General features: G+C 39.4%; 18 protein-coding genes, 3 long non-coding RNA genes and 1 other non-coding gene across 46 annotated transcripts in view; 13 read left to right on the top strand and 9 right to left on the bottom strand.

Annotated features, from left to right (window-relative positions):
- The window catches only part of LOC109430901 (cell adhesion molecule Dscam2), a 124,307-nt gene extending 91,075 nt beyond the window's left edge, over positions 1-33,232 (top strand). Inside the window, exons 7-14 of one of the 6 annotated variants that reach the window (XM_062852671.1) lie at positions 12,224-12,343; positions 12,737-12,910; positions 20,350-22,710; positions 23,151-23,474; positions 23,534-23,694; positions 24,000-24,132; positions 24,214-24,304; positions 24,817-33,232. In XM_062852671.1, coding sequence (XP_062708655.1) covers positions 12,224-12,343; positions 12,737-12,910; positions 20,350-22,710; positions 23,151-23,474; positions 23,534-23,694; positions 24,000-24,132; positions 24,214-24,304; positions 24,817-25,156 — 3,704 coding nt within the window. In that variant the 3' untranslated portion in view covers positions 25,157-33,232. Of the gene's footprint in view, positions 1-12,223; positions 12,344-12,736; positions 12,911-20,349; positions 22,711-23,150; positions 23,475-23,533; positions 23,737-23,999; positions 24,305-24,816 lie in introns of all 6 variants that reach the window. The other 5 variants (XM_062852670.1, XM_062852669.1, XM_062852668.1 and 2 more) reach the window with 5 other exon arrangements.
- Positions 33,233-44,852: 11,620 nt separating this feature from the next.
- On the bottom strand, positions 44,853-45,988 carry LOC109430956 (transmembrane protein 70 homolog, mitochondrial). Its single transcript, XM_019707072.3, has 2 exons — positions 45,383-45,988; positions 44,853-45,101 (listed from the first exon to the last, which is right to left on the bottom strand). Exons 1-2 carry the CDS (start codon positions 45,839-45,841, stop codon positions 44,898-44,900), a joined length of 663 nt encoding a protein of 220 aa, XP_019562617.2. The 5' UTR covers positions 45,842-45,988; the 3' UTR covers positions 44,853-44,897.
- A 1,286-nt stretch (positions 45,989-47,274) lies between these two features.
- On the top strand, positions 47,275-84,685 carry LOC109430890 (catalase). Of its 2 annotated transcripts, none has more exons than XM_019706975.3 (2): positions 47,275-47,718; positions 82,949-84,685. In XM_019706975.3, the coding sequence occupies exons 1-2, from the start codon at positions 47,665-47,667 to the stop codon at positions 84,410-84,412; spliced, it is 1,518 nt and encodes a 505-aa protein (XP_019562520.2). In that variant the 5' UTR covers positions 47,275-47,664; the 3' UTR covers positions 84,413-84,685. The 2 variants fall into 2 exon arrangements, with proteins under 2 accessions (XP_019562520.2, XP_019562521.3); XM_019706976.3 differs by lacking the exon at positions 82,949-84,685 and adding an exon at positions 73,737-75,346 and having other exon boundaries at positions 47,278-47,718.
- LOC134288293 (uncharacterized) lies at positions 54,548-124,235 on the bottom strand. Its single transcript, XR_009997884.1, has 2 exons — positions 123,550-124,235; positions 54,548-54,723 (listed from the first exon to the last, which is right to left on the bottom strand). It is a non-coding gene; the product is annotated as an uncharacterized LOC134288293 (long non-coding RNA).
- LOC109430922 (deformed epidermal autoregulatory factor 1) lies at positions 93,204-128,939 on the top strand. Of its 3 annotated transcripts, none has more exons than XM_062852662.1 (5): positions 93,204-93,581; positions 116,807-117,443; positions 117,641-118,195; positions 118,315-118,547; positions 128,221-128,939. In XM_062852662.1, exons 1-5 carry the CDS (start codon positions 93,513-93,515, stop codon positions 128,389-128,391), a joined length of 1,665 nt encoding a protein of 554 aa, XP_062708646.1. In that variant the 5' UTR covers positions 93,204-93,512; the 3' UTR covers positions 128,392-128,939. The 3 variants fall into 3 exon arrangements, with proteins under 3 accessions (XP_062708646.1, XP_062708648.1, XP_062708647.1); XM_062852664.1 differs by lacking the exon at positions 93,204-93,581 and adding an exon at positions 93,604-94,022; XM_062852663.1 differs by lacking the exon at positions 93,204-93,581 and adding an exon at positions 116,496-116,731.
- Positions 128,940-137,145: 8,206 nt separating this feature from the next.
- LOC134286732 (uncharacterized) lies at positions 137,146-138,237 on the top strand. Its single transcript, XM_062848397.1, has one exon. It carries the CDS (start codon positions 137,146-137,148, stop codon positions 138,235-138,237), a length of 1,092 nt encoding a protein of 363 aa, XP_062704381.1.
- Positions 138,238-140,758: 2,521 nt separating this feature from the next.
- On the top strand, positions 140,759-249,417 carry LOC109430889 (roquin-1). 6 transcript variants are annotated; one of them, XM_062852652.1, is made up of 6 exons: positions 140,760-141,069; positions 141,146-141,304; positions 143,202-143,514; positions 176,806-176,968; positions 237,255-240,875; positions 245,663-249,417. In XM_062852652.1, exons 4-6 carry the CDS (start codon positions 176,807-176,809, stop codon positions 246,035-246,037), a joined length of 4,158 nt encoding a protein of 1,385 aa, XP_062708636.1. In that variant the 5' UTR covers positions 140,760-141,069; positions 141,146-141,304; positions 143,202-143,514; position 176,806; the 3' UTR covers positions 246,038-249,417. The 6 variants fall into 6 exon arrangements, with proteins under 6 accessions (XP_019562519.3, XP_062708636.1, XP_029721986.2 ...); XM_029866126.2 differs by lacking the exon at positions 141,146-141,304 and having other exon boundaries at positions 143,354-143,514; XM_029866125.2 differs by lacking the exon at positions 141,146-141,304 and having other exon boundaries at positions 143,216-143,514.
- LOC115262583 (uncharacterized) lies at positions 194,076-197,548 on the bottom strand. Its single transcript, XR_009997128.1, has 3 exons — positions 197,512-197,548; positions 195,319-195,444; positions 194,076-195,246 (listed from the first exon to the last, which is right to left on the bottom strand). It is a non-coding gene; the product is annotated as an uncharacterized LOC115262583 (long non-coding RNA).
- A 25,197-nt stretch (positions 249,418-274,614) lies between the features above and the next one.
- Positions 274,615-332,127, bottom strand: LOC109430908 (1-acyl-sn-glycerol-3-phosphate acyltransferase delta). Of its 3 annotated transcripts, none has more exons than XM_019707008.3 (5): positions 331,577-332,127; positions 297,342-297,950; positions 276,767-277,296; positions 276,348-276,705; positions 274,615-276,285 (listed from the first exon to the last, which is right to left on the bottom strand). In XM_019707008.3, exons 2-5 carry the CDS (start codon positions 297,523-297,525, stop codon positions 276,155-276,157), a joined length of 1,203 nt encoding a protein of 400 aa, XP_019562553.3. In that variant the 5' UTR covers positions 297,526-297,950; positions 331,577-332,127; the 3' UTR covers positions 274,615-276,154. The 3 variants fall into 3 exon arrangements, with proteins under 3 accessions (XP_019562553.3, XP_019562554.3, XP_029721982.2); XM_019707009.3 differs by lacking the exon at positions 331,577-332,127 and adding an exon at positions 304,792-304,948; XM_029866122.2 differs by lacking the exon at positions 331,577-332,127 and adding an exon at positions 304,521-304,681.
- On the top strand, positions 317,026-322,295 carry LOC134286731 (uncharacterized). The gene is made up of 3 exons (XM_062848396.1): positions 317,026-317,938; positions 318,251-321,913; positions 322,248-322,295. Exons 2-3 carry the CDS (start codon positions 319,745-319,747, stop codon positions 322,293-322,295), a joined length of 2,217 nt encoding a protein of 738 aa, XP_062704380.1. The 5' UTR covers positions 317,026-317,938; positions 318,251-319,744.
- A 1,809-nt stretch (positions 332,128-333,936) lies between the features above and the next one.
- LOC109430955 (transmembrane emp24 domain-containing protein 1) lies at positions 333,937-335,309 on the top strand. The gene is made up of 3 exons (XM_062848894.1): positions 333,937-333,990; positions 334,056-334,508; positions 334,839-335,309. The coding sequence occupies exons 1-3, from the start codon at positions 333,988-333,990 to the stop codon at positions 335,058-335,060; spliced, it is 678 nt and encodes a 225-aa protein (XP_062704878.1). The 5' UTR covers positions 333,937-333,987; the 3' UTR covers positions 335,061-335,309.
- Positions 335,310-337,136: 1,827 nt separating this feature from the next.
- Positions 337,137-346,081, bottom strand: LOC109430946 (uncharacterized). Its single transcript, XM_019707061.3, has 3 exons — positions 345,925-346,081; positions 344,994-345,827; positions 337,137-338,424 (listed from the first exon to the last, which is right to left on the bottom strand). Exons 2-3 carry the CDS (start codon positions 345,807-345,809, stop codon positions 337,567-337,569), a joined length of 1,674 nt encoding a protein of 557 aa, XP_019562606.3. The 5' UTR covers positions 345,810-345,827; positions 345,925-346,081; the 3' UTR covers positions 337,137-337,566.
- A 964-nt stretch (positions 346,082-347,045) lies between these two features.
- LOC109398110 (uncharacterized) lies at positions 347,046-348,559 on the top strand. Its single transcript, XR_009997127.1, has 2 exons — positions 347,046-347,791; positions 347,851-348,559. It is a non-coding gene; the product is annotated as an uncharacterized LOC109398110 (transcript).
- A 5,604-nt stretch (positions 348,560-354,163) lies between these two features.
- LOC109430919 (small integral membrane protein 12-A) lies at positions 354,164-354,692 on the bottom strand. The gene is made up of 2 exons (XM_019707027.3): positions 354,437-354,692; positions 354,164-354,377 (listed from the first exon to the last, which is right to left on the bottom strand). Exons 1-2 carry the CDS (start codon positions 354,564-354,566, stop codon positions 354,244-354,246), a joined length of 264 nt encoding a protein of 87 aa, XP_019562572.1. The 5' UTR covers positions 354,567-354,692; the 3' UTR covers positions 354,164-354,243.
- Positions 354,693-354,750: 58 nt separating this feature from the next.
- LOC109430918 (transcription initiation factor TFIID subunit 2) lies at positions 354,751-373,774 on the top strand. The gene is made up of 6 exons (XM_062852650.1): positions 354,751-356,003; positions 356,124-356,992; positions 371,578-372,201; positions 372,268-372,660; positions 372,751-373,402; positions 373,462-373,774. The coding sequence occupies exons 1-6, from the start codon at positions 355,014-355,016 to the stop codon at positions 373,684-373,686; spliced, it is 3,753 nt and encodes a 1,250-aa protein (XP_062708634.1). The 5' UTR covers positions 354,751-355,013; the 3' UTR covers positions 373,687-373,774.
- A 21,287-nt stretch (positions 373,775-395,061) lies between these two features.
- Positions 395,062-1,027,978, top strand: LOC115263181 (cyclin-dependent kinase 14-like). Of its 2 annotated transcripts, XM_062852660.1 has the most exons (11): positions 395,062-395,553; positions 400,472-401,061; positions 607,696-607,773; positions 829,728-829,919; positions 941,394-941,590; positions 983,316-983,407; positions 1,004,305-1,004,479; positions 1,020,683-1,020,944; positions 1,021,008-1,021,220; positions 1,021,278-1,021,457; positions 1,026,735-1,027,978. In XM_062852660.1, exons 2-11 carry the CDS (start codon positions 400,830-400,832, stop codon positions 1,026,806-1,026,808), a joined length of 1,695 nt encoding a protein of 564 aa, XP_062708644.1. In that variant the 5' UTR covers positions 395,062-395,553; positions 400,472-400,829; the 3' UTR covers positions 1,026,809-1,027,978. The 2 variants fall into 2 exon arrangements, with proteins under 2 accessions (XP_062708644.1, XP_062708645.1); XM_062852661.1 differs by lacking the exons at positions 395,062-395,553; positions 400,472-401,061 and adding an exon at positions 558,789-560,664.
- On the bottom strand, positions 436,525-439,692 carry LOC134287218 (uncharacterized). The gene is made up of 2 exons (XM_062848893.1): positions 437,706-439,692; positions 436,525-437,070 (listed from the first exon to the last, which is right to left on the bottom strand). Exons 1-2 carry the CDS (start codon positions 438,936-438,938, stop codon positions 436,717-436,719), a joined length of 1,587 nt encoding a protein of 528 aa, XP_062704877.1. The 5' UTR covers positions 438,939-439,692; the 3' UTR covers positions 436,525-436,716.
- Positions 493,756-500,474, bottom strand: LOC134288289 (uncharacterized). 3 transcript variants are annotated; one of them, XM_062852649.1, is made up of 3 exons: positions 494,351-500,474; positions 494,081-494,144; positions 493,756-494,009 (listed from the first exon to the last, which is right to left on the bottom strand). In XM_062852649.1, the coding sequence occupies exon 1, from the start codon at positions 500,409-500,411 to the stop codon at positions 494,499-494,501; it is 5,913 nt and encodes a 1,970-aa protein (XP_062708633.1). In that variant the 5' UTR covers positions 500,412-500,474; the 3' UTR covers positions 493,756-494,009; positions 494,081-494,144; positions 494,351-494,498. The 3 variants fall into 3 exon arrangements, with proteins under 3 accessions (XP_062708633.1, XP_062708631.1, XP_062708632.1); XM_062852647.1 differs by having other exon boundaries at positions 494,081-500,474; XM_062852648.1 differs by having other exon boundaries at positions 493,756-494,144.
- On the top strand, positions 518,973-519,465 carry LOC134287217 (uncharacterized). Its single transcript, XR_009997126.1, has 2 exons — positions 518,973-519,335; positions 519,379-519,465. It is a non-coding gene; the product is annotated as an uncharacterized LOC134287217 (long non-coding RNA).
- Positions 709,319-713,346, bottom strand: LOC134287216 (uncharacterized). The gene is made up of 2 exons (XM_062848892.1): positions 713,156-713,346; positions 709,319-709,999 (listed from the first exon to the last, which is right to left on the bottom strand). Exons 1-2 carry the CDS (start codon positions 713,271-713,273, stop codon positions 709,338-709,340), a joined length of 780 nt encoding a protein of 259 aa, XP_062704876.1. The 5' UTR covers positions 713,274-713,346; the 3' UTR covers positions 709,319-709,337.
- Positions 1,027,979-1,050,693: 22,715 nt separating the features above from the next.
- Positions 1,050,694-1,121,516, top strand: LOC109430897 (puromycin-sensitive aminopeptidase). Of its 3 annotated transcripts, none has more exons than XM_062852653.1 (6): positions 1,050,694-1,050,778; positions 1,076,158-1,076,441; positions 1,086,343-1,086,840; positions 1,117,045-1,118,682; positions 1,120,121-1,120,398; positions 1,120,464-1,121,516. In XM_062852653.1, the coding sequence occupies exons 1-6, from the start codon at positions 1,050,715-1,050,717 to the stop codon at positions 1,121,011-1,121,013; spliced, it is 3,312 nt and encodes a 1,103-aa protein (XP_062708637.1). In that variant the 5' UTR covers positions 1,050,694-1,050,714; the 3' UTR covers positions 1,121,014-1,121,516. The 3 variants fall into 3 exon arrangements, with proteins under 3 accessions (XP_062708637.1, XP_062708638.1, XP_062708639.1); XM_062852654.1 differs by having other exon boundaries at positions 1,050,695-1,050,778; positions 1,086,373-1,086,840; XM_062852655.1 differs by lacking the exon at positions 1,050,694-1,050,778 and adding an exon at positions 1,075,866-1,076,014 and having other exon boundaries at positions 1,086,373-1,086,840.
- Positions 1,121,517-1,125,090: 3,574 nt separating this feature from the next.
- The window catches only part of LOC115263171 (GATOR complex protein Iml1), a 35,872-nt gene continuing 7,529 nt past the window's right edge, over positions 1,125,091-1,153,433 (top strand). The window contains exons 1-11 of one of the 5 annotated variants that reach the window (XM_029866103.2): positions 1,125,091-1,125,661; positions 1,135,659-1,137,412; positions 1,137,475-1,137,688; positions 1,137,756-1,137,881; positions 1,138,568-1,138,585; positions 1,147,377-1,147,594; positions 1,147,653-1,147,867; positions 1,148,183-1,148,357; positions 1,148,423-1,148,629; positions 1,148,974-1,149,042; positions 1,149,439-1,149,506. In XM_029866103.2, the coding sequence (XP_029721963.2) occupies positions 1,125,532-1,125,661; positions 1,135,659-1,137,412; positions 1,137,475-1,137,688; positions 1,137,756-1,137,881; positions 1,138,568-1,138,585; positions 1,147,377-1,147,594; positions 1,147,653-1,147,867; positions 1,148,183-1,148,357; positions 1,148,423-1,148,629; positions 1,148,974-1,149,042; positions 1,149,439-1,149,506 (3,194 nt within the window). In that variant the 5' untranslated portion in view covers positions 1,125,091-1,125,531. The remainder of the gene's footprint in view (positions 1,125,662-1,135,658; positions 1,137,413-1,137,474; positions 1,137,689-1,137,755; positions 1,137,882-1,138,567; positions 1,138,586-1,147,376; positions 1,147,595-1,147,652; positions 1,147,868-1,148,182; positions 1,148,358-1,148,422; positions 1,148,630-1,148,973; positions 1,149,043-1,149,438; positions 1,149,507-1,153,433) is intronic. The other 4 variants (XM_029866105.2, XM_029866101.2, XM_029866102.2 and 1 more) reach the window with 4 other exon arrangements.

The following is a 1,153,433-nucleotide window of genomic DNA, read 5'->3' as shown; positions in this document are numbered from 1 at the left end:
GTAATAAATAGAAAAATAAAAGTATCGCCAGGTCAATGGTCCAATGGTCGGTTGCATCGGTTGAGCCTTTAACAATAAGGACAATTTGGTTGGGTGTCAGAAAAAGGATTCGGGCCTGAAAATCACAGCATGAAAATTAATAACATTAAAATGATTGATCTTCTACTTGTAGTCTAGCTACCAGTATGGGTTTGAAATGTTTAAGATAATTTGAACTTTTGACGAACATTTTTACAGATAAACTGTGAAACAGTAAAAAAAAGTGTTTTTAAGCTGCATTCATTGATAGCATTCCTTCGAGAAAATACTGCTATAGTTTGCAACTCTGTCATATATAAGTTTTCAGATAAAAAATATTTACTGGTAGTTTTCTGAAGCGAGAACTCAAACGATAATAGTATTTGAGTTGAAAAAAAGTTTAAAAATACCCGAGCAAAAAAGAATAGCAAGTGAATAACATATTTAGGTATTAATCTTAAATATTTTCATACCTCGATATGCCCTTCATTTGGTGGACATAAGAGGCAAAATAACAAAAACGAATTCCACGATTTTGTATCAATAACACCTAGAAAATAATAAATATTGTTATGTATTTCAATAATAAATGAATACCTAAAATTTCAAGTGCTGTATTTGTTATCCAAATGGTCTTGAATAACAAAGTACAGGTCGGACTCGATTATCCGGAGTCGGCTTTGGATGCTTCTCAAACATATATCTGGGGAACGGAATGGTCTATAAAGCAGAAATTTTGACATTTTGTCAAATCAACTTTGATTAGTAATCAGTCAAAATTTCAGCTTCTTACAGCATTCCGTTCGCGAGATATTACTTAGAGAAGCGCCAGAACCCGACTCCGGATAATCGAGTCCGACCTGTAATAACATTTTTTGTTATTAAATCATGCATTTGTTCGATAACGCCATGGTACAATACCAAAATATGTACCAATTAACTGAAGAATTTCACTGCTAAATCTACAAATACCACACCAATACCAAACTCTGCTCACATACTTCCAAATGTTATTGCGTTGTTCTCATAACATTTTGTAGAATAATATAATAATAACAATTTTAGATATTAGAGCACTGGCTATTGTCAGTATGGTATTTGAAAGGTATTCGCTTCTGCTAAGGTAACACCAGTCAAATTGTATCATATATTGAAGTAACCGCATAACAGTCAAACCGTGGATTTTTTCACTCGATCAAACAACCAAACAACGCCTTTCAGTTCTTTCAGTGAAAGATCACTGAAACAAAACGAATCTCCAGTACGTTTTTAGAATTTACTTGGTTCCTTTAAGGTTGAAGTATTCGTCATTGACATAACCGTTAATACCGTCATTATCGAAAATTCGAAAGCAGTTTTCTCGTTCAAATCTGAAATTTCCGTGGTGAAAATGTATTCACTGTGTTGCGAGTGAAGAATGGAGTACAGTAAATATATTTTCAGGGCAAATATTTAAGTTTTGAGCAAAAAAAACTGCTTTTGAATTTTCAATGATGACGATTTGTTGAATGACGGATTTTTCTACCTTAATCGAAGATCACTTCACCCAGATGGTTATCGAACACGTTTTCGTGTTTCATTAACAACAGTCAGACAGACGTGCAACACACTTCTTGGTTCCTTCATCCATCCAACTCGGTTAAACAGATCTTCATCGATGGAATAACACATTAAAAAAACGTTCTTCACATCTCTTGGTTTCTCCAGCCGAATATCAATTCACCCACATTGTTGTGCGACATGTGTGACCTAAAGTCAAATTTATTCCGACGGTCGTCCAACGCAACTCTTGGACTCTAATCGCAAATCATATCATCTAGATATTGTGGAGCTTGGAATTATTGTGAACAAGCGGATGCCACCAGGAAGTAGCTTGTGTTTACACTTTTTGACGTTCGTGAAGTGGTGACGCGACGACCATTTGGGCACCTACTATTTAGATTGCTTGATGTGCATTTGGCAGACTATGTGCTACCACCGTTCAATGGAAGGCTAGTCGAAGAACAATGCAAATTCACTAACTCACATCCTTCCTCTTCTCCGGAATGAATATAGTAAGAGAAGCTTTTAAGCTCCGATACTACATAGTTTTCAATATATTTTCGTTCATTTTTAACATAAGCCTTTGCCACAGATATTTATGTTTTGATGTTGTTGCTGTTTTATTTCATTTGTCTTATCAGAATCGATGATCAATTAGCACTGAGCGATAATATGTATATGCTGTTTAAATCAGAAAGCTTTTACTAAACACCTACGCCTACTAGTAGTGTAGTACTGCCATTAAACCAGACGTCAAACATCTTCAAGTTCTTCCCTTATGAGTATCTTCTGCTTGTATGATTCTAAGACTGCAAAATCTTCTACGAATATTGTATCATCTATTTCCTAGATCGTCAACAATGTCTCATCATCTCTTCGGTCAGAATCTGGTGGAACAACAATTATTAAACGAACAATAATGTAGAGTTTTGAACTTTAGACCATATGATGGAAATTTCTCACAAAAGTAAGTGTTGTTACTGTGGCCATGAGACAGGATTTATTACAAAAGTAAGAAGGTGGTCATCCGGACGCACTGTGGACTGTTTTTATTGTGGCCATGAGACAGAATATCTATTGCCATGAGACAGAATATCTATTGCCATGGGACAGATTATCTTACAGAAGTAAGAATGCGGTCATCCAGATGCGCTGTGGACTGTTTTACTATCGCCATGATACAGAATGTCTTACAATAGAAAGGATATTGTCATTCAGACACGCTCTGGACTGTTCTTACTGTCGACATGAGACAGAATGTTTTACAAAAGTAGGAGTTCGGTCATCCAGACACGCTGTGGATTGTTTTACTGTCCCTATTAGACCGAATTTCTTACAAAAGTAAGAGTGCCGGATCCGGACCCGCTGTGGACTGTTTTTACTGTCGCCAGGGGGCAGAATTTGTAACAAATGTAAGGATGCGGTCCTCCGGACGCGCTGTCGACTGTTTTACTGTCATCATGAGACAGAATATCTCAAAAAAGTAAGAGTGCGGTCATCTAGATGCGCTGTAAACTATTTTTACTATCGCTATGAGTCAGAATTTCTTACAAATTCGGGTGCGGTCATCTAGACGTGCTGTGGACTGTTTTTACTGCCGCCAGAGACAGAATTTCTAATAAAAGTAAGGATGTGGCCATTCAGACACGCTGTGAATTGTTTTATTGTCTCTATAAGATAGAATTTCTTACAAAAGTAGGAGTGCGATCATCCAGATGCGCTGTGGACTTTTTTTACTGTCGCCATGAGACAGAATGTCTTACAAAAGAAAGAGTGTGGTCATTCAGACACGCTGTGCCCTGATGCTATTGTTGAACGAATCCTTGGAGCATTTCCTAGAAAAACTTCTGGGAAATTTCTAGAGGAATTCGTAGAGAAATTCCACGGAAAAAAAATCATAGAGGAATTCTTGGAGGAGTCCACAGAAAAAAAAACTGAAATTTTAAAAAGGATGGTTTACCTTATAATCTTGCAACCTGTTCGACAAACTCCGAGTAAGTTGTTATTGTTGTTGAACTGAATAGTAGACGCGTTGGTTAACCATTTGGGTGAAGTGATCTTCCGTGATAGGTGCCAAGAGAAGTGCTGGACGACCGTCTGAATGAGTTAAATGTTACATCAATAAAACCCGAATACATGCTGCCCAACCACCTGAATGAAATGATCATGGGTTGGATAAACCGAAAGATGTATCTAACGACGTGTTGGTTTATCCCGTCGATGAAAAACTGTTTAAACGTGTTGACTTTTCTGTTGATAAGTTCGGAATTGAATTCATTTTGCTCAATTATCTTGATAATTGGCTTCTTAAACTGTTTTGAGATAATTGCTTATTCTGAGTCTGCATTCCAAACTGAGCCGAAATCCAAATTTTCATGATTTTCGGTGCCCGGGAATCTATTTAAAAATCAATTTGAAGTTTGTATGGGAGCGATTTGTCGAATCACCCCTTGTCGCATTTTGTACTGGGCGCAGTTGCAAGTTGTCAAGCAGTTGCCCAGCTGTCAAAAGGTGATTTCAAAAAATCTCTTTGAAATTGATATTAAGTATCAAAATAAAGTTCTAAAAATCTGAAAAAAAAATCATAGTGGCTCAGAAAAAAGTGCTCTTTTGTATAAAATCAAAAGAACAATACATTTTTTTTTTATTTAAAAACCCAATTAGTGGAGCAAAAAGTTGTGTTGCACGGCAGTTTGAATGAGCTGGTTGTTTCGTCGATGAAACTCAAAGATGTGTTGGATAACCATCTGGGTGAAGGATCCTAGATTGCAGGAACCATGAGGCGTGTTGACCGACCGTATGGGTTGTTTGTTTATTTCTAATAAAAACTTGAGAGATGCATTGGACAACCGTCTTGCTGAAAGAACTGAGAGACATACTGGACGACCAACTGAATAAGTAACATCATCACCCATCTTTTCAAATATGTTACATCTGGTTTGAATAATGTTGGAAAACAGTTTGATGCAAGGTAACGGCCATCTCATGTCAGGCACCCATACGTTTCTCTTTAATTCTTGAGAGTCGCTCGGAGAAATCTTCATTGGAAAATTTCTCCAATTCTTGTATTTTCTCTAATATTTTTTTCAGGGTCAGAAATCTTACCACAAATGTCAGCAAAAAACATGTGCATATATTATTAGAAACCTTACATAGATAAATCATAAATTCCATGAACACTATTTCGTAAATCATACATTTTCCCTGAAGTGCTGAAAAAATATCAACATATAGAAGGAATGTTATTTTCATTCGAAACAACTTTATGCTTTTATCTTTCATTTCCAAATTTTTGTACGATTTTTCGAATCATTTGAATCAGTGTAGTTCAACCGATGCGATCATCATTGGACATTAGGAAACACTTCACCTATATATTTCTCGATGTTTTTTCTGCTTTCCTGTGATAAATGCGAAATAAATGTGTGTTTCCACCACCACTTTACTATCGCTAAAACCACTTCACAAATCAAATCCTTTCAATGCCTATCAATCATATCAGTACCAGTCAAACTCTGGAACTGATGCTGATTTATTTTTTTATTAATCTCCCCATATTCCTAACTATATAAATATATAAATATTCTCGACGGCACCGAATGTTATGAGCAGCTTTCGCAGAACCCCACCCACTACACACTCACACCCACCATATATGCACCAGTATGAATATTATATATGGCATTTTTCAGTTGATTTTTAGTTCTGATTTCATTTTGAAATCATAATCCACAGCCCAACCTGCATTAGAGTTCGATATCGGAAAAAAACCTTCAATCCTCCACCCTCACAAAAAAAGTTTAATTTCCCAAAATCCCACCCCCGTGGCTTCCCTGTGTTAGTTTCACTTTGTTAGTTATTTCAACTTTGGCTTTCTTTATTTTGAAACTCAATTCGGCACGAAATTCAGAAAGATGGCAAAATTCCGGGTGATTGCCTGTCGCAACCAAAAAATGAAACATAAAACGAAACTGAGTCGTAGACCCACAGCGTGGTGTGCATAATGCCTAATCAATCTGTTTTGTTCATTTATATCTATAGACAGCTATATAGCTAGCGAATGAATGATACGCGTTTGTACCCTTTCCCTGCAGCAGCACCACCACCGCCTTTGTGAACACCTCTGTAATAAACACGCCTTTAAGCCTATAGCCCCACCACACCCCCGTGGATGAACAGCTGTAATAATACAACAAACCAAGTTTAATTTGTCCGTTCCGTTCTTTGCCAGCTTGCCGCTTACTATATACATTGTGATACGATTATCTGTTTTGGTTTTGCACTCGATAACATATAAGGGCGATAGGTAGTTTGTATTCTATGTTCGCACCAAGTACACAACATCACGATAACTTATTTGAATTCAAAATAAATTAAGAATACAAAAAAAAAACAATGGATTACACAGAAAAAAAATGGAAAACATAAAAATGTTGAAATTCAAAAACAATGTAACATTTTTTTTAATACACTAGAAGATCTAAACGTTCCATTTGAATATGACAATAGTCTGATTTTGTTTGGGCAAAACGATGATCGAGGGCACCTTCAGTTTATTAAGATCCCAGTACACAGGGTCAAATATTTATCCAAAAAGAAACCAATGCTCAAACATCTTGTTTGGCTCGATCAAACTTTCATTAATGTTAAACAGATGTGCTTGAGTTTTTTGACCCTACAATTATTTCACGCCCTAAAAACTCGCCAATTGTTGCACACTCCATAATTTTCTTATGAGGTGTGCAACAATTGGAGAGTTTTTAAGATGCACATTGTGCAATAATTGGCAATTTACCCTATATGAAAAGGTTTCACATTGAGCATTTACACAGTGTACTCTGTATGTTCTAGTTTTCAGCAATACTCACGATGGCATGGCAATCTCGCATGTCATGCCTCGAGCATGTGCGTTTGTCAACTACACAATTTCGCTGCACTCGATTTTGAACTAACTGCCAGAGATATACACACTCAATCCTGAATAGAAAATAGAACAGTAGTACTATTTCGGTAGCTTCGATAATCGATTTAAAGTATAGCTGTATTTAGCTGTTCTATTTTAGCTGTAAATTTACCGAACACGGTATTTCGAATTAAGTGTGTATGTATTGTTGCATTGATGGATATATTGGAAAACTTATTATGAAATTCATCTATTGGCGATCGAACGCAAAGCTAAAAAGCGCAGGTGGTGATTTTCTAATAGAGTAAATTACCCACACTAGACTGAACTACTAATGATACAAATGGAACCAACGTGCAATTAAGATGTCATGATGCATCACTAAGCTTTCAAATGAATCATTGACTTTTTGCCTTTCGATGATTATTTGCCTCGTGTTTTGAAGTGATAAAAAAACTGTCAATTCTGTAGCAACGCATCAGAAAAAGTATCATCACAATCACTGTGTGTGAACATATACGATGATACTTTGCCACGAATATTCGCTTTGGAGGCAGAGAATTGGGTTTTTAAATTAAGAAAAATGTAATGATTTTTTGATTTTATACGAAAGAGCACATTTTTCTGAACTACCATGATTTTTTTCAGATTTGTAGAACTTCATTTTGGTACCTAAAATCGCTTTCGAAGAGATTTTTCGAAATCACCTTTTGACAGCTGGCCAACTGCTTGACAGCTCCGCCCAGTACAAAATGCGACGAGGGGTGATTCAACAAATCGCTCCCATACAAACTTCAAACTGATTTTTAAATAGGTTTCCGGGCACCAAAATTCATGAAAATTTGGATTTCGGCTCAGTTTTGCATGCAGATTTTGAATATGGAATTATCTCAACACCACTAAAGAAGCCAATTGGCTTTTTTAACGGTGTTGAGATAATTACATATTCTGAATCTGCATGTTAAACTGAGCCGAAATCCAAATTTTCATGAATTTTGAAGTCCGGGAACCTATTTAAAAATCAATTTGAAGTTTGTATGGGAGCGATTGTCGAATCACCCCTTATCGTAGTTTGTACTGGACGGAGCTGTCAAACAGTTGTCCAGCTGTCAAAAAGTGAATTCAAAAAATCTCTTTGAAATTAACTTTAGGTACCAAAACAAAGTTCTAAATATCTGAAAAAAATCACGGTGACTCAGAAAAAGGTGCACTTTCGTATAAAATCAAAAAATCAATACAATTTTCAAAATTTAAAAACCCAATTATCACTTTGAAATTTCGAGCCACATAATCAACATGGCTGCCGATGATGATGATGCCGTAAAAAGCTTTAAAACAGATTCTGGTAGCATTCGTACAATAATGTATTGACATTTGATCGCCAATAGTTAGCTGCATGACAAACCATTCCCTACGGAAGATTTCACACATTTCATTGCACACTGATTTCTACTCTAAAAGAAGAAGTGTTAGCCATACCGGTTTTATTAAGGGACAGACTTGTTAGAATCCCAAAATGGCAGCCACAATGGCCTACTTTGGCACCTACTGATGATTTCGAGTGCACAAATCTCTGCGTAAACAAAACCAGCGCAACTGATCATATTTTAAGCTTATTACAAGTGAGCAAGAATAGAATAATGAAATTCACTAATGTTTGAAGCTTGCTTCTAGAGATTTGTGCGTCTGAAGTTCAGGTGCACTGTTGAAGCGTGATTTCAAGACGTTTGTCCTTAAGAGCACAATATATCAATTGGTATTTTGAACATTTGAATGTTACTTCGCAAACTTTGCATGTGTTGTACTTTGTACACCAGCGCGCGTCCTGAAGGGTTAAGTGCTTCAAGATTTTTTTTATCTTTATTAACGTGGCTTTTCGCCCTAGGCGAGTTCGCCACGAGGCTGCTTCAAGATGTTTCAGAAGATTCAAGGGTATTTTAGGGGTTTTCAATGGATTTCCAAAGAATTTCCAGAAATATTTCAAGGCGTTTCAAAACGTTTCAGGTGATTTCAGGAGGTTTCAGAAGGATTTGAAAGTGATTTCCGGAGGCAGCAGGATGCTCTGCAGGAAGTTCCAGAGATGTTTCAGAGGGGTTTTAAAGCGTATTAGAGGGATTTCAGAAGAGTTTCATTGCATTTCAAGGCGTTTTAGTGGATTTCATGTTGTTTCAGAACGTTTTAAGGCGATTTAGAAGTGGTTTCTGGAAGCTTTCAAGAAAGTTTCAGGAATGTTTCAGTGGAGTTCCAAGGCGTTAATAGTCATAAATGGACAAAATTTCATTGCATTCGGTTCATTGAATCCGGAGATATAACAGCTCAAAGTTGACTTTCGGATAATTCTACCTTTTTCTAAAATGCCTATAACTTCGTGCAGTATGGCCCGATCTTTTTTAAATTTTGTCCACTGATACATAAATAGTTGATCAACTTACAGTAAAAATTTGAGAATATTCGATGCACTTTTCGAAAAGTTACAGCCATTTGAAATTTTTTTGAGAAGGGAAAATTTTGCCTGTCCCGATCATTTTGTCTATCCCCTGTACTTGGGTATTAGACCCCAACTTTTACCAAAAGTTCGCAGGCATTTCCCGAAGGCCTTACAAGCTTTCTTGATTTTGAACTCAATGTGAGGTGTCCAAAAAAGATTGCAAACAATAATAACTCCAACGTACTTTACCTGTTCAGACACATAGATTTCAGAATCAAAGAGACGCAGAGGTTAAACGCCATTACGGTTTCACCTTTCCAACAATAGATGCTTTACTCGGTTTAACCGAAAGCTCATATTGGCGACACCAACCCTCAACTGCCTAAAGGGCGCTTTTCATCCGGTCAAAAAGGGTTCTGATGCACATTCATATCAACTACCAATGCACAGTGGTCCACGAACCAGATTTATGAGGAAAGATGCATTCAACGCCAACAAATGACGCGTCGTTTCGTTCGCTGAGATGGTCGTTATCTCTTTTGGTTCAATAGTTACAAGCGTTTTTCTTTAAAAAAAACATAGTTTTTTAAAAAGGTGTTATGACGAGTTGGGGCAAACATAAAAAATATCGTTTGCCCGCATTCAAAAGAGGAAATGTTGTTATAAAACATATCAAAAAATTAAAGGGGTGTTATTTTTGTAACTCATATGAAAAATACTTGAAAAGTGCCCATTTTTTCTAGCAAATCATCAATATCTTTTGAACGGAATGACGTAGCAACATTCTCAGCGCACGAAAATGCGCGTTTTCGGAAGCTCTAAAAGTGGTTCTTAGGCGACTTTGACGAGAAATTTGAAACAAAACGATTTGTTCTAGCGTCACCCTATGAAAACTATGGAAAATGCTCCAAATTTGGTCAAAACAGTTTAAACGCTTTATCTTTTTTGTATCAAATTTCTCATCAAAGTTGTCTAAGAACCATTTTCAGAGCTTTAAAAAACGCACATTTTCGTGCGCTGTTGCTTCGTCATTCCGTTCAAAAGATATTGATAATTTTCTAGAAAAAATAGGCACTTTTCAAGTATTTTTCCCTTGAGTTACAAAAATAACACCCCTCTAATTTTCTGATATGTTTTATAACAACATTTCTTCTTTTGAATGCGGGCAAAAGATATTTTTTATGTTGCCCCAACCCGTCATAACACCTCTTTAAAAAACTATGATTTTTTTAAGAAAAACGCCTGTAACTTTTGAACCAAAAGAGATAACGACCATCTCAGCACACGAAACGACGCGTCTTCAAATGCTCTACAAGTGTTTCTTGGGCGACTTTGATGGAAAACCGAAACTGAAAAGGTTAACGCCAGAAAACCGGTTTTTCTTGAACCACCCTAAGCTTATTCAGGAAAATACCTCTAGATCGGTCAATTTTAAAGCTACATAAAAATTGTCTTCAGCAAACTTGCTCAAAATTGATAGATCTACAACTTTCCCGAAGAATGTATAGTTATTCTTGCAAATAAAAAAGTTGGGTTACCAATTTCTTTGAATATATGGACCAACCTATTTTTATGCACATTGGAAAGAGGGCCTTATTATTAGGGACAACTTTGTAGAAGACCATATTTGCCTAAAAACTCATTTGAAGGCGTTGAATGCATCTTTCCTCGTAAATATGGTTCGTGGACCACCGTGTAATGTTAGGTAGTTATCGGCAAAATCATAAGTAGGAAAACCGGGAGATCCCAGTTCCTGAAACGCAAAGTTTGCGAAGTAACATTCAAACGTTCAAAAAGGATGTAGCGATGGTCTGCTAAAAAATCTTCATTTGACACATGTCAATTGGTCAGCTCGTGACCAATTGTACTTTAGCAATGCGTTATATCTAATACCTCCTCTCTTGCAAGTTTTTCTCTCCGGAGGCTAATTCAAATACGATTATAGCAACTATTGCTTTGTTGACAAGCGCACATGCTCGAGGCAAGACACGCGAGTTTGCTATTTCATTTGTACTAAAAATCAAGGTTTCCTAGATAAAAATTCCGCTTTCCAAAGTATGATTCTAGGACAAAGGCCACTTGGGCTGTATTTTGTTTGCATAAGTCTGCAAGGATTGATCGTTGCTGTTCTTTTATGCAGAAGATTGATATGAGTTATCTTAACCGTAGCCATTCGGTGCGGTATCTATTGAAGAACGCCAAAGACTGAAATACATGGAGTACACCGTGTAAAACGCATAACGCGAAATCCCATAGGTGTTAATTGAAGCTAAAAACAAAAACAACACATTCATAATCCCACCTTTGAGTTAGAGACTTAAGAAGGGTATACTTAAGAAGGGAGCTCGGAGACACACAAGGTCAATCATGGAACTTCGTATCACTTGATATGTAACTATCCAGTTTTTGCGTAACAGCATCCCCGAGTAGCTAGCTGATGAACACTTATACACTTCACCGATTGCTTCCTATAAATTCAGTAGATTTTGGGATGATAATTAGCTTAATATAGATATGCCCCAACTACTCACAAAAAATAGCTCAACTGATTGTAAGGCAGCCGAGAAATCGCGATGGGCAAAGTATCGTCTTAAATCAATCAATAGTGCCCTAATAAAGCAAACAACCTATGTACAATACGTTCCACAGCCTAACTGCAAACATTATCCGACATTATAATCTACCAGCTAGCTATTTTTGTGAACCTTCTACGTTACCTACATGCCGCCACTGCTCCTGCCCTGGCCTTTACCTACTTTAGTTATCGAATTATAATAACATATTGTACACGCTTTTCTGGCCTGAACTGAATTTCAAAGTAAATAAAGCACCCCTTTTCCCTATATGCCCACAAATATGAGCCTTACCTCCCGTGCACCGCTTTTAGTTTCGAATCCTGAACTAACACATAACCTGTTGCGGCAATCATGACATATCCTTCCAGCACGAGTTTCTCCACTTGATAAAGACCAATGAACAAGAAAACTTTCATGAACTGAAGATGTTCACAACCGTGTCAAAAACGAATAAAACAAACTTGTGTTCCTCTGGAAAAACAGCTTCACTGTAGATAATCATTGGGATATGTCATAATTCGCCGAAACATAAGCAGCGAAAGTTTTACCTTTCCCTGTTGCACATCCCCCTTGCCGCCGATCGAACCTCAATCCCCATGCAAAAAAATAATACATCCAAACTTTCAACAACTTTCCCATCTAATAGAAACCATTTTTCTTTTTTTTTTTTCTTCTGCCGTTCTCGTCTATCTTTTTCCCATTGTACGACGACTGCCTGTTTGCCCAAACTGTCCCCGCCGGAAAACGCTAAAACAGTTCCGCCTCGTTGGATTGTTGAACCGATCGACGTGAGTGTGGAGCGAAACCGCCACATTACGCTGCACTGCCAGGCCCAGGGAGTCCCCACGCCGACCATCCAGTGGAAGAAAGCAACAGGTGGGTCGGTCTCCAAACTCGGTCCTCTGCAGAGACTGTGCCAGAAGGATGCCCTCCAAAATCGAAGATTGTACATTGAGAAGAGTTACTTCCGGGATTCGATCGAAATCATAATCTCTCTTTCGAGAGAAGGTGCCAGCTCCTAGGGAAGTTCAAAGGTTATGGTCACATCTGACTATGATCTCACAAAACTACCAATCTTCTCACTGTACAATCTTCGCCAGCATGCCAACGGAAGCGAATCAACATAAATCACGTACGCGAAGAGCGGTGGTGTCACTTGCGTATCTAGACCTATACCTACCTGGCGTACCTACAACTTAGAGATAAACGATAAGAAAATTTCATTGCTTTTCTTTGTCTTGCACTTGATACCATCTCTCACGTCAACAGGGAGCAAATCGGGCGACTATGAAGAGGTTAGGGAAAGAGCGTACACCAAGCTACTGACGAACGGTTCCCTGCTGCTGCAGCACGTGAAGGAAGATCGAGAGGGGTTCTACCTCTGCCAGGCTCACAACGGAATTGGAACTGGAATTGGGAAGGTTATCCAGCTGAAAGTGAACTGTGAGTAGTTTTGTGGGTGGGTCGAAGTTGTATGGGAATATGGAAATTTCAATCTATCCATCTATCCAGCTATGCTGAACAAAATTTGCCTACCATTTTTAGCTTCCAGAAAAGCTGTGCAAAAGTTCGGGCCGATTGATTGCGATTTTTCCCATGAGAGACCTGAGAGACGTACACGAATTATTTTTAAAACACTAGTTTCGTAAGACTTTTTACCGAAAAGTACCTAGACAGTGCGCGACTACCCAACTAACATGTTTTAGTCAAATAGACAAGAAGAGGTTTTTAAAACCATCATTTAAAAAAAATGCATAAGGCTTTATGACGGTTCTCAAAACCGTTATCAGACTAATTGGTCATTAAAATGTTACTTTGGTTGTCACGGAAAATTATTTGCTATGAGTGCCTTAACCAGCGCGGAAAGAAAACTGGAGAAAGCTCGGCTAGTTTCAGAAGAATGTTTAGCGGGAGTGCGTTGTTTGGAACACATAGTGAACAATCGATAACTAATTAATGAGACGTGCGATTTGAATGTGGTCTTCAGCAAAGTTGTAGCTGACAGAGTAATCTAGTAGTACCAAGGGTCAACTAACCCCCTAGGGCAGTTGGAAAAATTCTACGTTCGATTGAATGAAAAACATCGTTTTCCCATAGTAATTCCCATACTGTAGCATCTAAGCAACCATGTAATAGTAAATGTACTGACAACACGAGATAAATAGATCATTCTTAGTCCAACCACCAACCGATGCAGTTCCATTACTACATTTGGCGACTACGGATGCGGATTTCAAACTGATCTGATAAAGCGGACACGGACAGGGATGCGGTTTTCATTTGTTGGAAGAACGAAGGCCTTGGATCAAGAAAAAAAAAACTATGCAATTGATAATGTCTGTGCGTTTGGAAGTAACCCAGTTTGGAGAAAAGGAAGATGGAACACTATGGAAGTAACGTATTCAAGAATTACGGCGTGAATTCAAATCCGTTCAATATCGTGTTTTTTCTAACTCTGAAGATAACGTGGTAAGGTATGTGATCTTTGGTTGAAAGGTAGAGATTATTTCTCATGACCAGTTATACCCAGGTGCAGGTGTAGCCAATATATGTTGCAACTAGAAATTCAGGATGCAGTACGATGTCTGAATGATTCAGAGCTTCGGAACCTGGAAGTTGTATCAAAGGAATGCTTCTGAAACGGGGAATGTTTCAAAGCAGGAAAGTTTGAGTTGCCCATAGAAATTCAGCGTTATGAAATGGGTGCAACAGAAATCAAGCAGATAAGTTTGGGTTGCTCATAGAAATCCATTAGTAATGGAATGGATGCATCAGAGACCAAGCAGGATAAGATATTCGGAATGCTACGGAAGTCATTCCAGAAGAAGTTAGATGTCTAACCTCTTTATTTGTTTATACACGAAAAAAAGCGTTGCTATGCAAGCATATAAGCAGATTGAAGCATAGCTACATTGATGCATGGTAGATAACAGACAATTTCTAGAACACTCTTTGACCCAGATTCATTCAGAATAACCAATCAACTTGTGATGTAATTTACAAACTACTACAATCCGGATAATGAAATTTTGAATGAGAGTGATTAATCTCCCAAGGAGTCGAATTTCCAAAGCTCCGATGACCATCTCCAGTCGAGTAGGTAAATTAAGGTCTAAAGAACAACTTTTTAGCAAATGATCAATCAGTAAGCCAATTTAGATTTGTCGTTTGAACTCACTATTTGCTGCAAACTAAATCCAACCAATTTTATAACTTGGTGAATTCGAATTCTCATCAGCAGGGAAGACACAAGGAGTTTCCATGTTAATGGACGTCATACTATTAAGTGCTGTGCAGCTGAACACTATACATCACGAAACTATACAATAAGTTATTATTTGACCATTTTAGTATATCGAGATTACAGAATTTGTATAGAGCATTGAATTAATTTATTTTTGTATTTGATGGTTGTTTAAATTAGGTGAAATCCAAACCTTTTGAAAACTATATAGATTAGCGTTATTTAAGAAAAGAAATGGAAAATGATCTCCATGTGTTTATAACACATTCACAGAACACACAAGATTCCTGAGGAAAAACAAATATTTTCAGAAATATTAGAAATTCAACATTGAGACAAACTTTACATAAAAGAAAAGGAAAATACTAGACAGTCTATTGTAAACTTATTTTATCATGTAGTTAATAACATAAGACAGGAAACAACCATCCCTTTACAAATTGCAACTTCTCAACCATTTACTATACTTCAGAACATTAAAACAATACTTCAAGAAATAGAAATTGATTTTAAAATAACGATTTATGTAATGGTTTATAAAAAAATCAATTGTCTTGAATTATCTATTCTATTTTACCAAAATGATAAATAGAAAAGTTGAACATCAAACAACTTAGTCTTAATGTTTAAAATCGTTTATAACTGTCTAAATAATATGCTAAAAACTATTGACAAAGGGAGACAATGTAGCATCTAAGCAACCATGTAATAGTAAATGTACTGACAACACGAGATAAATAGATCATTCTTAGTCCAACCACCAACCGATGCAGTTCCATTACTACACATACAAACTTTGAAGAGCTTGTGCAGTCTCAATTTTTAACCAAATGAGCTCAAATTTTGTGAGAAGACATAGAATCTGGTTACGAATCGAATAAGCGGTGTGGAGCAAAAACGTTTTTTTGAACCACGCTAGTGAGCATGCTAGATTCTATGCCGGGCGTGCATTGTTCGGCGCAGAAAGTAAACAGTGGAAAGTAAGGCTGGCTGCGGAAGATTCAATAGCGGAAGAGCATTGTTCAGAGCGAAAGGTTAACGTTGCGCGAAAAGTGAAGAATATGTGACGCGCAGTTAGTGAACGATATAGTATATACCAGTGCTTCCCAAACTGTGCGCCGTGAACATTTCGCTGATGCGTCGCAGGCTCTTGAGCCAAAACAAAAAGAAAAACAAAATAATTTAATATGGGTACCTCGTTTTTGATTGATGGAACTTGGAAGTGTTGCTTCACGATATTTTGCCAAAATTTACCTTAACCTTCGAATATTCTTTGGAATTTCTGGTATCCTCTTGAAACTTTTTGATGTTTACATTTTTTTTTAATTTTTAGGAGTGTTGAGGAATTTTCGTTTAGATTCAAAAACAGATTATTGGATTTCCAATACGTTAGTCGAGTTTTCAATTTCACCAACAGCTTGTGATTAACACTTATGCGGCCGACAAGGTATCCGGGTACCCAGCGCCCATTTAAAAAGCACGGTGTAGAAAAAAAAAAATTGTCGGACACATAACGGTTAAATATTTCAAAAATCTTTTGAAAGTTCTTTCCATAATAATTTCCTTCAGTCTTCCGGTTTTTATGTTGTCGCCTGCTTTTCGAGACGACATTTTTTACTAACGTCACTATTATAGATACTTCTGCAAATTGGCGGTTTCGTGCGAATTGGTCACATCTCAAAATTGTTTGACTTTTAGATCTCAATAGAAATGATAAAAAACTATAAAACTTTTGATCTCATCAAGACCCGTTTCGAAATTCTCAGATTCAGCCATTTTTATTTTTATTTTGTGCACTAAAGACACTCTTTAAAATTTATCAACTTTTTCAATGATCGTTCAAAAATAGCCATCCAAAATTCATGTGAAAGATTTCTTCAAGATTTTCTTAAGACATAATGGTCAAACGCATGGTAATGAATGATCCTCATAAGATTGGTCCTGACTCCTGATCATTATAATTTTGTATCTAAGCTTGCTGAAAATGTTTACACTACTTTCTTAACTACCCATCTGAAAGTTCTAGCAAGAATTATCAAACCATTGCAACAGTTTTACTGTTTTTGGTTGAATTATTAGAAATCAGCAGGTTTCTTCAGTTGTAGAAGTTTTGTCATATTTGTTTACCTTGTGCGACAAATATGACATTTGAAATCTGAAAATCCTCTTTCACAAGATGTTGGTGCGCCGCGACATTTTCGAAACTTGCAAAAAGCAAAAATAGCAAAAAGTTTGGGAACCTCTGGTATATACATATTAGACCTGTTCACTTTGAAACTTGTTTTTTTCCGATTCTCCGTGACACATCAAATTATCAACCCACATGCAAAAACAAGTCTTCAGTCCAAAATTGAACCAAATTGATAAAGATTTAATGGTGTATCAAATCGATTTTGTGTTTTATTAACCGCACATTGGTCGGGCTCCATACAAAGGGGCGGCCAAAACTCCCAAAAAACGAAATTGATAATTTTAAACTTTATTTCACCTTATAACAAAGTTAATGTACTGTACTTTTATGATTCTTAATTAAAAAAATACTAGCTTTTGTATTTCAATGACATTTTTACTGCCAAAGTGGCCTAAGTCATAAAATTGAAAAATGAATTATTCGAAACAAGTAAAATAATAATATTTTGAGAATGGAATATATGTTTTAAGTTATCCAGCATATGAAAGCTTGTTATTGGACTGTTTGAATGCACGTACGGTGCAAAATTAATATGTCACAAAACTTTTCAAATTTTCATATATTGTACCTTAGAAATTTTGGGAATTTTTAAGTTAAAAAACGGTTCGTGTCGTCACGTGTCGCCGCAATTTCGAATAGTGCATCTTAAACATCATGCTTAGGGCTGCCTAAAAACGTTTAAATATTTTGCAGAAATTTGCAGTTTTTCAAATTAGAGCTTTTTAAAAAAGTCATGTTTTTTCATATATTTTACGTTATTTTTCCATTTTTTACTGAAATAAAATTTATCTTTCCACATTTTTCACACGTTTTGAACAAACTTGATTGGATTTGATCGAAAGATGATCATTTATTTAAATCCGAATTGATTTTCTAACAAAAAACGCAAAAAAATATGGAGTTTACTGATTTTCACTGTTTTTGAAATTATTGAAATTACGTAATTTTTGAATACCCCTTTTTAAACACTAAAAACACTATATACCATATCTAGGCAACCTATAACTTCGATTAAACACATAAAAAGAGTTTTGGCCGAACTTTACCTTTTTCCGACCATTGTGAACCGTTTTCACAGAAATTTACTCATAAATCCAGAAAACTGCTCCGAAAGGGTGCCGAAAATACCGTTAGGATATAGTTAGTACAATACTCTACAACTTTGCCGAAGATGCTACGGTGTTTAAATTGCTTATTTCGAAGCTATTCAATAATTTTAGTTGAAAAATCACGAAAAAAACACGATATTTTTACGATTTTACATATAAAAGTCATGTAATTTTACATTATTTTACGTGACCAAATTAATTAGCTATTTCTCCTTTGTGTAACGAACATTTCGTCCACACATCGTTTTTGTGTTGGAATTCGTTTTCAATGACTAATTATCAAAAGTATGTCACGTTGATACTGTAAATCGCGTAGAGTTGCCAGCACGAATTAAAACAAAGTTACCCATGATTAAGACGTCATGCCATCGTATATTCTAATGTCTTTTGATTTAAGTATCAGAAATGGTGCAGATGGTAAGTCTCGAGCCTGCGGATCAGAAGGTCCCAGGTTCAAGCTCAAATACATAATAAACTTTTTTTTTCTTTCTTGTAGCAGTTAGGATGATGAATCTGCCATGAGCCATGGCCCATGACTTACACACAATCTCCCAAATAATGATGATCGGGACCTGCCAATTAAGCCCATTCCAGGACTAGCTAGATATTTAGTTTACTTGTTGACAAGAAATCGTGTCGACGAGATCAGCTGGACGAAATATTGGACATCTGTTTGATACCGATTAATTTAGCTAAAACAATTCAATACGATGAAGCTTCTGGATGCAAAATTTATCATACAACTGTTTAGATTACTTGCATCTATCTAGCCACAAGCTACACAACTACACGATAAAGGGAAACTTCATTCTTACTATGCACTCTACGGTTTCAAAACAAGGCTATGATGCCAAATTGCAATGAGATGCAGAGCGTAGTCCCATTAACTTTTAGTTGGATCGAGACGCAAAAAAATCCTATTCCAGGACTCGAACCTTGAATCTTCGAATCGGCAGTCTCATGCTCAATCATCTACACCAAATTGAAACTGATGCAGATGCGACAAAGAAATGTAATGACGTTTCAATCATGGGTAACTTTGTTTAATTTTGTGCTGGCAACTCTATGCGATGTTTAGTATCAACGTGACATACTTTTGGTAATTAGTCAATGAAAACGAATTCCGACACTAAAATGATGCATGAACGAAATGTCCGTAACACATAAAAGCAATAGCTAATTAAATTAGTCACTAAAAACAATGTAAATTTACATAACATTTACATGAAAAACCGTAAAAATATTGTATTTTTTCGCGATTTTTAACGAAAATTGTTGAATAACTTTGAAATAAGCAATTTAAACACCGTAGTGTCTTCGGCAAAGTTGTAGAGTATTGTTCCAACTATATTTTAACGGTGTTTTCTGTACCTTTTCGGTGCAATTTTCTGGATATTGGAGTACAGTTTCGTGAAAATGCTCGAAAAAACACAAAATCGATTTGATACACCACTAAACTTTTATCAATTGGGCTCAATTTTGGACTGAAGACTTGTTTTTGCATGTGGATTGATAATTTGATGTCACACAGGTAGGTCAAAAAAAAGTGAACAGGTCTAATACATATATATGGTTTGGCGCAGTTCCCGGCCATTTGGCCGCATGCCGTTTGGTAGAATGTCATTTGGCTGAACGCCATTTGACTGAATGCCATCTGGCCGAATGGATCGTTTGGCCGAATTTTGATCAAAAGTATTCAGAGACAGTTATTGACGTTCTAACGGCCATGATGCTTCGGCCCTTACGGCCAAATGGCGTTTGGCTTAATGACCCGGAACCGGGGACCGGAATCCATTTTCAGTAATGTGCTCCTATTTTCATCGTATCGAAAACAAAGCTAATAAGCTCTATTTGTTTTGTTTTTTTTTTTTGTTATGTGTCAACATGAATGATAACAAAATGATCGGAAACAATCTGTGCTTGAATCGTCTGTTTTTCGAGTAGGATGAACATAGAGGAATAGGATGGATATGGGTGGGTACTCATACCGTTGTTAATAAAAAAAACTATATGTTGCAGCGATTACATTGCTCAACGTAGAAATGGAAAAAAAAAAATGAGGTGTGAGTTCAATCAGCGAACGATAGATTGCTCAACGTAGAAATGGAAAAAAAATGAGGTGTGAGTTCAATCAGCGAACGATAGATTAGTGAGATAATTTCGATTTTTTTTTTTATTGTATTCTATATTGGTATATGACGCAATCACTTACGGCCAAATTTTTCTCAGTTTTTATGGACGCTAGAAGTAGTCGAAAACATTTTGTTCCATGAAAATTGACCATGTTAACAAATTCTATTATTGGTTTTGCTAACGTCGATTTATTCTTCTTTCTCAGCATCGCCCTATTTCTCGGGACAATCCAAAATGGTAACGGTCAAGAAGGGAGACACGGCAATCATGCAGTGTGAAGTCAAAGGCGATAAGCCCATTAACGTGGTTTGGTTACGAAATGGTAAGGTCGAACTGAATCCCTCCAACAACTATCGAGTATCGATCAAGCAAGATGCGACGCCGGAGGGGATACACGCCGAAGTCCAAATATCCAGCGTGGAAAGTAGCGACAGCGGAGCCTACTTCTGTCAGGCCAGCAATCTGTACGGTCGAGATCAACAGTTGGTACAACTGCAGGTTCAAGAGCCGCCACAACCTCCTTCTTCGCTGGAAACTACCATGATCTCGAGCCGCTCGGTGAACCTGAAGTGGCATCCACGGGGCGGCGACGCTGCCGAAGTGACCAAATACATTGTAGAATATCGAGAAATCGACCGACAATGGATGTACATGGAACTAGACCCACCGAAATACGCAGCAAGTATCGAAAACTTGAAACCTGCCACCAACTACGTATTCAGAGTCATAGCTGAGGGCCCTGCTGGACGTAGTGCCCCAAGTCAAGAGCTATTCATCAAAACCGAACCTCAAAGACCAGCCGGGGCACCACTGAATCTCTCAGCTAGACCAATCTCCTCTACGGAAATTCTTATCAACTGGATGCCACCTACCTACGAGCTTAGACACGGCGAAATTCAAGGATACAGTATTGGTTTCCGATCGATGCACACCAATTCAAACAACTATAATTACACCTCTGTATCAGGGGACGGCGAAGATGGCACTGGAGAGCTACTACTTGGAAATCTCGCCAAATACACTCGTTACACGATAGTAGCATCAGCGTTCAACCAAGTAGGATCTGGCCCTCAATCGGAACCAGTAACTGCGCAAACAATGGAAGACGTACCAAGCAAACCACCTGAAGACATACGGTGTTCATCAACTAGTTCAACCTCCATAAAAGTATCATGGCAACCACCACCTCAACAGCACATGAATGGTCTTCTGCAAGGATACACAGTGTTCTATGAATCCGTTTCCGAAGAATCCATTAGCAATGGAGACATGGAAACACGCAAAACTAGTTCCCTCATAGCATCTCTGACTAGTCTCCGAAAATTCTCGAATTACAGCGTTCAAGTACTCGCCTATACTCGAATGGGCGATGGAGTGATATCACCTCCAGTTTTCTGTCAAACAGAAGAAGATGCTCCGGAAGCTCCATCCGATATCAAGATAGCTATAAGCTCACCATCTTCACTATACGTATCATGGCTACCACCTAACGAGCCAAACGGAATCATCACACGGTACAATCTTTACATGCGCGCAGTCAACGGGCGCGAAGAAATTAGTAACGATAAACGTAATCTACTGCCCCATCAGCACTACTTCGAAGCAAAGCAGCTTCAAGGCCATACCGAGTACCAGTTCTGGGTGTCGGCTTCAACTAGCATCGGCGAAGGTAAAAGCACCAGAGTAGTATCGCAAATGACTTCCGGTCGAATACCGGCCAAGATCGTCTCCTTCGGAGGTTTGACAATCAGACCGTGGAAAACGTCGGCTTCGCTCAATTGCATGGCAGTGGGACAACCGCGGCGAGAGTGGTTCAAAGGGGACGTCCTGCTACGTTCAGGCTCTCATCACAACATCCAGATTCTAGACTCGGGAGAAATCATCATAACCATGCTACAATCGGCTGATACCGGAAACTACACCTGTCAAGTAGACAACGGAATCGGAACCGATCGACTGACGCACAATCTGCTAGTTCAAGTTCCTCCTGGACCACCGGTCCTGTACGTAACCAGTGCTACCTCCAGCAGCATTCTACTACATTGGAAAATCGGATCAACGGGGAATGCGCCAATCACGGCGTTCTCCCTACACTACCGAAGGGTGCACGGAAACCTAGAAGAACTGCAAATTTCCCGGCATGCACAAAGTCACGAACTCAAGGGACTCTTTTGCGGAACTACTTATCAGATTTACCTAGTAGCTCACAACAAAATTGGATCTTCACCCGCCAGTACCACCTTAAATCTACGAACCCAGGGACAGGCACCGGGTATCCCGACGGCGGCTGCCCTGGTAGCTCCGAACTCCACGTCGGTTGTACTTCGGCTCAACGCGTGGCCCGACAACGGATGTCCCATCCTGTACTTCGTGGTGCAGTACCGTTCGATGGCGAACAGCCTGGATGACGAGTGGCACCTGGCGTCCAACGCGCTGAAAATGCAACGAAGGTACACCGTAGCAGGGCTGCTGCCATCGACGCTCTACCAGCTGAAGGTCGAAGCACACAACGTGGCTGGGTCGACGACTGCCGAGTACAACTTCGTGACGCTCACCAAGGATGGAGGTTAGTAGTTCGATGATATAATTTCAAGGTCTTTGAAAATCTACTGTATTTCCTGAGTGCTCCTATTTTTCCTCATGTTCATGTTTGGACACTTTTTGCTATAACTCAGTCAATTTTAGACTACCCAATGTTTTATACACGTGCAGTGCTTAATTGACAAAAAAATAATTGATCATTTATGCAAAAGTGGACGTTGGTACCGTACATTGCTGACAACTCGCAGATCACCACAATATATTTTGATAGCTTATGTTATAGAAGTTCCGCATATCGACAAAAAATGTCCAATTTACGAATTGGATTTGAAAATTCAAATCTTCTTTGATAATCTTGATGCCATTAAGTTTGAAGAGTTATTTTCATGTTCTTTCGTTGATCCTTTACTACGTGCTGCAGCATCGTTCAACAACACCTTATTTAATGCACAACACTTTCCACAGATCCGCCACCACCGGACCTCCTGCACCGGGGCCACCGTTCGCAGGTGTTCTACAGCAACATCCAGCTGCTGATACCGATCATCATCACCATCACGGCGACCATCATCTGCATTGCGTTCACGGTAGTTTGCTACAAATATCGTGAGTATATTGTGTTGTTCTGTTTGGGTTACGGCTCTGAGCCGCCTCGTTACTTCCCAGGCCAGCGTGGTCGGGAGCGGAAGGACACGATGGAAGGTAACCAACAGAGTGCGGACGCCCAGCGGGACCGGTACTATGCCACGATCCACAAAGTGGCACTGCAAGCCGGCGACAAGATTCCAGGTAATTTCGGGATGTTCTGCCGAATTGGTGATTTTGATACATGTCTTTGCCCTTCGCAGAAACGTCCGAGGACATTTCCCCGTACGCCACTTTCCAGCTGTCGGAAGCTAGTACCCTGGCTCAGCCCCACCATAGCGGACCGGCCAACACACTGCTGCACTCCTTCATGTACCACGAGCGTGCCATGACCGAGGGATGCGCGTCGCCACCCCCAGCAGCGGTACTGAGACAGCTTCATAATCAATCGCCTTACTATAATATTGTGCGTTTAACTTATTTCTTTCTTGACCAAATCTGCACTCACACTCACACGCTAATTGGCTTCTAGTTGTTGCTTTCTTATTGTTTGATCGAGAGATCGTCTCTTTGAAATTTGACACTGATGAGTTTGGAACAACACTTTTTAATCTTTGAAGTTTGCTTTAAGCGCGCGATAGAGGCTTTATGCGTGAGCACGTGAGTTCTGGACCCAGGACAAACCTCTTATTAACGAATGCCACGTTTTCTTTTTGTATCGATCATCAGAATTCATCGAAAGGTCGTCGAAGACATTCGCGTAAAACGGAGCCTGAAAGCGAAGAATCCGACTCCGACCAGGACCAGCTAACGTCGAGTCGGACCGAGTCTTCGAATCAGCTGGATGCCAAGATCAAGCATAGTAAGGAAGATCTTCTACAGCCAGCCGCCTGTGGGGATGATGAGCTCGTCTATAACCAGCATTTCATGCGTTCCATTCCAGGTCTCATCTATCATGGCACGCAATCGAGCACCTCATCCGACCTGTCACCGATGTCTGAACAAAAATCACTACCTCGTCGTGGCAGATCAAGGTACCATCACCTTCATCTCCATAACACCAACACCACACCACGACACAAATCCTCTCTCAGTAGTAAAACCACCACCGTTCAATCGCCAATCGCATCCCCTCGTAGTAGTTGCCAAAACGATACTCAAACGATTCAACTTCCTCGCATGCCGTCCCAGTTTCGTCCCATCCACAGTAGTAGAACAATCAACACTCCATCACGTCTATCCTCCGATTGTTGATGAAATTGTGCCAATCCGAACTAGAATTAGAAGCCGTTGTTGCAAAATTTTGAAAATCGTAAATCGAATCATTGTAACCCGTTAACTTGTACGTTGAATTATGGAGCAATTGAAGACACAAAACTGACAAGGTTTCTTCAACAACCCTTTAGTCTATAACTGATTTTTAAAATACGATCCGTTCTCTCATTGTTGAACCATTGATCAATCAAAAAAAAAATCGTGTTGTTTCGAGAAAAACAACCATAAAAAAGACAACCAACTACAATCAAACACACATCTATATGTATAGGGGAACAATGAGATCCTTACTTACACCACTACATTTACCCGACAATACACCGGGAGGCGGCGGTCCGCTGTTCCACCAGGTGCCGATCGAGAGCGGCACGCCGGACCGGCTGGAGCTGTCGGAGGCGGAGTGCGACATCGACACGATCAAGAAGCTGAAGCTGGGTATGCGTTCGTCTCTGTGGTCCCGACCCCAGCAAAGCCATAGTGTGGCGGCGGTGGCGGCGGCCCAGGCAGCAGCGGCCAACGGTGCCAGCGGGGGACCTGGCGGGGGTCCTGGCAGCCTCAGCACGGCCCAAGCTCCGGGCGGATACCCGTCCGATTACTCCATTGCGGTTTAAAGGCAGTTTAAAGTTGGACATCTGCGCCAAATTCCTAAAGAAAAAAACTCAACTTTCTTCGCGCAAAAGTACTGGACGGCCATGTTTGCAGGATTTTTACGGACACTTTTTTAAGATGACGAGTTGCTCGGTATCAACTGAGCGACCCATGCGATCTCTCGGTGGGTCAAGCTGCCGATACCTATGAGGCTGACTAGCGCAAAACAGTTTTTAAACACACAAGGGTAATGTTCCAAATTTTACAATCTACTTTACTGGGATAGTGGATCGATGACTAGCACAGTTGAGAGTTTATGAGTAGAAAGCTTTGGCTTAAGAAACAGTAACCAATACAACTATGTAACATTTATGAAACATGTTAAAATCCCATTTCAAAGTTGTATACAAATTCCGTTGCGTTTGTATATTATGGCTTAAACAGATTTGCTCACTTGCAGAAAGAAAGGTTTGTCTACGATTCTACGTGGTTAATTCTCTTGAAAACGTGAGTTTTCGAACTTTAAATTCTGCCAAGTGGCCACACATACTTATATGATTGGTTTCATTGGAGTTTTTCATACTTTATGAAATCACGGAGTCTTTTCCAATTTCCTGAAAAAGTGTGGCAAATCAATACCAGCTCAATTAAAAATTATAATCATGTTTACTTAACCCTTATGTGGCCGGCAGGGTACCCGGGTACCCAGCACCCATTTAAAATACACGGTGTAGAAAAAAGCAAAAAATTTGCCGGCCACATAACGGTTAATGCTCTTATTTACCTTTTACTAGTAGAACATGCATTGTTAAGCACTTTTGATTATATGGATAATTCTCGCTGAAACCGCTTTACTGGGTTTTAAAAATTTTCTTGCTTATTAGCTAGAATATGATAAGTAAACAGGAAATCGTGTTAAGTACTGTTCCTTTCAATTCCACTGAGAATAGGTATCATTTGACAGATGCGTATTTCGACCTCAACTGTAAGGTCGTCTTCAGTGTCTTATACTTGACTCGACTAGAATATGATAAAAAAAAAATGATAACTACTTTGGTTGGGTTAAATCAATTGACCACTCGCTTGCCAAGAGACTGATAAGGTGACAAAACATGACGAGTTTCCATCGAATTGCACAATTTCTCGCGTGATGTCTCGAAAATTCATATTGTAACATGTACAAAACTTTACATTTATATGAAGGGAAAGTATAGGGTAGTGGATGTATTTTGACCCGGGGTAGGTATTTTGGCCCACCTTGGGAATATTATCACATTTATCATATATAAATCTCTTCAAAATATTGGCAAAGGATTATTGAAAGTTCTAAAAATAATCTGCCAAGATTTTGTATAGATTATATGATAAATGTAATGAAATTCCCAAGGTGGGTCGAAGTACCTGCCCCGGGCCAAAATACGTTCACTATCAAACCTTTCATTTGAAGTTAATTTTTTTTGGCAGCCATCTTAGATTTAGACGCTATTTTGAATGTTATCATTGAATCTCGATTTTACCTGTGTTTCCAATCACTGATTTCAAATCTGAACTCTCCTTTAGAAAGCTAAAAGTCTAAGCTTTTCAAAATATTAAAATATTTAGGTGAGCATTGACCGCAACAATAAGATCCATTTTCCTCCATTCCTTCCATTTTCCTTCTCACGCGCGCAACTGAACGTGCAATAACGGGATCGATGGAATCGCGTGCATGCGCGGCGATTGCAAAAAAATATATGGGAGAAAAGCTTTAGACTTTCAGATTTCTAATGGTGAGTTCAGATTTGAAATCGATGGATGCAAACACAGCTAAAATAGCGATTTATATTTTATAAACACATTACTTAAGAATTTCAAATAACTCAACGTACATATGTACAGATGGGTAAATTATTGGTTAAATTGGGAAAAAATCCACAGCTCAGGTGAGATTTGAACTCACGACCCTTATTCGCTAGACAAGTGCTTTACCAACTAAACTACCGAGCCAATTAATGACCCGGCAACTTAGTTGTCATAAGGTTCAATTCTACACGGAGAAACTGAAAAACTCAAATTTGAGTTATTTTTCATCTTCCTTTTCATGCGCTCTTTCTATTGTTGTCAGAGAGTGAAGAGAGAAACAACCCAACTTTTGCAGTTCAGTGCGTCAAGCCAACACTGAGTTTGTAGCACAGTACTCAAATTTGAGTGAATACAACCTAGTCAAAATTTCGGTTGGGTGAAAAAAACTTAAAATTAGGTATTCTTTTCACATGGAAGCAAGCGGGAACAACTCAACAAACATTGATTCCATCAACTCAAAATTGGCTTGACGCACGCAACCCCGAAGTTGAGTGGAAAGAACTCACTTTTGGGTAGTTTCGTCTCTCCGTGTAATCTCATCGATCTATATCATCTTCCCCTAAACCGCAAATATAACCATCTCTGTTGTACATATGTACGAAGAGCGAAAGCGATTTGTTTATTGTTTGAAACTGTTTGCCTATCGTACAGGCAACGCTTCCCCAACCACTTGTAGCGGAAGAACAATGCTACCTGGAAGGCGATCAAACGCGTCGTTCGCATTCTGTTTGATACGACGGATAACTACGTAGAGGTAGATGCTCGAAACGACTCACTCAAAGTGCAAATTTTCGGTAATACCAATCCGTGTGGTCAATTATGAATTTAAAATAACTCAACGTACATATGTACAGATGGGTAAATTATTGGTTAAATTGGGGAAAAATCCACAGCTCAGGTGATACCAAGTTGCCGGATCATTACCCAAGTAACCATGACGCTTTACATAGAGCATTATTTTCGCTTTATAGTGTATTATATGACATGCGATATAAAGTTGTTTTGTCATATAGGCACCATTAAAGTAGGTTTAAAGTCGAAAGTGGCGCTACTATTGTTGATTTACAGCAAGCTTTACTGTGGTGATTGCTAAAGCATATAAAATGCTTGTACCTTATAGCTAATGCAATCAAATCGCATGGAATGCACACTTAATGCATCATGTCAAAAAAGAAAAAAAGTATGTTTATCATTTTTCTATCTATTTTTATCTTCCGATACTCTCACTTTGATGTTTTTTATTGTATTTCGGGAATTGAACCTAGACTGCTGAAACTGACCACGATGAAACTCGGACGCGCTAATGCTGTGTGCTACGATACCATGTATTTTGCACCTGGAAAAATGTGCAACATAAAGTAAAGTATACTTAGCTAGTGCCTTATTGAGTTGTGTTTTCAGCAACTCTAAAAAATGTGCCGGGGTCTGAATGCCATCAGTTATGTTACTCTCGAATATAAATTCGTCTGTGTTGATTCTGTTTTTTTTTTGTTTTCATATGTGCTCACTTCTACCTAAAATACAATAAATAAGAAACAATACAAACAGTGCTTCAATTCTTCCTTTTATGAAATCGGGTTAAACAAGGAAATCGATACCCCACATAATTTTTGTTCCCTCAGCATCTGATTATTTTCATGTCCCAACCAGAAACCCAAAAAACCATACATAATATAAATTTTTACACAGCAACATCAGAGCATGATAATCTAAGTGCTCCGCAGCAATCCATGAAAATTTTGGTTTGTTTTGAATGGTTCTGTTTCTAAAAGTATTTTACAGTTTTTTTTTCGAACTGAGCGATATTTTTCTGTTTACAACGATGGAAGCTTTAGTAAAGGCACATATAAAGTAATAAATGCTTGCATTATTGATTGCTATAAAGCTTTTAACATGGTAATGCAATGAAGCATTTAACAACGGCTCTATAGAACTATACAGAACTGTCAAAATCTCGTAATGCTTCAATGCTTTCATAATGTAGATTAAACGCTTCATTACTTGACAGATGTAAAATAAAAGTTATGTTGCATTAGCTAAACTATAATACGATGGAATTAATGTTATGATATAATGCTTGTGGTTACTTGGGATGTTAGTCAGATGCAGTGCTGAAAATGTCATTTTGCCATATCTAAATTCAATCACCTACAGCTCATTTTAGAAGCTGAACCTGAGAATATGGCATATGAAAAACATGTGCGGCTATACAAGTTCTGCAAGAAAGTCACGGAAAACCCGCTATTTTTTGAAAATTTAAGATGAATGTCATGGACTACCTTCGAAAAATGACAATGAAATTTACGGACGTTGAGATTATTGTAAAGATGATGCGACATACCTCACGAACTGTCCCAACTGCCTAATTTTAGACGTAATGAAAGAATTATAGTTCTGAACTGCGAAATTTAAAGAAAGATAAACAGCTTTTTTGAACTTTTTGAATCTTGATACTCCAATGGAAGCATTTACAAAACTAATTTTCGATTATTGTATGTTGCTTTCATAACAAAACACGCTGCCAACTTCCAGTCGGCATTTCTGAATCATCGCAACGAATCAAGCACCATCTCTGCTGCTGTTTGTGTTAGTGAAATCAGAGAAACGTCAGACTCCCGTCTGCTGATTGGCTGCGGCGACTCTGGCGACGGTTTCATCCGCGACGGATTGAAATCGTCGCGATCGATAAGGGGGAAAACCGTCAATATTGTTCCCATTCGTAAAATGCAATCCCTCATGGGGTAAGATATCTCTCAATATGTACGGAGCTATAAAAAAAGACTTAGGAAACCTAATGTAAAAAATATATAAGAACGGGAAGTTCTCAAAAATTCTTTACAAAAGAAATTTGTAAACAAATCACTATCTCGCAGACATTTGGATTGGCATAATACTTAAACGACCATGCGCCTCCATGTGCTTCTCTATCTTCTTGATAACAGTTGATCTGAGATGGTCAAGAAAACGGAGAGACGGTTTGAAAAAAGGGCACCCGCTTACGCGCACAGCCTACTTTGAATCACGTGGTTCATGGAAGGCCATAAATTTGACCATACCTAGAAATATTTTTAAGGAAGGATTGCTCCACAACACAAACCTACCAATGTCTCTGAGTTTATGCAGTTATGTTGATACTAATAACTACGATACATGTTATTTATATTATTATTTATATTTATATGTAGGGGAATCACTAAACAGTGTAAACTGATTAAACGTCGCAATCACCAAGGCAATCTTTGATTATTTCATTCGCAATTTCATGAAACATTTCCATAATCAGATAATCATGGCTCAGCCAGTGATTTAATCTGTTTAGTGAATACCACTATTATTTTTGTTGGTTTGTTGTTGAAATACACTACTGCAAATTTTAGCTTGAGCATCATCACTAAACTCATACCTGTGCTAGTCACCAATATCACTATCCAAAAAGTTAAGTTCTAGTCTAATCAAATACAAAAGCCAACGGATACAGACCAATCAACTGAAGGTGAAAATACCGGTGCCAAAAAAGTAACACTGCGAGTACCAAAATCAAAACACTCATACAAAAGTATAACGGTACGCAATCTCACTGGTCGAATATTGTTTATGGAAAATTCGACCATAAGAAGATAAAGATCGTTATGTGGCCCAATCGGCACCCCAACCATGAGTGGTTATTAGTAATCAAAATTATTTAAGTGAAAATTGTAGATAAACTTTTATACTCTATAAAACGAATATATACAAATGTTTTGGCGTCGCGTGGTGCAACGAAGCTAGGCGACTTTCTCTGTTTTCACCTTGTTAACAACGTCACGTTTTCTTTTATACCAACAATGATGTTCGATTGTGGTTTATTACTTTTCTACAAAGTAATTGCAATTGTACTTCCCAAACGCCATGTGCTAATGTGTGTAATATTATACTTTTTCACTTTTGTTTTTTACTGAGGATCTACTACTGTCAACCTGAAACGATTCCTAGTGGAACCCAATTCAATAGATATAATGTAAGTTAGAACTATCGAGCGTTTGTTTTTCTATGGATTCCCATTCTTTTTATATTGTACTAGTTTATTGCCGATTGTGTCGATTAGACAAAAAAAAAGAACAAAGTGACACAAACTTTAACGATACCTATATTTGCTAGGATTTTGTATCTATGTACAAAGACTGAATTTTCATTAAAACATCTTAAGCTATTAAAGATAACAACAGGAAAGAAAGCAAAAAAACGTATTATAGAATTATACTAGGCAAAGGAAAGTGCATCTGTCAAAGAATGCAAACGTCAAATGTAGTCAATCGTAGCAATCGCCGAAAGAACAGAAATAAAAAAACGAAAGATAAATGGAGAAATCCGGGTAAAGCAGCATGCGTGTGTGTATACCAATCAAATTTACAAAATGGCCGACAACTATATGGCCTCACCTAGTCAGCAAATCAGCAAACAACGGTTTAGTAACAATTTTTAAAATATTTGATAGTTTGTAAAGTTAAGTAGTTAAATATTAAGCATCCTGTTTTACCCGCAGCTTTTGCGAACTGTAAACAAATTTTGTTACATTTGACGATTATTCTAAGCAGTTACGGCGATCAGTTAGGCACGATATAAACGCATTCCACAAAACAACCGTTTGGTTACAGTGCATAAAGAAACAGGAATTTGATTACTGACGAATAACCAAACGCAGCAGAAAATTAACTACTACATACAAGCTAGCCGAACAAACTACAAATGAAATAGAAACAATTTATGAATTATTCCATCAACGAACTGTACGAATTTAATGCAATGATACACAAAACCATACACATTAGATGCAAGAAGTATTGTTTTCACACGATGATTTTTTGAAAGAATCATATTGCAAGACGAAGAAATTTCATCAAACTGAAAACCAACTGTGTAAACAAGATTCCCAAAATCATAGTAATGACAAGTTATCCAATAACGATACAGTGTTTATGAGGCAAAATAATACTTTGTGATATGTGTAATCAAATTACTACTAAATACAAGCAAACCATCAGTTACATGACTCACATAAGATAACCAACGTGGAAGATGAAACAAAAAAAATCATTAGCGCAGCAAATCCAAAAATTAGCAAGCAAACCAGTTTTATTGAAAACATTCAAATTTGTTTCGATTCAATCCTAACCCAGTCAAAAACTGCTCATATTTCAAAAAGAAAAAGTCAAAATCAAGTGTAAACGTAGCAAATTTCTCACTAGCAACGCACCTTGAAATAGAAAAATACCGACGCACACAAAAACAACTTTTCAACACTAACACACAAGAACACTTTCTTACACAAACATACAAACATTCAGAATCACTACGCAGAGACTACTGACAACCATACACACAAAACGTTTCGGCATATACGTTTCGGCCAGTTTGTAAATAAAAGAGGAAACCCAAAAAAGAAACACAAAACGGAAACAGAAAAGAGTTCAAAATTTGACGCAAAATTCACCGATAAAAGCATACCGAAAAACACAAACAAAATCAGCAAATAAGACATAACTGCCCTTTTTGAAGCAAAACTAATAAAAAATGTTTACCATCACAGAGAGGAATTTCACTATTAGAAGCACCGAGGTGAAAAGATAGTAACAAAAGAAAAAAGAATCCACCAACACCCGTCACGTTAGGAGCAAATAAACAATTACAAAGCCAAACTTTATTTGAAAAGAAATGTAACGTCTGGAAACTAATAGAAGATCCTTCACATCTTCATGTATCGAAAAGAATGATGGACATGGAACGCAAACGAGTAGGTACGATGCAATAAAACTAAAACACAAAAGAGATACAAAGAATTATGAATCTGTACAGGAAGAGCGGAACAAAGACATGCAACTGAGGAGTGTGACAAAAATTAAAAAAAAAACATACGGAAGTTAGTTAGACTTGTATAGTTGTGAACTGTAGAAGATGAAATCGGAACTTGTACACACATACACTGTACCGACAAGAGCGCAAAAGCCAAGGCGAAAATGTTAATGAATGAAAAACAAATGTACTATTTATATTTAATATGAGTATTCTGGAAAAAGGCAGAAACCCGAAGAGAAACAAAGTAATGTTGCATTTGAGTAAACGAATTGTTTTAGTTGATACTGACACCCACAGATGATGAACAAACAAAAAATCAGATGAAATGGTAAAAGAATAATGGCATTTTCCAGTGTTGACATAACAATCGTTACTCAGAGTATAGAGATGAAATAAAAAAGTGCTACACTAAATTGATGAACTTGGCCGGTGTGATTTCTTTCATATCTTTACTTTTTCAATTCTTTAGTTTTTAATGTCCCTAATACAATCATAAAACTGAAACCAGTAAAATGGTATTTACTTCCCATAGATCTTAAAAGATAGCTAAATTAACCTCTCATGAACAAACACTCCATTCTCCTTTCGCAAGGGTCGCTTCTATGACATAACTCAGTCAAATTTGAAATAATTGACTTATAAGTCAATTGTACAAGGGTACACACTGTTCGGAAAAATGACCCGTGCAAAAGGAGAATCAGGTGTAACTCTTATGGTTGTCATGGATGAATCCGAAATAGATACAAATGAAAATCCCTGAATATCAACCACCAATAATACATTGGTACAGACACAAGGCTTGAACGACTTTCCGACAATCACAAGTTTGGACGAGGAGCACTTTTATGTTATTGTCTCACTTATTTAGTTCGAAGGCGTTCTGTAATTCTGTTCAAAATTATTTTTAATCTTCAATCACTTAACCTAATTGACAGCTCTATTGTCCACTAGGGCACTGCGTGAGCGATTCCAATTAAAAGCTACACTTTGTACAGCGCCTAAATGTATTCGATTTTAATTATACTACATCGAACTGGTTGCCATTGCGCTGCTTTCACTTTCTACCCTATCATGGTAGAATGTTGAGCACAAGGATGTTGATGTGTGGTTGTTGGTTTTTCTCTGTATCCAGTCCGATTGGGGGTCCATTATGAGTTGCCGTTCGCCGATATCCAAGTATCCGGGATCATTTGAGCCATGGGCTCAGAAGAGGGTCAGTGTCAGCTGCTCTCAGGGGGAAAGAGCAACTGACGGGGCTGGGATCGAACCCATAACCATCTGCTTATGAAGCAAACGTGTAGCCACTACGTCACGGGCCCCGGCTATGTTATATCTGGTTTTATTTTATTTTTTTTTTATTCATGATTTTTCATGATACATTTATTGAAGGATGTCTGGCTTTCTAAAGGCCACGACTATTTCCATGAATGTAACGAAAACCTGGTTTTCATAGGGAAATAGGTATTACATATTGCTCATTTTTCAGTACTTCCTGGGTGTTGGCGAGTTTTTAACCCTTTCCTTCCCACGACTTTTAACGACTATTTCTATGCCAAGAAAGCGTTTCCGAAAAAAGTGCTTGAACAAAAGTTATTGCAAATTAGTCAAATTTTTCGAAATCAACGAAAAAAATTTTAGTTGTAAATCAATAGTATTTTGATTGTTTATCAATAGTTCCACTATTGAAACAAGTAGTTCGGAGTTGGGTTTACCTCATGGGATTACAATCGTATTCTAAAAACTATTGCATCATATTCATCTGATTTCGTTTGTCTCGAGTTCGTCGAAAATCGATGGTGCTCTAGAGCAACCATGGGAAGTAGAGGGTTAAAGTGTGCAATAACTGGCGATTTAATTGAGAGTATAAATATATTATCTAAGCCGCTTGTATCGACATTAACCAGAACTCTTTTTTCAATATTTTTAATACTTAATTACTGAGATTATAAATGTATTTCAACATGCTGGAAAAAATCTGATTTTTTTTTTAGAAATTCTCTTGAATCTAATGTTTGATTACTTCTTGAAATTGCGTGTATTTTCTCTGGATTGTTATTGCTTATCCAGAGAAATCTTCCAACCTGGCGGAGTGAAGAAGACAAAGAGGACCTGTTCCGCAAACGTCAAACTGCTGCACACTTCAAAAAGTATGCACACAACCTTGAAACAAAAATAAATAGTTGAAAATCTAAATTATGTTCAATGGCGTACAGTTGCATACTAAAGTGCTAAAACTACACCTAATATAGTTTAGAAATAAGTTACATGTTGTGGCAGCAATTGCCATTACATAAACCATAAATGAAACAATTTTCATTATTTTTGAATTTTATGGCAACCAAGTGAGTGAGAGCTTTTTAGCGTGAACCGAGCACTTTTGACGTTTGCGGAACGACTGCGGCGGTCGAAACCACCGCAACCCCGTTGGATTTTTTCTATTTTACCGCAATAACTATACTTGATAATATCTTAATTCACGGGATTATTAACATCCTGAGAACTAGTCATTAGCGTGCGACACAAAAAGACATTTTACTCCTGTACACTTTTTGAGCTCCATTTGGGCCCCATATCAACTGTGAAAATTTTTAGCTCGATCAGAGAAACTATATTTTAGCGCCCGCAGTTTTAAATTATCATAAGATTTACTATGGGGGAAATCACATTTTCAAAGAAAAATCGTCACAGATTATGGGGGCAACCCCTCCTAAAAATAAATCGATGAATGATTTCTGTTGGAAATATTACGAGGAACTTACCCTTCGAAGACCACAAAGCGATCCAAGGCATGTGGAAAAAGTTATTCACTGAAATTCGAATAGCATCATGCTATTAGCATGCGTTTCCATGTTTAACATGTAAGGAATAACAATAAATAATAAAATCTCCTCATTTTATCGATCGAGTAAGGCTTAATAACTTTTTCCACGAACGTCGAATCGCTTTGCGGTCTTCGGGAGTCTGATTCCTCGTGAACTTGTCTGCAGAAATCATTCATCGACTTATTTTTAAGGATCAAGGGGTGACCCCAAGCGATTTTTCTTTGAAGAAGTAAAGATTCCTCATAGTTAATCGTATGGAAAACTAAGAATGGCGGGAGCTAAAATATAGTTTTCCCGATCGATATGAAATTTTGCACAATTGATATGGGACCAAAATGGAACTTAAAAAGTATACAGGAGCTAGAGTTTTTGCATTTTTTCTATTTTACCATATAAACCGTGTCCCAGGCTACTAGTTATGTTACCAAGGTCTCAAAAAATCATCGAAATGTACTCTCATGACCTTGTTTTGGGGAATCATGGATTATAGAACAGTTATAGGCAGTGCACTTTTACAGGGGAACCAGTATTGCGCGCAAACCCCAAAATTTTATTCCCACCTTTGGGTTTCCGCGCCGAAGACCCAGCGCCAGATTCGGCGACAAAGAGCTGACAGCAGTCGCCGGGCAGTTGCCAATCCTGATATTTGACGGAGGTCACCCGTTGGGAGTGGATTGTTGTCACGCAAATAGAGCAAACAGATTTTCTGCTGTGTTAGTGTGAAATTCAGTGATTTCCTGTATCGCGTAAGCCTTCGCTGGAAGGAAACGTCATGTTGCCCAGCGAAGCAAGGAATTTCAGTGAAAAAGCAATATCCCGGAACATTCAGAGAAATTACCAAAGCTACACTCAGCGAAGTAAACTACCGAATATCATCAAAATACCTTATGAAATTTAACCATAACTGTTAAGTATGGATGCTATGAGAATACCTTATGAAAATTGATGATGCTTGTTATGACATAATTACATACGATAATCTTATGAAAAGAGCAGAAAAATTGTAAAATGATGCAGACTGGAATAGATCCATGAATGTCGAGATCACTCAGCTCGTGTCCAACCCACACGGCTATCGACGCTTGAGAATATCGTGTTGCTGAATGCGTATAAATTCAAGCTTTCAATCGATTTTGCGTCATAAAGCGACCTTATGAAATTCATTCTAATTGTTATGAATTGTTTGAAGGCCATTTCATAAGTTAGAGCATATGATAATCTTAGGTTTATTTGGCTGAGTGTACCAGGAAATGTTGAAATGTTTTCCAAAGAGCTGGTTTGGTTGGGGAAACTACAGACAAGCAGATGTCTCAATCTACTCACTTCCCATCGCTTCCCTTTTTAACGGACTATTCAAATATTCTGTAGTACGCGAATCTCTCGTTCATGGCACTCGTATCGTTTTTGCTTCTGTCTGGCCACAGAGAACAGACATCCAAGTCCAGTTCCGAAACTGTGTAAGGAATTTAACGGCCATTTGAAATCGGCAACATAAGTGGCAATAGCGTGGCGCTGCAATCGGTTAATTTCCCATACTAATTTTATTCACCACTTGAAATGTTTCAATTCACCACTGACTGTGGCAATACGGTGTTTGGTGGCGTTAGTGTTGTCATCGTGTATTGGTTTGCAACTTTACTCAAGTAAAGATTCAAATCCTTACACAACCATCCGAATGAAATTTGTATTAGCCTGGATGTCTGTTCTCTGTGGTCTGGCGTTTGCTCCCTACCGTTATCTAATAAGTGGGTTTGCGAAACACAACGTAATTAACATTTGGCGATTATACTTTTGTCACAGAGAACAGACATCCAAGCTAGATCAAACTTTCTTTCGAACACTATGTAAGAAGTCAAACATTTTTAGCGTTGAGACCACTAGCGACACCTAAGCAGCCAATGGTGAATAAGCATATCTAGACAAGTTTCATATTCACCACTGAAGGGAAATACCAGCTCCCCATCAATTTAATCGTCATTTTTTGGTAAATTTATCGATAAATGAATTTTTCTACCCCGATCCCAAATTAAATTTTATCTGGAACGACTCAATCACTAAAATACGAAATGGGATTTCACAGAAATTTCACAGAAATTTTACGCGCCATACAAAAATATTCAGGTTGTCATACAAAAAATCTTACAAGGGGGGACGGGGTGTCGAAAAATCGTAAAAATTCCCTTACGTAATAAATGGACAGCCCCTTACTTTGCTCATTACGTGTTGGTGAAGTGCTGATTGCACTCCACACATAAGGGCAAAGATTTCGACCCGAAAAACAGTGCAGTGTCTACCAAGTGAGTAAGACTGATGTAGCTTTAGCCTTTAGCTCATGAGAAAACACCAGCACCTGCTCGACTTTCGAGAAGGAAGCCATCAGTGTAACATAGAATGCCTTCTGAAATACTTCTCCAGATAACCAGATATCCACTCATCCCAGGAATGGAATTTCATGGAAAATGTCCTATATGGAAAACTCCAAGCTACTTGGAGCACTTTGGGAACCACTTTGAGCAAGGACAACTTTGTCCCAATTGACCAAAAGTGGAAACAACGAGGTATGTGTTGATCTGCGGTTCACAGGAGCTTCCACTAATGAACCGAGTATCCATAGACGGTAAATGCAAGAAAGTGCTTCGTGTTTAAGATGAATGTGTGTAGTGGGGCCACATCAAAGAGAACTTGAGCGCTGCCGTGGGAGTTGAAGAAAATGCTCCAGACATCGCCATTAAGCACATCCTTTGAAGATGACCTAATTTTGATAGGATCGTTCTCACTTCGCCATTTTGCCACCACACAAGACATCCATAGACCAATGTTGGTCGAACAACAGTTGTGTAAATCCCTTTGATATACTTGGGATTTAGACCCCAAGTTGTACCAAAGGTTTGCCGGCATTGCCCAAAGGCCATACAAGCTTTCTTGGTTCTGAACTCAATATGAGTTGTCCAGAAAAGCTTGGAATCAATAATGACCCCAACGTACTTTATCTGTTCAGTCCCATTGATTTCAGAATCAAAGAGACGCAAAGGTCGAACACCATTACGTTTTCACTTTTCCGTAAAAAGAACAATTGATGTTTTACTCAGATTTACTGAAAGGCCATTTAAGTAATATTTATTTCAATTTGTAAACCAACACTGTTTGACAGGGGGGCCTCTCACTGCGAAGCCCTCTTCCTTTGAACCCTCGGAGATGAACCAGCCCCTGGCTGAAAATCTCGATAATAAAGATAATAATAATAATAATCAACGCATCCCCTGGCTTTCTCCCATCTGCGTTGTAAAAAAAATAATAATAATAATGATGAGCAGAGGTGTTACTACAGCAATGGTTTATTGGCAAAAGAGGACGATACATGGAATGGGAAGGTATTTATAGTCTAGTAACAAATATCAAAGCCTACTAACTAATTAACCTAAGGTTTGCTTCTCAACACCCCCTCTCAAACCTAGCGCCTGGCGATGCTTCTTGAAAACATCCGTCGGTAGGCCTTTGGTGAGTAGATCCGCAACTTGTTTTCCGGTTGGAATATATTGCACTTCGATTTCGTGTTCTTCAATGCGTTCTCGTACAAAGTTATAGCGAATATCGATGTGCTTGAGCCGTTTCTGATCCCTTGGTTCCTTGGCTATTTGGATACAGGACTGGTTGTCCTCGAAGATGACTACTGGTGAATCCGGGTCCACTCCGAATTCCGTAGCCAGATTACGAAGCCAAATTGCTTCACATGCCGCTTGGCTCAGCGATACGTATTCCGCCTCGGTTGAGGATAATGATACCGTTGACTGCTTGCGCGTAACCCAGGTTACAGTGTTGTCGAATATCTTGAAACAGAAACCCGATGTGGATCTCCTATCGTTTACATCGCTGCCCCAATCTGCATCCGCGTAGCCGATTAGTGGATCGTTCTTGCTGCGACTGTAGACGAGTGAGAAGTCCTTCGTCCCTTGTAGATACCGCACGACTCGTTTCAGGGCCTTCCAGTGTTCTTCGGTTGGTGCATTCTGGAAGCGGCTGAGGAGATTTACTGCCGCACATATATCCGGACGAGATGACAGCATGAGGTACGTGAGACAACCCGTTAGCTCACGGTAGGGACACTTCCATGGTTCCTGGTCATCTTGTAGTTGGACCAGCTTGGTGCTTGGCTCCAGTGGGGTCGAAACCGGTTTGCACGATTCCATTCCGAAACGCTTCAAGAGATCAAGCACATATTTAGTTTGATTGATGCTTAACGTACCTTCCTTTCTATTGTGTTCAATCCGCAGGCCCAGAAAATGGTTTAGCTCTTGAAGGTCAACCATATCGAATTCTGCAGCCAACATCCTCTTGATTCGTTCCAGTTCTTCCAACGAGTCCGACGCCAGAATAATATCGTCCACATAGAGGACGACGTAGAGTTGAACCTTTTTCCTCGTGAACGTGTAGAGACAGCTATCATATTTTGATCGTTGGAAACCAAGCTTCACCATAAACTTGTGGAACCTCTCATTCCAGCTCCGAGGGGCCTGCTTCAATCCGTACAGCGATTTGATGAGTTTGCAGACTTTCTTCCCCCTCTCAAATCCTGGCGGTTGCTTCATAAAAACCGTTTCCTGCAGGTCCCCGTTCAAAAACGCCGTTCGTACATCCATTTGGTGTAGATGCAGTTTCCGCTGGACAGCAACAGACAGTAACGTTCGAACTGTGCTCATCCGAACCACCGGAGCGTAGGTTTCTTGGTAGTCCAGTCCGTACCGTTGAGAGCACCCCTTCGCAACTAGCCGCGTCTTGTATCTGCTTACCGTATCATCGTCGTTGTACTTGATCTTGAAGACCCACTTACATGGCATCGCACGACAGCCATCCGGCAGGTCCACCAAGTCCCAGGTGCGGTTCTCCTCCAGGGATTTGAGTTCGTCGTTGATCGCCAGCTGCCATTCTGGCCAGTCGTCTCGTTTCTTCGCTTCGTCGATGGTCTCCGGGAGATTCTGGATGTAGCTTTCGGCATTCAACGCAAACGCTCCATACAGGTGATAGTCGGAAAACTTTTCCGGCTGCTTCCGCTTCCTGTCGGTTCGTCGTACTGCTTTGGCTTCTTCCACTTCCTCATTTTCATCCTCTGACAGCGATTCGAAAACTTCATTCTCTTCTTCGGACGCCCTTGCTTCTTCTTCAATTTCATTTCCGGCTGGTTCCGGTTCCTGTTCCACATCCGAAACAAGATGGTCCTCCGTGTAGACGGGAGCTAACTTGGGCTTCGATTCTTCAATCAAGACGTCTCGAGAAACGACAACTTTCCGCTTTTCTGGATCCCACAGTCTGTAGCCGTTCACAGCATAACCGACGAAATAACACACCTTGCTTTTGTCGTCCAGCTTGCTTCTCTTCTCCTTCGGGATGTGGGTGTACGCCTTGCTGCCAAACACACGCATTTTGGACACATTTGGCTTATGTCCATACCATTTCTCGAAGGGGGTTACCGATTCCTGCAACGCTGACGTGGGACTTCGGTTAATCACGTATACCGCAGCCTGCACCGCTTCGTTCCACATGTTCCGTTTGAATCCAGAGTCGTCCAACATCGCACGGGATCGTTCCATGATGGTGCGATTCATGCGCTCCGCAACACCATTTTGCTGTGGTGTATAGGGCGCGGTAGTCTCCATCACAATCCCCTTGGTTTCGCAGAATTTGGTGAAATCTTCATTGACGTACTCACCACCGTTGTCGCAGCGTATCCGTGCTATCCTGCGCTCGAAATGTGCTTCTGCCATCGCCGAGTATTTCTTGAACATCTCCAGAACGTCACTCTTCGCCTTTATCACGTACACCGCCGTGAAGTGGGTGAAATCGTCGATGAAGCTCACGAACATTTTTCCTCCATCCCAAGCGGCTGGCTTGAATGGCCCGCAAACGTCGGTGTGTACCAACTCCATCGGACGACTAGATCTAGCTCTTGGTGTGTCAGAAAATGGCAATCTCACCTGTTTCGCTTTCATGCAGGATTCACAAATTTCGTTTGCTTCCAGATTCTTCCCGACGTCCAAGCCTTCCACCATGTTGCAACGAACCAGTTTTGCCAGGCCGGAATTGCCGATATGGCCGTATCGCCGATGCCACAGAACCCGCCGTGCTCCGGAATCAGCAGCTAGAGCCGACTCGCTTGATGGAATCAACTCAACATTCAGTTCGTACAGCTTGGTCCTCCTCGTAGCTGTGCAGACTCGTGAACCATCTGCTCTCGTGATGCTTGCTTCGTCGCGTGTGAATGTGGTGCGCATACCTCGTTCGCCAATTTTCTTGACAGAGAACAGGTTCAGGGTCAAATCCGGAACGTACAGAACATCGTAGACGACGCACCGCAGTTGTTTGTCATCCACCGTTGCTAGCATCCTCACCTCTCCAGCATATTCACTCACCAGCTGTTGTCCTGACTTCGCTACTGTGATGACCACGGGGCGCTCCAAACGATGGACGTTGAACAGGTACTCACTATTTCCAACCATGTGTTCTGATGCACCACTATCGAGAATCCAGCGAAATTTTCCGTTGCTCGTGCTCTTCGAGTCGTCGGTGCCCACAAATGCAACATCGTGCTGCGTGTCCGCAGCATTGGCCTTCTCCTTTGGCTTCTTCTTCTGCTTTGCCGGCGATTTTCCTGTGCCACAATCCTGCTTGCGACCGCTTCCCGGGCAGTCCACTCGTTTGTGTCCTGGTTTGCCGCATGCATAACAGTTGAAGCCGAATTTTCCAGGTTTTCCAGCAAACGCCGTGCCGGACTCCGAACGCACTTCAACCAGCTGCCGCTTGATACCTTCATTCAGCAACCTTGTCTTCACAAATTCCAGCGAGCACTGTTCCACTGGCAAGGTTTCCAGCACTGTTATCAGCTGGTCGTAGGACTTCGGCATCGATTGCAGCAAGTTGAATACGATCACCTTCTCGTCGAACTTGACTCCAGCTGACTCCAAATCTCGAACGTTCTTCTCGAAGGCAACAACGTGTTCCTGCAGGGGGCGAGATTCGTCATACCGCAATACCGACATTTGCTTCAGCAGGTAGAAAATGCCGGCGACACCTTTCTTCTCGAAGAGTCGCTCCAACGTGGACCAGATTTCCTTGGGCGACGTTTTCCCCTTGATGAAATCCAAATGCGAATCCGCGATCTTGTGGATGATTATGGATTTGCACTTTGCGTCTTGCTGCCTTCGTTTTTCACGTTTTTGCTCCTTCTGGGTCTTGACCACGGCGATGTCCGTCTCTTCGTCCGCGTAGAAATCTTCCTCTTCCAAGCTCTTCCGGATGCAGTGCACCAGTCCCAATTCTTCCAGGTAGGCTTCCATCCTAAAACTCCAGTTTGAGAAGTTGGCTCCATCGAAGAGGTACACCCGTTGGATTCTTTCTTCGTCCATTCCGCTTCCGATTGTCCGAATCGCACTTCCGAAACCGAACTTACTTCGAAACGACACCCGTACCGAATTTTCACCTTGCTCGTGAAAATTTTCTTCTTGGCCTTGACTACTCCAAACAAACCAAAGTTGCTATGGATATCACGTGCTTTGGGCCGATAACCTGATGAGCAGAGGTGTTACTACAGCAATGGTTTATTGGCAAAAGAGGACGATACATGGAATGGGAAGGTATTTATAGTCTAGTAACAAATATCAAAGCCTACTAACTAATTAACCTAAGGTTTGCTTCTCAACAAATAATAATAATAATAATAATAATAATAATAATAATAATAATAATAATAATAATAATAATAAAGGCCATATTGGCGACACCAACCCTGAACTACCTCAAGAGCGTTTTTCATCAGGTCGAAAAGGGTGCTGATGCACATACCGACTAACAATGTTAGCTAGACGTCGGCAAAACCAAAGTAGGAAAACCACTATTATTGAGTTGCCTCAATAGCGTATCTGCTACGAGATTCCACAAAAGTGATGATAAGACTTCTTCTTGGGGGCATCCACCGACACTCAATTTTCTAATCGCCGCTTGACACAATGTCGAGAAGAGATGTCGATTTTTGAGCAATTATTGGTGAATCCAATTGGAAATCATAGGAGATATACGATGACCCCGTGCGGCTTCCAATATGGCATCGAAAAGCACGTTGTCAAAGGCACCCTCGATATCTAAGAAAACACCCAAGCAGGATTGCTTTTGAGCGAATGCCTTCTCGTTATCTTAAAAACACGTGAGTAAAAGTGTCACAGTGGACTTACCAGATTGGTAGGCATGTTGGTTCACATGGAGAGACACATTGGCCAGATGAACATCACGATCGACAGTGCGTTAAAAGCATTTCAGAAGAAAAGAGATCAAACTGATAGGTCTGAAACTCTTTGCTTCGTTATACGACGAACGACCTACTTTCGGAATAAACTTTACAGTAATATCCCGCCAGGATTTGGGAATATACCCTATAGCAAAACTGCAAAGAAGTAGTTTTTCCAAAACATGTTTGAAATAATCAAATGCCTTCTGAAGCAAAATAGGATAAATCCTATATATTTTTTTTTATTCTTTATTATTGTGTTTTTTAACTTAATGTTAGTTTAACACACTAAATTAATGAACGAATGAGAGAGCTGTTAAATTAATTCATACAGGTTACAATCGTGGAGAAACTTGAACAATGTTTTGATGATAAATCCTATCTGCCCCAGGAGATTTGAAAGAAGCAAATCCTCTTAGTGCCCACTCAATCGATTCTAAAGTTATAATACTCCTTTTCTTCCCACAACTTGAAACGACTATTTCTATGCCACAAAACCGTTTCCTAAAAAAATACTAAAATAAAACTTATTGCGAATTGGCTATATCTTTCGAAATCAATGAATAAATTGTTTGGTGCAAATCAATAGTTTTCTGACTGTTTATCGATAGATCCTCTATTTATTGAAACAAGTAAATAGTAGTTATTTTAACCTTATGAGATTACAGTCATATTCTAAAACAAAATCGCATCATATTCATCTATAATCCTGTTTGTCCCGAGTTCACCGAAAATTGATGGTGCTCTAGAGAGCAACCAGGGGAAGTAGAGAGTTAAGTGTGCAATTGACGATAATTAGCAAAGCTACAGAACATTAAAAACGGCAATTTACGGAAACCAAGTTATGCAAGGTATAAGTTATCAGTCAGAGCTAAGAAATACCCCAAGACATTGCATATGATTTGAAAACCTTATAGTATACAGTTCTCATTTAAAGAATAACACGCTATGGAGAAATTCGTATCCCAAGCAAGTTTATTCCCCTCAGGCATAACTTTACTTTTTACTTGCCTCTTCGGCACTTTGCCGTGCTTCTTCAAACTTGAAATCAATCGGTTTGTCGTAGCCCATGATTTTGATGTAATGCGTTGGATCGGGGAAAAGCGACGGATCGACAAACAAGGATTTGTCTCCGACCATGAAAGTGGTAAACATACCGGGCACTTCGGGTACTACCACATCCTCCAGTTTGAATTTCGTCTAGAATAGATTGGGATTTATGATAAAACTGAGCTAACAATCTTTATCTTACAATATTACAGGGAATCGCGCCACTTGGGCGGTGGTTCTATATTCGTCTGTTTTCCACTATAACTCAGTCAAATTTGAACCAATTGGCACAACTTTTGGAATGTGGTGAGATAGGGATAGTATCTACCCGAGTACAACATTTCAAGTCAATTGGTTCAAAATTGACTGAGTTACAGTGGCAAACAGACGAATATAGAACCACCGCCCAAGTGGCGCGATACCCCACTTACCATTTGTTTCTGAAGCAAAAACGTTATTGTAGAAGCGGTGTACTCTTTCTTTGCGTCGTCATAGTGAAGTTCCGTGACGTACCGCTTGGTAATCAGATGAAGCAGGAGTGGCGTAACGAATGTAAAGAAACCGGCGAATCCACATATGGCAACAATCATAGGGGTTCCACCGATTTTGCTGGCCTGCTCCAGCAGTATTGGCTGCGCGACAATGCCTCCCAAACTGGTAGCCAGGGAAAACACTTTTACCATCCGGATCTGAGGCGTCAATATGCCGTTATACACTTTGAAACCGTGACCGTCCGAAGCGGTGTCCGACACTTTGGAGCACAAGCATCTGAACGGAGCAATGGATGTTCGAAGACTACTACTGCTGCCGGAAATCATTTGCGCCAAACCTTTTCCAGAAGGCAGTGATTGACGCTGAGCACATCGCACTAAAACCCGCATGGACAGCATTCTGGCATTGAAAACAATTAATACTGCAACTGTAACAAGTTAACTTTTAAGAATGAACTTAAATGTATTTCAATTTTTCACGATTTATGTTGTATAACCACGGATTTGAGGCTCGCAGTCCGGCAGCCGATCAAAACAAACTCGCGGACAAAATAACACGAGATGACTGACTGACGTTTTTGGTCGACTGTGGGCACAGAGCTGTGCGTTATTTTCTATCGGTTCACTATGGCCGGTTTCAAACAATCCGGCGGCCAAAATAGTTGTTAATGCATCAAATTGCAAAACGATGATTTCCCGCATTAGCCTCAAAGTGAGGTTATTTTTTTGTGGAATCCCAAACGAATTAGTGATTGAGCCGTTCCAGATAAAGTTTAATGTGGGATCGGAGTAGAAAAATTCATTTTATCGATAAATTTACCAAAAAAAATATGAGGAACTGGTATTTCCCTTTCAAACTTCTAAATTCTCACGACATAACCTCTACTTTTAATCGCCAATCAGTACCCTGATCAGTACAAATCTTTTCTTGCTACACTAACACAGCAAAAAAAAAATATTGCTTTTATTTATTGAAAAGTTTCCTTGCCTCGCTGAGTTATTTAAAATTTAATGAAAATTTCAAACCACGCCCTATGTACATAAAATTGGCCACAATAGGCCTTTTCAGTTGACAGGTTCACGTATGCCACTGTTTACAACTGCCGAACAAAGGCGCAAACGCTAAACTGTTAGTTTCATAGAAGAACTGTCAAAGGCCCCTAAAATCAGCTGATTTTAGACGTCAAATAAAAAGGCCCATATGAGCCATTTTACGAAGTGACAACAATGATATTGATTCCCTGATAAAAATTTCCAATAGAATCACCATAAACTACCATTAAATAATGATAAATTTGACTGTTCAACAACAAATTATATTGTGTACTTATTTTCCTGCTGAAAATGCTCTACTGAAACTACAATACGTGAACAATAAAATCTATGGTACTAGAGATTTCAATAATAAAAACACTATAAATTGTATGGTAGTTGACTCAATTTGCTCCAGAAAATTTGGATTTTTTTATGGTAAAGATACAAAACAACCACCATTTTCTATTGTGAAAGTGACTTTTACAATACATGCTATGGTGGAAAAAAATAGAGTCTGTTGTTACTCTATCGTTTTAAACAATTGAATTAATGGAAACTACCATTCATTTCAGCGTATTTTAACAATACATTCTGTTGTATCTCTATGATCTTTTTTTATCAGGGTTTTCACGAGTTATTGGACACTATTTAGCTCTTGTCAAAATATTCATTCATAAAATCGGCTCGTAAAATGGACTATTGGATATCGCACAGCTCTAACCATGCCACGGTTGCCAGTTCACTTATCTAAAATCATCACACAACCGGTTCGCAGCCGATAAAAACAACCTGCACGTCATCGTTCGCTGTCAGTCAGGTTAAGTTTTTCTTACCGACAACAACACCGTCTCGCTAGCTTCTGCTGCTCCCATCCTGTGTTTGTTGGATTCCTTCTCTGTGAAAATAATAGGATTGTTTTCTCCATTATCACCTCTCGGTTGGCTCTTGTGATAAGATTACGATTGGCGGTGGTGTGTGCAATCTGCGTGGTACATTTGTGTGCAATTCTGTTTAACTTATTCGGTGCTTACATAACGCTATCGGGTCATTCCCGTTCCGCTGCAAGTACAAAAGCCGGTGTTCGAAGGCCCGGACGATTCAGTGTAGTGTAGGACTGTTGTGCGTGATTTGTGTGCGGTAGTTGATTTAACGTTTGAGGAGGAAAGAAACCCATTAGGAACGGCAAGATGTCTCGCAACCCGGCTGAGAACCAACTGAACCTGTTCAAGGAGGCCCAGAAGGTAGGTTCTTCGGGGGGAAGGATTCTCGTGGGTCATCAATATGTGCATCAACTGGGATATGCGTCTTGTGCGTGCATGATCTGTGTATACGCGGTTGTCTTCCGCTCGTGTGAATGTGTTGCTTCTTATGGTGCCGGTTATTATCATTCGCAGTGATCTTTGAACCCTTACAGCGAGCTTTGATTTCCATTCTATTCAAGTACCTTCTCTGTAAAACAATGGTTAATAGACTACATCTACTGAAGTACTTCTGAGAAAAAAAAAGCTAAATGACTAGGCAATCTATTAATTATTAGCAATTCTGATGCAATTAGAATGTTAAACTTATTTGGGTTGTTTGAAACATTATTGTGCCACAAATACAACAATTGGCAGAGCAAGAAAATAGCTAGCTTCCTAAATATGTTTATGTACTACAATTATTCTTTTGGATTCTGGATTTTGTAAATTTTTTTCGGAACTGGATGATTACTGTTGGCTGCTTCTTGGAAATCGGCTAAAACGATTTGAAATATTTCTCTGAAAAGTGCCTCGAAGATTTTTGTTACTGTTTAGATATCTCAAGATCTTATCGTTTATTGTATTCATCAAAAGCTAAAAAATCAACTTTTTTTACAAATAATTCTTACGTAGCTCTGGAGAAATCCACTAGAAGCAACTAGAAAAAAATCTGGTTTTTCTCAGAAAAGCACCTGAAAAAAAATTCCACAGGAACTCATGTCGGAATTCAATTATTTCCGAAGAATCTCTTCATTATGTTGAGAGTTTCTTCAATAAATTTCTAGGAGCAGTTTTTGAAAGAAATGTCCAAACAATTTTTTGGAGCAGTTTTGAAAGATAACTACATAGGAACTCTTGTAGAAGTTTCCGTGGGAATATTTCTGGTGGGATACTAAAAATCTTAGAAGAGACTCCTGGAGAAATTTTTTAGAGGAGTTCAGAAAGTCGAGAAGAAAATCATTGAATATATCTCCTGGAATTACTCAAAAAAACCAAATGAACTGTCCGAATGTAACTTCTCCTCCAAAAGAATTCCAAGAGAATTTTCCGGAAGTATTCCTGGCAGAGCTTAGAAAAATCTCTGGAATTAATTCCTTATGAATTTCTAATGAACTTACGGAAGAATCGCCGGAATAACTGCTGGAATTATTCCTGGGGGAACTAATGCAATAACTTGCGATGGATCCCGGATGAACCTCTGAAAATTCTTTGATAAACAAACTAACAAACATCTGGAAGAATTTCCGAAGGGACGTGTAGAAGACGTACCGCCAAACAATTAGGAGAATTCCCGAAGAAAACCCAAAGGAAATTCCGGACGGATCTTCTAAAGGAATTTCCGTTGGAACACATAGAAGAATTTCCGCTGAAATATCTAGAAAAATTCTTAGTGGAATTCTTACTGGAATTATTGTTAAAATTGGCAGGGCATTCCCGATAGAACTGCTAGAAGATGTCTTGGTAAAACTCATACGAAAACTCCTTGACGATGCCCCTACCCCTATAAAACTTCCAGAGAAGTTTCTGGCCAAAGTGTTGAAAGAATTTCCGGTGGAACTCCTAGAGGAATTCTTGGTAGAAATCTTAGTGATGTTTCGAATGGAACTCTCAGAAGAATTCCCCGTGGAACTTTTAGCAGAATTTCCGTGAATGCGTGGAGAAATCCCAGGTGGAACCTCTAGACAAATCCTTGGTAGATCTCTTCGAGTTTCCAGTTCGAATTCTGGAGGCATTCCTAGTTAAGCTTTTGGAGAACTTCTTGTTTTAGTTCCTAAATAAGTTTCGATAAAAATCCCTTGAAATTTCTGGTATATTTCCGGGCGAAAATCCTGAAAAAAAATCCTATGATAACTCCTGGAAAAATTGGCAGCGCTGATCCTAGAGAAATTTACGATGAAACTTATGGTAAAACTGCCTGCGAAACTCCTTATAAATAATTCCCGGTACTAGTCATACAGGAACTCCTATAAATCGCCAGTGAAACTCCTGGGGAAATTTCCAGCGAAACTACTGGAAGCACTCCTGGAGCAACTACTACTCGAACTTCTGGAGAAATTTCCGGTGAATCCCCTAGAGGAATTCCCGCGTGGAATTCTTAGGTGCAAGTTTTCTGGGAGAACTATTCGAAGTTCCCGGCAATTCAATTCTGGATGTATTCAAAAAATGCTGGAATTCTGGACAAATTTCTGGTGGAAATCCCTGTGTTTCGTATGGTGCAGGAGTTCCCGCAGGATCTCATGGATTTTCCGGTAGAAATTCTGAGGAATTCCCGCGGAATCACTAGAGGAATTCTTTGCTAAACTCCTGGAGTATTTTATAAAAGAAGTCCAATTGGAATCCCCAGTGGTTAATCTGTACGGATTGATTTTGCATTTTTCTGTGGATCATTAATCTTTTCTGGAATCTCCAGAACACTAATATACACCCGGAACTGTTTGTTTTCTCCAATATCTGGAATTTGAAATAAACTCACACAAACTGTATTTTCTTCAGGTATTCTCCCTGAAGGCTTTGTATCTATGCAGACTATTCCAAGAATGTGTCACTGAGTTTCTTCTGCAGGGTGCCTACTACCTAACAAAACTAGGATTATTAGAGAATTTCATATAACCAGGAAAAAACTTGAATTAATCACTAAATTTTGGAATCGAAGAAAGAAAAAAATCTAGAAGTGTTACTTAAAGCCAAATATGTGCAGGATTATATCAAATTAAACCTTTATGCCATTTTTTCATATATTCTACAAAATATATTTTGTATCATACAAAATTCTGTTCCAACTTCCTTATAAGCGATTAAAACTACTTATACACCAAATTGAAAAGCAGGCTTTTCTTAGCAGATAAAAAAGCCACGAAGATGAGCAACACTAGCCTGATAGCAAACACAATCTAACAATGATCGAAAAAAAAAACAGTAATTAATAATAGCTTTACGAGTCTTATAGATCGAATCTATTAAAGCTGATTCGAAAAGCTAACTTTGAATCACCGGCTGCAGCGCAATTAGAAACTCTACGATGATAATAAGTAGGTATGCTCTCATCCACCATTATCATATTCCTCCCAAATGTATGATGTCAATCATCAATGTATTAGAGTATTGGTTCAAAGTTACGGCATCAGGGGTATGAGTTAGCACAATTCTACAAAAGGTACGAAATCTAAATTCGGGGCACTGGGACCGCGACCGGGGAGGTGTTAGACCATAACCCCCCTCGGTTGCCAACGGTTGGAGTGCATCAAAAGCTGCGGCCGGTAAACAGCTTGCGCTATCTTGAGCCGTATATTTTCGGACCGTTTTTGGGTGGTGCGATAAGAACCACCACCGGCTCGCGATGATAATGGCCTGATGAACGACACGAACACTCGAAGCAAGCACACGAGACAGTTTGTTTTGCCTCCGGGATTCCATTATCATGCTTGCGAATGTTAACGCGTTCTTTTTTATTAGAATGCCATAATCTGCTAAATGTGTGTATTGTCTATCTGATACCCAACGGCTCATTGGGTATGTATTGACTCTGATGAAGATATGCGTTTTTCGAGAACACTGCATATTCTGTATTTTTTTTATTTGCACTTACCTATGTATTGTGAAACCAACGTCCGTCTAAAAGCTTGTGCATTGGCCTTCCGCTGATGCCTTGGAGGCATTGCATTTGCACGGTACCGCAAAATTAACACATCACTTACAATATGTAGCAGCACTTGTTAATTTGATTTGTCGAACATCGGCGAAAATGATTATTTGCTGATGATGAACCTGGGCTTGTTATTAGGGGAATATCTGTAAGTATAAAGAAAAACGTCTTGTACCGACGTTTCGAACCCTCTGAGCAGAATACCCTCTTCGAATGAGTGTAATAAGTTTCGTACCTTTTAAATCCACCCTATTTAGCTTACCCTTTGACAGATACGCGTATTTTGACTACCACTTGTAATCTTCCTCAGTGGATAACTGACACTGAGGAAGATTACAAGTGGTAGTCGAAATACGCGTATCTGTCAAAGAATAAGCAAAATAGGACGGAATTTAAAGGTACGAAACTGATTACACTCATTCGAAGAAAAACGTGTTTAGTACTCGACTTGAGTCGAGTCAAGTACAAGACACTGAAGACGACCTTACAGTTGAGGTCGAAATACGTATCTGTCAAAGGATGCAAATTCTTAGTGGAATTCAAAGGATTCGGTTACATTTATGCAGACCTCTAGTTTTAACTGGTTGAAATTTAATTTGTACTGAAACTTGGAACTTGGAACTTGGTTAATTAAGATTTTTTTATAACTTTCAATCAATTGTTTCGCCTGTTGGCCGAAACAAAGGTGGCATGTATGTATATTCTGAAGACATTATTTCGGCATACGATGACTTGTAGTATAGTCAGCCTTGGATGAACGAATGTCCAAATCCGGTTACTTTCGAGTTGCAGTTGGAGCTGAACATTCTCACCGTTCCAAAATCAAGTACCGTTGCTTCAGGAAGTAAATCAGCAAATTGCGTAAATCCTTAGAAAACATTTTTGAAATCCAGGGATGGGCGACTCGATGATCAACCGCTTAAAGCAAACAACTTTCTTTCTTAGCAAGTCAAGTTTTACCTCCTGAATCAGTTGTTTTGGACTCTCAGAAGCTACGCTCAAAATTTAAGCTAAATCAATCAAGCCTAAGGGGGCGCTCAACAAGCTAGAAGTTTGTATGGGAAAGCGTGGCCAAATGTATGCAGAAATCTTAAGTTTTCGATTGTTGCCGCTAGGTGGTGCTGTAAGTGTTCAACAATTAAACCCTTTGGTATTATTGTAGGTGATTGTATGCCAAACAACTTTGTCAAAGACTACAAAGTGATCCGACGTCTGTGAAAAAGTTATACCCTAGGCAATGTGAAAACAAGTATTGAGATTTAATTATTGATATTATTCCTTTACATGTATTGGAAAAAAAACAACCATAAATTTTCGGCTCTCGTGTGAGCTTGTTCGAGCCCGTATGACGTTAATCATCAATATTAACTTCTTTTCTCGATCAGCCTAGGCCCTAGATAGCTGTGTAGTGTCGGTAGTGGTTGTCTCCAGTGCCGGATTTACAAATGTGGGGGCCCGGGGCCACAGTGTTGTGGGGGCCCCCAACATATTTTTTTTTTCATTGTAGAAAATTCCAGAAAATTGGAAAAATTCTTCCAAAAATTAGGGTTGTTATCGGAGAAATTTAAATCTAAGCATAACAGGGAAACAGATATGAAAATTTAGTCTGAAGACGTTAGTAAAACAAATTTTATCAATTAAATAACGCTTTATCCGAGAGTGTTCATAGCATTAGATTCCATTGATCAAATCGATTCATGAGAAAGTCCTTTAAGAAATTTATAAATAGATTTTATAGGAGACATTTTCGATAAATTTCAAATAAAATTTATAGCACTATCTTTAGGACCGTAATTGCAAAAGCTCTAAATAGAATTTCTTGCGGAATCATTGATGAAATCTATAGAGTTGCTAATCAATTATCAGGTTTCTTTTTTTTTTTTGTGGAACTTAAGCATAAGCATTTTTAACGCGACTTCGAGAGGAGTTTCTGGAGAACGCGCAAAATAATTGTTAAGAACTCTTTGTGAAACTTCAAGGGGCAAAAAATCCATAGTGGCATTTTAAGCGGAAATTCTACTAAAAGCTGCTGAAGAAATTTCATCCGAAATCCAAAATGAGTTCCTGGTGGAATTTCTGTTTTATTTTGAATAAAATCTATATATATAAAAATGCAGTGGCATACGTGGGACCGCACATAACTTGCGAACGGATGGTCCGATTTGGGTCGTCTAAGTTTTGTTCTGTTAGTTTTCACCCAAGGAAGGTTTATGAGACAAAAAACATGAAAAAATTGAGAGTTTTTTGAAAATCGGGTTTTCGAGTATTTTGAACGGGGACTTGGTCATGACTAGGGACTTGAAACGTCAAAAAACGCAGTAGGCAAGACAAAGTTTGCTGGGTACAGCTAGTTATAAGTAAAATTTCATAATAATCTTTGGCGGACGAAAACTTTATTTTTTTTCAGGATCTTTCAAGAATTTCTCCCCAAATATCTACTGCAATTTTCATAAGGAACCTATGGATTTGTTAAGAGTTCGCCTTAAATTACACATTCAAGCCAAGAAGAAAAATTCGTCATGAATTTAATCATATTAAGGTTGAAGGATTCGTCATTGACAAAATCGTCATCATTGCACATTCAAAAGCAGTTTTCTCGCTCAAAATTCAAATGTTTGCATTAAAAATATATTCACTGTACTCCATTCTCCACCCGCAACACAGTGAATACAATTTAACAGCGACAATTTCAGATTTGAACGAGAAAACTGCTTTCCAATTTTCGATGATGACGGTTATGTCAATGACGAATCCTTCAACCGCAGACAGACGTTCAAGTTTGACTCAGCAGCTTGTGTAAAAAACATGGCCGCCACAAATTGCCAAGTGGCAATCAGCGAACAGATGGCGTTAGCGACGTTCATATTCAATCGCTGCCTCACATGTACGTTGCGACCAACAACTGCCACCTCGGTCGTCTTCCAGCCGGATGGCGGGAAGACCGCACGAGTTGCACGCTAATAATGTTTCCACATAATTTGTGCAGAGTAAATGACTTTTGTTTAATGTCTAAAATCTTTTGCACAAATTAGCGCAGGACTCTTGTAAAATATTGTACACATTATTACATTTGTTTTACATAGATTTGCTTGAATAAAACTGCATTTGGATGAACTTCACTCGCATTGGGAAATCTTTGTGAATGTGACGCAGATGTAGGAATGATTTTGACAGTGTTTGTTATGATTTTATTTTTCGGTGGGTGGTGAATTGGGTGGTAAGTAAGCGGCTGGAAGCACGTCGTTTCTCAAACTGTCAACTGCACGCGACTGCACTGTGGCAATCGGTTGCCTAGGTGTCGCTAGTGAAAATTTACATAGAAAATTTGAATAAATTTGTTCGAGCTAGAACGTCTGTCTGCGCTTCAACCTTAAAGAAACCAGAGGACCAGATCTTTGCAAAAAAAATCCGCCAAAAATTCTTGCTAGTACCTTCAAAGAAATGTATCAACAATTCTAGGAATCGATTTGAATAATTTATAAGTTTGGTAAGCGGAATCAAACTCTAAAACTCTGAAAATGTATCTTTATTCTGATAGAAATACTTGCAAATATTCAAAGAACTATGTAGGAAATGTTTAAAAGCAATACCAATAATTTTCAACAGAAGATTACACGAATTTTCAGCAGAAACTTTTTGACTCTCTATTCCACAGAGTTCAAGATTTCATCTAGAACTCAGATGATCATTCCGAATCATAAACATCTTAAAAACTTTCAGAAGAAGTTTGAAATTTTATAAAAAGGCAGATATCTGTTTTTTTCTTATTTGAAGCACAATATTTCATAAACATATCTTGATCTCGTGAGTAGAAGTGCTTGTGATAAAAATAAAATCATGATGTTTCTAGCACTTTTTTTTCGCTTCCCATTTGAAGTTGGATTTTGTGGGGGCCCCTAAAATGTGGGGGCCCGGGGCCATGGCCCCCCTGGCCCCCCTTAAATCCGGCCCTGGTTGTCTCAATTGGCTAGGAATAACACTACGGACCGCCTGTTCCGGTGGTAAGAGTCCACTAACAGCTGACCCCTAATGCATGGTGCGATGCGGCTATATGCTTCCCGTGCCAAGGAATGAATGGTTAGCGGGGTCTAATAAACCGCTAACCGCTAACGGAGCCTGTGGAGTACCAGGACGCCCTCCACAGTATTTTGCCCTTACTGCGCTAACCGGAGCAATGACGCAGTGGACCTTATTTGTCTCCTGGATAAATCGGCTACTTTTCTTAAGTCTCAATTCCAAAGCTTAATAAAAGTGGGTATAAATGCATATTTTCATGAATGGAATCAAGTTTCTAGAGGTAAACCTTCATCACGTAAAAGGAGCTTCTGCAGTGTTGAGTCGAAAGTTTAAAAAAGAAGGACTGGGAATGGCGCTTATTCAAGAGCCATGGTACAATAAACGAAAGATTCTTGGGGTTCTGACACAAAATAGTAAACTATTTTATGATGAGCAACAAGATTCTCCCAGAACTGCTGCCTTAGTACGTAAAACGTACCGAAAATGCTATCCTATTACAGAGTTGACCAGAAGGGACATTGTTGCTACTTAGAGGTACGAACCTCTAGGGGTAAAACTGAGATCGCTGTTGCTTCAGTTTACTTTCCTGGTGATGTTCCTGAGGTACCTCCTCCTGAGATCGCATCATTTGTTCAATTCTGTAAAGAAAACAACAAATCGTTTATCATTGGCTGTGACGCCAATGCGCATCACACGGTTTGGGGTAGTACGGATATTAACAGTCGAGGTGAGTCACTATTAGAGTATCTGTCTTCGAACAATATAGACATTTGCAATAATGGTGTTAAACCTACTTTTTCTAATGCAATCAGACAAGAGGTCTTGGATCTAAGACTGTGCAATGCTGTAATCTTTGACAAGAGCACAAACTGGCACGTGTTAGATAAGATTTCTCTATCTGATCATAAACACATAATCTTCAATTGGAGTGGTGGAGATTATTCTAGAACCACATTTAGAAATCCCAGGAAGACAAACTGGGATTAATATGTAGAATTGTTGAATATGCATTCATTTACAATGGGAGGAACTATTGATTCAACCCAAAAGTTGGAATCATTTTCTCAAAAGGTAAATGAAAGTATTATCAATTCCTTTAACAGCAGTTGTCTCACCGCACAATCGTCTGCTACTAGAGACGTGCCATGGTGGAACTTTAAACTGGATCGCGTTAGAAAATTTTCTCGAAAAATGTTTTATAGAGCGAAACTAACGGGAAATTGGACTTAGTATACGGAAGCCCTGACTGAGTACAACAACGAAATACGAAAATCTAAAAGAAAATCTTGGGTGCTGATTTGTGAAAACATAAACAGTAATCCTGTAGTTGTAAGACTGCAAAAAACACTTGCAAAAGATCACGCAAATGAATTGGGAAACCTGAAACGTGACGATGGAGCTTTTACCAAAACTCCTCGTGAAACTTTGGATTTAATGTTGGAAACCCATTTTCCAGGTTCTGTTCTTAGTGTGGATTCCAATGATGCTATGTCTCTGGAAGGTGAAGGATGTCCTATTATAAACTCTACGGAGTCAAATAGTACAATAAACACCGCCTCAGATTTAGCTGATGAAATTCTTACGAAGGACAGAGTGGAAAATGCAATTAGATCTTTTCAGCCTTTTAAATCTGCAAGAGTTGATGGGATATTTCCAGCGCTGATTCAAAACGGAGAAGCGGAGTTGGTTCCGTCACTAATTAAGATGTTCAAGGCTAGTTTAAGATTGAATCACGTAATTGTAAAAGTTATTTTTATACCAAAAAAGCGGCAGCGACACAAGACGCATCCGAAAACAAATAGACCAATTCGTCTTTCTTCAGTTTTGTTGAAGACTAAGGAAAAGGTTTTGAAGGATTTTATCAATTCTTCTCACATAAAATAGTAGGGTCTTGTACCATTTGGGCAGGTGTACCTATTTTGGGCACTTGCCTCTATAATTAAGACCCTATCCCCTAACTGACTTCCAGTTTGATTATCAAGGAGCATTCGATAATGCCTCCTATTCATCTATGAAGCACGCCATGGAGAATAAAAACTTCGATCAATGAATAAGTTGGACGAAACTACTCGCGCAGATTGGGAAATCGGAGGTCCCACTGTTCGTCAAGGATCAATCAAATTCTATACAGATGGCTCAAAAGTTGGAATAAAAACGGAAGCAAGAATCTACGGCCTTGGAATACAAATTTCAGTGGCGATGGGACACTATCCTACGGTGTTTCAAGCGAAGATTCTTGCTATTTTGAAATGCGTAAATAATATAATCTGCCTTGAGAGAAAATACACACACTTGGAAAAAAATCACCGACTTCGGTAATTTTTTTTTACCGAAATCTCAACCGTTAAGTTTTTTACCGGAAAAATCGGTGACGTTTACCGAACTTCGTTGAATTTTGACAGATAAACGATAACATTTTACCGAAATTTGGTAATTTTTACAGGATTTCGGTAAAAAACCATTACCGATCGCTCAGCTGTTGAGATTTCGGTAAAAATTACCGAACGCGACTAGCTGTGCAGATATGCAAATATTTGCATTTTCTCAAATAGTTAAGCTGCACTAAAAGCATTGTGCGCTTACAAATGCACTTCAAAGCTTGTCTGGGAATGCATTCTTTCACTGCGCAGGTTGTGCCAAGGGAACTCAGTAAACTTATACTGGGTTCCAGGTCACTGTAGCATTGAAGGGCATTTCACGAGCTTGCTAAAAGTGGTTCAAATTTACAGTTTGCTGGCCCTGAACCATTCTGTGTATATCAAACTGTACAATTGAAATGGACCTGAAATGCTGGGTGATATCGAATTGGATGAATGTCAAAAATTGCAGTCAGTCATAACACAAAATTCTTATAAAACCAAAAAGCTCTTAGAGCTCAACAAGAGAGCTCTATGTACATACACTGGCCTAGTAACTGGACACTGCTCGAGCAGATATCACTTGAAAAATATTGGCCATATTCAGAATGATATCTGTCGTTTCTGTAATACGGAACGTGAAACCTCGAAACATCTGCTTTGCAGTTGTGGTGTTTTATACACGCGCAGGCAAAGATTTCTAAATAGTGGTTGTTTGCAACCCAGTGAGATCTGCTCTGCAGAACTTGGTAAGGTCTTGGAGTTTATTAACTCCATTGCACCTGACTGGGAGACGACGCGTCGTGGCAGAAGCTGATTACTTGACATATGGTAATTAGCTAGCCAGATGCTAATATCAAAACGGGACATGCCACAAAAGTTCAACTTATTGGACGCAGTGGCTTAATTTCCCAAATAGGGGAGGAAAAAACAGAAAAAAAGAGTTGAAACTAATATTCAATAGCTAATAAAATGTTGGAGCGACGTTGAACTACGACAGAAAAACCTTTTCCTTTTGGAATTTGCAAAGTGACAATACAAAACAGGCCGTCATCGTTATCAATGAAATATTATGTTAGATAACAAACAAATGTTAGATATCCGCATGATTTGTGAGATAAGCAAGTCAAATATTTCTTTGCTATGATTCGCAAATAGAAATGCTTCTTATCAAGTTGAAGTGATTCAGTTATCATGGAAGAAAATGTAATACATATTTTTATCACAATACATTTTCATTGTTTTAATGAAAAAAGTGATGGTACACTAGTTGTCAGAAACGGGTTGATCTATTTGTATATTAACTGTAAACAAAAGCTTGTCTTTGAAACTACAATATCCAATACACGTACAGTAATGAGTATTGTAATGACCTTTTTGCAATAACATTTCCCCATAATTGAACTAAATTTGCTAAAGTTATCATGACTTTTGAGAGGTCGAAAAACCATAAGTGTTTTTATTATTATTGTCATGGCTTATTTCTTTCAAAATAAATTTCATTATCATAATTCTGCTAATTCTGTTATTAATTATTATAATCCTAATAATGCATTCTAACGGATGTCACAAACATGTCCACCACCGTGTCCAACGGATACGATGATGTGCAACTATTCTTATCAGCAGCAACTGCAACCACCGATATCATCTGCCAGCCAGAGGTTGCAATCAATATTTATCATGTAAACAACCATACACTTTCCCTATAGGACCCATGCATAATGTGCAAATATTCACGCCAGTACGATTATTAGTTAGGTGCGCTCAATTAACACCCTATTCATTATACTCGGAAACAACTACCGAAGAAGAATGACATCGGCCTCTCCCCGGTTTCCGTTGAAAGCTTAAGAGATCAAATTTCTGGAGTGATAGGCATATACTTTCTCCTTGCACGAAACCAGCATCCAATGCATTCCAACTCTCCCAGTAGGGGAACGATCGAATTCAGCGCAAACGACTTCATTACGAAAAACGCACATTTCGTTGTCGTCGTCGTTATTTCTAAATAACATCTAGACTTAAGTCTGTAACCCCGTCTGCGCGTAGGTAGCTTGAACTTGTATACGTACAGCACCAGTCGGTACAAACCCGCTCTTGGGTTCCAGCATTTTAATGTGATGGCCCACCCCTCCACCTTTGCACTCACTCACGATCGACTACAAAAACGTGCTCGCCTGTCTACTGCTCTTGATGCAAAAAAGCAACGAAAATGAAAGGAAAGTGCTGCGCAATCATGGCTTCAGCCGCGGTCAGCCCAACGCCGACGTTATTAGCCGGTTGGGCACTCTATTCTGGGGGGAACAGAGCAACGAAAGGCATTATGGACAGCCTAAGGATCACGTCAGGGTAGATTTTTCATATTGAGCTGAATAAATGTTTTTTTATGATTCAATATCTGCACCTTATGCTGAAAATCTAAATTTATTATTATTATCATCTTTATTAACGAGATTTATAGCGCAAGATCCCCAATAAAGTTGAAAATAACAACAATTTATTAAGTAAAAGAAAATCATGTTAAGTACTGTTCCTTTGAATTCTACTAAGAATTTGCATCCTTTGACAGATACGTATTTCGACCTCAACTGTAAGGTCGTCTTCAGTGTCTTGTACTTGACTCTTGTACAAGACACTGAAGACGACCTTACAGTTGAGGCCGAAATACGTATCTGTCAAAGGATGCAAATTCTTAGTAGAATTCAAAGTAACAGTACTTAACACGATTTTCTTTTCTTACAGATATTCCCCTAACAATCCCAGGTTAATCATCAAAAATTTATTATCTGTTTGTCCATGAAAGTAATGACTAGACATAGTAACAATATATTGCTTTAAAGCAATCCGTAACAATTAGTGTTTTCAAGTTTTAACTAGCTCACTATGAAGGTCCTAAACATCGTTACAAACATTTTACTCAAGGAAAAATGTGCGAAAACGACTTACATGAAGTTGTAAAAACAAACTTGTGTGTCCATAGTACCCCTCTCTGTCACAAATTGTGTAATAATAGGGAACATGGCCAGTCAGCGCAAACAAGTGGTCACGCTACGGCACCACCATTCAAGGCTTTTATGGACGACTAGGTCACAAAAGACACAAGGCTCGTTCGTCACTTCTATGATATATTGAGGCATTCTCGGGGGATCGATTTGCCCACACAAAAAAAAACTGAGTAATAATGGCAGTGTTATCTTTTAACCTCATCCCAAGTAACAATCCTAATTCTATTTGGTTTTAATTGTTTTTATGATAGTTTTATCGGAACATTGCTTATTCTAGTTGATCTTATCGGAGGTTCAGCTGAGCACAACTATTCTTCATCAATATGTGGTTTTAAAAACACCTCCAAGAATACTTGAGGTTTAGTTCATAAAACCATAAACACAACAAAAACTGTTGAACTTATTTTCAGTTTTATAAGATTCTTGTAGTTATCTTCAATCATCCGTTCTTGATCAAGAGCAACTGTTCTCGCATGAGAACAGTTTGGTACATGAAAAATACAAGAAAAAACTCAAGCATCAGATTTTGATTCTCATCGTTCCATTATTGCTGCCAATCAAGAACACCTACCCGGATACCCAACCGCGATGCGGTGCAGTGCCAAGTTGCTCCGGTTGCAGCATCCGAAATGAGGTTGGTTTGGTCTTCCAGGACGTCGATTCCCTTGTAATCGGGAGTCAAATAATCGACCTGCAAAATCACTTACCTGTTGGAAATGCTGACCGGAGGAATAAGGCGCTGCACCACATCAAGGCCGGTTCCCGGAAAAGGTCTGTCTGGTTGGCAACGGTACCGGGCTGATGATTAAATTTATCGCACGAAGTTCACAAAATCCACCGCGGTGCGATAATTTGTTGTTTGTTTACTATTTGGCGTACATGGTTTATGACGTTCTTGGCGGAGTTTGCATAAACCTATATCAAGAACGTTATAAACCTGAGTACTCTTGAGTTATTCTTCTTACCCTTGCATAAGATTAAATAAATTTAAGACGTTCTTGATGGAGGCCAACCAGGCTGCATTGAGAACGTTATAAATCCTAGTATTCTTGAGTTATGCTTTTAGCTCTGGCATGAGTTGAAAGAAATTTAAGATGATCTTATGGTGATGTTGATTAAAACCATCGATGATGGACCGACCACCGGCCTAGATTTCAATGGAAGCCATGTTGATAAAACTCATGAGCAATGTTCGCATGACCAGGAATAATATTTTAAAATATTTTATTAGTGCGTTATAATGGAAGCGCGTTGCAATTTTTGAAAGTATCTTGCAACATATATACGATGAATTTTGCTTGGCATTTGGCATCCTTGCTACATCCCGAAAATATTTCCAATTTGTGTAATAAATTAATCCCGATAACAATAATGTGTCATTTTCATTGTGTTTTTAATTTCAATTTAATTTACCAAACTTTTCTGTCCACATAGAAGCTGCATCAGCAACAACACTGACAAATTTATTATCGTTTTATCGTGCACTTGAAGAATTCTACAAGGAGAGAGCAATTCGCCTTGAGGACAACTTGGGAAGTACAACAAGTTTTAAGAGAAATTTAAAAACAATTCTCCAAGAGCATCTTAGGATGGGCCTCTTTGATCTTATGGCGGGTTTATGGTTGAGTTGATGTCGTGTTGTAGAGCAATTTAGTTTATGCATGGTTTTAAAGAACAGGCGTTGAAGAATACTTCAAAAGCATTATAAAATTAATTTTGTTACTTGGGATCTCACATTCGAACCGGCCGGGTTCGACCGAAGTGATAAAAAGAAGGAGTGTTGCTCTGTTGCAGGTTTATTGCAGGGCACAATCGATGGAAATGGTTTGCGGTTGAACTTTATTGTGGATAATGACAGCGCATTTCGATGAGATAACAATGTCTCTGGGTGCACATGTATTACTGCCATTTGCTCAAATCGATAACAATAAGGTCAAAGTCAAAATGCACTTGCAAGTGTTCTAGTAAAATCTTAGATAACTAACGCATTTACGTGTTATTGGGTATATTCACAGCTTTTGTTGTTTTACTATAAGGGAGTATTGACAGACAAAATTGCTGTTTATGTTTTTGAATAAAACATATTGATGCTCATTTAAACAAGCGACATGTTCAAAGCCAAATTTAGTTTTCACTAGCTCAATTACATATCAATTTCTACAATAAACACCGAGTAGCCTCTGGTTCCTACGTTAAGCATGAGCATAGATGATCGTACAATTCGTAGTTGCAACTCCGTGATTGACCAAAACAATCGAAATTGCACAGAGAACCTACAAACGGAGCTTGAGAGTAGCATACAGTTCTCAATGTAAACCTTCAAGAATTCCAAACTTTATTAAGTCAACACTGGACATGTCCTACGGTCACTGAGGAAGGCAAGGAATATTAGTATGACGTGCGTTGCTACTCCACGACTGCCACGGGAAGGGTGGGAAACAATTTTTCTCCTTTGTCGCTCTCTTTCAATTACAGCGGTATCATATTTAAACGTATCTTGTAGTTCTGAAAACAGTAATCTTATCTAGCATATAATGCAAAGAGAATAACGGTATGTGCTTTTATGACCAATTTAGTTTATTGTCAAAATATTAAAAGAAAATTCGAGGACAGTCACGCGTACTTTGTAAGAAAACGCTTACAACTAAAATGAAATATATTAATTTCGTACGAAACTCCATATAAGTTCAAAACTAGGATGAACCGGGCATCATAACACATAACGAAGCCATTTCAACTACTTCAATCGATTCCTTATATCATAATTCTCCAGAAAAACTCCAGGAATTTTGGTAAAACGAGCAAAGTAACATTCATGCGGCTACTCCAATCACTTCTAATCGATTCCTTGCATCTTAATCCTCTGAATGACTAGTTCTAAGCTTCCCCGATGTGAGTTACAGAACCAATTTCATACGAAACTCAATATATGTGGGGAATGACGATAAAATTATCATTATAACATTCACACAGTCACTGCAATCACTTCTAATCGATTCCTTATATGTGAATTCTCTCAATGAACACTTCTTAACATACCACCCATAAGTTTCTTGTGAGTTTTAGAACTAATTTCATCAAAACTCAACATATGTGGAAAATTAGAGTAAAATGAGCATAATTACGTTCACTTGGTCACTGCAATCACTTCTGATCGATTCCTTATATTATAATCCACTAAAGAAATCCTTCGTAGCATAGCACCACAGCTTCTATTCTATCGTATGAGAGGAATTAGTGTAAAATGAACATAATAGGACGCAATCAGTGGAAGTACTAGGTTAAAAGTAGTGAGCCGGATTTTTGTATGATGAGATGTTGAATTCTCCATTTCTGCAATGAAATAGTGGAAACAGCATGGATATTATGATTTCTTGACTAATTTGATGCTGTTTGAGCAAACGTTTTGGTGACTGTGTTATTGAAGTTGCGAGAAATGAATAATAAATTCATTTCTCGCAACTTCAGTAACACAGTTACCCAAACTTTTGCTCAAACAGCATCAAATTAGTTAAGGAATCATAATACCCACGCTGTTTGCACCATTTCATTGCAGAAATGGAGAATTGATCATCTCACCATACAAAAATCCAACTCACTACTTTCTATCTAGTACTTCACTGATTGCGTCCTATTACATTCACGAGGTCACTGCAATCATTTTTAATCGATTCCTAGTATGTATCATACTCCATTGAAGATACCCTTCTTAGGATACCACCCATAAGTTTCTTGTGAGTTTTAAAAGTAATCCCGGGTAGAGATGAATAACAAACCAATAACTAAAGAATAACATATTTTGTCATTAAGGTACACCGGGGCAAGTTGAAACGGGTGGGGCAAGATGAAACACGAAGTTTTGAAATAGATTTCAATAAAATTTGGAAATTTATCCTTCGCTAAATGATTGTTTGAATCAAAAACTATGTGTTAGGGCAATCAAATTATTTATCATCAATTGAAAACATCGTAATAACCCGCTGTTTCATCTTGCCCCACCCGTTTCAACTTGCCCCGGTGTACCTTATATCTAAATTTGCAATTCTTTAGTTTTTTTAGGAATAGCTCAGGATGACACATAAATCACAAAATATGTCAGCACTATAAAACTTGTAATAGGCGAGTTATTATTAAATAGTAAAATAACCTAATAATAATAATAAATATTACTATCATACTATCTGCCATCAAGGATGGGAATAGGGCACTGCATGAAATTCTCTCCTTCTCTTCCACTCTTACAGATATTTTGTAAACAACAAGGCCAATAAATGTCAAAATCCCATACAAATTCAAAGCAATGCAGTGCCTTATACTCACTTGCAAATAGTTACACTCACTTGCTGTCTCTGCTCAGAAGAATGATATCAACGAACCGTTTATGGCCGACTTTTGCCTTTTGGTTTTGTCTGCCATAATATCAAAATAATAACATAATTTACCATCATATTAAAATACCGTAAAATGGGGTGTTAAGGGATTCATCTTCACACACTACTTTGAAAAATCGCTAAACCGTATAAAAATATATTTACTTATTCCAAATTCGCTTCAAATGTGTGTTGGAAATAAAGGCATACTATAAGGATTACCACTCATGAAAATACGTTTTTAACTGGACACTAGACATCAAAAATAGAACGACATTGCTTTTTCTCAATTTCGCTACCATTGAAACATTCATTTGTGAGGTCAGAAATATTATTGGGAAAAAATATGTGAGTAATCGTAAGGTGTTCTACAACTCATTTTTAACGAAACTAGGGTAAAATATTTGTTGTAACTAATGTGATTTTCGAACACCAACAATTTTTGTGAAAAAAGATTAATTTCATAAACTTGTGGGGTGTTAGGGAATTGAATTTCTCATACAACTTTTTTATCTGTATCATGATGTTTTGAGGCGATTTATTCATTGTATAACAGTTACTATTCTGAATGACGTATTACGGATTTCATTTTGGGTCATAGACATCCCAACAGTTGCTATGGATGATAAATTCAACTAATACAATATAGATCTTGAGAAACAAGTATTAGATTGATGTCAATTGACGGTCAAATGTTTATTACTCAATGCCGTAGTAGTCCCCTCTTTACAGAAGTTTGTGGTCTTTAGGTGTATATTTACGTTTTAACGAAGATTTTCCGTCTGTTTTATAAGTTAAATAGTATTAATGGTTGGCGCGAACGTGACAGTTTTTTGAAAATGTGGAATATGCTCACTTGATCCATATATTATGTAAAACATACTGCCACTAACTCTTGCAAAAGAAAGTATTTTTTTCTATTCTGTATTAACGAGATTTTCAGCCCAAGACTAGTTCATCTCGGGACCCACGCTTTACTTCCCTTCTGAAGGAAGAACTCACATTTTGCGAGTTTGTCGGGAGTGAAATTCGATCCCAGGTCCTCGGCGTGATAGTCAAGTGTTCTAACCATCACACCAGGTCCGCTCCATAGAAAATATTGATGAAGATGACTCATTGCCGCTAAAATATCTATAATACGACCTATCAGCGATGCTCCAAGTAGAAATATCAGCATTGAATACACCGTTAACATCCAGGGTCATCTAATGATGCTTAGATGACCCATTTTAATATAAATGAGTTTTAAAGTGATCAAAAAACTGTAAATACTCATCCTTAGTTTACAACCTGTTGGTCAGTCTGAACTATTCAATTTGATTACTCTAAATTGTAACTATGTATGAATAATGTGTTCGTTAAAAACTGAAGCCACTCAGGTATAATTGACGGTATTTTTTCGTATTTCGAGACTTTAATAAAAAAAGTCATATACAAATGTAGATGACAATGTAACTGTCCCTGCACCTTCAGGACTATTATAATCTTTTTCGGTGATGTTCAAGAAATATTACAGTCACTGTTTACAATTAATCAATTTTTATCTTTCTTTGAAATATAAGAACTTTTACATTCATTCCCTTAAATTCCTTAATACCCCATTTTCATATTTTCCAAAAATTTGCACATTTTGTTAAATATCTCCAATTTCTCCAAAAAATCGTCGAATTTTGTAATCTATACGCGTAGCGGGCAGCAAGACAATGATCGGACTGCTTTTTCTGAAAGTTTTAAGAAGTAGAACCCATGAATTAATGGGGACGAAAAAATTTTCCATCCCTTAACACCCCATTTTACGGTATGTTATTATTTTGACATCCTTTTTGCTATTACTTTGTTATTACAATGGCAAAATCAGTTATTCTTTAGTTGTTATGCCATAGAAATAAAGTTTTTTTTTGTTATTTCAATTTTTATTTCATATAAACTAATAGCAAATTTTGCCATTCAAACATTCTATTTTAATGGTAAAATTTGCCCTTCATTTGCCGTTTCACTTTACCCGGGATTCCATACAAAACTCAATTTGGGTAAAAGGGCATGATAAAACATCACGCGGCCACTGCAATCACTTCCACTTGATTTTCTAGATCTTAATCCTTCAGAAAAGTTCTTCAATGCAAATTGCATTTATGTTTCATGAAAGTTATAGAGCAAGATTCATATAAAAGTCAATAAAAACTGGGGAACTAAGGCAACATGAGTGGCTGAACGGGCTCGTTGAGAAGTTAACCATCAATGTTAACTTCTTCTCCGGATCAGCCTAGATAGCTGTGTAGTGTCGGTAGCGGTTGTCTCAACTGGCTAGGAATAACACTACGGACCACCTGTTCCGGGGGTAAAAGTTCACAAAAAAGGAACCCGACCCGTGCTGATGGATGAATGGTTGAGGGTTTAAAATATGCTCGATCTTTAACGGATCCTGTAACGTAGGTAGATCACCTTTATGTGTTGCGTTATGGATTAAGATCTACCAAACCGAACCCTAGTGACATCCGGTTTGTCAAGTTGGGGTAATGTGTTTTAGTAACAAGGATTCATGGTACAAAGTTCCTGTTGCTGGTGACAGTTTCTAAAATTGCATTTATTCTGCCTTGCTGATAGTTAAAGAATCGGACTTTGCCCACCCGAGACTACACTTGATGCTAGGAAAACAAACATGCTTTACGTATCTAACTGCGTACTAACCTATCAAGGACTGTTAAGTTCTGGTAATTCAAGGACTCACGTGCATTCTTATTGTAGAACACATTCTTTAATTTGACAGAGTTTTGCAACTAGCCTAAAGTCCCGGGTTTTTCTTTGTTGTCCTGGGACTAAACTAGAAGCAAGACAAGCATGGGGCTAGAGTTCCGATGCATGGATAAATATCAGTACCACCGTTTTGTTTTTCTCGAGATTCAAATAGATTGTGTTTGATTAGGGGCACTCTTTCACTGGGATTTAAATCTCTATGATAACGGGACCTTTTCATCGCAATCGATTTCTTACACCTCTGGGATAACAAAACAGGAACTGTACAGAAATCGATGCTTCATTGCCTCTCACTGACAATGGAGTAGTACGACATGCACTAAATACTAAGGATACGGGTAATGCCACAAAAGATCTAAATACTGGTCGCAGTGGCTCACCCGAACAAAAAAAAGGCAACATGAACAGAACAATGATCTGTGTGTTCTGTTTAACTTAACTCCTTCAATTCTCGAGGCAATTTTACGCCTAAAACAGTTTTGTTTATAAGAAAAACTGGATGCGGTACAGAATTTAGTGTAGGTTTGTACTGTTTTTTTTTTTTCACTGTGAGTGCTACATATCTGGGCAACCGTTAAGGACAAAAATGAAACATCTTTATAGCTTTCCTCTTTTTCCTCAATGCACCAATGTCACATTATATACGCCAATTGGAAGCTACTCCAACTCTGCAATCATTAAATTACTCCAAGACAGGCTTATGATAAAACCATGAACCTATTATATTCACAGTTTTTTTTTTCAAGATTTTTTAACAAACCAGCCTTAGTTGAATATTAAAGCATGTGCAATGAATGACTTATAGTAAACTTACGAGTTCCAATAGATTTTTTCACTCAGATGCGAATCACATTTAGCGTGAATATGTCGAATTTTGATAATTCTTCGACAATTTAAGTAGGGATGTAGTACCGGTAGTACCGGTACCGAAAATCCCGGTATTACCGATCAATTTTTGGTACCGAAATACCGGTACTGACTGAGCCTTGGTACCGGTACTTTCAGTACTGGGAAATCTCTCCCAAAGTATTGAAATCCGGTCATTAGTAGCTAATATGCAATAGCAATAAACGAAAACATTTGAATCCAAGTACTATGACAAACAAACGTTTGATATATGAAACCTAGCAACGAGTTACCAATCGCTAGAGCCGAAGCGAGAGCTAAAACATATGTAAGTAAGTCAAATTTGCCATTCAGTCATGAAATGTTTACGTACTTTGATGGTTTACGTCACGTGTAAATTCCTATTTTTTTAAGAGTGCAGGATAAACATAGCAATAATTGGTTTATTGATTCTCGAATGTTGGAAATGGATACTAGCTCTGAATTTAACTTGTTAGATTAGAATTTCTTGTTTGTCTAGAATTTTTAAGAAGAAATTAGGGAAAAATCAGTTCAATTTTCTTCTATCTATACATAGTTCTATCTGACTATATGTAAAGTTGTTCCTGTTTTATTTTAGACTGGCTGAGGTACTGCCTGTGAAACTGGTCAGAAGCTTAACAATAGCTCTAAAAACAGTTTCATAAAAATTCTTTTATATTTTTATCTATTTATAATTTTGTTCTATTTCTAATTTCATTGTTTGATTTTATGACATCCCTGAAAACCGGAATTCACTAATGTCTGGTAAATGACAGATTTCATTGTTCAAAATAGTTAACTCTTCATTTCAGTGAAAAAAATTCCAGTACCGGTATTTTACCGGTACTACCGGTACTGTTAGCCTCAGTACCGAAATACCGGTTCTCACCAAAAGGGGTCGGTACTGCGACCCCTAAATTTAAGATGTTTGGTTTGGATGATCCTCCTGAAACCATTGAATTCTATTTGGTCATGATGTTTTGGAAAACATGAAGATGTTTTTTTTTTCATCTCAGGAGTAATAATGCAAGGATCTCGGCAAGGATTGGCAATCTCTAGAGTAATCTGCCAGAAGTGTATCCAATGTATCTTGCAAGTTTAGGTAGACATTCTTTTAGCATGCATCGACAACCTTTGCAGGAGCTCAACAAAATCTTCGCCAGGAATCCATCAAGGATTCACCCAGGATTTTATCGTAAATTCTACAGAAGTACTGATGGTTCCTCTGAGAATGTCGTTGCTAAACTAGCAATGATTTTATATTATTTGATTATTTACCGATAAATCAATAAATTAACGATGGACACGAATGCCAACTTTTTTGGTAAAGTGTCTTTAATAAAATACAATAATAATAATAATAATAAATTAACGCAATAATTGTAATGAGTGTCTGTTCATTTGCTAAAGGCCCATATAGCCACAGCTGTAGAGGCATGGATATTCATTATTCAGCATGACCACGCTGAGAGTGACAAGTTCGATTCTCGGTCGGTGTTTTCGTAAAGGAAATATCACTTCCTTGGGTATAGAGTATCTTCATGACTTCCACACGATATACACATGCAAAATGCTCATTGGTAGAGGAAGCTCTCGGTGCATAACTGTGGAAGTGATCATAGAACACTAAGCTGAGAAGTAGACTTTAAATCAGTGGGGACGTTACACTAAGAAGATAACTTGTCAGAGAATCGTCAAAGTCTAGGACCCATCTTTAGCTATCATTATTTAAGATAATTTACATTAACAATCTTCAGATCCAGCTCCTGCGATTAGGTTTGAGCTGACGGCGCAACAAATCAATGGAACAACATCGATTAGATCACCGCCATTCAGGTACCTAGGTAAACGTAAATCTATCGATTTTCATAATATTAGGAGCGGAACGATCCTTCCGTTAAGTTTCACGCTTCGGATGCACACCTCGCGAGTGCCTAATTAGTCAGTCAGAACCAACACGCGAATGAGATTGCATTTTTTAGAACAAGTTCAATGTCAATGTGGCAGCAGTGTGTGGTCAAATCCACATACAGATAACATTCCTCTACTGACTGCAGGTTACGTCTGTATTATCACAGGCACACCACGGTAACGTTTAACACATTTCCACTGACTGTTGCTGATGGACAAACAGTTTCTTGCAGAAAAAAAATGCGATGTGTCTTGATAAATTATTCATGAGCGGTAGAAACCGGACCCAGAAGAAGGAACATTAGGTTTCGATGCATACGACGAACTGTCCCAGCAAATTGTCTGAAAATTTCACTGTGAGTGAAATCATTTGCTATTTGAGTGTTGGTTGAGTTCTTAACTGTATGCAACCGTAATTGTTCTAGAATGGCAGTCGATTTCTTGCTTGAGCAGTTTGTTCATCAGGTGTTGTTTTTTCCTGCCGCCTAAGATGACTAACCATAGTCAGTCGATCATTAGCTCGCCAGTCGCCATATCTAATTGTGGTTATGCAACCAAAGGCGGCAGGCAGACAAACACTTCTCCCGATCGCCGGAACTTCGATCAAGTAGCAGACACAGCAGACACTTGAGGTTTAGACCGGCGCGGCGCGACCATATCGAGCCGTCACGGCACTTTGGGTATGCCCAGTGCCGGTACCTACCTATACTAGCCGCCTTTACCGTGAGTTATTTATTCGCAGTTTAAGTACATGGCACGACATGGTTGCAAGTCTGCTGAGGCTGCCTTCGTATGTGCATAAATGATTAAGCAGGGTTCAACGATTTCCTTTTCCTCGAACGTTGTGCTGCTGTGAAAAACGACTTCAATTTTCCCTTCATTGAAATAGGTATCAACGTACTTATTATGATACCATGTTTTGCATTCACTGTTGTTCACGCCTCGATGATGAGACGACTCGAATGGTTCTGTGTTACTAGAACCTCAAGGTTGTCTCCGCTGGTGAACCGTGAAAAATGCATGTTGCAACTGTGAAACTAATCGATATAATTCTTATTACTTCAAGTGGGTTAGTGTTAAACCCCCTTGCCAATCAATAATCGTTAAAAATTCATTTGTAAACCATGCGAATTACTGGAATGACAGTGAAGGTTTACCTAGCTTTTTCCGATCAACACGCTGAACATTTTTACAGAATTTGACGGAATTCCAGCAAACGTTAATGATTGGTACAGTAGCAGTAACAATTTTCGGAAACTTTCATTAAAAAATTACTGATTATCGGCGAAAACAAACTACAGTAGTGTAAATGCCATCTTATTTCCGTGAACAGTTTGTACGACCGGCAAAAAACGATACTGAATCAGAGACGATTAGAAGGGAACTTCAATAAACAACAAGCATCGTCTTTTTAAAACCGGCTACTTATACAGGAGACATCGAATCAAACTTCAACTGACTTCGATCCATTAGTCATTCCATTCCTTCGCCTGCCTGCAAGTGAACTGGTTTCAAAACAACTGCTATACTGGTTCGTTCGATGTGGAGTTTCACGCTGTGGCCCAATTTGTCGTCAACATACAGGCTACTACTCTCTTCGCGGTGTGTGTTGGACTGGACTGGGGTAGCGTTACCACCATCCGTGGCGTGCTAAGTTGTTGATAATGTTGACCAACTGCGCCGTGGCCGGCCACGTACCGCCGGCCAGCAGTCAACGAACTCCGGTCGATCGCGCGACCAGATCACTTGGGTTATTTTCTTTTGTCTTTTTTCGTCGACCAACCGACGAAAGAAATTTTGATTATGATCTTTCGGCTAATGGTAGGAACAATATTTTAAGCCGGTTTTTGGTGCAAGCAGAAATCATCAGCATCCAACAAGATTTTGAGTATATCATGTTATCGATAATAAACAAATCAAAAGAGCAGTACAAATTATGAACTTTTTTCTTAAAAGCAGTTCTATGAAAATGTAGAGTTAAAGTCATCTTGAAATCTAGATCTACCGATTATTCATCGAGAATCTTACTTTGTTTTTCTTCATTATACAGTCGATTTATTATGGAATCGAATTTCGAATCCTCAGTATCTGATGTTGTGCAGTAGGCCTAGCCACCATACTTGGAAAGTCTCTTAAATAAAGACAAATCAATCAATCCATACTTGTAATGCATCTCCGATGTCCTGCAAGCATTAAGACAAGAAAAGTTATAGAAGTACTCGATTTTTTTTTTTAATTTTCCATGGTTCTCCCCAGAGATGGGTGTGTATGTGTAGACTACATTAGTTGTAAATCCATTGAAAATTGTGTTACTAATTTTATAAAAGAGAGTTGAATCAATCCAAGAAAATCTAAGGATATTTATTTACTGAAATCCATTCGTTTCAATAAAGTTTCCACGTAGTCTCTCTAATACCAATTCGGCGGACACAAACAACTTCAGCTATACACCTTCTTGTGTCAATTCAAAACACACTCCATCCATAATAGCGGCCATGTAGTAATACCCAAAGAAGAAGCAAAAAAAATGATATAAAATCAACTTACCGGTCAAACCTCTGCGTCTGTGGTAAACACATTGCAGAAACCGGTTGCCCGCCTCGCTGAACCGCGGATCGCGCTTATTTTTAGGCAAACTGCGACTTGCTGGATGCCGGTTTAGCGCTTGGAGAAAGGAAGATGACAGGTTTTGCATCGCAAACGATTGGTCGGTGCATTGGATGGTATATAACTCTATCCGGTCTGACCAAGTTTCAATGGTTCAAGAAAACGGAATAAATGAGTGATACTATTCGAAAATCAATTAATAAGCAAACCCTCTTTGCTTTCATCAAATCTTAGTATGATTTTCTATTAAAGACAAATATCTATGGGGGTTCTATATATAATCAACATTTTAACATTCATTAACGCATGTCAATGTCCTAAAACTGTGCTGTCTTATCATCTGCGTATGCTATCTTGTTCATCAAATGCTATAAATGTGCAGTTCCACTTGTGGTCGTAAGTGCATGGAATCTCAACAAGGGTAAACCTAAGAATGTGAAACCGCTCATATCTATAGCGAAACAAATTCAATCTCCATTTTAAGGACAAAACGGTATCCACCACCAGCACCGGAACTCCGGTTGGAACCAAAACTGCCTCTGTTACCGTAGGAGAACGTGGCCCGCTACTGCTGCAGGATGTGCACTTCCTGGACGAAATGGCCCACTTCGATCGGGAGCGTATTCCGGAACGTGTGGTCCACGCTAAGGGTGCTGGAGCCTTCGGTTACTTCGAGGTGACCCACGACATTACCAAATACTGCGCAGCCAAGATCTTCGAAACTGTTGGTAAGAAAACTCCACTTGCCGTGCGTTTCTCCACCGTTGGTGGTGAAAGTGGATCAGCCGATACAGCTCGCGATCCACGTGGATTCGCCGTCAAGTTCTACACCGACGATGGTGTGTGGGATTTGGTAGGAAACAACACTCCAATCTTCTTCATCCGTGACCCAATTCTTTTCCCGAGCTTCATCCACACCCAGAAGCGTAACCCAGCTACTCACCTGAAGGATGCCGATATGTTCTGGGACTTCATCTCCCTGCGTCCGGAAACCACCCATCAAGTGATGTTCCTGTTCGCTGATCGCGGTCTTCCCGATGGCTATCGGTTCATGAACGGCTACGGATCCCACACGTTCAAGCTTGTCAATGCTGATGGAAAGCCGGTGTACTGTAAGTTCCACTTTAAGTGTGACCAGGGCATCAAAAACATGGATGTGAAGCGCGCCGACGAACTCGCTGGTGCCGATCCGGATTACAGCATTCGCGATCTGTACAACTCTATTGCTAAGGGAGAATACCCAAGCTGGACTCTGAAGATCCAGGTCATGACCTTCGAACAAGCTGAAAAGCTTAGCTTCAATCCATTCGACCTGACCAAGGTCTGGCCGCAGGCTGACTTCCCTCTGATTCCAGTTGGCCGAATGGTGCTGGATCGTAACCCTAAGAACTACTTCGCCGAGGTAGAACAAATCGCTTTCGATCCTTCCAGCATGGTTCCTGGAGTTGAGGCTTCTCCGGACAAAATGCTTCAGGGACGTCTGTTTGCGTACACCGATACCCACCGTCATCGTCTGGGAGCCAACTACACGCAATTGCCGGTTAACTGTCCATACCGTGTATCGCTCCGTAACTACCAACGTGATGGACCGATGAACTGTACCGACAACCAGGGCGGTGCTCCGAACTACTATCCCAACTCGTTCGGTGGTCCGGAACCGTGCCCATTTGCCCGCAAGGTCCAGAACTCAAAGCACAGCGTGTCGGGCGATGTGGACCGTTACGAATCCGGAGACGAGGAGAACTTTGCCCAGGCCGCCGTATTCTACCGTCGCGTGTTGGATGATGCTGCTCGCAAACGTCTGATTTCCAATCTGGTTAACCATATGAGCAACGCATCGCCATTCATTCAGGAACGTGCCGTTAAGAACTTCGCTGAAGTTGATGCCGACTTTGGACGCCAGCTGACCGAGGGATTGAAACTGCGCAGCACCGCCAAAATGTAAAGCTACTTGAACGGAAAGCTTATCACACACTTTAACTTTAGGAAACACGAAGGAGATATACAATTTTTGGAGTTGGTTACTATATGCATGTCTAACCAATACAATGTGGGGGTAATGTTAAGATCAAATAAAAGTTTAACGATTTCCTACAGGATTGTTTCATTCGATAGGGTATGTGTACCATTCCTTGGCCTAATTTGCAAGCCGCCTTGACAATTTTGACCATAACTCATGAATTAATAGCAATAGAAATAATATGTTGACCCTATTACACACTCTAGGCAATGCACGTTTCTCCAATTGGAAGTAAACTTACGTAAATATTCAAGAATTTACTTAATTAAGCTGAAAAGATTCGATGCGATGGTATGCAACGTTGGTCTATGGTACAAAAATTGGCCTATTAGTGGATACAACGTTAGCCTATTGCTTTCCATGCACTAGAACCACTTATTATCTCATTTTTTCAATATTTCTGCTGAAGTATTGTCTCTGTTTGTTCACCAATCTTACTTTTAAATTACATTTTCGGAGCCAAATTTTCAAAAAACTATAAATAAATCACTTTAACTAAAGTTCTTTCTTAATCTAGTAACGAAAACATCGCAACCCTATTATTGTGTTATATTTTTACAGTCACCGTACAGAAAATTTTTCTTCCTGTTCGTTCTTTCTGGTTCTCACGCAAGAAATGTTGTTGACGCCTTTTTATCGTTGTTTTTGACGTCACTTTACTGATGGGCCAAGATTTGGGTACATAGTGAAAAAAATGTCCTCAATATTCGGCCCACTTTCAATTTGTAAAATAGTTATTATTCGTTGAAAACAAATATATAAGTTCAAAAAAGCGTCTTTAACCGTCGCATCAAATGTTCAGTTATTGAAAAGTCAATTCGAAATGTTCCAGAATCATGCCATTTACGATCATGTGTATAGACTACCCACTAAGCCGAAGAATCATGGCGTCTACAAAAGTTAAACAAAGTGACATTTTCATTCAATTTTAATGCTCCAAAGTGCTAAAATTGAAACGAAATGTTACAGTTGTTTGGCGCATAGCTTTTCCGATATCCAGTTATGCGTGTTTGTTTGAGTTTTTGGTTTACATTGAGATAGGCCGAACGAGGGGGCTATGCCAACGAAGCATCCCGATACCCTATATCACTGACTCCTTGAGCGCACTGAATCTCTAAAGAATAGAACTGCGCTGTTATTTTCGGTTCTGGGCAACTGTTTTAACCGCAACAAAATCTTGTGTCTGAGTGTCATCTATGCAAGTCCGTTCTCTTAATCGCTCCTTCGAGAACTATTTTAGAAAAATAAGTTTGTACCGTGACTGTACCTAATTCCGTTCACTTAAGGCGATGAACTAAGTCTAATAGCTGTGGAAAATACATGTTCTGCATTTAGTGAATGTAATTGTGCAACGCTGTTTCATTATGTCTCTATACTGTTAGAAAAATATAATCAAGGTTGCAAGCACTCCACTTATTTTGAAAATGGCCGCTATTTAAAACAAGTTGTTGTTCCTTATTCCAATCAGTACGATCCTAATTCCGTTCACTTGTGTTCCTAATTCCGGTCACTCCAAGTAATTATCAAATTGACAAAATAATCATATTATCATAGGTTGTTATAGTTATATTTATATTTTATATGTCGAAATACATTTATTTACTTATCAAAACATGTTAGTTCTATAATAATTTGAAGTAATAACATTGGATTGTTTTAATGTTGTTGCGTTTTTGAGAGCTTTCTGTGAAAACTACAAAATTCCACCAGACTGAAATAGTGTCGAATGTCGCGTCAAAGTTGGGTCAAATTTTATCGAATGTTGGCCCAATGTTGGGCCCACATCGCATAACTGTTGGGTCTATGTTGGGTTTGGAGACCAAAATAAAAACAGGTCAATGATAGGTTTATGTCGGGTTTGACGTCATCTATAAATTTTAAACCTATGACACCACAATTTATGCTTGCTAGCTGGGGTTACCAATAAATGATATGAACCAAACATCAATCGTCAGGGAGCCTTGACTGATGCTGGAGTTGGTTGTTTCGATTGTACTGCAGATTTTTTCATAGTTTCCTTTGGATTTATATGGTGATTGGAATTAGGAGCAAGTACAACCTGTAGTATCCTAATTCCGGTCATGTGCCTTTTTCATTTCTAGCATCAGAAGTCTTCCTCGAAAACTTGATTTGATGGTAAATTTATAAAAATATGTCCTTTATTGTTCTGCTTTGGTGCTATTTTGATTGATTTTGTTAATATTTCAATGAAAATACATTAAATGTATAAATTGATGCAATTCACAGGTCCGCAAAGAAAAAAAAGTAGAATGGCAGCCGATTGGATAATTAATGGCATTTAATGTATTTTCACATTAATACACAAGAAACCCTTCAACTTTTTAATTATATTCTGGCGTGGACATACTTATTGAAAATTACAAAAATCAATTTGCTAAAGATTTGCGACAATTTCGGCTAATACTCGGTGTTTTGATTCGTGTGAACGGAATTAGGAGCTGATTGGAATTAGGCGCGGTCACGGTATCGTAAATAGCAGATTAGAAAAAGTGTTAGATACTCCCTGAATACAGTCCTGTAGCTTGCATAATAGATTCAATATCCATCATACCGATGCTACGGTGGGACGCGTAACTTTAATTGTTCTGTTTTCGTTGTAGTATAGAAATTGGAAACAATCGTGCTTGGGAGATTCAAACGTTTTGCGAGAAGTCTGTGTAAAATTATATCAAATTTTGAGGAAAAAGTGAATTTATTTCTTGGAATCCTTCTGGAGTTCCTAACCTAGGAAAATACCGAGATCGAATTTCTGGAGAGTTTACCAAAGATTCCAATGAAATAGCAAGTTGTTCAAGGTTTAATACGATAAGAGCAAAAGGGTATTCAGTATGACCATATGCTGTGGGTGACTGGTTCGGTCGGTTCAGAAAGTTTTCGTAAAGGAGATTTCCTTGATATAGACATGCAAAATGGTCATTGGCAGAGAATAATCTCAGTTAATAACTGCGGAAGTTCTCATAGAACACTTAGCTGAGAAGCAGGCTTTGTCCCAGAAGACAAAAGACGTTTTCTCTACGATTTCCAACAATATTAAAAGTCAATTTGCTTCGTTAATTGAGAGAAAATGAAAGTCTCTAGTATCTCCGATTTTTAGTACTCCAAAAAGGCTTTCTCAGCTTTTGAAAATATCTCAATAAAGCTTTGATTTGCATGACTTGGAATGTTGAGTAAAACAGACTTGAAAGTCAGGGAATTTTATTTCCAAACATAAGTCGACAGGAGTGCTCCAGAATGTTTAAGAAAGTTTCAGGGGTTTTCAAGAGGTTCCTGGGGCGTTTAAGGGGGTTTTAGGGAAGTTAGCGTTCCATCCCTTTTCAGGGGGATTAAGATGCATTCCAGGAAGTTTCAGAGGCGTTTCTAAGGGTTCCAGCAAGTTTCAAGAGGTTCCAGGGGGTTTTAAGAAGTTTTAGGGGCATCCTAAAGGAAATCAAGAAGTTTCAAGAAAGTTTCAGAGGTCTTCAAAGGGTATCAGGCATTCCACGGGGTTTTATGCGGTTGTAGAAGCGTTCTACACGTAGAGAAATAAATTGTTAACACAATTAAAGTCTAGTTCAAATCAACCGACTTTTCTATTTACTATAGCGACAAACTGATTTTGACAGTTTATTAGAACAAACATAGATTTGGTAGTTTCAATATGAATTAATAAATTGTTTTAAACGACTGCAGTTTTGCCGCTAACAAAGTCGAAATGTTGTTGTGTTGGTGGCGGCAGCTAGGAATTCTATTTTAAGACACTCGGCAAGCGGATGGAAAGGAACACAAACAGACAAAAAGGCGAAACCCACCAACTTTTTGTGGATGCTGTCTCGAGTACCTGCGCGTTATCCATCACGGCTAAAACTGCACTTGGAAGTTGGGGTGATGGATTTGCTACCCCTTCCCCGTTGTGGCGATGTTGGGGTAAGAATTTTGAAGATGTGTAAGTAAGTGCTTCGGGCCATGTTTGTGGTTCTTATTTCGATAAACTCTAAGTAAGAAGAAAGGAATTCTCAGTTTAAAAATCAACCATGCGTTTTATTGTTTTAAACAAGCGTCATGTTTCTGCGTTTATGGGGTTCCATGCGTTCCAGGAGTGTTTCAGTGGGTTTGATGGGGCTTCAGGTGATCTAGGGGCTTTCCAGGTACGTTCCAGGAAGTTTCATGAGTGTCCCAATGTTTCAAAAGCGCTCCAGGGAATTTCAGGAGGTCCCAGGAGCGTTCCATAGGTGTTTTGGACATTCCATTGGGTTTCAGGAGGTTTTAGAGGCGTTCCAGGGGTGTTTCAGTGGTTTCAGGCGGTTTCTGAGGCGTTGCAGGGATGTTCTATGGGGTTTTATGGGCATTCCATGGGGTTTCAGCGTATTTCAGATGTGTTCCAGAGGATTTTAGAGATTTTTATGAGCGTTCCAGAGGTGTTCCAGGATGTATCAGGGGGTCCCTGGGCGTTTTCAAGGGGTTCCAGGTTCTATGGGATTTCAGAAGTGGTTCATGAGGTTTCAAGTGTGTTCCAGGGAGTTTCAAGGGATTTCTGGGACGTTCTTGGGGACTTCGAGACATTTTCATGAGGTTCCATGAAGTTCTAGGGGTCGAATGGGTTTTTAGGATCGTTCTAGGGATGTTGCATACGATCCCAGAGGGTTTCAGTGATTTTCCAAGGTTTATACCCATGTTTATACCCCTGATATCATCTGAAACCCTGCACTGCCCTGAAATCGCTATGCAAGCCCCCTGAAACCTCCTTTTTTTCTGTTCGAGTGAGCCACTGCAATCAGTATTTAGATCTTTGTGGCAATATCCATATCCTTAGTATTTAGTACACATCGTACTAATCCATTGTCATTGAGAGTCAATGCAGCATCGATTTCTGTACAGTTCTTGTTTTGTTTCCTCAGAGCTCAGAGGTTCATGGGATGAAAAGGTTCCATTTTTTCCAGTGAAAGAACATCCCTATTAAAAAAAAATAAACAATGGATTTCCGAGAAAGATAAAACGGTAATACTGATATTTATCCATGTAACCGAACTATACCCATCCATGTACTTCTAGTTTAGTCAAACCCGGGGTTTTAGGCCAGTTGCAAAACTCTGTATAATTTTGAGAATGTGTTCTGTAATAATAATTCACGTGAGTCCTTGAATCGCCAATACTTATCAATCCTCAATAGGTTAGTGCGTAATTGGGATTTTAAATTTTAGAAATTGTATTGATTTTTTGATTTTATACGAAAGAGCACCTTTTCCTGAGCCACTATTATTTTTTTCAGATTTTTTAAACTTTATTCAAAATCAATTTCAAAGAGATTTTTTTAAATCACTTTTTGACAGCTGAGCAACTACTTGACAGCTCCGCCCAGTACAAACTGCGACGAGGGATTATTCGACAAATCGCTCCCATACAAGCTTCAAACTAATTTTCAAATAGGTTCCCGGGCACCAAAATTCATGGAAATTTGTATTTCGGCTCAGTTTGGCATGTAGATTCAGAATATGGAATTATCTCAACACCGCTAAGTCAATTAGATACGATACGCAAACTGTCACCAATAACAAGGCTTTATACTATGAATGTTTATTTTTGGTAGATCTTTCACAGTAACGCAACACTTGAACATGATCTACCTACGCAACGGCATCCGTTAAAGATCGAGCATATGTTAAGCCCCCTCAACCATTCATCCATCAGTCCGGGTCGCCTGACTTCCAGACTTCCGATACAAAGGAGTTTTTTTTGTCTTAGAAATGGGAATTTAAGAGAAATCAAATTCAATGGCAAGTAGGGTATTGGTTCCCTTATTAAGCATGTGGCTCCCATTTTCATCCTACGAAAAACAAAGGAATGAAGCACTGTTTGTTTTGTTTCTTATTTTTGTATTTTTTGTTAGGAGTGAGCACGCATGAAAACAAAAAGAACGGAATCAATCGGTGCCGTAATCGCTTGTTTTCGAATAGTATGAAATTGGGAGCGTGAGATTACTGATGGAACACAAACCCTATTAGAAGTGACTGGATCTAAACGATAGTGTGTCATTGTGCTTGCCTCACAATATACCGTGAGGTCGCCATTCACCGCTCATTTAACGGCATTTTCGTAAAGTATATGACATTAAAAATCGACGTTTGCGAATATTGCACTTTAATTAACGTTAACAACTCAACAATTATGTTGTTATTATAGAAAAAATATAAAACGATTGTAAAATATGTTTACAACCGAAAAAAATAAAAATTCAAATGTGTTATCTCTTGGCTCCTATTACCGCTCATGCATTCATTCACCGCTCATAATGGATCCATTCACCGCTCACTGGATTATTTTTTCATTGAATCACAGAAACCATTCTTTTATAAAAACAAAATAACTTTTATTTACCAAAGTATTGATGATTCATGACATTCAATTCATCCTGTTTTGTCAAAATGGAATTTTTAACGGGTTTTTACCTGTTGGATATTTCTTCTGTTGTTTGTCCTGAACAGTACCCATGTTGTCCTGCAGCGCAGGACGAGATATATTTTTTGAGAACGTGATTTCAGGTAGGGTGCGGGCACCGGTTTTGGCCAGTCTAAGGGAAATCATTTTTATAAAAATAACCAATAATCCAATGAAAACTACCAATGTGTCAAATGAAAGGTTTCGATCTACACTTTATTAGAAAAATGCAGAAATCAGGCTAATACTTGATTTTTGTATTAAAAGTGGCACTGGCCAAAATAGAAGCCTTGCCGCAGTTTTGGCCATATTCTCAGCTTTGGTTTCTATTTTGGCCAATCACGTGTATTTCTTATGGGAGTGGCCAAATTAGAAGCACCCTGGCCAAAATAGATATATGGGAGCTGATTTTTTAAGGAAAATTATTTTTTCTTCCAGTTTTCAATCAAAATGTATGGTTTCAACAGCTGCAATCATATTATTATATTAGAATCTACTAGTAAAAACTAAATTTATGCCAATTTAGATCGTTACAGGCTGAATACCGCACTATGGCCAAAACTCCGGGCTGGCCAAAACTGAAGCTTCTACCCTACACCCATATAAAAACTTGGTGAAATGAAAGTTCTTTGATGTGGCAGCATGGTGCATTCACTTTTGTTGTTGTTTGTTTTAGTTTACTAACATTTGATCATTTTTGTATGATTGATCCAACATGAGCGGTGAATGGCGACCTTACGGTATTTACAAATTCATGCAATGGCAGGCAAAGAAAGCTCTTCAATTAATAACTGTGGAAGTGCTCAAAGAACACTAAGTTGAAGAGAGGCAGACCAAGTAGCAGTGAGAACGTAGAGCCATAAAAAAGAAGAAAAAGGAGAAGAATCGAGTTGTACATACTGCTCAGCACGTGTTGATCTAATGCTGCACTGAGAAAAAAATCTACTCAGTGGCTGAGTTGGTCTTACTCAGAAATCGAAAAATCTTTTGTTTTGCAATGGGTTTTCCCACTTTTAACCGAAACTGAGTAGGAAAACAAAGGATTTTTCGATTTCTCAGTAAGACCAACTCAGCCACTGAGAAGAATATTTTTTCGGTGTGACAAATGAACAACCCTTTGACTTTTTAGGTTCTGGGAGTTCAAGTCATCAAATTTACTAGGGATTAAGATTTAGAACTTTGTAATCCAAATGAAGTTAACAACTCAAAACCTCCTATATTCATGCTTTTTTTTCTATTTTTAGGACAAATCCGTGGCAACTACCGGCAATGGTGCTCCATTGGGTACCAAAACGGCCACTGCTACCGTTGGCGAACGGGGCCCTGTGGTGCTGCAGGATGTCCACTTCCTCGACGAGATGTCCCACTTCGACCGTGAGCGTATTCCGGAACGTGTTGTGCACGCCAAGGGTGCAGGTGCTTTCGGATACTTCGAGGTAACTCACGATATCACCCAGTACTGTGCGGCCAAAGTGTTCGAAAAGGTCGGCAAGAAAACTCCACTTGCCGTGCGTTTCTCCACTGTTGGTGGTGAAAGCGGATCGGCCGATACCGCTCGTGATCCACGTGGTTTCGCCGTAAAATTCTACACCGATGATGGTGTGTGGGATTTGGTCGGAAACAACACTCCGATCTTCTTCATCCGCGATCCAATTCTGTTCCCCAGCTTCATCCACACCCAGAAACGTAACCCAGCTACTCACCTGAAGGATGCCGATATGTTCTGGGACTTCATCTCCCTGCGTCCGGAAACCACCCATCAAGTGATGTTCTTGTTCGCTGATCGTGGTATTCCTGATGGCTACCGGTTCATGAACGGCTATGGATCCCACACCTTCAAGCTTATCAATGCTGATGGAAAGCCGGTGTACTGTAAGTTCCACTTCAAATGTAATCAAGGTATCAAAAACTTGGAAGCCAGACGAGCTGATGAACTTGCTGGATCTGATCCTGACTATAGCATTCGGGATCTGTACAACGCAATCGCCAAGGGTGAGTACCCAAGCTGGAATTTGAAAATCCAGGTTATGACATTCGAACAAGCTGAGCAACATAGCTTCAACCCGTTCGATGTAACTAAGGTCTGGCCACAGAATGAGTTCCCATTGATTCCGGTCGGTCGTATGGTGCTTGATCGCAATCCAAGCAACTACTTTGCTGAGGTTGAGCAAATCGCTTTTGCTCCATCGCACCTGGTTCCAGGTATCGAGGCATCCCCGGACAAGATGTTGCAAGGTCGTCTCTTCTCTTACGCTGATACGCACCGCCATCGCCTCGGAGCAAACTATCTTCAACTGCCGGTCAACTGCCCGTACCGCGTTGCCATGAAGAACTATCAGCGTGATGGCCCGATGAATGTCACCGACAATCAAGGAGGAGCCCCGAACTATTATCCCAACTCCTTCGCAGGACCGGAACCGTGCGGATTTGCAAATAAGCTCCAAAACTCCAAATTCCACGTGTCCGGAGATGTCAACCGGTTCGAGTCCGGCGATACCGAGGACAATTTCGCCCAGCCCGCCATTTTCTACCGCCGCGTGCTGGATGAAGCCGCCCGAGAGCGTATGATCACCAACATGGTCAACCACATGTCGGCCGCCTCGTCCTTTATTCAGGAACGCGCCGTCAAGAATTTCTCGCAAGTCGATGCCGATTTTGGACGTCGCTTGACCGAGGGTCTGAAGCTACGCCGTTCGGCCAAAATGTAAAAGCACGATTGACGAAGGTAAGCGACTATTACATTTCCTCTGAGATAAGATTTATCTTTATACAATCACACACATACAAGCATAAGATTTTTGCTCTTGGTTTCTTTGTAATTCTTTATAAGTGTACACGAAGGAGAAATTTTGGATGATGTATGGAGTAAGATGGGCTAATTATTAAGTTTTTACATGCTATCGAAAGAAATTTTATATATATATATTGTGGCGTCTAGTATGCTTTCAGATATTATTCTAATAAAGTTTAACGATTTCCTATGGGCGACTTTTATTTAGCTATATCACATTCCGCATTATACAGAATAAATTTATTGATCGGTCGATGTGGCAAATGCACGGATATTCAACAAGACCGTGAGGATGACTGCCTTTGGATCCACTGCGGTAGATCCCCGAAAAGATACTCGACTCACCGGGTCTGTTTAAGAAAAACTAAACTAAAGGAAGCAGTATGCTAAAAAGTCTATATTTTAAATGTAAATTAATTATCTATAAAATAGGGTAGCGAACCACTTGGGCAGAGGCCGGTATTTTGGGCACTCTTTGATATAACTCCGTCAATTCCAAACAAATTGACTTGAAATTTTGTACACGGTCAGATACTATACGTATCTCATCGCGTTCCAAAAATTGTATCAATTGGTTCAGAATTGGCTGAGTTATAGCAGAAAAGTGCCCAAAATAGAACCCCTGCCGAGATGGTTCCCCTTCCATACCTACATTCGTAGATGCCATGATAAAGCATTGCATTAGTTCGTATTGTAGAGCTTTAAGCTAAGTTTCCAGATCCCAAGGAGAGCGCTAAAGTAAAATTCCACCTTTTTCCGCAAGTAATTTTGACAACTGATCCAGTATGGGGAGAAACGTTACTTTTCCTTACGGAATAATAGCGCGGACTATTTTTCCGCAAGGAAAAGTGACAGCTCCATTTGATTCGCACGGGAAGCGTTACAAGTGTTACACTTTTTTCCTTACTTGCCGTCTGCGAACTGCACAAGTAATTTTGAAGCGGAATCATTACTTGACCATTACTTGTCCTATCTTTTTGCACAGTACGTACGAAGTGGAAACTAGCCATTCCTAATGTGTTGAGAGGATGTTCTAAATGGTTTCTGGCATCGTCGATGCAATTCAGTGATCGGAATACAGATGTTAAATCACTATAGGCCTGAAATGCAGACATGGGTTGATGAAAACCTGCACTGCCCCTCTTCGCATGTCAGTCCCATGTTGTTTTTCAAAGCCCCTACCTTTTGAACTATAACTCCCATTATTTTCAATAAAAAATGTATTTACTTCATCCCTGGGCTTGGTTTATATCTTCCAGGAAGCATTGATTTTCGGCATATGACCATTGTACTTTGCAGTGTTGATTGGTTGAACTCGTTGAACTGAATGTAGATTCAATGGTAAATTTTAAAATCAGATAATTCAATCCTCTGATATAGTGATTCCAATTATACTACGGCATAGTGTAACGATATGTTGTCGAAATCACTTAGGTATGTATCGGGAAAATATAATTCCAAGCTGGTGAGAATATTACCACTGAGGGGGGTTTTGAGCCCAGTCAGACCCTTGATGGGACAATAATGTGGGATAGTATATGGGAATACCATTGAAGGTGGTAATAATATCCGAGGCTTATGAAATCCGACAGGGCGCGTGCATTAGGCTGCGGATCTATGCTAAGGGAGATCAGTAGCATCTGTTTGTTATTAGTAGGGTAAACAGGTATAATATGCCCCCCCTAAGCAGAAATGGCAATATATCTGTAACTGGTGGCTTATTCCATCTATTGTTCACTGCAAATTGTTGTTACTAAAGTTAGTGAAGTGTTGCATGCGAACTTTGCCTTTGGAGAGGTGGCTATGGAGGTTTTGAAACGTTTTTCGAAAACGTTCCAAAATTTGCCTTTTCAAAACAAACGGGGCAATACGCCCCATCAAAAGAAAAACGTCCAGCCCCGTGATAAAACTGTCCCAGGGGATAATTCCACCACATGCATATCCTAGGAGGGTCTTTCCACAAGTGATTAACTGCATAAAAGTTGCAAAGTAACACAAGCAAACAGAACTAGCTTCATTTACAATGAAGTCAGCTTACAAAAGGTAAAATATTACGCCAAAAGCCTCGATTTCAGACTTTTTGATATTTTTATTGCTTTTCTGTATAAATCCACTAACGGACCAGCTCGATGGCAATAATTCTTCAATATTTGAGATTTCTAATCGATCACGCATGCGAAAAGCACTTGAATCGCTAGAAAATGAAGTGGGGCGTTTTGCCCCGGTGGGGCGCATTATACCCTTTTACCCTAGAACAAAATGCCGTTCTATGAAAACGCAGTGTGAGTGATCTCCTATGGGCTGTAGTACTATAAATTATCTCATTCTCTGTGAATTCTAGCTTTGATTATCTTGTCAGTAAATAGTAAAATTATTAAGATAGCTTAAGAGCTAAACCTTAAAAGCATACATTTTCTAAATATGACAAGGTTTTGAAGACAAACATGAGATGAGTATCAGATTTTAATCTTTTAATGAGTCATTAGCATAATCGTATGTGAGACATAGGGTCATGTCGAGCAATTGATTCAGTACTACAAATCCACGCGGACAATTTCATTTCAAACTATCGGTTTTCGTCAGTCTTATGACGGAAAGGCTCAGCTATGTTGCAAATCCATATATTAGAGCCCGTTCATAAACATATAGACCGAACCCTCATAAATTTTGTCCATGCAAAACCAAAATTGCATGAAGCTACAACTTTGCCTCTCCTCATGAAGTATATGTGATTTATGAACGAACTCATAGTTGAATCAAATTAATGGATTTTTATTTCTGGGGCACCCATTGGGTATATCACTTCAATAATACAAATACCGCTAACTCTTCTGTAGTTTTCTGTAGTTACACTATCCATTTGAAGATGTATAGTAAATAGTAGTAGTTCATATAACCAATATCTGTATAACTTCCTTAATCCTCCTTGTAAGATTTGGTAGATAGTATGACAGCATTGATTGAAACACGAGAGCTCTTATATCATGTTATTATTCGCATTGTTAATTATTTTATGAACAATAATTTTATGGACGAATCCGATTTAAAATAATTGAATAGTAATTGTTGTTAAGCCATATTAAAATAATCACTATCATTATCAATGAATGCTATCCACTCAAGATCTTCGCTACATTGAATTTTGAATTACTGGAGGCTTCACTTATTAACAAATTTACAACAAACACGCTATAACGGTATCTAGAGAATCGTGGAGGGTGAGAAACCTGAACTAGTAGCAGTATTCATATAGATTAACAATTATACTCAATCGTTGCAACATTATACTAATATGTGCGGGCCGCCCATTTGCGGAGTTGTGCGGCCAATTATTCTCTTTCCATTCCAGAAACGACCGTTTTGAAGCAAGAAGTGTCCCAATGGCCAACACAAACGGGACTTGTCCGAAACACACAAGATAAGTACAACAATTTTATAATCAGGCACCCAACTCTTTTTACTACTTTGCTAATAGATAATGCAATATGTATATTTCAATATCAATTATTTGTTTGTTTGCGCCTTTATTTATGACACTATTGAAGCATTCGTGTCGCCGCGGAATAGTTTACAATTTATCGTATTCACATTTTTCAATTCACTTTAAAGTATCTAACACTGCTTTTACAATTGTGTATGTAAACTTGTATCTTAATTATGTTCATTATTAATAGTAGTCTGGTAATCCAAGTCTAGTGATTTTTTTTCCCAAGGAATAGAAAGAGTTGGTGTCATAACCAATACAATACTTGAAACTGGAAACTCCTTATTTCCCCCTATGGGTTATAGGGAGGGGCGGGACATTCGAGCCTACTCATCAGTGGAAAGGACTTGCTATGCTAATCGGTTTAGCATTGGGCAGATACAAGTCTACTGGTAGACGTATCGCCCAGCGATTCAACGCAGATTGGCCACGGCCCGGGGGTGCGTTGATTATAACAGAATAACAGAATAAAAAATGTATTTACTTCATGCGTATCCTTTCCATGGCGGAAAAAATATCAAATTTGTTTTAAATGACCTCGTGAGTGACAAAAATATGATTCACATTAGAAACGACATGGGACTGACATGCCAAGAGGAGCAGTAGCTTCTGTGTGATATCTGCTGATATGCACTATGTCTCACTGGTATGCTACAGCACAGAATGTACTTTGAAAAATTCCTTTGTAATTATATGAACTCTTAAGAATACATTAAATGTTGAGTTTTTATCCCAAGTATTGTGCCAAATGGATATAATAAGGTTAAAACAAAACAATTTTAGTGATGATATAGTAAGAAATTTGCAAGTAAGCTCAATTTGGGTTGATATCCTTGAAAACTACCGTTATAGTAAAGATAAACATCATAAAACTTAAATTTTGAACAATGTTTACCACAATATGAATACAACCATGTTTTAGAAGTGAAAATGGTGTGAATCAACAGAATAAGATGCAGTCATGCTTCTTTAACGCAACAAATCTCATTAATACAGTTAATTGAACATTTTTGTTTGATTCACGTTTCATTTTGTCCAAAATGAACCGGCTTCATACTTCACCAATACAGATTCTCATATATTTTTTCTCTTCTGGTCATAGTTGCTTCTAGCAATGGTGAGCACAGCAACCTAATTTGTTTCAGCTTAAAACCATTACTCGTTAAAATGAGACGAAATACCAATGGAATTGAGTTGTCCAAAAAATGTCTCACGAAACCTAATGCAAGCCTATCCATATACGTGAGAACAAAAGATGTTTACAAAGTTCTTACAGATAGATTAACACGGAAAATCTGAACACAAACCACTACCACATAGGAATTTGGATTGGTCAATGGCGTGCGTGCCAGCTGAAATGGACTTACGAAAGCGATCTTTCGCGAGCAGATTGGACCTTTAGATATGTTTGTCGCCAATTGACAAAAACAAATTAAAACACACTATTTTGAGCTATTTTGCTCTAGAACACTTAGTTATTTACCTAAACTAATCGATTTAAAGATGCCGTTTGATAGAAAATTCAATAATCTTTCGGATAAGGGTCAAAAAATTACGATAAGTTCGACCATTTTCAAGTTATAGCGACTTAAGGCAATCAGAGTCAAAAACATGGGAAGTTCAATAACTACGTAACGGTTGAGATTTGACCAAATTCGTAGAACAATTTTTTCACCATTTATGGTCCTCTATCACCCTTTAAAAAATTTGCACTCGCGAACCTAACACCCTGTATTCTACTTTATCGATCTTGTTGCCGTCCTTTTCATGCTCATATTACATCTGTCAAAATGACCAGAGAATTGTCAGTCATTCTAAGGTTAGGTTTGTTGGTGTAATAAAGAATTGTGGCGTACTATTGGGGGTTATACACAAATTATGTCACGCAAAAATCGACCTTTTTCAAACCCCCCCCCCCTCCCTATGTCACACTTTTTTTATGGGACCTCAATATTTTTTGTATGGGTTGTCACGTTCTGCAACCCGACCCCTCCCCCCTCCCCCTCCCCCCTTAAGGCGTGACGTATTTTGTGCATGACCCCTTGTTGATTATGTCTTGTCCGAGGTCTTGTCTTAAATGGGATGTTGAACGTTGAACTAATAAATGTACCCGCATAAACGATAACCATAAGATGAGCTTAAACACCCATTCGGGATACAATTTGAACATTATGTGGTATTGTTGGGTATGTATCGCTGGTTGGGTCACGATTGCGCCCCGATTAGCGAATCGTGTTCGTTCGTTGGGGCAACTGACAACTGATCAAAATGCGCTAGACACAAGCAAGGGACGAAAAAATACGTCACGAAACACTCATGTCGAATTCGTTTATTCCCGACGGTGCACTGCACCGGTGTAGCAATTGACACCGGAAAAACGAACGGTTTCGGTGCAATTTGTTGACAACTTATGATGGTATTAGTAAGAGCGCGTGAGAGCGTCAATGAAAACAATAAAGGATATCAAAAATAAACATAATCAATGTTTTCATGATTTCCGTGATGAACAAAATTATTTTTATTTATTTTTATTTTTTACTTTCTATATCCAATTTAACAATTTTAAAAGTTTTCATCCACTTGTGTAATCCACTTGTACATGATAAACTTGTAATAATAAATGTTACTTGAAAATTTTTACCCAATGTTTTAACACTCCTACAATATTTCGCTTCTTCAAATTCTCGTAATATCATAATTTTTCAATTAAAAGCAACTTTTTAGAATTTAACCTGCCCAATAAAAAGGATGCTAACATAAAAAATGTTAAAGGCAGTTCAATAGAAAACGTTTAGCTACAACGTAAAAAAAATAAATAAATGCTTTTTAGGACATAACGTTATTGGAACGCAACTCATATTAAAAAGGCTTTAACCATCCTTTAGTGACATTTGATTGACTATCAATGTTGAATTACATTACAGTTGAAAGAAAAAAAAATAGAATTTGCGGTTTTTGAAACTGTTTACAAAATGTTACTTCAGTAGTATTTCAGTCCAATTTGAATGAATAGATTTTTATTCTATTCTGGGCTTATCAAAACTTTTTTACGACAATTTTTTTCATAATTAATAGATCACCATGCGACAGAAAATTCTAATGATTAAAAATTTAATCATTAAAAGTAATCCACGTATTTGCAATAATTAAAAAAAATAGTAATGGGAAAAATATTCGTTGAATCAACTCTTCGAAATTTCATGTTACCGATAAATTTTGAAGATTCCTCAGAAGTTGATTGAAAGACGTGATAATCATCGATCGAGTTTAAATAATTTTTAAACGCACAGATTTGCCGTTAAATGAATATCCAAGAAAACTGTTTACCTAATGCCGAAGAGAAAATCATCATTCCTACCAAAACAAAACCACGATACAAGTTCAGCGATATGTATGTATTGGTAAAACTAGCTTTGTACCTGCTACATCGCGCTCAAACTGGGTGTAGCTTTTTCTTGCACCGGTGCCAATCGGGTGTCAAAACAGAACAGTACCTGCGAATAAACGAACGGTTTCGGTGCAAGTTTGTTACACCCGGTGGCAAAGCGGTGTAGGCGGTGCAAATAAACGAATTCGACATCACATACTTGCACAAACGTTCTGTACAGTAGACGTTCGATAACTGCAACATGTTTACGTTTCAGTTACCGAAAGTAATTCGCTAACTACAAAGACTGACAGCCGTCAAACAGTTGTCAGTTGCTGTTGGACGCAGCCAGAATGCACTCAAAAACATCGCAATGCAGCTGTAGTGCATACGAAAAACATCGCAACTCTGTTGACGTTTTGTTTTTTTTACAGATAGCGTTGGAATAACTGCACTTAGCGGACTTGCAGTTAAAAAGCATACATAAAACATAATGTCGTTTTTCGTTTTTGCGGCGGTGCTATACCGCTTCGTGCTACACTTTTCGCTGAATAAACGAACATTTTCGGTGCAGTTGCATTGGTGTGCGTGTATAAACACCAAAATATTGACAACTTTGCAAACGCTGATTGGTGGAAACGGTGCACCAGCTACACTCCCGATTTTTTGAGTGCTACACTATCATGCGCGGTGCAGAAAAAGTGCTGCACCGGTATAGCACGAAAATCAAAAACGAACGTTTTCGGTGCAAAAGTGCTACACCGGTGTAGCACCACCGCAAAAACGAAAACGACATAAAAATGTGCAGGCCGAACACATTTTTGAGCGTAGCCGTTTTTGCGTGAAAGAGAAGGAGAGAATTTCATGCAGTGCCCTATGGACTTATCCACCGATGAACCAAATTCATCGCGGTCCGAGAATTTTGACACTAGAGCGGGGTCTGTTCCAATCAGAATCGTCCAATTCTGATTGGAACGGCCCCGCTCTAGTGTCAAAATTCTCGGACCGCGATGAATTCGGTTCATCGGTGGATAAAGCACCGACGAATTGCGATCACTGCAATTTGAATTTGCCGTGTAATGTTTTCGGTCAAGTCTCGGAATCGAGTGGCACGTCGGTTTAGTCGGTGGATAAAGTCCATAAGCGCTTGCACGCTGACGTCATCATTATCTCCTTCTCTTTCTTTCCTTCGGCGTCGGTCCATAAAGCCGTCCTTGCCCTCAAAAAAAATTTGAGGGCAATGTTTACAAATCGTATGGGAATTCGATGAGGTTATGTTTTTGATGCAAGCCTCTATACCGTCTTCGGCTTTTGCATCGTTTTTACCGTTTTTACGAATCATTCAAGCAAAATTTTCTAACGTCGAAAAACTTTTGATCATCCCTAGTTACAACCGTTACCGTTTGGCTGCACTTTGACTGATGCCCGCAAAGTAACGGTACATTTGGCAACGCTCTCCATCGTCGCAGAAAACCGTTTCGTTCCTCCTTTTTTCTCCTTCTGCGTCTTTTCCGTCTGCGTGGAAAGCACAAAAGAAAAAGCACGATGTAAGTGCAGCAGTGCTGCCAAATGTAAGAATTTAACGTAACTAATAAAAAGCTGCAATATTTTGTAGCGTAATTTTGTTTGTTTTATTGAACTTGTGAGCTAAAGTAACCTTTAAATAATATATTTAATGTGTTTTTGTAGTCTTCAATCTTTGTGTTCTCAAAGAAAGCAGTAAACATGCCAGAGAATCTGACGTTCAACTTGTTTTTTTTTCCTTCATACAACAAGTAACATTGTGGCAACACTGGCTCTGCCCTCACCAGCAAAGCAAAAATTCGGGTCGCCGAGGCGAACGTCGTGCACACATTCTCATTTCAGTCTTCGTCGTCGTGTCAAGAAAGTGAGCTTTTTCCCGTAAAACAAGCGAAGATTTTTTTCTGCCTTCATTCCCATTCCAATTTCTCGTCGTCCGTCGGTCGGTCGGTCGTTTCTCGTTCAATAGCCGTCGTCGTCATCATCAATCGTCGAGTCGTCGCCTTTCGTCGGTGGTGTGTAGTGAACAAATTTTACGGAGGTATTTTGTCCGCGCGCTCCGCGATCGGGAGGCTAATAAGTTTCCGCTATACTAGAGCAATAGCAACAAAACTCTACTCGCGCGTTCCCGAAACCCGAAAAAAGATGGACTCGGAAATTCCGGAACTTTCCGACGAAGCCGAAGAACATGTCAAACTCGAAAATGGCGATGAGGTAATCAATGCACGAGCGCAAGCCTCGCTCAGTAAAAGCAAAAATCGGCGCTGCCATTGTTCGGGGCTGCTGCAACTTTTCGGGTGGCCTGCCGCGAAAAGTCTGCTTTTGTGATTGGGAAGAATATCATTGTGACTAGTGTTATGGGAAAATGGGTTTTCCGAAGGATCTGCGAAGATCGGAGATCGATGTTTTGTGCAATTTGCGTGTGTGTATTGTGGGGCCACAAAATAATGCCCTAGCTGGGAAAGAAGAAAAAGTTGAACGTGGAAAAATGGTGCCTCGTCGAATCAATCGGGTCGAGGGGCCATGGGTGTGTGCGTGTGAGAGCAGCGAACACAGCTACCAAGCAGCAGAGGATCGTTTCGGAATCGCCAACGACACGACGAACATTCCGTCGTAGCGAGGGCCCCATTCGGGAACTACGACTAGGGCTGCCAGGTTGGATTTAGTAATAAAATGTAGTCAGCAAAATAAGCCAACGTCCAACGACCAACGTGCCGAAAAAGTTGAATGGATTGTGTAAAAGATGTAATTGTATTTATTGATCGAACGTAAACCAGTTTATAATTATCGGGTCAAGATACCATACCTTACATGGGATAATCTGTGGATAGAGTAAGGTACCTCGGGGCAAATGGGACCTAAAAAAGTGCTAATTCGGTTTTGTCATGCCAACAATTTCTGAACTCGAATTATTTAATGATTCGAAAAGACGGTGTTGGTATATTTCTACTTATTAACGTGCATTGAAATTGTTTGAAAATATCTACATTCCATGCATATATACATGCATATAATGAAAAGTGCCACATAATTTTCATTTACTCCGTTTCACGGGGCAAGTGGGACCTATTCAGAATGTTTGTTCCAATGGCTTAGTATAGTTGTTGCAAATAAGGTAGCATAAATTAAAAATATCTTATTTGAATAGCGATGTTTCGAAATTTATATAAAAACAGTTTCATGGTATCGTTCATAAATTACGTAACATGTAAAATAACAAATCGCTGGGAAAACTGGATTTACCTCTACAGGTCGTAAAAAAACAAATTTATTTTAACACCAAAAGCGCCATAAAGTTAAGTGACATAGATTTTGTTGTTTTTGACAGTTGCTTTTCACATTACATAGTTGATGAATCTCGCCAATAGGAAATCTAGGGTTTCATGATTTACAGTAACTTCTTCTTCCTTACATAATCTTACGATTATTTAATAATGCAAAGGCAGTTTTCATTTTTTTTTTCCATGGGTGGTTCCCCAATACTCAGAAAAACTTATGATGCAGCGAAAAACGCGAAAATAATGGAATATATTTAGAGGAGAATATGAAAAATACATGCTTTTGAAACAAAGATGTTTTATCAAAGGTGTAAACCTTTGAAAACAAGAACTTCGTCATCGAAATAGAAGTAATCAAGTATATTTCGATGGTAGGATAATTAAGGTGTTGATGTTGATTGACTTTCATGTAAATTTCGTCTTAGGCTGGACAAAGCGGGATTAACCTGTGAAGTTGTGTTTGTTACGCTCATAGGTCTCACTTGCCCCAGATATTGAAATACACTGGGGTAAGTGAGAGCAGTAAACAAAAGGTAATAAATGAAAATATACAGCTTTTTCGCTTGAAATCATTTGCAAGAGCTCCAAATATTATCCTGAAACTGAAAAAGTGTGACTTTATTTGTTATTCTATTTTTGTACGACGGATGTAGTAGAGCTCGTCAAATTCACCTAGTGAATTGTAAATTACATATGAACAACAATATAATATATGGTCACTTTATGGTGGAAACAACATTAATTTTTGTATTCAAAGTATCCATTGGTGTGACAGCTATGTTTTTCATGAAGAATGTTAGGCTTAAAAATTAATAATGAAAAAAAATTATAGCTGTCGGTCTCACTTGCCCCGGGCTACCTTAATTGTTCCCTTCGTTATGGTAGTACCTAATGTTGCGGTAATGGCAATTGAGCACTTTTTCGACTGAAATGTTACCAAAATGTATTTTTAATAGATGCATTGTGCTTAAGTTATGAGATTGCATCATTTGTTTGCTTAAGATTTGCCTAAAAACCAATAAAAAAAATATATTTTCCTTAATATGTTTGCTGCTGTGTTCCTTGTCGCGCAGCGAAGAGTTCGTCCACCACTCATTATTAATTGTTGTGTTTCTCACGTCCAAACACGCTCTTCAACACTCGCGAGTATCACTTTCATACAAATAAAAGCTTCTTACTGATGTTTCTTCAGTAGTACAAGTTCTCTAGTATAAGATTCTCGGGGGAGACTTCCGGAAGAATAAAGAAGAAATATGAAAGGAATTCCTCACAAAACTTGTGGGATCGTTCCAGGGTGTCTTAAAAACCCTAGGAGAACTTCCGGAAGAATTCCTGAAGGAACTGCCAAATAAAGCCTTCGAGGATTTAATGAAAAACCTTCCAGAGCAATCCATGAAGGAATTACCGGAGTCATTGCTGATGAGAAATTCCTTGAGGAATTGTTAATTAGCTTCTTTAGCGAAGTTGGGTTAATGTCACATTCTGAATCTGCTTGCCAAACTGAGCCAAAATCCAAATATTTATTAATTGTTGTGCCCGGAAACCTATCTTAAAATCAGTTTGAAATTTGTATGGAAGTGATTTGTCCAATCGCCTCTCGTCGCATTTAGTACCGGGCAGAGCTGTCAAAAGGTGATTTCAAAAAAATCTCTTCGAAATTGATTTTAGGTATTTAGGTAAAGTTCTAAAAATCCGAAAAAAGTCATAGTGGCTCAGAAAAAAGTGCTCCTTTGTATAAAATCGTAAAATAAATTTTCAAAATTTAAATAACCCAATTGACTTCTAATCCCTGGGTGAACTTTTAGGGGGGATTCCTGGACGAAATATTGGAGGGAAAATATTTGTGAGAAGGAGGAACACCTTAGAAAGAACAATTAAAGGAACTCCTAAAGGATTTTTAGGAGTAGCTTCTGACAGATATAGCAGAAAAGTGCCCAATATAGAAGCCCGACCGAGATTGTTCCATTTCCCTTCTTATTTTCAGTAAAACTGAGTGGTTGGTACTAGGCCAAACTATGAAATCAATAACGCTGCATGGCTTAAAATGAACAATTATCTCCTCTCACATTTTCTTTCGGACGTTACAGGGTTATAAAGATTTCTCTCCAGCTTGACATTCAAGGAATAGGAAACATTAGGAACTCATTAAGTCTTCCATGCCTGGGGTCTCCAGTTAACCTAGTGGTTAAGGCTATTGATCGCCAATCTGGAGACGGCGGGTTCGATTCCCGTTCAGGTCGGGATAATTTTCTCGACTCCCTGGGCATAGTGTATCATTGTACTTGCCACACAATTTATGTACAAATTCATGCAATGGCAGGCAAAGAAAGCCCTTATAACTGTGGAAGTGCTCAAAGAACACTAAGTTGCAGTGAGCCAGGTCAAGTCCAGGTGCAGACGTCGAGCCATAAAGAAGAAAAAGAAGAAGTCTTCCATGCCACAAAAGCAATTGTATGTCACTTTTGTTTTTGAACCCGGGTTGGAACTGAATCAGATCATATTCAGGGTTCGCTTGTATTTTTCAAATTGTTTTGGTGTAAAAGCTACACCGCATACCCCAAATCCTGGCAACACTGCCTTGTCCACCCGAACGCCATGTTTGATTTTTGCATCGCTCTGTTGCTTTTCGTAGCCGTCGCTTGCTTGTCAACGAAGTCGATACCGTAGACGACGACTACGACTGCCACGCCACGAACGAATGCCTTGCCTACTGCTGCTAGGCAGGCCAGCGCCAGCAGAACAAGCTCGTCGTTCGTCCGTCAGTCAGTCACTGCACTGAATATTCCCGTTCCGCTGCTGGTGGCTGACTGACTGACCCCAGTCAGTGCGTGCGTGTGTGCGCAAAAGCACAACACGGACGGGGCGGCGAGGCGAAGTTCGCACGACCAAACTGTTATGATGATAACGTTTCGATATTGTGGGTATGTTGCGCGAACGCGAAACTCGGCGGTTGATATGTGTTGGATAACACGACCGAACAAGGCCGCGATCTGTCGTTCCGTTTCGGACGGATTGGCTTTTGCGGACGGACGGGCGAGTCGATTGCCGCACGAATATTTTTCAAAGTATTTTTGTTTACATTTTTTATGGTCACTGTTCGGGTTCTCGTCTCGTGACTTGGGATTGCTTCTGTTTTGTTAACACCACACTGTTTGCGTCGGCAGACAGCGACACCAAAACATGAATGACTATGAGCCGCGATTCTGTACCTGCGGTCTTCCTCCCTAGAGCGTGGTGGTCGTCTCGTTGGTACAGACTATAAACAAACCGAAGTGTTGGGATTCGGCTCAAAGAAGATTCCGAAGATCTCTCCGTTCTATAGCATCCTATTGGATTTTCTGTTTACGTTTTTTAAAGTCCAGCTCTCTTGGTTGTTGTGATTGTGAACGGTAGTTTGTCGTTACCCAGCGATGAAGGTGGCACGTGGATATGTTCAAACATTACTGTTAGTTCATTTTACGAGACGTTTCAACTGCTCGTCCGTTGTACCTTCAGAACGCGTCATAAGTAGAGACAAATAAAATTGCAAGAATAATGAATTACATGAAACTAGGACTAACTGCAGCTTTGCCAGAGTTTTCTAGCTTAGCTTAGACTGACTGCAGATACATGGTTGCTTAACCGTGACCTGTGCCACTTCGAACTAATTTTGCAGATCCCAAGTTGAGTGGTCAAGTAAATTTTCTCATTCTTCTTCAAGTAATTTTCACAACTGATTCAGTATGGGTGGAAGTGTTACTTTCCCTTTCAGAATTCTGAGATAGAATATGTTTTTCCACACAGGAAAGAGATTGTTGGATGTATTTGAATAGACAGCGGCGTAGTTTCGCGTTTTTCCTATTCTGCCATCTGCAAACTCCCAAAGTAAGTTTCTTAGAGGAATCATTACATGGTCGTTACTTGTCCTATCCTTTTGCACAGTACTTACAAAGCAGAAACCGACGATTATCCAAAACAAAGTGGATATCATTACAATGCATCATTATTGAGTGATTTTGAGTTGTATGAATATAAAGTAGCAACCTTTACTCTTTTTAGTAGCTACTCAGAAGTTAAGTTCTCAGAGTTCATGGTCAATTGGATATTGGAAATTCATCCCGAACATTTTTCTTTCGAAACTTCGACAAGAATCCCTTCTGGTATTTCTCCAGAGAAGCTCTTGAAGTTCCTGGATTCCTCGTCCTAGAAATTCCAGGGATTTCTCCCTGAATTTTGAGCAAGATTCTACCTGGTATTTAAAGAGATATTTATTTCGAATTTCATTGCAGGACTTTTCTTGCAGTTGTTTGAGATTTCAGTGAAGTTTCTCCCAAAGTATCTCTCGGAATTTCGATTTCTAGCAATACTTCCGGGGTTTTTCTTAGGATTCGTTCTGAGATTTCTGCTAACATTCTGCCTGTGATATCTCCCGGAGTTCCTTCTGGGATTTCTCTGCGAGTTTTTCCGGAGTACTTTTCAGTGTCCCTCTCAAGATTTCTACCAGAATTCCTGTCAAAATTTCCCAAAGAGTTTTTTTTTTCTTTTTCCAGTCCGGATTCGCTGGTTGGGTCACGACTGCGCCCCGATTAGCGAATCGTGTTCGTTCGTTTGGGCAACTGACAACTGCTCAAAATGCTCTAGACACACGCAAATGACGAGAAATACGTCACGAAACACTCACATGCTTGCGCAAACGTTCTGTATACAGGAGCTGTGATGCGACGACGGTCAGACGTCAGACTCGTTTTGACATCTATTTTGACATTGACAGTGCTTTTAAGGGCCCATATAGCCGAGGCGGTAAACGCACGGGTATTCAGCATGACCATGCTGAGGGTGACGGGTTCGATTCCCGGTCGGTCCAGGATCTTTTCGTAAAGGAAATTTCCTTGACTTCCTTGGGCATAGAGTATCTTCGTGCCTGCCACACGATATACACATGCAAAATGGTCATTGGCAAAGGAAGCTCTCAGTTAAAAACTGTGGAAGTGCTCATTGAACACTAAGCTGAGAAGCAGGCTTTGTCCCAGTGAGGACGTTACGCCAAGAAGAGGAGGAGAGGAGGAGTGCTTTTAAGTTGGGCTTTGCCCCAACCAGTGAACATTCAATCATCGAGACAGCCCATCTAACGAACTCTTAACGAACGAATCGTCACTTTAGTTGTCCCGTAATTTTCTGCAAAAAAATCTGTTATATCTCCCGGAGTTCTTCCCGGGATTTCTCTTAGACCTTTTTTCGGAGTTCCTTCCTGTGTTCCACGTTTGATTTCCAACAGAGTCCAGGCAAAAGTTCCTTGAGAGTTATTTTATTTTTCAAAAGTTCTCCTGTAATTTTATCAGAAGTTACAGCGATTATTTCTAGTGTTCCTTTCAGGATTTCAACTAGGGTAAATCACCAATTGTTGCGCACTCCATGTTTTTTCTTATGAGGTGTGCAATAATTGGCGATTTACCTTAGTATCTGTCGGGAATCCTCTATGAATTTCTCCCAAAGGTTCTCCGTGGCAATGTCTGGTGAAATCTTTGCCGTGAGGAGCACCGATGCTCATGGGCTCCGGCGTCGTTAATTTGTTTTTGTTTTGAGAGTCGCTTCAGCAACAGTCGCTTCCTCCTGATATTTCACACGGAATGAAATGTTGACATATTATTAAATACATATAACTTTCATATGCTGACGACCTAAAGCTGTATTTCACGATCAAGCAACGTCCCGATGCAGCGTTTCTACAGCACAAGCTTGAAACCTTTGCTGTTTGGTGCTCATCAAATCGTATGTCACTAAATGTATTTAAATGCTCTGTCATATCATTCGGCCGTAAGAAGTCCATTCTCCACTTTGACTACCCTTTGGAAGGTGTTCGGTTGAAATGTGAATCGACAGACAGTCAAGGACCTCGGAGTTCTGCTTGACTCTAAACTGACATTTAAAGACCATGTCGCTTACGTCGTCGCCAACAAATCGTCACAGCTTGGTTTCTTCTTTCGCTTTGTCAAGAAATTTAAGGACATCTACTGCTTGAAGTCGCTTTACTGTTCAATTGTACGCCCCATCCTAGAATATGTACTCGGCAGTTGTCTACTTGTCTGGGCTCCTTACTACAACAACTGCATCGAAAGAGTACAGCGTAAATACATTCGTTTTGCGCTACGCCATCTCAGGAGGAGGAATCCGCTAACTTTGCCAAGCTATGAAAGCCGCTGTCAGCTTATTAATTTGGAACCTCTCAGTACGAGACGCAATGTGGCCAAAGTCTGCTTTGTAGAAGATCTTCTGCAAGGCAACATAGATTGCCCTGCTCCTCTAGGAATGCTGCATATGAACACACGCCGCCGTAGTCTAAGATCTCATCCGTTCCTCAATCTCGCACTTGCAAACACCAATTACAGCCTAAATGAGCCGGTTCGTGATATGTCCCGTTTGTTCAATACTGATTATTTCGTATTTGATTTTAATGTGGCACGTTTAGTTAATAAGCGTAGCTTTAAGCGTATTTTCAGTTGATTTTAGTTGTAATAGGGTAAATCGCCAATTGTTGCACGGCTAAAAATTTGCCAATTGTTGCACACCTCATAAGAAAAACATGGAATGTGCAACAATAGGCGAGTTTTAGCCGTGCAACAATTGGAAAATTACCCTAATGTACCTTCCGTATTTTGTGTCATTGGAGTAAACATTTTATCTGTTGACTTTATGTGTGAATGAATAAATCCTCCAGACTCTTCTTGGGATTCTACTTCTTATTTTCTTCTGGAGCTCCTCACGGGATTTTTCGTTGAGTTCTCCAGGGATTCCTTCTGCGATTTATCGTAAATTTGACATTTTTTATATTTAATTCTCTAAGCCTGAAATTTTTTTTGCAAAAATTCAGAAGAATCCGGTAGAAATCCCGGAAACCCTTTGAAAAAATCCTGGAAGAACTATGGGAGAAATCGATCGAGAAACTCCGGCATAAATCTTAACAGAAACTTTAGAACAAATTTTGGTAAATTCCCTAGAATAAGTAGTAAAAATATCCCAGATGGAACTCTGAAGCAATTCCAAAAAAGCGTCGAAAATAAATTTCAGGGAAAACTTTTAGATAAATCCCGCAATAATTCGAAAAAAAAAACATCGGTAGAAATTCCGGAAATTTGGGAGTGAAATGTTAGAGGAAACTATGGTAGAAATGCCTAAAAGAATCTGAAAAACTCTCCAAAATAAATTTCGAAAGATACAACGGGAGAAATCCTACAAGGAACTCTGGGAGCCATTTCGGGACAATCTGTTGTGAACAATCTGGCAGAAATGTCGGAGGACGCTTTGATTGAACTTCCGGGAGCAACTTCCAGTAAAATATTGGAAAGAAATTTCAGGCAATTCTGCAATGAGAATAAATTCCGGAAATAACTCGGAAAGAAGCTTCGTAAGGAAAGAGAATTCCAACTAAAAATTTTAGAGGGATTTTCGAAAAGTGTTAAAAGATGAATCCTGGATAGATTTTCAAGCAAATCTCTTAACCCTTTAATACCTAACCCCGCCAACCAAGCGGGATATAGTTTGAGAATTTTTGTATAGTTTCGAGGGTGGCCACTCAACCGGGAATTAACCGGAAAACGCAAACAACCGGGAAAATACCGGGAATTTGTTAGAACATCAACCTCTATTGGTAATGAAGGTCCTTGATAACCATTATTATTGCACCTATATGAGAATTATTGTGATTTTTCTAAAACAGTGTTACGGGTATAAATATTTGTTACAATTATAAGACAGAATAATTGTTAAATGTGTTATAAATATTATATTCGTACGTTCTTTGTGTTATATGTTTTATTTTACCTTGTAAATATTCCCCGAGTTTTAATACACATTTATAGGGGTCTGACTGAATAGAGGTACATGAAATGCAATCCACTGTTGATTGCCAACTTTCAGGCTATTTCGGGCAGAGGTCAAGTACTAGACATGTAAACCTTTTCCTGCCACGGACTTCAAGTTCTTGAGCTCAAGTATCGAACCCTGAAACGGGATACCCGATTAGGATTAGTTTTCCTAGACAAAACCAAGCTATGAACACAGCAACAAATGCTGTGAACTAAAAGGCATACTGCCAGTTAAAATACAAGTCCAGGATGACTGATGGACCTAAACCAATTAATGAAACCTTGTCATCCTGTGATCGGAAGGAGTTATCCATCTGGATAACAGGGCACATTTATGTTATGTGTTGTGCTGCGTCAATCTGTGATGTCTCCTATTTATGCATTTGTAAGGTTCTATGTGTATCGTGATATGGTGATCCTTTGTAGTAATTAATTTCTTTTATTTTTGTAACATGGCGCCCAACGTGGGGCTGAATTTTTCGTGAATCGGTGAACGATTCACGAAAAATTCTTGCTCAAACGTTGGGCGCCATGTTACAAAAATAAAAGAAATTAATTACTACCTAGAACCTTACAAATGCATAAATAGGAGACATCACAGATTGACGCAGCACAACACATAACATAAATGTGCCCTGTTATCCAGATGGATAACTCCTTCCGATCACAGGATGACAAGGTTTCATTAATTGGTTTAGGTCCATCAGTCATCCTGGACTTGTATTTTAACTGGCAGTATGCCTTTTAGTTCACAGCATTTGTTGCTGTGTTCATAGCTTGGTTTTGTCTAGGAAAACTAATCCTAATCGGGTATCCCGTTTCAGGGTTCGATACTTGAGCTCAAGAACTTGAAGTCCGTGGCAGGGAAAGGTTTACATGTCTAGTACTTGACCTCTGCCCGAAATAGCCTGAAAGTTGGCAATCAACAGTGGATTGCATTTCATGTACCTCTATTCAGTCAGAACCCTATAAATGTGTATTAAAACTCGGGGAATATTTACAAGGTAAAATAAAACATATAACACAAAGAACGTACGAATATAATATTTATAACACATTTAACAATTATTCTGTCTTATAATTGTAACAAATATTTATACCCGTAACAAGAGGATCTATCTATACTAGATCCTTGATACTTGATACGGAGATCGAATCTTTCGAAAGTGATCGTGCTGTAGTATTTTGTACAACACGTTGAAAAATTCTCACTTTTTGTACTCATGAGTGACGAAAGGTTAATAAAAAATATATTTTTAATATTTATTTGAAAATTTTCTAAAGACTGCTTTGAAAACTTTGAATTTTATTTTAGAGGTGTTTTAGAGAGTTACAATTATTATTGCTATAACATACAGTGTAGACGGGATTCATAAAATAATGAAAATGGCATTTACTAAACCTTTCATGTTGCATGTTACTAACATTTGTTTTCCTTCTGTAAAAGTTTTCACTTTTAGAACAATAATATTTTTTGCAGAATCCATTTTTTTCGAAATTTTGTTTAAAATTGGTTTTACCTAAACGAAAAACATTTTCCACCAGGAAAAAAATCAGTAGATAGGGGTAGGCGGGGCATTATGGACACCCGGGGCAGAATGGACACCCTCAATATTTTTAAATATGCGAACTTTTTTAAACTTTTAATGAATGGAGAATATAGTCCATTTGTCTAAAACGTAGTTTCAGGAAAGAAACATTCGAAATTAAAATTATACTTGATTTTACACGAAAAAGTTGCGTCCTCCGTTTTTTGTGCATGGAAATTATAATTTTCACACCATCTAAAATAAGGTTTAGTGATTAATTTATTGCAGGTCGATTAAAACCTGATATTTCTAGAACACATGCAAGTAGTTTTGCTGTATGTACATGCTTAACATGTTTATATTTTCTTCTTTATTATATCAAAAATCAAGTTTGGAAATATCTTCTGCTGCCGGGGCAAAATGGACACTCACCTTTTTGAAAGAAGCGGCAAGGGAAAAATATAACCTAAATCACAATCCAACCAAATTCTTCGATTTCAGTATATTTTCGGTTAAATGTTCACTAGGCGCTGTCCATAAACTACGTAGACTTTTTTCGGCCATCTCAGACCCCCCCCCCCCTCCCCCTTCGTAGACTTTTGTTCATACAAAATTTTCAAAATTTGTAAGGAGCGTAGACTTTGGCCAGACCCCCCCGTCCCCCCTAAGAGTCTACGTAGTTTATGGACAGGCCCCTATAATAGACATAGGGTGAAACAAATTGGTCAAAAAACGACAGCAGTGGAAAATAGTTGTTCTAGCCGAATAATAAAGAAAATAGCTGTACATGCCGACAAAAACGAAGCTTTATCCAAAACAGCCTGAATTTAAATTAACTGAACAAAAATGAACTACTTCGGCGTATTATTCATCCATAATAGTTGTTTTGTAATGAAATGACTTTATAGGTGTAAATAATGTACGAAATTCGTAAAAGTCTGATGGTGTCCATATTGCTCCATGGGGGTGTCCATTCTGCCCCGTATGCTTGAAGACGGTCATGAAAAACTAACATTTTTTATAACATTGTTTGAAGTGGATAAATCATTTTTCTTCGTGAGCATTTTTATGCAATAGATGCTAAATAGACTTTAAAAGGATACATGTATCAAAAAACTAAACTTTTTTGACATCTTGCCAGGTAAAATTGGCAAAAACCTTAGGGTGTCCATATTGCCCCGCCTACCCCTACCTTGAAACATGCTCTACATGTGCACATGATTATGAAAATATTACTTCGATATTTCGAAAAAAAAATCAACCCAAAAAATGAGGAAATGCTTCCAGTTTCGCCTTAAATCAATGTTTCTTTTATCAATATGCAAACCTTTGACGAATTTTACAATTAACAAGCCCAAACAGCATGAATAAATTGAAGTCATCGTAAAATCACAAGTAAGCCACCCAAGGCAGTTGACTTAATTTTAAAAGCAATTTGAATATGCACCAAAATAGACATTTGAATCGAAGCGAAAAAAAAAGAAGTTTGCCTAGCTAGAGGCATAAAATGCACATTCGATCGAATCTCGTCGACACGACTGCCTTCGCCTTGGAGATAATTGTCAACCGTTGTTGTTGCGTTGCGCGTTGTGCCGTAGCAGTGCAGTCAATGGTTGGTCGCTACCACCACAGCAGAGGCTAGGTACATGCAAATCCTTGAAAATGAAAGCCGAGTGGCAAAAGTAGTTGGGTACATACAAACAAACCCAAGTGTTGGCAAGTACCCCAGAAACAGAGCATGAGAGAGAATAGAAAATGCTACCTAGCTTGTTACGAACTTAGGTTGATGCAGTTAAATAACCCAAAAAGCTGACCGTGTACCCGACGTCGGTTATTCAACTCTGTCGTCAGTCAGGGGCTGGCAGAGTGAATGGAAGTTGGGACCGCAGAGTGTGGTCTCAATGTGGCACTCGACCGACAGCTGGACGACAGTGTAGCTCGCTGAATCGTATCAAATCTTCCAACAATGTATTTTGCTATCTACAGACAATCTAAACGCTCGAAACAACCTGTTGAACAGATTGGTAACGAAGAGTGCACCATGTTTAATCACCAGCAGCATTCCATGGGTGATAGTTTGGCACAATTGCCACCTGGTCGAATGAACCGTAAACTTGACCAACATTTCTGACGGAAAATATTTCATTCTTTTAATCAAAACGCTTAAATAAATGGCCAGCATTGATTAAAGGCTGTTTTTTTCTAGTTTGTGAATCAAGATGGTGGAAGATATTTTTTCGGGTGTGCTAGGTAATCCAAAGTTTGTTCTTAACCCTCCAGCGATCGCGCTGTTGTATTGTTGTATTGTATTGTATTGTACACGTTGAAAAAATCTCGCTTTTTATACTCAGCACGAGCGTGGTGCTGACGGTGGTGGCCAACCGTGCGAGTTACAAAAGGTTAAGTTTGCATTAAGGGCCAGCAAACTTAGGCAATATTACTTTGTATACGGATATGACTACTGTTACTAGTACAGATCCGAAATTCTGCTCTACTAAGTAGCTTGGTTGGTCTGGAACAACCCAAAAGATTTTACATTTACAATTCTAACGGAATCAAAGGTTATAGTTGCATAACAGTTCATAGCAAAAATAGCTGCTGCTTCAGGACAGTTTGAACGACCCTGAATATCCTGGAATCAAGTACATAATAATATAAATCAGTTTTCCTATAGGTTCAGTATCAATAGTTGGTTAAGCAACGTTACTCTGTGAAGTGGATATATCTACTGTTACGAGTGTAGATCTGAAGTTCTGTTTTTCTGAGTGGTTTGATTGGTCTGAAATATTCCAAAAGTCAGATGGTCATAGATAATAGTTGAATATGTGATGTTACAAATGGACTAAATCAGATTCTTATAGATTCTGGCGAGGACCACTCGAGAAACTGGCTAAGCGCCAGCATGTTACCGTGGACTCTAGAGCGAGTCATCGATGTTCGTTGCAGGCTACGCAGCTAACCTTGAGGGTGCGATGTACACTAGCCCCTCTCTGAAGCAATACCTTCTTGGTGGTTCCGGAGAGATGTAGGGTTTGGCGACCATAGGAATGGTTTAGTGGGTACGAGGAGAGAGTAGTCCTGGCTTTTACTTTTGTTTTAGAAGACGGCCTCGGACCTACACTACCCTAACCTTCTGTTAGGGTGTCTGTTGAGCAGATTATCCCCCTATGGTTTAGACGGAAAAAAAATCTTACCTAGCACAAAGTCAAGTTTCATTTGTAAACCACTCAATGAAAGGTGCAAGACAAATATTCCTACCGCTTTTGTTGCGAACAAACTCGGGTCCGATCTTTGTCATAATCTGCTAACGAAAAAACAGCGTTGTTGCCGCCTCTTCCTTGTTACTTGGTTTTCGCTTGCGTTGTCGTATTTTTCACACTGGTATTTGTTGAAATATTATTTACTCTCATTGAACATAAGAAATAAAATAATTGGCAATATTTCCCGTGCAATACATTCCATATAAACCAGAGCTGCCCATGTTTTTTTTTAATATGCATGCATATGAATACATGGAAAATCGTATATGTATGTTGTAACGGAAAATGCATTGGAACCTTATAATGCACAATGCCCCACGTTGGGCGCCAATGTAACAAAAAAAAAGTTTTGCGAAACACTACAAATGCATTGTGCTCCCGATGGGTACCACAATGTAGACAACTGCTAAAGGAACCCTACAAATGCGCATTTTATGTTCCGTATCGAGCCCCACATTTTGAAGCTAGTGGGATACGAAAAGTAAAATATAACGAATACATTGGAACCTTACAAATGCACATTTTATTTTCCGTATCGGGCCCCACGTCTGGGAACTTAGATACGCAAAATAAAATGGAACATTACAAATGCACAAAACACAAACATGCAACACATAACATAAATTGTGCCCAGTTATCCAAATAGATAACTAAGTCCGAACCCAGGATGACGAGGTTTCATTCTTGGTTCATCAGTCAATCCTGTAATCGTATTTTTTCTGGCAGTTCGCCTTTTAGTTCGCAGCATCTGTTGCGGCATTCATAGCTTGTTTTGGTCTAGGAATTTCTAATCCTAAAGGGGCATCTCGATTCGGGAAACAACACAAGACCGTCTACAATTTGATGTCCGTGTTAGGGGACGGCTTGTGTGTTTTGTACTGTATCACTCCTAAAATATTTGGAGCACTACAAATGTACATTAAAATTCAGGGACAGATGTACAAACCTTTGTATAACATACAAAATAAACTGACTAAATGTTCACAACAATTTACAAACGTAACACACTCCATGCAACAATCGAAGAATTTTCCATGAATTGCATTCTCCAATTCATGGAAAATTCCTAAAACTAAGTTACATACGTCACAACTACTTTACAAACGTAACAATGTTGCTGTTTAGAAAATACTGAAATACTAAACCCTTAACGCTCATGGTGTCTGTAGAGCACCATCACTTTTTTGCGAATCTGACCTAAACCAGTTGACTTTAAAGAGTAAAAAACCTGTTGGAAGGAGGTTATAAGCTTATTCCAGTACTTATACGTATACTCTACATATTGATTCAATAACTACTATGTATTGGTACATTGGTATTGGTATTATGTATTGGAGTAGCTCTCGCTGAGACCGGTCCACTATTTACACCTTATCTTCAAAAATATGTATAGCGGCGATTTTCTGGAAATCCTCCCTAAAAGTTAAGATTCAATATGGCCGACGGTCGACCGACCCAAATTTAAATAAAACTGCAAAAAGTACCTCTACCTGGGCAGAAAAGAACTACAAAGCAATGGCTAGTTTTACCATTAAAAACAAATTACAGAATGGTAAAATTTGCCACAGGTTTGTATGAAATAAGTGACAAAAGGGCAAAAATAATAACTGAAATTGTTAACTAAAGAAAGTTCAATTTTGACATTATAGTTTGACATTACATTTTGAAGCATTGTCACGTCGGTTCGTCGATGGTTATTCTTCAATTTTTTAAATCATTTGATAAATGACAAGCAAATGGCATATTTTGATATGATATCATATTATGCTATTGACATGTTGTTTACATGACGAACTCATGAATGGCAAAATTAGTTATGACAATAGAATGTGTTGTTCTTTTGTTTTTTTTTGCCATTCACCTCTACCCGGGTATCTTCCCTCTTTTCAACAACATTTTGCTTTGAAGTGGTTTCTGGAGAAACTGAATTAACGATTGTGCCAACAATTGATCAAAACTGAGGGGTCGGCTAAAATGATTGTGGCTCTAACTAACGGGGTGTTCATCAATTTGAATATGAAAAGACAATCACACCGTCTTCGACCTTGCGGCCTCTACAGACTGAACATTACAAACATTTGACGACGGACAACACATACCTACAACACCCAGTGGCAAAGTGGAGAATTTTCCGTTAGACGAAAAGTTTTCCCCGACTGGGGCGAGATTCGAACCCACACTCCGAGGCTTACGAGACACCTAAACGACTGACGCCGCTAACCGCTCGGCCACGAAGCCCACCAAATGCATTTTCCTTACTTTTAATTTATTATTTAACTAGCTGTCCCGGCAGACGTTGTACTGCCCAGTACTGCCATTTTGGTGTGATAGTTTGACAACTGATGTGGGGTCATTGCAGCACCGCACTCTTAGATTAGTTTTAGTGCGTTCATTTCGAATGTCTCCCCCGCTCATAACAATTACAGTAATTTTACAATTGTTCTTGTTTTAAGTTCATTTTAGTAACTTTTAATACATATAAACACAGCCACCATGAATACTAGGGTGCCAATGGAATGTATGGGAAAAATTTGACCATCAAATTTCAAAAACGGGTAGTGCTCAAAAGTTTCGTCTCCTCAAAAAAAGTCCCCACGCAAAATTTCAGCTCAATCGGACTTCGCTAAGGGGTGGCCCAAAGCGGTCAAAGTTTGGCTGTTTTGAAACACGAAAAATATCCCAAGGTAGGGATACATGAAAATTTCGAAATCGAAAATTTTTTTTTGATGCCAAATGCCTTAAAAGTGCATGAAACGTCGAGATCTGGTGTTATCTCAAAAATTTTTTTTTGGAAAAAAATTGACTTTTTGGACTTAGAAAATTTTTGAGTTGGGGGAGTGAAATGAATTTGAAATGGAGGATTTGAATTTAGTTGCTGAAATATTCATAGCAATAGTACTGGAAAATGTCTTATATCATCGTTGGCAACTGCTAGCATATTTATATATCATATATCGTTAGGGTGGTTCACTTATTTTGCATTAGGGTGGTCCTTTTTGTAGAAAAATTTAAAAAATAAGATAATAGTATTAAAAATCTCTTATATAACTGTAAGTCATTTTCAATATTGAATATATATAATATTTCATTAGGGTGGCTCATTTTTTTTAATTAGGGCGGTTCTTTGAGATGTGAATCAAGAACAAAAAAATATTTCCAGAAAATTTACCTGTCATATTTTTGTATAGTTTAAAACTATGATCCTTTATTGGCATGTTAAGATATTCCTAGACCAACATGTAGAAAAGGCGTAACAACCATTGCGAATTTCTGCTTCTTATGTCCCTGGATTCTTTTACCAGTAACAGATAGAGCTGACTCTCCTCTATCTGTTAATGGAAAAAGTTTGCATAAAATATAAGGATACGCCCAGGATGGACGAGAAAAGTAAGCGTTTGCAATGGTTGTTCCGCAACACAAATGTTGGTCCAGATCTTTATTATGGTTTAAAATAAGGAATAATAAACTGATTTTAAACGTAAGGTATACCGAGGCAAGTTGGAACGGGTGGGGAAAGATGAAACACGAAGTTTTAAAATAGATTTCAATAAAATTTGGAAATTTATACTTCGCTGAAAGATTGCTGAGGGAGGATGCTACAATTTTAGTTCAATGGAAGAACTTTTGCCGTAAATCAATGATGTGATTATTATTGAAGATTTTATGATAATTTGCATGCCAATGATGTCAAATTTGATATAAAAATATCGATTTTTCCGGATATGTAATATAGCTTGATGAAAGATTGCCTTTCAAAATATTGCCTCCCATCAACATCTTGTACATGGGATGGCTTGCAAAACTCTTTTAATCAATCATTTTAGCTATCTTGAACTTAGATATGCGTAAAAATTGGGGTTAGCAATTCATATTTTTTCGCGAAAATCTAACGATTTTCAAAAAAAAATGCCTACCTTTAGGTGTTTGACGCGGGTCATTTTGTAATTAATTGAACTTCATTTTATTATTTACATACGAAATACATTCATATACATACATGTAAGAATTTCAATACTTTTTTTCAGATTCAGCATCATCAAATTTAGATTGTTTAATAATTTCACAATCTTAGAATTCAATATCATTGGTTGATCAACTTCACCCCGGATTCAAAGTTCTGAAATTTGGCCTTTCGATTATTTTTTACAAAATGTTGTAAAATTTCTTGTAAGAATTTTGTTAACGGAGCTTGATGGAGGTCTCTTCAGTACATGTTTTAAAAATATTTGCTTGGTAACATGCGCTACGTAACTGATTTCATAGAAAATAATAGACAAAAATTCATCAACTTCCTCCCAGATTACGATACCAAAAACCTTTCAGCATGAATTTAGTAAATATCACAAAACCGTTCCCACACTTACTATGACCAGGCTTGTTCGCACTGAGCGTATGAAAATTATGCTCTATTGATTTACACCACCGAAATCATCGTATTTATGAAATCTTCCAAACTTAACTGATAGAAGGATGTTGAAATAATTTAAATGTCTTTTTGAACTGTCAGAAAACCGCACCGCAGTACCACACTGAGCACACGGAGAGAATTTCACTCGGGTGAATTTTAACGCTCCGTGCGGAACTGCGTTGCGGTTTTTTGACAGTTCGAAAAGACATTTAAATATTCAACATCCTTCTATCAGTTAAGACAGGAAGATTGCATGAATACGATAATTTTGTTGGTGTAAATCAAAAGAGCACACATTTCATCCGCTCAGTACGAACATGCTTGGCCATGACCATTGCGAAAGTTAATTATATCTGCAAATACCGCATTAATGAAAAACTTCCCCATCTTAGGGGTTCAACAAACAGTTTTACTCTTCAAACTAAACTCTTCTTCCTCATAGAAACAGATGAATAAATATTTACTTGAATTTTTAAATTTAGTCTCACAAAACTTTTCAAAATCTTACAATGAGATGAACCTCTCTAGTAAATAAATCGCTTTGGTAGTCCGTACCACACTATTTAACTCTGAAGATAGAAATCGGTTTTAATCACTATATTGATGCCGTGATTAATGAAATAGAACGAGAGGAGAGATAATAATTAGAGAATATCTCATTATAGATAAGTCACTGAAAGATTTGTAGGAAATCTTTCTGGCTTGAAGCTATACGAAAAATATTACCTGGTTGAATTTTCTGAAAGAATTTTTTGAACTTAATTTCCAAAAAAAAATCAACCCTAACGGAAAATACAATACAAATACAAATACTATTATCGTTTTTTTAAATTTATTTTTCTACAAAAAGGACCACTTTTATGCAAAATAAGTAAAGCACCCAAAAAAAAAAAAAGATTCAAAATTTAAAAATGAAAATAAAAGATTTCATAAATAATTGGTGATACGCCCGGGAGGGACAGGAGAAGTATAAATTCGCAATGGTTGTTACGCCCTTTCCACATGTTGGTCTAAGAATATTTTAACAAAGTGTTACATGCCAATAAAGGATCATGGTTTTAAACTATACAAAAATATGACTGGCAAATTTTCTGGAAATATTTTTTTGTTCTTAATTTACATCTCAAAGAACCACCCTAATTAAAAAAATGAGCCACCCTAATGAAATATTATATATATTCAATATTGAAAATGACTTACAGTTATATAAGAGATTTTTAATACTATTATCTTATTTTTTAAATTTTTCTACAAAAAGGACCACCCTAATGCAAAATAAGTGAACCACCCTAACGATATATGATATATAAATATGCTAGCAGTTGCCAACGATGATATAAGACATTTTCCAGTACTATTGCTATGAATATTTCAGCAACTAAATTCAAATCCTCCATTTCAAATTCATTTCACTCCCCCAACTCAAAAATTTTCTAAGTCCAAAAAGTCAATTTTTTTCCAAAAAAAAATTTTTGAGATAACACCAGATCTCGACGTTTCATGCACTTTTAAGGCATTTGGCATCAAAAAAAAATTTTCGATTTCGAAATTTTCATGTATCCCTACCTTGGGATATTTTTCGTGTTTCAAAACAGCCAAACTTTGGCCGCTTTGGGCCACCCCTTAGCGAAGTCCGATTGAGCTGAAATTTTGCATGGGGACTTTTTTTGAGGAGACGAAACTTTTGAGCACTACCCGTTTTTGAAATTCGAAAATTCGATTTTCATTGGCACCCTAATGAATACGAATCGAACTGTGCAAGGGTCATGCTAATCGGTTTGGCCGTTCGTGAGTTTTGTTGCCTCAAAGGGACTTCAAACTCATTTTTATATATATAGATAGATAGATAGATTACTTAACTGACTTACCGAGTTACTCATCGATAAGCAATCAACAACTATTGAATTACAATTAAAAACATTTTTTTGCAATTTTGAATAATTTAAGTGTGTTCTATCAGGTATCAGGTATCAGAAGGCCGGCTCCAGAGGCACGTTATCCTCCATTTGGGACATTTGTGCCATCGCCATACATATGAGCCTATTTCATCATTTACCTGAGGGAGAATGGGACAAGGGATGGGAATTGGGAAAGGGAAAGGTGATGAAATAGGAAGGAGTGCCCTAGAAGAGGGAATGAACGCCTAAGCGCAACGAGAGCTCATAGCCCATACCACAACGGGGTTAATCAGTGCCCTGAAAAGGACACTGTAAAACGCATAAGCGTAGAGCCTATAGCTCATTAGAGGTAGCTTGCGACGTCATGCGACTTTCAATATGACATAGAAAGGCACGTCATCAAAAGTATCCTCAATATTCAAGAAATCACCCAAGCAAAAACTACGTTTGAGCGAGTGCTTTCTTGAAAACGTATACAACTTTGTGTAAAAGAGTCACTATGGACATCCCAAATTGGGAGACATGTGAGTTCACATGAACAGGCATGTTAGCCAGACGAACATTTCAGATGTGATAATCGACAATGCGTTTCAAGCATTTCAGAAAGAACGAGGTAACCAGATAAATCTGGAACTTATTCCTTCTTTTTACAACGCACGCACCCTTTCGGGGTAAAACTACAGAGTAATTTCACGCCATGAAAATACCCAGTAGAAAACTACAAGAGTTCAAAACATGTTTGAAAAACTCAAATCCCTCTGAAGAAAAATAGGACAAAGCCCCATTTGCTCCAGGAGATTTGAAGTAAGCAGAGCTTTTAAGTGCCCACTTAATCGATTCTATAGCTACAATCCTCGGGGTAGAAGCAAAGATTCGTAGCTATACAAAAGACTGGTTTATCCGAAGACATTAGAACTTGAACAGGTCCGAGTTCCATTCACGAATACCTCTTGCGGTCAGCACTGATGGCAGAGGACAAGCTTCTTTCAAAGCAGTAGCTATGGTATACCACAATGAAGGGCGTTGTAATAACAAAACCATAATGAAACTCTCTTGGAGTAGCAATGGAAGTGAGTTATCCATAAAATGTGATAGCAACCAATTAGTTTCCCTAGTTTGTTGAGAAGGCAAAAGTGCAAAGAAGGTCAAATGGAGATTCCTCATATGACACATGCCAATCAGTCAACTCATGACAAATTCTGCTCATGCAGAGTTGGGTTAGGTGCACTTCTATGTTAAGTTAACCATGAACTGTACTACCTAAGTATTCCATCAAACTGAAGCATCTCAAACCAATGTTTGAGCTACTTCAGATGCCAAATATCAGCGAAGAGATGCTGAAAACAAGAGCTTGCTTGAAGGCATCCATAAGGAAAGGTTGAAACATACTGTTAACGTTATTCTAAAATATAGCATGCTCGAGGCACGACACTTCATCTATAATGAAAAAAGCAAAGCTGGGTTCACAAGGTAACCTATACAGAAGTTACCCTACGAAAATGAACTTTTTGAAGTAGATCCACTTGGGCTACATACGCTTTTTACGCTGAAAATTGATCTGACGTTTCCTTGCCGTAGCCACTACCCAAACTAGACAGGATTACACTCTTCACAATCACAGCACAAAAAGGAAACATCAACGACGAACCAAACGACGCCAATGGCGAAAACGCACTAAGGGAACCCATATAGGTAGTAATGTAAGCTAATTAACAACATTTGAATAACCCCGCCCTTATTTAGCCTCAAATATGAGACTTAAGAAGGACAACTGATTATCTCGGAGAAACGCAAGGTCCGCTGCACCATTGCTCCGGTTAGCGCAGTAAGGGCGTAATACTGTGGAGGACGCCCCAACCCTCCACAGGCTCCGTTTGTGGTTAGGTTTTTATTAGACCCCCCTAACCATTCATTCTTTGGCACGGTAAGCATAAAGCCGCATAACACCATGAATTAGGGGTCACCTGTTTAGTGGACTCTTACCACTGGATCTGGCGATCCGTAGTGTTATTCTTAGCTAATTGAGACAACCGCTACCGACACTACACAGCTATCTAGGCTGATCGGGAAAAGAAGTTAACATTGATGGTCAACTTCCAAACGAACCCGAACAACTATTGAATTACAATTAAAAACATTTTTTTGCAATTTTGAATAATTTAAGTGTGTTCTAACAACTTTTGTTCGAACACTTTTTATTCAAACAATTTATTGTCATTCAAAGCATTGAAGAAGGTCGTTGGCGGGAAGGAGTTAAAAGGTGATCCGTCTTGCTCATACTTTTTTCACGAAGCAAAAGCGATCACTTTTTTTTTTGTCTAAAAGCATGTTTTGTATTTTATGAACTTTTTATCGTCTTCTAGCGTAGATAACGAACTAATTGAAGTGTAGAGGATAAAAGCAAACCAATACTATACGTACTTACAAACTTATGATAATTCATCCTTAGGTGAGCTTTCTTGCCCCGCCCACTCTACTTGTGCATTGAAAATAGATCACCTCTGGATCAACATTTGAAAAAGGGCACGTCACAAGGGTTCTATCCCAGAGTTACATTTCCCAGCATTAAACATTCCACAAATTTCCATTACACAGGTATCCATTTCCAAGAATTTCATTCCCCAAGATGGACCGATTTCCAGGATTCTTTTGTGTTGTAGGAAATATATCCATTACACCCTTCTATTTACTGCTCTGAATCGCATATCAATCCCATGTTTGCTGGATTTCCTATGCAATTGGAAAAAATATGCGATTCACGGCAGTTTATATCACTGAAAATTTCGAAGAAATTATACATTCTGGGAAATATATTTCTGGATGATTTCCTGAGGAATGTATTAGAATCGTCTCAAGTTTTTGTCTGATGCTAAATGTTAACAAATGTTTGCGATTTTGTTCCCTTATTGCTGCTACTATAACCTCCTACGATAGTTCAAAAATTAATGAATAACCGAAATCAAGCTGATTTATAGTGTTCGTCGGAAAATTACGTGTGGGAAAGATAAGGGTAAACACATGGTTTCTTTCTGAAGGCGAACAGATACTTTGCTCGCGAAAATCACACACGCAAATTCAAACTTAAATTGTGCAAGCAGACATCGTGATCCGTAAATTCAAAGTTTAAGATGCAGGATTATTTCAACACATGTATGCATCTACCGCGGCAGGCCACCAATGATAATTATATGTTCATCAAATATTAACAGTTCTTCAACATCGTAGGTAGCACTACCGCCACGAACGCGTCTCGTTACCACAGCCGATGTTCAGTCTGGAAATACGGTTGTCCAGGTGCCGGTATCGTTACCGGTCGGAACGCTCATCGGTGGCACTACCTTCAATGTGCTTACGCCAGATCAAATTCAGCAATTCAAACCGATGATCTGCGTGGACAACAACGGTTTCGTATCGGGTAGTACGGTTGTAGGAGACTTGACCGGTGATCTTAAACCAACGCATATCGTAATCCAGCACCAAGGCACGGACCAACAGCAGCAGGTTACCGGGACCCATGATGATCAGAGCCTTGTGGACCAAGTGCAGCAGGAATATCGTCTGGACAACAGTGTGATAGATCGGCTGAACAGTCTCGATGTCCTGCCGGTGCGGTGTAAAACGACCACGGGAGATTTATACAAGAGTCGGCTCGGTTCCGGTGGTCGTGGAAAATGTATTAAACATAAGGATGCGTGGTATACCCCAAGCGAGTTCGAGAACATCTGCGGCCGGGGTTCGAGTAAAGACTGGAAACGATCTATTCGGTACGGTGGTCGAAGTTTGCAAGCACTGATCGATGAGGGCATCCTGACACCTCACGCTACCAGCTGCACCTGCTCAGCCTGTTGTGATGATGAATCAGGTAAATGACTGTAGAAAAATTCATACAGTAAAGCCTCCTAAAAACGGTGCCACACCCATTTTACAGCTACTGAAATTTCTTTGCAATAAAGTAAGGACTTCGCGGTGCGAGGAGAATGGGTGTCTAGCAGAAGTTGATTTCGCTAAAAAAAGGAATGAAAATGTCTCTAATACAATATACTTTGTTTGTCTTTTCAGCTGCATCAGGCCCAGTACGATTATTTACGCCCTACAAGCGAAGGCGGCGTAATCAAATAGAGCCGGAACAGCCCGAGAAGAAGAAAAGAGTAATTGTAAATAATAACACAAACACTAGTAATAACAACATCCACATCAACAATATTAGCAACAGCGCCATCAGCAACACGAGTACTACTACAACCGCTGTAACCCAGCAGAATACCACCGTAAGCCATCACCATGCGGCTCAGCAGCAGCAGCAGCAACAACAGCAGCAGCAGCAGCAACAACAAGTACAGCAGCAAGTCCAACAGCAGCAGCAGCAACAGCAAGTTCAGCAACAGCAGCATCAAGTCCAGCAGCAAATTCATCAGGCCGCAGCCACCATCAACGCTACTCCTATTATCACAAACAATACCAGCACTACGACCACGACAACAACGGTTAAGGTAGTTCAGCAAGAGCAACAAGAGATTGATAACGAGCTCGCAATCGCCACCAAAGATGAACCATGGCAAACCCTTACCGAAGGAATCGACAGTGCCACCGAATATGTCGACCAATCGACACAGTGTAAGTGTACGCCCTGTAGCAGGTAAAGGCCGCAGAGCAGAGCATAACTTCCCTTCATGTTTCACCAATAGTTTCGTGTCCTGAGAACTAACATTTCCCCCTTTCTTTCATCTTTTCAGTAATAACGGAAACGAATCTTCCGTTTGAAAAGCTGAAAGCACTGTGCTCCCAAGTGTCCAAGGCCATGCAGGAGATGAAGAAATGCATCGGCGAAGCTCGAGATGTGCACAACCGGCAGTTGGAACGGTTGCAACGTGAGCGGGACGCTGCCATCCTGACGGTGACGCAGCTTGAGGAGCAGAACAATATCAGTAGTCAATTACCGCCCGGTTCAGTTCATGCCAACAAAAAGGTAATTATTCAGTATGTTAATCGTTGAGGGTTTTTTAGGATACGGAACAGTATCTTCATAAGTTAGTTTTCTCTCAAACACTTGAATTGAAACCGACCCTTGTTAAGGTTATAAAATGAAATAAAAGAATTTTAGTTAAATAGTCTATGCTTTCGATTGTAAACCGGAAAGGATGTCTTATAAAAAACGGGAATTCAGGAAAATAGTATTTCATGGTTTTTATGACTACAGTTACTCTTCGATATAACGTACATTTTTTTGTACATTATATCGAAGCAGAAGTAAATTTTATATTTTTTATGCGAATATTGATGAAGTCGACGTAAAATTAATCACAAATAACAATAATGTGGGAAACACGAGTTTCTACAAATTTTTTTTTTTCGTTTTTTTGTGATTCGATATAACGTACATTTTTTGCAGCAAAGCTAATATTGCAATAAAACATTGATTTAAGTGAAATTTTCGTAGTTTATCTGAAGGTTTTTGCTGGAAAAATTAATCTTTTCAATGGTGTACGTTCTATCGAATTCTCTGTATCGAGAGTACGTTATATCGAAGAATACCTGTGATGGTTTTTGAAATGAAAATCGTCATTCTCTCATTTCATGGTCATACTAAAACAAACTTTTGGATAACATAAAGTATCAGCATGTAACTGTGCACCGTTATGCCAAAAATATCCCTATTACGAAAATAGGTGACTGAACCCGTAATTTTCGTCTAATCGTTTTCTTATCAGTATTTACAATTTTTTAGAGTATTTGAAAGAAAAAAACTGTGGTGAATGCTGAATGTTCTGTGAATCAGGTTAATCTCAAGTTAAAATGCTGCTAAAAAACCTGTAACAATTTCATGCGACATATGTAAAAAACAACTTGTGAACTCCTTAAAATAATCTCAGTTGGCTTCTTTAGCGGTGTTGAGATAATTCTATATTCTAAATCTGCATGCCAAACTGAGCCGAAATCCAAATTTTCATGAATTTTGGTGTCCGGGAACCTATTTAAAAATCAATCTGAAGTTTGTATGGGAGCGTATGGGAGTTTGTGTCGAATCACCCCTCGTCGCATTTTGTACTGGGCAGAGCTGTCAAACGGTTGTCCAGCTGTCAAAAGGTGATTCCAAAAAAATCTCTTTGAAACTGATTTTAGGTACCAAAACAAAGTTCTAAAATTCTGAAAAAAAATCACAGCGGCTCAGAAAAAGGTGCTCTTTCGTATAAAATCAAAAAATCAATACATTTTTCAAAATTTAAAAACCCAATTGAATCGCTCAAAAACTTGTTCGTTGAATCTATTACGAAAAAATAATGAAGCACTACAAATGCAAATGTATTCGTATTTTATCTGGCTGGTTGCCTTTTTGTTCGCAGCGTTTGTTTCTTTCATAGCTTGAATTTTATCTAGGAATTTTTAATCCTAAGGGGACATTCTAATTCAGGTTTTAATACGAAAAGTTAACACTTTGATGTCCCTGATAGGGAAAGATTCACTTATTTGATAGTTAATTTTTGCCTGAAATTACCTGAAAGTAGGCCATCAAAAATGAGATTGTTGAGATCTCGTCATGCTCTTTTACTATAAACTAGCTGTCCCGGCAAACTTCGTCCTGCCTACTGCGTTTTTTGACGTTTCAAGTCCCTAGCCAAGTCCAAACCCCCGTTCAAAATGTATGAAACCCCGATTTTCAAAAACTATCAATTTTCTCATGTTTTTTGCCTCATAAACCTTGGGTGAAAACTAACAGAATAAAACTCAGACGACCCAAATCGGACCATCCGCTTGCAAGCTACGCGCGGTCCCACGTATGCCACTGCATTTTTATATACCTATATATATATATGTATGTAATGTATGTACATTAAACTTAGGAACATGTTTACAATTTAAAATAGTCCAATTAATACAAAAATAAAACTTGTAATACAACCACACCAAACAGAAAATATTTTTAGTGGATGAAACCATCCATAAAAATTTTGTACGTTCTTACATTACATAAAATAAAACCAAATTTAACAAAGAAACTCTTCCATCGAAGACCTTAAACTTGGTTCGGCTAGTAGACCTTCGATAACAAAACTGCAACTAAACTGTACGTAGGGTCCAATCCAAATCGAACAGATAATCTTTCAATTTAATTGGACCTTCAATCCTGGCGGCACTAACACGAACTCAAAAACCTCCAAATCGATCAGAGAAATTGCAATGTTCGACCATTGATCTTGAAATAACTAAATAACTACAAACGACATGATGTGCAGATCACTGCAGGTTTTCATGGCCGTAATATTTTACACATTTTATACAGCCTTAGGCTAGTAGTACACAGGGTCAAATATTTGAAAAGGAAAGGAAAGAACTCAAGAAACAACTTCAGTTTGACACTAATGAAAATTCGATCCAGTCAAACAAGATGTTTGAGTACATATTGGTTTCTTCTTGGACAAACATTAAATGTCAAATGTCAAATTTTGACCCTGTGTACTAACAGCTTTACAATGCCTGCGTGGGATTTGCGGTTGGGTGCCATATTAGTAAAATGGGCTGTACCACTACCCGTGCCGACGTTGGGCGCCATTACTACGAAAAAATAATTAAGCACTATAAAATATAACATTTTATAGTGGAACATTACAAATGCGTAAAAATTAGGACATTAAATATGAAATTATACAACACGGAACATACATTTTTGGATAACAATTTCCGATGACAGGATGACGAAGTTTCATAAATGTTGGTGGTCCATCAGCCTATCCTGCTTTCGTGTTTTCTCTGGCAGGTTACTTTTTGTTCGCAGTATTGATTGCTTTCATTGATTTTTGCCTGAAATGACTTGAAGGTAGGCCATCAAAAATGAGATTGCTGAGCTCTCATCATGGTGCTCTTTTACTCCAGAGCACTATAAATGTACATTAAACTTAGGAACATGTTTATAATTTAGAATAGCACATGCATTTAACACATCAATAAAACATGTAATAAATTCCTGTAGTAGTATTTTGTGGAAGTTTTGGGCACTCCCTGGAGAAATTTCCAGTTAAATATCTCGATAAATTTCTAGAAAACCACTGAAGAAATCTGTGAAAAAAACCTGACATTATTTTGAGTGTTAAGTTTTTTTTTTAATTCTCCATTGTGTAACACTTGGTCGAGCTGCTTACAAACATTTTATAGAAATTCACGAATAAACTTTTAATACCGTGTGTATTCAGAAATTTTAAGAAGACATATATTATTATAAAAATAAGGTGCAGCTAAGGACTACTTAGTTATCGAGTGAATAGGGGGTTGTGGGGCAAGATGGCCACCGTAAGACTAGGCGCCTTGGGATCATATACTTTCATTAGTATATGTCTTTTCTATCTTCGTAACACAAAAAAGCATATTATTTTGCACTAAAGCCTGTATCCGCAATAATCGGGACATAGAAGTACGGTAGTAACTCTGTACTGAATCAATAAAAATTAGCCAAAAACTAACTGAGAACTCTTTGATGTATGTTTATTATTTGTGCAAAATTTCATGAAAATCGATACATTACTTTTAACTGTGGATGAGAAACAAACAGACGTGGTTTTTACGATTTTGTACAATCATCACCCATTTTCATTCGCATACTAGATGGTTCTTATCCGCTACAATTCAAAGTTCTGCGAGGATAATTATGAAATTTCGTGAGCAGTTATGGACTATTGGTGTAGTACTTTCAACAATAGAATCGATACAATAAGGGGTCCTCACTAAATGTTGTCTGAGGGGCTAAAATCACGGTCAGCTACAATATATGTTTCGACTATAAAATTGTTGATAGTGTATCGATTTTCGTGAAATTTTGCCTGTGCAAGTAAAGTAGATTGAGAGGTTTGTGTTCAAAATTTCAGCCATTTCCTTTATCAGATTCAAAAGTTATAGCACTGATAAGCTAAACCAGGGGCTGTACAAAATTCAATTGCTCGCGTTCTACTGTTTCATTGCTACAACAAAAGATACTTCACCGATTCACATGAAATTTTGCAGGTGAAATAAACACATCTTAAGATAGTATCAGGCAAAATTTGAGCAATTCTTATGTAGCTATTGCAGAGTTACAGCCATATTTCTGTGTCCCGATTATTGCGGATACAGGCTTTACGAATGCAAAATAAATTCATTTGAAAAGGTGCAAGGCGGCCACAGAGCTAAATTTTTACAATTAGTGTGCTTCAATCCCTAGTCAGCGTTCAATAAACCAAGGTCGAATCATCCGCAACGCTTTGCCTACAGATGGTGTGGTATTTGCCAACATTTTCTTTATGATAACGTTTGAAATAAAATTGATAAAAAAATCTTTGAAAATGTTCTAGGTATGATTTGGTCTATTTTTTAGGCAAACTTGTTTCTCTCGAAACGATTTATCTGCAGATATATTACTACTCTTTTCATGCATTATACTGTAATTTCAGAACAAATTTTGAAAACGACGTATAATCAATGGTGTAGCATTGATTATACGTCGTTTCAAAATTTGCTACTGATTTAATGTCTTGTAACGAACCCTTTTACGGCAGTTTTAGCTATGATTTTCCATCCCTGCGACAAAATATTCAATGGAACCAATCACCGTTCAACAGCAAATAACTTCCAAGTTGTTCTGAGGTATCATCTCCGTCGCAGCTTATTTTAACTGTTCCGACTAACATGAAAAAGCAATTTTCTGTGGTTTTGCAGTATCTCTAAACATCAATTACAGTATGTATTGAGTCTACGTTAGATTGGTTTTTGGATAGCGACATAGGTCTTACCACAGGTGGTCATCTTGCCCCGAATGTTTACGATACGTTTATCATTTTTTATATGACATAATTATTTTAAAACATTGAAACATTGTCAAAGTTTAACGACAGTCACATATAGACACCATTTAAAATTAAAAATAATTTTTAAAACGTATTTCATTACTTATCCTTAAAATCAGATGAGCTAATACTGGGGCCCATATAGCAGAGGCGGTAAACGCACGGGTATTCAGCATGACCATACTGAGGGTGACGGGTTCGATTCCCGGTCGGTCCAGGATATAGAGATTTGCTGGTATGTCTGAAACATACTGGAAAAACTAATTAGAAGGCACGAAATGTTGCTAATTAACAAATCGAGGGATTAAATTTGTGAAAAAAAATCGCGTTCTGGTGGGATTCGAACCCACGACTCCGTATTCGCTAGACCGGCGCTTTAACCAACTAATCCACAGAACAGGTAATGGTTCTGTGGAATAGAAAGCCAAACTGACTCCGAAGCCGCACCGTGAACATTCCTATTTCACAAACTCATCTCTCTTTCGGCTTAGATGTCAATCCACAACACACTCCTGTTTGTGGCCACTAACTACAAGTGCGAGCGAATTATTTATATGAAGCCGAGACTTACTCTCGCACTCCGCATACCTAGCCACCAGGCAGTTTGTTTTGCTGGTGTCTAATTAGTATGCGTCGAGAGCTCGACGTTAGTTGGTTAAAGCACCGGTCTAGCGAATACGGAGTCGTGGGTTCAAATCCCACCAGAACGCGATTTTTTTTCACAAATTTCATCTCTCAATTTGTCAATTAGCAACATTTCGTGTCTTCTAATTACAAGTTTTTCCAGTATGTTTCAGACATACCAGCAAATCTAGTAAAATGCGAGTAAAATGGGCAATATGTATCATTGTTATCGTTTTTATTCAATATAATTTTATGCGTTGATTTTTTCGCTATACTTTGTTCTAAGCACTTTCAGAGCATCCAAAAACTCACAATATTGTCGAAGACGCCAACCTTGTATCTCATCGATTTTAATAGTTACAACTGATTTTCTATGTAAAAAACCGTATTTTTAAAATTCAATAAAAAGCTTAAAACAAAAAAGGTACTCACAATTTTTTCACCATCAATAGAACAGAGTACGATCTTTTTAATGCAATTCACCGATTGAAAATCCATTTGCTCCTTTTCGAGATATGACTTTTTGAAAAAAAGCGATTTTTTGAAGAAAAAAGCCAATATATTTTTAACTATGAGAGATAGAACATTGAGCTCTTTGAAAAAAAAATGCGTCATCGATAGTTCTAAAAGTGCTCGGAACAAAGTTTTTACGAGAAACGAATGGATCAAAAGTTATTGCAAGAAAACTGAATTTCATGGATCACCCTAACATGATTCTTTTAAAAAAATATAAGTTAGGAATCATAAGAGATAGAATAATGGTTTCTTCGGCAAGAATAGGAGTAAGAATAAGTTTTTTTACAACTTTGTAGAACATTTTGTAAGCGTACATAAAACTATTGAAAAGCAGATGTTTGGATCAGCTAAACTTGAGGGACCACCCTAATTTCACAATGATGAGAAAAAAGGTCGAAAAATATAAAGAAACTTTCCTAAAGACATCATGTATCTAAATCGTAAGGTTTAGGCACAAACATTTTTGTCTTCGTAAATGCGGCTCTGGACCCATTGTGCATTGTACTCTTGCTTGGGTCACGGTCACATGGCGCAGTTCGGTCGTCTGAGCGTCTGACCGTATGCAACCAGCGTACAATGCCACATCATCTTCAGTGAAATCATCACACAATCTATCACCTTACGCCTGACATCCACGCACTAAAGGTTAACCCTCTGCCAAACAATTAATTCCATACAAAACCCCGGCGTCAACATGAACTAGCGCAGACGTTGAAGAATATTTTGTACCCCCGTTGTTGGTTTGACCACTTCTTATCTGAATCAATACTTAGGGAACGTTCAAAAATTACGTCCAACATTTGGGGGAGGGGGGGGGTCTACAAAAGTGTGACAGTACGTGTATTGGGTATAGGAAAATAGCGTGACAGAGGGGGGAGGGGGGGTCTAGAAATCCCAAAATATGATGGACGTAATATTTGAATCTTCCCTTATTAGTTTGTCCCTGTTCTGCTCACGAAACGGGGTGAAATGAAACGAAATCTCCGCTGCTGGGGCAAAGTAAGCCACTACGTCCAATACGCTGAACTTTTGTGTCATATGGGCTTATGTGCCTAGTAGGATTAGTAGAAGTTCAAATTAAAAATGAATTCCGTTGGTCTGTATGAGGTGTCGTTCAATCCAACGGAGGTAGACGGCAAACGGTCTGGCAAGCAATCATCACCTCCCTGTCTGTGCCGTCTATGATCGCATAATTGTCCCCATATAAATAGAAAATGCAGCAAATATGGGACTGATATGCGATCATGGGCAGTGTACTTCCCCACATTGATCTGCAACCTGACGTAGCAGGCGCCATTTTCGCCTGAAAATAGAAGATCACGCACATTGAAAACGCCTGTTAGTTCAAAGCAGTTATCTCATTGATTCCTTGGGTGAGTGTAGGTAGCTGAGTTTGCGAACAACAACGGATCCAAAATTACAGTTTCTAACAATTTGGCGCAAACTTCCAGAAATATGCTGATGATTCACATTCGTCGAAGTCACCCGGATAAAAACTAACCATAGGGTGTTTGGTGAAAACCATTCATGCACCATACAGTGTACCAGCTACAATAATGTATATTGTAATGAAATGGTTCACTAAAAGCTTCGCACATTGTAGCTACTATACATTTACATTCGATTTTTATGTAACAATATATTATACTGTTTTTCTTACGTTTGAACCATTCACTTTTCCGAAACATTATTTTTCCGTGCATTATTAATTATTTATTCAGTTTTAGATTTTGTCCGTGCTTTGTTTTGTTGATGTTTGTGACTTTTTTGATGCAAAGGAACGGAAAGAAAAAAAAGTGAATAAGTTGGAACATCAATTTAAAAGTAAAAAGAAAATCGCGTTAAGTACTGTTCCTTTGAATTCCACTAAGAATCAAAGGAACAGTACTTAACGCGATTTTTTTTTTACTTACGGATATTCCCCTAACAAGCCCAGGTTAATCATCATCATTAATTTAAAGTCAATAAAATGTTTAAATAAGTAGTAAACCCAGATCTCTTAAGAACTGCAGATCGAAGAGATATGGTGGACTAGGTATGTAGAGTGCGATGAGAGGAATACGATTGACGTACTTTATCGTAGAGCCATCTTTAACATATGGACTGGATTGAATACTGAAAGAAATTCTAATATAGGTTCGTCTGTGGGTTCGCTTTTTAACCTAACTTATACTTGAATCGAACTTGACAGTTTTTTCATGAGTTGTTATGTATTTCCCCGTGTATTTCAATCTTTGGTCAAACTGGAGCCTCAATATTGCAAAAACGGTTAAGCACGCTGTAATGATACTTATGTACCTCGTCACCCACTTCATGCAACTACATTAGTGGTCTAATAATACTTAGCGCGCTCGGCATAGTTCCATCATGCCGCTCAAAGTGTTGCCACAAATAATGCTTAGTTTGCGAAACCCAGTTATCTGGCTGGTGGGGCATGGGAGCCTAAGCTTCAACTGTTAATGCAATCAGAGACTACTCAGACCTCGACTCAGACTTAGACGTGGGCGATCCAATATGCAGGGTTATCCAAAACGCTCTGGAGAATTCCCAAAGCGCATTCTCATAATGCTAGTAAGCCTAAGATGCCATTAACAGGAGGAAAATGACAAGATAATATAACATTATATGGTTTATGTAATGTAAACCAATACAACATAACAAAAGAGAACCATTCCAAAACCATTTAATTAAATGTATAACCAGTAGTGAAACTACAATTGAAAACAATATATTTACGGTACATTTTATTGTTTGAAACCATATGTGTACCATACAATGTACGGTTTATTAAAACCCACGTATCAGTATTTATAACAATTCATTTACAATATAATGTATGGTTTTGCAAAAAAATATATATGGAGAAAAATATCTTTTTATATTGTTACGATACTTAACCACCCGTATAGTATATTGTAAAAATCTTATTTACAATATACTGTATTGGGTTCTACATTACATTTTATTGTTTTTGTATTTTTATTTTTACAGTGGTGTCTATTGTAAAAATATGGTTTTAAATAGTACTGTTACAATACAACGTTTGGTTTTTCTACTGTATTTTTTATTCGGGAAGGCTACTCAAACTTAACCAAAATATGAAATTGTGGCGTGATCTCCGTAACCTTGGTGCATGCTTAGTTAGGAATCTGTTTAAAATCGAAAATACCAGAAAAAAAGCAAAATTTGGCTCATTATTAACATGACACGCAATGGAGTGCAACTAAATTTAACATGAAGCGGACCTGATGTGATGGATAGAGCACATGTTTTCCTTTTTATTGTTAATTTAAATTAACCCTAGTAGGATGCTGGGGTCAATATGATCCAAAAAGGCTCGCTGAGCGTACACTACGCTATCGTGGTGACCCTAGTCTAACATCTAATAACGAATTGAGTTCCATAGCTACAAAATGTATAACATTAATATACAGTCAAATCTTTTTAGCCATTTTTGTTTCAAATAAGTTTTTTTTTTAATTTTTCATGAGGATTATGTAAGTTTAAAAAAAAAAATTAGGTTAAACAGAGAAAGGTGTTTGGACGAAAGTCTTCGAATTGGTGAGGCGTGGGTCTGAGATGGCCAAAAATGAGTTTACGTAGTTTATGGACAGCGCCTTATGGAAATACAACAAAATGAAGATGCATGTCTATCGTTTATTTTTATCATGCGTCTTATTCCTCTTTCAGTGTGCCAACTGCAATCGGGAAGCGCTGGCCGAGTGCTCACTCTGCCGGAGAACGCCGTACTGTTCGACCTTCTGTCAACGAAAAGACTGGATTACGCATCAGAACGAGTGCGTGCGAAGTACGCAGGAAGCGACGCATCAGATCATGCTGATAGTGGATGAAACTCAATAACCTTTAATTTTCTAATTGCGACCTGCGCGGCTCGGCGTGGTAAACGGGAAGCGAGATCCGGATCGATTCTCAATGCTGCTGAGGTACCACCTACGGTACCTCGGGAGCGAAAGGTATTTATAGTTGGGATCCTACAGCAGCAGCACCTGTACCACCACTACTGTTGTTCGCGTGGCTCCCCGAAGATCAATGCCATCTTCGTGTCGTGGTCGCAATCCATCAATGGGCAATGTATGCCAAACGGGCGGCACACTACTATTGAAATGAGGAAATTTTTATATTTAAATAGCAAAGTTTAAATTTTGTTTTTATATCTAAACGTGGAAAACGAACAGAACTGGATTCACTCAAGAGAGGGACTTATCGGTAAAGGCCGAAGTGATCTACTCCTGTTCAAAGTAGATTTTTTTTGTTTTCTTTTTTATTAGGAAATTGCGCGGAAGTACATATATATTTAATAATTAAAGAGTGTATGTAAGAATACGAAGAGAAAAGAAACTTTATTTAAAGAATAATTATCATTTAAATAATAAGAGACGTTAACTCTTGATTTTTGTTATGTTTGTTTTACTTCTGTTGTTATATCACATCATTTTGTTTGAGCTCTTCTGTTATGGTTTTTAACAAGCGATTTTTCTTACGCTCCCGTTATTCAAATACAACATTTCAAACTTTAGATAAATACATATATTTTTATTCGACATTGTTTAACACCTATTGTTGGTATGCATGTCATTTTGAGAGTACCCCGTATGTAGTAGCAATTATTCTCCCCAACAGTTCAAAAATTCCAACTGTACATAAGTACCGACCTAATTACCAACTGACCACGTTCCATAATGGAACTCAATTCACACTTAATATTTCCCAAAACCTTCCTTTCCCTTCTAAAGTGAAAGTAGTTGTCTAGCATTAATTAGCCATCATTGATCGTAAGAAAATGGAATTTAGGTAAATATATCTCGTGTCCTATGAAAATAAGTGGCAGTTGTAGAAGGTTGTGGTTTGCGAAATAAATTGAAATTCCTTGCTCTTCGAGTGGCAAAAAATGATTATAATGGAATGACTATGTGAGAATATTTACCTTTAATATGTCAAGTATTTATGCGTATCGGAATCGAGTTAAGAATTATGATTCAATGTTTTGAAGGGCTCACATCGGCACAGTTGTAAAGGCATGGGTATTCAGCATGACCATTCAGAGGACCAGGCCCGGATTTAAGGGGTGGGGGGGGGGGCAAAGGGGGCAAGTGCCCCGGGCCCCCCAAGAATCCATAAGCACTATATATTTTGTTTATCGAATTCATAAAAATGCACATCAAAGACGATTGTATTTATTGTATGTCCTAGAGTTGTTATAATTGGGTTACCCTTAAATATCCAGATTATTTCATAATCTGAAATCGAAATACAAAATTTCATAATTTAGAAGCCTTGGAACTATTTGCAGATTGGATTCAAAGTTTTTTTGTGGGATTTCTTTATTGTTCGATATGAGCTGCAATTCTGTTTGTCTGTTTTGTCAATTTATGTTTTGAAACAATAATTTTTATCTTTCGATTAAGCTGAAAAAAAAAATATTTTAATTACTTAACAGTTCAAATGTTTAGAGTTTCAGTGTGTTTCCCAGAATTATTATTTTGAGGGATTGGTTTATATGCTTGATTGAAGCAAATTCAGCTCTAGAGAGATATGACAGTATTTATTCAACAATTTAGAAATACGAAGTTTTTGTTTTATTTTGCTATACGCGAGTTTTTGTAAAACTTCTAGAAAGTTTTTATTGAGTTTAGAAGAAAAACTTATTTATGTGAAACTTACTGCACAAAAGCGTCTCTAAAAGAGTGCGTTGAAAGATTAAGTTTTTCGGCGTAATGTAAACAAAACTTGTTGAGCAGTCTGTTGATTACGATCATATTCTGAAAACAAATAATAAATTTGGGTTAGTTTTGAATATCTAGTTTCCTGAAACATCTCAGAACAGTGGTTTCACACATCTGTTTCACTGTCATTTTTTATTAATTTATTGCCGAAGTTGCTCCCTGGGGTACTAACTTTGTTCAACCTCAATCTTCAAATACACGAAGAATATTGCAATTGTAATGAAAATTTCTCCACATTCCTATGTGTTAAAATGAACGCTTAGTCCTAAAATGTGCAAAAATTAAATGAATTTGAATAAATGTTTAAAATATATGTAATGCCTATCTCAATAAGATGACATTTATGCTGCAAATTTGAATGCAGTATCTTGATGTTTTTTTTGGAAAAATATTAAAATAAGTGTTTGTAACTTTTTTCTTTATTTGAATAATATGTCGACATATTTGAGAACTGCATTTTTAGAAGTCCACTTTTTATAGGACAACAACAAAACTATATCGTTGAAAACAATGCAAAATACATAATACAATAATAATTTGAATGAACAGAATAGTTGTGTGGCTTAGTTTTTTCCTGAATCTCAAAAAAAAAAAACATTTAAAATATAAAAATACGAATAATACACAACATTGAAAAAAAAACGTTTTAAATCTTCAAAATCTTGCTCTTGGGGGCCCACTTTATAGGGTTTGCCCCAGGCCCCCCGAAGCCTAAATCCGGCACTGCAGAGGACGACAGGTTCGATACCCGGTCGGTCCAGGAATTCTTCGTAATGTGCATTTCATTGACCTCCTTTGGCAGAGTTTGTTCGTGCATGTAAAGCTAATGTAAAGCAAATACCAAATAATTGACCACTTTTGACAGTTAAATTTTAACCAATACTGGGTAAACACAAATATTTGTCCCTCTTATTTTTTGGGGAATACGAGTGCGTCAGATACTTAAACCTATACAAAGCATTGGGTATTGGTTTTCTTCTTAAGCATGTGGCTCCCATTTTCATCCTACGAAAAACAAAGGATTGAAGCGATGTTTGTTTTGTTTCTTATTTTTGTATTTTTTGTTAGAAGTGAGCACCCATGAAAACAAAAAGAACGGAATCAATCGGTGCCGTAATCGCTTGTTTTCGAATAGGATGAATATGGGAGCGTGAGATTAATGATGGAACACATACCCTATATTGCAGGAATTCTCTTCAATTGTTTCTCATGAAGTTTACTTTGGAGTTTGGACAGCAATTGGGCAAGATGAAAAATTCTGAGGATTTTTTTTATAGTTTCTCCTTTTGTAACTCGCGCGGTTGGCCACCACCTCCAACACCACGCTATTGCTGAAGCGAAATTTTCACAACTTGTTGGACAAAATACAACAGCGCGATTACTCGAGGGTCAATAAAATCTTCGTTGAGCATATAAAAGGGGGAATGATAATTTGTAAAGAAAGCTCTCTCTTGATGGTTTAACATGAACAAACACAGGTCCACAAAAAGTTTTATGATCATCGAATGGAGAAAACTCTTCATTTCATCAATTTATTTAAAAAAATAACCAACTTATTAAGATTTTTTTCAGAAATGTACCCGTGAATGTTCCCCAGTATGTAATATTAGTGTGTTATTTGACATACTTGCTGACTATGATTCCAAATATAATTCAGACATATCTTCAGGGGCCGTCAATAAAGGGCAACAGAGACTTGTTGCAGGAATTATTCCTATAATTTTACTCAGCAGTCTTCCAAGATGTTGACTTAGAATATCTTAAAACACATCTGGCGGTGAATCTAGTTTTCGGCCGTCAATTTTTTTTACGAAATTCTTGTGTTTTTCAAAGTGTTATGTTTTGCAACATTTAAATCTAAATCTTACAACGTGTTTTAACATCGTGAGTCTGTTCTGACGATATGAAGTTAATCATCTGACATTGAGCTTACTTATCCAAAAATAAACTCGTGCTTTGAATCAGTTTATTTCAACAGCGAACCACAATTCTTCGAGACAGTGTGAAATATTTGAATGGATCAAATATATACTTTTTTAAGCAAAATGGTTATAATGAGAAGAAAAGAATGGTCTTACACTAAAAAAAACTTTAATAAACTTCTCAATCGATCAGAAAAATCCTAACATAAGCTTACGGAGTTTTCATGTGAATAAAACCTTCAAACGAACCACTGACATTAAGATACCGAAATCGATAATCAGACATGACATTGGACGTGAATTAAATGTATCAATGTATTTCACAGCGTGAACTTATATTTCAGAATATCCGAAATCCATGAACACGCTCCTCCAAAAACTCATCGAATCGAACGCTCCAATTCAATCAGAATTATTCTGAATTATTAGAAGCAGGATTAGAAGTTTTGCTTAACCATCACTCAATGTATGGTACCTCGGAGCAAGTGACACCATAACAGTTCTAGTTTGGTTTAGTCATCACGGATGGGATCATTCATTTGCAAAGAATTACATTCACTTGCTACTATCTCAGTTCAGAAGCATGCTATCAAAAAACAATGTATGGATGAATTTAACCTTGTAGTTTTATCTGAAAGTTTGCCGAATGACATTAGGGTCGCACACGCATACCAAAGTCGTGAGCGAGCAGTGAAGGCAACTCTCCACGCCGTGAATGTAAATTACATTCACGCCGTGGAGAGTTGCGTTTGCTGGTTTCTGTTGACCTAATTATTGATGCTACGCTAGTAGGTACATTGTTCTACAAAGTTTTATATAAAACAAAAATGAAAATGTGTTCCATGCATTGATTTTTGCTACAATGTTTCTGAAGCGAGTTAACAGCAAGTGAATGTAACTGTTTGCAAATGAATGATCCCATCCTTGTTTGTCATGCCAAAACATTATGAAGACAAATAATTTTGCATCAATCATAATGTACAGAGGATGGCCAAAATGTTTGGGATAGGCACCTTTTTTTTTCTCTCAAAAAAAGTTCAACATGCTATAACTTTTCATAGAGTGCATTAAAAAATCTCAAATTTTGACTGTTTGTCAACCTATTATATGTGCATTATTGGTACTAATTTGGGCTGGATTGATCAATGTTTCGCAAAGTTAGAATCGTTCGGGTAAAACACTATTTTTTGGACAACTCATTTTTGCGCTGTCATATCTCGGAAACCAATGAACCGAATTGAATGAAATTTTGAACGTACACTAACAATATGTAAATGCTTCACCAAACTATTAAAACAAAGGTACTTTTTAAACGTTGAAAAAACCATCATGGATTGACACTTTTTTTATTTTTCTCGAAAAAATGTATTTTTTTTAAATCAATGTCAATAAATTTTAGTGTTGATATCCAAAGATTTTCCACTTCTGTTCTCAAGTTATCTCTAATCAGATATATTAGAGCCTATTTAGATTGAAGTAATTTTTGTGTGGCATTGTAAATTTGACTTATTTTCCTCTATATGGGTAAAAATTTCAACCCGGTATAACTTAATTCGCCGTGAGAAAATATTTCATTTTATAACGTCGTATTAAGTATCAATACATCGTTTAATTAACGTTAACCCTTTCCTTCCCACGACTTTGAATGCCAAGAAAGCGTTTCCGAAAAAAGTGCTTGAACAAAAGTTATTGCAAATTGGTCAAAATATTCGAAATCAACGAAAAAAAATTTTAGTTGTAAATCAATAGTATTTTGATTGTTTATCAATAGTTCCACTATTGAAACAAGTAATTGGGAGTTGGGTTTACCTAATGGGATTACAATCATATTCTAAAAACTATTGCATAATATTCATCTGATTCCGTTTATCTCGAGTTCGTCGAAAATCGATGGTGCTCTAGAGCAACCATGGGAAGTAGAGGGTTAAAAAAATCATTCAATTCGGTTCACTGGTTTCCGAGATATGACAGTTCAAAAATTAGTTGTCTAAATAATAGTGTTTTACCCAAACGGTTCTTACTTCGTGAAAAATTGATCAATCGAGCCGAAATTTGTACCAATGATGCACATATAACAGGTTGACAAACAGTCAAAGAAATTTTTTGATGCACTCTATGAAAAGTTACAACATGTTGAATTTTTTTGTGGGAGAAAAAAAGTTGCCTATCCCAAACATTTTGGCCATCCCCTGTAGGTATATAAATTTAAACATTTATTAATCAATATTAATTTGAGCATGAGCATGAGCATGATTGACCGCCCGCGGTTGCTCCTCTGTTATTGCAAGGAAAACTGCATTTACACAAAGAACCAACAGATAATGCTTGGGACTAGCCTTCTCCTCATTGTGTAAATGATGGCATCCCAATACTTTTTTTAAAAAGCAATACCAGCGCCGGCCGCGTCCGAATGCAGGTCAATTGAGGATAGGGAAGGAAGTGATGACGTGATTCTCGCTTAGGCCAATAACCGAGGAATTCTCTGCGTTACTACGAGTAATCACTAGGAGTTTGGATACGGGAAGGGATGATTTGTTAGGGGCATTGTTTCGGTAAACAAATTGCTACAATGCAACTCGCGAAAAATTGAAAACGTCCTCACATACGCGATATGTCAGGAAATAATGTAAAATCGCATCTACTGCTAGCTGGCGTCGTACGGCTGATCCCGGATACCATACTCTCGCCCCGATCACTGTATTTTAACTACCGGATGGCTTCCAGCCATTTCATTTTTTTTTATATCAAAAATAGTTCGCGTAAAACGAGGTTCGCGAAAATAAGAAACAAAAAAACACACATCAACACCCGTGAAATTACGAAATTGTACTCGATGAAACAGAACACGTGAAATTATGAAACTCGGCTCGAAGAAATCAACGCGGGCACCGTGGTCTACCTGCCACTGAATCGTACGGTAATCTTAATCTTTCTAAAAAGGAGATGCTTCACCGTTTTGATTGCTGCTTGTAAATCTGAAATAGAAAATAGTATTAAATGGTGATATGTTCACAACAGTTATATTTTTTGTATATTGTTATTTACACATAGGACAAATTTACCTGCATCCCTCTGAAACAAACGATATATTAGCAGTGAAAAACAAATTACAAAAATAGAATAAAAAACAATTTATAAACAAAAAAAAAACAGTAAAAAAGTACACCAAATCTTGATCTTGCATTTAACTTAACCAGACTGGAAAATAGCAAGATTAAAATTTGGTATAATATGGTAGATCTTACGCCGTAACGCACCATTCCAAGGTGATCTACCCACGTTACGGGTAATTTATTAATCAATATTAATTTATTAAATAACTCCAATGGTGATAAATAATAGTTTACGTAACAAGGTGCGTCGTAATTATCCAACTCGGCAAGCCTCTTTGGATAAGTGTACGACTCGTGCTGTAAAAATCAAGTTCTGCACCGAGTTGCGTACAACGTTTTTTGCAATTTCGTAAATTACCATTTGAAGATAGTTTTTAACTAAACTTCTTCATCAAACTGCACACTGATGTTTAAGCCATGTTTAAGAAAATCTGATCATAGCAGGTTATACCAACAGTTATACTGTGCAGTTGTCACAATTTTTCAAACCTGCGTCCAGAAAGCATCGAGAGTTAATCAAAACTGAAAACAGTGCTATAATGGTTCATTACGCAACGCAAATCAGTGCTGTAATAAACCATTATAGCACTGTTAATTTGGTGTGGGAAAGTAGGCTTTTTCCGGACAGATTTGCGTGAGGTAAAACAGCCTATTTCGATGAGAAATTGCAAAATAGTTATTTATGTAACATTTTTTCAGCACGAGTTGTACGTTTATCCAACGAGGCTTGCCGATTTGGATAAATACGACGAGTAGTGCTGAAAAAAATAGAGTTTTGTAACGCGTTGCATACAAAGTTTTATGTAATTGCAAAAATACCCGTACAGTATAATCTCTCTAGCCAAACGTGTATCAGCAGCAACCACGTGCGAGCCTCCATGCGCGACAGGACGTAGTGCATAGTATTTTCTTTGATCAGGAAGGCTATGGTAGGCCAACTGTCGCAAGTTTTCAAGCTCCCGTCGTCGTCATGCAGCATCATAAGCAAAAACAAAAGTAGGTTCAGTTTCTGTTTCTACGCCTGATTGGCAGTTCAAATCAGATTCTATATAGCTGTTCTATAGCAGTTATGATGCCTATTGAGCAAAACATACCGTGCATTTGAAATGCTACGAAACTGCTGTCAGATTTCAAGTAGCTTTTGTATTGTTAATATAGGGCAGTTTAGTGACAACAATGTTGATGACGATATGTATTGGTTTTCACGGGTTATTGGACGCTACCTCCTGTCAAAATTCATTCATAAAATCGGCTCGTAAACTGAACTATTAATGTTTTTCGCGATTTTTTGACGTAAACTACGTTTCCATACGATTTGACACCGATGATGTCATTCTGGTCGTGAAGGGAAGCAATCGTTCATCAGTCCGCCAGAATATGAGAAAAGCCGTCAAAGCTGCCACGGAATGGGCTGCTAGCGTCGGATTCTCTATCGCTCCTTCTAAATCTAAGCTTCTTCATTGCTGCCGTCAACGCCACCGAAAACGAGGTCGACCCATTAGAATAAACAATTCTCCTATCCCACAAGTACGTAAAATGAAAATATTAGGAATTTGGGTAGACTCGAACATCAATTTTAAACAACACCTAGCTTCAATCAAGAGTAGTTGCCGCGCAAGGATCAACATTCTTCGAATCCTAGGATGTCGGCTAAAGAGAAGCACTAGAGCCACCCTATTAAAAGCGGGATCAGCGCTAGTAGTATCAAAATTATTTTTCGGGTTGGGACTGATCAGCACCAACATCGAAGACATGGAACGGATATTAGGGCCAATATACAATGCAGTAGTACGCTTGTCTTTCGGGGTTTTTGTTACCAGCCCTATCCCCTCTGTCATGGCTGAAGCTGGATGCCTACCTTTCCGCCTGGCACTAATACAACGACTGGCGCAACTCGCAGTACGGCTACTGGAGAAAACTTCGACTGCGTCCAACTACCCTCTGGTGTCAAGAGCAAAAACCCTGCTTCAGCAATCTACAGGTTATACTTTGCCTAATGTATGCCCCACCCTCCGAAACACCGATCGAGAATGGAACACACGCGCTTCACGCATAGATAACCATATTAGAAACAACATCAAAGCAGGCGCAAACAAGAGTATTGTAGTCCCAGTGTTCCAATCCTTCATCACAAATCGGTACCAACATCACACCAAGTGCTTCACGGACGGCTCAAAAGACGGTCCCTTCACTGGCGTTGGGGTAGTGATAGGGAACGAAGAGGATAGCCACTCTTTACCAGATGCTTGTAGCATATTTTCAGCAGAAGCGTACGGCCTCCTGACTGCCGCGTCTAACTGCAACGATAATCAAGACACAATCATACTTACTGATTCCGCTAGTTGTTTAGACGCCATCCAAGGAGGTAGGTCTAAACATCCATGGATTCAAGCAGTAGAGAACATCTCAACAGAACAGAACATCACCTTTTGCTGGATCCCAGGTCACTGTGGTATTACCGGAAATGAACGAGCAGACGCACTGGCCAAACAAGCGCGCAACCAGCCAAAGCTTGACATCCCTATACCTGCCCAGGACGTCATAAAGGCCATAAAGCGGAATATCTGGTCAACATGGGAGAACGAATGGCGTCAGCACCAATTGCAGTTACGGCAAATCAAAGCTTTGCCCATTAAATATCCGGATCGTAAATGTGCATCCGAACAACGAGTTCTGACGAGGCTACGAATAGGACACACTCGTCTAACCCACTCGTTTATAATCAACAAGAAGCCCCCACCTGTGTGCAACTATTGTGGGACTCAGCTTACGGTCCAACACATCTTCATAGACTGTAGAGGCTACACCGGACAACGAACAAGCTGTGGTATCAACGGATCACTCGGTGAAATCTTAGCATTCGATGCACAAAGAGAAGCTAAAGCTTTGAAATTCATTAAAGACTGTGACATTTATAATGAAATTTAATCCCTTACAATTCAATGTAAATCAATAGGTGTAAGTTAGGAGTTATTACGTTTGCCAGACACGAATGCCACATAAGTGGTAAAGTGTCTTTAATAAATATTAATAATAATAATAATACGATTTGACAGTTCTTGACTACCATGCTTCCGTGAGCTTGAGGTGAAAGTTTTATGTCGTTTTCGTTTTTGCGGTGGAGCTACACCGGTGTAACACTTATGCACCGAAAGTGTTCGTTTTTGATTTTCGTGCTGCACCGGTGTAGCACTTTTTCTGCACCGTTCAAGATAGTGCAGGACTCAAAAATTCGAGAGTGTAGCAGGTGTACACCATGTCCACCAATCAACGTTTGCAAAGTTGTAAATATTTTGGTTTTTATTCACGCACACCAATGCAACTGCACCGAAAGTGTTCGTTTTTGTAGTGAAAAGTGTATTGCGAATATTGCTTTTTTTGCACCGTATTCGACCCCCTGCAGAAATTTTTTGTCACACCACAATATGTTCCCACCAGTTTCAGCATACATTGGTTCGTTTCGCTGCTAGAAATTTTAAGCGTCGGTTACACTTTTTGGGTGGTGCATGGAATAATCGGTTTGTTTACTTGCTACTTTCCTTGGTGTTTGACGTGTGAACAAATATTTTAGACGATTGAACTTTTGCACGAAAATCTATAAAGCAAAGCAAGATGCAATACTTGCTACTTTCCTTGGTGTTTGACGTGTGAACAAATATTTTAGACGATTGAACTTTTGCACGAAAATCTATAAAGCAAAGCAAGATGCAATATTTTGTATAGTTTTTCTTTCGTTGCGCAATTTGCGCGCCGGTCAGTTACGCGCAGCTCCACTCTAGTTGCGCGCAGCCAATCAGGAGCAAGGAAGCAGACGACGTCGTTGCGCGCCAAAGCTACTCGCAGCACGTTTCTATTGTCTGCGACCAAAACAAACATCGACGCTCGCCCACCGGCTGATTGTTGTTGTTGATAACTTGTGTGGAAAGGTAAGTTAACTTATTATGGTCCCTTTCGAGATTGTTTTAATGAAATGGAAATAAAACAATATTTTCTGGAATTGTTACTGATTCGATTGGTTGTGCCATTATTTGTTGCATTCAGTCTTGTACTGATCGAACGCGGTTGATACCGGTTGGGTATGTTTTAAGTAATACAAATATGGATACTGCCCATGATAAGAGATTCACCCTTGCGCACAACTGACTGACAGATCAGTAAAAGTGTGAAACTAAAATTTTTCTTGCTAAGCGCAATAGCACGAAGCGGTGTAGCACTGCCACAAAAACGAAAACGACATTAGAAAGTTGAAAACTGAGAGTAGCACCACAGACAAACAGACGTGACACATCGATTATTTTTTTTATTCACATCATACTAGTCACGGCAACATGTTCGCCTAATGCTAAAAGGACTGAATTTAGCCGACAATCAACTAGGTGGTGGTAGTGGGAAATCGTCAAACTCTAACAAGAACGATGTGAGCGCCACGGATGGCCAGTTGGCCAACTATTATTTTTTTAAATAGACCGTTAAATCGATGTACGATGGGAATCATCAGAGTGTTACGTCTGTTTGTATGTGGTAGCACAGACGATGCATTGAATAAGCGATGGTTTCGCCGCCGGGCTGTCAGCGCTGGAAACTAGATGCTATAAAAGTTCTTGCATGCAATTTTTACTGCTGGCGCCAACTGGGAGCAATCAATAAAAAATGTGAACAGCAGTCATCCCATTTAATGCGAATTGAACATGTAAACACCACCGTTTATCTCACTTGAGCAACAAACTGACTTGAATGAGCCATTTGACGAAGTGACAACAATGTTGATGGTGATATGTATTGATTTTCACGGGTTATTGGACGCTACCTCCTGTCAAAATTCATTCATAAAATCGGCTCGTATAATGGACAATTGAACGAATGATGAACATGTTCAACTTTTCCGTTCAAGTCAAACGAAATCATCTCACTTGCCCCGTCTGAACCCGCGATTCATGTGAGTTGAATTCAAGTTATCTATCAAATGAGCTGAATTCAATTCAGTTTGCTTACGCACCGCGCGAATTGATCAGTAAACACTCGCTTCAACTGAAATGCATTCAAGAGCATGCAAGTGGCCGTTCGAGTCGTTTGCTGAGTCTAAACACATCAGTCGTTTCGAATGAATATTTTTGAGAAGTTGGCAAATGAAATGCTCATTTCAGTTGAACAATGTAAACTAGGCATAACGTCGGACGTAGTGCGCTGGATAGCGGACCTGGTTCTCTATCCAGCGCACTTTGCCCGACGTATGTGCGACACACGGTTTAGGAGAAAAATGAATTATCGCGTGTCGAAAATTCCAGGTTTTCAACTGTACGAACAATATTTAGCAAGGACGCTGAGTAACCCAAATTGCATAAACGTGACATAAACAGTTTTAGGTGCATTTGATATTTTACGCTAGTTTTCCACAAGTTTCGTTTTCCCGCAGGCCACCACCTCCGAGTGTGTTGTCATATTTTTTGACGTTCCTCTTCGCGTTCGTGTTTCTTGTGCGTAGAAAAGTGGCGCGCACGGTGGTGTGCGTGTGAATCACGCACGACGACGGAACGGCGATGACAACTCGACAAATGACAGCTGACGCACACACCTAAAACCGTTAGATTTCTTTCATTCATCCATCCGCCTTCGACGACTGTGATTCGTGTCCGTCGTGTGTGCAGCAGTGTTGAACAAAAAGAGGAAAAGTTATATTTTCCTCCTCGCCAGTAAAATCCTTATCAGCGCGATTTATCGTCCGGATATTTGTCGTTCACCCCCTGCCAGAGCTGCATATTGGTAATTATCGTCCGGATTGACCGGAGGTGACGGGAAATAATGTAGAATAAGTTCACGTTTCATCCTGTAAAAATAGTCTCGGAAGAAAAATTAGTGCACAGTATTCTGCGAGCAGTCCGTGTCAGTGTGTGTGTGCGTGCGCGAAAATATGTGAACGGGAGTCGCTGCTGAAGTGGTGAAGTGTGCCAACGCGAGAAAGGACAAGGCACATCGTAAGAGCAGTGCTGCCAGACTAGTAGGAGTTTGTTCATTGCAATATTATTGATCTTGTTATTTCTGGCGTAACGTCACAATAATTGGGACAATGCCTGCTTCTCAGCTTTAGTGTTTTATGCTTGAGCACTTCCACAGTTATTAACTAATCGCTTCCTCTGCCATTGACCAATTAGCATCTGTACATTGTTTGGCAGATACGAAGATACTTATACCCAAGGAAATCCAGGAAATTTCTATTACGAAAAGTTCCTGGTCTGAATTTGTAACTCTCAGCATGGGCTTGCTCAATATCCGTGCGCTTATCGCATCGGTTATATGGGCCCTTAAATATATTACTATTATTGAGTAGAAATATACATTGCGATACATTAGATAAAAATGTAATAATTGATTCAATACTCAATTAAGTGTAACACTAGAATATGACAATCGTTTTAAACATCGTCATCTTTTAATGGTTTGTACCGTCTATGTCAGCCGTTGCATTGCCATGATGTCGAGCGAATCGAATCAATCTTTACCTGATTTTTAGCGCAATTTCTGATGTTACCAGAACCCAAATTTTATAATTTTTTACCTATTTCAGAATTCAAGGCGAATATCCGTGGAAGAATTTTTGTAGACATTTCCATCAAAGAATATGCTCAGCTTCTCAGGGCGTCTACTACCTTAACATTAAACTGAAGTACCAAGAAATTCAATTTTAAATAGAATAATCCTGAAAATCTCAGAGAATTCGGATATCAGAATTTCATTTTTAATCAGATTAAGTTGGACTAATATGGACTTCCTTGAATATATTTATAGGATGTTTGGAAACATTTCTTACAAAATTGAAGAAACCGAGAAACGACCAACAGTGCTTTGAAAATATGTTGGAACTGTTCGAACAGTTTTTGTTATTTTCTGATCTTGAGATCAGATCTAAAACATATTTTGCAATAGAATGATTAAAAGTTTTTGAAGATTACCGAAGCACTTTTATGAGATGTTAATAATAAATCCTTAAGAAATATTTCTAGGCATACTTCTACCGGAATGTTTATAAAATTCCATAGACACGCTTCCTAGAATAGCTACAGAAATCTTTGGTATTTCTTCCTTTTGAAGTTCGCCTATGATTTCCAGAGAAACACCTATAAACAGAATTAAGAAAGTACAAAATATTTTTTACGAAGCTGGTACACAATACTCCTATAAAAAAATTCTCGTGGATCACTGGTAGACATTTGTGGCAAAATACATATAGAGGAATCCTGACGGCATTCTTAGTGGAAATCTTGAAGTGCTTTTATCTGATCCGTTTGTAGATTATACATTCTACAGTAGGTTTAAGAGAAAGGTCTAAGATAAGTTCCTATGTGCATAGAGACAGAGAGTTCCTAGAGAAGTTTCCTGTTGACAAAATATTTGAAAAGATTCAAACGAATTTTAGAAAAAAAAAACTCCGGAGTAAATTAAGAAGGATTATTCTAAAGAATTGATGGTGGCATTCTTGGCAAAAAATTTGATATTATTTCTGACGAAATTTCTTAACAATTTGCTCTTTAATGTTCAAATAGCTCAAGATTACAAATACTCAGCAACAATCATTTCAAATTAATAGGTGCTAGTCAAATTCAAAAATTGATGGTAGCGTATTATAATGTATTAGTTGCTATTAGGAAGCCGATTATTTAAACCTTTTCAGCATCAAGAAGTGTAGAATTAGCTTTATTTAAAATACACAGAAACAAAAACCACAAAAAAAAATCAGCGTCAAAGCCAATAGGTTATAGGCTGATTATCATGAAATACCAGCAATCTTGATATGAAACGCCTTGCTTGTTGTGTCCAGATGAGTAATTAAGTCCTGTACCAAAGTTAAATCAAATCTTACATAATTTGAACCAATCTTTTGAACATCTCCCTACTAGTCTGGCAACCGAAGGTGGAAAATAGCGCATACGTCAAAAGAGCAAAACGACAGACAGACGAAAAGTCAGTCAGAGCCCATCGAAGAAAGACAGCGAAAAGTAAGGCGATCACTCCGCGAATCAGCAGCGCCACACAGTCACAGTCAGTTCAGTTCAGTGTCAGGAGAGCCTAGCAACGAATCACAAGTCGAGCGATATACGTCGTCGTGGGAGTGCGAGTGTGTGAAGAAAAAAATGTCTTGAAGAAAAAAAAGTCACTTTTAACTTGCGCCGATTAGGAAATGTGTAATGTTTTTTAAAATTGCTGTTCAAGGTGAAGATTTTTTTCGTGAAACTTACAGAAATGATCCCAGTTGGTTTCGGGATCCTTGCTGAGCGAGAAATTGGTGCTGGTTTGGTTTGGTTGGAAAATAATCGTGAAAATCTCGCCCTTTTTGGGAAAAGGCCACAGGTGAAGGAAAAGAAAGAGCACTCGAACGAGAAACAGGAAGAAGAAAAATCCAAGTGTCTAGAGGAAAGGAATAAAAAAGTGAATCATGATTTCCGAAATCCGGTTGGAAAAGCGACAGTAGGCCACCCGTAAAGGGCATATCCGTCCGTGGTCACAAGTGGAAATTTTCTGCAGTCAGTCGTATTATGACGAAACTGCGTCTGTGGCACATTACTGCTGGTACGGAGCAGTGGATTGCAGGTTTCATCGGAGGATCGACGTCGTCGTCGTCATCATCGCAGCATATTCGAGGTTTGGTGGTTGGTGGCATGTACAAATATAGGAAAATTCCTGTCTCCTTAGTCTGCTGCTCTGGGCAGCAGCTACCAGAGGGCAGTGCACGAAAGTTACACGAATATTGTATAGTCAGAGTGGCAAAATAGCAACCAGGCAGGCAGGCAGACAGACGGACGGTAGCAGCGAGCTCTGATGATCGTGGTCGGTCAAGTCAAGTTGTCTGGGCAGTGGTGGAAGATCGACAAGTTTTTGCGTTACACGTATACAGTTCTCGCCTGCTTGAAGCAAAATGTTGGATAACGATCGCAGAGAAGGTTTGCGAAAACGTCCGGACGCTATTTATAAGCCTGAGTTGGGAATAAAATGGTTGGGCTTACAGAGCACTGCGTATGCCAACAATGCAACAACATTTATAAAACTGTAGGCAAATCCAAGTAGGTATTAACATAATTGGTATTTATTTGCGTGGCTTTTCGACCCTAGGTGAGTTCACCACGACATAGGGTAAATCAGGTATTTTGGACAGGCTGAGGACAACGCTAGATAAGTGATCTATTTAAATCCTTAGACACTAATTGATACTTAGCGTTTCTTAAAAAAAATTAACGAATGCAAAGTACCTAAGCTGTGAAAATTACCACTTTCAACCACTTGTAAAAAAAAGCATTGTGGACGTCGAATGTAGATTTTGGATAGGTTCCTTATCTCAAGGTATAGCCTAGAATATTGATAAATGAAAAAAGCAGATTGAAGTAATCAACTTTTACGGTAAATTTTAATATTTCTTAGTTTACTAGATAACTATTTTAGTAGAAAACTATTGCAGTTTTTTGTCTGAAATCGAGCAAATTCGTTTGACTCTCAGAATACTTAAAGTATATGCAATCACATGGCATCTCCGTTCCACGTAGTTGATCAGATATGTTAAGAATTATGTTTGGGCAGCTCTCAATGCTTAGAATTATAAATTCAATGAGTGTACTCAAGTTTCATCCATCCATCCATCCAGCGTTTCATGTATCAATTTAAATTAACCCTAGTCGTGCATTGGGGTCTTTATGACCCCCCCACACTATGAAAGCGATGTGAGCATCAGCTAATGCACGAAGACATTTAAACCATCATGCAACAATAATGACAATGTCGCAACCTGAATTTGTTGCGATAATCCACCCAATCCGGCATACCTAGGTTTGTCCCAACTTGATCGGAATAAAATAATGATCGTTCATCACGAGTTTTGAGATTTTCAAGCCTTGCATTGAGATTTTCGAGAGCTAACTTCAAGTTGGTAAACACTGCAACACTTCTTTAGCTTCTATTTTGCCACCAACAAAAAAAATCGCGATCATGTCATTGTCTGTTACCAGTTGGGATAAAGAGTAACCTCCGCGCTTTCTTTGTTGCTTGTTTTGTGCCTATTTGGCCAGAAAATTATCTTTTCTGCAAAACACCATATTTTTATGGGTTTTCTGTTGAAGCTGCGTGACAGTTTGTTTAGCAAGGCTGAACCCATTATTCTCCGACATGACTCTATGTCTCACATACGATTATGCAAATGTCTCGTTGAAAGATTAAAATCTGATTTCATCACATATTTGTCTTTGAAACCTTGTCATATTTAGAAAAATGTGTTCTTTTAAGGTTTAATTGTAAAGTTATCTTACCCTTTATTATACTTTTCACTAGTTACTGATATTCACAGAGAATTAGATCATTAATAGTGCTACAGTACCATAGGAGATCACTCACACTGTGTTTTCATAGAACGGAATTTTGTCCTATTATAACAAACAGATGCTACTGATCTCCCTTATCATAGATCAGCAGTCTAATGCACGCGCCCTGTCGGATTTCATAATCCTCGGAGAATACTACCACTTTTAATAGTATTCCCACAAACTAACCCCACATTATTGTCCCATCGAGGATCTGACTGGGCTCATAACCCCCCTCAGGGCACTGCAATAACGCATAAAGCGAAAGAGAGCCTATAGCTCTTTACCACAGCGGGTTAAGAACAACAGAACATGCTGATTATTCAGGTCTCTGAAGTCAGTTTCACAGTGTTTATCGAATACTCGGAAACGCAGTTGCGCAAAAACTGGACAGTTACATATCAGAACAACAGAATATGCTGATTATTCAGGTCTCTGAAGTCAGTTTCACAGTGTTTATCGAATACTCGGAAACGCAATTGCGCAAAAACTGGACAGTTACATATCTCGCGTTTAGTATCATACGGGCGTAACTGCATTGATCGATTTCTCTTCATCGATTTTCTCTTCGGGTTATTCCGGGAAATACGATCAATGTTCGGGTGATCTCTCCGTGTGTTTCGGTGAAGGACGACTAGAGCTAGCATCCTAAACAATAAAAACAATCAAAAATGATTTCCCGGCTAAATTATTAAACAAAGAGAAAATCGATGAAGAGAAATCGATCATTGTAGATACGCCTGTATGATACTAAGCGCGAGATATCATATGATATGAAGTTCCATAATCGGATTCACAGCTATCACATGCAAATGAATCAGCTTGCTGAATATTCGCCATGTGATAGCTGAGTCGGCAGTGGCCAGACAATGCTTTGACCAGAATGCTGCAATTCTGCTTTGACAGATTTGTAAGATACTTCGCCACCCTTGGAGATGGCTCAGTACAATACAATTTGGTTTGACGACATGACTCCAAACTATTCCAGTATTGTCTGTGTTGAGTAGCAGCCCAGGTGTGAATCTGAAGCTTTACCCAACACATCGATATCGGAAGAGCTGGCTCAGTGCCAATGAAATCATGTGATGCTCCAGTGCGAGCTCATCAGACAATTCATTTCCAGCGATGGAAGAATGGCCAGGTTCCCATACAAGGTGAACAGCGTTTGCTGAATTCAGCTCCTCGATTTGAGTTCGACAAGCGATAAGACCAAGAGTTTGCCGAAGCAAGTGATTTAAAAGCAGCCTGGCTATCTGAACAGAAGTATATTACTTTGCCCATTACGTGCTGCTGAAGTGCTGATTGCACTCCGCACATAAGAGCAAAGATTTCGGTCTGAGAAACGGTGCAGTGTCTACCAAGTGAGTAAGACTGATACAGCCTTAGCTCACGAGAATAAACACCAGCACCTGCTCGACCTTCGAGAAGGGAGCCATCAGTGTAACATACGATGCCGTCTGAAATACTTCTCTCCAGATAACCAGATGTCCACTCTTCCCGGGAAGGAAATTTCGTGGAAAATGTCCTATATGGAAAATTACAAGCAATTGTAAGATCACTTTGGCCCAATTCACCAATTCACCAAAAGTAGACCGAGTACCCGTAGACGGTAAGTGTAAGAAGCGCTTCTTGTTTAAAATTAATGTGTAGTGAAGCAACGTCAAAGAGAGCTTCGAGCGCTGCCGTGGGAGATGAAGAGAACGCTCCAGATATCGCCATTAGGCACATCCTTTGGAGATGGCCTAACTTTGATTGGACCGTTCTCATTTCACCCTTTTGCCACCACACAAGACATCCATAGGCCAATATTGGCCGAACCACAGTTCCAGTAAATCCATTTGATATACTTGGGTTTAAGACCCCAAGTTGTACCAAATGTTCGCCGACATTGCCCGAAGGCCATACAAGCTTTCTTGATTCTGAACTCAATCTGAGGTGTCCAGGAAAGCTTGGAATCAAGAATAACTCCAACGTACTTTACCTGTTCAGTCACATCGATTTCAGAATCAAAGAGACGCAAAGGTCGAACGCCATCACGGTTCAACTACAAGAAAAGAAAATACATCAGGTTCATCCGGGGAAGTGTGCGCTGAATAAGCATTCCAGAACTTCCTCATCAGAGGAAGTCATATATCGCCATTTGGCAAACGAAGTTCGTTCACTCGGACATCCTTAGATTTCGCAAGGATTTTGTGTAACCGACTGACTTCACTCAAACTGGAAACATTTGTACAAAGGTTTCTCCAGCCGAATCGTTCTGCAGACCGGAGAGCTTTCCTGTAGGCCTTGCGAGCCGACCTGAAAGCCTTCGAACCAGCCGAACGTTTTCTGTTCCAACTCTTTCTACATTGTTTCCTGGGTTTCGCCAGATCAGAGTTTCACCAAGGGGTTTCTCTTGTAATCTTCGCAGACCGTAGAGGCCACGCTTCTTCAAAAGCTTCCATGATGAAGGTCGTTGTAGTATCAACGGCATCATCTAAAATCACTTGGAGTGTCAATGGATGGTGAGTATCCATGAAATTTGACCGCAACCAAATCAGTAAAAAGATCCCAGTTTGTTGGTCGGGGATTCCTGGAACGCAATGTTTTCGAAGTAACATTTAAATGTTCAAACAAGATGTAGCGATGGTCAGATAAAGATTCTTCATCTGACACACATGCCAATTAGTCAGCTCGTGACTAATTCTACTAGAGCAAAGCGTTATGTCTAACACTTCCTCTCTAGCAGTTAATGTTAATGTCTGAGCAGCCCCAGAGAGGCAGGGAATTGTGAGGGCCAGAGCTACAATGTTTAACGCTCTTCTTATCGACTCGCCGTTTTGCAGCTCATGGTATGGTGGTCACGAAGCTCTACTAATAACATTTATTTGTTAAAACTTAACTAAAGTTATGTTAATTTACTACTTTCTAAGGATCTTGTGAAGGTATAGAGTTGAACAGGATGTCTAATAAGTAGTGGTTTCCTTTTCAATATCGACTATAAGGATGTAGCCGGCGCTCTTAAATAAAATCAAGAATCATCATAAAATTAAGTTTGGTTTACACCTCCAGCCGCATAATCCTGAAAAGTAAAGTTTTCAATGAGGTCATGCGCTCGAGCAATGCTGAACAGAGTTCTTCTTTCACAAGGCCATTTCCATAATAAAAAAATAGGAAAACTCTGAAAAACTCATACCTTGAATAGATATGCAAATTATCCTTCTGCATCCTTTGGAAATGAGTGCATTATGGCAGTGCTTGGTTGAAACCATTTGCTCTAATTTCTCAAAGCCCATTCATTCTCGCTCATACACAGCCATGCTGCTGCAAACTCGCTTGGAAATTATGCCGTGGCGTCGTCGTCGTCGTTGCATGCACGTGCAGCTACACCGAGAGGTGTTAGATAATTCGCCGCTTAATAGATTGTATCTAACTGCACCAGTTTTACCTTATCACTATAATCGTGATAGTTTCGGCGCAACAAAAAATAACTGCATAGCATGCACAGAGAAACTTCTTACCGTTGAGAAAGTGAAAATGGTAATGGCACTAAAGGAAGTAAAAGGCAACGGAGTCGTAATTATTATCTTTCCTTCCTGCTCTTGCTCGCTTTCGACCCTACGCTGGCTGACTGGCTGGCTGCCACAGACGGACACTGTGTCAGTTTCAATTATTGGAGCTACCTTCTGCTGGTGCCGTTGTTGTGCGATTACATCAGCGAGGGAGGAGATGGCTCGTTTTTTTGGTATACATTTGAGATTGAGTTGGATTATTACATCGGTTAATGAATGCTGTTCATTTGGATTATGTTCGTGATTTTTCACCGTGTACCGAATATATCCTTCTGTTTCTTAAGAATTTTCTTATCAATCCTACACACTTAATTTAGAATGCCGAGTCTCAGTTCATGAAAGCCGAGATTTGCACAGCCGAGTAGTCAGCTAAATGCTTTCATGAGATCTCAGCTTACAAATGCCGAGAATCAGTATATCACACCCTGTTGCCAAGCAACCAACCATCTTGTTGGCTGAGTCTCGGTTAAATTTTAGAAACCGAGATTTGCACAGCCGAGCTCGGGAAATAAAACTGAGTGTGTATATACATAGGTACATGTTCGAAGTTTTTCAATGTTTTTATTAATACTCAAACTTTCGTTTCCTTTTTCGCTCAAGTGGGACAAAGCCTGTTTTTCAGTTCAGTGTTCTATATTGGAATGTCTTGAGTAAGACAATCAAAGTATTGTACTACCTATGACATTACAGAACAAATCTTGTCACATTGAATATGTATACCGTATTTTACCCTAATGTTCCTTCATATATTCAAATATGTTTGATACTGTGATTCCAGGTAGCCTTGCATTTCTCTTGGAGAATAATCATGGCTTCCTTACCAGAGATTTTTCAAGAAATACATCGAGAGATTTAACTAGGCATTTTCTCTTTAGATTTCTCTCAAGTAACTTTTCCAAAGGCAATTCAAAATTCAAGACAATCGAGCAATTTAAGCAAGCTTTTCTATAGACATTCTTTAGTGTTTTTATATTAATTTTTTTTCAAGGATTTCCGAAGTAATTTATTTGAGAATCCAACAATATTTCACCACTTAGAATCATCCCTCTAGGTATTTCAATTGTATTCTGTCAAGCATTCAAGGATTCCTTCAATAATTATTGTAGGGTAAAAGCTCCCTTAGTGGAGGTAGTACCAATAGTGGTGGTAGTGGCAATTTAGCATTATTTCGACCAAAAAGCTAGCAAATGACATTTTTAATAGATGCATCATACCTAACTAATATCATTAATTCAGTTTTGTATTCAGGATTTGCCGAGAAACCTATTTTAAACAATTATTTTCCTTATTTTTTTGCTCCTATGCACCCATAGTGGTGCTAGTGTTCCTATAGTGGTGGGTCCCATAAGATTTCAATGGGATGCGCCACTATAGGAACCAATGTTAAATTTTACCTCCAAAATAGGAACCGTGTACCCATAGGCGCCAACTTATGTTTTTGCCCCCCCCCCCCCAATATTTGACGATTTTACGATTTTCCCTTACAAAAAATCAGAAAAACCTGACTTTGCCCCCCAATAATTAGACCAAGTTGGCGCGTCTGCGTGTACCTATAGTTAATGCAAGTGGTTTGTTAAAACTGAAATAAACAATGGTTTTTACATTTTTTCTAGCAAATTTAAGTGAAACACTACCGCTTAAAGTTTTCAGACTTTTTATTTTGTGGTATTATCAATTTTATTCAATTGTTACAAGGAGCTACTAATAGCACCACTTTTGGTACATTTACCAAATTACCTTTACAAATTTCTTCACGCGATTTTTTTTTCCAAACATCCCCCGGAGATTTTCCAGGGATTGCACTAGTGCTAGTAGCGGATTCTCGAGAAATTTATTCAATAATGCCCTATGATTTTTCTCCGGCAATTTTATTTGACATTTCGCTTTGTATGCAGATGATCTTAGGTTCAACGTAGTGCCCTAGCTGACAAAAGAGTTGTTATGAATAGAATATATATAAATAAATATTCCTTTAGAATCCGTTGGGAATCTCTACCATAATTTAAGTAGGATTTCATATACATATTTCTGCCAGAGTTTTCCTCTGACAAGAACTCTGATATAACCTGGCACCCGTGAGATTTTTTTCCATCCACTTATTAGGCACATTGAACCGAAAGATAGAGATTCCTTTATCAATATTATTCCACCTCGTTTTGCCTAGAGTAGAACATTTTTACAAGCATCGTATTACTTTACGGTCTTCGACTAAGTTGTTGTAACCTACCTTCCAATAAAAAGTGACAATGATTGAACACTTACAGCGCTAACTAGTGACAAAAAATTTGAACTTGTCTTTTCCGCTTACATTTAGTCGATTTTTTCCAATTTTTTATCTAATTAACTTCTATCTAAGCAACGACCAATAATAACACAGCGTAACAAGAATTAACTTTTGGTCTGTCTCAAGAGCAAACTTATGTGTCTCTGACAGATTTTGGGCAGCCGAATCCGAATCCGGGCTCAGATTTGCTCTAGCACGTCACAATTTTGTGCTATACCTCAATGTATAGGGCAAAATATGCGATTTTGGCTTTTTTGACTGCAAGCCATTAAGCACGGATTTTTTTTAACCAATCAAAGGATAAATTGGTCAATTAACATCTAAATTAACGACTCATGCAAAATATTTTGTTTTACCAAATCGAATTTCATAGTTTCAAGTGATTTCCCATTCATAGGCTTTCGTCCATATAAACAAATCAAAATTTGAATAGAGTGTCGACTTTGCCCAGCACCCCCTCCCCTCCACTCCCCCAAAAAGTCTACGAATTATCCCCAAGTCAGTATTCCGTAATGATTGGATATTTCCTGCCTGATATGACGGGAATTAGCGCATATGATGAAGTAAATTTTTACCCTATTTCGTAACGTTCGTGGATCGATGCAGTTCGCTCTGTGTTCAACATCATCAGGAATAACAAATAAATTTTGAGTAGTATCTTATAATCAATATCCCTAATAGATAAAATAGACCCACAAAATATGTAGTTTTGGGTTTTTGTGTGATGCTAGTGTTTGTTCAGTCTGTCCAATCTCGAATTAAAGACGTTAAGTAAAAGTAGATCATTGCAATACCCTGATCCACCGGATACAAAGTACCCAACTAACATTTATTGTGAATGTAAACGTCAACAAAGCGTCCCCAATACGGCTTGATGCTGAGTTACTGTGTTGTACATATGGACCGAAGCTTCTATGCAAACCCCCCAAGTAACCACGGTGCTGGAGCCTTATTGCATGCAGATATACGGTGTATTTCGAGCAATCATTACTTTACATGTAAACTTAAGGTTGATTTAAAGTGGAAATGGGCAATACAAAATCAAATTATGATTATACTGGTATAATCTTAATTCAGTCGCATTGTGTGTTCATGTAAAGTAATGATTGCTTTAAATACACCTTAAATCTGCATGCAATAAGGCCTCAGCACCGTGGTTACTTAGGCCTATACTAATTAATCTGGCGAACTTAATCCACATGTATATGCTGTGCGAGCAGCTTCTATGCCACCAAGCTATAGCTCTTTTCTCGGCTCCTATGTAACCACTAACTGAATAACATCTTGAAAAGGCGCTTTTTCAGCCTTTTCACAGTTGTTAAATAATAGTTATACAGCATCCCAAAATTAATCGATCAAATATATTTAGGTTATGGATATCGGTGACGCAATACATGTGGAACTGCAATTATCGCTTTTAAAATTGAATAATTAAAGTACTTGCCGCTACTTGGAATCGAACTCCCGATTTCGTATCCACTGGTCCCGATGATGTTCTCACTGCCACACTGCTATATATAAATAACATAGAAAATAGTCCGTTTTGTTTTACTCCAGACAATGCTTTATAGTTGTGCCACAAGAAACCTTACCCAACTTCATCTGGCTGCATAAGCTTGTGTAACGTCAAACGCAACAATGTTTACATTGAACAAGCTGCGTGGTTGCGCCAACAGGTTCTTAATCGCAGCTTCTAGCTGAAAGAATGTTCTTTAAACAGCTACGAAGCGCTGCTGTTTTGTGTATTTGGCAACATTTCAAAACGTACAGTATAAGGCAACTGGTTTATTGATTAGGTAGTCAATTTGCACATCTTCCGGTAAATCTTCCGAAGTTGAATTAAAGTGCAATAGAAGCAACCCAAAAAATTTCACTGCACAGAGATGGATAGCTGTAAAGTATTTGTGTAGTAGCTATATATCCGGCTTAAAGTTGGTTTTGATAATAATGTTTACATCCGACAAGCCGTGTTGGAACATCAACAGTTTCTTTATTACAGCTTTTCGCAAAACAACCTTCAAAGCGCTGCTGGTTTGTGGATTTGCCAGTGTTACGAATTGTACTGTATAGTAGCAGCTGTTTTGTGACTGAGGACTTCTATTTGATTTGTTCAAGTTTTCACATCTCCAGGAAATCTTTCGGAACTTGAATAGAGTGCAGTAAAGGCAATCCCAGTGACAAGTGATTGATTTCCTCAAACAGAGTTTGATAGCTGTATGGTGCTTGTTTTGCAGCCGTGTATTAGCTTATGGTTTATATTTGACAAGCTTCTCTTTTATTCAGCGTTGACTGCTTCAACTCGATTGTTACACAACAGAAAGCATATAACTGAAGCTTATAGCGCTGAAAATGTTAGTCAGGTAGTTTTTTTTCTGAAATTTGTAACATAGCCTATTATACGTTCAATAGGCTGCTCTAGTTTCAAAAAATGCTTCTCATGATTCGACCTCTTTTGTTAGAAATTCCATTAAACGTCATTCAATTTGCCTTATCGTTGAAACATGAGCAATTCAGCGCTTGACATGGTACTCTTACATTGTATTGCGAGCTTTATTACACAAAAGAAGCGCTTCGGTTGCCGAAAGCTAGTACTTCTTGTATATATAACCAGAAGTTTTTTTAATCTTCTACCAACTCATTTAATATTTTATCGTAGTCGTCGTTTTTTGGTAAACGTAAGAATGAAAAGCATTCAACGAAACGTACACTTTCCTATATAATATCCACCTTTCGGCGATGTCGGAATAAGCTGAACCTCTCGTCAAATGTTGGAGAAGGGAAAAATTCCAATAGAAGATACCACCGGGTACACGGTGGTGGTACACTCATACCAAAACCAAGACCACACTCCTTCTGATGCTCGATTCGGTAGACTCAATGGTTGGTGCTGTGGTGATGCTCCTGCTGCTCTACGTGTACAACATACACTTCAACAACCGAAGCCAGCTATAGTGCAGAGTGCCAGAGCGGCAGAGACTTGCTCTAGCTGCGGTTTTGAGAAGATTGCTATTAGATGAACCGTTTTGTATGTACTACTCCGTTTTTTCCATCCATATCTGTCTCCTGTGATGGTTGCTCCCGGTGTGCATTCCCACGACCAAATCAAGCAAAAGCGAAACCTTGTCGTCGGTCGACAATGGGGAAAGGGTCATCTGCTACCTCCTCGAGGGCTGAGAGCACAGTGGCAAAGCGGAAATTTCTTTCGTTTGGTTATAACTACAAGCGGAAATTGTAGAAACCGTATAACCCACTACCGTATTACCCCGCTAATACGACACCGACTGTTGTCGTATAACCGGGGTATACTTTTAATTCGACAAACTAGTCACCCTACACCACCATGCTCATTGAATTTTGGCAACTCTATTTTTGTTTTTGTTTTGATTTCCGGATTTGTTATGAAACAAAATTTCATCAAATATTGCTGTGGTGCGAATGAAAAGCTCGTTCTTTCTACGATTGTTGCCATCCTCAGTTCATTCCGGTTGGTCTCCAGGCGGTTTGGGTGTTGAATAGCACCAACTAAGAACTTCCGAAATTTACGGCTGCAAGAGGAGTTGCTGCGGGTGCGAGTATAAGCGCAATATCAAACTGGTTTGCATTTACAGTGTACATCGCTGTGACATTTGAACACTTTTTAATTCGACATGTGTCGTATAAGCGGGGTACGAATTAAAAAGTGTCGTATTAAAACGTGTCGAACCAGAGGGGTAAGACGGTATACGATATTGTTTTTTTTGGCAACACGTAGACGTAGCTGTAGACACGAACGCCTACCCTTTTGAATTTCCACTTTTGCTGTTTTCGCTTTCTGTTGCTAGTCACTGGCACTGTCTGGGCGGTTGATTGGATGCTTGCTTGCGCTAGCTTGATTTGCCACCTCTTGGAGGATTTGCCATAATAGGAAGCAATCATTCCAAGACACAACTTTGCTGTTGCATGTGTGTATATAGATGAGAAAAGTTGTGGAGCTATTTTTTTCGCTTTCGGTGACTTAAATGCCACGAATCCGTCCTTCAGCTTACCAAGACAGTAGTGGGTCAAGATTGATTAATTTCTCCTGGGGATTGTCATTCGTTCGTTCATTCGTTTGGCGCATTAGATAGTAGTATACGTGCGTCGTATGGCGCGGCTAGTAAGCGCCAACGTATTGCTAATGCTTCTTAGAGATTGACAAAGAAATGATCGAGTGGGGGGACGGACGTGCCCGATGGTGTGAGCATTTAGAAACTTACACTCATGTAAGCCGCTGGGGAATGTAACGAAAGAAAACAAGATTATCACGCTCTGTATTCCGCTGATATGGTTCGTGAGTTATGACTTTGTTGCAGTTGTTCGTCCTTGGAATCGATAGTCTATTGCACTTAGCGAATAGCGCAGTGCTGTTCAAACTATTGATTAATTCATTAAATTGTTCTCAAAACTGGGGGATCATCATCTCAATCTTGTTTGTGCAATCGAAACGAAATTCTAGTTGAACAAAATTGTTAGTAGTCTGTGACTGTCGTAAATCTGCAAAGTAGCGTAAGCGTCATTGACGATTTTTAGCAAATGTTTAGTTACTATCTGTTATTATGTATAAAACTTTCGGTCATTCTTTTGTTTCATGGATGCCAGATAACCTTCTAGATCTTGCATTGCATCCTTATATCTGCTATGCCACAGTGTTATTATTTTACCAGATATACAGTCCGGTCTCCTATAAGACGCTGCCACCCACTTTGCGCCCACCGTAGTGCCCACGTTGTCTTTCAACGAATTTAGTTCATTTTCGGTATGTGACTAGCCTATAATATAAGGTACACCGGGGCAAGTTGAAACGGGTGGGGCAAGATGAAACACGAAGATTTGAAATAGATTTCAATACAATTTGGTAATTTATCCTTCGCTAAAAGATTGTTTGAATCAAAAACTATGTGTTATGGTGATCAAACTGTTTATCATCATTAGAAAACATAATGTTAACCCGCTGTTTCATCTTGCCCCACCCGTTTCAACTTGCCCCGGTGTACCTTAGCCTTACTGCAGGCAAAAAAACAACTCGATCGGATGCAAGGCAGATGAGAAATTGCAGTGGGCAGCGTTGAGTGGCAGCGTCTTATAGCAGACCCGACTTATACCAAAGGACATCGAAATTTTAAATGGTGCTGTGTTGACATCACTTTGCAGAATTACAACAGCTGAGTACCGTAATCTGGGGGGAAATTGATCACTTTTCGTCTATTCTTTCCTATTAAATCAGGTACAATGCATATGATTCAAAACAAATATTTTTTAAAATATGTACCGAATAGACCTCCATCGAACTCCATTGACGAAATTTTAACAAGGAATTACAGGATTTTGGAGAAAAATGTTCGAAAGATATACCGTCAAGGCGCCATTCACCGTGGGGGCTCCATTCACCGTGTGCCTTCGAATATTTTTTCATTATTTCCATATTATGATTGAATGATATGACAATTTCCCTTCAATTGCACCAATACAACACTAATGTATTGTTACCATGTCAAAACGCTCATTAAAAACTTTTAAAAGTATCATTTTGACACTAAACTGTGTTTACATGAAGCGGGTTTCTGCTCGTTCACTGCATTCATAGTGAAAAATCGAAAACTGCGCTAAGGTGATTTAAGCGATAAACTAAATGTAGTAACGTTTTTATTGCACCAAGAAGCAATTAAATTCACATATCAGGTATGTATTTTGCATTACCGAAGTAAGTTTAACAAGAAAGTACGATTACTCGTACTTTTTAATTGAAACAAAAAGGCACGGTAAAAAGGTACCCTAAAAATCAATGGTCTCCATTCACCGTGCCCCATATTGTCCCATATATCTAGAAAAAAATCGAAAATTTAAACATTCGTTTTTCTAATAAAATCTTGCAAGTTATTACTTGAAATGAATTTAAACGAAGAAAATTCCCTTGGCTGGGTTGTTTTGATCATGTTTAAACAAAGTAGAATAAAATTTCTCATACACGATGAATGGGTCCCTACTACCACGGTGAATGGTGACCTACCACGGAATTAGGCGACCCTACTACCCTTTACTAATTGTACTATATCACCAAATTTTGTGAAAAATTTTCTACTTCTGTGGATATTGCTTTAATTTTAACCTATAATGAAGGCAATTAAAAGCGGCACCAACAATGTTTATAAGACTGGTGTCAAATGACAGCCCTTATTTGCCCCGAATCCTCTTAGATCCACGGTGAATGGTGCCTTGACGGTAATTTCAAAACTTTGAATTCGGGCTATATAGAAATATGGACTTTATTAATGGGAGAACACTTGGTCGGCGTTAAGTCAGACCGGACCATCTGTTTTTCAATGATTTTGGGGATATGCCCTGTAAGCACTTGGGATATCAAATCGGGCGCATTATTTTCTGAAAAACTGTAGTTCATTTATGTATTGACCCATCTCCATCAAAGAAACGTTGAAAAGTTCAGAGTTATCGAATCCCTTCGCTTATCTTTACCTGTCCAAAATATCGCGTAGTCCACTCTGACTGAACGCCGACCACTTAGAACAGTGATCAACAAACTGCGGCACACGAGCCGCATGTTGCTCTCCAGAAAGTGTTGTGCGGTCCGTGGACTGGTTTTGAGATGGCTTAAATGTGGCTCGCTGACATGATGACAATCGGAAATTTTAACATTTGTATTATAATAAACATAAACTACTGAACTACCATACATTTCTTGAATAAGTTTTCAACAGAGGTGTGAACAAGCTTTTTTTTAATCAGTATATTAACCCGTAGGCTACGGGGCTTACTAAAAAATCAAACCGCTTTCAAAAACGCAAAAATCAATGTTTTTAATGAAATTTTGAGGTTCACTTCATATTGAGTTGTAGTTACAATAATGTTAGGAATCTAAAAAATTGGAGACACTTGGACAGTTTTATTCCGGTGGACGTCTAGGTAAGAAGGAGTTAAAATTTCATATCCTTCCTTTTTCCAAGGCCTCATTAGTAGGAATTAAAATGATTTGACCTGAAAAATGGTTAGTTCCATGTACCGTAAACCGAGGTCAAATTGATCAGCGGGGTGAAATTGATCATTCGGGTACTACATTGTAATTCCATACTAGGAACTCTTATGCGTCGTAATGATCTTAAACTTTTTACGTCATCTGGTTCGTAGCTGTCTAGAGATGAGTGTAGACTTTTATTTTTTAGAAAAAAGTTAGTTTTCCTTATTTTTTCAAGGAATTTGCAATGTATCTCTCATTTAGCTAAAATCATTGTTACTAAACAATCGATTGCTAATAGGACTTCCCGTAAATTCTCTGTTTTAACATTTTTGTGGACCTTGGTTAGGAAGTTTTGTAGCTAATCAGCACATGAAATAGTTATAAAAAAGTTCATTTTATGATGAAATAGTCATTTTTTGTGATAGAAATCACTTATTTCAAATTAAATTGCCTACCTTTAGGCGTTTAAGGGGAAATTTCAAAATTTATTTCTGCATTTAAAGTATTAAATTCACTAGTTGTAAGATTTTAAACGCGTTATTCGGTTTTAGAAAAGCAAAATTAAGAGGAGAAGGAAATTTTCCTTCCCAACCGATGCTTATTGTATACTGATCAATTTCGCCCCAAAGTGGCATTTCCAATTTTTTGATATTTGGTGTTATTTAACTTAAAGTTTAAATTTGTTGAACAAAATTCTGTCACATGGTTCCATGGAGATCTACATAGTAGGGGAGACCGAGGAGACTTGATCCCTGGGGAGACTTGTTCCCCCCATATTTGCTCGGAATCAAAAACATTTTCTTCTAGCATATTTTTTCCAAAACTACTCCTGGACAAACGACTATGTTTTGGCTACAAGTGATTTTGATTGTACATTGCATTATTTTTTAATGGCTGATGGTTTGTTTTCAGTCCTTCAGAAATCTTTTAGGCGATTCCGAAAAATCTCAATAACTTTGTGAAAATTGAACCAAATCGTGTCAAAATTTCACAGCACATAGTTTAAATAAAATACTTTCAAACTTATTTATTCAAATAAGGCTGTTGTTAACATATTTTAATTAATTCAGCTTAGTATACACAACAGTGACATGGGGAGACTTGATCCCTCGAGGATTACACACACATTATACATGTGAAAACTAAAATTCTAATCGGAAGCCCCTATTTACTTGGAATTCTAGTTTATTCAACGATATAATATGTTAGATAATTATAACTTTAGTACAAACCAAGAAAAGGGGGATCAAGGCTCCCCCTCATTTTGAAAATACCGTAAACTGTGGTGTAGTTGATCAGTGGGGTAAACCTGATCACTCAATTACCCATGGATATACACACCAAATTTTTTTCGCTGAAAATCAGCAAAGTTTTGCTGAATTTTGCCGAGCTGAAATTTCAGCAATCCGTTCAGCAATAAAAATTGCTGAAATTTTCAGCAATCTCGGATGTCATCGTAAATGTCAAAAATTTACTGAAAAATTCAGCAAATTTTTGAGGATTGCTGAAAGTTCAGCTATTTCGTCCGGCGTGAGATTTGCCAGCATATTACTGATGGATTTCAGCAAATTGGATCGAAATAAAAGTAATTCGCTGTTTTACTTGAAATCAACTGGGAAAAAAGCATACACTTGATTGATTTCCAGAGTTTTATTCAAAATTAATAATAAGTGTTCTGTTTATAATAGCTGGATCGATTGTTGCTTTAATTCAGAAGCATCTCGGGAACAACGTTGGATCGGCAAATAACTTGGTTGCTTGGAAATTGTGGACATTGTTTACCATCTGAAACAATCATTTTCCGGAATTAATAACAATATTTTGTAATGTAGTTAAACTTTGATACATACCTATGAAAAGGTGTAACACTTTATTATGATTTATTTATACAGATTTTTACGCAATTTAATGTTGTAAATATTCCTAAAATAAGAAAAAAACTCGGATTTTAGTTCCCGCGAAAACACACGATGTGCCGATTTTTTTTATTTTGACAGATGGTCGGCCGAGGTGGCGAGCGGTCGGAATAATTTGCTGAAATTTCGGAAATTCAGTCGACTTTACTGAATTTCGGCAAACACAATCGGTTTACTGATTTTTTCAGTAAAGTATGTGTTTGCTGGTTGTGCTTCAGCAAAGCATTTTGCTGAAACCTCCAAACGGTTTTTGGTGTGTAGACTTTCAAGGAAGTTACCATTTCATTATAATGTTACGTCATTGGATTGCGAATGATTAAAATAGAATTGTTGCTTCCTTGAAAATCGATATCCGCGAGTAATTGAGTGATCAGGTTCACCCCACTGATCAACTACACCCCAGTTTACGGTACGGCATACCCTTAAGATTTAAGAAAATCTTACAATTTCAAACACTCCATATTCATCGAAAATACAAGAAAACTCGAAAAGAAAATGAATAGGAAGACTCTGGAATTTTTCCCTTTAAATAAACCATGTGCTCAAAGGGGGATCAAGTGTCACCCATTTTTGAAAAATACATCATAAGACATGCCTCCATAAAAACACAGTTTTGAAAAAATTAACAACAATTTAAAGGCATTCTGTTGTGTGTTAACTTGCGATAGATGTTTACCTGTCTTTTTGTATGGAAATCGGATCTAGTTTTGTGTTTTTTTCTGAAAGTTTCGGGTGAATTAAGAAAAAGGGATCAAGTCTCCCCAGTCTTCCCTACTAGTTTTACAGAAATTCTTTTGGCAATATTTGAATTGGCACTGATGTTATCGGCAAAAGTTGTTTTAAAGTGATCAATTTGACCCTGGATTACGGTACTATTGTATATTATGTCGGGCCAGGGTGTTAAGAAGTTTAGAACTAGCATAGAACTTTTTCAAGGCTTTCAAAACATTTTCATGTTTGTGTCCAATTTCTGTGCGCTTGTAAAATGTTTTAATGCACGCTAGGTGTAGGTTTTTGTGTCCTAAGCTAGGTCTAGCATATTCAATTTAACCTTAACTAAAACTTGAGAGTAACATATAATTTTTGTATGAAAAATGAGAAGGTTAGAAGCAAAGGCGTGTAAGTGACATAAACTCACTTTCGAGTAAATGAGGTTTAAAGGTAAATCGACGCAATTTTCTCAGATTTATTGTAATTTTTCTAATTGTTGTAAAAATAATCTTCAAAAGCTTGAAATCTGAAAAAAAAATTGATATGCTCAGCTCAAAATCGACAAAATGGTCATTTACACACCTGGGTCCTTCAAATCATATTTTCCACGAAAGTTACACGATTTTGAAATAAATTGCCTACTTTTAGGCATTAGATGCGGGCCATTCCCGCAGTCTTTTTTTTTCAATTTTGGTCCGCAAAGACAGTTAGGCTGAGGATCACCCTGGGTGAAGGCACAACCTTGTGATCAGATTGAATGCTGTCAGGTTTCGGGGCTTAAATGTATCTTTACTCTACAGAGAAAGATGCACATTCGTGGTGCCAACAAGAACCGATGCTTTTCGTGATCAAACAAAGAAGCGTCACGGTCCTTTTTGTTGTTTTTGATATACATATTTGATTTCTATTTGGAGAAAGGAAGTTGATACACAATTTGTCTTTTTATTTTTTGAAATTTGTATTGACCAAGCTTCCAATATTGAAGACACAAGAACAAGAATCACAAGAGAGCTGTTCATGCTAGCTCACTGAAAATCAAGCACCATATCGTCGAACTTGTTTATTTTGTGTGAAAATGCGCAACAACAACAACAACAACACATTCTTTCACAGCTCAATAGGGCCTGTCCATAAACTACGTAGACTCTTAGGGGGGGACGGGGGGGTCTGGCCAAAGTCTACGCTCCATACAAATTTCGAAATTTTTGTATGAACAAAAGTCTACGAGGGGGGAGGGGGGGGTCTGAGATTGCCCAAAAAAAGTCTACGTAGTTTATGGACAGCGCCAACGCAAAATCAATCTCCCACCTTTCCTCACTCTTAAGGCCACGCAAAACTTATGAGCCGCATGGCTAAAGAGGTTGCAATGCCTACTCCCAAATTCCTCGGTGTATTATGGACACTGTGAGTTCTTGGACTTGCATTGGAGAATTGGCCCCATGACCCCCTTGCGCATCAATAAAATAAAATAAAATAAAGGACAGTTAGGCTGAGGATAACTGACTTAGTTTATGAAGAATCCTGAAAATTCCAAAAGTATTCTATATGATCATGCATGCTGAAGGTGACGGGTTCGATTTCAGGTAAACCCAGAAACTTTTAGTGAAGAAAATTTCCTTGAATTGAAAAATGGTCATTGTCAGAGGAGCATCTCAGTTAATAACTACTGTAGAAGTGCTCAAAGAACAGAGAGCACTGAGAAGCAGGCTTCGTCCCAGTGGAAACGTTACGCCAGAAAGAAGAAGAAAAAGTCGACAATTTATTTAATGATACGGCTTTCGTTTATGTCTAGCAATTCAGCATACTAAACCAAGATTTACTAAATCTAGATTCGCAATAGTTGACTTCGCCATAGAAACTTGTTCCTGGTTCTGAATCATCACTCCTAAATTTCACTTCCACCAACATAATCAGTACCGTAATTTGGGGGGTAGTTGATTAGCGGGGTGAAGTTGATCACTATGGGATCCTCGTCCATCAACCGCTTAGGATGCTACAATTATGTTTCAATGGAAAAACTTTTGACGTAAATCAATTGTATGAATATAGGGTGACGATGGGTATTATCGGTAGGTTTGTTCTCTTCGTCATGGTGTTTTTTGTGTCGGCTAAATTTTCTGAAACTTGGTCGAATAACTCAGCTTGGTTGGAAAGGATTTGAGGCCAACTCTAAGTTCAACAGCTTTCCAAAGAAAACCCATGACGAAGAGAACAAAACTGCGGAAAATACACAATTTCTCCTATTTGAAGAATTTTCGAAGGTTTTTATACCAATTGTGTCAGAATTCACATACAAGTATCGACTTAAAAATCGCTTCCCATCGACGCCTTGTATGTCAGATGACTCACAAAACACTTTTATTAATTCAAGATTTTTCGTCGCAGTGGCTTAATTTCCCCAACAGGGGAGGAAAATAAATGATAGGCTTATTGAATATGCTTATGAGTTTAAATTGATGTTAAAATATAAGTTTTATTGGAATATAGCATATTTTTATGAAAATACGATTATTTTTTTTAAGCAATTGCCTACCTTTAGGCGTTTAATGTGGGTCATTCTGTAACTAACAAGGATGGGATCATTCATTTGCAATCAGTTACATTCACTTGCTGTTAACTCGCTTCAGAAACATCGTAGCAAAAATCAATGTATGGAACACATTTTCATTTTTGTTTTACCTAAAACTTTGTAGAACAATGTACTAGCGTAGCATCAATAATTAAGTCAACAGAAACCAGCAAACACAACGACTTTGGTATGCGTGTGCGATAGGGCTGTGCATCGTGGCGGTTTATCGGTATCGGCGATACGCAATTCATCTCATATCGGTATCGGCGATATATCGGATTCCGAATTATCGATATCGTATCGATATCCGATAACTTTATTAAAAGGCAACACACACAAAAATGACGAATATGTGCGCCTTTTTATAAAACATATGTTACAAGTGAACATATGGGGTCAATGCTGTTGCTAAAATAATTAAATTTATTAACATTAAAATTAAACTATTACAAAGTCTGACCTTAACATTTAAATTAATTGGAAATATCGGAAATAGTCAGCCTTTATCGATATCGTTTTATATCGGTATGAGCAATATCGGATATCGTATCGATAAATTTGATCCGATAATATCGATATTATCGATAATATCGATAAATGCACAGCCCTAGTGTGCGACCCTCATGACATTCGGAAAACTTTCAGATAAAACTACAAGGTTAAATTCATTCATACATTGTTTTTTGATAGCATGCTTCTGAACCGAGATAGTAGCAAGTGAATGTAATTCTTTGCAAATGAATGATCCCATCCCTGGTAACTAATCAAACTTTATTTTATGTTTAGCATATAAAATACACCAGTTGTAAGAATTTTATAAACTTATTCAGATTCAGCATCATTAAGTTTAGTTTATTCAATAATTTTCCAATCTTAGAATGTTATGTCATTAGTTGATCTACTTCACGCCGGATTGAAAGTAACAAAATTTAACCATTTGAACATTTTTACAAAATGTAGCAGTTTTTTGTAAGAATTTCGTTTGCGGAACTTGATACAGTGCCACTCTGTACATGTTTTGAAAATATTTGATTGGTAGCATATGAATTGTTCTTGATTTTATAAAAAAAAAATAGACGAAAAGTGATCAACTTCACCCCAGATTACGGTTTTTGCAATGCTGACCTGTCACTAATTTAGATAATTAGGAGGTACAATATCGACAAATATACTAAGTACACCCAAATTAAACTATGTACTCATTTGCCTATACCCACACCCGTAGATCAGACAGGTTATATCATAAAGCCCCGGAACTGGTTGATAAATGTGGTAAAAGTTGAAAAACAAATTCAACTCACCTGTAATGAATACCTCTATCTGCTACCACATAACAGCAGCAACATTGTTCATTGCATAGTCGTACACTAAACACCGCACAATATGCATATGCTGTTATGGAAAAACAAAACTTCAAGCAGCCCGAGCCTTTTGATGAAATGTTTCCATTCGGCCTAGAGAAGGTCTCTTCAGGTATGTAGCCTATAGCATAGCCAAACCAGCGTCAATAGCTAGGCCAGTACTACTGCCTGGTGACGCGACGGGTTACGTCTATGTACGAGCAAAATCTCTCGACCGTAGAGCAATAGTGAAACTTTCACCTTATAGTTTGCCCCTATAAAGTCGCTTTTTGTGTGTGCCTTTTCGGTCGCGCCGATAGGTAGGTATGTGCAAAGTGAGCGACAACGTTGAGCGACTTGTTGATGGGACACGCGTTCAAAAGCAATGTTCAGCTTGTTACGAGTACCTGCCTGCCTACCAAACATTACCACTGTTTAGTGTTTTTTTTTTTGCTTTTTTCGTATACGGGTTCATGAGAATTGTGAAATCAAGTCGTGGAAATGAAAAAAAAAAATGTTAGTAGTGCCAACCCTCATCGTCTGACTTTGATGTCGATTCTTTGGTCATATAATGTGTTGCTACTTCGAGGGCGAATGCTTCTTCAAAGTACAATCTACTACTGCGATACATTTTACATGAATGAAAATATATTGTGAGGGCGGGTGTTAACCTGTTGATTGGTTTCTGTACTGAAAATATGTGACCTGTAACAGGGTTGGTTTGTGTTCTCGTACGGATCAGCCGGTAATTTCATAGATTAATTTCCAATCGTTATAGCCATTCTGTTTAAACTTGTCAGCAATTTGATCTATATTGATAATATTGATCAGAATCTACAAACCCAGATAAATCCATGCAGTAGCAAAATTTAACCCTATTTATCTCATAGAAGTACAGGTGATCTGTAGATTTTTGGTAAACGCTATGTAACCCTTTTAACCCCGAAGGGTCAATATGACCCCGGCGATGGAACATGTTCGAGGCGGGCTTGGGTACGGCAGTTGTGGTGAAACAATCGGACTCCAAAGGGTTGAATAAGTGTGGTTTATCATTATGCATGCGGGGATAAACCTGCATAAGGTTGAAAATCCCACAATAAAGAGTCAATACTAATAACCAATTGATTGATGCACCAAGCGGTAAGAAGAAGAATTTTGACATCCAAGCGGTGTGCCGTTTACATCCATCGACCAATCAGCGACGAGGATCTAATCGACGGCACACCGCTTGGATGTCAAAACTTCTTCTTCTTTTCGCTTGGTGCATCAATCAATATGCAATAGTTACTATCAGTGCTGCTAAATATCATGAACGTCACGTGACTTTCACATTAGAATATTGTGAATATTACGCCCCTAGCAAGACTAGTCAAACTCCGATATGTTTTTTGGTAATTATGTTTGGTTCACTATACTGCCGTGAATAGCATATTAGTCCCATGTTTGCTGGATTTCCTATGCAAATGGGACTGATATGCGATTCACATACTGTCGTTTGATGCAACTGATTCGTTATGAATTACGAATTCATAAAATGCACAAAAACATTGTTTTCATTTTTTTTACCTAAGAGACCTTCAGTTTAACTTTTAATCCAAGAAGCTCTTTATCCAAGAATCCACTTGGTGAATTGCAAAAGATTTTTTCCTAAATAGTTTTACTTGACCTTTGTTCTATTTTTTTTCGAGAGTTGCTCCGTTTCTTCAGGTGAAACCTGATTCTTATATCCTGATTTTAATATGCTGTCATAAAAGTAATTCAAGCAGTATTACTTATATATGAACCAGCAATCAATCTTCTATCGATACTTTAGTTTTCCTCTAGAAACTGGAGATTTGCGTCGTCAAAGTTTTGATGGAAATGATGATGAAAGAGACAGAAATTAGCAAAATTCACACAGTGTCCCGTACCACCTTAATGTCCTGAACTAACACGCAAACTTTTGTTAAGTCTAATGCATTAATGGGGCACGTTCGGTGTAGTGCTAGTTTTGTAGTATAATGAGCCGAATTTTAGAATATGGTGAGAAGGTCAGTTCTCTGTTTTTGCAATGAAATGGTGCAAAAAGCGTGGGTATTATGATTCCTTACTTAAGGCTTTTTACGGCATCATCACCATCGGCAGCCATGTTGGATATGTGATTCTAAATTTCAAAGTGATAATTCTCAGCCACGAAAGCGAATATGTGCATGAAAAAGTATAATGCGATATGCTCACTAGCAGTGATTGTGATGATACTTTTTCAGCTGCGTTACTGCAGAATTATCAGTTTTTTATCACTTCAAAAACGCGAGGCAAACAATCATTGAAAAGCAAAAAGTCAATGATTCGTATGAAAGCTCAGTGATGCATCATGACACCATAATTTGATGCTGTTTGAGCAAAACTTTGGATAACTATGTTGTTTATGTTGCAAGAAATGGAGAAAACAACAACATTGTTGCCCAAAGTTTTGCTCAAACGGCATCAAATTAGGCAAGGAATCATAATACCCACGCTTTTTTCACAATTTAATTGCAGAAACGGAGAATTGACCTTCTCACCATTTAGTATGGTGTAAACTATCAAATTTGATTTGGTTAAACGAAATATTTTGCATGAGTCGTTAATTTAGATGTTAATTGACCAATTTACCTTTTGGTTGTTTAAAAAAAAATATTTCCATGCTTAATGGCTGGCAGTCAAAAAAACCCAAAATCGCATATTTTGCCCTATAAATTGGGGTATAGCTCAAAATTCTGACGTGCTGGAGCAAATCTGAGCCCGGATTCGGATTTAGCAGCCCAAAATCTGTCAGAGACACATAAGTTTGCTCTTGAGATAAAAAAAATGTTGCGCTGTGTTATGGACACATTTGTTAATTTGGGTTCCACTTCGCACTATTTACATGCATTCCTTATGGGATTTGTCATAACTGGTACACTATGCCGAAATAGGGTGCAAGGAAGCCGAAAAGTTAAGGAAAATGATTTATTTCTATCATAATTTGAGAAAATTGTGAAGTTTGAATGATTGCAATCATCTTTTGTGAACGCGATCTGTTGTTCACGAAATTTTTCTTGTTGATTTGCATCTTTAAAGGATGAAAATCAACTATGGCGCACTTGAGGTACTATAGCCATAACTGGTACACTTAGCCTAGATCAAATCCAAAAAATCTTCTAAATTTTGTTAGAAACTCTTCCCTAAATTTCGAGTTATTAAAACTATTTTTTTAGAGTTTCCGGGGGAAATTAACAAGAATATACAGCCGGCACTTTTTGACTTTTTATATTACAGGATGTTCGGCAAAATATCTTGAGCAATTGCACAGAACTAACTAGTGCAAATGAAAAAAAAATGTTTTGCAGGAAGCTTAAGATTCATAGTAGTTGGATGAATAGCTACAGTGTTTATTGGAACTATAGCTTATCACATACACCGTGTCCAAAAAGTTCTCATACAAAATCAAATTGAGTTTATTTCACATCTGTAATTGGGATTTTCAAAGTGAATTTATTTATTGAAAGGCCATCTAACACTGATCAAATACAGCATATGTTTTGGAATTAATTGTCCTTTATCCTTCTCTGCTGATCACTTATGTGTCGTAAGTCCATTTCTGCTGGCACGCACGCCATTTCATATGGTATTTCGTCTCATTGTAACGAGTAATGGTTTTAAGCTGAAATAAACTCGGTTCCTACTCTCATTATTGCTAGTAGCAACTATGACCAGAAGAGAAAAAATATGAGATTCTGTGTTGGTGAAGTACGAAGCCGTTTTATTTTGCACAAATTAAACGTAAATTAAACAAAAATGTCCATTTACCTATTTTTATGAGATTTGTAGTGTTAAAGAAGCATGACTGTATTTTATCTTGTTGATTCACACTATTCTCACTTCTAAAACATGCTTGTATCCCTATTGTGATAAACTTTGTCCAAAATTTGCGTTTTATGATGTTTATCTTTAAGGCGAATCTGGAAGCATTTTCTATTTTTTTTTGGTTTTTGATTTTTCATTAAATAACGAAACAATATTTTCAAAATCGGTTTTCGTGCACATGTAAAGTATGGATCAAGGAATCTTCTGATTTTTTTGAGGTGGAAAATGTTTTCCATTTTTGCAGAAACCATTTTTTTGTGAAATATTGTGTAAAAAAATGGTTTCTGCAAAAACGAAAAACATTTTCCACCACAACAAAATTCAGAAGATACCTTGATCCATACTCTACATGTGCACGAAAACCGATTTTGAAAATATTGCTTCGTTATTTAATAAAAAATCAAAAACCAAAAAGTGAGGAAATGCTTCCAGTTTCGCCTTAATGTAACGGTCGATTTGAAGGAAAACAGCCCAGAAGTTGAGCTTTCTTGCAAATTTCTTACCATATCAGCACTAAGATTGTATTTTTAAGCCTTAGTATATCCATTTGGGATGAAAACTAAAAATTTGACCTTAGTTACCGTAGAATGAAAAACTTTTCGAACATTTTTCTTGCGTGCCGAAGGAAACGGGTTTCAGAAAACGGAAATGTTCTGCTAGGCTCATAAAAACAAACAGAAAATAACGTTATTCTAAACCGAATGGTTTATTTAATCAGTATTATGTGGCCCTTCAATACATGCATTCTTTTTGAAAATATGAATCACAGATGTGAAATAAAATTATATTTTACAAATTTGTATTTTGTATGAGTACTTATTGGACACGGTGTTGTACATCATGGCACTAGCTGTTCATTGGCTGATCCTATGATGCAAGTCAAAACCCAACAGATGTTTCCTTGCACTTTTTTTTCTTGCCTCATATTTTTATTCGTGAAGTTAAATTTTGTGGGCCCTTGAAATTTGGGGGTCCTGGCAATTATCAAACAAGCTCACCAATTTATCTAAAGTGTGCTTTTTCAACCACCACCAATGGTACAAATGTCCCAAATGGAGGTTTGCGTGCCTCTGGAGTCGGCTTTTTTATCCCGGGTAAGTGCAAATTCAAGTCTATTCCGACCCTCATATGCATCAAAACTATGAATTCCGCTTGATCTTTTGGTAAGTCAGCATAATGTGGTAGAATGTTTGGGAAAAATCCTAAAATATTTTATATAAAATACAAAATAAAAACAAATAAAAACAAATAAATAATACAGAATACTGAACGGATGGTTTTTTGAAGGTATTTCTTGAGGAATTTTTGAATAAACCCAAGAAATACTGGACAATGCTTTTTGAGAGCTTCAGAACTAAAGTTATCAGAAATGTTCAGTAATCGCTAAATTAAACCAGTAGCGATTCGAGTCCATCTAGGTATCTTCAGCGTGATACTGCATGCATTACTGTTGTTCTATGGAAAGCGATGAAAATACTTACCTATCGTTTGAAATTACTCGAATGCCATCGCTTCAAAAAAAAACATTCTCAAACTTCCTTTTCCTTCAGAAACATAGACAACTTTGAAATTCCAAGCGCATCCTGGAAAATTTAATTTAAAATTAATTCTAACGCTGCTGTCGGTGCTGGTGGCAATAATGTTAGGTAGGAGGATCCCAACGCCAACAGCACTGAATGGAGGTTATGCCGCCGCCGCCACACGGCAAAACCATTTCACTTTCTTGTGGCTGCTGCTCCCATCTGCCATCGCATTCCGCCGGTGGTGGTAGTGGCCGCTCACTCGGCATTTGTGCCCTATTTACCGTTTTATACAACTTTGGTATCGTCGTCGTAACAGATTTTTCTTTCGTTCGTGCTCGTCGTCTCACGCAATACCTTGTGGCGGCAAGGTCTTTTTCGCTGCCACCACACCGTATTCCGCCGATTGGGTACGAACTGAAACACAAAACAATTTGCTATATTGTTTCGTTTTCGTCTGGTGGCTGGGTTTAATTTTCTTTTGCCTTCAAAGTGTTGATGATTTTTCTTTATTTTGTTGCTTCATATAGCACTTTTCGGATATGTCTTGCCAAGTTTAATCTTTGTTTCATAGTTTTAAACAGTAATGTCAGCGAACCATTTATTAAAGGTTTTGTAGGACCATGCCTTTAATTTATTTTAATGTTTTTTTTTTTGCATTAAACTACCACTATTATTAGCTTACTAAGTAGGTACATAACATAAAAAAACTGACTTTAAGCTGAGCTAGTTGAATGTCATTGAATTTATACTTTTGAACTGTTGACGTCTTACTGATTGTAAATAGTTTAACACCGCCTTGTTCTGCTCATTAGACCATTAAGCATGATATAACTTTGAACGTTTCTAACCGGCTCAGCCATAAATATGCCTTTGCACAGGATGTATTTGAAAATGGTCAATGAATTGTTTAAGAAGCACGTTGCTTGGCGCTGGTTGGCATGACTCAAAAACCCCCATTCACCAACATGATTGTCGGGCAGTGAAGCAGTATCACGGTCAAAGAAGAAAAATATAACACCGTACGTACCACCAGCAATGGCCTCGTATTGTGCAGGAAAAGCAACACCTTTTAGCTACCAACATACGTAATCCGTCTGGAAATGTAATTGGTTCCTCTTTCAATTGGTTTTCGCATGGCAACATTTTTCGAAGCTGCCACGCAGTTGCCGGTTTGATATTATGGATGCAATCGAATCTCCTATTTCTCAGTTTGTAATTGAAGTTTTTTTTGCCACTCAGCGGTGATACTCTATACGATTAGAACATAGCTACAATGTTCTATTACTGTATGAATAACTTCAGCGATTCTGTAAAGAATTCCACAGCCACTAGAATCTTGAGTCAAGAATCTATTGATTCATATTCTCGTTATGTCTCAAATCGAACGAAGGATTCTTTGAGCACATCCACAGATATCATCTGAGAGTTTTTCGCTTTCAAATGTCTGTGCATTTGTATGTCGTGTGACAGGCACAAAGACATTCTATGCTCAAGGAAGTCAGGGAAATTTCCAATACAGAAAGTTGCTGTATTTTATGAAAGTTTCACTAGATTGTTATCACCTGTTTTTTTTGTGTAATAAATTTCTTCATTAGTAAGTAATGTTTTATACTTGATAACGTTGAATATCTGTATTTAGAGGCTTGTGATAGTTTAACAGAAATGTTCCCTGAAATTGTACCTCAAAATAAGTTTACCTTCCTCCATCCTCAGAGTCATTTTTATTTTTTTTAGGCGATCTTAAATTTTCTTCTTCTTCTTCTTCATCATCATGCTCTGATTCGGACTCATCCTGATTCGCTGCTTGTCGAGCCGCGGATTCATTTATCAAAGTCTACGCTCCAAACAAATTTCGAAAATTTTGTATGAACAAAAGTCTGGGGGGGGGTGGAGGGGGGGTCTGAAATGGTCCAAAATTAGCCTACGTGGACAACGCCTATAAGGTTTATATATGGCTACTAAGAAGTAGTGTTCTTATTAGAAAGTTGCATACACAATAAGCTTTAGAAAGTAGCATATAGCTCACAGAGTATCTACGGGATGTATTCCTGAGATTTTTACTAAAGTTCCTCTAAGATTTCTTCAGCAGTTGTTCGCGAATTTTCTGCAGGATTTCCTCCCGGAATCTTGGGAGGTCACCCCTGTATTGCTCAGAGATTTATCTTCCATCATGGGATTTTTTTCCGAAGCACCTACTTCCGCCCCTTCAAGCATTTCCCGTGAGGTTTCTTATAGAATTTCTTCCGGTTTTTACAGCAGCTTCTTCTGTATAGACCTTAGATTCCTCTCGAAGTTTCTCGCGGGACTTTTTTAAAAACATTTCTTCTAATGTTGCTCTCAGAATGTCTCTCAGAGTTTTTAAGGATCTATCCTGAATTTTCTCCCAAGATTTTTCCGGTGCTATATCCAGAGATGCTTTTGTAACTTCAGCAGGTGTTATTGTTGATATTTCTCATGAAGTTTTTCTCACGATTTCATTCAGAGGTTTTTCGGGCTTTTTCTCGTCTTTGTTTCCAAACATTTTCTAAGATTTTTTTAGAGTTTGTCCCGGGACTACTCCCGGAATCCATAATTTAAATTGTCCCGTTATTACGCGTAAGGAATCCAGGTGAATAATGCTAGAAACTTAGAGAAATTTATTGGGGACGTCTCGAAAAACTCTCTGGAAGAAATCCCTAAAAGAACTTATACAGATATAGTAAAGTGAGGTAAAAGTTCGAGTGGGGCAAAAGTTTCTTTTGAAGTTTTTGAGCTCAATTCAAATTATTTCTTTCGGGTGTCAAGGTTGTTCGAATCCATTTTGAAAAACAGTCTTTCATTCCAAAAATTATAAAAATTGATCAATATTTTGAAAAGTTATGACAAAATGTTGGTTTTTGGTAGAAAAATTGTAATGCGATGGTCCTTCCAACGTATGGAATGGAATTGTAATGAAATACAATTCGATATTTTATTTTGGGGCGTAACTATGTATATTTTGAAGATACTTTAGCATGTATAACTTTTTGCAAAAAAGATTCGGAAATCATATTCTACACATAATTTTTGACAACTTCTTCTTCGTTATTCAATGCATCTTGTAAACTTGTTTAACTTATGCTATTTTCTCGTCTTCTCATATTTTCGGCAATCAAGGATCAGATGTTGCACATCCAAAGTCGTTCCGCACGTTTCGCAAGTGGGTGGGGGTTCCTTCTTTAATAGAAAGGAATGCGTTATCCTCGTATGGCCGATCCTTAATCGTGTTAGTATACGCTGATCAGCTGGGTTTTCGTGGTCCTTCCATTTATGCGTGTGGTGTTTTACTACCCGTAGTTTCGCGTCTCTATTGTTGTACCACTTGTTATACCACGTAAGGCGAATACTTTGTTTGACAGCTCGTAAAGCTAGGCTATACAAAAATTTGTGAACTAAGGTAATATGTAATATGTGAAATAGGATAAAATCTATTGTAAAAGAAATTTGGCCCGACACGAATGCACCCTTCAGGTGTAAAGTGTCGTAAATACATAAACAAACTATAAACTAATATCCTACACATAGTGTGGCAAAAGTTCGAATTGTGGGGCAAAATTCGAGTCATATAGCCGAGTGTAGAATTAGGATTTGAGTTAAAATACACATAAATAAAAATAAAAAAAAAAGAGTCATATAGCAACTTTAGGTAAAAACCCAAAATTCTGCAAAATGTACATATTATCTCTAGAAATGACGGAATCAGTGAGAAAATAAGATCAAAGTTGAAAAAAAAAGTTATTTTATCTGAATTTGGCGGAAAACTACTAATTTTTGGTGTAGTAAATTTAATCCTGATTTGGGTAAAATCCAGATCAAACTTTAAAGTGTATTCCAGTTCCAACATCAAATATTAATTGGTTTAAGGTATTCCTATTACCAAAGTGTCAAAATAGTGTGTTACGGTTAGCGAAATTCCACAAACACTAGATTCGAACTTTTGTCCCAGTGGTGGAGCAAGAGTTCGAATAAGACACACACACATACAAAAAGTGTTGTAACTCAAAATTGTAAAGACATTTGGCGTAACTTTGTTCAGCTAAATTTTAGCTCATGGATGGTAGAAACACCACACGTTTTTCATTTCTTTTTATCTGCTTCGAGTTTAAAAAAATGAATTTTCAACTAGGGTCGAACTTTTGCCCCACCTTACTCTATCCCGCGAGAAACTTTCGTAAAGCTATCCTGGAAAACAAAGACCACCAGTAGCAGGCTTTGGGGCTAACTAATTAAAACGTATTCTTATTTGCTATATGTATAACTAGCAAATACTATTGTTGTTATGCTCGAAACTTGTAATGTTTGCTTGTTTTTATTCATACGACCATGTTGCACAAGTAGTGTTTTCCACTCAAATATAGTAACTTCGTACAAGTTTAATAGCTTTGTATTCATACGACTCAATGTTGACTATTATTTTCTCCTTTTCCAATTACATATTTCTTATTTTGGGTTTCTACAAGATGGTTTTGTAACTGCGTATTCAATACTTTCTCTCTTCGATGTTGCAAACATAATGCAGATAGCTAGTATGTATGTATCCAAATTCCGAAAAAATGTTGCTCTTTACACCATAAGATTACTTATCCGATTGATTTTAACAATTGATTGACATTTTACAAAGACGAACCTTTTTTCTCTCACCCCCCAAAATCTTATGTAACTCACTTTCCCGATCGACCTGGAATGCTCTTCCTCTGACCTGATGTCTACCGACCTTTACCTCTCTCCGTTACGTACATACCTCCAGACGTCACCACATACAATCTCAACATCACTGCCAGACGTGTCGAACTTACTCCACACCACATGATCGGGCCCCGGATATACCCGACACAATTCATAGAAATAAAGAGGAAAAACAACAATCCAAATGGCGCTGCGGCGAGCACCTCGACGACGTGTGTTTTTCCTTTCATTTATCGAACGTGGCAGGCAGCGACTCGCGTACCTGCCCAATAAAGAGCCGTGCGAATCAGACTAGAGGTAGAGGTAGGCACGCCAGCAGATCGACGAAAAAGACAGTATCCACGCGCAAATAAGTCCAGACCTCAGACCAGACACCCTATGACCGAGGGGCCGTGTCGGTTGTGCTTTCGTCAGAGTTGTGACTACGAAGCCTTTTTTTCCACTACTAGGTGTATTAACCGATCAGTGGGCAATTCCAGATGAAATCGACACGTTTGAAACAAATGCAACAAAGTACTATTACAGTTGTGAGCTTTAGAAGATTGTTCATAGATTGATCGTCAATCCAATATTCTAAACAGAACTATAAATTTTGCTTCATTTAAATTATGAGAAATTATACAAAGGACCATCCTCAAAGTGCGTTTGACTAGCTTTATAAAGTCAATAGCAGTACCGGACACGTCCTTATCGTCATCTATGAAAAGGATGGAAAGTTGATGTCATTTTTTTGTTACTAGATATTTACTGAGTATACCTCTACATTTACACGGTTGTCACAGGAAGGATATGCACATAACGGCTTCAAAAAGCTGCTCCTTAGGATATAACATGAAAGACGACACATTTAATAAGTTCAAAACTCAAATTAATAACTCTTTTTTTGTAAACTAGCTGTTAGTTTATATGTATAAACATAGAATCATCAACATTTTGGCAATTTTAAAAGTGTGCAAAACCTTCAAAATTATGTGTGCTGATGAGATTAAATGTAAACAGGATAGGTCTTATACATTGATTTACCTTTCTGCCAAGGAACGACTTCAATGCAAGTTGTTGTCTACTAAACTATCCGTCAGCACTAAATTTAATGCAGACGGGGGGCGTCTAATGTTTGTGATGAAAGAAGCAGTGAATGACGCTAGAGGAGACAAGTCTCCTACCGCACGCAAACCAACGAATGAATCGAATGGCACACTATTACGGACAGCGGGCCATCAACTAGCACATTACCATTTCGAGACATAACTAGCAATACTGAGCAACAAGCGATTTTTGCCACCACTTGTATTAGACGGGCGTCAAAGCATTGAACATAATTCCACCACCATGGGAATTCCCTGACTGCGCGCCGCCACCAGAAACAACGCTTCAACGTGGCAATTGATGCAAAGAAACCACGGACGGACGGACGGACCGGTTGAGTCATACGTATTTGCCACGGAAAATGAAATTCCTCTACCTGTTGCCTCTCGCGCGAAGAAACCGATTATTCGACCTTGAATGGCCTTGCTGAAGCCAGTTCTCTCAACTGCAACGTAGCCGTATATGCTTTCCACCACCAAACCAAACCGAATCAGCACCACCAAGCTCAGCACATGCAAACGAAACCAATGATCTCATACTTTCGATTTGAATACTACCTAGTATTTAACTGCTCAATTATATTGTAATTCTAATGTAATATGCATTTGCTACACTTGCAGAATGCCGATACAGGCGCCCCAATGGACAGAATTCCTCAGCTGTCCGGTTTGCTGCAACGAATTTGCAGCAAATCTACGTCCACCAATCAGTCTAGGATGTGGCCACACCATATGCCGTACTTGCTTGGCGACGCTGCACAGGAAGCAGTGTCCCTTCGATCAGGTGAGTTTCTTGTTATTGTCTTAAGATAAAGGTTCCTTTCATCCACTTTCTAAATGATGCGTTTTGCCTCACATTTTTGCGAACACAAATATACAGATCCTTAAAACGAATCGGGCTGAAATGTAACTCAACTATGGTAGTAAATTTCGGTATATGCGCTAATTCCCGTCATATAAAATGGAAAATAGACAACAGTTAAATATATTGCTACCTGCAAACAAGTCCCTATATCGCTGAAAATCGAAAAATTATGCAAAATTTCACGTTTCAATTTCACTCCACTACACAGTTTTTCTTGTTTTGCGTATGACGAAAGCAACCGCACCAAAGCAACAGCTGGCCGAATCGTTATTCATCAGTCACCGTTCAATTTTCATTTCGCCAGATTTATTTGTTGAACGAACTGACCTTCAATTCACGCCCCGAAAAAGCTCAGTGGCACTTATTCAAAGTTGTATTTCACTGCTGCAGAATGCAACAAAAGCTCCCGTCGGTAGTTTGTAAACAACAAGTTGTCTTCGTCGCAAGGAAGATGCAGTCAAATGTGTGCGTGGATTTTCTGCATATCGCCCCCTTAATGCTAGAACTAGGTAACTCGTTTTGGGAAATACGGGTAAAAATGGCTGGTAAAACATATCCTGCTATAAAACAAACACTATATTGGTCATGTGGTTTGTAGTTTCAATTGACAAACTTTTGTTTATTGTGGTGAACGTTCAGATGTAAACACATTGCACGCGATTTCGCAAAACCAGCCACTTGTCATCCGAATACTACCCCACAGTAAAAAAGCGAGCCAACATCTCTGACCCCCATTGTGCGTTGAACCCCATTTTGACAGCAAAAGTTTGTAAACAGTACACTTTTCTGTACCAACACTTGAAAAGCGCGTAATATTTTCCACAACAAAAAAGAAAATACTCGAAAATACTAGGAGAATCATGAAAAAATCTAATTCTCTTAGCTGAAATATGTTACAATAAATAAAAACGTGTTCAAATTAGGCCGCAATTGGGGATGCAAAGAACTTTTTTGTTAAAGAAAAAATATCATTCGTAAACTACGCCTAAATCAAATGTTTGACCTGAAACAGATGATGACTTCAAAAACATGGCCGCATCGCAGCCGGTTGCGCAAAACCAGTTACCTAGTTCTAGCAGGACGATATGAAACATCATATTTTGCAACCACAGAAAAAGATTTCTTCGTTGCACTACTGTGATGGTGTTTTATGATCTGGTGGGCAAAATTATTATAAACTCAACAAAAATATTAACCGAAACATTTTGGTCGTTCTTTTAAAGCTACATCAATTGGGGTTGTTTAGTGAATAAAATATTGGTATTTTCTATAGCCTTCTTTTTTTTATTAGCATTGGGCGGTAACGTTTTCGTGACGATGTTTTTACAGTAGTTTGTTCTAAGTGATACGTCTATTTGTCTGTGATTATTAGACCGGGTCAACAAAATCAATTTTTCGGAACAAGGCTTTTTTGATTCCTTTTAGCGTCCACAACAACTGTGCAAAATTTGGGAGCGATTGGTTGCTTCCCAGTATTCCGCATCGCGATTCAAATTTGTATGGGATTTAAATAGTATGGGAAAACGTGCTTTTTTGCATTTTTTCATAAATTGACATTTTTTGTCTAAAATGATCTAACTAATGACGTTAAAGTATAGCCTAGGACAGGGGTTTTCAGATCGTGCACCGCGGTGCACTTGATGCACCGCGAAGCCTTTCCAAGTGCACCACAACATTTTAAATAATGTGTTAGCATTTTGAAACTTACAACCACATTAAATCCGAGATTACAACATCTTACGGAATTTAAACGATCAGTGATGGAAAAAATCTACCAAGAAGCCCATCACAATTATAAAAAAAGCTGTTTGTTCAGCATTCTTTGAATGCATAATTTAAAAATATATATCATCTCTGGCAAATATCAGGGTTCCAGTTTAAATTATGAAAGACATTTGCAATTTATGCATAAAAATTAAAAAAAAAAGCATTGGCCGTGGAATTGGCGAAAGTTATTGCTAGAAATCCAGTATAATGATTTTGGGAATATATTTACCGAAATTAATACCAGAAATCAACTACCGATAAACGGTGAACTTTGCAGCCTTGAGGGTCTCTTTAAGTTTCCTGCTCAAAATTGCTATTAATTTGACAAGAACTTCTCCTGAAATCTGTTTAAAAACCCGCAAAGATTTTTTTATGAAAAATCAAAGGAAATATCGTAAAGAAATTTGTGCTGGTTGAATAACAATTCCACTCGAGTTGAATAATGAATAAAAAAATAAATCAAGTTAGGTGTCAAACTGGTGTTTTTGACAAACTTTAAAAAACGCTGAATTTTTGACTAGGTGCACCACACCGCATTTAATTATCAAAAAGTGCACCGCGAGGTAAAAGGCCTGAAAACCCCTGGCCTAGGATATGTCGAAAAATTTTGCCGAAGACTTCAAAGTGATCCGACACTTGTGAAAAAAGTTATAACGTACAGATTGCCCGGTGGTGCTTAACATTTAACATGTAAAGGAATAACATCAATAATAAAATCTCAGGTGAATAAGTTTTTTCACAAGCGTCGGATCACTTTGCGGTCTTCGGCAAAGTTTTTCGGCATATCCGAGGCTATACTTTAACGCCATTAGTTACATGGTATTAGACAAAAGAATTCAACTTATGAGAAAAATGCAAAAAAGTACGTTTTTCCATACTAACTTCCATACAAATTTCAATCGCAATGCGGAATACGGGGACGCAACCAATCGCTCCCAAATATTGCACAGTTGTTTTGGGCGCTAATAAAGATTGAAAAAGCTTTGTTCCGGGTTGATACGATCAAATTTAAAGTTTCTTCATACAACGTTGACCCACTCTTCTCTAGTGATTATGCTTTGTTATTGCCCGCTATTCTATTACAAAACAATGTAGGGTAAGAGTACTCTAATTAATCCTGCGCTCTCATATTCATCTTACTTGAAAACAAGCACTGATTTTGTTATCACCAGCGCTGACTTCTACAGTCATGACCAAGGTAAATTTACTTGCGCAAATTTGTTAGGGATTTTAACCCGAAACCCACCCCGGCTTCTGCTCACAGGCCTGTATATAGTACTTATTTAGTTGTTCTAACTTCGGTAAAAGTTCAGTTTATCGAGTGTTCAGCAAAACATTTTAAAAGTTCGGCCAAAAAAACCGAATGTTCGGAAAGCCTAACCAATTCACCGATGAACGGTAATTTTTATCGAACGTGCGGCAAAAATAACTATTATAAAAACGGTTAAATTGTACCAAGCTTCGGTAATTCAAACCGAAAATAGAACAGCCGAACAAGGAACAAATAAGGGTGTCTCAAAAATACAAAAACAAGAATTGTTCCGCTGAAATTTTCGGGAAAGTCGCAGCAGGAGTCGATGTATACATTAATCTTGCACTTAGCGTAATGAAAAACTCTTTTTTACGTTATAACATATCCCGAAGAGTTCTGAACAACTTTTCTGGAGTATTTAGTGTGTCGAAAACATCACTCAAGTAACTTGTTGGACTACTGCACGGTGTCAAAATCTCGATTATTATCGAACTTTCATGTACCTCGGATTTTTCTTCGGAAATGATTAGTATTTGGGATATATATTCATACTTGGAAGACTAGAAAATATTTCATCAGCGAAAAATTTTCCATACATTTTGTATGAGACGTATTTTGGGCTAAAACAGTATTTATTGAATTTTGGTATGGAAAACAGTCAAAACCTTAGCTAACTCAAATTTCCCCGAGAGAATATTTTCGAACTTCTCATTTATATAATACAGCCGAAACTCTGACATTCTATGAAGAAAAATCCGAGGTACATGAAAGTTCGATAATAATCGAGATTTTGACACCGTGTACTGTATAATGTGTGTACACATAAAGCAGTACAAGCAAGAGCACAATTGATTATCATGTTTGAATAATGATTGCTTCTTCGCAGCACCTGTCTACTGGTTGTGTTGAAATAATCAAACTCATGTTGAACAGTATAGGTCTACATCCGTGGTCACCCAAGTGCGGCCCGCGGGAATAATTAAGAATAACGTGTTCAATGTTTCACAAATCGATCCAGGTGTTACAATACGAGCAGTTGAAAAAATGGGCCTGAGGACCCGCATAGCAAAATACAATTAGCCATGCATTCCAAACAATAAATTCTTTCCAACTGTTAGGGTTACATTGTCCCAACGAGTTTTTTCTATGTTGAACAATAAAAACCTTGAAGCTGACGAAAGCATACAACAAATTAAGCAACACATATAAAATTGTGACAATATGATATGGAATCCATTCTGTGTTCAATAATATGGGGACATAAAAACGTGTGAATGGTGGCAATATGAAATTACATTATGTGACATGGTTAATTTTTATATTTTCTCAACACACATATACCTACACGTTTCACAATGCGTAACATTAGCTCAACATTTTGGCAAATAGTTCCACATTTTAGTATTTGTAAGCGACGCTGTTGTGAAAAAATAACCTTCCGCTGGCGGTCAGCGCCATGTCATATGTTACATTTCATCTGGGTTTATCTTGAAACTGTTAACATTCAGAAAAGGTAATGTAAATACCCTTAATGCTGAAAGCTACATGTGGCGTTACCCGCAGAAAAAATACACCGTAGTTTCCACTCTCTACTCACTAATTATTATAATATTTAACAAATAAAATTTAAAAATATAATAAAATTTGATAAAATGAAAAAAAAACATGCGAATGCATTAAGTACATGGGACATTATGAATTGTTTCGCGAGTTTTTCTAACCGCTAAAAAACGTAAAAAACATCACTTCTGTGAATCTAACAACCAGTTTTCATCAACCAGGTTTATTTTTCCGTGTTTTTACTGGTTGGTGGGAATCTAACAACCAGTTTTTGTACCGTACTTGAACAAAGGGGTGACTTTGTACCGATAAAGATTAATCCTGTAAAACATGTGTCCGATCCATCGCAACAACTGAAAATGTTGCGCAACGTGAAAAAAATGCATTGTTATGAAAAATGTTGCATGGTATGGTTACATAGCAAAAAAAATGTTGCATGCTGCAAAACGTTACCTCCATAAGAATACCTATGTAGGCGTCATGCGATGTAGTGTCATGCGATATTAGAAATGTTGCACGATATAAAACACGTTGCATGACATTGAGAATGTTGCATCTCATGAAAAATGTTGCATGCCTCCAAAATGTCACCTTCATGAGAGTACTAGTATTGGTTGTATGTCACTTATAACAATAATGTTGCATGATACAAAAGGTGTATGTTATTAAAGTTGTTGCATGACATGAAAAATGTAGCATCACAAGAAAAATGTAGCATGTCCGCAAATGATTACCTCTGATAGAATACTAATGTGGGTAGGATGTCAAACAATAGAAAGAATGTAGCTGACATGTTGCAGATATGAAAATTGTTGCATCGCATGGAAAATGTTGCATGCCTGTAAATTGTCACCTTCATGAGAGTACTAGTATTGGTTCTATGTCACTTATAACAATAATGTTGCATGATACAGAAAGTGCATGCCAGTTCACTGATTTCATGTAGGAAAAATGTTTGACTTTTAACAACCACTTTCCTTGTATATGGGTAACCCACCCTAAATCGTCATTTGGCAAAAACTGCCCGATAGAAAGTGAATGACTCCCTCCTAAACCTTAAGTTTAGACCCCAAGTCATCTACTAAGGGCAAAGACTTGAGGCCAGTTCACTGATTTCATGTAGGAAAAATGTTTGACTTTTAACAACCACTTTTCCTTGTATATGGGTAACCCACCCTAAATCGTCATTTGGCAAAAACTGCCCGATAGAAAGTGAACGTCTCCCTCCTAAACCTTAAGTTTAGACCCCAAGGCATCTACTTAGGGCAAAGACTTGAGGCCAGTTCACTGATTCTGTGGTAGAACTGTTTGACATTTAACAACCACTTTTCCTAGTATATTGTATGTTGCTTTCATAACAAAACGCGCTGCCAACTTCCAGTCAGCATTCCTGAATCATCACAACGAATCAAGCATCACTTCTGCTGCTGTTTGTGTTAGTGAGATCGGAGAAACGTCAGACTCCCGCCTGCTGATTGGCTGCGACGACTCTGGCGACGGTTTCATCCGCGACGGATTCAAATCGTCGCGTTCGATAAGGGGGGAAACCGTCAATACAGGAAACTCACCCTAAATCGTCATTTGGCAAAAACTGCCCGATAGAAAGTGAACGTCTCCCTCCTAAACCTTAAGTTTAGACCCCAAGTCATCATTAAATGGCAGACTTGAGGCCAGTTCACTGATTTCATGTAGGAAAAATGTTTGACTTTTAACAACCACTTTCCTTGTATATGGGTAACCCACCCTAAATCGTCATTTGGCAAAAACTGCCCGATAGAAAGTGAACGTCTCCCTCCTAAACCTTAAGTTTAGACCCCAAGTCATCTTCTAAGGGCAAAGACTTGAGGCCAGTTCACTGAATTTGTGTGGTAGAACTGTTTGACTTTTAACAACCACTTTTCCTTGTATATGGGTAACCCACCCTAAATCGTCATTTGGCAAAAACTGCCCGATAGAAAGTGAACGTCTCCCTCCTAAACCTTAAGTTTAGACCCCAAGGCATCTACTAAGGGCAAAGACTTGAGGCCAGTTCGCTGATTTCATGTAGGAAAAATGTTTGACTTTTAACAACCACTTTCCTTGTATATGGGTAACCCACCCTAAATCGTCATTTGGCAAAAACTGCCCGATAGAAAAAGAACGTCTCCCTCCTAAACCTTAAGTTTAGACCCCAAGTCATCTACTAAGGGCAAAGACTTGAGACCAGTTCATTGAATTTGTGTGGTAGAACTGTTTGACTTTTAACAACCACTTTTCCTTGTATATGGGTATAACCCACCCTAAATCGTCATTTGGCAAAAACTGCCCGATAGAAAGTGAACGTCTCCCTCCTAAACCTTAAGTTTAGACCCCAAGGCATCTACTAAGGGCAAAGACTTGAGGCCAGTTCGCTGATTTCATGTAGGAAAAATGTTTGACTTTTAACAACCACTTTCCTTGTATATGGGTAACCCACCCTAAATCGTCATTTGGCAAAAACTGCCCGATAGAAAGTGAACGTCTCCCTCCTAAACCTTAAGTTTAGACCCCAAGGCATCTACTAAGGGCAAAGACTTGAGGCCAGTTCGCTGATTTCATGTAGGAAAAATGATTGACTTTTAACAACCACTTTCCTTGTATATGGGTAACCCACCCTAAATCGTCATTTGGCAAAAACTGCCCGATAGAAAGTGAACGTCTCCCTCCTAAACCTTAAGTTTAGACCCCAAGTCATCATTAATTGGCAAAGACTTGAGGCCAGTTCACTGATTTCATGTAGGAAAAATGTTTGACTTTTAACAACCACTTTCCTTGTATATGGGTAACCCACCCTAAATCGTCATTTGGCAAAAACTGCCCGATAGAAAGTGAACGTCTCCCTCCTAAACCTTAAGTTTAGACCCCAAGGCATCTACTAAGGGCAAAGACTTGAGGCCAGTTCGCTGATTTCATGTAGGAAAAATGTTTGACTTTTAACAACCACTTTTCCTTGTATATGGGTAACCCACCCTAAATCGTCATTTGGCAAAAACTGCCCGATAGAAAGTGAACGTCTCCCTCCTAAACCTTAAGTTTAGACCCCAAGGCATCTACTAAGGGCAAAGACTTGAGGCCAGTTCGCTGATTTCATGTAGGAAAAATGTTTGATTTTTAACAACCACTTTCCTTGTATATGGGTAACCCACCCTAAATCGTCATTTGGCAAAAACTGCCCGATAGAAAGTGAACGTCTCCCTCCTAAACCTTAAGTTTAGACCCCAAGGCATCTACTAAGGGCAAATACTTGAGGCCAGTTCGCTGATTTCATGTAGGAAAAATGATTGACTTTTAACAACCACTTTCCTTGTATATGGGTAACCCACCCTAAATCGTCATTTGGCAAAAACTGCCCGATAGAAAGTGAACGTCTCCCTCCTAAACCTTAAGTTTAGACCCCAAGTCATCATTAAATGGCAAAGACTTGAGGCCAGTTCACTGATTTCATGTAGGAAAAATGTTTGACTTTTAACAACCACTTTCCTTGTATATGGGTAACCCACCCTAAATCGTCATTTGGCAAAAACTGCCCGATAGAAAGTGAACGTCTCCCTCCTAAACCTTAAGTTTAGACCCCAAGTCATCATTAAATGGCAAAGACTTGAGGCCAGTTCACTGATTTCATGTAGGAAAAATGTTTGACTTTTAACAACCACTTTCCTTGTATATGGGTAACCCACCCTAAATCGTCATTTGGCAAAAACTGCCCGATAGAAAGTGAACGTCTCCCTCCTAAACCTTAAGTTTAGACCCCAAGGCATCTACTAAGGGCAAAGACTTGAGGCCAGTTCGCTGATTTCTTGTAGGAAAAATGTTTGACTTTTAACAACCACTTTCCTTGTATATGGGTAACCCACCCTAAACCGTCATTTGGCAAAAACTGCCCGATAGAAAGTGAACGTCTCCCTCCTAAACCTTAAGTTTAGACCCCAAGTCATCATTAAATGGCAAAGACTTGAGGCCAGTTCACTGATTTCATGTAGGAAAAATGTTTGACTTTTAACAACCACTTTCCTTGTATATGGGTAACCCACCCTAAATCGTCATTTGGCAAAAACTGCCCGATAGAAAGTGAACGTCTCCCTCCTAAACCTTAAGTTTAGACCCCAAGGCATCTACTAAGGGCAAAGACTTGAGGCCAGTTCGCTGATTTCATGTAGGAAAAATGATTGACTTTTAACAACCACTTTCCTTGTATATGGGTTACCCACCCTAAATCGTCATTTGGCAAAAACTTCCCGATAGAAAGTGAACGTCTCCCTCCTAAACCTTAAGTTTAGACCCCAAGTCATCATTAATTGGCAAAGACTTGAGGCCAGTTCACTGATTTCATGTAGGAAAAATGTTTGACTTTTAACAACCACTTTCCTTGTATATGGGTAACCCACCCTAAATCGTCATTTGGCAAAAACTGCCCGATAGAAAGTGAACGTCTCCCTCCTAAACCTTAAGTTTAGACCCCAAGGCATCTACTAAGGGCAAAGACTTGAGGCCAGTTCGCTGATTTCATGTAGGAAAAATGTTTGACTTTTAACAACCACTTTTCCTTGTATATGGGTAACCCACCCTAAATCGTCATTTGGCAAAAACTGCCCGATAGAAAGTGAACGTCTCCCTCCTAAACCTTAAGTTTAGACCCCAAGGCATCTACTAAGGGCAAAGACTTGAGGCCAGTTCGCTGATTTCATGTAGGAAAAATGTTTGATTTTTAACAACCACTTTCCTTGTATATGGGTAACCCACCCTAAATCGTCATTTGGCAAAAACTGCCCGATAGAAAGTGAACGTCTCCCTCCTAAACCTTAAGTTTAGACCCCAAGGCATCTTCTAAGGGCAAAGACTTGAGGCCAGTTCGCTGATTTCATGTAGGAAAAATGATTGACTTTTAACAACCACTTTCCTTGTATATGGGTAACCCACCCTAAATCGTCATTTGGCAAAAACTGCCCGATAGAAAGTGAACGTCTCCCTCCTAAACCTTAAGTTTAGACCCCAAGTCATCATTAAATGGCAAAGACTTGAGGCCAGTTCACTGATTTCATGTAGGAAAAATGTTTGACTTTTAACAACCACTTTCCTTGTATATGGGTAACCCACCCTAAATCGTCATTTGGCAAAAACTGCCCGATAGAAAGTGAACGTCTCCCTCCTAAACCTTAAGTTTAGACCCCAAGTCATCATTAAATGGCAAAGACTTGAGGCCAGTTCACTGATTTCATGTAGGAAAAATGTTTGACTTTTAACAACCACTTTCCTTGTATATGGGTAACCCACCCTAAATCGTCATTTGGCAAAAACTGCCCGATAGAAAGTGAACGTCTCCCTCCTAAACCTTAAGTTTAGACCCCAAGGCATCTACTAAGGGCAAAGACTTGAGGCCAGTTCGCTGATTTCTTGTAGGAAAAATGTTTGACTTTTAACAACCACTTTCCTTGTATATGGGTAACCCACCCTAAATCGTCATTTGGCAAAAACTGCCCGATAGAAAGTGAACGTCTCCCTCCTAAACCTTAAGTTTAGACCCCAAGTCATCATTAAATGGCAAAGACTTGAGGCCAGTTCACTGATTTCATGTAGGAAAAATGTTTGACTTTTAACAACCACTTTCCTTGTATATGGGTAACCCACCCTAAATCGTCATTTGGCAAAAACTGCCCGATAGAAAGTGAACGTCTCCCTCCTAAACCTTAAGTTTAGACCCCAAGTCATCATTAAATGGCAAAGACTTGAGGCCAGTTCACTGATTTCATGTAGGAAAAATGTTTGACTTTTAACAACCACTTTCCTTGTATATGGGTAACCCACCCTAAATCATCATTTGGCAAAAACTGCCCGATAGAAAGTGAACGTCTCCCTCCTAAACCTTAAGTTTAGACCCCAAGTCATCATTAAATGGCAAAGACTTGAGGCCAGTTCACTGATTTCATGTAGGAAAAATGTTTGACTTTTAACAACCACTTTCCTTGTATATGGGTAACCCACCCTAAATCGTCATTTGGCAAAAACTGCCCGATAGAAAGTGAACGTCTCCCTCCTAAACCTTAAGTTTAGACCCCAAGGCATCTACTAAGGGCAAAGACTTGAGGCCAGTTCGCTGATTTCATGTAGGAAAAATGTTTGACTTTTAACAACCACTTTCCTTGTATATGGGTAACCCACCCTAAATCGTCATTTGGCAAAAACTGCCCGATAGAAAGTGAACGTCTCCCTCCTAAACCTTAAGTTTAGACCCCAAGTCATCATTAAATGGCAAAGACTTGAGGCCAGTTCACTGATTTCATGTAGAAAAAATGTTTGACTTTTAACAACCACTTTCCTTGTATATGGGTAACCCACCCTAAATCGTCATTTGGCAAAAACTGCCCGATAGAAAGTGAACGTCTCCCTCCTAAACCTTAAGTTTAGACCCCAAGTCATCATTAAATGCAAAGACTTGAGGCCAGTTCACTGATTTCATGTAGGAAAAATGTTTGACTTTTAACAACCACTTTCCTTGTATATGGGTAACCCACCCTAAATCGTCATTTGGCAAAAACTGCCCGATAGAAAGTGAACGTCTCCCTCCTAAACCTTAAGTTTAGACCCCAAGTCATCTTCTAAGGGCAAAGACTTGAGGCCAGTTCACTGAATTTGTGTGGTTGAACTGTTTGACTTTTAACAACCACTTTTCCTTGTATATGGGTAACCCACCCTAAATCGTCATTTGGCAAAAACTGCCCGATAGAAAGTGAACGTCTCCCTCCTAAACCTTAAGTTTAGACCCCAAGGCATCTACTAAGGGCAAAGACTTGAGGCCAGTTCGCTGATTTCATGTAGGAAAAATGTTTGACTTTTAACAACCACGAAGACTTGAGGCCAGTTCACTGATTTCATGTAGAAAAAATATTTGACTTTTAACAACCACTTTCCTTGTATATGGGTAACCCACCCTAAATCGTCATTTGGCAAAAACTGCCCGATAGAAAGTGAACGTCTCCCTCCTAAACCTTAAGTTTAGACCCCAAGTCATCATTAAATGGCAAAGACTTGAGGCCAGTTCACTGATTTCATGTAGGAAAAATGTTTGACTTTTAACAACCACTTTCCTTGTATATGGGTAACCCACCCTAAATCGTCATTTGGCAAAAACTGCCCGATAGAAAGTGAACGTCTCCCTCCTAAACCTTAAGTTTAGACCCCAAGTCATCTTCTAAGGGCAAAGACTTGAGGCCAGTTCACTGAATTTGTGTGGTAGAACTGTTTGACTTTTAACAACCACTTTTCCTTGTATATGGGTAACCGACCCTAAATCGTCATTTGGCAAAAACTGCCCGATAGAAAGTGCACGTCTCCCTCCTAAACCTTAAGTTTAGACCCCAAGTCATCATTAAATGGCAAAGACTTGAGGCCAGTTCGCTGATTTCATGTAGGAAAAATGTTTGACTTTTAACAACCACTTTCCTTGTATATGGGTAACCCACCCTAAATCGTCATTTGGCAAAAACTGCCCGATAGAAAGTGAACGTCTCCCTCCTAAACCTTAAGTTTAGACCCCAAGGCATCTACTAAGGGCAAAGACTTGAGGCCAGTTCGCTGATTTCATGTAGGAAAAATGTTTGACTTTTAACAACCACGAAGACTTGAGGCCAGTTCACTGATTTCATGTAGAAAAAATATTTGACTTTTAACAACCACTTTCCTTGTATATGGGTAACCCACCCTAAATCGTCATTTGGCAAAAACTGCCCGATAGAAAGTGAACGTCTCCCTCCTAAACCTTAAGTTTAGACCCCAAGTCATCATTAAATGGCAAAGACTTGAGGCCAGTTCACTGATTTCATGTAGGAAAAATGTTTGACTTTTAACAACCACTTTCCTTGTATATGGGTAACCCACCCTAAATCGTCATTTGGCAAAAACTGCCCGATAGAAAGTGAACGTCTCCCTCCTAAACCTTAAGTTTAGACCCCAAGTCATCTTCTAAGGGCAAAGACTTGAGGCCAGTTCACTGAATTTGTGTGGTTGAACTGTTTGACTTTTAACAACCACTTTTCCTTGCATATGGGTAACCCACCCTAAATCGTCATTTGGCAAAAACTGCCCGATAGAAAGTGAACGTCTCCCTCCTAAACCTTAAGTTTAGACCCCAAGGCATATACTAAGGGCAGAGACTTGAGGCCAGTTTACTGAATTAGTGTGGTAGAACTGTTTGACTTTTAATAACCACTTTTCCTTGTATATGGGTAACCCACCCTAAATCGTCATTTGGCAAAAACTGCCCGATAGAAAGTGAACGTCTCCCTCCTAAACCTTAAGTTTAGACCCCAAGTCATCATTAAATGGCAAAGACTTGAGGCCAGTTCACTGATTTCATGTAGGAAAAATGTTTGACTTTTAACAACCACTTTCCTTGTATATGGGTAACCCACCCTAAATCGTCATTTGGCAAAAACTGCCCGATAGAAAGTGAAAGTCTCCCTCCTAAACCTTAAGTTTAGACCCCAAGGCATCTACTAAGGGCAAAGACTTGAGGCCAGTTCGCTGATTTCATGTAGGAAAAATGTTTGACTTTTAACAACCACTTTCCTTGTATATGGGTAACCCACCCTAAATCGTCATTTGGCAAAAACTGCCCGATAGAAAGTGAACGTCTCCCTCCTAAACCTTAAGTTTAGACCCCAAGTCATCATTAAATGGCAAAGACTTGAGGCCAGTTCACTGATTTCATGTAGGAAAAATGTTTGACTTTTAACAACCACTTTCCTTGTATATGGGTAACCCACCCTAAATCGTCATTTGGCAAAAACTGCCCGATAGAAAGTGAACGTCTCCCTCCTAAACCTTAAGTTTAGACCCCAAGTCATCTTCTAAGGGCAAAGACTTGAGGCCAGTTCACTGAATTTGTGTGGTTGAACTGTTTCACTTTTAACAACCACTTTTCCTTGTATATGGGTAACCCACCCTAAATCGTCATTTGGCAAAAACTGCCCGATAGAAAGTGAACGTCTCTCTCCTAAACCTTAAGTTTAGACCCCAAGGCATCTACCAAGGGCAAAGACTTGAGGCCAGTTCGCTGATTTCATGTAGGAAAAATGTTTGGACTTTTAACAACCACTTTCCTTGTATATGGGTAAGCCACCCTAAATCGTCATTTGGCAAAAACTGCCCGATAGAAAGTGAACGTCTCCCTCCTAAACCTTAAGTTTAGACCCCAAGTCATCATTAAATGGCAAAGACTTGAGGCCAGTTCACTGATTTCATGTAGGAAAAATGTTTGACTTTTAACAACCACTTTCCTTGTATATGGGTAACCCACCCTAAATCGTCATTTGGCAAAAACTGCCCGATAGAAAGTGAACGTCTCCCTCCTAAACCTTAAGTTTAGACCCCAAGTCATCTACTAAGGGCAAAGACTTGAGGCCAGTTCACTGAATTTGTGTGGTTGAACTGTTTGACTTTTAACAACCACTTTTCCTTGTATATGGGTAACCCACCCTAAATCGTCATTTGGCAAAAACTGCCCGATAGAAAGTGAACGTCTCCCTCCTAAACCTTAAGTTTAGACCCCAAGGCATCTACTAAGGGCAAAGACTTGAGGCCAGTTCACTGATTTCATGTAGGAAACATGTTTGACTTTTAACAACCACTTTCCTTGTATATGGGTAACCCACCCTAAATCGTCATTTGGCAAAAACTGCCCGATAGAAAGTGAACGTCTCCCTCCTAAACCTTAAGTTTAGACCCCAAGGCATCTACTAAGGGCAAAGACTTGAGGCCAGTTCACTGATTTCATGTAGGAAAAATGTTTGACTTTTAACAACCACTTTTCCTTGTATATGGGTAACCCACCCTAAATCGTCATTTGGCAAAAACTGCCCGATAGAAAGTGAACGTCTTCCTCCTAAACCTTAAGTTTAGACCCCAAGGCATCTACTAAGGGCAAAGACTTGAGGCCAGTTCACTGATTTCATGTAGGAAAAATGTTTGACTTTTAACAACCACTTTTCCTTGTATATGGGTAACCCACCCTAAATCGTCATTTGGCAAAAACTGCCCGATAAAAAATGAACGTCTCCCTCCTAAACCTTAAGTTTAGACCCCAAGTCATCTACTAAGGGCAAAGACTTGAGGCCAGTTTACTGAATTTGTGTGGTAGAACTGTTTAACTTTTAACAACCACTTTTCCTTGTATATGGGTAACCCACCCTAAATCGTCATTTGGCAAAAACTGCCCGATAGAAAGTGAACGTCTCCCTCCTAAACCTTAAGTTTAGACCCCAAGTCATCTTCTAAGGGCAAAGACTTGAGGCCAGTTCACTGAATTAGTGTGGTAGAACTGTTTGACTTTTAACAACCACTTTTCCTTGTATATGGGTAACCCACCCTAAATCGTCATATGGCAAAAACTGCCCGATAGAAAGTGAACGTCTCCCTCCTAAACCTTAAGTTTAGACCCCAAGGCATCTACTAAGGGCAAAGACTTGAGGCCAGTTCACTGATTCTGTAAGTGTTCGCAGTTCAGTGTGGTGTGTTTTTGAGATTTTGTGTTGATTGTATATTATGCCTCTCAAGAAAAATCAGAATATGGCGATTATCTGCCTCTGGCTTCTGATATCAGCGCGACAGTCACTAATCATAACAGCGTCACCAGATTTAAAAGTTTATAATTCCACTATATGGGGTTTGACAGCAAGAACACTCATTCCACTGAGCTACTCTTGCCGTTCGTCACAAATACATTCAAAAACATCTGTCACTTCGCGAAACCCACGTGCTTTTGTTTTTGGCGGGAACACTTTTTCTTTTGTTTGCCTTGCGACTGTCATGCGGCGGTATGCCTTGCGAGCGTACGACCGCCGCAGAACTCTAAGAAAAGATAAGCGCGACAATATCGTGTTTAATATAAAATAGTGCAGGTAGTTTTCGTATGTGTTGTGCAAAGAGGAAAGTGTAAAAAGAAAAGGGTATTCAGCATGACCATGCTGAGGGTTAACCATCTACAAAACGCTGATTAGACCGGTCGTCCTCTATGGGCACGAAACATGGACCCTACGTGCAGAGGACCAACGCGCCCTTGGAGTTTTCGAACGGAAGGTGTTGCGTACCATCTACGGCGGAGTGCAGATGGAAGACGGGACTTGGAGAAGGCGAATGAACCACATCAGGATGTCGGATAGCAACCCGACTAAAATGGTTCTCGAGAGTCATCCGACCGGTACAAGAAGACGTGGAGCGCAGCGAGCTAGGTGGGTCGACCAAGTGGAGGACGATCTGCGGACCCTACGCAGAGTGCGGAGCTGGAGACAAACAGCCATGGACCGAGTGGAATGGAGGCGGCTACTATGTACAGCAGAGGCCACCCCGGCCTTAGCCTGACCGGTAAGGTAAGTATGCTGAGGGTGACGGGTTCGATTCCCGGTCGGTCCAGGATCTTTTCGTATAAGGAAATTTCCTTGACTTCCTTGGGCATAGAGCATCTTCGTGCCTGCCACACGATATACACATGCAAAATGGTCATTGGCAGAGGAAGCTCTCAGTTAAAAACTGTGGAAGTGCTCATTGAACACTAAGCTGAGAAGCAGGCTTTGTCCCAGTGAGGAAGTTACGCCAAGAAGAGAAGAGAAAGAGAGATAATAAAAGATATCAACAATTGTGTATTTCCTAAACCCAATGGCGTCATACAGCGGTTAATTTTCGCACTAAACATTACCAAAAAATATTGATTAGTTACACATTGCATTTTAAAAATAATTACTGAGTTTGTTATAATGTTGATGTAATGATGATCAAACCACATATTTATTTATTGTAACTGACTTTGTTAGAACCTTGAAATAATACAAACTAGTTTTCGTACCGATTTCAACAAATATATCTAAATATAACAAACCTTGATATAGATATCTACCGTTGATATAATTATGTTATGTTTTTGTTATGCCTTTCTGATCGGGAGGGCCTACGAAATGCCGCCATCGCTACCCCGAAGGCTACTGGGGAACCGAGTACGTAAGGCCGCCATCGTTTAGGATCTGGTGTGGTGCGTGGTGGAAGGTAGAAGAAGGGGCCCCGAAATACAAGAAAGAACAGGTTAGAGTAGATGTAAGAATGTGGGAAAGAGGAAAGTGTAAGAAGAAGAAGAGACCGGAAAAGTCCGGGAATAAATGTGTAAAATGTGAAGTGATGTGAGTTTTTCTGTACAACAGTGCGAATATTCCCTGCCCGCGAATAACTGGTCGAGAAGCATGCCGACCCTGAGGTGTTGTTTCAGGGAGTCTCAGGAAGGCTCCCCTACTGAGCTAGTCGGCAGTTACACTTTGGCGCCCAACTTAAAATCGTCTTTTTGACAGTTTTTTGGAAGGGTCAGTTCGGAAGATCGCACTGGATCGAACTAGTTTCGACGGAGGTCTCTGGTCTCTGGTCAGGCCTTCACGAATTTAACTTACCACATTTGGACTTACTCTTTCTTCTAACACAGTTCGCAAAATCATTTCATTTGCGACGGAGGGGTTTTGTTGTCCAGAAACACAATGAACATAAACAAACGATTGTTCAAAAAGAACATTAGAACTCAATACTAGTCATTTTTAACTTTTTACTTTTGTTTGAAACAATTTTAGTGTGTTGTGATGTGATTTCGGATGTGTGTGATATGAAAAGGCCAAAAAGAACGATAATTTTTATTTACAACAAATTTTGTGTGCTTCTTTTGAAGCGTGTGCAAATAGGATTTTTAAATTTACTAGGTTTTCAAAGTTTATAGCATTTTTCAATTTACTAGGTTATCAAATTCTAACCTGTGATACTTTTAGCTCTTAAATAGTTCTTTTTCAATTCTAATTTCATTGCGAATTGGCGTGCAGAAAACGTCCTGAGTCGGTAATTACTCTTGTCGTCATCGTTCAGTTGAATGAGCTATAATGAGAGAAAAGTTTAGATTAGTTAAATGAAACAATTCATGAATGGAAATAAATGAGAGTTTGCAAGAGTAGAATGAAATTAGAACAAGAAAAATGAAGCGAAAAGAGATGCAAAACAGGAGATGTAGAAAAACATGCCTAGTGAAGTTTTTCACACGAGAGAGGAGTCTAGTTTCCACATACAAGCTAACGTTTGAATGTCGGAGACAGTTTTTATTACTGAACCATTTAGAAAATCTAATTCTTTTAGGTAAGAATTCCTAGATTTTTCTACAATGTTGTTCTCCCAGCCAAAACCCAGCTTTTGACTGGTTGTTTATTTGTTTTTGTGTGGTAATAGTCCTAGTGTTGCGAATTTGAATTCGAGCACTACGGCCAAATGTTTTTCAGACTCTGTTTAGAGTAAAAGAATAGAAAGGTGCTCAGGGAAGCATAGATAGGTGGTACTAGATCACGAAACTCATCGCTTACACCAACAGCGGACTACACTACGATGAACTGAGAAGTCAACACTTCTTCTTTCTCAGGGATTTCAGTAGAAAGGTGTTGGTGAATGTGGTTGAATTGCGTGTATCTAGTGGCCTAGGTAGATGGTAGAAGCAATACAAATTGCTGGATATACTCACCAAAAGTGAGACAGTGAGACCACACGAGTGCTGGGTCACTCTATATAGGAAGGTTCGTCTGTAGCACGGACATAGTTCCTAAAAGTGAGACAGATGTGTATGTATAGGCAAGTGATAGCGAAGGGTAGTACAACTGACAAGGATAGTTACCTCTGTTAATACATCGTCTAGAGATGCTATTCCTTCCAGTCTTCGTACGCGATGCTCTTCGGATGCTTGATCTTCATGACGTCATCTGATCTCGATGCTGCGGAGGCAGTAGTTGTAGAGAGATTCCTAGGAAAATTTTATTGTGTGATTAATGGGCCCATGTTTGAAACAACTTTTGACCCCGGGAGTAGTTGCACCGTCCCAGACGGGGACTGGCCTAAGCCCCAAGCGGCTGGTCTGAGCCTCGGCCGCTTCCGGGGTGGGCACACAAGGCCTTCTTCTGCCTCCCGGGTCCCAGGGCGTGTTAGTAGGGGGAGAGTTTCGGATGTGGGAGTCCTAGGTAAAAATTTGAATTCGACTTACTTTTGTTTATTGAAAGATTCTGCGACGGGCGGTGAAGGATGGTGGTGCGCAGTTTAGCTGAATGCAACGGCGATGTAACGGACGGTCTGGCGGTGGTCGGTGGCAATCGTTGGGGCGGTACTGTAGAAGGCGGAAGAGCGGCTTTCGATGTCTAGTAGCTCCTAAACGCCGCGGACGGGCAACTTCGGAAAGACTCCGACGTGACGAGGTCCCACGGGATTCCTTGGAGCGCGGCGAACCGGAGAACGGGAGCGTTCAGCTTGACCGACAGGAGCGGTTAGGCGACGGCGATCGGTTGCAGACGGGGCGTGCTTGGGGCTCCAAAGCGGTGGATCACACACACCCAAAATCGGTTCGTCGGCAGAAAAAATGCGTTCGCACGATCGGGGAATCAATCCGAGGATCACCAGGGAGGCCACTACTTCTAACCCACCGATTCCACGTGGCCTGGTTGATGCTTGCACTGGGGCCCGCTCAGAGGGTTCTCATTGCAGAGTAGGCGACACTGTTCTATCCGCCCGATTATTAATGCTGCCGGACTTTACCGAGGATGATCCCGTCTGTCGGTCTGGGTATCGGAGACCAAAGTCGAACTTAAAAACCGTCCTCTCCGTCGGGCTACGTCGGGCTGGAAATACCAGAACGGCCTTCGTATTCACTACCGGGATTCACTACGCAAAAACCCGTCTAATTGACGTCCACGGGATTCCCTCGCGGTTTTGGGCTAGGCTGCCCACACAAAATCAAAACGTGCTCGATAGTCCCTTACACGGGCTCTCCAACTGTCCGGGTTGTTCGCCGAGTGATAGTCGCTTCGTAACTGCCCAATTCCATCCGCCTCGTATCTCGGCAGCCCCCACCAGCACTCAATTTCGACGACGTGGGTGCTGCGTTTTGCTGCATCCGCCTTTTCATTCTTGAGATCGCTCGGCCACCCATTCCTCAGACCGCGCATTCGAAGCGTTAGATTTTCAGCCGCCCGCCCCATTTAATTTGGACGTTAACTTTTACAATATAATTATCCCTACATTTCCACATCATTTTATACAACACAAAATGTTACCGTACGGTAACATGTTTTATGTGAATGTCTGCTCACTCAAGACCCATTGTGGGAGTGAGACAACTTTGCGCTGGATATCTCTTTTTCAGTAAATAGCTAGTCTGATTGTCAACAATCATCTAATCAGACTGAGCGAAAATCTGAATGGAGAAGCGTTAAGTGAATGGTAGAAGTAGCTGAAAGCAAAAAGCATTAAGTGCTTGTATAATTGTGTTGAAAGAGATTTGGTTACGGAGTATCTCCTGTTAATAGCTTTGTCTAGAAGAACTTTTTTACACCAAATTCTCGCCAAATCATCCTAAATTGGAAATGATTTCCTTGTAAATTTTGTACATATTAAGCATGATGGCCATTTCATTATTTTAAGCTGTTTTTGCATGTTTTATAAAGTTTGTAGAATTTTGTTAATTTTTATCATTTCATTTTGTAATTGTTAGTTATAGGAATTTACTTAGTTCAAAAAAAAATAGAAAATGAGGTGAAGACTGATAGTGCTCACAGATCAAAGAATAGTAATAACCGCAGTAAATTGAATCAAATAGAAAAATAGACAAAAAGTAATCATTCAATCAATTTTAGATTTCTGAATTGCATAACCTCACTTTTCATTAAAGTTCCGAAATTTTTGTATGCGATGGAATCTGATTTGGGAATTTAATCTTTTGCAGTGCAAATCCATTTCCGGATTGATTTTGGCCATCAATCTACGGGGATTTTTCACTCGCCGGCTAGGAAATAATTCGCTAATTACAATCCATCGTACTTACCTCATGTTGATCATATTTCATCACCATAACATTTTACAGCAAGTAGTAGTTTGACAGTTCGAAACCATCACAATACAAACACACACCAATAGACTATTGTTCGGATGGGATTCGAAATAGGTAGTACTAGAACGATCGCAACTCCGACAAACCGGTGAAACATTTCAAAGCACTATTTTACCGTACTATGCCGTAGCTTTGCTCAATAAAATTTTAATCTGTAAATCCTTGTAAATATTGTTATATGTTGTGTAAATAGAGCATTGTCATTTGTTTTGTTGTGAAGAAAGCTTTTTAAACAATCGTATGGACAAAATGTAAGTATTGGAAGAGGTTGCCAAGCTCAATGTTTGCGCATTTGATCGCTGGAGACTAGAGCAATCGCGATGACGGTCAGTACAGAGTTAATCTCTAAATTGTGAGGAGTTGGTAACAACGATGAAAACCTATGACCCCGATACTCTGTAAACGTACTTACTGGTCCTTTACAATGTGTTTCATTGATGTGTTTCTGTATGACTTAATCTAGTACGTTTCGAGTCAAGTGTTTTGTGAACTACCGTCGGTTGAAGTGAATTTGTTCTGGTGTTGAGTGGTTTGTGTTGGTAGGTTCAGAGGTACGTGTAACCGGGGAAGTCTAGTGTAATCTGTGGAAAAAAATATTTACTTTGTAAATATTTTTTACCCGAGCTGGGGGAGAGTGTAAGTGTTCGCAGTTCAGTTTGGAGATTTTGTGTTGATTGTATATCGTGTTTAATATATTGTCGGGCCGCCACCAAACCGGACTTCGCACAATCAAGTCGCGACGCGACCCAACTCGCGACGTTTTTGAAGCATGTCAAAAGTAGTGCGCATCCTTCCCGTCGTTGTCAGCAACACAACGCACTAGATGCGAAACAGTTGCGACACTTGTGGACCAAGAAAATGGCAGTTTTTGATTAAATGTCGGTCTTGATTCCAACCGTATAGACAATAAAATAGTGCAGGTAGTGTTCGTATGTGTTGTGCAGTTTTCTCCGTCAATGAGTTGTTAGGCAAGAGTAGGTTAGTCTACCGTACTGCGTCGCCATATCTGCAGTTTCCACAACCCACCACCAGAGGGATAGAAGGATCCTGTTGGTAGCCCAAAAGGGGTGGCGATAAGGGAAAGCAAGATGGAAGGATTCTTTGAGAGATTGCTTAACGGACACGAATACTATGTCTTGTGATCTCGGGTCACTACCCGAACAGTAAAGGTCAGGCACTCAACTGCACTCCATTATGATCAGGATTGTGACTGACAAAAGAATCGCCAACCTGAAAGGTTGAAGTAGTGCGGAAGTTCCACATGTTTCATACCCGCCAAGAAAGAGTTGAAGGATAAGTGAAAAGTGGCAAAGCGAAGAAGGACAACAGGTAATTTGGTCCGCTCAACACGCAGTTCAACTATAATGCCATACTTCGGTTTCACAGAACCCCGCTGTTTTTAGACAGAACTACGGTTCTGTAGGAGTTCAAGGTCCCCCCCCTACGTTGGGACGATCCGAAGAGTTCCGTCGTCCATCGAGTCCGTCAACACACTCGGTGGCAGCCCAAAGTCAAGAAGCCCGATCAGAAAGGCATAACAAAATTATAACCGATTAAGTTATTTATTTCAAAGATTTTTCATAACAGAATGAGTTATAAAATTCGCCGGTTAGGTGTTAAAATAACAAAAAATATAACTAAAATTGCTCTAGTCATAACATAATTATAACAGTTCTTGATACAATTATAACAAGCTTATAACAAAATGAGATATAAAAAATCAATCAAATTATATCACATGTTGTTATAAAGCAGTTATAAATATATTGGGTAAAAATTAAGTAGGGTAAAAATTAACTCATTTTTGGGGTATCAATTTTTAGAGTGAAATTTTATTTTTTGTAAAAAGTTACTGGCATCAAAAAACTTCTCCACATAGTATACACACACTTCGAAAAAATAATGTAAATTTGTGTCATTTATCTCCGACATATAGCAGCGAGCAAAATGACACAAATTTACGTTTGACCTTACTTTTACACGACGTCGGTCATGAGAATTGTATACTTGTAATTTTACAATGTGGTGCTCATTTATTGTCAACATAACCTCAAATTACTCAATTCGCTGCAACTTCCCCCGTTTCTTTCATGTTAAATCAGGTAAACATCATACGAATCTCGTTTCAATGAACTTTATTCAAATAATTCTGAGCTGTATACGCATAATTCACAAAAACGTCGATAAATCCATAATTGATTCACTTGGTATGACCACAAGCCCAGGAAACTCCTTCCTCCCAGGAAACTTTCACTCGCCACCGAAAATTGGGTCTTAAATAGACGACATTGCGTTGCTCTAAAATGTTTTCCTTGTTGCTTAAACTGCAATAACTATGACAGCTATATACTATGAATTTTTCTACTGGTAGTTCGTCAAAACGTATTTGCATATTGTATGTAGTTGCTCACCAAATCAGATTTGTTTTGATATGAATAACTTTTGACACTTCATCATCGGCAGGAGCGTGGCTCAGTTGTGCCATTCTTCGTGTAAATTTCAAGCACTTGAAACTCAAAAACTTGTTATTCCTTATAATACTACAAGTACACTTTTAAAATGTAGTTATGATGACAGAAAAGATATCTGAAAATGTTCGTTTTTGTGTTTACATTACCAGAGACATAAAATTAAAGCATATTTGTGTTTTAAGCATACTGAGTTACGTCAGTTTCTGCAATTGCGTCACCATCAATATTAAGAATTTCTTAGTGTGCATAAAACCCAGGGATTCGAACCTACGACGGCTAGAACCTAGAACTGGAGCTCGTCGTTTTTACCAGTGAGGCCATCACAGCACTTGAAGTGAGGGGCGATATATGCTGAAATGGTTCTTCATATTGGTGGCTCCACTATAAATAGACTCGCTGATCCAACATACCGGAGAGGGAAAGTATGACGTCACCATACCCAGTTATGACGTCACCATGCACGTTACTACAGCCCATTAAGTCCCTCAGCTTCAATGGCGTGTGCGCTCGTTGTGCACTAGAGCCAGCTTTCACTACTTCGGAGCTGGAGCCCACATCGCTGTACCTACGAGAATGGACGTCACACGAAACTGTTTTTAATACAGTTGATAGCAATTATATCTTCGTGTTAACTAAGTTGAACAGATAGCTAATGACTTTCAAATAGTGAAAAGTGTGTAACTAAGCACTAGTTGCGCCAGCGTTTATTTAAATGTTTAAAGCATTTTTTGGCATGTTTTATTTCATTATTATTAATTAATGATATTCCTTCTGCAAAGTTGTTCAGTAGTATTATGGCGCTTAAGTGGTGAATGTTTCGGTAGGAATATCCACCGCAAATTCTTGCAGGAATATTCCCTTGGAGGAATTTATGAATGAATTTTTAAAAGGATAGAAAAAAGCATTTCCATAATGAGACATTGGTGTAATTGTCGACATTTGTAAAGAAACCTTTTGATAAATACTTAAAGTAATTTGTTTTCGAACACAGAGCATTCAGGAAATCCAAAGGGATATCAAGACACTTTGTTTCGCTGTTTAACTGAATATTTTATTAACTTTAACAAAACAATTACAGTTCATTTGCTAGTACATTACTATTTCGATCGGCAGATATACATACACATATTATCTATGCGGAAAAAAGCTGTAGTTAATTGTAGTGATATTTACAACAGAGACTGAGTGACCACATACTATGAAATTTCTAAGAAAATGGAATTGGATTGAAAAGTTTAACTTTAAAACTAGAACTTATTTAATTACTGAGATCCTTCAGAATTTCTGATGGATTTTCCCTGATGGAGAATCCTTTAAGGAATTTTTAGAAGTTGAATCCATTCTATACCATTACCCGGAATGCCATTAACCATTTACCGCAATGTACCATTTACCAGAATGTACTATTTACCGGAAACATATTTACCCTCAACCCTCAAGTAACACACTTGTCACAGAAGAGTCACGGTGGCGCAGAGTTTTGCTGCACAGAATTCATTGTGACTTACTTCTAGCAAGTAAGTATTCATATGATAAAAATAAGTCACAATGACAGCTGCGCAACAAACCCTGCGCCACCGTGACTATTCTGTGACAAGTGTGTTACTTAAGAAATAATATGTTTCCGGTAAAATAAACATTCCGGTAAACGGGTTTCCGGTAAATAGTACATTACGGTAAATGGTACATTACCGTAAATGGTAAATGGCATTCCGGGTAATGGTTTTCCGGGTAATGGTATAGAATCGACCCAACTTCCCTCAGAATGCCCCTTAATGTCACCCAAAATTACCGAACACTTATTGGGAGGAACCGACTTCCCTCAGAATGCCCCCCAATATCACCTAACATTACCGAACACTTATTGGGAGGACCCAACTTCCCTCAGAATGCCCCTCAATATCACATAAAATTACCGAACATTTATTGGGAGGACCCAACTTCCCTAAGAATTCCCCCCAATATCACCTAAAATTACCGAACACTTATAGGAAGGAACCGACTTCCTTCAGAATGCCCCCCAATATCACCTTAAATTACCGAACACCTATTGGAAGGAACCAACTTCCCTCAGAATGCCTCCCAATATCACCTAAAATTACCGAACACTCATTGGGAGGGCCCAACTTCCCTCAGAATGCCCCCCAATATCACCTTAAATTACCGAACACTTATTGGGAGGAACCAACTTCCCTCAGAATGCCTCCCAATATAACCTTAAATTACCGAACACTTATTGGGAGGACCCAACTTCCCTCAGAATGCCCCCCACTATCACCTAAAATTACCGAACACTTATTAGTAGGAACCGACTTCCCTCAGAATGCCCCCCAATATCACCTAAAATTATCGAACACTTATTGGGAGGAACCAACTTCCCTTAGAATGCCTCCCAATATCACCTAAAATTACCGAACACTTATTGGGAGGAACCAACTTCCATCAGAATGCTCTCCAATATCACCGAAAATTACCGAACACTTATTGGGAGGAACCAACTTCCCTCAGAATGCCCTCCAATATCACCTAAAATTACCGAACACTTATTGGGAGGAACCAACTTCCCTCAGAATGCCCCCCAATATCTCCTTAAATTACCGAACACTTATTGGGATTTAGGGTGGGTTACCCATATACAAGGAAAGTGGTTGTTAAAAGTCAAACATTTTTTCTACATGAAATTAGTGAACTGGCCTCAAGTCTTTGCCCTTAGAAGATAACTTTAGGTCTAAACTTAAGGTTCAGGAGGGAGACGTTCACTTTCTATCGGGCAGTTTTTGCCAAATGACGATTTAGGGTGGGTTACCCATATACAAGGAAAAGTGGTTGTTAAAAGTCAAACATTTTTCCTACATGAAATCAGCGAACTGGCCTCAAGTCTTTGCCATTTAGTGATGACTTGGGGTCTAAACTTAGGGTTTAGGAGGGAGACGTTCACTTTCTATCGGGCCGTTTTTGCCAAATGACGATTTAGGGTGGGTTACCCATATACAAGGAAAAGTGGTTGTTAAAAGTCAAACAGTTCTACCGCACAAATTCAGTGAACTGGCCTCAAGTCTTTGCCCTAAGTAGATGCCTTGGGGTCTAAACTTAAGGTTTAGGAGGGAGACATTCACTTTCTATCGGGCAGTTTTTGCCAAATGACGATTTAGGGTGAGTTTCCTGTATACAAGGAAAGTGGTTGTTAAAAGTCAAACAGTTCTATCACACAAATTCAGTGAACTGGCCTCAAGTCTTTGCCCTTAGTAGATGACTTGGGGTCTAAACTTAAGGTTTAGGAGGGAGACGTTCACTTTCTATCGGGCAGTTTTTGCCAAATGACGATTTAGGGTGGGTTACCCATATACAAGGAAAAGTGGTTGTTAAAAGTCAAACATTTTTCCTACATGAAATTAGTGAACTGGCCTCAAGTCTTTGCCCTTAGAAGATGACTTTAGGTCTAAACTTAAGGTTTAGGAGGGAGACGTTCACTTTCTATCGGGCAGTTTTTGCCAAATGACGATTTAGGGTGGGTTACCCATATACAAGGAAAAGTGGTTGTTAAATGTCAAACAGTTCTACCACACAGAATCAGTGAACTGGCCTCAAGTCTTTGCCCTAAGTAGATGCCTTGGGGTCTGTGTAGGTTCGATCTGCACGTGCTGGGTGCATTGCGGAGTTCCGCAGAAGACGTCCACCGCGTTCAACAGTCGGCCGAAGGAAGAGGCAGAGTCATGGCCAACCTTGATCGGGTCGGCAACGGGCTGACAGTTGGGCGTTAAGCGTTACTAGGGGTGTGATGGGAGCTAGTCGTTCGCAGGTTGCTACCCACACGCTAAAGCCACACTACCGAGGAAACATTGTATACCACACATCCTCCTCCTCCTCTCAAAAAAAAAAAAAGAAATAAAATACAGAACAACGCAGTCATAATGTTCAACAATTGAAGCTGTAGTGCCTGATGAATTACTAAACTGTTATCTCAACTTACTGCGCATATTTATTTTACACATTCCGTGAGGTAAAGGTTTGTTCTCATGCTAGGTCAGCTGTCAACATTACTTGCGAAAAAAAAAGGAAATATATTACTTGAGCGCTCTACTGGGAACAGGAAACTTAGCTTGAATAGTTTCTTCCGCGTGTTCTCTTATAATTGTTTAGGGTTAAGTATCTTCCAGTCTGTACTGCCACTGTCTGAAAGACTGCATCGCGTCTATATTTCTGATCCAAAACTTTGGATTCTAAAAACCTAGTATGGCAATCGGCAGCAAAATCCTCTTATCTCACAACAAAATCGCATTTTGAATTGTTTCTCCTTTCGATATCATTCACTGCTAGGTTAACACGTGTTACGCAAACTTTGACTTAAGGTATCGAACGATTGTAAGTTGTCGTACATATCCCAGATCTACCAATTTTCTCAAAAGTGTAATGTTTCCAATCATGTAGACTAACGTGTATCTATTCGTGATATACATATATAGATATACTGCAAAAGCTGCTATTGCTGTAAGGGCAGTCGTAAAGATCGGTTCAGGAACTTTTCATAGAGGAAATTTCTATAGCTTCCTTTGGCATAGAATATCTCTGTGTCTGCCACACGATATACACATGCAAAATGTTCATTGGCAGAGGAAGCTCTTCTCAGTTAATAACCGTGGAGGTGCCCATAAAACATCAAGGTGAGAAGCAGGCTTTTTCCCAGGGGGACGTAAAGTACACGAATAGAATATGCTGCCATTAATCGTTTCTCTAAAAGATTTCCGTGTCAACAAAATGCCGTCCAAACTGTGTAGCATATTCACCATCAAATGCAAACAATTAAGTTGTTCAAAAAAAAGTCTCATGAAATCTATCTACGGGAGAAAAAAAAATGTTTATAAAGTTCTTTGAAGTTCTTAACAAGGGGAATTTAAACACAAATCACTAGCACCCAGGCATTTGGATTGGTCAATGCGGTGCATATACGGATCGTATTTTTTTTTTCCAAATCTCAAAATCTATTCATTCTTTTAGAGCGCTTTCAGCAAAACTAACAAGAAATCAAAACATTCCACTCTTCTTATTTTTTTAGTCCAAATTACTCAGGCGCTCTTCTAAAGCACATTTGACGTCATTAAGTTATTCTAATGGCTCCTTCAGACCACATTTTAAGTAACGTTATTATCGAATTACCTGTGGTCTTCTGGAGCGCCTTCGGCACTAACAGCTAAAATCAAAACATTCTTTTGGTTCTCCACGCCATTTGCAAGCATTGTTGTCTACATCTCATTTATTCGCATCTGCGTCATGTGATCGAAGAAAATGAAAACGGTTTCTTGGGTGATCTAGGCAAGAAATTTCCCATACATCAAGGTAGACCGAGAAATTCCTTTTGAACTGGAAATAGCCCTCAAAATCGATACCAAAAGGAGCCTTTGGATCATAGGTGGGCGGTTGCTAAGTTGCCTTCGGTAACACTGTGTTATCGCTTTGAATCGCTTGCCATATTATGCGAGGTATGCACTTCAAACGTAATCGTACAAGTAATTTTCGTTCAGTGCATTATTTCAAGGAATTCAAGGAATTTAACACAGCAAGCACCATTGGATTTGACGTTTCGTTTCAGCTCCGTACTATGATCCGGAATAAAGCGACGCTTTATTATTTCTTGAGCGATTCCTTGCCTGAATTTTCCACTCATCGAGATAGGCCAAGAAATTTCTTGCAATCTGCGTACTACCCACTCAAAAAGCTTGTTTAACAGCATTTATATATTTAAATGATTAGAACGAATTTCAAAACACCGTTTTATGACACAGTATTAGTCATAACTAGCACGGCCAATTTTTAAAAGGCATCCTAATATATATTTTGTGTTTTCGGACTCAAATAGACAACAATTCATCCCATTAAAAAAAATGCAAAGAGAAAAAAAAACTCCAACTGGTGCAAGATCGATCAACTGTGTGACTTGCACTAGCCAAGACCATCAAATTTGAGTGCCCCGAAATGAGCCCTTGTCAAACTGAAGTCTTCAATTTCCCAGAACCAACTGCTTGCTGTGGCACCCTATGCGCAGAGATGCGAATCGAACACCACGACCCAACCGCGACAGCGACATTCGCGCATCATACATCGCGACTTCACGCGTCGGTGGTCGTCAGCGACACGATGACTCGAGTCAGTTGGACAGGAGAGACCACGCCACCGACGATCGACGCCCTTTCGCATCGCAGCAATCGAGTGGCAAGCACGTGTGATTCAAACAGGCTCCATGCAATTTGCGGCCATCGGCCGAAACTGAAGTGCTGAATTTCACACTTACTTGTATTTGTTACATAGTTGGCCTTTCCGGCGGAGTCATCAGTCACATCAGTTACATTCCAAGTTTCTTTTTTTTTTCAAGCATCACATGCCACTACGATTGTAGAGCATCTGCAAATACATTTGGCAAGACTATTTCTTTCCGATGCTCTTCCAGAGCACCTTCCGCCACGCCAGCTGAAACCATATTCATCCGATACTCTTCTAGAGCATCTTCGGCACATCAACCGAATCCAATTTGATCTCATGCTCTTCTGAAGAATTGGTGACCATTACATTACAGATTTTCCAGATAAAAATCGAGCATAAATCCAGCAACTCCGGCGCTCTTCTAGAGCGCCTTCGGCGTCATCAACCGAAACCAATTCATTCCATAATCCATCCGGCGCTCTTCCAGAGCGCCTTAGACTGTACAAGCCGAAACCAATCAAACTGCGGAACATGCCGATGTTCTTTTTTTCATTCCCCAATGCATTCCGGCACTCTTCGAGAGCGCCTTCAGCTACATCTGCTGAAACCTTTTTCTTCCGATGCCCTTCCAGAGCATCTTCCGCTGCACAAGCGCAAAATTTTTCACTTCAAAACAGGCAACTTTGAATAATGGACAGTTCAAATTGACGCCCACACACACCATTTTCTGTTTGTTTTCCACTGCATCAAATAAACCTAGTATCACTTTTAATGATTTAATTTTACACTTACTCTTGTTATTGCACTTTTCGCTCGCAATCTTTTTCCTTTATTGCTAAAAACAGCAATAAATCCTGGCAGGTACGCCATTGTGTAGGTTCGATCTGCACGTGCTGGGTGCATTGCGGAGTTCCGCAGAAGACGTCCACCGCGTTCAACAGTCGGCCGAAGGAAGAGGCAGAGTCATGGCCAACCTTGATCGGGTCGGCAACGGGCTGACAGTTGGGCGTTAAGCGTTACTAGGGGTGTGATGGGAGCTAGTCGTTCGCAGGTTGCTACCCACACGCTAAAGCCACACTACCGAGGAAACATTGTATACCACACAGGGTCTAAACTTAAGGTTTAGGAGGGAGACGTTCACTTTCTATCGGGCAGTTTTTGCCAAATGACGATTTAGGGTGGGTTACCCATATACAAGGAAAAGTGGTTGTTAAAAGTCAAACATTTTTCCTACATGAAATCAGCGAACTGGCCTCAAGTCTTTGCCATTTAGTGATGCCTTGGGGTCTAAACTTAAGGTTTAGGAGGGAGACGTTCACTTTCTATCGGGCCGTTTTTGCCAAATGACGATTTAGGGTGAGTTTCCTGTATACTAGGAAAAGTGGTTGTTAAAAGTCGAACAGTTCTACCGCACAGAATCAGTGAACTGGCCTCAAGTCTTTGCCCTTAGTAGATGCCTTGGGGTCTAAACTTAAGGTTTAGGAGGGAGACATTCACTTTCTATCGGGCAGTTTTTGCCAAATGACTATTTAGGGTGAGTTTCCTGTATACTAGGAAAAGTGGTTGTTAAATGTCAAACAGTTCTACCACACAGAATCAGTGAACTGGCCTCAAGTCTTTGCCCTTAGTAGATGGCTTGGGGTCTAAACTAAAGGTTTAGGAGGGAGACGTTCACTTTCTATCGGGCAGTTTTTGCCAAATGACGATTTAGGGTGGGTTACCCATATACAAGGAAAGTGGTTGTTAAAAGTCAAACATTTTTCCTACATGAAATCAGTGAACTGGCCTCAAGTCTTTGCCATTTAATGATGACTTGGGGTCTAAACTTAAGGTTTAGGAGGGAGACGTTCACTTTCTATCGGGCAGTTTTTGCCAAATGACGATTTAGGGTGGGTTACCCATATACAAGGAAAGTGGTTGTTAAAAGTCAAACATTTTTCCTACATGAAATCAGTGAACTGGCCTCAAGTCTTTGCCCTTAGTAGATGACTTGGGGTCTAAACTTAAGGATTGGGAGGGAGACGTTCACTTTCTATCGGGCAGTTTTTGCCAAATGACGATTTAGGGTGGGTTACCCATATACAAGGAAAGTGGTTGTTAAAAGTCAAACATTTTTCCTACATGAAATCAACGAACTGGCCTCAAGTCTTTGCCCTTAGTAGATGCCTTGGGGTCTAAACTTAAGGTTTAGGAGGGAGACGTTCACTTTCTATCGGGCAGTTTTTGCCAAATGACGATTTAGGGTGGGTTACCCATATACAAGGAAAAGTGGTTGTTAAAAGTCAAACAGTTCTACCACACAAATTCAGTGAACTGGCCTCAAGTCTTTGCCCTTAGAAGATGCCTTGGGGTCTAAACTTAAGGTTTAGGAGGGAGACGTTCACTTTCTATCGGGCAGTTTTTGCCAAATGACGATTTAGGGTGGGTAACCCATATACAAGGAAAAGTGGTTGTTAAAAGTCAAACAGTTCTACCACACAAATTCAGTGAACTGGCCTCAAGTCTTTGCCCTTAGTAGATGCCTTGGGGTCTAAACTTAAGGTTTAGGAGGGAGACGTTCACTTTCTATCGGGCAGTTTTTGCCAAATGACGATTTAGGGTGGGTTACCCATATACAAGGAAAAGTGGTTGTTAAAAGTCAAACAGTTCTACCACACAAATTCAGTGAACTGGCCTCAAGTCTTTGCCCTTGGAAGATGACTTGGGGTCTAAACTTAAGGTTTAGGAGGGAGACGTTCACTTTCTATCGGGCAGTTTTTGCCAAATGACGATTTAGGTTGGGTAACCCATATACAAGGAAAAGTGGTTGTTAAAAGTCAAACAGTTCTACCACACAGAATCAGTGAACTGGCCTCAAGTCTTTGCCCTTAGTAGATGCCTTGGGGTCTAAACTTCAGGTTTGGGAGGGAGACGTTCACTTTCTATCGGGCAGTTTTTGCCAAATGACGATTTAGGGTGAGTTTCCAGTATACTAGGAAAAGTCGGTTGTTAAAAGTCGAACAGTTCTACCACACAGAATCAGTGAACTGGCCTCAAGTCTTTGCCCTTAGTAGATACCTTGGGGTCTAAACTTAAGGTTTAGGAGGGAGACGTTCACTTTCTATCGGGCAGTTTTTGCCAAATGACGATTTAGGGTGGGTTACCCATATACAAGGAAAGTGGTTGTTAAAAGTCAAACATTTTTCCTACATGAAATCAGCGAACTGGCCTCAAGTCTTTGCCCTTAGTAGATGACTTGGGGTCTAAACTTAAGGTTTAGGAGGGAGACATTCACTTTCTATAGGGCAGTTTTTGCCAAATGACGATTTAGGGTGGGTTACCCATATACAAGGAAAGTGGTTGTTAAAAGTCAAACATTTTTCCTACATGAAATTACTGAACTGGCCTCAAGTCTTTGCTCTTAGAAGATGACTTGGGGTCTAAACTTAAGGTTTAGGAGGGAGACATTCACTTTCTATAGGGCAGTTTTTGCCAAATGACGATTTAGGGTGGGTTACCCATATACAAGGAAAAGTGGTTGTTAAAAGTCAAACAGTTCTACCACACAAATTCAGTGAACTGGCCTCAAGTCTTTGCCCTTAGTAGATGACTTGGGGTCTAAACTTAAGGTTTAGGAGGGAGACATTCACTTTCTATCGGGCAGTTTTTGCCAAATGACGATTTAGGGTGGGTTACCCATATACAAGGAAAAGTGGTTGTTAAAAGTCAAACATTTTTCCTACATGAAATCAGTGAACTGGCCTCAAGTCTTTGCCCTTAGAAGCTGACTTGGGGTCTAAACTTAAGGTTTAGGAGAGAGACGTTCATATTCTATCGGGCAGTTTTTGCCAAATGACGATTTAGGGTGTGTTACCCATATACAAGGAAAGTGGTTGTTAAAAGTCAAACATTTTTCCTACATGAAATCAGTGAACTGGCCTCAAGTCTTTGCCCTTAGTAGATGACTTGGGGTCTAAACTTAAGGTTTAGGAGGGAGACGTTCACTTTCTATCGGGCAGTTTTTGCCAAATGACGATTTAGGGTGGGTTACCCATATACAAGGAAAGTGATTGTTAAAAGTCAAACATTTTTCCTACATGAAATCAGCGAACTGGCCTCAAGTCTTTGCCCTTAGTAGATGACTTGGGGTCTAAACTTAAGGTTTAGGAGGGAGACATTCACTTTCTATCGGGCAGTTTTTGCCAAATGACGATTTAGGGTGGGTTACCCATATACAAGGAAAAGTGGTTGTTAAAAGTCAAACAGTTCTACCACACAAATTCAGTGAACTGGCCTCAAGTCTTTGCCCTTAGTAGATGCCTTGGGGTCTAAACTTAAGGTTTAAGAGGGAGACATTCACTTTCTATCGGGCAGTTTTTGCCAATATGACGATTTAGGGTGAGTTTCCTGTATACTAGGAAAAGTGGTTGTTAAAAGTCGAACAGTTCTACCGCACAGAATCAGTGAACTGGCCTCAAGTCTTTGCCCTTAGTAGATGCCTTGGGGTCTAAACTTAAGGTTTAGGAGGGAGACGTTCACTTTCTATCGGGCAGTTTTTGCCAAATGACGATTTAGGGTGGGTTACCCATATACAAGGAAAAGTGGTTGTTAAATGTCAAACAGTTCTACCACACAGAATCAGTGAACTGGCCTCAAGTCTTTGCCCTAAGTAGATGCCTTGGGGTCTAAACTTAAGGTTTAGGAGGGAGACGTTCACTTTCTATCGGGCAGTTTTTGCCAAATGACGATTTAGGGTGGGTTACCCATATACAAGGAAAAGTGGTTGTTAAAAGTCAAACATTTTTCCTACATGAAATCAGCGAACTGGCCTCAAGTCTTTGCCATTTAGTGATGACTTGGGGTCTAAACTTAGGGTTTAGGAGGGAGACGTTCACTTTCTATCGGGCCGTTTTTGCCAAATGACGATTTAGGGTGGGTTACCCATATACAAGGAAAAGTGGTTGTTAAAAGTCAAACAGTTCTACCGCACAAATTCAGTGAACTGGCCTCAAGTCTTTGCCCTTAGTAGATGACTTGGGGTCTAAACTTAAGGTTTAGGAGGGAGACGTTCACTTTCTATCGGGCAGTTTTTGCCAAATGACGATTTAGGGTGGGTTACCCATATACAAGGAAAAGTGGTTGTTAAAAGTCAAACAGTTCTACCACACAAATTCAGTGAACTGGCCTCAAGTCTTTGCCCTTAGTAGATGACTTGGGGTCTAAACTTAAGGTTTAGGAGGGAGACGTTCACTTTCTATCGAGCAGTTTTTGCCAAATGACGATTTAGGGTGTGTTACCCATATACAAGGAAAGTGGTTGTTAAAAGTCAAACATTTTTCCTACATGATATCAGTGAACTGGCCTCAAGTCTTTGCCCTTAGTAGATGACTTGGGGTCTAAACTTAAGGTTTAGGAGGGAGACGTTCACTTTCTATCGGGCAGTTTTTGCCAAATGACGATTTAGGGTGGGTTACCCATATACAAGGAAAGTGGTTGTTAAAAGTCAAACATTTTTCCTACATGAAATCAGTGAACTGGCCTCAAGTCTTTGCCCTTAGTAGATGACTTGGGGTCTAAACTTAAGGTTTAGGAGGGAGACGTTCACTTTCTATCGGGCAGTTTTTGCCAAATGACGATTTAGGGTGGGTTACCCATATACAAGGAAAGTGGTTGTTAAAAGTCAAACATTTTTCCTACATGAAATCAGCGAACTGGCCTCAAGTCTTTGCCAATTAGTGATGACTTGGGGTCTAAACTTAGGGTTTAGGAGGGAGACGTTCACTTTCTATCGGGCCGTTTTTGCCAAATGACGATTTAGGGTGGGTTACCCATATACAAGGAAAAGTGGTTGTTAAAAGTCAAACAGTTCTACCGCACAAATTCAGTGAACTGGCCTCAAGTCTTTGCCCTAAGTAGATGCCTTGGGGTCTAAACTTAAGGTTTAGGAGGGAGACATTCACTTTCTATCGGGCAGTTTTTGCCAAATGACGATTTAGGGTGAGTTTCCTGTATACAAGGAAAGTGGTTGTTAAAAGTCAAACAGTTCTATCACACAAATTCAGTGAACTGGCCTCAAGTCTTTGCCCTTAGTAGATGACTTGGGGTCTAAACTTAAGGTTTAAGAGGGAGACATTCACTTTCTATCGGGCAGTTTTTGCCAAATGACGATTTAGGGTGGGTTACCCATATACAAGGAAAAGTGGTTGTTAAAAGTCAAACAGTTCTACCGCACAGAATCAGTGAACTGGCCTCAAGTCTTCGCCCTTAGTAGATGCCTTGGGGTCTAAACTTAAGGTTTAGGAGGGAGACGTTCACTTTCTATCGGGCAGTTTTTGCCAAATGACGATTTAGGGTGGGTTACCCATATACAAGGAAAAGTGGTCGTTAAATGTCAAACAGTTCTACCACACAGAATCAGTGAACTGGCCTCAAGTCTTTGCCCTAAGTAGATGCCTTGGGGTCTAAACTTAAGGTTTAGGAGGGAGACGTTCACTTTCTATCGGGCAGTTTTTGCCAAATGACGATTTAGGGTGGGTTACCCATATACAAGGAAAAGTGGTTGTTAAAAGTCAAACATTTTTCCTACATGAAATCAGCGAACTGGCCTCAAGTCTTTGCCATTTAGTGATGACTTGGGGTCTAAACTTAGGGTTTAGGAGGGAGACGTTCACTTTCTATCGGGCCGTTTTTGCCAAATGACGATTTAGGGTGGGTTACCCATATACAAGGAAAGTGGTTGTTAAAAGTCAAACATTTTTCCTACATGAAATTAGTGAACTGGCCTCAAGTCTTTGCCCTTAGAAGATGACTTTAGGTCTAAACTTGAGGTTTAGGAGGGAGACGTTCACTTTCTATCGGGCAGTTTTTGCCAAATGACGATTTAGGGTGGGTTACCCATATACAAGGAAAAGTGGTTGTTAAAAGTCAAACAGTTCTACCACACAGAATCAGTGAACTGGCCTCAAGTCTTTGCCCTTAGTAGATGCCTTGGGGTCTAAACTTAAGGTTTAGGAGGGAGACATTCACTTTCTATCGGGCAGTTTTTGCCAAATGACGATTTAGGGTGAGTTTCCTGTATACAAGGAAAGTGGTTGTTAAATGTCAAACAGTTCTACCACACAGAATCAGTGAACTGGCCTCAAGTCTTTGCCCTTAGTAGATGGCTTGGGGTCTAAACTTAAGGTTTAGGAGGGAGACGTTCACTTTCTATCGGGCAGTTTTTGCCAAATGACGATTTAGGGTGGGTTACCCATATACAAGGAAAAGTGGTTGTTAAAAGTCAAACAGTTCTACCACACAGAATCAGTGAACTGGCCTCAAGTCTTTGCCCTTAGTAGATGCCTTGGGGTCTAAACTTAAGGTTTAGGAGGGAGACATTCACTTTCTATCGGGCAGTTTTTGCCAAATGACGATTTAGGGTGAGTTTCCTGTATACAAGGAAAGTGGTTGTTAAATGTCAAACAGTTCTACCACACAGAATCAGTGAACTGGCCTCAAGTCTTTGCCCTTAGTAGATGGCTTGGGGTCTAAACTTAAGGTTTAGGAGGGAGACGTTCACTTTCTATCGGGCAGTTTTTGCCAAATGACGATTTAGGGTGGGTTACCCATATACAAGGAAAGTGGTTGTTAAAAGTCAAACATTTTTCCTACATGAAATTAGTGAACTGGCCTCAAGTCTTTGCCCTTAGAAGATGACTTTAGGTCTAAACTTGAGGTTTAGGAGGGAGACGTTCACTTTCTATCGGGCAGTTTTTGCCAAATGACGATTTAGGGTGGGTTACCCATATACAAGGAAAGTGGTTGTTAAAAGTCAAACATTTTTCCTACATGAAATCAACGAGCTGGCCTCAAGTCTTTGCCCTTAGTAGATGACTTGGGGTCTAAACTTAAGGTTTAGGAGGGAGACGTTCACTTTCTATCGGGCAGTTTTTGCCAAATGACGATTTAGGGTGGGTTACCCATATACAAGGAAAGTGGTTGTTAAAAATCAAACATTTTTCCTACATGAAATCAGCGAACTGGCCTCAAGTCTTTGCCCTTAGTAGATGCCTTGGGGTCTAAACTTAAGGTTTAGGAGGGAGACGTTCACTTTCTATCGGGCAGTTTTTGCCAAATGACGATTTAGGGTGGGTTACCCATATACAAGGAAAAGTGGTTGTTAAAAGTCAAACAGTTCTACCACACAAATTCAGTGAACTGGCCTCAAGTCTTTGCCCTTAGAAGATGACTTGGGGTCTAAACTTAAGGTTTAGGAGGGAGACGTTCATTTTCTATCGGGCAGTTTTTGCCAAATGACGATTTAGGGTGGGTTACCCATATACAAGGAAAGTGGTTGTTAAAAGTCAAACATTTTTCCTACATGAAATCAGTGAACTGGCCTCAAGTCTTTGCCATTTAATGATGACTTGGGGTCTTAACTTAAGGTTTAGGAGGGAGACGTTCACTTTCTATCGGGCAGTTTTTGCCAAATGACGATTTAGGGTGGGTTACCCATATACAAGGAAAAGTGGTTGTTAAAAGTCAAACATTTTTCCTACATGAAATCAGTGAACTGGCCTCAAGTCTTTGCCCTTAGTAGACGACTTGGGGTCTAAACTTAAGGTTTAGGAGGGAGACGTTCACTTTCTATCGGGCAGTTTTTGCCAAATGACGATTTAGGGTGGGTTACCCATATACAAAGAAAGTGGTTGTTAAAAGTCAAACATTTTTCCTACATGAAATCAACGAGCTGGCCTCAAGTCTTTGCCCTTAGTAGATGACTTGGGGTCTAAACTTAAGGTTTAGGAGGGAGACGTTCACTTTCTATCGGGCAGTTTTTGCCAAATGACGATTTAGGGTGGGTTACCCATATACAAGGAAAAGTGGTTGTTAAAAGTCAAACAGTTCTACCACACAGAATCAGTGAACTGGCCTCAAGTCTTTGCCCTTAGTAGATGCCTTGGGGTCTAAACTTAAGGTTTGGGAGGAAGACGTTCACTTTCTATCGGGCAGTTTTTGCCAAATGACGATTTAGGGTGGGTTACCCATATACAAGGAAAAGTGGTTGTTAAAAGTCAAACAGTTCTACCACACAAATTCAGTGAACTGGCCTCAAGTCTTTGCCCTTAGTAGATGACTTGGGGTCTAAACTTAAGGTTTAGGAGGGAGACGTTCACTTTCTATCGGGCAGTTTTTGCCAAATGACGATTTAGGGTGGGTTACCCATATACAAGGAAAAGTGGTTGTTAAAAGTCAAACAGTTCTACCACACAAATTCAGTGAACTGGCCTCAAGTCTTTGCCCTTAGTAGATGACTTGGGGTCTTAACTTAAGGTTTAGGAGGGAGACGTTCACTTTCTATCGGGCAGTTTTTGCCAAATGACGATTTAGGGTGGGTTATCCATTTACAAGGAAAAGTGGTTGTTAAAAGTCAAACAGTTCTACCACACAAATTCAGTGAACTGGCCTCAAGTCTTTGCCCTTCGAAGATGACTTGGGGTCTTAACTTAAGATTTAGGAGGGAGACGTTCATTTTCTATCGGGCAGTTTTTGCCAAATGACGATTTAGGGTGGGTTACCCATATACAAGGAAAAGTGGTTGTTAAAAGTCAAACAGTTCTACCACACAAATTCAGTGAACTGGTCTCAAGTCTTTGCCCTTAGTAGATGCCTTGGGGTCTAAACTTAAGGTTTAGGAGGGAGACGTTCACTTTCTATCGGGCAGTTTTTGCCAAATGACGATTTAGGGTGGGTTATCCATTTACAAGGAAAAGTGGTTGTTAAAAGTCAAACATTTTTCCTACATGAAATCAGTGAACTGGCCTCAAGTCTTTGCCCTTAGAAGATGACTTGGGGTCTTAACTTAAGGTTTAGGAGGGAGACGTTCATTTTCTATCGGGCAGTTTTTGCCAAATGACGATTTAGGGTGGGTTACCCATATACAAGGAAAAGTGGTTGTTAAAAGTCAAACATTTTTCCTACATGAAATCAGCGAACTGGCCTCAAGTCTTTGCCCTTAGTAGATGCCTTGGGGTCTAAACTTAAGGTTTAGGAGGGAGACATTCACTTTCTATCGGGCAGTTTTTGCCAAATGACGATTTAGGGTGGGTTACCCATATACAAGGAAAAGTGGTTGTTAAAAGTCAAACAGTTCTACCACACAAATTCAGTGAACTGGCCTCAAGTCTTTGCCCTTAGTAGATGACTTGGGGTCTAAACTTAAGGTTTAGGAGGGAGACGTTCACTTTCTATCGGGCAGTTTTTGCCAAATGACGATTTAGGGTGGGTTACCCATATACAAGGAAAAGTGGTTGTTAAAAGTCAAACAGTTCTACCACACAAATTCAGTGAACTGGCCTCAAGTCTTTGCCCTTAGAAGATGACTTGGGGTCTAAACTTAAGGTTTAGGAGGGAGACGTTCACTTTCTATCGGGCAGTTTTTGCCAAATGACGATTTAGGGTGGGTTACCCATATACAAGGAAAAGTGGTTGTTAAAAGTCAAACAGTTCTACCACACAAATTCAGTGAACTGGCCTCAAGTCTTTGCCCTTAGTAGATGACTTGGGGTCTTAACTTAAGGTTTAGGAGGGAGACGTTCACTTTCTATCGGGCAGTTTTTGCCAAATGACGATTTAGGGTGGGTTATCCATTTACAAGGAAAAGTGGTTGTTAAAAGTCAAACATTTTTCCTACATGAAATCAGTGAACTGGCCTCAAGTCTTTGCCATTTAATGATGACTTGGGGTCTAAACTTAAGGTTTAGGAGGGAGACGTTCACTTTCTATCGGGCAGTTTTTGCCAAATGACGATTTAGGGTGGGTTACCCATATACAAGGAAAGTGGTTGTTAAAAGTCAAACATTTTTCCTACATGAAATCAGTGAACTGGCCTCAAGTCTTTGCCATTTAATGATGACTTGGGGTCTAAACTTAAGGTTTAGGAGGGAGACGTTCACTTTCTATCGGGCAGTTTTTGCCAAATGACGATTTAGGGTGGGTTACCCATATACAAGGAAAGTGGTTGTTAAAAGTCAAACATTTTTCCTACATGAAATCAGTGAACTGGCCTCAAGTCTTTGCCCTTAGTAGATGACTTGGGGTCTAAACTTAAGGTTTAGGAGGGAGACGTTCACTTTCTATCGGGCAGTTTTTGCCAAATGACGATTTAGGGTGGGTTACCCATATACAAGGAAAAGTGGTTGTTAAAAGTCAAACAGTTCTACCACACAGAATCAGTGAACTGGCCTCAAGTCTTTGCCCTTAGTAGATGCCTTGGGGTCTAAACTTAAGGTTTGGGAGGAAGACGTTCACTTTCTATCGGGCAGTTTTTGCCAAATGACGATTTAGGGTGGGTTACCCATATACAAGGAAAAGTGGTTGTTAAAAGTCAAACAGTTCTACCACACAAATTCAGTGAACTGGCCTCAAGTCTTTGCCCTTAGTAGATGACTTGGGGTCTAAACTTGAGGTTTAGGAGGGAGACGTTCACTTTCTATCGGGCAGTTTTTGCCAAATGACGATTTAGGGTGGGTTACCCATATACAAGGAAAGTGGTTGTTAAAAGTCAAACATTTTTCCTACATGAAATCAACGAGCTGGCCTCAAGTGTTTGCCCTTAGTAGATGACTTGGGGTCTAAACTTAAGGTTTAGGAGGGAGACGTTCACTTTCTATCGGGCAGTTTTTGCCAAATGACGATTTAGGGTGGGTTACCCATATACAAGGAAAAGTGGTTGTTAAAAGTCAAACAGTTCTACCACACAAATTCAGTGAACTGGCCTCAAGTCTTTGCCCTTAGAAGATGACTTGGGGTCTAAACTTAAGGTTTAGGAGGGAGACGTTCACTTTCTATCGGGCAGTTTTTGCCAAATGACGATTTAGGGTGGGTTACCCATATACAAGGAAAGTGGTTGTTAAAAGTCAAACATTTTTCCTACATGAAATCAGTGAACTGGCCTCAAGTCTTTGCCATTTAATGATGACTTGGGGTCTTAACTTAAGGTTTAGGAGGGAGACGTTCACTTTCTATCGGGCAGTTTTTGCCAAATGACGATTTAGGGTGGGTTACCCATATACAAGGAAAAGTGGTTGTTAAAAGCCAAACATTTTTCCTACATGAAATCAGTGAACTGGCCTCAAGTCTTTGCCCTTAGTAGATGACTTGGGGTCTAAACTTAAGGTTTAGGAGGGAGACGTTCACTTTCTATCGGGCAGTTTTTGCCAAATGACGATTTAGGGTGGGTTACCCATATACAAGGAAAGTGGTTGTTAAAAGTCAAACATTTTTCCTACATGAAATCAACGAGCTGGCCTCAAGTCTTTGCCCTTAGTAGATGACTTGGGGTCTAAACTTAAGGTTTAGGAGGGAGACGTTCACTTTCTATCGGGCAGTTTTTGCCAAATGACGATTTAGGGTGGGTTACCCATATACAAGGAAAAGTGGTTGTTAAAAGTCAAACAGTTCTACCACACAGAATCAGTGAACTGGCCTCAAGTCTTTGCCCTTAGTAGATGCCTTGGGGTCTAAACTTAAGGTTTGGGAGGAAGACGTTCACTTTCTATCGGGCAGTTTTTGCCAAATGACGATTTAGGGTGGGTTACCCATATACAAGGAAAAGTGGTTGTTAAAAGTCAAACAGTTCTACCACACAAATTCAGTGAACTGGCCTCAAGTCTTTGCCCTTAGTAGATGACTTGGGGTCTAAACTTAAGGTTTAGGAGGGAGACGTTCACTTTCTATCGGGCAGTTTTTGCCAAATGACGATTTAGGGTGGGTTACCCATATACAAGGAAAAGTGGTTGTTAAAAGTCAAACAGTTCTACCACACAAATTCAGTGAACTGGCCTCAAGTCTTTGCCCTTAGTAGATGACTTGGGGTCTAAACTTAAGGTTTAGGAGGGAGACGTTCACTTTCTATCGGGCAGTTTTTGCCAAATGACGATTTAGGGTGGGTTACCCATATACAAGGAAAAGTGGTTGTTAAAAGTCAAACAGTTCTACCACACAAATTCAGTGAACTGGCCTCAAGTCTTTGCCCTTAGTAGATGACTTGGGGTCTAAACTTAAGGTTTAGGAGGGAGACGTTCACTTTCTATCGGGCAGTTTTTGCCAAATGACGATTTAGGGTGGGTTACCCATATACAAGGAAAAGTGGTTGTTAAAAGTCAAACAGTTCTACCACACAAATTCAGTGAACTGGCCTCAAGTCTTTGCCCTTAGAAGATGACTTGGGGTCTAAACTTAAGGTTTAGGAGGGAGACGTTCACTTTCTATCGGGCAGTTTTTGCCAAATGACGATTTAGGGTGGGTTACCCATATACAAGGAAAAGTGGTTGTTAAAAGTCAAACAGTTCTACCACACAAATTCAGTGAACTGGCCTCAAGTCTTTGCCCTTAGTAGATGACTTGGGGTCTAAACTTAAGGTTTAGGAGGGAGACGTTCACTTTCTATCGGGCAGTTTTTGCCAAATGACGATTTAGGGTGGGTTACCCATATACAAGGAAAAGTGGTTGTTAAAAGTCAAACAGTTCTACCACACAAATTCAGTGAACTGGCCTCAAGTCTTTGCCCTTAGAAGATGACTTGGGGTCTAAACTTAAGGTTTAGGAGGGAGACGTTCACTTTCTATCGGGCAGTTTTTGCCAAATGACGATTTAGGGTGGGTTACCCATATACAAGGAAAAGTGGTTGTTAAAAGTCAAACAGTTCTACCACACAAATTCAGTGAACTGGCCTCAAGTCTTTGCCCTTCGAAGATGACTTGGGGTCTTAACTTAAGATTTAGGAGGGAGACGTTCATTTTCTATCGGGCAGTTTTTGCCAAATGACGATTTAGGGTGGGTTACCCATATACAAGGAAAAGTGGTTGTTAAAAGTCAAACAGTTCTACCACACAAATTCAGTGAACTGGCCTCAAGTCTTTGCCCTTAGTAGATGCCTTGGGGTCTAAACTTAAGGTTTAGGAGGGAGACGTTCACTTTCTATCGGGCAGTTTTTGCCAAATGACGATTTAGGGTGGGTTATCCATTTACAAGGAAAAGTGGTTGTTAAAAGTCAAACATTTTTCCTACATGAAATCAGTGAACTGGCCTCAAGTCTTTGCCCTTAGAAGATGACTTGGGGTCTTAACTTAAGGTTTAGGAGGGAGACGTTCATTTTCTATCGGGCAGTTTTTGCCAAATGACGATTTAGGGTGGGTTACCCATATACAAGGAAAAGTGGTTGTTAAAAGTCAAACAGTTCTACCACACAAATTCAGTGAACTGGCCTCAAGTCTTTGCCCTTAGAAGATGACTTGGGGTCTAAACTTAAGGTTTAGGAGGGAGACGTTCACTTTCTATCGGGCAGTTTTTGCCAAATGACGATTTAGGGTGGGTTACCCATATACAAGGAAAAGTGGTTGTTAAAAGTCAAACAGTTCTACCACACAAATTCAGTGAACTGGCCTCAAGTCTTTGCCCTTCGAAGATGACTTGGGGTCTTAACTTAAGATTTAGGAGGGAGACGTTCATTTTCTATCGGGCAGTTTTTGCCAAATGACGATTTAGGGTGGGTTACCCATATACAAGGAAAAGTGGTTGTTAAAAGTCAAACAGTTCTACCACACAAATTCAGTGAACTGGCCTCAAGTCTTTGCCCTTAGTAGATGCCTTGGGGTCTAAACTTAAGGTTTAGGAGGGAGACGTTCACTTTCTATCGGGCAGTTTTTGCCAAATGACGATTTAGGGTGGGTTATCCATTTACAAGGAAAAGTGGTTGTTAAAAGTCAAACATTTTTCCTACATGAAATCAGTGAACTGGCCTCAAGTCTTTGCCCTTAGAAGATGACTTGGGGTCTTAACTTAAGGTTTAGGAGGGAGACGTTCATTTTCTATCGGGCAGTTTTTGCCAAATGACGATTTAGGGTGGGTTACCCATATACAAGGAAAAGTGGTTGTTAAAAGTCAAACATTTTTCCTACATGAAATCAGCGAACTGGCCTCAAGTCTTTGCCCTTAGTAGATGCCTTGGGGTCTAAACTTAAGGTTTAGGAGGGAGACATTCACTTTCTATCGGGCAGTTTTTGCCAAATGACGATTTAGGGTGGGTTACCCATATACAAGGAAAAGTGGTTGTTAAAAGTCAAACAGTTCTACCACACAAATTCAGTGAACTGGCCTCAAGTCTTTGCCCTTCGAAGATGACTTGGGGTCTTAACTTAAGATTTAGGAGGGAGACGTTCATTTTCTATCGGGCAGTTTTTGCCAAATGACGATTTAGGGTGGGTTACCCATATACAAGGAAAAGTGGTTGTTAAAAGTCAAACAGTTCTACCACACAAATTCAGTGAACTGGCCTCAAGTCTTTGCCCTTAGAAGATGACTTGGGGTCTAAACTTAAGGTTTAGGAGGGAGACGTTCACTTTCTATCGGGCAGTTTTTGCCAAATGACGATTTAGGGTGGGTTACCCATATACAAGGAAAAGTGGTTGTTAAAAGTCAAACAGTTCTACCACACAAATTCAGTGAACTGGCCTCAAGTCTTTGCCCTTCGAAGATGACTTGGGGTCTTAACTTAAGATTTCGGAGGGAGACGTTCACTTTCTATCGGGCAGTTTTTGCCAAATGACGATTTAGGGTGGGTTATCCATTTACAAGGAAAAGTGGTTGTTAAAAGTCAAACATTTTTCCTACATGAAATCAGCGAACTGGCCTCAAGTCTTTGCCCTTAGTAGATGCCTTGGGGTCTAAACTTAAGGTTTAGGAGGGAAACGTTCACTTTCTATCGGGCAGTTTTTGCCAAATGACGATTTAGGGTGGGTTACCCATATACAAGGAAAAGTGGTTGTTAAAAGTCAAACATTTTTCCTACATGAAATCAGTGAACTGGCCTCATGTCTTTGCCCTTAGAAGATGACTTGGGGTCTAAACTTAAGGTTTAGGAGGGAGACGTTCACTTTCTATCGGGCAGTTTTTGCCAAATGACGATTTAGGGTGGGTTACCCATATACAAGGAAAGTGGTTGTTAAAAGTCATACATTTTTCCTACATGAAATCAGTGAACTGGCCTCAAGTCTTTGCCCTTAGTAGATGACTTGGGGTCTTAACTTAAGGTTTAGGAGGGAGACGTTCACTTTCTATCGGGCAGTTTTTGCCAAATGACGATTTAGGGTGGGTTACCCATATACAAGGAAAGTGGTTGTTAAAAGTCAATCATTTTTCCTACATGAAATCAGCGAACTGGCCTCAAGTCTTTGCCCTTAGTAGATGCCTTGGGGTCTAAACTTAAGGTTTAGGAGGGAGACGTTCACTTTCTATCGGGCCGTTTTTGCCAAATGACGATTTAGGGTGAGTTTCCTGTATACTAGGAAAAGTGTTTGTTTAATGTCAAACAGTTCTACCGCACAGAATCAGTGAACTGGCCTCAAGTCTTTGCCCTTAGTAGATGCCTTGGAGTCTAAACTTAAGGTTTAGGAGGGAGACGTTCACTTTCTATCGGGCAGTTTTTGCCAAATGACGATTTAGGGTGGGTTACCCATATACAAGGAAAAGTGATTGATAAAAGTCAAACAGTTCTACCACACAAATTCAGTGAACTGGCCTCAAGTCTTTGCCCTTAGAAGATGACTTGGGGTCTAAACTTAAGGTTTAGGAGGGAGACGTTCACTTTCTATCGGGCAGTTTTTGCCAAATGACGATTTAGGGTGGGTTACCCATATACAAGGAAAAGTGGTTGTTAAAAGTCAAACAGTTCTACCACACAAATTCAGTGAACTGGCCTCAAGTCTTTGCCCTTCGAAGATGACTTGGGGTCTTAACTTAAGATTTCGGAGGGAGACGTTCACTTTCTATCGGGCAGTTTTTGCCAAATGACGATTTAGGGTGGGTTATCCATTTACAAGGAAAAGTGGTTGTTAAAAGTCAAACATTTTTCCTACATGAAATCAGCGAACTGGCCTCAAGTCTTTGCCCTTAGTAGATGCCTTGGGGTCTAAACTTAAGGTTTAGGAGGGAAACGTTCACTTTCTATCGGGCAGTTTTTGCCAAATGACGATTTAGGGTGGGTTACCCATATACAAGGAAAGTGGTTGTTAAAAGTCAAACATTTTTCCTACATGAAATCAGTGAACTGGCCCCAAATCACATTAGTATTCTATCAGAGGTGATCTTTTGCGGATATGCTACATTTTTCTTGTGATGCTACATTTTTCATGTCATGCAACAACTTTCATGGCATGCACTTGTTGTATCATGCAACATTATTGTTATAAGTGACATACAACCAATACTAGCACTCTCATGAAGGTGACATCCCAAGTAACCACGATGCTGGAAGCCTTATTGTATGCTGATATATGGTGTATTTAGAGCAAACATTACTTTACATGCAAACTTAAAGTAGATTTAAAGTGGAAATGGGCAATTATGCGACTGCTCCAAGATTATACCAGTTTTATCTTAATTTGATTCTATAATTGCCCACTTCCACTTTAAATCAACCTTAAGTTTGCATGTAAAGTAATGATTGCACTAAATACACCGTATATCTGCATGCAATAAGGCTTCAGCACCGTGGTTACTTGGGATTTTACAGGCATGCAACATTTTCAATGCGATGCTACAATTTTCATATCTGCAACATGTCAGCTACATTCTTTCTATTGTTTGACATCCTACCCACATTAGTATTCTATCAGAGGTGATCTTTTGCGGACATGCTACATTTTTCTTGTGATGCTACATTTTTCATGTCATGCAACAACTTTCATGGCATGCACTTTTTGTATCATACAACATTATTGTTATAAGTGACATAGAACCAATACTAGTACTCTCATGAAGGTGACAATTTACAGGCATGCAACATTTTCCATGCGATGCAACAATTTTCATATCTGCAACATGTCAGCTACATTCTTTCTCTTGTTTGACATCCTAGCCACATTAGTATTCTATCAGAGGTGATCTTTTGCGGACATGCTACATTTTTCTTGTGATGCTACATTTTTCATGTCATGCAACAACTTTCATGGCATGCACTTTCTGTATAATGCAACATTATTGCTATAAGTGACATAGAACCAATACTAGTACTCTCATGAAGGTGACATTTTACAGGCATGCAACATTTTCCATGCGATGCAACAATTTTCATATCTGCAACATGTCAGCTACATTCTTTCTTTTGTTTGACATCCTACCCACATTAGTATTCTATCAGAGGTGATCTTTTGCGGACATGCTATATTTTTCTTGTGATGCTACATTTTTCATGGCATGCAACAACTTTCATGGCATGCACTTTCTGTATAATGCAACATTATTGTTATAAGTGACATAGAACCAATACTAGTACTCTCATGAAGGTGACAATTTACAGGCATGCAACATTTTCCATGCGATGCAACAATTTTCATATCTGCAACATGTCAGCTACATTCTTTCTATTGTTTGACATCCTACCCACATTAGTATTCTATCAGAGGTGATCTTTTGCGGACATGCTATATTTTTCTTGTGATGCTACATTTTTCATGGCATGCAACAACTTTAATAACATACACCTTTTGTATCATGCAACATTATTGTTATAAGTGACATACAACCAATACTAGTACTCTCATGAAGGTGACATTTTGGAGGCATGCAACATTTTTCATGAGATGCAACATTCTCAATGTCATGCAACGTGTTTTATATCGTGCAACATTTTTAATATCGCATGACGCCTACATAGGTATTCTTATGGAGTTAACGTTTTGCAGCATGCAACATTTTTTTTGCTATGTAACCATACCATGCAACATTTTTCATAACAATGCAACTTTTTCACGTTGCGCAACATTTTCAGTTGTTGCGATGGATCGGACACATGTTTTACAGGATTAATCTTTTATCGGTACAAAGTCACCCCTTTGTTCAAGTACGGTACAAAAACTGGTTGTTAGATTCCCACCAACCAGTAAAAACACGGAAAAATAAAACTGGTTGATGAAAACTGGTTGTTAGATTCACAGAAGTAAAAACATCCTCGACGCAGCACCGCACAAGTTGGGTGAACGGAGTAAATCCCTCAACGTTGATTAATTCTGGGCATATACGGAACGTACGGAACAACCCAGCTCCACGACGGAAACAAGGGATCTTGGAGGTGACTGGTGAGTAGTTTTTGTTATTCCTGGATTGGATGAAATGGAGAAATTTTGTCTAAACTGTTACCCGCCCATTTTTTCCGCTTTGCAGGTTCAAGCAAACCCTGTGCGAAATATGCTTTTGGACTGGGATGTTCCGCATAAAAGATTGTGAAGAAGAACCAGGAGCAGAATGTTGGACGGGATCCGGCACATAAACAATTCAGTGCTCCGCTATACAATATTATGCCCAACAAGATCAGGGAAGAAGGATACGGTGCTTGAGATGCAGCTCTAGGGAACCAACACTGTACAAGCCCACCGCCGCCGTATGGAGAACATGAATCTGCTGATTGATGGGAAACGGTGATGATATTTACATTTATCGTGATTTTCTTAATCGTAAATTAAAATATAGGGTTTTGCACCATTTGGGCAGGTGCACCTATTTTGGGCAATTGCCGCTATAACTAAGTCAATTCCATACGGATTGATTTGGAATTTTGTATAGAGTTAGGCATGTACAGTATCTAACTCTATACAAAAACTCAAATCAATCGGTTTGAAAATGACTTAGGCGCTGTCCATAAACTACGTAGACTCAATTTTGGCGAATTTAAGATCCCCCCTTCCCCCTCTCGTAGACTTTCGCCCATACAAAATTTTCGAAATTTGTAAGGACCGTAGACTTTGACCAGACCCCCCCCCCCCCCCCGTCCCCCCTTCAGAGTCTACGTAGTTTATGGACAGCCCCTTAGTTATAGCGGCAAGTGCCCAAAATAGGTACACCTGCCCAAATGTTACAAGACCCTACTTAAAAATTACATCTAATACATTGAGTCTGCATTTTCGACGCAATTTGCTGTTTTTTAGTAACTGCTTTCACATGCAAACGATTTTTATTTATAAAGATTCAAGATAAAGAAAGATTTTTATCGGAAACCTTGAATTATTTGAATATAATCTTAAAAGTGAATGCCTATTTTCTTTGTGAATCGGTAGAAAATTCGTTTGGTTGTGGATGCTGTTACTAGAAAATATCAAATTTATTGAAATATTATAAAATAAATATAAATAAAAACATAATTAAACAATAAAGCATGCTGTTCATTTTAGAATATTGAACAATAAATGAACAATTTGATTTAAACTAGTAGTTCAGCTATATTGCAACAATTTGATTTGCAGTTATCTTCGCAAAAAATAGACAATATGAGGACAACTTGACTTATTGTTTTGCGAAATTTTTGTTCGAGAAAAAAGCCGATTTTTTATTGTAACCTAACTTAACAGCCTATTCGTCATATTGTGAAATTGCCCATTACAATTTGCCAAGTGGTATACTACAATATACTTACACTACCATTTGAAGTCATGGTGGGTATCATGTCATGTTGTTCAGAAATAGTCGCAAGTGGTTGTGAACCACATGCGAGATAGTACGCTTTTTGTTCACAACTATGCGGGGATCACTGGTCTACATATTCATTCTCTCTAGGACCGTGATTTCGGGTGAAATTGATCAGTGTGGTGAAATTGATCATTGTGAGGATCATTTTTTTTTTTTGTTAGAAATAACGCTCCAATAACAACAATTTGTGGAAAATTACCATCATCTGGCTCAAGCGTTATAAAATGATGAGTTTACATGTTTTACAGCCAATTAAGGTATGCGCACAGCAAAATCTGGCCAAAGAAAATCAAGCAGTAATAATTCATTCCAACTTATTCCCAAACCAAAAGCAATTCATCGTAAAAAAGCATTAATTTACTTTAAATCAACATCAAGACATTGCTGATTTGACTTGTTATATCCGTCATCTCGAGTTTTGAGCTTGAGTCCTTGCGTAAAGTTTTGTCAAAATCAATCTTATTTTTCGATGAAAGCTGTCGTTCTTGACATTTTTTGAAGGTTCCAATTCACGGTTACTAAATATTTTTCAATTGGGTTGAGTTTTGAAGTGTATGAGATTTTACGTTTTTTTTGGAAAAATGCAGTACAATTTCTACAAAGTTTTCTGCATACAAACGCAAGCATTCTCCGCCATAAACAGGGGACAAAAATCGATTCAAATCAATACACAATATCTAAGCTTTTGAATAAGGGGTGCCAGCCATTTTTCCCGACATTTCCCGTAGTGAAAAAGATGATTTGCTGTACATGTATTTCTAAAAGTTCGGTTTTTCATGAGCATGAGCATGAGCATGAGCATAGATGACCGCACAATTCGTAGTTGCTACTCCGTGATTGACCAGAGCAATCGAAATTGCACAAGGAACCAATGAATAGGGCTTGGGACTAGCTTACTATTCTCAATGTACACAGGTCGAGAGCTCTCAACTTTAATAAGGTCAATAACGGCGCCGGCCACGTCCTTACGGTCATCGAGGATGGAAGGGAATGTTAGTAAGACAAACGTTTTTAAAAAGACCGCGAATCGCTGCATCTCCACGTTTGTCTCAGGAAGGAATTTTTTGTTAGTAGGGTAAGGTACATTGTCAGTCCGGGAGTCACCTATGGTTGGTGATATGATTTGACAATGGATCAATATACACAAACCGCCGTTAACAACCGACCACTTTTCGACGCAAGAACTAGCTAAAAAGAAAATTCTATCGCGCGTCTCCACTCCACTAGGGAGCAGAAACCTTTAGTCTATTCCACACAGAAATACACTGAACGCGACTCACTTGTCGGCGCCCGGATTTTTTCTCGACCGGCGAACCCGAACTAACATTTTTCACTCTTTTGTGTAAATGCAAAAAATGAAAGAAAATATTTATTATCAACTAAAAGTGTATTGGAAACTATCGCCGAAGGGAAGCGAAAAATTCGGAACCGACTCAACCACGGCGCGCGCACACTCGTCCCGTCGTCGGTGCCCCGCAGAGAGAAGAGAAACACAAATCGCAAAAATCTAGCAAAGCGAGCGCGCGAAACTTTGCTGCTGCCGAACTACCGCACACTACTGACTGCTTGGCGTCCCGTCGTCGGTGCCCCGCAGAGAAGAAAAACAAATCGCAAAAATCTAGCAAAGCGAGCGCGCGAAGCTTTGCTGCTGCCGAACTACCGCACACTACTGACTGCTTGGCGTCCCGTCGTCGGTGCCCCGCAGAGAAGAAAAACAAATCGCAAAAATCTAGCAAAGCGAGCGCGCGAAGCTTTGCTGCTGCCGAACTACCGCACACTACTGACTGCTTGGCGTCCCGTCGTCGGTGCCCCGCAGAGAAGAAAAACAAATCGCAAAAATCTAACAAAGCGAGCGCGCGAAGCTTTGCTGCTGCCGAACTACCGCACACTACTGACTGCCAGTGATGTCAGATTTTTTCACAAGTGCTTCCGTAGATGAAAATTGATGAGCGGGGGGGAGAATTTCAGAATTTTTATTCCGTAGATTCAGGTTGAAAATCCGTAGATTTCCCGTAGCTTTCCGTAGGTTTCCGTATAAAAATCGGGTTTTCTGTAGATTTTTTCTACAGATCCGTAGTTCCGTAAAATGAGCGCAATTCCGTAGATCTACGTAAATTTCCGTAGATCTGGTAACGCTGCTGACTGCTTGGCGTCCCGTCGTCGGTGCCCCACAGAGAAGAAAAACAAATCGCAAAAATCTAGCAAAGCGAGCGCGCGAAGCTTTGCTGCTGCCGAACTACCGCACACTACTGACTGCTTGGCGTCCCGTCGTCGGTGCCCCGCAGAGAAGAAAAACAAATCGCAAAAATCTAGCAAAGCGAGCGCGCGAAGCTTTGCTGCTGCCGAACTACCGCACACTACTGACTGCTTGGCGTCCCGTCGTCGGTGCCCCACAGAGAAGAAAAACAAATCGCAAAAATCTAGCAAAGCGAGCGCGCGAAGCTTTGCTGCTGCCGAACTACCGCACACTACTGACTGCTTGGCGTCCCGTCGTCGGTGCCCCGCAGAGAAGAAAAACAAATCGCAAAAATCTAGCAAAGCGAGCGCGCGAAGCTTTGCTGCTGCCGAACTACCGCACACTCTATTTCTAAAAGTTCGGTTTTTCAAACCACAAATTCATATTATTGACCAAACTATGTATTTCTTGCCAAACTTCGATTTTTTCTTGCTCTTAAGTTGATCTGCAACCTTTTCAGGGTCTAATGATGTATAGAACCGAATACTTGAAAGCTAACTTAGGTCTGCGGGACGGTCGCTTTAATGTACATTGTCAGATTTTCAGCACGTTTGTGCAAAAACTTTTCGAGGACTTCTTGTTCCCTTGACTCTATTTTAAACACAATGTCAAAATATATCCCGAAGTAAATATTTTTCGATTCCTTACACAATAAGCTTTCATTTGCGCCAGAGATCGCCACGATTCGTTGAAAATAGAGAAATTTCTATCCAAAATGCGGTGGCTAGATTTTGCTGTGTGCATACCTTAAGTTAGTCACATATTTCTGTATTAAATCAATATTTTCTCAAACTTTGTTCGCCTGACACATCAAAGGCACTTTCAAACTTTTGTTACCCTAAAGTTGTGATACATAAATTTTAAGAGAAAAAATGGCTAAGTTATATATAAATAAAGTTACTTTGACTTATTTCATCTTCTGAATGCAATCAAGAATTTTAAAATCGAAGGCAAATTGGCATAGATTTGTGTTCAAAAAATACCATACTTTTGTAGTTTATGATGGTTTTCAAAAAAACTTTTACAACATATTTAATAGACTAGTTTTCAATTTGTCAAAATGCTAGAATTTTACCATTGGGAATAGAGTTGAATTATTTATCAAATTACATAAAAAAGATCCTTTTATTAACTGTATTGTCCAAACCTGGAGAAGAACGTAACTATTTAATTGTTACTTCCAGTATCCTCACCACACGCCGGGGAGAGCAGTATGTAATGTAGTGATGAATTCACTTATGCTACAACGTACGCAGTTTATCACATCATGTTACGTACATCTCTGGAACGGTCTCTGGAATTGACGTCATCCAGAGGCGTCTTTTGCTTGCTGCCCCGTAACAGTATTCTTACATAAAGACCATTCATGACACACAGAGGAGTGCAAGTTTTGCGAGAGAACTCAGAATTACCCTTGTGCAATGCATTCTCGACGTGCGACCCTTTATGCTGGTGATTCTTGATGATGTTATTAATATAGGGTAAATGTACCAATAGTGGTGCTATTAGTAGCTCAGTGTAGAAAAATAATTGAATAAAATTGATAATACCACAAAATAAAAGGCCTGAAAACGTTAATCGGTAGTTTTTCACTTAAATTTGCTAGGAAAAATGTAAAAACCAATGTTTATCACAGTTTTTACTAATAAATCACTTGCACCAACTATAGGTACACGGTTCCTATTATGGAGGTAAAATTTAACATTGGTTCCTATAGTGGCGCATCCCATTGAATTCTTATGGGACCCACCACTATAGGAACACTACCACCACTACAGGTGCAAAGGAGCCAAAAAATTAAGGAAAATAATTGTTTAAAATAGGTTTTTCGGCAAATCCTGAACACAAAACTGAATTAATGTTATTAATTAGTTATGATGCATCTATTAAAAATGTCATTTGCAAGCTTTTTGTTTGAAATAGTGCTAAATTGGCACTACCACCACTATTGGTACTACCTCCACTAAGGGAGCTTTTACCCTACAGGTTGTGCATCACACGATAGCGATGACTAATAGAATTATTCCCACACTATCTGACGTAAACATTTGCCGACCACGCTGCATCTCGTGAGATTCTAAATTGCCGTAGGTGTAAATTTTCTCTGCAAATTGAAGCAAACCTTCTTCCCCCTCGGGGACTATCAACCATAGAAAATGCCCTCAAAATATGCGAGGACTGCTGAAATTAAAATTTCAAATGCTCCGAATATGTAATCACTCGCCATCGGATCTGCTCCAGAAATAAAATCAGCAGAGGCTCCTACCTACGTTCAAAATCGGAACAAGGAAAGCACCGGTACCCCCGGTTCATCAAATAATAACGGTTTTACGTGCGACAATCGCGACTACCAAGCCAAACTGTAAACATTCGAGGCTAAGGTTATGCATAATAAGAAAAGGAGTACGGAACGTGAATATTAAATGACGTCACCACTCTGGCGACGAGCTGAATCGCAATCTCGATTATGTGCTTCACACAAACGGCTAGTGGGAAAGATTTCATATACTCTGGGGTATTAGGATTCACGTCCGTCATCGATTATATAGATTCGCTATCGGACTCTTTCGTCTCTAATTCCATTAGCCTATCTTCGAACCGGATACGCTGCGGTTATAACCAGCATGACGGACGAGACGTGTTGTATGGGGATCATCGCAACGCAGAGAAACGGAAGTATGTAGGTATGTTCGCGAGTTAAGCTACCTGAACTTTCGACGAGCACGAGTAAACTTTATGGCTGTCAGTATTACGCAGCGAAACTCGATGAACGAAGCATAAATGCTGTGAATTTTTCATGATTTTGGCGCCCTTGGTGAGAGGAAGCTTTTGAATATTTAAACAGTCGTGAAGTGAATATTGGGTGTAATTGAATCAGATGGAAGTGTAGCTGCAAATAATAAATTACGGTTGTTGATGGAAGGGCGCTGCAGAAACATAGGGCATTCTGAAAGTCCTCGGTAGCTAAAGCCATAGCTATTTTTGGTGACTCAGCAGGAGACTCAGATTTCAGTATCATCCTAATTTGGTAAAATAAATTTAAGCTGTTATCAATATTTATCAATATCATATTACATTTCGTTTGCTATAGCAATTATGATTTCTTACAGGTTTTTTTTCACCTGCTTGTCAGAAGTACATTTTTTAACTTACCCTAACTCTAGCCTAACATAAACTAATCAAATAAAGAGCTAATCGTGGCAACGACTTTCGACGAAAATTTGCATTTTTTTTTTCGTTGACATCTGTTCCTAAGTTCCAATATTGGAAACTTGATAGATTATTTTTTTTCTGAATGCTATGAGGTTGCTTTTATTTGGTAATACTACAGCTTGACCATATGGGAACAGCGTAGAATATGGCCCATCTAAAAATTTTTTTGTATATCAAACATTTGCTTTTGCGACCAAGTTTTACTTTTCTATTGATTAAATTGCACTTAGTGACGGGCTTGGTGGTCTAGTGGCTACCGCTTCTGATTCGTATGCAGAAGGTCATGGGTTCAATCCCTGGCCCGTCCTTTTCATCCTACTTTGTATCTTTCTATCCACTTTCTCTCACTCTCTCTTCTCTACATATACAACTCATATATATTCATATGTTCATAGCCATCGCTAGAACCAGAAACGAATTGAAAAAAAAAAGTCGTTTCCCTCCCTTCCAACTTCCACTCACAGCACAGTGTATATATAACGCCTATAAGTTATGCAACCAAAGCGTGCTGTGCCGCTTGACCTTATTCACCTTATTCACCACACAATCTATCACGAACACTATAAATAACCCTATCCATGGATCGCATCACCGACCCAACGGTGACTCCCAGATCTCCCATCCTTTCCATCTAACAAATACCCCAGTCCGTGCGGGTTGTGGGACGCAGAGTGCTCTCGGTCTCTAGTAGCAACAACCAGTCCACTCTAACATTCCTTTCCCTTCCCAGCTGACTATAAGGACTTGGCCGGCGCCGTTATTGATCAAATATGCATGAGCTGCTAAAATTGTACTTTGAGAATAAGTGGAATGTCCCAGCCCCTTATTCAGTTGGATCACAGTGCAACTGGTACCAGTTCAGATCAATCACGGAGGAGCAACCATTGACATGTATAGTCAGAATTGATCTATTGATTAAATTGCACTTAGTTTGATTATTTTCTATGTGGTTTTTATTCAATAAGAGTCTCAGATACTTAACTTCGTCCAAACAATTTATTGGAGTTCCCCTCATAGTGACAAAATGTCTACTTGAGGGTTCCAATAAGAAATCTTGGCTTATGTGGGAATATAAGTTGAGTTTTGGAAGTTTTGGACAATAACTAGAAGAAGCTTCGGCAGGATTTTTACTACTTACTTACTTTCAGTCCTGGGCACCCACGGTGGGGCAGAGGGCCGAATTGAAAGATTACCATCCTGGACGATTGCTAGCCATCGCATCGCCTTGACCCGTGACCAGATCAAATTTCTGTCAACTTGCTTGATTTCATTGTTGAGGCTGCACCGCCATGAGCCTATGGGTCTGCCTTTGCTGCGATGTCCTGCTGGGTTCCAATCCAACGCTTGCTTGCAGATTTCGTTTCCGCCCTTACGTAGCGGAAACATGCCCTTGCGTAGCGGAAATATGCAACCAAAGGGTAGATTGGTCAATTAACATCTATATTAACGACTTATTCAAAATATTTCGTTTCATCTAATCAGATTTGTCAGATTTAAGCATTTTGTGTTAGTAAGTAAACTTGCATGCAACTGTTGGAGGGTAACGTGTATGGGAAATACCTATCGTACCTAACATTAATCGCTTAAAATTATCAAATTAAACGAAATATTTGCCATGAGTCATTAATATAGATGTCAATTGACCAATTTACCTTTTGATTGCTTAAAAAATATTTACATGCCTCATGGCTGGCAGTCAAAAAAGCCCAAAATCCCATATTTTGCCCTAAAAATTGAAGTATAGCTCAAAATTGTGACGTGCTGGAGCAAATCTGAGCCCAGATTCGGATTCAGCGGCCCAAAATCTGTCAGAGACACATAAGTTTGCTCTTGAGAGAAAAAAAAAAATGTTGCGCTGTGTTACATATCGCAGGCATATATTGATGAAGACCTGCAGCCGTTGAGTGTTCTCCACTGATACACACCAGGTTTCACTGGTGTATAGCAGCACAGATTTCACGTTTGAGTTGAAAATGCGGATTTTGGTGCGTCGACTAATCCGGTTGTTTTTTCATACATTTCTTAACCCTCGAGCGATCGCGCTGTTGTATTTTGTACAACACGTTGAAAAAATCTCGCTTTTTGTACTCAGCATTAGCGTGGTGCTGACGCAGGTAGTCAACCGCGCGAGTTACGGAAGGTTAAACTCGCAAAAGCAGCCTTCGCCTTCTTGATCCGTGCACCTATGTCGATCTTGATGCCGCCATCGGTCGCCATTTGGCTACCAAGATATTGAAAGCTTTCATCATTCCTCATTGATTGCCCAGCTACCGTAAAGCTGGAAGGGTTGACCGTGTTTACATCCAACGATTTGGTCTTGTTGACGGTTATGGGAAGACCTGCCGCTGAGGAGCGATTGGCAAGATACTCGATCTTGCTCTGCATATCAGAGCGCCGTTGAGCTAGGAGAGCAACATCATCAGCCGGTTCGAAGTCATTTAGGTGCCCCATGGTTATTTGGCTGCCATAGCAATCCACGATTTGGTTCACGGTCAATCGCACCTACTAAGTTCTCGTCGATCATGATGAGGAACAGTAGCGGTAATAGTATACATCCTTGCCTCACTCCAGCAACGACCCGGATGGGATCGGACAAGACACCGTTGTGCAGTACTATGCACGAAAATGCCCTGTACTATGCTTCAATGAGGCCGATGATTTTCTCAGGGAGACCCTTGCGCCTGAGGGCTTCCCACATGTTTCCGTGATTGAGACGGTCGAAAGTTTTTTCGTAATCAATGAACACCAGGTAGAGAGACTCTTGGAATTCATTGATTTGCTCCAGGATGATACGGAGCGTGACAATATGGTCCACACAGGATCGTCCGGCACGGAATCCTGCTTGCTGCGGCGGAGAGTTGCGTCAATCTTCACCTGTATCCGGCCAAAGATCACTTTGCAGAGGACTTCGAGAACGATACACAGTAAAATTATGCCACGCCAATTTATCGCATACAGTCAGGTCACCCTTTTTGGGTACCTTTACTAAGACGCCTTGCATCCAGTCGGCCGGAAATGTCGCGGTTTTCCATGTTGCAGAATAATTGATGCAGTAGTTGTGCAGATACTACGGGGTCAGCTTTGAGCATCTCAGCTGATATGCAATCGACCCCTGGGGCCCTGTTCGATTTCATGCTACGGATGGCTGTTTCTATCTCCTGCACTGATGGAGCTTCGGCGTGACCGACACTTGAAAAAGGTTTCCAAAGTGCTCGAACCAGCGTTTCAACTGGTCAGCCGGGTCGGTCAGTAACTGTCCAGACGTGTCTTTCACGGGCATTGTAGCAGTCCCAATAAGGCGACGTGAAACATCGTAGAGGAGACTGATGTCGCCAGTGTTTGCGGCTTTCTCGCCTTCGTCGGCTAGGGAGTCCGCCCACGCTCTTTTATCCCGTCTACATGAGCGTTTCACTTCCTTCTCGAGAGCCGAATAGCGCTGACGTACTACGGCTTTGGCTGCTCGTGTTTTCGCTCGCTCTATCGCGGCTTTGGCGTTCCTTCGCTCCTCTATCTTCCTCCAGGTATCATCTGTGATCTACTGCTTTCTCCGGGTGCGTATCTTAACCAAATTATTCTCTCCGGTGGCGATGAAGGCGTTCTTGATGGCACTCCATTGATCTTCTACGCTTCCACCTGCTGGAATATCCGCAGCACGGTTCTCTGGCTTCTAGACGAAGGACCTTTTCACCAGTTCTTCCAGTTGGCGTGTGTTGAACCGGCGCCCGATTTTCTCCTCCTGTCGATGGATTGTAGCAATGCGCAGTCGGATCTCGCCGATTAGGAGATGATGGTCGGACGCAATGTCGACGCTACGTTTGTTCCGCAAATCAAGAAGGATTCGTCTCCATTTCCGGTTGATGCAGATGTGGTCGATTAGATTTTCCGTGAGGCCATCACGGGAAACCCATGTCACTTTGTGAACTGGTCGATGAGGAATGCTCATAGTCCGAGTTGTCGGAACCAACATAGCGTTGAAGTCGCCCACGAGGAATTTGATATCACCTTTCAAAATCTTGTCCACGACAGCATTCAGTTGGCTGTAAAAGTTTTCTTTGTGTTGCAATTCGGCAGCATCGGTTGGCGCGTAACATTGAATCATGGTTTCGAACCCGTGTTCTGAATCTGGCTACAATTATCCGCTCATTAATAGGTTCCCACTTTATGAGCGCTGAGCAGGAAACCAACTCCACGGTGGCGAGGAGCGTGTTCACCTCGTAGACCTGAGTATAGCAGAATTTGACCCGACGTCAATCTGTTCGGCCAACGGACTTCGCTCAGGATCTCAAGCTTCATACGGCATTCCTCATTGGCTAGTTGTGCCAGTTTACCCTGCTGGGCTAGCGTTAATACATTCCAAGTTCCAAGCGCTAAACGTCGTTGCCGCTGAATCAGTTCGTAATCTTTCATTTTTGGTTTCTGTAACGGTTTTTTGGTGTCGGAAACAGTAGGTTGTTTGCCTAACGTCCCCTATCCACCGTGGTGGGATTTTTATCATGCTTCAAAATTGGAACAATTTTAGCATTTTTCCATTTTTTCAGGAAAGTATGCCAACTGAAAACATTTGTAAAATACATAACCAAAAACGATAAGCAACATTCTGGAAGTTTTTTTTATGAGAATATAGAAAATTTCGTCATTATCCGGAGATTATTCTTAAACTTCTTTATACTAGATTTGGAGAATCTTAATTCGTCAAATTAGTGTCCAATGAATTGTCGAAACTCGAAAATGGGAAAATAGGAAAACTTACGTATTTATTTTTTCAGTTTTGTTCTCTTCGTCATGTTTTTTTTTAAACCTGTTGATCCCACAGTTGGCCAGGCAGTTGGCCTCAAATCCTTCCCAACTAAGCTTAATTATAAAATCCCCCATGACGAAGAGAACAAACCTGCCGATAATACCCTTTGTCACCATAGTTTTGTTTAACATTCTTGACATTTTTTGAGTTATTCCGTCTCTACGTTGCCAATGCTTTACCAGGAAAACCGATTTGTTTTCAATTTCCTGAGATGGTACTTTTTCAATTCATTTCCATTTCTCACTAGCAGTGTAATAAATAATGTTTTACTTTTTTCTCTTTTCAGACTTTAATATCGACAGACTTAGATAATCTACCGGTAAATAATGCTCTGCTACAACTGGTCAGCACTAGCAACACAGCTGGCAGCAGTCCTGGGAGTGGCAATGGCACTAGCAATACCTCGTCCGGATCATCCACCGGGGGTACAGCCACTCCCGGTGGCAGCGCAATCGATCCAGACCTAAGCTCACCAAGTGTTCAAAACTTGAGCCCAGAGGATTTGCAGTGCTACAAGACTGCCCGGGGATGCATTGAAGAGCTAGCCCTGTACCTAAAACCGTACCCCAATGGGAACGCCGGTGGGCTTCTGTCGCGTCCGATGCAGCGCAAATTGGTCACCCTGGTCAACTGTCAGTTGATTGAAGATGAAGGACGTGCGCGATCGTTACGTGCCGCTCGCTCGCTAGGCGAACGAACGGTCACCGAGCTGATACTGCAACACCAGAATCCACAACAGCTGAGTACGAACCTTTGGGCGGCGGTGAGGGCCCGCGGATGTCAGTTTCTCGGACCAGCCATGCAGGAGGAAGTGCTGAAATTGGTGTTGTTGGCACTGGAAGACGGGTCGGCACTTTCGCGGAAGGTGTTGGTTATGTTTGTAGTGCAACGGTTGGAACCACATTTTCCACAAGCTTCGAAAACCAGCATCGGGCACGTAGTTCAGCTGTTGTACCGGGCGAGTTGCTTTAAAGTGTCAAAACGTGAGGGAGACTCATCTCTGATGCAGTTGAAGGAAGAATTCCGTACTTATGAAGCACTGAGACGGGAGCATGATGCACAAATAGTACAAATTGCAACCGAAGCAGGTCTTCGGATAGCCCCGGATCAGTGGTCCTCCTTGCTGTATGGCGATACGGCACACAAGTCACACATGCAAAGCATTATAGATAAACTGCAAACGCCGCAATCTTTTGTGCAATCAGTACAGGAGTTGATAATCGCACTCCAGCGAACGGGTGATCCAGCCAATCTGTCCGGATTGCGGGTGCATCTCAAGCACCTAGCCAGCATTGACTCGAATGCTGAGAATCATGTGCCAACGTGGCGCGAATGCTCCACAGCGTTGGAAGCAGTCAAGCGGGTCGTTATAGGCCTGGTCGATTTTGTACAGCATCATGGCAACCGAAAGTTGCAAGAGCCAGGACACTTAGCTCACAATAGTAAATATAAAATTAGCCTGTGTCGCGACCTGAATCTCCGAGGAACCTGCCCACGTGGACCGAACTGTACTTTCGCACATTCGGAAGAAGAACTCGAGAAGTACCGTACAAAGCTTCGGAAGAACAACATTCGTACTCCGAATGGAAAGGATCATGGCGAATACATAGGAGATCTAGGGATGCCATCTACATCGCATGGATACCATTCATCCGGGGAGGAAGCTTCCCCAATGCGATATCCAAAGTCAACTCCACAAATGAGATATCTAGACAAATCTCCCATGAGTAGTCACAGTCACGCCAGCGGAAGTAGTAATAGTAATAGTAGTCATAATAGTCACTTAGCGCCAATTCCACCTCTTCAGCATCCTCCGTACTCGATCGGGCCGCCCCCACCAACACCACTTCAACACGGTGCCAATGGAAGAAATTTCAATTTCAATCCAAATTTTCCGAACGGAGGAACTGGGAACCTTCCATACGGTACCCGACCTCCTCCTCCAGCGATGCCACCTCCTCCTGTTCATAATTCAGGTCCGATACGTGGCAACTTTATCCGGCCGCAAAATGGAAACTTTATAGGTCATCCTCCTCCACCACCCCCACCCATGCAACACAATCCCCCGAATGGCCCCCCAATGAACATGCTGCACGGCGGAAATCATCCTACATATCCCCCTGCTCAACCGCCACCAATGGAGCAAATGCATCAACAGATGATGAATGGACCACCTCCGCCATCGTTTGTTGGCAACCAAGCCTATCCCGACTATCCGGACAAAATTGATCAAAGGCGCCAGTTCAATCCGTGGGAAAACCAACCACCGCCAGCACTTCCCAACCCAAACAGTGCATCTTCCGGTGCACCTGGCCCACCACAACACTCTGTAGTTCCTCCAGTTAACATACTTGGGCAACAGCATGCGCCCAAATCAGGTATTAATCCGTCTTACCCGTCTGCTATGATGGGCAATAAAAACCATCTACAGTCACCGCCTACTGTGCAACCACCACACTCACAGCATCCTGCTATGCCTCTGCTAGCTTCTCAAATGCGTCAGCATCAACAACAGCAACAAACACCACCACCGCCACCACCACAACAGCAACATCATAATCCTCCCGGAAGCGGAGGCAAGTACTACCAAGGCAACAATCCGCTGCATCATAAGCCTCGTGACTACCGTGATAAGCACCTCGTAAATCCAAATAACACTAGACTGCATATGCCTCACTCACATTCACAACCACCTCATCCGGTTCCATCGATGCAACAACAGCAACAGCAGCAGCAGCAGCAGCAACAACAACAGCAAACACAAGCATCGAACTTCGGCAATGGCAATAGGAACAATCTGCATGCTGCCATTGCTCAAGCCACGCAAAACATGGTCAACAACGGCAATGTGCCACCTACCGGAAACAATGGTGCAATGAACAACAACGGATATACTGGCAATACCATGCCACTCAGCCGCAGTGATACAATAGAGCTACTGAAGATGCTCAACCTAGGTGCTACCAATGCTGACCTAGTGACGAATGCAACCGGAACGACCAAGGACATGTTTGTGCGGTCTGATTCACTGCTCAATGACGACGACTTTCCCATATCGGAAAGTGACTTCTCCAATGCCATCATCAACAAATTTGGACCAATCTCGCGGACAAGCAACCAGTTGGCCAAATCTAGAGGTGATTTCCCATTCGCAGGGAATCTACTCGATAGCGAATGGCTGATAAATATGCAACAGCATTTGTACCCGGATGGCGCAGGACTCGGCGATCTATCGTCTTCAAATTGTTCGTCAGCTTCGTCGTCATTCTACCAGCAATCGCATCAACATCCTGCAACGTCTCAAACATCCAGCATCAAGAGCGAACCGAACAACAACACACTGGAGTTGGATCTGTTCCAGGTGGATAGTAAAATATCAGACTATGCAAGTTCTCTTAGTGGCGCCAACCAGTCGAACAGTACATCACAACTACTACATCATCATCAAGTTGAAGCACAGTTGCTACAACAACAACAACAGCAGCAGCAGCAGCAACAACAACATTTAGCTCACCCAACTGCCCCTCAGCATATGACCGGTGCAACTGTTACAGTGGAACTGTCCGCAAACAGTCCCCTTGTGACTTCACTTCTTTCGTCACATCACCAGCAGCACACTCCTCATCCCCATCATTCATCAGCCCAGGCACATCACCACCACCACCAACAGCAGCAACAATATCCACAACAGCATCAGCATTTATTTGCGCAACAGCAGCAGCAGCAACAGCAACATCAACAACAACAGCAGCAGCGTCATATGCTCCAACAGCATAGTATGCAGTCACACGGCGGCAAGCTGCCCAATCATCTGGTGGAGGCCATGCGGTTGAACGACTTGATGGGAAATGGAGGCGGAAGCGGCGATTTGAAAATTCCAAGCTTCAAGGAGCTGAAAGACTTGAAGGTATGTGCTCTTTTTTAACTCCCCGTACCAGTTATACTGTCTGTAACTGCAAAATCCGTACAAGATTCTTGGATTGCTGTCAAAATCGTTTGAAGTGAGCTTTAGATGGAGGACTTTAAGATCCTTAGTCTAGAAGATTACATGAAACATAGATTCGGAGATGTAGTGATGAACGTGTTCAACTCAAAATTCCGAGGTTATCTTCTTTCGGATGCATGTTTGCAATCATCGAACACCGCTGGAGCTGCGTCGTTCCAAATGGTTCTTCTAGCCAGCCAACAGGAAGTCGTATATGATGAAAAATAGGATACTAAAGTGGCGATATATGCGTGCATTTTACATTCGGTTAAATGGAAGCTTGTACGCATATGGCCTCCACTTTAGCGTCCTATTCTACAAATCTGCTGATACCTGATGCTTTCATGGATGGACATTAGCGTGGGTCATAGAGGTCGTTTTTTTCTGATCAAGGTTCTTTTTTCATTGCTTTTCGGGTCCTAAGTAACTGAACAAAATTTGAGCGCGATGCCTACACTTTGCGCATCGCGATTGACATTTGCATTTGTATTTTATTTAAGAAAACTAACTTTTTTGCATTTTCCTCATAAAAGAATAAAATTATTTTGAGAGTATGTAACCGTTTGTGTAAAAGTATAGCCTTAGATGTCCTAAAAACATTGCCGAAGACCGCAAAGCGATCCGAGTCTTATGACAAAAGTTATAACCTACTGATCATCTGAGTGTGCTTCACGTTTAACATGTAAAGGAATAACATCAATAATAAAATCTCAATTTTTGGCCGGAATTGCCAAGGGTACCTATAATATCCTCGGGGATGAACCAGCCTCGGGCTGAATTTCCCCATAATAAAAAGTCAATAATAATAACCTATAATATCCTATATCTTTTCCCACATGCTTCGGATGGATACATCCTGGGTTATACTTTTACATTAGCGGTGATAAAGTATAGGACAATTTTGAGCAACTTTCCAGAAAAATACATTTTCTGGAATACCGTGCGGTACCCATATTCTGAACGGTTAAGGGAATCTCACAACAAACTCTAAAATAAATGGAAGTTCTTGTTGCTAGAGATAATGCTCCACATTACCATCAAGTGTGTTTGTTGTCTATTTTTTTTTTTATCTAGTTCTTTTATTTGGGGCGCAATCGCGTATAACGCTTTACGGAGTCGAGGATCTTTCTTTGTACTTAATAGTATACATTATACAGAGTAATAACTTTTTAATGATATCTGTTAGTAATGGGTGGAAGCCCTCGTGGCAGCTCGAGGTTAGAAGATCACATTTTGAGGGATGGACAGGGTAAGGATTGGGCCAAAGGTTTCACTGCTGCTCATCCGGGGGTGAATCGCATCTTGCTAGCGTATTCGGTGCCTTGTGGTGTTGGTACCAACTTGTTGTGGGACTTGGTCTTCCGGATGGCCAGGAGCAGCTTGGTAACACAAAGAGGACAAAACAGAGAAAAAAAAACTGGAGAAGAAAACACAAGCAAATTAAACTTTTATACCAGCAGAGCAAAGAAAGTCGAAAATACATCCCATGTATGTGACATCGCGGGTCCCCAACACATCTCTCACAAGAACAAAGGGTTGTCTACCTCGGGCCTCAAGGGTATCCAAAAGTAGCGCTCTGGAGGCGTCATTATCCGGGCATTGCCAAACTACGTGGTCGATGTCATCATAACCGGAACCGCACTTAGTGCAAACATTGCTCAACGCGAGGTTAATCCTGTGTAAATGCGCGTCTAGCGAGTAATGGTTGGACATAAGTCTTGACATCACGCGAATAAAATTGCGACTTACATCCAGACCATACCACCACACTCGCAAAGAAACATTAGGAATAATGGAATGTAACCACCGTCCCAGCTGGCCATCTCGCCAATCATTTTGCCAACTTTGAAGAGAACTCTGGCGAACAAAATGGAAAAATTCATCATGTGAAATTCTTCTATCATAGATCTCACCTTCCTGTGCGCCCACCTTTGCGAGAGAGTCCGCCTTCTCATTGCCATAAATTGAGCAATGAGCAATGTAAGGGGACCCATACAAAGGTAATCTTGTATGATCTTTCGACCAGTGCACCCATCTGCTCCCTTATTTTTGTAAGAAAGTAAGATGAATGTTTTACAGGTTTCATCGACGGAGTGCCTCAATCGAACTAAGGCTATCCGAGAAGATGAAGAAATGGTCTACGGGCATGTTTGAAATCATCTCCAAAGCGAAATTGATTGCTGCCAGCTCAGCAACATAAACCGAACAAGGTTCCTGAAGTTTGCGGAAGGCGGTGAAATTTTCATTGAAGACACCGAAACCAGTGGATCCATTTATGCGAGACCCATCAGTGAAGAATCTTTTACAGGAATTGACATTTTGGTACTTTTCGTTAAAAATGCGAGGAATAGATATACATCGAAGCTGATCTGGTATTCCATGAATAGCTTGTTTCATGGACAGATCGTATTTAACAGAGGTACTGTCATTAGTGAAGTGTACACGGGGAGGATTATAACTTGGTAGGCTTATGTCAGATGACATGTAGAACAGATAAATTCTCATGAATTTTGATTGAGTGTTCAGACTGAGCATTTCTTCGAAGTTTTTAATGACAAGTGTGTTGCTCACTCCACACTTGATAAGTAACCTTAGCGAGAGCTCCCAGAATCGGTTCTGGAGAGGTTTCACCCCTGCCAGGACCTCAAGGCTCGCATTATGCGTTGAGTGCATACAGCCGAGAGCAATACGCAAACAACGGTATTGAATTCGTTCCAACTTTATTAGGTGGCAGTTTGCTGCTGAGTGGAAGCAGAAAGAGCCAAACTGTGTTTGTTGTCTAGCTAAATGTATAAAATAAATTAAATCACATAATAACTTCCAGTCTCTGATTTAGACATATTTTTGTTTGTGGACGATGTGTTCCTAATTACGGACACCATAAGAAGCCGTGGTCCTAATTCTGAACACATAGTGTTACTTATTATGTACAAACACATTCTCTACGTTCGCAGTTCAGTCAAAAACGATCTGTTTTGTAACGAGTGGATAATAGATGGGCTTAATAAAATTAACACCTCAATTCTCGATTCAATATATGCTTCATAAAAGGAAAATCTATTTTGCGTTAGCCGACTGTTCAGAATATGGAGCTGTCTATAATATGGTGCTCGCACGGTATGTTTTCCCATGTAAAATCCCATACAAACTTAAATTGCAACGCGCAAAATGTAGGCTAGATAGGGCTGTGCATTTATCGATATTATCGATTATATCGATATTATCGGATCAAATATATCGATACGATATCCAATATAGCTCAAACCGATATAAAACGATAACGATAATGGCCTACTATTCCCGATATTTCCGATTAATTGAAGTGTTAAGGTCAGACTTTGTAATAGTTTAATTTTGATTATAATAAGTTTTATTATTTTAGCAACAGCATTGACCCCTTGATTGACCCTATATTTTCACTTGTAACATATGTTTTATAAAAAAGACAATTTTGTGTGTGTTGCCTCTTAATAAAGTTATCGGATATCGATACGATATCGATAATTTGGAATCCGATATATCGCCGATACCGATATGAGATGAATTGTGTATCGCCGATACCGATAAACCGCCAAGATGCACAGCCCTAAGGCTAGACCACTCATATTCAAATTTTGCACAGTTGTTTGGGACGTCAAAGAGCATCTGAAAAAGTTTGATCTAATTGAATCTGATTAATTTTAAATTTTCCCATGCAACGTTGACCCACCCTAATGGACATGGTAAGGACTAGGGTTCTCTGAAGCTTATCCAGGAGGTCGGATAGGTCACAGGAATTTGTTGTTAGTGGAAGGGTAATTTCCAAAGGATACGTTTGGTAAACGTTCACTGCCGTGAATCGCAAGTCAGTCCCATCTGTAAAAAGTAGGCATTAAGAAAATGGACTCTGAAGTTTTCAAATTCGATTTCTATGTGAAACTTCAAAAAATCGCCATTAAATAAAAACTTACGCGGTCATCTTGAAACTTTCACACATTGCTTCAAACATGAAAACATAACAGTGAAAAATATAAAACTGGCTAGAACAATGTTAGGTTTTGTACTGGAGGGTACACTAGTTCGTAATGGGACTGACTTGTGATTACTTTTCATTATGGGACAATCTGACTTTGTGTTGTTTTTCAGTTTTACTGAACAAACTATATATTTCTATTTATGCAGTTGAAAGATCATCCGAAGGAAGACCGAAAACAGCCATCAACTCATTTTTGCCCAAAATGCAGATGGGACTTACTTGCGATTCACGGCAGATTCAGGCGCACACAATATTTTTAAGTTGTGTTGAGACAGCTTCCTGCATTCTTTATGCACAGGGAAAAATTTCTACTCAGTGGCTGAGTTGGTCTTACTCATAAATCTAAAAATCCTTTGTTTTCTTACGCAGTTTCCGTTAAAAGTGGGACAACCCATTGCCAATGGGTTGTCCCACTTTAAGCCGAAACTGAGTAAGAAAACAAAGGATTTTAAGATTTCTGAGTAAGGCCAGCTCAGTCATTGAGTAGATTTTTTTCTCGGTGTGTGGATATCTGTAAACTCGACTTCCTCTTGAATAAATAGGCATTGATACACGATCATAAACATTCGTTACATGTTTCACAAAGGAAGAAAGTAATAATACCCTAAAATTTTCTTTCCTACCCTGTATGTTACCTAAATTTAACATTTAACAAATCACCATTATATTTACCGATTATCATCCTTTTTTCCAGACCCAGCAATCGATGAGTGGTTTGTCGCCCGTGTCGAGTGTGTTGACGGCAGTAACGTCCTCATCGTCGTCGGTACCGATGCCGCCACTGTGGAACAACTTACTGGACCTATCCGGTCTAAAACCGAGTTCCGATGCCAACGATCTAGTAGTCGGCGTAGGAGTGCATGGCGGCAACACCGGCACCGGTGGAAGTGCTGGTGGTGCCAACAGTAGCAGCAACAATACCATCCTGAGTAACAGCACAGCCAGCACTAGCATTAGCAACAATAGTAACTCTAACGAGGATTCCTATGAGGCGGGAATCGCTGACGATATGCGCGAGCTCGCACTCCGCCTCGAGTCCGAACTAGAATTGGACGAAAACGGAGTGTAGATGTGTGGGAGTAACATAAAGATGCGCACACACATGCGCATTGACTGATTGTGATCAATATCTCCTATAAATAACGCTGTAGGCGTAGATAAAGTAAGAGCTGATACTGAAGCTCGGAAGAGGGCTCCACAATAGTAGACAAAAATCAGACTAAGGATTAGCGCGGGGAGCAACATTTCATTAAATGAAATCAAGATCGATTCAAATTTTAAAAATTACTAACGGCAAACAAAGCGATCCAGATTGAGGGCGGGATTGAAGAAGCACGCTAGAGAAGTCATGAGACACCCAATTGCATGCGCGAATTGGACAAGCGCGTAGGAACGACAAATAATGAACGGCAAAACGGTTGGATACAGAAGTGCGCGCGCGGATTAGGAAGCACCGCCAATCACACTAAGCTAATAACTCTATTCAATGTTTGTTTTAGAAACTTTTCTTTTCTGTTTTGCAGAAAACGTGTGTTTTAGAGATATTTTTCGGATCGAAACAAAAATGCTCTATTTAGAATGGGCCAAACCAGCGGAGCAACAAAATGCATCATGTGAAAACAAATTCAAGATGACTAGCTAATATATAGATAACATAATATAAATTTCCTAACAAAAATGGGTCGTGCACCGACATTTGGGAGTGGGAAACACGAGGAAATGGACAAATTGTGTGTGTACGAAACATTTCTCGAGTTCTAGTAGGAAAAAAAACATAAAATTTGAAAGGAGCCAAGCAACCGATAGCGTGATACAGACCAGGAAAAGGTGATTCATTATTATTATTGATGGTTATATTACAAATTGAATATTATAATTATTCTATTTATTACACGTTTACATTGCTATTATCCCCTAAATCGCTATTTGTTATTTGTAACTATTATTCTTATTCATAATATATGCATATTCTTTATGGAATTAACGGCTAGGAACTTCAAAAAATTAAATTAAAACATTTCGAGAAATGAATTAACGCGTGTTTTAGCTTTTTGCAGAAAAAAATAAAGCTCATTTCTTCTTTATTAAAAAATCAACAAAAAAATATAATTGTAAATTATATTTTGTTCAGCATAAAGAAAAAAACAAACAATCAAATGATTATATTAGCCAATTATATTAACCCACTTTATTGTGAAACGTTCGTCAGTTTAATTCATTGCGTAGTCTAGTTTCCAATCTTTTATACGACATTTTATGTGTAGACTTTTATATTATTGTATATTTCAATTTTTTTACATAACTTCCCAGCAGGTTGTGTAAAAGCAAGAGTAAAACTATGTTTTTATTTTTAACCGAATAACACGTATAGTTTTAGCATAGTATCCAGCAACTAAATTACTTATGAGCCGTTTCCTTTTTAGAGCAACTCATTTTGTTTTCTTCTTATTTTAAACATATAAATGTAGATCAGTTCAACTGATTATGTCGATTGCGGTGCGCAGTCGCATTGTACCGATCTACAACTTCGAATGGGAGACAGAAACAATTGGACACGTTGAACAGATTGATTATTTCATTTTAGATTGTAGTTGCTTAATATATTGTTGCTTTTTGTTCAACGGTGGGTTAGTGGAAGGCGTCGCGGAATTTCTAACGTCCAAAAACAAATTATTAAAACAATTACAAAAACACAATGATACACAAGCGCGGTAAATGGCTTTACTGCTAGAGTAAGGTAAGGGTTATTTTTTTTTTGTTTCTTATTGTATTAGGGAATTCTAACGCGAAATCCTGTTTCGTAATTTTAGGAGATTTATCGGCAGTTATCGGGCAAGTTTGGGTCGAATGTATGAAGTGTTTCCATATTGTACAGCGCATTGATCAATACAGAGCAGCAGTTGAATCAACAGAACTTTGGAAATCAGTATCTTTCTACATGTTGGTTTGACTATTGACGTGCGATGAGAAAGGTCCACTCGTTTATCGCAGTGAAAAATCCCGACTCAAATTCAATTGCATTACATTACACGAACTGCAGCTAACCTTATTTAAATATGGCAATTAAAAACTATAGAAAGGCGAACCAACGTCCGCTGGTAAGGCTCATAAGTCTGCAGCGATAACAGAGCATTGCACCAGGCGCCCATCTCTCGCAATGTGCCCTTTTCCCCTTCATGCGATCCTCCTATTGGATTTTTTAGAATACCACAGGCTAGTGTTCTCCATCCCGAGAACTAGAGTCTTTGTGAGTCCTTGCCTCATCCTAAAATAAGCAGGTAACATTTATCTCATGTTCAACTTCAATGCTTAGAGAGCCAACCTCTATGTCTTGGTATAGCCTTACACAGTACTTTGCCGTAGTTACGCTATCGCACGATCAAATGATGAATGAGATTGAGATCAATTCGAGAATGCGGTTAAGATTGTTCCTTGAATGAGATTGAACAGCGAGTGAGATAAACATTGATCTGGGGGAGAGAGTGTGCAATTCAGATGGAACAGTGCCGAAGGTTCTGAGAGGCTTCTTTTCAATTCTTCAGAAAATCTCCCCTTAGTTTTGAATCCATGAAAGAAAAAAAATGAAAATGGTTAATGCCAGTCAACTCCACCAAAGTTTCAACATTAAAATCTACAACCTGTAAATGTATTGAGCAATGCTGTATCTGTACATTCAAAGAAAGCTCGGGATTTTAATTGAATTTCCATAAACACGAAATGCGATGAACATCATAGCGCCTTATCTTCCCCGTTAACAAAGTAAATCCCCACCAAGTAAACTAAAAGAAAAACGAGAATTAGAAGGAAATTCGAAGGTTAACATTGAACTACTATGGAGAGATCATTGACCACACATACACACATACAGACACAAACATAAATTTCGGAAAGAGATTGAGACGGAATGTTTCTTGTTTTAGAAGAGATTGCTTTTTAACGAAACGATAGAATATCGCTTGTGTTTGTATCACCGATTTGATCTAGTGGTTCCGTATTCGGACAGAACTGTTTAACCACATTACACAATTACAAATAAACAACAGAAGATTATTTTAATCGCTAGTAGAGGAAAACAGAAGCGCTGATGATCATTGTTATATTATACTGAGCGTAGAAAAACGTACTATTGTAGGTTTGTTTTCTGAGTTGATGAGTACTGTTATTTGAAAGCATTCGACAGTTGAATGCGTTTTTTGACTAACTAGGATGGAAAGCGTTTTCGAAAATAGGAACAGCAATTGAACGTACCAAGAGCCAGCATCCTTTCAGTATATATGTAACGGAAGGAAGACGATGAACAGTAAATCAATTGAATTGCAATGTAGAAAGTAACTTCACAACACAAAACAACACGAATAAAAAGGAAAATTGAAAGGATACACTATGCAAACTATCGCGAAATGACATACAATTTGGGCTGTTGGATCACTATGTTGTTCTCCGAGGGCTGTTTGGGGTGGCAAAATGGGAACAGGTGTCGTATACGGTAGTGTTGGTGTGATAAACTGCATGTGATTGATGGTGAACGTCTGTGAAACACCAAAATCAACTCCTTTTTTCAATCTATTCAACGTCTCAAACAAATTGTAAAAGCTGTACACGTATTAGCGCAATCAATTTCACCGGAAAACCATTATCAGGCATTATTTGTATCAACGAGCTCATTATTTCAGTTCGCTCCAGCAGGGCATTCCCAACATTATGCAGTGTTAGAGGTTTTAAAGCTTAACATATAAAGAAGCTTGCATAGATATCATGAAAAATGGAATTCCATAGAATGGGGCATCATGGGAAATGTAAATCTAGGAAATGGTAATGGAAACAGAAATAACTAGAAGAGAATGTTATAGAAACAATCAATGATAATCTTTAAAAAGCTCATGCTACCTAGCGAACAATTGATAGTTCTTCAAAATCGCGGCATAATGTTGTAATCTTTACTTTCCCAATTCTTTTAAACTTTCGCATATATCATCATATACCCCTTTCCAATAAAAACGAATTCTAACCACTAGTATTCAACTCATGGGAATTGCCTTGATGCAAATTCAAATGTTTCCCGATCCATCTTATGGGACACAGTTAGATTTTCCATTGTGGAACGGTGGTGTACACATTTTTTTAAATGCCAATACTTGTTTCGATGTCATATATATGTTAACTTGGCAGATCCAGAGTAGGGCTGTGCATTTATCGATATTATCGATTATATCGATATTATCGGATCAAATATATCGATACGATATCCGATATAGCTCAAACCGATATAAAACGATAACGATAATGGCCTACTATTCCCGATATTTCCGATTAATTGAAGTGTTAAGGTCAGACTTTGTAATAGTTTAATTTTGATTATAATAAGTTTTATTATTTTAGCAACAGCATTGACCCCTTGATTGACCCTATATTTTCACTTGTAACATATGTTTTATAAAAAAGACAATTTTGTGTGTGTTGCCTCTTAATAAAGTTATCGGATATCGATACGATATCGATAATTTGGAATCCGATATATCGCCGATACCGATATGAGATGAATTGTGTATCGCCGATACCGATAAACCGCCAAGATGCACAGCCCTAATCCAGAGTATAACACTCTAAGCCAGTTTCAGTCATTTTTTCCCACTCAATAAAAAGGTACAAGCTAAGTTATGTGTCTAATTGCTCGAAGACAGGCTTTATTCTTGTGCCTATTTGCAAGTTGAGTTTGATTTACCTATATCAGTACTCGATTAGTTCATTTCTGATTTCCACCAAGGCTACTGATATGCGAATACTAAAATGCGTACCTTCCTTCAAGTTTCACAGAACCTCCAGCTAACTTTGAACGTTCTTACATTAAGAATGATTCCAAAGGAAGATCAAGTATGTTGCAAAATCACGCCAACTTTCAGCAAATGTTTGTTCCAATGTTCCCAACAAATACAACAAACTAACATCCTGCCACGGAGAAGAACATTAAAGTGGTGCAGTTTTTCTTAAACCCAATGGGTTCATTGTGGATGAATTACATTCATTATTATTTATGTTTATTATAAAGCAAGGAAACGCGAAAAAAATGCAAAAACTACGGCACTAGGTGAATACAACACTAAAAGAGCTGAAAGCAACAACAACAATCGATGGATGCAACAACACAAAGAACAGAAACAGTGGAATGAAGATATCGAATCCAATGCAACAATGTTCGTGAAAAACAGCAAGATGGGAAATACCACAATACACGGAATCAGTGTGAAACACTTTCGGATAAACACAAATCCTTACTAATATAAATCTACGAGAATAACATTTAAAAAAAATGTATCTACTAAACATAACTAAATCGATTTTGACTCTTAAATCGTTTAGCTAATGGAATACTAAAAGAAAACATTATTAATGCTAAATTCAACAGTTAAAACAAATGTTAAAAAAAAATCATAGCAGTAAAATAATACCGAAATGCGAAAAAAATGGATAAGATATATCATAACATTTGAGGAAAGCCTGTGTGTATGCATTTTTTTGATTATTTGAACCATCGCAAAACAAAGGTAAAAGAAAAATGCAAGAGAGATATGAGAACTATATACATTTGATTATATATTAGGATTACTGAGATGAAAAAAAGAAACAGTTAACATTTGATATATATTATTGTGAGATCAAACAAAAAAAGAACCCATAACAGATCGCAATATCGTCAGAAAAAGAATATATGAACAAGAAAATCTTGAAAAAAAAACGAAGACAAAATCAATACAAACCATATTTACATCTTTTCAAGACGAAACCGCAACTCACTTTACGAAGTTTAGGGCCGGTCAGACTGTTCGAGTTTGTCCCATTTTTCATCCAGTTTCCGGAGCCAATTTCTTTTCATTTTTTCATCTTCCTGCTCAACGTTAACAAATAGGACCTCCTTAATACGAGGTGACCATGGGGCTCAGTTTAGTAGCGAATCACCGGTACGTAGTCGTAATATTGTTTATCCGTAGGATGTTATTTTAAACCAACTGTACAGACGTTTCAAAGTGCTTATAATTTTCGCTCTGATTTTTTTCCCCTGTAACCGCGCCGCGTTCGCCGCAATTACTGACAGTTGTGAATTCGGAATGGTGAGCGGAAATGGCACACGATTGATTCACGATGAGATTTATAAGCTCTGTTGTTTAAATGATGTTTTCTCTTTTTAACAGATTATAATTACCTAATATATCTTATACATTTTAGACAAGCCACACAATGAACTGCAACAGTAGGTGGAAAGCATGAAATGTTCTCATTTTTTCTTATCGACTATTTTTCATTATCAGATATTATAATTATTATTTTTTTAACTTATTACTACTACTGTCTATTATTGCCCTATGTTAATACCGCTGGAGAGCAAAATATACCACAATCAAAAAAAAATCAAGCATTGCTAGCAAAAATATAAGGTTATTAAAATAAACTCGGTTTTTTTGTTTTTATTTCCCTATCGTTTATCATTATTTGATGATTATGGTTACTGGTTTGTAAAGCTTTCAATACACTGTCTATATGTTGGAATGTTTTCGTTGTTGTTTTTCTTATTTTATTTCGCCATACTTCGTGCCCCTCTGTTTCTTGGTCCGTTCGAATCTTTCGATGTAGACAAGATTCGATGAAAGAAAATGTTCCCTGGATTGATTACGGATGGAGAAAATGATGAAATGATCACCAATCACGCGAAACAAAACAGTAAGTATTAGAAGGACAAATTCAAGTGAATTAAATGATCAACAATTTGAAGTGGCACTGACAAAAGATGCCGGTTTGGTAGAAAGGACTGTTTATGCTAAATTACTGTTTTTTTTTCAACCAGTGTTGGGGATACTCACTTGCAAAGAGGTATACTAAATGCTGTTGCTAATATCTCAGTTCAGAAGCATACGATCAAAAAACGGTGTATGAAAGACATTCACATTGTAGCTTTATCTAAAATTGGCATATCTACCGTAAAATCACCTAATTACAATCACTTTTCAGCTGAATTCAGCTCTTTTATTGGAGTTCGACAATCGATAACTAACTTCGACCTAGATTAAGACGAAGCCAGATCTTCAACAGTAGCCTGGCTATCAAAACAGAAGTATATTACCTTGCCTATTATGTGCTGTTGAAGTGTTGATCGCATTTCGCACATGCATGAGAGCAAAGATTTCAACCTGAAAACGGTGCAGTGTCTACCAAGTGCATAAGACTGATGTATAGCCTTAGCTTACGAGAATGAACACCAGCACCAGATCAACCTTCGAGAAGGGAGTCATCAATAACACAAGGCAATATTGGTCGAACAACAGTTGTTTAAGGCGAAACTGGATCCATTTCTTCACTTTTTGGTTTTTGATTTTTAATAAAATAACGAAGCAATATTTTTAAAATCGGTTTTCATGCACATGTAGAGTATGGATCAGGGTATCTTCTGAAAAGGGCACTGTAATAACGCATAAAGCGAAAGAGAGCCTATAGCTCTTTACCACAGCGGGTTAAGAACAACATAATATCCTGAAGATTCAGGTTTCTGAAGTCAGTTTCACTTAATAAATGTTTACCGAATACTCGGAAACGCAGTTGCGCGAAAACTGGACAGTTACATATCAAATGGTACGAAGTTCCATAATCGGACTCACAGCTATCACAGGCAAATGAATCAGCTTGCTGAATATTCGCCATGTGATAGCTAGGTCGGCAGTGGCCAGTCAATGCTTTGACCAGCATGCTGCAATTCTGCTTAGACAGATTAATTAGATACTTCGCCACCCGTAGAGATGGCTCAGCACTATACAATTTGGTTTGACGACATGACTCCAAACTATTCCAATATTGTCTGTGTTGAGTGACAGCCCAGGTGTGAATCTGAAGCTTAATCCAACACTTCGAAATCGGAATGGCTGGCTCAGGGCCAATGAAGTCATGTGATGCTCCAGAGCGAGCTAACTCATCAGCCAATTCATTTCCAGCGATCGAAGAATGACCAGGTACCCATAGAAGGTGAACAGCGTTTGCTGAATTCAGCCCCTCGATTTGAGTTCGACAAGCGATAACTATCTTCGACCTGGAGTTGGCCGAAGCAAGTGCTTTAATAGCAGCCTGGCTATCTGAACAGAAGTATATTACTTTGCCCATTACGTGCTGCTGAAGTGCTGATTGCACTCCGCACATAAGAGCAAAGATTTCGGCCTGAAAAACGGTGCAGTGTCTACCAAGTGAGTAAGACTGATACAGCCTTAGCTCACGAGAATAAACACCAGCACCTGCTCGACCTTCGAGAAGGGAGCCATCAGTGTAACATACGATGCCGTCTGAAATACTTCTTTCCAGATAACCAGATGTCCACTCTTCCGGGGAAGGGAATTTTGTGGAAAATGCCTTATATGGAAAGTTACAAGCAATTGTAAGATCACTTGGAGCAAGGACAATTTTGTCCCAATTCACCAAAAGTGAAAACAACGAGGTGTGTGTTGATGTGTGGTTCACAGGAGTTTCCTCTAGTAGACCGAGTACCCGTAACCGGTAAGTGCAAGAAAGTGCTTCTTGTTTGAGATGAATGTGTAGTGGGGCAACGTCAAAGAAAACTTCGAGCGCTGCCGTGGGAGTTGAAGAGAACGCTCCAGACATCGCCATTAACATATCCTTTGGAGATGGCCTAATTTTGATTGGACCGTTCTCACTTCACCCTTTTGCCACCACACAAGACATCCATGAGCCAATATTGGCCGAACCACAGTTGTGTACATCCATTTGATATACTTGGGTTTTAGACCCCAAGTTGTACCAAAAGTACGCCGGCATTGCCCGAAGGCCATACAAGCTTTTTTGATTCTGAACTCAATGTGACGTGTCCAGGAAAGCTTGGAATCAAGAATGACTCCAACGTACTTTACCTGTTCAGTCACATCGATTTCAGAATCAAAGAGACGCAAAGGTCGAACGCCATTACGGTTTCGCCTTTCCGTGAAAAGAACAATAGATGTTTTACTCAGATTAATCGAAAGGCAATATTGGCGACACCAACCCTCAACTACCTGAAGGGCGTTTTGCATCAGGTCGAAAAGGGTGCTGATGCACATACCAACTAACAATGTTAGGTAGTCGTCGGCAAAACCATAAGTAGGAAAACCGCTATTATTGAGTTGCCTCAATAGCGTATCTGCTACGAGATTCCACAAAAGCGGTGATAAGACTCCCCCTTGGGGCATCCACAAACACTCAATTTCCTAATCCCTGCTAGACGCAATGTCGAGAAGAGATATCGGTTTTTGAGCATTTGGTGAATCCAATTGGAAATCATTGGAGATATACCATGACTCCGTGCGGCTTCCAATATGGCATCGAAAGGCACGTTGTCAAAGGCACCCTCGATATCTAAGAAAACACCCAAACAAGATTGCTTTTGAGCGAATGCTTTCTCGATATCGTAAACAACCTTGTGTAAAAGAGTCACAGTGGACTTACCAGATTGGTAGGCTTGTTGGTTCACATGAAGAGGCACGTTGGCCAGATGAACATCACGGATGTGATGGTCCACGATGCGTTCTAAGCATTTTAGAAGAAAAGAGGTCAAATTGATAGGTCTGAAACTCTTTGCTTCTTCATACGACGCACGACCCACTTTCGGAATAAACTTTACAGTAATATCCCTCCAGGATTTGGGAATATACCCTGTAGCAAAACTGCAAACAAGTAGTTTTTTCAAAACATGTTTGAAATAATCAAATCCCTTCTGAAGCAAAATAGGATAAATCCCATCTGCCCCAGGAGATTTGAAAGGAGCAAAGCTATTAAGAACCCACTCAATCGAATCTATAGTTACAATACTCCGAGCCGAAGCTAAAGAATCATAACTACAAGAAAAGACATCAGGATCATCCGAAGATGTAATATCCACACATCCAGGGAAGTGTGTGCTGAATAAGCATTCCAGAACTTCCTCATCAGAGGAAGTCAGATCGCCATTTGGCAAACGAAGTTCGTTCACCCGGAAATCCTTAGATTTCGCAAGGATTTTGTTTAACCGACTGACTTCACTCAAGCTGGAAACATTTGTACAAAGGTTTTTCCAGCCGGGATCGTTCAGCAGACCAGAGAGCTTTCCTGTAGGCCTTGCGAGCCGACCTGAAAGCCTCCGAACCAGCTGAACGTCGTCTGTTCCAACTCTTTCTACATTGTTTCCTGAGTTTCGCCAGATCAGAGTTCCACCAAGGGGTTCCTCTTGTGATCTTCACAGACCGTAGAGGGCATGCTTTTTCAAAAGCTTCCATGATGAAGGTCGTTGTAGTATCAACGGCATCATCTAAATCACTTGGAGTGTCAATGGATGGTGAATATCCATGAAATTTGGCTGCAACCAAATCAGTAAAAAGATCCCAGTTTGTTGACCGAGGATTCCTGAAACGCAATGTTTGCGAAGTAACATTTAAATGTTCAAAAAAGATATAGCGATGGCCAGATAAAGATTCTTCATCTGACACATGCCAATTGGTCAGCTCGTGACTAATTCTGCTAGAGCAAAGCGTTATATCTAACACTTCCTCTCTAGCAGATACCATGAAGGTTGGGCGGTTGCCTATGTTAAGTAATGCAAGATCTGTACTACTTAAGTACTCCATCAAACTGGAGCCTCTCAAGTTAATGTCTGAGCTGCCCCAGATGATATGGTGAGCATTAGCATCGAATCAGTAAAGATATCCCCATTTGTTGGCCGCAGATTCCTAAAACCCAAACTTGCCTAATGAGATTCACCTGTTACAAAAGTAATGATAATCAGATAAAGATTCTTTATCTGACATAGCATAACTACCAACAATTATCGGAAGGCATTTTGAAGTGCAGCATGCCGTTACTTGTTTCGAAGCACCTGTAAGGGATGATGATGAACCATGCGGTTAATGAATCGAACAATATACTATTTTCTGTTGAGGTTTCCATGATCAGCCCGCGCAAACACTTGTCAACCAAGGACTTCTCAAGAGTCTCAGTCTGTAGAACAAGACGCGTAATAGTATCTAATGCGCCGAATTTGGAAGGGCAAACTTTTGCAACCCTGGAGTGATCGCGCTGTTGTATTTTGTACAACACGTTGAAAAAAATCTCGCATTTTGTTCTCAGCATTAGTGTGATGGTGGCCAACCGTGCGACTGACGGAAGGTTATTTAGCACTTAATATGTAGTAGTTATAGAATGGGTTCATTTGGTTATCCAACCAGCTGTTCAGCAATTCAGCATTCTCCTATATCTTTAAAAAAATAGTGGATTGATTGATGTTGGTGCTCGCTTCCCCGTTTCAATTGGTACCTCATACCCAGCATCCTTGTTGTTTGTCAGCTCGTTAAGTACCTTCTTAATTACATTCAGTGTTGCCGGTCCACTGCTTTTAATCTTCGTCAACTATGTTGATCATGTTCTTATGTACACCTTATTTTTTACAATTTATCAAATCTCCAGAATGCTGCTTCCATCTGGCTTCCATCATTGTCCTGTCTGGCAGCAATTTTCCTTCCCGTTCATCGCACATAGCGGATACTGGCTCAGTCTTTTGCCATGTACATTTCAATCATATAAAACTCAGCATACCGCTCCGGTCCATGCTGTTTGTGTTGCAACAATCACGTTCTCTTCGTGGTGCTGTTTCTTACTGCGGTGATTTTTTTTAATTCTTACCATCCTGTGTTCCGCTCTGTGTAAAGCCGAGTACTAACTAAAAGCATTCGCCTTCTGTGCTCTTCTTGACATTTGATCATCATTGGAACTGCTTGTCGAACCAACCATTACGCTGGAAGTATCTTTCACCTCCACGATCCGAGGCAGCGCAGTTTTATCACACATTTTGGGCGTATCAAAAATAGTGGGGGATGTAATCTGCAATATTGTTTTAAGTACTCTTCATATGCCTTATCAAGGCCTTTAAAAAAACTCATCCGTCAAGTTATCGGACTTATCGTTCGTTGGCGAATAAATTTTGATTAGGCTGTAATTTACGGCCCTCATCAAAAACAGCCTGGTACTCGTCTACAAAACACTCTTAAAGACCCCCAAGTCTGTTGAAAAGGACAAGCGACAGAATCGCGTGCGCCGAATTAAGAAGAGTAATCTCTCTGTAATTGGCACACTCTAGTAACGTGCCTTTCTTGTAGATTGGGTACATGACGTCATCCAACCAGCTGCTTTCTACCATAATTCCCAAAATATGTTGGCTTACCTTCTAACTATGGATCTAGGCGGGTGTTTACTCGTTTGATTTTTGAGTAGATCCGTGTTATCTAGGTGATGATGGAAATAAGTTCATTTTCTGTAAATGTCACACCACTCAAACGTCTGAATAATGAACTCGTGCATAGGTTCATTCTACCTCGTGCATCAATGGACCTTTGCACGAGCTCACTAATTTGACTTTCGAGCGATGCTCTGTTTACAAAAAATGAACTTGTTTCCATGGCCACCTGTAGATAACACGGCACGGCTTAAAAGTCAAACTGATGAACAGGTGCGTTGGTCCATATCGTGAATATTCACGATTTGACTATGATAACCGGTCACTGTTACATTTTATTAACAAGAATGAATTATATTTTTTTCTTTAGGAACTGTGGATTTCTGACACAAAGAAATCAATAATTGCTTTACAATATGTTTCAATATTAAATATTAACATTATTAACAATTAACATTATTAACAATATTAACAAATTTTGTTTATGATCATGTGTTTTTAAGTTTTTTTTTTATCCAAATCGTTTATTTAAAGGCCAATTCGCCGTATGCAGCTTTACGTGGCCGAAAATCATTTCTTACTACTAACAGTAAAACTACCACTTTTTCCATTTTTATTTTTCACACAAGATTTTTCTTTCGAAGCAGCTCCAACTGTTTCCCCATGGCCCGCGTTTGGGGAACACTGGTTTACACAAACTTTTTTGGGCTCGTTTGTCTTTCGAGTCGACCGCCGCCGTTTGTTTGTAACCTCGTTGTAGTCACTTGATGAGCTCCCATTGTCGTCGACGTCAGTCCATTCGTCGTCGTTTTGAGGCTTTTGTTCTTGCACATCAGGTTTGGATGCACGAGGTGAAGCTAATTGTTGGCTACTCAATGGTGGGAAATCGTCCCCAGTAAACAGCGTGTCCGGCGAAGGAGAATTCGGTGCCACTGTTGTTGCAGCAGCGTCGGTGGTGGTCCCGGAAGAATCGGCGCATCTCCTATTCGGATGCGCTGGGTAATTGCACCGGCGGCAAGTAATTGGCTGGTTCATGTAAGAAACCGTCGTGCTTTCATTTGCAATGATTAGGTGTGAGGGTATGTTGCGAATGAGGTTCATTCGCAGCACTAAGGAGTACCATTAGGAATCCCGGGAAAATAGTGCTTCCATGTTTCGTTTCTAATGGAAATCACTTCTCCGAACTTCAACATGTATTCGGCAACAGCAACGTTGCTAACCGTGTTGATGGGAGATCGTTAACGCGAACGGTCACTGCGTCACCATCTAGACAGGAATTTTAAATTCCTGATTGGCAGCCACAATTTTTCGCTTACAATTGTGCTCCAACTGGTAGCGCGAAGCGACCTTTTTGTCCACCATTTCAATAAGAATACAATTGCGCGTATGATGCAATTGTATGCCTTTGACATCAGCATAATTAATTTTTAACTGAGTCTCCAAGAACTCTTTCACTGTCCCCACGTCGGGGCGAACCGGGAGAACACTCACGTCCACAACTAGGACGTTTTCGCGAGCAGCGCACATGATAATTCACCGATTCCCAACGAAACAGAGCGAAGTAAATTCGCCTTGACGGAGGCTCTCTGAGAGAATTGCGCTGTGCGTGAAAACAATTTTTTTTAACATGGGAAAGGATAGGAGCTGCATTTTCAAATGCTTCTAATTCTTTATAGAAATTTTTTTAAGCAAAACGTTCTTAATGTTATCGAATGAGATTTTGATACGCTATATTATAGACATAACATTGTGATTTAAAAACATTTTGTCTAAAACCAGTTATAGTGTAGCTAATTGAAAGTATATTGCAAAACATTAACTCTTTTTTCAATCTGAAGTCCCTAAAATATTTTAGAAGCATTTGAAAATGCAGCTTCTATCCTTTCCCATGTTAAAAAAAAATGTTTTCACGCACAGAGCAATTCTCTCAAAGAGTTCCGTCAAGGCGAATAGCGTCCGACGTATGCAAGTGTTGGCAGTCAACTGTGTGTTTTTAAGTTAACAGTTAGGAAAATGAAACACTATACAAACAATGTTTCGGCCCAATAACCAATAACTTCATTCTGCGAATCTGAGTTTTACAATTTTTGATTTATTATCATCCCAAACTTGAGTGCATGCGCGGCAAAAACAAACATTCGTTTGAGAAGATGTAAAAGATAACAAAGATGAGTGCTACTATCGTAGCTTGATTTATTTTTAAATGACAGTAATAAATGCATTTTCGCATATTCAGTAACCTACACATTAAATAATAATGACACGATTCAAATGATGTAAAATCATCTAGCTAATAAGGAAGAAAAATAAATGGACAAGTACATAAAATATGGATAAACTTAAATGTCTCTAGGACGCAGTGTGGTAGTAGATCCTTCTGTAGGGGTATAAACTGTAACTAAACAAAAATAATAACAAAAATGTGTATAAATAGCTTAATTGTAATCGTTGTTCGTTAACATTTTGCTAACCAGACGTATTAAAAAAAGAATATGCATCTCATTAAACAAAAACGAGAAGAATAAGACACGGGGTTTTTGCAATGGAACATTGCTAATGTCTACGTTCTAATACAAAATTTAAAAACTTACATTATATCACAATCAAGGACTGCTTTCAACTGAAATGAGGAACAACATTTACTAGCGAAAGCGAACACAAAGAAAAAGAAGAAAAAATACGATATTTCATATTAACTTTTTCTACATCATTGTTAAATTGCCCTTGGGAGCATGATTGTTATATTGCTACTTAATTGGCAAGTCTAGTATAAAACTATGCAACCAATTTTGAACACTTTTCCCTATAATCTATACGCTTAGCTCGTGTGTCGAGCGAAATTTCGCTAACCAAAAAAAAAACGGTAAGATTCCCTTCCTCACGTTCCTACCTACTTTGCGTTCTTGAAAATTATCAATCATTATCGATCAATAAGCGTGTTTCCACACTTCATCCTTCCGGTTAATCCTAATAATTTTGAGAACTATACTGAAAAACTGTTGTTCTAAGGTAAATGTTTTCTTACTCACTCCCGTTTCACATGTCTATAGTTAATGAGCATAAGAAGAATAATATTTTGCTATCTGCCTGTTAGACAATAATCCTCTCAGCATTACAAGTGAACCGTTTTGATTTAAGTTTTGATAGTTCATTCATTCATTTAGTATTAGATCATTATAATGACCCAAGCAACACACATGTCATATGATAGTTACGACAGCGCAAGTTTTGTTGTATATAAGTTTATTTGACGTAATTCCAACACAATGCTAGAATTACGTCAAATTTACTTCTATAGAGCCAAAACTTGCGCTGCCGTTATTTTTTATATGACATGTGTTTTGCTTGGGGATAGAACTGAATCACCAATTCCTCGCCAAAACACTCGGTACGTGACTTAAGTCCTCTATACTTAACCGCGTCCCACATTTGCCTTTTGCGAACACGAACTTTGCAGGGTTTTTTCTCGGCATTCCCACAACATGCCCCCCATATCCTTCCAGCTGTTGCTACCTCCCCGATGATAGGTTTGTCATAGAGTGCAGCGAGCTCGTGGTTCATTCTTCGCCGCCATACGCCGTTCTTTTGCTCACTGCCAAAAATGGTTCTAAGCACCCGACGCTCGTACGCTTTTAGTGCTTGCATGTCATCCTCGAGCATAGTGCAGGTCTCGTGCTCGTAGAGAACCGGTCTTATCACAGATTCATGCATGGTACATTTTGGCGTGAAGGTGAATCTTTTTCGACCATAGGACTTCCACGGATGTTAGGCCTTCGTATTTCACGGCTAACATTGCTGTCTGCCGATAATAAGGATCTGAGGTAAAAGAAGTTCTCCACCACCTTGAAAGTATCCCCGTCTGTCATAACACTGCTGCCTAGGCTTGCATTGCCTTTCGCGGTTCCGCCAACATGTACTTCACCGTCAGTCCGACCTTTGCTGCATCATGTTTTAGGCGGGGATACAGTTTGGCCAGCGTTGCAAATATTCTGGCAATAATATAAATGTCATCCACAAAACAGACAAATTGGTCGGATATAATGAAAATCGTGCCCGGATGTTGAGCCCGCCTAGTCGCATTACACGCGATGTTGAACATCACATTGTCGTAGATCCCGGTGAGATTCAAATGAACTAGACAGATCGCTCGAAACCATTACGCAGTTTTTTACACCATCCATCGGAGATTTGATCAGACTAGTGAGCTTCCCGGAGAAGCCGTGCTCATCCATGCTCTGTGCGGTCGATACTGTAGTATGCCGCCTTGAAGTCATTGAACAGATGGTGCACTGGGATCATACTATTCGCGTCAATTTTGGCCGATTTGCTGCATCGGGAAAATCTGGTCTATTATCGAGTAGCCATCGACGAAGCCGGCTAGAAAACTTTCCACAAAACCCTTTAACTTTGGGTGGAAGACGACAGAAGATGATCTGGGATATGACTTTGTCGGTGACATTCAGAAATATTTTGTCAAAATGAACAACTTTGCCGAAGACGTCATGTCTCTAGGACGTAAAACAAAGAAGTTAGATAGTGGCGCCTCCTATGCGGACGAGTTACGAACTACTACGTTCTTGGCAATAGATGCCCCTGCTGATGTCAAACAACTTTGTCTAAGACACCATATGTCGAAAATGCTTCGTTTTGGAGTAATTAATTTTGTTCCACTAGATTGCGATTCTGGCTCTTAGTGCAGTGGACATAAGATATGGAAATCTTGCACGGAGACAAATTTCGTTCGTTTGAAACAAAAATATTCATGCTTATTCGGTAAACTGATAAAAAGTTTAAAACTAAAATTTTAATTTTGTTTTCTGTATTAACGAGATTTTTAGCCCTTGGCTAGTTCATCTCGGGACCCACGCTTTACTTCCCTTCCGAAGGAAGAACTCACATTTTGCGAGTTTGTCGGGAGTGGGATTCGATCCCAGATCCTCGGCGTGATAGTCAAGTGTTCTAACCATCACACCAGGTCCGCTCCACATTTTTAATTTTTAAAACTAACTCAATTATATACATTTATTTCGACAATACTCATTGAGGAGTACTCACAAGTTCAAGCTGCAACATCAAACAAGATTTCCTCCTGCAAAAAAGGCAAGGTTCACCGAAAGTCTCCACGAAATCCCGATGTTTTCGGGAGCGTATGTTATCTAATAGATGTAAACATGATGTTGGCATTGAAAGTACAACCCGGGAAATGACTTTATAAGTTTAATAGGAAAACAAATATTTCCGTTGGACCGACCTGCCCCAAAAAAACAAAAAATATTTACATTTATTTCTAACATAATCTGTCAGAAGATGCATTTTTGTTTCAAACATGGATTGCATTTGCTTCAAATGTGACGTTTAATTTGCTCTAAACAGTTTTATTTCTGTGGCCTGAACAAATTGACAATTTATTTGAATTTACCTCAAATATTTTTGATTTTAACATAGTTTTTTCTGCGTGTGGCACCATCACTATAAACGGCCGTTACAATCCTCTGCACCGTTACAAGTGCCATATCACAGCAGGAAGAATTCTTACTATGGAATGTACGCACTATTCTGAATTTCCAGCTTAGTAATTATTTCACTGAGTTCAGCATTTGTTTCCATCTTTTTAACTGAGTTCTCAACAGCAGATTTAACTCGGTACACTCAGTAATCAACATTTACCGTTCACCAGTAGAGGATTTTTTTTATTATCATACAAATTGGGCCGAAGGGTCCTAGATTTTCATGAAACTATTTCCACAGGCAGGGCTCATGGATAGGGTATCGGGATGCTTCGTTGGCATAGTCCCCACGTTCGGCCTATCTCAACGTTAACCAAAAACTCAAACAAACACGCATAACTGGATATCGGAAAATCTATGCGCCAAACAACTGTAACATTTCGTTTCAATTTCAGCATTTTGGAGCATTGAAATTGAATGAAAATGTCATTTTGTTTATGTTTGGTAGATGCCATGATTCTTCGGCTTAGTGGGTAGTCTATACACATGATCATAAATGGCATGATTCTGGAACATTTCGAATTGACTTTTCAATAACTGAACATTTGATGCGACGGTCAAAGACGCTATTTTGAACTTGTATATTTGTTTTCAACGAATAGTAACTTTTTTACAAATTGAACGTGGGCCGAATATTGAAGACATTTTTTTCACTATGTACCCAAATCTTGGCCCATCAGTAAAGTGACGTCAACAACACCCATAAAGTGACGTCAACAACATTGCTTGCGTAAGAACCAGAAAGAACGAACAGGAAAAAGGATTTTGTGTGCGGTGACTGTAAAAATATAACACAATAATAGGGTTGCGTTGATTTCCTTACTAAATTAAGAAAGAACTTTAATTTAAGTGATTTATTTATAGTTTTTTGAAAATTTGGCTCCGAAAATGTAATTTAAAAGTAAGATTGGTGAACAAACAGAGATGATAGTTCAGCAGAAATATTGAATAGATAATTAGTGGTTCTAGTGCATGGAAAGCAATAGGCCAACGTTGTATCCACTAATAGGCCAATTTTTGTACCATAGACCAACGTTGCATACCATCGCATCGAATCTTTTCAACTTAATTAAGTAAATTCTTGAATATTTACGTTAGTTTACTTCCAATTGGTGAAACAGAGTGTGTAATAGGGTCAACATATTATTTCTAGTGCTATTTATTCATGAGTTATGGTCAAAATTGTCAAGGCGGCTTGCAAATTAGGCCAAGGAATGGTACATATACCCTATATGCACAAAAAAAATTGAGAAAAATTCAGATCCGCCTATTTTCCCAGAAAAGTCAGGTGGATTTTTTTTTGTTTTCCCCTGACACTACTTACTTTGAAAAATCAAACCTCTAGAACGAAGCATCATAGAAAATAAAAGCAAATTTTCTCAGAAATCCAAAAAAAAATATGAACTGGAAAAGTTTTGCACAAAATTCTCCACAGTTGAGAAAATTCGTAAAGAAGATCCGGAAAAACAATGCCCGAACTCGTGGAAAATTAAAAAAAAAATACATATGTTTGAGAAGGTTATTTCAGAAGCTTTGATCGCTGAAATTTTTGGAATGCACTTTTTCTCGACTTTGAGTTATGGACAATTTTGTTGAAAAATTTACTGTTATAATGGAAAAATTTCGACCTGAATTTTCCGGAGAAATATGTTACCCTGAATTTTCCTCAATTTTTTTTGTTCATATATCCAAGAGCCCTGCCTGTGGAAAAAGTTTCATGAACATCTGAGACCCTTCGGCCCAAACCCGTACGGTAATAAAAAATGCCCAGTAACGAAATCTACTGTTCATCTGTAATGTTTGACAGTTCATTTGCAGAACTCGTTAACTTATTCACAGAGTATTCAGCAAAAAGGATAAAGAGAGAATCTGGTAGCTTCTACTGTGGAATTATTTGTTTTCAATTGCATAATTCTTGCACTGGTGTCACTTATCAGTGAAGGGTTACACCACAGACAAACATACGTAACACTTAGCGGAAATTCATCAAAAACTTTTGCCCAGTGTCTTTTTTATGAGCACACTGCCACCTGTTGGTAGAACCGCGCGAGACACTGTCGACCATAATGGATTTCGATTTGACGTTTGTCTAATACTCACACTACTACACAAATCGCCTGTAATTTTTGTTTGCATCATTTAGCAACGTGTACACTGGCAAACGTCAAAGCGATCGAACACTAGCGCCTCTGGTGGAAGGATCGCGGAAATCAAATGAAATTTGAATCGATCGTTAAATGCATGTGCCAAGCCGTTTTTAAGAGTGTTACGTCTGTTTGTTTGTGGTTACACACTAAGATCAGCTCGGTATTTAGTCCATCTTTTAACCGAGTTCTCAACAGCAGATTTAACTCGGTACGCTCGGCTATCTTCTTTTTCTACTTCTTTATGGCTCTACACACTAAGATCAGCTCGGTATTTTCCCCATCTTTTTACTGAGTTCTCAACAGCAGATTTAACTCGGTACGCTCGGTTATTTATTTTGCGGATATTCTGTAAATGAATTACCGAGCTCAGCTCACAAACTGTCAAAAGTTACTGAAGCACGGTGAATATCGTTACTGGTGAACGGTAAATACGATTACCGAGTGTACCGAAATAAATCTGCTGTTGAAAACTCAGTAAAAAGATGGAAAAAATACTGAACTCAGTGAAAAAATTACTGAGCTGGAACATCTGAATCTTAGTGTGTACGTTCTCACTGGAACTTGGCCACCCTCTCTTCAATTTACTATTCTTTGAGCACTTCCACTGTTATTAATTGAAGGGCTTTCTTTGCCTGCCATTGCATTAATTTGTATATTGTGAGGCAAGCACAATGATACACTCCAGGGAGTCGAGGAAATTTTCTCGACCGGAACAGGAATCGAACCCACCGTCTCCGGGTTGGCGATCCATAGATATATATATACTAAACTACTGTAAAATGTTTATTTCATTTCGATAACCGTAGACAATTTACGAATCAATTGAAGGTGGGGTGGCACAATAAATAACGACTCACCCTTTACATTGAACACTCAGCCAAATAACCTTAAGATTTCCATAAGGCCCAACTTATGAAACGGCCTTTAAATAATTCATAATGATTCGGATGAATTTCATAAGGTCACTCTATGACGTAAAATCGTCTCACAGCTTGGCTTTTATTCATGTTTAGCAACATGATATTCACAAGCGTCGGTAGCCGCGTGGATAAAACACGGGCTCGGTGATCCCGACGTTCATGGATCGATTCCAGTCTGCATCATTTTAAGATTTTTTTGTTCTTTTCATAAGTCTATCTTATGAGATTTGTCATAGCAAGCCCGCTCAATTTTCATAAGGTATTCTTATGGCATCCATAAGAAATAATTATAGCAAATTTTCATAAGGTATTTTGATGAATTTCGCTAGTTTTTTTCGCTGAGTGAATGCTTCCATCGAAACTTGAATCAGAACGGCTCTTTTGTTGCGTTCTATTGAAGGAGGAATATGAGGTGAAAATTACGGTAAACTGGTCAAAAAACTACGCAAAAAGCTTCTGCAGTTTCTTATCTAGAAAAATATGGTCTACATGATTTTTTTTAATTTTATGAGCAAGACCCTATGTTCAACTTGTAATTACATTCTAAATTTTGAAATTCTATTTTATGAAAAATAAAAATAACAAAATTTACTTCTCCAATAATTTAAAAGTTATAACCATTCGATCAAAGGGATTTTTTTAAGAAAGTACGCATTTCTTATAGTTCAGAAAACTGAATATATTTGAATTTCAGGAAACTGAATAAAACAATTGCTCATGTCACATGAAAATTGATTCTGTTGTGCTAAATCAAGCTACCAGGTGCCATGTACTGCAGTTTTCACTGAATGTTCCCCAATTCCTTCACCTATCAATTTAATGCTATAGACAATTTCCTAAATCAACAATATCGTCCGGGTCAAAACATCGCTTAGGAAAATTTTATCAAGTAGAATATATGAAAAAGTAAATGAAGCAGAAGCAAATAGAGGGAGCAGATGAAGCGGTAACAGATATTATTCTAAATGCATCAGAAACTGGAAATTTAGCTAAAAGAGTGGATGGATTTTTACTTGATACAGCGTATTGTCACTATAAATGTAATAGCAAAAGAAAAAAAAAATAGGTCTAAAGTACACATACTGACACATACACTACGATGTGCAACATATTACGGTATTAGCATTCGGCTTACCAATAGGGGAAAACGGAAATTTCATGCGAACGGTTACAATCAGATATTCAAACATAGGAAACAGTAAAAACCGAAAAACTCACACAAAACTTATCAGTAGCCACTAACATGTAATAGACATTTTTCTGACTCTTTTACTCCAATATCAGACTCATAACACAGAAAACAATAGATTCGAAACAATAGAGATTATACAATCAAACCTTTTGACACATAACTGAATAAATTTCAATCCACCTTGGCTAATATGTACAGTGTGTAACATCGAACCCAAACTTATACAGTTCCGAATAGAGTGGCCGTGCAAGTGTAACAAAAAGTTGAAACTCATAAGCAAGACATTTAGAAATACCATCAAGAACAAAGATCGCAACAATTTATACAAACAATAGATCCATTTACAGCGTCAAGCAAAACCCGTTACTTTATTCTCCCCGTATTTTTCCTTCAAACTTGTGATGTGGAATTTAGAGTTAACACAAATTTCTCCAGTTTCATGGAGGAAACTTATTTAATGAAACATTGAAATTGTAGCTATATACCAGAAAGCAGAGTGTAATACCGTTAGTTCTATGAGTCTAAACAGTGGAAAAATAAAGATAAATTAAATATATATATAGTCATATTACCACAAGCTGTAACAGCACCCGTAAGACATATGTGGAAGTGTTTTATCGCAGAAAAAATAAATAAATATATAAGCATATTTGTCACTGAAATCCGTTGCGATAAGAGTACACTCAACAGTTGAAAAGTTTTTTGCTTAGGAAAATGAAATTGTATGAAGGAAAACCATATGAAATGATCAGTTAACATTTTTAGAGTTTCTCTGGCTGTTTTGTATACACATGGAAACATTACAAAAATAAACCGAATACTGAAAAAAAACGGAGAAAATGTTTAAGCTAACAGAAAGGTATATATTTATCATATTTACATTTTAGCTTAAAAGTATATTTAGATAATGTACGGAAACTTTGTCGAGAAACTTTATTCAACCAGCAAAAAAAATGATTCTACAGAAACCTTCTATTGTATCAGCCAAAATACCAACGAGGAGAATCATGAACAAACTATATAACATTATAATGCAAGTTTCCTCAAGCAGTTCCCAACTGTGAAGAATATTCGTTTCTGAATAGTAAAATGTTATCAACAGTGGTGTTGTGTTGCTTCAAAACTCAAGTCAACTTATGTTTATGCATACCGGATTATCAATTGAAGTTTAGTTCTGCTGCTATCCTTAGAAAAAGGGGTTTTGAAAACCCAAAAACTTCAAAACCACTTTTGTTTAAATGTTCCGTTATTAAAACCGAGCATATCACCGTTTATACAATAAGCTCGTAATTGTTCAATCCATTACGTTAACTAGTGATTTGTACTTCACTTTACTGTCTCCAAATATAGAAACTCAAACCAAAACTAAACCCTATCATCGTCGTCTCGTTTCAGCATGGCTGAAGCAAAATGCAAAAGCGAAGTCTATACTAGAACATTCGACGTAACTAAATAACACATGAACTAACATAAATAAATCTTTAAGATATGCTTGTGACTTCCTGAAACAGGAATAAAATTGCATTCTGTAAAATTGCGCTAGACCTAATAAAACAAAAAGATTATTGGCACTCGCAACCGATTTTTCGTATTGATGTTGTGTGCCGAGCAATCGTTAATCATAAAATTCTAATAAAGAAGAAACAAAACAAGCAGATAGATTAAATAAATGAACGTTTAGAAAAACAAACGATAACGTGTAATCAATATAACCAAGAGATATGGTATGGTCCTGATCAATAAATGTAAAATAATCATATTTCATCATTTTTATAGCCTTTATTTAGGACAGAACAATAGAGAATACATAATTTGATTAGCAGTCATGGGCCAGTAGAAACAGATAGAAGCAAGGAAACCCCGAATGAGACGGAAACGATACATCAGCGGTAATATAACGGAAGCAGCTAACAGAACCAAACTTAGCGAAATTTAGCTGGAACTCGCATTTAGATACGAACAACAAAGTACGTTTGCTTTAAGTAGTTCCAATCGTGTGTTAAATTTGAAATATTTAAATTGGTTTTATCAGTCCACCACACAAAGGAAGCATTCAAATTGAAGTTATATCAATTCCCTATACAAAAAAAACACTTCTAAACAGTAGAACTTGTTAGGATATGAATCCACCGTAGCACAAGATCCTCAGAACAGAATGAAAGGCAATATTAGGAGTAGGATTATAGGAGTTACTATCAAAGCCACTTTTTGTGGCTTACTAGTGCCAGTTCAGCAACTTGGATCTCAAAGTGTTTTAGAACCATAAACATCAACGACCAATTTCGATTGTTTGATTGGATTCATTTTTTGATGCAGGCAAGATTCTATACTTGTTTTGAAAACTGCGAGGAGGAAGCCGTTACGGAATGCAGATGCACACATCTGGAGGAAACTTGTTTTGGTTTGCAAATGATGTAAACCGAAGTGATGTAGGAAATCCATTAAGGAAAACAAGCAAGCAGTTATCATCTAATCCAAGGTTAGAGCAAGAAGAGAACACGATTGTAAGAATCATTAATTATACTGATTACATTAATCACGAATATGTATTTGGTGGACAGTATATTAATTATACGTTACTGAAAAGAAATATTTCGTGTTATATTTCCTGATATCCGAAATTTACTTGGTATTCTTTACAGAAAGTTTCAATAAAAAATAGAATGATAATGTTATGTTTTTTTTTCTACTCTTGTAGCCTGAAAACAAAATAGTTTAAATAAAACTGTTAAAACTGTAAAGGCTGGGTAACGCACAAAACATACCCCATTGAGGTCATTAGCCTCTTAACCCCAAAAGGGATACCTTCATGGCCTCAGTTTCGTCACCTCGCTGAGTGTGTTCCATCAAAGACGAGCTCTGAAAGGCGCCTGGGGTCCAATGGACCTCAGGTATCCCTTTTAGGGTTAAGGAATTCCCCGCAACTCCTACCTTTACCTCTCCGTGGCACCAGCCGTGATGCGACAAACCTTAGGGACCATAGGGTAACCAACCACGGTAGGAACTTTTTTCGAAGGCTTCTCTGACAACCTGGTACCCTGGTGGCTTGTAAAAGCCTGAGCCGCTGTTCTTCAGGAGGATCGGTTTACACCAGACTCTGTTTTCCATGTTAGGAGCCGCTGATCAACATCTGAGAGCCAGTGAAGGACTCAAAGCTGAAATTTTCACCATAGTCCCCCGGAAAGTTAAGGGGTTGGTAACCGGCCCAAAAAGAGTTAGCCGTTAGAAAGAAACGCAATGGAATGTCAGAAACAGAATAATACGAACCAAGGCAACGACCCCTGCGGACAAAGAGGACTTGCAATTAGCAGTTCGGTACGTGGAACTGTTGATTTATCAACTTCATCGGGGGCACCCGATGCAATGAAGAACTGCTGATTCCGTGGTATGAAAGTAGAGGTAATCATACTATCTACCTGAGCAGCGACAACAAATTCGAGCTTCTTCTTCTTTTTCTTTATGGCTCTACGTCTCCCCCACTGAGACTTGGCCTGCCTCTCTCCAACTTAATGTTCTTTGAGCACTTCCACAGTTATTAATTGGAGGGCTTTCTTTGCCAGCCATTGCATGAATTAGTATATTGTGTGGCAAGCACAATGATATACTATGCCCAGGGAGTCGAGAAATTTTTCCCGACCGGAACCGGAATCGAACCCGCCGTCTCCGGATTGGCGATCCATAGCCTTAACCACTAGGCTAACTGGAGACCCCAAATTCAAGCTGCGAACTGTTTTTTATCGTGAGAGGCGATATGCAGAGGCGCGTCATCGGTTGATGGCCGATCGACGAAAGAATGTACACGTTGAGGATGAATTCTTTAACTTTTGCATAATAAAATTGCATAACCTAAGGTATGCGCACAGCAAAATCTAGCCAAAGAAAATCAAGCTGTAATAATGCATTCTAACTTATTCCCAACCCAAAAGCAATTCATATTAAAAAAGCATCAATTTACATGAAGACATTGTTGATTTGACTTATTATATCCGTCATCTTGAGCTTTGCGCTTGAGTCCTTCCGTAAAGTTTTGCACAGTATCTTCGATCATTTGCCAAGAAATTTTTACCACCTTTGTGTCAAAATAAATCTTATTTTTTGATAAAAGCTGCCTTTCTTTACATTTTTTGAAGTGCCTAGAAAAAATAGGCACTTTTCAAGTATTTTTCACTTGAGTAACAAAAATAACACCCCTCTAATTTTTTGATATGTTTTATAACAACATTTCTTCTTTTGAATGCGGGCAAGAGATATTTTTTTATGTTTGCCCCAACCCATCATAAACCCTTTTTAAAAAACTATGACTTTTTAAGAAAAACGCCTTTAACTTTTGAACCAAAAGAGATAACGGTCATCTCAGCGCACGAAACGACGCGTCTTTAAATGCTTCAAATGTGTTTCTTGGGCGACTTTGATGAAAAATCGAAACTGAAAAAGTTAACGCCAGAAAACCGGTTTTTCTTGAACCACCCTAAGCTTATTAAGAAAAATACCTCTAGATCGGTCAATTTCAAAGCTACATAAAAAGTGTCTTCAGCAAACTTGCTCAAAATTGATAGATCTACAATTTTCCCGAAGAATGTATACAGTTGTTCTTGCAAATAAAAAAGTTTGATTACCAATTTCTTTGAAAATATGAACCACCCTAATTTTCATGTATATTGAAAAGAGGGCCTTATTATTAGGAACAACTTTGAAGAAGACCATATTTATCTAAAAAATCATTTGAGGGCGCTGAATGCATCTTTCCTCGTAAATCTGGTTCGTGGACCATTGTGCAATGCTTTGGTTAATAAATCAGCTGGCTGCTCATTCATTGAAAAATACTGGATTTCTATATTGTGTAACAAAATAGAAATCCAGTATCTTTCAATGAATGAGCAGCCAGCAGATTTATTAACGAAAGCATTGCCACCAGCCCAGGCTAAAATATAAACGACTCATAAAAAAGTGATCATTTTCCGTAACAAAATCAGAAATTGCCAATAAAGAAGTAGGGGTGGGAGCAATAATAAACTATAAAGTTTCCATAAACAAATCAAAAAGTGCATAAATAAATCAAAATTTCTTATAAATAATTGATTTTTGAGCAATAAAAAACGTCGGAATTTCCACGAATAATTCAATAATTGCAATAAATAATCACATTTTTTCCACCAAAACAGTTAAAATTTTCCATAAATAAATCTGATTTTTCCATAAATAATTTAAAAATTCCCAATTGAAAAACATCAAAAAAGCAATTGAAAATTTAGCAATAAATAGAAACTGATGAGCAAGGATTGAGGAACTGAGGCGGCAGAAGGCCGCCGATGTTTCCGAAATCCGATGCGCCGTAACTGCGTCGGTTCTAGGCAATCCACAGATCCAAGAATTTGCTCGGTATAATGCTAACAGAGATGTTATCCCTTTTTTAAGTCCGACGAGCGTTAGCGAGTTCGGACAGCAAGCGATTGTCTGTTAAATTGCACAATAATGTAGTATGTTCGAAAATTTTTGTTGGGAAAAATATAGTTTTTTATTGCAATTGTTGATTTATTTGTGGAAATTCTTACATTTTTTATTGCTAGAAAAATCAATTATTTTTGGGAAGTTTCGATTTATTTATGCACTTTTTGAATTGTTTATGGAACTTTTCTAGTTTATTATTGCTTCCACCCCTAATTATTTATTGGTAATTTTCGAATTATTTATGGAAACTTTTTAATTTATTATGGGACGATTAATTGGCTGCCCACCAGCCCATGGCATACAAGAAGACAAGACAGATTTTTGGAAACATCCATTATAAACGTGAACATGTTACGTCGATCATATCCTATCATATCTATCGTTTGCGTTGATCAAAAGTATAGAGGTTGCTAATGATGGAAATCTGTCTCTTTCTGGCTCACATATGTTTTCATCAGGAAACTGTTTCCTGATGAAAACATATGTAAGCCAAAAACAGACAGATTTCAATCATTATCAACCTCTATGGAATACTAGATCGTTTTGTTGAAGCCTTTTAACGATTTGCGTCATAAAAAAACTGTCAGTTTAAAGGATTGTATCATCTTATAAACATTGTACACAGTGCCAACAGCCGTATTCAAGAAACATTGTAGGAGCATTGGCAACGTCCTAAACAACGTTTCGCTTGAGGATAAGTATTAGGATACAAGCAACCGTAAAATATAAGCACAGTAGTCTGTTAAATGTTAGAGATTGATTAATTAATCAGTTTGTGTTATACCGTGCTAGCTAGTAGTCCCCTTTCCATATGCTTATCACGACGCTGGATGGATTAAATTGATCGGATCACAGACAAAGTGTCTACTTTGTTTGTGACCTTAGGTGGATTGAAGCTAGGTGATGCCCTTTCAAATTTACTGTTCATCATTGCACTCGAAAGAGCGATTATTTAGGAGGTGTGATGTGCAGAGGTATGCCACTGGATCTTCCATACGATGGAAATATATGCGTACGTGCATCCGATTCGACTGAGATACTTACATGTGGTAAGTATCTGCTCTTTCAGATTTTCTAAAAAAGATCGTCTTATTAAAAAAAAACCTGATAGGTATATGTTCTAATCAATATTCTCATGCTGAAGAAACGTTGGAATTTTTCAAACAAAGGCTTTCTTTTTTGTTCCACGAACTCATATCGCGTCATGTTCGACTCCTATTAACAGATGAAAACAATGCTTTATTTCGCCAACCATAGACATTCACTTTTATGGTTCACACTCTGTTGCAATAATTGGCCGATTCCAGGTGATTGCTGTTATAAGAGAGTAGTAACTTAACAGTACGGTACACTAAGGTAAACTAGATAATTGAAAGCCCTTTCTTATTAATTGTTGCGAATAAAGTTGGTTAACAAGGAAGCTCGGCTTCAGACTTTGCGCACGAATAACCTTTATAGTGCGTCTGTAGAGGAGATTGATTAACAATGAACATGCTTTGATTTTCATCAGATCAACTGTTCCGAGTACATCTCAGCGCCTTGATCTTTCTTTTTTGTAAAGAATTTATAGTACATACCAGAGTGAGGTACTCTGAGACGATTACTGACAAACTTTATAAAGTCAATCAACAACCGCTTTTCTGTTTCTGAATTGACTCAAATATAATAAAAAAACGACAGTGAAACTTGAACCAGCGTAAGAAATTTATTTATTTTTTCAGGAATTCGATTATTTATTGTCCGTATTAGTGATTCATTGTCAATGATTCTCCTCTATAAACAGGTAGGTATTTCACTGAACTTGTGCAAAACAGTTGTGTGGGATTATGAAGTTCAACCTTTGTGCCTGTTTTGGTTTCCAATTCTAGTCTTTTTTTTTCATTTCGCAAGAAATGTTACTTAGTAATTAATTTCGTAACTAATAATATTGTTGTTAGATTGCATTATTATTGAAAACATTTGCTGCACAATTCATTTCAAACGTAGTATGTTAGCGATACAGATCCAAGCAAAAACTAATATCGTGTGTCTGCTCTTTATGGTGATAATGTGACAACTAAAATCGCATGGTAGGTGGTAAAATTTGTACTGAGTTTTTTTCTTTCTCGCTGGCTTGATAGACGATATATCCAGTGACTGCAATGTTTCTGCTTGTCTGTATCATTCCTCCAATACCTTACAGTGCACAAGTACACTGCACAATACAAACTATATCTCACCGAAAAATTGGTAATAAATAGATTATTCTCTCATAGTTGCTCGGGTTTCCTGTTTCTCGAGTTTTAACCGCACAATTGTTACCTACGTTTCTTTTGTATAAGGAAATATGCTTAGGTATATATCAAGGACAATAAATGAGTAACACCTTTAAATCCGTCACTATTTTTCCGTATGCCGTTTTTGAAAAAATGATTTCTTCTGATAACACCGCTTCAAGCAGTTGGGCGCTAATTATCGTGTTTGTTCAAAAACAGATACATAATAATAAAACCTCCTAGCAAAAATTTGGCATGACGGTGTTGGTGGCTAAACGCGTGATCGTGCGTTCTTTATTTCGGAAGGCTTTATTCCGCATAATTCATGGAGCAAAATAGTCAACTCCAAAAGTTGGACAAAATATAAAGTTTTTTTTGGGAAAAGGTTAGCTAAGCTACGGGTCGGGTTCGAGTGGCCAAATTGGCCAATAAGGGTATACAACGACGTACATACTAGATCTACAAGTACATAAGTATAAAGAGCTATCGGTTCTACTTAGTTTTGGTGGTCTCATTGGTGGAGGATCCGTTATGGAGGCTGTGTCCGTTCTTCTTTTCCGATCCGTAAGATGATGCTTTGCTGATTTTGGACATCCCGATTGCTTTCACCATAAGGCCGTAAACTAAATCAGAAATAAAATTAATAGATTTAATATACATCGTTCGTTTGATGTTTTGAACTTACAAGCAGTAAGGATCGATGCTCCGATAGAGAAGTACATAAATTCGCCGCTGATCAACAGCTGAAGCAGATAGTAAGTCATTGGAACTACCGTCAACACATTCCAGGCTACCATATTGATCAAAGTTTGCAATCTAGGCTGCAGCTTCACGGGGACTTTTCGGGTAACATTGGAACCGGTAAAGAAATCTCCATGTTTATGGAAGCTCTCTTGCATTATATCCTTTTGACGGAACAGTTCCTGTAACCATTCAGCTGCTTGCGTCTCGTCTTCCGGCACCTGATCGTACGTGATACGACGAACATGCATGTGTGCCTCAATTGGTTTTCCATTAAGGATATTGAAAATTGTGGGTTTAATCTAAAACAACGTTCATTGATTAGAGGAAGCTAAACTACCCTGGAAAACCCTATATACTCACGGGAGAATCTTTGTTGATCGCTAGTTGAATATCTAGAATAACGCCCCTGTTGCGCAATTCCGGCAAGCTGGCAGTGAAACCCTTGGTCCTAGGGATCAAGTGATGCTTCAGTTCAACCATTCCGCGATCACGAGCAAACTTGATCGACGCTTCATGTTTCTTCTCAGTGAATCGAGTGCCCTCTGCATTCAACAGCAACCAGACGGGGTCGGGGTAATCCATGATTTCCTTAATTTGACGACCGATGATTTCCTTATCCTTGTCAAACGAACGTTCCAAGAAAACAAACTCAGCAAACTTCCATGCCCAACCGACGGTCGGAATGTACTGAATGACCTTTTTGGCGTATGCTTTACAGTTACCCAGTACTCCCACTTTTTCGCAGAACATCCATCCTACAAGCCAATCCACCTCATAGGTGTGGTTCATCAACAGTAACACATGCTCTTTGCCACAATGTTTGAGATCTTCATCGCTTATGTATACGTACAGTGTTGAGCCGGACCACCAGTCAGCCAAAAATACCAGTTCTAAAATAATTTGGAATACAATAAAAAGAACGTTAAACTGTGCTGACTGTCTATTAGGAATTGTTATATAAGTGATTAAAATTAGCTTAGTGATTATGAATTAATCATTGAGTTGCATTCTACGATTACAAACAACTAAAAATGTATAATTTAAAGGAAATGAATGATGACTGCGATATATTCGTTACAAAAGATAACAACGGTATGGATATGAATTATGATTGGTGATTATCATTAAAATATTTACTGTAAAAGTCTACAATCCATATACATTTTCAAAGATTTGTGCACACGATGTTCTACGAGGAGAGAACGGATGACCAAATTAAGGTCTACGTGGTTTATGAACGACCCCTAACGTTTGCATTGAAAAAGTGAACTTTTTTTTTACCAATTTTTCATGAAGTTCTTTTACACTGACACTGCAGTGTTTGAAAAGTTTCCTCGATTTCACAACTTGTTTACTACATTCACACCAACTTTCATAATGATATATGTATTCGTTGTGGAGCTGTTCTTATTTTTAATAAATGTGAAACAGTAATGAAAAATACAGTCAGGTTTTTTTACACGGTTTTCATTTACGGGTTTTTTAACGCGGATTTTTGAAATAACGCGATTTTCATTTTCGTGGATTTTTAATTTTAGGTCGGAATTTTTCCAAGCATTGTTATAGAGTTTTCTTCATATTCTTGTAGTTTTGGTGCTTAACAGCAAGAAAAAGGTAAAATATGATGCAGAGTAATTTTCTGGATATCCTAGGACATCCAAACTGTTCTTGATTTAGATCCTAAAGTCTACGTCTGTAACGGTAACTTATTGCATTATACAAAGCAACGATTTTGTAATCTATTATGCCCAGTAAATCTTTTGAAAGTTCAATAGACAGTTTAAGATCAGTCGGGATATCCTAGGTCATCCAAATTATTCTGGAGTTTAGATCCCAAAGTCTACGGGTGTAGCGGTAGCTTCTTGCATTATACAAACAAACGATTTGTAATCTATTATGCCCAGTAAGTGTTTTGAAAGTCAGGATATCCTAGGTCATCCAAACTGTTCTGGAGTTAAGATCCTAAAGTCTACGGGTGTACCGGTAACTTCATTCATAATACAAAGCTACGACTTGTAATCTTTCATGACTTACTGGACATCTCAAAATTCAATAGACAGCATCAGATCTGTTGAGATGTCTAAGGACATCCAAACCGTTCTTGAGATTATATGAACTTTTTTTATTGTACAAATCTACGATTTGTAATCTATTATGTTCAGAGATTATTATTATATCTATTATTGTATCTATCAATCAGAATATTATATCTATTATTGTATCTATTTTGTCTATTATGTCCATTTCTGGCTGTTCAATTGGCTGATGTGAAATATTTTAAAACTATTTTGGAATAATTATTGATTTAAACCGTGTCTAATTATGTATAGTTTTAGCTTGAGAAACTACTGTCATTGCCATAGACTTTAAAAACTGAGTTCCAGAACACTTAGGATTACCTGGAATATCCCAAAATTATCTAAGAATGCTTTGTGACCTTTAACTGTTAACTCTCGAGCCATCGCGCTGTTGTATTTTATACAACACGTTGAAATAATCTCGCTTTTCGTTTTCAGCATTAGCGTGGTGCTGACGGTGTGGGCAACCGCGCGAGTTACGGAAGGTTAAGTGAACATGATTTACTGCCTGTACTTCGACACTTATGCGACACCTGTGAGTTGGAGCCTTAAAAACGAATCGATTCAAACCAGTGTTGCAATACTTCATCTCATTAATTTGAACACTAACCAACAAATCTTTTCAGTCATTTTTCCTTTTATTCATGTTCAAAACGATTTCATTCAATCAGAGTACCTATCAAATGAGAAGCGAATCCTTTTCAATTGAATACATTGTCACTCGAATGAGTAGCTGGACACGAAACACGAGAAATCCTTGCAAAATTCCGCCAGATTGAAAAATAACGAATGTCGGGTCAAAGTCGGGTCAATTTTTATCGAATGTTGGACCAACATCGAACAAATATTAGGTCCATGTTGGGTTTGGTGGCCAAAATAAAAATAGGTGAATGATAGGTTGATATCGGGTTTGACGTCAATGACAGTAAAAGCTTTAAACCTTTAAACAATAGCTTGGCAGTTTGTGTAACTTGTAGAAATTTTGAGTGACAGGCAAAAATCTTAACCTTTCAGGACGCGCGCCATCAAGTAGCTCAAACAGCATCGCGCTCGCGCTGTATACGACGAGCGAGGTTTCTTGGTAGTGTTGTACTTTTTACAACGGTGCGCGTCCTGAAGGGTTAAAGTGTTGTCTTAAAATAATTTGTTGACTTCATATTTTAATATAAAATAAAGAAGGATATTATTGAGTTAAAAGTTATAAAACATGGTTTTCATTTACGCGGATTTTTGAATTAACACGGTTTTCATTTACGCGGATTTTTTAATTACGCGGTTTATTTTTACACAGATTTTTGAATAAACGCGGTTTATTTTTACGCGGTATGTATCCCCCTGACTGTACTACGTTTTTTAAATGTTTTTTCAACTGAAGGCATACAGTGCATTGCAGTGTACATCTGTGCTTTATTGAGATAAAATATATGGAAAACTATGATAATTATGACCATCCCAAAATAAAAGAATGTTTTAAAGTAGGGCAGTGCTTTAAAGAAAAGACCGTTCAATTATATTCCTGTCTGGGTAACACAATTTCCTTAATTTGTATCAATTGCACTCAAATTTACAGAAGAAATCCAATTTTATTCGGAAATACCATGGGAATGATGATATTCTGTTTTGACATGAATCATGTAGATTCTACAACGACGATTAGCATGATTTAATAATAAGTCGCAATTTTCTGTTTTTTTGGTACTTCGGGTAACAGGGGATCCATATTTCTCACAAGTTTCTCAATGATTTCAAAGTGTAAATTATTAAGAAGAAAAAAAATTAAGATTATACCCAACAAAATAAGAAATAGTTTTCTTTTCTTAGAAAAATGGCTTAAAACGGTAAAAGTATATTCGTTTTAGTCGGTAAAACATATTTGTTTTCGATTATTGTAACCAACATCCTAACTAACTTTAATAAAACTGCCTTTAAAGGCCTGTACCAATTTTTCTAGCATAACGAATAGATGCAGTTTGTAAATAAAATTACAACTTGTTTTTATTTTGTTCATATATTTTTCTACCTCACTTTGGAAAATGTTCAGTTTTTTAATGCAAACGTTAATGTATTTTAGATGCCTATAGGTGGCATCAGCTTCAAGAACTATTTACGATTGGAAATTGAACCAGCTATTGAATATAAATCTTTGAAATACGTATACACCCGAGAAGAAGTCTATTTCCTTACGCGTGGCATCCACGCATCAACGTGAATCCTCTGCCACACCACATTTCTTAAAAACACTTCGACATCCCAGCATGAACTTGTGCAACATGGTTTATGAATGTACCCATGTAGGCACGATTAGTACTGTCCGTGTATGAAAAAGCAAGTCAATTGGTTCAAAATTGAATGAGTTGAGTTAAACAATAAGTAAATAATCACATTAGATTTTGAAAAAGTTTTATCTGTCGTATTTTTAATAGTTAATTATGTAACGAGTTGTAAAAAGTTGTTTTTTTCAGCACGAGCCGGGATAAATACGAAGAGTGCTGAAAAATCAAATTTTGCAACGAGTTCCATACCGTCAAGGCACCATTCACCGTGGATCTAAGAGGTTTCGGGGTAAATAAGGGCTGTCATATGACACCAGTCTTATAAACATTGTTGGTACCGCTTTTAATTGACTTCATTATAGGTTAAAATTAAAGCATTATCCACAGAAGTAGAAAATTTTTCACAAAATTTGGTGTAGTACAATTAGTAAATGGTAGTAAGGTCGCCTAATTCCGTGGTAGGTCACCATTCACCGTGGTAGTAGGGACCCATTCACCGTGTATGAGAAATTTTATTCTACTTTGTTTAAAAATGATCAAAACAGCCCAGCCATGGGAATTTTCTTCGTTTAAATTCATTTCAAGTAATAACGAATGTTCAAATTTTCGATTTTTTCTAGATATATGGGAAAATATGGGGCACGGTGAATGGAGACCATTGATTTTTAGGGTACCCATTTACCGTGCCTTTTTGTTTCAATTAAAAAGTACGAGTAATCGTACTTTCTTGTTTAACTTACTTCGGTAATGCAAAATACATACCTGATATGTGAATTTAATTGCTTCTTGTTGGAATAAAAATGTTACTCCATTTAGTTTATCGCTTAAATCACCTTAGCGCAGTTTTCGTTTTTTCACTATGAATGCAGTGAACGAGCAGAAACCCGCTTCATGTAAACACACTTTAGTGTCAAAATGATACTTTTAAGTGTTTCTTTGTTTTTTTTTTAATGAGCGTTTTGACATGGTAACAATACATTAGTGTTGTATTGGTGAAATTGAAGGGAAATTGTCATATCATTCAATCATAATATGGAAATAATGAAAAAATATTCGAAGGCACACGGTGAATGGAGCCCCCACGGTGAATGGCGCCTTGACGGTACAACATGTTATGCAATTATTTTCCATTATGCAACCCATTTGGGTTGTATGTATGGAAAAATTTTCGCCGATGAAATATTTTCGAGTTTTCCGATTATGAATGTATAGCCCAAATACTAATCATTTTCGAAGAAAAATCGGAGGTACATGAATGTTCGATAATAATCGAAATTTTGATACCGTGCATCCGGCCTTAACATGCTGTTATATAAACCTTTTTATTCTTTGGAGAATTTCTTGGCTTCCGATTGTGAGATCAAAAATACCTTATGTTCTCTTACTCCGACGTTTCGATCCGTATCGGATCTTTATCAAGGAATCGTTTTTTCGTCATGTAGATTTTTCAATCTTTCAACCGTCATTCGATATTCTAGTTTCCCGTCCGTTTTTATCCGGAAAACCGTAACTTAAATCACCAGTGATCGGGATTCGGACCTCTTTCTCTATGGTAACTGAACGTCGTCGTCCAATACATGTTCGCTACACAACAAGTTCTCGGGCAACGTACTTTATGATTTCATGAGCCTATTGCGATTGCACGATACTGAAGACGCCAAACTATCATTCGTTATTTGAATATGACCACTAACGGTGATCAATCCCAAGCCTGATAGCTATTCCATTTAATACTATAATAATAATTATGTTTTCAAATCATAACTTTTCATCCAGTCACGGGCAACGGCTAACATTTTAATAATGGTGCAAATTCAATTAAAAAAATATACATACACTCCCGTTCAAAAGTTTGGGGTCACCCTCTCAAAAACATGTCATTTTTTTAGGCCCATATCTCCGCCAATTTGCGTCCGATTTCAAAACCCTAGGTTCAGGCACCAAAATTATCTCTATCAATTATCATTATCACTCCTATCTTTTGATAGTATCAACTGATACTATCAGTAGGGGCACTGATAGAGATACTATCAATTTTTTTAAACTGATGGATAGAAGATAAAATAATTATCTCTATCAGCTGATAGAAGGTTACTGATACTATCAGCATTTTTACTATCAAGGATAGACGTGGTCTATCTCTATCATCTATCTTTAGAAAAAAGATACTATCAAAAAAATTCTATCATTATCTCTATCTATCCTATCATTGATAGCAAAACCGGAACATAAATCTTCCGCATAGTGGTAGGTATCAGAAGGCCGGCTCCAGAGGCACGTTATCCTCCATTTGGGACATTTGTGCCATCGCCAAAATAACAGCCTATTTCATCATCTACCTGAGGGAAAAGGAAGGAAAAAGGATTTGGATGGGGATAGGGACAGGTAGGGAAATAGGAAAAATACCCTGGAAGAGGGTACTAACGCACAAGCGTACCACAATGGGTTCAAACAGCGCCCTGAAAAGGGCACTGTAATAACGCATAAAGCGAAAGAGAGCCTATAGCTCTTTACCACAGCGGGTTAAGAACAACAGAATATCCTGAAGATTCAGGTTTCTGAAGTCAGTTTCACTTAATAAGTGTTTACCGAATACTCGGAAACGCAGTTGCGCGAAAACTGGACAGTTACATATCAAATGATACGAAGTTCCATAATCGGATTCACAGCTATCACAGGCAAATGAATCAGCTTGCTGAATATTCGCCATGTGATAGCTGAGTCGGCAGTGGCCAGTCAATGCTTTGACCAACATGCTGCAATTCTGCTTAGACAGATTAGTTAGATACTTCGCCACCCGTAGAGATGGCTCAGCACTATACAATTTGGTTTGACGACATGACTCCAAACTATTCCAATATTGTCTGTGTTGAATGACAGCCCAGGAGTGAATCTGAAGCTTAATCCAACATTTCGATATCGGAATAGCTGGCTCAGAGCCAATGAAGTCATGTGATGCTCCAGAGCGAGCTAACTCATCAGCCAATTCATTTCCAGCGATGGAAGAATGACCAGGTACCCATAGAAGGTGAACAGCGTTTGCTGAATTCAGCTCCTCGATTTGAGTTCGACAAGCGATAACTATCTTCGACCTGGAGTTGGCCGAAGCAAGTGCTTTAATAGCAGCCTGGCTATCTGAACAGAAGTATATTACTTTGCCCATTACGTGCTGCTGAAGTGCTGATTGCACTCCGCACATAAGAGCAAAGATTTCGGCCTGAAAAACGGTGCAGTGTCTACCAAGTGAGTAAGACTGATACAGCCTTAGCTCACGAGAATAAACACCAGCACCTGCTCGACCTTCGAGAAGGGAGCCATCAGTGTAACATACGATGCCGTCTGAAATACTTCTTTCCAGATAACCAGATGTCCACTCTTCCCGGGAAGGGAATTTCGTGGAAAATGTCCTATATGGAAAATTACAAGCAATTGTAAGATCACTTGGAGCAAGGACAATTTTGTCCCAATTCACTAAAAGTGGAAACAACGAGGTGTGTGTTGATGTGCGGTTCACAGGAGTTTCCTCTAGTAGACCGAGTACCCGTAACCGGTAAGTGCAAGAAAGGGCTTCTTGTTTGAGATGAATGTGTAATGGGGCAACGTCAAAGAGAACTTCTAGCGCTGCCGTAGGAGTTGAAGAGAACGCTCCAGACATCGCCATTAAGCACATCCTTTGGAGATGACCTAATTTTGATTGGACCGTTCTCACTTCACCCTTTTGCCACCACACAAGACACCCATAAGCCAATATTGGCCGAACCACAGTTGTGTAAATCCATTTGATATACTTGTGTTTTAGACCCCAAGTTGTACCAAAAGTACGCCGGCATTGCCCGAAGGCCATACAAGCTTTCTTGATTCTGAACTCAATGTGAAGTGTCCAGGAAAGCTTGGAATCAAGAATGACTCCAACGTACTTTACCTGTTCAGTCACATCGATTTCAGAATCAAAGAGACGCAAAGGTCGAACGCCATTACGGTTTCGCCTTTCCGTGAAAAGAACAATAGATGTTTTACTCGGATTAACCGAAAGGCCATATTGGCGACACCAACCCTCAACTACCTGAAGGGCGTTTTGCATCAGGTCGAAAAGGGTGCTGATGCACATACCAACTAACAATGTTAGGTAGTCGTCGGCAAAACCATAAGTAGGAAAACCGCTATTATTGAGTTGCCTCAATAGCGTATCTGCTACGAGATTCCACAAAAGCGGTGATAAGACTCCCCCTTGGGGGCATCCACAAACACTCAATTTCCTAATCCCTGCTAGACGCAATGTCGAGAAGAGATATCGGTTTTTGAGCATTTGGTGAATCCAATTGGAAATCATTGGAAGATATACCATGACTCCGTGCGGCTTCCAATATGGCATCGAAAGGCACGTTGTCAAAGGCACCCTCGATATCTAAGAAAACACCCAAACAAGTTTGTTTTTGAGCGAATGCTTTCTCGATATCGTAAACAACCTTGTGTAAAAGAGTCACAGTGGACTTACCAGATTGGTAGGCATGTTGGTTCACATGAAGAGGCACGTTGGCCAGATGAACATCACGGATGTGATGATCCACAATGCGTTCTAAGCATTTCAGAAGAAAAGAGGTAAAACTGATAGGTCTGAAACTCTTTGCTTCTTCATACGACGCACGACCCACTTTCGGAATAAACTTTACAGTAATATCCCTCCAGGATTTGGGAATATACCCTGTAGCAAAACTGCAAACAAGTAGTTTTTTCAAAACATGTTTGAAATAATCAAATCCCTTCTGAAGCAAAATAGGATAAATCCCATCTGCCCCAGGAGATTTGAAAGGAGCAAAGCTATTAAGAGCCCACTCAATCGATTCTATAGTTACAATACTCCGAGCCGAAGCTAAAGAATCATAACTACAAGAAAAGACATCAGGATCATCCGAAGATGTAATATCCACACATCCAGGGAAGTGTGTGCTGAATAAGCATTCCAGAACTTCCTCATCAGAAGAAGTCAGATCGCCATTTGGCAAACGAAGTTCGTTCACCCGGAAATCCTTAGATTTCGCAAGGACTTTGTTTAACCGACTGACTTCACTCAAGCTGGAAACATTTGTACAAAGGTTTTTCCAGCCGGATCGTTCAGCAGACCGGAGAGCTTTCCTGTAGGCATTGCGAGCCGACCTGAAAGCCTCCGAACCAGCCGAACGTCGTCTGTTCCAACTCTTTCTACATTGTTTCCTGAGTTTCGCCAGATCAGAGTTCCACCAAGGGGTTCCTCTTGTGATCTTCACAGACCGTAGAGGGCATGCTTCTTCAAAAGCTTCCATGATGAAGGTCGTTGTAGTATCAACGACATCATCTAAATCACTTGGAGTGTCAATGGATGGCGAATATCCATGAAATTTGGCTGCAACCAAATCAGTATAGAGATCCCAGTTTGTTGACCGAGGATTCCTGAAACGCAATGTTTGCGAAGTAACATTTAAATGTTCAAAAAAGATGTAGCGATGGTCAGATAAAGATTCTTTATCTGACACATGCCAATTGGTCAGCTCGTGACTAATTCTGCTAGAGCAAAGCGTTATATCTAACACTTCCTCTCTAGCAGATACCATGAAGGTTGGGCGGTTGCCTATGTTAAGTAATGCAAGATCTGTACTACTTAAGTACTCCATCAAACTGGAGCCTCTCAAGTTAATGTCTGAGCTGAGCGATTCCAAGCAACAGCATCAAAATTAAGGAAAATTTTTAATTCATGATTTTCTATTGAACTGAAACTTTGCACAGTTTTTCAGTTCCATCTAAATCGCCATTTTTCGATATCAAATTTTTATTTAGAGCCACGACTAACTTTTCAAAAGGGTGTATGTGAAAATGGTTCAAAAACATTCAAAAATATGCACAGCAAAAACGGATTGTTCGATTGTTATGAATTTTTCAGCAAAGTTAGATAGCTAAATGGTGATTTCTAAGAAAATATACACTGTGAAAAAAAATCTATTTTATCATTGAAAAACATCATTTTTGTCACAAAAACTCAAATATCTCAAAACTCTATCTTTTTACCAACTTGATTTTTTTAGGGAAAACGGTCCATTGTATTAGCAATCTACCATAAAAATTTGGTGATGGTAAACTAATAAACAAAAAAGTTATAACATTTCAAAAATTTCACAATTTTTACATTTAGTAAAAAAAAATTTTCTGTGTAAATTATTTCGGCCGGGAATCGCGATTTGATGCTGATTTTATTGTTCAGCAAAGTTAGATAACTAAATGGCGATTCCTAAGAAAATATACACTGTGAAAAAAATCTTTTTTAACATTAAAAAATATCATTTTTGTCACGAAAACTCAAATATCTCAAAACCCTATCTTTTTACCAACGTAATTTTTTAGAGAAAACGGTCCATTGTATTAGCAATCTACCATGAAAATAAACAAAAAAGTTATGACAATTCAAACATTTCACAATTTTCACATTTAGTAATAATTTTTTTTAGTTTAAATTATTTCGGCCGGAAATTGAAGTTTGATGCTGATTTTATTGTTAATGGCCTTGCGTGAGTAAAACAAGTTGTTTTTATTATATATTATATATACATATAATATACTATGTACAGTAATGTTCCGATTTTATCACGCCCTCCGCGCATTAGTCGTTTATTCATTAATTTGCTGTTACATTTGAGGACAAGTGTTTTCCCTCTTCTTCAAGATGAATGTTGAAAGCGTGTTTTGCAACGTTAAAAATATTGAAATGGGTATAGATGTTGAAGAATATTACAGGGCATGTTTGAAAAGGGGCGTAATTAAATTGTTTAAACAGATGTCGCTGATGGCAATTTCTCAGTTGTTGTCGTTTTCGAACTTCCTGCGCCCTGCTTTACCGATGATATACAGATGGCTCGTTTGTCAAATTCTAGACGGCAGGACGTGCAAATGCGTAATTTTGTACACAATGTGGACATTTGGGCATAACCAGTCTCTTTCAGTTTATCTATGGTGCTTTCGGTGAGATTTCGTAACTCTTTTGAACATTTTTTTTCATCAAACGGTCTACAAGAGAGCGTTGAGTTGAAGACCTTTGAGAAAGCGACTGTTCATCTTGTTCGTTAGATTATAATAAACAAAATCACTTATTAATTTTAACTTACTTGTTTGGTGTTGGTGGCTGAAGAAAAAAAATACTATACAATTTTTAATATTCATAGCGGTAGTATTTTTTTGTTTTTTTCGTGAGCATTGTCAGGTATGTATACAGACAAACAAACGTAACACTGGCGAAATTTTCATTGACCACGCCTTCAACAATCATTTTGAATCTTGGTTGTGGCTTTCATAACAAGAAGAGCGCCCATCGTTTTTCTTTGCGTTTGACGTTTCACACTAGCGCCTTCTGATGACGATATTGCACAACGCAGTGTTTCGTGAAACATTTCCACCAGGTGGTGATAGTGTGAACTGTGCGATGAATTTTCACTAAAATTGTTCTAGGCGTTTCGTCTGTTTGTCTGTGGTATGTACCTCTTATGCATTTGTTGTTGTTGAAGTTACTCGCATTCTTCCGATCATAAAGTCTGTTCTCTACACACTTAATTTTGATTACCGAGTTCGGTAATTTTTTGACGAGATTAAAACTGCTGAGCACCGAACTCGTTCAGCAAAAATGCATTGTTTACCTTTTCCATACGATTTTGACAGTTGTTTTACTGAGCCTCAGTAAAATCGATTATCGAAACTACCGAGACCGTACTGCTGTTATAATCTCGTCAAAAAAGTACCGAACAGGCAATTCAGAAATAAGTGTGTAAGAGGGATTTATTTTGCGGATAAACTAGACGTATACGCGTATATAAAACTTTTATTATACAGCTTTTGTCTTAAAAATAAATTCAGTTCCATTTTTCTTATAATCAACAGCTTTTCAACACTATCAAGGGATTTTTTCACCAGTCACGTACAATAAAAAGTATGACAATCTTAATATTTTTGATCACAACACTGGATCGCGTCCAAGTTTCAAATAGATACTATAGTAATTACGAATAATCAAACTAAAGTATCATGAAAACAACTTGTTTAATTCAGGCGGTAGCCTTTACAATAAAATCAGCATCAAAATATAATTCTCGAAATAATTTACACAGAAAAAAATTTTTTTTTGTTACTAAATGTAAAAATTGTGAAATGTTTGAAATGTCATAACTTTTTTGTTTATCAGTTTACCATCACCAAAATTTTATGGTAGATAGCTGATATAATGGGCCATTTCCCCTAAAAAATTGAAGTTGGTAAAAAGATAGGGTTTTGAGATATTTGAGTTTTTGTGACAAAGATCATATTTTTTCAAAGTAGAAAAAGAAATTTTTTACAGTGTATATTTTCTAAGGAATCATCATTTAGTTATCTAACTTTGCTGAAAAATTTATAACAATCGAACAATCCGTTTTTGCTGTACAGCTTTTAGAATATTTTAGAACTATTTTCGCATACACCCTTTTGAAAAGTTAGTCGTGAGTGAATATGAAGGTTTAATATCAAAAAATGGCGATTTATATGAAATTAAAAAACTGTGCAAAGTTTCAGATATTTTTGAAATGGTCGCTCAGGATCGACTGACATGACTCCGTGGAATTCCTCAGCTGCCATAGATGATATGGTGAGCATTAGCATCACTGCCAACAATTAGCGGAAGGCCTTTTGAAGTGCAGTATGCGATGACTTGTTTGAAAGCATCCGTAGGGGATGGTTCATCATGCGGTAAATACACAGAACAATAGACGTATTTCCTGTTGAGGTTTCCAACAGATACATCAATTGTGATAGCACATACATCTCTGGTGGTTAGTTCAGAGATGAGTGTAGCAACTATTGCGTTGTTGACAAGCACACAGGCTCGAGGCATGACACGCGAGTTTGCCATTTCATGTTTACTGAAAGTGGCAAACACCGGGTTCACAAGGTTTCCTAGATAGAAATTTCCCTTACGAAAGTAAGGTTCTTGTACCAAGGCCACTTGGGCTGTACCATTTTGCATAAGTCTGCAAAGATTGATCGTTGCTGTTCTTTTATGCTGAAGATTGATCTGAGCTATCTTAACCGTAGCCACTACCCAAACTAGGTAAGATTAAACTCTTCGCAACAACAGCACAACAAAGAACCAAATCGGTATCGATTGGAAAACGCCAAAGGCGAGGATACACAGAATACACTGTGTAAATCGCATAATGCGAAACCATATAGGTGAAAATTTAAACTAATTAACAACATCTTCATAATCCCGCCCTTATTTAGCCTCAAGTGAAACTAAAGAAGGGCAGCTGATTGTCTCGGAGAAACACAAGGTCCACTGCATCATTGCTCCGGTTAGCGCAGTAAGGGCTACATACTGTGGAGGGCGCCCTGGTACTCCACAGGCTCCGTTAGCGGTTAGGTTTTTATTAGACCCCCCTAGCCATTCATTCCTAGGCACGGTAAGCATAAAGCCGCATCACACCATGAATTAGGGGTCACCTGTTGGTGGATTCTTACCACCGGAACAGGCGGTCCGTAGTGTTATTCTTAGCCAATTGAGACAATCGCTACCGACACTACACAGCTATCTAGGCTGATCGAGAAAAGAAGTTAATATTGATGATCAACTTCATACGGACTCGAACAGCCGCTCTTTCTCTATGGTAACTGAACGTCGTCGTCCAATACATGTTCGCTACACAACAAGTTCTCGGGCAACGTACTTTATGATTTCATGAGCCTATTGCGATTGCACGATACTGAAGACGCCAAACTATCATTCGTTATTTGAATATGACCACTAACGGTGATCAATCCCAAGCCTGATAGCTATTCCATTTAATACTATAATAATAATTATGTTTTCAAATCATAACTTTTCATCCAGTCACGGGCAACGGCTAACATTTTAATAATGGTGCAAATTCAATTAAAAAAATATACATACACTCCCGTTCAAAAGTTTGGGGTCACCCTCTCAAAAACATGTCATTTTTTTAGGCCCATATCTCCGCCAATTTGCGTCCGATTTCAAAACCCTAGGTTCAGGCACCAAAATTATCTCTATCAATTATCATTATCACTCCTATCTTTTGATAGTATCAACTGATACTATCAGTAGGGGCACTGATAGAGATACTATCAATTTTTTTAAACTGATGGATAGAAGATAAAATAATTATCTCTATCAGCTGATAGAAGGTTACTGATACTATCAGCATTTTTACTATCAAGGATAGACGTGGTCTATCTCTATCATCTATCTTTAGAAAAAAGATACTATCAAAAAAATTCTATCATTATCTCTATCTATCCTATCATTGATAGCAAAACCGGAACATAAATCTTCCGCATAGTGGGAAAAATTGAATAAAAAAATATTAACCTAAAATGAAATATTGGTTTTAATCAACAATTTTTATCTTCCGGATACCAAAAAACGAGTTCCGCCGCCATTTTGAAATCCAAGATGGCTGCCATCGGATTTTGAAAATCGATAGAAACCCATGCAATATGGGTATTTTCGAAACGGGCTCGAAGAGTAGATGTCGAAAATCGATGTCCGCCGCCATTTTGAAATCCAAGATGGCGGCCATCGGATTTCCAAAATTCTTGTAAACCCATGCAATATGGGTATTTTTGAAACGGGCTCGAAGAGTAGAAGCCAAAAATCGATGTCCGCCGCCATTTTGAAATCCAAGATGGCGGCAATCGGATTTCCAAAATTGTTGTGAACCCATGCAATATGGGTATTTTCGGAACGGGCTCGAAGAGTAGATGTCGACAATCGATGTCCGCCGCCATTTTGAAATCCAAGATGGCTGCCATCGGATTTTGAAAATCGATAGAAACCAATGCAATATGGGTATTTTCGGAACGGGCTCGAAGAGTAGATGTCGAAAATCGATGTCCGCCGCCATTTTGAAATCCAAGATGGCGGCCATCGGATTTCCAAAATTGTTGTGAACCCATGCAATATGGGTATTTTTGGAACGGGCTCGGAGAGTAGATGTCGAAAATCGATGTCCGCCGCCATTTTTAAATCCAAGATGGCGGCCATCGGATTTTGAAAATCGATAGAAAACCATGCAATATGGGTATTTTCGGAACGGGCTCGAAGAGTAGATGTCGAAAATCGATGTCCGCCGCCATTTTGAAATCCTAGATGGCGGCCATCAGTTTTCAAAAATTGTTGTTAACCCATGCAATATGAGTATTTTCGGAACGGGCTCGAAGAGTAGAAGCCAAAAATCGATGTCCGCCGCCATTTTGAAATCCAAGATGGCGGCCATCGGATTTCAAAAAATGTTGTAAACCTACCCATGCAATATGGGTATTTTCGGAATGGGTTCGAAGAGTAGAAGCCAAAAATCGATGTTCGCCGCCATTTTGAAATCCAAGATGGCGGCCATCGGATTTCAATAGTTGTAGTAAACCCATGCAATATGGGTATTTTTGGAACGGGCTCGTCGAGAAGAAGTCGAAAACCGATTTCCGCCGCAGTTTTTTAATCCAAGATGGCGGCCGCCTGATTTTGAAAATTGATGAAAACTCATGCAATATGGGTATTTTCGAAACGGGCTCGAAGAGTAGATGTCGAAAATCGATGTCCGCCGCCGTTTCGAAATCCAAGATGGCGGCCATCGGCTTTCGGAAATTGTTGTAAACGCATGCACTATAGGTATTTTCGGAATGGGCTCGAAGAGTAGAAGTCGAAAATCGATGTCCGCAGCCATTTTGAAATCCAAGATGGCAGCCGTCTGATTTTAAAAATCGATGAAAAGTCATGCAATACATATGGGTATTTTCGGAATGGGCTTGACAAGTAGAAGTCGAAAATCGATGTCTGCCGCCATTTTAAAATCCAAGATGGCGACCGTCTGACACAAAAAATCTATGAAAACTTATGCAATTCATCCATATGGGTATTTTCGGAATGGATGGTGGAAATTTTAATGCATCGTCGTTGCAAAATTAAATACAATGGTATCATAACCATTTTTATAATTTTCCTTGCTTTCCACGTGACCCAGTGCACCTTTTCATGTCTTGTTTGACTTGTTCTGAACTTTTTCTGTCATGTGGAACTACATAAGAACAGTAGCTGTAGGAGCTATGACAGATCGATGAAGATACAGGTACTCTTCGATATAACGTACAAAAAACTTTTCTCTTTGTACGTTATATCGAAGTGTACGTTATATCGAAGCAGACAAAATTTTTATATTTTTTACGCTAGTTTTGATGTATTCGACGTGAAATCAACCCCAAATAATGATTTCGGTGAAATTCACAAAAACAATAATGAAAAACATGGGATTTCACGAAAAACTCATTTCGTTTTCTGTGCTTCGATATAACGTACACAATTTTTTTCCTCAAATTGCGCTAATTTTGGGTAACAAAGCTAATGCTGCAACACAGCATTGATTTGAGTGATTTCGTAGATTATCTGGTGGTTATTACTGGAAAAAATGAAATTTTTCAATGGCGTACGTTATATCGAAGCAAAATGTACGTTATATCGAATTCGCTATATCGAGGGTACGCTATATCGAGGGTACGCTATATCGAGGGTACGTTATATCGAAGAATACCTGTACTTCAACAGCGATGAACGGAAATATCTTGACAACCATTTTGAGTCTATTCTCAGCCCCCACGGCCAAACTATGGGGTTGCGTCAAAAGAACTCAAATTTGGGTTGTTTAGCGGATCCGTGTGTGTTTCAACTTTTTACACGGAGAAACAAAAGTACTCGAATATAAGTTTATTTCACCCAACTTCGGCGGGGTTGCTTGCGGGTACCCAAATTTAAGTTTCTGGTAATGATGCTGGGATGGGTTATTCATATTAGATCCCATTCTTCGAGCCCATTCCGAAAATACCCATATTGCATGGGTTTACAGCATTTTTTGAAATCCGTTGGCCGCCATCTTGGATTTCAAAATGGCGGCGGACATCGATTTTCGACTTCTACTCTTCGAGCCTGTTCCGAAAATACCCATATTGCATGGGTTTACAATATTTTTTTTAAATCCGATGGCCGCCATCTTGAATTTCAAAATGGCGGCGGACATCGATTTTCGACTTCTACTCTTCGAGCCCATTCCGAAAATACCCATATTGCATGGGTTAACAACATTTTTGAAATCCGATAGCCGCCATCTTGGATTTCAAAATGGCGGCGGACATCGATTTTCGACATCTACTCTTCGAGCCCGTTCCAAAAATACCCATATTGCATGGGTTTACAACATTTTTTGAAATCCGATGGCCGCCATCTTGGATTTCAAAATGGCGGCGGACATCGATTTTCGACTTCTACTCTTCGAGCCCATTCCGAAAATACCCATATTGCTTGGGTTTACAGCATTTTTTGAAATCCGATGGCCGCCATCTTGAATTTCAAAATGGCGGCGGACATCGATTTTCGACATCTACTCTTCGAGCCCGTTCCAAAAATACCCATATTGCATGGGTTTACAACATTTTTTAAAATCCGATGGCCGCCATCTTGGATTTCAAAATGGCGGCGGACATCGATTTTCGACTTCTACTCTTCGAGCCCATTCCGAAAATACCCATATTGCTTGGGTTTACAGCATTTTTTGAAATCCGATGGCCGCCATCTTGAATTTCAAAATGGCGGCGGACATCGATTTTCGACATCTACTCTTCGAGCCCGTTCCAAAAATACCCATATTGCATGGGTTCACAACAATTTTAGAAATCCGATGGCCACCATCTTGGATTTCAAAATGGCGGCGGACATCGATTTTCGACGTCTACTCTTCGAGCCCATTCCGAAAATACCCATATTGCATGGGTTAACAACAATTTTTGAAATCTGATGGACGCCATCTTGGATTTCAAAATGGCGGCGGACATCGATTTTCGACTTCTACTCTTCGAGCCCATTCCGAAAATACCCATATTGCTTGGGTTTACAGCATTTTTTGAAATCCGATGGCCGCCATCTTGAATTTCAAAATGGCGGCGGACATCGATTTTCGACATCTACTCTTCGAGCCCGTTCCAAAAATACCCATATTGCATGGGTTTACAACATTTTTTGAAATCCGATGGCCGCCATCTTGGATTTCAAAATGGCGGCGGACATCGATTTTCGACTTCTACTCTTCGAGCCCATTCCGAAAATACCCATATTGCTTGGGTTTACAGCATTTTTTGAAATCCGATGGCCGCCATCTTGAATTTCAAAATGGCGGCGGACATCGATTTTCGACATCTACTCTTCGAGCCCGTTCCAAAAATACCCATATTGCATGGGTTCACAACAATTTTGGAAATCCGATGGCCGCCATCTTGGATTTCAAAATGGCGGCGGACATCGATTTTCGACGTCTACTCTTCGAGCCCATTCCGAAAATACCCATATTGCATGGGTTAACAACAATTTTTGAAATCTGATGGACGCCATCTTGGATTTCAAAATGGCGGCGGACATCGATTTTTGACTTCCATTCTTCGAGCCCGTCCCGAAAATGCCCATATTGCATGGGTTTCATAATGTCTATTCAGAACATAACTTAATATTTTATGACGGCTTATGATGCGTCTTGCTCATTGTCCAACAATTTTCTTTCTATCAGTCTATCAATTGATAGAGATAGAACTTCTATCTCTATCAATTGATAGAAGTTTTACTGATAGTATCTCTATCACCTTTTTTACTGATAGAGATACTATCTTTCTTTTTTCTATCCCTGATAGAAACCATTCTATCAGTGATACTATCACTGATAGAAAAGAACAGATAGTATCAGTAGCTCAAATTGATAGTATCAGTGGTCTATCAGATAATTGATAGTATCACCTTCTATCAGATAATTTCGGTGCCTGCCTAGGTTTCATTCAAAAGATAATAAGTCAAAGAAACTTTGAACATGATTTAAAAGAAACTTTTTTCAAAAAAATTTGTATGTAAACTTAACCCAAAGTTGCCAAATTTTCTAAAAAATGAATATAAACTTACGGCAGTGTCGCTGGAAGTTGGGTCGACCAAATTTTAAGATGAGAGCGGTAATATGACCCATTTTCTATTAGCTTTCAACTGCTTTTTACAGAACTTAGCTAAAAAATCTAGAAAAAAAGTTATTAAGTAAATTAATCCTTGATGTCATCGACCAAAAGTTTGGGGTCACCCCTCAATATGATGTATCGGCCAAAAGTTTGGGGTCACTTTCGTAAAACATGGAATAGTGATTTGGTGATATCTTCGTCATCTATAGTTCAATTTTAATTCTTCTTGGCTTATTTGAAACAAAATGAATGATACTTACTGCATAGACATTGAATATAAAAAAAAATGGATTTTAACATAAAAAGAAATAGCATAAAAAAATAACAAGTAGGGTAGGTAATCAAACTTTGAACCAAATTGCGGCTTTCTGAAGCAGTGCAAATTTTAAGTGATTTTTTCTCCTACATGGAAATAATTTACTACGGCAAAATCTTATGTTTGTATTTGCACCGAATTTCATTGAAATATTCGATTTTTCATCAACAATGATTTTAATCTTAATTTGAACCATCATAATCATAATTTGAACCAATTTTAATCTTAATTTGAACTACTGGCGGCAGCAGCTCGAGCAACTCACAAAACAGACAATTCCATGCTAAACAATTAAAAATCACATGAATCTGCTAATTCGCATACCTATTTTTCATTAGGCAGTGGAATCTCACCTCAGAATGTTCGAAATTCTTTAGGAATTTGGAAACTAAATTTGGAATTTTTCATCCCCCAAGAGTAAACAAAGCAACCACTAGCGCAATCTACAGGCCAACACTAGAAGCTCACCCCCGTTTACTAGTTCAAATTTAGATTACAAATGGTTCAACTTAAGATAACATTCTCCAAGTAAGAATCACTTAAATTTGATAATTTTATGACAAATAATGCGGAATATTATTCGGTTGGTCGATTCTACGATAAATAAGCTTTCATTAAACGTATTCACTTATTGCGTGTGATGCAATGCATGAGCTGTACGGGTGCACCGAAAATGGGCTTTCTCTGGGGGGAAATAGGTGAAATCACAGTGATTTTTCAATTGCCTGTTTTCCATGACAAAAACGCTTTTTTCAATGCTTTTAAAGTCCATGTTATCAGGTGATATTACGGAAAGCTGTTTAACATCTTTTTCGGGACAACATTTGCCTGAAAAGTACGTCATTTTAATGAATTTCGAAATGGTTCAAATTAAGATTACAATTTGACTAGTTCAAAGCTTGATTTCTTACCCTATATTAAAAAAGCATTGATCAAAATCTATTAATGCTGGTACATGGAAAGCCTCAGAGGTATACAAAAATGACGTTTTAAAATGATTTAATATCTTCCAACTAGCGTTAGTATACAACTTGATGCCATATAATGATTTTTAGAAGTTAGTTTATGATTTCTTTTGAATATATGTTTTCTATACTATCGATAATGTGTGTTTTGGGTGGAAATTCTAAAGCAAAAGTAACATTAACATCGCAATTGGTGCGATAAAGTAGTTGTATGAAAGTAAATAGAACATAATTGAGCATTGCCTTAACAAAAGTGTTAATACTTACGTGAATAAAAGGAGTAACACAGATAATATCCAATCTTCCTGTAGAGTCGCTTGTTGAACGGTTTAAGTCCAAAATAGAGCACACACTGTACCGTGTTGATGATTAATCCGGATGTGAAATATGATATCGCAAAGCACAGATGCATCAGTGTCGATTGCTTGACCATGGACCACGGACCTGCCATGTTTTTTGCGCGTTTATGTATTGATTTGTTGAAATATTCTTCTTCTTATTCTAACAAACTGTGAGCAACACTGAGCTTCTTGTGCGACACTGGGTACACTAAATGAGCTTATTATCACTCGATATCACTGAAAACAACTTTCCCGCAATTACATGCAGCCTTATAAATAATTGTTGCAAATCTTAGGGTTAACCAACCACACGCGGTTACTGCGAGAACACTAAAACCGGACTGGAACAACGAACTGTGCGTGTTGATTGAACGGTTTTGCCGAGCTCACATAGGAAAACAACTCAAAGGTAAGCCACGGGCGAAGTCATTATCCTCGGCCTGCACACCACACTTACATTATCACCATGTACTGATATAAGTATGTAGCTCGTTTGTAAACACAAAATAATGTTGTCCACTCAGCCAAGATTCATCTGTAATAAGAAAAAAAGTGCAAAATTCAGTAAACGTAATTGTAGTATGAACAATCCTAAATAAAGCTTATCGAATACACAAGGTCAGTATCAAATATTTGTATGTACCCCTGCAAAGCGGTATTGATTTGTGGATAACAATGAAAATTACTTATTTGATTAAACTCCTTTCTTTAAAGTTATTTTTAAGTGACCTTTCAATTTCAATCGCAAAATAAATCTTATCTAAATATTACTGCATCGAATGAAAACTTTCCAAGCCACAACCGATATCAACAATTGAAATTGGCATTGATATTCGATATGCAATTTGAATTTTAAGTAGTATTAGTAATGTTAAGGGTTGTTACGAGAAGGGTGGAAAAAAATCCGCGCCAAATCCGCGCGAGCAAAATTTGAATCCGCGCCAAATTCTGGAAATAAATTCGCGCCAAATCCGCGAAAGTGTGAAGGTAAATTCGTAACGGAGCTTCAAGAGAAAACGCTAGAGGATTTTCCTGAGAAACACCTAGAGACATTCCCGTTTTTACTTCGGAAACAGTTCTTATTTCAAATAAATTACTTTGCGGTGGCACTTTTAGAGGGATTTCTGGTGGAACTCCTAAAAAAAACCGTTGGAACTTCTAGAAGAATTCTCGGTGGAACTACTAGAGGATAGGACTCTTGCAGGAATTTGCATTGGTACTAATACAAAAATTCGAGGTGGAATGCCTATAAGAATTTCTGTTGTAAATCCTACAGGAGTTAGGATCAGAACTCCCGGAATTACTGATGGTAATCCTTGAGAATTTCTCGTTGAATTTTTTGGTAGAATTCCTGGTGGAACTAGTGGAAGAATTCCTTGTGGAACTCCTTGAGGGGTTACCAAGGAAAACTTTCGACGGAACTCCTAGAGAAATTTCTGCCGGAGCTCCTGTGAGCAGTTCAAGACGAATTACAGGTGAGCTCTTTGAGAGATTCTTGTTTGAACTCCGCGAGAAAATTCTGGTGGAACTTCTGCCGGAGTTGTCGGTGAAAATCCTATGTATTTTTTTTTTTCACTGGAGCAGGAAAAAGCCTGCTGGAGTAGAGCAATATTCAACAAGCCTTCCTCCAACAGACATGGAATTTCCTCATTTCTTCATCTTTGTATTTTCTATATTACAATAACAATGTTCGAGTTTTCAGTGGATGTGCACTCATTGGTAGTGAGATTGCTGCATCTACAATAATTGTTGTTGTGGGAAAATCTTGAAAACGTAAGCAGTTGTGATGCCGATAATTTCCCGAAAAGTGCAATTCGAAAGAACAGCCTTTGCAGAAAAGAAGGGAAAACCTAGGTTGAAAAAGTAAGCAGTTGCGATGCAAAAAATATACTAAAAGCCTAAATTGTAAAGGCTTATTTCCAAAGTTTCTTGGAGAATTTTTGGCAGGATTTTTTCTTCCGGTGATTTTTAATGATTAAATATTTAATTTTAATGTTATAGAATCACTCTTTTGGCTTCTAATAAATGGAATTCCCTGGAAACAAATTTGATTTTTTTTAGTAATTTGTATCTTTCGAAAGTGAATTAAGATACACATCATACCAGCAATGAAAAAATAAAATAGGACAAAATAGGAATTGTTGCACATTTTCTTCATAGAAATATTTTTAAGAGCTGATGAAAATTGTATAAAATGGTCGTAAACCAAAACGAAAACATCCTCCAAATTATTCACTAGCACACAGCGCCTTCTCAAGCCCATTCGTTCGCTCCAAAATCCGTCTACGTATGCAGTGGCATACGTTGGATCACGTAACTCGTGAACGAAACGTTCGATTTGGACTTGGAATTGGAATGTTAAAAAACGCAGTAGGCATACGACAAAGTTTTCCGGGGATAACTAGTTAAACATATTTTCTAGTTATATCGACTGACTACCAGTGATGCCAAACGCATTTGAACATCCCAACCTGACATTTTTTAAATTTAAACAAATACATTTCATAATTTTAAAATCAAGTGTCGATAATCATTCAATTATTTCGCTATATACACTACAAAAATCAATTCCGCGCCAAATCCGCGCGAGGGCCAAATTTCATAGGTAAATACGCGCCAAATCCGCGAAAATCGCGAAATCCGCGGAATTCGCGAAATCCGCGCTGTTGTAACAACCCTGAATGTTGGGCCCATATAGCCGAAACGACAAGCGTGCGGATATTCAGAAAGACCACACTGAGTGTGACGGGTTCGATTCCTGGTCGGTCCAGGAACTTTGCGTAATGATTTCCTTGAATTCCTTGGGAATAAAGTATTTGGTAAGTGTTGACATGCAAAATGGCCGGAAGAGAGAGCTCTTGTATAAACAGTGGAAGTGCTCGAATTGCTCGAAGAATATTTAGCTGGGAAGCAGGTTTTATTTCAGTTGGGACGTTACGCTATGAAGAAAAAGAAGTAATTTTAAAAACATCGAAAATCGAGATCAACGTACGGTACTCGATAAGCTGGCCCGTTTGCTTGCTTCCTATATTTTGAGCCAACAGTGATAAGAGAAACGTAAAATATCACGAAATGTTATCAACCTTGGCAACATGGCTAAAAATCTTAATCAGGTACACAACTAATCTACAGTTTATCGTGATACCATGGACATTCGTCAATGTGATACATTGATTTCAGGTCAGACAGAGCTTTATTTCCATTCAAGTCACCCTTACTTCCTACCTACGCCAAATGATTTGCCTGCAAAAGCAACCATTTTGGAACAACGTATGACGTATAGTCTGGATACAAAAAAAGCATGATTGGGAATGGAAGCTCAAAGATTAGCACTCCAAGTAGCTTTCAACACTGTACATATTTGAAGGAAATGTCCCTGTAGACAAGCCTGAGTAATAGTAGGTAATAGTAGCCACCTCCGGAAAATAGTAGGTTGGTGTTGGGACTTGCAATTAAAAGTTCGGTTCGTTGAACTGCGGATCTCTCGATTTCATACTTGCCGATGTACCGAAGGACGGGTCGCACTTTAGGAGGTGTTTTGGGCAGATTACGCTGTGCAAACCTCAGAGATAAAGGGCCTTTAAAAGTCGTTTAGACGTATGCACTTATAGTTTAAAATCCATACATCTTTTTTTTCCGTTGGCAAAAGTGTACGAGGAGAAGTGAAAATATGTGAATCCCACAAACTTGGTCAAGAAATGCCGTTATATCTGCCATCGAATGAAGCTGTTGAATAGAATTCATGCGAACTGAAAACAGCTTCAAGCAGGGGATCAAAAGTTGATGGCTCAATTGGTTGACCTTCGGCGGTGTACCGTATGCGTGATAATGTTTGCACCATCGTCAAATAAAATTCCAGTTTGACTTGTGAAGACAATGTATTGGTTTTATTTGCAGGCATTTAAGCTATTACTCATATCCTAGTAGGCTGTGAATAAAAAGTGTTGATTTTCTTAGTTTTACACTTGCATAATGACTAAGTGGCAACCTAGCTCGTGATTTGTCCACGCGCAAATGTCGAAAAGTATCCGTGGTAGTGTCAAAGTCAAGATTAACAATTTTTTAATTTATTTTTTTATTTTGACATTGCATAATGGTGTAGACATTGGCACACAAACAAAAGTTATAATAACTATTGATTCTGGAATTTGGTACGGATCGATAGTTTTTCGGAAATCGAAAAAAACGGAGGTTGCGTTCGGGCAAATTCAAGACTTTCTTATATGGCGCTACTCGTAGCTCCTGGATGCCATTGGTAATAATGTAAGTTTTTTTTCTATGATCGAAGGATCATAAAGGCCACCGTAATTTTCCTTTTCGATATGCCATGCCGTTAAGTCACTGATTTCGCGTTTCTTTGCCATTTTTCTCATTGAGCGCATATAATTCACCCAAATCTTATTTTTGGTGGCAGCGATAGCTTTCTTAATCCATGTTAACCTTGGACGACCAGTGGACACCTTCGGGAATAGTTGCCCTTGCTTTTTTTGGTCTAAGACTGTTTTACGGTTCTCCTGAACACTCCTGAAATGTCTTTTTTAACATTTGCGCGTGGACAAGTCCCGACTACCGCTGCTACCCCTTCATGGTGCAAATTTTAAACTTAAGAAATCGGATTTTTTTTTTACCCGCAACCTACTGTGATATGAGTTTTTTTTTTATTCTTATTCATTTAACCTAATTTACAGCTCTTTTTGTCCACTAGGGCACTACGTGAGCGATTCCAATTGGACGCTGCACTTTGTACAACGCCTACATGTATTCTATTCTAATTTAACTATATCGAACTGGTGCCTTGTGCTGCTTCAACTTTTCTACCCTGTCCACGGTAGAATGATGAGCACGATGATGCTGATGTTTGGCTGATGTTCCTTTTCCAGTCCGATTGGGGGGGGGGGGGGTCCATTATGAGTTGCGGTTTGCCGATATCCAAATTCCGGGTCCGTTGGAGCTATATGCTCCGAAGAGGGTCAGGTGCCAGCTGCTCTCGGGGGGAAGAGCAACTGACGAAAAACTGCAAGTGCCGGGGCTGGGTTCGAACCCATGACCATCCGCTTATGAAGCGAACGTGTGGACCACTGCGCCACGGGCCCCGACAGTGATATGAGTTAGAGCTTACGTCGGTACATGCAATAAAAACCAAGACATTGTGTGTACAGGTGATATGGGTACCTTATTTGTACGATGGTGCAAACATTATCACGCATACGGTACAGGAGAACGGTGTGTGGCGGAGAAGGATGAACCACGAGTTCGCTGCATTTCACGGCGAACCCAGCATCCAGAAGGTGGCCATAGCCGGAAGGATACGGCGGGCAGGGCGTGTTGCAAGAATGCCGGACAACAACCCTGCAAAGCTGGTGTTTGCGACTGAACCGGTTGGCACAAGTAGGCGTGGAGCGCAGAGAGCATGATGGGCGGACCAGGTGGAGCGGGACCTGGCGAGCATTGGGCGCGACCGAGGATGGAGAACGGCAGCCACAAACCGAGTATTGTGGCGTACTATTTTTGATTATGTCTTGTCTTAAATGTGATGTTGAAAAAATAAATGTATGGATGTATGGGTGCTTTTGACAACGTGCTTTTCGATGCCATACTGGCAGGGATATGGTGCGACTCAAAACTCTTTGCGCGCCCAACACGCTGTTGCAAGACAGCGCCACCAACTAGAGGGAGACGAGTACGTACAATCGGTTAGCTTCTTTGACGTGCGCTGAAGGTCTCCTGCCTCTCACACTCTGTCGTATACACTCTCTCTGTGTTTGTTTCTGTGCTTGACACAGTGCTTGAATCTTCGCAAGATTGCTAAAATTTCGAATCAAACGATCCATTACTTGTAAGTCCATGACAAGCTGAACAACTTTGCCGTAAACACAAACTCTCTAAATAATTTTTAAGTGTTTTTCTGTGAACAAATGCACTATGACAAGCACAGTGCTAAGCATTCTCTCTGTAGAGCTAGTGCTACGATTTGTCTCTCGCACTGTAACGAAAGTTCTCACTCATACGCCTCTGTCTCTCGGCAAAAACCGAAGACCAGCACTTAAGATTGTGTGAAGCCCAGTTTTTTTCGCACCGCACTGTGCATGCCGACAATCCCTACATACTGGAAGCCGCACGCATTCATGGCAATTCTCCAATCATTTCAAATTGGTTTCACCAAATGATCAAAACCCGGCATATCTTCTCGAAATTGTACCAGACAGCGATTAGGAAATTAAGTGTTTGTGGATGCTCCCTAAGTAGTTTTCTTACTTATGGTTTTATTTACAGACCACTACTTTCGACCTGATGCCAAGCGCACTTCAGGTAGTTGAGGGTTGGTGTCGTCAATATGGCCTCTCGGTAAATCCAAGTTATAATATCTAAAGTTCTGTTCAAGGAACAGTGAACTCGTAATGGCGTTCGACCTTTGTGTCTCTTTGATTCCGAAATTGATCCGATAAATCCGTTGGCGATTGATTCCAAGGTAGGGTGGCCCAAAGTTGTTTGAAAAAAAAAATAACACATGCCTAAAAATTCGATGGGCTAATTTCATTCTATCTGACGTCACAACCTTCTGGTCAAATTTTCAGCCAAATCCTTTAACATTTGGGCGGTGCTAAACTCGTCTGAATTGTGTAATGTGTATGGGAGTTTATATGGGGAAACACCTTTTTAGCATTTTTACTGTGAAGAGTTCATTTTTTTTTTAATCACGTAATTGAAGTGAGTATGGAATCAATGGTAAGAGTTTTGTTATGGAATGGGATGAATTTGGGAACGTATGATTAATGATGACACCGTGACCCTATTTTTTGCGCAGAATAAGCAACCTCTTTATGAAGGGTACGCAGAATGGGGAACATGAACGAATACTACTCTGTGGTTAAAAAATCAGTGCAATAATGGTTCATATTTTTCTCCTCCATAAACCTCTTTTTAATCATCCTAGAATCCTAGATAATTTGGTTGGGTGTGGAATTATATACATCTGGTTGATATCCGAAAAGTCGCACAGAATATGGACCTTAGTGGTATATTATCAACAAAAATCAAAACGAAAATTTTTAGAAAACTTCAAAATCTAGTAGGTATTATACAACACTTCAAACAAAATCAGTACCAGAGCAAACACTAATCCACCATCGTGGCTCATCAAAACCGATCACCCTCAACGACACACAAGTCGAACCGAAGAATTACATTCAATCAACAGGTAAAGCACCCACTGGCACTGATTGACTAGACCGGACAGCCACAGCCAGCGCTACAATTTGCATTCTGCTCTACTCTACGAGTGCAGACGCCACTACTTAATGAGTGAAAATTTCCACCGGTTCATAGTTCAACTTGGTATAGTGCTCCTCGTTCACATTGCTGATAATGAAACTCACTCGTTCGTAGGCACCGTAGCAGGCCGGTACGAAAAAAAATACACTAGCGACGTAACAGTTTAAACAAACACGCGCGAAACGAGCCGGCAAATATATAGATACGATCCGTCCACTTGCCCGATTTGTCCGCGACTGTTCGTGGACTCGTCCGCGACTTTGACTTGACGCTTTGGCGATCAAGTCATTTCACTGAAGTATGAGTGGACATACCAACGAGAACGATTCATTTGCAATGTCTGTTTGCTGGGGTGCATGGCAATGGGCTTCAACCATTATCAATGTTCGCAATCTTACATCGCCGGTTCAAAGGGCTTTTTGATATATGATTAGTAGAGCGTATATCAGTTCACGGAGATATGACAGATATACTAAATGACTGTATGTATTACGATAAACTTGATATCCAAACAAGTCTATAGGAATTTTCAAACATAAGACGTTTACGTGAGCATTTTCTGTGTTCTTCATTTTTTTTGCATTACATAGAACAGTAGGGTGGCACAGATCTCCCAAAAGGAGGAGAACGTGCCTCTGGAGCCGACCTACTGATATACAGTACGGTGGAGCTTATTTTGCTAAATCTCTCCGGGATATGATTACCCGAATGGAAAGTGATCTGCTGGCTTGTCTGCTGGTCGAAATGAGTGAGTTGTACCAAAATGAGCGATAAAGCGTTTAAACTGTTTTGACCAAATTTGGAGCATTTTCCCATAGTTTTCATAGGGTGACGCTAGAACAAATCGTTTTAATGCTTTATCTTTTTTGTTTCAAATTTCTCATCAAAGTTGTCTAAGAACCATTTTTAGAGCTTTAAAGAACATTTTCGTGCGCTGAGAATGTTGCTACGTCATTCCGTTCAAAAGATATTGATGATTTTCTAGAAAAAATAGGCACTTTTCATGTATTTTTCACTTGAGATACAAAAATAACACCCCTCTAATTTTTTGATATGTTTTATAACAGCATTTCTTCTTTTGAATGCGGGCTAAAGATATTTTTTTGGAGATGAACCAGCCTCGGGCTGAAAATCTCCCTAATAAAGCTAATAATAATGAAGATATTTTTTATGTTTGCCCCAACCCGTCATAACACCTTTTTGAAAAACTATGATTTTTTTAAGAAAAATGCTCGTAACTTTTGAATTAAAAGAGATAACGACCATCTCAGCGCACGAAACGACGAGTCTTCAAATGCTCTACAAGTGTTTCTTGGGCGACTTTGATGAAAAATCGAAACTGAAAAAGTTAACGTCAGAAAACCGGGTTTTCTTGAACCACCCTAAGCTTATTCAGAAAAATACCTCTAGATCGGTCAATTTTAAAGCTACATAAAAAGTGTTTTCAGCAAACTTGCTCAATATTGATAAATCTACAACTATTCCGAAGAATGTATATAGTTATTCTTGCAAATAAAAAAGTTTGGTTCCCAATTTCTTTGAAAATATGGACCACCCTAATTTTGACGTATATTGAAAAGAGGGCCTTATTTTTAGGAACAACTTTGTAGAAGACCATATTAATCTAGAAAATTATTTGAAGGCGCTGAATGCATCTTTCCTCGTAAATCTGGTTCGTGGACCATTGTGCATTGTGGCAGCTGGCAGGAAATCGTGCTTGCTTTGGACTCCGCAGAACTCTACGATCGAATAAAGTTCGCCGTAACACGAAGTTAACTATCTACAAAACGCTGATTAGACCGGTAGTCCTCTATAGGCACGAAACATTGACCCTACGTGCAGAGGACCAACCCGCCCTTGGAGTTTTCGAACGGAAGGTATTGCGAATCGTCTGCGGCGGAGTGCAGATGGAGGACGGGACTTGGAGAAGGCGAATGAATCACGAGCTGCATTAGCTGCTGAGAGAGCCAACCATCGTCCACACCGCGAAAATCGGGAGGCTACAGTGGGCGGGTCACGTCATCAGGATGTCGGATAGCAACCCGACTAAAATGGTTCTAGAGAGTCATCCGACCGGTACAAGAAGACGTGGTGCGCAGCGAGCTAGATGGGTCGTTCAAGTGGAGGCGGACCCCTTGCAGAGTGCGGAACTGGAGACTCACAGCCATGGACCGAGTAGAATGGAGACGGCTTATACAGTATCGGACAATAAAAATGCACCAAAGCCGTATTCCCATACAAACTAGTCAAGTTTAGATTACCATATCTTAGATATTTCTCAACCGGTTGTTTTCATTTTTCTGTGACGAACTACAAAACATTCCAATTTTCAAAAACTATTGAAAAAGTTCAGTGATAACTATTGTTACAAAAGTTACAAAAGTTGAATTTTGACAATAAAAATGCACCAAGACAAATAATGTATAGCAAAAAGTGCCCTGCCCCTAGGTCAACTTATTATAGTGTGTACTGTCTTGTGTACTTTCGAATACAAATGGTGAATGATGAATGTAACGCAGAGACCCCCCCACCCACTCTTGCGTTATGTTAAATTAAACAAATATGTATTGTTAAATTTGATAAAATTAAAAAAGCAAAGATTGGGTCTAAGCAAGCTGAATTATAACTTGGCTTTGACTTGTAAATGCACTATTGATACTCCTTTGGTTCCCATTAGCACTTAAGCCTGGTTTACATTGATCAACTGAAACGAGCATTTCACTTGCAAACTTCTCAAATGTGCTCAATCCTATTGAATGATGTGTTTAGACTGAGCAAACGACTTGAACGTCCACCTGAATGCTCTTGAAAGCATTTAAGTTGAACGAAGTGTTTACATTGTTCAATTCGTGCGGTGCGTAAGCATACTGGATTGAATTCATCTCATTTGACAGATGACTTGAATTCAACTCACATGAATCGCGGGTTTAGACGAGGCAAGTGAGATGATTTCGTTTGACTTGAATGAAAAAGTTCAACATGTTCAACTTTCGTTCAAGTCAAGTCAGTTGATCAAGTGAGTTGAGCGGTGGTGTTTACACGTTCTATTCGCGTTCAATTGGACAGTTTCCATTGACTTGAATCAAGTCACTTGCACCATCTAAACCAGGCATTAGAGCCGATTTCTTCACTTGCGCTCAACTCGTTAAACCAGATACACTCAGCGAAAAAAAAAAAACTAACGAAATTCATCAAAATACCTTATGAATATTTTCCATAACTCATTCTTATGGATGCCATAAGAATACCTTATGAAAACTAGTTTTCATAAGTTATCCTTATGGCATGACATAAGAAAATCTTATAAAAATGAATTTTCATAAAATTTTCCTCATGGCATTCATAAAGTTCAATTATGGCAAAAATCTTATTAAATTTTGAAGGTTTTTAGTTGCGTGTAGGGTAATTGATCCTATCATGGAGGAGTTAAGCAATGGGTTCATGTTCAAACCACAATTGTATCGCCCCAAGCAAACTTTTTACATGGATTGAATTGAAAATAATAAAATCTATCCTTTATCTACGGGAAAATAACGAAATATTGCCACTTTGAGGTTGTTATAAGCATTTTATTCGTTTTTATCTGAAAGAACATTGTGTTCCTAATATTGCGGTATTTGTTCCTATTGTTGCGGTATCCCACACTGCAAAAACTGCAAACATTTTTTTCATGTGGAATTTCATACTGATTCAATTGTCCGTCCCACACATATTTTTCATTACCTAAATTATAAACAACAAGTTTGTTGTTTATTCTTTTAATTAGTTTCGCAAATATTAGGTATGTGTTATCACCCATAGTAAAAAAATATGTGTGAACACACATAATACCAATATATAGCGAAACCAAATTTGCATTAGTGTTTGTGCCAGCCGCCGGCGATACGCAAAGTGGAGAAAATGGCGACTGAAACGCGTTTGCGGTAAATTGTGCTCCAGAAGTCGCAGCTTCCTCTGGAGTTATTGGAGATTTTCGAGGGTAAATATATCAAAATATTTTAAGTAAGACTGCTTTACGTATGAATTATTCTTTTCAGAAAAGCAATTTGACATTACGACGCTGATCAAAATAACAAGGGATGAATTAGTGCTCTTGCTAACTGAACCAGAAGCCGAATCAATCGCTTCGCCTTGTGGAGGAAATCAAATATAATTTTCTTTGTTTTTTTTTTGTATTTCAATTAATATACTTTTGTTTTATGGATCATACTTATAACACTAATTCCCGGTAAAACTTTTATTTCCTCACATAAAAACAATTTGAGATTAATTATAAAATACATAAGTTATACTATTGATTTTATTTGTCATTCTGTGTTGTTTTATGTGTAATCACACATCAAAACGATAATCACCAAAAAAAAACATGTTATGTTTGTCACACATAAACATCATTTGTCCAGACAAATTGCAAAAATATATGTGTGCGAAATATAAAACAAATATTTGCAGTTTTTGCAGTGCATTGAAATCATATGGGATACCGCAACATTAGGAACACTACCGCAACAATAGGAACACAGCAGCAAACATATTAAGGGCGGACGGGACGGTCGGGGAAATATCCGCCATTGCTCTGTTGCTACTAAGATGGTAATCTCAGATTCTACTTCATATTTTGCAACAAAAAGCTATCACTGTGTATGCTCACTTGCAGTGCATATGCTGATTGTTTTTCAGCATCTTCAGTGCGATAGAACTCGAGATTACCATCTTCAAAAACGCGAGGCAAATTGTTAGAAAGAGAGGCAAGATAGGAAAAATAACACGGCGTCCCGTTTCACCTTAAGGAAAACATTTTTTTTAAATAGGTTTTTGGGCAAATCTTAAGCAAACAAATGGTACAATCTCATAATTTAAGCACAATACATCTATTCAAAATACCTTTTGGTAAAATTGCAGTCGAAAAAGTGCTCAATTGCCGTTACTGCAACATTAGGTACTACCACAACGATGGGAACTGTTGTGATGTTCTGATAATCTGCCAACACTGTTCTTGTGGAAGATGTATTAATAAATGTTCTTATCACTGTACACGGTTTTATAATTCAATGTCCCAACAATTTGGCGACGAAAATCGGGATTCGAGGCTGGAAAAAAGTTTAAAACGCGTACGTGTGGAATTGAACAGTGTTTACGGATCCGTGTAACAAGACAATACCGTGTAGAAGGTGATATTCCTTCGGAAAAAGTGCTGAAAAAGTGGTCGAAGCCGGTCCAAAGGTTGGAGGCAGCATACACTCCGGCGATGAAAACGTTGGAGCTGTGTAGTGGGGCGTCGTAAAGTGCACGAAAAGCCCACGAAAATTTCGCGAAAAAGTTTATTGATCACCTGTCAAAACAAAACGAGGTGTCGTAAAAAGAAGGGGAACAGTGTAAACGCCAAAGTTGCGAAAAAGTAAATAATGGAACCCCCAAAGCCAACGTTGCAGCCGTTTAATACTCGGGACACTTCCTCGATTGCGACCAGGTGGAGGAAATGGAAACGATCCCTGGAGCTCTTCATGGATGTTAGTTGCATCGCGCTACCTTCAAGAAAGAAGTCGTATTTGCTTCATTTCGCTGGTCAGGAAGTGCAGGATATCTTTTATGACATTCCTGGTAATGATGCAGCCCCACCCGCTGGCTCCGATGTGTATCGTGAAGCTGTAAAGCTTCTTGATGATCACTTTGCTCCGATGGCAAGTGTTCCGTATGATCGTTACGTTTTTCGGAACCTGAAACAAGAAGAAAATGAAACAGTGGACAAATTCGTGTGTCGTCTAAAGGAACAAGGCCGCTTGTGTGATTACGGTGCTGCGCTAGATATGAGAATCACCGAGCAAGTTTTCGACCACTGCCGAATGAACGACCTACGAGAAGTGATACTCAAAAAGAAACTAATGACTGTAGCGGATATTGTTGAAGAGGCAAGAATTTTGGAAACAGTGAAGCGTAACCGTGAACAAATGGTGAGATCTACTACTTCGGCGGAGAATGTCAGCGTTAACCAGGCGAGAATGGACAAGAAAAAGGAAGTGTGCTTCCGTTGTGGCCAAAAAGGACACTTCGCAAACGATAGGAGCTGTCCAGCTCGCGGAAAGGAGTGTGACAAATGCAAACTTATTGGTCACTTCAAGAAGATGTGCAAAACACAGTTGAAGAAGAAGAGTTTCTCCTCGAAACGGAAGCAAGTACTGCAGGTTGCATCCAGTGAAAGTAGTTGTGACACGGAGCCGGATGAATGCGAATCGGATGAAGACGGATGCGGAAGAGAGGTCCAACAAGTTTACTCGACCGGAGCTGACCACGATATGGTGACCTGTTATACTGGAGGCGTTAAGCTGAACTGGGTCGTTGATTCCGGGGCCCACGTCAACGTTATCAGCCGCGAAACGTGGAAAGAGCTGCGGAACAAAGGGTGCAAAGTCAGCAGTGTGCATCGGTCGAAGAAAGTGTTGCGTGTTTATGGAGACGGATCGCTGCAGGTGCACAAAGTGATTAAGGCGGATATTTCTACGAAGACAAAAACAGTGCATCACAAGATTTTTGTGGTCGATACGGAAAAAGGAAGCAGCTTGTTGAGCAAACAAACTTCCATGGAACTGGGCATTTTGGAGATCCATGGTGAAGTGTTCAGCATATCAACGAAGACGCCGAAAGAAGAACCGCCGATCGGAAAGCTCAAGGGCGTCCAGGTAGAGCTAAAAATTGACGCAACAGTTGCCCCTGTCCAGCAACCCTGTAGGAGACTACCAATTCCGCTCCAGAAGCTGGTAGAAGAGAAGATAGAGGATCTATTGCGCCAAGACATCATTGAACCGGCACCTTTAGATATAACTTGGGCATCTCCATTGGTGGTGACTCCAAAAGACGGAGGCAGAAGCGTACGCCTCTGTGTGGATATGCGCCGGGCGAACAGGGTCATCATTCCGGAGCGCCATCCTCTTCCAACCTTCGACGAGATTATGCCGTATCTTGAAGGATGCCGTTATTTCACCAAAATCGATTTGGTAAAAGCGTTTCATCAAATCGAGTTGGCGCCATCATCTAGAGCCATCACCACATTTGTTACTCCGAACGCTTACTACAGGTATAAGAGGCTGATGTTTGGTATGAATTGTTCAGCTGAAGTGTTCCAAAGAGAGATTGAACGTGTGCTTCGAGGAATAAAAAACACAAAGGTGTTTATCGACGACGTGCTGATATTCGCCGCAACCACAGAGGAACATGATGCAATTGTCAAGGCTGTATTGGAGAGGCTGGAGCAACATGGTTTGACGGTGAACTCGAAAAAGTGCCAGATTGGGAAAACTTCCGTAGATTTTATGGGACACACCCTGTCAGAGAAAGGAATTTTACCCATGAATGACAAGGTCGACGCAATCGAACGATTCAGGCATCCGAAGAACACGAAAGAACTTCGCAGCTTTATGGGTCTGGTGAACTACGTGGGAAAATTCATTCCGAACCTTTCTACGATGTCCGCTCCATTGAGACATATCTATATATATAAAAATGAGTTTGAAGCACCTTTGAGGCAACAAAACTCACGAACGGCTGAACCGATCAGGATGACTCTTGAACGGTTCGGTTCGCATTCGTGGTGGCTGTGTTTATATCTACAAAAAGTTACGAAAATCCTCTGGAAAAGTAAGAAAATTAATAAAGTACTGATTTTGCATGAGCTGGGAAGAAAATCAACACGGTCGAAATGAAACCAATCTAGAGTGCGGTGCTTTTTTGAGCTCAATAGTTGTCAAACCACCACAAGACGGCAAGACAAAGTTTGCCGGGACAGCTAGTGCTGCATAAAGATGCTAAGTTTCGGTGGACTAATGTTGAGAAGTGTTCTTTCGAAAAGATCAAGGCAGCCATGTCGAAGACTAAACACCTAGCCTACTACAGTGTTCATAACCCAACGTCGCTTGTAACTGACGCCAGTGATACCGGAGTTGGAGCAGTTCTGATGCAGCGCATTGGTGGAAAGTTGAGACCGATCAGTTTTGCCAGCAAAAGCTTAACGAAAACCGAACAAAAGTACTCTACATTGGACAAGAAGGCGCTTGCTGTGGTCTGGGCCACGGAGCGGTTCCAGATGTACTTGAAGGGACTAGAGTTTACTATCCTTACTGACCATAAACCGTTGGTCGGTATTTTCAACGAGACGTCTACGCCCAACAAACGTCAAGAAGGCTGGGTACTTCGAATGCAGGAGTACCGTTACCGTATCTGCCATGTCCCTGGAGAAGTAAACATAGCGGACTCACTGTCTCGACTGTCGGTTGAGCTCGGACAGAAAACTTTCGATAAGGCTTCGGAAGACATCTTGTGCTCTATCGTCGAAGTAAACCGACCTTCAGCTGTAAGCATGACCGAGATCATCAAAGCTTCTGAAGACGATTCCGAGATACAGGATATACGAAACGCGCTTCAAAATGATATATGGCAAGACTCTGTGAAGAAATACGCACCATTCAAGTCAGAATTGGTTTTCGCGAAGGAAATTCTCCTCAGGGGTGATCGCATTGTTGTCCCGACAAAATTGAGAGCGTCAGTGATGGCGCTATCGCATATTGGACATCCGGGTCGTGAAAAAATGAAGCGGCGTCTACGGGCAGCAGTTTGGTGGCCAGCTATGGATGCAGAGACGGAGAAATGTTGTAAGGAGTGCATTGAATGTCAACTAGTGGCGCGTTTTGACAAGCCGGAACCTTTGCGCCTTAGGGAACTCCCTACGGCTCCATGGGTTCACCTTTCTGGAGATTTTCTTGGACCACTGCCCAACGGTTATTATCTGTTTGTTCTTGTTGATCTATACAGCCGTTACGTTGTTGTTGAACCAATGACTCGAACGAACTCTAGCGACGTGATCCGAGTTTTGAAGGGCATTTTCACCAGACTCGGTTTACCGTATGTGCTGACCTTCGATAACGCCAAGAATTTCTCCAGCCAGGAGTTGAAGAATTACTGCATAGATTATGGCATCAAGTTAACCCACACAACTCCTTATTGGCCAAGCGCAAACGGTGAAGTCGAAAGACAGAACCAATCGATTCTCAAGGTGCTCAAAATCAGTAAGCAACGCGACGCAGATTGGAAGGAAGCTATACAAGACTACGTTTATATGTATTTGCTCACTCCGCATTCTGTAACGAATGTGGCGCCGGCACAGTTGATGTTCGGCCGTCGATTTCGTGACTTGATTCCCCATTTCCAAGCAGACATTGTCGACGATGGAGAAGTTCGCGATCGAGATCGTGTTATCAAGTTCAATGCGAAAGAAAGTCGTGATAAAAGAGTTGGTGCTAAGGAGTCCCCACTGCGCATTGGAGATGAAGTTTGGATGAAGAACCTTGTACCGCAGAACAAACTGGACACCGCTTTTCTTCCGACGCCTGCTCGCGTGGTCGAACGCCACGAAAATAGTCTTGTGTTGGAAACACCGGATGGTCAAATCTTCAGGCGTAACACTTCACATGTGAAGCAGGCTAACCAATCATCACACCAGAGCGATCAAGAGGTCGCAATCGAAAGTGAAACCCCAAGAGCGATCAGAAAAGCAGAATCTAGGCCGCAGCGTAATAAAGCTCTACCGAAGAGATTTGGTGATTACATGATGGAAGTTTGATCTGTATAATGACTTTGACAGTTTTAATTTTATTAGAGAGAATGAGATATGTTCTGATAATCTGCCAACACTGTTCTTGTGGAAGATGTATTAATAAATGTTCTTATCACTGTACACGGTTTTATAATTCAATGTCCCAACAGGAACAATTACCCTAGCTCGAAGCTTGCTCAAAGCCCAAGAGGGCAGTGTACGCAGAATATGGAACTGCAAGCAAAAATTGGGAAACAAAGAAGGCGCGGCAACAACGCTTCGTTTTTTCGTTGAGAAAATTATGACAAAGATCGCTTTCGAGTTTGTTCGCAACGAAAACGGTAGGAATATTTCAAGCATAGTTTTTCAAATCGATGTAGGTATCTAACTTTTTCACTGATCTGAGTAAATTCATGGTCAATGTTGACGACTATTTCACTAAAATAGTTTTTATATAAAAAGACTTTTCACAAGTTTTTTCGTGCTTTACATCACCAGGGATATTTTTGACAAAAATATACATTAGAGTGGGTCAGCGTTGTTTGGGAAAAATTTAACCCGTTAACGCCCAAGGTGTCTCACAATTCAAATCTTTGAATAAATTTGTTATCAAAGGTCAAGTTCCAATTAAATAAGCATGATTCGACGAAAAAAATGGAAGTCTATGGTGTAGTTCCAAAAAAATTCTTCATTGTAGGTCCTCAATATCTGATAATTTCCTCGAGTTCTATTTTAGCACAACTTCTACGCTATCGTTATATTCTGATCCGTATAGATACGATACAGCTCTAAACAAATGAGAAAATGATAACCACTCAAAAAGAATAGAAAAAGGACTTTTAAATTGGGGCAGAAATATAACCCGATAAACGCCTAAAAGTATGCAATGCATGGTCCTTGTATTTTCATGTAGTTTCGACTGCAGTGTTCTACCACAGTTCTACATTTTTCAAATTTATTTTTTTGTAACAAATCAAATAAAGAGTGCTCACTATGTGTAGCATAACCAAACGTTAAAATACTGTAGAAGTCAGATTTTACACAGATAATGATTTCTAATAAAGTAATTGAGTTTTTCCTTTAGTACCCCACAAACTCTCTTTACGTACTCACCATACATAAACTTTTCGGAAATGTAGCATGTTTTAAAAAGAAAATGGTGTTATATACTGTTCCTTTTAATTTGTATCTTTTGACAGATATTTATTTCGACCTCAAATAAAAGGTCGTCTTCAGTGTCTCGTACTTACATGTATTTCACTAACACGCCCAGGTTCATCATCATTCCATGTTATGATATAAAATTTCAACCAGATATACTCTAGACTGCCTCTCCACTTATGTTTGTACTACTCCATGATTTTTTATTCGTGAACAATATGTAGGTTTTATGGTGCTAGTCTGGGCACTATCAATGTTACATCGAAAAGATGTCTTTCGGCTACATGAAAAATGATAAACCACCCAAAAATTCAGTTTTATTCGGTCTACCAACTGCAATTTAGAATTACGTACAAAAGTCTGAAAAACATAACGCTGGGGGAAGAACATTCCCGGTAGAAATCCCTGAAGGAATCTCGAGAGGATTTACTGAAGGAATTCTGAGAGGCTCCTCCTCCTCTTCTTGGCGTAATGTCTTCATTGGGACAAAGCCTGCTTCTCAGCTCAGTGTTCTATGAGCACTTCCACAGTTATTAACTGAGAGCTTTCTCTGCCAATAACCATTTTGCATGCGTATATCGTGTGGCAGGCACGTAGATACTCTATGCTCAAGGAAGTCAAGGAAATTTTCTTTACGAAAAGATCCTGGACCGACTGGGAATCGAACCCGTCACCCTCAGCATGGTTATGCTGAATACCCGTGCGTTTACCGCCTCGGCTATATAGGCCCCCATATTGCATGGTATCATTGCTCAAACTCTCATTCCGTGGTCGCCATCTTGGATATTGTCCGCCATCTTGGATTTAAAATGATGTTAAATACCGATTTTTGAGTTCTACTAATGAAGCCCGATCGATAGATACCCATATTGCATGGTATCATAGCTCAAACTACCATTCCATGGCCGCCATCTTGGATTAAAAAATAGGGTCAAATATCGATTTTTGACTTCTACCCATGAAGCCCGACCGATAGATACCCATATTGCATGGTATCATAACTCAATCTACTCTTCCGTGGCCAGCATCTTGGATATGGTCCACCATCTTGTGTTTCAAAATGGCGTCGGATATTCATTTTTGAGTTCTACCAATGAAGCCCGATCGATAGATACCCATATTGCATGGTATCATAGCTCAAACTCTCATTCCGTGGCCGCCATCTTGGACATGGTCCGCCATCTTTGATTGAAAAAATGGCGTAAAATATCGATTTTTGACTTCTACTCATCAAGCCCGATCGATAGATACCCATATTGCATGGTATTATAGATCAAACTACCATTCCATGGTCGCCATCTTGGATATGGTCCGCCATATTGGATTTCAAAATGGCGTCGGATATTCATTTTTAAGTTCTACTTATGAAGCCCGATCGATAGATACCCATATTTCATAGTATCCGAAGCAGCATTGCCGTTAAAAAGCATATATTCTGGAGTTTTGACCGCCATCTTGGAACCTAAGCCGCCATCTTGAATTCCAATTACTCTACTACCACATTCACATCCTAAGGAATGTGTATGCAAAATTTGATTGAAATTTCTTGACGCATTCCAGAGTTATGCCGGTACATTGATACATAATATACATACGTACTGTTACGAACGCGAAGCGTGAAGTACATTTGAATCCACACAATTCGGAACGAATTCCTTTCCAACCATTTCCTACAATTAACCAAGCGAGCCGCATCATAAAACCCCAATCAAATTCGAACAATCATGACCTACCACAATATAATAGGGCCCGCGATTATAAACGTAGAGCAGAGCGGCAATGTTTATCAGCATAACGAAGCAAAAGCTATGCGGCTGAGGGACTCGATTGACTTTGAGCAGCATGATAAAATAAACAAATCTGAAGCGACACCCGATGGAAACCATACCAATAGCCTAGCAGATCGGTAGCATTCTAAATGTAATCAAAATTAATCATTGAACTTGATCTTGAAAATTAGGCCAGCTGAGCATCGGAATCGTGCAAAATATGAATGGTAGATCTAATTCTGTACAAATACAATCAAATCATGTAGCTAGAGAGATTGCTCAAATTCAGGAAAATTCTCTCTTCGGAGAAGAAAATATTTCTCCTGTGAAAACACGAAAAACCATGTATCCGCGAAAGATCATTCTAGAAATCTGGCCGCTCATATATTCATGTTAAAACACGTACTGAAAGTGTAAATGAGTAGATCGTAACGAGAGCCGCTATTTCATCATCCTTTCAGGAAAGATCATGTGTAATTTTTGGTAGGCCCTGCGGCTATAAAAGAGGAAGATCAATAAAGACGACAGTCAGTTTTGTTTTTGGACTCCACACTGGATACCTCCCGGATAAGTATTTTGCTACTCAAATTCCTTTGATCCTGAACTTGCACTTGCGAAGCTTAAATTATTCTGATCACTTGATTGGATAATTCAATCCTTCTAAAGTGTTGATATTTAGAATCGTGGAAGTCTAAGTCATTGGATCGGTCAAACTTTTTCTCACTCTGGTAAGCCAAGGTTCCGAATGCGAGAAACGTTGGCATGAGTCTAGAAAAGGCCAGTTTGATTTTGATCCAAGTGTAGAGGCACTTATTTCTCACTCTGGTACGCCAAGGTTCCGAATGCGAGTAACGTTGGCATGAGTCTAGAAAGGCCTAAGTGCTCTACACACGATTTTAGACGAGTCCCAAATCATTGAATCTATCGAACTTTTTCTCACTCTGGTAAGCTAGGGTTCCGAATGCGAGAACGTTGGCATGAGTCTAGAAAAGGCCAGTTCGATTTAGATTCAAGTGTGAAGGCATTTATTTCTCACTCTGGTACGCCAAGGTTCCGAATGCGAGTAACGTTGGCATGAGTCTAGAAAGGCCTAAATCCTAACACACACGATTTGGACGTTCGATTTTAACTATTCTCCTTCTTGAACCTCCTACCCTGAGTGAGTAGTATCGGTGTTCGAAAGTAACGCGTTCCGTCTAGTCTGTTGGTTGGCACGCACGGAATGTAATACCGTATCCCTTCGCAACGGTACCGTGAAACGATTGTGGGTTTCGTCATCCTGATCATCGTCGATTCATCATCGCGATAGCTGTGGACAAGAGTGCTGCTGGATTCAGTAAGTATTTGGTCTAGTCCCACCACAAGAGGAACACCACACCCTGATCGTGCTGCCAATTGGAAGATTGCGCCCCGGTGCCAACGCCAACAATTTTGGTGGCTCCAGAGAGGAGGAGCTACTGCCACCAACATTTTGGTGGCCTGCCAGAGAGGAAGGAAAATCGAACTCCAGGAGCGCGCTGAAAAGTGGAAATCGACACCGAGTCTAGTGTGAAACAGTGAAGAATATTGAACACTGAATATCATCAAACCGTCGTGAACCTTGTCGTGAACAGTGACAAGTACTGAAGAAAAAGAGTACTTATGGATTATGTTTGCTGAAAAATAGTGCCGGAAAGTGAATTTGAATCCACAATAAAAATTGTGGAAGACTGTCAACGTTAAGCATAGTGAATTAACTGGTTGCAAAGTGGGTAGAAGTCAATGCCAACGAATAGTGTTTTTTCGAGTTGTAACGTGGTTTACTGTCACCAAGAGTGCAGTCTGAGTGTTGTGCATAGTCACAGGTTATACGGTTACAATTCTATAGGATCCGAACTGTGAACTGACATTCACAAACTGGTCTAGTCGTGCCATAGTGACTAGCGCCCTTTTCGGGAAGGCAAATTAAAGTGAACTGAATAATCACTGAAAACGAATAATCAAGAATAGTGTTTTTTCGAGTTGTAACGTGGTTTACTGTCGCCAAGAATGCAGTCTGAGTGTTATGCATAGTCACAAATTATACGGTTACAATTCTATCGGATCCAAACTGTGAACTGACATTCACGGATAGTGGCAAATAAGCCTATACAGGCAAGGAAACTCGAGGTACAAGTGACACAAGTGTGCAAGGAACAAGAAGAACCCAATTCACGATAACCAAGTGAAAAGGAATACGAATACCCAGCAATCCAGAACAAAGAAGAAAAAATAAATCACGATTGTTTTAATGTGACTGACCTGAACAGGTCTAGTTGGTCTAGTCGTGCCATAGTGACTAGCGCCCTTTTTTGGGAAGGCATCATTGAACTCGATATCTTGAAGAATATAAGTGAACTAACATTCACAAATTGGTCTAGTCGTGCCATAGTGACTAGCGCCCTTTTAGGGAAGGCAATATTAAACTGAACAGTCGTGAAAAATTATTGAAAGTGAACTGACATTCACAAGGTTTTGGTGGTACGAGATACAGCACTGTGCAGACAGTCTTGAACGGCGACTTTTATGCAACGAGGCTTGAGTGAACTCAAGGAAATCCCGAAGCTAACCTGGGAATCAGCAAACATGTCTACAAGGTTCGTATTGAACAAGAACGGCCATTGCCGTCTTTGTAATGAGGATGATACAGTGTGTGATATGGTATGTTGCGATGAGTGTGACCGCTGGTTTCACTTAACGTGTGCAAAGCTGGATCATAAACCGTCTAAACAAAAAAAGTTTTTATGCGTAAAATGCACACAATTGGAAATTGAACGCAATGACTTGCTCGACAAGCTACAAAAACAAAGTCTGTCAGAGCATATAAATCAATCGATAAGTAATGCGTTAGCAAGAAACAATGATGCAACACCATATTTCAAAAGACAAGGCCTAATTAAACTTCCAGCCTTCAATGGAGCTCCACGTGATTGGCCAAAATTTAAAAATATTTATGATGATACTACAATTGAAGGAGCATTCACTAATTTGGAAAATTTAAACCGGTTGGAACAAGCGTTGAGTGGATCTGCAGCAAAATGCGTTGCAAATTTGATGATAAGCGCAGCGAATGTCCCGCAAATCATTAAACGACTTGAAGAAACTTTCGGAAGACCTGAAACTGTTTATAAGCAGCTGTTAAGCGACTTGATGAAAGTACTTCACCAAATACGAGTAAACCCTGTTGAGTTATCGGACGCTCTGGACAATCTTGTAACAAACATGGAATCGTTGAAGAAAATAGACTTTTTACGTGACCATCGCCTAATTGAAGATATCACGAAAAAGTTACCATTCAATTTGCAAATTAGTTGGACAGAAGTGGTGCAGCGTAATCAATCTCAACCCACACTGATTGATCTGAGCAAGTGGTTGAAACCACATGCATCGACACTTCGATTATTGTTACCCACATCTGGAACATCTAGAAATGTTATGCCAGCGACACATCCTGCAAAATCTAGAATACATGTTCACACTAAATCCAACGATTTGTGCAACATTTGCAATTTAAATCATAAAACTCAGCAATGCAACAAATTAAAAATTGCTAACTTTAATCTACGTAAGGAGATATTATCGCAAAACCAACTCTGTTTCTCTTGTCTTGGAAAAGGGCATTTCTTAAGGTTTTGCCCCAAAAAGACGGAATGTAAATTGAATGGATGTAAAAGCAAGCATCATCGATTATTACATCAACCTAAGCAACAACAATACAAATCGGAGAGGAATAATCATCATGGATATAAAAAGGATGTGTACTTTCAAATAATACCTGTAAAACTGAGCAACAAGGACAAAGTCATCAATACATTTGCATTTCTGGATCCGGGATCATCACTCAGCTTGATCGACGAAGCCATCGCAGATCAGTTGGGGCTTGATGGAAAATCTGATCCATTATGCCTCACTTGGACACAAAATTTATCAAAAGAAACTCCGAGTAAACGAGTTAACATTCAAATACAAGGGAAAGGCAAGCAGTACGTCATGAAAGGTGTTAGAACAATTCCGGACTTACAACTGCCAAAGCAATCACTGAAGATCAAGCACATCAAAAAACGTTTCGAGTATTTGGCAGACTTGGATATCGACGGATATCATGATGCAAAACCAACTATATTAATTGGGCTGGAGCATCCCCACCTCCTGATGACAACTGACAGAAGACACGCTGATGAAAACTCTCCTATGGCAGTAAGAACCAAACTCGGTTGGCTGATTTTTGGTAAGATCTGTAGGGAAGATGATTATTTTTCAACGTCAATTAAAGAAGAAAAGGAAGCAGAAAATCTCTCCAAAATGTTAGAAGACTTTTGTTCGTTAGAAAATTTTGGAGTTAAAATCATTGAAGAGCTCCCTAAATCAAAAGATGACGAAAGGGCAGAGAAAATTCTTAATCAAACTCTCAATTATAAGGATGGACATTATGAACTAGGTCTTTTGTGGAAGAATGATAAATCTAGTTTTCCTCCAAGCTATAACAATGCCCTGAATAGACTAAAATCACTAGAAAGGTCTCTAATGAAGAACCCAGAATTAAAAGATTGGGCAAATGAAAAATTTAGTGATTTCTTGGAGAAAGGTTACGCTAGACAGCTTTCACCTGCAGAGCTGATGAGTGAGAATCCTAGAATATTTTATTTGCCTCATTTCATTGTCATTAACAAGAATAAGGTTCCGCCAAAGCCACGAGTTGTATTCGATGCAGCGGCAGAAGTCCAAGGAATATCATTTAATTCCGAACTAATGACTGGTCCTGATAATTTAATGGGACTTTTTGGAGTTCTCTTGAGATTTAGAGAACACAGTATTGCAGTATCTGGAGATATTATGGAAATGTTTCAGCAAATTAAAATTATAAAGGAAGATCAGTATGCTCAACGATATCTCTGGCGTAATTGTAACCCAGATGCACAACCGAATATTTATGTCATGGAATCCATGATATTTGGCTCAACTTGTTCACCCGCTTGTGCCCAAGCAGTAAAAAATTATAATGCTAAATTATTTGAAAATCAATTTCCAGTTGCATCTACTGCAATTGTCAACCAACATTATGTGGATGATTATCTAGACAGTTTTTCAAGCATGGAAGAAGCAATTAAAACGGTTAATGAAATAATTAAAATTCATCAATATGGTGGATTCTTTATAAGAAATTTTATTTCAAATAAAAATAAATTGATTGATCACATTCCAAAAGAAAGAGTTCAGATAGTAGAAACGAAACAATTTGAACATAAAGATTCAATCACCGAAAAGGTACTCGGAGTGTTTTGGAATATTAAAAGAGACTCTTTGCAATATCGAGTCAAATTTGATAAACTGGGTGAAAACATATTACGAAAAGATCAAATGCCAACAAAACGCGAAGTGCTTTCGTTTGTAATGAGCATCTATGATCCACTAGGGCTCATATCAAATTTTATTATTCATGGAAAAATGTTGCTTCAGAGATTACATAAAGAAACTTCTGACTGGGATACTCCTATCTCTGAGAGAGCGTTTAATCAGTGGAAATTGTGGCTACAAATGATGAATCAAGTTTCGAAAATTGAAATTCCCAGGTGTGTTACACACCCATCAGCAGAATATTACGAATTACACACATTCGTTGATGCTTCAGAAGATGCATTTGCAGCCGTAGTTTATTTGAGAAATAAAACTAATAATGGAGCAATGGTTACGTTGATAGCAGCAAAATCTCGAGTTGCTCCATTAAAGAAAATTTCAATACCTCGTCTAGAACTACAAGGTGCCGTACTTGGTACTCGTTTAATGAACACAGTTAAAAAAGAGTTGCGCTTGCTTATATCAAGAATCATAATGTGGACAGATAGTCAAACTGTACTAGCGTGGATCAATAGTGAGCATAGAAAATATAAACAGTTTGTAGCTTATCGCGTTGCTGAAATTTTAGAAACAACATACATGGATCAATGGCGATATGTTCCCTCAAATCAAAATCCTGCTGATGAAGGAACCAAGATTGTTAAGAAAAACCCAAAGTGGTTTTCTGGTCCATCATTTCTGAGTGATAATGAAAGAAATTGGCCATCCAGAAATAAAATTGGACAAACAGTTGAAGAAATCAGAAATTATGTTTCTTTGCACAATAAGTTAGAGAAATATTCTTTCATCAAAGACGATCATTTTTCTGACTTTTGGAAATTGAAAAGACATGTTAACATATTCAAACAATTCGTTAAATGGATTGTCAATAAAGGAAAACCATTGCATAAACTCTGCTATGAGAATATGGTTGAAGCAGAAAATATTTTATTTAAAAAGGCTCAGTGGGAATGTTTTAACGATGAAGTCGTGTCTCTTACAAATGGTAATGGAATAGATAAATCAAGTAGACTTCGTGAGCTCAATCCATTTTTGGATCAAAATGGAGTTCTTAGAGCTAAGGGCCGTTTAGAAAAGGCAGTATGTCTGTCTAGAAACGCTAGAACTCCAATCATACTCCCATATGAACATTATATATCTTTTCTGGTAGTCAAAACGTATCACGAAAAATATTTCCACTATAACGACAATGCAGTTATTGCTGCCATCCAACAAAAATATTGGATCCTCAAGTGTAGATCATTATTGAAAAAAGTTAAGAAGTATTGTCAGAAATGCATACTAAATAAAGCAATACCATCTCCTCCCATGATGTCCACCTTACCGGACTTCAGGACTCAACCATTCATTTATCCTTTTACAAACACAGGAGTGGATTATTTTGGTCCACTGGAAGTAATGATTCGAAGATCAGTTGAAAAAAGATGGGGTGTAATATTTACATGCATGTCTAGCAGAGCAGTCCATATTGAACTTGCAGAGAAGCTTGATACTGATTCATTTTTTGTTTGTCTTCGTAATTTTCAAAATCGCAGAGGCAAGATTAAACACCTTTTTAGTGACAACGGAACAAACTTTGTTGGAGCAGCTAGAATTATTAAAACGTTAATTGACGAAATTAATGACAAAATGGATAATGGGGAGGCTGCAAAATTAGATTTAAAATGGACATTCAATCCTCCAGCTGCCCCACATTTTGGAGGTGCATGGGAAAGGTTAATCAGAATTATCAAGCAATCTCTCAATGTTATGCTGCAAGCTAACAATGGTAAGATACCAAAAGTGGAGGAATTAAGAGCTGCATTGATTCAAGCTGAATTTATTTTAAATTCGCGTCCCCTAACCCACATACCAGTTGATAATATTGAAGATGAAGTTTTGACACCATTTCATATTTTAATAGGAAGAGCAGGAGAGTATGTCCCTCCTTACGATACGCTTGATTGGAGTTTGAATCAGAAGCAATGCTCAAGTGTAATGGAATATGGGAAATATTTTTGGAACCGTTTCAAAAAGGAATATATTTCTACATTAATTAAAAGAAACAAGTGGAATAATAAAGTCGATCCTATAAAAATCGACGACCTTGTGTTGATTGTCGATGAAAAAATGCCACCTGGATCTTGGTTAAAAGGTAGAGTTATTCAAGTTAATACTGCTGACGATGGTCAGGTTAGATCAGCATTGATACAAACGAAAAAGGGAGTTTATTCTCGTCCAACCACAAAAATCGCTGTAGTGGACGTGAATGGGATGAACATAGAACCGATTAATGAAAAATCAACCAACTCCAATTTAAGAACAAAAGAAACAGAGAAAAACAATAGTGTTTTATTAATTTCATGTGAAGAAAACAAAGAAGAAAATCAAAGCACTATGAAAAAGAACAACGCAATTCTGGGAAAACGTAAAGGAAATCAGAATATGAAGCACTTGGCAAAAAGAGCTAAAAGCGATATGGACAACAAACATGAAACAAGAGAAAAGTTGCATACCAAATCAGAAATCAAGCAAAGAGCTTGGTTATCATTGGTTGTAATATTGTCTTTTATTGCATTAATAGCTGGATTTGAATCTAAAGGCTTAATTGCTTATGATTGTGCCAATCCCGAGGTGAATATGACAAGCTATTCTCTTCTTGATGTGGAATCATGCGTTCCACATATGAATAATTTATCTTCATCTCAAGTATCAATTCAAGTATTACAACGAAATGTCAGAACAACGACAAGGGTATTTCAATGTAAAGTTATAATTAAAAGATCTATTAAACATTGTGGAGCATTCTCACATGTATCGGAATATCAATATGGATACTCTTATATAGTGAAAGAATTTAACTCAGAAGAATGCAGAAAGGTGCACGCATTGGGGACCGTTGCACTTACACATGACAGATTGATACATGAACTGAAATTAAATACCACAACTCATGGAGAGACACTTATTATAGGAAGTTTATCAGGAAGTAAATGTTACGGTGGGACTTACAGTACACCCTTTTATACATGGACAAATGCATTGGTATTTTATGAATACGAAATTTCTTTGTTTGACTACATAGCTCATGTAGACATAGAAAATGATCAAATTTCATTGAGGAATGGTCTGTATTGTCCCTATTCACTCGGACGTTGTTTGGACTCTGAAGAAGGATATTTAACATGGGACTTGAATTTGAATAAGTCATGCGAGGATACTGAATTCGAAGTTATCTATGAAGGGTTGGTTAACAAAACAATGAATTCAGAACCAGCAGTTCATCTTTCTACAGCAGTAATATATAGCACAATTTCCGAGTCACAAATATTTTCAATAAAAACCCGGAAGTTAACGAGGATTTGTGGGTACTCAGGATTTACAACTGATCATCCTCGTATTCTCATTATTGAAAACAGTGATTTTAAGTCACCGTTCTCTAAAAAGGTAGAGTCAGGAAAAAATTTAGACCTATTCACATATTTCAACTCGAAAATAACTATAGTGGAACACTACATTGGACAAAATTTGAATGATATTTACAACATGGTAATGACTGAAATGTGTAAGTTGGACCGAACTATAATGGAAACCAAACTAACCCTCGCACGATTGAATCCGAACGAATTCGTTTCAAGTATTATGAAAGGAAACGGCTATACGGCAGTCGTGGCAGGAGAAGTTCTTCATGTTTTGGAATGTAAGCCAGTGTATGTTACTCCCAAAGCGTCAGAAAGATGTTATCAAGAGTTACCAGTGAACTATAACAACATAACCATGTATTTAGCCCCAGTAACACGTATATTACAAACAAGAGGCACATAAATAGATTGTACTCCCCTGTTGCCTGCTAAGTTTAAATTTGGGTCTCGGTGGTACACAACTGATGGGAGATTGAGAGAAAGCACAAGCCCAAACAAATTATCAACTAACATTGTCACAAGCTGGAACTATACACCGCTACCAAACTTGATGGAAAGTGGAGTATATGATTCTGATAATTTGGTTAAAATGAGAAACATGATATATGAGCAAGGGGAAAAACGTGCGGCCTCCGCAGTTGTGTACAAAATAATGGCTGGACAGCATCCAAACAGACAAGGATTTCAATTTGAAGCTATGATTTCCGAAAAGGTATTGGATAATGTATTCAGCAAATATTGGAAGAAGTTAATATCTTGGACTACTTGGCTGGGCAATCTAACATCTACTGCAATTGGTTTATACCTAATAGTGCGTATTATTAAATTCTTCGTCGATACACTTATTCATGGAAGAATTTTATATGACATATATGGATTTAGTTGGAAGTTAATTGCATCATGCTGGGATTCACTCACTAGTCTTCTATCTCACAAGAAATTTATGGAAGAAACCAAAAAATTCACCAAGGAAAACGATAGAACAAAAGACCTGGAATCAGTCAAAGAGAAAAGCGACACTAAACTAAATGAAAATGTAGAAGAGCCATACAGAGCCAGTATGTATCCAACAATTAATAAGATATAGTTGTTCAAGATAATAAGATCAATAATAGTAATAAGAAAAATAATTACTATACTTTATCATAATCAACATTGTAAAGGAAATGTTTGGAAGATCACTTCGCTTATCGAAAGATACTAGGTAAATCTCCCCGGTAGATTTACGAGGGCCGGAATGTTACGAACGCGAAGCGTGAAGTACATTTGAATCCACACAATTCGGAACGAATTCCTTTCCAACCATTTCCTACAATTAACCAAGCGAGCCGCATCATAAAACCCCAATCAAATTCGAACAATCATGACCTACCACAATATAATAGGGCCCGCGATTATAAACGTAGAGCAGAGCGGCAATGTTTATCAGCATAACGAAGCAAAAGCTATGCGGCTGAGGGACTCGATTGACTTTGAGCAGCATGATAAAATAAACAAATCTGAAGCGACACCCGATGGAAACCATACCAATAGCCTAGCAGATCGGTAGCATTCTAAATGTAATCAAAATTAATCATTGAACTTGATCTTGAAAATTAGGCCAGCTGAGCATCGGAATCGTGCAAAATATGAATGGTAGATCTAATTCTGTACAAATACAATCAAATCATGTAGCTAGAGAGATTGCTCAAATTCAGGAAAATTCTCTCTTCGGAGAAGAAAATATTTCTCCTGTGAAAACACGAAAAACCATGTATCCGCGAAAGATCATTCTAGAAATCTGGCCGCTCATATATTCATGTTAAAACACGTACTGAAAGTGTAAATGAGTAGATCGTAACGAGAGCCGCTATTTCATCATCCTTTCAGGAAAGATCATGTGTAATTTTTGGTAGGCCCTGCGGCTATAAAAGAGGAAGATCAATAAAGACGACAGTCAGTTTTGTTTTTGGACTCCACACTGGATACCTCCCGGATAAGTATTTTGCTACTCAAATTCCTTTGATCCTGAACTTGCACTTGCGAAGCTTAAATTATTCTGATCACTTGATTGGATAATTCAATCCTTCTAAAGTGTTGATATTTAGAATCGTGGAAGTCTAAGTCATTGGATCGGTCAAACTTTTTCTCACTCTGGTAAGCCAAGGTTCCGAATGCGAGAAACGTTGGCATGAGTCTAGAAAAGGCCAGTTTGATTTTGATCCAAGTGTAGAGGCACTTATTTCTCACTCTGGTACGCCAAGGTTCCGAATGCGAGTAACGTTGGCATGAGTCTAGAAAGGCCTAAGTGCTCTACACACGATTTTAGACGAGTCCCAAATCATTGAATCTATCGAACTTTTTCTCACTCTGGTAAGCTAGGGTTCCGAATGCGAGAACGTTGGCATGAGTCTAGAAAAGGCCAGTTCGATTTAGATTCAAGTGTGAAGGCATTTATTTCTCACTCTGGTACGCCAAGGTTCCGAATGCGAGTAACGTTGGCATGAGTCTAGAAAGGCCTAAATCCTAACACACACGATTTGGACGTTCGATTTTAACTATTCTCCTTCTTGAACCTCCTACCCTGAGTGAGTAGTATCGGTGTTCGAAAGTAACGCGTTCCGTCTAGTCTGTTGGTTGGCACGCACGGAATGTAATACCGTATCCCTTCGCAACGGTACCGTGAAACGATTGTGGGTTTCGTCATCCTGATCATCGTCGATTCATCATCGCGATAGCTGTGGACAAGAGTGCTGCTGGATTCAGTAAGTATTTGGTCTAGTCCCACCACAAGAGGAACACCACACCCTGATCGTGCTGCCAATTGGAAGATTGCGCCCCGGTGCCAACGCCAACACGTACATACATATCAACATACAAATAGACAAACATATAAACATACAAGCATATAAACATACAATCATACATACATTAACTTTTGTATGTATTGATAAACAACTCTGCCGAAGAAATGAACTATAAATCATTAATTATTGTCAAGATTCCAGGGAAATAAATTATTTTCGCATTGGAAATGAAGCTCATAGATCGTGACAATATGTAATCTTTGCAGCATCGTTTACGCCACCTAGTGAACCAGTCACAAATTATATTGTCCACTATGAGCAAGGTATGGGTGTGGAGACCAACTTCTCCGAAGAAAGTATTCTAAAATTTTGCATAATTCTGGAGATATTCACATCAAAAGGACTGTCCTATTTATAGGACGCTGGGCGTTCGGGCCATCTGTCCTATAAATAGGACGCTGGGCGGATATGGGTTAAATTTGATTGCATCAACCCAGAACAAAGCTTTTTCAATCTATATTAGCGTCCATAACAACTGTGCAAAATTTGGAAGCGATTGGTTGCGTCCCCGTATTCCGCATTGCGATTGAAATTTGTATGGAAGTTAGTAGGGTACTGGTTCCCTTATTAAGCATGTGGCTCCCATTTTCATCCTACGAAAAACAAAGGATTGAAGCGTTCATTGTTTTGTTTCTTATTTTTGTATTTTTTGTTAGGAGTGAGCACGCATGAAAACAAAAAGAACGGAATCAATCGGTGTCGTAATCGCTTGTTTTCGAATAGGACGAATATGGGAGCGTGAGATTACTGATGGAACACATACCCTATGTGAAACCATACTTTTTGACGTTCTACTCATAAGTTGAATTCTTTTGTCTAATGTAGCCTAGGATATGCCGAAGAACTTTGCCGGAGACCGCAAAGTGATCCGACGCTTGTGCAAAAAGTTATTCGCTTGATAACATAAAAAAAAAACTTGATAACTTAGGCCAAAAATTGAGATTTTATTAGGTATTGATGTTATTCCTTTACATGTTAAGGTGTCATGATGCAACACTGAGCTTTCATAAGAATCATTGACTTTTTGCTTTTCAATGATTGTTTGCCTCGCGTTTTTGAAGTGATAATTCTGCAGTAACGCAGCTGAAAAAGTATCATTACAATCACTGCGAGTAAGCATATAGGATGATATTTTTTCATACGAATATTCGCTTTCGTGGCTAAGGATTATCACTTCGAAATTTTGAACCACATATCCAACATGGCTGTCGATGCTGATGATGCCGTAAAAAGCATTAAATGTAAAGCACCACCGGGCAATCTGCACGTTATAAGTTTTTCACAAGTGTCGGATCAATTTGCGGTCTTCGGTAAAGTTTTTCGGCATATCCTAGGCTATACTTTAACGGCATTAGTTAGATCGTTTTAGACGAAAAATTTCAATGTATGAAAAAATGCAAAAAAAGCACGTTTTCCCATACCTAAATTCCATACAAATTTCAATCGCAATGCGGAATACGGGGACGCAACCAATCGCTCCCAAATTTTGCACAGTTGCTTTGGACGCTAAAATGAATCGAAAAAGCTTTGTTCCGAAAATCGACTTTGTTGATCCAGTCTACTACCTACATAAGGTGACGTTGGGTATTATCGGCAGGTTTAGTTTGTTCTCTTCGTCAGGGGTTTTGTCGGCCAAATTGCCTGAAACTTGATCATATAATTCAGCTTGATTGGGAAAGATTTGAAGCCAGTTCGGAAAATAACTTAAACCATTACTTACGAAGAAAATACGTAAGTACCTCTCCATTACTACCGAAGAAAAAGCTCGGGAGTTCTACACTTTTGAGTGGCCACCAGTCTCTTACTGGATTCTCTAGAACTTGAATCAGATTCCCTTCTATAACAGTATGCTCATAAATTGTAGAATATTTTCGAAGAATTGTGTAAGTAGTTCAAAACAACATTTTTAAAAACAGTTGTGTATTCGCAAGTACATTTCTACGCCGTGCCTCTACTTTTACCTCTCACTGTACATATTTATATCCTTCTGAGGTTTGCCTCTATGAAGTGGTGCGAGATGCAAACTGGAGAAATTTACAGTTAGCAATGAATAATCAAGTATGGAAATATACTGCCTAGATTTTGGATTTCGCGACAAATAAGCTATGAAATTAACATTCAAAGATGTATGCAAGTTTTTTTTTGTGCGAATATACTGCCGTGAATCGCAAGTCAGTCCCATCTGCATTTTGGGCAAAAATGAGTTAATGACCGTTTTCGAGCTTTCTTCGGAAGATCTTACAGCTGCGTGTATAAAAATATATAGTTTGTTCAGTAAAATTGAAAAACAACACCAAGTCAGATTGTCCCATAATGAAATGTAATCGCAAGTCAGTCCCATTACGAACTTGTGTGCCCTCCAGTACAGGACCTAACACTATTTTAGCTAGTTTTACATTTTTCACTGTTATGTTTTAACGTTTGAAACAATATGTGAAAGTTTCATGATGATCGCAGAAGTTTTCAATTCATAGCGATTTTTTAGAGTTTCGTATAGAAATCGAATTTGAAAACTTCAGAGGCCATTTTCTCAATGCCTACTTTTTACATATGGGACTGACTTGCGATTCACGGCAGTATAGTATTGGACTAATAATTACAATTGTCTTGATGTCATAGCCGTAGGTATTTACCTATTACGATAAAAAAGGCATCGCTTTGTTCGTGATGTCAAATTATAAAATATCTCTTTTGGAAATTCAATACATTGGAATTTCAATAGAATCTGATCAAATAATATGGAGTTATGCACTTACCATTTGATATCGCCAGGCCTGATGATACTGGTTAGCTTTGGAAACGGAGTAATTCAAGGTTATTCCTCCGGAAGAGAAAAGGAAGCACTTCCCAATAGTTACACTTTTTTACATACGATCACTTTTTCTGAGCAATGATTCGGAAACTTTCCTGGGGCTCTGTTCTGCAAATCCCCAATTTCACCTCACCAATAATCCAAAGCAAGAGCTACGAACGAACAGACCCCACCGGATCTTGCGGAAGCTTCGATGCGGAAATTAGTGCACAACCTACGGCGAAACTGAAAGAATTGCGTTTTCTTCACTTCTTTACGTGAGCACTTTCAGCTGCCAGACTATAGCGACGTGTAGATATATATCGAAACGCGAATCAGATGCTGGTGGAAACTATAACTATGGGTAACTGTATAGAATCTGAATCACATCTGATGATGGATGCATCTGATAATAATCGTTCGTTGAAAGATTCGCGACGCGAAGCGCAAGAGTTGCACAAGAAGGAAGTCGATTCTGTCTGATGAACAATCCGCTGCTGGCTGGCTGGAAGAAAGATGGGTGGTGGTGTGATTTTTTGTTGTTTCTTTTCGTTTGACACTTCGTCATTCGTTTCGACGAGGGGTCCCTAAATAGTGTAAATTACATTTAACCTAAGAGCAGTCACACCGGTCGAGCAAACTCGGGTGATTAAGCAAAAATTTAAGCAAAACTCCAAGCAAAACCCATGGGTGAATAAGCAAAAAATTAATATTCATATTTTTATTGTAGAGATTCCACACAGAAAAAAACTGTTGTGTAATATCACATCTGAACTTCTGCAACCCGATCAATACGTTGGTTGCATGAATATTGCACAGGACGATTTACACATATAAGAACAAAAGATTTTACATAAAACGATGTAATCGTACATAGAAATCGTGATTACATTGATTATTTAGTACATCGAAATGAGTTACATCGGGCGGGTAGCATTTATTTTTTTGCTGTGCACCTGTTTTTCATGCACAGAAATTAGTTGCGTGGTTTTTTTTTCTTGCGTGGGCCCACAGATATAAAAACAGACTCCGTCCTGGTATAGTAGTTTACGCAACAAGGTGCAGAATGACGATTTTTACAGCACGAGTCGTACATTTATCCAACGAGGCTTGCCGAGTTGGATAATTACGACGAGTGCTGGAAAAATCGAGTTCTGCACCGAGTTGCGTACAACGTTTTTTGCGATTTCATAAATTACCCTTATGGATAGTTTTGAACAAAACTTTTTCATCAAACTGCACACTGACGTTCATAGCTATGTTCGTGAAAATCTGATCATAACAGATTATACTGTGCAGTTGTCACAATTTTTCAAAACTGCGTCCAGAAAGCATCAAAAAGTTTACCAAAACTGAAACCAGTGCTGTAATGATTCATTACACAACGCAAATCAGTGCTGTAATGAACCATTACCGCACTGTTAATTTGATGTGGGAAAGTAGGCCTTTTCCTGTCAGATTTGGATGAGGTAAAACGGCCTATTACGATGAGAAATTGCAAAAAATATTTTACGCTACGTTTGTTGAGTACACCTTTGGCGACACTTTTGTATAACAAAAATATTTATAATGAACCTACGCTGAAAATGAGCCTAATCATTTTTTTTTGGCTGGAATCTATAAATCTTTGCCATGGGCAATAAATAAGTATTCTTATTATTTAAATTGCAATCTCGATTGCAATTTAAACGCACTTGGTCAATATGCTGTGTCAAGTGTCAATGTCGCTAGAATTTGTAATAATTGCATTTTCTATTGCTCTTTAGCTTTGCGTTAAATTTCCCAAAACCACCATAGAGGGCAGACAAGAAATAGTCAATTGAAAGCTACAATTATTTCAATTATTGCAGGCTACATCCCAAATTGGACTATCACACTTTTTTTGGTACGCCTAAAAAGTGTGATAAAAGTGTACATTTGCCTCGGATCGTCTCGACGTCTTCGGTGCACTTATTCCTCCATTTACAAGGAATAAGTGCACCGAAGACCTCAACTCGATCCGACGTGTCCCTGCGCTGCAATCACACTTTGAAGGTGTGTGCACACTATTGTGTCAGTCCAATTTGGGGTGCAGTCAGCAATACAATTTCATCAAATTTTAGGTTTCGACAAAGGAAGATTAATGGTTCCCTTGCTTTATAAATAAATATAATTCGACGTGTCTGCCAAACGGGTTCAGAGTTTCGCACCCTTAAACTATTACAGGTTTTTACTTTGGCCGTTATTTCGCCCCTCGGCACAAATCGAAAACGTCAACGATAGGGCTCCCAGCTTTGCCTAATCGGGGTTTTTGTTGTTAACATCATCTTCCAGCCAGAATCCGAAAGAGCCTTCCATCACAAACAAGTTTTGGTGCCATATTATTCGCATAAAATAATGGTTTTTACAATAAATATAGCAAATTTCTGCGTTCTGAAAGCTTAATTTTAACTTGTCCTTTCCAGGTGCGTATACTAGCGTTGGTACTTACCGTTTTTCTGCAGGGAATCACCGCACTGCAGAAAGAGTTTACGATTATCATCACACCGGGCGGCCGGGATTGCTTCTACGAAAACGCACAAGCCGGCCAAACGGTGGATCTCGAGTACCAGGTAATCGACGGCTCGCACGGAGATTTGGACATAAGCTTCGAGCTGGCGGATTCGTCCGGACGGCTCATCTTTGCAGATTACAAAAAATCCGACAACATCCACCGGTACAAACTGCCCCACGATACGGAGCTCACGATGTGCTTCAGTAACGAATTCAGCCGGGTCAACAGCAAGACGGTGTTCTTCGAGTTGATCATCGAGGGCGAGGACGAAGACGGAGGTTGGAGCAACTTTGACATCTTGGAGGGCCTTAGCCCGGAGGAGTTTTACGACATGAAGGTCCAGGACGCACAGGATATTATCAAGGTAGGTGTTGTAGCATCTTTTGCTATTCTTTGAAACGTAAATCGCTACTTAAGTTTACTGATAAATTGAATTCAAAGAGCATCGTACTGGATATTGCGGTGCGGTTTATTTTTCCAAAGTTGATTCCAAAGGAATTCTTGAAAGTTTATTGTGGGACATCGGATCAAATCCAATTTCCTGATAACTATAAATCGCAATATTTTTGCCTCAAAGTCTAAGTTTTTTTTCTGTGTTTTGAATCTAGTAGAGCATGCGAATTCTATAGCTAACAACTTTCGAAAAATAAACCGCACTTTACTGGGCTGATGCTGATGATGTTTATCCCTACAGCGCGTGAGGAACAATCTGACCAAAGCTCGGCAGTTACAAGATGTCCTTCGGTCGCACGAAGCACGTGACCGTAACGTGGCCGAAGAGAACTACTTCAAGGTGAACGCCTGGTCGTTTTTCCAAATCATCACCATGATGTGCGTCGGTTTCTGCCAAGTCGTTATGGTCAAGAGTTTATTCGATACCGAATCCAAGGCGCACAAATTCTTGACCAAGATGTAGGAAATCTTTCGCTTGCAGTTGCAGTTCTTCCCCTCTCCATCTCTCTTCTCGGATCAGAATGATCCCTACGTGAGGTTAGTCATTTTATTCTCTGTTCCTTTTTACTATATTTCATCACTACGTAATTTACCGATTGGGTAGAGTTAGATCTTGATACGCGCTCTAGATTGAAAGAGCAGTCTTATGAATACCAAAGCAACGTCTAGAATGATTGAATCGCCCTAAATATATCTTATTCGTTTTTAGAAACTTTTTTTTTTATTAAATGTATAGAGAAAGCCGTGATAAAGGTTTTACGGTACATAATCTACACAGCAACTTCTATCCCTAGCTCCTCGTGATACCGATTAAAAACTGCGAGCAACCTTAGATAAGATCGGGAAATCAACCCCGGTAAGAACCTCGGTCTTAGGCTTCTGCTAACCTAATCGTCTGTTCTCCAGGAGGATCGGCTCAAAAAACAGCTCTGTTTGCCCTGTCCGAATGGCAGTGAAGGGCTCTAAGCTCAACTATGCACCATGGTCCTTCGGAAAGTAGAGAGATATCTGGCCATGCGAGTCAGTCGCAAAAAGTAATGGCAACGGAAAATTAGCAACAGAATAATGCGAACCGAGATTAACGACAACGATCCCAACAAACAGAAAGGACATGCTTGTTTAACCGACTGACTCCACTCAAACTCGAAGCATTTGTGTTCAGCAGACCGAAGAGCTTTCTGCTAGGCTTTGCGAGCCGATCTGAAAGCCTTCGATCTAGCCGAACGTTGTCTGTTCCAACTCTTTCAGTGCTTCCTGAACTTTGCCATATCACCTAGGAGTTTCTCGTTTTGTCTTCACAGACCACAGGCAATCTTCTTCAATAGCTTACATCATGAAGGCCGTCATATCATCAACGACATCATTCAAATCACTTGAAGTATCAACTAAGTGAGTATCGCAAAGTTTGTGGAGTAACACTCACTGGTCAGATAAAGATTCTTCACCAGCCACATGCCAATTGGTAATCTCGTGACTCTGCTAGCTTTATGTTCAACACTTCCTCTCTAGCAGATACCATGAAGATTGGACGATTGCTTATGTTAAGTAGTTTAAAAGCTGTACTACTTAAGTATTCCAACAAACTGGAGCCTCTCAAGTTAATGTCTCAGCTGCCCCAGATGGTATGGATCGGTGCTCAGCATTCGCATCTCTGTTAACAACTAGCGGAAATATTTGAATGATGATGTGATGACTTATTTGAATGCATCCGTTAAGGATGGTTCATCATGCGGTAAATAAACTGCACAATAGACGTATTTTGTATTGTTGTTTTCAACAGATGATACATCAATTGTGATAGCACATACATCTCTGGTGGTTAGTTCAGAGATGTTGTAGCAACGATTGCGTTGTTGACAAGCACATATGCTCGAGGCATGACACGCCAGTTTGCCACTTCAATTTTGCTGAAAACAGCAAACACCGGATTCACAAGGTTTCCTAGACAGAAATTCGCCTTATGGTTCTTGGACTAAAGCCCCTTGGGCGGTACCGTTTAATTGATCGTTGCTGTTCTTTTATGCTGAAGATTGATTTGAGCTATCCCAACCGTAGCCACCCAGGTAGCCACTACCCAAACTAGGCAAGATTAAACTCTTTACAAACACATCACAAAAAAAAAAGAACAGCAGCAATAAACCCTGATCGATATCGATTGAAAAACGCTTAATGCGAGGATACAAAGAATATACTACTATGTAAATTACATAATGCGAAACCATATTGGATAGACCTAGAACACTATCGCCAAAATATTTGGAACGGTGACAGATCAGTACAACCGCCTTAAACGCGGAGCAGTAAAGGTGAAAGTGGTGGCAAATGCGCCGAAAACAAAATACGAACATACTTGTAGGTGGAACCAAGCGTGACAGGATTCGTCTAGAAAGTAATGTCGCGATAGACAGGGATAACTTCGAGTTAGCGCAGGAATTCTTCTACCTTGGATTTTTACTAAAGGCTAACAACAATGTAAGTTATACATCCCGCACCAAATGTACAATGTACAAACAGCTTATCCCAAATAATAAACATGTAATAATGTTGAAAATATATATATTTAGATATGTAATATAATTAGTCTACTACATTGGTTCGCCACATTACAACATTCAGCGAAATCTCTAAATTTAGACTTTTAAACACTTCCTACTAATGGCCAGAATCCTATTGTAATAATAGCAGCATGTATGTAGTAATGAATCTAAAAACGATAGTTTAACTGTCCGCCACATTTAAGTGTAAATACACACCACTCTTCTCAAAGTTTATGTAAATATCTTTTTGTTTTCTCTAAATCACATGAATGACCATAATTCAAATCTGAATGAAACGATTATTGTGCCTTATGTTGCGCCTTGTTTGAAAGCGGCTAAGTCTCCGGGTTTGTCTTAAAATTGATACGTCACTTCAATAAATAGTGCCCACGCCGTCACCGTTCCGTCGCGCCGCCCTTATCACAGTATACACTAGACGTACAGGGATCGTATGCTACGCATACTTTCCAACCGTTGCTTGGCGGCATCCGACAGCAGTGGGCAGTTCATCATGTTGAGCCACACCAACGTTCGGCAGTGATTGATAACGTGGTCAACCGAAGCATCCGTAATCGACCGGCACCCATCCAGGTTCAGCAGCTTCAGTCGCTTCAAATCCCTACACAACATCAACACCGCACTGTCACAGACTCGCTTGCAAGCATCCACGTGGACATACTCCAGACGGGGACACTGCCGTACCAACGCCCGTATGCCAAAGTCCGTGATGTTCAATCCCCGAAGATCGATCTTCTTCAGCCGTGGAAAACTGAGCGCCACCAAAGTTTCGTCCGATAGATCCCGACATCGACTCAGGTTAAGATAGCACAATTTCGTGAGGTTGGTAACGGCGAAGAATCGAATGCGCTCAAACGGCATATTGACACTGTCGAACACCGTCCTGCTGAAGAAGCTGTCATCGATGTCGAACGTACGCTGAAGGTTTAGGTACTCCAGCGACTTTAGGTGCGCAAACGAAAGCTGCAAATCGTGGATGTTCTCGTACGAACACTGGTACAGCGTCAGGCTGCGAATGTTGGGCGATTTTTCGAAAAATCGTGGCAATGTGTTCCGCGAAAATGTGGCGGCCGAAACGTACAGCTTCTCCAAGTTGGAGTTCTCGTAGCAGCTGAGATCGAGGTTACCGGCCACATGGGTGGCGTCGGTGATCTTGAGATACTCTAACCGCTGCATGTTACGTAGAAATGATTGGTACAAATTGTGCACTCGGCAGATGTGTAGTTTGATCCGCTTCATATTGGGGAGGTTGCGGCTTATTTCGCCGAGTATCTGCAATAGTGGAAGACATAAGTAAATCGTAAGCTTAACTTTATTGGGAACGACCATAAACTAAGTAACGATTTGTAGAGGGCTTAGCAAAGTGTGACGACACATACATTTTTTATAGATGTCTGGTTCTGAGATCCGTAGTTCGACTATGCATCAGGGACACTCTTGAGCCCCTTCGAATCTCGCAGAGACGATATAAAATATGCCACTTTATGATATCATGACGATAACGACGATTGTCTTTTTTACCCTTCTTACACCCATAAGAAGGGTATAAATACCGCTTGGAAAACCGACTTTCGATCCGAGGCCCGCAGGGCCGAGTCACATATACCAATCAACTCAGCTCGACGAATTGAGCAAATGTCTGTATGTGCGTGTGTGTGTATGTGTGTGTGTATGTGTGTGTGTGTGTATGTATGTTACAAAAAAATGTCACTCACGGTTCTCAGCCATCTGTTGACCGATTTGAGTTCTCTTGGAAGCAAATGAAAGCTACTACATCCTAGTAGAACGCTATTGAATTTTATTTTGATTGGACGTTCGGTTACCGAGATATCTTTCAAAGAGTGCTAGGGAGTAGTACAACTTAATTATTTTAGATATTTTTGACAAAGTGTATCACCATAAATTTCTCAGCCGTCTATCAACCGATTTGGGTTCTTAAGGCCCCAAACGAAAGCTACTACATCCTAGTAGAACGCTATTGATTTTTTTTTTTTGATTGGACGTTCGGTTACCGAGATATCTTTCAAAGAGTTCTAGGGAGTAGTACAACTTAATTATTTTAGATATTTTTGACAAAGTGTATCACCATAAATTTCTCAGCCGTCTATCAACCGATTCGGGTTCTTAAGGCCCGAAACGAAAGCTACTGCACCCTAGAAGAACGCTTTTGAATTTCATTCCGATTGGACATTTTGTAACCGAGATATCTATCGGGGAGTACTTTGGAGTAATACAACTAAACTTTTTAAGAGGTCTTTGACAAAATGCTTCATAATAAATGAATCAGCCGTGTGTCAATCGATTTGAGTTCTCTCAGCATCAAATGAAAGCTACAGCATCCAAGTAGTATGCAATTAAATTTCATGCCGTTTGGACATTTTGTTTCCGAGATATCTTTCCACGAGTACTAAGGAGTAATGAAATTTACGATTTTGAGAGATTTTTGATAAAATGTATCATAATACATTTCTCAGCCGTTTGTCAACAGATTTTTTTATGATCATATTTGGTTACACAAGTTAGTTATACATGAAAATGCAATTGCATCAAATACATAAAAGCTACTATCTCTTTTTAATATTTGAGCTTAATAAACAGTAGCAAAAATATCACGGAATGTATGTAGGAAAAGCCTTTTTACCCTTCTTACACCCATAAGAAGGGTATAAATACCGCTTGGAAAACCGACTTTCGATCCGAGGCCCGCAGGGCCGAGTCACATATACCAATCAACTCAGCTCGACGAATTGAGCAAATGTCTGTATGTGCGTGTGTGTGTGTATGTGTGTGTGTATGTGTGTGTGTGTATGTATGTTACAAAAAAATGTCACTCACGGTTCTCAGCCGTCTGTTGACCGATTTGAGTTCTCTTGGAAGCAAATGAAAGCTACTACATCCTAGTAGAACGCTATTGAATTTTATTTTGATTGGACGTTCGGTTACCGAGATATCTTTCAAAGAGTGCTAGGGAGTAGTACAACTTAATAATTTTAGATATTTTTGACAAAGTGTATCACCATAAATTTCTCAGCCGTCTATCAACCGATTTGGGTTCTTAAGGCCCCAAACGAAAGCTACTACATCCTAGTAGAACGCTATTGAATTTTTTTTTTGATTGGACGTTCGATTACCGCGATATCTTTCAAAGAGTGCTAGGGAGTAGTACAACTTAATTATTTTAGATATTTTTGACAAAGTGTATCACCATAAATTTCTCAGCTGTCTATCAACCGATTCGAGTTCTTAAGGCCCGAAACGAAAGCTACTGCACCCTAGAAGAACGCTTTTGAATTTCATTCCGATTGGACATTTTGTAACCGAGATATCTTTCGGGGAGTACTTTGGAGTAATACAACTAAACTTTTTAAGAGGTCTTTGACAAAATGCTTCATAATAAATGAATCAGCCGTGTGTCAATCGATTTGAGTTCTCTCAGCATCAAATGAAAGCTACAGCATCCAAGTAGTATGCTATTAAATTTCATGCCGTTTGGACATTTTGTTTCCGAGATATCTTTCCACGAGTACTAAGGAGTAATGAAATTTACGCTTTTGAGAGATTTTTGATAAAATGTATCATAATACATTTCTCAGCCGTTTGTCAACAGATTTTTTATGATCATATTTGGTTACACAAGTTAGTTATACATGAAAATGCAATTGCATCAAATACATAAAAGCTACTATCTCTTTGTAATATTTGAGCTTAATAAACAGTAGCAAAAATATCACGGAATGTATGTAGGAAAAGCCTTTTTTTATGATCAAATTTGGTTTCTCAAGGAGCTCTGCATGAAAATGCAATTGCATCAAATATATAAAAGCTACTATCTCTTTGTAATATTTGAGCTTAATAAACAGTAGCAAAAATATCACGGAATGTATGTAGGAAAAGCCTTTTTACCCTTCTTACACCCATAAAAAGGATATAAATATCGCTCGAAAAACCGACTTTCGATCCGAGGCCCGGAGGGCCGAGTTTCATATACCAATGAACTATTGTAAGCTATTTTTTTATATTCCGATACAAGTTTCTATGAGGTGTCTGGCATTTCTGGTAGTTTAGTCCATGGTCTAATGCTATTTTGGAAACCAATCCACTAGATGCCAAATCCACAATATTTTCTAGAACTTTTGATCAATCACACAAAATAAATTTGTTAAAAACGAATAATACAACAATATTTTTAATAAGTGTAAGAAGGGTTCTGTTCACCATAGGTGGATTAAATCGGGTTTTTAATGTTACTAGCCGGTCGCTGAATAGCGCTGAAATCTCTAAACTAGGCCATGGATAGGACAGGACATAATACTTCTAAAGCAGTTTACCAGACGTACACGGATGGTGTGGCATCCAAGAAGACACTGTTGCAAACTATCCCGGAAAATTACGGTTCTTTTTCTTCTTCTTTATGGCTCTACGTCCCCACTGGGACTTGGCCTGCCTCGCTTCAACTTAGTGTTCTTTGAGCATTTCCACAGTTATTAATTGAAAGGCTTTCTTTGCCTGCCATTGCATGAATGTGTATATTGTGAGGCAAGTGCAATGATACCCTATGCCCAGGGAGTCGAAAACAGGAGCAAAAACGAAGCGAGCGCCGTGATTGAGCAATTTGCGAACTACAAATTATTGAACTCACCGTTAAATATGGTAACGATGAGAAGTAAGTAGAGTGAGACGTCAGTTTGTGTTCAAACCGTTTTATCCCTACCACAAAGTGAACATGATTGTGGCGGCCTTTAGCGCTCGTGAATAGGCTCCTAAAGTCCTATCGGGATTCTTGTTTTAAACCACAATATATGGTTCAAGAGTACATATTTACTCAATTTTTGACGTTTTTATTAACCGTAGTTGAAAATATAAATTTTTTATTTTGTTGGCCTTTTGTCTCGTCCCTAGCTTATAACACATACTTTGAGTGATTTTTTTTCACCGTGTATGTCAGATAGGAACATTTTTGAAATCCCAGTACGAAAAATGTCGAGCTCAGTCACACAAGGTTGACCTCAAATGTCAAAGTAGAACTATTTGCCATTTTACTTATTTCGAATTTTCTCATTATTCCTTTGTTTTTCAAGTTCGAGTAAAGTACAATTCCGATTAGAATGCCATGCTTGATCGTATTATTCAATATAAGCGAGATTTCGTCTTTAATTTTAGGACCCTATTGCTAGATAGTAGGAAGGAGATTTGTAGCACTTAATTGTGCTGATAGATTCGAAGCTAACGTGCGAACACTTAAACGTATTGTTAACGTCAATGCTTTCGACGTGACATTTTGGACAAAAACTGACTGCTTTTTATTAGCAGAACAACGTTACTTGTGTATGACTAGGCTGACATTTCTAGGCAACGCTCGAGAAAATGGCATGGTTTATCTATAGGTAGGACCGATAGGACAATTGAACTAATTTGAATATTTTTCAAAGTTTTTCTAGGGATGAATATATAATAGTTGACCCGTGCATTGCTAGGATGCGACGCCGTGTATTGCTAGGGTCTAGGAGCAAAACGTGTTTGGTGTAAAGGTTCATCAGTTTTGAAGCTAGTGTGGTGGTCAATGAGTTTGAACAATTAGCTTTTTTTCAACAACAAAATGACGCGCATATTCACCAACAATCATTAACATAATGAAAATAACTTTTTAACATAACACTTTAATAGAATAGAAACTACATTTTTCGTTTGACAAGACAAATCGCAAAGCAGTAACACTACCTAAGTTTGGAACCTACGGCAAATAAAACTGATAACACATACTGATAAATTGATGAGAACCTAACTGACTACATAGACCTTACTACAAAAACAAATTTTTACACTTTCTACCGTAACCTTCCGGGTCAGTTTGCAACAGTATCTTCTTGGATGCCACCCCATCCGTGCACGTCTGGTAAACTGCTTCAGAAGGATTATGTTCTTTTCTTATCCAAGGCCTAGTTTAGAGGTTTCAGCGCTATACAGCGACCGGCTAGTAATCTTTCAAAAAGAAAAAGAAAGGTCCACGTCGTCTGTTAGGTCATTGTCAATTTGTCAGTTACTTGCCATAGATTTACAAACTTAGGCAATGTTACAGTTTATCCAGTGTCATGTCATATCAAATATGCACTCTCATCTCTATTGCAGTGTTTTGTCAATTAGTTATGTTCATTATGTTAGTAATTGCTGGTCACTATGTTTTGCATCATTTATTGTAGATCATTGTGAAAAGTAGTAATTTTCGTCCAAAATGTCCAGATTCGTTGGTCTCAACAATGCGTCTTTTTATTGAGCAGGTTTTCTCCTAGATCCTGGAAATATATCACCAAATCGTCTAAATGTTCTATCAGCTCTACTTGTAGAAAACATGTCATACTCTCTCGCTAAATATTCGTATAATACCAAAATATCTACCTTATCCCTGGCCAAGTTCGCAGGGGTTGACGGTATTAAAGTGAAGGAGTTTCATTTTGATTATTGTAATGTAGTGTTCTTTAGTGAAACATATCACCTTTTTAACACTTTAATGCGCCTCCAACGGTTCATCACAAACCGGCTGCTGCAGATGGAGTATGGCTGATCATATGCATCAGACATGCTCGATAACCATGGAGGATCCGCTAGGGCTCATTAGAGTGTATTCCCAAGCAATAGTTCCAAGTCGGTTGGATTTAAGAAGGTTTTGATGATTGTTACAAATCCTAATAAAAGTATTGTAGGATTTGTGACAGGTTTTGGAACCTTTTACAGCCAGCAGACTTATTCAGCTTGAATGTTGTTTGGGCTCTATTTCCCACGTTTCTCGGTTGATTTTGATTAGTAATTTATTAATGTCATATAGTCGCTTTTTCGAATTTTTAGAATGTTAGTTGGTCATATTTTCTTTAAATAAAGCAATTAAAATCGACCGAAGAATTAATGGGAAGGAGATTTGCGGCACCTAATTGTGCTGATAGATTCGAAGCTAACGTGCGAACACTCAAACGCATTGTTGACGTCAATGCGTTCGACGTGACATTTTGGACAAAAACTGACTACTTTTTATTAACTGAACAACGTTACTTGTGTATGACTAGGTTGACATTTCTAGGCTACGCTTGAGAAAATGACATGGTTTATCTAGGTAGGACCGATAGGACAATTGAACGAATTTGAATATTTTTCATAGTATTTGTAGGGAGATGAATACATAATAGTTGGCAAGTAATCTTTATTATTATTATTTTTTTTTTTATTTTATTGCAAGCAACTGACTGGCGTATTTTTGTTTATCTCTTAGCTGGTATTATGACACCAACAGAAATTCAGTTACATGTTTTTGTGGGTTTTGGACCGATGACAATTTAAGGACACAAGAGATGAACACAGAGAAGTAGAAAACGATTAGCGAAATCAAGAAATCAATTTGACACAGGGTCGACTATATTTTAGCATACGGGGTTCGATTGATTCAATGAAAAAAAAAAACATACTACAACTGACTTAACGAGGAGAAATACATATTGAACGGAACCATACCACAAAATCAAACAAGAAGACAAACACAAACCGTGTGACCATAACACTACATAGGCAAATTCTGACTGACTAACCAATTCAAAACTTTCCAATCTTGTACGGTAACTTTTTGAGTCAGTTTGCAACAGTGTCTTAATGGATATCATTTTCCGCGTACGGCTGGCAAACTGCTTCTGAAAGATTACGTACTCTTTTCTATCTTTGGGTCTAGTGTAGAGGTTTCAACTCTATTCAGAGTGCAGCTAGAAACCTAGCAAAAAAAAAGCTTCCCAAGGTGTGCTTTAAAAATCGGTTTTATATTAAATCCCTAGTTAAAGACAGTTACTGCTCATCACGCAACCTACCTGATCATCCGCCGGGAACAGGTTGTCAATGTTCAGATGCACTATTGTCGGTTGCACCCGGCTCAGATGTATAATATCGCGCTGTTTCAAATCATAGCTTGATTTGAGAGATATCTTCTTTAGCCTCAGCCTCTCGATAGTGGAAATTTTCTGCAGTAGTGTTGCACCCACTTTGGTATAGCTCAGATTAATTCCCTCCAGTGTGGTCCGAACCGCTTGGACAAACTGAACCAACTTCTCGCCCCACCCTTCGAAGGACGAATAGTTTAGCTTGAGGACTTTCAACCGTGGACAGATTTTCTTGAACATGTCGAAGCACTCGTCGTATACGAAAATCGACCGCAACGTCAGAGTTTCCAGTTTCTCCAGCTTGAAATCGACGACGACGTCCTGAATGTGGAAGTCCTCGAACTTAGTGGTTTTGAGGGCCAAATATCGCAAATTCGGGGTGAACTTGAGCATACGGACCAGCGTATCTCCCGAAAGCGAACAGTCGTTCAGTGTGAGATCCTGCAAGTTGTCGCCCAGCGAGCGCCACAGGATGTTGCATTCTTCGATGGCGACTGCCTTCAGGGTGGCCTTGGTGTAGCAGCTCTTGGACTTGGCCAAAATCCGACTCTGCTCGCAGCCCTCGTATAGGCGACAGTTTTTGAACGACAGCATAAACCGATCCATCAGGAAGGACGTGTAGCAAACCGTGTCGTACCAGTGGTGGCAAGTGAGTCGCACCTGGGCCAAGTCGGACATCGGCAGGTGCTGAAATATTGCTACCAAGATTTCCGTGGGCAGCCGAGGCAGTGGACTGAGCGGTTCCATGGCAGAAGTATGCACGATCTGTAAAACGGCAATCGAGAATATTATCTACTAAAACCGTGTCACCCGATTTTATTTCGTGCGCAAACTGATTACACTGTTATCGAATCGAAATTACCTTCTAATTAGCGAAAAAAATGACACGACGCAACTAAACAAAGCCAAAAAATCACGGGATAAACTTTCACGCAGAAACGACGACGGGATTGTTTACGATGGAAAAATTCTGTCATCCTCGCACCATCAAGTGCAAAATAGGGTTGCCAAGAGATTCGATTTCAATTGACAGCACTAAATAAAGACGCAAAACTACAGTGATGTACCAAATTTTTGAGTTTTTTTTTTAATTTTGCATAAATTTCACTTTCATATTTATCAATATGTATATGGAGCATGACCATGCTCAAAGTGCCAGGTTCGATTCCCAGTCGGTCCAGAAACTTTTCTTTATGGACATTTACTTGACTTCCTTGGACATAGAGTATCTTTGTGCATGCCTGCACTATTAGGCATGGTACACAAATTACGTAACGCTAAAATCAACGATTTCAGACTCCCCCCTCCCCCATGTGACGCTTTTTGTATGAAAACCAAAAATCGGCACCAACATTTCAAAAGGGCGTAACTGCTTTTGCAACCAATGCCTTCTCACAGAGCTGTGGGTCGTATTTCATTCATCTCACGCAATTCACATCCATTAATCGAAATAGGAGGATTTTATCTTTCTATTTGTGCTAGTGGATTGCTCGAGAGGGATGGGATACGCTCCACAGCTTTGTGAGAAGGCATTGGTTGTAAATGCAGTTACGCCCTTTTGAAATGTTGGTGCCGAAATATTTTGTATGGCTCGTAACGCTAAGCTAGATTCCCCCCCCCCTCCCCCTATAGCGTTACGTAATTTGTGTACGATGCCATACCTGTGCCTATATAAATAAATACATGCAAAACAATCGTTGACAGAGGAAGCCCCCAGTTAATAATATAAATAACTGTGGAAGTGTTAAGCACACTAGGCCCTTCCCGATGGAGACGTTGCACCAAGAAGAAGCTTTATAGCTCTGGAATGCACCACGTTGCGTCAGCACAATAAAAATATGATAAATTTTACTCTGTAGGGACGTGGCAAACTAGATGTTGGTCACAAGAACGCTCGCGACATTGACATTATGTGGCTAGTTATTCTACTGTCAGCACAATATATTAATAAACTATAGAGGACAAATGTCGCTGCTGTACCACAAACTTATTTACAGACCACTTACTGGGAAGAAATCCGATGAAAAATCATGGTTCTCGGGAATAGAATTTTTCATGAAGTACTAGCACATTTTCCTCTATTTTGATCACGATTTTTTCAGCGTGTTCATCAGAACCCCCCCTCGTCATGTAAATATTATTTCCGTCCCTTTCTTTCACACGTGGAAATAAAACGTCAATGCAAGAAACACTTGAATAAATAACGTGCTCCGTTTCAATTAATTTGTCAGTAATTATATTAATATTCACCTTAATTGTCATAAAATGGTAAATATTTATGTGACTTCAATCAAATTTGATGATATATAGTTAATTTATTTCAAAACTGTGGATTTATTATACAAAATTCTCTTGAAAATATTATGTATTCCTTGGCTTGAAAATGCATTTGGAAGAAGGCCGTCTTTTCTGCATGGTGCACGTTCTCGTCTGAGTTCGCTCCTTGTTTACTCCTGCATCGATTTGTTTATAAATAATAATGAATGTGCGTCTTGACATGAAAGCAAAACGGAGCGAGCAGAGTGCCGAGATTGGCTACCGCAACACAAACATCCCGCAAGGCACCTCAAGCCCAGTCCCAGTAGAAACGAGTTCTTCTGCCTAAACTACAGTCAAAGGCCCCTCCACGACGCAAGTTACAGTTGTTCATCCTCAGCCGAAACCTGCCCCAGCCCCAGCCAAAGAAAACAAGCGAGCTAGTCAAAACATACTTCGTGTTTTTGATCAATGTAATTATAATTTATTAAGATTTTCTATATAAAATCAAATCGATTATCTTTTCTTTCAGTCAAGTGACCTGTCCAGCAACTCCAATTCGCCTACGCTAGATTACAAATTCGGTCAAACATGGAAAAAGCCGGGAGCTGTGTAAGGGGCTGCTGAGCCAGCACCTCCCGCCCTGGAACCGACAAAGCCCACAACCACCAGTGAACAACACTCGCATCCAGTCCAGCAGGCACCAAACCAGCACCAGTCAGCACAGCATCCCCGGCTCCCATACCCATACCCTCCGGCAGCAACTACATGGCATACGGCACCGTATGTAGAACCATCCGCCACACCACAAACTCGGCAAAAAAGTTCCTGACAAACAGCTCTCCGTCGAGGAAGATGACAGTCGATCGAAGAGCGCGGACTCGGGTGATCAGCTCAACGCTGCCAACAGCCGCAAGGGAATACAAAGAGAGCAGTTGGCACCAGGAACGTCCGCCACCACCACGGACCAGCCGATTCCGAGAACTAGTCGGATGGGGGCATGTTGGTGATCGGGGAGCGCCTCCACATATCGGCGGAGACTGCGCAAGAGTTCAGCAACGTTGGACAAGCGATCTGAAAGGAACGGAACAGACTGCGTTTATAATGCTTTACCTTAGTACGTTCTACTACAATGGAGCTCCGCTCATCGGAATGGACCAGTTGAGCATCAAGTGTATCAAAATGAAATGTAGGTTGAAAACTCGATAAAAGGTAAATATAAGTTATGAATGCGGCACAAACCTTTGTACCTACCTACATTTGCCAAAATAAAACAGCTTCCGGGAACTCCTCTGAAAGAATCAGTTGTGCTTATTCTGCGAATGGAGTGACGTGAGAAAAGTCGGAGTCGTATATCGAGATGAGGAATCCACTCTCGAATGAAGTGACTCGCTGTGTATTGTGCTCATTCTGCGAATGGAGTGACGTGAGAAAAGTCGGGGTCGTATATCGAGATGAAGAATCCCCTCTCGAATGAAGTGACTCGCCGTGTAAATCAAATGGAGAGTCACCTCATTCGAGTCGAGATTTCTCACCTCGATATACGACTCCGACTTTTCTCACGTCACTCCATTCGCAGAATGAGCATAAGTCATACACCCTCTGTTTTCGATCGAATCCACTTTCGAACGTAAATCGTCCGTATTCCCGTTTACGCCAGCAAGATCAAATGGGCTACGGATTCGAAAGAACCAAATACGCTCGAAAGCGGATACGCCCGTAAACAAGAATGAGGGTGATGCCACCTTGAGTGACAGATTGAACCTTCTTATCTTATGGACCACTACTGGAGTGGTTCCACAAATTCAAAGAGCTTTGCGTCACCACACAACCTGGGAGGACATGGTGAACCTTCTAAGCGTAAGATTTTGAAAGAACGGAAGAATATCTTATGGACCACTAAATACGGGAGGACATGGTGAACCTTTTAAACTACAAAGTTGATGAAGACTTGTTTAGCATCACCTTGCAGTTCTGGGAGGACATGGTGAAACTTTTAAACTACAAAGTTGATGGAGAAAACTTGATTAGCATCACCATGCAGTTCTGGGAGGACATGGTGAACATTTTAAACTGTAAAGTTGATGAAGAAGACTTGTTTAGCATCACCTTGCAGTTCTGGGAGGACATGCACATGGTGAACCTTTTGAACTACAAAGTTAATGGAGAAAACTTGCTTAGCATCACCATGCAGTTCTGGGAGGACATGGTGAACCTTTTAAAATACAAAGTTGATGAAGAAGACTTGTTTAGCATCACCTTGCAGTTCTGGGAGGACATGCACATGGTGAACCTTTTGAACTACAAAGTTAATGGAGAAAACTTGCTTAGCATCACCTGCTTGAAAAGTGCTCAATTTGAAATATCAGCAAATATTCGCCGTGACAAAGTTAGGCAAATATTTGCACAACAATGTTATTGCAAATTTATTTGGTCAGTACACGCATGACAAATAAATTTGTCAAATTTTGCCAAATATTTGCACATTTGGCAAAGCGTGTACTGAAGGCTTAAGTGTACTGGAAAGGCTATATGTTCACTCCATAAATGACTTTTTGATAGAAGGCCCGGAGGGTCGAGTCACATATACCAATCGACTCAGCTCGACGAATCAAGGTGATGTCTGTGTGTGTGTGTGTGTATGTGTGTGTGTGTATGTGTGTGCGTATGTGTGTGTGTATGTGTGAATATGTACAAAAAAACTCACATCACTTTTTGGCAGTAAACCTCAACCGATTTTAATGACCGACGGTTCATTCGACGCGGAATCTGGTCCCATTGTTTTCTATTGAAAATGGATCGGATCGGTCCAGCCGTTCCGGAGTTATGGCCATTTAGGTGTTCCGGAGCGGTTCGATTCCCAGTCGGTCCAGAAACTTTATGGACATTTACTTGACTTCCTTGGACATAGAGTATCTTTGTGCATGCCTGCACGATACAGACATGAAAATGCAACAAACCCATGCATGCGACCCATCAAACCACGGCATTTACGATTATCTGATGAACGGTAAGCAGGAAAATAGTCTCAGACCACATCTGAACCGGTAGTGTTCCGGAACCGGTTCTGGGTGTCCCGCCGGAAGTGGCCAAATATCAAATTGAACATATCCCATGCATGCGACACATCAAACAGCGGCGTTTTCGACAATTTGATGAACGGTTAGCAGGAAAATAGTATCAGACAATATCTGAACCGGTAGTGTTCCAGAACCGGTTCCGGATGTCCCGCCGGAAGTGGCCAAATGTAAAAGTACCAAACCCATGCATGCGACATATCAAACAGCGGCATTTTCGATAACCTGATGAACGGTTAGCAGGAAAACCGCATCAGACCATATCTGAAACGGCTCCGCGGGTAACGACGGAAGTGGCCAAATATAATAGTGAACCAAACCCATGCATGCGACACATCAAACCATGACTTTTCCAATAACCTGATGGCCGGTTATTAAGGAAGTAAGCTCAGACCACATACGGAACGGCCGGTTGTATTTCGGAACCAGTTCCGGGTGTTTCGCCGAAGTGAACCAAACCCATGCATTCGACACATCAAACAGCGGCTTTTTCGATAACCTGATGAACGGTTAGCAGAAAAATAGTATCAGACCATATCTTAACCGGTAGTTGTCCGGAACCGGTTCCGGGGGTCCCGACGGGAGTGGCTTTATATAAAAGAGAACCAATCACATGCATGCGATACAACAAATACCGGCTTTTCTGATAGCCTGATGACTGGTTATCAAGGAAATAGGCTAGGACCACATTAGAGACTGCCTGTAGTGCCGTAACCAGTTCCGGTTGTCCCTCCGAAAGCGGCCAAATATAAAATTGAACTTAACCTATGCATGCGACATAGCAAAGCGCGGCTTTTTTGATAACCTTATGAACGTTAGCAAGCAAACAGGTTCAGACTGGTGAAAATAAATTTCTACGCATATGGTCAAATCTCAACTGCTACGTAGTAATTGAACTTAACATGTTTTTGACTTTGCTTGCCTCAAACTGGTTATAACATGAAAATGGTCAAACTTATCGCACTCCTCGTTTGAAAGAATTTGAAATTTTCTACCAAAAAAGATCTTGGAATCTATTGTTTTAGTTAGATAGTCTTCTAAAGCATACACTAAGTGTACTGAAAAAGCTATAGTTTCACTCAAAAAACGATTTCTCGAAAAAAGCTCGGAGGATCAAGTCACATATACCAATCGACGAATTGAGATGATGTCTGTATGTGTGTATGCATGTGTGTACGTATGTATGTCTGTGCGCAAAATAAGTTCACTCACTTTTAAGGCGCTTCCCATTGGTCGATGTTTCGGATTATAGCTTGAGTCGAACCGGAATTGGGTTTTTAAATTTTGAAAAATATATTGACTTTTCGATTTTATAAGAAAGAGCACCTTTTTCTGAGCCACTATGATTTTTTTCAGATTTTTAGAACCTTATTTTGGTGCCTAAAATCAATTTCAAAGAAATTTTCTGAAATCACCTTTTGACAGCTGGGCAACCGTTTGACAGCTCCGCCCAGTACAAACTGCGACGAGGGGTGATTCGACAAATCGCTCCCATACAAATTTCAAATTGATTTTTAAATAGGTTCCCGGGCTCCAAAATTCATGAAAATTTGGATTTCGGCTCAGTTTGACGTGCAGATTCAGAATATCGAATTATCACAACACCGTTAAAGAAGCCAATTGTTTGCTATTTAAAATGGTCCGGATCTGCCTAGGCGTTCCGGAGTTAAGACCATTTCAGTGATCCGGACCAGCACCGGTAAAACTGGCCATATATAAAGCTAAAACTAGCCCCATCATGCGATACATCAAACTGCGGCGATTTTTGTAACCTTTAGCATGGTTGACGAATTTTGTGAGGAAATCAACACTGGAGACCAGAAGCTCCACGATGTCGGCCTAAAATTCAAGATGGCAGCCAAATGTTCAAGGTGGCGGCTCCAAATTCAAGATGGCGGCTGTTTAATAGAGTTTAAGGCTCTTAAAGCATGCTATATGGGGCTATTTGATATGGGGAAGATGACTGGACTCCTAAAATGGCGACTAGAATACCCAAAATGGCGGATGCAAATTCAAGATGGCGGCAGTTAAATGGAGATTTAGGTTTTAAAACCATGCAATATGGATATGAGTCCAACATTAATGTCCAGAATATCCAAGATGGCGGTCTAAAATCCAAGGTGGCGGCTTTTTAATGTAGTTTGAATACAATATGGGCACAGACAAACAGACGTAACACTTCGAACAATTTTCGATTCAAATCATAGTCACGGAAACATATTCGCCCCAGGGGGAGCGACACTAGTTTTGCCAAGCCAAAAAACCTCAAAAAAAGCTGAAAAAAGCCCAAAAAAGTCGCCAAAACCCGCAAAAGTTGTGTGGGTTTTACCAGGTTTTTTCGACTTTTTTCGGCTTTTTTTGGGGTTTTTCGGCTTGGCAAAACTAGTGTCGCTCCCCCCGATTCGCCCAATGCTAAGAGGACTAAGTTTGGCCGACCATCAACTAGGTGGCGGTAGTGAGCAAACGTCAAACTCGAACAAACACGATGCGAGCGCCACGGGTGAGCAGTTGGCCACCTATCGAATTTTGAAAAAGACCGTTAAATCGATGTACGATGGGAATTATCAGAGTGTTACGTCTGTTTGTCTGTGATATGGGTATATTTGGTATGAGGAAGATGTCTAGAGTCCAAAAATGGCGACCAGAATATCCAAGATGGGGGCTCCAAATTCAATGTGGCGGCTGTTTAAAGGAGTTTTAGGCTCTAAAACCATGCAATATGAGTATATTTGGTATGAGGAAGATGTCCGGAGCCCAAAAATGTGACCAGAATATCCAACATGGCGATCTAAAATTTATGATGGCGGCTCCAAATTCTAGATGGCAACTTTTTAATTGAATTTCAGGCTCTAAAACCATGCAATATTGATATATTTGATCGCGGCTCTGTAATGGAGTTTTAGGGCCTTTAACAATGTATTATTGATATATTTGAAAATCAAAAATCAAAATTGGAATCAAAAATGGCGACTAGAATATCCAAGATGGCGGTCCAAAATCCAAGACGGCGGCTCTAAATTCAAAATGGCGGCTGTTTAATGAAGTCCGAGGCTCTAAAACCATTCACCACAGACAAACAGACGTAACACTCTGATAATTCCCATCGTACATCGATTTAACGGTCTTTTTCAAAATTCGATAGGTGGCCAACTGCCCACCCGTGGCGCTCGCATCGTGTTTGTTCGAGTTTGACGTTTGCTCACTACCGCCACCTAGTTGATGGTCGGCCAAACTTAGTCCTCTTAGCATTGGGCGAATATGTTTCCGTGACTATGATTTGAATCGAAAATTGTTCGAAGTGTTACGTCTGTTTGTCTGTGCATTTACTATGAGTATATTTTTCGTAGGGAAAATGCCAAAAATGGCGACCAGAACATCCGAGATGGCAATCTTAAATCCAAAATGGCGGCTTCAAATTCAAGATAGCGGCTTTTTCTTAAGAGTTTGAGGCTCAAACGTTAAAAGCCAGATAAACGATATGATTTCTGGTATTATGAAATGGATTTGTGTTGATTGTATGTAAGTGCGATGTTCATGAACATTTCACATAAGTTTTATTGCAATTGGGTTTCGAAGGCACGAGAAAGGCGCCATCACCGCTAGGTGGATTAATTAGGGTTTTTTTTTCAATTTTGAAGAATCGTAACATTTCTAACACGTTCGTTCAAGTTGACTTGGATATCATTTATCAGTGGGACAGTGGCTTTACTAGGTAGACTAACTCAACACTACACGCTGGAACTGACTTGAATTAATCATTACTCTTCGTTCAAAATTATATGACCCGTTTATTTACAGATGAACTTTTCTAATACAAGAACCAGGCCTAAAGTCCAGGTCGGTGCCAGCTACTTCTTCTCCAGGGAAGGCGAAAGGTTCCGTCCCAGAACATTCTCTTTGTAGACAAGCTTATCGACCTTCGTGGCGTCTTTCAGGTGCTCATCGTCGGTAATTCGTTCCACCCGTTTCTCCTCGATGGATTCTGTGGAGGAAGCAAATCAATTTTATATGCAAAGAGTACCGGAAAGTGACTGTACTTACCGCTGTAGGGAGTGTATTTATCGGACAGCAGATTCTCCAGGTTGTATCCGACGACACCGACCAGGGCTGCTACCGGCAGCGTGATGTAAACGGCGTTCGTTCGCAGGAAGTGCAAAAGGATGGGCCACATTCCGGAAACTTGTGATGTGAAGGTGATGTTTTGAAGCAATTCAGGTATAGAATTTCAGAAAATTTAACGAAAACCGGTAGAAATTTGCTAAACGTGATGCAATCTGCGTTGTTTTTTGTTTTCTTTTATCTGGGCAACAGCTGATTTTGACATGTTTTGGAAAGTGACAGCATCTGATGCTGGCAGTTTACCGTTAACCGGCGACGGTTGGCTACAACCCTGGTACAGTTATTTCTCGGCGTCATTTTCTGGCGCTGCGATGATGACAGTCAGATGTAAACATTTTCGTGGGAGTGATTAAAATCTTCAAAGTGCTTCAAATATTTCAATGTTTCGGTGGAAATGTGCGTTCCATTCAAGTGAATTTATTCGAAAATGAAGCGGGAAAAGACAGCGGACAATGTGCGGCCGTACAAATTATAAGTATCCACTGTTCGTACTGGTTTGATGATTGTTTTGATTTCGGTCTGTTTTCGGCTCATTACAGCGCATCAGATTCTCAGCTTGACCGGCATCAGCTTCGAGCGGAAGAGTATCATTGGATTCGTGGAACTGACGATCGTTCCGGTTAAGGAAACGCTCAAAGTTATCCGTTTGAATTGTCGCCAATGCCGGATCTATCGGGTTATTCTAAACGACAGCTATGAGGCGACATTCCACTATTTCGATCCGTTCCTGGACATTTGCCAGGGGGAAATCAAGAACAAGTCGCTGGAGTTTTTCTCCAAGTGTCATCTGGAGGCGGCAAAGAAAACAGACGCCGATCACAATGCCGGGGAGTTGGCAATCGTTGTTCCGGATCAGGCGGCCCATCTGATCGGGGAGGGACGAGGCTTGAGAATCGGAATCGAGTTTTCGTTGGAAGATCCCTCCGGAGGAGTTCATTTCGTCATTCCGGAGGGGGAAGGAACCATGGAGGAACGAGCTGCCCACATGTTCACTTACGGACATGAAAACTCCTCTAGGCTTTGGTTTCCGTGTGTGGACAGCTATGCGGAACCGTGTACCTGGAAGCTGGAGTTCACGGTGGATAAGAATATGACGGCGGTGTCCTGTGGGGAGCTGGTGGAAGTTGTAATGACTCCGGATCTCAGACGGAAAACATACCACTACACTGTGTCGGTTCCGGTGTCGGCTCCAAATATCGCCCTAGCGGTGGGCCCATTCGAAATCTACGTGGATCCGCACATGCATGAGGTGACCCACTTCTGTTTGCCGCAGATGATGCCACTGTTGAAGAACACCGTTCGCTATATGCACGAGGCGTTCGAGTTCTACGAGGAAGCCCTAACCCAGCGGTATCCGTTCAGCTGCTACAAGCAGGTGTTTGTGGATGAGATCGATAACGATGGGAATGCTTACGCTACGATGACAATTCTGTCCACGCACTTGCTGCATTCGATTGCCATAATCGATCAGACGTTTGTGTCTCGGAAGGTAAGAAACACTATTCATACCTCGATGTTTTGAGATTTTCTCCTGTCACATCATTTGTGGAGCATAATACATCATCCATAGCACACCGCACGAATCACTAACAAATTCCCAATTTTACAGGTGATGTCCAAGGCAATTGCGGAGCAATTTTTCGGTTGTTTCATCACCATGCAGAACTGGTCCGATGCGTGGCTGGCTCGAGGAATAGCCGAGTACATGTGCGGGCTGTACTCGAAGAAATGCTTCGGAAACAATGCCTACCGAAGCTGGATTCGCGACGAGTTGGCCGAGGTGGTAAAGTACGAGGAAAAGTTCGGAGGAATCATTTTGGATTGCAGTCAACCGCCAGCACCCCCGGCGGTGTCCAGTATCAATCAGTCGCCGGCAGCTCCAGCCAAAGCCTACAACGACAATCCGTTTTATTTCCCTATCAAAAATCTTCACACAATCTCGCCGAAATATATCGAAATCATGAGGAAGAAGGCCCACCTGGTTATAAGAATGTTGGAGCATAGAATCGGCCAGGAACTACTCCTACAAGTATTCAACAAACAACTGGCACTGGCTTCGAATGCAGCCTCAACGAAGATCAGCAGCGGACTGTGGCATCAACTTCACATTTCCACCAACATATTCACGAAAGCAATTTTCACCGTCACCGGCAAAGATATGGCAGTGTTCATCGATCAATGGGTTCGCACAGGAGGTCATGCAAAGTTTACGATGACTTCGCATTTCAACCGGAAGAGAAACACCATTGAGTTGGAGGTGCGTCAGGATGCCGTCAATCAGAAGGGCGTCAAGAAGTACGTGGGACCTCTGTTGATTCAGCTTCAGGAGTTGGATGGAACTTTTAAGCACACGTTGCAGATTGAGAACATTGTTGTGAAGGCGGACATCACCTGTCACTCCAAGAGTAGGAGAAACAAAAAGAAGAAAATTCCACTGTGCACCGGAGAGGAGGTCGACATGGATCTTTCGCCTATGGAGTAAGTATAAAAAAAACATCACGGTTTCATAAGGCTAAAATACGTGGGAGTATCAAATTTTGGGGACCCTTGGCTAACTTTCCTATAGAAAACCAAATCAAACATTACATTAAAGTAAAGCGGTGAAAAACATTTCATGAAGTTGTTTCAAATTCCAACATTTTTGCATAATTTTGATGTTTAAACTGTATGTTACTTCTACATAAAAATGAGTAATCACCAAGGCTTTGGCACGATTCATACTGGAACCGTTGCCGAAGATTTAGAGTTTTAGGCGTAGTTTCACCATCACCAAACAGTAAATCAGGGTCGACTGCTAGTGGCCGGTACCCTGCTCAACAGGGTGGTAAGAGCAGCAAAAAAAAACGAATCCACGGCAGTAAAAAACGATGATTGCTGATGCGCACGAAAGTAAGGACAGGAACGATATGCGGAGGTTTTATGCAACTTGTTACGTCCTGGAGTTTGGGGTGGCCGTGACACATTGTCGTGTATTAGAAACTCCCAGGAGTAAACAAGAACACATTAAAACGTAGACTTTATTTACACTTAAAATACTACATTATAAAGACGCGGCACGTTTACAGCACGGCGGTTACAAAACTTCTAATTCTAATTGACTGCTTTGTGCATCAACCGAAAGGCAGACTCGTTGCCTTCGGTGAGCGAGCAGTATAGGGAGAGACTGCTGATCAGCTCAGTGGTTCCCAACATCTCCCCCTTTTATTTGGTTGATGGAGTTAACCATAGCGACGGTCTTCTGGTGGACGAAGAGCGATGATGGTTTTTTTCTTTTTTTTTTTTTTTTCCCTGTAGGGGTACACAACCACTGCGACCATTAATTGATCTATTGTGGTAAGACCCAGTTGCTTTATGCAGTACATTAGTACACTCACTAGTATTAAGAACTAGCGATTGTTTTTTTTTAGGCCTGCATTATACCCCAGTCTGGAATAGCTTCCAAAATGAAAGCCACTACCTTCTTGGGATTTATATTCCACCAGATATCTCGGGGATGCATGATACATCCACCGAAATAACGTTCTCTCTTCTTAAAGAGAAAACTACACTCACAAAGTAGATGTTCCGAGGTTTCAGAGTTGAAACCACAGAACCGACATTCTTCTGATTCAATCTTCTTGAGCTTCAATAGAAAGTGTCGAGATGGGCAGTGCCCAGTTAACAATCCTGTGTACACACTTAATTCGCGTTTACTAAGTTTCAGTAGTGTGTTCGTGTTTTTCACGCTTGGCACGATGAATCTCTTTGACTGGGATATTCCAGGTGCAATATGCCAGTTTGCTCCTACGCTCCGTTTCTCCCATTTTTTTAGCTCCATCGATAGAGCACTTGATGATACTCCACAGAAGGGTTCCGGTCCATACAAGGCACCCAGAGATCCCTCCCTAGCTAGCTGGTCCGCAATTTCGTTGCCTGCAATTCCACAATGACCTGGTACCCAGAATAATTTTACAGTATTCCTTCCAGCCAGTTCCTTCAGTAGTGTAATGCACTCCCATACTAGCTTAGAATAACATTCAAATGTGCAGACTGCCTTTAAAGCTGCCTGACTGTCTGAAAAGATATAGATATTCGCATGTCTATATTTTCTTTTAAGACAGATGGCAGCGCATTCCAAAATAGCTTGAATTTCAGCTTGGAACACCGTTGGCCATTTACCCATTGGTATGGCGAGTTTAGTCCTGGGTCCATATACTCCAGCCCCAGTTCTATCACTCATTTTCGATCCATCCGTATAGAATACAATAGATCCTGGTCGAACCGTTGGTCCTCCTGATTCCCATACGCTCCGATCATCAATCGAAACTTTGTATGGTATATCTAAGATGAATTTTGGTTCCATCCAGTCTTCATTTTGTATTACTAGTGGATTTACAGTAACATTGGTTAAGATTTTCAAATGTCCTGTTAGATCGCCTTCTAAGATGTTCTTATATCTTTTTAACTTCAAGGCACTTTTCTTTGCCTCTAGTTGCACAAATTGGTGCAAGGGTAGCAGATGCATTAAGGCATCTAGTGTTGAACCAGGAGTACTTCGAATAGCTCCTGTTATTGACACTGTTGCTAAACGTTGAAGTTTAGCCAGCACTCGTTGGGCTGTTTTGGTTTTGGTTTTAGGCCACCAGACTAGAGAGGCATAAGAGACTTTGGGTCTAACAACTGCCAGGTAGATCCAATGAACTATCCTGGGTTTTAGCCCCCACTTTCCCCCGATCACTCTCCGACAGGCCCAAAGAGCAGTTGTTGCCTTATTTACTACATGCTCTAGATGTTCACTCCAGTTCAGTTTTTTATCTAGTATGACTCCTAAATATTTCACCCTGGAGGAGAATGTCAACTGTACCCCATCCAAGGACGGTGCCTTTATACTGACATTTCTTTTTCTTGTAAAAATTACAAGAGTAGTTTTTGAGGGATTTACGTTTAATCCCTCTCCTTTACACCAGGCAAGAGTGTAGTTTAACGCTATTTGCATTCTGTTTGATAGCGTTTCATCATGCTTCCCTCTTACCACTATCACGATATCATCTGCATAACCAATGACTTCGAATCCCATTGCCACTAAACTATTAAGCAAGTCATCAACAACTAAAGACCACAGCAATGGTGAAAGTACACCTCCTTGGGGACAGCCCTTAGACGTACTTACTTTAATGGTTGATTCGCCCAGTCTAGAGACAATACATCGATTTCTCAGCGCTGCAGTGATCCAGTCAACGATTGAGCCATGAAAGCCCCGTTTATACATAGCTGATCTGATTGAAGCATGTGAAGCGTTATCAAACGCACCTTCAATATCAAGAAATGCACAGTACGCTACTTCCTTGTATTTGATGCTTTTTTCTATTTTTTGTGTTAACGTGTGAAGGGCTGTTACCGTCGACTTGCCTTTGCAATAGGCAAACTGTAATTTATTTAGCTTGTGAGCTTTTAAAAACGAGCCTTTGATATGCTCATCCAGAATCTTCTCCATTATTTTGAGTATAATTGAGGTTAGGCTTATTGGCCTGTATGCTTTAGGCTGTGTTTTGTCCCGTTTGCCGTTTTTTGGTATGAATATCACTCTTACCTTATTCCACCAACTGGGAATGTAGCACAGTGTCATGCTACTAATAAACATCTCAACTAAAGCAGGGATGATTATGTCCCTACCGTGCTGTATTAGCGCCGGAAAAATGCCGTCTTCTCCAGCAGATTTGAAAGGGTCGAAGGAATTTATTGCCCAGTCCACCATTGCCACTGTGAAAATTTTTCGGGATTCCATGAGTGCATCTTTTCTGTTCATATTGCGTCCAGAATTTGTCCTCAATTGTCCCGATGAATTTTCATCAACAGCAAATGAGCCTGGGAAATGTTTTTCCATCAGTACTTCCAATGTTTCTGAAGGACTTCTGGTGAATGTGCCATTATCCTTCTTAACGTTGCCTAGGCCATTTGAGTGTTCCTTAGAAAGGACTTTTTGAAGCCTGGCCGCTTCTGAAGTGTATTGGATGTTTTCACACATGAATCTCCAATGTCTTCGTTTGCTTTTCCTTATTTCAGTGCTATATTCGGTTAGAGCCTTTCTATATTGGCCCCAATCCGAAGTTGCTTTTGCTCTGTTGAAGAGTTTTCTTACTTTCCTCCTCATTTTTTGTAGAGCGTTGTTCCACCAAGGGACTTTCCTGTTTGAACTCCTTTCCCTTTGTGGACAACTTTCGTAGTATGCTTGTATAATTTTGTTAGTGACCATCCTAGAAGCTTCTTCTAGTTGCTCTGCTGTTCTTATTTTTTCGTCCAGCAGAGGTTGCTTGTTCGCAAGAATTTGCTTGTAGAGATCCCAGTTGGTGTTCCTGGGGTCTCGATAGAATTCCCTCACGGTCTCTCCCCTCTCTATTGAGAAGGTGATATGCTTATGATCTGAGAGAGATACCTCGTCAGATACTTCCCAAGAGGTAATTCTATCTGTTAGAATTTGGCTACAAAGTGTTAAATCAAGTACTTCATGTCGCCTTGAGTTAACATATGTGGGTTTGTCCCCTCTGTTACATATATCAATGTTATTAGCAGAAATATATTCTAAAAGGGACTCACCTCGTTTGTTGATGTCACTGCTTCCCCATACAGTGTGGTGAGCGTTGGCATCGCAGCAGATAATAAATTGCTGGTTTTGTTGTCTGCAGCTGGTGACAAATTCGCAGATTGAGGACGTCGGAGCTTCTTCTTCATCACCAGGAAAGTAAGCTGATGCTATATTAACGATAGACTTACCCCTGGTTGTTGGAACCTCCACCCTGATGGCTGCGATGTCTCGTTTGATAAATTCTGTAATAGGAGTAAAATTAATCCTTCCATTTACTAAGATAGCTGTCCTTGGAGAAGGATGGCTATCATCATAGAGTAACTTACATTTTGGTGTAGTAAGGCCCATCACCCTATGATTGTTGACCCACGGTTCCTGTACTAACGCCAGGTCGAGGTCTTCTTTGGCAAACCTTTGCAAAAGTACGCCTGATGCCCCTCTTGCATGCTGTAGGTTTGCCTGAACCAATTTTATGTTGGTCATTGCGTTGACGATCCGCTTTTTTGTGACTGGCGGATCGTCGGCTTAGTTTTTGTGCCTTTTGTGGTGGACTCTTTGGAGATTTCTGGGACCTTCTTTTGCATTCCCAGTGAACTACTGTTGTTCTCACCACGGTTATTATCCTTTTTCGGATTCGTTTTAGCAGTTCCTTCTTGGGATTCAGTTTTAGACGAACTTTCACATTCATCACCAGTAGTATTTACCGGACTTGGCCCAGGAATTTGTTGCTGCTGGTCCACTTGAGGGCCCGGCAGCGTGTTCCCTAGGTCTTTGCCCTGTATCATACTGGCGACTTCCGTTTCCATTGCCATATCCTGAACCTCTCTACAGTCAGTGTTACTGTCCTGCTTGTCGATCCTGCTTTTCTTGACCCGACGTAGTTTTGCAGTGTGATACAAGTAGTTGATTTGAAATCCCCATCTTGTCAATTTCTGCATTGAGTCCTCGTTCACTGTGAGAACCAGCTCAACATCATTCCCGTTAGGGGAAGATCTTTGCAGAATTCTCCAGGAATCCGTGTCCATGTCATTCTGTGACTCGATGAATGCCATTATTTGCTCGTTGCTTTTAGTGGCGCTTTTTGGCAGGTAGGCTACCAAGATTTCCGATCTAGGAATGTTCTTTTCGTCGACCGCTATCAACTCAACTCCCTCGCATACAAGTAGGCTCGGAGTTATCCTTTTTAACCAGTCCGCTGTAGCCTGGTCGTGGCAGTTGATAACAAGGAAGCCTGTTTTTATGGTGCAGCCTCTGAAAATCGGTTTTACATCTGTTCCCCGATTTTCCACTACTTTGTTAATAATGGTGTCTTGTACCAATATTAGCTGTTGTGTTGTTAGAGCTGTAGTCGGATAGTCCTTTGGTATTATTCCTATGCGTACTTGGCTCACAACCTCCGTGTATAGCGGATTTTGAGTAGCAGTGGGCTTAGTTTTCCTATCTGGGACTTTTAGATTCCTTGATAGACGACTCTCAGCTACTGCCAATGCCTCCTTACCAGGGACTTTAATATTCCCGGGTAGAGTATGAGCAGTTTTTGCTTTTTGCTTCGTGCCTGGGACTTTCGGTTTCCCGGGTTGACTTCGCCCTGCTGCTGCCTCTGTTTTCCTATCTGGGACCTTCGTATTCCCGAGTTGACTGCAACTTCCAGCTTTAGCCTGTTTACCTGGGACTTTCAGTTTCCCGGGTTTGGAGCGTTCAGCGTCTTCGTTTGTCTTATTCGCAACTTTAGAGGTACCGGGTTGCATGTGGACAGCATCTGCCTCTGCCCTTCCATCTTGGAAGTTTGGATCTCTTTGCCGTTGCAGCCGGATGTTCACCGATGATGTGGCTAGGGATTTCCGAGAATGGTCTTTGTGCGGCCTTCCCGTTGGTGTTGATGTCCCTTTTGTCTTTTTGGGTTGTGGCTTCTCACCACTCGATAGGTCATCTCTAGGCCTTTTCGATGGTTCTGACTGCACGCTTGGCCTGTAGGCAAGGCGATAGGCCTCGTCTTTGTCAAAGCCCTGATCTAGCAGTTTTTTCAGTCGCTTTTTACCGGCACCACTTAGCTTGATTCGGTCCATTTGCTGAGATTGTTCCGGATTTGCAACGGTTGATCCCCTTGATGTCTTGATAGTGACGCTTACTCGATCGTCCTCGTCGCTGTCTTCCATCTCGGAGTTCTTTGGAGTGTCCAAGTTGATCGATGGACAACTGGACAGATTTTCCAGTGATTTACTATCTAGCTGTGCTTCGAGCTGCTCCAGCGAGTCTCCCTGGTCAGTGTCCATTTTTTCCAGCTGAGAGAGGCAGTTGGCACCTGTTGTTTTATTTTGTTTGTTGTTGTTGCTCATTGTTGTTCCCACGAGTCGCACGGGAAGTAAAGGTCGACTGCGCCAGAGCCCTGCATTAACGCAGCAAGGGATGAATACTGTGGGGTTCTCCCTGGTACCCCACAGGCTCCGTTCGCGACTGAGTATTTGTTTCACCCCCCCAGCCATGCATCCATAGGCACGGGTCGCATTACACCGTAGATTCGGGGTTAGACCGTATTAGGCATTCGTGTGGCTACGGTCATCACCACATATATCCTCCTCCTTTACCCGGGCTTGGAACCGGCAACAATGATTCTTGTTAATTCTGAACATACACAAGTGTATCTCCAGAATAAAAGAATCATCCTTGGCGGAGTTGCGATGATGGTTGGATGGTAACATTCATTGCGCGGTCGATGATCAGGATGACGAAAAACGATGGCACGGGTAACGTTGAACGTCCATCGATCAGACCCTGGTTGACCATCCATTTGAAAGCGTCGCTGATTGCAAATGACCGCCTCGGATCATCCATGCGGTGTCCATTTCGGTCCAGTAGGTGCTGTATATACTTCAGTCGTTGCATTTTATCAGCACCGATCCTTCCAGTGTGAGCCGGTTGAAAATAATTAATTTTAATCACCGACTCGTTTGAACCGACACTGGATGTCTTGGGAACCTCTGCCGAATGCTCATGCTGCTGTTTGCTTTCGGCGCTATTTTCACTGATGCCACCGGGTGATGCAGGAACGGCGATCGAATGAACAATAGCATGTTGTGTTTCGCTTTGCTGCTGCTGCTGCTGCTGCTGTAAGTCCGAGTGCACGGGAACGGACGGCCGACTCATTAAGTGCTGCGGTTGATTGATGAATACCGCCGTGAAATCATCTGGATTTTGCACTTGTGTTGGATTCGGGAGTACGGCAGTTAGAATCTCTTGTTGTTGGAGCTCGATTGGCGATGACGACGGTGCGAATGTTGGTTGATGTGATGGTGGTTGAACGAGATTCAATACGAATTGCTCCAATAATTTCATTTGCTCCATGTAATGAAAATGTTGAAGCTCCAGCAGCTGCTGCATTTCACAGTAGAACCGTTTGCTTGATTCACTTTCAAGCTGCATGTACTGCTCCATGTAATGCAGCAAAGTGATTTGGTTCTGCGAGGTCGTCGTCGTTGGCACAGTGGGCACTTGCTGTACCACTGGCTGCGGATAGGCTGTCGGAGAATTATTTAGCCCGTTGAATCCGCGCGAAATCACTGTTGGCGCATTGTTCTGCGAGTGATTGTGTGGTTCCATCACCATGGCGGGGTTGAATTGGTGTTGATGGAACTGTTGGTGCTGGTGAGGCTGTGCGCTCGCGGACGGATAAAGTAGAGAAGATGATGGATTCTGGTTCCAGTGGCCTGATCCTGGAACCGAAGAGTGTAGCCGATGATCTGCATGCTGCGGTTGCAGATAGTATCCCGCGGCTGACGCTGGATGTACGGGGGCTGTTCCACTCTTTGGCGCGTAATCCATTGTGCCGTCCATCTTCTCCTCCGCGAAAAAAAAACAGAAACGCGTCGCGGTTTCTCACTGCACGCCCGGGTAACTCGTCGCCACTGTTACGTCCTGGAGTTTGGGGTGGCCGTGACACATTGTCGTGTATTAGAAACTCCCAGGAGTAAACAAGAACACATTAAAACGTAGACTTTATTTACACTTAAAATACTACATTATAAAGACGCGACACGTTTACAGCACGGCGGTTACAAAACTTCTAATTCTAATTGACTGCTTTGTGCATCAACCGAAAGGCAGACTCGTTGCCTTCGGTGAGCGAGCAGTATAGGGAGAGACTGCTGATCAGCTCAGTGGTTCCCAACACAACTGTTAGTGGTGCGCGGCACAAGGCTGCGTCAGTGCCCGCCATGTGCAATGACTCGGGAAGGAAATTTGTGGACAGACAAAACAATGGAGGCAACCAGGTGGAAGGAGCACATCGAAGATTTGTTTAATGGTAGCAATGAAGGAGCCCCCAGGAACAGGATGACCATATGGATGACGGTCAAGCAGTGGAACCACCAACGCTGGATGAGGTCATAACCCTCAAGTGATCGCACTGTTGTACAACAAACTGAAAAAATCTCGCTTTTTGTACTCAGCATTAGTCTCAAGCATCCGTCATCATGTTTCTGAAAATGAAAAGCAGTTTTTTGTTGTTAATCAAAACAATGGGCATATTCACTGCATTTCATTCCTCGTGTGGATTATAGTGAATACATTTTTACGGCAAAATCATTTGTTTCGAACAAGAAAACTGCTTTCGGATGTTTGATGATGACGATGATTTCAATGACGAATTGTTCAACGTTAAAGAGCTGAAAACAGCAAGGTTGCTGGGAAGGACAAGATCCCGGTCGAACTTCTCAAGTATTTACGGAAGCGAACAGCTAGATCAATCTATCCACCAGATTATTGTTAAGATTTGGGAGGTTGAAGAATTGGTTTCTTTAGCGGTGTTGAGATAATTCCATATTCTGAATCTGCATGCGAAACTGAGCCGAAATCCAAATTTTCATGAATTTTGGTGCCCGGGAAGCAATTTAAAAATCAATTTGAAGTTTGTATGGGAGCGGTTTGTCGAATCACCCCTCGTCGCATTTTGTACTGGGTGGAGCTGTCAAACAGTTACCCAGCTGTCAAAAGGTGATTTCAAAAAATATCTTTGAAATTGATTTTATGTACCAAAAAAAAGTTCCAAAAATCTGAAAAAAAATCATAGTGGCTCAGAAAAAGGTGCTCTTTCGTATAAAATCAAAAAATCGATACATTTTTCTTAATTTAAAACCCCAACTGTGTACCAGCTTGTTGGATGGCCTCGTATCTCCAATCTACAAGAAACGACACAGACTAGAGTGTGCCAATTACATAGGGATTACCCTTTTAAATTCAGCATATAAGATACTGTCACGTGTCCTGTTCAACAGACTGAGACCTCTTCAGGAGTCCTTCGTCGGCCGATCAACGACGGATCAAATGTTTAACCTGCGGATGATCCTAAATAAACTTTGGGAATATAACTTGCAGACTCACCATCTGTTAATTGGCTTTAAAGCAACGTACCATTCAGCGAAAACGGAAAGGAATGAGTTTTGGCAGATAATGTCAGAACATACATGGTTTTCCGGCGTAACTATTTAGGCCGATACGCAGATGTAGTGTCTACCTCTAGAATGACACTATCATCACACGGTCACACATGCTCCTCGGCTTTGTGGACGTAATGATCTCAAGCCAGCTGAAATCTTAGGTGTAGCTAGGATTTTTTCTGCAGGGGGGTCTAACTTGAGATGACTTTTAAGTGGCATGGTCGCCCAATTTGTGAATATGCAAATCGGCATTGAAGTTTCAAGGATTCCAGTGATTCCATCCTGGATTCCTCCAGAGATTCCTTCAACAATGCATCTAAAGATTCCACCAGACATTTCTTTGGGAATTTCTCCATATGTTCCTTCCGGAATTCCACTAGAGATTGCTCCAATAATTTTATCTGAAGTTATTCGAAGTATTTCTGCTGGAATGTCTATCTGAATTGTTTTCAAAAAAATTACCAGAGATTAAAAAAATTAAAAAAAAACAGGTATTGCTAAAAAATGTACAAAAATCCTTTAGGAGTCCATCTAATTGTTCCTTCAATAGTTCGCCTAGAAATTACTGCAGACATGTATTTCTTCAGATTTTTTATCCAGGAATTCCTATAGAATTCGCTAAGGAATTCCTCATGGAGTTGTTCCCGGGATTCCTCATGGGGTTGCTTCAGATATTCCTCTAAGAATTCCTCCAGGGATTCCTTCTGTGATTCTTTCAGGAACAACTTCCGGGATTATTTAAAAATGCTTCCAAGCACTCTTCTTGGAATTCGTTCAGGAATTTCTCCTGGAATTCTTTCAGAAACTCCTCCTTGTTTAGAGATTATTTCCTCTTACCATTGCTTCCGAGATAACTGCTGGGGTTTCTTCAGGAACTCTTACAGGGATTCCTCCAACAGTTCCTCTACGTACTCTTTTAAGGATTTCTTCAGAATTTCCTCAAGAATTTCAGCGATTTTTTAGTACTTCCTAGTAGAACTCCATCTGGAATTCTCTCAGAAATTGATACTTGCATTTCTTCCTCCAGAAATTCCTTCAGGAATTGCTCCAGGTTTCCTCTGTGAATTCCTACATCTAAAAACTCCTACAGGGATTCGTCCAGGAATTCCTCTAAAAATACAGCTAGCGAGTTCTCTAGGAATTCTTCCAGGTGTTTCTCTAGAGACACCTCAAGGAATTTCTCTAGAGATTGCAACGAGGATTCCTCCAAGAATTCGTTCAAAGATTCTTCCAGTGATTATTACTGAATGTTCTCCAGTGATTCCAGCAATTCAATAAATTGCTCCAAGAATTACTCATGAAATTTATACAGGGATTCCTCCAGGAGTTCCTCTGGAGATTTTTTAAGGATTCATTTAGGAATTCCTCCAGGTATTCCCCTAGAGATACCTCGAAGATTTCCTCTAGAGATTCCATCAGGGATTTGTCCACTGCCGGGAGTTCCACTGGAGATTTCTCAAGGATTTTTTCCAGAGATTTCTCCAGGAATTCTTACAGGCATATCTCCAGGATATTCTCCAGGAGTTCCTTCAGGAGTTCCTCCAACTAATCCTCCAGGGATTGTTTTAGGAATTCCTGCAGGCATTCCTCCAGGGATTCATCCAGGCATTCCTCCAGGATTTCATGCAGTGACTTCTCCAGGAATACCTTTAAGAACCGCATCAGGAATCACCCCAGAAATTCCTGCAGAATTCCTTCAGGAATTAATCCAATAATTCCTCCAGAGATTCCATCAAAAATTACTACGTCAATTTCTTCAGGAAATCCTCTTCCCGGAGTATTCCAAGAATTCCTCCAGGGATTCCTGCATGAATTCCTCCTGAGATTCTTCTAGGAATTGCTTCGAGGATTTCTTCAGGAACGAAATTTCTCCGGGGGATTCTTCAGAAATTATTTCAAAAATCTCTTCAGTAATTCCTCCAGCCTTTTTTCCTTCGGGAATTCTTCCAGAGGTTCCTCCAGGATTTTTTTCCTTCAGGGATTTCTCCAAGGAATTCTCCACATGTTTCTCCAAGAATTCCTCCAGAAATTCCTCTGGGAATTTCTTCAGATATTTCTCCAGAGATTTCTCCCACAATTCCTTCAGAATTTCATTCATTGCTCCTGAGGTTCCTCCAGAAATTCCTCCAGGTGTTTTCCCAAGAATTCACCAGAAATTTCTCTAAGGATTCTCCCGGAATTTCTCAAGAGTTCTCTTCAGAAATTTCTCGTGGGATTCTTCCCAGAAATCCTCTAGGGAATCCTCCAGGAATTCATCTAGAAATTTCTGCAGTAAGTCCTCCAGGAATTCCTCCAGGTATTGCTTTAGGAATTCCTCTACGGATTCATCCAGAGATTTCTCTCGAAATTTATCAAGAGAATACTCCAGGCATTCGTCCAGGAATGCCTCTAGGAATCCAATTATTCAATTCCTCCAATTCCTTCGGGGATTTCTTCAAGAATTCCTCCGGTTTTTTTCCAAGAATTCTTCCATACGTACTTTCAGAAATTTCTAAAGGGATTTCGCCAGGAATTTGTTCAGAAGTTCCTCCAGGATTTCATTCAGAGATTTCTCCTAGGGATTGCTTCAGGGAATTTGCCAAGAATTCCTCTAGAAATCCCTCCAGGAATTCGTCCAAAAAAACCTCCAAAAATTTGTCTAGGAATTCCTCCCGGGATTCTACAAACGATTTCTCCAAGGATGCCTCCCATATTTGCTCTAAGGATTCCTCCAGGAATTCATCCAGGGATTCCTTCAGGTATACTTGCAGAAATTTCTTCAGGGATTCCTACAGGGTTTACTCCAGGCATACCTGCAGGAATTCCTCTAGAGATTTCTCCAGGTATTCTATCAGGGATTGCTCCAGGAGTTCTTCCAGGAATTCCTGTAGCGATTCCTTTACAAATTCTAATCTGAATCTTTTCAAAACTTTATTCGTCTACAAATTCTTTCAGGTGAATTCCATAATTTTTTCATGATTTTTTTTTTTCATTTGAGAGTTCTATGAAAAACCTTTGAAAATAATTCTTCAAGAATATCTCCAGGGATTCCCTTCAGAAATTCTTACAAGGACACCTCCAGGGTTTCCTCCAGTTAAAATTTCAAGGCTTTTCAAGGTGTTCAAAAATTCTTCCAAAGATCCTTCCGGGATTACATTAATTGACATTTACAGGGTGGCCACCCAGTCCGGAAGTTCGGGAAAACCGGGAAAAGTTCGGGAATTTGAAACCACCGGGAAAAAAAGTCGGGGAAACCTCGCGAATTGTTGCTAGCCGCCGGGAATTTCCAACACAGACACTCGAGCGACCTCTAAAATGTATGCAGTCTCCAGAAGCATAAGTACGAGAATACTGCCCAACAACACAATTCGAACAATTTGAAAGATATTCTAGAGAATATCCTGGTTGAGACGAATAAAAATATTTATAGATTCATATTCCAACCAACATTTTCAGCGCTACAAGCTTCAGTCATTTGCTTTCTGTTGTGTAACCATCGAACTAAAGCAGTCAACGCTGAATATAGACTGTTTCAAAAATTATAAATACACTAACGATTAACTGCCATTTCAATTTGAGCACAATATCCAAAAAAGTTTGTTCTAGCTCTTATAGTAAACATGCTAACGAAGCAAATAATACCAATTATTTTGATGTTTCTGGTAAAAGTTAAAAAATAGGGCTCTGTAAACTAGATGATTAAAATTTGAAGTTGCACAAAGTGGTCGAAAAATGTAGCATAGTATAAAAGGAAAAAATCTCACAGATAAAATATTAAATTTCCAAACACAATAAAAATTGCTGTATTGATAAAAAAGATATTTCTCGATTAGTACTGGAATATTTTTCAAAAACCACCATTACGGGCCTTCTCAATACAAAATTTTTTGTTTCACAACAACACCAGTAGCAACAAACGTTAAGCAAACGAATGTCTTAATTACTGCTTAACGCATTCGTTTTTATGGTATGACAAGCTGTACCATCTGCAGGATCGAATGAGCCGAAAAAAATAAGTTCGTTTAGATTAAATGCGTTCAGGAAAGCTAAGAAACTGTGTAGTAGTTCTTATGTTCCGCAGAAAAACTTAAAAATAAGAAACTTGATCTCAGAAAAAATGTTGTGGAAATGCCTTTATCGATTTTTTCCAAATTTTGATCAAGGCATTCCTTAGACAACTTGTTGAGAAAGCGAATGCGATAAAAATTTAGATAATTTTTGGTATTTAGTGATAAGAAATGTTGAAATCATTAAAAAACACCTTTGTGCAAATGCAAATTTGAAAAATTAAGTTATTTGTTAGAGAACTCGACTGTTCTTTAGAATATCAAGACAATTGAAATTAAATATAAAAATATAGAGTACACTATGCTATACTCTGAAAGAAGTTGGTAGAAATCATTAGAAAAGTTCATTTAATTTAATAAACAAAGGGTATTTATAATTTCTGAAACAGTCTATAAAAGGGAAGCTAGTCAAATATAAATCATAAGCTAATACAGGGCTGTAAAACAAGCACCATTCAGCCACCAAACTCGGTTTTCAGAAATCAATCACTTGTCACTGGGGTTGTCTTTACTGCACTCTATTCCAACTGCGGGATATTTCCCGAAAGATGTGAAAACTTGAACAAATCGAATAAGAGTCCCCACTAACAAAACAGCTGCTACTATACAGTACAATTCGTAATACCGACAAATACACAAACCAGCAGCGCTTTGAAGGTCGTTAGGCGATATCATTACAGCTAGAGGATGTAATAAAGAAACTGTTGGTTGGTACACTAACACGGCTTGTCGGATGTAAACATTATTGTCAAAACAGACTTTAAGCGGTTATATAGCTACTACACAAATACTTCACAGCTATCCATCTCTGTGCTGTGAAATTATTTGGGTTGCTCTTATTGCACTTTAATCCAACTCCGTAAGATTTTCTGGAAGATGTGCTAATCGAATAAGAATCCCAACCTATAATACAGCTACTTTTATACAGTACACTCCGTTTCATCTTTAATTGTGTTTACCTATTTACAATTATTACCATCATTTCAATATTCTTGACATTATTTTAATTTCCTCTAATTCCAGCGAATCACCCGTGCTCTGGATCCGTCTCGACCCGGAGATGACCAATCTCCGATCGGTCCACATCGAACAGCCGGATTTCCAGTGGCAATTTCAGCTACGCCACGAACGGGATGTCACCGCTCAGCTGGAAGCAATAGATGCCCTGGAACGATATGCATCGCCTGCCACACGTCTAGCCCTGACGGACACCATCGAGAACGAGCAAGTGTTCTATGAAGTGCGCTGCAAGGCGGCCCTCTGTCTGACAAAAGTAGCCACCTCTATGGTCACGTCATGGCAGGGTCCCCCGGCCATGTTGACCATATTTAAGAAATTTTTTGGATCGTTTAGTGCGCCGCACATCATTCGGCAGAACAACTTCACCAACTTTCAGCACTACTTTCTGCAGAAGACCATTCCTGTGGCCATGGCTGGGCTGAGGACCGCTCATGGTATTTGTCCTCCGGAGGTAATTCGCTTCCTGTTGGATTTGTTCAAGTACAACGATAACACGAAGAACCATTATTCGGACAATTACTATCGAGCGGCGTTGGTCGAGGCTCTTGGTAACTCAATAACTCCGGTTATTTCCGTGGTCCATCAAGGAATGGCACTAACGTCGGAGAATTTGTCGGCGGATTCGAAGTGAGTATACAGAAGGCATCATTATTTTATGTTTTACATTTAAGTCTCTGTATAACTTTTCAACAGATTGGTCCTGGAAGAAGTCACACGGATATTGAACCTCGAGAAACACCTCCCATCGTACAAGTACACGGTTTCGATAGCGTGTCTCAAGGTGATTCGGAAGCTGCAGAAATGTGGCCACCTACCGACGAATCCGAAGATCTATCGCAGCTACGCTGCCTATGGTCAGTACATCGATGTCCGAGTGGCCGCCATGGAGTGTCTGGTAGATTACGTTAAAATTGACGGTCGCTGGGAGGATCTGGAACATTTGATCGATCTGTTGGAAACGGATCCGGATCCGATGGCCCGCCACAAGCTGGGCCGACTGTTGATAGAGAATTTGCCGTTCGACAAGGGTAACAAACACAGGCTGGACCGGGAGGAGCTGGCTCTGAGAATTTGGAACAACATGAAGTAAGTTGGCGATGATTCCCTTTTTGTGACTTACGTTTCAAATTGAATTCTACACTGATTTCAATTATCTTGCGTCTTTTCTCATTGCAGTTCTCTTCTTTCGCACGACACCCGGTTACGTTGCGACATGGTGGACCTGTACTACACCTTGTACAACACACGCATTCCAACTTGTTTGCCAAATCCGGAACTGGCTTCGATTCTGAAACCGCAAAAGCTGGCCTCTTCATTCGCAGCAGTGGCTGACAAAGAGCCCATCCAACCGGAACCGACTGAAATCGATCTGGAAACGTTCTCTAGCAAGCGACCTCGTTCGGCCAGCCCGTTGGATATAAAACCTCTGGATTTGATCGACATCGGACCAACGGAACTGCTGATGTCCAAAAGTCGCGAACCTTCGCCTCTGCTGTCGGAGGAAATCCGCGAGGACATTATTGTGGAAACCGTCGATTCTAGCATCAAGACCGAGATCGTCGAAATGGAAAAATCCATTCTCAAGGAGGAAATCGTCGATTTGGATGACAACAACTCGGTCACGGTGGTGGATACCGAACCACCGGCTAAAAAACCCAAAACGGAATTCTATTCGGACAATTCAATCTCGCTGCCGGGTATAACGCCTAGTAACAGTTCCGTAACGGGGCCCACCGGTTTCGAGCCGGGCATGTTTAGCAAATCGGCGGAATCGTTGCCCGCGGTTCCTTCCGAACCGAGTGTTAGCGGTAAATCCGATGGAAGCAAGGTAAGAAATTATAAAATCACGTCTCGAAACATATCTTTCAAACTTACGCCCCTTTCCAGAAAAAGAAAAAGAAGGACAAGAAGAAGCACAAACATAAGCATAAGCACAAGCACAACAAAGATAAGGATAAGGAAAGGGATCGTGACAAGGATCGCGAGAAGAGCAAAGAAAAGAAAGATCCCAACATTGTGCGCTTGATCAAGGAGGACACCCAGGAGACGCTCAGCTCGGCGGACAGTTCGAGTAGGGATAGTAATCCAACGACACTGGATTTAACGTCATAAAGTTTAGCATTTGTAGGTTTTTACCAAGTACGGACAAAAATATTGAATGTCTTAATAGAGTTTTAGAGTATACTATATGTAAGTATAATCATGTTTTTATTTATCTGTAGAAAGCCCTCACATAGCTATAACTATCTCTTTATGAGGAAAAATCAATTATTGCTTTTCAAATGAACAGTGCTGTGGGTTTCTGGCCTTTTTTCCTCACGTTACTCTTTTATAAAGCAAATTGATGCACAGTTGTACAGTTTCCTCATTTTCTGGCGGTGAAAATTGAACTTTGTCAATGCTAGAGTGCATCACGCCCAGAGAGGATATTTATGAAAGATATCCTTCTTGGCATTTTTTAATTTATTTTTATTCGTTATTTAATTTAACTTGTTAATAATCACAAAAAGCAGATAGCTCATGTAGGCAGGGTAGCCCCTGCAGGGTAGCCTGATGAAGCCCCTTGTTACACTACACACGTGGCCACTACTGGCCACACACAGTTATGTCCACTAAATCATCTATTTTTCAAATTTTCAGTAATTTCAATGGTTACTCAACCTTTCTTATCGTGGTTACATCAGTGGACACAGGAGTATTATAAAATTACTTAAGCTATAGTAAACGTCGTTAAACGAACTACGATTCTTCGAATGAGTGTAATCAGTTTCGTAACTTTTAATTCAGCCCTATTTTGCTTATCCTTTGACAGATACGCGTATTTCGACTACCACTTGTAATCTTCCTCAGTGTCAGTTATCCCGTTCTAAGCAGAATTAGAGGAGCCGAAAAGTCGGTACAAGAACTACGATTACCAAGAACAAAAGCACTTAAAAATGCATGCATGAGAACGTAGCATAGGTGGGAAAATAACATTCTACAAGTTCCTTCAATCAACTTAATACTCCATTAATTTAACTGAACAACTATGTTTCAATAATTAACCAGAGTAGCAAGCCACCTCTTCTCCGACTAACTCCCAAAACTAAAGACGGGGATTCTTTAAAATTACATGGCGACCTTGACTGGAAATGTAGTGCAAAATGTAAGAACCTACATTTTTTCATTTTTTTTTATTAAATTCTATACTTAACTCTCATTATTCCTAATTCTTAGTTTTAATCTCAAACTTAATACTTTATGAACCTTTCACTCGTGTTTCCACCACCAACCAGTGTAAAAACTCACCTATTCTTTGACAAACTCCCAAAACTATAGACAGGAACCCTTTAACATCACATGGCGACCATGACTAGAAAAGAAAATGTAGAGCAAAAGGCTCAAATTTTTTATGTCTATTTAAACTTAAAGCTAGTTCTACACTCTTCTACACTCAAGATTCAATAGCAACAGAAGAGATAACGGATCAAAAACATATATTGGATATTGTCACGTGAGAACTTTGAGAATGTATTTGCACGTGTTACGGACTAATGAACTGCGGAATGTCGGTATGAACGTGGTAGCTATGAGTCAACAACTGTACACCACACATTTCTGTTCGCTTTTGCTTCCCCAAACTTCGGTAACGCCCTACTCTCGCCAAATCTGTTTCCACTTGATCCGTCCACATTGCAAACTCTCCTACAGGTCTTCCTGTAGCGTCCGGATTTCTTGCGAACACTGATTTTGTAGGTTGTTGTCCGCCATTCTCACAAAATGCCGTAACCATCAATCCTTCTAGCTTTTGCAACTTCCGGATGCTAGGTTTACCATAGAGTGCAGCGAGCTCGTGGTTCATCCTTCGTCGAGGTTTTTGGCTTTTCGAATTCGTATGAACTTGAGCACCAATATTAGCTTCTTTTCCCGATCAGCCTAGATAGCTGTGTAGTGTCGGTAGCGGTTGGTACAACTGGCTAAGAATAGCACTACGGACCACCTGTTCCAGTGGTATGAGTCCACTAATCAGGTGACCCCTAATTCAAGGTGTTATGCGGGTTTATGCTTGCCGTGCCTAGGAATTAATGGTTACTTACCTTACCGGTCAGGCTAAGGCCGGGGTGGCCTCTGCTGTACATAGTAGCCGCCTCCATTCCACTCGGTCCATGGCTGTTTGCCTCCAGTTCCGCACTCTGCGTAGGGTCCGCAGATCGTCCTCCACTTGGTCGACACACCTAGCTCGCTGCGCTCCACGTCTTCTTGTACCGGTCGGATGACTCTCGAGAACCATTTTAGTCGGGTTGCTATCCGACATCCTGATGACGTGACCCGCCCACCGTAGCCTCCCGATTTTCGCGGTATGGACGATGGTTGGTTCTCCCAGCAGCTGATGCAGCTCGTGGTTCATTCGCCTTTTCCAAGTCCCGTCTTCCATCTGCACTCCGCCGTAGATGGTACGCAACACCTTCCGTTCGAAAACTCCAAGGGCGCGTTGGTCCTCTGCACGTAGGGTCCATGTTTCGTGCCCATAGAGGACGACCGGTCTAATCAACGTTTTGTAGATGGTTAACTTCGTGTTACGGCGAACTTTATTCGATCTTAGAGTTCTGCGGAGTCCAAAGTAGGCACGATTTCCTGCCACAATGCGCCTCTGAATTTCTCTGCTGGTGTCGTTGTCGTCGGTCACCAGTGAGCCCAAGTACACGAATTCTTCAACCGCCTCGATTTCATCACCGTCGATATGAATTCGGGGTTGCGGGCGCGGTGATTCCTCCCTGGGGCCCTTTGCCATCATGTACTTTGTCTTCGACACATTAATGACTAATCCGATTCGCCTGGCTTCACTCTTTAGTCGGATGTACGTTTCCGCCATCGTCTCAAATTTACGAGCAATAATATCAATATCATCGGCGAAACCAAGCAGCTGAACGGACCTCGTGAAAATCCTCCCACTCGTGTTTATCCCCACTCTTCTTATTACACCCTCCAAAGCAATGTTGAACAGCAAGCACGAAAGACCATCACCTTGCCGTAACCCTCTGCGAGATTCGAAGGGACTCGAGAGTGTCCCTGATACTCGAACTACGCACATCACTCGATCCATCGTCGCCTTGATCAACCGTATCAGTTTATCCGGGAATCCGTATTCGTGCATAATCTGCCATAACTGTTCTCGATCGATTGTATCATACGCCGATTTGAAATCGATGAACAAGTGATGTGTGGGCACGTTGTATTCGCGGCATTTCTGCAACACCTGGCAGATGGCGAACCTCTGGTCCGTTGTAGCGCGTTCACCCATAAATCCAGCCTGATATTGCTCCACGAACTCTCTTGCAATCGGTGATAGACGGCGGCATAAAATTTGAGAGAGTATCTTGTAGGCAGCGCTCAGTAGTGTGATCGCGCGGTAGTTCCCGCAATCCAACTTGTCGCCCTTTTTGTAGATGGGACACACGATACCTTCCATCCATTCCTCCGGTAATACTTCCTCCTCCCAAATCTTGGTAATGACCCAGTGTAGTGCTCTCACCAGTGCTTCTCCACCGTATTTTAGAAGCTCGCTTGGTAGTTGATCTGCTCCAGCGGCTTTGTTGTTTTTCAACCGGCCAACCTCCTCCTCAATCTCTTGGAGGTCAGGGGCCGGAAGTCTTTCGTCCTGTGCACATACTCCTAGATCTGTTACCACGCCACCTTCGGTATTTGCAACGTCGCCATTGAGGTGCTCATCGTAATGCTGCCGCCACCTCTCGACCACCTCACGCTCGCTCGTGAGAATATTCCCGTGATTATCTCGGCACATGTCGGCTTGTGGCACAAAGCCTCTGCGCGAGCGGTTCAGCTTCTCGTAGAACTTTCGTGTGTCCTTAGCGCGGTACAGCTCTTCCATCGCTTCGCGATCTCGTTCTTCCTGCTGGCGCTTCTTCATCCGGAAAACTGAGTTCTGCCTGTTCCGCGCCTGTTTGTAACGTGCCTCATTCGCTCTCGTACGGTGTTGCAGCATTCTCGCCCATGCTGCACTCTTCTCGTTTTTCAACTGTTCACATTCGCCGTCGTACCAGTCGTTTCTGTGATTCGGAGTCGCGAAGCCTAGTGCTGTAGCCGAGGTACTACCTATGGCGGATCGGATGTCCCTCCAGCCATCTTCAAGTGTAGCTGCGCCAAGCTGCTCTTCCGTTGGTAGGGCCACTGCTAACTGCTGCGCGAAGTCTTGAGCCACTTCTACGTTACGAAGTTGCTCGATGTTGAGCCGCGGCGTTCGACTTCGACGCGTGGTGATAACTGTCGACAGTTTTGAGCGCATGCATACAGCGACTAAGTAGTGATCCGAATCTATATTCGCACTGCGGTATGTGCGGACGTTGGTTATATCTGAGAAGAATTTACCGTCGATTAGAACGTGGTCGATTTGGTTTTCTGTTTGATGGTCCGGTGATCTCCAGGTGGCTTTGTGGATATCTTTGCGGGGGAAGAAGGTGCTTCGGACTACCATACCACGGGAGGCTGCAAAGTTTACGCATCGCTGGCCGTTATCATTCGATACGGTGTGCAGGATGTTTCGCCCGATTATCGGTCTGTACTTTTCCTCCCTTCCTACCTGCGCGTTAATGTCGCCGACAACGATTTTCACGTCACGCGGCGAGCAACCATCGTATGTTTGCTCTAACTGCGCGTAGAACGCTTCTTTCTCGTCATCAGGTCTCCCTTCGTGTGGGCAGTGCACATTGATGAAGCTATAGTTGAAGAAACGGCTCTTAGCTCTCAACATGCACAACCTTGCGTTGATCAGCTGCCACCCGATCACATGTTGTCGCATCTTGCCCAACACTATAAATCCTGTTCCCAGTTCATTGGTGGTGCCACAGCTTTGGTAGAAGGTAGCCGATCGATGCCCGCTTTTCCACACTTTCTGTCCAGTCCAACAAAGTTCCTGCAACGCCACGATGTCGAAGTTGCGGGGATGTAGTTCGTCGTAGATTATCCTGTCACATCCTGCGAAACCTAGTGACTTGCAATTCCATGTTCCAAGTTTCCAGTCGTAGTCCTTATTTCGTCGCGTGGGTCTTTGCCGATTGTATCGAGTCGTATTTTCTCCTATGTTATTTTTTTTTTGTAAAATCGTTTATTTGTCATTGGTAACATTACATTTATATATACAATTTATATTTACATATTTTCTAGGTGAAATTTAACAGCACTCGTATCTACAGTATTATTAACATTATTAATAAACTTGACATAGTTAATGAACAATTTCATAGTATTTGTCTTTTTCTCTCGAGGAATATTCATATTTATGAACAATAATTCAGAGAAACTACATATTCTTCCTATCGTGGCCCTAATCATCTGTGTTAGAACTAACCAAGCATTTTTTACTCTTTGACACTTACAAAAACGATGCTCTAGGTCTTCATCTGCAGCGCCACAGTGTAAGCATGTTGCTGTATCTGCAAGCTGCATCGAGACCATCAGAGTACGGTGCGTGATTTTCTGATTTACTAAATTGTAATACAAACTTCTTTCCTCAAAACTGAGCGACTTTGCGGCAATATTGTGCCAAACTCTTTTCCACGATATTTCTGGGTACTTTTGCATGATTTTTGGTATTGCTACTTTTTCCAGTAGGAAACTTGTTATCATTTTGGATCTTGGATTTTCCTTAACTTGTTCTGGTAAATAACTATATTCCAGCACTAATGATTGCAAACAAGGGCAATTAGAAGGAATGTTTCTCATATTTGGAGGGTTCCCTACATTTTCTAAATATGACGTGTAGAAAGGCATTGAATCTGCCTCTTTCAAGTGTCTACTTAAATGTTATTCGCAATGGGGATTTTTACGGGTGGCTTATTGGGCCTACGCCAACACTCCTGTCTCGCCGGAGGGCCATCGTGCCAGTTCTGTTTAACGTCCCAACCAACACTGGGACGACCACGCTGATGGGGCTACCACCTTGGATCTAGCTGGGCGTGGTGCAGCGTTTCTTACTCAGCCGCTGGATGCCAGAACAGACGCTGTTTGAGCCGCACCTCCTTGGTGAACAGACACTCGGATCGTACCTCCTCAATCTAGCTGAAGTCAGAAGGACAACAGTGCCCAGGCTGCACTACCAGCTAAGCACACAACTCTTAGCTGGCGGTCTTTGTCATCGCTTGACCCGTGGAAGCATGAGGTAGGAACTTGTGAGGACCAGAGCTATATTGGACGCTCTCCTTATCGACTCACCGTTTTGCAGCTATGTTGTTTATGTTCCAAGAAATGGAGAAAACAACAACACTGTTATCCAAAGTTTTGCTCAAACAGCATAAAATTAGGTAAGGAATCATAATACCCACGCTTTTTGCACCATTTCATTGCAGAAACGGAGAATTGACCTTCTCACCATACAAAAATTCAGCTCATTACTACAAATCTAGTACTTCACCGATCTGTCCTATTGAGACTTAATTGACCACCTATTGAATATTTGAATCAGCCTTTACAAAGGTGATCGATGAGAAGCGATCAGAGTGTGACCTCTGTTGCTCTGTATCTAAACGTTCGCACCATGGACCCTGTCCAACACACTTCCTGCAGCGCTACGATGCCGAATCCGCGGTCCTTCAGTAGACCGACAAGTATGCGGGCGCACCCAATGAAGTTAACGAGATCGGCAGTTCCACGTACCGAGTTTCCAGTCACAAATCTTTTTTTTTGTTTTCTTATTCTTCCGGTCGCTTTATACGGCCATGAATCGAAGAAGTTGAGAGACATTGATCGGAAAGCCTTTGAAGTCTGCGAAGAATACTTTGGTAAACTGGAGAACGACATCTGGCGGTATTGCAAGAACTACGAATTGTACCAAGTGTATAAAGAGATGGATAGTGAAGCAAATAAAACACGCTAGACTGCAGTAGTGGTGTTTCAAAAGTGTCCCCCCTAAATTTAACGGTCGGCGTCGGCAGGGATGCCAGGTGAAATTTTCAAGTATCTTCACAAGGCACGCTACAATGTCTTCACATGTCTTCACATCCCATTTTGTGGTTTTGGTATAAAATTAATGTTAAAAGTCAACATTTATGCTATGTTCTCACTTAGCTTTATATGAAGGAATATACCGTGAGGTCATCCAGCAATAATGCACGGTTCTCTTCAGAATTTCCTTGGCAATTTCAAGGGGTTTTCCCGAAAATTCATAAACAAGTTCCTCGGATTTGTTTCAACGAGTTTCACGAAAAAAAACTTTTAAAAAATCCGGGAATTTCTCCAGGAATTCTTTCGTGAATTCCTCGAAAATTCCCCTGGAAGTCATTGCGAATGCCATCAGAAAAAACTCCTACAAGAGTTCCTCTGAAATTCTTTCATAAGAGTCCCGAGAATTTCTTCAGGAGTTGAGTTTCCCAAGAATTCTTCCAGGAATTTCTCTACAAGTTGCTCCAGGAGTTCCTCGGAGTACAGGAGTTCCACGGCAATTCCTCCAGGACTTCCTCGTTAATTCCTCCACGTGATCTTCGGGAATTCCACAAGGAGCTCTTAGGAAATTCCTCCACAAGTTCTTCGGGAACTTATCTAGGGGTTCATCAGGGGTTCCCCGGCATTTTTTCCAGAAGTTCCCCGGAAATTCCTCCAGTAATGCCTCGGGAATTCTTTCAGGAATTCCCCGGAAATTCTTACAGGAGTTTCTCGGGAATTCCTCTAGGACTTCATCGGGAATTCCTCTAGGAGATCGTCAGCAGTTTCTCGGAAATTCTTCTAGGAGTTTCGGGAATTCCTGCAGAAGAACCTCGGGAGTTACTCCAGAAGATTCTCGTAAATTCTTCCAGGAGTTCCACGAGAATTCCTTCAGATGATCATCGAAAAATCCCCCAGGTGTTTCTCAGAAAAATCCCTCAGGAGATCCATGGAAATCCTTAAGGGAATCTACGAGAATTTGTCCAAAAGATCCTCAACAATTCCTCTAAGCTCTCTCTCTCTCTCTTCTTGGCGTAACGTCCTCATTGGGACAAAGCCTGCTTCTCAGCTTAGTGTTCTATGAGCACTTCCACAGTTATTAACTGAGAGCTTCCTCTGCCAATGACCATTTCGCATGCGTATATCGTGTGGCAGGCACGAAGATACTCTATGCCCAAGCTAGGAGTTTCTTTAAAATTCATTCACAGATCCTCAGGAATTCCTTCAAGAGATTCTCCGGTATTTCTACAGGAGATCCTCGGTACATTCCTTCCAGGAGTTCTTCGGGAATTCTTGCATGAGTTCCTCGGGAGTTCCTCCAGAAGTTCATCGAAAATTCCTTCAGGAATTCCTTAAAAAGTTTCTCGGGAAAACCCAGGAGTTCCTTGGGAAATCCTCTTGGGATTCTTCGGTAATTTCCCGAGGAGTTACATGTTTCTCGGGAATCCCTCCACGAATTCAACGAGCAGTTTTTTCATAGTTTCTCGAGGTTCTTTTGCGACAGTTCCTCGGGAATTCTTCCCAGAAAACCTACTGTAAGAGTTTTCTGGGAATTCCCGACGATTAGGTAAGATCCAGATGAATTTCTGATAAACTACTGAAATATTTCCCGAGAATCTTCTGGAAGAATTCCCGAGAAAATGATAGAGGGATTCTCGATGAACTTCTGGAGGAATTCCTAGTTCCTAGTTTTTTGGGGATTCTTCTAGAAGTTACACCATAATTCTTTCAGAGTTCCTCGGGAATTTCTCCTCGAGTTCCTCGGAAATTCTTCAACAGATTCTCGGGTATGTCTCTAGGTGTTTCGGGAATTCCTCCAGGAGTTTCTTGATAATTCTCAAAGGAGATTTTTTTGGGAGATCCCGTGTAACTTCTAGAGAAATCCCAAAAAAAAAAATCCGATGAACTCCAGGAGCAATCTCCGAGGAACTCCTAGAAGAATTCCGAGGAGTATATGAAGCAATTTTCCAATAAATTTTCTAGCAACTCCTATGGGAATTTAAGAGGATTTCATAGAAGAATTCTCAAGGAATTTCTGAAGAACTCCTGAAAAAGTTGTTGGCAAACTCCTGGAGGAATTTGCAAGGAACTTCTGAAGAAAATTCGGAGGAACTCATGTAGAATTTCCCGAGGAGCTTCTAGAAGAATTTTCAAGGAACTCCTAGTGGAATTCCCAAGGAACTCCTAAAAGGATTCTCAAGGAACCCCTAAAGGAATTCTCGAAAACCTGCTGGATTAATTTCCGAGGAACTCCTGAAGAAATTCTCTTGGAACTCTAGAATGAATACCCGAGGAGTTCTTAGATGAATTCTCGAGAAACTCCTACTAGAGTTTCTGAGTTATTCCGGTGAAATTTCTGAGGAACTTCTGGAAGAATTTCCAAGGAACTCTTGAAGGAAAGGAATTCCCGAGGAATTCCCGAGGAATTCTCAAAGAACTCCTTGAAGGAGTTTCTGAAGGAATTCCCGAGTAACTCCTGGAGGAATAAAAAAAAACTCCAGGAGAAATTCTCGAGGAATACATGAAGAAATTTTCTGGGAACTCCTGAAAGGATTCCCGACGAGCTGCTGGAGACATTTTCGAGGAATTCAGGTAGGATTTCTTGAGGAACTCCCAGAAGAATTTTTGAGGAACTTCTGGAGAAAATACCGAGGAACTCCCGGAGTAATTCGCTTGGAACTCCTGGAGGAATTTCCGAGGAACTCCTAGATGAATTCTCAAGAAACTCTTGGTGGAATTCCTGAGAAACTTCTGGGAGAATTTCTGAGAAACTCTTAAAGGATTTACTGAGGAATTCCCGAGGAACTACTAAAGGAATTCTCAAGGAACACCAATTCCCGAAGAACTCCAGGATGAATTCCCGAGAAACTTCTGGGAGAATTTCCGAAGCCCTCCAGAAAAAAAAATCGGCAAACTCCTGGAGGAATTTCCAGGAAACTGAAAGAATTCCTGAGGTACCCCAGGTGGAATATCCGAAGAACACCTCCAAGAATTCCTGAGGTATTCCTGATGAAATCCTGTAGAAATTCCCGTGGAACTTTAAGAGAGATTCTCGAGGGACTACTGGAGAAATCTTAACAGGCTTGAACAAATCTTCGGATAAGTCTGCGGAAAATTCTGGATGAAGCACTGTTTAAAATTCAAACGAAGTTCTGGGGAGAATTTCCGATAATATCCGATACCTTGGTAATATTCTAGAAGCAACCTCTGTTTTTGGAGATTTTTGAAATATTGAAGAATACCCAGTTCAATTCCCAGAGGAATTTTGTTGATGCAAATTTTATATTGTGTAAACAATTGCGGATGAAAAAATAAATCAAAAGATAAGCATACTTCCTAAAATTTCCATGACATAGTGGTCGTCTAATTTGATTCGTATTTTAACTAAAAACTGCTTCAAAAGTTCTGCCAATTACCGAAAAGTTAGGAAAAGTTTTAAACGTTTAAAATTTTATCTACAAAAAATGGAACGCATTTCATCTGAAATTGTTTCAAGCATTATTGGTTCAGATTAACAACATAAATAGTTTTTTTCTGCTTTCAAAAGTCTTCACAAAATTTGAAATGTCTTCTATATGTCTTCACAAAAATAAATGTCTTCACCCTGGTCTTCACAGAACTTCAAATGTCTTCAAATTGAAGACATGTCTTCACATCTGGCATCCCTGCAGAAAAGCGAGCGAACGCTTCTGTCAAATCAGCATAGGCGCGAACCTTTTCCTATATGAATACAAGGGGGTTTGGAGTCAAGCTATTTAAACAACGCGAACCGTTATAGAGGAGGCGGTAGTGTTCGGCTATTTTTCATCATGGCGTTGGGGACAACAAATTTGAATTTGTTTGTTCTAGCTGTCACGTCGGTTCGTCGGTGGTAACACCATGAACGATTTTCATGGAAATCCATCGCCCAGTTCACACTACCATCACCTGGTGTAAAAGTTGCACGAATCACTGTGTTGTGCAATATCGTCAACAAGAGGTGCTAGTGTGAAACGTCAAAGGCATACACTGAACGAAACCCCCCGCCCAAGATCGACTGAGAGGCGATACGATCACGCCCCTTAACGACATTTGGTCGGAAACCGTATGGTCCACCGACCGAATGATGTCATCCTAAATCCGGATGACAGTGATTTAAAAATTGAATGTCGACCATATGGTCAAGCAACCTTGTTTTTTAGCGATTGATACATTATTGTTATCAATCGCTAAAAAACAAGGTTGCTGCTATCTTTTACAAAATTATGATGTGCTTTAGTGATCAGGATACCCTCGCGGGCATCCTTTTCAAAAAAAAGTTGGCATGTCCAAGACATGCGACACAAAATTGTCAACGACCCGGGTGTCACGATCAAGGAACTTGTTACGCTATCAATGAATAAATTTGGTGCATCTGAGCGGCCTATTGAGGTGGACAATCCCGTAGTCTTTCGACCAATGCGCCGAACCCCCTTCACGCGCACCTGTCATTAGCAACACCAACAACAACAGTGAGTAGTAAAACGTTGACAAATAAACACGCGGTTAATAAAGTTAATTTTTCCTTTCGCTAAGTAATCGGTTGTACGCTTTTATTCCGATGTTCGAACCATTCCCTCAATAGGTTATGGGTGTGGGCAAAGGAAGCGCAGCGGACGAACCGACCACAGACACCGAAGCGGATACGAGAACCGGAACGTGGAACAATCGGACGAAGAAAATGAATCAAAACGAGAGCTACTCTTTAGCACGTTTAATAACTAGAAAAGTCGCGTTACAATGAAAAGCGGAAACGGAATTTATTTTGCAGCAGTTGCCGCTCTGGTTTTCTACTGTCAAAGTTCGTCGGCCCACTGTTAGTATGATGGATGGGCCATGGTGTGGTTAAGGTGCATCGGTGCAGCATCCCACACTCCTCCTCAATGATGACCTTAGCCATCAACTAGTCCAAACTGTCCCAGCAGTTGCCGGAACTTGGTCCCTCCAAGAGGCTTGGTTAGTGCGTCCGCCGTCATCTCTTCCGAAGGACGGTACTCGAGATTCACTTCTCCTCGTTCACATTGATCCTTAATGAAGTGCCGCCTGGTGTCAATGTGCTTTGAACGTTTGGATGTTCGCTCTGCCTGCACGAAACTGAGGCAGCTTTGATTGTCGTCATATACAGTCGTCGGACCGGCAGGCTTCTCCCCCAGATCGGTCATTAATCGCCGCAGCCAAATCAGCTCTTGACAAGCATCGCTGAGGGCGACATATTCAGCCTCCATTGAGGAGAGACTGACGCAGGACTGCTTGCGGCTCGCCCAGACAATGGAGCCGCTTCCGAAGAGAAACACGAAGCCTGTTGTTGATCGCCTACTTTCCTGGTCGCCGGCCCAGTCCGCGTCGGAGTAGCCGGTGAGCTTCCAGCCATCTCCGGGACCGAACACTAGCCGCATCTCCTTTGTTCCCTTGAGGTACTTGACTATACGCCTGGCTGCCTTCCAGTCCATGTCCGTTGGTGCACTCACTCTGCGGCCCAGTATTGAGACACTGACTGCCACATCCGGACGAGCTGTAACGGCCACATAGAGGAGCGCACCCAGTAAACTCCTGTACTGCGTCGTGTCGTCGAAAGGTTGACCAAGAACATCCGCTTTCATATAGCCGGCCTCCATCGGCGTCTTCGCAGTTTTGCAATCGTCGAGTCCGAAACGCTTGACGAGTGCCTCGATATAGCTGGTTAGCTGCATACTGTAGATTCCTTTTTCACAACGAATGTTGAAACCCAGGAAGAACTTCACCGCTCCGAGATTTGTCACGTCCAACACTTTCGCCAGAGCTTCGTACACCTCCGCTATAATCGCCGGGCTACGGCATCCCACCAGCATATCGTCGACATACACCAATAACAGCACTTTGTCCTGACCATGTCCGCGCGTGTACAAGCAGTAGTCCGACTGGCATTGCCGGAAACCCATCTTCACTAGAACCGCATGAAGCGCCCGGTTCCAGCAACGCGCCGATTGCTTGAGGCCATAAATACTCTTTTGTAGTTTGCAAACATACTCCTCCTTTCCCGCGGCGACGTATCCTGGGGCTTGGCGCATATAGATATCCTCCTCAACTATTCCGTGAAGATATGCGGTTCGCACATCAAAGTGACTCAGGTGCATATTGTTCTTCGATGCTACCGCTAGCATTGCTCGCAGCGTCTCGTGCCGCGTCACCGGAGCGAAGACTTCGCAATAATCCACTCCCCAGCGCTGGCTAAAGCCTTGAGCCACAAGCCTGGCTTTGTGCTTGACAATCCGGCCTGCTTCGTCCCGCTTCAGTTGAAATACCCAACGTGACCCGACGGCTTTCCTCCCATCTGGCAATTTTGCAAGCGTCCACGTTGCATTCTGCGCATGCGACTGCATCTCTGCATCCATCGCTTGTTTCCAATCCTCGTTGCGCAGTGCTTCACGGTAATCGGTGGGTTCCATTCCAGTTTCGACCGCAACTCCAACGACGAAATCTTCCAATCGGCTCGGCAGTACTCCTCGTGTACGCCGCTGCTCTCGCCGCAGTTCAGGCTCGTGAGGTGGTTCAGACTCGTTATCCGCAGTGTCCCATCCGTCCGATGACTCGCCGTCTTCCGGAGCTCCGCTTGCTACGGAATTTCCGTGGGATGTGTTTCCCCCTTCCGTTGCCTCGCCGTCCTCAAGTACATCGCTGGCTTCGGGATCCCTCCGAATTGGAAGCTCGATATCGTTGAGTGAACCCTCGGGAATCACCTCCTTGTCATGTGGGCTGACTTGCTCGGATCCATCACCAAGTTCCATGAACCTGGCATCTCTGCTGATGGTCACGCGGTTCGTCTCGGGATCCAGGAACCGGTATCCCTTATGTTCGTCCGAGTAACCCACAAAGATTAGCTTAACCGCTTTCTGATCGAGCTTTGAGCGCTTTGAGGCTGGAATTTGTACGTATGCGGAGGATCCGAAGACCTTAATATGGGATAAATCGGGCTTCGAACCGCTCCACAGCTCAAAGGGGGTTTTGCCTATCACTCTAGAAGGCAGTCGGTTTTGCAAATAAACTGCGGTAAGCACAGCTTCCCCCCAGTACAATTTGTCCATACCGGCATCCGCCAGCATGCAGATCGCCATTTCTTGGATCGATCTATTTTTACGCTCAGCCACGCCATTTTGCTGAGGCGTATATGGCGTGGTGAACTGCGCTTTTATGCCCTCGGCCTCGAAAAATTCCCGCAATTCACGGTTCTGATATTCACCGCCGCCGTCGGAGCGAATAACGAGCGGCTTACGTCCGAACAAGTTCTGAACCCACCTCACGTACTGTTTGATTCTCCCTGCCGCCTCGCTTTTGTGTTTCAGGAGGAAAACAACAGTAAAGCGACTGTAATCGTCGATTAGAGTCATTAGGTATCGATTGCCAGATGGGGTAGTGGTCTCCATGGGCCCACAGAGGTCAGTGTGGACCAAGTCGAGAGGGCGTTTAGATTTGCGTTCGACCACTGGGGGAAAGGGCTTTCGAGAAAGTTTCCCCTTCAGACAACATTCACATGTCATTCGGACACCACAATCAGAAAGCTTAAATCCACTTACCAAGTCGTCGGCGTCCATCTTCTTGAGCACGTAGGGGTCACGATGGCCTACCCGGCGGTGCCAGGTGTGTTGACAGCGCTCGTGATGCCTTCCGGTTACCTTCAGCGAAGACTGCTGAACGCGCAGCCGATAGAGACTGCCTACCTTGTCCCCGATCACTACTGTTTCACAGATCGAGTTCTTGATGTCGCACTTCTTCGCACCGAAACACACAGTGAATCCCTTAGCAGCCAATCGGCTCACGGAGAGTAGTCCGCCGTCAAGGCCAGGCACAAAGAGTACGTCTTTTAGTGTTACCTCGACACGATTACCACTGCTGTCTTCACCGTACACTATACCGTCACCAATACCACTTGCTTTGGTTTTATTACCGTCCGCGAGAGTAACGGTCGACTCGAAATCGGTGCGCAACGACGAAAAGAAAGCGGAATCACTTGTCATATGGCTCGTGGCTCCGCTGTCGATCACCCAGCCTTCAGAGCCCTCAGCACTTGCCAAAAAACAGACTGCACCGCCCATTCCCTTGGCTTGTTTTGCCTTCTGGCCTTCACCATCTGATTTTCCACTTTTCTTCTTCACGGAATCACTCGCATTTTTCTTCGCCAACCACTTCTTACACTCGGCCTTGAAATGACCCGCCTGCTTGCAGTAAAAGCAGATCTTCTTCTTTTCACTCACTGCATCCAACTTCAGGGCACGCATCTCGTGCGAGAGCGAGTCACTTCTCTGCTGCCGCTGGCGATACTCGTTGAGCAAACGCGTTTTGACCAACGCCACCGTCCAATCCTCATCGGCCCGGCTTTGCAGCAGACTTTGCACCAGCGTGTGGTACGATGGTGGCACGCTGCGAAAAATCATCGCTATCTGCAGAGGCTCCTCGATGGTTTGACCGGCTGCCACTAACTTGTCAAAAAGATCTTCCATCTTCGAGAGATGCACTTCCATATCTTCCCCTTCTGACATATTAGCACTACACAACTGCCCGAGAAAGTACACTATGGTCGACATCGTCGCCTTTTCGTGGTGGTCGCGAAGAGCACGCCACATTTCCCTCGCACTGTCAGCATTCTTCACCAGCTTAAACTGGCTTTCCTCCAGAAAAAGCCCAATGTTCGCACGAGCTTTTCTGTCGGCCACTTTCCACTCATCGTCGATTTCATCGTCTTCCGGCTTAGCCTCGCTAATAACCTCCCACAAGCCTTCCCGCTCCAGCAGCCATTCCATTCGCTGCTTCCAGGAGCACCAATTATTGGCGTTCAGCTTGGGGAAAGAAATTTTCGCACTTTCGGCCATCTTGCTCTTCTTTGCAGGCCACGCGCACACCAGCGAACCGATCAGAAATCACACACGACGAGTCCCGCGATCTTTCTCACTATTTTCCCGACCGAAATCGTCACAATTTCCGCGTTCTCCGGACACTGGCGCCCATAACCTGTGGGCAAAGGAAGCGCAGCGGACGAACCGACCACAGACACCGAAGCGGATACGAGAACCGGAACGTGGAACAATCGGACGAAGAAAATGAATCAAAACGAGAGCTACTCTTTAGCACGTTTAATAACTAGAAAAGTCGCGTTACAATGAAAAGCGGAAACGGAATTTATTTTGCAGCAGTTGCCGCTCTGGTTTTCTACTGTCAAAGTTCGTCGGCCCACTGTTAGTATGATGGATGGGCCATGGTGTGGTTAAGGTGCATCGGTGCAGCATCCCACAATGGGTTCCAGTAGTCGCGAGTAACGGAAGTTCGGTCGGAAGTAAAAGTTTTGCGCGGTACGATACGGTACGGTCATGGAGAGGGAAGGCGATCTTGCGCGTGTGCCACTTTTTGACGGCTCGAACTACCCGGCATGGAAGTTCCGAATGCTAGCCTTGCTCGATGAGCACGAGCTGATGGACTGCATTGAACAGGAGGTGGCGGAGGTAGAGGAGCTTGAGATCAAGGTGGAGGACACGGCTGAGGAGCGCCAGCAGAAGACAAAAGCGGTGGAGAAAAGGAAGAAGAAGGACAAACGATGCCGATCGTTGTTGATTTCCCGCATCCACGACAGTCAACTCGAATACATCCATGACAAACCAACCCCCAAAGCGATTTGGATTGCGCTGCAGCGGATTTTCGAGCGCCGAATCATCGCGAGCCGTCTTCATCTAAAGAAGCAACTGATTACCCTTCGGCAGGACGGCGCTAGCCTGCGGGAGCATTTCCTCCGGTTCGACCGAATCGTTCGAGAGTACAAATCCACTGGAGCTGGCATTGATGACCTCGATATCGTCTGTCATCTGCTGTTGACGCTTGACTCAAGCTATGCGACGGTCGTGACAGCCATCGAGACGATGCCGGAAGATGCATTAACTCTGGAATTCGTGAAGTGTCGACTACTCGACGAAGAAACGAAGAAGAAGAGTGCAGATGTCGAATCCATTTCGATGAAACCGGATGCAGCAGCTTTCTCAGGATCACGAGCTCGAAAACATCAGCAGAAACAGCAGAAGAAAGTGTGGAAGTGTTTTGGTTGCGGCCAAGAGGGGCACAGAGTTGCCGAGTGTCAGCAGAAGAAAAAGAAGAACGATGGGAAGAAGACGAGTGCGCACTACGGTGCTGACGACAAAGGTGTGTGTTTTGTCGCAGCAGACACGATCCCGAAGAAGCAAGAAGTGACGTGGATTATCGATTCCGGTTCGTCGGAGCATATTGCGAACGATAGTGAGCTTTTTGATGAGTTGATTCCAATGAAAAAGCCGATGGAGATTGCTGTTGCCAAGCAGGGACAGTCAATCGTCGCGAAGCACCGCGGCGTGATTCGTTTGCGTTCCGTCGTCAATGGGGAGTCGATTCCGATTACTTTGCACGACGTGCTTTACATTCCAGAAGCAAGTGTAAATCTATTGTCGGTCAGGATCGAAATCAACGGACTGAAAATAGTGTTCGCCAGTGGTGCAGTGAGCATCGCACAAGAATCAGGTGTTGTCGCGATTGGAAAACGACGTGGCAAACTGTACGAACTTGACCTTCACCGAGAAGGGGAGTGTGTGGGTAAATCGTCGTTCTATTCGTGCGGTCGGGTTCCAAAACAGTTCGAACTGTGGCATCGCCGGTACGGCCACCTGAGCGCGAAGAATTTGGAGACTCTAGTGCGTGATAAGATGGTCGTTGGACTTGATGTGAAGCCCGGAGCGAAGGGTGGCGACGAAATTGTTTGTGACTCGTGCATCGCCGGGAAGCAAACTCGAATGCCTTTCTCCGCGCGCGAGGGTAGACGGTCGTCACGAGTCTTAGAACTGGTTCACTCGGACGTGTGTGGTCCGGTGTCGCCCGTAAATATTGACGGTGAGAACTATTTCGTCACGTTTATTGACGATTGGAGTCGGTTCACCGTTGTCTACTTGATGAATTCCAAGGACCAAGTCACCAGCAAGTTCAAGGAATACGAAGCCTACGTGTCAGCGAAGTTCGGAAGCAAGATCTCGCGGTTCCGCTGTGACAATGGCGGCGAATATAGAGCTAGAGCGTTCCGGAAATTCTGTAAGAAGAAGGGAATTCAAATCGAATGGACCGTCCCTTACACGCCGAAACAGAACGGCGTCAGCGAACGCATGAATAGGACGCTGGTGGAGAAGGCGCGCTCCATGCTGGAGGATTCCGGAATCGATAAGAAGTTCTGGGGTCCGGCGATCCAGACTGCGGCATTCTTGTCAAACCGCAATCCAGCGAGCGCTCTCAACAGTAAGCAGACTCCGTTCGAAGTATGGGAAGGACGCAAGCCGGATGTGCACAAGCTGCGGGCATTCGGAGTGGATGTCTACGTGCACATTCCTAAGGAGCACCGGAAGAAGCTGGATTCGAAATCTTGGCGAGGAGTGTTCATCGGTTATTCCCACAATGGCTACCGTGTATGGGATCCGCAGCGAAAGACCGTTGCGGTCGTGCGTGACGTAATTTTCGTCGAAAACGGTAGAAGCGGGGGTTCTCTGCTTCCGGAGAGAAAGACAAATCAAGACTACGTGCGTGTACCGGAAATCGAGGACGAAGCTGATGCCGCAAGTGATGTAGAGAACGAGGTAGCTGTGCAAGAAATCGTGGACGAAGAAAACTTCGATAGTTGCGTCGAGGAAACGATTCGGGAAGATGGTGAAGAAGCAACAGCGGAAAACGACCAGGAAGATGGTGAATGGCGGGAAAAGCGTCGTCAAAACCGGCAGTCACAGCGTGCGGAAAGCACTCCGAAAAGCACGCCTCGTCCACTGCGAGAACGTCAGCCTCCAGCGTGGCAACGGGACTTCGAGATGGATTACAGTGGATTCGCTCTCAGTGCAGCTAGCTTCGTGGAGAATCTTCCAAGTTCGCTGACGGAGATGAAGAAGCGACCCGACTGGCCAAAGTGGGAAGTAGCCGTTCAGGAGGAGATGACAGCGTTGGAGAAGAACAACACTTGGTCGCTAACGAAGATTCCCGAAGGTCGTGTCCCGATTACCTGCAAGTGGGTGTTCCGACTGAAGCGGGACGAAGACGGCGGCGAGAATTGCTACAAAGCAAGACTCGTTGCACGCGGATTTACCCAAAGGTATGGCTTTGATTACGCAGAAACTTACTCTCCAGTTGCGAAGTTAGACACACTCCGGGCCGTCCTGGCGGTTGCCAACCACGAGAAGATGGCGGTCCATCAAATGGACGTAAAAACCGCTTTCTTAAACGGGACGATCGCAGAGGAAATATATATGGTCCAACCTGAAGGATTCGAAAAAGGTAAGGGTCTAGTGTGTCGCTTGAACCGTTCACTGTACGGCCTGAAACAGGCGTCGAGGGCCTGGAACGAGCGGTTCCACGTTTTCGTCGAGAAGCTGGGATTCAAGAGAGGAGCGAGTGATCAGTGCCTGTACGTGAAGCGAACCAAGACCGGTTTGCTGTTTCTGGTGATTTATGTGGACGATATTTTGATCATCGGTTCGGATCTGAAGGAGATCGAGGCGGTAGGTCCTTGGCCAGCGAATTCGAGATGAAGGACCTGGGGGAAGTAAAGAACTTCCTCGGCATGAAAATTGAACGCGTCGTTGAGGACAGATACCTGCGGATCAGTCAGCGTGCTTTTCTGGAAGGTCTGCTGCAGCGGTTCAATATGCAGGAGTGCAAACCGATTTCCACGCCGATTGAGTGTCGTCTGCGGTTGCCGAAAGGAGAAGAGTCCAAACGTTCAGAGAAGCCGTATCGCGAGTTGGTTGGATGTCTCATGTACGTTGCCATGACGTCACGGCCCGATCTGTGTGCGGCCGTCATCTACTTCAGCCAATTTCAGCACTGGGTACACCTGAAGCGAGTGCTGCGGTACATCCGTGGCACGTTGGACTTTGGACTGGAATTTCGAGGAAACAACGAGGCACCAATTATGGAAGCGTTTTGTGATGCTGACTGGGCCAATGATCCCGTGGATCGGCGATCGCTCACCGGATACGTGTTCCGGGTTCATGGCTGTACGGTTGGATGGCTGACAAGGAAACAACCGACCGTGTCCTTGTTATCGACCGAGGCCGAACTGGTTGCACTCAGCGTGACCATATGCCACGGTATATGGATGAAGCGACTGTTGCAGGATTTGGGCAGGGAGCTCAAAGGACCAGTGACCTACTATGAGGATAATCAGTCGACCATAAGAGTAACAGAAGACGAAAGGTACGCCGGTCGCATGAAGCATGTGGACGTGAAGCATCGATTCGTACGAGAGCTGATCCAGCGAGGACAAGTTGCTTTGCGCTACAAGGCGACCGAAGAGCAGCTCGCTGATGTCCTGACCAAGGGATTACCGGCGGGAGTGTTCCAGAGACATCGGGCCAGCCTTGGATTGAAGGCCTCCGGAAATTGAGCGGGGGTATTGAGGTGGACAATCCCGTAGTCTTTCGACCAATGCGCCGAACCCCCTTCACGCGCACCTGTCATTAGCAACACCAACAACAACAGTGAGTAGTAAAACGTTGACAAATAAACACGCGGTTAATAAAGTTAATTTTTCCTTTCGCTAAGTAATCGGTTGTACGCTTTTATTCCGATGTTCGAACCATTCCCTCAATACGGCCTACGCTCTGCAACTAATATTCATTCACATAGCCTGCGTCGACTCATACGGGAACAAGATGATCGTCATCCGCTTTTTAGGATGATTGCCGTATGACTGATTCGTCATTCGAAAACACGATTTTGGTAATTTGGAATGGATGGTCGGACAAATCAGTCGATTTCGGGATGGGGTTTTCGTTCAGTGTAGAAAAACGATGTGCGCGCTTCTGGTTGTGAAACTATTATTTTTTGAATAATCCGCAACGAATCGTTTATTTCAGTGATTGAAAAAAATAATATAAATTTGCTACTGGTTTGAGAGAACCACCCTAAAATTTCAGACAAGAAACCATGCGTCGCGTTAAAATCTGTCGTATTTTCAAAGCATCGCGAAGAAAACACCGGTGCTGGCGAAGCAATCAGAAAGTTGTGTGTGTGCGTATGCTGTCAGTTCTACACAAAGTACCGTGAAAGGTGTACGGTACAGAAGCATTCGCGACAGCAAATCCTACTATCATTGAATTATTTTTGTTGCTTGCGGGATTTCGTGGCTGAGAGAGCAGAACAGCTAATCATTTACCGCGGTAGCTGATACCTTGCTTCTCTGGTCGTGGCCGTACGAGCGAAGAGTGTCTCCTATTTGCATCTTTGTGACAAACAGAACGAACACACACATGAAGCCATCATCGTTTGCTCACGCGGGGTGTCTGCAGATTGCGCGGAGAGACGAAAAGATCTTTCTCGCGGTGTGGTGATGCTGTAAAAATATCGTCGTGGTGTCGTCGTCGTCGTCCTCCGTGTCAGGTTGAACTGTCGGTCGCCCGTTGTTCAGTGTAGTCGCCCTCAAGTCGGTTGCGGTCGTCGTCGTCTTGTGGTTCGTCGTCGCGGCGTAATCTGCATCCTCCTAGTGCTCCTACAAATTTTGAGGGTAAAAACGGAATCCGGTGTGCAGCAAAGGCAGCAAAGCTATTTCGGAAAGTGGGGAAATTCCTGTTGCTGGTTCCTGCGTGGGACGACACCCCATGGAAGAAGAAGGGCTGCCGCAGTTGAATCTGCTGTTGTTTTTATCCGATCAAAAGTGAGACAGTGCTCTAGCCTGGAGATTATCTTTCCAAGTAGGTGGTGGATTGGGAAAATTTGTGCCCCGTACAGTGCTGAATCCGAGTGCGTGAAGGGGAATCCTGCCTAGTGGAATAGTGTCGCATTTTTGGGTGTTCAACCTGGAACCCGTGTCAGTGTGGGATTTTTTTGTGTCTCCGGTTGCCAAAAGAAAAATTCAGAGTGCTCTGCTGCTTCCGCTGACGTCATATCCCGGAGGATTGCGGCAAGGAGGCATTGGTTTGATACACATCTATTGGTCCGTGCTGTGCTGCTGGGAGATCAAGTATCATCGTCAGCTTTTTCCTTGCGTGGAAAGACATTTTTTTGGAATTCGAAGAAGGCGAAAAGAGAGTGGTAAGCATAAAAATATACACACAATCGAAGAAGATCTAAGGTAGTGTTAGTGGATCAGTGTTGCCAAATGCATGCTTCTACGATATTCTTAAATCTTGATTAAACATTTTGATTTATGTTCGCCTAGTTTTTTTTTTAATTTTTATTTAAATGTACATCACATTGATAGAAAATTTCTAATTTCATAGGGTTCAAGCGAATTTGTCCCGGAAAGGTTTTTTTTGCTGATTTGAATCAGCGTGTGTATCGTACTGTAGAAACACTTCAAAATATGAATGTTCGTATCTTCGGATAATTTTTACGGAAAGCTATATAGCTATATTTCCATCACTAGGTACGTGTTGCTACCATCTCATAATCCAGAGCATGTGTTCAGCAAAGTTGTTCAGAATTCTTTAAGTTGTAAAACTTTAAACGCAATTCCACTGCTATGTGGTGCTAGTATGCATATTATTAAAATGCAATTACACCGTCTTCGGCCAGAGGCAACTACAGACTTACTACATTACTAACACTACTGTGGTAGTTTAGCACATCAATAAGTAGGCCGAGCTCCATGAGAAATATTAGCGGTAATTTCTGCAGAAATCTCAGAAGATTTCCTTCTTGATGGTCAGCTTCACTTGCAGCACTTGCTCGTCCTTCCACGGACAACGGATCTTGATTTTTTTTTGTTGCCTGGATCCCCAAAACCGCTGTGACGTCTTGCCAATCGCCAAAAGCAAACGGGGTTCGTTCGTCGCCAATGTGGTACTTATCCAGTTGACGTCTTGGCTAATAATGATAATTCCAAGAGCTCGGCCTACTTATTGATGTGCTAAACTACCACAACTACTAACATTCGACAACGGACAACACATAATATTATAACATCCAGTGACTCAGTGGAGAATTTTCCTTATGACGAAAAGTTTTCCCGACTTCAGCGGGAATCGAACCCACATTTCGAAGCTCACGAGACACCTAAACTACTGACGCCGCTAACCGCTTCGCCACAATTCTCATTAATTCATTCATTTATTTAGTTAACATCAAATTCATCATAATACTGAATCAACAATTTGTCGCCATAATACTCGATTTGCAGCTGCAGCTCTCCATCCTCGGTCACGCCCAACACTCGCCAGATCTCGCTCCATCTGGTCCGCCCATCGTGCTCTCTGCGCTCCACGCCTTCTTGTACCAACCGGATGGTTGGCAAACATCAACTTTGCAGGATTGTTGTTCGGCATTCTTGCAACATGCCCTGCCCACCGTATCCTTCCGGCTTTGGCCACTTTCTGGATGCTGAGTTCGCCGTAAAGTGCAGCGAGCTCGTGGTTCATCCTTCTCCGCCACACACCGTTCTCTTGCACGCCGTCGAAGATCGTCCTTAGCACCCGTCGCTCGAAAATTCCGAGTGCTTGCAGGTCCTCCTCGAGCGTCGTCCATGTCTCGTGTCCGTAGAGAACCACTGGTCTTATTAACGTCTTGTACATGGTACATTTGGTGCGGGGGTGAATCTTTTTTGACCGCAGTTTCTTCCGGAGCCCATAGTAGGCACGACTTCCACTAATGATGCGCCTTCGTATTTCACGCCTCACGTTATTGTCAGCCGTTAGTAAGGAACCGAGGTAGACGAATTCTTCTACCACCTCGAAAGTATCCCCGTCTATCGTAACATTGCTGCCAAGGCTTGTCCTGTCTCGCTCAGTCCCACCTACCAGCATGTACTTTGTCTTAGCCGCATTCACCACCAGTCCGATCTTTACTGCTTCACGTTTCAAGCGGGTGTACAGTTCTGCCACCGTTCCAAATGTTCTAGCAATATTATCCATGTCATCCGCAAAACAGCCAAATTGGCCGGATTTCGTGAAGATCGTACCCCGACTGTTGAGCCCGGCTCGTCCCATAACACCTTCCAGGGCGAAGTTGAATAATAGGCAGGAAAGTCCATCCTTGTCGTAGTCCCCGTCTAGATTCGAATGAACTGGATAGTTCACCCGAAATCCTTACGCTATTCTGCACACCGTCCATCGTTGCTCTTATCAGTCTAGTCAGCTTCCCGGGAAAGCTGTTCTCGTCCATAATTTTCCATAGCTCTATGCGGTCGATACTGTCGTATGCCGCTTTGAAGTCGATGAACAGGTGATGCGTTAGGACCTGGTACTCACGGCATTTCTGGAGAATTTGCCGTACGGTGAAGATCTGGTCCGTTGTCGACCGGCCGTCGATGAAACCGACTTGGTAACTTCCCACGAACTGATTTACTTTAGGTGAAAGACGACGGAAGATGATCTGGGATAGCACTTTGTAGGCGGCATTTAAAATGGTGATCGCTCGAAAGTTCTCACACATTGACTTGTCGCCTTTATTGTGGATGGGACAGATTATCCCTTCCTTCCACTCCTCCGGTAGCTGGTCGGTTTCCCAGATCTTGACTACTAACTGGTGCAGACAGGTGGCCAACTTTTCTGGGCCCATCTTGATGAGTTCTGCTGCGATACTGTCCTTCCCAGCCGCTTTGTTGTTTTTGATCTGGTGGCATCCTTAACTTCCCTCAGCGTGGGAGTTGGTTCGTTCCCGTCCTCTGCTGCACCAACATAGTCATTTCCTCCGCTGCCTTGGTCCTCCGTGCCTACATTCTCTTCGCCGTTCAGGTGCTCGTCGAAGTGCTGCTTTCACCTTTCGATCACCTCACGTTTGTCCGTCAGGAGGCTCACGTCCTTATCCCTGCAGATTTCGGCTTGCGGCACGTAGCCTTTGCGGGATGCGTTGAGCTTCTGGTAGAACTTACGTGTTTCTTGTGAACGGCACAGCAGTTCCATTTCCTCGCACTTCGCTTCTTCCAGGCGGCGCTTTTTATCCCGGAAGAGACAGGTCGACTGCTTCCGCTTCTGTCTGTATCGCTCCACATTCTGTCGGGTTCCATGCTGCAGCATTACCGCCCGCGCTGCATCCTTCTCCTCCAGAACCGCTCTGCACTCCTCGTCGAACCAATCGTTTCATCGACTCTGTTCTACGTACCCGATAGTGCTCTCGGCTGCGTTGTTGATGGCTGCTTTGACTGTACTCCAGCAGTCCTCTAGAGGGGCCACATCGAACACACCCTCGTCCGGCAACGCTGTCTCGAGATTCTGCGAGTATGCGGTGGTGACATCCGGTTGCTTCAGTCGCTCTAGATTGTACCGGGGCGGCCGCCGGTACTGTACATTGTTAATAACGGAGAGTTTTGGGCGCAGTTTAACCATCACCAGGTAGTGATCAGAGTCGATATTAGCGCCACGATAGGTCCTGACGTCGATAATGTCGGATAAGTGCCGTCCATCAATAAGAACGTGGTCGATTTGCGATTCCGTTTGTTGTGGTGATCTCCAGGTGTAAATATACGGGAGGCTGTTCTGGAAGAAGGTGCTACGAATGGTCATGTTCTTGGAGACGGCGAAATCGATGAGGCGTAGGCCATTTTCGTTCGTCAGCTGGTGGGCGCTGAACTTTCCAATCGTCGGTCTGAAATCCTCCTCCTGGCCTACCTGAGCGTTTTAGATCTCCAATGATGATCTTGACGTCGTGGTTTGGGCAGCGGTCGTACTCGCGTTCGAGTTGCGCGTAAAATGCGTCTTTGTCATCATCAGTGCTTCCGGAGTGAGGGCTGTGCACGTTTATTATGCTAATGTTGAAGAATCGGCCCTTGATCCTCAACCTGCACATTCTTTCGTCGATCGGCCACCAACCGATCACGCGCCTCTGCATGTCGCCCATCACTATAAAAGCTGTTCCCAGCTCACGTGTGTTGTCGCAACTCTGGTAGATAGTTTGATTACCTGTAAACGTTTGCACCATAGATCCTGTCTAACACACCTTCTGCAGCGCTACGATTCCGAACCCGCGGTCCTTCAGCATATCGGCGAGTATGCGGGTGCTCCCGATGAAGTTGAGACCTGTAGTTCCACGTACCGAGCTTCCAATCGCAAGTCCCTTTTCGTCGCTGTGGTCGTCGCCATTGGTATCGGTTCGCATTCTTCTCTTGTTGATTTTCCGGTGCTAGTCTTTTTTACGGCTGGCTCGCAGGGCTTGACACCAACCCACTAACCCAGTGAGCTGGGCTTACCTTCCCGGAAGCTACGAGTTCTGCATTGGCATTTCCTCCAACTACATTGCTAAATAGCTAGGCTTAAGCGCCAGTCTTCGCCGGAGGTGGTGTTTTTAATGGGCGCCCAAGAGATAATATTTTGCCTGAGCTTCCACCCCCCATGGTTGCCATCTTAAGGACAAAAATAGAATTAGACATGGTCTCCGAAATTCGGACTGATAGTCGAATGACAATAGATTAAAAAAAACTGATGGTTTCAGCAAGATCATCCTGGTGGGTCAATTCAGGAACTACCTAATTCGTAATGGAAATTTCCTTGACTGCTTTTGGGCAGAGTATATTCATGCCTACAAATATCTCAGTTATTAACTTTGGAAGTGCTGAAAATCAGGCTTCATTCATCGTTTATTTATTTTGCATTACATTACAATCATAATAAAACTGAATCAACAATTCTTCGCCACAACACTCGGTTTGTGGCTGTAGTCCTCCATCCTCGGCCGCGTCCAACACTTGCGGTCCGCCTACCTTGCACGCTGCCCTCTTGGTATTTTTTATACCATCCGGATCTCTTGCGAACACCAGCTTTGCAGGGTTGTTTTCCGGCATTCTCACAACATGACCCGTCCATCGTATCCTTCGATAAGAGAGGCTGTGATGGAAGTAGTTCAGTTATCGTTCATCAGCTGGTGGGTGCCGAACTTTCCAATTGTCGGTTTGAATTCCTCCTCCTGGTCTACCGGGAATAGAATCCTTCACCTCCAGCATGATCTTACTATATACCCACTGCCTCGGCTATGAGTCTTTCTGCCCATAAACTAATTGTCATTTTATTCTCCTTTCCAGATTCTGATATTCATCTTCAAAACATCTTACGAATTGTCTGACAACACTGCTTGAGAGTATAAAAACGAATCAAATGCGTATGTGAAGTGCGGAAAAAGAGAGCAAAGTGTGCAATTTGAATATCAAGTAAAAGTGGTTTGTGTTGGTGCAAAAATAAGTACCATAGAGAAGTGAAGTAGAATAATAATACAACACATTTTGCTACTAAAGATAAAAGTTCATACAGAATTGAATATAAAAAATCACTCGAAACAAGAAAGTTGAAGAGCAGAGAAAAAAATAATAGCTATCGGTGCGATATTTTGAGAGTGTACATATTTGCTGGTGTGTGGGGATTTGCAACGTACAAGTGTGAAACATGTATTGTTCGGTGGATAAAAATCAATCATCTGGTGTCGTCAGTAGTGGTAGTGGCGGCGGCACTGCTGGTGGTGGTGGCGGCGGCAGTGGTAGTGGAAATGCTGGCGGCGCTGGCAGTATCAGTGCTGGCAGTGGTGGTGGCAGCAGTGGCGGTGGAGGCGGCAGTGTTGGTAGTGGTAATGGCAACACAACCACACCGCTGCAAAACAACACAAAAAGTGTCAAAGAAGGTAATGAAAATGCTATTCATGTTTTTGTTGTTTTGTTTTTCTCTTTTTGCTTTGGCTACAGCTTATGACAGCTCGCTCGCGGAGCGATGTTGTCGCGAAATTTATAGACCTAGGCAGGATCTATCAATTAATTAGGTTACTGATTTTTGTGCAATTTTGAATTTACGGAGGGATAAGCTTTTACCCATGCACCTGACTAATCACTCCCGGTGATGACAGGCTTACACGGTTTTCTGTTTTAATTAGGCACATTTCTATGTTTGCTGTTTTATTTGCGTTTCACAAAAATAACGCTGCAAGTATAATAAAGTTCAAACTGAACCGCTTAGATGGAATGACTTTTACAGCTTTCCATGTAGTTTCGGTAACGCGCTTGGTGGTCTAGTGCTTACCGTCTCTGATTTGTATGCAGAAGGTCCTGGGTTCAATACCTGGCCCGCCCTTTCGTCCTACTTTGTATCGTTCTATATCTACTTTCTTCCTCTTAGCGAGAACCAGAAACGGGTTGTAAAATCTGTTTCCCTTTCTTCGATTCCCATTTTCCACAACACATAGTGTCAGCCAAACTACTTTGGAGTTCAGAACTACATTCGTAACAGCAGCCATATCTGCTATACTGAATAACGTTGCATATTTAACCGTAGGCCTTGGACCAATCTGAAGTCTACTTGATATTATTATAAACCTTTGGGACATTCAGGGTCATCCAAATCTTCCTATAATGAAGTCCTTCAAGTATACAAGAATAACTTTATGTGTTTTATCCATACATAATAGCATTACATAATCTGCTGGGATCCGTAAAGCTCTTGAAATCTCAAATGTCATTAAGAGACTCCATAGGAATATTCCAGGTCAGCCAAACTATCTTGGAGTTCAGAACTTCAGGTCTACATTCGTAACATTGTAACATGAGATGATTTCGTTTTAGATAGTAACGTTACACAACCAAATAGGATCCATGAACCTCTAACTCTCAAGGGTCTCTTAAAGGACAGATTTGTGATAATTAGGATCATCCAATCTATCCGGGAGTACAAAAAAATTGTGGATGTTAACCAATAAAAATAATTGGATTTTAACCATTTTTCTTATGCGATACATTCCGACAATGGGGCAAAACCGGTAACCTTCAATTTTAAGCGCATTTTTTTGAGTATTTAAAAGTGTTTTATTTTTTATTGCAAGACTATCTCATAACCCACTTTAACCAAGCGGAATGAGCGTCTAAAATGATCGCATTAATTTATGATAATTGTTCTGTGAAAACGCTCGGAGGAACTCGTGGAGCAATCCTCGGAGAAACTCCTGGAGTGTTTTCCGGAGGAACTCCGGGAGCAATTTCCGGAGGAGCAATTCCCGGAGAAACTTCTGAAGCATTTTTTGTTTTCAAAGGAACTGTTTAAGCAATAATCAGAAGAATTCCTGGAGCAACTTCCGGGTAAACTTCCGGGGCAATTCCCGGAAGAACCCAGGAGCAATTCCCGGAGAAACTCGTGGAATAATAATCTGTGGAACTCCTAGAGCGATTTTCGGGAGAACTCCTGGAAGAACCATGGAAGAAGTCCTAGAGCGATTCCCGGGGGAACTCCTAGAGGAATTCTCGGAGAAACTCCAGAAACAGCTTTACTGGAATCCTGGAGGAATTTCGAAAAATGTTTAAAATGTTATTGTTTATTCTATTTTATTTTCTTCTTCTGTATGGCTCTACATTCCCAGCAGCGGGACTTGGCCTGCCCCTCTCCAACTTAGTGTTCTTTGAGCATTTCCACAGTTATTAATTGGAGGGCTTTCTTTGCCAGCCATTGCATGAATTTGTATATTGTGAGGCAAGCACAATGATACACTATGCCGAGAGAGTCAAGAAAAATTTCCCGACCGGAACGGGAATCGAACCCGCTGTCTCCGGATTGGCGATCCATAGCCTTAACCACTAGACTAACTGGAGACCCTTTATTTTATTCAATTTGTACATATATAGAACATAGATGAATACTGTGGTAGTTTAACAGATCGATAAGTAGGCCGAGCCCTTGGAATTATCATTGTTAGTCGAGAATCAAGAATAATCATAAGATCAAGAAGGAACCCTCTCCTGCTCTGATAAGACTTACGAGAAAAATCAAGCACAGTGATTACCTTGGCAATGAACTTCGGTTCCCTGAACCGAAAAAAACATGTTCCTTTGCACGGAACTGCCCCAGGAACGGATTCTATCCGTTGAGTTGGGCGAAACCGTTATCATGTTCACCTTAATGGTGAACTGCCTTAGGAGCGGATTCAATCCGTTGAGTTAGGCGAAATATAACGAAGTTCACCCCAAAGGTGAACAGCCTCAGGAACGGATGCAATCCGTTGAGTTAGGCGATAAAATTATGAAGTTCAGTCCCAAAGATGAACTACCTCAGAAGCGGATTCAATCCGTTGAGTTAATTATGAAGCTCACCCAACGGTGGACTGCCTCAGGAACGGCTTCAGTTCGTTGAGTTAGGCGACAAGATTTCACAGTTCACCTCAAAGGTGGACTGCTTCAGAAACGAAGTTTTCCTTTTAGACGAGATAGTGGTTCTGCAACGTTTCGCTTTCTAGGCCTATATACAATCCTAAATTTGAGCGGTTGTAGCCTAAACACCCATCTCTCGATGTGACCGGGAGGAAGTGATTGCGGTTAACGGACAATGGTCAATTTAGAAAGAAAGGGAGATGTAGTAGTTCAGATCGATAAGTAGGCCGAGCCCTTGAAATTATCATTATTAGTCGAGACGTCAACTGGGAAAGCACCACAAATACAATACAATTTTCCATTGGGTACATTTTCCGTGCAAAATCGTTCACTGCATGTTCGAAAGTATGTTTTGTATTGTAATAACCTTTTTATCGAGTTTAGGCAGTACAGGGTTTCTTCCAGGAATTCTTACTGGAATTCAATTCTTCCTAGAGTTCCCATAGGAATAATTCCGAGGAATCTTACTCCGAAGAATCTCCCGAGCTTCTTCCTTGGATTTCTTCGAGGATTTTGCGTGGAGTTCTGCCAAAAAGTAAAACATCGCAACTAGTGTTTCCCAAGAAATTGCTGGAGGGATTTCTTTTAGGATATTCCAGGGCTATCATTGAGGAATCTTCCAGATTGTTTTCTTCTCTATTCCACCAATACCACGTCTTACGATTTCTTTAAGAATGTCTGCTGGTATTCCTTTAGAAATTCTTCCAGGATTCGCTCATGATTCCTTCAGAAATTTATGCTTGGATTTTTTCAGGAATTCAGGATTTTGTCCTGGTTTTTCAAGAGATTTTGTCTAGGGACATCTCTATGCAACTTCGGGAGCGTGTATGTTAGTGATAAGATAAGGCGGCTTAGTTTCACTTGGTTGCATAGCTTGTAGGCGCTATATGATAGATTAATACTAAGGGGATTCACTAAACAGAATTAATAACTGTGTCAGCCATGATTGACAACGTTTAATCAGTATAATATAGGGTGTCCCAGAAAGTATGGGCACAACTTTGCAGCTCTGCCATTTGGGAATGGATGCATAAACAAACTTTATTTTATAGCCAGTTAAGGCAATAAGAGTCAAAAACATGGAGAGTTCAATAACTACGTAACGGTTGAGATTTGATCATATGCGTAGAACAATTTTTTTCACCATTTATGGTCCTCTATCGCCCTTTAAAAAGTTTGCACTCAGGAACCTAACACCCTGTATAAATGACATTGCACATTGGTCCAGGAGAGTGTCATTTTGGTAAAAAATCAATAACTTTTTTTCGAGACGAGATATCAATGAGGTGTCTTCGGCAACTTTTTTATGCATTTTAAGCTGCATATTATGTAGGGGTCGTCCATATTTTAAATTCATTTTTGCAAAATTTACGGCATAAAACTTTTTCTGGTGCATTTTTTGAGGTCAAAATAATCTACAAAAATATAGCCCAAAGTATACCAAAAAACTTTGCTGAACAAACTTATATTTATTTTTTTCATTTTCATTGAGTTTGGAAGCGGTTTTCATGGCCGACCCCTAAAAACCAGTTTTTGGCCGATAACTTCTTTGTGTGCGATTTTCAAAGCCTACTATGTTCTAGACAAATGTTCATGGGAAGATTTTGCAACTTTTTCTCGAAGACGACCATAAGCTATTTCGTCACTACTAAGAGTTATGCACTTTTTTAGCTTGAAAATGTGCTATTTTGTGATGCGTGTATCTCAAAATGGCGCAAACATTTTTCAAATCTGTAAAGGTGACACAATTCTACTAGTATTCAACTACATTTTAACGGGTTAAAACATTGGGGATAATCTAATTTACCCAAAATAAGATGCACTTGAAAACTATGATTTATTGATATTTGCAAGTGAAATTTCCTTGTCACCATGTAAGGCAACATTGCATGGCATGCTTTGATGACATTTAGGGGGCCGATACTATTAAGCACATTGCAACAACATGAAAATGCTTCATTATGGAGTTCAAAAATGAATTTTGCTTCAATAATCACAAATAACAGAAGTGAGGAACCTTAAAATCATCATGGTGAAGGTCCATTGCGTCCCCCATTTTAGTTGTTGGATTTTGCCTCACGTTTTCTCATTAATGAATCTGGAGTTTGGAGTTTCGTCAAACTTACATACTTGGACTTTTCTACTGAATATTACCATCACTTGTCGTTCTTCCGACGCCCATGTGACGTGACCAGCCCAACACAGTCTGCCTTAATTAAATGCCTTAATAAAATGGGGGACGCAATGGACCTTTAACATGATGATTTTAAGGTTCCTCACTTCTGTTATTTGTGAATATTGAAGTAAAATTGATTTTTGAACTCCATAATGAAGCATTTTCATGTTGTTGCTATGTGCTTAATAGTATCGGCCCCCTAAATGTCATCAAAGCATGCCATGCAATGTTGCCTTACATGGTGACAAGGAAATTTCACTTGCAAATATCAATAAATCATAGTTTTCAAGTGCATCTTATTTTGGGTAAATTAGATTATCCCCAATGTTTTAACCCGTTAAAATGTAGTTGAATACTAGTAGAATTGTGTCACCTTTACAGATTTGAAAAATGTTTGCGCCATTTTGAGATACACGCATCACAAAATAGCACATTTTCAAGCTAAAAAAGTGCATAACTCTTAGTAGTGACGAAATAGCTTATGGTCGTCTTCGAGAAAAAGTTGCAAAATCTTCCCATGAACATTTGTCTAGAACATAGTAGGCTTTGAAAATCGCACACAAAAAAGTTATCGGCCAAAAACTGGTTTTCAGGGGTCGGCCATGAAAACCGCTTCCAAACTCAATGAAAATGAAAAAAATAAATATAAGTTTGTTCAGCAAAGTTTTTTGGTATACTTTGGGCTATATTTTTGTAGATTATTTTGACCTCAAAAAATGCACCAGAAAAAAGTTTTATGTCGTAAATTTCGCAAAAATGAATTTAAAATATGGACGACCCCTACATAAGATGCAGCTTAAAACGCATAAAAAAGTTGCCGAAGGCACCCCATTGATATCTCGTCTCTAAAAAAAGTTATTGATTTTTTACCAAAATTACACTCTCCTGGCCCAATGTGCATTGTAGATTTCAAGAGCTTCACGGACTCAGTGGATTATGTAGTATTGTAATGATATTATTTATGGCGAAAACACATAAAATTATTCTTGCAGATTTGAAGGACTTCACTACAGGACAGTTTGGAACACCTAGAACATCTCAAAATATAAAACATTTTTTGTTATTCTTGACGAAGGTTTAATGAATACATATGAATGTAACCCATATCCAAATGCAGCTTTTGGAATAACTAGTTGATTATTGATAAACTACTGCGAAAATTAAGGATGCCATTTAAACTTGGGGACATTTAAAGAAGTCAATAGATCTCAACCAATTTAATACAAATAAAAACTCTAACTCACGTCGGCTGCCAAAATTCGGTCATTTTGTATGAAATTGGACCAGTTATTTTATTGTTTTGTCAGACAAAATTGCAACGTTGTTTATAGACGCTCCCCTATCAGACTTTCTTGCCAGTATTTGGTCTATAACAGTTTTCAACATAACATAGAATGTTGAACTATCAATTAGCTCAATTACAATAGTTTTCCGACACTTTCCCCATCTGATATAATCTGTTTTTCTTGTCTGCATGGGTATTTTTACATCAATAGCCACCCGTTCTACTTCAGTGATAGACTGATAATAAATACTAGGAAACATCGACTCTTGTGGTCGAAGGGAATTCAAAGCCAAGCTCAACAACAATAGTGCCGTCTATGACAATTTCGAACACAATGCACCTCAGTTGCAACGTATCTTATCTCTGTCCGATAGGTTCTCAGACTACCCGCCCGCTCTTTCTTCCACTATCGCACGTTCGAAAGTCTAGTAGTCGCTATGCATGCAGGTAACCACCGCACCGCACCGGCTTTAAGCCAGTTTCTGTGGAAGCATGACAGTCAAAGGAAACGACCATCATCGTCGTCGTCTTGGTCTTGGTTTTCATCGTCGTCGTCGCTACTCTGATGTGGAATCGTTAATCCTCCCAAGAGTCTTAATCCTAGCTTCTTATTTGGCTTCAGCCTGGTGGGTGACGAAGCGTAGCCAGTCAGCAGCAGCAGCGCCTAGGTCGCAAAGTACCAACCTTGCGGTGATGGACTTTGCTGCACGACCGAGATTTTATACTTCAACGCAGAAAGTGAACCTTGTTAGGGTGATTCTATTTGATCATAGAAAGTCAAGGTCTCAAACAACCTAGTATGAAAAGATCGTATAAATTAGGGAGGTGGCAAACAACTCAACAGATTTAGGATATGTTAAACTACTCTCCAGAATAAGCTGCCGATTGGCGATGATGTATCTACCATTCATTTTTCGAATCAGAGTAATCAGTTTTGTACCTTTTAATTCCCACCCTCTAATGCTTATCCTTGGACATATTCGCATATTTCGACTACCACTTGTAATCTTCCTCAGTGTCAGTGGATAACTGACACTGAGGAAGATTACAAGAGGCGGTCGAAATACGCGTATCTGTCAAAGGATAAGCATCAGAGGACAGAATTAAAAGGAACAAAACTGATTACATTCATTCGAAGAGGGTATTCTGATTAGAGGGTTCGAAATTGGGTACAAGATTCCATTCATTGCCAAACACGATATTTGTCAAAGAAATTAAATAAAGTTTTTTTAGGATAGCAGAGTAATCGCACTACCTTGTAGTTAATGTCAAAGTAAATTATCGCACATAATGACAGCTCACCCTAGTTTACCTAATACCTACTGAAAGAAGCTGCGTTGAGTATGCATAGCTGAACGGTCGTCGGTCACTTGAGTTCAGTGAGCAAAGTCTCCGATGACTGATATTCGATCAGCTATGCTTATCAACTTACGTTGCCGGATTGGTTTCTTTCATAGGCGAAGAAATGCGACTGTGTATGATGCAAAACCGTCCCAGTCTGATGTGTGCAGAGAATCGATAAATGTGGTTTTGTGTCCGCTGCAGAAGAGTGTTGACCAAGTTTGCACATTCGTCATGGCATCTCAGCATGGCACTCCGTGCCTATTTGCTACGTAACTATAAATTAACCGGAAAATAGTAGATCGTTTTGGTGCCAAATTTGCTGACGTCATAAAAAAATTAAATACGACGGTGTATTTATGTGATCTGGAAGATAAAAATAGATTTTTTATACTTTCGATTTGTGGAAGGAGAAAGTTTTATTGCCGAGAAACGGACTAGGGGTAGACACGTCACATCATATGGTTGGCACTGGATCGTTTTACTTCCATAGAATATTTTATTGCGTTTTGAAAAAGGAAACAAAAGAGACTACCACCATGAAATATCGGCATGATATCATGATGAGTTTTGCCGTAGCATAGCTTCGATGTTACGTTTTTTATGTATAGTGCTCCCTGGGCTGAAAATCTCGTTAATAAAGATAATAATAAATGTATAGTGCTAATAATAATCATTTGCGGCATGAAATCATACCGCATGTACTCCAGAATCATGATGAATGTTTATGAAATCGTAAGCCTGATTTATGATATTTGTACTTATCATTTATAATTTCGGTTCCATCGTCAAAAATACGGAAACCGGTTTCAATCAAATGGAAACTAGCTACAAAACTAAATTAACTTTGTATCGCTTCTAGTTGCAATTATTTTTGTTTTTGTAGTTCTTAACTCCGGTAGCATAAATAATTTTACCCTGGATTTTTTGTTTTATAGTCAAGGGTAATAGTTGTGCTAAGAAATACATGGTACCTCCCCCTTTTGCTGGTATCCGAAAATACGTGGTTTTTTGTATTTTTTATAAATTCTACATGTTTTTACTCAAATTTCATCTTTTTTGCTAATCATCAATAGTTTTCACTGATCCTCTATACTGCTGATGGAGCCTCAGTGCACAACTATAAGGCTTTTGGTACATTCATGGGGTATTCCAGGCTTTCGAAACTATTTTGGAATTAGGACCTTCAAGTTCTACAGGCTCTACTCTTGTTTCTGTTCACTCTATCGGCATAATTCATTCACAATTGCGTCTGTTGCACCTCATAATATTGCGAGTATCTCTATGTGTTGCTATTTGGGTGTCCACTGGTATTCAAATAGATCCAATGTATTTTGAAGTATGGGTCGCAATATCTGTAAATCTCATGATATTTTTATTGTAGCGAATGTTCGCCGAATATAATCTAAATCTGATAAATTAGCAACATTCACTTGGTGTTCTAGGTCATCCAAATTATTCTGGAATAAAGACCTCCAAGCTCACTAAATCTCTTTACTTTATCGGTGTAGCTTCTCCAAAAAATCCTTCAGGAATTCTTCCAAGACTTTCGCCAAGAATTCCTCAAATAATCCTTCCAGGTATTCCTCCAAGTATTCCTGGAAGAATTCTTCCAGGAATTTTTCAAGAAATTCCTCGAAAATTTTTCCAGGAGTTGTTCCTACAAGTATTCTACCAGAAATTCCTACAAGGTTCCCTCAAGTAATCAATAATTCCACCAGGAATTTCTTCAAGAATTTCTCCGAATTTCTCTCTAAAAATTCTGCTAAGAATTCCTTAAAAAATCCCTCTAGGTATTCTTCCAACAATTTCTCCGGGAATTCCTCATAGACTTCGGCCAAGAAATTCTCCAAACATTCCTACAGGAATTCTTCCTAGAGTTTCTCCAGGAATTCCTCAAAGAATTTCTCCAGTAATCCGCAGGTAATCGTCCAGAAATTCTTTCAAAAATTACTCCAGAGATTCATGCGAGATTACTTTCAGGCGCGACCGAGGATGAAGAGCGACAGCCACGAACCGGGAATTGTGGCGTACTATTGTTGATTATGTCTTGTCTTAATGATGTTGAACAAATAAATGTAAGTATATGTACTTTCAGGCATTGCTCCAGAAATTCCACCAGGAATTCTTGAAGAAATTTTTCAAGGAATTCCAACAGAAATTACTTCAGGAAATCCTCCAGAAATTCCTCCATGGATTTTTTAGGAAATTTCAAGGGTTCCTCCAGAAATTCCTTCATGAATACCTTCAAGATCCTTCAGGAAACCTTTTGTAATTCTACAAGAAAATACTTCTGAGATTACTCTAAGAAGTCGTACGAGAATTCATTCAGAGATATCCTCAGAAATTCCTCCAGAAGTTCTTATGGAATTACGACAAAATTCCTCCCGAAATTACTCAAGGAACTCCTTCAGGAATTACTCCGAGAACTCTGTCAGGAATTCCTTGATAAATTCTTCCTGGAATTCCACCAGGAAGTTCTTCAGGAATTCCTCTTATAATTTCTTCAGAAATTTCCCCCAAGAATTCCTCCAGGTATTCCACCAATAATTCCTCAAGAAATTTCTCCAAAAAATGATCCAGGAATTCCGCCAAGACATCTTCCTAGAATTCTTCCAAAAAAACCCTACAGGACCTTTCCCAAGAATTTAGCAATTGTCCCTCTATGACTTCTGCCAAGAATCCCTTCAAGAATTTCTATACAAAGGATTTTTTCAAGAAATTCCTTCAAGAATTCATCCAAAAAATCTAACACCAATTTCTTTATGAATACCTCCAAGATTCTTCAGGAAACCTTCAGAAATCCCTCAAGAAAACACTCCTGGAACAACTCCAGGCATTCCTCCGAGGAACTGCTCCGAGATTTCTCCAGAAATTTCTCCAAAAATTCCTCCATGAATTTTTCCAAGAATTTCTTCAGTTATTCCTAAAAAAAAACTTCTGCTAAGAATTTCTCCAAGAATCCGTCCAGGAATTCCTTCAGAAATTCTTTCAGGAATTCCGACAGTATCTCTGTTAAGAATTTCTCCAAAACCTGCTCCAATGCTTCTGTCAAAAAATCCTCCAAGAATTCCTCGAGGAATTTGGGCAGATATTCTTTTATAAATTACTGTAGGAATACCTCTGGGGATTTTTCAATAAATAGCTTCAAGAATTCTTCCAGGAAATTCTTGTAAAATTCTTCCAGAAATGCCTACAAGAAATTTCCCAGGGATTCCATCAGAAAATCATCCAAGAGCTCCTCCAGGAATTCCTCCAACAATCCAGAATTCCTGGCAGAATTCCCTTCCATGAATTACTTCAGGAATACCTTCAAGACTTATTTTAAGAATTCCAGCAAGATTTTCTTAAGGAATTTCTTCAGGAGTTCTTTGAAAAATTCTTTCTGGAATTCCTTCAAGAATTCTACCAGGAATTTGACCAAGAATTTCTTGAAGAAATTTCTGTATAAATCCTGCAGGAATTCCTGGAGTACTTTCTGGGAGAATTCATGTAGTGTGAAGGAATTTTAAAAGAGTATCCTGGGGGAATTCTTAGAGGAATTCCTGAAGGATTTACTTGCAAAAGTCCTGGAGGAATTTTCGAAGTTATTTTTTTTGTAATTTTTATTTCCTGGAGTAATTCTAGGAGATATTCCTGGAATATTCCTTGTAGGAATTCCTGGAGTACTTCCTAGAATAAATCTTGGAGGAAATCCTGGAGAAAACATTGGAGTGTTTTCTGGAGGAATTCCCGGAATATTTCTTGTAGGAATTCCTGGAGTATTTCCCGGATTACTTCATAGAGATGACTCATGACTCAGCGTCGTAATGTTGCATAAAGGTAAACATGAAAAGATTTATCGTAACGTCTTTGGTAATCATGACTTTTTTATGAAAATTAAAAAAAAAAATTATGATATTCGTCGTTTTTGTCTTGATATTATGACTTGTAGTCCCTCCCCATGGATATTCGATCTTGCCGCGATGGGAGGGCTTAACCCAATAGCAGTTAAGCCAGTTTCTTCACCTCCGCTTGGATCCTGATCTTAGCGATAAAACTGGAGTTCAGCGTAGGTGAAGAAATCGGTCGTAAGTGCTATTGGGAACCAAAGGAGTATCCGCTGTGAGCATATCACCATTTTTCTAAGTCATGTCATAGTTCTGCTCGCATAGATCCAGAAATGTAACGCAAGAGTGGGTATGGGAGGTCTCTGTGTTACACTCGCACTTACTCGTCATTAACGTTAGGAATCTCGGAGACAATGTACGATAGGTTAAAAATTGTTTTGCAGTAGAACGTTGACGAGTTGACTGCCAGTAGAAAATTGTGGACTTAGTATTAAAATAAAGTTTTTCATTATTTGGACAGAGGCTCCAGTTTTGTTAATCTCCAATATTGAAACATGACAGATAAAATAGCAGGAATTTTAGTAGACATCTATTTTTCATAACGACATGATCAGGTTTACAGCATATTCAATTAAATCGCGTTTTGAAAACTTATTATTTTTCTTTGATCTTTAACACAAACTTCTGCTTATTATTAATTTAAAATACATATCTTTTCTCACCAAATTTTTGAATTCAGAAGAATAGTTGGTATCATTTCATAATTTTATGGCTTTAACACATTTCAAATCAGAATCAATATTGTATATTTTATCTTTTACTAGTATTTTATGTTTGGATTCGGTGATAATGAATTAAATTGTTAAAGTTTTGCTTCATTAAATTTCGCGGTATTATTTGTATTGTGCCACAAGTCTAATCCAATTCATTTCCCCAACCTATACCTTTACCCTTCCGATGGTGTTCATGTGGTCCGCACGGACTATTACGGCCATTACCCCTCCCTGATCTGCGGCTTTGGATTGACTTGCGCTCTTATTGCCCCACCAAATGCTGCAAAATGAAAATGAAAATGATATTATGACTTGTAGTCATGATATCATAAAGCGGCATATTTCATGATTTTATGACTTTTCGACATGTTTTTGGAAACGGAGTTTTTCCCGTGTACAAAAATCAAGTATTAGCTTGATTTCTATTAAAATTATTTAGATTGAAACTTTTTATTTGACATATTCGTAGTTTTCATAGATTTATTGTTTTTTTTTCATAATATCCCTTAGACTGGCTAAAACTGGTACTCGTGCCCTATGTTTACACACGGGATAATCCGGGAATGCGAAAAATGAAGTCGAATGGACACCAGCGGGACTACACAACCGAGCAGCATTCTTCGCTGCTGACGACCGAACCGACCAAATGGGACTCTAGGAACGTAATGTCAGAATGAAGAAGATGAACAAAAAATTCGGGACAAGGTATTTGGAGTACATAGCACAAATTTTCTCGAGTGAAAATCTAGAGAACCGTCAAACGTATCTGACTGAAAATGTAACTTGATGCTTGCTTCCGCACAGCAAACATTGAGCGACATTTTCAGCCAGATAACAGGTTCTCTAGATTTCAGGCCAAACATGTCTTAAGGTCCTATCTGCAGAAGAGAGGTTCTCTTTGATTTCCCTCTCTTTCGTTAATATCTCAGCTGTTTATTTATATTATGAGTGCATTGAACGATGGTTAAAACAATCGTCTTTTGATTTGTACTGCAAAAATAGTTGAAAAGTATACCATTATTTTGCAATAATTGAAAGAGAAAGTGAACAAAGAGAGCCTCTCAAATGCAGATAGGACCTATTGAAATGTTTGGCCTGATTTGTGCTCGAGAAAGGTTGAGTTCTGTACTCCAAATACCTAGTCCTTAAAGTATTAGCAATCGAATTTTTCCAGTATGAACAGTTGATCAACACTATTATTTACGAACTTAAGAGGGTGATGAAACCGGGTCAAGAATATATTGGATTTGAGTTCGGATAACACAAAGATCCCTTTATCGATCATCATCATGGCCTATAAGTACTGAACATTATGGGATAAAGTCAATAACGGCTCTGGCCAGTTAACCACGTCCTCTTGGTCATCGGAAACAGGAACCGAGGTATCACCTATACCTGCACAGTTGTCTGTCACAGTTGGAACAGTCACCCGACAACTTGGTCACGACAAAAGATCGTTCTCAATATCGACTACTTTCGTGTATCAGTCTTTGACTAAACTAAACCGTGTAATAACCAACTGTACACCATTATGAAACTCAGCCCATACAGCACAGATAAAAAAATGAGATTTACACGTCATGTAAATTCTGAAGTTCGAGCAGAAGAAAATAACAAGTGAATAACATATCAAGGTATTTATCTTAAATACTACCATACCTTGATTTGCCCTTTATTAGGTGATAATAAGAGGCAAAATATTAAAAACGAATATCAAAGTTTAGTATAAAATAACGCCTAGAAAATAACAAGTCTTGTTATTTTAATAATGAATGCATACCTAAAATTTCAAGTGCTGTATCTGTTATTTCAAAGTTATTGAATAACAAACTAATAACATTTCTTGTTATTAAATGTTTCATTTGTTCGATGACTTCATCTTGTAATAGCAAATCTTGTTCTTTGGTTATTTTCACTGCTAAACCAACAAATACTACATCAATACCAAACTCTGCTCAAATACTTCAGACTGTTATTGTGATGTTCTTATAACATTTCGTAGAATAACGCAGCAATAACAATTTTAGGTATTAGAGCACATGTTGGTCTTCGTACGGTATTTGTAAGGTATGTTCTTCTGCTCGGGTAGTCATATAAACTTACTTTTATGATGGTTTACATGATATATCATGTAAATTTGTGTTATATGTCATGTAAATGCACAGAGTCATGCTGAGTTACATGACATATAATGGAAGTTTACATGATATTTTATGACTTTTACATGATATGTCATGTAAACTTCTGTGATATCCCACGCTCCAATCATGTGCATCATATGTCACAAAATTTTACGCTTTTTTCGATCTGTGAGGGACAATACAGGCGCGACAACGGATCTTACGAAATAACCACTTCCACACTTTGAATTTTTGTTTCTGTTCGGATTTTTTGCAGAATCAGCACTTATTTCTTGTAGCAGTCTATAAAGAGCGGCTCAAAAAATTTAGTTTCGCTGCTAGCCTCGTGAAACAATTTTGCTAGACGTATTCGATTCAGTGCCCAAAACGGTTTAGCACTAGCTAAGTTAACGTTTAAACTAGTTTACAAACGCTTTTGGAGTACCCGAAACTACAGATGATCGCGTGTAGTTCACCTAAATATATTACTGCATGTAAATGACCACTAAATTTTACTTATTTTATTAGTTTAAACAATAGAAATTCAATGATTTTAATAACTTTTAATAGCAACTTCATCCACTCTCAATTTAGGTTTTGTTTTTGTTCCTCATCCGTTTTGTTCACTTTGTTCTCTAGGTCGATGTATAGACTGGCGCACTCTAGTCAGCCCAGTGGTGATGACACATCCCCAGCCCGTAACTCCGGTACTTCCGGTTCGGAATTTCCGGATTTACCGTCGCTAATTTCCATACGCGCCAAGTTAGCAACCGCACGCCTAAAGACACCTTTCGCTGTTCTGACATCTGCTCGCCGAATTCTTCCATCTGTCCCAGCATGAACGTCCTCCACGATTCCTCGAATCCACGTCTTCCGATTATTTCCATCTACGATGAAAACCAAGTCACCTATCCTTATTGGTTTCTGTTCGGTGTACCATTTGGTTCGCTGATTGATAGTGGGAAGATATTCCTTACACCAACGCTTCCAAATTTCCTCTGCCAAAAACTGTGAACGCCGATACGTATCCCTTAATGCTCCTGCCATATCTGTTTGGTCCTGGAACATCGTGTCTGATCCTTTAACCGTTCCTCGTAAGAAGTGGTTGGGTGTAAGCGCACTGTCTTCCGACGAATCCGGCATGTATGTTAACGGTCGCGAATTGATCATCTCTTCCGCTTCCGCTACCACTGTTTTCAAAATCTCATCGGTAAGTTTTCTTCCATCATCCAGTGCTCGGAATGCTTCCTTAACCGAACGCACTAGCCTCTCCCAAATACCGCCCATATGGGGCGTAGCCGGTGGATTAAAATTCCATTTGATTCTAGCAGTCGTGGTTCTTTCAGCGCATTCGTTGTTAATTCGCTCAACCGTTCTCTTCAAGTCATTATAAGCCCCTCTGAAATTCGTTCCGTTGTCGGAAAAGAATTCGTCTGGAGCCCCACGTTTGCAGATAAACCTGCGAATTGCCATCAGACAAGACTGTGTTGTCAGACTATCGACTACTTCCAGATGGATTGCACGTATAGCCAGACAAGTAAACAAACAGATCCATCTTTTCTCTGATCGTCTACCAACTGATACGTCGATGGGGCCCAGATAATCGAGACCAACTGCGCTAAACGGCCTCAAACCTGGTGTTATCCTTTGTTTAGGTAGAGGAGCCATCAATGGCACAGCCGGTTTACACCGGTGTACATTACACCAAACACAATTTTTCACAACTCGTGAGATTCTTGATCTCAACTTCGGGATCTTGAACCTCAGGCGAACTTCGTGGAATATTGTTTCTCTGTTAGCATGCCCAAACTTTTCATGATAGTCCTGCAGCAACATATCCGTTATCTCGTGTTCTTTCGGCAATATTATCGGATACTTTTCGTTGAACGTGGCTGTTGTCGAATTCTGCATTCTACCACCCATGCGCATCACTCCTTCTTCGTCCAAAAATGGTGTGAGTTTATATAGCGTGCTCGATCGCTGCAAACGCACAACTGATTTTTCTGGTCCACTTTCTTCGCTCCTACTCAGTGTTCGAACTTCCTCGGCATAACCTTCTCGTTGTGCTAGCTTCCACAAGATACATTCGGCGCTTCTCAATTCTTCTTGCAGCAACGGACGCTTCAGTACATCGAGCTTTGCTGTTATGAGTCGACGCTGCTTTTCTGATGCCTCCGCACATAGTATGGGCTGTTTAGCGATCTTTCTCCGACAGTTGTTTATGAATCGAACGACTGTTGCTGTTACTCGGAGCAGTTTAATCCACCTGGAGAACGATTCTACTCGTATTACCGGTTCGACAGAACACGTTCCATGAACCAGCACTACCGCTTTCCTCTCGTCCGCGATATTTGCTTCAGGCAGCATCTCGGCTGGCCAGTATTCTTCTGTTTGTTGAAGAAAATTTGGCCCGTTGAACCACGCTCCATCGTCCTTGAGATCTGGTCCACTACCCCACTTGGTTAGAACGTCCGCAATGTTGAATTTCGAAGGTATTTTCCGCCAGTCAGTCAAGTTGGTCAGCTCATGAATTTCCCCTACACGAAATGCCACGAACTGCTTATAGTTGTGCTGATCCGAGCGAAGCCAGCTAAGAACCGTTTGTGAGTCCGTCCATAGGTAACATTTTTGAATGGGAAGGGTGTGATTCGTCATAACCGATTGTAGTAGTCTCGCTCCGAGTAACGCCCCCATCAGCTCCAAGCGGGGAACTGATTGCCGCTTCAATGGAGCTACTTTCGCCCTTGCCATTACGAGGGCACAACGAACTTCGTCTCCAACTGTAGCACGAAAGTACGCTGCACTTCCATACGCTTGCAGACTCGCATCAGTAAACACGTGCAGTTGCAGTGTCTCAATTTCAGTAGATTTCCACCTTCCAAAGTACTCACGAGGAATCCTGACTGCTTCTACATCGGGTAAACGTCCGATCCACCTTCTCCATTCCAACTCGCTGGCTTGATCAATCTGTTCGTCCCAATCACATCCTGTTCGCCATAAGTTCTGGATCAAAACACGACCATGTATAATGAACGTTGACAGTAGGCCTAGTGGATCAAACAATCCCATAACACTGCTCAACACAATCCTTTTAGTGGGTATTTCTTTGCCACTCAAGTATCGTTTCAAATCCTCACGATGTTCTGTTGAAAACGAAAACTTGTCCTCCTTGGGGTTCCATATTATTCCAAGAACTCGTTCCGTACCAGTTTCTTTATCTCGGTTGAAGTGAACTGCTTGGTCTGCACTTTTCTCACCCAAACTGCGGAGGACTTCCCTTGAGTTAGAAACCCAATTTCTGATTTCAAAGCCGCCCTTCGAGTGTACCAGTTCAACTTCTTTTGCTATCCGTGTTGCTTCTTCGACGGTATCGGTGCTGTCGAAGTAATCGTCCACATAATGCTTGTCAATAATCGCTGCTGCAGCCTCCGGATACTGTATCGCGAACTCCTTTGCGTTTCGGTTTTTTATGTATTGCGCCTGACAGGGCGAACACTTGGAACCAAAAATGGCAACGTCCATCATGTATACCGTTGGTTTCTCATGGGTTGAATTTCTGAAGAGGAACATCTGTGCCCTCCTATCAGCTTTACGAATCACTAACTGGTGGTACATTTCACGGATGTCTCCTCCGAAAGCCACTGGACGTTCGCGAAAACGATTAATCACCGACGGTAAGGCAGCTAACATATCCGGACCTGTCAATAACTGGGAATTCAACGACACTCCTTGAACCGACGCCGCTGCGTCCCACACCAAACGAACTTTTCCAGGTTTCTTTGGGTTGAGGACTACGTTGATGGGCAGGTACCAGGCTCCAGACGATTCTGCTTCAGCTATTTCTTCCGGCGTGGCACGATGCGCGTAGCCCTTTTGCTCATATTCCACTATTTGCTTCCGTACGCTTTCGTATAGCTGCGGCATATTCTCCAAACGGTGCTCTAGTTGTTTCAGCCGTCGCAACGCCATTGGTAGGCTATTGGGAAACTTAGGACTGTCAGTATTCCACAGCAGCCCGGTTTCGAATCTGTCGCCGATTCGCACTGTCGTCTCTTCGAGAATCTTCCGGGCTCTCTGGTTCTCCTTTGATTCCTGAAATACCGCTACAACGGATTCTTCTAGGGCATAATGCGATTTGAGGACGTTGTGTAGCTCTTGATTGCTAATGTCATGATGGCAACCAACAAAATCTCTTTGTGCACCTGTGGTTCTCTGACTTGGACCGTAAATCGTCCATCCCAACTTAGAGCGTACAGCAATCGGTTCTCCAATTGTTCCAAGTCTGGATTCTAGAGGTGCAATCGCATGCACATTGTTAATTCCAATGAGAATTCCTGGACGTTTATTGTAGTACGAGTCAACTGGCAAATTCTGTAGAAATTTGTAGTTTTCCATCAGCGCAGGTGCGTTTAACGTTTGCTGTGGTAACATCAACTCTGGAACTGTTTGCACCGTTCGCAGTAGAATCTTCCCCTCCATACCTCGTGTGGAAATCCATAAATTCATTTGCCGGGAATCCTTCTCAGTACGTTGAATGTCGGCCGTCCAAGTAATGGTCAACGGGTTTCTCGTCCCTTGAACGCCGAGTCTGTCAACCAGTGTTTTCTCGACGAGAGTGACAGAGGCTCCTTCGTCTAAAAACGCCAGGGTTTCCACTATGTGCTCCCCACAGTGCAAACTGACCGGGATCATTCGGAACAAAACTGCCTCACCATTTAACATGTGCGTGTTGATCGCTAACGGTCCCCCAATTGGATGTAGCAGTGTGTTGTCACGAGCAAGACATCCGTCTACTCTGCAACGAATCTGAAACTTGCATTGAGCTTTACCATGGTCGTTCAAACAAATTTTGCAAAGCTTCCACTGCTCGACCAGCTTTATGCGTTCTGCTGCAGGCAAGCACTTGAAATCCTCGCAATAACGAAGACGATGGTCTGTGCGATGGCAAACTTTGCAGGGCTTCAGCTTCGAAGGATCTTTAGACTTTGTGGACGTCTCGGCGGAGGAACAGTGGTTGAACACAGCACCCTTTTCACGTTTCACGCGATAGGGGGGTCCAGATGATGCCTGCGGGGTTTTGAAGTCCATGTTGACATTCGCCTCGCACGCCTCTGCTACTATTCTGGATACGAAGTCAGTGAATGTTCGCAAAGTCACTCGCTTCTTCTTCTGCTTGTAGCGGACCCAGTCCCGCTTGTCTTGCGCTGGAAGTTTATCCACCAAATCCTGAATCAGAAGAGGATTGACCAGATGTTGCGTCAACTCAGCGGCTTCTAAATGGTCGCAAAGCTGTTCTATGGAATTACCGAATGGTATGTAGCTGGACAGTTTATCCGCTTTGGGACATTCGAGCTTCCTGATCTTGTCGAGATGGTGATGAAGAAGTTGTTCAGGTCGCCCATATAGCTGACGAAGCTTGTTGATGACTCTGGGAACCGATTGTGGTAGTAGCAGCTGACTTCTGACACTTTCTAATGCTGGTCCTCTCAAGCATTCCTGTAGACGAACTAAGTTCTCTACATCGCTGAAACCACACGCTGTATTGGAAGCATTATAGCTCCCAATGAACAAGGGCCATTCCTCGGGTTTTCCCGTGAATACGGGTAGCTTCCTAGTGATTCCATTGCGTGCAGATAATTGTGCTTTAGTCGGCCCCAGCCCGTGGGGAACTACCGCCGTCGCTGCCTTCTTTGCTTGACGGTTTTTAAAGGCATATCTTCCTTTCTCATCTTCGGTATGTTCGTCATCCGTTTCCTCTTCCTCCTCATCCGGGTCTTCGTCCGACTCATCTGGGTAATCTTCGTCGCTTTCACTGCTTTGGGCTTCTTCTTATTCCAAATCGTCAAGATCGTTTTTATCATTTCCGTAGACTGCTTTGCCGTTGGAGCCGGCAGCGACGGCTGCTGCCGCTTTGTTGATTTTGCCTTTTATGCCAGAGCTGCGGACTGGTGTATGTGTATAGAATACACTCGATTCGGATTGGGAAATTTCGGGTTTCGTGGAGCCGGAAGCCTTTTGCTCCTGCACTGATTCGTTGGCACGTTCGGTGGACTGGATGCGCTTCGGACATAACTCGCTCGGTTTGTTGAGATGATTTCCTCCTTCGGCAAGCTCCTGCTGGATATTCTCCATTTGAACTTGATAGGACTCTCGCATAGCCTTCACCCTTGCTAGGAAGCTCCGCTTCTTTTGTAAAGCGGCCTCCAGTAGTTCCTTTTCCTGCTGCATTTCCTTTTCCCGTAGCTCATCTTGAATCGCTAATTCCTTTTCCCTAAGGAAACGATCCATTTCCATCCTCTTTTCCTTCAGGACTCGTTCTTCTTCCATTTCTCTCTCCTTCGCTCTTCGTTCCTTCTCTAGAGCTTTCAACTTTTGATCCATCGTTTGTACTACGCTTTCAGAAGTCACACTGGATTTATCCGATTCATTTCCCGACGTAGCCTTCTTCCGGTTCTTCGCAGGTTTTCCTTCTTGCTTTTTGGCCAACTTCTGGCAGCTGATGTCCGGACAGAACCAGTTTTTTGCATCTTTAACTCCTTCTGTTACTCCTACGCACCGATAATGGAACCATCGGTTACAAGAATCACATGCCACCATTCCTTCGTCTACTTCTGAAACCGTTTCGCATACTCCACAGGCAGTCATGGTGAAATCTTCGCCTGCCGGCATCGTTTTGAGGTTATCCGAATAAATTTTTTGAGTTTGTTCGGATTTTTTGCAGAATCAGCACTTATTTCTTGTAGCAGTCTATAAAGAGCGGCTCAAAAAATTTAGTTTCGCTGCTAGCCTCGTGAAACAATTTTGCTAGACGTATTCGATTCAGTGCCCAAAACGGTTTAGCACTAGCTAAGTTAACGTTTAAACTAGTTTACAAACGCTTTTGGAGTACCCGAAACTACAGATGATCGCGTGTAGTTCACCTAAATATATTACTGCATGTAAATGACCACTAAATTTTACTTATTTTATTAGTTTAAACAATAGAAATTCAATGATTTTAATAACTTTTAATAGCAACTTCATCCACTCTCAATTTAGGTTTTGTTTTTGTTCCTCATCCGTTTTGTTCACTTTGTTCTCTAGGTCGATGTATAGACTGGCGCACTCTAGTCAGCCCAGTGGTGATGACAGTTTCCTTTACGGTTAATATAACAAATGTAATAACTATTTTAATAACAATCGCATATACCAGCAGTTACTTTACAATAAAAATTGCAGTGTTTAAAAGACGAATAGAAGGAAAACGATTGCGAAATAACAAAAAAAAAAAACATTTCACGAGTTATGGTATATTGAGATTCATCTCTATCATCTCTATTATCATACACGTTCAATTTGTTCGACGTGTAGTTTTCCTATTATGCTGCGAGTGGAAACAAACATAATTATGCATAAATTAAGTTGAGTTAATATTCCACGTACCAACATTTATTCATATCAACGTATTTTCCCACAATAATGATCACAGAGAGAGAGAGCGAGAGGGGGAGTGATGCGATTTTGTCAACTTCATTTCCCGCGTTGGAAAATGTTCAAACCATTCATTGTTTGATGTGTTTACTACAATTAAATTCATTATCGAAATGACTGCTCTCTCGCTGAAGGGTGTCGGGGACGATTATAAACGATATAATGGGAAACATAAATATATTATGTTTCGAATGTGTAAACATGTATCGTTTCGAACTCTGGATTGCGCACCATGAGCACTGTTGTGTGATGATCCTATGGTGACAATGATGGCCATCAGGCGAACAGTTCGTTTGACGCGTGGTGGTCTGGGATGTTTTTAGGTGGGATATGGTGAAACTGGAAATGGAGTTGGAAGCTTGGATTTCTGAGAAGAGTGGTTTAATTTAATGCTGTAAATAAGGAACATAATTTGTGGAGACGACTACCCTGATAATAATGGGTTCATAACTTGTCTGATGTTTGAGTTCCGTTTGAATATAATTTGCTTGCAATCAGCTAGTATCAATGAAGGAATGCTAAACATGCACAACAACACAAATTAGAAAGGAAGATTTTTGACTTCTGGGAAAAAATCTTTTAAGAATTCGTCACAGATAAGTATTTTAAGAAATTAACAGGTTTCATCATAAATGACTGTAGCTGTGCTACAAAGTAATTGCGGTGGATCAATTTGTTGCATACCATCCGGCACTTGTGACAAAGTGGATTGTAAACGATGCGCTGATAAAGCAGAAAAAAACGAAACCAGGCTCTTCAAAACTCACTCAAGTAGTGGTCCATATATCGACGGAAATGGTCGTCTATCCATGCGTGATGTTATCAAGTGCTCGAGGAACGAAGCATAACAAGCAGTTATTGCAACGGCGAAAGCAAAAAAAAAAAACGATTTTACGCAATACCATTCGACGGGAATAAGTACATCCCCTAGCAGTCAGCCAACCGCCGCCGCCACAGCGCAGCGTGCTCATTCGTTTCTACTTTCAAGCACTTCTTCCCACAACGACGGGATGCAGTCTGGGTTGGGGTCGACCGGAATTGCGTCTATCTCCAATGATGACTCCGGCAATCCGATGCATCTGCAGGCTGACTGGTGGTTTGAGGTGGTTGCAGGGCGATGCAGCAACAGCAATACTGTGAATGGGGGAATCGTTCTGCGATGTAAGAGGGTCCATATCGATGCAATAGTACTCCAAACGGAAAACCACTCCCTGCCGGAGATGCTGGAATGAATGGGTAAAAATGCGAACAAATTTAACGCTACGTTTGGCAATGGAGTTCTCGGCAGGAATCTCCGACCGTAGTGTGTTATATGGTGCGAGATGTGAAGAGGAAGATAAACGACGAAGTTCAAACGGCTATGCTTCGAGAGGAAGAAACGTTTTGTAGGAGCTGAAGTGTTATCAATATTGCAAGATATGGTTTTAAATATTTAGGTTATAGGCGCATTGAGTTACTAAATCCTAACTGATTCCATTAATTAGGCTGAATCAAACACATTGCCTACAAACACCATCATAACAATAAAATACAAGGTCTACCTCTATATCCGTAATTTTATCAGAGTTTCGCCAGCATTGCACATTGGACAAAATCAAGCCCGAAGGTGGAAAAAATTAATAACTTTCTTTATACAAGACCAGTGAATCAAAATTGAACCATCGCGCAACAATAACGACAATGTCGCAACCTGAATTTGTTGCAACATTCTACCCAATGCGACATAGGTTTTTCCCAACATGAAAAAAATGGGATAAAGATCATGCAGCACGAGTTTAGAGATTTTTAGGCCTTGTATTATGATTTTCGAGCGGTAACTTCGAGTCGGTAAACACTGCAACGCTGCTGGAGATGCATCATCAAAAAGTTTCGATTTTGGGTTGGTAACAATTGAATATTCATGAGTTGAAAAGTACGCAACAAATTCAGCTTCCATTTTGTCTGCAACAAAAATTTTCGGGATCATGTCATTATCTGTTACCAGTTGGGATAAAGAGTAATCGCTGCGCCTTCTTTGTTGCTTGTTTTGTGCCTCTTTTGTCTGATAATTCTCTTCACTGTACAAGACCCTATGTGACCATCGATGGCTTATTCGAAAGCCAATTTTCTCAAGAATTGGTTGGTGAATGATTCATGTAAGATTGTTCGGGCAACTACTCTGAAGCGAGTTATTGAGCCCGTTTTACCCCAGTTCCCCCTGAAATTGGAGAATTTCTGCTATTTTACGGCATTTGTTAAGATTTTAATGATTTTTTCGCTGGGGTACTATCGCCCCAACTCCATTGAGTAACGTTACATACATAAAGTCATTAAAATGTTGGAATTTTAGGGTATTGTGGGGTCAATTAGGCAATGATATATTTTCAAGGTAAAAAATCATTTTTTATTTTTATTAATGATTTTTTACGTGACAATAACTAAATAAATGATCGAATACACATGGTTTATTTCTGAAGAAATGGCGAGTTTGATCTCAAAGTATTGGAAATATTTGAGTTTTCACGCATACAAATATGAGTAGTTCTCATCCTAATACCACCGATTCCAAACATTTCCAAACGATGAGCCATTGCTTATATACTCCAAAAATATCCAAAATGTTGTTTGCGCATAGCCTCATAGACGGGAGGTGACGGCAGCATATAGTTTTAGAGCTTAGTTTAACCAAACTTCCATATAAACTTATTTTCTTAAATTGCAACATGTTGAAATCGACCAAAAAATGCTTCGTCATTCGTGGATGCCTCCTAACGCAGGGGTTTTTAGATCGTGCATCGCGAAGTTTAGACAAATACACCAAGGGGTCAAGTAAAAAAAAATACATGATTCACACCAAGAAGTCGACCTTGTCTTAAACAGGAATACAGCAAGAACTCTTCCATTTTTTGCGAAGAACTTCTACCAAAACTCTCGATAGAAATATCCTACGGTTTTTCTCAATTATTTTTCACCAAACATTTTTAAAGCAATCTTTATTACATATACCTTTGAGAGCTTCTATTAAAATCTCAGAAATAATCCAACTTGTATTTCGCAGGTTTAGCATAGCATAGCATAGCATAGCATAGCCGACCGTACACATCCTGGGTTGGCTGTCGATAGAGAAGTTTAATGCGCCAGAAAAGTTGCCTGGGACTTGACAAACCTTTCATTTAACGAACTCTCGACACCTGGCCAGGTCCTTACGATCAGCGGGGATGGGGAGGAAATGTTGATTAGATATCTACTCAGAATATGTCCAAGAACTTGGCCCACTTCATAGATATCTGGAGTTGGATGTGGATGGGGTGTTATGGGAAGCTTTCCTTGGCGAAAAAGCACATGACAAATTATTATAAATTTAGTTTAATCATTTACCTGGTTACCGCTGAAAGAGTAAATATTAGTAAAATATAATTTTTTAAAAAAATATTGAATACGATACGATTGGATGTATCAGGGTAAAGAGTGTGTTGTGCAAATATTGCAGCACCGTAACAGTCCTCATCCTTTCCGTCGACGACTGACGCTCAATACCGCGGAAGTATTGAACCGTGGTAATAAATAGACATGTATTGTATCAAATGTTACATATCCTAGCAGGCCGATATTTATCTGGTGTTGTGCTTGGCGCTTCAGGTAGATTGTCTGTCTAAAGCATAATTTCACCCCAAACCCGGTGTACGGTGCACACAAATTGGCCATATGACTCGTCAAATTCGAAAAATCCCCAACGTATGCCCAAATGTATTATAATATATTATGGGTTGATCTCACCAAGTCAATGCTTTCTCCCGGAATCCATAGTTTGATTCATCTTGATCCTCTGCCTTATAAACGTCCAATTGACGGAATCTTGGATGGAATCCATAGCACTTTGAATCACCATTCACTTCTCATTTCTACGCAGACCACGGCGGAAAAATTGGTCTGTCGTATCGTATGTGAATTCACTTGCCCGTCCAATGTTTATTTTTTTTTTCAAACGCCGCACAAACTCCTCTCTATTTGCTATATTTTTTGTTCACTTCGTGTTCACGACCTTTTCAATAACTCTATTGTTTTAGCTATTCCAAATAAGTCTTCATTAAAACTCGCGTTGTTTAACACAGATACGGCACGGGAACACTCCACCGGCAGAATCCTCAGCAGAATTTTCATTTTTTCAGCCGAAGCGTTACGCGTGAGAAAAATGCTACCGCACACCACCACCGCTCACTCTCCTCACTTCTTTCGTGCTGATTTTGCATAAAACTAATTCACATCTTATCATCCAATTTGCTGAACGGATAATTATATGCAACTGACAACGTGTTTTTGATGATGAATATGATCGGGACCCACTCGCGAAATCACATTTTTCGTGGCGTAGCTCCAGATATACCACAAACGGAAGAGCAAAAATTCGCGGAAGGAAAAGTGACGTGACGAGCAATTTGAAACACGTCATCCAACTTGTATTTCGCAGGTTTAACGCATAAAAACGCGTTTTTGATTTTCAAAGCAATCTTTTTTGGAACTCAATGAGGTTGTGAAAAAACCTACCTTGATATCTTATTGGCTACAAAGTAACTTTACTCCAACGCCGAGCGTATAGTAGAGCACCATCTTCGTCGGTCTTGGGTGATGTTCTTCCAGTTTCCCCGAGCGTGTAGGGATCGTAGAACTTCTTCAACCGCTTGCAGCCAGCGAGTTCGCGGCCGCCCACGAAGTCGCCTACCTCTACCGGGCTCTCTGCTGAATATTGTTTTCGCTATTCTTTCTTCCGACATTCGCACTACGTGACCAGCCCACTGAAGTCTGCCGTATTTTATACGTTTCACAATATTCGCATCTTCGTACACTGGGTACAACTTGTGATTCATGCGTCTGCGCCTCACTCCATTTTCTTGTTTCACACCGAGAATTGTCCGCAGCACTTTGCGTTCAAAAACTCCAAAAGCTTTTCGGTCTACCTCCTTTAACGTCCACGCTTTGTGACCGTAGAGGGCAACCGGAAGAATCAGCGTCTTATACTGAGCGAATTTTGTTTGCGTTTGCAAGTTACGGGACCTAAGCTGGCAGGTTTTACGCAATCCGTAAAAGGCCCTATTCGCAGCTGCAATACGCCTTTTCACTTCACGGGAAACGCCATTGTCACATGTCACAAGTGTTCCAGGTTAAACAAATTCTTCAACAACTTCAAACACTTCCCCATCAATCACTACCTCAGCACTAACACATTTAGGCCTGCTTCTGTCTCTACCCGCTATCATGTACTTCGTCTTGGAAGAGTTAATCGTCAAGCCTATCCTCGCTGTCTCTCTCTTCAGAGGAGCATAAGCTTCCTTCACTACCCTACGATCGATGCCGATGAGATCAATATCGTCCGCAAAACCGAGGAGCATGTGCGACCGTGTGATGATAGAGCCATTCCTCTGCACGCCTGACCTCCTAATCGATCCTTCGAGTGCAATGTTGAACAATAAATCACAAACGACGTAGACACTTCGTTCGCGATCCGAATACTTGATTTTGATCCATCCAGCGTTGCGCGTATCAGTCTGATTAGTTTCGCCGGAAAACCATGTTTTGACATTATCTGCCAAAGCTCATTTCTTTTCACTGAAACGTACGCTGCTTTAAAATCAATGAACAGGAGGTGAGTCATCCGCAGGATAAACATTTGATCCGTCGTTGATTGGCCCTCACGAAAACCAGCCAGGCTGGTATTCGCCGACGAAGGACTCCTCAAGAGGTCGCAGTCTGTTGAACAGAACACGCGACAGTATCTTATACGATGAATTTAAAGGGGTAATCCCTCTGTAATTGGCACACTCCACACAGTTCGAAAAAAACCTGTAAAATTATGACAGATCGAATGTAACAAAAGGACCTCGTCATATGTGATGGAAATTGGTGTGCGAGCTTAAAATTACATTGCAGATATATATCTGTTAGAAAATATAAAGAAAAATTGAGCTCCGAGCGAGAATTGAACTCCGACCCTTGGGGTGTGAGTAGAACGCCCGAGCTCTCTCGGCTATTCCAGCTTGTTGAAGTGCAGACAGTCAAAGTTAAACTGCTTCTACCCTAATGCACGCATTACCGACATACTCCGGCGGCTGCAGAGAGTACTGAGAGAGACAACGGGGAAACCGCCTCAGCTGCGAGCAGCCGTTTAGCTGATGACGGAGAGTGGCTGGCATGATTTATAGCAGATGCATGTAAATTTAAAGCGAATATGCTTTAAAATCTGTAAACAAGCCGTCTGACCAGCAGCGGGCTGCTCGGCTGACGTTAAATGTTGGTGATTTACATTTTTCTGCAGCAAATTTCAGTTGATCTTCAATTTACGTGCTGTTTAACTTTCATATTTTTTGCTGTGCAGTCTGTGCCCTTTCCTGTAGATTGGGTATATGAGGCCATCCAACCAAGCTGGTGGGCAATTCTTCATCCTCCCAAATCTTTATAATAATCTGGTGGATTGATTGATGTAGCAGCCCGCGCTTAAGAAGTTCGACCGGGATCTCGTCCTTCCCAGCAGCCTTGCTGTTTTTCAGCTCCTTAAGGGCTTTTTTAACCTCATCCAGTGTTGGTGGTTCCACTGCTTGACCGTCATCCATTATGTTAATCCTGTTCCTGGGTGCTCCTTCGCTGCTACCATTCAACAAATCTTCGAAGTGCTCCTTCCACCTGGCTGCCACCATTGTTTTGTCTGTCAGAAAATTTCCTTCCCGGTCATTGCACATGGCGGGCACTGGCGCAGTCTTGTACCGCGCGCCATTGACAGTTGCATAAAACCTCCGCATATCGTTCTTGTCCATACTTTCCTGCGCTTCAGCAATAACACTCTCTTCGTGTTGCCGTTTTTTTTTTCTGCGGTGGATTCGTTTCTCTTCTGCTCTTGCCACCCTTTACCGTTCTCTGTTCTGCCGGGTACCGGCCACTAGCATTCGACTTCTGGCGGCATTCTTTTCGTTCGTCACTCGTTGGCAGTCCTCGTCAAACCAACCATTACGTTGGCGTCGCTGAGCGGTACCTACCCAGACAACCAGTAATCGTATTAGATGTTGCATAAGATGATAAAGTGGAGGCCATATACGTGCATGCTTCCATTTAGGCGCATGTAAAATGTACGTATATCGCCTCCACTTTAGCATCTTATACAACATCTTATACGATGACTGGTTGACTGGGTATCACCTCTTGCGCTGTTGTTGTCACTGCTTCGTGGATAACTCCCCATAAGCTGTTGACATCCCCAGATCCGTTGGTCTCTCCTATCCTTTCGTCTAGCTTCTGATGGTACTGTGCAGCAACCCCTTCGGCTGACAAGCGCTGGATATTGAAACGCATCTTCCTGCTGTTTCTTGAACTCGTGACGCTGGATAATCGCGCCCGAGTTTCAGCGGCTTCAAGATAATGATCCGGTTACTAACGTGTTTTCCGTGAATTTAGAAATATTCCATTTGAATGATAATCAGTAACAACAATTTTAAGCTTTGATTTCAATCTCATTGGAGATATGCAAACTATCGCTTTTATATAAACACGTTAAAAACAACTACTGAGTTTTGTAACAGTATCGCAAACAATGTGATATATAATCAAAGTTTTAGATGAGTTACAAAATATATATTCATTGCGAGGAATGATTAACACGAGAAATTGGAAGAATATTCTATGAAGTTACTACATTTTTATTATACTTTATCATATCTTATATTTTCAAACCACTGTAATTTGAAATGTTGTCAAATTTTCAGAGAAGTTGTTTGAATGTTGTATCTTTGGAATGGTGTTTGTGAAACTGTTGTATCTTTGGAATGGTGTTTGTGTAATATTTGTTTATGATTTGAAGAGCCAATGAAACATTCTAGACAATATTGCCGTAATAAGCTAATCCTATGGAAATAGAGGAAAATCTTCAAACAGTGAAAACTTTCGTTTCCCTCGATGAAACATTTTCAAATTTTCGGAGGATATACTAGAATAATATATCTTTCGAATGCCGGGTGTAAGTTTGGAGTACATTTTTATTTGTTAATCCTTATGTGGCCGATAGTGTACCCGGGTACCCAGCGCCCATTTAAAAAGCACGGTGTAGAAGAAAGCAAAAAGTTTGTCGGACACATAACGGTTAATAACGGTATCAGGCACACCGTGCGTGCATATTTACTCATACAAGAAAATCCTATAGATATGGCTCAAAATCTTCAAATAACGAAAACTTTAGTTTCCCTCGATGAAAGGAGATGAGAGGAGATACTAGAATAGTACATCTTTCGAATGCCGGGTGCCATTTGGGTGGACATTTGTATTTGGTAATAACGGTGTTTGGGACACCGTGAGACGTATTTCCTGTTGAGATACATCATCTGTGACAGCACATACATCTCTACTAGTTAGTTCAGAGTCGAGCTTTGCAACAATTGCATTGTTGACAAGCACACATACTCGAGGCATGGCACACGAGTTTGTCTTTTCTTTTGCACAAAAAGTAGCAAACATCAGGTTCACAAGATTACCTACATAGAAATTCCCCTACGAAAGTTGTGGGGTATGCAACACAGCTGCTACATGTTTTCTCTCATCACAGCGCTATCAGTTATAGTTTGTTTTTTTTTCTGTTTTTGTTTTGTGTTTGTTTTTGCAACAAATCGTAATAAATTGTTTTAGCCAAATTTTGTTCAAAGCAACCGGCAGTCGAACTTAGGCATCCTCAGCATGCTCTTGCTGAATCCCCGCTCGTTTATCGCTTGTCTTATATGTGCTATCCAAATACTCAGCCGATTATGTAAATGCCAAAAAGCTAATCATCACAAGCAAAGTGATATCGATTGTTCTCTTCCATCGGAACGGTGACGGTGACGAAAGTGGAAAGGAAAGCCACTCAACGGGAATCATCTGTGGGTGCATGGATAATCTTTGAGAGTTTCACTTGTTCCGACAGACCAGACCAATATGAAGGGATAGGGTTGGGTGGGCGGAGATAGGTTTTCGTACCACCAAAACATCCGCCCTCACAACTGGCTTCATCATCCCAGGTTGATGAGATGAGGGTGCAGTTCATGCATACTAACATCGGTCTCATGTGACGGCAAACAGTATTGGACAACATATTTGCAAAAAAAAGTATTATTTTTTTTACAGAGAATTTTGGTGTGAAGAATTAGCATAAGTTAAAATTCACGAAAATAAAAATATTAAAAAAAGAGAATTTTGACATAATTTTACGATGTATATATAAGTAATCCTGTCATGTTTTGTACCTCTTTCCGAGCAAAAATAGTATATTTCAGTATGGCGTAACGCCCTCACTGGAACAATGCCTGCTCCTCAGCTTACTGTTCTATAAGCACTTTCAGTCACCAACAGAGAGCTTCCTTTAAGTTCTAGATGTTCTTTTTGTAGATAAAGTCAAATTAGATGATGTATACAACAGATATTAATTCAAAAACTTTATATAGCATGGGCTTTTTTTTAATATCAACCAAATCGGTAAAAGTATTGACCACCACTGTAAACCTACTGCAAGTACTTCAAGAGAAAGTAGGAATGCCTCCGATTTCAGAGCCAATCAATTTATTCGATAGTTTGCGAACATATAAAATCAGTACGTAGATGAGTGGGCTTGTGTTGGCTTTTCCACAATTTGTAACCTGAAAGCAGTTCATCAGTCATTCACAGTTCGCCAACCGTGACAATAATGACGATGTTGTGGAAGAGTTATAATCCACCACAATCAAATTTCCCAGTCTTCTCCATTTATCGAACCATCCGTATCACCGGCAACAACAACAGCAACAGTGATTCGATGACCTTCTTCTTCTTCTTTATGGCTCTGCGTCCCCACTGGGACTTGGCCTGCCTCGCTTCAACTTAGTGTTCTTTGAGCATTTCCACAGTTATTAATTGAAGGGCTTTCTTTGCCTGCCATTGCATGAATATGTATATTGTGAGGCAAGTGCAATGATACACTATGCCCAGGGAGCCGAGAAAATTTTCTCGGCCGGAATGGGAATCGAACCCGCCGTCTCCGGATTGGCGATCCATAGCCTCAACAACTAGGCTAACTGGAGAGCCAGATTCGATGACCCATGTAAGCCAAAATCCGTCGCAAATATGTACCGGGAACGTCGGACCGTCGCGATGCCAAGCTCATTAAAAACCGAGACCCGACAGACATTGCTGCTGCTGCTGAAATTTGTTTATTCAGCCCGCGCGTGGGCGACCGACCGCGTACTTTGCATCTAAGAACATATTCATTAAAATCCTTTCCAGCATGGAGAGAGAGAGGAGGCGGTTTTAGATGCGGTCGGTTGTCGTCGCATCCGTTTCCGAATGTGTTCGGTTTCACATGTTTACAATTTTGTATTCATTGGCTGTTGCTGGGGACAAACGAGGTACATATCCGTGTAGGTACTGACTGGCGCATTATTGGTAGGAAGGTACAGCAGCGCAGCGGTTGCCGGAGTGGCAGCCTTGCTACAACTGAAGGGAAATGATGTGTGAGTTGTCACTGCTTTTGATTTGAGGCTGAGTTGGATTGCGCTCACAGAATTAGAATTACTCAATTCATTGGGGATGTGTTCACATCGGGTGTAAGTACGATGCCGAACGGCCCTGGCGACACGTGTATGAATAAATCAGTTCTTCTTTGAGCAAAATCATCGGTGTATGGGGCTTCGAAGGCATCAGAAAAACATAAAACTTCCAAAGATATAGAATTGAGCTACGTACAGTGACCCCACACCGATGAATCACCTTTTGTACACTATTTATGAATCACCATGTTGATCAAATCCATAAACTGTGGTCATTTTTGCCGATTCATAAATTGTGGGGTCACTGTACATATTACCTGACATTTCTGGTCGAGTTGGTAATTAATCTTTCTAAACTATACCTTTGTAAGTAAGCAAGAACAATACAAAAACACCTGATTGTGTTGTTACAATTTCAACTAATATTTAGAAGTAATACAGAGTAGTTCCACCAGATTAAGCTTAACTGACAGAGGTCTAACATAATTTCTAAATTTCTATGAATATTGCACGAATTTGATAAAATTGCACTAGAAATTGCAGTTTTTTGTTAAGTCGTTACCCAATAATGCAAATGATAACCTTTTCTTTCCGCCTTGAATAGCCTTTTGATCATTTGCTTTCACCGTGTTAACGGTTTTGTTGCGTTTTAATAAAATGAAGTTAAGTCTTTCACTAACTCAGATTTTTGTTTTTTTTTTATATTGTTCATCGTGCCATTGTTTTTTTGTTTGTAAACGCAAATAAGTGTTTTCGAGATTGCATCCCCAAGAATGAAATTCCACAACAAATCAACACCGCCTGAAAGCGGGGGAATCCAATTTGCCGGTATATATGGGATACATGGTCCTAAAATAGCGCACGTAAATTCTCAAAATTAGAGAAACATGTCGGACACGTCCGCCGCTATTAATAGGTGTGGTGTCTAGAAAACCAGCCAGCGAAGATGCGATGCAACCGACGACGAAAAGAGATGGGCATGCTGCACCCGCGCGTAACGATTCCGCGCTGGCTTCGATACTTTCCCACAGTAATATTCCCGTCTTCCGTGTTGCTCCTACCACGGAACAAAGTCGAAGAAAATGCCGGCGTAAATTTGTGTGTGATTCGACAAGGAATGCACCGGCGACCGACGACGACCACGATGAGGGAGCATCACAGCACATAACTAGACACCGCGACGTGTTTGGCATAGCTAGAGGTGCCAATTGGGTTGCAATTATTTCAAACAAGAAACGGAAAGAATGTTCAAATTGGGAAAAATGTTAGTAACCATTCGTGATTTTGCAATTCCGTCAGAGTTTTTTCTGTAACTTCGCTAGAAATACCTCATGAATACTTTCCAGGATTTCTCACAAGGATTCTTTCTTGTGAATCTTCTAAAATTTCTGATTTCTAACCAATCTCTGCTGAAGTTCACGAGGATTCAACCGAATTTCTTTCAGATACACGTGCTTCCAGAGTCCCTCGTGAGATTCCTTCTCCGTTTTATCCGAAGACATTTTCGTGGGATTTCTACCGGTATTTATTTCGATATCGCAGATGTTGTCGCGGAGTCTCTCCTGTTGAAGATTTCCCGCGATTCTTTCCGGTGTTCTTCTTGGGAGTTTACCAAGAGATAATTCCGAGATTCCTATGAAAGTTACTACAAGTAACTTACCTCGCGCGATAATTCAGAGGTGGTCAAGAGATCAGTGTCATACTACAGTAGAAAATGTTTTAATAATTCGTTACCAGTTGCCCTGCGACATGAGCAAAACATAAGTAAATTCAAGCTGCGGGACAACCGTCCGTGGTCCGTTCATCCGTTGGTTGGCAGTGAGGATGCACCATCTCTTCCAGGTAAGAAGCTGGCGTATATCTGGCCAAAGTTAGCGCCTGATAAGATGGAAAAACTGTTCCAGAACTTGCAAAAAACAACACTGCTACTGACTTCCACAACGTGCGGGAAGTACCACCTAAATTGGCTTCCGTATTGCCATAACTCCATTGTGATGCGCTGTTGGGCAACTGTCAATGATCCGCTCATTCGTCTGCCGAAAGGATCCAGCACTTCAAGAACTTGCAGAAACTTGCCGTGAGCTTTTTTCTAGAGATTCCCTTCATTTTCTACCGAATTTTCAGCTGGTTTTTTCCTAAAGGTTCTTGCGGAATTTTTTTTCTCCGAAAATTCCGGGAAACAATTAAAATACGGTGTTGATTAGCAGAGATTTCTTTTGGCGTTTTCAGAAAATTCTGGTTTTTAATTACCCAGGTAACCACTAAGCATTTGAATAAGCCGTTATCATTTCGTCGGAAAATGTGTGCCGCATAGGTGGATGCTTTGGTGGACCATAGGATTGTTTGAAAGAGGGAAGAAAGAATCATATTCCACAGATATTTAAAAGATGGGATCGTAATCTTCTACCACAATGAAACATCTAAATGAAAACAAGTTTTTGATGTTGAATCTGAAGCTGTTATCGAATTATTTTTTATATTGGCGATTAAATCAACGCACGCCACCGGAACAGCTTTAGCATTGTGGATCAGGAGCAACAGAATCAGAAGCAGATATAATTCATCAATCTCCGGATCGTAAGTTCAAATCTACATCACTACAAAAATCAGCAAAAAAGTACCACCTAGCACCGGCTGGAATATGGAAGGACGATGAAGCGGAAAGCAGGCTGAGAGAACGAGAAGCAGACGTCAATCTATTTTTGTTTTTTTTTTTGCTCGACGAGGCGTTACGCTTCTTTGACATTTCGTCGCGACGTTCCTGAAGGGATAGCACTAAGACAGCCCGTTATTTTGCCAAAACCTGCTCTAAGGTAGCACTATAGGCGCATATACGGCTAATTAGCATTAAACGCCTTGTCGTAAAGGCTACTATAATGCTGAAGGAATGCTATTTTAAATGCTTACTGGTTACTTGGGTAATTTACGGTGTTGGCACTGGGATGTCGCTTTGAATTTTCCGGAATTTACCCAGGACTTTTAACTAAGATTGTTTTCGAAGAAATTCCCGGAGAAATATCGAAAGGATTCCAGGTGAAATCTGGCGAAAAGCTTCGGAAAAATCTCGAGAGAAGCTTCAGAAAAATTCCGAGAAAATCAGGACATCTCGGAAAAAAAGTTCTTGGAGTAATTTCGTGGAAAAAATGGGGAAACTCAAGGATGAACTCTTAAAACCTCTAAGAGGAATCTCATGAGGAACTACGGGTAAAATCTCGAGAGGAAATCCAAGAGAATTGTCGCGAACCTCTTTGGAAAAAATCCCTGGATCAACTTCTGCTAAAAACACGCAAAATCCCAAGAGAAAAGCTATCCCGGAAAACCACTAAGAGGAATGAAGATACTTTAGATTTGGATTAATTTTGGAGAAATATCCGGGAAGAAATCCTAGGCGGTATTCCAGCGGAGACCCAGTAATCCCGGAAGAAACTATGGTAAAAGTCCCATGAACAACATTCATTTCATTTCATTCATTCATTTATTTAGTTCACATCAAATTCATGATAATACTGAATCAACAATTTGCCGCCATAATACTCGATTTGCAGCTGCAGCTCTCCATCCTCGGCCACGCCCAACACTCGCCAGATCACGCTCCACCTGGTCCGCCCATCGTGCTCTCTGCGCTCCACGCCTTCTTGTGCCAACCGGATCAGTTGCAAACACCAGCTTTGCAGGGTTGTTGTCCGGCATTCTTGCAACATGCCCTGCCCACCGTATCCTTCCGGCTTTGGCCACCTTCTGGATGCTGGGTTCGCCGTAAAGTGCAGCGAGCTCGTGGTTCATTCTTCTCCGCCACACACCGTTCTCCTGCACACCGCCGAAGATCGTCCTTAGCACCCGTCGCTCGAAAACTCCGAGTGCTTGTAGGTCCTCCTCGAGCATCGTCCATGTCTCGTGTCCGTAGAGAACCACCGGTCTTATTAACGTCTTGTACATGGTACATTTGGTGCGGGGGTGAATCTTTTTTGACCGCAGTTTCTTCTGGAGCCCATAGTAGGCACGACTTCCACTGATGATGCGCCTTCGTATTTCACGGCTCACGTTATTGTCAGTCGTTAGCTAGGAACCGAGGTAGACGAATTCTTCTACCACCTCGAAAGTATCCCCGTCTATCGTAACATTGCTGCCAAGGCTTGTCCTGTCTCGCTCAGTCCCACCTACCAGCATGTACTTTGTCTTAGCCGCATTCACCACCAGTCCGACCTTTGCTGCTTCACGTTTCAGGCGGGTGTACAGTTCTGCCACAGTTCCAAATGTTCTGGCAATAATATCCATGTCATCCGCAAAACAGACAAATTGGCTGGATTTCGTGAAGATCGTACCCCGGCTGTTGAGCCCGGCTCGTCGCATAACACCTTCCAGGGCGATGTTGAATAGTAGGCAGGAAAGTCCATCACCTTGTCGTAGTCTCCGTCGAGATTCAAATGAACTGGATAGCTCACCCGAAATCCTTACGCTGTTCTGCACACCGTCCATCGTTGCTCTTATCAGTCTAGTCAGCTTCCCCGGAAAGCTGTTCTCGTCCATAATTTTCCATAGCTCTGTGCGGTCGATACTGTCGTATGCCGCTTTGAAGTCGATGAACAGGTGGTGCGTTGGGACCTGGTATTCACGGCATTTCTGGAGGATTTGCCGTACGGTGAAGATCTGGTCCGTTGTCGACCGGCCGTCGATGAAACCGGCTTGGTAACTTCCCACGAACTCATTTACTTTAGGTGAAAGACGACGGAAGATGATCTGGGATAGCACTTTGTAGGCGGCATTCAAAACGGTGATCGCTCGAAAGTTCTCACACATTAACTTGTCGCCTTTCTTGTGGATGGGACAGATTATCCCTTCCTTCCACTCCTCCGGTAGCTGTTCGGTTTCCCAGATCTTGACTACTAACTGGTGCAGACAGGTGGCCAACTTTTCCGGGCCCATCTTGATGAGTTCTGCTGCGATACCGTCCTTACCAGCCGCTTTGTTGTTTTTGAGCTGGTGGATGGCATCCTTAACTTCCCTCAGCGTGGGAGTTGGTTCGTTCCCGTCCTCTGCTGCACCAACATAGTCATTTCCTCCGCTGCCTTGGTCCTCCGTGCCTACATTCTCTTCGCCATTCAGGTGCTCGTCGAAGTGCTGCTTCCACCTTTCGATCACCTCACGTTTGTCCGTCAGGAGGCTCCCTTCCTTATCCCTGCATATTTCGGCTTGCGGCACGTAGCCTTTGCGGGATGCGTTGAGCTTCTGGTAAAACTTGCGTGTTTCCTGTGAACGGCATAGCGGTTCCTTTTCCTCGCACTCCGCTTCTTCCAGGCGGCGCTTTTTCTCCCGGAAGAGACGGGTCTGCTGCTTCCGCTTCTGTCTGTATCGCTCCACATTCTGTCGGGTTCCATGCTGCAGCATTACCGCCCGCGCTGCATCCTTCTCCTCCAGAACCGCTCTGCACTCCTCGTCGAACCAATCGTTTCGTCGACTCCGTTCTACGTACCCGATTGTGCTCTCGGCTGCGTTGTTGATGGCTGCTTTCACTGTACTCCAGCAGTCCTCTAGAGGGGCCACATCGAGCACACCCTCGTCCGGCAACGCTGCCTCGAGATTCTGCGCGTATGCGGTGGTGACATCCGGTTGCTTCAGTCGCTCTAGATCGTACCGGGGCGGCCGCCGGTAATGTACGTTGTTAATAACGGAGAGTTTTGGGCGCAGTTTAACCATCACCAGATAGTGATCGGAGTCGATATTAGCGCCACGATAGGTCCTGACGTCGATAATGTCGGAGAAGTGCCGTCCATCAATCAGAACGTGGTCGATTTGCGATTCCGTTTGTTGTGGTGATCTCCAGGTGTAACGATACGGGAGGCTGAGCTGGAAGAAGGTGCTACGAATGGCCATGTTCTTGGAGGCGGCGAAATCGATGAGGCGTAGGCCATTTTCGTTCGTCAGCTGGTGGGCGCTGAACTTTCCAATCGTCGGTCTGAATTCCTCCTCCTGGCCTACCTGAGCGTTTAGATCTTGACGTCGTGGTTTGGGCAGCGGTCGTACTCGCGTTCGAGCTGCGCGTAAAATGCGTCTTTGTCATCATCAGTGCTTCCGGAGTGAGGGCTGTGCACGTTTATTATGCTAATGTTGAAGAATCGGCCCTTGATTCTCAACCTGCACATTCTTTCGTCGATCGGCCACCAACCGATCACGCGCCTCTGCATGTCGCCCATCACTATAAAAGCTGTTCCCAGCTCACGTGTGTTGCCGCAACTCTGGTAGATGGTATGATTACCTCTAAACGTTCGCACCATAGATCCTGTCCAACACACCTCCTGCAGCGCTACGATTCCGAACCCGCGGTCCTTCAGTGTATCGGCGAGTATGCGGGTGCTCCCGATGAAGTTGAGAGATCTGCAGTTCCACGTACCGAGCTTCCAATCGCAAGTCCCTTTTCGTCGCTGTGGTCGTCGCCATTGGTATCGGTTCGCATTCTTCTCTTGTTGATTTTCCGGTGCTAGTCTTTTTTACGGCTGGCTCGCAGGGCCTGACACCAACCCACTAACCCAGGGAGCTGGGCTTACCTTCCCGGAAGCTACGGGTTCTGCATTGGCATTTCCTCCAACTACAGTGCTAAATAGCTAGGCTCGAGCGCCAGTCTTCGCCGTGTGAACAACATTCATAAATCCCGAAAAAAACCTCGGTAGTAACTATTTTTGGGAGCAAATAAATAAGAAAACCTCTAGATGAAAAACTATACAACTAGAATTAAAAAGAGAAATTACGATAGAAATTCAGGGGGAATCTCAGAGAAATACAAGGAAGAATCATTGATAAATTTTGAAATTTCAGCATTACTACACCACCGGCACAGAAAACAAACATCCAGGAGCAGTTTCAAAACTTGCAAGGCAGTTAAAGATCATATGGTCTGGTGGGTTACTTTTTTGAGCTTAGAAGAGGGTCAAGTGCTAACAGCTCTCGGGGGGAAGAGCAATTGACAAAGTGTCGGGACTGGGATCTGGGATCGAACCCATGACCATTCGTTTATGAAGCAAACGTGTGATCTCTGTGCCAAGGGCCCCGGTAAAGTTGACTTATTGATTTCCTGAACGTTTTTTTTTTACTTTTAAAGTGTTTGGATGTGCTTTCGTTTTAAAAGAAATTTTCGGTGGAAATGTTCAAGTGATTTTTGTAATTGGTCCAAAAGAACTCTTGAAACAATATAAAATTATCTTAAATCGATTTTTGTTTTATATTCGAATTTGTTCTAATGAAGTTCTTGGAAGAATTCAGCCATTCTGTGGAATATATAATCTGAAGCATTTTGCCTTAACATGTTTTCTTATTTTTTCTGGATATTTCTGTAGTTTTTGTGAAGCACCGTGATTTTGGGTGAAATTGGTCAATTTTCCTAGCTTTTGGCGAATCATTTTTGAATACTTATCGATATGATGCTTTAAAACAAGTACGACCATGGTTTTCATCAATCATCGAGGTCAAAAATTCTACTGCAAATCAGTTTATTGCAAAAAATATCATTTGAAATAAAAAATCAAAAATTTCAATTTCGGGGTGTAATTGATCAGTCAGCGAAATGTTTTTGTAATGGTTAACATATTTTTTCCTCCTGAATTAACCACCCCGGAATGCGAAAAGCAATGCAAATTTTTTATAAGCTTAGTAAATTTTTAATTTTTTAAGTTTGAAGTTTCATAAATCTTAAGGAAACGCCTGAAAGTATGCAATTTACATTATATGTTATAACTTCCGGAAAAGTGCAATTTTATGCATAAATTTCAATATTTATGGAACTTTTGATGACGAAATCGGGTTTAGGGAATACTTGGCAGCTAGAAACATTCATTCGAATATTTATTACATTTGCGATACAGCTACGGTAACAAAAGTTTGAAAGTGTCTTTGAACTTCGCCTGACAGGCTGTTTCGGAAAATATTGAATTTTATACAGAAATATGTGATTAATTGACTGTAAAACATGTAAACTCATCATCCAATAACTCTTGAGCCAGGTAATGAACATTTTTTACAAATTTTTCTAAGTTCAAAGCGTAATTTTTAGCAAATAAAAATGGTCCTCTCGTCGATCAATTTCACCCAACTAATCAATTTCACCCGAAATCACGGTATATAAATGTTATACAATTTTAGGCTAATGTTTCAATTAAAGCTTTCAGAATTCCGCCTGGAAAACTCAGGGAATTTTATAATTTTATTTTATATTATGTCAATTTGAGCGACGCAGGATCTCTGTTATATTCTGTTCAAGTTGGGACAGTAATGCTGTGATTAATGTTGCACTATACTTGGGAAAACGATACTACTGCTGGATTTATCACAGTGTCAGCCTGTCTGATCTTATTATTCGAAATCGAGCTATTCTAAGGAACCCTAATCGTGGTTATGGTTTAGTTTGATTAGTTTGTCGTATTTTATTCAGTAAATACAACATCTTTGACCGACTTCCGCAGATAATTAGAGATGAATTTCGAGTTTGATGGCGATCCATTCTGATTCGCTCTTTCTACTGTCCCTAACACCAGAAAATACTGACTCCCTCACACGTCACCCGCCATCCTCGTTTTGTGATCATCACCACTGATATGAATATGACTGTCATGCTCATGACTCTCTTCTTCATCTTTTGCTGTAGGTAGCAGAAATACGCACAACTGAGTGCGATAGATGCACATGAATTAGTTAGTACAAGTATTGAACGACGTCACAAATCCCATCATCAGGAATCGAATCGAACGATCTTCACGTGATGATCGTGATAATTTTCAGCACTGGATTTTGGTGACTCCAAACCAGGGATAGGAACAATCACTTGCAAAGAGTTACACTCACTTGCTATTATTTCAGCTCAGAAGCAAGCTATCAAAACACGATGCATGATGGACTGTTACCTTGTACTAGAAATTTGCACGCATATCAAAGTAGTAACAGAGCTATGAAAGTGACTCTCCATCTCCACGGAGTGAGTGAAATTTTCATTCCCCGCGTGAAAAGACGTAGCTTCATAGCTCTTTTACGAATTTGTTTGAGACCCGTACTCATTTCGGCGAACTTTTCGATAAAGCTACTAGGTAAAATTCATCCATACACTGTTTTTGATAGAACGCTTCTGAACTGACATAGTACATGGCTAGTGAATGTAACTCTTTGCAAGTGCAAGTGGAAGTTCCCATCACTGCACGAAACATCACGGTACAAGAGCCCATGTGTACCATTCACTCCTCTTGTTGTGAATGGCAACCATTTACAAGCAAATCCCAAGCAATTAAACAACCGGTGATGATGAAATCACGTTGATTTTCGACAATTTCATCCATACCAATCCTGGCAAGGATTAAACTTTCAAACGATGAAAGTTCAACTGATAATTTCGGCTCGTCTGACAGAGCAACACGTGACCCCGCCCCAACCGACCGACTGATAGCGGGACGGATACGTGCATCGATTTCCGCGGGATATTCACTTTTCTCACATCACCCAAACGGTGGCGCGAAAACGTTATGAAGGCTTACCCGTGTCGGAATCCATCGATCGTCGTCGTAGCTGTCGGCAAGAGATAATTAAAGCTTAAATCAATTATAATCAGCGCTCATTATGGCCGCGCCGTTACTCTCGGTACGGATGTAGCACGTAATTGATCCGCGGAAGGTATAGGTAGTCCGACCCTGGGCTTTGGATCAATATTGTCTAGGGAAGAGTGTCTTCTGAGGCCCTCTTGTTTCAATTGTTGCTAGTGTTGTTAAAACATATTTATTTATTACTTTATTGTTTTTTTTTCCTGATATAACAACATTAGATTAATGGGTGCGACAGGAGTGACCATCAAAGCAACTTATGTCCCTGGATAATTCGATCTAATAGCCAACGGCTTCCTCAATGGCCGACTGGGTGCGTGCTTTGGGTGGCGGATTTAAGCAAAGGAAGGGGAATCATACTTCGATTGACTTCATCGGATAAAGTGCCATCCGATAAGCGTTCTTGTGTGAATCACCTTCCATCGTCTCGCAGTCAAAATTGAATTTAATAAAGCGAATGAATGTTTAAAAAAACTCAATTATTAAATCAATTGTATTACAGATTTGTCCTCATTTCAACTCTAAACATTATTTTCATTACTGTATTAGTTGCAATATTTAGTTTTAAAGTTTAAGAAAAAGTATAGCTACACATGACTGCGAGACGACGTGGACCACATTGAGGAAATAATTAGTCGATATAGGGTAGTTGGACCATTAGGGAGAGGCCTCTATTTTGGATATTTTTCTGCTGTTTCTCGGCCGGTTGGACTGGTTGACCGTATTTCTTTTTCGCGGTGAGATATTTGCATTATCTACCCAAGCACGGGAATTTGGGTCAGTTGGTTCGATGTTGATTGGGTTGTGACAGGGGATGTCCGAGATGGTTGCCACTGCCCAGATGGTTCGGCATCCTAATCAAATTTTGAAATTTTTAAAGGCCCAGCTATGCTGCAAATACAAAATATTTTATTTTCTTGGAAATTAATTAATATTATTCATCGAATACATTAAATTATGATTGATATTCGTGACGATTTTTTTTCCTGTTTGGTCACATACACACTAAAACTAAAACAGTTACTGATATTATTCATAACATAAACACTATACACATAATAATTACTAATCAATTTTTCCTTCTTTGTTTTTCTCTATTAAATGTTGCATGGTTCGGATCCTTGCGGAACATGAACGGTGCATGAGCACACGCTTTTTCAGATTAACATATGGAAGATCTTCGAAAGACAACCAGAAGCTAACAAACACAATCTATGGGGAAAGTATCATCGACATATGTAAGTAAACAAATGTAAAAGACTCTTCATGGAACCTGAATTCTAAGCGTGCAAAGGTCAATAACTAACATACGGCGGGAAACAAGAATTTCTCAGGAAACTAAGTGGATGGGAAATTTTACTTCGGTTTTTCGCATTGTAAATGAAAATTTAACTAACGTAACGCGTACGAACGAATAACTAGTTTTCAAGTAGTTTTCTTTTCAAAAGCTCTAATTCTCTTTTTTTTTGCAAATTTGTGGAACTTTTTTATCTCGTCGAATTTTGCAGCCGAATAGCATTGATATTTTCAAGTCCATACTAACTCCCGGCGCCAGTTGCAACACTTAATTTTGCCTATAGTTCCAAAGCTAACGCGTGATCAATAACTTAAAATGCTTTGTTGACGTCAATGCTTCTCGACTCGACGAAAACTGATTACCTACTTCTTTGACTAAGCTGGACAACATTACCTATGTATGACAAGGAAGATAATTTAACGTTTTTAAATGTTGGTATTATATGAAAAGTGAGGGAGTGACATGTTTTCCACAAGAAAAACTAATAGGACTGAGCGAATCCTGTTAGGTACAATGAAGCTAATGCGTTATCAATGAGACCAATTATTCTGGACATTTTGGACGAAAATTACTACTTATCTTAAATAATATTCTGCAATAAATGACGCAAAAACATTATGACTAGCAATTATTGACATAATGAACATAACAACTTAATATAACACCTCAATAGAGTAGAGTAGAGACTACATATTTGATATGGGGCAAAACAGTAACGCTACTTAAGTTTGGGAATCTAAGGCAACTAACTGACAAATTGACAAGGACCTAACATACAACATGAACCTTACTACAGAAACCAATTTCACACTTTCTACTGTATTTGCATTATTGTGTCTCAAGTCTAGTCTAATACCTTTCCCCAACCTATACCATTACCCTTCCGATGGTGTTCATGTGGTCCGCACGGACTATTACGGCCATTACCCCTCCTTGATCTTCGGCATTGGATTGACTTGCGCTCTTATTGCCCCACCAACTGCTGCAAAATGAAAAATGAAAATGAAAATGGAAGGTATAGGTAGTCCGAAAAAGTAGCACCCCAATTGAGACGCCGGAAAATGGCATACGCGCTGATTACGACGGACAAAGCCAGAGGGAATGGGCTTATTTGAAAGATCGTTGGAAATCCACTGGAAATCGTAAAACTTTTAAAGTCTTTACAAGTAACCGAAAGTTCATCTTTCCGTAACAAAATACACATTTAAGCTCCACAAAGTTCAGATACAATTTTAAATAGAAATTTACTTTGTCATATGCGCTGATTCCCGTGATGTCAGACGTAAAATAGTCAATAATTTTAGGTGATTTTCGGCCGGAATACTACTAGTGTTCAGATGTTGGCTTTCTCGGTCTAGGGTCAATCCAAACGGCTAGTTTTGGATTACCGGTTGACTGAGTAGGTACCAGTAATCAATGTTTAATGTTAAAGTATACTAAATGTGCAATGTTTTTAGTTTTTCCCTTGATAAAGGCCAAATAAAGCCGGCCGAAACGTAAGGATAATCCAAAACTAGCCGTTTAAATTGACCATAGACCGAGAAAGCCAACATCTGTACAATAGTCAATAATAATTACAGATATTCCAACTTACTTGCCAAAGGCTTATCAGATGAAAACAAAAAGATGTAGACTATCAATAACCAGCCCGTGTAGAACTAAAATCGAAAAATTACGCAAAATTTGACGTTTGAAACTTCACTTACGAGTTAATTTATTTCTCGTTTTATGTACGATGAAGTACACCGCACCAAAGCAGCAGTCAATTACAAGCGGATTGATTTGAGTTTTTGTTTAGAGTTAGGCACGTACAGTATCTAACTCTACAAAACCTCAACAAAAACCCAAATCAATCGGTTTGAAATTGATTTAGTTATAGCTGCAAGTGCTCAAAATAAGTACACCTGCCCAAATGGTACAAGACCCTAGTACTTCACACTACGGAAAAATATTTCTTCGTCTTTATTAGCAAAGTTAGCAAAGCTTCTTAGAAGGGTATACTACTTTCAAGTTCTGAAATTACTTGAGAATTAAGTTGCTCAGGAGACTAAAAACTACCCTCTGACATGCTGCTTAGATGAAAAAGTATTCAAATATCTGACTTTTTGGTTACTTAGGTTATTATACTCATGTTAATCGACAGCTAATCAACCTCGTTTGAAAATGGCCATCCTGTGTTGTATAGGATTACTAACTAATCACATGATGTGGATTCTTCCCGTTTTGGCACAACGGCCCCACAGATGCAAATATTCAAACCACCCACATATGTGCCCGGCCGCGCGGCATAGTGACTTGTTGGAACGCATAGAGGTGGCACATTCCGCACCTACCAGTTGATTCGATTAGCGCCATAACAGTTGTGCACGAGTGGTCGACCAACTAACAACGACCATGTGGGAAGAGCACTGCCGAAATTCCGATACAGCCGAAATGGCGCGCATTGTTTTGCGCCGAGATCGAAAAACTCATAAACTAGCCGAACCGTGTATAAATCGACCGTAAACTTGATGGAATGGGATTCCTCATTATTGCTCGATTCATATGTGTTGTGTTGTGTAGGTATGAAGCTTTTGCTGTGAGAGCTGTCAAAGTGGCTGGAGATGTAGTTTATGTAGGTTATTTATTGGTTTTTGATGATCATACAAATTTTGATGAAATGAGATTCAATCAACTCACAGATTAGTTTGGTTTCAACTAGCTGGGTGGTTGTTATTCGGAGCAAGGTCATCCAGCTGTACATATTAGGCTACTAATTCGGTGATGACTGATACAACGTTATCGTTATGGTGATTGTGAGAATTTCTCGTGGTTGGATTGTGAGAAGAGGAAGGAGATCATTTGTATATTATGCTTCAACATAAACTTTGTGAAATGTGTTGGAGATTTTCATCATAGCTGAAAAATAAATAGAGTTGCAAAAAACTGAGTGTTTATTGTGTGAACTTGGATTTGCCGAAGTCATGGGTTCGCATACCATTTTTTTTTCGAAAATTTGTTGCTTAATTTGTGAGAGCATCTACAAAAAAAAAACTGGGCATCAACAGAGTTGGGCTACCTATGAAAGGCCAAAATACCAGAAGGCTAAATTCACACAAGGCTGGACCTCTAAAGACTAAAATGGACAATTCTACTATTTTCCAGACGTCGTCAACTCAAAGGAAGTCGTGCTCAATATCATCCAAACACTGCCAAGTTCATCTTATGTTTTATGGATTTAGTCGCATCATTGTTACACTGTTACAGTATATCTTATAAGAATTGCTTATGTTTGAATGCTAACACTATAAAAGCATTACTCGAGAGAAAAGCCTCTGTTTAAATAAGAATAATTTTCGATTGAAATAATACCAGTCACATGTTGTTACATATTATTCAACTCAATCTTATAACTCATTTCATTTGCTATTTTCAATTTTCAACTTAATGTTATGATTCCTGGATTTAGCCTATTGAACTTCAGTCTTATGCTAGCATCCCACGAAATTATTGTTTGGGGTTATCACAGTATAATTGATATTTATTCAAACAGACCTTAGGATATTTGGTTGAAAGGCATTTGGTCGAACGTACGTTTGGTATGGTTGTGTGAGCTGCCAACTTTTCAGGTATGTTTCTTTCTATAAAACATATAGGGTAAATCGACAATTATTGCACATCTTAAAAACTCGTCAATTGTTGCACACTCCATGCTTTTCGTGCAACAGTTGGCGAGTTTTAAGGTGTGCAACTATTGATAATTTACTCTACCGTCCTTTCTAGTTTTATATACTGACTTGTGAAACGATTTGTCCTTCTTTTGAACACAGGCTATTCTTCCGAGTTTCCTATTTATACTATATTTTATTCAGAGATTTGAGATCTTTGGAGCATCTAGATTTGGAGCATGTCTTTTTGTTGAATACTTTTCCTTCATGTTCAACAAGTTCATTGCGTTTTTATGTACCAAATGAAGATAATTTTATCTGTGATTTCTCTTTCTTTTAGGGTGTTTTTTTTTAAGTTCAATCATTTTACTTTGTTTATACCTATGTCGAAGCTACTGACTTTTCGTCAAATAGCACAGCGCAACATTTTTTTGTCTCAAGAGCAAACTTATGTGTCTCCGAAGGATTTTGGGCCGCTGAATCCGAATCCGGGCTCAGATTTGCTCTAACACGTCACAATTTTGAGATATACCTCAATTTATAGGGCAAAATATGTGATTTGGGCTTTTTTGACTGCAAGCCATTAAGCTTGGAAATATTTTTTTTAAGCAATCAAAAGGTTAATTGGTGAATTAACATCTAAATTAACGACTCATGCAAAATATTTCGTTTTACCTAATCAAATTTGATAGATTTAAGCATTTTATGTTGGTATGAAAACTTGCATGCAACTTTTGGAGATTGACTTGTATGGGAAATATCGTACCTAGCATAAATCGCTTAAAACTATCAAATTCGTTTTGGTAAAACGAAATATTTTACATGAGTCGTTAATTTAGATGTTAACTGACCAATTAACCTTTTGATTGCTTAAAAAAATATTGCCTTACTTAATGGCTTGCAGTCAAAAAAGCTCAAATCGCATATTTTGCCCTATCGCGTGTTAGAGCAAATTTGAGCCCGGATTCGGATTCAGCGGCCCAAAATCCTTCGGAGACACATAAGTTTGCTCTTGAGACAGACAAAAAGTTAATTTTTGTTACGCTGTGTAGTTTTCCTTCTTTTAAGCATTGGCTTTTCTTTAATTGTTTGCATCTAAGGAAGACCACCCCAATAGAATCTCTGATGAGCAAATCAGCAGTAATAACATTCAACCACAGTATGATAGAAATGCCTAAGCTAAAAAGAAGGAGAAAGTTCGTTGAATATCAAGAAACTTGAATGAAGTATCTATGTACAAAAGAACGAAAAATCTACGATTAAAAGTCAGTAACTCTAAAAAACGCCAACGGCTAACGAAACCGACACCTAGTAAACAAATTACAAAATGAACAACGTTGTTGTTTGCATAAAATCATATTGATTTTTGACTAAATGTCCATTCGATCAAATGTCCCTTTCGACTAAATGTACTTTCGACCAAATGCCATTCGACGAAATGTCCTAAAGCTGCTGTACAAATACGGGGATGAATTTCTCCATAATAAATAGTTAATAATAATATTGTACATTGTGAAGTTGGGGAAAAAGAGAGTGTTTATTGCCAGTCAAAGCTCTTTGAGAAATCTTTGTTTGTGGAATGACCAATTGGTGTAATGGTTAAGAGTCTTTTACTTCAAAAATTATGAAAACTGATCAATGTTTCGAAAAGTTATGACAAAATGTTGGTTTTTAATCAAAGCATTGTAATTTGCGATGGTCCTTCCAATGCATGTATTGGAATTGCAATGAAATCGAATTTATTTTTTTGTTTTGTTTTGGGGCGTAACTAGGCTCTATCATGTATAATTTTTTACTAAACAGATTTGAAAATCGTATTTTACACATAGTTGGGCCAAAGTTCAAATTGTGGGACAAGAGTTCGAGCCATGTGGCAGCTTATGGTAAAAACCTAAAATTCTACAAAATGTACATATGTATTATCCCTAAATATGATGGAATTAGTAATAAAATTCGATAAAAGTTGAAAAAAATGTTGTTTATCTGAATTTGGCGAAAACTATTAATTGTTGGTGTAGTAAATTTAACCCTGTTTTGAGTAAAATCCAGATCGTACTTTAAAGTGTATTCCAGTTCCAACATCAAATATTAATTGGTTTCAGATATTCCTATTACCAAAGTGTCAAAATAGTGTGTTACGGTTAGAGTAGAGTGGGGCAAGAGTTTCTTTTGAAGTTTTTGAGCTCAACTCAAATAATTTCCTTCGGGTGTCAAGGTTGTTCGAAGCCATTTTGAAAAAGAGTGTCTTTTACCCAAAAAATTATGAAAATTGATCAATATTTCGAAAAGTTATGACGAAATGTTGGTTTTTGATCAAAGAATTGTAATATGCGATGGTCCTTCCAACGCATGGATTGGAATTTATTGTAATGAAATCGAATTCGATATTTTATTTTGGGGCGTAACTAGGTATATTTTGAAGATGCTTTAGTATGTATAACTTTTAGAAAATGTGTGGAATTAGTATTTCTATTACCAAAGTGTCGAAATAATGCGCTAAGGTTAGCGAAATTCCTCAAACACTCGATTCAAACTTTTGCCCTAGTGGTGGGGCAAGAGTTCGAATAAGACTCACACATACAAAAAGTGTTGTAACTCATAATTGAGAAGACATTTGGCGTACCTTCGTTCAGCAAAATTTCAGCTCATGAATGGTAGAGCCACCACACGGTATTCATTTATTTTTATCTGCTTTGATAAAAAAAAATCAACTAGGGTCGAACTTTTGCCCTACCTTACTCTTCATGACAACTACTGTTCAAAAAAAATAAGGAACATGCTCACCGATTGTCAATCAATCAATCAATCGAGTTCCCGTCGACCTATCGCGAAAAACGATACGATCGTGCAACACTATTTTACGACACTCTGGGCCTGTGAGTAAGAAACAACAACACATAAATACTAAACATCCACGCGTCTATTGGTTACGTTTTCACACTAGGCAAAGGCGAACGCAATCGATTATGCTGCGATACTCTTACTTAATACAGGAACGATGCCTACACAACAAGAAACAACACAATACTCTTGTGGCCGAAGAAATACAAATATAATTGTGCAAATTATTCCTAACATAGCTCAATTAGTTTAGAAGTGCTCTAGAAGCATTTTCTGATAAATTTCAGAGACATATAAAAAAAAACAAAAACATGTTTTGGAAGAAATATTACTGAGATATCGAGTTTATAGTTCCTGGTCTGTACCTACTATATCTAGAGATTTTTTTATTCTTCAAAGATCCTTAAGAATTTCACCTGGCATTTTTAGAGTAATTTCAGGATAGACATATTTGAAAGAATTTCTCGTACAATTTTCAGCAAAACTTTAGAATGATTCGCCAATAGTTGATGTTGATGACAAAATGGCTAGCAGTTACTGAAAGTCTTGTTATAAATCTAATTTTTAGGGAAGTAAAACTCGCTAAATATAAACGACTGATGTAGATGCCTATACACGATTGCTATGATAACGTTGCAAAACGCGTCTTCAATATCCATCTTAAAGAGAAGTGGGAAACACTTGCTCTTAAATGTAACAGCAAATTAATGGAAAATGAAAGTCTGACGTGCGGAGGGGGTGATAAAATTGAAACATTACTGTAATAGGCGTAGCATGATACGTTTCATGGAACTACCAACCAGAAACCATAACCATTACTGCATCAATTTTTTTTTCATTTTCATAAAAAAAGCTAACGGCAAAGCGTTTGATGCTTTTGTTTGCTTCTTGAATAACTACTAATAACTAACATGAAATGGCAAACTCGCGTGTCATGCCTCGAGCCTGTGTGCTTGTCAACAACGCAATAGTTGCTACACTCATCTCTGAACTAACCACCAGAGGTGTATGTGCTATCACAATTGATGTATCTGTTGGAAACCTCAACAGGAAATACGTCTATTGTTCTGTGTATTTACCGCATGATGAACCATCCCCTACGGATGCTTTCAAACAAGTCATCGCATACTGCACTTCAAAAGGCCTTCCGCTAATTGTTGGTAGTGATGCTAATGCTCACCATATCATCTGGGGCAGCTCAGACATTAACTTGAGAGGCTCCAGTTTGATGGAGTACTTAAGTAGTACAGATCTTGCATTACTTAACATAGGCAACCGCCCAACCTTCATGGTATCTGCTAGAGAGGAAGTGTTAGATATAACGCTTTGCTCTAGCAGAATTAGTCACGAGCTGACCAATTGGCATGTGTCAGATGAAGAATCTTTATCTGACCATCGCTACATCTTTTTTGAACATTTTAATGTTACTTCGCAAACATTGCGTTTCAGGAATCCTCGGTCAACAAACTGGGATCTTTATACTGATTTGGTTGCAGCCAAATTTCATGGATATTCACCATCCATTGACACTCCAAGTGATTTAGATGATGCCGTTGATACTACAACGACCTTCATCATGGAAGCTTTTGAAGAAGCATGCCCTCTACGGTCTGTGAAGATCACAAGAGGAACCCCTTGGTGGAACTCTGATCTGGCGAAACTCAGGAAACAATGTAGAAAGAGTTGGAACAGACGACGTTCGGCTGGTTCGGAGGCTTTCAGGTCGGCTCGCAAGGCCTACAGGAAAGCTCTCCGCTGAACGATCCGGCTGGAAAAACCTTTGTACAAATGTTTCCAGCATGAGTGAAGTCAGTCGGTTAAACAAAATCCTTGCGAAATCTAAGGATTTCCGGGTGAACGAACTTCGTTTGCCAAATGGCGATCTGACTTCCTCTGATGAGGAAGTTCTGGAATGCTTATTCAGCACACACTTCCCTGGATTGTGGATATTACATCTTCGGATTATCCTGATGTCTTTTCTTGTAGTTATGATTCTTTAGCTTCGGCTCGGAGTATTGTAACTATAGAATCGATTGAGTGGGCTCTTAATAGCTTTGCTCCTTTCAAATCTCCTGGGGCAGATGGGATTTATCCTATTTTGCTTCAGAAGGGATTTGATTATTTCAAACATGTTTTGAAAAAACTACTTGTTTGCAGTTTTGCTACAGGGTATATTCCCAAATCCTGGAGGGATATTACTGTAAAGTTTATTCCGAAAGTGAGTCGTGCGTCGTATGAAGAAGCAAAGAGTTTCAGACCTATCAGTTTGACCTCTTTTCTTCTGAAATGCTTAGAACGCATTGTGGATCATCACATCCGTGATGTTCATCTGGCAACGTGCCTCTTCATGTGAACCAACATGCTTACCAATCTGGAAAGTCCACTGTGACTCTTTTACACAAGGTTGTTTACGATATCGAGAAAGCATCCGCTCAAAAGCAATCTTGTTTGGGTGTTTTCTTAGATATCGAGGGTGCCTTTGACAACGTGCCTTTCGATGCCATATTGGAAGCCGCACGGAGTCATGGTATATCTCCAATGATTTCCAATTGGATTCACCAAATGCTCAAAAACCGATATCTCTTCTCGACATTGCGTCTAGCAGGGATTAGGAAATTGAGTGTTTGTGGATGCCCCCAAGGGGGAGTCTTATCATCGCTTTTGTGGAATCTCGTAGCAGATACGCTATTGAGGCAACTCAATAATAGCGGTTTTCCTACTTATGGTTTTGCCGACGACTACCTAACATTGTTAGTTGGTATGTGCATCAGCACCCTTTTCGACCTGATGCAAAACGCCCTTCAGGTAGTTGAGGGTTGGTGTCGTCAATATGGCCTTTCGGTTAATCCGAGTAAAACTTCTATTGTTCTTTTCACGGAAAGGCGAAACCGTAATGGCGTTCGACCTTTGCGTCTCTTTGATTCTGAAATCGATGTGACTGAACAGGTAAAGTACGTTGGAGTCATTCTTGATTCCAAGCTTTCCTGGACACCTCACATTGAGTTCAGAATCAAGAAAGCTTGTATGGCCTTCGGGCAATGCCGGCGTACTTTTGGTACAACTTGGGGTCTAAAACCCAAGTATATCAAATGGATTTACACAACTGTGGTTCGGCCAATATTGGCTTATGGCTTATGTCTTGTGTGGTGGCAAAAGGGTGAAGTAAGAACGGTCCAATCAAAATTAGGCCATCTCCAAAGGATGTGCTTAATGGCGATGTCTGGAGCGTTCTTTTCAACTCCTACGGCAGCGCTAGAAGTTCTATTTGACGTTGCCCCACTACACATTCATCTCAAACAAGAAGCCCTTACTTGCACTTACCGGTTACGGGTACTCGGTCTACTAGAGGAAACTCCTGTGAACCGCACATCAACACACACCTCGTTGTTTCCACTTTTAGTGAATTGGGACAAAATTGTCCTTGCTCCAAGTGATCTTACAATTGCTTGTAATTTTCCATATAGGACATTTTCCACGAAATTCCCTTCCCGGGAAGAGTGGACATCTGGTTATCTGGAAAGAAGTATTTCAGACGGCATCGTATGTTACACTGATGGCTCCCTTCTCGAAGGTCGAGCAGGTGCTGGTGTTTATTCTCGTGAGCTAAGGCTGTATCAGTCTTACTCGCTTGGTACACACTGTACCGTTTTTCAGGCCGAAATCTTTGCTCTTATGTGCGGAGTGCAATCAGCACTTCAGCAGCACGTAATGGGCAAAGTAATATACTTCTGTTCAGATAGCCAGGCTGCTATTAAAGCACTTGCTTCGGCCAACTCCAGGTCGAAGATAGTTATCGCTTGTCGAACTCAAATCGAGGAGCTGAATTCAGCAAACGCTGTTCACCTCCTATGGGTACCTGGTCATTCTTCCATCGCTGGAAATGAATTGGCTGATGAGTTAGCTCGCTCTGGAGCATCACATGACTTCATAGGCCCTGAGCCAGCTATTCCGATATCGAAGTGTTGGATTAAGCTTCAGATTCACACCTGGGCTGTCACTCAACACAGACAATATTGGAATAGTTTGGAGTCATGTCGTCAAACCAAATTGTATAGTGCTGAGCCATCTCTACGGGTGGCGAAGTATCTAACTAATCTGTCTAAGCAGAATTGCAGCATGCTGGTCAAAGCATTGACTGGCCACTGCCGACTCAGCTATCACATGGCGAATATTCTGCAAGCTGATTCATTTGCCTGCGATAGCTGTGAATCCGATTATGGAACTTCGTATCATTTGATATGTAACTGTCCAGTTTTCGCGCAACTGCGTTTCCGAGTATTCGGTAAACACTTATTAAGTGAAACTGACTTCAGAAACCTGAATCTTCAGGATATTCTGTTGTTCTTAACCCGCTGTGGTAAAGAGCTATAGGCTCTCTTTCGCTTTATGCGTTATTACAGTACCCTTTTCAGGGCGCTGTTTGAACCCATTGTGGTACGCTTGTGCGTTAGTACCCTCTTCCAGGGTATTTTTCCTATTTCCCTACCTGTCCATATCCCCATCCAAATCCTTTTTCCTTCCTTTTCCCTCAGGTAGATGATGAAATAGGCTGTTATTTTGGCGATGGCACAAATGTCCCAAATGAAAGATAACGTGCCTCTGGAGCCGGCCTTCTGATACCTGATTGCTTCTTGAATAACTACTAATAACTACATTTTCTATCTATTTCAGGTAATTATCAATTATATGCTTGAACGCCACTTTCGGTTTATCCAAGAGGTAAATATGATGTCACAACGCTGCGTTTTAATTCCTGTTTTACGTCACGTGGTTCTACATTGGTTGAATGTACGACTATTCATGTAAAGAAAGTATTACAACAACTACCATACACTTGTTTCGCTAAAGAGGCGAATGAACCCCTCTGGTTTAAAACCTCTATAATAAACGCAAAAAAAAACTTGTTTCGCTAAAATCCATTCGTTCGATTTCCATAGGCTCGGACGACAAACATCCTTATGTAACAAACGCTCGAAAACATTAATAATCTTGCAAAAACTTTCCTGAAACGAAGGTACACCGGGGCAAGTTGAAACACAAAGTTTTGAAATAGATTTCAATACGATTTGGAAACTTTTCTTTCGTCAAAAGATTGTTTGAATAAAAAACTATGTATTATGGTTTTCAAGCTGTTTACTATCATTGGATAACATCATGTTAATCTGCTGCTTCATCTTGCCCCACCCGTTTCAACTTGCCCCGGTGTACCTTATATTTTTCGCGTCTCTTTTTGTGTTGTTATTGTTTGTGCTTAAAACAGTATTTTAAATGGTTCATTAGGGAATCGCGCCACTTGGGCGGTGGCTTCTATATTCGTCTGTTTTCCACTCGGAGGTACTTGGTCTCTAGTAACAACGGTTCTTGTACTAACATTCCTTCCTGCCGGTGCCATTACTGACTTGTTGCTATTGTTTGTAATTCTCAGAGATGCACATTGAAGACGACAAAATTTCCAAGCTCCGTTTTTTGGTTTGAGAGTGATCTGGCATGTGTGAGACGTTTCCCTAAGAAGAAGCATCGAATCATGTTTGGTGGTGTACAAACGTTAGCTCAGTCTTATCTTTATAAAAACGTAGATGTGTAGCTTTGTTGGCTTTTCCGTCCGTAACTTTGTATGGTAATATCTTGATCCACATCTTCTAGTGCCAATCCCAAACTCAAGCATGCCGCTTACGATTGATTATTCTGATAAGTGCCCAAGTTCAGTCATGCGCCATGTGTCGTGTGTGTATGTATGCATGTTTATACGATTTGTGCTCCGAGCGAGAGTGGGTATATGCTCGCGCTTCATCACGAATGACCCAAATATCCCTTGATTTTCGTTCGAGATCAATGAAGTTTACCGGGAGGGAGTGGTTCCCATCTGGTCCCTCGGTCTGGTATGTGCCTCCTCCTCCATACGATTTGTTTAATCTGTGAACTATTCTCCGGCCGCTTTGCAAAATAGGCTCGGGCTAAATGGACTGAATCGTATCGACTGAGTCTCCTCCAACCAACTCGATTGCAGCAATTGATTGGAATTTTTAATGAAGCACCCACTCGTCGTTGGGTCGGTCTCCGGCAATGCGCTGTAGTCGGGAAGAGCACATGAGTCCGGCCGGCTGAAGTGGAATACCCGAATTTCGACTGTCGCCACTATTGAGCAGAATACCGAAATATTTTGACGAATGAAAGTCATCAGGATAACCAACACACTCCGTACAAAATTATCCAGAAAAAAGGGCAAACCTGTATGCGATTATCATGTATTTTCGTGTTAAAATTATGTCTCGCGTTTAGTATCATACAGGCGTATCTACAATGATCGATTTCTCTTCATCGATTTACTCTTCGGATTATTCCGGAAAATACGACCCATATTCGGATGATCTCTCGGTGTGTTTCGGTGAAGGACTCCTAGGTCTAGCTTCTGAAACAAAGAGAAAATCGATGAAGAGAAATTGATCAATGTAGATACGCCCGTATCGATGTGGAATGCAGAAGTCCAAAATTTAAAATGGCCAGTTTTATTAAATCTCTGTATGTTCGGTAGGATAACATTGTGTGAATTTAAACGAATCGAAATGAACGTAACAAATGCAGTATTATATGCTTACGATATCTAAGAAATTGTGTAAACAATGCTACACTATTGTAGGACGTTTATAACTGCAGAACAATCGATGGTTGAATATTATCAATTCTATCCCGAATTTTCATTCTTGATCCACGGTGAGTCGCAGCACCGCGACAAGGTGAAGGTTTTCTCATGAATAATGAACGACAAATTGACCTGCCCGAAGCATGATTTGGAAAGATCTGAATCGCGTACCCTTTATTGGTGCGATGATTCATCGTATTGAGGGCCCAACAGCAACCATGGAACAAACGAGCGACGTTGGAGGACGTCGTAATTCCCGGTTCCCTGCCGCCCCGAGGAAGGGTTCGATGGGACATTTCATCATCATCGGAGGGACAACGATGACAACAACAAATAATGCAGTAGCAGCAGCAACAGCAATAGGGAAATGGTTCTTCAACTGTTTTATCGGGCAAGGGACACACTAATTGGATCGCGGAAGACAAACGTCGCGTCCGTCAATTTAGAATTGTTTTGTTTATGCTGTTTGCGCTGCTGCTGGCGAGAAGAGAAGCGCGTCTTTCGCTTGATTAAAGCGTTGCGCTGATGATGCGGGGCGATGGAAATGAGATGATTGCTACTAATTCAAATAAGAACGCTGATGTGGAGTCTAGCTGTTGCATTGGCGTATTCTGAACTGGGCACTACAATTTTGATGCTGTTACTTAAGTGGGGTGATCATTGAATTTAGCAAAATTCAAGAGCTGGGAAACGAAAACGACTATTGCTTAGTAAAAAAAAACAAATACCTTTCCCGTAATGGTTGTAGAGAAGCAGAGGTATTCTCGGCATCTATATAGTAGCTACAAATATCAAACCCTGGCATTTTTTTCCCTTCCCATCAGACTGTAATGACTCGGTAACTACCCCTATTGATAAGAAATAATTAGAGACTTTTAGCGGAAAATATTTTGAATGGCTCCACTCAAACTGCAATGGTTGAAGTTTAAAACCTGAACGAAGGGTTTTTTATGTCGCATCTTTCAGCAGACCAGGGCCAATTAAATGACGTCTGTTTCAACTCTTTCTACATCGCTTGTTAATATCTACGATAATTATAAGTTATCTACGAAATCTGATCGCAATATTATTCTTGTTATTATCTTGGATGTTCGAAGGTTCAACTGTTCTGGGAATAACGATTGGTGGGACTTTGGCTTTACAGTCTCAAATCTCCGATCGATTTCTCAAGGAGTTTTTTTTTTCACGGGGATCCTGCAGAATTTCTACCAGAAGTTCTCTCGGTATTGCACCCAGGGCCCCTATAGCCACAGCTGTAAAGGCGTGGGTATTCCGATATGACCATGCTGAGAGCGATGGATTTGATTCCCAGTCAGTCCATTTGCTCGACTTTCTTGGGCATAGAGTACCTTCGGCCGGGGACACGATATACGCATACAAAATGGTCATTGCCGGAGGAAGTTCTCAATTAATAGCTGTAGTAGTGCTCATAGAAGCTAAGAAGCAGGCTTTGTCCCAGTTACGCCAAGAAGAAGGACCCAGAGTGCCTCTCGAAATTTCCCGGTATTCCTCTTGCGTTTCACCCAATGACATTTTCGTGGGATTTATTCCGGGATTTCTACAGGTGATTCTCTTAGGATATTTTTCATATATTATCGCTGAATTTGTATTACCCGAGCAGAAGGGAATAACAATGTGATAAGAAAATGAGTTATTTTGGCAAAATAACTGAATAATAGAATCAATTATGTTTATGTTATTAATGTCTTAAGCGGCAAAATAACAAATATCATAACAAAAACATGTTCATAAAAGACCATTTCAATTACTTGTTTTGTTAGTTTCAAGAACAACTTTATTAAAGTCAATTCAGAAAATATTGAAATAACAAATTTTGAAATGTATATGCTTTTGATAATAATCGGAGAGCGAATTTTGTTATGTTGTCAGTCTAACAATTTTTTTAGTAACAAACTAAGTAAGATAAAGCACACTGTAAATAACATATCTATAATATTGTTAGTTATTAAATTTATAAATTTATATTTTTTTTTGACAATATGAGCTCCTATTTCCAGCTGCAATTATTAATCTGTTCTACTTTAATTGTTTTCGAAACACTGTTTCAAAATCAACGTTTGACAGTTTTGTAGAATATTTGTGGGATATTGAAAATATTTCACAGATTATTACAATTTTACTGGAAAGTTTGTGCTAAATCTTCAGATTTTCCCTGGATTCAAGAATGAAACCGAAAATTCTGCGAGGATTCCTCAAACAAAAATTAGTAGAACTTCCCCGGATCTCGCTCTGGTGATTCCTACAGGAATTCCATCAGACATTTTTGTTATATATTTCCTAAAATTCCTCCATCGATTTCTCTAAAGATTTCGTCAGAAATTTCTTCTATATTTCTCAAAATACTTTTCCGTGGATTTTTTTCAACAGGAGTTCTTTTGAAGGATTCTTCATGAATGTTTCAGAATATTCTCCCAAGAATTCACAGACCTGCCGAGAGAATTTCTCTCAGAAGTTATAAGTGTTTTTGAGAATATTACTTAAAAAATTCTTTAGATGACTCATTCAGAAATTATCTTTGTAATTTTTTTCATACTGAATTTTTTTTCTTGGTTACTATGATGGTCCCCCCAAAAAGCTTCCCAAAGGATTTTTGTTCCACTACTCGATATTTCCTTGAGTCGATGGTCCCTTCAATATCGACTCATGGAGGTTTTACTGTAATAAAATGATATTATTGTTCAACAAATAATGTTATGGAAAAGTTGTGCTTTCATAATTTTATAAAAACTAAACAAGCTATAAAAACAGATAATGTAATTTCGTAGTAATATTTTGTTATTCTGCTTTGCTCGGGTAGAGCTTCGCTCGGAATAGGACAGATTGGTGAAGTACTAGATTTGTAGTAATGAGCTGAATTTTAGTATGGTGAGAAGGCCAATTCTCCGTTTCTGCAATGAAATGGTTCAAAAAGCGTGAGTATTATGACTCCTTGCCTAATTTAATGTTGTTTGAGCAAAACTTTGAGTAACCGTGTTGTTGTTTTCTCCATTTCTTGCAACATAAACAACAAAGTTATCCAAAGTTTTGCTCAAACAGCATTAAATTAGACAAAGAATCACAATACCCACGCTTTTTGAACCATTTCTTTGCAGAAACAGAGAATTGACCTTCTCACCATACAAAAATTCAGCTCATTACTTCAATTCTAGTACTACACCGAACGTGCCCCATTCCTCTTGAATGAGGTTTCGCGATTGCGATTTGTTCCGGAACGAATTTCCCCAAGAGTTCTTTCCTGGGTTGATTTCTACAGGAGTTATTGCTGCGATTGATACTAGAGAGAGTTCCTCGAAGTATTTCTTCAGAAGTTTTTCATGAACTATCTGCAGGAATTCTTCTGGCGTTTGTTCAAACGGTTTTCGCTGTACTTCTCCCAGAGAAACAAGACGGGATTTCTTTTGAACAGCCTCCTGTAATTTCTTCTTTCTTGAGCTTGTTTCAATAGTTTCTCTCGGGACATTTACTAGAGTTTGTTAAGGGCATACATATTTGTTATATTAATAAGACAGAACAATTGTTTAATGTGTTATAAGTTTAATATTCGCGCGTTATATTTATGCCCCTAATGTTAATGCACATTTATAGGGCTCAGGCAGAATATGAGCTGAAGAAACGCAATCTTATTTTGATTGCAAACTTATAGGCAATTTCGGAAAAAAGTTGAACCACAAATCGTTCTCTAACACGGACATCACATTGTTGAGCTCAACTATCGAAACCCGAAACGGAATGCCCGATTAGGATTAATCCTAAAACACATAGCGTTCGTTCCGTCGAGGTTTGCGTTTTTTTGACAGTTTTCCCATGGGAAATGTGTCAAACTACTGTCACGCACACGCAAACTTATGCATTGTGTGGGCACTTTAGTTTTTCTAGACAAAAACAAGCTATGAAAGCAGCAACAATGACTATCAACTAAAAGGCTAACTGCCATTCGAAACACAATTCCGGGATGACTAATGAACTCAAACCAATGAATGGCACTTCGTCATCCTGTGATCGGAAGGTGTTATACATCGGGATAACAGGTCACGTTTATATTTTGTGTCGTGCTGCGTTCATTGTTAATGTCTCTTAATATTTGTGCATTTGTGAGGTTCTACAGGGGATAGACAAAATGATCGGGACAGGCAAAATTTTCACTTTTAAAAAAATGTTCAACTAGCTGTAACTTTTCGTAAAGTTCATCAAATATTCTAAAATGTTTACTGTAAGTTCATCAACTAGTTGTGTATCAGTGGTCAAAATTTGGGAAAGATCGGGCCATTCTCCACGAAGTTATAACAATTCTTGGAAATGGTAAAATTATCCGATAACCAAATTTGAGCTGTTATATCTCCGGATTCAATGAACCGAATGCAATGAAATTTTGACCATTTATGACTTATATAATGAGCTATGAAAAACCGTTAACTTAACTTGCAATTCTTAACACAGAAGAAAATTATAACGATTAGATTATTTTTCTAATAAAACACCAAATTATCAAAAACTTCAACATCGTTTCAAAATTCAAGATGCAAATTATAGTTCATTTAATTTCCCTCTAACTGACTTATATATAAACGTGTTTTGAAGGAAAGTAACAACATAGCCGCCAACAATTTGAAAAAGTAATGGAATACATATTAAAAACAGACCAATTTGCCAAAAAATCGTGATAAAAATAAAATCGCTACAATTTTTTCTCTTGTTGAAAATTTCAAGTTTAGTCAAAAGTTTTCTAGAGTTCATTATATAAGTCATGTATGGTCAAAATTTCATTGCAATCGGTTTATTAAATCCGGAGATATAATAGCTCAAAGTTGACTATCGGATAAATTTACCTTTTTCAAGATTTTTTATAACTTCGTGGAAAATGGCCCGATCTCCCCCAAATTTTGACCACTGATACACAGCTAGTTGATGAACTTACAGTAAAAAATTTAGAATATTTGATGAACTTTACGAAAAGTTACAGCTAGTTGAACATTTTTTGAAAAGTGAAAATTTTGCCTGTCCCGATCATTTTGTCTATCCCCTGTATGTCTCGTGATGTGTTAATTGTTAGTAAAAAATAACTTTCTTTTATTTTTGTAACAAGTTTCTATCACGATATTTCTTAAATGTTCTCGCGGGATTACCCTTGAAGATTCACCCAAGATTACGATCGGAGTTTCGCCCGGAAATTCCCCCCGGCGTTGCTTTCGGGATACCTCTAACAGGTTTTCAAAATTTATCCATGACATTCTCCCAAGATATTCTCCGGAATTTCTTTCGGAGCTCCTGAGAAGTTCTCCTGCTTTTGCTAATATTTCTCGTGTAGTTCTTATCGTGATTTCTCTCAAAGGTTTTCCCAAGCTTTTCTTCATATTGGTTTCCAGAATTTCTTGCAGTGATCCTTCTGAGATTTTTAGAGATGGTATTATAATTATTCAAAAAAATCTTCCTCGAATCCGTACCGGAAATTATCCTGAGAATCTGTGATCTTTTTGGAATTTCATTAACAGTTGCTCCGGGAATCCTTGTAGGGATTTTTCCAATATCTCCTGGGATAACCTACGAAATTCCTCGGTAGAAATTTCTGGAGCAATAATGGTAGGAATCCAGATGAAATCTTGCGGAAAACTCTGGGATTGGAGAAATTTCGAGAGAATTTTCGGAAACAGTAAAACGAACATTTTGTTCAATAGAAAAGCTTAAAATTGATTTTTTCTAGAGCGTTTACTCCAGAGGTTATTGCGCAGCTTATTTTTCTAGTTGAGTCGGAAAAGAACCTGGAAGTAATCCTTGGAAGGACATACATACATACATTTATTTGTTCAACATCACATTTAAGACAAGACATAATCAACAATAGTACGCCACAATACTCGGTTTGTGGCTTGCCGCTCTCCATCCTCGGTCGCGCCCAATGCTCGCCAGGTTACGTTCCACGTGGTCCGCCCATCGTGCTCTCTGCGCTCCACGCCTTCTTGTGCCAACCGGATCAGATGCAAACACCAGCTTTGCAGGGTTGTTGTCCGGCATTCTTGCAACATGTCCTGCCCACCGTATCCTTCCGGCTTTGGCCACCTTCTGGATGCTGGGTTCGCCGTAAAGTGCAGCGAGCTCGTGGTTCATCCTTCTCCGCCACACACCGTTCTCCTGCACACCGCCGAAGATCGTTCTTAGCACGCGTCGCTCGAAAACTCCGAGTGCTTGTAGGTCCTCCTCGAGCATGGTCCATGTCTCGTGCCCGTAGAGGATTACCGGTCTTATTAACGTTTTGTACATGGTGCATTTGGTGCGTGGGTGAATCTTTTTCAACCGCAGTTTCTTCTGGAGCCCGTAGTAGGCCCGACTTCCGCTGATGATGCGCCTCCGAATTTCACGGCTCACGTTGTTGTCAGCCGTCAATAAGGATCCGAGGTAGACAAATTCCTCCACCACCTCGAAAGTATCCCCGTCTATCGTAACATTACTACCCAGACGGATCTGGTCGTGTTCGGTTCCGCCTACTAGCATGTACTTTGTTTTTGAGGCATTCACCACCAGTCCCACCTTTGCTGCTTCGCGTTTCAGGCGGGTATACAGCTCTGCCACCGTTCCAAATGTTCTGGCAATAATGTCCATGTCGTCCGCAAAGCACACAAATTGACTGGATTTTGTGAAAATCGTCCCCGGGCTCAACACACCTTCCAGAGCGATGTTGAAGAGTAGGCATGAGAGTCCATCACCTTGTCTCAGTCCCCGGCGAGATTCGAATGAACTGGATAGTTCACCCGAAACCTTTACGCAGTTTTGCACACCGTCCATCGTTGCTTTAATCAGTCTAGTCAGCATCCCAGGAAAGCCGTTTTCGTTCATGATTCTCCATAGCTCTTTTTTTTTTTTTTTTCCTTCTAAACCATAGGGGGATAAATCTGCTCATCAGACACCCTAACAGGAAGGTTAGGGTAGTGTGGGGATGAGGCCGTCTTCTACAATGCCGGTAGAAGCCAGGACTACTCTCTCCTCGACCCACTAAAACACATTCCTATGGTCGCCAAACCCTACGTCTCTCCGGAACCACCAAGAAGGTATTGCTTCAGAGAGGGGCTAGTGCATATCGCACCCTCAAGGTTAGCTGCCGTAGCCTAGCAGCAACGAACATCGATGACTCGCACTGGAGAGTCCATCACGGTAGCATGCTGGCGCTTAGCCAGTTTCCCGAGTGGTCCTCGCCACCCCCTTTGTCCTCGGAAGGCGGGCAGGGTCAACCCCGCCCGCGCCCTACTGCTGAGCGGACATCAAGAACTGATGCCCACGTGCAACCCGATCTGACCTGCCCGCAAAGGAAGGGTATCACTACCCTTCAGGCCCTATCAGATGCACCCGTAGGTTGCAGACAGCAGGGTCTCACCTACCCCGACCCTTGCCGGGGACCCCTTTCCAACCGCGGGCTCAGATCCAACCCAGTAGACCGACGCCACGACAGCACCGCTACCGGGACTTCCTCTCCGCGGCCACTTAATCGCTGTAAGGGTCGATCTCGACCGCAGGGCACCGGTATGACCTACGAAACCGACTTCGAACCCCTGGACCACCTCTTGTACTGCATCTGGACTAGCCATTCTCCGAGTCCACGCGCCACCTTCTCTGTAGCTCCCAGACGATATGGGTGATTGCCGTTGAAACGGCATTCCAGCTAATCTCATCCCTACACATTCTCTGGACCAAGTTGTCCGGAGTTGTGTCCTCCCCGCATGTGGCAAGCATGCGGTCACGCATTGTGCGAAAACGCGGGCACACGAACAACACGTGTTCCGCCGTTTCCTCTAAACCATTGCACACTGGGCATTCGGGAGAATCCGCATGCCCGAAACGGTGTAGATACTGTCGGAAGCAACCATGACCTGTAAGGACCTGTGTCAGGTGGAATGTGACTTCCCCATGGCGCCTATTAATCCAACTATCTACCCTCGGTATCAACCTATGGGTCCACCTTCCTTTGGTGGAACTGTCCCACGCGCGCTGCCATTTGACCATAGAGGCCATCCTGACAGTTTTGCGTATGCCTCTTGTGCCGCGCATTTCGAAGCACTCCATGTCCTCACTGATAAGAATGCTGATAGGCACCATACCAGTAATGACACAGAGAGCGTCGTGTGACACGGTACGGTACGCGCTTGCAACCCTCAGACACATAAGCCTGTAAGTACTTTCCAGCTTCCGTCGGTAGCATTCAGTACTTAGCGCGGTACCCCACGCCGGGCCGCCATACCTAAGTATGGACGTAGCAACACTAGCCAGAAGCTTGCGCTTACTGGCGTACACCGCTGAGCTATTGGACATCATCCGGGACAGTGCCGCAATAGCTGTGGAGGCTCTTTTACAGGCATAATCGACGTGGCTACCGAAGGTAAGCTTATCGTCGATCATCACGCCCAAGTGCTTGACAGAGCGCTTCGACAGGATAGTGCACTCTCCTACACTGATCTCCGTCTGCTGCGCCGACTGCATGTTGTTAACAACCGTCACCTCTGTCTTGTGGTGAGCCAGCTCCAGTTTTCTGGACCGCATCCACGCCTCCACAACCTTGATCGAGTGGTCGGTAGTCAACTTCACCTCCTCGATCGTTTCACCGTAGACTTCGAGCGTAATATCGTCGGCAAATCCGACAATCACCACTCCCACTGGGTACTCTAACCTCAACACCTCGTCGTACATGACATTCCATAACACCGGACCCAGGATGGAACCTTGCGGGACTCCTGAGGTTATGTGAAAGCACTTCCGACCCACCTCCGTGTCGTATACTAGTACGCGATTCTGGAAGTAGCTTCCGAGAATCTTGTACAAGTACTCCGGTATCCCCAGACGCAAGAGCGCATCAGCAATAGCAGCCCAACTGGCGCTATTAAATGCATTCCTTACATCCAGGGTCACTACCCCGCAAAAGCGAATTCCCCTCCTCTTAGGCTCGAGTGCTTTCTCGGCGGTTTTTGTAACCGACAAGATAGCGTCTACGGTGGACCTCCCCTTCCGGAAGCCATACTGGTTGCTCGAGAGACCATTTACGCCCTCAGTGAACTTCAACATTCTATTGAGGATGATCTTTTCGAGCACCTTCCCCGCCGTGTCAATCAAGCATATTGGTCTATATGCCGACGGGTCTCCGGGTGGTTTCCCCGCCTTTGGCAATAGTACCAGGCTCTGCCTCTTCCAAGCTTCTGGGAAAACTCCCTCGTCCAGGCATTTCTGCATAGCAGACCTGAACATCTCGGGAGCTTCTGCAATAGCTACTTTTAAGGCCAGGTTCGGAACTCCGTCCGGACCTGGGGCCTTACCTACGCTAAGGGACTTAGCTATCCCCGCAAGTTCCACATCGGTGACCATTTCCTCATCGCCAGCCCCAGTCCCCGGCTGTCCTACGAAAGGAGGCCAAGGACTAGGATCATGACGCGGAAAAAGTCCTCCAATGATCCCCTCCAACATCTCTGGAGATTGCTCTGTAGGTGCCATCACACCTCTCGTCTTGGCCATAACGATCCTGTAGGCATCACCCCACGGGTTCGTATTGGCACTCTGACAGAGACCCTCAAAGCAGGCCTTTTTGCTTGCTCTTATCTCGGTCTTGAGCGCGGCTTTTGCAGCGGCGAACACCACCCGCCGTTCGTTTCGCTCTTCCTCTGATCGTGCTCGCTGCATCCGCCGCCTAGCCCGTAGGCAGGCGCGGCGCAGGTCCGCAATCGCGTCGGTCCACCAGTAAGCCGGTGGCCTCCCATTTCTAGGGTGGACTCTCCTAGGCATGGTCGCATCACACGCACGTGAGAGCACCGCTACCAGCTCGTCGCCGTCTAAACCGAGTAAGTTTCGCTCACGGCGGAGCGCTTCCCTAAATACCTCTTCGTCGAAGTATGATGTCTTCCACCTACGAGGGCTTGGCCTTGGCCTAGCCGCCTCTTCTTCTATCCGCTGTCTGCTGTTGTTGTAGTCGATACTGTAGCGAACCGCCAGGTGGTCGCTGTGAGTGTAGCCATCATCTACTCTCCAGTTCGAACTACTTGTTAGGCCAGGACTACAAAAGGTCACGTCAATAATTGACTCCGCTCCGTTTCGACTATAGGTACTCTTGGTACCGACGTTAGCCAAGTCGACATCTAAGATGGCCAGTGTTTCTAGCAGGATCTGACCCCGCTGGTTCGTGAAACGGCTTCCCCATTCCACAGCCCAGGCATTAAAGTCACCCGCTATTACCACCGGCCTTCGCCCTGTTAGCACGGTCGTTAAGCGGTCCAGCATTTGCGTGAATCGCTCGATAGGCCACCGCGGAGGCGCATAACAGCTACAGAAGAAGACCCCGTTTACTTTGGCGACCACGAAGCCCTCGTAGGTAGTAGACACCAACTCCTGCACGGGGTATTTACCCGTCGTCCATATCGCCGCCATTTTCCTGGTCCCATCCGAGGCCCAGTTGCCGTTGCCGGCGGGTACTCGGTATGGGTCCGAAATGATGGCGATATCCGTCTCCCACTCAGAAACCGCCTGACAAAGCAGTTGCTGAGCCGCATCACAGTGGTTCAGGTTCAGCTGCGTTACCTGCACTGTGATTTGTTGCTCACTGCGGCTTTCTTAAAGGCCGGGCACCCTGGACCACCCATCGCATGTCTGTTTTTCGAGGTTTTCCCGGTACAGATCATGCAGATGGGCGGACTCGTGCAGCTTTGGGCCTTATGACCTTCAGCGCCGCATCGCCTACACAGTTTGCGCCTGTCGGGGCCTTTGCAGTCCCACGACTTGTGTCCTGGTTCCAGACACCTGAAGCAAACCTCAGGTGGCTCGTGGAATGTCAGGTGACAAACACACCAGCCCACCTTAATACTCCCTACTTTAACGGACTTTTTAACATCCGCCACAGGTAGCTGAACCAGAGCTATCTGTGTCCCTGCTGGCCCTCTCCGTAGCTTAACGGCTGCGGCGGCCACCTGCACATCGCACTGTTGCCGCAGTGCCGTGACGAGCTCTTCCACTTCGGTGATCTCGTCAATGTCTTTGACCTTCAGAGTCGCCTCATGTGTCAGAGCCCTCACCTGCACACCTTCGCCAAGGACCTCTTCTGCCAGCCTTTTGTAGGCGGCGCCCTTGTGCTCCTTCTGGCGCTTCAGCTCCAGGATCATTTCGCCCGTACGAGTACGTCTAATACTGCGTACGTCGGCTCCAAGACCCTCAAGCTTGGCGTCGCTTCGCATCGTCTTCAAGACGTCCGAGTACTTGGACTGTTCCGTCTTGATGACGATAGCGTCGCCTTTCTCACGCCTGGCACCTGCCTTCCTACGCCTTGGTTTGGCGTCCTGTGCTTCTACCTGCGGATTCACCTTCTTCTTCTTCTTCCGCTCTACCTTTGTCCAAGGAGGGTCTTCTCCTTGGACCGCCCTGCTCTGTGGCTGCTGAGGGCCCACCATTGGTCGCAACCCCTTATTCCCAACATTCCGGGACGGGCCAGCCTTTTCAGGCCCACCCTTCCCAGCTTTCCGGGAACCCTGGCTGGGGTCCGACTTTCCAGCGTTACCACCGGCTTTCGGGGTTATTATACGCCTGGCCTTGCGGGCGCCGCCAGACAGCTCCTCACCTGACGGCTGCCTCGCCCGCTTCTGCGAATGCTTGTCGCTTTTGTCGCGAGCATTCGCTTCCACTCTCTTCTCCATAGCTCTGCGCGGTCGATACTGTCGTATGCCGCTTTGAAGTCGATGAACAGGTGGTGCGTTGGGACCTGGTATTCACGGCATTTCTGGAGGATTTGCCGTACGGTAAAGATCTGGTCCGTTGTCGACCGGCCGTCGATGAAGCCGGCTTGATAACTTCCCACGAGCTCATTAGTTTTAGGTGACAGACGACGGAAGATGATCTGGGATAGCACTTTGTAGGCACCATTCAAAATAGTGATCGCCCTGAAGTTCTCACATTCCAAATGGTCGCCTTTCTTGTGAATGGGGCAGATTACCTCTTCCTTCCACTCCTCCGGTAGCTGTTCGGTTTCCCAGATCCTGACTATCAGCCGATGCAGACAGGTGGCCAACTTTTCTGGGCCCATCTTGATGAGTTCAGCTGCGATACCATCCTTACCAGCTGCTTTGTTGGTTTTGAGCTGGTGAATGGCATCCTTAACTTCCCTCAGCGTGGGAGTTGGTTCATTTCCGTCCTCTGCTGCACTGGCGTCGTCGTTTCTTCCGCTGCCGTCGGCTCCCGTGCCTACGTTCTCCACGCCGTTCAGGTGCTGTTCGAAGTGCTGCTTCCACCTTTCGATCACCTCACGTCCGTCCGTCAAGAGGCCTCCGTCTTTATCCCTGCATATTTCGGCTCGCGGCACGAAGCCGTTGCGGGATGCGTTGAGCTTCTTCCATTTCTTCACACTCCGCTTCTTCCACGCGGTGCTCTTTCTCCCGAAAGAGGCGGGTCTGCTGTTTCCGCTACTGAAGATGCCCGTTATGTCGTTTCTTTATTTATTCCTTGTGTAAGTGTAGCCGATCTCACTATACTGGAGTGACAACTACGTGCGGTTAACAAAGCTTAAGCTCATTATTATGTTTGTACGTAACCGTTGAACTTAACATTTGAACCAGTGAAATCAAAATATGACCGACCAATGGTAACAGTTGCAGTTATGAAAATATAGAATCCAATAGATTTCAGGACATGTTCAAATACCTATACTCTGTGTTCAACACAATTTTACGTAGATGAACGTCCATCATAAATTTTGTAGTTATTGAATGAGTTGAAAATTTATGAATTCATCGTTAAATTTTGATTTGCACGAACCACCATATTTTAATTTATATTAATAATGTCTAATTGTGCTCGTATGAGTTTAATTGGCCGATTGTTCCCTCGAAATGATTTCCAAACCCACATTTTTTATCCGCTAAATTGAGTGCACCCAATTTGTGGTGCTTCATTACCGCCGGGGGAACTGAATGTCGAAAAGAACATTTCGCAGAATTGATCTAATGTTTTAATTATCTTTGCCGTGGTGGTGTGGTCAGAAGAATGATGAAGCAGCAGTAGCGCGTTGCGTTGGTCCAATGATGGCGCGATGATGGATGTGAAACATGTGCTCCACCACGACACCAGCCGACCCGTAGCGTAGTCGAGCCTATATGGCCCGTTATGTTACTCCGTCGGCGATGATGGCTGGTCCATTTATTAGAACCAGATTGGGGCGCTACAGCGGGATCTGACGGGGACATTCATTGCTGTCCTGTGAAGCGGGTTGGGTTATTCTCGAGCCGACAGTTTCAATTGTTCGTTGAGCACACTTAGACAAATCGATGCATGAATTTTGATGTAAAGCATATTGTAAGACTAGAAAATGATTACATTCAATTTTCCTTGTTCAGCGTTATAGTGTGATTTACTTATTTGTGTGCTGTTCCAGTTTGAATCAGATTTGTGTGAATCTTACTCATTCCTAAATAACTTTTACTCAACGTGTAGCGTAGGTATATACTTTTAGTCAACTTATGACGTTACTCCAGATTTCGTGTATGAGACAGAAGGAAAAGGAAATAATTAGTCTCACAGGCTGAAGATCCTTCGTTAAATTACATCATCAATTGGTGAGCTCGTTCCATATTTCAGCCATGCACAGACTTTCAGCCACCCTATTAAATCAGATTTTTTTAGTAGGTATTCACAATTTACATAAATTGATCTTATGATCCCCAAATACATAAATTTGTCTGGCAAAAATTGAATCGGACTCCTTTATGAATCCGCTGAATTTATTTCCCTAAGTGTACAAAACCAAGAAAAATGGTGGCTAGCGACAGGAAGCTTCGAGCACTAGCGCAAAGGAAAAAATGATGTATCGTTTATGATGTTTTATAGCAGAAAACTGTCGATTGATACGACAGCAAATAGATTCTCATGTGGGCTTCGTATGTGGGCCTGCCGTTTGGCACTGAGCATTACTGTCCCAAATATATAGGAAAGCCCATATGACATAGGACAATTTTGCATAGAACAACATAACGACGACGATGTTAGAGAGTGCACACATGTATGTACAATCTGATGGTGCAGCATGCTCTGCTGTGGTGCACTGTTGCTCTGGTTTGTTGCGCACTTCATGTATAGCAGGACATGAGTGCCGCTTAATAGATGTGTTGCAGCCTGTTCACTGCGAAATTCCTTTTTGATGAATGAGATATTAAATAAGTGCTCGTTGGATGGTTTATTAAAACGAATTGAGATATAATTTATCATCACAGATGTGAGCAAACCAGACTTGAAGTTTATTCATTTATATTTCAGAAACAAGTACAAGTTTTGACACTCTAAAATTCGTGTGCCGTTCAAAATGTTCAGTTGCTTCAATCTGATATAACTATTTCGGTATTTTCTTGCTGACTTGTCAATTTCAGGAATTCTTCAGCTTTTTCGCACTTGCTTACGTAACGAAACGAATTGAAAATTAACATGTAAATTCTTGTTTATAACAAACTCGTTTCAATGCATGCCCATAATCCAATGCCCCTTATTACCGGAATAAATTTGCAACTTTCTGTTAGCATATTAAATTGCCATGTCGTCATAAGCACCTGCTTCACAAACTGCATCTACATACATCTCCCAAGGAAAACCATGTAAAAAGGCAGAAACGAAATTCAGGGTCCATTGCAAGAAATAAAAAAAAATATCTCTCAGTCATCACCACCGCACCGGACTTGGATGGTGACGGCGGCATCTCAACCGGCACGCGAAGGGTATCATCATCAAAGAAATTTTGCGAATCCTCACTTTACTCGTGCTGTACATACTTCTTGTGGAGGTCGCGTCGTCGTCTTCCCCAGCTGACGGACGGCACTTCGCTGCGGTTGAGTGCGATGCGGCGGCGACAACGACGGCGATGACAACAAGAAAAAGAGATTCTGCGCTGGAATTGCCACAAACAGATGGAGAAAAAAAACTCAACAAACGTCAATGCTTCCGCAGCAGTCGTCGGTCTTCTTTTTATTGAATGACGAGTTGTGTGTAGAGGTGCGTGTACGTGTGCAACTGCAGTGTACGTGGGTATTTCGATTGGCAGCTTGTTTGATGTGCTCGTAGAATACACAGGACACATTAATGACAATTGAAATAGTTATTGTTTAAAACCCTTTGGAGCAGGAATTTTTCCAAGCGTTTTGGATATCCTAGGACATCCAAACTGTTCTTGAGTTTAGTTCCTATAGTCTACGCGAGTAACGATTACTTTATTATTATTAGCTTTATTAGGGAGATTTTCAGCCCGAGGCTGGTTCATCTCCAAAACGATTACTTCTTTCATTATACAAAGCTACGATTTGTATTCTATCATATCCAGTAAGTCTTCTGAGTTATGTTGTATTATCTATTATACTTACTGGAGCTCACAGAATACAATAAAAGACTAAGACCTATATTCGGGATATTCCCTGGCCAAGATCACAGGGTTTGACGGTATTAAAGTGAAGGATGTTAATTGTAATTCTTGTAATGAAAATATCACCTTTAACACTTTAATGCGCCTCCAACGATTCATTGCGAACCGGCTGCTACAGATGGAGTATGGCTGATTTATCAGAAATGCTCGATATACAGGAGGAACCTGCTGGGGCCTAGTAGTTTCTATACCCAGGAAACAGTTCCTGTCGATTGAGTCTAGGAGGGTACCGAGAGTCGTTGTGAATCATAATGAAAATATTTGTGTTTTGTGACGGGTCTCGGAATCTTTTTTGAGTCAGCAGACTTTGAACTGTTGCATGGGCTTCCCACTATTTGGTTAATTTTAACAAATACACTAAAAAAATCAATTCAAATATGAAACAATTAATAGTATCTCGTGTATTCAATTTGCTAATACATAGGTCTCAACATTTGATGTGCTTTCGTGATTTAATTTTCTCTTTAATTATTTTTATATCTGATAGTTTTGTGAGTAAACCCTAATATGTTTCATGCCTAGTACTTAATGATATTTTCTTGCGACATCAAGTCAAAATAACTAAAAAACTAATAGTGGGAAGTGCAGCATTTAATAGTGCATGCTTATAGATTCGAAGCTAACGTGTGATCAAGACGAAATCGACAAAAACTGACTACTTCGACTTTGACTAACGTAGACTATTTATGACAAATTAGATTTGTTTTTACATTTTTCGGCTGTATGGAAGGTTTTCTTTAATTTTGACCTATTTGGACCTTTCTGATAGTGCTAGGGATGTGGACGAAATACAACTTGCAAAGATAAAAAAAACATTACTTAAATAAGGATCAACAAAAATGGACATAAGAAACACATCGACCATCTAACAGATCATAGGCACACCAAAGATTACTGATCTATATGGCAGACCATAAATTTGAACAATAACATTATTTAAACCTAGACATGACAAAAAAAAAACACAAATACAAAATCGATCAAATGACAATAAACCGAAACTTTCACACCTTCTACCGTAACCTTCTGAATCAGTACGCAACAGTGTCTTACTGGACGACATGTCCGTGCACGGCTGGTGAACTGCTTCTGAAGGAATACGTTCTCTATCCTATCCAAAGGCCTAGTGAACTATCGTTGTCCGCGCAAGCGCATCGTGCTCTTCCATATAGACGCGAGACGATTGTGCACACAGTGATGGGAGAGGTTTCTACGTCCCTCGGCGTGCCGCTAGGAACCTCTCAAAAAAAAAAAAAAAAAAAAAAAGACCTATATTCGGGATATTCAGAATTGTCGTACTCGTACACACTGTCCTGCAATATGGACAACATGCAACATGGAGTCTACAGTCGTAATAATATCTTGTTTCGCTGTTTTGAGTTACACAACATTACCAATCGTAATGATTGTATCTGTATCATTTATTTAGCATTGATATCAATTATAATAAAACTGAATCAACAATTCTTCACCACAGCACTCAGTTCGTGGCTGCAGTCCTTATTCTCGGCCGCGACCCGCATTTGCCTTCAGATTTGTACTCTGGATGTGGCTTCGTCATATCTTCACCTTAGCTGGACGTTCTTAGTTGTAGGAAAGTTTTGTAATCCTGAAGTATCTCAAAGGACTAGCCGCATGCTAATGACAAAGAAGACTGATTTCTGATGACCTTAACCTTGGAACAAATGAGATAGATGTTAGATCGCTAACGGCTCTGAGTTTCACGAACTTCTGTCTTCTGACTTCGGATCTCGATGGATTAGGCTAGATAACGTAACTTTTTTTTTGATTTTTTTTAAATATTCCAAAGCTACAGAACAATGCATACTAGTCTTTGAAGAATATTAGTAAATATGGTTCATTATGTATCCATTATTCAGTGTAGCAGGCTAGCATTGCAAGTGTAGATATAAAGTTGTGTAGTCCGTAAGAGGTTGGATGACCTAAATTATAAAAAAAATATCATGAAGTGACCATTGAGAGTAAAGAGGTTCATGTATCCTACAGGTATACCTCGATTTAGTGGACCCTCGATTTCATGTACTTCGATTTTATGTACATTTTACCTCGATTTTATGTAATCTTTTAAATGAAAAAAAAAAAATTAATATTCAATCAGTTAAAAATCCTAAACAATTCTTTAATGAAATCCTGCAGATGATCTCTAGAGAAATTCTTAGAGGAACGCTTGGAGGAAATCCTGGAGGAAATTCTGAGAAAATACATAGCGGCGGAATTTCTGATGGAATCTCTGTGTCAATTTCTGCAGGAATCTCTGCAAGAATGTCATCCAGCCTTTCCATAGCAATCCTCTGCAGAAGTCTGCAAAGTCTGTAGAAAAATTTCTGAAGTAATCCTTGGAGGATTTCCTCAGCAATTACTGGAAGAGAAATATATTGAAGACATATCAAAGAAGCGCAAAGAAATGTTGGGATATTCCTTAATAATTTCTTGTAGAATTCCTAAAGCTGTCCTTTGAGAAAGTTCTTAAGAAAGCTTCTGAGAAAATTTTGAAGGACTTTCGAATTTCTGATTCTCACTGTATTCGTGAATCATATTTTAAAAACAGTCCATGGAGTATTTTTGAGAGAGTTCATGGATAAATGCTATGAAAAAAAATCTGGGGAAATCTCTATTAAAAAAATCTGAAGAAATTCGTAGATGAATTTCTGGAACAATCTATGCAAGATTTTTTGAATCCATGCAACATTTTTGGAAGCTATCCATGCACGACTTTTTGAACCCTAAAAGGGATACCTTCATGGCCTCAGTTTCGTCACCTCGCTGAATGTGTTCCATCAAAGACGAGCTCTGAAAGGCGCCTGGGGTCCAATGGACCCCAGGTATCCCTTTTAGGGTTAAGGAGTTCTTGGAGAAATTTCTAAATGGCATTTTAAAGTCTAAAGGAATCCCTAGAAGATTTTGTGATAACATTTCTAACTAAATTTCTTTAGGATTCCCTGGATGATTTTTTGAAGTAAATTTACGAGCAGTTTCCGAAGAATCTGTTTAAGAAAGATTTTTTAAATGAATCCTGGGGTGGATTTCAGCAAAGGGTCCATAAAAGAATTATCGAAAAATCTCTGGAATCTCTGGAAAAATCCCTGGAGCAATTTCTAAAGCAAACCCCGGAGAAAGTTTTGGAGTAAATCTTTGGGAAATCGTTTAAGAGAATGCTTAAAGGAGTTTCCACATGATTTTTTGGAAAATAAAATCTAAAAAAGTCCCGGAAAAAGATAAATCTCTAATGAATTTCTAAAAAAAAAACATACACTACTCTTTCTGAAACTTCTGGAGAAATCCCTAATGGAATTTTTGGAGAAATTGGAAGCTGCTGTGGGATTTTTTGGTGAAATCCTTGGAAGAATTTCCAAAGTAACCATTCATTCATGGATATTTTTTTTTGGAAAAACGTGTATACATTTCAGAAGTACATCGTGAAAGATGCTTTGAAATAATTCTTTGTGAAATTCATATAATAAAAGGACTCACTAAACAAATCTCTGAAGAAAATTTCCGAATGAATTTCCGAAGTTGGATGTGTACTGTTAGAGTTCATTGTAGAATAACTAGTGTTACTGTCAAGAGCTAAACTTCAGGACAGTTGAGACGACCCTTAATGTCCCAAAGGTTCATAAAAATATATATAAGACTTCGGATTGGTCCATTAACCGCGATTGATTATGCAACGTTACTCAGTACATATATCAGATATGGCTGCTATCACAAGTGTAGACCTGAAACTCTGAACTTCAAGATAGTGACCTGGAATATTCCTATAATTTCTCTAAATGACATTTGAGATTTCAATACCTTCACAAATCCCTGCAGATTATGAAATGTTATTATTTAATGTAAAAAAAACAAAAAGTTTTTTTTTCTTGAAGACTTGAAGGACTTCATTATAGGACAGTTTAGACGACCCTGTATATCCCAAGGATTTATAATAATATCGAATAGACTTCAGAATAGTCCAATACCTACGGTGAAATATGCGACGTTGTATAGCAGATATGGCTGCTGTTACGAATGTAGACCTGAAGTTCTGAACTCCAAGGTAATTTGGTTAACCTGGAATATACACTCCCGTTCAAAAGTTTGGGGTCACCCCCTCAAAAACATGTCATTTTTTTAGGCCCATATCTCCGCCAATTTGCGTCCGATTTCAAAACCCTAGGTTTCATTCAAAAGATAATAAGTCAAAGAAACTTTGAACATGATTTAAAAGAAACTTTTTCAAAAAATTTTGTATGTAAACTTAACCCAAAGTTGCCAAATTTTCTAAAAAAAGAATATAAACTTACGGCAGTGTCGCTGGAAGTTGGGTCGACCAAATTTAAGGATGAGAGCGGTAATATGACCCACTTTCTATTAGCTTTCAACTGCTTTTTACAGAACTTAGCTAAAAAATCTAGAAAAAAAGTTATTAAGTAAATTAATCCTTGATGTCATCGACCAAAAGTTTGGGGTCACCCCTCAATATGATGTATCGGCCAAAAGTTTGGGGTCACTTTCGTAAAACATGGAAAAGTAATTTGTTGATATCTTCGTCATCTATAGTTCAATTTTAATTATTTTTGGCTCATTTCAAAGTTAATTAACTAAATTTACGTTTGATGTCTTCAACTTAACGTATTTAACGATTTTTGTATATAAAAATGTTATGTAAAGTTAGCACATTTTACCACGCTTCAAAAAACGAGGCAACTTTACGTTAAGTTTTAGTATGTTAATTTCAACAAATATGTGTGGTTCAATGCCTATGCAGTAAGTATCATTCATTTTGTTTCAAATAAGCCAAGAAGAATTAAAATTGAATGAAAGATGACAAAGATATCAACAAATCACTTTTCCATGTTTTACGATAGTGACCCCAAACTTTTGGCCGATACATCATATTGAGGGGTGACCCCAAACTTTTGGTCGATGACATCAAGGATTAATTTACTTAATAACTTTTTTTCTAGATTTTTTAGCTAAGTTCTGTAAAAAGCAGTTGAAAGCTAATAGAAAATGGGTCATATTACCGCTCTCATCTTAAAATTTGGTCGACCCAACTTCCAGCGACACTGCCGTAAGTTTATATTCATTTTTTAGAAAATTTGGCAACTTTGGGTTAAGTTTACATACAAAGTTTTTTGAAAAAGTTTTTTTTTAAATCATGTTCAAAGTTTCTTTGACTTATTATCTTTTGAATGAAACCTAGGGTTTTGAAATCGGACGCAAATTGGCGGAGATATGGGCCTAAAAAAATGACATGTTTTTGAGGGGGTGACCCCAAACTTTTGAACGGGAGTGTACCTATAGTGTCTCTAAGTGACATTTGAGTTTTCAAGAGCTTAAGGACAAGGTATTTGGAGTACATAGCTCAAAATTTCTAGAGCACCGCTTTTTAGAACCGTTGAACGGATTGGGATGAAAATGCATCACGCTAATTGTTCAGTGGTTGTCAACAGCGTGATGTATTTTAATCCAAATCCGTTCAACGGTTCTAAAAAACGGTGCTCTAGAAATTTTAAGTAATGTACTCCAAATACCTTGTCCTTAACGGGTCCCAGCAGATTATGCAATGCTATTCCTTATGGTGAAAACACAAAGTTATTCTGGTAGATTTTAAAGACTTCATTATAGGACAATTTGGGTCGTATGTCCCAGAGGTTTAAAATAATTTTAAGTAGACTTCAGTTTGGTCCAGTAAGCGCGGTAGATTATGCAACGTTACTCAATGTAACAGATATGGCAACTGTTACGAGTGTAGATCTGAAGTTCTGAACTTCAATATAGTTTGACTGACCTGGAACATCCCTATAGTGTCTATAGATGACATTGCAGATTTCAAGAGTTTTACGGATTCCAGTAGATTATGTAATTCTATTATTTATGGCGGAAACACCTAAAATTGTTCTTGTAGATTTGAAGGACTTTTCTACAGGACAGTTTGGAATACCTAAAACATCTCAGAATATAAAACACATTTTGATGTTCTTGACGAAGGTTCGATTCCCGTTCCAGTCGGGAAAATTTCCATAGTTTATCATTGTACTTGCCTCACAATATACAAATTCATGCAATGGTAGGCAACGAAAACCCTTCATTTAATAACTGAGGAAGTGCTCAAAGAACACTAAGTTGAGGAGAGGCAGGCCAAGTTCCATTGAGAACGTCGAGCCGTAAAGAAGAAGAATAAGACTTCAGATTGGTCCAATACCAACGGTTTAAATATGCAACGTTACAGTATAGCAGATATGGCTGCTGTTTGGAATGTAGACCTGAAGTTCTAAACTTCAAGGTAGTTTGGCTGACCTGGAATATATCTACATATATGTAATAGTGTCTCCAAGAGACATTTGAGATTTCAAGAGCCTTACGGGTCCCAGCAGATTATGCAATGCTATTATTTATGGTGAAAACACAAAGTTATTCTTGTAGATTTGAAGGATTTCCTAATTGGACAGTTTGGACGACCCTGAATGTCCCAAAAGTTTATAATAATATCAAGTAGACTTGTAGATTTGAAGAACTTCATCATCGAACAGTGTGGAACACCTAGAACATACGAGAATATAAAACACCTTTGATATTCTTGACGATGATTGAATGCATACACATGAACGTAACCCATATCCAAATTCAGCTTTTAGAACAATTGGTATGTCAATTAGTTCGTTTCTCCGAACTTCATGGTGTTCAGGATGTTCTCGGTTGTCAATGAAGTCTTAAATACAAATATTCCCATTTTTCCTTAATAGAGGAATCGATTTGCAACAACTTTGCCTAAGATAGTATTCTGTTATTGAATGTGTGAATTTATATAGCCGTTTCTATGTTGGGGTCATATATGACCCCTCAGGCTCCAAAGGACACACAGTATCCATTTGTTGCTGTTGTTGTTGTCTAGTTCTCGAATGGTTGCAAAAACTTTTTGTCATTTTGATCAAAGCAAAACGGATTGCGAGCGCTACGCGCATTTCAATGTCATTTGCATACGCCGGGTTCGGTGCCGAATGGCAGTTGAGGATTGTGTATGTTTCTCCAAAGAGGAAGTCCACGAACTGTGTCTTGTTATTTGTGTGTGAATTTCTTGGCGGATTCTTAAAAATTTTAATTTTTATATTGCACATAAAAAGTCGCTTCTTCTAGTGTCTTGTTGATAAGAAAATTTGAAAGTGACAAATCCATTTAAGGTCATAAACTAGGTAGATATTTCGCCTGTGATCCGAAATTTCGCCGGAAAATCGTGTTCTGACATTGTCTGTTAAGTTTGCGCTGTATATGACTGTCCATATTGGTAGAAATTTCACGTTCGCGTTCCGAAGTAGACCTGGGTTTCTCTTCGAAGAAAATGTGCGCCGGAATTCGCGTACTGATTTGATGATCGAACCTGATGCCTTTCACAGAATTACACAAAAAGCAGTAAAGAAACAAGACAAAAAAGAAGACACATGCAATTCAAATTCTTAAAGAAAGCTACTAAGAAAACAGATCATACTCAGGAAACAATCACCATCCATTCAATATCAATCCAATGATTGTTCTTCATTTCAATCCTCAAATGATGCACAGAGTGAGAAACCGACATTCATGCAATTTTGCCTTCAGCCAATCATTCTCATCCTTTTATTTGATTCCTTGCCGTTTTTTTCGAATACGATTCGTGCGAGATCCAATTCCAAGCCAGGCAGCGACGCACCTGCCATCGCCATCGATCGATCGCCTGATTGAAGGAAGCAACCGTCGGAACAATTTCGGAAATGTGTGTATCGATTGTCAACACCGAGAAGGCTTCTGTGCGTTGGTTTTGGGTTTTGCTTGTTTTATGCGAAGACCACTCATTTCAAGTGCGTACAGAAGAGAGATAGGTACCTACCTACGGTTTTTTTTGCACTTGCTTGCTCATCATTCCACATCGACTGCCGCCGCCGCCGGCCGGACAATCATCGGAGAAGGATGAGCAGTTTTCCCATTAAGTTCACAAAACAACGCATTTGTAGCTCCATTTGCCTGGTGGTTTGTTTTGTTTCAGCAGACGAACATGTGGTTTCAATAAAGCGCTGTTGGTGGTTGACTGTCGTTGATGAATCCGAAAGAGATGAAAAAATGAGAAATTCAGTGTGATCGTTGATTTAGGAATGGACTGTTAGTCTGGGAAAATCTTCTAGATAATGCTCTGGATTGACAAACACGTTGATCTTTTCACCATTCATTTCTATTCTAAAAGGACAACCCTAAATTCTTGGTTTGTTTGATAGATCGAATAGAGCATAATTAAGATTGTTGAGGAATTCAGGGTAGAAATTTACTTCGTCTTATGCGCTGATTCACGTCATATTAGACGGAAAATAGCCAACAATTGCAGATATTCCAACTTACCTTTGCCAATGGCTCATCAGGTGGAATCAAAAAAATGTAGGATATCAATAAGCAGCCCCCTTCTAGCACTAAAAATTAAAAAAAAAATAGGCGAAATTTCACGTTTTTAATGTCACTCCACTTACGAGTTGAACATTTTTCTCGTTCTGCATACGACGAAGGCAACCGCACCAAAGCAGCAGCTAGCCGGATCGTTCTTCATCACCGTTCAATTTTCACTTTCGACTAGTTGAACTAACCTTCAATTCACATACCACAAAAGGTCTGTGGTACTTCAAAGTTGAATTTCACTGCTACATAATGCAGCAAAAGCTGTTAAATTATTCAAATCAATCGCTTTTTTCCGTCTGTAGAATGGAAACAACAAGTTCTCTTCGTCTTGGAAGGATGCAAGCAAATGTGTGCAAGGATTTTCTGCATACGACAACGATAGAGAAAGATTTCTTCGTTGCACTATGAGAGAAAAAAATATTAATTGAAACATTTTGGTCGTTATTCCAAAGCTACATCCATCTCAATTAAAAAGTTTTCTGATATAGTACTTTGAACATATGATTTGAATAGAATTGCTAAGAATTTATCCGACTTTTCGAAAAAAGCACCTACGGTTAAATCATTTTTGAGTTCTTTCAATTTTTTTTACATAACTTGGATGTTAATTTATAAACTAGTTATTGAAACCACATTGGCTATGAGACATTAGGCGAGGTGCAAGAATAGAATCGAACATTGTTGGTCGATGCTCAGCTAGACGGAAATTAGAGCCTTACCTAAAAACATCGATAATGACACACAAGTTTCAAATTTATTCAATCGATTGCATTATTCTTGGGTTTGAGTTTATTCAACGAAGCTCTTTCTATATCTTGGAACTATCTACGCAAACTATGGTTGGTTCCTTTCCAAAAGTATTCAGCCTTACAATCAGGCAAGGCTGGTGTTAAGAATATATAGAAGAAATACTATGAAACGAGCTCACCGAGTTATATGTCAACTTTTTTTTACAACCATCAGAGCAATTATTGGAAATATCTTAACACCAGTTGTAGCATGGTCACTTTTGTGTAAATATTATTTTAAGATTTATTCAATAAATTATATAAAATGTACATAAAATGTACATAAATTGTATATTAAATTAAATATTTTTATGTTCTTCAATGTTAATTTATTATTCGTGGTAATTTATTTTTCATTTGAATTTATTGTTTTCATTGTCAAATGTACTGAATTCCAAAGTTCACTATAAATGTTTTGCGATATTCAATGTCACCATTCGAAATGACATGCACCGTTAAACCCGCATACAACTTGCATGCAAGTCGCCTTCAATAAATACACATAAACACATAAACTTACACATACACATAAAATCCCTGCTGCTCTATCCACTACACCACGAAACCCGAACAATCTCGAGGTTCAATGTTCAAGCCCGAACTCTCTCGATAAAATTGGATCGGGTATTTAAAAATAGATGGAGCGATACAGATCATTCAGATGAGTATGAAAGTGAAAGAGATAGCATTTTTTTCGGTTCTCATTCGTGGTTGATGAGAATTGTCGTTGGAAAAGATCGTAAAATTTCTTCTGTAATTTTACGTATTTCCGGCCACGAAGTCTTGGGATCCGACCTTATCTGAGGACCTACAGAACTTCTACTCGTCCATTTTGACCTGGACCGTGGAAGAGGCGGGAGTGCGTGTTCTAAGTTTAGTTTCGCGGTGTGTTTAATTGAGTATGTTATATCAAATGTGAGAAGTCTTTAAGATTGAATTTAATGTTACTTTGTTCCTTTCCGTTAGCCAGTTAGCCAGTTCAATAACCTTTGTCAAAGGTTACGTGCGGTCAAGATAGTTCGTGTGTGCGTGTATGTGAATAAGAAAAAGGTAATTGTGAATTTTTGTTGTGTGGAGTAAACTTTTTGTAAAACGTGTCGAGTGAGTGAGATATCTCGATTAGCCGTACTTTTGAGTTTTCTGTATCGTCCCTAAATCGCTATTTGGTCTCTTATAAACCAACGCCCTGAGGTTGGGTTTCTTGCCGGGCATACATAACTCGACAGACGGTCCTCTTCGGAGGTGGCGCTTAAGCCATCTGTTTTTGGAGCCAGGGAACGAAGCAGAAGACGGGAAAATTCTTAGCCGCATTTTGCGTGCTACACAGTCTTCCCACGAACTCAACCCATGTTCAACTTCTGTACGTTTTATCGTACTTGTGTTGAACGTCAAACGCCAAACTTCGGAGTACCCGTGTTTGCTGGCGTACTCCGTACCCAAGCGTACTCAAGTACAAAACTTGTACAAGTACAAAACGAAAATCGAACCGAGCGCAAACGGAGAATGAAACCCGAAGTGACATTCGGATTGGTAGATGAGTGGTGCTGAACTGTCAATCGTCGTTCGAGGAAGTTCTTTTTGGCACGATACGATCGCTTCCCACTTCGTTTCGCGCGATACACAAGTTCGTACTTGTGTTTAAAACGAAACTTGATCATTAGTACACGTTGGGGTACAGATTTGTGTGTTGCGGTTTAAACAAGAAGTCGGAGTACAGGCGGAGTATAAATACAGCAGTACTTAGCGAGTTCGGTGTTCGTTTGGGAAGACTGTTTAACACTATACGAAAAAATCCGCGAACTCTTATTATATTATTAGGCGCAAGCTAACAAAAAATCCAAAATAAATAACTTTTCGTCGCATAACTCTTGATTTTTTATCAATCCGGAATCAATCAGTTTACCATCGAATTAGCCCTGAATGTTTTGGATCAATTTAAACGGAGACAAATGTTCTCCGAATTTTAAGATACCAAATTTTTACAATTGTAAGGTTCATTAGCGCCACCTGTCGCAAAAATCCAGAATGTTATCGGGGTCCCTTGATGTGTGTGAGGAAGAGGAATTTCAGATTCAGGGATTCAGAGATTTTCAGGAGTATTTGAGGGACGTCCTAGGTCCATTTTAAAAGCGGTTTCAGTTGCCCGGACGATTTCTACAGAGTTAAAGTAGGCTTCAGAAAGACGTTTCGGAGGGTTCAAACAAACCTCTTGAGCGTTTCCGGGAGTTTCATGGGGTTGGTTCAGGTGAATTTCAGTGAGTTCTATCTGGTTTTATTGGGTTTCGGGGAGTTTTAGGGCATTCCAACTAGCTCTACATTGGTTTTCAGGAACGTTTTAGAGATATTCATGAGACTCCAGGAGCTTTTTAAAGAGTTCCACGGGGCTTAAAGAGGTTTCATTGCATTTCTGGGTGTTTTAAGTAGTTCCAGCAGCGTTTCAGAGGGGTTTTTAGAAATTTTAGGAGCGTTTAGGGGCTTCTGGAGTGATGAACCTGAGCGTGTTAGTGAAATACCTATGTACAAGTTTTCAGGGAGTTTCAAGAGCGTTTCTGAGGTACTTATGGTGTATTCAATAGATTTCAGGGGGGTTTTATAGGAGTACTAGCGGACGGGTTGCAGGGGCGATCTGAGGTGTTTCATGAACATTTCGGGGGCTGCAGGGGATCTAAAAGGCAGTTACAGGACGTTACATGGAGGTTTTAGACGAGTTCAGTGAGTTATAAGAGGCTGATGCGGGTTTTACTAAGGGTTCCAGTGGGTTTCAAGGGCGTTTTAAGTTATTTTTGAGCCATTTTATGATACGGTGGCTGTAGTGTTACCCTGACCCCGGAGCCTCTTGAAACCACAACGGATTTTTTAAAGAATCCTCTTAAAACCACATTAAATCCCCTGAAGTGCCGTTGAAACTTCCCTGGAACGTTCCTAAAACCTCTCAACATCCATTTAAGGACAGACTTGTTAGAATTCCAAAATGGCCGCCTACTTTGGACCTACTCACGATTTCGAACGCACAAATCTCTTAGTAAACAAAACCAGCGCAGCTGATCTTCTTATTTTAAGCTTATTACAAGTGAGTTAGAACAGAATAATAAAATCCTCACTTCTTGAGATTTGTGTGTCTGAAGTTCTGATGCACTGTTGAACCGGGATTTTAAGATGTGTGTCCTTAAATGGCAAAAACGTCTCTAATACTCCCCGAAGCATTCTGAAATGCTCCTTATGAACTCTGATTACCCTTAAAGCCCAAAAACTCCTAGACCGGCTTGGTGGTCTAGTGGCTACCACTTCTGATTCATATGCAGAAGGCCATGGGTTCAATCCCTGGCCCGTCCCTTTCATCCTACTTTGTATCTTTCAATCCACTTTTTCGCCCTTTCTCTCCTCTCTACATATACAACTCATGTATATTCATATGTTCATAGCCATCGCTAGAACCAGAAACGAATTGCAAAAATTCGTTTCCTTTCCTTCCGACTTCCACAGCACAGTGTATATACGCCTACAAGTTATGCAACTAAAGCGAGCTGTGCCGCTCCTTCATAGTAATCACCAACAATCTATCACGTTCGAACACTATAAAAATATCCACTATCCATGGATCGCATCACCGACCCAACGGTGACTCCCAGATCTCCCATCCTTTCCTTCTAACAAATACCCCAGTCCGTGCTGGTTGTGGAGATTCAGAAGTGATCTCGGTCTTTAGTAGCAACAACCAGCACACTCTAACATTCCTTTCCCTTCCCAACTGACTATAAGGACGTGGCCGGTGCCGTTATTGATCCAAAAATGTATGAGCTGCTTAAATTGCACTTTGAGAATAAGTGGAGTGTCCCAGCCCCTTATTCAATTGGATCTCAGTGCAATTGTACCAGCTTGGATCAATCACGGAGTAGCAACCATTGACACGTATAGTCAGATTTGATCGTTTTTCGTTTTTTTGTTCGTACCCTTAAGGACAAACGTCTTGAAATCCCGCTTCAACAGTGCATCAGAACTTCAAACGCACAAATCTCATGAAGCAAGCGTCAAACAACAGTGCATTATATTATTCTGCTCTTGCTCACTTGTAATAAGCTTAAAATAAGAAGCTCAGGTGCGCTGGTTCTGTTTACGAAGAGATTTGTGCCCTCGAAATCGTGAGTAGTTGCCAAAGCCGGCCATTGTGGCGGCCATTTTGGGATTCTAACAAGTCTGTCCTTAAGGCGAAACTGGAAGCATTTCCTCACTTTTCGGTTTTTATTTATTTTTATTAAATAACGAAGCAATAGTTTCAAAATCGGTTTTCGTACACATGTAGAGTATGGATCAAGGTATTTTCTATTTTTTTTTGTGGTGGAAAATATTTTTCGTTTTTGCAGAAACCATTTTTGAACAAAATTTCACAAAAAAATGGTTTCCGCAAAAATTTAAAACATTTTCCACCACAAAAAAAAATCAAAAGAAACCTTGATCCATACTCTACATGTGTACGAAAACCGATTTTGAAAATATTGCTTCGTTATTTAATAAAAATTCAAAAACCAAAAAAATGAGAAAATCCTTCCAGTTTCGCCTTAAAGCCCAAAACTCCCTTAAAACCTCTTGAAATCCTTGAAACGATCCTGGAAGTACTTCTGAAACTCTCTTAAAACCACTTTTAATGGACCTGTAACCCCCTGATACAACCTTGAAGTCATTGAATCTGCTCAAACAGGGTGAACCTGGTGTGATGGTTAGGCACCCGTCCTTTGACGCCGAGGAACTGGGGTTGAATCTCACTCCCGATAAACTCACGAAGCATGGGTCCCGAGATGAACTAGGGTTAAAAGCTCGTTAATACAGATAAAAAACCCTCTGACCTCCTGAAATGCTCACGAAACTACTAGAAACGCATATTGTCGAATGTTATAAGGAAAGGTCGAAGTTCAAAAGGTATATGAGACAAAAGGTCGAAGGGTAAAAGGGTCGAATCAGTCCTATTGATTGGACAAAAGATCTAAAGGATGAAAGGTTGGATTTGTATTAATATTGAAAGAACCAGGTATGAAAGCTTAGTAAATTTGTCAAGCATTAGAAAATCTTGCTCTTCCTTATTTTCGAATATTCTTTAAACCCCATTCAAGGATATGAATACACCACTGTCAACTCTCCTTCCTTGCCTCGCAATACCCAACTATTTGAAGCTCTGTCACATTTCCACAGTACACAAACTGCAAAGAGTTATTCTTTGATCAATTTTTAGTTCTCGCGCATCCTCGCGCAAACTATTTCTTCATCGTTACTGGAGTGCACGCGCGCACGATAAGTTTGCTTTCAAAAGAAACGCAAAATATTGCTCCACAATTGCCACAAGTGAATAGCCACAGTCAGTAGTTGCCCGGTTTCCATCCTCCTGGCAACGAGCTGAACTTTTCCCATGTACTTTGCTGAAGTTGTTTCTTTTCTGTGTCGAATATTTCTACCATAGTGCTACGTTTCTCGAGTTGCAGAAGGTTCTTATTCCTGGCTGAAAGTAGTAATGGAGGAAGCCAGTGAAATGTAAGTGAATTAAGTTTATTCTTCCTTGTTAAGTAGGGTATCGCGCCACTTGGGCGGTGGCTTCTATATTCGTCTGTTTTCCACTATAACTCAGCAAATTTGAACCAATTGACACAAGTTTTGGAATGTGGGGAGATAGATATAGTATCTACCCGTGTACAACATTTCAAGTCAATTGGTTCAAAACTGACTGAGTTATAGTGGAAAACAGACGAATATAGAAGCCACCGCCCAAGTGGCGCGATACCCTAGGTATGCTGGGGAAGTTTATTGCACTGAAAAAGGTAACGCACAAAAACTCGCTCTGCTCGAAAGCTTCGAAGGTACTATTAAAAATCCATCGAAAAAGGGTTCTAACTGTGGTACAATCGGACGACCAACAAAGGGAAAATGATGAACTTTTAAAAGCCATAAAAACGAGCTAGTCGACTAAATGATCATTAATCCAAGTTATTGTCGCTGCGATTGTCCCATTTGAAGCCTTCGTAATGGTGTTCTCTAGTTCGATTTTATTGCAATATTGTTTCCGAATGACACAAAGAGAAGCTTTTATTTTCTCGCTTCAATAAAATTGATGCCGGTCCCCGGTTAACTAACTACTAGACTGAAATAAATTCAATTTTTCCATTTTTTTACCCCACCACATTTCACCCGGACAGGCAGTGAGTTCCGTTCTCGCGTTCTGAAAGTCTCTGACAGCAGTTACCACAATCATCCCGAACCCTAATCGTACGTTCGTCTGGTGTCAGCTTGCTTGCTTGACGTACAGAACGTATGGATGTGGCAGGCTGCTAGCAAGCAGGGATGTCGGAAAGGTCCGTCTTTTGGAGGCCATCCACCATCATCCGGAGCGTGAAACAGAGCGTGTAGGGATCCGGCGCGATCCCTATCTGGTGCGTTAGATTTTTTGTTGTTGCAGTTTTTCGTATCGCTCTCCAACAACGCCACGCCGACTAGTCATTTGGCAAAGGATTCTGCCGGAAATCGTTCGACCATAAAGGAACATTTGATACTAGCTCATGTGTCACGTTGTTCGGAGTTTTGATTGTATCACGTCTTTGTATGATGATTGTTTCACATTGTTATGGTGTTCACAATTAGGATGTGATGCCTGGAAACTTTCATAAATGTTTCTTTGTGGTGCTGCTGAGAGAATGGATGAAATGTTTTGTAGTGTTCTAAAATTATTTAACCCTTCCGATGCCAACACCCCCCCTAACGCGAGTGCGAAAAACACTCTTCTCGCCTTAACTTTTTTTTAAATATTTTTCAACCAAATGTTGACACAAGAAGCACATCTTATTTAGGGATTTGCTGGAGATTGTTGGAATGACCACCTAGTTCCGGAGTAATTCCTAAACCAAAGTGGGTCATTGGAATTGGCCATTTTAGGAAAAGTGAGTTTTCAATACAAGACCAATTTAGTTTTCAGACCCAATCGAACTGAAATGATAGAAAAATATGTCTGTAAGTTCATCCTGATCACTAAGTGCCTTGGAATCAGTTTTACGGATGTTCCAGGGAACGGGTTCCGGGGTTAATTTTTGAATATGACACCTCAAACTTTGTGATTTTTCAAGATACATCATTCTAAGCTGTTTTTGTGTTATCCATCAAAAATAATTCTGGCGGATTCCATGGGAATCGGTTCCGATGGTTCCGGGGTCCATTTTCGAAGATGAACAAACACCATCATGCGACATATCGAACTTCATGATTTTGAAAGTTATAGCATATTATCACAATGATTGGTCACTTAGAATACATTAGGGCATTTTGGAATTAGTTTACCGATTTCCCGAAATCCAGTTCCGGGCCAAGTTTTGAAAATAGTTCAATATTGTCATGCGGCATATCAAACAACGCGGCTTTCGAAATACGCCATTCTATGCTAGTTTTATTTTGTTTGAAGTACGTTTGGCCATTTAGGACCCCATATACGGATTTCCTGGGAAACCCGTTCCAGTGGTTCTCGGATCCTTTTTTCGAAAGTAGACAAATACCGTCAAGTGACACCTCAAATTTTGTGATTTTTCAAGATACATAATTCTGAACCATTTTTGAGTTATCCTAAATATTTGCTCCAGAGGTTCATTCTGGGACTCCTCCAAGAATTCCTCTAGAAATACCTCTATCGATTCTTTCAGGGATTTCTCAAGTTGTCCCTTTATGGGTTCATCGAGATATTTCTTCAAAAAACCTCTCTTAAAATTCTTCCAGGAAGTCCTGATGGGGTTTCACTAGTAATTGCAGAAATTCCACCAGTAATTTCTTCTAGTATTTCTCTAGAAATTGGGATTCCTTCATGAATTCTTAGTGAAATTATTCAAGACAATCTTCCTGTGATTTTTCCATAAGTTCCTTCGGTGATTTTTCCAGGAATTCCTTCAGAGGTTTTATCCAGGGATTTCTCGAGAAATTCATCATGGGATTCCTTCAGGAGCTCCTACTTATTGGCCTTCCTTTGGGAATTCGAACCATTGCTGCGATTTTCCAGCAATTTCTCCTAGAATCCTTACAGTAATTCTTACTTTGGTGTCTTCAGGAAATCTACTAGGGATTGCTCTAGAGTTTTCTTCTAGTATTCATGCTGGAATTCTTCCTGGCAACCTTCCTAGTATTTTTTCCGGAAATCCCTTCGGTGATTCTTCCAGAGATTTCTGCAAGGATTTATATAGGACTTCATCTAGGGGTGGTCTGGTTGGTCTTTTTCCATGTATTCCAGCTGGGATTCATCATTCCTATTAGGACACCTCAAAAAATTCCTACTAGGGTATTTCCAGGCATACTTTGAGGGACTCATCTAGGCAGTTCTCCTGGTATAATTGCAGCAATACTCTCTGGAAATGGGTTCTCCAGTTAGCCTAGTGGTTAAGGCTATGGATCGCCAATCCGGAGACGGCGGGTTCGATTCCCGTTGCAACAAACCGCTGAATTGAGATTCAGCTATTTATTGCCAAAACGATATTTTTTGCCATTTCTCGGGAATGGGGCGTACACCACCCTTTTCCCCAATCATTTGCAACATTTTTGCATTTTTCGCTCATGCCAAAGTAAGAGAAAGGGAAACCAACATTTTGGAATCTCAGCTTATATTTTATGGCATAAACATCGGGCATGGTTTTCAACATATGTTGAAGCCTTCTGTGCCTGTATTCTGGGTGACGAAATTCAAGTACATACAGGGTCGTCTTGATGAAATAAACAATTGCCTAGAAATCCGATCGTAAAATGGGTTGAGAAGAATGATCTGATTGTTTTTGCAACAAGAAAAAACTTGGAAATGCATAACCTTCCCCGAAAAAGAAAGGTAATCACAGACGACGATCATAATTGGATCGTAAAATTATGTTTTGAATCGATCGGACGACCGTCCACACATCCATGCTTAGAAGGCGTGAAAATTCTAACGCATGAGTAATCGTAAAACTAAGACGGGCGACGAAGAAAAGTAAACACTATAAATTTATGATCGCCCGGTGCGTTCATGAAAAATCAAGTTCGGGGATGATGATGATTGGTGTGGCCCTTGATGACTCAGCCACTAAGGCAAGAAATTTTGAGATTGAATTCGCGAGTACTTTCGCTCCCCTCAGAATTTTGATATGATCTCACAGATGTGAGAATGTGGATGGGGATGCTATGATGCATCGGAGATTTAGCCTTTCTGTTTTGTTTTGGGGAGAGTTTTTGGGAGGTCCGAATCTCAGAGGAGAGAATAAATTGGCCATTCGTTCTGGAGGCTCAATTAATCTCGCGGATGTGAGATGGCGAAATGGGAGGCATAGGGAAAATTGATCATCCGTGTAGGGAAGAGTTTAGAATTGCTCTCACGGATGTGGGAGATGCAAAGATTAGAAAAGAGCGTAATTAATAATCAATTATGCATGGGGCATTTGGAAATAAATTTCCCTCTGGTCTCGGAGAGAGTCCTGGAGAATTTTGATCGGATCATATTTATGATCAGGAGAATAAGAGTTGATGGTTAGGGAGAGGACCCTTATATAAGGGGTAGCAGTTCCAAGGATCGAGGTCAGTCAGTTTGTGTTTAGAATTTTTCCATTGTTAAGTTTGGGTCTTGAGCTCGACGCCATTTCTGGCTAATCGACTACTCTTGTACTCCATCTTAACTTGGAAAAATCAGTTGAGACCAGTTTGCTTAGGTTTTTCCTATTTAAACTTGATAAAAAGTAGTTCAGTTCAGGCAGTTAGTGATTCAGTTTAGTGGTTTAGATAGTCAGTTAGTGTGTTTCATTTGTAGATGTTCATTTCTAATTCAGTGCACTGTGGAAATTAAAATATTTATACTCGGATAATAAAATAGTGTAGTTTTAAGAAGTGTTGGAGAGTTTTTATAAATGATGACATATCTTTAAGTAAACGCGTTCGGTTGCAATTTTGAAAATGAGTGGGGTCGTGGTCCCGTTACAGATGGTGACAGCGAAAAAGAATTTCAGATTTAGATGTAATTTGGTGCGTCATTTCTGACTGGTGCGAAACTGTGCAAATCAAAGAACTGTTAACGTGCAAATCAAACAGCAGTGCAAATAATTAAAACACGTTAGGATGAAGTATCAGAAGAACTCGTAAAGTGAATAAACTTTTTTGGAACAAACTTTTTCAAAAAACCGAAGAAACATTTTTCCAAACTTTTCAAGTTGGTTTTAACTTTTATTGGTGTGCAAAACTGTGCAAATTTGGAAACTTGATAGTGCGTGCAAATAAAAAAGTAGTGCGAGCGAATAATCAAAATGATTCAAAGTGGAAATTAGACGAACTGTAAAAGTGGATAACAGCAAACTTTTGGAAAATTGAAAAAAAAATATATATATTTCGTTAACACGTTGTTATTGACTATTTTTGTGCAAAATGGACTGTAGATAAAAAATCTAAAGAATCGAAGAGACATTTGTTTTATTAGTAAGAGAAAATTATTACTGCAAGTGCTTGGAATGCGACAAGAAATAAGTGTCACAATTAACTCTGAATGTTTTTTTTTTTCTTTCTTGAGTTTAGAAGGAGGGCTGAGGAAAATATTAAAAGAAATATCTTCATTTTGGTGAGTCATAATTAGTTCCAATTCTCATGAATGATTTTTTTAGTAATTTATTTATTTTTATTTTTATTTTTATTTACTGCATATCAGAAAAAAATCTGCAATCTGCCAATTCATAAATTAAAAACATAAAGTATTTCAAATTCAGATTTTGCAACTTTTTTGCAATTTATACAGCAAGCAATTATTGTTTTTCTCTACAATTTCTGCAGCAGTTTAATAACATTTCTCAATGCAATTGGCTTTCCACTGCATTCTTAAATTAGATAGATTTCAAGATAAATTGCAGACATTTTTGTATTTCGATGAGTTTTGTGCCAATCAATTTCCTGTCAGAATGCATAACAAACAACCACATTTAAATAAAAAGGGAAATTCAAACGTTTGTACTTTCCGAGTGCATGATTTAAAAAAACTGATATGAGAATTTTTAGCTAAATTTCCAGCAAAAAAAAATGAAACAAGGTTACCAGGAATCCCTTAAACGCTACATGAAAATAAAATGTCGAATTCCTGGAAACAATAAAATCAAGGAACCATCATTCATTTAGATGATATTGTTAATTATTGAAAAGTAATGCAGGAATATCATGGAAATTTATGCAAAGTTTAGAAAGCCTTGAAAAATAAAACAAAATAATTTAAATATTTATCATGGGGAATGCAAGAAACCTTGAACAAAAATATTCAAGGAAACTAACATTTTAAACAATTTGCTTCCAATCAAAATTTTATTTTTTTTAACAGATCATTGCAATATTATCATATTGTTATCCAGGTTTGATCAGACAAATGTTCCTCCTATTCAATACTCAATATCAACAATATAATAATAAAGAATTTCCACAACGTTGGCAGAATCAGAAGAAAACACAGCACAGCATTTAGCAGATATAAAACGATTCAATGAAAACTAAATTGAAAAAAATCCAAAGGTTGATTAGCATAAGCAAATACGGATACAAATCTAGAGAATGTTGATGTTTAAATAGCGATTTTAATTAGCAGAACTGCATTCAAATAACTGCATGAATGGGTATAAACACTTTCTGTCAGGTAACGAAACGTCCATACAAAAGAAAAACTTTGGGAAACTATCTTGATTGGATCGAAATAGTCCAATTTGAAATGTTGTAATTCGTTTAACAATTTGAAAGACATCTTGAGGAATATTTTAGGTACTTCAAATTCTCTTATTGCATTCAGAAAAATAAAACCTTTACCACATTTGGACAGGTTATGTCACATTGAAAAAAAAAATATTTTTCCATTTTGCCAATTCAGGGAGAATGCTTAGGTGTCAGGAAATAGTGACACAATCTTGAAAGAACTTCACGGTCTTTCACTAGAAACGCATATTGGAAGCAAAAGAAGCACATTGATTATTTGAAAAATATGAGAAGCAATATTCAATAGTTTGTCAGGCAACGTAATTGTTGGATCTTCCACCAACGAGTTCGAGGGAGCAGGATCCGTAAATATAACCACCGTAATAAAACACAATAGCTGAGTGTTGTTGGAGCGGATAGTTATAATTTTCCTAATGGGAAACAGTAATTTTATGTAATAGAAGTTAATGCTTCATGATACACAGCAAATTCACTTGATAGTTCAATTTTACATCTGAGTAATTCATCGTAATATAGGTACATACAGCTTATAATAACTTTGAACTTACGTTTTAGTCCCTTGAATGTTCGCCTAGTGTAGCCTCGTTGTGGTCGTTAGCTTAACTAGATTAGGTAAATTGTTTTTTTTTTTTTAATTTTTCCTAATTTAGGAGGAATTCAATTATTTTTCTTACCGTTTTAGAACAATCTGTAGATATTAAGTTTTTCAGGTTATAGCGGATATTTACATCAGATCACCTATCGCACGAGCAAAGTAATAATTATTATGGAATATTGTCAAATTATTTAGTTCACTTATATTACCTAATTTTGTAAGTAGTTCAATATATATCAGGCAATATTATAATCAATAAAACTACAAATTAACTGTAAATGTTTGTTTAAATAACGGCAAGAATTCTTAGCGAAGCATGCGGTACTCCTTATGTTCTCTGTTTACTTACGGTTTGACAGCTATGATACCTGACGCCTATGAGTTACTATCGATCCTTCTGTTGGTGTGCGTAGATCCACGGTTGATACGAAGTAGGTGCGCGCTGGCAGCAGGGGTCTGCCAACACTCCCCCCGGGTACGTTGGCCACTAGGCCAACTTACTCTTCGTCGCGCAGAACATCCAACACCGCTAGTTTAACCACAGGTCGTTCGTATACACCATGGGTCGTCCGGACGGTGGCAGATCTGATTACTCCATCTTTGCTGTTACGCGTATCAATCACTTTCCCTTTTGGCCAGCAGTTTCGTGGCAGCTTCGGGTCGACTATAATAACTACATCGCCAATCCTTATTGGCGGTCCGCAACTCGTATGCCATTTAGCTCTTTGTGTTATTTCCGGTAAATAATCCGACAGCCAACGTTTCCAGAATTGATTAGCTATTACTTGCGATGTCCGCCAGCACTGGCGCACAGCTGCATTACTATCGTCGATGGTAGAAAGTGGTTTGATGCCGTTGGAACTTCCTAGGAGTATATGGTTGGGAGTGAGAGCGGGGGCAGCGTGATCCTCGATGGGCACGTGCGTGAGAGGTCTTGAATTTAACGTGTTTTCGATTTCCGTTAATGCGTTTCGAAGTACCTCGTCAGATGGGCGACGAGGCAGATTCAATGATTTCAAATTATCCTTCACACTGCGAATCAACCGCTCCCAGCTCCCACCCATGTGAGGTGATGATGGCGGGTTGAAGGACCATTCTATTTCGGCACTGCCAAACTCGCTCATGATGGCTTCGAGATTTTGCAACTCTGCTACTCGTCCCAGTTCTCTACAAGTGCCAATGAAATTAGTTCCTCGGTCACAATATATCCGGCGAGGTATTCCACGCCGAGCAATCATGTTACGGATAGCCATGACACATGAATTTGTACTAAGGGAATGCACAATCTCAATGTGTACAGCGCGTGTGGTCATACATGTTGCCAGCATCGTCCAACGTTTTTCGACTCTTCTTCCGATTGCTACCTCCATAGGCCCGAAGTAGTCTATTCCTACGTGTGTAAAAGGCCTTGCATATGCAGCCAGCCTAGCTGGAGGGAGATCTGCCATTATTGGGGCAGACGGAGCAGCATGTTCGTTTTTGCAGCGTTGACAATTTCGCCGAACTTTGGCGTAGCAAACACGGATACGTGGTATCCAATACCTCTGACGTAGCTCGTTCACAACTGTTTCGTGATTATGGTGATGAAATTTGTTATGAACGTAGGAGATAATCAACATAGTTACGTGGTGATCACGAGGCAGAAGGATCGGATTTTTTGCTTCTTCTGTGATAAATGCACAATGAGATGTCCTTCCTCGCATTCGAAGCACTCCGTGACTATCTAGCCACGGGCTCAGCTTGAAAATTGAGCTACTCCTTGATACTTCTTTTTGATTAGATAGGGCATCTACTTCTTCGGTGAACGCTTCACGCTGTATTTGCCGGAACCAGAACTGCTCAGCCTTACGTATTTCTTCCAAACAGAGAGGTCCTTTCCGTTTTGGAAAACTTGGATTGCAGCTACGACAGTTGTTGGCGAAACGGTAGACGAAGCCGACCACGCGCACTAGCCTGTTCCACGATGAAAAGTTCTCGCACGTTAGTAACGGTGTTGATGCTGATAGGTGACATACCATACTGGAGCGAAGTTCTTCCTTAGTGGACGTGCTGCTTGTCGGTTGTGTTGGCCATTCAACTTCATCTTCCCACAGAAACGATGGTCCGTTAAACCATCTACTCTCGTTTGACAGGTCTGCTTGCGACTCCCATTTTGTAGCATCGTCTGCAACATTCATTTTCGTCGGGACCCATCGCCAACTGCTTGCTTCTGTAGCGTCGAGAATTTCACTAACACGATGTGCTACAAATTGGGTGAAACGGCGGTGATCAGAATTGATCCAACATAGGACGTCTCTTGAGTCAGTCCAGTAGATTCGTCTTTTAAACCGTGTCGACAAGGAGTCAACGACGGTTTGAGCCAGACGGACACCCAAAATGGCAGCTTGTAGTTCTAGTCTGGGAATAGACTGGAACTTCAGTGGGGCAACACGTGTTTTAGCTGCGACTAGGGAGCACTCTATTTGATCGCCAGACGAAAAACGAACGTAGGATACTGCGGCAAATGCATTTTCACTTGCGTCGACGAACGTATGAAGTTCCACATCATAGACAGTAGCGGAACTAATATGGTAACACCGAGGGATTTGAACATGCTCGACGTCTGGTAGCACTCGAAGCCATACTTTCCATTTAACGTACAAATCGTTGCTAATCTTGTCATCCCATTGTACACCTGAGCGCCAAATCTCTTGCAGCAGAATCTTGAGATATACGAGGAAATGAGCGATGAGCCCAAGGGGGTCAAAGATTGTCATTAATACCCGCAACACTTCTCGTTTTGTCGGGGGGCGTTGTCCTTTCAGAAGATCATCGTCATATCTTGTCCATCCGACCTTGTACGTAAACGTATCCGATTCTGTACACCACCACAAGCCCAATACTTTCTCTGTCGAAATTGCGGAGCACAGATCTAGATTTTTTGTTGTTGTTTCAGGTTGTCCTAAGCCTTCAATTACCGCTCGGGAATTGGAAATCCAGTTGCGGATTTCAAAGCCACCTTGAGCGTGCACGTGTTTTACTTCCTGTGCAAGCTGGATCGCTGTCTCTTCGGATTCTACGCTTACTAGCATATCATCCACATAATGCTTCTTTATGATAACTTCTGCTGCTTGTGGATATTCACTAGCGTACCGCTCAGCGTTAATGTTTTTTACGTATTGGGCACTACACGGGGAGCAAGAAGCACCAAACGTCATTACGCACATCTCGTACACAATTGTCGATCCAGATTCGTCGGTCCAAAAGAATCGCTGGCATGGTCTATCTTCTCTGCGAATTTGTACCTGATGATACATCTCGCGTATATCTCCAGTTAGCCCAATCCTATGCATTCTGAACTGGAGCAGGATAGCTAAAAGTGAGCAAGTTTGATCAGGCCCTTTCAGAAGTGCAGAATTTAAAGACACTCCATGGGTTGTAGCTGCTGCGTCCCACACAATTCGTATTTTGCCGGGTTTGTTGGGATTCACGACTGGAAAGATGGGTAAGTACCAGGAGCGCTTCACATGCAGGTTTTCTTCGTGTGGTTGTAACCTCCGTATATAACCTTTCTGAAGATAATCGTGTATCTTTTCGTTAAGGGCTTTTGCTAGCGTAGGCTCACTTTGCATTCGTTTCTGCAGATGATGATGTCGACGAATAGCCATTGGTCGGCTATCGGGAAGTCGAATGTTGTCGTTCCGCCACAGAAGTCCAGTTTCATACCTGTTTCCGTTATAGACTGTAGAGGACTCCAATAGTTTACAGGCTCTCTGATCGTCGGATGACAGAAGTGCTTGACTCGGTTTCATTACTCCAAGACTGTCAAGAGCAAAATACTCCTTCATTGTCTGGTGCAAATCTTCATCGCTCGTTTCGTTTGATTTTACATGGTAGGAGAAGTGCACCAAGCTTGACGCAGTATTTTCGCAACTCACACCGCATACGGTCCAACCGAGCCTCGTTTTTGTTGCGATAGGTTCGTCCAGTTTTCCTTCTAGGCCTTTTAAGACCAAGCTCACATGAATGTGTTTCATGCCTATGAGAATTCTCGGTCGTACTCGTTCATATGATTCAATAGGCACGCTTCGAAGATGCGGATATTGTCGTCTCATTTCATCCATGTCCAGTGTTTGATACGGAAGTTGTAGCTCCTTCACCGTTCGTACCGCATCCAGATTGAACTTCCTCGCTCCGTCATGTTGACCCGCAATTGACACATTGATGACACGTGAATGTTTTTCGAAGCGCTCGGTTCCCCCCGTCCAGCGAAGACTTAAAGGGTGTTCCACTCCCTCAAGCCCAAGTTCGTCGGCTAAGTCTTGATCTAGAAGAGTCAACTCCGATCCATCGTCGAGGAAGGCAAATGTGCAAATTGAACCTCTGTCGCCGTAGATGACCACTGGTAGATAGCGAAATAAGACAGCACTGGAATTGGAACCGTGCGTGTTACACCCATGACGTGCAGAAGTTTGTTCTGGATTCGATTCACTATGGTCAAACACCTTTTCTCCTTTGAGTTTTTGTTCTTTGTGGAGAAGCTCGTGGTGCTTAAAAGAGCACCCATCCTTACCGCAAACCTTCGTTTGACAATCACCATAGTGTTTGCGGAGGCATCGTCGACACAAACTGCAGTTTCTCACTACGATCCATCGTGACTCACGTGGCATTTCCAAGAACTGTCTACACTTGTCCACGCTTGTGCAGTTAGCATTACACACGGGGCATTTGTCGCTGTTTTTTCCACAGTTATCCGTTTGGGAGTAGGAGTCTGACGTTCCTGATTCTAGGTGAGCATTGAGGAAACCGGGTCCTTTCTTTGATGAACGGGAGTCATTGCGCACTGCTTTAGGTTCTTGTATTCCTGGAATGGTCACCGTACTTGCTGCTTCCGCCAGGGAGTACATCCAGTTGCCAAATGTGGCTAAATTGACTTTAGGACATGTTTGTCTATACCTGGCCCAATCGAGTTTAATTGATGGCGGGAGTCGACTAACGAGCTGATGAAGCAAAGACACGTTATACATGTGTTCCTCTAAACCACAGACATCCAAAATCGAACAGAAATTCTGCACCTCAACCGCGAAGTCCATGATTGTCTCCAATTTGTCTTCTCTGAGCATCGGCAGTTCATTGATTTTCCCAATTAGCGAATGGATAACAGCTTCCGGCTGCCCGAAGCGCATCTGGAGGGTTGCTATTACTCTTCTCACGTTCGACGGATACATCAACAGACTTTTAACAGCATCGTACGCTCTTCCCGTGAGGCACTTTTGTAGTCTGATCGCATTCTCTGCGTCTGTGAATCCACACATCACCGAAGTGTTAGTGAATGTCGAATAGAATATTGGCCATTCTTCGGATTTCCCAGAAAAAGCAGGAAGATCTTTCGATATAGCTTGACGTGCCGCTATTTGTTTCGAGCTAAGCGGGCATAGGTCATCGTCCATCTGATGGGAACGATTTCCAGAGCAGTGTATACCAGCTGCCTCTCTCGGGAAATTGCAATTTCCAGTCAGTCCGGGTGGTACAGCGGCTGAAGACTGACGGTAGTCGTTTGGCATGGTCGATTTAGCTGACAATTCTACATCGCGACGGAGACTATTCCCTCTAACCGAAAACGTACGACCAATTGTTAGCTGATCCAGATGTGCAGATAGACAGTTCGGATTGGGTGGGGGTAACGACTGTTGGTAGTGGGTGGAATTGCGTTGGGGTTCGAACGAAACCAAGCCACCAGGACAATCTTCTTTCGCTTCGTTACTTTTTACCCAGTCCCGTACGCGGTTCATGCTTGAAGAGACACTTGAAGAATACGAAGAACCCTCACTGGCCATTTCCTCCAGAAGGGCGAACTTTTTGTCCAGGAATTCACGCTCGATTCTACGTTCTGCCTCCAGTTTCTCCATTTGTAGCTTTAACAGCGTTCTTGAAGATCTTCTAGATGATGTAGTACTCCCAATACTGGAACCTTTCAGCGACGGCTTTCCTGATGCAGCATCTATGATCAGGTTTGGTTCGTTAACCGAATCTGCTGGCTTGTCGGATTTACTCGGACGATCTCTTGCATCTTTTATTTGAAGGTGGTTGGGTGAGGTGGATCGTTCTCGATGGATCCATTTTGCGGACACGCATTTCGGACAACTCCAGTTTTGATTTTCCACCTCTTCGGAAACCCCAACGCAAGTAAAATGATGCCATTTATCACAATCGTCACACTGTACCATTCCTCCTGAATCCGGTCCTTTGCACGACTTGCATGAACGCCCAGGTACAGTTTTATTCGCTGCTGACTGATTAGGATCTGGTTCGCTGGTGACCACTACTGCTGGGTTATTATTTTCATTCTGCTCACTTGATACGCGGCTTCCTTTAGATTTTGGAGCCTTTTTCTTCTTTGCACCTGTATCTGATTCACCACGGTTCGACATGATAGAGGCTAGTTGACCATAAAACGAAAATTATAAGATGTTGGATCTTCCACCAACGAGTTCGAGGGAGCAGGATCCGTAAATATAACCACCGTAATAAAACACAATAGCTGAGTGTTGTTGGAGCGGATAGTTATAATTTTCCTAATGGGAAACAGTAATTTTATGTAATAGAAGTTAATGCTTCATGATACACAGCAAATTCACTTGATAGTTCAATTTTACATCTGAGTAATTCATCGTAATATAGGTACATACAGCTTATAATAACTTTGAACTTACGTTTTAGTCCCTTGAATGTTCGCCTAGTGTAGCCTCGTTGTGGTCGTTAGCTTAACTAGATTAGGTAAATTGTTTTTTTTTTTTAATTTTTCCTAATTTAGGAGGAATTCAATTATTTTTCTTACCGTTTTAGAACAATCTGTAGATATTAAGTTTTTCAGGTTATAGCGGATATTTACATCAGATCACCTATCGCACGAGCAAAGTAATAATTATTATGGAATATTGTCAAATTATTTAGTTCACTTATATTACCTAATTTTGTAAGTAGTTCAATATATATCAGGCAATATTATAATCAATAAAACTACAAATTAACTGTAAATGTTTGTTTAAATAACGGCAAGAATTCTTAGCGAAGCATGCGGTACTCCTTATGTTCTCTGTTTACTTACGGTTTGACAGCTATGATACCTGACGCCTATGAGTTACTATCGATCCTTCTGTTGGTGTGCGTAGATCCACGGTTGATACGAAGTAGGTGCGCGCTGGCAGCAGGGGTCTGCCAACAGTAATTTTTCATGACAAAAGATAAGATATGGGGAATCATACTGAATGGTTCGAAACGTTCCAATTTTGAATCTGGAATAATGTTTAACACTTAAAAAATATCTAGCGAAGATAAAATAACTTGGTTTCAACATTTATGAAATTTTAAGGGAACACCACACTTAAAAGTAATAATAAGGAAGAAAAAAACTTACCGTTTATTTTTTTTCCTTTTTCGTTCCCTTACTGACACTACCATTGAACACACTAACGTTTAATCGTATCTAAAATAAAAAAAATGATAACTAAACACAATAAAAGCACTTAGAAATTGATTAGAATGATTGAAATTTATTTTACATAAATTTCTATGTGTATGTTTTTTCCCTTGCACTCTGAATCCCCGGCCTTGTTGTACGGGTAGAGATGGATTTCTCCATCCTGGTGATGGTCCACTGCACGGAGCACGCCTGGATTCCATCGAAGGACTTGGTTAACTTCCGAGCATTTTGTAAGTTCCATGTCCCAAATTAAGACGATGTGACATTGTGACATCCCTAGAAAAGAAAAGGAAAAATAAATCAGATTAAAAAAAAAAATGAAAAGTTCACTAATTTTTCTAGCTGAATTACACTTACCATGTTTCTTTCTCCAGTATCCTATAGCACTGAAAGTCGAAAATGGAATGAAGCAGAAATTTGTTTTCTCTTCTTTCGGCTATCACGGATAAGGAAAGAGACGCGACAACGTTTTCGTTTTGCTTGCAGATGCACATTTTCTATCGTCACAAGCCACTTAATGTTGCTTACTGTTGCTGTAGAATTTTTGGGTGTCAATGCCTTCGTGTGCGGAGAGGAGGAGTGAAGAAGTGTGTTTGCAATAAACATAATGGATTTAATTTTTCAAGGGAAGAAACATGTGGTAAAAACAAACAAGAATAGATTCGCATCTTGTTTTTTTTTTCTCTCATCATTGATTAGGGATCAATTAGATTATACCTTCAGTTCATTGCAAATGTATGGGTTAAAAAACGAGAACAAATCGAGAAAACAATCGCATAACAAAGTATAAATGATTGGGCTACAACAGTAATGAAATTTTTAAGTTTGTTTAATATATATAGGTAAAAATACATCTGATTGAACTAAATGAAAATCGAAAAAAAATATAAAAGGTTGTTTAAAATGAAGATCATGTGAAATTTCCTCACAATCAACATGGAAATCATGAAAATAAGGAATAATAACATAAAATAAAACGTTTAAGATATACGGAAACGAGTAATACATGTATTTTTTGAGAATGAGCACACCGGTCGATCGTATTGCTGCTTTTAGCGCGCTATCAATTTACAGATTTTATTTTTAACAAAAATGATAAAGCAAAGTATCGCTTAATAACATAATAGCGAGTTTCCTAGGTAATAAATCACATAGTTATGACAGAGACACTACCAAAATCTTCAAGAAAGACATGAATGTAATAATAAACATTGATGCATGTTTATACCATGGGAATTTTTTTAACGAAAATGAATTAATTACCCCTATTACAAAAAAAAATCGTAACGAAATTCCAGCAGGTCGATAATGAGCTGAATACTTCTAATTTGAATACGACAAGTCAAAAAAATAAAATAAAATAGTAATAAAAAAAAACAACGAATAAAGGGACAAATACATACAACCAGAGGCTGATACAGAACCATTAATACAATTAATACAAATTCATATGAACATTATTCGGACCAAGGTGCACCATATCCATTGAATAAAGAAAGATAGAGATAAAAATATACAAAAAAGACTAAATCTGGCATCGGAAACTAAAAAAAAAAAAATATGGCATATAATTGAAATTACATTGTCGACGAGTCGTCAAATTCTGTACCATTTGGAAAGCTAAAAATCAGGCAATAGTTTTATCAATTTACCTATGTTTGTTTGCAAGAATGAATGATTGGACAAGGTGTTGGCCACACCAGAATGAATGTGCAGAATATATTAAACGAGATGTTTGAAAATGAAAAGTATGGAATTGGACAGTTTTGTTTTCCCCACATTGCCAAAGTACAGAGTATCAGAGGTTTGGTAAACCAAGCTACCACCAGGAATGATAATATTCCTGATTCATCAAGGTACTGTATCTTACGATACTAACAAGTTCTTGAATGAATAATAAATAATATGCTTAATAAATATGCCAAGAAATATAAAACATGAAATATGAAAAAAACTATGCTAAAGAAAACGGAAAAACGAAAATGGCATAGTTTGGTAAACCTAGCTACCACCAGGAATACAGCATTCCTGATTCATCAAGGTACTGTATCTAACGATACTAAAAAGTTCTTGAGTGAATAATAAATAATAAATGAAATAAATATGCCACGAAATGATAAAAAAAAACAAAAACGCGAAGAAACGAAGAATCGATAAAAAACGAAAATGGCGCGGTCTGGTAAACCAAGCTACCACCAGGAATGCAGCATTCCTGATTCATCAAGGTACTGTATCCATTGATACACATAGTGCTTGAATGAATAATAAATAAGCCATCAAACAATAATGAATACCTTGGGTCCAGCAATGAAAAAAAAAATAAATAAATAAATATCAATGGTCTGGTCTGGTAAACCAAGCTACCGCCAGGAATAGAGACATTCCTGATTCGTCAAGGTACTGTATCCAGCGATACAAAAAAGTTCTTGAATGAATAACATGACCATGAAACGAAAACAATCAAAAGAGAAAACGTTATGGTAAACAAAGAAAATGGAAAATGGTTCGGTTTGGTATACCCAGCTACCACCAGGAAAAACAAACTTCCTGATTTCATCAAGGTACGGTACTGTAACGGTATGATAAAGTTCTTGAATGAAAAAAAAACAGCCAAATTTGCTCCCAAAGATGAGAAGAAGACTGTCGGTCTTGCCTGTTCCAAATATTAAAAAAAGGAAAAAAGAAAATCATATAAAAATATCATGAATATATAAAATAAGATTTGATTTTAACATGCATCAATGATTCAAATCGATAATTTATGACCAAGTCGATATAAGGAAGAATAAGAATAAAAGTGCTGAAACATTTTAAAACCAACATTTTAAACCAACATTTTAAAAAAATTAAGAAATTTTAAGAAATTTCTTAATTTTTTTGCGGGAAAAGTAAGGGAATGCAACAAACCGCTGAATTGAGATTCAGCAATTTATTGCCAAAATGACATTTTTTTGCCATTTCTCGGGATTGGGACGTCCGCCACCCTTTTCCCCAATCATTTGCAATAATTTTGCATTTTTTCGCTCATGCCGAAATAAGAGATATGAAAAGTATCGAAGGAAAAACATATTTTTTGTGTTGGTACACGATGATGAACAATGATATCAATTGTTGGGAATATTAAGAACTAGCGACAAAAAGGGAGAGAGTCAGGAGGTCAAGAATGACTCGAGAAAGGGAAACCAACATTTTGGGATCTCGGCTTTTAATTTATGGCATAAACATTGGGCATGGTTTTCAACATATGTTGAAGCCTTCTCTGCCTGTATTCGGGGTGACGAAATTCAAGTACCTACAGGGTTGTCTTGATGAAATAAACAATTGCCTAGAAATCCGATCGCTAACGACGGGATGCTAGAACTACAGGTTTTTTCTTTCGGGTCGTAAATTATACAAGACTTCACACGCAGAGGATTTTTGCTGATTATGCAACAACCTCAAGCCGATATGGAAATGAAGGGATGATCGTAAAATGGGTTGAGAAGAATGATCTGATTGTTTTTGCAACAAGAAAAAACTTGGAAATGCATAACCTTCCCCGAAAAAGAAAGGTAATCACAGACGACGATCATAATTGGATCGTAAAATTATGTTTTGAATCGATCGGACGACCGTCCACACATCCATGCTTAGAAGGCGTGAAAATTCTAACGCATGAGTAATCGTAAAACTAAGACGGGCGACGAAGAAAAGTAAACACTATAAATTTATGATCGCCCGGTGCGTTCATGAAAAATCAAGTTCGGGGATGATGATGATTGGTGTGGCCCTTGATGACTCAGCCACTAAGGCAAGAAATTTTGAGATTGAATTCGCGAGTACTTTCGCTCCCCTCAGAATTTTGATATGATCTCACAGATGTGAGAATGTGGATGGGGATGCTATGATGCATCGGAGATTTAGCCTTTCTGTTTTGTTTTGGGGAGAGTTTTTGGGAGGTCCGAATCTCAGAGGAGAGAATAAATTGGCCATTCGTTCTGGAGGCTCAATTAATCTCGCGGATGTGAGATGGCGAAATGGGAGGCATAGGGAAAATTGATCATCCGTGTAGGGAAGAGTTTAGAATTGCTCTCACGGATGTGGGAGATGCAAAGATTAGAAAAGAGCGTAATTAATAATCAATTATGCATGGGGCATTTGGAAATAAATTTCCCTCTGGTCTCGGAGAGAGTCCTGGAGAATTTTGATCGGATCATATTTATGATCAGGAGAATAAGAGTTGATGGTTAGGGAGAGGACCCTTATATAAGGGGTAGCAGATCCAAGGATCGAGGTCAGTCAGTTTGTGTTTAGAATTTTTCCATTGTTAAGTTTGGGTCTTGAGCTCGACGCCATTTCTGGCTAATCGACTACTCTTGTACTCCATCTTAACTTGGAAAAATCAGTTGAGACCAGTTTGCTTAGGTTTTTCCTATTTAAACTTGATAAAAAGTAGTTCAGTTCAGGCAGTTAGTGATTCAGTTTAGTGGTTTAGATAGTCAGTTAGTGTGTTTCATTTGTAGATGTTCATTTCTAATTCAGTGCACTGTGGAAATTAAAATATTTATACTCGGATAATAAAATAGTGTAGTTTTAAGAAGTGTTGGAGAGTTTTTATAAATGATGACATATCTTTAAGTAAACGCGTTCGGTTGCAATTTTGAAAATGAGTGGGGTCGTGGTCCCGTTACAGATGGTGACAGCGAAAAAGAATTTCAGATTTAGATGTAATTTGGTGCGTCATTTCTGACTGGTGCGAAACTGTGCAAATCAAAGAACTGTTAACGTGCAAATCAAACAGCAGTGCAAATAATTAAAACACGTTAGGATGAAGTATCAGAAGAACTCGTAAAGTGAATAAACTTTTTTGGAACAAACTTTTTCAAAAAACCGAAGAAACATTTTTCCAAACTTTTCAAGTTGGTTTTAACTTTTATTGGTGTGCAAAACTGTGCAAATTTGGAAACTTGATAGTGCGTGCAAATAAAAAAGTAGTGCGAGCGAATAATCAAAATGATTCAAAGTGGAAATTAGACGAACTGTAAAAGTGGATAACAGCAAACTTTTGGAAAATTGAAAAAAAAATATATATATTTCGTTAACACGTTGTTATTGACTATTTTTGTGCAAAATGGACTGTAGATAAAAAATCTAAAGAATCGAAGAGACATTTGTTTTATTAGTAAGAGAAAATTATTACTGCAAGTGCTTGGAATGCGACAAGAAATAAGTGTCACAATTAACTCTGAATGTTTTTTTTTCTTTCTTGAGTTTAGAAGGAGGGCTGAGGAAAATATTAAAAGAAATATCTTCATTTTGGTGAGTCATAATTAGTTCCAATTCTCATGAATGATTTTTTTAGTAATTTATTTATTTTTATTTTTATTTTTATTTACTGCATATCAGAAAAAAATCTGCAATCTGCCAATTCATAAATTAAAAACATAAAGTATTTCAAATTCAGATTTTGCAACTTTTTTGCAATTTATACAGCAAGCAATTATTGTTTTTCTCTACAATTTCTGCAGCAGTTTAATAACATTTCTCAATGCAATTGGCTTTCCACTGCATTCTTAAATTAGATAGATTTCAAGATAAATTGCAGACATTTTTGTATTTCGATGAGTTTTGTGCCAATCAATTTCCTGTCAGAATGCATAACAAACAACCACATTTAAATAAAAAGGGAAATTCAAACGTTTGTACTTTCCGAGTGCATGATTTAAAAAAACTGATATGAGAATTTTTAGCTAAATTTCCAGCAAAAAAAAATGAAACAAGGTTACCAGGAATCCCTTAAACGCTACATGAAAATAAAATGTCGAATTCCTGGAAACAATAAAATCAAGGAACCATCATTCATTTAGATGATATTGTTAATTATTGAAAAGTAATGCAGGAATATCATGGAAATTTATGCAAAGTTTAGAAAGCCTTGAAAAATAAAACAAAATAATTTAAATATTTATCATGGGGAATGCAAGAAACCTTGAACAAAAATATTCAAGGAAACTAACATTTTAAACAATTTGCTTCCAATCAAAATTTTATTTTTTTTAACAGATCATTGCAATATTATCATATTGTTATCCAGGTTTGATCAGACAAATGTTCCTCCTATTCAATACTCAATATCAACAATATAATAATAAAGAATTTCCACAACGTTGGCAGAATCAGAAGAAAACACAGCACAGCATTTAGCAGATATAAAACGATTCAATGAAAACTAAATTGAAAAAAATCCAAAGGTTGATTAGCATAAGCAAATACGGATACAAATCTAGAGAATGTTGATGTTTAAATAGCGATTTTAATTAGCAGAACTGCATTCAAATAACTGCATGAATGGGTATAAACACTTTCTGTCAGGTAACGAAACGTCCATACAAAAGAAAAACTTTGGGAAACTATCTTGATTGGATCGAAATAGTCCAATTTGAAATGTTGTAATTCGTTTAACAATTTGAAAGACATCTTGAGGAATATTTTAGGTACTTCAAATTCTCTTATTGCATTCAGAAAAATAAAACCTTTACCACATTTGGACAGGTTATGTCACATTGAAAAAAAAAATATTTTTCCATTTTGCCAATTCAGGGAGAATGCTTAGGTGTCAGGAAATAGTGACACAATCTTGAAAGAACTTCACGGTCTTTCACTAGAAACGCATATTGGAAGCAAAAGAAGCACATTGATTATTTGAAAAATATGAGAAGCAATATTCAATAGTTTGTCAGGCAACGTAATTTTTCATGACAAAAGATAAGATATGGGGAATCATACTGAATGGTTCGAAACGTTCCAATTTTGAATCTGGAATAATGTTTAACACTTAAAAAATATCTAGCGAAGATAAAATAACTTGGTTTCAACATTTATGAAATTTTAAGGGAACACCACACTTAAAAGTAATAATAAGGAAGAAAAAAACTTACCGTTTATTTTTTTTCCTTTTTCGTTCCCTTACTGACACTACCATTGAACACACTAACGTTTAATCGTATCTAAAATAAAAAAAATGATAACTAAACACAATAAAAGCACTTAGAAATTGATTAGAATGATTGAAATTTATTTTACATAAATTTCTATGTGTATGTTTTTTCCCTTGCACTCTGAATCCCCGGCCTTGTTGTACGGGTAGAGATGGATTTCTCCATCCTGGTGATGGTCCACTGCACGGAGCACGCCTGGATTCCATCGAAGGACTTGGTTAACTTCCGAGCATTTTGTAAGTTCCATGTCCCAAATTAAGACGATGTGACATTGTGACATCCCTAGAAAAGAAAAGGAAAAATAAATCAGATTAAAAAAAAAAATGAAAAGTTCACTAATTTTTCTAGCTGAATTACACTTACCATGTTTCTTTCTCCAGTATCCTATAGCACTGAAAGTCGAAAATGGAATGAAGCAGAAATTTGTTTTCTCTTCTTTCGGCTATCACGGATAAGGAAAGAGACGCGACAACGTTTTCGTTTTGCTTGCAGATGCACATTTTCTATCGTCACAAGCCACTTAATGTTGCTTACTGTTGCTGTAGAATTTTTGGGTGTCAATGCCTTCGTGTGCGGAGAGGAGGAGTGAAGAAGTGTGTTTGCAATAAACATAATGGATTTAATTTTTCAAGGGAAGAAACATGTGGTAAAAACAAACAAGAATAGATTCGCATCTTGTTTTTTTTTTCTCTCATCATTGATTAGGGATCAATTAGATTATACCTTCAGTTCATTGCAAATGTATGGGTTAAAAAACGAGAACAAATCGAGAAAACAATCGCATAACAAAGTATAAATGATTGGGCTACAACAGTAATGAAATTTTTAAGTTTGTTTAATATATATAGGTAAAAATACATCTGATTGAACTAAATGAAAATCGAAAAAAAATATAAAAGGTTGTTTAAAATGAAGATCATGTGAAATTTCCTCACAATCAACATGGAAATCATGAAAATAAGGAATAATAACATAAAATAAAACGTTTAAGATATACGGAAACGAGTAATACATGTATTTTTTGAGAATGAGCACACCGGTCGATCGTATTGCTGCTTTTAGCGCGCTATCAATTTACAGATTTTATTTTTAACAAAAATGATAAAGCAAAGTATCGCTTAATAACATAATAGCGAGTTTCCTAGGTAATAAATCACATAGTTATGACAGAGACACTACCAAAATCTTCAAGAAAGACATGAATGTAATAATAAACATTGATGCATGTTTATACCATGGGAATTTTTTTAACGAAAATGAATTAATTACCCCTATTACAAAAAAAAATCGTAACGAAATTCCAGCAGGTCGATAATGAGCTGAATACTTCTAATTTGAATACGACAAGTCAAAAAAATAAAATAAAATAGTAATAAAAAAAAACAACGAATAAAGGGACAAATACATACAACCAGAGGCTGATACAGAACCATTAATACAATTAATACAAATTCATATGAACATTATTCGGACCAAGGTGCACCATATCCATTGAATAAAGAAAGATAGAGATAAAAATATACAAAAAAGACTAAATCTGGCATCGGAAACTAAAAAAAAAAAAATATGGCATATAATTGAAATTACATTGTCGACGAGTCGTCAAATTCTGTACCATTTGGAAAGCTAAAAATCAGGCAATAGTTTTATCAATTTACCTATGTTTGTTTGCAAGAATGAATGATTGGACAAGGTGTTGGCCACACCAGAATGAATGTGCAGAATATATTAAACGAGATGTTTGAAAATGAAAAGTATGGAATTGGACAGTTTTGTTTTCCCCACATTGCCAAAGTACAGAGTATCAGAGGTTTGGTAAACCAAGCTACCACCAGGAATGATAATATTCCTGATTCATCAAGGTACTGTATCTTACGATACTAACAAGTTCTTGAATGAATAATAAATAATATGCTTAATAAATATGCCAAGAAATATAAAACATGAAATATGAAAAAAACTATGCTAAAGAAAACGGAAAAACGAAAATGGCATAGTTTGGTAAACCTAGCTACCACCAGGAATACAGCATTCCTGATTCATCAAGGTACTGTATCTAACGATACTAAAAAGTTCTTGAGTGAATAATAAATAATAAATGAAATAAATATGCCACGAAATGATAAAAAAAAACAAAAACGCGAAGAAACGAAGAATCGATAAAAAACGAAAATGGCGCGGTCTGGTAAACCAAGCTACCACCAGGAATGCAGCATTCCTGATTCATCAAGGTACTGTATCCATTGATACACATAGTGCTTGAATGAATAATAAATAAGCCATCAAACAATAATGAATACCTTGGGTCCAGCAATGAAAAAAAAAATAAATAAATAAATATCAATGGTCTGGTCTGGTAAACCAAGCTACCGCCAGGAATAGAGACATTCCTGATTCGTCAAGGTACTGTATCCAGCGATACAAAAAAGTTCTTGAATGAATAACATGACCATGAAACGAAAAACAATCAAAAGAGAAAACGTTATGGTAAACAAAGAAAATGGAAAATGGTTCGGTTTGGTATACCCAGCTACCACCAGGAAAAACAAACTTCCTGATTTCATCAAGGTACGGTACTGTAACGGTATGATAAAGTTCTTGAATGAAAAAAAAACAGCCAAATTTGCTCCCAAAGATGAGAAGAAGACTGTCGGTCTTGCCTGTTCCAAATATTAAAAAAAGGAAAAAAGAAAATCATATAAAAATATCATGAATATATAAAATAAGATTTGATTTTAACATGCATCAATGATTCAAATCGATAATTTATGACCAAGTCGATATAAGGAAGAATAAGAATAAAAGTGCTGAAACAAAAAATAAAATCTAATAAACTATTTGTTCATCTACAGAAGAAGACGCATAAAAAAGCATTAATTGAAATTCAGCAGTACAAGCAACAGACACATAAGAGAGAAGACGAAGAGATGATAGGTCAAATGCGACGGACACAGGATGAAGAAGAAGCGATCGTGCAGTTGATGTTTAAGAACGAATGTGGGTAAGAAATCAGCAGACTAATCAACATATATATTTTTTTTTCAGGATCAATTGTAAGAGCTAAGTTCTCTTTTACCGAAAAGTACAAAATTAGGAAATATCGTCACATAAAAAAATATGTAGGAACGAGGGGATTATTTTTGCGAAACTAATTTTTTAAATGTTAAAAATGTTAAAGTTGAAAACTTTTTAATAAACTGTGTTAAATAAGAATTTTACATAAATCATTAGAAAGGGATATTTATATTATTTCTTGTATTATTTCCAATAATTTTAAATGTTGGAGAATTTTTTTTTCCATTTATGCTGGGGGGATGAAAATTTCAATTAGCATGGTTTTTGTCAATTAAGGGAATTTGTTGGAAATTTTTTCATAATAATTCATTAAAACGTGTGTTCAATAGAAATATATCAATTGTAAAGTGCTCATAACCAATAAGCAAAGTAGTCGTTTGAAGCTTTAAGATGAATAAGAATCAAGAGAAAACATAGGTCATTAGGAAAGGTGAATAATAAGACAATAATTCAAAGGCAACAAGCTTAAACTTCAACCATACAAACATGGATGTATGGAAAATGAAAGAAAAAGTTCCAGAAATCATCAATCAGAGCTCAACGAGCAACATCGGAACCGTATTAACAGGGATGTACGGTAATTGAAAGAAAAGTTCCAGCATCTACAACGAGTTCATGATTGGCGAGTCTATTAGGTTGGTCAGAAGGGTAAACTGAGCATCAAACATCAAACATCAGGGTTAACGGAGCATATATTCTACAGTCAAAGAAAATTGTTGCAGAAAGTGTTTATACGCGGATTTCAACCTATTGGGAAGGAAAATGATCACTCATACATCGAATTAACTAACCTGGTTTATATTTCACAAACACATAAACCATTTCCTATAATACAAATTCTCGGACGAGAAAACATCAAAATTCTTGTAGCCGGCATTTATTAGTGGATGATTTAACAGCAGCATAACTCTCAAGTTGCATTTGCCACTAGCAACAAACAATTTCCACCAAAGAAATAGTCAAAATGTTCTTAGCTGAGCAAGTAACAGCAACACAACCAATTAGAGGAAGGATGACATTAAATGCATTAACGACAAATACAACAAATATTTCAGCAGGAAAAAGCCACATTTTCTAGCTGTCGTCATATACGCAAATTTCAACAGCATCCTAAGGCAGCAAGAACCAATCGATATACCGAAAAAAAAAACACAACCAACAAAATACGTTTTTCTTCACAATGATTTTAAGACTATTAATTGGAATCAAAAGGACATTATGCGTGAATATCCTGTTTTCAATCGAATAGACAAGTGGACACAAGATTTTTCTCACGGAACCAGAAATAAGCAAAAGTTTCAAGAATCACGTAGAATTGAAGTCACAAACAAGGAAAAAATTACCGTTACAAAGGAAATCAACCATTAGGAGAAATCAAAGATGCAGTATGGGAATCGCACAACAGTTAATCACCGATAAACACAACGAAGCAACGAGAAGAAGATGCTTGGTTTTTGCCCTAATGACTCACTTAAAGACTCAGCCATGATCAACAACATCGAAACATCGGGATTCATCAAAATCAAAGTATTTTTATATCACAATATCACGGCGAAAACGGTAGCGGAATACGGAGTCAACAGTTGCCATTTAGAATCACAGGTATGAATCTAGAAAAAAAAATAATAACAAGAAAAAACAAGAACAATAATCTTATTTTAAAACTTTTGAGAATTAAGCTTAACTTGAAAATGATCAGCCAGGGACATTACTAAATCAGATTCAATGGAAAGAAAACAAGAGCACTATAAAAATAATATTTATAAGCAGAAGAAAAGCAGTATGTAAATCAACTCTTATTCGGAAAAAAAAATCATAGGACCAGAAACATGACCAACATTTTAAAAAAATTAAGAAATTTTGAGAAATTTCTTAATTTTTTTGCGGGAAAAGTAAGGGAATGCAACAAACCGCTGAATTGAGATTCAGCTATTTATTGCCAAAACGATATTTTTTGCCATTTCTCGGGAATGGGGCGTACACCACCCTTTTCCCCAATCATTTGCAACATTTTTGCATTTTTCGCTCATGCCAAAGTAAGAGAAAGGGAAACCAACATTTTGGAATCTCAGCTTATATTTTATGGCATAAACATCGGGCATGGTTTTCAACATATGTTGAAGCCTTCTGTGCCTGTATTCTGGGTGACGAAATTCAAGTACATACAGGGTCGTCTTGATGAAATAAACAATTGCCTAGAAATCCGATCGTAAAATGGGTTGAGAAGAATGATCTGATTGTTTTTGCAACAAGAAAAAACTTGGAAATGCATAACCTTCCCCGAAAAAGAAAGGTAATCACAGACGACGATCATAATTGGATCGTAAAATTATGTTTTGAATCGATCGGACGACCGTCCACACATCCATGCTTAGAAGGCGTGAAAATTCTAACGCATGAGTAATCGTAAAACTAAGACGGGCGACGAAGAAAAGTAAACACTATAAATTTATGATCGCCCGGTGCGTTCATGAAAAATCAAGTTCGGGGATGATGATGATTGGTGTGGCCCTTGATGACTCAGCCACTAAGGCAAGAAATTTTGAGATTGAATTCGCGAGTACTTTCGCTCCCCTCAGAATTTTGATATGATCTCACAGATGTGAGAATGTGGATGGGGATGCTATGATGCATCGGAGATTTAGCCTTTCTGTTTTGTTTTGGGGAGAGTTTTTGGGAGGTCCGAATCTCAGAGGAGAGAATAAATTGGCCATTCGTTCTGGAGGCTCAATTAATCTCGCGGATGTGAGATGGCGAAATGGGAGGCATAGGGAAAATTGATCATCCGTGTAGGGAAGAGTTTAGAATTGCTCTCACGGATGTGGGAGATGCAAAGATTAGAAAAGAGCGTAATTAATAATCAATTATGCATGGGGCATTTGGAAATAAATTTCCCTCTGGTCTCGGAGAGAGTCCTGGAGAATTTTGATCGGATCATATTTATGATCAGGAGAATAAGAGTTGATGGTTAGGGAGAGGACCCTTATATAAGGGGTAGCAGATCCAAGGATCGAGGTCAGTCAGTTTGTGTTTAGAATTTTTCCATTGTTAAGTTTGGGTCTTGAGCTCGACGCCATTTCTGGCTAATCGACTACTCTTGTACTCCATCTTAACTTGGAAAAATCAGTTGAGACCAGTTTGCTTAGGTTTTTCCTATTTAAACTTGATAAAAAGTAGTTCAGTTCAGGCAGTTAGTGATTCAGTTTAGTGGTTTAGATAGTCAGTTAGTGTGTTTCATTTGTAGATGTTCATTTCTAATTCAGTGCACTGTGGAAATTAAAATATTTATACTCGGATAATAAAATAGTGTAGTTTTAAGAAGTGTTGGAGAGTTTTTATAAATGATGACATATCTTTAAGTAAACGCGTTCGGTTGCAATTTTGAAAATGAGTGGGGTCGTGGTCCCGTTACACCGTTCCAGTCGGAAAATTTTTCTCGACTCCCTGGGCATAGTGTATCATTATACTTGCCTCACAATATACAAATTCATGCAACGGCAGGCAAAGAAAGCCCTTCAATTAATAACTGTGGAAGTGCTCAAAGAACACTAAGTTGAAGCGAGGCAGGCCAAGTTCCAAAGTGAACGTCGAGCCACAAAAAAGAAGAAGAAGAACTCTCTGGAAATCTTACTGAGATTCATCCAGAAATGTCTCTTACGATTCCATCATGGATTCTCTATATGGAGTCCTCCAGAACACCTTTACCGATTTTTCCAATGAGAACTGTAGGTACCTATTCCTCAAGGTATTTATTCAAAGAACTGCTCTTAGAATTCCCCCAGGGGAGGGAATGGGTTTCTCAAATAATTCCTGCAGTGATTCCTCCAGGAAAATCACATTAGGATTCCTCTAAAAAAAATCGTCTATTATACTTTCCAGAGTTCTACGAATTTCTCCAGAAATTACTTCAAGAATTCTTGGTGGGATGTTTATTTTGAATGTAAAAATGGTCACTTTGCTTAAAAGAGCTGTTATGTCCTGACGTGAAATGCATGTGCTACACCAACTCCGCTCAACCTTCCCGTTTACCAGCTCTAAATTACAACAGTAGCTCATTTGCATATATGCCGCTCGATATCTCGTAACTAAACCCTCATTTTGGACCAAACGATTGTTACCCTAGAGCTAATTTATCAAATCCCGTGAGGTATCACTCTCCAACAATTTTCACAGTATCTCACCTCCGCAATCGGTATAACCAGTTGTCAGCACAGCAAAGCATATAGCCATCCTCTGAACTCTTATTTTTTCTCCATCATCTCATTCAGTGCTGATGAAGATGGGGCGAAAGACCATCTACACAGATAGAGGAGGATACCACAAAACGCATGACCCTAAGTGAAAGATTTACATTACCTAAATGATTTTCGCCTTCATTTCTCGCGAAGTTGTATAATCCATTGTTTGAGCTTGATTGACCAACAGTAGTTGCTATTTCAGGTTCCTGCTAACTCGATTCCAACCTCCTTCGGATGGGATTAGATGAACATCTAACACATACACTGTTGTGCACATGTGTGTCAAAGCGGGAGAGCGAATTGGGAGTCGTGAGTTCAAGTCTCACCGGAGTACGTGGATTTCTTTTCATAATTCAAATCTCAATTTGTTCATCGAGCACATGTTCTGTTGTGCACATGGATGTCAAAGCATTTTCAACAGTGTAATTTCCCACATGGCTTGGTTAGCCAAAGCAAAATCAAGAAATTGACATTTGTAAGGTGCTATGGTCAATAGTATGGGACAAACATCAAATTCTCGCTCCAGTCGACTTTTTAGATTCCCTTTAGGTCCCATATGAACTGTGCAAAATTTCAGCGCAATCGGTGAAACTATAATTTAGCGCAAGCGGTTCAAAGTTTTCATAGGATTTACTATGGGAAAAGTTACACTTTCAGATAAAAAATCCCAGAGGTCGCCCTTTGTCCCCTTAATTCAAATCGATCAATGCTCCTTGTAGAAAAATCATTTTTGAAACATTCCTTCGAAGACCGCAAAACGATTGGATGCTTGTGGAAAAAGTTATTGATTTATTACCGATTAGTGATCCAACGAACGGCTTTTTGTTTTGTTTTATTAGCATTATTGTTTTCCACGGCTTTTCGGGCCCGTATGAAGTTGATCACCAATATCAACTTCTTTTCCCGATCAGCCTAGATAGCTGTGTAGTGTCGGTAGCGGTTAGTTCAACTGGCTAAGAATAGCACTACGGACCGCCTGTTCCAGTGGTAGGAATCCACTAATCAGGTGACCCCTAATTCATGGTGTTATGCGGCTTTATGCTTACCGTGCCTAGGAATGAATGGCTAGGGGGGTCTAATAAAAACCTAACCGCAAACGGAGCCTGTGGAGTACCAGGGCACCCTCCACAGTATTTGCCCTTACTGTGCTAACCGGAGCAATAGCGCGGTGGACCTTGTGTTTCTCCGAGACAATCAGCTGCCCTTCTTCAATCTCATACTTGAGGCTGAATAAGGGCGGGATTATGAAGATGTTATTAATTAGTTTAGATTTTCACCTATATGGTTTCGCATTATGCGTTTTACACAGTGTATTCTGTGCATCCTCGCCTTTGGCGCACTCAATTCGATACCGATCTGGCTTTATTGTTGCTGTTCTTTTTTGTGCTGTGATTGTTAAGAGTTTAATCTTGCCTAGTTTGGGTAGTGGCTACGGTTAGGATAGCTCAGATCAATCTTCAGCACAAAAGAACAGCAACGATCAATCTTTGTAGACTTATGCAAAATGGTACAGCCCAAGTGGCGTTAGTCCAAGAACCTTACTTTCGTAAGGGGAATTTCTATTTAGGAAACCTTGTCAATCCGGTGTTTGCTACTTTCAGTAAAAATGAAATGGCAAACTCACGTGTCATGCCTCGAGCATGTGTGCTTGTCAACAACGCAATCGTTGCTACACTCATCTCTGAACTAACTACCAGAGATGTATGTGCTATCATAATAGATGTATCTGTTGGAAACCTCAACAGGAAATACGTTTATTGTTCGGTTTATTTACCGCATGATGAACCATCCCCTACGGATGCTTTCAAGCAAGTCATTGCATACTGCACTTCAAAAGGCCTTCCGCTAATTGTTGGTAGTGATGCTAATGCTCACCATATAATCTGGGGCAGCTCAGACATCAATTTGAGAGGCTCCAGTTTGATGGAATACTTGAGTAGTACAGATCTTGGATTACTTAACATAGGCAACCGCCCAACCTTCATGGTATCTGGTAGAGAGGAAGTGTTAGACATAACGCTTTGCTCTAGCAGAATTAGTCATGAGCTGACCAATTGGCATGTGTCAGATGAAGAATCTTTATCTGATCATCGTTACATCTTGTTTGAACATGTGAATTTTACTTCGCAAACTTTGCGTTTCAGGAATCCCCGGTCAACCAACTGGGATCTCTTTACCGATTTGGTTGCAGCCAAATTTCATGGATACTCACCATCAATTGACACTCCAAGTGATTTAGATGATGCCGTTGATACCACAACGGCCTTCATCATGGAAGCTTTTGAAGAAGCCTGCCCTCTGCGGTCTGTGAAGACCACAAGAGGAACCCCTTGGTGGAACTCCGATCTGGCGAAGCTTAGGAAACAATGTAGAAAGAGTTGGAACAGACGACGCTCGGCTGGATCGGAGGCTTTCAGGTCGGCTCGCAAGGCCTACCAGAAAGCTCTTCGGTCTGCTGAACGATCCGGCTGGAAAAACCTTTGTACAAATGTTTCCAGTCTGAGTGAAGCCAGTCGATTGAACAAAATCCTTGCAAAATCTAAGGATTTTCAAGTGAACGAACTTCGTTTGCCAAATGGTGATTTCACTTCCTCTGATGAGGAATTTTTAGAATGTTTATTCAGTACACACTTCCCCGGATGTGTGGATATTACATCTTCGGATGAACCTGATGTCTTTTCTTGTAGTTATGATTCTTTAGCTTCGGCTCGGAGTATCATAACTTTAGAATCGATTGAATGGGCACTTAATAGGTTTGCTCCTTTCAAATCTCCTGGGGCAGATGGGATTTATCCTATTTTGCTTCAGAAGGGATTTGATCATTTCAAACATGTTTTGAAACAACTACTTGTTTGCAGTTTTGCTACAGGGTATATTCCCAAATCCTGGGGTCACAGTTTTTCTTTGCTCTGCGAAGCAAATTCATTTTGCCGTCCAAATCGTGATTCGGCTCGTGGCGGTATGTTATCCGGAGAAGTTTTTTTTTGTTTTTCTGAAATGTGCATCCTAGTTTTGTGAAAATATTATTCAATTGTGGTGAATGTTTTTCCGGATTTCAAGTTTTTAATGGTGAAGTCAGAACTTTAGATTGCCGGCACAGTATCCGTACGTGTTTCCGCCGTGAAAATCTGTTAGGACGATGGACCTCCTTAGTGGCTGTAGTAAATTGATATTTGCATACAGAAGTCCTCAAGTGAACTATGGTGTTGTACTGGACCATTCCCGTGTCCAATTAATGATGATAAGAAGAAAATAAAGAAGAAGGAGAAGAAAGTTCCGTGTGCTGTGTTCGTCGGAAATTACAGGTGATGCGGTTCAAGGAGGAAAAGCTGATGAGTAATGAAGAACTCGAACTGATCGTCATGGAGTAGATCGAGCGGGTGTACGTCGACGGCTCAACGTGGTGCTTCCGGGGCATTGATCCCGACGCAGTTCTTCCCGGAATTCATTCGAAAAGGCGAGCTGTTCCCAAAGTGATGCAACAGGAAGGTTAAGACCGAGGAAATCATATTGGATCTGGATTTTGATTGCTTTCGGGAGACAATTCCTGCCCCGGCGTTTGCAGGCATACCAAGAATGAAGGTGCATGCCACTATTGCCCCGTTTTCCACCGTAGACGACGAAGCTGTTTTGAAATTGGTGAGATTGCTCCTTTTTTATCTACTACTAGCTGTCCCGGCAAACGTCGTTCTGCCTGCCTACTGTGTTTTTTTTTGACATGCAGATCTTTAAAAAATGACCCGCAAAATGTATTTTCAAACTTTCTCGTTTTCGGTGTGTTCGCTGTTGATTTTCTCATTTTTTTCCCCGAGCCTATTCGTCACATACAAACAATATTCCTTTTTTATTTATATAGATTTTTATAATGATTTTTCGTTGGGGTTTCTTCATTCGGGGAAGGGATCATTATACTTTTTTTCTCGTTTCAGAGAGCGAGTAATGGCGCTTAAGCCTAGGCTTTGAAGCCAGGACACATGGAGAAATGCCTGTGCCCCATCCCAGGAGAAGAGACGCCAACGGAGTGTGCATTAACCTTCTTAGCAGCACCACTCCCAACAATTTTATGTTCAAACACCATTCCCCTAAAACGAAACGGTTGGTACGGTTGTCCCCGTTTCTTCCTTCGTTCAATTCAAAAAAGTTTGCCAATCATGTTATTCATAAGTGGATAACCTGATTGCCTTAAGTTTTTGAATTATCTTCGAACCCATTAGTCTGCACAGTGGGCCTGGCCGTTTTAATATTTGTGTCACATCATCTCTGATATGCTACAAATATTAATGCTGACAAGAAAATATCGGAAGAAATTTTGATATTTCCAGGATGCTTTTCAATACTGGCTGTGCAAGCACTAGATTAGATTAGATTATTAGATTAGATTAGGGTATATTCCCAAATCCTGGCGGGATATTACTGTGAAGTTTATTCCGAAAGTGGGTCGCGCGTCGTATGAAGAAGCAAAGAGCTTCAGACCTATCAGTTTGACCTCTTTTCTTCTGAAATGCTTAGAACGCATTGTGGATCATCACATCCGTGATGTTTATCTGGCCAATGTGCCTCTTCATGTGAACCAACATGCTTACCAATCTGGAAAGTCCACTGTGACTCTTTTACACAAAGTTGTTTACGATATCGAGAAGGCATTCGCTCAAAAGCAATCCTGCTTGGGTGTTTTCTTAGATATCGAGGGTGCCTTTGACAACGTGCCTTTCGATGCCATATTGGAAGCCGCACGGGGTCATGGTATATCTCCAATGATTTCCAATTGGATTCACCAAATGCTCAAAAACCGACATCTCTTCTCGACATTGCGTCAAGCGGCGATTAGGAAATTGAGTGTTTGTGGATGCCCCCAAGGGGGAGTCTTATCACCACTTTTATGGAATCTCGTAGCAGATACGCTATTGAGGCAACTCAATAATAGCGGTTTTCCTACTTATGGTTTTGCCGACGACTACCTAACATTGTTAGTCGGTATGTGCATCAGCACCCTTTTCGACCTGATGCAAAACGCTCTTCAGGTAGTTGAGGGTTGGTGTCGCCAATATGGCCTTTCGGTAAATCCGAGTAAAACATCTATTGTTCTTTTCACGGAAAAGCGAAACCGTAATGGTGTTCGAACTTTACGTCTCTTTGATTCTGAAATCAATGTGACTGAACAGGTAAAGTGCGTTGGAGTCATTCTTGATTCCAAGCTTTCCTGGACACCTCATGTTGAGTTCAGAATCAAGAAAGCTTGTATGGCCTTCGGGCAATGCCGGCGAACCTTTGGTACAACTTGGGGTCTAAAACCCAAGTATATCAAATGGATCTACACAACTGTTGTTCGGCCAATATTGGCCTATGGATGTCTTGTGTGGTGGCAAAAGGGCGAAGTGAGAACGGTCCAATCAAAGTTAGGCCATCTCCAAAGGATGTGCTTAACCCATTTCCGCCCAGTGATCTATTTATAGATCAGATGCCTCGAACGCCCAGTGATCTATTTATAGATCAGTAACTTTCGCGATAACTGCGGAGAAATGAAGCATTTTGGAAGAATGGTGTTTTCAGCAAAGTTGTTGAGAAGATCAAAGACTCTTCGATAGTACATAATTTAGTACGTATTCGCTCCAGTAGGTGGCACTAGTGATCACGAAACATTGTGCTTTGACAGGTGTTTCGTCAACAGCCATTGCCAATGCAGTCCAATACAGTCTTGAGAATCAGACTACATAGAAATAAATTATATTCAGCAAAGTTGATCAGGACATCAAGAGCTATTCGATAGTGAACTAGTTGGTTCTAGGTTTATCCGCTAGGTGACGCTAGTGAGTCCTAAAAAATTTAAACCTCTGTATCTCGAGAAGCCGACTACATAGAAGAATTTCGTCTTCGGCAAGGTTGATCAGGACATCAATAGCTATCCGATAGTGAACTAGTTGGTTCTAGGTTTATCCGTTAGATGGCGCTAGTGGGCTATAAAAAATAAACCTCTTTATCTCAAATATATGACTACATAGAAGAATTCTGTCGTCGGCAAAGTTGATCAGGACATCAAGAGCTATCCGATAGTGAACTAGTTGGTTCTAGGTTTATTCGCTAGGTGGCGCTAGTGAGTCCTAAAAAATTTAAACCTCTGTATCTTGAGAATCCGATTACATAGAAGAATTTCGTCTTCGGCAAGGTTGATCAGGACATCAATAGCTATCCGATAGCTAGTTCACTAGCTTCGCTCTAGGTTTATCCGTTAGGTGGCGCTAGTGAGTCCTTAAAAATTTAAACCTCTATATCACGAGAATCCGACTACATAGATGAATTTTGTCTTCGGCAAGGTTGATCAGGACATCAAGAGCTATCCGATAGTGATTGTAGGTTTGTCCGCTAGGTGGTACAAGTGGGCTCTAAAAATTCTGAACTTCTGTATCTCGAGAATCAGACTACATAGAAGAATATCGCCTTCGGCAAAGTTGATCAGGACATCAAGAGCTACTCGATAGCGCACTAGTTGGTTTAAGGTTTATCTGCTAGGTGGCGTTAGTGAGCCCTAAAAATTCCAGACATCTTTATCTCGAGAATCAGACTACATTGAAAAATATCGTCTTCGGCAATGTCGATCAGGACATCAACAGCTATCCGATAGAGAACTAGATGATTGTAGGTTTGTCCGCTAGGTGGCGCAAGTGGGCTCTAAATATTCTGAACTTCTGTATCTCGAGAATCAGACTACATAGAAGAATTTCAGAATTTCGTCTTCGACAAGGTCGATCAGGACATCATGAGCTATCCGATACTGAACTAGTTGGTTCTAAGTTTATCCACTAGGTGGCGCTAGCGAGACATAGAATTTCTTAACTTCTGTTTCTCAACAACCAGACTACACAGAGAATTTTTGTCTTCGGCAAAGTTGATCAGGACATCAAAAGCTATCCGATAGTAATTAGTTGGTTCTGGGTATATCCGTTATGTGGCGCTAGTGAGCTCTAAACATTCTGAACTTCTGTATCTCGAGAATCAGACTACATAGAAGAATTTTGACTTCGACAAGGTCGATCAGGACATCAAGAGCTATCTAATAGGGAACTAGTTGGTTGTAGGTTTGTCCGCTAGGTGGCGCAAGTGGGCTCTAAAAATTCTGAACAAATATTGATAAAGTAATTTCGATCAAAACGATCAATTCTGACTATACATGTCAATGGTTGCTCCTCCGTGATTGATCTGAGCTGGTACCGTAATCCGGGGTCAAATTGATCACTTTAAAACAACTTTTGCGAATAACATCAGTGCCTGTTCAAATATTGCCAAAATAATTTCTGTGAAAACTGTACCCAGTGGATCTCCATGGAACCATGTGATAGAATTTTGTTCAACAAATTTAAACTTTAAGTTAAGTAACTTCAAATATCAAATAATTGGAAATACCACTTTGGGGCGGAATTGATCAGTATACAATTAAGCATCGGTTGGAAAGGAAAATTTCCTTCACCGCTTAATTTTGCTCTTCTAAAATCGAATAACGCGTCTAAAATCTTACAACTAGTGAATTTATTACTTCAAATGCAAAATCAAATTTTGAAATTTCCCCCTTAAACGCCTAAAGTTAGGCAATTTCATTTAAATTAAGTGATTTCTATCACAAAAAACGACTATTTCTTCATAAAATGAACTTTTTATAACTATTTCATTTTCTGATTAGCTGCATTACATCCCTTCCAAGGCTCCACAAAAATGTTAAAACAGAGAATTCACGGGAAGTCCTATTTGCAATTGATTGTTTAGTAGCAATGATTTCAGCTAAATGAGAAATACATTGCAAATTCCTTAAAAAAAATTAGGCAAAACAAACTTTTTTCTAAAAAATTTAAAGTCTACACTCATCTCTAGACATCTACGAATCAGATGACGTAAAAAGTTTAAGATCATTACGACGCTTAAGAGTTCCTAGTATGGAATTACAATGTAGTACCCGAGTGATCAATTTCACCCCGCTGATCAATTTGACCCCGGTTTACGGTACCAATTGCACTGAGATCCAAATGAATAAGGGCTGGGACACTCCACTTATTCTCAAAGTGCAATTTAAGCAGCTCATACATTTTGGATCAATAACGGCGCCGGCCAAGTCCTTATAGTCAGCTGGGAAGGGAAAGGAATGTTAGAGTGTACTGGTTGTTGCTACTAGAGACCGAGAGCACTCTGCGTCCCACAACCCGCACGGACTGGGGTATTTGTTAGACGGAAAGGATGGGAGATCTGGGAGTCACCGTTGGGTCGGTGATGCGATCCATGGATAGGGTTATTTATAGTGTTCGTGATAGATTGTGTGGTGAATAAGGTGAATAAGGTCAAGCGGCACAGCACGTTTTGGTTGCATAACTTATAGGCGTTATATATATACACTGTGCTGTGAGTGGAAGCTAGAAGGGAAGGAAACGACTTTTTTCAATTCGTTTCTGGTTCTAGCGATGGCTATGAACATATGAATATACATGAGTTGTATATGTAGAGAAGACAGAGAGTGAGAGAAAGTGGATAGAAAGATACAAAGTAGGATTAAAAGGACGGGCCAGGGATTGAACCCATGACCTTCTGCATACGAATCAGAAGCGGTAGCCACTAGACCACCAAGCCCTAAATATTGATAAAGTAATTTCTACGATTAAATAGAACTGCATGGATACTGATTGTTAACAAATCCAGCTAGGTATCAAACAGCCGTCTCATTTCACTAAATATAACATTGAACAAAATATAGTATTGTATAATTAGTTATCAACTTGAACTAATGATAACGTAATTTTCGATAACGTGCTATGTGCTATCAATTTGTTATCTTTACTCAGGTTCATTGTGACTCTCATCTCAAAGACATGCGTTTGGGTCGAACGTGCCTCTGGAGCCGACCTACTGATTGGCCGGCTTCATGCAAAATAGCTGTATCTATCTGAACGTAATTTCATCAATTAGCGCCCAGCAATTTGGTTAGAGGCCAAAAGACTTGAATGCCCACTGGTCTATTCACAGATTAGTAAGTTTTGCTAATACCGTGAAAAACGAAGCATGTTGCACCGTCTTCCATTCTCCTCTCTTATTCGTGCTCGTTCAGGAGCGTTATTATCCGATGATGAATGGGTTGGTTTATGTTTTCCCGTTAGGCGTCTTCAATGATTCAAAGAAATTTTGAACTTGTTTATCTCGAGAATAGAACTACATAAAGGACTCTGGTCCATATAACATCAGCTGTAAATTACGTGATCCGTAAAATACGATAACGCATCATCAGTGGAAATCGTTTCCACTGTGAGCTTCGGAAGAAGCTGAGATAGATGAGAGTGAGATGTTGATTCATTTCATTCATTTATTTAGTATAACAACAAGTTCAAGATAAAACTGAATCAACAATATTTCTCCATAATTCACGGTACGTGGCTTCCGTTCTCCATCCTCGGCCACGCCCGATGCTCACCAAGTCACGCTCCACCTGATATGCCCATCGTGATCTCTGCGCTCCTCGCCTTCTTATGCCAACCGGATCTGTCACGAACACCAACTTTGCAGACTTCTTGTCCGGCATTCTTGCAAACTACCCTGCCCATCGTATCCTTCCGGCTTTGGTCACCTTCTGGATGCTGGGTTCGCCGTAAAGTGCAGCGAGCTCGTTGTTTCATCCTTCTCCGCCACACACCGTTTTCCTGCACCCCGCTGAAGATCGTCCTTAGCACGCGTCGCTCAAAAACTCCGAGTGCTTGCAGATCCTCCTCGAGCATGGTTCATGTCTCATGTCCGTAGAAGACCACCGGTCGTATTAGCGTTTGGTGCATTTGGTGCGTGGGTGAATCTTTTTCGACCGCAGTTTCTTCTGGAACCCGTAGTAGGCCCGACTTCCGCTGATGATGCGCCTCCGAATTTCACGGCTCACGTTGTTGTCAGCTGTCAGACGAGGTAGACGAATTCCTCCACCAGATCGAAAGTATCCCCGTCTATCGTAACATTACTACCCAGACAGATCCGATCGTGTTCGGTTCCGCCTACCAGCATGTATTTTGTTTTTTAGGCACTCACTACAAGTCCGTCCTTTGCTGCTTCGCGTTTCAGGCGGGTATACAGCTCTGCCACCTTTTCCAAATGTTCTGGTGAAAATCGTTCCCCGGTTGTTGAGCCAGGCTCGTCGCATCACACCTTCCAGAGCGATGTTGAAGAGAAGGCATGAGAGTCCGTCACCTTTTCGCAGTCCCCTGCGAGATTCGAATGAACTGGATAGTTCACCCGAAACCCTTACCCCATCGTTGCTTTTATTTATCAGTCTAGTCAGCTTCCCAGGAAAGCCGTTTTCGTCCATGATTTTCCATAGCTCTGCGCGAGAGAATGAGATGAGCAGAATGCTAATTAGGTGGTCCTTTATAAAAATGAAACATAAACCATGCTCAAAGAACACTTGCAAATATTTTGAGTTTTTGAATGACGAGTGCTAAGGTAATCTTTCGCTCTGTACTAGATAACGGTGTGTGGCGGCAGAGGGTGAGCCACGTGCTCGCAAAGCCAGAAGGATACGGTGGGCAGGATATGCTACTAGAATGCCGAATATCAACCCATTATATATAGAAATGAGGGTAAATTACCTATTCTCGGCCGTTTTGTGCTCTTCGTCTTTGGGGAGTTTTTGAAGCCTATTAAACTCAGAGTTGGTCTCAAATCCTTCCCAACTAAGCTGAATTATATGGCCAAGTTTCAGACAATTTGGCTGACAAAAACCCCCCATGACGAAGAGAACAAACCTGCCGAAATTACCCATTGTCACCCTATTAGAATAATGCATATTGAAATGCCTAAAAACTGTTGAAAACTATCCATTGATAAGCTACTAACAGATTGTTTTAGTTATTACTATGTAATCCATTTCTGGAACATTTCAAACTGTAATTTTTTTTATTAGGAGAATATCAACTATGATCAGTCATCTAAAATAGATTTACATACCTCATAAAAATAAGAAAGCTGCGCAAAAAAAAAATAAAAAAAAATTTCAACGTTTCACGTGCATATGCCCCACTGTGTATTAAAACGAAAATTTCACCGTAGATTTCCGTTTAAATGACTGCAATAACTTTCTTTTATAGGGTTGAGGTACTCCAGGAAAAATCAGACATCTACTGTGATTGTGGCATAATTCGGGCGTTAATGGGTTAATGGCGATGTCTGGAGCGTTCTCTTCAACTCCCACGGCAGCGCTCGAAGTTCTCTTTGACGTTGTCCCACTACACATTCATCTCAAACAAGAAGCACTTTCTTGCACTTACCGTCTATGGGTACTCGGTTTACTAGAGGAAACTCCTGTGAACCGCAGTTCAACACACACCTCGTTGTTTCCACTTTTGGTGAATTGGGACAAAGTTGTCCTTGCTCCAAGTGATCTTACAATTGCTTGTAATTTTCCATATAGGACATTTTCCACGAAATTCCCTTCCCGGGAAGAGTGGACATCTGGTTATCTTGAAAGAAGTATTTCAGACGGCATCGTATGTTACACTGATGGCTCCCTTCTAGAAGGTCGAGCAGGTGCTGGTGTTTATTCTCGTGAACTAAGGCTGTATCAGTCTTATTCACTTGGCAGACACTGCACCGTTTTGCAGGCCGAAATCTTTGCTCTTATGTGCGGAGTGCAATCAGCACTTCAGCAGCACGTAATGGGCAAAGTAATATACTTCTGTTCAGATAGCCAGGCTGCTATTAAAGCACTTGCTTCGGCCAACTCCAGGTCGAAGATAGTTATCGCTTGTCGAACTCAAATTGAGGAGCTGAATTCAGCAAACGCTGTTCACCTTGTATGGGTACCTGGCCATTCTTCCATCGCTGGAAATGAATTGGCTGATGAGTTAGCTCGCACTGGAGCATCACATGACTTCATTGGCCCTGAGCCAGCTATTCCGGTATCCAAGTGTTGGGTGAAGCTTCAGATTGACACCTGGGCTGCCACTCAGCACAAACAATACTGGAATAGTTTGGAGTCATGTCGTCAAACAAAATTGTATTGTACTGAGCCATCTCTAGGGGTGGCAAAGTATCTAACAAATCTGTCAAAGCAGAATTGCAGCATGCTGGTCAAAGCATTGACTGGCCACTGCCGACTCAGTTATCACATGGCGAATATTCAGCAAGCTGATTCATTTGCATGTGATAGCTGTGAATCCGATTATGGAACTTCGTATCATTTAATATGTAACTGTCCAGCTTTTGCGCAATTGCGTTTCCGAGTACTCGGGAAACACTTATTAAGTGAAACTGACTTCAGAAACCTGAATCTTCAGGACGTTCTGTTGTTCTTGACCCGCTGTGGTAAAGAGCTATAGGCTCTCTTTACGCTTTATGCATTATCACAGTGCCCTTCTCAGGGCGCTGTTCGAACCCATTGTGGCACGCTTATGCGTTATTACAGTGTCCTCTTCAGGACGCTATGTGAACCCATTGTGGTACGCTTTTGCGAGTATGACGATCCTATTCCCTTACCTGTCCTTTCCCATCTCCTATCCTTTTTCCTTCCCTTTTCCGTCAGGTAAATGATGAATAGGCTCGTGTTCATGGCGATGGCACAAATTTCCCAAATGGAGGAGAACGTGCCTCTAGAGCCGACCTACTGATACCTGATTCATAGGATTTACTATGGGAAAAGTTACACTTTCAGATAAAAAATCCCAGAGGTCGCCCTTTGTCCCCTTAATTCAAATCGATCAATGCTCCTTGTAGAAAAATCATTTTTGAAACATTCCTTCGAAGACCGCAAAACGATTGGATGCTTGTGGAAAAAGTTATTGATTTATTACCGATTAGTGATCCAACGAACGGCTTTTTGTTTTGTTTTATTAGCAGCACTGTAGCTGCTGCCTTGGCTGCTGCTGTTTCTGGGGGTGGTGATGCCTCCCGCCACCCCATGCAGCAACGGCAGCAGCAGTGCTGCTGATAAAACAAAACAAAAAGCCGTTCGTTCGATCACTAATCGGTAATAAATCAATAACTTTCTCCACAAGCATCCAATCGTTTTGCGATCTTCGAAGGAAAGTTTCATAAATGTTATTTCTACAGGAAGCGTTGATCGATTTGAATTAAGGAGACAAAGGGCGACCTCTGGGATTTTTTGTTTGAAAGTGTAACTTTTCCCACAGTAAATCCTATGAAAACTTTGAACCGCTTGCGCTAAATTATAGTTTCACCGATTGCGCTGAAATTTTGTACAGTTCATATGGGACCTAAATGGGATCTAAAAAGTCGACTGGAGCGAGGATTTATTTTTTCCATACAAGCGTGTCCCATACTAATGGTCAACCTTACCGTAATCGGTCGGCCGAGGACCGACCCGTCGAGAGTCCGACTGCACAATAATTGCCATACCAATAAGTGATTGGGAGGCAGTGCCCGAAGCTCTTGACAATTAAAAATAATGTCCTCTCCCGCTTTGACACACATGTGCACAGCAGTGTATGTGTTAGATGTTCTGTTCATCTAATCCCATCCCAAGGAGGTTTGGTTTGTGAAAAGAAGATAACCATGTGCGACTCAGGAATAGAGTTCAGTTCTAGGCCTGCTGGCGACAGAGATGGTCAAGTAACTCCGTAGCTTGAAGGAATAAAAGCTCCCGTCTAGCGAATTGGGAGTCGTGAGTTCGAGTCTCACCGGAGTACGTGGATTGCTTTTCATAATTCAAATCTCAATTTGTTCATCGAGTACATGTTCTGTTGTGCACATGGATGTCAAAGCATTTTCAACAGTATAAATGACATCCTAGAAGTGTCGGTTATCTACCAGCACATGGTCGATTTGGCTGCACACTTCGCCGTATGGGTGCCTCCAGGTGTGTTTGCGGATATCCTTGCGTGCTAAGGTGTTTAAAAGTGAAAATACAAACCTCTTGAAGGGTGACGTGAGAAGGGCATCTTGAAAACAATTAGTATCAACTCGCTTTATCCAAGCAATGATGATTGTATGAGTAGACGAAACAACCTTAACCCTCTAATACCCAAATTTTTAATTTTGATCTAAACATCATTTTTCGTCATCTAAAATCGATTCAAACATGTTTTGGAAGACGATTCTTTTAAATTCTCGATTTTGTGAATTTTGATTTTTGATTTTTCCAATTTCTATTTTTGAACATCCTTACACTTTTATAATTTTCCTGGAAGCCTATTTGGTCTCCCGATTTTTCAAGATGAAAACATTTTGAGATTTTATGATTGTTGTTTAATTATTATTTTTTTAATTTTTTTTCATATCAAATTTCATTTTCCGTGTAACTTTTAGGAAAATAATTTTAGTGTGTATTCAACTCCCTTAAACTCTTCTACTAGATTAGAATGATTGAGGAAAAATTTAAAATACGTAAATTGTTGCGATTGAATACAAAAGAAACAATGACATTGAAAAGGTGACCAAAACATCAATTTTTCAATGATTTTTAAAAAATGGTAATACGCTTTAGAAGACACCAAAAACCATTATAAGATATACAGAACAGTCCTAAATATCAGCTAAAAATATAAAAGTTTTGATTGCCCGGACAAGAAAAAATACAAAAATGCTCAAACTATACCCCGTCTAAAAGCGGGATTGGGTATTAGAGGGTTAAACTTTTTTTTTTCAAGTAATTAATCCTGGGCGAAATCTGTGGACAAATGATGGTCGAGAGCTACAACCAGGATCGGTCATATTTTACACTGATGGTTCGACTTTGAACAGTCAGGTTGGTACAGGTGTTCCTGACCCAGTCACAAATGTATCAATTCCTATGGGCAAGTGGCCAACTGTTCATAAGGCAGAAATCCAAGCTATTTTAGAATGTTTTAATATTTGCTTACACAGAAATAACAAACATTCAAAAATTTACATTATGTCTAATAGCCAAGCAGCTCTGAATGCTCTGAAATCATCATCGAACACCTCTAAACATGATTGTTCTGGGTTCCAGGGCACTGTGGTATTGAAGGGAACGATCAAGCCGATATGATAGCAAGACTTGGGGCCAAAATCATTTTTTGGGGTAGCGGGATGTAATCTCAGAATAGAGTCCAACTGGGAAAATACCGCTATAGCGAGGCAGTAAAAACGTTTCATAAAACCTGACGTTTTAAGCACTCGCAAAATCGTAGAGCTTTCTAGAAAATATCCAAGTTCTCTTACTGGCCTGATAACAAGTCATAGTCCGAGCCGGTATCATCTATAGCTAATTGGAAAACTTCAAGATGATCTATGTCGCTTTTGCGGCTTAGATACAGAAGACTCGGAACATTTGTTATGCCGTTGTCCGGCAATTGTGCCAAAAAGAATTAGGTTCTTCGACAAAGGGCTGATAGAACTCTTAGCTGTCTGGAGAACGAACCCTAATACGGTGGTACAATACATTCGAAGTGTTGTATTGTATTGGGACTGATTATTACTAATACCCAGGCATCAAAATTTTCACTCACTCACGCGAGCAACGATCTATCACACAGTGATATTATCCGGATAAAGCAGCCCGCGATATTTTCCATGCACCCATAGATGATTGAAAAGGCACTCACTCCGGTTCCTTTGCGTGATGAAAGTATGCTCTCTCCAACCTAGGATTCTCCAACTAGCGCTCGTTCGCTCTCGCAGGAGAAAAGGATTGCTCAGTCTGCACCAGTCTACGTTTTCACCCGGTTGACGTCTGAGCGGTGCCGTGTTATCTAGATGGCCTTGAAAATAAGTAGATTTTATGTAAACACGGCACCACTAAACGTCAAATAATTAATCTCGTGCATGGGTGGAGACATTATGTGGCTCGCGGACGGAATGAAAATTTGGACGCTTTGTTGTTTATCCGTGAGTTGTGCATGGAGAGAAAGAGAGTTATCGTGAGCGCTGGAGTGAGAGACTTTTATTTTTCATCCCATGTAGTGAATAATCATGATCGCGAAGGCGGATAAATCCGGGGATTTTGATCGCCTGAGTGAAAAATTGGATGCCTGCTAATACCAATGGTAATACGTCAACTTGACGAAGCTAAATAAAAATGAGGAATATGTCACAATAGATCTATCAACAGGTCACAGTGACTTAAATACCCAACAAGGAATTAAAAAAGGTATAGCTGCCTCCTTAGGTATAGCTGACATGATACAGCATTTCATACTCTTGGTGTACGGACGCTCGGGACACACCTTCTCAATCTAGCTAAAGTCAGAAGGACAACAGTGCCTAAGCTGCACTACCAGCTAAGCACACAACTCTTAGCTGGCGGTCTTTGTCATCCCTTGACCCGTGGAAGCATGAGGTAGGAACTTGTGAGGACCAGAGCTATGTTGGACGCTCTCCTTCTCGACTCACCATTTTGCAGACTCATCATCTGTTTATTGATTTCAAGACGGCATACGACTCGGTGAAGAGAAACTAGGGCATATTAGGGAACGTCCATAAATTACGTCACGCAAAATTTTTGTATGAGTCGTCACACATTGCTGAACCCCCCCCTCCCCCCTAAAAGCGTGACGTGATTTATGGACGTTCCTTTATGAGCGAACATGGTTTTCCGGCGAAGCTGATTAGACTGTTTCGTGTGAAGCTCGACGGATCAAAATCAAGTGTGAGGGTTGCGGATGAAACTGTATTGAAAACTGTTTGATGCAATTTTACTTTCTATGTGTTCTGCCAAACAGAAATTCTGCAAAGAATGGTGTGAAAACTCAATTTTCCTATATTTGGTTTTGTGGGAAATTGTTACTATAAGAGGAATCTCATGGAGACGCTTGGTTATCTATCTTTATTCTTCATGACTAATTTTGAACGACATTTTATAACAAAATAGATGACTTTTTTGTGTGGTAGCAAAATCGTGTTTTAGCAGCGAAAAAGGTAACTCGGTATAAACCAAACAAAGTTTCCTATTTAGCCACGTCTTTCTGAATTTTAGTTAACGGTTTTTCTTACAAAAAAGCTCGTTTCAACAATTTACGTTTTTCGATATTTTTACGGTGAAAGTTTGGCTGGAAAGTAACGCAGACGAATTCAAACAATGATGTCGTCTCTCGATTGTCAGCACTGGAAGTTTAAAGCCATCAAGGTTTTTGTTTTTACTATTCGCTGCTGGCGGCAACTGAAAGCATTATATGGAAATATAAGTAGAAAACGTCTTATTTTGGAAAAAAAACTAGGACTAGTTTAATTGGTGCGTGTTGAAGCACGTTCCCCTAATGACAGACCAACTATTGTGGGCAACAAAGGTCCGGAACCATTCGTGCACAGTAGCGAATAGAATGGAAACATCCCCGGGAATCAAATTCCGAGTCTGAGTCAGTGCAGTTAGATGATTGTAAAATGTACAAGTGCCAGAAGTGGAAGTAACGGCAGCCAGTGAACGCAGCAAGCCTCCGAGGCAACGAAAAAGGGGGAGTCGTAGAACGAACCGTTTTAAACCGAACAGAACCAACCTACGAAATGGTGCACTCTGACGCGATGACATGAATATTTCATGGACATTTTAATCACATGAATAATAGCATCGTTGTAAATGGTTCCGTATTTTTTCACGGGTTTCTGTTTAGCTCTGGATGGCTTTGGGTTGGGAAGATTTCCCCCCTTTGCTGACGGCTACTGACTAGAAGGTCTGATGTTGCGTTCATCAGTCAGTGGTGGCTGGCAGTTGTCTGGTGTGGATTTTTTCACTGTAGTATGTTCGGTAGAAGGCACGATACTGGGGATGATTTAATTTGTCATTTGATTACGGCATTTAGGGATACTGTTCGAACGACTTGAAAAGTTGTAGTTTTTCGATGTTGTGACGTTATACTTTCCTTATGAGCACTTCCACGACTATTAAATAAATGCATTATTTGTCAATCGACCATTTGTTCTTCTCTTCTTGGTGTACCGTCTTCACGGGGGCAAAATCTGCTTCTCAATTTGGTATGCTATGAGCACTTCCACAGTTATTAATAGAGAGCTTCCTCTATGACCATTTTTGTATCTGTCTGTACAGTGTGGCAGGTATAAAGATACTCAATGTTCAAGGAAGTCAAGGAAAACGCCATCACGAAAAGTTCCTGATCCGACCAGGAAACGAACCCGTCATCTTGGTTCATTGGGCAAATAAAGTTGCCATACTTATTGGTTCGATACAAGATTAAAGTTCTGGAATGCTCTTGTTCCTTTACAAAAAACTGAATCTTACCAGGAATCGAACCCAGGCACCCTCACAAGGGTCTTCCTGAAAATTTTAGTCCTGACTGGCTGAGCTATTTGGGCCCCGCGCCATATCACATACATTTTCCAAATATTACATCACGTTCCTGTTCTCTTACTATTACACCTCACTCCACATAAATTCCATCGAAAAAATCCAAAACCACCTGTGACTTCCCCATTTCGCATCCATTTTCTAGCGAAATTGCCACCTCACACCGCCCATCCGTTGCTCGTTGGTTGCGTTGCGAGTTGCGATGATGGTTGCTAGCTGCTGCATCGTCGTCATGTTTCGTTCGTGTTCTGTCGCGTACTAAATCATCCCAGCAAATACCACCAGTACCCGCACGCGACCCGACACCTACTCCGATTCTCCGATATCGGCGGAATGTTCTCCATAAGCCGCGCGGGACCATAAAACCTCACTGTCGCCGTGGTGAACACGCCAACACGGCGCGGCGACTGCGGCTCTCAGAATCTGGTTTTCGCCGAATGTACTTGCTCGCGTTTGTTGCGTTCAATGCAGACGTGCATGACGATTTCCAGATGACGACGCACCCAAACTGCTGCGGCGCTATCAATGGATGTCGAACCCAGGGAAATTCAATTCCGTGCCAATTTTCCCTGTGTCGCAAGTGTGTTTTTGTCTGGCTGGATGGTGTGTCATTTTTAGTGGGGTCTGGTTTTACGAACATGACTGTCGGTTTGCGCCCTACCGCGAACGAGACAGATAGCGGCGTCATAGAGGCTTTGTACTAAACGTTGTTCGGGTATTATTTATTTTAAATTTGTGGGTAAATTTACTAGCTCCACATGCAAATTGCAGACACTGCATCGTCGATTTACCGATCACTATACCCTCTATTATGTTGTGTGATTCATATGACTGTGGCGGTAAAACACAGTTTTTCATCAAGACAGAGTTAGAGTGCCGCACCGGACGATTTTTTTTCGCAGCTGAGTACATTTTCGACTGTGACCCGTTGTTTGATCTATGGTGAAAGGCCTCATGGAAAACGCTGGACGATTATCGTTTAGGCTGGGATATTCTCTCAACTGCACTCAGGCAGTATATTCTGAAGCTGCTACACGATTGGAACATTTTGACAACTTTATGGCGAAAAAAGCTCGTCTTTCACCTGAAGTGAATGAGTTTGTGGGATTGTGTGAAGTTATCAAGCCGGCTTCGTCGACGGCCGCTCGACAACGAACCAGATTTGCGGAAAAAACCTCCAAAATTGCTTCGAATATCAGATCTCAACGCACCACCTGTTCATCGACTTCAAGGCGGCGTACGAAAGTACGACCACACAGATCTATGTGAAATCATGAACGAGAGCGGTTTCTTCGGGAAGCTCACTAGACTGATCATAGTAACGATGGACGGCGTAAAAAAATGCGAAGGGGTTTATGTTGCGATATGCCCAAGTTCTTTCGAATCTTGCCGGAGACTACGGCAAGGTGATGGACTTTCCATCCTGGTGTTCAATACCGCTCTGGAAGGTATGCAACGAGTACTTACTTACTCTCAGTCCTGAGTAGTGAGCACCAACGGTGGTGCAGATGACCAAGTTGAAAGATCTCCATGCTGGGCGATTACCAGCTATCGCCTTGACCTGTGGATAGGTCAAATTTCTATCGACTTCCTTCATTTCGTTGTTAAGGCTGCGCCGCCATGAGCCTTTGGGTATGCCTCTGCTGCGAGTCCTACTGGGTACCAATCTAACGCTTGCTTGCAGATTTCGTTTCCGTCTCTGCGTAGAGTGTGGCCGACCCACCTCCACTTTCGCAACCCGAATTTCTGCCGCTATCGGCTTTTGATGACATCGACGATAGAGCTTCGTGCTGGAGATCCAACCAGAAAGGCCATCATGCACGAAAATTATACCGCAGCCATCTATTGATAAAGACCTGCAGCCGTTGAGTGTTCTCCAATGATACACACCAGGTTTCACTGGCATACAGCAGCAAAGATTTCACATTCAAGTTGAAAATTCGGATTTTTGTGCGTCGACTAATCTGGTTGTTTTTCCATACATTTCTTAAATTCGCAAAAGCAGCCCTTGCCTTCTTGATCCGTGCACCTATGTCGATCTTGGTGCCGCCATCGGCCGCCATTTGGCTACCAAGATATTGGAAGCTTTCAACATTCTCCACTGATTGCCCAGCTACCGTAAAACTGGAAGGGTTGACCGTGTTTACATCCAACGATTTGGTCTTGTTGACGTTGATGGTAAGACCTGCCGCTGAGGAGCGATTGGCAAGGTCATCGATCTTGCTCTGCATATCAGAGCGCTGTTGAGCTAGGAGAGCAACGTCATCAGCCAATTCGAAGTCATTTAGGACGTGCTCCATGGTAATGGGCTGCCACAGCAATCCACGATTTGGTTCACGATCAATCGCACCTACCAGGATCTTGTCAATTACGACGAGGAACAGTAGCGGTGATAGTATACATCCTTGCCACACTCCAGCAACGACCAGGATGGGATCGGAAAAAAAACACCGCTGTGCAGTACTCTGCACGAAAATGCCCTGTACTGTGCTTCAATGAGGCCGATGATTTTCTCAGGGAGACTCTATCTCTCTCGTTTGTCGGGTGAAGATCACTGCGTCCAGATTTTAGAACTATTGTGATATACCCTTTTGCTGTGAGGTACGCAAGTTATCTTAGTAACATGTTTGTCACTGAGATACCTTGGTATCGACTGAACTTGACCCTTGCACCTGAGGGCTTCCCACATGTTTCCGTGATTCAGACGGTCGACAGCTTTTTCGTTATTAATGAACACCACGTAGAGAGACTCTTGGAATTCATTGATTTGCCGGATCATTGAGGATCGTCCGGCACGGAATCTTGCTTGCTGCCGTCGGAGATTTGCGTCAATCTTCTCCTGTATCCGGTTAAGCATCACTTTGCAGAGGACTTTGAGAACGATACACAGTAACAGGATGCCCCGCCAATTAACGCATACAGTACCCTTTTGGGGTACCATTACTAAGACGCCTTGCATCCAGTCGACCAGAAATGTAGCGGTTTCCCATATGTTGCAGAATAATTGATGCAGTATTTGTGCGGATACTTCGGGGTGAAATTTGAGCATCTCAGCTGATATGCGATCGACCCCTGGGGCTATGTTCGATTTCATGCTACGGATGGCTGTTTTTATCTCCTGCACTGATGGAGCTTCGGTGTTGACACGGGTAATCGGGTAATGCGTCGAACCCTTGGCGGATCATGCTGATGTGTTAATGGCGTGACCGACACTTGAAAAAGGTTTCCAAAGTGTTCGAACCAGCGTTTCAACTTGTCAGCCGGGTCGGGTAGTAATTGTCCAGACGTGTCTTTCACGGGAATCGTAGTATTCATCTTGGTCCCACTAAGGTGACATGAGACATCGTAGAGGAGACGATGTCGCCTGTGTTTGCGGCTTTCTCGTCTTCGTCGGCTAGGGAGTCCGCCCACGCTCTTTTGTCCCGTCTACATGAGCGTTTCACTTCCTTCTCGAGAGCCGAATAGCGCTGACGGGGTACGGCTTTGGATCCTCGTGTTTTCGCTCGCTCTATCGCGGCTTTGGCGTTCCTTCGCTCCTCTATCATCCTCCAGGTATCATCGGTGATCCACTGCTTTCTCCGGGTGCGTAGCTTAACCAAATTATTATCACCAACCTTCGCATTGAAGTCGCCCATGAGGATCTTAATATCACCTTTCGAAATCTTGTCCACAACAGCCCTTAGTTGGCTGTAAAAGTTCTCTTTGTTTTGCATTCCGGCAGCATCGGTTGGCACGTAACATTGGATCATGGTAAGGGTTCGAGCCTGTGATCTGAATCTGGCTACAATTATCCTCTCATTGATAGGTTCCCACTTCATGATCGCAATGTGGGCGTGAGCGCTGAGCAGTAATCCAACTCCACGGTGACGAGGAGCGTGTTCACCTCATAGACCAGAGTATAGCAGAATTTGACCCGACCCCAATCTGTGTTCTTCAAAGTTCGGTCAGCGGACTTCGCTCAGTCCTAGGATATCAAGCTTCATACGGCATGCCTGCTTGGCTAATTGTGCCAGTTTACCCTGCTGGGTTAGGGTTAATACATTCCAAGTTCCAATTATTGTCCGGTTTTTTTGCGCTAGAAGTCGTTGCCATTGAAACAGTTTGTAATCTTTCATTGTCGGTTTCTGTAACGGTTTTTGGGTTTCGGAAACAGTGGAAACCTATCCATCATGGTGGGGCTACCACCTTAGGTATAGCTTCCGGCGGAGGAGTTTTTCATACTCAGCCGCTGGATGCCGGAACATACGCTGTTTGAGCCGCTCCTTCTTGGTGAAAAGACACTCGGGTCGTACCTTAACAATCAAGCTGAAGTAGGAAGGACAACAGTGTCCAGGCTGCATTACCAGCTAGGCACACAACTCTTAGCTGGCGGTCTTTGTCATTGCTTGACCCGTGGAAGCATGAGGTAGTATAACTTGTGAGGACCCGAGCTATGTTGACGCTCTGCGTTTTGCGACGAGTCGGGGCACGTTTTTTACGACATCCAGCCAACTTTTTCGTTTTGCGGATGACATGGATATTGTTGCTAAATCATTTACAACGGTGGCAGAACTGTAAGCCCGCAGGTTGTCTACTACCTGGAAAAACTTGGAAAATATGGAATTTTATTCCACTGGAAAAAACTGGAATTCTCGGAGAATTCTGCAGTCAGTCAGGGAATTTTTATTGAAAAGAAAGAAGAGACTATCGTTACTGTTGGATCTTATCTTACAACTTGTACTGCATGGAACAAGAGATAGCTTGAGTTGCTGAGGTGTACGACGTTTATCATTTGAAGCGAAGGTCAGAGTGAGTGTCGTTAGCATTAATCATCCTGAAATTCCACAATTCTGACGGCAATCAGCTATTGGTCAGAATCGATGTTAGCGCTACGATAAATCCAAGTGTTGATATTGTTGGAGAACTATCGTCCATTAATCAGAACGTGGTTGATTTGCGATCAATGTGATATAATAGACCACATTGATTTGCGATTTCGTCTGCTGTGATGGTATTCAGATGTAACGGTCGGTAAAGAAAGCTGAGTCGGTGCTCCAAATTTTAGAATTTTTATTTGAATAACATAACTTGATTTTCTCTTGTTTTATTCCAATCCGAGTTAGATTCTACTCTTACCGAGAACTCCCATAAATAATTCAATGCAGTTCACCGAAGCTCGTAGGAAGCCGCATACGATAACTTAATAAGCAGCTTATGTTCCCACGCTCGTAAAAACTGTCCAACTAGCTTCATCATAAATTTACCGAGATTCATCTTTCTAAAGCACTCAAAGTTTTCCTGCTCTACCCTGGTTCTAGCTGGAACCGTTCCGCTAAAATTAGCACTACTCCTGCCCGACCAGTAGTTATTGCCTCCTAGCGTTGTTGGTCGCTTCGCTTCCAGAGTCTCATTATGCTACATTAATAATTCAATTACCACCAACGCACGAAAAATTGCATTCCATTTACACCTTTGCTTGCTTGCATATATCGTTGACGTGCTTTTGCTGACTGCTGCTGCAGTGACTGGTCAACGCCCTTGCTTGCTCTTTTTGCGCAGAGAACAGCCAGCGTGCGCTGGTGGACGGACGATCGTCGACGAACGACACTCGGACGACGTGAAATTTGCTGCCAATACCGATTTTCGCGCGCCATTCGAAGTCCCGGTGTCAGCGGCCGTCATATGGATGGCACGGCCAAGATCATTGGCTTATGCAAAATATTTATACGGATTGAATGATTGGGAAACGGTGCGTGGTGCGGTTTGTGGTGGCAGCACCAGCGGGGCGAACGCCTCCGCGAGGTCTAAATATGAATGTCAGTTTTCTGTCGGTTAGCGCTCCGAGTGCATGAAAAATTAGTCGAAATGGAAAATCGATGAAGGAAGCTTGGAATAACACGGGACGGTTTTCCAAATAAACAAACTGGGTGATGCTCTGTCGAGCCGTGCCGTGCCGCCCGCCGACCTGGCCCGGGATGCGTTTTAGTATTTACGGATGAGAGGAAAGATGATGAACAACCCGTCAGCGCAGCAGTGGTTCAATAACTGCAAGACGGGGCGGCGACCGCCATGAAACAATAATAAACAAACCCGTTTCTGGATTACTGTATTTTTTCGGCTGAAAACTGTTGTCATATCAGCGGCGTGCGTAGGAAACAATTATTTCGACGTTCTCTACACATAACTCATGAATGTATGCTTGTTGAAGGGCTTTCTTTGCCTAACATGTTGTTGCTCCCTGCCTGCGTTCTCCGCACCATTCAGGTGTTCGATGTAGTGCTGCTTCCACCTTTCGATCACTTCATGTCCGTCACGAAGCTTTCGCGGTGCTTCTGGTAGAACTTGTGAACGTCACGGCAGTTCCATTTGTTCGCACTCCGCTTCTTCCAGGCGGCGCTTTTTCTCCCGGAAGAGGCGGGTCTGCTGTATCTGTATTCTTTTGTATCGTTCCACGTTCTACCGAGTCCCATGCTGCAGCATGACCGCCCTGCGTCCTTCTCTTCCAAAATCTTTCTACAATCATCGTCGAACCAATCATTCCTCCGGCTCCGTTGCACAGACCCAACGTTGATCTCAGCTGCGTTGTCGATAGATGCTTTCATCGTACTCCAGCAATCTTCGAGAGGGGCTTCATCGAGCTCGCTGTCGTCCAGCAACGCTGTCCAGTCGCTCCAGATTATACTGAGGCGGCCGTCGGTGTCGTGTGTTGCTAATCACGACGAGTTTTTGACGCAATTTTACCATCACCAGGTAGTGGTCTATGTTGATGTTAGCGCCACGAAAAGTTCTGACATCGATATTGTCGGAGAAGTGCCATCCGTAATTGGTCGATTTGGGATTCTGCCTGCTGTGGTGATCTCCAGGTGTAACGTTTTTAGAGGCGGCGAAATCGATGAGTCTCGTTCGTAAGCTGGTAGGAGCCGAACTTTCCAATCGTTGGTCTGAATTCCTCCTCCTCGCCTACCTGAGCGTTTAGTTTACCTATGATGATCTTGATGTTTGGGGTAAGGACGATCTTCGGCGATGTGCAGGGGAACGGTTCGTGGCGGAGAAGGATGAACCACGAGCTCGCTGCACTCTACGGTGAACCCAACATCCAGAAAGTGGCCAAGGCCGGAAGGATACGATGGGCAGGGCATGTTGCAAGAATGCCGGACAACAACCCTGCAAAGTTGGTGTTTGCTAACCATCTGGTTGGTACAAGAAGGCGTGGAGCGCAAAGAGCACGATGAGCGGACCAGGTGGATCGTGATCTGGCGAGTGTTGGGCGTGATCGACGTTGGAGAGCTGCAGCTGCAAATCGAGTATTATGGCGGCAAATTGTTGGTTCAGTATTATCATGAATTTGATGTTAACTAAATAAATGAATTTGTTTACGGCCGGCTCGCAGGGCCTAACACCAAACCCCGGTATAGGCTTTATTATTCGGGTTGCTTTTACCAAGAAAACTACGTAGTGCATCGACAAACTCTAAAAAAAGGCAAAGCAGAAGTCGACATATTTTTTTACAAATTTGTAATTGATGCTTCTTACTTGTTAGAAACGATAATGAACAGCCAACCAACCTACCCTTAAATTTTCAACTACATAAAATTTGTAATAAACCATTCTATTGTCCATCATTTACCCTCTCCCATATGCTACCAATGCCCATGTGGAAACCAACCGGCACGTGTTGCATTCGCCCGCTGAGCTCCAGCACACAACGCGTTGCAACGGTTACACTTGGTAAAAGTGTGTCGAAATTCTATTGAGTTACTGGGCAGTCCATCAATGGCATTAGCCAGCATCTCTATACATACAGTAACTCTCATCAGGAAAAAAAAAGATCGTTGAAACTGCGCGTATAGTAAACCAACAACGCCTCCAGAGCTTAGAGCCGAGCCGGCATCCGCCATGGCCATCGCCAATGGTTCGTCTGCGGTTGGTCACGAAACGTACGAACGGAGGTGGTGCAGCACGCTGCTGGACTGTGGAAGTGCATCCAAATACCAAACCGACCGTTTCTACTACCTACTGCTGGCTATAAACGAACTTCAAAGGTTTGTTTTTGTTTTCGTTTGGAGCGTGTACACCGCTACTTGAAATCTATTTTCGGTGGTACCTAGTTCATAAAGTTGATTGCTTTATAAAGTATAAAAGGTTGTGGACGTAGGTAGTGCCAAATAAAACTAAGTACGATTATGCATTTACGCGGTGAAGGCCTTTGGTTGCCGGTTGTGACCAAGGTGGTGCGCAGCGCACACGGCTTTACAATTGGCGCTAGGGGATCGTATGATCCAGAGCGCTTTTTTTTGTGGTTTACTTCAAATGACCTTTTCAAGCAACGCTTTGCATTATTGGTTTGAATTTCAACACTGCCAGGCGTTGATGGAGTGCAGGTTTCTGAGTTTTGGCGTGATGATGAATGATTTACAGTTATGGTCATGAAATGAAAACCATATGGGATATTGCGTGGGACGCCTCTTAATCGTGTTATAGAACAGTTGTAGTGTATTCAAATAAAGCTAAACATATTTTTTTCTTATTTTCTTTCAGGTAAACCATTGTGGTCTGATCGTCTACTTCTACAACAACTTGGGTAACATCAGTAGATCCATTTACTGCGAATTTTTCGAACGCGAATATGTGTATTGTATGAACGACCTGAAAGCCTCCGAACCAGCCGAACGTCATCTGTTCAAACTCTTTCTACATTGTTTCCTGAGTTTCGCCAAGGGGTTCCTCTTGTGAGCTTCACAGACCGTAAAGAGATAAAGATGCCCCAGTTGGTTGACCGGGGATTTTTCTGAAACGCAAAGTATACGAAGTAACATTCACATGTTTAAAAAAGATGTAGCGATGGTCAGATAAAGATTCTTCATCTGATACTTGCCAATTGGTCAGCTCGTGACTAATTCTTCTAGAGCAAAGCGTTATACATATCTAACACTTCCTCTCTAGCAGATACCATGAAGGTTGGGCGGTTGCCTATGTTAAGTAATGCAAGATCTGTACTTTATCAAACTGGTGCCTCTCAAGTTAATGTCTGAGCTGCCCCAGGCGATATGGTGAGCATTAGCATCACTGGATCACTGTCAACAATTAGCGAAAGGCCTTTATGTATGCCAGTATGCGATGACGTGTTTGAAAGCAGATTCATCAATTGTGATAGCACATACATCTCTGGTGGTTAGTTATTGCGTTGTTGACAAGCACACAGGCTCGAGGCATGATACGCGAGTTTGCTATTTCATGTTTACTGAAAGTAGCAAACACCGAGTTCACAAGGTTTCCTAGACAAAAATTCCCCTTACGAAAGTAAGGTTCTTGTACCAAGACCACTTGGGCTGTATCATTATGCATAAGTCTGCAAAGATTGATCGTTGCTGTTCTTTTAAGCTGAATATTGATCTGAGTTATCCTAACCGTAGGCACTACCCTAACATTTCGACACGATGTAGCAGTTACACTTGAAGAAGACACTAACTTCGTGAGAAAACGTTAGAAAGCAATAAACTTCGTTCTACTTCCATACCGATACTGCGTATCTGTTTGAATTCACAAATAATTTGTACTGCATTGTCACGTTTATTCTTTGTTGCTCAAATTTAAGAGTCCATCATTCTTATCAAATTGGCGGAAATTTCGGTCAGCGTCGTACTGCAATATCAATACACAACAAACCCCATTGCTCTAAATACAGAACTCGCAATACATACTAGCAACTATAGCAAATGCAGTAAGTACACCACCGAGCAAAAGGAAATGGGTGCAAACATTTAACGATCCCTCCCCCACATATTACTGCCAGCCAGCAACGTAACGTTCTAGATGCTCGACAGACGGGTGATGATTCATAACCGTTTGCCGATGGTGAGCCAACGCCGTGGACCAACGGAAGGGTTGTTGTGCAAAAGAGCAAGCAAGGCACGGGACACGAAAATACACTGCATAGGCCCGGACGCGCTCTCCTGACGCGCTTCGGGTGTGTTTGTGTTTCTCTACGTCGTCGGCCGTGTCGCCCAAATCCTCTCGAATCGCCTTCTTTATTTACGTTTTTGCACCCCCTGTGGGCGAACGTACTGCGACGCGACGCGGCATGCATCCATCGGCATCGGCTTGACAACTTCTTCTGCTCTCAACACATTTCAATAATAACTATGTACTACCATCACCACTACTGCTAGAGTATTGTTTCCACCTACGTCAACTGAAGCAATCCATTCACAACTGTTCAAACGTACGCCTCTAGGTAGCTAGGTGGGTAGGTACGGGTACACAAAGCATCGTTACGTTTGTTTTATGTCGTCGTCGGTGGGGTCGTGACAAAATCAAGTCACGAAAAACATCACCCGACCAACCAACCCCCGGCAGAAATGTAGATAACTGTTTGCACTCTCGGTCCGAGGTATTGGGATATGACGTCAGTAATGTGCTGAATGCAGTTCACCGCGCGTAGCTCGGCGAAAGGGAGACATTGTCTAGCTCCTGATGCTCACCACCACCACACACAATGAATGGCTCACAGATTGATGAGCCGAGAAAATGGGGAATGCAAGAGAAAATACATGCAGCAATGCTGCGTAACACTCGGGGAGGGTTCGATTGACTGATTTTCCGGGAGGCACAGTGGGAGTGATGATGGTCAAATTAAGTTATGTAGGGTATTGGTTCCCTTGTTAAGCATGTGGCTCCCATTTTCATCCTACGAAAAACAAAGGATTGAAGCGCTGTTTGGTTTGTTTCTTATTTTTGTATTTTTTGTTAGAAGTGAGCGCCCATGAAAACAAAAAGAACGGAATCAATCGGTGCCGTAATCGCTTGTTTTCGAATGGGATAAAAATGGGAGCGTGAGATTACTGATGGAACACATACCCTATATTCATACGTACATTCATTTGCACTACATCACAACAAGGATAACACATCAACAATAAGGTGGCCCACACTTATATGAAAAACAAAAAATTCGAAAAATACCAAGTCTTACATCCTAAATTAGTTGTTTTGGACTCCCAGAAGCTACGTTCAAAATTTGAGCAAAATCGGTTGAGCCTAAGGGGGCGCTCAAAACGCTTGAAGTTTGTATGGGAAAATTTGGCCAAATGTATGCAGAAATTTAAAGTTTTCGAATTTTGCCGCTAGGTGGCGCTGTAAGTGTTCAATAATGAAACCCTTTGGTATTATTGTAGGTGACTATATGCCAAACAACTTTGTCGAAAACCGCAAAGTGATCCAACGTCTGTGAAAAAAGTTATACCCTAGGTAAGGTGAGGTGAAACATTATAAATATTTTTCCAGTACATGTAAAGGAATAATATCAATAATGAAATCTTAATTCTTTGCCTCACTTTGCCTAGGGTATTACTTTTTTCACAAACGTTGGATCACTTTGCGGTCTTCGACAAAGTTGTTTGGTATATAGTGACCTACAAAAATGCCAAAGGAATTATTTTTTGAACGCTTACAGCGCCACCTAACGGCAAAATTCGAAAACTTAAAATTTCTGCATACATTTGGCCAACTTTTCCCATACAAACTTCAAACGTTTTGAGCGCCCCCTTAGGATCAACTGATTTTGCTCAAATTTTGAACGTAGCTTCTTGGAGTTCAAAACAACTGATTTAGGTGGTAAGACTTGGCATTTTTCGAAATTTTTGTTTTCCATATAAGTGTGGGCCACCCTAATCAACAATCAACAATAGTATGCCACAATACCCGGTTTGCGGCTGCCATTCTCTACACAGATAAAAATATTCAGATTGACACGTCCTATAACCTTCATTTTAGTCATGTAAACTTAGTGTTATGATGGTTTACATGATATATCAAGTAGGTTTGTGTTATACATCATGCTGAATTACATGATATGTAATGGAAGTTTACATGATATTTCATGTACTTTACATGATATGTCATGTAAACTTCTATGATATCCCACGCTCCAATAATGTTCATCATATGTCACAACATTTTACACTGTTTTTTCGATCTGTGTATACTCGGTCACATCCAATGCTCGTTAGATCACGCTCCACCTGGTACGTCCATCGTGTTCTCTGCACTCCACGCCTTCTTGGACTAACCTGATTAGTAGCGAACGGCAACTTTGCAGAGTTGTTGTTCGGCATTCATGCAACATGCCCTGCTCATCCTACCCTGCTACCCTTCCGGATTTGATCACCTTCGGTATGCTGGGTTCGCCGTAGAGTGCAGCGAGCTTGTGGTTTATTCTTTTCCGCTACACACCGTTCTCCTTCACACCACCTAAGATCGTCTTCAACATTTGCAAACTCCGAGTGCTTGCATGTCCTTCTTAAAATGGGTATATCCCTCGAGTCCGTACAGGACCACAACTAGTCTTATTAAAGTGTTGTGCATGGTAAATTTGGCGCAGCTTACCACTACCATTGATCATGTGTCTTCGAACTTCATGGCTCACATTGTTGTCAGGTTATCACGAAGGTATTCCCGTATATTTATTTATTTATTTATTTATTTATCTAATCAACAGGCTCTATATAAGCCCCAATGATTTTACTTAAATCTAAAGTCTAACATGACAAAGTAACATATCGCAGTCAAAAATAAAACTTAAACATAAGCACAAGAAAAACTGTTAACACAATCAAATTAATAGCCAACATTAACAAACAATAAAAAATACAAAACTACAAACTAATCACGCCTTGAAAAAAAGAAGAAACTAAACCTCCGACGAAGTATTTGACGAGACACATTAAAATCGAATAATGAACAAACTCTATTGAAGTTACGTTGCAGGCCGTTAACATCCCCAAACATACTGTAGTTCGTCCGGTTTAAGGCTGGCCGCAGCATGTAATTGTTGTGAAGAGCACGAGGTTGAACATTAATATTTAGTTGACCCAGAATGGCGGGGCAATCAAGGCGTCCTTGCAGAGTGTCCGAGACCAGTAAAGCTCTGGCTGTGTCCCTACGGGTCGAAAAAGGTTCCAGATGTATCAGCTGGCAACAGCTTTCATAACTTGGCAAATTATACGGATTGGACCAAGGCAAACGTCGAAGAGCATATCTTAAAAACCGCCGTTGAACAGACTCAATCCTTTCAACTCCATTGTTGTAGTATGGGTTCCAAACAACCGAACAGTACTCAAGTATGGATCGGGATAGGGCACAGTACAAGGACTTAAGGCAGAAGATATCCGTGAACTCTCTTGCTATTCTGAATATGAAGCCGAGAATGCTAGAGGCTTTTCCGACGGCGTAGTTGATATGTAGTTAATATTGTGACATTACTTCTTAAATGGAGGCTGCCGTGTTCGGTTCCGTTCACCAGCAGCATGTACGTTATCCAGAGAAGAGAATTGTCGGACAAAAGAGGCACAAAACAAGCAACAAAGAAGGTGCGGCGCTTACTCTTTATTTCAACAGGACCTCGAAAATTCTTGTTGGTGACAAAAAGAAACTTAATTTGTTGCGTAGTTTTCATCTCCTGAATAATCGATTATTACTTACCCAAAATCGAAACTCCTTTATGGTAGATCTTCAACAGTGTTGCAGTGTTTACCGACTCGAAATTACCCCTCGAAAATCCCGATGCAAGGCTTAAAAAATTCAAAACTTGTGGTGTACGATCTTTATCCTATTCTGTTGAATCCTATGTCGCATTGGGCCGATTGTCGCAACAAATGCAAGTTGCGATGTTGTGATTATTGTTGCTCAATGGTTGAAATATGATTTAATGAAAATCGTACCCCGGCTGTTAAGACTGGCTCGTCGCATTCCACCTTCAGAAAATTAGGCATGAGAGTTTGTCACCTTATAGAAGTCCACGACGAGATCCGAATGAACTGGACAGTTCACCCGAAACCGTTACGCAGTTTTGCGCACTGTCCACTGTTGCTTTTATCAGTCTGGTCAGCTTCCTGGGAAAGCTGTTCTCGTTCATGATTTTTCATAACTATGTGCAGTCGATATTGTCTTATGCCGCCTTGACGTCGATGAACAGGTGATGTGTTAGGAATTGGTATTCATGAATTTACTGTAGGATTTGCTGCACGTCTGGACATCACACGAAACACAGCCAGTGATTGGCCAGTGAAGAATTTTCCGTTTGACGAAAAGTTTTCACCAACTGGAGCGGGAATCGAACCCATACTCTCCCAAAATAAAGCTGAATTAAAAACAATGTTGAAAACTTGTGCTACTTGTTTGTATTTATTGTAAAGCTATAGACTATTTGTATTTTATAAAGTTTTCAATTATACTTAAGACATTTTTTATGAAGAATAAAAAATAATACTAAAAAAAACTTTTCAAAATCAATTTTTCCATTTATTTTAGAAATATGAAAAATAAATGTGTCTGATGTCCACGTGGACATAGGGGGAGGGGGGTAGGGGTCAATGAAAAGTCCACGCTTGTCCACGGGGAGGGGGGAGGGGGTCAAAAACCATGCATTTTCTGTCCACGTGGTATATGGACGGCCCCTAAACGACAGGCGAGAGACGACAGAAAATAATCTCGTATAGCACTAACTAAATTGTCGCTTTTCTTGGGAATAAGGCAGTTTGTCACTTCCTTCCTCTCCTCCGGTAGTTGTTTTCCAGATGCTGAAAATCAACTGCTGCTGGCAGGTGGATAACTATTCTGAGCCCATTTTGAGGAGTTGAGCAGTGATACCATCCTTATCACCTTTTTTATTTAATTTAGTGCTTGGTGTCATTAACCTTCATCCAGCCAACATACATTTTTCACCTTTGAAAAAGCACAAAAATATTCATTATTTTTTTGTTTATATTTCAGATTTAAGAACTTTCCGAAAAACTCTTCTAGCATAGGATTCCGGGGACATGTGCACCTGATCCACATGGTTTCGGAGTTATTCTGGATTGTGTTGGGGTACCAAAATTGGCCGCATGCTTTGCACAGCAATACCTGAAGATCCCGATGAGATAGAACAATGATTTCTACGGCAAATTTATTTATCAGGCTAGAACTATCTGACAACGTCGACCTTGGTTCGAGATTCGTACGCTAGGAAGTGTCAAAAACAATCAAACATCTTTATCTCAAAATCCTGATGAGATACAATGATGCCTTCTTGGGGAAAGTTGCTCAGCAAGCTGAGAAATATCTGACAATTGATGCTATAGTTCGTGACCCATAGTTTCAAAAAAGTTTAATAACTCAAATCTCGAAACTAGAATGAGCTAGAAGTGTGCAACTTTCAGCAAAGTTGTTCAGCCAACTAAATACTTTCTGACAACGGCGACCTTGGTTTGAGAATCGTCTGCTAGACGGCGCCAGCGCGCCAGTGTAAAAAAAATGTTCAAACCTCTCTATGTAACAATCCTGACGAGATAGAATGATACCGTCTTCGGCAAAGTTGATGGCACAAATTTCCCAAATGGAGGAGAACGTGCCTCTAGAGCCCACCTGCTGATACCTGAAAGTTGTTCAGCAAGTCTGGGACTATGTGGTAGCGGAGGCCTTGTTGCGGTATTTATTCGCTCGATTGTACCTAATGTCAACAAAAGATATAAAGACGTGTATTCCGAAACTATAATGGATTATAAGTATGCCGTTTTCACAGTTCTAAGCTTGCTAATTAGTGGCCTAAGCCGCAAACATTCCATGTCATGTGTTGCACCAGCAACAGAAAAGCTGTAAAAACCCTTGAGGAATTCCGTGAGAAATCCCTACATGCAAGAATGCTTTCATTCACCTGGAAATCGTTTTACTCAGAGGTTCTCAAACTTTTTTAGCTTGCGTCCCACTTATGATTGTTAAAGAACTTGGCGACCCCCCATCACGTATTTTCATTACAAATAGCATTTCTAAAAAAATGAAAATTATAGTATATCTCGATTTTCAGATGAGTCTTCTTGAATTTTTTAACCAGATACTTCATACAAGCTTGTTTTTTCTATTTTATTGATTTATGCAACACTTCAGATTATCGAAATTCAGCATAATCAAACTGAAGTTAAACTTTACCGATGTTCGGAGATAATTCGGTGGCAATAGCCAAACGTTTGTTGGTTTCTTTTCGAGGATTGGTATTGTTTTGCTGATTTTGAAGTATAATTTTTCCGAAACTCTAACTGCTGTACATGTCGTGTAAATATAACTGAAAATGTAAACTACAAGCATCGACTTGAGCACTTTTTTCCAGAATACAAGAAAAATCTTAAGTTTAATCAGAATCCTAAACCTGTTCATTTGAAATTTCTTAGTTTCAGAATCGAGTTCAGTGGGCCGACAGTAATTTCAAAATTCACTATATGTACCTGCTCCAGACTAAGACTCGTAACACAAAAGTTTGAATAGAATTGAAGAGGAACCTAATTTCTAGAAATAACTGTGTTGATTTTTCGGCAGAGTGTTTATAAATTAGAATGTGGCAAACTATAGCATTTCATATAAGCTAATCTAGGCATTTATTACAATATCGCTCAAGTCTTCGCGACCCACCAGAAATCAGCTCCCGATCCACCAGTGGGTCGCGACCCATAGTTTGAGAAACGCTGGTTTATCACCAAGGGCGCCAAATTAATCTCTTTCATTTACGGCTTAAAAATCTTAGTACCACTTAGTGTTCCTTATCGTTAGTATGAGTACACAGTTAGAAAGTTAAACAGCACGTAAATTGAAGATCAACTGAAATTTGCGGCAGAAAAATGTAAATCACCAACATTTAACGTCAGCCGAGCAGCCCACTGCTGGTCAGACGGCTTGTTTACAGATTTTAAAGCATATTCGCTTTAAATTTACATGCATCTGCTATAAATCATACCAGTCACTCTCCGTCATCTGCTAAACGAACGGCTGCTCGCAGCTGTGATGGTTTCCTCGTTGTTTCTCTCAGTACTCTCTGCAGCAGCCGGAGCATGTCGGGAATGCGTGCTTTATGGTAGAAGCTGTTTAATTTTGACTGTCTGCTCTTCAACAAGCTGAGATAGCCGAAAGAGCTCGGGCGTGCTACTCATACCCTAATGATCTGAGTTCAATTCTCGCTCGGAGCTCAATTTTTCTTTATGTTTTCTAACAGATACCTGCAATGCAATTTTAAGATCGCACAAAAATTTCCATCATATATGACGGGGTCCTTTTGTTACATTCGATCCGTCATAATTTTACAGGTTTTTTTCGAACTGTGTAGGTAATACTATCGTACTCACGTGTTTAACATGAGAGTTAGAGCATGGTGTCCTCCAGGGGTCTCCAATTGGCCTAGTGGTTAAGGCTATGGATCGCCAATCCGGAGATGGCGGGTTCGATTTCCGTACCGGTCGGGAAATTTTCTGAAATTTTCTCGACTCCCTGGACATAGTGTATCATTGTACTTGCCTCACAATATACAAATTCATGCAATGGCAGGCAAAGAAAGCCCTTCAATTAATAACTGTGGAAGTGCTCAAAGAACACTAGGTTGAAGCGAGGCATGCCAAGTCCCAGTTGGGACGTAGTGCCATAAAGAAGAAGAAGAAGAAGAAGCATGGTGTCCTTGGAAATAATTGTGGCATAAACAATATCCTACATGCTTTCCGACCATCACATTGTAGTAACAAGCTTCTGAACTGAGTAATGGACAAATGAGTTGTCAGGTGAGCGAAATCATCCTTACCTACAGGAATCTTATGAGGAAATTCTTGAGAGCATCCTTAAGAAATCCCTAGAGATGTTTCCGGCGCAATCTCTGTACGATTTCCTAATGCGTTCCCTATAGAAATTACTGGATGAATTTTTGAAGGAATTTCCGAAAAAAAAAATCCGAAATCAGCTTCCGAGTTATACCTTGGTGCAATTTCTAGAGAAACACATATATAGAGAAATTCCCAGCAAAATCCATGGAAAAATCCGTAGAAGAACTCCTAGGTAATGATGAAATTTCAGTTGTAATCCCAGGCGGAATTCTTCCCAAAGAACTTTCTAAACATTCTAAAAGCAATTCTTGGATAAACCCTTTGCAAAAGTCCCCAGAAGATTCCCGAGAAAATGTCTGGAGAAATTACTGATGGTATCCCTACAGAGATCCAGCAGAGATCTGTTAAACCCTGGCAAAATTCTTTAAGGAATGCTGGAAGAAAGCGCTGAATAATGTTCAATTCCCTAGGGGAATTCCTGAAGGATGGTATCCGCCCTGAGGAGAAAAATTTACAGGCATTTCTGGGTGAATTCCTGATGTGATTATTGGAGGAATCTTTGATGAAATTCTTGGAAGAATCCTCGGAAGAATACGTTGAGTAATCCTTACAACAATTGATAGATAGAATGCGAAGTTGTCATCATCAGTGCTTCCGGAGTGTGGGTTATACACTTTGATTATGCTGAAGTTGAAGAATCGGACCTCGATTCTCAACCGATAGGGTGTTTCTGCATATTGCCCATCGATATAAAAGCTGTTTCCAACTCGCGTGTCTTCACTGGTTAATGTTCGCACCATACATGCTGTCCAACACATCTCCTGCAGCGCTACGATGTCTAAATCGAGGTCCTTCAGAATATCGATGAGTATGTGGGTGCTCCCGATGAAATGGATAGATTGGTAGTCCCACGTAGCGAGCTTCCAATCACGAGACCTCTTTCGTCTTACTTTTCGAAGGATCATCCAGGTATCAGAAGGCCGGCTCCAGAGACACGTTATCCTCCATTTGGGACATTTGTGCCATCGCCATACATATGAGCCTATTTCATCATTAACCTGAGGGAGAATGGGATAAGGGATGGGAATTGGGAAAGGGAAAGGTGATGAAATAGTAAGGGGTGCCCTAGAAAAGGGAATGAACGCCTAAGCGCAACGAGAGCTCATAGCCCATACCACAACGGGGTTAATCAGTGCCCTGAAAAGAACACTGTAAAACGCATAAGCGTAAAAAAGCCTATAGCTCATTGGAGGTAGTTTGCGACGTCATGCGACTTTCAATATGACCTAGAAAGGCACGTCATCAAAAGCATCCTCAATATTCAAGAAATCACCCAAGCAAAAACTAAGTTTGAGCGAGTGCTTTCTTGAAAACGTATACAACTTTGTGTAAAAGAGTCACTGTGGACATCCCAAATTGGGAGACATGTGAGTTCACATGAACAGGCATGTTAGCCAGACGAACATCACAGATGTTATAATCGACAATGCGTTTCAAGCATTTCAGAAAGAACGAGATACCCAGATAAATCTGGAACTTATTCCTTCTTTTTACAACGCACGCACCCTTTCGAGATAAAACTACAGAGTAATTTCACGCCATGAAAATGCCCAATAGAAAACTACAAGAGTTCAAAACATGTTTGAAAAACTCAAATCCCTCTGGAGAAAAATAGGACAAAGCCCCATTTGCTCCAGGAGATTTGAAGTAAGCAGAGCTTTTTAGTGCCCACTAAATCTATTCTATAGCTACAAACCTCGGGGTAGAAGCAAAGATTCATAGCTATACAAAAGACTGGTTTATCCGAAGATATTTAGAACTTGAACAAGTCCGAGTTCCATTCAGGAATACCTCTTGCGGTCCGCACAGACTGCAGAGGACAAGCTTCTTTCAAAGCAGTATCTATGGTATACCACAATGAAGGGCGTTGTAATAACAAAACCACAATGAAACTCTCTTGGAGTAGCAAAGGAAGCGAGTTATCCATAAAATGTGATCGCAACCAATTAGGTTCCCTAGTTTGTTGAGCAGGGACGCCTGAATACGCAAAGTTTGCGAAGGAACACTCAAAAGTGCAAAGAAGGTCAAATGGAGATTCCTCATCTGACACATGCCAATCAGTCAACTCATGACAAATTCTGCTCATGCAGAGTTGAGTTAGGTGCAATTCTATGATAAGTTAACCATGAACTGTACTACCTAAGTATTCCATCAAACTGAAGCATCTCAAATCAATATCAGCATCATAAATCTGAAGCATCATAAATCAACTTCAGATGCCAAATATCAGCGAAAAGATGCTGAAAACAAGAGCTTGCTTGAAGGCATCCTTAAGGAAAGGTTGAAACATACTGTTAACGTTATTCTGAAATATAGCATGCTCGAGGCACGACCCTTCATCTATAATGAAAAAAGCAATGCTGGGTTCACAAGGTAACCTATACAGAAGTTACCCTACGAAAATGAACTTTTTGAAGTAGAGCCACTTGGGCTACATACGCTTTTTACGCTGAAAATTGATCTGACGTTTCCTTGCCATAGCCACTACCCAAACTAGACAGGATTACACTCTTCACAATCACAGCACAAAAAGCAAACATCAACGACGAACCAAATCGGTGTCAATTGAAAAACGTCAATGGCGAAAACGCATTAAGCGAATCCATATAGGTAGTAATGTTAGCTAATTAACAACATTTGAATAACCCCGCCCTTATTTAGCCTCAAATTTGAGACTTAAGAAGGGCAACTGATCATCTCGGAGAAACGCAAGGTCCACTGCACCATTGCTCCGGTTAGCGCAGTAAGGGCGTAATACTGTGAAGGACGCCCTAACTCTCCACAGGCTCCGTTTGTGGTTAGGTTTTTATTAGACCCCCCTAACCATTCATTCTTTGGCACGGTAAGCATAAAGCCGCATAACACCATGAATTAGGGGTCACCTGTTTAGTGGACACTTACCACTGGATTAGGCGATCCGTAGTGTTATTCTTAGCCAATTGAGACAACCGCTACCGACATTACACAGCTATCTAGGCTGATCGGGAAAAGAAGTTAACATTGATGGTCAACTTCCAAACGAACCCGAACAGCCATCCAACTCGCGTGTCTTCACTGGTTAATGTTCGTACCATACATGCTGTCCAACACATCTCCTGCAGCACTACGATGTCCAAATCAAGGTCCTTTAGAATATTGATGAGTATGTGGGTGCTTCCGATGAAATGGATAGATTGGCAGTCCCACGTAGCGAGCTTCCAATCACGAGACCTCTTTTGTCTTACTTTTCGAAGGACCATGGCATAAAGTTGAGTTTGAAGTTCTTCATTGGTACTCGTGCGTCGTGTGTTCGTGAGCCGCTCCTAACCTTAAAAACATACGCTCGCTGCAAATCTCTTAAATAAAGATAATAAAAAAATAAAATAAACATACGCTCATGTTTGCAGTAGCAAGTCTCCCTCTTCCCCTTTTCTTGTTAACATACGTAGTGGAGGCTGACTATACATTCAGGTAGTAGTTCAGGTACATTGTCTGGTAAGTACCATTGGTTTATCTGTCAGTAAGATCTCCTCTCGATTGTTTACTACTATGAGAGACGGTGCTGTTTTCTTCGTGCGCTCTCGATAGTTTCGTGAAATTTCTGCACTTCATTCCATCCCAATGACATTTTCAGTAGAAAATCACTTCCTTTAATTCCAAAATGCTTTGTTGGCTAACATTTAATATTTTCTTGTTGGGTCAGCAGTTTTTATGATTTGAATTCCAATTCAGTACTAGTGCACGTTAAAAAGTTTTCGATCATCTACTGGATTTTGTTAGATGAGATTTGATTAAGACGTACTCAATCAATCAATCATTTGTAAATTTGATGAAAATAAAAATGAGAAACGTTACTTCAGCGATACGATAGACGGAAATGAATACGGAGTAAAACTTAACTATAATCTACAAGATTAAATTCCTAAATAGAGGTAAACCAAGATAACCAAACGTTATCTTTTCAATATCTCAAGTTATCACTGCACATTGGTCCAGGAGAGTGTCATTTTGGTAAAAAATCAATAACTTTTTTTCGAGACGAGATATCAATGGGGTGTCTTCGGCAACTTTTTTATGCATTTTAAGCTGCATCTTATGTAGGGGTCGTCCATATTTTAAATTCATTTTTGCGAAATTTACGACATAAAACTTTTTTCTGGTGCATTTTTTGAGGTCAAAATAATCTACAAAAATATAGCCCAAAGCATACCAAAAAACTTTGCTGAACAAAGTTATATTTAATTTTTTCATTTTCATGGAGTTTGGAAGCGGTTTTCATGGCCGACCCCTAAAAACCAGTTTTTGGCCCATAACTTTTTTGTGTGCGATTTTCAAAGCCTATTATGTTCTAGACAAATGTTCATGGGATGATTTTGCAACTTTTTCACGAAGACGACCATAAGCTATTTCGTCACTACTAAGAGTTATGCACTTTTTTAGCTTGAAAATGTGCTATTTTGTGATGCGTGTATCTCAAAATGGCGCAAACATTTTTCAAATCTGTAAAGGTGACACAATTCTACTAGTATTCAACTACATTTTAACAGGTTAAAACATTGGGGATAATCAAATTTACCCATAATAAGATGCACTTGAAAACTGTGATTTATTGATATTTGCAAGTGAAATTTCCTTGTCACTATGTAAGGCAACATTGCATGGCATGCTTTGATGACATTTAGGAGGCCGATACTATTAAGCACATTGCAACAACATGAAAATGCTTCATTATGGATTTCAAAAACCATTTTAACTTCATTATTCACAAATTACAGGAGTGAGGAACCTTAAAATCATTATGGTGAAGGTCCACTGCATCCCCCATTTTAATTGTTGGATTTTGCCTCGCGTTTTCTCAATAATGAATCTGGAGTTTGGAGTTTCGTCAAACTTACATACCGTAAACTGGGGTGTAGTTGATCAGTGGGGTGAACCTGATCACTCAATTACCCACGTATATCGACTTTCAAGGAAGTTATCATTCCATTTTAATGTTACGTTATTGGCATGCGAATGGTTAAAACATAACTGTTGCTTCCTTGAAAGTGTATATCCGCGGATAATTGAGTGATCAGGTTCACCCCACTGATCAACTACACCCCAGTTTACGGTACTTGTACTTGTTTTATTGATGCACTGTTAATCATGCTTCCTGTCATTTCTGATACCATATGGAGTAGAACTCGCTCAGCAAACATTCTCTTGTGAAAATGGTCGGAGCTTAGACATCTATAAACAAAACAAAAACTGTATCAAAATCGATACTTTATTGCCCATCAATGGCAATTAAGTAATGCCACATGCACTACACTAAGGATACGAGTAATGTTACAATAGATCTAAAAACTGGTCGTAGTGACAAACCCGAACAGGAAATAAAAGACATCTACACATAATCTGCGGCCCATATGGGCCGCCTTGTTTTGAACACGCATTTGTAGAGCAGAATATGTGTTAATTTATAAACTCTCTAGTCTACGGCAGACTGCATTGGGCTGTTTAAGTTACACGGATGTCAAAAAAATAGCAGACGAAAGTAATATTAAGTAGAGAACTAGAGAGATTCCGTCGGCTCCGTGCTAGGCCGCGCAATGTTTGCAGTTGAGGATGTTTACCAAAAAGCACTAAACGTCCATAGGAACTGAGCGATTGGCCCGGGCCCAGAGAAGAACGATTTGACGTAGATTGAACGCAGCGATTTGCATTGAATCAATAAAACAAGTACAAGTATGTCAGTTTGACGAAACTTCAAACTCCAGATTCACGCAGTGGACCTTCACCATAATGATTTTAAGGTTCCTCACTTCTGTAATTTGTGAATAATGAAGTTAAAATGGTTTTTGAACTCCATAATGAAGCATTTTCATGTTGTTGCAATGTGCTTAATAGTATCGGCCCCCTAAATGTCATCAAAGCATGCCATGCAATATTGCCTTACATAGTGACAAGGAAATTTCACTTGCAAATATCAATAAATCACAGTTTTCAAGTGCATCTTATTATGGGTAAATTTGATTATCCCCAATGTTTTAACCTGTTAAAATGTAGTTGAATACTAGTAGAATTGTGTCACCTTTACAGATTTGAAAAATGTTTGCGCCATTTTGAGATACACGCATCACAAAATAGCACATTTTCAAGCTAAAAAAGTGCATAACTCTTAGTAGTGACGAAATAGCTTATGGTCGTCTTCGTGAAAAAGTTGCAAAATCATCCCATGAACATTTGTCTAGAACATAGTAGGCTTTGAAAATCGCACACAAAAAAGTTATGGGCCAAAAACTGGTTTTTAGGGGTCGGCCATGAAAACCGCTTCCAAACTCCATGAAAATGAAAAAATTAAATATAACTTTGTTCAGCAAAGTTTTTTGGTATGCTTTGGGCTATATTTTTGTAGATTATTTTGACCTCAAAAAATGCACCAGAAAAAAGTTTTATGTCGTAAATTTCGCAAAAATGAATTTAAAATATGGACGACCCCTACATAAGATGCAGCTTAAAATGCATAATAAAGTTGCCGAAGACAACAAATTGATATTTCGTCTCGAAAAAAAGTTGTTGATTTTTTACCAAAATGACACTCTCCTGGACCAATGTGCACTGTATATCACGTCGTCTTCATATTTTGACCATATCTGTCACCTCCACACACCCAATGTATCTCCAGCTGACGATACCGTTCGTCACCTTCGTCAGAAAACTGTGTAAAACAACCTTACAACACAGTACGTAGGAGTCAGTGTTCGAAGTGTTGTTCTTTGAGAGCGAGAGAAATCCGAACGATGATGCCAGGCGCAGAAGCACTACTACGCACGGTGTGAGTCTGAAAGCTGCCGGGACAGAGCATAGAATCACCAGACAAAAACATAGCGTTGAAAACTCTGTGGCGTTGATACCGTAATCCGGACCAACAGCAGCAGCAGCAGAAGCGCTGGCTGACTGATAAACTTGCTGCCGCATCGGCCAAAGTCGGTATTGGCTCGGTCTCGCGGATGAGAATATTGTTGGTTTATAGCTAGGGCCGGATTCTCTCGCGCTCTCGTACTCAGTCCGCGGTGTTCGAGGGAAGAATCACAGAGAGTGAGAAACAATCAGGTCAGAGGCGCCCACGACGAACCATTCGAGGGGCTTCGCTAGTAAGTGCTCCAAGTTACTGCGTTTAGTAGCAATTTGTACTCCCTCGTGTTAAAGCGCCGTTGATCGTCCGTCGTCGTCGTCGCGTTGTGCTATCCAAGTCACACCGTGTGGTTCTAGGCTGTCTGTGCTGTTATTCCGGTTTCCACGTGTGTGTATGCGTGCATTTGTGGGTGTGTGCGCACTGTCCCACACAGTTTCCCTGGCAGGGAACTCCTCGTCGTCGAGCTCGTTGTCGCGCCTTTCGCCGAAGTATTCGAATCGTTGCATTATTTGAAGATTGCGGTGCATAAGAGTTCATTGGCGGTCCCTCGGGATTTGGATGCAATCAGATAGCACTGTGAGCCGCAGTTGTCGTCGTCGTCGTCGTCGTCATTGGTCGCCGAGACTTGTGTGTGACTTCGGATTGATGCGTTCGCTAATTAGCTAATTAATTCTGGTCTACTGTTGAGCTGGGTAGTTCGCGTTCGCGCCGGTCGTTGAGATAATCCGACCTTATTCTACGTAGCGTGTGTATGTGCTGAATTTGTAATTAATTGTCTAGTCGCGGGGAACCTGAGCAAGGCAGAAAAAGGTGCAGCAGCAGCAGTGTCGTCGATAATCCTCCCAACTGCAAGAGAGCTTTACGGTGCAGTGATATATTGTGCGGTGTGTGGTTCGTTCGGAATCTGTTGAACCCCACGCGTAAACGACTACGTCAACTGCTCCCATTTAAGGCGTGAGCAAGTATTACTCACATATAGTGCTGTCGTGCTGCCGTTCAATCTGTACGGCCCGTTTGTAAGCACAGGAAAATTTGCATGAATAACTGAGTGCTGCTAATCAGAACCAATCTCGGGTGTCACCGTGTTCAATGTTGAGTGTCTATTCGTGTTGCTCCGTAGTGCTGCAAAGTAGAGTATCGTGTTCAACGTGTGCGAGTCGTTCCGTAAATTGATCCAATCTATGCTGTATCGTATCATAACGTCAGTGCTTCATTATAGCTTCACAAGTAGCTCCAGCTGTCGTAATTTACATGCTGTTAACCCATGTTACGTGATCAAATGCTAGGCATGGAAGAGACAGTTCTGCAATAGTGATGAAACAGAGAAGCTGATCTAATAATAATCTCCAGTTACATCAAGTTGTTCAAACAACTGTAACCCCAGAAGATTGAAAAGACAATATCGATCGAAACCTTTGACCACATCTGTTTAACTTCCCAGTTTTTTTTTGCTGCGGAATCCAACACAGTGCTACGAAGAAGCCGCGTGAAAGATTATCAAAACAAATCACTACCGGATCGACCTTTCGCCGCTGCTGGCTCCCAGTGTGAGTGGCTTCCTAAAACCCCCGAAGAGTAATGGTGTTTAAAAATTAATCCCAGCAAAAGTGATAAAGATTTATCCTCCTCCACGCCGGAGTCACCGTCTTTGGACCGCGTTTGCGTTCGAAATACAGAAGAAAAGCGAGCTTCGTAGTGTTCAGAACCGTGTCAGTGTGGTAATAGCACCATTCTCCTGAATAACGAGCCAGTGAAAGTTTGTTGAAGAAGATATCCCGCGGCGCTACTCCGAGTGAAAAGAGAACCTTAAGATTGAAGAATTAATTATTAATTGACGTGAAGAAGCCTCCCGAAATTTCGGTTGTTGGTGGTGTGTGCACAGCTGGTTCAGTGTCAGTCCCAATTCTCTGAAAAAATAACAACGAAAAACGAAGAAGCAAAACTTCGAACAACCCCGGCTGGAACAACTGGTGGCAAGCCGAAGTGTAGAGAGTGTGGTAACAACAACACCCGTCGACTGCCTGACTGGTTTTGTTGTTGATTTTCTTGGCCTTACCCCGTCCTGCCGGAGGTGAGGTGTCGATTGCGGGCAACGCGGGAACGCGTTTTAATCGATCAGGATTGAGCCTCCCATGTACATCAAGAAGGAGTCGAAGAAGGAAGGTACGTGTGCACGTAGGCTTCGCTGTTTTTTTTTTTTTTCGAGTGATATTACCGGGAACTGGATAGATTTGTGTTTCATTATTGGCTGTTTGCCTTCTTCGCTGGCTAGAAGCGAGTATCGTGTGTATAGGTTTGACACCGGATTCCGGTTGTGCAGGAATTAAGCAAATAGAATTTTATTGCTCGCCCAAAACTAGAACTGCGGAGGAATACAGATAGAGACGTTTCTTTTTTGGGCATCGAATGATCAATTTATGGGGACTGGCAGGCAGAGCGAATACAGTTTTGTCTGGTTTTATTGTAATGTATTTCTGTTGCTGTTCTGTACAACTGAATGATGTTATGCATGTGAATTGAGACGAACGCTATTCGAGTTTGGAATGTGAATTCAATGGAGGTTGGAGCTTTATGCGCTGTTTATGTCACCATTATTGATTGTAAGCTGGTATTGTGGTACGGTTGTGTTTTTGTATCTGAGCATGAGTATAAAATAGAGTGACTTAGGATATTACAGGCAAATTTGTTCTCTTCGTCATGCAGGGTTTTTGTCGGCCAAATTGCCTTATAATTAAGCTTGCTTAGGAAGGATTTAAAGCCAACTCTGGGTTCAAGAGGATTAAAAAAACCCTCAAGACGAAGAGGACAAAACTGCCGAAAATACGTAAGTTTCCCTATTTATTTTCTGTAAAGTTTTCTCCGAACATGTCTGAGGTATTTGTTCGCTACGTTCTGAAACTGTAGCGTTATTTGAATTATTATTCTTTTGATGCTCCAATAGCTATATTTTCTACTTCTGAAGCGAAAGATCTTACTAATCTCACTTTGTGAACTCAACCTATAGGTAGATATTGAGAAAAGTTAAGAAATATTTTGAAGATGGAAAATCAATTCCGAGCCTTATTTAACTCATATGTTATTCATTGCATAACATCCCAATCAGAACAGAGCGCGTTTTATGAATTCCTCTCGAAAACAATTTCCGGGTTCCTACCGGCATTTTTCTAATATTCGAATGAGTCTTCCCTGATTCTTGAAAATTCCTGAATTCTAACCGATATCTGCTGGAGTTTTTTATGGGGATCCTTCAGAATTCCTTTTTTTGAGCTTTTACTTCTAGAGTCCCTTGTGTACTACTTTCCGAAGTTTCTCCTGAGTTCTGTCTACATAAATTTTCGTGGGATTCATTCCAAAAACTATCTCGAGATCTCCATAAGTGTTTTTTTAAGATATATCTCAGATGTTGTCGCAGAATTTCTCCTAGCGTTGCTCTTGTGATTCCTATTGTAGGCTCTCCGCGATTCCTTCCGTAGTTCTTCGTGGGATTTCCCAGCAGATCTCCCCGGAATTTCTCCAAGAATTTATACAGGAGTTATTCCTTGAATTTTCACTAAAGCTTTTTCACGAAACTTCTGTAGGAGTTCCTCCCGGGATTTCTACTGAAGTTTCTCCTGAAATCTTCTCAAAAAAAATCGTAAGCTGTCTTCTAGAGATTCTCTCTGGACTTCCACAGGAGTTTCATCCGAAATGTTTCCTAAAGGTTCTCACGGGATTTCTTTTGAAGTTTCACCTGAGAATTCTATCGAAGTATTTCCCGAGATTTTTCTCAGAAGATTCCTTCCGCGGTGTTATTATTATTATTATTATTATTATTGACTTTTTATTATGGGGAAATTCAGCCCGAGGCTGGTTCATCCCCGTCCCGCGGTGTTAGTCCTGGAACGTCTCAGAGTTTTTTTTTTTTTATTTCTCCTAAGACTTTTTTCCGGAATGCCTTTTGTAATTTCTGCTGGGGCCAGTGGCGTCTCGTAACCTCACTTTTCACCTGTTCAACGACCCTAAAAGTTGCATTTGAAGAGACTTCAGGATCATAATCAAATTGAAAATGAGCGGAAACGACTATTTTCGCCATTTTCTACAAATTACAAGACAATTTATTGAGAATAATCAAGAATTTGCATTCGTTGAACAGGTAGATTTGAGGTTCATCCCGTGATTTTTTCAGAGCTTTTTCCAGGATTTTTCACTTAGTTGTTCATAGGATTTCTTGTAGGGGTTCTCCTGTGATTTTTCTAAAGATTTTCTAGGGATTATTGCTAGAGATATTATCGGAACCCCTATATAGGAAACTGTTCCGAATTTAAGGGTGCTCCTTTTGGGATTTCTTTAATAGTTGTTGTCCCCGGAGTTCTTGCAGCGACTTTTCCAGGAATTTCTCTCGGAATGACTCCTGTAATATTTAACGAAATTATTGCAAGAAATTCCCGAGAAATATGCAACAAATAAACTCCGCAAAGACCAGTTGGCGAAATCTCGATTGGGATTTTGGCAAAAATACTGAGAAAAACTGGGGCATGAGAAAATAAAAGTTCTGGGAGTAATAGGGTGAAAATATTAAGGAAATTTTGTTAAAAACTTCTAAGAGATATCACGGGATCAACTATAGAAGAAATCCCACTAAGGAATCCATAAAAAATATAATAAGAAGAGATACTCCATCCAACAGAGACTCCGACAGGAATCATGGTTGGAACTCTGAGAGAAATTCTCGGAACAAGTCTCAGAAGGAATTTTTTATGGGAGCAAATACGTAAAAACAACTCTAGATGGAAACTTGGGAGAACTAGAGAAAACCAGAAAAAAACGCCGGCAAACCTCACCCTTTGATAAATTTAAGGAAGAACTCGCGGGGAGCATTCTTTGAGAAACTGCGAAAGAATTTTGAGAAGGAATTACGATAGAAATTCGGTACGCATTCAAGGAAGAATAATGGATAGAATTTTGGAGAGAAATTTGCAACCAAACCTCTAAATAAATCTTTGAATGAATTCCTGATCCTTGAGAAAGTTACCTTGTGGCTATATCAATGAGAACTACTGAGTGGTGCTATCACCGCGTCGTAGATTAACTTCCACAGATTGTTGAGGTTGTCGCCTACGTTGTTGAATTACCTTATCCCCTTATCAAGCTTCTTCTGATGGTACTCATTCGTCACATTTTCTATTGAAAAGCGTTGCAAATTGAAACACAACAGTTGCGATGTTTTTGAGTTTTCCACAAACGATAACCTCTATCTTGAATATTAGTGACAGTGAGATGTGCAATTAAAATATATATTTGGTTCTCTCAATGTACTCAAATCAATGGACCCAGATTTCCATTAGGATCTAGGAAAGGTGCATTAAGGGCGAGTTTGTTAGAATCCCAAGATGGCCACCAAAATGGTCGATTTTTGCACCGACTCACGGTTTTAAGCACACAAAGCTAATTATTGACTAAACCAGCACACCGGATCTTCTCATCTAAGCTAATTACATGTGAGCGAAAACAAAATTAAACTATCGTTAGAAGTTTACTTATTGAGATTTGTCCAACTGACGCTCTGGTGCAATGTTGAACAGGGATTCCAAGACGTTTGTCCTTAAGAACCCTCAAATGAATTTTTAAACGAATCATTTTTGATTTTTTGCGCAGTCATCGACCTGAAAGTTTGTGTATTCATTAAACAGTTTAACATGTTTCCTTCGGATCTCCATTGATCTCCAAATCAATTTAGCTGAATTTTGTCTAGTTGCAGATAGGGAAAAAGCATTAGACTTCGCCAATGCTCTAGTCTTCTTCCATTCCATACAAATTTCATTTTTTTGTATGAATTTTCGAAGATTAGAGCAGAACTTTGAGGTGGTGATGTCTAGTGCTTTTACCCTACTTATTAGCAAACGATTTGCTGAAATTCAGCAAAATTTGCTGACCGTTCAGTGAACTCTGCTGACCACCAGAAACGCGGGCGCGGCCTCGTGCTGGCGAGGATCAAACGTTCGCTTAGTTTACGGATAGTCATGGGTTCAATTCCCAGACGTGGTATCCAACACTTTTCGTTGCAACAGTAACACCAGTGGACTCCGGATTATCAGTAAACAACAAAACCATCACGTGCTCTTTGTTCAACCTTCAATGAAATAGAGGAGAAACAGCCTCGTAGCGATCAGTCCCAACAGTTAGTTAATAAGAAAGTAATCCACAGACTCTGTACAAATACAGCAACCAAAATGTCCCTGCATAGGTAGCGCCACATTGGACAAAGAGCTGCAAAATTAAAATAAGGTAAAAAAGGACCTACCTGCAACGTTTTACTGAAATTCAGCAAATTTTGCCGAAAGTATTGCTAACATTTGTCGGGCCCTTTACCTCGTAAAGTTGAACAGAATATTGCTGAAAGCGTTTGGTGTGTATGTTTATCTATCGCGTTTGTCGTTTATTGACGCATAGATGTTAAGACGGGCTTGGTGGTTTAGTGGCTACCGCTTCTGATTCATATGCAGAAGGGCCTGGGTTCAATCCCTGACCCGTCTTTTTCCTTCTACTTTATATCTTTCTATCCTATACTCTCTTCTCTACATATACAACTCATGTATATTCATATGTTCATAGCCATTCCCGTTTCCCTTCCTTCCAACTTCTACATCACAGTGTCAATCTATCAGATAACGCCTATAAGTTATGCAATCGAGCGAATTGTGCCGCTTCAACTTCCTAGTAATAATCACTTTACGCCTGGCATCCACTCACCAATATGTGAATCCTCTCCCAACCATGTCCCATCAATACCCCGACATCCGCATGAGTTTGTGCAGACGCAGAGGTATATTCGGTCTGATGTGGATACAAACGATTGCAATCATCACTTCCTTCCCCTTCCTCACATTGACCTGCAACCTGACGTGGCAGGCGCCATTGTCGTCTAAAAATAGCAGATCACCAACGCTCACACACTGAAGATGCCTGCTAGTCCCCGGCATATAATCTTATTGGTTCCTTGTGTGAGTGTAGCTGGTCTGGCGATACTGGAGTAGCATCTACGGGCAGTCAATCAAGCTTATGCTTAGCTTCAGATTAGGTCACAATTTGCCTCGTATCCTCAATACGCAGATTTAGTCTTTAACCGAATCTAACCTTTCAACAAGCTTTACTTATTTTTTTTTTACAGCAACAAAAACACCTTACAACAAGCTTCACATGCTGCCCAAATTTCAGACCCAGCGTTGACTCTTTCTTGTCCCACCATTCACATTCACGACTCAACCACCAGCTCTCGGTTCCGTCGACAAATCTGCACACATTGTGCCCAGCGCGCCCAGTAACACAGTTATGACCTCATCTCATAGGTCAGCAGCAGATGGTGTTTTTCTCAAGTCGATTTCAGCACGGAATTAACTTCTCACTTGAGCGAAATAAATGACCACTTTGCAGCAGCTGCCACTCGGCCAGCACAATCAACTTTGCGAGCGCAAAACCGGGTTTGGGTTCCTTCCCAAATCGGCGGCGCTGTGCTACTATGACAGAATGGAACCGCGCGCGCTTCCTTCATTTCCATCGTTCGTCGTGTTCGTTGACCATCCGGCGAGAAACTCCCACAGACCATGGTCGGCCACAACCAACCACGCGAAGTTCGTGATTGTTATTTCCTTCTGGTTTGAATTTTATATCATCTTTCATTTGGGATGGCCTGACGACCTGACTGCCTGCGTTATGGTGCGGAAGATTCGACCATTTCGCGAGATAATGAATTACTGACATTACTCAATCTTAGACGGCCAATTGGAGGGAAATGAACGAACGCAGGCGAACCTGCAACTCTAGCGCTGCCGTCTTGTTGGCTCTCGGTACGTAAATGGGAATCCCTGTTGGCGCACGAGGGGTGAATATAATTGGATTCGCCTTGACTGCTGGGATCGGTGGTTTGGGGCATGTGTGGCAAAATGAGCGAATTAAGGCGATAGTACAACTTGCGAGACAACCAGTTCTTCCTATGCCAAGGAGAACGTAGTATAGTATAAAAACAAACTACCCTAGCGTTAGCCAAATAAATTGATTGAAATGCGCAAATATTATTTTTCATTTCATCAGTTGATGAAAATTGATAACGTCAGTTGGACGGCAGCGTGAGAGTGTGTTTCGTTTATGGCCATTAGCGAACCCCATTCGAAATGTGGGGGTATTTTTTCACGGTGAAGGGGACGCGAAATTTGCAAAATTGTCGTTCATATTGATAAATTAATTTCAGATTAATCCTTTCATTTCCACGATCCTAAATTATTAATTTTGTTAGTGTTCTGAAAACAAGTGCTTGCACAAAAATTAATGTTAATGTATTGCAAATATCTTGTAGGGATACAAGGCATTATAACAATATGTTCATGTAGGATGTCGCACTTCTTCGTCCTGTACGCTCAAAATAAACAGACCTGCAATCATTTTCAAATTCCGTTCGATTGACTTGGTACGAGATAAACAAAAATAACAAGTGACTGAACATTATTTGAATTTGATTTTAAAACAGTTTCATGTATAGTTTTTTCAGGTAAAGGACAAAACAGGACAAATTAGTGCGATACTTAGATAAAGTCTCCAGTTAGCCTTAGTGGTTAAGGCTATGGAACGCCGGACGGCGGGTTCGATTCCCGTTCCGGTCGGGAACAATTTCTCGACTCCCTGGGCAAAGTGTATCATTGTACTTGCCTCACAATATACAAATTCATGCAATGGCAGTCAAAGACAGTCCTTCAATTAATAACTGTGGAAGTGCTCAAAGAACACTAAGTTGAAACGAGGCAGGCCAAGACCCAGTGGGGACGTAGAGCCATAAAGAAGAAGAAGGAGACCTAGATAAAGTATTTTTCTGTATGTTTGGCGTTAGGTCACACGTTAAGGACACACGATTTTATCGAAATTATGCGATGTGCTTTTGGAAAGGTTCTTCTCTTCTGATCGCTATTTCTTTCCTTTATTTCTACCAGAGATCTATCATATCATCCCTATTAAATCGCATAAAAACAGAACTTAGTGTTTGGGGCTCCAGTTAGCGTAGTGGTTAAGGCTATGGTTCACCAATCCGGAGACTGCGGGTTCGATACTCGTTCTCGACTCCCTGGGCATAGTATATCATTGTTCTTGCATCACATACAGGGAATGGCCAAAATGTTAGAAAAAGTAACTTTTTTCTCACAAAAATTTTTACAAACTGTAACTTTTCGTATGATGTATCAAAAATTCTCAAATTTTGACTGTTTTTAAACCTATTATATGTGCATCATTTGGTACAAATTTGAGTAGGTAGGAAGCGAAGCTAGGATTGTGCGATATTTGCCAGAAAACCATTCGCCAGAATGCCATTGGCCAGAAAGACATTTGCCAGAAAATACCATTTCCCAGAAAACCGTTTGCCAGAAAGAACCATTTCCCAGAAAACCATTTGCCAGAATGCACCATTCCCCAGAAAGTACCATTTCCCAGAAATTTTCCAAAGTTCTCAATCCAGAAGTGTTCCCAATCTAATGATAATTTAAAAAAATCTAATTGAAAAATAAATCGTGTTCTTTATTTGTTTGGGATCGATTATCCCACAATAACGATTGTAAAAATGTAAAATTTTATTTTTGTTTAGATTAATATGCCAAAGTTAAATAAATTATCGGAACTGATGTAAGAGCAAACAAGAAATGATTTTAAAGTAACTTTTAAAGAAAAGCCTATAGTTTGAAGAAGGGCAAATCACTCTGAAGCAAAAAAATGATGTGGAATCAAACCTTTTAAACTTCACAATACATTAAATCTGTTATGTTATTCAAATATTTTATTGCGCACAACAGCTTATTTTTTCAATTAGTACATTTCCACAAATTTGTCTTGTGGAGAAATTGATCATGATGTGGATCCAATTGATCAAATATTATTTTGACGGAATTTGATCCATACTCATCAAAGATTTTCCTTTCTTCAACACATTCCCAGCTTTTACTGATATGGAATTATTGGCTTTACTTATATTTTTCAAAGATTCCCTGCTTTCAATTGAAAGTAATTTTTTAAGCTTATTCTTGACAATAACAATAACATGATCTCTTTAAATAATAATTTTTGTGCCAAACAGCAAAATTATCCGGAATTGTTGATCACACACTTATGTAAGTCAATCGAATATCATAAACAAAAACCTTTCGGAAGCAACGAGTAAAATACACAGAATTAATAACTCAAGCGACGGTTTCACCTATACCATTAGCCTGACTGTCACTGTCCGAAAGCCATTACCATTAGGCCGAATATCACTTGATCAAATGCTATAAAAAGCTTGTTCTTGAGGAAATTAATTCTAATAATTCCACCATAGTTTTTTCCTTCTTTTAATCATCTGCTGTTCTTTCTGGATGAACTTCTTAGTTTATTTGTGCCATTTCTAACCAATATATTCTCTTATCACGGTAATTGTAATATATGAGCTTAACATATTTGGGCTTTGGTATTATGGCTAATGGCGCTCCGGCTACTGTTGTAGAATTTTAATATCAATGGTGTTAGGGCATTCGACTGAAGGCCGTTGGGTCGAATATCATTTGATCAAAAAGTTATTTTGCAGAATGGCCATATTTTTTGTCGTTATCTCCTTTTATGCTGTTAAAATAATTGTTGAAGTTGGAGCTACTGTATTTTAACCATGAATCTTTCCTTCTTTTAAATATAGGAACAATAAACGGGTCTAAGATCAGTTATTTTTTTTTTTCAATAAATTGAACTGTTAGTTCCGCAATACCAATATTGCTTTATGGTTCTAACATAATCAACAATTTATGCCAAAAACTAGACGAAACTAGAAAGAACAGCCTGTGTTTAGAAGAAGGAAAAAATCACTATTTGAACTAGCCAAGTAACCACGGTGCTGAAGCCTTATTGCATGCAGATACACGGTGTATTTAGAACAATTATTACTTTACATGAACATTTAAGGTTGATTTAAAGTGAAAATGGCAATTATGCGACTGAACTAAGATTATACCAGTATAATCTTAATCTTAATTTGATTTTACAATTGACCATTTCCACTTTAAATCAACCTTAAAGTTGCATGTAAAGTAATGATTGCTCTAAATACATCGTATATCTGCACGCAAAAAGGCTTCAGCACCATGGTTACTTGGGGAGATATTAGTTTAGTTGTATAAAAATAGTGTTTTGCATCGAAACCGTTGATGTTCAACTAGTGAATTTTGCCTTCTTTTAAACATAGGCTGTTCTTCTTAGTTAGTAAGACTAAATTTTGACATTAATTGTTGATTTTGGTAAAACAATACGGAAATATTAATATTGTAGAAGTCGACAATGATTTTTCATTTGGGTCTAACTGACATTTTCGAGTTCTCTTCATCGATCCTCTCTTTGTGTTATCACAGAATGTGTATTGAGTTTTCCAAAGATTTTTTGGCTGAAATGCGAAGAAGACGACTGCATGTTGCTATAGAAACAAAAAGAATAATGATTTTGCTCGTTTTGTTCAAGTTATTAGCTAAAGAGAGAGTCGACGAAGAGAAATCGATCAAGTCAGTTAGGCCCTTATGAAAAATCATTGTCGAAGTATCAGCTAATTATTGGAAAACCGAACAAATTTAAGAAACCGTTCCGATTCCTGTTCCATAATCACTGAATAGCGATTCGTGATCACCATTCTATCCATTGACCAATCGGCCTAATGTACTTCGGTCAGCAGTATTTTCACCATACCAGATGTTTGTGGACCTATGCACTTATTGCCTAGTTACATCGTAGTCTCGAGCTTAGTATCATACAGGCGTAGGGGTAGTTGGGGTAATTTGGCCAATGGGGCAATTTGAGCACCACTGGAAAATCACCTTAAATCTGGTAATTTTTGAAAATCCGCCAAGGAGCTCCAATACTGGCCTGATATTGGAGCAATTGAAACATTAGAATGAAATAATCTAGTCTCATAGTAAATTAGAAAAATAAAATTTGAAGTTGTTGGCCAAATTACCCCGACGAGGGCTGAACAAAAACACCTCATTAGACTTCTCTTATTTAAATACCTTAGATGACTTTCAAATTAGTTTGTTTTCTGTGTACTTCAAGTAGATACTATATGATTCAATATCAAGCGAAGCATATTAAGTTTGTATTATATTAGGCGATATAAATTCTTCATTGAAAATAGGGTGCTCATATTACCCCGACGGTTGAAAATCGACGCAAAAACAACACTTTTTTCAAAAATCATTTTTTGGCATTTAAACGCGATAAGACTATGATATTTTTATGCAACTAGTATAGTATTGTCAGAAACATTCTGATCATACGATGTGTGAGAGATTCAACGTTGTTTTCTGCATATTCAATCGACTTTTGCTTAAGGTGGCCAAATTACCCCGATTTACCCTATCTGTAATGATCGATATCTCTTCATCGATTTTCTCTTTGCTTAATAACTACCGGTGAATCATTTCCAGTTGTTTTCGTTGTTCTAGTTCTAGTCGTTCTTTATCGAAACGAACCAAGAGATCATCCTAGCGGTGAACATATCAAATTATTGTAAAAGATTGAAACTGACGACATTTTTTATGTAAATGGACTGAAATTAATTCTTAGGAAATGAATAAAATTTCTATTTGCCCGAAAGCACCATTTGCCAGAATGTATCAATCCCCAGAATTTAATATTTAATATTAAATTCTGGGGATTGGTACATTCTGGCAAATGGTACTTTCGGGCAAATAGTATTCTGGCAAATGGTACATTCTGGCAAATGGTTTTCTGGCGTTTGTCATTCTGGCGAATGGTTTTCTGGCGAACGGTTTTCTGGCAAATATCGCACAATCGAAGCTAGAACTTTTCTGGTAAAACACATTTTTTTGGAAAACTAATTTTGGAACTGTCATATCTCGGAAACTAGTGAACCGAATTGAATGAAATGTTTAACGTTTATCAACAATAGTATATTGATACTTGATACGATGTCATAAAATAAAATATTTTCTCACAACGAATAAAGTTGAACCGGTTTGACATTTTTACCCATATAGAGAAAAATAAGTCAAATTTACAATACCACACAAAAATTACAGAATGTGTTCTTCCTTTATTTCAAATAGGCTTTAATATGTCTTATTGTAGATATATTGAGAACAGTAGTACAAAATCTTTGGATATCAAGACTAAAGTTTAATGATATTGATGTAAAAAAATTGATTTTTTTCGAGAGAGATTCAAAAACAGTTTCAAAGACTTGTGAGTATATGATTGATAAACGTTCAAAATTTCATTCAATTCGGTTCAATAGTTTCCGAGATATGACAGTTTAAAATTAAGTTGTCTAAAAATAGTTTTTTTACGAGAATGGTTGTAGCTTCGTGAAAGATTAACCAATCGAGCTCATTTTTACCAATGATGCACATACAATAAGTTGACAAACTAATGATGCACGAATAATAAGTTGAGGTTTATGGTTTTGAATCCTTTCTTGAGATTATCCGGTAGCTAATAAAGCTGTTTTAGAAGAAATACGTAGTACATACATTTCCGATCAAAAGTTTGGGGTCACCCCCTCAAAAACATGTCATTTTTATAGGCCCATATCTGCGCCATTTTCTATTAGCTTTCAACTGCTTTTTACAGAACTTAGCTAAAAAATCTAGTAAAAAAGTTATTAAATAAATTTACTCTTCATGTCATTGACCAAAAGTTTGGGGTCACCCCTCAATATGATGTATCAGCCAACCCGGGTAGAGCTTAATGGCAAAAGAATGGCAAATTTTACCATTAAAACAGAATGTTTGAATGGCAAAATGTGTTATTTGTTTGTTTGAAATAAGAGTTAAAATAACAAAAATAACAACAAAATTTTGATAGCAGAAAAACTTAAAAATTACTTATTTTGCCATTGTAATAACAAAGTAATGATAAAGCATGCGGATTAAATTGAAGAACAAAATAAGTTATTATTGAGATATTGATAACAAAATAAGACCCAAATTAACTGTTATCGGTGAATAACAAAATATGACATTCTTGAGTTATTGATAACAGAATAAGAACAAATTTAGCTGTTTATGTGGCGATCAAAATAATGGTAGGTTTAGTTGTTCAAATTCAATTTTAAAATAATGGTAGATTTAGTTATTATTTCAAAGAAGCAGAAGAAAGTGTTACGTTTGTAATATAGTTGATACGTTGTAAAGTGGATTTAAGAATTTTCCATGAATTGCATTCTCCAATTCATGGAAAATTCTTCGATTGTTGCATGGAGTGTGTTACGTTTGTAAATTGTTGTGAACATTTTGTCAGTTTATTTTGTATGTTATACTAAGGTTTGTACATCTGTCCCTGAATCTTAATGTGCATTTGTAGTGCTCCAAACATTTTAGGAGTGATCCAGTACAAAACACCCAAGCCGTCCCCTAACACGGACATCAAATTGTAGACGGTCTTGTGTTGTTGCTGGAATCGAGATGCCCCTTTAGGATTCCTAGACCAAAACATGCCCCTTTAGGATTAGAAATTCCTAGACCAAAACAAGCTATGAATGCCGCAACAGATGCTGCGCTGCGAACTAAAAGGCGAACTGCCAGAAAAAAAATACGATTACAGGATTGACTGATGGACCAAGAACAAAAATGAAACCTCGTCATCCTGGGTTCGGACTTAGTTATCTATTTGGATAACTGGGCACAATTTATGTTATGTGTTGCATGTTTGTGTTTTGTGCATTTGTAATGTTCAATTTTATTTTGCGTATCTAAGTTCCCAGACGTGGGGCCCGATACGGAAAATTAAATGTGCATTTGTAAGGTTCCAATGTATCCGTTATATTTTACTTTTCGTATCCCACTAGCTTCAAAATGTTCGGCTCGATGCGGAAAATAAAATGCGCATTTGTAGGGTTCTTTTAGCAGTTGTCTACATTGTGGTACCCATCGGGAGCACAATGCATTTGTAGTGTTTCGCAAAACTTTTTTTTGTTACATTGGCGCCCAACGTGGGGCATTGTGCATTATAAGGTTCCAATGCATTTTCCGTTACATTGGCGCCCAACGTGGGGCCCGATACGGAAAATAAAATGTGCATTTATGAGCTTCCAATGTACTATCCGTTACAAAAGGTAAAATGAGCTATTTCTTTTTTTTTTTTCAATAAAATTTAAGTTCATCAATCAATGAAAAACAGTTTTATTTTGTGGAAATTAAAAACTCAAACCGAAACGAACTTAAAAATCAAATTCACTTTGATGAACGTAGCCACCGTTGCGTCGAAAAAGATAAATACGTCGTTTTAGAAATTATACTCTTTAATTGTTTGAGTTGTAAATTAACATAAATTGATGTGCATCAAATAGAATCCATTGCGAATCAAACACACAGCTGAGAATCCGGATTTGTTTACTTTTGCGAGATACGTCGAATTGAAAAGTTATGCTTGAAATATACAATATAATAATTAATGGTATATTAAGAGTAAAATATGTTATGGTGCCTAATATTTATAAATCGTTTCTCACAATATCAAAATAATGGCAAATTTAGCTAGGAATGTAAATTATGTTATTGTTTTGATATTTTATACAATTCATTATAAAAGGTGCTAAATTGCAAGTTTTACCATGATAGTAATTTTTGTTATTGATGTGTTATTTAGCATTATTCATGAATAACATATCAATGACAAGATTTGCTATGATTGTATATTTTGCTATTGATTTGCCATTTTAAGTTTTTCATAATAACAGAAGAATGGCAAAATGAGATATGATGGCAAAACCAGTTATTATTTTGTCCTTTGTTTGCCGTTAGCCTCTACCCGGGAAGTTTGGGGTCACTTTCGTAAAACATGGAAAAGTGATTTGATGATATCTTCGTCATCTATAGTTCAATTTTAATTCGTTTTGGCTCATATCAAAGATAATTAACTAAATTTACGTTTGATGTCTTTAACTTAACGTATCTGACGATTTTTGTATATAAAAATGTTATGTAAAGTAAACACAATTCACCACATTTCAAAAAATGAGGCAACTTTACGTTAAGTTTTAGTATGTAAATTTCAACATGTGTGGTTCAATGTGTATACAGTAAGTATCATTCATTATGTTTCAAATAAGCCAAGAAGAATTAAAATTGAATGAAAGATGACAAAGATATCAACATATCACTTTTCCATGTTTTACGATAGTGACCCCAAACTTTTGGCCGATACATCATTTTGAGAGGTGACCCCAAACTTTTGGTCGATGACATCAAGGATTGATTTGCTTAATAACCTTTTTTTAGATTTTTTAGCTAAGTTCTGTAAAAAATAGTTGAAAGCTAATAGAATGGGTTATATTACCGCTCTCATCTTAAAATTTGGTCGACCTAATATCCAGCGACATTGCCGTAAGTTTATATTCATTTTTTAGAAAACTTGGCAACTTTGGGTTAAGTTTACATAGGTACAATTTTTTTTTTGAAAATGTTACTTTTAAATCATGTTCAAAGTTTCTTTGACTTATTATCTTTTGAATGAGACCTATGGTTTTGAAATCGGACGAAAATTGGCGAAGATATGGGCCTAAAAAAATGACATGTTATTGAGGGGGTGACCCCAAACTTTTGATCGGGAGTGTATGTGCTTCAAAACCAGCGTGGGCTGGTGATACCTCGAGTAGAGTTTCTGGTCCATACTTTGAAGATGGCAGAAGCTTTCTAATACTTTTTTGTCTTCTTGTTGAAAATATGCCGGAACTCTTTGAGATTTATCACAAGCCACTGGATCGTTAGAAATTTCTAATGGAATCTCAATGATTTAGAGGGAGAACTTCCGGGTTATTAAAAAACTCCACGAATTTTACGAGAGTATTCTAAAGACAATCATTGATAGGTTTTTGAAGAAGTTCATGAAGACGTTCTCTGGAAAGCTAAAGAAATCCCCTAATAGATGTTATGTCGGAAAAGCATTTATGAGAGTTAGTACTCAAACTTACACAAAATTGGCAAACGATACAGGCTTTTAGCGGAATTCCATTCATTTCATTTTTTGTAAACTAATTGGCCACATTTTCATTTATTGCAGTTCCTGGAGGAATTCTTGTTGTTTTTGTAGTTCGTTACTTCAACATTTTTTTCCTGTATGATCTTTTTTAAAATCGACAAAAGTTCAGAATAATTTTTTAGAAGAATGTTTGATTAAAATCCAAACTGATTTCAAAGAGAAGTTTTTTTTTTTGAAATAGTTGATAGAATGTCTGAAAGATCCTTAGATGAATTTTCAGGGAAAAAAAATGCGAGTAGAAGTTCATTCTTTTGAAGGACTATGAAGCCTAAAATAATCCTTATACATTTACTGCATTTTCGGAATATTTTATTAACAACTCTCTGTTGATTAATTGATGAAAAGAGAGATACATTTGTGAAAGATAAATTTGTATAAAAAAATGGCCACTTGTTTATGGTGGGATTCGAACCCACGACTTCGTATCGCTAGTCCGGAGAGAATAACTGATACTGAGGAAGACAGAAAGTGGTAGTCGAAATACACGTAGGTTTCGGTAAAAGGATAAACAATAATCTTTTGGCGTATCGACTGAGGAGTTTAATCTACGGTTCAAACGGCTACGCGCGAGAAGACAAAATTTGAAGATCATAAAACCTGTGCATTATCTTATTCGCAATTTATTTTTTTAGTTTTTTATTTGGGTGTATACACAATAAAAATATATTCCAGATCACAAGTACTGCATAGTATTCTACAAGAGTATACAAGTTGATTTATAGTTTGTATCAAATGTTTAGATTTTAATTGGCATTGCTTCAATGTCGGAAACTGTTGCAAGTTACCCCATTTCACTTTAGTTCAAATGTGGAATACACAAAAAAGAATGTAGAAAGGTAGTTGTAAGCAATAAATTCTAAATTTTAAATATTTTTACTATTTTTAACAATTCCATTTTTCTTTTTCTTTTCAGGTACGCTACGCATGTGTATCAACTTATTAAGTTTATTAAGAAAAATAATTAAAAAAAATAACAGGTAAACTGCGTATCAAAAATGTAACTATGCATGTCCAATTATTATTTAAGCGCATCAGCTAATGTTGTGATTCACATGATACCCTACACGCGACACCAATGTGGGGCCATTGTCGCCCTAAAACTCATTGAATTATTGATACCCTTCATGGTAGGAAAATGGTACCTATCCGATACGATACGTCACATGGAATGGTGTGCTATATGCAAACATAGATTAATATCGACTCGATACACCACGCTGCATTAGTGTGTGCACTACATACAGTGTGAGAATGTTGAGCTGCTCGCGGTGTCGACGATGACGCAAATGAGCCTCCATGTACATACTGTTGGCAAGGTTGAGTTCAATGTTCATCGACCTCGGCTACAGTCTGGTTTACACTTTTGAGGGAGTACGGGGAGAAATACTCCTTTTTTCAAACTGCGTTTATCCTTAGAGTTATGTATGAGTGACCGAATCTTATTCATGAATAATATCTTTAATTATTAAAAACTGTTAAAAAATGTTTGTATATCGTAAATGTCAAGATTCTTATCGGTCATCCAAATAACAATATTTATACTGAATATTCTTACAAATTTGCACTCTTCAGCAATTTGTGGTTGAATCCCCATCATTTGGCACACATGCTCCAGTTCAAGAGCTACGGTTTACGAAGCGGCGACATTCATCCACGACGCAAAATCACTACCCAGTCTGTGTCTGTGTCGTCGTCCGCTGACTGAATAGATTCGATCAAATTAATCAGTTAAACAGCGGTTCATTAATGCCACCACCTTGTGAATGGAAGCAAGTCGGTCGGTCGTCGTATAACCAAGCTTCTTTTGCGGCTTGAACAAACTCTCCAACAAAAGAATCCCGCAGCAAAACATGGGAAAGTAAAGCGCGCCACCGGAGCATATGATGCGCACGGTGAAGAAAAAGTGCAAAACAATGTGAAGCGAAAATGCGCGATGTGGTGCGGATAAACGTTTGTATTTACTGTGGCGGCAGCGGCGAAATGTTTCCTGGTTTTTGCCGTGCTATGCTTTCTCTGCGGTACCAACGGTACCGGGTGCTTGCGTTTGCATTTAGGTTTGGGTTTTTAGTCACGAACGGAAATAGATAACTGGGGAAAATTATGCAAGGTCACCGAACTAGAGCCGGCGCCGCACCACCGGCAAACTGGACAATTGTAGTGACGAATGTAGTTCGGGGAAAATGCTCTAGAAAGAGGTAGGTTGTATTGAGAGCTGCGAATTTGACCGCTATTCTGTTATGTTTTCCCACGAAATGCGACATTAGATATTTAGGTCACAACGGATACATGTCCGAGCGAAATTTTTAATGCTGAGGGTTGAATTAGGCCTAGGAGCAAGGTGTAGTACCAAAACAGCTTAAAAGTGATCGGTCAGTCACTATATTGTCGTTATTTTCAAGGCATACCTACTATTTTGTCTAAAAACCTGAAGGAGATTCCGACCAAATTATCGCAGTTATCCGGGGCTGCTGGAAAAGATCTTGAAGAAAATTGTAAAAATTGAGACAAATTTTGAAAAATATCATTTTATGTGGAGTTTTAAGTAAAACATATATAGGTTTCTAGGAACATTTATCAACTCCAGTTTAAATTAATTTCTTAGAAGAAAAATGAAACTAAATATCCTGCATTTCGTAGGAATATGTTCAGCCGACCGTGTGGCTTCTGATGGAATTCTTTATATTATGGCTGAACCATTGTATGGTGTTTATCTAATTCCCGTCTATCTAAGCACCGACCAAGAATAATCGAATTTATTCTTGCACCTATCATAATGCCTCATGGCCAATTTGTTATCAATGACTAATTCTCGCGCTTAGTCATACGGGCGTATCTACAATGATCGATTTTTCTTCATCGATTTTCTCTTTGGTCAATAACTCGGCCGGTGAGTCATTTCTAGTTATTTTTATTGTTCTAGATGCTAGTCCTAGTCGTCCTGCATCGAAAAACCTAAAGAGATCATCCGAACACTGATCGTATTTTCCGGAAACATCCAAAGAGAAAATCGATGAAGAGAAATCGATCATTGTAGATACGCCTGTATGATACTAAAAGCGAGAAATTATAAGTTAGCTGCCATATCATGCAGAATAATATTTTAAAACAATTACAATTGCCTTAAAATAATAAGATTTCTGTTTCTGTCTAGTCTACGTCTATTTTGGGCACAACATGAATTGAATTCCCGGCACACCTTGTATGTGACATTATGATACATAGGATGGCAAAAAATATGATTTGACCGTAGGTGTTTAGTCGAAAAGTCGATCAAATTCTTCGCAATCAAAATCAAATCAACTCTTCAAAGTACGATTGTGCAGAAAGTTTGAAATTGAGATGATGCTGCTTTAGAATAATGACCAAAATATTTCAATTGATATTTTTGCCCACCAGATTTACACATATACACATCCGACAGACATTAATCGAAAGAATGGGAGTAATGTTAAACGACTACTCGGAAGGCCACTGGTTCGGCCGCGAAACAACGCGAAACCGGGAAAATCTGCTACAGACGATTTTTATGCTCATTCAAGACAATTCAGAAGTACAGGTCGGACTCGATTATCCGGGGGTTCAATTAACCGGGGGCCCGATTATCCGGGGCTCGATTATCCGGCAAAAATGGCTCGATTATCCGGGGAAAAGTTTGTTTTTGATTTGTTTACAAGATTTAAGATTATGATATGTCAAAACATGGGATAAACATCAAATGCAATACCTGAAAATTAGATTTAACCTATTGGAAAATTGTTTTTATTTTTTAACATTTTTCAGCTAAAATTTCATTTTCAAAAAACATGGTTATAATAGTACCTGACGTTAAGTTTAGGCACTACAACGTCATGTATGTTAGCTTCTATGTTTAACGAACAATTTTTAATTGAAGAACATCAAAAATATAAGAAAAGAAGCATGGCTCGATTATCCGGGTGATTCGATTATCCGGGGTGAAATAATTTTGGAGTCACCCGGATAATCGAGTCCGACCTGTATGAACAGAAATAACATTACATGTTATTGATTTTTCTACACGGGTTAATTTTTTGAGGGTCGACTTTGAGTTATACTCAGTCAATTTTGAACCTATAAACTCGAGTTCTCGTAGGATAGTACTTCTTGTGTACAAAATTTCATGTGAATTGGTCTTAAATTGAAGTTAAGAAACTGTCGCTCAATGTTAACGTATGATTTACATGCGTATACATGTGTGCCACGATATTGCATCCATTTATTTACAAAATTATAAGTATTTTACGGTACAAATTTTGATAGAACATTTTGTACCGCTGAAGCTGATGACTCGAAATCTGCATAATTATGCATACATAATCCAATTGTTAAGCACTGACATGAACAAGGATATAACCTAAACTGTTAGCATGAATGCTACATTTTTTTTCTCACTTTACCTAATCGTGTATTTCAAGGTCTTTCAATGATGTTCCAGGGGTGTTCCAGATGACTTCAGGAACGTCCCAGGGGGGTCAAGGGCTTTCCAGGGGTGTTCCAGAAATATTCAGAGAGTGAGGGGCATGGTTAGAGGGTCCCAGTGGGGTTTAGGGTATTCCAGGAGGTTTCAGGAGCGATCCAGGCGTTTTCAAAGGGTTATGAGTTGTTCCTGGGGTATTCCAGAGGGATAATGGGTCCCATGGGTATTCCAGGGGTTTCCAGGAGTGTTCAAGTGGCCTTTAAAAGTGATCCAGGATGTTTTAGGAGGTTTCAGGAGCGCTCTAGGGATTTTTAAGGGGCTTCATCGGCTTCCCATGGAGTGTTTCAAAGGCGTTCCAGGGCTGTTCTCGGGAGTTTTAGGTGGATTCAGGGGCGTTCTAAGGCATTACCTGAATCCCAGAAATAGTTTGAAAACCTTTCGAAACGTCTTTGAAATCTCTTTGAACAGTTGTTGCAAAGATATTTTCATCCATGTGAACATTATCCAACAAATATTTTCAGTCATATTTGCTTCTAGCCATGTTTAAAACTATTTCAGTCAACCAGAAATCTCTTCATATAAGAAGCGGTTCCTTATCACTTCAATATATTATCACTCAAAATGATTAGCTGGGCTCAAAACACGAAAAACCCGAAAAAATCAACCAGACAGAAAAGTTATCGAATGTTGGATTAAAATTGGGTCAAATTTTATCGAATATTGGACCACTATGGTACCCACATCGGATAAGTCTGGGTCCATGTTGGATTTAGTGGCCAAAATGAAAACAGGTCAATGATAGGTTTATTCCGGGTTATACGTCATCAAACACGAACAAAGCTTGAACCGTTCAACAATCGTCCAATTTTAGGATAAGCTAGCTCAACCCTCTAATACCCAATTTTTTGATTTTGATCTAAATATCATTTTTCGTCATCTAAAATCGATTTAAACATGTTTTGGAAGATGATTTCTTTTAATTCTCGATTTCGTGAAATTCAGTTTTTGATTTTTCTAATTTTTATTTTTGAACATCCCCACACTTTTATATTTTTCCTGGAAGCCAATTTGGGGAACGGATTTTTTGAGATAAAAACATTTTGAGATGTTATGATTATTGTTGAAATATTATTATTTCAAATTTTTTTCACAGAAAATTTTATTTTCCGTGTAATTTTAAGGAAATTAATTTTAGAGTGTATTCCATTCCCTTAAACTATTAAACAAGGATAGAATGATTTGGGAAAAAAATAAAATATGTTAATTGTAGCGATTCAATACAAAATAAACAATGACTTCTAAAAGGTGACTAAAACATCATTTTTTCAATGATTTAAAAAAAATGTAAATACGCTTTAAAATACATCAAGAACCAATTTGAGATATACAGAACAGTCCTAAATATCAGACAAAAATATTAAAAAAAATGATTTTCCACGAAACAAAAATTACAAAAATGCTCAAACTATACCCCGTCTAAAGGCGGGATTGGGTATTAGAGGGTTAAAGAAACCTTCAACATTTGGGTTCCAGACTTCCGATACAAATGTTCTATTTGCTCTTAGAAAATGGAATTTAAGGTAATTCATATTCAATGGAAAGTATAAGAAGTGAGTGGATCTAGACGTTCTCTGGATGTTTTTCAAGTACAGTGGAATTATGTACGGAAAAATAAATGAAAACAAAAAAATCAGTACGAACCGTTTAACCGAAGATGTTTCAGGATATTTGAATGACTTTTAGATAAACATTCACAGAGAGTAATATTCATGAAATCATATAATTTCGATTTTCCGAAAGCCTTATCCTTCGATTTTTATTATTATTTTTCTTTACATGAAACAATTTTTCAGATTTTTTTTATATTAAAAATAGATACGTACAAGTTTCAATGAAAAGAAAAACTATATATTTTTTCTCCTATCCAACCATTTTAAGTCATAGCGAATTGAAAATCTGAAAAATTAGGGAAAAAACCCTTGTTAAATGTTATTTGAGACGGTCTGAAAAATCTCATATTTGGGGAATAGTTGATCCTTTTTAGATAAAAACTTTAAAACAGTAAAAAAATCATGAATAACATTTCACATGGTCCCATTGCCGGATTTAGGCCTCGGGGGGGCCGGGGCAAACCCTAAGAAGTGGGCCCCCAGAATCAAAATTTCGAAAAAAAATGAACCATACAATTACGTTTTTTTTTCTTAATCTTATGTAATATTGAAAGCTTCTGATTTCTGAACTTCTCCAAAATTCCCACAAATAGAAAATTATACGAACATTTAATTTGATATTTGACTCAAATGTCAAAATGCTAGCGTAAATGACATCTCGTTCAGATAGTATATATATTTTAAACTTTCATCCGAATTGAAAACATTTATACAAGTTTAAAAACTTAGCGTTCAGTTAAAAATCTACTAAAACATGCAGCAACTTTATTTGAGATTGCACGGGATCGACGAGTATTTCAAAATTCAGTTATATAAAGATTAGTCTCTTGGGAGCAACTGTAGCAATAAATCTTAATATCTTCAGTAAAACCAAACATAAAGATATGGAAAGTTACAGTTTCCAGGACACTCGGTTTTCAAAACTAGCCTTAACTCCCAAACATCTCCAGAATTCATCATCTTCTCTTTTTCATGATAGCAGCGAACTGATGCAAATAAGTATAATGCATTTGTTTTCAAAATATATTCATAATAACGTATGTATGATTGTATAACCATTGTGAAATAATAGATAAATTTGTGAAACTATTGAAATTTATATTGATGTACAATTACTCAAAAGCTTAATCTTTCTTGCACTTTTTGTAGCAACTTGAAGTGACGGAAAAGTGTTTCCACTCGATAAGAACCTTCAAGGGTTTTTAGAGAAAATCGCATATTTTCAAATACTGCACCAAAAATTATGAAACTTTTGATTTCGAATTATTCTTAAGAGAAAATCCAGATAAATGGCCAAAAATAGTTTAGATACCTTTAGGAACCCTTTTATAAGTTCTTTTTTTAGTGTGACGTCCTCACTGGGACACTGCTTCTTACCTTAGTGTTTCATGAGCGCTTCCACAGTAACTGTGGAACTGTTATTAACAAAGAGTTTCCTTTGTCAATGACCATTTCGTATGTGCATACTAGGGCAGTTCAGACTTTAAACATGTCAACAATTCAAAGCTCCCATATGTTCATTGCAATCCTTGGTGCAAAACTAGAGTCCTGTCAAATTTTCAGCCATTTCGGTGGTGATTTAATGGTGGCCCAACAGCAAAATAGGTTTATATGGGAATTACTATGGAGAATTTTCGAAAAAGGTTCTTCGCGCTGTGGAACATTACCACATGGATGAAATCATAGGGTCAAAGCCGAACTGAATTCTTCAGACCTCAATGATGAATGTTGCCGAAGATCGGAACTTATTTCGACAATCAGCAAAAAAGATATTAAACAAATTCTCACTCACATGCGCAGTTTTATACACGATGTCCTGCAAGATGTGCAAGAAGGTAACACGCATACTATGATTGCGTGTCAGGCGTGTCGGTCGAGCTGTGGTCTTCTGTTCAAGCATGCATAGATGATAATTGATTAATAACTTCTGTCTCGTGAGTCGAAACGAGTTGCGGTCTTCGGCAACATTCATCATTGAGGTCTAAAGAATTCAATTTGACTTTGACCCTATGACTTCATCCATGTGTTTATGCTCTACAGCGCGGAGAACTTTTTTTTCAAATTCTCCATAATAATTCCCATATAAACCTATTTCGCTTTTGGGCCACCATTAAATCACCCCCGAAATGACTGAAAATTTGACAGGACTCTACAGGGGATGGCCAAAATGTTTGGGATAGGCAACTTTTTTTCTTCCACAAAAAAATTCAACATGCTGTAACTTTTCATAGAGTGCATCAAAAAATCTAAAATTTTGACTGTTTGTTAACCTATTATGTGTGCATCATTGGTACAAATGTGGGCTCGATTGATTAATTTTTCGCGAAGTTAGAACCGTTCGGGTAAAACACTATTTTTTATACAACTCATTTTTGAGCTGCCATATCTCGGAAACCAGTGAACCGAATTAAATGAATTTTTTAACGTTTATCAACAATATATTGATACTTAATACGACGTTATAAAATGTAATATTTTCTCACTGCGAATTGAGTTATACCGGATTGAAATTTTTACCCATATAGAGGAAAATAAGCCAAATTTACAATACCACACAAAAATTACTAAATATGTTCTCCCTTCAATCTAAATAGGCTCTAATATGTCTGATTAGAGATAACTTGAGAACAGAAGTGGAAAATCTTTGGATATCAACACTAAAATTTATTGACATTGATGTAAAAAATGACATTTTTTCGAGGAAAATCCAAAAAGTGTCAATCCATGATAATTTTTTTCAAAGTTTAAAAAGTACCTATGTTTTAATAGTTTGTGAAGCATTCACATATTGTTAGTGTACGTTCAAAATTTCATTCAATTCGATTCACTGGTTTCCGAGATATGACACTTCAAAAATGAGTTGTCTGAAAAATAGTGTTTTACCCGAACGGTTCTAACTTTGCGAAATATTAATCAATCGAGCCCAAATTTGTACCAATCATGCACACATAATAGGTTGACAAACAGTCAAAATTTGAGATTTTTTGATGCGCTCTATGAAAAGTTATAGCTTGTGGAACTTTTTTGTGAGAGAAAAAAAAGTTGCCTATCCCAAACATTTTGGCCATCCCCTGTAGTTTTGCACCACGGATTGCAATGAACATATGGGAGCTTTGAACTTTTGACATGTTTAAAGTCTGAACTGCCCTAGTGCATACCGTGTGGCAGACACGAAGACACTCTTTTCCTAAGGAAGTCAAGGATTTTCCTTTATGAAAAGTTCTTGGAACGACCGGGAATTGAACGCGTCACCCTTAGTATGGTCATGCTGAATATCAACACCTTAACAGCTGTGGCTATAGGGTCTTTGTATAAAATATGAACGCTCATTCACGTGAATTTCATATGGTTTCGTTGAAAAATATAAATTGTATTTCGGATTCTTGGGGGCCCCCTTCATCGGGGGGGCCGGGGCACTTGCCCCCTTTGCCCCCCCTTAAATCCGGGCCTGCATGGTCCCATACGTTTTCTTATTTAATTTGTTTTAATTCGCTGTAATTAAAGTATTGTTTGATGTAGGCAAATAAAAATATTTAGCTTTTTCATTAGAAATTGCGCATAGGATCTATTTTTGATATAAAAAAACTCAAAAACTGTTCCCTTTTGCTTGTTTTAAAAACCAATACAAAATAAAAGAAAAAAAAACGTTAGAAGCATTTGACCATTCTGGGCAACTTGGCTAATGAGATTGGAATTCAGCTTTCTACAGAAAAAAATATAAAAAAGGCTAAGGGTTTTTAAAAATTGTAATAGCATCTTCGAATGAGAGTAATCATTTATGTACCTTTTAATTCCGCCCTATTTTGCTTATCCTTTGACTGATACGCGTATTTCGACAACCACTTGTAATCTTCCTCAGTGTTAGTGGATGTGTCAGTGGATAACTGGCACTGAGGAAGATTACAAGTGGTAGTCGAAATACGCGTTTCTGTCAAAGCATAAGCAAAATAGGGCGGAATTAAAAGGTACATAACTGTTTACACTCATTCGAAGATGATACTGTTAGAGGGTTCGAAAAGTCGGTACAATGTTGAAATTTAACATGAATGAATATTATTCTCAGTGTATTCTTTTTTGTTTTCAAAGTCCTTCAAATATTCTCAAGTAGCTCAAGACATCATTTCAATACAACAAACCGTTTTTGAGTTATATTTTATGTTTTGCAAAAAATAGGGTTTCATACGCCCTCAATGCAAAAGTAAATGATCCATGCAATCCAGTGCCTGAACAAAATGTCATTCAAATTTAAAATATAAAGTAAAAATGGAACTTTTTGTGTTTTAGCTGGAAACGCTCTATCCAAATGAAACTTTTGCACATTATTCACAAAAAAATATTTAAAATAGCGCTCTGCGTATTTTCTAGAAACTCAAATAGACCCGTTTTCGCACGGGAGTTCCTTAAAAATCATCACATATTTTACACGAAATTTCTTCATGCCTCATAATGTATAGTAGGGTGACTTTGGGTATTATCGACATGTTTGTTCTCTTCGTCATGAATATTATTGGTCATATTATTCAACTTGGTTGGGAAGGATTTGAGACCAACTATAATAAGGTTTCATAATGAAGGGAACAAAACTGCCAAAAATACGTAAGTTCCCTTACACACTATTCATCAATACTATTGCTATTAGTTTTCATTATCTTACATACGTCAAAGGTTTTATTGAGCACCATGATCCTTGGCTATTCAAAGCTTGCAATCGGGTATTTAATGTTTCCGACACGAAGAAAATTGTTTGTGACTGCAACAAAGTAACGACAACATCAATTTAAGTGTCCCGAATGGTGAATTGTAATGACATGGATGTTTGAACTAGGGGGCAGCCTTTAACACAATAGATTTGAGGAAGTTACATAGAAATATCGAAAACTGATAAAAAAATCATTTAGGTTTTATATCGATTCTTAGAACGTTCATAAGATAATTGTACTACACATTGCTACTTGGGATGTATTGCTAGTGAACTTTGAAACAATTGCGATTTATTTTGTTTCTACTACTATCTATTGGTGTGACATAGTGTGATCTAGGTAGTACACAAAGTTTGAAATGTTATATTAAACCACTTTGAGAACAATTTTGGCACTCATTTCCGCTCGGTTTGGTTTTTTCTTCAAAGGAAACCACCATTATTGACTGCAGCAGCAGTGCAGTGCAGAGTATTACGCCACCCACGCTGTCCAGGCCATGTTTCCCTCCCTCATTTTCCAGTTTTACTTGTGTTTGGAGTCCCATTTTTTTTCTCCCATCTTCGTCCTGAACATATTACACGCTATTTAGTTATTATTGTTTGCTCGTCGAATTGGCCTGCTCTTCACGGTGCTTAGCACCGCTTGCCATACACCGCTTTGTTGCATAGCTGGAAAACTGAAAAAGTTTCCTGTGCTGGTATGTCTTTTCATGCAGGGCAAATCGGGCGGGCTTTATATGGGGAGATGGCAAAAGCCTCACAAAACGAAACGGCAATTCTTGAAGTATTTCTATCTATTAGAGTTTTTATCAATACTTTTATTAATATTTTTATGACAAAGATACCCATGCTCAAGGAAGTTGAAGAAATTTACATTTAGAAAAGTTCCTGGACCGATCGAGAATCGAACTCGTCACTCTCAGCGTAATCTAGCTGAATACCCGAGCGCTTATCGTTTTGTCTAACTGGACCCTTTTGTGATGAATAGGGTAACGAGCCACTTGGGCAGTGGCCGGTATTTTGGGCACTTTTCGCTTTAACTCAGTCAATTCGAAACCAATTGTCTTGAAATTTTGTACACGGTTAGATACTCTAAGTATCTCACCGCGTTTCAAAAATTGTGTCAATTGGTTCAAAATTGGCAGAGTTATAGCAGAAACGTGCCCAAAATAGAAGCCCTGCCGAATTGGTTCCACTTCCCTACCTGTACATAAAAGATTCTTATATTTTATTGTGCATTAATTGGATTGCAAACAAAACTATATCGGCTCCTTTAGTTCCTAACTGCAGTTGCTTTAATTGTGTTGAAAGCTTGTCATTTGTTTCGGATCGGGTAATCACTCCATGCTGTTAAGTGAATTCCTCTTCGGTAGAGCTTCGGGCTTTGCTGGTTTTCGGACGTTCCGGTGAGGCATAATTTCATTTCGAACCGACCGAGCGTAATTTGATGCACTCTGATTATGCAGTTATTGTTTTTCGCAGTCTGCAGTTTTTTTTTACCCATCTACCAACGAGCCAACCATCCAACGACGATTATGACGATGATGATGATGCGGATGGTTTCATTTGTACGTTCGCGAACCGCGAAACTCAAAGCTGGCTGCAACCTAAATGGATACACGCTCATAAACAGAGCAAACACAGACAAAAAAAAATACCTTCACCATGCGAATTAATATGCGAATAATTAAACTTTCTTCCGGTGTCTGGAGCGCTTTATTTCTGCGCTGCAGGTTCGGTTTTAATCTAATTGTGCACTTTTATTGAGTTTATTCAACTGGATTGCCGTTCATTTTCCGGTGCTTTTATGCGCCCGGGAACTTTGATAAGGTTCCGAAGTTCAATTTGCATAATTGAATCGCGATTCCGGTCAGTGCCGCGCAGTGGGGTGAATATGCGAAGTTTGTTGCAAAATTCTAAAATTTGTCTGGAAAATGTAACACATGTCAAAGGGGTTCAAGGCATTTCAGATAGTTTCGGGGGGTTTCAGGAACGTTTTAAGGGCGTTCCGAAAGATTTTAAGAGCGTTTTAATAGCATTTCAGGAGAGTTTCAAGGGGTTTGGTGCATATAAGGAGGTTTCTGATACCCTCTAAAGCCGTTCCAAGGGGTTTCAGGGCCGCTTTCAATTAATTATTTCAATGGGATTATTGAAGTTTCAGGGGCGTTTCGAAGCATTTCAGGTCAGGGTAGTTTCAAGGGGGGGTTGTTTTAGGTGTTTAAGTAGAGTAGTGTTAGCCGTGTGGTTCAATGATGGTTGTTGAAGGCAGTTGTTTGTGTGTGCTCTTGAGTATGTGTTTGTAAGATATCAGAAGCATTACCGCTGATAGGTATAAAATAATTGGTCCCGGGACGGTATTTATTTACCCGGTGATTGTTCAGTGTCCGCTGCACTGGGATTCCTACGTCAGTAACACCCTTAAATCCAAGGGGATTTCGGGAACATTTCAAATACATTACGGAGATTTCAAGGGAGTTTTAATGAGATTACGGAGGTTTCAAGGGTCTGTGAAGTAATTCCAGGGGCATTTGAAGAGTTTTCGTGAAGGGGTCTCAGAAGTTGTGAGTATTTAGGGGTATTTACTGGTATTTAAGGGCGTTTCAATAGTATGAAGCGCCTCAGAGACCCCCTAAAACCCCTCGAAACCCCATGAAATTTCCTGGAACTCCTTGAGGCCAACTAAAAAGCCTCTGAGACTGCCTGGAAGCCCCTGAGACCGTCTGAGACCTCATGGAACACCCCTGAGACCTATGAAATCAATGAAACCCCTAAAACCAATGATCCTAAATCTATTGTCAAAAACTGTGGTTTGCCATGAATGATTGTGTGATGAACCATGATTGTCATGGTGTATGATCTCGACTATCATGCAACTATAACATTCGCGCATGGTCAGAAGAAACAATTAACTTTAGTGAATCAATGAGATCCCAATGGTTCCGAAAACTGTGAAAGGGACATGTGGATAAATAAAGAACCGGAAATGTGAGGCAGTGGAGACATTGATTTTTGGATTGTGCGATTCGGTGGTCACAAACACCTAGGAAGTAGTGGCACAAAGTCAATGTCGGCCCGCGCCCAATACTTCAAGAATACTCATAGCATAGGAATATTTTCGGACCCGGTTAAGTGAGTTGACTCCATTTTTCAATGCAAGATGGCGACGTCTGGTTTGTGAAGATAATTGGAAATCTTTTTATAATAGGAAATCCCAGATGAGGGTCGCTTGGAGGTTTCGGAGACGTTACAAGGGTGCTACTGGAGGCTTCAGAGAGTAACACACTTGATACCTTCCGGAATCAGGAAAACGCTGCATGTAACGCTAAAAATCCTCTAAAAGTGCCTCCGAAATCCCCCTATAGCCCCCATGGACCCCGTAATTCCGAAACTCCCCGTACACGCTTTTGCAACTTCCACTAAAACTTCCTGAAAATGCAACCGAAACACCCCTAAAATCCCCTGGAATCCCAATCCCATGTAATCCAATTGAGACTTACCGAAATCGCACCTGTAACGCCTCCAAAACCCGTTGAAAATTGTCTGAAACTCTCTGAAAATCCCCCCCCCCCTCTAAGATGTTCCTGAGTCCTTCAAGTAATTCCTTCCATCTGAATCCCTTTTTGATCCGCATTTTGAACGCATCGTTGAATATCCTGAAACGCACCTGAGACCCCCTGAAACACCCCATGAGACTCTCTGTAACGCCATGAAACCCCTTGAGACCCCCTGAATTTTCATTGCGACCCTTCGAACGTCAGCTGGAACTCTTCTGGAGCCCCTTGAGACACGATTTAAGCAATCCTGAGGTCCCCGAAACCCCCCTGAGACACCCTGAAACGCCCCTGTGGCCTAGGCCATCCCTATTTTTACAAAAGTTGGCAATCTTAAAAGTTCAATATTGAAAAACAATCGTTTCAGCTAAAAAACAATCATGCCAAAATTTGGAGTGCGTATTTCAAGGCTAAGTGGTCCCCCACGGGGCCTAAAGTTCTCAAAAATTGTATGAGGTCAAAAAAACATCATTTTTTCCCGGTCCCGGTCAGACTAAGGCCTGAGTGTGCTCTGCTATACATAGGAGTCGTCTCCATTCTACTCGGTCCATGGCTGTGTGTCTCCAGTTCCGCACTCTGCGAAGCGTCCGCAAATCGTCCACCACTTGATCGACCCATCTAGCTCGCTGCGCACTACGTCTTCTTACACCGGTCGGATGACTCTCGAGAACCATTTTAGTCGGGTTGCATTCCGACATCCTGAAGACGTGACCCGTCCACCGTAGGCGCCCGATTTTCGCGGTGTGGACGATGGTTGGTTCTCTCAGCAGCTGATGCAGCTCGTGATTCATTCGCCTTCTCCAAGTCCCGTCTTCCATCTGCACTCCGCCGTAGATGATGCGCAACACCTTCCGCTTAAAAACTCCAAGGGCGTGTTGGTCCTCTGCCCGTAGTGCCCATGCTTCGTGCCCATAGAGAACTATCGGTCTAATCAACGTTTTGTAGATTTGTTCGATCGTAGCGTTCTGCGGAGTTCAAAGTAAGTTCGATTTCCTGCCACAATGCGTCTCTGAATTTCTCTGCTGGTGTCGTTGTCGGCGGTCACCAGTCAGCCCAAGTACACAAATTCTTCTGCCGCCTTGATTTTTTCACCGTCGAAAGCCTTTTGCAATCATGTACTTTGTGTTCGACACATAAATAACTAATCCGATTCCCCTCACTTCATTTTTCAGTCAGATGTACGTTTCCGCCATCGTCTCAAATTTGTGAGCTATGTATGATATCAATATCATCAGTGAAACCAAGCAGCTGAACGGACTTCTTGAAAACCGTTCCACTCGTGATAATCCCCGCTTTCCTTATTACACCCAAGTAACACACTTGTCACCGAAGGGTCACGGCGGCGCAGGTTTTTGTTGCGCAAAAGTCACTGTGACTTACTTCTAGCAAGTAAGTGTTTATTTGTTAGAAGTAAGTCACAGTGACTTCTGCGCAACAAAAACCTGCGCCGCCATGACTCTTCGGTGACAAGTGTGTTACTTGGGCACCCTCTAAAGCAATGTTAAACCTTGCCGTAACCCACTGCGAGATTCGAAGGGACTCGAGAGTGTTCCTGATACTCGAACTACGCACATCAATCGATCCATCATCGCCTTGATCAATCGAACCAGTTTATCCGCATTCGTACATAATCTGCCATAGCTGGTCTCGATCGATTGTATCATACGCCGATTTAAAATCGATGAGCAAGTGATGTGTGAGCACGTTGTATTCGCGGCATTTTTGCAACACCTGGAGGATGGCGAACATCTGGTCCGTTGTAGCGCGTTCATCCACACAGATCAAAAAAAGAAAGTAAAATTGTGTTACATATGATGCACATGATTGGAGCGTGGGATATCACAGAAGTTTACATGACATATCATGTAAATGTCATAAAATGTCATGTAAACTAACATTATATGTCATGTAATTCAGCATGACTCTAAGTATTTACATGACATATAACGCAAATTTACATGATGTTATATGTAAACCATCATAACAGTAAGTTTACATGACTAAAATGAAGTTTACATGACGTGTAAATCTCATTATTTTTTATATGCATGAATCCAGCCTGATATTGCCCCACGAACCATCTTGCAATCGGTGATAGACGGCGCCATAAAATTTGAGGGCATCTTGTAGGGAGAGCTCAGGTAGTGTGATCGCGCGATAGATCCCGAACTCCAACTTGTCAATTGAGGGGACCCTGCCGTCCCCTGAGAGCTCTTGGTACTCCCTGAAATCCAATGGTGCTCCCTTGAACCGTCCCTGAAATCTCCTGGTATACCACTAAAATCCCTTGGGACCCCCTGAAATGCCCCTACAACCTTTGCACTCCCTTATAATTGCCTGCCGTTGTCACAGTTACCGTTATTATTGCATTTTCAATATTGGCACCACTCCATCTTTTTATGCAGGACATAGAAAAGATGCAAAAAAAAAAAAAATATGAAAGTGCATTAGAATAACCTGCATAACAAGAAGGTTTAGTGTATTATGAATACGCCATATGAAATTAAGAGCTTTAACAGGTTATCATTTATAATTTTAGAAACATTCTTCTAACACAGGCAAGGACATCATAAGAATGATTCGTTGAAAGTTTGCTCATAGAAAATATCGATTCACATTTCTTGTTGTACTTTTGCTAACAAATCCTTGTAGATACTGCATGTTGAAATGCTTTGACTTCCACTACGCAACAGAAACAAGTGTTCGACGGAAAAAAATATGTTTAGATTGCGAAAAAAAATTCTCCTGTCGATGGAGCTATTGAAATGGCTCCTCAGCTTGGAGGAATGAGAAGCGTCTGTTCAGTGAATGGGAAGTCGTCCATCAATCACGTTCTGGTGTGTTCAAGGCAATCAAAGCGTTTCATAAAAGAAATTGAACTCAAAATATTGTGGCGCAAATCACAATATAGACCAAACCTTCATGATCCACCTAATATCACTAATTAGTGGGTCGCGACGCACACTTCGAGAACCGCTGTGTATAATCAGTGCTGCGAATTATCGAAACCATCAAGAGATAATTCGAATCTTTTTCTGAAATCACCCTTTTATCATATCACGTCTATCATATCACGTCCAATCATATTTCATCCTTCGACTTTTTGCAGCGATGAAAGTTGCTGAGTGTGCTTCAGCCGGGTTCGAGAGAATCAAAACCTCGGAGCAATCACGGGTAAAGAGAAAGGACAACGTAGACAGGGTACACTGAGCTATCACAAGTTCAAACCAAGAAGTGTAACCACATTTCACTTTTATTTCAAACATAACACGAATAACAATCTTCACAACATGCAACAACTTCAACTGTCTTCGAACCTCGTTGGATCCAGCCCTATCCGACCATCGGGTGAAAGACTTCCCACAACCGTCCCATCGGATTTCTTCAGCAACTGCATTACGGCATCGTCCGGTTCGCAGCTGTACATCCGCTTCTCCACCAGAATGTAGTTGCACGGTTCGGAATGTTTCGGCAGGTGGTGTTTCTTGAACGGCAGTGGCACCTTCTTGATGACCGGGCAATCTCCACCTTTGCAGTTCGATGGATAAGGTTTTCTCAGACGGATCGATGGAAAGTGATCGTCCACGATGACGTCGCCGTCGTCGTCATCGTTATCGGCCCGGATCGGTGGGAAATACGAAACTTGGCGCTTTTTGGTATCGGCGGTGGTAGGTTCCAGTTCGCCGTCTGCGGTGGTTGACGTTGGGGAAATCTCGGAACTGATTGTTTTTAGTGGGAGCGGATGTAATGGGGGAGATGCTGGAGCTGGCACCACGACTGGGGCATCGAGTTCCTCTTCGGAACTGTTTGGATCACTTGGTCCATGGGGACTTAAGGGCAAGGCACGTTTTATGAACACCGAATGGGCCGGATTGGCTAATCCGTGGACAACTGTTGCGCAGAATATGAAAATAATTAACGTTTTAATTCTGTCCATTTTGGAGAAGTGTGTCACTTGAACTAAACCAGCGCCGTGCGGTTCGAAGGTCTTTTATAAGGTAGGGCGATGCTATGGCGGAAGGTATCAGCGTGGAACGTGTTGAGTGGTTGAACAGACGCGGATATGGTTATCGGAGCGGGTTACACATTTAGGTTGTCTAGTTCCTTCCGCTTACCGTTTGATTTGATGTACGTGATGTTTTGCGCTTGGTGAAATTATTCTGGCCGGTTTGCATACCTACTTTGTATTAGTTTATTCTTTGTTCCTTTTTTTGTTTTTTTCATAAACTAAAAGTGTACCGATAGCTTGAGAATCTGGCAATGCAGACAGTTCCTATGAGTACACAGTGGCTCTAGGAAAGTTAAAGTTTCTCTGTTCATCATTCCTCGATAATGTTATTTAGTTTACTTTGCAAAATTGATCCAAAAATTTTAAATATTCGGGCAAGATGATGCAACGTTTCACGTACGTATGACATGGCAACGTTTTCGTAAACCAAGGGATTATTTCCAGGACATTACTCAGCATCTTGAATGCCACGAGTGGGGTCATGAAACTTAACATTATCACAGGGAAGCCGAATCCAAGTTTGTGGCGACGTTTCTCACGCTAAGGAAGATTGTACAGTAGGCCGTCCCTTATTTTGCAAAAATTAGAAATGTTATAAGTTCGTTTGTGGAAAATGATCGTTTTAGCTAAGAAATGATCGTGACAAAATCTGAAGTCCATATCTCAAGGCTAAGTGGTCCCTCAATGGGCCTAAAGTTGTCGAAAATTGTATGGGACCAAAAAAACATGAAAGTTTTTCGACAAAAAAATAAGCTCTTCTACTAAAACCGGTGATTTCAAAAATGTGCTTAGATTTGCGATATCTCTACTCGTTTTCGAGTTATTGACAAAAAAAACAACCGAAAAATCAGCAATTTTGACCATTTTTTTAGATTTCGAAGGAAACCTACCCTATTTTGTTCAATAACTCAAAAACGAGTGGATATATCGCAATTCTAAGCACATTTTCGGCCCTTTAGGGTCCTAAAATCACCGGTTTTAGTAGAATAGAATATTTTTATGTCGATAAAAATTTCATGTTTTTTTTGGTCCCATACAATTTTTGACAACTTTAGGCTCCTTGAGGGACCACTTAGCCTTGAGATACGGACTTCAAATTTTGACACGATCATTTCTTAGCTAAAACGATCATTTTCCACTAACGAACTTATAACATTTCCAATTTTTGCAAAATAAGGGACGGCCTATTGTACAGAGAAAGAAATTACCAGAAATATTGTATATCTGAACTGTGGGGGCAATAATAAGCCAAAATTTTGGCTTTCCCTATAAAATGAAGTTGTTGGACTACGAGCCAGGCAGATGAATCGTAGCCTCAACTCTACAAGTAGGATTTCACACAACGTAAATTATTTCTGACGTGAATGCGATTGTACACAAGTAAATAGGAACGTGATGTACGTCTGCGCATCGGTATTCTTCATGCCTAGGACCGTACTAAACCGCCCCTGTAAGTATGGAATCTTTTCCTCTAGCAGTTCATACACTCATTGAAAAGTGTTTATATCAATGAACGGTTGATCAACACTCAGAATACCGTGATAGGAAAAAAGTGGGAACTAAAAGTTTGAGCAGCTCATTCTCAGCCGCCTGTGAACCGATTTTCGATTTTTTTTCACCCAACTTTTCTTCTTCTATTTTGTAGAAAATTCATGTTTTTATGGATGCTCATTTTTCCTCCAAAATAGCGTGAGTAAGGAACGTTTTTTTTTAATTTGATATATTTTTTGTTTGCATGCCATATTTCAGTCGTTACATTTTAAAATGACTGCAATACGTGACTTCTACTAATAAGGCTTAATTTAGAGGTAATAGAAAATGTTCGCTACTTTCTTGAACATCCCTAGTTACGGTCAATCGCAGCTTTCGACGAACAAGCGCTCCAGTGCTCTTGCCGAGCATCCTAGAGGGTTAAGGTCTTCAGCAAAGTTGTCTAGATTGATTGGTGCTACACTTTAATGTATTTTGTTTTGACCTAGATCTGCTGAAACTGATCTAGATAAGTTTTACCAATACCACGCTCTAATGTTCTTGGTATGCATCCTAGAGGGTTGGAGTCTTCGGCAAAGTGTTTAGAATTGATTGGTACTACATTTTTACGTATCCGATTGTGATCTAGATTTGCTAAAACTGATCTAGATAAGTATTGTCTATCAATGCGACGCTCTAGTGTTCTAGGTATATAACCTAGAGCGTTGGAGTCTTCGGCAAAGTGGTTTGGATTGGTTGGTACTACATTCTTACGTCCACGGTTTTGATCTAGATTTGCTAATACTGATCTAGATAAGTTTTTTCTTTCAATATGTTCTTTCTAGTGTCGTGTTTTCTAGTGTTCTTGTTATGTACCCTAGAGAGTTGGAGTCTTCGGCAAAGTGCTTTGGATTGGTTAGTATTACATTCATACGTCCTCGGTTTTGATGTAGATTTGCTTAAATTGATCTAGATAAGTTTTGTCTTTCAATACGACGCTCTAGTGTTCTTAGTTTGCACCCTGAGGGTAGGAGTCTTTAGCAAAGGGCTTTGGATTGGTTGGTATGTACTTCATTCAGGGCTGAAAATCGTCGCCGTACGACCAAAAAAGTCGACGACGAGAACGAAAACTAGATCGTCATCGTTGCTCGTTCCACATCGGATGACTCAGTCAAGCCAGCGAATCGTCGTGAAGGGCTTGCATCGTGACGAAAACAAAATCTTCATTCGCTTTGTTTCGCTCTTCGTCCAAGTGCGTCTAGCCGACGGAGTCAATGTTGCCACCAGCAACACAAAAAAAAAAGATTTTGATAAAAAAATAATTGCACCTGGAATCAAACAACTGACCTCTAGATTGCCAATCCAGTACTCTTACCAACTGAGCTAGTGAGGTTTCACACCACCGTTAGTGCCGAAACGCCAATAAAAGCTATTCCCAGTTGGCGTTCGCTTGGCCCGTCGTCGTTCGTTTCCAGGGAACAAAGAGGACGACGAAAAAGTTGGTGGGTGACTATTTATGATTGAGCTTCGTCGTGACGTCCGCAGTCGGCGACGAAAAGGCTAATCGTCACCGTTGTTCTTTCGGACGAAGATTGTTTTATTGTTATCTTCACGCAGTGGTGACGAGAAGGACGATTGTCAACCCTGACTTCATTCTTACGTCCTCGATTTTGTTCTAGATCTGCTAAAACTGATCCAGATAAGTTTTATCTTTCAATACGATGCTCTAGTGTTCTCGATATGCATCATAGAGGGTTTGGCTTTGGATTGGTTGGTACTACATTCTTACGTCTTCGACCTTGATCTAGATATGCTTTAACAAATCTACGGGGATGAACCAGCCTCGGGCTGAATTTCCCCATAATAAAAAGTCAATAATAATAATAATTTAACAAATCTAGATCAGTTGTATCTTTTGATATAACTATTTAGTGTTCTAGATATGCATCATGAAGGGTTGGAATATTTGAAGAAGTATCCTGGATTTATTGATACCACACTTACAAGCCTTTGATTTTGATGTAGATTGGCTGTACCTGCTCTGAACAATTTTTCTTTTTGTGTGTCGGTCTAGTGTTCTGGATTTGCATTCTAGAGGGTCGCAGTGTTCGATGAAGTATTTTAGGTTGATAGATGCAACATTTTTACGTTCTCGGTATACATTTGCTGTAACTTACCTAGATCAGCTTTTTTCGATATCTCGTTCAAGAGCTCTAGATATGCAACTCCAAGGGTGGAAGCCACATTCTTAAATATTTAGTTTTTTTTATCTCTTTGGGTGATCGACTGTACGTTGGATGATATCTTTGGGGGGTTTATTGGCATTTCAGTCTAATTTGGTCAATTAAAAACAACTATATGTTTTCTTAACCCGACGTTTCGGTTCTTATTGGACCTTTTTCAAGGATTCTGTAATGTTTTATTAGTTTAGTATGACAATTTGTTTGTAATGACATAGATTGTTACCGAAAATTGTGTTGTTTTGTCGTTAAGGTGTTTGTTTGAACGTCTAATCGTCATTTAGTGTTGGCTGTAATAGAAAACTTTAGTGGATTCTCTCTTGAAAAGATTTTTAACTGTACTCACTTTTCGGTTTTACCTTTCCGGAAAACAAGTTTTAGAATAAAAATCGGAATCCGTTCCACTGTTCTACGCACTGATATAGTTTTAAAATGACGGTTGGCATTCAGTTGTTTCTATCTGTGTTTTTGCTTGGAATATAATCATTGTGTGTGAGTGGTATTGACTAGTGTGGTGTTTACATTCGTTCTGTTTTGATTTTGTCGTTCTGATTTTCGTGTGTTTTTGATTGTGTGTAGAAGTGCCGCATATACAATACATAAATTTTCTGTGTCTGTTCGTTTGTTTATTGTGTTTCTGTGTTTCTGATGTGGCAGCTCTCTAGTATTGGTAAGCTAGATGATCTGCTCGTTCTGTCTATAATGTTTACATCGTCTAGTCTGAAAGTTTGTCCCGTTTCTGCTGCATGATTTACTAGTGCTGTTTTCTCTATGCTTTAATTGATCCAGACTAGTTTCTTCTTACCATATATTTCTCTTAAGCTATGTACTTCTCTCAAACATCCACAATACCTGCTCGTAAGCAAAAAAGGCAGATACTATATCCTTTTCTATCGATTCCACTAGTTTACAAAATAAAACGAAATTCGTGAACTTCTATCAACGACCAAAATTTTTGAAGCATAATTTAGCACAGATTTCGAGACCGTGCTTCAAAAAATTTAAAGTAGAACTGTTTTTGAGTTTTAGCTCAATATCGAGTTTTACAACTTTTTAAAATATGGAATTAAAAAAAAAAACAAATATCTTGCGTTTTGTGTAACCAATTTTAAATCTTTTTCCATTAATTAAAAGCTGAATATAATACCATTCGATCATCTGAATACAGGTTTTGCGTCAGATTGATGAAATTCAAGATATTGGCGAGTTTTGGGGAGGATCTCCTTAAATTTTAGCAAAATTTCCAAAATTAAATGAAGATATGTATTTTTTTTCAATAAGAAAAAAATAATTTAAAAATTCTTTCTCAACGTTTATTTGACACATCATATGTAGGCGAGTTACAGTAAAAAAGCTCAATCGGAGCATTGATTACGGAGAATGAGATGTGTGAAATGAGCGACTCTGCTAAAAAATAGAACAAAAATTGAATTCAAATCATCAACCTTGTATGGAAAGTCGAAAAAAATTCCGCTCTACTGTATTTTTTTTCCTTCGCGTTTTCGAACTCAGGGCATGATTCTACACCAAAAACAATCATCAGCTTACCGAGTTCAAAAATGCTGTAAACTAGTGTTATCATACCATCTACTGTTCCTGTTCCTCCTAGACATCCACGACGTCTAAGTAAGTTGGAAACCGCAGTTCTGATAACGCACTGCCTGCGTATGCACTCATAAATCACTCATGATTGACGCTGTTTGTAGCAAGGGTACAGCTAATTAGTGCTTATAATTGCTTTTGCAACAAACTTCAAACAACTCAAACACCAGAAGTGATCGCTACGTTCCTCCTACATACCAGCTACTATTACAGTGTTGATCGATACATTCACAATTTTTTAGATTTTTCTTTCCAATTTTTTTTTAGATGACTAGAAAAAATCCACGCTGACAATTGTCAAAATTCAGGTTATGTCCGATTTCCTACCAATTTTCAAGCGAATCGTTTCTTAAATGTTCCAGATTGAAAGGCTGGATCCGTAGACCATTATAGCTGCATATCCGAAAACGTCGCAAACGTATTGGCCAATACTGTATTTCTGTTGAGTAGTTCCTCGCTGTACTGCGTCGGTCGTGAACCTGACCTTTGATAGTGCAGTTTTCTTCCTCGGTTGGAGTGATGTAGAGTGAAAATGCTACTCAGTGCATTCTCAAGCTCGAGCTCGCGCTCTATCACGCCCGAGTTGAAGGTTATCGTCGACGATGTCGTCGCCGTCATCGTCGTCCAGCAAGTTACAGATTATCGACTAACGAGCGATAAATCTGCCGCTTGAGCGGCAAATTACTTCAACGGAGTGCAAGTGCATGTGTCTTTGTGCAAGTGGTGCAATTATCAACAGCGATGATGACATCGAGTCGAGTCAGGTGGCGGCGACGAGCATTGTTTCTCTGAACTGCCTTCTTAGCTCCGGTGCAATTGCCACCCAAGTACCATCCTTGGAGGTTTATGGATGGCCTTGCTTGTTGCACAACGGCTGTGTGTTATGGCTTGATTGCGATGCGATGTCAATTGCGCCGGGAGTGATACCAATCGGAGAATAGATGTCGCTTCGTATCCTTGTCTGATATGACAGTCTTACTGGGGAGGGAAGATTTGCAAATTGCGCGCGCTATTGTTGGATTGCAATGGTTGCCGGTAAGGAAGACCATTGAATTGATTTATTCAATGGCGATGACGCACGAATGGTTCATTATTATTCAATATAATAATCTGATGGTGAACGCTATTAGATTCAATAATATTCTCTGTAAGTGTTTTCATGGGTTTTGTAGTTAGCCACGTCTATCACATTTCACAGAAATAAAGTATTCACCGTAGTTCTGTGTAAAGGGCAACCCGGGACTACATTGATCACTTTAGGAAAGCTCCTCAAATATTTCCAAAAATATGTAATTCATAAATGATTTTCATTCTTCATGTCGCGCTTTCTACTGTCATCTTGTTTTCTATTTGCAACTGAAATGGTATATTATGAACATACGTGAAGCCTGAAGTTTAAAGGTACATTTGTGTTGAAAAATATAGACAAATTGAAACGGAAAAAATGCGAAAACCTACACGTAGTACTTTTGAGATTTGAACCCACGACTTCCCAGTTCACTAGACAGAGTGCGCTAACCAACTACAACACAGAACAGTAAACGGTTATACGTAGAAAGCCAAACTGAATACAATGTCCACCTTCGATACTTTTGGTTTACTTTGACCCTGAGATGCTCACTTGGATTGCCCATTTTGGCCTTAGTCTGCCAGTAAGGATAGTAATGCTGGAAGTACAGGGGATAGACAAAATGATCGGGACAGGCAAAATTTTCCCATCTCAAAAAAAAATCAAATAGCTGTAACTTTTCGAAAAGTGCATCAAATATTCTCAAATTTTGACTGTAAGTAGATCAACTATTTGTGTATCAGTGGACAAAATTTGGAAAAGATCGAACTATTCTGCACGAAGTTATAAAGATTCTAAAAAAAGGTATAATTATACCATAGCCAACTTTGAGCTGTTATATCTCCGGATTCAATGAACCGAATGCAATGAAATTTTGACCATTTATGACTTATATAATGAGCTTTGAAAAACTTTTGGCATAACTTAAAATTCTTAATTCGGAAGAAAGTTATAACGATTAGATTATTTTTCTAATAAAACACTAAATTATCCAAAATTTCAACAGCGTTTCAAAATTCAAGATGCTCATAATAGTTCATTTAAATTCCCTCTGATTGTCTTGAATACAGATATGTTTTGAAAGAAAATAACAACATAGGCGGCAATTCATTGAAAAAGTAATGGGATACATATTAAAAATAGATCAATTCACTTAAAAATCATAAAATCAATGAAATCGCTATAACTTTTTCTCTTGTTAATAATTTTAAGTTCAGTCAAACGTTTTTCAGAGCTAATTATATAAGTCATAAATGAACAAAATTTCATTGCATTCGGTTTATTGAATCCGGAGATATAACAGCTCAAAGTTGGCTATCGGATAATTCTACCTTTTTCTAAAATGATTATAACTTCGTGCAGAATTGCCGGATCATTTCCAAACTCTGTCCACTGATACACAACTAGTTGATTAACTTACAGTCAAAATTTGAGAATATTTGATGCATTTTTCGAAAAGTTACAGCTAATTGGACATTTTTTGAAAAGTGACAATTTTGCCTGTCCCGATCATTTTGTCTATCCCCTGTAGGTGCTACGTATGGCCATGTTCTAAGAGGCGACGGAAACAGAAATCCACATAAAAATATGTACACAAATTTATTGATGCTTCTTACTTGTTAAAAACGGTAATGAGCAACTAACCAACCTAGCCTTGAATTTTCAACTACATTCAATTATTGGCCTATAAGGGCTGTTTGCAGTTCAAAAGGAATTATTCAGCTCATCTTGATGCATGGGAAATTTCTTGCCTGAATCGCTCAAGACACCGTTTTTCCTCGATCGCAGTACGCAGTAGCAAAGAAATGGCAATTATACGTATAATGAAGTTTATGACCGTTTTATCCGTACTCTTATACGGTTAAGCTACATCATATATGATGCAGTTACAGTGCCTTATACGTAAGTGGAAGTGATATGCGTACACTGGCGGGAAAATAAAGACGCTATATGACTTGAAGCTATATATTATGCGATTTACAGTGTACACTATTACGATGTAATGTAGCGTTTTATGGGACTTCATATTATTCGCAGAAAAAAAACACAATTCCATGATTGGTTTCACGAGCTGTCTTTTGCACTTAACACTATGCTGTTATTGTGAAACAGGCTGATCATTAATCTTTACATTCTAACTCACCTCAAAGTTTGTTGAAATGTGCTTGATTCACTTACGTTATGCGAATTTGGGTTTTTTTTAAATAATTATACAAATTGGTACGAAGGTTCTTAGAATTTATTGAGATTTTTTAACAGGTAGTGTGCGTGTACCAATTATGGCACTACCTAAGGAAAACTATTTCTACAAAAATAACGAGAAAACCAACAAATGTCATCAATATGTTAAAAGATAGCTTAGTTTCCATATTTTACTGGAAAAATATAGAAACGGAGCCAAAATTACTTTTAGTATTTATTACAGCGTGTGCCATATCTCTGATGTGCTGCAAATATTAATGCTGACAAGAAAATATCAAAATTAATTTTGATATTTCCAGGATGCTTTTCAATACTAGCTGTGCAAGCACTAGATTAGATTAGATTAGATTATTACAGCGTGTGCCAATGATCATGATAGGAACCCTGTACCAGTTATGGATACATTTTTTTTATTTCGGTTCCTTTGCGCACTATTTTCATGCATTCCTTATGGCATTAGCCATAATTGGTACACTATGGCGAAAAAGAGTGCAAGGAAGTCAGAATTTTAAGGAAAATGATTTAGTTATTTTCAACACCAGGATAACCGCCCAGCCCAATATCTTGTTTTGCTATGATACCTGATTTGGTATGCTGCAGTTTTGTGTCAATCATTCTTGCTTGGATGGAATGAGCTCACCAACTTATGCACATATATCTATTTAATCATCGCATAACTTTAACCCTGATAGCTAGCTGACCGTACACTACGCTATCGTGGTGTGGCTAGCTTAACAGCTGACAAGGCGCGCGTGAGAATGTATGGGAGAATGGAAGGTTCGGTCACATTTTCATCGATATTTCATTGCATTGTTGCGGTCAATGCGGCTCGCTTAAATATTTTCATGTTTTGAAAAGCTCAGCTTCCTAACGATAAGTTCAGATTTGAAATCGGTGGTTGCGAACACAGTGATTTTATGATAACATAAAAAATGGCGGCCAAATCCAAGATGGCTGACAACTTCAAAAGAAAGGTCTTTACTTTCCCTTCATAAAAATGTGATGTTTTGTACATGTTACTGCATGAATTTTCGAGATATTGCACGTTAGATTAGGTTAAGCCCCTTGGCAAGCAAGGAGGCCATCAATTTAACCCAACCAAAGTGGTTTTCATACCTTTTTTTATCATTTTCTAGCGAATAAGCCAGAAAAATTTAAAACCCTAGTCTGGCCTGGTTTCAGCAAGAATTACCCTCATAAACTTGAAAAAAGTCGTTTGATATTTTTAGGAGAAAAAGTTCATGCTTAAATTTAATCAAAAATTCCTCCCAAGGAATGTCTACTGCAATTTTTGCTAATTCTTTTTTCTTTACCCAGGTAACCCGGGTAGAGCAAAATGGCTAAAATTAAGAGCAAATTTCACCATTGAAATAGAATGTTTGAATGGCAAAATTTGTTATTAATTTGTTAACAAAAAATAGTAACTACATTTCTATGGCATAAAAACTAAAGAATAACTGATTTTTCCATTGCAATAACAAAATTATAGCAAAAATAATGTCAACATTATAACATATTTTATTATGATAATAAATTATGTTATTGTTTTGATATTTTGGCTGATAGTAATTTTTGTTATTATTATGTTATTATACAATTCAATAATAACACGCCAATTTTACAATAGAAGCATGTTTTGTTATTTATGTGTCGTCCTGAACTATTTATAAAAAAAACCGGATTAATTCACCTAGTCGTGATAGTGTGCCTTTCCCGTCGAATATGTACTCATGATCTTTCCGTCAACGTAAGCATCCTGAATCCTGTGAATGCTTTATTTAGGGCCCATATAGCCGAGGCGGTAAACGCACGGGTATTCAGCATGACCATGCTGAGGGTGACGGGTTCGATTCCCGGTCGGTCCAGGATCTTTTCGTAAAGGAAATTTCCTTGACTTCCTTGGGCATAGAGCATCTTCGTGCCTGCCACACGATATACACATGCAAAATGGTCATTGGCAGAGGAAGCTCTCAGTTAATAACTGTGGAAGTGCTCATAGAACACTAAGCTGAGAAGCAGGCTTTGTCCCAGGAGGACGTTACGCCAAGAAGAGAGAGAGAGAGCTTTATTTATAAAAGCAAGAATTTTATCCAAGCCATCATTGAGTTGGGAAACTTATTGATGACACACATTTTCAACGTTATGTTCAATGTATAGGCAGAGCTGAAAAATATCAGACCTCTTAGTTGACTGCGTGACCACCTTTACTATAACTGGAGGCCGATCAATACCAAGACGATAATAATAACCTAAAATATAATTTATTTCGCAACCAAAAACCACTTTACAGTCTTCGATAAACTTTTTCCTGCACACTCCACTGGTTACTAGATTCATAAAATTTGCCCAAAAATGGAAGGAAATTTTTCATACTGAATCCAATTCCAATTTGAACCATATCACAGAGCGTTAGGAGCAACCAATCGGATCAAAATTTTGCGCAGTAATGTTAGACGCATAAAATTGAAAAATTTTGTTCGAGGTTGATGTGATAAAATTTCAATTTTCCCATGCAACCCTCATTCTACTGTATATTTACACCTCAGGAATTTGAAAAGATATGGTTTGATGAGCCCGCTTAAGTTTTGTCAAGATTTTGTCGCTTGCATTGATTATTTTCACTATTTTTACCACTTCCTATGAGATACCCGGAACCGGTTCCAAGACTTATTGCTAACTGTTCTACAGGTTTTCTGAAAACCCGAAAATTGATGTGCATGAATGGCTTTGATTCATATTACATTTTGGCCATTCTGGCGGGAAATACAAAACGGATTCTGGAACACTACCGGTAGTCTCTAATGTGATATGACTCTATTTTCTTGTAAACCGTTTATCAGGTTATCGACTAAACCGTGGTTTGATGTAAAATGGTTCTGGAACACTACCGGTAATCTCTGATGTGATCAAAGGCTGTGTGCTTGCAAACCGTTCATCAGGTTATCAAAAAAGCCGCGATTTAATGTGTCACATGCATGGGTTTGGCTCCCATATGCATTTGACCACTTCCAGCGGGACACCCGGAACCGTTTCCGGAATACTGCTGGTTGTACCAAATATGATCTGAAACCATTTTCTTGCTAACCGTTCATCAGGTTATCTAAAAAGCCGCAATTTGATGCGTCGCATGCATGGGTTTGGTTCACTTTTTATATGACCACTTCCGGCGGGACATCCGGAACCGCTTCCGAACACTACCAGTAGTCTCTGCTGTGATCTAAGACTATTTTCCTGCTTACCGTTCTTCAGGTTATCGATAAAGCTGCTATTCAATGTGTCGCTTGCATGGGTTTTGGTTCCCCTATATATTTGACCACTTCCGGCGGGACACACGGAACACTACTGGTTTTCCTAAATATAATCTGATATAATCTGATTTCTAATAACGAATATATTTTGCACAAGAATTTATCAATGAATTTCATTTTCTTAAACGACGACCTAGCCGTTTGGAAACAATGTTTTCAGAAAGTATTTGCATGGTTTGAGATGGATGTACCGGTAGAATTAATAGTTGAAATCAATTCTAACGTGGATATGCGAATTCTGTGAACGCCATTGAACCGGTCTTTTTGGCATAAACTAGCATTAACCGCTTAATGGTTTACGTAACGAGCGTCATCTCTAAAGCAACCACCAAAAGCTCAACAAGTTTAATGTAGTTCATCCGTCTAAAAGGAAATATTTACCATCCTCCCGCTAATGATCGATAATTTTATCCCTAAGCAGACAGTAATTGCTGTTTTTTTTCGCTTCCCTCCTTACGCTTCGATGCATTACTGAACCCGACTACCGTGTGATCGATCGTTCATCGCCTTCGCCGTCCGCCGTAACCATGAATGGTTCTCGATTCTTCATTCGTCATTGTGTGCAGCAGAAAGTCGCTAATAAATGCTAATGAATAGCTCCCCATAATGCGATACCGTATCGGATCTTTTTGCTTCTGCTTCTAACCCGGTGGTTGAACCAGATGGTATTATTGAAGGTTTTTTGTCACTTAACGTTAGAAGCGTTTCCAGCTCAGAACAAAAAAAATCGCTTGTTTTCAAATGGGGTATCGCACCACTTGGGCGGTGGCTTCTATATTCGTCTGTTTGCCACTATAACTCAGTCAATTTTGAACCAATTGACTTGAAATGTTGTGCACGGGTAGATACTATACCTATCTCACCACATTCCAAAAGTTGTGTCAATTGGTTCAAATTTGACTGAGTTATAGTGGAAAATAGACGAATATAGAAGCCACCGCCCAAGTGGCGCGATTCCCTGCATAAAAAAATATCCTAATGCTATCAAAAATATTCAGGCAAGCTTTTTACGCCACAACATATCAACGTATTTTGTGGCTTAGTTTGTTCGAGCGCCGGTCTACCGAATACGGAGGCGTAGGTTTGAATCCCACTAAAATTAATATTTTTTTCGATTTACTTTACTTTAAATTTTGTCAATTTATCTGCTTCTGAATGTACAACTGAAATTTAAAAACAATTCATGTTTTAAGCTGGAAACGCTCAAAATCCTTCCTCATAACGATCGGCACGGCATTAATCCGGTGTGAAAATGCAAAGATCCGTGCGATTGTAATGATGTACCACCACCTTCCATCCATTTCCACTTCTCCCAGTCATCCCAGTCAGTCGCAGTTTCGTAATTAATCTGTTTGCATGCAATGAGCGTGCAGTTTAATTGACAGTGCGATAAATGGATTTATAATCCGTATCATGACCACCATCGCCACCATCAGCCGGGCCAGTCAGTCGGTTAACGAATCGAAAGTGTGTGATTTTTCAGCTGACATGACATGACATGACACAGTCCGAGTGCAGATCGAACCTTTCCGAAACTTACAAAGGGCACCGTTTTTGAACAGCCTGGGATATTCCGACACGAGTGAAAAGCGTAAATCGAACGGGGGATCAAAATATTTGTTTGTTGTCACAAGCTCAATTAATGCGACACAGATTTGACAGGTGCTTCGCTTGGTCACTCCCCGCTTGTAATTGGAAACATTTTTATTTTTCCTGTCGTGTACGTAATCACCCGGTTTGGCTGTGTTCGATTTTCAGGATAAATTGGTTCACCGAAGGCACGTAATGGCTATAAATGGCGCGCGGTGGTCGTAATCCTACGGCCAGCACTCGAATGAATATTTATGCGATCCTAATTATGGGTAACGAGTTTCTTATCGCTTCTTTCCCATCTTTTTTCTTTTTTCTTTGCAGGAGTAACAATGCGTGAGAAGAAAGGAGGTGCCCTTCAGAAGCTAAAAAAGCGGTTATCGCACAGCTTTGGTCGATTATGTAAGTATGAGTTTTTTTTTTTGTATGCCGTATTTCTAATTTCCCCACAACATATATTCATTTTGTGTTCAGTTTACTGGATGTAAATTTCTTATTCGGTACTTCTCAACAATTTGTGATGAAACTCCAACAGAAGTATATCAAAGAAAATTGGAGGAATTTTTGGAGAAATTCTTAAGTAAATCTCTGGTAGAATTCCCGAAAAAATCTCTGAAAAGTGCTGGAGAAATTTGTAAAGGCATCCCTGGAGCAATTTCTAGCATAATTTCTGGAAGAATGGCTTGACGAATTCCAGGAGAAGTGCCTGCAAAATTTCTGCAGTAATTTCTCGAGGAACTTTTGAAGGAATTCTAGAGAACGTGCTAAATAATGAAAAAATACATATCTGGAACAATCCCTGGAGAAATCTCTGGAAAAAATCAAGAGAAATTTGTGGTGTATTTTTTGGAGATATTTCCAGAGGAGTCCTTAGAAGAATTTTAGGAGCAAATCCTAAAGTAATCCCTTAAAAATCTAATAAATTCATGATAGAATAATTGTAGGAAATCTCGGAGGAGTTCCTGAAGATTTTTTTTGTGAATGCCTGGAGAAAAGCCTAGATTCCTTAAGAAATCCTCGGAGGAATCTCTGGAATAATTTCTAAAATAGGTCGTTTGGCCTTTTGGCCGAATGTCGTTTGGCCGAACGCCGTTTGGCCAAACGCCATCTGGCCGAAAGGGTCGTTTGACCAAATGCTTTTCAGCCGAATTATTATCAAATGAATTCAGAGATTAGGTCAAACTCCGAGCTGCCAATTTGATCATTAGAAATATTTCCTTCTTTTAATCAATAGCTTATCATTCTAGTTTTAGTTATACCAATACCATGAAGTGATCACTTTGCGTTGCAAGATCGAACAATTTGGTCAGATATTTTTCCTTCTTTGAACCACAGGTAGTTCTTTCGAATTATACTGATGTACAGAGCAGTGACGTGATCACTTAAATTCATCATTACGCTTTCGGCCAAACGGCGTTCGACCAAATGATTTGGAACCTCTAAAATAATTCCTACAAAAACTACATGGAGCAATCACTGGAAGAAATTATGGAGGAATCCCTGAAGAAGTTTCTTATTTAATGAATCCCTCGAGGAAGGTTCCTGAAAAAAAAAATCCTAAAAGCGTTTAGTTGTTTACTAAAAACGTAATCCCTGGGGAAAATCCTGGAAAAACCCCGAAGAAATCCTTGAAGGAATTTCTTGATTAATCACTGGGCAAGTCTTCCTAGAAAAATCTGTGGAATTTCTGTAGGGACACTGAAGGGATTCCTGGGTCTAATCTTAAAAAAAATATGGGGGAATCTCTGAAGAAATTTTTACTTCAAGGCATCCCTTCAAAATATCCTGAAAAAACCTTTCGAAACCTCTATAGAAGCTCCTTCACGTATCCCTTTAGAGATCCGTAGAGAAATTCACGGCAATTTTGGAGGAATTTCCGGGCGAAGTCTTCGGGGAAATGTCTTGTGGGATCCGTGAAAGAAATTGTCGTCGTGGAGGAATCCCCAGCGAAATCCGTGGAGAAATTCCCGGTGGAGTCCCTAGAAGAAGTCCCGGTAAAATCCCTGGAATAAGTCACAACGGAATTCCTGAAGAAATACCCGGAAGAATCCCTGGAGTAATGCCCGGCAGAGTCCTTGGACAAATTCCCTGCCAAATCCCTGGAGAAATTCCTGGTGGATTGCGTGGAGAAATTTCAGGCGGAATTGCTGGAGGTATCCCTAAAGGATTCCCGGTAGAATTCAAGGACAAATTATCGGTGAAATCACTGGAATAATTCCGGGCGGAATCTCTGGAAGAATTCCCAGGGAAATCCCTCGGTAAAATCCCGCTGGAGTCCATTGAGGAATTCTAGATTTCCGGTGGAGTTCCTAGCAAAATTTCCAGCGAAATAACGTGAAGAATTTCCGGCGGAATAACTTGAAAAATTTCTGGACAAATTTTTGGTGGAATCCCTGGAAGAATTCCTTGAGAAATTTCTGAAAGAATATCCGGTGGAGTCCCTCTATGAATTCCCAGCGGAATCCATAGAAAAATTCCAGGCGGTTTTTTAGAAATTCACGGTGGAATCTTTCAAAATAATTTTCGGTGGAATCCCCGGATAAATTCCCGGTGGAATCCTTGGAGAAATTCCTGGTGGAATCCCTGGGGAAGTACCCGGTGGAATCCCTCGAGGGATTCCTGGTGGAATCCCTGGAGATATTCCCGATGGAATGCCTGGAGGAATTCCCGGTGGATTCCGTGGAGAAATTCCCGGTGGTAACCCTGGGGTCTCCAGTTAGCCTAGTGGTTAAGGCTATGGATCATCAATCCGGAGACGTCGGGTTCGATTTCCTTTCCGGTCGGGAAAATTTTCTCGACTCCCTGGGCATAGTGTATCATTGAACTTGCCTCACAATATACAAATTCATGCAATTGCAGGCAAAGAAAGCCCTTCAATTAATAACTGTGGAAGTGCTCAAAGAACACTAAGTTGAAGCGAGGCAGGCCAAGTCCCAGTGGGGACGCCGTGCCATAAAGAAGGAGAAGAAACCCTGGAGGAATTCCCGGTGGAATCCATGTAGGAATTCGCGGTGGAATCACTGGAGGAATTGGTGAAGTCCCTGGAGGAATTCCCGGTGGAATCTCTAGAGGAATTCTCGGTAGAATCCCTGGAGGAATTACAGGGAGAATTATTCGACAAATTCCCTGGATAAATTCCTGGTGTCTAGAGGAATTCTCGGTGGAATCACTGGATCAATTCCATGGGGAATCTGGAGAAATTCCTGGTGTCTAGAGAAATTCTCGGTGGAATCACTGGATCAATTCCATGGGGAATCTGGAGGAATTCCCGGTGGAATCCCTGCCCGAGCAGAAGAGAATAACAACAGCATAACAAAATGCGTTATTTTGGCAAAATAACTGCATAATGGAATTAGTAATTTTCATGTTATTAACATAACATATTGAGTTATAAACTTGTCTGTCATAAGCGGCAAAATAACAAGTCACATAACAAAAATTTGTTCCTGAAAAATCAATTTAATAACATGTTTTGTTAGTGGCAAAAACAACTTAATAACAGTGAATTTGGGAAATATTTCAATAACAAATTTTGATATTAAAGAGTTATTAAATTAGTTAAAAATTAGGGTAAAAACTAACTTTTTTTACTCATTTTTGGGTAATTATTTTAAGTGTGTTATTCTATTTTTAGAAAATAATAGGCCACATAAAAAAAAATTCGAATTCATTATAAAACTTACAAACATCGACGGGATTTGAACCTCCAATCCTGCTATCGTAAATTTCCAGTCGCCTTTACCAATGAGGCTATCACAGCACTTGCAGTGAGGGACGATAGAAGCTTTACTGGTTCTACGTATTGCCAGTTTCCCTATTCCCCCATTTCATGTTTGCCAATCGCAGGACAAAAATAGACAGAGATTTGAATGCAAGATCAAACAACGAACCTCTCTCTCTTACCAACAGCGCTATCGCGGTGCGCAGACATGTGCATTGTAACACTAATAAGGGTTCGGCCAGAGTGGACGCGTCACGCGACGCGACTCGGCGCGGCGCGTCTTTGACGCGGTTTTCAACGCGGCTTGATAGCCACAGTGAACGCGCTCCAATGCGGCACCGCGTGCTTTGGTGCTTGCCTTGCTACTTGCTGTCAATGAGCCATTTTACGAAGCAACAACAATGTTGATGATGATATTGGTTTTCACGGGTTATTGGACGCTACCTCCTGTAAAAATATTTCCCCAGAAAATCCCTCCAGGAATTCCTTTAAAATTCCCTTCAGGAATTGCCCCGGAGATTCCTTCAGGTATTTCTCCCGAGATTCCTCCAGGAATTCCTCAAAAGATTTCTTCGGAGTTTCCTTCAGAAATTCCTCAAAAAATTCCTCCCGGAATTCCTCCAGGAATTCCTCCGGAGATTCCTTCAGGAATTCCTCCGAAGATTTCTCCAGGATTTCCTCCGGAGATTCCTCCAGGAATTCCTATGGATATTTCTCCAGCAATTCTCTCCGAGATTCCTCCAGGAATTTCTCCGAAGATTCCTTCAGAAATTCCTCCCGGAATTCCTCCAGGAATTCTCTCGGAGATTTCTTCAGGAATTCCTCCGAAGATTTCTCCAGGATTTCCTCCGGAGATCCCTCCAGGAATTCCTCCAGAAATTCCTCCAGGAATTCCTACGGAGATTTCTCCAGCAATTCCTTCGGAATTCTTCGGCAAGCTCCTTCCAACTATTGTTCACCAACACTCTGTTTCGGTATCCCCGAGAAGTTTGTTTCCGTAAAAATACGGACCCGATTAGCTGCTCAATTTCATTTTTTTTTTCCTCTGCCATTTCAATTACAACTTTGAGAATCACCGAGGTGAACAAACAAGAAACGCGCGAATTTCGCATCAAAAACAGTGCATGCACTGTTCTGGCGCGCGCCGCGCGGCAAAACGCATTCCGCTTCGCATCGTTCCGCGCGTACTCTGGCATGCTATGATTGTTTTCCCTGTATTCCAATGAACGGAGTTCTGCCGCGCGTCGCCGCGCGACCTGCCAAATGCCGCATTGCGCCGCGCCGCGCCGCGTGACGCGTCCACTCTGGCTGGCACCTAACAGTGGTGGCGTTCGCAGGGCCCGTCGTCGGCTGTTTCGGAACAAAGAGAACGACGAAAAAGTTGCTAGTCGACTATTTATGATTGAGGTTCGTCATGGGGTGCATTTTGGCGGCGACAAAGATCCTTTCCAGACGGAGATGATTTTATTTAATTTTTGTTTTGTTCGCGTTGTGAGAACGGCGATTATACACGTACCTACGTGAGCGAAGGTAAAAGGTAATTATATCATATGCCGATATGATTACTTCTGCAGATGCTGTTTAGTTTTATCCTGTTTTAGATTATTTTTAGTAATGAAAAAAGATATTTATGACATAATGTCAAACAATATATGATCGAATAATAATAGACCGAAAGAAAAAAAGTTATAATAGACAAATGCAATCATCAATTGAGCAGAATTGTCTGTATAGTTGACATTTTTATTGATTAGAATTATTTAGTAGGTACCATATTTGCTATCTCCACTCTCACTAACATTCATTACTTCGTAATACATAGTCTGTTCGATACTTTTTGACGTTATAATTAGAGGTTAGAATAGCAGTACATATGACATGACATATAATTTCAACTAAGTTTACTCAATTTTGAGATAAAAAGAACTCATTTGCAGATGTATCACTTTTTGAAGCTAAAATTTTACTTAACCTATAAGAATTGGGAATCGTAGAAAAGTGATAGGAATTTGGCACCGTAACGGAACTGGGATATTGAAAGAAGGAAATTAATACAAAGATAAACATATCAATAGCTATGATGCTATATTTACCCAAAACTCAAATTATAGCAATGAATAAAATAAAAAAAACGGAAGAGTCTGATGAAATTTCTAGAAGTTACAATGCCTTTATTTTCTACTTCATAATATGAAACAGCAGACAATAAAATAAAGAAGGTAAGCTATGTAATGGTTATATCTGCGATAAATTTTCTCCGATTTTGACAATATTGATCTCATTCGATCCATATTTATTTTTTCCATCAAAAACAAATCCGACTGAACCAATCTGGTCATCGTGAGTTAAGAAAAAACCCGAATTGCCATACACGTGGAATTTTCCATAGACCAGCTGCAATTGGCTTCTTTAGTGGTGTTGAGATAATTCCATATTCACAATCTATACATGCCAAACTGAGCCGAAATCCAAATTTTCATGAACTTTGGTGCCCGGGAACCTATTTAAAAATCGATTTAAAGTTTGTATGGGATCGATTTGTCGAATCACCCCTCGTCGCATTTCGTACTGGGCGGAGCTGTCAAGCAATTGCCCAGCTGTCAAAAGGTGATTTCAAAAAATCTTTTTGTAATTGAAGCTTAAGGTATCAAAATAAAGTTTAAAAAATCTGATAAAAATCATACTGGCTTAAAAAAAGGTGCTCTTTCGAATAAAATAAAAAAAAACAATATATTATTCTTAATTTAAAAAACCCAATTGGTGATTGGTACAAATTAAGTACCAAGAAAAAAAATGTTAAATTTAAATTTATACGTTCAATATGTAGTCCGTCCAAAGTCTTACACCGTACATCAAAACGTTTTTAATTAGATTTTGTTTTAGATTTTATAGAGACATTTTAAAATCTTCTCCTGTGTGGTAGGGATAGGATTTTTCAAAACACCATCGTTCTTCTTCTTCTTCATGCACCATCAAATCACCAATAGCATATCTGCCCAGCCTAGGCCCAAAGTATTGACTTCAAAGTAATCATTACGAAGCATAAATGTCAATTTCTTGATTTTGCTTTGGCTGACCAAGCCAAGGTTGACCGTAGCATTTTCATAACTCAAAACTCAATTTGTTCATCGAGCACATGTTCTGTTGTGCTGCACGTGGATGTCAAAGCGTTTTCAACAGTGTGATTACGAAGCATGTTTCACGAGAGACCATATTTTTTTCAATACGCTAACTCCAACAACGCCGATATTAGAATAGAGGAGCTTAGAAGCAAAGGGGTGTAAGTTACAAAAACCCACTTTCGAGTAAATGAGCTTTGAAGTTTTTCACCAGTTTTTCATCCCATTCAAAATGTATGGAGTTTCAATATCAACCCAATTTTCTCTGATTTACTGTAATTTTTCTAATCATCATAAAAATAATCTTTAAAAAGTTCCTGTGAGCTTGAAATCTGAAGATTTTTTGATAGGTTCAGCTCAAACTCGACAAAACGGTCACTTACACCTCTTTGCATCTGGGCCCCTCAATAGTATAAGGATATGTTCCAGAAAATTTGGACTTTTGGGAATACCGCGTAACCCAATCGTTCTATTCGCATAACCAATCAATAAAAAAAGATGTCTTATTCAAACGAGTTGAAGTTCACTTAAATCGGTTCAAAGTTGAAAAAATATGAGTACTTTTCAGTTTTGAGGGTAGCCGGATACGCTTCCGGCATTCTACGCAATGAAAAACAAGCAAAACTGCAGCCCCTCAACAGCAATTGAATGTTTTTTTTTTTTTAATTTTTCAATTACATAGAATAAAGCTGTTTCCTTATAAACATTTTCTGATCTTTTACCTGCTATCCATCGACCTTTTGCTCTACAAGCAATGAAAAAAAAACGAATATTTAATCAAATTTCTCATTTTTTGTAATATAGCTAAAAATTAAAATTATTTCATATTCTGATATAATTATGTTATTTTTGCAACTGATTATTTTGTTCAGTTGCAAAAATAACAAAGTTATAACAGAGTTTGTTCTGATTTATTTGTAACAAAACTAGTTACAAAAGATTATAATATATTTTCTTATAATTTAGTTTGAAAAAGTTTGAAACAGTCCATGTCATAACAAAATTATAACATAATTTGTTAGTTATATCACATTAAGATATAATTATGATATATTATTGTTATGTTCATCTAGTCGGGTATGGCCTCCACTTTAGCATCCTATTCTACATCATATATGACTTCGTGATGGCTGAGAATTCTATATATTTAGACCAACATGTGAGAATGCGAACTTCAGTTTCTCTCTTCCCTAATAGGAGTATTTTCAACTATTCATGTACCTATCTTTCAAATAGGTAGATCCGACTTCATCCTCTGGAACGACAGGGAAAACATGTGAAATACAAAATATTTCTGAAAAATCCCATTCAAAACCATCTACAATTTTGGATTCAGCTGTCTGTATTAGCTTCGTTCAAACAAGTTTATTCCATAAGTTTGACATTTTTATCATTGAAATTCACATGTCAAAGGCGGAATCTGGAACGTCCCTTTGAAAACCTTAAAAACCTTCAATATCGTCTGCTATGTTCTCGTTTAGATGTATGCAGGGTACTGCGCCACTTGGGCAGTGGCTGGTATTTTGGGTACTTTTCAGCTACAACTCAGTCAATTTCAGAAATTTAGCAAAACCTCGCGCCGCAGAGCAGGGACTTTGTTTTGTACACATTACAGCACCTCCATGTCACGTAATATACCATACCTCTTATCAAATGTGATACCGTAAGTGTACCATACTTTGCGCACCTAGGGCCTAACTTTGCGCACTTTTCAAAAAATCGTTAAACAGTTTTTCTGGTGCATTATGCAAACTTTTTCCCACGGAATACTAGCTAGTGATATGGGGCATGCACTTTGTCTCAGTTTGGATGTAATGATAAATGGAAGAGGAAGACAAATTGATGAGTGAATATGCAGTTGCTTTCCCTCAAATGCTGTAAATAACGTTGTAGAATGACGTAGGTTTTGTTTCAAAATTTGTTTTAGTTTAGATAGCAATACCATAAAGTATTTGTGCACTCTCAATAATACAATAATAACCAAACTTGTTCCACAACAGAATGTAATATTGAGATGTTATTTAAGGGCTGCATACCAATTGCTTGGTCATAACAAAATAAGATTGTCCAACAAAACATGTTATGGAAACGTAATGCCTTGATAATTCAATAATAACAAAACAAGATATAAAAACAGGTTTTGTGATTTCGTAGTTATTAATTTGATATTCCCCTCTGCTCGAGTGGAGCAATTCCATGGGGAATTCTTCGATAAATTCCCTGGATATATTCCTCGAGGAATTCCCAGTGGAATCCCTGGAGGAATTCCCGGTGGAATCCCTGGAGGAATTCCCGGTGGAATCCCTGGAGGAATTCCCGGTGGAATCCCTGGAGGAATTCCCGGTGGAATCCCTGGAGGAATTCCAGGTGCAAATTCTGGATGAATTCCTGAAGGTAATTTCTACGGAATTCTTTGATAAGTTCCCAGTAGATTCCTTGGAGGAATTCTTGGCGGAATCTCTGGAGGAATCTCCGGCGAAATCTCTGGATGAATTCACGGTGAAATGTCTCAGGATATGCTTAGAGTAATCCGTGCCGGAATCGCTGAATGGATTCCGGTCGCTGGATGCATTTTTGTTGAGATTGATGCATGAATTTCCATATGAATCTCTGAATTCTTATATCGATCGTGGAAATAATTTCTTAAAACATCTTGGGATAAATTCTGACGCATTTATGTAGGAACTTTTCCAGAGCAATTGCTAAATTAATTTATTTTGGAATTTCAGAATGAATAACCGTAGGAATCACGGGATGAATTCAAGCATAAATCGCTAAATGAATTCCCGTAAAGTTCCGATGGAGTTTTTTTTTCTGTATTATCGAGATTTTTAGCCCTTGGCTAGTTCATCTCGGGACCCACGCGTTACTTGTTACTTGAGTTTGTCGGGAGTGGGATTCGATCCCAGGTCCTCGGCGTGACAGTCTCGTGCTTTAGTCATCACACCAGGTCCGCTCCTCTTCCGATGGAGTTCCTACATCAATTAATGTAAGAATCTGCTTTTCTTTGTGAAGGAATTGCTGGAGAAATTCCTTATTAAAATTACTGGAGGATTTTCCGGAAAAAAGATGGATAAATCCCATGTGGAATTCACTGGATGAACTCCCGTAAAAATCGCTCGTTATATGGACTTATCCACCGATGAATCTAATTCACTCGGTTCGCGAATTTTGGCACTAGAGCGTTTTTGATTAGAAACGAACCCTCTCTAGTGTCAACATTCTCGAGTCGAGTGAATTCGGTTCATGAGTAGATAAGCCCATTCCCATAGCATCGCTACGCGGTAACAGAATTCACTCATTTTCGAGCTAAAGTGGAACAACAAAAATATAGTAAATTGCGTTTCCGGCGCTAGCGCTGACCTAAGTGCGAAATTCTCATTAGCTTTATATATAATTCCCGATGCTTGGGGGTGGAAGCTCAGGTAAAATATTATCTCCTGGGCGCCCATTAAAAACACCACCCCCGGCGAAGACTGGCGCTCGAGCCTAGCTATTTAGCACTGTAGTTGGACGAAATGCCAATGCAGAACCCGTAGCTTCCGGGAAGGTAAGCTCAGCTCCCTGGGTTAGTGGGTTGGTGTCAGGCCCTGCGAGCCAGCCGTAAAAAAGACTAGCACCGAAAAATCAACAAGAGAAGAATGCGAACCGATACCAATGGCGACGACCACAGCGACGAAAAGGGACTTGCGATTGGAAGCTCGGTACGTGGAACTGCAGATCTCTCAACTTCATTGGGAGCACCCGCATACTCGCCGATATAATTCCCGATAATGTCAAAAATATTATACGGCCCTAAACTGATAGGATTCTTAGATTTGTGTGAATCTTGCTAATTTCAAAGTAACCTTTTCCTAGCGTGTGTATGAATTCAAAAAGGAATCTCCGGGACTATTTCTAAAGGAATTCCTGGAGGTATTGCTGAATAAATTCTAATAGGATTTGTTGGATGAACTTCAGATGAAATTTCAGGGATGGGTATCATTGGATTGATCCCCGTAGGAACTGTTCAAGTAATTTCCGTTGGAATCTCTGCATAAATCCCCGTAGAATTTTGTGAATGAATCTTCGTAGGAATCGCTGGAGAATTTCTGAATTAATCCAGGCATTTCTTAGATGAATTTCTGCAGAGGATTCGCTGGATGAATTATCGCATGCTGGATCGTTGCGTGAATTCACGTACGACTTGTTGGATAAATTCATGTAAAAACATTTTGTAAGGACTGTTCATTTTATAAAGAGAACAACTTTGCAAGGCTATAAAATGAAAACGCGTAGTTCAAATTTGAGCAGCCTTGGTTAGTTGTTCAGTACATTATATTAGCAGATAATAACCATAAATAAATTGGTTTAAAATTATTGAACTTCATAGAAATGTGGCAAAGTGTTTCTAGAGATCAATTTTTCAATTCCCAAAAACTAAAGATAAACACAAAATTTCTGTGAAACATCGGCGTATCGTTTTTAATTGCAAAAAAGTGTTTGCCATGCTGCAGCAGTTTGAGTGATACATATTCTGGCAAAATATAAATCTAATCGGAATAATGGTTGTTGAGATATTAAAGTTACAAGTTGGACTCGATTTTCAGAATAAAATTTATTTGTTAAACAAAAATGTATAAAAATATTAAATTTTGAATGTTTTCAATGGATCTAGTCGAAACTACTAATAATGCAATTTCAAATGCAGAAAACCGCTTCTTGATAGCATTGTTGGCTTGGTTACTGTGCTTCATGGCAGTTACCGGAGATAGTTCTATGAAGGTTCTTCTTAATAACGATGTACTCTATTGCAAATACAACGTAACAATGATGTCGAAAATAAAAATTAACATGTAGTTATTTTCAAATAAGGTATATAATCACATAGGGTCAGACCTTGCTGAAAATAAATAATAATAAGCTTCTCTAGAATCAAAAACTTGCATTTATGGAGCAAAAAGTATGCAATTTTTCATTATGGCCATCATTAAGTATTAAATTTATGATGAAGAATGTACTTTAAAGCATATTTTTCTTCGGTATCATTTAGAATGCGATTCTTTTCTATACTGGACAAATTTTGAACTGATTCCGTAGTGTTATTGCATCACTGGACTTAAATAAGTATTTTTTATCAATTTCGTTGATAACAAGGCAACTCACTATATCAAGCTGTATAATGCTTGGTGCATTATTATTGACCAACTATTACACTCTACCTTTAGAAGAATAGTATTAGATCCCAACACATTGAAAAGTTCATGAAAATTTTAAAGTTATGTATGTAAAAAGTTGTGTAGAATTTTGAGAAATGGGGTTTTATTGAGTTTTAACGAAAACCGCTTCAGTTCCATAACTAAGGACAATTTGTATAATGTTATATTTTTCCTACACTGTAGAATAGCTATGGAAATTTATGCAAAAAACCGATAATGATTTTATTGAAAAATGAAAAAGATATCACACAAATAAGGTGTCCTCTTTATAAAATGAACAGTCCTTATGAATTCCCATAGGAATGGACTTATCCACCGATGCACAGAATTCACTCTGTCCGAGAATGTTGACCTGACCCTAGCGTTGGGCTATTTCCAATCAGAATCGTCCAATTCTGATTGAAAACGACTCTATGACATTTCCCCGAATTCCATTACCCCGAATGGCCCATTTCCCCGAATTCCATTACCCCGAATGACCCATTACCCCGAATATTTTTTTTCTGAATTATAAATTTCGTATTTTCCAATACGGAGGAAAATCATGATGTTCATCCCGGAACGAACTAGCTTGGTCGATAAAACTTTATACTGCCATTTTTTTGCGGTGAGAATACGTAAGCATATGAAGCTTCTGAGACCCTTTGAACAGATCTCTGACCAGTATAATTCAAAGAACAGGCAATAACCAAAAGAAGGAAAAAATCTCTACTCAACAATTGGTTTTGGATCATATGGATATAACATTATAACTTGAAAGAACAGCCTATGATTAAAATAAGGAAAAATCTCTGATAAAAATAATAACATTTGCAACGCCAACAAATTGCTTGAATTAATTATTAGAAAGAATAGCCTATGTTCGAAAGAAGGATACATAAGTGATGATCGCATAGTAGAATGTCCTTGAATAAAAGTTTTTTGATAGTAAGGTCAGAAAGAACATCATATGCTCAAAGAAGGAAATTTTTTGTTGAAAATGTGGTGAAACACTTAGTGTACCGTTAACTACCCACGCCGGGTCTAGAGGTAGGCTTGTGGATAAATAATATGGATATTGGGCCATTCGGGGTAATGGATCATTCGGGGTAATGGAATTTGGGGTAATGTCATTCGGGGTAATGGAATTCGGGGTAATGGAATTCGGGGAAATGTCCTAAAGCCCCATAGCTGAATGTATTCCTGTGGGAATATCTGAATGAATTTCCATAGGAATGAATGATTCTCTGGATAATTGAATGACAAGATGAATTCCCGGTTGAATTTTCAGATAAATTCGTGGGGGATTCCCAATAAATGTACAAATAAATAAAATATAGGTTACATTACCATGTGACTACTTGGCTTCATTAACCATGGTGAAACGGTTATTTCACCGGATATAATTACCAAGTTTGAAGCCTCTGATGTTCTCTAACAACGCCTAATTGGATCCATCATATATCGCGTAAAGCAAACCTTCCAATCAGAACTAAACAATCACATTTTATAAATTAAAACCATTCTCATCTAAAATTCCGGCATACCGCGCCGCGGCATCAGCAGTTTCAGTCCAGCTTTATGAATGCACTCAATCTAAACATGCATAACGTGACCACACGAAAGTATGCAAATTGAAAGTATTTGCATTTTTATTGCTGCACTTGTAGGTACATATGATGTTCGGATCCGAGTTTTGCTTTCAATTACTAACGGCACGGGGCGCGGTGTTGGTACCGCTTAGCGTACTAAACCGTCGCGCTGCCATGCACTCACACATACACACTAGTATGGGACAAACATCAAATTCTCGCTCCAGTTGACTTTTCGATCCCATTTAGGTCCCATATGAACAGTACAAAATTTCAGCGCAATCGGTGAAACTATAATTTAGCGCAAGCGGTTCAAAGTTTACATAGGATTTACTATGGGAAAAGTTACACTTTCAAACAAAAAATCCCAGAGGTCGCCCCTTGTCTCCTTAATTCAAATTGATCAACGCTTCTTGTAGAAAAATCATTTATGAAACTTTCCTTCGAAGACCGCAAAACAATTGGATGCTTGTGGAAAAAGTTATTGATTTATTTCCGATTAGTGATCAAACGAACGGCTTTTTGTTTTGTTTTATCAGCAGCACTGTAGCTGCTGCTGTTTCTGGGGGTGGTGATGCCTCCCGCCACCCCATGCAGCAACGGCAGCAGCAGTGCTGCTGAGAAAACAAAACAAAAAGCCGTTCGTTGGATCACTAATCGGTAATAAATCAATAACTGTTTCCACAAGCATCCAATTGTTTTGCGGTCTTCGAAGGAAAGTTTCATACACTCAGTTGCAAAAAAAAAAGCCGAGCTGAATTTTTCTCCCAAAATCCGACATGTTCAATCTGCTGCAACTTTGACAATTATCAATATTTTTGGCTGAAAATTTTACCACTTAATCATCAATATATTGATATTGTATGGACAAAATTTCAAAATGATAGAAATTATATATTTTGAGTTATAACAACTTATATGGAATAATCCATTTTTGGACATACCTTTTTCAAAAATCCGTATTTCAGTGAAAAATTTAAGTAGCTTCATGAAAATTTCACTGCAGTGTCAGTAAATATAGGAAATGTTGTGGTCAAAATTTGAAATGTTTTCAATCAGCGGTTTGGGCCACAGAAATCGTCAAAGTTGAAGTTCCACTGTGGGTGCCTACAGTTTTCACTCCATAATGACCACGCTGAAACACCGGTGCAGAAAAAAAGCCGAGGTCAATTCGTTCCATTAATGTTTAGATCTAAGTTTTAATAAACAATCCATATTATACCTATGACATATTTTTATAAATTTTCGTGTGGTCTGCTAGTTGTTTATGACATTCTACACGTAACACATAGTACGTTACGCGTTACACGTAATGCGTTACAAACATACATAGGTTAGTGAATATACAAGTAGTTTGTATAATTTACAAATTTTGGCAACTGTAAAAAAATATTATAAGCAAACAAGTTGTGGGGTATAATTTAGAACCACAAAGTATGATATAGAAAGGCATGTAACATCACTTGTTTGCTTATGATAAGGTTTTAACAGTAGTAAAAATTTGTAAATTATACAAACTACTTGTATATTCACTAACATACGTATGTTTGTAACGCATTACGTGTAACGCGTAACGCATTATGTGTTACGTGTAGAATGTCATAAACAACTAGCAGACAACATGAAAATTTATAAAAATACATCATATAATATGGATTGTTTATTAATACTTAGATCTAAACATTAATGGAACGAATTGACCTCGGCTTTTTTTCTGCACCGGTGTTTCAGCGTGGTCATTATGGAGTAAAAACTGTAGGCACCCACAGTGGTACTTCAACTTTGACGATTTTTGTGGCCCAAACCGCTGTATGAAAACATTTCAAATTTTGACCACAACATTTCCTATATTTACTGACACTGCAGTGAAATTTTCATGAAGCTACTTAAATTTTTCACTGAAATACGGATTTTTGAAAAAAGTATGTCCAAAAATGGATTTTTTCATATAAGTTGTTATAACTCAAAATATATTATTTCTATCAATTTGAAATTTTGTCCATACATTATCAATATATTGATGATGAAGTGGTAAAATTTTCAGCCAAAAATATTGATAATTGTCAAAGTTGCAGCAGATTGAACATGACGCATTTTAGGAGAAATAATCAGCTCGGCTTTTTTTTTGCTACTGAGTGTAAATGATTTTTCTACAAGAAACGTTGATCGATTTGAATTAAGGAGACAAGGGGCGACCTCTGGGATTTTTTGTTTGAAAGTGTAACTTTTCCCATAGTAAATCCTATGAAAACTTTGAACCGCTTGCGCTAAATTATAGTTTTACCGATTGCGCTGAAATTTTGTACAGTTCACATGGGACCTAAATGGGATCTGAAAAGTCGCCTGGAGCGAGGATCAATTTTTTCCATACAAGCGTGTCCCATACTAATACACACCCGCCAATCATCATTGCTGGTGCGGTGTGCGGTCAGTGATCCCTTCCCATAGCATGAGTTATTAGTAAATTTAACATCGTTTACCACAACAAGCCGAAAGCCGGGCGTAGATTCGCCGCGGCAACGTGCCGTGATTGTCGGGATTTGTAATTATTTGTACAGATAATCATCACAACCGCTAGTCATCATATATACAGACAGAGAGGTATCATACCTACCTACCTACCGGTACATGGTTCAGACACAATCTAGACAGAATCCGAACGTAAATAATCACAGCATTAGCATTAGCAGCCCCGCGGTTGTTTAGCTTTGTTGCGGATTGCACAATCAAAAATGTAGGAACAAATGTTGAATTACAACCGGTTTTATTATTTAGTTTTATTGGAGAGAGTTTCAGCCCGTGGCCGGTGTATTTCCAAATTTAACAAATGCGAGAGTGAATCTGGTGTAGTCGGTTAGAACGCATGCAACTCATTCCGTCAACACGTGTTCAAATCCCATTATCAATATAGCTACAAAAAGTGACGAGTTGAACCAGGCCCGGGCTGAAATGCTGTTTAACCCACGAGCGATCGCGCTGTTGTATTTTGTACAACACGTTGAAAAAATCTCGCTTTTTGTACTCAGCATTAGCGTGGTGCTGACACAGGTAGTCAACCGCGCGAGTTACGGAAGGTTAAAAACTTAGAACATGCCATTAATAAAGGTGATTTGCATTAAAAAATCACAGTATTAAATTTAAATCAATAATAAATCAAATTAAATGAAATTTGTATTCGTGTCAATAATTTATAGCTTTTATTTTGTGCAATGATTACAACGAATTGGTTAGAATATTTTTTGGCAAACGTTTATATAATGCATGATGTTATACTTGCCTGTGTTATGTAAATGTAATTGATAAACTTGATACCTGCACTGACATTCATTCATTATTCGCTAGTTGTCAGAACTCAGCTCGGTTTCGCATAAACTGAAATACAATTGGGTGTTATGTTATCTCAAAATAACTAATTTATATTCATATTCGTGTCTCATGTTAGCTCAAGTTGCATGTCAAACGTATATTTTTGAAACACTCCTCTTATTGCAAAATATGGTCAGTGCACTAGTGTTGATCAGCCTTGGAATGTATGTTTTCTAAAATAATAAACTGAATACTTATTAGAATTTAAAAAAAAACTTTATGAGAGCTTTTAACACATACTTAAATAAAAAAGTGTTAAAGTTCTGAAGGATTAGACAACTTTACTGAATAAAATAAACGTATATCATTGTAGGCCGTATAGCCCACCTTGGTGTAATAAGTCTAATTACCCTGGATAAAATTAAATTTTCCCAACTGGTTTCCAACTTAAAGTGTCGTTTACGGTGTCTCTTCTACATTTTGATGCTAATAAATGCTCTCGAATGAGTCATCAGTGTTTTAAGTTCCTGTGCTCTCAGCTCATGCATGTGAACAAGAGACGCTCATATAGTTCCCACTTAATATAAACACCGAACGTTCCTACTCAATATATTTCCTCTGGGGGTCTCTTCAGAACTGTACGGTATCAGAAGGTATCAGAAGGCCGGCTCCAGAGGCACGTTACCCTCCATTTGGGGCATTTGTGCCATCGCCATACATATGAGCCTATTTCATCATTTACCTGAGGGAGAATGGGACAAGGGATGGGAATAGGGAAAGGGAAAGGTGATGAAATAGGAAGGGGTGCCCTAGAAGAGGGAATGAACGCATAAGCGCAACGAGAGCTCATAGCTCATACCACAACGGGGTTAATCAGTGCCCTGAAAAGGACACTAAAACGCATAAGCGTAAAAAGAGCATATAGCTCATTGGAGGTAGCTTGCGACGTCACGCGACTTTCAATATGACATAGAAAGGCACGTCATCAAAAGCATCCTCAATATTCAAGAAATCACCCAAGCAAAAACTACGTTTGAGCGAGTGCTTTCTTGAAAACGTATACAACTTTTTGTAAAAGAGTCACTGTGGACATCCCAAATTGGGAGACATGTGAGTTCACATGAACAGGCATGTTAGCCAGACAAACATCACAGATGTGATAATCGACAATGCGTTTCGAGCATTTCAGAAAGAACGACGTAACCAGATAAATCTGGAACTTATTCCTTCTTTTTACAACGCACGCACCCTTTCGGAATAAAACTTCAGAGTAATTTCACGCCATGAAAATACCCAATAGAAAACTATAAGAGTTCAAAACATGTTTGAAAAACTCAAATCCCTCTGGAGAAAAATAGGACAAAGCCCCATTTGCTCCAGGAGATTTGAAGTAAGCAGAGCTTTTTAGTGCCCACTAAATCGATTCTATAGCTACAATCCTCGGGGTAGAAGCTAAAGATTCGTAGCTATACAAAAGACTGGTTTATCCGAAGATATTTAGAACTTGAACAGGTCCGAGTTCCATTCAGGAATACCTCTTGCGGTCCGCACAGACCGCAGAGGACAAGCTTCTTTCAAAGCATTAGCTATGGTATACCACAATGAAGGGCGTTGTAATAACAAAACCATAATGAAACTCTCTTGGAGTAGCAATGGAAGCGAGTTATCCATAAAATGCGATCGCAACCAATTATTACAGGTACCCTAGCTTGTTGAGCAGGGACGCCTGAATACGCAAAGTTTGCGAAGGAACACTCCAAAGTGCAAAAAGGTCAAATAGAGGGTCCTCATCTGACACAGGCCAATCAGTCAACTCATGACAAGTTCTGCTCATGCAGAGTTGGGTTAGGTGCAATTCTATGTTAAGTTAACCATGAACTGTACTACCTAAGTATTCCATCAAACTGAAGCATCTCAAATCAATGTTTGAGCTACTTCAGATGCCAAATATCAGCGAAAAGATGCTGAAAACAAGAGCTTGCTTGAAGGCATCCACAAGGAAAGGTTGAAACATACTATTAACGTTATTCTAAAATATAGCATGCTCGAGGCACGACAGTTCATCTATAATGAAAAAAGCAAAGCTGGGTTCACAAGGTAACCTATATGTACAGAAGTTAGCCTACGAAAATGAACTTTTTGAAGTAGATCCACTTGGGCTACATACGCTTTTTACGCTGAAAATTGATCTGAGGTTTCCTTGCCGTAGCCACTACCCAAACTAGACAGGATTACACTCTTCACAATCACAGCACAAAAAGGAAACATCAACGACGAACCAAATTGATGTCAATTGAAAAACGTCAATGGCGAAAACGCATTTAGCGAACCCATATAGGCAGTAATGTAAGCTAATTATCAACATTTGAATAACCCCGCCCTTATTTAGCCTCAAATTTGAGACTTAAGAAGGGCAACTGATTATCTCGGAGAAACGCAAGGTCCACTGCACCATTGCTCCGGTTAGCGCAGTAAGGGCGTAATACTGTCGAGGACGCCCTAATTCTCCACAGGCTCCGTTTGTGGTTAGGTTTTTATTAGACCCCCCTAACCATTCATTCTTTGGCACGGTAAGCATAAAGCCGCATAACACCATGAATTAGGGGTCACCTGTTTCGCATAAACTGAAATACAATTGGGTGTTATGTTATCTCAAAATAACTAATTTATATTCATATTCGTGTCTCATGTTAGCTCAAGTTGCATGTCAAACGTATATTTTTGAAACACTCCTCTCATTGCAAAATAAGGTCAGTGCACTAGTGTTGATCAGCCTTGGAATGTATGTTTTCTAAAATAATAAACTGAATACTTATTAGAATTTAAAAAAAGCTTTATGAGAGCTTTTAACACATACTTAAATAAAAAAGTGTTAAAGTTCTGAAGGATTAGACAACTTTACTGAATAAAATAAACGTATATCATTGTAGGCCGTATAGCCCACCTTGGTGTAATAAGTCTAATTACCCTGGATAAAATTAAATTTTCCCAACTGGTTTCCAACTTAAAGTGTCGTTTACGGTGTCTCTTCTACATTTTGATGCTAATAAATGCTCTCGAATGAGTCATCAGTGTTTTAAGTTCCTGTGCTCTCAGCTCATGCATGTGAACAAGAGACGCTCATATAGTTCCCACTTAATATAAACACCGAACGTTCCTACTCAATATATTTCCTCTGGGGGTCTCTTCAGAACTGTACGGTTCACTGCCAATCAGTCAGTGCCGGCACTACTGGTGCGGTGCCAGCCAGCACACCGGTGAGTTGTTGATATATTTCCACTTGACTGCACATTTGGAGGCTTGATTGATGACGAAGGGTTTCAATATTAACTAAAAGACACATTCCACGCACTTCTACGCCAAGGGTGTGAAATTTCAAAGTGATTGTTTTGCCCCAAGCTTTCCAGCATATGAAAGAGGGTAGATTCAATCTTAGGAAATCCATTTGTTTTAATTAAAATTTCACTGGTAACTTATTTAAATAGTTAGGTGAAGTAATAGCATTTTATGTAAGAAAAATGAAATTTTTCAATGATAAGTTTCAAATATGCCTGCTTGCATATGAAAGTTCAAAAACATTATACCTATTTTTTGTAAATGAAGTATAATAATGTATATTTTATACACCCAAAGGCAACTTATCATATAAATGAGTTTAGATATGTTTTAAGCACTTTTTGCAATAGCCGCAATTTAATGGTGTCCCGTTACGAAAATAGCACATTTGTTGTAATAACCAATTTATTACGAAGTTTAGAAAAATTATTTTCAGGATTCTCTTAGTACTCGTGGAGACCTTTCTTCCAACACATGGGTTACCTTGATCGACGCTTTATCTTAGGCGTTACAATGGGTACGTAGACATGGTGTCCCGTTACGAAAATTTTAAAGACATTCGTAAGTGGATAAATATGTTTGGTTTGATCAAATATTTAACCAAAAAACTGTAACCATGATGAAACGATATTGTAGGTGGTATATATTTACAATATCCTTCTTGGTGTAACGGCCCTACTGGAACAAAGCCCGCTTCTCAGCTCACGAAAATTACGTGAAGAAATGGCATTCTGATGGATCAGTATAACAAGTGATATTTTATTAAGTTTTGTTGTGACAGCATACTCTTTGAATGCTATAACCTTTTTAACATGTCCTATGAATTACCACCATGATGTACAAAAAGGCTTATAGAATCACACAACATTCAAAACATGAAAATCCCGAAGTGATGGTTGGCATTCCTTTTTTACCTCATTAATCACCGTATAATTTACTTTTATGACGATAAACATATTTTGAAGCTTATATTCTTATTGAAAATAAAAAAAAATGTAAAATGCATCACAAAAATGGCATTGCATTACTTTTTGTGACTACATAAATTAGTAACCATTGATTAAGAGTCTAGCGACCTCCCTCTTGTCATTTTGGTTGTCAACCTTTTTTTCTTCTCGAAATCCGTTTGTTTGTATTGTTACTGGTTGCCGTTAGCTAAATATCAACGGAAAGCCCCCGTAATCCCATCGCTTCCAAAATAAAACATTGTTTTCTCTAACCTCGACCAAGCCGCGAGTTTAACGGTTCCCCAAAACTTACATAGTATAAAAGAAAAATCCTCTTTAACGTTGAACCATTCGTCATTGAAATCATCGTCATCATCGAACATTTGAAAGCAGTTTTTTCGTTCAAATCAAACAATTTTACCACGAAAATGGATTCACTGCATTCTACATAAGGAATGCAATACAGTGAATACATTTTCGTGGTGATTGTTGTGATTTACAACGAAAAAACTGCTTTTTTATTAAACCGTACTTAACCCGATTTTCTTTTATTTACAGATATTCCCCTAACAAGCCCAGGTTAATCATCATGCTTTTTTATTACCAAAAAATGATGACGAATGCTTGAGCCTTAAAATGTAAAATTTATTTCAAATAAAATTGGTTCCTTTATTCCCAATTGGGCCGTTAGCAAGGAACCAAGGTAGACAAATTCTTCTACCACATCGAAAATATCCCCGTCTATCGTAACATTGCTGCCAAGGCTTGTCCTGTCTCGCTCAGTCCCACCTACCAGCATGTACAGGGGATAGACAAAATGATCGGGACAGGCAAAATTTTCCCTTCTCAAAAAATATTCAAATAGCTGTAACTATTCGAAAAGTGCATCAAATATTCTCAAATTTTTACTGTAAGTGGATCAACTAGTTGTGCATCAGTGGACAAAATTTGGAAAAGATCGGGCTATTCTGCACGAAGTTATAAAGATTCTAGAATAAGGTATATTTATCCGAAAGCCAACTTTGAGCTGTTATATCTCCGGATTCAATGAACTCAATGCAATGAAATTTTGACCATTTTTGACTTATATAATGAGCTTTGAAAAACGTTTGACTTAACTTAAAATTCTTAACACGCAAGAAAATTATAACGATTAGATTATCTTTCTAATAAAACACCAAATTTTCTTAAATTTCAACATCGTTTCAAAATTCAAGATGCTAATTATAGTTCATTTATATTCCCTCTGATTGTCTTGAATATAAATATGTTTTGAAAGAAAGTGACAACATAGCCGGCAATTCATTGAAAAAGTAATGGGATGCATATTAAAAATATACCAATTTACTAAAAAATCATAAAATAAATGAAATCGCTATAACTTTTACTCTTGTGAATAATTTCAAGTTAAGTCAAACGTTTTTTAAAGCTCATTATATAAGTCGTAAATGGTTAAAATTTCATTGCATTCGGTTCATTGAATCCGGAGATATAACAGCTCAAAGTTGGCTATCGGATAAATATTCCTTTTTTATAATCTTTATAACTTCGTGCAGAATAGCCCGATCTTTTCCAAATTTTGTCCACTGATACACAACTAGTTGATCCACTTACAGTAAAAATTTGAGAATATTTGATGCACTTTTCGAATAGTTACAGCTATTTGAATATTTTTTGAGAAGGGAAAATTGTGCCTGTCCCGATCATTTTGTCTATCCCCTGTACATGCTGGTAGGTGGGACTGAGCGAGACAGGACAAGCCTTGGCAGCAATGTTACGATAGACGGGGATATTTTCGATGTGGTAGAAGAATTTGTCTACCTTGGTTCCTTGCTAACGGCTGACAATAACGTGATCCGTGAAATACGAAATCATCAGTGGAAGTCGTGCCTACTATGGGCTCCAGAAGAAACTGCGGTCAAATAAGTTTCACCCCCGCACCAAATGTACCATGTACAAGACGTTAATAAGACCGGTGGTTCTCTATGGACACGAGACATGGACGGTGCTCGAGGAGGACCTGCAAGCACTCGGAGTTTTCGAGCGACGGGTGCTAAGGACGATCTTCGGCGGCGTGCAGTAGAACGGTGTGTGGCGGAGAAGGATGAACCACGAGCTCGCTGCATTTTACGGCGAACCCAGCATCCAGAAGTCGGAAGGATACGGTGGGCAGGGCATGTTGCAAGAATGCCGGACAACAACCCTGCAAAGCTGGTGTTTGCTTACCATCCGGTTGGTACAAGAAGGCGTGGAGCGCAGAGAGCACGATGGGCGCACCAGGTGGAGCGTGACCTGGCGTGTGTTGGGCGCGACCGAGTTTGGAGAGCTGCAGCTGCAAATCGAGTATTATGGCGGCAAATTGTTGATTCAGTATTATCATGAATTTGATGTTAACTAAATAAATGAAATGAATGATGTTGATGTGTGGCTCTTGTTCCTTTTCCAGCTGCTTTTGAGTTGCAGTTTAGCCGATATCCAAGCTTCCGGGTCCGTTAGAGCAGCAGGGATTGGCGGCATGCACAGTGCGGTGCGAAAAATGTCTGTGCTTCACACAATCTCAAGCGCTGTCTCCCGCTTTTGCCGAGAGACAGAGACATATGAGTGAGAGCTTTCGTAACTGTGCGAGAGACAAATCACTGCACCAGCTCTACGGCGTAGGGAGTAATGCACCGTGCTTGTGACTGTGCTTGTCAACAAACAGAAAAAAAATCACCTTTTAAATTAATCAGTATATGAAGAAATTAAGAAGTTATATGATAGTTTTATGGAAGCCAAGGGCTGAAAGTCTCTTTAATAAAGATAAATCAATCAATCAATAGTTTTATGGAAAGCCAACTAATAAAGAACAACTAGTTTTTTCACATGCTCGTATAAAACCAGGATAAAACATGAATAAACAAACCTTCATGGCAAGGTTGCGACCATTCATTTGCAAAGATTTACATTCATTTGCTATTATCTCAGTTCAGAAGCATGCTATCGAAAAACAATGTATGGATGAATTTAACCTTGTAGTTTTATCTGAAAGTTTGCCGAATAACATAGGGGTCGCAAAAGTACACCAAAGTCGTGAGTGAGCTGTGAAGGCAACTCTCAACGCGATGAATGTAAATTTCATTCACGCTGTGGAAAGTTGCCTTCACAGCTCACTCACGACTTTGGTGTACTTTTGCGACCCCTATGTTATTCGGCAAACTTTCAGATAAAACTACAAGGTTAAATTCATCCATACATTGTTTTTCGATAGCATGCTTCTGAACTGAGATAGTAGCAAATGAATGTAAATCTTTGCAAATGAATGGTCGCAACCTTGCTTCATGGCATGCTGATTGGTACTTAGGCGTTCTCCTGCACATCGCCGGTGATCGTCCTCAGCACGTAACACTCGTGAGGAGGACGAGCATAACATTAGAATAACTGTGTTCGTTACACTATGCAAATCTAAATTGACACAATCATCTACAAAGCCATGATTATTCGTTTTTTTTAGCGAACAATTTTATCCTAGTGTTGACTTTTCCCAGGCCAAATCAAAGCCATTCACCAAATTACGTCGCATATCCTGTGAAACCGGGATCCCATTCAATAAAACCCTTCCTGCCCTAGGTAGGCAACATCATCATGGTGCACAAACCATCAATGAATGGGAATAACCCCTGGGAATGCGAGCGTGGAGCTTTCAGTTCACGACCGCCAACAGCTGCCCATTAAATTTGCATACAGTGGGAAAAGTTAAAATAGTTTTCCGGGCTGCTGGTTACAACAGTCTGGCTGAGTTGATTCACTTCCACGCCACAGCAGCGCACTCACAATATCGTATGCAGATATATGCGTGGCAAAAATTGGGCTCTTATCGGCGCGCCCGGGTTCTTCCAGGGGGGTGTGCCAAAGGGTATGCGTGTGAGAGGGATTTTGATATGAAATTGCCGGATTTTCAAAAGCTTTCAGCCAGAAGCAGCGCAGGACGCACTATGGCTGGCCTTATTCGACATTTTTCCCTAAATGGAATAGAGCAGTTTTGAATATAACTTTTTATCGGTTTTCCAAATGTTGACGTTATTGCTTGGAATTTCGGCTCTTAGAAATGGAATGAATACTGAATAATAGTGACAAAGTTTGTTGCTTTTTTGTGCTGTTAACTGAACGAGGCTAGAAAAAGCTTTTTGTGATATAATTGTCTCGTATCTCGGGTAGAGGTGAAATACTGACGATCAAAACGTGATATTGGTTTGATTGATATCTTCTTCTTCTTTATGGCTTTACGTCTCCAGTGGGACTTGACCTGTCTTGCTTCAACTTAGTGGTGTTATTTGAGCATTTCCACAGTTATTAATTGAAGGACTTTCTTTGCCTACCATTGCATGAATTTGTATATTGTGAGGCAAGGACAATGATACATTATGCCGAGGGAACCGAGGAAATTTTCCAACCGGAACGGGAATCGAACGCCGTCTCTGGATTGGCGATCGATAGCCTTAACCACTAGACTAACTGGAGGTTTGATTGTTACATAAGAGATAAAAGATCTGAAAATAATATCTAAAATATGTTCCTGAAACATCTGAACAATATCAAAATTTGTTATTTTGACATCAATTGAATAGCTCGCTGCTATTGGTTAGATCTTACAAAATCTAAATACGATACGATGATGATGTTGCAGGAGTTAATTTTTTATATTATTTTTAGATCTTTTATCTCTTATGTCAATCAAACCAATATCATTTTTTGGTCTCCATATCAAAATATGCTATTATTGAGCTCTTTTCATCTATCCGGGAGAGCAAATCAAGTTTACCCAAGCAACACACTTGTCACAGAAGAGTCACGGTGGCGCAGGTTTTTGGCAGAAGTCACTGTGACTTACTTTAAACAAATAAACACTAACTTGCTAAAAGTAAGTCATAGTGACTTCTGTACAACAAAAACCTGCGCCGCCGTGACTCTTCTGTGACAAGTGTGTTCTTTGGGTAGTACCCGAGCAGGAGAAAATACCTGAAGAATAGCTAACTGAGGTATGGAAAACCGAATACCTACAACCTGAATTAGGTATTAAGTAGCCCTGCATAAGAGGTAAAGAACCTTAAATAATAACTGGTGTGATTTCTGTGCATAACGCGTGAATAATGACATCAGGTATGGCAAAACCTAAATAATAATCGGTGATTTTTCCATACAAATAAATTTTCCCATTACCGAGTAATACCTCAAGCAGTCCTCAACACCACACCAAAAACTCGTTGAAGGATCCCATACAATCGATTGTATCAATATCTACAAAATACCAAAATAAGTTATTTTCAATACCTGGATAACCGACCAATACCTTGTCTTGGCACACCAAAAACTCGTTGAAGGATCCCATACAATCGATTGTATCAATATCTACAAAATACCAAAATAAGTTATTTTCAATACCTGGATAACCGACCAATACCTTGTCTTGGTATGACACCTGACTTTGGTATGCTCCAGATATGTGTCAATTAGTCATTCCTGCTCGGGTAGAAGCAATTTCGCGTTCTCGGCAATCTCGGAGTTTGACCAATATGTTGGTTTTATAATAAGTTTGGAACAATTTTAAATCCATTTGTTTCAGAATGAGTGTATGCACTTAATTTTAATTATTTACTTTAGACAAAGTTGTTGATAGCTGCCTCAATGTAAACTGTGATGATATGTGATATTTTAAATTAAGTTTTTCCAATTCTTACTGACAGACAGATTATTTTAGTTGTTACAAGCTTAATTAAGACATACCAGTTGAATTACCGATAATTCTGGTGGTGATATACAACCGGTGATTACTTCACATTTTATTGAAGTGCCGATATTTTGCCATCTAACAAATAAATCGTCTAAATTTGCCAACCCCGATCGAAGTATTGCCGCCTGTCAGGCCCGATTGACATGTTCAGGGCTACTTATTAGGGTCATCCACATTGTATGCAAATTCATTCACGTTCCACTGACTCGACGTTTTTTCCCAAACCTTTTTGCAAACACCACAAACAAAAAAAGAACTCGCATAACCCGAGAGACCAAGAAACGCAAACGATTGTTTATTGCTTCCTTTTTTTATGAAGACCCCCGAACGCAAATAAACGTCGTTGTCGTCGCCATCGCAAACCGTGAGCCGGTTTGCCATAAAACATAACACATACCTATGTGTACCCGTACCGTGTGCCATGCTTACTACTGTCGAGTTGTAGGTATTTGCACCGACTGCTCGAAATGCGAGCATATGTTGTGCCAAAACTCATCCCGTTGCTGCTGTGCGACAAGAAGGTACTGCTGTGTACTTGCTAGCTAGCTAGGTTTGCAAAATGAGCAAAGTAAACCGCGTGCAATATAATAAGCAGAGCACTTGGGAAGAGCTAAGTGGGGACTGTGTGTACTCGTGACCCGTAATAAAGTGGAGATCTGAATATTTGAAGATTATGAAATATCAACTTGAGACTTTTTGCTACATCACTATTTTTAGAACACTATCAACAATAACATGGATTCGTAGATCTCCACACACCTGCTCAAGTCCTTGCAAGCATTTCCATTTTATCAGTCCTATCATAAGCTCAGAAAGCGTTGAACGGGCTAGATGGTCTAGTAACTATCGCTTCTGATTCGTATACAGAAGGTCCTGGGTTCAATTCCTGGCCCATCCCTTTCCTCTTACTTTGTATCTTTCTATAATCTTTCTTCCTCCACTCCACATATGCAACTCATGTATATTCATATGTTCATAGCCATCGCTAGAACAGAAACGGGTTGAAAAAGCCGTTTCCCTACCTTCCAATTTTCATGGAACAGTGTCAATCTGTAATATAACGCCATAAATAATAGTTATTTATGTAACGAGTTGCAAAAAACACGAGTCGTACATTTTTCCAACGAGTCTTGCCGAGTTGGATAAATGCGAAGAGTGCTGAAAAATCGAGTTTTGCAACGAGTTCCATACAACATTTTCTGCAATGTTTTTTTTTTTTTCATTATACAACTCATTTATGAACATTATGCAACAGGGTAACTCTCGCTGAGACCGGCCCACTATTTACACCTTGTCTTCAAAAATGTTTAGGGTGCCGATTTCTTGAAAGCTTTCGCTAAAAAAGTAAAGAAAATGCTTTCGGTTACTCAAATTGATGGATCCCCCGTTAGTTAGAGCCACAACAATTTTTGCAGATCCCTCGATTTTGGTCAAATGGTGGCTCACTTAAACCGTTATAACACGAAAGTTTCTTCAAAAACCGCCTCAAAACGAATTGTTGTTGAAAAGAGGAAAGATAGAGCTACTATTACCAAAAATAAAAAGTTGGGTCGGCCATATTGATTTTGGCCGCCATCTTGGATTTTTATACCAAAACATTTTTTTCACCATAAGGGCAACCACCGATTTTCAAAATTTTTGCATCAATTGAAAGCTGAGGCATTTATACATAACATATCAAAAATTAGAGATGTCTTTTTTTCCTATCAAAAGTTATCTGCAGTTTTGTAAATTAAGCCACGTTTTCTCCATACATTTCCTTGCGCACCGGCAACGACATGCAACAGCATCCGAGCTTACGCCTGCACCCAATTTTTTATTATTGTAAATAGTAGCTCTATCTTTCTTCTTTTCAACAACAATTCGTTTTGATGTGGTTGTTGGAGAAACTTTCGAGTTATAACGGTTTAAGTGAGCCACCATTTGACCAAAATCTAGGGATCTGCAAAAATTGTTGTGGCTCAAACTAACGGGGGGTCCATCAATTTGAGTAACCAAATGAATTTTTCTTACTTTTTAGGCGAGGGCTTTCAGAAAACCGGCATTCAGGGCTGTTACAGGTGGCGCGGATTTTGCGTTTTTCGCGGTTTTTGCGTTTCGCGCGGATTTCGCGCGTTTTTGCTAATTTCGGCGCGGATTTTGCGGAAATGGTTTTCAAATGCACTTGCATAAAATTTTTAGACAAGAAGCTCCACACAATCAGAAAAAATAAAGAACATTTTCAAATTGGAGTTATGATTTTTGTGATTGAGTAAAAATAATTTTAATAGTCCCTAGCTTGGAGTGCTAGATAGGTTGCACTGCATTGAACACTCAATTTGTGAAAACAGAGAAGATCCTCTTCTGAATTTCTTAGTCAACCTCTTAATTTCATTTCTGATTTTGGCTGAAATTTTGGATAGAATTGGAATTTTGAACGGAACTTATAGAGTGATGAGGTTCGAAAAAAACACTGAAACTTGGTAAGATTTCTGAAATAATTGTTACGGTTTCTTGATGATTCTGATAGCTGTTTTTGTGGAATTTGCAAAAAGCCGTCTACCGGAAATTTTGAATAAACATTTGGTAGAATTTTGTAGTAAAATTTAATAGAATCTCGTAAATAAAATCATTGGTTTTGTTGACTGTGTGTATAGTGAGAAATCAATCTGATTGGTTTTCTGACACAGTATGTCCTGAAATTTTTGAAATTGCTGGAAATCGACGTCCTGAAGATTTTTATGATTACATTCTTCGAGAATACTATGAAACAATTGGAAATAAATCTGGTTAGAATTAAATATTATTCATAAGAAATTTCTAGCGATTTTTTTAACATTCAGGATTTTCTTGATTCATTGAGTTTCAGAATAACAGAATTTACGAAATTGAATCAGTTACTTGTGGAACTTCTGCCGAATTTATTTTTTTTTGTGTAAAAACTAGAATTATCCAAAAAATAAGTAAACTTCACAATATAATTTTCTATAAAAAATAATCCATGATTTTTTCAAAAAAAAAAAATCTGACACTGTTCTTGCAGCTCTCTCGAACGATCTTTTGTGACTTACTACAGATTTTATTTCAGGATTCCTACAAAAATAGTAGTCACCCTGATTGATAAGCAATCATAGATCAATAAACATGCTTATTCCAATTAAAAAAAAAAACTAGTCTGTTTGAAACATTTTTAAATTCTTTGTAAAAAAAACCAGCGCCCCTGATCTTCTCATTTTAAGCTTGATACAAGTGCGCAAGAACAAAATCAAAAATGCAGTGTTGTTTGAAGCTTGCTTCTTGAGATTTGTGCGCCTGAAATTCTTATGCACTGTTGAAGCGGGATTACAAGACGTTTGTCCTTAACATTAGAAATGATCTTCATCTGGAGTGCAACAAAAGTAAACGAATAGTAAAAAAAATCCTGGCTTTTTATGAGTTTGAGACAACAAAATCATATGTTTTTGCACTGGCGCGGATTTGATGAACTCGGCGCGGATTTCAAAAAGCTTCGCGCGGATTTTGCGGTTTTCAAATCGACACTTTTGTAACAGCCCTGGGATTTTTGAAGACAAGGTGTAAATAGTGGGCCGGTCTCAGCGAGAATTGCCCAACTATTTTTCATTATTCAACTCATTTCAGTTGCATAATGAACCAGTTCGGAAAAATTGGCTATTATGATTCCAGTTATATAAAATAGATAAGGGTCATTCCATATGAAGTGACCGAAAAAAAGTGAAAAAAAAAATCCAGCCCTCGTCTTTGCCAATATAAAAAAATCAAAGTTTTCCCTATCTTTTCTTAATTCATGATCTTCGGCTGTTTTGAACGAAAATGTTAGAGGAAACCAGGAAAAATATTATTTTTTCGATACAGTGTTGCCAAACATGTTATTTTTTAATTTTAAAATTTAAAGTCAATTATTTGTCGAACGAGTCTATTTTGATTTTAAAATTTTTGATTCCATCGTGTTTATCAGACATTTTCCAATCGAAAAAGCTTAACTCCCCGAGATCTATTTGGCCATTCCAGAGATACAGCGTTTTTAAGCTTGAGAATCGTTTTTCTCTAATATTTTGAATAAGTCCAACTTACAACTTTCGATAAGAAAACATTATTCGATGCAATTTAAAGGTGATTTGGGCTGATTTAGATCAAGGTAAGCAGCTTGGTACCCGGCAGATATCTCATTGCTTCCTTGTGTGTATGCGTCGCTGGTCTGGCGATGCTGAAGTAACATCCACAGGCGGTCAGTCAAGCTCAGCAAGTTTAAGCCTATCATATACTTAGAAAGCGTACTGACCTGAAACGGCTTCCGATAGATGATAAAAATGCAAATATTCGAAAGACCCACGCTTTCTTTGCGTTTTAGCGCCTAACAATGCCCTAGCGGGAACAGATGATTTGCGCGTCACTTTGCACTCATTTGCACGGCAACAAATCCTCCTGAACTATCCTGATCCTCGTGAAACCATTCAACCTCGACAAGCAACCCTCCCGAGCAAATGCGGATATCAAAATGATAACAGTTTCTGTTATCTGGTTATCATTCGTTTGATAATTGAGTTTGTTATCATTTAGGTTGAATTAGGAGCCAACATAACAAAAATGATAACTCAAATTTACTCCACCAATACCAAAATGATAAGAAGTTGAGTTATCATTGAGTTTAAGTTGATAACTGGTTGTGTTATATACTATTTTATTCAATATTACATTTAGTTATCAATACTTGTATCAACACAAAAAATACAGCTGATTGATAACAGGTTTTGTTATCATTCAGGGCTATTTTATCGACCAAAATAGTAAAATCTACTTAACCGACATAGTTAGCAGCTGAAAATAGTTTCTTATAATTATAACCCATGTTTTCAACTGTTGCGCCCAGTGGGTCTCGAACCCTGATCGAGTGATTACCGGTCGCAGCCGATAGCACATATACTAACGGGACTCAGTGAGAGGGAGAGTAGTTGAAGGCTACGCTTTCGTACTGCAGTCGCATTGAAGATGGACAGCGGAATCTATTTTTAGATTCAAGGTCCACCAGACCCTCAGTTTTGGTAAAAATTTGAAATGTTCGTTTGGAAACTGATAACATATTTTGTTATCATTTAGTATTTTTATGTTATCGCGACAGACCAAAATTATTGATTACTAAAATTGTTATCATCTGCTTATCATCAATTGGGAAGAATGATAATACTTAGTTATCCGCCTTTGCTCGGGTTCTGAATCTAGATATGCCCGCGCTACTGCTTACTTTTTGTGTAGGAAATCTCATTCCCTGCAAATCGTTTGTGATGTAAGGTCGCCTTGATATCAGATGGCCGGCTCCAGAGGCACGTTATCCTCCATTTGGGACATTTGTGCCATCACCGTTTCCAGGATGCTGTTCATGTCCTTCTTCAATTTCAGCTCGTCCAGGGACCTTAGGAGAGATTTAGGGACAACTCCAGTTGCCGAGAGGACAACCTGAACTATACAGACGTCTTCTAGATACCACAGTTACTTCAATCCCTCCGCTAGGTCGTGGTACTTGGTTATCTTGCCGGAGAACGTTGATTGGACATTATGGTCTAACGGTACAGCGAATTAGGACGTCCGTAATGATTTCGCAACCCAGAACAGCTTTATGCAACAATTTTCCAGAACCGGGACCGCCTGGTACTTGTACAAAGGTCAGGGTGTCCATCCATCCGGGAAATACAGGAAAACCGGGAAAAACCCGGGAATTCAAAAACACCGGGAAAAATACGGGAAAACACGGGAAATTGTAAAAGCCACCGGGAAAAATCTTTATGGTGTCTATCTGTACTTCAGAAGTGTCAAGCAAGTCTTAAATAGAATGATAGCAACATTAACAGAGTTGCCGGTTGAATGTGTTTTTTAGAAAGGCAGCCTCTCAGGAATTTTAGTAGTTTCTGTTGGATCTTGATAAATTCATGTAAAAGAAATCAAAATATACTTCTTAGGCGAAATTTTCAGATTTCTGCTAGATTTCACGATGGACTTTTTGAGTCTTGTTAGGAAAATCGGAATCCCTGGCGAACTCAGTAAACCTGCAGAAGTTACTTACGGCGAAGAGATTTTCACGTTTGAAAAAAAATGTGTCAGTTTCTGGAGGGGTTCTGGTGACATTCTTAGTGGAACTCTTCATATATTTCTGCTAGATCCCTTAAATTCGATCCCTTTGGCAGTAGTCAAGGAGAAAATTATTATAAAACAGTGATATTGTGCCTATCCGCTTCTGTACAGAATTTTGGAAGAGCTTTAGGCAAGATTCAAATAAAATTCTGAAGAGTAAGTACAACACTGTAAATCACAGCGAATTTAAAAAAAAAAAACTGCTCATGAAAGACTCTCTGATGGGATCCCATAAGAAATTTCCTACAGATTAGTATAGTTTCCTTAGTAGTAGTAGAAATGTTACTTCCTGGAAGCATCACTCAGATCCCCGGAAGAGTATACAATAGAATCCCTGATATGTTTACGACAATATTAGCCAAACGAAGCATTTTAAAAGAAGTTGTAGGTACAACTTTCATGATTTTTTTTTGCAGAACCCATGGAGTACTTCCTAAAGGATTCAAGATATTATTTAATATTGGAGAAGAACTCAAACGTTTTACTTAAAAATTCGGAGAAAATCGGTGTCAAAAGATTTTGGATTCAGAAAGTAAATTGTTTAAAATGACGATGGAAGCAGAACAAAAAGTTAGATGGAGATTTTCACAAAATGTAGCAAAAAATTGATACATTAGTTTCTAAAGACTAGGTTTACCAAAAATGTTTCGATATTTTTCTACCGAATTTTTCAGGATATTCAACAAAAATTTCGTGAAAAAATCAGACACAGTGACATCAGTTTCAATAATATTTTCATATAGATTCCATTTCCTTGTTATAGAAAGGACCTTTGCAACTAACTCTAATCCTAAATTTCGTGTAAGAAGGGGAAAATTAACACCAGTGATTGTAGAGATAGTAAGTTTTTTTTTAAATCGTAATTTACGAAATCAGGAAATCTTTAAGATTCGTGTCAAGTTATAGACCAAATACACTGAGGAGCGTCCTACTACAACAATAATTTGCGTTCGTACATACTCGGGAAGTTAGTCCATACCCGGGAAAAATCCGGGAACCGGAGAACTGAATTTGAATGGACACCCTGAAAGGTACAAATCTGTCGACCAAGTTGTACTTTAAAGCAAGCTGTTGGTGCACAATCTTCGCAACTTCGGTGTGACAATCGAGCTAGGCTGATCCAGCTAACACTGAACAGCCTGCAACGACATGCTCGATCGTTTCCCCTACTGAATTGCACTTCCTGCAGCGGTCCTCCAAGTCTTCGTGCAGTACATACCGCCGATAGTTCAATTACAAACTGCATCCGGATGTCGTTGCTGAACATCGTTACAAGCTGCTAATAGTTGATGCAGCCTCTGTACTGATTATGCAAACAGCTTCAGGTCATCCATAAAGAAGGTATGGGTTATTCTTGTACTCCATCCCCCACCTTTCAGTTGGTAGCCATAGTTGCATTGGCTAAGTGCTTTGCTGAAGGGATTCATCGCAAGGCAGAACCATGGCGGACTAAAAGTATCGCCTTGAAATATCTTCCTCCAGATGCTGAGGGTTCTGGACCGCAACACAGCTGTTCTGTCGGTAATTTGTAAAGACGTGCTCTCACATCCCCTTTCGCGTGTTGCATCAGCATGATGACGTTCCCGTCTACCTTGTACAACTGCAGTACCTTAAGAAGGTACGAGTGCGGTACTGAATCGTACGCCTTCTTGTAGTCGATGTACGCCATGCTCAGGTTCCTATGCCTTTAGGTGGCTTGACCCACAATGACTTCATCTATGATGACTTGATCTTTGTAGCGTTGCGTGTTCCTCGGTCATCACGTTGTTGGCTTCGCAGTGGGCTTGTATTCTCCTCGCTATTACCGACAACTGCACTTTGTACAGACTCTAGACACACGTTATTGGTACGTACGTTGCTGGATCAATTATTTTTTGGCCCTTCGGCAGAAGATAAGCGATACCTCTGGTAATGAACTCTGATAGCTGCGTGGGGTCTTCTAGCACCATATTGAAACATTCCGCCATCCGCCCGTGAATCGTCTAAATTTTTTATACCAAAAAATGTGTACGACATCCGATTCTGATACAGTCCTATTTCTGGAATACAGGGTAGCCTCACGTATATCATAGGCGGTTCCTACGACCGCGGTCATGTCTCCAAATCCATCTGTGCTGGACAGGGTTCTCCCATAGATTGGCCCAGAACTGTGTGACGTCGCCAATCTCTGGAAGGCCTTGTCCATAATCAGGCTTGTCTTTTCGGATGCAGTTGTAGAACTCCCTTTAGGACCATTCATAAACCACGTGAACTTTTTGGGGGGACGAGGGGGCCTGGCCAAAGTCTACGGTCTAGGTATACAAATTTCAATTTTTTTGTATGAACGAACTTCAGCACTGAACGAAAGTCTACGAGGGAGGAGGGGGTTTGAGGTGGCCAAAATTCGGTCTACGTGGTTTATGAACAGCCCCTTTCGTTAATGTTGAACATCCGGTTTTGTTGCTTCCGCTTCGAACATTCTCCATAACACCGCAATCGTTTCGCAAGAGCACTCAACCGCTGTACATGGGTGTCGAGGATCTCCGTAATGTTCACTTCTGTGAGATCTCGGAGTTCTGCGAGCTTCACAGTTTCAGCAACATAACGAACTAGCCTCGTTGATCGATTCCTCTGCTTGTACCATGTTAATCGATCAATATTGGTACGCAATGTAGTGATTCGGTTCTCCAAACGCCGCATCCACATTTGGCCGTCCCTTATTTTGCAAAAAATGGAAATGTTATAAGTTCGTTAGTGGAAAATGATCGTTTTAGCTAAAAAATGATCGTGTCAAAATTTGAAGTCCGTATCTCAAGGCTAAGGGTCCCTCAAGGGGCTTAAAGATGTCAAAAATTGTATGGGACCAAAAAACATGAAATTTTTTTTTCGACAAAAAAATACGCTATTCTACTAAAACAGGTGATTTTAGGACCCTGAAGGGTCAAAAATGTGCTTAGATTTGCTCTATACGGTCATTTTTAGGATGTAAGGTAGTAAAGAACCAAGCGAAGGCCGGCGACTCCGTTGCAGGTTACGCATGCAATTACTGGTTGCGTTTGAAGGGAACTTTAGAGCACTTTTCATCAAGGGTGAATAGTAGCTATTGACCTAGGACAGGTTCCAGTGAGGAATGATTCTTCTTTTGGCGTAGATTCAACGCAGCGAATTGTAGCCTAACAAGTATAAAATAAGTGAAGTCTCTGAATATCAATGGTATCTAAGTGCAAATCAACTTTGCATTCATAATTTTCGACAACTCGGGAACATATTAAACAAACGCATGCAGGCAGAAATGCTTTTGCATACATACATATGTTGTTTACCCGTACTGTACCCACCATTCCGGCCGCGCCCGTTCCGAATTCGTGGATATTTTTTCTCCACTTCATATTAAACATACGTTTGCTAAGTTAAGAGTCCTGGCTGGTTACCAGAATCCGGTCAACCGTTGTTCCGCTCTTAGTAGAGCGCAGGAACGAAAGGCTGTCGCATCTGCAGCGATAAAATCTCAGCACTACATGGTCGAGCTGATAGTGGTGTCGGCGGCGGCGATGCGACAGATTGCACAAAATCTACGCAGCCATCGTTGTTGGTTGGCGGGCTGCATTAGCGAACCCGAATTAGAAAGTCCTACTGTTGAAGGCAGTTTTTGTCGTGCGCCCCTAGAATACAGAATTCCAGTCCAAGAGGCACGTTATCCTCAATTTGAGTTGGTTAAAATTCAAAGCTACCAGTAGTGGATCAGATCTATATAAAATCAACATTTTTATTTATAAAACATCGGAAAATGCATTACTTCCACTTAGTATTAGCTTTGGTCAGGTTATTAGCAAATTATAAAATCGAAGGCTATACTTACATCTTCCGTTTTAGTAACGTTAGTATTATAAGGTATGCTGCCTACGAGGTTACTTACCTTACCGGTCAGGCTAAGGCTGGGGTGATCTCTGCTGTACATAGTAGCCGCCTCCATTCCACTCAGTCCATGGCTGTTTGTCTCCAGTTCCGCACTCTGCGTAGGGTCCGCAGATCGTCCTCCACTTGGTCGACCCACCTAGCTCGCTGCGCTCCACGTCTTCTTGTACCGGTCGGATGACTCTCGAGAACCATTTTAGTCGGGTTGCTATCCGACATCCTGATGACGTGACCTGCCCACCGTAGCCTCCAGATTTTCGCGGTATGGACGATGGTTGGTTCTTCCAGCAGCAGATGCAGCTCGTGGTTCATTCGCCTTCTCCAAGTACCGTCTTCCATCTGCACTCCGCCGTAGATGGTACGCAACACCTTCCGTTCGAAAACTCCAAGGGCGCGTTGGTCCTCTGCACGTAGGGTCCATGTTTCGTGCCCATAGAGGACGACCGGTCTAATCAACGTTTTGTAGATGGTTAACCTCATGTTACGGCGAACTTTATTCGATCGTAGAGTTCTGCGGAGTCCAAAGTAAGAACGATTTCCTGCCATAATGCGCCTCTGAATTTCTCTGCTGATGTCGTTGTCGGCGGTCACCAGTGAGCCCAAGTACACGAATTCTTCAACCGCCTCGATTTCATCACCGTCGATATGAATTTGGGGTGGCGGGCGCGGTGATTCCTCCCTGGAGCCCTTTGCCATCATGTACTTTGTCTTCGACACATTAATGACTAATCCGATTCGCCTGGCTTCACTCTTTAGTCGGATGTCGTTTCCGCTATCGTCTCAAATTTACGAGCAATAATATCAATATCATCGGCGAAACCAAGCAGCTGAACGGACTTCGTGAAAATCGTGAAAATCGTAAAAATCGTCCCACTACGAGGTTTGTTTGTTTGATTTGGAAAACAATTCTATAATCGCAAAAATCTTCTACCCCACTGTGCATAGTGTCATCAACCTACGAATGGAAGATTCACTGCGTTTGCATGTTACGCCGACGAGGAGACACAGACTTGTGTAAAATGTTGAAGCTACGCGACCCGTCTCCCAGCACTTCAATCACACACACAGGAAATCATTATGATTCTGCGAGGGTTCACCGTCTTGTGTTTATTTTTTCACGTTGCTGTTTACCACACATCGACGAGGTTGTAATATGTAGAGCCGTGGCCGCCGCCGCCGCCGGGTTTAATTGTTGCCGACCGGTGGTAGCGGCAGCGCAGCGCTCTTAAAAAAAAGTGAAAGAACGACGACCTTTCCAAGGGCACCTACTGCCTCCCAGTCCCGGATACCGGCTTCGCTCCATGGAATGGAACTCGTTGGGGTTCCATCAGTTTCACATTGGTTACGTTAATGGAGCAATCTTACATCTAGATTTCGACCAGCCAGCGAAACGCTCGTGAGAACACTCATCCAAACCTAATAAAGTGTTTTTATTTATGTATCGGTGGGTCCTAAATCTATTAGAAACTCGAGAAACGAGGTTGATTGCCACTTTGCGATTGAATCGCTACCAGTCATAGAATGATCGATGGTCTTGTTCTTTTGTTGAATTGGTATTTTATGGACGGTTAATCACTTTCGAATATTATTGTGGAATGCGTCACATACAACACGTCTTCTGGTTCTGATATATTCAAACTTTGAGCTTTACTTTACTAGCAGATTATCTCATGAGAGTACAAGAGCCCCCAATCGAAAGAAAATGAAATTGATGATTAGTTCGAGCGTACTTCAGTAGCCTAGATTGATTGATATGTTAATGAAATTCAAGAGACATTCCAAGTAAAAGTATTCATCAAGAATCATATGAGCGATACTGTGACTCAATTTCAACATTTTCAATAACAAAACACCTATTTGTAAGTTCTAAGTGACCAACGCAGTGCAGATAAACATTTGCGCCGCTGACTGAATAATAATTGATAAAAGAGTCTGATTCATAAACTCTCACTTCTTGAAAATCCAAACGATAAGGTTAGTGCACTTGAGGGAATTCATACCGTATTGATTAGATAAGAGTTTTGCTATCACTCCTGATGATTTCATAACCTAACACCTTTTGCTGGACATATTTATGATGAACTCACGTATTTTCTATCATTATTGACCACTGTTTCCAATTATATTGCTGCATTATGTAATTATTATCTCAGTTTTAATTGTTTTTGTATTTTTTTTCTTTGCAGGTATGTATTCGTCACGAAATATTTAATTCAATGTCGTAAGTTTAACATTTTGAAACGGTAAACGAGCAAGGCAAAGAAAATTGTGTCCTTTTTCATTTCCCTGACAGCAACTATCAATCTTTCAGGCGAAAGGAAAAATCCTCGACACAAAACACGAACCTAGCGGAAGAAAATGTATTATTGGATTAGGCTCTGACGAATGTTTCTCCGGGAAAAGTGGAGTATCACCACTCAAAATGTTGTGTATCCTTACCGAAAGATGGTTTTGAATTTCGAGTCGCTTCGCTGGCTGGCTGTTTGCAAATACATCCGTTGCGCAAACACAAACAGGAAGCGGATTGTGCTCTGCTGCCAAGAAGGATAAGTATTCAAAATTCGAAGCTCAAGCACTCAACCAACCAATTCGGCCGGAGCTCAATCCTATAAAAAGGAAATCGTACACATTCAGGCTCACTCACGGCTGATGCTGCAGCCGCAATTGCTTGAACGTCATAATCTGTCTGAGCTCTCTCTCGTCGTCAGCATCAGCCACAGAGTTTTCCGTTTTGCGGGGGAATTGAATCAGACAAAACAAGTTCGGATCGGATGCGGATCGGAACCGTTTTTTGGGAATAAAAGAACGCGCAGAGAAAATCCCACACGGGAAGAGGAAATCAACTGCAATCTGTTTGCGGTTTCAAAGCCAAACTTGATGGTTGGGAAGCGTGTCGTTCGTAAGTTGATTCTACTGTAAAGATCCATTTACAGAAATTTGCTCGATTATCTAACATCAGCAAGAAAAGGAGTGTAAATTCGTATTAATAATGTCGTCCATTGTCCACCAAGTAGTGCAGCGACGAGTTGTGCCCTAAATGGATTTCGCAACACAATATATATTCATCGAAAGCAAATGGAAGGAATAAATAAGTACATTAAGCACTTACTCTGTAAATTGTTCCCATTTGCTGTTGGACAAATTCACCCTCTATAGAGCTGTAGTCCTGTATAGTGCGCCAGGTTTGCATATACCCATAGCGAAAACCCGGGTAGAGTTCAACAACAAAATAAGACATAAAGTGCAAAACCTCTAGAAGACACCTGCAGCTGCACTTCTCTGTAAGGTAAAACTCGCCTTCGCCCCGTACAAAGTGCACTGAAAATGAGTGTTTATGGGGGAGGTAGACAGTACACTACTAGACAGCCGCCGCCGGTGAATATGCATGCATTTGCTTTCATCAAAAGCGGCTGATGCAAATGTGGTCGGGCCTGGCTCTGCTGCGGTTCTTTTGCACCTTTGCAAAGAAACCAGATGTGGCGGGACGCTGCGCTGTGGTATAGTGGACTAGGAAGAGCCAAGTAAACTTTTAGTTAGCGCAATTACAGTTCATTTGTCACGGATATAAAGCGTAGTCTGCCGGCGCGGTGTGGTGATTAATTGATATCGCTTGTTAGGGCATGTAATTTCTGTGTTACGTCATTGCGATTCAACTAATTCAATTCCATTAAGAGTAACTCCAAGTGTATAAGTTTAGAGCGTTACCAATAATGTGAAATAATAGACAAATAGTCCCCTCTGTACACAATACAGAACAATAACCATATCGAACAGTAGATATCGTGTTCTTTCTAAAATATACCCATTTCTATCAATTCCATTCAAACATCTATATATATAAAAATGAGTTTGAAGTTCCTTTGAGGCAACAAAACTCAAGAACGGATGAACCGATCAGCATGGCTCTCGCACGGTTCGGTTCGTATTCGTGGTGGCTGTGTTTATATGTACAAAAAATTACAAATATCAACTAGAAAAGTAACAAAATTGATAAAGAACTGATTTTCCATGAGCTGGAAAGGAAATCAACACGACCGAAATGAAATCAATCTAGAGTGCGGTGCTATTTTGAGCTCAACAGTTGTCAAACCACCACAAGACGGCAAGACAAAGTTTGCCGGGACAGCTAGTATTGTATAAAACCAAGTAATGAACCCAATAAAGTCAGTTATAGTTAACCAAAAGACCAGTACAAACCGAAATACATCACTCTCGTTATCCAGTACAAGTGAGAAACTACCCCTCGCTGTGAAGGTGCCTTCCAGAGCCATCCATATGATTCTTGCGTTAACACTTCGCTTAGATGTTTTTTTTATATAAAAAAAATTACAGTGATGATCCGATTTTGTGTACCCTCGATTTTGTCCGCCTGTTTTCAACAAGGAGAATCGAAGTGTGTTTCACTTTGTATTGCCATATAATAATCAATATTAATCCAGTTTGTGTTTTCTCGAGTCATATATAAGTTGTTGGATTACCAACCGTGCAACCCAGTGCTGCAACATGTGCATAGCAACTTGTTACCTATCAGCAATTTAGAAAATTTTCATTCCGTTGTTAACCTCTGTATAATAAAGACGTTCTATTCAAACGCTCTGACTAATTCATTAGGTTATGAGCCCAGCGTGAATTCAAAACTATCGAAATAGTATCGCGAGTGTTCAAGATGAGTGACGAAAAACTGTGGCTGTTCAATGGAGAAAACTTCGGGAACTGGAAGTTCAGAATCGAAGTGCTGATGAATGATAAAGGTCTGCTGGAGTGTCTGGAGACGGCTGTCGCTGATGAAGAGTATGCAAGGGATCTTCTGGAAGACACTGCTGAGGAGAGGCAGCGGAAGAACAAGCTATTGGACGAGCGGATGGCAAGAGACCGAAATGCAAGAACCTGTTAATTCATCGTATAGCGGAAGATCAGCTCGAGTATGTGAAGGATAAACGGACAGCTAAGGATGCTTGGGATGCACTCAGGAACGCGTTTGAAAGGGTCGGAATCGCTGGAAAGCTGCTTCTTCGAAAGCAATTTCAAGAACTGCGACTCAAGGAAGGAGAAAATGTGAAGTCTTTTTCAACTCCAGTTTGGGAAGGTACTCCGCGAGATGAAAGCTGCTGGTGTGAAGACTGAGGAAGAAGACGTCGTGTGTCAACTGCTGTTAGCCTTGCCGAAATCCTACGAAGCTCTGATAACTGCCTTGGAAACTATTCAACCCGATCAACTAACCCTCGAATACGTGAAGAAGCGATCATTAGATGAACAGGTGAAGCGGTCCGGTAAGTGTTCGACAAACTCGGAAGATACTGGAGAATCTGCCTTCGCCGGGAGAAAAGTCGGCTTCAAGTGTTACGGATGCGGACGTTTTGGACATAAGCGAACAGATTGCCCCAAAACTCGTCAGGCCGAGAGGAAGGATCGAGACAAGAATTGGAAGTCCGGCGGTAAACAAGGTCGCCGACAGAAGGCTGGAGCGAACGTAACAAGCGAGAATGAGGTGGAGTTTATTGCGACGACGAGTATCAGTAACGGAAGCAGCGGAGCGTTAGTAGCAGCAGAGAGTCGGAAGATTGAATGGTCCCTGGATTCAGGCGCCACAGACCACATGTTGAAGGACAAATCGTTATTTGAAGAATTACATCCATTGAAGCGAAAAGTCAATATTGCTGAAGCGAAGTCTGGCCAAGTGATCGTAGCGGAAACCGCAGGCACCGTGAGAGTGGATATGCTTGTCAACGGGAAAAAGCAGCCGGCCGTGGTAAACGAGGTGCTCTACGTACCGGAGCTACAGTGCAACCTGTTTTCGGTGCGACGATTGGAAGACAGCGGAATGGCGGTGAAGTGACAATAGAGAAGGATAGACGAATCGTGGGCACCGGTCGTCGAGCTGGTCAGCTGTATGCATTGGATGTATCCCTACGTGATGGTAACAAAGCAGCGAATGCAAGTGCGATGGCGTCCAAACGCGACGGATTTGAATTGTGGCATAGAAGATTTGGACATTTAGGCATCACGAACTTGAAGAGTCTTTGGAAACACGAGATGGTAGAAACTACATCGAAGATTGAAGACTGGCCGAGTAGCTGTATATGCGAAGTTTGTTTGGCCGGAAAGCAGTCTAGACAAGTTTTCGAAGAGTCAACGAGTCCACGTTCAAGCAGATTGCTGGAAATGGTCCATTCGGATGTGTGCGGACCGTTTACCACGGCTACTTGGAATGGAAAGCGGTATTACGTGACATTTATTGATGATTTTAGTCACTTCACCACAGTCTGTTCCAACGTTACCATGCCCAGGTGACAGCATTTTTCGGTGTGAAAATTTCGAAGCTCAGATGCGACAACGGCGGAGAATACAGGAGTAAATCGTTCCGTGATTTTTGTCGGGCCGAAGGAGTTTAATTGGAGTTTACCGTGCCGTACAGTCCTCAACAAAATGGAGTTGCAGAAAGGATGAATCGTACGCTGTCGGAGAAGGCGAGGTCGATGCTTCAAGATGCTGGATTATCGAAGTCAATGTGGGGCGATGCTGTACAGACTGCTGCATACACGTTAAACCGAAGTCCGACGTCGGCAGTTCAAGAAAAGAAAACTCCGTATGAAATCTGGTATGGCCGAAAACCAAACGTGGACAAGATGCGAGATTTCGGATCAGTAGCGTATACGTGGGTACCTAAGGAAAAGCGAGACAAGTTGGATTCGAAGACTTCGAAGAATTTGATGGTTGGATACACAACGAATGGGTACCGCATTTGGGACCCCAGAAAAAGGAAGATCTTCACGTCACGGGATGTAGTGTTCGATGAGCGGAAAGCTGTCGAAGATACAGTGAAAGTTGTACAACCGATAATGATGCCGTACGAAACGAACGGAGAGGATTTGGAGGACGTGACGGAGGTTGAGGAAACGACAGAGATTCCTGCTCCAGAAGCTCCACAATTCGATGAACAACCCGTGAATGAAGAAGCTGAAGCGATTGACGAGGCTAACAAACCAACCGGCGCGCTCCCTTCGCAAATAGAACGTGGCAGCTGCCCTGCAGAAGTGTCCACGAGGCATAGCGGACGGGAGCGCAGAATCCCCGGTAAGTTCCTAGATTTTATTACTAGTTTTGGAACAAACTCTGGCGATCAAAGTTTCGCAGGTACCACCGAGACGATTGATGATTTCGTGATGGCGTATGCACTAAATGCTGAAGCGTACGTGGACAGCCTACCATCAACCATAGCTGGACTGCGAGAACGTAGTGACTGGACGTACTGGAAAGATGCCTTCGACAGCGAGCTTGATTCTTTATGGCAAAATGACACCTGGGAGCTGGTGCCGAAGCCGCCCGGAAGGAACTTTATCGACAACAAGTGGGTGTTCAAGATCAAGCGCGATGAATACGGAAATGTGGATCGTTACAAGGCACGTCTCGTAGCAAAAGGGTATTCCCAGAGGAGAGGATTCGACTTCGATAAAACCTACGCACCTGTGGCGAAATTTACGACGGTTCGAGTATTACTAGCAGTGGCGAATCAAGAGCAGTACCATATACATCAGATGGACGTGAAAACTGCATTCCTCAACGGCCTCCTGAAAGAAGACATCTACATGCGTCAACCTGAGGGACTACCGAGCACGAATCCGGACCTGGTCTGCCGATTGAAGAAATCGTTGTATGGCTTGAAGCAGGCGCCAAGAAGTTGGAACGAGCAGTTCAACTCGTACGTGTTGGATCTTGGATTCAAACTCACTGGATTATGTAGCGAAGATCAAAAGGATGTTGACGAAACGTTTCGAGATGACGGACATGGGCGAACTGAAGCATTATCTGGGATTGAAGGTAGAACGAAATTTCGAGAAGGGTAGAATGAAGATCAGCCAACCGAAGTACGTGGAAGATATGCTGAGACGTTTTGGTATGGATGATTGCAAACCTGTGAATATCCCGATGGACCCAAATTTGAAGCTGGAAACCAATAAGAGCGACTCTCGAACAACACAACCGTATCGTGAGCTAGTTGGATGCCTAACCTACCTTGCGTTATCATCGAGACCGGACATAAGCGCAGCTGTAAGTTATTTTAGCAGATTCCAAGCAGCTCCGACGGACAACCATTGGAAACATCTGAAAAGGCTACTACGGTATTTGAAGGGAACAATCAGTTTTGGACTAGTCTATCAACGGCGAGAAGGCGCAACTCCATTAGTTGGTTATGCTGATGCTGACTGGGGAAACGACAGAGAAGACCGCAAATCAATATCCGGAAGCGTTTTTCAAGTATTTGGATCGACAGTGTCATGGAACACAAAGAAGCAAGCCACAGTAGCTTTATCCTCGACTGAAGCTGAGTACATTTCACTTAGTCAAGCCATGTGTGAAGCAATCTGGCTGCGTAATATACTTCAAGAATTCGGCTATACGTTTGAAGATTCAGTATCATTATTTGAGGATAACCAATCCTGTATTCGGATAGCAGAGAAGCCCCGAGACCACCGGCGTATGAAGCATGTGGACATTCGATACAATTTTATGCGTGAGAAGATTCAAGAAGGTATTTTCAAAATCGTGTATGTACCCACTAACCAGCAATGAACAAACCGCTGATATATTCACGAAGGCGTTGCCAAATGGATCTTTTACACTACTTCGAACAAAACTAGGATTGTTCGGTTGAGCGGGGATGTTGGAGTACCAACCGAGCAACCCAGTGCTGCAACATGTGCATAGCAACTTGTTACCTATCAACAATTTAGAAAATTTTCATTCCGTTGTTAACCTCTGTATAATAGAGACGTTCTATTCAAACGCTCTGACTAATTCATTATAAGTTACGTAACGAAGAACAAATCTCGCGTTATTTCCCTAAGATTTTTAAGCTTCCTCATGCACCTGATGCACCCAAGAACTCCTGCTGCGATTCTTCCAGAAACTCTTGCTTGTGTTTCAGCAGGACATTTTCTGTTAATTCCTAAGACAACTCTTTCAGAGATGTATGCAGAATGCAGATGTTTCTGTAGGAATTTCTCAAACAATTGGGATTCATCCAGGAATTTCTCCGGGATCCCTTTAGGGATTTCCTAAAAAATCGCTATGGATGCCTTCAGTTATTTCTCCAGAAATTACCTAAACAATATATCTTGGAATTCCTCTGGGGATGTCTGCAAGGTTCCTATATTGATTTCCCAATAGGGTCACATTTGCGGATTTCTCCAGGGTTCCTCTTGAGATTTCTCTAGGATATCCTCTTGGTATTCTTTGAGGAATATCGCATGGTGTTGCTTCAGAAATTTCTCTCATTTTCTTCCGGAATTCCTGCACAGGTTCTTCCAGAAATTCATGCTGGGAATTCTCCTTGGTTTCTTGCTTGAATTTATCAAACCATTTCAGCTGGGGTTTCTCCAAGAATTGCTCCAAATATTCCTATCCCCCAGAACTTTTTTTTTAGGAATTCATTTGTGGATTCCTCCAAAAGTTTCATCTGGAATCCTAGCAGGGATTTCTTCGAAGAACTCAAAAGGAATTCCTCCAGGAATTCCTGTTGGTTCTTCTAGGAAAAACTCCAAAGATTTTTCCAGCAATTCCTCTAGGGATTTCTACTGAGATTATCACAGTGGATCCTTCAAAAATAACTTAAGGGATTTATACGGGAACTCCTTCAGAGGTTTCTACAGAAACTACTTGCGGTATTCCATCGGGAGTTCCTGTAAGGCTTCGTCCTGTAACTCCACAGGTAATTTTACCAGGAATTCTTCCAGGGTTTGCTTCAGAAATTTCACTAAGCCGTCAGTAAGGATCCGAGGTAGACGAATTCCTCCACCACCCCTCGAAAGTATCCCCGTCTATCGTAACATTACTGCCCAGACGGATCCGGTCCTTTTCGGTTCCGCTCACCTGCATGTACTTTGTTTTTGAGGCATTGACCACCAGTCCGACCTATGCTGCTTCGCGTTTCAGGCGGGTGTACAGCTCTGCCACCGTTCCAAACGTTCTGGCAATAATGTCCATGTCGTCCGCAAAGCACACAAGTTGACCGGATTTTGTGAAAATCGTTCCCCGGCTGTTGAGCCCGTCTCGTCGCATCTCACCTTCCAGAGCGATGTTGAAGAGTAGGCATGAGAGTCCGTCACCTTGTCGAAGTCCCCGGCGAGATTCGAATGAACTGGATAGTTCACCCGAAACCCTTACGCAGTTTTGCATACCGTCCACCGTTGTTTTAATCAGTCTAGTCAGCTTCTCAGGAAAACCGTTTTCGTCCATGATTCTTCATAGCTTTGCGCGGTCGATACTGTTGGGTTGGGACCTGGTATTCAAGGCATTTCTGGAGGATTTGCCGTACGGTGAAGATCTGGTCCGTTGTCGACCGGCCGCCGATGAAGCCGGCTTGATAATTTCCACGACTCATTCGTTTTAGGTGACAGACGATAGAAGACAATCTGGGGTAGCACTTTGTAGGCAGCATTCAAAATAGTGATCGCCCTGAAGTTCTCATATTCCAAATGGTCGCCTCTCTTGTGAATGGGGCAGATGACCCCTTCCTTCCACTCCTCCGGTAGCTGTTCGGTTTCCCTGATCTTGACTATCAACTGATGCAGATAGATGGCCAACTTTTCTGGGTCCATTTTGATGAGTTCAACTGCGATACCATCCTTACCAGCTGCTTTGTTGGTTTTGAGCTGGTGAATGGCATCCTTAACTTCCCTCAGCGTGGGAGTTGGTTCATCTTCGTCCTCCGCTGCACTGGCGTCGTCGTTTTCTCCGTTGCCGTGGTCTCCCGTGCCTACGTTCTCCACGCCATTCAGGTGCTGATCGAAGTGCTACTTCCACCTTTCGATCACCTCACGTCCGTCCGTCAGGAGGCCTCCGTCCTTATCCCTGCATATTTCGGCTCGCGGCACGTAGCCTTTGCGGGATGCGTTGAGCTTCTGATAGAACTTACGTGTTTCTTGTGATCGGCACAGCAGTTCCATTTCTTCACACTCCGCTTCTTCCAGGTGGCGCTTTTTCTCCCGAAAGAGGCGGGTTTGCTGTTCTCGTTTCTTTTTGTAACGTTCCGCGTTCTGTCGAGTCTCTTGCTGCAGCATTACCGCCCTCGCTGTGTTCTTATCCTCCAAAACCGTTCTGCACTCTTCGTCAAACCATTCGTTCCGCCGATTCCGTTCCACGAACTCTCGGCTGCGTCGTTGATGGCAGCTTTCACTATACTCCAGCAGTCCTCTGGAGGGACCTCATCGAGCTCGCCCTCGTCTGGCAAGGCGGCTTCGAGATTCTGCGCGTATGCTGAGGCGACATCTAGTTGTTTCAGTCGCTCTAGGTTGTACCGTGGCGGTCGCCGGTACCGTATATTGTTGATGACGGAGAGTTTTGGGTGCAGTTTGACCATCGACAGATAGTGGTCGGAGTCGATGTTGGCGCCAGATAGTAGGTCCTGACGTCGATAATGTCGGAGAAGTGCCGTCCGTCAATCAGAATGTGGTCGGCCAGGGCGAAGAATCGGCCCATGATTCTCAACCTGCACATTCTTTCGATGTGCTACGATGCCGAACCCGCGGTCCTCCAGTAGCTCGGCGAGTATGCGGGAGCTCCCAATGAAGTTGAGAGATCGGCAGTGCCACGTACTGAGTTTCCAATCGCAAGTCCCTTTTTGTTCGCTGGGGTCATTGCCGTTGGTCTCGGTTTGTATTATTCTGCTGCTGATTTTCCGCTACAATGGTTGTTTTTACGGCTGGCTCGTAGGGCCTGACACCAACCCCCTACTTCCTGGAGGACCATAGTGCACAGTTGAGCTTAGAGTCCTTCCCTGGCACTCGGACGTAGATCAGCCGCCCTAACATGGGGATCAGACGCAAGCTCAGGTTTGCCGAAGCAAACACCCCCTCCCCTTTCCCTGTCAGCCTACGACCAAAGTTCCCACCGGGGTTGGTTACCCGATCTTCCCTAAGGTTGCTCATAGTATCCAGCCGGTATCACGAGGAGGTAGGTATAGGAGTTGCTGAACAGAGGCTAGTGGATCACAAAGGGATCAGAATTGCGCAGCATACCCAGCCTTTACCGTGCCAACGTACACGCTTATGCTTGACAAATTCCAATTTGAAGGAAGCGAAACGGGAAAAAGTAACTTTCGTCCTTTCTGTAGGACCCGTTTCATCACGGCCCATTGAACATACACTCCCGTGCAAAAGTTTGGGGTCACCCCCTAAAAACATGGAAATGTTTTTCGGTCATATCTCAGTCATCTTTCATTTTTAATCCACTCGTTCTTAGACTCTATCGAAAGATAAAGAGTTGGATTTGATTCGTAGGTACTTTTCACAAATTTCATATGAAATTTTTAGGACATAAAGTTTACCTAAACTTACATGTTTTTCCTAAATCTGTACGAAATATTGTTTTCCGTGTAATTCAAAATTGGGTTGATCAAATTTTAAAATTAAAGGTTCATGAGAACCCTATTTCTATCCTCTTTGAGAGTTTGGTTTACACGTCACCGTGCAAAAGTTTGGGGTCACCTGCCAAATGAAGTCTAAATCGAATTTTTATTCAAATCGTCATTTTTTTTTTGGTGCAACTTCAATTCTTTCTATGATAGTTGAAAACCAAGGCACAGAAATGGTAATGAAATGTTCATAAACTAAGTTCTAGACTAAGTTAGAAAATGGTATATAAAATCCAAACTAAATCAGCTAAGAACGTTATATAAAGTGCGAAAGAGGATAGAAGTGAGATAAAAATGACTGATTCGTGAATTATACTCTATAGAACTATTATTATTATTATTTTTCTTTATTATCGAGATTTTCAGCCCTCGGCTGGTTCATCTCGTCTCTATAGAACTGAAGTGTTATAACCACAAACATTTCCCCAAAATCCATAAGTTTCAGGAATGTTACATATTTTAATTTAAATGGCATTTTCATCAAAAAGTTATCCCTTTGCTTTGCACCAAAACCCAAAATCTCGAATGTAATAGTACATTCGGAGATATGACATTCGTTGTAACGGTTTTTGGGGTAAATGTGTATTTGTGGTTTTAACACTTACAGTTATATAGGTTAGAATTCACGAATTAGTCATTTTTATCTCACTACTATCCTCTTTCGCACTTTATATAACGAACTTAGCTGATTTAGTATGGATTTTATATACCATTTTCTACCTTAACTTAATCTAGAGCTTAATTTATGAACATTTCATAACCATTTCTGTGTCTTGCCATTGAACTATCATAGAAAGAATTGAAGTTGCACCAAAAAAAATGACGATTTGAATAAAAATCCGACTTAGACTTCATTTGGCAGGTGACCCCAAACTTTTGCACGATGCAGCATACTAAGGGGTGACCCCAAACTTTTGCACGGTGACGTGTAAACCTAACTCGATAATTTAAATTATGTTATGATTTTTTCCGCTTAAATCTGATGAATGGCTTTCAAAGAGGTTAGAAATAGGGTTCTAATGCAACTTTAATTTTAAAATCTGGTCGACCCAATTTTGAATTACACGGAAAACAATTTATCGTACAGATTTAGGAAAAACATGTAAGTTTAGGTAAACTTTTTGTTCAAAAAATTTTATATGAAATTTGTGAAAAGTACATGCGAATCAAATTTAACTCTTTATCTTTCGATAGAGTCTAAGAACGAGTGGATTAAATGAAGGATGACTGAGATATGACCGAAAAACATTTCCATGTTTTTTGGGGGGTGACCCCAAACTTTTGCACGGGATTGTAATCGTCAAAAGTAACGTGTACCACAGGAGTGAAATATTTCCCACAATTTGCAATCTCGTTCATTGGTTCGTTCGTTCGCAAAACGAGTCGGCAGTTACGAATAAATTGATCGGTTAAAAGTTACTTTTATTCCACTTTACTCCCGCAGCCGGCGATGATGTTGCTCGCATCATCAATTTGACACGAGTTGTAGAAACCTACTATGTACGGTCTGAAATTGCTGACGCTGATGGTTCAACAACAGGATCCCATCAGCACGCGGCCCGGCAGCAGAAATTCAATGCGAAATTTCCAACCCCCGGATAAATGAATTGGATAGGTGTGGGATCCCATCCATCCCGACAACCGCATTCAATACGAATAAGGTTGTTTGATGGAAAAAAATGGAATAGGTATGAGAGGGGAAAAGTGCGGGAGTAAAAACTTTCAGCATTTTTTATTATTGTAAACAGGCGTTGAAAATGGGATTACATTTATTGGTGGTGGAAAAAGTTACACTCGTTCGGAGCATCACCCGCCATTAATGGTGATGACGAGTGGGACGATGGGAGGCGATCGAATTTTTGGCGAATGAGGTAAAAAATAATTTATTGTAAATGTATTCTATTTCGTCATCTGACTGTCACAATGATTTTTTTTTTCGGAGGAGCTCTTGCAAAATATAAACAATAATCATTCATTCAGTCAGAGAGGAGTGGTCACGATCCAAAGTTATAAAAGACTGACGTTACTAACCAGACAATCACGAAACGATTAAAAGTTTCAAAAATTCCAGGTTATAAACAAATCCAGGTATAAACAATATTGACCATTGGTACGCTTATGCAATACAGTATGTCCCATAAAAAAAGCGAAAATTATTTTTTTTCGTTTTCTAATAATTTTTGGTGCAATATTGATAATGAATCCGTCCTTTTAAGATAAGGCTACAATAAGGAGGTGGTTATCATACAGGATATCTCAAATTTGTTTCAAAATATTGATTGGTTACGTACATGCGATGCCTCATAATTGCCCACAATTTCTAAAATAAATCAATTTTTCCTCAAATTATTATTATTATTATTATTTTTTTTTAATTTTATTTGCCACTGTAAAAGTTAATGAAAACTGTGCACAGCTACTTCAAAAGTGTAATTCATTCAGTGTATGTGTGTGTGTGTGTGTTTGTGAATCTTGTGTAAATACTAGTGTACCTGCTGAAGTTGGTTCAAAGTATGGAAACTAATCATGATGGACATCTTTATAGTGCCGGAAAGGAAGCCATTTCCCCAACTGTACTGACTGTACACCAGGAACTTCCCAACCCTACGAGCCCATACAAGTAGGTTAATGATCCTGGAAGCGGATCCCGCGCCTACAGTCGCGTTACTTTTGATTATCGTAGGGAGCCAGCACTGTGAGCTTAAGGTTTGTTTTTAGTCCAAAAGCAATAATTCAAGTAATCCGACGCTAGTCACACCAGCTACGTACAGTGTGGTTTCACAATCGTAATTAGTGAATTATTGCTGATTATGTGCTAATTGTGATAGGTGTGAACGTAGACGATTTTTAAAGCTTGAAAGTGATCTTGCCAGTTTTATCTCGATTGGAAGATTATTAAAAAGCCTAATTCCTCTTTGAAAAACACTGTTTTGTGCCATAGAAGTTCGTGATAACACTTGGTAAATATTGTTTTGCTGCCTTGTACGTTGTGTATGTACTGTGGATACCCTAATGAGTGGAATATTACATTTTATCAAACCGTGTTGTACTTTATACAAATAAATCATGATCTCAAACTTATTTAAATTATTTAAAGCCAAAACTTTTTCATTATACAAATCAGAGGATCTAGTCAACCTGGGTAATTTTTTAATTATTTTTATTATGCCATTTTGAAGACGAGATAGCTTGAGCAAATGCACGTTACTAGTACTGCCCCAAATGCAATTCATGTACATTATGTGTGGATGTACAAATGCGAAATATACTTTCCAGGCAGTATCTTCTGTTACTAAAGGTCGCAGTTTTTTCAATGCAAAAGTCATAGTTTTGAGTTTGTTTTCTACATTGATTATATGAGACGTCCATTTAATATTGGAATCAATGATCAAGCCCAGAAACTTGGTTTGTTCAACTTGTTTTAAGTATGTATTATCACATACTACTCTAATAATCGGTGACTGACCACGAAGGCTAAATGTCATAACTAATGTTTTGTCAACATTGAGCGCTAAGCAATTCTGCTTGCACCATTGATTAATTAGTTTTATATCGTGTTCCATGTTACTTACTAGGATTGCTTCATTTCCTGCTTCGTAGTATAAAGTGGCATCATCTGCATAAAGCTGAAGGTAACCCTTCAGTGGTAGCGCAAATATATCATTAATGAAAATTATAAACAATAATGGTCCTAATATAGATCCTTGAGGAACACCATATTTAATGTAGCGGGGTTGTCCAACTGAGTTATTTATTTTCACTACCTGACATCTATTCGTGAGGTAACTTTCCATTAAATTTTGTGCTTCTGGTGAAAATCCAATTTTCGTTAATTTGTGCAACAATATTTTATGGTCTACGCAATCAAAAGCCTTTTTAAAGTCAATAAACATTGCTGCTACTTTTTCAGATCTGTCCAATCCGTCTATGATTTTGCAAACGAAATTAATAGAGGCTGTAAGCGTGTTGGACTTAGGAATGAAGCCAAATTGATTCTGGTTTATAACATTATGCTGATCAAGAAATACCCTAATCTGATCATGTAACAATCGTTCAAATGGTTTTGATGCAGAATTCAATACAGAAATGGGTCTATAGTTGCATATATCAGACTTCGACCCTGCTTTATACAACGGAATAACTTTGGCTGTTTTTAAAGAACTAGGAAACTGATTTGCAATAATGCAATGATTAAACATTTCCGTGTATTTCGGCACGAGCATGTGTTTGAAGTTTTTCAGGAATTTATTTGGAACTCCATCGTTCCCTGTGGACGCATTTACGTTGATGTTATCAAAAGCACGGAGAACATCATTTTCAGTTACAGTGGAAAAATTAAATGATTGTCCAACAACATCTGTTTGAACAAAAACACTTGGCGGCCTGTGTGTTATTATCGTTTCTACACTATTGATGAAGTATTCATTGAACATTTCACAAAGCTGACGTTCATCGGTAACTCGACCAGTTGGACAATCAATCGCGTAACTATGCGATTGTTGATTCGAATTGTTATATATTATTTCATTTAGCGTATTCCAGAATTGTTTAGGATTATGAGTGTTTTCGCCAAGCTTACTGTTGTAATAGTTTTTTTTTGTCCATTTGATATGGTTATTTAAATTATTCCTATACTGAATGTATTCAGCGGTATATCTAGAGTCCCTGCGGGAATTTCGATATAGCCTATTTTTAATATCAATCATTGATAAAATTTCATTGGTTATGTATGGTTTTCGTGGACTTTTATTCACGTTAACGTTGATTTCCCGAGTGTTTTGTTGAATTTGAGAGCTGATGGAATTCATGAGCTCATCAAAAGATGTTGCATTTTCTAGGGCTAAACTTTCAGGAGTTATTCTATTATACGAAATTACAGTTTTTGTTTTTCGATTTCTTACTGTTCGTAAATTGCAGTTAACGGATAATAAAATCGTTCGATGATCTGACACATGTGGTTCAGAGTCCATCATTCGAAAATCATAGCTATATTCACTAATGTCGGTAAATGCATGATCAATTAAGGTGCTAATTGAGTTAGATACCCGCGTAGCGTAATCGCTACTGATTGGATTAATGAATAGAAATCCACTCCCTTCAACTGTGATTTGAGCTTAAAGAATTTGGATGGAAGCTTTTCAATGCATAGGAATCACGCAGAAATAGGTACTCTTGAAAATGCCCATGTTTAGAAAACTGTTTGAAAATAATATCAGATGCTTAGGAACCAAATACTAAAAAATGGGCATATTTAAAAGTCGTGTATTAGATTGATCAGCTAATAACTTCACACTGTTTGAAAAAAAAATGAAGATAATTTCTTGCTAATGAAGTTTCATAAACCTACATTCATGATAGACACAGATACGTAGTACTTGAAAACAGTTTGATGCATCATACATATTATTTTCTGAAAATTTTGATTTGTCGTACACTACAATTTTCAGTAAATGTCTCATAATTTAGAAGACAGAAAATTTTCTTATTTGTTCAAACCACCAACGGACGCCTAAATACCTTGTAAAGCTATGAATGTGCTGTTCTTGAAATAAAATTCAATTGAATGTGACTGAGAGCAATTTTAAGAAATTAACAGCCTTCAAAAACGGCCTCTGAGGCGTGGACGTTTTTGAGATTCATATGTTCAACATTATTTTTCAAAGATTTATGATTAACATTACTAAATGTTTCTATGTCATTGTTAAATCAGTGTCTCGACTATGTAACCCAATAGATAAATGCATGGTTTATCGATTGGAAGCAGGTGAACAATGTCTTCTAAAACTTTCGCATTTTTTATGGGACATATTGTAAATGCAGCAGAAAATAATTGTTACTCGATCGAAGTGGGATTTTCCCTTACATGGGTAAAATCACAACATCAACCTGGGACATAAAAAAAAAAAAAGTTCGATGATTGATAGCATATCCAGGGCAGCTCGTTACAGAGTTGTTTTCCCTGATGTCAGCCTTTTACGTTACGACGGATGGGAGGTATCGTGTTTCCCATCCCTAGAGTTCGGTGATAGTGAATCTGATAGCAGCATTCGGTTATCCGGGTGGTCAAGGGTGCTCCCACTTTCCCAGCTGCAGCGCATACAACAAAGCGCTTCCAATGCGTGCTGTTTTGGAAGCTTTGATTGAGCGTAGCTTTATGCAGAACGAACGGGAATAATTGAAAAGTGATGGCAAACAGCGTTGCCGAGCATCGCATCTCGTTTCGAAAGTGACGGTATCTGTGGATATTCTACAGTTTCCGTTTGTTGTTCATTTGTCTGGCATTTATTGTGCAGTTTTTGCAAGTACTCAATGGATCGTGCTTGCATGAATAAAGTAAATCAATTGAATTTATAGCGGGATTATGGCTGCTGGATGATTGGCCGCAGATACAAGTTCTATAGATACGTTTCGCGTACGCACAGGATGAAGTTAATCAGCATAACTGGATTTGTCTGATACAAAATTGAAATGCTGTAATCTGCCATCAATCACAAAATAATGTAGGCAACACACGAGAATGTACACTAAGCTTATCGACCACTGAATCAAATGATGCTTCAACCCTCTAATACCCATCCCAGCCTCTAGATGGGGTGTAGTTTGAGCATTTATGTATTTTTCTTGCCTGAGCAATCAGATTTTTTATATTTTTAGTTAATATTTAGGACTGTTCTATATATCTCAAAATGGTTTTTGGTGTCTTTTAAAGTTTATTACCATTTTTTTCCAAAATCTACTCATTTTTTCCTGAAAACATCTTCAGATGTTTACATTTCACCAGCAAAATTTCATTTGGATCGGTGTAATACTTTTTGTTTCAGCAATGAAACAGTGGAACGTGTTCAATGAAATTTTGTACATAATCTAGTTTAGCTTTTCAGTGCTGGAACTTTTCAATTTGGCAAAGGAAATAGCTAAAATTTTGAACATAAACCTCGCATTATACGTTTCTTTTTTTATTAGTGAGCACCATTTACTGTTTCGATTATACTGTTGAAAGTACTTTTCCAATAATCGTGAATTTTAGCAGGCATAAAATAGACATAATAAACTACCTTTTATGAAAATTGACAGAGACATTTAAAAGTTATGAATTTGCAAACATCGCACATGAAAAACACGAAAATTTTTCACTAACTCTCATCCCTATCAACACCTGTTGCTTTCAAACCAGTTGATCAAAGTTGATGAAATTTTGCCAGAAAGTGTCTTTATAAGTATCGTAACTTCCTGTACTTTGGACTGTAGCTCAAAAGAACCATCGGTCATGCAGATGAAAATTGGTTATGATTGTACAACATTCTTGAAGGCACCTCTTTTTGTTTTTCAGCTACAGTTAAAGTACTGCACCGATTTTTATAAAATTTGGCACAAATAATAAACATACACCAAAGAGTTTTCAGTAATTTTTTTGAACAATTTTAACCATTCACTGCAGAGTTACAGCCGAGCTTCTGTGTCCCGATTATTGCGGATACAGGCTTTACAGTGAAACAGTCTAAGGGAGTTGAATACACACTAAAATGATTTTCCTTAAAATTACACGGAAAATAAAAATTTTCATAAAAAAAATAATAATATATCAAAAACAATCATAAAATCTCAAAATGTTTCTTAAAAAAATCGGTATGCGAAATAGGCTTCCCGGAAAAATGTAAAAGTGTAAGGATGTTCAAAAATAACTATTAGAAAAATCAAAAACCAAAACTTACGAAATCGAGAGTTAAAAAGAATCTTCTTCCAAAACATGCTTAAACCGGTTTTAGATGTCGAAAAATGATATTTAGACCAAAATAAAAAAAAGCTTATTAAAGGGTTAAGATGAAATGGTCAACGTAGAGTTTGTGTGAGCTTAAACCACATTTTTCTAGTTTTGAGACTAGTGTGATGGTTAAAGTACGTGTTTTTCACGTTGAGGACCTGGGATCGTGGGATTCGCAAACTCTCGAAACGTGAGTTCTTCCTTCGGATGGATAATAAAGCATAGGACCAGAGGTGCCGCAGAAGCTGCCGTAGCCAATACAATCACGTTCCGGCTTTGTTAGTGACAAAAGTACAGTCGTTTAAAACAATCCATCATTTCATGTTGAAACTACCGAATCTATGTTTGTTCTAACAAACTCCGACAAAATGAAAACATACGTATTATAAACCAATAGAACAGTTCAGTTTAAACTAGAAATCAGTTTGTGGCTAAAAATCGGTTGATATCAACTAGAATTCAATTGCGTTTACAACTTACGTTTACTTCTCTGCTTGTGAGTTTCCGTTACGAAATCCTTCACGGATTCTAACTGGTACTCCCGCCAAGATTTCTTCAGAGTTTCCTTCAGGAATTTCTTCATTGATTTCTCCCTAGTTTATTTTGGATTTCTTTCGGAATTCTTTCCTAGCTTTAATCCATTGATCTTTCCCAAGTTTTCTTTAGGGATTTTCCCCGGAATTCCTTCAGGGATATTACCAGAGATTTCTCTCTGAATTCCTCTATTAATTCGTCTCGACATTCTTTTAGGGATTTATGTCAGGATTACTTCCGAGATTTTTTGACGGATTGTTGCCGAGACTGTATCAAGAATTTCTCCGGAATTCTTCCTTGGATTTTTGCCGGGAATCTATTTAGTATTTCTTCCAGACTTTCCCGAGATTTCTTTCGAAATTCCGTCATTGATTTCTTCAAGGTTTCCTTTAAAGTTTCCTCCAGAGACTCATTCAGGCATTCTTTCAATTCCTCCTTGGATTCTGTTAATTATTCTATCAGGCAATCTTTCAGGAATTTCTCCCACGGTTTCTTTTAGAGATTTTTCCTCTGATTCCTTCAAAGACTTCTTCCGGGATTCCTTCGTGGATTTATTCTAGGATTTTTCTGGGATTTCTTCAGATATCTTCCGAGATTGGTTTCTTATGAGATTTGACTATTTTTCTTGGCACATACCTTCCTTCAGGGATTCTTCCGGGGTTTTCAATGAGATTCCTTCAGTGGTTCCTCCATTAGGGTGGGGCCAATTTAAAAAAAAAATTCTGGGATATGATTTCCCAAGTGGACAGTGATCTATTGGGCGAAATAAGTGAGCAGTGTAAAGATGGGCGATTTCGGTTGACATTTAGGGGTGGCGCAAAGGGTTTAAGTGGAATTAATGCTACAGCAAATATTGAAAAAAAAAAAAACATTACAACTTCAATTTTTAAACCTAACTTTTCTAGACTAAATCGGAGACTCTATAACCTCTTGGGCCAAATTTGACTTCAAAATTGCGATATCTCTATTGGTATCCGAGATACTAAAATTGGATACTAAAATACTACATTTTTTTTTCAAATATTTCGGAAAACAATAGAGATATCGCAATTTTTAGATCAAATTTCGTCCAATTTGGTACTAGAATCACCTATTTAGTCTAGAATGTCTGAAATTTAATTGAAATGTTTTTTTTTTTCAATATTTACTCTAGCATAAATTCCACTTAAACCCTGCGCCACCCCTAAATATCTACCGAAACCGCCCATTTGTGCACAGCTCACTTATTAAATCACTTTCCACTTGAGAAATCATATTCCGGAGAGATTTTTTTTAATTAGCCCCACCCTATTCCTCCACGATACTTTGAAAGATCTCTCCGGGGATTCGTTCAGGGATTGCTCAAGAATATTCAAAACGATTCTATTTAGGATTCCTTCAGGGAACACTCCTAGGTCACCCCTTAAATTCCTTCATGGTTCCTCTCGGAACACCGTCCTTGCTTTTTTCTAAGGCTCTTTCCGGGATTTTTCTGATATTTCTCTTCATATTGTGGGTTTAGCACTAAATTGGTGCCATTACGTCGGAAATAGAGCATCAGATTTACTATACAGCACACTAACTTCCGATGTTACTTCCGACACCAATTTAGTGCAAAATCCACAATATTCTTTCAGATAGTGCTCCCGGGACTCATTCAGGGATTTCTGCTGGTATTCCTGGTAGATTCTTTCAAGGCTTTTCAAGGGATTCCTTCCAGGATTGTTACTGATTTCACTCGGGACTTTCCCATGAATGCCTTCCGAGATTTCTATAGGAATTCCTTCCTAGATTTCTCATGTGGTTTCTTCCGAGATTTTTACATTAATTTGTCTTGGGACTGTTCCATAGATTCCTTCAACAATTCCTTCAGAAGTTTTCACTGGGATTCCGGCAGGAGTTCCTTTACGATACTTTTAGAGATCTCTCCCGGAATTCGTTCAGAGATTGCTCAAGAATATTCAAAACGACTCCTTTTAAGATTCTCTCAGGGAACACTCCTAGATCAGCCATAAATTTATTCATGATTCCTCTCCGAATTCCTTCCTAGTTTTCTTCTGAGATTCCTTCTGGGATTCCTCCAGGGTTGTCTTTGACACTCCTTCTGATATTCCTTCAGCAATTACGTCAGAATAGTTTCATAAATTGTTCCTGGGATTCATTCAGGGATTTGTGCCGACATTCCTGGTGGATTATTTCAGCGATTTTTTCAGGAATATTCCCGGATTCCCTCTTGGATTGCTTCTAATTTTTCCCATCTCGTCCAGGGATGTCTTTTGGGGTTTCTTCAGGAATACCTTCCGAAATTTCTCAAGTGTTTTCTCCCAAGTTTTTAACATTAATTTTTCTTGAGCTTCCTTCAGGAATTCAATGGAATTCCTTCTGTGGTGCATCCACGATACTTTCAAAGATCTTTCCCGGGATTTGTTCAGGGATTCCTCAAGACTATTCAAAACGAATACTTTTAACCCTCATGTGGCCGACAGAGTACCCGGGTACCCAGCGCCCATTCAAAAAGCACGGTGTAGAAAAAAAAGCAAAAAGTTTGTCGGTCACATAACGGTTAGGATTCTCAACACTCCTAGAAAACTTTTAACCCTCTAATACCCAAATTTTTGATTTTGATGTAAATATCATTTTTCGTCATCTAAAATCGATTTAAACATGTTTTGGAAGATGATTCTTTTTAATTCTCGATTTCATGAATTTCAGTTTTTGATTTTTCTAATTTTTATTTTTGAACATCCCCACACATTTATATTTTTCCTGGAAGCCAATTTGGTGAACGGATTTTTTGAGATGAAAACATTTTGAGATTTTATGATTATTCTTGAAATATTATTATTTCAAGTTTTTTTCACAGAAAATTTTATTTTCCGTGTAATTTTAAGGAAAATAATTTTAGAGTGTATTCGATTCCCTTAAACTATTAAACAAGGATAGAATGATTTGAGAAAAATTTAAAATATGTTAATTGTAGCGATTCAATACAAAATAAACAATGACTTCTAAAAGGTGACTAAAACATCAATTTTTCAATGATTTTCAAAAAATGCAAATACGCTTTAAAATACACCAAAAACCATTTTGAGATATACAAAATAGTCCTAAATATCAGCCAAAAATATAAAAAAATTGATTTTCCACGAAACAAAAATTACAAAAATGCTCAAACTATACCCCGTCTAAAGGCGGGATTGGGTATTAGAGGGTTAAATTCCTTCATAACGTTCCGATATTTCTCAAGTGGTTTCCTCCGAGATTTTTACATTATTTTTCTTGTGACTCCTCTATAGATTCCAGCAACAATGCCTTCAGGGGTTTCTTGCAGGGGTTCGTCCGCGATACTTTCACAAATCCCTCCCGGGTTTCGTTCAACAATTCCTCAAGAATATTCAAAAGGACTCCTTCTGAGACTTTTTTTCAGGAAACAATCATTGATCATGATTGCTCTCGGAATAACTTTCCAGATTTCTTCTGAGATTTCTCCAGGGTTATCTCTGACACTCATCTTGATATTCTTGCAGGAATTACTTCAGGATTCTTTCATACACTGTTCCCGGGATTCATTTAGAGATTTCTGCTATTTTTTTCAAGTGACTTTTTTCGGCGGTTTTCGAGGGATTCCTGCCAGGAATCAACCCGGATCACTTCCAGGATTGGTACTGATTTCATCCGGGATTCCGGGATGTTTTTCGGGATTTCTTCAAGAATTCCTTTTGAGATTTCTCAAGTATTTTCTCTTGGGACTTCTCCATTGATTTCTCAAACAATGGCTACCCGACTAGATGGACATTACAAAATTATAACAAGCTGTGTTATTTTGTTACAATAAATTTTTATAACAAGGGTTGTTATAAAACATGTACCGTTAGTAGTTAAAATAACAAAAATTCTAACAAAATTCCCACTGAAAAGAACAAAAATGTAATAACTTGTGTTATGATCATAACAAAAATATTACAAAATTTGTTCCATGAAATATGATAGAATATAACAAAATTATAACAAATTGTGTTATAATTCCTTTGACACCAATTAGGGTAAAAACTAATTTTTATACTCATTTTTTGGGTAATTATTTTGAGTGTGTTATTCTATTTTTAGAAAATAATAGGTCACGTAAAAAAACTTTCTAGTTCATTATAAAACATACATACCCGGACGGGATTTGAACCAATAATCCTACCATCGCTAATTATCAGTCGTCTTTACCAATGAGACTATCACAGCACATGAAGCAAGCAATGAAAGACGCTTTACTGGTTCCACGTATTGCCAGTTTCCCTATTCCCCCATCTCTTGTTTGTCAGTCGCAGAACAAAAATAGACAGAGATTTGAATGCAAGATCAAACAATGAACCTCTCTCTCTTACCAACAGCGCTATCGCGGTGCGCAGACATGCGCACTGAAACACTAATAACAGTGGTGGCGTGCGCATGGCCCGTCGTCGTTTGTTGAACAAAGAGAACGACGAAAAAATAGCCAGTCGACTATTTATTGATTGAGCTTCGTCATGGGGTGCTTTCTGGCGGCGTCAAAGTTGCTGTAGTCGTGATTCTTTACGGACGGTGATGATTGAATTTGTTTTTTTTTCCTTTGCGCTGTGAGACCGACGATCATACACGTACCTACGTGAGCGTAAAATGTGGCTTTGTTTTAATTGATCACAATTATATCATAGGCTGATATGATAACTTTTGCAGATGCTATTTAGTTTTATTCTAAGATTTAGATTATTTTTGGAAATGAAAAAGTTGATATAATGTCAAAGCAAATATGGTCAAATGATAATAGGTCGTAATAAAAAAAAAGTTTGAGTAGAGAAATGCAGTGATCAATTGAGCAGAATTATCATTCACATTTGTATTGTTTAGGATTATTTAGTACCGCATTTGCTATCTTCACGCTCAATAACATCCATTACTTCTTAATACATAGTCTTTTCGGTACTTTTTGACGTTATAATTAGAAGTTAGAATAGCAGTACTGTTAATATGACATATAGTTAATCCTTGCGCTGATGGTGGGTACTCAATCATCATCATCATCATCATCATCAATAATATGATGCAGCAGTCAATAAACTTAAGAAGATAAATTAAGTAATAGTTATTGCTGTGGGCATTCGAAATGAAAATATCAAATACGGGAACACCAAAAGATGTGAAAACTTGAACAAACTTAATAGGAGTTCCCATTAACGAAACAGCTTCAAATATATAGTACAATTCGTAATACTAACAAATCCACAAACCAGCAGCGCCTTGAAGGCCGTTATGCGGTATCATTACAGCTAGAAGCTGTACTAAAGAAACTGTTTGTATACCAACACGGCTTGTTGGATGTAAACATTATTGTCAAATCTAACTTGAAGCGGGATATATAGCTACTGCACAAATACTGTGAAATTATTCATGTTGCTTTTAATGCACTTAAATCTAACTCCGGAAGATTTGCCGGAAGATGTGCAAATTAAATAAGAGTCCCAGCCAATAAACCTTTGCTACTATACAGTACGTGTTCATTGATTTTAAAGTAATCATCACGGAACATGTTTCCCGAGAGACCATGTCTTTTCAATACGCTCCAACTACTCCAACTCCGATATTAGAATAGAGGGGGTTAGAAACAAAGGGATGTAAGTGACAAAACCCCACTTTTGAGTAAATAAGGTTTGAAGTTTTTCATCAATTTTTCATCCCATACAAAATGTATGGAGTTTCAAAAATAAACCGAATTTTCTCTGATATATTGGAATTTTTCAAATCATCATAAAAATAATCTTAAAAATGTTCCTGGGAGCTTGAAATCTGAAGTTTTTTTTATATGCTCAGCTCAAAATGGTCACTTACACCCCTTTGCATCTGGGCCGCTCAATAGTATAAGGACATGTTCCAGAAAATTTGTACTTTTGGTAATACCGCATGACCCAACCGTTCTATTCGCATAATCAATAATAAAAATAGTTTCTTATTTTAACGAGTCGAAGTTCGGTTCAAAGTTGGAAAAATAAGAGTACCTTTTAGTTTTGAGAGTACTCGGATACGCTTCCGGCATTCTGCGCAGTAAAAAAAAACAAACAAAAAAACGAATACATAATATTTTTATTTTTATTTTTTGTAATGTATTTAAAAATCAAAATTATTTCATATTCTGATATAATTGTGTTATTTTTCCAACGAATCATTTTATTCAGTTGTAAAAATAACAAAGTTTTAACAGAATTTGTTTTGAATCATTTATAACAAAATTAGTTACAAAAGATTATAATATATTTTGTAATAATTTAGTTCGAAAAAATAATAAACAACCCATGTCATAACAAAATTATAACATAATTTGTTAGTCATATCACAATGAGATATAATTATGATATATTTTTGTTATGATCCTCTAGTCGGGTAGTCTCTAAATGTTATATCAATATTATCGAATACTATTCGATACTAAAAATCACTCATTTTCTTCTAAATTTGTCTAAATTTTAAAATTCTTAGTTAGTGTGTATGCACATCAAATAAAAATGTGATTTATTCAACTGCAAAATGGTATTCTAATGGCACACAGCAGAGTGCACATAGAATTGCCAACAGCACTTACAGTGCCCTGCACGCTTCAGCAGTAATTCAAGATTCATTGAAAAACATTAGAACCTTCAATGTGCGAGTACTTAGGTGATTCAACAACACGCTTCACGTTCCTCAACAAGAGGAAGGAAACAGTACATCAATTCAACAGTCATCGTGATCCTCATTTTCCGTGGAGAGAGTTCCCTCTGCAGCACAGGAAGTTGAGCCCCAGGTGCGAAGGGCCAGAACTTGATGCCATTTGCCATTTGGTTGCATCCTTTCATTAGTGTTATATTCTGCAGTTAATTTTTCGTCCCTTGTAGTAGCGAGCTGCAAGTTGCAACCAACGACACTAACGGTAGCTACTAGCCGTACTTCATCTAGCACGCTTCGTCTGATATACCTACCAAAGGAGGAAGAGGCAGAGTTTGGCGGTCGTGAAACGAGGGAAAGATTGACTTTCCTGGCATGCATGAATGCACCACGTTGGGGACACGGAGAACGAGGAATGCATTGTTCCATCAGGTGCTCTCGACGACGACGACGACGACTACGACGACTAGCTAGCTGCTAAGAGCCTGAAAGAGCACGTGGCAACGGACAACGGCATCATCAGCAGCCTCACTGGAAGAGCAGCAACTTACATTACCGTTCAAACATTTGTGTCATCTCAGCTTTTAAAGGATTGTAATGTTGTCCTGTATATTTTGAAAAATGGTTTATACTTAGAGCGTAGCTGTATAAATTTTGTTCAGTTTTCCAAAATTTTGCTCAACATTTATAAGCAAGTATAAATATATAAGTACAGAAATAAAGTTGTATAAACTGTTGCAAATCCAGATAAGAGGGTTTGATATTGCATAATATAACAAATTCTTTTTTTTTATTATTTTTCACTTAACCTAATTTACAGCTCTATTGTCCATTGGGGCACTACGTGAGCAATTTCAATTGACAGCTGCACTTACATTTTGTAGAGCGCCTAGATTCTACAGTGCGAGAAATAAGTATAAAGACAGAGCCGTTTTCCATACAAAATAATCATGTTTAGGGATCAAAATCTCTTTTTCTAGCGATTCGATTGTAATGGAATTTTGTCTGCAATCTTAAAATAACTAGAATTTTGGCTAGAAATATAAATCATCATCCATGAAAACGTTTATATCGACTTTTCAGATTCAAAAAAATATAAAGACACTTATTTCCATATAAAAATGTGTCTTTATATTTATTTGAAACTGAAAAGTCGATATAAACGTTTTCATGGATGATGATTTATATTTCTAGCCAAAATTCTAGTTATTTTAAGATTGCAGACAAAATTCCATAACAATCGAATCGCTAGAAAAAGAGATTTTGATCCCTAAACATGATTACCGTGACCGGCCCTAATTCTGCGCAGTCCCTAATTCGGCGCACTTTCTCGAATATACCACAAAATCACGGACGCTAGCTCAATATTAGCTTCAAATATATTTTTTGAATATTGCTTCAATAGTAATGAAAAAGTTTGTGAAGAATTTATTTTCAAATCAACGATCATTATTTTGTAAAAAAATAAAATGATGTTGCAAGTACTGTAAATTGCCTGAAATCTGTGTCCTTTAGCGAAACTGCTAAAAAGTTGCCTCATGAGCTGAAGCATTTTGCGACAAAAATAATGAAGAGAATGTCTGCTTTTCCATGCGCATCCTGTACTGCTGTCTTCGAGGAATCAGAATCGGCAAAAAACAATTGAGTTTTCTTCTTCTTTTCTTAATCTTCTTGTTCTTCTTAGGTGCGCAGAATTAGGAACCGATATTAAATGGTGGTCCTAATTCTGCGCAGACATTTCAACACTAAGTTTTGAACATATAATTAATAAACAAACATCATATAAATGCCACCATAGTTATAACTAGGATAATCTATGTTTCTAGCAATCCGATGAATGTAATTACGGCTCAACAAGTAAGTTTATGAAATTTGAAGGCTAATTTACGATTTTTGAATTTTTGAACTATCAACCGGACTAACCACTTGTTTTAAACATTTGCTATCAACCTCGGGGGCAATTTTATGCATTCATGCAAGCATTCGTCAAATGCGATATATGATGTGAGTTTACGTGGAATTTTCTTAAATAAACAGTGAAAACCCTGGAGTTAGACAAGAAAGAAGTCTTAGTTTGCAAACAAAGATTGTGCCACCTTGTCATGGCGAAAAAGTTGATATTGCCTTTAGAAACGAAAGTAAATTTTACTAAAATGTGCATATGCGGATAACTAAAAAGCTTTACGTAGTAGTATTCGATAATGCTACAAAATCCTTTTGTGTATTATGATTAAAATTCCCTTCGCTTAGTAATCAAAGTAGGTAGTGTCAATGTTGAGGACATGCAAAGTTCCAATATGGTCGTAATGTCGTATAAAAAGTTGAAAATGAAGAATTCAATTGAATTTCATCTATGAATCATGTTCTCATTACAATATATTATCTTTTTAGATTTTTTCCCATGTGCGCAGAATTAGGAACATTAGTGCGCAGAATAAGGAACATTCCAAAGAAGGGTGCGCAGAATTAGGAACAGATACATACTTTAGAATTTTCATGATTTTACATATAAATTGAGTGTTTTGTATAAGAATTATATTTTTCCCTCATTTACAAAGCTGATAACTATGTGCAGTCAAAAATTCAGCCAAATCGGTTCGATTTGGAATTTGTTACAGCTGTTTGAAACTGAAAAAGTCTTAGATGCGCAGAATATGGGCCCTCCACGGTATTTTGTATGGAAAACGGCTCTGTCTTTATACTTATTTCTCGCACTGTATTCTACTTTATCGAACTGGTTGCCTTTCTGCTGCTTTCACTTTTTCTACTTTATACCTAGTAGAATGATGAGCACAAGGATGATGATGGATGGCCGTTGTACCTTTCCAATCCGATTGGGGGTCCATTATGAGTAGCAGTTCGCCGATGTCCAGGTATCCGGGTCCGTTTGAGCCATGGGGCTCAGAAGAGGGTCAGTGTCAGTTGCTCTCGGGGGAAAAGCAACTGATGAAAAATAGCAAGTGCCGGGGTTGGTAATCAATCCCATGACCATCCGCATATGAAGCGAACGTGTGACCAACTACGCCACGGGCCCCGATAACAAATTCTATCGTTACAATGTACGTCGAAAGTTTCTGAAGATGAGCAAAACAAAGCCTGGTCGAAACTTTCTCCTTAGTAGGTAATTCTCGCCGATAGCTCTAAAGCCATCATTTTCTACATCCTCTACTGATGACCACAAACTTCCACCCCTAAGTGTGGGCTTCCATCGGCGCCGGTTTTGGCAGGACAGACAAATGGCAAGCAAGTGCGCTGCCGCGCCAGTGGTGAGGTGACTCTGGAAGAGAAGTTGAAGCTAGCACACTGCCACTGCTACTGCATTCACTACTGTGAAGGCTGTGTTGATAATTAAGCATTTATTTTCATTTTGAGCACCACATTGCCAACATTGCGCACTGTAACTCCTCGGTATTGTGCGCGAAACGTGCCTATGAATGTGACTAGTTTGTGCCGGCCCGCCAACGACCGTGCCGTGCCGGAAGCACGTTTGGAGGAGCACGAAGTGGGAGCCAAGTAGGGTGTATCTTGCTCCCATCGTGTGGATAAGGTGGATAAGACAGTCATGCACCTGTGTAAATAAATGATGCTACTACACACTCCTGTATGGATAACCACTTGTAAACAGTGATGGTTGTTATTTAGGAAAACAGGGATGAAAAAATAAATGGGATTCTCGATTATTTAAGTAAGCTGAAAATTATTTCTCTTGAACTTGTTTGCAAGAATAATGTCTAAAAACATGTTTCTGTTATATCTTGTCTAACTTTGCACACTTTAATTAACAGTTTTCTTTATATTGATTTCGAAATGTTTCTTTTCAGATCTGAAAAAAAAAACTTGAAAAAAAAAGTTTAATTAATGGATTTCTAGATAACCTTCAAGTCAATAATCTGAGCAAGGTTAATTTTGTCAAACGTTCGCCAATGATTTTGCGTGTATTACTTTTCACTAGAACATCTATTTTGCTTCATGGACTTATTCCGCTTGAATCGTGAGATGAAGAAGCCTCTTCGAAAAAGACTTTGAAATGAAGTTATTGAAAAGGGTTCCAAATGTTTACGCTCTAATCTCTCGAAAACCTTGATAATACTTCGCTAAGAATATTCCATAGATTCTGTCAAACTGTCATGTATTTTTAAGTATTTCACATTAGTCACATAAGTCACCATAAGTCATACAATATATTTTCTAAAAAAAATAAATTTCTCATTTTTTCGAGAAAATCGACAAAAAGTTCCCCCCTTTTTTAAACTTAGTTTACATAAATTTTGGGAACCTTGACAATACATTTTGGGAATAGTGACAAGAACTGCTTGACCAGAAAGATTACCAGAATGTTTCATTCAAATCTACATAATTGGGTGCTAGTAACTTGGATTTGGCGCGAAATGCGTTTTATGGTAAACTAGTTCTGGAACTAGCTGTATATTTTTAAGAATTTTTGGTACAATTTTTTATTATTCAACCACTTTACAGCTCTTTTGTCCACTAGAGCACTGCGTGCACGATGCCAATTGGCAGTTGCAGTTACACTTTATACAGCGCCTAAATGTATTCTTTTTAATTCTACTATATCGAAGTGGTTGCTTTTGTGCTGCTGTCACACCCTGCCCACGGTAGAATGATGAGCACGAGGATGTTCATTAGCGTGGGACACAAAAAGACATTTTACTCCTGTACACTTTTTGAGTTCCATTTTGACCCCATATCAACTGTGCAAAATTTCAACTCGATCGGGAAAAAGTTATTGACTGAAAACCGAATGGCATGCCAATGCTGTTTAACATGCAAGGAATAACAATAAATAATAAAAACTTGTCATTTTATCGATCGGGTAAGGCTTAATAACTTTTTCCACGAATGTCGCATCACATTGCAGTCTTCGGAGGTCTGATTCCTCGTGAAGTTATCTACAGAAATCATTCAACGACTTATTTTTAGGGATCAATGGGTGACCTCAAGCGATTTTTCTTTGAAGAAGATAATTTTCCCCATAGTAAATCGTATGAAAAACTAAGAATGGCTGGACCTAAAATATAGTTTCTTCGATCGATCTGAAATTTTGCAGAGTTGATATGAGACCAAAATGGAACTCAAAAAGTATACAGGAGATGGAGTTTTTCCATTTTTTATATTTTCCCATATAAACCGTGTACCAGGCTAATGTTCATGTGTGGTTCTTGTTCCTTTTTCATTCCGATTATCCATTATGAGTTGCCGTTAGCCGATATCCAAGTTTTTCGGCTCCGTAAGACATATGTTCAGAAGAGAGTCCGGTGTCAGCCGCTCTCGGGGGATGAGCAACTGACGGAAAATTGCAAGTGCCAGGGCTGGGATCGAACCCATGACCATCCACTTATGAAGTGAACGTATTTCAAGATCGCTCTAGAAGTTTTCAACGGGTTCCAGAGGTTTGAGAGGTATTCCATAAGATTCCAAAGGGTTTCGGGAGGCTTCACGTGTGCAACATGTGATATCAGGGAGTTTCAGGGACACTACAGGGGGTGTTTTAGGATGTTTCGTTTTATCAGGGGATTTCAGGGGTTCCAGGAGAGTTCAGTTTTTGAGGAGCTTCAGGGACGTTTAGTGATTTCTAGGATCGTTCCATGGTGCATCAATGGATTCAGGGGGTGCCAGAAGTATTCTAGGGGTTCTCATTGTATTCCTGGGGTAAGGGTTTCAGGAGTCCCGGGGTCGTTTCAGGAGGTTTTAGTAGCATTTTAGGAATATCAAGAGATTACAGGGCTGTTCTAGGGGCCTCAGAGGGTTTCGAGAGCGTTCCATGGTGTTTTAAATGCTTTCCAGGGATGTTCCAAATGGCACCCAAAAGGGGTTTCAGGAGCGTTCCAGCACCGTTAATGGGGTTCCAAGATTCTTCCAGGAGATATATCCCTAATATCACCTAAGACCATGGAACGCTTCAAAATGCATTGACACCAATAGGGTAGAAATTTACTTCGCCATATGCGCTGACTCCCATCGTATCGGATGGAAAATAGCCAATAGTTAAAGATATTTCATCTTACCTTTTCCAATGACTCATAAGATAGAAGTAAATGCTGCCTCCAAAGCACTGGAAATGAAACAATTACGAAAAATTAACTTTCAATGTCCCTCCACTTACGATTCGCGTTTTATGTATGCCGATGGCCACCGCACCAAAGCAGCAGCTAGCCCAGAGGTTCCCAAACTTTTTGCTGACGCGACGCCTTTTGAAATTTTCAAAAATGTCACGGCGCACCTACAACTTTTTACAAAGAACTTGTATCAATTACTTTGTTTTATCGAATTCCAGCAATAGATCTTCTATGTAATAAAACATCTGCATAAAAGCAACACCAAAATGTTCAGAGTTTAATTTCATTTGGTTGATTTAAGATAGTATAACACTTGTTCTAACATTCAGAGACACTACTGACACGAAATTTCTTTTAAAGAGTTGTGAAACTCCTTTGCTTATCTTTGCGTGTCCAAAAACTCTCCAAGTCTACTCTGAATCAACGCAACCATATGCAGCTTAAAATACAAAATATTCAAACATAAATAGCATTAAAAAACTTCAATATAATGTTGCCTTAAGAGTCAAAAATACTCATGACATGGAATTGAATGAAAAAAATAGAGCCGTTCAGCTCACAATAAATGTAACGAAACACGAATAAAAAACGAGAATGTCAATTTTCATTTTCAGTCTTAGAATTTGTTACACTCTGATACGGAGACCAAAATAAACGACCAGAAAATACAAGAAGGCGGCCCAAAATACAAGATGGTTGCTGTTTTAAGGAGTTTTAGGTTCAAAAACCATGCAATATGAGTATAATTGGCATAAAGAAGATGTCCGGAGTCCAAAAGTGATGACCAGAACATACAAGATGGCGGCCCACAATCCAAGATGACGGCCCAAAATTCAAGATGGCAGCTGTTTAAAAGAGTTTTAGGTTCTAAAACTATGGAACATGAGTATATTTGGCATAGAGAAAATATACGGAGATCAAAAAGGGCGACCATAATACAAGATGGTGGCCCTAAATTTAAAATGGTGGTTTTTTAAGGTCTTAAACCATGCCATATGGGTATATTTGGTATGGTGCAGGCAGAGTCCATAAATGGTGTTCAGAATATTCGATAAGGCGGTTCAAAACCAAAGAAGGCGGCCCACAATTCGAGATTGCAGCTATTTTATGGAGTTTTGGGCTAAAAAAACATGTAATGTGGGTATATTTGGTAGGAAGAAAATAATATCCGGAGTCCAAATATGTCGACCAAAATATTTAAGATGGCGGCTGTAGTGAAGAGTTTTATCCTTTAAAACTATGCATTTGTGTATATTTGATATTGAGAAAATGTCCGGAGTCCGAAAATGGCGGCCAGCATATCCAGGATGACGACTCAAAACTCAAGATGGCAGTTGTAATAAGGAGTTTTAGCCTTAGAGGCTTAAACCAGCTTCCATCTCAAATTTTTGACCGCCATCTTGCATTTTGAGCTGTCATCTTTGGTCAAAATATTTGAAGTCCGGACATCTTCCTCTTACCTAATACAGGGGATGGCCAAAATGTTTGGGATAGGCAACTTTTTTTCTCTCACAAAATAGTTCAAAACGCTGTAACTTTTCGGGTTACGTACAAAAGGCTGAATCACATAAGGCTGAATGATCAAAAGGCTGAAATACATAAGGCTGAATGATCAAAAGGCTGAAAGCATCAAAAGGCTGAAATATATCAAAAGGCTGAAAGATATCAACATGTTGAAAAGTTTTGAAAGTTGTAGAGAATCGAATGAATTGACATTTTGGACATTTATTGCTAATCTATTGGTCTTTGATAAACATTTGACTCGACTTGAAAATGATCATAGGAAACAAAAGAATCTTTGCTCGTAAGTACATTTGGTCAAAACCCATTTTACGGAAGAGGAAGTATATGACATTCAATCGATTTGACTATTCATCGAATGAACATCTGGTTACGTGAGCTAACTTTAACTGATGAAAAGACATTCAAGTGGAACATAATGCTATGGATTTCGGTATCATAATGTCTATGTTATTGTACTTTCTTCAGTATCATATCGGCCAATACCCCGCTAATACTAAACTATTTTAGCTCAAATTGACAAAGGATTTCACCAACAATTTATTTCCACTCGTTTGAAGTATTATGTGAGTCAACTTGGAAACTAGGTTGAATGAGTCATAGATGTAAACAATTGTTCGGGTAATTCGGGTAATAAGCGGTAGTTGAGGCAAAAACTATTGTACCTAACTGTTGCCCAAAAATGTTCGAATTTTGTTCAGTTCTAAATTTATAACGCGTGCGAGCTCTAATTGAACACTAGCGAAATCCGCGAAACTCAATTGGCCATACCTCCACCATGTTTCCACAGATTTCAAACATTTTGAGCTCATGAGATTCAGAAATCCTTCTGCTATTGGTACCATATCTGAGCGTACCAGTCCGGTCAACATGGGGTTTGGAAAATCCGGATTTCCAATCATATGATTTAATTCAATACAGTAACGGAGTTATTGGCATGAATTATCGAAAATCATAAAATTGACTAAACCAACAGAGTCTGATCGTCGGTCCATCAGTTGGCCATTCCTGATTAAGTTTCTCAAGGAACTCCGGGTGACTAAACAGGTTTATTTGCATCACATATCGACAGAAACTATTTCCCCCAATATTGTGCGCATAAGAATTCAGAACCGAATTGCAACACTGCAGTGTGAACGCGTTTAATTTGCATTGAAGTTCATTCTCGGCACACTGCGATCAAATATATTTGAACATGAAAATTGAACGCGTCATGTACTGGAAAGGACTGAACCCGTAGCATGCTGACTAACATGTTACCCTGGTATCTGTGATACTAAAATGGTCATATTTGCGCCATTTTCACCCTTCAATTTTGGCAATCTTTTGGGCTAATTCAATCTCCTTTTATTGAAGAGTGAACCAGTCCGACCATCGTGTGTTTCGAAAAATCTAAATTCCTGGAGCTGTATTTCAATATCCGAGACCACAATGCCGTACCAAAGGATCTATGATGCATTTCCCTGTGACATAACATAATAACGTCCAAACATGTAGATGCGGCACAAGGTTCTAGTCCTAGGAAAGAAGATACATAGGATTTAATGATGAAGATAAGCGCATGTGAACTCAGAGTCGAATGGGAACCGAGCGGGCGCTCTTAAGCAGCAAAAACTCTGACAGGCAAGTTAAATGCGTTGTCGACCAAAAAATTTAAAGTGTTCAGTTCATTTTTGGCTCACGTTCTGTTCGAATACAATAATGCTTGAAAGAATAGCCTACTTTATAAGAAGGAGAAACATCTGGTAAAAAGTAAGCAGCTTCAACACCTGAACTTAAATTATGGAAGGAAAACCTTCGATAAAAAAAGATGCAGCTATAACATTCAAACACAGTAAGAATAGCCTATGTTCAAAAGAAGGGGAAATCTCCGATGAATTGTTTTTAAGGAATATGCGCACGCAGAAGCTCGCTGCATTTTACACATTGTTAAGAATGCCAACACTGAATATATGCAAATACCTCATAAGAACAGCCTATTTTTAAAAGAAGGAAAAATCACTCACGAGTGAGTTATTAGTATGCAGATATTATCATCAAACCTTTCCGCTTGGTCGTTATACTGTACTATTTGCGGCCACAATACTTACTCTTCCATCAGAGATTTTTCCCGCTTTATTAGAAAGGTTGTTCTTTCGAGGTAAATGCATAGATCATAATTTAACCATTCAACTAGGCTGCCTAGTAAACCTCCTTTGCATTAAAATCATTATAACCCATTCGCCTTAGTGGCATTTGAGGCCTGATATCCTTCGGCATAATGACACAGCATCAACGGGAACGACATTTCGGCAAATGCCACTCCGGGGAATAGTATTCCGGAAAATATAATACCTTGTGTAATACCATCTTTTAAATCATTAAACCCTCAGCTCAGATTCTATAGAGTTCATTATTATGCATATTTCAAGTTTTGGAATTTGCCATGTTTTCAGCCTTTTGTTATTTCAGCCTTTTGTAATTTCAGCCTTTTGTTACATATCCATAGTTTCAGCCTTTTGTATTCAGCCTTATGTGCTTTCAGCCTTTTGAAGTTCAGCCTTATGTTACCATCCCAACTTTTCATAGAGTGCATCAAAAAATCTCAAATTTTGACTGTTTGTTGACCTACTATATGGGCATCGTTGGTACAATTTTGAGCTTGATTGGTTAATCCTTCGCGAAGTTAGAACCGTTCTCGTAAAACACTATTTTTCAGACAACTAATTTTTAAACTGTCATATCTCGGAAACCAGTGAACCGAATTTAATGAACTTTTGAACGTTTATCAACAATACATTGATGCTTCTCATGTCATTGAAACATAGGTACTTTTTGAACGTTGAAAAAAGTCATTCTGGATCTTTCTTGAAAAATGTAAATTTTTTACATCAATGTCATTAAATTTTAGTGTTGATTTCCAAAGATTTTCTGCTTCTGTTCTCAAGATATCTCTGATTAGATGTATAAGAGCCTATTTGGATTGAAAGAATTTCATATTTAGTAATTTTTGTATGATATTGTAAATTTGACTTATTTTCCTCTATATGGATGAAAATGTCAAACCGGTATAACTTTATTCATCGTAAGAAAATATTACATTTTATAGCGTCGTATCAAGTATCAATATATTGTTGATAAACGTTAAAATTTCATTCAATTCGGTTCACTGGTTGCCGAGATATGACAGTTCAAAAATTAGTTGTCTAAAAAATAGTGTTTTACCAGAACGATTCTAACTTCGCGAAAGATTACCAATCGAGCTCAAATTTGTACCAATCATACACATATAATAGGTGAACAAACAGTCAAAATTTGAGAAATTTTGATGAACTCTATGAAAAGTTACAGCATGTTGAACATTTTTGTAAGAGAAAAAAAGTTGCCTATCCCAAACATTTTGGCCATCCCCTGTACACTACCCGTCATAAGTACGGACTCACAAAAAGTATTGCAACAATATTGCATCACCCTGACTCACCTCGATATCTCCAAAACCAGAGGACTTACAAAGATGCTGTCTTCAGGAAAGTTATTCAGAAGATCAAAAGCAACAACTTTTCTGAAGGCGGCATTGGTGTTCTGGTTTAAAAGATATCGAGGTGAGTCAGGGTGATGCAATATTGTTGCAATACTTTTTGTGAGTCCGTACTTATGACGGGTAGTGTATATCCAATGGTTGAGGCCTCTAAGGCTATAACTCCTTATTAGAAACCATGCAATTTGGGTACATTTGCTAAGAGGAATATGTCCGGAGTTCAAATATTTTTACCAGAAGATGACAACTGAAAATGCAAAATGGCGGCTAAAAATTCAAGATGGAAGCTGATTTAAGGAATTTTAGGTTCTAAAACCCAGCTGTATGGATACAGGGTGTTAGGTTCCTGAGTGCAAACTTTTTAAAGGGTGATAGAGGACCATAAATGGAGAAAAAAATTGTTCTACGCATATGGTCAAATCTCAACCGTTACGTAGTTATTGAACTTCCCATGTTTATGACTCTTATTGCCTTAACTGGCAATAACTTGAAAATGGTCAAACTTATCGAAGTTTTTTTGCCCTTATTCGAAAGATTATTGAATTTTCTAACAAATGGCATCTTTGAATCGATTGGTTTAGTTAAATAACTAAGTCTTCTAGAGCAAAATAGCTAAAAATAGTGTATTTTTATTGGTTTTTGTCAATTATTTTTGAAACATGCGTAATAAATTAAAATTCTTTCTTTGGCAAAATTGTGGCCCCTGTTACACTCTACAATTCGTTCTTTGACACCAAACTTCTAGCTCTAATCGTTTTCTTGCAATTTTGATTTAAATGTGCGGCACAATGGGCAAAAAAGTGCTTTCCATGACAGTTGCAAATTTATGATCTGAAATGCGATGTTAAAATCGAAATTGCAACAAAACGATAAGAGATAGAAGTTTGGTGTCGAAGAACGAATTGTAGAGTGTAACAGGGGCCACAACTTTGCCAAAGAAAGAATTTTAATTTATTACGCATGTTTCAAAGATAATTGACAAAAACCAATAAAAATACACTATTTTAAGCTATTTTGCTCTAGACAACTTAGTTATTTAACTAAACTAATCGATTCAAAGATGCCATTTGTGGGATAATTCAATAATCTTTCGAATAAGGGCAAAAAAACTTCGATAAGTTTGACCATTTTCAAGTTATTGCCAGTTAAGGCAATAAGAGTCATAAACATGGGAAGTTCAATAACTACGTAACGGTTGAGATTTGACCATATGCGTAGAACATTTTTTTTCTCCATTTATGGTCCTCTATCACCCTTTAAAAAGTTTGCACTCAGGAACCTAACACCCTGTATATTTGGCATAGTGACCAAAATATCCAAAAAGGGGGCCCAAAATTCAAGATGACAGCATTTTTAAGGATTTTTGGGCTCTGAAACCATGTAATATAGGGATAATTTGGTTTGATTTGTTAGAAAAAAAAATGACGTCCATAATATCCAAGATTGCGGCCCAATATTCAAGATGGCGACCCAAAATTTAAGATGACGACTGTTTTAGGCTCTCAAATCATGCAGAATAAGGATAATTTTGTATGGGGAACACGTAGAGTCCAAAAATGACGACCAGAGTATCCAAGGTGGGGGCCAAAATGTTCAAAACAATTCAAAACTCTTCTTGAGGGTGAATATTCTAAGCGCGATATGCGGTACTAAAAGTATTGAAAACGCGCGAAGATGTCGTACAATGTTTAAAAAAAATTAAGTTCGAAAGTTATGATAAAAAAATCCAAAATGTTAGTTCAAAATTCAAGATGTACCATGAACATGTATTTCTGTCAAATGGAAAATAAGGCGATATTCATTAACATGTCACTTGAGTTTGGTTGAGCTGGGTTTTCGAAGGCACGAGAAAAGCGGTATCACCCACCAAAAACTGGAAAACGTATTTTATGGTAAAAGCGCTATCGTCATTGGGGCCTGTCCATAATCTACGTAGACTCTGAGTGGGGATGGGGGTTTCTGGCCAAAGTCTATGCTGCAAACAATTTTTCAAATTTTTCTATGAACAAAAGTCTAGGGGGGGGGGGGGGGGTTAAGTGGCCAAAAATGAGTCTACGTAGTTTAAGGACAGCGCACTAGGTGGATTTATCCGGGTTTTGTCTGCTTTCAAAGACTGAATAGCTAAAACATCATTTATCATACTGTGCAACATTTCTTTAAATATTTTTCAAAATTGTTATAAATGCACCTGCTGCACTTACCATATTATATGCGCTGCCCATTCGTATTCCCATGTTCACTATCTGTCAACATTTCACTTGAATCATTCAGCGCTGCACTTGGGCTGTCACTGACAGTAGCATCTTTTATGATTTGCATTGCCCTGGAGGGAACACTTTATCAAAGTCGTGCCGTCGTCGTCGTCTTCTGCACCGCCGCTGCACTGGTTGTCACCACCATACTGAACAAGACGCCTCTGCACTATCGTTTGTTTTCTCCTAACACTGTGTCGTCCTTACGTTGATCCTTCGCTTACGTTGGCTACAGCTTATGTATGTAGATTGCAGCAGAATTTGCATTGCATCACATTCTCCCCAGCAATAATGCGATTTTAATGTACAAACTACACTTGCAACATTAGATTACTACTAGCTGCGGAGCCGGAGATTCTCTTCGTTGCTTGTCTTTTTTTTTGTTGTGGCTACGAGTAGTACCGACCGTCCATGCGGCGATGGTTCGTCATCTTCCCGCATTGCATCAATGATGCCGCCTCGGCAGCTAGTGATAGGGGAGAATCAAGGGAAAATGCCGTAATGACATCTCCCGGAGGGTCACTGCTCCGTCGTGTCGTGTGTCTGCGTCCGCGTCTGGGTCCGGGTTTGGTCGATCGGTGGGAAGTCAACCATCAGCGGAACCTTATAATGCGCTTAAGTGCCAATTTCTGACAATATAAATAAAGTGACATCGATAAAGCGCGGCAGATTGCGTCGGTGGCGGGAGGGGCCTAAGGGCTTCCGACGGAAGCTGCGATAGCAGTGAGGCGGTCCATCGTTCCCGGAATGGTCCTGGTGTCTGGTGGTGGACGTACAAGGATGGATGGACAATCAAGGATGGAAGATGCACAGGACAATGTTGTAGGAAGGCATCAACAGCACCATCAACGCCCGGTATCATCATCGATGGGTGAAAGCGTTGCTGCATGGCTATGTGAGGAGGCAATTTTCATTTTATCGATGTCGTTATTCATTTTTTTCCGGTTCGTATCGACGACGATGGGATGCCGAGAATGGTTTTCAATTTGCAGGGATATGTATTTTCTGCTCGGAAAAAATCATTCGTTATTTATTCTAGAGGAGCTTTCGAAACATAAGAGAGGTGTGCATTTTATATGAGATATTAATTTTTATTCATTTTTCTTTTATTTTCAGGTAAGTGTCCGTTGATGGTGTTTCGGTAAAAGCATAAATGAATCAATTCAGGTGACTATTAGGTTCTATGGGTATGTGAAAATATGCTTGCGATTTTAATTGAATTCAATTATTCTCGTTTGTCTGTAACAATTGAGAAATTATTTTTAGTGAAAAATTCTCAGACTTAACTCCTATGGTCATAAGCACCAACGCAGTCCCGATTGTGAAAAATCCAGATTAAATTTTAATACTCCTTTCGGTAAGCACCAATGATCTCCAAGAGAGGATTTAACAAAGAAATGTCAATTCAGCTTACTTTAACTTTCTATCAGCTGCTATTTATTTACTCTTTTTTTCTTGCAAAACAGTTTGTTTCTCCTGCGTGATGTACCGTGATCGGTTGGCAGGAATTGCGCGAGGAACGTTGGATACATATGGCAATCCTGAAATGCGCACCGAGGATAAATGGACACCATCAGGCTGCCCCACCGCTGTCAGTTTTCTGGATCAAAAACTGCCAAGATTCCAGCTCCAGCGTTAATTGCAGCACAAATGTTGAGTTGCAGCTGGAATCAACGGAATGAAACAACACAAGTTGCTGCAAAAATCTACTTTTGAAATCTTGCAGATGTTCCTAGAATTTCGAATCTCAAACATAAGTTTTTAACAGAAACAAACGATTGATAGCGTGTGCTATGCAGCTTCCTCATTATTCTCCGAGGGATTACACAATTTTCCAAATGGTTCTTGTTAAATTCCCACAGAAGTGTCTCCAGGAGTAGCACCAAGAGTTCCTCGTGAAACATCCAGAAGCGTTCTTGCAGGATTATTTTCTGTGATTAGTTCAGGAAGTCCTTCAAATCGAAATTTCTGTAAGGTTTCTCTAGCAGAAACTATCTTCTTCCAGAAGTTCTTGTAGGAATTCCTCGAGATATTTCACTGAATATTTATTCAGAAATTGATTGTAGAATTCCTCTGGAAATTACTCCACAAATTACTCCCGGCAATCTTTCAGAAATTACTTCCGGATTTTTTCCAGGAATTCCGTTGGGAATGACCCTAGAAAAACATCAGTAAATTTCTGCAGAAATTTCTCCGTGAAATTCACCAGAAATTCCATCATGAATTCCTCCAGAAATTTCTTCAATAATTCACTCGGAAATTTCTCCAGAGATTCCTCAGGGCATTCTTAAAAAAATCCTCTGGAAAATCTTCGAGAAATTCCTCCGGAATTCCTCCAGAAGTTCCTCCAGGAACTCCTCAAGAAACTCTTCCACAAGGCCCTCCAAAAACTCCTCCGCGAGGTCTCCCAGAAACTCCTCCAGGCAATGTTCAGAAATTCCTCCAGAAAATCGTCCCGAAATTACTGTAGTCCTCTGGGAATACCTCTAAAATTTTCTCTGGGAATTCCTCCAGAAATTCTACCGCAAATTCCTCCAGAAACTCCGTCCAAAATTTTCCAGAAACTCCTCCGGAAATGCAGCCAGAAATTCCTCTGGGTATTTCTCCAGAAATTTCTCTGGGAATTCCTGCATAAATTTCTCAGTACAGTATGATCCATAAAAAAAGGCGACATTTCATTTTTTTGTGGCATTTGATGATTTTCAATGAAATAATCCTAATGATTTAAACTTTTTTGGATTAGGATACAATAAGTAGGTCATTGTCATACAGAATCTCTAAAATTTTTGTCAAAATATTCATTGGTTACGTATATGGGATACCTTATAATTGTTAACCATTTCTAAATAAAATCAAGTTTTCTTCTAATTTTCAGAGCAAAATGAACTAGGATAAAAACTTTTAAACACATGGAAACCATTAAGAAATATGTACTCTTTAATACGCCCATGTTTAAAATATATTTTAAAAGTAATTTCAATTGTTTAGGAAACAAAAACTAAAAAAAGTGCTACATATTAAAAACCGTATTCAAGATAAATTAATAAAAAACTTAACACTGTTTGAACCATACCTTTATGATAGGTACAAATACTAAGTACTTAAAAACAATTTCATACTCTAAACATAATATTTTAAAAAAATTATCATTTGACAAATAATTCAATCCAGCTTATCCATAAAAGTACTATTTTGAAAATAAAATTTGATTGAATGTGATTGAAAGCAATTGAAAGAAAATTATATCCTTAAAAAACGGCCTCTGGCGCGTGGACGATTTCGACATCCATATGTTCAACGTTATATTTCCAAATGTATGTGCATGAAATCAGTCTATGTTCCTTTGCCATTATCAGATTAGCGGCTCTACTATACTATCCAAGGTTAATCAGTTCGAAGTAGGGGAACGATGACTTTGAAAACTCTTGCATTTTTTTATGGGTCATACTGTAGATTTCTCCATAAATTTCTTCAGGAATTCGTCCTGAAATTTCTCCGGATATTCCTACAGAAATTCCTTCGTGAATTCCTGCACACATTTCTTCGGGAATTCTTTCAGAAATTCCTTCGATAATGGCTTCAGGAATTCTTCGGGAAATTTCTGCAGAAATTCCTCAGGAAAATCCTCCAAAAGTTCCTTCGGGAATTCTTCCAGAAAATTCTTCGGTAATTCCCCCAGAAATTCTTTCACAAATTACAAAAAAAATCTCCAGGAATTCTTCTAGATGTTCTTCTAGGTATCCCTCGAGAAATTTCACTGGATATTTATTTCGAAATTGATTGAAGAATTTCTCAATAAATTTCTCTGAAAATTACTCCATAAATAACTCCTGGAAATCTTCAACAATTTTCTCCAGAAATTCCGTTGGTAATGCCTCTAGAAAAACATCAGTGAACTCCTCCAGAAATTTCTCCGGGAAATTGACCAGAAATTACATCGGGAATTTCTCCAGAGATTTCTCAGTGAATTCTTCGAGAAATTCTACTGGAAAATTTTAAAGAAATCCCTCAACGAATTCCTCCGGAATGCCTCCTAAAATTTCTCTAGGAATACTTTTAGAAATTCTTTCGGAAATTCATCAAGAAATTACTCCGGGAATTCCTCCAGAAGTTTCTCCAGGAATTCCTCGAGAAATTCCTCCGCGAGGTCCCCAAAAAACTCTTCCAGGCTTTTCACCAAAAACTCCTCCGGGAAATCCTCCAGAAATTCCTCCGGGAACTCATTTGGAAATTCCTCCGGGAAGTAATCCAGAAATAACTCCGGGATTTTTTGTGGGGATTCTTCCAGAGTTTCCTCTGGAATTACTCCAGAAATGCTTTCGCAAATTCCTCCAGAATTTCCTCGGTGAATTCCTCCAGAAACACCTCCCGAAATGTCTCCTGAGTGTTCCAGGAACACCTTTTGAAATGCATCCCAGAAATCCTCCAGAAATTCCTTTGCGAATTGCTCCAAAAGTTCTAGGATTTTTTTTCGGAAATTTGTCCAAAAGTTTCCTCGGGATATCCTTTAGAAATTCATCCGGGAATTCCTTCAAAAATTCCTCAGAGAATATCTCCAGAAATTCATTTGGGAGTTGCCCCAGAAATTATTCTAAAATTTCTCTGGGAATTCCTCCAGAAATTACTCTTGGAATTTTGCAATTTTCCTCCGGTAATCCCTTCAGAATTTTCTTTGGGAATTCTTCCAGAATTTTTTTTCGGATGTTTCTCTCTAGAAATTCCTCAGGAAAGTCTTCCATAAATTCGTCTGGGAATTCTTCCAGAAATTCCGCAACAAATTTCTTTTGGGATACATTAATAAATTCTCCTGGACCAGGAAAGTCTTCCATGAATTCGTCTGGGAATTCTTCCATAAATTCCGCAACAAATTTCTTTGGGGATACATTAATAAATTCTCCTGGTAATGCCTCCAGAATGTCCTCTTGACATGCACTTAAAAAATCCTCCGGCACAAATTCTTCAGAAATTTCTTCGGGAATTCTTCTAGAAATGTCTTCGGGTATTTCTCTAGAAATTCCTCGGGGAAATCTTCCATAAATTTGACTGGAAATTCTTCCAGAAATTCCTCAGCAAACTTCTTTGGGGATACATCCAAAAATTCTTCCGGTAATACCTCTAGAATGTCCTCTTGGAATTCACTTATGAATTCCTCCGGGAATTTCTCCACAAATTCTTCAGAAATTTCTTCGGGAATTCTTCAAGAAATTTCTTCGGGTAATTCTCAAGAAATTCCTCAGGGGAATCTTCCATAAATTCTTCCAGAAATTCCTCAACAAATTGCTTTGGGGATGCATTCAGAAATTCTTCCGGTAATACCTCCAGAAAGTCCTCTTGGGATTCACTTAAAAATTCCTCCGAGAATTTCTCCACAAACTCTTCAGAAATTTCTTCGGAAATTCTTCAAGAAATTTCTTCGGGTATTTCTCTAGAAATTCCTCAGGGAAATCTTCCATAAATTTGTCTGGAATTTTTTCCAGAAAGTCCTCAACAAATTTCTTTGTGGAGAAATTCTTCCGGTAATACCTCTAGAATGTCCTCTTGGAATTTCTCCACAAATTCTTCAGAAATTTCTTCGGTAATTCTTCAAGAAATTTATTCGGGTATTTATCTGGAAATTCCTCAGGGAATTCTTCCATAAATTTGTCTGGAAATTCTTCCAGAAATTCCTCAACAAATTTCTTTAAAGATGCATCCAGAAATTCTTCCGGTAACACCTCCAAAAAGTCCTCTTGGAATTCACTTAAAATTCTTCCGGGAATTTCTCCACGAATTCTTTCGCGAATTCCTCAAAAAAGTCCTTCAGGAATTAATCCTAAAGTTCCTTTGCAATTTCTTTGAGAAATTCTTCCGGGAGTTGAGCAATTCCGCAGGAAATTCCTCCAGAAAATCTTCTGATCATTCATTCACATATTCCTCCAGGAATTCCCAAGAATCTAGATATTCCTCCAAAAATTCTCCAGATAAATTTCTTTAGATATTCCTCAAGAAATTTCCTCAGGGAATCCTCAATTATTTCCCTCAGGGATGACCCAAGACATTCCCATACAGAACCCTCATGAAATTACCCCAGAGATCACTCTAGTCACTTTTCTATAGAATCCTTAAGGAATTCTCACATAGATTACTCGAGGAATTTGCTGAATGTTCCTTCAGTGAATACTCACGGTTTTGTTAGATAATCTGCAAGATTTCTCTTTGGGATTACTGATTAAATTTCGGCAGGGATCCTCAAGAAAATTCCTTGAGGAATTAAAAAAAAATCCGCATGGATTATTTGGATTATTTACGGAATTTCGTTAAGGATTATTCAAGAAATCATTTCAGAGCATCTTCAATGAATTTCGTCTAGGATTACTTAAGAAATTTCCGCATTGGTTACTTAAGGATTTTCATCTGGGATTTCTTGAGAAATTTTCTCAGCGAATTCTCAAGAAATTCACTCTGGTAATCCTCAAGAAACTCCCTTAGAAAATTCCTGAAGGAATCCTCAAAAAAATTTATGGAGGAATCCTTAAAGGAAATTCAGAAAGCATCCTCGAACGAATTCCTGAAGAAATCTCTGGAGGAATCCCTGAAGTAATCATCGAAAAAAAAATCCTGGAGTAATCCACAAAGGAATTCATAGACGAATTTTCGAAGGAATTCTCAAAGAATTTCTGGAGGAATTATCCAAGGAAATCCTGGAGGAATCGTCTAATGAATTCCTGGAGGATTCCCCTAAGGAATTTCTTCAAGAGTCTTCAAAGACATTCCTTGAGGAATGCGCAAAGGAATTCCTAGAGAAATCAACAAAGGGCTTTCTGGAGGAATTCTAGAAGGAATGCCTGGAAAATCGTAGAAGAAATTTTTAAAGGAATCCCCATAGAAATTCCTTGAAGAATCCCCATAGAAATTCCTTGAGGAATCCCTGAAGGAATCCCCATAGGAATCCCTGAAGAAATCCCCATAGGAATTCCTGGAGGAATCCCTGAAGGAATAACTGGAGGAATTCCTGAAGAAATCCTTAAAGGGATTCCTGGAGGAATTCTCAAATGAATTCTTGGAGGAATTGTGAAATCCTAGAAGAATCTCCGAAGGAATTCCTGGAGCAGTACCCGAAGGATATCTCAAATTAAACCCATAGGAATCCCCAAAATCCGACTTGAACGTTGAGAAATCCCAGAAAAAATCTAAAGGAATTTCTGGAGACATCCCAGGCGGAATTCTTGATGAAAATTCGAAAAGGAACTTCTGTAGTTCTTTCTGAAAGAAAAACTACAAGAGAAGTCATAGAGAAAACTTTGCAGGAATATCAGAAAACATCACCGAACGAATTTCTGGAAGAATCTCGGGAAAAAACCATGAAAACATTACACAAGTTTCGTTCCGTTGCTCTGTCGATCGCACACAAGCTTTCATGTGGCAAATGATTGTGTAACGCAGTAACAACTTTTTTACTAGAATCTCTGGGAGAAACTATAAGAAAATTACGGAAGGTACTCCTGGAGAAGTCCTAGGATAAGTAATTGAAGGATACTCGGAAAACTTTTAAGGGAAATCCAGAATTCTGGAAAGTTTTCAGACGGTAAGTTTCGGTAGAACCCGCGAAGAACGCTTGAAGCAAATCTGACAAAAAAAACCTTGGGATGATATCTCTGCGTACACAACTCTGGCAGAAATGCTGAAAGAATCTCTGGGAGAAATTCAGGGCAAATTTTCTGATAAAGTTATGTCTAACAAAAATCTCCGGCAAAATGACGGGGAAGTTTATTGGGAAAACTCTGAGAAATCCCCGAATGGAATCCGGGCATTAATTCTGTAGAACATACCGAAAAACTTGTAGTCAGGGATGGAAACACTCACTTACACTCAGATACACTCATTTGCTATTCTCTCTGCTTAGAAGCCTATAATCAAAAAGCAGTGTATGGAGGAGTTGTACTTTGTAGTTTTATCTAGATGTTTGTCGAACAAAGTAAGGGTCGCACACGTATTCCAAAATCGTGGCAGAGCTATGAATGCGACTCTCCACGGAATGAGCATAATTTGCATTCATCGTGGGGAGAGTCGCATTCATTGCTCTTTTACGAATTCAATATGGGGAAGTTTTAGATAAAACAGTTTTTTGTTTGCAGGATTCTGAGCTGAGATAATAGCAAGTGAGTGTATATGAGTATAAGTGAGTGTTTTCATCCCTACTTGGCAAAACATATATTGAAGGGTAACATACATCAGTGTACCCTAGCTTGCGTCGCTTCAACGCATTTGGTTGTCGGGCGTGCGACCGTGCCGAGCTCTCGACGCATACTAAATTAGAATAATTAGATACCAGCAAAACAAACTGCTCGGTGGCTAGGTATACGGAGTGCGAGAGTAAGTCTCGGCTTCATAAAAACAATTCGCTCTCACTTGTAGTTAGTGGACACAAACGAGAGTGTGTTGTGGCCAGGGATTGGCGGCATGCACCGTGCGGTGCGAAAAAAGCGTGTGCTTCACACAATCGCAAGTGCTCGTCTCTCGTATTGCCGAGAGACAAGAGACGTATGAGTGAGAGCTTTCGTAATTGTGCGAGAGACAATCGCAGCACTAACTCTACGGCGCAGGGAGTAATGCACGGTGCTTGGGACTGCGCTTGTCTCCAAACAGAAAAAAACAATTAATAAATTAATTGAAGAGTTTGTGTTTTCGGCAAAGTTGTTCAGCTTGTCAAGGGTTGACAAGTGATGGGTCGTTTGATTCGAAATTTTTCCAATCGTGCGTAGTATCAAGCCAAGTGCCAAGCACGGAGACAAGCACCGAGAGAGTGCATACGACAGAGCGTGAGAGACAGGAGAGCTCCAGCGCGCGGCAAAGTAAGCGAGCAACACACAACCGATTGCGCGTACTCGTCTCCTTCTAGTTTGTTGTGCTGTCTCGTAGCAGAGTGTGCAGCACGCAAAGAGTTTTGAGTCGCACCCTATCCCTGGTTGTGGCATCTATGCCGAAAAAGAGGTTGTTTGTGAAATAAAGAATGTTTATGATGTAGGCGCAGGTTTAATTTGGCTCTCTATTCCGCGAAATCATTACCTATTCTGTGGTTAAGTTTGTTAAAGTGTCGGTTTAGCGGATACGGAGTCGTGGGTTCCAATCCCATCAGAACGCGATTATTTTCACAAATTCATCTCTCAATTTGTCAATAAGCAACATTATGTGCCTTCTAACTACAAGTTTTTCTGAATGTTTATGATATACCAGCAAATCTGGTACATGCCAGTAAAGGGCAACATATATCAGTGAATTCTGTAGAAACTGTGGAAACCAAGAAGAAATGGCGGTAGAAATTCAAGGAGCATCCTGAGTAGGTGGAAAAATCTGATGACTCATCTGATGATAACTCATCAAAATCACATCGAGCTATGACAGCAAAAGGTGTTCGATTTGAGATATGATTTAGATATTCTCGTCTACCCGGGATTCCCGAAAGATTTCAAAGAAAATTTTTGGAAGAATTAGAACAATTCTTAGAGGTATTTTGGAAGGAACTCCGGATGTATTTCCAAGCATTTAATTTCCGAAGAAAATCCTAATCTCTAGAAGAGTTAGTGAGATTACAAGTTTCTTTCAGTGTTCACTAGCATCCTGCTAGTGCGGTATCATACTTAATTCTGAATTGAATCGATCGAGAAACTGCTATACTTCAGAGCCATCGTAATAAACTTGTCCAAAGATTTCAGTAGCGTTATCCCTAAATTAACTCTCCACTACAATAGCTGCTATCCCGCTGAAATTCTGCATTTCACCAAATAAAACTTTGTTTGATTGCCTTTTTAGCTGCTGACGAAGACATTATTTTATTGCGTTTTCTTTTAAGATTAGTCAAACAGAAAAAAACGCATAGCTTTGACTGCCTTCGTGAAACACAACTGAATGCCACGACGTCGTCGTCGCCATCAACCAACGAAGTTGACGACGCTGAACTTTTCTAATTTGGTTGATGAAATCGCTCTCACCCTCTTCAGTCCCAAAAGGACAACCCTCAAAATAGAGAAGAAAAGTATTCAGCAAGCAGCAGCAGTACGAATCGTTTGAAAAGTTTTGCAGGTCACACGAAAAAAAAAAAAACAAGAATCGGGAGCAGCAACCCCTCTTAAAAAGCTCCCGATCTCCATTAACTCATTTCCCATGGGGCGAGGCCCCAACCACCTGTCCGCCAGCAGTAAGCTATCCTTTGTAGCAGTTTTTTTTTATTTTTCGATAAAAAAAACTTCGGATTTGTGAAAAACGACGAGAGAGTCGGTTTTTTATGCCCCCGGTCCTCGAGGACCATTTCGCAATCTCGATCCAATTCAGGACAGGGCGTTTGCGATGGCTGTCGGATAAGGAAAAACCGTGTGAGCAACTTTTACCGAACAACAATCACGCCTCTTGTAAAGCCACGGTCGGTGAACGTATCCCACTCACGTGGGTTTTATTTTTCCGCGTATCAGTCAGTTCGGGTTTTGTGGGAATGATGACGAAGATGAATGGGAAAAAAGTTGATACGCGGTAATGTGGGTGGATGATGCCCTGGGCATAACGGGAATTTCGTAGTGTTCTGTTTGTATCTTCCGGGCCGTGATGAGTGGCGCCGAAATGGGAGATAGTCAGGAGCACTTGTGAGTTGTGCTTTATTTTCTGGATTTAGTGGTTTTGACAGTGTTCTTTGTATTGTGTGAATTTGCAGCTGTAGGGTGAGGTTTCTAGTGGGTTCCAGAGCATACATAAAATGTATAACAAAATATTTTTTTGAGCGTGATCGATGTTTCTTTGAAAATTCATCCAATTCTATATGAACACTCGCAAGAAGGAATACAGGAATGTTTATAGCTTCCTTTCTTCAAAGGGGGAGTTTCTTCAGCGATTTCTTATATCGCTCCTTCCGAAAAATTTTCCGAAATTTCTTCCGGATTCCATCCTGCAATTTTTTGTCCAGCATTTTTTTTTGTAAACTTCCATATTGTATGTATCGGCTATATCCTATTTGAAATAATGCCATTTGGCATATGCCATTTTGGCATAAAGGTCATTTGGCATAATGCCGTTTGGCATAATACGAGGAACAGCCTTCTTGGTAAGAATATGCATAATCCTTGTTATGCCAAATGGCCTTATGCCAAATGGCATTATGTCAAACGGCATTATGCCAAATGGGATAGAGCCGTGTCATATTCCAGAGAGGTAGAATTCCGGAAGGGTTTTCACAGTTACCAGGCTGCTGTGAATGAAAATTAAATCCGCTGGACAACCTTTGTTCAACAGAACACACTGGACGAAGAATCTGTAATAATTGAGTCCGTGATGATGGTCCCAAATGCGGCCGAAACGTTGGACAAGATTAAATAGCAGTATTTGAATTTTGCACGATTGAAAAAGTCATTTTCAAGGACTAAATCGAATTGTAATGTATTCATTTTGTGCGGACCTCGGGAAGGAGTTTATTTTCCAACATTTTGTCCTATACTTCCATAAAATAATTATTTATAATTTTAATGCAAAAACTTCTAGGTCCTAACAAGAATTCCAGCGAGAATCCTCGGCGTAATTCCTTGTAAATCTTAAATTCTGAGTTAGATTTTAGGAGGATCCTGACAGAATTTCCAGGGAAATCCGATAGGGATTCCATGAATGATGGTTGAAGAGTAGTAGACCGAAATGTGTTACGCAAATAATGCCGTTTGTTGATCATTTCACTGAAAATAGCCAATCTAACTAAGCATATATTCCAGAGGAATGCCGACAGTAATTCCGGGAGAATCCTTACAGGAATTTCGGAGGAATCTCGACAGGAATATCGGGGTATTCCCGACGCGAATTCCGGTGGAATTCTAACAGGAATTCCGGTGGAATCCTGACGGGAATTCCGAGGACATCCTGACAGGAATTCCGGGGGAATTCTGACTGGAATTCCGGTGGAATCTTGGCAGGAATTCCGGTGGAATTCAACAGAAATCCTGGTAGAATCCTAACAGGAATTCCGATGGAATCCTGACAAGATTTCCGGTGGAATCCTTATAGGAATTCTGGTTCCTGACAGGAATTCCGGTGGAATCCTAAAAGGTATTTTGGGGGAAATTCCGAGGGAATCCCGACAGGAATTCTGGTGGAATCCTGACAGGAATTCCAGAAGAATCCTGAGTGGAATGTCGGGGGCATCCTGACAGAAATTCCGGGGGCATCCTGACAGGGATTCCGGTGGAATCCTGACAGGACTTCCGGAGGAATCGCGACAGAAATACCGATGGAATCCTGACAGGAATTCTGGTGAAATACTGACATGAACTCTGGTGGAATCTTCTCGAAATTCAGACAGGAATTCCAGTGGAATCCTGACAGGAATTCAGGTGGAATACTGACAGGAATTCCGATGGAATCCTGACAGGAATTCCGATGGAATCCTGATAGGAATTCCGGTGGAATCCTGACAGGAATTCCGGTGGAATTCTGACAGGAATTTCGGTGGAATCTTGACAGGAATTTCGGGTGAATCCTGACAGGAATTCCGAGTGAATCCTTACAGGAAATCCGAGTGAATCCTTACGGAAATTCCGAGTGAATCCTTACAGAAATTCCGAGTGAATCCTTACAGGAACTCCAGGTGAATCCTGACAGGAATTTTGTTTGAATCCTGACAGGAACTTCAGGTGAATCCTTACAGGGATTCCGGGTGAATCGTGACAGGAACTCCGGTGGAATCCCGACAGGAAGGAAATCCGGGGGAATCCCGACAGGAAGGAATTCCGGAGGAATCCCGACAGGAACTCCGGTGGAATCCTGACAGAAATTGCGGTGGAATCCTGACAGGAATGGCGGTGGAATCCTGACAGGAATGGCGGAGCAATCCTGACAGGAATTGCGGTGGAATCCTGACAGGAATTGCGGTGGATTCCTGACAGTAACTCCGCTGGAATCCCGTCAGGAATTCCGCTGTGATCTCGACAGGAATTCCGCTGGAATCCCGACAGAAATTCCGCTGGAATCCCGACAGGAATTCCGCTGGTATCCCGACAGGAATCCCGACAGGAATTCCGCTGGAATCCCGACAGGAATTCCGCTAGAATCCCGACAGGAATTTTGCTGGAATCCCGACAGGAATTCCGCTGGAACCCCGACAGGAATACCGCTGAAATCCCGACAGGAATTCCGCTGGAATCCCGACAGGAATTCCGCTGGAATCTTGACAGGAATTCCGCTGGAATCCCAACAGGAATTCCGCTGGAATCCCGACGGGAATTCCGGTGGAATCCCGGCATGAGTTCCGGTGAAATGCCGACATGAGTTCCGGTGGAATCCTGACATGATTTTCGGTGGAATCCCAACAGGAATTGCGGAGGAACCTCATCAGGTATTCCGGAGGAACCTCATCAGGTATTCCGGAGGAACCTCATCAGGTATTCCGGAGAAATCCCGACAGGAATTTCGGGGAAATCCCTACGGGAATTCCGGGGGAAATCGCTACGGGAATCCCGACAGGAATTCGGGTGGAATCCTGACAGGTATTCCGGTAGAATCCCGACAGGAATTCCATAGAAATTCTTCAGGGGAGTCCCGACAGAAATTCCGAGGAAAGCTCTGGGAATTCCGGGGAATCCCGACAGGAATTCCGAGGGAATTTCGATAGGAATTCCGGTGGAATCCCGACAGGAATTCCGCTAGAATCCCGACAGAAATTCCGGTGGAATCCCGACAGGAATTCTGTGACAGAAATTCCGGTGGAATCCCTACGGGAATTCCGGGGAACCGCGACAGGAATTACGGGTAATCCCGACATGAATTCCGGGGAAATCCCTACGGGAATTTCGGGGGATCCCTGCAGGAATTCCGGAGAAATCCCTACGGGAATTCCGGAGAATCCCGACAAGAATTCCGATGGAATCTCGACAGGAATTCCGGCTGAATCCCGCCAGCAATTCCGGTGGAATCCCGACGGAAACTTCGGCGGAATCCCGCTGGGAATTCCGGTGGAGTCCCGACGGGAGTTCCGGTGGAATTCCGACGGGAATTCCGGTGAAATTCCAACGGGAGTTGCGGTGGAATTCCAACGAGAATTCCGATGGAATTCCAACGAGAATTCCGGTGGAATTCCGACGAGAATTCCGGTGGAATTCCGACGAGAATTCCGGTGGAATTCCGACGAGAATTTCGGTGGAATTCCGACGGGAATTCCGGTGGAATCCCGACGGGAATGCCGGTGGAATCCCGACGGGAATTCCGGTGGAATCCCGACGGGAATCTCGGTGGAATCCCGACGGGAATCCCGGTGGAATCCCGACGGGAATTCCGGTGGAATCCCGACGGGAATTCCGGTGGAATCCCGACGGGAATTCCGGTGGAATCCCGACGGGAATTCCGGTGGAATCCCGACGGGAATTCCGGTGGAATCCCGACGGGAATTCCGGTGGAATCCCGACGGGAATTCCGGTGGAATCCCGACGGGAATTCCGGTGAAATGCCGACGGGAATTCCGGTGGAATGCCGACGGGAATTCCGGTGGAATGCCGACGGGAATTCCGGTGGAATGCCGACGGGAATTCCGGTGGAATCCCGACGGGAATTCCGGTGGAATCCCGACGGGAATTCCGGTGGAATCCCGACGGGAATTCCGGTGGAATCCCGACGGGAATTCCGGTGGAATCCCGATGGGAATTCCGGTGGAATCCCGACGGGAATTCCGGTGGAATCCCGACGGGAATTCCGGTGGAATCCCGATGGGAATTCCGGTGGAATCCCGACGGGAATTCCGCTGGAATCCCGACGGGAATTCCGCTGGAATCCCGACGGGAATTCCGCTGGAATCCCGACGGGAATTCCGCTGGAATCCCGACGGGAATTCCGCTGGAATCCCGACGGGAATTCCGCTGGAATCCCGACGGGAATTCCGCTGGAATCCCGACGGGAATTCCGCTGGAATCCCGACGGAAATTCCGCTGGAATCCCGACGGGAATTCCGCTGGAATCCCGACGGGAATTCCGATGGAATCCCGACGGGAATTCCGGTGGAATCCCGACGGGAATTCCGGTGGAATCCCGACGGGAATTCCGGTGGAATCCCGACGGGAATTCCGGTGGAATCCCGACGGGAATTCCGGTGGAATCCCGACGGGAATTCCGGTGGAATCCCGACGGGAATTCCGGTGGAATCCCGACGGGAATTCCGGTGGAATCCCGACGGGAATTCCGGTGGAATCCCGACGGGAATTCCGGTGGAATCCCGACGGGAATTCCGGTGGAATCCCGACGGGAATTCCGGTGGAATCCCGACGGGAATTCCGGTGGAATCCCGACGGGAATTCCGGTGGAATCCCGACGGGAATTCCGGTGGAATCCCGACGGGAATTCCGGTGGAATCCCGACGGGAATTCCGGTGGAATCCCGACGGGAATTCCGGTGGAATCCCGACGGGAATTCCGGTGGAATCCCGACGGGAATTCCGGTGGAATCCCGACGGGAATTCCGGTGGAATCCCGACGGGAATTCCGGTGGAATCCCGACGGGAATTCCGGTGGAATCCCGACGGGAATTCCGGTGGAATCCCGACGGGAATTCCGGTGGAATCCCGAAGGGAATTCCGGTGGAATCCCGAAGGGAATTCCGGTGGAATCCCGATGGGAATTCCGGTGAAATCCCGATGGGAATTCCGGTGAAATCCCGACGGGAATTCCGGTGAAATCCCGACGGGAATTCCGGTGAAATCCCGACGGGAATTCCGGTGAAATCCCGACGGGAATTCCGGTGGAATCCCGACGGGAATTCCGGTAGGATCCCGACGGGAATTCCGGTGGAATCCCGACGGGAATTCCGGTGGAATCCCGACGGGAATTCCGGTGGAATCCCGACGGGAATTCCGGTGGAATCCCGACGGGAATTCCGGTGGAATCCCGATGGGAATTCCGGTGGAATCCCGACGGGAATTCCGGTGGAATCCCGACGGGAATTCCGGTGGAATCCCGACGGGAATTCCGGTGGAATCCCGACGGGAATTCCGGTGGAATCCCGAAGGGAATTCCGGTGGAATCCCGACGGGAATTCCGGTGGAATCCTGACAGGAATATCGATGGAATCCCGCCAATATTTCCGCTGGCATCTCGATAGGTGTACCGATGGAACCCCGACAGGAGTTTCGGGGGTTTTCCTTGGGCACTTCCACAGTTATTACATAAAGGGATTTCGTTGCCTGCCTTAAATACTCATCACCCAATACACAACCAGTCTACCGTCGCTTCCCATCAAACACTAATTGAAATCACAAGTTCAAGGGTCCCATAATTTGCATTCCAATTTAATTACAATCCCAATCATAAAGCTAATGACTACTGTTGTGAAGCGTCGCGTCGTCATGGTTGACAGAAAATGCCCCCCCATTTGGCAGAGGTGGCTACATTTGTAAAACCGCCAGACCCAGACCACATCATTCGTAAATCGGTATTATTTCTGGGTCCCGAGACGAAGCCTGCTGCTGCTACAGTGCTCCACCCACACAATGTCTGGCCTAAAATTTTCTTTTGCTGGGTACTTTGCTCCGCAGGGAATATGCTAATGAACTGTTTTCATTACATTTGATACCCGACAGAGCGAAATTTCTTTGGAAATTTCCAAAAGGAAATCGAAAACCAACAAAGTTGCTCTTGAATTTTGTATTGCACAGATTTTACCATAGTTTTTTTTTTCTTCTCTCAAAGATACATTTTGCTTTGGAAAAATCCTGTAGAGTATTTTTTTAAAAATTTGATTCTCGCACATAAGAAATAGTATTTTAAAAGAAAATTAAACAAAAACTATTGAAATTCCTTGTTTTCGTAATCTATTTTATGTGGCAAACTGTGCTCCTCCGCACCCAGCAAAAATGAAAATAAAAGTTTTCGGCACAGAAGGGATTGGCTCGGTCGGAAACCCGTTCGGGAAATTTGCAAACCGTCCGTCATGCCCAGCCAGCCAGCGCAGGCCGAAGTTGAGCTGATTTTAATTATAAGCAATTTAATTAAGTGAAGAAGTGAACGGGAAGCACTTTCGGCGGTCCGCGTTTAACTCTGGTAGTCGCTACCGCCACCGTTGAGCGCTATCAATTTAGAACGCGGTGTGGTATAATTTGTAGAACCAATTTGACCGACCCTTGAAAGTTTATTCTGATTGACATTTCTCTCAGTGCGATCGTTTACGGGATTTTCCGTTGGCAACTCTGGAATCGAAAACATAGTCAAAACTGGATTTTGTTGGGATTTATTATAGTTGTTCAACAGTTGGTAATGGTATGGATAACCGAATGTCGAAATATTGGGCAGTGATGCTGCAGCATGAAACCCGGCAGAAGCGGAAACAGCGGACGTGCATCACTGGTTTGTGATGGTTCAGTGATAACACAAGTTTACAAAATAAAACGAAAGTCGTGAACTTCTGTCAACGACCAACATTTTTGAAGCACAATTTAGTGCTGGTTTCGAAACCGACCTTCAAAAAATATTAAGTAGAACAGTTTTATAGTTTTAGCTTAATATCAAGTTTAGCAACTTTTCAAAATATATAATTTACTAAAATTCAAATATATTGCGTTTTGTTCAACCAATTTTAAATCTTTTTCCATAAATTGAAAGCTGAATACAATACCATTTGATCATCTGAATACATGTTTTGCGTCAGATTGATGAAATTCAAGATTTTGGCGAATTTTAGGGATAACCTTCTTAAATTTTAGCAAAATTCCCAAAGTTTTTTGAAGAAATGTATTTTTTTCAATAAGAAAAAAACAACTTAAAAATCCTTTCTCGACGTTTATTTGTCATATCATATGTAGGAGAGTTACAAGTAAAAAATTCAGCTCAATCGGAGCATTGATTACGGAGAATGAGATATTTGAAGTGAGCGACTTTGCTTAAAAAATAGAACAAAAATCGATTTCAAATCATCAACCTTGTATGGAAAGTCGAAAAAATTTCCGCTCTACTGTAATTTTTTTCTTTCGCGTTTTCGAACTCAGGGCATGATTCTACACCAATAATGATCATCAGCTTACCGAGTTCAAAAATGCTGTAAACTAGTGTAATCGATGTTTTTGTCAGCTTGATGAAAAGTTGGTGGAGGCACGGCTGCGAATTGAACCCATTATCATTTGCTTATAGAGCAAACATGTGGACCTCGAGGCCACATATTTCTTATATCGTGCCAATTAAATCATCCGAAGGTTAAAAGTGTTTACCCCTCGTAATTTATGAAATTTGTGATTCAGGGTCCCTTACTTACAGCACGGCTGAACGCAATCTCGTTTTATCGAGGTAAGGTCAGCATCCCTGTCCGCTCATAAAATTCCCCGAGCAACAATCGATTATAACGATATTCCCGGGAAGGCAGTTACTCTCTCAATTCCCACTTTGGGACCGGGTGTGCGATTTTGCGTGAAATTGTAAATTGACAGTAGAATATTTGATATGTTGCGGAACTAGAGGGACGCAATGAAATTGTTGGTCTCTCTTGGCACGCCCTGTTGATGACAACGTACCTAAAAGCAGCCGCACTTCCAACTAATTAAATTCCAACCGATACCAAAATATCCACGGAAAGCGGTTCTTGTGCTACTGGTGTTTACGGCTACCGAAAGCTCGTCCGACAGAAAAAAGCAAGCGTAAGCATTAATGACATTTGCCACCCCAGGGAAAACCACCATGCTGGTACCAAAGAGATCGAAACCATGAGAAGGAAAGAGACGGCGGTGCTGGAAAACCGAATGGAATTTTAAAAATCTCATCCCGGACCGTCGTCGTCGTTTGTTGCCACTTTTAATGACAACTTGGGTTTCGGCGAATGCGAGTGGCTAGTACCCTCCGATTAAAATAAAAAATGTGGAATACTTGTTAAGGTCTCCGGAGCCGAAGCCCGTGCACACCCACCGCACCACACCGCACCCGGGTTTAATAAAGACCCCCATCACTTGGCGTGAATGGATGACGGTGGCGGCGGTGTGGTCCTTTTTTATTTCCATCAACTGCCACAAATGCGAAAAATTTGCATGCAGGCACGTTCATGAAGACTGGCTGGCTGGCTGCCTGCCATACCGTTCCATAGGATGCCTTGTAACCACCACCACCACCACCACCCACGAAGCTATCGTAATCAGCTTCACTTTGTCGGCTTCCGGGGAAAATTGAGATTTTTTTCTTGTCGTTTTCCGGAAAAAGGGTTTAAGTTTGGAAGGCTTATTTCACCTTTGGATAGCTTTCAGAAACCTAATCGAGGAAAACATTGGGCAGGAGGGTTAAACATTATGTATATTTCTTTTTGAATAAGGTTAATCTTCGATAATTCGATAACTTGCTACAAAAAAAAGTTACATATAAATTTTTATTAGTAGTATTATATACAGTATATACTACAGTCGGAATACCTATAACACGGGGCCATCCACTTTACGCCAGCCACAGTTACTCAGCGATCTGCAGGTTTTATGCCCCAAATTCTCATAATTATATCAGCTCAACTGAATGTAGGATCGCCGAAAAATTGCGGTAGACGTAAAGCACAGCAAAAATAAGTCATCGGGAAAGTCGTGTTAAAAATAACGAATGGTCAACAACAACAGTAAATTGTATTTTTTAAAGTTTATCAAAAACAAATATGCAACATATTAAGCCGTTAAAGCCTAAGGTGACTCACAAAATAAATCTTCAAACAAATTTGTTAACAATAGTCAAGTTTTAATAAAATAAAAAATTCACGAAAAAAAATGGAAGTCTGTGGTATAGCTCCAAAACAATTTATCAATGCAAATCCGAAAATTTGCTTAAGGCGAAACTGGAAGCATTTCCTCATTTTTTCAGTTTTTGATTTTTTTTTATAATAACGAAGCAATATTTTCAAAAACGGTTTTCGTACACATGTAGAGTATGGATCAATGTATCTTCTGATTTTTTTTTCCATTTTTTTAAAAACCATTTTTTTGCGAAATTTCGTTCAAAAATGGTTTCTGCAAAAACGAAAAACATTTTCCACTACGAAAAAAAATCAGGAAATACCTTGATCCATCCTCTACATGTATGCGAAAACCGATTTTGAAAATATTGCTTCGTTATTTTATAAAAAAATCAAAATCCAAAAAGTGAGGAAATGCCCTGGCCAAGATCACAGGGTTCGACGGTATTAAAGTGAAGGATGTTAATTGTAATTCTTGTAATGAAAATATCACCTTTAACACTTTAATGCGCCTCCAACGGTTCATTGCGAACCGGCTGCTACAGATGGAGTATGGCTGATTTATCAGAAATGCTCGATAAACAGGAGGGACCTGCTGGGGCCTAGTAGTTTCTATACCCAGAAAACAGTTCCGGTCGATTGAGTCTGGGAAGGTTTCGAGAGTCGTTGTGAATCATAATGCAAATTTTTGTGTTTTGTGACGAGTCTCGGAATCTTTTTTGAATCAGCAGGCTTGAGCTGTTTCCTGGGCTTCCCACTATTCAATTAATTTTAACAAATACACTATACAAATACTAATTTAATTCAAATATGAAATAATTAGTAGTATCTCGCGTATTCAATTTGCTAATACATAGTTCTCAACATTTGATGTGCTTTCGTGATTCAATTTTCTCTATAATTTTCAATATCAATTTAAAATAACTAAGAAACTAATAGTGGGAAGTGCAGCATTTAACAGTGCTTGCTTATAGATTCGAAGCTAACGTGTGATCAAGACGAAATCGACAAAAACTGACAACTTCGACTTTGACTAACGTAGACTATTTATGACAAATTAGGGATTTTTACATTTTTCGACTGAGTGTATGAAAGGTTTTCTTTAATATGGACTTATTTGGACCGATGCTGATAGTGCTTGGAATGTGGACGAAAGACAACTTTCAAAGATAATAAAAACAATAATAAAATGAGGATCAACGAAAATGGACATATCGACTATCTAACAGATCATATGCACACCAAAGATTACTGAGTTATAGGGCACAGCATAAATATGAACAATAACATTCTTTAAACCTTGACATGACAAAAAAAAGCAAATACAAAATCGACCATATGACAAAACCGAAACTTTCACACCTTCTACCGTAACCTTCTGAGTCAGTACGCAACAGTGTCTTACTGGACGACATGTTCCGTGCACGGCTGGTGAACTGCTTCTGAAGGATTACGTTCTCTATCCTATCCAAAGGCCTAGTGAACTGTCGTGGCCGCGCAAACGCGAGACGCTTGTGCGCACAGTGATGGGAGAGGTTTCTACGTCCGTCGGCGTGCCGCTAGGAACTTTTCAAAAAAAAAAAAAAAAAAGTGAGGAAATGCTTCCAGTTTTGCCCAGTTTGCTTCCAGTTTTGTTTTGTTACACAATAGATTCAAGAGATCAAATGCGATGAAAAGGTCCCGTTTTCATAGAGAATTCAATCCCAGTAAAAGTACGACCCTAAATAAACCCAATCGGTTTAATTTCTCAGAAAAACAAAACGGTGATACTGATATTTATCTAGCATCGGAACTCTAGCCCCATCCATGTTTTGCTTCTTGTTTAGTCCCCCCAGGACAACACAGAAAAACCCGGGGCTTTAGGCTTGTGGCAAAATTTTGTCTAAGAATGTATTTTGCAATAATAATTCACGTGAGTCCTTGAATTGTCAGAACTTAACAGTTTTTAATAAGTTAGTACGTAACTAAGTACATAAAGCATGTTTGTTTATCTAACATCAAGTGTAGTAGTATAGGCAAAGTCCGAGTCTTTAATCACCAGCAAAGCAGAATAAATACAATTTTAGAAACCATCACCAGTAACAAACCATCAGTACCATGAATACTTAGAACCAAAACACATTACCCCAGTTTGACAAACCGGATGTCACTAGGGTTCAGTTTGGCAGATCTTTCACCGTAACGCAATATGGAAAGGTGATCTACCTATGTTAGGACTTGTCCATAAACTACGTAGTCTCTTTGGAGGTGAGGGAAATCTGTCCAAAGTCTACGCTCCATACAAATTTTGACAATTTTGTGTGGACAAAAGTCTACGAAGGAGGGAAATTTGGACAGGAATTCCGATAGAAACCTGACAGGAATCCCGATGGAATCCTGACAGGAATTCCGGTGGACTCCCGCCAGAAATTCCGGGGAATCCTGGTAGGAATTCCGTGAGAATCCCAACAGGAATACTGACAGGAATGCCGGAGGAATCCTGACAGGGATCTTGCTGGAATCCTGACAGGAATTTCGCTAGAATCCTGGAAGGAGTTCCGGTGGGATCCCGATGGCAGTTCCGATGGATTCCTGACAAGAAATTCTGTGGAATGCTGACCGGAATTCCGATGGAAACCTAACAGGAATTTCAGTGGAATCCTGACTAGAATTCCGGTGGAATCCCAATCTCAGAAATTAAAATCCTTTGGCAGAGTCTGGGAAAAATCAATGTAGAAATCGCAAGTGAAATATCTCCCTGAGAGGGATTTCCCTGAGAGAATCCTGAAAAAAATCCCCGAGGGAATCCCAAAATGAAACTCTAGTTTTTTTTTTATCTGTATTAACGAGATTTTTAGCCCTAGGCTAGTTCATCTCGGGACCCACGCTTTACTTCCCTTCCGAAGGAAGAACTCACATTTTGCGAGTTTGTCGGGAGTGGGATTCGATCCCAGGTCCTCGGCGTGATAGTCAAGTGTTCTAACCATCACACCAGGTCCACTCCACAACTCTAGTTACCTGTACAAATTCCGGAAATAATCCTGAGAAAAATCCTAAAGAAATCTCGGGATGAATCAAGGAAAGAATTTCGGGAGAACTCAATGTAGGAATGTGGTGGTGTTTATGTTGGTAACCTAAGAGAAGTGTTTTAAGGTATTACTCAAAAATCATGGAGTATATTCCCAGAAAGAATCTCATAAGAAGACCTCTAGCTAGACCATCATGGAAGAGCCCTTGAAGGAGGAATTCCAAGAGGAATAAATCTAGGAACAAATCCCTTGAGGCATTCCTGGTGAAATTCTTGAAAGGTATTTCGAGAGAAATTCCTAGAGGAGCCTCTGAAAAAATACAGGAGAAATCCGTACAAGAGTTCTGGAAGGAAATGCTGAAAGGATCTTTAAAGAAAAAAATAATAATAGAATCCCAGGAGAAATCGCGAAGGAATACCGGTATAACGAAAAGAATCCTTGAAATATTGGGAAGGAATCTCTGAGGGAATCCTGGGAGAAATCCAAGGAATTCTCTGCTAGAGTAAAATTTCATGACACTAGGCATGCTAATGAACTTATGAGAAGTAGTGCAAATTTAGGCCCAACACGTATCGCCAATTGATGATGACCATTAAAGCTTAGTGCACTTCCCAATGAATTAAAAGAAATATAAAATTCTATCATCTTCAAAAGCAAGCTGAAGCAGCACATACGGAGGAATGTAAATGAATTTATTTTTTGTAGCAACATTTTTTGAATGTCTGGCTTCTTTATGTTTTTTTCTCCTGCATTTTAGTATATTTGAAGCTTTACTTCATTCTTAAGCCACAATCGTTATCCTAATATGTATAATAAAATTTTACAATTATTATTGGTTTTATTCGTGAATCTTTTCAAAGGAGCAAATGATCCACTGGGATTTCACATTAGTTTTTTTTATCCTAATTTTCTTAATCTCAGCGCTTTTGTACTGTGTCCACAATCAGGAAGCTCCACGCGAGCTTTTTGGTGTGGAGCACAGTGGAGGGTAGAAAAATAAATAAATAAAAATAAATCCTGGGAAGAATGCTTGATGAAATATCGAGAAATATCCCTGGAAGAATCCCGGAAGAATTCCGGGGGAATCGATAAGAAAATTCCGTGAGGAAATTTTGAAGCAATCTTGGCAGAAATCGATGAAAAATCCCGGAAAAACAATGAAGGAGTCCCGGCAGAAATTCCATTAAGAATTCAGAAAAAAAACAACAGAAATGTCGGGATAAATCACTGAAGAAGTCCTGGGAGAAACCTCTGATGAGGGGATACTTAAAGAATCCCTGATGATGAAAATATTCCAGAAGGTATCTCAGAAGAATTATCGGGAAGAATTAATGAAGGTATCCCGGGCAGGAATCTTTGTCAAAAAGGAGAAATATCTATATAAATCCCGAAAGAAATTCCTTAAAAAATCACGTGAAAAACAATGAAAGATTTCCGGAAGAAATCTCTGAAGCCCCAAAAAAAGAAAAGAGAAATTTCTCGGGAAGAATTCTTGAAAGAATTCCTGAATGAATTTTGAGAGGAATCTCCAAACGGAGCCCGGTAAAATCCCGGGAGTTGTTCATTTATTTAGTTAACATCAAATTCATGATAGTACTGAATCAACAATTTGCCGCCATAATACTCGATTTGCAGCTGCAGCTCTCCAACGTCGGTCACGCCCAACACTCGCCAGATCACGCTCCACCTGGTCCGCCCATCGTGCTCTCTGCGCTCCACGCCTTCTTGTACCAACCGGATGGTTAGCAAACACCAACTTTGCAGGGTTGTTGTCCGGCATTCTTGCAACATGCCCTGCCCATCGTATCCTTCCGGCTTTGGCCACTTTCTGGATGCTGGGTTCGCCGTAAAGTGCAGCGAGCTCGTGGTTCATCCTTCTCCGCCACACACCGTTCTCCTGCACGCCGCCGAAGATCGTCCTTAGCACCCGTCGCTCGAAAACTCCGAGTGCTTGCATGTCCTCCTCGAGCATCGTCCATGTCTCGTGTCCGTAGAGAACCACCGGTCTTATTAACGTCATGTACATGGTACATTTGGTGCGGGGGTGAATCTTTTTTGACCGCAGTTTCTTCTGGAGCCCATAGTAGGCACGACTTCCACTGATGATGCGCCTTCGTATTTCACGGCTCACGTTATTGTCAGCCGTTAGCAAGGAACCGAGGTAGACGAATTCTTCTACCACCTCGAAAGTATCCCCGTCTATCGTAACATTGCTGCCAAGGCTTGTCCTGTCTCGCTCAGTCCCACCTACAGGCATGGTAGCGAGTCACTATTAAGTGACTTGGTCACTATTTTCGTGTAAGTCACTATAAAGTCACTATTTTCAAGACTTTTCAACTAAAGTCACTTTTTCTGTTAAAAAGTCACTATTTTCAACTATTTTCATCGTCCTGAAATCTTGTCAGAGAGTAGAACAAGAGTTGTTATCTAAAATAGTGTTGTTGTTTTTTTTAATTACTGGCAAAATATCTTGGGCATTTTTTAGAATTCTTGATGAAACTCTTGGCGGAGTTTACGTTAAAATGTTCTGTGAGCATGCTGATAGCCTTGTGTTTCTTTATGTATATGTAAGAACTTCTGTATAAATTCCTTGCAAGATCTTCCATATGATATTGAGGTGCAGTTCCTGAAAGAAATTCTGACAGATTTTGTGATATTCTTTATATCTAACAAATACAATCCTGAAAAATGGTGGTTAATCAATCGCTTTAGAATATCTGAAATATTTTTTTTACAGTTTTCTTCAAATATTTTTTGAAAAAAAAATACCTAAAAAAGAATAGCTTTGCATTCGGAATATATCTGTTAATGAAAGTGATTCAGTATGCTTTTGTAGTACTTGTATGTCCTGAATGATTAATAATAAAACTCCTTGAGATATCTTCGAGATGATACCTTCTAAAAATATGCAGAAAAATATTTGATTTGTTTCAGGAGTATCGTAAAATAAACACTTTTTTATTCAAAAAAAACTTTCTCCAGGACTTTTCCCAGAGTCCTCCCAAAATTACTCTACATTTTTTTTCCTAGGATGAACCCAATATTAGTCGAGAACATGGCTGTGCTGTGTCAGACGCAATCGAATCAACAAATTTTCTCTCGCATCCGTTAAGATCTGAGAAAAGGAAAGAGATAACTTATTGGACCAGAAAATGTTCGTAATGTTCAAATTTCATGTTAACACATTTTCTAGTTCAAGTTTTCCAAGGATTTCGTTAGGAAAATTCACATGCTGAGCATCGCCATTCCCTGGGAAACCGCCACGAAATATGAAAATTTTAATAGGGTAGGTAATCAAACTTTGAACCAAATTGCGGCTTCCTGAAGCAGTGCAAATTTTAAGTGATTTTTTCTCCCACATGGAAATAATTTACTACGGCAAAATCGTATGTACATGAAAGCCACGGGTATAAGCTTTCTGTCAAATGGTAAAAAGTTTGTATTTGCACCGAATTTCATTGAAATATTCGATTTTTCATCAACAATGATTTTAATCTTAATTTGAACCATCGTAATCATAATTTGAACCAATTTTAATCTTAATTTGAACTACTGGCGGCAGCAGCTCGAGTAACTCACAAAACAGCCAATTCCATGCTAAACAATTAAAAATCACATGAATCTGCTAATTCTCATACCTATTTTTCATTAGGCAATGGAATCTCAACTCAGAACGTTCGAAATTCTTTAGAAATTTGGAAACAAAATTTGGAATTTTTCATCCCCCAAGAGTAAACAAAGCAACCACTAGCGCAATCTACAGGCCAACACTAGAAGCTCACCCCCGTTTACTAGTTCAAATTTAGATTACAAATGGTTCAAATTAAGATAACATTCTCCAAGTAAGAATCACTTAAATTTGATAATTTTATGACAAATAATGCGGAATATTATTCGGTTGGTCGATTCTACGATAAGTAAACTTTCATTTGACGTATTCACTTATTGCGTGTGATGCAATGCATGAGCTGTATGGAAGCACCGAAAATGAGCTTTCTCTGGGGGGAAATAGGTGAAATCACAGTGATTTTTCAATTGCTTATTTTCGATGGCAAAAACGCTTTTTTCAATGCTTTTAAAGCTTATGTTATCAGATTATATTACGGAAAACTGTTTAACACCTTTTTCGGGACAATATTTGCCCAAAAAATACGTCATTTCAATGAATTTCAAAATAGTTCAAATTAAGATTACATTTTGACTAGTTCAAATTTTGATTTCTTACCCTATTTTTGTTTTCATTCGTGGCAGAATGTTCTCCAGGAATTTTAGCATATATTCCTCAAAGATGTTCCCCTAAAATCTGTCTACAAGTACGAAAAAATACCCGACAATTATATTCATAGAAATTTTTTCAGAAAATCGTCCAATAACTTCAACAAAAATTATTGCAAATTGGCTGAATTTTTCAAAACCAATAAAATCAGCCTCATGCTTTTTTTTTTTTTTTATCTGTATTAACGAGATTTTTAGCCCTAGGCTAGTTCATCTCGGGACCCACGGTTTACTTCCCTTCCGAAGGAAGAACTCACTTTTAGCGAGTTTGTCGGGAGTGGGATTTGATCCCAGGTCCTCGGTGTGATAGTCAAGAATTCTAACCATCACACCAGGTCCGCTCCACAGCCTCATGCTCATCTGTGCCTATCTAGTTGTGAATACTTTGTGCTAGAAAATTAAATATATGTACATGCAATTTTGTACAATTTTTTAAATGAGTGAAAGTTTTTTCTTGAAAATGTGCTACGCACAGACAAACAGACGTATCACTTGGGACAAATTGCGATAATAATCATCGTCATGAAAACATAATCGCCCAATGCTAGTCAGGCTGTGTTACGCAAACCACTCATTAGGTGGCCGTAGTGAGCAAACGTCAAACAGGAGCAAAAACGATGCGAGCGCCGTGATCGAGCAATTTGCGAGCTACAAAATGTTTGAACTAACCGTTAAAAAGTTTAACGATGAGAAAAGAGTATAGTGAGACGTCTGTTTGTCTGTGCTCCAGGGTTTTCTCAATCCAACAATTTTAAATCACAAATCATGTATTTTAGTGCCAAAAGTGTGGGCTTCGTGGCCGTGTGGCTAGCGGCGCCAGTCGTCTAAGCGTTTCGTAAGCCTCGGAGTACGGGTTCAATTCCCGCTCCAGTCGGAGAAAACTTTTCGTCAAACGGAAAGTTCTCCACTGGGCTACTGGGTGTTATGTGTGTTGTCCTGTTGTCCGTTGCCTAATGTTAGTGCTTGTTCAGTCTGTACAACCACTGGTTAAAGACGGTGTAGTGTTTAAAAAAGTCACTATTTAGTCACTATTTTGCTATCCGTAAGTCACTATTTGGTCACTATTTTCGAGAAATTGGTCACTAAATTAACTATTTTGACCATCAGATGTTGCTACCAGGCCTGCACCTACCAGCATGTACTTTGTCTTAGCCGCATTCACCACCAGTCCGACCTTTGCTGCTTCACGTTTCAGGCGGGTGTACTGTTCTGCCACCGTTCCAAATGTTCTAGCAATAATATCCATGTCATCCGCAAAACAGACAAATTGGCTGGATTTCGTGAAGATCGTACCCCGGCTGTTGAGCCCGGCTCGTCGCATAACACCTTCCACGGAGTTGTTAATGAATGATAATTCACGAAAGACCCTGGAAGAAATTCCCCCTTAAAAGAATCTAGGGAAGAACTAATGAAAGAATCCCGGTAGAAATGCCCAAATAATCTTGAGAGGAATCTCTGATGGAAACCCAAGCAACATTTTTGAAAACCTCCTGGGAGAATTCTATTAAGGAATCCCGGTTGGAATGCTTGGGTGAATTTCAGATGAAACCCCTGGAGGGAATCCCTGAAACAAGACGGGCTTGGTGGTCTAGTTGCTACCGCTTCTGATTCATATGCATAAGGTCTTGGGTTCAATCTCTGGCCCGTCCCTTTCCTTCTACTTTGTATCTTTCTATTAACTTTCTCTATGTTCCTCTCTCTATATATACAACTCATGTATATTCATTTGTTCATAACCATCGCTAGAACCACAAACAGTTGAAAAGCCGTTTCCCTTCCTTCCAACTTTCACAACACAGTGCCAATCTATCAGCCTACAAGTTATGTAATCAAGCGAACTGTGCCGCTTTAGATTCATAGTAATAATCACACAAATCTATCACCCTACGCCAGGCATCCACACACCACAGTGTGTACCAACTGCCAACCATATCCCACCAACACTCCGACATCCGCATGAGTTTATGCAGACGCAGAGGTATATTCGGTCAGATGTGGATACAAACGATTGCAATCATCACTTCCTTACCCTTCTTCACATTGACCTGCAACTTGACGTGGCAGGCGCCATTATCGCCTAAAAAAATAGAAGATCACCAACACTCACACACTGAAGACGCCTGCTAGTCCGCGGCAGATATCTCATTGGTTCCTTGTGTGAGTGTAGCTGGTCTGGCGATACTGGAGTAGCATCTACGGGCGCTCAAGCAAGCTCAAAACCAAAAAAAACAATTCTTGAAACGTTTACCCAATTATTTTTTAACAGATTTTTGATAACATATTTGGACCTCTCACCGGACTTTTTGAGGAATTAGAAGGATAAAAATTCTTAAAAGATTCGGAGTAACTATCATTTTGATAAAAAAAAGTTTTGGAGTTTCGAGATGTTTTAGGAGGCTGATTTTTTGGGATTCAATAGCCCACAGCTTTTTAGTGGATCTTTCGGTTGAACTTTTTTGTTATTTTTCCAATACATGCAAAGGAATAATATCAATAATGAAATCTCAATACTTTGCCTCACTTTGCCTAGGGTATAACTTTTTTTACAGCCGTCGGATCACTTCGCGGTCTACGACAAAGTTGTTTGGTATATAGTCACCTACAATAATACCAAAGGGATTGATTATTGAACGCTTACAGCGCCACCTAGCGGCAAAATTCGAAAACTTAAAATGTCTGCATACATTTGGCAAAGTTTTCCCATACAAACTTCAAGCTTTTTGTCGCCCCCTTAGGCTCAACCGATTTCGCTCAAATTTTGAACGTAGCTTCTGGGAGTCCAAACCAACTGATTAAGGAGGTAATACTTGGCATTTTTAGAAATTTTTGTTTTTCATATAAGTGTGGGCAACCCTAATCTACATACACAATCATGATGACTGTTAGTCTCGAGCTGATATCTCGTTGGTTATGAAAGTATCCAAATGTAGCAGTGCTGGCGTTACCGGAGTAGCAAAACTACGGCGGTCGATCAAGCTAGTCTTGTTATTGCGTAGGACATGTCCTCATGTCCCACTTGATTTAACCCATCAAAATACATCTTCAAGGTTCGTGTTCGGCAGCACTGCGTCATGTCAGCATGTGACATATTCATAAATAGGTAGTAAGATTAGTCATTGCGACATGAATTATAAACGACCGACGACGACGTCCGCTTGAGTTTGGCACCGAAGTGGCACCATAAACAACAAGCATAATATAATATTCAAATATATACTCCCCCATCTCCTTCGCTGCTCGTAGTTACAAGTTTCGCAATCTCCTCTAAACATTATACAGAAACATCGTACACCGATCAGTAGACGTGGGTCGATCGATCGATACCTACGAAGGAAGGCAAATAACCTGTCCCTGAAATATGTGGTACCAGCAGTAGTAGTGGCCACGCAACGCAACTGCACGTCAAGTGACTGACACTAAACTGTTGACATTGTGGGGAAAGATTGCTTTTTGGGGTTAGGTCCATTGTTGTCGCTGCGGAGGTGGTATAGTGGGGAATGGACATCGATACCTGAAAAGTAAATTTGACTATCGCGCAAGGATAGTGATATGTTGGAACAAGGCTTATCGAAAATCAAAAGTGTCATTCTTGGTGTCATTTTGATGAATTATCTATGTTACGAATTTGTTGTTTTGTATTTGGTGAACGGACACATAAAACCTCAAGGTCCGAGAAAATGTTCATGCCAAAGACACATTTTTCGATGTAAAGCTGCTATTTTACTTGAGTAGTTCAATATAAAATCATGTGACAATATAGCACATTTTTCTCTTAAAGAATGTTTAAAACAATCCCAATTTGTTTTAAACCCGCAACTCAGTCTATCCTACTGCTAAATGCTCCTCCTTGACACAACTGTGGATATGTAGGGGTCTTTAGTACGCTTGTCTATTAGAATAACTTGGCTTTGTCCGTAAGGATGTGGTTGTCGCCCTTAAGGTGCCATTAGGCTGTTTGCCATTATGCCAAATATTTGCCATTGAAGTTCGACATTTATCCAATGTTGCTATGTGTTGGTCATTTGTTGGGCTTGTTTGGCCAAATATTTATCACGTCTAATGGGACCTTTATTGACATTATGAATATTGATCTTTGTTTGTTCCATGATAGTTCTCTGGGCTATTTCTATTGTTCTGGACAGTGAATCAAAATTCAACCATCGCGCAACAGTAACGACAATGTCGCGACCTGAATTTGTTGCGACATTCTACGTAATGCGACATAGGTTTGCCCCAACTTGAAAAAAATGGGATAAAGATCATGCAGCAAGAGTTCAGAGATTTTAATGCCTTGCATTGTGATTTTCGAGTGGTAACTTCGAGTCAGTAAACATTGCAACGCTGCTGAAGATGTATCACCAAAAAGTTCCGATTTTGGGTCGGTAATAATTGATTATTCACGATTTGAAAAGTACGCAACAAATTCAGCTTCCGTTTTGTCTGCAACAAAAAAATTCGGGATCATGTCATTATCTGTTACCGGTTGGGATAAAGAGTAATCGCTGCGTCTTCTTTGTTGCTTGTTTTGTGGCTTTTTTGGCTGACAATTCTCTTCACTGGTTCTGGATAATCACTACAACTTCGAATTGTACGGCTACCCATGCTTATGTGTTGTTTGTTATTTTCTTTGTTCTTGAACATTAATGTTGATCAGTGAGCTCGTTCCATTTTTTTCAAATCGAACATATCACGTTAAAATTGCGTCGTGTTATGGTATCATTTTTTTTAATTATTTATAGTAGAAAATTATGGAATACATCCAGTTTTAATAATTATATGCATTCTAAAAGATCCCGCTTCAAGAACCTTCTTTGAACGGAAACTCTGAGTAAGAGCCTGTAATCGGATTATATTTCTTCCGAAAGTGCACGTTCAACCGCAGCGGGCGTGCTATTTTGTTTGGGTTGTCTGACATCAGCATCCTTCGCATTTTGTATCGCAAGAAAAAAGTCGTTCTAAGAGCATTTGTAAACAAGCTCTTACGTAACGCTAGAGCGGTTGCGGTTCGTCCTTGGCATATCCTGGCAATGTCAACCCAGCGGCGATGGTTGCATATCGAATTCCGTTTGAATGGAATGTTATCCCCCCAAAATTGAAATCCATATTCCCGCATAAAAACTCGTAAATTAAACGACTTCTCACGTTTCCCTCAAAAGTGTGACATTCAAAAAAGAAATATTACGCTCGTTATTAGTCATAAAAACAATGTTTGGCCGGCCGAACGTGAGGCGTGGGTTCTCCACGAACCGTACGATTCACGCTTTTGGTACTCGGTAATGTACCGCACGTGTCTCGAGGCTTGGCGCGTTGGAACCGGCAAAGTTGGCCGTCAACATCAGTCGTTTTTTTTCTCTCATTTTTTCACTGCATACAGATTGTTATTTTATTTTTCATTTACGCGATGAATAATTACGATAGAGCCAAAACAAAACTCACTAGAGGCTATATACTGTGGCGCACTTTTACATACAGCTGAGGCAGCATCCATTCATCGGCTGTACGTTCTGGTGGGGACATGGAGTTGGCTAAATTTGAACACACTAATGCAATTTGATGCGTAAATCTCGATTTCGTCAAATTCAATTCTACTGACTCTAATCTACTGACATTTTATAGAAATTCATTCCATTGAAATTTATTGATATTCAATTGAACCTAAGCGAAATGCAATAAAAAAAGATTAATTCAAATGCTGAATTGTGTTGAAATTCATTAAAATACAATCAAATCTCAATTAAATTGCAAAAGAAACTCAAAATTCTCAAAACAATGAAAATCGAATGAAAATTCAGTCAAAACTCAATTGAAATTCCATTAAAATTCAATCGGAAGTCGATTTGAACGTGAGTTCAATGTTTCTTCAATCTAAATTCATTCAAAATTCTGTTGGACTTTTATTGAAACTAGATTACAATGCATACATAGTTTCCATACACATTTTAGTCAAATTTCAAAAGAAATTTGTCGAGTTCTTATCTGCTGTTGATATAATACTTGCAATTTTCACAGATTTAGACCAATCCAAGTCACAGTAGCAGTCGTGCAGCTCCCACCATCATGCAAGGGTGCGCAAGCTATTCAAATCCTTTTTTCAGAGGGGGTGTTGTTGGTTAGAGAAAGAAACATGTGGACACGGAAGGAATGTGGTGTTTTGCTTCCGCTGCTGGTTCTGTCATCTCTAGCCAGAGCACTACTAGCTGCTGTTTTACTGGCTGCTGAGAATTTTAAACTCAAGCGAATACAAAATAAAAAACAAAACTGCTGGTTGCATGACATCAGCGTCGCCGCGCTAGCCGGAGTGAGTCGTACGTCGTGAATGGAGATCCAACTGAATGCGAATGATATTTCATTCACAAAAATGGTACGACTGTGAGGCGTTTTTTTTTTCTTTGCTCTGTTGTTGTTGCCGTTTATTATGTGATGAATGCTGCTCATCTAGAGTGTGTTTCAAGCCGTCAAGTTGAGCCAATTTCGAAAACAAGCTTAATCGCCCCGACACGCACTTGGAGTGGGTGAAGGTGTGAATGATCATTATAAGTGGACTTTAAGATGTTGCATAATTTGAATTTTTTTTCAAATCTCAACTTTGACCAGAAGTTTCAGAAATTCTCCTAAAGCTTATTACATTATTCTGAACTTACAGCAAATAAAAAAAAACAGTTATCCGATCAAAGTTTCTTCGATTTTCGATCAAAGTTAACCTTCCGTAACTCGCGCGGTTGACTACCTGCGTCAGCACCACGCTAATGCTGAGTACAAAAAGCGAGATTTTTTCAACGTGTTGTACAAAATACAACAGCGCGATCGCTCGAGGGTTAAATAAAAACTGAGCAAAGACATTCACTTCTCAAAATTAATAACCTTAACTGAAATTCAATACATTTTTACTTGGAATTCATTTGAAGTTCAATATCCAAACAACAACTTGAAGTGTATTTTAATTTGCACAATTATCTCTTGATGGTTCTTTTCAGAAACATTCATCTGCGAGGACGTTTCTTGCATCCTACTTTTAGTATACAAATGTCTTATCCAAACAATTAGCTGAGAATTGAAAGAAAATCCTATTCAGGGATGTAAAACATAAGTATTCCCTCCATCAGGTATCAGTAGGTCGGCTCCAGAGGCACGCTCTCCTCCATTTGGGAAATTTGTGCCATCGCCATGAACACAAGCCTATTTATCGTTTACCGGAGAGAGAGGGAAAGTAATAAGGGATAGGATTGAGAAAAAGGAAGGTGAGGAAATATGATCGACATAAACGCATAAGCGTACCACAATGGGTTAAAACAGCGCCCTGAAAAGGGCACAGTGATAACGCATAAAGCGTAAAAAGAGCCTATAGCTCTTTATCATAGCGGGTCAAGAACAACAGAACATCCTGAAGATTCAGGTTTCTGAAGTCAGTTTCACTTAATCAAGTGTTTACCGAATACACGAAAACACAGTTAAACAAAAACTGGACAGTTACATATCAAACGATACGAAGTTCCATAATCGGATTCACAGCTGTGACATGTACATGAATCAACTTGCTGAATATTTGCCATGTGAAAGATGAGTCGGCAGGGGCCAGTCAATGCTTTGACCAGCATGCTGCAGTTCTGCTTAGACAGATTTGTAAGATACTTCGCTACCCCTGAAGATGGCTTAGTACAATTTTGTTTGACGACATTACTCCAAACTATTACAATATTGTTTGTGATGACAGTGGCAGCCAAGGTTTGAATCTGAAGCTTTACCCAACACTTTGATATCGGAATAGCTGGCTCAGGGCCAATGAAGTTATGTAATGCTCCAGTGCGAGCTAACTCATCAGGCATTTTATTTCCAGCGATGAAAGAATGGCCTGGCCAAGTACTCATACCAGGTGAACAGTCTTTGTTAAATTTAGCTTCTCGATGTGTGTTCGACAAGCGATAACTAACTTTGACCTAGAGTTGGACGAAGCAAGTGTGGTTATCTCAATAGAAGTATATGACTTTGCCCATTACGTGCTGCTAAAAAGCTGATTGCACTCCGCACATAAGAGCAAAATTTTAGTCTGAAAAACGGTGCAGTGTCTACCAAGTGCGTAAGACTGATGTAGCCTTAGCTCACAAGAGTGAACACCAGCACCTGCTCGACCTTCGATAAGGAAGCCATCAGTGTAACATACGATGCCGTCTGAAATACTACTCTCCAGATAACCGCTCATCCCGAGAAGGGAATTTCGTCGAAAATTTCCTATATGGAAAAATACAAGCAATTGTAAGGTCACTTGGAGCATGAACCACTTTGTCCCAATTCACCAAAAGTAGAAACAACGAGGTGTGTGTTGATCTGCGGTTCACAGGAGTTTCCTCTAGTAAACCGACTACCCATAGGCAGTAAGTGCAAGAAAGAGCTTCTTGTTTAAGATGAATGTGTAGTGGGGCAACGTCAAAGAGAACCTCGAGCGCTGCCGTGGGAGTTGAAGAGAACGCTCCAGACATCGCTATCCTTTGGAAATGGCCTAACTTTGAATGGATCGTTCTCATTTCGCCCTTTCGCCTCCACACAAGACATCCATAGAACAACATTGGCCGAACAACAGTAACTGTTCTCACTTCGCCCTTTTGCCACCACACTAGACATCCATAAGCCAATATTGGACGAACAACAATTGTGTAAATCCATTTGATATACTTGGGTTTTAGACCCCAAGTTGTACCAAAGAATCGCCGGCATTGCCCGAAGGCCATACAAGCTTTCTTGATTCCGAACTCAATGTGAGATGTTCAGGAAAGCTTGGAATCAAGAATAACTCTAACGTACTTTAACTATTCAGTCACATAGATTTCACAATCAAAGATACGTAAGGGTCGAACGCTATTACGGTTTCGTCTTTCCGTGAAAAGAACAATAGATGTTTTACTCGGATTTACCGAAAGGCCATATTGGCGACACCAACCCTCAACTACCCGAAGGGAGCTTTGCATCAGGTCGAAAAGGGTGCTTATGCACACACCGAATAACAATAGTCGTCGGCAAAACCATATGTAGTAAAACCGCTATTATTGAGTTGCCTCAATAGCGTTTCTGCTACGAGATTCCTCAAAAGCAAGACTCCCTCCTTGGGGTCATCCACAAACACTCAATTTCCTAATCGCTGCTAGACGCAATGTCGAGAAGCGATATCGGATTTTGAGCATTTGGTGAAACCAATTGGAAATCCTTGGAGATATACCAAGATTCCGTGCGGCTTCCAATATGGCATCGAAAGGCACGTTGTCAAAGGCACCCTCGATATCTAAGAAAACACCCAAACAAGATTGCGTTTGAACGAATGCTTTCTCGATATCGTAAACAACTTCGTGTAAAAGAGCCACAGTGGACTTACCAGATTGGTAGGCATGTTGGTTCACATGAAGAGGCACGTTGGCCAGATGAACATCACGGATGTGATGATCTACAATGCGTTCTAAGCATTTCAGAAGAAAAGAGGTCAAACTGATAGGTCTGAAACTCTTTGCTTCTTCATACGAAGCACGACCCACTTTCGGAATAAACTTCATATCCTGTCAAGAATTGGTAATATACCCTGGAGCAAAACTGCAAACATGTATTTTTCCAAACCGTGTTTGAAATAGTCAGATCCCTTTTGAAGCAAAATAGGATAAATCCCATCTGCCCTAGGAGATTTCAAAGGAGCAAAGCTAGGAAATCATAACTACAAGAAAAGTCATCAAGGTTTATCTGAAGATGTAATATGTAATATCCACACATCCGGGGAAGTGTGTGCTGAATAAGCATTCCAGAACTTACTCATCAGAGGAAGTGAGATCGCCATTTGGCAAACGAAGTTCGTTTACTCGAAAATCCTTAGATTTCGCAAGGATTTTGTTTAACCGACTGACTTCACTCAAACTGGAAACATTTGTACAAAGGTTTTTCCAGCCGCAAGCACAAAATTTGAGATAATTTTCATCTCATTTTGCCGCAAGAACACCACATCCTAGACATAACACGAGCCTCAAAATTCCTCTCACATCCATCGTGCCCGACCGGAAATCATGTGAGATATCGTTCGGTTCTTGCACCAATGCCGCCACCCGCCACCATCGTTCTCATTTCCACACAGCCAATTGAATTTCACCCACCGACGTCGCAGACAACCGCCGAAAACTTTCCGGACAATTGTTTCCGCATCTTTAACTGTGGTGCCGTGCCGTGGATTGCGAAATTAAATAAAGTTTGCGTGCCTTCATCGCCGTCTGCTGGTTCCGACCGAGTTAAACCCCGCTGCCGGCTGGGCTGGTCTGCCATGTGTTGTGTGGGAAAATCGACTGCGACTATCCCGCGTCGTCGCCGTACCGGAAATTTGGAACCCCAATTTGAACACTGGCTGTGGGGATGCGGCGAGGTTCGTGATTGCAGTCGGAATTGCAGATCGTTTGGCAAAATGCTTTTTCCAGACTATCTGTGCCAATCTCTCTCTATCTATGGAATGCGTTCCGCGCAATCATCTCCCCGCACCGAAACGTGATTTAGTGTCAGTTAGTAAAACTAACTCACGAGGGCCGTCAACTGGTGCGATGGGATACCCAAACGGACGAACGGATGCCAGCTTGCGGCAAATTTTTTGAACAACCGAAAGCTTTTTCTTTCTGACGTTGTCACGAACTGATACCGTCGCGTCGCGTTGGTCGACCTTCTGTCGATGCCGTATGGTGAACGGTTTGAAATTGGAATTCTAATAAACTGACGGCATTTTTCTTCTGTGTGCTGTGCTGATCGTCGCTCGTTTGTATGATTAGGCGAGAAGAATTGCGGCGTGACGTGTTCCTGTCGAGCGCAGCACTGGTCTCCTTTTTCTAAGATTGACAGCTGTGAGAATATAATATTCTTCCACTAGTGTTCATGCCACTCGCGAAGCGAACAACTTGACCGGATCGCTTAAAATTTTGTGATACATATTCTGTAATCACCATGCTTGTGCTCTCAGCACTTTTCAAGTGTTTTTATATTACCGCTTTCACATTTCAATCACTGTATATGCTTTCCATTCCTAAAGATGCAACAATTTTCGATGCAATAAATTTGCATCACTCAGATGAGCAATCAAAATAATCCTCCCTTCAAATTCAATTGAGTTATGCATCCCATAACAATCTTGACTGGCAGCAAGCGCATATTTATGATTCACGTTTGCCGTACCCTCGACTCAAGTTCTGTTCGAAATTCCATTCCATCTTTGAGCGTAAACGAGAGTGATATACCATCTCTCGCGGTAGAAACTTATCATGAACAATGCCACTCCCTAAATCCCCAAGATGTCTCGGATCATCGCGCCCATCCATTCCAATTCAATCGTAAATCCAACGAACGAATGCGATGCGATTCTCCCAGACCACGACGAAACGAAACCTCAAACACACACATTTTGTAACTGTTGCCTGCCGCATCACCACGTGGGACGCTGGTGCTGTGTTCTGTCTGGCCGCGAGGAATGCAAAATTTATCATCCTTCGGGCTTGTCGTTCGTTTGTGGTTCTACCATGGTTCCATCGCAATGGATTGCATTTCAATTACGTCACTAGCACGTTCCTGCTGCTTTGCGTCCCAGCGGACAGCACAGGAGAAAACCATTCGCATCGTTATGCAGTATATTTCCGGTTAGAATAATTTCCTCAGTGTTTCCGTCACCATTGCTTGGATTGCTTGCCCTCCCGTGATCAGATCAATGATTTGCAATATTTGATCGTTAATGGTTAGAAAACGAATGTTGATAGGGCATATATTGTTGAAAACTATAACAGAGTTCTCTGCATTTTTATATGTTTCTGCTTGTCACATATCGTGCCACAATAAAACTACTAGGGTAAAAGCATCAGTTTTCAACCAGACGTCCATTCTGGTCGTAGTGAAGTGTATGGCATTTTACCTGCGTCATATAGATTGGAAGCTTCCAATTGTTATATTGAGTGCTTTCATTCGTTCGATTGTTTTTTTTTTTTTCAATCCTTAGATTGGCCAAAACTAGTATCCAACGGATAGGGTCTAAGACCTTTCGAGTAGGAGGACCTATTTTGGGCACTTGTGGTTATAACTCAGTCAATTTTGTACCGATTGACTTGAATGTTGAGACATGATCAGATAAGCATAGTATCAAACCATGTGCAAAAATTCAAGTCAATCGGTTTGAAATTTACTGAGTTGTAGCAGCAGGTGCCCAACATAGGTGCTCCTGCCCAAATGGTCCTAGACCCTATTTTATTTTTATTGAAGTATTTTTGATCGATGATTTTAAAATACGTTCAACTGACACCATTCTAGTTGGTATGCAAGTTCAGAATTGTTCATCACGCAAATTAAAGTACGATATAACAAACTTATTAACTTTTTTCCAGAACATAACGTGTTATGTGATAAACAGCTTCATCAAGAGAAAATGGGCAATGAGGTGGTGGATAAGTTTGGAGTCACCCCTTTAAAAACATATTTTGTAATTACGTTGCGAAAAGTTTTATTTTTCGATCGGTGAAAGTGCAGTGAAAAGGCCTACTTTTCCACATTTGATCATCAGTGCCGAAAAGTACTACTTTTCGGCACTTTTAAGTGTGCTGAAAAGTAGTACTTTTCGGCACTGTTGTTGTATGAATGGCCAATTCGATGATTCTTTGACACCCTTTTCTACCGTAAATTAGATGATTCCGCCGGAATTCTGTTCCTTTTATGCTCAGACACGTTCTGCAGTTCATTTATGTTATTTCTTGTAAAATTTGAAAGCACAGCACCAGACCGAACTCAATGTGATATACCACATTGGGCCAAACTGTCCGGAAGCTTGAAAATTTGTGACATTCATCATGGTCTGTCGGCCTACTGAAAGCCTACTTGATCAGATTACAAGCTAATCCGCTTACCTGTTTTTTTTTTCATAATAATGTATTAGGTTAACAAATAAAAGTGGTATTTGATAGGTGTTTTTTGTAATTACAAAAAAATTTGTATGCAACTCGTTGCAAAACTCGATTTTTTCAGCACTCGGCTAGCCTCGTTAGATAAATGTACAACTCGTGCTGAAAAAAAAAACATCATTTTGCAACTTGTTGCATAAATAACTATTTAAACACATATGTCCATCAATATGCGTCCGATTTCAAAAGGCTAGGTCCTTTAAAAAAGATAATTTAAATAAAGATTTTGTTTACTGACAGCTTATTTTGGAACCTCGTAGCCGTGTGGTTAGGGTCACCAAGCTTCTAATCGCACCATGCTATGGGGTGAGGGTTCGATTCCCGCTCCGGGTGTTGAAACTTTTCGTGAGAATAGTTTCTTCTTCGTATCCACTGGTGCATGCACTCCGTGTGTCCCTTGTCTAGTGTTAAGTTTCATTCAGTCTGTACAGCCTCTGGCTGAAGACGGTGTCCGCTTTTTTTTATAATAAACGCAACTTACGTAACATGTCTTTATATTAATGTATAAAATGATTTTTCATGCATTAAACTTTTTTATGCAATTCAGTATCATAATTTATATTTTATCTAACTCATTTTGGTATCATAATGACCATTTTTTTCTAACTGGTTTCTAATAGTTGTATAATGTTCATAGTTGTATAATGTTCATGAGTTGCATTATGAATATTATGCAACTCAAATGAGTTGCATTATGATTAAATCATTGCATAAAATTTTGTATGGAACGTTGCAAAACTCGATTTTTTCAGCACTCTTCGTATTTATCCAACTCGGCAAGCCTCGTTGAATAAATGTACGACTCGTGCTGAAAAAATCAACTTTTTACAACTCGTTACATAAATAACTATTTTCACTTATTTTTAATGAGATAACGTGCTTATTTCGGAACCCACGTTTCACTTCCCGTTCGAAGAAAGAATTAATATTTTTGTGAGTTCGTCGGGAGTAGGATTCGCTTCCAGGTCACGACAAGACTGGTGGTCTAGTGGCTACCGCTTCTGGTTCATATTCAGTAGGTTCTGGGTTCAATCCCTGGCTCGTCGCTTTCATCCTATTTTGTATCTTTCTTTCTACTTTCTCTCTTCTATACATATACATTTAAGGTGAAACGGGACGCCGTGTTATTTTTCCTATCTTGCCTCTCTTTCTAACAATTTGCCTCGCGATTTTGAAGATGGTAATCTCGAGTTCTATCGCACTGAAGGTGCTGAAAAACAATCAGCATATGCACTGCAAGTGAGCATACACAGTGATAGGTTTTTGTTGCAAAATATGAAGTAGAATCTGAGATTACCATCTTAGTAGCAACAGAGCAATGGCGGATATTTCTCCGACCGTCCCGTCCGCCCTTAATGTGGAAACATATTTTCATAGCCATCGCTAGAACCAGAAACAGATTGATAAAAATCCTTTCCACTTCCTTTCAACTTTTACAGCACAGTTTAATTCTATCATATAACGCCTACAATTTATGCAACCAAGCAAACTGTGTCATTTTACTGTAATTTTCACACAATCTATCACTACGCCTGGCATCCACGCACCAATACGTAAACCCTTTGCAAAAAAACAAATATTACCCAATAACACTTCTACATCCGCATGAACTTATGTACATATGCAGTGAACTCCGCGGACTGTTGCAAGAAGCGATTACAATCATCACTTCTCTTTTTATTACCACTTTGACTTGCAACCTGACGGAGCAGGCGCCATTGCCGCTTAAACATAGAAGATCAGAAGAAGTGTTTTGTTTTTTTTTTAATAAAGGGGATTCACTAAACAGCGTACACCGTTGCGTATATGTTATCGCGATCATCAAGGCAATCTTTCATTATTTCATTGAAAATTTCATGAAACATTCGAATACGCTAAAATTCAAATAAAACGCAATGAAAAATTAATGACTTACCTAGCGGTTTACGCTGTTTACTTAATTCCCATAATATTTATTTTTATAGTTGTAGCATTTTTTACTCTGTGGGCTGATACGAATAAAATAAGAAATACAAATATAACAACAACAATAAGAAATACAAATATAACAACAACAACAAGAACAAAAAACAAAAATATAGTAATATTGATTACTAATAGTAATCAATAGTTTAATTTCTTAGCAAGCGCATCCTACCCCGCTGTTCTCTATTCAGGTCTTTACTTCTGATCGGCATTCTTTACATTTCCAGTGTTTAGTAATATGTATGTATATCTATACAGTTGCCCACTATAGACCTTTAAGCCCGTTGTTTTTGCGTGAAGGAAGTATAGTTACAGTATGGTGTAGATCATCAAGTTCACTAATTTTAATCCTCTGAATGGAGCCTTAGTGTTACATGAATTTATATTATAGTTATCCAACGTTTTTATTTTTTTTTGAATCTGCTGAATTTTTTAATGATTGTTTATTTTTCTCTTTTTCTTACAGGTACGTATTTCCAACAAACACAGAACAAGATTGTAATGAACAGGCTTCACAATGATTATGATAAGTACTTCTGGCAGTTGTAACCGTGTAGAATAATCAATTTATGGCAGAACGAAGATTTTTTTGGCCTTACACGGTAAATAAAATAAGTAAACGAAAAAGGATACCCATACGTGAAAGGTGTCACAGAAGTTCTGTTAGAAACTTGAAGAAATAATTAATAACACTAGCTGATTTTGCCAGATTTAGCTAAATTAAGCATTTCTTAAGCTTTTTCTTCAGGACGCGCGCTGTTGTAAAAAGTACAACACTACCAGTGTAGTTTTTGCATCAAACAGGTGCGCGTTCTGAAAGGTTAAATACTGTTGCTATGATACATAGTTACCTTTTTAATTTACACAACAAAAAATATGGAAATTAGGTATACAGCACGTAAATTGAAGATCGATTGAAACTATTACAGAAGTTTTGTAAAACATGTGCTTTTGTTGTCAGCCAAGCTCAGATATCAATCAATCAGGCGGCATGTCGCTCTTTGTGGTCGCTCTGCTTACCAGAAGCTATGACGATTGGGAATGGGTATTGATCATTACTATAGGGGAATGGTGTCAAGATATGTTTGCATTAAACATTCTTCTAGAAGCTAGCCCGTCAAACCCACGAAAAATCATTTGATTTTCCAATGAAAATTGGCAACTTCCGGTTTTTCGTGCTTGCAATTAAGGTTTTCGTGTGATTTTATTATCAGCCATGTGATTCCAAAGAGATTGAGGCACACATGGAGACGCATGGTTGTTGATGTCTACGCTTTCCATGTTAGGGGTCATTCAAATATTACGACCATCGTTTAGCGGGGAGGGAGGTGACACCCCATGTATTAAGTATACGAAGAAAGCGGAACAAAGGGGGAAAGGTAATCCTAAATGCCCGAAAACTGGACGTAATTTTTGAATGTTTTCATGAAGTGGCATCTTACCCCATGGCAGATGGCCTTTTTGCACCACTTCCGTTTTACGAATCAGTTTTTAAAATCGCTGAAAATCGATGAAAATGCAATAGTTTAGTGAATATGTTTGCTGATGTATCGAGCAAATATTGTCTAGTTACGGTTACACTTTGAAAGCCTAACAAATGAGGCTACTTATCCTTGAAAACGATGAAAGTTCGAAAATTGGCATCTTACCCCACTTTCCCCTACTCGCTACAGCTGCTAACGCACGACCGGAGTTCGTTTATGATAGAAACTGTTAAACCTTTGACTGTCGGGTTTTTCAACAAGATGAGCTAGCCGAGATTGCTCGGGCGTGCTACTCACATCTGAAACATCTGAGTTCGAGTCTTGTTCAAATCCGAATGTTATTTTCTTTTTATTAACAGTTATCTGCAATGTAATCTTAACCCGGGAGCGGTCATGTCATGTTCTGAGTACACGCACCATGAGAAAAGCAGGCTTGTGGTGCACAGCGTGTGTGTGGTGTCGCTGAGGGTGACTGCAGACGCGACTGCTGGAGGGTTAAGATCGCACAAAAATTTCCATGATAGGGTATGTGCGTGCATCCTTCTTAAACCTATACTCCCATGTTCACCCTATTCCAAAAACATATGATTTAAGTACCAATTGTTATCGTGCATGTTCACTCCTAACAAAATACAACGATTCAAAAACGGAAACTTTTATAAAGAAGTTTTAGAACGATTAGCTAAGTGTTTTGTTCCGGGAAATCCCGGGCAGGACCCTATCAGTGTTGTTTCAGACTGTAAATTCGAAAAAATCCGCAAAAAGGTTTCTAGAGACATGCAAAATGTCAAGAAAAACTTGTTTTTTTTGTTCAAAAATTTTTGTAGTTAAAAAACGTATTTCTAAACCAAAATCAACGACCCTTATAGCATTATCCTAAATTGTTCTGGTCTCCATCCAACTCACCGCCAAACATTGATCATTTTAAAGTAATAGTATTTACCTACCGTACTGTCAACAGCTGTAGGACCAGTGGCTTCTAACCACTATTATCTCGATGAACGATTGATTTATCGATAGTTTACAGCGTTCAAAGAAATATGGTGTTAGATTCAATATACCATTGAATCCGAAATCCACTATATACGAAATCGCATTAAGTTTCCCTCACGTCAATTCACGTGTGCCACCACAGTACCTCCAACCAACCAAGTACGGATAGCCAAAGGCGGTATCCAACACCACACGAAAATCGCTTTCCTCGTCGTTTGTGACAAATCAAGATTCATGATTAATAGAACCTGGCGGCGACGACGACGACGGCAGTCTACGCCGGAGGTGGTGTCATTACTCTTACCCGGCCGATAATAACCGAGGTACAAACATATAAACCCTTATAATGTTAATAATAGCATACGTCATTTGGCATGCTCTCGCACGTACCAGGTAAGACGGAATGGCGCTCTCGGTCGTTATGAATTATGGTAAGTCATTGTTTACAAAACAGATTTCATTAATAATTACCACGACGTTATTAACGATTATCGTGATTTTATTTTGCCACTTAAAGGTATAAACGTGTGTTGGCACATTTCGAGTGGTGATATCGGTTCGAGAGATGACCTTTTTTTCAAAGGGCCCATGTAGTCGATCGGTAAGCCTATGGGCATATGGGTGTTCAGCAAGAGCATGGGTGACGGGTTTGACTGCTGGTCGGTCTAAGTTATTTTCGTGATGCAGCACGTTTTTCGTCATGAAGAAAGTATCATCGTGCGCTGCTACGCGATATACGACTAAAAAATGGTAAATTGGCTAGAAAAGCTATCAGTTTATAACTATGGAAGGGTTCATAGCAAACTGCTGGGATGCAGGCTCTATCCCAGTAGGGACACAACGCCAGAGAGAAGAAGAAGAAAGTCCACTTTCTTTGCACTAGGTTGTCCTAAAATGGATGAGTGAGAATTCTTTGTCGTGGACGCATAAGGCACATCGAGGTCTACGAGAGATCATTGGTTTTCATCAAAAAATATTTGAGGCCAAATTTTAGTCCTGGGTTTCATATGCCTTTCTGCTTAGGCTAAAACTAATTTTGAGTTTTTCTGTTTGTCTATGTTATTCTTCATCCAACTGTAAACAAAATGTCTAAACTTGTCCCATTGTACCTTACGCAAACGACTGAAACCGAGAGTTAAGCCAGCAGGACAAAAAGGCACAATAAATTTTATCGCCACTTTCGTTTATTAGAATGGCGACCTATTCCGCTTGTTCCCCTGCCTCATCGCACCGCGAGAAAGTACACGCGAGCAGCTATGTAGCTATGGGGAATCGATTTTATTCATGATGGTTGATGGTTTCTTGGGGGCATTCGAGGCACGTTTCCGCATTTTGTTTGAACATTTTGTCGATATTTTTATCGTCGATTTAATTAGCGGCGATTCAAGGGTTCCACTTTATTCGGATTTTGTGTGCTCACTGTGTTACACAAGAGTTTTCTACGCTATTGAAATTATTCGCAAAGAATTTCTGCTCCATCCATTCATTTATACCTAATTATTTTTTTTCCTTTCAAGCCCAAAGCACGAACAAAATTGCAGGTTTTATATAAATATTTTTAAATTTGAATGAGGTTTTGTTCATGCGCTGGATTTCATAAATCATTTACATATGTAGTTATGCATCAACACATAACCATTTTTCCTCACCTATCTTTCGAAAAAAAACGGGTTTTGAATTGAAATGGTGTCTTCGAAAATGTTTGTGGATATTTTAAGAACTTTTAGAAAAAAAAAACACACTGAGAGTAATATTCATCGGGAATCTATGATAAGTGTCTTATAATTTCAATTTTCTAAAAAAGTTATTCTTCGATTTTTTAAATTATTTTTCTGGAGAAAGCTGACTTCCTGCTTCAAAATTTGCCAAGTAGCCAAGTAGCTTCTAAGTATTTTTTCTCGAATTTTTATTTTTCATCGTTTTTAACACAAGCCAAAGGAAGCTATATTTGAGATGTTTGATATCAAAAGTAGATTCTACGTACCAATACCAATGAAAGAACTATACATAATTTATTTCCTACATCCAACTATACTTAAGTTAGAGCGAATTAAAATAAAAAAAAGAAATATTTGGGATCATTTTAAATGTTATTCGACATTTTTTTTATTTTGTTTACAGATTTTTTTTTTATTTTTGAATTTGTTGCAATTTAAGGTTGGTTAGATGTCGGAAACAAAAATATGATCTGGAAAAATGTTTCCTTTGAGGATTTCTTCATGAGTTTCTCTGGGTATTCCTCTTGAGAATTGCACAGATATTCCACAATGAATCCATTCACGGAATGGTTCAGGGATTTCTCAAGAGATTTCACAAGGGGTTCATCCAAAAATTTCTCTAGGATACCTTCAAAAACATTGTCAGAATTCTCTAGAAATTCCACGAGAGATTTGTTTAGGAACTGCTCGAATGGTTTCACTATGGATTTAACCTGGGATTTCTCCAGGAATTCCTGTAGAGCTTACTGCAGTTATTCTTTTGGGGATTCTTCCAAGAATTTCACCAGAGAGTCCTACAAAAATCCCGTCAGGGATTTTTCCAAGAATGTCGTTTCTCCATAGATTACACCTTGGAAACCCACAAGGTATTTCTCCAGGAAGTTCTTCCAGGTATTGATTTAAGGGCTTCTATAAGCCCCTAGAGGAATTCCTCCAAAGGGGTCTCCAGTTATCCTAGTGATTAAGGCTATAGATCGCCAATCCAGAGACGGCGGGTTCGAATCCCGTTCCGGTCGAGAAAATTATCTCGACTCCCTGGGCATAGTGTATCATTGTGCTCGCCTCACAATATACTAATTCATGCATTGGCTGGCAAAGAAAGTCCTCCAATTAATAACTGTGGAAGTGCTTAGAGAGCACTAAGTTGGAGAGAGGCTGGCCAAGTTCCAGTGGGAACGTAGAGCCATACAGAAGACGAAGAAGAAGAAGAAGAAGAAGAAGACGAATAAGAAGAAGAAGAAGAAGAGAAAGAAGAATTCTGTAGATATTCTTAGGAGTTCATTCAGGGAATCTTCAGGAATAAGACATCTCAGAAATATCCAGGCATTTACTCAGGAATTCCTCTAGAGATTCCCTCGGAAATTCATCCAGGCATTATCTCAGGAATTGATCTAGGAATCTCTTCAGGACTTTCTCCAAAATTCTCTAATGAATTCTCCCAGGAATTAGCTCAGGAATACCTCCAGAGTTTTCTTAAAATTTTCTCCGGAAGATCTTCCAGGAATTCCTCCAAAGATTAGCTAAGGAATTGCTGCATAGGTATTCTCAGGAGTTCATTCAGGGATTCCCTCAGGAATGTCTCCAGAAATGTCGGGGTTATCCAGGAATTCCTCTAGATATTTCCTCAGAAATTCATCCAGGTATTCTCTCAGGAATTGATCAAGGGATTATCCGAAAAAATCCTCAGACATTCTCACAGAAACTTCTCCAGAGATTTCCTCATGAAATCCTCCAAACATTCTCTCAGGAATTGATCAAGAAATTTCCCCAGTACTTTCTCCAGAAATTGTTTCAGAAGTTCTCTGAGGAATACCTCCAGAGTTTTTTTCTCAGGAATTTCTACAGAAATTCTCTCAGGAATTCCTCCAGAGATTTTCGCGGGAATTCACCCAGAAATCTCAAGAATATCTCGAAATTTGCTCAGGAATTTCTCTGAAGATTCCCTCGGAAATTCATCCTGGCATTCCCTCAAAAACTGATACTTGAATTATCTGATGACTTCCTCACACATTATCTCCGGAAATCCTCCAGAAATTCCCTCAGAAATTTTTCCAAAGATTTTCTTAGGAATTTTCTTAGAAATTCCTCCAAACATTTTCTTTAAAAATGAACCTCAGTACTTCCTCAGGAATATTCCCAGTTTTTTTTGCAGGAATTTCTCCAGAAATTCCACTAGAGATTTTTTCAGAAATTTGCACAGGAATTTCTCTAATGATTCCCTCGAAAATTCATTCTTCTCAGGAATTGATCCAGGAGTTATCTGAAGACTTTGTTGGACATTTTCCCAGGAATTTCTCCAGAGATTTAACCAGGAGTTCGTCTTGGGATTCCCTCATGAATACCTTCACACATCTCAGGAATATCCAGAATATTGATAAAAACAAATTCCCCAGAGATTCGCTTATCAATTCCTCCAAGCATTCGCTCAGTAGGAAGTCTTAGGCCTCATAAATTACCTCAGGAATACCTGTTTCAGAGCTTCTCTCAGGAATTACTCCAGAGATTTCCTCAGGAATACCTCAAGCCATTCTTTCAGCAATTCCTACAGTGATATCCTCAGAATACTTCTAGAGCTCTTCTCTGGCATGCAAGAATTCCTCTAGCGGTTTGCTCAGGAATTCCTCCACATATTACCATGGGAATTTCTCCAAATTGAATCAGGGATTTTACCACGAATTATCTCGAAACTGTCCCAGAAATTCTCCCAGGAATTTCTCCACACATTTTTGCCAGAGAATTTTACATGAATTTTTCGAGGGATTCGCTAAGCATTTTCTCTGAGAATTTCCTCGGAATTCTTTCTCATCGGAAGTAATTTCTTCAGTAACTACTCCAGGCATTCTCTCAGGAATTTCCCAAGAAATTCTCGCAGAAGTTTCTCCAAGCATTGTAACGATTTGATTCAAGAGTTATCCCTGGACTTACGCAGGCATTCTCTCAGGAATTCCTCCAGAGATTTCCTCAGGAATCCCTTTAGGCACTCCCTCTGGAGTTCTTCCAGAAGTTCCCTCATAAATAAAGGTATTCCTCCGGATTTTTTTGCGAACGTTTAAAAACTTCAAAAGAATTTCAAACCTGTGGAACCTTCGAACAAATTCGAAATATCACCCATTTTTTAATGAAACTTGCCTCTTCCTGTTGCTAAACTTATCTACAAGTGAATCTTTCCCGCTCTCACTCAAATGTCTAAATCTGTGAAACGGTTCGTATAAATCATTATTGAGGGGCCCAGAATCAAAGGGGTGTAAGTGACCATTTTGTCGATTTTGAGCAGAGCATATCAAAAAATTCTTCAGATTTCAAGCTTTCAGGAACTTTTTTAAGATTAATTTTACGATGATCAAAAAAAAAACAATAAATCGTAGAAAATTGGGTCGATTTTGAAATTCCATATATTTTGTATGGGGTGAAAAATTGATGAAAAACTTTAAACCTCATTTACTCGAAAGTGGGATTTTGTCACTTACACCCCTTTGCTTCTAACCCCCTCTATTGCGTTTCCACCAAGAATATTTCTAGGAATTTTCCCAGGGTTTTCTCTACAGATTTCTCCATGGACTTTCTAGGGATTCCATCAGTAATTCTTCCTAAGATTTTACAAGGAATTTATTCCTCCTGGAATTTCTCAAGGAGTCTTTCCGAAAAAGAGAGAAAACCAGAGATTCCTCCCGAATTTCTTCCAGGAATTTATCGAGGGTTTCTTCAATGTATTCCTTCAGGTATTTCCCGGGGTAATTATTTAGGATTTTTTTTATATTTTTTTTGTGTATTTTTACCTAATTCTACAATTTTTTTTAGGAATGCTACAAATGACTTATCTTGGCATTTCTGTAGGATCAGCAGGAGACTTTTATTTGGTTGTTCCGGATGACACCTTGGAGAAACTCGTAAAACAAAGGCACTGAATTCCTACTTACATAGTGGAACTTATGCGTTTTAGGTAAAGAACAATCGTCGTCATTATGAGTTTTGTAAACCCTGTTCAACTTTAAAAAAATCCTTACCCAGCTGCCAAGTTTAAGGTAATATGGCCGATAAAAACCTTCAGCTTGATTGACCACCCGCAGATACTACTCCAGTTTCGCCAGACCAGCTACACTTGTACAAGGAACCAACAAGATATCAGCAGGGGACTATCTTTTAGGCGACAATGGCACCTGGTTGTAGGTCATTGTGGTGAAAAGAAAGGAAGTGGTGACAGCCATCGTTTGTGTTCACAGCAGACCGAATATACCTCTGCGTCTGCACAAATTCATGCGAGTGCCGGAGTGTTGGATGTTTTGTTGAAATTGCATCAAAAATTTGATTTTTCTTTCCGTGAATAAACAAAGATAGTACCTACCTACTCAATGTAAATTCAGGAATTCATAAATTTGCTTCAGTTTTTTTTTTCGCCCAAGAATCTCGCAACCGAAAATAATTTCTCCAAGTTTTTTTTTCTAGAATTCTAAACCAATTCTTGAAACGCTCAACAATACTTCACTAAATCTGGCAGAATTCCCTTAATGTGCTATGATTTATTTAAAAAAAAAATCCATGATGAGCCGTATTACCCAGGAAAGAATGTTGGATAAATTTTTCAAAAAAAAAAATAAAAAAAGGTTTTCCGTGTGTATTGAAAATGAAAATATATTTTATATTCAGAACACTCCTTAAATCATAGTTACAGACTTATATATTGTTATTTAGAATTCATTTTTTCAAGTCTGAAACAATGCATGAAAACAATAAAAATTTAGCCGAAATTCTTATTTTTCTTTTAAAATACGTCTTTTCGAACCGTTTTTGATATTTATCCATGTAGAAACGTTTTTATTAGGTTAGACAACACAAATATCAGCAAAAGTACGTTAAAAGATTTGAAATTGGTCAAGCAGTTAAAAAGTTATACAGTATTGTTCCGATTTTATCACGCCTTTTTCCAATAATAATTTAAAATATTCTACAAAATCTATACGTATTTTCAATAGTTTTAACGTTGCAAAACGTGCCTTGACATTCGCCTTGAAGAAGAGGGGGAAAAATTGCCCTCAAATGTTACAGCAAATTAACGAAAAATGAAGGATCGATTCGCGGAGAGCATGATAAAATCGGAACAATACTGTAGGGCCCTGAAGTTAAAATGTTTAGTAAAATTGTTTAAAGTATGTATAAAATTAAAAAAAAAATAATGAAAATTGGTTGAAAATTGAGAAAGTTATGACACAAACAGTAAAAGTGCAACCTTAGAGGCGATATAAGGCGAATCTGGATACGTTCCGCGTCCTCATATTTTGTTGTTCTTGGTTTATGCATTTGCTTATTTTCGTTTTGTTTTTTTTTTCACTAAATTTTTCACTAAATCGAAAGGAAGAACTAAGGTATCTCCTGTTTTTTCCTGGTGGAAAATGTTTTTCAGTTTTTTAAAACCATTTTTTATTTTTTTGGATAAAATTTGAAAATATTGCTTTGTTATTTCATTGAAAAAAAAACAAAAAATATGAGTAAAAGCACATCCAGTATCGTTATAACTCTGTTTAGTGGAGAAAATTGGGAAGCCAATATTGAATTCGATCGGTTTTAGAAAACCCACCATGGCGAGTGAACAAAACTACCGAAAATACATAAGTTGCTTTATTAAAGTAATTTTAGTCACAAAAGTTCAAATGCTGCCTGGTGGCTACTTGCTTAGCTCATAGTACCGAAACCGAAGAATCCATCGAACGACGATTCTTTCAGCACGAGCTGAATCCATTCCAATTACCAACTTCTCTAGAAAATAAATAATTGCTCTTTTGTGACAAACTCGCTTTTCACCGGTATTCTTGCACAAAGATAACCCACGCAACCCACCTCTCGCCGCCGCGTCGAATTCACTGCAAAAAGCAGAAAACACACAAGAAGACAGGCCGGGAAGCATCCTTCCAAGCGGAGTTCAACAGAGCTGCCAAGCTCAATTCGAACGCACACCGTCGCAGGAAAGATCCTGCCGGAATTATTGGAATTTGTTGATAAACTTTGCCGTCCGTCCCTCCGTCGTTGTCGTTCGAATTCCGCAACTCCCGTGCTGTCGGAGTTAACCTTTCACGTTGTACGAGGGAGAAAAAAGCCGAGCCCGGCAGAAAGGACACATTCTTACCAAAGAAAATTCCATCGCCGTCGCAGTAAATGGAACGGGGGATTTCCACTCGACACTTGGTGTCGTCGTCGTCGTCGCCGTCGGTGAATGAAAGTAAGAGCCATCGACGCCCTAAGGTAGCTATCGCCGCACTGCTGCCGCCTCAAAGGCCGGATTTTTCTATGCCAAAGGATGGCACTTGAGCTGTTGGAGAAAAGGTAAGAGGACAGCTCATTTAGTGGTGGATTTTCTGCCACGTGTCTTTTCAGTTGCTGCCGGTGCGATGGTGATGCTTCTGTTGCTAGAAGTAGGATATTGTTGGAATACAATTGGTGGGGGCAGTGCTCCCAGTAATGTTGAGTTTTCAGTTTGGGGATTGTTGATGACGGATTTAGCACTAACTCATCCGATCCAAAGATCCATCGCAGAAGCTTCATGAAGTACGTGATCATTCTTCGTCTTTCTAAACAGTTTCGAACACTGTGGATTTCCAAATGAATTGGTGAGCTCGTTTCATGCTATTTTTCTTAAAGCTTTGCTTCAATTCTATTTGCGACTGTTAATTTTCCAGCTATCGTTTCAAAAGTTAATTGTAAAATAATGATTTGGCTCCATGTTTGCTGCAGTCTTCATTTTTCTTGCATTACGTCATAACTGAGACAGAACCTACTTTTCAGCTTGAGGCAGTCGTTCCATGAGCATTTCCAGGTTTTTAATCTCCGGTTATCAATCTGTTTCCTGGCACTAAATAAGAAGCAAGAAATGGATGACTTACCAGAGGAAAAAACAGTCGATTCGAACATAAAAATCGTGAGTTACACATGTTAGCTTGAGATTTGATGTATCTCGTTATTACTGTGCCTGTTTATCTCGATGTTTAAGTGTCACACACAGAAGAAGCAAGGGGTTTCAATCCTATCAACTTCACTTCTTCTCTTTTGAAATGCCCAGAATTCAATGTAGGTCCACATCCATGATGTTCATATGGCAACGAAATCTATACAAAATCTGGCAACATTGCTCCAAATTTCATCAATATAGATGCCATCTCGATTGAGTTTCCTGCCTATAGTGTTAAACTCAACCCAAGTTTCCTGCCAACAAAACGACAAAAGTGGAGTGGTTGCTACAATCCATGTCTCGTTTTCAGACCATCTAACAAAAAGAAAAACCTTCGAATTCAACGAAAAACATTTTCGGCGCCAGTATTGATACCTGTAGCACAGACAAACAGACGTAACACTTCGAACATTTTTCGATTCAAATCATAGTCACGGAAACAAATTCGCCCAATGCTAAAAGGATTAAGTTTGGCCGACCATCAACTAGGTGGCGGTAGTGAGCAAACGTCAGACTCGAACAAAACCGATGCGAGCGCCACGGGTGGGCAGTTGGCCAACTATCATATTTTGAAAAAGACCGATAAATCTGTGTACGATGGGAATTATCAGAGTGTTACGTCTGTTTGTCTGTGCCTGTAGGTCGGTGAAACTTGATGCGACTAGCCGATAAACTTTTCCATTTCCTTTTAGGGAAAAAGTTTGAATCCCTACACGTTGTTCACCGCACACGCAGACAAATAATTCAATTACGTGTTCCATTCCGGGGGGTTTCGAATTATCCTCGTCGTACCCCCCTCCTCCCTTAATCTATCCACGCTCGAGTATGGCAGAGTAAGTTCCTTCCCGGAAGGGCGACCGTGGCCGGCCATCTTCGTTTCTTTGTTTCAAGAGGTTCCAACAAGTGCAAAATTAGCGCCGAACGGTGTGTCTACTCCCATTAGAACGTAAATTATAGCCGCCGCCCGCCACCCGGAAACTCCTAGTAGAATCGAGAGAGTGTTGGAATTTTAGCTCGAATTAAGATGGTGCAAAAATTTGCCGACATTCCAGGGAATGTTTCGATCACCCAACTGCGGCTTCTTGTTCTGGATGAGGAAACCGGAAATTAAAGAGAAAAGGATGATTTGTAATGCGATATTGTTGTTACTCAAATTGAAGGCAAAATGTGAATTTCATGATAAGGTACAAATACTTGCGATTCTCCACCACAATTTGTGAACACCAAAATTGGCATTCTTCGTTTTATTTAGGCAAAACTTATAACACCTTTTGTGCAGTCTTTTACCCTTGCGTAACGATAAAACTAATGAGGAACGCATTGTTGGTTGTATCTCTTTGTTACGTTGCTTGATTTTGCCAATCGTGTTTGGAAAAGGTCACTGATGTCTGTAACGAAAAGTTTTTGCGACCATTTAGTGGTGTTCCATCCATTTTTTTCTTATGAGAAAGAACGGAGTACTGAGATATACCTCGATTTAGTGGACATTTCAATTTTCGAAATGTCTTCAAAAATTCTCCTAAAATTATTAAAAAAAAAAACTTTTTCCGATTCTTAGAAAAAACCTCCATGGATTCATTCGGAATTGTTCTTCAGAAATTTGTTTAGAAATTCTTCCTATTCTACAAATTCCACAGAAAAATCTTTCAGAGCGTCTTGCATGTTTGATTCTTCCATTTTGTTTTCAAAAATATATGAATTTGAGCAGAAATTCCCCTTTTTAAAATACGTTCAGAGGTTCCTTCAGAAATTTATTTGGTCATTTATTCAGAGATTTCTCCAGTGATGCCTTTAATAAAACTTTCAGCGATGGATTCAGAAGTTATTCCAGAGTTTTGCAGAAAATTTTTCAAAAGTTCCTTCGAAATTTGTGCTGTAGTTACTTTGGAAACTCTTCCAAGGATTTCACCTGAAATTCCCGCAGCAACTAACAATTTCTCCAGAAGTTTCAGAAAGAGTTGTGTAAAAAGGTTGTGTATGAGGTTCTGCAGGATTTATATAGAAAAATTTTCAGAGATTTACCCTATTTCCTCGGGACTTTTTCTAGATTTTTTTTTTCGAAAATTCCTTTAAGCATTCTTTTAAACTTCCAAGTATTTATTTCAAAACTTTCTCCAGGGTTTACTTTAGAAATGGCTCCAGGGATTTTTTTTCTTGAATCTGACTTTCTGTCACAAAATCTTCCTGGGATTTCTTTAGAAATTTCTCCTGGAACTCTTTTTGAAAAAATGTGAGATCCATTTGGGAATTTTCTGCCCATGAGTTCCTTCACAATTTTTCGGGGGATTCTTCAGAAAACATCCCATGGCTTTTACCAAAAAGTTGACTAATTTGACTTTAGAAATATCTCCACATTTTTCTCCATAGGTTTCTTTACAAATTTCTCCAAGGATTACTTAAAAAAACATCCATAGATTTTTCGATAATTCTTTCATGGACCCCTGCTGAAATTCATCCTTGGATTTATTTAAAAAATCTTTCACGAGTTCTTTTTTTTCTTTCTTTTAGATTGTTCCAGAAATTCATCTAGGATTTTTTTCAATTGTTTTTTCATAGAGGTCCCTTTAGAAATTTTTCAAAGCATTCATCTAGAGAACCTTCCATAAACTTCCTCAAAAATACTCTATGGATTTTTTTAGAAAATAATTCATGGATACATAAGGAATCAGAAATTCAGAAGTTCTTCAAAATTTTCTCAGAATCTTTCTAAAGATTTTTCGCCAATGGTTGCTTTAGAAATTCAACAAGAGATTATTAAGGAAATTCTAAAGATTTCTTCACATTCCTATAGATATTCAAAACATTTTGCTTCCAGGAATTGATCCAAGGAATTCTTAAGAATGTCTTAGAAAATCGCCAAGGATTTCTTCAGAAGTTTTTCTACAGATTCTTTCAAAGATTCTTGAAAGGATTTTTACGGAAAGCTGGAAGACATTCCTGTAGAAATTCACACAGAACCTTCATCAGAAATTCCGTCGTGTATTCCTCTGTGTTTTTTTTTTGTATAAATTCCTTCAAGATTCTCTCCAAGCGTAATTGTAGGAATTTATCTATGGATTTCTCCAGGAATTGATTTAAAAATTTGAAATAAAAATATTGGGAGATTTCCCCTTGATGTCTCAGTAGGTTTTGTTAGGTATTCCACCAAGGGTTTCTAAGTGTTTCTTTAGGTATTTCATTCTATAGAAAATATTCCTGCTGCTTTCAGAAATTCTTTCAGGAATTTGTTTAGAATTTTCTTAAGATTTTTTTGTGAATTCCTTCTGAAATTTCTTCAACGATACTTTCGCAAATATCCTTAGCGACTACCTCAATATTCCTAGTATTACTTCAGGAATGTCAGCATGGATTTCTTTAAAAGTTGTTACAAGGATTCTTTCAGATGTTGTTCCAGCAGTTCCTTCAGGAATTGCTCAAGCGGTTCCTTCAGAGATTCCTCCAAGAATTCATCCAATCCCATGGAATACCAGTGAAGAGGCGCAGACATCGGGGAACCTTGACTAACTAGCTCTGAGTTTAACATGACAGCACTGAAAATAATTTATCACACAGCTGGGTAATTTTATAAGCTTTGATCGCTGAAATTTTTGGAATGCAATTTTTTTTTCTTTTCTGAGTTATGTCCAATTTTGTGAAATAGGCTTACATGGTCATTTTTCACAAAATTAGCCATATCTCAGGAAAGAAAAAAAAATCATTCCAAAAATTTCAGCGATCGAAGCTTATGAAATCACCTTCGTAATGGTGGAAAATTTGGTGGAAAACCTTTTCTACTTCTTTTTTAGATTCCAGATTCATGATAAAATTTGCTTTCCTTTTTATTAAAAACTTTGTTTCTATGATGCTTCGTTTTTGAATTATGATTTAAAAAAAGGCTTACATTTGGACATTTTTCAATAAAATTGGTCATAACTTAAAAACGAAAATAAAGTGCATTCCAAATATTTCAGCAATTAAAGCTTATAAAATAATCTTCTCAAAAATATTTTAATGAACATTTTCTACGAGTTCGGGTATAGTTTTTCCGACTTTTCTTCACAAATTTTGTCAACTGTGAAAAATTTTGTAAAAAACGTTTTCCACTTTATATTTTTTTTTTGATTTCTGAGAAAATTTGCTCTCATTTTCTAAAAAAACTTTGTTTCTACGATGCTTCGTTCTTGAGTTATGATTTTTCAAAGTAAGTAGTGTCAGGGGAAAACAAAAAATTAACACCTGAGTTTTCCAGAAAAATAGGCGGCCCTGATTTTTCTCATTTTTTTGTTCATATGTCCATGAGGCCTGCATGTGGAAAAAGTTTCATGAAAATCTGAGACCCTCGGCCCAATTTGTACGATAATAAAAAAAAATCCCCATCTACAAATTTTAGAATTCATTCAGCTGAGTACACGTCAAGATAGTATAAGCTATTTACCAAAAATATTAAGAATATATTCAGCCATTTCATAGAAAAACGATATAGTGCAACTCCGATTGTGGTGAAACAAGGTGGGTTTGGGGTTTGTATTTCATCGAAAATAATTAGATCCGTATTATTTATTTCGTTACTAGGGTAACCAACTTTCAGTTAAGGTGGTCTTAAAATCAAGGTTTTTAAAAACTAAAAATTGTCATAAAATCATAACTTTTGACAGTTGACCGTTTTTAAAGTTCTTTTTTGTTTTGATTCAAAGCTATTGAATTGTAGTTTTAAGAAAAGTTGAAGGGACTAAACTGTATTTAGGTGCATTTTTTTAAAGCTTTTTTTACGTTTGTATGGTCTCGGGACCGAAGGGATGCCATGGTTTTATATTTTTATCAGAAAATTCAGGAAATTTGGCGTAATATATAAAAAAAATGAGAGATGTATGTTTTTTTTAGTTTTTGAGATATGATTACACAATTCCTTAATTCTCTGATGTACATATAAAACCAGGGTACCCCTTTGGTCACGAGTCCATAAAAACATAAAAAAAAAACTAAAAAATACACATTTTTAACACAAAACACAATTTGGCCCCTTCAACGTATATTTCCTTGATTTTAGGACCACTCTATCTGAAAATTGGTCACCCTATTGACGAAATAAGAAATACGGGTCTAACTATTTTCGAAGAACTACAAACCCACCAAATTTCACGACATGTATTCGTATTCTTATACGTTGAAGTTACATCGCATAAGATGTAGTATATGTTCCTTATGCGTACAAAAGTGGATGCGATATTGGCTTGATAGTAACAACACCATATGACAAAGCGTTATCTTATGCAATTTACGGTGTGCACTATTGTGATACAATGTAGCATCTTATGCGATTTAATAATAGTTGCATAAGATGATACGAGTTGCAAAATGATGATTTTTACAGCACGAGTCGTACATTTATCCAACGAGGCTTGCCGAGTTGGATAAATATGACGAGTGCAGTAAAAATCGAGTTTTGCAACGAGTTGCAAACAACATTTTTTGCAATGAGAAAAAAAATCACTTTAATATGACTATTTCCATCAGTACATCATGCTTCCTGGTGGTTGAACGGGATCACCCACGTGTTCCGTCAAGCTAGACGCAAAATTTGAATCAAGCAAGCTGTGCTAAAACCGTCACAGTTTTTCAAGCTCTTGACGTGGAAACACAGGTTGTTGCCTAAACAATTGCATTATGATTCATAATGCAACCCAAATGAGTTGCATTATGAATCATAATGCAACTGCTTTTTATAGTGAGGAAAAGTAGGCCGTAGTGACACTAAAACGGCAAGTATAAAATTCAATATTATAGTGCCAAATTGCAAAAAAAAATTTTGGATTCACGAGCCGCAGTTAACATTTAACACCGAGCTAATCACTAAGGCGACGTGAGACATCGTAGAGGAGTTGAATGTCGCCGGTATTTGTCCCGTCTACATGAACGTTTCACTTCCTTCTCGAGAGCCGAATAGCGCTGACATGACGGGTTACGGCTTTGGCTCCTCGTGTTTTCGCTCGCTCTATCGCGGCTTTGGCGTTCCATCGCTCCTCTATCTTCCTCCAGGTATCCTCTGTGATCCACTGGTTTCTCCGCGTGCGTAGTTTACCCACATTGTTTTCGCCGGTGGCGATGAAGGCGTTCTTGATGGCGCTTTATTGATCTCTACGTTTACACCTTCCGGTATATTCGAAACACGCTTTTCCAGTTGACTGTAAAAGCTCTCTTTGTCTTGCATTTCGACAGCATCGATTGGCGCGTAAAATTGGATCATGGTAAGGTTTCGAACCCTCCTCCTCTCCTCTTCTTGGCGTAACGTCCTCCTGGGACAAAGCCTGCTTCTCAGCTTCGTGTTCTATGAGCACTTCCACAGTTATTAACTGAGAGCTTCCTCTGCCAATGACCATTTTGCATGTGTATATCGTGTGGCAGGCACGAAGATACTCTATGCCCAAGGAAGTCAAGGAAATTTTCTTTACGAAAAGATCCTGGACCGACCGGGAATCGAACCCGTCACCCTCAGCATGGTCCTGCTGAATAGCCGTGCGTTTACCGCCTCGGCTATATGGGCGGTTTCGAACCCGTGTTCTGAATTATTCTCTCATCAATAGGTTCCCAGCGCAGCATGGGCATGAGCGCTGAGCAGGAAATCAACTCCACGGTGGCGAGGAGCTTGTTCACCTCGTAGGCCAGAGTGTAGCAGAATTTGACTCGACGTCAATCTGTGTTCTCCAAAGTTCGGCCAACGGACTTCTCTCAGTCCAAGGATCTCAAGCTTCATACGACATGCCTCATTGGCTAGTGGTGCCAGTTTACACTGCTGGGCTAGGGTTAATACATCCCAAGTTCCAATTCTTGGTTGTTGTTTCGCTCCGAAAGTCGTTGCCGTTGAATCAGTTCATAATATTTCATTGTCGGTTTCTGTAACGATTTTTGGGCTTTAAGACCAATAGGTTGTTGGCCTAAGCTCCCTTATCCACCATGGTGGGGCTATCACCTTAGGTATAGCTTCCGGTGGTGGAGCATTTCATACTCAGCCGCTGGATGCCAGAACAGACGCTGTTTGAGCCGCACCCCCTGGGTGAACAGACTCTCGAGACGTACCTCCTCAATCTAGCTGAAGTCAGAAGGACAACAGTGCCCATGCTGAATTACCAGCTAAGCACACAACTCTTAGCTAACGGTCTTTGTCATCGATTGACCCGTGGAAGCAGGAACATGTGAGGACCAGGCAGAGCTGTGTTGGACGCTCTCCTTATCGACACACTGTTTTGCAGTCCAGTAATGTTTTAGTTTATAACGAAATTGTGTATTTTACGGACGCACTCTACCGCTTTCCGGTTTCCCATTCTCTTTTAGCCGAGGAAAATATTCGGATGTGGCTCCGCGACGCACACGTCTCCCGGATACGCACGTACATGAATATATTTATGTAGGAGGAATATGATGATGCCCCACGACGACGACGGTTCTTAGCGCGAAATCAGCATAATAATAATAACAATAACAATAAGCATCGGTGTAATATTAAGCATGCAGAACCAGGCTGAGGCACATACCTACCTTACTGTTGTTGTTGGTTCGTTGGTTCCTCCTTGTCAGTCAGTCAGACGGATCCGCACAAGAAATTCGACAACGTTGTTTTACATGACACGCGGTGGCGACGCGACAGGCACCTATGCCGGTTCACGGTATGTGTCATTGAACCACGTTAGGAATTGCAGATTTTGGGGAAAGAACTTTGATGGAACGTTGCTTCGTCTTGGGGTGGAGGGAGTGCGATTTGGTGTGTACTGAAGGAATCTTATTAGGAGCGTGACTGAGATTCCCATGCGTTGATTTTCTTGTCAATATTATGAACGTGCTTTACGGTACGGAGTATACTTAATTGTAAGAATCGATGCACATAATAGCAAGCGTGACTTGGCTGGTAAGGATTCAGAAAATTCTAGGTTTTTGCTTGGAATTGAGTGATAAAATTTTACACTATAGGCTTTAACAGCAGCTAAACATGCTTATAATGGGATAACCTCAAGGCATCTCTAATACTGTCCTCTGATATTGGTTATGCCTGATAATGTGCTGCCCATTATCACATTTATGCTATCTATACGCAGTACTGTTTCCGATATCTAATCTAGTTTTTTTGCATGCGCTCTGATGCAAAAACATCAGAATATGGTTATGTTATCCAGCTAGCCTAGTGCTTAAGGCTACGGATCGCCAATCGGGTTCGATTCCCGTTCCGGCCGAGACAATTTTGTCGACTCCCTGGGCATAGTGTATTAGCGTGGTTCAAAAAATCGTTTTTGCTCCACACCGCTTATTCGATTCCTAACCAGATTATATGTCTTCTCACAAAATTTGAGCTCATTTGGTTGAAAATTGAGACTGCACAAGCCCGTCAAAGTTTGTATGGGAATTACTATGGGAAAACCAGTGGCGTCTCGTAACCTCGCTTTTTACCTGTTCAACGACCCTAAAAGTTGCATTTGCGGAGAATTCAGGATCAGAATCAAATTGAAAATGGTCAGAAAAGGCTGTTATCGTTATTTTCTACAAATTTAAAGTCAATTTATTGTGAAAAATCAAGAATTTGCACTCGTTGAACAGGTAGATTTGAGGTTAGGGAATCGCCACTGGGGAAAACGACTTTTCTCATTCAATCAACCGTAGTATTTCCCCAAGTGCCCTAATGGGTTAGTCGATCCTTTGTAATACTAGGCTACTCTATCAGCTACAACTTTGCCGAAGACCGCATTCAAATCGGACGCCTCATTAATTAGTTACCGATTTTTATCCAGAATCGAAATCTTTACTCATGATGGTTAAACTATTCGGTGGGCATCACTGCATTCTGCAGTGGAACGTAGTAGCCATGATTTCAGTGTGCTATCTTTGGCGCCATATGCAGCAATGTTGCCTGCTGGGAAGCTGGAGGATCATAGCTAAAGTTTGCCCAGTTGGATACAAATCGATAACTAATTAATGAGGGGTCCGATTTGAATGCGGTCTTCGGCAAAGTTGTAGCTGATAGAGTAGCCAAGGATTATTAAGGGTCGACTAACCCTATAGGGCACTTGTGGAAATGCTACGGTCGATTGAATGAAAAACATCGTTTTCCCATAGTAATTCCCATACAAACTTTGACAGGCTTGTGCAGTCTCAATTTTCAACCAAATGAGCTCAAATTTTGTGAGAAGGCATATAATCTGGTTAGGAATCGAATAAGCGGTGTGGAGCAAACACGATTTTTTGAACCACGCTAATAGTGTATCATTGTGCTTGCCTCACAATATACAAATTTATGCAATGGCAGGCAAAGAAAGCCCTTCAATTAATAACTGTGGAAGTGCACAAAGAACACTAAGTTGAAGCGAGGCAGGCCAAGTCCCAGTGGGGACGTAGAGCCATAAAAAAGAAGAAGAAGAAGAAGAAGAAGATGGTGATGTTTCACCATTCTTCAATTGGCACCAGAAGAATTCGTCTGTCCGTCGGGAATAAGAATGTGATACACATTTTTGGTTTGTGTTAATATGAAGAAGCATTTTGTTTCGTGTTTCTTGAGAACGTAGCAAAACGGCCCTGTAAAGCATCCACCCAAAGGATAAACTAATTTAAATTCACGAACGCTCAATTTCCATTTCCACGTCACAGCACACGCAACCAACACAAAAACGTTGCTAAACTCTCTGCAACAATGTAACCACACAAACCGCTCGTCCATCTTACCATCTCCTTCCGACGACGACGCGACCAGCCAGGCGATACCATCATAATTTCCCACTTGATGGAAAAATGTGCGAACCATACACGCTTTAATTAAAACCACTTCCTGGATTCTTGCCTACTACTGGTGGCAGCCAGCGGCGAATCGAGTCGAGTCAAGTCGACGGCCGCCATCGTCATTACTGCGACGTCGTTCTACTATTTAGTACCTAGTAAGTCGCTGCTACAAGTGAGTGTGACCGATCGTAGGGCTACGCACCGGCGACCGGAACATTTAAATCGTCAAGTCGCATGGTGTTGGAAGCCTGGCAGTGGAGCCTCCTCATTTGTTGAGTTGGTCGTTGCGCATAGGAGTAATAGGAAGAATTGTATGGCTGAAATGAGAATAACTGATTTTCTGAGCTTAAGACATAATCAGTCGATACACCAAATTCCAAGTATTAAATCAAACTTAAAAAACTTTGCTTCTACTATTGGTCCGCAAGCAATTTTAAAAATGCTCGAAATCTTGCTCCTAAGAGGATCACCAGAATAACTTCAAACGATCAACTTGTATTACATAACTGTTATTAACGGTAACTGATATACATATTGCTAAACATGAATGAAACATTATATTTGACCACATTTGGACTGGTTCTCTGAGGGCCCTGTAGTGTAGAGGAACCCAAGTATTCCAAGAAATTCTGAAGCAGGTTACATAGTCCAATTTGCTTCTAAAAGTATCACTCTGGTCTGTGAGAATTGATTAAAATATAACTCATGGTATCTACTGCCTGGAAAACCAGGAATTCTCAGGGAATTTCAATTCAATATATCTTGAATATCCAGGAAAAATTTTGCACCGATAAAAATAAAACATTAAGTAATTCGGTCGTGTGAACATAAAGTAGCGAACATTACAACTAAGATATATTCAGAAGTAGAACTGCGTTTACTACATTGTTTTTTTTTAGTATGAATAAAATGCTTAAAATAATAAAATAATAATACATTTAACTTTTTTCCAACCTGAGATTTAACTACATGTTTGTGGTTTCGGGAAGACGTTAAAAAATTCTCCGGATAATTATCAAAAAAAAAGCAAGTTAAGTGAAGGAATCTGCATAACCGTGCTAGAGGAACAAGAGGAGGGCTTTATGATCTATCAGATATTTCCATTAAGCCGACGATTCCGATAAGAAACTGCAAATGCCATGTGGACGCTGATTCTTCCGGAATCCTACCAGCATTTTTCCAAGATTCTTACAATTCGAACAATAAAAAAAATCTTTCCGGATTTCTTCCTTGTGAATCTTTGAGGATTCCTGAATTTTACTAGACTGTTTCACAGGGATTCTACAATATTCCTTTGTAGAAATTCTTCCATAGAATTTCCCGGTGTTTCTTCTGGAGTCCTTCGTGGGATTTTGCGTTTTGCCCATGGACATTTTCATTTGATTTCTTCCAGGGTTTATCCCGAGATCTCCACAAGGGTTTTTTTATAATATATCTCTCAAAATTCCTCTACTTGAAGGTTTTCCGTGATTTTTTCCGGTGTTTTTCCTAAGAGTACTCCGGGATCTCTCTCATATTTGCTACAGGAGTTATTTCTGAGAGTTCTACTAGAGCTCTTCCAATGATTTTTCCAAGAAGTTTCTTCTCCAATTGTCTGCAAGAGTTCCTCTCGGGATTTCTACTAGTTACTCCTGTAATTTTTTCAAGAAATTCCCTTGGGCTTTCTTCTGAAGTTCTTCGTTGGATTTCTACAGCTGTTTCAGCTGGAATATTTCCAATAGGTTTGAGCGGGATTTTTTTAAGTTTCACCAGAGATTGCTGTCGGAGTTTCTCCAGATACTTTTCCAAAAAGAACTTCCAGTGTTGCCGATATTTCTCATGGAGTTCTTCCCATGATTTCATTTAGACCTTTTTTCCAAGTTTTTCATTGTAGTCCGGATTTCTTACAGTGATACACTTCAGAATATTATTTCTACAAATTTTCTCGGGATCATTCCCAGAGTTCTTATCCCGAACTTCTGGATGCTCCTTTGGGATTTCTTAGATAGTTAACCCTTCAGCGCGGTGCAGTTTCGGTTGTTTGATGGCGCGCGTCCTGGAAGGTTAATCTTGGAGTTCCTGCAGGTATTTTCTAAGAGTTTTTCTTCGGAATGTCTCCTGGGATAACTTACGGAGCACTTTGTATGAAAATCCGGAGAAATATCGGAAGGAATCTAGGTGGAATCTTGCAAGAAATTCCATACAGGTATCTTTGGAAGAAATCCTAAGAACTGAGACACATCGAAAACAAGCTATGTGAGTAGTCCCGAAAGAAAATTTTATAGAGGACCTGGGGAAACCTAATTCCCGCGAGAAAATTCAAGAGGAATGTCGAAAAGCTCACTAGAAGAACTGCTACACAACTCTCGTAAAAATCCCGAGAGATACTGTTTGATAGCTATCCTGGGCCCGGCAATGGAGAAATTCCTCAAGTTACTTCGGACACATATTGGAACGATCTTCTGGAGGCATCTAGCGAGAAACTCTGGAAGCATTTCGTGAAAACTTGTGGAAAAATACAGGATGGTACTCCAGCGGTTCTATCACATTTGCCCGAATTCCAAATGCCCGAATGACAAACGCCCGAATGTACCAACAGAGCCGTAGCGTGGTCTCATGGCGCCCTTGGCAAGCATCCAGGTTGGCGCCCCACGACAATTAAACATTGTTTATTTGCTCAAGTTTGTCGTTATTCATTTTTTTTTCAGAAAAGTTATATTTTGGTGTTTTGAAGAACAAATTTCCTTCGATTTTATTTTTATTTTCTTATACTAGGAATTTCATTGGGAGTCACCCAAAAATTGTCCCGCCAAACTTTGTCTTGCCGTCTTGCAGTGGTTTGACAACTGTTGAGCTCAAAATAGCACCGCACTCTAGATTGGTTTCATTTCGATCGTGTTGATTTCCTTCCCAGCTCATGAAAAATCAGTACTTTAGCAATTTTCTTACTTTTGCAGTTGATTTTCGTAACTTTTTGTACATATAAACACAGCCACCACGAATACGAACCGAACCGTTCAAGAGTCATGTTGATCGGTTCATCCGTTCTTGAGTTTTGTTGCCTCAAAGGAACTTCAAACTCATTTATATATATATATATATATAGATTAATTAATTTCTCTTATACAAGTATAAGTATACAAACACATTTTGCATTTCAAAAAGCTCACTAACACTAGCACAATAATTAGAATTGATTTATACACAAAAATAAAAACAAAAAAAAAATAGAATTGACATTTCAGATTCATAACACAAATTATTCATAATTTTCTTAAGGAATTCTGACACCCCACACTAACTGTTTTATCAATTTTCGGCGATTAGTTTAATTGAGGGGCCCAGAATCAAAGGGGTATAAGTGACCATTTTGTCGATTTTGAGCTGAGCATACAAAAAAAATCTTCAGATTTCAAGCTTTCAGGAACTTTTTTAAGATTATTTTTACGATGATTAGAAAAATTATAATAAATCGTAAAAAATAGATCTATTTAGAAACTCCATACATTTTGTATGATATGAAAAATTGGTAAAAAACTTTAAACCTCATTTACTCGAAAGTGGTTTTTATCACTTTCCGAAAACTTTACCAAAGATTTCTTCTTTATTTGATTTAATTTTAAAAAAATAATCAAAATATTTCTTAGAAGATCTGTGAGAAAATTTTCAGGAGGTGTTAGACGAACCATGGTCATAGAGGAATACCAGGAGAAATTCCTGAATTTCTACATGAGTGTTTGTTGAAATCTCTGTAAGAATTCCTACTGCACTAGATTGAACTAATGAAGAATGTCTGGAGGAATTTCAGCAAAAATATTATGGAAATACTGGATGAAAATCCTGGAGAAATTTCAGCAAGAATTGCCGAAGGAGTTCATGGAGTAACCTTTACAGAAATTTTTGGGTGTGAAGAAATACCTGATGTTATGCTTGTAAGAATTTGTAAAGAGCCACTGGAAGAATTTCTAAAAAATAATTGGAAGAATTTTAAAAGGAATCCCTGAAATAGGTTTCCTAAGGGCTGTCTTTAGAATTTAGAAAAAAAAATCCCTAGGTTTTATGAAGTTACCTCCGGAGGAAGTTCTGAAGGATTTCATAGAAGGCTTTCAAAAGAAAAATAAATTCCAAATTTATGTTTTTCTGGTGGAGTTTACAAGGAAATTGCATGAAAGGTTTCCTAGTTTCCTAATAGAAGAGTTTCTAAGCGATGTGATAGATGTCTCCTTTCTAAAGGAATCTCTTGATGATTTTCTGAAGGAAACTTTAGATTTCTAACGGAATCTCTGGTGGACTTTTCATAGGAATCCATGGAGGAATTACTGCGAAAATCAATTGATGAAAGTACATAATCATTGAAGATATTTTTGCAGAAATCTCTTGAAGAATTCCAAAGAAAATTGGAGCTCTGAAGAAATTGTGGTATTCAATAAAATTCTTGGTATAATATCTGGAGGAATCCTTTGACTAATTTCTGAATAAACTTTTAGATAAGTGCCTGAAAACCCCCCTAGAAGAATTACTGAAGGAATTTAAATTATATTAAGAAAAATCACCAGAAGATTTTTCATTCGAATTTTTCAGAAGCTTCTGAAATATTTTTGAAAGGTTTTCTGAGTTTAGGAACCCAAAACAAAAATCTGAAAAAATGCTTTGTAAAATTAATGTAGGAATATCTGGATTATTGAAATTGGGGAAGAATAAAAAAGGCACTAGTTGTTTTTTTTTTTTTGTGAAAACTACTTGAAATTTTTTGCTAGATTTTTAAGATTCTGAAGCCCAAAGAAACATTTACTGGAAACAACAATTGGATGATCTGCAAAAGCATCGTCTAAACTTTTTGTAAACATTGTAAAATATTTCATTAAATGCGAAGAAAATCCTCGGACGTAACCTCAAAACCTTTTACAAAAAGAAAGAAAATTTAACCAGTATTTAGAAAGCTTATTGATTTTGTTTTGCTCATTTAAAAAACTCAAACAGGTTTTAAAAGCAAAAAAATATATAAATTTACAGGGAACATCATTATAAATATTCAAAATAATCTAGAAAATCAGTTTATTTTTAGAGTACGGATGTACGTAAAATACATGATCAATCTTAGATATCGTGAATAATAAAATTTTGATAACATTCAAGAAAACAATAGCAACTCCCTGTTTCCATCTAGCATTAGGCCTTTTCGACGCCCCTCTGAGGCTGGCGCCCTTGGCGGGGGCCAACCTGGCCAACCGCACGCTACGGCTCTGTGTATCAAACGCCCGAAAGTCATTGGCCCGAATAGACCATTCGCCTGAAACGACCACTCGCCCGAAAAGACCATTCGACCGAAATACCATTCGCCCGAAAAGACCATTCATCCGAAAGACCATTCGCCCGAAAACCATAATAATCTTGAAAATACTTTTCTGAAATCAATTTTGGCGTCGTCCACGCGAATTGTTTTCTTTGAACACAGTCTGATATAAGACTTATACTGTTATAAACATTTTCAGCAATATAGCTGTGGTAACATTCGTTGGAATTATCCCTTCTTTTGTCTTTAGTTCTACCTTCAGGGAAATTAAATTCAATTTGATGTCATTTTTTACCAGAAATTTGCCCTTCTTTCAATCATGGGCTGTTCTTTTGAGTTGTTATTTTATGGGGAACCTTGACGATTTATTTTTTACAATTTCTGGATTCAAAACATGGTTTTAAAAGAACAGCTTATTCAAATAAGAATGCTGCATTCTCGCGATTTTGGTGTTTTTTTCTACATCCGTTAGCTAACACATTTTAATTTTCATAAACTATTGTTAATTTTGCCGAAACGTAGATATTCCGAGTCGTGAACACTATTAACTTAAAAGTGTTGACTACTCTGTGCTGAAGTTTTGGCGTTATCCTCTCGATCATCAATGCTGTAACAATTAATGACATATTATGTAATATTTTCACAAGAAATTAGGCCTTCTTCAAAACATAGGCCGTTCTTTCAAACTATGCTAATATGATTATTATTGGCGCTAGTGCAGCTGTTCTTGCGATTTGTCGGGTACTAAGTACACCATGCGTCTATCCTTAAACATTCATCATGGCAAACTAGAAAAAAAAACTTGTTCAAAGAAATTGCATGGAATCGGCGGATGACTTTCGGGCGAATGGTCTTTCGGGCGAATGGTCTTTTCGGGCGAATGGTCATTCTGGTGAATGGTCTTTTCGGGCGAATGGTCTTTTCGGGCGAATGGTCTATTCGGGCGATTGGAATTCGGGCGTTTGTGATTCGGGTGAATGGTTTTCGGGCGAATGTGACAGAATCACTCCACCAGAGACCCTTTGAAAAATTACTGGGGACTTCGAGTCGAGTCAAGTACAAGACACTGGAGACGACCTTACAGTTGAGGTCGAAATACGTATCTGTCAAAGGATGCAAATTCTTAGTGGAATTGAAAGGAACAGTACTTAACCCGATTTTCTTTTTACGAATCTCAAGCAAGTTAATTCACATCGAGCCCTGATGAAGATCTCAACCGCAGGATCGAAACGTTGGCAATGACCTAAAATAATCAACGCTTTTCTGTCACTGAAAGTCGGAAAATACCAAGTTTTACGTAAACCCAGTCATACCCCCGTAGAGTAAACGCAACAGTTCGAAGGGTTTTGGAAGCTTTTCAGGGGGTTTCAGGAGGGTTTCAGGATGCTATTCAGGGGAATTCAGGGTGTTACAAGAGGTTGAAGGGACGTTTGAAAGCATCTTAACCCTCCGAGGATGTTAGGCTGGATGCACCACGCCGGCATAGTACGTGTTCAGCGTGCCTGTCTGGGTCATATTGACCCCAACGTCATATTAGGGTCGAAGAGTTTCAGCAATCGCTTTTCGCTCTTGAACGTTTTAAGGGTTTTTTTTAGGATTTCAGGTGGGATTTTCTTTGCGGTTTCTCCACAATTTTTTTCAGGACTTCTCCATGAGATTCTACTTGATCTTTATGAGATTCCTCTGTGGGTTTATTACGAATTCTTTTAGAAGTTCCCTCTGGGATTCTTCCAGGATCTTCTATTGAGATTAGTTTGGATTCATCTGAGAAATCCTCCCGGGATTCCTCCAGACAATCTTTCCGAGACTTTTCAAGGAATTCCTTCTGGGATTTCTCCAGAAGCAGCTTCTAGAATTCCTACAAGTATTTTTTTTACTGGTTCCTTCCATATTTCCGTCTGGAGATTTCTTCCGGGATCTCTCCTCCTGCAATTTCAAAGGGTTTAAAAAAAATCCGGGATTGCTTCAGCAATGCCATTAGATTCCAACAGGACTCCTCCAGGAATTTCAGATGAGCTTCCTCCATCAGTTTCTTCTGGAATTTATTCAGGAATTCTTTCTGAGATTCATCTAGGAAATTCTTCCTGTAATTCTCGAAGAACTTCATCTCTACAAAAAATTCCTCCGCCATTCTTCCAGGATCTCCGCAGATCGTCCTCCACTTGGTCGACCCACCTAGCTCGCTGCGCACCACGTCTTCTTGAACCGGTCGGATGACTCTCGAGAACCATTTTAGTCGGGTTGCTATCCGACATCCTGATGACGTGACCCGTCCACCGTAGCCTCTTAGCAGCTGATGCAGCTCGTAGTTCATTCGCCTTCTCCAAGTCCTTCCATCTGCACTCCGCCGTAGATGGTACGCAACACTTTCCGTTCGAAAACTCCAAGGGCGCGTTGGTCCTCTGCACGTAGGGTCCATGTTTCGTGCCCATAGAGAACGACCGGTCTAATCAGCGTTTTGTAGATAGTCAACTTCGTGTTACGGCTAAATTTATTCGATCGTAGAGTTCTGCGGAGTCCAAAGTAAGCACGATTTCCTGCCACAATGCGCCTCTGAATTTCTCTGCTGTTGTCGTTGTCGGCGGTCACCAATGATCCAGGTACACGAATTCTTCAACCGCCTCGATTTCATCACCGTCGATATAAATTCGCGGTGATTCCTCCCTGGAGCCCTTTGCCATCATGTACTTTGTCTTCGACACATTAATGACTAATCCGATTCGCCTGGCTTCACTCTTTAGTCGGATGTACGTTTCCGCCATCGTCTCAAATTTACGAGCAATAATATCAATATCAATATCGTGTTTATCCCCGCTCTCCTAATTACACCCTCTAAAGCAATCTTGAACAGCAAGCACGAAAGACCAAGGGGTTTCCAACAAAATTGATTACTTGTCACTACCGAAAAAAATTACTCTGATTACTCACTGATTACCATGATTACTTTGATTATTTTTTGATTACCTAGATTACTGTTGATTATTCATGATTACCTGTGATTACCATATGATTACAATTGATTACCCGTGATTACTCGTGATTACTTGTGATTACCATGATTAGTTTTTGATTACCAAGATTACTGGTGATTACTCATGATTACCTGTGATTACCATATGATTACAATTGATTACCCGTGATTACTCGTGATTGCTCGTGATTACTTGTGATTACTTGTGATTACTCTGATTACCATGGATTACCGTGATTACTCGTGATTGCTCGTGATTACTTGTGATTACTCTGATTACCATGGTTATTTTTTGATTATCAAGATTACTCTTGATTACTCATGATTACCTGCGGTTATCGTAAGATTACAATTAATTACTCGTGATTACTCGTGATTACTTGTGATTAATCTGATTACCATGATTACTTGTGATTACCTTGATTACTTTTGATTACCATGGATTATCATTGATTACATCTGATTACCATTGATTACCTCGGATTACTAATGATTACTTCTGATTACCTTGATTACTTCTGATTACCATGATTACTTGTGATTACCTTGATTACTTTGGATTACCATGGATTATCATTGATTACATCTGATTACCATTGATTACCTCGGATTACTAATGATTACTTCTGATTACCATGATTACTTGTGATTATTTTGATTACTTTTGATTAACATGGATTATCATTGATTACACCTGATTACCGTTGATTACCTCGGATTACTAATAATTACTTCTGATTACCATGATTACTTCTGATTACCATGATTACTTGTGAATACCATGATTACTCAGAGAAATCGAAAGTAATCATTGATTACTTGTCACTAATAAACTTGTTAGAAACCCTTGCGAAAGACCATCACCCTGCCGTAACCCTTTGCGAGATTCGAAGGGAATCGAGAGTGTCCCTGATACTCGATCTACGCACATCACTCGATCCATCGTCGCCTTGATTAATCGTATCAGTTTATCCGGGAATCCGTATTCGTGCATAATCTGCCATAGCTGTTCTCGATCGATTGTATCATACGCCGATTTGAAATCGATGAACAAGTGATGTGTGGGCACGTTGTATTCGCGGCATTTCTGCAACACCTGGCGGATGGCGAACATCTGATCCGTTGTAGCGCGTTCACCCATGAATCCAGCCTGATATTGCTCCACGAACTCTCTTGCAATCGGTGATTGAAGGCGGCATAAAATTTGAGAGAGTACCTACAGTAGGCTAGGCTACATTTATTGGTTGGCAACGTTAAAATAAGCAGCAAATGGAAAATAACACTTTTTCGCAAGAAAATAGTTCCAGTCACTCCCATTTGTCCCATGGGTCGGATCGGAACAACACCGGCACCGGCGTTGCGTGGTTTTAATATTTTAAACGGCACCAAGCGGAGGCGTTGTTGGCGACGACCTGGTTGGTTACTGGTGCAACACTCCCGCTCGTCATGTGATCCAACCTCCATTGCCAGCACGCCATCATCAACCACCACCACCGAGAGATCGACCACTTAATATATGACGTGCTAAATGAGTTCTTTCCTCTTTCTTGACGTGGAAATGTTTGCCAACTTTTCAACCAATCTGTTGCGACGACGGTGCGGTAGCACGGAAACACCAGGCAGATGCGATTACCGCATAAATTCCATTAACAGGAGAGCGAACGAATCGGTTTGAAGTAGGTACCTACCTACCTACCTACGTAGAGCGTTTCAAGTGGTTTGACGAAAAACCGATTTTCCATCGGGGGTCGATGGATTAATGAGTAAAACGACGCGACGCTGTAACAAACACGCGGATGATCGGGTGTGGAAATTTCGGCAATCGAGCTCATCGAGTGCGGAATGAAGTGGTCACATTTGATGCGGAAACATTCCCGCGCGAAGGAACGAGTGGGGGAGCTTGTGAGTTGTCATCGTTTATCATTGGTCGGAGCTTCGTTTGGTCAATTAGAGGGTGACTTCATTGGCTAGGATTGGCTCATAACTGGAACAAAATAAATCATCACGTTGCACGCAATGTTGTCGTTTCGTTCTGCTGAACTGCTTGTACAGACACCTACCTTGATGGCTCGTGTCTCAATATAGTCAAACGTAATATTTTCTTACCCATAGGTAAACATTAGTATTACACTCCACTTATAGATTTCCGTAGATAGAGAAGGGCCTGAGAGATATTTTTCGTTAGAAATAACATTCACGTCTTATTTTTATCTCAGAACTGGTTTTGGTTTTCGTTTGGATATATGAAAGATTCAGTATTTCTGAAGGAATTCTTCATGCAATCTCTAGATGAATTTCCGATGCAATCTTTGGATGAATCCTTATAGTAATTCTTGAAGGAGACATTCGTGGAGGAACTCTAGAAGGAATTTCAGGATGAATCCCTAGCAGAATTCCAGGAAGAATCCCTAGCGGAATTCCAGCAAGAATCCCTAGAGGAATTCCGGGAAGAATCCCTGGTGAAATTCCTGGTAGAATTCGTGAAATTCCTGGAGGAATCTCTGGTGGAAATCTTGAGAAAGCCCTGATGGAATTCCTGGAGGAATCGCTGGAGTAATTCGTGGAGGAATCTCTGGAGAAATTCCTGTAAGAATCTCTGGAGGAATTCCTGGAGTAGTTTCTGAAGGAATTTCTGTGGAAATTCCAGGAGGAATTCCTGAAGAAATTCCTAGAGGAATCCCTGGAGGAATTCCTAGTGGAATCCCTGGAGGAATATCTAGAGAATCCCTGGAAGAATTCCTGGAGGGATCTCTGAAGGAATTCCTAGAGAAACCTTTGGAGGAATTCCTGGAAAAATCTCTAGAGGGATTCCTGGAGGAAAACCTAGAGGAATTCCAGGAGGATATTTTTAGGAATTCCTAGAGGTATCCCTGGAGCAATCTTTGGACAAATTCTAGAAGGAATCCCTGGAGAAATCCCTGGAGGAATCCTTGGAGGAATCCCTGGAGCAATTCTTGGAGGAATCCCTGGAGGAATCCCTTGAGGAATCCCTGGAGGAATCCCTTGAGGAATCCCTGGAGGAATCCCTTGAGGAATCCCTGGAGGAATCCCTTGAGGAATCCCTGGAGGAGTCCTTGGAGGAATCCCTGGAGGAATCCTTGGAGGAAACCCTTGAGGAATCCCTGGAGGAATCCCTGGAGGAATCCCTGGAGGAATCCCTGGAGGAATCCTTGGAGGAATCCCTGGATGAATCCTTGGAGGAATCCCTGGAGCAATCCTTGGAGGAATCCCTGAAGGAATCCTTGGAGGAATCCCTGGAGGAATCCTTGGAGGAATCCTTGGAGGAATCCTTGGAGGAATCCCTGGAGGAATCCTTGGAGGAATCCCTGGAGGAATCCCTGGAGAAATCCCTGGAGGAATCCTTGGAGGGATCCCTGAAGGAATCCCTGGAGAAATCATTGGAGGAATCCCTGAAGGAATCCTTGGAGGAATCCCTGGAGGAATCCTTGGAGGAATTCTTGGAGTAATCCCTGGAGGAATTGCTGGAGTAATCCCTGGAGTAATTCCTGGAGGAATCTCTGGAGGAATCTCTAGAGGAATCCCTGGAGTAATCCCTAGAGGAATTACTGGAGGAATCTTAAGAGGAATCCCTGGATGATTTCCATAAGAAATTCTTGGATTAATTCCAGGAGGAATCCTTGGGGGAACTTCAGGAAGAATCACACGATGAATACGTTGAAAAATTGCTGGACTAATTCCAGGTGGAATACATTGAGGAATTACTGAAGGAATTGCTGGAGGTATTCCAGGAGTAATCCCAGGAGGAATTCCATTCCAAGAGGTACCCTTGGGGGAAAAGCAGTAGGAATCTCTGGATCAGTTTCAATAGGAATCCTTGGAGGAATTCCCAGTGCAATCCCAGGAGGAATTACAGAAGGAAACCCTTGATGAATTCTAGGAGGAAATGCAAGAGAAATTCCAAATGGAATTTCTGGAGGAATTTCAAGAGGAATCCCTTGAAGAATTCCAAGAGTAATCCTTGTAGGAATTTTTGGAGAAATCTCTGGAAGATTTCCAGGAGGAAACCCCGGAGAAATACGAGGTGGAAACTCAGGAGGAATTCCTGAGAGAATCCCTGGACAAATTCCAGGAGGTATCCCTGGAGTAATCCTTAGAAGAGTAATCTTGAGAAGAGTAATCCTTAGAGAATTTCAGAAGGAGTTCCTACAAAAAATTGAGGGGTCTCTGAGAAAATTCTGGGGAAGTTTGTGTGTTAATCCCTGGAGGAATCTCTGTAGGAACACGTGGAAGAATTTCGGAGGAATCCCTGGAGAAATTCCTGGGGGAAATCTCGGAGGAATTTCTAAGAAAACTGCTGGAGCAATTCCCATAGAATTTGCTGGAGAACTTTTAAGAAGAATTTCTGAAAAACCATGGAGGAGTTGCTGGAAGAATATCTGGTCTGGAGGAATCCTTAGACAAACAAAATGGTGGAGAGAGATTCCTGGGGCCAGTCGTATAGTGAATAACTATTACCTTTACTTTTATTAGTTTAGTATACATGTAAGTCGATTCATTTATCTTGTCAAACGATACCCAATCGCAATTCCATTTTACCACCATCAACAGAGCACTCTAACTTCAGCTAAATATCATCACCCCGAATATATCGTCTCCGTTATATCACTGCACTACCCCATACGGTGCTTGTAGTATTACACGCGCATAATCTCGCAGCATGTGGGATTATCATTCAATGAGGGGTTGTAAAAATCCGGTCTCATATCTCATCCTCGGCTTCGTCGGTTCCTGCTTTTTGTGACTTTCATTCGAGCTGGGGCTGCTGTCTGAGCTGGAGACAACAACCCACGACGACGAGCACCAGATTGAGGACTTCAATACGATGCGGGCCCTTTTCTAGGGCGGCCGCGTTTTAGGCGTACCAACGCCAACGCAACGATGCGATGGAAGACGACCCAAACATTTTTCATTGTCTCCCCTCTCGAAGGACAGGATTTCAGGACAAATGCCCTCCAGGATTCAATGCGTTTTTCTGAAGCCTGGGCTTCAGTAGGCTGCCAAACCGACGATGACGACAGAAGGGGATAAAGCCATTTATTACACAATTTCACTCATTGAAGGATGTAAGCTCTGCTGGGCCTTGTTGCGGAGTCGAAGTGGCGTGTTTTATTTATGGCTTAACCTTAATTTCTTAAAGGATTTGGGATCATTTTAATGAAAAAGAGCCATTTGGGTTTTTAATTTAGGGGAATCGGGATCGTTGAACAAAATATGTAAATCTGACAATTGGTGTTGTAAAGCTTAGTTTTTTTGTATCTTTATTTTGTTTTCTTTATTTTATTTTTTTTTTGTATCTTTATTTATTTACTGCTTCTTCTTAAGGTATCGCAATCATCACGGTAAAATACATTTAAATATTTATTATCAACATGTCACATTTCATAAGGAAATATAGGATTAAAGCAAAACTGGATTCATTTTCTCTGGTTTTTGTTTTTTTATTAGATAACGGAACAATCTTTAAAAAACAGTTTTTATACACAATTAGAGGATCAATGTGTCTCCTGATTTTTTTTTGTGATGGAAAATGTTTTTCATTTTACAAAATCCATTTTTAAACGAAATTTTGAAAAAAGGGGTCTGAGAAAATTCCACATGGAATAAAAATCAGGAGATACGTTGATCCTTTTTCTTTCTGTGTATGAAATCCGTTATTTAATAAAAAAAAATCAAAAAGTGAGCAATAGGCTGTCGAAAAAAAAATGGATGTTCGTGTCAAGGTGTTCAACCCTTTAATTTTTGTAGAACATTCCGCCAGGGAAATTTTTGAAACAAGACCCTTTTTAATAAAAATTTTAAAGAAAGCGTTTGTAATTTTTTTCAATTTTTTTTTCAATATTTCTTTATTTTTCTATTAATTGCTAGGCATTTTTTAAGGGTACATATTAGTTTTTTAAGTATTGTTTTGTATTAACCGCAGAACCATTCTTGTGCTGATAATGACTATTTTTTGAGCATTTTTATCAAAATTTCCAAAACAAAAACAATGAAATATGCGTCTTTTCTCTGAAAAAGATATAAAATATCATGGCTAGTAGCTGAGATGTTAGACTTTTAGTGGATGGACAATACTCCAAATATTTGCAAAACTTTGTATATTTTTGGGACTTCCCAATGAGGAAATGCATACAGTTTCACCTTAAGCAACAATGGCGCTATGACCCTACAAAGAGAGATAATCGTAGCAATTGAAGACTTCAATGAAAAAATGTGATGTGGATCAATGCACAATGGTCCACGAACCAGATTTACGATGAAAGATGAATGCAGCGCCTTCAAATGATTTTTTAGACAAATGTAGTCTTCTACAAAGTTGTTGTTAATAATAAGGCCCTCTTTCCAATGTACATGAAAATTAGGGTGGTCCATATTTTCACAGAAATTGTGAACCAAACTTTTTTATTTGCAAGAATAACTATATACATTCTTCGGAAAAGTTGGAGAGCTATCAATTTTGAGCAAGTTTGTTGAAGACAGTTTTTTTGTAGCTTTAGAATTGACCAATCTAGAGATATATTTCTGAATTAGCTTAGGGTGATTCAAGAAAAACAGGTTTTCTGACTTTAACTTTTTCAGTTTCAATTTCTCATCAAAGTCGCCCAAAAATCACTTCTAGAGCATTTGAAAACGCGTCGTTTCGTGCGCTGAGATGATCGTTATCTCTTTTGGTTCAAAAGTTATGAGTGTTTTTCTTCAAAAATCATAGTTTATTCAAAAGGCGATATTACGGGTTGGGGCAAAGATAAAAAATATCTTTTTCCAGCATTCAAAAGAAGAAACATTGTTATAAAACATATCATAAATTTAGAGAGGTGTTATTTTTGTAAATCAAGTAAAAAATATTTGAAAAGTGCTTATTTTTTCTAGAAAATCATCAATATCTTTTGAACGGAATGACGTAGCAACATTCTCAGCGCACGAAAATGTGTGTTTTTGGAAGCTCTAAAAGTAGTTCTTTTACGATTTTGATGAGAAAATTGAAACAAAAAAGTTAGAGCAATAAAACCAGTTGTTCTAGCGTCACCCTATGAAAACTACGGGAAAATGCTCAAAATTTGGGCAAAACAGTTTTTTCGCTTTATCTTTTTCATTTTAATATTCTCATCAAAATCGTCAAAGAACCACTTTTAGAGCTTCCAAAAACGCACATTTTCTTCCGTTGAGAATGTTGCTACGTCATTCCATTCAAAAGATATTGATGATTTTCTTGAAAAAAATAGGCACTTTTCAAGTATTTTTTACTTGAACTACCAAAATAACACCTCTCTAATTTTTTGATATGATTTAAAACGATATTTCTGCTTTTGAATGCTGGAAAAAGATATTTTGTATCTTGCCCCAACCCGTAACGACGGAACGACGCGTTTTCAAATGCTCTACAAGTGATTCTTGGGCGACTTTGATGAGAAATTGAAACTGAAAAAGTTAAAGCCAGAAAACCTGTTTTTCTTGAATCACCCTAAGCTATTTCAGATATATATCTCTAGATCGGTCAATTTTAAAGCTACAAAAAAACTGTCTTCGACGAACTTGCTCAAAATTGAAAGGTCTCCAATTTTTCCGAAGAATGTATATAGTTATTCTTGCAAATAAAAAAGTTTGGTTTCCAATTTCTGTGAAAATATGGACCACTCTAATTTTCATGTACATTGGAAAGAGGGCCTTATTATTAGCAACAACTTTGTAGAAGAGCATATTTGTCTAAAAAATCATTTGAAGGTGCCACATGCATCTTTCCTCGTAAATCTGGTTCGTGGACCACTGTGCAATGTCTAATATGTACCTAGGCGTGCCGTGAAGTTTGTTTTTTATTTTCTTTTTATTTGTAAATTTTAACTATAGCTAATTCTTCACAGGTACCGAAAAGCTATATGATCAGTTTAACAACGAAATTTTATGGAAATTCTGGAGGGTCAAGTCTTATACAGACAGGCTTGGAACAACAACGCGGATTCAAGATTTTAGCGGATTTGGCGTGGAATTTGAGCCTCGCGTGAGTTTAATGCGAAATTGGTTGATGTTTCTTTGCTTCGTGGAGTTTTTTTTGTGAGATTTTTTTTACTCACCAAATTGACAAATTACTTCGACGACCTCCGTTTTATAAATCTTGTGATAAATACTGCACAGTTGTAGTGAACCATTTTAGCATTAAGAAAAAAATAATATTGCCGGAGATATGAGTCCTTAAGTTTTTGGATCTTTGCTAATATGTTTCAGTAATGATGCAATTCGAAATTGATCTAGAAAACTTATAACTGATCGAGATCAGTTATATTTGTGTAGTTAATTATCGTAACAAACTTCTATGAACGAACTAAACTTCGACCTCTACACGCAAATGCTTTACTCAGAAATTCCATTAAAAAGAATACTTCTTAAGTCGTCCTCAGGTACATCATCGGAATCCCTCTATTATCATTATTATTTTAGAGATCCTTCCCGAGCAGAAGGGAATAGCAACAGCATAATAAAGTATGTTATTTCGGCAAAATAACTGAGAAACGTAAAGAGTTATTTTCATGTTATTTACATAACATATCATGTTATAAACTTGACTGTCATAAGCGGCAAAATAACAAAAATCATAACAAAACAATGTTCCTGGAAGATCAGTTAAATAACACGTTTTGTTGGTTTGAATAACAACTTAATAATAGCGAATTTGTAAAATATTTAAATAACAAATTTTGAAATGAATAAGTTATTGATAACAATCAAAAAACAAACTAAGTTATAATATAATATCAAAATCAAAGTGGCCTCGAAGCAGTGAAAGTAACTTCTTTTTTTAAATTTTTATCCGACATGTATAGTTCATCCTGGATCCAGCTGATCCAAAACATAAAATAGCTAACACTCTATTGCACTTTCTATATACGCACTCGTACCCAACCGGAACTTAAAAAAAAAACAAGTATACTTATCAAAATGCTTCTGTTACAGTTAGAATGTAATGTCAAAAAGAAGCGGAAGGAAGAATATTTTCACATCAGTTACTCGCGAAATGCTGTGGACAACGTTAATCATGAACGGTGTAGTTTTGATTGCAAAGCTTGTTATTGTTGTGCTAATAATGATCAAATATTTGTACAGTCTCAATAACACAATAATAACTGAACTTATGCTATAACAAAACATGTTATTGAAATGTAATTTAAAGAAAATATACCAATAGTACGATCATAACAAAATTAGATTGTCCAACAAAACATGTTATGAAACTGTAATACCTCAATGAGTTAATAATAGCAAACTAAGATATATAAACAGGGTTTGTGATTCCTTTGTTATTATTTTGATATTCTCCTCTGCTCGGGTTGTGAATAAATCCCCATCTTGGGGTTTTCTAGAATTCATCTCTAAAACACTACAAATTGATTGATTGATTTGTCTTTATTAGAGAGACTTTCAGCCCTTGGCTGGTTCGTCTCTTAAAACACTCACTACAAAGATTGCTTTCGAAATGTCTGACATATTGCTGGAATTTTTACTTGAATTTTTCTGCAAAGCACTGGTCGATTACAGAAGAAAACTTTAAAAATATTTAAGAAATTCTGGAACAATTCCTACAGATTCAACAATTCACAGATATAATGTGCGTCTTTATTAGACTTCTTGGTAACACAAGCTTCTAAAAATATTCCCAGGAAGTTAGAGGAGTTCCGATAAGATTCTATCTGAATCACAGATGAATTTTTAGAGTGGTCTGCCATATATTTCTAGAGGTATTTGTATAATATAGGTGGAAATATATAAAAATGCATAAAAATCTATGCACGAATTGTGAGTGATAAAATTGGAAAAAAAAATCTGGGGATTTTTTGAAAGGAATTCCTAAATGCATTATGCATTACCGGAGGGATTCTTGTGAAACCATTACTGAGGGTATGTCAAACAACCTTGCTGAAACACAATCTGAAAAAAAAAACAACATTTTCCTTTTATAGGGTTTCCAGTGGGGTTTCAAAAGGTTTTATTGGTACTTGAGGGTAGTTGCAGGTGGTTGCAGAATGCTTTCAAGGAGGTTTCAGGGATATTTGAAGACGTTTCAATGCGTTTCTAGACAGTTTCTTCTGGTTTCTAACGAGCTTTCGGCAGTTTTAGGAGGCATCCAAGGAAGTCTCAAGGGAGTTTCAGGGGGTTTTTAAGGTATAACCGGCATTTAGGAGATTTCAGAAGGTTTCATGGAGATTGGCAAGTAGTTTACAGAAGTTTCAGGAAGCTTTCAAGGAGGTTTGAGAGGGATTTCAAGGCGTTTCCGAGAGTTTCTGGTAACTATGAAGGAGGTTTCAGTTTCAGAGGGGTTTCGTGATATTCCAAGAAGTTTTCAAAGGTGTCGGAAAGGCTTCTGGCGGTTTCAGAGGATTTAACAGGGCTTAAAGCAAGTTGCAGGGGTTTCAGGAAGGTTTTAAGTTGATTCAATGTGTTTCCAGAGATTTCAAGTGGAATGAGGTTCCGGAAGAATGTCTGATAGTCTAATGCGATTTTGGGGAATTTTAAAGAATTTGAAAGTGGTTCACAGAGGTTTCCTAATGTTTTCAAGAAGGCTTCGTAATGTTTTCAAACAGGGTTTCAAGGATGTTTAAGTCGTCAGAGGGGATTCCAAGGCCCCTTAAGAAATTAAAGGAGGTTTCATGGGATTTCAGAGTCCTCTCTCTCTCCTCTTCTTGGCGTAACGTCCTCACTGGGACAAAGCCTGCTTCTCAGCTTAGTGTTCTATGAGCACTTCCACAGTTTTTAACTGAGAGCTTCCTCTGCCAATGACCATTTTGCATGTGTATATCGTGTGGCAGGCACGAAGATACTCTATGCCCAAGGAAGTCAAGGAAATCTCCTTTACGAAAAGATCCTGGACCGACCGGGAATCGAACCCGTCACCCTCAGCATGGTCATGCTGAATACCCGTGCGTTTACCGCCTCGGCTATATGGGCCCTTTCATGAGATTTCAGAGTGGCTTCCGTGAATTTCAGGGGGCTTTCAAAGGTGTTACCAAGGGGTTTCTGAGGAGCTTCAAGGCATTCAAGATGTTTCAGGGACTTTCAGGTGGAATCAGGGGGTTTAAGGGGATTTGCAAGTGGTTTTCGGAAGTTTCAGGCAGTATTCAAGGAGGCTTCATGGATGTTTTAAGCGCTTTTCATGCTTCTCAAGGTATTTCAAGGCGTTTTAGGGAGTTTCAGTGGGGTTTGGAAGGGCAAGGGGTTTACGAGAAGTTTCTGTTGATTTCAGTGAGTTTCAGGGGGCTTTCGAAAGAGCAAAAGGGGATTTCAGAAGGCTTCCAAGACGTTTCAGGGTGGGGGGAGATTGAAGCCTATGTGATTTCATATCTTATTCGTAATACAGCGATAGATCACAGATTATGCTTATAGATACCCACGAGAACTCTTGGATACCCTTACGCAGTTTACTAAGATTTCAATGTTCCACCATTGCTCCAACGTAAACTCGCCTCAAACGTCCTTTGACGCCTCCGTGGATTCTGTACCGTAAACCCACCTTAAATAAGTTATTAAAATGTTTAACAATTCAATCCCATTTAGGTTATCTAATTATAATTTACCTAAATGGATTTCAGCTGAATGGAGGCTTGAATCCTCCTCTCCTCTTCTTCTTGGCGTAACGTCCTCACTGGGACAAAGCCTGCTTCTCAGCTTAGTGTTCTATGAGCACTTCCACAGTTTTTAACTGAGAGCTTCCTCTGCCAATGACCATTTTGCATGTGTATATCGTGTGGCAGGCACGAAGATACTCTATGCCCAAGGAAGTCAAGGAAATTTCCTTAACGAAAAGATCCTGGACCGACCGGGAATCGAACCCGTCACCCTCAGCATGGTCATGCTGAATACCCGTGCGTTTACCGCCTCGGCTATATGGGCCCTTGAATGTTGGAACCCAAAAATATCTGACAACCATGCTGACAGAAGTTAACAGTTTAGTGGCATAACCTAACAATTGGATCATAAATGGAGAATGCAAATGTAATAAACAAATTAAAAATTTAATAAGATACTTTACAATAAAAAACTGTGAACAATGAAAAAGTGTGAAGTTTTCACCAAGTTTTGTTTTGTTTTATCACTTACACTCGTTTGCTTCCAATCCCAAGCAACACACATGTCATATAAAAGTTACGGCAGCGAAAGTTTTGGTTGTATAAGTAAATTTGACGTAATTGCAACATTGTGTTTGAATAACGTCAAATCAATTTCTATACAACCAAAACTTTCGCTGCCGTAACTTTTATATGACATGCGTGTTGCCTGAAAACATACTTAGTTTAAAATGTGAGTCGAATGACTATAGGTTAAAGACTCACGAAAATAAATAAATAACAACAACAACAACTCAGTTTAAAAAAAAAGTTACGCAAAATTCTTAGATCAGTTTTTTAGTTACAGTAAAAATAATCGAGCCAAAAGGTTTTTCGAAACTTTTCTGTTATCCATCAAGTTTTTGAAATCAGTACATGTAAAAAATGTTGTTCGTTAATAAAAGTTTCGGTTTATTTTGTAAACTAGTGTCATTATACACCATCAACATACATTTATATGAGTTGAGGTTCTCATGACTAAAAATAATACATTCTTCTTCTTCTTTATGGCTCGACGTCCCCACTGGGACTTGGCCTGCCTCGCTTCAACTTAGTGTTCTTTGAGTACTTCAACAGTTATTAATTGAAGGAAGGGCTTTCTTTGCCTATCAAAGCATGCATTTGTATATTGTGAGGCAAGTACAATGACACACTATGCCCAGGAGTCGAGAAAATTTTCCCGACCGGAACGGGAATCGAACACGCCGTCTTCGGATTGGCGATCAGTGGCGTCTCGTAACCTCACTTTCTACCTGTTCAACGACCCTAAAACTTGCAATTGCGGAGGATTCAGGATCAGAATCAAATTGCTAATGGACGGAAACGGCTATTCTCGCCATTTTCTACAAATGACAAGCCAGTTTGTTGAGAAAATTCAAGAATTTCCATTCGTTGAACAGGTAGATTTGAGGTTAGGGAATCGCCACTGTTGGCGATCTATAGCCTTAACCACTAGGCTAACTGGAGACCCCAAAATAATACATGTAATCTTTATTATTTTCATCTGAGTACCATTTTCGGAACAATGAACCGTTACCAATCATTCTAAAAACCCTCCTTAATCCACATATTTGACCTCCACTCATCCATTCATATCGAAAAAAATAAACCCCGGACGGCAACAATCTGCTCCGATCAATCATCTTAAACAATTTTCCCGAAATCAGATTTTCCCCTTCACAACCCGCCAGAAACGCATGCTGCTGCATGTTTGCGAATGTCTATGTCTAGAAGAGAGTGCCCATCGGAGTTTACCATCGACGAAAATCATAACGTTGTTGTAGCGTTGCAGCATGGTATGGGGAGTTCAATGAGGGGAGGCTTAACAATAGGCAAATATCCTTTTTTAAGCTTCTTGCCCTCAGGCGCTCAACTCAGGGTTGAGTTTCGTGAAGAGGGGGATTGAAGATTTGAGTTTTTTTTCTTCGTTAAAAACTGAAGTGAAAAAGCAGCCAGCAGCAGCAGCAGGATAACATCGTTTTGCCGATGGCAAGACATAATTTTTCCCGAGTTGAGCCCAAATGAGCATGGCGAATTTGGAGGGGTGCTTGCGTTATTTGCTTATGGGTTAAATTTTCCTCCAGAGGGGGATAATTTTCGTAAATAGAATGCGTTCCGATGGTGGTGGCGGTGTTGAGTTGTTTCATCAGCGGGATGTAAATTATTTATTTTTCGCTTAGCTGCCTCAAAATTGCAAGCATATTAAATTATTTTTTCTGTTCTCTTTTCTTTTTAGGTAAGTCCCGTTGGAAAATGAATGCCGTAACTTGAGTGAATGTAAGAAAAAATCATTTCGATTTGAAAGTTTTTGCATTGGAAAGCCACCTGATGTGAACCCCACCACATCTCCTAAATAAACCAATCTATGTCAAGACTGGGAAGACAAGGACTTGATCCAGAAGAACCTATTTACGTAATCAATGAGATTACCGTTTATGTTCCATATCACACAGCTGTCACGTGCATAAAAGTAACGAACCATAGTAGTAAAAACTTTCCACCCGATGAAGATAAGATGACGACGGCGGCGAAACCACAAGATAAGCGAACAGAGACGAAAGTAACTTTTTCCATTCATCCTTTTCTGCTCCGCCAAAGGCGCAGGCAGTAAAAGCGCACTTTTCCAGGCAAAGGAAAAAAAAAACTATGCGATCGGCTAAAAGCGACATCCGAGTAAAAGGGGAGGTCCTTTGATTTGACTTTGCGAGTGACACGACACAATGGTTCAGAAGGAAAAACTTATTGAATGTGTGAACTGAATTAGGCCGTTTATTAAATGATGACGAAAAATATCATTTCCAATTGCAAAAAAAATTATATTCAGATATCGATCCCTTTATCGAAAGAAGCTGTTATTCTTGTTCGACTTGAGCAGATTTTGAACCAGAACCGCTTCCTTCGTATATTTTTGCCTATTCAAAATTTTGAAAACTTATCTGCAATTTACAATTTGATCAGACTTCATCTCTAACTCTTTTTCTTCTTTTTCTGTATGGCTATATGGCGTTCTTCTACCCTTGTGATGTTCCAACTGGAATTCCTTCTGTGTGTGTTTTTTTTAAAATTTCTTCTAGGTTTCGTCATTTTTGATCCCTTCAGAAAACTCTCAGAAAGACGGATATGGTGGTCTAGTGGCCACCGCCTTGGTCACCGCTTCTCATTCATATGCTGGTTCAATCCCTGGCCCGTCCCTTTCCTTCTACTTTGTATCTTTCTATCCACTTTTTTATACTCTCCTGTCGCATATAAAATAGAAGATTACCAACGTTCACACACTAAAGATGCCTGTTAGTCCCCGGCAGGCAATCTGATTGGTTCCTTGTGTGAGTGTAGCTGGTCTGGCGATACTGGAGTAGCATCTACAGGCGGTCAATCAAGCGCAAGCTTCAGAAAACTCTCAGAGAGTTTTTTAAGATTTCCGAATGACTTTTTAAGGGTATTTCTCAAGGAGATACTTTGGGAATTCATAAAATTGTTTATACTGCTATGTTTTGTCATTCTGGAACTCGTCCTACATTTCCTTTTTGGATTTGTAAAGGGATCTCTCTTGAAATTTTCATGAGGAGCCTTCTGAGATTCCTCCTGTAGTTTCTTCTGGTAGTCTAGCTTCTTGTTCAGGTATTTCTTTAGAAAATTCTTCAGGAATTATTCCAGAAAATATTTCAGAGATTGCTCAAACAGTTCTGTTTTTAAGGTACTTCATCAGAAACTCCTCACATTTCTTAAGAAGTTCCTTCTGGAATAAGAAGAAGCTTCTTATAAGATTACTTTTGGAGCTCCTTCTGGGGCTTCTCTAGAAATTCCTCCTGGGATTATTTCAGTAATGCTTTCTGGGCTTCCTTCAGAAGTTTCTACTGTGATTTCTCCAGAAGTTGCTTCTGAGATTACCAAAGTAGTTTTTCTGGGATTTTTTTCTCTCAGGAATTGCTTTTGTGATTCCTCCAGCTATTTCTTTTGGTATTCCTTCAGAAGACCCTACTGATATTACTCATGAAAATCGTCCTGGGATTTCTCTTGAAATTTCTTCTAGTATTTTCAGGAATTCCTTGTGGGGTTCTTCCATAAGGGCCTGTTCATAAACTACATAGTCTCTTAGGGATGGACGGGGGGTGGGGGGGTCTGGCCAAAGTCTACGCTCCATACAAATTTCGAAAATTTTGCATGATAAAAGTCTATGAGGGGAGAGGGGGCTGGGGGTCTGAGATGGCCGAAAAAAAGTCTACGAAGTTTATGGACAGCGCCTAAATTCCTTTTAGGGTTCCTCCAGAAGTACCATCTGAGATTCCTCGGCAACTATCTTCTGAGATTATAGGAATTCCTTCTTTGTTTTTCAACAAATCCTGCTGGATTCCTTCTGGAATTTTAAGGGGCTGTTTTTAAGAATCCCTCTTGTGATTTTCATGGAGATCAGATGAATATCCATGAAAATCACAGGATTCTTCCTGTAGTTTCTTCTGGCATTCTTCTTGGAACTTCTCGTGGGAGTTTTCAGTCATTTTTTTAGAGAATTCTTCAGGAATGACTCCGGCAGGTCTTTATGAGATTGCTCAAGCAGTTTTTATGAGTTTTTTTTTAGTAATTCCTTCAAAAGTTCTTTTTCACATTCTTTAACAAGTTCCTTTTGAGGCCCGCCAAGATGCTCTTAATTAAATTCTTTCTTGAGCTCTTTCTGGAGCTAGAAGATCTAGAAGATCTTTTTGGAATCCTCAGGAATGCTTTCTGGGGTTCCTCCAGAAGTTGCTTCTGACTTGGTCAAGCAATTTGTCTGGTTTTTTTTTTCATGAATTTATTTTGTGGTTCTTCCAGATGTTTCGCCTGGGAATGCTTTAGGGGCTCTTCTGATATTCCTCATAAAAATCTTTCTTGGATTTCCCATGAAATTTTTCTAGGATTTTCAGGAATTTCTGGTGGGGTTCTTCCATAAATTCCTTCTGGAATTTCCCCAGAAGGTTCATCTGAGATTCTTGAACAATTTTTCTCTGAGATGATAGGGGCTCCTTCTGTTTTTAAAAAATATTAAAGAAAATCTTCATGAATTTTTCGAAACTTTTCAAGAATCTCTTCTAGGATTTGTATGGAGATTCCTACTGTAGTTTCTTCTGGAATTTCTCTTGGAACTTCTTATGGGATATTCAGACATTCATTTGGTAAATTGTTCAAGAACTACTCCAAAGAGTCATTTTGATACTGCCCAAGCAGTTCGTCTGAGTTATTTTTTAAGGCATTCTTTTTCACATTCTTCAAGAAGGTTTCTCAGGGGTTCCTAAAGAAGTTCCTTATTAGATTTCTCTTGGGGCTTTGATGGAAGGTCCTTCTGGAATCTTTCCAAAAATGCCTCCTGGGATTCCTTCAGAAGTTTCTTCCGAAATTCCTCCAGAAGTTGCTTCTGAGATTGCTCAAGCAATTCTTCTAGGATTCTTTTTTATTCAGAAATTCCTTTAGAATTTTTTTCTGACATTCCTTCAGAAGGCTTTTCTGACATTTCTCATGAAAATCTGTCTGAGATTTCTCCTGAAATTCTAGGCTTTTTAGGAATTTCTTGTGGTGTTCATGCTTAAATTCCTTATAGAATTTCTCCAGAAGGTCTATCTGAGGTTCTTCAAGGAGTTTTTTTCTGAGATTATAGGAATTCCTTCTTTGTTTTCAAAGAAATTCTACTACCGATTTTTTTTTCTGACATTCCTTCAGAAGGCTCTTCTGACATTTCTCATGAAAATCTGTCTGAGATTTCTCCTGAAATTCTAGGATTTTTAGGAATTCCTTGTGGTGTTCATGCTTAAATTCCTTATGGAATTTTCCCAGAAGGTCTATCTGAGGTTCTTCAAGGAGTTTTTTTCTGAGATTATAGGAATTCCTCCTTTGTTGTCAAAGAAAGTCCTTCAGAAGCTCCTTCTGATTTTCCTACGGAAGTTTCTTCTCAGATTCCTCCTACAGCTCTCTCTGAGATTCATTCAAGAGCTTCTTCTGGGATTCCTCCAGGAGTGCTTTAAGAGATTGATTCAAGAGTACTTTCTAAGATTTCTCCAGAGGTTCCTTCGAGGGATCTCCAGAGTTCCTACTGAAATTTCGGCAGCAGTTTCTTCTGGTCTTCCTCCATGAATTAATTCTGGGAATTCTCCAGAAGTTTCTTCTTGGGTTTGTCAAGAAGCCCCTTTAAGAATCGCCTTTTTTTTAATTTCTCCAGCAGTTGCTTCTGGAAATTCTTCAAAAGTTTCTTCTGCGATTTTTCAAGGAGTTCTTTCTGATATTCCTCAAGGAGTATCTTGGAGTCTTTCTTGGATTCCGCCAGAAGTTCCTTCGAGGATTCGCTCAGAAATTCCTTTACGGATACCTCCTGGAGTTCCTTCTGGAATTTTTTCAAGATTTTCCAAGATTGACCAGGAGTTGCTTCTGGGATTTATCCAAGAGATTTTCTAAAGATTCCTCCTCCTGGTACAATAGCCTACTTTGGTATTGTTGGTGTAATATGTACAACAAGTAGTTAACAATTTTGATGTCCATGGTTCAAGTCTTGTTATTTTTTTCGAACTATGGTTGGTGTTCTATGATTCAAAAAGTACCATATGTGTTAGGTTAGGCTTGATTCAGAGACAGTGATTAGATTTCATTTCGGTGCTACTGCTGATTGTGAATAAGTCGTGTTGTTAAGGTTAGCTTCAACATTGCAAGACTCTGTTTCAGACACAAAACAATATTGGACAACATTTTCACTTTCACGCTTTTCGTACATTTACCTTCTGAACCATTGTGCCGTGGCACTTGTCGCCACCTCCCCCACCACCATCTTCCTGTATCAGAATATTGCGATAGATTATCCGCTCGGAAAGCGGATATTGCGGTCACAAAAGAAGCGCACAGCCAGAGTAAGTTTCCCATTATGATGGTTGATGGCTGCAGTAGCTAGCAGCACTAAGGCAACCAGCGCAGCGCAACGGGGCCCCCGATAAATCGATTGATAGGAGTTCCCATGGTGCCGTGACTTTTGTCTTTTGAATCTCAGTTGGGCACCCACCACCCCTCCCACATTTACTGTGCTGCTGCTGCAGCTGAACACTTTAACGAGATAATTTCCGTACGAGAGGGAAAACTCCATTAAACAACTGGACCGTGTGTTCCGGTAATCCTGCCGTCTCTGGGCCTTCCGCGTCGAATGCCCGGGCCAACCACGCCAGCCTAGGGGCTCAACGGATGATAAATTACCTGTGAAAAATAGATCCTTATGCGGATAAATAGAGATATGACAGGGCGGCGGAGAGGCCACTCCATACCTACTTATGGGGAGCAAAAGTTTGTCGACTGGCAAAAGTTGAAAGGATTAAGATTTCACCCCTCCGTGTCAGTCGTCCACCGACGTCGCCATCATCCTGTACAATCTAGTTCGGAACACAATGACGCGATGTAGCTTTCCGTTAACCAAGCAAGGATAATGATGATGCAAAGGCCGTAATTTTCTTGAATAATGGTTATTTTATGCTAATTAGGGTTGCTGACTTTTGCGCTATTTGTGGACTGGATAGGTTCAGAAACACACTTTCGGGAAAATAGGTGTAAATGAAGCTTAGTCGAGGATAAGACTGGTACTTCATTCTGTTGAAGTATAAGTAAAAATATAAACTACTTTCGTGTAAAACTCTTGAGTCGTGAGCATGACCATTAGCATTTGGTGAACACTCACTTTGTAGTTGCTGAAGGGAAGGGATGTTAGTTTGGCAGCCGCTGTTTCTAGAGGTACTACTGGACCCTCCAAAGTTATCATTCCATAGTAAAGCCAGGCTTTGTACCAGTTAGTCCGTTGCGACAAGAAGAAGTATAATATAAGCTTTAATCCACCATGCACACAGGTGGTGGCGTACAAAGGTTACCCAGCAAACGTTATGTGACAAATCTGATTACATGCAATCCAATCGAATTTAGTGCACACTGTATATGTACACTTGAGAACGGTCTGCACTGCGCGTACGAACAGTGCAAACGATTGTGAAATGCACCACCACGACCATTCTCGTTCGATGACACTAGGTATGCACGATTTTGGATGGGTTTATTTAAGGTTGAAGGATTCGTCATTGACATAATCGACATCATTGAAAATACAAAAGCAGTTTTCGCATTCAAAGCTGAAATTTCGGCAGTGAAAATGTATTCACTGTATTGCAGGTGCAGAATTGAATTCAGTGAATACATTTTCAATTCGAACATTCATGTTTTGATCGAGAAAACTGCTTTCGTATTTTCAATGATGACGATTATGTCAATGACGAATCCTTGAACCTTAAATGGGATTTGCATTTATGGTGGGATGCCGACACGAATGATTGTAAATCAGCTTGATAGAAAAATAAAACTGTGGAATCAAACACGCTTTTCACAACTGGTAAATTTGCGTAAGCTTTTACACGAGTAAAAGTGGATTTTCCATTTACGGTTAGATGCAAACAGTGAACCGCCTCTGTATGATTCTATTCAGTTTGTATTAATTTGTTACGGATTCCGCTGACCGTCAGTAGTTCTATTTTATATTTTTATCCTATGTTCATGTTGACTAATACCAGTACACATTACTATTAATTTGAAAATTAGCAATAACACCGGAAGAAAATATTTACCGGTGTGCAACGCAAATAGAAATACTACGGTTTCGAACAAATTTACTTTCCATGAAGACAAATACCATATAATCCCGTTCTCGAAAAAACACCCCGTGGCGGTTTACTGCCTCCGAAGGTGATAATCCCCACCTAAGATAATACCTCTCAATGATAAAATTTTAATTACGTGATAATAATGCTTCCCACACCTTCTGTACGAGGGAACCACATCGAATTCGAAGAAGTTGTCATTGCCGCAGGCCTGCGGGCAATCGTTGCCCCTTATTCCGATCCAACTGATGCAAAAAAAAGCGAGGTCGAACGCTGTTAAAACACAAAAAGCTGCAAATAGCCCGAAGAGGGGTTTTAGACTATACTGATAAGCTCACAACTGATGCTGTTGCTGTTTACGTATGCTAATGTCGTGTACGTGTTTCTCCTTCCATGTCGCCTCATCCTCTCGATTCGGAATCGTAGGGTGTTTGGTTCTTTCGGTCCGTGTATGCATGCAAATCAGAACCCTCGTTTTGATCATGGTATCCCTGTTTTGGGGTAGGGATTTAAACGCATTTCTCTTGTTGTTCGGTTGGAAGTGCGGTTGGCTAAATCTGTGTGCATTAAACTATCATTCGCGAAGCAGACAGATTGTCTGGATTATAAAAAGGATCCTTAGAAAATTTTTTGACAGAATCGTTAAAGGAATTCCTTAACGTGAACTTAAAAGTAATTTCGAAAATAATCTTTGGAGCACTTCTCGAAGGACTTCTTGGTGAAAGTTCTACAGGAATCTTTAGAGGAATTTTCCAGGAATATCTTGGAGGAATCTTTCAAAAAATCTATATATAGGTATCTATCTATCTATATATAAAAATGAGTTTGCAACCCCTTTGAGGCAACAAAACTCACGAATGGCCGAACCGATCAGCATGACCCTTGCACGTTTCGATTTGTATTCATGGTGGCTGTGTTTATGTGTTTAAAGAGTTACGAAAATCAACTCCAAAAGTTATAAAATTGATAAAGTACTGATTTGTATGAACTGGGAAGAAAATCAACATGATCGAAATCAAACCAATCTAGAGTGCGGTGCTTAAAATAGCTCAAAAGCTGTCAAACCACCACAAGATTGGCAAAACAGAGTTTGCCGGGACAGCTAGTATATACATAAATGAGTTTGAAGTTTCTTTAAGGCAACAACACTCATGAACGGATGAACCGATCAACATGACTCTTACACGGTTCGATTCGTATTAATGGTGGCTGTGTTTATAAACAATGAAAGTTACGAAAATCAACTAAAAATTAAGAAAATTGGTAATTGATTTTTAATGAGCTTGGAAGAAAATCAACACGATCGAAATGAAACTAATCTGGAGTGCGGTGCTTAAATGAGCTCAAAAGCTGTCAAACCACCACAAGATTGGCAAGGCAAAGTTTGCTGGGACAGCTGATTCTGAATAAATTTTTAGAAAATATATTGAAGGGATCTTAGGAGGATTTTTTGATAGAATCGTTGTTGAAATTCCTTAACGTAAACTTAAAAATAATCCGGAAAGAAGTTCTGCAGGAATCTTTATTAAATCTTTGGTGGAAGTTTTGATAGAATCCTTGTAGGAATTCCCTAACGCAAACTTAAAAGTGATTCCGAGTATTATTTTTTAACGCAAACTTAAAAGTAGGTCTAGAAAGAATCTTTAGAGGAGTTCACGAAGGAGTTCTTGGTGGAAGGGTTTAGAGAAATTCTCTAATAATATCTTTGAGGAATTCTTTAAAAAAATCCTGAATCAATTTTGTGAATTTCTTCAAGAAATCTTTGGAGGAATTTCTGATAAAATCGTTGTAAGAATTCCTTAACGCAAATAGTAATTCCGGAAAGAATCTTTGGAGGAATTCCCTAAGAATATCTTAGAGCAATCCTTAAAAATAATTCCTAATTAATTTTTAGAAAACTTGAAAGTAATTTCGGAAAGAATTTTTGAAGAAATTCTTGTAGAATGTTCTGTAGGAATCTTCAAAAAATGTTCTAAAATTTTTTTAAAGAAACTACAGAAAAAAAAATATCTGGAGAAATGCCTGAAAGTTCTTCTTCTTCTTCTTTGTGGCTCTACGTCCCCACTGGGCCTTGGCCTGCCTCGCTTCAACTTAGTGTTCTTTGGGCACTTCCACAGTTATTAATTGAAGGGCTTTCTTTGCCTGCCATTGCATGAATTTGTATATTGTGAGGCAAATACAATGATACACTAGGGAGTCGCGAAAATTTTACCCGCCGGAACGGGAATCGAACCCGCCGTCTCCGGATTGGCGATCCATAGCCTCAACCGCTAGGCTAACTGGAGACTGGATATTTAAAATTTTTTGGAGGAATTCCTGGGAAAATTCTGGAAAAATATTTGAAGGAGTTTCTGAAGGAGCGCTTGATGGAATTTCTGATGAAATACTGGAAAATATTTATACAAATTCTTAGAGAGCTTACTGAAGCATAAATTTGAGAAAATCTCAATGAAAAATTTCGGAAACAATCATAATTCTGTAAGAATCCTCATGGAAATTTCTGAGAATACTTTTGAATCAATTTCTAAAGGAATCCTTGGAGTAGTTCCCGAACGAATACTTGCGGGAGTTCCTGAAGAAGCCCTAAGAGAAATTCCCGAAGCAATCCTTGGATGATTTCCTGCACAAATCTATCTACGCAAGGGAATCACTTACGGGGGTCATCCGCCGGACAACGGTGGAGTGGACGGATACGGAGTTCGGTCACTGGTTCGCGATGAATGTTCACTGCATTGTGTTTTTTTTTTCGTTTATTATAAAAGGGCACATAACTGCGCCGTTTTTTCGAGTAACTTACAATATTTTGCAACCACACGAGTCAAAAGGCGAAAACAACTGATTGCTCTTTCTATTCATGAAGTATTTGGGATCATTTATCATTTGGTGAACCAGAGTGGTACAGTTGGTGTGTTGTAGTACAATTGGTCGGCGTTAAGTCAGAGCGGACCATCTGTTTTCAACGATTTCGGGAAAATGTCCTTCAAGAATTTCGGAAACCAAATTGAGCACGTTTTTGTCTGAAATACTTTCGCTTATCTTTACTTATTCAAAAATTGCGTAGTCCACTCTGACTGAACGCCGACGCCGACACCGACGCCGAGGATGGGTGGATGGAACAGAATCCTTGGATGAATTACTGGATGTTTGCCTGGAGTAATTTCAGAAGAAATCCTTGGAGGAATACCAGCAGAAATCTGTGGAGCAATTCTTGAGACAAGCCTTGAAAGAGTTTCTAAAGGAAAACTACATAAAATTACTGTTGCCATTTTGCTGAAGGATTTTTTAATGAAATGCATGAATTTCTGGATGAATCATTGAAGGAGTTACTAAAAAAATTCTTGAAGGAATGCCTGAAACGATTCTTGAGAATTTACTGAAACTTTCACTGGAAGATTTTCTTAAGTGATGAACGGATTCCTGGAAGAATACATGAGAAAATTTCAGAAGGCATCATTGGAGGAGTCCTGAATGTTCCCTGAGAGGAATTCCTTATGGAATTATTAAATAAAATCTTATAGAAATCATTGGAGATATTTTTTCAAGAATCCATCCAGATATTCCTGGAGGAAACCTTGAAAGAATTCCTGAGAGAATCATCGAAGAAATCCCTGAAGAAATTTCTGTAGGATCCTAAAAGGTATTATTGCATGAACTTTTGGAGGATTTCTTGAAAAAAAAATCCTTAGTGGAATGCAGGTAAGATAACTAAGAGGAGTTCTCTAGCAAGGAATTCTGAGATAACACAGCGCAACATTTTTTTTTGTCTCAAGAGCAAACTTATGTGTCTCTGACAGATTTTGGATCACTGAATCCTAATCGCATAAACTCTCAAGTTCGGTTTTGTAAAATGAAATATTTTGCATGAGTCGTCAATGTAGGTGTTAATTGACCAATTCACCTTTTGATTGCTTAAAAAATATTTCCATGCCTTATGGCTTACAATCAAAAAAGCCCAAAATTTTATTTTGCCCTATAAATTAAGGTATAGATAAAAAATGTGACGTGCTGGAGCATTCGGATTCAGCGGCCCAAAATCTATCAGTGACACACAAGTTCCCGGGTAAACGTGAATATCATAATCATATCTTAAAACGATCAAATTTTGATGTCATATCTTAATTTGATATTGACGAGTTATTCAAATTGCTGCCAAATATTTGCTCAATATCTCATCGTGATATGATTTCAATATTAGTATTTAATTTGATCTTCACAAAGCTTTGTGCAACCCTAGGTGCAACCCGCTGTATAAATGTCAAAATTTCCAAACATTGCGCATGAAAACTAACTTTCGTGTATATTTTCATTATGCACCGTCCCAAAATTATGTAACACTTCAGGGGATAGGGAATTTGTAAATTACGTAACGCTTCAGGGGAATAGGGAATACAGCCTAGCGGTACGACCCATACAAACAAGTTAGAGTTTTCATTAAAAAAAAAACGCATTTTGGATGCCCCCAGATCCTAATGAACCAATCACTGCCAACCACCGTGTTCAAAATGCTTAAGTTGCAAGAAATGGTGAGAGCAATAATACACCCAAGTAACCACGGTGCTGAAGCCTTATTGCATGCAGATATACGGTGTATTAAGAGCAATCATTACTTTGCATGAACACTTAAGGTTGATTTAAAGTGGAAATGGCAATTATGCGACTGATTTAAGATTATACCAGTATAATCGTAATTTGATTCTATAATTGCCTATTTCCACTTTAAATCAGCCTTAAGTTTGCATGTAAATACACCCTATATCAGCATGCAATAAGGCTTCAACACCGTGGTTACTTGGGCAGTTACTCAAAATTTTGCTCAAACAGCATTAAATTAGGCAAGGAATCATGATCACCACGCTTTTTGTATCATTTCATTGCAGAAATGGAGAATTTCCTTCCCATTATACAAAAATTCAGTTCATTACTACAACCTAGTACTTTACTGATTGCGTCCTAATGGTGGGAATTTGTCCTGTTATGGGCGCAAAATAAACCAAACATGTTTCTACACATGTCGTTTTTGAAGTTTGGGATCACTACCTTTGTAACAACTCGTAGCATAGGCATAAAATGTGGAATCATCTAGAGAAAAGTGCTCTTTCAGTTAAGAAAATATGCAATTCTCAATTAATCTTTAATTCATTTTTATTTTCCATGCTATCACTTCAAGGTGCTCGTACACGCTTTGCCCAGATGTCAAATATTTGACTATTTTTGACAGAAAAAAAATGGCAAGCTGTTTGGCTCTGTTTGTCCCTATTCGTTTTTTTTTTAGCGAGTGACAAATACTTTTGTTTGCCCGGTACACATTGGTCAAAATTTAACTGTCAAAAGTGGTCAAATATTTGGCATTGGTCAAAGAGTGTCATACTAGCTTCAGTTTGCAAATTTTCTGTTGAAACTGTATTAATATTCCACAAACGAACATTTATTATTGAAAAATTTGAAAAATACTGCTCAAGATCAAAATCAGCACTTCACATATCCATGTGCAACATCCAGAAATCGAAAGATCTGAAAATTACTGCTCAAGATCAAAATCAACTCTTTCACACATTCACTATAACATCCGAAAATTGTAAGATCTGAAAACTACTATCCAAGATCAAAATTAGTTCTCATCTACAACATGGCGCGACCAAACCAACACAACTACCATTAGTCACAAATACCTTGGAAAACATAGAACTTGATACTCTTGTTACCTTCTATTTTCAGATATGAGTCGAAGTGTAGTGGTAATGTCACTGATCATGAACCACAAGGTCACAAGTTCGGTTCTGGTCGCGACCATATTACTTTTTTCACTCTAATCCATCTGTCAGATCATTTTTTGATATTGGTTTGATGTTCTACAGCCCAGATCTGCCCAGATATTAGTTTGATCTTATAATATCTAAATGAGATATTATTATGTTCTTCCCCATACTAATTTTTAATCTTATTTTTTTATCTTTTATCTTTTATGTCAAACAAACCAATAGCTAATTATGATCTTGAGTACTTCACTGAGTAAAGACTGGACTCGAAAAAATGAGACTCTCAAAATAATGTATAACTTTTGATTGCGTTCATAAAGTTGGCTGATTTTTTAACCAGGAATAGCATGTTATGTGTAGTTAATGCCCTGAAATTTTCATCAAAATCGGTTCAGTATTGGCGCAAATATTGTCGATACAATAAAATGTGATTTTGGAAATTTTGGGCTTCCATTTTAAAAATTGTTTAGGCTATAACTTGGTTGTTAGCTCATCAAAACGTTTGAAAATTTGACTGTAAGTTCTTCAAGTTAGTCATAATAAGTGGTAAAAATTTCATTATTATCGGTTCAGAACATTTTTTTAACAATTCAAACAAAAAACGGGGTTTTCAAATTTAGGGCACTTTTTAACATTTTAAAATCAGTGTGCATTATTTTGACTGTAGTATTGGCAACACTGTGCCGATTTTTTTTGAAACTTTGACAGTGTAAAATCGTTGTGTTAATCTGTTTTCAGTGAAAATTTCAGCCATTTTGATTGAACATTTTAAAACTTAGAGCAGTTTGAATGTCACTCACTACACAAAAACCACATCTGCTTATTGTGACATAGTGCTACATATATGGTTATATCCATATATGTAGCACTATGTCACAATAACTTTTTAAAGGTCAAATCAAATTGAATTAAATTTTGACGCAATACATTCACATACATACTTTTTGTACAGAAAAAATTTCTTTAAAATCGGTTCAGTATTTTTGGCTCTACAGTTTTAGGTAAAAAATGTGATATTTTTTAAAGTGTTTGTTCGGCCCAAGATTCTCAAATGGTAAGTCTCTTGTTACGACGATATCTCCGCCAACACTTAACCGATTTTGATGAAATTTTTATGGTATTAGCTACACATAATGTACTATTCCTGGTCAAAAAATCAGATATTTTTGTGCACGTAATCAAAAGTTATACATTATTCTTTGTGTCTCATTTTTTTCGAGTCCAGTCTTTAATATCTAAGGATGATATTGATTTGATTTTTTCTTCTACTCTGGTTTGTTCTTGAAACAGACTAGGGAATCGCGCCACTTGGGCGGTGGCTTCTATATTCGTCTGTTTTCCACTATAACTCAGTCAAATTTGAACCAATTGACACAACTTTTGGAATGTGGTGAGATAGGTATAGTATCTACCCGTGTACAACATTTCAAGTCAATTGGTTTAAAATTGACTGAGTTATAGTGGAAAATAGACGAATATAGAAGCCTCCGCCCAAGTGGCGCGATACCCTAATAGTTATTTTTTGTTTCGCTGTGTAATTTCCTGATGGAATTCATGCTGGAATTCCTAATAAACTTCTTTAAGTAATTCCGGAATTAAGAACAATCATCTTGAAATCCTGTTTCAACAGTGCGTGCATACACTAGTGTGCATAACTGCAGTGCGAAGAACCCACAAGAAGCAAGCTGCAAACAACAGTGCATTTTATTATTCTGTTCTTGTTCACTTGTAATAAGCTTAAAATAGTCTGTTCCTAATCTCCGGAGGCTTCTTTACATACTTAAAGGAATCCTTGGAGAAAATTCCGTGAACGAATCATTAGAGGAATTTCTGGACAAATCCTTTGATAAATGTCTGAGGGAATCCTTTGGAGAATTCCAGGAGGAATCCTTGCAGAATGTTTTGGAGAAATTTTTGGATAAATAATAAAGAAATAATTCCAAAAATCTATGGACATATACTTGAAATATCCTGGTCTAAATCGCTTGGAGATTTTCTGAAGATATTCCTTGAAGAAAAGCTGTAAATTTACCAGAAGAAATTCTTGGGAGAATTCGCGATAATATTCTTGGAGATATTTTTAATGAATTGTTTGGAGAAACCTGTTACGAACTTTTGGAAGGAATCTCTAAAGGAATTGTGAAGGGAGAAATCTCTGTTCTTGATCGACTATTTTGACGAATTCCTTCTGAAATCTTTGGAGGATTGTATATGGAAAACTTGGAATAATTTTTGAAGACATTTTTGGGGGTGTTCCTGAGGAAATAATTAGAGAACTTCATTGAAGAAATGCTGGAAGAAACCATGAAAATTTTCATGGAGGAATTTCTGAAAGAATTCTGGGACGAATCCGTTATGCAATCCTTGGAAAAATTCTAGAAGCATTCATTGAATGAATAGTGGGAAGAATAAGTGAAATAATTACTGAAGTAATTTTTGCAGTAATCCCTGATACAATTCTAGAAGAATTCTTGAAAAAAAAACCTTAAAAAAAGAGGAATTCCTGAAAAAAATCAAAGAAATGTTTTGTGCATTTCCAGTAGGAATCATCGGAGGCCTTCCTGGAGGAATTCTTGGAGGTCCTTCTGTAAAAATTATTAAAAGACTTCCTGGAGAAGATGTTGTTGAAATTTGTAAAAAAAAAATCCTTGGTGAAATTGCTGAAGGAATCTCTGGAAAACTTCAAACGTAATTGTTGGTGGAACTGTATGGAAAATCTGCTTTTAGACTCTTGGAAAAATAATTGAATTGCCTGGAGGATTATCAGTGAGAATTCAAGTAGGAATCGTCGAGAAAACTCTCGGAGAGATCCTTGGAAGAACCTCTCAGTAAAATCCCTAGAAAAACTACAAAAAAATACTTTTCAAATCTTCAGAATAATTTCCTGTACAGATTAAACAAAACAGGTAGAAATGTTGTTGCTTGACAACACAATTGTGCTGCGTACTAAATTTTTCACCACCATTTGAAAACAGTAAAACTTCTGAAAAATTTTGTTAACCCTCTAATACCCAAATTTTTTATTTTGATCTAAATATCATTTTTCGTCATCTAAAATCGATTTAAACATGTTTTGGAAGATGATTCTTTTTAATTCTCGATTTCGTGAATTTCAGTTTTTGATTTTTCTAATTTTTATTTTTGATCATCCCCACACTTTTATATATTTCCTGGAAGCCAATTTGGGAAACGGATTTTTTGAGATGAAAACATTTCGAGATTTTATGATTATTGTTGAAATATTATTATTTTAAATTTTTTTCACAGAAAATTTTATTTTCCGTGTAATTTTAAGGAAAATAATTTTAGAGTGTATTCGATTCCCTTAAACTATTAAACAACATGGATAGAATGATATGGGAAAAATTTAAAATATGTTAATTGTAGCGATTCAATACAAAATAAACAATGACTTCTAAAAGGTGACTAAAACATCAATTTTTCAATGATTTTTAAAAAATGTAAATACGCTCTAAAATACACTAAAAACCATTTTGAGAAATACAGAACAGTCCTAAATATCAGCCAAAAATATATAAAAAAAAAGATTTTCAACGAAACAAAAATTACAAAAATGCTCAAACTATACCCCGTCTAAAGGCGGGATTGGGTATTAGAGGGTTAAAAGCATGAACTTCGTAGGTGATCTTGATCACAACATGAAACATCTAAAAATATATACTCTAGCTCCACGTAGTGGTTGTATTGCGTTATACACTTTTTACAATCGAGACTACCTGTATTGTTCAACGTTCTGCCAGGTACTATGCTGCAGCATTACCGCCTCTGCGTTGCGTTCTTCTTCAAAATCTTCAAAACCTTTTCACCATGCCGTCGACTTTATTCGACATTCCCGACGGTGCTTTTGGCTGCTTACCCGATAGAAGCTGCTTTGACTTTACTTCAGTAGTCCTCTAGATGGGTCCCATCGAGCTCTCCCTTGTCTGGCAACGGTGCATCGAGATTCAGCGCGTATGCTATGGCGCCATTAATTTGATTCAGTCTCACTAGGTCGCGCCAAGTCGACCGTCGGTACATCGTTAATGATGGAGTTTTTGGCATAGCTTGATCATCTCCAGGTAGTGATCAGAGTCGAAGTCAGCGCTTCGGTAGATTCGGACGTCGATAATGCCGAAGAAGTTTCGTCCATCGATCAGAACGTGATTGATTTGGGATTCCGTCAGCATAGGTGATCTCTAAGTGAAACATTAAGGTGACTGTGTTGAAAGAAGGTGCTATCTGGGTCTCCTGTAAAGATCTTGACGTCGTGGCTTGAGCTTGAGGTCGTTTTCACGTTCGAGATCGCTTACACAGTTCAAAATTGTTACATCAAGTTCGCTGTAACAAATTGACCTCCATCGCTATCAACACTATTTCCCATCGGATTTTAAAATTACAAGTTGTCTGCAGTATGAAGCTTGCTTACAATTTTGCGTGCAAGAAATTGTTTTATGTAAAATCGAATGAACGAAAATTTCAACGTTCTAATATTTACGTCAAGCGTAGTTTTCAGAATTTTTGTCTGTGTAGAATTATGCTAGGCTTATTAATATCATAAGAATAAAAATAAATTCAGATTTTGATCGTTCCACGCCACGTAATGTAAAATGCTCTACGTGGCTATTGAATGGTGTCGAGCGAAAAACAATTGTTGAAGTGTATCACTTCCCCCCGTCGAAGTGGAACGGGACTCTCCTCGACCCTCCTCAAAAAATACCACCCTCTGCATAGATTTTGGGCATGCGGAAGCCCGTTGGAAGATGGTGTTGCCAAGGTTCTTCTAATCTTGATGTAAAAGTGGTCCATCACGGAGGAGCAAGCTCACTTGTCGTCATGGGAGCGGTGGTTGTAATCGTCCAAGAATTGGGAGGGTAGCGATGATGATCGAGACCGGGAGGTATTGCTCCAAAAGGGAAACCCCGAACATGAAAAACCTTTTGAAAATATCTCGGTGTAACAATTTGTCGTCGTCGGTGTGTGCGGTACCTATGTACGACGTGGTTTTGCCGAATGATGGGGAGTATATGTTTGAAGTTTGTAGAGAAAGTTTTGTTTCAACAGGCAAAAAGCATTTGCTTTCTTCCGTCCGTTACGAGTCGACTGACTGGATTCCGTGTAATGATGGTGAAATGTGTCATTCCGGATCATTTACTTCCTCTTCAGCATTGCTGCAGTCCTCTGCAGGATGTGTCTCTTTCCCAGGCGACTTTACTGCTCTGTCGATGCCTGGGGGATATTATGGTGCAAAGTTATTGATTTTAAATCGTTCTGAATAATAAAACGGCACTTGAATGAGCTGCTTTGACGACGAGGGAATTTAGAAAGATTACTGCAAATACCTTTTAATGAATATGGCAGTTGACAAAGATTGTTTACAGAACAATGGAATCGTTGCAAGGAAAATGAACTTAATATGTATAAATGCGATTCTTTCTACTGTTTCTCATTAAAGTGAGGCTGGGTAGTCCGCCTGGAGTGGCTTCTGCCGATTGCAAGCCTTGAGGATGTGATTATTGTCATGGAGAGTCCGAACGCGATGCTTTCTACCTAAAAACCTAAACATCTTTCTGTACTAAATAAATAAATTTTAGAACCGATAACAAATTTTTGAGATATTTTGAAAAATAAACGTCCCAACACTTGTACAACCTCTCGAAACCTAGTGTATGAAATTATTAGATAGAAAAATCCAACAAAAAATTCATCCTTGTAATCCTTAATTGGAAAGATAACAATATTTTTCATTAACTTATGTTACCTAGCTAGAGTAAACAACTCGAACATTGAAAATAACTATTCAACCAAAAAACAAGTCCTTCTTAAGGAAACAAATAGCGCTTCGGCAACATATGTGCTATCTTCTCCGAAAAATTCAAAACATACAATGTGTGCTGCTCATGATACGTGAAGAATTATCGTAATACAGTAAGGACCCGATTTTGTCAGCCCCTGGTAGCATTTTGGGCTGACAAAATCGGGTACCTGACAAAATCGGGACATTTTTAAGAATCATTTTTTTATTCATGAAAAATTGTTCTGAGCACGTCAGAGACGGAGATAAGTGTGGAGGGTCTGCTTTGGGTTCGTTAAAATATTACGTAACGCCAATGAGAGGGGGAGCCCAGCGCTGTGTTACGCTACAAAATTTTAAAATTTCTCTTTCAAAAATAGTTATGCGGTGGAGGAATAGCGGATAGGGTCTAAAATTGCCAAAATTTTGCGTTACGTAATATTTGAACGAACCTTTTGTGGTGAAAAAAATCAAAAGGATGTAAGGGGACAGAAAAAAGGTATTTGGCAAAGTTAACATTCAATTCTTTTTTACAGCAAAACAATTAAATCTTCTATTTCTTTTTCTTCTTGTCATAACATCCCTACTGGAACACAGCTTTCTCCTAGCTTATAGCAATTGTGGTCTACAGAAGACAGTTGACACTGGTTAGCGCAGTTTAAATCATAACATCTAACTTTAGCTGTCAACGAATGAAAATTAATCAACATCTGATTGACAAGTATAGACACTCAAACTGTCCGAATTGCCTAGTTTCCGCTGCCTTTCCACTTTAATTTCCAGAGCCTAATCTCTAAAGAATCTCTGGAGAAATCTTTGAAGAAATGTTCGGGGAAATTTTTAGAGAAACTACCCAAGGATATACGGAACGTAACCCTCAAGACATTCCCGGAAGGATCCCGTAAGTAGTTTCTGCAAAAACCTTTAAGGGAGCTCCGGATAAATCAGTTAAGTAATTTCTGAAAGAATCCTAACTGCAATCTCCGGAGAAATCTCTAGAGGCATTTATTCAGCATTTTCTGAAAAACTCATTGAAAGAATCCATTTTGCATTCTTTCAAGAAATCTCCTTGAGAAATCCATGGAGGAATTCCTGTAAAAAAGTACTGGGGAAATATCAGGAGCAGTTTAAGGAGAAACCATAGCAAAAATGAATTGTTAAAGTCTAGCATGAATTCCAGAAGAATTTAAAACAAAATTTTCTAAAGGAATTTCAGAAGCAATACCAACCCGACAGAATGTGGAGCGATACAGACAGAAGCGGAAGCAGCAGACCCGTCTCTTCCGGGAGAAAAAGCGCCGCCTGGAAGAAGCGGAGTGCGAGGAAATGGAACTGATGTGCCGTTCACAGGAAACACGCAAGTTCTACCAGAAGCTCAACGCATCCCGCAAAGGCTACGTGCCGCAAGCCGAAATCTGCAGGGATAAGGACGGGAGCCTCCTGACGGACAAACGTGAGGTGATCGAAAGGTAGAAGCAGCACTTCGACGAGCACCTGAATGGCGAAGAGATTTAGGCACGGAGGACCAAGGCAGCGGAGGAAATGACTATGTTGGTGCAGCGGAGGACGGGAACGAACCAACTCCCACGCTGAGGGAAGTTAAGGATGCCATCCACCAGCTCAAAAACAACAAAGCGGCTGGTAAGGACGGTATCGCAGCGGAACTCATCAAGATGGGCCCGGAAAAGTTGGCCACCAGTCTGCACCAGTTAGTAGTCAAGATCTGGGAAACCGAACAGCTACCGGAGGAGTGGAAGGAAGGGATAATCTGTCCCATCCACAAGAAAGGCGACAAGTTAATGTGTGAGAACTTTCGAGCGATCACCATTTTGAATGCCGCCTACAAAGTGCTATCCCAGATCATCTTCCGTCGTCTTTCACCTAAAGTAAATGAGTTCGTGGGAAGTTAATAAGCCGGTTTCATCGACGGCCGGTCGACAACGGACCAGATCTTCACCGTACGGCAAATCCTCCAGAAATGCCGTGAATACCAGGTCCCAACGCATCACCTGTTCATCGACTTCAAAGCGGCATACGACAGTATCGACCGCACAGAGCAATGGAAAATTATGGACGAGAACAGCTTTCCCGGGAAGCTGACTAGACTGATAAGAGCAACGATGGACGGTGTGCAGAACAGCGTAAGGATTTCGGGTGAACTATCCAGTTCATTTGAATCTCGACGGGGACTACGACAAGGTGATGGACTTTCCTGCCTACTATTCAACATCGCCCTGGAAGGTGTTATGCGACGAGCCGGGCTCAACAGCCGGGGTACGATCTTCACGAAATCCAGCCAATTTGTATGTTTTGCGGATGACATGGATATTATTGCTAGGACATTTGGAACGGTGGCAGAACAGTACACCCGCCTGAAACGTGAAGCAGCAAAGGTCGGACTGGTGGTGAATGCGGCTAAGACAAAGTACATGCTGGTAGGTGGGACTGAGCGAGACAGGACAAGCCTTGGCAGCAATGTTACGATAGACGGGGATACTTTCGAGGTGATAGAAGAATTCGTCTACCTCGGTTCCTTGTTAACGGCTGACAATAACGTGAGCCGTGAAATACGAAGGCGCATCATCAGTGGAAGTCGTGCCTATTATGGGCTCCAGAAGAAACTGCGGTCAAAAAAGATTCACCCCCGCACCAAATGTACCATGTACAAGACGTTAATAAGACCGGTGGTTCTCTACGGGCACGAGACGTGGACGATGCTCGAGGAGGACATGCAAGCACTCGGAGTTTTCGAGCGACGGGTGCTAAGGACGATCTTTGGCGGCGTGCAGGAGAACGGTGTGTGGCGGAGAAGGATGAACCACGAGCTCGCTGCACTTTATGGCGAACCCAGCATCCAGAAGGTAGCCAAAGCCGGAAGGATACGGTGGGCAGGGCATGTTGCAAGAATGCCGGACAACAACCCTGCAAAGTTGGTGTTTGCTAACCATCCGGTTGGTACAAGAAGGCGTGGAGCGCAGAGAGCACGATGGGCGGACCAGGTGGAGCGTGATCTGGCGAGTGTTGGGCGTGACCGACGTTGGAGAGCTGCAGCTGCAAATCGAGTATTATGGCGGCAAATTGTTGACTCAGTATTATCATGAATTTGATGTTAACTAAATAAATGAACCAATGGATTTTCGTAAACAAATACCAAGAGGTAACCCTGGAAAAATCTCAAGCGGGACCTCCGGGAAATCCATAGAGGATGCCCAATTGGGAAATCTAACAGGGGAATCATTGTGAAATCTCTAGAGGAATTCTTGTATGAGTAATAACTGAAGGCATTAATAGAGGAACATTTTTCTAAATTCCTAGAAAGATCCCTGAAGGAACCCTAAAAGCAATTATTGAAAAAATCCCTAGGAAAATCACAAGATTTATTCATCAGTAGGTTAGCTCCAGGGGCACGTTCTCTTCCATTTGGGAAATTTGTTCCTTCCGTAAATTTATTCATGGACTAATGCACGCAGTAATTTATATAGGAATTATTACAGAAATATCTACAGAATTCTCTGAATACATAACTAGAGGAGAATTTCTGAAGGAATCTCAACAGGAGTTAGTCAACCTGGGGGTATCATGCATGAACAATTGTTAGGGAAATATCTCAAAAGGTTCTTATGGAAATTTCCAGAAAATTTCTTGGAGGAACTCCAGCAGAAGTTCATGGACTATCCAGACAGATATGTATGGAGAAATGTCAGCAGGATGTCTATAAAGAATCGCTAAGAAAATCCCTGGATGAATCCACGTAGCAAATATAGGAGGAATTATTGGAGAAATCCTTGGAGAAACCCCTAGATACATAGCTGTTGGAGTTCATGTAGAAAATTTTTGAAAAAAAAATGCTGTAAGAATATCAGCAAAACTTTTGTAGGAATCCGAGCTTATTTAAAAAAAATAAGAAAAGCTTCTGGAGAAATCACAGGAGGAATGCCTGAAAAAATCTTAAGGCGTATTTCAATTTATTTGTGCAAATTTATCCCGTTATCAGATATAGGGCAGTCTGCTCTATCTGTTACTGGTCAGAGAACAGAGATTACAAGAAAAATAGGCCATGTGCTCAGAAGGAAGGGAGAAGCAAAAATTCGAAATGGTTATTGCGCCCTTTTCAAATGTTAGTCTATCTGGATCAATCTAAACAAGTAAACCTAGAGGAATCCCAGAGATGCCGGAATAAAAGTAAAAGGATGGACTTGTAACCACAACAACAGGCAGCGTTAATTGTTTGTTCTGTTCCTGAGGAAATTCAGAAAAATAGTCTTTAAGCCCATGTAGCCGATGTGGTAAGCGCAGATTGCACGTGCAAAACCATGTTGGGGGTGAGGAGTTGGATTCCCGGTTAGCTCAAAATCCACTTCATAATCGACATTTCCTTAACCACCTTGTGTATAAAATATCTTCATGACTACCACACGATATATGTACAAATGTATAATAAACATTGGATGTGGGGGATCCAAGTTAAAATTTTTAAGAGTTCTCGTAAAATAAGCTGAGGAGCAGGCTGTGTCCCAGTTGGAACGTTACGCCAAGAGGAGAGAGAGAGCTGGAATCTTTTAGCAATTTAAAACAATATTGGTTCAAAACATTGGCGAGGGTTTGGTGCTAAAATTGCCTCAGTGTGGTAGTTTGCAAAACAAGTTTGGCCGTTTTCAAAAGTTACACGAGTTTTGTTCATTGCGTAATTTTTTTATGGCGCCTAAGGACATCAGCTGCATAAATAATGATAATAAACTTGAAATTCTGAATGAAATACAAATTTATTTTTTTACTTCAAAAAAGGCTGACAAAATCGGGTCAAAAAGCTGACAAAATCGGGGGTAGACAAAATCGGGGGTAGACAAAATCGGGGGCTGACAAAATCGGGTCCCCACTGTAGTACCTCGACCAAGAACCCAGAAGAAGAGAAAATTCTCGCTCGGTTGTCGGACAACTCCCACAACATTTTAGATTCGGTCTTGCCGGTTTCGTAGTTTTGTAGCTGCCATGAACGAATGAATAATGGCATCATCACCTTTTAAAAGAGCCACCTCACACTGACTGGGATGGGATGGGAGGATGAGCTATCGCCAGCCGCAGACACTAGCAAACAATGCGGCTATCAGCAGGTTCGCACTGCTTGACCCCCGCCCAGTGCCAGCGCGCCCCGGTGGGTGTGAGAGAAAATTTTATGTGTGGGAAAAACTTTCCGACCGACACTTCAATAATTCCCAGCTATCCGCTCGCCAGCCTGCTGGTCGTAAATATACTCAGATCGGACCGTTTTCTTTCAGTTCCCGGGTCTGGTGATTGGTTGGCGAAACAACAATCTCCTTTGCTTCGCAACGAATTGACTGACCACCAAAGGCAGGCGTACAACCGAGCCGTTGTTGTCCGGTCCGGTCAGGTCGGAAGGCCAGGAAGCGTGCGGCTTGGCTTGGCTGGCTGGCGATCTTATATGACTTGTTAATAAAACATGTGAGAATGGGTCGTATTTCCGGCGGAGACGTGATTCTAATGCTAAAGAGTTTCACCGAGAGAAGATCAGGTCGGTGCTTTTAGTACGTGGCGACGGGCAAGTCAACTGAAAAGTTAATAGCTCTCTGAGTTTTACGTGGTCCTGAGACCGGATGCAACTGGATTAGCCAGAGTTGTTGGCGTTAGCCGGAAATAAAAATCGAGATGTTTGAGAAGCTTTCCAGTGCCATCTTGGAGGTTCTATGAAATATTCGAAGATGTTAGGAAACAGAATCTCGTTTTGATCTTATGCCATTCGATGTTGATCTCAAGTTTGATGAACTATGATTTCTGATAATTATATTTTTATACAGAAACAGAAATAGAATGCTTCCTTGGTCCTGAGACCACTAAAAACGATGTTATCAGATTTATACATGTCAATGGTTGCTTCTCCGTGATTTATCTGAGCTGGTACATACATTTATTTGTTCAACATCATTAAGACAAGACATAATCAACAATAGTACGCCACAATATTCGGTTTGTGGCTGCCGCTCTCCATCCTCGGTCGCGCCCAATGCTGGCCAGGTCACGCTCCACCTGGTCCGCCCATCGTGCTCTCTGCGCTCCACGCCTTCTTGTGCCAACCGGACCAGCTTTGCAGGGTTGTTGTCTGGCATTCTTGCAACGTGCCCTGCCAACCGTATCCTTCCGGCTTTGGCCACCTTCTGGATGCTGGGTTCGCCGTAAAGTACAGCGAGCTCGTGGTTCATCCTTCTCCGCCACACACACAGTTGTCCTGCACACCGCCGAAGATCGTCCTAAGCACGCGTCGCTCGAAAATTCCGAGAGCTTGCAGGTCCTCCTCCAGCATGGTCCATGTCTCGTGCCTGTAGAGGACCACCGGTCTTATTAGCGTTTTGTACATGGTGCATTTGGTGCGTGGGTGAATCTTTTTAGACCGCTGATGATGCGCTTCCGAATTTCACGGCTCACGTTTTTGTCAGCCGTCAGTAAGGATCCGAGGTAGACGAATTCCTCCACCACCTCGAAAGTATCCCCGTCTATCGTAACATTACTACCCAGACGGATCCGGTCGTGTTCGGTTCCGCCTACCAGCATGTACTTTGTTTTTGAGGCATTCACCACCAGTCCGACCTTTGCTGCTTCGCGTTTCAGGCGGGTGTACAGCTCTGCCACCGTTCCAAATGTTCTGGCAATAATGTCCATGTCGTCCGCAAAGCACACAAATTGTCCGGATTTTGTGAAAATTGTTCCCCGGCTGTTGAGCCCGGCTCGTCGTATCACACCTTCCAGAGCGATGTTGAAGAGTAGGCTCATGCCGTCACCTTGTCGCAGTCCCCGTCGAGATTCGAATGAACTGGATAGTTCTCCCGAAACCCTTACGCAGTTTTGAACTCCGTCCATCGTTGCCTTAATCAGTTCAGTCAGCTTCCCAGGAAAGCCGTTTTCGTCCATGATCCTCCATAGCTCTGCGCGGTCGATACTGTCGTATGCCGCTTTGAAGTCGATGAACAGGTGATGCGTTGGGACCTGATATTCACGGCATTTCTGGAGGATTTGCCGTACGGTAAAGACCTGGTCCGTTGTCGACCGGCCGTCGATAAAGCCGGCTTGATAACTTCCCACGAACTCATTCGTTCTAGGTGGCAGACGACGGAAGATGACCTGAGATAGCACTTTGTATGCAGCATTCAAAATAGTGATCGCCTTAAGTTCTCACATTCTAAATGGTCGCCTTTCTTGTGAATGGGGCAGATTACCCCTTCCTTCCACTCCTCCGGTAGCTGTTCGGTTTCCCAGATCCTGACTATCAGCCGATGCAGACAGGTGGCCAACTTTTCTGGGCCTATCTTGATGAGTTCAGCTGCGTTACCAGCTGCTTTGTTGGTTTTGAGCTGGTGAATGGAATCCTTAACTTCCCTCAGCGTGGGAGTTGGTTCATTTCCGTCCTCCGCTGCACTGGCGTCGTCGTTTCCTCCGTTGCCGTGGGCTCCCGTGCCTACGTTCTCCACTCCGTTCAGGTGCTGATCGAAGTGCTTCCACCTGCGATCACCTCACGTCCGTCCGTCAAGAGGCCTCCGTCTTTATCCCTGCATATTTCGGCTCGCGGCACGAAGCCGTTACGGGATGCGTTGAGCTTCTTATAGAACTTCCGTGTTTCTTGGGAACGGCACAACAGTTCCATTTCTTCACACTCCGCTTCTTCCAGGCGGCGCTTTTTCTCCCGGAAAGAGGCGGGTCTGCTGTTTCCGCTTCTGTTTGTAACGTTCCACGTTCTGTCGGGTCCCTTGCTGCAGCATTACCGCCCTCGCTGCGTTCTTCTCCTCCAAAACCGTTCTGCACTCTTCGTCAAACCATTCGTTCCGTCGATTCCGATCCACGTACCCGATGGTGCTCTCTGCTGCGTCGTCGATGGCTGCTTCCACTGTACTCCAGCAGTCCTCTAGAGGGGCCTCATCGAGCTCGCCCTCGTCTGGCAACGCGGCTTCGAGTATGCTGAGGCGACATCCGGTTGTTTCAGTCGCTCTAGGTTGTACCGTGGCGGTCGCCGGTACCGTACATTGTTGATGACGGACAGTTTTGGGCGCAGTTTGACCATCACCAGATAGTGGTCGGAGTCGATGTTTGCGCCACGATAGGTCCTGACGTCGTCGGAGACGTGCCGTCCGTCAATCAGAACGTGGTCGATTTGAGATTCTGTCTGCTGTGGTGATCTCCAGGTGTAACGATAAGGGAGGCTGTGTTGGAAAAAAGTGCTATTTACGTATGGCCATATTTTTGGAGGCGGCGAAATCAATGAGTCGTAGGCCGTTTTCGTTCGTCTGCTGGTGGGCGCTGAACTCATCAATCGTCGGTCTAAATTCCTCTTCCTGGCCTACCTGAGCGTTCATATCTCCTATGATGATCTTGACGTCGTGGCTTGGGCAGCGATAGTACTCGCGTTCGAGCTGCGCGTAAAATGCGTCCCACACACTTCCGGAGTGTGGGCTGTGCACGTTTATTATGCTGAAGTTGAAGAATCGGCCCTTGATCCTCAACTTGCACTTTCTTTCGTCGATCGGCCACCAACCGATCACGCGCCTCTGCATATCATCCATCACGATGAAAGCTGTTCCCAGCTCGCGTGTGTTGCCGCAGCTCTGGTAGATGGTATGATTACCTCTAAACGTTCGCACCATGGATCCTGTCCAACACACCTCCTGCAGCGCTACGATGCCGAACCCGCGGTCCTTCAGTAGATCGGCGAGTATGCGGGTGCTCCCAATGAAGTTGAGAGATCGGCAGTTCCACGTACCGAGTTTCCAATCACAAGTCCTTTTTGTTCGCTGGGGTCGTTGCCGTTGGTCTCGGTTCGTATTATTCTGTTGCTGATTTTCCGATACAATGTTTTTTTACGGTTGGCTCGTAGGGCCTGACACCAACCCCCTACTTTCCGGAGGACCATAGTGCACAGTTGAGCTTAGAGTCCTTCCCTGGCACTCGGACGTAGATCAGCCGCCCCTAACATGGGGATCAGACGCTGTTGTGAGCCGCTCCTCCTGGAGAACAGACGCTCAGGTTTGCCGAAGCAAACCCCCCCCCCTTCCCTGTCAGCCTACGACCAAAGTTCCCACCGGGGTTGGTTACCCGATCTTCCCTAAGGTTGCTCATAGTTTCCGGTCGGTACCGCGTGGAGGTAGGGATAGGAGTTGCTGGGCAGAGGCTAGTGGATCACAATGAGATCTGAATTGCGCAGCATACCCAGCCTTTACCGTGGGATTTATATGTGGATCCAACAGGTGGGGTTTGGATATTTTGTGGAATTAGGGTTAATTTTAAAGGAAAGTTTCGTTGAGAATTCGGTTATTATGGTAGGAGACATTCCCGTGAGACAAGTAAGAACATACTGGTGAGGTTCAATAAAACAAAGGTTGAAATATTTTGAAAAACTTCTTGGAGAAATCCCAGTAGGATTTTTCCGAATAACTCCTGAAACCTTATTGAAATCATTTCGGGAAAGCTCACAGAACCTCCTCGGAATTTTTATTGTGGTTATGGAATAAGTCAAGATTTTATTGAGGGTTTTATTCAGGATTTTTCCAGGAGTTCCTGGAAGCCTTTTAAATATTCCTCCAGAAGTGCCTTCCGAGCGAGATTCTTCAAGAAATTCATTCCGAGATTCTTCCAGGAATTACTTCCGAGATTCCTCCAGGAGCTCTTTTTCAGATTCTCAGTGGCGTCGCGTAACCTCACTTTTTACCTGTGCACCGACCCTAAAACTTGCAATTGCAGGGGATTTATGATGAAAATCGAAATAGAAATGAGTGAAAGCAGCTATTCTCGTCATTTTCTAATTATTACAAGCAAATTTGTTCAAGAAATTCATGAATTTATACTCGGTGCACAGGTAAAAAGTGAGGTTACGCGACGCCACTGCAGATTCTTCTAGGAGTTCAAGTATTCCTCCACTAGTTTTTTTTTTGGGTTCCCAAAATGCATTTCCAGATATAAATATTGGCACGATTGTCCCTTACAACAATTTTACTGTGTGAATTCTTGAAGAAATTGTTAGATTGTTACTGTTTGGTTTCACAGTCCTAAGGGGAATGAAAAACACTAGTTATTGAATATTTCCGAAGTTTCGGTCCGTTTGGGACCTTTTTCAAGGGTTCTTATACAAAGTTTCGTTAAGTTATACACCCGATTTTTTTTTGCCTACATGTGTACAAAATTTCATGAGAATCAGTTGAAAATTGACTGAGCTGTAGCAAAAACCACACCCGTGCAAAAAAAAAAAAAGAATCGGGTGTAATATATTTAACATGTAACATTTACCAATCTTTAAGGTTTTCTGGTCAAAAACAGATTTGCTAACCATGAAAAGTCAAGACGAATGGTTTAGTTTTAGTCCGATCGAGTATGCACCATCATGTTGCGGACAAACTGTTTCTTCTCCCAGCGGTCTGGAATTCGGGTTCTATCTTCACGATCATCAACCATTACTGTTCGTTAGCTATTTCTTTTTCTTTGTAATGCTATGTTCATTTCGTCTCTCTTTTAAATGTTAATTGTTAAATGTATTATAACTTAATGTTATTTTGCATTACACTTTTAGAACCCTTGAAAAAAGTCCCGAACGGACCGAAACGTCGGGAATAGTCAAAATCTAGTGTTTTCCATTCCCCAAAACAGCGAAGCCAAACCGTAACAGTACATAACCTCAGTCGTATCCCCGAAAGAATTTGTTAGAGAAATTTCTCATGAAAGGTTGTTCTGTAAGAATTTAATGGAAATGTGAGAATTCAATAAAACAAAAAACTCATATAAGATTTCCCTATGGAACATGGAAATCAAAGAAGAAACTTCTTGAAGATTTCCAGTTTTTCTTCAGGATTTTCATCTGTGAACTCAATCCCTTCCGCAATTCTTCCAAAATTCTTACAGGAATTCCTAGAGTTCTTTGTAAGATTCATCCTGAAAATACTCCCTGGATTTTTCTAGGTGTTTCTTCTGTGATTATTCTAGGAGTTCCTTCTGTGTTTACTCGAGTAGATCCCTCAAGGAGTTCGTCCTGAGACTCCTCCTTTTTAGGATTCTTTTGAGATTCTGAGAGTTTCTCTAGTAGTTCTTTCACAAGTTACTCCATGATTTTGTTTCTCGGACTCTTCCAGGAGTTTCTTCCAAAATAAGCTGGCAATTCCTTCTGGGATTCCTCCAAGAGATCTTTTTTTTTAATTCCTGAGAATGTTCCTGTTGTGATTCCTTTTGAGGATTCCTTCTTCTGAGATTTACCCATGAGCTCTTTTCTTAGGATTCCTTTTAAAGTTTTTTCACTGGACTACTTTTACCTCCTGAATTGCTTTCCTGTTTTCTCCAGGAAACTCCTCTCTGAGATGAACCAGGAGTTCCGTCAAGGATCCCTGCTGGAGTTACTTCACCAGTTCCTTCTGAGATTTTTTTCCAGAAATTCTTTCTAAGATTTTTTCCAATATTAATCCAGCCAGGAGCCAGGAGCTTCATTTGGGATTTCTGCAGGAGTTTTTTTTTGGGAATTCCTTCTGGAATTCCTCTAGAAGTTCTTTCTGAGATTTCAACAGGAAATTATTTCGGGATTACTTCTGGAACTTCTTACTGGATGCTCTTTATAGCATTCCTCTAGGAAGGCCTTCATCGGTTCTTCCTGTAAAACCTTCCCAACAAACATTATTGTTGTACAATAGATGAATAAATCGCTTTTGAGCTAGATTTTCAAAATATTGGCTGAATAAGCTGTTATTTAGCTATCATTGTTAGTTGGGTTGTAAGGTTCCTCTTGGTTGTTTCTCTTAGATTACATTAGGTGTTCTTTCTGATATTTCTCCAGGTGCTCTTTCAGCGATTCCTCCAGGAATTTCAACCGGGATTTCTATCGGGATTCTTTCAGAACTTCTTTCCAATATTCTTTCACGAATTTCTTCCAAGATTCCTGAGAAATTGATTGTATTAGCACGTCAGTCCTATACAAACAATAGGCAAACTACAGTTTCGCACTGATGCTAAGGTCCTGGCTTGGAGCGGAATGTGTTGATTATTTAATTGCCTAGATCATCAAGTGCTAAGTTATCAGAGTTGCACTCTGAGGCTCTAGTGTTAGATAACGCTACAATAAAAATATCCTAAGATACATAGATATTGCGACCCATACTTCAAAATACATTGGGTTTCTTTTTGTATGCCAGTGGGCACCCAAATGGCTATACATAGAGATACTCGTAATATCATGGGGTGCAACAGACACAATCGTTAAAGTATTATGCCGATAGAGTGAACAGAAACAAGCGTAGAGCCTGTAGACTTTAAAGGTCATCTTTCCAGAATAATTTTGAAAGCTACGAATATCTAATGAATGCATTATGATTGTGCACTGAGACTCCATCAGCAGTATAGACTCAGAGCTGTGAAATATCAGTCATATAAGTTGACTACTGATTTTGCACCACCGTCATTATCACTGTAGGCCGATCAATATCAACACGATTGTGATCGGCATCGACTTGATACTGACCTGCACTCCAGACCACTATCATAGCAGCTGAACTGATATTTTGGAAAAGTTTTTGATTTTTACCGATAGCTGGCGCTGTAAACGTTCAATTTAGGTTATTGTAGGTAATTATGTGCTTAACACATGCGTCAGATCACTTTGCAATCTTCGAAAAAGTTGTAAATATAGGGTCTTGTACCATTTGGGCAGGTGTACCTATTTTGGGTACTTGCCGCTATAACTATGTCAGTTTCAAACTTATTGATTACATGTAACAATAAACGTATACTCGTAATTAAAATTTATTTACCTCAAAGAATACAAGTCTATGACACTAACAGTCACCACCGTCTTTTCCATAAATTTAATCTATCATTACCCCCACCTAACGAGCGAATCTGAGCAGAAACTTTTCAGTGTAATCGCTTCCAAATACAGCACACAACTCGATCACTGCGAGCTGTCTGTGTGGTTTACCGAAATGGGAAATCCAAGCAATTTCCTCAGACCAAACCAACTGGTAAAGCAGATGCCACCGCCACCCACCACTATTGCGAAAAGGTATAACCATCGGTGGAGGTAGGGAAAACTTTACGCCAAACAGTTAGTTAAACGCTCGTACTAAACCCTTCTGCTTTCACTATCATCGCCGTCGTCGTCATTAGCATTTCAACCTCGAAGCTTTGGTGGATGGCGAGGGGGATCTTTCCCCACAGTTCGCACCCAAGGCAATCTCATTAAGTGTCAGCCAGCCAGAGGGTGGAGAATGAAGGTGTTATTAAATTTTACGCCCCATTGTGTTTTGCTGCCCTATAGTGCCGACTACGCTGGCTGTCATCTGGTTCGGTCGTAAGCTCCCCGGAACGAGAAGGAAACCGGGAGAGGAAGTAGTGTATAGTTTTGTTTGGTCGTAGTACTTATCTCATCGCGTGTTGTCGAGGTTCATCTGTTACGTAATTGTAGCGGGGGTTATGTAACAACCACTACTGCTGCTGGGAAGTTGGAAATGTCAGCAACGAGGTGCAAAACCATTTCCCTGATTGTTAATTAAAATATGAGATCATTTGTAGGCATTATCAAGGGTTTGGTCGGAAGACTAAGAATTGTAATAGCTAAGAAAGGTTTAAACGTAACGTGATAATGGTTTGAAGCAATTCTTTGGTTTGTGCAAAGAAAAGCGTTCTTTTTGTGTGTCAACCGTGCATTCTTGTATTATGTGACAGGGTCTCCAGTTAGCTTATTGGTTAATGCTATGGATCGCCAATCCAGAGACGGTGGGTTCGATTCCCGTTCTGGTCCGGTAAATTTTCTTGAATCCCTGGGCATAGTGTATAATTGTCCTTTCCTCACAATATACAAATTCATGCAATGGCAGGCAAAGGAAGTCCTTCAATTAATAATTGTAAAAGTCCTCAAAGAACACTAAGTTGAAGCGAGGCAGGCCAAGTCCCAGTGGGGACGTAGAGCCATAGAGAAGAAGAAGAAGAAGAATATATTATGTGACAGGCACCATGATTCTCGGGTGTCCGAGAAATTTTCCTGGTTCTTTATTGAGAAGTGCTTTGAAAACATTACGTAATATTTTTTTAAATAATATGGAACGAGCTCACCATTAAATATCTAACCTTGCATCCAATGGAGTTTGAAATCGAGAGTAAATGCTACTGACAGGCTTCTTTCGAGGGTCTTTTGAGTCGAAACTAGTATGTTACAGGCATTTCCCTTGAATTTATACGAGTATTGATCGTTGATCGTTGATCGAATTTATACGAGTATTGATCATCAAAAATGTTTTCAAAAGTAGAAACTCGTTGAAATCGTCCAGATTTTCGGATATATGCAATGTATGTCTCCCTAACAATGTTGATCTCTCTAAAGAATTCGACTCTTGATATTTATGTTTGGAGGTTATGGCTTGGGAGAGTCATGCGAAACTTAAGAATCCGTTTTTGAACTACCTCCAAAGATTGAAATCCAATATTTTCAATATAGATACCAAATTGCTGGGTATTGTATTCGGCTGTCTGGGCAATAGTTTCCTATTACTCAAAAAACTACGTCTATTTCCCGTCAAAAGTCAATGAACAACGACAACGATGATGTCACATTACGTACCATTAACTTAATTGAAATAAGTTTAATTACATAGTCGTCACGCACCATCATCGCATCGGCTGATATTGCATGTCGCACGATTCGGATGAGCACATTACGTCTGGCATCTCTGTCTGTGCCCATACCAAGGCCAAATCAGACTCATTATGGATAAACTTCTGTGTGGCCATGGTGGTCGTTCGGTACAGTTCAAATCTGAATTGAAATGTACTGCCGAATATACTCAACAGACTGTTTCTTACTGACAAGCACAGTCAGAAAGCGAGCTGTCGTGATATTGGCATGGGGGTGATTAATTGAAGCTAGCTTCGACGGCTTCTGATGCATTGTAATCGTACTTCAAGGAGAACAATCTGATATGTGACGCAGTTTAATATAGATTTAATTATGAAATTGATTCATTTTATGTTCCACCCGAACAGGAATGAATAACTGCCACATAACTGCAGTATATCAAAGTCAGATATCATACCAAAACAAGGTATTGTTTAGTATTCGAGTTAATCAAAATAGCTTATTTTGGTATTGTGTGGGGCTGAGGGCATGTCGACTCAGCCCCACACAGGAATTGTGAAGGTAATGTGTCATCGCCCGACTAGAAAATTATATCAAGTTCATATCATATTGTGTTATGATGTAATAATACTTTTCTTTAACTTATTATGTTATAAACTAGATGCAGGATAATGTTAAAATAACTACCCGAGCAGAAAGGAATAGCAACAGCATAATAAATTGTGTTATTTTGGAAACATAACTGAGTAGCGGAAAGAGTTAGTTTCATGTTATTTACATAACACATCCTGTTATGAACTTGTCTGTCATAAGCGGAAAAATAACAAAAATTATAACAAAAAAATGTTCCAGGTCTAATAACATGTTTTGTTAGTTTCAATAACAACTTAATAACAGCGAATTTTTTAAATATTTCAATAACAAATTTTGATATGAATACGTTATTTATAACAATCTGAAAACAAAATTTGCTTTTTTTCTGTTGCGGATAGGATTTTCTCCAAAGTCCCATATGCATTCAATGGGATACGCAACAATAGGATCTATTGTTAAATGTTTCATTCATAATTGGGACGCTATTGTTGTCGCAAGCGATTTATTTTCGAAAACAGAGAGAAACAATAGTTTTTGTTTGTTTTCCAAACAACTTACGATGGAAAACTACCGTCGTTTTGAAACCCTTAATTAGGTGGTTCATTCATTGTTTATAAGATTTATTTACATTATTACCTCATTGATTGATACATTTATCCAAGTGGATCTAAGTGGGCTCAATGCAGTGAAATCAGTAAAAATAAAATGTCTAAAAATAATTAATGGAGTTCTCGATGACATTTTTTTTTACATTTTTGTCGAAAATGTGTTGTTCGTCGTTGAATTCCACCAGTTGATCCAAAATGTTTCATAAAATGGTTAACACTCTATTACACTCTCAATTTTCGTATTCATACCTAACTGAAACTGGGACAGGTATACTTTTCAAAGTGCTTATAAAACAAAAGGCTGATAAGTTGGTACTGTCACAGTTAAAACGTAATGTCAGTAAGAAGAGGAACTGATGATAAAATAATATTTTCTCTTACAGTTCCTCACGGAATGCAGTGAACAACGAAGATCTCGAATGGTGTAGTTTTGATTGCAAAGCTAGTTATGTTGTAATATTAATGATCAAATATTTGTACAGTCTCAAGGGCACAATAATAACTGAACTTGTGCTACAACAAAATATGTTATTGAAATGTAATTTAAAGAAAATATACCAAGAGCACGATCATAACAAAATAAGATTGCCCAACAGAACATGTTATGGAACGGTGATGACTTAATAAGTTAATAATAACAAACCGAGATATAAAAACAGGTTTTGTGATTCCGTTGTTATTATTTTGATATTTTCCTCTGCTCGGGTAGAATTGTTACAAAAAGTACACTGGTCTAATCAAAATAATAACCTATTTTGTTATACACCTGATTCTTTTTTTGCACGAGTCTGGTTTTTGCTAAAACTCAACCAATTTTGAACCGATTTTCATGAAATTTTGTACACATGTACGCACGGTTAGTACTATCTGTGTACAAAAAATCAAGTAAATTGGTTCAAAATTGAGTGAATTATAGCAAAAAAAAAACACCCGTGCAAAAAAAAGAATCGGGTGTAATCAGATCAAAACTATAACGAAATGTGATATAAATTTCAGCCTCCAAATTACTAATTTCTATCAAAACTTGATACAATTTCGTAAGATTACTGTCGAAGAATCATTGATACAATTTCGTAAGATTACTGTCGAAGAATCAAACTTGAAATGTATTACAATGAGTTATTAAACAACATTTATAACATAATGTGATATAATTGAGTTATAATATTTCATTTGATGTTCATGAGGTGTCAAACATGGTTATATCAAAATGAGTTATAAATATCATAGTTTGTTATAATTATGTTACATTTTTGTTAGAATCTTCTAGCGGTGGCCGAAAATACATCAGTGATTGGTTTAGTATTGAGGACTGCTTGAGGTATTATTCAATGATTTAAAAATCGCTATTTGTATGGAAAAATCGTTGATTATTATTGAGGTATTGCAAGCAAAGCGGAGAAGCTGGTTCTGTCTTAGGAAGCGTCCATAAATGATGTCACGCAAAAATTGCCAATTTTAATCCCCTATATCAAACTTTTTGTATGAGACCTCTGAAAGTTTTGTATGGGTTGTCACACTTTACTATACCGCCCTCCCCCTAAAAGCATGACGTAATTTATGGAAGTTCCCTTTGTAGGAAATTAACGCCAACAAGACGAAAATATAGCCCGACCGATTTACTGTGACAACAAAATGATTGGTTCACTCGAGTTGATTTGAATATGGCACGCCTAAGTAGAAAGCAGATCAAATTTAAGCTCAAGAATTGTACAACCATTCAATGTCATGACGTCAAACCAGTATAGTATGCCTTATCATCATTACCGGAATACCCTTTTCCATTACAGACAGAAAAAAATCCCATCGTGTCAAGAAAAAACCTTTCTTGAATAGCGGACTCGCGTCCTTCAATTTCCTCGGTATTGTGGCCTGTCTGCTCCAGTGCACTTGGTTCTCGATTTTGCCTTTGGCCGGTGAACCATTTTCCTCGTTTCCTAGGCTCCCGGAGCCGCGCACTTATTGGGGCACACACTACGGGCGAAGGGCGTCATCGTCGGCTGGAACAACCCCGGTCGGTCGGTTGGTTGGTTTGCCATACGAGGCCAGGTCACTGGCACACGGAATGGCAATGGGTTTCAGTGGGTAGTTATATAGCGAGCGAGCACACCCGCTACCGCCGCGCCGTACCCATGAATGAATAATCATCTCCACGGGGCAATCAGGAGTGCCGTTGCTGTTTCGTGGCCATAGGCGTCACAAAGTTGCCCCTTTTGGAGTATTATAACAGTATGTTTTAGTAGATCACAGAAATCTTGGGGAGAATTCTGATTTACCTCTATTTTCAGAGGAATTCTTGTGCAAAAAAGATATTCAAAAGTCAATGGAATAGATTTTGGACAATATCTTGATGTCAAGCTAGGTATTCCTACACTCTTAGAAAGAATCATGTAAATGTAAGTTCACTTGGATGCACATAAAAGGAGCGGCCCGTTTGACACAAATTTACGTCTTCTATCACAAATAAAGTCGAGCTAGCAATCGCTAGAGCCGAACCGAGAGATAAAACATATGTAAGTAAAATAATGAACTGGATTCGAACTCTGGTCCGCTGATTGAGAGGCATGTACTATACCTCTCGGCTGTATCACCGATTTGTGAGACAAACGATAAATGTAAATCTGCTTCAACCTATCTGGTCAGATAGGTTTGTTGACATTTTGTGCAACAAACTCAAACTTACATGATGGATGTAAAATTGAGTAAAATTTGCCATTCAGTCATGAAATGTTTACGTACAATGATTGTTTACGTCTCGTGTAAATTCCTAATTTTTTAAGAGTGTAGAGAATTCTTAAAGAATATTTTGGATAATTTCCTGAAAAATTGATTTTTAGAATCATATTTTAAAATCATATAGAAAAATGGTGGTGAAATTTGCTTAGGATTTGAGCATGAGCATGAGCATAGATGACCGTACTATTCGTAGTTGCTACTCCGTGATTGACCAGAACAATCGAAGTTGCACAAGGAACCAACAGACGGAGCTTGGGAGTAGCTTACCGTCCTCAATGTGCATCTTCGAGAATTCCAAACTTTATTAGGTCAATAACGGCGCCGGCCACGTCCTTACGGTCATCGAGGAAGGATAGGAATGTTATTATGACGTGCGTTGCTTACTAAAGACCGAGATCACCTCTGCGTCTCCACGTCTGTCATGGGAAGGACTTTTTGTTAGTGGGGAGGGGAAAGGAGGCATGATATGAGTTCACTTTGGTAAGTGGAGTGATTCATGCAACCCTATTAATATCAAACCACTTATTTTCATTTGGACTAAAACAAAACACATGCCGACATCGAAGATGACGAACCATTCAGACAGTTTTCGAAGTGCGAAAATTAACGAAAGAGAAAATAATGTGATTTGAACCAACGTGGCTTTGGAACTTGGGCCGACACTTGACGTGACGAACATTTCAATGTCTGTTGACTAAAATCGCAAAAAATGTTGTTTGTTGCATTTATCGTATCATAAATCGCCCCGTACGAAGATGAGCAGTCAAATAGACGACGACGACGACCGAATGAAAACGCGGCCTGTACACTTTGCCTCCAAAAACTCACTCTCGCAAAAATCTAGCAAAGCGAGCGCGCGAAACTTTGCTGCTGCCGAACTACCGCACACTACTCAATGGTGAAATTTGCTTAGGATTTTCCGATTTATTTTGTAGAATACATTATTCTATTTACCAGCGAACTACATTAACATATTGCATGTTCATGGAAAGGAATATTTGTAATTATGGATATAAGAGAAATTTCTCATATAATTTCATATTGACTCTATAATGAATGTGGAAGTTTTTTTTTATTCATTGCAACAATTTGCGACGAAAAATAATGAAGATGTGTTGGAATTTTAAGCTATTTCTCGTGAAATATTCGTCAATTTTATAGAACCTTATTTGAAAATCCTCACTACATTTCTGACAGAAACCTAATTTTCATTCAGTATGCCCAAAAGAATATTTTCAGATCTTAACATATTGGGAATTGTCTATAATTCCATTTTATAAGAGAAATTAAAATATTTGTACTGGAAATCTGTAACCCAAATGTTGAACGCATCCTTAACGCGAAACTGGATACATTTCCTCATATTTCGATTTTTGATTTTTGATGAAATAACCTAGCAATATTTTCAAAATCGGTTTCCATACACATTTAGAAGAAGGATCAAGGTATCTTCTGAATTTCTCGGTGGAAAATTCGAAAAATGGTTTGTGGAAAGTTGCTACAATTCCTATAAGTAGCTATTAAATGTCTCAGTCGAATATTTCAAAACGTTCAAAAAATTGATATTCATGTGAACCATCAAGCAAACAAGTTCTATACATATTTAACATGGTTTTTCAGGTAATTTCAGAGATATTTCGGAAGGGTTTCCGGGGGATTTAGGGGTATTAAAAAAAGAGTTTCAAAAGAGTTCAAATGGGGGTAACAAGGCGTGTTTTGCTATTTTGGGTGGTTGATTTAAATGGTTTTTAGGGGGGTTTGGAAGTGATTTTCAGAGAAACCTTTCAAGGGGATTTTAGAGATGTTTTAGTGGGGTTTCAAGGCGCAACAAGGTGTTTCAAGATGTTTCAGTGGGTTCGTAGGGCTTTCAAAAGAGATTGAGAAGGGTTTTGTAGCGCCCCTGAACCCCTCTGGAAATTCCCGAAACCTCCTAGAAAGTTCATGACATCCCCTGAAACACCTTGATACGCCCTGGAATACCCCTGGAATGTCCAAGACACCCCTCTAAATCTGGAGCTCCTCTGAAACTCCCTACAACCCCCTGGAACGCCAAGGAAAGGGACGATTCAAATATGACGTCCATCATTTTTGGGGTATTTTAGATCCATCCTCCCCTCTCTGTCATGCCTTTTCGAATACCTAATAGATGAAGTGTTACATTTTCTCAGACCCCTCCTCCCCCCTAAATGATGGACGTCATATTTGAATGACCCCAAACCCTCTTAAACGTCCCACAAATCTCCCTGAAACCCCTGGAATACCTCTAGAACTCCCCTAGAACACCTCTAGAACGCCCATGGAACTCTGAAACTCCATGAAACTCTCTAGAACGCTCATGAAACCTCCTGAGACCCCCTAAAGCCTCCTGGATTGCTCCAGAACCCCTTGAAATTCCCTTGAACGTTCATAACATTCCCTGAAATCTCTGGAAAACTCTTGGAATGTCCATGATACACTTTGAGACCCCTGAAACATCCATGAAACGCTCCTAAAACTCCCCTGAGAACCTTTGGAACGCCCATAAAACCCCATGGAACTTCGTTAGAACCAAGGTGTATTTAAGGACAGAAGGTGACAGAATCTAAGCAGTCAGTGGATGCGGAAGAGGCACATGGCGAGGGAAGTGGAGGAGATACACCTTGTCCTTTTTTTACGTCCATGCTTGGCTGAGCGGAAAAAAATTCTACCGCTAAGACAATGAACAAACTCAACAGTTTTATATTTTTTAAAACATCTTCGTGATTAGGAGAAGTGTACAAAAATATAAAAATGTGTATTTTGATCATTATTTTGTCGGTAGAATTTTTTTCGCTAAGCCAATAGTGGACGTAAATCAAGGTTTAGGTGTAGCTGGCTAGTTTGTTTTCGCTGTAGAGCGCTATAGAAGCGTCGCGGTGCTACATTTGTTACACCTTTCTTAATGCTGAGAGGTTGCTACTACTGAAAGTGTTTGTTGTTTGTTACCAACCTAGTAAAAAAATACTAAGTAGATCGGTACCAACTTGCTACCTGTCATAGGGGTTTTCAATATGGCGAATTATACAATCTGGAAAATTGTATTACTTTGGTAAGAACTCTTTGGAACACGTATGAAATCCTTGAAACCACTCTAAAACCCCTTCAACAACTCCTGAAATCCTTGAACGTCTTGAAAACTCATGAAAATCCCCTGGAACGCTTCTAACACCCACTAAAACACCCCTAAGACCCTTGGAGCGTCCAGAAATCGAAAATTTTGTTTCAGAACATATTATACCAATTTGATAAAAATAGCAATGAAAAAGTAATTGTAAACTATGAAAATCATAAAGGACATGCTACCGGTTCTTGTAGCTATGGTGAGGCTGTAATAAAAGCTTATTTCGTAAAAGCAATTTCTTAAAATTTATTTTTTAGAATTGTACAGTGTTTGTGTCATCAGTCATTCCAAATTTTTCAAATGCAAAATATTTATAATGTTGTAAAACAATTGGTTCAATATTGTAGCACTCGTGTACATCCTGGGCTAAGCGCGTCATTCTAGTTGAACGCCCCATCCTAGCTAAGTGCCCTACGATGGCGTAGTTTACTGTTCAGTGAGCTTGTCTGGGTAACATTGACCCCAACATCCTATTAAAGTTGACAAGTGTTAATTCTCAAAAAAGTTCGATTTATACTAAGATTTTCAGAAACTGATCAACATTTGATCATCAACATCAACATCACCCTCGTGTTTTGTTCGAAATGGTGCCAGTATTTCTTTCAAATATATTTTTAACCTGAAATTACTCTAGAAAAGCCGGGTTAAATGCTTAAGATGTTCTTTAAAGTATTAAAAAAAAAACTCTAGATACATAAGTTTCAGTCCCGGAGCTATAACCTCGATGTCTCTCGTATTTTTTTTTTTTTTTGAAGAAATTATTTTCCAGAGCTCTACACATCATTTCTGGTATTTCTGGCTCATAGAAAATTTTCTTCCTGAAATTCTTCTAAAATTCTGAGTGAAATGCTTGAGGTGTTTTTTGAAGTATTTTTTGAGAATTAAAAAAACCCTCTTTAGAAGGTTCAGGACCTGAACTTTAATATCGATGTCTTGCAAACACTCTTGGATTTTGTGTTAGAAATTTATTCTCAGATCTTTTCAGCATCATTTCAGGTAGTTCTGTTGTAGTTTTTACCACATATTTCTGTAGTAATTCTTCCAAAAAATTCTTTCGAGATTTAGCAGAAAATGCTTGCAGAATATTGCCAGAATAATTAAGCTTTCCGTACTGCTAGGAATATTGTTATACATATTTATTATTATGTTTTTTTTCTCGCAGATTTTATTTTGAACACGTTTTCTAGCCTTTGAAGAAGTTTCATGGAAATCTTTGCAAAACTCGTAAATGATCACTGCAACAAAGGATCGAGAAATTTATTCCCAAAGTCTTCTTAAAATTCAATATGAATTCGATCCCACGGTTTTGCGCAGATTTTGTATAAAGATTCTAGTGAAGATTCATTCCAAAAAACGCTAAGGAATCAGTCATCAACTCTTGTCGGAATTAATTGTTGAAAATCTGTTGATAATTATGTTGGAAATTTGATCAAACATATCTCTTACACCTGGTGGTATGGCCCAACTGGTATATGTAATGGAAAGAAAAGGAAAACAACTCCGCTATGGTTGTGCCGGCTGCAACTTATTGTTTTTGGCAACGTTTTCAAAGAAATGCGATCAATTGTTTTCAAAATCATATCTAAAATTTGTGTTGCGTGTTTCTTGAGATTTCTTTGCGCCGAAGATTCATTATAAATTTTTCCAGGTAAATATTTGTTAAAAAATCGTAAAACAGAACTTTCGAAGGAAATTTGTAAAAACAAATCAATTATTTCGATTATGTTTTCTGCCAGAAATATTGCTAGAGCTTTCGGAGAATTTCTTCTAGAAAACCTTTGAAGATTATCATATGAAGTTACTATGCACTCTACGAAAAATCTCTCAGAGAAATGACCATGATATTTACTCCAAACTCTATTGATAATTTCTCTAGAAAATCCGTTTGCTATCTTTATTGAAATTTTGTTTCGTTTGTTTAAATTTAAATCCGCTGAAAATTTTACAGTAGAATAACAAATATTTTACAGAAAACTTCATAAAATCTGCTAATTTTTTGATATTTTTTCTGAAAAATTCCGCCCACTTTTTTTAGAAATTTGACTACATTTTTTTACAATCACTGTAAATATATTGTTGGAAAAAAATGTTGAAAATTCGGATTATAATCATTCAAATAATCTTTGTGAAATTATCTCCAAGAATTTCGTAAAAACATCAAACTCCATAATCATGCTTTTTTGAAAATAACACTTCCTGTAGACTGTAGGACTTGAGTAAAAGTTCTGCTGGATTGCTATCATCCTAGAATTTTAATAATAGGTTCTTAGAAGATCTTCAAGAAAACAATATTCATAACTTCAGCCATGACACTCTAAATTATTTGCAAAAATTTTATTAGGTTCATTTTCATAGTTGAATTGGAAAATAAAAACAAAAATTCCTTTCCACAATTTCAGAAATGATTTCTATTTTTTTTTTTTTTTCTATCATGTTTTTTTATAGATTCCATACCATAATTTCTTTAGTAGTTTTATCAGCAATCACATAAAATTTTATCAAAACTTTACAAAAATGTGCACTTTAAATTTTTATGGAAATTCGATCCCGTTACGAAAAATCTATTTGTTTTTTTGTATGAAATTCCATGTAGAAATAGTAAGAAATTATATCAGGAAATTTCTCAAGAGGTCATTGATGAAGTCTAGTGGGATTATCGCTAGATTTTACTTTAAAGGGTTTGCTAGAAAATAATCCAATATTTAACTTTATCAATATAATTCCTAAAAAGTTTTGGTGTAAACATCTTGACTGTTTCAATTGAAATTCATTTGACAGATTCCGTACAAATTCATTATGTTGATCAGTTAAAGATTGTCCTCACAGATTTATATTATAAATGTGCAAGAAAGATGAAGCAAATGCCCTGTTAAACAAATTTGATTTTTTGCAACTATAAAGGAGTTTCAAGATTCATCATACTTTAGTGTAACTAGGGGAACAGGACCCATCTTCAGTGGTTGGGAGTGAACATGTATGATAACAAATAGAACGGAAACAGTCGGTGCTTAAGGCGAAACTGGAAGCTTTTCCTCACTTTTTGGTTTTTGATTTTTCATTGAATAACGAAGCAATATTTTCAAAATCGGTTTTCGTACACAGTTAGAGGCAGGATCAAGGTATCTCCTGATTTTTTTTCAGGTGGAAAATGTTTTTCAGTTTTTAGGAAACCATTTTTGAGTGAAATTTCAAAAAAAATATGGTTTAAAAATAATGATAAAAGTTTTACACCTGAAAAAAATCCAGAAGATTGCTCGATCCTTCCTCTTACTGTGTATGAAAACCGATTTTGAAAATATTGCTCTGTTATTTAATGAAAAAATCAAAAACTAAAAAAAAATGAGGAAATACGTCCAGTTTTGTCTTAACCCTTTGAAGCCGGAATTTTCCAAGCGTTATTATGGAGTTTTTTCTACGTATTTCTGTGGTTTTGGTGCTCAAAAGTCTAAAAAAGGTAGAATATTATGCAGAATATTTTTTCCGGACATCCTAGGTCATCCAAACTGTTCTTGAATTTAGGTCCTAAAGTCTACGGGTGTAACGGTAACTTCTTTCATAATACAAACCTTCAATTTGTAATCTATAATGTCCAGTAAATCTTCGGGAAGTTCAATAGAGAGTATAAGATCAGTCGGGTTATCCTAGGTCATCCAAACTGTTCTTGAGTTTAGACCCTAAATTCTACGAGTGTAACGGTAACTTCTGTCATTATATAAAGTTTTCATTTATAATCTATCATGTCCAGTAAGTCTTCTGAAAGTTCAACTGAGAGTATAACATCAGTCGAGTTATCCTAGGTCATCCAAACTGTTCTTGAGTTTAGATCCGAAAGTCTACGGGTGTAACGGTAGCTTCTTTCATTATACAAAGCTATGATTTGTGATCTATCATGTCCAGTAAGTCTTCTGAAAGTTCAATAGAGAGTATTACATCAGTCGGGATATCATAGGCCATCCACACCGTTCTTGAGCTTAGATCCTATAGTATACGAGTGTGACGGTAACTTCTTTCATTATACAAAGCTCCGATTGGTAATCTATCATATCCAGTAAGTCTTCTGAAAGCTCAATAGACATCATAAGATCAGCTGGGGCCATCCAAACTATTTTGGTGTTTATTATCTAGCATCTACTGCAATTGAAGCTTCTGCTTTGGCTATAAAGAATTATGTTGTATAATCTATTATACTTACTCTAGCTCACAGAATACAACAAGAGACTATGACATAGTAGTACTTCGGGAAAATCAGAGTCGCACACACTGCCCTGCAATATAGTACATAAAGTCCACGTAATAAAACCTTATTTCTACTGTTTCGAGTTACACAAAATTACCAACCGTTATGATTGTGTTTAATTTATAAGCGTTAACAAGAATTAATTTAAAAATTATAATCCGGTTGCTTCAGTTGCTCCAGGTTATACTGAGGCGGCTGTTGGTATCGTACGTCGTTTCTCACAGAGAGGTTTTGACGCATTTTTAACATCACCAGGTAGTGGTCAGAGTCGATGTAAGCGCCACGATAGGTCCTGACGTCGATAATATCGCAGAAGTCCGTGTGCTGTGGTGATCACCAATTGTAACGATAAGGGAGATTGTGCTTAATGTACCCGGGTAGAGCTTAATGGCAAAAGAATGGCAAATTTTACCATTAAAACAGAATGTTTGAATGGCAAAATGTGTTATTTGTTTGTTTGAAATAAGAGTTTAACTAACAAAAATAATAACAAAATTTTGGTAGCAGAAAAACTTAAAAATAACATATTATGCCATTGTAATAACAAAGTAATGGTAAAGCATGCGGATAAAATTGAAGATCAAAATAAGTTATTATTGAAATATTGATAACAAAATAAGACCCAAATTAACTGTTATCGAAGAATAACAAAATATGACATTCTTGAGTTATTGATAACAGAATAAGAACAAATTTAGCTGTTTATGTGGCGATCAAAATAATGGTAGGTTTAGTTGTTCAAATTCAATTTTAAAATAACGGTTGATTCAGTTATTATTTCAAAGTAGCAGAAGAAAGGTAAAATGAGCTATTTCTTTTTTTTTTCAACAAAATTTAAGTTCATCAATCAATGTAAAAACAGTTTTATTTTGTGGAAATTAAAAACTCAAAACGAAACGAACTTAAAAATCAAATTCACTTTGATGAACGTAGCCACCGTTGCCCCGCGTTGCCTACTCTGGCTTCTCCTATTTAGGAACGTTTGCGCAGCGTAGGGTTGTTAGGGTAGATAGATACGTTGTTTTACAAATTATACTCTTTAATTGTTTGAGTTCTATATTAAAATAAATTGATGTGCATCAAATACCGTCAAGGCGCCATTCACCGTGGGGGCTCCATTCACCGTGTGCCTTCGAATATTTTTTCATTATTTCCATATTATGATTGAATGATATGACAATTTCCCTTCAATTTCACCAATACAACACTAATGTATTGTTACTATGTCAAAACGCTCATTAGAAACATTTAAAAGTATCATTTTGATACTAAATTGTGTTTACATGAAGCGGGTTTCTGCTCGTTCACTGCATTCATATTGAAAAAACGAAAACTGCGCTAAGGTGATTTAAGCGATAAACTAAATGTAGTGACGTTTTTATTCCACCAAGAAGCAATTAAATTCACATATCAGGTATGTATTTTGCATTACCGAAGTAAGTTTAACAAGAAAGTACGATTACTCGTACTTTTTAATTGAAACAAAAAGGCACGGTAAATGGGTACCCTAAAAATCAATGGTCTCCATTCACCGTGCGTCATATTGTCCCATATATCTAGAAAAAATCGAAAATTTGAACATTCGTTTTTCTAATAAAATCTGGCAAGTTATTACTTGAAATGAATTTAAACGAAGAAAATTCCCTTGGCTGGGTTGTTTCGATCATTTTTAAACAAAGTAGAATAAAATTTCTCATACACGGTGAATGGGTCCCTACTACCACGGTGAATGGTGACCTACCACGGAATTAGGCGACCCTACTACCCTTTACTAACTGTACTATATCACCAAATTTTGTGAAAAATTTTCTACTTCTGTGGATATTGCTTTAATTTAAACCTATAATGAAGGCAATTAAAAGCGGCACCAACAATGTTTATAAGACTGGTGTCAAATGACAGCCCTTATTTGCCCCAAATCCTCTTAGATCCACGGTGAATGGTGCCTTGACGGTAGAATCCATTGCGAATCAAACACACAGCTGAGAATCCGGATTTGTTTACTTTTGCGAGATACGTCGAATTGAAAAGTTATGCTTGAAATATACAATATAATAGTTAATGGTATATTAAGAGTAAAATATGTTATGGGGCCTAATGTTTATAAATAATTTCTCACAATATCAAAATAATGGCAAATTTAGCTAGGAATGTAAATTATGTTATTGTTTTGATATTTTATACAATTCATTATAAAAGGTGCTAAATTGCAAGTTTTACCATGATAGTAATTTTTGTTATTGATGTGTTATTTAGCATTATTCATGAATAACATATCAATGACAAGATTTGCTATGATTGTATATTTTGCTATTGATTGGTAACAGTGAATCAAAATTCAACCATCGCGCAACAATAATGACAATGTCGCAACCTGTATTTGTTGCGACAAACAAACCCATGCGACATAAGTTTGTCCCAACTTGAAAATAATGGGATTAACATCGTAAGCCACGAGTTTACAGATTTTTAAGCCTTGTATTGCGATTTTCGAACGGTAACTTCGAGTTGGTAAACACTGCAACTCTGGTGAAGCTCTATCATCAAACAGTTTTGACTTTGTGTTAGCAATAATTGATTATTCACGAGTTGAAAAGTACGCAACAAATTCAGCTTCCGTTTTGTCTGCAACAAAAAAGTTCGAGATCATGTCATTATCTGTTACCAGTAGGGATAAAGAGTAATCGTCGCGGCTCCTTTGTTGCTTGTTTTGTGCCTCTTTTGTCTGACAATTCTCTTCACTGATTTGTAATTTTAATTGATTGATTGATTTGTCTTTATTAGAGAGACTTTCAGTTGTAATTTTAAGTTTTTCATAATAACTGAAGAATGCCAAAACGAGATATGATGGCAAAACCAGTTATTATTTTGTCCTTTGTTTGCCATTAGCCTCTATCCGGGTAGGTGCCAGACCATGTTCTAAAGTTGCTCGTAACCCGGCCGTTGCCACGCTGAGATAGGAATCCGAGTTGCATGGGAGAAGGCTGAAGGGCTTTCCTAGACGTCTTGGCAGTCGTATTGGCAGCCTTTACCGTGATTATATCTCTTAGAAGCTCGATAGAATCATGAGCAGTGAATCATGTCTGTTGACCAACAGGGAATGTATGCAAAAAAGATAGAGCATGGAATCATTTGGGTACGAAGTCGTACTTTGGGAACTTTCTGTTAAAAATTAGTCAATCTCATAGCATATTACCTATTGACTTGATTTTTTTTATCCATGGCTGGATAGCGTACACAGTTAAAAAAAGTTACAGCATGTAACCTGTAACAAAAGGATATTAGATTTTACCTGACAAAATGGTTCTGTGTACATTGTTGATTATTGAACGTTTTTCAACCCATTGTAAAATTCATTTAGCATAATTGTAGACTTGAAGCTCTGAACTCCAATTTATTGACCGAGCACCGAACCATGAACTTGTCCAAGTTTGCTGATGTGGAATGTGGAATTATCACAAAAATTATCATGAAGTAACCCTTGAGAATTTTTAGAATTTAGAGGTTCATAGATCCTATTTGGTAGTATAGCGTTACTATCTAAAACAAAATCACCGCGATTGATTATGAAACTTTACTCAGTATGTCGGATATAGTTGATGTTACGAGTGTAAACCTCATGTTCTGAAGTCCATGATTGTTTGGCTGACCTGAAATATTTCCATAGTGTCTCTAAATAACTTTTAAGATTAAGAGCTTCACGGATCTCAGCAGATTATGCTATGTTATTATTTTTGGCGAAATCACAAAGTTTTTTTTTTGTAGATTTGAAGGACTCCATTTTAGAACAGTTTTCCCGACCCTGAATGTCCTAAAGGTTAATAATAAAAAGTAGCCTTCAGATTGGTCCAATAACCACAGATAAATATGCAACGTTACTTAGTATTGCAGATATGGCTGTGGTTACAAATGTAGACCTGAAGTTCTGGCTTATCTGAAATATCCCTATAGTGTTTCTAAATGACATTTGAGATTTTAAGAGCTTCAGGGATCCCAGCAAATTATGAAATACTATAGTTTGTGGTGAAAACACTTAAAGACATTCTTGTAGATTTGAAGAACTTCATTATAGAACAATTTGGACGACCGTGAATGTCCCAAAGGGTTATAATAAACAAGAAGACTTGAGATTGTTCCGGTAACCACGGTTGATTATGCATCGTTACTCAGTTTGACAGCTATGGCTACTGTTACGAGTGTTGACCTGAAGTTCTGAACTCCAAGGTAGTTTGGCTGACCTGAAATATCCCTATAGTGTCTTTAAATGACATTTGAGATTTCAAGAGCGTTACGGATCCCAGCAGATTATGCAATGCTATTATTTATGACGAAAACACATAGAGTTATTTTTGTAGATTTGAAGGACTTCATTATAGAACATTTTGGGCGACCGTGAATATCCTAAAGAGTTAAAATAAGCTAGTAGACTTCAGATTGCTCTAGTAACCGCGGTTAACTATGCAGCGTTACTCAGTATAACAAATATGGCTACTGTTACAAGTGTAGACCTGAAGTTCTGAACTCCAAGGTAGTTTGGCTGACCTGGAATATCCCTATAGTGTCTCTAAATGACATTTGAACATGAATGAGATTTCAAGAGCTTCACGGATCCCACCAGATTATACAATACTATTATTTATGGCGAATACACATAGAGTTATTCTTGTAGATTTGAAGGACTTTATTATAGAACAGTTTGGACGACCCTGAATGTCCCAAAGGATTATAATAAGCTAGTAGACTTCAGACTGCTCCAGTAACCGAGGTTGATTGTGCAGCGTTACTCAGTATAACAGATATGGCTATTGTTACGAGTGTAGACCTGAAGTTCTGAACTCCAAGGTAGTTTGGCTGACCTGGAATATCCCCATAGTATATCTAAAAAACATTGTAGATGTCAAAAGCTTCACGGATCACAGTAGGTTATGCAATGCTATTATGTGTGGCGAAAATACATAAAATTATTCTTGTAGATTTGAAGGACTTCACTCTAGGACAATTTGGAACACCTAGAACATCCCAGAATATAAAACATATCTTGATATTCTTGACCAAGGGTTTACGAATACATATAAACGTAACCCATATCCAAGTTCAGCTTTTAGAACAACTGGTATGTCAATTATTTCGTTTTTCCAAATTTCATGGTGTTCAGGATGTTCTAGGTTGTCAATGACGTCTGAAATACAAATATTCCCATTTTTCCTTAATAGAGGACTCAATTTGCAACAACTTTGCCGAAGACAGTATTCTGTTTTGCTGAATGGGTGAATTTATACAGCCGTTTCTATGTTGGGGTCATATATGACCCCTCCGGCTCCAAAGGGTTAAATCGTCTGTTTTTGAAAAAAGATGAAGGTAGGGTCTTAGACTGATGAAGAGTAGTCATACCCTAGCAAGGTTCGTACAAAAGCATCTGAAATCACTAAGGAGCCGGCTACAAATTACTTAAGGATTAATGAAGGTAGGAAGGATTTGAGAAATCTTACGCGCCATAGAAAAATATTCTAGTTTTCATACAAAAGATGTTACAAAGCGGCGAGGGTGTCAAAAAATCGTAAAAATTACCTTACTGGACCACCCCTTACTAGAATCCCCCAGCTACACCTTTGACCGTGCCGTATCATCGCAACCAAACGGCCGACGCCTCGTCGAACGTCGTCCGTTCATCCTCAACAAGCCCTCTCACGGAGGTAGTCGTCCTGCGGTAATAAAACTAAAACAACACTCAAATTGCCATATCATTCTCCGGGGTGGATGTTTTTCCTGGCTCGCTCCTGTGCTTTCTGTACCACCTCTATCTCTGCAGCCGGGCTGCTCTATCTGTGCCACCACGGCAGGGACGAACGGTGGTGATCCTGGATGACGGAAAAACTGGGTCAATTACTTGCATAAACTACGCGGTAAACTGACTGAATTTTATTTTGTTCTGTTTTTCCTGCCTACCTACCAGGTCTACAACAGTACCTACACAGAATGGGGGGACCCAGCTGTAAACCCGGAAAAAAGGATGAAAACGAGAGTAATTTAAATTTAAATTAGAACTAGCGTTGGTTGGTCGGATGGTCAGCACAGCCGGCCGGGAAATCAGGCAGGGTGTGGTTGACCTATACTTTCTGCCATCGGATCCGGTTCCGGGTCTTCATTTTTAAATCAGGTTGAGAGCAGTGCTGGCTGCCAGGCTGCTCTTGGCATACGAGATGGCCCTTCCTAGTAGTACCTATTTTCCGAGCACAAGTGGAAATCCGTGATGCACGGTCGTCCTCCTCTGTGCACTTGGTGCTCGCGCTCTCTAATGGAGAGGAAGGAAGTGTGTGTGGAAGGAAAGTATAAAGTGGATCATGTTTGTTCGGTGGTTTCTGCAGTAATGGGATACCCCGAGTGCAACACACACCAGATCCGACCTCTGGCAACTATCGGGTCAAGTGGTTTGGATGGTACACAGCGTGAATAATGTACTTTGTTTGCTTAATTTTTCTAGTTCATGGCTTCTCGAGAGGTTAATCTCGTTGTAGATTTGTGACCCACGTGGAGTTGTGGATATTAATTTTGCAGGTCGACATCATAAGCATTTGTTGATTTAATTTGAAGGAAATTACATCTACGAATTAGAGATGAATCGGCCTGAGGCTCTATAATAAAGTAATAATAATAATAATTCATTTAAGTACAGCTGAAATGTGGTTCCTCCAGTAAATCGATCGGATTTAATAAAGACGATGACAAACGACCATTTTTATATTGGATCATTCTTGCTAAGAAAGAATTGTTCCATATTTTAACACTTTTGTTTTATCATCACCGCGGTGTTTTACTCCATATCCGAAAAATTTCACTAAGTATTACTTTGTATGAAATATGCTCTGCAACGACCGACCACGGAATCAGCTCGGATTATGCTTTACACTCCATTTCTTTAATCATTTACAATAATACATCCACCACCAGGAGCTCAGAGCAGAGCAGGTGAGAAAGCTCTCAACACCATCATATCCGGTAAGAGTGATGGCAGTATTTCCGCTCCTTGTGGACGGTACTGCGCTGCTGATGGTGTGCAAAATCACCGGTGAAACATGGATGGCAGGTCGCTTTTCTTTATTACGTTTGTTTTTTTACGTTTCTTGTGCATCGGTATACAACAGAATTGCAATGTCAAACATTTACTTCTTGATCATCTTATGAATGAATCGCATACAATTAATCAACTTGATCCAGTTTTTGTTCAAAAGCTTGATATTTTAGAAATAAACCACTATGAGGTCGAAAATCTCTGTGATGCCTTGGGCTAAAAGTTTCGTAATGAAGATAAATAATAAAAATGAATCTTACTGAAATGACACTGCAGTGGACTGCACGATCTTATCGTACAGAAAAGAAATCAAATTGACTGGTATAAAATTGACTAAGTTTTGTAAAAGCGAAAATTGCCCAATATAGGACCCCTGCCGAAGTGGTTCATTCGTGTAGATCTGAAGCATTTGTTAGTGTTCATTAGTGTTCAGTACTTATTCTTAATTGAGCATTTTCCGTAGGAATGCAGTAAGGATTTTCTGAAGGAATTTCTATGGAAATTTTGACCCTCAGAATGAGTAAGCTTTCTCTAAGATTACAGAAATTTCGATTTTGAGGAATCTCTGAACTAATCAATGAGAATAATTCTGGAAGAACGCTTAGAGCTACTTCTCAAGCAAATCCTGGAGTCACTTTTGAAGGAATTTCACAAGAATGATTCACAACAAATTTGGAATCCCTGGTAGAATAACGAGGAATTTCGGAACGAATTTTATGTAGAGATTTCAGGCAGGAATATCTAGAAAACTAATACAAGCCCCCCGGAACATTATCTGCCGAAGCAATGAAAAAATATCTGGAAAAGAGCTCCTCGAGGAAATGTGTTGCGCACATGGCCAATGGATGAGCTTACGCGGGTTCCTCTGCTCTTTCTGTTGGCAAAATACAAGCTGCACAGTGCATGCACTTTGGTTCATAACCATTGACTATGGTATTACATCAAGATTTTTTATTGTATTGAAAAAAAAAATCGCATAGCTCTAGAGAAACTTTCACGATATAAACATTTACACGGATGTTCCAGATCTTCCGGTGTGCCAATAAGTGGCCAGTTCGGTCCATAATCCAATTATTGACTAAGGTCTTAGTCCAAGAATTTTGATTGTATTGAAAAAAATCGCATAGTTCTAGAAGAATTTTCATGACATAATTTTTTTTACGGATGTTCCGCATCTTCCGGATCTTCCGGTTTCCCAATGAGTGGCCACATTGATCCATATGAATGTGCAATCATTGACTACGATCTTAGACCAAGAATTTTGATTGTATTGGAAAAAATCGCATAGTTCTAGAGGAATTTTCATCAAATGGCCATTTTTAAGGATGTTCCGGATCTTCCGGTGGGACTGGTACTCCTACATCGAAACCAAATGGTCCCCAATACTGTTGGACACTGTCATTCAACTAAACTGTACTTCTCCGGTAGGATTTTGGATGCTGGTTATAGAAATTACTGAAAAACCTGATGCATTTGCTCAAACTAGCAGAAGAATAGGAAAAAAATAAAGATAGTAAACATAGATCCGTGTAGATAAATCCGTTGTATCCAAACGAACTGTCAAAATCTGTATCCAAACGAGCATGACGTCACGATTTGAACAACATCAATGGAGCGCATGACGTCATATTCAACCGTCGCACTGTCGCACTGAAAATTACTACTTACACGCTTGAAACATTTCAGTCAGCGGTGTCCGCGGATCTATGTTTACTCTACTATCTATAGGAAAAAACACAGACATATTTGCCTCTTCCGAAAAGGGGATGGGTTTCGCGGGGCGCCACCGAAGGTAAAAGTTAGTACAACTATTCCCCTTGAGAATCCGTCAATGAGAACTGAGCAGTTTGAAAATTAGTCCTGGTACTTTACGAGTTAAAATCATTTTTTCGGGGGTATCGCGAGCTGATCTGTAGCGATATTGATAACACGCACGCTTAGCGCAATCGACTAAAATCATAGAAATCATGTTAAAACAGCTTTAGTGTGCAAAAAATGCAAACAGAAAATTCTTCATTCGGTGTTTTTCGTGTAATGTCCATCGCCTAATGCTAGTGATTGTTAATGTTTAGTCTGTACAGCCTCTGTTCAACCAGTGTTTTTTAGAATATTTGTTCAAACTATGATTGTCTGATTGTTTTGTTGAGATAACGTAATTTTATATCTTAGATTTTTATTGAGATAAGATTATATTTCTTGAATTCTTACAAAAAACAACATTAACAGCAACTAAATTGTATTGCTGAGGTTTATACTTTAATATCCATTAGAAACATCTTAAATTTTAAAGTAACCTACAAAATAAAGTTTTTGAGATTAGCCTGCAAATCCCTACATGTATTTTGACACTTTGAAGTAGTTTAAAAATTTGATAAGAAACTTCGAAAAATCCATACAGAACTTCAATGAATATTCCTCGATGAAGAAAACTAAGTAATTAGAAATTCTGATAATTTAAAACAAATTAGTCTGTGAATCAATACCATGATTTTTTTTCCTTGAAGAAGTAACTTACAACTAAAAGACAATGTATAATCAAATAAAATGAAAGAACTCTTGAAGAGAATCTCATCAATAATGCGACATAATTTGTTTCGTTTGTGGATTCTTGTTTCCTAATTTAGTGGGGCGGGGCAAGATGGGTCAGTGCCATTTTCGGGCGCATTACTCAAGTTTTGATTATGGTAATAATTTTGTTAGATGACCAGCAAGAACAACAAAAGTTTTTTTTTTACTTATTCGTTTATCTGGAAGGCTCGGGCGCCTAATGGGCATAACTGAGCCGAAATCATTTGTTGTTTTTTACATTATTTTTTACATTTTACGATATTTACTGCCTTAATGCTATGTTAGTTTGGGAAGCCGAAGTACTCGCGGCTGTTTGGAGGTTAGGGATAAAAAAAAATAAAATTGGGAAGGAGGGATTTAGGGGTCTTAAACTAAATTATTTGCTAACTTATACTAAAAAAATTGATGGGACAAAATGTCCTTATCTGAAATGGAACAAAAAAGAAAGGGCTTTATCGGTAGACAACAACAAGAAGAGGACAAACGGAAGGGGGGGGGAACTGACAGGGACGACAGCAAAACCAAATGGCGGACAACAAAAACAAGGAACGTACTACATCAAACTCTGACATCAACACGTTTCAAAAACGGATATATGAGATTCATGTATTCCAAATCATGGCCTGCCAACACTTCTCTAACGGGTTTCTGTTGTTTTCCTCGGACCCGGAGAATTTCATGCAGCTCAGATCTGACCTCACGATACTCATTGCTTCCCTACACGACATGTTCGATATCCTGGTAAGCCACGCCACAGACACAGAGATTGCTTTCTGAGAGCCCAATACGAAAGGTATGTGCGTTCAACAAATAGTGGTTGGACATCAGCCGACACATTACACGAATGAAGTCGCGGCCTAAATCCAACCCGTTGAACCATGGCTTCTTCGACATCTGTGGAATGATGGAGTGCAACCATCTACCCATCTCTCCATCTCTCCATTTGTGTTGCTAGCTGCAAGGTTTTTATATATTGTAAGGTTTACCATGACGTTTAGTTTGTGGAGAAAAGCAGAGGAAGCAAAATTTCAAAGGAATTTGAGGAGGCGGGGGATTTGTTTTCAGAATTTCTCACGATGAAAAAATAATGGCCGCTCAGCCAGTTTTGACATCTAAGACAACCTTAGAGTACATAAAAACCTTGGCCAGCAGATCTGGGTCTCCTGACGGGCCAACGCAAAAAAAAATCGTCGAAGGCGATTTGACGCTCATAAATATCGCCTTCGCTATCGCCCACCGTAGCCAGAGAGTCCGCTTTCTCATTGCACGGAATCGAGCAATGTGAAGGGACCCAAGGTGATGGTGTATGAGCGTTTAGACAAAACATTCAAGACCTGGCGTATTCCATTCAGGAAGTACGCTGAGTGCTTCATCAGTTTCATTGACCGAACAGCCTCCAGAGAACTAAAAGATTCCGGTCATCTTTCATAGAGAGATCAAAATCCACAGAAGTTGTCACGATTGGTGTTAACTGGAGATAGACTTACCTCCAGCGTCATGTACCAGTAGTACACACTCATGAAACGAGTTTAGGGATTCTGTTCGAGCAGCTTTTCTATGACTAACGGATTTACAACCTCGCATCGGATGAGGAACCGGAACGACAACTCCGCAAAGCGGTCTGTCAGAGGCTGTACTCCAGCAAGTACCTCTGAATTCATTGTGTGAGTCGAGTTCATGCAACCTAACGCAATCCGAAGGCAACGGTGTTGAATCCGTTGAAGCTTCAGCAAGTGTGTTTTTGCCGTGGATTGAAAACAAAAACTACCGTATTCTAAAACCGACAGAATGGTTGTTTTGTACAGTCTGATCAGATCTTCCGGGTGCGCTCCTCGCCATGTTCCGGTAATAGTTCGCTGATTAAGTTGATTCGTTTTTAGCATTTCTGTATCAGATACACAATGTTCTTCCAATGTGCATTTGGAGTCGAACCAGACGCCGAGGTATTGTGAAGACATGTTATGAATGATCGTCTTACCCATCAGAACGAGCGGAAACTTAGCCGGTTTATGTTTTTTTGAAAAGACAACCATCTCAGTTTTATCCGGAGAGAATTCGATAGCCAGCTTGAGAGCCTAAGTAGACAAATTGTCCAAAGTATCCTGTAGTGGTCCTTGCACATCGACTGCTATTGATCCCATTATAGAAACAACACAGTCATCCGCAAGCTGTCTTAACGTGCAATTTTCCATGAGACAATCATCTATGTCTCTAAAAGAGAGAAAATCACATCTGCTTCTCAAACAGCAAATTATACAAGAAGTTGTTCAGAATTGGTGAAAGGCCACTTTCTTGTAGTTTGTCGGAAAGAACATCGACACAAACTTAATCAAAAGTATTTCCAATATTATTGCCGAGAAATTTCCAAAAGAGTTACCAAACTAGTTTTCAAAAAAAAAAATGGCTAAGAAAACGCCAAGAACTAATCTTATAGAAATTTTTGGACAAATTCCAACAACAAAAAGCATAAAGGATTTCCAAAGAATGTTTCAAATTTAGCCAAAGATAATTCGAAAGATTATCACAGGCTAACTCACAGGAAATTCACCGAATCAATTGCCGAAGCATTGTTGAGAATTGATTAAAGAAGTTTACAAAGGAATTGTCCAACATTATATTAAAAGAATTTCCTTAGAAACTTCCAAAGAAACTGAGTTCATAAAAAAAATACCAAAGGTTTGGCGAATTCAATTTTCGACACAATAGCTGAGGCAGTTTCCAAAAGAATTGCCAAAACAATGTTCTAAAAATAATGCAGAAAGAATTCAGAAAAAAAAATGCTTAAGAAATTCTCAAAGGAGGAACTGCCGCTGGAATTTTCAGAGTAATTGCCAAAGGGATATCCAAACAATTGCTTCACCAAAGGAATTGCTTCAGGTTTTCCAAAGTAATTGCTCATTTTTTTTTTCAAATTAATACGTATAAAAGCGAGTTTGTGAAATACTGAGAGAAATATTCAGTGAGTTTAGCTATCAAAAATCATTATCTATGTAAAATATATTGGAACACTACAGTTACAGCTACATGAAATTAAAAAGGCATTGCAAACTTTTAGGTGTTTATCAGTGTTTGGAGATTTCTGTTTCAATTTTCAAAAATTATATCAATTCGTTAAAATGCGCTTTGAGAGGTTCAAAGCTAGATATTATTTCTACTATGATCGGTCTACCGAGAATAAGTGACTATTCATTAAAAAATAAACATTCCAAACTCGTATCGTGGGTAGGTCACCTTAGATCCCAATGGTGCGTTGCGGTGTTAGATCTTCCAAATTTTGATCTTGATATATTCCGTATTTAAAGCTTGATGTACTTTTTTATAATCATGTTATATTTTTGTTTTAATGTTACTTCTTATTCATTTTTTTTCAAACGGTTTCAGGTAAATTTATTGTATAATATTGTAATAATATTGTATAAAAAGAAACTGTGGCGAACGTATTAATAATATGTTGCTTGATGATGGAACATGGATAAATTAGGCAGACATCTGTTTCGAAACAGTCTAACTGGTGTACCTGAACGTTGACCAAACGTATCCTTTAGAGTTTACCGTTCCCGTAACAACACCCAAATTCCCGTGACACATAGGTCAGAGAGATCGAAGAGCTGTCTTCATCTTTCTTAGGTGTTGATCTAACCATCATTTCCCATTCTTCAGCAGTCGCAAGGACGTGGCTGGGACTGTTTTCGACCATTGGTGGATTGCGTCAGTCTTGTCTAAGAATCAGATATTAGTCCCAAATCTTTAAGGTACACCGGGGCAAGTTGAAACGAGTGGGCAAGATGAAACGCGAAGTTTTAAAATAGATTTCAATATAATTTGAAAATTTATCCATCGCTAAAAGATTGTTTGAATCAAAAAACTATGTGTTATGGCAATCAAATTGTTTATCATCATTAGAAAATATCATGTTACCCCGCTGTTTCATCTTGCCCTACACGGTGTCAAAATTTCGATTATTATCGAACATTCATGTACCTCGGATTTTTCTTCGAAAATGATTAGTATTTGGGCTATATATTCATAATCGGAAAGCTAGAAAATATTTCATCGGCGAAAATTTTTCCATACATTTTGTATGGGACGTTTTTTGGGCTAAAATAGTAATTATTGATTTTTAGTATGGAAAATAGCTAAAAACTCATCTAACTCAAATTTTCCCCGATAGAATATTTTCAAATTTTGCATTTATAAATTATAGCCGAAATTCTAACATTCTATGAAGAAAAATGCGAGGTACATGAAAGTTCGATAATAATCAAAATTTTGACACCGTGCCCTATCCGTTTCAACTTGCCTCGGTGTACCTTATGCTTTGGTTCGGACGGGTAGGAGACAACTCTCATAACAGCGATACTATAGCACAGTAACTCCCAAACTGAGAATCAAGCTCTGTCCCAGTGGGGTCGTTACGCCAAGAAGAAGAAGAAGAAACAGAAGAAGAAGAAGAAGAAGAAGAAGAAGAAGAGGATGAGGAGGAAGAAGAAGAAAAAGGAGAACAAGAAAAAGAAGAAGAAGAGTTTATTCAGCAAACAAAAACAATCAGTAAAGTTTGCAGATGATTAGCAAACATGATTTTGTGTGTAGATTTTCATACTTTCTTCCCCCAGAAAATCCCAACACATCCAAAGGTGAATCAGTTCAGATTTGCAGTTTTTTCTGCGATCCTTTGCACGGCACGCTACGCTGCGGTGATGTCATCATCGTCATCGCCATTATGCAGCGACAGGCTCACCATCGCATCGCCGGCCGCGTCAACTGGGGCTTTAGCTCGTTCACTCGAGCGCGAGCGACAAGGACTTTGGGAACAACTCACTTGTTTTCATTGCGGTATGGCGGTCGTCGGTGTCGGTGCAGCTCACTCACCGTAGAATAATACCAGCCAAGCGGACGAGAAAGAAGGTGTGGCAAAGTGAGAGCAGTTTATACATAATGATGATGGATTGTTCTAGGTACGGCTGTGTCGTTGGATTCATCAATCAATTCCGCATTGAGGCCTAGTCTTGAGTACCACGACGAAGAAAGCAATTTTTGCTTGTTTCTAAGATTTTTAAAGTTCAATATTGAAGCCCCACAAATATTGATTCCAGGCTTGCTTCACTGAGAAGTACAGCAAAAGGAGAACTCAAGTCAGGCTTCTTTCAATTTGATTTTGTCCTTTTGATCTGTAAGCAAATCCTAATTGAATTTCTATGCATGAAAGAGAAGCTGACCCTCCCATGTAGGTACCGCACCGGACATCAATCAAAGGACATCGTTCCGGATTCAATTATGTATATATGTTTTCCATTTGGACGTCGGGATTGAGCTGAAAGTTGGGGAAAAACTTTGACTTCTCTCGTCGTCGATGTGGAAAATTGATTTCATTCCGGAAGAAATGCTTCAAATGTTATTAATTTTCTCAATAAAACAATAATTTACGGTTTATTGACTTGAGGATGATAAGTTAGGACACGGTAGTTTGGGAGAAGACCAATTGGTCACAATTTTGCCTCTTTGGGCCATTTCTGCTAGTAGTTTTCCCTCGACTGTATTATTATCACCAAGTATCGATCTAACACTATCCAACCAAGGTGAAGCTTTCACGAGCTGGAGAAAATAGCTGTAGAATAACTAAACTCAGCCTGTATGCAAAATCCAATACTCACAACCTGAATAAGGTATAATACGAAGCAAAGCTATAGGGCCCATATAGCCGAGGCGGTAAACGCACGGGTATTCAGCATGACCATGCTGAGGGTGACGGGTTCGATTCCCGGTCGGTCCAGGATCTTTTCGTAAAGGAAATTTCCTTGACTTCCTTGGGCATAGAGTATCTTCGTGCCTGCCACACGATATACGCATGCAAAATGGTCATTGGCAGAGGAAGCTCTCAGTTAAAAAAAAAAAACTGTGGAAGTGCTCATAGAACACTAAGCTGAGAAGCAGGCTTTGTCCCAGTGAGGACGTTACGCCAAGAAGGGGAGAGGAGAGAGAGGACGAAGCAAAGCTACCGTCGTGAGAACCACTGAATCCCCTAGGATTTACCGACTGACTTAACGAATTCCGCAACAAAGTTGTGCGATTGTCTTCCCCATTCCCCATTCCATCGCCATCGGGTGTGCAAATTGTTATCGATTTTATCAGCTCGCTCGCTCGTGCCTGTCGTAAAGCTGATGGAATTTTCGCCAAACTCGCCATCCCTGACCGTGCCCTCCCCTCACTCACTATCCCACGTCAAACAACAGCGCTGCGAGCCCCACGAACCGAAGGAAAAATATTTTTATCAAATCATTCTGCAACGCGAGCATATTTTTGATTGTTGTTTTCTCTCTCTCTTTTTCCCCCAAACCACAGCGATATCACGGGAAGAGAACGACGACAGCACACAGCACAACAACCACCACCATCCCCACCACCTGCACCATCACCACGGTCATGGTCACAATCGTGGCAGCAAAGTGCCCTTCAATGGATACACATCCGAGGAGTATCTGGACCGCTTGGAACCAAATGGAAACATTCCCGTCGACAAAACCTACAACAAACGTAAGTCGAAAATAATTGTTTAGAATATTTTATCAGACTTCAGGCCGCTTTCACAGCTCGGTAACAACGCTGAATGTTTCCCGGGAGATGAAACAGCCAAGGTTGAAACAGTCTTTTGAAGGTTAATCTCAAAAGCACCTTACTTCACGACCACTCGCTTATTCAAAATCTTCACCGTGACTATACTTCTGGAAGAACCAAAAGACATTCGCCATTGAAACGCAATGAACCGTACTTCATGACCAACAAACCTGTTCCCAGTAAAGAACAACTTGCATCCCATGGTCACGGTTCGGCATGCTTCAGCTAGTTTTCTCATAATTAAACTTTGGGGCGCCATTTCCTCCCGTTATCCTGACTGACTGACTGGAAGTGGCAACAAAGTTTAGCAAAGTTTTCCATTTTCAACAGAAAGTGAGTATCTTGTAATCGATCCGGTGACACCTTGTTGCTGGTTTGTGTGGAAATGACTCGGTTTTATGTCTGAAACATTCATACACTGTTATCATATGATGATATTCGGCAAAATACTACTTCCACCTTTCAATAATGAACATTCTTCCCAAGGGCGTATTCAAGGGGTTACTAAGGAAGCAATTTGGCATGGGACAGAACCTACTAGAGCTTGATGGCACAAATGTCCCAAATGGAGGATAACGTGCCTCTGGAGCCGGCCTTCTGATACCTGATATTAGAGCTTGCTTTGTAAATTAACCATTTTTGCATTTGTCTGTCATGTGGCAAGCACGAAGATACCTCTAATTCTGCAAAGTCAAGTTTTCCGCTTTATCTTTATGGGCCCTATTTTCTATCGATGCGATTTATCATGCAATGATCAGTGTATTCGTGCCATATACGATCTTTCTAGCATGAGCGTTTTTCACGTTAGTGATAACAAAAATTTGATATTCAATTTATAATTCCCGAAGGATTAGAAAAAAAAACACATATTTCAACCAATCTTTTGGAGAAACAATCTCTTCACCCACTAAATTGGTACCTAGAAGAAAGTTTTTCAGAGTATCTTCAGTGAAATTGTTGTGGAACTCTTTTGGAAAATCACGGATCAAAAGAAATTTAGCGATTTTATTCAAAAAAAAAATATATATGGGTCATTCCACGCCAAGTGACCGACCGCTTGCAATCGACCATCACGGATTTGAACCAAATTTGGCTGAAACATTTGTTTAGATGGAAAAAGAAAAAATCCAAATTTTGGTGCCGATCGGATCACCCCTCGGCCCGTGGCAGCACCCCTCGTTTTGGCCGATATGAAAATTATCCTCTCCTTGATCCTCTCTTTCTTTTATTTTTATCATTCAAACGATTGCACCTTCGACCTTCGGCTTTTTTAAAGTAAATCGTTCAGGGAATCCAAAAAAAATATTATTTTTTTGATACAGTGTTGCCAGATATCATATTTTTCAATTTTAAATCTAAAAATCGATTTTTCTCAAAATACGTATATTTTGATTTTAAAAATTTTGATTTCATCGTGTTTATCAGACGTTTTTCTATCGATAAAGCTTAACTCCCCAAGGTAATTTGCGTCGTTCTTGAGATATAGCGTTTTTAAGAAAAAATATTCATTTTTTTTCATATAAAGTATCATATAAAATTAGGTGCAGTTTATAAATTTCGTAAAAAAACATTGTTCGATGCCATATAATCACGTTTTGTGCTGATTTGAACAATATCGAGTATAAAAAGGATTAAAAAAAATTGTGACAGTGTTGCCAGTTTACCTTTTTTATTATACCATGAAACCTAACCTTCAAGTGTTTGACAATGTACAGGTTATTCTGAAAAATCGCACCATGTGTGTTGCAAGATGTGTGAGCAAGATAAAAACAATATACATCTCCTCTAACGGCCCTGTTGTTGACCTTTTCTTCACAGACAAACAGACGTAACACCTAGAAAAAAATTCGCGAAAATCCATCGCCTAGTTCACACTAGGTGAAACGTCTAACGCTTAGAAAAATGATGTCGCACCTCTGGTAGTGAAAGCTACGACTATAAAGGTTTAAAAAGATCGTTAAAACCGTGGTCGTTGGATTTTTTTTCCAATGTTACGTCTGTTTGTCTGTGCACGCTATGTCTGAACCAACGGATTATAAAAAATTAATGTACATCGGGTTTCTTTCCATAAAACATCAGTATTCAAGCTATATTTTCATTTGCAGAAGGTTTCGAAATATTCTATCGGTGAAAAATTTTCCATACATTTTGTATGGGAGAGAAATTGACCGAAAATGAGTATTTCAAGCAAATTTGTATGAAAAACGTCTAAAAAGATGGAAAAATCAAAATTTCCCCGATAGAATATTTTGGAATATTCTGCACATGAAAATATAGCTTGAAAACTGATGTTTTATGGAATGAAACCCGATGTACATTCATTTTTTATAATCTGTTGGCTCAGACATAACGTGCTGTGTTTTTTTGTTTATTGTCCTATCTGACAAAATGACCAGATAATTGACAGTTATTGTTAGTTTGATAGTTAGCAATAAAAAATTGGTTTATTGGAAAAGATGAGGATAAATTGTTAAAATATAAAATGTATCTATTGTGAAATTCATTTCAATTGCCATTTTATTCATTTAAACGATGTTGTAGATGGAAGTGTTGCCACACATGTCATTTTTTTGTAAACATCTAATTTACACCAAAGCTGTCGTAAATAGATAACACCAAATAAAAACAAATGATTTCTGTTTTTTATACATAACGAGCACATTTGGCAACACTGCATGAGTATGAGCATAGATCAACACAATTCATAATTGCTACTCCATAGTTAATCGCAGCGAACGATTGTCGCTTTAGTTTGTGTGTTTGCTTATCAGCGACGACAGCAGCCACTTCGATCACTCACCAGCATTCTTCACCATTCGCCACTCATTCATTCGCTTGCGATCAAAACTGCGACGAACGGCAACGAATATCCATGTCAAGCAACTTGCGCATGGCTTTGCACTGGTGATGGGGTTGCGTGCTTGATCACGACAATCCGTTTGCTGCATCTTTCTCGATTCGATTCAGCAAAGAGGAGTGAATATGAATGGAGTGGGGCGAATATACCGATCCCTAATATGATACGATACATTGTCGATCTGGGAGTCACCTATAATTGATCGAACAATCGATTTGATTTATCGGAATTAACCATCACGTACAACCGATCTCTTTTCCATGCAAAAAAGCCTAAGAAAAGTAGGCTCTAGGGAGCAAACGCCACTAATCCATTTCACACAGAAATTTTTGTTCATTCTTCGCCACGAAGAACAAACAAAAACTCATACTATATGCAATCACATCAATAGACAACACAATACTCAACATTGTTCTTCACTTCTCTGCCCGGGACAATAAAGGACATGATCTATTATTCTGCAATCCAGTAAGAGTAAACGCAATACTAAGCATCCCCGCACCTATTGTTTGCGTTTCCGCTACATACTAGCATACTTGGCAACACTGCCGTAAAAATCAAAAGATATTTTTACAGGGATTTGTATAAGGAGTTGAACCTTCGAATATAAAATAAAAATACTGGAGCTACCAGTTGCGCGACGATGCGTAGTATCTAATATTATCTAATTCCAAAGGATATCATACTTCATATTTTATCATATTCCATATTTTCAGGTTCAGCTTCTGAAATTAGCTGTGGGTCATTGAATGTAGTTATATCGAAATGACATTTTCAGCACTGTTGCTTATAAATACACTCATCAAATGTTTTCCTGAATATATTTTACGTCGATGTTGCCAAATGTACTAAACCTAAATAAGAAAAAAATACTTTTGGCTAATTCATACTAATGTTCTAGTAAAATTAAGATTTCTACAATAAATATTACATATTTGGCAGCACTTCTGTTCAGATAATGTTAAAATATATGAAATTTGTTTAGAATTGATGATCCCAATAGATACATGTTTTTAGTTCAACAGGTTATGCTAGTCCATTACGATAGACTCATAATTGATGAACTGGCAACACTGTAACATTTTTTTAATCCTTTTTATACTCGATATTGTTCAAATCAGCACAAAACGTGATTATATGGCATCGAACAATGTTTTTTTTACGAAATTTATAAACTGCACCTGATTTTATATGATACTTTATATGAAAAAAAATGAATATTTTTTCTTAAAAACGCTATATCTCAGGAACGACGCAAATTACCTAGGGGAGTTAAGCTTTTTCGATAGAAAAACGTCTGATAAACACGATGGAATCAAAATTTTTTAAATCAAAATATACGTATTTTGAGAAAAATCGATTTTTAGACTTAAAATTGAAAAATATGATATCTGGCAACACTGTATCAAAAAAAAAAATATTTTTTCTGGATTCCCTGAACGATTTACTTTAAAAAAGCCGAAGGTCGAAAATGTGTAGGTGCAATCGTTTGAATAATAAAAATAAAAGAAAGAGAGGATAATTTTCATATCGGCCAAAACGAGGGGTGCTGCCACGGGCCGAGGGGTGATCCGATCGGCACCAAAATTTGGATTTTTTCTTTTTCCATCTAAACAAATGTTTCAGCCAAATTTGGTTCGAATCCGTGATGGTCGGTTGCAAGTTTTCACATTTTCTCGGTCACTTCATATGGAATGACCCATATATATTTTTTTTGTTTCGGTAATACCAGTCCGTGTGGTCAATTATGATTTTCAAATAACTCAACGTACATAGTTGGTAGCTTAGTTGGTAAAGCACTTGTCTAGCAAATAAGGGTTGTGAGTTCAAATCTCACCTGAGCTGTGGGTTTTTTCCCAATTTAATCAATAATTTAACCATCTGTACATATGTACGTTGAGTTATTTGAAAATCATAATATGATGAAGACTTTTGAATGCTCTTTTATGGATCACCAAAGTAAATTTCTGATGGAAACCACAAAGATTTTTAGTTGTTTTCAGCAGAAATATGGTGGATTTCCTGTTTTATTTTCGTTCGTTACTTCTATCAAATTTCTAGACAACTTTAAGTGGAAATATGAGGTAAATTTCGTTCATGAACCATCTCAGAATTTATGAAGTCATTGCAAAGAAAACCCATAGAAGAATTCCAGAAGGCATTTCTGAAAAAAAAAAAACGTAAAAAATGCATAAATCTTTAAATACATAAATTTATGTATTAATCCTTGGAGGAGGTGGTATTTATGAGAAATTTCTGTGGGAATTATTGGAGGACTTCATGCAAAACTTTCTGGAGAAATCTCAGGTAGAATTTTGAAATGGAGGAAATTGTGAACGATTATATGGTTGAAAAAGAATTCCTGTATGCATCTATGGAAAATTCTTGGAAAAATTTCTGAAGGAATCCCCGTAGAAACTCTTGGACGAGCTTTTAGGAAAATCCCGACTTAATATCAGGAAAATGCCAGCAAGAATCTGAAAGAGATTCCGCTGGTATCAGTAAAATAATTCCTGCAGGAATCTCTGAAGGAATTCTTTGGAGGAATCCAAATCAGAAACTCTGAAGTAATTCCTGCAAACATCTCGAGAGAAAGTCCTTCAAGTATGAACTCGTGAATCCGTGCAGCAATCTTGACATCTTCAAGCTTAGAGGATCCATGAAAGAGTTTTTATATGCCGTTAGGGATTTCTGTAAAATCTCAGGAGAAATTTCCGAAGTAAGAACATCTGCAAGAGTTTCAAGAGTCTAAGTTCTTCTAGGCATTAATATCGCTGTAGGAATGCTTAGAAGAATCTCTTAAAAACATCTGGGCCACTAATAAAAGTTGTCCTCTAGACGTTTCTCAAAAAATTCTTTTGGGCATTCCTACAGAGTTATCTCTAGGAGTTCATCCAGGCATGTTTTCAGGAATTCATACTGAAAAAAATCTTCCAGGAATTCCTTCTTCAACTTTTTCTTCACGGATTCCTTCAAGTTTCTGCAAATTCTCGTAAATCCTTCAGAAATTCTTCCAAGAATTACTAGAAGTTTTCATGAAAATTTCCCATGAGCAAGAATTTTTGCAGGAGTCCATGAGGAAATTTCTTGAAGAATTCCTGAAGGGATTCTAAAAGAAATTCATGTAGAAATTTCTGGAGGATTTCCTGCGGAAATACTTGAAACAAATCCTGGGGATACCTCTGGGGGAATTCTTGGAGGATTTTTTTTGAGAGACCACTGAAAGAACTATGGAAAAAATCCTGGGACAATGTTTTGGAGAGTTCTAGTAATTCTTGGAAGTATTTTTAAAGGAATTTCGTAAATTTCGGAAATTTGAAATAATTCGTGAAGAAGTTCCTGTTAGAACCTCTGGAGGATTTTCAGTTGGATTTTCTGAAAAAAAAATCCTGTATTTATAATTTCTTGAGATCTATCTAGTGGGATCATTGGAAAAAGTTCAATGAATAATCCCTGGAAAAAAAATTCTGAAAGACTTCCAGAGAAAACCTCAGGAAGAGTTCCTGATGCATCCCAGGAAAAATTTACGAAAAATAACCCTGAACGACATTCAGAATAAATCCAAGGAGAAATTTATGAAGCAATCCTCACACTAATTTCTGGAGGAAGTCGTTAAAAACCCCTGAAGGAGCTTCCAGACTTGTCTCTTAAATTTTGTTTTTGGATGTTTCCCGAGAAAAAAAATGGCCTCGGAATAAATTCTGGAAGAATTCTTGAAACATTCTTTGGTGAAATTTCTGGAGGAAGTTCAGAAGAGATTTCTCTAGGAGTCCAAAGATTCTAAGAAAGTTCTAAAAGAATCCTTGGAAAAAAAAACCTCTGGGGAAATTGCTAGAGGAACCTCTTATGAACATTATTTTCCGAAAAATACCTGGATGAATTCCTCTGTAATGCATAGAAAAATTTCTTAAGAAATGTCTAGAGGGATTCTTGGAGAAATGTCTAGAGGAAAAATTCATAGAAAATTTTCTGTGGGAGCTCCTGAGAAAACCCGTTTAAGGATTCCTGATGAAGAAAACTCTGAATTTAAACTCTGAACTTCAAGGAGAAGTGTATGATGCATTCTCTAGAGGAATCGCTGTAGGAACTCGTTAAGGAATTTCTGAATGAACTTCCAAATAAGTTTTTAGAATCTTTTTTAATGTTTTCCTGAAGAAATGCCTCCGAATAATCTAGAGGAGTTCCTAAAAACAGCACTTGACGGTATTTATGAAGGAAGCTCAGAAGAAATTTCTGTAGGAGTCAAAATATTTCAAAGAAGTTCTATAGGAATCCTTGAAGCAATGCCAAAGGAAAATTCCTGGTGGAGTGTTTTTAGAAGGAATTCGTGAAGGAATACCTGGAGTAACCTCACAAGAGTTTCCTGAAGGAATTTTTGAAATAATCCCTGGTAGAATCCTTGATCGAACTTCTGGAGAATCCTTGCAAGAATTTCTTGGAATATGTGAAGGAAATCTTGGAGAAACTCCACGAAGAATCTCTTGTGAAGTTTCTGGATGAATTCCTGAATAAATCTCAATGAATGATCATTGGTGTAATTTTGCAGTGAATGCCTGAAATAATGCCTACAGGTTTCTTCTTCTTCTTTCTGGCTCGACGTTCCAGCTGGAACTTGGTCTGCCTCACTTCAACTGTTATTAATTGAAGGGCTTTCTTTGCCTGCCATTGCATGAATTTGTATATTGTAAGGCAAGTACAATAATACACTATGCCCAGGGCAGTCGAGAAAAGTTCCTGACCGGATCGGGAATCGAACCCGCCGCCTCCGGAATGGCGATTTATAACTAACTGGAGACCCTACAGGTTTATCTGCAGGAATTCCTGTAGACGTTTCAGAAGGAAAACATGAAGGAAATATAAGTTTCTGTAGTCATTCTTGAAGAAATTTCTGATTTCTGTACAATTTTTGGAGATATCCAAGAAAAAAAATCAATAGAAATTGAAGAAGATTCCTGTAGACATTTCTAAAGGAATGCATGACCGAATCCTGTATGAGTTTTTGTAGTATTTTTTTAAAGAAATTTCAGAAGGAATTGAAAAGGAATCACTGATTTTTTTTCTGCAGGAATACCTGTAAGAACTGCTGAATAATCCTCTGCATCAGTTTCTAGAATAATCTTGAACAATTTCTAGACTGTAGACTTCTAAAGGAAAAATCCTTTAGAAAATCCTGAAAATATTCATAGAAAAGTGAAAATATTTCTAAAGAATACCATGAATTTCAGCAGGTATCCCGTTTCTGCTTAAATTTTCAGAAAACAAACAACAGAATTTTGAAATATTGATTTTTTGTAGGAAGAGTTCATGGAAGAACCACACGAAAATTTTCCTCAGAGGAATTTTTAGAAAAAATCCTGAAAGAATCCCTGATCGAACTTCCAGAGGAATCCCAACAGGATTTTTTTTCTAGAAATCTCCAGTGAAACTTCTGAAGAAATATGTAGAGAAATTCTTGCAATAATATTGGAATAAATTCCTGCAATAATCTGTGAAGTTCCGGTAAATTCCTGCAATAATATGTGAAGTTCCATTATGTTTTGATTGAATCTCAGGTGATTATTTTTTGGAGGAATCCCAAATGAAATTTCTGAAGTCATACCTGGAGAAATTCAAAAGTAAAATTCTTGATGCAATATCTGGTCGAATAAATCCCTGGAAATGCCTGCAAGTGTCTCTGGAAGAATTCTGTGGAAAATTCCGAAAGCATGCATGAACGAATTCTGTATTAATTTATGTAGTAATTTTTAAAGGAATTTCTGAAAGAATTTCTGAAAGAATTTCTGTGGAATTTTCGAAGGCACCCTAGGAGGAATTGAAGGACGATTTTTTGAAATTATTGCTGGAAGAATATCTGCAAGAACTGGTGGATAAACCTCTGGTGGAGTTTCTAATCTTGAAGAATTTTCAGAGAATTATTTTTTAATTCCAATGGAAAAATTCTTGGAGAAATTCCTGATAAAATTATTTCTAGAGAAATCTTTTAAAAAATACATGGAATAGAATACACTTTTAAAGAATAGGTACTTGGAAGATTGTTTTTGAGGGATTCCTGCAAGAATCTCGTTGATGCAAAAATCCAGACAAATTTCACAAAACCATGAAAGAATTTCTCGAGGGCCTTCTTGAGATGTGTCTGGAGTATATCCTGGAAAAGGAATACATTCCGAATGTCGAAATCTTTGAAGGAAATGTAAATATGTTTCACGAATATTTTGTGGAAGAATATTCTGACATGGAGTTTCCAAAGAATACATCTTCATCCATATTTTTTTGTGCAAAAAAATCCATTACTGAGCTGAAGTATTGATATTAGTTTATCTAGATAGATAGATAGAAAACAAAATTTGCGAAACATTTGTACAAATGTTCATTCCAACATTTACTGAGAAAATATTCCATTGATTATATAAAATAAATCAGATTTTTTTCTGGATTTTTTCAAGAAATACACAAACGAATCCCGTATAAGTTTCTGTAGTAATTCTCAAATGATTTCATTAAGAATTCCTACGGGTTTTTTTAAAGGAATACTAGTATAATTTTCAAAAGAATTTTCTTAAATTATTCCTGGATGAATATTTTCGAGAATTTCTGGATTAACATCTGGAGGAGGTGCTAGAATAATCTTGAAAAATTTCTAGAGGAATTACTGTACAATTTCATTGCAAAGAAGTAGATTTTGAAGTAGTAGGTACACATGGAGGAGTTTTTTAGGAATTCTTACTGAAATTATTCAAAGAATTTCTGAAAGAAGCTTGTTTCTGCAAAAAATGCAGGTAAATTTCACACATTTCTGAAAGAAATTCTCGTTGACCTCTCCGAGGTGTCCCCGGAGGGTTCCGGGTCATTTGGCCGAACGCCATTTGGCCGAATGCCGTTTGGCTGAAAAATGAATGATGTACTTAAGTGACCATACCACTGTTCCTAGCCTCAGTATAACTTGAAAGATCAGCCTATGAGTCAAAGAAGGAAAAATCTGTGATAAAATATAGGCAGTTTCAACGCCAACTAATCTCTGAATGTCAAAAGTAGAAAGAATAGCCTATGAATAAAAGAAGGAAATATTTCTGGATCATATGGCAGTTAGAATGTCAATTGTTCTGCTTTTTTTTGATCACGATTCGGCCAGATGGCATTCGGCCAGATGGCATTCGGCCAGATGGCATTCGGCCAGATGGCATTCGGCCAGATGGCATTCGGCCAGATGGCATTCGGCCAGATGGCATTCGGCCAGATGGCATTCGGCCAGATGGCATTCGGCCAGATGGCATTCGGCCAGATGGCATTCGGCCAAACGGCGTTCGGCCAAACGGCCGGACACCTCCCCGGAGTATATCTTGGAGAAATTTCAAGGGAAATACATGGAAAGGAAATCTCAATAGAATTCCGGTTGAATATTTCCTGAAGATACATACCGTCAAGGCACCATTCACCGTGGATCTAAGAAGATTCGGGGCAAATAAGGGCTGTCATTTGACACCAGTCTTATAAACATTGTTGGTGCCGCTTTTAATTGCCTTCATTATAGGTTAAAACGAAAGCAATATCCACAGAAGTAGAAAATTTTTCACAAAATTTGGTGATATAGTACAATTAGTAAAGGGTAGTAGGGTCGCCTAATTCCGTGGTAGGTCACCATTCACCGTGGTAGTAGGGACCCATTCACCGTGTATGAGAAATTTTATTCCACTTTGTTTAAAAATGATCAAAACAACCCAGCCAAGGGAATTTTCTTCGTTTAGATTCATTTCAAGCAATAACTTGCAAGATTTTATTAGAAAAACGAATGTACAAATTTTCGATTTTTTCTAGATATATGGGACAATATGGGGCACGGTGAATGGAGACCATTGATTTTTAGGGTACCCATTTACCGTGCCTTTTTGTTGCAATTAAAAAGTATGAGTAATCGTACTTTCTTGTTAAACTTACTTCGGTAATGCAAAATACATACCTGATATGTGAATTTAATTGCTTCTTGGTGGAATAAAAACGTTACTACATTTAGTTTATCGCTTAAATCACCTTAGCGCAGTTTTCGTTTTTCCACTATGAATGCAGTGAACGAGCAGAAACCCGCTTCATGTAAACACACTTTAGTGTCGAAATGATACTTTTAAATGATTCTAATGAGCGTTTTGGCATGGTAACAATACATTAGTGTTGTATTGGTGAAATTGGAGGGAAATTGTCATATCATTCAATCATAATTTGGAAATAATGAAAAAATATTCGAAGGCACACGGTGAATGGCGCCTTGACGGTATATGGGAGAAATTTCTCGAGATTCATGGACGAATTTCTGGAGCAATCAGAGCATATTCCTAAAGAATGTTTAGAAGCAGCCTGAAGAAATGCCGAGAAAAAATCCTAGAGAATCCTGGATAGATTTTCGGAGGAACTCGGGAAGAAATTCCAAACGAATTTTTAAGATAAATTTCTAGTAAAGTCCGTATAGATTTATTAGTTTTAGAAATCCTTGGAAAGTTCTTTGGAAATCTCAGGATCATTCAGGAATTCAAGAGCAAAGTCCTGGTGGAAGAATTCCGGAGCAATTTATGGAGAAATCTCGAGATGTAACTCTGGTTTTTTTTTAATGTTTGTCAAAGAAAATTCTGAGAAATTCCTCGCGGCATCTATGCAGATATCCTTTTAAGGTTTCCTTGGTAAATTTCTTGCATAAATTCGTGACATTTCAGGAGAAATTTCTAGAGGACTCTCGGGAGTAATTTATACAGAATTTCGGAAAGGGATATTTGCTCGAATCTCTGGATGATACTTATTCCTGTATGAATCTCGGGTAAAATTTCTCTAGGAGGGAAACTCCAGAAAGCAACCTGAGTGAGAATCCTTGGGGTTCCAGACTGGACTGAACTCTGGGGAAACTCGCAGGAGAAATCCCGAAATTTGCGGGAGAAATCCGGGAAGATGTTTTTGGAGAAATCCGCAAAAATATAAAAAAGAAACTTCTTAATATGTGGCGGAACTCATTTTTTCACTAGTATCCTTTTATTTATCAATATTTTTCTGTTCATCTGTGCAAAAAATCGAAAATTCACTGTACCATTGCATCGCCAATAGTGGAATTTCCCACCTCCTTGAATTATTCAAATCTATAATCTTGCATAGATGCACGTACACAATTCCTTACATACCACGAACTTTGCCATCATGTTTCCTCCTGCTGGTTGGGTGCCTTTCGTTGGACAAAATGAGCAGAAATCGATTCCAATGAACCACTTCATCTGCAATCTTCTCGATTCCAGCCAATTGATTTGACCACAAAGTGACCTAATTCCTGTATGTGGTAGTGTAAGACGTTCACCCTAGTTCTTCAAGAATTCTTCCTTCCGAGAAAGGGGTTACGCAAACTGAGCGGGAAACCTAGAGGACGGTATCTCTGCATATGGTGACACTGCTCGGGTTAGCAAACCCCCTGCCATCGGTGACGATGTTTGTTCTTAGAGCTCGAGTTTGGGGAGAAACCAAACACCGCCACACCGCCGACCGACCGGAAGAAATATAGATTAGCACACGTACCAACAATCATGGAGATGGCGCCGACGACGATGATAACGACGCCAGGGCTGACTGTGCTTCGCTTTGCAGTGGGGATAAAGGGCAAGTTGACAGTCATCTAAACATGGGCGAAACGTGACGATAAGGCCGAATTGTCTGGTGGATAGGGTAGATTTTGGGGGACATGGGGAACCCAGAACTGTTGCGAAGAGTTGTGGTGGAATGTTTCTGGCTAGATTCGCATGTTATGTTTTTGTCGAATCATCGGATTCGTGCGTGAAATATAGGAGAAAATACGCTTGGTTATGATGAATATTTTTTGTCTGTTTTAACGAGTTTCTTAGACTAGTTCGTCTTGAAACTAGGAATCCCAGCAGGAATTGCTATTGGTATTTAAAGAGAAGCTCCTAAAGGAATCCTTGAAGAATCCCAGAAAAAAGCTCCTAGAGGAAATTGGCATTTCTGGAGGAATACCAAAAAAAATCTTTGGTAATTTCTCCAAAAATTCCCAAAAACCTCCTAACCGGATTTGTCCCACAAATCCCAGGATTTCTCCTGCGAATTTCCCCAGAAGCCAATCCTGAGAATTCCTCTTTTCTTCTGGAATACTTTCTGGAATTTTACTCCTCGAGAAATTTCTTCTTCTTCTTCTTTTTGACTCGATGTTCCAACGGAACTTTACCTGCCTCTCTTGAACTTAGTGTTCCTTAAGCACTTCCACAGTTATTAAATGAAGGGTTTTCTTTGCCTGCTATTGCATGAGTTTGTATATTGTTAGACATGTACAATAATAAACTATGCCGGTGTCTCCGGATTGGCGATTCAAAGCCTTGTCACTAGGCTAACTGGAGACCCAATCAAGAAATTTAACCTGGTATTTCACCAGGAATTAATATCAGAATTTCCCATTGCTATCCTCTAGGAATTCGTTTCGGTATTTTTCCAGAAATGTATCCCGAGATTCCTACAAATCTTCCGTTTCGGAATTCTATATGAATTACTTCTGGAAGTCCTCTAAAATTTCTCCTAGGATGCTATCAATTTATCCAAGAAATTTACCCAGGAAACCAGGATGGGGGGTTTCCATGATTTTCTCCGAAATTTTGCCAAAGAATCGTTAAGGATTTTGTCTGGAGATTCCTCCATAAAGACAAAACTAGATGCATTTCCTAATATTTTGTTTTTTTTTTATATTTTATCAAATAACGGAGAATATTTGTCGAATCGGTTTCCATGCACATTCAGAAGAAGAATCAAGAAATATTCTCAATATTTTCCTGGTAGAAAATGTTAGGGTAAAAGCTCCCTTAGTGGAGGTAGTACCAATAGTGGTGGTAGTGCCAATTTAGCACTATTTTGACCAAAAAGCTTGCAAATGATATTTTTAATAGATGCATCATAACTAATTAATAACATTAATTCAGTTTTGTGTTCAGGATTTGCCGAAAAACCTATTTTAAATAATTATTTTCCTTAAATTTTTTGCTCCTTTGCACCTATAGTGGTGGTAGTGTTCCTATAGTGGTGGGTCCCATAAGAATTCAATGGGATGCGCCACTATAGGAACCAATGTTAAATTTTACCTCCATAATAGGAACCGTGTACCTATAGTTGGTGCAAGTGATTTATTAGCAAAAACTGAAATAAACAATGGTTTTTACATTTTTCTAGCAAATTTAAGTGAAAAACTACCGATTAACGTTTTCAGATTTTTTATTTTTTGGTATTATCCATTTTATTCAATTATTTCACAACAAGGAGCTACTAATAGCACCACTATTGGTACATTTACCCTATTCATTTTTCTTAAGACCATTTTTTTCGAAATTATGTTTGAACATGTTTTTTTTTAGTAAAAATAAAAAACAGTGTCCCCCAGGAAAAAAAAACTCAGAAGATACTTTGATCCTTCCTCTACATGTGTATGGAAAGCGAATTTGAAATTATCACTTCATTATTTAATAAAAAAAAATCATAATCCAAAAAATGAGAAAATGCTTGCAGTTTCGCCTTAATTTCTCATGGAATTACTCCACCAGGACTTTACTTTTGAATTCCTCAATGGTCTTGGGATTTTCCAGGAACTCCCAGAGTTTTCATAAAATGCCGGAAATTGATCTTTAAACTCTATAGATTAACGACTACGCAGTCTTAGGGTTCAAAAAACGAGTTTTATTATTCATCCGACGTTTTTGTTTAAGTGATCCCGAAGTGTAAGCATGTACCATAAACGACACAAAACGAGACCGTTAAAGTTAGACAAAACATTTGACCAAAAACGTTAATATTTATTTCCCTCCTGAGGAAGACACTATCCCCGTGTCGAAACGTCGAGTAAATAATAAAACTCGTTTTTGAACCCTAAGACTGCGTAGCCGTTAATCTATAGAGTCAAGATTACAGTCGATTTCCAACAGTATTGATCTTTAAATTTCTTCAGGAATTTCTTCCAGAAGTTCTCCGTGAATTCTCCAGGATTATCTAGGGCTTCGTTTTGGCATCTTGGCAAATATCTTTCAGAATTCCACCAGAATTTTATTGGAATTCGTTATGATTTTTTTTTTCGAGATTGTATGAACTTAACATTTTTAGATCAAAAAATACTTCTGAAACTTTTTCTACAATTAATTTCGAATCTGTTTCAGAAGATTCAAAAGAATTCGAATCGAATCTGTTTCGAATCTGTTTCAGAAGTGCACCCGTTACGTGGGTAGATCACCTTGGAATGGTGCGTAACGGCGTAAGATCTACCATATCATACCAAATTTTAATCTTGCTATTTTTCAGTCTGATTAATTTAAATGCAGGATCAAACTTTGGTTTACTTTTTTACTGTTTTTGTTTATTAATTGTTTTTTATTCTATTTTTGTAATTTGTTTTTCACTGCTAATGTACCGTTTGTTTCAGAGGGATGCAGGTAATTTTTTCCCATGTGTTAATAACAATTTACAAAAAATATAACTGTTGTGAACGTATCACCATTTAATACTATTTTCTATTTCAGATTTACAAGCAGCGATCAAAACGGCGAAGCATCTCCTTTGTAGAAAGATTAAGATTACCGTACGATTCAGTGGTAGACCACGGTGTCCGCGTCGATTTCTTCGAGCCGAGTTTCGTAATTTCGCGTGTTCTGTTTCGTAATTTCGTAATTCCACGTATGTTGATGTGTGTTTCTTCCGTTTCTTATTTTTGCGAACTTCGTTTTACGCGAACTTTTTGATATAAAAAAATGAAATGGCTGCAAGCCACCCGGTAGTTAAAATATAGTGATCGGGGCGTGAGTGTGGTATCCGGGATCAGCCGTACGACGCCAGCTAACAGTAGATGCGGTTTTGTTTTCTCGAATTGATTGTGCGGTGGACATTATTCCCTGACATGTCGCGTATGTGAGGACGTTTTCAACTTTTCGCGAGTGCATCGTTCATAGCAAAACAAGAATCGGTCTGGTAATTATAGCAATTTGGTTACCAAAACAAATCATCCCTTCCCGTATCCAAACTCCTAGTGTTTACTCGTAGTAACGCAGAGAATTCCTCGGTTATTGGCCTAAGCGAGAATCACGTCATCACTTCCTTCCCTATCCTCAATTGACCTGCATTCGGACGCGGCCGGCGCTGGTATTGCTTTTTAAAAAGTTTTGGGATGCCAGCATTTACACAATGAGGAGAAGGCTAGTCCCAAGCATTATCTGTTGGTTCTTTGTGTAAATGCAGCTGTCCTTGCAATAACAGAGGAGCAACCGCGGGCGGTCAATCATGCTCATGCTCATGCTCAATTAATTTCGAATCTGTTTCAGAAGTATTTTCCCAAAGTTTGTTTATGAACTTTTCCTGCCACTTCGTCATAGAATCCTTCCTGAAATTCTTCAAATGGTTTCTCCAGAAATTCCTCCCTGAATCTCTTGGAAATTTCAAAATTTCTTCCAACATTTTTCAAAAAAATCATCCCGGGCTTCTTCCAGCACTTTATCTAGAATTTTCTTGCTGTAAGGCTACTTGGCGGGAGTGAATCACTGTTTTTTGAGGACATATTTTAAAGGAAATTTCTGAGGTACCTTCTGTTTTGCTAAATGCATAATTTTCCAAAAGAAGATTCAAGAAAATTCCTGTTTTTTTTAATAAGTCGGAACAAATCTAATTTTTTCCTTTTGTCACAGTGCGCGTTGACCCGTCAAATAATAAATGTTTTTGATGAAAAAATACCAAAACAATTAGGAAAAATTGTTAAACTTATTGGGTTTGTTAAGAAATATCTGGTCGACTCTAAACATATCTCCAGGGACACCTCAATGAGGCCCTCGTGAAATTCTTTGATAGTTTTATGAAATTTTTCTGGATCCTTGCAAAAACGCGATTCTTGCAGGAATTCTTTGAATGACTTTAGTAGGAATTGCTCAAAAAAAATCTGCCAAGTATCTACATGCTTTAAATTAAAGTGCAATCTATTTCATGTATTTCTTTAGAAAAATCTTCAGACGTTTCTTAAACATTCTTTCATGATTTTCTTCAAGATTTTCTTCCTCTGGATTTCTACAATAATTGCTCTGGAAATTTCTCAAGATTATCCTAGGCATTTATCCAGAGCTTTATCTAGCTGTTCTTAATTTCTGAAGTGCCTCCTTCCTCCTGGGATACCTTTGAATTTTACGTAGGAATTTCAGAAATTCTTTAAGGAATTGCTACAGAATCACATACAGGATTCGTCATGCATTTCTACAGGAATTCCTCCAGTGACACCTACAGGCATTCTCCTAGGGATCCATTCCACCAAGATTTTTTCTGCTGGATTTCTCCAGAAGTTGCTTCAGGAAATTCATAAGAGATTGCTCTAGAAATTTCATCAGCGGTTTCTCCACGATTTCCTCCAGGAATTTCACCAGGGATTATATCAAAACATTAACTCTCGCTGGAATTCCTTCACTGATTCTTGCAGGAATTTATACAGGGATTCCTCCGGAAGTTCAATCAGGGATTCTTTCAGAATTTCATCAAAAATGTCCTCGGTAGAAAATTTTCGTGGGATTCCTCCGCCAATTCCTCCTAAAAAATCAATCTGTCAGGATTTTGATTTTTTTTTCTGGAATTTCAGCAGGAACTAGTTCTTTGCAAGAATGCCTTGAATGACTTCAGTTGGAATTCCTCAACAAATTTCTTCTAAGTATTTATTCATTTAACATGTACTCCACTCCATGCGTTTTTGTTTTTTGGAACTTCTTCACTTTTCTATGGATTCTTTCAGGAATTTCTCGAGGAATTTTTCCTTTGGAATTATTCAGAAATCCCTCTAGAAAATTCTCATGATTATTCTGGTAACTCCTGCAGAGGCTTATCCAAAAATAAAAAAAAAAATCCGCTGAAAATTTCTCAAAAAAATCTCCTTAGAATTCCTCCACGAATATCTGATGGGATTCTTTAGAAATTCCTGCTGGGATTGTTGAAAAAAATCATCTGAGGATTATTCCAGTAATTCCTCCTGTGATTCGTACATGGATTTCTCAAGGATTTCTCCATGAATTCTTAAAGAGATTTCCATAAAATCCCGCTATAATTATTCTAGTAATTTCTTCTCGCAAATCCTAAGGAGATTTCTGCATGGATTATTCCTCTTGGCATTTCTCCTAGGAGGTTTCGGGGGTTTTTCAATGGTGGCTTTCAATAGAATTTCAAGGGGGTGTCAAGTGGTTTCGGAGGAATAGGAGGTGTTAATTGCTTATTCTCGAACGAGCTCCCTGATCAGCTCCAGTACGGGCTCTGTAGGTTTGTTCAGAAATTTCTCTACGAATGCTCGCTGGATTTCCTGCAGAAGATTCTTCTGTGATTTCTACAGGGAGTTTCCGAAGGGTTTCTCCGGAAATTCTTGGAATTTCTCCAAAATGCCTACTCGGATTCTTCCAGAAATTCCTCAAAAGGTTCCCTCCTTAAGGCAGGGATGGGAACATTCACTTGCAAAGAGTTGCACTCACTTGCCATTTTCTCAGCTCAGAAGCGTGCAATCAAGAAACGATGTATGGACGACTTCTGCCTTGTGGTTTTGTCTAAAAGTTTCCCGAATAGAGTAGGGTTCGCACACGAATACCGAAGTCGTGACAGAGCGGTGAAAGCAACTCTCCACGAAGTGAGTATAATTTACATTCATCTCTTGGAAAGTTGTCTTCGCAGCTCCCTCACGATTTCGGCATGCGTTTTCGACCCCTCATCTATTCGGCAAAGTTTTAGATAAAACTATAAGGCAAGAGTCATCCATACATCGTTTCTTGATTGCATGCTTATGAGCTGAGAAAACCGCAAGTGAGTGTAACTCTTTGCAAGTGAGTGTTCCCATCCTTGCCTGGAGGACTCTCAAGAGCAAAGATTTGAGGTGTGCTAGGAGAAAATGCTTAAGAAATTCAAGTAAGATTTCCTGAAGGAATCATAGTAGTAATTTCTGAATGCATGGGCGATTCCTAGAGGTAAGCTTACCCACATCGCTTAAGTTACAATAGCAGCAATTTCCGGAGAAACATCAAAAGAATTCTTTGGAGGTATTTTCTGAGGAGTCCCAGCAGGCATTTTTGGAGAATTCCGCATAGGAATGCTATGAGGACCCCTTGGAATCCATGGAGAAATTCCTTGTGGTTTCACAAGAAAAAAAAAAAGATCTGGAGGAATCCAGACATTCCAGGAGGAATTCCGAGAAAATTTTCTAAAGAAATCCTTGGAGAAATCTCAGAAGGAATTTGTCTCAGAAGGAATTTGGAGGAACTTCAAGTGGTCTCCTTGGAGGTATTCCATAAGGAATTCTTGGAAAAAATCTGCTTGGAATTCCTTCTGGAATGCTTGCTGGTATTGCTCTGGAAACCCTTGCTGGGATTGATCCAGAGGATTTCTATACGAACACTTCCAGCGCCAGCAATTGTTCCACGTCATCCTCCAGTAATTTCTGCAAGGATTCCTTGAGGAATTTCTCGTAGAATACCAGGAAAAATTCCTGAAGGAACTTTTATTAGGACTTCCTCTTACTGGAATTTTTCCAGTACTTTTTCTTGAAAGTCCTCCGAGAATTCCTAGAGGATTCATGAGGCTTCAGGGTGCTTTCAGGAAGGTTTTAACGGACGTTTCTGAAAGGTTTCAAGACATTACAAGGCGGTTAAGAAGATTTCGGACGATTTCAGAGAGTTTCAGGGTAACTGGAATTGATTTTCGTTGGTTTCAGGTTGATTTCAACAAAGTTTGAGAGATGTTTCAAGACGTTTTAGGTTTCAGGGGTTTTCAATGGTGGCTTTGAGAGTTTCAAGGGGGTTTCAAGTGGTTTCAGAGGAATAGGAGGTGTTAATTGCTTATTCTCGAGCGAGCTTCCTGATCAGTTCCAGTACGGGCTCTGTACATCACTTGTTTACAATATTTTGACATTGTTCTGTTGAAATTCAATGTATTTCAGAGCAAAGCAAAGTCGAATAACAGCTCCATAACAAAATGATAGCTATAGTGCTCACCCCAGAACTCATTTAACAATTTTGTGTTATCACCTTGATAATTCATGCAGGGTGTCTACTACCTGGAAAAACCTGGAAAACCAGCAATCCTCAGGGAATTTTATTTAACAGGGAAAAACCTGGAATACTCAGGGAATATCGTGAAGACTCATCAGGGAAATTTTGGACCAATGAAAAAAAAACAACAAAACATTGGGTCGGATGAATAAAAAGTAGCGAATTTTTTTCTTGTAGATCTACTACAGAGTTTTCTACATCATGGGTATGAATAAAAAAGTTTTCGATTATTTAGGGTTAGTGTATCCATCTAAAATATCGGCTATTACGGTTTTTTCCAGAAATTCTGTCAGACTTTCTTTTTGGAATTTCTTTGGAAATACCTCTTGAAATTCTTCCCAGAGTTTTTTATACAAGATTTCTTCCGTATTTTTCACGCCATATGTCTTGGTAATCCTTTTTGAATTCCTTCCGGAAATTCTTCCGGATTCCTACCAGCATTTTCATAGATTCGAACATTTCTTTCCGGGATTCATCCCTGAGAATCTTCCGGAATTCCGATTGATTTCTTCTGGAATTTTTACGGGGATCATACAGCATTTCTCTAGAGATTTTCCTGGAATTGCTCCCTCGGGTTCTACCAGGATTCATCCCGAGATCTCCACAACAGTTTCTCTCAGGATATACCGCAGATATTATTGCGGAAATTCTGTTAGAGTTTCTCTCGGAATTCCTCTTGAAGGAGTTTCCTGGGATTTCTACTAAAGATCCTCCAACGGTTTAAGGAGTTTTTCACTAATTTTCTACTGGAACTCCTTCCGGGATTTCTTCCGAAATTTTGTCCCAAATTTTGTCGCGGGATTTCTTTTCCTAAATTTTGTCGCGGGATTTCTTTTGAGATTCCTCGGAGCTTCTAAGAGAAAGATTCCTTCCGGTGTTGATCATGGGATGTCTCAGAGTTTTTTCTGAATTTATCCTGGACTTTTTACTAAGATATTTTAGAGAGTCTTCTGGGATCTCTGAAGGAGCTACTGCTGGTATTTCTTATGGAATTCTTTGCGTGATTTTTTTTCGGATATTTTCCAATGCTTTTCCTTGTAGTTGATTATCTAATTTCTTGCAGTGATCCACCTGAGATTATTTTCTTACAGATTTTAATATTTTCAGAGCTCTTCCAGAGCTCTACCAGAAATTATCCCGAGATTCTGGATGCTCCTCTTTGGAATTTCTTTGAAAATTACTCCCGGAGTTCTTGCAGGAGTTTTTTTTCGGAATATCTCTTGGGATAATTTACGAGATTTCTTGTAAGAAATTGAATTTAATTCCTTGGAAAGTATTTGAAGGAATCCCTGTCAAATTTTGCGAAAATCTTTGCAAAGACTTAAAACTAACGAGAGGAACTAAGGAAGAAATCCTGAGAGAAAATGGGATGTCTCGGGAAAAAGTTCTGGGACCAATCCCAGGAGAAAATTTAAGAAGGAACTCTGAAAACCTCTAAAATTAATCCCGAGATAAACTACGTGCGAAATCTTGCATGGAAATCCACGAGAAATATCTGAAAACTGCCTCTGGAAAAAAAAACCCTGGAAGAACTTCTGCAAAAATCCCTATAGGGAAATCTCTATAGAGAAACTATTGGAAAACTATCCCGAAACCACTAAGAGAAATTCCTGGAAGAACTTGGGAAAACATTTGGAAAGATCTACAGGAGGAATCCAGTGAGAAACTCTGGAAGAAAGTCCGGGGGGTAGGTACTCTAGCAGAATAACACGTAAACAGATAGTAGAATATCAGAAATGCATCTCTGGATGTACTTGGAAAAACTGGAGAAAGCCAGAAAAGAAAAATCTTTGATAATTTCAAGAGAAAACTCTGCGAGAAACTGGAAATGAATTTAAAGAAGGAATTGGCTTCTTTAGTGGTGTTGAGATAATTCCATATTCTGAATCTGCATGCCAAACTGAGCCGAAATCCAAATTTTCATCAATTTTGGTGCCCGGGAACCTATTTAAAAATCAATTTGAAATTTGTATGGGAGCGATTTGTCGAATCACTCCTCGTCGCATTTTGTACTGAGCGGAGCTGTCAAGCAGTTGCCCAGCTGTCAAAAGGTGATTTCAAATAATCTCTTTGAAACTGATTTTAGATAGCAAAATAAAGTTCTAAAAATCTGAAAAAAATCATAGCGGCTCAGAAAAAGGTGCTCTTTCGTTTAAAAATAAAAAAATCATTGAATTTTTCTTAATTTCAAAACCCAATTCTGGACGGATTTGAAGGAAGAATCATGGGTAGAATTTTGAAATCTCAACATTACTACACCACCAGCACAGTACAAACATCCAAGTTCAAATTCAAAACTGTATATGGAATTTTAATGGCATATAGTCTGTGGAATTACTGATTGAACTCCCGAATGTTTTTTCCTGATTTTTTAGAGTATTCAGATGTCATTGTAGGTGGAAATGTCAGAGCATTTTTTTTGCAATTAACCCAAAAGAACCTTGGGAAAAAATTAGAAATAATCCTCAACCGATTTTTCCATTATTTTCGAAAGATTTTTCTTAAACGGTTCTTCAAAGAATGCAGCGATGAAGTGGAATCTCTTGAATAATAAATCTTGCACATTTTTCCCTAAATTTTTATTTTAAGTTTTGAGGATATTATTGTATATTTTTTTAGAAGTATAGAAATTTTATAAAAATTAGGCTAATATTTGATTTGTTAACCGTTATGTGTCCGTCAAACTTTTTGCGTTTTTCTACACCATGCTTTTTAAATAAGCGCTGGGTACCCGGATACCCTGTCGGCCACATAATGGTTAATATTTAAAATTTCCCTCTGGAAAAACCTGGAAAACTCAGGGAACTTTATTTTGTCTTATGTTTAGACACCCTGTCATGATTCAAACTCTGAAGCATCATCCTCGACAACAACATTGGAAGTTAGTTATCAATGACCGATGAAATACCTCTATGATAACAAAATGTGTCCTCAATCAGTTCAAATCAATCGATTTACAGAAGTTGATATCAGGATGCTCCTGATGATAACATAATGAGGTATTTCAATGATATCATGGGTATAATTGTTTGTTATGTTGCCTGCTTATTCAACCAAATTAAGAACAAATTTAGTTTATTACTTTAGATATCAGATAACACAGTATGTTATCCGTTTATTATGAAACTTTGCTCATGCTGCTCGACATGATATAAACTCTACGAAAGTACTGAAAGAAAAAGGTAAACAACAATATACAACCATTACATAACCTAACCTACAACCATTAAATAACAAATTTTGTTATCTAGATTTTGCCTGTATGTATAACTTGAAGAGATCTTCGTTCACACAGGTTTTCATGAGCGTCGTGGTCCTAGAAATGTTTCTAAAGTTTAACTTGCATTGAATTTTAAATCAACGTGAGATTCAGTAAAATGAAAATAACCTAAGAAATGACTGACAATAATTGTATATGGTTTTCCGATGAAACTTTTATAGCGGATATGTGCAACGCTGCGTAAATCCAATTCTACCATTTATGAGATACATAAAAGAAAGCCAACACTATGTTGATTAGACTTACTTTTATACAATGTTGGAATGGAGATGAAAGATTCACAGTGTAGAAATGTTGATCCTTTCTATGTTCATATTTTCCATCGAAGTCGTCACAACGACAATTCTTTGAACTGGTATAAGATTACCAGCACACACGGTTATGACACTTGTTCTGCTTCCACATTACAAATCCCACACCGCCACAAAGCAACACCACACCTGATAGCGATGTCTCATATGTATCACCGTTTCATCACTCGAAAGATCAAAGCAAGAGAGTGGTACTTGTCATAAATGGAGCTTCCTGAGAGTACATGCAAGGTTGCGACCATTCATTTGCAAAGGTTTACATTCATTTGCTATTATCTCAGTTCAGAAGCATGCTATCGAAAAACAATGTATGGATGAATTTAACCTTGTATTTTTATCTGAAAGTTTGCCGAATAACATTGGGGTCGCAAACGTATACCAAAGTCGTGAGCGAGCTGTGAAGACAACTCTCCACGCGGTGAATGAAAATTTCATTCACGCTGTGGAAAGTTGCCATCACAGCTCGCTCACGACTTTGGAATGCGTGTGCGACCCCAATGTTATTCGGCAAACTTTCAGATAAAACTACAAGGTTAAATTCATTTATACATTGTTTTTCGATAGCATGCTTCTGAACTGAGATAATAGCAAATGAATGTAAATCTTTGCAAATGAATGGTTGCAACCTTGAGTACATGCAGTGCACCCAGCAACAACATCCCCTTTTGTGATCAGTACGATGTGTATGTACAATTTCACTTGACAATTCCACGCACAGAACACCTATTAGGCTTGAATAACAACTTTTCGGAAATTGAAATCATATTAAGTCTCCCGATGCAAACGGTCGGTGGTGGGTGCGATACTGTTAGTCTGTTCTGTGTAGCCCGCACAGGCACAAACCTTTATCACCGACTGCTGTTTGCCCAATAATAACGATTTAGTACGAGAGGCGGATAGTCAGCACAGAAAAGCTGGCAAACGCACTGACGTAGCCCTCTGCAATTGCGGCAGCTTCACAAGATAAATTCAATTTTCTCATTAGTGAGTTCGACTCGGATGCTTCCGCTCACTCGAAGGCTTTCAATGTACTGCAGCAATGGATAGGGAAGAGCAGGGTCAAAGTATTGTTTGACTGAAATGTTGCCAGTTCATTTTTTTTTTTGTAAAATTTTAGTTGAGATGAGATTAAAGTTAAAAAGAACCTAGGCTGTCACCATTTCATTTGATATTTGGTTAATTTAACTTATATTTACATTTAACATTGGTTAGAAAGCAGTGTTGCCAAACACGCTATTAATACTTTCATTGAAAATTAGAAAATGTAGGATTTTTTTTTTAATATTCGTCACTGAGAATAACGTAGATTGATCTATAAGCATTTACCGGTGATTACCGAGTTGATTTTGAGATAGGTCGTTTTAGCTCAATGACGCTCTTTGTACCAATTCGTGAGAACAAACGACCCGGTCGATAATCACGTCACGTGCGTGTATGCTTACGCTCCTGTGCTACGCTACGAGTACGACGACGGGCTGCCGCTTGCTTCCGATAATGGATAAAATCCGACAAAACCGTACCGGCAAGCTGCAAAAAGCTGCCAGAAAATATTTTCGGATAAATAAATTTATGATTATAATACCACAGACATAAAATTTTGCTTCTCGATCTCGCCACCGGAATTTCTCGCAGTTACCTACGGCTAGTGCCAGTCCAGTCAGTGTGTGTGACCGTTTGGATGGGTGAAAAGTTTCTGCGACGAAAAAACAAAAATAAATTGATGAGTTCTAGAATAAAAATTAAACAAAAATATTCATAATCTATTATTGCTCTATCACTTTTTTTGAACATTTTCTTTGCTTTTTGCGACATCCCCAGTAGTTTTGGTTTTAGGTTTTATTTTTGGATAATATTTCAGATTTTCAAATTCTATAAATATTTGCAAAGCACTATTACATATTTTATGCAATTCTGTATCATAATTTATATTTTATTTAACTCATTTCGGTATCATAATGATCATTTTATCCGAACTGGTTCATTATGCAACTGAAATGAGTAGCATAATGAAAAATAGTTGTATAATGTTCATAATGCAACTCATTTGAGTTGCATTATGAACATTATGCAACTTAAATGAGTTGCATTATGAAAAAATCATTGCATAAAATTGTGTATGGAAGTCGTTGCAAAACTCGATTTTTTCAGCACTCTTCGTATTTATCCAACTCGGCAAGCCTCGTTGGATAATTGTACGACTCGTGCTAAAAAAAACAACTTTTTGCAGCTCGTTACATAAAAAAACTATTAAAATTACAAAAAAGTTGTAAAATAAGAAAAAAAAAACTTTCTACTGAAATATTTCTAAGATTTTTATGGCTCACCCAAACAGTCTACCTCTGGGAAGCATCGCTTCCATGATCCCATAATAAATGTTGCCTCTAGGCTGCTGTAGGTAGACAGGCAGCCAGGCAAAAAGCAGATCCTGTCGAAAGCTTTTCAGTGAACAACATGGATGCTGCTAGCCGTGTGGAACCGAGCCAAAATACTTGGTGGGAACGTGTTTGGGACGATTTCACGATCCGCGCCGTGTTGTGGGGCTTGTCTGCGTACGTGGCGACGAAAGGAATTGGGTTGAGTTTGGGTGTGACCGTCGTCGTCGTCTCCCATCCGTAATGACTGTTTTGACCGGACGACCGGCGCCAGAATGTCCTGTTACGTGGTGATGGTGCTACTGCTGCTGCTACCTACTGGTAGGGTTTTGTCTCACAGGGCTTTTTAATTATGGACGTGTGCTGTTCGAGGCAGTTAATTTGCCACCGTGAAAGGAGTTTATAGGATTGTGACATGCAATTTGGCTCGAAGTGGACATTTGGAAATGGTTTGGAAACTTGTATGCATAATTATGAATGTTTTGTTCTATGTTGCCATCGAAATATCCCGAATGCTACCGAAATACTAAGTAACGATAATTATTTCAGAAGATTAATCGAACTGAGTTTCATTCTAAAATTTGTTTAATTAAACATTTGGTTTTTACTACACAGAATATGAGATGATACAAAGAAGCTAAATCTCTGCGGTCGATCCTTCGGTCGGATGCTTTCGATGTCTTGTATGTCATGAATGATTTTTTTATGTAGTATATGTACTTGAAAGAGAATCACAAGTGAAATCTCTGAAATAACCCTGACGGAATCCCTATAGGGATCTCCGAAACAACCTTGTAAGTAATTTTGACGCATTCTGGAAGAATCCGTGGAAGAATCCTGGAAGAATGCCTGAGGAATTCCTGATGAAACCCTTGAAGGGAGCCTTGCAGGAATCCCGAGAGGAATCATTGAAAGAATTTCGGAAAAAAGGAATTCTGGGAGATACAAAAAAAAAAAGAAATCCTTGATAGAATAACGAAAGGAATCACTGAGATAATTTTAGCGGAATTCTTGGAGGAATCCCAGGAGGCATTCTGGAAGGAATTTCGGAAGTAATTCCGGGAAAACAAAATCTTGGGTTTAATCTTGAATCCCGTCAGGGAATCATTGAAGAGATTTTGGGAGGAATCCCAGAATTAATCTTGGAAGAAGTCTCAGGAGGTATTCCGGAAGGAACTTCTGAAACAGTCTGAAACAATCTCGGAATTCCGGAAAGAATCAACAAAGGAATTCTTGATGGAATCCCTGGAGAAATTCCTGAAGAAATGCCGCAAGAAATCCATAAAAAGATCCTAAATTTCTGCAGATATCATGGGAGAAATACCTGAAACAATACTGGAGGTTCTTGAGTGGACCTCCAAAAGAATCTTGGGGCGAATCCCTGAAGTTATCGTGAGAGGAATCTCTTGAGGCATTCCTGAAAGAAACATACAAAAATCACAAAGTCAAAAAATGTGAGTTCTTCCTTTAGAAGGGAAGTCAAGCGTGGTCCCAAGATGAACTAACTTCTGACAATTCTTAAATCTATTTCTGGCAAAATCCCTTAAAAGGAATGGTAGTTTTTGTTGGAAAAAAATGGCATCCTAAACTGTTGGATTTTGGTTGGTTTAGTTTGTTAAAGCGCTGGTCCAACTAAAATAGAGTTATGGGTGCCAATCCCGCCAGAACGCATGTTTTCACAAATTCATCCCTCTTCTTCTTCTTTCTTCTTTATGGCTCGACGTCCCCACTGGGACTTGGCCTGCCTCGCTTCAACTTAGTGTTCTTTGAGCACTTCCACAGTTATTAATTGAAGGGCTATCTTTGCCTGCCATTGCATGAATCTGTATATTGTGAGGCAAGTACAATGATACACTATGCCCAGGGAGTCGAGAAAAATTTTCCGACTGGAACGGGAATCGAACCCGCCGTCTCCGGATTGGCGATCCATAGCCTTAACCACTAGGCTAACTGGAGACCCCAAATTCATCCCTCATTTTTTTAATTACCAACATTATTTTTGTGCCGTAAATTTTCCAATATAGGGGAAATTACCTATTCTTGGCCGTTTTGTTCTCTTCGTCTCTGGGGGTTTTTGGAAACCTATTGAACTCAGAGTTGGTCTCAAATCTTTCCCAACTAAGCTGAATTATATGGCCAAGTTTCAGGCAATTTGGCTGATAAAAACCTCCCATGACGAAGAGAACAAACCTGTCGATAATACCTATTGTCCCCCTATTTTCTAGAGGTCGTTTTTAATAATAATTTAGAAGGTTGCTGTTTTGGAAAAAAAAAATATGAAAACATTAGTTGTTGGCAAGGATGGGAACACTCACTTGCAAAGAATTACACTCACTTGATATTTTCTCAGCTCAGAAGCGTGCAATCAAGAAATGATGCATGGACGACTTTTGCTTTGTGGTTTTGTCTAAAACTTTGCCGAATAGAGTAGGCAAAGGTCGCACACGCATACCGAAGTCGTGAGGGAGCTGCGAAGGCAACTCTCCACGAGGTGAATGTAAATTACACTCACCTCGTGGAGAGTCGCTTTTACAATTCTGTCACGACATTGGTATGCGTGTGCGACCCCTACTCTATTCGGCAAAGTTTTAGACAAAACCACAATGCAAAAGTCGTCCATACATCGTTTCTTGATTGGAAGCTTCTAAGCTGAGAAAACAGCATGTGAGTGTAACTCTTTGAAAGTGAGTGTTCCCATCCCTGATTGTTGGGATTTAAAATACTTTAATAAATTTCTGTATACACTTTTCGAAGAAATTTTGAAATAAGGTTTGGTAAGATTTTTTTAACCCTGAAATGGATACCTTAAATGCAGGTCCGTTTTGGGACCCTGGGGTCCATTGAACCCCAACATATATTCTCGTATATCTCGTGATCCTTACTTTTTAAAAGGGTGGATGTTTTCAGCAAAGATGTTAGGTATGTCAAGGCCTATCTTGTGATAAACAATTTAGTATGGTAAGTGGGGGCAGGATGGGTCACCTAAGAAATGGATTCCTATAACTTTCTGAATATAAATCGCATTTCTCTGTATTCTACCACGACTCTCTGATACACTAGTCAGCTATGATATAAGAGTATAAAAAGGTTATAAAGTTTGAAACCTGCTTCTTGACAAACAATATTCAAAACATGGCCCATCTTGCCCCACCTCATTTTAACGGGGGCAAGATGGGTCAGCTATAAGAAAACTCGATTTTCCTCCAACAAAAAATACTATATCTTCTAGTTTTTCTCTATACATCTAAGCTTCATAGAAGGAGTGGAACGCTGATGGAAGAGTGAACGGTCGTCGGTCGTCAGTGACAAGCAGGGCGCGGAGGCTGAAACATGCCGCATTTCGTCTTCACCGCGTTTTTGCATTTTTCTTTGTGTTTTTAGTTCGTACTTGGGTGAAACGCTGATGGAAGAGTGAACGGTCGACGGTCGTCAGTGACAAGTAGGGCGCGGAGGCTGAAACTTACCGCATTTCGTCGTTCCCGCGTTTTCGTATTTTTCTTTGTGTTTTTTGTTCGCACTTTGTGTAAACGATCGACGATGGCTCGGTGGCAAGAGACCACATTGCCCGCATCGTGGTGCTCGTGTTCGTCGTTATTCCGAGTTCGGAAATGCTAGCATCCAAGAGATTGTTTTTCAGTGCGTCGGGTATTCTCGCTTATGTATTTTTTTTACGGATTCTTCGATAGACGATCGGAGAATCAGCGAGTGGTGTGAACGAGTGCACATATAATATGGTTGGACTGTTTGCATGCTGAGACCAAAGCCAAACATAGAAAACCAGCTGGTCAGGATTACCCGGTGAGTTCGTTCCTTAATATTACTTTTTATATTTGAACATGACATATATGGGGATTTCGGAGAGGTAGCCTAAGGAAGTTAAATGAACTGGTTTCCGGGCAAATGTTCGTGGGGTGGCCAGACTTTGTCACGAGATAACAATTATCATGTTGTTTTCCGAAGGTCTCCAGTAAATTTAGCTTACCTTGCTACAACAAACCATCAGGTAGATCATTCCGTTCCGGTATGACTCTGCAGCCATAGGTAATCCTTGCGCTGATGGTGGGTACACAATCATCATCATCATCATCATCATACATCTAAGCTTCATAGAAGTACAGATTACATGAAGAAAGTGTTGAAACATATCGGTAGATTATTCTCAGAACTAGAAGATTTTTGTTCGGGTAGCCATAAACGGACTTTGAAAACCTATATTTTTTTAGGAAAAATTTAAAAAATATGTTCTTAAATTTTCAGTGCTCTCATCGCTTCGATAATGTAGGTCACAGAATAACCTTTCCATGAAAAATAAAACATTTTCAAAAACTATGCAAACATACCGAAAAATTAGGGTGACCCATCTTGCCCCGTCTACACAATACACGTAGTTATATGGAATGTATAGCATAAGGAGTATAACGAAAAAATATTTTTTTTTTCTGTGCGAGGAACGTATAGAATTTTCAAAACAATATACCACTTTTTTGTGTATAACCGTCGTCCATCTAGGAAAATTATTGAAAGATTCAAAACATATATTGTGCGATTGAAAACGGTACTGACCCATCTTGCCCCCTGACCCATCTTGCCCCCACATACCATACAAGAAATTACCGCTAGGTGGCGCTAGAGAGTATTATAAAATGTTCCCAATCAATAGTATGAAACGACCCTGGCAAACGGACACGACGCTCACAACAATAGGGTGAATTGCACTTCTGTAGATGGGTAGAATTGCATTTCCTGCGGCTCAAAAGGGGTCGTTCAAATATTACGTAACGATAGGAGGAGCGGGAGGGAGGTCAAGCACTGTGTTACGCTTTAAACAAAATTTCAAAATTTCCCATACAAAAGTTGTTACATGGGGTAGAGAGGCACTCTAAAATTTTCAAATTTAGCGTTACGTATTATTTGAATGAACCCAAAAAGATCACAGATAAATAGATGCAACACTGAAGAATTTAACATCTCATATATCGCAAGCTCATGACTACTAGTAGGGTTGGTGTCTTCGGCAAAGGTGTTTGCTTGGGCAATTAAGGACTTATATATGATGAACCGTTTGATTTGATACTTCACCACAAGGCGGCGCTAGTGAGCATACAAATATTATATCTCATATATCTCAGGATCCTGATTTCTTAGAAAGCTGGTGTCTTTGAAGTTGTTCGGCAGGGTAAACATTCACAATTGATGAGCAATTTGATTCGGAACTCTGCTATTAGGTGGTGCTAATGAGCATGTACAGTTTATATCTGTCGTACATCGGGATGCTTTTCATAGAGATTCATAGAGTTTTTTTTATAGTAAATTTAGAGTGCACCAATAGATTATGACGTCGCACAACCCAGACACAGTGGTGTTAGCATTTAAATTTCATATCTTAGAGGAATCCCGGAAGCAATTCCTGGAGGACTACGAGGGGAAATTCTTGCATCATGGGAGGAATTCCAGGAGGAATACCGGGACGAATTCCGAGGGATTCTTCTGTGAATTTTTAGTTAAATCGTTGGTGGAGTTCCTAAAACAATCCCTGGAGGAATTCCTAAAAAAAATCCGGAGGATAAGTGGATCTCCTAGATAAAGCCCTGGAGGAACCTTGGCAAGAATCATTGAAAGAATCCCGGTATTTATTTTCAAAAAAGAAAAGATCCTAGGAGGAGTTCCTTCAGAAATTCCTGGAGGTATCCGTATGATAATTCCTGAAGCAATCATTAATGGAATTATTGGTGACAATTTTGTAGATCCCCTGATGCAATTACTGGAACATCATGAAGGCATCCTGAGAGAATCCCTGAAAAATACCCGGATTCCTAAAGGAATTTGTAGAAAAATACCTGAAGAAACCTTGGAAGGCATCAAGTGAGGTAATTAGTTAGTTTTTATTTTTTAACAAACATTTTGAAAAGCCCCTTTGAGTGATTTACTCTTTATGAAATCCACTAAACTTCTTTATCTTTTCAAAAAACATCTACAAAGGCAATATAATAACTTACATACATCAAGTGAGGTGTTCTCGAACATTTTTTTTTCAGATAAGCTGGCTCTCAATAATTTGTGCGATTTTGTTAAAGATGCCGACTTTGTATGTTTTCACTGGGAAAAAAATATCAGTAAAATATACCCTATTGCCACCCGGTAGGAGAATTAATCACTAATAACTTCATCAACGGGTAACGCTTAGTCAGACGAACATTACATTTACAGAAAATACCAAAATTATATCTTTTCGATGGACTGAGATATTGACAAAATAAATTGATTGTGAAGGAGCGCCATCTTGTGAGATGATTTCAAATCAGAGATTATTGAAATTGAAAAATTACATTCATATAAATAAATCTGCCGAAGTAATCAACTTAGAATATTTCATCAAGATCGAAATATCAAGTACCTAACATATGTATATTACATATTTGAAATGTGGTTCGAAAGTCTTATACATATGTAATTTTTGAAGCTATACTTTCGCCACCTGGTGTGTCAATTCAGATATAAATTACACAGAGCAACATTTTTTTGTCTCAAGAGCAAACTTATGTGTCTCCGAAGGATTTTGGGCCGCTGAATCTGAATCCGGGCTCAGATTTGCTCTAACACGTCACAATTTTGAGCTATACCTCAATTTATAGGGCAAAATATGCGATTTTGGGCTTTTTTGACTGCAAGCCATTAAGCATGGAAATATTTTTTTACGCAATCAAAAGGTTAATTGGTCAATTAACATCTAAATCACGACTCATGCAAAATATTTTGTTTTACCTAATCAAATTAGAAAGATTTAAGCATTTTATGTTAGTATGAAAACTTGCATGCAATTTTTGGAGGATGACTTGTATGGGAAATATCGTACCTAACATAAATCGCTGAAAACTATCAAATTCGATTTGGTAAAACGAAATATTTTGCATGAGTCGTTAATTTAGATGTTAATTGACCAATTAACCTTTTGTTTGTTTAAAAAAATATTTCCTTGCTTAATGGCTTGCAGTCAAAAAAGCCCAAAATCGCATATTTTGCCCTATAAATTGAGGTATAGCTCAAAATTGTGACGTGTTAGAGCAGATCTGAGCCCGGATTCAGATTCAGCGGCCCAAAATCCTTCGGAGACACATAAGTTTGCTGAAATGGTAGCTCCTCTATAAATAGACTCGCTAATCCAACATACCGGACAGGGAGAGTATGACGTCACCATACCCAGTTATGACGTCACCATGCACGTTACTGCATCCCATTTAGTCCCTCAGCTTCAATGTCGTGTACGCTTGTTGTGCACTAGAGCCAGTGTTCACTACTTCGAAGCTGGAGCCCACATCGCTGTACCTACGCGAATGGACGTCACACGAAACTGTTCTTAATACAGTTGATAGCAATTATATCTTCGTGTTATTAACTAAGTTGAACAGATAGCTAATGACTTTCAAATAGTGAAAAGTGTGGAACTAAGCACTAGTTGCGCCAACGTTTATTTAAATGTTTAAAGCGTTTTTTGGCATGTTTTATTTCATTATTATTAATTAATGATATTCCTTCTGCAAAGTTGTTCAGTACTATTATGGCGCTTAAGTGATGAATGTTTCGGTAGGAATATCCACCGCAAATTCTTGCAGAAATATTCCCTTGGAGGAATTTATGAATGAATTTTTAAAAGGATAGAAAAAAGCATTTCCAAAATGAGTCATTGGTGCAATTGTCAATAAAATTTGTAAAGTAACCTTTTGATAAATACTTGAAATAATTTGTTTTCGAACACAGAGCGTTCAGGAAATCCAAAGGGATATCAAAACACTTCGTTTCGCTGTTGAACTAAATATGTTATTACCTCTAACAAACCAACCACACTTCATTTGCTAGTACATAACTATAGTACATAAATATATTTCGATCGGCAGATATGCATGCACAGATTATCTATGCGGAAAAAGTGATATTTACATCAGAGACTGAGTGACCACATACTAAGAAATTTCGAAGAAATTGGAATTTGATTGAAAAGTTCAACTTCAACTGAAGAAATTCTCAAGGGACGAAATGCATGTTGGATTTTAAACTTAAGTTAAACCTTGCGGGAAATCCCTATCACGAATGATCTCTATACTGTACAATTGAATTCATATTACATAACAGTTTAAGTTGAAAGCTCCGACAGATCAAAGGCGACGTGATCTGGTCGGTGAAATATAATTGGTGAATTGGAGTGTGTTATCGTGTTCTATGATCAGAGATGATGGTTCATAGGAGTGGTTTACTTGGATCCTAACAAGTATATGAAATAATCTTCCAACAAATCCTTGGGGAAAAGTTCTTTGAAGAATTCAAAAAGGAGGTCATGGAAAAATTCATGGAGGAATTGTTGAAGAATTCCTTAGAGGATTACCGGAAGACTACGTGGAGGAATTTCTTATGGATTTTTTGCAGAGATTCCTGGAGGAATCCTTTGAAAATTATTGGAAAAATCTCTAGAGGAATTCCTTGGAGGAATTACCGTAGGAATCTGTAGAGTATTTTTTTTGTAGGAATCATCGGAAGCCTTTCTTAAAAAACCCTTGGAGAAGTTGCTGAAGAATTCTTCAACCACAATTTCTAGAGGAACTCTTGGGGAAATATTTTTAAGAACTTTTGGAGAAATATTTGAATATTTGAATATTTGAAGGATCGTCAGTAAGAATTCACATATGAATCGTTGAAAAAACTCTCGGAGTGATCTCTGGAAGAACTTCTAGTGAGGTCCCTAGAGAACCTACATGAGAAATACTTTTAATATCTCTAGAAACATTCCCTGAAAGTACTTCGTAGCCATCTATGATAAACATTGAACCTGTAAGACATGTAATACAAAATCCTGCAAACAAATGTAAACACCGCGGTTCAATTACATATAACATTTTCCACTTGAGAGCCAAGGACTTCTCGACAACTTCGCTGATGAGTGATGATCCGAACTTCCTAGGACAGCAGAATAATGAGATTTAACATATCTAATATCTCATAGTAGTGAAATTTTGCATAAAATTTTATACCATTCAAGAACTTCAAGCATCATGAACAACTTTGCTGAACATACGAACTGTGCAGGTGATCTGGATCATGATAAGAAACATTTAAAATTACTCAATATCATCACGTAATGGTGGAGTTGCTTACCTCATTTTCCACCTTCCAAAGTCATAAGCTTTCAGTACAAATTTTATGTAGACATGAGCTTTTTTGGTAGTTCATATAATAAAGGATATCGACAATTATGTATTTTCTAAACACAATGGCGCCATACAGCTGTTAATTTACGCACTAAACACTACCAAACAATATTGATTAGTTACACATTGCATTTTAAAAATTATTACTGAGTTTGTTATAATTTTGATGTAATGATGATCAAATCACATATTCATTTATTGTAACTGATTTTGTTAGAATCTTGAAATAATACAAACTAGTTTTCGTACCGATTCCAACAAATATATCTAAATATAACAACCCTTGATATAGATATCAATCGTTGATATAATTATGTTATGTTTTTGTTATGCCTTTCTTATCGGGTATCCATTTGAGAGTTAAATGTCAGCACTGTTGACTGTTTACTTGTTGACAATAACAAAGTTAAAAGACTATTATTTGACAAATAATGTCTTTGTTCTTATTGGGTTTCTCATCAATATTTAGACTTCTGTGATAATGTGAAAATTCACGGAATTATCGTTTCGCAGCTGCAGTTTTCTCTAATCACTGTGATAATAATGAATTTGAGCCGAGTTTAAATGCCGTAATAATATGAAAAACTATCACTACTTATCCAGGAAATCCGCCAAAAGTTGTTAGAGCTGCTCCATTTCTGTCAAAAGTTCCACCAGATGCCGCCTCAAACTTCTCAGAAAGTTTATTCTAACAAAGTTCAGTAAACCTTTGTAAATGGCAAATTTGGTGGTTCATTCAATTTACTGGATTTATTATTATGTGTACCTGGAAATATTTTTTAAAGCTTCAAATGTAAAACCTGCAAAAATCAGGGAATTTTATTTTCGCTAACGTGTAGACTGACACTCTGACCTTGAGTTTCGACCATCGTTTTTTTGGATAAGCTAATGCTCATAGAAGTCAAAGAAATATCATCTACGAAAAGTTAGAACCCAAACGCCCTCAGTATGGTTTTGTTTACCACGCCCGTTTCCCATATGGCTTGGAGAACTCGCAACAGGCTAAGGTTAACATTTTCGAAAGCTTGTTCTCAAGATAACATTGAATGTAAATCCATCAACTTGTTTGAATAATTGAAAAATAATCCATCAATCTGGGAAAGGGCTCGTCTCCCTAAACCTAAACCTAATAATTCAATCAACCATCAACGAAACCCTTCCGCTTTCGTTCATTTATCAACAAGAAGCACAGATTAGTTGTGGGTACATTGTTTGGCCTCCATCACCCTCACCACAAAAGCCGTTTCCTTTTTCTCTGTCGTCACGTCCAACCCGAACGGGGTTCGTTCCTTTCGCCAAAGTGAACCCACTCAGAGTCAGAGCTCGGAATCAACACAACATCCTCCAACAAGGCATCCTTGCGCTCGGTATACCGAACGGGACTTAGTTGGACGTTTGACGTCATGACTATGGCTCTGCTGCTGGTGTCATCGTAACCTAATCTATTCGAAATTACTCCCCTACGTTTCTGACTGTCCTGCTGGTGGTGGCTTCATCGTTCGTCCAGCCTTAGGTCGGTCGACCGACGATTGACTGACGACGACTAGGCCTGTGCATGGCATTAAATATCAACCTGTCAAGTCAGCTGCGAGAGAGATTGCAGAGTGGTGGATGGTCGTCCATCGGCCGCCGTGCACAATCATCAGAACGATAGCTCCGATGCGACTTAGTTACAGGGTGAAACCACAGACATCGGAGCACTCAGTCTGATAACGACACATTGGAGCTAGTCATGCTTTACTGGTTGATGAATCTCACAAGTAGTGAGAGATGCGTAGTTGCTGGATCAATTTGCATGGGAATAAACGATAATCCATCGATGTGGGCTCCACGCCTTGCTTCACGCTTGATTGAGAACATCAAAAGACAAGCGTTGGATAAACTGATAAAAGGGAAATTGTTTTGGGAAATCATCCAATTTCATATTTCAACAGAGAGCACTTGCCAATAAGTAAGACATCTTCTGATATTACTTCATCACGTAATTATGTAACTCCCAGAATGAAACGATTGTTTTCCGTCATCGCCTATCCCAAGTCATTGTTTAGTTGCTTTGATGAACTTTTTTCTTCTTTTTTTTCTCCTCGTGAAACGCAAACACATCCAAAGACTTTTCGTGATGGACGTGTCGGTTTCATCCATCCAAATCCTGCTGCTTGGACCTACATAATAGGGCGTTTGCGGTTCACTCGAGCGTGGCAGAGAAGGAAACGAACTTTGTGGACTTCCGGGAAAAAGGGTCTCCCGAACGTTTTACCAGTCCACCGGCAGAAGGTTGACAGCGGCCGGCTGCAGTTGACTGATGTGGTTATCCGACCCAAGTGATGGACATCAGGAAGGATTTACCGACGATAGCTTCCTAGTGAAGTTTATCCTTCATGCCTGGTTTTTCTTTACGTTGGGGCTTTCTTCGCTTCGTGAGAGATTATGCTTGTGAGATATGAAGATCCATAGTTCAGGCCAAACATTTCTATAGGTCCTAAGTGCAGATAAGAGGCTCTCTTTAAGTCTCCTCTCTTTCGATTATAACGTGCTTATATATATAAATTTTGATTTACTTCTGGTGCCGGAAGGTAGATCAAACAGATCGGAAAAGATCAGCACATCACAAATTGTCAAAATGTCCACAGTGACATCGTAATTATTAAAAGAGAATCGGAACAAAGAGAGCCTCTCTTTTGCAGATTGGACCTTTAGATATGTTTGCCGCCAGTTAGTAAACCACACCCAGGTAACCAAAAATCAAGCCGTAATTCAGCATTACATGTAGAATTTACCTGCTTATTGGTCTATCATAGCCATATCCATTAGTGTAGCCAGAGAGGGGCAGGAAGGGGTGGGCCAGTGCACAGTGGTCCACGAACCAGATTCATGAGGAAAGATGCATTCAACGCCTTTAAATGAGTTTTTAGGCAAATATGGTCTTCTACAAAGTTGTCCCTAATAATAAGGTCTTCTTTAAAATATGCATGAAAATTAGGGTGGTCCATATCTTCAAAGAAATTAGGAACCAAACTTTTTTATTTGCAAGAATAATTGTATACATTCTTCGGGAAAGTTGTAGATCTATTAATTTTGAGCAAGTTTGCTGAAGACACTTTTTATGTAGCTTTTAAATTGACCGATTTAGAGGTATTTTTCTGAATAAGCTTAGGGTGGTTCAAGAAAAACCGGTTTTCTGGCGTTAACAGCACATTTTCGTGTGCTGAGATTGTTGCTACGTCATTCCGTTCAAAAGATATTGATGATTTTCTAGAAATTAGGCACTGTTGGGAAGTGATCGATCCAAGTTTGAGTGGACTGTATGTAGGTTGATGGGTGGGGTTTCCCAACATCGCTTGAGGCCGTAGGATTTCTTATTCCGGAATTCGGTCTGGTTTTTCCTTATTAGGACTGTCCAACTTGATAATTTAGTCCGCGTCAAACGTTTACTATTACACTTTGAACATACAACATTTATTCCACATATTTAAGGTTTATTGTACAACATTTAAAACATGATACTACACATATGACGGTTTCAGACCTACTGAAGCCTTTCTCTGCGTTGTCTCTATTCTGACTGAAATTCGTGGGATATGGCTTACGAAGTTACCCGAAAACATTACTCAAATATCTCTCTACACTAGTGGTCAAAATAATGTGTTCACCTATAGTGATTGATCCATGCTACAATCCAACATCCTCACCCACCCAGAAATTCCTAAATTTCTGAATATACTACTTATCGTCAATGCTATAGAATCTAGCCATCAGCAAAGATATTACACTTGAACCTAAATTTTGATTACGATCTAACCTTTCCACTTGACGTTCTCACCCACCGTCGAAGGAGTGGCCTGTTTGTTCAAATCCATTCATTCCTAATTAAAACGCTTATGCATCCCTTCGTTGAAAACCTGTGTCCTGTGTGCCTTGATGCTCGGTGGGATAAAATGATAAACCGGATTGTGTAGATGGAACATTCCATGGTGATTACACCCTAAGGAATGAAATGGACACCCTGTGCATCCGTCGGTACGTGTAAGTTGACCCCGAATATCCGAGGTCCCTTGAAGATAAAATGTACGCCCTATGCGCCATTGCCGTAGGAATAGGTAGGACACCCCTGGTGCCTGATGTTCTTCGCCCTCTGCGTCCTACTGTAGAATTATTTCGGACGCCCTGTGCGTCCTTTCGTGGGAGTATTTTAGTCACCCCTAGTGACCAAATCCTTGAGATATTGATGCAGTAGATGCTCTTGTATCCTGTTCTCCTCGGACACCCCTAGTGCCCGAGATCCGTGGGAACGGATAGGACGCCCTATGCATCCTTGACATCTTTACGTCGGGCACCCCTGTTACCGAATTCTTTGAAGGTGGGCTAGACGCCCCTTGTGCCCTTCCGAAGAAACTGCTTGGACACTCCGTGATGTCCGGCGAGTTCGTAGAGATAAGGACACCCTGTGCGTCCTTCCGTGGTGATAGGCTGGCATCCCTCTGAGTCAGCCTTCCGTTTGATATGACGAGATGAATGAGCGGTGTGCCCTTTCATGTGTCTCCAATTTCAGTATCCGTTGGACGCGCTATGCGTCCATCCATGGGAATATTCCGAGCATCCCTGATGCCCAAAATCCTTCGGGTTTGATGAATTGGATGCCACTGCATCCTTCCGTCGGACACCCCTGGTGCCCGAGATTCACTGGAACGGTTTGGACGCCCTGTGCGCCCTGCCGTTTGGAATATTTGGACACCCCTGGTGACCAAACCCTGCGGGATCGACAAATTGGATGTCATTGCATTCGGCCATTGGGCACATCCGGTGCCGCGTTCTTCGGTGTTGACTTGAACGCCCTGCGCGTCCTGCTTGTACGTTCATCCAAATGCATAGGTGAAGCCCCCAGTGCCAGAAATCCGGTTGGTTCGGATGAGTAGACGCCCAATGCGTCCCTCCATTATCGTTGAACACTGTTGACCTCATTAGATGATGAATGATAGGCATCCTGTGTGGTCATCGCTTCTGGTATGCTTGTCCAATGCGTTTTCGATTCCCTTGGAATTCCAACTCCGTCTCCGCATGACATTGTAGTTTCCATGGCACAGATTGATGCGCAGGTTGCATGATAGAAACGAAAGTTGTAGAATTGGAATAGGTCCGGCTTCGGCCGACATATACTGTTCATACTAACCTCACAGAACAGACTGATGTTCATGTCGACCTTATTGTCCAGAATCCGAGAGTGGTAGTCCTGGGAGGTGGTAACCATCGTCGTCAAATCGTCCTGAGTTCTGGTTGTCACAGAAAGCTCCTACCGTTGCAATCCCAAACGAAAACCTTCAATGAGAAGTGTTGCTGTCCCTGATTCCATTGCTTGATGATGATGATGCCGAAGTTATACGAAGGTTTGTTGTTGTTCATCCCGAATCAACCGTCCAAAGTGATTGCAAACGTATGCGGGTCGAGTCGAAGCAATACCACCAGATACACTGAGTTCCCTTGTATGTGGAGATCCTGGTAGGTACAGATACGTACGTAGCTCTTGTCGTTACCGGTCTTCGAAGCATGCATGGGTATTGATGCCAGTTCCACGAGTATCGTCGCGGCGGTGTGGTGTCGAATTTTCGTTGCCCGATCTGTGGGCCCATGATTGGGTACTTCCTCGTAACCGTTGGTGTTGTCCGTCGGGAATATCCGCTCCGGGTGACTTGTTTTTGACGATATTTCCCGTTGAATTCGCAGCTTGTTTCGGTTGGTCATCCGCTGATATTGCGCGCACCCAATAGGTATAGTTCAGCCTCCATAGCCCAGACCTTGGAGGGCCTTAATGTTCTGTAGTAAGTCGCGTCACCGTGTGGCAATCACAGCCCTTGCCGTGATCTATATTGTGATTATCCGATTTCGTGCGCGTCTTCGCACATCTGTTCAAGGTGCACCGGTAGATCGTGGGAGGCAAATGCAATCACCACTGATTGCATTGGAAATCTTCGAATGAAGCTCGTAGGCCCGTAGATATGTTGAATGATATGCGCCAACATTCGCCCAATCCTTGGTTACGTAGATCCCACCGCCATATTGTTTAGAGAAATAATCCATCAGTTGTGTCGTGTGTAGTTGTAGCTGACAAACAGATTGGTCCGTACAAGCGTTGTTATGTTAACAACTGCCTGTATGTGATTGAGTGACTAGGGTTCATCCAGTTTCCAGATAGTGTGCGAAAGATATTGGTCGTAATGGATCAATAGCAGTGCGACTCCCTTGGTAGTAGTGTTTTGCAACCAACACCAGTTATGATCCAACAACCATCGGGCAACTGATGATGACTAGGTTCGTGGTGTACAATCATCAACCGAGCAGCATGAAGGCGATGATTATCAGCCCATTGCAGACGAAATCCAATGGTGGTCTCCGTGATGAGGTGCGCAAATTCTCCATCAAACGTCGCATGAATGGAGCAGGGTTTGTACAGGAAAAAGGTGAGTTAGAATCTGAGTATTCCATACTCCGGCTGGACATATACACTGAACACTTAATTTACCTGGAAAATAGGCCGTCCCTTATTTTGCAAAAATTGGAAATGTTATAAGTTCGTTAGTGGCAAATGATCGTTTCAGCTAAAAAATGATCGTGTCAAAATTTGAAGTCCGTATCTCAAGGCTAAGTGGTCCCTCAAGGGGCCTAAAGTTGTCAAAAATTGTATGGGACCAAAAAATCATGAATTTTTTTTCGACGAAAATATATGCTATTCTACTAAAACCGGTGATTTTAGGATCCTAAAGGGCCAAAAATGTGCTTAGAATTGCGATATCTCTACTCGTTTTTGAGTTATCGAACAAAATAGGGTAGGTTTCCTTCGGAATCGAAAAAAAATGGTCAAAAATGCTGATTTTTCGGTTGTTTTTTGTCAATATCTCGGAAACGAGTAGAGATATCGCAAAACTAAGCACATTTTTGGCCCTTTAGGGTCCTAAAATCACCGGTTTTAGTAGAATAGCGTATTTTTTCGTCGAAAAAAAATTCATGATTTTTTGGTCCCATACAATTTTTGACAACTTTAGGCCCCTTGAGGGACCACTTAGCCTTGAGATACGGACTTCAAATTTTGACACGATCATTTTTTAGCTGAAACGATCATTTGCCACTAACGAACTTATAACATTTCCAATTTTTGCAAAATAAGGGACGGCCTACTGGAAAACCAGTTCTGGGGCCTGGTTCAGTGGTCCGAATCCGAAGTCAGTTGATGGGCTCGTCTGTTGGTCGAACCCTCCATGATGTTGCCATTATTATGTGTAATGCTATCAACGCTAGCGGTTTCGTTACACCGCCAGATTGGTTTTTGAGTAACAAAGGTCCGTTTGTCAGCGATGGCGAACATGCAATTCCGAATTAGCGGCATTCATTGCTGCGTAACTTGAAGTATCCTGGCATTCCTGGTTCTTGGTTACCTTTCGTGATGCGCTTCCAACATAGTCCGTTTTTTGCTTTTGATCTGACCCGGTTACCGATTCCATCCGAGTCGAAGGACCAAAATGTTGGGAAGTGATCGATCCAAGTTTGAGTGGACTGTATGTAGGTTGATGGGTGGGGTTTCCCAACATCGCTTGAGGCCGTAGGATTTCTTATTCCGGAATTCGGTCTGGTTTTTCCTTATTAGGACTGTCCAACTTGATAATTTAGTCCGCGTCAAACGTTTACTATTACACTTTGAACATACAACATTTATTCCACATATTTACAGGTTTATTGTACAACATTTAAAACATGATACTACACATATGACGGTTTCAGACCTACTGAAGCCTTTCTCTGCGTTGTCTCTATTCTGACTGAAATTCGTGGGATATGGCTTACGAAGTTACCCGAAAACATTACTCAAATATCTCTCTACACTAGTGGTCAAAATAATGTGTTCACCTATAGTGATTGATCCATGCTACAATCCAACAGGCACTTTTCAAGTATTTTTCACTTGAGTTACAAAAATAACACCTCTCTAATTTTTTTTTATATATTTTATAACAACATTTCTTCTTTTGAATGATATTTTTTATGTTTGCCCCAACCCGTCATAACACCTTTTAAAAAACTATGATTTTTTTTAAAGAAAAACGCCTGTTACTTTTGAACCAAAAGAGATAACGACCATCTCAGCGCACTAAACGACGCGCCTTTAAATGCTCTACAAGTGTTTCTTGGGCGACTTTGATGAAAAATCGAAACTGAAAAAGTTTACGCCAGAAAACCGGTTTTTCTTGAACCACCCTAAGCTTATTCAGAAAAATATCTCTAGATGGTCAATTTTAAAGCTACATAAAAAGTGTCTTCAGCAAACTTGCTCAAAATTGATAGATCTACAACTTTCCCGAAGAATATATACAATTATTCTTGCAAATAAAAAAGTTTGGTTCCCAATTTATTTGAAAATATGGACCACTCTAATTTTCATGTATATTGAAAAGAGGGCCTTATTTTTACGAAAAACTTTATAGAAGACCATATTAATCTAGAAAATCAATTGAAGGCGCTGAATGCATCTTTCCTCGTAAATCTGTTTCGTGGACCATTGTGCAGTGGGATTTGTATTCATGGATAAAAAAACATGACAAATATTCCGGATATGTCGTATCCGTTTCCTGTACGGAAAGAGAAGGACTTTCTTGAACCATATGTTGCTAGTGTGTAGAAGCTCAAAACTCACACATTTTCGTTAGTATTCAATAAAAACAAACGCCAAGCTAAGAGTAAAACGCCTGGGATTTCTTTATGAAATCCTCCAGGGGCACCTTCTTCCAAGTATTTCTTCAGGAATTTCTCCAGGGCTTCTTTCGGAAATTCCTCAAGGAATGTCTCTTCCGTGGACGTCTAACGGGGTTACGATAGTGATTCTTTCAGGGTTTGTTCCAAGAAATTCAGGATTTTTTCCCACAATTCCTTCAGAAGAAGCGGCGAAGGATTCATCCAAGAGTTTTCCTATAACTTCCTTCAGTGAATCATCCTATAGAAATTACACCACAGATCCTTTTACGTATTTCTGCAGAGATTTCTCCATATATTTCTTCAAGAATTCCGCTAACGATTGCTCCAATCATTCATCTGGAATCATTAGAATTGCTTCTGCAGGAATCCGTTCAAGGAATTCTTGAAAAATCTGCTAGTAATTATCAAAAAAATAATCCCGGAATTTCTTTAAAATGTTCTACAAAAAATCTTCAGCAGTTTGTCCAGTAATTACTGCAAACATGGATTCCTTCAGTTTTTTTTTTCAGTGATTCCTAAGAAACTCTTTCAGGAATTCGTTTAGAAATCTCTTCTGGGATTTTTCGAGAATTCCCATGGGATTGCTTCCGGGATTCCTCCTGGGGTTCCTTCTGGAATTCCTCCAGGGATTCAGTGGAGAACTTCTTATGGCATTCTTTCGAGAACAATTCTAGAGATTATTGAAAAAAAAAATCAGCGCTACCTGCAGGAACTCTTTCTGGGATTTCCTCAGGCATTCAAGAATTTTTCCTAGAATTCTTTCAGGAACTCTTTTAGGGATACTCCTCCAGGAATTCTTTAGGGATTCTGTTATCGATAACGGCAACAAGACTCGGTTCTCGAAAATTTGAACAAATTCGCCGAAGTGTTTGTTTAGTTTATTATGACTGTTATGTAAAAATTTCCCTGTAAACAAACAGTTTTAAATACAGGGTCTGCACTTACTTCAAGTCTTATACAACCAATTTACTCACTTTTAGTGTGTCTCGTACCCGTTACGTCCGGAAGTCAGTCTCGTACGGTAGCTTATGTGATTTCTATCTGCTGTACAATGAGGTAGTGTTATCGATTAACTAATTGCGACATTACATTTTATGTGGATTACCTTGGGTCATGAATCGCGGCCCTGTTCGTAGATTGAATCCTTTATCAATTGCTTGCTGTGATTTTCAAACAAATCATGATCTAGATCTGTGATACATAATGTTAAATTTTATCCGTACTTATGGATTTTAAGATTTTAGCTTTAAGTTCACCTTTCGAAATATTCACTAAATCACTTAAAACTATTATGTTCAACGGGCCTGTAAATCGAATTCACTAAATTTTACCCCTAATAACTTAAAGTTTTCACTAAGTTTTCTGCCAGGCACTCCTGGAAATCTTCATGGCATTTGTCCAAGAATTCCTCTAGGGATTCCTCAAAGCAGTTCTTATGTATTCTTCCTGGAATTCATCGAGGGATTCTTCTAGGGATTATTACGAAATGATAATGAAGCACTACAAATGCGTATTAAAACATAATATATTGCAGTGGAACACTAACAAATGCGTAATAAGCTAGGACAACACATATGGACATACACAACACAAAACATATATTTTGTCCTTTTACTCTATTGGATAACAATTACCGATGACAGGATGACGAGGTTTCATTAATGTTGTTGGTTAATCAGTCAATCCTGTAATCGTATTTTCTCCGGCAGGTTGCTTTTTGTTCGCAGCATTAGTTTCTTGTGTTTTGTCTAGGAATTTCTAATCCTAAGGGGCATCCCGATTCGGATTTCATCACTAGAGTTCTATACTTGAAATCTGTGCCAGGATTACATCTCTAGTATTTAATTGCGGCCCGAAATGGCCTGATTGTTGGCAATCGAATTAGGATTGCGGGCCTCCATTCTGCCAGAGCCCTATAAATGTGCTTAAACATTAGGGGAGTATTTACAAGTTAAAAAGCACATTTAACACAAAAATAAAACTTGTAATAGGATTCCTCCAAGAATTCCTCCAGAGTTTACACCTGGGTTTCCTGCAGGGATTCTTTCAGGAATTTCTCTAGAGATTCCTCCAGATATTCTCCTAAAAATTCCTCCAGGCATTCATTCAGGAATTGCTCCAGGGATTCTTCCATGAATTCCTCCAGGCATTTGTTCAAGAATTCCTTGAGAGATTCCTCCAGGCAGTCCTTAGGTATTCTTCCCGGAATTCATCGAAGGATTCCTCCAAGAATTTCTCCACAGATACCTCCATGAATTCCTTCAGAAATTCCTCCAGTCATTCCTACAGGAGAGGCTTTCCACGAAGCAGCACGAAAAAAATCCATTTTTTTTTTAATTTTGCATTTTTGATTTGCATATAATTTTGCACAGCTGTTCTAATCAATATAAATAACCATTTTTCATATTAAAACTTTTTATGGAGTCTCGACTAACTTTCAAATAGGGCATATGAAAAAATGGAACACATGCAAATGAAAAATCATATCTCTGAAACTGCTTGTTTGATTGGAAAACTCTCTTCGGCAAAGTTGTAGATTAATAAATAAATCTCCGAAAAAGAAACATTGAGAATTTTATTTAGTTTTTCTTCTAAAAAAACTGAATTTTGTTACTAAAAATAAAATATCTCAAAAAGCTTTTTTTTTACCTTCGTGATATTTTGTGAGAATAAAGTTCATTCTGTTAGCTACCATCTGTAGAAATTTCATAATGGTAAAAAAATGTACAAAAAAGTTAGGGCACTTTGAATATTTTCGATTGTGTGTTTTTTAGAGTGTATGACGAATTCACGCAAACTCGCCGTAAAGGTTTGGCAAAACTGTCTCAGAATCCGATGGAATTTCTTAGGTTTAAAGACTATGTATTTTAAAGCAAGATTACATACGTTGTTTTTTTTATCTAGACTAATATTTGAAAAGGGCTAAAGTATTTGACCTTTTTTACTCAATATAACTTAAAAAATACATTACATAAAAGACTTTTAGATAATCATGTGAACTTTCATAACATTGAAAAATGTCAATACGCTTTAAAAGTAAAAAAATGCAAATAAGAAAAATATTTCAATTTGCAAAACATGCATTTTTGTAATTATTGAAAATTTTGCCATATATCGCAAGATGTGCACTTTTGAAGAAAAGCATTTCTGAGGTACCGTGATTTCGGGTGAAATTGATCGACGTGAGGGTCATTTTCATTTGTTAAAAATATTGCTTCAAACTTAAAACAATTTGTAGAAAATGACCATCATCCGGCTGAAGGATTATTGAATGATGAGTTACATGTTTTACAGTCAATTAGTCACATATTTCTGTATTAAATTCAATATTTTCCGTAATTGCGTGTTTGGCGAATCTCAAATACCCTTTCAAACTTTTGTTACCGTGGCTGTATCGCACATGTAATGAATATTCGAATGGATGCTTTTAGCTGCCAAGTATTTGCTAAACACGATTTCATCATCAAAAATTTTATAAATATTCAAATTTATACATAAAATTGCACTTTTCCGGAAGTAATCACTTTTTCAGTATGAAAAGTGCATACTTTAAGGCGTTTTCATAAAATTTATTAAGTTTCAAACTTGAATAATTAAAAATTGAGAAAACTTGTTATAGTTTTGCGTAGCATTTCGCATTCTGGGATGGTTAATTCAGGTGGAAACAATATTTTTGGCACATGCAAAGGCATTTCATTTACTGATCAATTTCATCCCGAAAGCAAAATTATTGATATTTTATTTTAAATGATATTTACCTATTGCAATAAAATGATTTGTAGTAAAAGTTTCAATCTCATTGACTGATGAGAATCGTGGTCGTATTTGTTTAAATGCTTTGAGTTTGACTTTCTTTGGGTGATCGACTGTACGTTGGATGATATCTTCAATTGGTATTTCAGTCTAATTTGGTCAATCAAAAACAACTATATGTTTACTTAACCCGACGTTTCGGTCCTTATTGTACCTTTTTCAAAGATTCTGTAATGTTTGGGTTTGACCATATCGCTGCATTCGAAATCACGGTAGCATTAGTGGAAAATTTTTGACAGCTCTTCCCCTCTTAAAGTATATTCTCCCATACCTAATAGAAGGTCCCTAGCAATATCATAAACTTCCCCTAAAATGCTACGTTTTTAATGGACGGTTCCTAACAACAAATACTTCATGTCATCATTTTGCGTGTTTCTCTTCGGTAGAAAAAAAAAAGTTTTTATCCAGGGCGTTTTTTACAGATATTTTCATATATTAAATTAAACATAGCTCCATATGTTTGATTCACAAGTCTATCTAATGCAAAGTATTTATTGTATTCTAAAAAAAAGATTCTCCCATGAATAAGGAAACTTTTAAGTTGAAATTCGTCTTCTGGTTCCGAATTTCTGTGTAACAGATCTGGTGTTCTGGTTTAAAAGAGAATCCTAAATTATATTCTTTGTATTGGATAGATTTATAATTGAAACATATAAAGCTATGTTCAATATTAATATGTAAAAATCCACGTATAAAAATACCCAAAAATTGGTTTGACTCAAAAAAAAAATGTATTGGGTTAGATTCAGATAATAGCAATTTAATTACTTTGATCCATTTTGAATTCTATTCTTAATGGTTGGTGTGGGGTTTGGTTCTCCGAAATAGGATTAATTTAGATTCGCAAATGGGCATGTATTCCAAATTGACTTCAATTTATTTTGTAACTTTTTTAGCGTGATCGTTTTTTCAATATTTCATTTTTTTACTTGCAAGTTCATGCAAATACCTTAAAGTCACACATATCAAACTTTTTTGTAGGCCATGTTATTTTAAGTAACATTGGTATAAAAAAATGGTCAAAAACTTAAGCCCTTTTTAAATATTAGTGTAGATAAACTTAACAAAAAAAAACCAACAAAGTATACAACGTTGCTTTAAAGTACATAGTCTTCATACCTACACAATTCCATTGAAATCTGAGAGGGTGCTGCCAACCCCAAAATCTAGTTTGCGGGAAATTCGTCATGCACTCTAAAAAAAATACGCAACCAAAAATGTTCAAAGTGCCATAACTTTTTTGTACATTTTTTTACCACTATAAAAATTTACAGATGATAGCTACAAGAATGAACTTTATTCTCACAAAAAAACACGAAGGTAAAAAATAGCTTTTGGAGATATTTTATTTTTAGTAACAAAATTCAGTTTTTTCAGGAGAAAAACTAAATAAATTTTTCAATGTGTATTTTTCTGAGAGCCGCCATATATTATTCTATATCTTTGCTGAAGACACCTTTCCGATCGAACAAGCCGTTTGCGTGTTGTAATTTTTTATTTGCTTGTGTTCCATTTTTTAATAGGCCCTATTTGAAAGTTAGTCGAGAGAAAATATGAACTTTTGATATGAAAAAATATTTTCTCACATGAAAAGGAATAGTATACAGAAATATCAAGTAGATTAAAAACATTGATTAAAATGGATTCGTGCTGGTCCGTGGAAAGCCTCAGGAATTCATCTAGGAATTCCTCTAGAAATTCCTCCGGAATTCCTCCAGGGATTGTTCTAGGGATTTCTCTTACGATTTCTTCAGAAATTCCTTTCGGGATCTCTTCAAAAAAAAATCAGGGGTTCCTCAGAAATCCTTCTACCATCTTTTCCAAGGATTCATCTAAGAATTTCTAAAGGGGTATCTCCAGGAATACCTGAAAATTTTTGGAATTACCTCAAGGATCTTTCCATTATCTGTATAACTTTTAAGTTATAATGGTTTAAATAAGCGAGCGTTATTCTAGTGTAATTTTTCACAAACCTTCCAGTAACTGATAGTGATGAAGCTTTTCAAATTGAGTGTCCACATTAAACATTTTCCACCCCATTATTCATTCCCGATGTGGTTTTCTCTCCCTTCCTTACGCCTGAAGTTGATAGATACTCCCAGTATAAGACAACTCCAGCAGGATCATTTTCCGGTGGAAATGTCTTTGGGCTCGTGGTTTTTCCATTCCTTTTCGAATCCACTCTACGCGTGCATGACTCCTCGAAATCTCCAGAAGGAAATTTTTCAACACAATTTCGCTCACAGAACTCACAGTGGGGATCAGCCTGTAGAAGTAACCGCGTGGGAGACACGACTCTCTTGGATGTTATCATTATTGCGCTACTTTGTGGCCTACGGGGCGGCGGTCGGCGCTGGCGTCACTACTGACCTAGGTTGGCTCCGTCCAGTCCAAAAACGGTAATCGTACCGTCCCGGTGGAATTGCCATCTTTGCGGGAAGACAAATTCCAGTAGTCTCTGTGTCTCTCTCGCTCTGGAGCCAAACTGCTCCAACCGTGCAGAAAGGAAAGATGTAAATCGTTGTCATCGCTTTGCCGCTTCGGGGGGCTACGCGGTGGCCTCTGCTGCCCACACCAACCCAACCAAGTACAACTGGTTAGGTAGTGTGGTTCGCCGGGATTGGGTGAGAGGTCGTTAAGGCCAAGATTTATGAACCATTTAGTCAGATCCTATTTCGGTGCTGTAAACAGTTAATGGCAGTTGGTCTTTCCGGTTTTCCGGTTGGTTTCTTAGCGGAAGCTTTTCGGCGGTAGAATAATGTGTTTGATGAAGGTGAGACTGATGGTGGCTGGTGGTCACCGACCGGCCTGGAACTGCCGCGGCAGTTCTACGGGTTTTCTCGCCAGGAGGATTTTCTTTTGGGAAGAAATTTATAACTTTTAATATTTATGCTCTAAAGTGAGGAAATCTTTCATAAGCCATTTAATAGAACGTGGTATTATACTTGTGATGCGGATCTTCTTTGTGATGTTACGGACAATTCCTGAGGGAAGCAAATGGGTTGATGAAAGGGTGTTGAAAAATTACAGACGGGATTATTTATTTTCTGGGTTCTTTGTTTAAACGGCTTAGCAGTTCTTTCTTTTACGTTACGTTAATAGAAAATGATTGAGTGTTTATCTTTATATGCACAGGTATACCTCGATTTGGTGTACATTTCAATTTTCGAAATGTCTAAAAAATCGCATTTTACATAAAATTGAAGCAATTTTTTTATTTAGTTTTGAGTAAATTGTACATTAAAATGTACCAAAACCTATAAAAACTGCACGAAAACTGAGGTTCCGATAAAAGGCTTGGAGTTTGTGGCGTGACAAGGCTTTGATAGAGTGTGACTACTGGTTGTACTGTATTTGCCGAACGATCTTTCTGTACTAGTATTGTAGGTTTGTACTGCTACCCGAGGAGGAATGAATAACTGACACATAACTTGAGCATACCAAAGTCAGGTATCATACCAAAACCAGGTATTGGTTGGTTGTCCAGGTATCGAAAATAACTTATTTTGGTATTTTGTAGGTATTGATAGAATACCTCAACGAGTTATTATTCTGGTTTTGAGGACTGATTGAGGTATTATTCAATTATGTAAAAATAACTATTTGTATGGAAAAATAGCCGATTATTATTTAGGTATTACCATACCTGAAGTCATTATTTGCGTGATATGCACAGGAAACCCATCAGTTATTATTTTAGGTATTTTACCTCTTATGCAGGGCTTCTTAATACCTCATTCAGGTTGTAGGTATTCGTTTTTCCATACCTGAGTTTGTTATTCTTCAGCTATTTTCTCCTACTCGGGTATCTACTCGATCGCCTTTTGTTGCAATTCTGCGGTGTTAACCTTCAGGGACGCGCGCCATCAAGCAACCGAAACTGCACCGTGCTCGCTCTGTATACGAAAAGCGAGGTTTTTTAGTAGTGTTGTACTTTTTACAACAGCGCGCGCGCTGAAGGGTTAAATAAATGTAAGTGAACCCAAAAATTTCAACTTTATTACGAAGGTCTCCGGAGAAAACTTTCTTAAACTAATCATCATTTTACAGTTTATTTCAATAAATGTTCCATGTGATCCTCCAATAGTATCACAAAGAGTTCCGTTACGAAATCTGGCATGAATTGTTTCACCAATTCCTCCATGATTTTTTAAAAATCATTTCAGAGATTGTTTTAGAAACTCCCCCAGGGATTACTCCAGAAATTTCTCTGCATATTTATTCAGAAATATCTCTAGTCATTCGTTTGGAGAATCTATATATATATAAAAATGCAGTGGCATACGTGGGACCGCACATAACTTGCGAACGGATGGTCCGATTTGGGTTGTCTAAGTTTTGTTCTGTTAGTTTTCACCAGAGGAAGGTTTATAAGGCAAAAAACATAAGAAAATTGAAACTTTTTGAAAATCGGGTTTTCATACATTTTGAACGGGAACTTGGGCTTGACTATGGACTTGAAACGTCAAAAAACGCAGTAGGCAAGACAAAGTTTGCCGGGGACAGCTAGTTTATTATAGATTCATCTAGAACATCTACCAAAAATATCTTCAGATATTCTTCTAAAAAACTTCTTAAAAAATCTTTCGGAAGTTTGTCCGAATATTCGGCCAAAAATTCCCTCACGGATTCTTTCCAAAAATCTTCTATGGGTTCATTCGGAAATTTTCTTCAGGGATTGGTTCAGAAATTCCTCATATTCTAAAAATATCAAAAGGAATTCTTTCAACGCTATTTGCATGCTTTATTTCTGGAATTCCTCAGTTTTATTTCCAAATTCCTCCAGGTATTTTCTCAAAAGTTCGTTCATAGATTCCTTCAGAAATTTCTTCAGAAATTCATTCAGAAACTGCACCAGAGATTTTTTTAATAATACTTTAAGCGATGTCTTCAGAAACCGTTCCAGAATTTTACAGAAAATGTATCAAAAGTTCCTTCAAAAATTTATGCTGGGGTTACTTTGGAAAATCTTCCAAGGATTTCATCAGAAGTTCCCTCAGAAATTTCTCCTTAAATTCCACTTGGGATTCCTCCAGAAGTTTCACATGGAGTTGTGTAAGAAAGATGTGTATAAGTTTCTGCGCAGAAAGTTCTCCAGGGATTTCTTTAGAAAATCGCTCAGAGGTTTACCTTATTTTTTGCGGGACTTTTCTAGATTTGTTTTCCCAAAGATCCTTCGCAAATTATTTTAATCATTGTCTCAATCGATCTTCCAAGAGTTTATTTAAAACTTTATCCGGCGTTTGCTTTAGAAATCGCTCCAGGGATTTTTCTTCAATTTGAGTTTCTATCAGTAAGTTTTCCAGGAATTTCTTCAGAAACTTAACAAAAAAAAGTGAGATCCATTTGCATATTTTCAGGAGGGATTCCTTTAGAAATTGCCCTAGGGATTTCTTCTCAAAATTTTCGAGGGATTCTGGCAGAAAATCTCTTATGACTTTTATTATAAATAATTTATCTTCAGACTAATAACTTTTCTTCAGAGATTTCTTTACAAATTTCTCTAACTTCCACAGATTTTTTGATAATTCTTTCATGGACCCTTGCTGAACTACATTCTTATAATTTCCCAGGGATTCTTGAAGAAATTCCAAAGGGACTCCTTTGGAAACTTCTCGTAGATTTATTTTAAAAAATCATCCCGGAAATCCCAAAAAAATTCAGTCAGAAATTATTTTCCAAATCGTCTAGGGATTTCTTTAGATTTTGCTTCAAGAACTCCTTGAGAAAGTCTTGCGCGTATAGCTTCCAACAATGTTGCATGGAGTTCAATCATCTACGATTTTCTTCAGTTTTTTTTTTCATATAGATTCCTCCGAAAATTTTTCAAACCATTTATCTAGAAAACCATCCATGAAGTTTATCAAAGATTAAGTCCCGGCTTCATATAAATAATTCGTCAATCGATCACTTCAAAACAACTTTTGCAGATAACATTTGTAGCAATTCAAATATTGATAAACTTATTTCTGCAAAGCCAGTAAAGGGTCTCCATAAAACTAAGTAACAGAATTTTTACAAAAAAAAAAAAAAATAAAAATAAAAATTTAGGGGATTCACTAAACAGCGTAAACCGCTGATTAAAGATTATTCCGATTAAATGTCGCGATCACCTAGGCAATCTTTGATTATTTCATTCAGCAGAAAATTATGGGTTACGCAGCAATTTAAACAGTTAAGTGAGTCCCCTTGTTAAGTTAAATAACTTCAAAAATCAAAAATTGATACATGCCATTTTGGAGCGAAATTGATCAACATACAATTGAACATCGGTAAGAATAGAAAATTGAATTTTCCAATAAATATTGATGTTTTGAACACCAATAATGCGTTTAAACTCTTACGTCTAATGAATTCGGCTGTTGAGTCTATGAAGCCATAGACTCCAGAACTGTTATTAGATGCGGCAGTCACATGACGATCTTGCATGGGAAAGAATGGATAGTTTTACAATCAAACATTTGGCAGGGCTAACTGTGTCAATCAAGCTTAAACTCTTAAAAGTGCGTTCGTTTTTAATTTTATTTTTTGCAATTTGTATCAGTTCAAATGAATTACGATCGAAACTATGCTAATATAAGCTGAAGACAGCCAGTAGATCTAGAATGAAGTTTAATCTCTACCATTTTTATGTATGCAAATATGTTTCGAATTAAAGTGTTGTTAGAAAGCTGTACGATAACCACCAACCGTATAACCATGAATGAACCCGACTCAACAATACCAACTTCAAAGTAACCTTTTCCCCCTCTTAAAACAACCACTTCTCATTATTCCGTGCGTGTAAGCATACGAAACTCAAAAACAACAAAGACCTAACCATTTCGCACATCCTTAAGAAACAAAGCACAATGCGTCGTCTGATAATGCACTTCTCGTATTGCTGCTCCTCCCTGGAGGGGAGACAACGAGCTCCGACAGCTTGAATCCAAATGAGCAGCAGTTCAAGCTGTAGCTGTGGGGGGAATAAGTATCTCTCATCATGGCGGCTGCCACCACCATCGTCATCACGGAAAAGTTTGTCCTCTTACAGTGTCCTCCTTCAAGTAGCTATGGCGTTCGTTGGCGTGCATATTTGTCGCCTCGTGGTTGGGAACTCATCATTGTATTCAATTCCAATTTACAGCTTCGCCAAACAATTTCCTCTCCCTTGGTTTGGTTCGCAAGTTCCAGGGCGAAGACGACCGACCCTCTTAATCCAAGCGACCAAGTCTATCGCCATCATGACTCTTGGCGGTGCCGGTGGTGGTGTCCTTCCGCCCGCCGCCGTAAGAAAAGTCTTGCCCTGTTCAAAGTTCTTCCCGGTCCCGGATGGATGGGGTAGATGCCTCCAAGTGTGAACTCGGAAAGATGCTCAAACAATATTTTATTACTTTGCAATAGCTACTTCTGCAGTTGCTGCTGGCTGGTGATAATGGTGTTAGGATTGCTGCTGATGCACCCGTTTGAAACCTTTGAACACGAAAAACGATAAGCAAGAAGCTCTTGCTTGACGCAAATAGAATCCAGGCGTGATGACATCCCCATGGCGGCGTCACCATCCCTGGAGTTCCCATTCAGTGCTCTGTGTGTGCGCTTCGAAGGATACTAGAAGAAGCAGCACTTCTTGAGGACCAACAGAAGTACAATGTTTAATATTAATTATTAAAAAACTTTGTAATTAACTTTTCAATGGGTTGAATGAAAAGACCGGATAGGGGGTTCTTTGGAACTCGGGAGGAGTCCGTTCCGTACCGACCGACGGATAAGTGGTTGCCCTTCAAATGGAACGTGCAAAAGAGGACAAAGTTCAACCAGAAAGAAGGTTGACAGCTGCAACGGGGGAGCAGTGTCACGTGGCTGTTTGACATCTACGGTGTGTGGCGGCACCGTTATGAAGGAGTTGGTGCTTTTGGGTTGGAGGTACTCGGTAATGTGACATTATGGGGCGGAATTTGCTGCCGTAGTTATTCCGCTGTGTAAACAGATTAATTTATTGCGTTGGCACGCGCCACTTGGGTCTCCTGAAGATCCATCTGGGTTTTGTTGGCAGCATCTTAAACTTAATAATGGAACGCGAAATTGTTTGTGGTTTAATTCCTGATTTTTCATGCATTTCTTCGAACTTGCGAAGCGATTCTCCAGCTATAAGATCTTCAAAATTGGTAGATTTAGGATTTTGGACCACGGATTTTTTTGTTTCAATTATGGTTGAAATTTACTTCGTCACATGCGCTTATTCCCGTCATATAAGATGGATAGTTGCGAATAATTGAAGATATTCCATCTCACCTTTACCAATGACTCATTTCATGGAAGCCAAAAGATGTAGAGTATCAATAACCGGCTTTAGGACATTTCCCCGAATTCCATTACCCCGAATGAGTTATCCATAAGCCTATCCGGAGACCCGCTCTGGGTAGTCAACCAGGTAGTGCACCAGGTGGTGGACCAAATATATCACATTTTCAACAAAGATTTTCCTACTTTAATGTTGTTCTTTCTGGCTTCACTTCTAAGAAACTTATTGCTAATGTAATCATCAGGCAGACATAAAGCCTGTATCCGCAATAATCGGGACACGGAAATACAGCTGTAAATCTGTAATAGATACATTTAAATTGCTCAAATTTGGCCTAATAACATCTTGAGATGTGTTCATTTCACCTACGAAATTTCATGTGAATCGGTGCAGTACTTTCAATTGTAGCAATGAATAAGTAGAATGTGCGCCAATGAATTTTGTACAGCCCTTAGTTTTGCTTGTCAGCGCTGCAACTTTTGAAATTGGCAAAGGAAATGGCTGAAATTTTGAACACAAACCTCTCAATCTACCTTAATTGCATAAGCAAAGTTTCAAAAAATCGATGCACTATCAACAATTTTATAGTAGAAACATATATTGGGACTGAACGTGATTTTAAGCCCCTCAGACAGCAATTAGTCAGCACCCCTTATTGTTTTGACTGTACTATTGAAAGTACTATACCAATAATCATCAAATTTTGCGGGCATAATATACACATAATCAACTACCTTCTGTGAAAATTTCATGAAAATTGGCAGAGAAATTTAAAAGTTATGAATAAGCAAACATCACACATGAAAAACGCGAAAATTTTTCACTAACATTCACTCCTATCAACACCAGTAGCTTTCAAACCAAATGATAAAAATTGATTAAATTTTGCAAGAAAGTGTCTCTGTGAGTGTCATAACAGCTATCGAAATTTCATAATTATCATCACAGAACTTTGAGCTGCAGCGTAAAAGAACCATCTACTATGCGAATGAAAATTGGTCATGGTTGTACAAAATGCTTAAAACCACGTCTGTTTGTTTTTCTTCCACAGTTAAAAGTAATGCATCGATTTTTTACGAAATTTTGCATATATAATAAACATACATCAAAGAGTTCTCAGTCAATTATTTGGCCAATTTTACCGATTCATTACAGAGCTACAGCCGTACTTCTGTGTCCCGATTATTGTGGATACAGGTTTTACTTCTTTCAAACATATATTTTTTTAAAATGAATTTGTTGGCATTGCAACTGATAATATTTTATCGCAGATTTTTTCTCTTTTTAATCATAGGCTGTTTTTTTTTTCAAGTTATATCATTATACAGTTCAAAATAAATGTTTCGATTACTGTTCATACCTGAACAAACGGCATGACTTTCCTTCTAGGTATAAAAAATAATCTTAAAAATATGTAATCGGGGTAATGGATCATTCGGGGTAATGGAATTCGGGGTAATGGATCCTTTGGGGTAATGGAATTTGGAGTAATGTCATAGAGTCCAATAATCAGCCCCTAAACATGGCACTGGCAATCGAATAATTACGCAATATTCTACTCCACTTATGACTTCACAATATGTATTTCTCGTTTTGCATATGCCGAAGGCTACCACACCAAAGCAGGAGTTAGCCATTTAATTTTTACTTCGTCAGATTCACTTATTGAATTGACCTTCAATTTATACCGCACAAAAGCTCTGTGGCACCTCAAAGTTGGACTTAACCCTTATGTGGCCGGCAGGGTACCCGGGTACCCAGCACCCATGTAAAATACACGGTGTAGAAAAAAGCAAAAAGTTTGCCGGCCACATAACGGTTAACTGCTCCAGAATGCAGCAAAAGCTGCTCAGTTATTGATATAAATTTCTTTTTCTCGTCGGTAAGTTGTAAGTTGTAAACAGTTGTCTTCGTTCCAGGAAAGTTGCAGGCAGTCCTGTGAATAATCACGACCATCACGAGACAATCACTACAAAGAGTATTTCCTAAAGGTATGTTTGGACGAAATCTTGGAGGAATTATTTGGAAATGCATAGACTGACCTAGCGGAATTTCAGATGATGTCTCTGTGTAAATTTCTGCAGGAATCTCTGCAAGAATGTATTCCATCCTTTTAGTGAGAACCCTTAATAGAATCTCCGAAAGAAATTGTGGAAAAATTTCTTAAAGAATCCTTGGAGGATTTTCTGGAAGTGGATGGTCTTGCAGGAATATCTAAACGAATGTGAAGAAATCTTGGGAGTTTACCCAATTATCTGTTGTAGAATTTCTAAAGCAATCCTTTGAGAAAATTCTTTAGAAAGCTTCTAAGAAAATTTTGAAGGAATTATGAATTTCTGATTGATACATGAACATGAATCATTAAAAAAATTAATGCTTTCTGAAAAGAATCATCTCAGGATTCTGAGAACAATCCTTTCAGAATTCTGAGAAGAATCCTTTCAGGATTCTGAGAAGCATCCTTTCGGGATTCTGAGAAGAATCCTTTCGGGATTCTGAAAAGAATCCTCTCGAGATTCTGAAAAGAATCCTCTCAGGATTCTGAAAAATATCCTCTCGGGATTCTGAAAAGAATCCTCTAGGGATTCTGAAAAGAATCCTCTTGGGATTCTGAAAAGAATCCTCTTGAGATTCTGAAAAGAAACCTCTCGGGATTCTGAAAAGAATCCTCTCGGGATTCTGAAAAGAATCCTCTCGGGATTCTGAAAAGAATCCTCTCGGGATTCTGAAAAGAATCCTCTCGGGATTCTGAAAAGAATCCTCTCGGGATTCTGAAAAGAATCCTCTCGGGATTCTGAAAAGAATCCTCTCGGGATTCTGAAAAGAATCCTCTCGGGATTCTGAAAAGAATCCTCTCGGGATTCTGAAAAGAATCCTCTCGGGATTCTGAAAAGAATCCTCTCGGGATTCTGAAAAGAATCCTCTCGGGATTCTGAAAAGAATCCTCTCGGGATTCTGAAAAGAATCCTCTCGGGATTCTGAAAAGAATCCTCTCGGGATTCTGAAAAGAATCCTCTCGGGATTCTGAAAAGAATCCTCTCGGGATTCTGAAAAGAATCCTCTCGGGATTCTGAAAAGAATCCTCTCAGGATTCTGAAAATAATCCTCTCAGGATTCTGAAAAGAATCCTCTCAGGATTCTGAAAAGAATCCTCTCAGGATTCTGAAAAGAATCCTATCAGGATTCTGAAAAGAATCCTCTCAGGATTCTGAAAAGAATCCTCTCAGGATTCTGAAAAGAATCCTCTCAGGATTCTGAAAAGAATTCTCTCAAAATTCTGGAAAGAATCCTCTCAGGATTCTGAAAAGAATCCTCTCAGGATTCTGAAAAGAATCCTCTCAGAATTCTGAAAAGAATCCTCTCAGGATTCTGAAAAGAATCCTCTCAGAATTCTGAAAAGAATCCTCTTAGGATTCTGAAAAGAATCCTCTCAGGTTTCTGTGAAGTATCGTTAATTCTGAGGAGAATCCACTTTGGATTCTGAGGAGATTCCTCTCAAGATGCAGAGGACATGGCAGAGGAGAATCATCTCAGGATTTTGAAGATAATCCTCTCAATACTTTGGGGAGAATCCTCCCCGGATTCGGAGGAGAATCCTTCAGTATTCTGAGGAAAGTCTTCTCATGATCTTGAAGAGAATCTTCTCAGGATTCTATGCAGAATCTTCAAAGAATTCTATGCAAAATCCCCTCAGGATTCTGAGAAGAATCCTCTCTGGATGTTGTACAAAAACCTCTCAGGATTCAGTGGAGAATGCTCTTATGTTTCTGTGGAGTATCTTCTCAGGATTCTGAGGAGAATCCTCTGAGGATTCTGAGGAGAATCTTCTCATGATTTTGAAGAAAATCCTCTGAGGATTCTGTGGAGAATCCTCTCAGGACGCTGAGGAGAATCCTCTCAGGATTCTGAAGAGAATCTTCTCAGGATTCTCCTTCTGATGAGAATCTTCTCATGATTTTAAGGAGAATTCTCTTAGGATTCTATGGAGAATCCTTTAAGAATTCTAAAGAGGAACCAATCAGTATTCTTGGGAGAATACTCTCAGGATTCCGTGAAGGACTCGTAGATTAATTTCTGAAACAATCTATGCAAGATGCTGTAAAAGAAATTCTTGGGGATTCTATGCAACATTTTTGGAAGCTATTCGTGCAAGACTTTCTTAAGGATTACTTAGAGAAATTTCATTCTAAAGGAATCCCTGGAAGATATTGTGAAAGATTTATTAACTGTGAATCTACGAGGAGTTTTCAAAGGAGTCCTTGATAGAATTTCTTTAAGAATATCTGCGAGATTTTTTTCAGTAATTCGTGAAAGATTCGATAAATGAATCCTAGGATACATTTCAGCAAGGGTCCGTGAAAGAATTATCAAAAAATCTTGGAAGTATTCCTTGGAGAAATTTGTAAAAAAATCCCTGAAGAAAAATCTAGAGATATTTCCGAAGAAATTGTTAGTCTTATTTATATAGACTGTTTCAGAAATTATAAATACACTAACGATTAACTGCCATTTCAATTCGAGCACAATATCAAAAAAGTTTCTTCTAGCTCTTATAGTAAACATGCTAACGAAGCAAATAATACCAATTTTGCTGATGTTTCTGGTAAAAGTTAAAAAATTGGGCTCCGTAAACTAGATGATTAAAATTTGAAGTTGCACAAAGTGATCAAAAAATGTAGCATATTAGAAGAGCAAAAAATCTCACAGATAAAATATTAATTTCCAAACACAATAAAAATTGCTGTATCGATAATAAAAGATATTTCTCGATTGGTAAGAGTAATTTTTATTAGAATATTTGATCGAGAACCACCATTACGGGCCTTTGCAGTACAAAATTTTTGGTTTCAATTTTCTCAACAACACTAGTAGCAACAAACGTTAAGCATACGAATGTCTTAATTACTGCTTACTGCATTCGTTTTTATGGTATAACAAGCTTTGCCATCTGAAGGATCGAATGAGCTGAAAAAATAAGTTTGTTTAGATTAAATGCGTTCAGGAAAGCTAAGAAACTGTGGTAGTTCTTATGTACCGTAGAAAACCTTAAAAATAAGAAACTTGATCTCTGAAAAAATGTTGTGGAAATGCCTTTATCGATTTTTCCCAAATTTTGATCAATGCATTCCTTAGACAACTTGTTGAGAAAGCGAATATGATAAAAATTTAGATAATTTTTGGTATTTAGTGATAAATTATGTTGAAATCATTAAAAAACACCTTTGTGCAAATGCAAATTTGAAAAATTAAGTTATTTGTTAGAGAACTCGACTGTTTTTTTTTAAATATCAAGACAATTGAAAGGAAATGTAAAAATATGGAGTACAATATGCTGTACTCTGAAAAAAGTTGGTAAAAATCATTAGATCAGTTCATTTAATTTAATAAACAAAGTGTATTTATAATTTCTGAAACAGTCTATAATGAAAACCATGAGAGAATTTTCGAAAGAATCCCTTCGGAAAATTCGTGAAGGAATCAATAGAGTTGTTTCTATAGGAAAACTCCCAAATGAATCTCACATTAAAATAAAAAAGATTTACTGGAGGAATTTCTAAAGAAATCCTAGGAAGATTTCCTGACAGGAATTCAGATTTAAAAAATCCCTGGAGCAATTTCTAAAGCAAACTCCGAAGAAAATTTTGAAATAAATTCTTGGAAGATCGTTTGAGAGAATGCTTAATAGAGTTTCTGATGATTTTCTAAAGAAATACATGGAGGAATTTCTGCAATAACTTTCTTGCACAACTCTTTGTAAAGTTTCTGAATCCCTAATATAATTTCTCGAGAAATTGGAAGTTGCTGTAGGAATTTCTGGTGAAATCCTTGGAAGAATTTTTAAAGTATCCCCAGCACAAATTGTTGAAGGAGCTTTTGAAACATTTTCTGAAAAACTCTGGAATAGTTTCTGATGGCATCGATAAAAGAATCTTTGAAGAAATTTCTTTGGATTTTATTTTGGAAACAAATGGAGTAATGTCAGAAGATGGTTTGGAGCAATGCAAGATGGTTTGAAAGAATTCTTTTTGGAATTTGTAAAAAAAGAGGAATTTCTATATAAATCCTCGATAGAAATTTCTGAATCCTAATCCATGGTAGATTTTTTGAAAGAATCCGTGGGGGAATTTTTGGCCAAATATTTGGACAAATTTCTAAAATATTTTCATATTGATTTTATTAAAGAATTTCCGAAGAAATTTTTGGCAGAATTTCTTAAGGAATCTCCAATGGATTTTTTAAATGAATGTTAGAGAAATTTCTGAATAAATATCCAGAACAATTTATGAAGTAATCCCTGGGAGAATTTCTCAAACAATCTCTGAAATGGTTTGTGAAACATCGCGAAGAAAATAATGAAGCATTTTTTTAAGAAACTGGCACATCAGGATATTCAAGCCATATTTCGTAAAAGAATTCTTTCTGACACTTTTGGAGAAACACATGGAAGATTTTCGGAAATAATCTGTAGCATGATGATTGATTTTGAATGTTTTCTCCGTCGTAATAAAGATAAAAGTTTTGAGTTTACTTACTTTTGTTTAACACCGCAGAACTGCAACAAACGGCGACCGAGGAGTAGATAGTGGTACAAACGTACACTAGTCGTACAGAAAGATCGTTCGGCAAATACAGCACAACCAGTAACCACGCTCTAACAAGTGCTTGTCACGAATCTCTAAATTTCCCAAGGATCCCCTTGAGGAATTTCAGAGGAGATCCCTGGGAGAATTTCTGAGGCAAATTGTAAGGGAAATTTTTTGAAGCAATTCGTACAGAAATTCCAGGGCAAATCCTCGGAGACATTTTCAAAGGAATCTCTGAATGAATTTCTAAACTTTTTGAATTTTTTGGATCATAATCACGTTATTGTGTATGTCCATTGTTCAAAATATTGGCTTTTGAATCAATTATACTTTATTCGTTATTTAAAACGAGAATTAATAATATATGCCATAAATTCTGAGCCTTTTTATCGAAAACTCAGTTTTCATGCGGTTTTCAAATGTTTTGGTACATTTTGGCATAAAATTCAAATAAATATAAAATAAAAGTTGTTGCTTTGATTTTATTTATGTAAAATTCGAATTTTTAAACATTTCGGAAATTGAAATGTTCACTTAATCGAGGTATACCTGTAGTTGGTGAAGAAAACGATAACCAAAAGAAATCACAGACTAGCGAGAAACCGATTATTTATCTAATGATTTAAAAAAAAATATCTGTGATAGTTTCGGCTGTTATATGTTTTTGCTTCTAGTCATATTTTTTCCATTTTCCGACGTTATTCAACTGTATTGGAAATCTCCCCCGCCATTTCGCTCAATTTATATCGACAGCTGCGTTCTAATGCGTCCACAACGCATTTATTATTCATTAGATCAATCTTTATTAATAAGAATTTTTTGACACGTGATTCGAAGCAGACTTGCGCGCGATAACGAATCACTCGGCGGTGGAGTGTGCGATCTTGTTGTTCGCTTTCGATACCGCTCGCAGCTGACTGACTGGGGTTCTTTGTTTGCTACATCGTATCGGTTGATGCCCATCAACGCCGGAAACGGAAAATTCGACAAACGTAGGAAAAAAAAAAAGAAAAAAATGAAAATGTGATTGGAAAATTATCGAGGGGGGAGTGCGGAATGGAGCCATCCTGTGCTCCAAGACGGATTGATTCTGGGCTGTTCTTCATGGTATAAATTGGAGCTCGGCTTGCGTACCTAGAACTATCGAAGAATCCTCAGACAACCGAAGGAAAAGAAAAGCTGTTTTCGAACGACAGGTCAGGTGCTACGACACGGATCCTATATTTGTTCGCATGGATTATCTTCTTGATTCATACGCCGCCTGGTCGCAATCGCAAATCCTACCGTTCCACTGACGACGATGGGAAAATGGAGTGAGAAAATCCTCCAACGACGGCGACGATGACGAAGACAGCGGTGGCCACCAGCCAGCCGCCACACCGCACAGACTACGTGACAAGACAGCGTTTTCCCCCTTGGGGATGAAAGCCTGTACTACACGGTTGAACACATTGCTTGAATAGGATACACACTCAGCCAGCTCACCTGAATATGTTTTGGCGAAGTTGATCGGGTGTGTGAGTGAGTGCCTAAGGTTTTTTGTAAACGGTTTTAACTGCGCCAAGTTATAAGAAGCAAAGCTCTACCTAATACGATATCTTAGAGTACACTTTAAGTGGTAGCTTAAAAGTAGATAATAATTTTGTTGATAATGAGTTGGTAGTGGTGTTCGTGGGTAGTGGACGCCAGTGCGATGGTGCATCTAAAATAATGTGATTTTTATAGTGCTATCGCTTATAAACAGTGCCTCGGGTAACTGGTTCAGTGGTGTTGAATCACAGTCTTTGCGGGAAAAGTGAAGTTCAGTGGCTCATACCGTAAATAGTGTTAAGAAATATTGTGAAATATATTTCTAATTCTAGCCATATCTGCCATCAATTTGATGTTAGATTTTCACGTACGTGTATGATATGTAAGTGCTTGTGTATGTGACTCTCATCTCCTCTTCTGGTGAGGTGGGTATTAACTCAGTCAATCTCTTCATGAGAGTCTGAGAATTCTGCGTTCTGTTACCACCCTGCGGTAGGTAAGTAAACGATAACTTGGGCTATGCTTGTATAGGTATGCCGGGTATGCTGTTCTTCTGGACATGCTTTTCTGCGTACCTGATTACGTGTCTATACTGCGTAGATAGTTGAAAAATTACAATATGTTATTTGTTTTTCAAATTTTATCACAATCGCAGTTCTTATATTTGTCATAGGAACATGACAATATTGCGAAGTAAACATCACCTTCACAGATAAAGCTGGTGATGAAGTACTAGATTACTGCAAATTCTGCGGTGCTCTCGTTTCGTTCTGTAGAGTATCTTCTCTGCAATTAGCTTGAGCCAGTATGCTCATAGTGAGAGAATTTTGTCGACGTACTCTGTTCGATTATGTCGATAGTTAGCTCGCTATTAGAGGTGTGTACTGACAATTAATGGTCAATACTATCAAGACGGAATTGCGTGTGTTCTATAAACGTATGCAATGTACATTTAGGGGAACAGCGTTTCCCAAATATGTATATTGCGGTACCCCAGTCAAACGGTAGCTCGCTTTATCTTTACTGATTTTAGTGTGCTCTTTTTTAACTGGTGAACCGCAAAATACGTGTTTAGGAAATGCGGAATTTTATGGTCACTATACAAGCTTTTCAACGGTTGTATTGATTATAAGACCTATTTCTGTATGTGCAGATTTTTTTTTAGCGTGAAACGCTTTTTGTTTTAACAATGGTAGTATACGTTGGAACCTTTCAGATGCACAAACTCTGTGTATTTGGGATTCCATGTGTACCGCATATTGAATAAATGATCTGTGTTTAACACGCTATTTATTTACTTCAAAGTCTCCAAGCTCTCTTTGCAATTAATTTGTATTGGTGAGCAAGCAATCTGGCTTAGGACTTGGAGGGTATTCTGATTTCAGATTATCATTCTTTTCCTTTTCGCCGCCTCCGACTACTGAGCGTTTTCGATAAACCGCATCGTCAAAATGGCTGAGCAAGTAGGTAATACTGTTGCTGGTTCAGGACTGCAAGCTGAAGATTCCTCAAAAGCATCTACTGGACGTGCAAATGAAGATATTCAGTATGCTAGAAATGGACCAGCAAATGCAAATCCGTCTACTTCTGCTAATGGCGGAAGTACCGGATTCAACGTAAGAGGTAAAAATTACTCTAAGAATCAGAGAAAGAAGCACAACCGAAAGGTGGCTTCATCTGGTAAAAAACTTACCTTGGATGCAGAGGTGAGTGATACTCGTGCTTCATTGCGTTTTCAAATAAAGTTGTTGAAAGGTTTATTTGATAACACATTGAAGGATGAGTTATTAAGGGACCTAATTGTCCTTCTTTATCAGACGTCGCCAGGCTCGTTCATTCCATCATTCTTTGGCTTCGGACTCAGATTTGGAAAGATCTGGTTTTCGCCCGAAAACCAGGAAAGCCACGACTGGTTGAAGCAAAAGCTGATGGTAATCAACGAGACGGCGAAAGATGATTTCAAGTTCGTTATAGAACCTTTCAATCTTCATCAGAACAGCATTGGCCTGAACATACCTTGCAATGCGAATGAAGATTTATCTCAGAATGATATTCTGAATAGATTGAATTTTCAAAATCCTACTATGCAGGTAAACTCCTGGAGGGTTAACAAAATCAATCCAATTGAGAAGGGTCACCGCCTGCTTTTCTGTAGCATCAGTGATGATTCTCTCAATCTTCTGAAGCAGCAAAATTTTATGGTCAACTACGGTTTCCAGAAGATTTTCGCTCGCTTTTCATCAAAGAAATGAGCCCATGTGTGCATTTTTTCTATTTTTCTCAACGTCTTTCGTAACGAACGTCCAGTTTTGGGTTGCTCGATTTTATGGCAGATGTTGAGATATTTTAATTTATTTCCAGTATCCTTTCGGGGGTGCAGGGAATAATGAATCATTTTTGTTTCAGATTCTAATTTATTTCCAGTATCCTTTCGGGGGTGCAGGAAGTAAATAATCATATAAGTATCCCATTAGGGGTGCTTGTATGAAATTTAGCCTCTCTTATCCTTTTCTACGTTTTCCTTCTTTCAAAACCCTTCTTCTCCCTTCCCTGCTTCCTCTTTTCCTTTCGGGTAAGTGATGATTGGCTATGAAGTGCGAGGCACAAATCTCCCGTTCGATGGAGAACGTGCCGCCTGAGCCGTATATCTGATACCTGATAGCTTAAAAGTAGATAATAATTTTGTTGATCATGCTACAAAGTTAACTAAGATTTATAATCACAAATTGTACAGCCCGATGTTGAAGATTATAAAAAAAATAAATTAAGAATGATCTAATTGATTAATGTTTAAATAAATAGTGACGAACCACCCGAGTTTTTTTTTATTTGTTGGTCCTCAAATTTGGATGTTTCTTGTCAATTGATCGTGTAATCTGAATACAGAATCCCTTGCAATTTTGCGTTCTTACTTAGATGGGATCCACTATACTCGCAGCATCTATCTAAATTAATGTTTCTAGTTTGATGTTTTCTTATTGGGATGATTTCTTGGTACCGTAAAACGGGGTATCTTTGATAATGCGGGTACATTAAAAAACTACTCAAAAAAAAAAAAACTAACCATAAATAGCATGTAATCATATGTTGATGAACCGTTAAGCATTTATTATTACGAAGATAATGATTTTTTATAGCTAAATTTATTGTGTTTTGCACTCAATACTCCACAAACTCATTTTTATATGTAGAATTTAGTAAAAAATTAATGTTTTGATATAAAAATTCTATCTAATATATTCCACAAGCCTTCTCTCATCATGTTCATACTCCTAAGATTTCAATCTGTGATTATTTTTTGAGATTTGATGTGTTTTTAGGGCATTATCAAAGTTACCCCAAAATGAAAATCTGATTTTCGGTTATATGAAAAACTAAAAGTTATCCAAAATATTTTAGATTATCGAATCTTTTAACTGCAATTGATAACACTAGTTTACATCATTTTTGAACTCGGTAAGCTGATGATCATTTTTGGTGTAGAATCATGCCCTGAGTTCGAAAACGCGAAGGAAAAAAATTACAGTAGAGCGGAAATATTTTCGACTTTCCATACAAGGTTGATGATTTGAAATCGATTTTTGTCCTATTTTTAAGCAAAGTCGCTCACTTCAAACATCTCATTCTCCGTAATCAATGCTCCGATTGAGCTGAAATTCTTACTGTAACTCGCCTACATATGATATGTCAAATAAACGTTGAGAAAGAATTTTTATGTTGGTTTTTTCTTATTGAAAAAAAAAAAAAATACATTTCTGAAAAAATTTTTGGAAATTTTGCTAAAATTTAAGAAGATTGTCCCTAAAACTCGTCAATATCTTGAATTTCATCAATCTGACGCAAAACCTGTATTCAGATGATCGAATGGTATGATATTCAGCTTTTAATTTATGGAAAAAGATTTAAAATTGGTTGAACAAAACGTAATATATTTGAATTTTAGTATATCACATATTTTGAAAAGTTGCAAAACTTGATATTGCGCTAAAACTCAAAAACTGTTCTACTTAAAATTTTTTGAAGGTCGGTTTCGAAATCAGCACTAAATTGTGCTTCAAAAATGTTGGTCGTTGACAGAAGTTCACGACTTTCGTTTTATTTTGTAAACTTGTGTAACTGATACCCCAGTACTTGTTTTGAAAATATAAAACTCGGAGAAATACTGTTACATGTAAAAATATTGAGATAATTCGTTAAAAAAAATCAAAGTTACCCCATTTTACGGTACATAATAATATTTACAAGTATATCTGTTTTAAATTATTCAAGTATAAATTTACACGATTTTTATTAGGTGTTCTGAGTATTATTCATTTTTTCGGTTTTTGATGTATTACTCCGTTTGCTGGTAGTGGTAACCCTAGACATGTGACGCCCAGCAGCAACAATATTCATCTCTCCTGGGGCTCGATTACTTAATCGAATTGATTTTCCCTCTCATCTTCGTGTCTGCTCAAGCAAGCACAGAATTCCACGACGTCTTCCTGTCTACTTGTTTTCGTGTACCAACCATCCACATCTCATATCCTTAACCCACCAATTTGGAAGGGAAAACATGAGAAAAGGTGTCTTCCTTCCGTACAGTTGCTTTTCCCTTTAGACACAGACCTCATCCAGTAGTGACGTACAATCCCAGCCGGGTCGGCCTGTCGGCGCAGTGACAGCCCAACCGAAACCCCGATCGATCCGACGTAATACGTCTCCATAAAATAATAATTCAATCAATGTTTGGCAGTACTCTCTGCTGGTATGGCACAGAAGCTCCCAACTTTCCTACATACTATCCCACTCCGATTTCAATCAGTGTCGGCTGAACGAACGACGACGCTTTTGATAAGAGGGTGTTATGCTTCGATGGGCCGCCGTCGCTCATCCACAAGGGCCCTAGTTAAAGTCCAAGAAGAGTGCGATGATTAGAGCAAGTGGGGGTTCATTGTGAGTGGATTGGAGTCATTTCCCAATTATCAAGTTATTATTACTGTAGGTACTGGGGTTCTTATGCTGGGCTGAATGCAAGGGCTTTTCGTTGTTGGGAAAATGGGACTCATTGAACCGAGCCAGCTTCTGACCGGTCGTTATAGATTGATTGGGACTTGTCGTTAAGGTTTGGGATGGATTACTGTTGTATTGACTGTGGAATTGGCTTGATTGCAGAAAGTGTCGCTTCATGGAACAGCTTTGATTGGTTGGTTAGAGTCCGGAAGTAGTGATTTTATATCATCGGTGTTTTGAAGGGATACAGGCTGAATTATTGGACAAACCTAATTGCTACGCTCTCATTTTGTGGATTGTAGTCTCCTTATAAAAATATCCAATAATACTTACTTAAGCACAGCGTAACAAAAATTAACTACTGGTCTGTTTCAAGAGCAAACTTATGTGTCTCTGAGAGATTTTGGGCCGCTGAATCCGAATCCGGGCTCAGATTTGTTCCAGCACGTCACAATTTTGAGCTATACCTCAATTTGAGGCAAAAAAATGTTGCGCTGTGTAGTTAATGCAAGTAAAGTTTGAACCCTTAGGGATTTTCTGAGATTTCAGAAACTTTGAACCAAATTTTCATATTAATTAAAAAAAAACAGAAAAAATGTCATCAATGCAGTTTTAATAATAAACAAATGATTTGTATTTGATAAGACATTTTAATACTAATCAATATTGTTCTATCTTTTCAGGTACGTATTTCACTCGATTCAAATTTGTAAGTTATAGTTTAAGGTTTCGAAGTCCCACATCTTTTATTTAAAACTTTGCAAAAAAAGGTTAAAACAAAGGCTTTTAGAATTTTATCTATACAAAACTCTTCTTCGATTTCCTTCCAGGATTATTTCTCAAATTACTACTGGGATGTTTCATTGGAATGCTCCCACCTTTTCTTTTCTTCAATTCAATATAATCACAACAGAAGATTACAATTAGGGGATTCAATGTTAATAATTGCATATGCCATGATTTTTTGATTACATATTGAATTATTTTAAGAAATTGTTAATGAAATAATAAAATATTGCTTTGACGATCGCGACTTCTAATCAGGATAATATTTAATCAACAGTTTACGCTGTTTAGTGAATCGCCATAATGAGTTATTTACAACATTTAAATATATTTTTTTATTTTATTTTTTTTGGCTTCCTCATCTGTAAAGCCTTTAAACCACTGCGTTCATTATTTAGGAATATTTTGGTATGATTGATGCGCTAGGTCTTATAAATCTCTATTTCTCTAGAAACTACTCTGGAAATGTCTCCGGGAATTCTTCCGGAGATTCCTTCAGGAATTCCTTCGGTAATTTCCCCAGGAATTCTTCTGGAAATTTCTCCAGGAGTTCTCCAGGAATTCCTCCGGATTTCCTCAGAGAATTTTCCCAGGAATACCTCCATGAGTTCCTCCGGGAATTGATCCGGGATTTTGCTCAGTAATTCTTTCAAGAATTTCTCCGAGAATTTTTCTAGGAGTTCCTCCAGGAATACCTCCGGGAATGTCTCCGGGAAATCCTTCGGAAATTTATTCAATTGTCCGGAAAATCCTCCAGATTTTTTTCCAGGAATTCCTCCGGGAATTTCTTCAGGAGACTTCCGGTTTTTTTAAATCCACTTGGAATTTCTCCACACGCAAAAAAATCCGTTCCGATATACGTGCACTCCCAATCACGGCAACGGGAACAAACGGGAACTATGCATAGCAACGATAACAACAATAAGAAATATACACCGTGAACTAGATTTCACGTTTTCCAGAACGCTCATATTGACAGATGGAACTAGTTCCAGTTTACGGTGTATATTTGCTTGTTCTCATATTTGCGTTTGTTTGTTCACGTTTATCAGAACGGTTTTCTGAGCGTGCAGGAAGTCTTTCTTCAGGAAGTCTTCCGTGACTTTTTTTTAAGAAAACACTGAGAATTTCTCTTGGAATTCCTCCTTTGCTTTCTCCAGGAATTCCGTCGGGAATTTCTCCGGGAATTTCTCCGGGAATGTCTTTGGAAATTCTCATTGGAATTTCTCCAGAAATTCCACTAGGAATTTCTCCAGAAACTCCATTAGGGATTTCTTCAGAAAATCTTTCCAAAGTTTTTCCTGGAATTTCACTAGGAATTTCTTTACAATTCCCTCAAGGAATTTCTCCGAGGATTCTTCTAAGACTCCCATCAGCAATTCCTCCGGTGATTCCTTCAGTAATTTCGCCAGGACTTTTTCCGGGGTTATTTCCAGGAATTCTTTCGGGTATTTCTCCAGGAATTCTCCCGGGGACTCCTCCAGGAATTGCCCCAGCGGATTCATCCAGAGATTTTTCTAGGAATTTCCTTTGTGGAATTTCTTTTCGGGGAAAGAGGATTCCATAAAGAATTTTCCAGAGGAATTGCTGGAGAAATTACCGGAGGCATTCATAGAGAAATTTCCTGAGGAAATCCTAGAGGGATTCTCTGAGAAATACTTGGTAGAATTCCCAGAGGATTTCCTAAGAAAATCCTGAAGATATTCTTTAAAAATTCCCGGAGGAATTTCAGAAGAGTCCCCGGAGGAATTCCTGGAGGATTTTCTGGAAGATTTTCAGAAGAAAATCCCCAAAACAATTCCTGGAGGATTTCCTGGAGAAATTCCGGGAGAAATTCTCGAGGGTTTTGTGAGAAAAAAAATCACGGAAGACTTCCTGAAGAGATTCCTGGAGAAATTTCCAGAGGATTTTCTTTAAAAAAACACCGACAGTTTTCTTAGAAAATTCCTGGATATATTCCTGGGGAAACTCCTGGAAAAATTCCCGGAGAAATTCTTAGAGAAGTTCTTGGAGGAATTCCTATAGAACACCCCGGAAGAATTCCTGAAGAAATTCACGGAGGAGTTCATGGAGGAATTCCCGGAAGCACTCATGGACAAATTCCTGGGAAAATTCTCAGTGAACTTTCCGGAGAAAATTTTGGAAAAAAAAAGTCTGGAGGAATACCTGGAAAAAACCTAGAAGAATCCATGCAGAAATTGCCGAAGGAATTCATGAAGGAGTTCCTAATAGGAGTCCTAGATGCAATCCTGGGGAAATTTCCGGAGGAATCCCCGGAGGAATTCCTGGAGGATTTCCCGGAGAAACATCTGGAGGGTGTCCTAGTAGAATTCCCGGAAGATATTCCTGAAGAAATTCCTGGAAACAGTTCTTGAGGAATTCCCAGTGGAATTCTTGGATAAATTACCGGTGGAATTCCCGGAAAAATTCGTGGAAAAATTCCCGGAAGAGTTCCTGTAGAAATTCCCGAAGACATTCCCGGAAGAAAAAAAGCGCAAATAAAGCAATATTGTAGGGCGACAAAATTTGTCTGCAGGGGGTCAAAGACGGTGTTAAAGTATTGCCTCTTGTACCACCGTACTCGACCGTTTACTATCCTGCCAAATGGCTCTTAGCTTGCTGAAGAACTATGCTGAAAATGGAATACTTCTTGTTCATTAAGGTGTTCACACAAATATTTTCTTAATACTAGACGGAACCTATCGAATAATATTAAATCCAAGGATAGCAGATACGTCTTACTTCCTTTAAAATTTCGGAACAATTTGCTGGACGTTTTCCGATTTTTGAGATGAAATAGTTTGAATGTTTTGATTGCTGGTGTCACCTAGCGTCGCCATTGCCGGAAAGATCTCAACCTGCCGAACAATTTTACAAAAAACACCATGCTTTTAGCTTATTACAGTAAGCGAATAAATCACGAATCAAAGACTCAACTATCAGACAGCTTCTAGCTTGCTGAAGAACTTTGTTGAAGACGGCATCATTCTATCTTATCAGGATTCTGAGATATGGAAGTTTGAAGATTTTTTACCCTGGCGCCGCGGACGATTCTCGAACCCAAGACGCCATTGCTAGATAGTTCTTAGCCTGCTGAACAATTTTGCTGAAAACCGCATGATTGTACCTCATTAGGGTATCGAGATAAACGTGTTTGAATTTTTCAGACACAATGCGCCACCTAGCGGATAAATCCCAAAACAAAGACTTTACTATCAGCTAGTTCTGACCTTGCTGAAGAATTTTGCCGAAGACAGCATCAGTCTATCTTATCAGGTTTCTGAGATATGAGAGTTTGTACATTTTTGACACTGGCGCCGCCTAGCGGCCGAATTGCGTTACCGTTGCCAGTTAGTTCTTAACCTGCTGAACAAATTCGCCGAAGACGCTATACTTGTATCTCATCGGGATATTGAGATATACGTTACGCAAAGTATGTGGCCAATTTTGGTACCTTAAGACAATCCGAAATAACTCCGGAACCATGTGGACCAGGTACCCATGTCCCCGGCATCATAAACTAGAAGAGTTTTTCGGGAAGTTGTGAAAATTTCATCAAAATTCATCGAAAAACAAAAAAGTTATGATCATTTTTGTGCTTTTCCGAAGGTGGAAAATTTACGTTGGCTGGATGAAGGTTAAAGATGGGAAGCGGAATCTACATATTTTTAGATTCGAGGTCCACCAGACCCTCAGTTTTAGGAAAGCTTTTACACGTTCGTTTGGAAACTGATAACATATTCTGTTATCATTTATTATTTTTATGCTCTCGTGATAGACCAAAATTGTTGATAACTAAAATTGTTATCATCTGATTATCATCAATTGGAAAAGGTGATAACAAAAATAACAAAATGATAATACCGATAATATAGTTTATTATCAAAGTGATATAACTTAGTTATCCGCCTCAGCCGATATCAGCCGATTTCGTTATTTTTGTAGTCAGAGCCGGGCACAGGGTCTGTCCCACGGAACTGCGTGACTGCTGTGGCCATGTGGAGCGATAGTTCATCGCGTAGTTGCTGTTGTTACATATCTACTGTTGGTACTTCAGCAATTGTTGCTGTTATATGAAATTGTTCCGGGTCATTTGGCCGAATGCCGTTTGGCCGAAAATAAATGATGAACTTAAGTGACCATGTTACTATTCCTCGCATCAATATAACTCGAAAGAACAGCCTATGATTCAAAGAAGGAAAAAACTTTGAAAAAATATTGACAGGTTCAACGCCAACTCATCCCTGAATGTCAAAACTAAAAAGAATAACCTATGATTAAAAGAAGGAGCTATTTCTGATGATCATATTGGTAGTTGGAATGTCAAAAACTTCCTCTTTTGAACATAATTCGGCCAAACGGGATTCGACCAAACGACCATTCGGCCAGATGGCATTCGGCCAAATGGCCGAACACCATATCAAATTGACCAAAAATTGAAGTGTTACTTGGATAGTACGACCTATTTTTTGTCGTAGCAGTTTTCCTAATTTGATTTCTCATGGCCCAGAATATCTTCGTGAACGCCCATATGATAGACGAGTAAAAAATGGTCAATTGGCAGAGAAAGCTTTTAGTCAACAGCTGTGGGAGTGCTTGAAGAATACTAAACTGAGAAGCACACTCTGTTCCAGTTAAAACAAAACGCCAGAGAAGCTGAAATCATTTCATTGAATACATCTCCAGCTTGCAACAATGTTGAAACTTCCCCAGTTACATCTCATTGCTCATTTGCATTCCATTCTTCACTAAACGCTTTGCTATCAAATGACCCAATCGGAAATCTCCCACTTGAGGCCATATCGTGTTACAAAAGCTTCCCTTGCAAGCGCACTTGTTAGGTACCGACAAAGCATGTAAAGCAAATGCCGAACGTACCCAATGTAAAAACTCATCGATAAGTACTTAGGGAAGTGGGAGAAAAGTTCTTCTGCTCTTTCTTAGCTCCGAGTGACAGCTCGTCGACAGCCGTTTTACATTGTTCTCAGTGTTGAAATTCAGTGGGAAAGTTCAACAGCAATCGTCCCCATTCCCAGCGTCATCACCCAGAAAGCAATATTACTTCTCACTTGAGTGGTAAACTGCATTTAATCGAGAAAAACGCTGGCAGTGCCGCATACATTTCATTTTCTGGCGAGTGCTGATCCATCCTGAGGGCAATAATAAAAGTGTCTAGACGGGAGTCCACCGTTACGACCGTGCCACGGCAAGAACAAAAGCGAAATCAATTTGCCAGAGATGGTATCACACGGAAAATCTAGTACATTATCAAAACGGCAGTATACGAGATTGTTTTTGTCCTGCAGGACACTCAGCCCAAATATAATAAGCTGTCTCGGTCCAAGCAAGGACTCTCTCCGGCTAGATATTGTGACCAGATAGAGGACCAGGAGCTCGCTAGGCAACACCGTTTTCAATTTTGCATTACTCCATTAGCAATTCCATTTCAACTTTATCTCTGCTTTCTGCTAGTAGTAGGTACTACTATCGTTGTTCTTGTTGTTAGTTGTTTGGCCCTTGGGCATCGATGCACAAATGGATTGGGTTAAGGAACGGTTTCTGGGTGCAGTATTCAGGAGTCAGGGGTACTTCACTTTCTTTCGCCTTCAAATTGGTTGGCTTGAGTGGTTGGTGGACAACTCAAAAATTGAAAAAGTTCTTCCTGTCCGTTGCAGTTACCTATTTGTATCCCTAAAGCGTTTTATTTCCATGTACAGAGCTTGTGCGGCAGGTGAAATATTAAAGAATGGAGAAACTTTACATTCGTAGCCATATCAACTCGGAGATTACTACCTACTTTCATTAAAAATGATATGTCAAACTCGCGTGTCATGCCTCGAGCAAGTGTGCTTGTCAACAACGCAATCGCTGCTATACTCATCTCTCTATCAGATATGTATTTATGTATCAGCGCGTAATTGACATATCAGTTGGAAACCCTAACAGGAAATAAGTATATTGTTCGGTTAATTTAGTGCACGATGAACCATTCCCTAGACACTGTCCTTCCGCTGAGTGTTGGTAGTGGTGGTAATACTCACCGCATCTTCTGACGCGACGTCTCCACTAGACAGAAATGTCTTGCCATTTTGCTGGACAGATGTGTCAAGACAGAAATGTTCTCTCGCTGTTTGCATGGAAAACAGCGGTGTTGATCATTTCTGCTACGTTTTATCTTTCTGGCAGCAAAATGGTAAGACATTTCTGTCTAGTGAAGACGTGGGGTGAGGCAGTTCAGGCATAAGTTTTGGAGCATCCAGTTTGATAGAATAAATAAGCAGTACACATCTTGAATTACTTTACATGGGTAGGCAACCGTCCAACCTTCATGGTGTCTGGCTAGAGAAGTGATTTAGATGATGTCGTAGAAACTATCTACTTCATTCGTCGTTTATCCTAGAAACCTTTAAAGAAGTTTGCCTTTAGCAAATATAATAAATAAAAATCTTTGCCTTTAGTAAGGATCTCAAAAGGAACTTCCTGGCGGAACCTCAAACTTGCTGTAAGAAGTTATGGGGGGAAAGGTGGTTTAAAAAATCTTACGAGTCATGTAATAGTTAATTATGTAACAAGTTGCAAAAAGTTGATTTTTTCAGCTCGAGTCGTACATTTATCCAACGAGGCTTGCCGAGTTGGATAAATATGAAGAGTGCTGAAAAAATCGAGTTTTGCAACGAATTCCATACAAAATTTTATGCAATGATTTTTTCATTATACAACTCATTTGAGTTGCATCAGGTTCATAATGCAACCCAAATGAGTTGCATTATGAACATTATGCAACTATTTTTCATTATGCATTTCAGTTGCATAATGAACCAGTTCGGAAAAATTGGACATTATGATACCAAAATGAGTCCTATAAAATGGATATTATGATACTGAATTGCATAAACATATTTTTGCAACTTGGCTCTATAATATTCCATTTTATACTTGCCGTTTTAGTAGTGATACTACGGCCTACTTTTTCTCACTATGAAAATCAGTTGCATTATGATTCATAATGCAACTTATTTGGGTTGCATTATGAATCATAATGCAATTGTTTGGCCAACAACCTGTCTTTCCACGTCAAGAGCTTGAAAAACTGTGACGGATCGAACACGTGGGTGATCTCGTTCAACCACCAGGAAGCAAGATGATACTGATGGAAATGATCATATTACAGTGATTTTTTTTTACATCTTATCTCAAGAACGCTCTTTATTGGGTGACCTCTTTCATTAAAGTTCTTTTGCGTCAATTCACCGCCTTGGTTGATATACACTACCCAAAAAAAAAACAGTCTAATGATGAGAATTTATGCACCCTTAATTAATCGTTTTTCGCTCCAAAAACTACGTCCCCCAACGGTTAGGCCTGTCAAAGAGACTATGATGACTAAATGACGTGCCCGACTGTCGTAAATCAAGAGCACGCCAAAGAATTTCCCATCTTTCTGGAGGGTTGCTGTGTGATTAAATTGCTTTCCCTTCGGAAGGATGACCCAAATTTGCTCTTTGCTGCAATAAATTTTGCTTCACAGATACCACAGTACCCCCTTCTTCCCAATCTACCAGCGAAGGAGACCATCATCACTCACCCACGTCGGAAAAATTCCGAAACCAGAGAAAATTGCGTCTTCAACTATTTTTATCGATCCAGCTCGGCCACCACTTCAAACCTCCAATATAGCTCCTCTCGGGGAATAAACGCTAAAATATTCATACACAAAGGACCTCGCCAAGCCACCCCCGTCGCGTCGGCTGGGGCATCCATGCGCTCCGCAGCACAGCATCATTGTTTCAAATGGAGCAATAAAGTTTCGTTCCCTTTTTATGGTCAGCTTTGGCGTCGTCGGTTTTGCGGCGACTGTTGCTTCCCCAATCCGAAAGACAAAACCGAAAGACCCAAATAGACCACATGCTAATCCTTTTGGGGGCCTGTGTCTAGAAAATTGCCCTTTAAATGATCCCGAAAATGGCTCTCCGATGGACGTTTTTTGGCGGTGGCGCCGTCGTCGTCGGTGGCTTCTCCTAAGGGTTTTCCCCGGCAAATTGGGTCGTTTAAATTAAATAAACATTAGCAAGAGCGATTGTGTGATTGTGTTTACCTACGGAGAAACGGCCGATTAGAGTTCACTGAAAAAGGATTCAATACCTACACATCTTTGGGGAGTTGATGAACAGGTGATACCTTCGTTTAGAGGTGAATTGTTTGAAAGTTTTACCTTTCTTGCCTTGGGATCGCTTGTAATGACTAGTTATAAACTTCAAGATTACGAGACACGACACGTCTACAATTTAAAAGTTCTATTTCCTCTACATTTAGAATAGTACTACATATCTGCAATACAAGCCAGTTTCCAAATACACTGGTTTTTTTACGCGGTCCATCCTAAAAAAATCGCGTTTTTTTAAAACCGTCGTAAACAAAACAACCCACTTAATTTGGAATACTGTAACAATGTTCGGTAAGTTTTTGACGAAAATAGAACAGCTGTATACAGCTATACTGCATTGTTTAGCTTTTGCACCAATTTTTGACAATTGGTGTATTGAGCATCAGTGGAATCGATTACCGAAGCTACCGAAATAGTTCTGCTGTTCTATTTTCGTCAAAAAAGTGCAGGACAGGCAATTGCAAGAAAACGATAAGAGCTAGAAGTTTGGTGTCAAAACGAATTGTAGAGTGGAACAGGGGCCACACTTTTGCCTAAGAAAGAATTTTAATTTATTACGCATTTTTTAAAGATAATTGACAAAAATTAAATAAAACACACTACTTTTTAACTATTTGCTCTAGAAAACGTAGTTATTTAACTAATCCAATCGATTCAAAGATGCCATTTGATAGAAAATTCAATAATCCTTCGAATAAGAGTCAAAAAACTGCGATAAGTTTGACCATTTTCAAGTTATAGCCAGTGTAGGGTGCCAATGGAATGTATGGGAAAAATTTGACCATCGAATTTCAAAAACGGGTAGTGCTCAGAAGTTTCGTCTCCTCAAAAAAAGTCCCCATGCAAAATTTCAGCTCAATCGGACTTCGCTAAGAGGTGCCCCAAAGCGGTCAAAGTTTGGCTGTTTTGAAACACGAAAAATATCCCAAGGTAGGGATACATGAAAATTTCGAAATCGAAATTTTTTTTTTGATGCCAAATGCCTTAAAAGTGCATGAAACATCGAGATCTGGTGTTATCTCAAAAATTTTTTTTTTGAAAAAAAATGACTTTTTGGACTTAGAAAATTTTTGAGTTGGGAGAGTGAAATGAATTTGAAATGGAGGATTTGAATTTTGTTGCTGAAATATTCATAGCAATAGTACTGGAACATGTCTTATATCATCGTTGGTTCACTTATTTTGCATTAGGGTGGTCCTTTTTGTAGAAAAATTTAAAAAATAAGGAGAAAAATTTAAAAAATATGTATTAAAAAATCTCTTATATACCTGTAAGTCATTTTCAATGTTGTATATATATAATATTTCATTAGGGTGGCTCATTTATTTTTAATTAAGGTGGTTCTTCGAAATGGAAATTAAGAACAAAAAAATATTTCCAGAAAATTTACCTGTCATATTTTTGTATAGTTTAAAACCATGATGCTTTATTGGCATGTTACACTTTCTTGAGATCTTTTATTTTCTTTTTTAAATTTTGATTTTTTTTGTTTGGGTGCTTCACTTGTTTTGCATAAGGGTGGTCCTTTTTGTAGAAAAATAAATAAATAAAACGATAATAGTATTTGTATTTGTATTGTATTTTCCGTTAGGGTTGTTTTTTTTTTGGAAATTAATATCAAAAAAATACTTCCAGAAAATTCAACCAGCTAATATTTTTCGTATAGCTTCAAGCCATGATTTAATGCAAATCTATCGGTGCCTTATCTATTATGGGATATTCTCTAATTATTATCTCTCCTTTCGTTCTATTTCATTAATCACGGCATCAGTATAGTGATTAAAACCGATTTCTATCTACAGAATTAAATATTGTGGTACGGACTACTAAAGAGATTAATTTACTAGAGAGGTTCATCTCGTTGTAAGATTTTGAAAAGTTTTGTGAGACTAAATTCAAAAATTCGGGTAAACATTTATTCAGCTGTTTCTATGAGGAAGAAGAGTTTAGTTTGAATAGTAAAACTGTTTGTTGAACCCCTAAGATGGGGAAGTTTTTCATTATGCGGTATTTGCAGATATAATTTACTTTTGCAATGGTCATGGCCAAGCATGCCCGTACTGAGCGGATGAAATTTATGCTCTTTTGATTTACAACACCAAAATTATCGTATTCATGCAATCTTCCTATCTTAACTGATAGAAGGATGTTGAAATAATTTAAATGTATTTTCGAACTGTCAAAAAACCTCAACGCAGTTCCGCACGGAGCGTTAAAATTCACCCGAGTAAAATTCTCTCCGTGTGCTCAGTGTGGTACTGCGGTGCGGTTTTTTGACAGTTCGAAAAGACATTTAAATTATTTCAATATCCTTCTATCAGTTAAGATAGGAAGATTTTTTTTAAATACGATGATTTCTGTGGTGTAAATCAATAGAGCATAATTTTCATACGTTCAGTGCGAACAAGCCTGGTCGTAGTAAAAGGGACGTAACGAAAGAGTGGGAACGGTTTTGTGATATTTACTAAAATCATGCTGATAGGTTTTTGGTACATTACATCGAATATATGTTCCTAAAATACATCTGATTTTTTTTTTTTGAACTTTTATTTTCATTTTCTTTTTTGTTATTCCTCTGTGTAATATCAGTTTCCAACAAGGATTCCAGAAGAGAGAGAGAGCACATAACACAGCGGAACAGAAATTAAATTTTGGTCTGTCTCAAAAGCAAACTTATGTGCCGCTGACAGTTTTTGGGTCGCTGAATACGAATCCGGGCTCAGATTTGCTCCAGCACGTCAGGACTTTGAGCTATATCTCAATTTATAGGGCAAAATATGCGATTTTGGGCTTTTTTGACTGCAAGCCATTAAGCATGGAAACATTTTTTTAAGCAATCAAAAGCAATCAATGAACATTAGCGTGGCTCAAAATACCACATGTCAAAAAGTTCGATGGGCCCCCTTTTTATTTCGTTCTATATGACGCCATGATGCTGTGGTAAAATGTTCAGCCAAATCCGTTAACATTAGGGCGATGCTAAACTCGTTTGAAGTTTGTATGGAAGTTTATATGGGAAAACATCGTTTTTAGCATTTTTCTCATGAGGGGCACTATTTTTACTTAAATCACACAGCCGATTATATAAAACTATAGTCTTACATGTGCCAAAAAACTTTGTCGAAGACCGCAAAGTCATCCGAAGCTTGTAAGAAAAGATATTACATGCATACCATTTGGTGGTGCTTAACATTTAGCATGTAAAGGAATAACAATAGCAATAAAATCTCATTGAATGTGCCCGTACTGTCTAGGCTATAGCTTTTTTCGCAAGTGTCTGATTACGTTGCGGTCTTCGACAAAGTTTTTCGGCATATCCCAGGCTATATTTCTATAGGATTGATTACGTGTTTTAAGGAAAATTAGAACCCCTCAGTAGAAAATTGTAAAAATCGATGTTTTCCCATATAAACCCCCATACAAACTTCAAACGAGTTTAGCACCGGCCTAATGTTAACGGATTTGGCTGAAAATTTGACCACAGCATCGTGGTGTCATATAGAACGAAATGAGAAGGGGGCCCATCGAACTTTTTGACATGTGGTTTTGCCATACAAGCTTGAGCCACCCTAATGAACATCTAAATTAACGACTCATGCAAAATATTTCGTTTGACCTAATCAAATTTGATAGATTTAAGCATTTTATGTTAGTATGAAAACTTGCATGCAATTTTTGAAGGGTGACTTGTATGGGAAATATCATACCTAACATAAATCGCTTAAAACTATCAAATTCGATATGGTAAAACGAAATATTTTGCATGAGTCGTTAATTCAGATGTTTATTGACCAATTAACCTTTTGATTGATGAAAAAAAATATTTCCATGCTTTATAACTTGCAGTCAAAAAGCCCAAAATCGCATATTTTGCCCTATAAATTGAGGTATAGCTCAAAATTTTAACGTGTTGGAGCAAAGCTGAGCCCGGATTCGGATTCAGCGGCCCAAAATCTGTCAGAGACCAATAAGTTTGCTCTTGAGATATACCAAAAGTTAATTTTTGTTACGCTGTGTTATTCTATGTTTTTGTTCGTCCCATCACGTTAGAGTTTAGGTTCACTCACCACTTCGGTATGCTATATGGTAATCTTGTAGCTAAGGTATGTTTTGTTTAGATAGATAGAAAGCAACCTACTGTTGTTCTTTCCCCAGCAACGTTACTGTGTTTTCAGAAATGAAGCAGCCCAAAGCAAAGAATCTTTTTAGAAAAGATAAACAAAAAACCTTTGTTGCACATCATCATCGCCTATCAAGCTGTCATAATTTGAATACGTTTAAAATCAGTTTATTATTCCTTATTTTAAACCATAATAAAAATCTGGACCAACATTTGTGTTGCGGAACAACCATTGCAAACGCTTACTTACTTACTTACTTTCTCGTCCATTCTGGGCATATCTCAATATATTATGCAAACTTTTCCAATTAACAGATAGAGAAGAGTCAGCTCTATCTGTTACTGGTAAAAAAATCCAGGGACATAAGAAGCAGAAATTCGCAATGGTTGTTACGCCCTTTCCACATGTTGGTCTAGGAATATCTTAACAAAGTGTTACATAAAGGATCATGATTTTAAACTATACAAAAATATGACAGGTAAATTTTCTGGAAATATTGTTTTGTTCTTAATTTCCATCTCAAAGAGCCACCCAATTAAATATAAATGAGCCACCCTAATGAAATTATATATATATTCAATGACTTACAGGTATATAAGAGATTTTTTAATACATATTTTTTAAATTTTTCTCCTTATTTTTTAAATTTTTCTACAAAAAGGACCACCCTAATGCAAAATAAGTGAACCACCCTAACGATATATGATATATAATATGCTAGCAGTTGCCAACGATGATATAAGACATGTTCCAGTACTATTGCTATGAATATTTCAGCAACAAAATTCAAATCCTCCATTTCAAATTCATTTCACTCTCCCAACTCAAAAATTTTCTAAGTCCAAAAAGTCAATTTTTTTCCAAAAAAATTTTTTTGAGATAACACCAGATCTCGACGTTTCATGCACTTTTAAGGCATTTGGCATCAAAAAAAATTTTTCGATTTCGAAATTTTCATGTATCCCTACCTTGGGATATTTTTCTTGTTTCAAAACAGCCAAACTTTGACCGCTTTGGGGCACCTCTTAGCGAAGTCCGATTGAGCTGAAATTTTGCATGGGGACTTTTTTTGAGGAGACGAAACTTTTGAGCGCTACCCGTTTTTGAAATTCGAAAATTCGATTTTCATTGGCACCCTAATAGCCAGTTAAGGCAATAATAGTTAAAAACATGGAAAGTTCAATAACTAAGTAATGGTTGAGATTTGACCATAAGTGTAGAACTTTTTTTTCATCATTCATGGTCCTCTATCACCCTTTAAAAAGTTTGCAGTCAGGAACCTAACACCCTGTATATCGACACTTTCAAAACAACATATGTTCGCTGTGTTATGAAAAAATAGCATATTACTCAAGGACTTTGGCAAACAAGACATCTTTCTATCTACTGTGAAATCCTAAGTAACATTTTTTAGTCAAATAGACCAGAAAAGGTTCCTTAAACCATTTAACCATAAAACCAACATATAAGGTTGGTTAGGTTTTATGGCAGCTCGCAAAACCTCTGCAAGACTAATTGATCATGTTAGTTGGGATCCTAGGCAGATGGTTTCCTTAGTGAAAGTTTCTTCTTTCTGCAACTATTCACTGACAAACGTATATCTACCCTGTTCCTCGGAGTGTGCACAAACAGATAGTTGGCTTACTATCCTCTGTGTCCATATTTGAGAGTTCCAAGCTCGAAAAATTCAATGGCGGAGCCGGCCACGTCCTTACGGTCAACGAGGAAGGCAAGAAATGTTAGAGCGGCATTCGCTAGAGACTGAGTATACCTCTGTGTCTCCACAGTTGTCACGGGAAGCAGGTTTTGTTAGTGGCAAGGGATGGACTTGGACATTAGATCACGGATTGGCATCCCGACCAGCAGCACATAACAAGATCTTAACAAAATTATGACAACTGTTGTTAGAAATCACAATAGTTGATGCAATTATGTTATAAGAATTTTCATAGTGAATATCCAAAATGTTCACAAAATATAATTTAGGAACAAAATTATAATAAAACTTGTTTTGTTTATTCAAACAGATATATAACAGCATTTGTATTATTGTGCATCATAATATAATTGCCTCTAACATAATTTCGTCACAATAGATCTATCAACTGGTTGCAGTGACTTAGATACCCAACAAGGAATAAAAAAACATAATTTCGTACACTCGAGCCAAGAGATTAATAACAAAAATTATAACAAATTTGACCTAAAATGTATAACAGAACTTGTTATAATTTTATTATGATTTCGCAAGTTTAGTCTAACAAAATTTGATATAATCTTGTTATGATTACATCTCCACTTGTTATAGTTTTGTTTTAATTGGGGCGAGTTTTGTAAGAATTTTTGTTATTTTAACTACTAACGGCACATGTTTTATAACAACCGTTGTTATAAAAATCATTGTAACAAAATAACACAACCTGTAATAATTTTGTTATTCTCTGGTCCTCTAAATGAGAGGCATGTTCTTTACCTCTCGAGTATTTCACCGAGTTAGAAGGTAGATGATAAATATCCTTGCATAAATTAAGTCATGGCTTTAATGTGAAAACTTTATTCGAGAGAACAAGTTCAGCTAATGGGCATTTGAGATGTGGCCAAGAGGGATTTCAGAACATTCCCACGGAGTTTAAAAAAGGAGCTTCCAAGGGGCTTCAGGGCGTTTCAAGGGGTTGTTTTAGCGGATTTCAGGAGACTTCTGGGGTGTTTCGACTGGTTTCGTTGGCGTTTCAATGGCATTATGGGAGTTTTAGGGGCATTCCAAGGGGTTTTAGGGATGGTTCAGGGGGGGGGTCTGAGGAGCCTTTCAAGGACGTAACAAGGGGTTTAAGGAGCGTATTAACCCGTAGGCTACGGATTACTGAAAAATCAAACCACTGCCAAAGGCACACAAATTTATGTTTTTCAATGAAATTTTAAGGTTCGCTTCATTATTAGTTGTAGTTCCAATTATGGTGGGAAACTAAAAAATTGAAGCCACGTGAACAATTTTATTCCGGTGGATGTGTGGATCAAGAGGGGTGAAAATTGCGTAACCTTCCTTTTTGCGCGGCTCCATTAGTTGGCATTGAAATGATTTCATCTGCAAAGTGACTATTTCCATGTTTTATTGTAGATTACGCAGGCCAGGGAGTTAATTAGTATGTAACTAGCATAGAACTTTTTAAAGGCCTCTGAAACATTTTCAAGTTTTGTTCCAATTTCTGTGCACTTGTAAATGGGTTCAAGGCAAGCTAGGTGTAGATTTTTTTCATTCTAAGCACCCTAGACATCCACTGGAATAAAACTGTCCAGGTGGCTCCAAATTTTTAGATTCCCACCATAAATTAAACTACAACTAATAATGAAAAGAACATTAACCCTCTAATATCCAAATTTTTAATTTTGATCTAAATATCATTTTTCGTCATCTAAAATCGATTTAAACATGTTTTGGATATCGATTTAAACAGGTTTTGTTTCGATTTCATGAATTTCAGTTTTTGATTTTTCTAATTTTAATTTTTGAACATCCCCACAGTTTTATATTTTTCCTAGAAGCCTATTTGGGGTACGGATTTTTTGAGATGAAAACATTTTGAGATTTTATGATTATAGTTGAAATATTTTTTTATTTTAAATTTTTTTCATACAAGATTTTATTTCCCGTGTAATTTTAAGGAAAATAATTTTAGAGTGTTTTCGATTCCCTTAAACTATAAAACTACGATAGAATGATTTGGGAAAAATTTAAAATATGTTAATTGTAGCGATTCAATACAAAATAAACATTGACTTCTAGAAGGTGACTAAAACATCAATTTTTCAATGATTTTTAAAAAATGTAAAGCGTATTTAAAATACACCAAAAACCATTTTGAGATATACAAAACAGTCCTAAATATCAGCCAAAAATATAAAAATTTTAATTTTCCATGAAACAAAAATTACAAAAATGCTCAAACTATGCCCCGTCTAAAGGCGGGGTTGGGTATTAGAGGGTTAAAATTTAATTGAAAAATATCAATTTTTGCACCTTTGCTATCGGTTTGAAAATTTCAAGTAAGTGCAGTAGCCTACGGGTTGAGGCATTTCATAGAGCTCCATGGGGTTTAAAGAACGTTTTCAGGGCTAGTCTCAGGTGCGTTTGATAGTATTTCAGGGCTGCTTCAAAGGGTTTTCAGAATGTTCAAAGGAGTCTCAGGGGAATTGCAAATTGATTTTTTAGGGCGTTTCAATAGGACTGGGAAGGTTTCAGAGGCAGTTCAGGGCATTTAACCCTCCTTCTGCATTAGGATCATTTTTGACCCAAACCCAAGCGAGCTGTTACCAACGTGATGCAAAAGGATGGTTAACGGCGTTTTGATACGGTTTAAAAAGTTTCTGGGGTGTTCCAAAGCATTTCAGAGGTCTCAGAAGCCAATTAAGCGCGTTCAGGGGCGTTTCAAAGGCATTACGGGGATTTCAGAGGTTCTGAGATATCCAGTTACCCACGGAGACTCTTGTACATCTTGAAAAGCCCCTGAAACCCCTTGAAATTCCTTGCAACACCCCTGAGACCCCTTGAAGCACACTTGAGACCCCTTGGAAACCCCATTGGACCCCTTAAAACACTCCTGAGACCCCCTAAAACGTCCCAAAGCGTCCCTGAGTTCTCTATGTGTCGCTTTAAAGGTTCCTGGGATCCCCTGTAACGCCCCTGAGGCTCTCTGGAACGCACTCAAGACCTCTGAAACACTCGAGATACCCCTTGAATTCCCATTTGACCTCCTGAAGCCCTTGACACTATAAAACACCACTGAGATCCACTGGACCGCTCCTGAGACCTCCTGGAGCCGCTCTAAAATCTCCTGGGACCCTCTGATACACCCCTAAACCCTCTGAAATGCTACTGAGAAACATGGTACCTCCTGAAAACCCTTGGGACTCTCTGAAACCCTCTGACACTTCACGAGACTCCCTTACATACATACATTTATTTGTTCAACATCACATTTAATACAAGACATAATCAACAATAGTACGCCACAATACTCGGTTTGTGACTGCCGCTCTCTATCCTCGGTCGCGCCCAATGCTCGCCAGGTCACGCTCCACCTGGTCCATTCATTGTGCTCTCTGCGCTCCACGCCTTCTTGTGCCAACCGGATCAGTTGAAAACACCAGCTTTGCAGGGATGTTGTCCGGCATTCTTGCAACATGCCCTGCCCACCGTATCCTTCTGACTTTGGCCACCTTCTGGATGCTGGGTAAACGGGCCCATATAGCCGAGGCGGTAAACGCACGGGTATTCAGCATGACCATGCTGAGGATGACGGGTTCGATTCCCGGTCGGTCCAGGATCTTTTCGTAAAGGAAATTTCCTTATCACGCGTCGATCGAAAACTCCGAGTGCTTGCAGGTCCTCCTCGAGCATGGTCCATGTCTCGTGCCCGTAGATGATCACCGGTCTTATTAGCGTTTTGTACATGGTGCATTTGGGGGTGGAAGCTCAGGTAAAATATTATCTCCTGGGCGCCCATTAAAAACACCACCCCCGGCGAAGACTGGCGCTCGAGCCTAGCTATTTAGCACTGTAGTTGGAGGAAATGCCAATGCAGAACCCGTAGCTTCCGGGAAGGTAAGCCCAGCTCCCTGGGTTAGTGGGTTGGTGTCAGGCCCTGCGAGCCAGCCGTAAAAAAGACTAGCACCGGAAAATCAACAAGAGAAGAATGCGAACCGATACCAATGGCGACGACCACAGCGACGAAAAGGGACTTGCGATTGGAAGCTCGGTATGTGGAACTGCAGATCTCTCAACTTCATCGGGAGCACCCGCATACTCGCCGATATACTGAAGGACCCCGGGTTCGGAATCGTAGCGCTGCAGGAGGTGTGTTGGACAGGATCTATGGTGCGAACGTTTAGAGGTAATCATACCATCTACCAGAGTTGCGGCAACACACGTGAGCTGGGAACAGCTTTTATAGTGATGGGCGACATGCAGAGGCGCGTGATCGGTTGGTGGCCGATCGACGAAAGAATGTGCAGGTTGAGGATCAAGGGCCGATTCTTCAACATTAGCATAATAAACGTGCACAGCCCTCACTCCGGAAGCACTGATGATGACAAAGACGCATTTTACGCGCAGCTCGAACGCGAGTACGACCGCTGCCCAAACCACGACGTCAAGATCATCATAGGGGATCTAAACGCTCAGGTAGGCCAGGAGGATGAATTCAGACCGACGATTGGAAAGTTCAGCGTCCACCAGCTGACGAACGAAAATGGCCTACGCCTCATCGATTTCGCCGCCTCCAAGAACATGGCCATTCGTAGCACCTTCTTCCAGCACAGCCTCCCTTATCGTTACACCTGGAGATCACCACAACAAACGGAATCGCAAATCGACCACGTTCTGATTGATGGACGGCACTTCTCCGACATTATCGACGTCAGGACCTATCGTGGCGCTAATATCGACTCCGATCACTACCTGGTGATGGTTAAACTGCGCCCAAAACTCTCCGTTATTAACAACGTACATTACCGGCGGCCGCCCCGGTACGATCTAGAGCGACTGAAGCAACCGAATGTCGCCACCGCATACGCGCACAATCTCGAGGCAGCGTTGCCGGACGAGGGTGTGCTCGATGTGGCCCCTCTAGAGGACTGCTGGAGTACAATTAAAGCAGCCATCAGCAACGCAGCCGAGAGCACTATCAGGTACGTAGAACGGAGTCGACGAAACGATTGGTTCGACGAGGAGTGCAGAGCGGTTCTGGAGGAGAAGGATGCAGCGCGGGCGGTAATGCTGCAGCATGGAGCCCGACAGAATGTGGAGCGATACAGACAGAAGCGGAAGCAGCAGACCCGTCTCTTCCGGGAGAAAAAGCGCCGCCTGGAAGAAGCGGAGTGCGAGGAAATGGAACTGCTGTGCCGTTCACAGGAAACACGCAAGTTCTACCAGAAGCTCAACGCATCCCGCAAAGGCTACGTGCCGCAAGCCGAAATCTGCAGGGATAAGGACGGGAGCCTCCTGACGGACAAACGTGAGGTGATCGAAAGGTGGAAGCAGCACTTCGACGAGCACCTGAATGGCGAAGAGAATGTAGGCACGGAGGACCAAGGCAGCGGAGGAAATGACTATGTTGGTGCAACAGAGGACGGGAACGAACCAACTCCCACGCTGAGGGAAGTTAAGGATGCCATCCACCAGCTCAAAAACAACAAAGCGGCTGGTAAGGACGGTATCGCAGCGGAACTCATCAAGATGGGCCCGGAAAAGTTGGCCACCTGTCTGCACCAGTTAGTTGTCAAGATCTGGGAAACCGAACAGCTACCGGAGGAGTGGAAGGAAGGGATAATCTGTCCCATCCACAAGAAAGGCGACAAGTTAATGTGTGAGAACTTTCGAGCGATCACCATTTTGAATGCCGCCTACAAAGTGCTATCCCAGATCATCTTCCGTCGTCTTTCACCTAAAGTAAATGAGTTCGTGGGAAGTTACCAAGCCGGTTTCATCGACGGCCGGTCGACAACGGACCAGATCTTCACCGTACGGCAAATCCTCCAGAAATGCCGTGAATACCAGGTCCCAACGCATCACCTGTTCATCGACTTCAAAGCGGCATACGACAGTATCGACCGCACAGAGCTATGGAAAATTATGGACGAGAACAGCTTTCCCGGGAAGCTGACTAGACTGATAAGAGCAACGATGGACGGTGTGCAGAACAGCGTAAGGATTTCGGGTGAACTATCCAGTTCATTTGAATCTCGACGGGGACTACGACAAGGTGATGGACTTTCCTGCCTACTATTCAATATCGCCCTGGAAGGTGTTATGCGACGAGCCGGGCTCAACAGCCGGGGTACGATCTTCACGAAATCCAGCCAATTTGTATGTTTTGCGGATGACATGGATATTATTGCTAGGACATTTGGAACGGTGGCAGAACAGTACACCCGCCTGAAACGTGAAGCAGCAAAGGTCGGACTGGTGATGAATGCGGCTAAGACAAAGTACATGCTGGTAGGTGGGACTGAGCGAGACAGGACAAGCCTTGGCAGCAATGTTACGATAGACGGGGATACTTTCGAGGTGGTAGAAGAATTCGTCTCCCTCGGTTCCTTGCTAACGGCTGACAATAACGTGAGCCGTGAAATACGAAGGCGCATCATCAGTGGAAGTCGTGCCTATTATGGGCTCCAGAAGAAACTGCGGTCAAAAAAGATTCACCCCCGCACCAATGTACAAGACGTTAATAAAACCGGTGGTTCTCTACGGGCACGAGACGTGGACGATGCTCGAGGAGGACATGCAAGCACTCGGAGTTTTCGAGCGACGGGTGCTAAGGACGATCTTCGGCGGCGTGCAGGAGAACGGTGTGTGGCGGAGAAGGATGAACCACGAGCTCGCTGCACTTTATGGCGAGCCCAGCATCCAGAAGGTAGTCAAAGCCGGAAGGATACGGTGGGCAGGGCATGTTGCAAGAATGCCGGACAACAACTCTGCAAAGTTGGTGTTTGCTAACCATCCGGTTGGTACATGAAGGCGTGGAGCGCAGAGAGCACGATGGGCGGACCAGGTGGAGCGTGATCTGGCGAGTGTTGGGCGTGACCGACGTTGGAGAGCTGCAGCTGCAAATCGAGTATTATGGCGGCAAATTGTTGATTCAGTATTATCATGAATTTGATGTTAACTAAATAAATGAAAAAAAATGAAACATGGTGCATTTGGTGCGTGGGTGAATCTTTTTCGACCGCAGTTTCTTCTGGAGCTTCCGAATTTCACGGCTCACGTTGTTGTCAGCCGTCAGTAAGGATCCGAGGTAGACGAATTCCTCCACCACCTCGAAAGTATCCCCGTCTATCGTAACATTACTACCCAGACAAATCCGGTCGTGTTCGGTTCCGCCTACCAGCATGTACTTTGTTTTTCAGGCATTCATCACCAGTCCGGGCTTTGCTGCTTCGCGTTTCAGGCGGATGTACAGCTCTGCCACCATTCCAAATGCTCTGGTAATAATGTCCATGTCGTCCGCAAAGCACACAAATTGTCCGGATTTTGTGAAAATCGTTCCCTGGCTGTTGAGCCCGGCTCGTCGCATCACACCTTTCAGAGCGATGTTGAAAAGTAGGCATGAGAGTCCATCACCTTGTCGCAGTCCCCGGCGAGATTCGAATGAATTGGATAGTTCACCCGAAACCCTTACACAGTTTTGAACACCGTCTATCGTTGCTTTAATCAGTCTAGTCAGCTTCCCAGGAAAGCCGTTTCGTCCATGATTCTCCATAGCTCTGCGCAGGCTTCCTGGGATCCCCCAAAAACCCATGAGGCGCAGACACCCCCTTAAGTCTCTCTGACACCCCAAAAATCCCTATAACTTCCAGATACTTCCTGAGATTCTCCGAAACGCTGCTATGACCTTCAGGTCCTCCCCTGAAACGCCCTCAAAACACCCTGAGACCCCCTGGAATGCCCCTGAAGCATCCCAGAGACCCTCTGGAACCTATCTGAATGTATCATGTTGTATTATTTTCAGTTCGAAATCTGGTTGTATTTGTTGCACAATTTTATTGTAAAATTTCAATCCTAATACTCATAGTTGTTTGGAAAATTATCTTTGCCACCAATAGGTGACTACATCATTCTGTGCTTCTTTATTGGTGAATGTCGGCAATAAAAAATAACAGCCTCTCCAAAAGACGTTTCCTCGAAGTTCGTTCGGATCTATTTTCGTTGACCACAATTCGAATGGACAAATAGTGCTGCGGTGACGACGGCCCTTGTTGGTCCTGACCATGGCCCTGATGCCAGAGGCCTTTTACGTTATCTCCGGCGGCATATTGGGTGTCACAAATGTTCAATGTTCGTTCATCCTATTGTTGCTGCAATTTTTCTCTGAATATAAACTGACAAAAACCCTGACAATAGGTTGTGTGGTGACAGCAGCAGCAGCGGGAAACAAATAAAAATCGATGGGTCTTGGAGAACATGGAATCGGAGTAATATCGGCGCGATGATGGGACCGAGTGTTGTTTGTCGGGAAAGTGGTTTTGTGATGGCGTCATTAGGCTAGGTGGCTTTGTTTTACAGTTACATTATTGTTATTGCGGTTTTATGGGCGGGCCATCGTCTGTGTCGTCATCGAGGATTGGGAATCAAGGATGTTTGAAATGTTAAAGCTGAAGGTTTCGAATGTTTATTATATTGCAATTTTATCCAATTAATTGAACATTTTTCAATGGCCTAATAAAATATAAAATAGGAAAATCAACTATAACAGAATTACGGATTGGGTTTCTAACAAAAAAATCAAAAATTTTGAAAAAAAAATGGTAATTTTAATAACAGTGTTGTGGTAAAACACAGCATCTACTATTATCGACAACACAGTCAGTAGTTTCAGCGATGCCTTAGAATCCACTGTTCGAAAGCCTTGCCCATACCTAACTGGGTTATTCGCTTGTGCAAAAGTGCCTAACAATCGAATTCAAAAGGGAAACACTTCAAGCATAACGAAAGAAAATATAAAACACTGAAGCTTTCCGCGTGCCAAATGGTGTGAAGCGTGGGTGTGCGTTCCACTTTCGGCATCGTATCCTTTCCACGGATTCTTCTCGTCGCAACACAAAAAAAATCGCTGGCTCAGTGACCCAATTTTCCGGTCTACCCAGAAGGTATCATCACAAAAGATGCGTGCTTGTTCGACTTCGAGAGATTCATGCTTCGTGGAGAGTCGATTCAATGGAGTTGCATGGTCTTTTGTTCGCTTAGAAGTGGATGAGTTGGTTGGGTATAGAACAGAACGAACCAATTGTTTGAAATTGTGTACAATTCGCTTTTCTCTTACCGGAGATTTTACAACTTTAACCATTCCTAGAACTTTTCGTCAAAATTGTTGCTTCTGTTCATCCGAATTTCTTCAGAAATAACAGGATTCATTCGGCGAACAGAAAGCATGACGTCTAAAGTACCTTCCCATGAACGGCAACCAACAACGTCGGTACCCGCAAAATCGTTGCCAAAAAAATATTTCGCCTGAACTCCTCGTGCTGCTGGAATTAATTATAAACTTTGCTTCCCCATCGCTAGAACAATTTGCATGAATAAATCATCTCTCGTTTGGTCGTGTGTTTTCCGGGAGTTTATCTCAGAATGTATGCATGGGGAGCTTCCATGCCAACAGATCTTGCCTTCTTTCGGTTTTCATTATTGCTGGCTCCCTCTGCGTTGTTGGAAGAAATAAATCCACCTTTTTCCGACATATGTCGGTGGGATGTTGTGCAAACAATTGTACCATCCAGCACCACCAACCAGTAGTGACAACAATTGCACTGGGTACCGTGTTCTAAAGTTTGAATGGTAATCGCAGAACAAAAGACTCATGAAAGTCAGTTTCGGTGGAACTTTTTTTTTGCAATGGATCAACTTTTTGGAGTGTAAAAAGTGTTGAAATTGAAAATTGTTTGTGGATGATCGTACTTTTTCGGATCCTTTTCTATCAATCGTAAGTTCAGGAATCAGTGACTCACATTGAAAATGATGTTGCATGTAAATACCTTAAAACATTAATATTGTTTTCAGAAACCTTTTTTAAATAGATTTGACAAGGTGTATGCTATCTATAAGAAAACATTCATTGTGCATACTTTCACATTCATTGTTCAATAACTTTTGCATCTTTGCATGCAAAAATCCTTTGATCACTGGAATGTGATCTTTGGTAACGCATGCACAAATGATGAAAAAATATTTGTAACTCAAAAACTGTCAAACTCATTTTCAGCATTTTTTTGGATTTAACATGAAGTCCGTTTCTTGCCATTGTTGGTGAAATGTGTTGAACAATCCCTGGAATAAATTTTGGAAAATTTTCGAGAAAAAGCTGTGGTTTTGATTTTTTTTCCCAAATTCATTGAAGATTTAAAAAATGAAAAACTGATTTTTGTGGTTTCTGGAGAATCTTGAAAATTTTCTGAATGAATCTCTAAATGATTTGCAGGTGCGATTTCATGGTTTTTGGAAGCATTTCCAGGTAGGTTCAGAATCAAACTGAACTTGTAGAGGCATTGCTGACGAACTTTTGAGAAACTTTAAATATCTTTATCTAAGCCATTTTTGTAGTACTGTCTGGAAGTTTTGCTAGGAGTTTCCTTGAACAGTATCTTGCCCAATCTCTGAATTTTATGCCTGAATCTTTTGGAAACACCTCGTTTTGAAAGGAATTGTAGATTCAAATTTCAGAAAAAAATGCTTTGAATTCCATATACAATAGTTAAGTACATCCCTGAGTTTCATGGTTAAAATTTACAAAATACACACAAATTTCTTCTTAGATTTTCAAAAATAATATCGGATACAATGAAATTCTCCAAGAATTTCGACAGAACGAAATAAGAAATTCTCTTGGTTTATTTTATGAAATTAAACAACCTAACTTAACTTAAATTGAAACAAACTATTTTAATAAATTGCCAGAAATTAGTGACCCTGAAAAATTTAGCCTAAATTCATGATTTTGGGAAAATTACAGTTTTTACAGCAAAACAAAGTGCAGTGATGCAAGCCGCTGATTGAAAATAAGAACACAAACCATAATATTATTAGTATTGAAACATTGAAAAAATATCAATATTTGTAATATGTATATCTCGAATAATTGTCATTTTTCACAGTTCCATCATTCTAAAATTGTTGATCCCAGAGCCCAGTGCCGGATATAGGCTTTGGGGGACCCGGGGCAAACCCTATCAAATGGGCGCCCAAAACCAAACTCTGATTTTCATATTTTTGAAATTTTTACTGTTTTATTGTTTTATTTCGGTTTCTCATTTCCAAATATTTCCAAAAGTAGTCATTTTATCTTCCCCATGATTACAGTGAACTGGTTCTGAATCAGATGAGTATTTAACAGTTGTTTTCAGAATTCAAATTTCACGCACTCTGTTTAGTGACTCTTTTGTCTATCAATTTGAAGTCACGAAAAAGTGTTTCTATTCGATAAAAGTTTCCAAAAAGAAAATCAAGTAATGTAAACATTGAATACTGCACACAAGAGCTATCACATTTTTGGTGCTCATGGATTTATCTGAAGTGAAAATCTATATAAATGACCAGAAATATGTAGTCTCTAGAAACCCTTAAGAAACAAAATATGACTGATATCCTCTCTCCTCCTCTTCTTGGCGTAACGTCCTCACTGGGACAAAGCCTGCTTCTCAGCTTAGTGTTCTATGAGCACTTCCACAGTTATTAACTGAGAGCTTCCTCTGCCAATGACCATTTTGCATCTGTATATCGTGTGGCAGGCACGAAGATACTCTATGCCCAAGGAAGTCAAGGAAATTTCCTTTACGAAAAGATCCTGGACCGACCGGGAATCGAACCCGTCACCCTCAGCATGGTCATGCTGAATACCCGTGCGTTTACCGCCTCGGCTATATGGGCCCTACACTGATATGGGACACGTATAAAATATGAACGCATATTGACCCAAGGAACACACATGTTACATAAGGCAGCGCAAGTTTTGGTTACATAGAAGTTTATTTGACGTTTTTCTAACACAATGCTAAAAAACGTAAAATTAACTTCTATACTACCTAAACTTGCGCTTTCGTAACTTTTGTATAACATGTGTGTTGCTTGGGGAAGTGCATTTTATATGGTTTTGTTGAAATATATAATAATGCTTCGGGATTCTTGGGGGCCCTCCTAATCGGGGGCCCGGAGCACTTGCCCCCTTTGTATTATGATAAATCCGGGCCGCCCCAGAGCAATCCAGTACCTCAAAGAAATGTATGTAAAGATGAACCACTCAGTGTTTTGAGAAACTTCATGAGCTATCAATCTTCCGATGCCTATTCTTCTTTCTCTATTTAAGAGGCTTTTCGTCCGAGGCGAGTTTGCCACTAAGGCTTATTGGTTTGGAGTTAACCTTAATGATTCAGAAATATTCTGTTCTGTTGACGAATTTCCCACAAAATATACAGTAGTTACACGTCCCAGTGTTTTTCATGAAATGCACTGTAATTTAACCCTCTAATACCTAAATTTTTGATTTCGATCTAAATATGATTTTTCGTCATCTTAAATCGTTTTAAACATGTTTTGGAGGGTGATTCTTTTTAATTCGTAAATTTGTAAATTCTGGTTTTTGATTTTTCTAATTTTTATTTTTGAACATCCTTACACTTATATATGTACTTTTTCTGGAACCCTAACTGGCATACACATTTTTATGATCATCGTTGAAATGTATTTATTCTATTTTTTTTCATGGAAATTTTTATTTTCCGTGTAACTTTAGTGAAAATAATTTTTGAGTGTATTTAACTCACTTAAGGACAGACTTGTTAGAATCTCAAAATGGCCGACTTTGGCACCTACTCACGATTTCTAGGGCACAAATCTCTTCGTAAACAAAACCAGCGCACTTAAGCTTCTCATTTTAAGCTTATTACAAGTGAGCAAGAACAGAGTAATAAACTGCACTGTTGGTTGAAGCTTTTTTCTTGAGATTTTTGCGTCTGAAGTTCTGATGCACTTTCGAAGCGGGGTTTTTAGACGTTTGTCCTTAAACTCTTTGTTATAGTATAATTGGGGAAAAATTTAAAATATATCGATTGTTGCGATTCAGTACAAAAGAAACAATGACAAGGTGACCAAAACATCAATTTTTCAATGATTTTTAAGAAATGTTCATACGCTTTAAAATACATTAAAATTTATTTTGAGATACAGAACAGTCCTAAATATCAGCTAAAAAAACAAAAGTTTTGATTGCCTACGTAAGAAAAAAAAATGCTCAAACTATACCCCGAGGTTGGGTATTAGAGGGTTATGTGGCTTTTCGCCCGAGGCGAGTTTGCCACTAAGCAAAGGTGGTTAGAAGGAAAAAGATGACCGACTCCATTTTTTTTCCATAAAAATTCCACCGGCGATACACTCTGCATGCTACACTACCGCCATCTGTTGAGTGAGAAGCGCTAGAAATATCCTTGTTGGCTGGATTCAAGTTAACGTGTACCATTTTTACTTTACGCTAAGTTAAATCACGCCAAAACAACGCAACATGAAATTGCGTCGAGTAAATCTGATTCAACTTTTATTTTTGAAAACATTTTTCTTATAGAATGTTATTCAAATGTGGGTATCGGCATTATATGGTACGACTAAGTAGAATAAATAACAAGCATTTTTTTATGATTTTAGAATGCACAATGCACATTGGAATCAATACATGTACGGTGGCATCTCAAATTCTGTCCAAGACATTTTGAAAAGCATCCTGTCATGAAGATAAACTGCAGTCCCTGGAATCTGAAAGCTTTCGCTCAAACATTTGGCAACTTTATTTACACAAAAAATAATCACATTACACATGAATTGAAGTAGAATTATTTGTGCAAACCTATTCGTGTTGTCGAACAATGAAACATTCAAATCAAGCTATAAATTGGTTTACCCAATTTGTAATTGGCGCTTACAATTAGCTAACTAGTGTGTGACTGTGTGAAATGTGTGAAAAGTGTTTAGCGTGAATTTGCCTGTGCGTTAGTTTTGACAATTTTTCCGAATATTAATTAAGAGTATATTAGTTGAGTTTTGGCTCACCAGAGCGGCGTTATTAGTGTCACCTGTTAGGAGCGGGAGTCGTTCATCTTTTACCTTCTAACCATCTTTGCACTAAGGCTTGGTTTGGAGTTAAGCATAATGGATGTGAAAAAATAGCCTTAGTTAAAATTCCCAAATAAAAAAAAATAAAAAAAAATGAGCATTATGATTTGGAAATGTTCTGTTCTTTTGACAAATTTTACCCGTTCCAGTATTTTTCATAAAATGTACTGTAATTTAATACCCAGCCAACCACATATCGTAAATCATTGTGTGGAAAAAATCGTATATTTTCATATATTTGATCAGAATTGTATAATAATATGTATATTTGTTGACAATGGTTGCGTAAAATCGCATTTCATGCCAAATTAAATTTCAATTGCGATTTTGTTTCATATAGTCGTCTCCAATCATAAAAGGTGCGAGATACTATCGGTAGGATCGCACAGAATCGTGAAAAAAACATACATTCTTAGTGTCAAGCTGCAAGTTCGCTAGCATCGTGTATATGATTTCTTTGAATCGTGGAAATCGTCGCTTCACATCGTATATGAATCTGCTAAATCGAGCTTACTACCTAAAGGTATGATGAAAATCGGTGTAATCGTATACAACTATAACAATGTTGTATATTGATCGTTTGCGTCACACATGCGTCGTATACCAAGTGAATGAAATCGTAGAAATTGTATATTCATTGTTACAGTCGCATGTGATTGTTACTGCACTTTTAATAGTCGAATCTTAATCTCGGAAATCGTAAATGGTTTTGTTTACATATTTGTATGACGGAGAAAAAGAAAAAATGTTATTCATCACTAATTTGTATTTTGTTGTTGTCGACACATTCCAACCATGGTAGCAATAATTTCAACCAAATATAAAGGTTTTTATACTAGCAGATGACTTACAATAAGTGATGTATAGATTCCAACAACGATGTGAATTCCGGACCTCTTGCATGGTACCACTTTTGGTGTCACACAATGCACAATAACAATGCTCCCATTACAAGTCTCGCACCGTAAAGACCGCCCCAGAAAGTATGGACGCAGTTAGAAAACACTGTCATTTTAAAATTATTGTTTAGTAGTTCTTTTTGTAGGCTACATCCTGTTGGTCTACCTATTCTCTCAGCATATTTTTAGCGGTTAATGCGATTCCAACAGTTTGTTTCAAAATACATGAACTTTTAGGGGAACATCATCGAAAAAATGTGCACAAATGATGTACAGAGTTTAAAAGGACACTTAGGAAATAAGCAAAATGTGGAGGGAGAAAGTGAGAAAACCGTGTAAGCAGCAAGCAGTAAACACGGTGGAGATAACACATTTGAGCATATACAAAGATTGAGTCAAAAATAAAGATCCTGCTAACCCTCGTTTGGATAAACGTATAATGAAGTTATTTGAGCACAAGAAAAAATCTTCTAACATGCATAGAGCAGCATATGACCAAACAAGTTACCATTTCGAATTCCAATGATCGTCGTGACAAAGGACGTTTAAATATTCGATCCTATAGTAAGCAGAAACAGCCAAAACATATCCCGGAACAAGAACCACCGATCAGCCCCAGACATCTGAAGACTAGGTGCGTCCATACTTTCTGGGGCAGTCTTTATCATGCTAATTTTTATTCGTTTCATGCCATTCACTTTGAACTCTCTATTTTCAACTTGGCAGTATAGCCGATAGAGACAACGCACAGTTCCCAATCAAAGGACCTAAGTTCGATTCCCACTGAACACCAATTGTTTTTTTATTTGAAAATCTTGAGTCGTATATTGGTACTCTCAAACGTAATAAGATCATGCATAATCGTATATTTAGACGGACAAAATCGGCGAAATCGTAGAAATTTTTCGAGAAATCGTAAATTATGTTGGATGGAATCGCAGTAATCGTATATATGTTTCGATATGGCCTCCACTTTAGTATGTATATGCCTGTTTCGTGCATTGAATACGATTTCTTTGGTGCTATATATGTGTGACTAGTTCAGTTGCAATTTCGATATAGCAATCAAATTGCTGGCTGGGATTTTACTAATTATGAATATTTTCTGTACAAATATTAGGATACGAAAAAATTTTTGATTGTCATTCTTAAACCAGCGGGCCATTATCTAATTCTAATACATTTCAAAATCAGTTTGCGGGACACACAAACCTTCTTGAGGGCCGAAACTTTTTAAGTAGATTTTGCAGCAACTTATGATGAAATTTGTAACGGAAAGTCAGGTCACATATCTGCAAGAATTTGGAAGTAGTTTCGATAGGGGATCATTTATAAACATGCAATACATATTAGTTTTGAGCATTTCCAGCCCGAATCACAAAATATATGTCATTTTTGACTCGACCTTTTCCAATTCTAATGAAATTGTGCACATACATATATAACCGTCTATCAGAACATGTTTTTCATGATATCCATAAAACTTCATCTAACTTTTGAAACGGACGTGTGGAAAATTTTCTTCAAAAAATTGTAACTCGAAAAGATTTGTTGAATTGAAATGATGTTTGCGAAGATGTTTCAAGATATTTGAAGGACTTAAAATACACTGAAAATAATATTCATTACAGATTTATGTTAGATGTCATATATTTTTTTTTTTAATCCTTACCCTTTGGTCTTTTAATTATTTTTATTAGAAATTAGACTTATTTTAGACTCAAAATTTGCCAAATAGCCCAGGATGGTCAAATGCTTCCAAATATTTTTCCTTAATTTTTATGTTCCATCGATTTTGAAACAAGCCATTTTTTGAATTTTTCATAAGAAAAAAGAAAATCGGGTTAAGTACTGTTCCTATTAATACCACTAAGAATTTTCATCCTTTGACAGATCCACATTTCGACCACAACTGTATGGTCGTCTTTATTGTCTCGTACTTGACTCTACTATATTTTTATATCAAAAAAGATTCTATGTACAGGTTGCGATGAAAAAAACTGCATTTTATTTTTCCTACATTTAATCATGTTTAAGTTACAGCGAATTAAAAAAGTGAATGTTATTCGAGATTTTTGATTACTGTTTCACAGTTTTTATCACAAAAGGATTAATTATTTCTCAGATAGGATATGAGTGCCATAAGTAATCTTACGCTCCCAAATTCACCCTATTCATGTGTGCTCACTTCTTACAAAAACACTAAAATAAGAAGCAAAACAAACAACGCTTCAATTCTTTGTTTTTCGTAGGATGAAAATGCCCAGTCAACACACGATCGCATATGATGTTGAATAGGATGCAAAAGTGGAGGCGATATACGCACACTTTACACGCGGTTAAATGGATGCATGTACGTATATGGCCTCCACTTTAGCATCCTATTCCATCATATAAGACTTTGTGTTAGCTGGGTGGGTGCCGCATTAGGCTGCGGCTTATTTTTGTAAAGTTGTTGAAACCTGGAATTCGTAAGCTCTTCTGGATTCAAATGACATAAATATAGAAACTTTCAAGTATGAGCCAAAAATAGGGTATCGGGATGCTTCGTTGGCATAGCCCCCTCGTTCGGCCTATCTCAACGTTAACCAAAAACTCAAACAAACACGCATAACTAGATATCGGAAAAGCTATGCGGTAAACAACTGTAACATTTCGTTTCAATTTTAGCACTTTTGAGCATCAAAAATGAATGAAAATGTCACTTTGTTTAGCTTCTGTCGACGCCATGATTCTTCGGCTTAGTGGGTAGTCTATACACATAATCATAAATGGCATGATTCTGGAACATTTCGAACTGACTTTTCAATAACTGAACATTTGATGCGACGGTCAATGACGCTATTTTGAACTTGTATATTTGTTATCAACGAATAATAAATATTTTACAAGTTGAATGTGGGCCGAATATTGAGGACATTTTTTTCACTATGTACCCAAATCTTGGCCTATCAGTAAAGTGACGTCAACAACACCGATAAAGTGACGTCAACAACAATGCTTGCGTAAGAACCAGATAGAACAAACAGGAACAAAGATTTTGTGTACGGTGACTGTAAAAATATAACACAATAATAGGTTTGCGTTGTTTTCGTTAATAAATTAAGAAAGAACTTAAGTTTAAGTAATTTATTTATAGTTTTTTGAAAATTTGGCTCCAAAAATGTAATGTACAAGTAAGATTGGTGAACAAACAGAGATAATACTTCAGCAAAAATATTGAAAAAATGAGATAATAAGTGGTTCTAGTGCATGGAAAGCAATAGGCCAACGTTGTATCCACTAATAGGCCAATTTTTGTACCATACGTTGCATACCATCGCATCGAGTCTTTTCAACTTAATAAAGTAAATTCTTGAATATTTACGTGAGTTTACTTCCAATTGGGGAAACATGCATTACCTAGAGTGTGTAATAGGGTCAACATATTATTTCTATTGCTATTAATTCATGAGTTATGGTCAAAATTGTCAATGCGGCTTGCAAATTAGGCCAAGGAATGGTACATATACCCTATTGATATTTAGAGGTGGCGCAATCGCCTCAAAGTTGAATTTTCGTGTAATAAAAAGGTGTTTCCCTTTCAAGTGCCATTATTTTTCCATTTTTTCACCGAAGATCTAATTTATTTTTTTCTTCTTTTTACAAAAAAAAAAATAACTTTAGAGTCCGATTACTTTTCAACCGTTTGTCCAATTTCTGCCAAACACTGCCAAAACATGCCTTAAAACTTGATTTTTTCCATGCAAAATTGGAATTTTTGACGTTTATTTGCATTTTTTTTTTTAATCCAAACCAGATACTTAGCATCATATTTAGGGATATGAAAAACATTGGAGGATTTTTTTTTTAATTTTGTTTCCTCGCATTTAGAACATGAAAATATTTTTTGATTCAGAACATTCCAAAAATCCATAAGAGCTTATGAACTCGAGGTTTCAACAAATTTTGAAAAAATAAATCGTAGCCTAGTGCCACATGCTTAATAAGGGAACCAATTCCCTATGTGAATTTTCAGAACGTTTCGAAAAACATTTAACCAGGCCCATTTTTCCTATTTTTTTTTATTTTTGCAATCGTTGTAACTTAATCCTCTTTTGGCATTAGGGTGATCTTTTACCCAAACCGTACACTACGTCAGCGAGCTGCTGGCAACGTGGTACAAAAGGAATGTAGGAAAAAAAATCATGCATGGTTTTTTGATTGGAATTTGTACGTAGAATCTATTTTCCCAAAAACTATTTCTTTTCGCCCGTTTAAAAAATCGATAAAAAAAAAACAAAAATTCGAGAAAAATAGTTAAAAAGCATTTATTGTTATCCTGGGCTACTTTTGCAATTTTGAGGCTGAAAGACAGTTGTATTGTGAAAAAATATTGAAAAAAAAACCGAAGGGTAAAGTTTAGGAAAATTGAAATTATATGTCCACCAACATAGAACTGCGATGAATATTATTCTCATTGTATTTTTTTTTTCTAAAGTTCCTACAAAATTCTCAAACATCGTCGAAGACATCATTTCAGTCCAACAAACCGTTTTTGAGGTATTTTTTTTTTTTTTAAATATAGAGCTTGCTGACGTTTATTCACCTCTCTCTTTCAAGCCTGCAGGCGGGATAGGATTTGTTTTCATCGGGAAACCTTTCCTGATGACAACAAACCCTATTCCGCCTGCATGTTTGAAAGAGAAAGGTGAATAAACGTCAGCAAGCTCTATTATTAGGCTTATTTCATATGCCCTTTTCAAAAGTTAGGTGAAGAATATTGCTAAACGAATAATATGAAAAACATTTTCAGATAGAAGCTCATTCATGCGCAAAATTTAAATGGGATTGGAAAAGGCCGCGTCTACGCGAATCTTACGTTGAGCTGGAAATGCTCTATAATTGCATTGAAAATTCTTTCAGTATTTACTTTGGGAATAATCCGGCATTATTTTGAAACTTTTGGTTCAAGACAGTGTAGTGTCTTTTAAATTTTTATTTTTATATTCCATCGGCAAATAGGGTGACAATGGGTATTATCGGCAGGTTTGTTCTCTTCGTCATGGGGGGTTTTTGTCAGCCAAATTTCCTGAAACTTGGCCATATAATTCAGCTTAGTTGGGAAGGATTTGAGACCAACTCTGAGTTCAATAGGTTTCAAAAAAACCCCTAAAGACGAAGAGAACAAAACGGCCGAGAATAGGTAATTTCCCCTACTTTGAGAATTTCTTCGGTAATTTTGCGAGAACCCGACTAGAAAAATCTATCAAGTTTATAATACATTGTGTTATGATGTTATAAAAATTCTACAACTTATTATGTTATAAACTAGGTGCAGGATGATGTTAAAATAACTCAGGGGTTCCCAACCTTTTTGAGATGGCGACCCCCTTTAAGAATTGTCAAAACATCCGCGGCCCAATGAAAATTTTTAGAAAAAAAAAAATTAATTAAATGAACGAAACCGAGTTTTTTTTGGGTACAGTGACGTAGCCAAAAATTTACTGTGGGAGGGATTTTCGACGATCAATGACACTCACATTTCGTAAAAATGATGTCATGAACATTCAATTTGAATCATAGCTGAAAAATAGCGGCGCAGCCGAAATTTTTTTTTCTTCTGAAGGCTTTTTAAACTGAAAATTTGTTTCCTCAAATTGTGGCTTTTGGGGGTGGCGGTATACAAAATTAAAAATTGATATAATTTGCACAACATAGAATAAAAATTTAACATTTTTTTTGGTAACATCGCGGCCCCCCTAGACTGGCTTCACGGCCCCCCAGGGGGCCGCGTACCACCGGTTGGGAACCCGGGAATAACTAAAATTGTAACAAAAAGTACACCGTCCAATCAAACTAATAACCTATTTTGTTATGATCTGATCATTATAACAAAATATGAAGAAAACTAGTTCCTATCATATTTTATTACAATTGTACAAAATGATTTTTTGAATGTCAAGTAATTGAAACTAAATTATTTCACAATCAGTTATTAAACAACATTTATAACATAATATGATATAATTAAGATATAATATTTCTAAACTTGATTATGAATGAGTTATAAATATCAGGGTTTGTTATATTTTTGTTAGAATCTTCTAGTCGGGAAGCCATTGGAGATTCCTTCAACATTTGTTTTTGTGATTGCCATCTTTTATTTCTCTGCAGATTTCTCCGTCAACTTCGTTGGGTGTTCCTTCAGCAATATTTTTGTAAAACACATCAGCATATCTTTTAAAACTTGTAAGGCAATCAGTTCAAGAATAACATTGGCGTTTTCATGGAAAGTAATTTGGAAATTCCTTCGGCAGTTTCTAGGAAATTCTTTTAAGATTTCTTCGGAAAATTCGTGACAAATTCTTCTTCTCAGAATCCTGCATTATTTCCAGTATTTCCCCACGAATTTCGTTGGAAACTTCTTCGAAATTCTTAATTCTTTATGAAATAATTCCTGGACAGTTTGTTTAAACATTTTGAAATTACATTTACATTTACATTTACATTACATTTTTGAAAATTGCGTGTGCAATATTTATAAATACCTTTGGAAATTTTTTCTGTGTTTTCTTTAGCTATTTGCATCAAAATTCCATTGGAAATTTCCTCGTAAATTCTACCAGAAATTTGTCTTTTGAAATTTGAAATGTTTGTTCTTTTTGGGAATTCTTATAAAAAAAAATCCAGCGGTAATTCCTTCGACAAACGCTTTTGATTTGTCCAAAAATATCCTCAGCAATTCATTTTGTTTCGTTAAAAGATTTTTCTACAGAACTTTATGCAAGATGTTATTTCACAAAGTTTTCGAACATATTTTCCAAGAATTTAACTATTAAAGATAATTTAGAAATACCATCAAAATTCTTTTGAAAGTTCCTTTGAAACTTGCACTGTTTTTTTTTTTTCTGAAAAACTTTGTACCTGCACTGCACTATTTTATTGAAAAGTAAACTGAAAAAATATTACTCCTTAAATGTCTTTCAGGAGTCCTTTTCTAAGAAATTTCTCTTTAAAAGAATACTCAATAATTTCTTCCTGGAATTGTCCTACAAGCTCTTGCCAAATTTGCTCTAAGAAAAAAAAAAATCTTGACACAATTACAGCTCGAAATTCTTAGAAGTAGATTTTTTGGATGATATCAAAGCATCTTCAAGCACGTTGTAACGTCATGCTTCTAATTTCCACCTGCATCTCCAGACCAAAGATTGACTTTGCAAACTAGAAAAATTTGAAATTCTTCTGAACCTTCCAAAATCTGAAAAGAAAGCTCAAATTAATTTAATTACATCGAGATTGAATCTCGCCTTTGGTGTTCGTTGGCAAACTGTCTTTGCCCTGACGCTGCTTCACTATTTTATGAAAAGCTCTCGGTAATTAGAAAGTCAAAAGGAGCGCAAGCAGCTAGGTAGTGGGTTCGCACTCTGTGACAAGATTTCGTTAATAGCATTTATCAAGAGCTTGCTCTTTCAGATTATTATCATTCTTGTGCTATTCAGTAGCGCAGCGGCAGCGATGGTGGCGGTGCTGGGGCGAAATCAGGCAGAGCATCCGATGAGGCTACTTTGTGTCAACTTAATTGAGTTTCATCAAAATGCTGGGGCGGTGGAAATAATTGGTGATGCCCTTTAAATTGTAGCGAATGGGAAATTTATACTCCACACGGTGGAATTAAAGACTCCTAGGTACATTTCTCGGTGCTTTGATCTTGATGGGATGTCCTTTTTCATTTCCTGCATCAATTTAAACTGCACATTATGCACACCCCGGCAAACATTGTCGGTTGTGCTATTTGCAGTGCACTTTAAATTTCCATTTCGCGTTTCCTTGGCGTACCTGCCTCCTCGTTGTGACAAGTGCCCCCTCCTTCCTTCTATCGCGTAATCGTAATGGAATGTTGCAGCAGCAATAGCAGTAATAGTGATCGCTAGTTTCGCGCAGAAAACTTGCTGCATCTCAATGTCTCCTTCGAGAATGTCCATGAAACATCAAGTTACCAAGCAAACCAACCCGGGAGCTTCTTGACAGCTGCCGAACAACGTCAGCGTACCTAAAAATTTTGGTCCGGGTGGTACTGTCAGATTCAAAGCGGCAAGCGCTACTTTTGAAAAGGACGAAAATCGACAATAACAAACCGCACAAAAAATATTAGAACATTAAACAGAAACCTTAAACCGCTTTCTAGTGGTAGATAAATGCAAATTGAGTGCGGCATGATGAATTTGTTTACTAGAAGCGTAAATTATATCTATAAAACGAGTAAAGGCAAATCTGTCGGCTTTCATAAAATTAATAAGAAACTCATGTTTTCTTCTAGTGCGGTTATTAAGCACCAGCAAGTAATAAATTAGGTTACTTATGCTAACATTTTACAGCTGAGGAATTCCACGGAGTCATGTCAGTCGATCCTGAGCGACCATTTCAAAAATATCTGAAACTTTGCACAGTTTTTCAATTTCATATAAATCGCCATTTTTTGATATTAAACCTTCATATTCACTCACGACTAACTTTTCAAAAGGGTGTATGCGAAAATAGTTCTAAAATATTCTAAAAGCTGTACAGCAAAAACGGATTGTTCGATTGTTATAAATTTTTCAGCAAAGTTAGATAACTAAATGATGATTCCTTAGAAAATATACACTGTAAAAAATTTCTTTTTCTACTTTGAAAAAATATGATATTTGTCACAAAAACTCAAATATCTCAAAACCCTATCTTTTTACCAACTTCAATTTTTTAGGGGAAATGGCCCATTATATCAGCTATCTACCATAAAATTTTGGTGATGGTAAACTGATAAACAAAAAAGTTATGACATTTCAAACATTTCACAATTTTTACATTTAGTAACAAAAAAAAAATTTTTTCTGTGTAAATTATTTCGAGAATTATATTTTGATGCTGATTTTATTGTAAAGGCTACCGCCTGAATTAAACAAGTTGTTTTCATGATACTTTAGTTTGATTATTCGTAATTACTATAGTATCTATTTGAAACTTAGACGCGATCCAGTGTTGTGATCAAAAATATTGAGATTGTCATACTTTTTATTGTACGTGACTGGTGAAAAAATCCCTTGATAGTGTTGAAAAGCTGTTGATTATAAGAAAAATGGAATTGAATTTATTTTTAAGACAAAAGCTGTATAATAAAAGTTTTTTTATACGCGTATACGTCTAGTTTATCCGCAAAAAAAATCCCTCTTACACACTTATTTCTGAATTGCCTGTTCGGTACTTTTTTGACGAGATTATAACAGCAGTACGATCTCGGTAGTTTCGGTAATCGATTTTACTGAGGCTCAGTAAAACAACTGTCAAAATCGTATGGAAAAGGTAAACAATGCATTTTTGCTGAACGAGTTCGGTGCTCAGCAGTTTTAATCTCGTCAAAAAATTACCGAACTCGGTGTAATCAAAATTAAGTGTGTAGAGAACAGACTTTATGATCGGAAGAATGCGAGTAACTTCAACAACAACAAATGCATAAGAGGTACATACCACAGACAAACAGACGAAACGCCTAGAACAATTTTAGTGAAAATTCATCGCCCAGTTCACACTATCACCACCTGGTGGAAATGTTTCACGAAACACTGCGTTGTGCAATATCGTCATCAGAAGGCGCTAGTGTGAAACGTCAAACGCAAAGAAAAACGATGGGCGCTCTTCTTGTTATGAAAGCCACAACCAAGATTCAAAATGATCGTTGAAGGCGTGGTCAATGAAAATTTCGCCAGTGTTACGTTTGTTTGTCTGTATACATACCTGACAATGCTCACGAAAAAAACAAAAAAATACTACCGCTATGAATATTAAAAATTGTATAGTTTTTTTTTTCTTCAGCCACCAACACCAAACAAGTAAGTTAAAATTAATAAGTGATTTTGTTTATTATAATCTAACGAACAAGATGAACAGTCGCTTTCTCAAAGGTCTTCAACTCAACGCTCTCTTGTAGACCGTTTGATGAAAAAAAATGTTCAAAAGAGTTACGAAATCTCACCGAAAGCACCATAGATAAACTGAAAGAGACTGGTTATGCCCAAATGTCCACATTGTGTACAAAATTACGCATTTGCACGTCCTGCCGTCTAGAATTTGACAAACGAGCCATCTGTATATCATCGGTAAAGCAGGGCGCAGGAAGTTCGAAAACGACAACAACTGAGAAATTGCCATCAGCGACATCTGTTTAAACAATTTAATTACGCCCCTTTTCAAAAATGCCCTGTAATATTCTTCAACATCTATACCCATTTCAATATTTTTAACGTTGCAAAACACGCTTTCAACATTCATCTTGAAGAAGAGGGAAAACACTTGTCCTCAAATGTAACAGCAAATTAATGAATAAACGACTAATGCGCGGAGGGCGTGATAAAATCGGAACATTACGGTACATAGTATATTATATTATATGTATATATAATATATAATAAAAACAACTTGTTTTACTCACGCAAGGCCATTAACAATAAAATCAGCATCAAACTTCAATTTCCGGCCGAAATAATTTACACTAAAAAAAATTATTACTAAATGTGAAAATTGTGAAATGTTAGAATTGTCATAACTTTTTTGTTTATTTTCATGGTAGATTGCTAATACAATGGACCGTTTTCTCTAAAAAATTACGTTGGTAAAAAGATAGGGTTTTGAGATATTTGAGTTTTCGTGACAAAAATGATATTTTTTAATGTTAAAAAAGATTTTTTTCACAGTGTATATTTTCTTAGGAATCGCCATTTAGTTATCTAACTTTGCTGAACAATAAAATCAGCATCAAATCGTGATTCCCGGCCGAAATAATTTACACAGAAAAATTTTTTTTACTAAATGTAAAAATTGTGAAATTTTTGAAATGTTATAACTTTTTTGTTTATTAGTTTACCATCACCAAATTTTTATGGTAGATTGCTTATACAATGGACCGTTTTCCCTAAAAAATTCAAGTTGGTAAAAAGATAGGGTTTTGAGATACTTGAGTTTTTGTGACAAAAATGATGTTTTTCAATGATAAAATAGATTTTTTTTCACAGTGTATATTTTCTTAGAAATCACCATTTAGCTATCTAACTTTGCTGAAAAATTTATAACAATCGAACAATCCGTTTTTGCTGTGCATATTTTTGAATATTTTTGAACCATTTTCACATACACCCTTTTGAAAAGTTAGTCGTGGCTCTAAATAAAAATTTGATATCGAAAAATGGCGATTTAGATGGAACTGAAAAACTGTGCAAAGTTTCAGTTCAATAGAAAATCATGAATTAAAAATTTTCCTTAATTTTGATGCTGTTGCTTGGAATCGCTCAGCTACATATCTGGTGGCAAAGCCAAAATGGAAGTTAAAAATAATTATTTGCAGATGTTTTTTTTCGAGTTTGATCTTCGGTTTGGTCTAGCATGCGCAGTCACCAATTAATATGGAAGACCGTTTAAACATGAGCTTTTATTACATTTCTTACAACAAATAAAAAAAAAATCAAAATAATTTCAATTTAATGAACATTAGTTTTTGCGCTTCTGTTGAATACGTCCTTTTGATACGAAACGCTAGCCTCTTATTGGCTTCCACTCATCACGAAACAAAAAGATGTTTTCGCATGGACAAAAACTGTTTCGTCAGTGAAGGATGGACCCGTTGTTTACGAACAGTAGCGACATCTGCGATTTGCAAGTAGGTACGCGAAACTGAGCTCATCTGTCAAGTTACGGGGGGGTTGAAGCAAACAGGGCGATGCGATGGTTTTCTGCGTTTCCTTGCGTTCTCCCAGCACCGCGGCCTGGTAGTGAAAGAAAAAGCTTCTGCCGATGTACCTGGTTGTAGAGATGTAGTTACTTCCTTTACTTTACTGTCAACTTGTCTAGCAAAGGTAACGGCATGGTGCGAAGCAGTCGGTTTGCTTGCAGTGTGAAACGTTTTACATTGGCGCTTTCCGAGGAAGAGGAGATAAAAAGTGATACATTTTGCGAGTTCCATCGTCAATTATTGCGATTTAATTTATAGTTTAGTGCGATTTTCCAACATATATCAAATTGACTTTATAGAGCTTTGTTTGATGATAACGGTTGTCATTGTCTTAGAACCAATCGATGTGTATTGCCATAATAAAAAACAAACAAAAATAAGGCAAAAATCGCATAACCATCGTATATCGTAATAATGCGATTCAAAAACGAACTCACTACGAGTTGACACGAACGCTTATACGATTAAGTATTGTTCATCGCAAAACGACTTTAAAATAGTGTCTATTATGAAGACTACGAAGACTTTGATTTATTTAAGTTTTGTCATGATGTTACATTTATTCTTCTTATACGACTTTTTCTGTTCTGCTATGTCTAACTAAATATATCTAATTTCAATTTATATCAAATACACGTCAAGTCCAATGCACACATCGTCTAAATGTAACGCCAGCTGGCAAAATAAACTCACATTTCATTACCTACCTCAGCTCGGGCCCCGTGTTGGATATGCAAACAAATTAAACTGAGTGAATTTCTTTCGCTAAAATTGTACAGCAAATATTTGCGCGCTACATTTACTGCTACCGTTACTACACTCTCCGGTTTCCTGACTATTTACCGAACGAAGCGTGCACCAATATTGGCGGATTCGTAATGAATTTCAAACGCAAATAAAAGCTGGAATCCGCCCTTATCTCTGCTGACTACAGCTTTGCGAAAACCGCGTTTAATACCTGAGCTGCCCCACCAAAGTTATAATTACAAATTACTAAAGATTGTTATTGTTTCTCCCCTTCTCCCGTTTTCAGATTGGAACCGAGTGGGTGATCACGAGCGGGTGCACCGGCAGCTGTCCGTGTCGTCCGATAGTAAACTCCTGGACGAAGACATTCGGGAGGAAACACGTGTGATAATGCGACCGAAGAAACCGCCCCGGCCCAAGTCCGAGGTGTTCCTGAACAAACACGACCTGCACCCGCGGCGGAAACGGTTTAGCGCGTTTGGGGTAAGTCGATGCATTACCTACTGATTTGTGTAAGGAAGCTACTATTACTTATTCAACAAATTTTGAAATTCCTTTGGAATGGTTGAAGTTATTCATCACCCAATTTGTTGAACCCTTTAAATACATTCCAGTCAAATGTAAAACGTGCAGCTCCATCGGTTGACAAGTTGCAAATTTATTTGCATCATGAATTTGTTCATGAAGATGCTTGAAAAGTTTACAAATGATTCCTGAATTAAATAATCACTCTAAAAATTGTTAGTACTTCCTGGCGGAAATTTTAGGCGTTATTATAACGAAATTTGTGATGAGTGGCTGACGAATCTCCTGCTGGATTTCTTAGCGAAACTCTTTTTTATATGATGGGTATGTGTACCCTACATCGGCCTAATATGCCAGCCGCCTTGACAATTATGACCATAACTCGTTAATGATAACGCCAAAAATGATATATTGATCCTATACGCATACTAGCCAATGTATGGTTCACAAATTGGTAGTAAACTAACGTAAGTTTTTAAGAACTTACTTAATTACGTTGAAAAGATTCGATGCGATGGTATGCAACGTTGGTCTACGGTACAAAAATTGGCATATTAGTGGATACAACGTTGGCCTATTGCATTCCGAGCGCTAGAACTACTTATTCTCTATTGTTTTTCAATCTTTCTGCTGAGAGTACTTCACTGTTTGTTCACTATGCTTACTTTCAAGTTTGATTTTTGGAGCAAAATTTTCACAAAATTATGAATAAATCACTTAAGTTTAAGTTCTTCCTAATTGAAAAAATAATGACCGTCTTTGATAATTTGATAGCAATTGCTGGCGTTTTTTCGGTCCTTGGGTTGCTTATAAAACAACTGTTTTTATTAAAGCCGACGTTTCGAGCGTTTATTCGCTTATCTTCAGGGCAAACTACAATCTACATACAAAGTTTGCGTAGTCAAGTCATGTGTTATACAAACAATCACTCACAGTGACAACACAGAAAGAAATCATGAAAATTAAACAACACGTAAGTTAAGCATCGACTGAAAATTATAGCAGAAGCTACAAAATTGCAGCCATTTACCGAGAGATGATACTGTCCGCTCAGTAATCAGCCAATCATGCGTACTGTTTACATTTTTTGAGACATATTCGCTTGAAATTTACATCCAGTAACGTAAACGAGGACAGCTACGCTCAGTCGTCTGCCTCGCAGCGGAGACTGCTCTCTCGCTCTCTTACAGTCTCCGCACAAAAATCTCTCTTCCTGCTCGTCCCTTCTGGTTGATGCGCAAGCAGTGTTGTTGACGTCACTTTATTAATGAGCCAAGATTTGGGTACATAGTAAAAAAGTGTCCTCAATATTTGGCCCACAGTTACTTGGTAAAATAGTTGTTATTCGTTAAAAACAAATAGTATACAAGTTCAAAATAGTGTCTTTCAAGCTTCACATCAAACGTTCAGTTATCCGGAAGTCAATTCAGTACACATATCCCAGAATCATGCCATTTATGATCATGTGACTAATCACTATGCCGGAAAAAACATGGCGTCTACAAAAGCTAAACAAAGTGACATTTTCATTTTATTTTTATGTTCTAAAGTGCTAAAAATGAAATAAAATGTCACAATTGTTTGGCGCTAAGCTTTTCCTATCCCCAGTTACCCGAGCAGAAACGAAATAACTGGCACATAACTGCAGCATACCAATGCCAGGTATCATACCAGGGAGAGGTATTGGTCGGTTACCCAGGTATTGAAAATAACTTATTGTGGTATTTTCTAGGTATTGATGAAATACCTCGTCGAGATATTGGTTTGGTGTTGAGGACTGCTGGAGGTATTATTCAATTATCCATTCAGGACGCGCGCCATCAAGCAACCGAAACTGCACCGCGCTCTCGCCGTATACGTTGAGCGAGGTTTTTTGGTACCGTAATCCGGGGTCTAATTGATCAGCGGGGTGAAATTGATCATTCGGGTACTACATTGTAATTCCATATTAGTAACTCTTAAGCGTCGTAACGATCTTAAACTTTTTACGTCATCTTATTCGTAGATGTCTAGAGATGGGTGTAGACTTTTGATTTTTAGAAAAAAGTTAGTTTTACCTTATTTTTTTTAGGAATTTGCAATGTATTTCTCATTTAGCTGAAAACATTGCTACTGAACAATCGATTGCTAACAGGACTTCCCGTAAATTCTGTGTTTTAACATTTTTGTCGAGCCTTGGTTGAGAAGTTGTGCAGCTAATCAGTACATAAAGTAGTTAAAAATAAATTCTTTTTATGATGAAATAGTCATTTATTGTAATAGAAATCACTTATTACAAATGAAATTGCCTACCTTTAGGCGTTTAAGGGGAAATTTCAACATTTCAGGCCAAACATGTCTTAAAGTCCTATCTTCAGAAGAGAGGTTCTCTTTGGTTTCCCTCTCTTTGGTTAATATCTCATCTGTTTATTTGTATTATGTTTGTCTCCTTGCATTGAACGATGGTTAAAACAATCGTCTTTTGATTTGTACTGCATAAATAGTTGAAAAGTGTACCATTACATTGCAATAATTGAAGGAGAAAAAGAACAAAGAGAGCCTCTCAAATGCAGATAGGACCTATTGAAATGTTTGGCCTGATTTAATTTTGTATTTAAAGCATTAAATTCACTAGTTGTAAGATTTTAAACGCGTTATTCGGTTTTAGAAGAGCAAAATTAAGCAGAGAAGGATATTTTCCTTTCCAACCGATGCTTAATTGTATACTGATCAATTTCACCCCAAAGTGGCATTTCCAATTTTATGATAATTGGAGTTAATTTAGTTAAATTTTAAATTTGTTGAACAAAATTCTGTTACATTGTTCCATAGAGATCCACTGGGTACTGGTTTTACAGAAATTCTTTTGGCAATATTTGAATTGGCACTGATGTTATCCGCAAAAGTTGTTTTAAAGTGATCAATTTGACTCCGGATTACGGTAGTGTTGTACTTTTTACAACTGCGCGCGTGCTGAAGGGTTATGGAAAAATCACTATTTGTATGAAAAAGTTGCCGATTATCATTTAGCTATTGCCATACCTGAGGTCATTATGCTCGTGTTATACACAGAATAGACACCAGTTATTATTTTAGGTATTTTACCTCTTATGCACGGCTTCCTAATACCTCATTCAGGTTGTAGGTATTGGGTTTTCCATGCCTGAATTTAGTGTTCTTCAGCTTTTTTCTCCTGCTCGAGTATGCGTGTTTATTCGAGTTTTTGGTTCACGTTAAGATAGGCCGAACGAAGGGACCATGCCAACGAAGCATCCCAATACCCTATTAATCCTGGTATCAACTTTCTGCTGAACCAAACATTGGTAGTATTTAAGTTTCGAAAGAGTTTAAAGAAAATGCTGAAGGTATACATAGCAAAATTTATGATATAATGATTGGAGATTCTTGGTGTAGGGGAAATTGTATATTTTTGGCAGTTTTGTTCTCTTCGTCATGTTTTTTTAAAGCTGTTGAATTCAGATGAAAAGGGGGATGGCTTTCTCAGTCTTTGAATCAAGAACGATTTTTATCTACATTCCTGACGTTTCGGCCTAGGGATTTGGCCTTTTACAAGGGTGTAGTGTTTACCGTCTATCGTTTTTGTGGTTTTTGCATATAGAATGCTCTTCGGGGTTGCTTTTCATGTATACGTGTTGTTATTTTAGATTTTCAATTTTTGTACCAAGGATGTTTTCACTCAGTTCAAAACCCGATCAGTAACCACTCTTTCCCCACTCAATCAAAACACACAGAAAAGGGTCTGGAATCACCTTTGCGTTTGAAAACTGGTACAGTAACTCAAACATTGAATGAATACTGAGTGATCTTGCACTGCTGTCATTTAAACGAGTGTGCATCACCGCATGTATTTGTTATGAACTGATAGAGTCGTCTATGCCAATCGGTAGTTCATTATCGTTTTCCGATCCGATTGCGCCCTTCATGTTTTATGTCTTGATCGAATCAATTTCTATCGCAGTCTGATAATTTTCGGAAGCGCAGTGTACAGCCATTTATCGACCGATTTTCAAAATTATCGCATTAATCGGCTGGAAATTCCCTCTGTAGCTCAAAATTGATTAGGAAAACGCTGATTTTGAAACAAAATTGTCGACTTTGAGATAAAATAACTATGGCTTGCTTTGATGAATTGAGCTCAAATTTCAACACGGAATTATGAATATACTGAATCTTTTCTTAAACGTTTAAACGTGTTTTATTTTTTATGCGGCACCCCTCAGTATTGCAAAGAGCAACAACATCCAACAAATCTTTTCACTCATGTTTGCTTCTCGCCATCTTAAAACGATTCAACCAGAGTATCTATCAAATACAAGGCTATTTTTAGAAATGTCCTGTTTGACTAAATGAGCACCGAGCATCAAAATTCCGCCAGCCTGAAAAAAATATCGGATGTCGGGTAAAAGTCGGATCAAATTTTACAGAATGTTGGGCCACTGTTGGAACCACATAGGATAATGGTTGGGTATATGTTGGGTTCGGTGACTAAAATAAAAACAGGTCAATGATAGGTTTATGTCGAGTTTGACGTCATCAATGACGAACAAAGCTTTTAACCTACAACACCACAACTTATGCATGCCATGTTTGTGCCTCAGTTCGGTCGTCAGTCGTCGCGGTCGTCGCAAAGCCTTGTTGACTGATGCTGAGGTCAGTTTTAATTTAATTATCAAGAGGTCAGTCAAATGTAAATGGAAAATGCTTGATTGGTGCGTTTGGAGAAGTGTTTTGATTTATGACTTAGTATTTGTCTTCTTGGAAACATTTGGGATTCAGGTGAATTCAAGGGACTTTCAGAGAAGGAAATTCTGCTGATACATCAGTGGAGAATTCAGTGGAACCCCTCCCTTTCTTATTTGATCGAATACTATCCACGCCTTTTATTATATAACTGAAAATACAATGCAATACAATACAATGCAATAGGAACCGTGAAACATACCTGGCGTTTGCTGCCTATTAGCTACATCAACAAGCACTTTTGGAAGAAGCGATTCGATCAAAATGAACGCACTCAGCAATCATCTGCGAAAATTATTCCCAAGTGATTGAGCACCGCATTGTTTACAATCGACTTCGATCAATGCGTGAGAGAATCACGACGTTGCTGCTCTTCTGTTCATTCTGTTGGTGTGGCTGAATGAACTTATCCATTAAACATAAAAACTTGTTCATTTCCCGAGTGGCAGTGTATGTAGGCTGTACCAACACATCGATCGAAACGGTTGTTTCAAACAGCGAGAAAATATCAGTTTCTCTCACTGATTCTCTCGGAACTCAACAACACTGTTTTGTACAATACACTGTGTACTGGTAACGACTGTTTTAACGATTCTTTTAAAACAGAACATCAAAACTGATTGAAATGATTAATTATATAGTTTTGATAAATTTTACCTGAAATTATCCACAGAATATCAAGTGAATCAGACCTGAATCTCTTGAATATGAAGTTAATTAGTCCTGAATCACTTGAACATGAAGTGAATCAGACATATTTTAGAGAAAATCAACTTTTCATACTTATATTGACTTTTATTGGTTTATAACGTTACGTTTCTGATGCTAAATCAGATCTGAAGGGATAAAGTTATTTGATCTGAAGGATAATTTCAGGTAAAATTTATCAAAACTATATAATTAATCATTTCAATCAGTTTTGATGTTCTGTTTTAAAAGAATCGTTAAAACAGTCGTTACCAGTACACAGTGTATTGTACAAAACAGTGTTGTTGAGTTCCGAGAGAATCTGATTTAGCATCAGAAACGTAACGTTATAAACCAATAAAAGTCAATATAAGTATGAAAAGTTGATTTTCTCTAAAATATGTCTGATTCACTTCATGTTCAAGTGATTCAGGACTAATTAACTTCATATTCAAGAGATTCAGGTCTGATTCACTTGATATTCTGTAATTCAGCTCTGGTTCACTTCATGTTCAAGTGATTCAGGGCTGATTCACTTGATATTCAAGTGGTTCAGGTCTGATTCACTTAATATTCAAGTGATTCAGGTCTGATTCACTTCATAAACTGCTTGTCATTGGCAAATGCTCATTTTTCCATACTCACTAGCGTCACATAGCAGCAGAATTGCAACCAAACAGCTTGTCATTATGATGTCCATGATCTTCCGAATAACTTTGCCGAATACTTGAACTGTCTATCTAATCAGAATCACGAGATAGCACTAGTTAAAAATGTTAATATATTCATGATCACTAGTGTCGCCTAGCGGCAGAATTGCAAACCAAACTGCTTATCATTATGATGTCCACGACCTTCCGAACAACTTTGCCGATGACTTGAACTTTCAATCTCATCAGTATCACAAGATAGAACTCGTTAAAAATGTTCATTTATCCATGCTCACTAGCGTCGCCTAGTGGCAGAATTGCAAACCAAACTGCTTATCATTATGATGTCCACGACCTTCCGAACAACTTTGCCGAAGACTTGAACTTTCTATCTCATCAGGATCACGAGATAAAGTTATTTGAAAATACTCATTTTTCCATGCTCACTAGCGTCGCCTAGCGGCATAATTGCAAACCAAACTGCTTGTCATTATGATGTCCACGACCTTTCAAACAACTTTGCCGAGGACTTGAACTATCTATCTCATCACGATCACGAGATAGAACTCGTTAAAAATATTCATTTTTCCATGCTCACTAGCGTCGCCTAGTGGCAGAATTACGAACCAAACTGCTTATCATTATGATATCCACGACCTTCCGAACAACTTACTGAAGACTTTGCATATTATCAGGATTTCGAGATAAAGCGGCACAAATTTAGCTGTTTTCAGGTGATGCTAAACTTTTTGGGGGGTGATACAACTGAGTGTTGCAATACTTTTTAAGTGAGTCCGTACTTATGACGGGTAGTGCAAAATATTCTGGTTGTCTAAGAGGTTGATTTATTAAAATATTTGTTTTTGTACTGGCAAAAATTTGGTGTTCTCGTCGCAGGATTCAAATGGCTTTGCGGTTTTCAAATCAACATTTCTGTACAATCCTGCAATGTTTACTATTGAAACGTTTTGGGAGCTTGAAAACAGTTGGTTCTTTAATTCATCAAAAAAGCAAATCACAAAAATTTACTTGTGTTGTATACACAGATTGAATGAATGAAAGACAACATAAAAAGCCCCCAGAAAGGGCACATCGCCATTAGCAATCCTTTGCTCCAAAGATCACCTTATTCGAAAGACTAATTGTAAGTCTAATTCGATTTTCGGTAGTAATATATTGAGATATTGCTAAGCCCTTACATTAATTATATTTTGCCGATCTTTTACCTTTTATCTTAAATAAACCAATATCACTTTTGTTCGAAAGTGATTAAGTTTGTAATTATTAAATATGCTACTCGTTAGAGTTTTTCAACTATACTTACTATCCATTCTTTTGCAAAAATTAACAAGAAATCGAATGGTGGGAATTTCGTTTTGATCACGAGAAGCTCTCAGGCACCCCAAGCAGCGCACAAGTCACAAAGCAGTGTCGACAGCGCAGGTTTTTGGATGTATATGAGCTACATTTATGTAATTCTAACTCAAAAGGCAGAATAACTTGAAAATGACTCGTGTCCAACCAAAAAACTGCGCTGTCAACACTCCTTTGTGACTTGTGTGCTGCTTGGGACTCATTCAAAACCTCATTTGGCTCTGTTATCGTCCTTTTGTAATACAAAACGCTTTTTGTTGGAGTTCATAGACCTCTGCGGTTGAAAAAACGCCCAATATTGACCGTCCAGTTCCAAACTGTTCACGACCGTTTGAAACAGTCGTCGTTTCGAACGGTCGGTGAAACAGTCGGTGACGGAGTTGACAGCAGAAATGAGCGAGAAAGATTTCGCGCGCAAACGCGTTTTCAAAAACATTCAATTGGTGGAACAAGGACAGCTAACCGGTCGCCCTGATCAGCTGTTGCCGGCAGCCAAGCCGCCAGCTTTTTGGCGCGTAAGTCGGGGGGTGTTCAGATGCAATGTTTATCACTCAACAAATTTATGAAAATATTGTTTTCCGCATTAAATGTTTTAAATGTTCTAAAGTGAGGTTTAATAAATGCAATTTGTATTATTTTCAGGATAATTGCTAATGTTTGTTATTTTGGAGACCTATACGTGCTTATACGTTTGAAATAATATTGTGATTGAACAAATTTGCTGATTAATTAGTTTCTGCAAAAATACATCGAGAAGCCCCTCGATATTCGACGACTGTTCTGAACAGTTTCACAAACAGTCGGGATAATCCAACTTTGAACTGTATACACAATACTAAATCAGAGATGACTAGAAATGAACATGGGAGTTTTTCGTAATACATATTGAGATCATAATTACTGATTTGACACATACAACCCATAACTATCATTTTTTTTATTACTTTTATTGTGTGTAAAATGTAAATGAGGCATTGTCGAGATCTTGACTGAAGTAAAACTTTCAGGCTTTCTCAGAAAAAAAAAACAAAGATTGTCTTAGTCATAAAATTGCATCACAGTTTTTTAAGGGACTCTTTCAGAAATTTTTAAAGTTTTGTTTTCAATTGCTGTAAAAGTCGTTTGAATTCTGATTTTTTCTACATATTTGTACTCGCATAAGCCATTTATGTGTAACTGCGTTTAATAAACAAATGATAATAATGTAATAACGGTAGTAGTAAAAATACTATTGACAAAAAAAGTTATGTATTGAATTTTTGTTCTAGTTTTTTTTCTCTAAAGTAAGTTTCTCATACGCTGATCAATAATTAAAATTTCTAAATTTATTATTTTTTCTGTCCAATTCTCATAGTAATTCATGTCTGCAGTATTAACTCTCTAATGCCCAATTGTGGGTGTTGTTTCATGCTTTTTTCTTGAACAATCAAAACTTTTATATTTTGGCTGATAGGGCTGACTGTTACTTACTGATACTTTTTTTTTTTATTCTTCAATCACTTAACCTAATCTACAGCTCTATTGTCCACTAGGGCACTGCGTGAGCGATTCCAATTGGAAGCTGTACATACACTTTGTACAGCGCCTACATGTATTCTATTTCTAATTGCACTACATCGAACTGGTGGCCGTTGCGCTGCTTTCACTTTCTACCCTATCATGGTAGAATGATGAGCTCGAGGATGTTGATGTGTGGCTGTTGGTTGTTCCTGTTTCCAGTCCGATTGGGGGTCCATTATGGGTTGCCGTTCGCCGATGTCCAAGTATCCGGGTTCATTTGAGCCATGGGCTCAGAAGAGGGTCAGTGCCAGCTGCTCTCAGGGGGGAAGAGCGACTGACGAAAGTGCCGGGGCTGGGATCGAACCCATGACCATCTGCTTATGAAGCAAACGTGTAGCCACTACGCTACGGGCCCCGGCGCTTACTGATACTTATCTAAATTGGTTTTGATGTCTTCTGAAAGGCATTCACATTTATTATCTTCTAAAATTGTTTTGGTCACTTCTCAGATATCATTATTTCTTTTGTATTAACGATTGGTGGGAGTTCGGCTTTGCAGTCTAAAGTTCTCTAGAACGACCGTTTAGGATTCGTCCCTACGTTTCGGCAATTGTTGGTGCCTTCTTCAGGGGCACCAACAATTGCCGAAACGTATGGACGAAATTTAATCGGTCGTTCTAGAGAACTTTAGACTGCAAAGCCGAACTCCCACCAATCGTTACATCCAAACAGTCGAACCCTCGAACATGTTTTCCTCAAAATGACATGGAAAACAAAAATTTCTAATTAAAAATAATTTTAAATATGAGGAACGTACTGAATTATACGACCAAGTTTCAGGCAACTTGGCCGACAAAAACCCCTCATGACGAAGAGAACAAACCTGTCGACAATACTCAAAGTCTATTTCAACAATAATCACAAAATTCCAAAATGTAATCGTCTTAAAAATCGATAAAAAAATAAAATAAAAAAATGGGTTTTAGATACTTAAGTTTTTCATTTAGTCATGTCAGTTATAACTTTTTGCTATTCGCAGTCGGATAACATCAATTTGATAATAGATGGCTTGAACGTTGGCGTAGCCCAGAAAAGTTTCCTAAGCTATACACGGATTAACTCCAGAGAATTCAATTGTAAATTAGTTTCAGTAACTGCTATAGCTTTGCATTACGAACAAGGCAAGAGCACTCAACAAATCCTAATGAGATTTACAAATGCCATGAAACATCATGCAACCTACTGTTCACAGTACTTTTTCCCGCCCATAGCAGCGAAACCGTACATTTTCTTCAACCACGTAACTAATCTCGATTCAGGAAATTCCCCATATTATACTATCAAACACGCCCCCATCCGGCCGTTCCCGGGAGAATTCCAGCACAGTTTTCATCTGTATCTCGTTGTGCACCGCTCATCATTTATTGATGGTACATCATGTGCACACCCGCAGCGCTTTGCCAGTCACACAAAAAGCTCGTTCCATGTGTGGGTTTCAGCTTGCTGGCGTATAGAACTTACCCGGAACCAGAAATTAATGCTCCGGGACCACCAAGAACGCGCGATCCCAGCACATTCATATGCTTCCTTTTTCCCACTTCCAGGAACTGCACCGTGTATGTACTGTACACACATTGCACCGATGATGATGTTGGAAGCAATTTCAGTTTTGGAACTGATGCCCGTCGTGGTGGCTTTTAGACGTGACCTAATTCACCACGTAGAGCGTAAAGTTGTCCGTTCGGGAGTCTCTCTTACATAGCTGAAAAGCGGAAACTCACTAGTCCGATGTGACAAGATGCATTTTTGGTTTGACACGCTGAGCTTTGAGGAACCTCTGCTGTGTGGCTGGGCCGCGTTGTTGGTTCGATTTACGACCAGCAGCACGAGCTTGGAACGGAAATTTTCGGATGGTGTCGGGTCGGTCCGGAGTGCACTTCTTGATACAGTAGATGCTCGATAGTTGAAAATTCAAAACGTTAAAAAAAACACGTTTATAAAAGGTAAAAAGGTAAAAAATGAATTTGAAACAATAAAACAGATGGTTAAGTTTTTAAGGCATTTGAGAAAAAAATTCCCCGGAAGCAGGGTTGGAAAATATCATGAAAATGTTGATGATTAACCTGGGCTTGTTAGGGGAATATCTGTAAGTAAAAAGAAAATCGCGTAGTACTGTTCCTTTCATGGTTCCTTTGAATTCCACTAAGAATTTGCATCCTTTGACAAATACGTATTTCGACCTCAACTGCATTGGCGTATCTAGGATTTTTTCCTAGGGGGTGCCTTGGGGGTGCCAGTTTCAGTGGCTTCCTGGTTGTTTTGCTTTTTTCTTGTAAGAGGAAATAACGATTCACCCTTAATTTATTTCATGAAACAATGATATGTGTAGGGTGACAACGGGTATTATCGGCAGGTTTGTTCTCTTCGTCATATAAGGTTTTTGTTGGCCAAATTTCTTGAAACTTGGTCGTATAATTCAGCTAGGTTGGGAAGGGTTTGAGGCCAACTCTGAGTTCAACAGCTTTCATTTAAGTCTTCTTTTGCAAATCACTCTGCAATTCCTTTGTATTTGGCAATATCTTCGGTAATATATTCGAATCCCCTTCGGCAATTCTTTAAAAATTCATTTGGTAATACGTTTGGAATTTAGTACTAAACACCTTTCACACATCCTTTTAAAAATTCATCGGAAATTACTTTGAAGATTTCTTCGACAATTCCTTTAGGAATTTATTTGGCTTTTTTTACTGTTTTCTCGGGAGTTCCTTTGCCAATTTTTAGTAGTATTTTAAGCATTGTTTTGTTAATGTCAGCAATTCTATTGATATTTGCTTTTGAAAACTCTCCAATTACTCGTCAGGCGATGCTTTTGGGAATATTTTTAATAAAGCCTTTGGTAATTCATTCGAATGACTCTGGGTATTTCCTCACAATTTTTTTTTTTGGAAATGTCTTCGGCAATTTGTTCTACATTTTTCTTTGGGATTTTTGTCGATTTTTTGGACTTTCATTATCTATGCTATTCGGTATTTTTTCGTGAATTCCTTCGAAAACTCCTTTGGAAATTCTTTTATAATCCGCTTCTATAATTTTAATGAAAATTATTTAGACGGTTTCTTCCGTTTCTTCAGTAGTTATGTAAGGAATTCCTGCAGCAATTCCGATTGTAATAACTTTCGGCAATTCCAATGTTACTTGCATTGAAAATTTATTTAGGAATTTCATCAGCAATTCTTTTGGAAGTTTTGAAAACTTCGATTATTACCTTGGGAACTTCTTCGATAATTCCTTTGGAATTTTTTTCAGCAAAATTCTTAAAGATTTCCTTCGAGAATTTATTTGAAAAAAATCTTTGGTGGTTCTCTTGAATTTCTGTTACTGTGATACCACGGTAATTACTTTTGGAATTCTTTCTAAATTTGATTCAGAAAATCCTTTGATGATTTCGGAAAATTCTTTGAGAATTTCTTAGAAATTTGTTTTGTGAATGTTTATGGAAAATATTATAGAATATATTTCGGCAATTTATTTTGAGATTGGATTTGACCAATTTCTTTAAAAAGCCTAAATATTTTCTACAGGATTTCCACTGGTAATTCTTATGTGAATTCTTTTGGCAACTGCTTTGAAAGTTCTAAGGTAAATTTATTTGAAAATTATCGGACAATTTCTTTGGGAATTTGTCAGGAATTCCATATAACTTTTCTCGAGCAAGCATAGTTTAGAATTTCTGAATTTCCAATTAAGCCATTTTCGGAAGCAATAAATATAAATACAATTAAATTACTAAGAATTACAAAAGTAATCACGATAAAATTGCCTGAGAAATTTGCAAAATAACTGAAAAAGAAATTGTTGAAATAATTTCAGAGCAATAGCCATTGAAATTATAGAAGAAAAAAAATCCAAAGAAATTGATGATTAAATTCTAATGAAACTACCACAGAAATTAAAATGAAAACCATGCCGAAGGAACCCTCAAATAAATGGCCACGATTTTTTTTTTTTTAAATTCATCTCTCAATTTGTTAATTAGCAATATTCTGTGCCTTCTAATTAATTACAAGTTTTTTCGTATATTCCTTTAGGATTTAACTAGAGATTTCTCTAGTAATACCTCCTAGCATTTCTCTGGAATTTCCTACTATTCCCGAAACTCGTTTAGGGATTCCTCTAGAGGTTTCTATTGCGATTTCTTCAGCTGGAATTCCTTAAAGAAGGCCAAGAGGAGTTCCGGGACTAACACCATGATTAATTTCTAGAGTAATCCATGAATAAAAACTCTAAAGGAAATCCTGGATGATTTTTTAGAAAAATCTCTGGAAGAATCAACAGCATTTCTGGAAGTATCCTAGGAATAATGCCTAGAAGAATCCCAGCAAGAATAACCGGAAAAAAACCTAGAGGTATTCCTGCAGGCAGTGTTGGTAAACTCACTCTCAAAGCACACTCATGAACCGCTCCTGCGTGAGCAAACTCGCGCGCGATTCTGAATCGTTTTCTCATGTGCGAGTTTTTCATGCAAAATCTCGCTCTCACGAGTCAAGCGCCGACATCTCGTTTGCTTGAAAAACGAATTCAAATCAATTTGAACACCATTCTTTGGTGTTGTACGCTAGATATGCTTTTTTTCTATCATGCAAACCTAAAAGCTTCGATGTAAATAATAACAAAACCAAGAAATAAAGCAATGAGTGAAATCACGAGTCAACTTATGCATGATTTTTTTGGCGGTGAGTTTGGCGAGTCAAAAATCACGCGTGAAACAACTCAACCATGAGATTTGAGAATTTGAGTTTTTACCAACACTGCCTGCAGGTATCATAGTACGAATTTCAGAAGGAGACCCAGGAGGCATCGCTGAAACATTACAAGCAGCAGGTGCCGCTTATGGAATCCCCGGAGGAGATCCTGGATGAAAGCCAAGAGGAGTTCCTGGAAGAATCCAATGATAAATATTTGGCAGCATCCATTTATTACGTAACGCTAAAATCGACATTTTTTACACCACCCCCCCCCCCCCCCCCCCCCTGTTACGATTTTTTGTATAAAAATCCTAAAATTTTTGTATGGACCGTAACGCTTGGCCATACTCCCCCTCTCCCCCTAGAGCGTTACGTAATTTGTGGACGGTAGAAGTATTCGGAGAAATCCCAAGATCCTTTAGGATTTCCAGGAGGATACACCGAAGGCAAGGTACCTAGGAAGATTGCCCTGAATAATCCCAGTAAGTTTTTGAAGGAATCTTTGGAGAAATTCTTAGAAGAATATCTAGAAGAATTCCGGGAGGTATTACAATAAAAATTTCCGGAGGAGTCCTGGGAGGAATTGCTGGAAGAACCACAGCAGGAATAGCTTGAGAAATTCAGTTGAAATTCCTAGAGAAAGACCAAGAGGAATTCGTGGAGGAATCCCACGAGAAATTTATGAAAGCCCCCTTGGATAAAATATTTTGGATAAAAATTTCTGGAGGAACCACCGCAGAGCTTCGGAAGAAATCACAGGAAAAATATCAGAAGGTATTATTAGAAGGATTCTGGGATGTACCATTGCTGGAGGAAACTATACAGCAATTTCTAGAGAAACCCCATCAGGAATGCCTGGGGGAATCCAAAGAAAAAGTCCTTGGAATACCTAGAGAAGTTCTTGCAAGAACCGGTTGAGGTGTTCTGGAAGCATCTATAGCGAAGGCCCTGAAGGAATCGCAGGAGGAATTTCTGAAGGAACCTCTGGAAGATTTCCCGGAAGACTTCCAGTTGACTTTCAGCCACAATGGTAGAATAAATTCGTATAGGAATCAATAGAAGATTTTCTGTACGTATCATAGTAAGAATTTCTGGAGGAAGTGCTGGAAGACCGCAGGAGAAGGTGTTTGAGGTATTCTTGGAGGAACCCGAGTAGGTGAAAAAATCTGATGAATAGCGTATTTAGTTATTATTGATTGAATTACTGAAGAGCAAAAACTGATATTGGTTTGATTGATATAAGAGGTAAAAGATCAGAAATAATAACAAAATCTAATATGGTAAACTACTCAATAATAGCTCGTTAAGATATTACAAGATCAAAATAATAGCAGACAAGATTAGTCATTTTTTTTTTGCTAGAAAAAAAAATAAAAAAAAATGTCAGCATCCGGCATCGAACCTACGACCTGAAGATTCACAGGCGGCAACACTTACCACTCAACTGTGGCTCACTGTTGTGAGTAACATGGGAATAAGAGCATGCGGTTCTTAGTTTCCACAGTTGAGAAAGGGGCACATGGCATTTCACTAACATCCAGCCATCTAAATGGGTGTATGTGTTCTATTCCGTGGAGAAGAGCTAAACTTTTTCTTATGTTGAAATTTTCAGCTATTTCGACAACAACAAAAACTGATATCATATCACTTTGTGCTATTCGTGCGATATTCATTAGATTTTTGAATAACACATCAAAATCACATCGTGCTATGACAGCAAAAAATTTTCGATTTGAGATATGATTTAGATATTCTCGTCTACCCGGGTAAGGCCAAAAGGAATTTCTGGAGGAATCTTTGGATAAAATCTCTAAAGGAATTCCTGGATGAGTCTTTGGAAAAATCCGTGGTAGAACAATCAAAGGAATTTCTGCAAGAATTCCAGGATGTTTGCCTGGAAAAATCCAAGCAAAAAGCCAGGAGAAAGCTCTAGAAGAATCCGTTGCATAATATTTGAAGTACCACAGTTTGAATTTCTGGAGGAAGAATAACTGGAATAAACGCAGGAATTGCTTGAGGAATCCCAGCTGGAATATCTAGAGGGATTCCTAGAATTCCGGGAGGAGGAGTAATTTCTAGAGGAATCCTAGAATCAGGAATGCCGGGGAATATGTACAGCTCTCCTTGAAAGATTCGGTAGAAGTGTACTGGAGGAATCCCTGATGGAATCGCAAGAGGGATTTCTGGAGAAATCTCAGGAAGATTTCTCGAAAGTATTGCAGTAATTAAGTATGCCAGGAGAAATCCCTATAAGTATTTCTGAAGGAGTCCTAATGTGAATTGCTTGAAGAATTCCAGCTGGAATTCATGGAAGAAGGTTAACAGAAGTTTTTGGAGAAATCCCCTGTGGAATTTTTGGAAGAATCTCTGGAGGAAGTCCTGGATAAATCCTTGAAGAAATCTCTGGAATCACCGGTGGGATTTTTGGAAAAATCTCGGGGAGATTTTCCGGAGGAGCTTCCCTAGTAGAATACCTGAAGGTACCACAGTGAGCATTGTTGGAGGAGTTCTAAGAGAAATTGCTGGAAGAATCGCAGCAGGAGTTGTTGAGGAACCCTAGCAACAATTCCCGGAGAAAGGCCAATATAAGCTCCTGGAGAAATTCTATGAGAAATTTCTGAAAGAATCTCTGAATAAAATCTCTGAAATAATTCCTGGAATAATCACTGGAGGAACTTCTGAAAGGATCCCAGGAAGATTGTCTTGAATAATACCACCAGTATTTCCTGAAGGAATCCCAAGTATCAAAGTAAGGATTTTCAAACAAATCCTATGAGAAATCACTAGACCAATCTTGGCAACAACTTTTAGTATGTGCAATCCCATCTGGACTGCCTGGAGAATCCTAAGGGAAGTTTATTGAAGGAATATCGAGAGGAATCCATACAGCAAGCCTAGAGAAATCACTATATGTATAGATAGAGGTATTTCTGAAGGAATCCATGGAGAAGTCTGTTGATTGTTTTTACCAATATGTATTCAAAACGCCAAAGTGTGCTTAAGGTTTGTTCAAATGTGCCATTTAATAATATTAGTATTATTGTATTAAGTTTTAAATTTTAGGTGACTGTCACGGAAAATTCTAGGGGGTGCCAAATTTGTTCAAGGGGGTGCCAGGCACCCCTGGAACCCCCCCTAGCTACGCCAATGCTCAACTGTAAGGTCGTCTTCAGTGTCTTGTACAAGACACTGTCGAGTCAAGTACAAGACACTGAAGATGACCTTACAGTTGAGGTCGAAATACGTATCTCGTCAAAGGATGCAAATTCTTAGTGGAATTCAAAGGAACAGTACTTAACGCGACTTTCTTTCTACTTATGAAAATGTTATTTTGTTATGTACTCATTGTACTGCCCAAACTAAGAAATATGTTTCGTTGACATCATTTTTTTTTCATATAACCAGCAATATCGTCGGTTGATGTTGACATTCTCACAGCAGATAAAGGAACACTGAAAATGTCATGATATATTCTCAATGATGATATTATGTGATATTTTCTATTCGTGACCCGGAATAATCTATCCTTGACATGTTGTCTTTTGACCGTTTGTCCTCTCGACTTTTTGCTTGGGAGTACCAGAGATCTAGTTCGTTTCGACATTTTGTCGATGTTTTGTCCTACTGTCCCTTAACCATTTATCTCGTTGATTGATGTATTTAAAGCCTGCTTAGTTAAGGCGAAACTGGAAGCATTTCCTCACTTTTTGGTTTTTGATTTTTTATTAAATAACGAAGCAATATTTTCAAAATTAGAGGAAGGATCAAGGTATTTCTTGAATTTTTTTTCAGGTGGTAAATGTTTTTCAGTTTTAAGGAAACCATTTTTGAATAAAATTTCTTAAAAATATGGTTTTTGAAAAATTGGTAAAAGTTTTACACTTGAAAAAAATCCAGGAGATAGTTCGATCCCTCCTCTAACTGTGTATGAAAACCGATTATGAAAATATTACTTCGTTATTTAATAAAAAATCAAAAACCAAAAAATTGAGAAAATGCGTCCAGTTTCGCCTTAACTTCCACTGCACGAACCGTAATCTACATGATGCTAGGTACAACGCATTCATATTTCAGTTATTGAATGTCTACTGTACTGCACTATAAGGTAAGTATACCATAACACCCTAGGACTGTGCTATTGCTCCAGTACGGGAAAAAAACATAACCAACCATGTACTACGAACAGCTTTTTGCAATACAGCAGAGATCCTTTGCTCTGCACTAGGAGAAGAAAATTCTCCAACGAAAGAAAATGCAAAGCGTACAACCAGTAGCCAAAAGCTGTCACTTTCCCCGATGTTGTTGGTGGTGGCGGTGCGGCCTGCGGTGTCCTACGATGCATAACGAATTACAGCGACAGGAAATGAATTCGTTGTTTCCGGTACTTCAAGTGGATACGAAGAAAGCCTTTGACCAAGGAAGGAGGGTTGATATATCCGGAGAACTTGAGTGTGTCGTGTTGGTCTTTAATGAAAAATCTATTTCAATAGTGTTTTTGCCTTTCTCGTACAGCAAAGCTTTTTTCTACCAAAGAATGATGCATGATTGAAAAATGTAATCAACTACTGCTTTGAACTACCGATACTAGTGTTGAGGAGTTGAAATCGCATCATGATATCCGGTTCAATGCCGGAATAATCCAGCCTACGGCAACATAAATCCCTAAATAAAAAAGTTAGTCATTTCATTTATTTAGTTCAACATCAAATTCAAGATAAATCTGAATCAACAATATTTCTCCGTAATACACAGTTCGTGGCTGCCTCTCTCCATCCTCGGTCAAGCCCGATGCTCGTTCACACTTGGAAAAAAATACCGACTTCGGTAATTTTTTTACCGAAATCTCAACCGTTAAGTTTTTCACCGGAAAAATTCGGTGACGTTTACCGAACTTCGTTAAATTTTGACAGATAAACGATAACATTTTACCGAAATTTGGTAATTTTTACAGGATTTCGGTAAAAAACCCATTACCGATCGCTCAGCTGTTGAGATTTCGGTACAAATTACCGAACACGACTAGCTGTGTAAGCCACGCTCCACCTGATCCGCCCATCGTGCTCTCTGCGCTCCACGCCTTTTGTGCCAACCGGATCTGTCGCGAATACCAACTTTGCAGGACTGTTGTCCGGCATTCTTGCAACATGCCCTGCCCATCGTATCCTTCCGGCTTTGGCCACCTTCTGGATGCTGGGTTCTGTCGTTTCTGTAATACGGAACGTGAAACCTCGGAACATCTGCTTTGCAGTTGTGGTGCCTTATGCACGCGCAGGCAAAGATTTCTAAATATTGGTTGCTTGCAACCCAACGAGATCTGATCTGCAGAACCTAGGATGGTCTTGGAGTTTATAAATTTCATTACACCTGACTGGGAGACGACGCGTCGTGGCAGAAGCTAATTGCTTGACACATAGTAATTAGCTGGCTAGATGCAAGTATCAAAACGGGACATGCCACAAAAGTTCAGCTTATTGGACGCAGTGGCTTAATTTCTCCAACAGGGGAGGAAAAAAGAAAAAAAAAACAAAAAAAAGGTCATCCGCAAAGTACACAAATTGACCGGATTTTGTGAAAATCGTTCCCCGGCTGTTCAGCCCGGCTCGTCGCATCACACCTTCCAGAGCGATGCTGAAGAGTGGGCATGAGAGTCCAACACCTTGTCGCAGTCCCCGGCGAGATTCGAATGAACTGGATAGTTCACCCGAAACCCTTACGCAGTTTTGCACACCGTCCATCGTTGCTTTAATCAGTCTAATCAGCTTCCCAGGAAAGTCTCCAGGAGATTCTCCATAGCTCTGCGCGGTCGATACTGTATGCCGCTTTGAAGTCGATGAACAGGTGATGCGTTGGGACCTGGTATTCACGGCATTTCTGGAGGATTTGCCGTACGATGAAGAACTGGTCCGTTGTCGACCGGCCATCGATAAAGCCGGCTTGATAACTTCCCACGAACTCATTCGTTTTTGGTGACATACGACGGAAGATGATCTGGGATAGCACTTTGCAGGCAGCATTCAAAATAGTGATCTCTCTGAAGTTCCCACATTCTAAATGGTACCCTTCCCGAGCAGGAGAAAATAGCCGAAGAATAACTAACTCAGGTATGGAAAACCGAATACCTACAACCTCAATGAGGTATTAAGTAGCCCTGCATAAGAGGTAAAATACCTAAAATAATAACTGGTGTGTATTCTGTGCATAACGCGTGAATAATGACATCAGGTATGGCAATACCTAAATAATAATCGGCGATTTTTCCATACAAATAGCAATTTTCCATAATTGAATAATACCTCAAGCAGTCCTCAACACCAAATCAATAACTCGTTGAGGTATTGTATCAATACCTACAAAATACCAAAATAAGTTATTTTCAATACCTGGATAACCGACCAATACCTTGTCTTTGTATGATACCTGACTTTGGTATGCTCCAGTTATGTATCAGTTATTCATTAAATTCCTTCCCGAGCAGGAGAAAATGGCTGCAGAATAACTAACTCAGGTATGGAAAACCAAATACCTACAACCTGAATGAGGTATTAAGTAGCCCTGCATAAGAGGTTAAATACCTAAATTAATAACTGATGTGTATTCTTGGCATAACGCGTGAATAATGACATCAGGTATTGCAATACCTAAATAAAAATTTGTGATTTTTCCACACAAATAGCGATTTTTCCATAACTAAATAATAACTCAAGCAGTCCTCAACACCAAACCAATAACTCGGTGAGGTATTGTGCCAATATCTATAAAATACCAAAATGAGTTATTTTCAATACCTGTATAACCGACCAATACCTTGTCTTGGTATGATATCTGACTTCGGTATGCTCCAGTTATGTTTCAGTTATTCATTCCTGCTCGGTTTGTTAATGGGGCAGATTACCCCTTCATTCCACTCCTCCGGTAGCTGTTTCCCAGATCCTGACTATCAACCGGTGCAGACATGTCGCTAACCTTTCTGGGCCCATCTTGATGAGTTCAGCTGCAATACCATCCTTACCAGCTACTTTGTTGGTTTTGAGCTGATGAATGGCATCCTTAACTTCCCTCAGCGTGGGAGTTGGTTCATTTCTGTCCTCCGCTGCACTGGCGTTGTCGTTTCCTCCGTTGCCGTGGTCTCCCGTGCCTACGTTCTCTACGCCGTTCAGGTGCTGATCGAAGGGCTGCTCCCTCCTTTCGATCACCTCACGTCTGTCCGTCAAAAGGCTTCCGTCTTTATCACTGCACATTTCGGCTCGCGGCACAAAGCCGTTGCGGGATGCGTTGAGCTTCTGGTAGAACTTCCGTGTTTGTCGAGTCCCTTGCTGCAGCATTACCGCCCGCGCTGAGTTCTTCTCCTCCAAAACCGTTCTGCACTCTTCGTTTTGTCGATTCCGTTTCAAGTATCCGATGGTGCTTTCGGCTGCGTCGTTGATGGCTGCTATCACTGTACTCCAGCAGACCTCTAGAGGGGCTTCGTGGAGCACGTTTATTATGCTGAAGTTGAAGAACCGGCCCTTGATCATCATCCAGCACATTCTTTCGTCGATCGGCCACCAACCGATCACGCGCCTCTGCATATCACCCATCACGATGAAAGCTGTTCCCAGCTCGCGTGTGTTGCCGCAACTCTGGTAGATGGTATGATGGATCCGCACCATGGATCCTGTCCAACCCTCCTGCAGCGCCGGACCCGCGGTTCTTCAATAGATCGGCGAGTATGCGGGCGCTCCCAAGTTTTCAATCGCAAGTCCTTTTTGTTCATTTCCGTTGGCCTCGGTTCGTATTACTCTGTTGCTGATTTTTCGTTACAATGTTTTTTTTTATACGGCTGGCCCGTAGAGCCTGACACCAACCCCCTCCTTTTCGGAGGACCACAGTGCACAGTTGAGCTTAGAGTCCTTCCCGAGGCACTCGGACGTTGATCAGCCGCCCCTAACATGGGGAGCAGACGCTGTTGTGAGCCGCTCCTCCTGCAGAACAGACGCTCAGGTTTGCAATAGCAACCCCACCTTCCCTGCCAGCCTACGAACAAAGTTCCCACCGCGGTTGGTTGCCCGATCTTCCCTAAGGTTGCTCGTAGTTTCCAGCCGGTACCACGCGGAGGTAGGGATAGCAGTTACTGAATATTACAGGGCTTTATTTCTAGGTTCCTACAAGGATTCCTACAAGTATACTTCTAGGACGATTTTCTAAGATCTGTCCAGAGCTTTCAGGATTTATCCTGGAATCCCTTTAAGTATTATTTCTGTTGTTTCAGGGATTTCTCCAGTATTTGCTCCTGGAATTGTTCCTGTGATTCCTATAATGATTTCTATCGGGATTTTTTTCCTTCTGGGAATCCTCTTGAAATTCTTACAGAGATATCTACGGAGATTTCTTCCAGGATATTTCCAAAGATTCCTCCTGGGATCTATCCATTAATTTCTTCAATGTTTTTTTTTTCAAAAACTCACCATAGATTCCTCCTTAAATACCTCCAGCATTTCTGTTAAGAAATCTGTTTCGCAGTTCGGCTGGCTAGTCCGTTAACGCGATAAACGGGAATTGATTCCCCGGAGTGACATGCTGTTGATCGCTCATGTACCCTACATTTCCATTTGGATTCCACTGCCCGTATGAGCCTGTCTGTGCCGCTGAGTCCTGAATATAGCCCACCGTTGTCCGAGCCGGATTACCGACCCGACGTGAGACGTCGGGAATCGAAGCAGCGTAATGCATCGATGAAGTCGATTGCCTATGGACTTGCTGGTGCGACGATCGTTGAGCGTTCCTAGCTGCCGCATTAATCGGTCCTTCGTACTGAACGTTTGTACGGGCTGAACTTTCCACTATAGGTTGCTGATAGAACGCCGCTGACTTCTGAATCTCTGACTGATTTGTCGGTTGGAGCCGCAGTGTAGACTGACCTGGTGAATGTTGCCCGAACGGATCATGAAAGGTGACTTGTTGCTCTGCTGAAGAATGCGGCATGTCGTCCTGCACTGTCTGAAACGCTGTATGTTGATCTCGAGGGTTATTCATGAGAATACCCTTTTGTCTTGGCACTGTCACTGGGACAACAGACGGGGATGCTGGGATCATTGGTTGGTGGGCATTCTGGTGATGGACGACGGTGTCATTTTGACATGGTACTTCCAAAACGACATTCCCAGATGAAATGATAGGAGTGGAGGTCGTAGCAGCGAGGCAGTCATCTGGTTGTTTCTCCGGTGTTTCTTGCGACTGGTTAATCCACAACTAAACATGACTTCGATGGCTACGATGACTTCGGAGGCTTCTAGCGCTTCTTCCACTTCCACAAATGGACTTTGCTGTCTCTATCTCAGCTTCCAGCTGGTGCTTCTGAGCTAGATATGCACGTTCACGTTCCGTCTGTTGCTGCATCAGCCTATCGTCCAAAGCTTTGGACTCTTCAAGTTGTCTTAAGCGCATCTGCGCACACGAACTGTTAGTACGGACTGAGCTTTTAGAACCGCTAACACTGGAAGCTCTACTGGAGCAGTATCCGCACCGCCATGGTTGGTCGCAAATTGATGCTTTTACACCTGCACAGGTGAAATGAAACCACGTACCGCAGATGTCACATGCGACCATGTCCTCAACATGACTCGGTCGGTTGCATGCTTTGCAACCCTGGTCGACGGTCGACATCGTCACTCTCTAGTCCGCTCTCTAGGTCCAGGCCCCTCGAACCGTCGAGATTGTTAAGAAAACTGTTTCGCAGTTCGGCTGGCTAGTCCGTTAACTCGAAAATTAGTTTTCCTTATTAGAAGGTACGATACGAGTTCAGTTTGCCCTTGCCCTTGCAAATTGTGAGGATACTATGGCGGTAACGTAGCGATGAATAACAAATTCCGCAGGTATGGAAACAATCCGTATGGCTAGAAAAATAGGCTATAAATAGTGAATTCAACTGCAATAACAAAAAGTTTTTAACTAAATTATCAATTCACTTGGTTTTATATCTTTTTATACACGATATTCTTCAACAATTTCATTAGTTCAACACGTTGTTGTAGCATGTAGTTTGTTGTTGATCTCGAAGTAGCTATATCATTGTTAAGCTGTCACATCTACCTACATTGTTTTCTCCGGACAGCCATAGACAACGTGACTCTATTGAGCGGGGTGATTTCTCAAAGGGTCTCTCGCTATATATCCGCAACAATTTTATTTAGGCATTCCTCGCAGGATCTGATTATTTTAAGGATTATATCCAGGGATTATTTTAAGGATTTTCTCAGTTATCTTCCAGGGAAGTCCTCGGGATTTTTTACAGTGAGTTTTCCAGAGTTGATTTCCGGAATGCCTTCAGGGATTATCCCTGAACTCCTCTAGGAATTTCTCCCGGGATTACTCTATGAGTTCCTTCTGGGAGTTTTCTGCTTAAAGAGATTCCTCTAGAGATTCCTTTATCGACTACTACAGGGTTTGCATTCCGGATTCCTCCAACGATTTTCTTCAGTGATTCCTATAGGATTTTTTTCCTTGAGGGATTTCTTTAAGGCTTTCTTGTTCATAATGAAACTAAATTGTTATAGGATCACGTTACATTGAAAATAAACTTTAAACTATTTAAGATTCATCATGGGGTTCTTTCCGCTTCCATTTCGGAATTCCTTCAAGGATTCTTCTTGTTTTTTTTCCTCCAGAGTTTCCAGGACTCATTCTCTGGGATTTCTGTTAGTTATTATTTCTGCTGTTGTACGGATTTCTCTAGGGATTTTCTCACAATATTTCTTAAAATTTCTACTGGAATTTCTCAAGTATTCCCCCTGAGATATCTCTAGGAGTTCTTCCAGGGATTCTTCTCGGAATCCGTTTTGGGATTCTTTTATGAATTGTTACTGAGGTTCCACCTGGGATTCTTCCAGGGATTATTCTAAGGATTTTCTGTTTTTTTTTTCAGAGAATGCTCCAGTTATTGCTCCAGAGAAGATTTCAGGGATTCCTCTAGGAATTCCTTCGTTAATTATCCCAGGATTTCTCTATGAATTTCTCCCGGGATTACTCCATGAGCTCCTTAATGAGCTTTGCCTCTCAAGATTCCTTCTGAGATTTTTTATTGGACTATTACAAGGTTTTCTTTCGGGATTGCTCGATGGATTTTTGCAGGGATTCCTATAGGATTTTTTCTGGGATTTCTCTAGGATTTTCTTTCAGGATTCCTTTTGGTATTCTTTCCGTTTTTTTTTTGAGAAATTTCCCCTGGTTACATCTGGGATTTTCACTGTGTTTTTTTCCGGGACTCTGTCCTAGATGAATCCCGCAAGAATCGAGGTTAAGGTTAGGTTTTTACCAATGTCCAATGTAAGTTCCCAAAATGGTATTTTATTATTTTAGTTTTGGGGATATTTAGCTTTATGTTAATTTTTTTTTGCACAAAATTCTGTCACGCAGTTTTAGAGAGGTAACCAGTCTGAAATTGAACGTGTTGAACTGAATTGTTCAACCGAAGTGTTAATATTCTGTTTTTGTGCATTGGAGAATCATATATCAAAATAATTAATCCTACCAGTTTGTTTTTTCTCATCTCTAGCGAAGCTAATTAGCTTTTCAGTCATCGTCACCATACTCGCTAATCAGCCTAATATGGTTCGCATGTCAGCGGTGATTTGTCACCAGGGATAGATTTTCCAATTTGTTTCTATTTCGAGAGCTTTGCAAATCCAATTTTAAATCGCTCGCGTGGTTTTAGTTCCTATGCCCTCTGTTTACCTCCCACATAAGCGAGCATGAATGATTTTGCATTCGATCCCATCACCTACGACGACGACGTGTCCGAGTCAAACTATTGAATGGCATCACTACTGGATTTCCGTCGTATTAAATGCCTATTTCTGACCCACCAGTTCCACCAAGTGGCGCATTTTGTCGAGGTGGAAAATCTAATTAATCCTGGGGATGTGAAGCTACTGCTGGAGCGCGCCGGTGGCAACGTGGATTGATTGGCAATTGGACCCCGTTCACCAGTTCGACATTTTGCGGTGACGTTTAATTTACTGTTGATTGTGGCACAATTCATTCTTCGGAGTATCCGGATAGGAGATGAGTTGGAGTGCATGTAGCTGGACGACGAGAGCTCCAGTTCCTGCTCGAGTTTGATATAATTGAAATTATTCAAAGTGACCCCCGGGGACCGACTCGGAATATGTTGATATGCAGGGGAGCAGAATTTGCAAGAAGGAAGTGAATCGGAACTGCAATTGTGCGGCTTGTTCGATGATTTTTTACTATGAACCGAACGTGAATAAGGTTCAGAAAATGTGGAAACGGTGCTTGTTGGTTTCATAATTCTTCTTTGAAAGCAGTGGAAAATAATATCGCATGTTAACTTTATCTCCAGACTCGGGAAGTGAACTTTTTCAACATAAAAAGTTATGGAAAACATATTTCCCGCTGAACATAATGAGACTTTAAACTTTATTTCCCATCATCGCACACTCGACCGGGAAAAGCAGCCCACAAAACAATGCTAATCATGGATAATCCTCCGTGGCTTCCATGAACCCAGTCAACAGAACAGACAGCAGTCATCATTTGCTCGTTCATTGCGAAATTGAATGTTTTCCTCCGAGCAATCAGCTCCGGCGCTACGTACAAGCTCGCTCGCAACCATGGACGACGACGGAAGCGTCAATATAACTTTTTATTCCTTCCCGAGGATTTGAAATTTTTCACCCTACTTTTCTCCTAGGAGATTCCGTGGTTGCACAAGGGGAGCTAAAACAGAAGAAAACTCGAAAGGTGCAAGATTATCGAAATGAAAATTAGCTGCCTGGCAATGAGAGCTCCCCTTCCCGGTTTAAATTTTGCTGGGTGGAATACATGGAAAGTGATTTTCTTTGGGTTTTGGCGAGGGGATAGCCCCCCAGGTCTCATTTTCCCCCTTGTTATTATGTTTGCTTTCCATTTTCGGCGAGGTACGCTGCGATAAAAGGTAGCAAATGTTTGCCTAAACTGGGTGATTTTAATTTTTGTTATCATAGCTTAAGATTGAATATCGATCGACTGTAAACAGATTGGTGAATGGTGATTAATGGGATGTTGAAATTAGGAAGTGTCTCGCATAATTTATTGTGTTTCATTTGCATTATTGTGGTAAAGAAGCACCTTCCTTAATTTGATTTTGATCTTTTGTAAAGTGGATATTTATTGTAAAACAGGTACAGCCATAAGATAAAGACCCACTAATATATCACAATATATGCTCGATGAGGTTCTTCTAATGTTATTGTTGAGCTCTCTTCATCAATTTTATTTGTCACGAATTAAAGTGACAAGATGTGAGTACCCTTCTTTAGCCAATGCACAGTGGGAAAAAATAGGTATAAAACGCGAATAAATTCAATATCTCTGCTCGGAGTGGATAGATTCGAATGAATTTTTGACACAAACAGCAAAAATCTCTATAGTTTCAGAAAAGGAGGGTGTCATTCGCCGCACGATGCTGGAAATCACTGTTTTGAGCTCGTTTTACCCCGCGCTCTCTTTTTCACGCCTTTCTGAGAAAATCCTCATCTATTCCCGACTGGCGTGCAAAATAAATGACTTATTCAACTCGTATTTGTGTAGAAACTTCCATAGTATCGGAAATTCGACATAAGATTGCTGCTTCTCTTGTCGATTGCATTCCACTCCGGGCGGAGATGCATGTGAAAATTCAAAAAAATAGGGGATATCGGGGTTATTTGAAGATATTTCAATTTTTAAGGCCGTGCGGTGAGCCAAACCAGCTCCATTCGATACTACGGAAGTTTTAACACAAACGCGAATCATATAAATCATTTATTTTGCACTTCAGGATTTTTCTAAAAAAGTGAAAAAGAGAGAGAGTGGGGTAAAACGGGTCCGACACACTGATTTCCAGCATCGTGCGGTGAATGACCCCCTCCTTACCTGAAACTGTAGAGTTTTCTGCAGTTTGTGTCAAAATTTCATTCAAATCCATCCACTCCGAGCAGAGATATTGAATTAATTCGCTTTTTATACCTATTTTTTCCCATTGTGCAATGCCCCTTCTTCTTTTTCTTCTTCTCCTTCTTCTTCTGTATGGCTCTACGTTCTCACTGCACAGTGGTCCACGAACCAGATTTACGATGAAAGATGCATTCAACGCCTTCAAATGAGTTTTTAGACAAATATGGTCTTCTATAAAGTTGTCCCTAATAATAAGGCCCTCTTTAAAATGTGCATGAAAATTAGGGTGGTCCATATTTTCAAAGAAATTGGGAACCAAACTTTTTTATTTGCTAGAATAACTGTATACATTCCTCGGGCAAGTTGTAGATCTATCAATTTTGAGCAACTTTGCTGAAGACACTTTTTATGCAGCTTTAAAATTGACCGATCTAGAGGTATTTTTCTGAATAAGCTTAGGGTGGTTCAAGAAAAACCGGTTTTCTGGCGTCAAATTTTTCAGTTTCGTTTTTTTTCATCAAGGTCGCCCAAGAAACACTTGTAGAGCATTTGAAGACGCGTCGTTTCGTGCGCTGAGATGGTCGTTATCTCTTTTGGTTAAAAAGTTACAGGCGTTTTTCTTAAAAAATCATAGTTTTTTAAAAAGGGTTCATGATGGGTTGGGGTAAACATAAAAAATATCTTTTGGCCGCATTGAACATAGCTTTATTTGTTTCAATTATAAACCTATCCAATACAAAGAATATAATTTAGGATTCTCTTTTGAACCAGAACACCAGATCTGTTACACAGAAATTCAGAATATCAACCAGAAGTCGAATTTCAACTTTAAAGATTCCTTATTCATAGGAGAATAAAATAAATACTTTGCATTAGATAGACTTGTGAATCAAACATAAATATGGAGCTATGTTTAATTTAATATATGAAAATATCTGTAAAAAACGCCCTGGATAAAAACATTTTTTTCTACCGGAGAGAAACACGCAAAATGATGACATGAAGTATTTGTTGTTAGGAACCGTCCATTAAAGATGTAGCATTTTAGGGGAAGTTTATGATATTGCTAGGGGAGAAGCTGTCAAAAATTTTCCACTTATGCTACCGTGATTTCGAATGCAGCGATATGGTCAAACTCAAACATTACAGAATCCTTGAAAAAGGTCCAATAAGGACCGAAACGTCGAGTTAAGAAAACATATAGTTGTTTTTGATTGACCAAATTAGACTGAAATGCCAATTAAAGATATCATCCAACGTACAGTCGATCACCCAAAGAAAGTCAAACTCAAAGCAATAAAACAAGTACGACCACGATTCTCATCAGTCAACGAGTTTGAAACTTTTACTACAAATCATTTTATTGCAATAGGTAAATATCATTTAAAATAAAAAAATCAATAATTTTGCTTTCGGGATGAAATTGATCAGTAAATGAAATACCTTTGCATGTGCCACCTGAATTAACCAACCCAGTATGCGAAATGCCACGCAAAACTTTTACGAGTTTTCTCAATTTTTAATTATTCAAGTTTTAAATTTAGTAAATTTTATGAAAACGCCTTAAAGTATGCACTTTTCATACTGAAGAAGTGATTACTTCCGGAAAAGTGCAATTTTATGTATAAATTCGAATATTTATAAAATTTTTGATGATGAAATCGTGTTTAGCAAATATTTGGCAGCTAAAAGCATCCATTCGAATTTTCATTACATGTGCGATACAGCCACGGTAACAAAAGTTTGAAAGGGTGCCAAACACGCAATTACAGAAAATATTTAATTTAATACAGAAATATGTGACTAATTGACTGTAAAACATGTAACTCATCATTCAATAATCCTTTAGCCAGATGATGGTCATTTTATACAAATTGTTTTAAGTTTAAAGCAATATTTTTAACAAATGAAAATGACCCTCATGTCGATCAATTTCACCCAACTGATCAATTTCACCCGAAATCACGGTACCTCAAAAATGCTTTTCTTCAAAAGTGCGCATCTTGCGATATATGGCAAAATTTTCAATAATAACAAAAATGTCATGTTTTGCAAATTGAAATATTTTTCAATTTATTCAAAATATTCAGTTTTTTCGGAAGAAAAACTAAATAAATTTTTCAATGTATATTTTTCTGAGAGCCACCATTTATTAATCTACAACTTTGCCGAAGACAATTTTCCGATCAAACAAGCAGTTTCAGAGATATGTTTTTTCATTCGCATGTGTTCCATTTTTTCATAGGCCCTATTTGAAAGTTAGTCGAGACTCCATAAAAATGTTTAATATGAAAAAATGGTTATTTATATTGATTAGAAAGCTGTGCAAAATTATATGCAAATCCAAGATGCAAAATTAAAAAAGTGGATTTTTTTCGTTCTGCTTCGTGGAAAGCCTCAACAGTAAAGAAGACCCATAATATCCCAAAAATATATAACAACGCTTATTGTTTCTCGATCTGCTTTAGTTAATACAGCTGGTTATGTAACAGTCCTTAACGTAGTAGCAAAAGTTATTATCAAAAGTGTAGACCTGATGCTTGGACAGTTTGGATGACCCTGAATGTCCCAAAGATTTACAATAATAACTAGTACTCCTCAGATTGGTCCAGTAACTGCGGTTGATTATGCAACGTTACTAAGTATAACAGATATGGCTACTGTTACGAGTGTAGACAGTTCTGAAGTTCTGAATTCCAAGGTAGTTTGGCTGACCTGGAATATCCCTATAGTACTCGTAAATGGCAGTATAGACTTCAAGAGCTTCACGGATCCCAGTAGATTATGCAATGTTATTATTTATGGCGAAACCACATAAAATTATTTTTCTAAATTTGAAGGATTTCACGATAGGAAATTTTGAAACACCTAGAACAACCAAGACATCAAAACACGTTTTGATATTCTTAGCGAAGGTTAAATGAATACATATGAACGTAACCCAAATCCAAATTCAGCTTTTAGGACAACTGGTAGGTCAATTATTTCGTTTCTCTAAACTTCATGGTGTTCAGGATGTTCTAGGTTGTCAATAAAGTGCCAAAAACGAATATTCCTATTTTTCCTTAAAGCGCTGCATCGCAGAAAACTAAAATCGCCAACCCAGTTCTTGAGCAGAGAGTCGCCATTTAAAAGTGTATTTTATGTGGGCCCGTCTGAGTAAATTCGTGTTATCATGTTTTGTCCTTTCGTCTACATACTGCTGCAGCGGTCTACAAATTGAGTCGTTTGGTTTGGTCGCTAGGAATAATCCTGCCAGTAGTGGTTCCTGCAAACATTGATGTCGCCTCGTTTTCTCCTGTCCGGTTGTGCAAATAAAGTTTCGAATATTGTTGGCTATCCAAACAATTCCATCGTTACTGGAACCGTGAAGAGGATAAGCTATGGCCTTCGTTGTCGCCGGTGTCCATTGACGTCGTCGGAGTTGGTTTTGTTTTTGCTTTGTTGACGTACATACCTACCTAGACAGGCTTTCGAAATGTAATTTCGTACAATCCATTTCAGTGAATGTTGACCTTTCACCTTGGTCTGCGATGCTTAGAATTGTTGATGGTATGGAAAAACGTACACAAAACCTGAAAACAAGGCGTAAAATGGTTCGCTTCTATTAACAGAAGCATGTAGTCAGCTATTTGCTATTGTCGGAAAGCTTTTTGATGTGGGTTGTGTGGTTTACTTGCTTAAATTATTGAGCTTCTCGAGAATTTTTAGCATTTCGACGAGTTTCTCTTCGACCTCTAGGTTGCGCGCCAGGGTATAATGTGTGTTGGGCACTTTGCGACGATTAACTCAAATCCGCACACCAGCGCACAATTTGCGCGCCGATTGCCTATGCGCCAAGTTTTTCACTAGCCAAATCACTATTAATCAGTGGTTTAATGAAGTAAAAGCGTTGTCACCGTCAATAATATCTTTGTTGTTTATTATTTCCAGACATAAAGACGTTCAATGTTTTAGACAAAAAATGGAACCGAACCCTAAGAGAGATAGAGCTCTTGGCGCGAACCATTTTGACACTTGTTTATTTACATTTTGTATGGCGCACAGCCCAGCGCATGGGCTGTCGGCGCACCAGTTGTTGGCCGGTATGCGGATTTCAGAAAAGATTCGCAATATGGTCCGAGCGAATGAATGCTTTGTTATATGAAGCGATTAGAATCGTTCTTGACACAGAGAGTAAATTTCTTAGCAAAGAAAAAATAACTGATTCAAAACTCTGTATAGCCCGATTGCCAGAAGCATGAGAAAATTGCGACCAACAATCGTATTCCTTATAAGATTTTACAAAATTTACATTCCTTTCATCCAGTTGGTGTGCATGTTCTTGTTTTGTAATGACAATCTAGATTCCATCGAATGCATCCGTTCTCGAAGTACTTCCCCAACCTGCAATATCGGATTGCAAACCACGCGCTACAAGAACAAAAGGGGAAAAACTTCAGAAGACGACAATTTACTTTCAAAACGTTGCATAAATCATATCACTTGTCTCCGGCTCTTTTGTCTGAGCATGTGTCCTCTTGTGAGTGAGAGAGCTGATACGTTATTTGCAATGTAAAATCATATATCTTTATGTACATATACCGACGACGATAAAGTTGAATGTGGGATCCAAAATGACAAGGGCTGGAAAATGACAAAAGAAACGTCCCCTCCTCCTCCTGAAGAGAATGTGACGTTATGACCTAGGACCCCGTAAGACGAGCAAAAGCATTGCACAAAAAGTCATATCCACAGCAGGAGGCAATTTCTACCTTACACTTTGTTCCAGCACCTCCTGCTGTTATCCACCATCACGTTCGAAGTTCCTTCTTGAGGCGTTGCCTGTCAGAAAGAACTTTCCCCGTTGGCGCTGGTGGCAGTGCTCTGTGATCAGAGTTGGTCCTTGAGTCGAGCAGGGATCAACCTGAAAGCTCAAATTTAAAATAATGAAATCATGCATAGCAAGTAAGTGTGTTTGGTGCAGCTCTACTTCTGGTGCGGGGGTGACGAGAGCCGTCCTCCCCCTAAGACACTTGAACTTGTCTTTATTTTCGTCAAAGCTTCTTATTGTCTGGACGGGGTGCTGTAGTCGACCCGAAGAAGTGGTAGGATGGCGCACTGTGGGTGATTTTTGTACAATGGCAGAAATGAGCTTTCTTAAACTTTTTCTTCTTCTTATTCTAATTCTTCTTCTTCTTCTTCTTCTTCTTCATCTTCTTCTTCATGACTCTATGTTCTCACTGGAACTTGGCCTGCCTCTTTTCAACTTAGTGTTCTGTAAGCATTTCCACAGTTATTATTTGAAGGGCTTTCTGTGCCTGCCAATAATGCACGAATTTATATATTGTGAGGCCGGTAAATGATACACTATACTCAGGGAGACGAGAGGGAGTCCCGACTGGAACGGGAATCGAACCCGCCGTCTCCGGATTGACTGTCTATAGCCTTAACCACTAGGCTAACGGAAACTCCTTTCTTAAACTCGTCTTGTACAAATTTCAGTACCATTTCATATTGATATTTCTAAAAAGAAAACCAATTAAAATTCTGATTGATTTGTGCTGGAAGTTTAAAGGAATTTCTGGGTGACAGCTTCTTTTTCAAAAATTTCTGAAAAAATCCTGTTGAGGTTTTTGAGTTCATTGCTATACGCATTTCTGAAAAAAAATCGAAGCGGATTTCCAAAGAATTCATGCTGACAGTTGTGAAGGAATTGCTAAAGGAATTGCTAGAGGATTTTTTGTAAATATTTCTGAAAAAAAATCGTACAAAATTCATAGAGCATTTCTTCTAGAAAGCTTAATTGAATTTAGTAAAACAATCTGAAGGGAATTTAAAAAAATATACTTTTATTCAGATTTCACGTAGAGATTCCAGAAGTAATTTTTTGAGGAAAGATTCCAGAGGAATTGCAGGAATTTCTATGAAATTTCTAAAACTTTTTCTGGACGGATCCCTCTACAGTTGACTCTCTACATCCCACTATTGAAGGGACCATCGAGATAGGTAGAGATCGAATTGAAGACCCAATTTGTTATGCGCATTAGATTTAACCCTCCTAAGATGCTAGGTTTTTCGCATCACGATGGCGTATTGCGCGTCCAGCATGCCTGTTTGGGTCATTTTGACCCCAGCATCCTATTAGGTTCAAAAACTGTCCGTAACTGTGGGGAAACCCGTCAACAAACATATGTCATTTCGCATTCACAGAAGATTTGGCACCTAGGAGGTCTAGTATCCTGTACAAACGGGCATATCGTCATATGGAGAGAAAATCTAGAACAAAACCGAACGAGATCGCATCGATATAGAGAGATATTGAGATACGGAATTATCGACATGTAGAAAAGAAAATGTATGCAGAAAACCATTGAGACAAGTAGAGATATCGAGATGTAGAACACCGACATGTGGACAGTACAAAGTTTCGAAAAAAGTCCTTGATATGTTTTCCAAGGAATTTCCAAAACCAATCCTGCAGAAATTTTCAAAATAAATTTTTGAGGAATTAAAAAAAAATCTGGAGGAATTATGATAAACTTTTTGAGATTTTTAAGGGGATCCCGAAAAAATTCCTGAACTTATTTCCGAGCGATTCGCGAAGGATTTTTTTTACATCTTAGTAGAAATCCGTAAGGGATTACTGAAATAATTCAGTTTTAGTTCATAGAGAAAGTTTTAAAGCAGTTCCTGAAAAAAATCTTGAAAATTTCTGAAAGATTTCTTGGAAAAATTCGTACAAAATGGTTTTAACAGTATTTCAAAATCAGTCTCCAGAAAAATTTCTATTTTTTTCTTTTTATTTGGGAATTTAAACTTAGCCTAATTCTTGCCACATTCTAAATTAATTTCAGAAGGAGTTTTTGAAGGAATATATGCGAAACAGTTTAAGAATCTCCAGAGGAATTTTCAAAAATAATTTCTGAAGGAATTTTGAGAAGAAATTCCTGAAAGAAGTTGTTGGAGCGGTTTTTTAGTGAAACTGGCAATAATAGAGAAATAGGAAAGTAGTCGAAAAGAAGGCGATGAAGTGAGCAGTTTGTAGGTAGTATCCCTTTGCAAACGGCGGATTTGTACACTTAAATGTAGGTTGTACATGATGTAATTGGTGTTAATCCGCGCAAAGGTGATGCTCCCAAGTCTTATAGTCTTATAGTAATAGTCTTATAAGTCTTATAGTAATTTTCTTATATAGTAATAGTCTTATAAGTCTTATAGTAATTTTTCATGTGATTGCTGGAGAAGTTGCTATAAAGATATTTCTGGAAACATTCTTGAATGCATTTCTTGAAGAAATTTTCTCAGAAATTCAGTTGTTAAGGCATTCCTTAACTAGGTTAAAAGTTTTTTTTGGGAAATTTGCAAGATAATTTATCTGAAAAATGGAGTATTTCTTAACGAATTCCTAAACGAATTTATGAAGGGGTATCTGGATACAGTTTTGTCAGAATCCTTATGGATTTTTGTAGAAATTTATAAAATGTGGTTGGCGCCAGTGGCGTAGCCTGAAATTTACTCTGGGAGGGGTTTTCGACGATCATTTTTAGGGAAAAGAAACCTTTTTCATTATTTGACACTCACTTTTCGTAAACAGCAATGAATAATCATGTTATCATGAAATGTACATTGAATTGTAGTTGTAGAGTTAAAATAGCAGCGCAGCCGAAAAATTTTTTCGTCAGAAAGCGTTCTGTACTGAAAAGTTGTTTAACAAATTTTAGCTCTAGAGTGAGGGTTCCCCCCTGGGCTACGCCAGTGGTTGGCACTTCTAAAAGTATTTTTGGAGTAATTTCTGAAGTAATTTCTAAAGGAATTTTCCAAGGCATCCCTCAAAATATATTTGTAGAAGAATTTATAAGGAAATTTTGGTAGAATATTAAAGGTGTATCGTTGGTGTGCTCCGAGAGAGGTGTTTGGACTGAGTTTTCTTTCCGATAGGGCATCCGATTTGGCTGCGATTGTGCGGGGAAACTCGTACCATGCGACAGTTACAGATTTTGCCGAGTCACACTGGATGAGAACAGTATAACTATTGAGTCCCTGAAGAAGGTCGCAAACGGACCGAAAAGTCGGGTAAAAAATAACAGCATTTTGATTTTGTCAAGCCACAAACCATCAGAAATTTTGAATTACAAAAAAGTTGTAAAAATGATTTCTGAGGGTTTTTTAAATGAATTTCTCTAATATCTGTTGAGAGAGTTTCAAAAACAATTACTGGAAAAGTTACTAAATAAATTCGTGAAAAAAGTTTTAATTAGATTGCTTCAAAAAATTATAGTAGAAATGATGAATTCTTAAAGATATTTCTAAAGCAACTCCCGGAGGAGTTTTTGAAGATATTCTTTCATTTGTTCTTTCATTGAGACATTTTTATTTATTTTTTTTTTGAAATTTTCGAATGAAAAAGGAGTTCCTGAAATAAAATCTAAGAAATTTTTACTACAGCATCTGAAGTAACATATAAAAGAATCTATAACAGAATTTTTGGAAAAAGCTTCGAAAAATATTTTAGAAAAAAATAAAAAAATCCTTTGAAACTTGTTGAAAAATTGTGGAGTGTTAAAAAAAATAAAACAATATACTGTTAAAATTTCTGAAGAAATTCGTGGAGAAGATTCTGAAAGATTTCCTGCAGAGATTGATAAACTAATTTCTTCAGGAATAGAAGGAACTGTTAAATACTTTAAAATGTAGATAATTTTGGGAAGAAACCATGAGAGTATTCTTGATCATTCTCATGGAGAAATTTATGACAAAAAGAGTGAAGAGTTTCAAATGGACTCCTGGAACAAAATCTGTGGAATTCTTGGAGATTTTTGTAATAATTATTGAATTATTGCATGGATTAATGAATCCATTTCTATGAAAACTTCTGAAATAAATCTTGAAAGAATTTCAGACAGAATTCCTGGAAGAAGTTCTAAAGTATTTTTTTAGAAAAAATCTTGAAGAAATTTCTTGAAAATTTGTTAATGAAGTTTATGGAAGGAATCAACAAAGACAATATCATGTTAAAATTCCTGACGGAATGCGTGGAGGTACGTCAGAATGATATCCTGCAAGAAGCGCTTAAAGTATTCTTTCTGATATGACTTCTGCAAAAACTTAAGAAAAAGGAAAATTTTGGGAAAAAAATCGTTATATTATTGAGAGTATACTTAATCGTATTTCTGGAGGAATTAATGACGAAAAGTGTGTAGAGTATTAAAGAAGTTCCTGGAAAAATATCTAAGGAATTCTTGGAGATTTTTTAAAATATATTATATGGTTCACAGAACCAAACAATTTCTATGAATAGCCATGAATTTAAAAGAAATTCTGACAAAATTCTTGGAAAAGTTCTATAGAACTGGAAAATTCCTCAAAATAAAAAAAAAATATCCTGTTGAAATTTCTGTAGGAATTCGTTGGATGTTTCCTGCGGAAATTTCCAAAAGACTTCTTTCAGATATAAAGACTGTTAAAATAAAAAAAAGATTTTTTGTAAAAAAAATCGTGAATGTATTCTTGATCGTACTTCTGGGGAAATTTATGACAAATAGAATGAAGAGTTTTTAAAGGAGTTCCTGGAACAATTCTCTTGAATTCTTGGAGATTTTCGTAAAAATTAGTGATCGCCTTACAGAAGCCATTTAAGGAGTGTATCGTAAAGTAGTTGAAAATGTTTAAAATAGCCTCAAAAATAGTTTAATACAACTTTTAAGTAATTTTATTTTTGGAGATAGTGTATAAATCTTTGAAAAAAGAAATGACTTTTATGATTTTCTAAAAATGTTCTTTTAACTGGGTTTTTAACCTAGATTACTGAACGCATGTTTTTAAATTTTTGCACACCTTCTAAAAAATTGAAATTGCGAAAAAAGTTCGATAATGTTCGAAAATTGTTAACTTTTTTGTGCAAATATAATAAGCTAAAGAATCCTCATGATATAGGCAAATTATTTTTTACAAGAAAAATCTCCACTGCATTTATGCGCAATTCTTAAAAATGAAAAAAGGCCATTTTTGAGGAACCCCCTTTTTCTATGCTCCTCAAAATAATGTTTACGCAAATAAAAAATACATAAAATGAAATATTCGCATTTTTTAAATAGGGTATGTTTTTTAATTTATGGACGAGTAAGTTAAGGCAAAAAAAATAATTTCATAACCTTTTAAGATATTAAAAGCAGAACTTCAAAGTTTGACCAAAAAATAGACGTTTTTTGGTGTGGACCATTTTGTAGATATAGGAGATTTTTCTATCGAAAATATGAATTTTGAAAGTCGGTATTGAATGATATGTTATCTGTACATAACTGTTAACAAGCATCAATATTTTCCAGATTTTTTATCGTACAAATTTTACTCGCTACAGATTTTTGAAATGTTGAAAAATCTTAACAAAATTGCATTTTGTGCAGATTTTTATTTTGTGAGGTGTATTCATTTAACCATATTTTCAATAATACTAAACATTTTCCAAATGTTTCCAAGGTATTCTAAACTTAACTATATTGTGAAGATTTCATAGAAGAACCGAAATGAAAAGACCAACCCAGCTTCGAGATAGAGCATTCTGAACATTTTCAACTACTTTCCGATACACTCCTTATATAAGACTTTAGAAAATAAATCATGGAAGAATTTCTGATGATATTCTTAAAATGTCTCTTAAGGCGAAACTGGAAGCATTTCCTCACTTTTTGGTTTTTGATTTTTTTTTTTTATAATGAAGCAATATTTTCAAAATCGGATTTCGTACACAGTAAGAGTAAGGATCAAGGTATCTCCTGTTATTTTATCAAGTGGAAAATGTTTTTCAGTTTTAAGGAAACCATTTTTGAATAAAATTTAACGAACCATTTATGTTAAAATACACATAAATAAAAACAAAAAAAAGAAAATATGATTTTTGAAAAAATGGTAAAAGTTTTACTCCTGAAAAAAAATCCAGGAGATAGCTCGATCTTTCCTCTAACTGTGTATGAAAACCGATTTTGAAAATATTGCTTCGTTATTTAATGAAAAATCAAAAACCAAAAAAAATAGGAAATGCGTCCAGTTTCGCCTGAAGGGTTTTATCAGAATTTTTGATCGTCTTCAAGAAACCATTTCTAAGGAAAATTATAAAATATATCCTAGAAGAATATCTGACAAAATTGCTGAAAAAGCACTAAAGAACTTTTTAGAAATATCACGAAGAAATCCCTTGAAATATTGTTAAAAAAATTCCTGGTACAATTTCTGGGGATTGCCAAAAAAATTATGTTACAACGTTTTGACGCTTTGATATTCAAATTTTTCACTTCTACTCATTATAAATTGTAACGTCACGGTAGAATGTGTCAAGAACAGAACTGTGGAAAAAAATAATCAAAATAGATGTTTGTTTAATTTATGAAAAGATTTTTTTTTAACAGTTCAAGAAAATTTTGGTAAGAATTTCTTGAGGATCCATTGCATACCCAAATGAGTGTTCGATTCATTTTCATGGGTCACAATAACTTATGAAAGTGTCAAAAGTATTTTTGATGGAATTCCTGGATATTTTTTTAAAATTATTTCTATAATAATTCCATCAGATTAGTTCCTTTAATTTCTGGAAAAGTTTATGAGATAATTTTTGACAAAATAACTGTAAGATCTTCTAAAGTCATTCCAGTGTGTTTGTATTTGGAGAACTACTTTCACTTGAATTCTATTTTTCAAATTTTGTCCACCCCAAAGTCTCACAGTGGGGCGCCACCTCTAATACAGTGGTTGAGTGGGAAAGCCCTAAAGTGCAGTAGTATAGTTTGTCGTTATGCAACATAACTTCAAATGGCGGCCGCGGTAACTTAGCTTTAGCTGCGGTGGTGGGTTGGCAACCGGCTGGTGGAGTGATAATTTTTTATGGTTCTGAACGTTATGAAGGAGAAATGATGGGAAAATGCGGAATCCACCACCGCACCGGAGAGCTAGCTGCAGGGACACTGATAAAAACAGACATCCAACACTACCTACTGGCTCGTTCGTCGTCGACGTCGTTGTTGTTCCCTGGGTTTCCCTGGGATGCAAATGTAGTATGAAAAAGGATGACGCTTATGATTATGCATTGTGCTGCTGATGGTTCGCCATTGTTGTTTTGTTGCGCTGCGGGGGATTTCTCTCGTCAGTGGGGGATGAGGGTTGAGAGAAAGTATGGAAAATGTATGTCGGATTTTACAAAACGGGAGAAAAGTCTCCGGACAATAACAGCAACAGCAACGGTGGGCGACGCGGCGCCAATATCAAGCTAGTGGATTTTGCATACGTCGTTCTGAAGTGTGCATAACATGCATTGGTGAACCGGAAGACAAATGCATGACACATCGGCACAGCGGGAATGCATTTGGAATACTTGCTGGCTTTAAGAGAAATAGGCATCTTTTATGACTAATGCCATCTATGACTCACACGAATGCAAATGTTTATGAAAAACTAAGATACTCCCTACTCACGATAAATTGAAGCAAACGAGAGGGAAGCAAAGGCTTGATATTAAAATATGCTGTTCGGCAAACTTATGGCATAGTGTTTTACCCACAATTAGGGTAGAAATCTACTTTGTCATATGCGTTAATTCCCGTCATATCAGACGGGAAATAGCTAATAATTACAGATATTCCAAATTACCTTTGCTATTACCGTTTCAATTTCACTCCATTAACGACTTCACATTTTCTCTTGTTTTGCGTATGACGAAGGCAACCACATCAAAGCATCAGTTAGCTGAATTGTTCTACATCACCGTTCCATTTTCACTTCGCCAGATTCACTTATCGGCCTGACCTTCAACTCACACCCCACAAAAGCTCTGTAAAGCTGGTTTCCACTGCTGAAGAATGCAGCAAAAATTATTCAAATAATTAAATAAATCACTTTTTCCCCGTCGTAAAATGTGAACAACAAGCTGTCTTCGTCCAGTTAGCCCAATGGTTGAGGCTATGGATCGCCAATCCGGAGACGGCGGATTCGATTCCCGTTTCAGTCGGGAACATTTTCTCGACTCCCTGGCCGTAGTGTTTCATTATGCTTGCCTCATAATATATAAATTCATGCAATAGCAGGCAAAGAAAGCTGATTTGATTTATTTAGCTATATTATAGAGACTTTCAGCCCTTCCAAAGAAAGCCTTCAAATTAATAACTGAAAGTGATTGATCTACTTCATGGCGGTAATGCTGCAGCATGTAACTCGACAGAATATGGAACGTCAAACAGAAGCGGAAGCAGCATATCCGTCTTTTTCGGCATAAGAAAAAAACACTCACGGAAAGAAGAGGAGTGCAAGGTAAAGGAACGGATGTGTCATTCTCAATGCAGTAGATACTTCAAGGCGCTATACAAACGACTGTAAAAGTGAGATTTATTGGAAATTCACAAAAGTTTGACATTCCATGCTTGGCAAACCGCAAATGATGCGCCAGTTCGAGAAGATTTACGGGAACTCTTCCTCTCCTAGAGGAGCTCCATCAGAAAGCTCGCAAAGGGCTCTGTCGTTTTCCTCTAAAAGGACAATCACGTGTCCAACCATGGACCAAGATCACGTACTGTCGCCGAAGGTACCGAGCAAACTCAAATAATATCCCCCTGAGCGTTAATATCTGGATAAACATTTGTGCGAGAAACTTTCCTTCTCGCCAGAAGATTTTCCCTTGTTTGAAGTGGGTCGCTGTCTGCTCCTCTGTTTGTAGTGCCAAACGACGAACGATAGATTTTTCGTCCATATGACGATAGCACATGCGATGGAGACGCATCATCTTTGTTGTTGGATCTCTGTTTGAATGGACGGTAAGGTTTCCGGCAGAAGACGAGCTTCCATTCTTATGGCACCATGAACGTAGATTGTGGACGATGTTCGTTGTTCGATTCCAAAGCTGGCAAATATTTGACTTTATTCTAATATCCGTTATTGTTGAAAATGGAATCTTGTTGCGGAAGCGATAAGCTTTGTGTTTGCCATTTCTGATTTTGTTGTCTGAAATCAAGTTTTAACGGTGTAACAAACATAAATGCCATCCGTTTGTTCTAGGTATATGCAATCGTAATTCATCCTAGCTAATCAACTCCGTTTATTTTTGTTTACTTCCAGGGTGACTCCCCTTTCGGCAAATCGGAAGCTTACATCAAATTAGAACAACTTGGAGAAGGGTCTTATGCAACGGTATTTAAGGGTTATAGCAAGTAAGTATCCTCTTCCTCTTCTCACGTAGTAATTCGTAAACATTTGTACACCATCAGATTTGTAAATTCCGACTCGGATCCTCTTGAACCCATCCATCCTGCCCTAGAGAGGGTCGATGAAAAAGCAAAACCAAGAGCACAAGAAAAGAAAGGTGCGACCATTTCGCACCGTAATCGCCACGTGCACTCACGGTCGTAAATGTCTCCACCGGGCGGGGCGGGGTGGAGGCAAATTTGCTCCGTTAGTAGCTGCCTATCTCTGAATCAGTTTATTCTGTTTTTTTTTCGGGGGAGGTGTTGCAATGGAACGACACAACGACCGTCAGTAGCAACAGCAGATTTACAGAAGAAAGAATACGGCCGGGCTGGCCGAGTAACGTGTAGGAAAAATATTCAAATTTGTTATTGCATTATTTATGAGTTTAGTCGCTGCCCTCGCCCGTCAATAAAATTATTCAAATTTCTCATACCTTCCATTGCTAGGTCTCAAGGTTTGTGAATACTGGCGTTGCGAGGTTACAGCTTCCCAACAGAAGCTGATGTTGGATTATCGATCTAAAGGTGCCGACATATTCGATTTAATTCAATTAGATACCGTGCACGATACTGGCAAATTTGATGGTTTCAAATTAATAGATAAGATAGGATGTCGATTATTTTTGCTATGCAGACATTGTTTGAAATCATTTGTTTTGATATTAAAGAATACACACAGACAAAAATGATGAATATTACACGTCATGTAAACTTCATCTTAGTAATGTAACTTCTGTGATATTTCACTCTCCAATAATGTCACAGATATTCACACTACTTTTTCAATCTGTCTACAACATCGCTTCCCAACCTTGGCTCTCGCGACCCCCCAGTCTGTTGTCACCGCGCTTTTCGTAGAACAATCGCAGCGTGCCTGCAAGTAGTTGGGGGTCGCGAAACATAGGTTGGGAAACCGTGGTCTACAACAAGGAATTTATTTGGAAATTTCTCCAAAAATGCCATCATGAAATCATACAAAAATACAAACAGCCATTTCAAAAGAGAAATTCCAGCGGAAACTCTTCCACGGTTATTTTTTAGCAATTGCTCATCCAATATTCTTGAAATTATTTCTTCAGAAATTTCACTAAAGATTCATAATATTTCTTCAGGAATTTTTCCTAGTGTTTCTTAGGAAAACTTCAAAAGATTTCATTATTTTTTTCAAAGATTTTTTTAGTTTCTTTCTCCGAAATTTTCTTCAGATGCAACGCTAAAGATGCGTTCTGAAACTTTCGTATTCAGTTTTAAGAGTTTCATGGCGGTAATGCTGCAGCATGGAACTCGACATAATATGGAACGACAAACAGAAGCGGAAGTAGGTTACACGTCTTCTTCGAAAAAAAAAGCACGCCCGGGAATAATTGGAGTTCAAGGTAAAGGAACGAACGGCAGTGTCATTTCAGTGCAGTATTGGTATACGAACGAATGTAAAAAATTTAGATACATATTGGAAATTCGCAAAAGTTTGTCATTCCATGCTTGGTAAACCGCAAGTGATACCTGCTCGAGAAGAACTTAGTTACAAAATTACGTATTTTCGTCAGTTTCGTTTTCTTCGTCTCTTTTTTTTTGAAACCATACACATACATTTATTTGTTCAATATCATTAAGACAATAAGACATAATCAACAATAGTACGCCACAATACTCGGTTTGTGGCTGCCGCTCTCCATCCTCGGTCTCGCCCAATGCTTGCCAAGTCACGTTCCTCCTGGTCCGCCCATCGTGCTCTCTGCGCTCCACGCCTTCTTGTGCCTACCGGATCAGTTACAAACACCAGGTTTGCAGGGTTGTTGTCCGGCATTCTTGCAACATGCCCTGCCCACCGTATCCTTCCGGCTTTGGCCAACTTCTGGATGCTGGGTTCGCCGTAAAGTGCAGCGAGCTCGTGGTTCATCCTTCTCCGCCACACACCGTTCTCCTGCACACCGCCGAAGATCGTTCTTAGCACGCGTCGCTCGACAACTCCGAGTGCTTGTAGGTCCTCCTCGAGCATGGTCCTCCGAGAGGATCACCGGTCTTATTAGCGTTTTGTACATGGTGCATTTGGTGCGTGGGTGAATCTTTTTCGACCGCAGTTTCTTCTGGAGTCCATAGTAGGCCCGACTTCCGCTGATGATGCGCCTCCGAATTTCACAGCTTACGTTGTTGTCAGCCGTCAGTAAGGATCCGAGGTAGACGAATTCCTCCACCACCTCGAAAGTATCCCCGTCTATCGTAACATTACTACCCAGACGGATCCGGTCGTGTTCAGTTCCGCCTACCAGCAGCATGTACTTTGTTTTTGAGGCATTCACCACCAGTCCGACCTTTGCTGCTTCGCATTTCAGGCGGGTGTACAGCTCTGCCACCGTTCCAAATGTTCTAGGGATAATGTCCATGCCGTCCGCAAAGCACACAAATTGACCGGATTTTGTGAAAATCGTTCCCCGGCTGTTGAGCCCGGCTCGTCGCATTTTTTGAAACCAATTGTACTCAAAATTGACCCCAAATCTTTCCCAAAACATATTGAATAATACAAACAAGCTCCAAGAAATTTGGCTGACAGAAACCTTTCATGACTAAGAGAACAAACCTGCCGATGATACCCTTGGTCACTTGGAAATTTTGTACCACTTGTGAAACGAAAACTGTTCATTTTTTGGTATCCATTTTAGAAAAATGCTGTGACGAAATGAGCTTTGCTGACAAATCCACCATGAATATCAAAGTCACATCATACTTACTACAACTAGGAGCATGTCCTTTATACTTTTTCGTTGTTTAGAATTCTTTTAGGGGTCCTAAGGGTATTCCAGAGAAATCTAGGGGCGTTTCGTGCGGTTTCAGGAGGTTCTAGAGAGTAATGCGGTTTCAGAGTTGTTCGTAGGGTGTTTCAGAAGGTTTCAAAGGGTCCCAGGGGTGTTTCAGAGCTATTTCGGGAATTTCAGAAGTATTCCAGGGGTCTTTAAGGGGTTTGATAAGTGTTCCATTGGATTTCTTGGGGTTTAAGAGGCGTCTCAGGGGTGTTCAAGGGATTTCATGGTACCCCAGCGGGTTTCAAAAGCATAACAGGAGTTTTCAAGGGTTTGCAGGTCTGTTCCAGGGGGCTTCAGAGGATTTAAGGGGGTCTCATGAGCGTTCCATGAGATTTCAGTGACGTTCTAGCGGGTTTCAGACGCATACTAGGGATTTTGAAAAGGTTTTAGAGGCGTTTCAGGTGCGTTCCCTGGAAATTCAAGACGTTCCAGGGGTAGAGGCTTTAAGGGGATCCCAAGTGCATTTCAGAGGTATTAAAGGGGGTCCCATGGGGTTTCAGGGACGTTCCAGGGTGTTCCAGCAGGTTTCTGGGGTCCTCATGAGCATTCTAGGGGCTTATAGGGGATTCAGGGACGTTTCAAGAAGTTTCAGGCGGTCTCAGAGTGTTCAAGGGTGTTACAGTAGAATTTAAGGAGTTTCAGGGGGTTCCAGAGGTTTTCATGTGGTTTTCAAGCGATTTTCAAGAACGTTCTAGGAAGTTTCAGGGGTGCTCTAGGAGGTTTCACGGGTCTGAAGGGCGTTCTAGGGGTGTGTTCCAGTCCTTTATCCGTGATGTCGCATGAAACCCTAAAGTGTCTAGAAATCCCTCTGAAATCCCTCTAAATTCTTCCGGAATCTTCCTGAAATCACCTGACAATCCTTAAAACTCCTCTGAAACTTCCCTAAAACCCTTTCAGACATTCGGGACACCAGACAACTCTTTCGAAACCCTTCTGAAACTTCCATGAAACTTGACAATGAAAAACTGACAAATTTATCACAGATGATTCTAAATTTCTACCACCGGAGTGAACCGTTCAACAATTAGCGAGAATCAATACACATTAGGCTAAAACAGCCTAACCCTCCTAAGATGTTAGGTTTTTCACACTACGATGTTGTAGTGCAGGTTCAGCGTGCCTGTCTAGGTCATACTGACTTCAACTAGGGTTAAGTATGCGTTCAACATTTGGTTTCCGCACATCCAATACAAATAATCTATTTTTTCTTAGAAAACGAAATTTAAGGAAAATTGAATTCAATGGGAAGTGTAAGTAATATTTACTAGGTTTAATCACCGCATGACTTTATCTGATTGATAAGTGTAAGTAATGACTGGATCTAGACGTTAACTGAGTATTTTTCTCCAATCGTGGAGTTATGCACGGATAAACAAATAAAAACAAAAATTTCAGTGCAATCCGACAAATTTTAAAGAACCGATACCTTATAATGGAAGATGCAGTTCTATTGCCGGGTGGTGTGTCTCTAGGCCTGGACTCGATTATTAGATCAAACCGTAGAACGGAGAATTTGTATACCAGAATATACGAGAAGTTTCTTAAAGAAATTGCACCAAAAGCGACATCACTGGCAATCTAGAGCTGCGAGCTTTAAGCTCAGAAAATTTGTTATCTGTAGCGCTCAAATCAACGCTCGTCCGCAGAGTGGTACATCTCCAGAAGAAATACTACCAATCCTTCACGAATGCCTCCGAATCTATGACAAAAGGTCGAAAGACAATTGTGCTGATTCTGCGAATGGAGTGACGTGAGAAAAGTCGGAGTCGTATATCGACGTGAGAAATCTCGACTCGAATGAGGTGACTCTCCATTTGATTTACACGGCGAGTCACTTCATTCGAGACGGTATTCCTCACCTCGATATACGACTCCGACTTTTCTCACGTCACTCCATTCGCAGAATGAGCACAAATATGTCGAAGGACAAAAGGTCGAATGGAACTAAAGGTCGAATAGGACATAAGGTCGAATGGACAAAAGGTCGAATGGACAAAAGGTCAAAAAGGTTAAATAGACTAAAGACAAATTGGAAGACATGCAAAAGTGATCAGAATTCGCCAGAAAAACGACGATTAAAAAATAGAACCAGTGATACCAAAATTATTCAACAACTTCAAAACAATCAACAGCTTATATGCAGCAATTTATTACCGCATTGCAATTTGAAATAGATGTCCCTAAATGATGGAAAGTAATGTTATTCATTAAGGTTAAATATGTGAAACAATATTCCTTGAAAGAACAGCCTATGGGTTGAAGAAGGATGAATCACAGATCGGAATATTGTCATTGGAATCTACAACCATTACAGCGATTACATAAAGTCAAACAGTCTATAACTTAGAAAAGGGCAAATCTCTGGGTATTATAAGGGTTTGCAAAAGTGCTATTGAAGAAGGGCAAATTTCTGATTGAAAAATAAGTCCCTATGGAGTAAATAATTATTTCAGTAACACAAGTTAAAAGAATAGCCTAAAAATTTAAGAGAAAGAAATTCCTGAAAAAAAAAATCAAACTTAATTGCCGTCAAATAAATATTACATTAAAACAACTTGAAAGAACAGCATATAAACAAAAGAAGAAAACATTTCCTATAGAAATGTTAGTGGCTGAAATGCATATGAATTCTATAACAGCATTACAATGTTTCTCTCAATAAACGGCAACAAAGACTTCTCAAGAATTGTTGTCTTATAAGCGAGACATACTAAATAGCTGATAAATTGGTCTACTAAAATTTTTGTTCATTCGACCTTTTGTTCCATTCGACCTTTTGTCCATTCGACCTTTTTTCCTTCGACCTTTTGTCATTCGACCTTTTGTCCTTCGACCATTTGTCCTTCGACATTCTGTCCCAAAGCCCTCAAGAAACTCCTCCAGAGATTCCTTGAAGAATTCTTTCAGGATTCTTCAGGATTTTTCAACAAGTTCTTCAGATTCCTCTAGGAATTCTCCAGGCGTTGCTGCAGGAATTCCTTCAGCGATTCCTCCACGAATTCCTTCAGGAATTCCTTCATGAATTCCTTCAGAGGTTCCTCCAAGAACTCTTTCAGGAACTGCTTTATAAGAAATTCTTTCAGGAGTTTCTTCTGGGATTCCATGAGAAATTCCGTCAGACGCTTCTCCTGGAGTTTATTCAAAGACACAAGTTTTTGTTTTCAGAATTTCTTCCAGGATTTCTTCAGGAATACCTTCTAGAATTTTTCCTATAATTCTTCCAGCAATTTGCTCAAAGATTCCTCCCGAAACTTCTTAAAACATTCCTCCAAAAATTTGTTCAATGATTCCTCCAGGAAGTTCTTCGGGGATTCTACCAAGAATTCCAACAGAGATTCATTCAGGAGTTTGTATAAGCATTCCTTCAGGGATCTTGTCAGGGGTTTCTCCTTGAGATCATTTAAAGGTTTTTCTAAAAGTTCCTATGGAGACTCTTCCAGAAATTCCTTCTGGAATTCCTTCAGGAAGTTTTTCAGGCATTTCTCCAGGGTTCATCCCATTTCTTCAGGGATTCCTCTAGGAGTTCCGTGAGAAGTTTTTCTTGAAGTTTATTCAGGGTTTTCTCTAAAGGTTATTTGAAAAAGTATACTGTTCAATGAATTATGAACAAATATATGTTAAAATACTCTCAAACTATTTTTAGTATTTTATTTATACAGTAATGATAATTGTTTCCATTTTTTTCAAGTTTTGTTAAGTTTTGTTGCAAATTTGATTACTTACCTGATCTCGTATTAAAAATAAGTTTTTTTTCTGATGGCACGAGCATTGAAACAATTTATATGCGCTTTATAGTCGACAATTATTCATCGATTGGATCTTATTACCTTACCATTTCTGATCCTGAGCTTTCAATCAGATTCTGCAGAATTAAAAGATTTCCCTAAAGCCGAACAACTTCTGTTTTCCGCAAGATTGAACTAACAGGATCGTTTGCTGATCCACACAGCATCATTTTGTTTTCCTCGTCATTATTTCTCTACTCTTAAGCCTTGGCCCGAAGCTGGTAGCTGAAGGATATATGGAAGCATTTTTAAATTTATGGGATTCTTCCTAAATTTATTGTACTCCTGAGTGGCTGGCTAAGCCGAAGGACTAGCGGAAGAGCAAAGGCCAAGCAAGCTGCTTCGGAAACAACAATTGGGCTTATGTATCTCAAGAGCGAAGAGGCTGGCGGCATGAGATGCTGAGACACGAATATTCGCATTCTAGTGTGTATCGGAAGTGGAATGACAGAAACAGCAGCGAGGACGAAGCATCCAGGCGGAAAAATGTGAGCATAATTTATAACCTCTATAGCTGGAAGGAAATTGCATGGAATAATAAAAATAAACACGCTTGAAGACGAGGCGGAGATGTGGCAGATCCGTTGAACTTTCTCCGCATTTCTGGGTAGGGGCATACAAGCAAAATTTTCTGTTATTTTTATGTTTTCAGAATTCGAACAATTTTGTTCTAAAACATTTTCTGTTTGATAGATTTCGATGAGCAACTACTCCATTCTTGAACTAGTTGTACTCCACTAAACAATACCTGCTAGTTAACTCCACTAAACAGTACCTGGCTAGTTTTAGATATCAAAATCAAATGCATTCAAAAATCTCAAAATTGGGAGAATCAATCTTGTATCGTTTTCTTCATACCAAATTTACCGATATGATAAAAAAAGAAGAGCCAGAGGGAATAAACTGATAATCGAAGAGTAGATAGTCTATTCTTCCGAATGTTGTCATTCGCCAGATATACAACAGTAAAAAACAAGAAACAGCGAAACATTCGAACAACTGGAGCACAGAGCATAAAATACGATAAAAAATTGAAATGACTTCAGAATAAGGAATACACAAACACGACGAAAGTAGGTCATAGAGCATCCCAGTACATACAGTGCTGTATATTTATCAATGTCAAGCGACAGTTTACTGGTGCAAATCTATAGCTTACACACCGAAAGACCATTTCTTATAGTGTCATAAACAACAACGGTGGAACCGAAATCGATATCAATTCAATTTGAAACCGAACGAGATACAATCCCGCCCGGAAGCGTTTCAGAAGCACTTTTATTTCCTGTGCCGGGCCTGGCACATGAGCTTGTTACGTGTGTGTGCATTGCGAAGCCAAGAAGCTCGTTTTGTAGGTCTTGTATGGGCGATCATAAAGAAATGTCCAAATTGAAATCCCATATTCCGGAAGTGCCTCTTTTACTTGTCGACTTTTTCTTTTTCATGCTTGGAAAAGTTTTAAGGCAGCAATCTTCTTGAACGGCACCATTCGAGAGCGGTCACCCATAACTGGGAAAGGTTATGTGCTTACTTTCCGAGGGAGGAAGGTGACTGCAGCGTGGATCATACGAAATCTGTATTTCATAAACTGCAGAATAAATTCCAGCAGAAATTCCGGAATATTCCAGAAGGAATTCCAAGATTATAGGGGAATTACAAGAGTAAATTCTTGGTGAACTTTATGGAAAGTCCAGGAAAAATACCAAGAGTATTTTAGATAAAATAGCAGTAGTTATTCAAGACGGATCTCAGAAGAAATCCCAGGACGAATTCCAGGAGAATTTCTTGGAAGAATTCCTAGGCGAATTCCACAAGGATTTCTTTAAAGAATTCCAGCAGGAATTCCAGAAGGAATTTCAGGAGGATTTCTAGAAGCAATTCCAGGAGGAATTATAGAAGGAATTTGAGAAGACATTCAAGAAGCAACTCCTGATAGAATTCCAAAAAGAATTCCTGAAAGAATTCCAGAAGGAATTCCTGGAAGAATTCCAGCAGAAATTCCAGAAGGAATTCCAGAAGGAATTCCAGAAGCATTTTCAGAAGGAATTTCAGAAGCAATTCCAGAAGGAATTCCTGAAGGAATTCCAGAAAAAATTTCAGGAGGAATTCCAGAAGATATTCCAGAAGGAATTCCGGAAGAAATTCCAGGAGGAATTCCAGAAGGAATTCCAGGAGGAATTCCAGAACGAATTCTAGTAGGAATACCAGAAGTAATTCAGGAAGAATTCCAGAAAGAATTCCAGGAGGAATTCCAGAAGAAATTCAGGAGGAATTCCAGAAGGAATTCCAGGAGCAATTCCAGAATGAATTCCAGGTGCAATTACAGAAGGAATTCCAGGAGCAATTCCAGAAGGAATTCCAGGAGCAATTCCAGAAGGAATTCCAGGAGCAATTCCAGAAGGAATTCCAGGAGCAATTCCAGAAGGAATTCCAGGAGCAATTCCAGAAAGAATTCCAGGAGGAATTCCAGAAGCAAATTCAGGAGGAATTCTTGGAGAAATTACAGAAGGAATTCCTGGAGGAATTACAGAAGGAATTCCTGGAAGAATTCCAGAAGGAATGTCATGATGAGTTCCAGAAAGAACTCCATGGGGAATTCCAGGAAGAACTCTAGAGGGAATTCCAGGAGAAATTTCAGGAGGAATTTCAGAAGGAATTTCAGGAGGAATTCCAGGAAGAATTTCAGAAGGAATTCTAGGAGGAATTCCTGGAAGAATTCCTGGAAGAATTCTAGGATGAATTCCACGAGAAATTCCTGATGGAATTTCAGGAGGAATTCCAGAAAGTATTCCAGGAGGAATTCCAGGAGAAATTATAAAAGGAATTCCAGGAAGAATTCCAGGAGGAATTTCAGAAAGAAGTCCAGGAGGAATTCCAGGAGGAATTCCACGAGGAATTCCAGAAAGTATTCCAGGAGGAATTCCACGAGGAATTTCAGGAGGTATTCTAGGAGGAATTCCAGGAGGAATTCTAGGAGGAATTTCAGGAAGAATTCCAGGAAGAATTTCAGGAGGAAGTCCAGAAGGAATTCCACCAGGAACACTAGTAGGAAATTCAAGAGAAATTTCACAAGGAATTCCAGAAAAAAACATTCAAAAGGAATTTCAGAAGAAATTCCTGAAAGAATTTCTAAGAAATTTCAAGAGAAGTTCCAAAAGGAATTTCAGAATTCAAACTTAGGAGATATTGACTGCACAAATTTCATACATCCCAACCCTTCAAATGCGACTAGCAAAGTTCAATCCGGACAAGAAACTTTCGGCCTCTGAAAAACGGATTGACATTCTGTGGTGCGGTGCCGGTGGCTTGTACGGGAAAGTTTCTTCGGTGAATTTCCATATCAAAACGATGCCGTTTGATCCCGCTCGCTGCTGCTGCTATCTCGCGAAGGTTTATGCTTTTCAGTCCGGGTTAAGTTGAAGCGAGAAAAACGACGATGATGAAAAAAGATCGTCTTCGTCGTCAGAGTTCAACCATGAAACTAGACGTACGCTTGCAGAATTTTGTTTGGCGCTGTGGGAGCGCCAAAGATGATAATTTTAATAATGATGATGAAGGTAAGAAGAACGAGCACGGCGATAGTGTCTGTCATTCGAAGGATGATGTAATTTTGCAGAAGCTGTCGGGGTTATCGGTAAAAGATAAGTTTCGTGACCTTTCAGACGGAGTTTTGCGAATATCCTTTGTTTGTTAGAACATCTCTGCCCACGTTGAACCGTTCAGGATAATATATATTTTAATTAGTTATTAGATCGAATTCAACCACTAGCACAAATAATACAGAAGAAAATGAACATTTATGATTAAAACCGAATATACTTGTTTTAACAAAGTTGACAAGTTTTAAAATCCGTCATATAAGTTATTTTGTTTTGGTTTTATGGTAGTTTTAACAAGCTCCTAAGTTGGGAATAAATATATTTCTCTACTTTTTAATGACATATTGTAAATTCAAATTATCAAAATCAAACCCATGGAACTTATACGAAGTATTGAAACTTGTCAGCCATCGTGTAAAAGAAGTGGCACTAATCAACTAAAATTGAAGCACTTACTCTCTTTTTGTTCCTGGGGATTTCTCAGAAAATGCTATAATTAAGATGCTACCAATAGAATCCACGCCGAAGAAGAGCACGAAAAGAAGCAGATAAATAAGGCAATCTATCCCTTCACAATTTTTGTCGCCTGTTGTTGATTTTCCTATCATCATCATCATCATCATTATCGCCCGCAGAACTGAAGATGCTGTTCGATGTCGTCGGCTTCATCGCCGCCGTTCGTCAAAAGAAGATGTATTGAGTTGCGCTCGTTCCCCACCAGGGCCATTAGTGCCTGTTGGCTCATTTTTCTTACATCTACAGCTTGAGCAGTATTATGTTTTTCTTTGGGGTCGTGACACCGGGATTTAGATTTTGGGGGAAATCTTCTTTGAACCCTATTTCTAAGATAAACAGAAAAAAATGATGGGTCAAAGTAATTTGTTTCGAATAAGCCTTCGTTAATGAATGATTTTCTGGCTATGTTACTATTTGACTATGTAATGCTAAACACAGCTTTAGTATAGAGAACCTTTACTGTTCGAATAAATCGAATAGAGTTTATCTGTTTGTTAAACAAACCTGGTTTCTCTTTCAACTATTGGAATGAATAGCACAGTTTTTGCATCACTACATTCTGTTTGGTGTTTCAATCCGCTTCCCATTTGTTTCTTTGTCGGTGGTCACGAAAACAATATCCAAAATACAAACAATATCCCTAAATAAACAAGTAAAGTGCTCGACGTCGGCCGGCGAGCAGTTATTTATGGGCGTAAGCTCACAGCCCCACCTCGCACATAGTACATGTTATCCCTCGTCCGTCACACCTTTAGTGCCATAAATTACCGTGCGTCTCCACCGGCATCATCGTCACCATTGTCGTGTAATCTATAGACTGTTCCAACAGCGTACTCTTCTATAGGTTTCTCAAGGGAATTCGTCCATATATTTTGTTCAAAATCGTGCGACATATTCTTCAGTTAAAAAAAAAACTATCAGAAACTCCTACCAGCTACTTTTTTCAGAGTTTTCTATAGCATTATTTCCAGGAGTTATGTACTTCGTAAAATTTAACTTAAAATTTAAATTGTTTCAGGATTTTCAATATATGACCCCTGCCAGAATTCAACCAAAAATTTATTAAAATTTAACTTTCAGAACTTTTGTGTTTAAATCCGTCCAGAAATCTAACATTTTTCGATGTTGCGTGAAAGCACCCTTCCTCCAAAATGCTGAAGAAATTACTCCAGGAGCAAGTACGTTTATAAATTTTGCAAATAGGTAAACCTTTTTGAAACGATCAGCAAAACTACAACAGCATTTTATGGAAGGTCTGTAAGAAAAAACTTTAGGAATTTCACGAGAGAAAACAATTCAATAACATTAAGTTACTGAAAATTTATTAGAAAATGCATTGCAGAAATTGATTAAAAACGCAAAAAAAAACATCGAGATTTGTTTTAATACACGGATACACGGATACACGTTCAATGCTTATGAGTTATTTGCTCTTTGAAGGAAGCACGACGCTAGATAACCCAAGCAAAGGCGGATGATAAAGTGATACCACTTGGATAATAAACTGTGTTACTCATTCAGTTATTTTTGTTATCATCTGTTACAATTGATAATTACTAGATGATAACAAATTTAGTTATCGATAATTTTGGTCTATCGCGATAACATAAAAATACTAAATGATAACAAAACATTAGAAACAAACAAAAACACTATTGAAAATTTTAAAATTATACAAACTATTGAAACATTTTTGCTCGAAAACCTTTTTACCCTTCTTACACCCATAAGATGGGTATAAATACCGCTCGAAAAACCGACTTTCGATCCGAGGCCCACAGGGCCGAGTCACATATACCAATCAACTCAGCTCGACGAACTGAGCAAATGTCTGTGTGTGTGCATGTGTGTGTGTGTGCGAATGTTACAAAAAAAGTCACGCACGTTTCGCTGCCGTCTGATATCCGATTTGGATTCTCTTAGTTGCAAATGAAAGCTACAACATCCTAGTAGAACCCTATTGAATTTTATTACGATTGGACATTTGGTTACCGAGATATCTTTCAAAGAGTACTTCGAAGTAATATAGGTTAGCTTTTTGAGAGATTTTTGACATTTGGCATATTGATGAATATCTCAGCCGTCTGTCAACCGATTTGAGTTCTCTTGGCAGCAAATGAAAGCTACAACATCCTAGTAGAACGTTCTGAAATTTTATTACGATTGGACATTTGATTACTGAGATATCTTTCGAAAAGTACTTAGGAGTTATACAACTAAACTTTTTGAGATTTTTAACAAAGTTTATCATACAAAATATCTCAGCCATATGTCAATCGATTCGGGTTCTCTTGGCACCAAATGAAAGCTACAACATCCTAGTAGATTGCCCAGATATTTTATTAGGATTGGACATTTGGTTACAGAGATATCTTTCGAAGAGTACTTAGGATTTATACAACTAAACTTTTTGAGATTTTTGACCAAGTGTATCATAATAAATATCTCAGCCGTCTGTCAATCGATTTCGGTTCTCCTGGCACCAAATGAAAGCTATAACATTTTAGTAGAACCCTATACAATTTTATTAGGTTTAGACATTTGCTTATCGAGATATCTTTCAAAGAGTACTTGGGAGTAATACAGGTTAACCTTTTGAGAAATTTTTGACCAAGTGTATCATAATAAATATCTCAGCCGTCTGTCAACCGATTTGGGTTCTCTTAGCACCAAATGAAAGCTACAGTATCCTTGTAAAAGGCCGATTGGACATTTGGTTACTGAGATATCTTTCGAAGAGTATTTCAATAAATTCCTTTTTTTTATTATTATATTCGCTTGTTATCTTGCATGAGCTTTTGACCAGTCTATGGGAAATTATTGTTCAACAAATAATGCTATAATGCTGACCTCATATAAAGTGCATACTAGCAGGTTATTGTTTTCAATAAAATTATAAATAACAAATTACAAATAAACAGGAATTCTATGAAAACTAACAATATGTTGAATGAAAGCTTTGAATGTATATATTGTGGGAAAAATGCTGGACAGCCAAAATAACTAGCTAATTCCAAAACTGATTACCGTAGTAGATATATTATTTTTGTCCTTTTTACACCATAAGCATGAATACCAAGTACTTCGGAGCTAATTTATTCGACTGATTAAGAGATATTAGACAAAGTGTATCTCGCTGATTTTCTTATCCATTTGTTAATCGATTCAAGATCTTTTGGCAGTTAACAAAAGATACAATATTCCAGAATATGCAAGCTATTTTTTTTAATTTTCACACGAGATTCTAGAAGATGTCTGGTATTTCTGGAAGTTTAGTCCATGGTCCATGATGCTATTCCCGAGCAGAAGGGCATACCTTACAAATACCATGCGAAGAGCAACATGTGATCTAATACCTAAAATTGTTATTGCTGCGTTATTCTACGAAATGTTATGAGAACATCACAATAACAGTTGGAGGTATTTGAGCAGAGTTTGGTATTGATGTAGTATTTGTTGGCTCAGCGGTTAAAATAACCGAATAACAAGATTTGTTATTACATCATTAAGTCATCGTTCAAATGAAACATTGAAACATTTAATAACAAGAAATATTATTCGTTTGTTATTCAATAACTTTGGGATAACAAATACAGCACTTGAAATTTTAGGTATGTATTCATTTTTGAAATAACAAGACTTGTTGTTTTCTAGGTGTTATTTATACTAAATTTTAGTATTCGGTTTTGTTATTTTGCCTCTTATTACCACCAAATGAAGGGCATATCAAGGTATGGTAGTATTTAATGTAAATACCTTGATATGTTATTCACTTGTTATTTTCTTCTGCTTGGGTTTTGGAAACCAATCCACTAGATGCCAAATCCACAATATTTTCTAGAACTTTTGGTCCATCACACAACATAAATATGTTAAATACAAATAATACAACAATAGTTTTAATAAGTGTAAGAAGGGTTCTGTTCACCATAGGTGGATTAAATCGGGTTTTTCTATAGAAAATTCAGTCAAGGGTCGCCATGTTATTTTTCGCCCCTTCAATATTTTTGGGTATTTTTGAGAAGGCGGGAGACATAAAACAAATAAAATATTCGCATCGGCCTTATTCGTTATGTAGTTCAATTAGAAATCCCGCCTTCATTTATTTTTGTAGATCTTTATCAATGTTTAATAATTTCAATCCAAGCTTGTTCAAATTTTGAAATGGTTAATTTGTAATATCATATGGATCTCCACCATGCATTGAACTACACATCTCACAAGCACTTCAATAGGAAATTCCTCAAAAAAAACAGAAAGGAATTGCATTCACCAGGATACTTAAAAGTGCTTACAGTGCTGGACGAAATAAAGTGCGTATTGGAAATTTTTCATAGAATATGTTCATTTCTGGGGGCGAATCTCTGCCATTTTTAGAGCAACGATTGATCTCAATTTTTTTCGGAACATTCTTAATAACTTGGAATTTGATCAGTGAAAAAAGGAAACATTTCTGAGAAAAACTTTTTGGAATATCGCAAAACTCCCATTTCAAGAAAAATTAGAAATCCAAAGGAGTAATTCCTAAATTGGGTTCTTTAGGGGTATTCAGATTATTTCATAATCGGTTTCTCCGCACAAAATATATTCGAATTCCAATAATTTTTGGGATCCGGGAACCATTTTTAAAATGCATTTGACCCTTTGGAGCCGGTTTGTTTCGCCTTCGCTGCCGCAACCTCACTGGCCTCGAACACGTTTATTATGCTCGGTTTCATCGTCGGGGTCATATTGACCCCTCCGGCTCCAAAGGGTTAAAGTTTGTATGGGATTTTTTTTTGTTCGGGTCGAACTGTCACTTTATCGATTGAACTGTCATTCTATCCCTGAAAATTAAAACTGTTTTGTTAGTTTCACCATCAAAACAAAGGTATTGGAATCCAATAAAATCAGGTTATACTAAGAAAAATGAGCTCTTCCGATTAGGCTATAGAAAATAGCAATAGTTTATCACTAAACAACCCAATTGTCATTGTTATGTAAATATATTTTTCTGTAAAGTCTAACGAAACACACAACCGTTTACAATCAAACAATTTGTTTACAAAATAATAAAAAATCGCTATTCAGTTATTTTTCTTGAAGTGGGAATTTTACGAAATTTTAAGAAGTTTGCTCAGAATTTTGTTTTCACTGAACACATTTCAAGTTTTTTCGAATGTCCAGACCAAATTTTAGATCAACCGGTGCACTGGAAGCTCAGATTCTAATGATCACAGATTGAAAAGAAAACATTATTGCGATCATTTTAAATTTATTCCCAACTCATACAAATTGAGGTTTTTTCCCAACTTTTTCCATTTTTTTGTTGATTTTCGCAACCTTTTCCATACATACCCGAGTAGTTGGAAAAATCTAACGAATAATTTAATCGGTAGCTCCCTGCTACTAATATTAGGTGTATACAAACATAAGGTTATGCATTTCTCCAGCTCAGAAAGGAAACATGGCATTTCACCAACATTATTTAGCCATCTCTGTATCTATATCTCTCTCCTTTTTGCATTAATTTCCTACTTGAAATATTGTACAAAAAAAAAGTAAGTTTTTGCCACGATTTTTTGTCTCTAACACTTGCTTTGCTTCTAACTCCCTCGAGTATCAAATACATTTTCTATATAGTGCTGAGTTACAAAAACAAAGCTCATAAGTCCCAAGCAGAAAACATAACAAAAAGAGATCAAATTTGGCCAAAGGAATAACAGAATGGCAATATTTGTTCTGGGTTTGTTGAGAGCAAGAGCTAAAAAAAAACAAAAATGATAACTGTCTTTGTTCTGAAAAATAACTCAATAGTAACTCATTTTATCATTATAAGAACAAACCAAGTACAACATATTTTCAAATGTAGAAAAACTAAATCAGTTATCATCTAGTTAATGTTTACAAAAAAAAAAGATCATTATATTAAATTATGTTCTTATTGTTAGAGAAAGCAGTACACGGTGTTCAATAAGTTCGGATAAACAGTAAAATTCAATTTTTTTTATTTTTATTCTAATTCAGATTTGCAAAGTGAATGTATTAATTGAAAGCTCACATAATACTGATCAAATACAGTATATGTTTTGAAATAAACTGTCCTTTATCCTTTTGTAATAATTGCAAATGTGTCTCAAGTTCCTTTCGGCCGGCACGCACGTCTGTCATTTGTATTTCGTCTAGTTTTTATTGAGTAATGGTGTTAAGTTAAATCAAATTAGGTTGTTGTCCTCAGCATTAGTGGTAGCAACTATGGCCATACGAAATAATCTATAAGATTCAGATTGGGTGAAGTACGGACTCATTTTATTTTGATCTTTAAAATTGCTAAAATTGCCGCTGTACCTGTTTTTATGATTTTTGTTTTGTCAAAAAGCAAGGCTGCGTTATATCTCAGTTTAATCCATGATTATCTTTTCCAAAACTTGATTATATCCCTATTGTGGCAAATTTTAACCAAAATTGGCTTTATATAATGTACTTATACCTTATTCATAGATTTAAGCACATTTTGACTAAACTTGCAAATTCATCACCATATCATCACTGAAATAGCAGTGTAAAGCTTTTGTCTATTAATTTAGTTATTTTAATTTAGTATAGTGAGATGTAAACTCAAAAGTCAACGTTTTAGACTTCTGTAGCTTGAGCAACTTATCGAAAATTATTCCAGCGTGCCGGAGCTAACAAACTTTAGATACATCTAAGGCTTATAAAAAAAGTAGAAAAAGACTTTATTCAAAACCATATGCTATATTTGATCAGTGTTATATGACCTTTCAATCAGAGCGTTCATGATTAACAAAAAAATTAATCATGATTAATCATTGGTGATTAAAATTCCAATTTTGGTGATTATTGATTATGATTAATGATTAATTTGATTTTTAGGATGATTAAAGATTATGATTAATGATTAAAATTTGTTTTATCTGTGATTATTGATTAGGATTAATGATTAAAAATGGCACATTGATTAAAAATCATGATTAATCATGATTAATCAATCACAAAAAACAGGAAATGATTGGAATATATTTATTGTTTAACATGTTTTTGAAGTTTCAAAAGTAAAAGGTAACTCTGTCCGGGAGATTTTTGAAAAAAAGAATTATAAATTATATCACTTAGAACAGCATTTGAACCAATTAAAATGGCATCATATATTTTATATGTTGAATCAATTTTGATGATGAATGATTGATGATTGATTAATATTTTTTCTTATGATTATGATTACTGATTAATGATTAGATTGCAAAAACAGTGTGATTAAGATTAATGATTTATGATTAAATGAGATTTTTTGGTGATTATGATTAATGATTTTGATTAATCTTAATCATTAATCATTAATCATGATTAAATTTATGATTAATCATTAACGCTCTGCTTTCAATAAATACATTTACTTTGAAAATATGAATTATAGATGTGAAATTAGTTCAAGTTATATGGTGTATCCGAACTTGTTGAACACCGTGTATTTTGTACACTGATATATGTTGCCCTTTACTGGCATTTACCAGATTTTGCTGATATGTCATAAACATACAGAAAAACTTGTAGTTAGAAGACACAGAATGTTGCTAATTGACAAATTGAGGGATGAATTTTTGAAAAAAACGCGTTCTGGTGGGATTCGAACCCACGACCCCGTATTCGCTAGACCGGTGCTTTAACCAACTAAGCCACAGAACAGATGGTAATTCTGCGGAATAGAAAGCCAAACTGAACCCGAGCCCTCACCATGAACATTCACTTATTCAAGAACCATCTCTCTTTCGGCTTAGATGTCAATCCACAACACAGCCTCGTTTGTGCCCAACAACTACAAGTGAGAGCGTAGATTTCTGTGGGGGCATGACGTTTGATCAGAATAATTTTGGTAATCAGCGGTCCCGGGTAGAGGTGAATAACAAACCAATAACTAAAGAATACCATATTTAGTCATCATAGCTAAATTTGCAATTGTTTAGTTTTTTTATGAATAGCTCAGGATGACACATAAATAACAAAACTTGCTATCATTATAAAGCTTGTTATTGGCGAGTTATTAATGAATAGTATAATAACATAATAATAACAAATATTACTATCATACTATCAGCCATAATATCAAAACAATAACATAATTTTCCATCATATTAAAATATGTTATTATTTGACTTTCTTTTTGCTATTATTTTGTTATTACAATGACAAAATCAGTTATTCTTTAGTTGTTATGCCATAGGCATTTAGTAATTATTTTTATTTCAAACAAACTAATAGAAAATTTTGCCATTCAAACATTCTATTTTAATGTTAAAATTTGTCCTTCATTTGCCATTTCGCTCTACCCGGATACGCTGTTAAGTGAATCTCCATATTATCTTCCATTTAAACAAACATAAAGAAATGATCAAATAATGCATCAAAAAAAAAAAGAATAACTGAATAAGTTATTATCTAGGTATTGATCTTATAAAAACAAAATTAGTTTTTTTATGGAACAAAGTCAGTATTATTTTCGTTCTCTTGTTTGTTGTTTTAGCTCTTATTCCCAACAAACCAATAACAAAATTTGCCCTTCATCTATTTTTATAGGAAAATTCGATCTTCTCTTGTTATTATCTCCTATTTAGACAAAAAAAAAACAAATAACTCATCAATAATTATATAAGTTATTTTTGAATAATGTGCCACCGGGATATTATTTTATTTGGAATGCTCTGAAGAACTTATTGTGCTATGATTGCATATTTTGTTGTTACTCACTTAATCATTATTGTTCAATAATAGCTCAGAAATAACAAATTTTTCAACGATAACATTTTTTGTCCTAAGCGTGTTATTTAGTGTTATTCATAAATAACACAGGAATGGCAAAATAAGAAATAGTGCCAAAAATTGTTTATATATTATAGTTTATCCATTGTCTATTCTTTGCATCTACCCATTCCATTGGGATCTTGGTCAGAAGAAAATTTAAAAAGATCGAATTTTGCCATTTAAAATGAATAGCTGTATGGCAAAAATTGTTATTGATTGTTGGGAAGAAGAGCTTGAAGGACAAAAACGATTACTGACTTTGTACCGGAAAATTACTCAATAAACTTATTTTTTTCATTATAAGAACAATATATCAAGGATCAAATATGTTGATCTATAGAATAACTAAATGAATCAGTTACTATCGAGTAATTGTCGATGCTCATGTATCCGCGTCCGTTTGAACCATGGGTTCAGAAGTGTCAGCTGCTCTCAGGGGGAAAGAGCAGGGGGGGATAACAGTCGTAAAATGATATATGATAGCAAAACTTGTTACAGCCTGGATTCGCTGGTTGGGCCACGACTGCGCCCCGATTAGCGAATCTTGTTCGTTCGTTGGGGCAACTGACAACTGATCAAAATACTCTAAACACACGCAAGTGACAAGAAAGAAATACGTCACGAAACACTCACATACTTGCACAATCGTTCTGTATACCGATTTTGACATTGACAGTGCTTTTTAGTTGGGTTTTGTCCCCACCAGTGAACATTCAACCACCGAGCCAACCCATCTAACGAGCCGCCAACAAACGAATCGAGACTGTATTATGTTTTGGTTAATCTCGGTTTACTCTACCAGAGGTTAATTTACGATAAATCAAATTGATTATTTAAATTATTTCTAGATAGGGAAAAAATAATAAAATTATTGAGTTAAAAATGACCAACAAAGTAAACTTAATGCAAGTATTTTTTATAACTAACGAAACCGTCTACATATATCGGAAGACAAGTCACACAGTACGTCCTGTTCTACAGAAAAGCGATTGTTGACGATGATCGCGTGGGGAAAATTCATCACGCCCCCACGTGCTTACTCAGCGATGGATGGCAGGCATGGCAGTTGTTTATTAGAGGGAAAAGCTCCAATTTGTCTTCCGCGCGATGGTGCGCATCATCGTCGTCGTCGTACTCGTCCCTACAGAGAAGCTTTAATCGAATTAAACTTTCACCCATCGTAACATCGGAACGGAATGGAATGGAACGTGCCCACGCGAAGCGAACAAGTTGCCGATTTTTCTCGGAAAAAACTTTATCCTTTCGAATGCCTCCTCGAGTGCGCCTTCACCACAGTCAGTGTGCGATAACTCATCTAATGTCCTGTTTTGTTTTTGTTTTCTCCTTTTTCCTTCTCCACACAGTCTAACGAATCAGGTAGTGGCGCTGAAGGAAATCCGGTTACAGGAAGAGGAAGGTGCACCATTCACGGCGATCCGGGAGGCGTCCCTGCTGAAAGAACTGAAACATTCGAACATTGTGACACTGCACGATATCGTACACACGCGGGAAACGCTGACGTTTGTGTTTGAGTTTGTGGTAAGTTTCGGCGGGGAATGATTTATGGGAATCAGACGGATAAGCCACGTATAAGTCTGCAGTTGTGTTGGGAGCCTGAAGCGTACATATTCCCTTTCCCGCGATTATGTTTAATCGTTTATGCGCCACTTGTCATGGGTTTGACAAGAAAAATTCAATCATGACAAAGTGCTTTCCGAATGGAAAACGGTTGGAATTTTCAAAGGATACTTTGCGCAATAAATCCGTAACCAACACACTATAGAAGAAGGTCACGTTTTCGACTCCGAGATGAACTAGCCTAGGGCTGAAAATCTCGTTAATACAGATAAAAAAAAAATCTAGACAAAGTTACTAATAACTACACTAGATTGATTATAGAAACTTTTCATATTAAGATTGAAGGTGGCGAAAAATATTGTGAACAAGCAAAACGACTCCATACACACCACACACTATTTTTATTTCGCTAGAAACCAGCAATATTTTGCTGGTTTTTGACATGCTGTAAACCAGCAAAATATTTTTGCTGAGTTTTCGGCAACGCGTTTTGATAGCTTGTTTTGCTGGTCGTTCAGCAATTTTGTACGAGGTGGAGTCCGGTCGGATTTTTTTTTTTTCATTATTCTTTTCAATTGAAGCAAACATTGATAGAGAATGTTCTTTACTAGGTTCTTTATAACTAGAATACCGATATCCAGTAGTAAAAAATAGAAAGATGGCTCATCGAAGAATTGGCACATTGAATTTAAATGGTAAATGCGATGAAAATTATAACTTTTGTGGAGGAATTTTCATGTCCTTCTGCTTGCTAAGTGCTTCGGACAGAGGCGCGCAAAAAGTATCCAGGAACGTCTTTGACAGCACTTTTGCAAAGTTGTTTTTTTTTTGGTGTTTCAGCAATTTCTAATTTTGCTGGCTCATCAGCTGCATTTCAGCGAACTATAGTTTGCTGATGCCCTTCCAGCAATTTATTTTGCTGGATGGGAAAATCAACATTTGGTGTGTTGTTGCACACTCCATGTTTTTCTTATGGGGTGTGCAACAATTGGCGAATATTCAGCCGTGCAACAATTGGTGGTCTTGAAAACGTGAGTAGGGGACCAAGTCGGCCATTGTGGCAGCCATGCTTGTATACACTGAAGTTTCTCCTTAAAGTAAGACAACTTGTATGCTTATTGCATATTGTATGCATGAAATTCTCCACCATGAGACTTTTGGGGGAGATTCCTGGAGAATAAATAAGAATTGGTGAGGAATTCTTGACAAAACTAGAAGAATTGGTCCAGAAATAGTTATCTCAAAACATCCTGGGGGAACTTCCGGAGGAGTTACTGAAGGAACTCCTAAACAAAGTCCTAGAGACACTAATGAAAAAAACTTCCAGAGAAATTCATGAAGCAACTCCCGGAGGAGTTACTGCTAGAATTTCTGCAAGCACTGCTGATGAGAAATTTCCAAAAGAATTGTTTCATTTACTCCTTATTTCTGGATTAGGATTATTTTTGAAGGGTGGGGGGGTCCATAGAGGAAGTTCGGAGAGGAATTGTGTTCAGGCACTCTGGATGAGCCCCTTAGGAATTACCAGATTCTTCTGGTAGAACCAGGTCTCCGAAGAAGTGTTTAGATCTTACGAGCAGGTTTTGTTCTACATTTCACGCTTATATTTGGACCATGCGCACATTATTCAAATCCCCTCGTTGCAGTTCCTTATTTGGTCATTGAATAACACAAAATCACATTTAAAAAGATGCTGAATGAAACTATGTTCGACCATGTACGATTACGACCATGTTATTTTTAATATCCCAATTGAGACAGGGCTTGAGATTACCGTAGCATAAATTCTTCTGAGGATATCTTTGGAGGAATTTCCATGTTGGTTTTCTTCAGGAATTGAGCTTGAGCTTGATTGACCGCCCGCAGTTGCTACTCCAGTATCGCCAGATCAGCTACACTCACACAAGGAACCAATGAGATAGCTGCTTGGGACTAACAGGCATCTTCAGTGTGTGAGCGTTCGTGGTCTTATATTTTTAGGCTACAATGGCGCCTGCTGCGTCAGGTTGCAGGTCAATGGGGAAGAGGAGGGAAGTGATGATTGCAATCGCTTGCCCACATCAGGCCGTTGAATCCTCTGCGCCTGCACAAGGTCATGCGGATGTTGGTGTATTGGTGGGAAATGTTTATTTTTGGCACATGGATCATGCATTGGTGCAAGGGTGCCAGGCGTAAAGCGATAGATTGTGTGAAGATTACTGTGAAGCGGCACAGTCCGCTTGGTTGCATAACTTGTAGGCGTTATATGATAGATTGACACTGTGCTGTGATGAAAGTTGGAAGGAAGCGAAACGGCTTTTTTTCAATCCGTTTCTGGTTCTAGCGATCGCTACGAACATACGAATATACATGAGATGTATATGTAGGAGGGCGAGCGAGTGAGAGAGAAAGTGGATAGAAAAATACAAAGTAGGAGGAAAGGGACGAGCCAGGGGTTGAACCCAGGACCGTCTGCATATGAATCAGAAGCGGTAGCCGCTGGACCACCAAGCTGTTGGTTTTCTTCAGGAATTCTTTTGAAAGTTCTTCCAGGAGAAATCGGTAGCTTCAGGAATTCCTGCAAGAGCTTTTTTTGAAAGTCACTCCAATTGTTCGTTCGGGAATACCTCCAGCAGTTTTTGCGGGAATCTTGGCGGGAATCCTTTCAATAATTTCGCTGGGAGTTCTCCCTGGCCAAGTTCGCAGGGGTTGACGGTATTAAAGTGAAGGAGTTTCATTTTGATTATTGTAATGTAGTGTTCTTTAGTGAAACATATCACCTTTTCAACACTTTAATGCGCCTCCAACGGTTCATCAAGAACCGGCTGCTGCAGATGGAGTATGGCTGATCATATGCATCAGACATGCTCGATAAACATGGAGGATCCGCTAGGGCTCATTAGAGTCTATTCCCAAGCAATAGTTCCAAGTCGGTTGGATTTAAGAAGGTTTTGATGATCGTTACAAATCCTAATAAAAGTATTGTAGGATTTGTGACAGGTTTTGGAACCTTTTACAGCCAGCTGACTTCAAAATGTTGTTTGGGCTCTATTTCCCACGTTTCTCGGTTGATTTTGATTAGTAATTCATTAATGTCATAGTCGCTTTTTCGATTTTTTTAGAATGTTAGTTGGTCATATTTTCTTTAAATAAAGCAATTAAAATCGACCGAAGAATTAATAGTGGGAAGGAGATTTGCAGCACTTAATTGTGCTGATAGATTCGAAGCTAACGTGCGAACACTTAAACGCATTGTTGACGTCAATGCGTTCGACGTGACATTTTGAACAAAAACTGACTGCTTTTTCTTAACTGAACAACGTTACTTGTGTGTGACTAGGTTGACATTTCTAGGCTACGCTTGAGAAAATGACATGGTTTATCTAGGTAGGAGCGATAGGACAATTGAACGAATTTGAACATTTTTCATAGTATTTGTAGGTGGAACAAATACATAATAGTTGACAAGCAATCTTTATTATTTTAAAATTTTATTGCAATCAACTGCCCTCCCCCTGGATATTCAATCTTGACGCGATGGGAGGGCTTAACCCATTAGCACTTTAGTGCCAGTTTATTCACTACCGCTTGGACTTTGAACTAGATATATCTGGTTTACGAGTTGAGCGCAAGTGAAGGAATCGGCCGTAAGTGCTAATGGGAACCAAAGGAGTATCCGTTGTGCATTTATCACAAGTTCAAGACAAGTTATAATTCAGCTTGTATAGACCTAGTCTTTGTATTCATTGAATTTTCTCCAATTTAACAATAATTGTTAAATTTAACGTAACGCAAGAGTGGGTAGGGGAGGCCTCTGCGTTACACTCATCATTCATTACTTGAAATCGAAAGTACACAGGACAGGGGACGCTAGGATAAGTTGACTTACAGCCTTACAGATTAGATTCATTACAATTAGAAAATTATGGACTGATTAGGGAAAGATAAAAATGTTGATTATAGGAGTTTATATTTGTATTTCTTATTTTTATGGGTTTTGTGAATTTATAAAAGTTAACAAAAATCATTATCATTTTTATTTTTGACAAAAATCAGTTGACTGAACTTTTTTGTTTTTATATCTTAGACGGTATTATTTCACTGATCAAAATAAGCAGGAATTTAGTTAGGACTTGGGACGGTTGACAATGTAAAGGGTTACGCTGGATATAATATTACTTTGGACTGAGATGATCACAGATATGCAGAATACGACTAGCGAAATTAGGAACACAATTTGATACATTATTGACTATATTTTGACAAATAGGGTTTGACAAATTTCTTTACAATATCGAATGGAAGCTCAAAAAGTGTTATCTAACACTAATATGAGAGTTATTTTGGGATGATGCTGGTGCTGTCAATGACTAACATCGGTTATTGACACTATTGGTAATCAGCTTGAAATAATTTTCAGAATGTATTATAAAATAATTGAGGATATCATCTGAATATTGTTTGGGGAAGCTGTCAGAAAAACTAGTTGCCCATATCGGCTAAAAACGCTAGCTCTGGTAGCTGTCTTCGAATAATTTTCAGAAATATCAAATGTTTAAAAATTAGCTACGACACATTTTTTTCTTTTTGCTCTTTGTATATTTCTTAAGAATAGTACTCTGAAGGCGTTAACATAGCCATAGACACCCTTTTTTATCTCTGAATGTTGTCCAGTGACCTCGGAGATTTTCGATTATTGAAATATTGTTCAATTATCAAATCATCTTTGGAGCTTCCATTCGATCAAAACACTATTGCGATGGGAAAAGTTAAAAACAGTATTTTTAAAAACTACTACGACCCAATGCTAATTACTACACACTTTGCTCAAGTTGACGACATCGTCTAGTCCATCGTGAGTATTGGTCCTAGTAGGGGGAAAGTTGGGATAGGGTCCAGGCTTTGCTATCAGCTGTCCTGCAGCTCCACCTGGTCACTCTTCAAAAAAAAAAAAAAAAAAAAAATAATTTCGCTGGGAGTTCTTCCAGCAGCGTCTTCGGAAATCCTCCAAGATCTTCCCCTGGAAAGAAAACCTTCGGGAATTCTTCCTGCGGTTCAGTTCATTCCGAATAAAAATTTTGAAAAAAAAAGTTTTTTTTTCGGAATTTCCTCTAGGAGATCCTTTAGAAATTGCTTCAAGATTTTCTGCAGAAATTTCTGGAGAAATTTCAACGGTCTTGTCACCGGTACATCCAGTACAAGGAAATACTAGAAGGAATTTCTTGAGGAATTCCAGAAGGAACACCTAATTTTTAAATTTCTATATAAATTCCTTCAAGGATTCCTCCAAGTGTTTTTTTTTTCAGAAATGTATCTCAAATGTTCCTTCAAGTATTGCTTTTAGATTTCTTTCAGAAGTTTTTTCGGCAATTTCTCCAAGCTTCTTGTGGATTTTCTTCCACAAGATTAATCACGAAATTCCCCCCGGAAGGCCTTCGACAACCACCCTTTTAAAATTCCTACAAGAGGTCCTTTTCAAAAGATCCTTGGGGCTTCCCCACCAGGAGTTTCTTCAGGTGTCCCTCCAGAAGTTCCTTCGGTATTTCCTCCGTGAGCCCGTTGGATATTTCTTCAAGAAGATCCTTAGGGGTTTCCTTAAGGAATTCCTGTAGGAATTAATTCAGTTGTCACTGCGGGAATTAAACCATGAGCTTCTTTAAGCTTTTTTTTTGTTTCTTTTATCTTTATCAACAAGATTTTTAACCCGTATCTAGTTCATCTTATCACCTACGCTTTGCGTTCCTTACAAAGGAAAAACTCACATTTTGTGAGTTTGTCGGGGGTTGGATTCGATCCCAGGTCCTCGGCGTAATAAGGACTGTATCGGAAATTAACTATAAACGTTCAAAATGCTCTATCTCGAAGCACGATTGGCCTTTTTATTCCGGTTCTTCTATGAAATCTTCACAAGATAGTTTAGTTTAGAACAGCTTGAAGAAATTTGGAAAATGTTTAGTATTATTGAGAATATGGTTCTATGAGAATATGGTTTCTATGATATTATTGCTCGTAAATTTGAGACGATGGCGGAAACGTACATCCGACTAAAGAGTGAAGCCAAGCGAATCGGATTAGTCATTAATGTGTCGAAGACAAAGTACATGATGGCAAAGGGCTCCAGGGAGGAATCACCGCGCCCGCCACCCCGAATTCATATCGACGGTGATGAAATCGAGGCGGTTGAAGAATTCGTGTACTTGGGCTCACTGGTGACCGACGACAACGACACCAGCAGAGAAATTCAGAGGCGCATTGTGGCAGGAAATCGTGCTTACTTTGGACTCCGCAGAACTCTACGATCGAACAAAGTTCGCCGTAACACGAAGTTAACCATCTACAAAACGCTGATTAGACCGGTCGTCCTCTATGGGCACGAAACATGGACCCTACGTGCAGAGGACCAACGCGCCCTTGGAGTTTTCGAACGGAAGGTGTTGCGTACCATCTACGGCGGAGTGCAGATGGAAGACGGGACTTGGAGAAGGCGAATGAACCACGAGCTGCATCAGCTGCTAAGAGAACCAACCATCGTCCATACCGCGAAAATCGGGAGGCTACGGTGGGCGGGTCACGTCATCAGGATGTCGGATAGCAACCCGACTAAAATGGTTCTCGAGAGTCATCCGACCGGTACAAGAAGACGTGGAGCGCAGCGAGCTAGGTGGGTCGACCAAGTGGAGGACGATCTGCGGACCCTACGCAGAGTGCGGAACTGGAGACAAACAGCCATGGACCGAGTGGAATGGAGGCGGCTACTATGTACAGCAGAGGCCACCCCGGCCTTAGCCTGACCGGTAAGGTAAGTAATGGTTCTATGAGTAAACCACGCAAAATAACAATCTGTACAAACTGCATTTTTTTTTAATTTTTTCAACGTTTCAATTATTTGTAGCGAAAAAAAATTGTACGGGGAAAAATTTGGAAAATAATTATTATTACTAGCAGTTATGTACACATAACATATCACTCAATACCGACTTTTAAAATTCTTATTTTGGATAGAGAAACCTCCAACATTCAGAATATGGTCTGTCCCAAAAAGCACCTATTTTTTGGTCGAACTTTGACGCTCTGTTTCAAATCTTCAGAGGTTATACAATTCCATACTTTGGTAAAACTACCTCTTCAATAGATTTAAATACCGTGAGGTCGCCATTCACCGCTCATTTAACGGCATTTTCGTTAAGTATATGACATTAAAAATCGACGTTTGCGAATATTTCACTTTAATTTACGTTAACAACTCAACAATTATGTTGTTATTATAGAAAAAATATAAAACGATTGTAAAATATGTTTACAACCGAAAAAATAAAACTTTAAATGTGTTATCTGTTGACTCCTATTACCGCTCATGCATCCATTCACCGCTCACCGGATTATTTTTTCATGGAATCACAGAAACTATTCATTTATAAATACAAAATAACTTTTATTTACTAAAGTATTGATGATTCATGACGTTCAGTTCATCCTGTTTTGTCAAAATGGAATCTTTAACGGGTTTTACCTGTTGGATGTTTTTTTCCGCTGTTTGCCCTGAACAGTTCCCTTGTTGTCCTGCAGCGCAGTGTGAGAAATATTTTTTGAGAACGAGATTTCAGGTACACCCATATAAAAGCTTGGTGAAATAAAAGTTTTTTTAATGTGGCAGCATGTTACATTCACTTTTGTTACGATACTTTACTAACATTTGATCATTTTTGTATGATTGACCCAAAATGAGCGGTGAATGGGGCATGAGCGGTGAATGGCGACCTCACGGTACAAACCCAATTGAAAAAATGCAGATATTCAACTTTATGTATTTTTTATTTGCGTAATCGTTCTTTGAAGACGCATAAAAAAGTACCTCGAAAAATGGCCTTTTTTCAATTTGAAGAATTGCCCTAAACTGCGGAGGGAATTTTTCTTTATAAAAATAACTTTCCTATATCATGAGCATTCTGAAAAAGAAGATGTTTGAATATGAATAGAATATTTTTCCATAGTTTTCGCAATTTTGTCCAAAATTTTAAAACATATCATTTGTCTACGTTATAGAGATTTTTGAGCATCCGTACAGATTTCGTTTTATGTTAATTACATTTTTTTTAAATAACGGCGTTATTTTTGGTTTTTGAAATAAGCTATGCAGATTTTTCAGAAAATCATCTGGCATCCCTGATTGTAATTCTCATGTTTTGATAATGTATATGATTTTCATTATAATTATTGCTGTTACAGCCAAAGAAGATATCTGCTTAATGTCATAAACAGCGAAAAAGCATCTAGAAATTCACTCTAGCTATGTTGTGTTACCTGTACAGTACATGTCACATACATAATGTTAGTATAATTAACAGTGACTCTGACAAATAATTATTTATTAGATTCAGAGTTCATCTTAAACGAATTTATCTTCAAATGATGGTAATGCAATAAACCACTCTATTTTTCATCCTAGAATATAAAGCTGTTATTCACTGTCCTGCACCAGATACGATTTTATCTACTGTCAATCTGCTGTATATTACTCCTGTCGCCAGCGAAATGAAGTGTAAAATAACGGGCACCATTAAATCATTTTGCTATATCCCTTCCCTACACAACCATTATGGGGGCATCCATTTAGTACGTCACGCTAAAAATGGGAATTTTTAACCCCCCCTCCCCCCTTCGTACGGGTTTTTCCTATACTTAATACATTGCTTGTCACACTTTTCAGAACCCCCCCTCCCCCCTCTAAGCGTGACGTACTTTATGGATGCCCCCTATTTTGCTTCGAATTCCAATAAAGCCGCCAAAAGACGGCAACAAACAACCCCTTTTATTTATGGCCCTTCGTGTAATAAAGCCTCTCCCCGAGAAAACAAATAAAAGGCTTCATGTAAAACAAACGCACATATCCAGTCATGAATTTTACAACACAGAAAGCCGAAACGGTTACAATGTAACCATTGCTGCTGCCTGCACACCAATCGGAAGAACAAAGTTTCCAACCTCGCATTTCCGGCTTGGACCGAGTATCTAGGTAAACCTAGTTTCCCACACGCACCTGATTCAGGACGCCACTTGCCACGTCACCCCCACCACCGCACCACTAGTGGTAGTATCAATTTTCCACTTCAATTTGATTTATTGCCTCTCGCTTGTATTACCGTCGTCGTCGTCGTCGTCGTTTGCAGTCGGTCGTGGTGGTGCAATTTCTTACTCTCTCCTTCCAACGAATAGGTACTGCTAGTAGATACCGAACCGATAGTGTGTAAGCTCAATTGCTCTGCGGTGTCCTGGATTTTCGCACGTATAGGGTTGGCTCCAAAAGTAGGGTGGGAGTGGGGCTGGAACCAAACCTAACCGAAGAAAGTCTGCATTGCATTGGGGGAATCTAGGAGAGGGAGGAGACGATTTTCGTTCTAGTATCCAACCCCAATCCTTCTTCCTAAAACAGAAACAGTAGCGGTGGAGTAAAATGATTCATGGCTCCTTGAAAAGCATTAGAAACACACCGACCGACCAACCAACCAACCAACCATCCAAGCGAGGATATAAGGGAAGTGTGCTTAATGGCACAATGATGATACCGGATGTGTTTGTCGGTTCGTTTCGTATACTCTGCTCTAACGAATGCTGCGGTATGGAAACGGCGTGGCCCGGTGCTCCAGTTTTGATGCTTAGATACCAGAAGTGGTTCTCAAATATGTGAAGGATTCGGAAATTTACTAATGCATCGCCAAGATTGCTTGGTGGAATACTTGCTACTTGTTGATCTACAATTCTCTCCATTGAATGTGCGCCGAATGCGGAGTCTTTCTCAACCGAGAAGCAGTGTTGGGAATACTCACTCGCAAAAGTGATACTCACTTGCTTCTATCTCAGTCCAGAAGCATGCTAGGGAATCCCCTAAAATTGTGAAAGGATTCTCGAAGAATCTTGAGTAGATTCTCGCAAAATCCTGAGAGGATTCTCGCAGAATCCCGGGAGGATTCTTCTCAGGATTCGGAGAGGATTCTTCTGAGAATTCGGAGAGGATTCTTCCCAGAATCCGGAGAGGATTCTTCCCAGAATCCGGAGAGGATTCTTCCCAGAATCCGGAGAGGATTCTTCCCAGAATCCGGAGAGGATTCTTCCCAGAATCCGGAGAGCATTCTTCCCAGAATCCGGAGAGGATTCTTCCCAGAATCCGGAGAGGATTCTTCCCAGAATCCGGAGAGGATTCTTCCCAGAATCCGGAGAGGATTCTTCCCAGAATCCGGAGAGGATTCTTCCCAGAATCCGGAGAGGATTCTTCCCAGAATCCGGAGAGGATTCTTCCCAGAATCCGGAGAGGATTCTTCCCAGAATCCGGAGAGGATTCTTCCCAGAATCCGGAGAGGATTCTTCCCAGAATCCGGAGAGGATTCTTCCCAGAATCCGGAGAGGATTCTTCCCAGAATCCGGAGAGGATTCTTCCCAGAATCCGGAGAGGATTCTTCCCAGAATCCGGAGAGGATTCTTCCCAGAATCCGGAGAGGATTCTTCCCAGAATCCGGAGAGGATTCTTCCCAGAATCCGGAGAGGATTCTTCCCAGAATCCGGAGAGGATTCTTCCCAGAATCCGGAGAGGATTCTTCCCAGAATCCGGAGAGGATTCTTCCCGGAATCCGGAGAAGATTCTTCACAGAATCCGGAGAAGATTCTTCCCAGAATCCGGAGAGGATTCTTCCCAGAATCCGGAGAGGATTCTTCCCAGAATCCGGAGAGGATTCTTACCAGAATCCGGAGAGGATTCTTCCCAGAATCCGGAGAGGATTCTTCCCAGAATCCGGAGAGGATTCTTCCCAGAATCCGGAGAGGATTCTTCCCAGAATCCGGAGAGGATTCTTCCCAGAATCCGGAGAGGATTCTTCCCAGAATCCGGAGAGGATTCTTCCCAGAATCCGGAGAGGATTCTTCCCAGAATCCGGAGAGGATTCTTCCCAGAATCCGGAGAGGATTCTTCCCGGAATCCGGAGAAGATTCTTCACAGAATCCGGAGAAGATTCTTCCCAGAATCCGGAGAGGATTCTTCCCAGAATCCGGAGAGGATTCTTCCCAGAATCCGGAGAGGATTCTTACCAGAATCCGGAGAGGATTCTTCCCAGAATCCGGAGAGGATTCTTCCCAGAATCCGGAGAGGATTCTTCCCGGAATCCGGAGAAGATTCTTCACAGAATCCGGAGAAGATTCTTCCCAGAATCCGGAGAGGATTCTTCCCAGAATCCGGAGAGGATTCTTCCCAGAATCCGGAGAGGATTCTTCCCAGAATCCGGAGAGGATTCTTCCCAGAATCCGGAGAGGATTCTTCCCAGAATCCGGAGAGGATTCTTCCCAGAATCCGGAGAGGATTCTTCCCAGAATCCGGAGAGGATTCTTCCCAGAATCCGGAGAGGATTCTTCCCAGAATCCGGAGAGGATTCTTCCCAGAATCCGGAGAAGATTCTTCCCAGAATCCGGAGAGGATTCTTCCCAGAATCCGGAGAGGATTCTTCCCAGAATCCGGAGAGGATTCTTCCCAGAATCCGGAGAGGATTCTTCCCAGAATCCGGAGAGGATTCTTCCCAGAATCCGGAGAGGATTCTTCCCAGAATCCGGAGAGGATTCTTCCCAGAATCCGGAGAGGATTCTTCCCAGAATCCGGAGAGGATTCTTCCCAGAATCCGGAGAGGATTCTTCCCAGAATCCGGAGAGGATTCTTCCCAGAATCCGGAGAGGATTCTTCCCAGAATCCGGAGAGGATTCTTCCCAGAATCCGGAGAGGATTCTTCCCAGAATCCGGAGAGGATTCTTCCCAGAATCCGGAGAGGATTCTTCCCAGAATCCGGAGAGGATCCTTCCCAGAATCCGGAGAGGATTCTTCCCAGAATCCGGAGAGGATTCTTCCCAGAATCCGGAGAGGATTCTTCCCAGAATCCGGAGAGGATTCTTCCCAGAATCCGGAGAGGATTCTTCCCAGAATCCGGAGAGGATTCTTCCCAGAATCCGGAGAGGATTCTTCCCAGAATCCTGTGAGGATTCTTCCCAGAATCCGGAGAGGATTCTTCCCAGAATCCGGAGAGGATTCTTCCCAGAATCCGGAGAGGATTCTTCCCAGAATCCGGAGAGGATTCTTCCCAGAATCCGGACAGGATTCTTCCCAGAATCCGGAGAGGATTCTTCCCAGAATCCGGAGAGGATTCTTCCCAGAATCCGGAGAGGATTCTTCCCAGAATCCGGAGAGGATTCTTCCCAGAATCCGGAGAGGATTCTTCCCAGAATCCGGAGAGGATTCTTCCCAGAATCCGGAGAGGATTCTTCCCAGAATCCGGAGAGGATTCTTCCCAGAATCCGGAGAGGATTCTTCCCAGAATCCGGAGAGGATTCTTCCCAGAATCCGGAGAGGATTCTTCCCAGAATCCGGAGAGGTATCTTCCCAGAATCCGGAGAGGATTCTTCCCAGAATCCGGAGAGGATTCTTCCCAGAATCCGGAGAGGATTCTTCCCAGAATCCGGAGAGGATTCTTCCCAGAATCCGGAGAGGATTCTTCCCAGAATCCGGAGAGGATTCTTCCCAGAATCCGGAGAGGATTCTTCCCAGAATCCGGAGAGGATTCTTCCCAGAATCCGGAGAGGATTCTTCCCCGAATCCGGAGAGGATTCTTCCCAGAATCCGGAAAGGATTCTTCCCAGAATCCGGAAAGGATTCTTCCCAGAATCCGGAAAGGATTCTTCCCAGAATCCGGAAAGGATTCTTCCCAGAATCCGGAGAGGATTCTTCCTAGAATCCGGAGAAGATTCTTTCCAGAATCCGGAGAGGATTCTTCCCAGAATCCGGCGAGGATTCTTCCCAGAATCCGGAGAGGATTCTTCCCAGAATCCGGAGAGGATTCTTCCCAGAATCCGGAGAGGATTCTTCCCAGAATCCGGAGAGGATTCTTCCCAGAATCCGGAGAGGATTCTTCCCAGAATCCGGAGAGGATTCTTCCCAGAATCCGGAGAGGATTCTTCCCAGAATCCGGAGAGGATTCTTCCCAGAATCCGGAGAGAATTCTTCCCAGAATCCGGAGAGGATTCTTCCCAGAATCCGGAGAGGATTCTTCCCAGAATCCGGAGAGGATTCTTCCTAGAATCCGGAGAGGATTCTTCCCAGAATCCGGAGAGGATTCGCGCCTGAATCCAGGAAGGATTCTCGCAGAATCCTGAGATGATTTTTGCTGAATCCAATAAGGATTCTCACAGAATCCGATAAGGATTCTCACAGAACCCTGGGAGGATTCTCGCAGAATCCTGGGAGGATTCTCGCAGAATCCTGGGAGGATTCTCGCAGAATCCTGGGAAGATTCTCGACAGAATCCTGGGAGGATTTTTGACAGAATCCCGAGAGGATTCTCGACAGAATCTTGAGAGGATTCTCGACAGAATCCTGAGAGGATTCTCGACAGAATCCTGAGAGGATTCTCGACAGAATCCTGAGAGGATTCTCGACGGAATCCTGAGAGGATTCTCGACAGAATCCTGAGAGGATTCTCGACAGAATCCTGAGAGGATTCTCGACAGAATCCTGAGAGGATTCTCGACAGAATCCTGAGAGGATTCTCGACAGAATCCTGAGAGGATTCTCGACAGAATCCTGAGAGGATTCTCGACAGAATCCTGAGAGGATTCTCAACAGAATCCTGAGAGGATTCTCGACAGAATCCAGACAGGATTCTCCCCAGAATCCTGACAGGATTCTCCCCAGAATCCTGACAGGATTCTCCCCAGAATTCTGACAGGATTCTCCCCAGAATTCTGACAGGATTCTCCCCAGAATTCTGACAGGATTCTCCCCAGAATCCTGACAGGATTCTCCCCAGAATCCTGACAGGATTCTCCCCAGAATCCAGACAGGATTCTCCCCAGAATCCTGACAGGATTCTCCCCAGAATCCTGACAGGATTCTCCCCAGAATCCTGACAGGATTTTCCCCAGAATCCTGACAGGATTTTCCCCAGAATCCTGACAGGATTTTCCCCAGAATCCTGAAAGGATTTCCCCAGAATCCTGAAAGGATTCTCCTCAGAATCCTGAAAGGATTCTCCACAGAATCCTGTGAGGATTCTCCCCAGAATCCTGAAAGGATTCTCCCCAGAATCCTGAAAGGATTTTCCCCAGAATCCTGAAAGGATTTTCCCCAGAATCCTGAAAGGATTTTCCCCAGAATCCTGAAAGGATTTTCCCCAGAATCCTGAAAGGATTTTCCCCAGAATCCTGAAAGGATTCTCCCCAGAATCCTGAAAGGATTCTCCCCAGAATCCTGAAAGGATTCTCCCCAGAATCCTGAAAGGATTCTCCCCAGAATCCTGAAAGGATTCTCCCCAGAATCCTGAAAGGATTCTCCCCAGAATCCTGAAAGGATTCTCCCCAGAATCCTGAAAGGATTCTCCCCAGAATCCTGAAAGGATTCTCCCCAGAATCCTGAAAGGATTCTCCCCAGAATCCTGAAAGGATTCTCCCCAGAATCCTGAAAGGATTCTCCCCAGAATCCTGAAAGGATTCTCCCCAGAATCCTGAAAGGATTCTCCCCAGAATCCTGAAAGGATTCTCCCCAGAATCCTGAAAGGATTCTCCCCAGAGTCCTGAAAGGATTCTCCCCAGAATCCTGAAAGGATTCTCCCCAGAATCCTGAAAGGATTCTCTCCAGAATCCTGAAAGGATTCTCCCCAGAATTCTGAAAGGATTCTCCCCAGAATCCTGAAAGGATTCTCCCCAGAATCCTGAAAGGATTCTCCCCAGAATCCTGAAAGGATTCTCCCCAGAATCCTGAAAGGATTCTCCCCAGAATCCTGAAAGGATTCTCCCCAGAATCCTGAAAGGATTCTCCCCAGAATCCTGAAAGGATTCTCCCCAGAATCCTGAAAGGATTCTCCCCAGAATCCTGAAAGGATTCTCCCCAGAATCCTGAAAGGATTCTCCCCAGAATCCTGAAAGGATTCTCTCCAGAATCCTGAAAGGATTCTCTCCAGAATCCTGAAAGGATTCTCCCCAGAATCCTGAAAGGATTCTACCCCAGAATCCTGAAAGGATTCTTCCCAGAATCCTGAAAGGATTCTACCCCAGAATCCTGAAAGGATTCTCGCCGAAAGGATTCTCGACAGAATCCAGAAAGGATTCTCGCAGAATCCTGGAAGGATTCTCGCAGAATCCTGGAAGGATTCTCGCAGAATCCACGCCATTCACAGCTTCTTGAAATGCCCGCATACAATTTTGTTCCATACTCATTTTGGCATCAGGAATGACATTCTCCTTACATTATTTTTCTTTTTCTACGACTTTCTTCAGAAACTTTAGAAAGTACACCAACACCAAAATATATATTTAACGGTACTGAATAAACCAGACTTCTAAATCGGGACCCGTTTAGTCGAGAACCACTGATCTTCTTAGTAACCGTTCCGATCTGAGGAAGTTTTGCCCGGGAAACAGGTGATTTCTCTGAGTAGGCTGACATATGGTGTAAGTGGTGAAAACACATAAATTACCAGCCAGACTGTATGTTGGCTTAACCAGAGTACAATCATTGCGATGTTCGGTGTATACAAGGAAATGTGGGTGGGCGTGGGCAGGCGATGAAGAGATGAAGGGATGCTAGATGAGAGAACATTACCTTGTAACACACTTCGATATGATGATGGTTCATGCATGACTACACTACATTGGTTGTACATAAGGGTATTACAAAGGATCTAAGTTAAATGAGAATACTTTCATGTAATGGATGAAGTACAACAATGCCTTTTATCTAAACGATAATGAGTTCGTATTGTATGTGCTGTAACATAGAAGACTAATTGATGATACGAGCATAACAAGCCTTTCATTGGATCGAATAACAAATGATAAGCATCTTCATAGCTTTACCTTTAATAGGCACCACTTCGCTCCGAGATGAGAAGCATCCTGCAAATATTCCTCACTGAACATTATCGCGGCAAAAGCCATGAAAACGATTTATTGAATTTAATTAATAATTAGAGCACGGCTCCTGGCAGGCTTCACGTGGGGTCGCTTGTTGTAATTTATGTTCTCCCACGATACGTTTCATGCCCGGTTTCCCCATTTGCCGGGTGGTCAATCGGCCCGGCCAGTCAGTCCGTTGGGATGGTATCAGCTTGCAATTGAATTAGTGTGATTAGTGTGAGTTTTCTTCTTTTTCTTCCCGCTCCACAGAATACCGACCTCTCGCAGTACATGGAACGGCATCCGGGTGGGCTGGACCATCGGAACGTGCGGTTGTTTCTGTTTCAGCTGCTACGAGGGCTATCCTATTGCCATAAGCGACGAGTCCTGCATCGGGACGTGAAACCTCAGAACCTGCTCATCAGCGAGATGGGCGAACTGAAGCTGGCCGACTTTGGGCTGGCCCGTGCCAAGAGTGTTCCCAGTCATACCTACTCGCACGAGGTGGTCACGCTGTGGTATCGACCTCCAGGTTAGTGGTTGAGGGATTGAGAGTTTGAAAATATGTGAAGTAATTTCTTGCGTTCATCCGTAGACGTACTACTAGGGAGTACCGAGTATTCAACCTCGCTCGACATGTGGGGTGTCGGGTGCATTTTCGTGGAAATGATCACGGGCATGCCAACGTTCCCCGGCATCCGGGACACGTACGACCAGCTGGACAAGATCTTCAAAATCCTCGGAACGCCCACGGAGGAAACGTGGCCGGGCGTAACGCATTTACCGGGCTATAAGCTGCATATGTTAGGTAACGTCTTTCACCATGACACCAACTTTCCCAATACTCATTGTTTTTATTCTCCAGGTTTCTTCAAGTCCCGCAAGCTAGGTTTAAGTTTTCCCCGCCTGTACGATATTATCGAGGGTGAAATGATGGCTAGTGCTTTCCTACAGCTGAATCCAGACAATCGGATAAGCGCCGACGAGGCGCTACGACATCCGTACTTTGCTCCGTTGCCAAAAAAGTTATACGAACTGCCGGATGGTAAGATCTTAAGCATTGACATCTATGTCAATCCACATGAAAAGTAATCAAAAGTTCGGATGTTAGGGCATTTTTTATCCAATCATTTTATTTGAAATTAGGCTGTGACTTCACAAGCAAATTCGTAAGTCACCATGAATAAAACTATTCTTTCACACTATTCTTTGAGTAGTTTTGAAGTTTTTTTATACTTGAAATACTACATATGTTTACAATTTCTACAAGAACATTTTTACTCAAAGTTCATAACGTGTTCAGAAGTCCACTAAAACCTTAAGGGGACGACTGTTATCCACGAAGACTTTCTTTTTAAAAGAGTTAGGGGGACTTTGTCTATGAGCCTGTTCGTAGAGAAACTCGCAGGAGAATTCCTGATAAAATCTAAATCCACAGATAAACAGACGCAACACTCCTAAAAACAACTTGGAACAAGAATTCAGTAACAAATTTTGAAACGTCGTTTTCAAAATTTGTTACTGAATTCAACGATCAATTCTTCTGCGATCCTTCTACCAGAGACGCTAGTGTTCGATCGCTTTGACGTTGCTGAATGATGCAAATGAAAATTACAGGTGATTTGTGTAGTAATGTGCGTGTTAGATAAACGTCAAATCGATATCCATCTTGCAGTGCTGAAAAATTCATTTCGTCATATCTAAATTCAATCACCAACAGCTCATTTTAGAAGCTGAACCTGAGAATATGGTATATGAAAAACTTGTGCGGCTAGATCAGTTCTGCAAGAAAGTCACGGAAAAACCGTTATTTTTTTAATATTTAAGGTAAATGTCACGGACTATTTATGAAAAATGCCAAATGATATTCACCGTGAATATCATTTGCATTTTTCGAAGGTAGTCCGTGACATTTACCTTAAATATTCGAAAAATAACGGTTTTTCCGTGACTTTCTTGCAGAACTGATCTAGCCGCACAAGTTTTTCATATACCATTTTCTCAGGTTCAGCATCTAAAATGAGCTGTAGATGATTGAATTTAATTATGACGAAATGAATTTTTCAGCACTGCCATCTTGGCCGACAGTGTCTCGCGTGGTTCTACTAACAGGTGGCAGTGTGCTCATGCAAAAGACTCCGGGCAAAAGTATTTGATGAATTTTCTCTAAGACTAAGAGTTACGTCTGTTTGTCTGTGCTAAATCTTTGGTGGGATTAATAATAAATTGTTTTGAATAATTCCTGAAAAAAAATCCCTGAAGCAATTATTGAATGAATATCACGAGGACTGGTATAAACACAAAGTGATCTGGCACTGCTGTCATTTGGGCTGTTTAGCGAATAAAGTATATAAAATATTTGGACTCGAGTCGGACATTGTCCTGTAGATGGGCTAGATCACGTCCGAAACCGGTCGACGAAATAGTAGTTTACGCAACAAGGTGCAGAATGAAGATTTTTACAGCACGAGCCGTGCATTTATCCAACGAGGCTTGCCGAGTTGAATAATTACGAAGAGTGTTGTAAAAATCGAGTTCTGCACCGAGTGAGTACAACATTTTTTGCAATTTCATAAATTACCGCTTGAGGATAGTTTTTGACAAAACTTTTTCACTGGACTGTATCCTGATGTTCAAAGCCATACTTAAGAAAGTCTGATCAGTGAAGCGGACCTGGTGTGATGGTTAGAACACTTGACTATCACGCCGAGGACCTGGGATCGAATCCCACTCCCGACAAACTCGCAAAATGTGAGTTCTTCCTTCGGAAGGGAAGTAAAGTGTGGGTCCCGAGAAGAACTAGCCTAGGGCTAAAAATCTCGTTAATACAGATAAAGGGGCTGTCCATAAACCACGTGGTCATTTTTTTGAGACTTTTGCGACAATAGGATACTGCAAGATGACGTCTTGAAGCCGTGCACTGACAGTTCAGCGAGCTTGTTTACATGGACTCGGTCTCTGACGGAGATCCGGCAAAACTGTTTTTCGATACAGTTTCAGCAAAACGGTAATTAGACGATTGGTTTTGTACTAGTCGAGTTGAATAATCAGTATTTTCATATCATAATGGTTTCGGGACGGAAAATGTAAATTTAATTTTCGTCGCGCGTTATAAATTCTAACACCTTGTAAACAAGCTCGCTGAACTGTCAGACAAAGTGAGGTTAGATCAGGTGCTTGCAGTATCCTATGAGCCTCTGTACGAATTTGCCCTGTCCTGCTCATTCCCACAGAAAATTTGAAAACAGCGCGCACAGTAAAAGTCACATTTGACTTTTACTGTGCGCGCTGTTTTCAAATTTTCTGTGGGAGTGGGCAGTACACCAGATTCGTGCAGAGGCTCATAGACTTACAACATATTTCTCTAGGTCAAACCGTTTTTGATCTGCAGCCGGTTGGTAATGAACCGGTTCTAAAGTGCGCAAGCTTTATTGAGAGTAACTATGGCAACGGCGCCGAGTTTCAAGGAGAGTTGCAGGTTTTTTCTAGGATCGTTTCAGGGGGTGTACAAGGGAGTTTCAGTGCTTTAAAGGGGGTTGGAGACAGAGTTTTCGTCTTTCTGGATGCAACCTCGCTGGTCTAGAACACGTTCATAAAGATCAATTTTCTCGGCTGGGCTAATGTGATCCACCCGTCTCCAAAGGGTTGAGGAATGATTAATAGTAAATAATAGGTTATATGAGCCTCAGGCAGGGTTGTAAAATGTCACTAAAATGACATTTCGTTATTTGCACATCCCTGCACCCCGTAAAAAATGTGTATCGAGGATGTCGTTATTTTATCATGTCTAACTAGCATTATTGAAGGTTTTGGTTCATGGGCAGAAATTCGCACTGGAAATAGTAGAACTGGAAAATATCATTACATTTTTTCCATGACATTTAAGTTTCTGTGAGTCTCGGGTACGTTTCAAGGGGATTCAAAAGTATCTTCAGGGACGTTTTAGTGATGTTTCCAACGGCATAAGGGGGTTTCATTAATGTTTATGGGCGCTTTAGGGCGTTTCAGGTGTTTTCGGGAGCACTTCAAGTTTTGTCAAACGGCTTCAGGAAGTTTAAGTGGGGTTTGAAGAACATATTAGTGGGTTTCTGGAGATTTTCTATACCTCCAATCCAAACCTGTTCCTATAATGATCTGGACACAGATATGTGGCTATAGCTCTACAATAGATTGATAAAATAGTTTAAAATTTTACTGAAAATACTTAGGTTTATTATTTATCGATGTAATTGTAATACCTTTAGCTGTAGCTCAAAAACTAGAAAAGGTGCTTTCGAGAACTTCACCCATACAAGAAAATGCCGATTTAAGCGTAACATAATAAATGGATGCTGCCTTATTCACGTTCTACTGTCTCATTGCTCCACAACTGTATTTATATACTTCTAAATTGACTACAGATTTTCATGGAATTTTATTGGTAGTATAAATAATTTAAACGTATGTTTAGCAAAATTACCGTGCTTTCAGATTATTGCAGATACAGGCTTTACTCAAAAGTAATCTGAAAGAATTATAATATTATATTGTGTGCTATTGAGATGTTTTTATTTGTTTCTACAAAAAAAAATCTAGAAGGGTTTTGACCATTAAGAATTTTGATGCATTACATATCGAATATTCCCTAAATGGCTTTTCATTAGCAATTGCAATGAAAGATCTTAAGGACAAACGTGATGAAAGCCCGCTTCAACAGTTCATCAAAACTTTAGACGCACAAATCGTAAGAAGCAAGTTTCAAATAACTGCATTTCATTATTCTGTTCTTGCTCACTTGTAATAAGCTTAAAATAAGAAGATCAGGTGCGCTGGTTTTGTTTATGATGAGATTTGTGCGCTCGAAATCGTGAGTAGGTGCCAAAGTCGGCCATTGTGGCGGCCATTTTGGGATCCTAACAAGTCTGTCCTTAAGCATGTAACACTATAACCTTATCATTTGATGCTGAAGAAACTAGTTATAAGCTGAAAAGCTAATAGAAAAAAATTACAATGACAACTTCCAGTATGCAATCTACGAATTACTAACTACTTGTACTTACCGGTCAGGCTAAGGCCGGGGTGGCCTCTGCTGTACATAGTAGCCGCCTCCATTCAACTCGGTCCATGGCTGTTTGTCTCCAGTTCCGCACTCTGCGTAGGGTCCGCAGATCGTCCTCCACTTGGTCGACCCACCTAGCTCGCTGCGCTCCACGTCTTCTTGTACCGGTCGGATGACTCTCGAGAACCATTTTAGTCGGGTTGCTATCCGACATCCTGATGGCGTGACCCGCCCACCGTAGCCTCCCGATTTTCGCGGTATGGACGATGGTTGGTTCTCCCAGCAGCTGATGCAGCTCGTGGTTCATTCGCCTTCTCCAAGTCCCGTCTTCCATCTGCACTCCGCCGTAGATGGTACGCAACACCTTCCGTTCGAAAACTCCAAGGGCGCGTTGGTCCTCTGCACGTAGGGTCCATGTTTCGTGCCCATAGAGGACGACCGGTCTAATCAACGTTTTGTAGATGGTTAACTTCGTGTTACGGCGAACTTTATTCGATCGTAGAGTTCTGCGGAGTCCAAAGTAGGCACGATTTCCTGCCACAATGCGCCTCTGAATTTCTCTGCTGGTGTCGTTGTCGTCGGTTACCAGTGAGCCCAAGTACACGAATTCTTCAACCGCCTCGATTTCATCACCGTCGATATGAATTCGGGGTGGCGGGCGCGGTGATTCCTCCCTGGAGCCCTTTGCCATCATGTACTTTGTCTTCGACACATTAATGACTAATCCGATTCGCCTGGCTTCACTCTTTAGTCGGATGTACGTTTCCGCCATCGTCTCAAATTTACGAGCAATAATATCAATATCATCGGCGAAACCAAGCAGCTGAACGGACTTCGTGAAAATCGTCCCACTCGTGTTTATCCCCGCTCTTCTTATTACACCCTCCAAAGCATTGTTGAACAGCAAGCACGAAAGACCATCACCTTGCCGTAACCCTCTGCGAGATTCGAAGGGACTCGAGAGTGTCCCTCATACTCGAACTACGCACATCACTCGATCCATTGTCGCCTTGATCAACCGTATCAGTTTATCCGGGAATCCGTATTCGTGCATAATCTACTAGTAATGACTAACTAATAGTAGAGCTGTCACAGCTTAACTCATCTGCACCATCTTAAATTGCTTGTGAGCAAAATCAACTTCCCAAGCTGGGAAGTTCCATAATGTTCCATCTGAAACATGCAACTTGAAAGTTTACTTCATCGTGGTCGTGGACAATCGAACTTTTGATTACTGCCATTACGTAACACGCAACCGTACTAAACTTTCCACTCCCATTTCAGAAACGTCCATCTTCACGGTGGAAGGTGTGTACCTGCATCCGGAGCCCAACCGCCACCATCAACACCATAAATGAGAGTTAAGACAAAGTAAAACCCTAGATGCAATACGTTATTATTGTTAGTAGTGAATGCACGTGCACAATGTGCCACCCCCCGTTCTGCGTTCTGTGATCATGAAACATAAAAACAAAAATGTGTGTAAGAGTAACTGTAGGAAAGAAAGAGAGAGAGCGAAATGCCGCGATGACGCGCGACTTGCCGCGCAACGGATTCAACGTTCTTTGTGGTAAATGCGTTACGCAATTGTTACAAAGTTGTTGAATTAAGTTTATAAAACCTAATGAAAACGGAAATACCGAGTATTGCCACTAGAGACACATTTTTTTTTGTACGGATGGCTCTAGTGAGAATGAGACACGACAAACGAAACGATGAGCAACAATTTGTGGATTAGGAGATAATTACACACTCTGAAACTAGGCAAAATGAGGACCAGCATTCGGCGCAACGAGTGGAGTAATCTTACCAATGCTACACTGATAAAGGGACATCAACATGTGCTGCTGTCCAGTCCAGGCAGAACATGCTATATCAAGTTAACTAGCTAATCAGTAATTAACCACCTAACTAAAAGGAAGAGATCTACACTTTCAGCAACCGAGTAGAGTGGAGTTGTTGAATCTAGGGAAATAATAACCTCCAAAGGTAGACAAAATGGAGCTTGTCCACTCACCCGCATTTCGATTGCGATTTTAACTAGATATCGATCATCATCAAACAAAAAAGCATACATCAAAATCATCATCAGTAGCTGCGCAATCCTAGGAATTTCATTCATTTCAATTTTTTTAAAGCAATCTTTTTTAGATTAACATAATTAACGCAAAGAAAATGTATTACTAGGTTGGATTATCCTTTTTTGTATCATTTCTGCATCCAACTGTCCCAAATGTTTTAGTTATAGTTATGTTTTAAATTTCATCTTTGAATTATGTTCACTAGGGGAAAATGTATTAATTCATTAATGAAAAAAAAAAATGTTTCACTGTGAAATGTGAACGAATAAGACACACACATAAGCGCGCAGGTTCAGTTCCTGCCGTGGTTGAGATCTCACCCGGAACACGGTGGAGACACTTTGTGGAATACAAAAGAACGAATGAACGAACGCGAGAAAGAGAGAAAATTTTAGGAAAAAAAAGTGATTTCAACAACAAAGATAAGTAAAAAAACAATCAATTGAATTTTCGTTTTTTAGTTTCATTTCATCATCACTTGAAGTTTGTCCCGCGTTTCGCGTGTTCGCGAAACAATGATTAATACCAAGCTTTGAAATAATAATTAAACTTCGCAAACATGTTGAACTTCTATGAAATTGTAGAATCTATCGCTGTTTAGTTACAGCGACATCTTGTTCAATGATCCGACTCAAATCCGAGGGAACAACATTTTCCATAGCTCCCATTTCTGAAAGCCGTACGGTGAAGATCTGGTTTACTGTCGACCGGCCGTCGATGAAGTTGGCTTGATAACTTCCCTGGAACTCATTCGTTTTACGTAACAGACGACGGAAGATGATTTGTAGGCGGCATTCACAATGATAATCGCTCTGAAGTTCTCACTATCCAAATGATCGCCTTTCTTGTGAATGGGACATTGTTTCCCTGTAACTCCTCCAGTAGCTGTTCGGTTTCTTCTATGCTGACTATCAACCGGTGCGGGTAGGTGTTCCCATTTTGATGAGTTCAGCTGTGATACCATCCTTACCAGGTGCATTGCAGGCTTTGAGTTGGTGAATGACATCCATGACTTCCCTCTGGATAAGATTTCAATCATCTTTGGCCTCTGCTACAATGAAGAAGTCATTTTTTTCCTTTGCCTTGATTTTCGATGCCTACGTTCTCCACACCATTCAGGTTCTCATCGATGTGTTGCTTTCATATTTCAATCACTGCACGCTCGTCAGTCAAAAGATTCCCGTCCTTATCCCTGCATATTTCGGATCGTGGAACGAAGCCGTTGCATGATGCTTTGAGCTTCTGGTAGAACTTCCTTGTTTCTTGAAAACGACATAGCAGTTCCATTTCCTCGCACTCCGCTTCTTTCAGGCGGAAAAGAGGGGTCTGCTGCTCCCAATTCAGCTTGCATCGTTCAATGTTCTGTCGGGTTCCGTGCTGCAGCATTACCGCCATTGGTGCGTTCTTCTCGAAAACTTCTCTACACTCTTCATCGAACCATTCGTTCCGTCAACTCCTTTCCGCGTACCCGATGGTGCTCTCGGCTGCATCGATGATGGCTGCTTTTACTGTACTCCAAGCACTCCCCTAGAGTCGCTCTGAGTTGTAACGTGGTGGTCGTAGGTACCGTACAGTATTGATGACGGAGAGTTTTTGGCGTAGCTTGTCCATGTTGTGGTCAGACTCGAAGTTAGCGCCACGATAGGTTATATCGGAGAATTACCATCCATCGCTCAGAACTTGGTTGATTTGGGATTCCATATGCTATACAAGCATAATGGTGATATCCATGCGTAAAAATAAGGAAACCTAGAAGAAGATGCTATGAATGGGCACAGCCGATTTTTCTTATTAAGGTGCTTATGGGTTTCACTCCTTTCCGCTCAGTCAATTCTGTGTAAAACTTGAAAACTCCACTCAACAGTTGCGTACTTTTGGATAACAATTAAAAAGGCACAAGAGTTTCAAAGTTCATTTTGGAATATTCTGATATGTTTTCCTCATTATTACGTATCATTTACTCATATTTCAGGTAGAGTTCCAGAATGCGTGATGGAATTAGAAAATATTCAAACTGAATATTCATTCAAATATTAAAATATTTCGTTTTCTCAGTTTTGTTTTTCTTTATTTCTAACTTTCCGAAAGCTTTTCTTTGATTTTTCACTACACCTCATTTCCGCGCATAGATTACCTACACGACAAAGCATGCAAGAGTGAAGCTAGGACAACTAAACAAACTCCTCAGGGACAGATTATACGGTTGTCGTTATACTGCGTATTTGTACCAAAAGAGAAACATGTTCCAAATCCTCGTTGACTGATTCAGCAATTTCACACACAAAAAAAAACTCTAAACCACTCAAACCTTGCAGCATCAGAACGAATCTCAATTCCTAATCCAAATCCGTTTTCAACCAACTTCGACTTAAGTTGTCCCGCCTAGAACCGTACGGTAGTGGTGGTTACAATCCACAGTAGAATCTACGATAGAAAATATCAACTGACGACACTCAATCTGAAGACTAGCACAGCTTAACCGAATTTCATCCATCCTAGCGTTACTCCCGTTAAAGATCTAGCATCTCGTTACACTCATTCACTCCATTAGGCGCTACGTAGTATCAAAAGAAATCTTTGTAGTGAACGAATTTCCCCGATAAATTTAGAGCCACAAGCTACCCAGCATAACAATACTAAAGACTTTCCGCGTTCCTCTAGAATCTAGCCACGTATTAAACGTAAAAAAATCGAAATCGGTTGCGTTTGATTTATTGCTCAAAGTTTCGTTGAAGTTCATAGAAAGAAACAACATTTTACCATTAACGACGAATTGATGATCTAGTTCTAGTAGGTAGTAGTAGCACTAACAACCAACACACAAAGGGACAAAGACAACTATGATAATGAAAAGCAGTAAGAAAAAAAAAAGAACAAAATACAATTAACTGAAATCAAAATTAGTAGAAAAAGGTTGAAAATTAGAAAAACAAAAACTGTCGAACCTAAACAGTTTCGCAACAGAAACCACTGAAACTATTGGGAATCGTAGAGGAGTAGATAGTAGCCTATAAAAAAGTCATCATTCCAAATGGGGTTTCCTGGATAAACGGATTTGAAAACAATGATACTTGTCCATGTCTCAATTGTAGATTTTTAGCAGTACATATTGGAAGACCGAAAAGACCTCTAGGAAGCCGTAATCCTAGAGGAACAACTGTGATATGTGCAATTTGTTAACTGTCAATTAAATCGACGCACTTGGCCCGTGACGGAAGCAGATCACCTTGTCGTGGTTCGTCACGGTGTAAGATCTGCCAAATAATTCTTACCTGACCGGTCAGACTAAGGTCTGAGTGTCCTCTGCTGTACGAAGGAGTCTTCTCCATTCAACTTGGTCCATGGCAGTGTGTCTCCAGTTCCGCACTCTGCGAAGGGTTCGCAAATCTTCCTCTACTTGATCGACCCACCAAGCTCGCTGCGCGTGTCTTTTTGTACCGATCGGATGACTATTGAGAAACATTTTAGTCGGGTTGCTATCAAACATCCTGATGACGTGACCCGGCCATCGTAGCCTTCTGATTTGCGCGATGATGCAGCTCGTGATTCATTTGTTTTCTCCACATTTCGTCTTCCATCTGCACTCCGCCGTATATGGTACGCAACACCTTCCGTTCGGAAACTCCAAGGACGCGTTGGTCCTCTGCTCGTATAGTAGTCCAAGCTTCGTGCCCATTGATGGCTCCCGGTCTAATCAGCGTCTTGTAGATGGTCAACTGCGTGCGACGACGAACTTTGTTTGATCGTAGAGTTCTGTGAAGTCCAAAGATCGCTCAATTTTCTGCTGCAATGCATTTCTGAATTTCTCTAGTATTGTTGTTGGCAGTCACCAGTGAGCCTAAGTACACGAATTTCATCATCGGGATTGCGAGCACTTTGAATCCTCCCTAGAGCCCTTTGCCATCATGTATTTTGTCTTCGACACATCAATTACTAATACGATTCGCCTGGCTTTATTCTTTGGTCGGATGTACGTTTCCGCCATCGTATCAAATTTGCGATCTATTATATCAATATCATGGGCAAAACCAAGCAGGCTGAAAATCATACCACTCGTGTTTATCCCCGCTCTCTTTATTACACCATCTAATCTAAAGCAATGTTGAACAGCAAGCACGACAGACCATCACTATGCCGTAACACACTGCGAGAGTCGAAGGGACTCGAGAGTGTCCCTGATGGATATTCATACTACGCACATCACTCGATCCATCGTCGTCTTGATCAATCGTGTCAGTTTATCCGGAGATCCGTATTATTCGTGCATAATCTGTCATAGCTGATCTCGTTCGATTGTATCAAACGCCGATTTGGAATCGATGAACAATTGATGTGTGGGCACGTTGTATTCACTGCATTTCTGCAACACCTGGCGAATGGCGAACATCTGGTCCGTTGCAGCGATACGTTCACTCATTAATCCAACCTGATATTGCCCCACGAACTCTCTTGCAAGAGAGAGTAGCTTTCAAGCAGCGCTCAGGAGTATGATCGCGCGATAATTCCAGCAACCCAATTTGTCGCTCTTTTTGTGGGTGGAACACACGATCTTCTCCATCAATTCCTCCGCCGGAGGACCTCCGGTAATACTTTTTCCTCCCAAATCTTGGTAGGTAATGATACAGTGTAGTTCTCTCACCAGTGCTTCTCCATTGTATTTTAGAAGCTCGCTTGGTAGTTGATCTGTTCCAGCGACTTTGCTATTTTTCAACATCCTCAATTTCTTGGAGATCATAGGCCGGAAATCTTACATTCTCCGCACGTACTCCTATATCTGTTACCGCGCTGCCTTCGGGGCTGGCAACATCGCCATTAAGATGCTCATCGTAAGGGGCTGTCCATAAACCACGTGGTCATTTTTTTAGGACTTCTCAACCCCCCCCCCCCCCCCGCGTGGTCATTAGTCCATACAATTTTTTTTATTCGTCCATACAAAATGGTCATTGGCCGAACCCCCCCCCCCCCCCCTCATGACCACGTGGTTTATGGACAGCCCCTAATGCTGTAGCCACCTCTCGACCACCCCACGCTCGCTCGTGGGAAGACTCCCGTGATTGTCTCGGTACATGTCGGCTTGTGGCACAAAGCCTCTTCGCAAGTGGTTCAGCTTCTTGTGGAACTTCTGCGTGCCCTCAGTGCGATACAGCTCTTCCTTCGTCTCGTGATCTTGCTGGCGTTTCTTCATCCGAACGACTGTGTTCTGCCTGTTCCGCGCTTGTCTATAACGTGCCTCATTCGTCCTCGTACGGTGTTGCAACATTTTTGTCTATATTGCACTCTCATCGTTTTTAACTGTTCACATTCGCCGTCGTACCAGTCATTTCTGCGATTCGGAGCCGCTGAACCTAGTGCTGCAGCGGATCGGATGTTATTTGTCTCGCGGGAATGTCTCGTGCCAGTTCCGTTTAGCATCACAACCAGGGGCGTTTAATTTCGTTTCAATGATACACTTTCATGCAACATTTGAATGAGTCACTTTATCTGTTTGACATACTATTCGAGTCTTTCTTTTCGATTCGGAAAACGTTTTCATTCATCGTAGCACTCGGTAGTCTCTCTTCTGGGTGGTGTTGCTTGTGCTTCACTCAGCAGAGCAGTAGTGCCTCACCTTTGCGCGTTAGTCTCTCAATGGCTACGGGCGCCGGTTAATTGGATTTAAGCGGTCGAACTTGTGTTCCTTTTTCATAACACATAATGATCATTCTACTGGCGTGCACCACTATTGGAAACATTGTTTTAAATAGTGTTTTTAGCACATTGAAAATTTTAAATGACCCACAATTGAAACGAAAATCCAAAGTGTTTCACTTAAATTTTCAAACACACTTGTTTCAGTAGCAATAATGAACGAGCGTGTTGCAGTGTGAGTTATGAAGCATCGCAGCAGCCTCGTCGCATGGGAAACGATTTGCTACAGCTTTCGTGCGTCATGTTTTTCTTTCGAAATTGCACGTCCCTGATCACAACTTACACTGGGACGTCTACGCTGATGGAGCTACCACCTTGGATTTGGCTGAGCATGATGCAGTTTTTCTTATTCAGCTGCTGGATGCCAAAACATACGCTGTTTGAGCCGCACGCCCTTGGTGAACAGATGCTCGAGAAGTATCACCTGAATCTTCCACAAATTAGAAGGAAACAGTGCCCAATCTGCACCAGGGAATGAAATTATCAGCAAATTGAGACGAAAAACGGCGTTTTTCGAGCAACCGATTTTTTTCTGTTTTTACTTTTCCTGTGAGAAATGTTTATCGGTCGTTGGGGGCTATCCATTAATTACGTACGGGTTTTTGGGAGGAGGGGGGGGGGTTTGAGAAAACTTACGCGTCATCAAGGATGGGAACACTCACTTGGAAAGAGTTACACTCACTTGCTTTTTTTCTCTGCTCAGAAGCGTGCAATCAAGAAACGATGTATTGAGGACTTTTGCCTTGTGATTTTGTCTAAAAGTTTTCCGAATTGAGTAGGAGCCGTACACGCATACCGAAGTCGTGAGGGAGCTGCGAAGGCAACTCTCCACGAGGTGAATGTAAATTACACTCACCTCGTGGAGAGTCGCTTTCACAGCTTTGTCATGACTTTAGGATTCGTGTTCGACCTCTACTCTATTCGGCAAAGTTTTAGACAAAACCACAAGGCAAAAGTCGTCCATACATCGGTTCTTGATTGCACGCTTCGGAGCTGAGAAAACAGCAAGTGAGTGTAACTCTTTGCAAGTGAGTGTTCCCATCCCTGCGCGTCATACAAAAAATTTTGGGTTCTCATACAAAAAATCTTACAAGGGGGGGAGGGGGTGTCAGAAAATCGATAAAATTCCCTTATGTAATTAATGGATAGCCCCTTGCTGTTGTCCCCGATCAAAGATAGCCGAAAACTGGAGATCGCTCTTTTCATTTTCGCTATCCAACTTTTTCGCCTGCAAAGTTATCGCGTTAATCATCAGAAGGCAAATAACAAAAAATTGCCGCTAACGGGATTCGAACCTAGACCCTCCACAAAAATGTGTATGAGCGCGCACCATAACCACACGACCACACAAGCTGCTCGAGAGAGGACAGAAATTTTATACATAAAAGCTACTGTCGGTGACGACGGGACTACGGAAAGGCGAACAAAGAGCAGAAAGCAAACCAGTCAACTTTTCATTGCTGATGATAAGCGATTTTCAGCGCTGCGGAACGAGCGAAAACACATTCTCGGGAGAAGCCGAGGTCTGAATTTATCGCACGTCTTTTTTCGCCGATAGTGCGTGTGAGAGTTTTCTACTATCGCGATCGTGATCGATAATTTCATTCCCTGATCTGCACTACCGGCTAAGCACGCTACGCTTAACTGTTGGTCCTTGTCATCGATTGACCCGTGGAAGCATGGGGTAAGAACTTGTGAGGATCAAAACTATGTCTGGCCAAAGCCAAAGCCTACGCTCCATACACATTTTAATTTTTGTGTAAGGACGAAAGCGAATACCACTTTATCAAAAAGACTTGCAGCACTGCTGAAAATCTGGAGTCACTGTTAGCAGCGCCACCACGGATGAAGGTGGCATTATTCAGGATAGCGTGTGTAAATCTTCATACCTACTCGCACCAATACACCCTTACACTTTGATGCAAAGGTACCACCATAGATTTAATACTGTTGTTACCAACTTAGCTCAACAGGCGGCGGTGCTGTCGGTGACGCTTGCCGGTAGTATGGGAAAATAGCAGAGTTCCATGTCTTCTTGATGAAGTAGTCTTCGACGAAAGACTACGGGTTATCTGAGGTGGTCAAAATTTGGTGTAGGATATATATCATAGATATATTGGTTTTCATACAAGGCCTCCAGCAGACCTGCCGATAATTCTTCATGGAATGTATTTCTGCAGGGTTCATCGTGAAAAGTCTTCTTATAGGGTTTCCGTTCTACGAATTGCTTCTGATTTTCCACTCACGATTCTAACTGGGATTCCTTAACGTATTCTTCTAAACACAGGATTATTTCAGGAGTTCATTGCGGGACTCTCACAGGTGCTCCCCCGGGATTTCTTCTTTATTTTTTTTTCGGGATTTCTTTAAAAATGTCTACAAGGTTTCCGTCACGGCCATCAGGGATACCTTCAGAGAATCCTTCCGGAATTTCGACATTGATTACTCCCGAGATCCTTTCATGGATTTCTTCCGACATTCCTCCGGGTTTTCTACAGCGCGATTCTTTTCTTGGGATTTCTAGCGAGATTCCTTGAAGATTTCCAAGGATTCCGCTAGGATTTTTTCTTCTGTAATTCCGTTAGGAATTGCTCCAGGGATTCAGTTTTGGTATTTCTCCTTTAGGAATTGCTCCTAGGATTCCTCCATTGATTCCTCCCAGGATTTCTTCATTTATTTTACCCAGGTTTTGTTTTAAGAGATCTTTCCCAAGATTCAGTCAGGGATTCTTTTCAAGATTCTCTCCGGAATTCTTTTAGGGATTTCTCCCGGCATGTCCTTTGAAATTTCTTCAGTGATTTCTCCCGATATTTATTTCGGCATTCTTTCAAATCTTCCGAGTTTCTATAGGATATTCTCTTAAGGATCTTTAATTCATCCTGGTTTTGCTTTAAAATTTTTTCACGGTTTTTCTTCGGGATTCCTCCCGAGATTCTTTTGATGATTTCTTTTATGATTTTGTCAGTGCTTCATCCCGGAATTCCTTTAGGGATTTCTTAAGACACCCCTTCATGAGATTTCTTCGGTAATTTCTCACGATATTTCGTTAGGGATTACATCCGGGACTCCTTCAAAGATTCCTCCAGAGGTTTCTTCCAGAATTCCATACAATAATTTTTCTTGGGATTCTTTTAATGATTCCTTCAGAAATTCCTCCGAGACCTCTCCAGGGATTTTTCAGGGATTTCTTCAGGTTATTAAAAGGGATTTCTTTCAGAGAGTACCCTAAGAATCCACTGCAGGCATTCCTTCAAGAATTGGTTCCGGGATACCTTCAGGAATTCCTTCTATAATTTCTTCATTGAGTCATCCCGGGATAAGTAATAATGATTCTTCCCGCTTTTTTTTTTCAGAAAATCCTCTTAAGTTTTTTTTTAGGGATTCTTGCAAGGAACCGCCCAGGGATGGCATTCCGGACTGAAAATGTGCACAGTGCAGCTCATTTTCATATTGAAAACGCCACACTTGCATACACACTAAGGAGCATGCCATCCCTGGAATCCCCGGGATTCTCCCGGAATCTCTTCCTTGAATTCTCCTGGTATTCCTTCCGGCATTCTTTAAAATTTTCAGTGAATTCTTCCGTGATCTTTTACTGATTTCTTCAGGAATCGGAATTCCGCCAAGGACTCTATCGGGATTTTTTCCAGGATTTCTGCAGGGACTTCTTCAAAGATTTTTTTCCGATATGTATTCAGGAAATTCTCTAGCATTCTCTGAGGGGCCCCCTTTTCGAGATTCCTCCAGGTTACTTCAGATGACTTCATGATTCTTTCGTGGATTGCTCCCGGGATTCCTTTTTTATATTCTCTCAGGGATTCTTTCCAGGAATTGTCCCAGGATACCTTCCGAGATTCTTTCAGGGATTTCTCCCGGAATTATTTGAGGGACTTCTTTGTGAGTATTACTTGTTTTTTTTTATAATTAGTGTTCTACAAACCCATTTATAATTGTTTAAGAATTCGACCGACAGTTTCTCTAGGGGTTCTATCACAAACACTTCCTGGACTTTAGCTAATATTCTTTTGCTTAAAAATCCATTAACCCAAGAATAACGCTTAAAAATATATTCTAGGAATTTCAAGTTTAGTCATTTTTTCACGTACATGTTTCAAACGTTGGCGTTGATCTTTGCTTCCCCTAAACTGATCTCACTCAGTAATAAAATATTTGATGAAAGACATATTTCAAGTTTCGACTAAAGTATCATAAGCTATTTTAAGTAAAATAAACCCAAATATTCTCCTTCATAATCCTTCTACGAGTTTTTTTTTTACTATTTTATCATATGCTTTTGAAGGCAGTTCTGTAAAGATTCACCCAATGGTTGAGATGAGATTTCATCACTAATTTCTCCAGGTATTTCAATAGGAAACTTTCACGAAATCATTAAGGAATAGGGATCTCTTATTCAAAAGTTTTGTCTTGTTTATCTGCTCTGAAAAAATAATGAAGCACTACAAATGCATATTAAATATAACATATTGTAAAGGAACCTTACAAATGCGCAAGGACATCACATACGAACATACACGACACATAACATGAATTTTGCCCTGTTACCCTAGTGGATAACAATTGCCGAACCCAGGATGACGAGGAATTATTGTTGGTACATCAGTCAAATCCTGTATTCGTATTTTTCCTGGCCTTTGGCCTTTTGTTCGCAGCATCGGTTGCTTTCAAAGCTTGAGTTTTGTCTAGGAATTTTTAATCCTAAGGGGCATCTCGTTTCAGGTTTATTTCCTTCAGGAATTCCTCTGAATATTTCAAATTTTCCCAGTCAAAAGGTTCCTTAACAATTTTTGAAGAAATTTCAAGCGATTTACTTGAGTTTCTTAGGACTTTCCACTTGAGATCCCTTTTTTCACTAGGTTTTTCTCAATAAGTTTATCAAGAATATCTCCAAAACTTTCATACAAATTGTTCTCACGGAACGCCTCCTCATTCTGCACGGATTCGACGACGAGTTTCTGCTGGATTTTTTTTATTTGCGAGACTACCGTTCTCAGCATTCGTTTTTTTTTCTGCTGGGATTCTACAAAGTATTCCATCAGGAGCTAAACAAAGACATGCTGTAGAATCTTTTTCAAAGGTTTTTTAAGAATCCAATAATTATTTCAGAAATTTCTTGAGTCTTTGATTTGCGGCATCTTTCGGAATTTACTGTAAGATTTTTTCGTTACTGTAAACAATTTCTTTAGGAGTTTCTCTCAAGTTTTTTTTTATTCTCCAGGTAATATGATGGTTAACATCATAAATTTCTTCAGGCAAAAAATTCAATTTAAAAACTCATGATGAAATTAAAGAAATTAAACACCTACTTAAGCATTCCCAGGATGTGGCATTCCTCAAAAATTTTCCAAGAGACTTGTTGAAGGAATTAAAAAAAATCGAAAAGAACGCGTTGATAAATTTGTGGAGAAATTTCCATAGAGATTACAGCAAAAACAACTGCAGAAATTCCTGAAGGAGTGCGCCCAGTAATTCCTGAACTCATGGTGAAGGCTTCTACAGAAAATCCACAAAGAACTCCAGCAAATATTTCGGAAAGAATTCCTGTTGCAGTTCCCGAAGGACTTCTTGGAATAACAATTGCTGATGGAGTTTTTATTAATTCTGGAAAAAAATTCAGAAAAACGACTTGAAAAATTCTTTGCAGGAACTTTTTGAGCAGTCAGGGAAAAATTTGAGGATGAACTATCCTGTAGAAATTTGTGGAAGAATTATTGAAAAAAAACTTCGAATTCCTGCAGGAATTTCTAGAAAGAATCCTGAAAGATCCCCGAGAAATTCATAAGGATATTCGGAAGGAAATCCTTAATAAATTCCTTAAGAAATTCTTGAGCAGTTCATACACTGCCGTTCTAAGCATAATTGTCCCATGTTATATGGGATTCCCATATAACATGGGACAACTATGCTTAGAGCGGCAGTAAAGTAACGCCTGCTTTCACTTTCGAAGGAATTTCTAGCGGAATACTTAAAAGAATTCCTAGAGCAACTTTGAAGGAATTCTGGAGGAAGACTACAAGTAGTTTTGTCGGCTCAGCCAGTGAAATTATTGTGAATCGACCCGTGCGTAGTGTGCACAGAAATGACAGCGGAACTAAAAAAATGAGCTCTTACTTTTCTAACTTCGTCCAAAAATTTCGATATTGAGTTTTAAGACATGGGGTGACATTTTAGCGTGCCGTTTGAAAACATTTGAAAATATCATCTGGCATCCCTAGGGGTTTTTCAAAATTGACTGAGTTATAGTAAAAAAAAACTGATACATGAAAAAATAAGTAAACAAGAATCGGGTCTATACCACTTGCGTCTGTGTCAGTTCATGCTGAGATGTCAGAGTGCATTTTAGACATAGCTGTTTGGCAGAGGGTTCACGTTAATGCGTGTATGCCAGGCGTAATGTGTTGTTCGCTAGTTGCATACCTTGTTGAACCCCTAATATCCAGGAAAGCCGTGTTTTGGACTAAGATACGTAAAATGAAACCCAGGTTTAATCACTAGGCAGCGCGTATGCAGGACAAAGTAGTAATCAATCACAAATGTATTGTAGTCGAAAAGGTAAAAACTCAATTGTTCAAATTGACAAACAAAATTCAACCGGTAGCAGTAGCATATGATTGGAAAGTGAAGAATGGTGAGGAAAATTTTAGATGTATAAATGTTTGAATTTTAATAGTTTAACAAGATTGATTTCGTTCTGAATTGAATGTGATAACTTGATTATAGTTAATGAAGTAAAAAAAAAGTAAACCGATAAACTAAAGACAAGTCACGACCCTAAACAAAAACCTAAAGTCATTTCTAGACATATAAATATCCTCTATGCTAGAACGAATCCCATTCAGATTAGAAGTAGCGTAAACTATAGGGTAAATAATAAAAAAAGAACAAATTTCAGATGTTAGGCAATGGCGTTTGAGTCACTGTAGTGACCTTAAATGTACTACTAGTAAACGAATGCAAGGAAATGTGAACAAAAGTTTTTTTTATAAGACAAATGTGAAAATGGTATTTTAAAACCTACTTGATAATAATTCATAGAACAAACAATTGGATTAAGGAGTGTAAATATTAACAAAAATCTTACCAAAAACCGACAAAACGGGAAAAGCACGGGAAGTGATTTCTCCAAGAAAAAAATATACAGGATTTATGTAGGTTTAGCGAAATGGAGTAACATTTCTATATGTCGATATTACCAGGAGCAAAGCAGTGAGCAAAAATGTGTTGCGAATGATTACGGATGATTAAATTAAGGATCTTTTTATACAACACGTGAAACGAACTAAGTACGGGACAGGTTGCTTTTTTGTACGGTGAGAGTTTGAACGCAATCAAAAGAAATTGGAATCAGTTATGAAATGAGATAAGTAATAGGAATGTTTTTGTTTTCAGAGATTTTGTTATTATTTTTGGAACATTATCTAATCGTTCAGATGCTTATTACTTCTTAGCTCGCGCCAAAGACAGAAATGCGACCTTAGTTGTTGTTCCTCAGCAAAAATCCAGTAAATAACCAGTCAAATTGACACAACAATGATATTCAGAAATAACGACTTTAAAACAACAAGTAGACGTAGACAAGCGCGTAGATTTATTGAAAAAGGCATTATTTGAATTGAAACTGATTGATAACAATCACAGCACAGCATTAAATTTGCACTTATCAATGGAAAGTACGGTTATTAGTAAACTAAAATCACAGCAGCTGATACAATTTATAATAAATTATAAGCAGAACCCTCTGAATTGCAGTTAGGAAACAAGTGAAAACATGATTTAAGAAGTCATAGAAGCTGTTAATAAAACTAAAAACGAAAGCTTCCAAACCAGCAATAGCTCCGAATACGTCAAACTACAAACTAGCATTTCGAATCCAGTTTGTGTACCTTTCGATTGATTTCTTCAAACTCGCACAGCAACGAACGCTACTGAAACTGACGCTCAGACAAAAATGTGCTTTCTTTTCGAAAACAGAGCACATATCCAGACGATACGCTCATCATCAGAATTTTCTCCGGCCTTCGGTATAGGTTAAATGAAGCGAGGCTTATCGCAACTGTCGCCCATCATTATTGCTTGAAACACAAAGCAAAGCATACTTTTTAATATTTACGGTCCATTTCTGGCCGCTAAATTTTGCTAAATACCAAGCACACGCACATCCCATCCCATCAATTTCGTCCATAGATAAAGAGAAAAAAAAACGAAAGGATAACAAAAAGGCAAGGAAAATCGTGTCTAAGTATAAGAAATTTTCTACATCGCTGTCGTTCTCGAATGGTTTCTTCCATTGTTATTTCCATATTTTTTTACAAGCTTTCAGCTGGTTGTGTTACTCGTAGCCTATTATAAAGTGACGACTTTCTTTGGAATAGTGAAACGTTCATTGGGAATCACTTCCGCAAACAAATTGGTAACCACTGTTGAGAGCACGCTGTTGGTACGCCACAAGGCCTCCAAGAGGGTCAACCATTTTCATTAATTTTGTGGAAAGGCGAAAACCAATCGATAATGGCAAAACAATGGATGGAACTTTCAATGTAATTGAGGTAAGAAATTTGATTCATATTTTTGTAAATAGTTTTTAATATATGAAAATATTGTTTATATATTGACCTAAAACAAAGCAAATTATATATTACGACTAAATGAAAGATTGACTAAGTAAATAAATTATATGATTATGAAACTAGCTGAGACGCCGCATTGGCAATCGAGTAGTGGCAATTCACAGTTCCTTGTATGTTATATTAAACTAAACCCATTTTTCCGAGACTATCTGATCGATATTCTCCAAAGTTAACTGTTTCGCTGATAATGTTTAGGTTTAACTACTTTATGACCCGCAATGATGATAAATCATCTTGAAATGGTATGCTACGGAGTGAGATTACCAATATTGTTACCAAAATAATCTTCGATCCTGATGTCTTCCACTTTTCCAATCTAAGATTATTGCTTTAAACATTTAAAGATCAAAGCTTTTTTTATGACATCTTATTACATCGCAGTAGCTGCCCCGCTATTCCCGTTTTTATTTTGACAACTATTGAGTAAATTGTAGTACCGTACTCTTGATTGCTTGATTTTTTCTCAATTTTTGAAAATGTGATTTGATTTGTTGATTTTTTTCTCAAATCTTAAAAAAATCAGTAATTTCACTTTTATTACTTTTTATATTGATTTTCGCAGTATTTTTTTTTTCATATAAACACAGCCGTCATGGAGATGATTAACTTTTATAAATTTGGATATGTCATCGGCAGTTTTCAGAAAAATTTGTGAGCTCATGTCATGCTACTTGCCTAATTCATTTATTTGGGGCTCAGTCGCGTTTAAAGCTTTGCGGAGCCAAAACTCATTTTTTTGTATTTTATGTACAAATATAATTCTTATGCAACATAGTTAGTACGAGACGGAGCCGGGATACTCGTGGCAGCTCGAGATTAGTGGGTCACATATGCTTTTAGGATAGACGTGGTAAGGACTGGGGGTAAGGGTAAGGGTATAACATAATGGCGTGTTCGTTGTCTTCGTTGCTGTTCAGCACCAGGTTGTAGTGGGCTTTTAATCTGACGGATGGCCAGGAAATTGGATTGGATTGGAAGCTCGGTACGTGGAACTGCAGATCTCTCAACTTCATCGGGAGCACCCGCATACTCGCCGATATACTGAAGGACCGCGGGTTCGGAATCGTAGCGCTGCAGGAGGTGTGTTGGACAGGATCTATGGTGCGAACGTTTAGAGGTAATCATACCATCTACCAGAGTTGCGGCAACACACGTGAGCTGGGAACAGCTTTTATAGTGATGGGCGACATGCAGAGGCGCGTGATCGGTTGGTGGCCGATCGACGAAAGAATGTGCAGGTTGAGAATCAAGGGCCGATTCTTCAACATTAGCATAATAAACGTGCACAGCCCTCACTCCGGAAGCACTGATGATGACAAAGACGCATTTTACGCGCAGCTCGAACGCGAGTACGACCGCTGCCCAAACCACGACGTCAAGATCATCATAGGGGATCTAAACGCTCAGGTAGGCCAGGAGGAGGAATTCAGACCGACGATTGGAAAGTTCAGCGCCCACCAGCTGACGAACGAAAATGGCCTACGCCTCATCGATTTCGCCGCCTCCAAGAACATGGCCATTCGTAGCACCTTCTTCCAGCACAGCCTCCCGTATCGTTACACCTGGAGATCACCACAACAAACGGAATCGCAAATCGACCACGTTCTGATTGATGGACGGCACTTCTCCGACATTATCGACGTCAGGACCTATCGTGGCGCTAATATCGACTCCGATCACTACCTGGTGATGGTTAAACTGCGCCCAAAACTCTCCGTTATTAACAACGTACATTACCGGCGGCCGCCCCGGTACGATCTAGAGCGACTGAAGCAACCGGATGTCGTCACCGCATACGCGCAGAATCTCGAGGCAGCGTTGCCGGACGAGGGTGTGCTCGATGTGGCCCCTCTAGAGGACTGCTGGAGTACAGTGAAAGCAGCCATCAACAACGCAGCCGAGAGCACAATCGGGTACGTAGAACGGAGTCGACGAAATGATTGGTTCGACGAGGAGTGCAGAGCGGTTCTGGAGGAGAAGGATGCAGCGCGGGCGGTAATGCTGCAGCATGGAACCCGACAGAATGTGGAGCGATACAGACAGAAGCGGAAGCAGCAGACCCGTCTCTTCCGGGAGAAAAAGCGCCGCCTGGAAGAAGCGGAGTGCGAGGAAATGGAACTGCTGTGCCGTTCACAGGAAACACGCAAGTTCTACCAGAAGCTCAACGCATCCCGCAAAGGCTACGTGCCGCAAGCCGAATTATGCAGGGATAAGGAAGGGAGCCTCCTGACGGACAAACGTGAGGTGATCGAAAGGTGGAAGCAGCACTTCGACGAGCACCTGAATGGCGAAGAGAATGTAGGCACGGAGGACCAAGGCAGCGGAGGAAATGACTATGTTGGTGCAGCAGAGGACGGGAACGAACCAACTCCCACGCTGAGGGAAGTTAAGGATGCCATCCACCAGCTCAAAAACAACAAAGCAGCTGGTAAGGACGGTATCGCAGCAGAACTCATCAAGATGGGCCCGGAAAAGTTGGCCACCTGTCTGCACCAGTTAGTAGTCAAGATCTGGGAAACCGAACAGCTACCGGAGGAGTGGAAGGAAGGGATAATCTGTCCCATCCACAAGAAAGGCGACAAGTTAATGTGTGAGAACTTTCGAGCGATCACCGTTTTGAATGCCGCCTACAAAGTGCTATCCCAGATCATCTTCCGTCGTCTTTCACCTAAAGTAAATGAGTTCGTGGGAAGTTACCAAGCCGGTTTCATCGACGGCCGGTCGACAACGGACCAGATCTTCACCGTACGGCAAATCCTCCAGAAATGCCGTGAATACCAGGTCCCAACGCACCACCTGTTCATCGACTTCAAAGCGGCATTCGACAGTATCGACCGCACAGAGCTATGGAAAATTATGGACGAGAACAGCTTTCCCGGGAAGCTGACTAGACTGATAAGAGCAACGATGGACGGTGTGCAGAACAGCGTAAGGATTTCGGGTGAGCTATCCAGTTCGTTTGAATCTCGACGGGGACTACGACAAGGTGATGGACTTTCCTGCCTACTATTCAACATCGCCCTGGAAGGTGTTATGCGACGAGCCGGGCTCAACAGCCGGGGTACGATCTTCACGAAATCCAGCCAATTTGTCTGTTTTGCGGATGACATGGATATTATTGCCAGAACATTTGGAACGGTGGCAGAACTGTACACCCGCCTGAAACGTGAAGCAGCAAAGGTCGGACTGGTGGTGAATGCGGCTAAGACAAAGTACATGCTGGTAGGTGGGACTGAGCGAGACAGGACAAGCCTTGGCAGCAATGTTACGATAGACGGGGATACTTTCGAGGTGGTAGAAGAATTCGTCTACCTCGGTTCCTTGCTAACGGCTGACAATAACGTGAGCCGTGAAATACGAAGGCGCATCATCAGTGGAAGTCGTGCCTACTATGGGCTCCAGAAGAAACTGCGGTCAAAAAAGATTCACCCCCGCACCAAATGTACCATGTACAAGACGTTAATAAGACCGGTGGTTCTCTACGGACACGAGACATGGACGATGCTCGAGGAGGACCTGCAAGCACTCGGAGTTTTCGAGCGACGGGTGCTAAGGACGATCTTCGGCGGTGTGCAGGAGAACGGTGTGTGGCGGAGAAGAATGAACCACGAGCTCGCTGCACTTTACGGCGAACCCAGCATCCAGAAGGTGGCCAAAGCCGGAAGGATACGGTGGGCAGGGCATGTTGCAAGAATGCCGGACAACAACCCTGCAAAGCTGGTGTTTGCAACGGATCCGGTTGGCACAAGAAGGCGTGGAGCGCAGAGAGCACGATGGGCGGACCAGGTGGAGCGTGATCTGGCGAGTGTTGGGCGTGACCGAGGATGGAGAGCTGCAGCTGCAAATCGAGTATTATGGCGGCAAATTGTTGATTCAGTATTATCATGAATTTGATGTGAACTAAATAAATGATGGCCAGGAAAAACACAAAGACGAAAACAGAAAAAAAAACTGGGGGAGAAAACACAAGAGAATTAAACCTTTATACAAGACAAATGAAGAAAATCGTAAATGCATAGCACATGAGTGACATCGCGAGTGCCCAACACATCTCTTAGGCGAACTCTGACGAACTAAATGGAAAAAAATATTGTGTGAAATTCTTCTATCATAGATCTCGCCTTCCTGTGAGCCCACCTTTGTGGGAGAGTCCACCTTCTCATTGCCATAAATTGAGCAATATGAGGGGACCCATAAAAAAGCAATCTTGTATGATCTTTCGACCAGTGCACCCATCTACTCCCCTATTTTTGTAAGAAAGTAAGATGGATTTTTTACAGGTTTCATCGACCGGAGTGCCTCAATTGAACTATCTGAGAAGATGAAGAAATGGTCTGCGGGCGTGTTGGAAATCATCCCCAAGGCGAAGTTGATTGCTGCTAGCCCAGCAACATAAGCCGAACAAGGTTCCTGATGTTTGCGGAAAGCGGTGGAATTTTCATTGAAGACACCGAAACCAGTGGATCCATATATGCGAGACCCATCAGTGAAGAATCTCTTACAGGAATTGATATTTTGGTACTTTTCGTTGAAAATGCGAGGAATATATATACACCGAAGTTGATCTTGAATTCCATGAATGGTTTGTTTCATGGACAGATCATATTTAACAGAGGAACTGTCATTGGTAAAGTGTACACGAGGAGGATTATGACCTGGGAGGCTTATGTCAGATGACATGTACAAAGTATAAATTCTCATAAATTTTGACTGAGTGTTCAGACCAGATAGTAAAAAATTTCGAAGATTGAAAGTAAAGATTGACATTCTCATTTTTTCATTCGTGTTTGGCCACATTCGTTATCAGCTGAATGCCTCTCTTTTTTCATTCAATTCTCTATCTTGAATATTTTTTCGCACGTCGTAAAATGTCCAATTTCTGTTAACAGACGCACAATCCGACTTATTGGACAAATAGAGAACATAATTAATATTTTAATTAACTACTATACACAAGATTTGAGGTGATTGGAAGCATAATCGGGAGTTACGGTCCAGTTTTATTTCTCAGTGAAAATTGTCAGTGACAGAAAAATGAATGAATAGGTGAAAAAAATCATTCACCAAAATGAATTTTATTTTGATCCTTCAGATGAGAATTTTAAAAACTCATGTTGAATTTCATTCATTGAAAATGAAAATTTTAAACTCTGGTTCAGACTGAGCATTTCTTCGAAGTTTTCAATAACAAGTGTGTTGCTCACTCCACACATATTTTTTTTTAAATGCTTCCAGCACAAAAAAATCAGCAAAATAATTTGCTGAATTTCAGCAACATTTTGCTGAACTTCAGCACAACGTTGCTGATCAACTGTCAAAATTGCTGGATAGTCCAGCAAGCTGAAAAAGAATTGCTGATACTCTGTAAATTCGTATTGCTGAACGATATCAGCACAAAAAAAATCAGCAAGGTTAGCTGAATACCAGCAAACAAAATTTACAGTGCACACTTTATGAGTAACCTTAGCAAGAGCTCCCAGAAACGGTTCTGATGTTTCTTGTTTATTATTATTTTATTTTATCGAGATTTGATCGTGATAGTTTTACGATAATGTTTGATCGTGATAGTTTTACGATAGTGTTAGGTTAGCGGACCTGGCCCTTTGTCCAGCGCACTTTGTCCGATGCTCGGTTTAGGAGAAAAACTGATTTTCGCGTGTCAAAAATTCCGATTTTCAACTGTAGGAACGATAACATGTACAAAACTACACATTTCTATGTAGAAAAAGTGTAGATTTTTAGTTGAAGTTGAAAAATTTTTGGCAGACATTTTGGATTTGGCCGCCATTTTGCATTTTATCATTAAATCGTGGTTTTTGCTGTGTTCGAAACCACTGATTTCAAATCTGGACTCATCTTTAGGAAGCTAAGAGCAGTGTTGGGAATACTCACTAGTGAAAAGTTATACTCACTTGCTTCTATCTCAGTCCAGAAGCATGCTATTGCGCGCAAACCCCAAAATTTTATTCCCACCTTTGGGTTTCCGCGCCGAAGACCCAGCGCCAGATTCGGCGACAAAGAAAACTGACAGCAGTCGCCGGACAGTTGGCAATCCTGATATTTGACGGCAGCCGCCCGGTAGTCATGGGAGTGGATTGTTGTCACGCAAATAGATCTTTTCGCTGAAAATGCATGTGTATTGAGTTATTGTTGACTGATTTTCTGCGGTGCTAGTGTGAAATTCAGCGATTTTCTGTATCGCGTAAGCCTTCGCTGGAAGAAAACGTCATGTTGTTCAGCGAAGCAAGGAAAATTTTCAGTGAAAAAAGCAATATCAAAAAATGATGTTTGAAGGGCTTTTAGATTGTAGTTTAATCTAAAAGTTTGCCGAACAAAGTAAAGGTCGCAGATGCATACCAAAACCGTGAGAGAGCTGTGAGCACAAGGTGAGTATAAATTACACGAATTTTACTCACCTCGTACTCACAGCTCTCTCACAACTTTGGTATGCGTTTGCGACCTTTACTTTGTTCGGCAAACTTTTAGATTAAACTACAATCTAAAAGCCCTTCAAACATCATTTTTTGATAGCATGCTTCTGGACTGAGATAGAAGCAAGTGAGTATCACTATTGCAAGTGAGTATTCCCAACACTGGCTAAGAGTCTAAGCTTTTCAAAACATTGAAATATTTAGGAGAGCATTGACTGCAATTCTACCATACATTCTCACGCGCGCATCTGGTCGTGCGGTAACGGGATCGTCGAAATCACGTGCATGCGAGTGACAATTGTAACAAAATGTATGGGAGCATGGGAGGTTTGCTCACGTTTTCATCGATATCTCATTGTTACGGTCAATGCTCATCTAAATATTTTAATGTTTTGAAAAGCTTAGACTCTTCCTAAAGATGAGTCCAGACTTGAAATTGGTGGTTGCAAACACAGTGAACTGAAAGTTATATACTTTTTCATCATTGAAATGTGAAGTTTTTTTTTCATGATACAACATGATTTTTTTAAATATTACGCGATAAATTAGGTGCAATTAAAATTTTGTTGAAAAATCGTCGAAAAATCGAATATTCTGTTGGAATCAAGCAAAATCCTGTCCGTATCAGTACAAATTGCTGGATGATTCAGAAAATGTGCTGAAATTCAGCAATTTGTATTGCTGAATGGCAGACAATTAAACGTTCCATAATAAATACAAAATATCAAATATCAAAAGTTCCATAAACAAATAAAAAAATGCATGAATAAATCAAAAGTTTCCATAAATAATTGATTTTTGAGCAAATAAAAACTTCAAAAATGCAATGAATAAATCAACTGTTGCAATAAAAAAAGCCATTTTCCCACCAAATAACTTCGAATTTTCCATAAATAAATCCGATTTTTCCATAATAAAATAGAAAATTCACAATAAAAAAATATCGAAAAAGCAATAAAAAAATTCAAAAATTGCAATAAAAAATGACGAAATTACCCATGAAAAACAAATGCAGGAATGTATGAGACAGTGAAATGCTGAATCGCACTTATAGGGTAGCGAACCACTTGGGCAGCGGCCGGTATTTTGGGCACTTTTTGCTAAAACTCAGTCAATTCCAAACCGATTGAATTGAAATTTTGTACACGGCTATATACTATACGTATCTCATCGCGTTCCAAAAATTGTGTCAATTGGTTCAGAATTGACTGAGTTAAAGCAGAAAAGTGCCCAAAATAGGACCCCTGCCGAGATGGTTCAACTTCCCTATGACTGAAACGACTGAAAAGCTTGCGTAACTATGATTGCAATTTACCGAGCAATTGCTTACTGTTCGAACTCGCTGTCGCTCGTCGGACCTAAAAAAGGATAACATCTATGTTTGTATTACACCGGGCACATTCTTGGATCTGTGGTTTGCCTAGAACTGAATCGATGCAGTTGCGGTGCATCGGATATCGGAAATCCTCTATGCGGCTTCGCCGCATGGTCTACATAATTTTTTTTGCTCAAAATACATTTACGTTTATTGCTCGTTTTTTGACATTTATTGATAATTTATTTTTTGTTTATTGCATTATTGCATATTGTTTGAATTGTTTATTCCTTTTTCGATATTTTTTTATTGTTAATTTTCTAATTTATTATGGAAAAATCGGATTTATTTATGGAAAATTCGAAGTTTTTTGGTGGGAAAATTGGCTTTTTTTTATTGCAACAGTTGAATTACTCATTGCATTTTTGACGTTTTTAGTTGCTCAAAAATCAATTATTTATGGAAACTTTTGATTTATTTATGCATTTTTTTATTTGTTTATGGAAAATTTGTTATTTATTACTGCTTACACCCCTGTTTCTTCACTGGGACTTTTGGAATTATTTATGAAGAATGATCACTTTCTTATGAGTCGTTTATATTTTAGCCATTGCTGAATGCATTCAGATGATGAAAATCAGCAAAGTTTTCTAATTATATGCCGAAATTTTTAGGGTTCGTGGTTTTGCTGGATTCCGCTAAAAATTCAGTAATTCGTTTGTTGATTTGTTACTTTGCTGTAAGCGTTTGGCGTGTAGCATAATTTATGCCAAATACACTATACATCTACATATTAATAATATTGTTTCATTACAGCATAATTCAACCCTAGCCACCCATTGCCGCATATTGTAAGCATAGTTGCATGGAAGTTTTTCCTGATTCTGTGAGAGACCGTTCTTTTCTCTCTAGATAGCTATTCCATGCAGAAAGGGGTGGCAAGGTGGCACGGCGGAGCAACAAACAGAGAGGCGTTTGCCGGAATTGAGAGCGAAACAATCTGACAGGTTATTTATAAGGTATCTAGCGGAACAACATTAATTTTTGAACTTTTGAAATTCGTGAGTTCAATTAAAAGAAAATATCGTTATCAATCAGAGAATAATGTTTTTGATTCATAAGCCCCTGATTAGTGGAGCACGTGTCGGAAGCTGTGGTGTTGTATCCGGTAAGTTCATAAAAGTTCTTCCCCTAACATGATGATCCAACAACGTGAACAGGGACATTTGTAAACACACACCCTTCAATAAATGTACGCAACGCGGGTAAATTTCACACAGCGATAAAAAAAATATCAAGATTTTTTTCATTCATATAAATAATAGAAAAAGCACTAGATCAGCACATTTTTAGTTGTGATTTATTCAGATTCATAAAATGCGCGAAATGACAATCACAATCGATCACTGCATTAGTTACACTTACGTTATGTGCATTGGGTTTTACGTGTATGCCTGCTACCCCTTTCCCTGCTTTTCCTTATTTAATCAGTTTTGTTATCAGTGTTAGTGGTGTAGGGTTACTTGAATTTATTTACTTAACTGTTAACTGATATTTAAAAATTATTGGCTTGTCGTTAGTTTGTGTCAACTCCTGATTAATAGCACCTGTTACTGTTGATCTGTGCCAATCGAAGTCCAGTATCAATTCACATGTTATTGTTTTAATAGCAGTGATGGCGTCTTCCTCGCGCTTTTCAAAAAGCTTCCTCAAACCTAGCATATACAAATGGCATATTTCAGTAACGAAACTTCATAAAACAGTCACTATTTTCAATACCAAATATATTTATTGGGCCTGTCCACTTTTCCAAAAATGTTCTCTGATTCTCAAGTCCACCCGCGTATTTCGAATGGCATCCTAAAAGAAGTAACTGGTCAAAATTTCAGCCAAATCCATTGAAATTAAGAAATGCATCATATTAATTTTGTGTTTTTCGACTATTTTTGAACTTCGAAAAAACATAACTACACCAAAACTTGTCAAAAATTAACCCTGATAAGATCCTTAAAGAAGTCACGCAAGGAATCCCGGCTGGAAGTTCGGCAGGACTCCTTGGAGAAATACTTGAAGAAATCCCTGGTAGAATGTCGAAAAAAACGGGAAGAGTCTTTGGAAAACCCCCGGCAGGAAGGCACGAATACCTAAAAGAATTCCGTAAGATTCTCAAGATTCACAGACATCTTTGAAGGAACATCAATCCCTGGAGCAATCCTAACAGAAGCCTCTAAAGAAATCTTTTACGAAATGCCAGAAGAGATATTTGTAGAAACTACAGCGGTCATTTCTAAAGGAATGCTAGAAATCTTTCGAAATTCAAACTATTTCTTTCGGGTGTCAAGGTTGTTCGAAACCCATTAGGATGAAAGTCTTTCACTTCAAAAATTATGAAAATTGATCAATATTTCGAAAAGTTATGAGTAAATGTTAGTTTTTGATCGAAAAATTGTAATTTGCGATGGTACTTTCAACGCATGGAATGGAATTGTAACGAATTCGAACTCGGTCTTTCATTTTGGGGCGTAACTAGGTACAGGGGATGGCCAAAATGTTTGGGATAGGCAACTTTTTTTCTCCCACAAAAAAATTCAACATGCTGTAACTTTTCATAGAGTGCATCAAAAAATCTCAAATTTTGACTGTTTGTCAATCTATTATGTGTGCATCATTGGTACAAATTTGGGCTTGATTGATTAATTTTTCGCGAAGTTAGAACCGTTCGCGTAGAACACTATTTTTTAGACAACTCATTTTTGAGCTGTCATAACTCGGAAACCAGTGAACCAAATTGAATGAATTTTTTAACGTTTATCAACAATATATTGATACTCAATACGACGTTATAAAATGTAATATTTTCTCACGGCGAATTAAGTTATATCGGGTTGAAATTTTTACCCATATAGAGGAAAATAAGTAAAATTTACAATACCACACAAAAATTATTAAATGTGTTCTTCCTTCAATCTAAATACCTACCTTACCTTGATACCTTGTTGGCTACAAAGTAACTTTACTCCAATGCCGAGCGTATAGTAGAGCTCCATCTTCGTCGGTCTTGGGCGATGTTCCTCCAGTTTCCCCGAACGTGTAGGGATCGTAGATCTTCTTCAACCGCGTGCAGCCAGCGAGTTCGCGGCCGCCCACGAAGTCGCCTACCTCTACCGGGTTCTCTGCTGAATATTGTTTTCGCTATTCTTTCTTCCGACATTCGCACTACGTGTCCAGCCCACTGAAGTCTGCCGTATTTTATACGTTTCACAATATTCGCATCTTCGTACACTTGGTACAACTCGTGATTCATGCGTCTGCGCCACACTCCATTTTCTTGTTTCCCACCGAGAATTGTCCGCAGCACTTTGCGCTCAAAAACTCCAAAAGCTTTTCGGTCTACCTCCTTTAACGTCCACGCTTCGTGACCGTAGAGGGCAACCGGAAGAATCAGCGTCTTATACAGAGCGAATTTTGTTTGCGTTTGCAAGTTACGGGACCTAAGCTGGCTACGCAATCCGTAAAAGGCCCTATTCGCAGCTGCAATACGCCTTTTCACTTCACGGGAAACGTCATTGTCACATGTCACAAGTGTTCCAAGATAAACAAATTCTTCAACAACTTCAAACACTTCCCCATCAATCACTACCTCAGCACTAACACCACTAGGCCTGCTTCTGTCTCTACCCGCTATCATGTACTTCGTCTTGGTAGAGTTAATCGTCAAGCCTATCCTCGCTGTCTCTCTCTTCAGAGGAGCATAAGCTTCCTCCACCGCCCTACGATCGATGCCGATGAGATCAATATCGTCCGCAAAACCGAGGAGCATGTGCGACCGTGTGATGATAGAGCCATTCCTCTGCACGCCTGACCTCCTAATCGCCTGACCTTCAATCTAAATAGGCTCTAATATATCTGATTAGAGATAATTTGAGAACAGAAGTGGAAAATCTTTGGATATCAACACTAAATTTTTTTCACATTAATGTAAAAAAAATACATTTTTTCAAGAAAAGTCCAAAAAGTGTCAATCCATGTTAACTTTTTTCAACGTTTAAAAAGTATCTATGTTTTAATAGTTTGTGAAGCATTCACATATTGTTAGTGTAAGAAATTTCATTCAATCCGGTTTACTGGTTTCCGAGATATGACAGCTCAAAAATGCGTTGTCTAAAAAAAGGTGTTTTACCCGAACGGTTCTAACTTCGCGAAATATTTATCAATCAAGCCCAAATTTGTACCAATGATGCACATATAATAGGTTGACAAACAGTCAAAATTTGAGATTTTTTGATGCGCTCTATGAAAAGATATAGCATGCTGAGCTTTTTTGTGAGAGAAAAAAAAGTTGCCTATCCCAAACATTTTGGCCATCCCCTGTATATTTTGAAGATGCTTTGGCATGTAGGGAATCGCGCTACTTGGGCGGTGGCTTCTATATTCGTCTGTTTTCCACTATAACTCAGTCAATCTTGAACCAATCGACACAATTCTTGGAATGCGGTGAGATAGGTATAGTATCTACCCGTGTACAAAATTTCAAGTCAATCGGTTCAAAATTGACCGAGTTACAGTGGAAAACAGACGAAAATAACAGACGAAGAAAACCACCGCCCAAGTAGCGCGATACCCTATAGCTTTTTTAAAAAAAGATTTGCAAATCATATTTTACACATAGTGGGGCAAAAGTTCGAATTGTGGGGCAAGAGTTCGAGTCATGTGGCAACTTTAGGTAAAAATCTAAAATTGTGCAAAATGTACCGTAAAATGGGGTAACTTTGATAGTTTTTCAGCGAATTTTCTTAATATTTTTCCATGTAACAGTATATCCCCGAGTTTTATATTTTTAAAACAAGTACTGGGGTATCAGTTATCAATTGCAATTGAAAGATTCGATAATCTGAAATATTTTGGGTGACTTTTAGTTTTACATATGAGCGAGAATCAGATTTTCATTTTGGGGTAACTTTGGTAATGGCCTGAAAAACACATCTAATCTTGAAAAATTATCACATATTGAAATCTTAGGAGTATGAACATGATGAGAGAAGCCTTGTGGAATATATCAGATAGAATTTTTATATCAAAACATTGATTTTTACTAAATTCTACATATAAAAATGTGTTTGTGGAGTACTTAGTGAGAAACACAGTGAATTTAGCTATCAAAAATCATTATATTTGTAATAATAAATGCTAAACGGTACATAAACATATGATTAAAGCATTGTCCAGTTAGAATCCGGACGCAGATAATCACTTATATCTCAGAGGTGGAATAACAAACAGAAAAGGTGAAGCCCTCAAAACAAAGATAATTTACTGTAGTTTCATGGAAAAATATCATTAAAATTATTTAATTTAATTTTTTATACATTTTCTCATTTTTTCCGTGATTACTTTCTTTAAAATCTGCACAATGATAGTAAATTTTAACAGCAACCCCTTCGGCGGATTTGTTTAACAATCAGGTCATCTCTGTAGTGTCCTGAGACCCTCTACCAATCTGATTAGGATTCCAAAGAAACTTTGCCAAATATTTCTATTCTTGCGAAATTAAGAGCTATTCAGTGAATTCCAAAGAAGCGAAATTTGAGTGTTTTTTCGTTAATAAACACTATCCAACAGTGATGACACCACTACACATCTCAGGCTGTCGTGATAGCTCACCAAATTAGCTCAAACCTCTACAGATCCCTTGTGTGCATTTTTGAAAAGCAGCACGCGGTTCTTGAGGTTATCATCTTTGTACACATTTGGTGTCAAAATCGTGATGTGAGCAAACGATGTCCAGAGCTCGAACTTCCTGGCAAATCTTGGAATTCCAAGCAGATTTATCCATGAACATAAACTTCAATCTTCCTTGGGCACTTCCTCGAGGCATGGTTAACAACATCTGTGCTCATCACACATAATGGTTATGGAGACATTAACATTTTTCGCGACTGTCGTACCTGACCACGCTTAATTTTCAGCGTGTTTGTGCAAGATTTTTTTCCTTCACTTGTCTTCAATCTGAAATAACTTTTCACTCGTAGCAAGAAAATCGATGAAATTTTCACCATCAATAAAGGACTTGTTTATGATCAGACTGCTGTAAAAAAATATGATTATGATCATTGAGAGCGTCACGATAAATTATCCTTTGCGTCCGGATTCTAACTGGACAATGCTGTACATGCTATTCATGGTGAGTTCTCTTATTTTTGGGCAGTTTTTTAATGTTTTATTAACAAATTTTGCACAACACAGATTTATCTACATGATAATACAAGGGCATTGCATACTTTTAGGCGTTTATCAATGTATGGAGATTTATGTCACAATTTACAAAATTGCTTCCATTTCGTAAAAACACACTTTGTTAAGAGATTCAAGGCCAGATTTGGAATCTAATATGATGATTCTAACGAGAATAATAGTCCATTCATTGAAAGAATAGTTGTAACGAAGTCGTATAACAGATTGTTTGAAGGGGTTGGCAAATGACAAAAATATCAACAATTTTTATTTTTTGTCCAAAAAGTTGTATTTAAACTAGGTTTCAATGAAAATACGTCTAAGATGAACTTTTATATGTATAGAATTGATCTACGTTTGCCTTTTTCTTAACTGGTTGAAGGAATCATAGTTATAAGATTAACTATACAATGCCTGTCGCACTATCAAAGTTACCCGCATTATCAAAGATACCCCGTTTTACGGTACATATTATCTCTTAGTGAGAAAATTCGATCAGAGTTGAAAAAAAATGTTGTTTTATCTGAATTTGGCGGGAAAGTACTATTTTTTGGTGTAGTAAATTTAACCCTGATTTGGGTAAAATCCAGATTGAACTTTAAAGTGTATTCTAGTTTCAACATCAAATATCAATTGGTTTCAGGTATTCCTATTATTAAAGTATCAAATATTGTGTTACGATTAGCTAAACTCGAATCTAACTTTTGCCCCAGCAAAGAGTTCAAATTTGACGCACACTTACAAAACGTGTTGTAACTTCAAACTGAAAAGACATTTGGTGTAACTTTGTTCAGCAGAGTTTTAGTGCATGGATGGTAGAAGCACCAAACGGTATTCATTTATTTTTGTTTGCTTTGGTTTCTTGAAAAATATTGAATTTTTAACTAAGGTCGAACTTTTGCCCCACCTTACTCTATAAACATACAAGAATATAAACCTTGATATAAGCATACAATCATACACACATCAACTTTTGTATGTATTGATTTTCAACTCTGTCGTATTTCTCCGCTATAAATTATTAACTATTTTCAAGAATCCAGGGAAAATTTTTTTTTTTCGCATTGGAAATGAAGCTTATAGATAAAAATATGTAATCTTTGCAGCATCGTTCACGCCACCTAGTGAACCAGTCATAAACTATATTGTCAACTATGAGCAAGGTATGGATGTGGATAACATCTTCTCTGAAGAAAGTATTCTATAATGTTGCATAATTCTGGAGATATTCACATCAAAAGGACTGTCCTATTTATAGAACGCTGGGCACGGTGCTTCATTTACCGTTATTATAAAATAAAATATACCATCAAAACCTGAAACGCCATTCTCTCTGTTTATCTGTCCTACACCTCTGGACAAATTTTTAAAATCATCGTTGGGCGAAATTTTGTGTTACGCCCTTTTAAAGGGCCTAACCTCTAAAAAATCGAGTTTTCTATAGAATAACACCACATTTCTTAACAGAATCATGAATTAAAGGCATCAATAGCAGAAATTATCATAAACAATATTGAAATTTGGTAGTATGCATCCATATGAATATCGGTGGAGTGCATTTTGTATCAAAATTTGTCATTACGTCAATATACGGTAGAAGTTCTTAGGGCCTTAGAAAGCAAACATTACATTGGTGTAACAAATTCAATTAAAAGTATATTGTATTGTGATTCCATATGTCAATAGATTTTCATATTACTCTCCGTCAAGGCGATAGTATCTACATGCTCAGCACCAACATTTCAAAAGGACGTAACTGATCTTCAACACAATATCTTCTCCCATAGCAGATGGAATCTCATCTTTCCCAGAACAACAACAACCACTATCGGAAAGAATTGCATTTCCTCCGTCCAGTAGTGGTTGTACATTGCAACAGAGAGATAAAGGTTTGGTTTCGGCAAGCAGTTTCGTCATTTTGAAATGTTAGCACCGATATATTAAGAGCGTACACTCTTTATACAGAAAATCTGTTTTAAAACAATAGTCAAATATGGGCAACCACAGATTAAACAAAAAATAACATGTCTGTGTGCCAAACGGCTTAAGTTAAAAGTATAGAAAACCAAAACATTGAAAGGCCAAAAGACAAAAAGTCGAATCAGGCTTCAAATAATCACACATAAAATGCTGCATGAAAATTATTTCTATTTTTTTGAAATATGGGATCTTTTGAACCTACTAATTTTATTATTTTCGACCTACTATACATTACAAGAAAAATCATCGTGCACAGCTATGCAAAAATGTAAATAGATATGCGCGGTTACATTTGGTCGGCGTTAAGTCAGACCGGACCATCTGTTTTTCAATGCTTTCGAGAAAATGTCCTGCAAGCACTTGAAATTTCAAATCTCGGGCATTATTTTCAGAAATAATATTATTGATTTATGTTATGACACATCTGCATCAAAATAACGTCGAAAAGTTCAGGTTTAACGAATTCCTCAGCTTATCTTTACCTGCCCGAAAAATCTCATAGTCCACTCTGGTTGAACGCCGACCATTTAATCGTTTCGGTGTCTTCTGCGCGGTCAATCATTAGCTATTTTCCGCATTTATTGTAGAAGACACGAACACGAGATGATGTACTGGCATTTCTACGTTTTGTCTTCTCAGCCTCAGCATTTCAAGAGCGCGTAACTGCTTTCCAAAACATCACCTTTTTTTCAGGTGAAAAGGGCATACAAGCAATGGTAAACAATGACTTCACACGTCGCTTCTGAGCCCCCATCAACACAAACTAAGACAGTTTTCAGATAGAGCAAACATCGATCTTTCGGATAACGGTGTTCATTTGCGTGGGCGGGCTGCTGTTAGGCCCTCGAAGCGATTTCGAATAAAAGGTACAAAACCTGTTGGGCCCTTTTCGAATGTTGCTAAAAGAATGAAATAAAAAATGAAAGACGAAAGTCGAAGAAAAGTTAAATTAGTAGGGACAAAAGGTCTTACCTACATATTTTAAAAGAAGAAAGAATGTTCACCCAGAATAATATGTTTGACGGGGATGAACCAGCCTCGGGCTGAATTTCCCCATAATAAAAAGTCAATAATAATAATAATATGTTTGATAATTTGTTGCCTGTTCCGACTTTTTGTCTTTTGGCCTTTCGATATTTTGAATTTCTATTCTTATAACTTAAGATATGTGGCACACAGACATATTCCTTTTTGTCTAACTTATGGTTGCCCATATTAAATATTTTTGACAAATTTTGATTATTGTTTTTAAGGCAGATTTGCTGTATAGAGAATGTACGCTCTTAATATATCGGCGCCAACATTTCGAAAAGGCGAAACTGCTTGCCGAAACCAAACCTTTATCTACATTGCCATGCAATGTACAATTACTACTGGACGGAGGAAATGCAATTCTTTCCGATAGTGGTTGTTGGTGTCCTGGGAAAGATGAGATTCGATCTGCTATGGGAGAAGATATTGTGTTACAGATCAGTTACGTCCTTTTGAAATATTGATGCTGATATGCATGTGAATACTATCGCCTTGACGGAGAGTAATATGAAAATCTATTGACATATGGAATCACAATACAATATACTTTTAATTGAATTTGTTACACCAATGTAATGCTTGCTTTCTATAGGCCCTAAGAACTTCTACCGTATATTGACGTAATGACAAATTTTGATACAAAATGCACTCCACCGATATTCATATGGATGCATACTACCAAATTTCAATATTGTTCATGATCATTTCGGCTATTGATGCCTTTAATTCATGATTCTGTTAAGAAATGTGGTGTTATTCTATAGAAAACTCGATTTTTTAGAGGTTAGGCCCTTTAAAAGGGCGTAACTCAAAATTTCGCCCAACGATGATTTTAAAAATTTGTCCAGAGGTGTAGGATAGATAAATAAAGAGAATGGCGTTTCAGGTTTTGATGGTATATTTTATTTTATAATAACGGTAAATGGAGCACCGTGCTGGGCGTTCGGGGCATCTGTCCTAAACATAGGACGCTGGGCGGATATGGGTTAATATTATCAAGATCGTTATGATAGTGCAGTGAACGGAAGATTCATCGTTGTTTTCAAGCATATTCAGTCAACTTTGGCCAAGTTGGGTGATTTACGTGAAAAAACAAGTGACAAGTATGGAGCGGACCTGGTGAGATGATTAGAACACTTGACTATTACGCCGAGGACCTGGGATCGAATCCCACTCCCGACAAACTCGCAAAATGTGAGTTCTTCCTTCGGAAGGGAAATAAAGCGTTGTTCCCGAGATGAACTAGCCTAGGGCTAAAAATCTCCTTAATACAAATAAAAAAAAAGTGACAAGTATGTAGGGTTAGATTCTTGGTTAGATTCGAAAGTTTATTTTGTCACAACAGCGTTGTTCTGTGCGATCAAAATGAGACGTTCAGATGGTTTTGAAGGATTTTTTGTCGCGTCGCGGGTGCATTGCCATGGGAGTGAGTATTGTGAAAATAAATCGTGTTTTCTTATATCTTGCGATTGATCGGTAAAATCGAAATTTTGATTGTTCTAGGATTATCGCGACGCGTATTTCCAGTGGTGTCAATCATATTTCCTACCATAGGCGACTCCCCAGATTCACACCCTACCTAACCCTACTAACAAATACTCCTTACCGAGACAACTGTGGGAATGCTGTGGATTCCGCGGTTTCTAGTAACAACGGTTGTCGAACTAACATTCCTTCCCTCTCCCGATGACCGTAAGAACGTGGCCGACGCCGTTATTGACTTTCAAATATTGAACCCTCGAATTGTGCACATTGAGAATGTGTAGCTAGTCCCAAGCACCACTCAATGGTTCTCTGTGCAACTTCGATTGTTCTGGTCCATCACGGAGTAGCAACTACGATGTGTACGGTTGCCTTTGCTTTGCTTTGCAATCCCGCTGCTGTGGCGCGAAATTGTACTGAACGTAGTAGCTTTGCTTTCTTGTAGTTTGCCTTGGCTACCCCCTATCGCCGGTATAAACAAACAAGCGTGTTGGCCATCAATATCAGTGCTGACGCGATTCAACTTTCTGCGCGCCAAAGCATGATTGCCCCGAAAAGCTAGTTTTTAGAATACATTTGGCTTTCACGAATTTTAGCAATTTTTGCTCAATTCCTACAGCATTGATTACAAAAAGCAAATAACCACAAAACATTAGCGTTTAAAAAAAAACAACTTATAACGTGTATTAGGGTGTTCCAGAACAAAATCTATCAAAAATCGTCTTTTTAAGGTTTTTTTATTACAAATGTGATAACTACAAAAGTTTCTTTGAATTTTATTGGCATACGTTGTTTGGAGAACTTGAAACTAACAAGTATATCTTTCAATTTGTGCCGAAAAAAAATAATTTTTGACAAGTTTTAGTGTAGTTATGAATTTTTGCAGTTCGAAAATAGTCGAGAATCAAAAAAAAAGATTTGATGCACCTCTTAATTTTAATGGATTTCACTGAAATTTTGAAAAGTTGCTTTTTTTAGGATGCCAATCAAAATATGACGGTAGACTTAAAAATCAGAGAACATTTTTGAAAAAGTGGACAGGCCTAATATATAATGCATAGTTTCCCAAACTGTGGGTCGCGACCCCCCAGGGGGGTCGCCGGCCTTCATCCAGGGGGTCACGAGGGACAGTTGAATGTTTTTCTGTAACAGACAACAAATGAGGGAATTTCTATGGTGGGTCGCGAAAAGTACGTCTGCTGACAAAGGGGGGTCGCGCACCCGAAAAGTTTGGGAACCTATGATATAATGCACATTATATTTACTACCATGGACACAAGAAAAATCTAATGAAAACAAAAATTTTAGTACTAACTGTTCAACAACTGATGAATTACCCTATTATTCTTGTATCTTTCCCAACAACGATGATGATATCCCATCAAACCTCTATTTTTTTTTTTTTTTTAATATATTTTTTGACTTTCGAATAGTTTTGGCGTTTCAGTCTTTTCGGGGTCAAAAACAACTAAATGTTTTCTTCTTCCAACGTTTTTGACATGTAGTTGTTTTTGACCCCGAAAAGACTAAAACTCCAAAACTATTCGAAAGTCTTCAAAACAGTCGTCGTCAATATAGTGTATATTTTTTGAATATATAACATTGTTGTTACCGGCAACACTGTTGACCGCGAAACGACGGTGAAACCACCGTCCGCTCCCTCGCAACTGAGCGGGTGTCGCTAAGTAGACTGACAGTTCGGACAGCAGCAGAAAGAAAGGAGAAGAACTGATTCATTCGGAGTATATTGTACACAGTGCACAGTCAGCACTTTTGATAGCCATTAGTAGTGAAACATTATAGTGGATTATTTCGATTATCTAAAGTAAGTTAGTGAACTGAAGTTAGTTGAAGTTTATATTAAGTTTGTTCTCGTTGAATTTAGTGAACAACTGTACCCGGTATTCGGCAGTAGTCAGCATTGCACAGATAGTGTAAATATCAGTCAGTTGAGGTACGTTTTGTAGTAAATTAAGAATTTCTTTCCATTATTCAGTCCGTGCAAAACAGTGCATAACCTGAAACCAATTGTGTAATTTCTACAGATTGTACGTTCCACGTTTTCTCCTCAATTACCGACCATCTAAAAGCGACAGAAAAATACTGAATTGTAAGACTGTTCTAAATACTGTTTACCGACTACTGACTAAATTAAATCTAATAAATTACAGCTTTGTAGCTGCTAAGTCTGCAACTAACAAGACGGTGTTTGTTCTGACGATCGGGAACATTCTACAAATAATTCATCCGAAGTTGGATGTTTGTTGCCCATCGCCGGTCCCTGCTGAGGAGTAAAGCAACCGAACAGACGTCCGCCGACTGAACGACCCACGATTGAAGACGACCAACATCGCCGCCGCCGCCGCCGCCGTCGGAGGTTTGATTGCAGTTAATCCAAGTCAGTACAGATTTCCTTTTTTGCTCCCATCTCGGATCCCGTCCCACAGTAGTGGCCCGTGCAATTCGACAGTGTACAGTAAGCTTGTTTGGTAGACAGTTTAGCTAGGGCAGTTAGAGTTAATTATGCCGAAAAAGAGCAATGTTACCAACACGGGGGGAATAGATAATCCGTGCAAAAAATGTAATCAAATTGTGGGCGATGATAATTGGGTCTGTTGCGATGTGTGTGAATCGTGGGTACATTTTCTGTGCGCGGGTGTCAATCAGTCAATCGCGGATAAGAGCTGGAAGTGCAGTGACTGTCTTGCCGATTGGGATGGCACCGATGTTACGTCGAAGTCGGGAGTGTCATTCAATGAATCTTCAGTGAGTAAAAGCAGTAGTCGTGCGTCTCAGCGATTGCAACTGAGCTTGCAGCATCTGGAGGAACAACGTAGGTTGAGTAAGTTGCGGTCGGAAGAAGAGCTGCAAATGAAGAAAAAGGAAGAAGAAGCCAAGGAAGAAGCCCGACTGAAAAAGCTGCAGATGGAGGAAGCAGCCAAATTGAAGCAGCTGGACGAAGAGCAGGAGTATTTGAAGCAGCGGTACAACCTACTGATGCAGATTGCTGACGAAAAGGATTCATCTAGCAGGCGCAGTGGAGTGAGCGGAAAAAGTAAACAGACTGGAGTAAGTGTGAAAAGTAAACGTGACCAGTTGGAGAAGTGGTTGAAGGGAGCTGTGGTGGACGATGTTGGACAGTCGAAGCCATCGTCGTCGGTAAATCAAGTTGCCCTGCCGGTTCACACAGTCGGTGCATCAAGTCAACCAGCCACAGTGGTTCGCGAATTACGATCACCAGCTTTGTTACCGGATGTTTCTGTTCCGTCAAACGTGAATCTATTGTGTCCTCCTGTCTCGGGAATCGTTGGGAATGTTCCCACTCTGGCGAAATCATACGAACAGCTGGTTTCCGGACAAGGAACTTCTGTGATGGCATCTGTTCCAGCATTAGCAGCTAGGCAATTCGCATCATCGGTTCCGCCTATTTCAGTAGTTTCTACAGTTTCCAATGTGGTTCTTCCGGAAGTGCAAGATATTCGAGTCGGGAATACCGATTCTGTGGCGGTCACGTTCGCTGAACGGGATACAGTAGTGTCCTCAGCTCCATGTACATCGCAATCCTTTGTTGGTTCGAGCGGTCTGATGTCAACAGTTTACGGAAGTCATCCGTACTACACGGCCGCTCCAATGGCACAACTAGCACCAACGAATGCAGTAGTTTCTGGAGATTTCGTTCGAGTGAATTCATCGCAAAGCTGTTTCGGTAGTGTTCCGCATCCAGGAGTTCCGCATAGTTCAGCAGTTCTTCAAGGAAACGCACCATTAGGCTATTCGTCGGCTCTACCAGTAACGAATTCGTTTGGACCATCATTTGCGGGAGCTGGATTGCCGAATGGAACACAATCGAGTCCTGCAGTAGGACCAACTAGTGCTCAACTCGCAGCGCGCCAGGTAATGCCTCGTGAGCTTCCCAAGTTCAATGGCGATCCGCAGGAGTGGCCTATCTTCTACAGTTCTTTCAAGAACACGACGGAAGTGTGCGGATATACCGACGCGGAGAATTTGGCCCGTCTACAACGGAGTTTGGGAGGTCCCGCATTAGAAGCCGTACGAAGTCGTCTGCTGTTACCAGCGTCTGTTCCGTATGTGATGAATACGCTCCACAAACTCTACGGGCGGCCGGAGATTCTGATCAGTTCGCTTCTGAAGAAGGTGAGGAACGTGCCAGCCCCCAAAGCGGAGCACCTGAATACGATTGTGGCCTATGGTTTGGCCATTCAGAACTTGGTCGATCATATAATCTTGGCCGATCAGCAAGCACATTTGGCGAACCCAATGCTGCTTCAGGAGTTGGTCGATAAGTTGCCCACATCTCTCAAGATGCAGTGGGGAACCTACAAGCAAGGCGTTGCATATGTCAACCTGGCGACATTCAACGGTTTCATGGCAGGCCTTGTGAACTTGGCGTCGGAGCTTACCATCGACGTGGACTGCGCACAAAACCAACACAAGCAAGCCCGCGTGGAGAAGCCGAAGCCAAGGGAGAAGCTTTTCACTCACGCCAACGAGTCGTCCGATGCCGCCAAGAAGGAGAAGGACACGTCAACAGAAAGGTCTGTTTCAAAAGCCTGCTCGTATTGCGGAAAGGACAACCACCAGATCCTGAACTGTTCCAGTTTCAAGTCCTTGGATATAGGAGCGAGGTGGAAAGCCATGCGTCAGAAGAATCTGTGTCGTCTGTGTTTAGTACCGCATCGGAAATGGCCATGCCACTCGAAAAAGGAGTGTGGCGTGGATGGCTGTCGTTTTCGACATCATATGCTGTTGCACAGTAACCAGCCAAGCCGAAGCGAATCCGCTGAGACAACGAAGCCAACCGAATCGATACAGCACAACTACCACCACACGAAGTCGTTCTCTCTTTTCCGTTATCTGCCAGTCACGCTTTACGGAGATGGGAAACAAGTGGAAACCTACGCATTCCTGGATGACGGATCATCGTCGACTTTACTGGAAGAGGCAATTGCAGTTCAGTTGGGGATTGATGGAGAGCCGGACAACCTTTGGTTAGGATGGACCGGAAAGATCGGCAGACATTTTTAATTACCGCAACTGAGGGATCTTCTGGATTTCACGTGTGGAGTTAATAAGGAACAACCTATTCGTTCGAGTTCACAAGATAGAATGAATTCACTTTATTTCTCCTGATAGTAGCTGACCGATGAAACACCGATCGATCATCCGAACGCATACGATGTCTGACACTTACACGAATGCTAATCTTCGAATGCGCAGGGTGCGCTAGGGGCATGACAATCCTTCCCCTTTTAGTATAAAATATGTTTTTCAGAAATGACTTTTGTCAATGCTTCACGAATTCACTTATATACTAAATTAAACAAAAGTGAAAAATTGAAAAGAAAATCTGAGTTTGCTTTAAATTATATCGACATAGCAAATTTTCGCCAAAACTTAATCGTAACTAAAATCATCACAGCGATTTAACTTTCTATTGCGTTTTGATCTTCTAGGTTCCGGTTGCTCTGAATCAGATAGCTGTCGTTTCCGCTTTCTGTTTTGTATACTTCCCCTTGGAAGCACCATCGTGTCGGTTTCGCAACCCTGCAGTCTCGGACCTGAATCCTCCGTTGTGTCGTCTGTTGTTTGGGTTTGATCGCTCCTTGTGATGATGACGTTTGGCCTTTGCCCGTGCAACTCGTCCTTACGAACTCGTATTTGGTTTCGATGTGCCATTACCTCTACGTTTCCAACACGTATCTGAAAAGTATTGTGGGAATATTTTTTAATGAAAACTGCCTTTAACCATCTCGCGTGATGGTGGGGATTGTGATTTTTATACCACAAGTCATCCCCAGCCATCAGATCATCTACTGCATCTTTTGAATTCTTCGGGATTTTCCCGGCCGAATGCTCTGTGATGATATCATCAGTTGGTTGTGGTTCTGTTAAAAACTGTTTATACTGCTTTTTTGGATTAATAAGATCTAAGATAGTCTTTGGCGCATAAGAAAATATCCTTTCAGACGGAAAATGACCGTCACTCGTCATATTGTTATTTCTAAAATTGAACAGAAAAAGACTTATCTGGTCCTCCATATCTAACTCCTTTATATCAGGTTCCATTAGGAATTTCTTCAAAACTTCTTTCACCGTTCTCACCAGTCTTTCTGCTTGTCCATTACTAGAAGGATTGTAAGGCGGACTTTTCATCACCTTAATACCCTGCTTTTCAAGGAAGCATTTGAAATCATTGGAATTAAAAGGAGGACCGTTGTCAGAAACTAAAACATCTGGTAAGCCGAAACGAGCAAAAAACGCTACCATCTTTTTTAATACTCTTTTGCAATCAGTGCCTTGTCCCATCAACTCTATTTCTATCCATTTTGAGAAACTGTCCACAATGAGTAAATATGTGCGATGCTCAAAATGAAAAAAATCTACATGCACTCTGCTGAACGGTCTAGTGGTTGGTATCCATTTGGATGAGCTGTCTGATTTATGGGGAATAGCCATACTGTTACACGTTTCACAAGATGCCACAAACTGTTCTATATCTGAATTTATCCCAAACCAATACACCATACTTCTTGCCAATTGCTTCATCTTAACTATACCCGCATGGTTATTATGCAACAGTTTTAGGATCGGCTTTTGATACATTTTTGGCACAATAACCCTGTCTTTATACAGCAAACATTCCTCGACTGATTCCAAATCTTGTTGGTTTGCAAAAACTTCCCTGAAGCGTTTATTTACTCTTTCTGGCCAACCTTCATGGATAAATCCCTTGATTTCTTTTAAATACTCGTCATTCTTGGTTGCCTCTGCTATCATTTTGTAATCAATTGGTATATTCTTACTGAAATTTATGCTTTTAATAACTTCTGTGTCTATCTCATCAGGAACTTCTTGCGCCAAGGGGAATCTCGAACAAAAATCCGCATTCCCCAGCTTGTGCGATGGTCGATAAATGATATCAAAATCATAAATTGATAAATCTAATATAAATCTTTGCAATCTTGTTACGTAAATTGAGTTATAACCAGTTTTTCCGAAAATCCCGACGAGCGGTTTATAATCTGTGTAAACCGTGAAATGCTGGCCGTATAGATACTTATGAAATTTTTTTACTGTACAAACCAGCGCTAACGCTTCTAAGTGTAATATTGGATACTTTTTCTGGGCTTGATTCAACGAAAACGAAGTAAAACTAATCGGTTTTTCTTCGTCATTTACTATATGTGCTATTAACCCGCCGAGACCATAACTAGATGCGTCAGAGATAACTACGATCGGCTTCTTAGGATCATAAAATTCTAAGAAATCAGTTTTTATTAGAAGATTTTTGCTCTCTGCGAATGCTTTCTGACATTTGTCATCCCACACGAATTTCACGTTATTTTTTAGCAAATTATACAAAGGGTATAGCTTTGACGATAGATGCGGTATGAATTTGTTGTAATAATTCAGCAAACCCAGATAAGATTTCAGTTCCGACTCGTTTTTAGGAGCCTTTGCTTTCTCTATGGTTGAAATCTTATCTGGGCAGGGCATTAACCCCTTTTCACTAATAATATGTCCCAAGTGCACAAGCTCATTCACAAAAAATTTACATTTATCAAAATTAACTTTAATGTTTGCATTGGCCAATCTATCTAACACCAATAACAGATTTTTCATACAATCCTCAAAACTTTTACCTGCAATCAACACATCATCCAAATAGCACGACACAAATTCCAAACCTTCCAAAACCTTATCCATTACCTGCTGAAAAATAGAGGCGCTGGATGATGCCCCTTGAGGGAGCCTATTGTATGTATACAGTCCTTTCATTGTATTGATAACCACAAATTTCTTGGACTTTTCCACCAATTCCAGTTGAGTGTATGCTCCCTCTAAATCAAGCGCACAGAAAATTTTACATCCGGCTAAATTTGCTATAATATCCTGTACTGTTGGCAATGGATATGTGTTGGGTATAATTGATTTGTTGATTGAGACTTTACAGTCAATAACCAATCGAATATCGTTATTTTTCTTCATCACAATTACAATAGGAGAAGCCCATTCACTCGTATCTATTGGCGTTATAACCTTCTCCCTTTCTAATTTATCCAAATATTCTGCTACTTTATCTTTCAGTCTATACGGGACGTCGTAAGCCTTTTTAAAAATCGGTTCCTCATTTTTCATTATCAACTGAGCCTTAAAACCCTTAATAGGAGTTGAAAAGCTTTTCTTAAATACTTGACTATATTTGTCCTTTATCTGTTCCACAGCCATTTCGCTGCTCTCAGTTTTCAAATTATTAATTACCATAGAATTTGCAAAAAATTGTCTCCAATCTGGATAGAACACATCAAGCCAAGTTCGGCCAAGTAAAGGGAAAAAATCATTGTCACAGTCTAGCACTAGCAACTGCATCAACTTTTCTTTTTGATTAAATTTCACTAAGACATTGGCCTCTCCTTCAATTTTAAGCTTCGCGCCATTTACCACAACCAACTTTTTAGCATATTTACGTAAAGGTTTGGAAAACAAAGAAAAGTATCGATTCTTACTAATAACAGAAACTGACGCTCCACAATCTATTTCCATTTGTAAAGGACTTCCATCGACATACACAAGCACTAAACATGGATCACTTATCTTATTAATGGACGAGACCAACATACATTCCAATTCACCTGAATCGCTTTCCTCTCCATCCGATTCGTACGTTTGCATCCTTCCCATTAGTTCCGCTATATCATGGTCTGTCGAAGGTCCTGGTGAATCCACAAGATTAACAGCATCTCTATGAAGGTTCTTGAGCTTGAAACATCTTCTCCTTATATGGCCCTTCAATCCACAAAAGTTGCAGATCATCTGCGAATAGTCTGGTTTAGGCCTCGTCATGTCCCTTCTTTCTTGCCTGAAATCCGTTGTTCTCGAACCATATAGTCGCTCTCCTCTTCCTTGTTGTCCGTAATCATAAGATCTCACACCCAGTCGGCTTTTCACAGGACCTCTGCTGCTTCCGGCACCTCTGTTGTAGTTGTCATCTCTATATTTCCTAGCCAACTCCAGAGTTTGCCTCAGTTTCCCGTACGCTTTTCCTTCCTGTGCCCCTAGTGTGTTCCGAACTGCCGCTATTTGTCCTAACCCTGCGTTTTGTTGATCTATTGCGGTACCTGCATTTGCCCTTGCAACCTCCCACGTAACGATGATTTTCTCAGCGCTTGCTAGAGTAAGCTTCTCTTCACTAAGGGTCTGTGTCAATTGGCGAATTAAAATTAATTTTTACTTAAATTTGACAGTTCAACACTTAAACTTGACAGTTCTCCTAAGGAAATAATTATCGAACTGTCAAGTTTAAGTGAAAATTAATTTTAATTCGCCAATTGACACAGACCCTAAGTAGTCGCTGTCGTAAATTTTTGTCTTTTATTCCCGCTATGAGGCGGTCCAAAATGGCAGTTTCTTTAAAATTTGCAAAACCACAGAATTCCGCTTGTAATTTTAAAGCCAAGACGAAATCCTCGGTAGTCTCCTCAGGGTTCTGAATTCTCGTGCTGAATTTGTAACGTTGAACCAAGTCTGGTTCTGTTTTGTCTAAGCGATTCTTCAGCTTCGATATCAAATCATCAAAAGCTGCCTCCTCGAAGTTACCCGCTGGGTACAGCAGTTTAATCTCATCAAACATCACTGGCCCGCTTAGCGTTATGAAATAGGCCATTTTGTCATCGTCACTTATTTTATTGACCTTGAAAAAGAACTTCAATCTAGCAAACCAATCGTTGAAGCTGGTGCCCCTACGATACGGTTCAATAGTACAAGCCACACTAGAACTCATGATTAATCGGCGCTGTAGTTCCGCAACAAGTACGATTTATGAATCAAAATAATATAAACACGGGTATTACCAGTAATTCAGCCAAAAATGGGAAAAATAAGAGTAAAACAAAATGGATCACAATCAATTGTAGCAGATTATTAAAAATGCCGGTTTTTCTTTGTTCACTTTAAAAAAAATCAATCAAAAAAATTGACTTACCAAAAATGTCCTTTTGACCCTTGCCAACAACGACGGTCGCCGTACGGATACCTTCTGGTGCGAAGCTAGTCCAGATGCACGCGCCTCCTCTGAGAATCCGATGATCTGCTTGGCCGATGGTGATTTCAATCTGATAAAGGCTCACGTCCGAGCTGTGCTTTAACGTACTAATTACGTCGACCAGCAGTGTGCGGCAGAAATTGCCGAGTTGTATCAGATTTCAAGAATTGGCAATCAATCACGTTTCCGGATCAAACTATGCAGTCCAAGCATACAGCGTGTGGCAAGGCGTGTGGTAGAATCACTCGATTATTAGTTTTAATCTCCGTCAATAATCTGTTTCAAAAAAAAAGGAATGAAAGCCTTTTATTAAAATGAAACAAAAGAACTTTTTCTTCAAAGGGTATATATGCAATAAAAAAAAAGTGGTCCACCCTATTCAATAACTCTGTCACACAATCGAAAAGGCCTTTTCATTATCTTACCACATATTGTTAAGCACAAACCAAGCACAGTTTTCACACAATGTCGTTCAAAATGGTGAAGGTGACGCCAGCACAATGTCGGAAAGCGCCCTTTTCACGTATGGTTATACTTACGGGGATATATTTTACCACCGAAAAGGCAACTTTTGGCGGGCCGCGTCTCAAACCTTGAAGATAATATCCGGAGCGGTTGCTCCTTTCGTTGCCTCACTGGTCCTGTTCCCTGAGAAATGCAAACGCCAGCTGAAGATGCACCACTGCTGCTGCTTCGTGTACGTGCCGAGAGTAACGTAGACTTTCTTTTTTTCTTTTACTAATGGTTTCTGCACCAAACTACTTTTTCCTCGTACGCCACTTTTAATTACCGCAACTGAGGGATCTTCTGGATTTCACGTGTGGAGTTAATAAGGAACAACCTATTCGTTCGAGTTCACAAGATAGAATGAATTCACTTTATTTCTCCTGATAGTAGCTGACCGATGAAACACCGATCGATCATCCGAACGCATACGATGTCTGACACTTACACGAATGCTAATCTTCGAATGCGCAGGGTGCGCTAGGGGCATGACAACATGAGAAAAGTTCGGAAAGGATCAGCGTGGAGATTTCCGGAGTTGGAAAGCAAAACACATTCCAGTTGAGCAACGTACGGACGGTTCGTGAGCTAGGACTTCCTAGTCAAACGTTAAACTATTCCGAGCTGTCAAGATCCTATCCACACCTGCAAGGTCTTCCAGTCAACAGTTATGTGGATGCAAAACCCAGTATGATCATCGGCATCGAACATGTGCATCTCCTTACCAGTCTGAAGCTTCGCGAAGGCGGAAGGTGCGATCCAGTTGCAACGAAAACTCGCCTCGGCTGGTGCGTCTACGGAAGAAATTCTGGAAGTGAAGGATCCGTGGAACAGCTGAATCTGCACGTCGGTCAGGAGATGAGTAACAGTGATCTGTATGATTCGATGAAGAAGTTTTTCGCCGTTGAAGAAGCTGTGGTCACGAAGCACCTTGAGTCCGACGAAGATCAGCGAGCTCGCAGCATATTGGAGGAAACTACAGTTCGCCGAGGATCAAGAATTGAGTCAGGTTTGCTGTGGCGAAAGGACAATATCCACTTTCCCGAGAGCTACAAGATGGCGATGAACAGACTCCTGGGGTTAGAAAAGCGTCTGTCCAAAGATTCGGAACTTCGACAAAGAGTGAATGAACAGATCAACAGCTACGAGCAAAAGCAGTACATCAGTAAGGCTTCACAGGAAGAGGTCGGCAGTCTGGATACTCGACGTGTCTGGTTTCTACCGCTGGGAGTAGTTATCAATCCCAAGAAGCCTGGCAAAATTCGGATGGTATGGGATGCAGCCGCGAAAGCCCATGGAGTCTGCTTCAACGATATGCTGCTCAAGGGTCCTGATCTTCTTGTGTCGCTAGTGGACGTTTTGCTGCGATTCAGACAGGGGAAAGTCGCCGTGTGCTCTGACATCCGGGAAATGTTCCTCCGAATCCTTTGGAGAAGTAATCCGGATGAAGAAGTACAAGTCTACGTGATCAACGTGGCGATGTTCGGTGCAACCAGCTCGCCATGTACAGCGCAGTTTGTGAAGAACTGGAATGCTTCCGACTACAGCGAACAATACCCCAGAGCAGTGGAAGCAGTGACCAAGAACCACTACGTGGATGACTTCCTCGACAGCGTCAACTCGGTGGAAGAAGCAGTACAGTTGGTACAGCAAGTGCAAGATATCCATGCAGCAGCCGGTTTCCAGTTTGGGAAGATACTGTCCAACGAGAAGGCAGTGCTAGACCGACTAGGAGAGACGAGTACAGCGATCAGTAAACCACTGCCAGTAGACAAAGACCGAATATGCGAACGTGTTCTGGGCGTCACATGGATCCCGTCGGAAGACGCATTCACATTCAACCAACAGGGATTGGAGGAAGTATTAGGTGCCGATTGGGCAGCACCAACGAAGCGACAAGTCCTGCGTATTGTGATGAAGCTCTACGACCCCTTAGGATTCATTGCACACTTCGTCGTCCAAGGGAAGATCCTGATGCAGGAGATTTGGCGAACAGGTACTAGCTGGGACGAGCCTATTGCGGACCAGCCACGTGAGCTTTGGATAAGATGGATCGAACAGTACAGGCAGATCAACGAAGTCAACGTTCCTCGCTGCTTCTTCAAGGATTTCTGTCCGCAGCAAGTCAGCGATATTCAGGTCCATGTGTTCACAGATGCGAGCGTGTCAGCTTGTGCGTGTGTGGCCTACCTTAGAACGACGGTGGACGGAGAGAGTCAGTGTTCATTGATTGCAGCAAAGACAAAAGTTGCACCTCTACGAACGCTATCCATCCCACGTTTGGAGCTTCAGGCTGCCATGATGGGTTCCCGTCTACTACAGAACATCTGCTCAGCCCTTAGCATCGATATCCACAGACGTTTCCTTTGGTCAGATTCAGCAACAGTTCTTGCTTGGCTTCGCTCCGATAGTCGTCGGTATCATCAGTTCGTGTCTTTCCGGGTTGGCGAAATTCTGTCGTTAACCAGTGTGGATGAATGGCGCTACGTTCCTTCTCGCGAAAATGTTGCGGACGATGCCACGAAATGGAATGGGGGGCCTTCATTCGACCCGAGTTGCCGTTGGTACCAGGGTCCAGCATTTCTGCAAGATCCGGAAAGTCAGTGGCCTACAGAACGGCCAGGAGATACAGGGGAAGCAGATGTGACCACCGAAGAAATTCGCCTCGTTGCAGTACACCGAACAGTAGTGGAAGTGATAGATATTGAACGATTTTCCAACTGGAACCGACTGCTACGTGCGACAGCATATGTTCACCGAGCTGTAGCAGTATGGAAGCATACAACGACCGGGACAAGATCGCTTAAAGTACTCAGCCAGAGTGAATTTGCGAAAGCTGAAGAAACACTTTGGCGGCAGGCGCAAGCACAGGCGTATCCGGAAGAAGTTCAGCTGTTGGAAGAAGGACAAAGTGTGGCAAAAGGCAGTTCAATTCGTGCGCTGTCTCCTTTCCTGGACGAAAAAGGAATTCTACGGGTTGGCGGCAGAATCGAACAAGCTCCATCGATTTCATACGAAGCGAAGCATCCAGTCGTGTTGCCGAGAAGTCATCGGATCACATACCTCGTTGTGCTCAGCTTCCACCAGCAGTTCCTGCACGCGAACACCGAGACAGTGTGCAACGAGTTGAGGCAACGGTTCTACATTCCGAGGATGCGAACAGTAGTGCGGAGCGTATGTCGTAGCTGCCAGTACTGCAAGATTAAGAAAGCAGCTCCAGTTCCACCGATGATGGGACCGCTTCCGAAAGTTCGTCTGACTCCCTTCGTCCGTCCATTTACGTACGTCGGCGTGGACTACCTGGGTCACTTCGAAGTAAAAGTCGGTCGCAGTATTGTGAAGCGGTGGATATGTTTGTTCACGTGTCTCACAGTTCGAGCTGTTCATCTGGAGCTAGCACACAGTCTGTCAACGAAGTCTTGCGTAATGGCGTTCAGGCGTTTCGTGAACCGACGAGGAGCCCCGATGGAAGTATTCTCTGATAACGGTACCAACTTTGTGGGAGCCAGTCGTCAGTTAACAGAAGAGATCCAGCGAACCAAGGCCATCAACGAGGATTGTGCAGCTACATTCACCAACGCCCGTACGCAGTGGCACTTCAACGTTCCTGCAGCCCCGCATATGGGAGGTCCGTGGGAGCGGATGGTGAAGTCTGTAAAAGTAGCAATGGCAGCAGTATCCGACAGTCCGCATCATCCGAGTGACGAGGTGCTCGAAACCATAATGCTGGAAGCAGAGGGGATCGTTAACAGTCGTCCACTGACCTACGTCCCCTTAGAAGCAGAAGATCAAGAAGCGCTCACTCCAAACCACTTCTTGCTGTACAGTTCAAGCGGCATAAAGCAGCCAACAGTTGATCAGTCAGTCAGTCTCCGAGACAGCTGGTCAGTCGTCAGGAACATCGTGGACGAGTTTTGGCGCAGATGGGTGTTGGAATATTTGCCGATGCTAACAAGGAGGACGAAGTGGTTCGAGATCGTGAAGCCGTTGGAACCTGGTGACCTGGTCGTGATAATAGATGAACAGACACGGAACAGTTGGGAAAGAGGACGGATTCTGGAAGTTTTTCCAGACAAATCAGGTCAAGTTCGACGTGCAGTAGTACAGACAGCTCGAGGAGTCTTCGCCAGGCCGTCAGTGAAGCTGGCAGTCCTGGATGTTGCGAGCAACGGCAAGAAGGAGGATGAAGTCGCGTCGGAAACGGAAGTGGTTCACGGGGCGGGGGATGTTACCGGCAACACTGTTGACCGCGAAACGACGGTGAAACCACCGTCCGCTCCCTCGCAACTGAGCGGGTGTCGCTAAGTAGACTGACAGTTCGGACAGCAGCAGAAAGAAAGGAGAAGAACTGATTCATTCGGAGTATATTGTACACAGTGCACAGTCAGCACTTTTGATAGCCATTAGTAGTGAAACATTATAGTGGATTATTTCGATTATCTAAAGTAAGTTAGTGAACTGAAGTTAGTTGAAGTTTATATTAAGTTTGTTCTCGTTGAATTTAGTGAACAACTGTACCCGGTATTCGGCAGTAGTCAGCATTGCACAGATAGTGTAAATATCAGTCAGTTGAGGTACGTTTTGTAGTAAATTAAGAATTTCTTTCCATTATTCAGTCCGTGCAAAACAGTGCATAACCTGAAACCAATTGTGTAATTTCTACAGATTGTACGTTCCACGTTTTCTCCTCAATTACCGACCATCTAAAAGCGACAGAAAAATACTGAATTGTAAGACTGTTCTAAATACTGTTTACCGACTACTGACTAAATTAAATCTAATAAATTACAGCTTTGTAGCTGCTAAGTCTGCAACTAACAAGACGGTGTTTGTTCTGACGATCGGGAACAATTGTATTTTCATTTAGTTAAGGAGTACTCCATCGCAACGATGTCCAAATAACAGCAAAATCCACTTATTTTCAGCATAGCAAAAAGGAAAAAAAATGAGAGCTCTGTACAACAGCAGCAAAGCCCGACGAACAATCAGAGGAGAAGGGTCTCTTCGATGCGTACAATTCCTCTCGCCGGCAATCTTTCGCGTAGCCTTTTGCAGTGAACATCTACTCCGTTGTGTGCTTGGCCGAACTAACTTGTGCTCTAGATAGATTGTGTAAAAGCTTCATTTTTTTTTATTTCTCCCTAACTGTGTGTCCCATATCCATTCCTTTGAACGATCAATATCCCGAAAAAAAAGTCGTTGGCCATAATCGGTTTGCTCATTCTATACCTTCATCTTCCGAACCTCATTTGCAGCAACTCGTCGTCGTGCCGGAAGAACGGTGAAGAACCAGTGCATAATAACATCCCAGATAACATCCGATTCTAGATGTTTGTCGAGTGTTGTTGGAAGTGGTGGTCGTAGTCGTCGTTGTCGGGAGTGCATTTCTTGCCCGTCATCATCACCACCATCATCATCAGCGGTTGTGTTGTCTCCGTGGAAGTTTCTGCGTGAAACGCGCTCATTTTCGACACTTGCGCGCACTTCACCCGTTGCTACTGCCGTCGCCGCCGCCACCTCGTGGACCTCTCACCACGTGGTAAGGAGTGTGTCGAAAACAAGTTGGAAACATTTTGGGACGCTCATTATTCAAGTTGGGTGGATTGTTTATATAGGGTAAGTAGTGTACCAGTTATGGCCATGGTGGTTCCCTATTTGGTCAAAGTGACAGTTTGGAAAGTTTTGAAGCTTTGACTTATTATGAAAGTTTCAATAGCAAGAATTTGAAGTATCTTGTCATTAAATCTCTGGAAATGATGCAAAATTTGGGATTATCTAAAGAAAACACTATGGCCAAATAGGGAACCACTATGGCGATAACTGGTACACTCAGCCTAGGTGCTTCTAGGTCCAGTTTCAGTGCGAGCGTAGAGCCACAAAGAAGAAGAATTTCGAGCAACTACACTAAATTAACTAAATAGTTAGAATGAAAATAATGTGGATAAGTTTTTAAAAAAGTTTAGTCTCAGTCTTCTTGCTAGTAGACAGTAATTTGAAGTTTCTTGGATAAAAAACAAACCAAAACATCACAGAGAAACAGACGTAACTCTTAGAACAAATTTCATTGAAAAACATCGTTATCAAAACATAACCGCCCAATGCTAAACGTACTGTGCTTGGCCAGGCAATCACTAGGTGGCAGTAGTGAGCAAACAGAAGCAAAAACGACGTCAGCACAGCGAGTGGCCAATCAACCTACTACCGAAAATTTGAATCAACCGTTAAAAAGTGACCGATGGGAAGCGAGCGGAGTGTGACGTCTGTTTCTCTGTGAAAATATGTTTTTTCTTGTTTCACATTTTTATTCACGAGGTGAAATTCTTTGGGACCTCCTGAAATGTGGCAATTATATTAATTATGTTCAGAATCAATTATTTGAAAATTGTGACAAACATTAATTACCATCAACTGGAACTTAGGACAAGGTATTTTGGGCACATATGTAGGTCATCTTTTCTAGAGCACTGTTTTAAAGAACCGTTCGATGGATATGGCTGAAATACATCATGAAGGTTGATTAGTCATTGTCAACATCGTGATTAATTTTCAGCCAAACCATTTGGAGGTTTTTTAAAATGATGTTCTAGAAAATTTGAGTAATGTACTTCAAACCCCTTGTCCTTAAATTGATTAAGCGGAAAATAAATTGAAATTCCGTACTACGATGTTCTAATTATAAAGTTCTTACCTCTAGTCCATACATGTCTAGAGGAGATTGAAGACTTGACTTTTTAGAAAATGTTAGTCTTGCTTTATTTCTTTCAAGGTTTTTCGAAATGTTTGTTACATAGCTGAATCCATTATTGGTGCTAAGCAATTGATTGCCTCTAGGAGTACCTGCAATCTTTCGGTGTATACATTTCAGTTGATCCTTGATTTCCTTAAGTAAATTATGGTGAAATTCATTGAGACATTGCTTGGAAAAATTGCGTTATAAATTCCTGGAATCGAATTTGGCAAATCGTCAAAGGGAGTTTTTGAACGAAGCTTTTTGTTTGAGTTTCTGTTTGCTATTATTTTGAATTGTAACTCTGCTATTTTTTGCGATTTCTTATGAGTCTTGTGAATATTGTGAATAATAAATTCCCGAAGGACTCTTAGAGATTTTGCTTGAAGAAATTTCTGGAAGTATTTCAAGCAGAATGTATGAATAGTATTTGGAGAAGTTTTCTGGAATGCCTGGAGAATCTCTCGGTAGTTGCACACCTTATTGTCGTAGAAATTTCTATGAGAGTTGACCGCTGTTTAATGGTTGCTTAAAATTTCTCGAGTTCTGCTAATTTAGAAAAAAAATTTCCACTTCAAGGTAGATTGAAAAACTACCGCAGCTGTAAGACTGATGATTTTCACCAAGGTATCATCATCAGTCTAAGGATACCATGGAGACGATACCGATGATTATTATTTCTTGTTGCTTTTCATAGCAGTTCACTTGGTAGGTTCCGGGTCATTTGGCCGAACGCCATATGGCCGGAAGGGTCATTTGGCCGAAAGCCATTTGGCCGAATGCCGTTCGGCCGGAAAATGAATGATGAACTTAAGTGACCATGACACTGTACCCCGCATCAGAATTACTCGAAAGAACAGCCTATGATTCAAAGAAGGAAAAATGTTTGATAAATATATGCAGTTTCAACGCCAGCCAACCCTTGAATATCAAAATTAGAAAGAATAGCCTTTGATTGAAAGAAGGAAATATTTCTGATGATCAAGAACTCAAACGTTTTACTTCAAAATTCAGAGAAAATCGGTGCCAAAAGATTTTGGATTCAGCAAGTAAATTGTTTAAAATGACGATGGAAGCAGAACAAAAAGTTAGATGGAGATTTTCACAAAATGTAGCAAATAATTGATACATTAGTTTCTAAAGACCAAGTTTACCAAAAATGTTTCGATATTTTTCTACCGATTTTTTTATGATATTCAACAAAAATTTCGTGATAAAATCAGACACAGTGACATCAGTTTCAATAATATTTTCATATAGATTCCATTTCCTTGTTATAGAAAGGACCTTTTCAACTAACTCTAATCCTAAATTTCGTTTAAGAAGGGGAAATAAACACCAGTGATTGTAGAGTTAGTAAGTTTTTTTAACACCTATGTGCCTGTGCCTCATTTTGCACCCTATTTCAAAACTTTACAAATCTGATTCTCAGCCGTTTCTCAACGAAAATTTGTGAAATTTTGACAGTTGATCACAAAATCCATCTAGTTTATGGAACCGGTATCATGGTACCGATTTTTTCCGTTGTTCCGGATTTATGGCCGTGGGTACTGGGGTAACCTCCTTATCAGATAGAGGTGCAACCTATAATTCGCCTTCGAAAACTAGCTTGCGGCATTCCAAACTTCATGATTTTGCAAAACAAGAGTATTGGAGCATATTTTTAGAGATGCTGAATACACTGGCCACTTCTCCGGATGTTCCGGAAACCTGGTGCCCTCAGGGAAGTGGCCACTTTCTGGCCGGTTCTGAAACCTAGCTTGCAACATATCAAACTTCATGATTTTTCAAAACAAGACTATTGGTACATGTTTTGAGAGATTTCGGATACACTGGCCACATCTCCGGATGTTCCGGAAACCTGGTGTCCCCAGGGAAGTGGCCACTTTCTGACCAGTTCTGAAACCTAGCTTGTGACATATCAAACTTCATGATTTTCCAAAACAAGACTATTGGTACATGTTTTGAGAGATTTCGGATACACTGGCCACATCTCCGGATGTTCCGAAATCCTGGTGCCCCCAGGGAAGTGGCCACTTTCTGGCCAGTTCTGAAACCTTAGCTTGCGACATATCAAACTTCATGATTTTGCAAAACAAGACTATTGGTACATGTTTTGAGAGATTTCGGATACACTGGCCACATCTCCGGATGTTCCGGAAACCTGGTGCCCCCAGGGAAGTGGCCACTTTCTGACCGGTTCTGAAACCTAGTTTGCGACATATCAAACTTCATGATTTTGCGAAATAAGAGAGACCATGTTTCTAGAGATTTCTGATGCACCGGCCACTTCTCCGGTTGTTCCGGAAAGCTGATATGTCGCAAGCTAAGGTTCAGAACCGGTCAGAAAGTGGCCACTTCCCTGGGGGCACCAGGTTTCCGGAACATCCGGAGGATTCTACCCCATTATCCCGAATGCCACTACCCCGAACGCCATTACCCCGAACGCCATTACCCCGAACGCCATTACCCCGAAAGCCATTACCCCGAATAGGCCATTACCCCGAAAGCCATTACCCCGAATGGGTCATTACCCCGAATGCCACTACCCCGAATAGGCCACTACCCCGAACGCCATTACCCCGAAAGCATATTTTAAATGGGTTGTTCTGATGATGGTTTATATATATTTTTCGTAAAGGATATTGAAAAAGAAGCCATTGTTGAAAGAAGAAATAATACTATAGCATTACTGATAGCTTCAATACCAGAAGATACTTTTTGAAAGAATAACCTTAAAACAACATGAAGGAGTTATGCGTACTCTAGTGTGCGCAACTTTTCTTTGGGCTGAAAGTCTCTATAATAAAGATAAATCAATTAATCAATCAACTTTTCTTTTTTTTTCTCACTCACTCTCGTAAACAAACACGGGAAAGAAACAGATAAGAGAGGGGGCATTTTGCCTATTCTATTTCGCTCTTTCTTGAGTATATCAAAGAGAATGAGCGAGAAAAAAGAAAAAGCTGCGCACGCAAGTGAATGCGTGTTAGAGCTGATCTTGCATGAGATATGACTGTCAGCAAAGGTCCGTTAAATACTGGTTGTCAATACTGGCTCATAAGGCCGTAAAGACATTTGGACAAACTATCACTATGCCATAATGATCATAAGACTAGATCAAAATAATACCGATCGAAAAATTGGTCTCAAAAGAACAGCCTATACCTAGAAGAAGGGAAAATCTCTTAAGGAGGAATAGACAGTTTGGTAATTAAACTCTGTAACGATGCAACTTAAAAAAAAAAGCAACACATTCTTTACAAGAGAAAAAATGTGGTTAATAGGTTGGTCGCCCACAAGGTCTGCAAGGTTATAACTAGAAAGAACAGCCTATAAATTAAAGAAGGGCAAATCTCCTATGGGTCCATTCATAAACCACGTAGACCAAATTTCGGTCACCTCAGACCTCTTCTCCTCCCCGTCATATAATGTTGTTCATACATAAATTTGGGAAATTGTATAAAGCGTAGACTATGGATAGACCCCCTTCCTCTGAAACTCTACCTAGTTTATGCACGGCTTTTATACAGAAACCTGCAAGGACCAGTAAACCACCAGGCTACCGAACAACTCTGTAACTATATAGGTCGAAAAAATAGTCCAATTAGCTTCTTAAACGGTGTTGAAATAATTGCAAAATCTGAATCTGCATTCCAAACTAAGCCGACATCCAAATTTTCATGATTTTCGGAGCCTGGGAACCTATTTCACCGTTATGTGTCCGACAAAATTTTTGTTTTTTTTTCTACACCGTGCTTTTCAAATGGGCGCTGGGTATCCGGGTATCCTGTCGGCCACATAAAGGTTAAAAATCGATTTGAAGTTTATATGGGAGCGATTTGTTGAATCACCCCTTGTCGCATTTTGTACTAGGCCCAGCTGTCAAAAGGTGATTTCAAAAAATCTGTTTGAAATTGATTTTATGTGCCAAAATAAAGTTCTAAAAATCTGATAAAAATTATAGTGGCTCAGAAAAAGGTGCTCTTTCGTATATAATAAAAAATCAATACATTTTACAAATTTAAAAACCCAATTTTCAAAGAAGGAAGAACACCAGCTAGAATTAATAGATTAGTCGTCAATCAACCCGGTAACAATGTAACTAGAAAGAACAACCTATGAATTGAAGAAGGGCAAATCTCATATACAGTAAGCAGTTCAACTGCCTGTAAACTGAAAAACAAACTTTGACGAACAGAAAAGTTTCAGTTTAATCGCGCCAGTCAGAAAAGTCCATTTGGTCCAACGATCATCAACTGTTTCAATTAATTAAAATAAGAAACAAATCCACTATGGAGTTAGTAGTTCGTCTGTAAATAAACTATATAACACTCAAAATCGAAAGAACAGTCTCTGATTAAAAGAAGAAAAAATATCTATAGATAAATTAACTGCCAAACAACTTTGCAACAGTACACGGTTGGACACTGCAAACTCAAAAGAACAGCCTATTTTTTGAAGAAGGCAAATATTTGAATAAGTTCAGTTTGACCACTATAGGGAAGGGTGGAGATGATCATTCATACACTAGTTACTGATTACCGTTTTCTAACTTATAACCATCAACTTTTAATCGGCCATCACTTTTTTGGTGATCTCCTGGATGATTGTGTGTAATGGCCCATTCGGGGTTGTGGCTTTCGTGGTAATGACCCATTCGTGGTAGTGGCTTTCGGGGTAATGGCCTATTCGGGGTAATGGCTTTCGGGGTAATGGCTTTCGGGGTAATGGCCCATTCGGGGTAGTGGCTTTCGGGGTAGTGGCCTATTCGGGGTAATGGCTTTCGGGGTAGTGGCGTTCGGGGTAATGGCGTTCGGGGTAGTGGGGTGGAGCCATCCGGAGATGTGACCAGTGTATCCGAAATCTCTCAAAACATGTACCAATAGTCTTGTTTTGCAAAATCAAGAAGTTTGATATGTCGCAAGCTAGGTTTCAGAACCGGTCAGAAAGTGGCCACTTCCCTGGGGACACCAGGATTCCGGAACATCCGGAGATGTGGCCAGTGTATCCGAAATCTCTCAAAACATGTACCAATAGTCTTGTTTTGCAAAATCATGAAGTTTGATATGTCGCAAGCTAGGTTTCAGAACCGGTCAGAAAGTGGCTACTTCCCTGGGGGCACCAGGATTCCGGAACATCCGGAGACGTGGCCAGTGTATGTGAAATCTCTAGAAACATGGTCCAATACTCTTGTTTCGCAAAATCATAAAGTTTGATATGTTGCAAGCTTGGTTTCAGAACCGGTCAGAAAGTGGTCACTTTCCTGGGGGCACCAGGATTCCGAAACATCCGGAGAAGTGGCCAGTGTATGTGAAATCTCTTGAAAATATGGTCCAATATTCTTGTTTCGCAAAATCATGAAGTTTGATATGTCGCAAGCTAGGTTTCAGAACTGATCAGAAAGTGGCCACTTCCCTGGGGGCACCAGGTTTCCGGAACATCCGGAGATGTGACCAGAGTATCCGAAATCTCTCAAAACATGTACCAATTGTATTGTTTTGCAATATCATGAAGTTTGATATGTCGCAAGCTAAGTTTCAGAACCGGTCAGAAAGTGGCCACTTTCCTGGGGCCACCAGGATTCCGGAACATCCAGAAACGTAGCCAGTGTATCCGAAATCTCTCAAAACATGTACCAATAGTCTTGTTTTGCAAAATCATGAAGTTTGATATGTCGCATGCTACGTTTCAGAACCGGTCAGAAAGTGGCCACTTCCCTGAGGGCACCAGGTTTCCGGAACATCCGGAGAAGTGGCCAGTGTATTTAGCATCTCTAGAAATATGCTCCAATACCTTTGTTTTGCAAAATCATGAAGTTTGGAATGCCGCAAGCTAGTTTTCGAAGGCGAATTATAGGTTGCACCTCTATCTGATAAGGAGGTTACCCCAGTACCCACGGCCATAAATCCGGAACAACGGAAAAAATCGGAACCATGATACCGGTTCCATAAACTAGAAGGGTTTTGTGCTCAACTGTCAAAATTTCACAAATTTTCGTTGTGAAACCGCTGAGATTCAGATTTTTAAAGTTTTGAAATAGGGTGCAAAATGAGGCACAGGCACATAGGTGTTAATCATAATTTGTGAAATCAGGAAATCTATATGAACAGAGATGAACCAGCCACGGGCTGAAAGTCTCTTTAATAAAGATAATAAAATCTATAAGATTCGTATCAAGTTATAGACCAAATTAAAACTGTATATAAAAAACACAGAGAGGAGCGTCCTACTACAACAATAATTTACGTTCGTACATACTCGGGAAGTTAGTCCATACCCGGGAAAAATCCGGGAATCGGAAAACTGAATTTGAATGGACACCCTGCACTAAGAGTACCTGTAATCTTTCGGTGTTAACATTTCAGTTGAACCTTGATTTCCTTAAGTATTTTTTTTGTGAAATTCATTGAGACATTGCTTGGAGAAATTGCTTTATGAATTCCTGGAATCGAATTTGGCAAATCATCAAAGGGAGTTTGTGATCAAAGCTTTATGGTTAAGTTTCTGTTTGCTATTATTTTGAATTGAAATTCTACTATTTTTGCGATTTCTTATGAGTCTCGAGCAATTTGTGAATAATGAATTCCCGAAGCACTCTTAGAGATTTTGCTTGAAAAAATTTCTGGAAGTATTTCAAGCAGAATGTATGAATAAGCTATTGAAGAAGTTCTCTGGAATGCCTGGAGAATCTCTCGGTAGAGTTGCACACCTTATTGTCGTAGAAATTCCTATGACAGCTTTACGCTGGTAGATTAAAAGCTACCGTAGTTGTTAGACTGATGATTTTCACCAAGGTATCATCAATCAGTCTAAGGATACCTCGGATGCGATGCCGATGATTATTATTTGTTGTTGCTTTTCATAGCAATTCACTTGGGAAGCATGCTTTGATTTGGCCACAATGCTACGATGATTTTAAGGAGAAACATCAGAGAATACAAATATGGCTGCCACAATGGCCGATTTGGACCCCTACTCGCGTTTTCAAGAGCACCAATCTTAAAAATTCGTTAACAAATGCGCTCGATTTGTAAAAGCTGCCTCTTTTTTACAAGTGAGCAAAGCCAGGATAAACAATTGCGGCTTGGTTCGATGCTTCGTTCGTCAGATTAGTGCCTCTAGAGTTTGTATGCAAAACTGCAATGGGATTTCTTGATGTTCCACCTTAAGGGTTAGTTAAGGGTTTTGTTTTGCAAAAAGCTCTTTTTATAGCTGTTTGCAGTTAAGACAAAATTGGATCCATTTTCTCATTTTTTTATTCTTAAGTTTTTTTTTCGTGGTGGAAAACATTGCTCGATTATCACAGAACCATTTTTTTTCGGAATTAAAAAAAATATAAATGGTTTTTGTCAAAACCCACCAGGAAAAAAAATCAGAAGATACCTTGATCCTTCCTCTAGGTTTGTATGAAAATAGCTTTGAAAATATAGCTTCGTTTTTAATAAAAAATCAAAAACTCAAAAATGAAAAAATTGGATCCATTATCGTCTTGGTGAAATTTTTTAGCCAATCTTATGCATGGGTAAATCCTTGTCTGAATCCAATCCGTTTTCCTTGATCGCAGTACGCAGTTGCAAAAATATAACAATTCAAATTCATTGTAGAAAGTTTCAGCCAGGAATGGGTCAATAAATGTATTGACCGATTACTTTCGACCATGCACAGCTAATCGCGTTCGGTAATTTTTACCGAAATCTCAACCGCTGAGCCATGCGCTGTGCGTTCGGTAAAAAAAATCCAAATTTGGGTAAAACATTACCGAAGTCGATGATTTTTTTTCTAACTGTGTGAAACAAGGCTTAAAATACTAAGCACCCTCAGACCCTCGGACTATCAGTGGGTTACAACATTTGTTATCGATTTTGAAGTTTGAGACAAATATTACCGCCTTACAAATTTTAGTGCCTTAAGGTTCCATAAGACGTGACAAATATTAGACCAAACAAGCAAAAACAAATGCCCAACACAACTTGAATCATAGCAACCTTGGATAAATGTCGGACAAACAGTCTAATAACACCTTTAGAGAAAAAAAAACAATCTGAGAAAACGATCACGATAGTCCTGTTCAACGACATAGGTTGAACTTGCTCGAAGTTGCTGCATCCTACTCTTACCCATTTGTCAACAAACAAGAAAGAGCGGGATGGAGCAAGTTCGAGCAAGTTCAACCTACGTCGTTGAACAGGACTAATATAACGATCACCCACGCTAGTTATTATATTGCGAATCTGTTCTGAAATCCGCATACCGGCCAACAACTTGTGCGCCGACGCCCCATGCGCCGGGTTGTGCGCCATACAAAATGTAAATAAACAAGTGTCAAAATGATTCGCGCCAAGAGCCTTATCTCTCTTAGGGTTCGGATCCATTTTTTGTCTGAAACATTGAACTTCCTTATGTCTGGAAATAATGTTCAACAAAGATATTATTGACGGTAACAACGCTTTTACTTCATTAAACCACTGATTAATAGTAATTTGGCGAGTGAAAAACTTGGCGCATAGGCAATCGGCGCGCTAATTGTGCGCTGGTGTGCGGATTTGAGTTAATCGTCGCAAAGTGCCCAACACACATTATACCCTGGCGCGCAACCAAGAGGTCGAAGAGAAACTTGTGGAAATGCTAAAAATTCTCGAGAAGCTCAATAAATGTCTTGCCAAACTTGTTGCGAGCGTTCAAGAATGTTTCCAACATGTTTTCGATACAGTCCTCATCCAACTCGCGACATACATTGCAGCAACCATTATCGTATCAACGTTGCTGCCATAATCACAGCTTGGCTATCGCCGGATCGCCGCCGCCGCCTGCTGCAGTTGGAAGTGATTGTTTGAAGAATTTGTGTTGTGCATGTGGTTGGATTTATCACCGGAGGAGTGCAAATAGAAGTGTGGTACCACAACCTCAGAGTTTGATAAGGTATTTCAGTAGTACCGTTTCAACGCCGGTGGTGCTGCCTAACAGTGTGAGTGACTATCCATCGACGGGTCGAGCAGGAGAAGCAAAAAGTGCAAACTGTAAAAGTGCTAGTGACGGAAACGCAGGGGAAGCATCTGCTGTCGTCCGAGGTGAATCTGGTGGCAAAATGTCGTCAAAGCCGGCCTTTCAACGATTGCCCACCAATGTGGTGCCGGAGCACTACGATTTGGCGCTGAAGCCGAATCTCAAGGCGTTCACGTTCGAAGGCAGCACGTCGGTGAAGATCCAGGTGAGTGTAGTATAGTAACACGTGCTAGCAAGCATACTTATCAATCAGTGTATCGACAGATGTATGGTTACTCCGTCCCGTTGCTTTTGTCGCCTTTGAATGGTAAAAACGGAATTGTATTAGAGGCAGGCTTCGCTCATCTCGAATGCACGACGCAACTCTACGTTAGTTTCTGTTATTGAATTTATGCATATGTCGAGAACCGTAGTTTTTCAAGGCATCAGTAGGTTAATCAGAAACAGTAAGAATCAACTATTCGGAAAATGTAAAAAAAAATAGGCAGAGTCTGAAACACCAAAAATTCATATGCTTTGGCTTATGGCTGACGTCGCTAACCGCACGACAACGAAGTTTTAGCCGTTCTATTGACAATAGATGTTTAATAATCTTGATTGTAAGAAATTAAGAAGTGGTTTTGAGTGTTTTTAATTATTAATATCAAGGGTCATAATTTGATTTTTCATATACATATGTAAAATGAAGTTAAAACACCAATTCACTTCGATCTCTTTGTTCCTAAAGCACGATTTTAACCTTCTTCATGCATTAGCTTGCACTCACCTCGCTGACATAGTGCACGTTTAGGGGTCATAATGACCCTAATGCACGACGAAGGTTGAGATTGAAAAACAAAATCTGGGAAAAAAATCGATATTTTTAACTGTTGTATAAATTTGTTTCAACAACTTACTCTGTCAAATTATTCCTAGGGTTCCAAACCACTTAGACAGTGCCTGGTATTTTGAGAACTTTTCCTCTATTAGTAAGTCAATTTGAAACCAATTGACTTTAATTTTTGTACACGGCTACTTTACGTATCTCATTGCGTACCAAAAACCATGTCAATTGGCTTAAATTTGACTGAGTTACAGCAAAAAAGTGCCCAAAATAGAAGCCCTGCCAAGATGGTTCCGCTTCCCTATTTGGAAGATGTTGAAATATTGCTGAGAATGCAAGATTTGTCTACCGTCTTACCCCTCTGGTTCGACATGTTTTAATACGACACTCAGAGCCGTAGCGTGGGGTTGGCCAGGTTGGCCCCCGCCAAGGGCGCCAACCTCAGAGGGGCGCCGAAAAGGCCTAAGGCTAGAAGGAAACTGGATGATGCTAATTATAATTATTATGTTTTATAAAGAACACTTTACCAGATGAGTTGACATTCGTGTTCAATCGGATGTTGCTTATGTTTTCTAGAATGTTGTCAAGATTTCACTGTTTATAATATTTGAGATTGATAATATGTTTTTTTTTTCATTTTTCAGTACATATTCTCAAAACTCAGATTCCTCTAGTTTATTCTAAGCATTTACCATGATATGAGCAGGGAGTTTATCTACTATTTTATTTTGAGAAACCATTTTCAAAATTCTAGTTTCTTTCTAAAAATTCCTAAATATTCTCACTGGGGATGTATTGAGATTACTTCTGAGGGTTTTCTTCGCATTCATTGAAGTATTTATTTTATTCTTTTAGAAATTCAGGAAGTTATCTAGAATGTTTTTTCAGGAATAAGTCAAACGATTCCTCCTGATATTTCTCTAAAGATTTTATTAGATAATTTTACCTTAGTTATGTCAGAGTTTCAGCAGATATTCTTACAAAAAAATCTTTCAGTGATAAATTTGTAAATTTTCTTGAAGGATAGCCTCAGAAATTCCTCCTACTTCTATTTCACATTTTTTCCTGGGTTTCTCCTGGAAAATCTTAAAAAAGGTTCTTCATAAATTTTCCAGAATTGTCTTCAGAAATCTTCCTAAGAAGATTCCTACAAAAATATCTACAAGGTTAACTTTGAAACCCTTCAGTAATTTGTACAGAAAACCCTGCAGAGATTCCTTTCGAAATTCCTGCAGGGATTTCTTCAGCAATGCCTTTAAGCATTCGTTCAGAAATTCTTCCTGTTTTTTTTTTAGAAAATATTTTATAGATTTCTTTAGTAAATAATTTGACCAAATATTTTTTCAAAAAGTGTTCTATAGATTCCTTCAGAAAAAAGGCAACGACAATATTAGAGCTTGGAAAATCTTCAAAAATTGTTCCATGTTCACTAGAGATCCAAACATTTCTGGTAGAATTTCCATGGAAAACATTTTATGAATTTCATAATAAATTCCTTCAGAAAACCGTAAATATAGAATTTCTTCAGACATCACTAGGTTTTCCGTTTGAAAATCTACCATTGATTTGTAACAAAATTTCTTTAAAGAATTCGATTGAAAGCTTCCATGGATTACTTCAAAAATTTCTCTGGGATTTCTTCATAAAATTTTCTACGGATTTTATGTAGAAAATCCTCAAGAGATTTAAGAAACTTTTACCGGGATTCCTTCAAAAATTTCAGCAGTATTTCCGAAATTCTTCCAGGGGTTCTCCACGAATTCCTACAGGCATTCCTTCATGAATTTCTTTACAAACTACTACAGAAATTTCTGTAAGAATTATTACATGAATTCCGTTGGAAATTCTTGCTGAAATGTCTCCTGGATTTTCAGATGAACCGGATATTCCAGCAGAATTCCTTCAGAGATTCCTGCATAATTTCCAACAAAAGCTCATATAGAAATTTCTTCGGGAATACCTCGAGAGCAGAACCAGCTGTATAGCAGTTTCTTAAGCTAAACCTTGCTTCAGAGTGGTATATTGCATCCTACAGCAAAAAAAAATTAGGTGACATCCATTGAACAATAAAAGAAAAACTTGAATGAAAAGTACTCTAAGAAAATAAAAAATCGAGGGACAACTTGTTTTTTCGAATCACCAAAACCCAACTTTTAAACATTAAAAAAAAATGAATAACTACAATCTTTTTAAAAAACACAATCACCAATTGACGTGGGGCGCCAATCTGTATGCTTGCCAAGGGCGCCATGGGACTACGCTACGGCTCTGACGACACTTTTTAATTCTTACCCCGCTTATACGACACATGTCGAATTAAAAAGTGTTCAAATGTCACAGCGATGTGCACTGTAAATGCAAAACAGTTTAATATTGCGCTTATACTCGCACCAACAGCAACTCCTCTTGCAGCCGCAAATTTCGGAAGTTCTGAGTTGGTGCTATTCAACACCCAAACCGCCTGGAGGCCAACCGGAATGAACTGAGGATGGCAACAATCGTAGAAAGAACGAGCTTTTCATTCGCGCCACCGCAATATTTGATAAAATTATGTTTCATGACAAATCCGGAAATCAAAACAAAAACAAAAATAGAGTTGCCAAATTTCAATGAGCATGGTGGTGTAGGGTGACCAGTTTGTCGAATTAAAAGTTTACCCCGGTTATACGACAACAGTCGGTGTATGATTTGAATCTCAAACGTAATTTAAATACAGTCGTTTAATAATGTACTCTCATTTTTGTAGCCAAAAACTTATGTTAAATATAGCCTACTGAGGAGACTTGATCCCTGAGGAAACTTGTTCCCCCCATATTTTCTCGGAATCAAAAACAGTTTTCTTCTAGCATATATTTTCCAAAACAACATCTGGACAGACGACAATGTTTTGGCTACAATTGATTTTAATTGTGTATTGCATTATTTTTTAATGGCTGATGGTTTGTTTTCAGAATTTTTTTCAGGCGATTCCGAAAAATCTCAATAACTTTGTGAAGATTGAACCAAATCGTGTCAAAATTTCACAGCACATAGTATAAATAAAATACAGGTCGGACTCGATTATCCGGGTGACTCCAAAATTATTTCACCCCGGATAATCGAATCACCCGGATAATCGAGCCATGCTTCTTTTCTTTTATTTTTGATGTATTTCTATCAAAAACTGTTCGCTAAACATAGAAGCTTACATACATGACGTTGTAGTGGCTAAACTTAACGTCTGGTATTATTATAACCATGTTTTTTAAAAATGAATTTTTAGCTGAAAAATGTGAAAAAAATGAAACAAATTTTAAACAGGCTAACTCCTATTTACAGGTGTTGTATTTGATGTTTCTCACATTTTTTGACATATTGTAATCTAAAAACTTGTAAAACAAAGCAAGAACAAGTTTTTCCCCGGATAATCGAGCCATTTTTTCCGGATAATCGAGCCCCGGATAATTGGGCCCCCGGTTGATTGAGCCCCCGGATAATCGAGTCCGACCTGTACTATCAAACGTATTTATCCAAATAAGGTTGTTATATAAATATTTTAATTAATGTAGCTTAGTGTATACAACAGTGACATGGGGAGACTTGATCCCTCGAGGATTACACACACATTATATGTACATGTAAAAAATAAAATTCTATTTGGAAGCCTCTATTTACTCGGAATTCTCGTATATTCAATAATAAAACGTGTCAGATAATTATTATTTTATTACACACCATTGAAAGGGGGATCAAGTCTCCTCTTTTTCAAAATACGGCATATCCTTAACAATTTAAGAAAATCTTATAATTTCAAATACACCATATTCATAAAAAATGTAAGAAAACTTGAAAAGAAAATGAACAGGAAGCTTCTGGAGTTATTTTCTCTTTAAATTAAACATGTGCTCAAAAGGGGATCAATTGTGACCCATTTTGAAAAATACATCATAAGACATGCCTCCATAAAAACACACTTTTGAAAACTTTAACAATAATTAAAAGTCCACCTGTTGTGTATAAACTTGCAAAAGATGCTCACCTGCCATTCTGTACGAAAAATGGATCTAGCTTTGTGTTTTTTCTTAATGTTACAGGCAAATTAAGAAAAAGGGATCAAGTCTCCCCAGTCTCCCCTACTGAATCTCTTTTTTATAATTATTCATAAACTTTGCAAAATAACAATATCTCGAATGTCAATTTCTTGATTTTGCTTTGGCTGACCAAGCCATGTGGGAAATTACACTGTTGAAAATGCTTTGACATCCATGTGCACAAAAGAACATGTGCTCGATGAACAAATTGAGATTTGAAATTAGGAAAAGAAATCCACGTACTCCGGTGAGACTCGAACTCACGACTCCCAATTCGCTAGACGGGCGCTTCTATTCCTTCAAGCTACGGAGTCACTCGACTATCTCCGTCGCCAACAGGCCTAGAACTGAACTCGATTCCCCAATCGCACATGGTTATCTTCTTTTCACAATCCAAACCCCCTTCGGATGGGATTAGATGAACATGTAACACATTGTCTGTTGTGCACATGTATGTCAAAGCGGGAGAGGAAGTTATTTTTAATTGTCGAGAGCTTCGGGCACTGCCTCCCAATCACTTATTGGTATGGCAATTAGTGTGCAGTCGGACTCTCGACGGGTCGGTCCTCGGTCGACAGAATACGGGAAGGGTGACCGTAGCACCTTACAAATGTCAATTTCTTAATTTTGCTTTGGCTGACCAAGCCATGTGGGAAATTACACTGTTGAAAGTCCGTCTAGCGAATTGGGAGTCGTGAGTTCGAGTCTCACCGGAGTACGTGGATTTCTTTTCATAATTTCAAATCTCAATTTGTTCATCGAGCACATGTTCTGTTGTGCACATGGATGTCAAAGCATTTTCAACAGTGTAATATCTCGAATATTAAATCTTCCGAGTTCGTCAGTGTAAGGTACATCGAAATCTTATCCACATTTTGAAAGTTGTTGTTATTATTATTATCTTTATTTACGAGATTTTCAGCCTTAAGCCGGCTCATCTTGGGCGGATGACAATTGTTCTATAATATTACTTATTGTGGAATATTTTCTAATGAAAAATTGCAAAAGTTTCTAGAACTTACACATAAAACAAGTTGACCAAGATGAGTAAAAAAAAAATGCTCAGTGAAATGACTACCTGGTAACTCAGCAAAAGTGGCGTTTTTAAGTTGATTTTCAGCAACACGTTTTCTGAATCTCCACAACGAAATGTCAAATTCATTTAGATCTATTTGCAAGTCTCTTAGATATCGCGGTATTGGGCATGAGCATATATGACCGTACAATTCATAGTTGCTACTCCGTGATTAACCGGAGCAATCGAAATTGCGCAAAAAAACCAACGAATAGGGCTTGGGACTAGCTTATCATTATTAATGTACACAGCTCGAGAACTCGCAGCTATAGCAAGGTCAATAACGGTGCCGGCCACGTCCTTACGGCATCAAGGATGGGAAGGAACGTTAGTAAGACCGAGAATCGCTGCATCTCCACGTTTGTCTCAAGAAGAAGTTTTTGTTAGTAGGGTAGAGTACATTGTTAGGTCAGGGAGTACCCTATGGTTGGTGATGTGACCTGACAATAAATCAATGTATTATCGTCGCAGCACCAAACCGAAGTCGTCGCTTGAAGCATATGCGAAGTTGCGGCTGCGAAGTAAATTTGAATCTTCTCAAGTAACCACAAGCATTACATCATTGCACGAATTAGACTTAATATCAACCTTTGCATATGAGCATATGAGTAGTGTGCGAAGGGTGTTTTAATTCTATTATATTGAATAAACATATTCTAAAATGCATTATGTATTTTTCAGTGATTTATCAGAATGTAATTACATGGATTCTATTACATATGACATAGTCGTTTTGCCGTCTACAGCAATGATTGAGACAGAAGAACAGTTTTCTTTCAGTTAATGAAATATTTGTTGTTATCACTACAGCAGAAACAGTCCAAGGCGCCAGCGCATATGGAACTCATCTAGCGGTCTTCAACACTTCTGGTTCGACTCCCGACACGGCAACAAAAAAATGATGGTTAAAACATTCACGTGGGGGCATTAGTACCGTCGATAACGAAACGGTGCTAAAAATAGATTTTTGTTTTGGTTTTTCGTGTTGCACGTATTAAGCATGTGCAAATGCAAATGTACAGCACTTGCATTTATGTCGCTTTAGCAATGGCTGTCAACGTGCTGCAATATGTGGCACTAATTTGAGTTTAGTGGGGCTCTTTTTGACTTTAATATTGCTTCAATGAGGTGTTTAAAGTAATGCAGCATTATATACACAATTTTAAATATAAATATATGGCAAACCTTTAGTCCATTCAACACAGAAAAGAACTGAACGCGATACTTAACCTACACGTACTTGGGAAGAGGCAAAGTTTCCTATAAAACCTTTTGATTTTGTTGACTGCAGACTTGTTGACTGCAAATCTGCTGACTCAAGGGGCGATTCTTCAACTTCAGCATAATAAACGTGCACAGCCCACACTCCGGAAGTACTGATGATCACAAGGGCGCATTTTACGCGCAGCTCGAACGCGAGTACGATCCCTGCCCAAGCCACGACGTCAAGATCATCATAGGAGATTCAAACGCTCAGGTAGGCCAGGAGGAGGAATTCAGACCGACGATTGGTAATTTCAGCGACCACCAGCAAACGAGCCTGCAAATCATTGATTTCGCCGCCTCCAAAAATATGGCCATACGTAGCACCTTTTTCCAACACAGTCTCCCTTATCGTTACACCTGCCGATCACCACAACAGACGGAATCTCAAGTCGACCACGTTCTGATTGACGAACGGCACTTCTCCGACATTATCGACGTCAGGACCTATCGTGGTGCCAACATCGACTCCGACCACTATCTGGTGATGGTCAAACTGCGCCCAAAACTCTCCGTCATCAACAATGTACGGTACCAGCGACCGCCACGGTACAACCAAGAGTGACTGAAACAACCGGATTGCACCTCAGCATACGCGCAGAATCCCGAGGCCGCGTTGCCAGACGAGGGCGAGCTCGATGAGGCTCCTTTAGAGGACTGCTGGAGTACAGTGAAAGCAGCCATCAACGACGCAGCCGAGAGCACCATCGGATACGTGGAACGGAATCGACGGAACGAATGGTTCGACGAAGAGTGCAGAACAGGCGGTAATGTTGCAGCAAGGGACTCGACGGAACGTGGAACGTTATAAACAGAAGCGGAAACAGCAGACCCGCCTCTTTCGTGAAAAAAAAGCACCGCCTGGAAGAAGCGGAGTGTGAAGAAATGGATCTGCTGTGCCGTTCTCAAGAAACACGGAAGTGCTATCAGAAGCTCGACGCAGCCCGCAACGGCTTAGTGCCGCGAGCCGAAATATGCAGGGATAAAGACGGAGGCCTCTTAACGGACGGACGTGAGGTGATCGAAAGGTGAAAGCAGCACTTCGATCAGCACCTGAACGGCGTGGAGAACGTAGGCACGGGAGCCCACGGCAACGGACGCCAATGCAGCGGAGGACGGAAATGAACCAACTCCCACGCTGAGGGATGTTACGGATGCCTGCCATTCACCAGCTCAAAACCAACAAAGCAGCTAGTAAGGATGGTATCGCAGCTGAACTCATCAAGATGGGCCCAGAAAAGTTGGCTACCTGTCTGCATCGGCTGATAGTCAGGACCTGGGAAACCGAACAGCTACCGGAGGAGTGGAAGGAAGGGGTAATTTGTCCCATTTACAAGAAAGGTGACCATTTGGAATGTGAGAACTTCAGGGCGATCATTATTTTGAATGCTGCCTATAAAGTGCTATCCCAGATCATCTTCCGTCGTCTGTCACCGAGTTCGTGGGAAGTTATCAAGCCGGCTTCATCGACAGCCGGTCGAAAACGGATCATATCTTTACCGTACGGCAAATCCTCCAGAAATGCCGTGAATTCCAGGTCTCAACGCATCACCTGTTCTTCGACTTCAAGACGGCATACGGCAGTATCGACCGCGCAGAGCTATAGAGAATCATGGACGAAAACGGCTTTCCTGGGAAGCTGATTAGACTGATTGAAGCAACGATGGACGGAGTGCAAAACTGCGTAAGGGTTTCGGGTGAACTATCCAGTTCATTCGATTCTCGCCGGGGACTGAGACAAGGTGATAGACTCTCATGGCCACTCTTCAACATCGTTCTGGAAGGTGTGATGCAACGAGCCGGGCTCAACAGCCGGGGAACGATTTTCACAAAATCCGGACAATTTGTGTGCTTTGCGGATGACATGGACATTATTGCCAGAACATTTGGAACGGTGGCAGACCTGTACACGGTCGGACTGGTGGTGAATGCCTCAAAAACAAAGTACATGCTGGTAGGCGGAACCGAACACGACCGGATCCGTCTGGGTACTAATGTTACGATTTTTTTTCCTCATCTGTAGAGCCTTTTAACAACTGCGTCCATTATTTAGGAATATTGTGGTATGACCCATATTTAATTTGGTGATAGTCAAATATCCTGTCACAATTATGCTGTGATGGACAATGGTTGATGTAACACCTGATCCCAACTAGGCACAACTCGTTTTATGAAGTTTATTACCCTGTTGGGATTACTTCGCCAAATTACCAAGGGCTCCAGAAACCCTTTATCAAAAACCGCCAATCTCTGATTGGATAGTACTCCACAGTTGCAGAGTAAATGTTCAGCAGTTTCGTTTTCCGTTTGACAGAAACGACACTCGGAGGATTGGATTTTTCCAATCTTACTTAGATGATATTTACTCGGGCTGTGACCAGTCATCAGACCAGTAATTACCCTGAGATCTTTTTTGTTTAGGTTTAATAAGGACCTGGCTTTTTCTGCACTGGGTTTTATAAACCTTTTCGCTTGCTTGGATGTATCCGTGGCATTCCAATTAGATTCTACCGTGGACATTTCCCAAGTTTTTAGTTTCATCCGGAGAGCACACTCAGGAACTCCACAGAAAGGTTCAGGGCCTACAAAGCTTGATGCTGCACCCTGTCTGGCTAAATTGTCGGCGTTTTCATTTCCCAGAATTACACAATGACCGGGCACCCAGTATAAAGTTACCTCGTTCCTACTGGCCAATTGCTTCAGAGAAATAATGCATTCCCACACTAGCTTTGATTGACAAGTAATAGTAGTTTACGCAACAAGGTGCAGAATGAAGATTTTTACAGCACGAGATGTACACTTATCCAACGAGGCTTGCCGAGTTGGATAAGTACGACGAGTGCTGTAAAAATCGAGTTCTGCACCGAGATGCGTACAACGTTTTTTGAAATTTCATAAATTACCACTTGAGGATAGTTTTTAACAAAACTTTTTCATCAAACTGGACACTGATGTTCATAGCCATGTTTAAGAAAGTCTGATCATAGCAGGTTATGCTGTACAGTTGTCACAAATTTTGAAACCTGCGTCCAGAAAGCATCAAGAACTTGATCAAAACTGAAAACAGTGCTGTAATGGTTCATTACGCAACGCAAATCAGTGCAGTAATGAACCATTACCGCACTACTAATGTGGGAAAGTAGGCCTTTTCCTGGTAGATTTGGTTGAGGTAAAACAGCCTATTACGATGAAAAATTGCAAAAAAAGCCTTTAGCGCCTGACTGTCCGAAAATATACAGATCTTAGCAAACCTATAATTTCTTTTCAGACAAATGTTGGCACACTCTAGAATGGCTTGAACTTCTGCTTGAAATACAGTGGGACTGCATCCCATTGGTATAGCCTTACTGATACCAGGGCCGAAAACACCGGCTCCTGTATTTTCACCCATCTTGGACCCATCAGTATAAAATACAATAGAACCTGGACGTATACTTGGCCCACCAGCATCCCAAACATAGCGACATGGTTTCACCACTTTGAAGGGAACATCATAGTTGGTCTTTGTTATCATCCAATCTTCTACTGTTTTTATGTCCATGTTTAATTTGAAGTCTTTGATGATCCTCAAATGTCCCACAAGATCCCCATCTAGTACATTATTGTAACGGATAAACTGCAGGGCACTTTTTGCCGCTTGTAGTTTAACAAATTGATGCAAAGGCAGTATATTGAGAAGGGCATCCAAAGCAACTGATGGAGTGCTTTTCATTGCTCCTGTAATCGATATACAAGCAAGTCTTTGTAGCTTACCTAGCTTCCCTTGAGAGGTTACCTCGTTTGTTTTGGGCCACCAAACAAGTGAAGCATAAGTAATCTTAGGCCGGACTATCGCAACATAAATCCAGTGAATGATGTTTGGTCTAAGACCCCAGGTTTTTCCTAGGGCTTTGCTGCAGACCCAAAGGGCATTCGTACCCTTAGTTCAAACATTGTTTAAATGTGAATTCCAATTCAGTATTTTGTCCAAAGTTACCCCAAGATGTTTAACTTCTTCCGAGAACTGAATTTGAACTCCATTTAACACGGTGCCCCCCAGACCGTTATTATAAAATAAAAATGTCCATCAAAACTAAGTTCAGGGATCGAATCCTGGTGCCATTCTGCACCTCTGGGCAAATTTTCAAAATAATCTCTAGGAGGAATCTCGAGAAATCTCGATTTGATGTTTTATACTAAGAAATTTCAAAGAAATCCTTGTTCAGATTGGATAATATCGCTTAAATACCTACACAAACTTTCCCTAAAGTGTTCAAAGTTGTTTCAAACCCGTATTTATTTAATAACGTTACTTCAATTATACATATTTACTACTCACGTCAACTGACTTACCAAATATTTGGCAGTGTACAAAAATAAAAAAAATAAGATGCAAAAAACGTTGCTTGTCATGTGTGCTTTTGGTTACCAACGTTAGGGTTAGCAAGACTGGAGTAGGTCTTTGAAGGCAGTTTTCTTAAAATGAATAACGTTTTCAGTCACAATAGTCGAACACAAATCAGGCCAAACATTTCAATAGGTCCTATCTGCATTTGAGAGGCTCTCTTTGTTCACTTTCTCTTCCAATTATTGTAATGCAATGGTACACTTTTCAACTATTTTTGCAGTACAAGTCAAAAGACGATTGCTTTGACCATCATTCAATGCAAGGAGACAATCATAATACAAATAAACAGCTGAGATATTAACGAAAGAGAGGGAAACCAAAGAGAGCCTCTCTTTTGCAGATAGGACCTTTAGACATGTTTGGCCTGAAATTTATACTTTTTTCGATATTGCTTAGCATTTTGAACAGGGGCGTTCAGTGTTTAGTAATTGTATTGTTCCTTGCTGTAAATGCATCGCTCCTATATGTGGCGAGTATGACACATAATCGATCCGATGACCGTAAGGACGTGGCCAGCGCCATTATTGACTTTCAAATGTTGAACTCTCGAATTGTGAACATTGAAAATGGTTAGCTAGTCCCAAGCCTTGCTTTCATTGGTTCTCTGTGCAACTCTGGTTAATCACAGAGTAGCAACTACGGTGTGTACGATTATCTTTGATTTGCTTTGCCTAGAATTTTGAACATTATTTTTTGAATGAAAAGTGCTACATATTCTTGCACATGAACACTAGAAAATTACTGAGAAATATGTGTTAAATAAAGATCTAATAGTACACCAATTTTGGAAGAACAGGAAACTACGACGTATATGTAATAACATGGGACATTATTTATATTGGGAAACATAAAAAAATGCAAAAACTCTAGTTCTGGTATACTTTTTGAGTTCCATTTTCTGCCCCCACTCGCATAACAGTCCCATTTGACTTTTCATCACTTTTGAGTTAACGTTATGAATAGTCATCATTTTTGATGTACTTCAAAAACAACAATAAAAATTACGAATTTTTATGTCAATGTGTGAAAAAAATATCAAGTTATGAGCGTCCCATATCAAAAGTACCCGCATAACAGTCCCATCATGGATTTTTGTGATTTTCAGACGATTTAATGAGAAAATTTACTTCTTCAATGAAAAATCGCTTGTGGTCACCCCTTGGTCCCTAAAAATAATTCGATGAATGATTTCTGTAGCAAATTTCACGATGAATCAGATCTCCGAAGACCTCAAAGCGATGCGAAGTTCATGGAAAAAAGTTATGAAGCCTTACCCGATCGATAAAATGACGAGATTTGATTATTTATTGTTATTCATTACATGTTAAACAGCGCTTCCATGCTATTCGGTTTTCAGTCAATAATTTTTCCCACATATCTTAGAACCCTTTGCGGTCTTCGGAGGGTTGGTTCCACGTAATATAGTAAATATGTTGTAGAATTAAGGAAAATTTTAATGTATAACACTGGAATGTGTAATATGTTCATAAAACAATAGGGAAAAATCTCTTTTTAATGCTTACGTTAAAATCGATGCATGGCTTGGAAAAACATACTTCTGTCAGTTTAGTCAGTTAATTGAGTTTGGTGAGTAGTAAATATGTATAATAAAAGTTGCGTTGGTAAATATATACTGGTTTGAAACAACTTTGAATACTTTGGGGACTTTTTTTTGTAGGTATTTAAGCGATATTGTTGAACCTGAACATGGATTTCTTTGAAATTTCTTAGTATAAAACATCAAATCAAGATTTCTCGAGATTCCTCCTAGGGAATATTTTAAAAATTTGCCCAGAGGTGCAGAATGGCACCAGGATTCGACCCCTGAACTTAGTTTTGATGGACATTTTTATTTTATAATAACGGTCTGTGGGGGCACCGTGTTTAAAGAAGGCTCAATAAGATTTAGTTTCAACCTTCGAGTAAAAGGTACTATTACAGTTTTTCAAGGGTTTACGTTCAATCCCTCCTCTCGGCACCATTTGAGGGTAACATTCAACGCAGATTGTAGCCGGCTGGATATCGTGTCGTCATATTTTCCACGTACCAGAATAGCTACATCATCTGCGTATCCAATAACCTCAAAAACTTGATTAATAAGCTTTTTAAGGAGTTCGTCCACTACCAAAGACCACAATAAGGGCGATAGTACTCCTCCTTGAGTACAGCCCTTCACAGATCTGACTGATAGTTGCGCACCTCCAAGAACGGAAGAGTTTTCTCGATCTTTAAGCATCGATATTATCCATTCGATAATGCATTTATCCAAGCACCTTGCTTCCATTGCTGAACGCATTGAGCTGTAGGATGTGTTATCGAATGCTCCTTCAATATCGAGAAAAGCAACCACGGCTATTTCCTTGGCTTGAAGCGATTTCTCAACTTTGCTGACTAGCGACTGTAGCGCTGTTATTGTAGATTTGCCTGTTTGATAAGCAAATTGAAACTTGCTAAGAGGCATTTCTACTAAGCTGGTAGACTTGATAAAGTCATCCACTATTTTCTCCATGACCTTTAACAGAACACAGGAAAGGCTAATAGGTCTGAAGGCTTTAGGTGTTGTTTTATCCCTTTTGCCAGCTTTTGGGATAAAAACAACACGAACCTTGCGCCATGCCTTAGGTATGTAAGCTAAAGTGATACTGGCTCTAAATATTTCGGTTAGGGGCGGACCAATCGCTCCTTTCCCTTGTTGAAGTAACGCTGGAGAGATTCCATCTATCCCAGCAGATTTGAAAGGTTGAAAAGAACTCAGTGCCCATTCGACCCTCGATGGCGTGAAGATTTCACAGGCTTTCTTATAGGTATTTGTCGACCATACATGGTTTACCTTGTCTAAGTCCTGATCTTCAGCCGAGTAAGGAATCGACCCCGGAAAATGAGTCTTTATCATCTCTTTCAAAGCTTCAGAAGAATCGACAGTAAAACTGCCATCTTCCTTTTTGAGGCTTCCAAGACCATTAGAATGGTCTTTTGAAAGGACTTTGTGGAGCCTTGCAGCTGCAGGAGCGTTATTGATGTCTTCACACACCCGTCTCCAATCCTTTCGTTTGGCTAGCCTCAGTTCTCTGTTATATTCTGTTAGGGCTTTTTTGTATTGAACTCAATCAGAAGTAGCCTTTGCTCTATTGAACAATCTTCTAGATTCTTTCCTCAGTTTTGCTAGCTTGTCATTCCACCAAGGGACATCCCTGTTGGATGACCTCTGTTGGATTGTGCAGCTAGCATGATATGATGAGATCATTTTATCAATAACCTCATCAGAGGCACTTTCCAATTGTGAAACAGATATGATCTGCTCCCATTTGTATGCATTTTCATGCGTTAAGTAAAAGCGATAGAGGTCCCAGTTTGTTTTTCTTGGGTTTCTAAAACTTTCAATTAAATTTGATCCGGCTTTATAATCAAACCTGATGTGTTTGTGATCTGACAATGATTCCTCATCAGAAACATGCCAGTTCACATTTTTTTCCGACAGCAGGTCACTGCAGATCGTAAGATCTAGAATCTAGGGGTTGAGAAGTTCAAAAAAAATGACCACGTGGTTTATGGACAGCCCCATTGTGGCGTACTATTGTTGATTATGACTTATGTGATGTTGAACAAATAAATGTATGTATGTATGACAGATCCAAACAGGAATATAAAAAAATCTATTCCGATTGGACTCTACCGACCTTGTATGAAAGTGAAAAAAAAATGAATGGATCCCTTCGACATAATGAATGCCAAAATAACGGTCCAATGTGGTCCAATCCTACAGCCGACGATGCTGGTTGCAGCGAGCAGAAGGAGGATATAGGTACAATCAGTCGTCTGCATTGTGTCGATGAAAAAATGATAAATGGTACCTACCTACCTCGTAGTAGTTCCATTGACCTTTTCTCGGAAAGTGAAAAATCCTAAATTGTTGCGTTGTCTCGACCATGTGTGGACCTGTGGTTGTTTACTACCAGTTTCAGGTAAAAGAAGGTAGAGATTATAACGGTGTTTGCTGTTCTTTCAGGCCTTTCACTGAAGAATATTTTTTGTTCGTCGTTTCATGAAAAATATTTCGTTTGATACCTACTTTTTTTGTTGTTCGTCGTTTCATGAAAAATATTTCGTTTGATACCTACTTTTTTTGTTGAAGTGAATAAAACCCTCTCAAGTGTTTGTGATGATTTGTCTTCTTGTTAAGGTGACGTCGTTCAAACTGGGATGTAGCCTGATAAAAAAAATATTTACTACGAGTTTTTTTGTGATAATTGACCATTTTTGGATTCGTAGATCCTCAAAATTCTCACGATAGCAAATAACAGGAACAAATCAAAACAACATTTCCTGAAAACGACAACAGTGAAAGTAAAAGTTTAGCTCATATCTACTCTAATAAATCAGCGCACTCTGGGTTGAGACCCCATGTCAACCGGTATAGCAGTGGGTGTCGCTCAATGATCTTTTCTCATAGAAATTCCGCCTCTCCGGTCCTTGTCGTTGCTTAGTCACGTTGTATTATGGTCAATGGGTTCCACGTAAACCCGTTGTCGTCGTCGCCGTAAGTCATCGCGCTTGCTGTCTGTCGGTCGACCTACCCACGTTTCTACACCAAACGAGTCGTGAGAGCATGAGTGAGCATTCCAAAAAGTTGCGAATTCCACTCCATTGGAGCTGGTCGAACCGACATAAAAGGCCATCCCCGCGAATCGACTCCGCTGCCGGGTGCGCTGCGCGCGCGGTTTGCTCGCTTTGCAGCTGTTGTTATGAACACCTACCTACCTACCGCGCGCGCGCCGTTTCAAGTGAACCGCGCCGCACCGACGATCAGAGTGTGCTTGCCGCAAGCTGTGGATTTGATTTCAGTTGGCGAGCCCGTGGTACGTGCCGTATTCCACTTATCGGGCTTTCTTCTTTCCATGTGGGCCAGTGGTCTAGAATATAGGGTTTCTTGATTGAAATTCTGTAGCAAATAAGATGGTTCTTGAGCGATAGCTTTCTCAAAGTCCTAAACAACTTTGTATAGAAGAGCCGCAGTACACTTTCCAGATTGGATGGTTCACATGAAGAGGCATTAGACCGGCCCACATTTGTATGAGACGAAAAAAAAGTTTTCAAAATTCACGGGGCACCCTCTAGAATCGTGCTTTTGGATGAGAAGAACAATCTGTGAAAGATTCAGCTCAATCGATTAAAAAATGAGCTGGAGCAAATGAGTTGAAGGTTTGTATGGGATGTTCAGTCGAAATATATGGGAAATTGCATGACTTCCAGTCTCTGATACGGCACGCCGGTTTGGCGAGTTCGATTTGGCTCAGAATTGAAAGAATGGTAGCTGAGACCCTAAGGAAGAACTTTGTAGAAGACCATATCATGATAAAACTTAATTTAGTTACGGTTTCAGCTAACGAAAGCAGAGTGAGGACATATTCTTCCGTTTACTCTCGGTTGTTACATGTATCACGTGTTTGCCGTTCGAAACCTGCACTCTACATCATAGGCGGCTATGTTGTCCTTCATTATTTCCATTGCTCACGCACGTGGATGGGTATCGAGACACTGAAAATTACATAGCTGCCCAAGTAACAATTTTAATTTTATCAAAGTTTTTTAGCGATTCAAAAACCCTATACATAAAACCATTGATGCCGACTTGAAAATGCTCTCGAGTTCTTGTATGCCTCAATAAGCCCACGTTCTGGCTAGTTGGCCCAGTCTTATTGGGGTCTACAGGACTTCGTATGCAAACCGGCTTAGGATTTCGGGTTGTATCATAGTTTTATCAACCTTCTAAATAAAACCATCTTCTGACTTGTCAAATAATTGTTTTGATTATTTTTCACTCTCAATGTTCGATCGTCTGAATAAATTATGCTTGATTGTTTATCCAGCCATCAATTGGAAAGATGCAGATATAGAATTCAGATTTGTTTTCCTATTTAATACGTGTCAGGAGACATGCCGCGGAAAATTTGTGGTGAATGTGACTGTGATAATGACAAAAACTAAGTGCGCCACACAAACTATGCATAATTTGGAAGTTAAATGCATTTTATTTACTCGGTGGAATTGGGTGCAAAATAGGTTTTTTCAACACAGCGGAGTTCTAAAGACATTATGTAATTTTTCTGACAAAATAAAATGACAGAAACGTGTTGTATGGTTTAATTTGATCTTAAGCTGTACGTGAAATCATAAAATTGAGTAATGATTTTTCTGTATTTACATAAATTATCCCGACTAGGCGACATATTTTTCTGATAAAACTCTGTGTTCCTGATGATTCCTCCAATAGGGCCAACCCTCCTGAGGTGGTCATAACTTAGCTCATGATAGAACTAGCGGTTTTATCACAGCATTTTTTTGGTTTATGTTACGGCCACGAAATCTTTTGTTGGTTTTATGCATTGCCTCACAGTTTTGTGTATTTGTTTACAAAAAAAATCTCTCCGACAACAACCGCAAATGCAAGTTTTATCGAAATGGCATATAATTAGTAACAAAACCAATTCATGACCACTTGCAAGTCTTTAAATGACGATGTTTATAGCAGAAGTTATATGATAGTTTTATGGAACGCCAAAGGTTCAAAGTAAAAAACTACCACATAAAACTAATTTAGAACATCTAGCTTTTTCACATGCTCGTATAAAACCGGGATAAAACATGAATAAATCTTCAAGGCATGCTGATTGTTACTTGGGTGCCTATGATGTAGCGCGCAAGCTTCGACCGACAAACACGTGCTGTATATAACAACCGAGAGTAAACGGAGGAAGATCCTGCTTTCATTAGCTGAAACCGCAACTGAATTAAGTTTTTTCATGGTTTGGGCTTCTACAAAGTTGTTCCTTAGGGTATCAACTACCATTCTTTCGATTCTGAGCCAAATCGAACTCCCCAAACCGGCGTGCTGAATGAGACAATGTCCATCGGGACAATGTCCGAAGATGGGCAACATCGCGCCCGAAACCGGTCGACAGAAAAGGTAATTTTTTAAATCCTTGACGATTGTAAGAACGGTAAGTGTTATGTCTTGTCTCGCGTCGCGTCTTGTGAATGTCAGTTTGTTCTTACGTTAGCGCAAAATATAAAAATGAGTGTATCATCAATTCCTTTAACAGAAGTTGTCCCACCATACAATCGTCTTCTACTAGAGACGTGCCATGGTGGAACTTTAAACTGGATCGCCTTAGAAAATTTTCCCGTAAAATGTTCAATAGAGCGAAACAAACGGGAGAATGGACTCAGTGTAGGAAAGCCCTGACTGAGTACAACAACGAAATACGAAAATCTAAAAGAAAATCTTGGGTTCTGACATGTGAAAACATAAACAGTACTCCTGTAGTTGCTAGACTACAAAAAACGCTTGCAAAAGATCATGCAAATGAATTGGGAAATCTGAAGCGTGACGATGGAGCTTTTAGCAGAACTCCTTGTGAAACTTTGGATTTAATGATGGAAACCCATTTTCCAGGTTCGGTTCTAAGTGTGGATTCCAATGATACTATATCTCTGGAAGGTGAAGGATGTCCTAGTGTAAACTCAACGGAGTCAAATAGTACAGTAAACACCGCCCCAGATTTAGCTGATGAAATCTTCACGAAGGCCAGAGTGGAAAATACGATAAGATCTTTTCAGCCTTTTAAATCTGCAGGAGTTGATGGGATATTTCCAGCACTGATTCAAAACGGAGAAGCGGTGTTGGTTCCATCACTAATTGAGATGTTCAAGGCTAGTTTGAGATTGAATTACATTCCATCAAAATGGAGACTTGTAAAAGTTATCTTTATACCAAAAAAAGGGAAGCGAGACAAGACGCATCCGAAAGCGTATAGACCAATTAGTCTTTCTTCAGTTTTGTTGAATTCTATGGAAAAGGTTTTGAAGGATTTTATCAATTCTTCTTACATAAAAGAGCATCCCCTGTCTGACTTCCAGTTTGCTTATCAATCTGGTAAGTCAACGGTTACGGCACTTCACTCGCTAGTAACAAAGGTGGAAAAAACATTTTCAGCAAAATAAATAGCTCTATGCGCCTTTTTAGATATAGAAGGAGCATTTGATAATGCCTCCTATTCATCTATGAAGCGTGCCATGGAGAATACAAACTTCGACCAATGTATCATACATTGGATTCATACTGTGCTAAAAATAGAAATCACCTCTGAGCTGGGAAGTTCTTCTATAACAGTAAGGGCAACAAAGGGTTGCCCTCAAGGAGGAGTCCTCTCACCACTAATGTGGTCCTTAGTTGTAGACGATCTTCTAAGAAGCTTGAAGGAAAGAGGTTTCGAAGTAGTGGGCTTTGCAGACGATATAGTCATAATAGTGAGAGGAAAGTATGACGAAACTGTTTCGGAGAGAATGCAAAGGGCCCTAAACTATACACATTCATGGTGTATTAAGGAGGGCCTTAGCATCAACCCGTCAAACGTCGTAATTGTCCCTTTCACTAGGAGAAGGAAGATCAACCTAAGAGCTTTTCGGCTTGGAGGGATATAAATTCATCCTAGTGATCGAGTCAAATACTTAGGTTTGATTCTGGATGCCAAACTGAACTGGAATGCTCAAATTGAATCCGTGATCGGTAAGGCAACAAGTGCGTTTTGGTTATGCTCCAAAACTATTGGCAGAAAGTGGGGCTTGAAACCAAAAATTATAATGTGGATTTATACTGTCATAATCCGCCCAAAAGTGACGTATGCTTCGTTTGTTTGGTGGCCAAAAACAAAAGAGGCTACCACGCAATCAAAGCTTGCAAAAATTCAACGTCTTGCGTCCATTGCTGTTACAGGAGCGATGCGCAGCACTCCATCAAAAGCTTTAGATGCGATTCTCAGTCTGCTACCTTTGCACGAGTACGTGCAATTACAAGCAGAAAAGGAATTGCTGCGACTTAAACGAGTTGAAAAGTTTATGCCAGGTGATCTTGTAGCATTTCACAATACTTCCAAAATAGGCCAGTAATGAAAATGATTAAAGACTGGATGAAATCTGTGGAGAACCATGATGTTTCCTACAAGTTGCATGAAAAAACTCGCGCAAATTGGGAAGTCGGAGGTCCCACTGTTCGTCAAGGGTCAATCAAATTCTTTACAGATGGCTCAAAAGTTGGAATAAAAACGGGAGCAGGAATCTACGGCCCTGGAATACAAATTTCAGTGGCGATGGGACACTATCCTACGGTGTTTCAAGCGGAGATTCTTGCTATTTTGAAATGCGCAAATATCTGCCTTGAGAGAAAATACAGATATGCAAATATTTGTATTTTCTCAGATAGTCAAGCTGCACCAAAAGCATTGTGTGCTTACAAATGTATTTCAAAGCTTGTCTGGGAAAGCATTCTTTCACTGCGCAGGTTGTGTCAAGGGAACTCAGTAAACTTATACTGGGTCCCAGGTCACTGTGGCATTGAAGGGAATGAAATGGCAGACGAGCTTGCTAAAAGTGGTTCCAATTTACAGTTTGCTGGCCCAGTACCATTCTGTGGTATATCAAACTGTACAATTAAAATGGACCTGAAATGCTGGGCTGAGCAGAGGGTGATATCCATTTGGATGGATGTCAAAAATTGCAATCAGTCAAAACGATTTATAACACCAAATGCTTATAAAACCAAAAAGCTCTTAAAGCTATTTGGCGTGGCAATATAGAATATGTGCTTCACTTTTGAATAAATGTATACATTTATTCTCAAATAAATGTATCTTGAGCACTCAAATAATCTCTAAACCCGATTTCATTTCGTCATCAAATGTTTAAAAGCATTCACATTTATGCATACAAGTGGGCTATAGATTTTATAAACTTAAATTGAGATGAACAAGCATTTAGTTCCTGTGATTGGTTTTTGCTGCTTTCTGCATTCCGGGATGGTAAATAGCCATAGAGGAAACAAATCAGCCTTTGAAACAGTGTAAAGACGTTGCGTGGGTCATTGAGGTCGTTTTTTCAGATCAAGATTTTTTTGACTCCATTTCAGGTCCAAAAATTCGAGCGCGATCAGTCATGCCTACACTTTGCGCATCGCGATTGAAATTTGTATGGGATTTTATATGGGAAAACTCACTTTTTTGCATTTTCCTTATAAAAGAATAAAACTATTCTGAAAGTATTTAACCGATTATGTAAAAGTATAGCCTCAGATGCCCTGAAAAACTTTGCCGAAGACCGCAAGGCGATCCGAATCTTGTAACGAAAGTTATAACCTACTGATCGCCTGCGGTTCGCTTTGCGGTCTTCGACAAAGTTTGTTGACACATCCTGGGCTACAATTTTAAGTAACTTTCAAGAAAAATACGAAAAAGTATGATTTCCCATGTAAAATCCTATACAAATTTCAATCGCGATGCGCAAAATGTAGGATAAACCAATCATGCCCAAATTTTGCACAATTGTTTGGGACCTCAAAGGGCATCTTAAGAACTTTGATCTGGTCGAATCAGATCAATTTTAAATTTCCCCATACAACGTTAGAGTCTATATCAGCCATGTGACACAACCGAAAGAAAACGAAGGCACTCAAGCTAAGCAAGCTAATCCGTCTTTTCATAGTTAAAGCGACCAAAATATAAACGGCACATAAAAAGTGATTATTTTCCACAAAAAAATAAGAAAGAGTACATGAAGAACCGTAACCGTGTCCTTTCGGTTCTTGGCAAACCACAGATCCAAGAATTTGCCCGGTATAATGCGAACAGAGATGTCATCCCATTTTGAGGTCAACTATGCGGACAGCACGCGATTGTCCTATAATTGCATACAGGGTTCATACGCATATTACGTAACGCGAAAAATTACTATTTTAAATCCCCTCCCTCCCCACGTAACAACTTTGTATGGGGGATTTTGAATTTTTGTATGGCGCATAACACAGCGGTAGACCCCCTCCCTCACCTTTTAGTGTTACTTTATAGTTTTTGTCGTATAATGGATAATTCAGTAGTTTATTATTATTATTATTGTTTTTAACATTTTTGATATTTTTAAATGTGAATACTCAAATTTATTATGAAGAAAGTCGGATTTATTTATGAAAATATCAAACTTTATTTGTAAAAATATAGATATTTTTTTACTTGTTGATTTATTTGTAGTATTTTTATTTATGGAAAATAAATTTAAATTTATGCACTTGTTAATTTGGTTATAAAACTTCTGTAGTAATATTGCTCTTAATATGTGTTTTTTGTTATGGAGCGTTTGCCGTTTGTCGAAATGCAGTTTTTTAAATTCGCATATTCAGATTCACTATAGAAAGCCAACATGGGATGGCGTGTTAAAAAAATGAACTCGTCATTCCGAGCCACTGTGAAATGTTGTAACTTTACCATCGACGAGGTATCCAGTGCCACAAAACGATCAACCCCCGGCATCGTACGATCGTACTGTTGCGGTGCGCACCTGGATTACTACGTATTGCATTACACAACCGTTTATGAACTATTTCTCTGTTTTGTTTTTGTCCATGCCATAAGCTGTTACCGAGCAAATGGAGTAGGTATGATCAAAAATAAAATAAATTAGCAACTAAAGTAAACGTTCTGTAGAGAAGTAGGACCTTTCTTCGCTAAGCTTCCATTTTGGGAAAATTTCCGTTGTAACATTTAGTGATGTTGAACCAGTTGAGATACGTATAATATCCAGCCGTGTACAAAAATTCAAATCAATTCGTTTGATTTTGATTGAGTTATAGCGGTGCTCAACTAGATTCTCAAGTAGTTCGGCACTCTATTAAATTTTTCGTTGCATTGCATGCCAACTTGAAGCTAAGCTTACAAAATTTTTATAACGTAATTCATATTTTCAAAAATTGAACAATGTTTTTTATTGTTTTGCATTTTTATTCTTTTAATTTGTATGATTCGTCGAGAACTATGTAGGAAAAAAGTTTATCGAAAAATTATATTATAATCAAAAAAGTCATATAGTTATACTAAGGTGACGAAGGGTATTATCGGCAGGTTTGTTCTCTTCGTCATGGGGGGTTTTTGTGGGCCGAATTGCCTGAAATTTGGGCATATAACTCAGCTTGGTTGGGAAGGATTTGAGGCCAACTCTGAGACCAACAGGTTTCAAAAAACCCCCATGACGAAAAGAACAAAACTGCCGAGAATACATAAATTCCCCTATATCTCAAAAATTTCATATTGGCAAGCAGAGAGTTTTGGGCTTGAAAATGCGGTCTTCGAGGTTTTTCGAACATCCCTTAATTGACTTACGGTATCAAGGTTCAAATTCGTGAACACGACCGACTGCAATTACAATTATCATTTGCACTGCCTACAATTTACCAACCTTTTCTCATGTCGCTGGCCGTGTTATGTATACCGTCAATTGATATAGGCTGGAGTATTTTGCCATGCTCAGCGAATTGTTTGTTTTGACTGACCTAGTGGTAATTTTGTTCAGTTCTTGCTCTGTGCAATGTTCGCTCACTGCGTCGCCTCTCGTAAGGTTGGATGATTTTGTTTTTCGCTGAAATTCCTTTCGTATTTCAACGTTCATTGACCAGCGCCTCGGGAAGTGACTAACCTTTGTCGAAGTAAATGGGTCACAACGGGATTGTTTACGATTTACGGTATTTGAGAACGGTTAGCGCATGGCTCATGCAGAGGGACGGATTGTATTATGGGTTGCTGTAGCACAAAAAATGTCAAGCACAACAGAATTTAGGTAGATAATTTTGATTTTATAATGAAAAAACTCAAAATTGGTAATTAATTATACAAAAATGAACTATTTGTCTGTCTCGAAGATCATCCTATGACACATACAAAAAGATTTCAGGCCGTTGAAGTCGAATCCGAGCTCAGATTTGCTTCAGCACGTGACAATCGAGATATTCGGGGCGTTTGATATACGTATTCGGATAAATTTTTGCTGCTCGCTTTTGTGTAACGTTTCACGTTCTGCCGGGTTCCTTACTGCAGCATTGCCGCCCGCGCTGCTTTCTTCTCGAATCATTCGTTCGGTTGACTCTGCTCCACCCGGTGGTGCTCTAGGTTGCCAGCTGTTTTTACTGTACTCCTACTCTACTACTGTGTTAATGACGGAAAGTTTTGGGTGCAGTTGGACCATCACCGTAGTGGTCAGTCTGATGTCGTATCGTTTAATAATCAGAACGTGGTTGATTTGATTTGGAAGCGGTAAAATCAGTGAGTCATAGGCCGTCTTTATACATCAGCTGATCTAATCAGCTGGACCTAAAAAATCAGCCCGTCAGTCTGAATTCCTGGTCCTGGCCTATCTGAGAGTTGAGGTCTTTTTTTAATAAGCATGACATCGTGGCTTGGGCAGCGGTCATACTCTCGTTCGAGCTACGCGTAGATTGCGTCCTTGACATTATCAGTGCTTCCGGAGTGAGGGCTGTGAACGTTTATCATACTGATTCTGAATAATCAGTACTTGATTCTCAATCAGCACTTCCTTTCGCCAATCGGCCGCAAATTTATCACGCGCCTCTGCCTATCGTCCATCTCGATTAAGGATCAAATAACCATCATTCAGTTATCAGCAATCATCAATTATTTAAAAGCAGTTTTCTTCCTCTTAATCACAATCATTGAAAATTATTTCACTGTTATTCAGATGATGGCCAGAGTGCAGTGATAAATTTTTATTAACATTGGTTGAGATTTCAGCGAGAAAACTGCGTTTGGGTTTTTGCTAAACGATGATGGTTTGTTTCCTCTTAAGGCAACTTCCAGTTGGTTGGCTGTTCGAGGCCGTATAAAGTTGATCATCAATATTATGTACTACGATCAGCCTAGATAGCTGTGTAGTATCGGTAGCGGTTGTCTTAATTAGCTATGAATAACACTACGGACCGCCTGTTCCGGTGGCAAGAGTCCACTGAACAGGTGACCCCTAATTCATGGTGGAATGCGACTATATGCTTACCGTGCCCAGAAATAAATGGCTAGAGGGGTCTGATAAAAACCTAACCGCTAACGGAGCCTACGGAGTACTAGGGCGCCCTCCACAGTATTTTGACCTTACTGCGCTAACCGGAGCAATGCTGCAGTGGACCCTGTGTTTCTCCAAGACAATCAGCTGCCCTTTTTTAGTTTCAAACTTGAGGTTAAATAAGGGTGGAATGATGAAGATGTTGTTGATTAGTATACATTTTCACTTATAAGGTTTCACATTATGCGATTTACACAGTGTATTCTGTGTATTTTCGTCTTTGGCGTTTTACATTCGATACCGATCTGGTTTCATTGCTGTTGTTTTTTGTTGTGCTGTGATTGTAAAAAGTTCAATATTGCCTAGTTTGGGTAGTGGCTACGGTTAGGATAGGATAGCTCAGATCAATCTTCAGCATAATAGAACAGCAACAATCAATCTTTGCCGACTTATGCAAAATGCTACAGCCCAAGTGGCCTTAGTCCAAGAATCTTACTTTCGTGAGGGGATTGTTTGTTACTAGAAAAAACGAAATGGCAAACTCGCGTGTCATGCCTCGAGCATATGTGCTTGTCAACAACGTAATCGTATCTACATTCGTCTCTGAGCTAACCACCAGGAATGTATGTTATTGATGTGTCTGTTGGAAACGTCTATTGTTCAGTTTATTTACCGCATGATGAACCATCCTCTACGAATTATTTCAAATAAGTCATCGCATCTTGCACTCCAAAAGGCCTTGCGCTGATTGTAGGCAGTGATGGTAATGCTCATCATCATCTGGGGCAGCTCATACATTAACTTAAGAGATTCCAGTTTGATGGCATTGGCGTAACTAGGATTTTTTCCTGGAGGGGGCCCAGGGGGGGGGGCTGACTTTAGGTTACTTTTAAGCGGGATGGGCGCCCGATATGTGAATATGCAAATCGTTATTGTAGTTTCCGTAAACTATATGAGTACGAACAATTCCTCCAAGATTTTTTGCTTCAGTGATTCCATCATGGCTTCTTCCAGGAATTCAATCAAGAATTCATTTAGGCATTCCACTACACATTTTTTCGGGGATTTGTTCTGGGATATCTTTAGAGGTTCCTCCAGTAATTGTTCCAGTGTTTTTTTCGAGGTTTCCTTCAGGAATTTCCCCAGAGATCATTTAAGGTATTTCTGCAGGTATTCCGAGATTTCTACAGGGATTTCTCCATATATGCCTTCCAGAATTCCACTAGGGATTGCTCCAATAATTACATCTGGAATGATTCGAAGTATTTCTGCAGGAATGTATTCCAGAAATTCTTTTACAAATTTTACTTAGAGATTATTAAAAAATACTCCAATAATTGCTTGAAAAATTTGTACAAAAAAAAACTTTAAGGATCCTAGTATTCCTTCAACAATTACTGCAGTCATTGATTTCTTCAATTTTTATATCCGGGAATATTCCTACAAAAAATCTTTTAGATATTCGCTAAGAAAGCTCTCCTGAGATTCCATAAAGAGTTCCTCATGGGGTTGCTTCCGGGATTCCTCATCGAGTTTCTTTAGACATAACTTCAAGAGTTCCTCCAGGGATTCACCGGAAATTTCTTCTGTTATTCTTTCAAAAACGAATTCCGGGATTATTTTAAAAATTCCTGCAAGAACTCTTGTTGGGGTTCCTTCAGAAACTCCCCCAGGAATCAATCCAGGATTTCAGGATTTCCTCAGGAATATCAGTGGTTTCTTCAGCATTTCCCCTGAGAATTTTTCAGAAACTCCTCCTGGAATTCCCTCAGAAATCGAACTATGTATTTCATCAGGAGTAAATCTTGAGATTCCTCCAGGAACTCCTCAAGCGATTCCTTCGGAAATTCCTTCCGAATGTTTTCAATAATTATTCCAGGTATTCCTTCTCGCACTCCCTCAAGAGTTCTACCAAGAATTTCTCCAGGAATTACCCCAGGTATTTCGTCAGGAATTCCACCGGGAATTTATTAAAGAATGGATCCAGGAATTATTCCACGAATTCCTCCGAAAATTCTTCCAGGGTTTCCTGCAAGAATTAATCTAGGAATTTCTTCTCTTCTAGGGTTCCTCTACACATTTCTCAAGGATTTATTTCATGGATCCCTCCAGAAATACCACCGATGATTCCTGCAGTTATTCCTCCAGAAAATCCTTCTGGAATTCCTCCAGAATCTCCTCTGGAAATGCCTCCTGGAACTCCACCAGAAATTCCTTTCAGAATTCATCTAAAAATTTCTCCACGAATTCCTTCAGAAATTTCTCCATGGATTCCTTCCAGAATTCCTCTAAAAATTCTTCCAGGAATTCATTCAGGGATTCCTCAAGGATTCATGTGATAATGTAAGCCTAATAAGCGGGTATCAATAAACTGCGCGCCCAATGGTCATTAAACAAAATGACTATAACAGTGAAAAAATTAGCCCTAATTCGATGAACAACCAGACCACACTGATCCAGAGCCATGTAATTTCACATACTAGATGAAATAAGTACATATATTTGATGATATTGTAGAGAAAATTAAAAATTTTGTTTTATCAGAAACGAAATTTAGCGACCTGTGTACTTTTCTGCGGTTTGAAAATTCTGATTGTCTTCAGCTTCAGGTGCCGCCCTGTAAAGGTTAGTGACCAAAATGGGAAAATTTTTAATTTACTTTTCAGATAACTAGCCTATTAGAGATCGTGGAACGTTGAAACATAGATTGGTTAACGTCAAATGGACGAAAATGAGGTTTGAAGTTGAAAAACACCTTCGAATTTTTTCCTGCTGCATACTGTAGGTGGTACTAGCGCTCTAGCGCTCTAGCACCGTATATATAAGAATTAGAATATAGCGTCCTTGGTGATAATTGTAGGAAAAACAGTAATCTACAACTTTGTCGAACCCAACAATTCAATACAAGGCTTCTGAACTGAGTTATAGACAAATGAGTCAAAAGATTGTCAGGTGATCGAAAACATCCTTGATAAGGTACACCGGGGCAAGTTGAAACGGGTGGGGCAAGATGAAACAGCGGGTTAACATGATGTTTTCTAATGATAATAAACAATTTGATCGCCATAACGCATAGTTTTTGATTCAAACAATCTTTTAACGAAGGATAAATTACCAAATTGTATTGAAATCTGTTTAAAAACATCTTGCCCCACCCGTTTCAACTTGCCCCGGTGTACCTTATTAAAACTTCCTCAATGATCACTTGAATTTGTGCATTGTTTGATAGACGCACAAATACCCCTGGCCCACGAAATAAAATAAATTAATAGTGACCGACTTGAAATCCAGCACGGTTCTAATGAATACACTCGCGTTTACGCTTCAGCTTCATGGATCATTTCTTATTATGTGACATCTATTCTCACTATGTTTGTCATCACGACAGTAGTTTTTAGATATTTTCTAATTTCCTTATATAAAGTCATGAAAAATTTCTTAGGGGGCGGGGGGTGGGGGCTTGGCGGATTCTGGGGGGGTTACTAGTTACGCCAATGTTTGATGGACTACTTAAGTAGTGCAGATGTTGGATTACTTAACATAGGTAACCGCCCAACCTCCATGGTATCTGCCAGAGAGGAAAGTCTACATAACGCTTTGCTCTAGTAGAATTAGTCACGAGCTGACCAATTGGCATGTGTCAGATAAAGAATCTTTATCTGACCATCGCTACATCTTTTTTGAATACTAAAATGTTACTTCGCAATCTTTGCGTTTCAGGAATCCCCTTGCAATCTGGGATCTGGGATCTACTTACTGATTTGGTTGCGGCCAAATTTCATGGATACTCATCATCTATTGATAGGTACTACAACTACCTTCATCATGGAAGCTTGCCTTTTACGGTCTGTGAAGACCACAAGAGGAACCCCTTGGCAGAACTCGGATCTGGCGAAGCTCAGGAAACAATGTAGAAAGTGCTGGAACAGACGACATTCGGCCTACAGGAAAGCTTTCCGGTCTGCTGAAGGATCCAGCAGGATAAACCTTTGTACGAATGTTTCCAGTTTCAGTGAAGTCAGTCGGTTAAACAAAATCCTTGCGAAATCTAAGGATTTCCGAGTGAACGAACTTCGTTTGCCAAATGGCGATTTCACTTCCTCTGATGAGGAAGTTCTGAAATGCTTATTCAGCCAGCACACACACTTCCCCGTATGTTTTCTTGTAGTTATGATTCTCTGTCTTCGGCCCTGAGCATTGTAACTATAGAATCGATGGAGTGGGCACTAAACAGCTTTGAGCCTTTCAAATCTCCTGAGGCAGATGGGATTTATCCTATTTTGCTTCAGAAGGGATTTGATCATTTCAAACATGTTTTGAAAAAAAAAAAAAAACTTGTTTGCAGTTTTGCTACAGAGTATATTCCCAAATCCTGGCGGGATATTACTGTGCAGTTTATTCCGAAAGTGGGTCGTGCGTCGTATGAAGAAGCAAAGAGTTTCAGACCTATCAGTTTGACCTCTTTTCTACTGAAATGCTTAGAACGCATTGTGGTCAACTTGCCTCTTCATGGGAACAGAAGTTATTGTAAGCCGATCCTACTAGAAAACAATCGCTCAAGTTTGCATTTCCCCTAAATCCCCAAAAAAAAAATCCTGAGAAGGAATTCCCGAGGCAACCTTTGAACAAAATTCCGAAAATATTCCTGAAATAATCCCTGGAGGAGCTTAGAAGAAACCCAGAAATTCACGAGGGTATTTCTGAAGGAAATCTCAAAGGAATCCCTGAAAGAATTTCCGAAGGAATCTCTCAAAGGTTCCTCAAATAATCTTCAAAGAAATCTCTTCACAAAGGAATTCTTGAAGGCATTCGCGAAGAAAAAAGTTCAAAATAACGTTCAATAACATCCCGTTTATTTCCTATTTATTAATTAAACATTTCTATCTTCTCTTCAAATTTTTCAGATCAAATCCCCAACCGATCATGTCACACTGAATGCACTGGATCTGGTGATTCCTAAGGCAACCATCACTTTTGGTCCAGACAACACCATACTAACAGCAACGGAGACAAAGTTCTGCGCCGATCAAGAAACAGTATGCTTCGTTTTCCCGTCAGAAATCCCCGCTGGTTCGGCTCAACTGGACCTGGAGTTCACCGGCGAGCTAAACGACAAAATGAAAGGCTTCTACCGGAGCAAATACTTCACTTCGTCGGGCGAGGAGCGGTTCGCTGGAGTGACTCAGTTTGAAGCCACCGACGCGAGACGATGTTTCCCGTGCTGGGACGAACCTGCAATAAAGGCAACCTTCAATATTTCGCTAACAGTGCCAAAGGACCGCGTGGCGCTGTCCAACATGCCCGTGGTAAGCGAAAGCGAATCAGACGGTCTGCGGACTCTCAAGTATGGACGGACCCCAATCATGTCGACCTATCTGGTTGCCGTTGTGGTCGGAGAGTTCGACTACGTGGAAGGAAAATCGAAAGATGGTGTACTGGTGCGGGTATTCACGCCCGTGGGAAAGAATGAGCAAGGGAAGTTTGCGCTCGACGTGGCCATCGAAGTGCTGCATTACTACAATTCGTATTTCTCGATCGAGTATCCACTGCCAAAGATGGACCTGGTTGCAATATCGGATTTTTCCGCCGGTGCTATGGAGAACTGGGGTCTGATCACATATCGGGAGACTTTTGTGCTAGTCGATTCGGAGAACACATCACTGATTCGGAAGCAATCAATTGCCTTGACGGTGGCTCATGAGATTGCCCATCAATGGTTTGGAAACCTGGTGACCATGGAATGGTGGACTCACCTGTGGCTCAATGAGGGCTATGCTTCATTTGCGGAATTCCTTTGTGTTAACAAGCTTTTCCCTAACTATTCCATCTGGAATCAATTCACCACCGATATGTATACTCGTGCCTTAGAGCTGGACTGCCTCAAAAACTCCCATCCAATCGAGGTCCCCGTGGGGCATCCGTCTGAAATCGACGAAATTTTCGACGAAATCAGCTACAACAAGGGAGCCAGTGTTATCCGCATGCTTTACCATTACCTTGGGGATGATGACTTCCGAAAAGGAATGAATCTGTATCTGACTCGGCACAAGTACAAGAACACCTTCACGGAAGACCTGTGGGCAGCTTTCGAGGAGACAAGCAGTAAGCCAGTCGGCAGCATCATGTCCACCTGGATCAAGCAAATGGGTTTCCCGGTGGTAAAGATCCTGTCGTCCGAGCAGAAGGGAACCACCCGAGTCCTCAAGCTGGAGCAGGAGAAGTTCTGTGCCGATGGCTGTCGAGCCGAACAGAAGTGCCACTGGATGATCCCGATCATTATCTCAACCCCGAACTCGTCGTATGCGCACACCTTCATCATGGACAAGGAAACGGTCGAGGTCGAGGTGGACAACGTGGATCCGGCTCACTGGGTTAAGCTGAATCCGGCGTCCATCGGGTACTATCGCACGCAGTATCCGGCAGACATGCTGGACAAATTCCTGCCGGAAATTAGCAGCAACAGTATGCAGCCTCTGGATCGGCTGGGACTGCTGGATGATCTGTTCGCGTTGGTCCAAGCCGGAAGGAGTTCGACAGTTGATGTAAGTAATTTGTTATAGGGTTAGATGCTGTTGGGATAGCGAAATCGTCTTTTTGTTTTTGTAGCGAATAGATATGTTCTTTAAAAGTGACGGACTCGTCAGTTTATTTGTGCTATCATTATTTTGGTGATGAATGCTATTTTTTGAAGTTTTCTAAAGAGGAAAGGACTGTAGTGTCTACCTAATAGTTCTGTGCATTGGATATCTACCTACATGAAATACTATTCATGACAGTACTTAAATGTCTAGGTATGATTCATTATGTCTACCTAATGTAGTATAAATAAATACGGGTGGTCATTGGACTACACAGCAGAGACTGCACAAGTCTTGGACTTGTCAACATCTTTATTATTCTTCTTTCGAAGGATATAAAAGATACCAAATGGGGTCAAATTGATATTCTTAATGAAAGGGAGATAGATTTTAAAGTTTGCATGAGAGTTTTAGGGAATGGCATAGGGATTTAAGTGGTGTTTCAGAGGAATTTCAAGGAGGTTTATGGAGTTTTCGTGGTTTTAAAGGTAATCAATGGTCTGTTTGGAGAGTTCAAGCCCCACGAAACCTCCAACCTCCCCTCCCTCTTTTAGGCAAAGGAAGTTTCAGGTTGGTGTTTAGCATGTTTTAGCGGTTGAGAAGGAAGGAGAATGGCTGTTAGAGGAGATTTTCAGGGAAAGCACGGTGGGAGTAGTAAGTATTAAAGAGGTTTTTAAGAGTGAGTCCATGAAGATTTCATGTGAGTTTAAGGTGGGGGAGGGAGCTAAGAAAGTTTCCTATGAGGTTCCATGAGCGTATCAGGAGTTTGTTGGGTTTAAGTGGGTTTCAAGGGGATTTAAGAAACTTTCAAGAGAGAAAGTTTGAAGGGTTGTCAGGAAACATTTATGGGTACTCATGAAGAGGGTGTTAAGGGGTTGCAAAAAATTCTCAGTAAGTTGCTGGAGAGCTTTAGGTAATTGCAGGGGCAGTTGAGGTATTTTCAGAGGTTTCAAGGGGTTTTTGATGAATTCAAGGGAACTTTCAGAGGCCGTCGGGGGTTTCTGGTAGTTTTAGGGGATTTTCAGGTGGTTTTAGAGGATTTCACGAGGGAGTCTTTATGGGGTTTCAAAAGTGGCTCCAGAGCATGTCAACAGGTTTTATAGAGTTTCAGGTTCGGTTTATGGGAGGCTTAACGTGATCTCAGGGGTGTCTCCTTCTACTTGGCGTAACGTTCCCACTGGAATAGAGCCTGGATCACCAGAGATCACCACTTACAATTTTTGACCCGATATTGCAAGGCAAACTGCAAAGCGATTTGAAATCTTGGAAGTATTTTTGGCAAAGAATTTGAAATACTTTAGAGAAGTTTCTTTGTTCTTGTTGTTCTTTATGATAACATGCAAATAATTTGCGATGCTCATAGTTGGTTTCCCATTTTAATTTTGTATCATTATATTTGCAGGCACTAAAAGTGATGGACGCATGCCAAAATGAGCACGATTACACCGTGTGGTCATCGATTTCCAATTTCCTGACCAAGCTGCAACTACTGTTGGCCAACTCGCCCGCAGAAGAACACTTCAACCAATATGGAACCCGCCTGTATAGGACCGTGGCCAACAAACTGGGCTGGACGGTGAAACCCGACGAGAACCATTTGGACACCCTTCTGCGGCCGCTCGTTCTCAGCCGGTTGGTGTCTTTCCGCTGTCCCCAAACGGTTACCGAGGCTAAATCTAGGTAAGCATCGGGTGACTTAAAACTGAATGTCTCCAATTCACTTTAAAATTCTGAAATATTTCTAGGTTTGCGGACCACGCTTCTGGAAAGTGTGTTCTACCGGCGGATCTGCGCAGCACCTGCTACAAAGCAGTCCTTCAAAATGGCGATTTGAGCACCTTCAACGAAATGCTACGCCTTTATCGGGCAACCGATTTGCACGAGGAAAAGGACCGCATTTCCCGCGCGCTCGGGTCCATCAGTGACGTGGAAATCCTACGCAAAGTAATCGAATTTGCCATGTCCAATGAAGTGCGTGCTCAGGATTCGGTATTCGTGATTGTGTCCGTAGCGATCAATCCCAAGGGACGGGACATGACCTGGGACTATTTTAAGGAGAACTGGAAGATTCTATTGGACCGCTACGAGGGAGGATTCCTTCTGTCCCGTTTGATCAAATACCTAACGGAGAACTTCTCCACCGAAGAACGAGCTGTCGAAGTTCAGCAATTCTTCAAGGATCATGAATTCCCCGGCACTGAGCGAACCGTTTCGCAATCCATCGAGACCATCCGACTGAACGTGGCTTGGCTCAAACGCGATCTGGAAGGCATTAATGCGTACCTGAAGCAATAGAGGTGCATTTGAGTAACGCAGACGAAGAAGCATTTTCCAAAAGACCACGAAACCTGTTCATCACACCAATTATTCGTTGTTATGTTGCATGTTAGAATTGAAATTTAGTTGCATGCTTTTTATCTTTCGTAACAGTATATGGCCATAAGTACCTTCGTTCCCCGTTTCCGTACGATAAATGCCAAAGGTTGGCGAAACAGCAGTGCCAGTAGAGTATATTACAGAGCATAATAAAACCTAAATAAATTAAACACAGAGCATTACACTTGGTAACAATTGTTAGATTTTTGTCCGTAATTTAAGTTGTTTTTATGCTAAAATAAGCAATAATGGTAAGATGCGTAGATTGATTCGTTCAGTAGATTTATGCCTTATAGGTTGCATTGCTGAGGGTAATTTTTTACTCTTTTTAAGAATTATATACATATGCATATTCTGCCATTTGTAGACAGTGTTAGGAAGCGTTGAACGATTGCAAATTGGAATAAAAACTCGAAAGGTAATAGTGTTGGTGTTTCATTAATGTTCTAAACAACCGAAATTTTCTAGTGATTGATTTGATACCGAGCTTAATAGTTCTATTAAAAAGAAATATGCCATTAACATTTTAGAAAAAAAATGAGGAATGGTAGATATAATTCATGAAAGAATCCTTAATGGGATTTTAGACAAATTCCTTGAGGAATCATTCAAAGAATTTATGCAGGAATCCCTGCAAAATTCCTAGACAAATTTTGGAGGGATTCATGGAAAAATTTTTGGTAGGTTTTATGGACGTATCCCTAGAGGAAACTTCGGACGAATTTCTAGAAAAAAAAATCCTGAGTAATCTGTGATAAAATTTCTGAAGATTTCCTAGAGGAATATATTCAGGAATTCCTGAAGGAATTTTCAGAGAAATCATTAGAGGGTCCTTATAGAATTTCTTATAAAATTAATTGAAAGAATTTCCGGGGAAATATTTAGAAGATATCCTAGATAAATTATTGGAGGATATCCTGGAGGAAACCTTAAGGCCAAGAAAACTAGGCAAGGCACAGAGGTCCAATTTTGAGAAATGCTGGCAAAAACTCATTTGTTGAACATGTCTTGAATGGGATACAGTTTATCGAGCATTCATCCATAATACCAGGAGCATTAACTGGCCTCAATAAAATTTTGAAATATTGATTTTGTATCTTGTTACAGCACCTGATAGTTGCTGATGGAAAAAGTACTGAAGTTTTGATAAAGAACACAAACAAGTTCAACGATTACAAAAGTCTGTAAATATAATTAATACCATTGCTTTCAGAAGTTTTTTTGTAAGTTCATCTGTACATCAAACATCTGCAATGGAGCAAGAGATCAAAATAACACGTTTGGCTTCAAAATTGACATTACACTTCATCAGTGCGAGAAATTCTTGCATTTCGACTTCAAAGTGTCTTACAAATCGCTCCCCTTTACTCCCCGCGGCGATATTCCATTCAAATGTTTGTTTATGTATGCAGAATTGGTTATAAAATGCAACTGGCAAGAGCTGCCAAAACAATAGCGCCATGATGATAGGGTAACGGTTGAATTTTGGACCCCCAGAGGACATTAGTTTGAATTTAAGTCGAAATCAAACAGATTCAGAGGGTATTCTTACATAATGATGATGTTAATATGTTCGTAAAAGCCTCCACTGTCCTTTGAAAATACCCACAAGGTCATTTCTGGATGAAAATTTGATGAAAATAACTGATTTTTGAAGCACCAGTTTTCACTGTTTTGGACACCCTAATATATTTTGGACCCTCTTCAGTGTATATTTTGGACACGCGGTGTTTAAACTCGTTTGAAACTGTTTTGGAACAATTTGCCGCTTGAATATGCTAGATAACATCCTAATTACTTGATTGACAAAGGCAGATTAGACGAACTTTGCGAATTTAGTGCGCTAGAATGGTAAACGTTTTTGTTTACATCTGCATGTTTCCTCAGCACCGCAATCTCTTTTTGTAAACATGATGCGACACTCGCACGGATGACGAGATTAGCAAAAAATAATTTCAATGCAAATAAGGATATTGCGCGCAAACCCCAACATTTTATTCCCACCTTTGGGTTTCCGCGCCGAAGACCCAGCGCCAGATTCGGCGACAAAGAAAACTGACAGCAGTCGCCGGACAGTTGGCAATCCTGATATTTGACGGCGGCCGCCCCGTAGTCATGGGAGTGGATTGTTGTCACGCAAATAGATCTTTTCGCTGAAAATGCATGTGTATTGAGTTATTGTTGACAGATTTTCTGCAGTGTTAGTGTGAAATTCAGCGATTTTCTGTATCGCGTAAGCCTTCGCTAGAAGAAAACGTCACGTTGCTCAGCGAAGCAAGGAAAATTTTCAGTGAAAAAAGCAATATTTCCAGTGAGGAAATGATTGCTGCCCGTGCAGAGCAATCTTATTTAGCGAATGATTCTAAAAATTTTTGTCATCTCATCATTAAACCTGTGTAAGTTGTGATAATACGACCCAGGGGGTCCAAAATATATGGGGGTCCAAATTATATTGGTTACCCTATGTGTATAGTCGAATTGTATGAAAAACATCCATTTTGTTCGGATTTTGTTCGAAGAAATCGACAAAAAATGAAAATACCATTAAAATGAAATTGAGTGCTAAATCATGTTCTAATACATTCATTTAGACTAAAACTAGCAGACTACTATGATTTGGCAATTTTGCCAGGTATTTTCAAATCTGGACCACTGTGTAGGGTAACCAATATAATTTGGACCCCCATATATTTTGGACCCCCTGGGTCGTATTATCACAACTTACACAGGTTTAATGATGAGATGACAAAAATTTTTAGAATCATTCGCTAAATAAGATTGCTCTGCACGGGCAGCAATCATTTCCTCACTGGAAATATCCTTATTTGCATTGAAATTATTTTTTGCTAATCTCGTCATCCGTGCGAGTGTCGCATCATGTTTACAAAAAGAGATTGCGGTGCTGAGGAAACATGCAGATGTAAACAAAAACGTTTACCATTCTAGCGCACTAAATTCGCAAAGTTCGTCTAATCTGCCTTTGTCAATCAAGTAATTAGGATGTTATCTAGCATATTCAAGCGGCAAATTGTTCCAAAACAGTTTCAAACGAGTTTAAACACCGCGTGTCCAAAATATACACTGAAGAGGGTCCAAAATATATTAGGGTGTCCAAAACAGTGAAAACTGGTGCTTCAAAAATCAGTTATTTTCATCAAATTTTCATCCAGAAATGACCTTGTGGGTATTTTCAAAGGACAGTGGAGGCTTTTACGAACATATTAACATCATCATTATGTAAGAATACCCTCTGAATCTGTTTGATTTCGACTTAAATTCAAACTAATGTCCTCTGGGGGTCCAAAATTCAACCGTTACCCTATATACTATTGGAAATGAGCATGAGCATAGATGACTGTGCAATTTGTTGCTATCCCGTGATTGAGTAGAACAATCGACGGGACTAACGTTCTCAATCTGCGCTTTCGAGAATTCCAAACTTTATTAGGTCAATAACGACCGAAGAAGGGAAGGGATGTTGGTATGGCGTGCGTTGTTTTCTAGAGACCGAGATCACCTCTGCTTCTCCACGTCTGTATCAGGAAGAAGTCTGGATGAAAAGGATGAAAAAGAAATCCCAACTCGAACTTTAAATGCATTTAAAATATATTTCAGGGTAATATGTAGTTTTTGGGAGATTCGTAAAAAATGTGGATATTTTTAAAAACCCAATTAATAAAGAAATATGTTAGACTTTAATTATCGTGTTTTGCTTGTTTGTACTTTACGGTATTTCAACGCACCCCTGCAACCGTAAACAAACACATTATGTGTCACAATCACAAATGCCATCAGCGGGATCACATAGTTATTTCATTAACACCAATGAAGATTCCATGCACGGACTGCAGTCCGCCCGTTTCTTTTCGTGTGTTTTGTTTACTATTTTCGATGTGTTGGTGAAATCTTCTCCGCAACGCACTCTGCAACGAAATTAGCCCACCACTACAACCATCTGCATACAACAGCTGATTACTGTCAAACTCCGAATCCGAAAACCAACAACAACGTCATCAGTTCAGTGCTAGCGCGTAAATACTTTGCAACTTTCACAAAAATTGTAATTTTTTGCTAAAATTTAGTGATAAAGTAATTTAATTGTATGCTTCGTTAACCTATTCGTCGTGTCGTGTGGTTGTAGAAAAGAAAACAAAAAAAATAAAATAAAATAAACTAGCCTTCCTTCCTCGGGAAATGTTAGCACAGGCCAAACACTTGGCTTCGGCTGCTATACTTGCTAACACTCTGAATCAATAAAAACGCACAGCTTGCGTGATAACAAAACCGTAACGTGATAATGAGGCGCTGATATTCACCGAACCAAAAAGAAAAAAAAAAGACATCGCATATCAGCCAGACAGCAAGAAAACCACCGGACCGAATTTCAATCATTTTGCTTTTGCCTTCTCGCGTCGTTGTCCGTCGGTCGTCGTCAAGATGCAGATTCATACCGTGAGCAGTTCGTCGTCCATCAATGGTGCGGTCAAAGCAGGATCAACATCTTCTCATCCGGACAGCGAAATGAAGAAACTGTGCAGGATCATTGCCCACAATAGGAGTTTTAAAGGTAGGTATTCTTTTTGGGATTGGGTGTGCTATGGGAAAGGGTAATGTTGGGATGAAACCAGAAATCCTCTTATTCCTGTAGGAATTCCTTCGGGGATGCCTCCGGGAATTCCTCCAGGATCTCCTCCAGGAACTCCTCCGGGGATTCCTCCAGGAATTCCTCCGAAGGTTCTTTCAGGAATACCTCCGGGGATTCCTCAGAAGTTTCCTTTGTGGATTCCTCCAGAAATTTCTCCGAGGATTCCTTCACTTGTTCCTTCAGGAATTTATCTATGGATTCCTCTAGCAATTCCTTCAGGAACTCTCCCGGAGATTCCTCCAGGAATCCCTCCGGGGATTCTTTTAGGACAGCCTTCGAGAATTCTTCCAGGAACTCCTCCTGAGATTCCTTCAGTTATCTCAACACAGATTCTACCAGGAATTCCCACCGATTCTACTAGTAACTCCCTCAGGGGAATCCTCTAGTAGCTCCCTTCAGCGACTCCTCCAGGAGTTTCATGGACTTTTCACCAGGAATACCCACCGGGGATTTTTCACGGAATTTCTTCAGGGTTTTTTCTTGGAAATCTTCCAGAAATTCTCTTTCTGGATTTTCTCCAAAAATTTCTCCAGGAATCTTTCCGGGGATTTTTTCCAGACATTTCTCTGGAGATAACTCCAGAAATTCCTAGGGGATACATTCCAAGAGGAATTGATGCAGAAAATGCCGAAGGAATTCCTGGTGGAATCCCCGGAAGTATTCCTGGATTAATCACCGGAGGAATGCTAGCTGGAATCTCTGGAGGAATCTCCGGAGGAAATCTTCGGCGAGAATTCCTGGAAGAATTCCCGCTGGGTATTCTTTGAAGGATCCCCGAATCAATTGTTGGAAAAATCTCCGATGGAATTCCTGAATGAATCCCTAAAGGACTTCCTGGAGGAATCTTCAGAGGAATTCCTGCCTGGGAGATTCCCCGAAAAAAATACAGGAGGAACCCTGGGAGGAATTCCTAGAGAAATTACCGGAGGAATTCCAGAAGGAATCCCCGGAGGAATCCCTGACGGAATTACTGGAGAAATTCCCGGAAGATTTTATGGGGAATCCCTGGCGGAATTTTTGGAGGGGGGGGAGTGGACCTGGTGTGATGGTTAGAACACTTGACTATCACGCCGAGGACCTGGGATCGAATCCCACTCCCGCCAAACTCGCAAAATGTGAGTTCTTCCTTTGGAAGCCTAGGGCTAAAATCTCGTTAATACAGATAAATAATAATTTTTTTTGGAGGAATTCTCCACCCAGTAGTATTTCCTGGAGAACTCTTTGGTGGGAGTTCCTGCAAGAGTTCCTAGAGCAATTCCTGGTAGGAATTCTTGGGGAGGATCCCCGATGGAAATCAAAGAAGAATCCCGGAAGAAATTCCGGGAGGAATCTCTGAAAAAATCCCCTAAGAAATTCCTGGAAGAATCCTCCGAAGAATTGCTGTAGAAATTCCCGGAGGAATTCCTGGAGGAATAATACCCGGAGGAATTCCTGGAGGAATCTCCGCTGGGAATTCCTGGAGAAATCCCCTGTGGAAATTCCTGGAGAAATCCCCTGTGGAAATTCCTGGAGAAATCCCCTGTGGGAATTCCTGGAGAAATAATACCCGGTAGAAATTCCTGGAGAAATCCCCGGTGAGAGTTCCTGGGAAAATCCGCTGGGGAATTTCCGGTAGGAATTCTTGGAGAAATTCTAAGAAGTATTCCTGGTGGAATTCCCGGATAAATAACTACAGGAATCCTCGGTAGGAATTCTTGGAGGAATCCTCGGAAGAATTCCTGGTGGAATTCCCGAACAAATTCCTGGAGGGATTTCCGGTAGCAACCTCGATGAGAATTCCTGAAGGAATCTCCGGTGGGATTTCCCGGAGGAATACCCGGTAGAATTGCTGTTGAAATCCCTGATAAAATTGCTGTTGGAATTCCCTGTAAAATTTCTTAAAGAATCCTCGGAGGAATTCCTAGGAGGATTCCTGAAAAATTTGCTGGAGGAATACCCAGAGGAATTCCTAAAAGAATCCTCGTCGGGAATTCCTGTTGAAATTTCCAAAAGAATTCCAGTTAAAATCTTTGGCGGAATTCCTGCAGAAATTCCGAGGAATTCCAGAAGGAATCTTTGGAGGAATCCCAGGGCAGAATTCCTGCTGGTATTCCAGCGAAACTCCTGGAGGAATATCCAGTGGAATTCCAGGAGGGGTCCCTGATGGAACTGCTATAGCAATTCTCGGAGGAATCTCTGGAGAAATCTCCTAAGTATTTTTTTGTAGGAATCCTTGATGGGAACCCCTGGGGGATCTTCGATGGGAGTTCCTGGAAAAAATCCCCTGTGGTATTTGCCGGAGTTATCCCTGGTGGAATTCCTGGAAAAATCCACGGTAGAATTGCTGTTGGAATCCCCTGTAATTTCCTGAAGGAATTTCAGGAGAAATCTCCGGAGGAATTCCTGAAATTATCCCCAGAGAAGAATTTCTAGAGGAATCCTCAATTGAATTCCCGGAGGAATTTCTCAGCACTCTTCCTCCCGGAATTAATTCAGGAATTCCTCCAGAGATTCCTCTAGGAATTTATACAGAAATACCTACAGAAATTGCTGCAGAGGAATTCCTCCAGGAATTCCTCCAGGCATTCCGCCATGCATTTCTCTATGTGACACGAATGCACTTTTTAGTGTAAAGTGTCATTAATTAATAAAAAAAAAAATTCTCTATGATTTTAACCAGGAATTTCTGCATGGACTCCTCCAGGAATTCCTCCAAGTATTCCTTCAGGACTTCCTTCAGGAACTTTTCCAAGTAGTTCTCCAGGAATTCTTTCAGAAATGTCTACAGCAGGAAATCCTCTAAGGATTCCTTCAGAAATTCTTCCAGGAATACCTCCAGGGACTCCTTCAGAAATTCTTCCAGCATTTTTTCCAGGAATTCCTTCAGAAATGCATCCTGGAATTTCTCCTCCAGAGATTTCTGCACGAACTCCTCCAGGGATTTCTCTAGAGATTCCCCAGGGTTTTCGCCTGGAATTCCTCCAAAGATTCCTCTAGAGATTCCTCTATGAATTTCTTCATTCCTCCAGGAATTTTTCCATGCATTCCTTCAGGAATTTCTCGGGGAATACCTCTAAAGATTCCTCCTTCATGCATTTTTCCAGCGATTCCTTTGGAAAATCTCGAGGAATTCTCCCTGAAATTTCTCTAGGAATATCTAGGGGGATTTCATCAGAATTTTCTCGAGGGATTCCTCCCAGGATTCCTCTAGAGAATGCCCCTGGAATTTCTCAGGAATTCATCCAGAGATCGCTCCATAAATTCTTCCAGGGATTTCTCCAAGAATTCATCCAAGCATTTCCCCAGGAAATGTGATTCCTCCAGTGGCTCCTCCAGGAATTTCTTCAGGCGTTCCTCCAGGAATGCCTCCAAGGATTATTCCAGTATGTTGTCAGGGATTACTCCGTAAATTCTTCCAGCGATCCCTCCCAAAATGCTTCTATATTTTCTCCAGGATTTATACCAGGAATGCATCCAAAAATTCCTCCATGAATTCTTTCAGGAATTTCTCAAATGATTCATCCAGAAAATTATCCAGGTATTCCTGACCCATTCTACCGTGACGTTACAACGTTTTCACGCCTTTTTGGTCAGATTTTTCACTATAACTCGTAAGTTCTACCGTAAACCCTCAAATATTTTTGCATATTCGGATTCCGGTTTACGGTCGAATTTACAAGTTATTGGCTAGTTTCCACTTCGTACGTACTGTGCAAAAAGATAGGACAAGTAATGGTCAAGTAATGATTCCGCTTCAAAATTACTTGAGCGGTTCGCAGATGGCAAGTAAGGATAAAAGTGTAACACTCATAACGCCTCCCGTGCGAATCAAATGGAGCTGTCACTTTTCCTTGCGGAAAAATTGTTCCGTAAGGAAAAGTAACGTTTCTCCCCATACTGGATCAGTTGTCAAAATTACTTGCGGAAAAAGAGAGAATTTTACTTGAGCTCTCTACTTGACAACACGAAACTTAGCTTATAGTGGAAAATCTGACCAAAAAGGCGTCAAAACGTTGTAACGTCACGGTAGAATGTGTCTTCTACAGAAATTTCGACAGGGATTCCTCCAAGAACTCCTCAAGGGATTTCTCCTCGAATTCCACCAGGGTCTCCTCTGGGAATTTCTTCAGGGATTCCGCCAGAAATTTGTCCAGAAGTTTCTAGGGATATTTATGTAAAAAATTAACTGAAGTCAAAATTCACAATTTAAAATAAACTAAATAGGGTTTTCTTTCGAGTGATGTTGCAACAAAGTTTAACAATGTTAGTTCATCTCAGGACCTTGCTTTTTATTTGGGGAAATGATATAATCAGAGAAATTGATTTCGGGCTAATGGGTCATATGGGGTGATGCGATGCGAGATAATGTCATATAACTATTAGGGTGGGTCAACGTTGTATGGGAAATTTTAAAATTGATCAGATCCAATCCGATCAAAGGTTTCAAGATGCCCTTTGAGGTCTCAAATAACTGTGCAAAATTTGGGCATGATTGGTTTAGCCTACATTTTGCGCATCGCGATTGAAGTTTGTATGGGATTTTTCATGGGAAATCATACTTTTTCGTTTTTTTCTTGAAAGTTGCTAAAAATTGTACTATACCATATAACCGCTAATGGTAAAGTATAGCCTACCCAACTAACATTTGCAGCGCTATAAGCTTTAGTCATTTGCTTTCTGTTGTGTAACCATTGAATAAAAGCAGTCAACGCTGAATAAAAAGGAAGTTAGTCAAATATAGATCATAAGCTAATACACGACTGCAAAACAAGCACCACACGGAAAAAAAATCCATTCCCCTAATCATGAATAAAAAATCATGTTCTTATGATGTCTGCCAACTCATAATATCATAATTCAAATTCATAATATCATGAATGAGTTGACCAGAAATATGAATAAAAACAAGCATTTTCATAAATTATATTCATGGTCGCTTCCTAGCGTTACACTTATCTGTCATATGCAATTATATAAATCGCGCGGTCGTCCAGCACAGACATGTCGAAAAAGTTGAACCTGCTATTTTTGCAAAGTTTTTATTTGGTTAGAGTAATAAATGTGCATATATGAGGAAATGGAACATCGAAACAGTGTGCCCGTAAGATTCGGCAGGTTGTTGGGAGTTGATTGACTAAAAAGTAAACGCGCAAAAAGTAAACAGTGCCTAGCTCGCGTTTTCGATGTGCCATCCGTCGTAGTTCCGAGTTTATGTACGGAGGGTGAAGCAAAGTGAGAATCGCGCGATAATTTTCGGTAATTCTCTCTATTTTTCTGGTTTATCCATCGTTCGACGAGTTTGCAGACTCAGCAAGTGATGTGAACTAGTGAACAATTGATGTGGTTTGGAGGGCATCCTTAGCCTGTTGGATGTAGGTGCCAAAGACAAAAATAATAAACCAGCTAAATATGATTATCCGGTGAGTTCGATCATTGTTGTTCTCTTTTATATTTGAACATTACATATCTTCACTAACAAGAGGCCAACTAAAAAGTGCTGCTTGCTCATAGAAAAAAGGATGATGGATAGGTCCCAAAATCATAGAAATGGGCTCTGATATCACGTATTTTATTTTCTTATGATTTTAGCTTTCATCGTTTTATTAATCTAATTAAAAGCATTTGGGACCGACGACGACGGAATCATAAAAGTAATTCTTAATTCCATGAATTCTATGCATGGTTCCATTTCCCTCAACCATGATTTTATGAATTTGACTGAGAAACATTGAGGTCCGACGACGACGGAATCATAAAAGTAATTCTTAATTCCATGAATTCTATGCATGGTTCCATCTCCCTCAACCATGATTTTATGAATTTGACTGAGAAGCATATAGGTCCGACGACGTCGGAATCATAAAAGTATTTTTTGATTCCATGAATTCTATGCATGGTTCTACCTCACCAAACCATAATTTTATGAATGTGGTGGTAAAGCATCAGGATCTGCATCCAGGTTTATGAAAATTATTCTTGGCTTCATGAATGCTACTCATGATCCCAGCTTATTTAATCATAGCTTCATGATTATATTTTCCATTTTTGGTCGTCGAAAGCCAAAACAATAACGGGTGCATAGCGTTATGGTGAAATCAATCATAAGATCATAAAATTTAATCATGGTGTATATTTATAACATAAAATCATAAAAATATCGGGAAACTATGAGTCATATTCATGGTCTTGGGAATGGACTTTTTTCCGTGCATACTGCTACCAAACTTGATTTTCAGAAATCCATCATTTGTCACTGGGGTCGCCTTTACTCCACTCTATTCCAACTCCGGGAGATTTCCCGGAAGATGTGAAAACTTGAACAAATCGAATAGGAATCCCCACTAACAAAACAGCTGCTACTATACAGTACAGTTCGTCATACTGACGAATCCCCATACCAGCAGTGCTTTGAAGGCCGTTATGCGATTTCATTATAGCTAGAAGCTGTAATAAAGAAACTGTTGGAATACCAACACGGCTTGTCGGATGTAAACATTATTGTCAAAACAAACTTCGAGCGCGATATATAGCTACTACACAAATACTTTACAGCTATCTATCTCTGTGCTGTGACATTATTTCGGTTGCTTTTATTGCACTTTAATCCAACTCCGGAAGATTTGCCGGAAGATGTACAAATCGAGTAAGTGTCCCAGCCAATACAACAGCCGCTTTTATACAGTACGTTTTGTAATGTTGCCAAATACACATAACAGCAGCGCTTCGTAGCTGAACACTCTTTCAGCTAGAAGCTGTGACGAAGAACCTTGGCGCAACCACACAGATTGTTCACTGTAAACACAGACAAACAGACGTAACACTCTTCAAAATGGCTTGGCATATGCATTTAACGATCAATTCAAATTTCATTTGATTTGCGCGATCGTTCCAACAGATGCGCTAGTGTTCGATCGCTTTGACGTTTGCCAGTGTACACGTTGCTGAATGATACAAACGAAAATTACAGGCAATTTGTGTAGTAGTGTGCGTGTCGACAAAACGTCAAATCGAAATCCATCATGGCCGACAGTGTCGCGCGCGGTTCTACCAACAGGTGGCAGCATGCTCATGAAAATGACACCGGGCAAAAGTTTTTAATGAATTTTCTCTAAGAGTTACGTCTGTTTGTCTGTGCTGTAAACATTATTGCGTTTGGCGTTTCACAAGCTTTTGCAGCAAGATGAAGTTGGGTAAGGTTTCTTGTGGCACAATTATGAAGCCTTGTCTGGAGTAAAACAAAACGGGCTATTTTCTATGCTATTTATATATAGCAGTGTAACAGCGAGGATATCATCGGGACCAGTGGATACGGAGATCCGGAGTTCGAATCCAAGTAGCGGCAAGTACTTTAATTATTCAATTTTAAAAGCGATGATTCCAGTTCCACATGTATTGCGTCATGGTATCCATAAACTAATTATATTTAATCGATTAATTTGGAGATGCCGTATAACTATTATTTAACAACAGTGAAAAGGCTGAAAAAGCGCCTTCTCAAGATGTTATTCAGTTAGTGGTTACATAGGAGCCGAAAAAAGAGCTATGGCTTGGTGGCATAGAAGCTGCTCGCACTGCATCAACATGTGGATTAAGTTCGCCAGATTCATTGGTACAGGGCTTGCATAGCAGCTGCCGTCCATATGCACAACACAGTAACTCAGCATCAAGCCGTATTGAGGACGCTTTGTTGACGTTTACATTCACAATAAATATTAGTTGGGTCATTCAGAAATTCTTCCAGCATTTTTTTTTCAGGAATTCCTTCAGAAATGCATCCTGGAATTTCTCCTCCAGGGATTTCTGCACGAATTTCTCCAGGGATTTCTCTTGGGATTCCTCCAGGGTTTTCGCCTGGAATTCCTTCAAGGATTCCTCTATCAATTTCTTCATTCCTCCAGGAATTTATCCTTCATGCATTCCTTCAGGAATTTCTCGGGGAATACCTCCAAAGATTCCGATTTTTTCCAGGGATTTCCACAGGGATTCCTTTGGAAATTCTAGTGGAATTCTCCAAGAAATTTCTCTAGGAATATCTAAGGGGATTTCTTCAGAATTTTCTCGAGGGATTCCTCCCAGGATTCCTCTAGAGATTGCCCCTGGAATTTCTCAGGAATTCATCCAGAGATCCCACCATGATTTTTTCCAGGGATTCCTCCAAGAATTCATCCAAGCATTTCCCCAGGAAATGGGATTCCTCCAGTGGCTCCTCCAGAAATTCCTTCAGGAGTTGCTTCAGGAATTCCTCCAGGAATTTCTTCAGGCATTTCTCCAGGAATCCCTCCAGGGATTATTCCAGTAGGTCTTATGTGTCTTTGGATTACTCCGGAAATTCTTCCAGGGATCCCTCCCAAAATGCCTCTATATTTTCTTCAGGATTTTTACTAGGAATGCATCCAGAAATTCCTCCATGAATTCTTTCAGAAATTTCTCCATTGTTTCATCCAGACAATAATCCAGGTATTCCTGACACACTCTACCGTGACGTTACAACGTTATAACGCCTTTTTGGTCAGATTTTTCACTATAACTCGTAAATTCGACCGTAAACCCTCAAATATTTTTGCACATTCGGATTCCGTTTTACGGTCGAATTTACAAGTTATAGTGGCAAATCTGACATAAAAAGCGTCAAAACGTTGTAACGTCACGGTAGAATGTGTCTTCTACAGAAATTTCGACAGGGATTCCTCCAAGAATTCTTCAAGGAATTTCTACTGGAATTCCTCCAGAGTCTCCTCTGGGAATTTCTTCAGGGATTCCGCAAGAAAGTTGTCCAGAAGTTTCTAGGGATATTTATGTAAAGAATTAACTTAAGTCAAAATTCACAATTTAAAATAAATTAAATAGGGTTTTCTTTCGAGTGATGTTGCAACAAAGTTTAACAATGTTAGTTCATCTCAAGACCATGCTCTTTATTTGGGGAAATGATATATGGTATGTGGGGGCACGATGGGTCAGGGGGCAAGATGGGTCAGTACCGTTTTCAATCGCACAATATAAGTTTCGAATCTATCAATAATTTTCCCAGATGAACGACGGGGATACACAAAAAAGTGGTATATTGTTTTGAAAATTCTATACGTTCCTCGCACAGAAAAAAATAAAATATTTTTTCGTTAAACTCCTTATGCTATACATTCCATATGACTACGTGTATTGTGTAGACGGGGCAAGATGGGTCACCCTAATTTTTCGGTATGTTTGCATAGTTTTTGAAATGTTTTATTTTTCATGGAAATGCTATTCTGTGACCTACATTATCGAAGCGATGAGAGCACTGAAAATTTGAGAACATATTTTTCAAATTTTCCTTCAAAAAATATAGGCTTTCAAAGTCCGTTTATGGCTACCCGAACAAAAATCTTCTAGTTCTGAGAATAATCTACCGATATGTTTCAACACTTTCTTCATGTAATCTGTACGTCTATGAAGCTTAGATGTATAGAGAAAAACTAGAAGATATAGTATTTTTTGTTGGAGGAAAATCGAGTTTTCTTATAGCTGACCCATCTTGCCCCCGTTAAAATGAGGTGGGGTAAGATGGGTCATGTTTTGAAAATTGTTTGTCAAGACGCAGGTTTCAAACTTTATAACCTTTTTATACTCTTATATCATAGCTGACTAGTGTATCTGAGAGTCGTGGTAGAATACAGAGAAATGCGATTTATATTCAGAAAGTTATAGGGATCCCTTTCTTAGATGACCCATCCTGCCCCCACTTACCATAATCAAAGAAATTTAATTCGAGGTAATGGGTCATATGGGGTGATGCGATGTGAGATAATGTCATATAAGTATAGTCTAAATTTTAACATCCATTTGTTCCTACACTAAACAAGTTACCTACCTAGTCCACCTGCAAATCCTTTGACCATTGAGAATCGCTGTACTTATGCTGAAGCGTGTTAATTGTATGCTATACATTTGTTTTTTTTTTCAGATGAAGACTTACTGTTGAATCCAAAGGACCATCCCGAGCTAAAGCTGAAGGACATCGTGGAGATTTATGATCCGGACGACGACGGTGTGCGCCTGTTGCTCCAGGTGACTTGTCTTACAGAGGAGTTCATGAACCGGGAAGCCATTAGTGTCGAAGCGAACGTTGCACTTGCCTTCAATCTGAAACCCTACAAAGATGTGTACCTCCGGAAGGTGGATCCTGCGGAGGTGGCTTTGGATTCGGTAGAGATCACCTTCAAGGATCAGTATATGGGTCGGTCGGAGATGTGGAGATTGAAGACGTATTTAACGAACACATGCGTCTATTTGAATAAGAAGATTGAATATTGCGAGAGTTGCATCCGGTGTCAGGTTTATGAGATGTGGTCGCAGGGCGATCGGGTGGCATGTGGAGTCATCACGGAGGACACGAAGGTGGTGTTTCGAAGTAACACCTCGATGGTCTATCTGTTTATTCAGATGTCCTCGGAGATGTGGGACTTTGATATCCATGGTGATTTGTACTTTGAGAAGGCGGTCAATGGATTCTTGGCTGATCTGTACACAAAGTGGAAAAAGCTTGGCAGCAATCACGAAGTGACGATAGTCATGTTTTCGAGGACATTCTACGCAGCAAAAAGCCTGGATGAGTTTCCGCTTCATATGAGGGATTGCTTGCAGATGGACTATAAAGGTCGATACTACGAAGATTTCTATCGTGTAGCGATTCAGAATGAGCGTTGCGATGACTGGAGTTCAACATTGGTGCAGTTGAGGCGATTGTTTACGGGTTACAGAGACGTCGTATTGAAGTATCATGATCGTCCCGATGTAGACATCAAAGTTCCTTCGGCAACCAATTCTACGGCTGCACAAGGAAATTTCTTGGAAGTTCTCAACATTTCGCTCAATGTTTTCGAGAAGCATTACTTGGACCGAAGTTTTGATCGTACGGGACAGCTTTCGGTTGTGATCACGCCCGGAGTTGGTGTTTTTGAAGTAGATCGAGAACTTACAAACATCACGAAACAACGAATCATAGACAACGGAGTCGGAAGCGATTTGGTTTGCGTTGGAGAACAACCTTTGCATGCTGTGCCGCTACTGAAATTTCACAACAAGGATTCCCTGACGTCGATCGATGATTACTCGATGCCCCATTGGATTAATCTCAGTTTCTATTCGACAAATAAAACAGGAGGGTATGCTTCGTTCATTCCCAGAATAAAGCCTCCTCCGGTAATTTCCGAATCGACTCTTCGTGAAAATCCGGATGCGTTTCAGTTGCGGTTACCGAAGAAAGAGAGTAAAAACGAATATATCCACAACTGTTTGTTCGACTACGATGCCTACGATGACCAAATATTTCAGCTGCCTTCAGTGCAAGGAACATGCTCCTTGCAGCGAGTCGCACGAACTAAGAAAACATCCGTTCCCAGTCTGGATAACTTCGGAACTTACGGAAACAACCGCGAATGGGAGAACATTCTGTTCCCTTCTGAGTTGCGACGCAAAATGTCCGATCCGGACATCCACCACAATACTACCAACATGCTGAATCTGAGTCTCGCATCGCATAATAGCTCGCCTAGTGCAACGGATAAACTCGGCGAAAAGTGCATCAATCGAAGCTTTGGCTCTACCAGCGGTCCAGTGGTTAGAACGGGAAGAGCGTTGATTAACCCATTCGATCCGTCCCATGTCACAATCAAGCTGACGTCCAACAGAAGGCGGTGGACGCACATCTTTCCAAAGGTTTGATATATTGAGTGTTGCTTTAAGATCGGCCATATTTAGGTTTCCATTTCATCCCACAGGGTCCGCAAGGAGTGCTCATACAACAGCATCACTATCAGGCTGTGCCGACTGCAACATCGACCACCAGTTATACTGCGTTCGACTTGGACACGAGCAGCGAGTATGCGCATACATCCACGTGTACGTGGGGCGGTCGCGGACGGCATGGAAGCAATGCCTCGTTCGATAGTCGCCTGAACGACGAAGACTTGAAGTGGATTTCGGAGAACAAAGGTATGTAGTAAAATTTGTTATAACTAGGTGACTTTATTATATCAATATTTCTTTTTTTTCGCTTTAGGAAATCGTCGCAAGTCTGGCTTACACTCAGCTGCTGGTCCAACTGTGACGGTGACTCCATCCAAAAGCCTTACTTTACTGTGGGGTGTAACTGGCGAGCAAGAGTGGACTCCATCTCTCACCACAGGTAATATTCGCGCCTGACAACTGCTAAATGCTTACTCAAACAAGTCATTTAATCAGACTGCCATTTGCGATGATTTTCCCTTAGTTTCATTTAATCAATACGCTGCATTCCCATTGATTAATATGGCTATTCGATTTTTAATAATATAATTAATTAATATCTATATTTTTACGTTTCATGTGCTTTCATCGTTCCATCCATCGATCTGATTCGAATATTGATGTTTTATTTGAAATTTTCATTACCACAATGGTTTTAACGATTCTAATTACGATGGATTACCGTAAAACAACAAACGTTCTCTAATGATGATCGTGTATAATGAAATCATCTCAAATCATTCAAATCTGGACCATCAATGAACACACCTTCACAAACAACGACGTCGATCAATCAACAACGGTATCCCTCTCCGTACAATCCAACGTGCATCGATGTTTTATCAAACCACTGCGCTACTACTACTACCTACTACTACTACACGGCCGATCACACAATCTGCTGCCGCGCTGTTACTACTTTACTCTACTACCACCACACAAACCAAACACACTCGTTTGATATTCTCCACTGACCGTGTACTACATGTGTGCTCTTCTACCTTCTCCATGTGTGCTACACGCCATCCGATCGCGCGGCCACCTAAATGTCGTGTGCCTACTTCCCCGTGTCGTGTATTGCTGCAGCCGGACGAGTGATCATAGGTTGGACCAATATGCTGTTGTTTCTCATTACAAATTTCTCTTATTTTTCAAAAGTATTGTCTCATCACCGCTGTTTATACCGATTTACGTTTCACACTATGCTTCTATTATGTGTATTCTACTTTATGTTATATTTTCTTCACTTTGGCTTTTATTGTAATTGCACTTTCTGTACACACCCACAACTTCTCTCCAGCACACTCCCTGTTTTGTTGGCTATCTCTTCAATGTATAATAGGCTAATGGTTTCAAAGGTCGATGTTGTTATGTTTTCTCGTTGTTGCTCTGTAAAAGTCGTTATCTGTATGAGATGTTTGTTCTGCAGTAGATATTGCTCTTTGTATTACTGTATTTACCCTGTAGATATGATGTGCTTGTGTATTTTTGACTTTGATGGTACTGCCAAAACAACTAAATATAATTTTGGATCAATGGCATTGTGCTGATTGATAAATTATGTATTTCAAGTCCTCACATATCATTTCATAACCATAAGCGTATAATTTTATTTTTACCATGTTAATGCACAATAATGCATTTCAGACATGACGTATTGTTTACGGTATGCCTAAAGAAAGAGACTTAACCCTTCAGTAATCGCGCTAATGAATGATTTTAAATTGCTATTACTGGGAAATGTTGGTAAACAAAACAAGAAAAAATGAAAAAAAAATATCAGAATATGTTTGTTGATATTTAAACGTAATTAACATCTATTTTAAAAAAATCAGCATTGTCACGGTCGCCATGTTGTTGTTTGGCGATCACAGATTTTATTTTTTCAAGCCCAACATGGTTCTTGTTCTTTTGATGGTTAATGTACAAGCAATTTCAAGTATCGTGTATATATCCTTTCTTTCGTTTTTTTTTTGGCATTACGTCCCTACTGGGACATAACATGCTTTTGTGCTCAATTTTTATCATAAATACTTCCATAGCAAGAAGTTAACTCTGAGAGGGGGTTTCGACTGTCAATGGTACCTTTTTTATTTGACTTTTCGTAAATAGCAACGAATAATGGGGTAATACACATGCATTTTAAGTCGTAGTTTCGTAGCGGTGTATCCGTCAGAAAGTGCTTTATACTGTAAATTTGTTCCAAAAATTTTGGCTGTGCTGTTTAACCCGCGGCCTTTGTAGTCTTCCCAGAGAAATGGTCATTGCATAAAAGTGTATGCGGTCTATCATTTCTGAAAGGAACAACTGCGCTTGAGGAAACGTCGCAATATTGTTTCCCATAAGGGGAGAGAAAACTGCGACTTTCGCGAACGAGGCTGCGTATATTTTTGTGAAAATACTCCATTACCACTAACAAACAGACGTCTCACTATACGCACTTCCCATCGTTTCCCTTTTTAACGGAGGGTAAAAAAATCGTGAAAATTCTCAAATGCTATGAATGGAGAGCCCCACGGAAATCTATCCTGAATACGTTCCAAATTTCTTCTAAAAATTTCTCTCAAGATTCTTTCTTCAATTCTGCTGGGGATTCTTGCTTGGAATTCTACGGCAATTCTTTCACAAATTTCTCACAAAATTCTTCCAGCCAGTACTTCTCGGGATTTCTTCCAGAGCTTTTCGCTTCTTCGATTCCTTCCGGAGATCCTTTTAAATGGGAGCGGGACATTTGGCATAAAGTAATTTGACATAAGGTCGTTTGGCATAAGGTCACTTGGCATAAAGACATTTGGCATAACGGTCATTTGGCATAACCGAAATGCACCCTTCTTTATTATGCCAAGTGTCCATTATGCCAACTGACCGTTATGCCAAATGACTTTATGCCAAGTGACCTTATGCCAAACGGCCTTATGCCAAATGACACAGACTCTTTTAAAATATATGCTTCCTTGTAATCATCAGAAATTTGATGACTTTCCAACAGTTTTTCCCGGGTATTTTGTGATTTGTTTTGCAGAAGTCTTCAGAGAATTTCTTCCAGAGTTTTCAGGAGTTGTCTTTGTTTGATGTTGGCAAAATCTCTTAAAAATAATCTCATTAGGAACATGGAAGAAACCCCGGGAAAAAATCTTGGAAGAAAGTCCTGCATAAATTCAGAAAAAGACAAGGAGCATCACCGGAAGGAATCTTCTAAGAGGAGCTTCGGAAGAATTTCCATCCTGAAGAAATCTTAGATGTAACTTGAAGAGAAAATCCGCGAAAATTTACGAAATATCGCTAAAGAAACTCTTGTAGAAATTCCGGGACAAACTCTACAAGAAAGCCCTTGCAAACTTTTTGAAAGAATCACAGGAGTTACTTCGGAATACATTCCGGGAAGAACTCTTTGTGCAGGAAGATTTCTTTGGGAAATCCTATGAGGAACACCAGAAGGAATCGTGGAAAATCATTCAAGAGGAATCCTGAGAGAAACTCTAGGAGAATTTCCATAAGAACATCTGAGAAATATCCTGAAAGAAACTCTTGTGGAGGTCTCGGGATAAATCTTGGAAGAAGTCCTAAGAAAATTTCACTTGAGTGAAACGTAGGGAGCCATATCGGGAAAACCTGTGGAAGAAATTGTGTAGAATACCCGTGAAAAACTGCAAGAGAAATCGGTCGGATTTCTGAAATCGTGGAATATTCTCAAGAAAAAAAAGCCGGTAAGAATCCAAAAGAATCTCCGGGAGGAGTACAAGCAGAAATACAAAGAAAAATGCCGTGAAAATGTGGTAGGAATTTTGTAAGAAATCCTGGAAGAGCTAGCTTCCAAGAGCTATTTCTAAAGAAGTTCCAGAAAAAAAAAACACTTATGGAATCTCTGTAGAAATTGAGGAATTTCATGATGGATTTCAATTTTCAGATTCAGTCGTGTTTCCCTTGGAATTTGCAGCATCTTATCGGAATCTTTGGCTTGCCGGAAACATCTGCTTGATATTTGAGCCCTCCTATTGTTCCTTCTTTATTACTTTACGAAAAATCATCCGGAGGAATTTTCAACGTCTTCATGGAATCACAAGCTTCCAGTAAAAACCTTTTGCATTACGGGAAAAATATTTGATTTGAAAGTTCTCTACTACACACATGTAGTAAAAATTCATGTTTGAAAGAAGTAAACACTACATAGGGTGACTTTGGGTATTATTGGCAGGTTTGTTCTCTTTGTCATGAGGAATTTTTGCCTAAGACTTGGTCGAATAATTCAGATTGGTTGAGAAAGACTTGAGGCCAACTTTGAGTTCAAAAAGTGATCTTGTACCGACTTTTCGAATCCTCTAAGCAGAATACCCTCTTCGAATGAATGATCAGTTTTGTACCTTTTAATTCCGCCCTATGTTGCTTATCCTTTGGCAGATACGCGTATTTCGACTACCACTTGTAATCTTCTTCAGTGCCAGTTATCCAGTTATCTGGGATAACTGACACTGAGAAAGATTACAAGTGGTAGTCGAAATACGCGTATCTGTCCAAGGATAAGCAACATAGGACGGAATTAAAAGGTATAAAACTGATAACACTCATTCGAAGAATTGAAAAAGTGGTTAGGAACCAAATAGAAAGTGATTGTAATTGAGTTTTGTAACAGTATTACAAATAGTAATGTGCTCTACTTTTTATTCATACGACCCAATGAGATGGTAAGCCCTCATAGTTTGTTACATGCACAGTTTTGGAATCGTTCATACAATCCCAAGGAGGTCATAGATGATAGTTGCATATGTTATGTTACAGTTCATAGCGAAAATCACTCATATAACGCCTATAGATGCCAACGATTAAACTCCTGGACAGTTTGGACGACGCTCCCAAAAATATGTTACAATTCATATCAGTCTTGAAGTAAGTCCTCTTATGGCACAAATTTCCCAAATGGAGGAGAACGTGCCTCTGGAGCCGACCTACTGATACCTGTAATGTTAGTTGATTATCCAAGGTTACTCTGTATATCGGATATAAGTACGATTGTTAATCTAATGTTCTGCTCATCGGAGTAGTTTGCTTGGAATTAATGTTGGAATGATTCGCGCAATTTCAAGTGGGTCATAGGTAACTGTTACACATTGTTACTCTGTAAAAGTATATGACTACTGTGACGATTATAGATCACAAACTCTGCTCTTCGAAATAATTTGGTTGGTCTGCAACATCCCAAATACATATTAGAATTATTATTGCAATTCCTAGGGGATCACCGTGACAGCCGTAAATTTCAAAGCCTAACTGCAGGATAGTTTGGATGCCTTTGAATGTAGATATACACTTATATCTACATTAGGGCAGTTCAGACTTCACAAATGTTAAAAACTCAGAGCTCCCATATGTTCATTACAATCCTTGGTGCAAAACTAGAGTCCTGTCAAATTTTCAGCCATTTTGGTGGTGATTTAATGGTGGCCCAAGAGCAAAATAGGTTTGTATGGGAATTACTATGGAGAATTTTCAAAAAAAGTTCTCCACGTTGTAGAGCATCCACACATGGATAAAGTCATAGGGTCAATGCCAAATTGAATTCTTCAGATCTCAATGATGAATGTTGCCGAAGACCGATACTTATTTCGACTCACGAGTCAAAAGTTATTAATCAATATTCATTAGGGTGTCCCAAAATAGAAAAAGTGTCAAAAAGTTAACTTGCTCACCCTTAGAATGATAGATTAGGGTCTTAGAAACAATAGTTCCACACATGAAAACTCAATCAAAAAATATTTAGAGGTTGCACGCATCAATTTTATGAAAAATGGACGATTTTTGGTATTTTTACCAAAAAAATGCTAATATGAGTTGAAAAACAAAAGAAATAAAAGCCATCAATCAAAGTAAATCATAGTTCTGGGTCCCGCAAACAAAGTTTGGAGGGAGCTTAGGTCGGCAAAGCTGATTTTATATATTTGGCAAAGGTTAAAATATCAAGAAATAGCGATTTTTTTCACCAAATTTTTCAAAAATGCTCAATTTATAAGGATTTTGAAATTTTTCCTGTGATTTGCAATTCCTTTATTTTATAGCCAATTTTGTGTAGATTATTTCGGCTGAAGACAGTTTTGACCTATCTCCTTCATGAGTTGAGTTATCGGCATAATAATGATAACACAATCAATGAAAAAATCGGATTTTCTTATGTTATTTGTTTTTGTTCATTAGTTTCTATGGTTACCATGCAAAAAAAAGCAAATAACAAGTGTTTGACATGTTATGTTATGCAAGTACACATTTTTGAAGATTTTCAGAAAAAAATTAGGTTACTTTGATAATTTTACATTGATTGTGCTTACTGATTCACAGAAAGACTCAAGAACTGGCTCGTTGTGAAATTTTAATAATATAAGTGATCGCAAGTCAGACAATCAAATCCCATGCGTGAAGTTCTATGATATATTTTGAGTGATGTGTAGATCGCTCAACAATGTTTACCTTTTCAAATAGATGTTGGTACTCTTGTTAAGCTAACATATAGGTTCTTTCTAGTTATACCAGAACTACTGCTCTAACATTGAAAACTACTAAAATGCAAGGGTGTTTTCGATCACCTGGCAATCATTTGACTCATTTATCCATAACTCAGTTCAGAAGCATAATAGTGAAATGAGATGTAAATGCAGGAGTTTTTACGAATACTAGGATATTTTTTCATCTTTTTTTTCGCGAATTTTAACTAAAGCAGATTCTTTACATAATATTGAGATCTATTATATAATTTGATTTTGAAAACAAACCATTTGCGCACATATTTGCAGCAAGGGTTGGATTTTAGGAAGCATCAGGATGTTTAGATTCTACTTTTATTAAAAAAAATAAATATAACTTTTATATAACTGGTCTAATATGTTACAAGAGGTGTTAACCTAAGAAATGTTAATGCTAAAATCTTTCTGCTGCGCAGCTTACTTGTTAAAACATAATTTGCAACCAAAATTACAAGTTTTGAATCGGTAGCTTACTACTGTTATCTGATCAACAGATGAAATCTAAGAAAAAAAATTCTTCTCGTGTTCACAAAGCGGGTGTGAAAAGTTATGTTCAGCATATGTATATAGATATAAAACAATGATTAACTCTCAAAGCCTTTACATATTGTTGCTGTCATGCAGTATGAATCAGTAATGATCAAAGCAACCCAATAATTCCTGACATTCTTCAAAAATGTACAAATGCACGTACTATTATGTCATACATTCGTCGTGTGTTGTTTTAATTGCATGGTAACCATGGAAACTAGTGAACAATCGATTAACGTAAGAAAACACGATTTTTTCATTGATTGTGTAATCATTATCATACCGATATCTCAGCTCATGAAAGAGATAGCTCAAAACTGTCTTCAGCCGAATTAATCTACACAAAATTTGCTATAAAATAAGGGAAACGCAAATCACAGGAAAAAATTCAAAATCCTTATAAATTGAGCATTTTTGAAAAAATTGGTGAAAAAAATCGCGATTTCTTGATATGTTAACCTTTGCCAAATATATAAAATCAGCTTTGTCGACCTAAACTCCCTCCAAACTTTGTTTGCGGGACCTAGAACTATGATTTACTTTGATAGATGACTTTTATTTCTTTTTATTTTTCAACTCATATTAGCATTTTTTGGTAAAAATACCAAAAATCGTCCATTTTTCATAAAATCGATACGTGCAACCTATAAATATTTTTTGATTGAGTTTCCATGTATGGAACTATTGTTTCTAAGACCCTGATCTATCATTCTAAGGGTGAGCAAGTTAACTTTTTGACACTTTTTCTATTTTGGGACACCCTAATATTCATCCATGCATGCTTGAACAGAAGACCACAGCTCGACCGACACGCTTGACACGCAATCATAGTATGCGTGTTAGCTTCTTGTACACCTTGCAGGACATCGTGTAGGAAGATGCGCATGCGAGTGAGAATTTGTTTAATATCTTTTTTGCCGATTGTCGAAATAAGTTCCGATCTTCGGTAACATTCATCATTGAGACCTGAAGAATTCAATTTGGCTTTGACCCTATGACTTTATCCATGTGTGGATGCTCTACAATGTGGAGAACTTTTTTTGAAAATTCTCCATAGTAATTCCCATACAAACCTATTTGCTCTTGGGCCACCATTAAGGTGTCTTACTGCATCACTAAGTTTTCAAACGAATCATTGACTATTTGCTTTTCAATGATTGTTTGCCTCGCATTTTTGAAGTGATAAAAAACTGTCAATTCTGCAGCAATGCAGCAGAAAAAGTATCATCGCAATCACTGCGAGTGAGCATATAGGATGATAGTTTTTCATACAAATATTCGCTTTGGTGGCAGAGAATTATCACTTTGAAATTTTGAGGCTCATATCCAACATGGCTGCCGATGCTGATGATGCTGTAAAAAGCCTTAAATCACCACCGAAATGGCTGAAAATTTGACAGGACTCTAGTTTTGCACGAAGGATTGTAATGAACATATGGGAGCTTTGAATTTACAACATGTTTGAAATCTGAACTGCCCTAATCTACATATTAGTCTCCAAGTAGGACCAGTAACTATAAATGACTATGCAATGTTACTCTGTATTTCGGGTATGATTATTGTTACGAGAAAAGATCTGAGGTTTGAAACTCAAAGTTGGTGTGAATCACCTGCATTATCCTAATAATGTCATAAGGTCGCATTCGACTTTCCAAGAGATTCTCGGATTGCAGCAGATTATGCAATGTCACAATTCGATGCTTAACGAACTTAACCCTTGCACCAACTTTTCGAACCCTCTAAGCAGAATATCCTCTTCGAATGAGGGTAATCAGTTTTAAACCTTTAAATTCCGCCCTCTTTTGCTTTTCCTTTGACCGATCCGCGTATTTGGACTACCATTTGCAATCTTCCTCAGTGTCAGTTATCCACATGACACTGACACTGACACTGAGGAAGTGGTAGACGAAATACGCGTATCTGTTATCCTTATTTTTTGCATTGTGCGAGTTGTTCCCAACGTGCATTAGGAAGGTTAATTACATCTGTAAATTTGAAGGACTCAGTTTGAATACCTTGAACGTCTCAAGATATGAACATTTTTTTCATATTGTGTATATATTATTTTGATTTTCCAAACTGGTTGGTGTTCAGGGTATTCTAGGAAGTCAAACATGTCTCAAACCCAACAACACAGATTTTTTTCCTTTCAGAGGAGTAGGTTTGCAATAACTTTGTCAAAGACAAAGTTTACTTTTATCGAGTGGGTGATTTTATACAGAGATTTTTCATTTGGGCCCAAAGGGTTAATTGTAGTGCATACATTGTGATATGATGGAATAACTTTCACACTTTCGGGCTTATCCAATTCATTAGTTTTCATATTCACTGTTCATTTCATCTATGTAATTCTAATTTGAATTTTTGAAAAATGTAATCTCTACATCACAGCCACCATCGTGTTATCATATTACTATACCCTAACGAACTCACAGTAACTAAAACGTATACTTGTTAATTATTTCATTCATACGAGATTTTTTTTTAATTTCAAATAATTTCTTAACTCTTGTGATTAATTTTAATGTCTTTTTCGTTGCCTGGTGACTAATATTTGTAATCAACGTATTGTATAACTATCTAAACAACTATGTTGTTTACTAAAAAGGTAGTAATAATATTTATCGAATTCTAATTAATACAGTAGAATCTAACAAGTATTTTGGAATACCTGTATTGCATGTTAGTACAACCAATTTTTGTATCAGTTTCGTACAAGTTAGCATTTTCATAACAGTAGTGTTATCTAGGGTATTATTGTTTGTAATGTTTGGTATTTTTTTTACGGAAAACTACAATACTTATTATAACTATTTATTATTCTGTTTCGTGTTCTGGGCGATATCTAAAACTAGGTGTCGATTGGAAATCATTAACCATTCCGGCATGTTTACCAATTACGACCGATTATTTTCCGGACAAACGGTCGCTTCACAACGACTACGTTGTTTCGGATTATACTCTTCTGCCGGATGATGTGAACGCGGAATTCGCGCAGAACCGTGCCATTTACAAGAAACCATTATCGACCGAAGAAGTTTTCCGAGAATTGGTATCGCAACGGTTAGCACAGGTGGGATAATGTATAATTGATTTGAGATCAAACTATTTTCATGTGCTCGAATCCGTAGGGCTTCCAACTGATTGTGCTACCAGAGAAAACATCGACAAATCCACAGCAAGCCCCTTGTTGTGGCGGTCAGCTGCAGCCGTCATTCCAGTCGAGTGTACTCAGAATTCGGGCACCGCAAGAGCCATCCCAGGAGTATCTGTTATCCATTGGTAGAATTTTTCATAAGATATCACTGAGTGGATCGATTATAACCGTTACCAGATATCGGCCAAGGTCCGTTGTAAAATCATTGAAATGTTTCAAATTTTTTCCTTCAGACTCTAGTTTAATTTAAAAACACTTCACTAATACTTTACTTTTGCAAAAGAAAATAAAAAATGAATAACTCTTTTAAAGAAAAACTAGAAAGGACTCCTTTCTAGTTTTTCTTTAAAAGAGTTATTCATTTTTTATTTTCTTTTGCAAAAGTAAAGTATTAGTGAAGTGTTTTTAAATTAAACTAGAGTCTGAAGTAACAAGTTCTACTAAAAGCTCTAAAGTAATAGTAAAGTGTTTCAAATTGTCCTTGATCTTTCGAGCTATTTACAGACATCCTTACCCACCGATCAATGTTGACTACCGGTATCGCTTCCATGCTCCCCAGCACGATACCTACGAGGTGTCAGGAGTTAATTTCACCACCGAAAAGTTGGAAAACTTTAACTGGAACTACATGGATCAATACATTTGCACACGTGGTGATACTGATTTCCAATTGCTTGAGGTATGATTTATAGAAAGTTGATGAAGATACTAATATAATAACGTATGTGATTATAACCTTTTCAGAGTATGAAATATTGGCGTTATCGAATGTATCTCCTTCCAAAAGAGGATCCAGCCATGAAGAAAATTATGGAAGGAACAGCCAAACGATGTGATATCTACACAGAAAACAAGCCAATTCCATCAGACAAACATATCTGCAACGAGTTCATCAAATTTGTGGAGTTACATTTGAACAAAATCAAAAAGGTTCCCTGTAAAAAACCTAGGGTAAGAAATCATAACCCGCTTTCCAGCGCTCAGCTTCAACAGATATTGGCAGATTTGACACCAAACGTGCTCAAGTACCGCCCGAAGCAAGCACACAAAATTCCTGTTTGTGATACTAAAATGAGTTACGGTAACCGAAGTTATTTGCAGCAAATTTCAGCGACCTACACCAAACGAATCGTAGCAACAGTGTTAATTTTATGTGCAATTTAGATGTTTCTTCTATATCTAAACAACTATTCTAATCAAAACTGCAACAACTCCCCTTCATACAGTTCACCGTACACTCAAAATAGTTTATTTCAGATGCTACAAACATGTTCGCACAATAAAATCTCTTTCAGGGCCCGCCATCCCACCTGACCAAAAGACGACACAGCACCAGCATAATCTCCCGACCACCACCTAATCAGGTGTGCAAACCGTAAACTCTCATCATTATGTCCTGCTTGTTTTCGTTTATTTATCTTTTGCTTTCCTTTTATTTCATACAATTTCCTTCGCTTTACTTTATAGTTTCTTCCGTTTCAACTCCCTCAGGCTCTACTGCAAAGCTTTTCTGTGGTAGTCGCTTTTATCGTTTTTTTTGTTTCTTTGGTGAAGGTTTTTGTTTGATACGATTGGTTTCCAGACCATGGCTCAATTATTCCGTTCCGATTTTCGTTATAATTTTCAAAAGGTGAAAGGATCCTCCCTCACATAGATATTATTTAAGTCACCGCCATTTTGGATTCGCTATGCACCTCCATTTAGCTCAATTCCATACAGAAATGCGGTTACTAAACACTCGCTGTGATATTTTACTGCAGGTTTCGCAGACCCAGCCGTACCGGGAACGAGTCGGCAGCAATCGGCTGCCGGAGAAACCACGATTAAGGTTCTTATGATTTTACGACTTTGTTTTTTTTTCGGTTGTGGCTGAAAAGCTTTCTGTGCTTGCTCTTATTGGCTTGGTTTTTGGTTGCATTTAAGCATTTGATTTTCGTTTAATTTATAATTAATTTAGCTTTATTGTACTTATAATTTTATAAACGTAACCTGTTACTAGTTTTACTAGTACAATTGCGAATCGAACTCGCATTTGTTCCATATCACAACATGTTGTAATTTTCAGTGTAAAGCGTATGGTTGCTTGTTATTTGATATAAATTGGAAACTGTGTTGATGTTAGATTCAGATTTATGTTCTAAAGATAGAGTAACCAATATAATTTGGACCCCTTGGGTCGTATTACTACGATTTTCTCAGATGGCGAATAGTTTGTGTACCTATACATAAATATATTTTTTCTTAATCGTACACTTTGAAAAACACAAGCACTTGGAAATGTTTAGTCTATTCTTTTAACCAAAAGATTCAACTTTAAGCTTATTTTTTTCATACATTACATACATACATACATTTATTTGTTCAAAGTCACATTTAAGACAAGACCTAATCAACAATAGCACGCCACAATACTCGGTTTGTGGCTGCCGCTCTCCATCCTCGGTCGCGCCCAATGCTCGTCAGGTCACACTCAACCTGGTCCGCTCATCGTGCTCTCTGCGCTCCACGCCTTCTTGTGCCAACCGGATCAGTAGCAAACACTAGCTTTGCAGGGTTGGTTCATCCTTCTCCGCCACACACCGTTCTCCTGCACACCGCAGAAGATTGTCCTTAGCACGCGTCGCTCAAAAACTCCGAGTGCTTGCAGGTCTTCCTCGAGCATGGTCCATGTCTCGTGTCCGTACAGGACCACCGGTACATGGTGCATTTGATGCGTGGGTGAATCTTTTTAGACCGCTGTTTCTTCTGTAGCCCGTAGTAGGCCCGACTTCATCTGATGATGCGCCTCGAATTTAACGACTCATGTTGTTGTCAGCCGTCAGTTAGGATCCGAAGTAGACGAATTCCTCCACCACCTCGAAAGTATCTCCGTCTATCGTAACATTACTACCCAGACGGATCCGGTCGTGTTCGTTTCCGCCTACCAGCATGTACTTTGTTTTGGAGGCATTCACCACCAGTCCGACCTTTGGAGCTTCGCGTTTCAGCGGGTGTACAGCTCTGCCACCGTTCCAAATGTTCTGGCAATAATGTCCATGTCCATGTCCGTTCCCCGGCTGTTGAGCCCGGCTCGTCGCATCACACCTTCCAGAGCGTTGTTAAATAGTAGGCATGAGAGTCCATCACCTTGTCGAAGTCCCCGGCGAGATTCGAATGAACTGGATAGTTCACCCGAAACTCTTACGCAGTTTCGCACACCGTCCATCGTTGCTTTAATCAGTCTAGTCAGCTTCCCAGGAAAGCCGTTTTCGTCCATGATTTTCCATAGCTCTGCGCGGTCGATACTGCCGTATGCCGCCTTAAAGTCGATAAACATGTGATGCGTTGGGACCTGGTATTCACGGCATTTCTGGAGAATTTGCTGTACGGTTGTCGACCGGCCGTCGATGAAACCAGCTGAGCGATTCCAAGCAACAGCATCAAAATTAAGGAAATTTTTTAATTCATGATTTTCTATTGAACTGAAACTTTGCACAGTTTTTCAGTTCCATCTAAATCGCCATTTTTCGATATCAAATTTTTATTTTGAATCACGACTAACTTTTCGAAAGGGTGTATGTGAAAATGGTTCAATAATATTCAAAAATCTGTACAGCCAAAATGGTTCGTTCGATTGCTATGAATTTTTCAGCAAAGTTAGATAACTAAATGGTGATTCCTATGAAAATATACACTGTGAAAAAAACATCTTTTTTAACATTAAAAATATCATTTTTGTCACAAAAACTCAAATATCTCAAAACCCTATCTTTTTACCAACGCAATTTTTTTAGGGAAGACGGTCCATTGTATTAGCAATCTACCATAAAAATTTGGTGATGGTAAACTAATAAACAAAAAAGTTATAACATTTCAAACATTTCACAATTTTCACATTTGGTAAATATTTTTTTCTGTGTAAATTATTTCGGTCAGAAATCGCAGTTTGATGCTGATTTTATTGTTCAGCAAAGTTAGATAACTAAATGGTGATTCCTAAGAAAATATACACTGTGAAAAAAAATCTTTTTTAACATTAAAAAATATCATTTTTGTCACAAAAACTCAAATATTTCAAAACCCTATCTTTTTACCAACGCAATTTTTTTAGGGAAAACGGTCCATTGTATTAGCAATCTACCATAAAAATTTGGTGATGATAAACTAATAAACAAAAAAGTTATGACAATTCAAACATTTCACAATTTTCACATTTAGTAATAATTTTTTTTTAGTGTAAATTAGGCTAATACAAATTTCGATTTTCTCTTATGTCACCGCCCCCTCGGAAAATTTTGGTCGGAATTCAACATTTTGAGGGGGGCACAAATAAAATGTTCAAGAAAATCAACAAATTTAAGGTGTAATTCGAGTTCCACAGAAACTTTCTTAATAAATCCGATGAGTTTATCTATGTTGCCTAATTGTTTGGATATTTTTCCATCGAATACATTTATTATTTATCATCCTCACCCTTAACGAGTCAACGAGCGCTGTGACAAAAGAAGAAAATGAGATTTGTTCCTGCCTTTATTTCGGCCGGAAATCGCAGCTTGATGCTGATTTTATTGTTAATGGCCTTGCGTGAGTAAAACAAGCTGTTTTTATTATGTATTATGTATATTATATGTACAGTAATGTTCCGATTTTATCACGCCCTCCGCGCATTAGTCGTTTATTCATTATTTGCTGTTACATTTGAGGACAAGTGTTTTCCCTCTTCTTCAAAATGAATGTTGAAAGCGTGTTTTGCAACGTTAAAAATATTGAAATGGGTATAGATGTTGAAGTATATATCAAAGCATTTTTGAAAAGGGGCGTGATTAATTGTTTAAACTGATGTCGCTGATGGTACGGTGACATGACTCTCTGCACTTAGCACTTCTGGCAATTTCTCAGTTGTTGTCGTTTTCGAACTTCCTACGCCCTGCTTTACCGATGATATACAGATGGCTCGTTTGTCAAAGTCTAGACGGCAGGACGTGCAAATGCGTAAATTTGGATTCAATTTGGGCATAACCAGTCTCTTTCAGATTATCTATGGTGCTTTCGGTGAGATTTCGTAACTCTTTGATCATTTTTTTTTTCATCAAACAGTCTACAAGAGAGAGTTATAAACAAAATCACTTATTAGTTTTAACTGACTAGTTTGGTGTTGTTTGCTTGGCTGAAGAAAAAATTTACTATTTAATATCCATAGCGGTAGTATTTTTTTTTTGCTTTTTCGTGAGCATTGTCATGGTATGTATACAGACAAACAAACGTAACACTGACGAAATTTTCATTGACCACACCTTTAACGATCATTTTGAATCTTGGTTGTGGCTTTCATAACCAGAAGAGTGCCCATCATTTTTCTTTGCGTTTGACGTTTCACACTAGCGCCTTCTGATGACGATATTGCACATCACAGTATTTCGTGAAACATTTCCACCAGGTGGGGGTAGTGTGAACTGGGCGATGGATTTTCACGTGGTAGGTAACTCTCATGCATTTGTTGTTGTTGAAGTTACTCGCATTCTTCCGATCATAAAGTCTGTTCTCTAAGAGGTATTTTTTTGAAGATAAACTAGACGTATACGCGTATATAAAACTTTTATTATACAGCTTTTGTCTTAAAAATAAGTTTAATTACATTTTTCTTATAATCAACAGCTTTTCAACACTATCAAGGGATTTTTTCACCAGTCACGTACAATAAAAAGTATGACACTCTCAATATTTTTGATCAAAACACTGGATCGCGTCTAAGACTATAGAAATTATGAATAATCAA

The sequence above is a fragment of the Aedes albopictus genome, chromosome 2 (genome assembly GCF_035046485.1).
Source record: "Aedes albopictus strain Foshan chromosome 2, AalbF5, whole genome shotgun sequence".
NCBI lineage: Eukaryota > Metazoa > Arthropoda > Insecta > Diptera > Culicidae > Aedes > Aedes albopictus.
This window is presented reverse-complemented; position numbering and strand designations above follow the sequence as displayed.

Excerpts from the sequence above, each read along its gene's own strand:
- LOC109430956 (XM_019707072.3), bottom strand. The coding sequence starts at position 45,841 with ATGCTGTCCATGCGGGTTTTAGTGCGATGTGCTCAGCGTCAATCACTG. Across the intron at positions 45,102-45,382 it reads TTTTGCTTCAGAAACAAATG|ACGAAATTCAAACTGGAGGA; the intron begins GTAAGTGGGGTA and ends AATCTATTCTAG.
- LOC109430890 (XM_019706975.3), top strand. The coding sequence starts at position 47,665 with ATGTCTCGCAACCCGGCTGAGAACCAACTGAACCTGTTCAAGGAGGCC. Across the intron at positions 47,719-82,948 it reads TGTTCAAGGAGGCCCAGAAG|GACAAATCCGTGGCAACTAC; the intron begins GTAGGTTCTTCG and ends TTCTATTTTTAG.
- LOC109430922 (XM_062852662.1), top strand. The coding sequence starts at position 93,513 with ATGGACTCGGAAATTCCGGAACTTTCCGACGAAGCCGAAGAACATGTC. Across the intron at positions 117,444-117,640 it reads CTGTTGTGATGATGAATCAG|CTGCATCAGGCCCAGTACGA; the intron begins GTAAATGACTGT and ends TTGTCTTTTCAG. Across the intron at positions 118,548-128,220 it reads CAGTTCATGCCAACAAAAAG|TGTGCCAACTGCAATCGGGA; the intron begins GTAATTATTCAG and ends TTCCTCTTTCAG.
- LOC134286732 (XM_062848397.1), top strand. The coding sequence starts at position 137,146 with ATGGCTGAAGCTGGATGCCTACCTTTCCGCCTGGCACTAATACAACGA.
- LOC109430889 (XM_019706974.3), top strand. The coding sequence starts at position 176,807 with ATGCCGATACAGGCGCCCCAATGGACAGAATTCCTCAGCTGTCCGGTT. Across the intron at positions 176,969-237,254 it reads AGCAGTGTCCCTTCGATCAG|ACTTTAATATCGACAGACTT; the intron begins GTGAGTTTCTTG and ends TTCTCTTTTCAG. Across the intron at positions 240,876-245,662 it reads AGGAGCTGAAAGACTTGAAG|ACCCAGCAATCGATGAGTGG; the intron begins GTATGTGCTCTT and ends CCTTTTTTCCAG.
- LOC109430908 (XM_019707008.3), bottom strand. The coding sequence starts at position 297,525 with ATGGCAGGTCCGTGGTCCATGGTCAAGCAATCGACACTGATGCATCTG. Across the intron at positions 276,706-276,766 it reads CGATCAACAAAGATTCTCCC|ATTAAACCCACAATTTTCAA; the intron begins GTGAGTATATAG and ends ACGTTGTTTTAG. Across the intron at positions 276,286-276,347 it reads AGCATCGATCCTTACTGCTT|TTTACGGCCTTATGGTGAAA; the intron begins GTAAGTTCAAAA and ends TTTCTGATTTAG.
- LOC134286731 (XM_062848396.1), top strand. The coding sequence starts at position 319,745 with ATGCAACGAGGCTTGAGTGAACTCAAGGAAATCCCGAAGCTAACCTGG. Across the intron at positions 321,914-322,247 it reads AGGTTCCGCCAAAGCCACGA|TTGCATCTACTGCAATTGTC; the intron begins GTTGTATTCGAT and ends ATCAATTTCCAG.
- LOC109430955 (XM_062848894.1), top strand. Across the intron at positions 334,509-334,838 it reads ACGCACAGGATATTATCAAG|CGCGTGAGGAACAATCTGAC; the intron begins GTAGGTGTTGTA and ends TTATCCCTACAG.
- LOC109430946 (XM_019707061.3), bottom strand. The coding sequence starts at position 345,809 with ATGGAACCGCTCAGTCCACTGCCTCGGCTGCCCACGGAAATCTTGGTA. Across the intron at positions 338,425-344,993 it reads TGTTCCCGGCGGATGATCAG|ATACTCGGCGAAATAAGCCG; the intron begins GTAGGTTGCGTG and ends CCACTATTGCAG.
- LOC109430919 (XM_019707027.3), bottom strand. The coding sequence starts at position 354,566 with ATGTGGCCCATCCTTTTGCACTTCCTGCGAACGAACGCCGTTTACATC. Across the intron at positions 354,378-354,436 it reads TAAATACACTCCCTACAGCG|AATCCATCGAGGAGAAACGG; the intron begins GTAAGTACAGTC and ends CTTCCTCCACAG.
- LOC109430918 (XM_062852650.1), top strand. The coding sequence starts at position 355,014 with ATGATTGTTTTGATTTCGGTCTGTTTTCGGCTCATTACAGCGCATCAG. Across the intron at positions 356,004-356,123 it reads AGACGTTTGTGTCTCGGAAG|GTGATGTCCAAGGCAATTGC; the intron begins GTAAGAAACACT and ends CCAATTTTACAG. Across the intron at positions 372,202-372,267 it reads AATTTGTCGGCGGATTCGAA|ATTGGTCCTGGAAGAAGTCA; the intron begins GTGAGTATACAG and ends ACTTTTCAACAG.
- LOC115263181 (XM_062852660.1), top strand. The coding sequence starts at position 400,830 with ATGTATTGTTCGGTGGATAAAAATCAATCATCTGGTGTCGTCAGTAGT. Across the intron at positions 607,774-829,727 it reads GCACAGCTTTGGTCGATTAT|CGATATCACGGGAAGAGAAC; the intron begins GTAAGTATGAGT and ends CCCAAACCACAG. Across the intron at positions 1,021,221-1,021,277 it reads CTATAAGCTGCATATGTTAG|GTTTCTTCAAGTCCCGCAAG; the intron begins GTAACGTCTTTC and ends TTTATTCTCCAG.
- LOC134287218 (XM_062848893.1), bottom strand. The coding sequence starts at position 438,938 with ATGGCCATTCGTAGCACCTTCTTCCAGCTCAGCCTCCCGTATCGTTAC. Across the intron at positions 437,071-437,705 it reads CAACGGACCAGATCTTCACC|TCGTGCCTACTATGGGCTCC; the intron begins GTACGGCAAATC and ends CATCAGTGGAAG.
- LOC134288289 (XM_062852647.1), bottom strand. The coding sequence starts at position 500,411 with ATGTCGAACCGTGGTGAATCAGATACAGGTGCAAAGAAGAAAAAGGCT.
- LOC134287216 (XM_062848892.1), bottom strand. The coding sequence starts at position 713,273 with ATGGATATTATTGCTAGAACATTTGGAACGGTGGCAGAACAGTACACC. Across the intron at positions 710,000-713,155 it reads GACAAAGTACATGCTGGTAG|GTGGGACTGAGCGAGACAGG; the intron begins GTGCAGGCCTGG and ends CCATGCCTGTAG.
- LOC109430897 (XM_062852653.1), top strand. The coding sequence starts at position 1,050,715 with ATGTTTTTGATTCATAAGCCCCTGATTAGTGGAGCACGTGTCGGAAGC. Across the intron at positions 1,118,683-1,120,120 it reads GAAGGAGTTCGACAGTTGAT|GCACTAAAAGTGATGGACGC; the intron begins GTAAGTAATTTG and ends TTATATTTGCAG. Across the intron at positions 1,120,399-1,120,463 it reads GTTACCGAGGCTAAATCTAG|GTTTGCGGACCACGCTTCTG; the intron begins GTAAGCATCGGG and ends AAATATTTCTAG.